The sequence below is a fragment of the Phodopus roborovskii genome, unplaced genomic scaffold, assembly GCF_943737965.1.
Source record: "Phodopus roborovskii unplaced genomic scaffold, PHOROB, whole genome shotgun sequence".
Taxonomy (NCBI): domain Eukaryota; kingdom Metazoa; phylum Chordata; class Mammalia; order Rodentia; family Cricetidae; genus Phodopus; species Phodopus roborovskii.
The window spans coordinates 17,666,724-18,820,156 of NW_026126558.1; the positions used below are offsets into that span (position 1 = coordinate 17,666,724).

The 1,153,433-nt window shown below is 44.3% G+C and overlaps 20 protein-coding genes and 6 non-coding genes across 38 annotated transcripts; 12 read left to right on the forward strand and 14 right to left on the reverse strand.

Moving 5' to 3' along the window:
- Positions 1–1,710: 1,710 nt before the first annotated feature.
- Positions 1,711–44,194, reverse strand: Pdpr (pyruvate dehydrogenase phosphatase regulatory subunit). 2 transcript variants are annotated; one of them, XM_051201755.1, is made up of 18 exons: positions 43,986–44,192; positions 37,323–37,599; positions 35,622–35,755; positions 29,232–29,313; positions 28,976–29,139; positions 27,856–27,977; positions 27,064–27,181; positions 25,524–25,673; positions 24,352–24,544; positions 21,243–21,367; positions 19,015–19,170; positions 18,060–18,193; positions 16,969–17,117; positions 15,947–16,059; positions 13,840–13,934; positions 9,956–10,045; positions 8,491–8,673; positions 1,711–6,955 (listed from the first exon to the last, which is right to left on the reverse strand). In XM_051201755.1, exons 2-18 carry the CDS (start codon positions 37,544–37,546, stop codon positions 6,548–6,550), a joined length of 2,640 nt encoding a protein of 879 aa, XP_051057712.1. In that variant the 5' UTR covers positions 37,547–37,599; positions 43,986–44,192; the 3' UTR covers positions 1,711–6,547. The 2 variants fall into 2 exon arrangements, with proteins under 2 accessions (XP_051057712.1, XP_051057713.1); XM_051201756.1 differs by lacking the exon at positions 25,524–25,673 and having other exon boundaries at positions 43,986–44,194.
- A 17,733-nt stretch (positions 44,195–61,927) lies between these two features.
- On the forward strand, positions 61,928–73,250 carry LOC127234687 (C-type lectin domain family 18 member A). The gene is made up of 12 exons (XM_051201779.1): positions 61,928–62,480; positions 63,036–63,127; positions 65,074–65,316; positions 67,895–67,992; positions 68,474–68,595; positions 68,757–68,864; positions 69,689–69,781; positions 70,504–70,610; positions 71,246–71,375; positions 71,651–71,747; positions 72,478–72,629; positions 73,117–73,250. Exons 1-12 carry the CDS (start codon positions 62,315–62,317, stop codon positions 73,152–73,154), a joined length of 1,446 nt encoding a protein of 481 aa, XP_051057736.1. The 5' UTR covers positions 61,928–62,314; the 3' UTR covers positions 73,155–73,250.
- A 9,975-nt stretch (positions 73,251–83,225) lies between these two features.
- Positions 83,226–83,296, reverse strand: Trnag-gcc (transfer RNA glycine (anticodon GCC)). The gene has a single exon. It is a non-coding gene; the product is annotated as a tRNA-Gly (tRNA).
- A 4,578-nt stretch (positions 83,297–87,874) lies between these two features.
- Positions 87,875–89,233, reverse strand: Exosc6 (exosome component 6). Its single transcript, XM_051201770.1, has one exon. It carries the CDS (start codon positions 89,133–89,135, stop codon positions 88,302–88,304), a length of 834 nt encoding a protein of 277 aa, XP_051057727.1. The 5' UTR covers positions 89,136–89,233; the 3' UTR covers positions 87,875–88,301.
- A 762-nt stretch (positions 89,234–89,995) lies between these two features.
- Aars1 (alanyl-tRNA synthetase 1) lies at positions 89,996–111,495 on the reverse strand. Its single transcript, XM_051201749.1, has 21 exons — positions 111,421–111,495; positions 108,996–109,160; positions 106,585–106,773; positions 105,896–106,041; positions 104,343–104,534; positions 103,685–103,829; positions 103,183–103,328; positions 102,662–102,770; positions 101,880–102,030; positions 100,110–100,234; positions 99,149–99,293; positions 97,642–97,820; positions 96,317–96,430; positions 95,447–95,653; positions 94,838–95,022; positions 93,044–93,152; positions 92,304–92,417; positions 91,455–91,574; positions 91,246–91,332; positions 91,001–91,114; positions 89,996–90,530 (listed from the first exon to the last, which is right to left on the reverse strand). The coding sequence occupies exons 2-21, from the start codon at positions 109,137–109,139 to the stop codon at positions 90,345–90,347; spliced, it is 2,907 nt and encodes a 968-aa protein (XP_051057706.1). The 5' UTR covers positions 109,140–109,160; positions 111,421–111,495; the 3' UTR covers positions 89,996–90,344.
- Positions 111,496–113,704: 2,209 nt separating this feature from the next.
- LOC127234509 (ATP-dependent RNA helicase DDX19B) lies at positions 113,705–134,166 on the forward strand. 3 transcript variants are annotated; one of them, XM_051201484.1, is made up of 12 exons: positions 113,747–113,864; positions 120,118–120,166; positions 121,472–121,525; positions 123,080–123,215; positions 123,503–123,595; positions 125,632–125,734; positions 127,559–127,673; positions 128,520–128,697; positions 128,967–129,204; positions 132,191–132,353; positions 132,718–132,909; positions 133,273–134,166. In XM_051201484.1, the coding sequence occupies exons 1-12, from the start codon at positions 113,775–113,777 to the stop codon at positions 133,332–133,334; spliced, it is 1,473 nt and encodes a 490-aa protein (XP_051057441.1). In that variant the 5' UTR covers positions 113,747–113,774; the 3' UTR covers positions 133,335–134,166. The 3 variants fall into 3 exon arrangements, with proteins under 3 accessions (XP_051057440.1, XP_051057441.1, XP_051057442.1); XM_051201485.1 differs by lacking the exon at positions 113,747–113,864 and adding an exon at positions 116,736–116,851; XM_051201483.1 differs by lacking the exon at positions 120,118–120,166 and having other exon boundaries at positions 113,705–113,864.
- A 6,576-nt stretch (positions 134,167–140,742) lies between these two features.
- Positions 140,743–167,915, forward strand: LOC127234510 (ATP-dependent RNA helicase DDX19A). 2 transcript variants are annotated; one of them, XM_051201486.1, is made up of 12 exons: positions 140,743–140,888; positions 144,746–144,794; positions 148,053–148,103; positions 149,510–149,645; positions 157,965–158,057; positions 161,746–161,848; positions 162,378–162,492; positions 163,910–164,087; positions 164,357–164,594; positions 165,782–165,944; positions 166,317–166,508; positions 166,871–167,915. In XM_051201486.1, the coding sequence occupies exons 1-12, from the start codon at positions 140,832–140,834 to the stop codon at positions 166,930–166,932; spliced, it is 1,437 nt and encodes a 478-aa protein (XP_051057443.1). In that variant the 5' UTR covers positions 140,743–140,831; the 3' UTR covers positions 166,933–167,915. The 2 variants fall into 2 exon arrangements, with proteins under 2 accessions (XP_051057443.1, XP_051057444.1); XM_051201487.1 differs by lacking the exons at positions 140,743–140,888; positions 144,746–144,794; positions 148,053–148,103 and adding an exon at positions 150,705–150,765 and having other exon boundaries at positions 149,505–149,645.
- Positions 167,916–170,642: 2,727 nt separating this feature from the next.
- St3gal2 (ST3 beta-galactoside alpha-2,3-sialyltransferase 2) lies at positions 170,643–184,382 on the reverse strand. Its single transcript, XM_051201488.1, has 6 exons — positions 183,222–184,382; positions 179,848–180,041; positions 175,198–175,377; positions 173,331–173,376; positions 172,966–173,085; positions 170,643–172,420 (listed from the first exon to the last, which is right to left on the reverse strand). The coding sequence occupies exons 1-6, from the start codon at positions 183,558–183,560 to the stop codon at positions 172,247–172,249; spliced, it is 1,053 nt and encodes a 350-aa protein (XP_051057445.1). The 5' UTR covers positions 183,561–184,382; the 3' UTR covers positions 170,643–172,246.
- Positions 184,383–235,574: 51,192 nt separating this feature from the next.
- On the forward strand, positions 235,575–252,212 carry Fcsk (fucose kinase). Its single transcript, XM_051201373.1, has 23 exons — positions 235,575–235,683; positions 236,234–236,385; positions 237,711–237,761; positions 238,878–239,003; positions 239,502–239,574; positions 240,134–240,231; positions 240,551–240,631; positions 241,100–241,219; positions 241,350–241,521; positions 242,261–242,373; positions 243,126–243,227; positions 243,369–243,539; positions 243,967–244,031; positions 244,390–244,760; positions 245,777–245,987; positions 246,139–246,305; positions 246,387–246,608; positions 246,977–247,120; positions 247,277–247,396; positions 250,478–250,659; positions 250,736–250,841; positions 251,227–251,450; positions 251,583–252,212. Exons 1-23 carry the CDS (start codon positions 235,602–235,604, stop codon positions 251,700–251,702), a joined length of 3,273 nt encoding a protein of 1,090 aa, XP_051057330.1. The 5' UTR covers positions 235,575–235,601; the 3' UTR covers positions 251,703–252,212.
- A 231-nt stretch (positions 252,213–252,443) lies between these two features.
- On the reverse strand, positions 252,444–286,403 carry Cog4 (component of oligomeric golgi complex 4). The gene is made up of 19 exons (XM_051201374.1): positions 286,197–286,403; positions 283,836–283,918; positions 282,114–282,228; positions 281,289–281,463; positions 279,544–279,737; positions 277,328–277,433; positions 276,677–276,834; positions 274,873–274,931; positions 271,368–271,501; positions 267,129–267,247; positions 266,499–266,665; positions 265,165–265,330; positions 258,999–259,061; positions 255,463–255,579; positions 254,838–254,930; positions 254,004–254,087; positions 253,692–253,793; positions 253,163–253,291; positions 252,444–252,964 (listed from the first exon to the last, which is right to left on the reverse strand). The coding sequence occupies exons 1-19, from the start codon at positions 286,353–286,355 to the stop codon at positions 252,830–252,832; spliced, it is 2,358 nt and encodes a 785-aa protein (XP_051057331.1). The 5' UTR covers positions 286,356–286,403; the 3' UTR covers positions 252,444–252,829.
- A 203-nt stretch (positions 286,404–286,606) lies between these two features.
- On the forward strand, positions 286,607–325,054 carry Sf3b3 (splicing factor 3b subunit 3). Its single transcript, XM_051201375.1, has 26 exons — positions 286,607–286,839; positions 289,123–289,263; positions 290,259–290,585; positions 291,255–291,427; positions 292,097–292,238; positions 293,636–293,748; positions 295,512–295,649; positions 296,524–296,627; positions 298,156–298,321; positions 299,117–299,212; positions 301,175–301,247; positions 307,198–307,349; positions 307,752–307,907; positions 309,705–309,860; positions 310,528–310,671; positions 312,150–312,272; positions 313,023–313,177; positions 317,449–317,623; positions 318,890–319,095; positions 319,189–319,345; positions 320,535–320,660; positions 321,341–321,553; positions 322,203–322,301; positions 323,428–323,571; positions 324,000–324,104; positions 324,473–325,054. The coding sequence occupies exons 2-26, from the start codon at positions 289,194–289,196 to the stop codon at positions 324,611–324,613; spliced, it is 3,654 nt and encodes a 1,217-aa protein (XP_051057332.1). The 5' UTR covers positions 286,607–286,839; positions 289,123–289,193; the 3' UTR covers positions 324,614–325,054.
- Positions 290,846–290,924, forward strand: LOC127234792 (small nucleolar RNA SNORD111). The gene has a single exon (XR_007835612.1). It is a non-coding gene; the product is annotated as a small nucleolar RNA SNORD111 (small nucleolar RNA).
- Positions 295,221–295,306, forward strand: LOC127234791 (small nucleolar RNA SNORD111). Its single transcript, XR_007835611.1, has one exon. It is a non-coding gene; the product is annotated as a small nucleolar RNA SNORD111 (small nucleolar RNA).
- Positions 325,055–329,259: 4,205 nt separating the features above from the next.
- Positions 329,260–385,114, forward strand: Il34 (interleukin 34). 3 transcript variants are annotated; one of them, XM_051201629.1, is made up of 7 exons: positions 329,260–329,426; positions 372,735–373,140; positions 378,390–378,523; positions 379,734–379,811; positions 380,075–380,236; positions 384,500–384,635; positions 384,844–385,114. In XM_051201629.1, the coding sequence occupies exons 2-7, from the start codon at positions 373,113–373,115 to the stop codon at positions 385,011–385,013; spliced, it is 708 nt and encodes a 235-aa protein (XP_051057586.1). In that variant the 5' UTR covers positions 329,260–329,426; positions 372,735–373,112; the 3' UTR covers positions 385,014–385,114. The 3 variants fall into 3 exon arrangements, with proteins under 3 accessions (XP_051057586.1, XP_051057588.1, XP_051057587.1); XM_051201631.1 differs by having other exon boundaries at positions 380,078–380,236; XM_051201630.1 differs by lacking the exon at positions 329,260–329,426 and adding an exon at positions 372,545–372,653.
- Positions 385,115–385,862: 748 nt separating this feature from the next.
- On the reverse strand, positions 385,863–405,814 carry Mtss2 (MTSS I-BAR domain containing 2). Its single transcript, XM_051201627.1, is given in 15 exon segments — positions 385,863–388,781; positions 388,959–389,124; positions 389,294–389,470; positions 389,843–389,917; positions 395,089–395,305; positions 397,020–397,117; positions 397,852–397,959; positions 398,291–398,448; positions 399,603–399,677; positions 399,761–399,852; positions 399,950–400,034; positions 400,703–400,776; positions 400,867–400,928; positions 405,304–405,495; positions 405,497–405,814. Coding segments are annotated over 15 exon segments (2,607 nt in total). The 5' UTR covers positions 405,737–405,814; the 3' UTR covers positions 385,863–387,993.
- An 854-nt stretch (positions 405,815–406,668) lies between these two features.
- On the reverse strand, positions 406,669–517,640 carry Vac14 (VAC14 component of PIKFYVE complex). 2 transcript variants are annotated; one of them, XM_051201857.1, is made up of 19 exons: positions 517,242–517,640; positions 502,144–502,294; positions 501,714–501,881; positions 500,012–500,074; positions 499,144–499,251; positions 498,357–498,466; positions 498,037–498,143; positions 497,021–497,155; positions 496,459–496,611; positions 478,615–478,678; positions 473,564–473,708; positions 473,241–473,306; positions 456,420–456,576; positions 445,282–445,414; positions 416,444–416,618; positions 415,128–415,246; positions 414,022–414,101; positions 411,414–411,564; positions 406,669–407,254 (listed from the first exon to the last, which is right to left on the reverse strand). In XM_051201857.1, exons 1-19 carry the CDS (start codon positions 517,343–517,345, stop codon positions 407,092–407,094), a joined length of 2,352 nt encoding a protein of 783 aa, XP_051057814.1. In that variant the 5' UTR covers positions 517,346–517,640; the 3' UTR covers positions 406,669–407,091. The 2 variants fall into 2 exon arrangements, with proteins under 2 accessions (XP_051057814.1, XP_051057815.1); XM_051201858.1 differs by having other exon boundaries at positions 517,176–517,260.
- Positions 494,603–494,673, reverse strand: Trnag-gcc (transfer RNA glycine (anticodon GCC)). The gene has a single exon. It is a non-coding gene; the product is annotated as a tRNA-Gly (tRNA).
- Positions 503,167–503,237, forward strand: Trnag-gcc (transfer RNA glycine (anticodon GCC)). The gene has a single exon. It is a non-coding gene; the product is annotated as a tRNA-Gly (tRNA).
- Positions 503,804–503,874, forward strand: Trnag-gcc (transfer RNA glycine (anticodon GCC)). The gene has a single exon. It is a non-coding gene; the product is annotated as a tRNA-Gly (tRNA).
- Positions 517,641–526,689: 9,049 nt separating the features above from the next.
- Positions 526,690–870,551, reverse strand: Hydin (HYDIN axonemal central pair apparatus protein). The gene is given in 88 exon segments (XM_051201355.1): positions 526,690–527,377; positions 529,028–529,252; positions 531,812–532,042; positions 533,439–533,589; positions 534,404–534,567; positions 536,003–536,215; positions 537,777–537,996; positions 539,460–539,737; positions 541,729–541,887; positions 542,459–542,657; positions 545,271–545,440; positions 547,164–547,385; positions 548,020–548,227; positions 549,054–549,201; positions 551,414–551,579; positions 553,768–553,906; positions 554,421–554,633; positions 556,487–556,685; positions 557,739–557,836; positions 559,077–559,237; positions 562,052–562,270; positions 564,373–564,515; positions 565,902–566,189; positions 566,740–566,842; positions 569,011–569,200; positions 569,311–569,462; positions 570,887–571,122; positions 572,192–572,396; positions 575,235–575,352; positions 578,292–578,434; positions 578,436–578,528; positions 579,345–579,513; positions 580,599–580,698; positions 581,776–581,875; positions 588,240–588,438; positions 593,908–594,080; positions 594,182–594,341; positions 598,201–598,320; positions 599,247–599,429; positions 599,621–599,829; positions 602,780–603,001; positions 604,780–605,386; positions 611,899–612,075; positions 614,870–615,011; positions 616,999–617,182; positions 619,384–619,518; positions 620,476–620,481; positions 621,191–621,405; positions 624,491–624,664; positions 625,994–626,167; positions 627,024–627,197; positions 629,770–629,938; positions 631,108–631,347; positions 634,002–634,151; positions 634,446–634,637; positions 634,854–634,981; positions 635,167–635,303; positions 635,742–635,875; positions 638,375–638,502; positions 640,430–640,607; positions 644,173–644,310; positions 649,290–649,499; positions 649,735–649,845; positions 654,017–654,095; positions 654,894–655,031; positions 678,784–679,097; positions 687,083–687,226; positions 691,341–691,484; positions 693,049–693,325; positions 697,029–697,267; positions 719,790–719,942; positions 721,130–721,294; positions 724,051–724,186; positions 726,720–726,820; positions 729,844–730,079; positions 734,528–734,595; positions 741,943–742,166; positions 746,800–746,918; positions 763,696–763,795; positions 779,826–780,009; positions 787,823–788,024; positions 807,089–807,213; positions 814,705–814,904; positions 827,494–827,628; positions 831,020–831,139; positions 838,412–838,537; positions 840,589–840,746; positions 870,491–870,551. Coding segments are annotated over 88 exon segments (15,408 nt in total). The 5' UTR covers positions 870,537–870,551; the 3' UTR covers positions 526,690–526,894.
- Positions 870,552–909,237: 38,686 nt separating this feature from the next.
- Cmtr2 (cap methyltransferase 2) lies at positions 909,238–917,739 on the reverse strand. 3 transcript variants are annotated; one of them, XM_051201388.1, is made up of 2 exons: positions 917,682–917,739; positions 909,238–912,884 (listed from the first exon to the last, which is right to left on the reverse strand). In XM_051201388.1, the coding sequence occupies exon 2, from the start codon at positions 912,863–912,865 to the stop codon at positions 910,562–910,564; it is 2,304 nt and encodes a 767-aa protein (XP_051057345.1). In that variant the 5' UTR covers positions 912,866–912,884; positions 917,682–917,739; the 3' UTR covers positions 909,238–910,561. The 3 variants fall into 3 exon arrangements, with proteins under 3 accessions (XP_051057345.1, XP_051057344.1, XP_051057346.1); XM_051201387.1 differs by having other exon boundaries at positions 917,660–917,737; XM_051201389.1 differs by lacking the exon at positions 917,682–917,739 and adding an exon at positions 917,350–917,392.
- A 56,921-nt stretch (positions 917,740–974,660) lies between these two features.
- Calb2 (calbindin 2) lies at positions 974,661–998,324 on the forward strand. 2 transcript variants are annotated; one of them, XM_051201560.1, is made up of 11 exons: positions 974,667–974,856; positions 985,290–985,366; positions 987,918–988,007; positions 988,977–989,057; positions 992,247–992,303; positions 992,906–992,983; positions 993,412–993,467; positions 993,742–993,781; positions 993,995–994,048; positions 994,972–995,043; positions 998,150–998,324. In XM_051201560.1, exons 1-11 carry the CDS (start codon positions 974,763–974,765, stop codon positions 998,264–998,266), a joined length of 816 nt encoding a protein of 271 aa, XP_051057517.1. In that variant the 5' UTR covers positions 974,667–974,762; the 3' UTR covers positions 998,267–998,324. The 2 variants fall into 2 exon arrangements, with proteins under 2 accessions (XP_051057518.1, XP_051057517.1); XM_051201561.1 differs by lacking the exons at positions 987,918–988,007; positions 988,977–989,057 and having other exon boundaries at positions 974,661–974,856.
- Positions 998,325–1,029,353: 31,029 nt separating this feature from the next.
- On the reverse strand, positions 1,029,354–1,041,354 carry Tle7 (TLE family member 7). Its single transcript, XM_051201523.1, is given in 11 exon segments — positions 1,029,354–1,029,510; positions 1,029,963–1,030,036; positions 1,030,396–1,030,549; positions 1,030,694–1,030,835; positions 1,031,060–1,031,301; positions 1,031,391–1,031,603; positions 1,031,928–1,031,986; positions 1,032,161–1,032,183; positions 1,032,298–1,032,407; positions 1,041,198–1,041,288; positions 1,041,290–1,041,354. Coding segments are annotated over 11 exon segments (1,278 nt in total). The 3' UTR covers positions 1,029,354–1,029,405.
- Positions 1,041,355–1,048,870: 7,516 nt separating this feature from the next.
- Znf23 (zinc finger protein 23) lies at positions 1,048,871–1,056,390 on the reverse strand. 3 transcript variants are annotated; one of them, XM_051201430.1, is made up of 5 exons: positions 1,056,233–1,056,381; positions 1,055,580–1,055,612; positions 1,055,291–1,055,417; positions 1,054,664–1,054,771; positions 1,048,871–1,050,799 (listed from the first exon to the last, which is right to left on the reverse strand). In XM_051201430.1, exons 2-5 carry the CDS (start codon positions 1,055,598–1,055,600, stop codon positions 1,049,055–1,049,057), a joined length of 2,001 nt encoding a protein of 666 aa, XP_051057387.1. In that variant the 5' UTR covers positions 1,055,601–1,055,612; positions 1,056,233–1,056,381; the 3' UTR covers positions 1,048,871–1,049,054. The 3 variants fall into 3 exon arrangements, with proteins under 3 accessions (XP_051057387.1, XP_051057385.1, XP_051057386.1); XM_051201428.1 differs by having other exon boundaries at positions 1,056,297–1,056,377; XM_051201429.1 differs by lacking the exon at positions 1,055,580–1,055,612 and having other exon boundaries at positions 1,056,297–1,056,390.
- A 45,993-nt stretch (positions 1,056,391–1,102,383) lies between these two features.
- Chst4 (carbohydrate sulfotransferase 4) lies at positions 1,102,384–1,103,576 on the forward strand. Its single transcript, XM_051201409.1, has one exon. The coding sequence runs from the start codon at positions 1,102,384–1,102,386 to the stop codon at positions 1,103,536–1,103,538; it is 1,155 nt and encodes a 384-aa protein (XP_051057366.1). The 3' UTR covers positions 1,103,539–1,103,576.
- A 32,814-nt stretch (positions 1,103,577–1,136,390) lies between these two features.
- Positions 1,136,391–1,146,630, reverse strand: Tat (tyrosine aminotransferase). Its single transcript, XM_051201615.1, has 12 exons — positions 1,146,559–1,146,630; positions 1,145,335–1,145,581; positions 1,145,083–1,145,187; positions 1,143,459–1,143,526; positions 1,142,389–1,142,547; positions 1,141,618–1,141,756; positions 1,140,979–1,141,031; positions 1,139,805–1,139,957; positions 1,139,140–1,139,268; positions 1,138,647–1,138,730; positions 1,137,827–1,137,925; positions 1,136,391–1,137,432 (listed from the first exon to the last, which is right to left on the reverse strand). The coding sequence occupies exons 2-12, from the start codon at positions 1,145,567–1,145,569 to the stop codon at positions 1,137,292–1,137,294; spliced, it is 1,365 nt and encodes a 454-aa protein (XP_051057572.1). The 5' UTR covers positions 1,145,570–1,145,581; positions 1,146,559–1,146,630; the 3' UTR covers positions 1,136,391–1,137,291.
- Positions 1,146,631–1,153,433: the final 6,803 nt, after the last annotated feature.

The window sequence follows — 1,153,433 nt, forward strand, 5'->3', positions numbered from 1 at the left end:
GCACAATCCATGTAAGCTGGACCATCGGGAAAAACAATCAAGGTTATGTCCATAGGGAGGTGGTTGCCAGGTAGCATCTGCATGGGTGTTATCTCTGCATCCATCCTATAAAGCAACCAGGACAATGGAACTTAAAGGTGACTGTGAACGTCCAACAGGGACCTGAGTGTAGATAAGTAGTAGAACATGTGCTTAGTACATGCGGGGCCCTGGGTTCAATACCAACCCCAAGACAAGTTTGTGTTTTTTATATACACTAATGCTGAGGCAATATGAATTTGTACAGATTCAATCCAAAGCTTGGCGCCTTTGCATTATGCTTTAAAGTGGTTGCAACTGAGTGGTAAAATCCTATTGATTACAAAAAGCATGGATTTTAGCAATCATGTTAGATACAGGGTCAGAGGCTGGGAGACTACAAGAGATGAGGGAGTGGGTAGTCCTCTGGGAGGGCCAGGGGTTGTATGCAGGGTTCATGCTTCCCAAGAAAAAGCAACATTTGGTAACTTGTATCAGAGCTCCCTTTAGAGAGGAAGAGTCTGGATTGTAGGCTTGCCAGCAGTGACGTCATCCAGGATGTAAAATGGGCTGCTTTTCCAAGTAGGGACCCACTTGAGTTGATATAGACTCCCAAGCCTCTATTCTTGACACTGTAGTCTTTGGAGAAGGGGTTTAGTGTATGGGTGTTGATGGATGCAATAGTAATCAGACCGGCAATCAAGAGTTGTGTGAGCTGTAACTAATGGGTTGGTTTGGGATACAATTTCACTTTTCAAGACAGCTCTGGCTGTCCTGTAACTAGCTCTGTAGATCTCAACTCAGAGATCCACCTGTCTCTGCCTCATGAATGTTGGTATTAAAGGTATGCACCACCATGCTCAGTTATATTTTGCTGTCTTTAAAGTTTGTTTTTACCTCGAGATAATTAAGCAAGGCTACAATTAAAACAGTTAAAAAGTCATTATAAAAGCATTTTAGTTTTTTAAATAATTTTCTTCTTTGATTTTACAGCTTTCTAAATCGATAAGTTTTCTGATTTGAGAACCATGTAACCCACCCAATACAACCTTTACCTTTACTACTTCCCTAGTACTGGGACTTTAGGCCTGTATCGTGTGTAGTTTAACCAGTTAGTAGTTCATATGGTTGACTGAGAGGGAAGTCTCACTTTCTTCAAATATTATTTTTCCCCGGGAGAGGGACCCCCCTCCCCTTCAAAGTAAAATCTTTAGAATGCATACTGAATTTCTTGGTGACTACTTTTTTCTTCATTAAATACTTACCCAACAAGGTTCTAGTTTATTTTCCAGGGTGTTACCAGTAGATCCTCTAAGGGATCGGGGTCAGTATTTCCAGCAGTTTATTTATTAAAGTTGGCTCCCATGTCTGCATGGTAAGTGGCACTGTATCCCCATTGGGCAAGGACTGGGTGTCTAAGGCATTTGTAACTGTCCATTAAGGTTCTTCCTATATCATTTTAGAATTTTGATATTAGCCTTTCTCCAGCTGGTTAACGCCCTTTGATCCTCTTTTACACAGATGTGGGCTTGCTTAACATGTATGGTAGTGAGTCGTGTTTAGGTATTTAAATCCCTTATCACAGTATAAATAGTTTATAAACAGTGCTATCCTTTGAGAAAGCAGGCAAATGACACGTTGTAACCAAATTAACCAAATTAAAGGACATTTCACCAATTGGCATAGCAATAGTTAATAGAAACATCTTTTTATTCATTTATATGCTAAATACATGAAAAGAAAATCTCAATTGAAATCCAGCCACCCAGAAATAATTCTGGCCATAAAATGCACAGTTACCCTATGTGTCCAAAGTCAGCTGAGTTTGCTCTTGAGAAAAGTTCTTATTTACTCCAACATCTAGAATATCCTCAGGACCACATGCTGACACTACACAGGAACAGAAAGGAGCTGAGCAGACCACACTAAATGCAGCTTTATACAACTCTATAGTAACTACAGTGGTGTTTTATGTATCTTAAGCACTGATCAGAATTAATTATGAACCAGAAAAGCTTCCAGTGAAATGAGCTGCAGAACCTCTTACCGCACGCCTAGATTATTCTGAGGAGGGAGGGCTGCTGGGGGTGATGAGAATCCCGACTGAACACTGCTTTCTTCCTACCTCGGTCCACCAATGGGCACTCTGGAGTGTAAGGCACTAGAACTAAGCTGAGAGAAGTACTCTAAGCTCCAGATCTTGGTGTGCAAAGGAAATCCTGGCACAGACCTATTGAAACATGATAAAGATAACTCCCCCTCCTCTTATAACCTGTCCTTCACAGACAAGAAGACAAGGAGGTAGATGTTTGCAAAGATTAAAACCAGGTGAATTAAAATGAGGAAAATGCGTATAATTATTCTGATGTAGACAATTGCTTAGAGAGACCAAGTCTTCTACAGAGAAAATGCTGATGTTTAATACACTAAGAGAAGGCAAAGCTGTGTGTGAGACAGCTTTGTTGGTTGGTACTGTTGAGAAACTGAAGGACAAAGCCCCATATTGACATGAAAATGGGGGCTTACAAATCAGCACCTTGGAGACCAAAAGAAATGGAGGCAGAGGGAGAGGAGAGGTGCTGCCAAACCAGCCCACAGCTCACTTACCATTTCTGACATGCACACAGGGCGTAGCTATAGCTCAGACACTTCCCCCTACGCTTTTCCTCAAGCTGTGTCTCTACAGACATAAGTAGAAGATGAACATTCTTTAGCCATAGAAAATGTACCTGTTTTGTGTTGATACTATGCTACTTGCCTATCAACATATGTGAGGTGGGGGTGTTGGGATGCAGAAAATGAAAATGACAAGTCATTCTTCATTATCCCAAAATTATAAATCTGTTACTTTTGGCCAAGAATAAAGATAGAAGGATGAAATTTGTAGTTCACCCCCACAAACAGGATGATGCAACTGCTCTTCCATAATAGTCTTCCAGACTACTACCATACTGTAAGGCAGAAGAATCTCCCCAAAGATCTTTTCAGATGCTAGCAAATGGTGTTCATAGGCTAGAGGATAATCAATCAGAAAGTCAAAGCTGTGAGTCTTCATGAAACAAAGCAAACCTTTAGCAATTTCTGCTACTTCTAACTCATCTGCCACCCACATCCAAAGGCAGGGCAGTATAATACTAAGATCTCTAAGTCTGTTTCTTGTATTTAGTTACTTTTCTTGGACACAGCAGCCTAGAATACATTTGGTGGAGAGAGAGGCAGAGCTAGTATACTTCCCAACAGAAGGCAAGCTCAAGTGGCTGTACTCCACTACTGCATAAATGGGTTCCTGGACACCAGACTGAAGCTGAACTTTACTGTGTTGATGATCCTGTGTCCCAGGACTAATGTGTGAGTATACTTCAAATGACTACGGTAGTACTGAGAAACAGGCCTTGCATGTATAATGAACAACTAAGAGGAAAAGAAAGCCTTCATATTTCAAGAAGGTTCACGGAAAACTCCCAACCCTAGGTCTTCAATATTCTTTGTTCAAGGAAAGTAGATGTGACAACAGATTGGAGGAAATATCATCGAAAGCTGTGTTTACAATCCCTTACAGATAGTGCCCCCCCCAGTGTTATACAAGGTAAGCCAAGGTAGCCCCACTGTCCAAGAGTTAGAAATGTCACACAACTGAAAGATGTACAATGATTGTTATCTGGATTTTCAATAATGCCTCTAGACCACAGTGGTTCTCAACCTTCCTAAGCCATGACTTTTAATACAGTTCCTCATGTCAAGGTGACCCCCAACCACAAAATTATTTTCATTGCCACTTCATAAGTGTAACTTTGCTACTGTTATGAATGTAAATAATCTGTTTTTCAATGGTCTTGGGTAACTCCCGTGAAAGAGTCATTTGACCTCTTGAAACCCACTGGTTGAGAGGCACTGCTCTAGACCTATCATTTCTGTTAACAACTTGCATTTATTCCTGAAGAGTTCAGAATGCTCTACGAACACAGGTGTCTCAGGTTAAATGGTGCCCTCGACTAAGGTGCTTATGACAAAGAAGCATAAGAAAAACTTCAGGATTAGTGGAAGAGAACTGTCTATTTAAAGCACTTGTATCGGGGCAAAATGAGTATGTGTGTGTGTGTTGGGGGGGTCATATTTGCATTGTTAATGTTTGAATGAACCAAGAGAAACTCTTTGGTTTTTTTCTTGACAGGGTTTCTCTGTGTAGCTTTGGAACTTGTCCTGGAACTAGCTCTGTAGAACAGGCTGGCCTCAAAGAGATCCGCCTGCCTCTGTCTCCCAAGTGCTGGGATTAAAGGCGTGCACCACTAACACTCAGCCCAAGAGAAACTCTTCAGGATGTTTTTTGTGCCAGATGTTTGTTTTGGGATACATAGTAAACAAGTAGCAGCACAGAAAATCACAGTTGAAGGAATAGGACCATGACCCCCTGGAGGAAGCATTTCAAGACAGCCTGGTATGCCCATCTCAGTCTCTCTCATGCTTTTCCAGCAAGACAAGCACTGTTTGTAAGCTCAAAAGGCTGATACCAGCTGAAGACTTACCAAGAAAGTTGCTGCATAATTTTAAATACAGCAGTTCCGGCCTATTTAGAAAGGACGGTTAATTAAGTAGCTAGAGGCTAACAAGTGCAGAAAAGAATCAGTCTATGCTGAAAATACTCTTGATGGTGGCACACCCAATTTTAAACTATTACTGTTTTGGAAGGTGCGCCCCCCCCCACCTCCAATTTGGAACTTAAGTGCTAACACTTCCAACAGTTAAAGAACAAGTCACATTTTTACTGCCACATTTTTACTATCAATGTAAAGTTAAAAAAAAAAAATTCTTTTGTATTCGATTCCAACCAAATTTTCACAGACTGGAATGTTACAGCTGTATATGGAGCATAGACACCTGGAGTTGTGCATCCCTACTCTTATCTTCACAGGTCAGCCAGCACCTGCTGTCTCAACAGCTTTCTAGTGGAGTATTTCTCCTTTCTTCCCTTTGCCTACAAACAGTGCCTCTCATCTCATGAAATACACATATCCTCCAAAATAGCAATTTCCCCTCACAATAAATTTTAATTGTGTGCCCTTTTAATAAACCAATTAAATTTTGTCAGAAGCCAAGTAGGAGTGGCCTAGCTGGAGAAAATAGCAAGAAAAGTATAAAAGAACCAGTCTGAGTGGATAAAAGGTTCTATAGTAATGCCAAAGAGACACTTGAGAATACTGAGCTGCTCTAAAGAAATGAAAGATTGCTATTAAATTTAGCAGAACCAATGCTTCCAAGTTACTGAGTATTGCAGGTGAATTAAAGCTTCTCAAATCCAGACTAGAGAGGTTTGTATACAAGAAAAAATTAAGTGTTGGTGTTCTATAGCACAGCCTGTTACATCCAAATTTCATCTTCAGAAAACAAACTGTCACTGCAACTGTGAGGCCAGCCTGAGCTCCAATGAGGAACCCATATCACAAAGAGAAAACCGCATTCTGTGAGTACTCTCTATTCCAAAGCTTTTGGGGGTGGGGGAGCCAGGAAAAAGGTGGAATGCAGTCTCTGGCCTGCATTGTACTTACAGCTCTCAATGGCCATCTGTATGTGGCTTTGTTCATGCCAGGGGTGTAAAGCTCGAGTCTCTGGTAGCTCTCTGGAACGCAGTATGGACAGCATGGTTTACTCACTCACCTAAGCCCCTCTCCCTCTGCTAAAGGGGTAGGATGAATGCTGAGGTCATAGGCAGGCTACACAAGGCACAGGTGAGGCAAGAAGCAGTCTCAAGAAGGGACAGCTAGCTGACCTGTGAGTAGCTGAAAGAAAAGCAACACTCTCCTAATAGTAGGAACAACACCTGCGCTCACACTGCTCCTGCTGGGAAAAGCAACACAAAAGGCAACATGGGTTTGGTTTTGTGTTTTTCCTTTCAAATACTAGCATACTTGTTTACTCAGCTAAAAAACAACAATCTCATTATACAAAATAGCAGAAAATAACGAAAACTGCAGGCAGGTTGCCCTGGCCCAGATGTCTAAGAACAAAGTTGGAGGGCTGGAGGGGTCAGGTTAACTATTTGTCCCTTCCACAGAGCAAGCAGACTGGTGTCTATACAATCCCTCTCAACAGTGAGGTAGATGGTTAAGAGGTATCGGGTGGCAACCTACAGCACAGTGAAACAGAGTCATCTGCCTGTTTAAGATTCATGCTATTCTCAGGGCTATATCAGACACACAGTAGTCTACCAAAAGTAGCACATTACTCTAAGAATCCCAGCCCAGACTTGAATAATACTAACTTGCCTTAAGATGAATTTAAAAATCAGTTTGTCACCTTAACTCCACAGTGGCTCCTGCCTTCCACTGTGGGAATGTGAGCCTGCTGGAGGGATGAAAAGAGCCTGGATTATTAGGAGGAGTAACAGCAAATGAAAAGATAATGGGAGGACAAAAAAGGCTTAAGGAAGAAGTTTAAAGCAGGTCATTGAAGTTGAGAGAGGACAAAGGACAGAGGAAAGAGCTCCCAGAATGCTGCTCCTCATGAGAACGGGAGAAAGGAGACTGCCTTAGCATTACTTCCCATGAAAGTCGCTCAGCTCCACATCATCCTTTCTACGCTTGTGAGTGAAATAATAGGAGGTGATAGGGTAGAGCTTGGCCTTGGCCTGAAACCGATGTCCTGCAATGTCAATTTCATATTCTCCTCGGTTGATGAAATCTGCTGTCACCACCTGCTCTTCCCCATTGTCCTCAGAAAAATTGTGTACATAACCCAGGCATACATGGCGCTCAAGAGTGTAGCTATAGGCACTACTGGTGGTCTTGCCAGCATACTTCCCATTCCGGTAAATGGGTTCTCCCCACCAAGGCCACAAGTCTAGGTCTGTGTCGTGGTCATCCAGGATGAACATAGCAAGGCGTTTATACACCCCATTCTGCTTCTGCTGCAGCAATGCTTCCCGACCGATGAAATCTATGCCCTGAAAAGAAAAAAGGGGAAAAAGCCTGAGCTACCAGTCTACATGATGATGCTTAGCACATGAAGGTGGGGAGCAAGTGGGTAAGTGCAATGAAATACAGCACACACATATTCCCTCCATTCCTGCTAGCTTTTAGAAAGAGATGTTGGAGGCATTGTGAATATCTGCATCCATAACAGAGACAATCAAGAACTTTTGTAACAGCAAAGTACATATTTCTGTGAACAGACTTCAATCTGCATCAAACAAAAAACATTAGGCAAGAAAATTGAAAAATTAAGAATACTTGCTAGAGGGATGTCAAGATGGCTCAGCAGGGAAAGGCTCTTAAGCCTAGAATCTTGAGTTGGAGCCCCAGAACCCAAGTAAAGGTGACAGCAAAGAACCAATTCCAGCCCGGACGTCTGGTGACCCAGCACTCAGGAGGCAGGCAGATTTCTGTGAGTTCAAGGTCAGCCTGGTCTACAGAGCTAGTTCCAAGACAGGTTCCAAAGCCACAAAGAAACCCTGAAAAGTCAGGGGTAAGCTTAGTGTACTTCCAACTAAAAGTCCATATATATGTATGCACCAATGCATATAATGTGTGTGTGTGAACAAACTTAAGTGCTTATCTCTACTTAGAATACTTATTAGCACTTTCACAGAAAAACTGCATGTAATTTTTTTTTACATCTAGTTATAATGTAAAGGCCAAAAAGAATACTAAAGCTGGGCATGATGGCCCACACCTTTAATCTCGGCACTTGAGAGATAGAGAGACTGGTGGATCTTAGTTCCAGGTTAGCCAAGACTACATAGTGAAACTCTCAGAAAAGAAACTACAAGTATACTGACAGGAACTGCTTAAACACATTGTTGTAAATAATCAAGGTGCTAATTTAGCATATAGGTTGAAGGTGGGCAGAAGAAATCAACTTGTGCCATGCTTACATTCTAGAACAGAGACTGCTACTTCTCTGAGAAACCAAGGAGTCAGGACACTGGAAGAGGTTCAGAAGTAGGAAAGAATTCATAGAATAATCTATTGAACTATAATTTTTTTTTTAAAATAATGCCTGGGGCTGGAGAGATGGCTCAGAGTTTAATAAGAGTACATTAGTTCTTGTAGAGGACCTAAGCTCAGTTCCTAGTGCCTTCTTTAGGCAACTGCACCCAAGTGAATACACCTCACACAGTCACATATGCACACACATAATTAAAAGTTAAAAATATATATTTTAAGATAAAATTAGGCAGCTGGCTATAAAATACCTAATTTAGATAAATTCTTGTGGTACATTAACAAATGACCACAACCGACTGAAAAACTTATCCAGTGTCCTCTATTTTCTGGGCTGTAAAGGAGTGTTGTCAGGGTACTAGGGTTTCATGGAAAGATGTGTATCCGACAGCTAAGTTTTCTATTCCTTGTGGTTTATCTAATGCCAGTACTCCCCTGTCTTTCCTGCTCTTCCTTATTTATTCTGCTCTTCCTATCCTAGACAAAGCACACTGCTCAACTGAGAGGTACAATGGGGTATCTGCATAAATAATACCTTCTCTAACTTCACTCGAGACTCTCCTCCACATTCCAGAGGGGTGGTGAGGGTGTTTAAGTCTTGCCCCCAGAAGGCAAAAAACTTCTCAATTCGGAGGCTTCGAAGAGCATAATACCCAGCATTTCGGATTCCATATTTCTGTCCAACACTCATCACCTCATTGTAGACATGCAGAGCGTACTATATGAAGAGAAGAAAAGTTAGCAACCAGTTTACTTCCTAATTAACTGGAGTGGCACATCCCACTGATTCTTGGGTAGGCTGCAGGTATCAGTTAATTTTGAACAGATACAGTCACATTTTAAAAATAATCTCTTGAGCCATCTCTCCATCCCTCAAGGTTTTAAGAGTACTGACTGTTCTTCCAGAGGTCCTGAGTTCAATTCCCAGCAACCACAAGGTGGCTCACAACCATCTACAATGGACAGTTAAGAAGCAAGATGGTAGAGGATGGATGGAAAGACCGTCGGGTCTGCAGACAGACTTTCAGTTTCATTCTGCTTCGCTCATAAGGGAAGTTAAACTCCACTGGCATAACCAGACAGGTTGGTATACATCTATAATCCTAACACCCAGGATCATGACCTCTAGGCCATGATGCCCCTAAGAACAATTAAAAAAAAAAAAAATCATAGGTAGGTGACACACACCTTTAATTCCAGTACTGGGGAAGCAGAGACAGGCTGACCTGTGACTTCAAGGCCAGCTTGGTCTGCAGATCAAGTTCCAGGACAGTCAGGGCTACACAGAGAAACCCTGTTTCAAAACCAATAAGTAACCTTAAAAGGTACTAGGAACTCAGCATATGCATCAAAATTACTGATTAGAAACTAGTAAGAATACTACTACTACTACAGTAGGTTCTTGTTAACTAATAGGAGCTAGTTAGATGGAGATAATCAGTTTTTATCTATAAATGATTTGTGAGCCTAGCCTTTAACAGCTGAGCTGTCTAACATATGTGTGTGGGTATTTAAGATTCCTAGAGTGTCATGTATCCCAGACTAGACTGGCATTCCTGCTTCCTACCTTAAAGTGCTAGGATTATGGCCCAGGTGATATATATAGTTCTGGGGAGCAAATCAATGACTTATATGCTAGAAAAAGTTTACCAACTAAGCTACATCCCCAGCAAGATATTTAAACATTTTATTCCAATCCCATGTATTTGAGTTTTTTGACTGTATGTGTGCCTGGGTGCCCATGGAGGTCAGAAGAGGGCATCTTACCTCCCAGAACTAGAGATACAGATGGCTGTGAGCCATCATGTGGGTGCTGAGACAGAACCGGGCATTCAGTGCTCCCTCAAGTTCTTAGTATCTCTTCAACATTAACTATTAAAAATGATAAAACCTCTTTCCTGCAGCCTACCCAGGACTTGATGGGACATGGCACTCCAAACCTGGCAATGCTTAGGAATCCCTGCCCAGACACCCTGGAAAGGGAAGACTGACCCTCTCACCTCTATGGGGATGTACAGCATGAATCCTGGCTCTCCTGTGTGGGTCATACTCATCACTCGGATCCCATTTGCATAGCCCACGCTCATCTCCTGCAAAGAAAATGAAAGAAGTCAGCAGCAGTCCCTCCTCATGCTAGTGAGGAGACTTACTGCCTATCAGTACCCACCCTCTGTTGAATCCTAAAAGAGAAACAGACCAAGGAATGCACATTTTATCCTGAAACTGGAACACAGCCTCCACATCTCTTCTTAAGAATGTTACCACTAGCCGGCCATTGGTGGCACATGCCTTTAGTCCCAGCACTAGGGAGGCAGAGGCAAGAGGATCTCTGAGTTCGAGGCCAGCCTGGTCCAAGAGCTAGTTCCAGGACAGGCTTCAAAGCTACACAGAAAAAACAAAAAAACAAAACAAAACAAACAAAAAAAAAAAAAAAAAAAAAAAAAAGAATACCACTTCCAGCTTCAGGTAAGCTGATGGTGAGAAGGGGTGGCATATTCTTTGCTAATTACAAAATATTTTTTTCTTTTTTTTTGTGTGTGTGTATATACACTTTTATTTTTTATTTATTATTTTACATGTCGATCCCAGTTCCCTCTCCCTTCCTCCCTCACTTTTACCCTCTCTGCCCTCTCACATGCACCCTAACCACCCTCCCCTCCCATCCCCCCCACCCCAATTCCATATGTAGGGCAATGCCATCCAGTTGGGGTCATGTAGATCTGACAGGTCATTTGAAGTAGGGACTAGGGCTTCTCTCCTGTCTCTAGGTTAAGGCAGTATCCCTCCATGGGAGATGTGTTCGCAAGGTCCTTTTGTGCACCAGGGATACATCCTGGCTCCACTGTCTGAGGTCCCTTAGACTGCTCAGTCCTTCTGGCTGAGACCCATATTCAGGGGGACCGGAGTCAGCCCCATGCTGGCTTCCCAGCTATCAATCTGGGGGCCCGTTAGCTCTTCCTTGTTCAGGTCAGCTATCTCTATGTGTTTCTGCAGCCTGGTCTTGTTCTCTCCATCTGCATCTGGGTTCTAGTTCAACTCAGTGTTTAGTTATGGTGTTTGCTTCTGTTTCCAACAGGCATTAGTTGAGGGCTCCATGGATAAGTTAGTTGTTGATCTCACTCTCTGGGAAGGACATTTATCGTAGCCTTTCCACGGAAGCTCAAACTGTTAGTGGGCGGCAGTCTTGTAGTTCTCTAGACCTTTCTTTGGTTTCAATTTTCTCTTCAAAGCAATATTGGCTCTCTCTCCCCTGTCTTCTATTCCTTCCCTGACTCAATCTTCCTAGTCGCATGTGTTTTCCTTTCTTCCCCCTCACTTTCTCCTACTTCTCTCTCCATTTGCTGCCCCCCGCCACTTCCCATGTGCTCTGGGGGACTTATCCCTTCCCGCTTCTGTGAGGGACTTTATATGAATCTCTTAGAATACACCTTGTATCCTAGTTCCTCTGGTGGTGTGAATTATAGGCTGGTGATCCTTTGCTCTATGTCTAAAATCCATATATGAGTGAGTACATACCATGTTCCTCTTTTTGTGACGGGGTTACCTCATTCAGGATGGTTTCTTCAAGTGCCATCCACTTGCCTGCAAATTTCAAGATACCATTATTTTTTTCTGCAGAGTAGTATTCCATTGTGTAGATGTGCCACATCTTCATTATCCATTCTTCAGTTGAGGGGCATCTAGGTTGCTTCCAGGTTCTTGCTATTACAAATAGTGCTGCTATGAACATAGTTGAACAGATGTCTTTGTTGGATGGATATGGATCATTTGGGTATATGCCTAAGAGGGGGATTGCCAGGTCCTGTGGTAAACTAATTCCCATTTTCCTGAGGAACCGCCATACTGATCTCCAAAATGGCTGTACGAGTTTGCACTCCCACCAGCAGTGGAGGAGTGTTTCCCTTTCTCCACATCCTCTCCAACATGAGTAATCATTGGTGTTTCTAATTTTAGACATTCTGGCAGGTGTAATATGGTATCTCAAAGTTGTTTTGATTTGCATTTCCCTGATAGCTAAGGATGTGGAGCATTTTCTTAAGTGTCTTTCAGCCTTTTTGATTTCCTCTATTGAGAATTTTTTCTTCAGTTCTATACCCCATTTTTTAATAGGGTTATTTGGTGTTTTGTTGACTAGTTTCTTGAGTTCTTTGCATATTTTGGAGATCAGCCCTTTGTCGGATATAGGATTGGTGAAAATCTTTTCCCAGTCTGTGGGCTGCCGTTTGGTCTTGTCCACTGTGTCCTTTGCCTTACAAAATCTTCTAAGTTTGAAGAGGTCCCATTTATTAATTGTTGCTCTCAGTGTCTGTGCCCCTGGAGTTATGTTCAGGAAGCGGTCTCCTATACCAATTTGTTCAAGGGTACCTCCTACTTTCTCTTCTAAGGGGTTCAATGTGGCTGGATTGATGTTGAGGTCTTTGATCCATTTGGACTTGAGTTTTGTGCATGGCGACAGACATGGGTCTATCTGCAGTCTTCTACACACCCTCATCCAATTGTGCCAGCACCATTTGTTGAAGATGCTGTCCTCGCCCCATTGTATAATTTTAGCTGTTTTGTGGAAAATCAGGTGTTCATTGTTGTGTGGGTTAATATCAGGATTTTCAATTCAATTCCATTGGTCTACCTGTCTATTTTTGTGCCAATACCAGGCTGTTTTCAGAACTATAGCTCTGTAGTAGAGCTTAAAGTCAGGAATATTTTTCCTTACCAGATCTTGTTAAAACAATTAGGTTAGCCAAGTAGCATAAGGAACAATAAAGATCAATCAAATGTCTTCTCTGGTAGACTTTGCAAGCAAATTTCGGGCATCTGCCACAAAAAAGACAATGCCCACAGAACACAGTTCATCTACTTTGGGACGGTAGACTCAGATTCTTATGTTATAGCTGTTCAGTTGCCTTAAAAGCTACCCTGATATAATAGTTGCTCTGTGGGTTAAGGGAAGTGGTTAAGTGTGAGACAGCACTGAAACAAGTATCTTCCAAAGGAATTCTGACAAGCCATGGCATTTGCCAGGCAAAGGAGTATGGATTGGATTGTTCTTGAAAGTACAGAGAAGCCTGTGGAGGGGTCGGCTCACTAACATGACGTTTTCTCTGCCTGGGAGAATAGAGGAAATTATTAAACAATTTGCTATGAACATCTCAGCTCAGGCTTGAACTTCCAAGAGCCTCCGCCACTGATGGCTGAGCAGATGTACATTGTAAGTGGCCAAATAGCTGTGTGACTGCTTCCTGGAAAGCATTCAGTTATAGTGTGTGTCAGACAACTAGTGTGTATGTTGTTTAGGTTCAGCTAACCCATTTCTTCCCTGAAGATGGCACATGTACAAAAGTTAGTATGTGTATAAAAACAAAAGCAGCAAATAGGAGAATCTGATGTCAATGTGCATTGACCTTTATCTTTTGGTGTACATTGTTCATCTTTTACTTCAAGTTTAATCCAACTACTAAAACCAATAAAAGTACAGATTTAACATTCAAATAAGTCGAATCTATTTCAGAGAATATCCTGATCCTTATTAATACAGCAAGTATTTAAAAAGTAAAACTAAACCTTTGTTGATCATTTTGATTGCTTTTAAAAAAAGTCAACACACATTAAGAATACAAACCTGACACCACCACTATAAAAGAAATAATCTCTAACATTTAAAAAACAGAACTTCTGCTAGGGATGTGGTTCAGCATACATGGAGCCATGGGTTTAATTCTCAGCACCAAATAACCAAGCATATGCCAAGTACCTACACACCTGCAATCACAGCACTGGGCAAGATCAGAAGTATAAGGTCACCCTCAGCTACATAACAAGTTTGAGACCAGCATGCACTACATGAGACTCCCATCACAAACAATAAGTTTACATTACTAGCACCTACCTTGCAAAACAGAGTTGGAAAGTGGTCTGGAGTCATAGGGGCATAAGATAACTCAGATAGCACATCCACAGCCCGAGGGCCAATCAGATTGAGGGCTATATGGAAAAGAACAAGAGATTTCCATCCTCTCCAGGTGAACAGCTGAGCGAATGCAATAGGTCTCTTCCAAGTTTGCCCACTGTCTTTGTTTCTTTACCTGCTACTGTGATAAAATACACTGGCAAAAGCAACTTAAAGGACAGTTATTATAGTTCATAGTTCAAAGTCAGTCCATCGTGTGAGGGTAGTGGAAGAATTAGAAACTTGAAGTAGTTGGCCACATGACATCCATAACTGGGAAACAGTGACAAATGGATGCTAAATGCTTAATTCACTTTCTCCATTTATACAGTCCAGAATGTACATGAGGGAATGGTTGGCAGAACCACCACAGTGGGTGGTTCTTTCTATCTCTATTGATACTGTAATTCCCCACAGGCATGTGCATTTCTTTCAGGTGATTCTAGATTTTGTCAAATTGGCATTAGCACCACTGTGGTGATATATTATTTATGATTTATTAAAGCTTGCCTGAGGACTCAGAAAAGCAAAGTCAGCTTCAAGCTATAGAGATCAGGCAGTGGTGACACACACCTTTAATCCTAGGACTAAGGATATGGAGGTAGACAGATCTCTGAGTCCAAGACCACCTATATCTACACAAGATTGATCCAGTCCTAAAGAGAAACCGCTCACACAAAGATAATCTCAGCATCTGGGATCACTTGCTTTTAATTCCAACATTAGGGAGGTATATAAGACAGGAGCAAGGTCCCAGTATCTGTCTCTGAAAGTGTCCCTTTACTTATGAACCTGAGGTTCAATGGTAAGTACCCGGGCTCTGGCGCCCACACACACTTCTGCTGACAGACCTGCTAAATTAAGCTGCTGATTGGCAGGTGTGAAGAGCCTGGCTAGTGTAGTTCTTCTCCCAAGTTGACAGGAAGGACATGTTTTATAGTCTTCTCTGCAGTGAGATTAGGGTCATGAGACCAAGGCCTAGCTAAGAGGACGCCTCCAAGGCTGGCCATATACCAGTACTGTATAAGTTCTTCTCTTCCTACATAATGGAAGTAGCCCCAATTCCAAATCAGTACCTTCAGAACTGTCTACCCAGCCTAGAATCTGATGCATAAGACAGACTACACATAACTGCTCCAGTACAGGCTAGTACACAATTAGTGTTCGAGAATATTCTGCAGTTTGCTAAACTAGAGGCAAGAAGTTAATCATAATTGCTACTAATGGGAATAAAGGCCTGGGTGAGATAAGTGGGTTCAATGAAATGAATACAAGTCAGTTTTCTCACTCCACCATGTGGTTTCCAGGGATGGAATGCAAAAGAAAAAAAGTCAATTTGTAAAATGTATGTATGTATGTCTGTCTTATTTTCCTCTGAAGATGTAGAGGGAAGGGGGCAAGTTTCGAGACAGGGTTTCGCTGTGTAACAGTTCAGGCTGTCTTGGAACTTGCTTTGTAGATCAGGCTGGACAAGAACTCCCAGAGATCCACCTGCCTCTGCCTCCAGAGTGCTGGGATTAAAGGCATATATACTTTGTGCATGTGGATGTTTTACATCTGTGCACCACATATATGCAGTACCCATGGAAGCCAGAAGAGGATGCTGGATATGAGCTGTCATGTGGATGTCAGTAAGTGAACCAGGGTACTCTGGAAGAACAACCAGTGTTCCTAACTGAGACATCACTCCCCAGCCCCAAAGATTGTTTTTATTTTATGTCTATGGGTGTTGTGCCTTCATGAATGTATATATACCACATGTATACATGTACACATACATGAAATGCCAAAAGAAGGCATCAGCTCCCCTGAAACTGGGGTCACAGGCAGTTGTGAGCTGCCCTGTGGGTGTTGGGAACAGAATCCTTAGTCCTCTACAAGAATAGAAAGTGCTCTTAACTGCTGAACCATCACTTCAGCTCTTACAGTGTCTCTTTAACATTCTGACTCTCATTTGTAAAAAGTCATATATAAAGTAAGTTATATGTAATATAGAAGGCAATCTAGATCTGCTTCTTTACTTGGCTAGCCTCACAAGACTGATTACCTGTATATTTCCAGGTGACATCCTCTAGCAGCAAGTTGCTGTCTTTTGGCATGTACTTGTTAAGCCAGGCCCAACAGTGGACTTGCTGGTCAGTTGGAGAGATCATGAAGAAACTGAAAATAAGGAACCCCCCCCCAAAAAAAAATAATCAAAACTAAGAGGCAGAAGAATCAAGAACCAATCAAGTTCTCATATAGTTTCAAAGTCCCACCGAGAACTCTTGGAAATAATCTCTTACCTTTCAAGGAGGGCTATTTTACCATTCTAGATTCTATACCAGTAATGGCAAAATTACAGAGACATAAGATTCATAATTTTCTCCTGAGCTGAGCACGCCTTTAATCCTAGCACTCAGGCAGAGGCAGAGGCAGAGGCAGTGAGTCTGAGGCCCAGTCTGAGGCCATCCTGATCACAAAATGAGTTCCAGGACAGGCAGGGCTACACAGAGAAACCCTGTCTCAAAAAAAAACCAAAAGAAAGAGGAGGGGAAAGAAAAAAAAAAAAAAAAAAAAAGACGTTACTTAAGAGAGAATTCTTTTTTTTTTTTTTTGTGGCCTCAAACTCACACTCACTGATATCACTGGTATCTGCTTGCCTCTGCCTCCAGAGTGCTGGGACTAAAAGCGTCCATCACCAAAGCCTGGCAGGGTAACTAACGTCTACACCCAGTTTTACACAATAAAACTTCTGTTTTTGTTTTGTGTTTTTAGACAGAGTTAGTCTCACTTTATAGCCCAAGCTAGCCTACAATTCCTCATATAGCCCAAGTTGTCCTTGAACTTGCAGTAAACCTATCTCAAACCCCTGACATTATACTCATGAGTCACCACACCCAACTTGAGTTTCTTCTTTTTGTTTGCTTTTGCTGATTTATTTACAGCAATTAAGACAGGAATTTATGAATTAATTTCTGAGTCCCTAGGACTATGGGCTCCCAGAAAACTACTCAGTGCTCTGCTTCCAGAGCCCTTTAAGGTATCAGTTTAATGGAAGGAGCAGAAAGGGATGGAAACTCAACATACCTGCGTTTGTTCAGGCGTGCAATGCTGCAGTCATTTTCATACCCCCCACATTCGTTGAGCATGCCAGTATGCACAATGTGGCCTACAGGCACATCCAGGTCATTGGAGAAAAGGTACTGTAGACTTTCTAATGCCTGATCCCCAGTGGACTGTAAGGAAAGGGATAAGACAGGGACAGTAAACACGGGATCACCTAACAGCATAACCATCCAACACTACACCTTGCTGACAAAATTGAATGACACAACACCCACATGACAGTATTTTCAGATTACTTTCCTGTAAGAAGCCATGAGGAAAGTTAACCATCAGTACTTAAGATAAATGGGCCATTAAAAACTATGTTATAGGAGCTAAAACTTCAGAATAACCTGATTATAAAGATGATCCTCTAAAATGATCTAGTTCCTTCAGAACCAGTTTTAAAGTAGCAGATGAAATATAGGAATTTGAGCTGGAAAGATTGTACAGTAGATTAAAGAACTAACTGCTCTTCCAGGTCTTGAGTTCAAATCCCAGCACCTAGAGGGCAGCTCACAACCATCTATAAGTAGAGTCAGACAGGATTCAATGGCCTCTTCTCATATGTAGACACATGCAGACGAAACACTCATATACATAAAAAATCTTTGTTGGCCTGGTGGCTCTCACCTTTAATCCCAGCACTCAGGAGGCAGAGGCAGGCAGACCTGTGAGTGGGAGGCCAGCCTGGTCTACAGAGCAAGTTCAGGACAGCCAGGGCGACACAGAGAAACAAACCCTGCCTGGCCCCCCCACAAAAAAAAAAAAAAAAAAAAAAAAAAAAAATGTATTTAGAGGCTGGAGAGGTGGTTTAGAGGTTAAGAGGCTGTTCTTCCAAAGGAACTGGGTCAATTCCTAGCACCCACTTAATAGCACACAGCTATCTGTAACTCCAATCCCAGGGGGCTCCAGTGCCCTTTTCTGGCTTTTCTCAGGCATTACATGTACACAGTACACAGACATATATTCATACAAAATAACCATACACATCTAATTTAAAAATATCATGAAAAATAGACAAGCATTCAAAAGTATTTCTCACCCTGCTGTTTTGGTTTCCAAATACTTACAGTTATCTCAAACTTTGTGAAAGAAGACATGTCAATGACACACACAGCTTCCTTACAGCACTTGACTTCAGACTCCACAATATCAAACCAATCTGGCTTGTAGAAAGTCTTGCTCTGTTCCAATGCAAGAAGGTCTATGAAAAGGAAAAAAAAAAAAAGGTGGGAAAAAAGAGTTTGATACTAAAGATTCCCCTATATATTTTGTTATGGCCTACAAGATTTTATTTTTTAATTCTTCCAGGAATACATTCTAGTTATATGTACTTAATAATTACAGTTTTAAGAAGGGGGTGGAAGGAATTTGCTTGGTAGTTAAAGTACCTATGCAAGCATGAGAACTTGAATTTGAGTCCCAAGAACGTGCGCACACGCACGCACACACACACACACACACACACACACAAAGCTAGTAGTAGTAGTGTATGCCTATAATCCCAGCAGTGATGCGAAAGATAGGAGGATCCTTGGGCTTGCTGGCCAGCCAGTTCAGGCAATCAGTGAACTCCAGGTGCACTCGACACCAACACCTGATCTATACAAGAGTACACATACAAATACACCCCCACACACCTACCCATACCCAAACACACAGCCCAGGGTGGTGGCTTATGCCTATAACCCCAGTAAGAGGACTGATTCAAAGCCAACCCAAAATACAATGTTCCAGGCTAAAATGTGAGGTTCTATCCAAAAAAGAAGAGGCAGACAGGCCGGGTGTTGGTGGTGCACGCCTTTAATTCCAGCACTCAGGAGACGGAGGCAGGTAGATCTCTGTGAGTTTGAGGCCAGCCTGGTCTATATATACAGTGAGTTCCAGGACAGTCTCTAAAGCAATACAGAGAAATCCTATCTCAAAAAACCAAATAAATAAATAAATAAATAAATAAATAAATAAATAAATAAATAAATAAATAAATAAATAAATAAATAAAATAGGCAGACAGATACTTTTTACCTTTATTGGGGGGAACAAAGTACTTTGGCCTCTCAAATCCATGTTTCTCCATCCATCTGGCTCCTTGAGCATCCAGCCGGTCATAAAGAGGAGATGTACGTAACTGTCTCCCAGTCTGGAAGTCCCATCGAGGAACCTTCAGATCATATATCAGAGCTAGAACAGAATAAGCATAGTCTGTCAGCTGGACCTGGCAGCACAAGCCTACAATCCCAGAGACCTGTGTGGTTAAAGCAGAAGTACTTCAAAATCAAGGATGACCTGGGCTAGGTTCCAGCCAAGCCAAGCCTGGGAAATTTGTGGTGGTCTGAATTAGAATGGCTCCCAGAGGCTCATATATTTGAACATTAGGTCCCCAAGCTGGTGGAACTGTTTTGGGAAGGATTGGGAGGTGTAGCCTTGTAGGAGAAGGTATGTAGGAGAAGGGGCTTTTTGAAGTTTCAAGCCCACACCATGCCTGTGTCCCTCTGTCTCCAACTTGCAGATAAAATAAGCTCTCAGTTACTGCTCTAGTAACAATCCTGCCTGCTGCCATGCTCCCCACCATAATGGTCATGGACTCACCCTCTAAAACTGTACACAAGCTCCCAGTTAAATGCTTTCTTTTATAAGTCTCTTCATAGAAACAGAAAAGTAACTAGGGCAGCAACTTAGCAAAACCCTGTCTCAAAGTAAAAACTCAAAAACTAAGCAAAGGACTGAGGCAGATATATATATGCCTAGTATGCATGAGGCTCTCTGGTTCAGTCCCCATTAAAAAAAAAAAAAAAAAAAAAAAAAAAAAGAGGTGGGATAGAGGCTGGAATGACTTCTTAGCAATTTTCAGCACTGGTTGCCCTTCTAGAGGACCTGGGTTCATTTTCCAGCACACACATGATGGCTTACAACTGTCCTTTACGAGTCCCTGGACTCAACTGTCAATACCACCCAGTGGAACACGTCTAGTTCAGAAGAAAGAACAATTGTAAACACTGGCCTATAAACACCAGCCTATAAACATGCTCTAAAACACTGGTAAGCAATTTATATCTGTTAACATTTTTAGTTCCAAATTAATAGGTAGAAACAATGGGAGAAAGGTCATGGGGCTAAACCTTGCTAAACTCCAAAGCACAGATGAAGGCTATATCCAAAGGGAACACAGGTGATTTTTTTTGTTTGTTTGTTTGTTTGTTTCATTCTGTTTCTTAAGAAAGGGTTTCTCTATTTAGCCTTGGCTGTCCTGGAACTTGATCTGTAGATCTGGCTGGCTTCAAACTCACAAACTCACATTTTATTTTTGAAGCCAGGCATTGGTGGCACACACCTTTTAATCCCAGCACTGGGGAGGCAGAGGAAAGCAAATCTCTGTGAGTTCAAGGACAGCCTAGTCTACAGTTTCAGGACAGGCTCCAAAGCTACACAGACATAAATAGATAATAAAATAAACAATAGATAAATAAATAATAATAAGATAAAATTTTAAAAACAGATTTTATTTTTGGAGCTGGAGAGATGGCTCAGCAAAAGAGCACTAACTAGTCTTCCAGAGGGACTGAGTCCAATCCCTAGAACCAATGTAAAGGTGGAAGGCAAACCCAACTCTACAAAGTTGTCCTCTGCCCCCCACACCTGCTCCATGACACATGTACCCCTACACACCAGACACAGAAATACATATTAATAAATTATCAGAATGGAAAGGAGGTAGGGAGACAGGGAGGGAGGGAGGGATGAAGGAAGAAAGGCAGGCCTACTAACATGCAAGAGGCCCTTAAACCTCAGTACCACAAAAAGAAAAAAACAAATAAAAAGCCAGGGAATGGTGGCACACAACATCTATACTCCTAGTACTTAGGAGATAGAGGCAGGAAAATTGGAGTTCAAGGCCAGCCTCACCAATATAGCAAGTTAAAGAAAGCCTGGATTCTATGAGACTCCTTCTCAAAATAACAAAAACTACCAAACCTAGGTGGGAAGTTAAGGCAGTACTCAAGGCCAACTGAAAAGGATTCTTTGCTAGCAACACACAGGATGCTGTTACATACTAGATGCAAGTCCTGTAAGCATTGTCCAGTGTAGTGAAAATGTTCTTAAGTGTCAGATGGGGCACAAGTCCCTATCCTCAGACCTAAAATAACCACATGAGAAACCCAATTCAAAGTAGTTATTAGAGAGGTAAAGGGAATCCTTGAATAGATAAAATAGAGCCACTGAGTGAGATGCAATTAGAATAAAGGCACACTTACGCATGACTTCCATGACCCGGTGGCGCAGAAAGGTGCGGCTGCTCTGGAGGACTCCAAAGCGTTGTAAATCCAATTCCCAGACATTTTCAGTGGGATAACCATATACCATCCATTCAGCAAGGAACCTGTTTAAATGGAGACAAAAAGCTGTTGGGCCTCAGATAATACAGAGAACAATTCAAATAACATACAAATCAAGAACCAATGTGTTTGAGCTGTAAGATGGCTCAGTGGTTAAAAGCAATGGTTGCTTTTCCAGAGGACCTAGATTCAATTACCAGTACCCACATGGCAGCTCACAACTGTCTCTAACTCCAGTCCAGAGGATCCAAAACCCTCACATAGACATACATGCAGACAAAACACCAATGCACATAAAATAAATTTAAAAAACAAAAAGAAGCAGTGGAATCAAGAATATGTGTTGTCAGAAGTTGAGCAATTCAGCAATTCTGGGCAATTTCCTTACAATTTCTAAATGAACAAACATGGATTCAAGTATTGTTCTCACAGAACTACTATGAAGTCAGGGTCTCAATACATAGCCCTGTCCTGGAATTCACTGTGTAGACCAGGCTAACTTCAGACCCACAGAAATCTGCCACCTCTGCTTCATATGTGCTGGAATTACAGGCAAGTGACACCACATCCATCTTTTGAGGGTTTGGGGTTTGTTTTGTTTTTTGTTTGTTTGTTTATGTGATCACGTCCATCTTTTGAGGGTTTTGGGGTTTTTTATTTTTTGGGGTTTTTTTTGTTTTGTTTTTTTAATGTGTATGGGTGTTTTGCCTGCATATAAATTTGTGTACAAAACAAACACACAAAAACTGGTGCTTGCAGAGGCCAGGAGAGAGCACTGGATCTGCAGGGACTGGAGTTACAGATGGTTGTGAGCTACCATGTAAGTACTGGAATTGAACCTGGGTCCTTTGGAAGAGCAGGTGTGCTCTTAACTACTGAGCTATCTCTCTAGACTCTCTATGAAGATCTTAACTCTAATAATAGAATCCCTAGTGCATGTTTACAATATCTATTAGGAAATTTATGGTTGTTTTGTTTATAAACAATTATGTTTATAAGCATCTTTGCTTAAAATGTTTCTGGTAACTTCTGTATTCAGAGCCATTTGGCATACTGATGTCATGATTTTTCTTTTTCTTTTTCTTTTTTTTTTTTTTTGTTTTTGTTTTTGTTTTTGTTTTTCAAGACAGGGTTTCTCCATAGCTTTAGCTGTCCTGGAACTCACTTTGTAGACCAGGCTGGCCTCAAACTTACAGGGATCTGCCTGCCTCTGCCTCCCAAGTTCTGGGATTAAGAGGCATGTGCCACTGTCAGGCCTCATGATTTAATTTTTGTTTTTATTGTTAATGTGTGTGTGTTTATGATGGAAGCTGGCACTTGTGAAGGTCAGAGGGTAACAGTTCTCTCCCTCTACCTTTACATAGATTGCTAAAAATTAAACTTGGGTTGCCAGGCTTGTGCAAAACGCTCCTTTACCCACTTAACCATCTCACTAGCTCCCCATAGTCCCAGAAAAATACTTAAATTATGAAATACAGTTGATCCTTGAAGAGCACAGTTTTAGACAGAATAGGTTATCTGGATTTTTTAAATTGCTGTTTTGTGACAATTAGGTAAAAAATTTCTTTTAGCCTACAAATAACAAAAACATTGAGAGTTAGGAGAGCTAGAGAGATGGCTCAGTACATTAAGAGCCCACACTTCAGTCCCAGTAAGATTTAATACCTCTGGCACTCATGTACACATATTTATGCATACATAGTTAAAAATAAACTTTTTTTTTAAAAAAACAGGGTTTCTCTTAATTCCTTTAGAGTCTGTCCTGGAACTAGCTCTGTAGACCAGGCTGGCCTCAAACTCACAGAAATCCATCTGCCTCAGCATCAGTGCTGGGACTAAGGTGTGCACCACCAATACCCAGCAATAGTTGGGTTTTTTAAACAGTTTCTCACTCTTTTTGTTTGTTTTGTTTCTGTTTTGTGAGACAGGGTTTCTCCATGTAACAACCCTGGCTGTCCTAGAACTAGCTCTGTAGACCAGGCTGGTCTAGAACTCAGAGTTCAGCATGTCTCTGTCTTCTAAGTGCTGGGATCAAAGAAGTACCACGATGCCTGGCCCTGGTTAATCACTCTTTAACCAGGGTGAATGGAAATCACTGTTTAGTCCAGGCTAGAATCACTGCAATCCTCCTCTCTCAGTCTCCTAAAAGCTAAGATTACAAGTATGTGTCACCATATTCAGATGATCAACTTTTTTAAAAACCTGAGAATAAGGTCTCCTACACTGCTGAGAATGACCTTGAACTTCTGATCCTCCTGCCTTTACCTCCGAAGGGCTGGGATTGTAGGCATACAGCAAGGACAACCAATCAACTATTTTAAGTGTGTGGTTCAGTGGAATTAAATACCTCTACACTAATGTATAACCACTACCACAATCCATTTCTAGAACTCATTTCATCTTGCAAAGTTGGAACACCAGACCTATTTAACAGTAAGTCCCCACCTTCTCTTCCCCCAGCAAATACTATTTTTCTTTGTTTCTATGACTACTCTAAGTACTTCATATAAGTGGAATTGTACAGTATTTGTATCCTTCAGTGACTGGCTTATTTTTTATTTTTTAAACAGAGGTCTCACCATGTAGCCCAAGCTGTCGTGGAACTCTCTTCATGGACTAAGCTGGCCTCTGCCTCCTCTGCTTAGATTAAAGACATGTGGTATCCATCCACAGCTAAGTTTTATAAGTACCTGTTTTTAAACTAAAATTCTAATTGCCTAGCTTGATAGCCTATTTCACTTACCACACCCAACTACTTCTGACCTTTCACAATCAAAACACTAACATTTGTTACAATTGAAAAGTTAAAAAAAAAAAATCCACAGGTTCTGTGACTAACTAAAGGACCAAGTTCCCAAAGTAGGGAGAAAAGCCTCCCAAAGTAATAACTTTGAAGATAATAACCCTAGAATATTTATTACTATTAATATTATTATCTGGTCACAAAACATATTGACAACAAGTAATCTGAAAGGAAGAACCTAGCAAGCTGAGGTATCCACAGGTGACTCTATGGACAAAGACTTACTTTCCAGCTCCTCCACCCAACGACAGGCCAGCAGAGTTCATCCCTGCCAGGACAAAGTAGCCCTGTACTACAGGAGACTCGCCCATGATGCACTTCATGTCTGGTGTGAAGGTCTCAGGGCAATTCACCAACTTCAAAATCTCCAGAGTCTCCAATTCTGGCATCCTACGCAGGAGGGAACTCAACAGGGGCTCTGAGCAATCAAAACAAACCCAAACAGAGTCCTCACCTTTAGGGAATTAAATTTTTTCAAGTTCTTACACTTTTTACTACTCCTTCCAAAAAATCCTTTAGGGAAGATTTTTCTAAGAGTCATTTGGTCAGTTATCAGAAAGAAGAAAAATTGGTGGAATTACTGAACACATCTACAAAATGCCTGGCATTCAAAGTAAGAAAAAGCATACTCTTCAAAGATAAGGAGCTACAGAACACAAAGAAATACATGAGGTTCCAGGCAGGATGGAAACCACCTAATGTTTCCATGAAAGACAGCATTCCTATATTGAGACAGATGTAAAAAGCAGGTTTGCACCTTGCACTGTACTATCTCTGGCCACTGTCCCATGGGACAGCAATAGCAGATGGAAATGGAAGTAATGGCTGATGGGCACAAGGGTTTAAAGTTTCCCATAAGCAGCAGCTTTTTTTTTTTTTTTTTTTTTAAGTCCATCAAGGATGAGAGATGGTTATCCTTTCATACCCTTTCCATTTATAACCATGTAACTACAATAATTATTCAATAAAGACAATTAAAGTTATTAAGAGACTTAATAAAGACCACATTAGCCAAAAAAAAAAAAAAAATCTACTTTCACAATCCTCCTGCCTCAGCCTCCTACATGCTGGGATTACAAGCAGGTATACATCACCATGCCTGGCTAACAGTTCAGCTCTGTAGAAAGCTCTTCAATTTCATGTAAATCTAACCAACTAGTCTAAAGTAGCAGCAGTGATTCAAATAAATAAATGATGAGTCAAGTTTATTAAACAAGACCATAGACCCCTGAATCTAACCAGTAACCATAGCCTTAGATAATGCAAACTCAAGACTATTCTTCATGATCACTACTGTGCTTCTTGGAGTTGTCTTAAAGATTACCATGAAAATACCTGGAAAAATATAACATCTTAGAAAAGTAGAAGGCATTGTTGTCATAGTCTACTTCACATACCAAAGTGATCCCAATCTTCCCTTAGGTTCTGAATTTCCAACTGGTTCTTGCCCTCAGTGAAAATAGGTTTTGGGTTCTTCTCAAATCCTCCAGACAAGATGCCCCCCTGCCAGTTCCTAATGTAAACTCTTCCATCAGCATCCACAACAGCTGAAGAAGAAATGACAAGGAAGGAGGGTGAAGAGAGAAACAAGGGGTTAGAAACCAGCCAGACTCCTGGATGGAGAAAAAAAGAAAACCCTCAGGAGAGACTTTACCAACAGTACAGCATCCAATAAATTCAGTTATCCATTAGTTTTAAAATACCATTGGAGGGGGCTGGAGAGATGGCTCAGTAGTTAAGAACATTGGCTGTTCTTCCAGAGGACCTGGGTTTAATTCCCAGCACCCACATGGCAGCTCACAACTGCCTGTAACTCCAATTCCAAAGGATCTGACACCCTCATACAGGCATACATTCAGGCAAAACACCGATCAATGCTCATAAGATAAAAATAAATAAATAATTAAAAAAAATAACCAGTGGAGGTCATGAGGGAGGATCTTCCCACACAGGACTACAGATGGCTTCTCTGATTATCCCAAACATTACTGGAAACCTAAAAGCTTTGCCAACACCTCACAACCAAACTATAGTACCAGCACTGTGCCTAGCCGAAGTCTAACAGGAAGGGACATGCAGAGTTCATTCTCTGAAGTAGTACCAAAAGCCTTCTAAGCTAGGCATGCCTGCCTCTGCCTCCATGCCCACAAAACTGAGCCAGGACTATGCAATGAGACCCTGTTTAAAAAAAAAAATACAATAAAGATGGGCGGTGCTGGCATACACATTTAATCCCAGTACTCAAGAGGCAGGGGAATCTCACAGTTTGAGACCAGTTGGTCAACACAGTGAGCTCCAGAACAGCCAGAGATACATAGAGAAACCCTGTCTCAGAAAACAAAAAACAACAACAAAAAAATAAACCCCACCCTTTCTCCCTTTGTTGGTTTGTAACAATTAAACTAAGTACATGGCCTACCTATGCACGAATTTATCTATTTATTTGTTTGTTTGTTTTTAGACACAGGGTTTCTCTGTGTATCCCTGGCTGTAGACCAGGCTGACCTCAACTCAGAGATCCATCCACCTGCCTCTGCCTCCTGAGTGCTGGGATAAAAGGCATGCACCACCAATGCCCGGCTCTACCTATGCACTTCTACATTCAAGTTAAAAATTCAAAAGTTATATTCCTAATTCTCAATGACCTCTATAGGAGCTTAAAATTAGCTTGTAAAACAATAACAATGAAAAAACAAACAAACAACAAAAAAGCCCTTAAGGGAATGTTTGTTTTGGCCATCTTTTCCTAAGAAACAATCATAGAAAACTTAGAATTGGAACCACCTCCCTGTAACATGCTCCAGAAAAGAAAAAAATTCCTCTAGGCATAGTGTGTCCTTAATGAAAACTCCTCCTTTCAAAGGACAGGATACCAGCAAGGAGATTATAAAAAAAAAATAAAAAAAAAAAAAAAAAAAAAAAGGTACAAGTCCTCACTTGGTGTGTTGCTCTGCAGAGGGGTTTCCCAGGGACGAGTCAGAAGGTAGAAGTGCTCACAGGCATGTAGCGGGATACTGACCGGCTCCTCGTTGGACAGACCCAGCTCGTATGCCCACTACAATGGACAATTTGTGGGTGGGGAGAGGAACAGAAACACAGATGAGCAAGTTAAGCCTCTTGAATTAATTTCAAGTGGCTCCTGAGTGCTCCTGTTACAGCGTCAGGTATGGGAAGTCAAGTTCAGCCTGTTTTATCTGGTTCAAGTATTTGAACAGGGAGCAACACTATACTTTTTAAAGCATAAAATCATCTTTTCAACGAAAAGAAGATGGATTTCCCAATCAAAAGAGGCCCTATAAATAAAATGCCTGGTATCAACTAGAAACTCCAAATGCCAATTATTAAATAAACTTTATATAGCAGAAAGTATTTCCTACATCTCCTTTAGGCTTTAATGTAGAAAGCAATCTGCCTCAGAAGTAGAAGTAACTTACATTCTAGAAATTGGATCCATGGTTCTGATATTATACTTGAGTTTGTAAAATGAAATGTAACATCACATAAATTTAGTCTAACACCATGGATTTATGTTGATGTCTATTTGGTGGTCTTCTGACTAGGATGGCACTATTTTACCCAATGTGGAAAGCTATCTGTATCTGAGATCTACATACAGGTTTCTAGTTTAGAATACAATTCTGGATTACCTGGTCCACATCAGCAGTGTATCTCGACACCAAACAGTCCAAGTTAAATGAAGTAAGAAACCTAGTACTGTGACCAACCTACCTGACCAGCACAGTTGACAAAATACTGGCATTCAATTTGTCCTTTATCTGTCTCCACTCCAGTAACTTGACCTTTTTTGATCAATACATGAAGAACACTTGTCCTGTCATAAATCTGAACACCTGTCCCAAAATAAAGAAAAGAAGGCAAGTTATTAGTGGACAATGGTGGCACATACCTTTAATCCCAGTACACAGCGACAGAGGCAGGTGGATCCCTTAGTTCAAGGCCAGCCTGGTCTACAGAGTGAGTTCCAGGACAGCCAGGGATACACAGAGAAACCCTGCCTTGGAGGAAAAAAAAAAGAAGGCAATTATTTGATGTTACAGAATTAAAGTCTCTGAAACAAATTCTTTACTCCAAAGGGACACTGAGTCTGTGCTTTAATATTAAAAAAAGTCAGCCTGGAAATGGTGGCACACTCCTTTAATCCCAGCACCGGAGAGGCAGAGGCAGGCAGATCTCTGTGAGTCTGAGGGCTCCAAAGCTACACAGAGAAAACCTGTCTCCAAAAAAAAAAAAAAAACAAAAAACAAAAAACAAAAAACCAAACCAACAACAAAAAAAAACCTCAGCACAGTATGGAGACTACACCTGTAATTCCAGCACCAGGCCAGCCTGAGCTAATAGTGAAACCCTAGTTTAAAAAAAAAATCTAAGGCAAGGAATACAGTTTAGTAGTAAGCACCGGCCTAGCATGCCCAAAGCCCTGGGTTCAATCCCCAGCTATAATGAATCATAAAGTCTATGTAACACTGTGGAAATTAGTAAGTCTTTTTTTTACTCTAGACCACATTTAAGCTATAAGTTAAACTCTAGCCTTGGCATGTCTCAAGTCCAGGGGCAGGGACTCTCCTAAGTCTGGTTTGTATTAATCAGCACAAGCAGTCCCTTAGAACAGAACAACAACAAAAATTTGACTCTGAGGAAAATATTCAACAGAGCAACTGAAAAATAATGCAGTGGTCAAAACCAAAGATACCTGATCTCCATACCTGAGCTGCTGTTGTTACCTTGCCATGACACACTCTCTTAAATAATTTCTTCTTCCCAAACCCATGCAAAAAATAACAAATAAAAACAAACAAACAAACAAACAAAACCACAAAAACCCACTCACCATTCTGGGAGGCAGCACTTGCCAGGGCAAGAGCCACATCAGCAGAGGACACTACTGCATCCTCAGGAACATGCATGGCCCCCACCAGATCATGCACATTGAGGAGAGGGTGAAGTTCAGCCACTTTCTTCGGGGAGATGATCTCAGAAGGGATACCTACAACACTGCCACAGAACACAAGGACGAAGACAATAATGGACTTTCTGGCAGAGGTCAAGTGGGTAAAGTCAGGAGGGTTGTCTAGTCTCCTACATACTTCAGCCTTGAGTTGATACGCTTCAGAGAGATCAACCGGTCCTGAGTTTGGGCCAGAGAGATTGAGCCTGTCCTTAAGTAACCTGTAAGAAAAGTCAATTAAATGAGCAGTCCAGAGGACTGGATCCACTAGATTTACATGTTAGGCCTATTGTGATTCCTAGGGCTTCCACTCACTATCCTTGAGTAAATAAATCTGCTCCCTTCAGGCTTCTTGCAAAATTCAAAAACATACCAGAGGTATAATTACTCTTCAGCTCAGTTTTGTGAGGGTCAAGTGGAATTTTAACATACAAAAGCATTCATGGGCTGAAGAGATGGCTCAATGGTTGGGAGGACTGATTGCTCTTCCAGAGGACCCAGGTTCACCCACATGGAAGCTCACAACTGTCTCTGACTCCAAGACCTGACACCCTCACACAGACAAACATGCAGGTGGGGTACTAATGCATATAAAATAAAAATAAACAATTAAAGAAAACATTCATGATAATAATGAAAGCTATGGCTAAAACTCTTATTAGGACAAGAACGCTTTATTCCTTTTAGATATTTCACCTTTTTAGTCTTGGTGAGGGTACATGCTTTGGTAAAAGCCATTTCTAACACTGGTCACCAAACAGTTGGATCCCCACTCTTTCCCCAGTAGAGCCAAATAAGTTGTAACCTAAAAACAGCCAAGTGAACCTTCTTAGGACATTCAGTCTTGAGCAAGTGGGTGATTGACTGCAAGACTCTCATGTCCTGCAGAGGCAGTAATGTTCTAGGTAACTCATTCCTCTTCTCTATGTCCTGGCCTGCTAGGCTGTCTACAGCTCTAAGTTTTGTGGAATTAAGTTATTTAATAAGTTGTGATTCCTCTTGGGTGAGAAGGTCTTCTGAAACCAAGACCCAATCCTATCTCTATAGTTCACCTCCTTCCATATTCATTTTTTCCTTTTCTTTTTTTCTTTCTTCTTTCTCTCTCTCTCTTTTTTTTTTTTTTTTTTTTTTTTTTTTTTGCTATGACTTCAAAGTACATTTTTTTAAAAAAAAAGATTTACTTATTTATTATGTACACAGTGTTCCGCCTGCAGGCCAGAAGAGGGCGCCAGATCTCATTACAGATAGTTGCTGAGAATTGAACTGAGGACCTCTGGAAGAGCAGCCAGTGCTCTTAACTGCTGAGTCTTCTCTCCGCCCCGCCCCCCCTTTTTTCCTCCTAAAATTTTTTTGCTTGGCATTGGTGGCATACACCTCTTAATTCCAGAATTCAAGAGGCAAAGGAAGGCCTCTTTCTGAGTTTGAGACCAGCTTGATCTATAGAGCCAGTTCCAGGACAAGCTCCAAAGCTACACAGAGAAACCCTGTCTCAAAAAATAAAACCAAAAAACAAAAACAAGTAAAAATTTTATAGCTGAATCTGATAGCACACGCCTTCAATCCTAGCACCTGGAAGGAGAGGCAGGTGGATGGATCTCTGTAAGTCTGAGGCCAGCATGGTCTACACAGCAAGTTCGTTCTAGTCAAGCTACATAGTGAGATCCAGTCTCAAAAAATCAAAACCAGGCTGGGCATTGGTGGCATGCACCTTTAGTCCCAAACTAGGGAGGCAGAGGCAGGCGGATCTCTGTGAGCTCGAGGCTAGCCTAGATTACAGAGTGAGTTCCAGGACAGGCTCCAAAGCTACAGAGAAACCCCGTCTTGAAAAAACAAAAAATTAACTATTAATGTGTGTACATGATGTATATGAGTAGATATACAGGTGCCACTGCATGCGTGTGGAGGTTAGAGGACAACCTTCTTTTGGTTTGTTCTCTCCTTCCAGTATGGGTTCAGGGGGCTGAACAGGTTGTTCATCTTTCATGGCAAGTTTTACCTACTAAGCCATTTCACCAGCATATCAGCCTATTCTCTCTCTCTCTCTCTCTCTCTCTCTCTCTCTCTCTCTCTCTGTGTGTGTGTGTGTGTGTGTGTGTGTCATTTTAGAAAGATTTCAAGTATTTCAGCCTGTCCCTGAATCCCTGATCCTCCTACCTTTACCTCTTAAGTACTGAATTTACAAGTTTGTACCATCATACCTGGTTTATGCAGTGCTGAGAATCAAATCCAGGGCTTCATGAATGAGAAGCAAGCACTCTAAATGATGTGAGTTATGTGCAGAGTCCTGTTTGTTTATTTCTTTTGTTTTGTTTTTACCTTACTTTAGTGTGACAGTTACTGACCTGAAATACTGTTTGTCTCTTCCTATCCTTCAAGATTTTGTATCTGAGTACACAAATGTTAAAATGATTTTTTTTTTTTTTAAATGGAGCTGAAAAGATAGCTCAGCAGTTAAGAGCCCTTGATATTCTTGCAGAAGACCCATGGTCAGTTCTAAGAAGCCACATGTTCCCTTGCAACCACCCTTGCTTCAGTTCTAAGAGATCCAAAACTCTCTTTTGGCCTCCACAGGTACCAGGCACATACATGTACATACATAGTACATATATATTCATACAATGTGGTGGTTTCAATGAGAATGGTCCCCACAGGCTCACATAGTTGAATGTTTGGTTCCCAGCTGATAGACTGATTAGGAAGTTTGAGAAGTGTGGCCTGGTTGGAGGAGGTGTGTTACTGGGTTGGGCTATGAGGTTTTAAAAAGAATCCACACCAGTCTTAGACTCTCTGCCTCCATCTTGCAGATCAGATGTAAGCTCTCAGCTACTGTTCCAGTACCATGCCTGCCTTCCCCTATGCTTCCTCCCATGCTGATCATGGACTCTAACCCTTTGAACTGTAAGCAAGCCCCCAATTAAACAAAATTACCTCGGTCATAGTGTATCCTCACAGCAATAGAACAGTAACGAGGACATACACATAAAACGAAAGTCTGTTTTCAAGACAGAGTCTCATTATGTTGGAACTCACTATGTAAAGCAGCTGGCCTTAAACTCACTGAGATCCACCTGTTCCACCTGTCTCTGCCTCCTGAATACTGGGATTAAAGGTGTGTGCCACTACTCACAACTATGTATGATTTTTAAAGCCAAAATAATAGAAAGTAAGACTTAGAAATGTCACTACCATTCCTGATTGCAACAGCTGTATCCTGCTTCACACCTACCAGTCTCAGTAGTTTTATTTTTCTGTATTTCTATTATGAAAAAAATCAGCAGACAGAGGCTTTAAATATATTTATTTAGGGCTGGAGAAATGGCTACAGTTAAGAACACATACTTCTCTTCCAAAGGATCTGAGTTCAATTCTTAGCAGCCATATCTGATGACTCACAACCTCCTATAACTCCAGGGGATCCAACTGCTCTGCCCCCTGTGGGCACCTGCACTCATGTGCAAATAGCTAAACAGAGATACATAAATATATGTAATTTTTAAAAATGAAAATAAGTCTGGGTAGTGGTGGTACATGGCTTTAATTCCAGCACTTAGGAGGCAGAGGCAGGCACATTTTCATGAGTTTAAGGCCAGCCTGGTCTAAAGAACAAGTTCCAGGATAGCCAAGGACAGCTGTCTCAAAAATCCAAAAATAAATAAATAAATCTCAAACATGTGTATGTATTTAGTGTAGATGCACACATGCCATAGTCTACACATGGAGCTCTGAGTTGATCTTCTCCTACCATGTAGGACCCAGGAACTAGACTCAGGTCATCAGACTTGGAAGCAAGCACATTACTCAGCTATTGTACATCTCTGAGTAAAAACTATTAGTTTTAATTTCTATTTTCTTCATTGCTAGGTATCAAACTCAGGGCTTCCCATATGCCAAGCAAAGACTCTACCACTGACCTATATCCTCATCCCAAAAAGCTACTAGCTTTCAGTCATATTGGTTTCATTTACTTGACAAAATTCTGTCACATAATAATGGAAAGACTATGGTTGTGAATGACACATATCTCTAATCCTGGCACATAGGAGGCAAGAGATCAGTAGTTCAAGGTCATATTCTTTTTCCTTTTCAAGATTTGTTTGTTTATTATGTATGCAGTGTTCTGTCTGCATGTATCCCTGTAGGTCAGAGGAGGGCACCAGATCTCATTACAGAAGGTTGTTAGGCACCATATGGTTGCTGGGAATTGAACTCAGGACCTCTGGAAGAACAGTCAGCGCTCTCAACCACTGAACCATCTCTCCAGCCCCTCAAGGCCATATTCTTCTCACTAAATTTAAATTATACAGGTCTTCAACTTTACTAACAAAAACCGACCAAGGGCTGGCAAGATGCTTCAGTGGTTGTAAAAAGTGCCTGCCATGCTAGCCTGGAAACCCGAGTTAAATTCCTGGAACCCACAAAAAGTTGGACTCAATGGCTAGCATCTGCAAGTCCTGCATGCCTATGGCAAGATGGGAGGTGAAGACAGGAGAACTGCCCAGAAGCCGGTGAGCTAGCTAACCCGGAGTATGCAGAATGGCACCAAGAAGACACCTGCCTCAACAAATTGGAAGTTTCCTCTGACCTCTGTATACTCACAGGCACATTATAAATGCAAATAATAAAAAAAGTAAAAATAAAAAAACAGTAAAATGGTAGTTTACATATGTATACTGCCTTTCTACAAATTATTACATTTTTATTTATTTTTTTAACAGGGAGCTTATGTATGCCACAGAACTTTTGGGTGTCAGTTAGAAAACAACTGTGGAAGTCATTTCTCTCTTTCCACCATGTGGGTCCCATGTTTTGAACTCAGGCTCTCAGGCTTGACAGTGAGCATTTTACCCACTGAGCCATCTCACCAGCCCACATGCATTCTTTAATAGAGAATCTCCACCACTGACACTCCCAAGCTTCCTTTCTCTATATCGCTGATACACTACAAGGAAACGAGCAGGTTAAAGGCAATACCCTGTACTCCCTGGCCCAACTCTTCACTATTCCTCATCTCTTTGCTGCCAGTAGGGGACTCTATACTATGATCTAGAACTAACCCTAGGCTAGCTTAACTTATAAAAATGAAGCCTATGCTCCTAATCCTCCTTAAATCTAACCAGCTGAATACAAAGCTCAGCAACACACTAGTAATTCAGTTAGTGGACTGGGAGTCAGTGCTCCACCCTGGGCCCACTCTATAGACCTACATCTGACTCAAACTCTAGATAATATTTGACTCAAGCACCTTATGGTGCCATCAGATTCAGTCCAACCAAACTAGAGTCTCTCTCTCACTTGTCCCGCACAAAGCAGGTGTCTTCCCAATTAAAGCCTGTAGACAGGGAAATCTGACACTCTTTTCTGGCCTCTGAGGGTACATAAACACATGTACATACACACATACAGACGCAGACACACACATATACATAACTAAATCTTAAAACCAGGTACCAGGTAGTGGTGGCATACACCTCTAATCCCAGCACTCAGGAGGCAGAGGCAAGTGGATCTCTGAGTTTGAGGCCAGCTTGGTCTATGGAGCTAGTTCCAAGATAGCCAGGGCTATACAGAGAAGCCCTGTCTCAAAACACAAAAGAAAACAAAAAATTAAAAAAGAAAAATTCAATTAAAACAAAAAAGGACAACATAGCAGAACTCCTTTTACTAAGTTTGTTTCAAAGTCCTTGGTAGTCATGTTCAGTTACCCCACAGGGAGTTTGGTGATATTCCCACAGGGCAAGGACTAGGAAAGGAAAAGCAAACAAAATAACAGCATTTCATTTCATTACCCAGAAAACTGAACCATACTCAGTTTCTGGATAATTCATCAATTTTGTACCAACTAGTAGTCCCTTTTCCCATTTTGTCATCAAATGGAATCATACTGTTTATTAGCATTCCTGTCCTTAAAACAGTTTGCTCTCCCTACATACTAGCTGGCCTCCTCACCAGTCCCCAGTACTATTATAATACTATTCATCTTACAATTCTGTCTTCTTTTCCCTAACTACACAGATAATGTTATTTATATATTTTATAATATTAATTGGTGAAGTTTATGAGTTGAACTGTGATTTCACTGCTAAGACCTGAACATATGCTCTTTCTCCTCTTGTTTAGGAGCTAAGTGCTGCCATTTATTATACGAGTGAAATATATCTTCAAAATGACCTCCAAAAACTTTCCATCATGACAATAATGAAAGGATCTGCAGGCCTTGGGTTTAATCCCAAGTACTCCCATCAAAAAATAAAAAAGTTAGAGTCTGAAAATGACCTGGGATTCTGACTATAATTTCTTCTAAAGAAGAAGGTAGCTGGAGAGATGGCTCAGTCGTTAAGAGCACTAGTTGTTCTTCCAGAAGAGGAAGGCAAGCTACATGACCTGCCCAAAGGAACACCCTAGCTTGAGGCAAATTCTCAAATACCAGTCTTAATCATCAGATCAGACAGAGTACAGGACCATATAGCAACTACCACCAAGTAAGGGTTTGGAGACAAGAAGACCAATTAACAGCAGATTACCTACTTACCTGTTTGGATTCCTGTTTCTTGCTCTAACTGATGGTAGAGTTTGTTTGAATAGTCTGCCATCTTCTGTTCAATGCTTGAATGCCTAGCAGTGCTTAGGATGCCAGCACAGAACCTTGTCGAGCCAGCAGCCAGCCTGCAGTACAAATGCAAAATACTGTTAGAAAGATTTACTTGTATCTATGAATATAAGTCCAGTTTCTAGGGCTAGAGAAGTTTCAGCAGGTTAAGAGCACTGGTTGTTCTTACAAAAAAAGACCCAGGTTTCATTGGTGGCATTCGCCTTTAATCGCAGCACTAGTGAGGCAGAGGCTGGTGGCGGATCTCTATGAGTTCAAGGCCAGCCTGGTCTACAGAGTTCCAGGACAGGCTCCAAAGCAATACAGAAAACTGAACTATACTCAGTTTTGGTTTGGTCTCCAAAAACCAAAAAAAAAGACCCAGGTTTGATTCCAGCACCCAAATGATGGCTCACCTATATCTCCAGCTGGACATCCCTAAATTCTAGAGGCAGAGACAATCAGATCTCTATGAGTTCAGGACAGCCAAAACAACAGTGACACTCTGTCTCAGCAGTTAAGAGCACTTGTTGCTCTTGCGGAGGAGCTGGGTTTGATTCCCAGCACCTATATAGTGGCTCAGAGCCATCTTCTGGCCTCAGAAGGCACTAGGCATGTATATGCTATTCAGACATACCTATAGGCAAAATAGCCATACATATAAACAATAAATAAATAAATAAATGACCGGGGAGATGGCTCAGTGGTTAAATGAACTTACTATTCTTCTAGAGGACCTGAGTTTGATTCCCAGCACCCACATGGCAGCTTACAACCACCTATTAACTCCAGCTTATTTGATGCTCTCTGGTATTTGCATTCACACACATACACAAACATACACACAATTAAAAAAAAAAAAAAACGGTCGATGGATATTGGCGGTACATGCTTTAATACTAGCACTTAGGAGGCAGACGCAGCATGGTCTAGAGTGAGTTCTATGACATCCAGTGCTACATAGTAAAACCCTATCTCAAACAAAAAAAAAAACAAAAAAAACAAAAAACTTTACCCACTCCAAAAAATAAAGGTGGAGAACTATCCACACACATATACACCCCATATTATAACAGTCTTTTTTTAAAATGTGTGTGGGTGTTTTGTTTACATATATCTGTGTACCACATGTGTGTCTCGTGCCCACAGAGGCCAGAAAAGGGTGTCAGATCCCCTGGAACTGACCTGCCATGTGGGTGCTGGAAACCAAACCTGGGTCCTCTAGAAGAATATCTAGTGCTTGTAACTGCTGGGCTGTCTCTCAAGCCCAGTAAATCCAAAACTATACTGAATTAAATGTAAATTATTAAAATAAAATGGGCAGAATGTACCACTTCTGTTCACCTCATGAACACAGGATTCAGCTGTGCTATGTGAAGAGGCTGTCAGCACAGAGTAAGATGAGCTGGGCTGTGAAAATATGTCCTTTTAAAACAAAGTTGGCATTTGCTACCTCTCTAAAATGCAGAAAACCTAAGTGCTAGAACATTTCTAACCATAGTGCAGAATTCACCTGGGTCTTCTCACACTAGTGTACAACATTTAGATTAGCTACAGGTCTGACATTATGGAAAAGACAGTGAATGAAGGAACCCTGTACTGTTATTGCAGCCAAACCCCAAGTCAAGCCAATTTGATCCTTACCTGCCCTGCTCCAAAAGGACAATATCCTGCCACCCCATTTTGGAGAGGTGATAGGCCACGGATGTACCCATGATTCCACCCCCACAGATGACCACCTGGGCCTGGGCAGGCAGAGCGACAGAATGTGACTCGGCAGCTGATGTGCTGCTTCTTGCTGATGACCAGGTTTGCCATCCTGGGCTAGTTCTTTGTCTTTGGACAATGGACAGCAACCGGTAAAGCATCACCAACTGGGAATTATGTTTTCACTCAACTGAGAAGATCCAAAGAATTCAAACTAGAAAGAAAAAACAGACATTTTTCACTCCATTCAACTTGGTTCTTAGGACTAATGAAAAAAGAATTTAACAAAGAACAATAGCCACTCACTTGACATATATCTGAGGACCTATGTTTTAGAGTCTGCTAAAAAATAAACAAAAACTCTGCTAAAAAAAAACAAAACCAAAAAACAAGCCAGGCACAGTAGTACATACCTTTAGTCCCAAAGGAGGATTGAAATCTAGAGGCAGAGGCAGGTAGAACTCTGAGAATTCAAGGCCAACCTGGTCTATATATAAAGTTCCAGAACTACATAGGGAGCTCCTGTTTCAAAAAGACAATAAACACACACACACACACACACACACCACCACCACCACCAACAACAACAACAACAATAATAATAAAAAAGCATAAAGAAGCCTAATCTGGGTATAGTAACACAGTCTATAATCTTAGCACTTGAGAAGGGGAAACAGGAGGATCCCTAGAAATCCAAGGTCATCCTTCAGCTACACTGAGAATTCCAGGTCAACCTTGGTTGGAGATCTAGTCTAAAGATAGATACTGACAGACAGGGGAACATAGACAGAAAGAAAAAGAGCCAGTGAGAAAGCTTAGTGGGTGAAGGCACTTTGCAATGGAGCCTCATAACCTGAGTTCATCACCTGTAATCCAGTACAAGAGCCAGGGAAATGAAAAAACAAAGAATGGAGTCCTTAGGAAGAGAAGAGGCAGGACCCAGAACCATGTGAAAGAGGCCTGGACTAACCCCCAAAAAAACAGTAAAAATAAAGTATTAGACACCTTTCCATGGAAAGAAAGAAAGGAGTTTTCGCTTATATTTACACAGAAGTCATACATATTTCTTTTTTGTTTTGTTTTTCGAGACAGGGTTTCTCTGTGTAGCCGTGGCTGCCCTGAAACTCACTCTGTAGGCTAAACTGGCCTCAAATTCATGGAGTTACACCTGTCTCTGCCTCCTGAGTGCTGGGACTATGGTGTGTGCCACCATTGCCCAGTTAAGTCATACATATTTCCATAAGATAATATTAATAGCCCAGATGGGCAGTGGTGCACGCCTTTAATCCCAGTACTCAGGAAGCAGAAGCAGGCAGATCTCTGTGAGTTCAAGGCCAGCTTGGTCTACAAAGCTATGTATGTATATTTTTTCTTTTGGATTTTCAAGACAAGATAATATATATCATAAAGAAAAGGGTAAAGGCTAAGATCATCAGGAAAAGGATCATACTCAAAGTAGGATTTAAATTGAGCCTTGGAAGAGTAAAGTCTGCACCGAGTCAAAGACATAGGAAACACACACACCAAAGACAACAGAACAGGTCTGACTATCATATCTGCTTAAAATAGCAATAAGAAATCAAGTGAATTCTAGGTAACAGGAACTAAAGGAAGAACCCAACCACAAGAGACTAAATATTTGATCTGGTGTGGTCCAGTATACAATAAGTTACTACTGACTTTAAAAAAAAAAAAAAAAAAAAAAAGGTAAGATTTTAACAAAATTCAACAGAAATACAGAGAATTGTCTAAGTCTCAAGAAACTAAACGCTGACCTACAGCAGACTATGCCAGCATTACAGAGCTTGAGACACAGGGTGGCAGATATGTAGGAATCAAGAGCAGCACACTGCTAGTAAAGCTGCCACCACCTCCACTGCTGGGTTTAGACTCCCCATTGGCCCATGTCCTCTAAGGCCAAAGAGGTCACCACCAAAGAGGACTCTCAGAACTACAGTCTTTTTTAAAAATGTCTTTTAGATTTTTTTTTTCTTTTTTTAAGATTTATTTATTTATTATGTATACAGTGTTCTGCCTGCAAGTATGCCTGCAGTCCAGAAGAGGGTACCAGATCTCATTATAGATGTGTGTGAGCCACCATGTGGTTGCTGGGAATTGAACTGAGGACCTCTGGAAAAGCAGCCAGTGCTCTTAACCTCTAGAGCCATCTCTCCAGCCCCTTAGATTTATTTTTATATATTTATATTTTGGGGAAGGCATCCTAGGTGTTTAAGAAAACAGGTTGAAGCTGGGCAGGGGCGGTGCATGCCTTTAGTCCCAGCACTCAGGAGGCAGAGGCAGAGGCAGAGGCAGAGGCAGAGGCAGAGGCAGAGGCAGAGGCAGAGGCAGAGGCAGAGGCAGAGGCAGAGGCAGAGGCAGAGGCAGAGGCAGAGGCAGAGGCAGAGGCAGAGGCAGAGGCAGGCGGATCTCTACGAGTCTGAGGCCACCCTGGTCTACAGAGTGAGTTCCAAGACAGGCTCCAAAGCTACAGAGAAACCCTGTCTAAAAAAACAAAAACAAAAACAAAACAGGTTGATCAGCCAGCACCACTTGGAGGCAGAGGCAGGTGGGTCTCTGAGTTCAAAGCCAGCCTGGTCTATAGAGTAAGTTCCAGAACAGCCAGGGATATAGAGACTCTGTCTCAAACAAACAAACAAAAAGCAGGCTGAGCAAGCTATAGGAAGTGAACCAATAAGCAGCACTCCTCCATGGCCTCCACATCAGATCTTGCCTTCAAGTTCCTGCCATGTGTTTCTTCCCTGACTTTTCTGGCTGATGGACCTTGTGAGCTGTCATGTGGGTACTGGGAATTGAACCCTGGTCCTCTGGGAAAGCAGTCAGCATTCTTAACCGCTGAGCTAGTTCTCCAGCCCCAGTGCTGACACTTTTCTCACCAAAACACTCAATTTTCTGGTTTCAAAGGATAGATCTCTCACATCATCACACTTTTGTTTTTCCTGGAATTCACTCTGTACACCAGGCTGGCCTTGAATTCACAGAGATCTGCCTCCCAAGTGCTGGGACTGAAGGTGTGTGCCACCAATGCCCTGCACATCATCATACTTAATTACAGATTATTCCTTCCCACTTGCACACAGGTTTCCAGTTTCATTACTATAGTTCCTGGCTCACATCTCTTTACTCGAGGCTATCTTCTACCCTGAGCCTTCCCATCTTTCCCCAGGGTGATTTAAATGTCACCATGATGCATGGCATAACCCAAGAATCCTACACCCCACAGGGAAAACCAAGCACATCCAAATGTAAACACCCTCCCTTCCTCTCCATCTTTCCTACACTGTGTCACCAGTGGCTCCACACACTAGAATCCAGAGTGTCACCTGGGTTCCTCCCTTTCTCATCTCTCTTACCCAGTCATTTCTCAGGCTCTTCCCTGTCTAGTCTACTTCCTAAATCTACCTCTCTCCAAATGTCCTGCCAACATATGAGGAAGCCTTGAGACTTACAGCTCCTACTTTTAGTGACTTTTAGTGAACACCTTTCTCCTACACACCTAAATCCACACACAGGAGTAAGTGAGCTGTCTTCCACAATGGAAATCTTATTTCGAGGCCCTTCTCTCAACCTTCCCATGACAGGCGATACTTGCAGGAAAAAGTGAAAGCTCCTTACTACAGTGTACAACGTGGTTTAATCTCTGGTCTCACTATTCTTCCCTCTCAAACTCCACTAAGTTGGAGCAGACTACTAATGGTAACTCCTCAAACAAGTCAGGCTTAACTTTCTCCTGCATGCCTGGGCCTTGTGTGCACTGCTTCTCTAACTAGCACAGTTCCTGCCACTTGTCTGCCAAGCAAAGGTATCTCTTCAGAACACAGCCTACATAATAGTGTATTTGGATAAGGGAGTCTTCTGTGTTCTTCCAGAACAGAACTTTTTATCCTCTCCAATTATCTGTAAGTCATTTGAGTGGAGGAGTAATTCAGCAATGCAGTGGGGGAATCCAAGCTCTACAGGCACATGTAGGTGTTAAATCTCCTTACATCTCATCACCTGTATGACTCTGAACAAGTTTTTGTGTGTCAGATTCCTTATCTGTTATATGAGCTAGAAATAGCTATCTCACATGGTTGTGGAAAGCCTAAATCAAACAATGCAATACAAATGGGCAATTCACGTCAACACTCCAAAGCTGTGGGGTGGGGGGCAGAGAAGGAGGAGAAATAGAAAGAGAGAAATGCAGAGAGAGAGAGAAAGGGAGGGAGAGAGAGAAAAGGAATATCGTTCCTTCATTAAATAGAACTCCAAGGCCAGTCAGTGGACAACCGTATACCAGCTATGAGAAGGTAAGAGACAAAAACAGAAGAATTTAAGATCATCCTAGAAGATGTATCAAGTTCAGGCTAAATGAAACCCTACCTCAATGAACATATATAAGGCTCAGACGATGCGACAGCTATGCAAGCATGAGGTCCTGAGTTATGATCTCTGATATTGGTTACAATATGCAAGACATTCCTAACTATTCAACTAATCTAAGCACAGCCCTAGAGGGTAGACATGATGTGTGTTGTATACTTTAGGAAACTCAAGTATAAAAGTATAAAAATTATATAAAGTGACTACTATATAATCCAAGATTAAACTGCAAATCTAGCATCAGAGCCTACTATTTATCATGATTAATACTACTGCTTTTCTTTTTTGTTTGTGTTTTGTTTTGTTTGAGACAGGGTGGCACTTTGAAGCCAGTGACCCAAAACCTGCTATGTAAATCAGGGTGGCTTATACCTCACAGAGATCCACCTGCCTCTGCCTCCCCAGTGCTGGGACTAAAGGCATAGGCCACCACAACCTGCTCAAATTGCATTTCAAAGAAATCCAGGTGAGCAAAGACTAAACAACTGTAAGGCAGAAGCAGGAGCTCATTCTCTGGCTAGAAAAAGAGAATTGCAAAGGTTAAAGAAATGTAACAGAGTATTCTTCCCTGAGAACCCCTCCCATTCTCCAGAGGCCTTTCTCACTTTTTCTTAATAAATCTATATTCACTCTGCAAGAGAGAAAACAAACAAACAGGCAGGCATTTCAAGAAAAAAATAAACCATGTCCAGTGCTCAGCCTGATAGGCCAAGAAAAAGACTGTTGACATTATGCTCATCATAACCTTTAAGAGTGAAGAGACGAAGGAATTAGGAGTTAAAATACACCAGGAAAGGAGAGCTAGAGAGACATCTCAGGGGGTAAGAGTACTTCTTGCTCTTGCAGAGGGTCTGCATCCAATTCCCAACACCCACATGGGGGCTCACAACCGTCTGTAAGTTCAGCTCCAGTGAATCCAATACCCTTTCCTGACTTTCGTGGACATCAAGTTTGCACACAGTGTGTACAGACATAAGTGAAGGCAAAACTTTCATAAATTAAATGTAATAGTAATAAAAAAAAGAGTACTTAAAAAGACTTAAAAGTACACCAGGAAGAGAAGGTATAAGTGTCTACTCCAGAAGGTCTGGCAGCAAAAACCAAAGCAAGGTTCCACAGGAAAAGGAGGTAAAACCAGGAAAATGGACACTAAAGGTGTCAAACTTGTTCAAAATGAGACAAGAAGGTTTAAAATTTTTAATTTTCGTTAATGAAAATAACTGTATCTCTACTGGACAGAGTAACGTCTAAACAAACTCTGACTAGTTCTGCTTAGATCCAACGCCAACAAGTTGACAGCTCTAATCTGGAGTAATACTCCCATCTGTAATCCCACCACACCGAATGCTCAATCAGGAGGAATGTCCCGGGTTCCGGTGAGCCTGGGCTACACTGTGAGACCCTATCTTTAAAAGACAAAACCAGTGACATCTCGTTAACAATTCCTGAATTCTTCCTCTGGTAGCAGGATGAGGCACGGGTCACAAAGAACGAAGGCGGAATGTAGACGCATCTCTGCCACACGCAATTCAGTGGAATCACCAGGACAAGCTTAATAGAAACAGAATCTGCCTCTGCAGTCTGATGCTACGGGTTCAGGGTGCACGGGATGCTCAAGAGAGTTTAAGAAAAAATGATACAAGTCCCTGCCGTCCTGCTGCCACTTAAAGCGGACCACTTAACGATATCTTTCCAACTAGACCCTCGACCACACGCCATCCCTATACATGAAGATTGCAAGACTGAATAAATGCTCAAAGTGTGCTTGGAGACCGTGGACTCGAACCTCTGTATCATACACAACAGTCCCTCTCAAGCCACCCATTGGAATTCCCACCGCCCTGATTTAATCTCTGACAAGAGTTGGTAAAGCGCAACCGAACAGCACGTTTCTAGGCGGGAAAACAACTCCACCTGTAGACAAGCAGGGAGCACAGCTGGCTGTGACAGCAGGTGCGTGCCCGTCCCAGCTGCGGCCAGCCCCGAGGCCCAGCCACCCCGGGAGAGCCCGCGCGAAGGCCCGGGGCAGCCGGCGCGGGTTTCCAAATCCGCACAGCCCCGCTGACTGAAATCCTGGAGCCCAACCGCACCGCACCGCCTCAGAAACCAGGAGGAGAAACAGGAGCTGGAAGCCATAGGCAGAGGACAGGGGCGTGGAGGACACAGGAGCTCACCGGACGATAAGGCCGTCGGGACTAGCAGGTCGTCGGCGCCTCTTACCTCAGGGGCCCGCAAGTGCGGGCAGCGCGTTCAACGACGCCCGGCGGAAGTGAAGTGCAGCACAACGGCTGATGAGGGTCTGCGCGGGCCGGAAAGCGGGACCGGGCATGAGGAGGGGACCGGACGCAGAGCGGAAAGTTCCGGGGCTGCACCGGCCCCCGACCTTCCGCGCTTTACGGCCCGCGGCAAGGGTAAGGCGGGAGCGCGCGCCAACGCACCGTGACGTCACCGCGACGGACCGGACCGCACGTGGGCTTGTTTGGGTCTCGCCAGGCCCCGCCCCTCTCACGACTCCTCCCCCTCTGTCAAGATGGCGGCCTGCGGGAGGCCCCTAGGTGGCCTCGCTCTTAGCTGTCCCGGCTCCCGCCCAGCTCCATTTCTGCTTAGGAGCCGGGCTACAGCCTCGACCTAGCGTGGGCAGTTGTGGCGATCGTCTTCCGCCAGGCCTGAGCCCAGGTCCTTCTGCGGTACGTCCGCAGCCCACAGACACATTTCAGGCCGGGGTCGTGCTATTTTCTGTCCCTGCACATCACTGAAAGCCTTCCCGTACTAGGCTTTGGCAGAGCCCGTCGCAAAGCTTATTCTGCGGGCCTGGTCGGACCTCGGAGGCCGAATCAGCCGACCTGACTTCCTATCTTATTCCTTGCGCCTTCCCGGCTCGTCTCTGCCCAGAGGAAGAGGCATTGTTTACTCGAACTTCGGAAATGTCTTCTACCTCCCATTCCCTCCAACTCAGTCACATTACCCAATTTTCTTCACAGAACTCATCACTAGTTCAAATAGATGTGTTCGGTACCTGCCTTTACACTGATGTCGACGCGGCCCTCTGATCTCCTGAGGACCAAACCATACTCGGGTGCGGCTTCTTAGCACCACCAACCCGCGCCTGGCACATCATCCAATAAGTCCTTCACAACGATACCAATAGAAATGCTGTATTTTGGACAATGCTCTCTAGTTTCCATTCTCTGGACCAAGCTTATCTTGTCGTATAAGCCAGCCTTGAACGTTATTGCTAGCTATGTATGACCTGGCATTGTGTTAGAGTGGGTGCTGGCTATGAACGAGAAAAAAAAAAAAAAAAAAAAAGGAGCTAAGTGATTCACACTTGCCCCCCCCCCCAGCACTTAATAGGTAGAGGCAGGATTGTCAGGCCTGCAAGGTACTCTTTTGCTAATAGAGAGTGCAAGATGAGTGTTCACTATAGAAATCTTGTGTATGGAAGGAAAACATCCACAGAAAGGCACAAACATTGCAAAAAAAAAAAAAAAAAATCATAACCGTATCATCTTATGCCCCTAGTAGCCAGGCTGCAGGCATCTTCTTGTCATGAAGACATTCATTCCACAGCTTGTGTGGTTTATTCCCAACTCACTAGACAGTGAATTTCCACAAGTCTGCCCGGATGAACTCTGACTATGAAAGACTCAACTCTGCCCTGCTCCTTTTTTTTTTAAGTTTTTTTTTTTTTTTGTTTATCTATCTAAGTTTATTTGTACTGGTGTGTATATATGTATGTGTTTTCAAAGACAAAGTCTTATGTAACCTAGACTAGATTCAAACTATGTAGCAGAAGATGACTTTGAACTAATAGTCCACCTGCCTCCACCTGCCAAATGCTAGGTTGGTAAGCTTGCTTTACTACACATCTAGCTCCCCTTGTTCCCCTGATACATAAGAGTTCAAGGAATTTGAAATCCCCTGCTAGATAAAGTCTTTCATATTTTAGCTACGTATTTAATGTTATCTTTCAAAAAAAACAAAAAAAAAAGAAAGGAAGAAAGAAAGAAAAGACACTCACCTATCAAAAGCATTTAGGGGATAATGTTTTTTATGCAATTTGGGGAGACTGGAAGATAGATTTGTTTGTTTGTTTGTTTGTTTGTTTGTTTTGCAAGCCATCTGCTTCATACCATTTCCAGGCATACAAACTTGGAAGAAACCTAGTTATCTACAGGAAAGAGTGAATGCAGTGAAGTGGTATGTTATATATTGTGTCACACGCAGTAAGTACTTCCTCCATCCATAACTATTATTAACTATTACAAATTGCTAAATCTAGGAGCTGGAGAAATGGCTCAGAGGTTAAGAGCACTGGCTGTTCTTCCAAAGGTCCTCAGTTCAATTCCCAGAAACCACATGGTGACTCACAACAATCTGTAATGAGATCTGGTACCATCTTCCGGCCTGCAGGCAAACATGCAGGCAGAACACTATGCATAATTAATAAATAAATCTAAAAAGAAAAAAAGGAAATTGCTAAATTTAAAATCTCTTTGCACTATCAAAGGTAAGATTTGTTCTCCGCACTTTCTTAAAACCACCAGCACAATTTTGGGTAGATTCAAGAGGATTGAAGTGGATTTTCCTCCATTTACTTGTTACATGTTTTTGCTGGTACTAGGGATTGATCCTAGGCTAATCAAGCTAACTATCACCAAGTGACAGCCCCAGTCCTATCTTTATAGTTTTGCCTTCTCTTTTTTATAAGTGGTGTTTCTTGACTGGCTCCTGACTTCTCTATGCTGAGGATCCCTTGGAGAATCAAATATTTTGCATGAAGAATGCTTCTTGGAAGATTTGGATGCACTTACCATTTTGTCCTTTGCATCCTTGTTTATCTGTTTGTCAAATACAGAGATTGCAAAAGTAAGAAGACATTTTTAGCACCTGTTTCTAAAGAGCCATGTCAGGATATTCTTTGGATACCAAGAACTGGAGTCAGAGCACCTTTCCATAGGCTGGTTCTAGTGTCTTGCATTCTGAAATGTCTGGTATATGTAGTTAGTAAGAACCAGAAAGAAAGCCAGGCATGGTGTTACATGACTTTAATCCCAGCACTCAAAAGAGACAAGTGGAACTCTGAGCTTGAGGCCAGCCTGGTCTACAAAGAGAGTTCCAAGACATACAGGGCTGTTACAAAGAGAAACCCTGTCTTGGGGGATAGAAAGGAACAAGAAAGAAGAAAAGGTTATCTTGAAATATAGGATCCCATCACCTCACACAGTCTCTTTGGTCAAATCTTGGTATGTATTGGGTACCACTATAATTATTATAATATCCTGTAACTTATTTGTGCTTATGAGCAGTATTTCTCCTCAACCCACTTCTGCTCCTTTGTAGAGTTAGCATGTGTCGTGGAGAACATTCCAGATGCCCTGCTTAGCAGGGCAATAGTGGCGCATGCCTTGATCCCAGAGCTTGGGAGGCAGAGGCAGGTGGATCGATGTGAGTTCAAGGCCGGCCTGATCTACATAGTGAGTTTCAGGACATCCAGAGTTACAAAAAGACATCCTGTCTTGAAAACAACAACAACAACAAAAAAAAAGAGGCTAGCTCACTGAGTGTTCAGGGTAACTAAGCATTTCTGCCCTCTATAAATTTGGTATTAACTATTGCTTCCAGCCATCTAGGTTTCATTTAAGATTTTTTGCATAACTCTTGTCATGCTCATTTTTAAATGTCCTTTTTCTGTAGTAACTTGTTATCTGCCATTTCAAAGTATACCCTGCACATAAAACTATTTGCACCCATGATACTAAATTGTAAGGTTTGGAAACCAAAATAAAGAAGGTACACACTGACTCTGACTCTGCATGCAGTGTTGGACTGACTGTGGAGAGAGTATCTTCCTTTCCTCCTCCTCCAGCTAGTGTTGCTGTCAATACACTTTACCCCAGTCTACCCTTGACTTACAGAAAAGACAGATGGGACCCTGCCCAGCATATATCTCAGCCCATGTTCATGTTGATGCTGAATGAAAGGTATATGCACTATACCTTTCTGAGGACCTTGTCTGAGACGAGCCACTGGCATACTTTCACTACCTGTAACTTCCATGCACTTTCCATGGTTTGTGCATGGAAAAACCATGTGGCATTGTGGCTGCACCTGCTGGGTGGCGTGCATCTATTGGGTCTGTGTCAAACTGCCTAATGATTTTCAGATGTCCATCATCTCCCTGTGGCTTCATGTAGTTCCCCACCCCCATCTCTCTCCAGGGTCTCATGTAGCCCTGGCTAGCCTTGAACTCACTATATAGTCAAAGATGGCTTTCAACTCTTGATTTACCTTTTGAGTGCTGTGATCACAAGCATGAACTACCATGTCCAATATCCCCAGTAAGTTTTTATAAGGATGCCAGTCATACTGGGTTAGGGCACACTACTGCTGCAGGACCTAATAACCTCAAATAAATCTTTAAAGACCATTCTCCAATTACAGGCACTCTAAGACCATGCTAGGTGCTAGGGCCTGAGGTTGGCTCTGAGCTGGTTCTGTCTTGGAGCTGCCTAGAGAAATGTCCACTTGTCACCTCTCCTGCTGTGCTGGGGAAAGTTCTGAACTTAGAATCCCCCCTTTTTTTTCCAAGACAGGGTCTCACTATGTACCTCTGGTTGTCCTGGAACTCACTCACTCTGTAGACCAAGCTGGCCTCAAACTCACAGTGATTCATCTGCCTCTGACTCACACCTGTTCTGATTAAAGGCTTTCAGCTCTATGCCCAGCTGAATTTAGAATCTTAAGACCCTGATTGCCTCTCCAGTTGTTCTGGAAGAGCCCTCCCTTATCTTAAATACTTGATACTGAGCTCATGAACACCCCATCTCCTTGATAGAGCACTTCCTTTTCAGGCAACTGGGCCTCCTTGGTATCCCCACTGTCTTCTTTTCTTAGTTTTTAAAAAGCTTTTTAAATTTAGTGTTTGCATGTATGCATGTTTCTCATTCCTGTAAAATCCAGAGGATGGTATTGGATCCTCCAGAACCAGAATTATGGATAGTTTTGAACCACCACATGAATGCTGAGAACAAAGTTTGGGTCCTCTGCTAGAGCAGCAAATGCTCTTAACTGCTGAGCCATCTCTCCATCTCTCTACCTCCCCCTTTTGAGACAGGATATCACTATATACCTCTGGCTAATCTAAAATTCGATATGTAGACAAGGCTGGCCTCAAAATCAAAAAGATCCACTGCTCTGCCTCCAAAGTTCCCACCTCCTGGCTGTTTTGCTTTCTGATATCCCTTTATTTGTTCATCTGTTGCATGAACTTTTCCTGAGGAGATACAAACGTCTAATCACCTCAGATAATGCACAAGTGACAGAGAAAAATAATGATGCCATCAAAGTCCAACTTGGCAAAGAAATGAATTTGTTTGGCTTACTTACAGAACATGGTTGAGGGTTTGCTTCTGGGAACAAGAGTGATCCCCAAAAGTCTCAACCCAGCATAGATGACTTCCCCACAGCTACACAGATGGTATGCCTCTCCCGTTACTTCTACCCGCAGAATACTCAACACCTCCCAAAACCATGAGACTTCTTGCAGCAGGGACTGGGTTGCATACAGCTGACAGGGAGGTGTAGGAAGTAGTAGCTGGGTGTTGTAAAGTTTTTTAAAAATTATTTGCCTGAGCCAGGCAGTGGTGGAACATGCCTTTAATCCCAACTAGGGAGGCAGAGGCAGGTAGATCTCTGTGATAAAAGTGAGTTCTAAGACAGCCAGATATATAGAGAAACGCTGTCTTGGAAAAAAAAAAAAAAAAGATTGTTTGCCAGTCTTAAAATGAGAATTAACTGTAATTGCCTCACAGACTAGATGAGATTCGTTTCTGCCTATGACTTCACACACTGAACACTAGGTGGCGCTGAGGTTCATGGATTGAAGTGACCTGACCTGCATTCCTTCACATTGAATAAACTCTATTAGGATTAACTAGAATCCCAAATCAGACTAATAAAATCTCCCCATGAAGGCGGATAACTCAGAGTGTCTGCTACCATAGAGGAGGACTGATTTTTCAAGTCTGTAATCCCAGACACTCAGGAGATTACTGCAGGACTGCAATTTGTTTTATTGTTTTACTTTGTTTCTTTGTCCTGGTTGTTGAGTGTGGTGTCAATAATGACAAGGTTTCTTGTAGCTAGGACTGGCTTCTAATTTGCTTTATAGTGAAGGATGATCTTGAACTACTCGCCCTCCTGCATGCACCTCTGAATTATTTGGATTAAAGGTATGTGCCACCACATCACCTTTACATGGTGCTGGGATTTTATGCGTCCTTATGCGTCCTTAACGAACACTAGCTACACCCTAAGCCCAGGACTGCAATTTCAAAGCCATTCTGGGAAATTCAGTGAGAATGTCTCAAAAGAGTGGAAAACAAAAACATAACAACCCAACAACAAAAAGTGGATGGGAAGACTGGGAATATAGTCCCGTGGTAGAGTTGTCCTAACAAGCATGGAGCCTTAGGTTCAATTCATAGTAAAAAAAAAAAAAAAAAAAAAAAAAAAACAAAACAGGAGCTCGGTATGGGCATGTACACCTGTAATCCCAGTACTTGGGAGGCTGAGACAAGGGTATTGCTGTAAGTTTGAGGCCACCCTCAGCTACATATTAAATACCAAGCCAGCCATGACTAAGACCCTGGCACACACAGAGGGACACAGACACAAAGAAGGAGAGCTGGGGAGATGGTTCAGTACTTTATCAAGTACTTGCTGTGCAAGCATGAAAAGCCAAGTTCAAATTCTCATAAGCTAGACACAGAAGTACACCTCTATAATCTCAGCACACCTACAGAGAGATGGGAGGCAGAGACTGGAGAATCCTCAGAAACACATGGGTCAGCCAGCTGGGCATACACAGCATTCAAAATGAGAGAGAGATCCTGTCTCAAGCTAGAAAGCAAAGATTGACACCTGAGGTTGCTTTCTGATCTCCGTACACATGCCACAGGACTCAAATGCTCACATTCACACATAGAAATGCACACAAATATAAAATTAAAGGTCAGAGTCGGGTGGTGATGGTGGCGGCACACATATTTAGTTCCAGCACTCGGGAGGCAAAGGCAGGCAGATCTCAAAGTTCAAGACCAGCTTACTCTATAGAGGGCATTTCAGGACATCCAAAAGCTGCACAGAGAAACTGTCTTAAAACAAAAACGCTAGAAGGGTTGGTTGCTCAGTGGTTAAGAGCACTGGTTTCTGTCTAGAGGACCTAGGTTGTATTCCTAGCACTCACATGGTGGCTTACAACCTTCTGTAACTCTAGTTCCAGGATGTCTAATACCCTTTTCTGGCCTCTTTTGGCACTAGGCAGGCACACATGTGGTGCACAGACATACATACAGACAAAACACCCACATACATAAAATAAAAAAATTTTAAACTTATAAAATAATCCAGGCATAGTGATTCATACCTTTAATCCCAGGTCTAGGGATACAGAGGCAGGTGGATCTCTGTGAGTTCAAGTCCAGCCTAGTGTATACAGGGCATTCAGGACAGCTGGAATTAGATAATGAGACCCTGTCCCAAAAAATAAAACTAAAAGTAATGATGTGACATGTCCCCCAGAACACAACCTCTGATACATCACCCACTATAGCCAGGTTTGAGATGAACCTAACCTTGGGCTTGACTTGGTCTGGACTGGAATACAGGTGTTGCCTTCCCCTTGTGTGTGGTTTTGACATTATGTTGCCTAGGCCTCTGTATTAGCTGGAGATCTCTTGAGAAACAGAACCACAGGTCATACAGAGGGAAAGAAATACATTTATATTAAGGAATTGGCATACCCTGGTAAACCTGGACTCTGTTGGGCTGGCCAGCAGGCTGGACTCTCAGGAAGAATTGAATGTGTCATCTCAAGTCCAAAGGAAAGCTAGGGGCAGAATGCCTTCATCTTCCAGAGGCCTTAGTCTTTTTTCTTAGGGCTCTGTGAGGTAACTGCCCTACTCAAAGTGTATTAATTATGTCAATCACATTTGAATACCTTGAAAATAGTGTCTAGACTAGCATTTGACCAAACATCTGGGTGTCATAGTCACATGAAATTTAGGAACTTCTCAGTTTTTCATATGTTTCATGGAGACAGGGTCTCATGTAGCCCATGTTGAAGAACTTCAAATTTCTGATCCTCCTGCCTCTACTTCCCAAGTGACAAGTTTTGGGATTACTGAATGCCTCACTAGCTATTCATGGATTCTTTTTTTATTTTATTTGTTGAGACAGGATTTCTCTGTGTAGCCCTTGCCGTCCTGGAGGTTGCTCTATAGACCAGGCTGGTCTATAACTCAGAGATTCATCTGCCTGTTTCCCAAATGCTGGAATTAAAGGTGTGCATCACTGCTGCCAGCTGCACCACCACCAAGCTCTTTTCTTCTTGTTGTATGTTTGTTTTTGTCTTTGTTTTTTTAATATTGGAAGAGAGAGACTAAGGAGAGGGCCCAATCAGGAAAGTGCTTACTGTACAATTTGAGGGTGAGCATTTAATCCCCACAACTCACAGGATCTGGACTATACCTTTTTTTAAAAGTAGTTTTTAGGAACCCTCAGCATGTTGTTGTTCACGTGTGGAGTTGTAACTCTGTGTGGACTATGGACAGTCAACAATATGAACTTAAAAGTTGCACTATTGCAAAACAGGTGTTGTATCCAGGTACTCATACACTATTGTTTTGTACTGCTGGTATTGTATCAGAAACATTTTCTTTTATTGTTACTTGCTTTTTAAACTTTGTTTAGCCACTTAAAGAAAATCTGCTTATGGCACAATTTGCTTCAAATCCATTCCAAGTTGTATATTTGTTTTCCAATAAAAAATTACAATTTACCCCCCAAAAAAAAGATGGATCAAAGCAAATGTGGCAAGGATGTGGGGGGAATGAAGCTTGCACAATCTGCTGATAAGAAAAATAGTTTGTCAAGTTTCTTAACAAGATAGACATATGACTGACATACAATCAAGTTATTCTGCCCATATAGGCTTCCTTTTTATAAATTAAGCTATCTTAGAATTAGTTCTAGATCATAGTCTGGAACCCCTTACTGGCTTGTCTTTTATGAGGCAGCAAAGAGATGAGGAATAGTGAAGAGTTGGGCCAGGGAGTACAGGGTATTGCCTTTAACCTGCTCGTTTCCTTGTAGTGTACCAGCGATGTAGAGAAAGGAAGCTTGGGAGCATCAGTGGTGGAGATTCTCTATTAAAGAATGCATGTGGGCTGGTGAGATGACACACACACACACACACACACACACACACACACACACACACACACACTAAATCAAAGAAGTAAATGGAAAGGCATTCTACATTCATTGATTGTAAGAATCAATATTGTTAAGATTGTAATTCAAAATAGATAAAAGCAAAATTTTATTTATTAATTCAATGCAATTAATACTCTACTAGATTTTTTTTCTTTTGGTTTTTTCAAGACAGGATTTCACTGTGTAGCCCTGACTGTGTTCTGGAACTTACTCTGTAGATCAGGCTGGCTTTGAACTCAGAGATCCATCTGCCTCTGCCTCTGCCTCTGCCTCTGCCTCTGCCTCTGCCTCTGCCTCTGCCTCTGCCTCTGCCTCTGCCTCTGCCTCTGCCTCTGCCTCTGCCTCTGCCTCTGCCTCTGCCTCTGCCTCTGCCTCTGCCTCTGCCTCTGCCTCTGCCTCTGCCTCTGCCTCTGCCTCTGCCTCTGCCTCTGCCTCTGCCTCTGCCTCCCAAATGCTGGGATTAAAGGCATGTGCCACCACTGCCCAGCTAGATTTTTTTAAAAGATTTATTATATATATAAAATTCTGCATATATGCCTGCATGACAGAATATGGCACCAGCTGTCATTACAGATGGTTGTAAGCCACTATGTGGTTGCTGGGCATTGTACTCAGGACCTCTGGAAGCTCTTAACCTCTGAGCCATCTCTCCAGGCCCTAGTTTTTTTGTTTTGTTTTGGCTTTCGTTTTTTTGTTTTGTTTTGTTTTGTTTTGTTTTGTTTTTTAATGTGTGCATGATACTTGGGATTAAACCTAATAGCTTGGGCAAGTGTTTTACCAACAAGTAAAGAATTGTGTGCATCTTAAGTACTGGGACTAAAGTTGTGCACCCAAAGTTTTATACATGTAAAACAATCAGTCAACTCTACTTTAAATCTTTGGAGTGCATACCCACTCATCAATAGTTTTTTATATCAGGAGATTGAGGGCAGAAATGGGTACAAGAAATTAATCATCTCCTTTGATCACCAACCAATTCTAGCAAGGAAAGTAAGTCAACTAATAACAGTTGGGCTGCTTTGTTTTTTTGACCTTTACATAATGAATCTGTAACTCAGCTATGTGTTCTTGTTAACTTTAGGTTGTTTTCTAGGGTTTTTCATCTCCAAGCTATTATCAAAACATCTATTCTAATCTGAAGTTATTTTATGGCTTTGTTTCAGCCAGGTGGTGATGGTGTATTCCTTTAATCCCAGCACTTGGGAGGTAGAGGCAGAAGAATCTCTGAGTTCAAGGCCAGTCTGGTCTACAGATTGAGTTCCAGCACAGCCAGGACTGTTAAACAGAGAAACCCTGTCTCAACAAAACAAAACAAAAGGCTTTGTTTCAGCTATCATGCACAGCGAAACATGTGAATGCATCTTTCAATGTTAGATTAAAGTACCTTTCTTTGGATATCTATTTATCAAAAATTTAAACTCTCCATTTTCTAATTAATAATGTTTAGGTTTTCCACGGTGAAAATAAATTTTCCTAATAGCAGTCTCTAGCAGTCTCTGAAGTCTCCAGAAGGAAGATACCCTCTGCACCCCCCCCAACAATATTTCCACCTGGTTCATAATGATTCCATCGAGCCAAAAAACATCACTTAAGGATAAGCTTTGGACAAAAGACAAAAAAAACAAATGCGAACCAACAAACAAAAACTACCTCCTCAAGTCAATTCTGGCTAGCTGAGTTGGTCCACCTTCTTACAACTCTCTAGTTGTAAATTCTCCTACAAGAACTTCAGATAAACCCTACTCACTACTCAAGGACTGTCTACAATTGTTATAGATGATACTTTTGAGACTTAACCATAGTTTTAGTTTTTTACAGTATCCCATAGAAATACTGTTGCCCCCAAGACAGTTGGAAGTAATTCTAAGAAAACAATGCCCCCTCTCCCAACAGTGGTGATGGATGGTTTTTGGGTTTTTCTCAGGGTTGGTTGTAACATTATAGGGTTGGAGGCATCATAATAATAGTTGGACTCAGGACTCTTGTTTGGTATAGAAGAAAAAAGAGGAATAGATAGGATAGGATAACAAGGTAGTGTATCTACTTGTAAACTATTTTAGCAACTATTAATTATAGATGACTTGCATTGTTATTTTTGTATTCCTGCATGGGATAATTTGTATATTGATGCAAATTCAAAATTATATTTGTCATATTGTATATGTTCCTGTGTCTTTTTACAATGTTTTTGCACACAAATGTAAAATTATCTTTGTCATACTGTATGGGTGTATGTTTCTATAAATGCTTAAGATATTTTGTATATTGTTACAATTCAAGGATATTTTTGTCATATTGCACTATACATTTCTGTCTCTGATAAAGATATACATATGTATATATATATTTATTTATTTATAGGTCATTGTCTTCATGCTGCACATCTGTTTAGAGATTGTTTATTTCAATAAGCTAAATAGGTTATTGAGAATTAGAGGTTATAGTCACCCATGTTTGTCATACCTAGTTATTGTTAGTTAGGTTCTGTAGATACACAGAGATGTATTCTGCATAGATAAATAATCTTCAAACACTTCAAAGACCTACAAAACATGTCATTTAAATGTTTAAATAATTTAGAACTCTGTTGACATGAGACACAACTGCTCCTGACAGCACTGAGCTATTTCTCGAGTTATTGATGGGCACCAGAGACATTCCATATGGAGCTTGTTTTCTTCTTGGCAAAAGTGGCCTGTTGGGCAAAGAACTGCCCTTGCCTCAACTGCTGACAGTAATCGTGTTGTCCAAACTGGACAAGCAGGTTATGAAGAAAAATGACTGCGGAACCTTGCCAAGACAAGGTAGGACAATCATTCGAATTTTTCTGCTTCTAAAAATGGTCAGATATTCTAGGCCTACAGTCAAAGTTGGTTGCCCCAACGTAGCTAAGAGACGTTGGGTGAACTGTTTCTGCTATTTCTTGTACCTTTTAGAAGTCACTTGCTTGAGCTTCCTGCTTACTCAGATAATATTATTTTCCTTATCAGGCCTTTGATGGAGTTGGAGACTAGATAGGTAGTTGCAGTTACTATCCTCTCTTATCTTAGTTAAGACATTCTAGTACAAGACTTAGACTCCTCGAGATAGGACAGCTACTGGAGTAATCTCTATCATTTGACAATTACCTATAGCCTTGAGATTTAGTATGTGTTTGTGTTTCTTGCTTGATGTTCTTGTTGGTTGTAGTTCTATTTTTATGTATGTTATTACCCTTTCTTTCTCTTGGACAATACTTGATATTTGTTCTTATTATATATAGTTTTGTACTAGGTTTAGAACCTTCTTATTTAGACAAAGGGGGAAAATGTGAGAATTCATTCTGCCAGTGGTTTGGGAGGTACCCGCCTTAAGAAGTGGCTTCTGTGTGTGGACTGATCTCTTGTAAGGGAGAGGAGGGGTCTCACTTGTTCTCTTGGGAGGTCAGAACAGAAGCAAGCCTTGCGGTTGTTCACATCTCCCCAGAACAAAACAGCCAGACATGGCAGCTAGGCCCACAGGCTTCCACTCTGTCCTGTATTCATGAGTCTGTATTTCCCATTGAATCACCATAATAAAGATCTTTGTAAATTCTCATTTACAATTAAGATTAAAAGAATTCAAGCTGGCCTGGCTTCTGGGACTCAACTGATTTTCTTAATCATTAACATGAACTGTGATCTATGCAGCTCCTTAGATGAAACTCATAGGCCTCTAGCATGTGACATCTCCTGGTATACATTTTTAATCATCAAAACTCTATTTAAACTAATATTATTATCAATTAGATAGTACATTTTAAGAAGAAAACATCTTTATAATAATCCACAGGTAAACATGCCCAGCAGAATGGGATGTCTCCATGAGATAAACACACTACATTACAGGCCGTGGGGATCTATCTCCCCACACCCATTCACACCATGCCAGGTACCAGACAAAGATGGCAAACATGAGAAGGCTCACAGAAGCAAAAGACAGTCTGGAGTCTGTGATCTCAGGGCCCTGCCTATCCAAGATTCATCCATCAGGGATTCACTTCCTGGCAGGCTCATCTGACAGGGCCACTGGCATCTCCTCCCTTTTTGTTTATTAAATGATGTGTGACTCTCCCTTTGGGTAGAGTTTACTGTGGATCCTAAATGTCTGAAGATGACTGGAAGAAGGAACAGAAGTAGAATAATCCTCCAAGTTGATTTCCTGAAGCTTATAAGAGTCTTTTTTAAGAGGCAAAAGTTCCAGGTATGTTAGCACTATTATTGTTTGTAATCTGTACTGAGATCCATATTATGGAAAAGACAGCTGGCTCATGCCTTTGAGTCATAGTAAAAGTTTGGAAACCTAAAAATGATTTTGGTTAAAAGCACTAACGTTCTTTTCTTTACCTAGAAAATTGGACTATGATGATAACGATAATGATAATAATGATAATAATAATATTAACAAGGATAATAGTAAGTCAGTGTTTACTAGAGCTAGATTAATAGCTCAACAGAGCTCTATTGATTAATGTCAAAACTCTGAACTTTTGAAGTTTCAATATAATAATAGTGTAGAGAGGGGAAGAGATTTGAAACATTTTTTATTTTTATAAATTTTTTTCTTTGTTTTTTAAAGACAGGGTTTCTTTGTATTGCTTTGGAACCTATCCTGGAACTAGCTCCTATAGACCCGGCTGGACTCAAACTCACAGAGATCCACCTGCCTCTGCCTCCCGAGTGCTGGGACTGAAGGCATGCACCACCAATGCCCAGCTCTATTTTTATAAATCTTAAATCATTTTTAAATCATTGCTTAATCTTTTATGTCCTCAGACCTTATGTTTTTCAATCCTTATACCTTAAGCTTTAAACTTTACATTTTTTTTTTGTTCAGTTACTTATCAGGAGGCACAAGTGGTTGATTACAGAAGTAGTCATTGTAAAACAAGTTCCTTTAAACAATGGAATAGTAAAAAGTTATTTTGAAACCTGTTTGGTAAGTTTATTTCTTATTTGGAAGCTGGTAGCAAGGCAAATAGTTTCTAGACCTGGCATTAGCTTTAAGAAGTGAGGCCAGCAGCCTGATTTTTAGTTATAAAGAAAACGCCTTGTGTTTGTATATTTAAAGCTATAGTCAGTCAATATCCTTAGAGATCCAAAAAAGGATACACCATGCCTAGAAATGTAATGTAAATTGGCCTATGTACCATTTGAAATGGTCTCCACAGTTTTGTTGGGGGCAGTGGTTGTAGGTCTTCAGCTGTCATACAGAGCAGCTCAGGCCTGAGATTTTTCTATAAAGGGGCAACTTGGGGGATTGACCCCGCCTTGACCAGGCAATGCAGGGTGATTGACAGGAATGTATTTTGTCCTGGTTATGAACATTTAAAGGCCAAAACTGAAGTACAGACATGGTTGGTTTCTCCTGAGGGTGTCACTCCTCAGCTTGCAAGTAACATCTTCTCTTTCCATGCCTGTGTTATAATCCTTTTGTCAAAGGACATCAGTCAAACTGGATTAGAGCACATAAAAAAGGCGTACTTAACCTTAATTACCCCTGTAAAGATCCTAAATAAGTCATGTTCTGAAATACTAGAGTTAGAAATCCAGCCTACTGGGGATGATATGACTCAGTCCTGAGTAGGAATCTTTATCAGACTCAGGGATTTCATTTATCCTTTTATTTATTTCACTTTTAGGCAAGTTCTCATTATATACTGCAGGCTGGCTTCAAATTTATGTTAATGTTCCTACTTTAGCATTCCAGAATGATGGGATTAGAAACATGAGCCACCATATCTACCTAAGGAATTTCATGTCTATTCCTAAATTTGTTGAAATTTTTTGTTTCTGTTTCTGTTCTTTCAGACAGGGTCTCTCTACATAGCCTTGGCTGTCCTGACACTCACATTGTAGACCAGGCTGGCCTCAAACTTACAGAGATTTGCCTGCCTCTGCCTCCTGGGTACTGGGACTAAAGTTGTGTGCTACCCCATTCAGCAGAGAATTTTTATGAAGCTTTGTGTTGAATTTTCTGTTTGTTTGATATAGGGTCTTGCTACATTGCCCAGGCTGGACCTAACGTCCTAGGCTCAAATGATCCTTCAGCTTCAGCCTTCAGAATACCTGGGACAAGAGGTTTGTACCACTACACTGACTGATTTCAGTTTTTATCAATGCTTTTTCTGCCCCCTACCCCGGCTGGACTGGGGACTGAACCTAGGATCCTGCTCATGCTAGGAAAGCACTTTATACCCAGCTCAAATACTTTTTCTGTCTTTGAGACAACCATGTGGGTTTTGTCATTTACTTATTGTGGTAGTGTGAATGTAACTGGCCCCCATAATCTCATAGGGAATGGCACTATTAGGAGGTATGGCTTTGTTGGAGTAGGTCGCTGTGTTGAAAGAAGTCACTGTAGGGGCGGCTGTGAGGTTTCCCCGTGTTTCAGTTGACTTCCTGTTGCCTGAAAGATAGAGGACTCTCAGCTACTCCACCACCACATCTGCCTGCGTGCTTCAGTGCTCCCTGCCATGATGATAATGGACTGACCCTCTGAAACTGTAAGCCAGCCACCCCAATTAAATGTTTTCCTTTATAAGAGTTGCCTTGAAAAAATAAATAAATAAAAGAGTGGCCATGATCATGGTGTCTCTTTGCAGCAACAGAACCATAACTAAGACACTTATTAACCTAGAGTTTCAAATAATAAACTAACCTTGCATTCTTGCTATATTAAATACTACTTAGTTGTGGTGTTAGATCTACTTTACGTGTTGCCAAATCAGATTATATATTCTGTTGAAAGAGTTTTTGTGTCTGTATTCATAAGGAATATTAATTTGTAGTTTCCCTGTGATGTCTACACCTGGCTTTGGTGTTAATACTGAACTTAGTAGAATAAGTTGGAACATCTTTCTACTTGCATTAGTTAGACTTTACAGCTGTGACAAACTACCTTGTGATTCCAGGCATGGATCACAAATTCAAACCACTCTATGCTACAAAAAGTCCTGAAAAAACACTGATGGAGGGGCTGGAGGATGGTGCAGTGGTTAAGAAAACAGGCTGCTCTTCCAGAGGACCCCAGTTCAATTCCCAACACCCACATGGCAGCTCACCACTGTCTGTGAACTCCAGCTCCAGGAGATCCAACACCCTCTCACAGACATACATATGAACAGAGAATCAATGCACTACAGCAAAAATAATAAAAAGAAAAAATAAAGAAAAACACTGATGGAATATGGTTGTCAACATGGATGTCAGGCAGTGGGGTGTGCAGCAACCCAGGGCCTCAGAAGTTTCTGCCTCCAACAGAAAGCCTGGCAACTTCATGCTCACCATAGTAGGGAGCGATCTCTTAGCTGTTTAGAGCATTGACTGCTCTTCAGGAGAGCCTGGGTTCAAGTCTGACCACCCACAGGCAGCTCACAACCATCTGTAGCTCCAGTCCCAGGGGATCTGACACCCTCTACTGACTCTACACATGATGCATACACACAGGTAGAACATCCATAAACATAAAATAAAGGGAAACTTTTTAAAAGTTGCTCCACCAGTAAATATTTTCCTCCTATCTAACCCAAAGTCCAATAACAATGAGCCATATTTATCCTGGAGCCTAGGGCCAGGTCATTTACCAGCAGTATAGAGCAAAGCTATTGAAAATTGAACTCTGAAAGATCCACTATGTAAATAAATTAAAACCCTGGGAATGTAAATATAGAGACTCTGAATCAGCTGGGACATATGTACCTTCAGCAAGGCCCTGAGATTCACTGTGTCCATCTTCCCCATCTGCCAAATAGCATCAGAGCAAGGTTGTCATGACAGGAATAAGTGACATTATAAACACGCTTTGTAAGCTCTATTAAAAGGGTGGGGCTATGGGTCTGGCAAGTTAGTTCAGTGGGAAATGGTCCTAATAATCCTGAGTTTGGCTTCTGAGAACAACAGTAGAAGGAGAAAACACTCTCTCAAAGGTTGTCCCCTGACCTCCACACATATGTTGTAGCACCTAGACATCCATACTCACACACATAACAGTAATAATTTTTTACAAATAAAAATGCAGCTATTATTAATCATATAATGTTTGAGGCAGAAGCATCTCTTGAGGCCCTGGGTACTGTACAAAGATGCACACCTTGCTGCCTAGGCTTGTCCCCATTATCTGACATCCACACTCCATTAGTGTTTCTCCAGAAACCCATGCATCCCACTTGTACCCCAGCAGAATTTCCAAAGGTGTGACATCTGAGACAGTGCTGACTCCAGGGCCAGGGACTATACCAACCAGAAAAACAAAATATGGCTTGCAAGGCTGTGCTTTAGAATGGATGAGTAACCTTGGTGGGCATTTGGTTATGGTCTGCATGGCAGCGTTTGATTTGACTGTGGTAGATCTTCAGTGATTCTGGAGGGATTGTGTGGGCTTCAGCTAGGCCTTAAACCCGGTGGCAATTTGCTGTCTTCCTGCTCCACTGTGGCACGTTTGTCTAGAGGCATGCTTGTTCCCAGCAGGGCTCAAGTCAGCCAAGGGTATCCATCACATGCCCTCTTCTTTGTCTGCCTTGTCCTGTCTCGGTTCAAAGTCACATGGGTAAGCATGGTGGGCCCTGGAGCTGGCCTCATCCTCTCTCACTGCCCTGAAGTAGCAGGGAGCAGGTGTAAGGCACACCTTTCTTCCTGAAGGTGCAGCCTCAGCTCACTCCTCTAACATCCCACCCCTGGCACCTGTCTGATAAATAGTTACTTCCTGCCTATGTTTAATTCATGGCCAGAGGTTTGGGATGAGCTTCCCAAGAAAGGAAAGAACTCCCCTGGGGTCTTGCCCAGTTCCTGCCTGCTTTATGGGCTCCCTGCCAAAGTCCCAGGCTCCTCCCTAGGAGTGGGGCTGGAGAATAGACGCTGCCCATGGGCTTGGAGGACATTGTCCCTGCCAGGGCACAGCCATCAGTCGCTAATCCACAGTCCTGGAATGTCTGTAGGCCAATCAGCAGGGTCTTTGGGGACTCCCTGAGGGTGCTAATAATCCTACAATGATTAGCAGGGGCCACAGGGTCAGTGCACACTGCTCTGCTTGCTGTTGTGGAGCAGATTGGTCAGACACTGAAGCTGGAGTAAGGCAGCGTTTAGAAGGGCTCTATGTCTCTTTTGAAGCCCCTGCACCACTGAGAGGCGACTGTTTGGGCACAATGATGACTCACTAGCCTCTTCCTTTTGTCTGGAAGCTTAGCCTGACTCTTTGAGACTGTGAATAGCTTCAGGAAGCCTGGGAGGCTAGTTGGACTGCTGAGAGAAGCCATGTCTACAGCACTAGGCAGGCCAAAGATTCATCCAGAGCCTTCCCTGGGGTTGGGAGGCCAGAGCCGATGGCTTGGTCTCCTGCTTGTGCTCCTATCTCTCCTTGGCATCACCTGGACAGAGGTGCAGACACCTCAAATGGCAGAGCAGGCTCCAGCTCTCCAAGGTAAGGGATACCTGGCCAAAAGGGAAGTAGAGACGCTGTTGTGAGCCTGAAGAAGAGATGTAAAGGTGTATCTAGGAATCAGGTACCCAGGACTCATGCAATATGATGGGGGCCCCATTATGACACTCCAGAGGGGCATGGTGGAAGGATACTGGGGAGGAAGAAGGATGAAGCAGACAGGGCCATGGTTGGAGTTAGGGGAGGATACTGGTGAGAGCCTGTAGCTAAGACCTGACAAGAAACAACGATGGTAGAAAGGAGCCAAAGCTAGGACTGCTTCTAGTCCAGGGCTGGGTCTCTTATTTCCCACACCATTCCCTGCATACAAGCCAGTCACTCACAGCATTGCTCTATACTTGGTCTGTCCTCGCACACTTTCCTGTCTCTCTCCTGGCCCTCCCTCCATCTCTGAACTGGGAGTTCTCCCCTATACATCTACCATCGTCCCTGCTCATCTCAGATCTGTGTGCCTGGGTGGGGTTGCACTCTTGCCTGGCTGCGGAGATGCCCCAGGTGCTGCTGGTTGTCAGTCTAACCTTCTTTCCTGGCCTCTAGCCCTGAGCAAGAAGGAGAGCTTCTTAATCCTCTCCCTGCACAACCGTCTGCGCAGCCAGGTCCAGCCTCCTGCAGCCAACATGCAGAGAATGGTGAGTATGCCCAACTGCTCTGTGTCAAGAGGGCTGCCAGAGGGACTGAGCCCCAAAGTGAGCTCAGGGGGTTTTGCCAGTGTCAGACCCCCTTTCACTGGGGGCACCATGGTCTTGGTTGCTGGAGAGCTATGTAGCTTCTTCCTTCGGGGAAAGCCCTTAGTATAGAGGTCAGGGCCCTCAGCAACTCACACCCAATAAAGGACAAACCTGCCTTTGCTGGCATCCTGTTGCCACGGAGATCAGCAGATATGGAGGAGCCAGGCTTCCCTACTCCAGGGAAAAGGAGCTACACAAAGGAGTCCAGCAGACAGAGAGATGAAGAACAGAGAGGGAGAAACATCCCCCACTGGGCTGTGGGGGACTGGTATGTGACCAGGATTTGTCTAGCAAGTATTAGGTGCCTCTCCCAAGTTGTTCTCTCATCCACTTATCTGCAATTTAGGAGCTCCATGATTGAGGCTGCCAGGGTTGGAGCTGATCATCCTGGGGTCTCAGACATACTGCCTTCATAGTCTGGGACCCCAGTAGGCCCAGCCCATGTAAACAGGCCAGGGAACATGGGAGGAATGGGTAAGAGAGGGCAAGGTTCCCCATGACTGCCTCCCATAAAGTCCTCTGAGGCTGACCGCCTCAGTGGGTGGCGACCTTGAGATCTCAGGGGTCAGTTTCCCAGGAGGTGGGGGAGGGCCATGAGGGAGAGGTCTGCTTCTCTTCCATGCCCTCCTCTGCATGGCTCTGTCTCCTCCTCATGCCTACTGTCCTGAGCAGCCAGGTCTTCCCAGTGGGAATATCTAGCAGTGAGTCCTTCCACCCCAGGGCCCTGCAGGGTTATAATTAGCTGGCTGGTACTTTGTTCCTTTCTCAGGGCCCTTTGGTCAAAGGCCTGGAAAAATCACATTTGGCCAGATGGGAGCAGCAGAGTTCTGACTGTAGCCAGGGACATCTCTTAAAGAAAACACAAAGCTAGACATCCTGCAAGTCAGGTACTGTCTGGGCTCAGATTACTAGATGGGGACCAGGACAGCAGAAGTAATCCTGTGCTGGTGATGTTCCCTACGCAGGGCCCAAGGGTGTTGTCGCAAGACTCAGAAAGATGGAAGCACAATTTCCTTTCCTGACATACCTGGGGCAGCTGAACCCTCTGTGGCTCTGTTCAGTGAGGAAAACGGCCCTTTGCTCAGTGTGACCTGGAACCCCACAGACGCTCAGAGCCAGTGGGAGATGGTTCATTGCCGCTTAGCTTCCCTCTTATCCAAAGGCCAGTTGTAGCATTAGTTTTGATTGTGTCAACTTGAATAGAATCACCTGGGAAGGAATTTCACTGAGTAATTATCTAGATTAGGTTGGACTGGGGGTGCATCTGTGGTGGACAGTCTTAACTGACATAGGAAGATCTAGTTTAAAAGTGTGTGGTACTAACTGAACACATTAGCACACACCTTTCATCCCAGCGCTTGGGAGGCAGGCTGATCTCTATGAGTTTTAGGTCAACCAGAGCTATACAGACAGACACTGTCTAAAAAAACATCAAGAATCTAGGCAGTGATGGTACACACCTTTAACCCCAGCACTCCGGAGGCAGAGGCAGGCTGATCTCTGTGAGTTCAAGGCCAGCCTGGTCTGCAGAGTAAATTCCAGAACAAGCTAAAATACCAAGAAAAATGAAAACGTGGGTGGCACCATTTCCTGGATTTGATTTGTGGAGCATAGGATCAGGGAGAAGGTGGCAGTGAGCACAGCATGCATGCCTCATTCTCTCTCTGCTCTTGACTGGCTGTGACCAACAGCTTCAAGTTCTTGCCTTCTCTCTCTGTAGTAATGGGTTGGAATTTGAGCCAAATAAACTATGTCTCTCCCCCCACCAAGTTGCTTTTGTCACACAGCAACTGGAAGTGGAAAAACTGAATATGCCACCTGAGGATGTCTGTTTGTGTCATTCCCAGGACTGGAGTGAGAGCCTGGCCCAAATAGCTCAAGCCAGAGCAGCCCTCTGTAGCACTTCAGCCACCCCAAACCTGGCATCTGCCCCACAGCACACCACACAAGTGGGCTGGAATGTGCAGCAATTGCCCGCGGGCTCGGCATCCTTTATCGAAGTGGTCAACCTCTGGTTTGCTGAAGGGCTGCAGTACAGACATGGTGATGCTGAGTGTGCCCACAATGCCACCTGCACCCACTACACGCAGGTGAGTGCATTGACGATGAGTCTAGGGCATGGTCTCTTATCCTTTCAATTTAATATTTGATTTGTTTGTGTATGTATACGCATGCAGAGGTCAGAGGACAATTTTAGGGGGTTGGACCTCCGGCTTTTTTTGTGGAATCCAGAGACCAAACTGTGGGTTTTGTGCAGTTGGTGCTTTAATCTCCTGAGCTATCTTTCTGGCCCACTGTTTTGTGGTTTGTTTTTTAAAACGTTTTATTTGTTTGTATGTTTACTTGTGTGTGTGCATAAGCGCATGCGCAACTACACGCATAGGAACATGCCTCAGAGTACATGTGGAGCTCAAAGGACAACTTGTAAAGGTTATCTCTCCTACCGTGTTGGGGATTGAACTGCAGTTCTCAGAATTAGCAACAGTTGCTTTTGTCTGACGAGCCATCTCCAGACCCTTGTTTTGTGTTTTGAGGCAGTGCCTTGCTATGTATGTATTCTCAGGCAGACCAGGCTGGACTTGAATTTGTGGTGACCTACTTGCCTCTCTCTCCCAAGTGCTGGATTACAAGGGTGAGCTACTACTATTCATGCTCCTCTTTGTCTTCTGTTGTGGATTTTTATCTCATTAATATGAAGTCATTTTGGTTAATTTTTTTTTTTAGTTTTTTGAGACAGGATCTCAAGTATTCCAGGCTGTCCTTAACTCTTATAGATACTCTAAGGGGTGACCTGAACCTCTGGTCCTTTGCTTCCAAGTGCCACCACACCTGATTTTACAATGCTAGGCAGGCATTCTCCCAACTGAACTACAGCCCCAGTCCCAGTCCCATAATAAGTCTTTTTAAATATTTCTGTTACGTGAATTTAAGATTTTTGAACTTTTAAATTTCTTTCCTTTCCTCTCTACCTTTCTGGTTTAAGTAGGATCTCTCAGCGTATCTCAGGCTGGCCTCAAACTCACTTCAATCCTCGTGTCTCAACCTCTCATGTGTAGAAATTGCACCACTCTGTTGTTGTTTCCTTTGAGCAGGGTCTTACTATGTAGCCCAGGGTGCACGTGAGCCGCTGAGCCTCTTGTCTCTAGCTTCCAGCGCTGTGTCTACAGGAGTGTGTGCCTCATGGCCAGCTTCACCCCTAAGTTTTTTGTTTTTATATTTATTTTTTAATGTACATTGGGTTTTTGCCTGCATGTGTGTCTGTATGAGGATGTCAGATTCTCTGGAACTGGAGTTATAGACTGTTATGAACTGCCATGTGGTTGCTGGGAATTGAACCCTGGTCCTTTGAAAGAACAGCCAGTGCTCTTAACTGCTGAGCCATCCTCCTGCCCCATTCCCTTAAGGTTTTTTGTTTGTTTGTTTTGAGACAGGGTTTCTTTATGTAGCCCTGGCTGTCCTGTAACTAGCTCTGTAGACCAGGCTGGTCTCGAACTCATAGAGATCTACCTGCCTCTGCCTCCTAAGTTCTGAGATTAAAGGCATCAGCCACCATCTCCTGGCATAAATTTTTATATTAGTGCTTTTATTGTTACTTAGTCTGTTTTTGTTGTTTATTTTACTTTCAATGATGTTATGGGGTTGTTTGCTTGTTTTGAAGTACGTAATTATATTTTCTTAATTTATTTCCTTAAAATATATTTTATCCTTTCTTTTTCCTCTTTTTTTTTCACTCTTTAATTTAATATGTGTTACTAGTGATTCAACCCAGGGCACTGCATATGATGGGAAAACACTTTACCACTGAAGTATAACTCTAGCTCTAAAATTACAAACTTAAAACTTATATTACATTAAAACAAGACACAGTACATGCTTGTAATTCTAGTATTCAGGAGGTAGAAGCTGGAGGATCAGGAGTTCAATGTCATCTTTGAGTACACAGACAGTTTGAGGCAACCTAAACGATATGAGATTTTTCTTTAGGGAAAAAAAGTACAAATTAGTAGACTGGGGGAATATAGCTCAATGTAGGGCACTTGCCTAGTATGTGCCAGGCCCTGGATTAAATCTCCAGCAGAAAAGAACAGTCTATAAAGTGAGCACAATGGAACAGGCCTTTAATTCCAACATCTGGGGGCAGAGACAGGTGAAACTCTATGAGTTTGAGACCAACCTGTTTACATATGAATTTCCTGACCAAAACTGCTTAGTGAGTTCTCAACCTTCCTAATGCTTGGACACACTAACACAGTTCCTCATGTTGTGGTGACCCCAACCATAAAATTATTTCATTGCTACTTCATAACTGTAATTTTGCTATTGTTATGAAATGTAATGTAAATATCTGATATGCCACTGCTTTAGGGAGAAGTGAAGGTGTGTATTTTCCCAATCTTACATAAGGTCCTTGATATCAAAGTCCTTCTTTTGTCACTCTTTCCATCTGCTCATAATCTCCCCTCCTCAGAACACTTAGCAACCTTCAAAACCCTTCCAATCCAAAAGCTCACCTCAATTCTGATGGCTGTGCTCAGCATAGTTGCTGGTGCTTGGGCCCCAGGGACCTAAAGGAGAAATCTGTGTGCATGGTCATTGCTTGTGCTGCAACCCCCCAGTTTGAAGAAAGGCTAGTCTGAAAGGGTCTCTGCACCGTTGTGTTCTCTGCAGCTTGTGTGGGCCACCTCCAGTCAGCTGGGCTGTGGGAGGCACCTATGCTCTGTGGACCAGGCAGCCATGGAAGCCTTTGTCTGTGCCTACTCCCCTGGGTAAGCCCCTCACCACAGGCTGAGTGATAACCCGGGACGGGGTGGGGGAGAAAGGACGGGGAGGCTGGGGCTGAAGAGGCAGAGTGGGATGGATGACTTCCTCTCAGGGTGAGCTATGCACACAGCCACCCAAACGCCTTTACCCCTTGGTCTGCGCGAGAGACAAGTGGATGAAAGGAAGAAGATGTAAAAGATCCTGGCCGTGAAGAGTAGGCCCTGTCCACGAATGCTCCTTTCTGCTCTGAGGCAATGTGTCCAGGATTGACACAGAAGTCATCTTTTGTTTTCTGGCTGGTCTCCCTGCCACATCCAGCCCCCTGAATCTTTGACTGGGCTACAGGTGCTAAAGGAGCCCCTGGGGAAGGCAGCGAGGACCCATTTCTTCCCCGTACAAGACCCCCTCCTCAACCCTGTCCAAAGCTCCTGCTCCTTCCCTGCCCAAGGCCAGGTTCTCCAGACCCTCTGATGCTTGCTCTCACAGAGGCAACTGGGATGCAAACGGGAAGACAATCGCCCCCTATAAGAAAGGCTCCTGGTGTTCCCTCTGCACAGCCAGTGTCTCAGGCTGCTTCAAAGCCTGGGATCATGCAGGGGGCCTCTGTGGTGCGTATCTGGAACAGCAGGGGCACAAGGGCTTGGAATGGGTGGGAAGTGAGCAGTTTGATGGGGCTGTCCCGAAAACCTTGGCCTCAGCAGCCAGGAAAGACCCTGCCTGATCTGCTGAAGAGAGGCCCCTTTTCAGGATTACCTACTCTTCTCATCAGAGGTCCCCAGAAACCCATGTCGTGTGAGCTGCCGAAATCATGGACATCTCAACATTAGCACTTGTCACTGTCACTGTGCCCCTGGCTACACAGGGAAGTATTGCCAAGGTGAGAACTCAGGGCCTGTTCAGGCCACCCTGAGGGGTAAGTGTGAGGGGGATGGACCTTGGTGGGCGCACATCTGTCCTGTGGTGTGTACTGGAGCTAGTACTGTGGGATAGCTGGAGGGCTGAGGTGGCTGGACATTCTGAGTGTTCTGAGGGCATCTCAAGTGCATTTAACGCACTTGGTGCGTTCATTCAATAAAAACTCACAGGGCCCAACTGTGTGCCCTATCCTAAGCTATATATACAATTTCAAATGCTTAGGGCTGGCCGGGCGTTGGTGGCACACACCTTTAGTCCCAGCACTCGGGAGGCAGAGGCAGGCGGTTCTCTGTGAGTTTGAGGCCAGCCTGGTCTACAGAGCTAGTTCCTGGACAGGCTCCAAAGCAATACAGAGAAACCCTGTCTCGAAGAAACAAAACAAAATGCTTAGGGATATAATACTAGTACTTGGGAGACTGAGGCAGCAGGACTGTCATGAGCTCCAGGCCAACCTAGGCTATAGAGTGAACTATATAGGTCAGCTAGGACTACAGAGTAACACTCTGACCTAAAAAAAAAAAAAAAGATTTGGCCCTTTAGACTATCTATTGAAACAAAGATAAAATTAGGAGACAGAAGTGGTCATTCTTGTCCCACTGTATGTGCTCCATGACCTTCTGAGCCTCATCTGCTTCTCTCTACAATGAGAACCAAACCAAAGCAGCAAAACATGACAGTAGCTATAAGCCCCCTCCGGCTGTGTCTCTGTGTCTCTGCTAGGGTCTTCTTGCTGAGGTTCAGGAGGTTAGAGGTTGAGCACTCTGCCCTTCTGTTCTGTCTTGGCAGTGCGGTGCAGTGTGCAGTGTGTGCATGGCCGGTTCCGGGAAGAAGAATGCTCCTGCATCTGCGATGTTGGCTATGGTGGAGCCCAGTGTGCCAGTGAGTTCCAGCTCGAGGTTGCTCTAAGAACCCTCCCTCTTCAGTGAGAGGCTACATCTGACTTTACTAGCTTGTAAGAGTCCATGTGCCAAGCTATCACTCCTTGCTCAGGAGAAACAGGAATATCATCAAATTGGCCACAGTGGGGTATTACCAATGGAATTGGCAAGTGCCACAAGCTACAGATTTTTGTATTGGGAGTGGGGTTTCCTCTGTGTAGCCTGGGCTGTCCTGGAACTCACTCTGTAAACCAGGCTGGACTCACTCAAAGATCCACCTGCCTCTGTTTCCTGAATGCTGGGACTAAAGGTCTGTGCCACTATTGCTCACTTTTTTTTAATGACTGTGTGTGTGTGTGTGTGTGTGTGTGTGTGTGTGTGTGTGTGTACCACACAGCAGATGTGGATGTCAGGACAATTTGTGGAAGTTAATTCTCTCCTTCTACCATGTGAGTCCTGGGAATTGAACCCAGAACATCAGGCTGGGCAGCAAGTGTTTTACCCACTGAGCCATCTTGGCAGCCCTAGATTCTTTAGCCCCTTCTTTCTCTCTCTTGAGATTCTCATACTTGCAAATTTACCAGCACACTCACTACTGACTTCCAGTTTGGAGTAGTTAGCTGGAAGTAGAGGTACCTTGAACTTAGCTCAGCCTAGTGAGAGAGGGTGGTAAGGATTCTGCAGTCAGCATACAAACTAGGGCTTCCCTGTTCCTCCTGCCAGCCAAGGTACACTTTCCTTTCCACGCCTGTGACCTGAGGATTGATGGAGACTGCTTCATGGTGTCTTCCGAGGCAGACACCTATTATGGAGCCAAGATGAAATGTCAGGTGAGGGCCCACCCTTGCCTTCCCAGGTTCTTAAACAGGGTCGTAATTGGGTGGCTTTGGACCAAGAGATGGTTCCTTCAACTTCTCCTGGCCTCACTCTCTTCATTAGTATAAAGCAGGAGTCATATATTCAAGGCTCATACAATCCAGGAGCCCACTTAACACCCAGGAACAAGGCTCTACCCCACTCCTGTGGAAAGAGCTGTCTTGACTCAGCTCCAGCTGGTGGTGTACATGCTGGGATGCCAGGTCAGGGGGACCAGAACATGGGGTTTTCTGAAGCCAGAAACCCAGGTTTTCCTTAGTATTTCTTGACTTACTCATATTGACAATTGATCTAAATATAATCAAGATGCCATGTTATTGAGACAAAACTCTTGTAAGAGAAGGACCATGCTTGGGCCTATGAACTACCAATTGGGTCCATGTGCATACACATACACAAGAGGGAGTCTGGCAGGGGAGAGGAAAAGGATTTCCTTCTTAGAGGCAGGATGGTTACCGGGGAGGAGGTAAAGACAGCCCAACCAGCACACACATTTGGGATCCTGGCCATGGTGGGACAACAGAATGGGTAGACAGTTCTGGGCCTGAACTCTACAGTGTGTCCCATATAACCCAGAGTGGGGTTACAGGGAAAAGGTGGGGTTCTAGCCCAGATCGAGAGCCAGAAAGTGCAAGACATCCTTGCCTTCTACCTGGGCCGCCTGGAGACCACCAACGAAGTGACTGACAGTGACTTTGAGACCAGGAATTTCTGGATTGGTAAGTGCTTGGCAGCTGACGGATATGGTAAAGGGGAGGACTTGAAGTTCCACAAGGCTCCAGGTGGATTGTGGCAACCCACATCACCCACTAGCAGATAGCAAGGGTTTGGAGCCTGGGATTGGTCAGTAGTCAGGATGATTTCCTTCCACGGGAAGAGGGCTGCAGGGAAGGAAGAACCAGAGTGTGGGGAGGGTTCAGGAAAGAGAGTTTAACATCTGGTAGCAGGCTTGTAAGCTCTCAGATGGTGGGCAACCTTGGCTACCCTGGCCCAGGACTCACCTACAAGACAGCCAAGGACTCCTTTCGCTGGACTACTGGAGAACACCAGTCCTTCACCAGTTTTGCCTTTGGGCAGCCTGACAACCAGGGGTGAGTCTGGGATGCTTACCCTCCCTTGGGCCCACTTCCCACTTGGGCCTATCTGGTTGAGCTTCAGATGCCACTGAAGAACCTTCACCCAGCCTATGAAGGTTTGGCCCTTACCTGGTTTTAGGTGCCAGGGAAACCTGGCCCCAGCTGATGCAGATACAGGGCTGAGGTAAGGAAGGCACAGAAGGCAATTTAACATAGAAGAGGAGGCTCAAGAAGTTTCCATCCGTGTATCATTACCCTTTGCACTTGCTGCCTGTAACCCATACCCTTACCTGCCTACTGCCTACATCAATACATCATTTCCGGCATCCACCCATCTGCATTCTTCATGTATACCTCCACTAGCTGTTCTATGCAGAGAACATTCTGGCTATGTGGCATCACCCTGGTCTTCAAAGCCCAGGAGTGCCATAACAAGGACAGAGATGGTGAGTCTATGGTCGCCAAGGGCTTCAAATCTCTCTCTCAGCACATCCTTATTGCAGTCAGGCCTGACTGGACTTTGGGCATATATGCTCTTGGTGGCAGAAGGATGTGGGCTTGTCTATTCCTGCTGTGGCTAAGTGCTGGACTGGGCTAGGTGGGGAGCTGTAGAGAGTTCCCAGTCTCCCTATGGAGAGCTGTGGTGTATGGGGAGCAGAAAGGCACTGGCTCCCAGCAGCCCCATCTGCTTGTGAAACACCTGGGTCTCACAGATGCAGGTGGCCTAAATGGGTTAGGATTGAAGACTCTGCTGGATTCCTAATTTCATTCCTCTACTTAAGCACTCTTTATCCTGGCTCCACAGGTTTGGGAACTGTGTGGAAATGCAGGCATCTGCCGCCTTCAACTGGAATGACCAACGTTGTAAAACTCGAAACCGTTACATCTGTCAGTTTGGTGAGACCAAGCTCTCAGCTTCTCCTCTGACACCTGACCCCTGATGTGCTAACACTCTGCTTTGTGCTGCTTGTATAGCCAAATCATAGGAATAGAGTGTGTCCGGGCACACAGAGTCAGAGAGAGTTTCCTGCTCAGGGCCTTGTATTTACAGCTGCCTGAGGCTGAGAGGACAGTGATTACCCAGCATTGCATACCATGCCCATGCAGAGAACAGGACTAGACCCACATATTGCGTGGGAGTTCTCCTGGTTCCTCTTCTCATATCATGAATGCTATCACCTGGGGATCTATCAGATTCCGTACTGTTCCCTAATTGCCTATATGGCAATAAGCTTTGGAGGAGGGGCAGAAGTAAAGCCTGGACCATCCAAGCTCCCAGCGCCCACCTATTTGAATTTGGAGTTCCCCAAGAGAACACTTCCATGGCTACTTCTAGATGAGTCACCCTCCTAGGAGCACCCACTCTGTTATGTTTCCTTTCCAGCTCAGAAGCACATTTCTCTGTGGGAGCCAGGGCCCTGAGCCTGGCCAGGCAGCTCTCCACCACCCCCTGAGTGCACAAGTCAGTTTGTCTGACTGCTCACCTGTGTGAAGCAAGGGCCTGGCTGGGACTGAATATCCAACATCTAAACAGGTCTCAGAACTTGCACAATGTTGGATGTTGGGTAAGGGTAGCATTGAAGCCTGTGGGAAATGTATAGGGGGTCCGAAAGGAGTGTAACGTGGGACGAGAAGAGCCAGGAACCCTCAACCTGCTTTTGAGTGGAAACATGGGCTTCCATGGGCCCCCGAAGAAAGAGCCAGAGCCAGTGGCTCTGCTCCATCTGGGACAGAAGAAGCTGTTCTGCTCCATCTGGACCAAACTCCCTTCGGAAGCTGGAATTTTCCAGATCAGAGCCTTTAAAAGGATTAAATGAAGTTACAAATCAGCTAGCTTTGCAATTGATCAAAATTTTCTTGTTTTCTGCTCTGTGTTTTTTGTTTTGTTTCTGTATCATTGTTGAAGCTATTGTTTTGTTGCGCTGTTCAATTTCAGGCTGGCCTTGAATTTACCATGTAGCCCAGGGTGGCCTCCAACTTACAACAAGCCTCCTTGCTTAGCTTCTGTGGTACTGGGACTTCAGGCATGTGCCATCCTGCCTGGCCTTGAAGGGGAACTCCAATGGTGGGGAAGATATTCCTGGGAACCAGAAGGGACTGGTGCTTCACTGTCAGTGTCCTGTCAGTCCTCTCCCCTTCAGCTCATCCTCAGGACCTAAGCCACACTCTGGGCATTTTCAGACTCCCTGGTAACTTAAAGACCAGAGTCTTTGCCTCAAGGACCCCTTCCTCCTTCTATTTCCTTTTCCTTCTAGCATCTCCCAACATTGTGCCTTGAGCAGCAAGATAAAAGCAAACAAACAAACAAACCAACCAACCCTGAAAATCGGGGAAACCGTGTGTGTGTTGTCTCTGCCTGTGGAGCTCTACCACACATCACTTTATCATCACGTATCACCTGACAGTTGAAGAAATGCCAACAGAGAGGTTGAGGAACTTGCCCGAAGTGTTCAACCTAGTCAATGTGGGTATCATTTAACACCTACTTTCTTTCACTGATTTAACGTTTAATGAAGCCAGGAGGGCACACAGAAGAACTGGTGTCCCTCACTCACAGTGCGGGCACTCGAGGGACATACCACGTGCCCTATCTCTGTGGGATTTCATCTGAGGATTTTATTTTTCCTTCATGTGGCAAGCTCTTCTAGGCCAGGTCATCTGTTTCCCCCAGTCTATAAACGTTCCTTTTGCTGCCATGTCTGGCAGAACCAGGCCTGAAGCATTGCCCAGTGATTCCGTTGCCTACGTGGAGGCAGAAGGGCTCTACCTTCTTGCGTTGGGCCCCAGGCCTGTAGTTAGAGTCCTATTGGAGCGACAAAGATGTGAAGCAACTTAAGCTGTTCAGGATTCATGTACCAACACTACAGCCGGACAGGGAGGACGCCCCCCAGGACGCTCGCACCTCCTGGGCACGAGGCCCCGCCCACAGCCTTGCCCCACCTCCCCCGTGTGAGATAGGGCCGCCCACCTCCTGGTAATTCAGTCCCTCCCACTGCTCCTAGCTCCGTGGGAAGTTGCGTGTTGCAGGGTGGGTCCTCCGTGGGCAGGCGTATTGGAAACCGTAGCGTGCCCACAGGGACTAGAGGAAGGGGAACCTCAGACCCCAGAACCTCCCACTCCAAGCCCTGTGCTCAGTAGACTGGGTTTCGAGAGGTCGCAGATGCCCAGGGAAGGCGTAGACACTGCTAGGGTCTCATCCTGTATAACCACCAAGCCTAGGGAAAAATACAGGTTTTCAATAAGCATATATTTGCTAATAAGTCAGAAAGATTTTGTGCTTCATAGTGGATTTTCATAGTAAATTCTGGAAATTTTACAGGGCTTGGCTTACCATGGAATTTCATCTGGGGACTTTTATTTTTCCATGATGTGTCAAGCTCTTCTAGACCAGAGTGTCTGTTTCCCCAGAATATAAAATTTCATATGCTGCCAGGTGTGGCATCTCATTCCTGTAATTTCAGCACTCAGAAGGCTAAGGCTGGAGGAATTCAGTTATCTGGACTATATAGTGAATTAAAGAACAACAAGGGTTATGATGTAAAACTCTGCCTTAAAAATAAATGAATAAATAAAATAAGCCAGGGAAGCAAGATAACTCAGCAGATGAAGACACTTGCTTTCATGTCTGGTGACCAGAGTTCAGCACCTGGGATTAGCATGGTGGAAGGAGAGAACTGGTTCCTGCACATTGCCCTGTGCCTGCCATGTGCACACATACATTATATAAATATAAATAGCCACAGTACTTCCTTTTTGCACTGGGGAACTGATAAGCAATAGGAACTGGATCTGGTTCTTTCAAAAAGTTCTGCTTGTAACCTAGGTTTAGTGTTATATATCTGTAATCTCAGTGTCTGGGAATCTAAGGCAAGAAGGTTTTGCCTCCTGGGCCAGGCTGAACTGCATAGTAAAGGATGCTGTGTTTTGCTTCTCCAGGGAAAAGAGGAAAATAACAACAGCTAGGTGTGGCCCAAACTCAGAGTAACAGGTTCATGCCCAAGGGCAGAAAAAGAATGTAGAACAAACCATCCAAGCTGCTCAGGAGAAAGACTTGTTTTCCCCAGAAGCAAACAGACAACCCCTTAAGTTATAGTCTGGCTCTGGACCATAGTGGTGCATGCCTTTAATCCCAGCACTGAGGAGGCAGAGGCAGGAGGATTGCTGAGTTTGAGGCCAGACTGATCTACAGAATGATTTCCAGGACAGCCACAAGTACACAAAGAAACCCTTTCTCTAAAACAAACAACAACAAACACAAACAAACCAAAGGGAAAAAACCTTAAAGAGTAAATATGAAGATTTGTGTAAATGTATTAATTTTTTTTCAGTACTGGAGCTCAAACCCAGGTTCTCACTCATAATAGGCAAGTGCTATATATAACCACTGACCTATGTTCCCGACCCACTTACTAATATTTTTGCTTTGCACCTGAAGAGACTGTCTTGGAGTGTGCTTCAGTAGTGTTCCTTGTCTCCTGGAGACCATGCATAGATAACCTGAGCTTTACTAGCCTAGGGCACCTACAGGTGGAAGCCTCCAGTGGGCATCACTTTACTATATATAGCCATTAGCACAACCACCCTGACTTGACTCCAGTATGGTCTTTGTACACTTTTATGGCAGGAGCCACTAGGTCTTGCAAAGCTTAACATTTGTTGGGTTCTTTGTTCTAAGGGGCCACAGGATTAACTGTCTTATCAAGGCTAGAGTCCTTTCCTTTAATACTAGTTGGATTTTCACTATCCTCTAGCTACTTACTAGCCTTAGATTGCCCACCAATTTCTTTTTTTAAAGATTTATTTATTCAGGATTTTTTAGTATAAGAGTGACCTGTCTTCATGCATGACAAAAGAAATCTGATTCCACTATAGATGGTTGTGAGCCATCACATGGTCGCTGGAATTGAACTCAGGACATCTGGAAGAGCAGTCAAGTACTCTTAACTGCTGAGCCATCTCTCCAGGCCCTGCCCACTGTTTTCTACCACATATTCTTGGTCCTGTCTGTCTGTCTGTCTGTCTGTCTGTCTGTCTGTCTGTCTGTCTGCCTGTCTGTCTATCTCCATTTGCACTTTATTGAATCAACTGTGGACAGATGTATGAAGGTAACATTTGCATATGTGTAGGGAAAAGAGAGGGTTAAGGCTTAAGCCTGGGGTAGGCGGCTATGGACTGTGGAGCACAGGACAGTACTAGACTCCAGAATGTGGCATTCTTTGTGAAAAGGCTTGGAAGACTGCCACAGAGGAGACAACAATGGTGCAGATAATGACTGTTAGAATGCTGAAGATCAGGCAGCTGATGTTCAGGTCTTTGGCAATGGAGATGTAGGTCTGGGCTTCAATCACATTGCCTATCATCTTCCTGTCCCCGGACTTCACAGAGTAGGCACAGGCAATGAAACCCAGGCAACAGAAACTCAAGAGGAGTGCATTGAGCAGGGACCAGACCACGTGGTCTGGGCATGTTGATCACGGTAGTTTTCGCTACAGCTGAGTTGTGGGTTCCATCAGCTCAGTCAGCTCATACTCCCCTTATTGTCTCATAGCTTGGGGCAAGTCCGGCTTTGGTGGTCAAGGAGGCTTGGGAATTATGGTTCATCAACAACTGCCCCATCTGGAGGATGGTTACCCCTGGCTCCATAAGCCTGCCCTTTCTCTCTTTATATGAATCTTGGCTGTAAGCTACAGAAACTAATTCTGAAAACTCTAAGCAGAAATGAGTTTGTGGAAGACATTGATTAGCCAGCAGGGCTGTGGAAGAGTGAGAGATCTGGAGCACATTACATGGCAGAAGTGGCTTCATGAAGACCCGTTGCCTCTGCTAGGCACAGTGGCTACAACAGACACCACAAAGATGGGACAGAGGATTTCAGTACTGCTGTAGAGACTCAGTCCCCCTGGGACACTGCCTTCCAGGTCACTAGAGACTCTGTGGCAGATCTGAGACCGCACACACCATCCATATCCCATCTGTCCAGATGATGAGGGAATCCATGGTCCTCAGCACCCTCTTCTCAGGTTTGTCCCAATTCTTCACTGTAGTTCCTACTTAGTCCGTTAAGCTCAGCCAGCCCCACTAGTCCAAGGGAACCATCTTCCCACTATTTCTAGGCAGAGAGGTGTTCATGTCAGCAGTGCCAGGAGACAGAATAATCAAAACAGTAACTATGGGCTCTTTCTCAATCAGGAACTTCTCTGCTTCCTTGATCCTGGCATATCCACCAGGAGCAGGCTGCAGGACTCAGAGCTCCTTTGTATTTTCTCCTCTAAAACTCCTCCAGCTGACACTTACCTGGTATGTTTAATTGGCAATGCTATGACATCTCATAACCCTTCTTTTATAAATGTGTACTGGGGGGTGGTGGTAGAAAGATGGCTCAGTGGGTCAGAGTGATTCCTGTACATCAGGGATCCCTGCAAACATCATGGCAGACAGGAAAACAAACCACAAAGAGATGAGAATGAGCCAGGCAGTGGTGGTGCACACCTTTAATCTCAGCACTAGGGAGGCAGAGGTTGGCGAATCTTGGTGAGTTCAAGGACAGCCTGATCTACAGGGAGAGTTCCAGGACAGCCCAGGCTACACAGAGAAACTTTGTCTTGAAAAAGAAAGGAAGGAAGGGAGGGAGGGAGGAAGGAAGGAAAGAAGAAAAAAAAGGTGAAAATGAAAACTCTGTTTAGACTGATTTAGTAATCAGGCTGGTCAAATTTCTAGAGTCTAATGCCAGGCAGTTTGTTGTACACATATTAAACACAATAGAATTTGGAAAAACTTAATAGGCAACAGTCATTCCAGTTCCAGGTGCACAATAAAGGTTAAGGTGCGACTGCATACAAACACCTTTACTAAGTAAAGGCCTAGGACAGTGGTTCTCCACCTTCCTAATGCTGTGGCCCTTTTATGTAGTTCCTCGTGTTGTGGTGACCTCCAACCATGAAAATTATTCCATTGCTACTGTTATAAATTGTAATGAAAATATCTGACATTCAACCCCTGTGAAAAGGTCCCAAATGCAAAGGGATCAAGACCCACCGGTTGAGAACCATGGCCTAGGATCTGGCATGATCTCTGACCGAGATAGTATAGAGGTCAGCAGACTATAAAGTACATGGAACATCTCTCCTAATGGTGGGTTCTATTGACTGAGAGATAAAGATAAAGGTCTGGGGAGGGAGAGTCTGGATAATCATTCTCGGGGATTTTGGTGAGGTCTGGCTCTATAGATAGCAAAAGGTTACCAGGTCATTAATAATAACCACTCCCAGCTTTCTGGGTGAAATGCAGGTATTTTATTTCCTCCATTGAGGAGATATCCATGTGTGTTTAAGTATGGATCCCAGAATCCACATGGAAAAGAGAGAGAAATAAAAATACATAAATAAACAGTGGTTAGGGAGATGGCTCAGAGGTAAAGAGAACTGGCTGCAAATCCAGAGGAAATTACCAGCACCCACATGGCAATGCACAATTGTCTGTAACTCTAGTTCCAGGGAATCTGAAACCATTACACCAATGCACATGACATAAAATTTTAAAATTACTATAAATAAATACTAAATAAACAGTCATCACCAGGGCTTATAGCCTCAACATTTGGGTTGGGAACAGAAAAAATGCTGGAGCTTGCTAGCTGCCAGCCTAGCTCCAGGTTCAGTGAGAAATGCTTTTGTTTTGTTTTGTTTGGATTTTTTTATTTTGGAGGCCCTGGATATCCTGGAACTCACTTTGTAGACCAGGCTGGACTAGAATTCACAGAGATCTGCCTGCCTTTGCTTCCCAATTAAAGGTGTGCACCACCACCACCTGGCGGAGAAACACTGTCTTAAAGGCACAAGGTAGAGTGACACAGAGTAGGATATCAGACATCCCCTTTTGGCTTCTGGGTGCATCCTCTCTGTCTCTCTCTGTCTCTCTATGTGTGTGTGTGTGTTTGTCTGTCTGTGTCTCTGCCTCTCTATCTCTGTGTGTGTCTCTGTCTTTGTCTCTATCTGTGTTGTGTCTGTCTGTCTCTCACACACACACACCATAGACACACACATACACAATGTGAGTCAAGAGGTTGTTTTGGATTTAAAATGTTTTCCTTGGTATGGTGGTCAATGCCTGTGGATTTCTGGTGGCTGACTAAGGTGAAGAGGGTCATGAACTAGATAGAGGTTAGCCTGGTCTACTAGGTAGAGCAGAAAGGGGAGGGACCCAGAAGTGGAGGCATCCACCATCAGCGTTCTCTATAAATTGAACTATGGGGTTTGATTACATATGGGTAGAAGGAGCCCCAACTCTTCGGTGATTGGAAAAGCCAGTAGCGTTTATGAAATATTGTTAAAGTGTATTAAACAGATTTGTAGTCCAGGTTGACCTTAAACTCTTCATTCTCCTTGTCCTGCCATCAGAGTGCACAGGCTCAACAACAACAACAAACCCAAAATCCTGTGTCTGAAATCTGGGAGGCTATTGGACTGAAGGCAAAAATCCTGTGAATTTAAGATTTAAAGAAGAAAAGTTCCCTTTTCTAGCCAGCAAGATGGCTCTGTGGGTAAACGTTCTTGCTGGGCAAGCTTCACAAGCTGAGTTTTGTCCTTGTGACTCCAGCAAGCTGTCCCACCTCCATATGTACTCTGTTGCATGTGCCTCATCCCCAATAATAAAAATACGTTTGCAGAAGTCCCTTTTGCTTCTGGCTCCAGCAAGCCTAGCTCTTTGAGGCTTAGCACGGAAGCAGGTGCTGGGCGTGGGCCTGGCAGGGGCAGGCAAGTGCAAGGGTGGCTGGTAGAGGCTCGATCCATCATGGGCTGATAGTGGGAGGACACTCAAAAATTAACCGGGCCCAGTGCTGGGTGTCTCTTCAGAGGACACAAGGACCACGAGCATTCTTCCTCCTGTCTTTTGATGGTACCACCCTAAACTCCAGGGCCTGGGCAATGAGGTGGGTTTGGTTCTGAAGGAAATAGTGCAACCTTTCCAGCCCTAGGAAATTTTTGTTTTGAAAGATGCAAAGGGAACCCTTAGGGGATTTTCAGAATGACTCTGTGGAGCTTGAGCATAACCCTAGATAGGGGTTGCTTGGGTTTTTCCAAAGCCAGGCTGCCCATTGTTGTGTGTACATGACCCATCCTCCTACAGCCCCCCCCCATTTCATCCCCTGGCCTCTGTTCCACTTTTATCTCATCCTCAGATTGAACATTGCTGGAGAGCCCAGACTGGGCTCTGCCCGTTTAGGCCAGAAGAGGCCACAGGACACGACCCTCTTCCGGTGAGTACATCTTATCAGCAAGGGAGACTGATTGTCCATTTGTTTGAGATAGAAAATGAAATCTAGAAGGTTTCCTAAGTGTGCTGCCTGCCCAGCAACTCAGGCTGCTTGATTTTGTGACTTATTCTTGAGCCTCAGGTTCTGTCTGTTACTGAGGGAACTGATTCAGAGCATTCCATCTTATCAAGCCTATGCAATGTGGCACCCTCCAGCCTAGAGTCAGGGAGTCCTCCAAGGAGGACCTCTCCTGTGGGGAATCAGAAATCTTTTTCCTAAATATAGATGTCTGGGGACATTTCTGGATGACAACTTGTCCTTAGCTTGGTATGCCTAAAACATTTTTTAGGAAAATGTATTTTTAGTTGTTGCTTACAATTTAAAAATTAGTCATTAATTTGCATGTATGTTGTTCATGCATGTATATAAATATGTGTGCACGTGCGTGTGTCCAGGCACACAAATGTATATGTTTCATGGGTCCTGTGTGGAAGTCAGAGGACACCTTCAACTTGCAAGAGTTGGTTCCCTTCCTCTACTGTGTGGGTCTGGCGATCAAACTCAGGCTGTCAGTGTTGGTGACATGCACCTTTCACCACTGGGTCACTTTGCCCATCCAGTTGTTTTTTATGTGTTTATCTGTATTTTTATTTTATTTATTTATTTTTTTTCGAATCAGGGTTTCTCTGTGTAGCTCTGGCTGTTGTGGAACTCACTCTTTAGATCAGGCTAGCCCCAAACTCACAGATATCCACCTGCCTCTGCCTCCTAGGAGCTGAAATTAAAGGAGTGCACCACCACTGACTCTCTTCAACTTCCCCTAATGCCCCCATCCCATCTCTCTCCCTTCCGCTTATTTATTTAAGTTTTAGGCAAGGTCTCCCTGTTTAGTTCTGGCTGGAATTCACTGTGTAGCCCAGGCTGGCCTCAAACTCACAGAGATCTCCCTGCCTCTGTCTCCCAACTGCTGGGATTAAATGTTTGGGTGCACCCTTCCTGGAGGTAATGAGTAGAGCAAGGATTATCTCCCTAGACTAAAAATTCACTTACTATATAATCTTTGGATGGAGGACATATCAGATATTAAAATAATAAGAACAGGCTGGGCATAATGGTAACTGTCTGTAGTCTCATCACTTGGGAGGTAAAGGATCTCTGTGAGTTTGAAGCCAGCTTTGGCTACATAGTGAGTTCCAGGACAGCCAGAGCTACATAGTGAGATTCTGCCTGGAACAAAACAAAACAAAAGATAAAAAGAACAGAGCTGGTGGTATGGTTCAGTGAGTAAGGGTGCTTGCCACCAAGGCTGACACCTTGAGTTGGGTTCCTGGGACACTAGGCTTCTCTGTTTAAAGGCTCAGAAGCCGCCAAGTCACGCTTGTTGCTTTTTAAACAAGGCCATTTTGAAGCTAGTGAGGGCCTGTACAGTACAGTTCAGTTCTTGACACTCTTGTTGTTAAATTCCATATTTTTCACTCCGACTTCTGGCCTGCGCAGCTTGAATCCAATCCTGTTAACCTCTATTGGAGCACTTTGAGGGAAAGGTATTTGTATATGGAGGTCCTTAGAGGTAGTGTGGTGAGCCTGTCCAGCGGGGACTCAGGCTCTGTTCCGAAGGGCTTCAGGGCATTCAAGAAGTGGGCAGAAGCAAGCAGAAGTGGCTTCCACTGGGTCTGGGGCACTTCTAAGAGGTCAACCAAGTTTTTTCCCCAATTGTTGGGAATAGCATAGTTTGACTCTCTTGGTTTGGATTGCCCTCAGAGGAAGAACAGATTCCTAGCATGTGCTTGGATGGCCTCTCATGGATGTGGTCCATGCGTAGGATGTGAGGAAAGGAGTGGTCCATATATATTCCTTCTTGCTCCAAAGTGGAGCCCTGGGAGATTGTTTTTTGCCTATAGAACCCTCCCTCCTCTCTCCCTTTCACTCGCCTTCTCTCCCCACCTCCCCACTCCTGTGTGTGAAGTCTCAAGCTTTTAGACAAATTGAAGCAATTAGTCCCAGTGCAACCAGATTGCTCCTCTTGGAAGAAAAATAGTCAAGGGCCTGGGTCACTACGCAGTATGTGAAGGAACTAACTTAACCATGAGGTTCCTGCTTGCTTGCAACAGGCGAGGTTGCAGGAGTGAACGCCCTGCCGTCTCATATTTGGACAGAGTATTCTCTCTTCACACACTCATTTCTCACTACTTAAAAGCAAATTGGAAATAAAGGATAAAGAAGCAAAGAAAAACAAGCTGTGCATTGGCCGGGAATCGAACCCGGGCCTCCCGCGTGGCAGGCGAGAATTCTACCACTGAACCACCAATGCTGTGCTGCAATGAAGTGTCTTATTGGTTAGGATGTTTAGTCTCTACCCTGTTTGGAGAGTGGAACAGATGTTTTCGAAATTCATCATCTGGAGCCCTGGACATACAACACTTCTCTTTGAATCAGTCCCACATCGCTGGGTAGGGCTGCACGCCTTCTCCCCCATGACCTGCGCCAGCTCACTCTATCTTCCTCCTACCGGCCGGAATCCGAAACAGTCCTGAATGTCCTCAAACCGCCCACCCAGACCTCCAGAAGCCAGGAAGCAGAGGTGGCCGGAAATCTCATCACAGTTCTGGGAACCCTGAAAGGGCAGACCCGCAGCCTTCGTTTGGATCTCGGAGTCTGCCTTTGTTTGAGCTGGGCGCGAAGGCGACAGCACCTGAAGGACTAAAATTTCTTAACTTTAGACCCTATTCCCAACTCAGCATGCTCACCATCCTTATCCCTGACAGGATAATGCTTCGTGTATTCTCCCCAGCCCTTCATGTACCGAACCCACTATTCTGCACAGATCTCTTCGTGTGAAGCGGGGTGAAACTGACCCTAGAGCCTGGTACCTTTTAGGAGCTCGCCAAGGACAGGTGACTTGGCGGGAGCCTTAACCTTTCCTGTTGGCCCCGAGTTTGCTGACCCCTGCGTTCTGGCAGTTCCCATGCCAGGACTAAAGTTTCCATACTCTCACTGAGACCTTGGGCTGTGGCTTAACTTTTCCCTTTCATCTTCTGCCGGACTAAGATCCCGGAGATCAGCAGTGCCTGGCTCAGGCAGAAGAGCCTTTGGAGGGTCAGGCTTTGGCTGGGCAGTGGGCTGTAGGTCATTGTCTCCCTACTGCCACCTGGGGGTGGGGTAGGGGTTGGGGTGAAGAGTTGGGGTAGGGGGTAAGGGGTAGGGGATGGGAGTAGCAGAGTCCAATCAGGGAAAAGCTGGTTTGCTGTGGTCTCCTAAAATGACTTTGGGGAAGACTCTAGGGTGTCTCCTGGCGAAGAATCACGACATTCAAAGGAAGAGTGGCGGGTAGGGATAGGATGATCAGGAGTTCAAGGTCAGCACCTCAGCTACAAAGAGAGTTTGAGGCCAAGCAGGACTATGTAAAACTGATGGAAGAAAGGGGGGTGGGGTGAGGGAAGAAGGAGGGAGGGGGAGGGAGAACCGAACTGCATACTTACTCTTCCAAGTTGAGCTGAGGGAGAGCAGACTCTAATTTCTTTTTTTCCTCATTTGCCGCCACAGCGGTGGTAACTGTGAATTGAATTATGAGTGGAACAGAGAAGGCATACCCTACTAGTTAATGGGTGGGTTTTGCCAGCTGTGTCCTGGGGAAGGGGGAGGTGGGGCCAGTTGGCTTGACTGCTCCTTCCTCTCCTGTATCTTTAGGGTGGATGAAAGCAAGAGGACCCCTCCACTCATCAGCCTGGTGCCTGCCAAGAGCCGCAGGACCTGCCTAAGTCCGAGGGTCAAGAGCACCTACAGCCCTTACAAGGCCTGCAGGAATAGCCATCTGCCCCTGGGGCCAAGAAAAAGTGAGTCGGGCGGTGGTGGCACAGACCTTTAATGCCAGCGCTTGGGAGGCAGAGGCAGGCTGATTCTCTGTGAGTTTGAGACCAGCCTGGTCTACAAGAACTAGTTCCAGGACAGCCTCTAAAACCACAGAGAAAGCCTGTCTCGAAAAACCAAAAATAAACAAGTAAAAAATAATAAACAAAAGGAATGAGTGAGGGGCACAGATCCCACTGTTAGTGCCAGGGAGTTGGGTGACCTTATATGAAGTAGGATGGTGGGAAAGTCCTGGCAGTATGCTCTCATTCCCTGTGGCCTTTGTGTTCATGTGGGCATCAACCCTGCCCCCTCTCTCAGCAGCCCAGACTGGGGAGCTGGATTGCATCAGGAGGGAGCTGAGCCAGATCAAAGCCCAGGTGGACAGCCTGTTGGAGAGTCTGGAGTGCATGGAGCAGCAGAGGCAGAGGCATCAGCATGCAGGTATTCAAGAGGGTGCCCAGCCCAACTCTCAAGGTCTCAGTTTTTCCCGTTCCCGCAGATAGAGCCTGTGGCGCTCTCTCTCTGTAGGCCTCCCTTCCCAGTATTGTGCTTCTCTTTCAGGCGGTTCCCATGGCTGTGACATCTAGGTTGTCCTAGTACCTCCAGATGTCTGGAGTCAAAGCAGCTATCTCAGTCTCCCTCTTGTTCTCTGGAATTCTAGATTTCTGCTAGACTCCCGGTTAAGTCAGCAGGGACCTCCAAACTGATTATTGACTCTCAGAACAGGAACAAAACATAGTGAAGGGAACAGATGTCCTAGAAGCAGGGCTCTTCAGCACAGACACTGAGCTCCAGCAGGTGTCCAGGGGCCCGAGGCCTACCAAGAGGCTGCTCAGTGAAAAACACAGACAAGGGGCCACCAGTGAGTGGCCTCTCTGTGAGCAAACACAGGGCACTTAGGCTTGTCTAGGAACCAGGGTCCAGACAGGGGCTTACAACCTCTACCCAAGAGCAATGCCTGGGACAGGCTACCCCTGCCCCGCCCCAGCCTTCTTTGACTCTGGGTTTGGTTGGTTATCTCAGCTTATTTGGGCACTTGGTTCAGTCCTGGGTTGAAATATCTTCTGGAAAGGAGACACAGGAAATCTGAGCTTTGTAGGATACCATAGGTATGTTCCATATTCCAAGCCCCATGGTAAGCTTGTTAAAAGTTGAATTTCTGCCACTTTTCTGGTTGCCTCTGGGTCTTGTACCATGCTGCCCAGGGAAGCTGTGGCATACCAATTGCCTAGATTGGGACAATCCAAATCTGAACTGATAATGACTATTTATGTAGCAGTAAAGGGCCTAAGTTTTCTCTGGCCTGCCATATCTTCCTGTTACCCTTGCCCCACACTGCTTCCCAAGTCTGCTCTTCAAGATCAGGGTTGGTAGTGAATGCCCTCGTAACCCCTGCTTAACCCAGGATGCATGGGCTCTGATAGTCCTCTCTGCTGCCTAGGGCCTAAGTCACAATAGCCTGGAGAGAATGGGCTTCGGGGAAAGAATGTTTGCTCTTGGTTGCTGATTCTGGGTTTCCAGGCCTCAGTGGTAATGGGTATGCTTAGCATGGACAATTTTGGTAGATGGCCCTTCTTTCCTATTATGCCTCCTGCTCTCTAAGCCAGACTCTTTTAACCCTACAGGTGAAGAATCAAGCATCGGACCCTGATAGCTAGGAGGTGGGGACCCTTCCAGGCTCTGTTGGTTCTTGGGTGGTTTGTTTCCTTGCTGTGTTTTTGGAAGACCAGTGGTCACACCCGAGCAACCTGAAGTGACCTTTCTGGGACTAGGGCAATGCACACAGAAGCGTGGTTCAGCCAACCCACCCAGAAACCTCCCAGTGGTTGTGAGTTTCACGTTTGAGGTCTTTTCCATGAGTCCAGGGGTGGGCAGGGTAGGGGAGTCCCATAAGCAGCAGTATCTCACCAACCTCAGTCTTGCAGGAGGACCCTGAACCCAAAGAGCACTATTAGCCCTCACTGAATACAGACTGCTTATTTTTCCTTCCCCATGCATGGCTAAAGCTGGTGGTGTGGAAGCTCTTTTCTTCAGCCACAGTGGTGAAACACATTTGTGACCCTACAGTGACACTGAACTGAAGTTATGTGTGTGCCCACCTAACCAGCCCCTTTTGATTAAAGCCACCACCATGTATACTACAAAGCCATAAGCTATCCTTCAAAATAAGCAGAGGATTTTTATGTTGTTTTTTTTTTTTTTTTTTTTTTTTGTCTTGACTTTCACTAGCATAATACTAACTTCAGACCTGCTCTACAAAGAATAATGTCAGAAGGGGAAAAAAAGTGTGTTTCTTCCTCCTGGTCAGGGGCTCTTATGAGATCCTTGTAAGAGGCTGAGCAGATCCCTGGGATACCTGTAACTGTCTCACACAGCTTCCCTCAATTCAGCTGTCCGTGAAGATCAGGACCTACACTCCTAGTCAGTCAAGTCAGCTCTGCCTTAGGGATAGCCTGGTTGTAAATGATGCCACAGTATTTAGGAATTCTTCCTTTTCGTAGTCCATTCCTGCCCTGAGCCTCGTTTCTAGGAACACTAGATAATAAAGCCAGCCTAGGACTCCTTTTTTTTTTTTTTTTTTGCAACAGCGTTTTTCTATGTAGTTCTGGCTGCCCTAGAACTCAGTGATCCACCTGCCTCTGCCTCCTCCCAGTGCTGGGTTTAAAGGTCTACTACTTCTGCAAAGCCATGGAAACCTCCAGTTATGCTACTCTACTGGCCAAAGAAGTGACAGGGCTTCCTTCTAGAGCATAATCCTTTCCAGTCACCCCAACTCCTATACAGTCTTGTCCTTCACCAAACCAAAGGAGAGGACAGGTGTGCACCCAGACTTCTGAGGCCATTTAACTCTCCAGGACAAGGTTTCTTCGTGTAGCTCTGGCTGTCCCGACATCTCCTCGGTCTTCATCTCAGACTGCTCTTGGGGCAAGAAGTTTCTCCTCTAAAGGACGTTATTCTGGTTCACTTACAGTGAGCTAAGAGACAGGAAAATTTAAGGTAGTATTGTCTCAAGCCATTGGCAACACAGACTCAACACATACCCAGTTCAAAACAGCACTGTTTCTAACTCTAGTACCAAGAAAAACCACAAGAATGTATTTTCAGGTATAAAAGGGGTTTTTATGTTTAGTTCGGGTAGTGAGAAGGCAAAGTCCTCTTGTCCATCTTCTCAAAAGTAGTTTATCCCACATACACTGGAGCCAACGGCTGGCCTGCACAGGGTCCATCCCTTACAAGATCACAGCTCATTTACCAGGTCATCCAGCTTAAGTCCTTTCCAACTTTACAGTAAGGCTGCTAAGGCCCTTTAAAGCGTTCCAACACAGCTGTCCAGCGCTTTGGTTCAGTGCACGCTACCTCCCACTGCTGTTTCTTCAGCTCAGCCAAACCAGGCGACCAGCAGCCGGTCCGTTTGGGAGAGAAGGACAACTGCAGTCACCCGCATCCTTGTTGTTAAGCTTTTCCAATCAGGACGGGGCGACGGCGGCCCTCCGGCGGGCAGCTCGCACCAAGCACTGCTGCAGCACTGGGTAGAGGCGCTGGCAGCCTTCCAGGCCCAGGCGCACCGCGTCCGTCCAACTCTCAGTCTGGCCGCCTTCCCCGCTGCCCAGCAAGCCGGCCACCTGGTTGAGCACCGGCATGAGCGCCACCGTGAGGCCGGCTGCAGAGTGCTCCTCCTCGAGCCGCGTAGGGTCCAGCAGCCAAGTGGGCGAGGGTCCCGGTGCGAGGCTCAGGCCGCAGCCCACTACCAAGTCATACATCTCCACTCCCGCGTCGGCTAGGGCGAGCGCCGCGGCCGTGAGCGCCGCGGCCAGCGCAGAGCCGCCGTCCTCCAGCAGCAGCGCGGACACCTCGAGTTGGGCGCGAGGGTAGCGCCCCAGGCGCACCGCGGGCTCCAGGGCCTCCTGCAGCGCCAGACCCAGCTCGCGCTCCTCGCCGCTGCCCTGGGGCGCGCGACGCCGGGGACCGGAGAAGGGCGCGCGGCGGAAGTCACAGAGCAGGCGGCCACGGAGGGCGGCCGGGGCCTCGCCGCCCGCTCCCGCAGGGCCGCCGCCGCGCTCTCCGCCCTCGGCCTGGCGCGGGCCCGACACTGCGCAAAGCACCTTGGTGCCTCCCGCCTCCAGGTAGGCCGAGCCCTTGGCCTGGCTCAGCAGCCCGGCGCGCGCGTACACCGGCCGTAGCCGCGTCGGGTCGCGGGCAGCGGGCGGCTCGTCTTCGTTGGCCGCGTACAACTGCGGCGGCTGGGACTCCTCCGGCCCGCGGATTCGACGGTGGTCTCCCGGCATGGCGGCAACGGGCATACGAGCCACTTCCGCCTGCTAGGCTACCATGCGCACCGGCTCTTCCGCCTACTTAAACAGGCGCGCCCGCGCGAAGCCTATCGGGAGAGCGGTAGGTGGCGGCACTGCCACCTGAAGGCGTGGAGGAGGTACAGCTCTACTTGGCCAGCGCTGGGACCTGGCCTGATTTTATGAATCTAACCTGTTAAGGCTGTTCACTCGGGTCCTCAGTACCCCAGCTGGCTTCAACACTTGTTTAATAAACTGATGGAAATCTCTTCCTACACCGGATATGTAGACACACATACACACATATGTATATATACATACATACATACATAATATTTCTAACATCCTGAAGAACTGGCATAAACAGGCAGTATCTCTACCTCCCACACACTACTGCTTCCAGACTCTGCTGTTTGTAGACTCAGACTAATTGCATTTTAGGGCAGGGCCAGGCCAGGGCCTTGAACTACTTTATACTTTAGGTTAAAAAGCACAGAACAGTAAGCACAGCAGTTACTGGGAGACAGAAATCTGCATATTTATACTTCCTGTATTAGTTGTCTGACTCATGTCAGCAACTTCAAAAGGAGGCAGACAAGAGATATTCATGGTCCAAGGCATTAAGATGTTGTGCCAAGAGACTGAGAAAGGTGTTTCTCCACATGAAAATTTCAATAGAAATCTCCCCACTCTGTTGAATGCATCAATTCAGACCATCCATTTTGTCTCTGCTATCCCAGGGGCCACTCCTAAAATTCACGGGGATGTATTCTGTGATAATTTCAATCAGGAACCAGCTGGAGCTGCAGCCTGTGTTCTGCAAACATAGGGAGCCAGGGCCTACCCCAGGAGAAAAAAAGAGAATGCATGCATCAAATATTGCACATGGTCCTTTTTATTTTCCACAGCAAAAAGGCTTCCTACCTGCAGACGACCTAGAAGCCTTATATATAGACATGATCGTGATGATGTTAAATAGAATTCCTGGGGTAGTGATTCTAGACAGATGGTGCTGACACGTATGGCTCAGAGCAGTAATGGAAAGGGGCAATGAATCACAGGACAGCTCCACGTATGTTCCAGTTACTGCTGGATTAGGACGGATAGGGCTACCGAAAGGTCCCAAGACTCAAATGTCTTCGAGGTGCTCCTGGGTGCACTCCTGCATTCCGACACATCTGGTTGATGGGGAAATACTTCCCAGTGAGGGCTTCCCTCCCGTCAGTTCTTCACATCTCCCAGGCGGAGCTGGGCAAAGGAAGTAGCCAGCTGCAGTGCTTCCTGGAGGCAGCCCACGTTCTTGCCTGTGGCCTGGGCAGACATATCCTTGCCACCTCCTTTACCATCCATCAGGCCTGAAACCTGCTGCACCCACTCGCTGGCTTTTAGGCCCCGGTTGGCTGCATTCTAGAAGATAGGAAGGGGAAATGGTAGTTAGAATAGAAGATGGGACTGAGGTGGGGAACAGCGGGATACCACAAGGAAGGGAGCCACCAACACCCACTCATATTTTGGGTGATGTTGGGTGATGCTACCAGAGGCCAAGACTGACTCTACAGCTGCTACAGAGGAGCAGCTATGGCCAGTAGTTAATACATCTACCTCTACCAACAGGAAGGCCTGGGGTACACACACATAGTGTCTTGGCAAATAATACTAAGAACCCCTCTTTGAAAAGCTATAAACAGTGCTTCCCATTGGCATAAGAGTTTGCAATTTTTTTTTTTTAAATGTCTGTCCTGGAACTCACTCTATAGACCAGGATGGCCTCAAACTCACAGAGATCTACCTGCCTCTGCCTCCTGAGTTCTGGGATTAAAGGATGCACCACCATGGCCTGGCACCTGGCGGGTCTAGAGGCTGTAGGGAGTTCTGACCTGGGGAACCTGACACAAGCATGTGATCTTGCCGGCCTCGTTGTCCACTGTGAAGAGCATTGCAGATGTCTGAGGAGAATGCGTCTTGAACAGCTTCAAAGCTTCATTCAGGGCCTGTGGGACAACTTCATGTCAGGTCATAGCACCAGGACAGGGAGCGCTGCTTTCTACAAGGGAGTCTGGAACTCTGTCCTTAGAGCACCACCACATTTCCTTAGCAGATGCTGTCCCCAGCCCCTGCTTACCTTGGCCGAGGCACCGCTTTCCATCTCCAGGATGACCAGGGGCTGGTTGGGGTTGCTGTCAATCAGCTGCTTTGTCTTCTCTAACACCTACAAGAAGCACAGGAGACAGGCTCAGGCCAAGAGCCCAGACTCTAAACCGTGTGAGCCTCTGTCCAGGAAAACCTTTGGGCTGGGCTCTTTTCCCAGCTGCCACCACTGCCAGGACGTACTCGCTTCTGAACATCGGCTTTGCTAGCACGGTCTAGGTCATCCATGACTTTCTTCAGGGATTTCAAAGTCTCTCGTTGTTCATCTTTCTGCCACTGGGGGATGACTGCAGTAGCCAGGGCCTGGAACCAAAACAGAAGTCTGTCCGGGTTTGGGCTACTAGGAGGTAGGGGGAAATTCAAGCCTACCCTACCCCACCCTACTGTCTTTGAGCCAAAGCTTCCCATGGGCAGTGTCTGAGAAAACAGAAAGAAAGCACAAATATGTGCTGTCTTTAAGAATAGTCACTCGGGGGGGGGGGCGCGGGAGGGGACAAGGTAAGTGGAGAAGGGAAGTAGGAAAAATATAGCTCAATAAAAAAAAATTGGATTAAAAAAAAAAAAAAGACTAGACACTCTATTAATGTAACAGCCATCACAGATGAGCTTGAGAGAAAGTATCATTATAAAGAGGGCTTAGCTCTCAAGATGAGACCTGGTCCTTACCAGGCCTGCAGACTCGCTGGAAGCTTAGGATATCAAGAAATAACCAGCCATTGTGCAGCATGGGTTGCATAGTGGTAGCCTTTCTCAAACAACAACAGCAGCAACAAAAAACCCTATCCCTACCTCCCCCACCCAGCGTGTGGCTCATGTTTGCAAAGAGATAAGGGCAAAGCAAATCTGAGGCCAGCCCGAGCTATGGAGTGTGTTCTATGCTAGTCTGGGCTGCAGAATAACACCGTGTCTCAAAAACGAACAAATAAAAGAACAGAAAGTCCAAGCACAGGGATCCAAGCACAGGGATGGTCTTACTCCTCAGGTTTGCTAGGAGCGCCCACCCTGAAGCAGAGAGAGGCAGGCCATCCTCACCTCACCAAGGTCGGCAATTTCCCGCTGCACATCCTTGTTGGGTGCAGTCTGGGCCTTCACTTTGGCCTCTATGACAGACAGAGATCTCTTCAAGCTCTCTGCTTTTCTGAGGGCCTAGGAGAACAATTAGAGCTGTAAACACCAGGGTTTTTTTTCCTTCAGGGAGCAAGTGCTCCGGCCACACACACCTAGCCAGCAAAGGCTGTACTGTAACTCAGGTTCAAGGATAACCAGGTACTCATGCATGAGAAGCCCTTTCAACCTGGTGAGATGGCCATTCCTCAGGGTTCAAAACAAGCTAGCACAGAATGACCGTCCTTTGTGCCGTGCTCCTCACATTAGGTGGGACATGTGGGCTACTGTGGAAAGGGAGGGACATGTGAAGCAGGAGAAATGACTTGCCCGCCACACACAGCTGTGCTGGGAGGGAGATGCAGAGTTTATGTATTCTGTTTTCCTTGATGCTATCTGTTTTTGGAAATTTCTATTACTATCTTGTGTGATGTGTGTGTGGTGTATGTGCACGGTACACATGTCGGAGTCAGAGAACAACTTTCTGGAGCCAATTCTCTCCTTACACTTTATGTGGGTCACTGGCAACACAATCAGGTTGTTAGACCTTATGGCAAGCGCCACTGTGTCCTAAGCCCAAGATGTAAAAGATTAAACGTCGACAGCTAGGAATCCTGTGCAGTGACAGCTTTCCTGACAGGCAGGGCCCACACATCAGCCTGACCTACCTTCTGGGCTTCAGCACCAGTGACAGCAACAATCCTCCGGATACCCTTGGCAATAGCTTCTTCAGTCACTATCACAAAAGCTCCTGCATGACTAGAATTCCGTAGATGCCTGAAAGGCAGAGCATAAAAGGCCATGAAGAAGAGGAAGTCTGGGAGCCCTGGGTTAGATGAATCCAAATCTTCACAATAAGTAAAGGCCTCCCTCCCCCCTCCAGACAGGGTCTCACTGCATAACTCTGGCTGGCCAAGAATTCACTATGTAGACCATGCTGGCCTCAAACTCAGACAATTGTCTGCCTCTGCATCCAAGTGCTGGGATGCTGGGATTAAAGACATTTGGCCTTTCACTCTGTAGAGACTTTAGGAGCATAGGCCAGAAGCAAAGGTAAGTGAAGGAGCAGATGGGAGAGAAGGTTGGGCTGAGCCTGAAGCCAGGGTCTCAGAACATTCAAAGTATAAAAGGAGACACATCTCCCTCACAAGGCTGTTATGAAAATCAAGTGAGACTATCATCAAAATTCAGACATTCCTAACAGCCAACTCAGTAATACTGTTATTAGGATGCATGTAACATTTTGATCTTTCACTGGAACATGAGCTATATTTTAATATATGGGAAAAAATGCTCATTAGGTGGGAATACTGGAAGATCACTTTAAAAAGTCTTTTAAAAAACCACTTTTTAAATGATTTATTTGTTTTGCTTTCATGTCTGTCTGTCTGTCTGTCTGAGGGTGTCAGGGTGTCAGATATCCCCTGGAATCGAAGTTAAAGATAGCTGTGAGCTGCTATGTGGGTGCTGGGAAATGAACCCAGGTCCGCTGGAAGAGCAGCCAGCGCTCTTAACCACTGAGCTATTCCTCCAGCCCCACTTTGAAAAATCTTGATGCATTGCCTTAAAACAAATGGACCTAGTCAGGTCTTATTCTCCAGTTGCTCAGAGAACTCAAAGTGTGCAATAATAGTTGAATTCTGAGGGTGACACAAAGTCTTTGAAGGACATTCCCTAAGGTGTCATGTGTTTGGGAATAAGTGAGACTCACCTGAAGGCCTGACTCAGTCAGAAAGAGGCTAGAACTGGACTCCTCAGATCCTCTAGACATCTCTAGACACCTTAAGTGCTCCCTGCTAGCCTGAGGCTGGCAGGAGGCTCCGCTGGGCTTGATCGGGCCCTAAGAATATGCTTTCCACTAGGCTTCTTCTAGAATCTGAGCTGGCAGAAAAACAAGTGGTTCTCCCAATCCAGCTGAGCCAGGCCTGTCACACAGTCTGCTCAGGAGCTAGCTCTCAATGGGCTCAGTTTCCCTTCCCAGATGCGGCAAAGGGAATCATACAGGCACAGGACTAGGATGAGCTAGGGTCAGAGCAGGAGCTCGGTGAGCGCTCTAAAGCCTTGCTGAATCCTCAAGTCCTACCAGTTTCCTTTTGAGGTTCGACCCAGGGAACAAGAACCAATTCTGGGATGAACATTTCATTAGAAACCTAAGAGACACTAATGCCAGACACAGCAAAGTGTCTGATAGGACCACCAGGCTATTAGGATTCCAGGAATCTTATTGGATAAGTGCATTTCTGAGGACTTCATTTTAACCTTAAAAATAGGAGAGTCTGAGGCTCAATGGTGGGACACTTGTTTAGCATCTGTAAAAACCCGAGTTCCATCCAAAGCATGGCAAAATAATAAACAACCAAACAAAGGAACAGGACAGTTGGTCTAGTCTAGTTTCATATCCTCAAAGGGGGGTGCCAACAGCAGGTGAGCTCATCTGTAGCTATCTCTACCAAGGTACTCACGTTCCTCCACAGAACTCAACAGAAGTGAGGGAGCCGGCAGGCCCAGAGGGGTCATCCAACAGCTCTGACACCGGGACCCCAATGGAGACGACTCGCACAGGGTCAGGATAGGTCTCATCAAACACGGCGCGAAGGCCTTGGATGGCTTTTGCTGCTGCCAGAGGACAGTCCTGGGTATAGACAGGCTGCCATACAAAGAAGACAAGAGGGGGGAAACGCTGGAATAAGGCTGACGGTGAGGAAGCAGCCATGGAGAGAACACAGGTCTGTAACTCCACTGTGTCTGACAGAAACCCCAAGCCTTCTGAAAAAACATCTCATGCAAAAGCAGAGGGAGCCAGACAGGAATTCCCAACCTTTTTGTTAAGCCCTGAGCCAAGTCTGAAGAGAAAATACCATATGTAAGTAAGCACAAAACACTGGCTGTTAAAGGAGATGGGAGATCAAAGACCGCTCCACCTCCAGGAGGAACGGGTCACCACTATAATAAAAGCAGCGTCTCTATGGACAAGTCAGGACATGGTACAATGGAGTGGGGACATCTGGGCTGCTGAGCCTCCATGGCAAGAAGAGATGGTGCAGGAAGAGGGAGCGCGTGTCTCAACCTACCTTAGCTGCCTCAATCATGGCATTAGCAATCTCCTCAGCCTCCTTGATTTGCTGGGTGGACATGGCTCCCTTGGCAGTGAAGTCAAACCGAAGGCGGTCAGGAGCAACCAGTGAGCCTTTCTGGTCCGCTTCCCCAAGTACGGAGCGCAGGGCGAAGTTCAGAATGTGCGTGGCTGTATGGTTGCTCATGACAGGTCTCCGCCGGGGCTGCAGAGGGCAGAGATGGCTGCTAGAAAGCTGTTCTCAAGTACTAGAAACAACTGTTGAGTATAAGGCTGCTCAGGGTAAAAACAGTTTTCCCCAGTTTTCCTATTAGGTAAGTGTAGGTGTACCACTAAGCTCTGGTCAAGGGGGTGTGAGAATGAGGGACCCTCAAGGAGTGTGTCCTTCCCCTTCCTCTACATAGAACAGGGCTGACCGGCAACATATGACTTGTTGTCTGTTTGGGTTTTGTTTTTTATGAGAAAATGTCTCACTTTGTAGCTTGGGCTGACCTGGAACTCTAATCCCAGCACTCTAGAGGCAGAGCCAGCAGATCTCTGTGAGCTTGAAGCCAGTCTGGTCTATATAGTGAGTTATAGTAAAGCAAGGGCTCTATAGAGAGACCCTACATCAAAAAAAAAAAAAAAAAAAAAAAAAAAAAAAAAAAGACAGAAACAAGGGAAAGCCTAAAATCAATCAATCAATCCTAATAGTTAAGAGCAAAGGTTGTAATGTCACACATATCAAGATCAAATGGGAGGTGGGCAGGGTAGCACAGGACCATGACTATGGAGGCTGTAAAGCCTGCTTTAATTACATAGTGTTCAAGAGACTGTTTCAAATCACCCAAGTAAATAAACATCAAACATGGACCAGCATGCAGCTTACCTCATCAATAAATAGCCGGACTTGATCCCCCACTTTCAGGTTCCCATATATCGTTCCTATATGCAGCACATACCCGCCTCGGACCTGAGCATTCTTCACCGTAAACTCGGTTTTCTGCAAAGTCAAGGACACCAATAGGTAAGTAAAACTTCCAAATAATAAATGTCAATTCTCCTTTACGTACACGATATACCCCTACCATTAGATGATACACATACTACTTTTCAATGTGCTGGGTAGCCTAGGGAAACTTGATTTTGATTTTCCTGCTTTCCCATTCTCAAGTGCTAGAATTACAAGTACACAGCCCCACTCCCAGTTCTATACAGAGCTGAGACTGAACCCAGACCCTTGTTCATGCCAATTAAGTGCTCCACCAACTGAGCTACTTCCTCAGCAAGGAACATCTTAACATCTATGAAAGGATCCTATCCTACTGGTAGAAATCAGCTGCCAGAGGAGACCAAGTGACTGCCTCATCAGGACCAAATAGCAGTGGCTGAGTCAGAGGCTGAGCTTTCAAAAAGAATGTTTGTCCTTCAAGAGTGGTCTCTGCTGGGCATGGTGATGCATGCTTCTACTTACAGCACAGGAGAGGCTGAGGCAAATTACCGGGCATTAAGACCCACCTGAGCTGTAAGTGTGACACCTTGCCTCAAAAAGCCAACAACAAGCCGGACTAAAGGTGCCACACACCTTTAGTCCCAGTACTCAAGAGGCAAAGGCAGGCCATCTCTGAGTTCCAGGCCAGCCTGGTCTTAGAGGGAGTTCCAGGACAGCCAGGACTGTTACACAAGAAACCCTGTCTCCACCCTCACCCCACAAAAGACAACAAAACCAATCAACAAGTGAAAATAGAGTGTCCTTATTATCCTCATTTGTAAGGAAGCATGCAGGAAGCAAGTGTCAGCATTTGCATTGCATCCTGGCTGCAAGGATCCAGCCACAAGGGTACCTAAGAACTGAGTTGCCACATATGTAAGAAGCAGTCCTCACAGGCGGTGGTGGCACATGCATTTAATCCCAGCACTTAGGAAGCAGAGGCAGGAGGATCTCTGAGTTTGAGGTCAGCTGGTCTACAGAATAAGTTCCAGGATGGGCAGGGCTACACAGGAAAAGCTTGTCTCAAAAAACCAAACCAAACCAAACTAAAAAACAAAAATGAAGCAGCTCTCTTGCTGTCTGCAGAAGATACACCAACAAAAGGCTAAACCCCAAACATGTCAAATCAGCTCCCGACAGCCCAGAGTAAGAAGGGAGCAAAAGAGGACACCCAACTCCATGCCTAGCCTTCCATAGCCAACAAGAAAGAAGTTTGGCCTTACATCCTCACTGCTGTCATCAACCTTCACCAAGTAGCCTTCATCGTAGATCTGCCCTCCTTGTTCGGCATAGAAACAGGTCTTGTCCAGCACTATTCCGCATTCCTGGCCAGTGACCACCTCTTCCACAAACATCTTTTCCCTGCGCAGAGCAAGCACGGTAGCCACTATGCACTCAAACACTGCTCAACAGACAGAAATAGGGGAAGAGGAAGAGAAGTCAGTGACTTGGTTGATATATATATATATTCCCCATGTTGAGATTGACCCAGACACTCAAACGTTATATAACCACTGAGGTACCAGCCCCAGCCCAATTCACACTTTATTTGTAGTTGTTTTAGAGACAGGGTCTTAGTATGTAGCCCTGGCCTGGAATTCTCTATATAGACCAGTAAGGCCTCCAATTCACAGAGAATCACCTGCCTCTGCATCCTGGGTGTTGGGATTAAAAGCATGTAACAACATACCTGGCTCCAATCACATATTCTTAGTTGCCTTTTGCTAAACTCGATTTCCCAATACTTAGGTCCTAACTGTCTAATTTTATTTTGCAAGCCGGGAGCCCATTAGACTTTATAAAATAACTAGCACACTGATTTTCCACCAGGGAATCAATACTCAGTAGGTTGACTAACTGTTCCAGTTTCTAAAACTCAGGGGTTTTCTAGGGACAAGCTTTCAGTGTTCACACTGAGGCATGTCTGAACAAATTGGACAGCTGGTTACCCTCTATGTTAGACAACAAACTTGGTAAATCTGATTCTGCCTCACACAGTTTTAATAGTCTAGTTCAAACTCTCTCTCTGTTTCTCTCTCACACACTACACACACATACACTTAAAAGCTAATGGACTTGGAATGGGCATTGTAGCACATGCCTTTAATCTAAACATTTAGGAGGCTAAAAACATGTGGATTCCTGTGACTTAAGGCCAATCTAGTCTATGTAGGAAATTTTACTACACAGTGGGAAGCTGTCTTTAAAAATGTAAAACAAAACAAATTTTCCTTCTGCTGTTTCTCTAAGACAGGACTCCCGCCCTCCCTCCCTCCTTCCCCTTGCCTTTCCCCAATAAAACTTCCTTGGGGCAAGGAAACAAACCAAAAATCCAAAACAGCCTTACTATATAGATTTTGGCATAAGATCTCTGCCAGGGCCCATGCACTGCATTGCATTTTCATTTATTTATTTAGGTTATTTAAAATTCTATTTTGCCTGTGCAGAGTTCAACAGACACTATCATTGTTTCAAGGCCAAGTGCCTTTTTTTTTTTCCTGTAAAGTATTACACTTAAGGGAAATTGGTTTAAGTGTAGCAGGAACCTGGACTTTTAAAAAACAACATTCTGTAACTATGATTCAAAGTAGTTAAGGAAACCACCAGCCGAGGATGCCTATAATAGCAAAGGAACACAGTAATGTCGGGCTAGGCACCTTGAGACTGATTTCTTCAAACTCCCCAAATTAAGAGGGAGACAGCATGGAAGCAGAAAGAACAGCAACATACCGTAGCTACCATTGGAGTCTGAATGGTAGTTATACTTTGGAGAATCGTCTGTCGCCTCCAAACCCTTTGCCCGGAGCTCTTCAATAGCATAAATGTCCAGCATGATGAGGTCTTCCCCGCCTGCTCCCTTGCCCTGTGACTTCAGCTGTCAAAACAAGAGAAAAAGCCCTGAGTTACCTCAGTGTAGGAGAAAAGAGAAATGAGGCTAGGGAAAACTAAAGGGCAGTGTTCTTTAATCTTAGCGCTGGGGCATCTGGAGCTTGACCAGCCTTTGTTTTGAGGGCTGTCCTCTTGCATGCAGGACATTGAGCAGCATCTCTAGCCTCAACCAACAAGACAATGGGAGCATCCCTCTCTAGTTGTGAAAACTAAAAATTCCTTGAACACATTATTGGAAAATGCCCCAGAAGGATGCCGCTAGCTGAGAAGCCACTGGTCTAGAGAAAACACTTTTTTTGTTTTTGTTTTTCCCCCCAAGACATTGTTTCTCTGTGTAACAGTCTGTCCTGGAACTCACTCTGTAGACCAGGTTGGCCTTGAACTCACTGAGCTCTGCCAGCCTGTCTCCCAAGCGCTGGGATTAGGTGTGTGCCAGAAGTCAAACTTATTTGTACCTGAGTAGGTCTTGCCTTTCCTGCCTACACTACACACTCTTTTCTTTTTTGGTGTTGGTGGTAATAGAAATGGAGGCTATTTCTTAAGAAAGAAAAAGCAGGCTGAGCAGTAGTGGTGCACCCCTTTAATCCCAGCACTCAGGGAGGCAGAGGCAGGTGGATCTCTATGTTTGAGGCCAGCCTGGACTACAGAGTGAGTTCCAAGATAGCTAGGGCCACACAGAGAAACACTCCCATGAAAAGACAAAGAAATAAAAAGTCAAGAAAGGAGAAGGAAAAGGGAAAGCAGTCCTGAGGGTGGAGGTGAGCTGGGAAGCCAGTGCCCACAAGTCCTGCTCATTCCTTACCTGAGCCAGTTTCCTCTCTTCTTCAAAGCCATCCATATCTACCACCAGGCCCTTCTCTTCAGCAATCAATCCCGTGAGATCCACTGGGAATCCATAAGTATCATAGAGGAGCCAGGCAGTATCTCCTATGGGTACAAAGGAACTGTGTCAAAATAATATGGACAAACCCTTCCTTTCCCAGGCCAAGCCCTCCCAGGAGACTTCTGGGAGTGACAGAAGTGAACAGAGTTAAGGCAAGTCAAATCTTTTAGGACTGAACAGGAAATAAATTTCTTGTTTCTTGATCTGAGCAACATAAATGAGCTCATTAATCTGTCTCTTTAAACACTACACTTCGATAAAAAGAGAATAACCAGAACTGGAGAGACAGCTCAGAGGTTAGAACACTTGTTGCTCTTGCAGAGGCCTGGGTATGGTTCCCAGCACACATGTCGGGCTACTCACAATCACCTACTAACTCTAGTATCCTGGGGGGAGTGGGGTGGTGGGGGGTGATGAGGGTGGGGTGGTGGGGGGTGGGGGAGGGTCCAGTGCCCTCTTCCTTCCTCTATGGGCATTTCAATCACATGACAACCCCCCTCATATACACATAATTAAAATATTTTAAAAAATGGGGGAGAGCTGGACAGTGGTGGCACACGCCTTTAATCCCAGCACTTGGAAGGCAGAGGCAGGTGGATCTCTATGAGTTTGAGGCCAGCCTGGTCTACAGAGTGAGTTCCAGGACAGCCTACAAATCTACAGAGAGAAATCTTATCTCAAAAAACAAACAAACAAACAAAAAAAAAGGGGGGGGTTTTAAAAAAGCCTTTAAAATTATTTTTCTCAGCTGAGTGGCAGCAGTACACGCCTTTGATCCCAGGACTTAGGAGGCAAGTGTAAGAGGATCTCTCCGAGTTCTAGGACAGCCTGTCTACAGAGAGAAATCCTGTCTCAAAAAACAACAACAAAAATTGTCAGATGGTGAAAGATAAAGCAAATTGTAAGATGATACAATAACATCAAATGTTATTTCTGTTTGCTTTTTTGTTTTTTGAAATAGTGTTTCTCTGTATAGCTGTGGAGCCTGTCCTGGAACTTGCTCTGGAGATCAGGCTGGCCTTGAACTCACAGAGATCCACCTGCCTCTGTCTACTGAGTACTGGGATTAAAGGTGTGTACAACCACCACTCAGCCCCAAATGTTATTTCTATATGCAAATATAAACACCTATTTGGCAATCGGGAGGCAGAGATAGGTGGATCTCTATGAGTTTGAGGCCAACTTGGTCTAGAGAGATAGTGCCAGGGCTACACCAGGAACCCTTGTCTTGAAGAATCAACCAACCATCCATCAACCAACCAAAAAAAAAAAACCTAAACTAATTTTTGATATTATGCAAATAGGGAAAAACCCAGAAGTGTTGGTTACACACCAAAATCTCGTTTTTCTTCTTGAGATTTTATTTTGCTCTGTAGCAGACTTGACCTCGTGATCCTCCTGCCTCAGCATGCTGAGACTGCAGATGCCATCACACCAACTCCTAACAGTGCTGTTGCTGTTTATCTCTGAGAAATGTATTTAGAAAAGGTATACATTTTCCATTCCTGTATTGTCTGAATACTTTTACCACAGTAAATTCTCTTATAATTACTTTCGCTCTAAGTCTTACTTTATACCAAGAGCAGTTTAATTAAAATACTATGAATCTTGGAAGCAGTGAGGGAGAACCCAGTCTTTCTCAGAAGAATTCCCTGTGCCTGATGAAGGAAGGTGAAAAGTGGGTCTCACCAGGGATGGTCCTGCAGTCTCCTAAACTCTGGATTTTTCGGTCCAGGATGCGCCGCCCTCTGCTGAGTGTCTTGAGAAACTGTGCCTCTTCTTCATTAATGATATCCTTCACCATGTCTGGGTCCTTCTTTAGCTCAGGGAAGGCATCTCCCTAACAAAAGAGGCTCAGTGAGGCCAGACATTGTTCCATGGCACACCCCTTCCTTTTTGAGATGGGGATTCACTCTGTATATAACCCTGGCTGCCCTGTAACTTGCAATGTAGATCGGGCTGGCCCCAAACTCACCGGCCTCTGTCTCTTAAGTGCTAGAATTAAAGATGTGTACCCCCATACCTGACCTCCACAATCTCTCTCTTAAAATATCCATTAATAGGGCAGGAGGGATGGCTCAGCAGTTAAGAGCAATGGCTGAACTCAGAAGTACTGAGTTCAATTCCCAGCAATCACATGGTGGCTCAAAACTACCTCTAAGTGGATTCTGACATAAAGGGGTATATGCAGATAGAGCACTCAAAAATAAATAAATCCTTTTATTTAAGACAGGGTTTCTTTGTGTAACAGTCCTGGCTGTCCTGGAACTCACTTTGTAGACCAGGTTGGCCTCGAACTCACAGATATCCACCTGCATCTGTATCCTAAGTGCTAGGATTAAGGAGTATGCCACCACTGCCCCCAGAAAAACAAATCTTAAAAAAGAATCCATTACAGTATGTTACCCCCACTACATGCCTCTTGGACTATGGATTTAGAATAGAAGATGAAAGCAGGGACTTTTACGTACCAGGGACTGTACGACAACATCAACTAACGTAGCAAAGAAACCCCTGCTGGCATTCAGTTTCTCATGGGAATATCGAACAGCTCTGCGAAGAATCCGCCTCAGCACGTACCTATGAAAAGCAGACCTGAATATCCGCTAGGGAACACCCACAGCAGGCAGTTCCAAGGGGGCAGAACTCTATTCAAACAGAGCAACATAAACTTCTTTGTTCCCCTCTGCTTTTGCAGAAATTTGGTTTGACTACCAACATAAAACCAGACTGATGTATGAGATCCTAGGCCAGCTTGTCAGGAATGCAGGTTCCTGGGGTGAGTACAAATCCTGTCTGACAGCTTGAGTGCCGGCCTCACCTCATTACTTAGTAGAAACTATTAAATATAGTAGTCTTAAAATAAATTAAAACTCCCTTTAGCTCTTAGAAAGAGGGGAGAGGATCCCTGTGCCTCTCCAAAAGACAACAACACAATAATAAAAGTATGGCCTTAAACTGCAGTCCAAACCCTGCCCAGAGAGTGACTCACCCCCGTCCTGTGTTATCAGGCCTGCCGCCATCCGCCAATGCCACAGTGATGGTCCGAGCATGGTCAGCCAGAACCCTATAGGCCATGTCAATCCCATCAGCATCCTCAGCACCAACTTTGCCAGTGTACGGCCGGGCACCTGTACCCTACAGGTAAAGAGCAGAAGACGCTGATGAGAGACCTGTTTGTGCCACCTTATCCAAGTAGGCTCCTAGGGAGTGAGGAGGTCTAAGAAAGAAAGGATGACTATCTTGCCACATCCTACAAATCCAATAAAGTGACAGTGGAAAGAGCCAAAGAGCATCAAGCCAGGCCCTACCCCCAACAAATAGCACAGCATCCCCTTATTCACAGAAAGGTATGCTAACAATAATGAAGTAGGCAGATGACAACAAATACTTTGGGCTGTAAAAGCATATGGCCATTCATCTGTGATGGCAGTGCTAAAAGTCTATCCTGCAAACCTCCACAGAAGCATCCATGCTTACAACAGGACCAGTACCTTCTGAATGGCTTCAAAGTAAGGAACAAAAAGGTCAGTGTCATAGTTGGACATCTTGTTCTGCAGCACAGATACCAGTCTCTCTAGGCCCATCCCTGTATCAATGCTTTTCTTGGGAAGAGGTTTCAGAAGGCCATCTGTTTCCCTGTGGGATACAAAGAGGAACTTGAAGCAGGGACCCTGGCTTGCCCTTGTGTGGTTTCTGAAGAGAGGGGTAGATACATACCTAGCACCCTTGCCTTATTTCTTATTTGTGGGGTGGGGGCTGGTGGTGGTGTTGACATAGGGTCTCTCTAAATAGCCTTAGCTGTCCTGGACTTCACTGTGTAGACTGGGCTAGCCTTGAACTCATAGAGATCATCCTGCCATTGTCACCTGAATGCCAGGGTTAAAGGTACACACCACCACACCCAGCTCCTTATTCTTAAATAGAAGGCAAATGGCTCATGAAGGCATTATATATTTTAAAATAGGTACATCCCGTTATTTAAAGAAGTGTCACATGATCCCAAGAGCATATGAAGCTGCTCACTGTCTCCAGAAATAAAGATCCCAAACAAACTTCAGCCACGAAGACAGCATACAGCTGATTTCTCTTTCTCTGTTTGGTTAAAGAAAAAGAACTGCTCTTAGTAGGAAGGAGCAGGGCTTACATTACCTGTTATACTGGATAAACACAAGGTTCCAGATCTCTAGCACATTGGGGTCATCCTGGTTGACGAGGTGTGCTGCGTCCCTACCACCAATCCGGTCATAGTGGATCTCACTGCAGGGACCACAGGGGCCCGTGTCACCCATCTCCCAGAAGTTGTCTTTCATGTTGCCAGGGAGAATTTTGGCATCATCCAGTCTGCAAAGAGCAAGGAAGATAAACCTACTTGATGACATCAACAGGAATTCTGTCAACACTTGGTTTTACAGTGGAACCCTCTGATTTCTTAGAAAGAAGTCTCCCTCTCTGGCAATCAGTAACAGCCTACATGCAAAGCCTATTAAAGAAGCAGAACATGACTCCTCACAATGCTATGACCATAACCCAATAGAAATATGTCAAGATACAGATAAAGCCTAGAAAAAAAATTTATTTTGGCTGGCGGTGGTATGGCACACCTTTAACCCCAGCACTCGGGAGGCAGAGACAGGCAGATCTCTGTGAGTTTGAGGATAGCATGGTTTACTAAATGAGTTCCAAGACAGCCTCCAAAGCTACAGAAAAACTATCTCAAAAAAAAAAAAAAAAAAAAAAAAAAAAAAAAAAACATTTATTTTGAATATGAACATAATTTAAGCAAATCTTTCTTTCTTTACTTTTTTTTTTTTTTTTTTTTTTGAGACAGGGTCTCACCATATAGCTGGCATGAACAGGGTTATGTAGATTAGGCTGGCTGACTCACAGAAATTCACTGCCTTTGTCTTCTAAGTGCCTTCAATAGTGTGTATCACCACATCTGACATGTTTAAACCATTTGAAAATTAAAAAAAAGATTGCCAGGCGTTGGTGGTGCACACCTTTAGTCCCATCACTCAGGAGGCAGATCTCTGTGAGTTCCAGGACAGGTTCCAAAGCGATACAGAGAAACCCTGTCTGGAAAAACCAAAAAATAAAAAATAAAAATAATAATAAAAATAAATAAATAAGAAAAGACTACCATGGTTTAGATGTGGCATGCTCCTGTCAAAACTTAAAATGAAAATATTTTGTTTATGTTTTTGAGACAGTCTTGCTGTGAAGCCAAAGCTGGCACTGAACTGAGAACCCTGCTATCTCTGCTGCTAAGGTTGAAGGATTATAAATAGGTATGTCAAACTTGGGATGAACACTGAAATGTAATAAGTAACTGCCAAGGAGCTGGGGGTATAGTTGAGTAACTGAGGGTATATTTGGAACCCACTGAAAAGAAGAAAGGGAAGGATTATGGGTGGATGGTTGACCATCCTGAATTTAGGAATCTCTCTCAGCAAGTGGGGTACATTCTTATCTCCAAGGCACCTCCTTTTAAAAAAAATAGCTTGAAAGAATTGTTAAAAAAATTATGTACATGTATGGGTATGTCTATGTGAATGCAGGTCCCTCAGAGGCCAGAGGTATTAGATCCCCTAGAGGGGCTTGTTGTGAACCATAGCTTCAGGAACAGAACTAGGAGCAGAGCTCCAGTCCTCGGCAAGAGCAGTACGAGCTCTCAGCTACTGACCCCTATCCAGCCTCCTTACCCTAAGTTTTGCCAGATCTGTTTACACTCCAGATCTGGTTCTAGGCCGGCTGCTTCATCTCCACCAAAGTAAGTAACATAGAGTCTTTCTACTGGAATACCAAACTCTTGGGTGAGAAGTTCCAGGGCCATCTTACATGCCAATTCCTACAAAAATATAAAAAAATACAGAACATGGATTCAATATATCTTCATTATAAACTACAAAGATTCAGTTTATATAGGAAAGAGAAACTAAAACCACCAAATGATAAAACTTTTCTAGGGAGTCTCAGAATTATTAAATGCCTTTCATTCCTGAATCTTCTAAATGATATTCCATGCTTTAAAACAATTAAAATTAGTAACTCAATCAGTTTTGTGGAAATTATCCTCATGCTTATAAATAAATAAATAAATAAATAAATAAATAAAACTATTTGGGAGGTGGTGCATGCCTTTAATCACAGCACTCGGGAGGCAGAGGCAGGTTAATCTCTGTGAATTCGAGGCCAGCCTGGTCTAGGACAGCCTCCAAAGCAATACAGAGAAACCCTGTCTCAGAGAAACCAAACCAAACCAAACCAACCAACCAACAAACAAACAAAAAACAAAAACAAAAAAACCTCAAAATCAAAAAATCAAACCAAACCAGAACAACAACAACAAAAAACAAAAACAAAAAACCTAAGTCACCTATGTTGGTCTTACCTTGAAATAATCTCCAAAGGACCAGGAGCCCAGCATCTCAAAGAAGGTGTGATGGTAGACATCTTTGCCCACGTCATCCAGGTCATTGTGTTTGCCCCCAGCACGGATGCATTTCTGGGTATTGGCAGCTCTGCTCAGCTTTGCCATAGGGTGAGATGGGTCAATTGTATTTAGGAAGATGGGTTTGAACTAAACAAAGAGAAAGAAACAGTTGGACTTTTAAAGGACTGCAGGCTATGTCAAGGGTCCTTAACCAGGCAGGAAGTGGGTGTGCATAGACTGTCCTTTGGATTTTGTGAGCCTTGATACTTAGAAGCAGGTGTATGACAGAACCAAGGCAAAGACTTCCATCTTGGAGCAGCTGCTCCCTGGGACTAATTTTATAAGGGCCTCCGCCACTGCTAGTAATGGCACCTGCACATATGAACAGCTGAAGGCAGATGTGTGAAACTGTAACAACTGTGATACCTTAGATCAGTGGTTCCTGACCTTCCTAATGCTGCAGCCCTTTAATACAGTTCCTCCTGTTGTAGTGATCCCCAACCGTAAAATTATTTTATTGCTGCTTCATAACTGAAATTCTGCCATGGTTATGAGTTGCAATGAAATATCTTATATGCAGGACATCTGATATGTGACCCCAAAGGAGTCACAACCCACACATAGGTGAGGAACTACTATCTTAGACAGTCTTTCTAGTAGAACTCATGTGACTGTGACACTTGGGAGTAAAGGGGACAAAGGAAAAAAAAAAAGAAGACAGATCTGAGAAGTGTAATCACCACCAGCTGATAACGGATTGGACATGCACGCTTGCTATACCCCCGTCCTGGGATACATCCATTCATACTCTGACATGTTATTGCAATCATACAGCTGGGGTTTATTGTTCTCACCAGGCCAGTACAACTTCATGTTTCCCAACTTAGAGACCAGCAGCTACTTTTGACTCTGACAAAGTAATTAAAATCAAATAGGAGGGCCAAAGAGATGGCTCAGCATTTAAGAGATCTTGCTGCTCTTGCAGAGGAACCAAGTTTAGTTCTCAGCATCTGTATGGTAGCCAATTCTAGAGGAATTCAACATTCTCTTTTGGCTTCTGTGGTCACAGCATGCACATGGAGTACATAAATATGTATAAGCAACATGCGTACATATAAAATGAATACAGATTTTAAGAGGGTGAAGAGATAGCTCAGGGGTTAAGAGTACTTGCTGTTCTTGCAAAGGACCCAGGTTCAATTCCCAGCACCCACATGGTTCACAACCAGTTCCAGGGGCTTTGACACCCTCTTCTGGCAGGCACACATGTAGTATGCAAACAAAATATACATACATATAAAACAAAATAAACATTAATAAAAAGATTTTGAAAAACTGTTTGCTATGCCAGGTATGGAGATACATGGATCTCTGTGAATTTTAGGGCAGCCTGGACTACATATCAAGTTCCAGGACAGTCAGGATTATATAGACAGGTGCAGTAACATACACTTTTAATCTCAGCACTTAGAAGACTGAGGCAGGCAGATCTCTGATTTCCAGGGCCAGGTGCTGTCATGTTCACACAAAAGGACTAAAGATCTAGAGTCCTTGCTGATTACAACTTGAAGCCTCAGGTTCAATCCCCAGTAAGAAAATAAAGAAAACGTTGCAAACATTTTTTTAAATTTTGAGACAGGGTTTCTCTGTGTAGCCTTGGCTGTCCTGGAACTCACTTTCTAGACCAGGCTGGCCTCAAACACACAGAGATCCACCTGCTTCTGCCTCTCAAGTGCTGGGATTAAAGGTATGTGCCAACAACGCCCGGCCTCAAATTCTTTTAAATTCTTTCTTTCTTGAGACACGATCTCTCTATTATGTAGCCCTGGCTGTCCTGGAGCTCACTATGGCCTCAAGCAGAGAGTCACCTTCCTCTGCTTCTCAACTGCTAGGATTAAAGCAGCACACTTCCACACCTAGCATCTATCACTTGACCTATCAAATTTTTCACCTCAAATGCTATAAAAATAATCTTGTCAAGACCCATTAAAAATGGGTCTTGCATACTAAACATAACCTACAAGCAGCACTGTAGTTACTCTTCATTTCAGAAGCACAGGTTCACCACCAGAAGCAACACAGGCTTAGCTGGTAAGTGACAGAACCCAGGTTTTGTCTGACTCCAAGAGCTGTGCGTTACCTGCTGCTCTGCTGCCATTAGTCAGCCAGCCAGTCAGGTAGAAAGAACCAAAATCTTGGCTAGAGACATCCACATGGCTATGAATGAAGTCTGTAACTTCATTTCCAGAGGCTCTTTGGACTGCTGTGGGCACTGGACAGGCATGAAGTGCATATATGGACAAAAGATCGGTGAAAATAAATAAAAACATTTAAAAAAAAAAAAAAAAAAAAAGAATGAAAATCTTTACCTGGTTCATGCCTGCATTGGCAAACAGCAAAGTGGGATCATCCAACGGGATGGTGGCAGAAGAGTGAACATAGGTGTGCTCATTTTGTTTGAAGAAATTTATAAAACGGTCTCGGATTTCTCTTGCTGTTAGCATGGAGTCCATCTCGAAACGCACCTCAGGGAACTAACCAAAAGAAAGGATGATGGGAAATTAGGGGAAATAAAACTAAAAGTAGGCATTACACAAGACTCCTGCCTTCTCAAGCCAAGTCAAAGAATGACAAAGGTTAGCTTTTTTTGATCTTAAAATCTGGGTGTTGCAACGTCCCAGGGTATAGTTATTGCCAAAGGAAGATTTTTGCTGCACCAGCAGAGCGGCTGGCCATCTACACCTCTCAACCTCAACAGACATCAAGCACAGCAGATGACTTATTCATGTTTTCATTCATTACACAAACATGCACTGAGCATCCAATGCCAGGAATCAGAAAAGAATAATGGACTTCAGGGTCCCAGTGAGGAAGGGGAAAAGATTAGGAGACCTGGATTCTAATCTGAATCCTTGAGGGGGTCACTTCAACAAAAGGAGGAGTCTGTATCTACTGGCCTCTAAAGATTTTTCAAACTCTTTGTTAACCTGCTTCCTAAGAGTTGTACACAGTTCCAGATCCCCAAAGCCAGAGCTGCTAGATTTGGGCTGACACTTTGGTGTCAGTGGCAATGAGCCCAAGGATAAGCCCAACTGTTCCATAGGCCACCCTAAAGTATCAAGAATGTACTAACCTCTGGGCTCCTAAGAGGGCCAATCACTTCCAGAACACCTGGGTTCAATTCCCAGCACCTACATGGCAGCCCACAACTGTCTATAACTCCAGTTCCAGGGGATCTAAAACCTTCATACCAATGTATATAAAATAAAATCAATCATATACATATGATTAATATATATAAATTATATATTATTATACATTTATAACTATATATAAATAAAAAGAATGTACCAACCTCTATCTAGCCTAAAGTCTCCAGAACACTAGCTGGGAAAGGGCTTGCTGAGAAGAATTGGGGGTGTAGCTCAGTGATAGAGTATGCATTATTTCAAAATGAGCATGCTACCAGAAGAAAACCCAACTGAATAAGCCCAGGGACTCAGAAGAGAGGGAAGTAAAAAAAGGCAACTTTATAACTTCAAAGCCTTTTTTAAAAATATGTAATATAATGTCCCTGAAAGGCAGGGTATGTAGGAGTGTGTGTGTGTGTGTGTGTGTGTGTGTGTTGTGGGGGGGCACACACTGGACAGGACACAGGTTTTGGTCAGTGCATCAAAAGTGCCTAGTGTTGCAGTGGGTATCCAGAAAAATGAGAACTCTCTCATTCATGATATTATCTAAAATGTCTCTAGAATTCTAGACCCAGCTCTAACCTTAAAACATCACTTTAGCCTGAGGTTAGTCACTGTATGGAACAGGATTTTGTGAGGACCAAAAACTAATGAAATGGATACTATATACATCAAGCATAGAGATTTTAAAGATAGCCATAAGACATCCTGACTCAGCCAACCACAATCCAACTGATTAACTTATAACTCAACATATCAGTCAGACAGATGCCCCAAAGGGGCAAAAAGATGTTAAAACAGGCTGAGTGAAAAAAATGGACCAGCATTCCCACAGGGCCTTGCTGTTCATGACAAGCAATCAAGGTTAAGGTTTTCAGAAATCTTGTCTCTTGGCATTCTTTCACCCCTCCTCTGAATGCCTCTCAACAATGGTTGCAAAAATGAATTTACCTTTATAACAAGTTGTAGTTGTTAAAGAAAACTGCTTCTCTAAATAGTAACCTGAGGTAAAGTTACATTCCAAAGAACATTTGAATTTCCTATCTTTGCTTATTCATTCACCATAATGAACACGTATTGTGCTGAAAACCAAGATGGAGAGTCAGTTAGTGCCCTCCATAGGGAGGATCACAATATATAGAAATACCAAGTGTTAACTAGGATCTAACATGTTGGTTATTAGCCCTACAGAGGATGAAGACTATTCAAAGTTGTGTGCCCAGCCAGACAAAATCCCAGCGCTCAGGCTCAGGAGGAAGGGAAATTGAGAGCGGTGGCATGGGCCTGTTAATTCCAGCACTCAAAATGCCGAGGCAGGAGAACTGCGGCGAGTTCAGGGCCAGCCCGGGCTATAGCGGGGAGTTCAAGCTAGTCCGGGATGATAGGGTGAGAACCTAAAAAAAATAAAAAATAAAAAATGGATATGTCTCTTAGCGGGACTCCACCCAGCTGGGTCATTCTGATCTTTCAGGCCTGACCCTGCAAACCCCCTCTCTAAGGGATTAAAATTAAAGGAGGCACAACCTTAGCCCTTTGTGGTGACTGAACAGCAACCGCGATCTTCCCAAGGCCTTGGTCCTCGGAAGTCAACCAGAGGACGCACCACGTTCAGTGCTCCGAGTAAAAAGCAAAAGCTACTCTCAAGTTCGTGCTCCTACCGAGCCTACCAAGCTCGGCTCCAGCCTAGATCCCGCTCTCCAGGCCAGGGACCGGACGGCCAGACCCGGCAGGCTACTGCAGCTGCTCCTCCTCCTCCAAGGGCCGCTTCTGCTCCTAGAGCTCTCCAGGCCCTCTTGCTTTTCTCCAGGGTCAGGGTCCTCGTCCGGAGCCCACCGCCAAATTCCCCTAGTTACCTGCTCCCTCTGATGCGCAGACACGCAGCTGTACCCACCCGCCACAACCGGCGCCAGGCCCGTACCTCGCCATCCAATCAGAGCTCTCTCATAAAAAGTGCTCCGTTTCGCCTTGTCTCCCACAGACATTATTGGTCCACTCACACGCCAATCATCCGGAGCGCGAATGAGTTTGCATGCCGGTTTCTGGGAAGGTTGCTGCGCTCGGCTGATGCAATGATCAAGAAAGCTGGGACATGGGAGTCACATGACAGGGTTGGCTATTGCCCCTAGGAGGCCGACATTTTGGTACTTCCCTAATAGTCTACAGTTAAGAGGGATAAAAATATGAATTTGGTGGCGATTACAGATTTTGGTATAGCACTCCTATTTTAACTGCAAAGTGATACACAGACCTCAAAGGTTTTTTTTTTTTTTTTGGCCTTTTAAAACAGGGACCAGGCTGGCCTTGAAATCAGGGTATTTCCTGCTGCTCTACCTGTCAAGTGCACCAATCAGATGTTCTTATTATTCCCGCAAATAAACTTGTATTTCTTGTTTAAAGGTACTTTGGACGGCAATAAGTGCTTCAACCACTCCAAGGTGCTTTAGCACTTACCAATACCTCCAGCTGTCTCTTTTTGAAAAAGGGTCTGGATAAATTGTCCAGGTTGGCCTTGAATTTTTCAGCCTTGTTCCAGAGTAGGTTAGATTACAGTCCTGTGCCACCAGACATAGTTATATATTTGTCCTTCTTATCCCAATTTTTTGATTGTGAAAAGATAGAAATGACCTAACAAGTTAAAGGACAGTTGGCCTTCCATTTGCTTTAGAAAAACAGTCACCATTCAGAGGAAAGCCTTTAGTGGTGACCCACACCTATAATTCCAGTACTTGAGTGGTAGAGGCAGCGGGATTGGGAGTTCAAGGCCACCTTTAGGCTATAGTAGACTCTGTCACAAAATATCATGAACAAATAAAAAAACACAAGGCATTATACTAAACATACTACACAAAGTTTAATTTTTAAACTGTATTATTATATCTCCTAGTATCCCCTTTTCACAGATGAGGAAACTCCAAATTACATATTCCAACATGGAAACTTTCATTAAATTGTATAGTTTTTACAGAACAAAGAAGTCATAGAGGCAATTTAAAATACATTGGTTGGTATGTCAGAGAGGTGTATATAGCAAGGTGGGAAAGCTTTTCTGTAGGTCCAAGATGTTATCTGGTGACACCCTTAGCTTTTGAGTTGGTGGAAGCTAGTGGTTTGCTAAGTTAATAGAGTCTAAATGGTTTCTATCTGTTAGTACAAGACTTTAGGTCCAACATACAGATGGGTAAAGAAGGGCTGTTTCTAGAGGGCTAGCTAGATCCAGCCCAAAATAATTAGTCCCTGGGCAGCAACATTCCAGTCTCTCCACAATACTGAAATAAAATCTAATCAGTCGACTGACCAGTATCTGCCCACACAGCCTCTTTTCAATAGTTTTTGTTCACAAATTCATACCAAGACCATTTTTGTTTTGTTTTGAAGATAGGCCTCACTCTGTAGACCCTGCCTATCCTAGAACTTAAGATATAAATCAGGATGGCCTCGAACTCAGAAATCTGCCTGTCTCTGCCTCCCAAGTGCTGGGGTTAAAGGGCATGTGCCACTACTCTCAGCCTGGGATCAGTATTTTTTTTTCTCTCTCTCTCTCTCTAGCCTCCCTCCCCCCTCCTTTGGCTGTCCTGCAACGTGCTTTGTAGACCACACTGGTCTGGAACCACAATGATCTACCTGCCTCTGCCTCCCGAACACTGGGACCAAAGGCGTGCATCGCCATCGCCCCGGCTCCGCCTAGCACTTCTTAAAAAACAGATATTGTACTGTTGTCAAGGGATTTCTAGTCATTGCTCAACTCAGTAACAAATGACAAACTTGAGACTTCAAGCGACCTTCTGGCGGAGGCTTCTACGGGTCTTCGGAGGCAAGGGTTCTCATGTGCACATGCGCAAGAAAGAGCCGGTCCCTGCCTCTCTTTTGATTGGCTAGGAGGAGGCGACTTCAACCCTCAGCCAATGGAGCTTAGGTTTGGCTCGGACTGTGAGTGGCAGTTGAGGAAGCCTAACCGCCATGTTGAGCCGAGGTGGCCGGAGCTGCTGGCCCTGTCGAGGCCGAGCCCGAGCCCAAGGGCGGAATCCACTTTCCCTGACCTTAAGTGGCGTGAGTATCTGTGCAGGTAGCTCTCCTTCTGTACCGTTAGGTGCTTTCCTCACTGCCAGAAAGAAGAGGGACAAAACAGTACACTAGTCTTGCCCCATCGGCTAGGCACCGGGCCCAAGGCCCTTGGGATTTGTCAGAATCCAGGTGTCTGCATACCATAAATTAGGAAACAGCCTGGCAACCTCTACGTGGGATTAAATACAGGAGGCTGAATTAAAGTGCATAACAGGCCTTTCTCCATGCATCACTTTGGACACCATGCCCTTCTCAGGAGTTTCACATTTATTTCTGGTTGAGTCCGAGAGATTACATTTTTATTCATTTATTATTATTATTTTCTTGTTTTTCGAGACGGGGTTTCTTTGTGTATTCCTGGCTGTCCTGGAACTCGCTCTGTAGACTAGGCTGGCCTTGAATTCAGAGATTCAGTGCTGGCTGGCATTAAAGACCTGCGCCACCACCATCCAGCTAACACACAGGGGATAACGGTACCCCCTGTGAGTGTGTTTTTGTTCTTCCCTTTGTTGATATCCTGAAACGATCGCACTAGCCTAGCTTATCCTCAAACTCATATAGCCAACTATGACCTTGAACTGGATCTTTCTGTTTTCCACTTTCCAAGTGCAGGTGTTATGAGGGGAACCACCTGGTTGGGCTTTGAGGGTGCTTCAGTTGAAATTTTGTGTTTGAGGTCTGAAAGAACATTTGAGGTTTTCAAATACATTCAGGGTCTAGCCTGAGCTGCTAGGCAAGAGATAAGTTGCATGTTTTATTTCCTTTTTTCTTTTTAGTTTCTCGAGACGAAGTCTCTGTAGCCTTGGCTGCCCTGGAACTCGCCCTGTAGCCCTGTAGACCAGGCTGGCTTTAGGCTCCTCCCACATGTTTTATTTCTTAAGCCCTCTGGTAGGAGCCTAGGTAGTGTGTGTGTAACTTGTTTTTTAAATTATTTTTGACAATTTCGTAAAGGGCATAGCACATCAGGTCAAATTAATCTCCTCACTCTTTATTTTTCCTTCCATCCCCCAGAAGCTGAGGTTTTTGTTAAATATTATTCCCTTCATTATCTGAAGTAAAATTTGTTTTTCTTTTTTCTTTTTGGTTTGTTTGTTTGTTTGTTTTTTGAGACAGTCTCACTATTTATAACCCTGGGTAGCCTGGAACTATGTGGTCTTGAACTCATAGAAATCAGCCTGCCTGTGCTCCTGAGTGCTGGGATTAAAGGCTTGTATCACCACACTAAGGTGTTTTTTGTTTGCTTGTTTGTTTAGTTTTGTTTGTTTTTAAATAAAATGGTCATGTTGATCTCCAACTCCTTATTGTCCTGCCTCAGCATCTCAAGTACTGGGTTACAGGCTATACCACTATGCTTGGCTTGATGTGCAAGTTTTAGTTTGGCTTTGGTTTTCTGAGATTCTATCTCAACAGAAAATGAACACATTGAAAAAAATTTCAGAATTCAAAATGAAGTTTTAGGTGGGGGTGATGGCTCATGCTCGTAATCCCAGCATTTGGAGACTGAGGCAGGTAGATCACTGTGAGTTAAAATCCCTCATAAATAGCTCCCATTGTGTTTCTAATGACATGCTTAACTTCATTATATTTTGTTTGGAATTTGTTTTAACTTTCTGTAGCCTTGAAAAAATACAAAATAACCAAATTTTTTCTAGCTGACATTTCCCAGGGTTTCTTCTGCCTGGAAATGTGGTCATGGCTCCCGTCTGTGCTTGGTTGTCCCCTTGCCTGCACCATCCTTACCTGCTCGCCATTGCTTGAGACTAATTTATTGTCATGTAATATTAGTGAAATGTTTCTATAAAGTTCCAGTGAACTGCTCCAGTTCCTCCTAGGGAAGTAACCAGGGATAAAGGCCTATTTGATCTCAGTTAGGGGATCTAGTCTAAAAGCTAGAACTTTTCCCTCCTTTTAAAAAAATTATCCAAAATTAAGGCTGGAGAGATGGCTCAGAGATTACGAGGGCTTGCTTGACCTGGGTTCAATTCCCAACAACCACATTGTAGTTACAGCTATCCATAACTCCATTTCTAGGGTATCAGTACGCCCTCTTCTGATTTTTCTGGGCTCCAGGCACACATGTGGTGCACATAGACATGCAAGTAAAGCACTCATACACATAAATAAGCAAGTCTTATAAAAGTTATCCAAAACTAAATAAATAAAATGCCAGCTACACAACCTTTATATAGGAGAAGAGAGCTGGCCATCCGAAGAAGACATAAATGACTCCAAAATCCATATATTTCCTTATTAAGCAGCCCTTGCCACCAGGAACTGAATTGGATTGGTTGAACAAACTGAACTGCTCTTTCTGGTCTTTGATATTTTACCAAGAATTTTCCTTGGCACCTTTCTTTGGTGTTTTCAAAACTCAATTTGGGACAGATCTTTGAGCACTTAACCCTTTGTTTCATAGGACTGAATGCCAATACTTAGAAATCTTATTAAATTGATAAGAACAGATACTATCTTGATCTTAGCTAAAAGTCCAGTAAGCTGAGGCATTTTAAATAACCTGAAAAGTTAAAACATATTTGCTTGCTTATGTATTCTGACTGTAATAGTTATATGAGCTTCTCTATGCCATCGTGCTGGGTGTGAGTGTGATTTCCCTACTTTAGTCCAAGAGCATTTAATCGTGGTTACCTCAGTTGGGTAGTAGGGTGATCTGTAGCGAAGTGGGAGGGGTGGGGACCTGAGGACTACCTTAGCGGTGCCTGGTACCTGGACCTTAGGGGCGCAGAGCTGACGCAGACACTGACGACACTGCGGTGCGCCGCTTCCGGTCGTCTGCCCCTCGGTAAATGATTCCCCCCCCCCCGGGGCGTAGCTGGACGTCTTTGCGCCCCTCCTGAGCCCGCGACTGAGCCGCCTAAGCAGGCGAGCCTGTCAGCACTGCCCAAGCGCCAGGTACTATGGCCACGGATTCCTGGGCCCTAGCGGTGGACGAGCAGGAAGCCGCGGCTGAGTCGGTGAGTTGTCACCAGCTGCTGGAGGACCAGGGGGCCAGTGCCGGTCAGGGTCTCGGTCTCTTGGAAGGACATTGCTTAGGATGCTCGGTGCACGGCGGAGGATGCTGGCTGAATGGGACTTGGCTCCAAAGCTGGCTTTGATTACCCAGCTCCTCCCACGTTGTATAAACTCAGTTTGGGTGATCGGTTCCCCACAGTACCCAGCCATCTGCCTGTCTTCCTGGAAGTAGGGTTAATAATCAATTGCACTCATAACTTCGGATGGTAATTTTTGTTGATCTTTAGATAAGAGTTTCTTGGGCTCAGGGACCATGCCTTACTCATTTATAACTCTTCCCACTTGGTTGTTGGTGCTGGATGATTGACTGGTCTGTCAGTAAATCCTGTCTTGATTGGCTCTTTTTCTTAGCCTGATACATTGTAGCAAGATATGAGTTCAATAGTGCTACGTAGAATTCTGAAATTTGGTAGAGATTTGAATGTAACTCTCAGTATTTATGCCTTTGAATTTTCCAAGAATAAGTATTTGTACACTTTAACTTTTTCTAACTTCTAAAGAGTAAAGGTTTCACCCTGGCATGATGTGGCACCCGCTCATCGTATCTCTTGGAGGAATAGGCAGGAAGATTCCCTCAAGTTCAAGGCTACCCTGAAAGGAAAAAAAAATATTTTAACTCAAAACTTTAATAATAACTTATATAGTCATTAATCCACATAGTTTAAAGAGAAGTAGTGTTTTGGGCTTTGTTCACTGAGGAGGGTATTTTTCTTTTCTTCTTTTTTGAAACAGGACATATATATATATATATATATATATATATATATATATATATATATATATATCAGGAACTCCTGATCTTCTGTCTCTTACGTCCTGAGTGCTAGGACCACAGGCTTGCACCACTATGCCCTGTTTGAGAATTTGCTCTATAGATCATATTGGCCTGCAACTCACAGAGGTGCCTCTGCCTCCTGAGTGCTGCGATTAAGGGTGTGTGCCACCACTGCCTGGCAAGAAATATTTTTGATTAAGTTTTTAAAGTTAATATACAACGTATTAGGTTTCACCATAGCGTCTTCGTACATATGCATCATGATACTTTCTTTGTTCTCTTCCCTTACTCTCCCTCAGGTTGCTTCCCTCCAGCTGGCTCTCTTTCTTCATCCATATAGCCCTGCTTCTGCTTTCCTGTTATCCTCTATTTCCCACCTCCTATAAGAACTCTTCCTCCTCCCTCGTGATCCTATTCTAGTTTTGTTTGTTTGTTTTGCTGTATGTTTCTCTGTATTGCTTTGTAGCCCATCCTGAAAGTCGCTTTGTAGACCAGGCTGGCCTCACAGAGATCTGACTGCCTCTGCCTCCTGAGTGCTGGGATTAAAGGCGTGCACCACCAAAGCCCGGCCCCCTTTCTAGTTTTGTGACCTATGAATACACATATAAATAGGTATACAAACACCCACATATATAATTTTGCAGTATGAGAGAAGATATGTATTTGTTTTCTTTGGTCTGGTTTATTTATTTTGCTTAACATAGTGATTTCCAGTTGCACTCATTTTTCTTTATAGCTCCATAAATTCCACTGTGTATACCACATTTGCTTTATCTCTTCATCTATGAATGGACATCTAGGCTAGTTCCATTTCTTGGCTGTGTAGCTATAAATGCACATGTGTAAGTATCTCTTTGGTGTGTTGACTTTGTCTTTCATCCTTTGAGAACACCAAGAGTGGTACAGCTGCATCATGTGTACCATGTTCTATTGTCAGTTGTTCACTTTATTTTTAATATCTGTACTGATTTCTGTATTGGTTGCATTAACTGATCTTGTTACCATTTCCCAAGTCCCAAGTGCTGGGATTACAGGAATGCATAGTTGTCATGCACAGTTCATGCAGTTCTTGGCATTGAACTTAGAGTTTCCTGGGTGGTAGACAAGCACTCTACCAATTGAGCTACATTCCCAGTCTCATATTTCCTTCTCTTTTTTGGGGGGTGGGGACGGGATTGTCTATTTAGTTGATTGGCCAATTCATTAATTGAATGTTTTGGGGCTTGGGGTTTTATTCAGTTCTTTTTAAAAATTAAGACAATTTTATTGATTGCATATATTATAAACTTTTAACTCAATATATAGCCCAAACTGGAATTTAATTTTCAACAATCCTTCTGTCTCAGTTTTCCCCAGTTTGAGGATTAAAGGTATAAACCACCTGGCCATGATCCCATTCTTTATACCATTTACTAGATGATAGCGGAGTCTCTACACAATATTAAGTATTAGTTAATAATATTTCATGATTAGTGTAACTGCTTTATGCTAGATGTAAATAAAAATATTCCCTGTCATTTATTTATTTATTTATCTTATGGATGAGTGCTCTGTCTACATGCTCTCACTCCTGCATGCCAGAAGAAGGAATTAGATCCCATTGTTGATGGTTTTGAACCACCATGTGGGTGCTGGGAATTGAACTGGGACTTTTGGGAGAGCAGCCAGTGCTCTTAACTGCTGAGCCATCTCCAGCCCCCTATTAAGATATGTACATTCTCATGGGTGGACATAAGTAATACCAGGATATTTCTCTGATAATTGTTGCCTTGGAACATATCTCTGATCAGTTTTTTCTTTTCTAGTCCCACCTGAATTTGTCTTGGGTAATTTTGGTTGTGTCTGGTGTCACAGTTTTCCAAGACTTGCTAGTTAAAATATCAGATTCAGCACAAAGCATCTTGAATTCGAGGATGTATGTTAGCTGTTAGCTCAGACCTACCCCACTGTATAACTAAATCGGGTCATTGCTGCTCTGCCTTGTAATCTCTCCTGCCTGGTGTTGGCTGTCTAAAGTAAGACTGCATTTTCCCCAGTCTTTGCATTTCTTTTCTTTCGGGACACAAGAAAAATGACAGTCAGTTCTGACGAAATCTTACCGAGAAAGTCTTTGGAAAACAAAGCATTAAGCAAGCTTACAAATTATAATTCTGTGTAGAAATTGTAATTAGGAAATGTGAGTTTGGGCCTACTATATAATCTTTTTTTTTTTTTCCTACTGCTGTATTAATGGGAAATTTTGTTATTTTCTTTCAACCATTTGGAAGTAAAAGGGACTCAGCAGAACAAGCTAATGAATCATTGCTACTGAATGCGCCTAGTGAGTAGGCCTTGAGAATTGTTCTTCCACTTTCGTTAGGGAGGCTTTGTTGACTCACAATCTTTTAACTGATTTTCCTGACACTTTCCGTTCCTCCCACATTCTCCATTTAGCTGAGCAACTTGCATCTTAAGGAGGAGAAAATCAAACCAGATGCCAATGGTGAGTAACTAAAGCTAGTCTGAAAAGAAATGATTTCTCTTTGGTATTTCTACTTTGATATAGCAACTACTTGGAAAATTAGTACATTTATACTAGACAAGGGACAGTGAATACTGATATTTGTTTGACTTGGGTATTAATAAACTGGGTTATATAATTAAGGAATGTTTAACATAAGAAGGAGAATACCTAACTAACATGTTAAATTATTCAGTTAATTGCTTACTGTAGTATTATGTTGACAGGGATGATTGTTTTTAACTGTTCTTTGGTTTGTAGTGGGATACACATAAAGTTTGAGCAACTTGTCAGTTTACATGTTCTAAATAGTAACCTGAATTTATATATGTTAAAAAATGTAAGGTGGGGGGCTGGAGAGATGGCTCAGAGTTTAAGAGCACTGGCTGCTCTTCCAGAGGTCCTGAGTTCAATTCCCAGCACCCACATGGTGGCTCACAACCATCTGTAATGAGATCTAGTGCCCTCTTCTGGCCTGCAGGGATACATGAAAAAGGAACGATGTATACATAATAAATAATAAATAAATCTTTTTAAAAAAATGTAAGGTGGAGGAGTAGGACTTTAGCTTAATGTAAAGTGCTTGCATACATATACAAACAAGGCCCTAAGTTTTCAAGAACCACAAAACAAACAAAAACTAGGATCAGAACAATGTTAACATTTATCTCACTCTAAACAGGCAATCTCCTGTATATTTTTACATAATCATAATGTTCTTTGTATATTTCCATTAGTCAATAATTTACATAAATGGAAATTTTATGGCATTGTGTTCACATTGACAGTATGATTTGCAGGTATTTTGTTGAGCACAGAGATACTTTCTAATCAGTGCTGTTGTGGTCAGCATTCTATACTATTTCAGAAATGTCAGTGCTGTGGCAGAACTATGCAAGTTTTTAAATAATACCAGGTGAATAATCATATATAAGCAGTGTTTTTAAACTTTATTTTTTAACTTATGTATTTTATATGCATTGGTGTTTTGCCATAGGCATCAGGTTCCCTGGAACTGGGGTTACAGACAGCTGTGAGCTGCCATGTGGGACCTGGGAATTGAACCCAGGTCTTTTGAAATAGCAGTCAGTGCTCATTACCAGTGAGCCATCTCTCCAGACCTTCTAAACTTTATTTAGAGAGAATAAATTGGTTTTAGTAGTTGCTTGGTTTCCTTTCTTGTTTTATTGCAGAAATTTGATAATTTCTCCCCCTAGAATTAGAGTTGTCTGGGTTGCTAGATATGGGATAAGATTTTGAATAACATTTACTTTGTATCTGATCAAGGTGCTGTTGTTAAAACCAGTGCTAATGCAGAGAAAACAGATGAAGAAGAGAAAGGTAATATAGCCTTCAAGCTATGCAAATGAGGTTCTATGTTCTAGAAAAAAAGTGTTTTTTCAGACAAGATCGTGCTATGTAGCCCTTGCTGGCCTGGAACTCTATGCAGTTGAATTAGAACTTGTGGAAATTTTCTTTCCTTTGCCTTGAGTGCTGAGACTAGTGGCATGTGCCATCTTACCCAGTTTTGTGTGTGTGTGTGTTCTCACATACACACTTGCATGTGGAAGCCAGAGATTAACATCAGGTTTCTTCAGTCACTCCCTGCTTTTTTCTGCTTTTGAGACAGAGTCTCACTATGTAGCCCTGTCTGTCTTGGGACTCATATGTGTATGGAACTCAGAGACCTGCCTACCTCTGCCACTGTTTCCTTAGTGCTGGGATTAAAAACCAGTGCCACCATGCATGGTCTTTCCACCTTATTTTTTGAGATGGTCTCTCATTGAACTTGGAGTTCACTAATTCAACCAGACTGCTGGCCAGCAAGTCCTAGGACCAGTTTGTTTCCTTGCTATCATGACGCTTTACTGTTAGACCCAACTTGGGTTGACATTGGATAGTGCTAGGATAAAGTTCAATTTAATCAGTATGTAAAGGAATTAATGGTTTATATTTCATAAAAATTTTCATTTTTTTATTATATGTTAAAACCAAAACTAATGTACTTGAGTTAGGAAGCCCAGTTTATTACTTCAAATACTTATAACTGAATTTTACAGACTTCTTTTTAAAGATGTATTTATTTGTCATCTATACAGTATTCTTTTGTTGTTGTTTCACTATGTAAATGTTTTATTTTAATGTTCAAAGTGTGGAAGGGAGGGCTGGCACTCCCTCAGGCCTGTTTCACAGGTCCTCAGTGGGCTGGTGAGTTCAGTATGGATACTTCTTCTTGTCCAGATTGGTGTCTGGGAAGACTTCATTCAAGTCACCAACGGTTATCTGATCAGAGGGGATGATGTTTTTAATCTTCTCCTGCTGCTTCTCATATTCCTGGATCCTGACCTGGGATTCAGACTCGAATGCAACACAGTTCTTCTCTTTTTCCATTGTCCACCAGGGCCATGTATTTATCCTCGGGCATTGGAACTTTCAGAGCATTATACTTCTTTCCAAAATCATCCACCAAGCCAGCCTTGGCCACATTGGCCTTGTAATATGCACAGTCAATCGTTGTGATTTCTTAGGCAGATTAGCCAACCTGGTGAGGAGGGTCTCATTCCAGGACCTTAGGGAGTTTGCAATTGTCTTTTGGTTTCAGGGTATGGTCTCCACCAAAGACACCCAATCAATGGTTTTTAGAGCAATCTTGGGATCCTTCACTGACCCTGGCGGAGGACTATCTCCAGTCACATATATGGTATTCTGCCTGCATGTACACTTTCATGCCAGAAAGGGCACCGGATCTTATAGATGGTTGTGAGCCACCACGTGGTTGCTGGGAACTTGAACTCAGGACCTCTGGAAGATCAGTCAGTGCTCTTAACCTCTGAGCCATCTCTCCAGCCCCCCAATTTTATGAACTTTTAAACACTCCTCTACTCTTCTTCACAGAGGACAGAGCTGCTCAATCTTTACTCAACAAGCTCATCAGAAGCAATCTTGTGGATAACACCAACCAAGTAGAAGTCCTGCAGAGGGACCCAAACTCCCCTCTCTACTCAGTGAAGTCTTTTGAAGAGCTTCGCCTGTGAGTATCCTTTGCTTTCTGCATTCAGTAGAGATAATGGCCTGGTTTTACATATTTTTCATACAGCATATATTTACCTACATGAGGTAATAATAGGCATTTAGTTTCTTAAGGCTATTAAATACAGTGTTCAGGCAGTCTATAAAAGCTCTAGCTGTATTTGCACATTGTGTTCAGTTGTTCTCAGATACTATGTGTACCAGGGAAAAAGAGAAAAAAAAAATCTCCCATATACTTTGCTGTGTTTCTAAATCGATAAGTGACTTTCACTTTAATGGTTTTTCTAGGAAACCACAGCTTCTTCAGGGTGTCTATGCTATGGGTTTCAACCGTCCATCCAAAATACAAGAGAATGCATTGCCTTTGATGCTTGCTGAACCGTATGTAACTCAATATAACTACAACATATATTACTTGCTATTTTTTTTTTTTAATTTAAGCCTTTTGACTCATAACTAATAATCCCAGATATTTAGGAAGCTGCGGCAGGAGGATGAAAGGTTAAAGGTCTGCTCAAGCTATAAAGTGATTCAAGGCCAGCTTCAGCAATTAAAAAAAAAATGTATATCAGCTATTTGGCTGGCTTTTAAAAATAATTTTATTACATTGTGTGTGTGTGTGTGAGAGAGTGTGCACGTGTGTGTGGTGTGTGCATGTGTGTGTGTGCGCCCACGTGCTCATGGGTCTGCACGTGCAGCATGGTATGTATATGGAGATCAGAGGACAAATTGAGGGAGTCCCCGAATTCCATCATGTGGTTCCTAGGAAATCAAACTAAGGTCATCAGGCTTGGTAGCAAGCACCTTTACCTACTGAGCCATTTTGCCAGTCTGCAATTGTTTTTATTCTCAATATATTGTTATGAAAAGCCTAAGACAGTGAATTTGAATGACTTTTATAGAAAAATGCCCATATACCTGCTACCTAGATTCTACCACTAGCATTTTATTCTTATTTTTCACGTATCTGTCTACTAATAGATCTTTTTGATGTTTTTGCTTGTTTTTGGTGAGGTGTGAGGTTGATTTTAGTGACAGTAAGTATTATTTTGAGACAAAATCTCAGTATAGCTCAGTCTGGCCTTATTCTCTTATGTTGCCGAAGATGACTTTTTCTTTTTCAATACATCTGTTTGAGTGTATGTAACATGTGTACAGGTACCTTAAGAGGCCAGAAGAGGGACTTAACTACATCCCCTAGACTACTGACCTGGTGCTGGGAACCAAACTGACATCAAGAAGAACAGCAAGCACTTACAAATATAGAGCCTTCTTTCCAGACTTGATGGTTTTGAATTTCTAATCCCTCAGTCGTCACCTCCCAAGTACTAGATTTACAGGCATACACCACCATGCCAAGTTTATGCAATGGTGGGGGTCAAACTTAAGGCTTCCTTCATGCTAGAGGAATAATCTACCGAGACACATTCCCCACCTCCCTAGATTTCTTATTTCTACTTGTGATGAGAAAGACATTTCCCTGATCTTGACATTTATTTTCTTAAGTTTTGTCTACTCCTTTTCCTAAGTTTACATTTTTGGTAGCTTATATTAATTGGCAAAATAGTGGATTTTGTTATGATATTTTATATCTCTTGGGGGGAAAGAAGGGAGTTTTCAAAATATGGTTTCTCTGTGTAACAGCACTGTCTGTCCTGGAACCCAGGACAGATTGCAAACCAGGTTGTATTGCTATTGTTTCCTTAATCCACTGCCGCTTCGACCCCAAATAAGTACACAGACGCTGTATTAGTTATAAAACTGTTAGCTGATGGCTCGGGCTTCTTATTCGTTAGCTCTGTCATAATTATTAATCTGTTTCTACAAATCTATGTATTTTCATGTGGTCTTGGCTTACCGAAGAATGCCTGGACCTGTTAATCCTTGTGGTCTACGTTGTGGCTCCTTTTTGGCAGGCTTCCTCTGCTTACCTTTCCCAGAATTCCCCTCATCTTGCCCTGCCTACCTTCCTGCCATATTCACCAAACAGCTTTTTATTCATCCACCAATAAGAGAAACATATACAGAAGGACATCCCCCATTAAGGCTGCCCTTGAACTCACTGAGATCTGTCTGCCTCTGCCTCCTGAGAGGTGGCATGCACCACCACCACCTGGCTAAAAATCTCATTTTTAAGTTTTATTCACTTCTGTTTTTGAAAAGTTTCTTTTATGTGTGTTTTGCCTGCATGAATGTATGTGTGCTACTTGCTTACCTGGTGCCAGACAATGTCAGAAGAAGGTATCATATCCCCTGGAACTAGAGTTACAAATTGTTGTGAACCACCAGGTGGGTGCTGGAAATTGAATTCAGGTCCTTGGCAACAGCAACAAGTACTCTTAACCACTAAGCCAACTCTCTAGCCCCTTGAAAACTCTCTTGATGGTGGAGCTCCTGAACTTGTTTTTCTTGTGCAGCCCACAGAACTTAATTGCCCAATCTCAGTCTGGTACTGGTAAAACAGCTGCCTTTGTGTTGGCCATGCTCAGCCAAGTAGAGCCTGCAAACAGCTATCCCCAGGTAAGGACTTTTGGAATTTGGGTTTTTACTAGCATATAGGCTAAAGGTGATAATAATATTCCTGGACTAAACCTCAGTGTGGATGGTCAAGGTTATTTACACTTGTAATCCCAGTTCATGACAGGCAGAGTCAGGATGGTTGGGTTACTGAGTTTGAGGGTAGTATGTGTGTAAGTTACAGACTGGCTTGGGCTAAAGTGAAACCCTATCTTTTTTCTTCTCTTTCTAAATGGTTAGCCCTGAAACATACATACAAGTAACTAGACTGAGCAGGTTCTATTTATATATTTAGGAAAACACACACACACTTAACAATTAATGAAAAAAGAGTCAATGAATTTGATTTTTGTTTTGTTTTGTTTGTTTGTTTTTCCAGACAGGCTTTTGCTGTTTAGCTCTGGCTGTCCTGGAACTTGCTTTGTAGACCAGGCTGGCATTGAACTCACAAAAATCTGGCTGCCTCTCCTTCCCAAGTGCTGGGATTAAAGGTGTGCGCCAGCTTTTATTTATTAATGTTTTAAGTTTTATGTTGCCTATACTATAGGTATGTTTGTGTACTAGGTGTGTGCTTGGTTCCTGCAGAGACCAGAAGAAAGCATTATATCCCTTGGAACTGGAGTTACAGATGGTTGTGAGCCTCAGGGTGGATGCTGTGGATAAAACCCGGGTCATTAATACTTTTATGAGCATATATTTTTGTTTGTTTTTTTGAGACAGGGTCACTTTATTATGAAGGCCTGACTGTCCTAAAATTTGTTTCTTGGATTCAGTCCTTCTATTATCTAATAGTTACCTTTTTTGTTCTCCTTTCTACATGTTATACTGTATCCACATGTACATTGTTTACACACAGACATTATAGACTAGAATCCCCACATGAAAGAGAAAGTGTGTTTGTTTCCTTTAAGGTTGTACAGCCTTCCTTAATATACTCTAAATCCATCCATTTTGCAAATTTTGGATAGTATTCCATTCTATTTAGGTATGAAATTTTCATTATACATTCTCCTTAAACCAAAAATCTTTTATTATTTTTTCAGAAAGGGCCTCTATTCCTCCTCATCTTTTAAGGTCTCTATTTCAAACTTTACTGAAACTTACTACATAATTCAGGATGGCCATGAGTGCCTAGTTATGTCCTGAGCCTCTCCTGTGCTGGGATTATAAACATGGGACACCACATCTGGCTCGATCCCTTTTTATATAAACCAGAACTCAAAGTGAACACAGGTAGAATGTAGAAGTCCTTGACTACTGCTAATAAGCTTGATGCTTTTACGTGTAGGAAAAACTTCATTTTACAATCTTTGTAAGTTAGAGTTCTAACAACTACTAGGAATGATAGTATATGCCTGTAATCCTAGAATTTGAAAGGCAGAGATAAGTTGAGTTTGAATGTAAGGATAAACTGGGCTATATGCTCTTCCGGAGGACCTAGCTTCAACTTTCAGTACCCACGAGGCAGCTCATGACCATTTGTGACTCCAGTCCCAGGGGACCTGACACCCTTCTGATCTCTTGGGCCACTGCACATACTTGGTTCAGACTTTCATAAAGGCAAAATACACATATAAATACAAATTAAAAATGTTGTATAGCCAGGCTGTGGAGGCACACACCTTTAATCTCAGCACTTGGGAAGTAGAGGCAGGCAGATCTCTGTGAGTTCCAGGACAGCCAGGGCTACACAGAGAAACCCTGTCTTGAAAACTTAAAAAAAAAAATTTATAAAGACAAAATTGTCTGCCACATGTGCCCTAGATGGACAGGTAGGTCCTAATGTGAAGGCCCCTGGGCTCTCAGTCTGTCCTCTTTTCTCTCCAGTGTCTCTGCCTCTCTCCAACCTATGAGCTTGCTCTTCAAACAGGAAAAGTGATCGAACAGATGGGCAAGTTTTACCCCGAACTGAAGCTAGCTTATGCTGTTCGAGGCAATAAATGTGAGTATGAGTATGTGGGACTAGATCATAAATAAATATAATAACTTCTTTTAATTTTGAGAAACTTCAAAATATACCCAGGAGTTAAAACAGTTCAGTGAACACATGTATGCTTCCTACCCAGATTCAGAAACTTAACATTTGCTGCATATTCTTTATTGATATGTTCATACATTTTTGTTAAACACTTGAAAGTAAATTGTCTTATTGTAATTCATTCTTCCTAAGTCTTTCAGTCTGCACCTCATATGGACATTTTGTAATATAATGTCTTTGTTACAACCAAGAAAATTAACAGTTCCCCAGAAAACTAACATCTGCTTTACCCTTGCACATTTGTACACAAAATTTTCTTTTTAAAAAAAAACTTATTTAATTTTTTATTTCATGTTCATTAGTGTGTGAGTGTCAGATCCCCTGGAATTGGAATTACAGACAGTTGTGACCTGCCATGTGGGTGCTGGGACTTGAACATGGGTCCTCTGGAAGAGTAGCCAGAGTTCTTAACCAATGAACCATCTCTCCAGGCCCCCAATATTTTCTTTAGTTGCTGAAGTCTTGTCCTACAATCCTGCTTCAGCCCCCTGTGTACTGAGATTATAGAAGTCCACTGCCATACCTAACTCCTTGTTTATTTTGTCATTTTTATAATGTTTTGCTACACCCTTAACTTAGAATTTTATTAATTCTAAATTTGATTAACTGTGCCCATTAGATATTATAGTGGCATCCAAACTTTCCTTAAAATAGTAACAGAAAATCATTAGTATTAAATACAAAGTAGCTACAAAGTATCTCTGAGTGGAGAGCCTATGGAATACCAGAAGAAAACTGTGTTGTCCACAGTGGACAGAGGTCAGAAGGTCAGTGAGCAGATTGTCATTGGCACTCCCGGGACCGTCCTGGACTGGTGCTCCAAGCTGAAGTTCATTGACCCCAAGAAGATCAAGGTGTTTGTTCTGGATGAGGCTGACGTGATGATAGCAACTCAGGGCCACCAAGACCAGAGCATCCGCATCCAGAGGTAGGAACTGGAGCCAGGAGGAACTGCCACAGCCTCCTCCTGCATCTTTGGGTTCTTTGCTCTGTTCTGTGCAGCAGTATTTGTGTGATGGGCGATTTCCACATGCTCTCACCATGCTCCCAGCCTGGGCTGAGAAGGGAGACATGGGACCCTCACTCAGCCCAGTGCCACTCTGGGGCCACAGCCCACCCAGGCTGTGGAGGCTGGGCTTGTGTTCTTTCTGACAAAACCGTTGGAGTCATGCAAAGTGCCTGGGCCTCCACTTGCAGGATGCTGCCCAGAAACTGCCAGATGCTGCTCTTCTCTGCCACCTTTGAAGACTCAGTGTGGAAGTTTGCCCAGAAGGTGGTCCCAGACCCCAACATCATCAAACTTAAGCGTGAAGAGGAGACTTTGGACACCATCAAACAGTATTATGTCCTTTGCAATAACAGAGAGGAGAAGTTCCAGGCCCTGTGCAACCTGTATGGGGCGATCACCATCGCCCAAGCCATGATCTTCTGCCATGTGAGTAGCTGATGCGCTGCTCTTCCCTGTTTTTTGTAGGTCAATGAATAGGACTATCATTGACAGGCAGTCATCTCCAGTGCTCAGCTGAGGAGGACTATTGCAATGAAGGGAAATGACAATCCACATCCACCTGCCTGGGCAATAGTCTCCTTGGATTTTTGAGTTTATCTTTGATTTGGTTGAGCACACTTAGAGATTCCTTTTAAAAGAAATCCTCCCACCAGGCAGTAGTGGTGCATGCCTTTAGTTCCAGCACTTTGGAGGATCTTTGTGAGTTTGTGGCCAGCCTGGTAAACAAAGTGAGTTCTAGGACAGCCAGAGCTGTTACACATAGAGAAACCCTGTCTCAAAAAAAAAAAAAAAAAAAAAAAAAAAAAGGAAATTCTCCAAATCCCAAAATAATGAGTTGGCAATGTAGCTCAGTTGTGTCATATTTGACTAACATGCATTTATCTAGAATTGATATTCAGTACCACAAAAAACAAAGTAGAACAAAACAAAAAATTGAAGCCCGGTGGTGGTGGTGGTGGTGCTTGTCTTTAACCCCAGCACTCAGGACGCAGGCGATCTCTTAGAGTCCATGGCCAGCCTAGGCTACACAGCTGGTTCCAGGACAGCCAAGGCTACATACACAGAGAAACTCTGTCTCAAAAAAATTAAAAAAAAGAGAGAAATTGTACTGGTAATAACTTTTTTTTTCGGGAGACAAAAATTTCACTATGTTGCCCTAGCTGGCCTTGAACTCAGAGGTCCTTCTGCCTCTGCAAGTGCCAGGATGAAAATCATGTACCACCATGCCTGGTTTATACAATTGTAAAAATGTATCTTATATGTATTTATATGCATGTATCTGTATATACACATATATGTGAGGGTACCTGTGCAAAGCAGGAGAGGCCATCCCCCTGGAGCGGGAGGCACAGGTGGTCCTGGGAACTGAATACTGGTCCTCTGCACAAGAAGCAAGTGTAGTCCACCACTGAATCCTTCTCTCCAGCCCTGGATTTCAGTGCAATTCAGTGGATGACCAATGATGACCCAAGCTTAATTCCCAGAACCCACATGTTGCCTGTTTATACACATACATATAAACATACTAAGTAAATACAATAAAAATTAGTAAACTACTTAGGCTGCCAAGATGACTCAAGGAGTAAAGGTGATTGCTATCAAGCATCACTACCTGAATTTGATTCCCTGGATCTGCCTGCTGGGAAGTGACAACTGAATCCTGAATGTTAGCATTTGACCTCCTCATGTACTCAGTAGCATTTCATGCTCCAATCCTTCCCTCCAATTCAAACACTACATTATTAAAAAAAAAAAAAAAAAAAGGTAGAGTATGGTCAGTCATATACCTTTAAATCCCAGCAGGAGGCAGAGGCAGGCAGATGTCTCTGGCAGATGTTCAAGACCAGCCATTGGATACACAGTGAGAGGCTTTGTCTAATAAATAAATGAGTTGTGCTGTGGTTGTGCATGACTTCAATCCCAGGTCCTGGGAAACAGAGACAGGTGGATCTCTGAGTTGGAGGCCAGCCTGGTCTACAGAGTGAGTTCCAGAACATTTCAGGGCTACACAGAGAAACCTTGCTGCAAAAAACCAATCTAACCAACAAATAAATAATAGTGTGTGTGTGTGTGTGTGTCTATGAACAGCTCTGTGAGGTGGTTAGAGAAGATCTTACATTATGGGTCTTCATCTTCTTCCTTGTCTTTGAGACAGGGTCTCTCCTGTTTGAAGCTGCAGACTATACTCCAGGCCTGTAAGTGTGTGCATTAGACTTTTACATCAGCTTGGATGTGAGCTCAAGTTCTCAGGATCATACTAACATTCCCTTGTACACTGAGTCATTTTCCAGACATGCTTACACTTTTTTACACATTAAGTATATGGACTATTCGGAAACGGAGATAGTTGGTCTTTTGTTTTTTCGAGAAGGGTTTCTTAGTGTAACCCTGGCTGTCCTAAAACTACAGAAACTTACCTGCCTCTGTCTTCCAAGTGCTGGGATCAAAAGCATGCACCACCATGCCTGGCTACAGATAGTTTTACATGAAAAAGTAACAGCAGTTAATTAGTTTATCCAAATTAATTATATGACCAAAATTCCATGCAGGAAAACATTTTAAGCCCTTCCATCCTTTTTTAATCTGGTGCGATCTCTTATGTGGTATGGGTGGTATGTATATGTGCTCATGTGTGCAGGTGCCCTAGGAGACTAGAGAGGCATCAGATTCCTGGTGTTGCAGTTATAGGTGGTTGTGAGCCAGCCACTTGATGTAGGTGCTGGGAACTGAACTCAGGTCCCCTGCAAGAGGATTATGTGCTCTTAATCACTGAAACATCTCTCCAGTCCTAGGCAAAGATTTTTTTAAATGTTTTTATTATTTGAGAATTTCATACATGCATACAATGTATTTTGATCATATTCATACTCCACTGCTCCCTTCCAATTCCCTCCTGACTCCCTCCCACAGATCTCCCTTACAACTTCATGTCCTCTTTTTTTCTTTTATAACCCACGGAGCCCAGTTCACATGTGTCAGGTGATCCAGTGAGTATGGTCAACCTACAGGGGTCATACCCTTAATGAAACAATGACCCTCCCCCTTCAGCAGCCATCACTTACCAGTATTTCCTCGATAAGGATGGTGGCTCACAGATAATTGCTTTAAACATTCTGAACTGTTGCCTGGCTTCATCTTACTTAGATCTTGGTGAGACATTTATAGCTTCTGTGAGTTCATGAGTGCAGTGGTACTGTCATCTCTAGAAGATTCCCTTATTCCAGTTTTGGCCCCCCTCTTGGTCTTGCTGTCTTTCTAAAACCTCTCCATGTGAAAAAGTTTAAACCTGGACAGCCCACTGAATTCAACAGAGCCTCATGTATCATAGAGGCCACAATCCACCTTTCTGTGGGTATCTTTGTCTCTGTTCTTTTACAGGTCACTTCATTAAAAACAATTCTTTTCACTCCAGACCCGCAAAACAGCTAGCTGGCTGGCAGCAGAGCTCTCCAAAGAGGGCCACCAGGTGGCTCTGCTGAGTGGAGAAATGATGGTGGAACAGAGGGCAGCTGTGATTGAGCGCTTCCGGGAAGGCAAAGAGAAGGTCCTGGTAACCACCAACGTGTGTGCCCGTGGTGAGCAGACACTGGCCCGTTCACCAGGCGTGGGGTCCCAGGCCCCGTGAGCAAGAAAAGTGCTTGTATCCGTGGTCCCACGGAGGTGGGGGGGGATTGTAGGGACATTCCTTTGTGGGACAGTAAGAGCCACTTGGAAGAAGCCAGCTTGGTGGGAAGACACTCGGGCTTCCAGACGCTCTAGCTTTCTTACTTCTGCCAGAGTTCTTTCTGTTCTTCTGCCTGAGCTACAGTCCTGTAGGTGTCCTCTTTAGTGCCCACAGCCCAGATGTGACCTGTCCAAGCCACGCCTCCAGTGGAAGTGTGTGTGTTTGACGGTGACCCCTTTGTCTCCTGCCTGCCTCTCCCCAATCCCTTTGTGCAGGTATTGATGTTGAACAAGTGTCTGTCGTCATCAATTTTGACCTTCCTGTGGATAAGGACGGGAACCCAGACAATGAGACCTACCTGCATCGCATCGGGCGCACGGGCCGCTTTGGCAAGAGGGGTCTGGCAGTAAATATGGTTGACAGCAAGCACAGCATGAATATCCTCAACAGAATCCAGGAGCATTTTAGTGAGTCCCCGGAGTTAGCTATGCCTGGAACCCTTTTCGGAGGGGAATGTGGGAGAGGGGAGGTTTCCTCTGGCCCCGCACAGCTGTCTCCACCTGGATGTTGTCAGGGAGAGCGCCTGCACATTCAGGGCTCAGGGACTGGAGTATCAGTGCCCTGGCACCAAGCTAGGAGAACCTGACAGCTTCCCTGGGAGGTCATTCTGAGTGACCAGGGGACCTGTTGCCAGCTGCTCAGGCTCAGGAAGCTTGCTTTGTGCCCATAGCTAGGCCCCCTCCCCAGTCTGTGCTGCTGTTTGTTCTAGATGACTTCCGTTGCATTTCCATGGTAGTCCACGGTGTTCTTCCAATCTGTTTTTCCCTCAGATAAGAAGATAGAAAGATTGGACACAGATGATTTGGATGAGATTGAGAAAATAGCCAACTGAGAAGCTTCACCAGCGACTGGCGCCACCCTCAGCACTGTCCCTGCCTGGGAGCCTCGTGCTTTCATGGCATAGGCCTTGACAGGCACCGCAAAGACCAAGGCCTGAGTAGAGACTACCTACCTCATTCAGAATTACGTTTGGACTTGACAGAAATTTGTGTAAATGATGGGGGATGGTAGAAAATTTGTTTACACAACTTTGGAAGATTAGGCATGAATACACAGAAATTTACCTTTTAGAAGTTCCGCCTTTTTTTTTTTTTTTTTTTTTTTTTTTGGCCAGTATTTCTTCATCGTTACTTAGTCTAGATAATATGCCCAAGATTCCTTATGACACACCTTAGCTCAGAGCATGCAGACCAGCCATGTGGAAGTGACCACACAGGAGAAAAGATGGTTCACAAAGGCAGAGTCCCCAAGTAGCATAGGATGTTAGCCAGTCCTGGTTTCATGAGGACGTCATGAGGAGCTGGCTGACCTGTGAGCTGCTGCTTAGGACTTGGTGTGCCATGAGTAAGCTGAGTTACCAGAGCACTACTAACTCATTCCAGGAAGAAATTTACGGTGTTGGACCAAAATGCCTTTGGGGCCTTTTTATTCAGGTTTGTGCCTCAGGAACATGACCTGTTCTTTTCTGCAGGTAGCAATCTGTGTGCAGTACAAATCTGGTTATTGGTTGGTTCTGAGCTCATACTTTTGCAAGACCAGTGGAAAAGTCATCACGAAAAACCGTGTCATGGGTTACTTGCACCATCGTTTTTTACATCTGTAACATCACCTTAACCCTTACCAGTGCCAGCCAAATAAAAGGGTGCCTGAGATTTAGATACTCAGTGAATAGTGTAGCTTCAAGTTTGTGATGGGCAGCCTGAATCTGAGCAGGTGTAGATATGGTCAGCAGTTGTCAAAAGTCTTGCTTTGCATGCAATTCCAAAAGGGAGTTCTGTCAGAGCTCAGGATGCTTACAGATATGGGCATCTTAACTCTAAAGGGAGTTCGTCAGAGATAGGGATGGTTATAGACATGGGCATCTTAACTCTAAAGGGATTCTGATCGTCTGTGTTTACAGTGCCTGGAATGAATACAAAGGAGTGTGATGAGGGACAAGATGGACCACAGCCATTTATCTGTCCAAGACAAGAATAATCGCCAAGTATTTGCTCCTTTCTTACTTGGCCCCTGTGAGTAGAGTAGTAAATGCAAACAGTAGGAATGGAGAATTCCTCACATCTGGCTAGGCCATAGGTGCCCTCAAAGTGACAACAGATACGAAAGGAGCCAGAAGGCATCTTCTTTCGTTCTTTGACTTGGACGTAGAGTGATTCCTCTTCCTAGGATTTTTTTATGTGTTGTGTTGGAACTCAAATCCAGAGCCTTACATATGCTAGGTAAGCACTTTACACCAAAATATGGTTATCCCCAGCCATGAAAGAGGCATTTTCTATGCTCCTGTATCTTAAAGCCCGCTCCATCACCTGGGTGTTTGACTGAGTAGAACTCTTTTTATGCTCCTGGCCAACTTTGATCTATCTTAGAAGTCTTAAAAGGAGAGAAGAAATTTTTTGTTTTCCTAAAATCCTGTGAACCAAACCTGAAATAACTAAAAACAAGGACTATACTTGAAGAAGTATTTAGACTCTTTCTAAGTATGAAGAGGAGGATGGGAAAGTTGTGCAGCAGACTCTCCAGTGGCTTCTGGTGGAAGTGTAGCTCAGCCACTCTTAACTTAGTGTCTTGGACCTCTGAGAATTCACTGGCTGGGGTCATGATGTCTGAAGTATATGCATTAGTTTGAGTTTAAATAATTTCTTGGGAGGACTCAAAGGATTACACACATTTTAAAAAGGTAAGACCACAATTGTGGAAGATTCTGCAATGACACTAATTTCACTGTGGGCCATATTCCTTCACAGTCCACACTCATTCCTGCCACCGCCTGTCCCCCAGGGCCAGCTTAGTGCTGTCAGGAGTCTAAGAATTTATTGAGCTAAACCTTGGGCCCAGGGATTCTTTGGCTGATTTCAATGTATCTATGAAATGATAAACTGAACCCTAGAACAAAGAAACTCAGGGAAAGAAGAGAAGCTCAGGGAAAGAAATGTCTTTGTCTAATGAAAAGTTTTGTGATGTTCATTATCCACAAACAGTAGGTTTTATTGTTTTTGGTTTTGCTTCAAACTCCAAATTCCTGCCTCAGCTTCCTGAGTGCTAGAATTACACCATCATGCCACACTGAGGTGTTCTATTCTGAGTTTCATTTATTGGTTATATACATAAGATCTAATCAATTGTTGAGACATAGACTTTTGTTTGTTTTTTGAGGCAGGGTTTCTCTATAGCCCTGGATATCCTGGAACTAGCTCTATAACAGGCCAGGCTGGCTTCAAATTTGGCCTCTGCCTCCCAAATTCTGGGATTAAAGGTGAGATATAATCTTTACTGGTGTTAATTATGAAATGTTCTTGTTACTAAGACTTTAATGATTATAATAAGGAAATAGCATCTTGTGGTTGTTGGTATTGAGTGAAGTCACGTGTTTGCCTTAGGTTAATTACTACCTAGTTAATCTGTTTCAATTGGTACTGTTCTAACATGAGTTTCCAGGAAATCTCCATTGACCCAGGATTCAGCTCACTTACCAGAGGGACATAAACACATACATACTTCCTAACCCACTGCAGAAATCAGGATTCAGGCAAACTAGCTGGATAAAGGTCATTGTTGGTAAATTCAGTTTGTAGATCCATCTGGGGGTAGGGGGTGGGAAAGGACATAAATAAGGCAATAGGGCTACAGACCAAGAGTGATGGTCCACACCCGTCAGTCCCAACATTAGCAAGAGTGGTGTTGTATATGAGAATGCAGTCTTGTGACAAAAGGAATCCAGCCCGGGGCTTGTAATCCCATTGTTTAGGAAGTGATATGAAGATCAGGGGTCCAGGGCCATGTTTAGCTACAAAGAGAATTCGAGGCCATCCTGATCTACAGGAGACCCTGTCAAAGATAGCAAAAGATTAGAATAAGAAATACTAGGTATAGTGGTGCATGTCTATAATCAGCACTCAGAAGGCTGAGGAGAATTGCTGAGTTCAAGGTCAGCTTGGTTACATAGATATAGGCCAGCCTTAGCAATATTTATACATTTTGACTCCAAAGTCAATTGACAAGGCTAAAAGAGATACACTAGGAAGACAGTTCAACCTGGACGTGTGTGGGAGAGGAAAGTCAAGGTTCACAGAATAAGACTGTTTTTGTTGTGATTGTGAGGGCCTCACTATTTAACACAGGCTCACCTGGAAATCAAAGCAATTCTGCCTCTGCATCCTGAGCGCTGGGATTCAAGGCAGGACTACCAAGACCCAGTGATTAGATTTTGACTGTCATAGTCTACTATGCTGCTGTGACAGAATAGCCAGGGTTGGGTAGTCTGAAAAACAGGTGTGACCAGCAGGTCTGGAGGCTGAGGAGTCAAAATCAAGGCTAGCAGTACATTCAGAAATTCTTAAATCGCAGATATAAGGCAATTGAACTGTTTCCTTCACCCATACCACCCCAGTTAATGAAGATTTAAGGGACCCTCATCAAGTTCCTCTTGGTCCTCATTAGGGACACCAGGTTCTTGGGAACCCCTTGCAATTTTACATGAATTTGTTTTTCTGCCTGAGAATAAATATTCTGTATTCTGTTGACCAGATGTTGCAGTGTCTTACATAAAGGATCCTGGGGGCATGAGATTAACCCAACTAATACTCTGCCTTTTTTTTTTTTTTTCTTATCAGCTGAAATAGGGCATCCTCTATAGCTTTGAACGCTTTGAAAACTTAGTGTGAAGACAAAGACATATGAGGGTAGCACATGCTTTTCTTGGCCTCCAGACTGCAGTGGCTTTAGAATCCAGGTGGCCAGGGAGCTGGCTTCTCTGTAGTAGCTTCAGTTACTAAATGGGGAATTAGAATAGAAGATGGGGGAAAGGTGATGCAGGACAAGCTGGGTTTGGTGGCATACATCCTAACACTTGGAGGGGCTGATGATTGAAAGTTTGAGTACTGTTATGGGGCTACATAGATTATGTCTCAGCAAAATAAAAGGTGAGGTAAAGCTTGACAGAGACACCTGATATGTCTGCTATCCAAATGGGACAGTCCCCCTCTGCCTTAGCTATAGCTGATGGACACGAGGGTCAGGAGTGAGAGTGCAGACCTCCGTGCCCTTTTAGCCAAGGTAAGAGAGCTTTCCCCAGAAGACAGCTCTAGTTTTCAGTCTTTACTAATCTCTTACATTCTCATCAGTCCTTTCAGCATCCCCCCCCCCCTCTTGAATTTAATTATCCCTGAGGGCAAACCTCTCCTGTTTACAACTCAGGTTAAATAGTGGTTGTGCATCCTTTAATCCCAGGAGGTAGAGACAGGCAGATTTCTGTGAATTCGAGGCCAGCCTGGTCTATAGAGGGAGTGCTCTATAGAGAAATGCTCACAGAGAAAGAAAGGGAGTGAAGGAGGGAGGGAGGGAGGGAGAGAAGGACGAAGAGAGCAACTCAAGTTATGTGGCCAAATGAGCCTGGTGTGTGTGTGTGTGTGTGGTGTGTGTGTGTGTGTGTGTGTGTGCTGTTCATTTTGCTATCTGACAGCAGTAGCTGTTAAATATTTATAGAAATTATCAAGATCTGGGTATTGGGATAACTCAGTGAGTTCATCCCAGAAAACCTGCCTGAGGGAGTTGTCCTTAGACCTCATTATGGGGCAGTGGTGCATATCCACACACAAAGTTTAATTTTTAAGATTTGCTCACCATTTTAAATAAATATATATATATTTTTAAAAAAGTGTGTGTGTGGTTTGTCTGCATTCTAACCCTAACCCTAAACCTAGCCAGCAGAGGGCATCCAATCCCTGGAACTCTCCTTGCAGCCTAGTTCCTCTGAAAGAGTATGTGCTTTTAACAACTGAACCATTTCTTCATACGCTATTTTGTTGAGACAAGATCAGGCCTTTCTAGTGTTTGCATTTAATGCATTGACCTCCAGTAGTAATCCCTCTGTAGCTCTGCTCCCCACAGCTCTCCTGAAAGTGTCCTTTGCCTAGGATACTGATAGCCTGTGCAAGCCTACTCTGAAACATACTTTCTATTCTTGATTTCTGAGCAGTATTCAACAATACTTCCTATAAGAATTAGAGCCATTTTAGTGTTACCACTGGGACTCAGCCACTTTTTTGTCTTTTCCTGACCGTGTCTCAGGCTCTTTGATGCTTTTATTCACTTCTTCATGCCTTAATTCTTGGTCATTTCCTCTTTGCCACAGGCAACTTTCTTCAATCCTATGGGCTCTATCTGCTGAAATCCCCCACTCCCAAACCTATCCCAAGACTTGATAGTTGAATTCTAGGGTAGGAGAAACCACTGTGCTTATACTGGGATGTTTTCTAGTTCTGTTATTATGAACAGCATTGAGCCCAGCAAACACCACCAACCTAAACCCCGAACCCTGCTCTGAGTTCCTCCTCCAACTTGACCTCACAAGATGGCATCACAGTTACCTATTGTTCAAGTTAGAAACCTGGAATTCAACATGAATCTTGCTTCCTGCCCCTGAGTCAATAAAATACCAAGTCCTTTGGATCAGTTGTCCATTGCTGTGTCACAAGTCTTGGCTTCTCAGATATGGCAATTCATGGCTTTAATCCTAGTTTTCAGTAGGCAGACATAGGTGGATTTCTATGTTCCAAGCCAACCAGAGTTACAAGCCTTAGCTGTACTTGGTAGCAGAAGCCTGTAATCTCAACAGTCATTAGGGTTGAGGCACTGGATCTCTTTTTTTTCCTGTCTCAGTGGTTAAAAAAAAAAAAAAAAAGTGTGCTCCATTTCTGTCTTGATCTCCCATAATGCCCTATACTTCCCTTATTGCCACAATGTTAAGCAATCTTCCAAAGCCAATTAACTTGCCCATTTTCCACAACAAATGGCTTATGATTACTGTTTTACAGCTACAAGAATGAGAAGAGAGAGGCTGGGTAAATTGCCCTACAACACTCTAATAGGAAGAGGCAAATCCGTATTAACCCTAGACTTTCTGGTACGAGGCTCCTCACTCTTGACACTACTTCCTATTTGCCTCCTGCCCTTTGAGGACTGCTTCTTTAGATATCTTCCCTTGTATTCTAGTACAGTAAGGGTAGGGAAGTATTTGTTTGTTTTCTAGACAGGGTTTCTCTGTATTGCTTTGGAGCCTGTCCTGACACTGGCTCTGTAGACCAGGCTAGACTCCAACTCAGAGATCCACCTGCCTCTGCCTCCTGAGAGCTAGGACTAAAAGTGTGTGCCACCAACGCCCAGCTGGGAGTTATATCTTTACTATTGAATTCTGAGATAACAAGCAACACCAGGGATTGCAAAATGTGCCTTATTAATATGTCTTTGAATGTTTTACATATCCTCAAGAAAATGCTTCACAATCATTTTTTTCATACAGTAAATCTTAGCGCTCGGAATCAAATCCAAGCATCCCTTAGGCTGAGCAAGTGCTCTAAAATGATTGAGCTACACCTCCAACCAACCAACCATACATACATACATATGTATGTATAAATAAATATAGATATGTATGAATAAATATAGATAGATAAGCCTTTTTATGTGTCCTTCACTGCCCTGGAACTATGTAGACCAGGATGGCCTAAAACTCAGAGGTCTGCCTGCCTGTGCCTCTCAAGTGCTGGGATTAACACAATATGCCAGTATCCCTGGCTTCATTTTTTGTAATAAAAATGTAACATCTTTTCACTTTTGTGAACTAAATAGTTATTTTAGCACCTAATATTTTCTCCCCTTTCTGAATTTTTTTTTTTTTTTTTTTTTTTTTTTTTTGCAATTTGTCACCCCTTCCTGTCTTGTTGCTTATTATATGTAGAGGATCTGACGTCTACTTGTTTTTTGAGAAAGGGTTTCTCTGTGCAGTCCTGGCTGTCCTGGAACTCTCTCTGTAGACCAGGCTGGCCTCGAATTCAGAGATCCAACTGCTTGTGCAATTAAAGGCCTGCGCCACCACCGACATTTTTTTTTTAATTATGTGTATGCATGTATATGTCTGTGACCGAAAAGGCTAGTAGAAGGCGTCGGATCCCTTGTTACCTTGGCATTTGAGAAGGAAGAAACCAAGTGCAAGGCAACTAAATGCAAGAAACCTTGTTTCAAAACCATACTGAAAACTACTTTAGCCTGAAGCGAAGGGTTGTAGAGAGTACTAAGTTACTCTTTGCAGAGCTCTTGGGCATATCTCAAAATCAGACTAGACCTAGTGAATTAGGATCTTAAAACACTGAGCACCGTTTACAGTCCTGGGGGCGGAGCGCGGGTGGGCGATGACCAAGCGGGACAGGAACTGACGTCAACTCCGCGCACATCTCCTTCCGCTCCGCGTGAGTGGCGCTTGGCGAGGGCTGGTACTTAACGCTGGCGTTGGCGGGGTGCGGAGCCTCTGAAGATCCCGCTCGTCTTGGGGACCATGGCCACCGACTCCTGGGCGTTGGCGGTGGATGAGCAGGAAGCCGCTGTCAAGTCGGTGAGTGGCCTGGCGGGGATGGGGGACTCAGGCGGACGCTGTTTCCAGCACGGGGACCTCCGAGACGGGTCGGCCTGCTGCTGGCAATCACTTAGTGCTGATTTGCTTCTAGAGCGAAGAAAAACCGCAGCGAGCTTCTTATCCGAGTTTGGACTGAAAAGTTTTCCCGTGGTGACTCTGTTCTCACTATGTGTGCGAGGCCCCAAATTGGCTCTGTCGCTTGACCTTTTATGACTAGTGACCACATAAAATTCTCTTTTTCATTGTTAAGGGACAGTTTTTGGGTGCATTTATGGTGCTTTTCACCCAACTTCTTACATTCATCCTTAATGTGGTTGGCAGTTTGTAGCTCTCTAGAATAACTTTTCTCTCTCTCTGTTTTGTTTTTGTTTTTGTTTTTTGCTTTGCAAAGCTTTAATGCTTCACATAGCTACAAATACAAACTGTTTAGTTAATATTTTAGTGACATTTAGTTTCATTTTTTAGGCTTTGTGTGTGTGTGTGGGGCGGCGGCGGCGGTGGTGTGTTTGAGACAGGGTTTCCTTTAGTCTGGGTTGACTTGCTGGGTAGCTGAGGCTGACCTTAACTACTCTTCATGTCCTTAAGTGCTGGAGTTACAGGCTTGCTGCCTTTGTTTTGTTTTTGAGACAGAGGAGATGGCCTGCAGGTCACTGTTTAGCTCAAATACTTTCTTTTAACATCTGCTTATGTTTGACTTGTGTTTATCTGTGCACTCCTTTTGTGCCTACATATGTTAGAAGAGGGCGTTGGATCCCAGGGAACTGGAGATAGAAACTGACATGAGCCTCACTGTGAATGCTGAGAACCAAACCCTAGCTCTTACAAGAGCAGGAAGCTGTCTTAACCACTGAACCATCACTGTAGCTCCAGTATTTATTTTTTAAGCCATTAATTGTATTTTGTGTCCATATGTGTTTTGAGTGTGAATGTATCATGATGTGTGTGGAGGTCAGAAGACAACTTGTGAGGATAGGTTCTCATCCTACAGTGTGGTCCCAGGGATGGATCATCAGACTTGATGACATGCAATTATCCACTGAGCTATCTTTTGAGCTCCAGTCTGAAGTTTGAAATCTAATGTTTAATATGAGATTATCTCTAAAAGATAGTGACTGGGAATTGTTTTCAATTTAATTATGTGTGTTTGAGAAGGAGATCTCACTTTGTCCAGTCTGGCCACTAATCCTTCTGCCCTAACTGGAATTCCAGGAGGGTACCACCATACACACATTTCTCATTTTTTAAAATATACTGTTCAAAGCTGGGGACTTAGTTTTGTAAGTTACACTTGCCTAGCCTGAACAAGGCTCCAGGTAGACAACCTGCACTGCAGGAGTAAAAAAGTATGTCCTTAATCTCATTATGATATGAATGTCTCCAATACTACCAAAGCAAACTTGATATTTGACCTAACCATTCCACTTATCAGAAGGCTGATGCCGCTTGAGATATGCTTCACCACCACCTCCCCAACACATATGCACCTTTCACCACATAGACATTTCCCATCCACAGAGGCAAGATTAATCATCAGAGGTTGTGTGTGGAGGTGAATCCAAAACAAAGGACGATGGGCACTTGATTGGCTGACCTTTCCCATTTGTGGTTACTGTTCACTTTCAAGACAGCCATGTTTGTCTACTAGCAAGCAGTTCTTCCTTGAATGCAGCTGACAAATTTCTTGCTTTCAACATCCTTTAGCCCTTCGGAGAAAGCTGTGTGTTACATTTATTCTTCACAACAAATCATGGTTTAATGGTCTTAGTTTTCTTTTTCACTCTATTAATGTGGTTGAACTCAAGATGGTCATAATCAAATTTTTAGAACGTCCCAGTATATATTTATGTTGATCACTGCATACATCGTGAAAATAGGGATTAACCAACCAATAATAACTTGCTGTGAGATGCCTCTCCCGTGTATGTTGGGCTTTCTCTGGACTTTTCCCCATTAAAGGAGAAAGTGTGGTCACCTGGCTTTTTCTCTAGGAAACCTGGTTCCCGAAGAGAGCAGATGAAAACTCTTAACTTTTGTGGCGATCTGAATAAGTCTCCCATAGACTTAGAAATTTTAACTCTTGGTCTCCAGTTGGTGCTGCTGTTTGGGGAGGTATAGGAGGTATGTCACTCACTGGAGGCAGGCCTTGTGGGGAAAAAATAAAAGCCCCATTTCAAATTCAGTTCAACAGGAAAGCACTCAGCTTCTAGCTCCAGTCACCATGCCTCTCCTTTTCCATCGTGGACTCTTACCCTAGAATAACTCTGTAGAACCACAAGCCCAAGTCAACTCTTCTGTAAGTTGTCCTGATTGTGTTGTTTTATCATAGCTATAGAAAGGTAAGTAATGCACATGTGAGCAGATCTTTTCTCAAAGGCCTCGTAGTGTCAGTTGGAGAGGGCAACTTGGAAAGGACATGGTTTAAGAAGGATGGACCCACGGTCCTTTATGGTGGAAGGCACAGTGCTAGGAGTCACAGGGATCCTTAAGGGAGAGAGAGGTGAATGTTGCTGCTTCACTCAACTTCTCATTCAGTCCTGGATCCTAATGCAGGATTGGTGCTGCCCACATCCTGTGTAGTGTTGGTCTTCCTCCCTCAAGTATACTCCTCAGGGGTTGTCTTCTATCGAGTTGACAGTCGAGATTACGGTCTTACTATCTTCAGATCACACTCTTAGCAGCTTGAGAACATAAGAAATGTTTGTGAGGTACTGGAATGATGGCTTAGTGGTTAAAAGCACTGATTGCTTTTCCAGAGAACCCGGTAGAGTTCCCAGCATCCACGTAACAGCTCATTCCTGTCTGTAACTCCAGTTCTGGGGCTTCTGACAGCGTCACACAGACTTACACACAGGCAAAACACCAATGCACATAAAATAAATTTTTGAAAATGTTTGTGAAAGTGGAGACTTGATTGCAAATTTATTAATTACTACTCTGATTATACTTTCTATCATAAATTATTAATCTAATTTCTGTTGATGGAGACCTTGTAGCCAACAGTAAATTTTTTTTTAAATCTTTTATTGAAGTTCTAGAATTTTCATTGTAATATTTTTTTGTTGTTTGTTTTTGGTTTTCCAAGACAGGGTTTTTCTGTATTGCTTTGGAGCCTGTTCTGGAACTAGCTCTGTAGACCAGGCTGGCCTCAAACTCACAGAGATTTGTCTGCCTCTGCCTTCTAAGTACCAGGATTAAAGTCGCGCATCACCAACGCCCGGCTTGTTTTGTTTTTTTAAAGGCAAAGTTTCATGTGGTACAAGCTGGCTTCTAACTCGTGATCTTCAACTTCATTCTTCCTGCCTCTATCCCCCAAGTGTGTTTTCACTGCACCCAGTTTATTGTATTGCATTTTAAAGTAACATACCATGCCTGATCTTCCAGAGGTCCTGAGTTCCAGTTCCAGTTCCCAGCAACCACATGGTGGCTCACAATGATCTTGTGCCTGGTGCCCTCTTTTGAACTGTAGGCATACATGCAGGCAGAAGACTATATACATAATAATAAATAGATCTTAAACAAAAATAAAGGACACAAGTCCTGTGCCCTGGGTTTACCCTAGCATCACCCAAACCAAAACAAACAAAAACTTGCAAATATTCTAGAGAGTGTAAGTTTCAAGTTGTCTGTGTGTCGGTCCTGTAGCCCCCTACCCTCCATCCCCTGGCGCTTCTTATACCATCATGTTTAACCCATGCCCACCTCCTCTTTGTGCTCCTGAGGAAATATGAGGTGCTTTTGCACAGCTCTGCAGCAGTTCTGCTACGCTTTTCACCATGCAGCCCACTCCCTTTCTTGGTCGGGTCTTTTGCTTACTGTTTCCTTTTATTCTTACTCAGATGAGCAGTTTGCAGATCAAAGAAGAAAAAGTCAAAGCAGACACCAATGGTGAGTTGTGGATAACTACAGACTAGGTACCAGAGTTACACTTGTGCTTGGGCCACAGCCCACAGGTGCAGTAAGCCCTGGAACTGTCCTAGAGTCATTCAACAGATTTTGCCCTGCGCTGGAGCCCAAATTAGGAATTAGGGTACATTTCTGAAGAGGGAATGTTTTCCAGGTTTTTCTAGCTTCTGATACCTTAAAAACAAAGTCATGGTGGGGTGGTATTGGTGTATGCCTTTAATCCCAGCATTTGGGAGGCAGAGGCAGGGGAATCTCTGAGTTCAAAGCCAGCCTGGTCTGCAGAGCTAGTTCCAGGACAGCCAGGACTAACACAGAGAAACCTTGTCTCTTAAAAAAACCCAAAGCACACACACAGTCACTATTGGATTGCTTGATGTCTAAATCTTTTGAAATATGATTAGGTTCAAGCCAGTTAAGGTGGCTTCCATCTGTGATGCCAATGGTCAGGAGGATTATTGAAGTTTTTTTAGACCACTACCCCTGCCCCTCCCCAGGGCTATATAGCAAAACTCTGTCTCAGAAACAAATTAAAAAACAACAAAACTCAGAAAGTATGAAAAGGTACAAGGCTTCCTGTTTCCATACTGCTCCAGTATTAATTGTTCCTGTGCCTACCTGTGTTCTTTTGCTGGGGCACCTTTAACAAAGCACCTCAAAGGTGGATAGTTAAAACCATAATAGCTGCCAGGTGTGGTGGTGTAAGCCTTTACTCCCAGAAGAGGCAGAGGGGGGTGGGTTTCTGAATTAGAGGCCAGCCAGAGCTACAAAGTGAGACCCTTTCTCAAATAAAACAGAACCATCCCACAGTAGCTTATTGTCTCAGAGATCAGGAGATTAGATCAAGGTGTCAGCAAAGTTTGTTGCTTTTGAGGGCTTGTAGAAAGATCTTATTCCAAGCCTTTGCTGGCAGTTTTTGGCGTTCCTTTGGTTTGATTTTACCCAGATCTCACATGGTGCTCTCCTAAATAGCCTTTCTTTCTTTATTGATTAATTGATTGACTGGGTGATTGGAAATGCTGGGGATCAAACTTAGAGTCTTACATATTTAAGGAAGTATTCTGTACTCCTCAGTCTTAGGCTTCCCATTTTTAATATGGCTCCAGTAATATTGTAGTTGGGTTCCTTTCTGAGGTACTGGGGATTGGGACAGGGTAAATGAATTTTAGGAATACTGAGTTAAATTCCTAACACATAAGTAACTACTGTTTGTGACATTTTACTTTAGTTTCATTTTGTTTAAATGTTTAGATCTATTCATTATTATTTTTGATGGCAAGATCTTGCTGTGTCACTGAGCCTAGACTTGAACTCATAGACTTCCTCCTGCCTCAGCTCCCAAGTACCAAGATTACAGATTTGTGTTACTATTCCTGGCATTGAATTTTTAATATTATTCCAGGGTTTTTGTTTTTTTTTTTTAATATAAGGCAAATAGAAATAGGGATTCATATTTTCATTGTGTCTGTTTTCTGGTTCCTCTCTCCCTATCACTCCCTACCTCTGAGAGGTGACAAGATAATGCACAGTATACTTGATTTTTTTTCCATTCAACGATATTGCTTTGCATGCTCTTCATATTGCCCAGCATTGCATTATGTTGATATGTCATTAATCAGTTATCTAGGATTTGTCTCAGTTTGATACTATTATAAACAGCATGTCTTAGAATAACCATGAGCTTCAATACTTTATGTTGTGCAATGTGTTTCTGCAATAATTTACCCTGAATAAATTTACTAGGTCAAGAGTATAAGAGTATAAGTCTTTGAGAAAAAAATTGTGATGTGCTGGCCAGATGGCTCAGTGGTTAAGACTTCTCATTGCTCTTGCAGAAACTCAGTTCTATTCTCAGCACCCACATCAGATGGCTCACAATGTCCTATAAGTACTCCCTTTTCTGGCCTCTGAGGACATCTGTACTCATGTGCATAGACATACAATTACAACGAAATTTGTCTATACTAAATTTTATACCCGGGCAGTGATGGCATAAACCTTTAAGTCCCAGCACTCGGGAGGCAGAGGGGTGCATCTCTGTTAGTTCAAGGCCAGCCTGGTCTACAGAGCAAGTTCCAGGACAGGATCCAGAGCAACAGAGAAACCCTGTCTCAGATAGATAAACAGATAGATAGGTAGGTAGGTAGGTAGGTAGAAAGAAAGAAGAAAAAGAAAGAACTTTTATTGTGCTTTGTGTGTTTGAGTGAATGTGATGTGTATCATGGTGTGCATTTAGAAGTCAGAGGACAACTAAAGGAGTTGTTTATGTCTACCAGGTGTGACCTGGAGATTGAACTCAGGTCTTCAGGTTTGGCAGCAAATGAATTTCTGTGTGTCACAGGCTTGCCTTGTAGACTAGGCTGGCCTTGAATTCACAGATACCTGCTTGCCCCTGCTTCTCAAGTGCTGGTATTAAAGGCATGGGCCTTTTAAGCCACCTGGCTTAAAAATATTTTCCAAGTTGGGTGAGGATCTAGCTTAGATGGTAGGCTGCTAGATAGCATGCAGGAACATGGGTCTAATCCTTACTCTTATTATTATATAATCAGGCATGCTGCTGCATCTTTATAATCTAAGCAATTGGAAGTAGAAGCAGGAGGACCGCAAATTCAGAATCATTTTCATTCTCTGCTATGTAACAAACTCTAGGCCAGCCTGAACCACACGAGACCCTGTCTTAACAAAACATAAAAATCCTCTCTAAGATTGTTTAGTGTTTTGGGACAGGGGCTCAATATATAGACTTGACTAATGTGGAATTTATATATAGACCAGGGTAGCCTCAAATTCATGGGTGAGCTTGCTTCTGCTTCCCCTGTCCTGGGATTACAGGCATTCACCATCATGCAAGGAAGTATTCTATACAAATTTATATTCCTATCAAAAGAGACTGAAAGTTTGTTACCCTATATTCTCATCTCAAAATGCTTAGTAAGACTTGAGTTTTTCTAGTCTTATAAGAGTCTTATAGGTAAAAAATAGGGAATAGAATTTGCTATGTAATGCTGTGTTTTGTTTTTGTTTTTGTTTTTTGATAACTAAGTCAGAAACCAAATATTTTTGTGAGTCTTAAGTTCAAATTTAAGTTTTTTCTTAAGTTTTTACATGCTTTGTAAACATAAAATCCATTAAACATTAAAAAAAAAAGGTAGTTTTTAAAATTTGTTCACTTTAGTAAGTATTAAGTGTAGGGTAGGTGGGTTTAGTGTTTGCCTTTCTGATGACAACTGTTTTCTTATGTAGGTGTTATCAAAACCAGCACCACTATGGAGAAGACTGATGAAGAAGAGAAAGGTAACTGTTCTTTGAAGTACTCTTGTGAGAAACTTGGTATAACGAGAGCTTACCTAACTGAAGCTAGAGACAGAGTTATAAGACAGGGAAATGTGGGAGAAATCAAAAGTAGTTTTTCACCCACCTCCCAAATAATCACATGGAGACTTTCTATTTCTTATGATTGTCAGACCTTAGCTTGGCGTATTTCTAGCCAGCTCTTAAATTATATGGTCTACCTTTTGTCTGGGCTCTTACCTTTCTCTAGTTCTGTGTATCTTTTTTCCTCCTTATTCCATGTGTGGCTGGGTGGCTGCCCCTGGCATCCTCTTCTCATTTTCTCACTCCTCCCTCTTTTCTTTTTCTCCTTCTGCTTATTCTCTCTGCCTGCCAGCCCTGCCTGTCCCTCTCCTGCCTAGCTGTTGGCCATTCAGCTCTTTATTAGACCAATCAGGTGTTGTAGACAGGCAAAGTAACACAGCAACATAAAAGAATGCAATGCATTTGCATCATTAAATTAATTGCTCCACAGCATAAACAAATGTAATGCATGTTCAACTAATATTCCACAAAAGTGTGCTGAACTTGAAGCCAAAGAAAATGTCTTCAACAGTGGTATGGTGTGTCAGATTTGGAAAGATGATTCATTCAATAAAGTGGCCTGCCCCCCCCCCCATAAAGTCATGACCTGGGTTTGGCCCCCAGTTTGTACCACATGAAAACCACGAGCAGTAGCATTTATCTGTAAGCCTAGCTCTGGTGGCTGGAGGGAGGAGAGGGTGGTATGACAACAGGGGAATCCTGAGCTTTCAGACCAGCCATTCTAAAAAATTGATAAGCTGAAGGCTCATTGAGAAACCCCATTTCAAAAAAAAATGAGTGACAGCATTTGAGGAAGATGTATGATCTCATACTAATGTACACACATACTCGTGCACACCTTGGTACTCATAGAAACACATACATTACACACACAAACACAAAAGCAAAAAGGTGTGTGTGTCAGACTGGACAAGAACTTCAAAGGCAGAACACTTGCCTTGTGTGTACTAGATTCTGAATTCTGTCCCCAACACTGGAGAAACAAAAACAAAAAGGTGTCACTGTAAGTGACATGATTTAGAAGCATCATATGCTTGGTCTTAGCTATTTGGAAGGCTAAGGAAAATGAGATTTAAAACAAAACAAAAAATAGCTTATTCATTGCAAGGGCGGGAATCCCAGAACTCAGGATTCTGTGACAGAAAGATGCTCCGAGATCATGTGAGACAAAATCTAATAAATAAAAAATGTAAAGGGGGTGGAATTGGGCTTTTCTCCAGCTGTGAATGCTTGTAAAAGTATGGTGCAGAAATAGGGAGAGTTTTTTTCCTCCAGGGCGGGCCTAGCTTTATGTGGATGAAGAAAATCTGCTTTCTTCCTGACAGAGGACAGAGCTGCTCAGTCTTTACTCAACAAGCTCATCAGAAGCAATCTTGTGGATAATACCAACCAAGTAGAAGTCCTGCAGAGGGACCCAAACTCCCCTCTCTACTCAGTGAAGTCTTTTGAAGAGCTTCGCCTGTGAGTATCCATGGTTGGAACAGCTGTTACCCAGTCCCACTGAAAAACATCTCTAAACTGGACATGATGGTGCACACCTTTAATCCCAGCATTCAGTAGGCAGAGGTGGGTTGATCTCTCTGAGTTCAGTCTAGCCAGAATTAGGTAGAGAGATCCTGTCTCAAAAACAACAACAACTACTAAAAGCCAGAGGTGGTGGTACATGCCTTTGGGAGGCAGAGGCAGGCCTGGTCTTCAGGGTAAATTCCAGGACAGCCAGGCTACATTCTCTGGACTTTAACTTTGGCTTTTAAAAAAAAAAGGTTTTTGTTTTGTTTTAAATCATATTTATGTAGGTAATCTACACAATTTTCCAGGTAGTTGTGGCTCATGCCTTTAATCACAGCACTCAGGAAGCAGAGGCAAGTAGATCTCTGAGTTCCAGAACAGCCAGGACTACCCAGAAAAATCCTTGTCTGGAAAAAAAAAAATCACAAACAAATAAATCTACATGATTCAAACATTAGTGTGGGAGGGTCGAGGGTTGTGATAGAATAAGTATCTGCTTAGCAAATATGAAGTCGTGTGTTTGATCCCTAGCACTGCGCAAGCAGGCAATAGATAGTACACCTGTAATCTCAGCATTTGGGAGATTGTGCAGGCCGGAGGATCTTTTTAAAAACTCAGGGCCATTCTAGACTATACAGCAAGTTTGAGGCCAGCCTAGGACAGATGAAACTACAGTGATGGTCTTCTACACTCTTTTTCTTCCAGTACAACTCTCCCCCCTCCCCCCTTTGGATTCTAAATCTCGGTGGCCTGGTTGTGATACAGACCCATGACCTAGCTGTTTTGAAGTAAGAGATTCAGATGTTCAGGATCTGCCTGGGTTATAGCATGCATGTGGGATCTCACTATGTTGCCCTTGCAAACCTTGGATGCTCCCACCTGAGCCTCATGGGTAACTAGGACTATAGGTGTGTGCCACAGTACATGATTTTCTTAGTAGAAACTGAAATGCTACAGATTTATTCATCATAGCTGAAAATCTTTTTTTTTTTTTTTCTTTTATACTCTTAGAACTTTGAATAAAATATTGGCTGACAGGTGATTTCTGGATGTCAGAAACATATCTTATTAGGTAAGCCCTTTGGAAGTCTATAGGCTTTACAAACATTAGCCTGGTTTTAGAAACTGTCTGAAGAGCCTGGATTCCTGACACCTAAAATACATTAAAACCTTTGATAGGCCAGCTTTGAGGGAAGGAACCCCCTAAAATGTACTTAATACCTCTCAGAAGGGGTTTTCTGCCTTTTGTTATGGGTTTTGTTTTTTTTTTTTTTTAAAGATTTATTTATTTTTATTTTATGTGTGTGGGTGTTTTGCCTGCATGTTTGTCTGTGTACCATGTGCATGCAGTGCCTGCACACTAGAAGAGGGCATCAGATCCCCTGGAACTGCAGTTACAGACTGTTGTTAGCTGCTTTGTGGGTGCTGAGAATCAAACCCAGATCCTCTGAAAGACCTGCAATTGCTCTTAACCACTGAGCCATCTCTCCAGCCCTGGGGTTTTCTGTTTTTAATTACTTGACACAAGAGTGAGCTGTACAGCACTGTGTCTATCGTCAGCACTATTGTGTCCCTAGACAGCACTCCTATGCCAGTAGTGCATTGACTGCTTGAAAATGCCTAATGGATGGAGCTCTTTTGGCAAATACTGTGTATGAAAGAGAAACAGATTTTTCTCTGAACTTGGAGGATAATCTGCCCAGCTAGAGCTTCCAGGGATTCTCCTGTCTTTACCCCCATTAGCACTGGGATTATAGATATGAACCACGTAGGTGCTAGACATATAATCTCTAAGCCCTCATGATTGTGTGGCAAACACTTTGCCAACTGAGATATAGCACAATCATTTTTTATTATTAAAAAATTTTTAGAGATAAGAGTTTAATATATCACATGTTGGTTTCAAACTATCTTTGACTGAGGATGACTTTGAACTTCTCATGTCCTTCCCCTACCTGCCATATGCAAGGCTTGTAGGCATGTGCCACCAGGCCTGGTTCATTTGATTCTGGGACTCTTCCCTGCATGATAGGTAAGCATTCCACCAAATGAGCTAAATCCTCAACCCTGATTTTTACGGGTTTTTTTTTTTTTTGGTTTGGTTTTTTAAGACAGGCTTTTTAGACCAGACTGGCCTCAAACTCACAGAGATTCGCCTGCCACTGCCTTTAGAGCCCTGGGATTAAAGGCATGTACCACCACAAACCAGCTGATTTTTAAGGTTCTTTTGTTTTTGTTTTTTGTGACAGGATTTCTCTATATTGTTTTGGAGTCTGTCCCTGAACTCCCTCTGTAGACCAGGCTTGCCTGGAACTTACAGACATCCACCTGCCTCTGCCTCCCAAGTACTAGGATTAAAGGTGATGCTGATTTTTGGGTTTTTTTTTTTTTTTTTTTTTTTTTTTGGTTGGTTGGTTGGTTGGTTGGGTTTTTTCCCCCAAGGTTTCTAAAGTCTGCTTTTTAAGGTTTTTCGGGGAATTAGATTTGGAAGTGTTCCTTTGTCAAAGGTTTTACTCATTTATTCACCAATTTGTCATTTGTTCCTGCTTTTCTTTTTCTTCTTTTGGCTTTTGAGACAGGGTTTCTCAGTATAGCCCTATCTGTTCTAGAACTTACTATGTTGACCAGGCTAATCTCAAGCTCAGAAAAATTGTTCACCACAACTGCCCTGCAGAAAATTTTTTTTTTAATTTAGCTATTTTCTTTTTATGAATGAATGCTTTTTTCTGCATAAATATATATGTACCATTTGTGTGCCTGGTGCAGGTGGAGGTCAGAAGATGGCATTAGGCCTCTTAGGACTATAGTAATAGATGACTGTGAATCTCTGTGTGAATAGAACACAGGTCCTCTGGAAGAGGAGCCACTGCTCTTAACCATTGAGCCATCTCTCCAGCCCCTTTGCTTTTTTTTTTTTTTTTTTTTTTTTTTTTTTAAGGTTTCAGTATGACTAATTAGGTAGTATAGGTTAGTCTAGGACTCTGATCCTCCTGTCTTATCCTCCTAAGTGCTAGGATTACTGGTGAGCCAGTTGTCTCAACTGTTGAATGAATTTTTCTAAGCTGAGTTTAAATTCCTTTTATTTGAAAGACTTGTTCTCTCAATTTAGCTCCTGATGGCTATCCTGGAACTCACAGAGATCCTCCTCCCTTGGCCAGCCAAGTGCTACACTTATCTATCTGAACTGCTGATTGGAGCTTGAACTGTCCTTTTAGGCAGGTTTTCTCTTACTTAATTGTTGGAAGGTAACTGGATGGAATTGCATAGAATACTTGGGTTGTTTTATTGTTTGGGGTTTTCTCATTCTTTGTGTGTGAGGTCTTGTGTGTGTGTGTGCCTATGCATGTGCACACACTTGGAGGCCAGAGATTGATGTTGGGGGGCCTGCTCTTATTATTTCCCTTCATGTTTTTGGACAGGGTCTCTTGATGAAGTCATAGCTTACCTGTTGGCTAGACTGGCTGGCCAGCAAGCTGGGAATCCAGTACCTCTGCCCCACCCCCCAAACACTAGTGTCACAGACATGTGCCACCATGCCCAGCTTGGATTATTTTATACTTAAAGGTTTGAAATGAAAAACAAAACAAAAAAACCTAATGAGCTAGTGGAACCTGTTGGGTTGATGAATCCCAATTCATTCATTCATTTTTGTTTCGGCAAGCAAGAGGCTGTGCCTACATCACCAAAGAGAGAGAATACTAAAAGGTTTTGTTGTTTGTTTTGCAAACTCACTATGTCTAAAAACCTACATATGCCTGAAGAGTTTGCCTTTTAGAAGTAGAGAAGACATAGAACTTCTGGCCTTGAACTCAGAGATCTGCCTGCCTCTAAGCCACCACTGTCTGGCTTTTTTTTTTTTTTTTAACATTTTATTTAAAATATAAAATTTTCATTTTTATGTATGTGGATGTTTTGCCCACATATATTTTTATTCATAGAGCCTTTAGAGGCCAGAAGAGGGCAGTCACATTCCATAGAACTGGAGTTGTAAGCTGCCACATGGGTGCTGAGAATCTAACCAAGTTCCTTTGGAAGAACAGCTAGTGCTCTTATCTTCTGGACCATCTCCCCAGCCTCTTTCTCTTTTAATTTTTTAAAATTGCATTTATTTGTATGTGCGTATGTGCAGAGGTTAAAGGGTAACTTGTGGGAGTCAGTTCCCTCTTTCTACTGTGTGGGTCCCATCTGACAGATCATACTCATATCATCAGGTTTGGTAACAGGTGTCTTTAGTCACTGAGCCATCTTTCTAGTCCTCCTCTTATCCCTCTTTCTTTTTTTAAAGATAAAAGTCTTACTCAGTAGCTTAGACTGACCTGGATCGCACTGTGTAGTACAGGATAGTACATAACTTGAAGCTTATAGGTGTAAGACAGCATGCTCAGCTATTAGCTTTTCTATGAAGAGTCGAGCTTAGTAGGGTGAGCTGTGATCCTAGCATTCAAGACAGAGGTGAAAAGTAAAATGATCAGGGATTCAAAGCTACCTTCAGCAACATGATGAGTTCAAGGCCAGCCTGGATTATATGAACTCTGTCCTTTAAAAACTTGCAAAAAATCTCCTGGGCTGGCAAGATGGGATGGGTAAAAGACATTACTGTGTAAGCGGATAACCTTAGTCCAGTCTCCAAAATCCATGGTAGAAGGAGAGAATCAGCACCGGAAAGTTGTCCTGTAACCTCCACATGTACATGAGCCATGACTGTCAGACCCACAGTCACAGATGCATCATGCACATACACACAATAATAAATAAGTGAAAAATATAAATGAAGTGTTAATCTAATTATTCTTTATCAATAAAAATTCAGGAGTCAAAATTGGGGTAAGAATCTGAAGGATCAGAGAAGTCACCAGTCCCTTTCTAACTGCGCCACCCCTTCCTCCAAAAGGGTCCTGATCTCTCTGCCTGCCTTACTACTACAGTCTTCCAAAACATTCTGGTTCTGTTTGTTTGTTTTGTTTGGGGGAGGGGTTGAGACTGGGTTTCTCTCTGTAGCTTTGGGACCTGTCCTCACAGAGATATGCCTGTCTCTGCCTCCCGAGTGCTGGGATTAAAGTCGTTTGCTGCCACCACTTGGCCAATTTAATTGTTCTTTATCAATAAAAATTCAGGAATCAGGTATTGGAACCTGAAAGATAAGAGAAACAGAGAAGTCCCCTTTCCACCTGCTTTACTACTTCCTGTCCTAGCTGTTCAGTCCTTCAAAACCTCTTTTTTTAAATTTGGTTGACTAGTAGCTAGCTTCACCTTCTGACTTCAAGCAAGCTTTATTTGTCAGAACATCATCAAAATACCATACAACATATAAGAATATTAATTGATAGTAGTTATGTAATTATTTAAGAACTTATGGCCAGGACTGGGAATGTAGCTGGGTTGGTAGAGTGCTTGCTTGCCTAGCATGCATGAAACCCTGGGTATGATCCCCAGCTCTGCATAAATCAAAAGTCGTGATTCAGGCAGTAATCTCAGCATTCTGGGGGGTAGAGACAATTAATTAATAAATAAATAAAAATTAAAAGAAAAACCCACAACCAAAAAATTAAGTTTTTACTTTTCTTCTCTTGTTTTTTGAGTTCACTGCACAGTAGCCCAGGATGGCCTTGAATTCTCAGAAGTCCTCTTGCCTTAAGTCTACCAAGTTTTGTGATAACAGGCCCGAGCTACCACACACAGCACCTCTCCTAGTCTTGATTTTTGACAAGACATAATCACTACATCTATCTAAACAACCACACTTACCTGGTTACCATATCAATAAGTAGAAACTAGCTTAATCACTGTTCTTCCTTTTTCTTGCCCCGTGTATTCGCCCAGCTGGGCACACAAAATCGGGGCTCACATTTGTCATCTAAATCAAGAAATACTGAAATTTCAGGATGGCAGTGTAGTTCACTCAGTAGATTGCTTGCCTAGCATGCACCAAGTCCTGGAACTGCATAACTGTGGTGATAAACTGTGGAGATGAGTCAGGACAGCCACGGCTACACAGAGAAAACCTGTCTTTAAAAAAAAAAAAAAAAAAAAACTATCCCTCCCCCCCAGAAAAAGGCAAGACGACACTAGCCAAAAGAAAACCTCTGAAAATTCCATTTTTCTAAAGAAATTGTGTATTACAACACTGTAGCAAGCCGATTTTAGGAATTTCCTTTGTAATTTATTTCATGACCAGATAGGTAGGCTTGCTGAAAGTGTGGGTTCTTCCAGTCTATTTAAGAAACTGTAATAGTCTCAGAATAACATTCAGTAGTGTAAGGTGTTTCTTTGGTTTTCATTGTTTTTGTTTTGTTTAAGTCATAAAAGAATTGCTTTGGATTGGGGGAAGGCAGGAGAGATGGCTCATTGATAGCACTAGCTGCTGCTTTTGCAGAGGACAGCACGCACTTTAAGCAGCTCATAACTGCTTGTTCCAGGGAATTCAGTGCCCTCTTCTATTGTGATAATATTATTTATGATTCAATAAAGATTGCCTGAAGTATCAGGAAGCAAAGACAAATTGATACTAATTTGAGATTAATTTTGTTAAAACATACTGTACATACATTTCTAATCTTGTTCAAGTTATTGTACCTTTAACAGTGTAATGCAAATTTCTAGTCCTTGAAAGTTATTATTAGCAACTATATATAAGAATAAGAAAATGCAGGTTAGTAATTAGTCACCTATTACAATCAAAATTGTAGTCACATTAGATAATGTTTTCAAGGTCAAACGATATATTTTAGAGAGATAGGTTATCCTCCAACACTTCAGAGATCTACAGGGTATGGCATTTAAGATGTTTTAATAACATAGGTCCTTTTTTAATTTTTTTTTCTTTTTAATGGTAATGAGACATGTCTGCTCCTGGCAGCACCAATCTACTTCAGAGAAGATGCTGGGCATCAAAGAAACTCACATGGAGTTTACTTTCTTTGTTGCAAAAGTAGCCACTGGGCAAGAAAGTACCCTTGCCTCGACTGCTGACAGTTTGCTGTCCAAAATGGACAAACTGGACACAAAACAGAATGAATGCTAAACCTGCAAGACAGGACAGCCCTTCAGAAAATCCTGCTTCACAGGAAAGTCTGTTACATATGCTAAGCCTGTAAGCCGAAGGTGGTTATTTCTCATATTTTTTTGGAAGTTGCTTGCTTGCTCTTCCTGTTTACCATCTTGGGTCTATGAGGGAGTTGAAGACTAGATAGTTATAGCTTTCCTTGTTTACCAGACTCAGAAAGGAAACTTACTAAAGAAATGTAAAGTATATAAAGTTGAGAGACATAAAAAGGTAATTGGATAGTGCAAATTAGAATAGAAAATAAATTAGATACAGGATTTTGGATTTACCAAGGTATTACAGATAATGGAGTATTTTCTCTGTATTTGTCAAATGCAAATGGACTAGACATTGTTGATGAACTTCTTGCCTGTATATATTACATATACTTATTGTATTATTGTATATAGTTTCTCTTATGTTAGTTATAGCCTTTTTGTATTAGACAAAAGGAGAATTGTGGTAATAAATTATTTATGACTTAATAAAGATTGCCTGAAGTATCAGAAGGCAAAGCCTGACACAACCACACTAGTTAGCAGTAGCAGGTAGGCAATGGTGGCACACACCTTTAACCCCAGAATTCAGGAGACAGACACCCTGACCTACACAAGAGTGAAGAGTAACAGAGCTCATGCCTTTGATCCCAGCACTAGGGAGGTGGAGACAGGAAGATATGGCTGGGCAGAGAAAGGTATATGAGGAGGAAGAAACAGGAATTCAGAGATTTTTGCCTCTGAGGATTCATGGAGTCAGGATTGTCATTTTAGCTGGGTAGAGGTAAGATCTACTGGTTTAGCTGCTTTGCTTCTCTGGTCTTCATTCAGCTTGAAGTTTGAACCCCAATATCTATCTCTGAGTCATTTATTTTTCATGTTAGACTCTTCTGCCTTCCATGGGCACCCACACACATAAATAAATGTAAATTCATACACACAAGAGTTTGGAGCTGGTGAGGGGGTTCATTGGGTAAAGGCACTTTCCACCAAAGCAGATTACCTGAGTTCAGTCCCCAGAACCTCCATGTTAAAGGAGAACACTGACTTATGCAAGTTGCCCTCTGACCTCCACCTGTACACCATGGCACATGTATACTTAGAGAATAAATAAATGTAGATTTTAGAGTAATAGTTTGATTGACATATGAGGTATCATGTCTTGTTTTATGATGAGCCTCTGGAAATATTTCAATTGCTATAAACCCATCTTATCTCTATCTTTCCTCCTAGGAAACCCCAGCTTCTCCAAGGAGTCTATGCCATGGGCTTCAATCGACCATCCAAGATCCAGGAGAATGCGTTACCCATGATGCTTGCTGAACCGTGAGTATAGACCCAGCTGTACCTCTTCATAGCTGGTTTAACTAAGTTTTTCACGAATGGCTTTATTGTTTCTGGGCACAAAATGGGCTGTCTGGGACAACCTGCCTTCTCAGGAAAAGAGCTTTAGAAGTACAAGGAGAATCTCATGGATGTGAGCACTTTTCTTTTTCTTGGGGTTTGTTTGTTCATCTTTAATTTGGTTTTTCAGTAAAGGATTTCTCTGTGTGTCCCTGACTGTCCTGGAACTCGCCCTATAGACCGGGCTTACATCAATCAAACTTACAAGAACCAAGGCCTGCCTTGGTCTCCCAACTGCCTGACTCAAATTTCAATTTTATTTAAAAAATTCATTTATTATGTATATAGCATTCTGCCTACATGTCAGAAGAAGGCATCGAATGTGAGCCACCATATCGTTGCTGGGAATTGAACTAAGTACCTCTGGAAGAGCAGCCAGTGTTCTTTAAGCTCTGAGCCATCTCTCCAGCCCATTAGATTTCTTTTTTTATATAAATATATTTTTTAAGATTTATTTTTAGGTGCTGGAGAGATGGCTCAGTGGTCATGAATACTAGTTACTCTTTCATAGACCAGGGCTCAATACCCAGCACCACATGGCTGCTTACAACTGTCTGTAACTCCAGTTCCAGGTGATTTGACACCCTCACACATGTAGGTAAAACAATGCACTGAATACAATGCACTGAATACAAAAATAGTAAATCATTTTTTGTAAAAGATTTATTTATAATTATGTATATAGCTATATGTATATATCTGTGTGTGGGTATGTGCATGTGTGTCCGAAGAGTCTAGACGTGGGAGTTGGATGTCCTGGCTCTGGAGTTTGAGGTGGTTGTGATCCCTACCATACAGAGGCACTGGGAACTGAACTTCGGTCCTGTGAAAGAGCAGAATGTCCTCTTAACCACTGAGCCAGCTCTACATCTCTGTGCACTCTGTTCTTAACTATTTCCATTTAGCAATAAAAATAAAATAAGCTATTTTAGACAAATGGTTCTCAACTTTCCTAATGCTATAACCATATAATACAGTTCCTCATGTTGTGTGACCCCAAACCATAAAATTATTTTCTTTGCTACTTAACTAATTTTGCTAATGTAATGAATGGTAATGTAAATATCTGTTTTTTTCCAGTGGTGTTTAGGTGACCCTTATGAAAGGGCTGTTCAACCACCAAAGGGCCTCAACCCATAGGTTGAGAACTGATGTTTTAGACAGTTATAACATGTTTCATTTAAATTTTTTTTAGCTGGGCAATGGTGGTGCATGCCTTTAATCCCAGCACTTGGAGGCAGAAGCAGGCGAATCTCTGTGAGTTTGAAACCAGCCTGGTCTACAAGATCAAGTTCTAGGACAGCCTCTAAAACCACAGAGAAATCCTGTTTTGAAAAAAAAAAAATTTTTTTTTTTTCTCATGTTTTAGATAATATTTTGGAGCTGGGTATCTGGTGGATCACACCTATAATTCTACCCTTTGAGAGGCTGATGTAGGAGGATTTTGATTTCAAGACCAGAGTGTACTACAGTGATATATTGTCTCAAAATGAAATAAATAATCCAGAAATAATATTTGAAAATTACTTTGGAGTTGGGAATGTACCTCAGTGGTAGACCGATTCCTTGGCATTCTTTTTATTTTTTTATTTCATTCATTTTGATTTTGTTGAGACAGGGTTTCACTGTGTAGTCTTGGCCTACCGGGAGCTGGTTGTGTAAACGAAGCTCTACTGAATGCTGGGGTTAAAGGTGTGTACTAACACTCCTGGCCCTTGCTTGGCATTCATTCTTGATGACCTAGGTTTAATCTCTCCTTTTTCAAAAACAAACAAACAAACAAAAATGGTTCAAAAACTGTTTTGAGGGGCTGAAGAGATGAGTCAGCAGTTAAGAGCACTTGCCCCTCTTCCAGAGGTCCCAGGTTCAATTCCTAGCAGCTACATCATGGTTCACAACCATATATATAACTAGTCCCAGAGACTCTGATTCCCTCTTCTGGTCCTTGAGAGCACCAAGCATACAAGCGGTCCACTGACATACACGTAAGATAATTTTTAGAAAGTATACAGAATGTAAATTTTAACACTAGTCCAGTTGCGTGTGGAACCTCCCTTAAATCCTCCTTCCCACCACTTGCTTACCCTCTCTGAAGCAGATGCCATCTGAGATGGGTTATTATCTCCTTGGATGTTTTGTTGTTTTGTACTTTCACTAAGTGCATAGTTATCAAAGGGCAGCTTGCATATTTTTAAGTATTTTTAATGTGTGGACAAATGATGCTGTATTTTGTATAATTTTATTAGATCAACTTCTTTTTTTAATGACAAAATACCATGGGATTAGCTCAGGTGAGATAGATTCTAAAGGTTCCTTCTAAAACACTTATTCGAGCTAATTATGAGCTCAGCATGCAGAAGTAGGATCATGGATCATGAGTTTGAGGCCAGCCTCCTGTGCTAGTTAATAAGACCCTGAAAAAGGAAAGGAAAATGTACTGCCTAGCCAGTGTCTTACATTATCTGTAAGGATGAGAAGAGTGCATTCAGAAAGAGCTGAAATTTGGAGACATGTTACATAGCTCAGCAGAAAACATCACTGGGACTTTGGTGGTCCAGCTCTTACTCTGCATTATTGATCTCCCTGGGACATTTGGATCACAAAACTAGGATACTACAGAGTTTGGAGTGAGAGTTTTGATAGTATGAATCCATCTAAATAATCATTTCCTTTTATTGGGGCAGGGAGGTTGGTGTTTTCCAGACAGGGTTTCTCTGTAGCTTTGGAGCCTGTCCTGGATACACAGAGAAACCCTGTCTCAGAAAAAGAAAAAAAGAATGTAGTTCAGTGGCAGATTGCTTGCATAGCATGTGCCAGCGCACAGGTTCAATTCTCAGCATTGCCAAATGAAGTAATGTATTAAAGTTAATTTATGTTCAGTGCAGAAACATAGATGATATAAAGAAACTTTTGTTTTTTGAGACAGGGTTTTTCTGTGGCTTTGGAGCCTGTTTTGGAACTAGCTCCTGTAGACCAGGCTGGCCTCAAACTCACAGAGATCAGCCTGCCTCTGCCTCCTGAGTGCTGGGACTAAAGTTGTGCACCACCACCACCCAGTATATTTTGATGTTTGATTATGGGTTTTATTTGTTTTTCAAGACAGTTTCTTTGTATGTATAGCCCTAACCTGGAACTAGTTCTGTAGACCAGGCTAGTCTTGAACTCAGATCCTTCTGCCTCTGCCTCCCAAGTACTGAGATTAAAGGTGTGCACTACCAACGCCTGGCAGATGTTAGATTTTGTTTTTTTAAAATATGTATTTATTATATATAGTGTTCTGCCTACATGTATGCCTACTAATAGAAGAGGGCACCATATCTCATAGATGGTTGTAAGTCACCATGTGGTTGCTGGGAATTGAACTCAGGACCTCTAGAAGATCAGTCAGTGAGTGCTCTTTAACCTCTGAGCCACCTCTCCAGCCCTGGATGTTTGATTATGTTTAATCAATATTAACTTTCTTCTGCCTAACAAAACTTAACTATGGAAATCAATTTGCTCTTGAACTCACATAATCTGCCTGTTTCTAATTTCTAAGTGCTGGGGTTAAAAGGATGGATCACCACATCTTGCTCTAATACTGAATTATTTGTGTTCTTTGTCAATGCAGCCCACAGAACCTGATCGCCCAGTCACAGTCTGGTACTGGGAAAACAGCTGCCTTTGTTTTAGCTATGCTCAGCAGAGTGGAACCCGCAGACAGATACCCTCAGGTGAGCATTAGAAACCTGGGGGCTCTGGCTTGCCTGCCCTGGGCGGTGTAGTGCCAGCTGATAAGGTATGACTAACTTTAGTCTTTGGCTCCTGCAAAGCAGGTTAAATGCTTCAGTCCTTTTTTGGTTTTTTTTTTTTGTTTGTTTGTTTGTTTGTTTGTTTTTGTTTTTTTTTTGTTTTTCAAGACAGAATTTCTCTGTATTGTTTTGGAGCTTGTACTAGATCTGTAGGCCAGACTGGCCTTCAACTCAGAGATTCGCCTGCCTCTGCCTCCCGAGTGCTGGGACTAAAGGCATGTGCCACCACTGCCTGGCTAAGCAGTAGTTTCTTCTACCAGTACTGAGCCAGGGCTCCCACTAGGGCAGGGTTCATTCCCCACTGAAGGCATTCATTCAACAGGTGATAGGTGGGCCTGCTTGCTGTGCAGGTGGAGGTCCCCTGCACTATTTCAAAACATAATAGCATCAGTATGCTTGTGGGCTTAGGCATGTTGTCTATTACTAAACTCATCTGTGATTTCTCTGCCAGTGTTTGTGCCTATCCCCAACATATGAACTGGCACTTCAAACAGGAAAGGTGATTGAGCAGATGGGCAGATTTCATCCAGAACTGAAGCTAGCTTATGCTGTTCGAGGCAATAAATGTGAGTATGTGGGATGAGACCTAAAAATAAACCTGGGCTGCCATGCCTGACAACAGGGACTCATTTCTCATAATGGAATGTTATTGTACATGCATTGGTAATTTTACAAATATTTTTATCAGTTTCAGTTTGAGCTAGCTGAAGTTTCAGAGAAAAGTGTGTGTGTGTGTGTGTGTGTGTGTGTGTGTGTGTGTGTGTGTGTGTGTGTATACGTGCGTGCATGTACATGTGCGCTTGCCGTGTTTTCAGCTACAGATTTGTCCTTTGGAAAACTAGCTGTACAAGTAGAATGTCTATAGACTGGAAAGCCGAACAGAGTCTGTGCCAGGACCTTGACTAAGCCACCAGTTTAGGAGGAAAGAAGTGAACTACATGGGAAATGGATGATAAATAGTGTTAAAGAAGAGCTGCCAGATACTAAACGTAGGAGAGGCTGGAGAGATGGCTCATAGGTATTAGGTAGAGCACTTGTTCTTTCAGAGGACCCACGTTCAATTCCCAGGACCCACATGGGGCAGCTTACAACTTTCTATAACTCAAATTCCAGGGTTTCTAGATCCCTCTTCTGGACTTTGAAGGTACCAGGCATACCCCCCCCCAATCTAATAAAAAAATTTTTTTCAAAGTTTTTAGGAGAAAGTAGAAACTTGTACATTTGTAACATGAAAATTAAAAGCCCAGAGACAGATATTGGGGCTCAAGCTGAAGATCAGAGGAGCAAAGCAGCCAGCCACTAGCTCTTACCTGTACCTCAGTTTGAAAGGGCTATCCTATCCTCAATGTGGCTGGAGAATAAATCCCTAAGACTGAATACTGAATGCCTTATGCTCCCTCTAGAGTTGGGATTAAAGGCATGGGATCCCGAGTGCTGAGCTGTTCTCTTTTAGCCTTACTAATGTAACCCTGGGTAGCCTTGAACTCACAGAAATCTATCTACCTTTGTCTCCTGACTTCTGGGATTAAAAGTGTGTGCCAGTACTGCCCAACTTCTATAGCTAACTAGTATGGCTAACTTTGCATTTTGATCCTTCAAGCAATCTTTATTAAATCATAAATATTTATCACCACACACATTTTGTGTCTAAAATGCACTGGATTGTCCTACTTCACAGTAGAAGAAGGCAAGGCTTAAGGATGACATTCATGTGTGTTTAGTTTATGCAGTGGGAGAAGTATAGTAGCCACTGTGTGTGTTAAGGTGAGGATGTCAGAGTCAGTGCTTCCCCTTCCACCACGTGGTTTCCAGGATTGAGAAGTTCTTCAGGCCTGATGGGTGCCTTTACATGCTCTGCCATCTTACCAAACCCTATATATGTTTTGAAATCTGGAGGTGATTTGTTCTGACAGTTCTGAGAAGATGTATAAGGCTTTTATTTCCAGAGCTAGCTTTCCTTAAGAAAACATGTCTTGTCCACAGTGGACAGAGGTCAGAAGGTCAGTGAGCAGATTGTCATTGGCACTCCCGGGACCGTCCTGGACTGGTGCTCCAAGCTGAAGTTCATTGACCCCAAGAAGATCAAGGTGTTTGTTCTGGATGAGGCTGACGTGATGATAGCAACTCAGGGCCACCAAGACCAGAGCATCCGCATCCAGAGGTAGGAACTGGAGCCAGGAGGAACTGCCACAGCCTCCTCCTGCATCTTTGGGTTCTTTGCTCTGTTCTGTGCAGCAGTATTTGTGTGATGGGCGATTTCCACATGCTCTCACCATGCTCCCAGCCTGGGCTGAGAAGGGAGACATGGGACCCTCACTCAGCCCAGTGCCACTCTGGGGCCACAGCCCACCCAGGCTGTGGAGGCTGGGCTTGTGTTCTTTCTGACAAAACCGTTGGAGTCATGCAAAGTGCCTGGGCCTCCACTTGCAGGATGCTGCCCAGAAACTGCCAGATGCTGCTCTTCTCTGCCACCTTTGAAGACTCAGTGTGGAAGTTTGCCCAGAAGGTGGTCCCAGACCCCAACATCATCAAACTTAAGCGTGAAGAGGAGACTTTGGACACCATCAAACAGTATTATGTCCTTTGCAATAACAGAGAGGAGAAGTTCCAGGCCCTGTGCAACCTGTATGGGGCCATCACCATCGCCCAAGCCATGATCTTCTGCCATGTGAGTAACTGCTGCAGTCCTACAGGGGATGATGCACTCACTGCCCCTCCTGTACTCAGCCCCACTTCCTTTGTTAAAGAGGACCAAATTCTCTGTGTAGGAAGGAACTGGCTTGTAGGAATGGAGAAGAATGGAGAAGAGGGTTTCTTAACTGGCCATGTCCTAGGAGTTACATTGCTTTAACACAGCCAGAAAAGTAGCTATTTGTAGGGGATATATGGAAAAAAAAATCTAAAAGAAGATACTGATGATTGGAGGAAAAAGAAGAAATGCAACAAATTGGTTAAATTGTCACAGGAAGAAACAGTTGAAAATACTGTTAGGAAACAAAAGAATGAGGCACTTCATCTTCTGTTAGTACAAGACTTTCTACTGTGATTTTATTTTATTTTGGTTTGGTTTGTTGTTTTGGTTTGGTTTCTCTGGCTGTCGTGGAACAGGCTCTGTAGATGAGGCTGGCCTCACATTCAGAGTCACCTGCCTCTGCCTCCCAAGTGCTGAAATTAAATTTACAGTATATTCTCTTAACTACTGAGCCATCTCTTCAGCCCCTTATTGCCTTATGTTGTGCTAAACCTGAGGCAGTCCAGGATTGCTTTTTGCATTCAGTAGTTCTATAACTTGAGACTTCCCTTACTCAGAACCATCCCTTCATATCTCTGACATAGCATGTCTGACATGTGTCTTCAGGACAGGGACAGCTGAAAGAATTTGATTTCCCTTACCCCTCTTGGGACCCATCCAGGTCTGTTTTGGTTTTGAGATGAGGTCTTACTATATAGCTCAGTCTGGTCTTCAACTTCAAGTTTTTCTGCATCTGCATTAAGTGTGGTTTTTTAATTAATTAGTTTTGTGTTTTCACATGCTGCAGCATGTCAGGCTATCTGGGAAGTTGGCAGTCTTCGTCCACCATGTGAGTCTCTGGACTCAAACGCCAGTCATCCTTGCCCACTGAACCTTTTCTCCAGACCTAAGTGTATTTTTATAGTGGTAGCATTGTTCAATTGATTCTCAGGTGATTTGCTTGTTATTGTACAGTCAGATTGGTAATTTAGCATTCTTAACGCTTATCTGGTAACTTTCAGATAGTCTTCTGGGTCTACAATAGTCTCTTTAGGTACTAATATCACTAAGATGTTTGGTTATTGTTTTTGTTTGTTGTTTTTGTTTTTTTTTTTCCCCCCCAGACCCGCAAAACAGCTAGCTGGCTGGCAGCAGAGCTTTCCAAAGAGGGCCACCAGGTGGCTCTGCTGAGTGGAGAAATGATGGTGGAACAGAGGGCAGCTGTGATTGAGCGCTTCCGGGAAGGCAAAGAGAAGGTCCTGGTAACCACCAACGTGTGTGCCCGTGGTGAGCAGACACTGGCCCGTTCACCAGGCGTGGGGTCCCAGGCCCCGTGAGCGAGAAAAGTGCTTGTATCCGTGGTCCCACGGAGGTGGGGGGGGGTTGTAGGGACATTCCTTTGTGGGACAGTAAGAGCCACTTGGAAGAAGCCAGCTTGGTGGGAAGACACTCGGGCTTCCAGACGCTAGCTTTCTTACTTCTGCCAGAGTTCTTTCTGTTCTTCTGCCTGAGCTACAGTCCTGTAGGTGTCCTCTTTAGTGCCCACAGCCCAGATGTGACCTGTCCAAGCCACGCCTCCAGTGGAAGTGTGTGTGTGTGTGTGTGTTTGACGGTGACCCCTTTGTCTCCTGCCTGCCTCTCCCCAATCCCTTTGTGCAGGTATTGATGTTGAACAAGTGTCTGTCGTCATCAATTTTGACCTTCCTGTGGATAAGGACGGGAACCCAGACAATGAGACCTACCTGCATCGCATCGGGCGCACGGGCCGCTTTGGCAAGAGGGGTCTGGCAGTAAATATGGTTGACAGCAAGCACAGCATGAATATCCTCAACAGAATCCAGGAGCATTTTAGTGAGTCCCCGGAGTTAGCTATGCCTGGAACCCTTTTCGGAGGGGAATGTGGGAGAGGGGAGGTTTCCTCTGGCCCCGCACAGCTGTCTCCACCTGGATGTTGTCAGGGAGAGCGCCTGCACATTCAGGGCTCAGGGACTGGAGTATCAGTGCCCTGGCACCAAGCTAGGAGAACCTGACAGCTTCCCTGGGAGGTCATTCTGAGTGACCAGGGGACCTGTTGCCAGCTGCTCAGGCTCAGGAAGCTTGCTTTGTGCCCATAGCTAGGCCCCTCCCCAGTCTGTCCTGCTGTTTGTTCTAGATGACTTCCGTTGCATTTCCATGGTAGTCCACGGTGTTCTTCCAATCTGTTTTTCCCTCAGATAAGAAGATAGAAAGATTGGACACAGATGATTTGGATGAGATTGAGAAAATAGCCAACTGAGAAGCTTCACCAGCGACTGGCGCCACCCTCAGCACTGTCCCTGCCTGGGAGCCTCGTGCTTTCATGGCATAGGCCTTGACAGGCACCGCAAAGACCAAGGCCTGAGTAGAGACTACCTACCTCATTCAGAATTACGTTTGGACTTGACAAATTTGTGCAAAGACTAGGGGGAAATCCAAGAAACAATTTAGCATTTTAGAAAATAGTCCTAGCCCAATGTGGTGATACACACCTTTAGTCCTAGCACTTGAGAGGCAGAGGCAGGAGTATCTCTGAATTCCAGGCCAGCCAGATCTACAGAGTCCCAAGGTAGCCAGAGCTACAAAGTGAGACCTTGTCTCAAAAAAAAAATGTCCTCAACTCTATCTCCCTTTAATATTGCAATATGGTTGCTGCTGGTGACGTTTGTGCCCAGAACTTGCTGCCAACTCTGGCTGCATGTGTTTGGATCAACACTCCAGCCTTGAATAAATGACAGAGGCAAAAGTGGTTCAGAGAGGCCAGGAGAGCCCTGGCTGTAGGTGAGATACCTTTTATAGAACCAGTAGAGCCTTGAGTATCCCACCCACCCATTCCTCTTGTTGAGCATCTTGTCTGCTGCTTTATTATTCAGATTGGCAGACAAGATAGAATTCAGCAAAATCATAGACTCAGAGGAAGATTGGCATATCGGCCCTTTGAAGATGGGCACTGTCTTTCCTCCTGTTCACTTCATGTGTTCTGTACCTGTCTGTTGTTTGGTTCTAATCCATGGGATTTCATGCCAAGCAGCAATTTAGAAAGGAAGTTATAACCAAACAAAAACTTCATTATGCCATTATCAGACTTATGGGTTACTTCATACATTGATTGTATGAGTAAGATGAGATAAATCAGTGATAACATTTTCGGAAATTCTAAAGTGATTATGAGGATTTTACTAATCATGGTATGTTTTTGTATTTTTCTGCTTACTAGACTAATATATGCTCATTTGAAGTGTGTATGATAGTGCTGTGTGTTTCCTCCAGAGGCACCATAGCGGCCTGCTTGCGCAGCATAGGCTGCTTCTGTTTTACAGATGTGCGAGCACTTCCCACTACTTCGTAGCCATGTTTTGGAGGTTGCACCACATAAACATATATCTATTTTACTATGGAAGGTAGCTGATACCCTAATGTGGGACCACTCTGACATATATTTCACCATCTCCCTGTGATAGGTTTTGTGAATTTCTAGCTTGTTCCATTACTCAGAGTGCCAGAGTGATTAGCTCAGGACCTGTCTTGGATCATGGTGAGAACTGCTGTTACATTTCTGGATACATTTCTGGAGATAGGATTCTTGAGTCAAAGTGGGAACATTTAAAGTCTTAATTCACAAATTAAGCCTGTCCCCAAAAGCTCTTACCAATTAGTTATTACAGGGATATAAAAAACATTTTTACTTACGTATAAATTCTGTTGTATCCCCTTTTTATTGTTATTTTTTGAGATAGGGTCTCACTGTGTACCTCTAAATGTCCTGGATCTCACTATGTAGGTAGATTAGGCTGCCATGCCTGACTTTACACTATCAATTTTTAAAACTTTGCCAGACCAGGAGCTGGAGAGGTGGTTTGACAGATAAGGGCATGTGCTGTCCTTATAAAAGACCTTTGGTTCCCAGGACCCACACCTCGTTAGGTGGTTCACAACTGCCTGTTACATCCAGTCCCAGAGAGATCTGATGCCTCTGCTGTCTTTGGGCACCTGACAGTCATGTGTACCACACCTCCAGAGACATAATTACTTTTAACCCAAGCATTCTGGAGGCAAAAAGATCTTTTTGAGTTCCAGGACAGCCAGAGCTACATAGCCTGTGTCAAAGGCAAAAATGAAAACCATCTTTCTTATAAAGTCAATTTGTGGGTCATACATTTCTAAGTTTATGTAGATCTTAAGATGACTAGCGTGTTGGTGCTTACCTATAATCCTAGCCAGTGTAGTAGTGCCTGAATCCAGAGTTCATGGATTTAGCCTATACAACATAAGATTCCTTTTTTGGGAAAGGAAAAGAAAAACAATACAAAACATGTTTAGATGGTCTTTTGGATGTGAGAGTTTTTGGGTCCATAGAAAGGAATTGTGTGATGGGGTGTGGGTATATGGGCCAAAGTTCCAGCCCTTGAATGAAAGTGTGTGAGATCAATTCCAGGTCTATCTTGGAAGGATAATGTGGGAGATAACAGTGAGTGTGTGTGTAGGCATGTGAGCACACTGAAGTTTTAGTAAAGGGAATGAGAAGGCACAAAGCAAGATGGAGCAATAGTTAAAACCTGCACTGACCCTAGTGATGACACAAAGTGAAGAACATATCTTTAAAACAAGGCAGACAACCGGGCTGTGTTGGCATACGCCTTTAATCCCAGCTCGGGAGGCAGAGGCCGGCCGATCTCTGAGTTCGAAGACAGCCAGGGCTGGCTACACAGAGAAACCCTGTCTTGTCTGTGGACTGGTAAAGGAGCGATGGCTTTCATCCCAGGCCAGAGCTGATTCTACAGCCACCCTAGTATCAGTCCTGATCAGTTCTGTCTATGAATAAAACAGATGCAGCCTTTCTATATTGGTCCCCTATTTTAACAGAAGGAACAGTCCTCTATCCCTAGATTCAAAAGCCTTCATTATGACAGAAGGTTTAACCAAGAGTGCAAAGCCACACAGACCAGGGTACCAAGGAAGTACCTATTAGTGTTTGGGTAAATGGCATACCTCCTCAGCCTCCCAAGGACTATAGGAATGAGTTGCAATAGCTGTAAAGAGTACTCAAAATGGAATTCAAATACACAGAATTTTTTTTTTTAAAAAAAGCCTTTGATTATAAGGGGAACCAGGAAGCGTAGAGGGAAAATCCCATTACAAAACTTGCAGTATCTAAGACGTAACAGTATATTTAAAAAGTATTATAAAAAAAAAGAAAAAAGTATTCCTTGAAGGGGTTCTTTAAATTCAGTTCTGAAATTCATTTGATGCCTATTTTAGTGACTTAAGGTACGGACCCACCATTTTTACCCAGTAGTTAGTTCCCAGTTACTCTCCTGAAGTTTAAGCCTTTATCCTTAAAGATTATTTATTCTTAATGATATGCAAAGCCAGGGGAGGCACTACATGAGCCCAGCAGTTCTCCCAGGGAACCACTCTTGTAAAGCACTGGCAGCAAGATGGAGGCCTGTGTAGTGTGATTGGGTCAGCAGAAAAAGGCCAAAGACAGGAGACCTCCAGACCCCATGGGAAAAGGACAATTTTATGGGTGTGACATGTGCCAACATGAGCCTCTAGTGGAGACCTGCATTTATAAAAGGACTTTCCAGGTGAGCCAGGAACTCTTCTCCAGTCTTTTAATCTTTTAGAGGAGTCTGAAGAGGGGTCAGTGAATTCATGTTTGAGAAAGAGTCTCATGTAGCCTAGGCTAGCCTCAAACTTGCCATATAGCTGAGGTTAGCTTTTAACCTATTTTCCTATCTCTGCCTCCCAACTCCTGGGATTAAAGGCATATGCCACCATATCTGGTGCAATAAATTGATTTTTAAGTAGCAATACAGATAGTCCTTTGGGGGACTTCAGAGACCAGAGCCCATGAACTAGGCTCATGTAAGAGGGTATCAGAACTGCTTTGTTCTCCCAAACATCCATACCATTATAGTGCCTCCTTAGATACACCTAAGACCATACAGCTCAGAACAGATGAGTGACTCCATGGGGTTTGTTCTTTTTAATTCAGAAAAAGAAAGGGAAGGAAAAAATTTTAATGTTTAAATAACTAGAAAAGATCTGGGTTCTGGGACCTACCTCTTTCAGAATGGGGATTAATGGTTTAAACAAAACAAAAGGAGAAAGGGGAGAAAAATAAATTATTCTTCTCAATACTGTTTGGCATAATTGCATTGTTTTTCAACTTCTCATCATAGCAGCTTCTTGAGAGCAGAGATGAGACAGGCAAGAACAGACGGCTGGTGCCTTGGCTGTGAGATGGTTAGGGCCCTGAGAGGTTCTCCTGTGGTCCCACTCAGTTACCCCCTTTTCTCCACCCCAGCTTTTAGAACTGGGAAGGAACAGATTCAAAAAAGGTTTTCAGTGTATTAGTTCTTAGGAGTACCTGCTGCCTCACCCCAACCCTCTAGTACTCTCCCTTTGGGTGACTGTCCCCCAACCAAGAGGCTGCTTGGTAATGTCAACTAAGAATGGGAAATATTTATGTGGACACTGCAGGGAAGGGGGAGTACTTTCTGTGGCCTGAGACAGTACTTAAGCCCTTTCACCCATTGAATCTCAACCTTGACTTGAGTCGGGTCATGCAAGTAGCTTCCAGTTGTAACCCCCAATTCTTTACTCACCAGCCCTTTAGGAGCTGGAAAGTGGGTTAGAACAGGCGAGTAAGCAGGGTCAAGGTGCCGACAGGAGGAGGCATGCATGGCAGCCACCAATCCACTCCTCCCCAGCAAAGCTCCAGGCCATCTGCAAGGCCTGCAAAGAGTTGTCAAGCAATCTTGTTTGGACAGCCATCCATGGCAGCTTCAGGGTAACTAAAGTATGTGCCCAAAGCAAACCCTACCCCCAAGCAAGAGGCTGCCTGCTCCTCTTTGGGGTGACAATGAAAAAGGAACGTGCATAGGCAGCTGGGCTCTCCTTTCCAACCTGCTGCCCACTGTGCTGCTCTCCCCGTAGGGCTAAAGACACTGGCTGTGAGTGTGTGAGCAGCAGGGTCCCTCCCGGTGGTGTCATTTTGTCTCCAGATCAACAGGTGAACTGGAGAGAAAGCCCAGGGCCAAAGGTCAGACGCAGAGAAGGTGGTGGGGGACAGTAGGACTGAGGGTACACGTGAGAGAAGCACCTTGCATGTGACCCGGTGGAGCTTCTTACCCCTTGCTGACACCAGTGAGGCCCTAGGGAGGGTCACTCACCTACTACCTGGTGAGCCGCGGAGTGCCCAGGAGGTCTCACCGCAGCCACATTTCTTTGGCAGGCTTCACTCACCCATCCGGGCCTAACCTAGAAATGGGCAGTCCAAGGCGCTCCTGCCGGGACCAGAACTAGCCTCTTAAAAGGTGGAAAAGAAACTCTTATCCAAAGCAGGGTGAGGGGGAAAGGGGTCGAGGCCCCGCCGCCTCCCAAGGCCATGATTGGTGGAGACAGCGGCGCCGGAAGTTCTCCTTGAGTCGCATGATTGGCTGAGAAAGAAGCTCCGCCTGATGGCAGCACTGATTGGTTGCTGGGAACGGCGCAGAGTCTGATTGGTGGACGACAGCCTGTGCTCGCCGGACTGAGGCTTCACTGGTCCTGATGTCACCTAGGGCAGCTCAGTTCCCTCGGTAGACCTCGATCTTGCTGGCCTTGGCCAGCATGTCAATGATGTGGGCTTCGAAGTCAGCGTCATGCACGCCTGTCTTCCGGAACTCGCCCGCATACCGGTTGTTCTCCCAGTAGTGGTGCCAGTTGCCTCGGCTGTCAGCCCCGAACCCATACACGTTCACCTGTGGGGAGGGTGGCACAGTGGTCACTGGGAGGCAGGGACCTTGGTGTGGTAAACCCAAGCCAGACCTAAGGCCACTGACTCAGAGGGACCGCTGCCTCTTCTGTCTTTCTCACTCCGGCTGATCTCAAGCGGCTCCTGGCTCAACCACGCCATAGCTTACAGGTGCCACCATGACACAGCTATAAATTAACTTCTTAATGAAGTAATTTTATTTTATTATTTATTTATGTTTTTCGAGACAGAGTTTCTCTATTATCCTGGCTGTCCTGGAACTTCCCCTGTAGACCAGGCTGGTCTGGAACTCACAGAGCCTCCTGAGTGCTGGGATTAAAGGTGTGTGCCACCACCACGTCCAAATAAGTAATTTTTAAAAAGTGAAGTCAAAAAGGTAATAAAAATTTGAAAATACGAATATACTGTTTAAAGTACAGATATGAGAAAACCTAACCCACACCACTAGAGCCACTACTAAGATAGGAGAGGCTCGGTTTCCCTGTTTTGGAGTTCTGTTACTTCTCCTCTAGACTGGCACCAACTACCTACCTCATCACACACATGTAGTGCAAAAAAGAGCACCAGCATCCCTGTGGAAGGGTACCGCCCGTGATGCTCTGTCCACCTGTCATGGATGTACTTGAAGAAGGCTGGGTTGTAAATCTGGACCTTTGAGGAGAATAAAAGGCACATGAAAGTTTGGAAGCCCAGATTCAGGGCAAGCTCTGAGCAGCTTCTAGCAATTCCTCAGTAGTGCTACAGATGGGTTTTCCTGGGTTCCTGTGGTCAGTACAGGAGTTAAAAGCAGATGCAGATTTTGATGGTCTTGGGAGCACACTATGGCATTTCTGAGCCATAGGACTAGACACACCTTGAGTAAGCAGCACCAGACAAGCAGGAGGCAGGGAGCTTACCTTTTCTTTGTCCACTCGAAGGAAGGACTTCACTGGAGCATAGGTGCTGTGAGACAGAAAAGGAAAAGAACAAAAACAAAACAAAAAACCTTTCAGATGGCTCTTCAGGACCCAGCAAGACATCTTCTGCTCCTTATGACCAAATAGTAACAGCCTCACAATTTCTAGACTGATCTATTTCCATTGCATGTTCATCACTGATCAGAAACCTTCCATGGCTTTCAGGATAAAATTAGGATCATTCAGCCATGCCTATGAACCTCTAATCTCAATCTTTCTTCCCCCAAACTGCTGGGGAACTCTACACTTGGATTAGCTATCATCTCAAACTTATGTGTTCTGGCTAATCCCCCCCCCCCGCCCTGTATGTGAATGCTCTATCTGCATGTATACCTTTATGTAACAAGAGGGCAACAGACCCCACTACAGATGGTTGTGAGCCACCATGTAATTGCCCAGAATTGAACTCAGGACCTCTGGAAGAGCAGCCAGTGCTCTTAACTGCTAAGCCATCTCTCCAGCCCCAATGTCCTTCCTGGCTAATTTTTATGTTAGGTGATACAAACAAGAGGCATCTGAGAGGAGGGATCTAAATTGAGAAAATGTCTCCATAAGATTGGGCTGTAGGGCATTTTCTCAATTAGTGATTGATGTAAGAGGGCCCAGCACACTGTGGGTGATGCCGCCTCTTGACTGGTGGTCGTAGATTTTACAAGAAATCCCAGGTAGAGGCAGGTGGATCTCTGTGACCTTTAGAAACATTCTAAAATTATTATGTTTACAGCATTCTGAATTTATCAAAATGTTATTAATTTTTAGTTACATTTGTTTATTTGCATGCTAGGGATACAAGAGCACCGCAGCATACACAGACAACTTGCAGAAATGGGGTCTCTCTTTCTACAATGTGCGTCTTGGGAACTGAAAATTCTGACCTACTCAGGTACCAGGCACAAATGTGGCAAACATTCATTTCTAAAATAAACACATCTGATTTTTTGTTTTGTATTTAAGAATTTTGTATTTAAGAATTGGTAGTGGCACATCCCTGTACCCAAGAATTGTGGTGGAGGCAGGAAAATTAGTTCAAAGCCAGCCTTGGCTACATGAGACTCTGGCTCAAGAAACACACACACACACACACACAGAGCATGGGGCCAGAGAGATGACTCAGTGGTTGAAAATGCTTATTCCTCTTGCAGAGGAAACACCTTCAGTTCCTAGCATACACATGGCATTCCCAAACCACCTGCAACTCCATTTCCAGGGGGATCTGATGCTCTCTGGGCTCCTGCATTCATGTGGTGCACATACATACACATAAAACAAATAAATACACATTTACAAAAACAAAACAACAAAACCCACCAAACCTTTGGTCAGCCAGATCTTGTGACATACACCTGTAATCCTAGCTGCTGGGGAAGCTGAGGCAGAAGGATCAAAATTCAAGGCCTGCTTCAGTTCAGAGCAAGCTTAAGGTCAGTTTTATGGACGTATTGAGAACTTGTCTCAAAGGTCAAATAAAATCTTAAGAACAACATTAACAAACTCCTCAGTGAAATGGATTGCCCGGATTCCCAGCTGTGACAGAAGTACAATCCCAGAGACAGTTAACAGAAAAAAGAGCTCCACAGTCCAGAGCTGCCTCCTGGAGAACCAACACAAACTAGGAGTTTCAAGTTTTTCACCACCAGTACACCAAGTAGCACCAAGCAGGAAGAGAATAAATGGTGCCCTCATCTAACCCACCGTTTTGAGCCCTCCCTTCTCACTAATTCAATTAGAGAATATTTTGAACCCAGAGAAGAGTCCTCCTGTGGAACTCTTGTCACCCATATTCTACTCAGTCAGCAAAGATGCTCACAATCGGATCTGTCCTGTAGAGAGGGCGCTGGCAATCCACATTAGGTCCAGGGCCTTGAAGGGTACCAGCACGAAGCTGACATTGGCAGGCAGGTTCTTGGCACTCTCAGGGTACATGAAATGGTGGGTTGTTCGGCTGCCAACATCCTTCTCAAAGCCCACAGTTGGTGCCTGATTCATCCTGGAGAACAAAAGAGGGTGATATGAAAAGCAACTACCATGGAAAGTGGTACATGTGTTTTAGAGGATAATTTAGCACTCAACAAAAATGGAAATAGAAGCTGGACATGAAGGCTCATGCCTACAGTCCCAGCATCCAAGAAGCTGAGGCAGGAGGACTGCCACACATCTGAGGCCATCCTGGGCTACAGAGTGACACCTGTCTCAAAAAATATACTTTTTTTTTTTAAATATAAAGAGATGTACACTTTGACTCAGCAATGGTTGCTTGAGTAAAGATAAGATCATTCCACTAATCAAAGGACTAGTGGACACATTTTGTACATCATCAACTGAATACCATTTAGGTATGAGTGGAGTAGATTTTACCTGCTAGCAACAAACCCAACACTATTCAGTGAAGCATCCAAGTGGTGGAAAGTACACAATTCCTCTGCTCTTTTTTGAGACAGGATCTCACACAGCCCAGACTAACCTTAAATTTGCTATGGACCTAACGTTGGCCTTGAACTCCTCACCCTCCAACTTCTTACACACACACACACACACACACACAGTGCTAGGCAAGGCTCCCATTTTGGTAAACATCTTACATCACAGTTGAAATAGCTCTAAGCTTGAGCCTGCTGGTCCTGTTTGTTGCCGACTGTTTATGCAGACATTGCTGTCTCCTGAGGATGGAGTACCTTGCAGCATCATGACCACCACAGTAGGGTGACCACGTGCTCTGCTCTTCCTCCAGGGACCCAGGAGGAAGGAAGTCTCCAGGTAACTCCTTAGCCTTCATGCCAGCTCTATGAAACCACTACAAACGTCCCTGTCAGGGTGGCTGACACAATGATCTTGGCTAGATGTAGGCTTCCTGTGCCGCAGGGCACCCCTACTATTTTCCTCCTGCTCCTCTCCCAGTAGCAGAAGTGTCCGAGAAGGTATTCAGGCATCCCAGGTGCCCGTGGCTGGAAAAGGCAAGAAGGCTGTGGACTAATCTCTCTGATGATGCTGGGCTGGCCCGATGCTGGCATCCAGATTTACATTTGTGAGGACCTAAGATGCAAACTTCATCTTACCAGAGGCTAAAAGACCAAAGCTCCGAAGATTAAAAGGCTGTGACTATCCAATTTTAGGAAAAAAGCTAGGAAAGGAGGACTATTTGTAAGGAAGCAGCAGAGCACTGGGAGGACAGAGGAACAAAAGAAAGCAATAGTAGGTGACTATGTTCATGAAAATATAATGAAAGTCATTGTTTTGTATGACAGGAGGAGACTACGGTTGCCCCAGGCTGGCTTCTAAAGGACACTGCCTGCTTTCTTCACTGTACTCTAGCCAGAGGTCTCAAGGAGGCTCTCTTAGACCTGGCAGTGAGATCATCTACTTCTCTTCCTTCACTTGTCTTCCACCCACTCCAGGCCCCAGACAGCTAGGGACTGGGAATGAAGTTGCAGAATAAAGTCCAAGCTGATGTTTCATAGCCTTCACAGGAACGGGAAGAAACGTGGAGGAAACGTGGCATTCTTTTGGAGGCTGATTCATTCTAGATAAAGTCATGCCCTGGAAAGGGACCAGAGAATGACATGGATCTCTGGGACGTGGAGCCACATATTCCAGAAACCTCTCAGTTCCTAGCAGCCTTCAGCAACCAAAGAAACACTGGGCAGGGTGATTACACTTTACTTAGAGCACACAGTATCTGGCCGACTCATCTTACTTATGCTTACAGCATGCCTATATCACTAATGGCTAGAGGCAGCTTGACAAGCTCAATTCCAGTTGGGGTCATCAACTGAGATTAAAGAATTTACAGGAGGGGACAGCTGAAGGTGAGGGGACAGAGAAGAAGTTAGAGCTATATTTCACTGTAATGCTCTCCGTGATTCTGGAGTGGAAGGCTTCCCTTGTTGGTTCCAAATCAAAAGAAGCCTGTAAGCAGCCGCCTCTGCTGGCATCTGGCTATTTATATAGACCACAGACAGCCAACTTCTGTCGGGGTCACTCTTTCTACAAAGCAGTTCTAGGGCCCACTCCAAATACCTCATCTTGACCTTGACTCACGTGAAAGAGAATGTGTGGATGTGTCTGCAGCTAGGACACCAATGTCATAAATAGCTACAGCTTTCAGATCTGGAGGCTTTCACATACACACACTCACCCACACCCCGGGGATGGGGGGAGTTCCCAATTATCACCCAGGAACCTAATGATAGAGTTGCCCAGAGAAGCAGGTACTCAGGCATCTGAGAGTGGCCTCAAAGAAGGTAAGCAATAGAAGCCTCATTCCCTAATCTCAGCCACCTTTTCTCAGGAGAGTCTTTTCACCAGCTTCCAGCTTCCCACCCTGTAAAGCATCAGCAAGTGGAGGATGAAGATAACCCTAGTGGCTCTGGCGTTCTGGGTGGAAATCAGCATTCTCCTTTCTCCCTTACATCATGAGGAAGATCTTGCAAATATATATATGAAAATAATCAGAAACATATTGCTGTGTTGGTGTTGCTATGGAGACAGCAACAGTTTCTAAGACAAAGGCCTTCTGCCTCCTGAGAAATCTGGTCTTTTGCAATGCTCATCCTAGGAGATGCTTAGGAGAAACTTGGCACTTCAGCATTTTATTATTCATTCACTCGTGTGTGTGTGTGTGTGTGTGTGTGTGTGTGTGTGTGTGTGTGTGCACTCACCTGTGCACACAGAGACTAGAAGTTGGCAATGGGAGTTGGGAGTCATCTTCTCTGAATTTCTGATTGATGTATTTGTGTGTGCCTGCCCACATGTCATGGCATATGTGTGGAGGTCAGAGGACAGTCTGGATGCTGGTGCTCACCTTTCCTCCTGGAGACAGGGTCTCCTTGCCACTGTGTCGGCTGGGACAATGGGTGCTCGGGCCTCTGGAGAGTGTCTCTGCCTCTCTGCTCCCTTTAGGGAAGCACTGGGGTTACAGAAGCCTGACTGACCAGCAAGTCCCCAGGGTCTTTTACATGGGTGCATTTATACCTGAACTCTGATTCTCAGGCTTGCACAACCTGAACCATCTCCCTAACCCTCTTTACTTGTTTTTGAGACACAGTCAGGGAGGGACTCACTTATCTCAGGTTGGCTTTGAACTTACTAGGTAGCCAAAGATGAGCTTGAGCTTCTTCATCCTCCTACCTCTCTATATAGGTGTGTGCTGCCATGCCTAACCTAGCTTACACAGTGCTGAGGGTCAAACCCAGAGCCTTTGTGCATCCCAGACAAGCACTCTACCAACTTGACAAATCCCCAAAATGAGGCTTTGGTTTTTTTTTTTTTTTTTTTTTTTTTTTTTTTTTTTTCTGAGACAGGATCTCACTATGTAGCCTGCTTCAAACTCAGAGATCCGTCTGTTTCTACCTTTCAAGTATTTAGATCAAGGGTGCGGGCTCCTGTGCCTGGCTTTGAGATGTTTTTTAAGCCAGGAATTTACTACAGCAGTCTGGTCTAGCCTTGAACTTGGGATGATTCAGCCTCAGTCTCCAGAAAGCTGAGATTCATAAATGCATGCTACCATGCCCACCTCCCCCTCTTTTAAAGATACACTGATATAGTGTACAGCTAGGACAATAAAAGGGGCAGTAACAAGAATACCTCTTGCCAGTAACATTGTTCTTTTAAAAATACTTATCATTTTAAATTTTATATATATACATATATATATATAAAATGTATTACATATATAATGTGATATAAATGTGTGTGTGTGTGTGTGTGTGTGTGTGTGTGTGTGTAGGTATGTGCATGTGAGTATAGGTGCCTGTGAAGCCAGAGATGTCAGAATGCCCTGGTGTTGAGTCACTGGCAATTGTGATTCATGTGACATGGGTACCAGGAACTGAACTTGGGTCCTTTGCGAGAGCAGTATGTAGTCTCAACCGCTGAGTAGTCTCCTGTCCCAGTAACTTTAATAAGGATCTTCTAACACCAAAGAGAAATAGGAGTATGCCACTGAGCCTGGTTTGTGCAGTGTTCAGGACTAACCCCACAGTTTTGTGTGCGCCAGGCAACTAAGCTATGCATGTCCAGCCTCCCAAATTTATATTTTGTGGGGTTTAAAAAATACTTATTTTTATTTTATAAGTGTTTCAACTGCAAGTACATACATGTAACAATTAAATGACATGCCCATGGAGTATTGGATCCCCTGAAGCTAGAGTCACAGATGACTTTGAGCTGCCACAGAGGTACTGGGACCCAGACTCTGGTCCTCTGCAAGGACAGAAAGTGCTCTTACTGAGCCACCTCTACAGCCCCCCCAAACTTATATTCTGAATACTTCATCCACACCCAGCCTTGGGAAAACTAGGGAGAGAGACCAAGCCTACAAACTGAAGGCTTGGGCACCCTGGGCACTGGTGTCCCTTAGCACACTGTCACCTGCAAGCTGTCCTCTGGTACCTAAAGACACTTCATAGGCTGTCTTCCCCATCCTCTTCCCCATCCCCTGCCTGGTTCCATGAGAGCTCACCTCATGATAAAGTTATGGCTGTCCACATCTTGCCCATAGCCAGAGCCCCGGAGGTTGCCTGAGTTTCCCACCACAGCACAGCGCCGGCACTGTTGGGGATCCCGGAAGCGGTAGGGATTCTCACCAGGCACTATCTGAAACAGCTTCTCCAGCACCTCATTGGTGTTGTGTGACTTGAATTGGGGTTGCAGCATCTGGGCAAGGGAGATGGCTGTGAGGATAGAGAATTCACCCCTTCAAACCACCCAGACCCCTCCCAGGCACTGACCCCTCACACAGACCCCTCCCAGGCACTGAGGAATGCCTCCTTTCTCAACAGCAGCAAAGTACTGATTCCCAGTCAGTCTCACTATTGAGAGACCAGTACCCAGTACCCTGCCAGTCACTGCCTGCTCCTCCAATGCTCTCAAAAGACTTGGGGTGGGGACTGGGATGTCAAAGTGCTATTTAGGCACTTTGGAGGGGCTTGTAGGCCTTGGCCATAAAGCAGAGTAATGTCCTCGGGGGAATCTTTTCCAGTCTGTCTCCTAGGGGTACCTGTGGGACTTATCTGTAGCTACTCTGAAGTAGGTAAGTTCCTCCAAAGCCAGGTGGTTGACATAAACTGGCTCCCTCTGCCCCTTATTAAGGGCTGGAACCCAAACTGCTAATGATCAACAAAGACTCCATGTAGCTGAGGTGAGTTTTGAACTCCTGATCCTTTTGTCTCTATCTCTTAAGCATTGTGTTTTGTTAAAGTCAGGGTTTCAGTACATAGTCAAGGCTGGTTTTGAGCTTATTATGTAATATGGGCTGGCTCTGACCACATAGTGATCCTTTTGCCTCAACCTCCTGAGTGCTGGAATTACAGCAAAGACTTTTCTAGAGCAGAAGCCTGGACCTGAGACAATTTTCAACTTTATGGGCAAACAGGATGGCAGTGAGGAACAGGAAGAAGTGTGGGTTGAGGAACATAGTGTCTAAACAGCTTCTGACTTCCATCCCTGTGACTGCAGACCTGTCTCATCCTCTGGGAATCCACTCCCGCTCAGAGTCCTGGTCTGGCTCTACAAAGCCACCTTTGAGACTAGGATGGAAGTCTACAAGACACTGGACACTTTTTGAACCTTGATTTTTGCCATATAACTAAAATTTTAGTTGTGAGTGGCAGGCAAGACTCTGCTACAAGAAGGGGTGATGGAGGCTGGGTGGTGGTAGGGTGCACACCTTTAATCCCAGCACTCAAGAGGCAGAGGCAGGCAGATATCTGTGAGTTCAAGGCCGGCCTGGTCTATCTACATCAGCCTGGCCTACACAGAGCGAGTTCCAAGACAGGCTAGAAAGCTACACAGAGAAATCTTGTCTCAAAACAAAACAACAACAATAGCAAAAAAAAAAAAAAAAAAAAAAAAAAAGAAGGGCGGATGGAGCTCCTGCTCCACAGTCTTGGAAGAATTTAACAATCTGGGCCAATAAACAGGTTCTGGGGAGCTGTCTTGATAAATGTGGTCATATATCCTCATATGCCTGAAAAAGGAAGTCATCTTGCTTCCATGCTGGCTGGAGGAACAGGGAGCAGGAACTGATTGCCCATGCCAGGGAAAGCAGGCAGCCTACAGGCTCCATTCTTGGCCCAGGAGGCAACCAGATGGCCCTGTAGAGTCTTGAAGAGCTGCTCCAGAGATGATGGGGGCAGGGCAGAGGATATGAAAAGATCTTGGGACCCAGGAAAACAGGAACGGGCCTTTCTGGGCTCTTAGCACCTGAGGTTTACAATGTTCTCTCCCAGCCCAAAGCAATCTTCTCCAGCACTGTAAAGAACCAAAAATGACTCAAAGCATTTATAATTACTCTGAACCAACATTTAGCAATAGGATAGTCAGCCTTAAAATCCATATTTCTGGCCAGGTGGTGGTGGCATACACTTTAATGCACTTGGGAGGCAGAGGCAGGTAGATCTCTGAGTTCTAGGCCAGCCTGGTCTAAAGACTGAGTTCCAGGACAGCCAGAGCTACATAGAGAAACCCTGTCAGCAAAAAAAAAAAAAAAAAAAAAAAAAAAAAAAACACAAAAAAACAAAAAAAACACAAACAAAATTCATACTTCTGGGCTAGGGAGATAGCTTAGTAAAGAGTGCCTGTCATGCAAACAATAAAAGCCTGAGTTTGGATTCCCAGCACCTATGTAAAAGCCAGATGAGGCCCCTGTGCTTTAATCCCAGCACTAGGGAGACAGAGGCAGGCAAATCTTTGTGAGTTCAAAGCCAGTCTGGTCTACATAGTGAATTCCAGAACAGCCAGAGTTACATAGTGAGACCTGCCTCAAAAATTGAACAACAACAACAAAAATAAGGTAGTCACAACCTCTGGCTTCCACAAGCATAACTCTACATGCTTATACACACATAAAACATGCACAGCACATACAGGGGCTGGAGAGATGGCTCAGCAGTCAAGAGCAATGGCTGCTCTTCCAGAGGTCCCAGGTTCAATTTCCAGCAACCACATAATGGCTCATAAATATCTGCAACTCCAGTCCGAGGGGATCCAAAGCCCTATTCTGGCCTCTGAGGACACCAGGCACACAAGAGGTACACAAAAACACATGCACACAGAACATCCATTCACACACCAAATTGGTTTTTAGTGTCAAAAGCATGTATGTACACTATGCACACAAAATGGTGCTTCTGGAGTTTAATGAGAGGTCGGAGGAAGGCAGCCAAGATGACTGCGTGAGGAACAGAGCTCACTGCACAGCCTGGCAATTCGAGTTCAATCACTGGGACCCACATAAAGGTAGAAGAAAGCACCAACTCCACAAAGTTGTCCTCTAATGTCCACATGTACCCTGTGGCATGCATACATCAACCACTACATCAAACATGTATACACACACACACACACACCACACATAACAATAATTTTGGGAAGAGAAGAAGATGGAGGAGGGGACAGCGTGAGCCCCTGTTGGCAGGGTGGAACTTGCAGCTGTGGGCTGCCTGCCTGCCATCTAACAGGAAGACCTCTATCTACGGCATGGCCTTCAGGCCCTCTCACTTTCTCACTCCGACTGCTGTTGCCATTTGTGCTGCCTATGTAGGCCAGCAGCACTGTGTGTGTGTGTGTGTGTGTGTGCGTGCGCACGCACACTGGACTCCTACAAGTACCACAAATAGTTCTCTCTCCTTCCAAGTCAAAGCTCACTTTGCCTGTCAGCAAGCTGTGATTCAGGTATACAGCTCATACCAGATGGATTTCCCATTCTGTCAGGGTGCTTGGAGTCATGAGATAAGACAGCCAACATCCAAAGGGGAGCTGTCAGAGCGGCTCCAAAATGAACCGATTCCGGAAAGGAGGCAGCAAAAGGAAAGCAGAAGGGGTCACAGTTCTTACCATCCACCACCTCTGGACATCCGGGGGGAGATTCATGTTATCTCTGGTCCAGACAGGTGAGATGTTACTGTCAAAGTGGCTGTCAAACCAGTCAGAGGTGCCAGCATCACCCATGCAGCGACTGCAGGCACAACTTTTCCCCGAAAGCCCCTCCTTGCCAAGGCGCTGCAGTCCTGTATAGCCTGGCACCAGCTTCACCCGGTGTGTTCCACCCAGGGCCCCCGAGTCCAGGTAGGGCAAGGTGGCCATGCTGTGGTGTGAGTAGGTAAAGAGCAGAGACATGATGAACACCAGCAGGAAGGCCACAGAGAGGAACCACACCCGTAGGGAGCACTTCATCGTGCTGACCACGGAGCAGCTGTCACCGTGGCCAATCCTTTCCCAGCCCACTGTGGGGCCAGCCACGGTGCAGCCTGCTTGTTTTGGCAGCACGTGTAAAGGGCATAGGGGCACAAGGTGTGGCAGGGGACTCTTGCCACACCCTCCCTCAAAAAAAAAGGAGAAAGCACGTCTACAGGGGTAGCCCCCCTCCCTCCCCCGTCCCTGAGCCACTGGAGCCTGTGCTTAAGGCTTCATCAGGTCTCTCAGTCACTAGCTGGGCCACAAAGGCTCTGCTTCTCCTGCCACCCTGTCAAGGCAGAGGTCAGTCCATCCCAGCCCTCTAGTCCCTTGTGACTGCTGGCTGCCAGCTCCAGGGACCCCCCTCTTTGGTGGCTTGAAAAGGTCCAGTCTGGAACAGTCGGGGTCCTTGTGGCTCATGAGCAGACACTGAGGCAGCCCCTCCTCCTCCCCTGCAGTGGGGAAGTCCTGGAACCCTGATCACAGCAGAGGGCACTGGGGCTTCAGAGGGCCTGCATTCCATGCAAGAGTCCTCTTCACGCTCACAGGCTCTCCTGGCCCAACTTCTTGGCCAGGGGATAGGAGCCCCACCTGAGGCCAGAAAGAAAACCAATAATCTTTCTGGGCATCAGGAAACTGCTGCAAAGGCCTTCCTCTCCGTAGCTTCTGTCCACTGCTTCCCATCAGCAGGGTTGGCTCTCCCTCCTGGTGACTGAAGCCCCGGCTGCAGCTGCACAGGGGGTCACAAAGCACCTACTCCTGCTTGGGGCCCTCTGGAGCTGGGAACAGCTGCTGCTGGGCAAGGTGCTGCGTCTAAGCCGTGTGGGTCAGCAAAGCTTGAAGGAGCTCCTCACTGGGCTCCAGATGACTTCATGGGACTTCTGACATCGGCAGGGCAGCTGTCCTGCCCACACCTGCTTCTGGGGTGAGGCTGTCCTGCCCTTGGCTCCTGCCAGCAGTAATCCCCTGGCAGGTTCTTCCTCACCCGGTAGGCACCAGGTTGCCACAGCATGACCCTGAAATTCAGAGAGGAAAAAGAATATGCAGACAGACAGCAGGAACCCAAACACACACACACACACACACACACACACACACACACAGTCTGTCTGCCTGTCTCTCTCTCACACACACATACTCACCTCCACATGCTTGCCTGCACACTCACCCTCACCCTCTTTCTGTCTGTCTGTCTGTCTGTCTGTCTCTCTCTCACACACACACATGCATATATTCACCCCACACACACTTGCCTGCACACTCACCCTCTCTTTCTGTCTGTCTCTCTCACACACATACATACACACTTGCTTGCCCATACACAAACACACTCACCCTCTCTGTCTGTCTGTCTGTCTGTCTGTCTGTCTGTCTCTCTCTCTCTCACACACACACACACATACATATACACACTCTTTCTCTTTCTCTCTCTCACACTCACACACACACTTGCTGAAACACAGTCACCCTCTGCCTGTCCTCTGTCTCTCTCTTATACAAAGATACAGACACATACCCTCTGTCTGTCTCTCTCTCTCATATACACACACTCTCTATCTCATACACACACACACCCCCACCCAATCCCTACCCCCCCACCCCCGCACCCTTTCTGTCTGTCTGTCTGTCTGTCTGTCTGTCTGTCTGTCTGTCTGCCTCTCTCACACACAGAGGCCCCACCCATGGTCTCAGAGGGGACAAGGACAGCAGAAAAGGAGATAGACACTTCTTAACAAAACAGTAGATAAAAGAAAGGGTTATCTCCTGGAACCATCCATAGATAGCATCACTTTGCCCAACCTGCGGCCTGGAGGACTGAGTTAGTACAGCACCTTCACTAATTAGCTTGAGAATAAACAAGGAGTAAGCTAATTTCCTCAGGGTCTGATGGCAAGGGCTGACATGCTCAGTTTAGAAAGCCTTGTCCAGCTTTGTGTAGTTACTTTGAGGCAAAACTGAGGAGAACTTGGCCCAGAGGAGATGGCAAGGTCTGAGAATAATGGCATCCCCCCCCACATAATGCTGTCAGGGAACTTCTAGTGCCTGTGGGAAGCTGGCAGGAACTTGTCCGTGATCTCTCAGGTGTGGATTGTAGAGGCAACATTTCTGATTAGTTCAGTGAACCATGACCAATCCCTTCCTGCTCTGATGCTCAGGGAAAGCACGCCGGAAGATGGGGCTTCTGGCTTTAGAACTACCACCAACTGACCCCATGGGCAGTTTCCTTCATCTGTGTATTATGGACAAAATGAACTCCAAGAGTCCAGCAGGCTCCATGCGTCCTAGCAGACAACAAGAAGAAGAGTCCATTTGCAGAGCTATTTGAGTACTGGCCCGAGGGAAAGGAGCTTGAATCCACGCTAAGGGAATCCCTTAAACCTTCTCTTCAGATTGCCAGCCAGAGTAAGTTCTGACGTGACCCTGGGTCTTGCATTCACCCTTCCTTGTTGAAAGCTCCAGCCAGACATCCTAGGATTCTCTGGTTGCTGCTGGCAGCTGCAGGCTATCTGAGGATCTGTGTTTTAAAAAAATTTAAAAAGATGCCAGCTAGAACAGCAGCCTGCAGCCCCAGAAGGATATAGCAGAAAGATAAGGAGCTGGCTGAGGGCTGTTTAGTAGTGAATCGGAGGAAGCAGAAAGATGGTCCAGCAGTAAAGCGCTTACACGAGTTTGACAGCCTTCATTCAACCCTGGAACTCACTTAAAGGAGAATGGTCTCTACAAAGTTGTCTTCTTCTGATCATGTGAGTGACATGTGTCCCCACCCGCATCCCACACATGAAGAATAATTTAAAAAGCAGGATCTAGAGAGATGGCTGAGTGGTTAGTAGTACTGTTGGCTTTACAGAAACCTTCGTCCACCAGCCACAGGGCAGCAGCTCACAATCATCTGTAACTACATTTCTAGAGGATTCATTGCCCTCGTCTGACCTCCTTGGGCACTACGCATGCACAAGATACACAGACATACATGTGAACAAAACAAAGAAAAGAAAAATAAGTAAATCTTAAAAAAAAAAAATCCCCAGTTCCCTCAGTTTGTAATGGCTCAAGTTGCTTTAGTGAAACTAAACCTCAGAGCCACCAAGGACTGGTTATTAGCACCAAACAACAGGGAAGATGCTTGGGAAAACGATGCTTAAAGATATGAAAGTACTTGATGAAGGTCGTGACCCTTTGAGTGGCAGTGAACTCTAAGACCTGGTTTGACTCCAAAGCCTGAGAAGAGCCAGAGTGCTGAAAAAAGCCTGTGAGCAACTGCAGCTGCAAAGGCTCATGGGAGAAAGGGGAGGGTGAGGTTCTGAGATAGCTCAGAAGGTAAAGGCACTTCCTTCCATGCCTGATGACTTGGATTCAATCCCTGGGACCCACATAGTAGAAGGAAAGAGCCAACTACCTTAAGTTGTCTTCTGATGTTCACATACACACACAAATAATTAAATAAATACAAGCTTCAAGCCAGGCATGAAGCTACATGCCTATAATCCCAGCTCTTGGGACATAAAGGCACGAGAATTTTTTTTTTAACTTCAAAACCATTGTGATACTTTAAGTAATGGCCAACATATGCTCATATATTCAAATGCTTAGTCACCAGGAAATGGCACTACTTGAAAGGATTAAAAGGATTAGGAGTTGTGGTCTTACTGAAGGAAATCTGTCAATGGGGGCAGGCGTTGAGGTTTCAAAAGCCCATGCCAAGCCCAGTCTCTCTCTCTTGGCCTGAGGATCAGGATGTAGCTCTTAGCTACTACTCCAGTGCCATGCATGCTGTCGTATTCCCAGCCATACCACCTACCATGATGATAATGGACTGAACCTCTGAAACTGTAAGTGAGCCCCCAGTAAATGCTCTCTTTTATAAGAGTTGCCTTGGTCATGTCTGTTCACAGCAATAGAACAGTGACTAAGACAACCAGCCTCCACTACATAGCAAATTTGAAGGTAGCCTAGGCAAAATAAGAATATCAAAACAAAACAAAACAAAAAAAACAAACAAACAAAAGGAAAACACCACCAGGATGGAGATATGGCTCAGGTGGTAGGGCTCTTGACTAGAATGCATGAGGCTCTGTGTTCAGTCTGCAGGACTGCAAGAGGCATGGTGGTACACATCTATAGTCCTGGCACTTATGAGGTAGACCAGAAGGATTAGATGTTCACAGTTATTCTTGACTAAACAGCAAGGTTGAGCCCAGCCTGGGATACATGACACAATGCCTCAAACAACAACAAAGCACCTAAAGCTTCACTCACATGCCTCATCCTAAACTGTCTCCAGAGAAACCCCCAAACAAGGGCCCAAATGAGCTTCTTTCAATGCTCACTGGATCATGAAGAAGATTACACCTTAAAGCAGACTTTGGCTGAACAGGCTGAAAATGGGAAACCAACCTATTGTATCTTCCAGGTCTCCCTTTGCCCAATCCACACCCAACATCTAAGGAAAATAATTTAGTTTTGTAGAGTCCTGTTCCCATTCCCAGCATCTACAATCTGAAGAAGACAGGTAGCCCTAGGAGGTGGTGACTTTGTAGGGTGGGTGGCTGAAGGAATGAAGACCTTCAACAGGGAAAATGGCCATGAAAGTGGGGGCTGGGCAAAATGGCCTAGGAAGCTTCCAGAGGAAACATCTCTGCCAGAGATGTCACTGACTCCTTGGGATTTAAATCAGTATCAGGTCATCAGAGGTAGCTGGACTGCCTTGATGAGAACAGCAGAAACAAAAGCTAAGGCCCTGGTTCAGCAATATGGTTAGGGATGAGCAGAGCTGTTGTGGGCAGAAGCTCCTGCTTCCGAAGCCCATGTCCACTCTGGGAGCTTGAGCTTACGCAGCAGACAGACAGAAGCAAAGGGAGTACTGGAGGTACCAGAGCCTCTAGACAGGTACTCTAGCCCTAGAGGGCATCCAGCACCGGCCCTTACTTGTCTCATTTCCACTTGTGAACTCCTCACGTCCTACCTGTCCTAACTGAAACCTCTCTCCTTCGCAGCTGCCCAGTCACTCGCAAGAAGTCCATGAATACCCTCACATAAAATGTGAGAATTGGGAGGTTGGGTGTGGTGGCATGTGCCTGTAATCCCAGCACTTGAAAGGCAAAAGCAGGAGAATGAGGAGTTCAAGGCCACCATGGGCTACATGGACTGATTCAGGTTAGCCTGGACTCCATAAAGGGGGGAGGCCTCAAAAACAAAGCCAGTTTGTTTATACTTTTAATCCCAGCACATAGGAAATCCGGACAAGCGGATCTCTTTGAGTTTGAGGCCACTATGATCTACAATAGCAAGTCCAGACCTGCCAGGGCTACATAGCCAGATCTTATCTAAAAATAAATAAATAAATAAATAAACATTTTAATTGCTAGAAACCTATCTAATCTCTCTCTTTCCTCCTAGGAAACCCCAGCTTCCCAAGGAGTCTATGCCATGGGCTTCAATGGACCATCCAAGATCCAGGAGGATGCCTTGCCATGATGCTTGCTGAACCTCTTCATAGCTGGTTTAACTAAGTGTTTCACGAATGGCTTTTATTGTTTCTGGGCACAAAATGGGCTGTCTGGGACAACCTGCCTTCTCAGGAAAAGAGCTTTAGAAGTGCAGGGAAGACTGCATGGATTTGGATACAGTTTTCTTCTTCCTCACTGAACAGAAAAGACTGTTCTATTTGAGGCAGTTTTCTGGGTTTTAGAAATTACTAGTGTGCGTGGCAGTTCATACCTATGACCTCAACACTGAAAAAGTTCAAAGCCAGACTGGGTTACAAGATATTACACTGGGCCAGTAAATGGCTCAGCAGGTAAAGGTGCTTACACCAAGCCTGACCATTGGAGTCCAGGGACCCACATGGTAGACTTTGAGAACCAACTTCCCGAAAGTTGTTCCCTGACCTCCAACAGTGTATGCACACCTCATCCCACATACAAATAAACAAATTTCAAGAAAAAGTTTAAAATGTATACTTCAAATGCATGAGCTATATATGGTGTGTGTGGGGTATACCCACCCACCCCCAACCAAAGACAGTGTCTCACTATGTAATTCTGGCTGGCCTAGAACTTGCAAAAATCCTCTTGTCTCAGCAATTCAAATGCTGGGAATGTAGGTGTGTACCTCTATGCCAAACTTTTACATTGCTATGGCTTTATAAGAGGTCTGAGGCCAGCATGGCAGTGGTGGCTCATGCCTTTAATCCCAGCACTTAGGAGGCAGAGGCAGGCGGATATCTGTGATCTGTGAGTTCAAGGCCAGCCTGGTCTAGAGTGAGTTCCATGACAGGCTCCAAAGCTACACAGAGAAACCCTGTCTTCAGAGAAAAAAAAAAAAAAGAGGTTTGAGGTTTTATAAATTTGTGGAGATCATGTAATAACAATCATTTCCATGAGACCTAACCAATCTCAGACTGCTAAGAAAGTAGCAACCAGGAAGGAATCTGAGGCAGGTCAGGCCTTAAAGAGTAGATGGACCTACCTCCTCTCTTCTTCCAGTCAGGGAATGCATGGTCACAGGAGGTTCCCACAAAACGAAGCAAAAATGAAAGCCCACAGAAGGACCTCACCAGCACAGTGGGAAACAGAGCAAGGGGCACTGGGAAGAGGAGCAGTGGGGGCTTACACACTAGGCTACAGTGTCTCTAGAGTCCATCTCGGTCAGTTCCCGGGAGACCAGCTATGGAAATAACCTAATGAAACACAGGATAGCACAGCTAAACACAGCTTGCAACTTCCTTGGCTGGCACAGACAAGAAATGTCAGAAATGTCAAAGTAAGGCACTGGGGATGGGGTGAGGGAGGGGGCAGAGCTCTATCCATCCATCCCAACCTGCCTAAGGGCATCATTTCCTAAAGCCTCCTCCTAAGGACAACAAATCAGTCCACTACTCAAACATCAGGATGCAGTAAGATAAGAACCCCAGGCACATCTGGGGGTGGCTCTTCATTTTACTATTCCTGATCAAAACTCCCAGGACTAGCTAACCAGGTCAGCCAGACAGAAGTGAATAAATATCCCAAGACCATTACTTCTTCCTTAAACCTTCCAAACTTTCCCTACCAACTGGGTACACCATCAAAAGTTCTCTTTTCTATTGGTACCTGCCAACATACTGTAGCGGCTAACTCCTGCCTTCTGGGTGAGGCAACAGCCAAACTTGACCAAAGATGCCCTGGGGGCTCAGTCATTATCTTGAGTAAGAAACCCAGAGACCTCTCAAGATGGCTCAGTGCTCTATGGTAAAAGTGATCACTATAACCCACTGGAAAGATAGAAAGAATCAACTCTACAAAGCTGTTCTATGGTCTTCACTTAAGAGCCCCTTAAAAGGCTTTGCCTTAGGCTGGAGAGATGGTTCAGCAAGTAAGAGCACCTGGCTGCTCTTCCAAAGAACCTGAGCCCTATTCCAACATCTACATGGTGGCTCACAACTATCTGTAACTCCAGTTCTAGACAATCTGATGCCCTCTTCTGGCTGTCCATGTTTTATTTTTGTTCTAAATTACATTTACTTATGTATGCCATGGCGTAAGTATGAAGATCAGAGAGCAACTTGAAAAGAGCTGGATATCTGGCAGCTCACGACTGTCTGTAACTCCAGTTCCAGGAGATCTGACAACCCCACACCAATGCACATAAAATAAAGTTAAATAAATTATTTTAAAAAATAATAATAAAAAAGAAAAGAGCTGGATTTCTTTTTCCATTGTGTGGGTCCTGAAGATGAAATTAAGATTAAGGCTTAGCAGCAAACACTTTTACCAGCTAGTCCATCTTGCCAGGACCTATTGTTGGTTGTTTATTTATTTTACCTGTATGTATTTTTGCCTGCATATATTGCCTAGTACCTGAGGAAATCAGGAGAGAGCATCAGATGCCCTGAAATAGGAGTTAAAGACAGTTATGAGTTACCATGCAGGTGCTGAGAACTGAAGCCAGATCTTCTGCAAGAGCAACAAGTGTTTTTAATTACTAAGCCATGGTCTCTCCAGCCCCTTGCTTTTGGTGGGGAGGGGTTCAAGACAGAGTTTATCTGTGTAGCCCTGGCTACACAGAACTTGCTCTGTAGACCAGACTGGCCTCAAGCTCAGATATCTACCTGCCTCTGCCTAGGATTAAAGGCATATACCATCACTGTCTGGCTTCCCTTAACCTTCTTGCCACCATATTCCACTGTATTTGTTTTCATTTTTAAAAGGATTTTTTATTATTTATGTGTATGTGTATGGCTACATACACATGCAAGCAGGTGCCCAGGGAAGCCAGGAGGAGTTGTCAGATCCTGGGGACCTGGAGTTACAGATGGTTGTAAGCTACCAGATGTGGTTTCTGGGAACCAAACTCAGGTGCTCTGGAAAAATCAGGAAGAGATGTTTACAGCTAAGCCACCTCTCAAGCCTGTTCTTTTCATTTTCTGAGACAGGGTCTTGTTATATAGCCTGGGTTTGCTTCAAATATGCAGTCATCCTTCTACCTCACCTCCCAAATGCTGGAGTTACAGATATGAACCACCATACCTGAGTGGTCTCCTTGTTTTCTCTCCCATCATCCATTGTACTTATATTTTTATTCATGTTCTTATCTTAGTGTTTTCTCTATTATATTTTGTTTAGTGTTTCTTTTCTTAATGTTCAGTGGACTGATGATATATTATCCTTCCCATCCATACCTCTTTTTCCTCTCCTTGCTTAAAGGTTGTGTTCTTTTTAAATTGTTAGCATACCTACATTTTCCTAATGAAGCTAGCTTTTCAGTGGTGTTATTTTCTTGTAAATGACAGAAACTTGGTGTGATCTGGCAATTAATTCCCTACCTTACTCTACTTCATTCTTCTGTGACAAATACACTTAACAATTTTGGATTTCCTTTTTTTTTTTTTTTCAATTACAAATCTAATTTGGGCCAGGTGTTGGTGGTGCACACCTTTAGTCCCAGCACTCGGGAGGCAGAGGCAGGCAGAACTCTGCGAGTTTGAGGCCAGCCTGGTGTACAGAGCTAGTTCCAGGACGGGCTCCAAAGCAATACAGAGGAAACCCTGTCTTGAACACCACCACCCCCCCAAAAAAAAAAAAAAGAAAAAAGAAAGAAAAGTACACCCTCTAAATCAGTGAGCCATCTTTTCAGCCCCCCACAAGCATCTATTAGAAGGCCCTCATTCCTTCCAGGCATGCCAGTTACAGTAGGATTGCCTTCTTGCCTTTATTTATTTATTTATTTGGGTCAGACAATGGTGGCACACACCTTTAATCCCAGCACTTGGAGGCAGAGACAGACAGATTTCTGTTGAGTTCGAGGCCAACCTGGTCTACAGAGCCAGTTCCAGGACAGACTCCAAAGCTACAGAGAAATCCTGTCTTGGAAAGAAAAAAGAGTCAGGCTGGGCCTCAGCAGATGAGACAAATGTGCCTTTCTTCAAGAGCGCTCACGCCGAGAGTCATCTTTCACTGACCAGGTGAGAGTCTGAAACTGTCAAGTGCTATGAAGTTGCTCTTGGCAGTGAGTTACCTTGTTTGGTTCTTATCTGAAAGATCCCTTTTGTCACAGCAGCACACCCTGTCCCTATCTGCTGTGACCTGGACTAAGGGTGAGGGTGGGGAACAGGAGAGCAGCATTGACTGGTGCTTGCCATCAGCTTGCTTGGTGTGTGAATCTGTTTCCTTCAGCGTGTTGGCTGGAGTTCTACCAGTCTTGTTAGCGATGGTTTGATATTCCTTCCCAAGAGACAGGCATTGGCAAGGATCCCCAGTTCCCTGATATGAATAGTTTAATCCAACACATCCCATCAAGATGGCACTTTAAACTTATACTCTAAGCACAGCAGTCATACCAAGAAAGATAAAATTCTAAAAACAGTAACTCCCCCACCCCTTACCACAAGCACGATGGCCAAGCACTGGCTGGGTAAAAACTGGCTAGGAACACAGAGGGGAAGCAGGGTTGAAGCCCACAGGCCTGCTGGCCTGAGCCTGGAAAAGCAAGCTGCTGACTTTTTTTTAAGTGGCTGGCTTTCAGGGGGCTTATTTAGGAGACATAGCTGAGCTCCTGCTAAAAGACAGCCTCCAAGCCACACATGACTGCTCACACCTGTAATCCCAGCACTTAGGCTGAGGCAGGAAGATTGCTGCAAATTCAAGCCCAGCCTGGGCTATATAGTCAGATTCTGTCGGGAGGGGGGGTGTAGAAAAAAGGAAGAAAGAAAACCCTGTAGAGGAAGGAACAGGTTGCTGATACCAACAGTTAGTTCAGAAATGGACACCACAGGGGTTGATGAGATGGTTCTGCAGGTAAAAGTAGTCCCTGCCAAGTCTGACAACCTGAGGTCCACCCCCAGACCCAACATGGTGGAAGGAGAGAATCAACTCCCAAAAGTCCACAAGTTGGCCTCTGATCTCTATGCATCTACTGTGGCATGCTTGCCCTCTCCCTCCCAAATGTTAAAAACAGGCTTTTCTCAGTTGACACGCTAAGCCATGCACTGTGGCCTGTGCCCACAGTCAGCTCTTCGGGAGACTGGAGTGGGATAACTGCGTGCGCCTAGGCATTTGAGTCAGTCTCCGGTGGTACAGGAAGGAAGGGGGCGGGGGGGGGGGGACACAGAGTGTGATTTTGAGAATGATTATGTAACTATAGTTGTGGCTGGGATTGTGGTTCGGTGGTAGGAAGCCTACTTGGTATGTCTACCATCCTGATTTCCATTCTGAGCCTGCAAATAGAACTGAGTTAGGTGATAATGAAAAGTATGGAAACGTAAGTTTACAGTCATGGTGTGCATCCAGGATCAATATGGACCCTGTGTCTTTTTGTTCCGCCATCATCAGAGTATAGTATGTTTTACTCTAAAGTTGTGAAAAGGCTGCAAAGCTCCAGACATTGTACCACTTAAAGTCCAGAGAGAAAAGAAAGCTTGTTTTTCACATGCTCTGTCTGGTAGCTAACAACCAGCTTCAGGGCATCTGACCTTCTCTTCTGACTATGCAGGCACCTGCATGTACATGTACATGTACACACACACACATACACACACACACACACACACACACACACACACAAACACACACACACACACGTTTTTAAAGTAAAATAAGTCTTTTTTAAAAGGGAAAAACACTTGTGTTCCTTACTTTGGCGATCAGATTATTGAAACAAGCCACTCCAAGAGGCCGGAATTTACCCTCAGGAATCTCTTACAGAAAGAAGGAAAAAGGCTTCAAGAAGTGTGGCGCAAGCCAGTGTGGAAACTTGTGTCCCAGAGATTTCCCACAATGCTGACACCGTTCAGACCACCTCTCTAGAGAGAAGGCCACACAACGATGGGCAGGACAACTTGACTGGATTTCATAGCTGTGCATAAACCTCACAACCGGAACCCAAGACAGACCTGGGGTAAAGATCATTGGACTTCTTTGTTGTCTGACGTGGCCACACTGAATGAACTCCTTTCTGCTTTGAACTGGCTAATGAGGATGCAGAGCTGAGGCTGGCACTTGTGAGGGCTGCCAGGTGCTGACACCAACTCCGGTGACACGGCCTTCACCCTTCTCTGGATAGCTCCACGTACTACTGCTGACCACTATCTGGACTTCACCTTCCCAGCCTCTCTGCACCTCTCTCTCTATTTCCTTCCGTTTTTAACCAGTCTCCCTCTGTGTATTCCAGAGGGTCTGCCCTCAGTCCTGTTTGCTTCTCCGAACCATGTCTTTTTCAGCCCAAGAGCCTGCATTCCCTTTGGTATGTTCACATGACACTTCAGACTCTACTCATTACCTTCTGCGTGAGGCCAAGACTCAAGATCATAAACAGTACCCGGAGATCTCAAAACCAGGCTTCTTTCCAGTAATACCCTTCCCTCTCGGGATATGAACTCATCCTAATCACAAGCAGTATCTGCCCCACATTTATTAAGAGTCTATACTGGAACAAAAGAAAAACATAAATGTGTCTACCTCTCTCACAATATAAAATCTACAACCTGAACTGTACTCAGATCCAGGCCAGCTGGCCTACAGTGAGACCAGTCTCAAAATTAAATATATTAATTGATTTCAAGGCATAGAGATTGTGTTATTTAATACATCATCTCTGCTCTACTGTATGGTCTAGTATAGTCCTATATAGAATAGGCATTAAGGGGGCTGGATTAATAGTTAACTGACTGAGAACATAGGCTGCTCCTCCAAAGGACCTGGGTTCAGTTTCCAGCACCAAAATAATCTCTCACAACCTTCTGTAATTCCAGTTCCAAGAGATCTGAAGTCCTTTTCTAGTCTCAGCACACCACACATGTGGTACACACACAGACATACAAGCAAAACACCCATACACATACAAATATTAGAATCAATGTTTGCCTAACCATCATCTCTGTATAAGTAACCTTAAACTATAAGATTCAGAAAAAACATTGGCTATGAAAATTGTTTTGAAACTTTATTTTGGACCCCAGGCTCACCTTGAACTAGCTATGTCACCAAGAATGCTCTTGAACTTCTGAGCCTCCTGCCTCTGCTTCCAAAAGTGCTAGGACTACAAGATGGGCTAAGACACTCGTTAGTAAGTCCTCTATCAACTTAGGTACATCCTAACTACACACACCCATTTTTTTGTGGTTGAAACAAAGTCTTGTGTTGGCCTAGAACTCACTATGTAGCCAAGGAAATCCTCGGATCACAGACACAGGCCAGCATATACAGCTGAAATAATTTTTAAGTATGCAGATAGAGATGATAAGTATATTCTGCCCCACACTCATCTGTACCCAGAATATAGAAGGAAGGGTTTTCTCTAATTTTTTTTTTTTTATCACTCAGTACTAGGGAGTTACAAACGCTAGCCAAGTGCTTTACAGCTTAGCTATAACCACCAGCTTTTTTTCCTTTTTTTTTTTTTTTTTTTTTTTTTTGATGCCTTTGAAAAAATTAAGACAAGTTTCACTAAGTTGCCTAGGAATGCCTCAAACTTATAACTCTTCTGCCTCAGTCTCTTGAGTAGTTAGAAGTAAAAAAGATCACTCCTCTATCTACATAAACTCAAAGCCTCACAAAATAAGTAAGTACCTAGAAAAATTTGGATTCACATTCTGGCATTGCCACTGGTCACCTATTAACCACCTGACTTCTCAATGTATGTCCTTCTCTATAAGGTGAGACCGTTACCCTTTTCATGGCATCCTGAAAAGATTAGAAGCAAAAGGATCCCAGCACACCAACCGTCCTTCTGGGTGCAAGCTGAGGACCACAGTTCAACTTGCTTCATTCCATTTGGGTAATTCCTGGCCTAGAGCCTCATAACCGTGGACAGCACACTGAGGCATAAGCCCTGCACATAAGTAGTGCCTCCCCCACCTCCCTACCTCCCATCAGCACTCCCACCCGCAGGGGCAACAGTCCTGCTCCAGAGCACCCTCTTGGACCAATCACAGACACTGCTACCTCACACTGTGCCAGGTACCAGCTTCCAGGAACACAGAGGTCTCAGAGCCAGACATGTCTTGGTTGGCCTTACTCCTACATTAAACAAAAGGGTTGTGTGCACCTCTTACCCAGCTGCCACTTCATCCAATCACACAGAACAGAGACTCTAAACATCTCCCTAAGACCCATCCCACACCTGTGGCTATCCAGCCATAAGTCAACACTCAGATTCTAGGAAAGATAGGGGGTTCTCTTTGAGGCCTCAGACATGAGAAGAAGCAGAGGATGCATAGAAACCCTGAAAGCAGGGAAGCCAGACAGGAGCTTGCACAGCCCAGACTTGTGGCTGTTCCGCCCAATTGAGCTAGCTCTCTTCCTACCTTCAAGGGACACTACCCCTGACTACAGCCTCTATGAGACAAGACTAGGGTGTTTCCAGTCTTCCTTTTAGACAGGGTCTGATGTCTGTTGGTCACTTCATGGCTGATCTTAGCCATTCTATGGATGCCTAATGAAGAGCCACAGAAAAGCTCTTCCCGTGCTTTCCTACCACCCAGAGAATGCTCTGACTCACAGGGAAAAATTCAAGGGACTGACAGCCAGCCTGCCCTAGCATGCCCCTCCCTGTTAAGTCACATCACTACTCCCTCACACAGCTATGTGGCTGCTCTCTGACTACAATGAGGTCAGTCTCTGCTACCCAGGAGCAGAGCAGTGGGTTTGCTCTGCTTTCAGAACTCCTTAGCTGTTACTAGCCAGGCTTCCACAGGCTGACCGAGGGACAAGCCATCTTGAAGACTGGCATTTGGGGTCTCACTCTCTTCATGGAGCTGGTGATGTGTTCCTATGGCGTATCCCAAAGAAATAAACCCCCCGTGGAACTCTGATGCTGGGCTTCAGGAGGAAGAGAAGGTACTCCTTGGGGAAAGGGCAAGGCTCTATCCCCATCCTGGCTCTGTTTAGTAACTAACTAGTCAGGCCAATCCTCCCTAACTCCTCCCTTCCCAAACTTACACAGACTCTGTCTTCTCCTAGTTTTGGAAGATTAAAAGAAGGGTCAAAGACTGACTTAGGTGTGGTGATATAAGCCCCAAATCCTGCCGCTTAGGAGGTGGAGGTAAGAGGAATTTTGGCCAGCATGGGTAAGGAAGTAGACCCTTTAGGTCCAGACAGACACAGAGAGAATCAATCTGACCACTTCTAACACCCATGCTGAGAGAAAAGGGGTCAACGCCAGCTGAGCAGGCTGTTTCTTGGCTGGTTACCTGGCTGTTCTCCAGCCTGTGCACCCACAGGTCAGGAACCACATGGTTACAGGGCTCCCTCACCACAACAATTCTCAGAAAGAACATGCAGCCAAGGAAGGAAGAACAACTGTTCTCCTAAAATAGCCAATCCAGCCAGGATGTTTCGGGGGGGAAATGGTGGATGAGGCAGGGTTTCAACTCTATCAACACTAAAGGATTCCTAAATCAATCGTTGTGGTGGATGCAGGGTCAGAGGCAGGAAAATCTCTAAGAGTTCAAGGCCAGCCTGGTCTATGTAGAGTTCCAGGGTTCCAGGACAGCCAAGGCTACACAAAGAAACCCAGTCCTGAAAAAAAACAAGCATTCCTACATCTTTTTTGTTTGGGAGAGTTTTTTGCTTGTTTGGTTTGGTTTTTGGATTAGGGATTTTTTTATTTTTATTTATTTACTTTGAGACAGGGTTTCTCTGTATAATAGTTCTGGCTGCCCTGAAACTGGATTTGTAGACCAGGCTGGTCTTGAACTCACAGAGATTCACCAGCTAGCTTCTGCCTCTTGAGTGTTGGGATTAAAGGAGTGTGCCAACCCTGCCTGGCCTGGGTGAGTTTTCAAAAAAAAAATTATTAATTGTGTGTGTGTGTGTATGTGTGTGAGAGAGGGGGTATCTATATAGTACCTGAGGAGGCCAAAGGAGACTGTCATATCCCTTGAAACTGGAGTTAAGTTGACATCTTAACAGCTAAACTCTCTCTTCTTGTTTTTTGTTTTGTTTGAAAATGAGTCTTACATTGCCCCGGCGGCCTCTAACTCACTATGTAGCTGAAGAGAATCTTGAACTCTTGCTCCTCCTGCTTCTATCTTTCAAGTGCTAGTATTACAAGAGTGTACTACCAGTGAGTATTGGAAAAGGCTCAGGCCTGCTTGACCCCAGCCAGGGCTGATGGCAGAGTTCTGGACACAGGCACATACAACTCCAGCCAGTACTATCCAGGCAGAAGAATCTATGTTTCTGAAATCCTCCAGGACACTTTCTACAGCTAAAAACCCAGCCAAACATCAGCACAGACCTGAAGCTGAAGTATACAACATAGAAAGTCAACACCTACCCCCACATTCTCTATAGAATACAAACCAGAAAGTCAACCCAAAGGCCAACCTGTCAGCCTGTAAGACTCAGGCCCAGGAAGCCTGATGGTCTGCTTCCCTGGAAAAGAAACCTACAAGGCAGAGTCTATGGAGTTTCTATGAATGTTCAACTCAACAGGATCCCGGGCCCCTTTGGGATACGCTTGTGACATACTAGACCAACTACAACCCTTGAGAGTATTAAAAGCCCTCCTGGGACACAAGCCCCCAAAAGGTTCAGTGTGCAGTAGCCCCAGCCCAGTGGCCAAAGCTCAGGCAGGAGCAGCCTAGCTAGTTCCAGGGTCACACTTTTGAGATGAAGGCAATACACTTCTAATCCCAGTACTCAGCAAAAAAACCCAAAACCAAAAACCAAAACTCATTCCTGTTTTCACATTTCCTGGAGGAAGAGTTTCTCTGGATTTCTTGCGACCCCATCTGAACATCTGGCTTGTAGTAGGGTACTGTATGCTTTTGGGTAGCAGTCTGGGCTCTGGAAATCTTGGGCCCCAGCCAATCAAATGCAGGGAACAGAGCAGCAGGCTGGAAACTTAGCTTTGTGGTCAGCCTATTATCTACTTCCTTCATCAAGAACATATGACTTCAGAGTACTTTTTCTCCCCTAAATCTAAAAAAAAAAAAAAAAAAAATCCCTTCGCTAACCCACCCAATATACTTCCATCAACCAAGCCAACTTCTTATCAGTTTCTATTCTTATGGTCCAGTGGGAGGAAGGAACCACGTGGGGAGACTTCTACAGTTCCTGCCAAGATCAGATGCTGAAGAACCACCAGCCCTTTAGTTTGGCAGCTTGTGGGTTTATCCAGGGCTTGAGCACTGTGTCAAGAGTAGGGAGAGTGAAGGCTTACTCAGAATAAGACACACTGCCAAAAGGCACAGCCATGTAAATGCCAATCCCTGGCAGACCAAGGAAGGAAGCACCCACACACACACACAAAGCAAATGAGCCCTGGGAAGAGGCAGGGCAGAGGCAATGGTTAGTGGTGGTATGGGTGACTGAGGGTGTCTAGACAGGGAAACAAACTGGCACTACACCAGAAGGTAAAACCAAAAGCCATGCCGGGGTGTGCTAGCCCTACAGATGGCTGTCTCCAGGCAGTGTAAATCAGAACAGGGTCCGAATTCTTGGCACAAACTGGTAACTTGTACTCTGTGGGACAGGCTGCCAAATTCTCTGAACATCCTATCTTTAGCTTCCTTTTGTTCTCCTTTTATATTTAGTAATGACTTTTGAAAAGGTCAGCCATGGTAGCTATGCTAATAGAAATCTGAAGATGTCTGCATCCATGCTAGGACCAGAAGACTTAAGAGAAGCAATGCCAACCCTCCCTCCACATCCATGTCCCTAGGAAGAAGAAACAGAAAGAAACACAGTGAAAGAATGGAGGAGGCTGGGGGGGGGGGCTTGCTCGGTCACTGTGTCATCTTTCTAGCAGAGATCTTCAAAGTTTTGGTTACCCAGAGTGTGGTAGTATATACCTGTAATCTTCATGCCTTAGAGCACCAGTTCCCAACCTTCCTTATGCTGAATTAAGCTGCTCATGTTGTGGTGACCCCCACCATAAAATTATTTTCATTGCTACTTCATAACTGTAATTTTGCTATTATTATGAATCATAATGTAAATGTCGGATATGCAGGATATCTGTTACTCGACCCCGGTGGAAGGGTCATTCGACACCCAAAGGGGCTGAGAACCACAGGTTGAGAACCACTGCCACAGAGAAATCACTGAAAATCCCAGGCAAGTGTGGTCTACACAGTGAATTCTAGATCAGCAACAGCTGATCCTGCTTAGAGAGAGCCAGAGACGGAGACTGAGAGTAAGAGTGAGTAAGCAAGTAAGAACACAGACTTTTCCTTCTGAGTCCAAGAGCAGTGTGGTGCCATCTCTACCTCTAGTACCAACCCTGCAGGTAGCTTTGTGAAGCACTTCTGCCCTGTGCCCAGCTTTTCCACATCAGTTCATCTCCAGGAGAAGGGGCGGGGCAGAGGTCCGGTTCACACAGCTTTCACCTCTCCAACTCTGATAGCCTTCCTCTTCACAGAGGAGCTGGTGATATGCTGTGATCTACTGGAGAAGGCTTCTGGTTACTAGGTTATCGCTTTTCCACTTCTGGAAATCGGCAACATCGGCTGCTGTGAGTAGGCAAAGGGGACCATCTCCCTACACTGCTTCTGAGTCTCACCTCCAGTGAGAGAGGCCAGGATTGGGGAAGAAAGGAACTTTCTCTCTCCACTGCCCAGCCTCAAGGATGACCATGTTACTGGATCTGTCCTAAGTTCTGAGCTCCTTGACAAAATGGCATCCATAGTGGCAGGCATTAATGCTCTCAACAGCGTGGAATGGGGACACAGGCCTCAGTCCACTTACAATGGCTCCCATTAAACAGATTTTACCATCTAGACTATGACAGAGATTCCCAACATTATGGTGCCATCAGAGACCCCAGGCACAGGTGACCCCGGAGCTGTTCAGAGTGGGGCCCAGGTGTGCTTTTGAGCTCCCTTTGTCTTCCCTTATTAAGGGTGGAGTACCATCACCCCAATATGAGCCTTAGAACTGACTGTGTGTGAGCGTGCTAGGGGGTGACAGTGGGTGGCCTTGATTTCTCTTTACCTTATAATTTGAGACAGGGTCTCTCACTGACCTCATCACTTATCAACTTAATGGCAAGACTGGGAGTCCAAGAACCTGCTTGTACACACACACACACACACACACACACACTAAACTTATAGGTGGTACAACTATTCCTGGCTTCAAAACAAAAGCATGGGTACTGGGATCCAACCTCAAGTCCTCATGCTTGCATGGCAGGCACTTTACCAACCCCCTCCTTAGCCCAGAACTGACATCTTATAGCCAGCATTGGAAACAAAACAACCTAGCAGAGAGGAGTTTCTTTTCTTCTTTTTCCAGTTGATTTCAGGGGATTATGTAGCTGAGGATGACCTGACCCTTTTGTGTAACAAGGGCGGGGATTGCAGATGTGTGTCATCTCTCTCTGCCTTTACTACATAGCTATGAGTCTTTACACAAATCACACCTTTCTGATTTGGCCTCAGGTCCTCCATCGATGTACAGAGTGAGCTTGACAATGCCTGCCCTCCTTCTGCTAATCTCACAAACTCCTGGCAAAGATTAAATATGTAATGGTTGTGACCTTCAATCCCACAGAGAAGATGGAAGCACAGGCGGCAAGAGACCCTGCATTTAAGCCTAAGGAGACAGGGGGATTGAGTCAGGCCCAGGCAAACAGTGCAGGAGGGACAAACTGGCTGCCAGCAAACATCTGAAGAGGAGGAAATATTCTTGACAGGGAGATGGGTATAATGAAAGAGGAATTCAGACCAAAACTCAGAAGCCTATTGCACTGCCTGAGAATCGAGGAGCTGGTGAGTATAAAATTTCATATCCTCAAATACCCTCACAGGTATACTCTTCTTTTCCTGAACCAGAGGCCCAGGCCCAAAAGCCCGGTTACGGCAAGGAGACAATCCAAGATTGAACTCTCTGTATCCTCTAGTCAGACTTGAAACTCCAAACCTAGGGAGCCCTGCTGAGATCTCAGAACCCAGTGTTAGGCAACCAGTTCACCAATCTTTACTCTCATAATCTGGGAGTGGTAGAGAACTGAGGCTCACAGAGAGCTAATTTTGTCTTTCTGTTCAAATCTATCCCACTGTCCTGGATGCTCTATCCCAAAGGAGTCACACTAGGAAATCCCCAGCAAAATCTAGAAAGTACAACATCCCTGCAGCCACATCCTGACAGGCCCTGCCATAATCACCACCGAAGCAGGGGAAGTGGCAGGGGAGATAACCTCAGAATAGGATGCAGGCAGAGCTGGCACAAATCCTGTTTACTGGGACCTGGTTGAGGCCACCATCAGCAAATGTCCCCATTTCAGACACATCCTTTTGTAACACCAGCCACCATGGAGGTTGTCCTGGGCCACAGGAGGAAGGAGCCATTGGCTGTCTGGCTCTTTTGTCTTGTAGTGCATGGGAAGAATGACTTGTAAATGGGCATCAGGAGCAGGGAAGGGATTCCTCCCTACAAACTGCCACTGCACACTGGAGCCACCAGCGCCATACTCGTTTTAGTTCTTCACTTACACGGGGCTTCATCAGTCTGCTGTTTGTTTTTGACAAAATCCCATCCTGGGTGGCCTTAAACTCCTGATTCTCCTGCCTGCACTCCCAAGTGCTCAGATTACAGGAGGGTGCTACCATGTCCTGCTAACATTGTGTTATTCTAAGACAGGATCTTGTTATATAGCTGAGACTGACCTGAGCTCCTATGGAGACTAGGCTGGTCTTGAATGATCTTCTAGCCTTCACTTTCTGATTTCTGGGATTATTAGACCCGTGTCCTTGCTAGCATTCAATCCTTAACAAGGGAAATTAATAAACAGTAGTAAGCACTATGTGTTTACCTATAGTGGTTACTGATATAAAGAATTAGGCCACTGAGCTATCATCAGGTCTCCAGGGGCCCAAAAGCATCAGACGCTGCTTCAATATGCAGTGTCTTCATAATGAGCAATACACACTTTCTCTTTAGAGACTCATCTCTCTTCAAATCACTATCTCTATCTCATGCAACCCAGCCCCAGCAAACGCGAGCACCAAATGCATTCAGCTGAGGTGGTTAAGCCAAGACTGCTTGAGCCCCAGTTTAGGATCCTCTACAGCAATCCCAGGAAGGATGCTGGGAGGATGGAGCCAATCATAAGGTATGTGAAGCAATGGCTTCCCTTTAGTCAAAGGGCACTCTGAAGTGGATTTTCTCTTCATTTCTCCTTGGGACAGTCTCAGATACCCCAGGTTGGTCTCAAACTGATTATATGGCTAAAGATGGCCTTGAACTCCTGATCCTCCTGTCTCCACCTCCCAAGTGCTGGGATTACACTTATGTGCCATCACACCCTGGATTTTTTTGTTTGTTTATTTGAGACAAGACCTCTCTGATATGCAATTATGTATCTCTAGCTGTCCTGGGATTCTCTCTGTACACAGGCTGGAACTCATGGGGATCTGTCCACCTCTGTTGGGATTAAAGGCGTGTGTCACCACTTCCAGCAAGGTAAATTTTTTTTTTAAATAACCGAAGAAGCCCAATGGACACAGTTTCAAACATATGTACAATCATTTTCCATTTCTTAGTCGATTTTAGAAAGCCTCGTATTGTATCACTTGTTATCTTAACCTAAAAAGAATGTCTGGAACCTGCACTTAAATACCATTACCCTTGATAGATCAGCCCAGCTCAGAGACCCACGAGAACAGCAGGGGTCTGGAGCTGACATTCTGGGATCCCTGGTAGTAGCCTGCTTCTGGCTAGGACCAAAGCCCTTTTCTATTCAAACCTGCACTCCTTAAAGGAGGCTCTGGTGTGGGACTTTCTAGGGAGGCCTGGGATCAGCAATGCCACTGCCAGAATCCCCCAGCCACAAGGGAAACCCAACAAGGAAAGATGTGTTTGGTTGTGTTCCCAACGCCCTCCTGGGGACTGAAACCAGGTATACCTACCCCATTTCTTCTAGGAGTTGAACTCAGGGACCTGAGAGTGTAAGGCAGGGCATTTATCCCTGGGCTGCATCCCCAGTATCCACACCTTTTGATATCTAGTTACACCATACCCCAAGCTAGATGTTACTGTCAAGGACAATGGAATATGATTCTGGCTGGCTAGGAATGTAGCTCCCTGGTAGAATGTTTGTCTACCATGAATAAGGTCCAGTTCAAGCTCCATCACCAAAAGGGAAAAAAAAAAAGAATATGATTCTAGATGAGGTCTATAATGCAGAGTGGTGTCTTTTCCAAAACTACATCTTAACTGGTTTTTCAAATAATACTAAACAGTGCGTGTACTGAATGCCTAGGCCATCCATCCCATTAACTCCTAGATATTGACACTCTTTTTTGTTACTGTTGTTTGTTTTTTATATAATTTTTTATTTAAATTTAAAACAAGCTTGTTTTACAAGTCAATTCCAGTTCCTGCACCTTCCCACCCTCCCCTGTCCCCCCTCCCCCACCAACCCCCACCCTATCCCCTTTCTGCTCTCCAGGGAGGGTGAGGCCTTCCATGGGTGTCTTCAAAGTCTGTCATATCATTTGGGGCAGGGCCAGTCAGGGCTATCTAGGCTGAGGGAATTTCTCTGTTTGTGGAATGGGCTCCCAAAGTCCATTTGTATACTAGGGATAAATACTGATCCACTACCAGAGGCCCCATAGACTGCCCAGTCCTCCCAACAACACCACATTCAGGGAATCTGGGTTGGTCCCATGCTGGTTTCCCAGCTATCAGACTGGGGTGCATGAGTTCCCCCTTGTTCAGGTCAGCTGTTTATGTGGGTTTCTCCAGCCTGGTTTTGAACCCTTTGCTCATCACTCCTCCCTGCCTGCAACTGGATTCCAGGAGTTTGGCTCAGTGTTTAGCTGTGGGTGTCTGCTTCTGCTTCCATCAGCTACTAGATGAAGGCTCTAGGATGGCATATAAGGTAGTCATCAATCTCATTATTAGGGAAGGGCATTTAAGGTAGCCTCTCCACTATTGCTTAGATTTTAGTTGGAGTCATCTTTGTAGATCTCTGTTGTTGTTTTTTTTTTTGATATAGAGTTTCACCATGTTACTCACTGACCTGAAATTCACTATGTAAACTAGGCTAACCTCGAACTCAGAGCCTCCTGCCTCACTTCCTGAGTGCTAGGATTAAATACATCCACTATCATATCTGACTGGATATTATAGCCTTTAAATCATGTACCTTACTTAGTCTCAGGCTGCTTCAAACAAACTCACACATGATCTAGGCCCCTCACATCCAGCCCTTTTTCTTTTCTGTATTCCTGGTTTCTGGAAGGGAGGCTCTATCATCCATCTCATCCTGAATGTTGAGTCACCTGTGACATTCTTTCCCTTCCTGAGTCAGTCTAAAATCCTATTGATTTTACTATCTAAATCTCTCCCTAATCTTTCAATTTCACTTCACATCTACAGCTGTCCATGCTAGCCAAACAACTGTCATTTTTCACCACAGATGCCTTTTTCAGCTCTATTAAAGAGATTCCCTCAAACTTCATCTCCACAGGGAAAGCTCAAAGAAGCTCCACAAATGTCATTCCCCCCCCCACACACACACACCGAGAAACAGCCACACCTCCTAATACATTGGAGCAAAGGTAGGGCTCCCCAAATTTCTGCATATCATTAGATATGAGAAGCAGGTGCCTTAAAACCAGAACCTCAAAACCTGTAACCCCAGAAATGGAGAAGCAGAAGACAGAACACCAAAAAGAACACCAAAAGTTCAAAGCCAACCTTGTCCATTAGAAAGCCATGGAATGAGACCTTTTACCCAAAACCAAAACAGGACTGGTGAGATGATTAACTTACTGCTCGAGCCTGACGACCCTGAATCCCACAAAACTGACCTCTAACTTTCACATGCAAGGTGTGGCACTAGTGCCAACGCCCATCTTCACCATACCTATACCACAACAACAATAATAAATCAAGTTAAAACAAAACAAGCCCCAAACCATGTACGATGAAACAGTAGGTGTGGGAGTTGCTGCTCAGGCTGGAGGCCTTGACCCCACTCCTAGGGAGGCTTCAAACTTTTACGTCAAGCTTAGAATTGGCTGGATCTCAACATGATCACTCCACAGTGCGGACCTCATCTGACCTCAGATGGGAGGGGAAGCTAGCAGGCAGGCAGGCAGGCAGGCAGGGGAAACCCAGCTGGGCTGAAGCCAAGATTCTGTATTTCAGAAGAGTCAGTGGAGCCGCAGAATAGACTGTCAGGGGCTGATGTGCTGCCCAGAAGCAGCCAGCTGTCTGTGCATAAAAGGCAACCAAGGAATCCATCTTCCTTCTTATCATACTGAACCCTAGCAAGCTGCCAAGCTGCAGAAAACAAGTCCTCCCACACTTTCAGGCAGGCACAATCCTCTGGGACCAGACCAGACCGGTCCTCCCTCAACTGGAGAGCATGCCTCCTCCTCCTCCTTGGCAGGGCAGGACATGGAGGCCCTCTCTGGCCAGACCCTTTAGTTCTCTGTCCCAATGCCTCGGATAAAGAGCCAAGAAATTTTATGCTGTGCTTCCCTAACTTTTTGTGTCCAGGCTTCGAATCTCTGTATATGTAGCCTTCCGACAGGCAGGTTCTCAAATCCTAGCAGATATTCTACCTGGTATGACCCATTTGTGATCCCATCTCCCACCTGGGCTTAGCAGCTGAGTCTAAAGAGGTGGTGGCACATGCCTTTAATCCCAGCAGGTAGAAGCAGGTGGATCTCTTGAGTTCCAGGACATCAGGGCTGCATAAAAAACCCTGCCTCAGGGGTTGGGGCAAGAGGAACAGAGAACTTGGAATGAAAAAATAAGAACCATCAGTTTTCAGGATTTTCAGGGCTTATGGATGGCCAGCCTAACAAGATAGGGTAATGAAGAGATGGTTTAGTGGTTTAGAGCACTGACTGCTCTTCCAGAGGACCTGGGTTCAATTCCTAACACCCACATGGCAGCTCACAGCTGTCTGCAACTCCAAGATCTGACACCCTCATACAGACATACATGCAGGCAAAACACCAATGCACAGAAAATAAAAATAATTTTTTAAAAGAAGAACCCCAGCACAGCTACAATAAGGACTGGGGGTCGGGGGAGTGAGGAATTGACAACAGTGAAGCAGTTCTCCTGGCTGCAGGACTCTATGTTCCCCAGAGAAACCAGAACTGCCTGTTTTCTGCTTAATGCATCCACAAAGGTCAGGAGAAAGGTCAAACCAACTTCCAGACATCTGGACCACACAGTGCATTCTGGGCTCCCACTCTACCCTTCTACTCAGAATGTGGCACTCCTCTGTTGGGTTGACCCGATGATTTGAGAGTGAATCCCTCTTTCTGCAGCCTTCTGAGTTATTTATCCACATGTGGATGTGACTCCCAGAGAGGAACTGTGACTTGCCTTGGACCAGCACTGCAGACAGTTAAGGGTATGTATATTGTATGTGCACCCTACCACACTCAGCCCTGCACTGTGAGAGTTAAGTTCGGCTGCCCTGGAAATGAGTAGCTTCCTCTTTTCAAGAACCAAAAGGCCCTATCCCAAATCTCTAAAGGATGCTTGGAGGCTGCCAACAAAGGGATAGCAGCTGGCTCTTCTCCCTGTCCTGCGTAAGATGAATGGCAGAGATCCACAGAGCAGAGGTAGAGAAGAGGAAGGCAGAGGCAGGCGGATCTCTAGTCTGATCTTCAAAGTGAGTTCTAGGACAACCAGAGCTACACAGAGAAACCCTGTCTTGAACCACCACCACCTCATCCCCCACCTTGCCCCCCCCCCAAAAAAAAGAGTTGCCAAGATTACTAGCATGGGTGGAAGAATGTAGACAGCTGGATATCCCCTGTGTAAACCATGAGGTGTTCCACTTGAGACTGAAACTCTTCATCCTAGAAGTTTTCCCACTATGGCTTCATGGTCGAGTGTGCCTTGCCTGTCAGGAGCTGATATTGCTTCATCAGACACCTACCTACGACTCTGAACCTTGACAGGCCTGAGAAAATAGCTCCTTGTGCCAGAACAGGGCCCACCATTTTTATCCTCTTCAGTTTTCTGAGTCTAGAATTATCTCTGGGGCTGGAGAAATAGCTCAGCAATAAAGAGCCATTGCTGTTCTTACAGAGGACTGGAATTTGGTTCTCAGCATCCACACTGGGCAGCTCATAATCACCTATAACTACAGATCTTGGGGATCTGATGGCCTCTTCTGGACTCTGCAGGCACCTACACATGTGAGACATGCGCACACATGCATACGCGCGCACGCGCACACACACACACACACACACACACACACACACACACGAACACACTCGAACACACATGAACAAGTAATAAAATAAATCTTTAAAATCATTTCCCCAAGCTGGTCATTGGTGGTGCACACCTTTAGTCCCAGCACTCAGGAGGCAGAGGCAAGCGATTCTCTGTGAGTTTGAGGCCAGCCTGGATTACAGAGCTAGTTCCAGGACAGGCTCCAAAGTCACAGAGAATCCCTGTCTTGAAAAATGAAAACAACAACAAAAACAAAACACAAAACAAGACAAAAAATCATTTTCCCTGCCCTTGGCACCTAGGATATTCCCAAGTGATGATGTTGAGGAACCAGCCAGAAGCTAAACAGGTACAGGTCCATGGGAACATCAAGCCCTCTGGGACAGGGAAGAACAGAGAAGGCCAACCACAGAAAACCCCAGGGCAACCAAACCCCAGTGGGTCTTCCTTGCTTCCTAGAGAATGAGAGCTGAATGCAAAAGCCCCTCCCAGTCCTTTCCCACCACACCTCCTTGGGTTGCTATCTGTTCTCTGCACAGCCCAAGGATTCAGTACAGGCCCATGGAAACTTTAATTTCCTCCTGGCATTTTAGCTCCCAGTCACCATGTATCTCAAGACAATAACTTTGTCTGAACTGGACATGGATGGGAATGGGAGTCAGACACAAGAGACTCGGCATTCTCCTTTTATAAGGGTCCTTCTGAAAGCAAAGGGACCCTATGGGGAAAGGCGGGAGGAGTTAGAGTGGGGAGTCATCGTGGGAGAGGGATAGCAGGAGCAAGGCGATCTCCATCTCACCCCTTCAATTCTCTTACAGATCACTCCCATAATCCACCTCTTTTCTCCCTTCTCCCTACCAGCCCCACTCCCTCCACATTCCCTTTAACCACAGAAACAAATTATTTGTTGATTTTTCCTATGGAGCAGTTCCCTCTAGACCAATTAGCTATTTGCGTTTGTTGCTGGTCTTCTTCCTCTGAAGGCTGCTGACCTGCTAAGGCTGAGAGGCTGCAGCCTCTTCACAAGGCTAGGACTCCAACCCCTGAAATATTCAAGGCAAAAGGGGTAGAGCAGCGAGGGGTGCTCCTCGGGGTCCCCAAGTTATGTTCCTTCAACCCCATAGGGCTAACCCTTTCATAAGCCAAGAAGTCTCCGCCCGCAGACAGCCTCAGCCCTAACCACACAGCAAATGGTAGCCTTCAGTGGCTCTGTGGATTATCCTCATTCTGATGCCAATCAGAAGAGAAGGAATCAAAAGAAAAAAAAAAAATGCTGTTGGACATGGCGGGCATACGAGGTAGACACAGAGGGACCATGAATTTGAAGCCAGTCTGGATTGTATAACATGTTCCAGGCTAGCCTTGACCAGATGAGACCCCAGTCTCCAAGGAAACAAAAAAAAAAAAAAAAAAAAAAGAACGTCAATGGCTCAGCTCATATACCAGGCCACAGGGAATCCAAGGCCTGCTGGGTAAAGACCAAGGCTTCAGAGAGAGAAGACACAGAGCCCACTGCCCTTCCCCCAACAGTTCAGCTGTTCTGGGACTCACTCTATAGAACAGGATGGTCTCAGACTCTTACCTCCTGAGTGCTGGGATTAAAGGTGTGCATCACCACCCTCCAGCTATTTCTCCCCTCTTCCCTTTTCCCACCACCACCCTCAATTCTGTGGTAAAAGTCAGGAAAATATCACAGGGATCTTAATTGGCAGAAACACACCACTTTGCTCCAGGAAGATAGCCTTCTGCTCTGGGAATCTACAGGAATAGAGTATTCTTCTGTGTGCTACTTTAGTGGACCCTGTTCTTTCCTTCCTGCCCACTGCCACAGGAGGAATTCCCCCAGGGCTTAGCTGGAAACCTGGGGTGGCTCAAAGCCCAGCTGTGCCCTAGAGCCCTAGATGAGATCTGTGATGGCAACATGAACACTCGATTGACAATATGTTGTAATTACAATAATGATTTATAAATAAGCAACAAGAAGTACTTGAGAGCGGCTGGTCGGGGACGCAAGCAGCTGTCCCTGGTGAGTCCTGCATAGCTGAAGGAGAAGTCTACAGATGCAGACAAAGTTGAGATTCTTTCCTTGGGAAGCACTACTTGGAGATTTCAACCCTAATAGTTAAGAAAGACTTATTGGCAAGCATTCTGAGCAAAGAGAAAGAAAACACAAGTCCCCAGGGAAATGGGCTAAGGACTTGGATATGCAGGGACATGGAGTAGCAAGGGAGACTGGCGGTAAAGGAGGCACACAGTACCAGGATAAGAAACTCGGAGAAGCAAAGGGAAGGAGAAGCCCACCCTAGGCTAAGAAATGGAGGAAAGAGAGAAGGTAGTGCAGGCTACCCAGCCCCAGCTGCTCTTCATTTCTTGGAGGGAGAGCCTCTGGGGCTTGAAACATCAAACCTCTAACAGCTTGGGGACAGGAGTGAAAATATTGATGGAGATGGTAGGTATGCTGTTGGTAGCCACAGACATCTTCTGCAAAGTAGGCCCTCCTCTTGGGTGACCCCTTTCAGCTCAAGGAACCAACCCTCATCACTTAGGCATCAAAATGCCAAACTCCAGCAAATCAAGTATTTTTCCAGAAGATGATACTGACCTTCCAACACCTCCTTCAGTCTTCTCTTTTCCGTTTTTACTGCCAAGCCCCAGCTTTCATTACATCTTACTCAGGCCCTATCTTGTTTTTGGTATCATCCCTCCTCCCCTTGTCCCCTGATGACCGTGCCATGCCATGTTGCCTATCAGTCTGCCCTTGGCTGGCTCAGAAACCTGTCACAGTAACCCCTTTACTACCTGCCAATGCAAGTCCTTGCCGAGTACTTTTTGGGTCAGTCTCTCACAGAATCTACAGTGACCACTTCCTCGTTCTCTCAACAGAGCCTGGAGGGACTTCCTGTCCTGCGACCCGTCCTGCCCTCACCACTGGGAGGCACATGGCGCAGGCTGCGATGGGAGATGGGGATCTGGGCACAGCCAGATTTATCTTGGAGACCAAGACCATGACTCTCTCATGAGGTACCTGTTATATGTACCCTGAGAACCTGAAGGGGGTGTGAGTTCCAAGTCACCCCACTGAGTGTCATCTCAGCCTTCCAGAAAGACCCTTTCTTGTCAAAGAAACACTCTTCTCATCTCTCACCCCCCTTTTCTCCCTTCAAAGAAGCTGTTTCCTTCCCCCAAGGAATACTGTCGAGACTAGAACCTCTAAAAACAAACAAACAAACAACAACAACAACAAATTAGGCCCTCTCTGCCAGAACGAGCTGTAAGACCTAAAATGTCACTCCCATCTTGCCCTGCCTAGCCCCTTGCCTCCCTTGTCTGACAGCACATATCCATAATTGACAACATTCTGTCCTGTATCCAAAGAGAAGTGATGTGCCACAAGCTAAGAAGCAGCTAGCAGGCCTTTTTGTCGTCTCATCTATTTCTGCACAACTCTCAAAGTTTCCTCAACCCAAGCATAAAGATGGATAGTTCACCTGGGTCTTCAATCTGAAGGTCTATGGTATGTCAAAGTATGGTTAATTAATTTAAAAAATTGTTATACTTTTCTCCTGTTAACCTTTGTTGTTTTGATTATTCAGATAGGGTCTTGCTATATAGCCCAGACTAACTTTGAACTCATAAACCTCCTATTTCAGGCTCCCAAGTCCTAGGATTATAAATATCCACTACCACACCTGCTTTTTTTGTTTGTTTGTTTTGTTTTGTTCTTGTGGATTCATATGCATTATGCATGTATGTACATGTGTTGGTGTGTGTGCAGAGCATTTACTTCCTTTGAGGCAAGTCTCTTATTGGCCTGGACCTCACCAATTAGACTGGACTGGCTGGCCAGCAAGCTCCAGGAATGTTCCTGCCTCTGCATCTCCTGCATTGGGATTACAAGTATGCACCACCATGCCTGACATTTTTATTTGGGTGCTGGGAATTTAACTCAGGTCCTCATGTTTGTAAGGCAAGCTCTTTATGAACCAGGTAATCTCCCCAGCCCTGGATGTTTTACTTTAAATTTCACATACGAAGTAATGACAATGATGCCAACTTTGCAATGCTGCTATGAGGATTCCCTACTGCATGAGGACATCTACTTCAGTGTTGGGCTAGCAGTGAGCACTCAATGAACTCATTACTGGAGCAGTTAGAAGGACTGCTTTAACAGATGGGCTGGAGTCAGGAGTCCTGGGTTGCTATGTGACCCACGCCTTGTCTTTCTGTCCCTCACTAACCCTACCTGGATCTACATCTGCCTGGATATATTTTTCCTATATATCTGTATCTACTTCTCATTGGCCTGAAAACTGATAGGAAATATTTGCAAAACACTATATGATTCCTCTAGTTTGTCTAAACTCCAGATTCCTGGGTATCCTGTCCAGTGTGCAGCCATAACAGGACTTCACCTGGCAGGCACCCCAATCCTCTCAGTCTGGAAAATCTACATGGAACAGACAAGAGTCTGTCTCAGTTGCAGCTTTATTGTATCCGGGCAGTCCTGGTTCCTAAACATCCTGTTTGGTCATGAGGCCTTCTCTCCGAGAACAATGGAGCAGTGGTTATAGTAGGACTGATAACTCAGGCTCCGAACAAGTCAGGCCTCTAACCTAGCCAACCCTGGGCAGCATCAGGATGAAAGAAAAAGGCTAAAACAGCACAGCTGCCAGAACAAGCTGTGGTGGGGAAATAAGGTGGACGAAAGTCTTTCTTCAGGCTTTTTGTCTGTCAGAATTAGTTTACCATGCAGCTGTAATGGCTCAATACCCTGTCTTTCAAAATGTTAGACTCAATGAGTTGAGAGAGAGAGAGATACAAATTCAGACCAAATGAATCAAAAATTCTGGCAACATGGCATAGGTGGTATCTGTGCCTTAACCAACTCTCTAGGTGGTTTCAAGACCTGGAAAGTACAAAGACTCCAGCCACAAACATTTAACCATATGCCTCCCTTCTTTGCCAGACACTGTGTTAGAAATCTGCAATGCTGGCAGTCAGGAACTAGAGACAGGGAGATCACTGAAAGCTCCAAGCCAGCCTGGACTATACCAGTAGGTTCCAGACCAACCAAGGCTATATAGTAAGATGCCACTTCAAAAACAAAGGCAGGCAAGATGGCTCAGTGGATAAAGGTGCTTGCCACCAAGCCTGACCCCTGAGGTTGATTCCTTGAACCCACATGGTGGAGGGAATGAACTAACTCCTACAAGTTCTCCTCTGACCTCCAAACATGGGTCACGACACATATAAACCCACATACACCAAATTAATTACTTTTTTAAAAAATGAAAACAAAACATCAATGACAAAACCTCTGTTTCAACTGAGAACCTACCAAAGTATTTCAGAAATAAAGATGCATTTAAAGAGCTTCCCCAAAATCAAGTACACAGCTCAGCATCAGGGTAAGGTGTACACCTGAAATCCTACAATTCCTGAGGCAGAGGCAAGAGAATCAGGAGTTCAAGGCCATCTTTAGCCACATATCAAATCTGAAAACAGTCTAGACTCTTTTAAGACCTTGTTTCAAAAAACAAAATGCAAATACACAAAACCCCTACAAGGCAAACAAAATATACTACAGAATAACAAAGGATTCTATTTCCCACCCCTCTCCTCAAACCGTATTCCCTATACTATCTTCTGCTATTCAAAAAAAAAAAAAAAAAAAAAAAAAAAAAAAAAAGATGGCTCAGTGGTTAAGAGCACCTGCAGCTTTTGCAGAGGACCAAGTTTGGTTCCCAGAACCCACATCAGGCAGTTCACAACCACCTGAAACTCCAGTTCCAGAACATCTGATGCCCTCTTCTGGCCTCTGAGGGCACCCACATACACATACTCAGACTCACAGACATATAGTAAAACCATACCAATCTTTAAAGTAAGAACTCAAGCTAAGGAAGGAACCAAGCTGCCTTCCTTCCCCCACACCTTGACCTTGCTGTTACAGACCCTCAATCTGAAACAGCCTTCCCAAGAAAGATAAGCCTCACCCAGAGGCCTGGTTTAAGGGGGAAACTCAAATGGGGAAAACAAAACTCTAAATGTTTTGCTTCTTTTAAAAACTGTAGTGGAGGTATGCACATGGTATGTGAGTGTCATGGTTTGTGTGGGGAGGTCAGAGGGAAAGTTTATGGAGTCAGTTCTCCCCATTTATTTGGGCTCCAGGGATTAAACTCAGGTTGCCAGTCTTGTTTGGAAAATACCTTTACCTGGAATCCATCTCACATACCCCTTTTGGCAGGTTTCTGTCTGAGACAAGAGCTCATTGCATAGCCTAGTGTGCCTTTAAATAGCAATCCTCATGCTATCCTGAATGCTGGCATAACAGGTGTGTGCCACCTTGTCTTACTCTAGTGACTCTTACAGGCTTCAAAACTAGTTCTACCTTTGGGGGCTCTAAAAGTGCCTATGGCCCTATCAGCATCCTACAGAAACTCTACAGTGGTCTCTGACGCACAGATGCTCCCACCGGCCCCTGGCAAGCTTGCAGAGTGTGCAGACATAAACATTCACACAGACAGTTGGGGCCCTGGCCTCACTACTCCATTCTCAAGTTACAAGGTTAAAAGCATCCTATTCACAGCCAAGTGGGAGGGAGCATGGGAGGGACCATGCTGAAGTGGAGAACCATCTGGTTCAGATCAAGACTGCTCACTCAGGACCCCCACAAACTTCAGAAGTATCCCCCTGCCCCTTCCCCACTTTCTACTGGGAGACTGGAGAAAGAGGAAGAAAAGTGTCATCCAAAGGAAAACTCAGCTGAAGGTAGATGGCAAAAACCAACCAAAAAAACAAAAACGGAATTATACCACCTCTGTGTCTTCCCTCCCTCTTTCCTTCAAATCAGATGCACCAGAACTAAACTGGAGTTCACCGCCTACAGGCACAGTGCTTTCCTCCACAGAGCACTCAGAGCACTTATCAGGCATCCCTCCCAGAAGGGGCGCCCCACTCCAAAGTTAGCAGCAGATGCCACATTAGCTGAGGAACAGAGCGACCAGAGCTCTCCAATGCCGCCATCTCCATAAAGGTAAATGGTCCTTTCCAACCCAGACTTCGGAGCCCACCAAGCATGGCATATGTACACAAGTAGGACTATGGGTTAGTGGCTAGGAATAACTACTTCCCAGGGGCCCCGCGTGCCCTGAATCATTCTCAGTGCATAGATGAGAACAAGAGGAAATAAAGGAGAAGGGTGCAGTTGGCAAGAGTGAAACAGAAAGGCTAACCTGAGCAAGCAGCAAAGGGAAGAGACCCTCTCTAGGAGGAGGGCTATGCAAGGCAGGGGGCAACAGGAGTAATAGAAGGACTACACAATGGGAGACTGGTGCGAGCTCAGCCCAGAGAAGAGGCTGGGAAGTTTGATCCAGTCACAGGGGCATGACTAGAGGAAGAGTCTTACATGGTAAGGGGTGGAAGGAACAGGAGGGACAAGTGCTCAGGCCAGAGTCCAGAGGGCAGGCACACTGACCAAGTTTCCGGTTGATTCATGCCTCAGTTTCTCCAAAGTAGGAAGGAGGTCAAGCTGTCAGGTCTTATTAGAGAGAACTAGGCCACAGAGCATGGCTAGGGGTCAGCGCCTGGCGTGGAGAAGGCCGAAGGGTAGAGGAAAGAAGTGCGTTTGGTGCAGACAGCTTCTGACCAAGAGAAGTGGGGCAGGGGTTTCCGAATGGAGCAGGTTCCCAAGCCCGGGACACTGGAAGTACCAATACCTGGGGTGTGGAAGTGTGGACTAGGACGGGGAACTCAAGGGCTGGGGCTGGGGTTTGCCAGCAAGGAGTGTCACAGGAGCGCCCGAGAGACTGGGAGCTGCTAGATATGCAGGAGCTGAGGGCGGGGATCCAGATCGAGGCCAAGGCAATCAGACCCCCGCCCACAAGGCGTCCAGACCCGGGGAAGTTGATGGGGCTGGACCCGAAGGGTCTGGGCCTCTGGGCCAAGCCCTCTGCCCGCACAGAGGAGGGTTGGGGCAGCACGGGGCCCGGGGAGTCCCGCATCCCTCCCTCTCTCATCCCGCCCGCGCACCTCAGTCTGCGCTGGGCGCCGCGCGGGCCATGCCTGCCGCTCCTGCTGCCGCCTCCGCCCGTGCAGAAAGCCGCCGCCGCCGCCGCCTCCCGCGCCCGGACCCGTTAGCTTCAAGGCTCTCCAGTTCGCCTGCCTTGGGCCAGTCCCGCCCTTCCCTGGCCCTGCCCTCCCGGAGCGCCGCGGCTGCAGCTTCAGCCCGGCCCCTCCCCCCACCCCTGCCCAGCAAAAGGAAGGGTGGGGGAAGGGGGCGGGTGCCCCCTCCCCATTCACATCCTCCAGGGCTCTCCCCTCCCTTCTAATTCCCAACTCGTCCAGGCACGCTGGGATATGTAGTCCTGCGGTGTAGGACCTGCCAGCAGTGCTCCGCATTAGGGACTATCACTCCCAGAAAGCAATGCACTCCCATATCTGGGATCATGGTCTTTGTAGTTCTGCCCGGATTTAGGAGGGGGTCAAGGCACAGCATTGAGGGGCGTCTTCTGTTTCCCAGACACGCGGCTCCGAGCACCTGAAACCTGGGCAATGCAGTCTGTGATACCCCAGCTGGGCTTTGGTACCTGGTTCATCAAAGGATGTGAATAAGCTGAGGATGCCTCTCACACGGGGCTGTGATCAGCTGCGGCCGCGGCCGAGCCCAGCTGAAGGGGACTGTTTGTACTCGCTCTTGCCAAGAGCCACGACCTGAGCCAGCTGGGTTCATGCCCTGGCCCTGCAAGCTGCAGCTGTAGTGAGGCCGCTAGGTACAGACTCTTGAAAAAAGTGACCCCAGCAGCGATGTGGGAATGGGTTTGTCCTCGTTTAGACTGTGTACCCCCCCCCCTTCGAAGTGTCCTGTAGGCGCCCCATGGCCCTCATCCACTAGGGCATCTCCTCACTTCAGACTTCTGTCTCTTAGATGCCTTTAGCTTCCTATTCTCTAGGGTAAAGTGCACACATTTTATGTTTTTGGTTGTGAGCCTAACCTTTAACGGCTGAGCCATCTCTCCAGCCCTAGTGCACACATTTTAAATATTCATCCACATCAGTCTTAGCCAGTTCTTTCTTCAACTTTCAAACCCAGCTTCAAACTATTAGGAAGTTCCTAATTGATGGCAGGAACATCTACCCTTTTAACATCTCTGACTGGCCAATGGTTTTCAAACTGGTATCGGAATCTCCCTAAATAGCCTGATCAAGCAGACTTCTGGTCCTAACCACAAGTTTCTGGTTCATTACCTCTGGGTTCCTAGACTCTTTCTGTCTGTGCTTTCTTTCTGTTATTGTGCAACCCAAAGTAGCCTCAAATTCTCTTTATAAGTCAGGCCTGTCTGGAATCTATGTTGGATCCTTCTGCCTTATCCTCCTGTGGGTTGGGATTAGAGACATGGGCCACCACACCCTGCAATGCACTTTGAAAGCAGTTCGCTTATGCTGCGGTGGTTTGAATAGGAAAGGCCCCCATAGACCCCTGCGTTTGAATGCTTGGTTCATAGGGAGTGGCACTATTACGAGGTATAGCCTTGTCGGAGGAAGTGTCACTGGGGATGAATGCCCACTGTGGCAGTCTCTCCCTGCTGCCTGCTGATCAAGATATAGAACTCTTAGCTCCTATCTGCATGCCGCCATGCTTCCTGCCATTACAAGAATAGGTTGAACCTCTAAAACTGTAAGCAAGCCATGACAAATTAAATATTTTTTTGTAAGAGTTGCCATGGTCTCTTTACAGCAATAAAACCTGAACTAAGACGTGCTTTGGCCAGAAAGTGGTGGTGCCTGCCTTTGATCCCAATACTCAGGAGGTAGAGGTAGGTGAATCTCTGTGAGTTCTAGGTAAGCCTATTTTACAAAGCTAGTTCCATGACAGCCAAGGCAGTTACACAGAGGGGGAGACAGACAGACAGCGACAGAGAGAAAGAGAGAGAGGTGCTTTGATTGCATCTATGTCTATGCAACACTTATGTGGCTAGTGCCAAGAGTGGTGTTGGATTCTCTAAAACTGGAGTTACAGACAGTTGTAAGTTGTAAGCCTCCATGTAGGTGATGGGAATGGAACCTGAGTCCTCTGAAACAGCAACAAGTACTCTTGACCTCTGAGCTACCTCTCCAGCCCTTGGTTGTTCTCTTTGCTTTTTGTTTAAGATTTATTATGTATACAATGTTCTGCCTGCATGTATGCCTGCAGACCAGAAGAGGGCACCAGATCTTATTACATATGGTTGTGAGCCACCATGTAGTTACTGGGAATTGAACTCAGGACCTCTGGAAGAGCAGCCAGTGCTCTTAACTACTGAGCCATCTCTCCAGCCCTGTTTGTTTGTTTGTTTTTGAAACAGAATTTCTCTGTGTAACAGTCATGGCTGTCCTGGAACTCTGTCTGTAGACCACAGAGATCTGCCTGCCTCTGGCTTCCAAGTACTAGTATTAAAATCTCACCCAGCTGTTTTGTTTTGTTTCACCATTAAGATCATCCTTCAGGAGGCTGGAGAGTTGCCTCAGTGGTCAAGAGCACTTGTTGTTTTTACAAAGGGCCCCTCACTGGGCAAGAGCATTTGCTACTTTTGAAGAGGACAGGATTTGGTTCCCAGCTCCCACATGGCAGCTCACAACTACCTGTAACTCCAGTTCTAAGGAATCCTAGGCCCTCTCCTGGCTTCCAGGGGCATCTACATTCACATGTGCACATACCCACATACATCTCCCTTTCTTGGAGGGTTTACCCAAAGGTTTATAATTGCGACTCTTACCCTTAGGGATGTATGATATTTAAATCTTCCACAACTCAAAAGAATCTCAAAGATCAAAAATCTACATATTTACAGTGCAATCATCAGTAAGGATAGGTATTTTGTCTCCTAGTCTTTGTGGGAGGTTAAATTCTAACTTCATTAATAGTCAACTAACAGACACAGGAGCCCAACTTGATTGACTCCTACCCTTCCCTCTTCCTTTTAAAGCACCTCTGTACAAATCCAAACTGAGTTATTTTCTTCCTAAATTCTTATTCAGGCAGTGGTAGTGCATACCTTTAGCACCAGCACTCAGGAGGCAGAGACTGGTGGATCTCCGTAAATTCAAGGCCAGCCTCTTTTACAGAATAAGTTCCAGGACATGCAGAGCTACACAGAGAAACATTATCTCAAAAAACAAAATAAAGCAAAACCTTAAATTCTTATTCTAGCAGTTTGTTACTGATTAAAACCCATCCTTACTACTTTAACTAGTCCCTGAGTTGGTTTAAAAAAAAAAATCTGATAAATACGTACTTTGAGCCTAGGGGTCAGTCACTAGCCTCCCCCATCCCAGCCTACCCCACTCCATTCACCTAGGGTAAGTTCTCACTTTGTTGTGGGCAAGCAGCCAAGTGACTAACAGAGGCATTGAACCCTGACTGAAATTGACTCAGGAATGTTTTTCTGCTTTGTTTACATCTGTGTCTCCATCACAGGGAGAGAGATGGGAGTAGGTAATATCTGGGCAGCCCAAGTCTCTACCCATAAAATAAGCGACCAAAACCTTTTGCAAAGATTTTTCCCTCTGCACTGCAGTGATTTGCAACAGCAACAACTCTCACAAGCAGATGTAAAGTGTCCTCATGTTTTTCTCACCCTTTTCTCAATTAAAAAAAGAAAAGAAAAAAAAGATGATGCTGGGAACTGAACTCAGAGCCTTATGCATATTAAGCATGTGCTCTGACACTGAGTAATCCTCCCAGCCCTGGGTTTTCTGCTAGCAGATTATTCAGGAAGAATTCAATGCCTTCATCACTCTGACTACTTCCCAATTAGTGTCAAGAAAAATTTCCCTTACGTGTGTGATGTCAATTCGGGATTTTGTTTGGTTTAGTGTTGGTTTTTCAAGGCAGTGTTTCTCTGTGTAGCCCTGACTGTCCTGGGACTCACACTGAAGATCAGACTGGCCTCGAACTCACAGAGATCTGCCTGCCTCTACCCCTCAGTGCTGAGATTAAAGACATGCGCCACCATGCCCAGCTGGTTTTGTTTTGTTGTTGCTTTTTTCCCCTTAAGCAGGTTATTTCCAGTGGTCTCAGCCTAGCTTTATTATTTTATTTTATTTTTAAGATGGGATATTATTATGTAGCTCTGGCAGTCCTGGAACTAGCTCTGTAGACCAGGCTGGCCTGTAATTCACAGAGAGCCACCTGTCTCTGCCTCCCCAGAGCTGGAATTAAAGATGTGAGCCACTATGCATAGCTAGGCTTCTTTTTATATAATTTTTTTAAATTTCTGTTTTAGTTAGCTTTCTATTGCTGTGGTTAAAACTATCAACTTGGAGAGGAAATAGCTTACTTCATTTTACAGCTTGCTGTCCATCATGAAGGGAAATCAGGGCAGAAACTTCAAGGCAGAAGCTGAAGCAGAAGCCATAGTGAATACTTGCTCAGCCTGCTTTCTTATAGATCCCAGGACCCCTGCCCAAGTGTTGTTCTGCCTATAGGAGGTGAACCCTCTTAGATCAAGTAACAGTTAATAAAACAGGGGATTGGGGATTTAACTCAGTGATAGAATGCTTGCCTAGCAAAACCAAGGCCCTGGGTTCAGGCCTCAGCTCCAGGAAAAAAAAAAGTTAAAAACGGTTAAGAAAATGTTCTCACAGATTTACCCAGATATCAAACTAAAGGAATAGGAGGCATTTACTTAACTGAGGTTCCTTCTTCCCAGGTGTGTCAAGTCCACACCAGAAACTAAGCATGACACTTTCGCCCCTCCCCCCTATAAGGCTGTGTGATGGTGTATGTCTTTAATCCCAGCACTCAGGAGGCAAAGGCTGGCAATCTCTGAGTCTGAGTCCAGTCTGGTCAACAAGATAAGTTCCAGGCCAACCAGGACTATATGAGGAGACCCTGCCTCGAAAATAAATGTAGTATTAAATAGTGTGTAGTATGAGTGTGTGAAGTGGGGGTGTGGTCACAGGGCAATTCTGTGTAGTGGATTCTTTACTTTCATCTTTATGTGGGTTCAGTGGAGTGAATGCAGAGTGCCCGGCTTACAAGGTAAGCTCCTTTACTTGTTGAGCTGTCTTACTAGTTTTGTGTGAACTTTATTTTGAGAAAGGCTCTCATGTAACCTAGACTGGCCCGGAACTTATTATGTAGCTGAGGATGACCTTAAACTCCTGATGCTCCTGCCTCCACTTCCCAAGTACTAAATTATAAGAGTGATTGGGGTGGTGATGGCCCACACCTTTAATCCAAGCATTTGAGATGCAGAAGTGAATGTCTAAGTTTGAGGCCAGCCTGTTCTACAGAGTAAGTTCCAGGACAGCCAGAGCTGCTACACAGAGAAACCCTGTCTTGAAAACAACAACAACAACAAAAGAAGATAAGCCACTCTCAAAGCTGCCTGTAACTCCAACTCCAGAGAACCAATGCCCTTTTCTGGATTCCTTAGATACCTGCACTCACATATGCATATACCCACCTACCCCTAAGTATATACACATAATTAATTTTTTTTTAATTTTAAAGCAGAAAGTGATTGAACAAGACACTTAACATCTACCTTTATACACACATGTGGCACACACCTGGCTTTTTTTTTTTATTGTGATCAATTACACAACAGAATTTACCAACATAACCATAGCAGCCATTTTTCAGTGATGGCATGAAATCTATTTATATTGTATAATTATCACTGCTATCCATCTCTGTAATTCTTATCATAAACTTACAAAACACTAATTCCCACTCTGCCTCCTTCCTGGCCCTAACAACTACCATTCTACCTTCTCCACAGCCCCAGGATTGAGGGCTGAACACGGAACCTTGATCTTGATTTTGGCAAGTACTCTGCCAACTCAGCTATATCCTCAATACTCTACTTTCTGTTTCTGTGAATCACACTACTTTCCAACACATGTAAATAGGAGGCTTCATCAGAAGAGAATGAATGTATGATTCCCCCACTTCAGAAGAATTGCATAGTGTTCTGTTGCTGTTCTTTTTATGAGTGGCTTGTTTTACTCAGTATAATGTCCTCAGGGTTCATCCATACTGAAGCATATGTCAGAATTTCCTTCATTTTTAAAGCTGAATAATATCCTATTGTAGGCACATACCACATTTTCTTTATCCATTCACCAGGGAAGAACTGCTTCCATTTCTTGGCTGTTGTAATACTGTTATAAACATGAGCATACAAGCATCTCTTTGAGTCCTTGCTTTCAATTCATTTATTATTTGTTAGCTATTATGTGCATATATGTGTGTTGACTGTGTGTAGAAGTGGATGCTGAGAATCTTTATCAATCACTCTCCATCTTATTTTTATTTTACAATTGTGTGTGTGTGTGTGTGTGTGCACGCGCTATGTGTGCACATGCTTGAACATGGCATTTATGTGGAAGTCAGAGGATGACTTATGGGTTGTCTCTACCATAGAGGACCTGGGAATCAAATTCAGATCATCAGGTTGACAGTAATTGTCTTTACCCTGTGAAGGATTTCCCTCACCTTCTATCCTGTTTCTTGAGACAAAGCTTCTCATTTGATCTGGGATTCTGATTCAGCCATATTAAGCCAGCAAGCCTCAGAGATTCTGCAACTGCTCCATCCCCACCCTCTGCTGCAACCCTGACCATTCCTGGAACTCAGGCTTACAAGTTTTCTTGGCAAGTACCACCTCCCTTTTTGAAATTCATTTTTTGAGGCAGGGTTTGACTTTGTAACTAAGGAAGGGCTAGAATGTAGCTCAATGCCTCTGTGTCATCACTCACAAACTGTTAGGGCTACAGGTGTGAGCCACTGTACCCATTGGTTCACTTTGTCCAAACATCTGCACTGTGTCCAAACTGTGGTCTGTCTGAGTATGATTACATCTACTCCATCCTTATCCTGCTGCACCTTATCTCACTTATCAGAAGAGAGAAATAAAAGAAAACATTTGGGTATTCTTAGAAATTTTTCAAGACATTAACTGAGAGGTACCAAACAATATATACTACTAATACTAAAATAATTGGTCGATTCCTCTCTGTAATGGCTATTCTTGGTTGTCAACTTGACTATATCTGGAATGAACTATAAACCAGAAATAGAGGGCACACTTGTGATTCAGATCTTGAAGCAAGGATACAGCATGACTTTAATCCAGATCTTGAGGCTGGAAGGTACACCTTTAATCTGGGCAACGCCTTCTGCTGGGAACCTATATAAAGGGCAATGGGAGAAGGAAGTGTTCATTTTTTGCCTGCTGGTCTATGCCTTCGCAGCACATCCATTCATCATTTCTTTAAGAAGGAAGAAAGGGCACTGTCACAGTCTGAACCAAGTAAAACCAACTCCAGCAGCATAAATAGTTCAGTGTACAATAATCTGGGATTCGCTCACAATATTCTGAGCTCCTCCAAAGGGCTTTGGTCACTTCTCCAGCTCTGCCCTCTGCAACACAGACTTTATCTTCTAGACTCCACCGCTGCCACTGTTCTTGGTGGTCACCCCATGGTACTGGCATCTCCCAAATTCTGGGGTCCCTTGCTGCAACTGGGCTGTACCTTCACCAATGGCCTTTCTTCGTGCTTCATAGAGCCAAGTCACAGCTGCTTTCCATGTCCCCTTCATGCCTTCAAAACCAATACCATCTTGGTGAGGCTCACACATTACCAAATCTGGCTGCCAGCACAAAGGACAACCTTGGTTGCCTCTGACCACAGCTTCTCTGTGTTCTCAGGAAACACTTCCTGGAAGATTTCGCCTCTGTGACACTGGTCTCTTCTTAATCACTGATAATTTCTTAGTTCCAGCTGACCAGCACCAATTGTCCCAGTAATGAAAAGATTTCACTTCAGTAGTAAATCACAGCTGATTCTTCAGCCCCAGCTAACCAGAGCCATAGAATCTTAAAATAGTAAAGAGCCTTGGTAGAGTCTTTAATCTTCCCTCGGAAACTTCACAAGCCAGGCCTCCATCTCCTGCACTGCTCTCAACATTCTTATCTTCCAAGCTCCCACAGAACATCCCACTGAGGTCTCAACACCCAGTGGGCTCTTCTAGCCCAAAGTTCCAAAGTCCTCTCACAATCCTCCCCCAAAACATACTCAGGTCTGTCACAGCAATACCCCACTATGCTGGTACCAATGTGTCTTACTTAGGTTTCTATTGCTGCAGGGAAACACTATGACCAAAACTCAAGTTGGGGAGGAAAGTGTTTATTTGGTTTACACTTCAGCACTGCTGTTCACTGAAGGAAGTTAAGACAGGAACTCAAACAGGGCAGGATCCTGGAGGCAGGAGCTGATGCAGAGAACCACAGAGGGGAGCTGCTTACTGGCTTGCTCCCCATGGCTTACTGAGCCACCTTATAGAACCCAGGACCAGAAACCCAGGGATAGCACCACCCACTATGGGCTGGGCCCTCCCCTGTTGATCACTAAATGAGAAAATGCCTTACAGCTGGATCTCATGGAGACATTTCCTCAGCTGAGGCTCCTTCCTTTGATGACTCTAGCTTGTGTCAAGTTAACACTCAAAACCAGCCAGTACAACTGACCCCTTGAGCCTGTATATCCACACTTGGGTGCATTTTACTTTCTATGATTCCTCTTTGAGAAGCCTATACTCATTCTTATTTTCTTCTAAGTGCCCCTCTTTTGCTTAACTCTTGTGCTTAAATCTATATTAAAATTTTATTAATAAAATCTCCACTTCTGCTTCACCATAAACTGGCTACTCCTGAAATTCTTTTTAACATTAGCGCCAAGAGTCCCTGGTTAACCTGAGTTTTTTGCCTTAAATGCCTAGGGAAATGCCTCAGGCTGCTGAAGGTGGCAGTATGGAGCTGCACTCCGGTCCTCCAGCTGCAGTGGCAAAGGCTAGTGTGATCCTAGCCCTAGGAAGGCAGACATAGTTTCCAGGCTATCTGAGTTTACATAGTAAGTACCAGACCATACAAAATATTTAATACATACAGAAAATACAGAATATCTAAATTAATGATATAAAATAAATCTTGTTTTCTTTTTTTAATTCTTTTTCTTTTCTTTTTTCCCCTTTGTTCTTTTGTGTTACAAAATAAATATTGAAAAGTAAATTAAAATGATAAATGCTTGAGGAACTGGAAATGCTTATTCTGCTTGTGTGTGTGTGTATGTGTGTGTGCGTGCATGCTGACTATTGAACACAGAATTTATTATATACATGTGTCAAATCATTTTACTAACCCTAGTAAATATGTACAAATATATGTTGATTTTAAAAGTACTCTGAGAAGTTGGGGAACAGTTTTCCTGAAAGCCTGAGGACCAGAGTTGAAACCAGAACCCATATAAAAAGCTGGTCAAATCCCAGCACCCAGGAGGCAGAGTCAGGGATCCCAGGGGCTGGGCTTTCTGGATAGATAGCTAGACTAGCTAGAATAAGCCAGAATAACCTCAGAGAGAGAGAGGCCCTGTCTCAAAAAATAAAGTGGAGAGCTATTGAAGAAGATACCTGATATCTACTTCAGGCCTCAATATGAACAAGCACAGGTCCACATGCACTTACTTGCACGCAAACATACATACATACACACATATACACACACATACTTTTACTGTTTAGTTACACAAAAACTAGTTCTGGGAAGAGGAAACTTCAAACTGAGGAAGGGCCTCTATCAGATTAGCCTGTGGCATTTAAAAAAAAAAATGGTTTTTCAAGATAGGGTTTCTCTGTGTAACAGTCCTGGCTGACCTGGAACTCACTTTGTAGACCAGGCTGGCCTCAAACTCACTGAGATACAACTGCCTCTGCCTCCCAAGTGTTAGGACTAAAGGTAGACGCTACCACCGGTTGGCATGGGATATTTTCTTTTTCTTTCTTTCTTTCTTTCTTTCTTTCTTTTCTTTTTCTTTTTCTTTTCTTTTTTTTTTGTGGGGGGTTTCCAGACAGGGCTTCTCTGTATAACTTTGATATCTGTTCTAGAACTTGATTGGTAGACCAGGTGCTGGGATTACAGGTATGCACTACCATACCCAGTTTAAGATGGATTTCTGCTATGCAGCCCTGTTGTCCTAGTACTCACCGTGTAAACTGAACTGGCCTTGAGCTCATAGTGAGTCACCAGCTTCAGGATTACAGGTTTGTGCCATCAGGCCTAGCTTTCTTTTTATGGTCCTATCAATTATGTCATTGGAGACTTGTTCCACTCTTTATAGCTTCGGGTAAACTGTCTACCTATCCTTCTGCTGTGTATGTGACATGTGCACATGTACAAGCAAGTATACATACAGAGGTAGGAAGTCTTCCTCGATCTCTCTCCTCATTTTATATATTATTGTGGGCTTTTTTATTTATTTATTTATTTATTTATTTTTAGAGACAGAGTCTCAGTGCATCCCAAGGCTGTCTGGAATTTGCTATGTAGATCAAATGGGCTTTGAATTGATGATTCATCTCTCTCTGCCTCTCTATTGTTGGGATTACAGGTATGGGCTACTATACTTGGCTTTTCTTCTTCTTCCTTTTTTTTTTTTTTTTTTTTTTGGTTTTTCAAAACAGGGCTTTTTTGTGTAATAACCCTGGCTGTCCTGGAACTAACTTTGTAGACCAAACTGGCCTTTAACTCACAGAGATCCCCTGCCTCTGCCACCTGAGTACTGGGATTAAAGGTGTACACCACCACACCTGACTTTTTTTTTAACTAGGGTTTCTCATTTGTCTTAGTTAAGTTTCTATTGCTGCATGACCAAAAAGCAAGTTGGGGAGGAAAGGGTTTATTTTAGCATTGCTGTTCATCACTGAAGGAAATCAGGACAGGAACTCAAACAGAGCAGGATTCCAGAGGCAGGAGCAGAAGCAGAAGTCATGGAGGAGAGCTGTTTACTGGCTTGCTTTCCCCTGGCTTGCTCAGCTGGCTTTTCCTATAGAGCCCAGGACCACCAGCCTACGGATGGCACCACTCACTATGGGTTGGGCCCTCCCATGTTGATCATAAATTGAGAAAATGCCTTACAACTGGATTTCATGAAGGCATTTTCTCAGCGGAGGCTCCTTCCTCTGATGATTCTAGCTTGTGTCAAGTTGACACACACCCAGCTAGTACACCATTGAATCGGGAAGCAACTCATCGACTCAGCTAGCCTGGCTGGCCAAGGACCTCCTGTCTCTGCTCTCCCAGCACTAGGGCCACAGATCTACTTATATGGCTGCCAGAGACCCCCATTTAGGTCCTCCTACCAGACTGGTGAGTACTTTACCAACTGAGCCTTCTCCCTAGCCCCCAACACTTTTGGAGACAGGCTCTTGACAGGCAGTGGTAGTTGGTGCATGCTTTTGATCCCAGCACTCAGGAGTCTGAGACAGATAGATCCCTGAGTTCAAGGCCAGCCTGTTCTACAGAGGGAGTTCCAGGTCTTTTGCAAGAGCAGCTAGTGTTCTTAGCCACTGAGCTGTCTCTACAGCCTGTCGCCAATTCGTTTTCTTTACACTCTTGAAAGGTATCTCTCAGAAGAAGGATTCCGGTCACTGTAGGAATTCTTCCCTGATTTTGTCAATTAGAGTGAAGCTCTTGCTTTCAGCCAGCAGGAAATGTAAACTGTATTGTGTGTGTCCCCAGTTGATGACTATAAGGAATCCAGGTGGTGTGACTTTGCTGGAGGAGGTGTGTCACTGGGAGTGGGCTCATGCTAGGCTAGGGCAGGTCCTGTCTGTGTGCCACCCCCCCCAGGGTCAGGATGTAAAACTCAACTGTGTCTCCAGCACCATGTTTGGCTGCATCCTACCATGCTCCCTGCTATGAACACTAAGACTTATGTGTATGTCTGTGTGAGTGTATGCCACAAGTGTGTGGGTGTCCAAGGAGGCCATTGGGGGTGTTGTGACCAACTGATAGGGGGCTGGGAATTGAACTCATGTCCTCTGGAAGAGCAGCAAGTGCTCTTAACTTCTTGACCATCTCTCCGGTCCTGCTTTTTTCTCTCAAAATATTTTTTATTCTTTATTTTTAAGTTATATGTCTGTGAACATGCATTTGGGTAGCTCCAAAGCCCAGAAAATGGCATTGGATCCGCTGGAGCTGAAGTTACAGGTTTGAACTGCCAAATGTGGGGGCTGGGAACTGAACTAGGTTCTTAGAAGAACAGGAGGTGCTCTTAACTACTAGCCCATTTCTTCAGCCCTTCCTTTTTTCCCTTTTAAGGAAAGATCTTGTAATATAGCCCTGGCAGGACTGGAATTCTCAACCCTCCTACCTCAGTCTCTCAAGTGTTGTGATTGCAGCCCTAAGCCATAGCCATACCAAATCAAGGAATTCTTTCTTTTTTCTGTAATTATTATGTATGCAGTGTGTTCTGTCTGCATATATAAATGCACACCAGAAGTGGGCACCAGATCTCATTACAGATGGTCTTGAGCCACCATGTGGTTGCTGGAATTGGGAATTGAATTCAGGACCTGTGAAGTATCTCTCCAGTCTCTCCAGCCCAAATTATTTCTTTTTCTTTCTTTTTCCTTTTTTTTTTCCCCCCCTTCAAGACAGGGTTTCTCTGTGTAACAGTTCTGGCTTTCCTGGAACTCACTCTGTATGCTAGGATGGCCTGGTACTCACAGAGATCTACCTGCCTCTGACTCCCAAGTGCTGGGCTTAAAGGCATGAACCACCACTGCCTCCAAAATTATTTGTTTTTAAGCAGGATCTATTGATTTACTTATATAGATCTTGAATGTTGGGTGATCCTCCTGCCTCTGCTTCTGCCTCCTGAATGCTAAGATTATAGGCCAGGTATGAGCCACCACATCTGGCCAGGGATGAACTGCCTCCTAAGGAAACCTTCTTTTAGTAGCTTTGCTTCTCTAGCTGGAAAGTGCTAGAGTAAGTCTGACATCGTTGTCCTCCACCTGTGCCTGCTTTGGGGTCTGAGCGAAGCCCTTTGCTTCTGAGCTCTTTGGGGTCACGTTCTGTTTTATGCAGCCACTGCCGAAACTGCAGCAGCAGGCATTTCTGCTTCCCACTACACTGCAGAGCCTTGGATCTGCATTGCTGAAACAGCAGCAAGTAGGCACCTCATCACTTGAGAGAGGCTTCCTGTGTTCATAGAAGAGACAGGCACTGGAGACGGATGAGGGAGCCTGGGGTCTGGTGAAGAGGGGGTGACTCCCTCGGGAGCTGGGCAGGAGATGCTTTCCATTCTTTCATTCAACTGTTTCTAACTCCTTAACAACATCCTAGGCACTGTCCTAGAGCCTGAAGATGCAGCAGTGAACAAACCAAAAATACTGCTTTAATAGAGTAGCCAGAGTGTGACAACAATAATAATAATAACGGCTGTTCTTTGTTTGTTTGTTTCCCTACTGTTTATTATGGAATCAAACCTACCCAACCACCAGAGAGGCCTTGCAAACCAACTATGGAGACAGGCAGACACAGCTGAGAATACACAGAATTACAGAATAGTTCCTCATCTCTAATGAGACTGACCCTGTGACCTCTCAGGCTTCTTTGGAAAGGACACCAAATTTGGAAAGTAAATTCTTGAAAGAAAAACTCAAATACAGATAAAGCTCATCTCGCACCTCCTCGCTTATACTTTCCCTGTGGCGTGCTCTGCCCCATGACAGGCTCACTGCAAGTCTTCTTCCTTTACGTATTTTAGGGAAGTTTGGGACCCCACGGTCTCTTGCATGCTAAGCAAGTGCTCTACCACTATCAAAAAACATTACATATTGCTTTCCCCTCTCCTGAGAAGTTTCTCTAATTCAGGATGTAGCCATGGTTGCCCTTCAGTTCCTGATTCTGTCTCTTCCTCCCATAAAGCAGTATTTTAAAATATTCCTCTAAAGCCACAGAGAAACCCTGTCTCAAAAAACAGCAGCAGCAACAACAAAAAAGGTGATGCACATCTTTAATCCCAGTACTTGGGAGGCAAAGGCAGGTGGATTTCTGAGTTCAAGGCCAGCCTGGTCTGCAGAGTGAGTTCCAGGGCAGCTAAGGCTACATAGAAAAACCCTGTCTTGAGAAACCAAAACCAAAACAAGAAGAGCAACAAAAATAAATAAATAAATAAATAAAAATGTGTGTGTGTGTTTTCTATTGTTGTGAAGAAACTCCATGACTAAAGCAACTCTTATAAAGGAAAGCATTTAACTGAATTGGGGGCTTGCTTACAGTTTCAGAGGCTTAGTCCATTATCATCATGGTGGGGAGTATGGTGGCACACAGGCAGGCAAGGCCTGAAGCTGAGAGCTTTACATCCTGATCTCCAGGATGTAAAACTGGGCCTGGCATGGGCTATTAAAATTTCAAAGCCTACCCCCTGTGACACACACACACACACACACACACACACACACACACACACACACACTTCCTCCAACAAGGCCACACCTCTTAATCTTAATACTCTCAAACAGTGCCACTCCCTGGTGACTAAGCATTCTAATATATGAGCCTATAGGGACATTTTCATTAAAGTCACCACATTCCACTTCCTGGCCCCCATAGGCTTGTAGCCATATCATAGGGCAAAATGCATTCAATCCAACTTCAAAAGTTCCCATAATCTTTTATAGTCTCAGTACTGTTTAAAGTCCAAAGTCTTTTCTGAGACTCAATGAAATCTTTCAAATGTTGATCCCTTTGTAAAATCTATATCAAAGAACAGATCTCATATTTCCAACATACAATGGCACAGTGTATCCATCACCATTCCAAAAGGGAATAAAAGGAGCCTAGTGATGAAATGCCAGACCAAAGCAAGGCTGAAAGCTGGCAGGGCATGGTCAAAGGACAACTTCATTGGCTTAGTTCTTTCCCCAGCTTTACCTGGGTTATGCAGCTGAGGATAACAGGCCTGTGCTATCCCATCCTGACTAACAAGATGTCTTGGAGGTAGTTTGTTATTGTACATATATGTCAGCCATATTCTAGTTAAGACTTGCATAGGACATAGAACACTAGACAGGGACACTGGCATTCTTTTCCAGTTTTCTGCAATGAAAATGCTGCCATCCACAATTTTTTGCAAAGCTTTGCTGGTCTTCTTCCCACTGCAGAGTCGGAAGATTCTTCCAGAAGGATCCGTCTGAGGAAAACACTACCAACTGCCAATCCATCTCTAGCTACATAGGTTCCCTCAACAATGGTGAACCCCTACTTCCTCACAGCTCTCCAGAATAATAGTGGCTGTGGACTTCTGCCAGGACAAAGAAATAACTTTTAAAAGAAAAGAAAAAAAGTGAAGAGTATGGTGGTAAATGGGCATAGTCCTAGCACTCTGGAGACTGAAGCAGGAGTTTCAGTTAGGACCCTATCTAGAAAAAAAAAAAAAAAAAGCTGGAGAGATGAAGTAGCAGATGGCTGCTCCTCAGTGATCTTTAACTTCAGTTTCTGGGGATCCAGTGCCTTCTTCTGACATGCATGTGGTGCAGGCAAAACACTCATGTACATAAAATGATGGTAATTATGGTAATAGTAAAAATTTTTTAAAATTAAAAAGTGTTTTTTAAAAGTCAAAATTACATACACCCTTAGCTAGTATCCCGAGTTCCAAAAAAAATGGGCCTGTGTCTTTAAGACTCCCTGTCCTGTTCTCTCCGGGGATTGTAGTTCTGGAAGCTGGTGGAGCATTTCCTCTGAGTTTAAGAACTCTCTCCCTTCAAAAATTTGGGGTTGAGAGCAGGCGCCGTGACTACAAAGGAACTCCATTTCCCAGGGTGCACTGCGCTAAGCGCGCAGCCGTGTTAAAGAGCCGGCTCTGCCAGCGCCAGGCCACGCAGGTATGTGTGTCCGCGGGGGTCTTCAGATTCGCTCCGGTTTGGGGCGCCTTCCTGTGGGTTTCCTGTATCTCAGCTGTTGCCTCCAAGGATAGTTAGCTTCAGGGGGCCTCTGCAGTGCAGCTTTCTCTTGATTTAGGATTTTTAGAGGGAACCCCGCGACTTGTGGACACCTAGCATGCAGAGGGAGCATTCCCTTGAGCCAGTGGAGCTCGGGATGTGCCAGCCCTGCTCTAATTTTTATTAGAGTCGTTTCCCTGGCTCAGTTTACTCACTAGGTACACATTTCATAAACGTGCTGTCTATACCCTGGTTTTCACTCCCAGCCAACTTTCTGTCTCTTGTTCTTCAGAAAACTGCAGATTGGAGTCTTTCAGGGCCCGTTTTACTCACACACACACACACACACACACACACACACACACACACACACACACACACACACACCCTCTCTCTCTCTCTCCCTCTCTCTCCCTCTCCCTCCCTCTCCCTCCCTCTCCCTCCCTCTCTCTCTCTCTCTCTCTCCCTCCCTCCCTCCCTCCCTCCCTCCCTCCCTCCCTCCATCCCTCCCTCCCTCTCTCTCTCTCTCTCTCTCTCTCTCTCTCTCTGAAGCCTGCCTGGAACTCGCTCTGTAGATCAGGCTGGCCTCAAACTCACAGAGATCTGCCTGCCTCTGCTGGAATTAAAGGCATTCACCACCACTGCCTGGAGAGAGAGAGGGAGGGAGAGAGAGAGAGAAGGGGGGAGGAGATTTAACTTTTTAAGTTTTTTTAATGTTGAAATGTTCATAGCCCTTGCCTGTCCCATACACCGAGCACAATAAACCCAGTTTTAGGAATTAGAGGCAGGAGGATGTAAAGTTTGAGGTCAGCTAGGCTTATAAAGTGAGATCCTATCTCAAAAAATAAGTACTTTGTGTGTGTGTGTCCCCTATTATTTTATTGTCTTTGGATATATGCACTATCCTATAATTTTGTTGAGGATTCTTAGCACTAGAAAAGGAAACATAACATCCAAACAAGCAAACATAAAACTTTGGGTAGGTGATTTGGCACAAACCTTTATAGTACACAGTAGATGTAGGCAGGAGGATCAGAAGTTTGAGGCCACGCTTGACTAGTGAGTTAGATTCCAGTGCAACAGGATTCACAAGGCCCTGTTTTAACTCCAAAAAAAAAAAAAAAAAAAAAAAAAAAAAAAAGAAAGCCCAATCCAAAAACTCCAACTTGAATTGGACAAATGAAGTTCTTTTAAAAATGGGCAAAGTGTTTGCAATAATTAACTTTCTGTATTGTAAGATCGCTGTGCAAATGCTGCCTGTGACATGGAACTGTGGCTGAGAGGACAAACACTGTGACACACCTGGCAGCTTGTTCTAACTTTACCTGACCTTAGGCAGCCTGCTCACTCTTTAAACCCAGTTCTTTATCTGCACAGTGTGATAAGATCAACTGTTAGGGCTGGTGTATAGCTCCTATGAGCTGTCGCCGCAATGCCTTTGGCGTGCTGCCTGAGAACACTGCCTAAGTGTTAGTTGGGGGTATTCAATACTCTTTTGGTTGATCTGGCTGGGAATATTCCTCAGCTTTGCTTGATTTCTTGAGGTTTTTCCCTGATTTTTTATCCTCTTAGTATTCAGGGCCATCTACATTTGCTTTTCTATTGCTGTGATAAAACTTTACCAAAAGCAACCTGGGAAGGAAAGGGAGGGTGTGTTTGTCTTACACTTCCAGGTGTCAGTCCATCCCTTAGGGAGTTCAGGGCAGGAACTCCAGGCAGGTATTGGGAGCAGAGGAGCCTGGGAGGAATGCTGTTTGCTCAGCTGGTTTCTTATGTGACCCTGTCCGCCTGCCTCGGGATAGGCCCTTCCACATCAGTCATCATTCAAAGCAGTTTCTCAAAGGCATGCCCACAGGCATGAGGCATGTTCTTCAATTGCGGTTTTCTTCCCAGCCAACTCTGTGTTATCGCGTTAACAAAAAAACCAACCAGGACTAAGACCTTTGGCCCAGAGACTATTTCAGAGCCTTTATTCCCTCCTAAACAGGGTGAAGTTAAAACTCTCTTACTCCCTCTGTCACCCTGGGAAGATCTGTTATTCATTCAGCCACTTTCAGGTGCCACATGTTGTTCTGGGGAGGGGGACATTTAAAATCATACTTTTTAATTTACAAGTCCAGGGAACAAAGTTATGAATAAGGAGGGATTGGAGAGATGGCTGTTTGCTACTCCCCACTTTAGGGTTTCTCTGTGTGGCCCTGGCTGTCCTGGAACTTGCTCTGTAGACCAGGCTGGCCTCGAACTCAGAGATCCCCACCAGCCTCTGCCTACTGAGTCCTGAGATTAAAGGAGTGCATCACTACTCTTGTAGAGGACCTAAGTTTGATTCCCAGCACATATATGTTGGCTCACAACCATCGGCAACTCCAGTCCCAGGGGAACTGATACCCTCTTCTGACCTTTGAAGGCCCCAGACATTCATGTTATACAATATGTACATTCAGGCAAAATACTCATACACAATAAAATAATAAATTAAAGATTAAAAAGAATTAATTATTGTTAAAATTCATAAACCTGTATATCAGAAAGAGTTAATTTTAATGTCTGACCTTTAAAATTGTTCATATATATCATACATTGGTGTTTCAGGAAACCCCTCACCCCTCCATTTTAGCCGGAATGGATCACCTAAGAGGGGTTGAGTGGACAGTCATCATCCTGACATGCCAGTACAAGGACAGTGTCCAGGTCTTTCAGAGAGGTAGGTGACATGCCTTCCTACCTTTACCTTAATCTGGAACTCTCCAGCCCTCAGTTACCGGACTCCTGTTGCACCGGGAGCCTTGTAGACCTGGGTTGGAACAGACTTGACTTCTCCTAGTCTTGTGACTTGATCCACATGTCATTTCACTGGCCTTTAGTTTTCTTTTCCTTTTTATTTTTTTTAAAGGGACTGTTTTTTAAAATTTATTTATTTTATGTGCATTGGTGGTTTTGCCTGCATGTATGTGTGAAGGTGTCAGATCTTAGAGTTACAAACAGTTGCTAGCTGCCATGTGGGTGCTGGGAATTGAACCTGGGTCCTCTGGATGAGCAGCAAATGTTCCTAGCTGCTGAGCCATCACTCCAGCCCCAGCCTTTAGTTTTTATTTGTAAAATGAGGGTAACAGTACTTTACCTCCCAAGAGTTTGGGAAGGATCTAGTTATCTACTGTATGAAAAACTAAGCCAGTATAATCAAACGACTATTAAGAGGCTTTGGGTCAGGTGGGTGGTGACAGTGTGTGTCCCAGCATGTATTTTGATCACAGAACTGGAGGTACGGCAGAGGCGGGAGCAGATCCCTGCTGGGACCCTGTTACTGGCTGTGGAGGACCCCCAGACCCGAGTAGGTAGCGGAGGAGCCACCCTCAATGCGCTGCTGGTGGCTGCTGAACACCTGAGTGCCCGTGCGGGCTTCACCGTGAGTGTTTCTGAGCTGCTGCCCCTCTGGCTCATGACCCTGTTGGGACTTGGTTGTTTCTATGAGCTTCAGCTCTCCTAGTTTGTTGAGCATTTGGCTTTTGAATTGGAGTGTGTAAGTTGGACACACTCATCTCCGCCATGCCATCCAGGTAAAGGCAATAGGCAGTGCCAGTCTGTGGAGCATTTTTAGAAAGGAGGCGCCAGAAACCAGGCATGGTAACACTCAGAAGGCTGAGGCAGGAGGATTGCCACAAGCTTACAGCCAACCTGGGCCACACAGTAAAATAAAATCATCTCAAGAAATTTGGAGCCAGGCATTGGTGGCGCATGCCTTTAATCCCAGCACTCGGGAGACAGAGGCAGGCGGATCAGAGCAAGTTCCAGGACAGGCTCCAAAAAAAAAAAAAAAAAAAAAAAAAAAAAAATTGGAGCCATTATCTCAGTATTCAGTAGGATGCTTTCCGGCTTGCTTTTCTTGGAAAAATTCGAAAACCTTGCTGTGGGTATGATGGCACATTCCTGTTATCTCCGCACTTTGGAGGCAGAGGCAGTGAATTCTGTAAGTTGAAGGGCAGGGTAGTCCACCGTGAGTTCCTGCCAGCCAGGGCTACATAGTGAGACTTTGTAGCCAAAACAAAACAAAAGCATTCATAGATCTTGCCACTTTATACTCTCCTTCCCATTAGGCACCTGTTCAGTGGAACTGATGGGTGACCTCCCTTTGAGGAGGATGTGTGTCAGTGTTTCCCACAGGCTCTGTCCCCTAGCTATGTTACTCAGTCACCTTGACTGCATAGCACAAAGATGTGCAGGATGGTGGTCTTAGTTGTAACCATTCCCCAGCAGTAGAGGTGGAATTGGCAACGGGTGGGAGTACTGTGGTCGCCTTTGGAGCTGATACCTCCCAGGGCACTCATCTGGCCTCCAATTGCTGCCTGTTGTCTCCCCTCCAAATAAGTCAAGGAAGTGTCCCAAGTGAATGGCCTCCTGTCAGGCTATTCCTTGCCTAACTGTCCTTATTGATTTTTTTTTTAAATTTATATATTTATTGAGACATTGTTTCTCTGTGTAGTCCTGGCTGTCTTGGAACTCACTATGTAGGTCAGGCTGGCCTTGAACTCACAAGAGATTTTCCTGCTTTGCCCCTTGAGTGCCAGGATTAAAGGCGTGTGCTGCCATGCCCCACATGCTCATTGGTCTTGATCTTGCCTTTTTTTTCCCTTTGGATACCTGTGTTGGAGTACCTCTCTGGACAGGAGGGTATCATCCTTAGGTGCCATCTGCCTAAGGCCTCTGTCAACAGGGCTCTTCTGCTCTTGACAGGTGGTCACATCTGATGTCCTACACTCAGCTTGGATCCTCATCTTGCACATGGTAAGTGGAATAGGTTGCGCAGAGGGTCGGAATCTTGGTTCTGGCGATTGGATGGGACTTTAGGAGTGTTACCGTTGTGTGCATGCAAGCTGTTCATTGTATAAATCCAGAGAGATCTGAATGAACCGAAATGTCTGGAAACTGGGAGCTGGTTAGGTCTGTATTTTAAACAAATTAAAAGGTCCATCTACAGATGGAGAGAAGGCTCAGTGGGTAAGAACATGTACTGTGTAACTATGAAAACCCAAGTTCAAATCCCCAACACCCTTGTAAAAGCTAGGCATAATCAGAGGATTTAATGCCCTCTTTTGGTCTCTGCAGGTACATGATGCACATACAGACATACGCATTAAAAAAAAAAAAAAAAAAAAAAAAAAAAATAGAGGCAGAGCCTCAGGGAGACTTGCCTTGCTTCAGACTTGCTGTGAAGCTGAGAACAGACTTATCTTCTGATTCTCCACTTCCCAAGTGCCGACATGTGCAATTTATATGATGCCAGGGTTTATACCTAGGACTTCATGTGTGCTAGGCAAGCATACCACCAACTGAGTCTCATCTCTGATTTACTGAGCTTATGCTTCTCTGTTTTTGAGGCAGTGTCTTACTGTGTAGCCCTGGATGGCCGGGAGCTCACTATGTAGACTAGGCTAGCCTCAGAGATCCACCTGCCTCTGCTCCTCAAGTGCTGGGATTGATGGCATGTGTCACCATGCCTGACCAGCTTGTGTTTGTTAAAAAACAAAATTTAGAGGAAGTGTGAATGAAAGGCTATTTGAGTTGGCTCAGGGGTTGAAGGCACCTTATGCCAAACCAAGACCCATGTAGTAGAAGCAGAGACCCGATTCTTTTTGTTGTTTGACCTCTACTATATTAGTGAAAATCTGATAGAATATATCTCAAAGTGAGGGCAATACTTAGTGATCCTCAGGACGTTTTTTCCTTTTGCATATATACATTCTCTGATTTTGCACATTAATCATGTTAATTGTAAAAATTCAAAGAAGAACCATCAATAGAATACTTTCTAAAAAACTTCCTCTACTTAATGCCTACCACCCTTGTACAGTGTTCCAGCTGAGGTGGATTCCCTCTTATGAGGTTCTGCTTGCCCCACAGGGCCGAGACTTCCCCTTCGATGACTGTGGCAGGGCCTTCACTTGCCTCCCTGTGGAGAATCCACAGGCCCCCGTGGAGGCCTTGGTATGCAACCTGGACTGCCTGTTGGATATCATGACCCACCGGGTAAGGCCAGGTAGTTGACAAGGATGGCCCATCTCAGATAGAGCCAGATTGCACATTCTAAGCCATCAGGGAGGGTCTGTGTGGCTCAAATGGGAAAAGAATCCCAGAAATAATGGTCTGCAGTGAGCACAGCTAGAACTTCAAGCAGTTAGTTTTGGGGCCTGGTGTCATGATGCATGGCTTTGATCCGAGCACTCAGGAGCAGAGTCAGGTAGGTCTCTTAAGTTCTAGTCCAGCCAGACCTACATAGTGAGACCCTGTCCCCCCAACACAAACAAGAAGTAAAGAAGTACAGCTTGGGGTTGAGAGGGAAGGGGGTCAATGTTGACATCATGGCTCTTGAGAGGCCCTGTTACTTCAGCAGCAGACTCCTCTGAGATTAACTGGCTGGGAGAGCACACAGAACAAGCCAACACAGGGATGAAAGAGTAGTGGAGGGGCTGGGCCTGGCCACTAGCTAAGTTCTCTCTTTCCTCTCTTTCCCCTGGTCCCCTGCAGCTGGGTCCAGGCTCCCCACCAGGTGTGTGGGTCTGCAGCACCGACATGCTTCTGTCTGTTCCTCCAAATCCCGGTGAGCCTGGGATGGCGTAGGACCGCTTTCCCTCTCCACACCTCCGGCTGGCTCTACCTCTCTAGCCCACCTTGTTTCAGCAGCCTACTTATAAAGGAAGCATAGGTCAGACCAAGAGGCTAGCATTGCTCTGTTGAGCCTCAGTCTGCTCATCTGTAGACTTGGGAGCTGATTGTGGTGCCTCATGCCTTTAATTCTAACTACTTATGAGGGGGTGCAGGAAGAGTTGCACAAATTTAAGTTATAATGAGTTCTTGGACAACTTACACCCCTACCAGGAAAAAACAAAACAAAACAAAACAAACAAACAAACAAAAAAAACAAAACAAAAAAGCACCACCCAAATAGAAATCACCAGAACTGCCTCGCCCCTTTGGCCCACAATTCTTTGTGGAAGAACTTTAGCGGAGGAGGGGTTGCCATTTTCCTGGAGGAATGTCCATTTGGCCCTGGAAACTATATTTTCCCTTTTAGATCTTCCCAGATGCCCCATCTTTGTGCCTTTGCTTCCTCATGGCTGGGCTCCTTACCTTGCCACCCTGACTGTGCCACCCCATAGGGATCAATTGGAATGGCTTCAGGGGAACCAGGGTGATCGCCTTCCCTGGGAGCCTGACCTACGCTCTCAACCATGGAGTCTACCTCACTGACTCGCAGGTATTACTCCTGGGTACAGCTGGGCTGCCCTGGACAGGGGTGTGTTGTCCTTGGTATTCCATGTGGTCTTGAGCCTGAGAAGTTTTCCTGTGTGGCACAGCTCTGGTGCTCACTCGCCCCTCCATGTCAGGCTGTGTTCAGGTACCGAGAATGTGATAGCCACTAAAGCCCACCCTCAGCCTTCTTCAGGTAGAAGTCTGCGGCGCTTGTGGCCCCACAAGTACATTGGTACCTGTCAGATTTGTGTCTTCTGATGTGGAGACCATCTGCTGGCCCTCTATTGCTCCTGTCCCTAACTCTGCTCCTCCCCTCCACACAGGGCTATGTTTTGGACATTTACTACCAGGGCACTAAGGCAGAGCTGCAGCGGTGTGTCGGGCCTGACGGGCTGGTACCACTGGTATGGTTGCTGGGCTTGAGATGAGGGATCTTGGGAACTTTTTAGAAAGGGGGGGGCAGTTTCCCTGTCTTTCTGGGGAAAAGCCCAGAAAGAACCAGAACTTAAAGATATTCAGGAGAGCAGATGGAGCCAGAGTCCATGGAGCAGGTAGACTTGGAAGTTCAGGGTTTCGTCCTGTGCCAGAAAGCAACCAAATTTGAGTGAGTTAGAGAATGCGGTAGAAAGATGCAGAAGCAGTCCAGGATGGATGTGGGTGGGAGTGTTGATAAAGGTGTGGAACTGGCTTTGGCAGGAGGCCTCAAGACCAAGGGGGTTCTGTCAGGTGCTTTGGTAGGAGCTGCCCACACCTGGAATCTGGGGGCTGGGTGGTCCAAAAAGGTCCATACCTGTTACAGTACCTGACCTTGTGCTCATCACATGTGCTTGGCTCTAGGCCCCGCCACGCTCAAGCCTTGTGTGTCCCTCCAGGTCTCCGGGGTTGTCTTCTTCTCTGTGGAGACTGCTGAGCACCTTCTGGCTACCCATGTGAGCCCGCCTCTGGATGCCTGCACCTATATGGGCTTGGACTCTGGAGCCCAGCCTGTGCAGGTGACTGAAGAAAGGCAACTGGGGTCACCTGGCTGGGGGTGAGATGCTGTGTGCCAGCCCTTTCCCCTTTGTGGGTCAGCGTCTCTGCAGCTGCTGCCCTGCTAATAGCTGTGCTTCTTCCCTCACCCAGCTGTCTCTGTTTTTCGACATCCTGCTCTGCATGGCTCAGAATGTGAATAGGGAGACCTTCCTGGCTGGGCGGCCCCCAGAGATGGGGCAAGGTGGCACAGATGTAGCAGGTTACCTCAAGGGAGCCCGAGCCCAGCTGTGGAGGGAGCTTCGAGATCAGCCCCTCACTATGGGTAGGTATTGCTTTTTTGAGTGTTTTTTGTTTTTTGAGTCAGTTTTTCTCTGCGTACCCCCAGCTGTCCTGGAACTCACTCTGTAGACCAGGCTGGCCTTGAACTCAGAGACTAACCTGCCTCTGCCTCCTGAGTGCATGTGCCACCACACCCACTGGGTGAGTATTTCTTACTGGCCCTCTGGGGTAGAGGGAAAGCTGCCTCCTGCACTGTGCATTAGGTAGGCCAGCTCATGGACTGGACAGATGTGCTCTGCCCATCCAGAGCTCTCCATTTCGTGTCTTCCTCTTGTCTCTTGCTTTGGCTCCTTTCCCTGTGTGTCCACCTGTTGTCTATGGGTCTGGCACAGGTTGTATACATTCTGAACCTCAGCTTTATCATTGGCCCAAGTGGCTCACTGCTTTTCTGGTGTCTAGTGAGCTGGCGGCCTCCTGAACTTGCACTGGAGCTGCAGCGGGCACAGGGTTGGAGCCAGTGCTTTTAAAAAAGGATTTATTTTTTAGTTTAAAAAGTTAAATGTATGTCTGTGTGTCTGCCTGTTGGTATATACATGTGGGTGCTGGTACCCTCAGAGGACGGAAGAGGGCATTGGATCCCCTGGAGCTAGAGTTACAGGTGGTTGTGAGCCTCTTGATATAGGTGCTGGCAATCGAATTCTAGCCCTATGTAAGACCAGTGTGTGCGCTTAACCACAGAGCCATCTCTCCAGCCCCTGCGGTCCATACTTATGTCTTCACAGTATATGTCCCTGATGGTGGCTACAGCTATATGACTGCTGATGCCAGTGAGTTCCTGCATAGGCTCACAATGCCTGGGATTGCAGTGGCACAGATCGTCCATTCCCAGGTGGAGGTGAGAACTGTTTGCCCCTTAATAGGTGGCTGCTGGGCACTTGAGGTCAGATGAGATGTGGGCTTCAGGAAAAGACCCTGTGCTTGGAACAGTTTACCTATAAATTAAGGTGCTGTCTCTATTTTAATTATTATTAACTATCTTTTTTGTTTTTATTTTTTTGGAGATATGGTCTCATGTAGCCCAGCCTGACCTCAAACTTGGTATGTCTCCAAGGATGACCTTGAACTTTTTCCCCCCCCTCAGAGACAGGGTTTCTCTATGTAGTGCTGTAGACCAGGCCGGTCTGGAACTCACAGAGATCCACCTGCCTCTGCCTCTTGAATGCTGGGATTAAAGTCAGGTGCCACCACACTTAGATATCCCAGAGGTACTGTAGGCTCAGAGACACCAAGGCACTTATCCAAGGCCACAGAGCCAGGGAGCTACATCAGAAGCTAGGAAAGACCTCTCTGCAGCGTCTCTGTGGAGACAGACACATGTGGGTCTGGTTAGTGCCATGATGCTGGGGCACAGAACAGATGGAGTTCAGAGGTTGCTCTTGGGATAGGAGTAGCTGGAAAGACCCAGTGGGAAACAAACATTCTTTGGCTTAGGCCAGACCAGGTCTAGCAGGGGATCTGGCTCTTTGAAGTTCCCGGAGTACAGTGGGCCTTTATACTTCCCACCCAGAGATTTGTTTCCAAGGGAGAACTAAAGTAGCCCTTGGCCCTGGCCTTCAACTTTCCTGATTTTCTTTCCTGGCTTCACAGGAGCCACAGCTGCTAGAGGCCTCATGCTCTGTGGTCAGTTGCCTGCTGGAGGGCCCTGTCCACTTGGGGCCTCGGAGTGTCCTGCAGCACTGCCACCTGAGGGTGAGGCCCCACAGCATGGGCAGGGCGCGGCGGGGGTGGGGGTGGGGGGCTGGGGATGGTGTGGTGCCATTGCTCAGCATTTGTCTGGATGTCACATGTACCTGCTTCCCACCTCAAGACACCTGCCCTCCTTCCTTCCAGGGCCCCGTTCATATTGGTGCTGGCTGCTTTGTGAGTGGCTTGGATCCTGCCCACTCTGAGGCACTGCATGGCCTGGAGCTCCATGACCTCATCCTGCAGGGACACTATGTTCGGCTGCATGGCTCCCTGAGCAGAGCATTTACTCTTGTTGGCCGTCTGGACAGCTGGGAAGTAAGCATCTACTGCATGTTCCTTTGCCTCCGTCTTCAGACTTTGGGGGAGCCCCCAGGGTCTGGCTCTATCCTGTCACAGTGGTCTCTGAGCACTAGGGGGTGGGGGTGTCGCCAGATGTCTCAATAGACTTTCAAGAATTTTATCCCCCTTTTAGAGGCTGGTGATTAAGATTTAAAGGAGGTAGCTAGCCTTGGGTCCCGTGGCCACTAATGGCCCTCATCAGGAGTAGACCTCAGGATTCTGTTCTAAATCCTAGGTATTTGGGCAGGAGTGTTAAAGTGGTCTAAAAGAATCTGTTCCTGTGTGTGTCTCTCTCTTCCAGTCCCTTTTGGAGCATCTGTTCCCCAGCCTCTGGCCTGGTGTCCCCTATTCCCTTTGAAAGGGGATTCCCTGCATTCCTGACTGCTTCTTCCTCTTCTCCCAGAGACAGGGGGCAGGCATGTATCTCAACATGTCCTGGAATGAGTTCTTCAAGAAAACGGGCATTCGGTAAGTAAGCTGGATGCTCCAGCAGGCCTCTGTGGGCCTGGGCGGCCAAGTCCCTGAGCAGCCCTGTCCAGTCGTCTTACTGCCCTGCCAGGCCTTCTGGAACAACTGGGGTCTCTCTAGTGCTCCCCCCATGCAGCCCTAATTCCCTGGTTGTACTTACTGTGTTTACACTTTGAGATTTTTATTCAGTATCTTAGGCAAGGTAATGAGGCAGCATGGCCTCCATCCCCTCGTAATACACTATTGCCTCCCATGGGGGAATATGTCCCATCTCCATGAGGTGACAGACGGGCCAGGGCTTGGGAAGGAGGCAGGAGCCTTAGTTTCCTTCCCACTAAAGCACCTCTCTGCATCCCAGAGACTGGGACCTGTGGGACCCAGACACGCCCCCCTCAGATCGATGCCTTCTCAGTGCCCGCCTTTTCCCTGTGCTCCACCCCACGAGGGCCCTGGGGCCCCAGGACGTGCTGTGGATGCTGTACCCCCAGGAGGACAGAGGTGAGGCCCTGCGGGCCTGGCGAGCCTCTTGGCGCCTGTCCTGGGAGCAGCTGCAGCCTTGCCTGGACCGGGCTGCCACACTGGCCTCCCGTCGGGATCTGTTCTTCTGCCAGGCCTTGCAGAAGGCACGGCATGTGCTAGAGGCCCGGCAGGACCTCTGCCTGCTTCCACTGATCCGGGCTGCTGTTGGTGAAGGTTGCTCTGGACCCCTGCTGGCCACACTGGACAAGGGTGAGTGTGCTATGGAGTCAAACTGTGGTCTCCTGCCCTGCCTGCCCTCTAGCCACCAATTAAAAGTACTAGGGGGGCATGCAATTCTAAACTAGAAGAAGCACCCAAGTTTAGTTTTTAGAAAGCTTCCTCCTTGTTAGTAAAGCTTTTAGTGGGAGATTGAGGTTCAGTTGCTAAGCGTCTGGGTCCTTATGGCATCTACAGGCCTGTGTGTTCTGTACAGAGTGCCAGGATGGGGGTGCAGAGCTCCAGCAGGGACCTGGCATATGGCAGCTCTCCTCCACTGTAGATGGACCATATGGCCTGGTAGCTAAGATTCTTAGCCTTATAGAAAATGCCTTATTAGTGGCCCTGAGAAGATTGGAACCTTTTCCTTGTTTAAGTCACTTACCTATGGCCACACAACTGGTTGAGACTAAGACTTGAACGCATGTGGTTTGACCCCTAAACTCTCTTAAAATTATGTATTTAAGCCAGGTGGTGGTGGTATGTACCTTTAATTCCAGCACTTGGAGGCAGAGGCAGGTGTATCTATCTGATTTTCAGGCCAGCCTGATGTACAAAGTGAGTTCTAGGGCAGCCAGGTCTACACATAAGAAACCCTGTCTGGAAAGAAAACATTTTTTAAAAATTTATTTGTGTGTGTGTGTACATATGTACGCATGAACTATTTGAAGACAACTTTTTCTCTCCTTTAACCATGTGGGTGCCAGGGGTTGAATTTGGGCATCAGGTTTGGCAGCAAGGGCATTTACCCCAGGCCTCCTTAGAAACCCAAGCCTGAACTCTTAACCACTCTGATGTCTCAGACAGCAGTGGAGGGTACATTTGGGCTGGAGCTAGCAGAGTAAAATCTTTGCTAGGTAGAGCAGGATGCATTCACAGGCAGGTGTACAATTTGACAAAAACTGGCAGGAATGAGGAATCTGGAGTGTTGGGGGACTGTTGAGACTTGGGGCAGAGCATTAGAGGCCAGCAGCCTTCTCTTCTGAAACGCCTAACTCCTGGTCCCTCAGTTGCAGCTGGGGCAGAGGATCCTGGTGTGGCAGCCCGGGCTCTGGCTTGTGTGGCAGATGTTCTGGGTTGCATGGCAGAGGGCCGAGGAGGCTTACGCAGTGGGCCGGCTGCCAACCCTGAGTGGATTCAGCCTTTCTCATACTTGGAATGTGGAGATCTGGTGAGGGGTGTGGAAGCACTTGCCCAGGAAAGAGAAAAGTGGCTGAGCAGGTGGGTGTTGATCAGTTAGAACCCATTGAAAAGCCACCAGGGGCAGAATCGATCTCATGGTAGTGGAAACTCAAGAGTTCAGATTGACCAAGACAGGCAGTCTACTCCCAGCTTGGGGCTCCATGCGACTGGCTGTCTTCCCGCCTGTCAGGCCTGCCTTGCTGGTTCGAGCTGCCCGCCATTATGAGGGGGCTGAGCAGATCCTGATCCGACAGGCTGTGATGACATCCCAGCACTTTGTCTCCACCCAGCCGGTAGAGCTGCCGGCACCTGGGCAGTGGGTGGTGACTGAGTGCCCAGCCCGTGTGGATTTCTCTGGTGAGTCCCTTGGGTGAGGTGTGGGTAACTTCCTCAGGGCCAGGCTGGCAGGCTCTGTGACCACCTTTTGAACTGCTCTAGGTGGCTGGAGTGACACACCACCCATTGCCTATGAGCTTGGTGGAGCAGTGTTGGGCCTGGCTGTGCGGGTGGATGGCTGCCGGCCCATCGGGGCCAAGGCACGTCGAATCCTAGAGCCTGAGCTGTGGCTGGCGGTGGGGCCTCGACAGGATGAGATAACCATGAAGATAGTGTGTCGGAGCCTGGATGACCTGCAAGATTACTGCCAGCCTCACGCCCCAGGTCAGGACAACTAGGACATTGTTAAGTGGGGATGGTAGCCACAGTCAGCTGGGATGAGGGCAGAACTTGGAGGTTCATCCACAGAGGACTGCTGACTATTGAGGATCTGACCTTAGGGCTAGCCAGCATGTTTGAGTAGCCCTGGAAGACTAGAAAGGGCTGGAGGTCCCCCTTCTTAGATACAAACTAGCACAGGATAAAGTGACACATTTGCCAGTGGTAGAGAGCCGTGATGTTCTGTTATGGTTTGAGGATGGGGCCTGCATTGTCCTACCAGAGGAGATCCATCTTGGGCTGGGAAATTGCAGTGGAGGTAAGCTAAGTGGTGGCCTAGGAGTGCAGTTCCTTCCTTTGGTTTTATCCATCAGGAGCCCTGCTGAAGGCAGCCTTTATCTGTGCGGGTATTGTGCATGTCCACTCAGAGATCCCTCTGCATGAACAGTTGTTACACTCCTTTAATGGTGGCTTTGAGTTGCACACCTGGTCAGAGCTGCCCCATGGCTCTGGGCTTGGTAAGTAAACCCTGGGCCCTGCTGTCCACCTTTTTTTTGTCTCAACTCCTCAGTCTTGCTTATGATTCTGGTCCCTGGCTTCTGTGCAGCAGAAAGAGTGGGGTGGGGCTGGGCAGAAGTGGTTCGTGACTCACAGTGCCCTCCTCTGTTTTGCAGGCACCAGCAGCATCCTGGCAGGGGCTGCCCTGGCTGCCCTGCAGCGGGCTGCAGGCCGGGCAGTAGGCACAGAGGCCTTGATCCACGCAGTGTTGCACCTGGAGCAGGTGCTCACCACAGGTACAAAGTGATCTAGGGAGGTGGAGAACTGACATTTTCCATAGACCCTTACAGTGGGTTCCCTAGATTTACCAGTAGCCACATAACTGTTACTCCTTAAAATGGTTATAGTTTCCTTATCACATTGATTTCTGATGCTCTTCAACTTGAAATGTTTTATCTCAAAGGAGCTAATGTCCCATGAATGCCTTCTTGAGGACCAAAAGCTGTTGCTTCTTTCAATTTTGTGTCTGAGCGTTTGGCTGCAATGTACATAAATGAACCTTGTCTGGGGTCCAGGAAGTGCAAAAGAGGGGGCTAGAGTCCTTGGAGCTGGACATGGGTAATGAGAACTGAACCTGGATACTCTGAGAGTAAATGCTTTTAAAGTGCTGAGCCAACTCTCGAGGCCCAATTCCGCCTTTCTTTTATTATTTCTTTAGTGGGGCCAGGTGCTCATGACTGCCCTACTGCAGGCCATCCTTCAGAATCTGTGGGGCAGATCTAGGTTTGCAAGATGGACCTTTCAGTCTTCTTCCTGGCAACTTGACACTCTCTTGGGCAATGGACATTTGTTCCCTATATGGTAAAAGAGTGAGGGCCCAGTTAAGACTATTCTCTGAGATGTCCTTGGCACCAGACTTCTCCTCCTGGCCATCATGGCCCTTGGAAGCCGAGCATAATATAAAACAGCCACATATTTGTCTGGTTCTAGATCCTAGACTGTTCTTTTCACCTAGGAGTCTCAGCTCTGGTATATCTTGAAGGAAACTGTCTCAAAGATGTATGGGGTCTTCTCCAGCTCCTCTGTCGCACTACCTTTTTTTGTTTTTGTTTTTTTTTTTTTCAAGACAAGATTTCTCTGTAGCTTTGGAGCCTGTCCCCTGTCCTGGAACTTACTGTGCAGACCAGGCTGGACCTGAACTCACAAAAATCTGCCTACCTCTGCCTCCTGAGTGCTGGGATTAAAGGCGTGAGCCACCACCACCCAGGTGTAGCCCTACTTTTGTACTCGTGTCTTATAATAGCAGTCATTAGCAAAAGAGATATGGGAGCTTTCAGTTTCCTTTTGAGGTGTGCCATTCAAGTTCTTTATTTGTTTAGCTGACATTTATTGATGATAATCTACTCTACTGGGCCCTGGGGATAAAATGAGCAAAAACGTGTCCTTTTGAGAAAGCCATGGGCAGGACCTAGTCACTAATCAGTAGCCACTGGAGTGAATGTGTCATTTGCAGCTGCACGAAGTGCAGTATATTCTTGACATTTCCAGCTCTCTTATATGGTGGCTGTAAAATTGTAGATGCTTCTTGCTTTCTGCATTCTGCACTTTAGATTCTTAAATATGGAGGGATTGGAGGTTGGAGAGATAGCTCAGTGGGTAAGTGCTCATTGTACAACATGAAGACCTGACCTTATATCTCTAGTACCAGTGTGAAAATCTCAGTGTGAAAGCATGTGCTTATGCCCTGTCCTGGAAAGTGAGCACCAGAGAATCCTCAGGGCTCATTGGCCAGCCAGTTGGTGGGCTCCAGGTGGTAGAGGGGCTGGAGAGTTCCTAGCTGTTGAGCCACCTGTAAATCTAGCTCCAAGGGATCTGACACCTTCTCATCTCTTGGGGCACTGCATTCATGTATACATACCTACACACACACACACACACACTTAAAACATAAATTTTTTTTTAATTAACAAGTGGAGTGTTGACCTCTGACCACATGGGTACATAAGTCACTCATATTTGTGTACACACATGCATATGCTGCCTCAAATATCAAGGACAATACCCCAGAGCAGCTTGTTTTGTCAGATTATCTATCTACCTGTTTATTTATTATTTGAAGTACTAGTGCTCATGTATGCTAATGGCCTTGAACTTTTTGTTTGCATTGAGACAGGGTTTGTGTGGCCCAGGCTGTCCTGGAACTGGTTCTGTAGACTAGGCTGGCCTCAAACTCACAGAGATCCACCTGCCTTTGCCTCCCAAGTGATGAGATTGAAAGCATGCACTACCACTGCCCAACAAACTTCTTTTAAAAAAAGTATTTTTCCTAGGTTTCTTATTTATTTTATGTGTGTGGGTGGTTTATCTGTGTATATTGTCTGTGCATTGCATGTAGAGATATTTGCTGAGGCCAGAAGAGGGTGTTGGATTACTCTGGCTCTTAATGTTAGCCACCATGTGGGCACTGGGAATTCAACCTGGGTCCTCTGGAAAAGCAGCCAGTGTTTTAACCCTGGAACTGTATCTCTAGCCCTCTTTTTTTTTTTTTTTTTTTAATTATTTTGTGTATCTTTGTGTGAATATGTGTGCTTGTGGGTGCCTACAGGAACAATCAGGTGTAACGAGTACGGTTTTTCCGCCGCCACCGCTGGTCTTGTCCTGCTCTTGAGCCAGCCCCAAATAACACTCAGAGACTCTGTATTTGATACAATGCTGTTGGCCCGGTTACTTGTTTCTTATCGGCTAGCTCTGTCTTAATTATTAACCCATTTCTGCTGATCTATGTATTTTCACATGACCTTCTCTTACCGGGGAGGCGGCTGGCGTCCAGCTCTCTCCATACTCTCCATCTTGACTCCTCCTTACTACTTCCTATTTCCTCCTTGTCTCCTAGTCCCTCCTATCTTCCTTTCCTATTGGCCAACAGTGCTTTATTATTATCCAGTATGAGAAACATACAGAATGACATCTCCCATCAATCAGGTATTTGATTCCCTTGTGCTATTGCTACAGGTAGTTGTGAGCTGTTAGATATGGGTGCTGGCAACCAAATTCTGCTCCTCAGACAAAGCAGTAAGCACTTTGAACTGCTGAGCCATCTTTTTGCCCCCATGAACTTATCTTCAAACACTCTTAGAAGACAGATTGCTGGGGCACTGGCAGATTACATGGAAGCCCTATCTTTTGATGTGCCTTGTGCCTATTCTAATTATGTTAGATTTGCAACAAAACTTGGGTCTTGACTGCTGCTCCTTTTCTTTTCTGGAATTGGCCTGCTGTCGTGGCTCACTGGTGTCTTCCCATTCTGGTCCCAGATAGAGGGCTGGGTGAGGTTGAGCCACAGAGGCACCAATAATGACAGGACTTTGGGCTCATAGGAGGTGGCTGGCAGGACCAAGTGAGTGGCCTAATGCCTGGCATCAAGGTGGGACGCTCCCGGGCTCAGCTGCCCCTAAAGGTGGAGGTGGAGGAGATCACTGTGCCTGAGGGCTTTGTCCAGAAGATCAATGACCACTTGCTCCTGGTGTACACTGGCAAGACCCGCCTGGCACGGAATCTGCTGCAGGTGAGCTCAGCCCCTCAATAAGGAAGGCACTTTCTTGGCTGGACCCATTCTCACCACTTCCATGCCTCACCTGCAGGATGTGCTGAGGAACTGGTACGCTCGGTTGCCTACTGTGGTGCAGAATGCCCGCAGACTGGTGCGGCAGACTGAGAAATGTGCTGAAGCTTTTCGCCAAGGTGAGGTATTTATTTATCCACAACTGTCTTGTCTTGGGCCTCACACAATGCCACATATTGGGCCCTTGAACCTCCCGTTTTCTCCTTGTGGGAGCCCTATCAGCATACAATTTTTCTCATGGGAAAGGCCCTCTGACCCCATTTATCAGGAAACAGGAGAAAGAAGCTTGGCCTTGCCTGAGTTGCAGGGAAGTGTGAGCTGCTCAGAGCCCCAAGGGTGAGGCTAAAGAACACGCTAATTGCTTTGTGCATATTAGTCTTCAACCTTGTGCAGTTGGCCCTAATACTGTCGAAGAAGTACCTTTTGACCCTCCTTTCCCTCTGCAAAAGAGTATCAACTGAGTATCTTGGCCTAGGCAAACCATTCCCCCTCTCCCAACCCCAGGAAACTTGCCTCTGTTGGGCCAGTACCTGACCTCATATTGGGAGCAGAAGAAACTTATGGCCCCAGGCTGTGAGCCGCTGGCTGTGCGGCGAATGATGGATATCCTGACCCCTCATGTGTATGGCCAAAGCCTGGCAGGGGCAGGTGGTGGGGGCTTTCTCTATCTGTTGACAAAGGAACCACGACAGAAAGAGGCTCTGGAAGCTGTGCTGGCCAAAGCTGAGGTATGTGTTGCTGTCAGGGTTGGAAGTTGGTTGGCATGAAATACCCCACTGTGGCCTATCAACTCATGGTCCTCCTGGCCCTGTACCAGTCCAGCCTCCAAAAGCCCTCTCAACTTCTTCTCTCTTGTCCAGGGCCTCGGCAACTACAGTGTGCACCTGGTGCAAGTGGACACTCAGGGCCTGAGCTTGCAGCTGCTAGGAAGTGACAACCATCTTTGTGGGGCTGGGCCCTCTGAAGCAGGCAACACTTAAGAGCGACAGCTGCATTTCCCTTCAGTGGAGTTCAGTTGCTATTCATCACCTACCTCTTCAAGGCTGCTGATAAAGAAGCAAGATTGGGCAGAAGAGGCAGTGTTTGTAAATCGGACCGTACTTCATGGCTGGCAGTGGTTAAGGCTTGGCCTCTGCTCCACCTGGACTAAGGAAAATCTTAATGATAGTGTCCCATGTAGATTTTATAAATTCCATGACCTAGTATAAGCCTACTAGGGCCTTAGAAGGGATGACAATCAGACCAACCCTGATGATACACTTTTAGAGTCTATCCCCATGTTCAGCTTTGATCCTCAGCCCTCTATTGGGGGGTGAGGGTGGTGGTGAAGGTCTATTTCCAGGTCTGTGGCAGTGAACCAGTACAGTGTACAGAAAGTTTTTGATAACCTAAGCCTTTTCCAGCAACATGCCAGACAGTGCCAAGGGGATCTAGTGGCAATGGGTTCTCAACACTGGCATTCTTGGAATAAATCCTAATTTTCAAGGTTATCCTCAGAAAGCTCTTTCTTGGCAATAATTCCCACTTCTGGCACTGTAGGAAGCTGCTCCTGAATTGACCCAGCTGAACTCCAACACTGGATGAAGGCTCTCAATGTCATGTGACTGGGTATGGAAAGCTGAGGTCTCATGCATCTGACCTCGGGTTTTAGGGCTACTAGTCTCACCCAAGCAGCCATCCCTTCCTAGACCCAACACAATGACACGTCTCCAAGCAGTATCTTTATTATGATGTTTATTTGTGAACATCATAGCCTTGTCTTTAGGTCCCCAGGTGCCTCCAAGCTCTCATGCTGTCAGGTCATTGTGTCTGCTGTAGTGTGAGGATCACTCACGAAAAGGCACTGGACCATATGTTGCCTGCTTGGTCTCCTACCTCTCTCAGTTGGGAAAGGCTGTCCTAAAGCACCTCTCCCATTGCCTCCAGCCTCAATTGCTACTGGGCAGAACTTGGGAGTTGGTCCAGTTCTTGCTCTCTGGTTGCTACACAGTGGTATAGTCTGGGCCCCTGGCTTACCCAAGCCAGACAGCTTTGCATAGCTCTTTGGCTATAGCTACTTAGAAAACAGGTCCTGAAGTCTGGTGGGCCACATGGCACCACATGGCTGCTACAGGCGCAGCCTCTTGATGTCCTCACCACGGAAGTCTATACGCAGAGCCAGCACCTGCCGCACTTCAGCGGGGGTGAGGCGCCATGTCAAAGGGCCAGAGTTCGCGCCCCAGTAATCTAGTATCTCAGTCACCTGTGGGTGAGAATAAACTAGTCAGTAGGGGTGAGTATTCTGAGGGCAGCTCCTGTGCTTTTACAAAGACAAGGCAGGGACATATAGGAAAGTGCCTTGTGGAACTGCATTGCTAGCAAGTAACAGTGGAAAGGTTCCAAACTTGGCTATGGACTCTTTCCAGTCACTTTCCCAGGCTAGGTAGAGGAAGTCACGTACCCGCTCTAGATTGAGGATTGTAGCCATTTGGGAGAGCCGGGCAAACTTGTCTCGGATGGTCCAGGTTGTCACCGTGGTAAGGTATGCAATGAGTGACCTCAGTTCCTTGTCAAACTGCAGACCGCCTAGCTGCAGGAGAATGAACACAAAACTTGTCTATTTAAGGCCTGCTCCTATGACGCAACAGAACTTGAGTCCAGTGGTCCTCAGAACTGGGAGGGCAAAGGCTGAGATGGTTCACTGTAGAGGTGTTTGCCACCAACCCTGATAGTCTGAGTTTGATTCCTAGAACCCACATGGAAAACCTACAAGTTGTCCACATGTACTCCCTACCAAGTAAATAATGGAGAGGGAGGGAGGGATATAATATATAGAGAGAATTAAAAAATAAATAGAACTAGGAAGCAAGACCTCCACAGGGCCTGTGACCCAAGTCTGTTCTAGTATCTCAGAAGCCACACAGAACTGGGCCTAGATAAGCAGCAGGGTGTGCTGGTGGCAGAGAGGGCCCATGTTCCTTTGAACTCACCCTGTTGAAGGTGGACTTCAGAACCACTTTTTCCAATTCAACAGCAACAAGGCTGGTCATGAGGCCAGTCAAGCTGTCATAGATGACTGGGGACAGGCTGACCTGCACAAAAGCTTGTATTAGTGGAGTCCATTCGGCCCCTCTGCCTTTACACTGGAGTCTTGCAATGAGACAGTTACATGAAGAGACAGTGTCCCCATAGGCTGTGACTCAGTAGGGCCTTTTGAGTTTACAGCAAGCATAGTAGGCCACAGGAGTAGGCCATAGTATACCAGTGAGGGCAGAAGGGGTAATCCGCAAACCCCCACTTACCTTAAACTCTGCCATCTGCTGTTCCAGGTTGAGGATGAACTGCTGTACCCAGGGGTCATTGGCCTCATAATCATTGAATTCTTCCTATGGTCAGAAGTAATTGGGGGCTGCAAAGGGCCTCTTTCTAAGAAGTACTACTAACCCTCACCCACGCCCCTCTGCCCTTTTAAATAAATGATATAAGAAGTTCTTTCTCACAGTAGCTTCTGCCTTTAAATTAGCCTGAATGGGTATGGTGTTTTACATGTGTAACCTGAGAGGCCGAGGCAGGATTGCTCTTAAGTTTGATGTCAGCCTTGGTTACACAATGAGATGAGACCCTTGCCTGATGAAACAAAAATAAAAACATTCACCCTTCAAAAACCAAAACCCAAACAAACAAACCAACCCTCTAACCAAAACCAGAAAAACAGCTTGAGTCCTAGGTTGGCCGGCAAACAGCTCTGGGCTGCAGCAGTGGTTCATGTACCGGTGCAAGTCTAGACCAGAGAATAAAGCTCTTAGATGGCTGGGTATGGCGACAGAGCACTTGGGGGGGCAGAGGCAGGCAGAACTCTGTGGGTTCAAGACTAGTCAGGCTATATGGTGAAACTGTCTCAAAAATTAAAAAAAGGGCTCCTAGGTCCATGATAGGCAAAATGTGCCTCTGTGTAAAGAAGAGTCACAAGAAGGCAAGATCCTTCACAAGTCTCTCTGAGCCACTCTGATGACAGGACCAACTGTTCCCTGGGAGGAATCTATCTCTGATGGGAGATGGAGGTGGGCTGACAGCACTTAAGGTCTAGTCTGTTCAGATGATTCACTGCCTTTGATGACTACTGTGGTCAGGCTGACCTCCTCGATGTTGTGGGAGACTGAGAGAAAAGTGTTGATCCAAGGTTGCACTTGCGGCTTGACTGCTGAACTGTTGAGCTCCGTCAACCCTTCCTGTACCGAGATAGAACAGAGACACATCAGACACATGCTCCACCTATCTTACCTTCCACCCCTCTCTTGATTCCTGCAGCTGAGCAGGCACTTCAAGAATCAATCATAGTGGCCGTCATGACAATAAAAGCCAGGAACCTGTCTCTTTCCAGGTCTCTGGAGATTCAAGTCCAGAGGTGAGGTCCTGAGATTGTCTTAGTAAATCTCAAAAGGTGATTTATTTCATAATGCCTGGTGTTAGACAGTGCCTGTGGCTAAAGTCAAGCATCATTGAACCATGTGGTTCAACTCCTCTGAACATCTTTCTGAGGGCTCTTGTCATTTTGGAGCCACCAAGCAAGAATTCTAAATGACAAGACACTGGTTTGTTCATGTGATATATGATAAGAAACGAAGTGGGCCTTTAGTCTAAGGGACTTGCATGCCTTCAGTGGCTCACATGCTTCATCCTTGCCCTGGCTCCACAGTGGAGCCCATGGTAAGCCAGCTAACAGTCTTCTCAGAACATCATGGCAGCAACATGAGGTCTTACCTGCAAGAGGTCTCGAAATTTGTTGGATACAGCAGCTAAGTCAGAAAGGCAGCTGTCAAACTTGGCCTGGGCCTGTTCCCCTCCAATGCCCTGATTGAACAGCTTAGTGCAGTCACTCTAGGGGAAAATATAGGGTTAAAAACTGACTGTGCTTATGCCATCAGGCTGTGAGCAGGGGAAAAGGGGGACAACATTCAAGTAGTCATTTTCCCTTTACTAGACTTCTCCAAGAAGATTTCTTACTGGTGGCTCTACTTTGCTTCCCTGCCCCCTGCCACAAATATGGGTTTTCTTTGTATAGCTCCTAGCTTTCCTGGAACTAGCTCTTGTAGACCAGGCTGGCCTTGAACTCACAGAAATCCACCTGCCTCTGCCTCCTGAGTGCTGGGATTAGAGGTGTGTGATACCACAGCCCAGCAAGTAGGTGTGTGTGTGTGTATACATACGTACATACATACATACATGCTAACAGGACTGAGGAGATGGCTTAGCAGTTATGAGTAATGGCTACTCTTTCAGAGGACCTACATGGCAGCTCACAACTGTCTGTACTTCCAGTTCCAGGGAATTTGGCACACTTACACAGAATATATGTGGGCAAAACATCAATTCACATAAAAATAAATAAATCTTAAAAAAAAAAAAAAAGCCAAGTGGTAGTGGAGCTCACTCTGTAGACCAGGCTGACCTTGAACTCAAAGAGGTCTGCCTGCCTCTGCCTCCCGAGTGCTGGGATCAAAGGCATGCACCACCACCTGGTGTTCTTGCCCTCCTTTAAAGTGTGTACACACATACACACACACACCACACCACACACACAAACACACACACACACACACACACACACACACACAAAAGTACCCCCTCCACAAGTTATATATTTAGAAAAAGATTATAGCTGGGTGGTGGTGGCACATGTCTTTAATCCCAGCACTTGGGAGGCAGAGGCAGGTGGATCTCAGTGCGTTCAAGGCCAGCCTGGTCTATAAAAGCAAGTTTCAGGATAGCCAGATTGTTACACAGAGAAAACCTTGTCTCAAAAAACTAAAAATAAATAAATAACTTAAAAATAAATAAAACATGCTTGCCCTATGAAATATCAGCATTATTATCCTTGAGGCATAGATAAGGAAACGGAAGCTCAGAGATTTTATAACTTGCTGAAATCGGTACAGCAGGATATGGAGCTAGATTCTGGCTGAGGTATCAGACCCAGGGTATTGTTCCTCTTACTGTTCTTCAGCCCTGACCCCTGCAAGGTGACCTGCTTGAAGCTTGTGGTGTTTCAGGTTGTCAACAACTGACTACATCATTTCTTGTGACATTCTTTACAAAGTTTATGCTGTTCTTTTTATAACAGCATCAGTCAGACTGCAGATGGACTGGTAGAAGACTCCGTTCCCACAGCAGCTCCCTCACTCAGTCTTTTAGCTTTCACCTCATCTGGAAACAGACCTGCTTATTGCAAAACGTTGGTGATGGGGCTGGAACAGAGTGTCTGCGAAATGCAAACCTCATTGATGGGAGTTATTCTGTCTTAGATACTTGCTATCTATCTCTCTCATTTCCTTTTTCCTGTTTTTTTTTTTTTTTTTTTTTTTTTTTTGAGACAGGGTTTCTTTGAGTAGCCTTAGCTATTCAAGAACTAGCTCTGTAAACCAGGCTGGCCTTGAACTCACAGAGATCTGCCTCCTGGCAAGTGCTGGGATTAAAGGTGTGCACACCACTGCCAGGCCCTGTTTTGTTATCTCTTTTCTTATGTGGCTAATTCTGCTGGCTGAGTTATGAATTTCCATCAATTTTATGAGTTTTCTGTTTTTTCAAACCCTAACAGACTGATATTAAAGATACAACTAGGAATAAATCTAGAGTGTTAACACTCAGAGAGTTTGGAGGTGGAGTGGTGGCCTAGCATGTGCAAGGCCCTGGATTCAATCCCAAGCTCAACAGCCAAGCATGGTGGTACATACCTTTAATCCCATTTAAACATTTCTTGCACAATAGACACTGTGCTGTTTGTATAATGTGTCACCTTATTTTATTTTAAGTTTTTTGGGGTAAATTCCTAACTTGGTCCATGTCTTGCTGTTTCCTCAGAGCCTCCCTCAGAAACCATATTAGTTATGAAGCCTCCTGCCTACCCCGAGGTCACACCAGTTTCCATAGGCAGCCTTTTGCCTCTGCTCCAAAACATCCTCTAGCTAGTGACCACCTTGGAGGCAGGACCCTAGCTTTCCTTCTTTCTGGGAACTCTAATACTTCACAGTGCTGCTCCATGCTGTCTTGTTTTTTTGAGACTCTTAGTACATACTTTATTATCTCAGTTTTACAACTGAGAGTCCAGAAACTTAAAACAGAGCTTGCCTAAAGCCATATAACTGGTTAGAGGTTTAATGGAGATTTGGACATCCTAGTAAGTGACTACAAGCCCAAGAAATTTCTACTATGCTCTGCAGTTCTTTTTTTTTTTTTTTTAAATGACAGCAGGGACTGGATCAATGGCTCAGTGATTAAGAGCACTTCTTGCTCTTCCAGAGGACCTGGGTTCAGTTCCCAGCATCCATGTGTGGCAGCTCACAACTGCCTGTAAATTCAGTTCCAGGGGATATGATGTCTCTGGCCTATGAAAGCACCTGCACTCATGTGCATATAAACTTTTAATGCCACATACACATCATTAAAAAAAATAAATCTTTAGAAAAAGAGACAGCAACTGGCTTTATTCATGATTTAGTAAACCTTAATTTTATTTATAGAAGGCTTTATCATAATTTAAAAAAATTAATGGGGCTGGAGAGATGGCTCAGCAGTTAAGAGCACTGGCTATTCTTCCAAAGGTCCTGAGTTCAATTCCTAGCAACCACATGGTGGCTCACATCCATCTGCAATGAGATCTGGTACCCTCTTCTGGCTTGCAGGCGTACATGCAGGTAGAACACTATGTACACAATAAATAAATCTTTTTTGTTTATTATTTTTTTCTTATTATGTGTGTATGTTTCTACGTGAATGTAAGGTGTGTGTGTGTGTGTGTGTGTGTGTGTGTGTGTGTGTGTGTGTGTGTGTAAGGGCTCATGGAGGCCAGAAGTGTGTGCTGGATGCCCAAGAGTTGGAGTTACAGGGAACTGTAAGCTGCTTGATATGGGTTGGTGCTGGGAAGCAAACTTGGGTCCCTGGAAGAGCAGTAAGTGTTCTTAACTGCTTAGGCAGCTCTCCAGACCCTAAAACATTTTTAAAGTACTTTTATGAAGCATACTCAACTGTTAATTCACAAGAGCATTCAACAAACCATCACCAGGGCAGAACTGAAATCTGTACCTCATTGTATAGGACAGAGAACTGTGGCTCAGAATGAAAGGATTTGGCCATGGTCATCTTCCCCAGCAGGCCATAGATCCCTTGCTAAACTGCCAATCACCACTGAGCTCCTACCAATGTGGCTCTGTGTCAGACAATGCTCAGTCACCTCAGGACAGGTGTTTAATGCCCTTTCTCCAACAAGAGTGGCTCTAACTACTAAGAAATATCCTTTGTACCTCCAGAGTCTTCTTTAGAGTTGAGATATTGTCACTGCACACTTCCACATTATTCAGGGTCACCTGGAAGATGATGAAAAAGAAATGTTATTTCCTTATCACTGGGCTTGCAGCCCACTCCAGCAATATCCAAAGTGGCTGATAGCTACATTTCATGTGGCTCAGAGAAGTACTAGCTTGAGTTTAGACCCAGCTATGGAAAGGCAGCACCACTGTTATTAGGCAGCCAGCTTGGTCCAGGCTCCTAACCCTGACATGTATGATAAAAAGTCAGGTAGTGATAAACACTATGATAAAAAACGAAACAGGGATGGAGACAGAAATTCAAAGTGGAAAGCCTTTAACAGTAGAGTAAGGATTAGAATCCACAAATCCCTAGTATGGGCTAAGGGCTACGAGCTTAATGACGCACCTGTCCCTGAGAGCAGGCGTAGAAAGAGCAACCATAAAAAGTGGTATGGGGACCGGAGAGACAGCTCGTCAGATAAGAACCCTCATTGTACAATCGTGAGGGCTGGAGTTTATATGCCATTACCTACAAATGCCTAGAACTACAGCTTCAAGCGCTCCAAAATCTTCTTTTGGACTCTGAATGACAAGGCATGCATACTCTCCTTTCCCACGTGCATTTAATCTCTCATGGATACACATATACACACAGATAAATAAATCATTTTAAAAAAAAGCAGTAAAGGTGATATGGCTCAGTTGATAGGCTGTTTACAGAACATACATAAAGTCCTGGCTTTGATTCCTAGCACTGCCTAAACCAGATAAAATAGGGCTCACCTATAACTTCAGTACTCAGGAGGTGAAGGCAGAAAGATCAAAAATTCAAAGTCACTCTTGGCTACATACATAGTGAACTGAGGCTTACCTGGGATATATGAAACCCTGCCTTAAAAAAAAAAAAAAAAAAAAAAAAAAAAAAAAAGGCAGTATGGAAACAAAAGTGGTAAGGTAATATGACCATCTAGAGGAAATAAAGCATCTTAGGTTTGAGGTAGTCAAGGAAGGCTCCATGGTGAAGATAATGGTTGAACTGAATGCTCTACTGAATGCATATGAATGGTCTATTCATTCTAACTGATGAGTACACTCCACCACTGTGTCAGTCTCTCTTTGGCTCACCATCTTATTCCTTTTCTTCCCACCTGTGGTACCGAGAATCAAACACAGGCCACACTGAGTAAGGTATATCCCAGTCTCCTCTTCCCCCTTGATTCAGTCTCATGTAGTCCAGGTTGGTCTCAAACTCCCTCTAGAGCAAGGATTACATCCTGCCTCTAGTCTCCAAGTTCTAGAATTGCAGGCCTATGCCACCATGCTTGGCAGGAATTTTTTTTTTTAAATATTTTGCTTGCATATATGATATGGAGACCAGAAGAGGGCAGACATTGGAACCCTGGAACTGGAGTTACAGATCCATGCTGATGCTGGGAATAGAATCTTTTCCCATAAGAACAGCAAGTGTGGGGCCTGGAGAGATGGCGCAGTAGTTAAGAGAGCATTTGTTACTCTTGTAGAGGACCCAGGTTTGGTTCCTAGAACCCACATGGTAGCACACAACCATTCATAATGTCATCCAGTTATAGAGGACTTGACATTCTTTTCTGACCTATGTCAGAAAAGGCATGCACGGTGTACACACATATACCACACACAAAACACTCATACATATAAAATGAATAAATATAAAAAAAGTTAAAAACGAAATCCTCAGCAAATGCCCTTAATGGATAAGCCAGTTCTCCAGCAGCACCACCCCAATTTTAAGAGGATTTCATTTAGCCTACCCTGTTCTCAAACTTGCTATGTAGATGAAGCTGGCCTTAAACTCTGGATTCTGCCTCTACCTCCTGATATTACAGATGTGTGCCGCCATGCCCAGCTTCTGGCAGGATATTTTAGAGCAGGTGAATTCCATAAAAGCACAGCTATGGTCTGGGAATACTGATATAGAGGCTACCAGTGTTAGGATTAAAATATTTAGGAGAATCTTACTGCCTCTGACTATTTAGTGGGTGGCATAGCCTATGCGGACAGGGCAGGAAGGAGCCATGAGTGAGGACTTAAAGGTTTTAGGGAGAACCCCAGATCCAGAGGGTTTGTTTGGACTGGGGGGCCTGCTGTGTTTGAGTGCTCGCTTGTTGGCATCATGCAGTCAATACTCACGAATCATACTGCTGCTTAGGCCACTCTGAATGGGGTTGGGTAAGGTAACTGAGGCCATAACACAGGCCTGCTAACACTGAATATTTCCAGAGGAATAACTGTACTGTATGATGGCTTAGGGATAAAGGTCACAACCTAAGTGTTTCCTAGGCATTTAAGGGCACCAAGAATAAATGTCATAAGAGAAAATGGATATGTGTTCAAATGGTATTAACTTTTAGAGTTTCCCTTGGACTAACAATCTTTGTAAACATGGATTCACTGGGTTTATCCCTTACTCATGGCAAATGGGATGTCAGTAGAGTTGGGGAATTCATTTTGACAGCCAAATGAATCAAAGTGTCATACAAAATAGGTTTTGTGGGGCTGGAGAAATGGTTCAGCCATTAGCGGCTAGGTTCACAACCAAAACGTCAAAACAGGCTTTGTGGTGGGAGAGATGACATTTTAAGTGTTTGGAACTGGGAAAACTAGAAATCTGTCATCAAGCATTTAGCACCCTTTCTTTTTGCCTTATCATGTGGGTTTTCTAACAATGAAACTATCTAAGTTCTCACAGAGCAATGAATGAGAGAAAAGGCACTCACTGGCAGCCTTGGGGATATGAGAAATCAAGTGGTGGAAAAGTTCTAAAAAAGTATTTAGGAGGTCTGAAACAACAGACCAACCAGACTTGTGGCCTGTGCCAGTAATCCAGTGATTCAAAGGCCGGGGAAGGACAGGTATACATTCAAGGCCTGCCTGGGCTATAGAGCAACTAGGCAAGCCTGAGTAAGTTGGTGAGACTTCAGCTCAAAACAAGCACAGGGAGACATATCTTAGTTGCCAGAGTGCTTTGATAGGCAAGTGTGAATGCTTAGGTTCAATTTTCCAGCACTGTAAAACAAAAACCAAGCAAAACAAGCCAGGCAGTGATGGTACACACCTTTAATTCTGGGCAGGCAGATCTCTGAGTTTGAGGCCAGCCTGATCTATAGAACATGTTCTAAGAAACCCCATCTCAGGGGGAAAAAAAACCTAAGTAAACAGATACCTACTCAAAGACATGTATTTCTGGTGTGGCAGGTCCCAAGAAGCCAGTGAATGCTTCTGAGCCCAGAAATGAAAAATATGAATAAAAGTTCTGTGAAAAAAAAAGATAGAATGTAAGCAAGACAAATGTAAGTTCATCATAGTATGATGGTGCTTGCTGGGCATTTTTGGCAAAGTTCTCAAAAGGTAACACATTTCATAAGTAAACACTACTTAGAGCTCCCTTTTTAGCTAAAAAAATTATTACTTTGTGTGTGTGTGTGTGTGTGTGTGTGTGTGTGTGTGTGTGTGTATGTGTGGTGCATGTGATACGGCACAAGTGTGGTAGTCACAGGACATTTGTGGAAGATGCTCTCTTTCCTCCTTTACATGGGTCCCAAGGATCCTTTGTTTGTTTGTTTGAGATAGGGTTTCACGATGAGCTATAGCTGGCCTAGAGGTTACAGTGCTCAAGTATTACAGGCTGGTATCACTATGCCCAGCCTTTTTTTTTTTTTTAAGACAAAGTTTCAGCCAGGTGTGGTAGTACATGCCTTTAGTCCCAGCACAGAGGCAGACAGATCTGTGAGAGTTTGATGCCAGCCTATTCTACAGAGTTCCAGGATTGCTAGGGCTACAGATAAACCCTTTCTCGAAAAACTAAAAACAACAAAAAGCAAACTCAAAGTCTCATGTATACCAGGCTGACTTTGAACTTTGTAAACAAACAGGGCTGTCTTTCAACTCATTCTCCTGCTTCTACCTCCCAAGTGCTGGGATTATAAATGTATATACCAAGTCTAGGTTGATCCTCTTTTTGGACAACACTCATGACATCCCAGATAGATAGAACTCATACAAGAGAAAATATTTTTTTCTATTTGCTTTTTTGAGATAAAGTAAACTTGGCTGGCCTGAAACTATGCAGACCAGGCTGGCCTCAAACTCACAGAGATCTGTTTGCCTCTATTTTTGCCTCCTGAGTATGGGGATTAAAGGTGTGAACTACTATAGCTGTCTCAAGGGAAAAATTATTCAACGTCAGAAAGAGGACAGGGAAGCTAAAATAACCATGTTGGATCTGTCTTGGAACTAGTTAGTGTGATTTACCTGTACAGGATAAGGCAGCAAGTTTTAGGCAAGGCATCTGAATCTGATAGAAGCCGAAAACTAAGAACTGCATGGATACATTGTTTTGCATCCAATCCATCTGTGGACTGTTGACTGAAAGCTCAGCTTTGGATGTTTCCTTCAGTCTCCAGACCTCAGGCATCAATTCAAGTCTAGTGATGTGGAAAATGGAACACAATGGACCTATAACAGTGCTATTCCCATTCATGTCAAGTCAGCATGTGTCAGAGAAACCTGATCATGAACTCATTCCCTTTTGTGTTCTTTGGTATGTTACAAACTGGCTGCTACCCTGTACAAATCCTTTATCCTCTCAGGCGTCTCTTTCCCTGTTATCATACAATGGCAGGACTCACCACTTCATTATCTCTTGTTTGTGTGGCTCTTTGAAATAGGCTGGATAGTAGTCCAGTATAACCCAAACTTTATGCTTCCCTTTCTCAGCTTCCTAAGTGCTGAAATTACAGGCATGTTCCAAAGAGGAAGTTATTAGAAAAGCAGTCTTGGACAGTGGAGTCAGGATGTATCCCTGGTGCACAAAAGGACTTTGCAAACACATCCCCCATGGAGGGATAACTGCCTTAATCTAGAGACAGGAGAGAAGCCCTAGTCCCTACTTCACATGACCTGTCAGATCTACATGACCCCAACTGAATGGCATTCCCCTACATGTGGAATTGGGGTGGGGGGGATGGGAGGGGAGGGTGGTTAGAGTGCATGTGAGAGGGCAGAGAGGGTAAAAGGGAGGGAGGGAGGGGGAACTGTGATCGACATGTAAAATAATAAATAAAAAAAAAATGCTTTGACTCCAAAATTTAAGTTGAAGGACAAGTTACTGGGGAAAAGGATTTCTATTTTTGTTTCCATAGAAAATGAAAAGATGTGGATTCCTTCCAGACTAATGTGTTTGATCAAGCCAGACCACCTGAAACAGAGTACAAGGTGATCCTACATTCAAAACAGCTGGACAAAGCAGCCTTACAGACTACAGCCAGGATTTCTGAATCTTCTTCGACTCCCCCATGACAGCACCCTTTACCAGCAGGAAGTAGTTTGGAAAGAACAACGCCCAAATTCCCAAATATTGTCTATAAATGTTTGTTTTCATTTAAATGGACTTTGTTATATAAAATAAATTTAAAAAAAAGAACTCTTAAAAAAAAAAAAAAAAGAAAGAAAGAAAGAAATGGAATCCTCCTAAAAAAAAAAAAAAAGAAAGAAAGAAATGAAATCCTCCTAAAAAAAAAAAAAAAAAGAAAGAAGAGAAAAGCAGTCTTGGAACTCATAAAGGGCTGGCATCCATCTAGACTGTGGGCCATTCTCTCCTCAGAAAAGCAGTATAGAAGCCTGACATAGATATTAGAGTTGGTTTTGTGGTGGATGATTGCACTGTAGAGCCCCTCAACAGCTTGGCAGAGGAGTCTTAGGAAGAATATTGAGGAGAAGTGAGGAACTACGCTTTTGACAAAACAAGAAAAGAAAACAAACAAACAAACAAAAAATTCATATTATGCTAGGAAGCTCAGCTTTCTCGGTAAGAAGTGGTCTCAGAACTTAGAGATATTTTCCTTTTCTATTAAGTTCTACTGGGAAAGTCATCACCCCAAGGCTTTTTATAATTTGGCTAAGAGGCTGTAGTATAACCTTTCAAGGGAGCCAGGAATGTGGCTTGGTTGTTAGAGAGTACCATACCCAGCACTCCACAGGCAGAAGCAGGAAGACTAAAGTCAAAGGTCATCCTTTACTACATAGCAAGTTCGAGATCAGCCTTGGCTATAAAACCCATTTTAAAACTATAATAACCCTTAAAAACAAAACCGACCCAGCTGCCAGGCTGATGGCCACCTACCAGGAAGGACATCTTGGCTTCATCAGTGCTTTCGATGCCTTTTGTGTCAAACTTGCCCTGCTGGAGGCTGCTGTGCATGATGTTGACAGCACTCGTCACCCCACGCTGGATGTCTTGTAAGGTGGTGGCTGGGAAACCCATCCGCAGCTTATTACACAGGACATCTCTGTGGGGCAGAGTGTCATGTGCAGAGTCAGGGTTCAACCTGGCCTACAGGACAGCAACAGCACAGCACCGCCCACCCTGCTCTTCTGGGGCGACCCACTCTTCTTCAGCAGCTACACTGTCTATGCTGGTCCTGACAGTATCGCTGTGGTAGAGCTCAGTGGAAAGCAGTACCATGTAGGAGCTGAGAAACATTTTGAGTTAAGTCCATCCTATAGGTTTTCTATTCTATCTCTTAGGTATGTGACTCATGACAAAGAATACAATCTCTCTAGGCACGGTTCCCATACCAGTTTTTTTTTTTTTTTTTAATTTAAGTATTATTCATTTGTGGATGTGAGGGAACCATTTGCAGGAGTTGGTTTCTCTTCTACTATGTGGACTCTAGAAAGTAACCTCAGGTCATCAGGCTTAGCATCAAGTATCTTTATCTGCTGAGCCATCTTATCTGCCCAACATCAAGGTTTTTCTATAATTAAATATTGGGGGGGGGTGAACTGGGCATAGTGGAGTATGCCTTTAATCTTAGCACTTAGGAGGCATAGGCATGTGAATCTCTGATGAGTTCAAAGCCAGCCCAATCTACAGAGCCAAGTTCTAGTATAGCCCGAAAAACCAAAAAATATTAGGGTGACAGGGGCTGTTTGGTATAGTGCCTGGAATATAGAAATGGAAACTATGCGTTTATAACTCCTTTTTTTTTTTTTTTTTTTATCTAAACCATATGCTTTTCTTTTGGGTCTGAGGGTAATGACACCTTCAAATCGTTTAGTGAATTAAGTTAGGCATTTAAAGCTGATGGGCAACCAAACTAAGGATGTTTAGAAACAGGATATATATATATATATATATATATATATATATATATATATATATTTTTTTTTTTTTTTTTTCTCTCTCTCTCCCCCAGACAGGGTTTCTCTGATTTCTGGCTATTTCACAACTAATTCTGTAGACCAGATGGCCTCAAACTCAGATATCTGCCTGCCTCTGCCTCCCAAGTTCTGGGATTAAAGGCATGTGCCATGTACCAACATGCCCAGCTAGTTTTAACTTGTATAGAACTGAATTTGACCCATAGTGAAAAAAGAAAAGAAGCAAATGATACTGAGGAATCAAATACAAAAAGAACTTTTATGCCTCAAAAGCAGAAAGGAAGTCAACAGTACCTGAAGTCAGCTTCCAGCTCTCTGGTGGCAAGATTGATCATGGCACAGAGACAATCGATGCTAGAGCTGGACAGAGCTCGCCCAATGCACTTTTTAACAATGTAGAAGACATCATCCACCATGCTGGATGTTAACTGGCCTTTCTCATAGGTATCCAGAGCCACAGCCTAACAGGAGGCAAAGTCCTCAGTGAGTATCCCGGTTCTAGATAGTTCTGTTTATACTAATCCAGTCTCTGTACCCTTTTCTATACCTGACAAAACAACAACAAAACACCTCACTTCCTAAAGATCATTACATTAGAAAACTTAGTACTTGGGGCCTTTGCCTTGGTGATATCCATTACCTGGGATGTCAGACATAGGAGAGACCCTACTCCATATACCTTCAGGGAGGCAGGGAACAAGCAGGCTCCATGAGGAGTTGAGCTGTTCTTTGGTAATCTCTGGGAAAGACCCAGCTGTTAATGTGAAGAGCATGACAACTCCAGAGATGTCCTCTTACACATAACAGTACTACCCAGGCTGCACTGAAAAGCATGCTCAAAGCTGGACTGTTTCAGTCATTTCATTTAGCCTGGCTTCTTGGACAGAGAGCCCCATTTGTAAGAGATGTATCCTAATGTCCTACCTTATTGACAGTCTCCCTCATGAAGTACTCCTCCATGGTAATATAGAAGCCAATTAGCTCCTGCATGGTACAGCTCAATAGGCAGTTATTGAGGAGTTTGTCCAGGCACTTCTGGTGCTCTAGGGGACAGCCAAGAAAGGAACATTCACTTTTTTCCCCCAAGGGAAACAGCAATGTTTTTCATTTTTCAAGTTCCCTTCTAGTTTCTGATCCAAACAGATTTGTATTTTCCATGATTAAAATCACAGTTTACACTGTGGTGGCTCAGGCCTTTGATCTCAGCACTTGGGAGGCAGAGGCAGGGGGATCTCTGTGAGTTCCAGGCCAGCCTGGTCTACAGAGCAAATTCTAGGCCAGCCAAGACTACCCAGGGAAACTCTGTCTCAAAAAACAAAACAAAACAAAACAACAACAACAACAACAAAAAATCAGTGTAGGTAATACTTTTCTACATATTTATTTTTTCTTTATCTTAATTATTTTTTAAAGATGTATGTATGTGGGGCTGAGAGATGGCTCAGCTGTTAAAGGCTATGCTCACAACCAAAAATAAAGATGTATGTTTATGTGCATTTGTCTTCAGAGGCTAGAAGGGGGCATCCCATGGAGCTAGAGTTCCAGATGGTTGTGGATTGCTCAACTCGAGCCTTAGAAATCAAACTCTGAACCTCTGGAAGAGCATTAAGCACTCTTACTCTCTGAACAATCTCTCCAGCCCCTCAGTTATTATTCTTTTTTTCTTGGTATACTAGGATGGAACCCAGGGGCTCATACATGCTAGACATACTCTACCACTGTCCCAGATTACTTACTTGTAATTCTCCTGCCTCAGCCTCCTCCCACGTCCTGGGATTACAGACCACTATATTCAGCATTCCTGGACATTTTGTCAGATAATTTATATAATTTTAATTTCATTTATTTATTTTCTGAGATTGTGTCTTGGTATATCTTGAACCAATTTGTCTTGAATTCACTGAACTCTATCTGCCTCTGCCTCCTGAGTGCTGAGGTTAGAGGTGTGTGGCATTATGTACAGCCCTAACTCTATTTTTAGATACCCAGGCTTTTATTTTCTTTCTTCCTTTCTTTCCTTTTTTTCTCATTTTCATTCCTTCCTTCTTTCATTCCTTCCTTTCTTGTTTTTTTTTGAGACAGGGTTTCTCTGTGTAGCCCTGGCTATCCCGGAACTTGCTTTGTAGACAAGGCTGGCCTTGAACTCAGAGATCTGCCTGCCTCAGCCTCCTGAGTACTGGAATTAAAGGTGTGTGCCAACACCTTGGCTAACAAGTGGGTTATTTCTGAATTTTTCTTTCACAGCTGGAAATCATAATAGTTGAAGCTAATAGCGAACATTATTTAAAAATAGATTTACTTTTACTTTATGTGTATGGGTGTTTTGCCTGCATGTAAATGCACTGTCTTCAAGCCTGGTACTCATGGAGACCAGAAAAGGACACCTTTCCCTGGTACTAGAGTTACAGATGATTGTGAGGATTCAAATGGGTACTAGGAACAGATCTCAGGTCCTGTAAGAGTTCCAGAGTCTTAACCTGTGACCCACTTCTCCAACAGTGAACAATTCTGTACAAATAATTTAATCCTTTCTAGTAGTTCTCCCAAGATTACACAGAAGCCAAAAGATGCATGTTTCCAGGGCAAAGACCAAAATATATTAGATATAAAGCATATTATCCTCTATATCAGCACTGTCTAGTTGTTTAGCAGGCATATCTATGATGCTGAAAATTTAATTTTTTTTATTTTTACTGTGTTTGTTGTGTATGAATAATGTGTGAGAGTGTGGGCCATGCATGTCATAGTGTTCTTGTGGAGGTCAGAGAACAAATTTTAGGGAGACATCTCTTCCTGTCAGAGGTTCTAGGGACTGAACTCAGGTCATGAAGCTTGCACAACAAGCACTTTCACGGTCCAGCCATTTTGCCAGCCCAGGACATGATTTGTAACTATGCTGTCCCATAGGGTAGTCAAAAGCTATGGCACAGCTGGGGAACTGACTCAGTGGGTAAAAAGCTTGCTGTACAAGCATAGGACCAGAATTCAGATATCCAGCAGCCATGATAAAAAGTCAGGGGAAGGCATCAGGCATTATGGCACATACATTGAATTGCAGCACTCGGGAAGCAAAAGCAGCAAGGAGATCTCTGTAAATTCCAGGCCAACCAGGGTTTCAGAGTGAGAACTGTCTCAAACCAAAACCAAAACCAAGTCAGGGGAGTTGGCAGCCTGCTTGTAAACCCAATGCTGAGAGACAGAAACAGGGAATCCTGAGAACAAACTGGCTAGCCAAAGTAGGGCTCAGCAAGAGATACTGCTTTAATATGTAAGGTGGACAACAACTGAAGATACTCTATATGAACTTTGGGCCTTTACCCACATATGAACATACATGCATGTGCATCCACCACATGCATCCATAGACATGTGAATACAGACACATGTGCAAAAGGGGGGGGGAGCAAGGCAGGACACTCCATCCCCATACCCCTCTAATGAAGTCTTGCTATGTAACCCTGGCTAGTACCTGTGGTGGTACTTCTGTCTTAGTCAAGTGTTTGAGGGCTGGGCTGATCCAAAGCTTTCTCTGAGGCTCTAATGCATGTAGAAGGAACATAGCACCTTCTCTAAAACTAGCAATTTGCTTGGCCTTGGGAGATATTCCCTGAGGCCCTGATGTTCAAAACCAGGAAAATGCTTGGCAGAGCTTATAATGGCCTAGGGCCTGGGCCTTGGGGGAGCTGTGGCTTTGGATCCTGAGAACTCAACTCTCCCCATTTTATGGGGCTATAGCTATCAGTTTCAAGATCACGGTGTACTCAGTCTGTAATGTCCTTGAGGTATTCCTGTGTTCCCCTAGTGCAAAAGTTTGACTAGCTTCCCTCTGACTTTGTCCTATTATATGTCAGTTTCTGCTGATTTCTTCCCATTTCTCCCCTGGAAATAGTACACAAGACGATGTACTTTATGTTGTTGTTGTTGTTTTTGAGACAGATGCAGGCAGATCTTTGTGAGTTCAAGGCTTGCCCAGCCTTTTAGGATAACCAAAGTTACACAAAGAAACCCTTTCTTAAAAGAAAAAACAAAAACAAAAACAAAAAAACAAAAAAAAAAAAAAAAAAAAAAAAAAAAAAAAACACACAAAACCTGCCCTTCCCCCATCAGCAAAAAACCCAAGAAAACCTGAAAAGTTTATACACAAATAAAATTGGACCATCTTTTTAAAAATTCTTCTATTTTGGGCCAGAAATGTTCTTTAAAACTTTCTACTTTTATTATTTTATGTGTATGTATTTTGCCTACAAGTTTGTTTGTGCACCATGAATGTACCTGGTGCCCACAGACACAGGAAGAGGGTGCTGGCTTCCCTGAAACTGAGTTAGAGGCAGTTGTGAGCTTCCATGTGGATGCTGGGAACAGAACCCCATCCTCTGCAGGAACAGCCATTGCTCTTAACTACTGGGCCTTCTTACAGCACTCGCTGTTTTTTTCAATGCCGTCTTTCTCTTTAAAAATTGTGAGTGGTAGAACTGGAAGACCAGGATAGGGTGGAAGACCTTTTCTGTATCATATACCCTCCCATCCCTCTTTTGAGATAGGGCCTCAAGCTCAAAGATCCGCCTGCCTCTGTTCCCCCCTCCCCCTCCAGTGCTGCAATTAAAGGTGTACCATCATGCCCGGTTATTTTTTCTTTTTTTGATAAAGGTTTTTGCTACATAAGTCAGTGCTGGAACTAGAGGTGTGTACTTCCATGTCCTGTTTTTACTATATACTAAGTTTCCTAAGATGTAACTTCTAGTCCATAGAATTCACCATTGTATGTGTACAATCCAATGATCTTTAGCAACTATAATTGTGCAACAGTGGCTACAATCCATTTTCAGCACATTTGTCATTTCTAAAAGTTCACTAGTGTAAACAGCTCTTTTGTACTATTTAGACATTTACATGCACATGCTTTCTAAGTCTAACTATAAATGAGAGCTGGCATAGAGAAAAGTGTAACAAATTAATGGACATCAATTTTCCTTGCCTTTCTGTGAAGTGTTTAGAAGCCTCAAAATCCCAGCCCTATTCTAAAACAGTAAACATTTCTACTAAAGGTCAGTTATCCAGAGACTCAGTGGTTTCCTTATTAAGAGCCCTGTGATTTGGCTATGAAAAAACATGGGCAACAGCTTTATGTCAGTCCTCCCATCCAAAATGAGAAATAGGTTTTACCTTGCTTTACATCTTCTGAAGCCATGGAGTCCCCCACCTCAAAATCTGCACTGATCCTCTTCCTGAGGAAGCGTAAGTACAGCTCACTTCTAGCATTCATCAGGGTGACCTCCGTCAGGATGGGGTCCAGCTCCCTGAGACAAAGAACACAGGGAGTAAGAATACTCTATTCAGATTCCCTCCTCCTAACCCAGGTACCTAAGGGTAGTTCTGCCTGATGGCTGCGCTGCCTTGTTTGTTACAGAGACAGCTATCAACCACATTTTCTTTTTCTTTTCTTTTCTTTTTTTAAGCACAGCATCTCTCTATAGCCCTGGCTGTCCTGGAACTCACTCTGTACACTCCTAACAGTGGCAACAGAGACTGTCTCCAACTCATCTACTGGGATCACCTGGAGAGGTACTTATAAATTAAATCAGTGATTTACTACTGATTTTGCTCCCCCCTAGAGGACTACAGTGGATAGAGATAGGGATGCTGCTATCTATCTCACAGTGTACAGGACAGTTTCTGAAAAACAAAGCAAAACAAAACAAAGAACCAAGCCAGGTGGTGGTGGTACAAGCCTCTAATCCCAGTACTTGGGAGGCAGAGATCTGTAGATCTCCATGAGTTCAAGGCCAGCCTGGTCTACAGAGTAAGTGCCAGGTCAGGTTCCAAAGTTACACAGAGAAACTCTGTCTTGAAAAACTACAAAAAACAAAACAAAAACCTCCAAAACTATCCAGCCAAAATGCCAGTAGTGTAGAGGTTAACATACATTGAAGCAAGTGGTTTAATATTTGTTAAGGGATTATAGCAATGCCTAGCATACAATGAACATAATGTATGTGTTAGCTATTATTATTCTGCTGGTTGGGTTGTTTGTTTTGGTTTTTTATCACAGGGTTTCTCTGTGTAGCCCTGGTTGTCCTGAGTGCTGGGATTAAAGGCATAAATTACCACTGTTTCCTGAGTGCTGGGATTAAAGGCATAAATTACCACTGCTTCCTGAGTGCTGGGATTAAAAGCATAAACTACCACTGCCCAGCTCCTGGTTAGTTTTTTAAAATCAATTTAACATGACTTAGAGTCTTCTGGTAAGACTGAACCTCAAATGAGAAAATGCTTTCATAGGATTGGTCTATAGGCATTTTCTTGATTAATGACTAGTGTGGAACGGCCCAGAACCCTGGGCAGGAGGTGCTATCTCTGGGAGGTGGTCCTGGAATGTATAACAAAGAAAAATTAGCAAGCCATGAAGAACATGACAGTAAGTAGCATCCCATAGTCTCTGCTATCAGTTCCTGCCTGCTTGAGTTTTTGTGTTGGCTTCCCTTGATGATGGATTGTGATTGGAAAAAGTAAGCTAATACCTTCCCCACTGCAAGTTGCTTTTGGATATTGGTGTTTATCACAGAAATATAAAGCAAATTATTTTGATAGACTATAGTGCCATAAGAAAGGAATTACATCTGGCTTTGGTCACCTAGCTAGCATAGGTACCAGTATCTGGTATATAATACGTACACAGTAAAAATTATTTGTATTTAATTTTTTAAATTAAAAACATTTAAAAAAGTTTCTTTTATTTTATGTGCATGTACGTCTACTCAACAAGAGAATTCGGTGCCTGCAGAGGGCAAAGAGGGTGTTGGAACCCCTAGAACTGGAGTTAGAGATAGTTGTAAACTGACAAATGGAAGAATAGCTAGTGTTCTTCACTGGTGAGCAATCTCCAGCTCTCTAATTAAAAAAAAAAAAAATTAATGATGTGTGTATGTGTATCTGAGTAGGTGTAGCTGCCCACTGATTTCAAAGATGCTGGATTTCCTGGAGCTGGAATTACAGGTAACTGTGAGCCACTGATCTGGGTGCTGGAAACCAAATTTGGATCTGCTGGAAGAGTAGTAGATGCTCTTAACCATTACGCCATCTCTCCAGTCCCTAATTTTGTTTTTGAAATACAGTCTCATGTAGTGCAGGCTAGCCTTGAATTTACTTAGTAGCTGACTATGACCTTGAATTTCTGATCCTCCTGCCTGTACCTTCTGGGATGCTAGTATTATATCATCATTGTGGTAATATATTATTTATGATTTATTAAAGCTTGCCTGAGGATTCAGAAAGCAAAGTCAGCTACATGCTATAGAAGCCAGGTACATACCTTTAACCCAGCAGTCAGAATCTAGGAGTTGGTGGTATACCCCTTTAATCCTTGGGAGTCAGGATTAAGAGGTAGATCTCTGTGAATCCAAGGCCACTCAGGTATTCATGAGAGTGAATCAGTCTAAAAGGGACTTAGAGCTCACACCTTTAATCTCAGGACTCATGAGAGGTATTTAAGACAGGAACAGGGTCAATATCAGACATTCATTCTCCAGCCACACTGAGGAGAGGCAGCATTGTGAGGTTTGGTAGAGCCTGGATCAGCCTATTCAGCCTGAGGTAGTGGTAAGAGCTACTGGCCCGCTACTTTGCTTTTCTAATCTTCAGTCTAATATCAGTCTTTTATTTATCATGTTACACATCATGCTTATTTTTATGTGGTGCTGGGCTTTGTGCATACCAGGTAAGCACTCTCACCAGCTGAGATATCCTCAGCCAGTGGTCTATTATTTTTATTAACTACACGTGTTATATAGATATTTTTGTATGGTATATTCTATTAGGAAAAATTGATAGAGTTGGAAATTGATGGCTCATGTTTGTTTGTAATCTCAGCACTTGGAAGACTGAGGCAGGTGGATTGTCATGAGTCTATCTGTTCTTCCAGAGGACCCAAGTTCAAGTCCCAGCACCTACATGGCAGTCCACAACTGTAACTCCAGTTCCAGGGGATCTAATACCCTCACACAGACATACATACAGGCAAAACACCAATACACATAAAACAAAAATATAATAAGATCAATGTTGACATGGTGGCACAAGTCTCCAATCCCAGCACTTGGGAGGCAGAGGCAGGTGGATCTCTATGAATTCAAGGTTAGCCTGGTCTACATGTAGAGTTCCAGGACAGTACATATAGAGACCTTATCTCAAAAAACAACACAAGTGGGGCGTTGATGGCAGCACTTGGGAGGCAGAGGCAGGCAGATCTCTGTGAGTTTGAGGCCAGCCTCATCTACAGAGGTAGTTCCAGGACAGGCTCCAAAGCAATTCAGAGAAATCCTGTCTTGAAAAACAAAAACAAAACAAACAAAAAAAAACAAACAAACAAACAAACAAACAAAATATCAAACCAAAAATCAAAACCCACAAAAATAAAAATTAAAAAGTAAACCCCATTTTTAACAAAATAGTCTTTAAATTGGATGTAAATAGTAATCAAAACTCTTACAGGCTGAAGGATTATTAAAACAAAACAAAAAAAAAACAAAAACAAACAAACAAACAAAATATCAAACCAAAAATCAAAACCCACAAAAATAAAAATTAAAAAGTAAACCCCATTTTTAACAAAATAGTCTTTAAATTGGATGTAAATAGTAATCAAAACTCTTACAGGCTGAAGGATTATTACCTTGGCTCAATTTTTTCTGTTGTAGAATTTCTCATCAAGTTACTCTGGACAAGCCGGAACTGCAAACACAATAGAAATCAGAACAGTATTCCTGTCTCCTACTGGCCATTCTAGCCTATAAGGCTAAGCTTCAAGTTGCTAACTAGGCTTACTTTTCTTTCAGGCTAGAGTTTGACTTTCTAGCCAAAGATTTGCTTTTAGTTTATGTACTGTTGCTTGTTTCTGTTTACACTTATCCATCCATCCATCACTCATCCATCCATCCAGAGACAGGGTTTCTCTGTGTAGCCCTGGCTGTTCTGAAACTTAATTTGTAGGCCACATTGGCCATGAACTCAGAGATCCACCTGACTCCTCTCAAGTACTAGTATTAAAGGTGTGAATTACTACCGACTGGCTATTTATTTAATTTTTATTATTTTTATTTTGTGTATAATACACACTGTCTGTGGAGGCCAAAGAGGGCTTCAAACCCTCTAGAACTGGAGTCACAGATCAATGTTAGCCACCACAGGAATGCTGGAATCAAACTCAGGTCCTTTAGAAGAGCAGCAAATGCTCTTAACCACTAAGCCATCTCTCTGGCCCTTGTTATTATTACAAAAGGAATGCTAGGGGCTGGTGAGATGGTTTAGCAGTTAAGAGCACTTGCTGTTCTTGCAGAGGATTGGGATTTGGTTCCCAGAACCCATGTGGTGGCTAACAACCATCTGTATCTTCAGTTCCAAGGAATCTGGTGTCTTTTTCTGGCCTCCATGAGCACTAGGCATGTACATGATACACATACATCAATAAGTCTTTTTTGTTGCACCACCACCGCCTGGCAAAAAGCAGTCTTTAAAAAAATAAAAGTAGTGCTAATGCACCCCTCCCCCCCAGGTTCTGAGACAGGATTTCTCTGTAGCTTTGGAGCCTGTCCTGGAACTAGCTCTGTAGATCAGGCTGGCCTTGAACTCACAGAGATCTGCCTGTCTCTGCCTCCCAAGTGCTGGGATTAAAGGCGTGCACCACCAACTCCTGGTGACATTCTCTTAATCTGGGGTTTTGCTTATAGATATAAGCCAATCTACCTAGCCTTTGGTTTTTTGAGACAGTGACTTAGCATATAACTCAGGCTGGTCTGGATCTCTTATGTAGTCCAGGCTAGCCTCAAAAAAATGAGGATCCCACTGCTTCACCTCCCAACTGCTAGGATTACAGCCATGTACCACCAAGCCCAGCTGGCCATTCCCTTTCTATGTGCTACTTTTATTTCCTGTGCTTACAGATATGGAAAATAGTTTTGGAAAAAGGGAAGCCATAAGGAACTAAGGTGAAATTTAAAACAAATTATTAATATTTGACACTCAATGGTATCCTATGAGAGAAAATCCTCTTTGCATCTCTAGAGGGCACTGTTGTGTCTTCAATGGTAGAGAATTTGGTCTTCCTCCTGTTTCTGTTGTGTTAAGGTAGTAATAGGCAAGGTTCAGGACAGTATACCATCAGCATCTTTCCTTCTCCTCTAGGCACTTAAAAAAATAAAAAAAAAATTTATCTATTTATTATGTATATTGTGTTCTGACTGCAAGGAAGCCTGCAGGCCAGAGGAGAGCACCAGATCTCGTTACAGGTGGTTGTGAGCCACCATGTGGTTGCTGGGAATTGAACTCAGGACCTCTGGAAGAACAGGCAATACTCTTAACCACTGAGCCAATTCTCTAGCCCATCTATAGGCACTTTTTATTTTCATTTCTTCCAGTTTACTCTACTGGGTGCCCTGACTAAAGCTGCTTTCTAACTATAGGTGGTTTCCTGTGCTCACCTGCTGGTGGTAGTCCCTCTGCTTGATGAACTTGTTCACCACCTGCTCCACCTGTCTGTCACATTCTACTTGAAGATATTTGATCAGGGTATAGAGTCTCCCAGGTCCATAATAAGTCTCCACTATGGGTTGGTGGGTTTCCACAATTCGGGCAATCCCTAGAAGTGAGAGTTTAATTCCACATGTATTTCCCATAAAATAAATTCCTTTCCCCATCAAAGGTTAACTTGGGTCTAACTCAATCCCTCTCAGCTATGTCACTATTGCTTGGTTTGCTAAGAACCTTGTTTAAATATAAACCATGGTTGGTATACAAATAGGCACTTGAGAAGTCATAGTAAAGCTGTTTGCTCTAGCAGGATCTTTAGAATAGAATTACCTTCCTTATAGTAATTTTTTTTAGGTTAAATTTAATTTTTTAGATAAAGTTTGGGTCTTTAGATAAAGTTTGAGGGCTAGGGAGGTTACAATTTCTGGAGAGACTCCAATCAGCTAATCAGATACTAATATGAAAACTGTTTATTCACTAAATCAACATAGAAAACTACTGGATTGGACCAAACACACCTGAGTAGGGGGAAAGGAAAAGCAAGGATGCAGACATCAGAAGAAAGTGTCTTTGGACTCCCTAGAGCAGAAAAAGAGGCTCACCTTCAAAAAGGAGAGTGAGAGTATCTGCAAAGATGACCGCAGCTCTTCGGTCACTCATGTCTGACCCCAGCACCAAGAGCAGGTTCTCCTCAGCCTTACTGGCCACCTGAAAGCATAAAAACCCACACATATTTCTCAGACCAAAAAGCTTCCTGTCAGCTTTTCTTCTACCATGCTTCCTTGGTGGTTGGAGGTTGGAGGCAGCATTAAAGAACCTCTTTGTGGGTACTCAAGTAGATCAAGGAAACTGAGAATGTGATTACCTTAAACTTTTTTTTTGGATACAGGGTTTCTCTGTTTAACTTTGGAGTCTGGCCTACTTCTGCCTCTTGAGTGCTTTCTTTTTTTTTCTTTTTTTGTTTTTTGAGACATTGCTTTGTATTGCTCTGTTTCTCTGTATTGCTTTGGAGCCTGTCCTGGAACTAGCTCTGTAGACCAGGCTGGCCTTGAACTCACAGAGATCCACCTGCCTCTGCTTCCTGAATGCTGGGATTAAAGGCTGCATCACCAATGCCCGGCTATACCCTATTTCTTTAACAAACCACCTGTGAGCTGCAGCCCCTTTGGCAAACCTCTATCTCCAAAAATAGTTATATTACAATTGGTAACAGTACTAAAATTATAGTTATGAAGTAGCAATAAAATAATTTTATAGTTGGGGGTCAGCAAAACATTAGGAAGGTTTAGAACCACTGCTATAATATAAAATAAACTAGTATATGTGCAATGGTCTCATCTCTCTCTCGACACAGGGTCTCTATATAACCCTGGTTGTCCCGGAACTCACTATGTAGACCAGGATGGTCTACAAACTCACAGAGATTCACTTGCCTCGGCGTCCCAAGTACTGAGATTAAGGAGTGAGTAACCATGTCCATCCTGGTGTTGTTTTTCTTAACAGGAGAGTAGTGCTCCACTATAGAGAATTCTTGGATACAGGAAGGATATACTGAGAAATGGTTAAAAAGACTCAGCAACTCTGCATGTTTGTTGATTCTGTTTCTGTGCATCTTTGATAATTAACTTTTTAAAAAAAAGATAAAATCTCATGATCTATTATGTAGCAGAGGATAACATGCCTAGAGAACAATAGGAGATTTTTTAAAATGTGCCAAATAAATGCATGTATCTAATTCTTCCAGATTACAGTAAAAGCAGAATTACAATAGAAAACAAGTATCTACAGAAAGTGAATTTGTTAATTCCAGCACTCTTAGGGAGGCAGAGGCAGGACTGCATTGATATCTCAATGCTAGCCTGGTCTACCCAGCAAATTCTCAGCCAATCAGAGCCACAAAGCAGAACCCTGCCTCAAAGAACAAAACTGAACTTGTCAGCCTGGACTGTTGTTGACAAACCCAGCAACTTGTGAATCTGAAGTTGAAGAATCTCAAGTTTAAGGCTTTTATGAGTTAGAGTGAGGCTAGTGAGGGCTGGAGACATAGCTTAGTGATACAGTGATTGCATAGTATGCATGAAGTCCTAGGTTCTTCTCTTATACTATGTACGAAGAATTAAACAAACAAAAACTTGATTTTTCTAGTGTCTTACTCTGTAGGCAAAGAACTATACTATCATCCTACTAAATAATTACTGCCTGTGATAGCTATTCTTGGTTGTGAACTTGACTACAACCAGAAATGAACTACAATCCAGAAATGGAGGTCACATCTGTGAGAGCTTTTCTGATCAGTTTGATGTGGGTGAATCCACTTCTAGTCTGGGCCTTTGAGGTTGGAAGACATACATCTTTGATCCTTATTTTGAGACAGGAAAACTCACATCTTTGCTCTGGGTTTTAAGGTTGGAAGACACAGGTCATTAACTCAGTCTTGAGGCCCAAAGACATTCAACCTTAACCTTGAAGCTGGTGAGGCCTCCTTTAACCTGGGCTATACCTTCTGCTGAAGACTATATATATGGTTTTGCTCTTTCCCTGCTTATCCTCTCCTTGATAGCACATCCTTCCTTTACTGGCACTGGAGCCTACTTTGGGATGCCAGCATGTACAGGATTCCAGCATGTGCAGAAGACCAGCTGAAACACCCAGCCTGTGGAACTGAGCAACCACTAGATTCTTAGATTTTCTGTTTACAGCCAGTCATTGTTGGATTAGTTGGACTTCAGCCATTCTAACAAATCCCCTTTACACAGAGAGAAATTCATTCCGTAAGTTCTGTGACTTTAGAGAACCCTGACTAATACAGTGCCCATACCTGTTTGCAAAGGTATTCCGAGAACTTGCTTAGCCCATCCTCATGTAGACCTAACAGTGGGAATATCTTGAAGAATCGCTCCACCTGGGGCAAATCACCTTCTTTGGTAGCCATAGCAAACTTCTCGGCTACTATGGCTTTAAGACGCTGCTCAGCTTCCTGCAGCAATTTCAGGTTGGCATCAATAATGCTTCCTGCTCAATGGAGAGAAAATGAAGACCAATGTAAATAATGGCGCTATATTGGGTCCATGCCACTTTGTGCATCACTATTCACATGACAAATATGTTTAAATACTGACTGTGTACAAGATACTAGACTAGCAATGTGGATGACTGAAAGATGAATCTGCCATGATTATATTGCCATGAAAATTACAATCAAGTAAAGACAAAATCTGTGTCCTAAAATACATAATACAATTGCATTTATGATAAAAGTCATAAGAAATGTGCCTAAAAGTTACCTTTCTGGGTGAGAGAATTAAAAAGACTTTCTAGAAAAGGAATGTATCATCTCTTAAACCTGAACAGAACTTTGATATCTTAGTAAGAGGGACACACATTCCAGGAAAAAGGATTATAATAAGCTAAGAGACAGAAGCAGAAGTATGAAGAGTATTGCAAAATACTGGAAGTAGTCTATGGCCTATCCTAAAGAAGAGCATATAAAATATAGGAGAGTGAGTATTCTATGAGATGGAGTGACTAATACTACATGAAGAATTTTTTTTAGTGCATGTATGTGTAGGGCAGAAGACAAGCTTGGGTGTTATCCCTAAGAATACAGTTCATTTCCTTTGAGGGAAAGTCTCTTCATTGGCCTGGAGCTCACCACCTATACTACACTAGATAGCCAGTGAGCTACAGAAGCCTCTCTCTGCCTCCTAGCACAAGATTGCAGGGATATGCCATCATGCATAGGTTCTGGGAATAAAACCTAAGTCTTCATACTTGTGAGGCAAATACTTTACCAACTACACTATTTTTTACAGTCCAAGAATTCAAGTAAACAATATGGTTAAGTGTAAATAATATACTAACCAGAGACTCAGAAGATACAAGATCAGTTTCCTTTTCCATTGTCTCAGTTAGGGTTTCTATTGTTATGGTAAAATACCATGATCAAAAACAACTTGGGTTGGGAGTACTGGTTCTTTGGTTTATAACTAACAGTCTTTCAGTGGGTAAGCCAAGACAGGAACTCAGGGCAGGAACTGAAGGCCATGTTGCTTACTGTCTTGGTCTCACAGACCTCTGGCCCAGATGTGGCACCACCTACAGTGAGCTGGGCCCTTTTCCATCAATCACTAATTAAGCCCAATGCCCCACAGACTCGCCTATAGACAATCTAATGTAGGCACTTTCTCCATTGAGGTTCTTCCCAGCTAACTCTAGCTTATGTCAAGTTGGCAAAGATAGCAACTAGGATATCTACCAAAGGGGAATAATATCTGTTCCAGGATGGTACAGAATTTACATCATACTACCAGATAAAGAAACGTCCTAATAGCACATGCCTTTCTAAAATTTGTCTTTTGTTTGTTTTTAGAGATATGGGTTTTACTCTGTAGCCCAGGTTGGCCTAGAACTCATGGGATCTCCTACCCCAGCTTCCCAAGTGCTGCACTATAGACTTAAACTACCATACCCAGAAACACACACTTTTTTTTTTTTTTTATTGAGTTTGCTTAGTTTAGACCACATGTTTTAACCAAACAATAATCAACAGTCAAGGATACTGACCCTCTTTGCCTTGTCGGCTGAGCTCAATGACTGATTTGTCTAGGCACAAATAACGATGAATGTGGGCCGCAGCCTGCTCATAATCTTCATTCCTCAAAGCAGTCTGAACTCCATCCATGCAAAACTTCAGGTCCAAGATGTCATCAGCTCTCTGAATGGCCTGATAGAGCCGGTTCTGCAAAAATTCCTTGTGCTTAAAGACAATGTCCTATTTCTTCAAAACACTCTTCAGAGTGTAGAGAGATTTAGGAGCAGAATCTAGTTAACTGTCAGCCCCTTTCAGTGGCAAACTAAAAAAAAATGACCATAACCACTTATAGACTGTTATGATAATAATCAAGACACTAACAGATGTCATGATTTAATTAATTTGGTTAATTCATTTAAATAGAAAAATGGATGAGAACAGTCCATATTTGTTTTAACTTTATAAATGAATCAAGTTGTATATAATATCAGAAACATAACATTGCTGTGCTAGAATCTAATCTAGGGCTTCAGTGCATGCTAGGCAAGTACTCTAGTAAGCTCCATCTCCACTCCTTCTAGATCACTCGATTTTCAGCTGTTAAACCACCTTTGCATTCCTAGGACAAATCCTACTGGTCTCTGTAGATAATCTTTTTTATATGTTGTTGGATTTGCTTTTTATTGAGGATTTTTATTTTTATATGCATAAGAGCTAATGGTCTAGAGTTTTCATGTTATCTCGTCTGATTCTGGTATTTTCTATAGCATTTTTACTGGATAGTTCTTTTCTAGTTTCTAATGTAACTTCTTCCCTCTCTTCTATGAGTCCAAACATCAAAAACTCAGTGGAATTACCTTGGCCAAGTCAAGTTGACGGACTTTGCTGGACACATTCTCAGCTAGGTTGCAAGTAAACGTGATCATTCCAGCCAGTTGCTCTGCATCTCCCTCAATCAACTGCAGGTTGGGACTAGAGACAGACATTGTCAAAGCACATTTATCCACAGAGGCAGAGGGAATAGGTATTTGTTTGTTTTTTCCTCCTAGATGGAGACTATCTTCTGGTCTCACTTCTTTTTCTTATTTCACAACTCTCTCTCTCTCTCTCTCTCTCTCTCTCTCTCTCTCTCTCTCTCTCTCTGTGTGTGTGTGTGTGTGAGAGAGAGAGAGAGACAGACAGACAGACTGACTGACAGACATTGGAGATTGAACCCAGGGCATTGGGCAGTTAGGAAAATGCTCTATCCTTAAGCCATGCCCCCAACTCTTTCTCTTTGTTTGCTTTGATAATGAGGTCTAATGTAGGTAGGCTTGGATGACCTTAAACTCACTATGTAAGCAAAAGAGAGCCTTGAACTCATCTTCCTGTTTTTACCTTCTAAGTGTTAGAATTGCAGGTATTTAATACCCTTGTCCCCTACCCCTTTTTGAATCAGAGTTTCAAACTGGCCTCAAACTGAGATCTTCCTGCTTCAGCTTCCTGAACACTTAGATTATATAGGCATATACCACAATGTTGAGCAAAATTGATAAATTAGTAGTTCTTTTTTTGGGAGGGGGGCTTTGAGACAGGTTTTCTCTGTTTAGCCCTGGCTATTCTGGAACTCACGCTGTAGATCAGGCTGTCCTTGAACTCAGAGATTCCCCTGCCTCTACTGTCACAGGGCTGGGACTAAAAGTGTGCACCCGCCACCAACAGGCTAAAAACAGTAGTTTTTAAACTTGAACTGCAAATCAGAATCTCCTGGGAGACTTTAAAATACACATTTCTGGACCCCACCAACAGAGTCTGTAATTCAGGAAGTTTAGGGTAAGGGTTTCAGAATTTGTCTTCCTCTCTCTCTCTTTCTTGAGACATGATTTCTCTGTGTAGCCCTGGTTGTCCTGCATTCACTTTGTAGTCCAGGTTGGCACTGAACTCAGAGATACTTGTCTCTGCCTACCAAGTGCTGGAACTAAAAGCATGTGCCACCACTGCCTGGCCAAAATTTGCATGTCTAATAAGATTCCATGTGGATCAAGGAGGTAATTTGTGTTTTGCTTTTTGAGAAGGTTTTACATAGCCTAGATTAGCCTCATAGCTCACTATGTAGCTGAAGTTGGCCCTGAACCACCGGCCCCTACCTCCTAAGTATTAGGGATTAAAGTTGTGTAGCATCATGCCTGACTGTAGTCTAAAGCCAAGATTTTTTTGTTCTTTTTTGGGTCTCATGTGGCTCAAGCTGCCTTGAACTCCTGATAATTCTACCTCCACCTCTAATGGTTGATTACAGATCTGAACCATGATTCGGCGTTTCAAGGATTTTTTGATAACTACCAAAGTGTGTATCACTTTCAATTATTGTTCCTTTCCATTTCAAATGCCTGTCAGTTCATAAAACAAAGTTACAAAAAAGAAATCCTTTTTTTCCTTTCTGGAGACAGGGTCTCATTCTGCAGCCCAGGCTGGCCTTGAACTTGCAGCAAGCTTCTCCCTCCTTACCCTCCTAAAAGTCTGGACTATTATTTGGTTAGGAAAACTAATTTTATCCAGTGCTTCTCATTGGAATGTACAATTTTGCTGTGATACACACTTACCCCATCCTGTGGAGAGTGACCATCTTACTTTCAATGGTGTTTTGTTGTTCCAAAAGAGCATCCAGTTCTTTCTCTACCACTTTCTGAAACACAACAAATGTCTTATCTCAGTTGGTACAAAGAATTTTTTTTTCTTTTCTTTTTGAAGCAGGGTTTCTTTGGGCAGCCCTGACCATCCTGAAATTGATCTGTAGACCAGGAGAGCCTCAAGAGATCTGCCTGCCTCTACCTCTTGAGTGCTGGGATTAAAGAAATTCCATGCCTAGCTAGGAATTTCCTTTTTAAATTACTGGGGATTAAATTTATGACCTGGTACATGCCAGACAAGTATTAAAATACTAAACTCTATCCCTAGCCCCAGGTAAAAGGAACTTTAGGAGTTATCTAATTTAGCCAGGTATAATGGCACACATCTTTAATGCCAGCATTGGGATGAAGAAGCAATTGGATATCTGTGAGTTTGAAGCCAGGCTTGTATACATATCGAGTTCCCAGACAGCCAGGACTACATAGAGAAACCCTGTCTCAAAACAACAAACAGACCCAAAACAAAGTTATCTAACTCAACCTAGCAAAAAGGTGAATTTCATTTCAAATTTTATTCTTCTGACTGTAGTCCCTTTGGACATCAATATTGCTTTGGTTTGTTGTACTGAACTAAATAATTGGCTATGTAATCTTTCTTATGTTTGTTTTGATATAGTTTCATGTAACTCGGGGTGGTCTCTCATTTGTCCTGAAACACAGGATGACCTTGAGCTCTTGTCCTGTCTTCCAGAGTGTTAAGAATATAGGCATGCACCCATCACACTGTTTCAAGTATATCTTATTCCATCTAGCAGATGACTAATACAACGGTAACAGATAAATGTTTATTCAATACTATTTGTAGAGTGTTTCACACAAATGGGCTTTAAAATTTAGTGGCTAATCCAGATGTGTGATGATGCATCTTTGTTATCCTAGCACTCAGGAGACAGTCAGTTTGAGGCCTGTATGAGCTACTTGAGATGCTGTCTTAAAATCAAAACAGATTGGAGAGATGAATCTTGCCACCAAGTCCAATGACTGGAATTAGATCCTCAGGGTTCACATGGTAGAAGGAGAGATCAATTCTGAAAACTGTCCTCTGACTTCTACACCTGTGCTATGACATACTTGCTTATGACACACATAAATTTTAAAAAGAAAAAAACTAAAATGTAGTAGCTAAACAAATGAAATTTTTATAGAGGCGATACTATTAAAAAAAAAAAAGTCTTTTCTTCCTGTGTACTTAGTATACAGAGGAGATAATTACTAGCTAACATTATTACCTGTATAAGATCTCAAAAATTCCCCCAATGTATTAATTGATTCAATGAATATAAAGTTAGGAATGTTAAGCCAAGGCCTTGAACTTTAAAACACTGCTTGCTGAGAAAATATAAGAAACTGCTAGAGTTGATGCAATTTGAAAATATTCAAAGACAGTAATGATCTACATAGATAGTTGCAAGCCAGGTGGGCTTTCTAAAAGAAAAAAGTTCACTGGGAAAAACAGCTGCCAAACTTTTAGATCGTTTACATCTGACTAACAAGGAATCCAACCACATTGAAAAATAAACTGACAGCATCAGGTTGCCATGGAAAAGTAAAGGTAAAGATCGATAACATGCTATCAATCGAAAGGAATCAGAATTCTGTCCACACCTGTTACTTGACAATACATCAAAGGTACAATAAATGAAATGACTTGTCTGTGACTAAGGCAGCTGTGCCTTATTCTTTAAAATTCAAACGCCTAGCAGGGAGCTTTCAAATTCTTAAGAGCTGTGAGAGCTTGCCTACAGTACCAGTAGCTTGGGAGGTTGCCACAGGAAGGTAGCAAATGTGAAGACGGTCTGGGCAACAACGAGGCCATCTCAAAATAAGAAAATGTCCAAACGCATACAAAGATTTTCATTTAATTGAAATGCTAAAATTACATACATAACCATTCCCTATAAAAATGGTCTTAAAACTTCAAGCTAATTTGCAATCACTTCTCCCTTAAGTGAATCTAGAAAAAACTTTCATAACTTTTCACTTCTCAAGTCAAAGCAATTTTTATTCTGGAAATCAAACAATTTTATACACACACACACACACAATGCATATATAATAACACACATCACTACCAGTTTTACTCGTCAGGGAAATCAATACCGGTGAAGACCAAGAAAGAAGACAGTCCATGTAACTAGCCAAATAAGCTTGAGAGAATAGAATTGACAGGTGTATCCAAATGCCCAACTTCACTAAAGCGTCTTAGGGAGCTAAGTCCCTGGTAATGTCCTGTGCCGCTCAATTCCTTCAGGAAAAAGAAAGATCAGCTCCTACCTCCTCGCCGCAGAGTCGCTCGTACACAGCTTCCAGCTCCTGTAGCTCTGTCAAAGAGCGAATGAGCTCGGTAGAGATTTCGGAGCAGTGGCCTCCTCGCACACCCTCCGGTGGCGGAGGCGCCCCTGACAACTTCTGAGGGGATTCCAGGTCCGCCATCTTGGTTCCTATTAGGCGCTTCCGGGCTCGCGAGGTCCCCTCTGCGTTGGCGTGACGACCTTTGGTCTGTCCACAGAAATGCCCGATCAATGAATTCGAAGTCTAGTTTCGAAATTAATTTTACATTGTACAGCAAATCTACTGTAATATTCAAATACCTTAAAAGGTCGCAGAAGCAAGAGTAAGTCGTTTTAAAATTACATCTTTTTATCAGGCGGACTCCAGATACCTTTTCCCGTCGCGCGCCACCCGAAGGCCCCGTCTTGAGGGCTAATGGCGGACGCCGGCGGGTTGGCTTTGGCGGTGGCTTAGGCCTTGAAGGACTTCAGCATCCATCGGATACCGACGCCATCCTTCTTCCAACAGGGTAAAAAAGTGGCCTCGCAACTTGTCTGTCGCGGAAGAAGTGGAGAGCGGTCACACAAGAGAGCTGCTCGGCACTTTGGCGGGAGTCGCAGAGGCAGTTTTAGGCCGGAGAGCTTTGGTAGGCTTGAATAGGTTAGGAAAATGCTTGCGGTGCGCATATGGCTTCCTGGGCTCTTCCCCTCGCTTCTCCTCGCAGAGTGGGAACGAGTCCTTGAAAATAAGGCTTGCAAGTCTGACGTGGTGGCGCACTCGTATATTCCCAGCACGCGGGGAGGTTGAGGCAGTCCGTATGTCTCTAGAGTGGGAGGCCCGAGGTGGCGGGGGGTGGGGGGACACTCGAGGGAATAAATTCCTAACGCGAAGGTATAAGAAGTGTAAATAACGAAAACAGTGTGGATTCGAGAATCTGGTGTGAATTTTGTTTTGTCCTCTGAGCCAGTTTTCTCCTGTTTAAAAAAAAAAAAGACTAATAATATCTGCCTGAAGACTTATGAGATGTAAAAGAGATGATCTTGGAACTGAAGAAATCACGGGCTTCTTAGATTGGGACAGGGGCGGGGAGGGAAACTTTCCAAGTTTTGGCGATTAAAGTTTCCTGGTATTTGGTGTTGTACTAGTGTGATAGTCCTCCAGGATGCATCCCCTTCAGTGTAATAGGGATCCCGTTTGTTTTAGTGTTTAATGAGTGAATAGGCGTTATTTTAATCGTCCATCTGTTCTGAAGTGTAACCTGGCGCTTGCACAAAGCCAGGGGTTTCATTCCCGTAGCCACAAACACAAAATTCTCAAATATAGAGCATTATAAGGTGCAAGTGAAAAACTAAGACCAAAATACCAAAGTTCATCTAAGCAAATGTCACTTTGGTGCAACTGAAACTCATACGTGCAAGTCTTGTAAATTGTTAGGTATACCCTCCAAAAGTCAGTTTGGAAGTACCAAAATTTAACTATTTTAAAATTTAAATCCTTCAATTTGCCAGTTCAACTTCTGAGAATAAATCTTAGAGGTATATTCATGAACCTGTATATGAGGTATTAACATTTATGGTTAATTGAATTGTAATATAGCCATCGAATAAGATTCTCTGTGTTTGTAGCAAAAAAATGGCTCTTTATTGGTATATCAAATTAATTCATTAAGAAGTTGCAGTGTATTGAGTGTAGCTAGTATCCATCTTTTGGTTAAAGAGAAGACAAAGTATGGCATAAATGTGTGTTCTTGAATATTTTTACACATATATAGGCATATGGAAAGATTTATTCCCAAGAATTGGATCAATGGGAAATGGATCTGAAATTTTTACCATGCAGTTAAGTTTTGCATGATGTGAATGTAGCCTCTTGGACTACCATTACCCATAGATTTTTGTTTGTCTGACAAAAAATATACAGTCATGTTACATTAATTTAGCAAGTTCTAGTTCCTGACAGATCACTACTTTTTATATGTTGGTTAATGGATATAATTTTTGAGCTTAAGTTTCTTTGACCATAGTTTATGATGTTTTTGTTTCTACATTATAGCCTGGAACTGAGTATATAGATTAGGCTGGCCACTTTATTTGTAGTAATCCTACTTCTATCTCTCCAGTGTTAGGATTGCAGAAGAGAGCCATAATGCCTGGCTTTTTCCTTCCTCCCTCGGATATTTTTTAATCTTGGTACCTGGGAGATCTCAGAGTTCCAGGACTCAGGGACTGCATAATGAAGCCTGGTGTTGGTGGCATACACCTTTAATCCCTGCATTTAGGAGGCAGAGGCAGGTGGATCTCTGTGAATTCAAGGCCAGCCTGGTCTACAGAGCGAGTGCCAGAATAAGCTCCAAAGCTACACAGAGAAACCCTGTCTACAAACAAAACAAACTACATAATGAGACCTTGATTCAAAGAAACCTTGTCTATTCTAGGATTTGCTGTGTAGCTCCAAGGGCTTAGAATACAGGTTCATGCCAATATGTAGGCTTTCATAGGATTCATTTGAGATGTGGTGTACTAGAATGGTGCCTAGCTATAAATGATGCTATAATTTTCTTTTCCCTTGAGAATGCAACCCAGGGACTCATACACACTAAGCAAGGATTCTAGCAATAAGCTACATCCCCTGCCTGAATGGCACTCTTTTTGGTTTTCCCAGACAGTGTTCCTCTGGAAAACAGTCTTGGCTGCCTTGGAACTCAGGCTACAACCATGATAGCTTCAAACTCACAGAGATCCTCCTGCCTCTGCCTTGGAGTGCTGGAATTAAAGGTGTGAACCACCAGTACCTGGCTTGAAAAGGCACTCTTAGCGATAAGTGTGGTGCTCTGCAGTAGGCATTAACTCTACTGGATCTATCTTCAAACAGAAGTTTCCATATAGAATTTCTTTTAAGAACAGTAATTTTTATGTTTTTGTATTTGTAGCCTGCTTTGACTTGATACTATTGGTATAGCCAAGACTTGAAGTACTGTGTATCTCAGTTTTGCTTGTCACCATGTTTCTGTACAACTTGACCTTACAACGGGCCACTGGCATCAGCTTTGCCATCCATGGCAACTTCTCTGGTAAGTTCTCTAGGTATTAATTTTGTAAATTGAAATGAGTTAATACATGTGTTAATTAATTACACATATAGTGTGCTTATCTTTTGTGCTTATCTTTTGCAGAATTGTTTTCTATTTACAAAAAAAATTGGTGTGTTAAATTATGGTATATTATGTCACTCAATTTCAGATGCATTTCTTTCCATATTTCTTCCCAAGTTGTGTATTGATGCGAGAGACATAAGCCGCACAAGTCATGGTCCTTTTTTTTTTTTTTTTTTTTTTTTTAAAGACCATCTTATTTTCGTCCTAGGTGGCCTCACTTGGTAGTTTTTCTGCTTTAGCCTTTCAGAGCTAGCACAACAGGTCTTAATGTGGAGTTTGATGTCAGATTTGCTGAAAAAATAACTGGGTGTGATAGTTCATGCCTGTAGTCCTAACACTCAGGAGGCTGAGATACTGTGAGCATGAGTTGAAGGCTAGCCTATGACTGACTCTGTGTATCCTTGACTGTTCTGGAACTAGCTCTGTAAACTAGACTGGCCATGAATTCAGAGATCTGCCTGCCTCTGCCTCCTGGGTACTAAGGTTAAAGGCGTGTGCCACCACCACCCGTCTTAAAAAAGAAATAGGGCTTATCTGGTGAAAGCATTGTTGCTCAAGCCTGCAACTAAGTAAGAGTTAGCATTATGGATAAAGTGCTTGCCATATGAGCGTAAGGATCTGAATTCATGCAGGAACATATCAGTAACAGATAGTTCCCGATTGTGTATATTGGTAACTAATTTTAGGAAAATAGGTTGTTTTTACCAATGTAGCCTTTTATAAAAAGCTTTTTTGATAATTTGGTTAGGTCAGTTCTGGGGAAAGTATCTTTTCAAGTAGAATAAATTAACTCAAAATATAGATTCCCCCAACTAATTCCATTTGTCTTCACTGCCCTTTCTATTCAACTAACCTGATTATTTTGGGGGCTCATTCTGGGTGTTTATGCTCTTTATTTTTTGGTGATGTAGGAACCAAACAACAGGAAATTGTTGTTTCTCGTGGGAAAATCTTGGAGTTACTTCGCCCAGACCCTAACACTGGCAAAGTACATACCCTCCTCACCGTGGAAGTATTTGGTGTTATCCGGTCACTTATGGCCTTTAGGCTAACAGGAGGCACCAAAGACTACATTGTTGTTGGTAGTGACTCGGGCCGAATTGTTATCTTGGAATACCAGCCATCAAAGAATATGTTTGAGAAAATTCACCAAGAAACTTTTGGCAAAAGTGGATGTCGCCGTATTGTTCCTGGACAATTCTTAGCTGTGGATCCCAAAGGGAGAGCTGTTATGATTAGTGAGTGATTTAGTTTATTTACTCTTGAGTGCTTCTTTGATTTTTCCATGTGCTCAATGTACTATATATCATGCAGTGATCTTTGCAGTATTCCAGTCTATCACTTAATGTGCTAACATTGGGTTAATTTTGTTAAAGGTTTCCTTTTAAAATAGTAGGAAAGTCCATAAAGTAACTGCCTTAATCAACTTGGAAAAAATTCATTACAGCACAGGGTACAGTGAAGTGGTCTTAGTTGTAGTCAGTGTGGTTGCTTTCTTCAGCCTGAAGTGATGATTCACATTCATGTCTCTTCTCTGATGAGCTCTTGAAGGAGATTCTGTGTGGCTGATCAGGCCTCTAGAGGGCAACCCTTTGAGCAGTTACAAACCACTAGGCTTAATTCAAAGAATAGTTAACATATATTAGTTACTATTGTGTTTCTCCATGTCCGTAAGTTCAGGGCACCTCAAATTTTTTTTTTGAAGAATTAGAGGAATATTAAGATTTTTTTTTTATTAGGAGGGAGGGGTTATAATGATTTTGTTGCTTGCTAACAAAAGAGGGCTATACACTGCTTGTACAGTTAGTGATGACTATTAATGATCTTATTTTAAAAAAATAAGCATTGTGTATATATGTGTCTTTATCATGTGGTAATCTGGTATGTTTCATCTCTTTCAACTATAGGTGCAATTGAGAAGCAAAAATTGGTATATATCTTGAACAGAGATGCTGCAGCCCGACTTACCATTTCATCTCCGCTGGAGGCCCACAAAGCAAACACTCTAGTGTACCACGTGGTTGGAGTAGATGTAGGATTTGAAAATCCTATGTTTGCTTGTCTGGAAATGGATTATGAGGTACTGATAACTGGTTCTTTATCCCCTTTTCAGTCATCTTAATTTTTTTCCTAAAATAATTTCCTTCATTGTGTAGAAGTAGGTTTTTTTTAAATTTATTAATTCATTCCAATCCCGCTTTCCCCTCCCTCTTCTCTTCCCGCTCCCCCACTTCCTCCCAGATATCTGCTCCTCTGAAATCTTATATCCATAAATCTTAAATTAGTCTTTTATTATTTAAATTTTTTCTCTTGAATCTTTCTTGCTAGCAGTTCTTTTTCACATTATAGATGCTTTTCTGAAAACCTTCAGAATGTTTGCATTTGACTATGTCATATCCTTTGCTCTGATTTAAGTGACTGGTCTGTGGACTGAGGTATTTATTGGAAGAAGCTGCATGAGAAATAAAAAATTCTATTTGCTGTTTTTTGTTTTTTTTTTTTTTTTTTAAGGGAAATAGAGAAAGGCAAAGCATACCACTCTCTAGACAGCAAGCATCCTCTAGTAGTGTCATCCCTGGATCCAGAATAAAGATCTGGATCCTTGTTGCTCTATCATTTTTATAGTAGCATGAACTTTGTCAAACTATTTAGAATATGTGAACTTTTACTTCCTTGTGTAAATGCAAGGTCTTGATATTCTTTCTAAGTCTAAAACTTCCTGTTTTGTCTTTGTGGCACTGTCCCACAGGAAGCAGACAATGACCCAACAGGGGAAGCAGCAGCTAACACCCAACAGACACTCACTTTCTATGAATTAGACCTTGGTTTAAATCATGTGGTTCGAAAATACAGTGAACCCTTGGAGGAACACGGCAACTTCCTTATTACAGGTACTTTTCTCCAGTGTTACTACTCCCCCCCCCTTAAAGTTACTATATGATTGTGTTTTGCTTTCATGTATGTCTGTGGAGTATAGAAGAAGACATTGGGTCCATATGACCTGGAGTTACAGACGATTATGAGTCGCCATGAGGGTGCTGGGATTGAACCCCCAGTCTCTGGAAGAGCAGCCAGTGCTCTTAATTGCTGAGCCATTTCTCCAGACTCTTTTTTATCTTTTGCTTGCTTCATGTTATGGCCAAGCTCAATAGGTTTGACTACATAGGATTTGGGTCTTAATTCCCTGTAGCAAACCTTAGCCTTGTATGTTTCTGTTCTATTGTTTTAGAAAGTTCTCATTCTATAGTCCTGGTTAGGTATTACAAGCTGATCTTGAGCTCATGGCAATTCTTGCTCTAGTCCCCTAGTGTTGGAATTACAGATGTTGGTTATCGTACCAAGCTTCTATTTCTCTTGAGGCTAAACATTAAGATGGTAAAGTGATTTTTTTTTTTTTCTTTTAAAGTCTGTGTGTCACATGTCTTAAATTCCAGTAGGGGATCTCTGAAGTGACAACCAGCTTGATCCACAGAATGAGTTCTAGGACAGCCAGGACTACACAGAGAAACCTTGTCTGTAAAAACAAAGTGTGCAATTTAATAACTCTTACGGCCGAGCCTTGCATTGTTGATGCATGCCTTTAATCCCACATCAATAATAGTAATGCTTTTCATGTTCATAACTGACTTGTCTTCACATTCCAGCCCATAAGATTTATTTATTTATTTATTTATTGGTTTTTCGAGACAGGGTTTCTCTATTGCTTTGGAGCCTGTCCTGGAACTTGCTCTGTAGACCAGACTGGCCTCGAACTCAGAGATCCGCCTGTCTCTGCCTCCCGAGTGCTGGGATTAAAAGCGTGTGCCACCAATGCCTGAGACTCATTTATAGCTTTAAATGATCGTCTTGCTTGTATAGAAAGCACTTTGCCAACTGAGCCCCTATTTTTGTCCTTTTAAAATGTCTCATACAGCTCAGGCTGATTTCAAATCTTCCAGTTAGATAAATCTTGAACTCTTGATTCTCCATCCTCCCAAGTACTAGAATTACTGATGGAAACTATCATTCCTGGCTTTATTTTAATTTTTAGAGACAGGGTCTCCTATAGCTCAGACTAGCCTCACATTCGATATGTAACTGAAGGTGACTTGGCTTTTGATCCTCTTGCCTCCCCTACCTTCCAAGTACTTTCATTTAAAGTGGACATCAGGGAAAAGATACTTGGCTTGCCTGTCTTTCAGCTTCTGGCATACAACCTTATCAAGTGAGGAGGAGAGCAGTTGAAAATAAAAGCAACACAGTAACTTAAATTACTGATAAGCTTTTTTAAATTTTTTTCCTCTTACAGTTCCTGGAGGGTCAGATGGCCCAAGTGGAGTACTGATCTGCTCTGAAAATTATATCACCTATAAGAACTTTGGTGATCAACCAGATATCCGATGTCCAATTCCCAGGAGACGGGTAAGGTCTTTGCCATAGAGGAAAGACTGTTGTTCGGGAAATGAATTATATTTTTATGATTACAGGATAGTTGCTTTCTCTTCTTTTTTTCCCAAGACAGGGCTTCTCTGTGTGGCCCTGACTGACCTGGAACTAGCTCTATAGACTAGGCTGACCTCAAACTCGTAGAGATCTGCCTGCCTCTACCTCCTGAGTGCTGGGATTAAAGTTGTACCCTATTACCACCTGGCCTATCTCTCTTATCTCTCTTTGTGCATGTATGCCAAGGTACATGTGTAGAGGTCAGACAGGACAAACTTAAAAGTTTGTTTTATCCTTTTATTGTGTGGGTCTTCAGTTAAACTCAGGTTGTTATTCTTAGCATCGGTATCTCCTGAGCCATCTCACTGACCCTAATATAGTCTCTTAAATTTATTTGTTGCCAAGTTTTAGTTATTTGAAGAAATAAGTGCTCTTTATCTGAAACTGGTATTTTTAAAGGGGGAAATTAATATTTTGTTTATTTTTATTTTCTAATCCAGAATAAGCTCAAAATTTGCAGTTTAGCTCAGGATAAACTTGGCATTCTGTAATCCTTGAGTCCTTCCAAGTGACAGGATTACAGACATGTGCTACTATGCCTAGTTTATTCAGCTCTTGGACCCAAGGCTTTGTGCATGCTAGGGGAATACTGCCTATTGAGCAAATTATCACTAAGTGGTACTATTTACTTAATTGTGAGGTTGTAGAATATGATGGTGGTCTTTGAGATTTATAGATATTCTTTCCTCTGCAGTCTTCATCCTATGGATATATTACCAATCTTATTTTGAATCACTTCTTATGTTGTTTCCCCTCAGCTTTGAATTATTTATTTTTAATATTGGCTCTGGGAAAAAAAAAAACTATTGGCTCTGGGTTAAACCTTATAGGATTTAGCTAGTTGATCTTAGTAGAAGTCCACTAGTTTCCTAAAAACCTAAATAGAAGTCGAATCTTGACAAAAACAATGAAACCAGACTGTTGATCAGACACATTTACTGAGGATCTAACTGCCAGGAAATTATATTTAGCTTGGGGCAATAAAGAGCTATAAAACTTCGTAGTTTTATTTTGTGTGTGTGTGTGTGTATTAATTATGTTAAAATATGGTAACGTTAAAAACTCAAAGCACTGGGGCTGCAGAGATGGCTCAGAAGTTAGGAGCACTGACTGCTCTTGCAGAGGACCTAAGTTCAATTCCCAGTACCTACCTGGTACCTCACACCTGTCTGTGACTCCAATTCCAGAATCTCTGACCTCACGGACATATATGCAGCCAAAACACTAATGCACATACATGAAAATAAGTTAAGATAAAAAAAAAAAAAACTCAAATAACATTCACCTCTAAGGGATAAAGTGGGAATTTGGTACTACACAGACTGGTTGGTGATGGATTGTTGTCATGGTAGTGTGGATGAATGTGGTTTTTGTTTTTAAATTTTTATTCACAGCCTGAAATGATGACTTTAATTTCATGTCTCTTCTCTGACATTTTTCTGGAGATAATTTTTGCCTTACTGATCTGATCAGGCTGCAAAGTGGAATATTAGCTGTTTCTTTGTTTCAGGGGGTTTAGTATGTATTTCTTGCAGGCAAGTTGTTTTGTTCAGTTGGCAGCTACTGTGGTTAATATTTGTATGTTAGACCTTGAGTAGTCTGTATAGCTCCTGTTAAAGTACTGAATTCTAGAATAAAGAGTACTATTTCTAAGATATTGATTATATATTTGGCCTTGCTAGAATGACCTGGATGACCCTGAAAGAGGAATGATTTTTGTTTGCTCTGCCACCCATAAGACCAAGTCCATGTTCTTCTTTTTGGCCCAAACGGAGCAGGGAGATATCTTTAAGATCACTTTGGAGACAGATGAAGATATGGTAAGTAGACCATGGAAGGAGGGGATAAACATGTATTTGTTCTAGTCTATTTTTAATTGAATATAATTTAAAACTCTTGTCTAAAGTACTTGTTATATATACATGTAAGATTTACAAAGCTGCTTTGTAACCATCTAGACATCATAACTTCCCTGTGTTAAGATGGGGAGTAAGTACAGCTGATACTTGACAAGTCAAAAAGAGGGCATTTGCCTTGTATTGTATCTTGCTTTGTTCTATTTGTGGTCTCATGGGGGCCAGCTCATTTTTGTTTGTTTGTTTAAGAGGAAATGGAGTGGGAGTGAATCTGGGGAGAGGGGAGGTAGTGTGGGGCTGGCAGAAGTGGACAGAGGGGAAACTGACTGGGATGTATAATTATGAGGCAAGAACATAATTTTAATTTAAAGAAAGAAAGCAAAAAGAAATTTAGATACCCAAGAAAGTGGTTACTTTAGAGTTTGAGTATGAAAATGGGTTTTCCCATTCTGGCTGATGAGTATCTGGTCTTGTAAAGCCATAGCAATAATTAATGTGAATAGGAGAAAGCTCTAAGTGGATAATATGCATGGTCTTTTATTGATGTGGTCCTTAACATTGGGCAATTTTTAGTTACCTAGGTACTGTTTAATTGAGAATTGGTAGGGTTTGTAAAGGTTCAGTAGTCATTTAATTTTTCTGTGTCATACAGACTCAGTCTAAATTAACTTGGTGTTGAAACAGAGTAGCAGTCTGAGTTATCATTTGTTTCCTGAGCATAGTGGATTTTTGTTTTTGTTTTTGTTTTGTTTTTTATACTTAGTTCTGCTTGTGGTATATAACAGCAGGCTTTTGTGGCCAATCTGCACTTGCCTTTACACTAGTCTTTTTGCTCCAGGTAACTGAGATCCGCCTGAAATACTTTGATACTGTTCCTGTTGCTGCTGCAATGTGTGTTCTTAAAACGGGCTTCCTTTTTGTGGCATCAGAATTTGGAAATCAGTAAGTAATCCTTTTATTGTCCCAGTTTACCTTGCTTACCATAAATAGTAAAAGTTGGCATAAGGGAGGTGTGGTTGTTGTGGTTTCAGAGCTAGGGAGGTTTTCACAGAGTAATAAAGGTTTTTCAGAACAAGTATTACTCTCATTTTCTCTTTGTATGCATATCTCCCAGCCTTTTTTTTCTATTGCATATTCTCTCTCTTGCTCTCTCTCTTTTTTAAGTTATTTCACATTTTATGTAAATATATACTGAGTGTATGTATATGCAACACATGCATGTAGAAAGCCAGAAAAGGGCATCCGAAACTGGAGTTCCAGAAAATTGAGAGCCTCTGTAAGAACAGCAAATGCTCTTAAACCACCCCTTCCCAAGGCTTCCCTCCAGTCCCATTTTGTGTTCTTTTTTTTTTTTTTTGTGCTTCCTTTACTTCATGGCTTCAGTCACTGTCTCTGAATGTCTGCAAAAATACCTTTAGCTGAGTGTGTGATGGCACATACCTGGATCCCAGCCCTTGGAAGGGCCACCTTGGGCTACATAGTGAGGTGATTGTCTCTAGAAAACTAAAAACCAGAGAGGTTTCCACAAGTACTTCTTGTGCAACCTAAACTTGAAGCACCACACTGCTTGCTCACATCACCAGTGTGCCATGATCAGGATTTTTTTGTTAATGACTAAAAGAAACGCTTCTAATGATTTGTGAGATCTCTATGTTTCCTCTATTGCTTTTAGTCAGATGCAGTTCTTTTTATGGTTCCAATCGAAACTTAACTGGATTAGGTTTCCTGCAAAATCCATTCTTTATAGAGTTGTCTCTATGCCATCTCAACAAGTTAGGACAATCCTTAGGGACATTATTTCCTTTATGTCTGCAGTAACAATCTTTGGTGGGTTTTCATTGCCAAATGGAAGAATTCTCTACTCTAATTACCAATTTAAAACCAATATCCACAACTTCAAATTACATGAGTGACAAGGTCTTGCCAGTAGCTGCTAACATATATGCAGAACACTAATTTAAGCTCTGTTTTCTCATAATTAAAATGTAGATACTTTCTAGGAGATTGTGCTATTTCTGCCTTGTCTCCAGTAGATACATGTGTGAGTCTATAGGCCAGACCTCAATATCAGGTATTTTCCTCAAGGCTCTTTATTTTCTGAAACAAGGTCTTGGGCTGAACCTGAATGAAGCACACTGATTTTGTGTAGGCTGGCTGGCCAGCAAGCTCCAGGGATCCATGTCTGTCTCCCCAGCTCTGGGATATTGCTGCATCCTCATTTTTACATGGGTGTTGGGAATCTGAACTTAGGGCCCCATGCTTGGATATTAAGTACTCCTCCAGCTGAGCTGTCACTAGTTCATACTCTTTCCTTAACATGCCATTTGCCTAATTACCTTTTTTCATTTCCCTTTGAAGATTTTACAGCTAACTTTGGAATCCCATCCCATTTCCACATAAACTGAAATATGACTGTGCTCTATCGTTTATGCATAACTGATGTCAAAGAAAGTTCTTTGCTTTTCCCCAGCTACTTATATCAAATTGCCCATCTTGGAGATGATGATGAAGAACCTGAATTTTCATCTGCCATGCCACTAGAGGAAGGAGACACATTCTTTTTTCAGCCCAGACCACTCAAAAACCTTGTGCTGGTTGATGAACTGGACAGCCTCTCTCCTATTCTGTTTTGCCAGGTACGACCTTATTAAGTCACCTCTACACTGTGCCAGCCCATTATTAAATTGAAATGTGATCATTTAAAGTTTTCCTCGGGTTGAATTGTAGTCTTACGGACAGCTTGTCTGTGGAATCATTGCTGTGAAAAACTGGTAGTTAAAGGAGTTCAGTGCCTCAAAACTATCAGTCTAGAGGAGTGTTTGTTTTGAGACAGTCTTAGTGTAGTTAACATATGAGTTGGCTAGCCATATAATAAGCATATATGTAGATATATAACTAATAATGGGTATAATAAATTTTTGAAGTAGTGGTTAAGGTAATTGAAACACCTATAAACTTGTTAATATTGTTTTTATGAGTGACAAAGTTATAATTATTCAGTGTAATTTGACTTAAGTGGAAGAAAACACTAATTTCAGGTACAGGTTATATATAACAAAACTCCACTCAGTGTCAAAGTTCCTTTGTGGCTTCTGAAAAAATTACATTAAGTGTTTCGTTTTTTGTTTTTTTTTTGGTTTTTTGTTTGTTTGTTTGTTTTGCTTTGCTTTTCAAGACAGGGTTTCTCTGTGCATTCTTTGCTGTCTTGGAACTTACTCTGTCAACCAGGCTCAAAGGTTGCTGGCTTCTTCTTCCCTGCCTCTGCCTCCTGGGTTTAAGTGTGCCCCCACCACCCAACAGTTTTTTGTGGCACTTTGTTGTTGTTTAATGTGGGCCTTTCCTCTTTTCCCAGTCAGTAGCCATTATATAACTTTGTTCTTTCTTAATTGTGTTTGAAAGCGTAGTACAATAGATGTTTTCACCTTGTGCAGATAGCTGATCTGGCCAATGAAGATACTCCACAGCTGTATGTAGCCTGTGGTAGAGGACCCCGCTCATCGCTGAGAGTCTTAAGGCATGGACTTGAGGTAAGATGGGAATTTCTTGGTTCTCTTTATGATGTGAAAGGGAAGCTAACACATGACATCGTATAGGCTTACTTTGAGGAGGTCAAAGATAAAACTACTGTTTTTATAAACAAATGTACTTTCTCTTGTTCCTGAAGTTTATGGAATTCATATTCCTTTTCCTTACTAGTTCGTTCCCTATGGCATCTTAGCAAAAGTAAATAATATTTTCTGTGATCATTGAAAGTTAGAGTTTGTGGTTGGCAAAGTAGGTGTTAAGACTGTTAACTGACTTTCTTTTCTTAAGATTTATTTATTATGTATACAGTGTTCTATATTTGCCTTAATGGCCAGAAGAGGGCATCAGATCTCATTATAGATGGTTGAGAGCTACCATGTGGGTGCTGGAAATTGAACTCAGAACCTCTGGAAGAGCTCTTAAACTTTGAGCCATCTCTCCAGCCTACCTGTTGTCTGTTTTTCATCAATTTTTGTTGAAATATTACCAAGATGACCTTGGTTTTAAATCTGACTTTACTAAATAGCAGCTTTAAACTTTTGTTTTTTGCCTTTATGCATTGATGTTGGGTAGGACCGCCTAAGATGCGACATGCTATAGCTATGAAAGTGTAGGCTCATGTCTGTAACTTGAGCCACAGTAGTCAGAAGTATAAAGAGTTTTGACTTCAAGGCTAGTTTGTTCAGCTTAGTTGTTTTGGAAATCAAAATATTTTCACTGCCAAAATGTTTATTATTTATTATTTCACCAGGTTTTGAGTGGCCTTGATCAGATTTAGAACCACCATGTGTACCTGCTTGACTTTTTTTTTTTTTTTTTTTTTTCTCCCTATCATTCCCCCCTTTTTTCTTTTTCTTTTCCTTTTTTTTCTTTACTTGCTTGTTTTGTTTGGAGACAAGGTTTGTCGGTGTGGCTTTGCTGTCCTGGAACTTGGCTCGGGCAGAGCAGTCCCACTGTCTAAATCTGCATACCAGGAGCTGGAGTTCTCACTTACTTCTCATTGGCTCTTAGTGAGGAATTGCTGCACACTAGTTCTTTCCACACAAAGAAGAAAGCTTTGCGTAGTGTAGGAAAAAGGATTCGAGTTGCTTTTTAATGTCTTGCCCTCTGTCCTTAGAACTTTATAAGAAGATCTTTTGTTATATTTTGAAAATAATTAAAATAGTTATTATTGCTTTATTCCTTCTGTTATGCCTGTCTTACTTTGACTATAGTCTTATTCGAATAAAAAACAAATTTTCTATTAGTTGAGTAGGATACTTGACACATAGCTTTTACTAATGAAGTTCTTATTATGTCTTACTGTTATTCTTAGGAACCGAGAAGGGTAGTGCCTTGAATTTTCTTGTTCTTTCTATAAGGTGTAGTTAAATAGTACAGTACATGAAGCACTCTGTCTCTGAGTCATTTAACAATGTCAATAACTTAGAGCAGCTTTACATTTTTAAAAAAAATTTCAAAGATAATAGATAATCTATGAAGAGATGTATGTGATTTTATCTTGTTAAAAGTTAGAGAAAGCAGTAAAATACTGATTTAGATATTTCATTTGTGCTTGTTTTTTTGTTTGTTTTTCTCTTCGAGACAGGTTTCTCTGTAGCCTTGGAACCTGTCCTGGAACTCAAGAGAGATCCACCACCACTACCTGATTTCTTTCTTTTTTCTTTTTTCTTTCTTTGTTTTTTTTTTTAAAGGGTGTGGGCATGGCATATCCAAAGGAGGTATATAGTTGGCCTGTAAACTTTTACCCTTCTATCTGTTCCATGGCTTTTGCTGTCTGTCATGGGGATTGCCAGTGCCTCCAGTCTTTGGATTTTAAGTTCTTTTTTCACTAAGAGTACCAGTTCTTTTACTGTACTGTACAGGGTGAGGCCTTTGCCTTTGGGGTATTATTACCTAGCATAATATGTAAGTAGTAGAGTTTCATGCTCACTGGATCTGTGACTTGCCTGCTCTCCTTTTAGGTGTCAGAAATGGCTGTTTCTGAACTCCCTGGTAACCCCAATGCTGTCTGGACAGTACGTCGGCACATTGAAGGTAAGTGTCCCTTTCCTGGTAGTCAAGATGGGTCTTGGGAACCATTGCCATGGGAAACTTAGAAACTGCTTTCATAATGTGTCTTTATCGCTTCATCTAATACCCCAGAAACTTCTGGCATGACACCCCCCCTTTTTTTTTTTTTTTTTTGAGGCTTCTGATCAGGGTACCTTCATTTACTGCTGCTCTTTCTGAAAGTGGATAGAGAGGGTATAGAGTGGCTGTTTATGTTTTAGTTGCAGCATAAACATTTCAGAATCATCCAGCTGCCTGTATGGTTTTTGGATTTATAAAGCTCTGGTTTCACCTGTGTAAGAGGTATGTTTCAAGGGAAAATTGTTGTTTTCTTATTGTACTTGAACTATGTTTTCATTGTGCTGAAATCACAGTGAAAGTTAAGATTATAAAACCTTAATTGATCAGTTCTGCTCGTGCATAAGAATTTATAGATTGATTGAGTAGAGTCAATTTAAGAGTAGAAAAAGGGTGTGAAGGAGATGGAATCTTGAGTTCTTGAATTAAAAATGGTCACCTCACTTTAAAACAAAGTCTTGTAGTTTGCATAGTACTCCAATGACAAGAATGTCCTGTGACATTGAATTTCAGTCCCATAAAAACTCTTGTCATATTTCCTATTGTTCACTTTAGAACAGGTGGTTATTGTTGTGAGACCTCATTTTCATCTTTTCTCTCAGGAATGGGAAACTAGTAAGTGAGATCTGGCCGGCAAACAAAGCTTTGGCTGGAAAACAGCTGTAATTCTGCCAGGGGTTTAGATGTTCTAGTTGAATGTAACAAGTTGAAGGGACCTGGGAAATGTCTAGAAGGGGAATTTATTAGAACATTGCATTTTTCTGTGTGTGTATGTGTGTGTGGATTTTGTTCTCATTATTGGAATCAAATGAACTGAAAGGGGAGTGACAACAGGAAATTGATGGTCTTGTTTTAACTGAGAAGGTAATTAAATATTTGGTTTGAAAAGATTTCTATATTGAATGTAATTTTTACATAGAGAATCTAGTTATTGTTGGTCTCAATTTTGGTGGACTTTGATAATAAGGTTCTTATAAATGTTACCTAGATTGGTTAAACTAGAAAGATGCTTTGAGAGATCCAGTGATTTTACAGGTAGATCTCATTATATACTCCGGCTATCCTAGAACTTGGTGTGTCCCCAGTGGCTTTGTATTCACAGACTTTTCTCAGCTTCCCTGACTATAATAATGACAGGTATGTGTTACTGTGCCAAGCTTCTGATTTTTAGATAGTTTTTGAAATTTTAGAGAAGATTTAGGTTTGCAGAAGTTTCCTCATTTTTATGAGGAAAAGGTAGAAAATCTCAAGTGTTGACTCTAAAGCAAATATGTCTAAATAATAGCAGAAAATCCTAATTCAATGCTCATTTTGACTAACTCTGGTGGGATTCTATATATTGGTTTCTTGTGTGCTTTCGTCTTGTAGTCATCTTTTCAGAGTAATTAACATAGAATTTCTGCCTCAGAGCACTTGTCATATAAGAGATTGGAGTAGTTAGTGAGTGGTAAAGCATTTGACAAGCATGCACAGGTCTCTGGGACCAGATCCTGTATTATAGAACTACCAAAAAATAAAGACAGGTATCCAACTCCTGTATGCATTGATGTGGTGAAAGGTACAAGTGTGCTGGCAGGAAGGATTATAGGACAGAAAAGAGGCTTATTTGAAAGTGAGGGAAGGTATTGTAGAGAGACAACTGTTTGCCCACATGATGGGTGGGTAGTTTCTAGTGTGATGAAACTAGTAGTTGAAACTGGTTGTTCTCTGGTAAATACCAAATCCTAGGTACCAACTACTTTCTGGTCAGTTTTACTTTTTACTGTACTTTGGGGTGTTTACCCACAAAAACATTGTTAGGTTTTTCTGGTCATTTTCTTTCAGATAACCCCACGTCACTATTGAGTGAGCATTCCTCTATCCACACGTGTTTCCGTCTTCAGGCAAATACTAACCTTGGCTGGTACTTGGTGATGCATACTACCAATACCAAGCCTTTTTTTCTCTTCCACAGGTGGCTGGTGAAGGTGCTGATTATCACAGGTGTGTACCTACTGCTAGGGTCTACTGTGGGATCTTATAGGGAAAGGGAATGACCTGCACAGAATACTGAGGCTGCCCTAATGGTGTCTCTCAGAGGGAACTTTGCAGGTGGATGTCAGTATGCGTCATAGTGACAGTCACCCATCTGCTTGCCATCAGCTGCTCTAAGGCAGAAAGCCTCTCCTTTTCCCCAGAGTCTGGACAGTAGAACTAGTTGGTGTTTATTAAACTGAAAGAATGGGTAACTAGCAAACCACAGCTTCCTTCTCTTGGAATTATCCATTCCAGATGTATTGACTGAAAGTTTAGGACCTCGAGAAGTATATATTAAACTGAGGTGCCGAGTGGTGGTGGCAGCGCATGCCTTTAATCCCAGCACTCAGGAGCCAGAGGCAGGAGGATCTCTGTTATTTTAAGGCCAGCCTATCGACAGAGTGAGTTTCAAGACAACCAGACTGTTACTCAGAGAAACCCTTGAAAAGCAAAACAAAACTGAAACAAACAAACAGCCAGGTACTCTGAATATAAAATGAGAATGAAATGAAATATAGGAAGCTTAGTCATTTACTTTGTGGCTCGTGTTATCTTTTAGAGAGAGCTGTTTGTAGAATAGTTTATCATAAAGACGAAAAAAAGTAAAGTATTCACTCTCTGGCATGCTTCTGTAGTGCTAAAAATTGGGGTGGGGGAGAAGAGAGAGAGAGAAATATGCTGAATTTGGTCCTAAAAAGCTTTTCTCTTACCTAAGAGATTCTTCACTGAGACAGAAAGTAATATTTTTGTAAGACTTATAACCTCTAGAAAAAGGCACTGTGAATATTTATAGTCCTTATATTGTACCTGAAGCTTGATTTTTGTTCTGAATGTCAGCTTTTATTTACCCTGTAATCTCCCTAAGAGTAATTAATCTGTTCCAGGACATTTTTGCTGAGAATGTAAATGGTGGAAGTTTTAGTGTGCTTAGTATTTACTGGGAAATAGCTGTTTCAGGAAATCTGTGATTAAAGAAGCTGGTAAAGCATTCGGCATGGTGCTTTTCATTGTTGAATCCTTTAGTGAAAGTGTGACCCTGTTTAGGTTAATTGATCATTTCCTTTATATCTGAGTAGTCTGAACTTGTGGGTAAAGGGAAGGTGTATACATGGGCACCCCTTCTCAAACTTGTTCTCTTGATATGTAAGTAAAAAATTGAATGACTGAGGGAAGATCTGGGGAAGTGTGGCCAACTAAAACCTTTTATGTGTTGGCTTTAAGTTAGTCTTACACAGCTTCCAAGGTGTTATTTTTAATAAATGGAAACATTGGGTATGATACAGTGTTCGTATAAAAATAAGCAGTTTCTTACTACATGTCAGAAACTTCCAGGTCAAAAGTTCAGAGCTGAAATGAAGTTTTAAGTTTGATGTCATGTCGAAATTAATTTGGGTCTTTCTGTAAACTATTAGAAATCCATTTGGGAACAACTACATTCTAATTGCTTTTAAAAATACTATTTACTTATTATGTTGTTTGTGCGGGCACATGTACTGCAGCATGCTTGTGGAGGGCAAAGGACAACTTTGTGTAGTCGGTTCTCTCCATCTTTATGTGGCTCCTGTGGGTGGAAATTGGATCACCAGGCCTGTGCAGCAAGCACCTTTACCCTCCCTCTGAGCTATCTCACCAGGCCTTAAGTCATTTTATGATAGCAAACAGTGCTTTGTATTGTAAAACCATTGTATATGATGTCTCCAAAGCATTTGACACATGCTAACAGTTAACAGCAGTACAATTACCCAACAGCACTGATCCAGTACTGCTTAAATTTTGTAAATTGTATTTAGTACTTTGTGAGTTATCACTACTGGTATAGCCATCAGAACTTGCCTGTTGGGAAAGGTCTTTGGTTCTTGCTTTCCACCCACCCTTGTTGCATATATGTATTACTAACTGGAAGTTTTGTCAAACAGCACTTAACCCTTACTGTGTGAAGCAGTTTTATAACATTATTTCTGTTATAAAATACTGATTACAACTCACCAAACTATGTCCTGCTAATGGGTAGCACTATGTAGGCTACGCTGATAACATGTCTTTACTTCATCCCTCCTATAAAGAAGGCTAATTCTAATAATTCTAATACAAACCAGAAATGGTCCTTGGTGTAGGTTAAGTAAGTAGGTTAGTCCTGTGGCATTGAGCTCTGACAAGGCTAAGGGCAAACAGAGCTCTGTAGCTGCCAATCTAGTTTAATGCTTTACTCTGTTACTCTGTCGTTTGTTTAGCTGATTTCTGGGTTGGGACAAAAGGTGACAAAGTTGATATAACAATACAGATATCGAGTTGGGGGGAATCTTATTGAAAACAATAAGTGTATCTTTATTCATTATGTATCCAGTATTCTATGTTGTGGATGTAGGCAACTCAGAAGTTGTTTTATTCTGTTTTTACTCTGTAGAGTAAAGGTATGGGAAATAGATGGATGGCCTTTGACAATGGGATTGTGGAGGGGAAATTATTAAGGTTGCCTTTATGTAGAACTCAGATCTTATGACCTTAAGAAACTCATTAGTGTTTGTTTATTCAACTATATTATGAAAAGCAAATTCTAATTGCTCTTTAACCACTGTGTTGTTAACATTTTTAAACAGTGAAAAACCAGAGAGGTCAAGGACTTGAAAATTTTCATCAACATTCATCTTTTACCTATTTCCTGGTTTACTGGTATTCTTCTCTCATTCCCAGTGGGAATAGAATTCCCAGTTTCTAGCCCTAGAATAACTAAATATGTTCTAGCCTCCAGTAGTCCTTCCTTTGGAAGAACTTAGGGGTGAGGATCTTTTTGGTTTTTTTGGTGGTGGTGGTGGTAGTTTATGTGACAAGAGGGTTTTTTTGTTGTTGTTTTTGTGGGGTTTTTTTGTTTGTTTTGTTTCTGAGACAGGGTTTTTCTTTGTAGCTTTGGAGCCTGTCCTGGAACTAGCTCTGTAGATCAGGCTGACCTTAAACTCACAGAGGTCTGCCTGCCTCAGCCTCCCAAGTGCTGGGATTAAAGGCATGTGCCACAACCACCAGGCCATTTTGCAAATACTTTAAGAGAAATAGACCAGCCATCAGGTATGGTGGAACACCATTCTGAGCTCTTAGAGGAGGCAGAGGCAGGTAGATATGAGTTCAAGGGACACAAGACTGTATTAAGACTTGTCTCGCCAGGCAGAGGCAGGAGTATCTGTGCATTTGAGGGCAGCATCTATTGAGGAAGTTCCGGGACAGCCTCCAAAGCTACAGAGAAACCCTGGGGGGGAGGAGAGGCGAAACACAAAAATATTTGTTAGATGGCTTGGAATTAAGCAGGTTTGGCTCAGTTGCCCATTGTGCAGGAATTGCTGGATTCCATCTCTAGCACTTTATAAGCTGGGTGTGGTGGTACATACCTGTAATTCCAATACTCAGGAGCGAAGAGCCAGATGGGTCAGAAGTTCAAGGTCATCTTTGGTTACATAGTGAGCTTGAGTCCAACCTGGGCTACATGATACCCTATCAGCCAATCAATAATTGTCACAAACAGATTTGCTCTAGTTTTATGCACACATAGATAATTATTTAAGATTTCCGTATACTTTTTTTTTAAACTTTATTTTTGTATTGTCCCCTCTGATTCCTAGTTTTCAGAGATATGAGAGGATGACATTTATACTCAGTGTGTTTGGGCATTGATTTGTAGGCTGCTAGGACCCTTGATCATCTTTTGGACCATCCTATTCTGTGTGTGCATGTGTGAAGTGACTGCACATAGGAGTGTGTGGAAGGTTTCTGAAACTCTTAGTATCTTAGTTGTCTTTCTAATGCTAGTAAATTTGAGTTCTTTCCTAACCATTCCTTTCTTTTCTTTTTCCAGATGAGTTTGATGCCTACATCATTGTGTCTTTCGTGAATGCCACACTTGTGCTATCTATTGGAGAGACTGTGGAGGAAGTGACTGACTCTGGGTTCTTGGGTACCACTCCAACCTTGTCCTGCTCCTTATTAGGAGATGATGCATTGGTTCAGGTGAGCTTGCTTACCTGTTCAGTGTGCTGTGCTTGTATTCATGTCTCCATTCTCACCTTCCAGAAAACCTCAAAAGTGCACTGAGACTTAATTCCTGTGAGAGTTTTACTAAGTAATTTGGAGAATTTGAAACCTAACATTTCCTCTCAGTTTGCCATTTCTGTTTTTTAAAAAAAAAATTACCGTCCTTCTCATTTAATAACAGGTGGGCTTTGGACTTCTTTGAACTGATGTGAGAAAGCATGAAATTTTAAAACATTTCTATAAATTTCTATAAATTGATTTGTCTGGGCTCTACTAACTACTTAATACCTCATTTGCATGATTCCAGGTTTGCCAGGTATGAAGATCATTCTGGGTGATAATAAAATTGCTAGCTAGACTTTATTCTTTGACTTCCAGGTGTATCCAGATGGCATTCGACACATACGAGCAGATAAGAGAGTCAATGAGTGGAAGACTCCTGGCAAGAAGACAATTGTGAAGTGTGCAGTGAACCAGCGACAAGTGGTGATCGCCCTGACTGGAGGAGAACTTGTCTATTTTGAGATGGATCCTGTATGTTATTTATTTTGTTGTTGTTGGCCATGTGTTATCTTTCATTATGGTTCTTGGGGTGGGATTCTGAAGTATTGATAATATTGTTATCAGTATAATAGAGTATAGTTGTCAGTGTATATATCTTGTACATCACAAGAAAGAATTGGGAATGAATATATTTATAAGACAGTCTGGCCCCTTTTAAAAGGTTTATTATTATGTGTATGTAATTGTGCCTGAATAAGTTTATATACATCGTGTATATGGAATATGGAGTGTTGAATCTCCTGCTGGGACTTGGAGTTGCAAGTCACCATGTGGATGTTGGGAACTAAACTGGGTTTTGCCAAGAGCGTGGCAATAAACTGTTAACCCTTGAGCTGTCCCTCCAGCACCAATTTGACCCTTCTAAGGGAGAAAAATTAGTAAATCTCATTCAGGTTAGAATTGTGAAATCCTCTTTTGACAGTGAAATGCTTATTTATTTTTTGTATCTCACCCTCATTATGTGTTTTATTTTGTTTTGAGACATTTCTCTGTGTAGCCCTAGATGCTCTGGGACTTGCTCTGCAGACCAGGCTGGCCTTGAACACTGGGAATAAAGGTGTATGCCACCACTGTCTGGCTCACCTCCATTATCTAACGGATATTTAGCAAAGACATTTTCTCCTGTTTTCAGATGGTTGCTTTTTTTTTTTTTTTTTTTTTTTTTGAGTGCTCTATCTGCATTTACACGAGGACATCAGATCCCACTATAAATAGATGGTTGTTGGGAATAGAACTCAGGACCTCAGTAAGAGCAGCTAATATTCTTAACTTCTGAGCCATCTTTCCAGCCCCCAGTTGTTGGGTTTTTGTTTGTTTTTTGTTTTTCTTTTTTGCTTGTTTGTGGGGGGTGTTGTTTTTTGGGGGTTCCCCCCCTGAGACAGTTTCTCTGTGTGACAGCCCTGGCTGTCCTGGAGCTTACTCTGTAGACCAGGCTGTACTCTTACTCAGAAATCCATCTACTGTGGCCCCCAAGTGCTGGGCTTAAAGGCATTACTGCCTAGTTTGTGAGGTTTTTTGTTTTGTTGTGTTGTGTATTTTTTGTTTGGTTTGGTTTCCTTTTTCAAGACAGGGTTTCTCTGTGTAGCCATCTTAATGAAAATGTTTCCAGAACTTAGCTTACTTTTCAAAATCTCTAATAAGATTTTTTTTTTTTTAAACCATGGTGGTGTGGGAGGGGGTGTCTCTAGGTGTCTCATGTAGACTAACTTGACCTTGAACCCCTGGTTCTGCTGCCCCCCTCTATCTCTGTGTGCTGGGATTATAGTCTTGCACTATCACAGCTGGCTTCATTCAGGGTTCTCATGCAGTTTATATATTCCAAGTTCCTGATCTAGGTTAGTTGTGCCACACCCTGCTTTTTGTCAAAGAGGTCTTGTTTTTCTTTCCCTCTGAGGCATTAACATGTTTGACATTAAGCTGTTAAGTTGATTATGGGACCTGAAATGGTGAAATTCTTGGCCCTTGACTGTTATAAAAAGAGTGAGATGTGATTGGGTGCTAGTAATGTAGCCATTCTGGTAGATGCCCAGCACTGTATAAACTAGATGTGATAGGACCCTTTGTACTCACAGTACTTGGTAGAGGCAGCAGGCCCTAAAGTTAAGTTCATCCTTGGCTACATACATAGCTATTATAAGCTACATGAAAAAGCAAAAAGAGGGATAAGAGGAGGCAAAAACCCCTTAATAACCCATCTTCCTTTCCTAGCCCCCAGAGTTTTAGGGTCAATTATAACACATAGACCTATTTTGTTTTTCTTCCTTATAGTCAGGACAATTGAATGAATACACAGAACGGAAAGAGATGTCAGCAGATGTGGTGTGCATGAGTCTGGCCAATGTGCCACCAGGAGAACAGCGATCTCGATTCCTGGCTGTGGGGCTGGTGGACAACACTGTCAGAATCATCTCCCTTGACCCATCAGTGAGTGGTGCCCTCTGTTCTGTGGGTAGGGCCTAAGTAGCTGGATCCCTGAATTCGTACCTATTGTCTTTCCCTCCTCTCCCTCTATTTTTTGTGTTTCTGGAAGTCGAACAGTCTGATCTCTCAAGCACACAGTTTGGCAAGCTCTAAACTGCTGCTGCTTTTGGTTCTCATTGCACACCTCTTTGTTGTAGTTTAAGGATGTTAATTTGAGATACTAAATATTTCTTTGGCAGATGATCTGAATTACTTTTGGAGTGCATTTTCTATTATATCTATATTACTAGTGTTTTGTTTGTATGTCTTTATGTGTATTAGAAGGTGTCAAATCTCCTGAAATGGATAATTTTGAGCCACCATTTGGATCCTGGTAGCTCAGGTCCTCTGAGAGAGCAACAAGTTCTTTTAACTACTGGAGCCATCTTTCCAGCCCTGCCCTTTGTAGTTTAAAACTCCAAAATTGTTCATTAAAAAGGGAATTTTACTTGTTCTATGGCCTTACATTCTTTTACATTATTTTCAGGGAGATATTCTTTTGATTACTTTTGACCATAATACATTTAGAGTTTGTTCTGGGATTTAGAATTAATGACCCTCTACTGCCTCAGCTTACTTTTTTTTGTTTTTTCCAGAATTATCTCTTATGTCTTTTTTCTTTTTCCCATAGGATTGTTTACAGCCTCTGAGTATGCAGGCTCTCCCAGCCCAGCCTGAGTCTCTATGTATTGTGGAAATGGGTGGGACTGAGAAACAGGATGAGCTGGGTGAGAGAGGCTCTATTGGCTTCCTATACCTGAACATTGGACTACAGGTAAGAAGCCCAGGCAGGGGCTCATGTGTAATGCTACCTATTCCTTTATCCAGTACAGGCATTTTTCATTGCTCGTAGTTCTAGATAGTCACTTTGTGAAAAGTTGTTTTATAGTGCTGTTATCGATTCATTTTCTTAGCACTTAGAAAATACTAGGCAGGCCTGGAAATCATATGCACAAAAAAATCTTCATAGCTGGTGAAAATGCTTTGTGACTGATGCTTTAGAGATCCCACAGTATTCTTGCCTTCTAAAATTGACCACATTAGCTCTAGGGAAGCCCTGGATGTTCCTGGAGTCAAGGCAACTGAGTTTGTAAGTTTGTTTCTGCTTTTTAAATTTTAGTTTCTCATTTAGAAATGCTTAGGCATGAGGCACAGGTTAATACAATGAGCCTTCATCCACACTTTTTTTAAAAGAGTATTTTGAAGTAGATCCAAGGCAATAAATCATTCTACCTATACTTAGTAATGTTACCTCTATAATGTTTTGCTTTAAGGAGCTAGTAATGTCATACCTACCAAGATTAGTTTCTGAATATCTGATACTTTGTACATGTTATAACTTTCTGAAAAATTATGATTAGTCCAGACCATAGAAGTTGATGACATTGGGTGGTGGCACACACCTTTAATCGCAGTGTAGGGGTGGGGCAGGGAAAGGTGGATCTCTGAGTTCAAGGCCTGCCTGGTCTACAGCCAGGACTGTTACGCAGAGAAGCCCTGTTTTCAAAAAACAAACAAAAAGAGAAGTTGATAACATTCATTTATAACTGTTTTGGGTAAGGGAAAAAGAGTAGTTAAGTGCTACTGTTCGCTCTGGTTGCATCCCATTGGGAAGTGTATGATGTCTGGAAATATTTATCATCAAGTCTCTGTAAAACAAAATGAGGTTTATTCCTTTATTCTAAACATAATTTATACATGAAAAGGATAATGGCTCTCTTCCCACACCTTCTTTAGTGACTTATTTTACAGATAAAGGAGTTAGGGCCATAACAATCATCGTAGTTGAGTTGGTAGAGATTCCCCTTGAAGTTAGTGTATTTGACCGTACTATATGCTATCTTCTTTGGCTGTTAGGTTCTCTTTGCATCATAAACAGTCTTGCTTCATTCTTCAATCCCTAAAAATCTTGTTCGTTTTGAAGGAAATGATACTTAGAGATACCATAGTCAGTAGATCTTGATTTTTAGCTGTGGGTCTGTTTTTAAGTTACAGAAAATAATTTAACAAATAAATACATTTTTAGTATATAGGATGCATATACATGTATGTATAGTGAGAAGTGATTTTTTTTCTTAGATGCTTAGTAACTGAGAGAATGAATTACTGATTGTTGGGGTATTATGATTTGTGTTATGTTTTCACCAATAAGTTATATCCTTCTGTCATCTGTTAAAGTAATCAAGGAAAAATGTCATCATTTTAAAGCTTCCATCATAAGTAGGCTTTACCTGTTCATATTTTCTCCATTAGAATGGTGTGCTGCTGAGAACTGTTCTAGACCCTGTCACTGGAGACCTGTCTGACACTCGAACTAGGTATCTGGGGTCCCGTCCTGTGAAACTCTTCCGAGTCCGGATGCAAGGCCAGGAGGCTGTAAGTAATAAAAAGACATTTGAATATTGGTGCCAATGTAAACTTTTTGACTAATTTGTTTTGTAGATGTTTTGATACTAGCACTGCCTTGATTGGGAAATCCTGGGTTCTTTGAGAAGGAGGAGGAACGATTCAAACCCTTTCTCTGTGTAGTGCTGGCTGTCCTGGAACTAGCTCTTGTAGACCAGGCTGGTGTTGTACTCAAGAAATCTGCCTGCCTCTGCCTCCTCAGTGCTGGAACTAAAGACCTGTGTCACCACTGCCTGACTTAGTCTAGAGTTTTCTAAGGGGTAGCTAGTCTATGGCATGGCACTGTGACATTATGAGGCTATATAAAGTTTCAGTATTAATCCTTTGAGTCTTTTCTTTAGTCTGGGCTATCCGGGATGGGAAAAACTGGACCCCTTCCATTTAAGGCAGTATTATAGTGATATTGTGACTTCCTGCCTAATAAGAAAGAGAGCCTTGCCTTTGTAGTTCAGAATTAATGTTAGTTAAAAATGTTACTTTACTTAATTCTATAGCTGTCCAGCCTTGTAATAAACTCATTTCCACTCTAGAGAATCATGATTGATGTAGCTTGATGTTTTGGTTTTCTATACAATAAGCCTGTGCTGTCTCTTTGAGCTCCCTTTGCTTAAAGTGGCTTTGTAGGTTTCTAAAATTAGAGACCAAAGTTGGGGTTGTATGTTTGGTCAATCTACCAAGTTTGAGCTTTTCCCTGTCTGATTAGGGCTCTTTCCTCTCCAGGTTTTGGCCATGTCCAGTCGCTCATGGTTAAGCTACTCTTACCAATCCCGTTTCCATCTCACCCCTCTATCTTATGAGACTTTGGAGTTTGCATCCGGCTTTGCCTCTGAACAGTGTCCCGAAGGCATTGTTGCCATCTCCACCAACACCTTGAGGTGAGAAAAACCTTATGTTTGGAGCCCAGCAGGAAGCCTTTCTGCCAAGTCTTCTGCCTGTGGTTCTGCCAGAGTTGGAGTTTGTACAGCGATGGCTACCAGCCGCCTCTTTACCAGGAGAGGGTGTTGCAATTCAAACGAGATTTTCAGAACCTGTGAGCCAAGTTTCAATGCTTGGCATTTAGCTTCTGTTTAGACTTTTTTGGAGCCAAGTTTTAGAACTTATTACACTGTAATCTTACACTTTAAGATTCTGTTTCCTGGTGAAATTGTCGTATAATTGGATTAGTTTTAGAGCAAGTGTTCAATCTCTTTTAACTCTTTCTTACTGTGTTATCTACAGAATTATATCTTAATTTTAATTAATTTGTTGGGCTTTCCAGACAGGGTTTCTCTGTAGCCCCCACTGGCCTTGGGCGAGCTCTGTAGACAAGTGGTCCTCAAACCCAGAGATCAGCCTGCTTCTGCCTCCTGGGTGTTGGGGTTACAGGCGCGTTCCACCACTGCTCAGATGCAATACAGTTTTGAAAGGGTGAAATTAAACTGTGTGTAGTAGTTCATGTTACCTCTAATTCCATTTCTACCTGGGAGGGTAAGAGATCAGAAATTCAAAGTCATCCTCAGGCACATGAAGTTCGAGGCCAGCCAGGTATGGTGATGGATCAAAGCAAAAAGTAGAATTGATAATAACTCTACTCACTATTACCTTTGATAGCTACCAGGCTGCCTTTCAAAGTTCATAGTAGCCAAGAAGATAGTATTCCTATTTTACCCTGTTCTTGCATACTCTTGCTTTATGTCTTTGATTCTGGTCATCTTAATAGGAGTACAATAGTTTTAAAAGACTGATATTTTTCTAGTACCTAATGGATGTGTATTTTGGTATGTGGGTTTTTTGTTTGTTTGTTGTTGTTTTGTTTTTTTAGACAGGGTTTTTCTCTGTGGTCCTGGCTGTCCTAGAACTCTTCTCTGTAGACCAGGCTGGCCTTTAGAGATATACCTGATTGAAAGCATATACCACCACAGACTGGCTCTATATTTTTAAGTGTTTATTGATTATTCTTGAGGGTGATAATCTGTTCAGATTCATTGTCCATTTTTAAATATGTAATTGGGGATTTTTGTATCTCATTCATATATTTACATATGTTATATATGTATAGTACATATATATTATTCAAATTATATGTCAATTGGTTTTCCATTACTTTCCTGGGGCAGATAACTTAGTAAAGGTTTATTTGGGCTTATGATTGATTCATGGGCCTCATTACTTTGGACAGAATAACATATTAATGATGGATCAACGCAATGGTTCAGTAAACAAAGACAGGAAATGAAGCCAGGGCATGCAACAGTCCCCTTTGAGGGCTTACCTCCCACAGACCCCACCTCATAAAGGTTTTCTTACCTCCCACTGTCACTGCTTTGAGGATCAAACCTATAGTACGTGGACATGTGGGAGACAATCTAAAGAGTTCTTTATAAATTCATGTTTCCTATCACTTAATTTGTGTGTTTTCTCCTATTTTTTGAGTTTTGTTTTAGAAGGTGTCTTACTGTGTTGATCCACCTGTCTCTATCTCTTGCATTTGACACCATGTCTGACCAAAGTATAATTTTAAGTAACCATGAAGTCCCTGCCTTTTTTATTTTTAAAATAGATGTTTTTTCTAAGCAATTAAGTATTCTCTAACTGGCCATCTATGTTTATTGTGTGTCAGTATATTTGAGTCCATATATAGGCTATTGCCTGATTATATTCTTTTACTTCCTAGTCACACAGTAACCACACTAACCACACTATGTATATTGCTTTATACTGTGCTTTTTTTTTTTAATACTATGTCTTGGAAATAACTGTTATAAAGTTCTGTTGTGTGGATGGTTCGCTTATCTAGTCTTTTCTTGAATGTTTTGTTTTGGGGGGATTGTTTGTGTGTTTAAAAAACAGGATTTTTTTTTTTTTTTTTGGTGTAACCGTGACTCTCCTGGAACTCACTCTGCAGATCAGGCTGGCCTTGAACTCAACAAAATACTACTGCCTCTGCCTCCCAAGTGCTGGGATTAAAGGCATGTGCTACCACTGCTCAGCTGATTTTTTTTGTTTTGTTTTGTTTTGTTTTGTTTTTTTGTTTGTTTGTTTTATGATCATTATGGGGGTATGCCATGTAGCTGTCAAAGGCAGCTTTGTGAAGTCTTTTCTCCTTCCACCCTTATATGATTTTTGATAAGCACCTTTCCCTGCTAAGCCATTTTATCAGCCTGAATTTTAAAGCTGCATGTGGCAAAAACTTGTTCAGCTGTTGTGATTCATATGACTCTGTGGAAAAGCGGTTTTTGCCACATGTGACTTGTCCTTATGATTGAACACCTTACTCGTGTGACTCTTCTTAACCCTCAAAGTATAAATTGTCTGATGCTCTGAATAAAGTTGGTTATTACATGAGATTTTAGTACCCACTTTCTCAAGTTCATAGAAGGCACACACTCTCCGTGATATTTTTTGAGACAGGATCTCTCACTGAAAGTAGTTTGCCAATTGGCTAAGCTGGCTACTCTCAAGCCCCAGTGATCCTGTCTCTTTTTTCTTAACCCAGGGATTATAGATATGTACTGCCATGCCCTTTTTACATGAGTTTTAGGGTACATAATGTAGTTCCTTGTGACTCCATACCATCACTTTAACAACTGAACCTTCTCCATGGCCCCTGAACTTTATACTGTCGTATTAACTGTGGAATGATAAAATTTTTGTCAACTTTTTTCCTTTTTTATTAATTTATTTTTTACATTCCACCCCCACACCCTGTGTCTAGGCTGAGCAAGTTATCTCTCCATATAGAATGGGACCCACTAAGTAAGTTTGTGCGTTAGTGTTAGATCTTGAATCCACTGCCAATGGCCTCATACATTGTCCTAGGTGCACTTTATCACCTATACTAAGGGAGCCTAGTTCAGTCTTATGCAGGCAGGTTCCCCATTTATCAGACCTGAGTCAGTGATCTCTCACTAGCTCAGCTCAGCTGATTCTGTGGGTTTTCCCATTATGATCTTGACTCCTTTGTTCATTTTTACTCCTCCCTGCCACGCCCGCGCAGCCAGAGTACCGAGCTTGGTGGAGGGTGTCGGGATTGAAACACTCAACAGACTACCACGAGAAGTGAAGAAGCTGCTGCTCTTTATTACAGAGAGTAATGAGCTTATATACCCAAGCCAGGGGATGGGCTAAGCATAGGAGGAAATCATGCACCACCCACACTTGCACTGTGCACCAGAAAATTCTGAAAACAATCTTGTTTGCTCAATCTTGTTTGCATGGAAGTTCTACAGCTGGGTGGGGAAGAAGAGAGCTGTAAGGGACAAGTACTTAAATTTCCCAACGCCTCCCTCACTTCAATTATACTCCAGGAGCTTGGCCCATTGGTTAGTTGTGGATTTCTGCATCTGCTTCCATCTATTTCTGGAAGAGGGTTCAAGCTTTCCTGGGGTTATGAATTGTAGGCTAGGTGGGTATCTTTTGCCTTATGTCTGTTATCCACTTAGGAGTGAGTACATACTATATTTTTCTTCTGGTTTTGGGTTACTCTAGGTCTGTCTATTTGCCTGTGAAATTTGGAATGTCATTGTTTCTTACTGCTGAGTAGTACTCCATTGTGTAAATATACCACATTTTCTTTATCCATTTTTCAGTTGAGGGTCATCTAGGCTCAACATTCTTAGTAATCAGGGAAATGCAAATCAAAACCATTCTGAGATTCCATCTTACACCGATCAGAATGGCTAAGATCAAAAACACCAGTGACAGCTTACACTGGAGAGGATGTGGAGAAAGGGGAACACTCTTCCATTGATGGTGGTAATGCAAACTTGTACAATTGCTCTGGAAATCAGTATAGTGATTTCTCAGAAAGTTGGGGATCAGCCTACTTCCAGTCCCTGCAATACCAATGTTGGGCATATACTCAAAGGAGGCACATTCACACCACAAGGACATTTGCTCAGTCATGTTCAGAACAACATAATTTTTGACAATATTACTGTATTTTCAGTGGTGAAAACAAAATTGCAGTGAAAAATAGGGGTGTGTTGCTGAAGAAAAACCTTTCTGGTTCTACATAGTCTTTTTTAAGCACAGAGAGCTGTTATCTCATGCTGCCTAATGTCATTGTTAGAGCCTCAACATTTGTGTGCTGTGACTGGTCATGGTTCATCTCATCAGTTCCTAGGCTGGATGGTAATTTATTTAACTCCCTTGTCTGTTCCTATAGGATTTTGGCATTGGAGAAGCTTGGTGCTGTCTTTAATCAAGTAGCTTTTCCACTGCAGTACACACCCAGGAAATTTGTCATCCACCCTGAGAGTAACAACCTTATCATCATTGAGACAGACCACAATGCCTACACTGAGGCTACAAAAGCTCAGAGAAAGCAGCAGATGGCAGAGGTAATTACTCTGACCTCCAAAGCTACAGTTTTAAAAAGCCTGTTTATGAAATTGTTTAGAAAAGTTGAAATTTAAAATATCTATAATTCCTCCCACACACCTGGAGACAGGGTCTCAGACCAGAATTCTGGGTGATCCCCAACTTCTCAAGTGCTGCCATTATTTGTGTACTAGCAACACAGCTGCAGTATTTGTAGTTTAATTATTTTGAGTGCATTGGTTTGATGGTGTCAGATTCTCTAGAACTGAGTTACAGGCAGGTGTGATCTGATATGTGGGTGCTGAGAATTGAACCCAGGTTCTCTAGAGTGGCAGCCACTGAACCATATCTCCAGCCTGTTTGGTTTTTTTTTTTTTTTTTTTTGGACAAAGTTTTGCTATGTAGTATTGGCTATCTGGTACTCACTGTATAGACCAGACTGGCCTTGTTTTTACAGATAGATAACGCCTGCACTTTCTGAGATCTGGGCTTAAAGGCATGCGCTACCACACCTGGCTGGCCTCTTAGTTACTTTTTAAGAGCCTGGGTTTTGCGTCTGTAGCTCAGTGGTATAATGTATGTCTAGGTTAGATTCCTAGGGCTAAAACTGTGAACCAGAACCTTTAAGGGAAGTTCTTTACTCTTAGCTTTTAGAAGCTTTCTTGTGGCCCAGGACAAATATGCTGGCCTGGTTTATTCAGAATTTAACTCCCAGTGTGGAACTGCTCTCTAGGTCTTGAGTCTCCAGAAGATGCTATGTTATATGATGCCTGAATTTGAGCACAGATTTCAGATTTCCCCTACAGTACCACTTCACCTAGAAACTTTTTGCTAAATAACCAGCTGTGTGGAAACCATATACAGATGAAAAGAGAAGCGATAGCTAGTCTTGGCCAGAGAAAGCAGGAAGCCCTATGGAAACCACCTTTTCATTTCTGAGTTTTCAGAAATGCAAATAATTTGCCACAGTTAATGTTCTTTTTGGCATTTTCTTCTCAGATGTAACTACTAGTAATTGGTTTTCCTGTTTAATGATTTCCTTTTTTTGTGCATTTTTCCTTGACTTTTTTTTAATTGTGTATTTGAGTGGCTGAATGCAGACATGAATATGGTGTTCTGTACCTTTTGTAGAAGCTGAGGATCTAACAGATTGTAGGCCACAAGTACCTCTATCAGTGGAGTTGTCTGAAGACTCTTCCTTGAACCTCTGTTTGGGGGATCCTGGTCTTGTAACAGACTTTTTCACTGCTTTTCCTTTCTTACTACTTCTTGCTTTCTGGATTTAGGAAATGGTGGAAGCAGCAGGAGAGGATGAGCGGGAGTTGGCTGCAGAAATGGCAGCAGCATTCCTTAATGAAAACCTCCCTGAATCTATTTTTGGAGCTCCCAAGGCTGGCAATGGGCAGTGGGCCTCTGTGATTCGGGTGATGAACCCTATCCAGGGGAATACCCTAGACCTTGTCCAGCTGGAACAGAATGAGGCAGCCTTTAGGTAAGAATACAAAGTCAGTCTGAGGTTTGGTAGTGTGATCAAGGGTTCTTGGGGTTTTGACTAATGCCTGACTTCCTTCTTTGTTGTTTGCAGTGTGGCAGTGTGTAGGTTCTCCAACACTGGTGAAGACTGGTATGTGCTAGTGGGTGTAGCCAAGGACTTGATATTGAGCCCTCGCTCTGTGGCAGGAGGCTTTGTCTATACATACAAGCTTGTGAACAATGGGGAAAAGTTGGAGTTTTTACACAAGGTAAGAACTAGCTTTTTTGTTTTGTTCTGGTTTTTTGTTTTTTTGAGACAGGTTTTCTGTGTATGCCCTGGCTGTCCTAAAACTAGCTCTGTAGACCAGTCTGGTCTCAAACTCATGGAGATCCTCCTGCCGCTGCTTCCCAAGTGCTAGAATTAAAGGTGTGTGCCACCACTGCCTGCCCAATATCCACCTTTTGGTTCTCTTAGACCTTGTATCTTACTTGATTCTCCCATTTTATGCTAAATTTCTGGGTCAGGCCTTCAGTTTGTAGAGGTTTTTGTTTGTTTAATTCTTTATTCTTTGTACAGTGTTCTGCCTGCATGTACACCTGCAGGCCAGAAGAGGGCATCAGATCTCATTATAGATGAGGCAGCATGTGGAACATATTAGGACCTTCATGCTTGAGTGATGTTCTGTGCCTGACACAGAAAGCCTGGATTCTCATCACCTTCTATGGTGAATTGGCCACTTGTTTACTGTGGTACTAAGCAGTGCAGCAATTCATGTCCAAAATTCATCAATCAGCTAAAGAATTAACAAGTTCCAGGAAGTTATACTTTAATAGAACACTTTCAGTTTGGGAGGACAGTAAAGATTCTGTACATGATGCTTGTGCAGTATGCATACATTTAATGGCCACTGAAATATATACTCTAAAATGTAAATTTTTATTATTTATATTTTACTGCAATCTAATAAAGCATTAGTTTATATTCTTTCCTCTATACCCATAGTACCTGAATCTGAATGTTTCATCTAAGTAATATAAACTATCACATTCCTTTATGTCAAACACCTCTGCCTTAAAACTAAGATGTCACTTTTCAGTAGCATTCTTTTCTCATCCCTCCACAAACCTCAGTTGCCTTTTTGATTGATGTTAAGACTTTGCTGTTAGTTTTGGTGTTATATATAAGTTACTACAGGCCTCTGAGTACCACTCACCAGGCAGGCAATGGGAATGCCTCACTTGTAGCATTTCTTGCTGGGTGAAATGTATTGTGTGGAACTGTTTGATGGGTTCTAGCTGCTGCATATGCAGTTGATTTGTATGGTAAGCAAAGTACATATTACTTTCTGCCTGTCTTGATTAATGCTTACAGAAATAGTTCTGTGTCGAGGCTCGCATGTGTGTAGTTAACTGTATGTTCTTTCTGAAAGCTGCCATGACATCCTTTTCTTTTCACAGACTCCAGTGGAAGAGGTCCCTGCTGCCATTGCCCCATTCCAGGGGAGGGTATTGATTGGTGTGGGGAAGCTTTTACGAGTCTATGATCTGGGGAAGAAGAAGTTACTTCGAAAATGTGAGAATAAGGTAAATGCGCTGTTGTGGGACCAATTCTTTAAAATTTTAAAATTGTTATTTTTTTTTTTTTTTTTTTTTTTTTTTAGGAGTGTCTTGAAAAAGGCAGTAGATGATCTCATATCTTGGCTCCTCCAAACAAGCTTCCTATCCTACATTATAAGGAATTTAACTAGGAGAATTAAACATTATTTTCACTATTCAAAAAAAAAAAGTTTCTGCTGGGTGTTTTAATGAATTACTATTATCCAAGCAATAAAGAGGCTGAGTCACTAAGAATCAGAAGTTCAAGACCAGCCTGGGCTACATGGAGACCCTATCTTAGAAAGCCAGACAAGGCATAGCAAAATAGATCAGCATGTTAGGCACTAAGCTTGACAAGTTGTGGTGGGACCAACATAGTGGGAGGAGAGGACTGATTTCTGAAAGTCATCCTCTGACCTCCACGTGTGCGTACTCAAGTGCACACACACACAGTTAAAATCAAATTTAAAGCCAAACAAGTACCTCACACTTGCCAAACATTAGTCCAAAAATAACTTTTCACCTTCTGGGTACCCACCGTAGATTAAAATAATTTATTGATATATGCAGACTGTATAGTATAGTAAGGGAAAGCTGTACTTTTCAGTTCAGAATTATAGATTTTAAGTTCAAGGATTATACAAATTGCTGTCTTTGCTTTTTCCTAGCATATTGCCAATTACATATCTGGGATCCAGACTATTGGGCACAGGGTTATTGTGTCTGATGTCCAAGAAAGTTTCATCTGGGTTCGATACAAGCGTAACGAGAACCAGCTCATTATCTTTGCTGATGACACCTACCCCAGATGGGTCACTACTGCCAGCCTTCTTGACTATGACACTGTGGCTGGGGCAGACAAGTTTGGCAACATTTGTGTGGTGAGTTGGTATTGGTTCTTTGAGAAGCCATGACATGAGGGAAAGCTGGCTCTGTTTGCAGGATGCTTAACCAAAGGAACAAAAGTTATATTCTCTAATATGGAAAGTTAAATATAGTTATAAAATTCAGTCCTATTCAAGTACTACCCTTAAGAAAATCTTTATGTTCAAGCTGCCCTGCCTCTCTGGGAAACCCTCAGACTCTGGTTCACTCACCTTCATCCTCTCCTCAGGATATGGTTCAATAATGATGAATTCAAGCAAGGTGCAGTAGTGCACATCTTTGACCCAATGAGCAAGAGGCAAAGGCGGGTAAATCCCTATGGTTTTGAGGCCAGCCAAGGCTCACATAGTATGGCCCTGTCTCTTAAATAAACAAAGATGAGTTTAGTTTGAGCTAAATTTATTTTTTACCTTTTGCCAAACTGTTTTCAGACAGCTTCATTTCTCACACATTTTGTGATCTGTTTTTGCTCTTAGCAGTGTTGAGCCCTTGTTTGTGGCTTGTTCTCTGTGGCTTCTCATTGCTTAAACAGCAGAAGACAGTCACAAACCTCTGTCTAGGTTGCTTGCTAAAACCCAGGGCAAACAATGGTGAGCTGGGTAAGCTTGCACAGGACTCAGTCAAGGTTGTGCCACTTTTTTGTAGGTGAGACTTCCACCTAACACCAATGACGAGGTTGATGAAGATCCCACCGGAAACAAAGCCCTGTGGGACCGGGGCTTGCTCAATGGGGCATCACAGAAGGTAAGGTTGCAGAAAGGGCTCCTAGAAAAGCACACCTGTTACCTTTTCTGTGGTCCTTTACCTATAATGGTTGTTTTGATTTTCATAAGGTAATTCTATCACCTATTCCATCTTTATATATAATTTTTTATTTAAAATTTACTTTTAAGAATTATTTATTTTTAGTGGGGCATTGGTGGCACACAACTTTAGTCCCAGGACTCGGAAGGCAGAGGCAGGTGGATCTCTGACTTTAAGGCCAACCTGGTCTACAGAGAGATTTCCAGGACAGCCTCCAAAGCAATACAGAGAAATGCTGCCTCAAAAAAACAAAACAACAACAAAAATATTATTTATTTTGGTTTTTCAAGACAGGGTTTTTCTGTAGTTTTGGGGGATTGCTTTATTATTTTTACTTGTATATGTGTATGTATTATAGGTATGTGTGCATGCTATTTCTTTAGCCCTAGCATCATGTACATTTTTAGTGAACATCTTGTTTTTGGGTTTTGGATTTTTGTATTTCTTTTTTTGGGACAGGGTTTCTCTGTGGTTTTAGAAGCTGTCCTGGAGCTAGCTCTTGTAGACCAGGTTGGTCTCTCACTCACAGATCTATCTGCCTCCCGAGTGCTGGGATTAAAGAGGTGCGCCACCACCACCACCCTGCAATTTATTTTTTAAGTTTAATTTATAATAGCACCTGGGCTACTAAGGCATGATTGTGAATTCTATGTCATTGAGGGCCTGTCTATAAAAAAAGAAAAAAAAAAAGGAAGTGTTTAAACCTAAAATGATAGTCTTTTTAATGATTTTCTCTGATGCCCTCTTTTTTTTTTTTTTTTTTTTTTTTTTTTTTAACCAGTGTTTAATTGCCCAGAAATGTATTGTATAACCCAGGTCGTAGCCACCTGAATGGTGAGATTGCAGGCGTGCTTGTCTAAAAGATTTTTAGGTAGTAATTGGTTTTTTTAAATGATATGCACACAAACCTCTGAGTGATGAACAATTTTTAAAGCATCTTCAGAGTTCTATGAGTTTTGAATTTTAAAGGCTAGTAAAGGTGCAATGGTGGCATGCCTGGAGGCTCTAGGAATACAGAACAGAATTGAGGGACAAACAAAGTTACCAAACTGTTTGTGATTTGCAGGCAGAGGTCATCATGAACTACCATGTTGGTGAGACGGTACTGTCATTGCAGAAGACCACACTGATCCCTGGAGGCTCAGAATCTCTTGTTTATACCACTTTATCTGGAGGAATTGGCATCCTTGTTCCTTTCACATCTCATGAGGTTGAGTTCCTACATTGTCCTTACTTCGTTCTCCCTCACATTGTTTGTATTAAATCTGCCTAAGATAGTAAGGCTTTGCTTATAATTAGTAGTGTTCTGAAAATTGTGTAAGGTAACAGTTTAAGTGCCTAGAAAACAGAATTTTAAGTTCTTTGAGGAAGGTCTATGATGCCATGATGTAGGTACAGGGTTCTTTTCTGAGATCAGTGTCCCATGGGACAAATTTGCCTGCCAAGAATCAATGACTTGGAATTTGTGATGGTGGCACATAATCCCTACGCTCAGTAAGCTATTATCAAGAGGATTTCAAGTTGAAGGCCAGACTGGTTTGTGTAGAAAGACCCTGGCTCTTAAAAGCTCAGTGACTTGTCTATACTGTTTTGGAAAGCACTTCTTTCTCAGAGATAGATTCTGTTTTCTTTCATTAGGACCACGACTTCTTCCAGCATGTTGAAATGCATCTTCGGTCTGAACATCCTCCTCTTTGTGGGCGGGACCACCTCAGCTTTCGTTCTTATTATTTCCCTGTTAAGGTAAGTTGGAAAAGGAATCCCAAACCCATTTTCTGGCCTTTTCTATTGGCCTGTATTAGAGCTCAGGGTGGTAGTGCATCCTAGAATCCCAGCATTTAGAGAAGGCTGAGGTAGGAGTATAATGAGTTCTGGACTAATCTGGGATATTTAAGTAGCCAGCTCTTAATGGAGGAATGGGTTGGTGAATGGCATATGGTTGATGATACTCCTTCCTAGAAGGCAGACACTTAATAGCCAGAGACAATGATGCACCAGGTTTTGCCAGTCTGAAAGATGTCTGGGGAAGGGGTACTTGAATGTTTTCATAGTAAGTTCTTTTTTCTTTGGATGTCTTAACTTTGTCTTCCTCTGATTTTTCCATGTCTTAGAATGTGATTGATGGAGATCTTTGTGAGCAGTTCAACTCCATGGAGCCCAACAAGCAGAAGAATGTCTCTGAAGAACTGGACCGAACCCCACCTGAAGTGTCCAAGAAGCTTGAGGATATTCGGACCCGTTACGCTTTCTGAGCCCATTTATCTGGGGGCTTGCCAGACAGTCCCTTGTTTGTTCCCATCACTACCCTCTGGCTTCTGCCACATGGCAGGAGAAAAGTGATGTGGTAATTAAGACTGAAACGATAAAGCCGATAGCTCTGCACCCTTAACTCTTCCTTTGGAACACTGGTTCTCCCTACAGTTGGCACTGAGGTCTGCTCTTCAAACATAATGTGTGGCCCTGTGCCTCAGTGTGGGACACAGTGTTCCCTATTCCCAAAGCCATCCCTACATTCTGGCTCTTGTCTACTTTTGTACACACTTAATTTCATTGTTTTCCTGTAAATACAGTTTTATACAATGTTGTTTTGTGAGATGGAGGGAGGCAAGCTAAGGTGCAGCCAGGCTGGTTGCATTGTGGCTCAGTTCTACCCTCTGAACCCTCCTCAATATATAAAACTAGTTTTTAAGGTGGCCAGCCTCGGTGTGTGTTTTTCTGGGAATGAAAATTCAGGAGAAAAGTAAGTCCAAACAATAACTAGGTATTACTTCTAGGTACCTATGTGGACGTCTTGATTTTGGTGATTTCTTAAGCCTGTCTTGGTTCTTTGCTGTGAAGATAAAACGAGCTCACCAACCATGTGAACATAACCCCTCTTCCTCTTGAATATTGAAAAGAGGTATTGTCCTTTCCCTCAGATCTTTGCTACTCTGAGGTCTTAAAACATTAAATTTGGCACTTCCTAGATGAGTCTGATTTCACAGTGCTTAAGTGGCTCCTGAAATTTTGAGTCTGATGCTTAGTAGTCACTTACACAGATGTACTCACATAACCTGCCCTTGGGGATAGTCATGTGGGCCCTGCATAGAGACACATGGATGTCCTGGAAGGGAACATACCTGCAATACACATCTTGGCCTGGTCGCACATTGGCCTTGAGGTGTGGGTATGTATGGAAGGATTACCTACTGCCATCCTTTTGGCCAGAAGTGACCTAGTTTCAGAACTGTTGAAGCCAAAATCAATTTACCGGCCGGCTGTATGAGAATTCCTAATATATAAAGCAGCTCTTCAGCATGTTGAACCTGGAGATACCCAGACTTGCTGCTGGTCTCAGTGCATGATAAAATAGTAAAAGTTGAATTTCTCCACTTAGCCACCTAAATTGACTAAACTTTTTGCATCTCTCACCTGTTAAGAGCCATGACTGGGTGTGATTGCACATATATTTTCTGAAATAGGGTCTCTAGTGCCAACTGGCTCATAATTCATTGGACTCAGGCTGGCTTGCTTCTGCCCTTCAAGTGTTACACTTGGCAGGCATGATCCAGTCCCCAACTTTGTAGTATAGAGTGGATTCCTGATACCATCCTGGGCCAGGCATTAGAAACATCAGTTTTGTGGAGCTGTAGTGGTGCGCACCTTTAATCACAGCACTTGGAAGGCAGAGGCAGGTGAATCCCGGAGTTTGAGGATGGCCAGGGCTACACAGAAACCCTGTCTCAAAAAACAGAACACCGCTGTTTATAAAAACCAAAAAAAAAAAAAACAACTTTTGAATTTGTAGCAAATAGTTGAGTCTGGATTATTTGTTTGAGGGTACCACCATGATTCAGTAGATGAGTAGCATGTAGGTAAATAGGAAACTACCTAAGTAAGCCTCCTTAGACCTGGCATAGGATGTTGGGGTCCTGTAGTTTTACTCCTACTCTCTGTAAATCCCCTGCTACTTGGATCTAAGAGCGGCCACAAAGCTGTTCAGCTGCTTTGGCTTTCCCCTGACCTCACAGGGCAGGGGCTTTGCAGATGTTGCTTCCTTTGGAAGATCTCTTGCCAAGAATAACATTCCTGTGGGGAGGGGGTTCAAGTTGGACTGTGCCTGGAATGTTGCTGTTTTTGGTTTGTGTAAATGTATTGCTTGTAGGACAGCTGCTAGAGCAGGGAATGTACTCCTGATTCCCTGCCTCACAGGGAGAGGGAGGGTGTCCAGGATGCTGTGTGCTCACCGCTCCCAGCCTTTCTTGAGGGTGGGGAATGCTGGGGTGCTTTTTTCATCTACCCAGCTTTCAGGATCTGTTAATTCCTTAATTCTGTTTTCTGTTCAAAGTAGAAATGCCATGTTTGCATGAGTCATCCACTTGTTCATTTACATATGAAATACTGTACATGTGCATGTTTTAAGTTTATGCATGTTTAAAATTAGTCTCTTGAAAGCTTGTCCAAAAAATACTGTTGGAGAGCAGATAGCTAGTGTGGGGCTCATGGTAGAGAGTGAACACTTAAGCTTGGCTGTTGTTCTTTATTTGGGGACTGGAGTCCTAGTGAACTAAAGCACCAGTATTAACTGGGTGTCAGTTTGAGCCAACATAAGCCAGAGCTGTTTCTTGAAAAGCCAGCACTGGAAATGTTGGCCACTGAAAGAGCAATGGGTACCAGCTCTGTCCTGGGTCTGTTCTATCCCCAGACTGGAGGAGAGTGACCCGACAGTCTCCCACTGAGGACAGTGAGCAGAGTGATGAAGCGTGTGACATTTGAGTCTTAGAACTTAAGGGCCACATCTCATTTCCTTGGGTTAAAGAGGCACAACTTCGGAACTTGTAGGAGAAACCAGCCAGTCCTGCATCTAAAATCTAAGGCAGGACAGGCAGCCAGCCAATAAGAAAGAAACCTGTCATCGTGACTTACCCATTCGGATATAGGACTTGTCTGTATCTACTCGTAAGTGATCAGACCTAGACCTCACTAGCTGTGATTGGTGCTTGTTCAAAGTAACACAGCAAACACTGTTGAATTAGGAAGTTCTAGTTTTAGAAGAGGCAGATGATCGTTCACATAGAAGTTGCTGAAGGGCTGTCTTCAGTTCAGCTCCATTGTACAATCAGAATCCAGAGGTAGCCAGCATCGGCTTCTGGCCTCATATTTGCAAACCACAAACTCACCTGGCAGACCTTGGCCCTTCTAAAAGAAAAAATGTTAGAATAAGAGGTTTTATTGTTGATTTTTGTTTTTACATTTTATTTTGTGGACACATAGACATAATGCATAATATGTTTAGATGTTTACATTCAGGGGACAACTGGTAGGAGTCAGTTCTCTTTATCAAGTGGGACCTTTGGATCAAACTTAGGTTGTCAAGCTTGGCAGCAGGTACCTCTACTGGTGGAACCGTCTTATCAGCCCAAGAGTTGCTTTTGATAAGGTCTGGGAAGAATTTCATAGGCTCCTTTTGAAAGTCCACAGTAATGTGTGTATCCAGAAATGGGAATAAAGACAAGTACTGTATTTGCTCTAGGCTTCAGGGACTGGTAACTGTCAGAGACACATGGGACTCTTGTGCTTAAGGAGCTGATGCTGGAACTAGAGAAATCCAGCTTTACCCACAGAGCCTTGAGAAACATCTGCTAGAGGCCAGGTGGCAAATCCATGAGAAAGTGCTGGGTAATGGAATCCACTAACTTGAATGTGGCTGTGGTAACAAGTACTGACTTCCTGAGAGTGGTCCTAGCTCTGGAAGACCTGATACCATCTCCATCCTGAACTACCAGCCTAGAAATAAGACACTTAGAGGACATGCCAGGCTGTGGCCTCATCTCTACCTCCTCTGCCTGACAATGCCTTGGCAGAGTTTTGGTCCAGGGCCTGCTTGGTGTGGTCAGAGTAGCTACTGTGAGGGGGTGTGGGGGTGGGGAATTAGCTGGGCACATTCCAGTGTGGCCATATTGTCCTGCTGCAAGTTCAGGGAATCCAGTTTTCTCAATCTAATTAAGAAAGCATTTCTTGAACAACACCACTCATTAGCATTTAGAATAGGGCAAACCCTTGTGACCGGGCCAACATTCCCAGACTAAGCTTTGTGGAGTCTTGTTAATTGATTGGCCCTTACTGAGAGATCCTGTGTTCATGTTGATAACTCGATACTTCCAATACACCACCACCATTGTGGTGCCTAGTGGTGGAGAAACTGAAGGATCCTTTGGGGTAACCATCCCTAACTATTCCAAATACAGTCTTAAAATTAGGAAAGTGTGGCACACGCCTATAATCAGCACTCCAACGCAAAGCTCTAGTCAGTTTGAGTTACACAGCAGGCTTGAAACTAGCCTGGGCTACATAGAGATCCTATTTTAAAAAAAGAAAAAAATTGCTGTAAAAACTTGATAGACACTGGTGCTGTCCCTACTGCATAGAGCCAGTCAGCCTAGTCACCATCACCAGGTAAGCAAAAGTGGCTGTCTGCAGGTATGGCTTAGACTCCAGAAGTTTCCATAGGGCTGGCTCAGGCTCTGTGGTTAGACTCAGTAACCAGCTGTGGATTCGTGAACACCTTCCTGAGCTCAGGCCCCTGTCTGTGAATGGGTTGACTGGGTCATCAGCAGTTGAGACCCCAACACACTTGCCTAGCCACCCTCAGCTGTGTTGTTTTATGAGATAGACTTTCCTGAATCCAGGGGCTCTGGAGATGGCCCGGAATTGTCCCTAAAGACCAGTCCAATGTACACAGAAAATAAGGCTTGGATTCTAAAGACACCCCCAGCTCACCCTCAAGGCTGTCCCCTCGCCTTGGCTGTGTTTGAGGCTCCCTCCCACTCCACACTCCAAGACAGGCTGGGCCCACATGGCCCCGCCCCACCCAACCCTTGCTGGCTCCCGTTCTAGAATCAAGTCTGAGCTGCTATAGCTTGTATTCCCCACCCTCTGACGGGAAGACTGGATTGTAGGCTGAGGGGCCATCACAGCCTCTCCCACATGACATTTACTGCCACAGCTCCAAGGCACCTGCTCCAGGCCCTGAGCAGCTTAAAGTTTCCAGCAATCCGTAGAAGCCCACATCCCAGCAGCGAGAAGGTAAATAGCACTCTGAGGCTTGCTTTCACGTGGCTGCTCTCTCATAGTCCCTGATGGATGCCTTTCCCTCACCAATTTAACTGATGCTTCACTCTCCTTCAAGCCAGAGGGACTTGAGCTAGAGTTGACACAAAGGGTGCTGGCTAAAAAGTTCTGAAATGGTGTGAGCTATATGCTACGGGGTTTCAGTTTTTAACCTTTGCTTTAACAACCTTGCTGGAGAAAAACAGCCATATAACTATCAAATTAACCTCCCTGTGTTCCCATCTGAGTTTTGTCAGTGGACAAACCCACATTCTGAATTGGTTTTGGCTTCCTGGGAATTGCAGATTGCCTTAGGTCTGTACACCTTAATGTGCTGTGTGCATGAATTATTACTTGTATGAACCTCCTAGTAAAAAATTAATTGAGGCTAGCTGGCATGGTGGCGCACACCTGTAATTCCAGCGTGTGGGAGGTGGAGGGGGGAGAATTAGTCATCCTTGATTACTTAGCAAGTTCAAGACCAGCCTCAAAAAAAAAAAAAAAAAAAAAAAAAAAAAAAAAAAAAAACCTTTAAAAGAAAGGAAAACAGGGAACAGGGGGAGACCTCAGTAAAAGCCTTGAAGACCTGGATTCTTTCCCTAGAACCTGTGTGAAGAAACATTGGGCATGGTGACATGTTTGTAATCCTAGTGCTAGGAGGTCGGGACAGGTGGATCCTTGGGGCTTGCTGGCTGGGCAGTCTAGCCTGCTTTGCTAGTTCCAGATCAGTGGGAGACCCTGTCTCAAAGAAAGGTGGGCAGTGACTAAGGAATGACACATAAGTGGTTCTCTGACCTCCACATTGCAACACACATAGAAAAATGGCATAGGTGAGCCAGTGTTTGTACAATTATAGCAAAGTGTTCTATCTTCACATTTTGCCCACTTTAAAAAAAAATTAGATGGAGTCTTCTTACTGTGCAGCCCTGGCTGCCAAGAACTCACTATATAGATCAGGCTAGCTTCAAACCCCGCCTGCTCCTGCCTCTATGCCTGGCATTACCATCATTTTAAAGATCTATGTGGTTATTTGTTACATTAACAAACATCCCACAGTGCCTTTGTTCCCTGTGAAGTTCAATTGTTTCTAGATGTTTTTGCAACTAGTAACTCAACTTCCATGGGAGACTGTGGAAATAACTTCTTTTGGCCTTTTTAGCATCACTGTTCTTTTTCCCCTCTCCCCAGAGCCTATTCTCCACCCACAATGAATACTTGGGGCAAAGGCCGAGGACATTTTTGTGGTGCTGTTCACATGCGCATGGCTTAGCTCCTTCACAGGAATTACAGGACATAGTTACTCATTTCTGGTCCCTTGATACTATGATGGGGTGAGTGGGGACTTTTGCTCTCAGGGGATTTTTCAGAAATGAATTGGGAGCAATGTCACAGTGTTTACTAGCTTGGTTTGTATTCTGGCTGATCTTGAATTCTCACCTAATAATGTTGTACCTTGATTTGAATGTAAAATGGAGATTAGAAAGTTTCTTGGGGGTATTAGGAGACAGAGGTAGCATACATGGCACATCTGGCATATCTCATTCTCCAGAAACATCCAAAGGCATCCAAGGGCTCTTCCAGCCTGGGACTGTCCCTGGGCCATTACCAACCTGACTAGAATGAGAAGGTCTGGGAGGGCATGGTCTTCCCAGCCCTCTGAGTAAAGGCTTGGTGAATGACAAAGGCTTTTTTTTTTTTAACTGTGTCTGTGCTAAGGTCAGAAAATTGGTTGTCAGGGTCAAACCTCCTTTGGATGACCCCTGGCTGCCTCTTCCGCTTCAGATCACAGATGCCATTCTTCACTTCTATATTAGTTACTTTCCTATTGCTGTGTAAAATACCATGACCAAAGCAAATTTTTGTTTGTTTGTCTGGTTTTGTTTTTTTGTATTTATTTTTTCAAGACAGGGTTTCCCTGTGTAGCTTTGGAGCCTGTCCTGGAACTAGCTCTGTAGACCAGGCTGGCCTTGAACTCACAGAGATCCTCCTGCCTCTGCCTCCTGAGTGCTGGGATTAAAGGCATGTGCCAACAGTGCCTGGCTCCCAAAGCAATGTATAAGTGAATTTAACTGGGCTTATGTTTCTGGGGTATTTGAATTTATAATGGTGGGACAAAGGGATGGTGGCGGGCAGCTTGAGAAGCAGCTGAGAGCTCACATCTAGATCCATGAACAGGAGACAGAGAACTCACTAACTAGAAACTTTAGAGCCCACCCCGAGTGACAGACTTCTTCCACTTAAACCACTCCTCCTAATCTTCCCTAATATTCTCACCAACTGAGGATCAAGAATTCAAATGCCCAAGATTTATGGTGGACAGACAGACAGCTCATTCAAAACACTGCACCATCTCAACCACTTCCACAACATAAGCCTAAGAGATCTCAGAGCAGTGAGAAATCCCAGGATGTCTGTAGGTGCCTCTTCTGGTCCCCACACTGCAGCTGCTGCTATGGTGCATTGCAAGGGTACACGTGTGGTGCAGTATAGTGAACCTTGGATGCATCCCATTTCTGTTTGCACCCCTTGTTACATCTGGGTGACCATGGGCCACCACTACACATACTCAGGCACCTTATCTGTGACAGAGAAATATGAACACCTGTGCATGGTTGGTATGAGCCAACACAAGTAAACACCTGCTAGTTAGCCTTTCATCATCAATTCTTTGGGGCAGGTACCAAAATAAACAACAGAGAGACAGGTAGAAAACTGCATTCATTTTCTCAGTCAACAAATTTATGAGGGTAGCTGGTCACAGTGTTGGGAACCCAAGATAGGTAGGGGCTCTTCTGCTTTTGGAATAGGCATATAGCTTGTATGTAGAAAGTGGAGACAGTGAGCCTGTCCTCTGGGTCTTTAGGAACACTCGATGCTAAAGAATGCATAGCAGCTGATTAGGCAGAGACCAGGAGGAAGGAATTGGGGTGGTGAGGGTCAACAGTGAGTTTGGGTTAGGATGACAAGTTCTGGTGGGCTTCCAAGCTGGGCAAGGGAAAAGGGGCAGGGTCAGTGGGAACCACACTGAAGAATGTTGGTAAAGTGAGAATTATAACTTGACCTCACTGAGAGCCTGTGTAGACAGCTTCTGGGTATGGGATGGTATCAGGGCCTGGAATGCATCTAGCCTTCTACCATACCTCAGGGGCTTTGATGACACCCAAATTAAAGAGCTGTGGAGAGTGGAAGCCTATGCAAAGGTCTGGCACAAGGAGGCCTGGCCTGAGACTTGAGTCCTAGGACTCTGGAGATCTAGTTCTTGACCCTTACAGAAGCACATGGAGCTCACTGACTTGGCTTTGGGAGAAAGAGACATCAGGTCTGAAAGTGCAGTCCGTTCCCTGAATCTGGGAGACTCTGGAACGATCCCAAGGGAATTCTGTTTCTGAGTCATGCATGCTTATGTGTGAGAGCCATGTCCCTCAACCTTGGGACATCTCTTGGGACCTGAGCTGTACTTGGCCTGGGAACCTGCCTCTTAAGCTTCCCAGAGGTCTCCATGCTCTCGAGGCATGTTGGTCCGGAAGGGGAACCAGCCAGCCTGCCCCTGGGACCCTCTCCAGGATGGGGGATGGGGGCATGGTTTGGGACATGGCTTTAATTAGGAAGGTTCTGGTGATGAACTTGAAAAGTCAGATAGATGAGGACTTCCCGGCAGCTTCACAGGAAGATCATCCCCCACATTAAAGCTCTCTGGGTATCAACCCATCAGCTTTCACAGAACAAGGCCATACAAGATTACACAATCAGGACCCAGCCTCGTGTCTGGCCTGGCAATCCTCTCAATTATCCCTTCCCCTCATTTTCAACAGCCAGCAAGTTCCTGCTTCCTTGTCTTTCAATTTCCCTGTGTCCTTGGTGTCTCTTTGCAGACAGGTTTTCACCAACTCATTTCTCCATTTGCAGCTCTGTAGGGGTGTTAAGTGTACACACACTGTTAGGCAACTGATCTTGCAAAACAGAAACTCTACCCACTAAACAACTCCCCAGCCCCTCTCCCCAGCGCCTGGTGACAACCTTTCTACTTTCTCTCTGATTTTAACCACTCCTCTACCTGAAGTTGAAGTCTCTTGTGAACAGTACATTTCACTTAGCAAAACGTCCTCAAGGTTTCTCTATGCTGTAGAATGTGGCACGACTCTCTTCCTCCTTCAAGCTGAGTGACATTCCATTATATATATACATGTGCATGTATATACATATTCAATTTCTGCTTCCAGTCATGTCTCCACATCCTTATCGAAGTTTATTTTCTGGAAGTCACTGTTGATAATAGTCACCCTAATGGATGTGTTGGTGTCTCAGGGGAGCTTCTATTTATGTTTCTGTAATGACTAATGATCTTTTCATAGGCATGTTGTCTATTTGTGTATGATCTTTAGAAAGCTATGCAAACCTTTGCCATGTTCTAATTAAGTTGTTTAAGTTGTTATTGGGAGGAATTCTTCATAAATTCTAGGTATTAACCCTTTATCAGCTAGATTCGTACATATTTCCTTCACTCTGTACATCGCCTTTCACTCTGCTGATTGTATCCTGCATGCACAAACTCTTACACGCACACACACCACATCTTCTTTAGTCAATTTTTAATATTTTGTTTGTTTTTTGAGACAGAGTTTCTTTGTGTAGTCTTGACTGTCCTAGAACTCCCTCTGTAGACCAGGTTGGCCTCAAACTCACAGAGATCCACCTGCCTCTGCCTCCCTATTAAAGGCATGCACCACCACCACCACCAGACTTCATTCTTTAATTTAAAAATTATTCTTATCTCTTTATCCATGTCTCTTGGTTGACACAAGTTAATTCCATGTCAGTTGATGCACAAACTTTAATTTTTTGATGTAATTTCACTTGGCTGTTTCTGCTTTGGCTGTGTGTGTGTGTGTGTGTGTGTGTGTGTGTGTGTGTGTGTGTGTAGGGTGGTGTTTTACCTGTATGTAAACCATGCACCACATGTGTTCAATGACCATGGAGGCCAAAAGAGGGCATCTGATGAGCCAACATGTGAATGCTGTGAATTAAACCCGGGTCCTCTAGAAGAATAACCAGTGCTCTTAGCTGCTGCCTGCAATTTTTGGTATCCTATCTGACAAATAACCACCAAGTCCAAAGTCACAAGACCTTTTCTTTTGTTTTCTCCAAGAAGTTAGTTTTCAATCTTATATTTCTTAAGCCTCTTATCAGCTTTAGTGCTTTTTATTATATGTGATTATAAGAAATACCAGTCCAGGGCTGGCAAGATGGCTCAGAGGGCAAAGGTGCTTGTCTCCGGATGGTCTGAGTTCAGTCTCCAGGAATTACATGTTAGAAGGAGAAAGCAGACTCCTGCAAGTTGCTCTCCCTTCTCTCTCTCTGTGTCTCTGTCTCTGTCTTTCTCTCTCTCTCTCACACCACACACACACACACACACACACACTCACACACATGTGTGCATACATGTGAACACACATGTGTACAATACCCGAGCACACACTAAATAACTATAATCATTTTTTAAAATGCTAATTTAGAAATACACAAGAATTTCTAAGCCGGCCTCTGAATTCCCCTTCCTCCTGCCACAGGCTCCTGGGGTCTAAGACCTCAGGCGGGTGCAGCTTCCCTGACAGGGCCCTGCTTCCTCACCTCTTATCTACAGCTGCACGTGAACTGTTGTCACCAGGGAGTTGAAATGTGGGTTCTTATGCTGAAGGCCTGAGATGGAGCCCCACGTGCTCGATGTTCCTCTCGGGCTCTTAGGTGATGCTAGCTAATGCTACAGTTAGGCGGTCCTGCTTGGAGTAATGAGAGCTCGCCTGTGTATGCACCCAGGGCCACCTGTTCACGCCTCTCCTTGGGGTCTGTTTCTTTCCCCACCTGACAGTGTGCTATGGGGATGCCTTTGAATGCAGAGCTCCATCCTTTCAGGTGGATGAGTTTAGAGAACTCCAACCCACTATGTTCTAAACAGCACATATCTGTGTTTCTGGCTTTGCTTTCCTCAGATATATTTTATCTTTATGAAGCTGACTGGAACTTGGATACCAAATGTGTTTGTCTTCAAAGGAGTCACCTAGATGAGTGATCCCTTAATCTCAAGCCTCTGCCAGTCTCCCAGCAGTGCGGGGTAGGCCAGGGCAGCATGAGAGAAGGTGGCTATGGTGGACAGGGTTGGGTGGCTGTGCTTGGCCCGTGCTCTTGGCTCCTTGCAAAGCTCCAGTAAGTCTCCCCCACTTTACAGACGAATGAGGCTGAGACGGCTTTGATTTTCCCATGATCATGCAGGTAGGCAGTGAGAAGGCAGGGGTGTGCCTGGTTGACCACCAGCTGCATCGTCGCTCATGCTGCCCTAGCAACCCCACTAGATTCTAGAATCTGCATGACAGCCATGCCCTCTTACCAAATGGTAATCCAGGATTCACCTGGCAGCTTCTGGCCTATCAGGTGATTAAGCTAACCCTGAGGCCCAGCTCCCACCTGCCCAAGATGCAGGTCTGGGCTCAAGTGTCAGTTTCAGGGTTGCTTTGCACAGGGGCATCTGGGGCCTGGAGTTAGTCTTGAAATTCCTGAGAGCAGTCTCCTTTGATGTCACCAGCTTCTCTAGTCTGGCAGGCCCTGAATGGAGCCTCATGGTGGACACTAACCAGCTGGCAGTGAGGATGGGACAGAAAACTGACAACTGCAGATAACCTTGGGATTGAATCCTAGTCTTTCTATCTGCTGTCTGCAACCCTTGTAACAGGGAGCTACACAATGGAATGAAGCAGCATATCCCCAGACTACCTCATGGCTCGTAAGATGGCTGTCAGACAGAGAGAGTGACAGACAGACAGGTACACACACAGAAAGACAGAGGGGTGGTGGTGGGGGGACAGTATGGAGAGATCGGAAGTTTGTGCACTGTTGGTAGTACAAGGGAACATCGGCCATTCCTCAAAGGAAGAATTACCATATCCAGTAATTCCACATCTGGATATGTACTGAAAAAGAATTAGAAGCAGGGTCCCCAAGAGGTATTTATACAACCATGTTCATAGCCTATTCACATTTCCATTAGCCAAGAGGTAGGAAGCAGGCTACCATATACAGAGGAATGGATAAGTCAAATGGGACATATCTGTACAGAGAAATACTATTCAGGCTTTAAAAGGAAGAAAATGGGCCAGGTAGTGGTGGTGCACACCTTTAACCCCAGCACTCGGGAAGCAGAGGCAGGAGGATTTCTGTGAGTTCAAGGCCAGTCTGGTCTACAGAGCTAGTTCCAGGACAGCCTCCAAAGCTACACAGAGAAACCCTGCCTCGAAAACTGTATGATCCTACTTCCATATGGTTAGGGAACCATAAAATAGAATGCTAATGTCAGGAAAAGCAAGGATGAGAGAGTGGAGACAGAGTTTCAGTTTTGCAAAGAAAGTTCTGGAGAAGGGTGGGGATGGGGATTGCACAACAATGTGAATGCTCAATGCCTCTGAACTGTGCACTGAAAAATGATTAAATCCAGAAGCTGGTGATTGCTGGTCTTCCTGCCTCTGCCTGCCGAGTGCTGAGATCATCTGGGCCACCATGTCCAGTTTACACAGTGCTGAGGCTGGACCCCAAGGCTTTGTGTTTGCCAGCAAACTCTCTGCTGACTGAATGGCATTTTTAGTTCTCAGCTTTTTGTTTGCTTTTTTGTTGGTGTGCATGTGTGTTTCTGTGTAACAGCCCAGGCCATCCTGAAACTCGATTTGTAGTTCAGGCTGGCCTCAGACTCACAGAGATTCACCTGCCTCTGCCTGTCTTTTTTTTTTTTTTTTTTTTTTTTTTTTTTTTTTGGTTGTTTTGTTTTTCGAGAGACAGAGTTTGGCTGTCCTGGAACTCACTTTGTTTTTGTTTTGGTATTTTTTTTTAAAACACAATTTTATATAAACCTCTCCCAGGACTTTTGTGGGTATTGAGTGAAGCGATACACATGCATTTGTGCTATGTCTGTGGAAAACAAGCTTCCTGCAGCTAGCAGCAGCATTGCAGGCCTGGGCACCGAAGAGTTGCTCAGTCTTCAGCAACTGCTCAGAGCTGGATGGCAGGAACCGGTTTAGGGGAGGCTTCCTGGAGGAATGGCTGGGGCCCTGCTCAGGGGATTCCTAGTGTTTATGAATGGGTTCATTCCACATATTGGAAAGTCCCTGGCAGGAAAGCTGGCTTTCACTGAGGGGCAGTTAGCAGGGTGGAGAACTAAACTGTGTGTGGAGCAGGCTGCCTCATGACTGGTGAGCTCCCTGTCAGTGGAAGCAAGTCGGGAGAGGCTGCAAAGGAAATTCCCAGAGGACACGAGGACAAAGCCACGGCATTCCTGAGACTTTGTGCCTTTCTAATGGGATCGGTCCAAGCAAGGTCATACATAACAAGTGTGTGCACAGTGGGACCCAGGTCTGGGGGGAGTTGAAGACAAACCTTCACCACAGCCTCATGCACAATGACAGCTGTAACAGCTGCTGCATTCACACTGGGCCATACCCAGCGCTGATGTAAACAGGCCCAATCTCAAATCCCTTCTTCAATCTTATGACAGGAGCTATTACCACCTGAGATGCAGCCATGGGCTTAAGCTGCTGCCTGAGGCAGCCAGCAGCTGTTATGTGGGATTTGAACTCACACACTGTGGCTAGAGCTCTTGAAACTAGACAGAAGACTTCCTGTCCACCTCTCCCAAGCTAGCTGCTCCGGCCGTTGGCATCCTGTGCAGGTCCCAGCACTGCTAGGTGTTGGGCCAGCTGTCACAGTTCACCTTCATCCCTGACCAGAAAGTCAGCATTGGCTGGCTTCACACCGTTAGTGGGTGCTGGCTCCCCTGGGAACTAGATTCACCCTGCTTGGTGTTACAGGATCTGAGGGCAATGGAGAGGTGACCAGGAGTCACCTGGAGAGGGAGGGGCACCACCTTCCCCACTGAGTGACCTTGGGGGAGCCCCTAAGCAGCTTCTCCATCCATCAGAAAGTATCCCTCCCAAAGCCCTGCCCAGGCAGTGAGGAGGTCACAGGGAGAAGAGAAGGGAAGGCCTGCCTGTATGTAATCCCACAGCCAGTGAGGGGCACTCTGTGAGCAGGCAACAGAGAGCTTCAGGTCAGTTTCCAGGAGTCACCTTCTTCTATTAAATGGCAACCTCCTATGACAGGACATAGCTCAGGTGGTAGCATGCTTGCTTGCCTAGCATGCAAGAAACCCCGGGCTTGGTCTTCAACACTGCAGAAACAGGCATAATGGGCATGCCAATAATCCCAGAACTCTGGAGGTGGAGGCAGGTTGATCATAAGTCCTCAAGGTCTTGGCTTTGTGTTGAGTTTGAGGTTAGGCTGGGCTACAAGAGACTCTGTATCAAAAGAAAAAAATGAGTGAGTACCCTTCTGAATAACTTTTTTCCAAGGCTCAAAGTCTGCACTGTAGTGTTGAGTTCAGTTCGTTTTGTCTTTTTGGTAACTATGTATTTGGATCCCAGCTTTCTAGCTGTCAAGACCAGAATTGCCCAGCACCATTTTATCATCTTCTGGTTAACAATGCCATCTTAGTGGTGGTGACCCAGTGGCCTCTTCTGACTCAGCTCTCAGGCAGTATAACTATGATGTCCACAGCCGCAGTGGAGGAGGTTCAGGCAGGGACAGCGGTTTATCTAGAATGCTGCTGTTAGCTGGGGGTACAGCTGGGGGCAGGGAGCAAGGCCTCTGACAGACACTGGTCCGGGACTAGGGGTGTCCATCAGGTGCAACGGGGCTGTCGGTACTGCAGGGGAGGAAACTGACCTGAAGCTCTCTGTTGCCTGCTCACAGAGTGCCCCTCACTGGCTGTGGGATTACATACAGGCAGGCCTTCCCTTCTCTTCTCCCTGTGACCTCCTCACTGCCTGGGCAGGGCTTTGGGAGGGATACTTTCTGATGGATGGAGAAGCTGCTTAGGGGCTCCCCCAAGGTCACTCAGTGGGGAAGGTGGTGCCTCTCCCTCTCCAGGCTCTTTTCCTTCCCCTGCAATGGGGTGGCATGCTCTGTAGGCTTCCCCGGAGGGGCTGTCCCAGGCGCCAGTAACTGTTGAGGCATAGGCTGCAGACCAGCTGGACCAGCTGAGTTTGGATCCAAGCCAGGTGCTTTCCATATTTCCCTATGGGCAGGAAAGTGGTTTCATGGGCTGCTTTGCCTCTCTGGCGATGCTGCAGCTTGGTCTTCATTGCTGCTCCCCTTTTGAGGGGTGAGAGAAAGGCACTCCTCTCTCTGTCCATGGAAATGGTACAGGCACACCATTGCTTATGGTCACAATAGTGTCAGAGTTCTGAACTCTTGACCTAACCCTGTGAGGCATGACTGTCAGGAGGAAGATCCGGGGAGGGGAAGAGGAGGCTGAACTAGGTGTTGAGGTTCATGAGGACTTGGGCCCTGCCTGTCTGCCTATGAACCCCATGAAATTTCATGTTTAAAATAGTTCTTGGGGCTGGAGAGATGGCACAGAGGTTAAGAGGACTGGCTGCTCTTCCAGAGGTCCTGAGTTCAATTCCCAGCAACCACACGGTGGCTCACAACCATCTGTAATGATGGTTGTGATCTAATGCCCTCTTCTAGCCTGAGGGCATACATGCAGACAGAACACTGTATACATAATAAATAAATAAATCTTTAAAAAAAATAGTTCTTAAAGCTTTCTTTATAAACTAATTAGGGGTGGGAATGAGTTTAGTGGTGAACACTTGCCTATGTGTGGGTGTAATCCTCAGCACCAAAAACTTGAAACAAAATAAAATAAATTATGGTCATGGTGGCACTTACCCATAATCCCAGCTCTTGGGGGATAGAGACAGGAAGATCAGGAGTTCAAGGTCATCCTTGACTACAAATAAGATAGAAGTTAGCCTAAGCTATATTCTATCCTGACTCAAAAAACAAACAAAAACAATATTTATGTGTGTATAGATAAATATATGCACAGTTTTACATAACTGAGCAGATTTGAAGTGGATTTGCTCTCTTCTAGGACTAGAGGCTTAGAGGCCCTGGGATACATTGAGGTTGGAGGGTGGGGGGGATGTGGGAAGTGCACAGGGAGCCTTCCCTGATATACAAAACCTAAACACACAGAATCTGTGTTCAGACTCTGAACCTGTAGGATGCCCAGGTCCCCTCTCCAGTGCAGATCACACTACACTTCCCCTCTCTGCCTTCCTTCTTCCTTCCTCTGGCTCTTAGCTGTATCTGATGGCTGGGTTGGGGGAATGTGACTTTTCCCTTTGGCTCCAGACTCTCCATGCACTGTGGAGTTGTCAGCTGGAGTTCTGCGGTTGCCACTATTTAAGTATAATAGTTCCCCACTTGCTGTGTAACTCCAGTTCTAGGGATCCGACACTCTTCTGACCTCCACAGGTAGCAGGAACATACATGGTGCACAGACACATGCAGGCAAAACACCTATACACACAAAACAAACAAAAAAACCTAAAAACAAAAAATAAAATGATGCTTTTAAAAGAATATTATTGCATTATAGCTGGGTGCAGTGGCCCTTGGTTCTAACACCAGAACTCAGGAGACAGAGGCAGGAGGATATTGAGAAAAAAGCCAGGATGGGTTACACAGTGAGTTTCAGGCCAGCTTGGACTACACAGTAAGACCCTGTCTCAAAACAAGAGCAAAGAATAACATGATTGCATTGTAGTGATACCAGAGGGAAGTCCAGGCACTTGTGACAGCTCTCTCCCGTTAATCTGGAACATGAACGACAACACACAAAGGCAATAAAACACAAGAGAGTGAGCCAATGACAACAACTCTCCTAGGCTGCTTGTCAAAACATAAATTACTCTGATCTCCTCAGATGGGTGTTGCATTAGTTTTCAGACATTTAAATGAACCCAATGTACTTCCAGATCCCTGGCCCAGGAATTCTGCTCCCTGATGGGAGCCAGGTCTGCGCAAAGCTGTCTGTGCAGTCACTGAGCTTAGAGTTAGATTGCAAAAGAGGCTGGTAAGACGGCCAAGTGGGCAGAGGCTTGCTGCCAAGCCTGAAGACAATCGATGATCGAACCTGCATGGCGGAGGGAGAGAACCTACTCCTATAAGTTGTCTTCTGACCTCGTATACATGCCACAGCAATTACATGTGTGCATGCAAACACGAATAAATAAATTAATACATGTAATAAAACATTAAATACCCCCTCCCCCCCAAAAAAAAGAAAGAAAAGAAAAGATGACAAGCTGGGCAGTGATGTCACGTGACTTTAATCCCAGCACTCAGGAAGCAGAGACAGAGGCAGGTGAATTTCTGAGTTCAAGGCCAGCCTGGTCTACAGAGTGAGTTCCAGGACAGCCAGGGGTACACAGAGAAACTCTGTCTCAGAAAAAAAAAATTACAAAAGGCTAATAGTATTAGGAGGCAGAATCTCTCTATATACAGTGGGATACTCAGCAGCTGCTAGGAAAGGGAGGCGGGATCACAGATGCCCAGATAGACTGACTGAGCAAGGTAGGAATTAGCATTCTGTTAATTTCCATAGCAGACATTCTCCCTCTTTCTTCCAGTTTTGGAAATGAAAAGCCCGGAAGTCAGGTATCAGCAGGCTCCCACTTCTAAGGGCTCCAAAGGAGGATCCTTCCTGGCCAGTGCTTAGCAATCTGGGCTTGCTGCCTATCGCTCTGAATGATCTGTTAGCAGATGGCCTTTTATCCATGTGCATCTCTCCTCTAGTGAGGACACCAGTCATGGAATTTGATTACATTCTAATCTGGCAGCATCTCAATTAACGGCATCTATAAAGATTACTTTGATTATTGTCATTGTTGTTTTAGGCACTGTATCACTTTGTAGTCCAGCTGACCTGGAACTCACTAATACAGTCCAGTCTGGCCTCACATTCATAGCCATTCTCCTGCTTCAGCCTCCAGATCATTGGGATCACAACCATGGAGGTCTGCTCTGCAGAGACTGCTTCCAAATCAGGTCCCGTGCTGAGGTTCCAGGTGGATATTCAACTCATCCCAAGCATGTGCGGCGTGCTGCCCTTGGGAGCAGGGAGGTGCCTGGGCGCTCTGGTGGGATAATAGGGAGCTCAGTGAACATACACAGTGAAGTCTCTGGAAGAAGGCACACGGATGCCAGGAGAACCATGAACAGGGATGGAGGACGGTGATTTCATGCTGTGCTCCCCCCTGCCCTCTTTAGGACTAAGGCTTGGTACATGCAGGTCATCAGCTGTGAGAAGGCAGGAGGCTGGGAAGGGGAAACAGCAGGTAGAGTCCATTTACTCACACCCCAACCTCTGTTGAGGGGTGATGGAACCTGTAGATTACTGACCCTGGTGACAAATGCTTCTGAAAGTTCTGGAACAGCCCTTCTCCCTAGTCTGGGTTCCACATTAGGAAAATCAGCTACCCCTCAGGAAGAACTGAGCCTCTTTTGATTTTTTTTCCTGTTTCTCATAGATTCTCACAGGTGGTCTGTGGAAGGAAGGTGAGTGGTCATTTCTTGGCTTTGGGTTTTTGCTTTGAGACAGGATCTCACGTAGCTCAGGCTGGTCTCTTATTGGCTATTTATTTGAGACTATCTTCACTCTACCTCACCAGTGTTGGGATTAGAGGCACACACCACCGTGGGTGGTGTGTGCAGTGCTGGGAATGGAACCCACGGCTTTGGACATGCTAGGCAAGCATTCTTCTAACTGGTTTTTGTCTATTTGTGAGCCCCCTCCTCTCCACCTCCTCCCTCTCTGCGCCTGTTCAGACTGGTAGAACCACCTCTCTCCCCCTTAGCTTCTCGATCTCCACAACTTGGCTTTCCCAGCAGTGCCAGCTACTGGGTTCAGTTTCCTGTCTTTGTGTGCCAACCCCCTGGGCACATGAGAGACGCCTTGCTCAGAGATGCACATTGAGTAGTAGGCTTTCTCGATGCTGCTCAGTGTGAAATGGGAACTTCATGACCTGTTTTAAAAGTGTCTGCTACTAGATGAATGTGGGCTACTGTGGGAGCTGGAGTGAGAAGGAGAGGAAGAGCGAAGAGGCTGGGACCGCTTCCCATCCAGGTCCCCAGGCCTTCCTATCCCCTTGGTCTGGGGATCAGGGACCACAATCACATTCCCTCCCTCAAAGCTGCCAATGCAGATACAGGAGAGAGGGAAAGCCACCCTAATCCTCACCAGCAGGCTCATGGGCATTCATTGTGCAACAAGTAATGCTCTGAGTTAGGGGCTTTTGTTCCGGCAGGATCTGGAGATGTGAACCTGAAGAGGTGATCAATTCTGTGACTTTGCAAATGTAACAGAGACAACCCAGCCCAGAGCTGGAATGAAAGAGCCAGGCTTGGGGATGGGCGAAGGTGTGGTACCCCCAGCAGCATCCATGGAAGAGTGAGACATGAACCCAAAGTCAACAAGTGTGAGGCCAAACCCACCAGTGCATGCTGGGGGCCGGAGAGACATCCCAACAAGAAACAAAGCTGCTCTGTTCACCAAGAATTCCATTTCTCCATTGTTCCCCTCCAGGGACATTCCTGAAGTGATGAAAAAGTAACCATCTCAGGCCAAGGCCCTGGCATCCAATCTGCTGTGCTGGGCAGACTGGAAAGAAGTGAGGAGGAGGCGGTGGCGGAGAAAAGGAGGAAGGGAAAGAGGAGGAAGTGATGGGAAGAGGGAGGGGGTGCCAGGCAAGGAGCAGCGGATGAGCAGCTCCTAGCCTGGCCAAGATGAAGTGCAGGGTGAGTGTGTAGGACCCTTTGGGCGGATTAACAGAGGACAGCAGGGGCTAGCAGGCAGGACCTGGCAGCTGCTGTGTGTGTGTGTGTGTGTGTGTGTGTGTGTGTGTGCATGGTGCTTGAGTGTCCTTACAGGTATACAGGTGAGTGTGATTTCTTTGCTGGAGGGGAGGGCATTCCTGTACCCAGTGCAGCTGGTACTAAGGGTCAATAAGCTGTGGCAGTGCTGGACTGAGTCCCAGCGCTCCTGGCTACATGGAAAGCTGTCTGTCCCTATGGGAATGAGAGCCTTTTTGGGCCTCTTTGAAAACAGAGACACCCCACCCTGTGAGGGGAGGCAAAGAAGTTTCTCCTCTCAAGCACGAGATCTTGGTTCAACACCTAGCACTCCCCTCATATTCAAGGGTCTACTTATAGGTGAGTCCTTTTGAATTTTTAAATAACTTTTTACATATATTTATTTACTGTGTGTTTATGTGCACATCACATGTACCATGGCGCGCTCGCGCACGTGTGTGTGTGTGTGTGTGTGTGTGTGTGTGTGTGTATCAATCAGAGGACAATGTGCAGGAGTCAGTTCTGTCCTTCTGTCATGTGGGTCCTGGGGACTGAATTCAGGTCATTAGACTTAGCAGTAAGCTCCTTTACCTATTGCCTCCTTTTGAATTCCTTCCTTCCTTCCTCCCTCCCTCCCTCCCTCCCTCCCTCACTCACTCCCTTTCTCTCTCTCTTTCTCTCTCTTCCAGACAAAATGACATATATAGCTCAAGCTGACCTCAAATCAATTGTGTAGTTACAGCGGGTTTTTAGCGCCTGATCCTCCTGGCTCCATCTCCCAAGTACTGGGATTATAGGCATGTACCACTACATCCAGCTCTCTTAAAATTTTTACAATAGTTGGGCTGCAGAGGTGGCTCGGGGGTTAAGAGCACCGGCTGCTCTTCCAGGGGTACTGAGCTCAATTCCCAGCAACCTCATGGTGGCTCACAACTATAATGAGAACTGGTACGCTCTTCTAGCCTGTGGGCATACATGCAGGCAGAATTCTGTATATATAACAAATAAATACTCTTTAAAAAATTGTTTTTACAATAGTAATAAAATATACATAATATGTACCACGTTGATCGTTTTAAGTGAACAATTCAGTCACATTAATACATTCGGTGTGTATCCATCATTGTTGTCTATTTTCATCTCTGAACAAAAACTCTACCCATTAAATAGCGCCTCACTCCCCACCCACCCCATCACTCAGCCCATTCTACCGCTTTCTTCTAAGTACCTCAGTTCATATGCAGTTAACAAAACAAAAGAGTTCTGATGCTGTCCTTTGCTCTCCAAGGGTACTGTGTACACGTGATGCATGCATACATACTTAGGCAAAACACCCATACATACAAAATAACACTGAACTCTAGGAAAATTATTTATACTCCAAAACACAGAAGTAAAGTGGCCATGAAATAAGCTGCAGAAACCGAAATATCATGTTTCATTTTGAACATGTATTTATAATCAAGACGCGGAGATGGGAGGGAGAGAGAGAATGGGGAAGATGGTATAAAAAGATAAGGGACATGTCAATCATTGCCACAACTTCTTCAGGCCTGTGTTATCCCCACCCCATTTCTAAACTGCAATTAACTTACTTTCTGTTGCTACAGGCAAATTTGGATTTTTCTAGTTTAGAATTAATATTTTATAGGGGGTGTTCTTTCTTTTGAGGGGTCTGGTTTCTATCAATGCATATGATTTATCTGAGATTATTTTGTGCTACTGTATATACTAATAATTGACAGAGTAGTATTCCATTATGTGGGTACATCGTTTCTTTTACCCATTTATCTCCTGATGGACCGTACAGTTGTTTCTGGCCTTTGTTGCTAGACTATTGAAATATAACAGATTTTTATGTGTTTTGTTTTATGCACATGAGTTTTTGCCTGCATGTATGTCTGTGCTCCATGTGTGTACTGTCTGCGGAGGCCAAAAGAGGGCATTTGATGCTCTGGAACTGGGGTTATAGACAACTGTGAGCTACTATGTGGTTCTTGGAACTGAACCCAGGTCTTCTGCAAGAGCAACTGCTGGGCTGACTCTCCGGCCCCTTGGGTGTGGGGGGACGGGGTGTGGGGAGTAAGGGGTGGGGAGGGTAGGTTGGGAATGCATGTGACCCAGGGAGGACAGAAGGCCACTCTGAAAGTTTGGTTGTCTCCTTGCACTAAGAAAACTCAGGTCAGCATGCTTGGTGGCAGGTGTCCTTACACACCGAGACATCTTACCAAACTTGGTGTGTCCTTTTTAAAAAAGACAAGGCCTAATGTAACTTAGGCTGATCTCAAGCATGCTAAGTAGCTAAGGGCAACATTGAGCAGACCCACCTGCCTCCATGCCCCAGGTGCTGGGATTACAAGCATATGCCACCCTGCCTAGCTTGAACTATTTTTATTTTATATTTTTGTGTGGTGCTTTTGTGTCCTGAAGTCTTGCTGAATACATAGATTAGTGGTTTTATACACCCCTTAGGGTTTTCTACACGAAGAATAAGATTGTCTAGAAATCAAGACAGACATATTTGTGCCCTTGGCTTTTTATCCGTTCACTGTATCTTTTATTTTATGGAACTGGCTAGACCCTATGGACCATGCTGAGCAGAAGTGCAAATGCAGGCACCCATGTCTTGTCCCAGGCATAGGGGAAAAGCGCCTTTTGCTGTCTCACGTGGAGGAGGCTCCCTCCCAGGCAGAGCAAGCTGGGAGTTTTAACCCAGAAAGGGTTGTGTCAAAGGCATTTTCTGCCTCTGCTGAAAAGACAATGCAGTTTTCCTTTTTCAGTTTGTGAACATGACTGATTTTTAAACTGATGAAGTAATGCTTCATTCCTAGGATGCCACACCCTTAGGAGACTGGGCTTTGGGAACCAGGAGCCTCCAGCTGTGTCTGGCTCCTCATCAAGACCAGGCTTAGGGTTGGGTGATAGCTCAGTTAATAAAGTGCTTACTGTGCCATTGTGAAAACCTCAGCTCCTTAGAACTCATTTTTAAAGCCAGGAATGGTGGTGCACACATGTACATGTGTGTGTCATCCCAGCCCTAGGGCAGGGAGTTGGGGCAGAGACAGGCAGAGCCCTGGGGCTCACTGGCCAGCCTAGCCTGATTAGCAAACTCAAGACCAGTGAGAGACCTTGTCTCAAAATAAAATGGGTGAGCCAGGTGGGGTGATTAAAGTGTTCCTTTACTCCTAGGACTTGGGAGGCAAAGGCAGGCAGAACATGCGCGCGCGCACACACACGTACACAGGGAGGGCCTGGGCACTGGGGATATTTCTTCTGCTCCGGTTTCAGTTTGTAATAGGGTGATTTAGCCTGATGACCCCACGGTGGTGCTCCCATCCAGGCTGCTGCAAGCCCTGTGGCTTTCTCGGGAACTCAGGGTGGAAGAGCAACTTGAGGGGCTTTGACTGGAGCCCAGAGACCCTAGACAGTGTGAATGGGCAAATGTGTCCCCAAAATAAGCATCCTTCCTATGGACACCTCCACTACCACGTTAAGGGGTGGCAGCTAAGAGGGGAAGTGGACCAGGGAGAATTTCCTTACACTGAGGCTTGTTGGGGGTTATCCTTGCTACCCAGGGCCTGTGCCGTTTTCTCCAGCTGCTGAGGGGTCCCTCTAACTGCTATTTGGTGGCCTGGCTCAGCTTCTCCGTTAGCCCCAATGTCCAGTCTGTTCACTCAGATTTCACTTCTCAGGGGGTCAGAGTCTCCTCTGGCCCGCTAGCAGCACCCTCAGGAAACACAGCGGTAAGACAGAGCCAGGCTCTGTCTGCCGTGGGCAGTATTCACTGAGAGTCGCACAGCACAAATGGAACAGACTTGAGATAATGCCAGTGTGGCCATTGCTGACGGTGCCCCAGCATAAGTGGCTTTGGGGCTCTTGTGGGATGACCAGAGGGGGCTTCTCTAGGAGGGGAGACTTGAATGGGCAATTCCACACAGAACATTCTAGACAGGGGAGGGCAAAGGAAGAGTTTGACAGTGGGGACAGTGGATGGCACTGGGAGAGGAGAAAGGAAGATCAGGCCAGGCCAAGGCTGCTCAGAGGCTGTGGGGGAGCTAGTGGTTATTCAAAATGTAGATTCCAAGAAACTTTACAAATGAAAAGATGCTTTGCAGCCTCCCCTCCTCATCTTTGAAATTTTTGAATTACATTTTTTTTGTTTGTGTGTGTGCACATGTATGCCGTGGTGCATATGTGTAGCTCAGAGGACAACTTGGGAGAGTCTGTTCTCTCTTTCTGGACTCCAGGGGTTGAACTCAGGTTATCAGGCTTGGTGGCAAGTGTCTGTACCTGACAAGCCATCTCACTGACCTACACTTTAGTGGGTTTAGAAGCCAATTAGGAAGGAATACATTTGGACCCGGAAGGGAGAGTTGACACCCAACAAATCCCCTCTCCCTGCCAAGACCAGCCCCTAGTTCTTCAAGGGGGGCTTTTCTGCATCAGCTCCCTCCATAGTCAGGCACACACTTGCTGTCTTCCTGAGAGTTCCATAGCTGGGCCTGTCAGAGGTGTGCAACTTTGGACAAGAAGGTGACTTGGCTAGAGAATTCATTTTGTCCACCATACATTTATAAAAAATGTGCAGCTCACCAATGGACATGTCAAAGTAGATAGAGGAAAGCCCAGGCAGCCTCGACCCTACACAAAGAACTAAAGGCAACCGAGGAAAGCTGGGAACAGGAGAGGTGGCCTCCCCAGAGAAGAGCACACCAGCTCAGCTGCTGAGCTGTCCTGGCTCTTCTATCTTGCCTGTCTCCCAGGATTAATAGCCATGTAAGATGTGTTTAGTGGGCATCAGTGAGCTATTACAGGCAATAAAAGTGCTAGGGAGTGTTTAGCATTATCTGATGACAGATTGTTCTAATGACAAATGAGAACAGGAACCAGAAGTTATTGTGGGTCCCAACCAAGGCTTAGGTTGCCTCTTTCCCTATTTAATATTTTGATTAGGTAATAGATTTGTGTGGTTTAAACCACATGACAAAGAACAATGGTGGGAAGATCTTTTCCCATAAACATCCCATAACCACTCAGTCTCTGCTCTTGTGTGGTAACTGGTTTTAGATTATTGTTTCTGACTAGCTTTAACTGGCCATGAGACAAGTGAGGAATCCTGTCCTCTATTGGTCCCCAGAACTTGTGGACTTGCAGTTCATGCATTTTCCAGCTTACTTATGATGCTGACAAAAAGTCTATTAAATGACGAATTATTTCCTGGCAAAAGGTCCATCAAAGTGAGGCTTACAAGAGATGACTCAGCAGTGAAGGGCATGTGTTGCTCTTCCAGAGAACCCGGGTTCGATTTCCAGCACACACATCAGGTGGATCCCAGCGCCTCTGGCCTCTGTAGGCACCTGCACCCAGACACCCACCACAGGCACACACAAAGCTGTAACTAGCAAAAAATGAATTTAAAAAAGAAAAATGAAACCTTAGACTTACTTGAGTTAACAAAGATCAAGTTTTCTTTTTATTGTAATGTCTTAGTTATTTAATTAGATGAACATGTGTCTGCCTGTGTGTGGGTATATGCACATGAGTACAAGTGTCCTTAGAGTTGAGAAGAGGACATCAGATTCCATGGCACTAACATTACAAGAGCTTGTGAGTTGCCCAACATGGGTGCTGGGAAGTAAACGGGAGTCTTTGCAAGAGCAGCAAGCTCTCTTAACCATTGAGCCATCTCTCTTTCCACCATGTGGGTGTTGGGGAGAGAACTCGGGTCATCAGGTCTGGTACTAAGTGCTTTTATGAACTGAGCCATTTCATTGGCCTAGATTGTCTTCTTTTAAATATGAATTGTTCGTGAGAAAATTCTGAGTTGCCAGTCTTGATTGTGAATTATCCTAACACAGACCCTTTTTAAAATACATGCAAACATATATCTAAACATTATAAAGTGCTTTGCTCCATTGAACAGAGTTAGCAGCTAGAATCCACACTGTCATGTGTTTCATTTTAGTGAAGATAATACACTGTGCCCTGTGTGGTGAACATTTGGGTTGTTTTCCATCTGTTATCAGAAAACACGAAGAAGAACCTTGCCCATGTTGCCTTCTGCAGGTGTGGATTACATATGCAGGGTAGCTTCCCAGACACGGGATGGATTGCTAGGTGTCTGCTTTAGCAACTCTGAGAGATGCTGCCAAATTTTCCTCCACAAAGTAAGCACCAAACTGCACCTGTATCAGCTTTGGAAGAGAAATTACCATTTTGCCAAATCAATGGGCTCCGTTGCCAGGTTGCTGGCTCTGTACCGATCTGATAAACTGACTTGGTATGGCCTTCAGTTGAATGTGTTATGAAAGGACCTTAATTTAAACACCATTTCTGATTTATTTATTTTTGTTTGTTTTGGTTTTGGTTTTTAGAGACAGGCTTTCTCTGTGTAACCCTAGCTGTCCTGGAACTCTCAGAGATCTACCTGCCTAAGTGTCCTAAATGCGAGGATTAAAGGTGTGTGCCACTCCCCTGGCTGGCTTTTTCCTGATGACTGTCTGCTGTGTTAGCTTCTGAGGTGGCCTGAGCCTGGGGCAAACCCACCTCAGATGGGGCACCAAAGGGCCCAAAGGGATGACCCATCCAAGGCTTGCTTGATGAGCCAGTGGGCTTTATTGGGCTTACTTACAGGCACATGGGTGAGAAATTAGGGCTCACAGGCGCATGGGTGAGAGATTTCACAGGATCATGGGTGATCCTAAAACAGTTGTACCACCAAAAAGTCTTACCCTGGCACAGGTGACAACTTCCTCTTGACTACAGAGATGAGATCTCCCTTCTGTTAAGCTTCTACCAGATATGTACAGGCATCTCCAGAACCTAGGACTGGGCAGTCACAAACTAAGGGGGGGGGGCGCGGAAGGGAGGGAATGTCTGGAATCTCAGATGAAATCTAATGACCCTCCCCATCTCTTTCTCTCTCTTCTCTCCAGATAGGCTCTCATGTACCCTCCTTAGAACTCACATGATGGGCGTTGGTGGCAATGCCTTTAATCCCAGCACTGGGGAGGCAGAGGTAGGCAGATCTCTGTGAGTGAGTTCAAGGCCAGCCTGGTCTCCAGAGCTAGTTCCAGGGCAGATTCCAAAGCAATACAGAGAAACCCTTGAAAACCCAAAACCAAACCAAACAAAAAACAAACAAAAAACAAAAAACAACTGTATCATATAACCAAAGATGACCTTGAACTTCTGATCCTTACCTGCTGGTCTTTTACACTTGAGTGTGCATTTTTCTACCTACTCCATACAGCTGTTGGGATCATAGGTGCTAACCAAAGTGTCAAATTTATGCCATGCTAGGCACCTAACCCAGAACATCATGTATGCTGTGTTACTCAAGTCCTTTACTTATTTCAAAGTATTGGCCTTTCTCCTTTATGGCTAGGAGCTGTTTACATCTCAGGGATTATCTAGCTTTGTCTTACACAGTTGTACCCAATGTAGCATTTCTGACTCCTTTTTCTTTTTTCCCCGAGACAGGGTTTCTTTGTGTAGCCCTGGCTGTCCTAAAACTCATTCTGTAAACCAGGCTGGTCTTAAACACAAAGAGATCATCTTGTCTCTGCCTCCCCAGTGCTGGGATGAAAGGTGTGTGCCACCACCCACTGGCTTCTTTTTTCTTCAAAAGAAAAATTTATTAAGCATACTCCTAGTGTAGAAAGCTGGGTAGGTGCCTGCAATTCCTGTCCCCACACTCTTGCATAGACAACTATATTTCTTTATTTTTTATTGGTGGGGTGTGTGCTTGCCACAGTGGACATGTGGAGGTCAGTGGACAACTCGCAGAAGTCTATTCTCTCCTTCACCCTGTGGGTTCTGGGAATTGAACTGAAGTTGTCAGGGTTGTCAGCAAGCACCCTTGCTAAGTCATCTTGACAGTCCATTCTGCACAAATGTATATTTTTGTGTAGTCAGATGACTATTCATTGAGGACTTCAAATAATGTTTAATCTTAGATACAAAAGCCTTCCTCACTTTCAGATGACAGAATTGTGCCTTGTGTTTTCATCTATTATTTTACATTCAAACTTTCATCTGTTCGGAATTCATCCCAGTGTGGTGGGGGAAGAGGTTCCACTGTTTCTTTCCAGATGGTTTCCTTTTTGTTTCTAAATGAAGAAGCTGTTTAATAAGTTATTTTTCATAAGCCCCTTGTCTGTTTCAGAAACTGCTGCTCTTCCCTTGGGTGTCTCTGCCTGTCCACTCTCATTTGTGATCTTTGTTTTTGTGATTGATTTTATTCTATTGTATTGTTGTCTGCATGTAGGCCTGTGCCCTGTGAATGCTGTGAATTGAACCCAGCAGTCAATGCTTTAACCACTCAGCCATCTCTCTAGCCCCTTTGTTGTTGGTTTGTGTTTTTTGTTGTATTTTTTGAGTCAGGATCTCACTATGTAACTTTGTCTGTCTGTCCTGGACCTCACTATATAGACCAGACTGACTTCAAACTCACAGTGTTCACTTGCCTTGGCCTCCCAAGTGCTGGGATTAGAGGCATATGCCACCATACCCGACATGTTTCTACTTTTTGTCTGTTAAGGTTTATAATACTTAAGACATACATTTTATTAGATATTTTCTTGAGTTCTTTCAGGCTAGTCTGGCCTATTTATTTTTCACTTAAGTGTTAAAATCTAGTATTTAGTTACACCTGTGGTGGTATTTTAATTGAACTTGCTATAATAAAAATTCAAGTATAACATAGACACCCGAAAAGAGACTAATTTTCAATAAGTTATCACACAGTGAGCACACCCTGGTAACTATTAACCACATCTGGAACTAGAATATGACCTGCGGGAAGATGCCCCCTTCAGCCCAGGTAGTCACTATCTGATGTCCCCCACAGTCTGTGTGTGCTGAAGGCTTATCTCCATCTCCAGCAGGTGGCACTCTTTGGGTTGCTCTGAAAACTTTAGGAGGTGATGTAGCCACAGGGAGTAAGTAAGTCCCAGGACTCCTGGCTTTGGAGATTATGCCTGGCAACCAGTTCCCTCATGACTCTTGGTTTCCTGTCCATCCTGAGATGAACAGCCCTCCTCCACACACTCCCATGTTTGGCCTCATCATGGACCCAAATTAATGAGTGCTCTGAAACCTCAAGACTTCCGTTTGAGTTGTTCTCAGGTATTTCTCACAGCAACACAGGAGTCATAGAGACAGGATCCCACTCTCCTTCTGACTGGTAATCCTCAGTCTCATATTTTTTTTTATGCCACAGTTGGCTTTGCTCTACTTTTTTAAAAGTATATTGGGGCTGGAGAGAGCTCTGTTGATTAAGTGCTTGATTTACAAGGACATGGGTGTGAGTTTGAGCCCCAGGACCCATTTTTGGTGGTGGTGGTGTTTTAAAAGCCAGGCACGGTGTTGTACACTTGTAATCCCAGTGCTGAGGAAGCCGAGACAGGCAAATCCCTGGGGCTCCTTGGCGAGCCAGTCTAGTCTGGCAAATTACAGGCCCGTGAGAGAACTTGTCTCAAAAAATAGATGAATGTTGCCAGGCAGTGGTGGCGCACGCAACGCCTTTAATCCCAGCACTTCGGAGGCACAAGCAGGCAGATCTCCATGAATTGGAGGCCAACCTGGTCTACAGAGCAAGTGGCACCTGAGGAATGACTCTAAGATGGTGTCTCTGGCCTTTATATAACATGATTACACTATATATATATATATATACATATATATATATTAATAAATAAATATCTAAAGTTTTATTTGCTATTATTGAATATGGTGTGTGTGTGTGTGTGTGTGTGTGTGTGTGTGTGTGTGTGTGTGAATGTGGGTGTACATAGGCCATGGTTGCATGCAGGAGGTCAGCGTGTCAGGAGTCTGCTTCTGCCATAGGTGTGGGACTGACCTTAGGCTGTCAGGCTATTCGAGATGGTCCTTTACTTATGTATAGATATTTTCAACTGGCTCCTTTTCTCACTGTAGTTGTGATTATCTTGGATGTTTTAGCTTTATTATATATTATATATTCTCTGTTATGGGAATAATTTTATTTCCTCCTATTTAATCATGATTTTATTTGACCTGTGTGGCTGTGTTGGCCTGGCTGTATTAGAACACAAAGTGAAAATTCTTCTAATGGTTCTAAATTAAGCTAGATTCTAGCTTTTGTCTGAGATGGATACATTTCATCCTGCTATGGAATTACCCATCAGGCAGGGCTGGTGAGCGCTCACTGATTGAGAGTGTATACCTTTCTTGCAGAGATTTGGATTTGGTTCCCAGCATCCACATTGGGCAATTCACAAGTGCCTGTAACTCTAGCTCCAAGAGATCTGATGCCATTAGGCCTCTTTGGGTACTGAACATATACAAACCCACACACATACACATAATTTAAAATAATAAAAATCTAAAAAAGTAATTATCCACCAATCCCCACTCTAACAGTCACTTCTATGGAAGAAGGATGTTGGATTTTGTAAATGAGTTCTCAGCACCTACAAATACACTAAGTAAGGCCTGTTACTACGTTACATTAAAAAGTTTCTTTTTTATTTTGTTTGTTTGTTTTTTGTTTTTCAAGACAGGGTTTCTCAGTAGCGATAGAGCCAGTCCTGGAACTCTCTCTATAGGCCAGGCTGGCCTTGAACTCAAGAGATCCACCTGCCTCTGCCTCCTGGGTGCTGGGATCAAAGGAATGCACCACCAAGACCTGGCATTACAAGGTTTCTTAATCTCAGTGGATCCTTGTGCTCCTGGAATAAATGCCTTTCTGTCCTTTAGTGTCTCACACCATCCAGCTGGAGAGGCTCTTTCCACCGACCAAGTCAATAACCACTGTGGACTGCTGTGTAGACATATGCAGAGTTGGTAACTACTCGTCACACCTCCTGCCCTGAAGCAGGAAGCTCCAGGTTTGATTTGTTCTTGAACACTCCAGCTCCCAGGCCTTCCTGGGATAATAAATGGACAGGAGGAAGAGGAATTGCCCACCAAGTTGGGAACAACTTCCGGACTCTCAGCTCAGTCATTTCTAGCTCACCCTCTTGTTTTTGTTAATTGCCACTACGAAACAAACCACAACATATTAAAACCCAAGAAAGTATAGCCCAAGAGCTTCCGTCCTGTCCTGTACTCAGTTCTGTTTATGTTTTGGAGGATGCCCTGACAGGCTTGGGGTCCTGGGTCTATTCTCAACTTGGGAATCGTTGCTATAATTATCTCAAGAAGAATGAAATGAGGAAAAAACAGTTAAAGGATTTGAATTGTAAACAAAGGAAATCCTTTGGGGTCTCAGTCACAACTCAGGATGTGGCTTTTTCTCAGCAGGACATCCCAAAGGGTTAGACAACAGTGAGGGCTGAAGAAATGGCCCAGAGGTTAAGAATGCAAACTGCTCCTGCAGAAGACCTGAATTAGGTACTCAGCACCCACAATGGTTAGTTCCCAACCATCTGAACTCCAGCTCCAGGGTATCCCTCTTCTAGACTCTTCAGGCACCTGTACTCACAAACAGACACACACCGATACACACCCTTTTTAAAAACTCAAACCTTCAAAAGAGACAGTGTTTTACCATGGTATGTCAGCATGTGCCTGTAATCCCATTACCCGACAGAAGCAATGGGCTAAGAGTTCAAAGGCAGTTTGGCTACATGGTAAAACCCTGTCCCAAGAACATAACAAAGACACCAGTGTTTTCTGGGCTGGTTGAGCTGAAATTGCTGCTCTTCCCCTGACTGGGACAAATTAGTTTTCCCTCCCTCTATTTCTTCATCAGAATGAGAAGGTTGTAAGTTCCTCCCTCGGGCTTTGTTGTGGAATGCAGTGAGTTAGAGCTCATGCATGGAAAATGCCTCTGGTACATGAAGGGCTGCCAGCAAATGTGAGCAGACTTTGTGGGGATAGCATACCCAGTAGGGCCTGGACCAGATTTGCCTATGCCTTCAATGTTGTCTGATTTTGGCTGGCCCTCATGCAGACATGTGCAGGATGTGCCAGGGCCAGTGATGGGCCATCTCTCAGGGTCAGGAGCTTTCACTATGGAATCAAAGAAGAGCACTTAAGACGGTTACTTTCAGGCCTGGAGAAATAACTCCACGGTTTAGAGCACTTTCGTCTCTTCCAGAGAACCAGAGTTCAGTTCCTAGCACAGCATGGTGGCTCACAACTGTCTGTAACCCTAGTTCCAGGGGATCTGATGCCCTTTTCTAGTCTCTTTAGGCATCTGAAATACAGGTGGTAGATATACATGCATGCAGGGGGAACACTCATACACATACAATAAAAGTAAATAAACCTTTAAAATATAAATACAAAAAGAAGTTGAGTGTTTCCTTCTGTGACTGTCTGGGCTACAGAAAGCAAAGGAATGGGGCTGAGGATCATTCCCAAAAATGAATCTATGAGCAAATAGACCCCTCTCAGCTCTTAAGCAGGCCTCTCTGTGGTCTTTATCTCTGGGGACAGCAGCTCCATGGAAGGGGATCAGAATGCTTTTGAGGACAGCTTCCATGAAGTGGGTCTCTTAGGGGGTGCTTCCCATTGGACTATGTGAGGTTTGTATCTGAAGGGGTGCTGTGGGCATATTGGCTGAGGAAATATTTAAAAAACATATTTTAGATTTATTTGTTTTATTATTCTATACATATGGCTGCTATGCCTGTATGTATGTAAGTGCACCATGGGCCTTGCTTGGTGCCCACGAGGTCAGAAGTGGGCATCAGGGTTTCAAGCCAGCACGTGGGTGCTGGGAATCCAGCCTGGGTACTCAAAGGAGCAGCAAACATTCTTAACTGCTGAGTCAACTCTCCAGCCCAGAGTGGATATTTTCACATGGTTAGTGAGCATGAAGGGAGATGCGCTGGACCAGGTCAGGCTGGGCTGCACCCAAGTAGGGCCACCTTCAGTTTTCTGAACAATGCTGGACTGTGCTCCAAAGGCTGTTCTGCCAGCCAGGGCGAAGCTTTATACCAGCTTTCTGTTTCCAATGAGGTATTGTTTATTTTTAAATTTGGAAGTATAGCTTACTTAAAATAAAGCCAGTAGAACTTACGAATTCAATTTGTTAGCGTGGTACCATAGGATGGTGAACTCGATAGCTTATTATAGCAACCCAGCTGTGCTCTCTCACAGGTCTGGAGGCTAGAGATTCACGATCTAAGTGTGGATAGAGCCCTGTTCTTTCTGCAGACTGGGATGGGGGGGCACTGCTCCCTCCCCCAGCTTCCTGTGGTTGCAGCAGCTCCTGGTACTCTCTTCCTTCGTGTTCCTCTGCAGTTTGCACTTCCATCCACATATGATCTCTGTCCCTGTTCCCTCTCTTCATGAGAGCTGGAGGTGGAGTTCAGGCAGTAGAGTACTTGGCTGCCGAGCATGGAGCCCTGGGTTCCATCCCTCGAACTGCAAAAAAGCCGGGCGGGGTGGTACACACCTATAAGCCTGGGAAGTAGATGCAGGAGGTTCAGGAGTTCAAGGTCGTCCTCTGCCATGTCAAATAGTCGAGGCCAGCCTAGGTTACTCAAAATCCTGTCACCCACTAAAACAAAACACCATGAGTGTGAGAACACAGTTTTTGGATTAGGGCCTACCCCAGTGCAGTTTGACCTCACTCTAATTCAGCTAGTTACATCTAAAAAGGCTCTGTAAGGGTGTGTGCTTAGAGGCTCAGAGGCTGTAAGTTTGGAGGAAGGATGTCACTGCCTATCTACTAATGGCAGCATGGCAGTTATGTAACCACTACTCCAGGTAAGAGATGGAACGTTCCTGATTTTCCACAATGTTCTCTCAGGCTTCTTCTAGCCAACTCCAGTTGCCCAGCCTGGTTAACAATAGCTATGAGTACAGACAAGCTTAAACAAACAAAACAAAACTATTCTTACCTTCTAATAAATGCAATTATAAAGCTTGTAGTATCTTACAGCTGGCTTCTTTTCCTCAAAATAATGGTTCTGAGCCTCATCCATGCTGTAGTTTGGATTAGAAGTTTGTTTCTTTTGATGGCTGTGTAGTATTCCATGGTAGCATTCCAGGACCAACTGCATGTCCAGTCTTCTCGGGGAAGATATTTGGCTTATTTTCTATTTGGGGAACTGTATTATAATATTCACTCGCCTTGTTGGTGTAACCAAACACCTGACAAAGCAACTTCAGGGAAGAAAGGCTTGTTTGACTCATAGTTTGAGCATCCAATCCATCGTGGCAGGGTAGTCACAGCAGCCTGAGCGTGAAGTGACTGCCCCCATGGCATCCACAGTCAGGACATGGAGAGGTGAATGTGGCCGTTCAAATCACTTTCTCCTGTTTATTTAGTAGGGGATGGTGGCACCCACACCTAACTAGCCTAATCTAGAAAAGCCCAGAGATTCCAAATCCCATGAAGCTGACAGGATTGACCAGCGTCAACATGTCATCTATAAAACAAACGTAGGGTCAAATGCATGCTTGTGTTCACTCATTTCAACTTTACTTTTAGTGCTTTATGTATGTATGTGTTCATGTGTACATGTGCATGTGTAGGTGAGAGGGCATATGCACATGTGTACACGTGCCTATAGAGGTCACAGGTCAAAGTCAGGTATCTTCCCTCTTGCTTTTCCACTGTGTGTGTGCGTGCATGTGTGTGTGTGTGTGTGTGTGTGCCTGTGCATGAGGGTGTGCCAGCATGTGTGTGTGTGTGTGTGTGTGTGTACAAGTGCACATGATGATTGTGTGTACTCTTGAGGTCAGAGGTTAAAGCTGAGTGTCTTTCTCTACTTTTTCCCCTTGTTGTTTGCGAATGAGGGTCTCACTGAACCAGGAGCTCACAGACTCGCTACTGAGCTCTCTGGGCTCCCCCTGCCTCCACTTCCCAGCACTGGGATCCAGGTGCAGGCCCTTACACCCAGGTTTTTATATGAGTGCTGAGGTCCAGACTTGAGTTGTCATGCTTGCATGGTAGTACTCTATTGACTGAGTCATCCCTCTAGTCTCTTGGGGGTTGATTTTGCTGTGGTGGTGGGTTCTTTCTCTGTTTGTTTCACTGGGCAGCCCTGGCTGCCTAGAACTCTGGATGTAGACCAGGCTGGTCTTGAACTCCCAGAGATCCACCTGGCTCTGCCTCCCTAATGTTGGGATTAAGGGTATAACCCAGCCAGGCAAAGCTCAGTGGAGATGGTGGTTCTAAAAGCTGGTGTCATTGTCATCCCTGAGGGAAATTTCCTGCTTTCCTGTACCCACTTCCTTCGGACCCGTGACATAAAATTTCCTGTGATGCTGTCTTCTCCTTCTTCACTTATCATTCTACTTCCCATTGGCTTGCATGCAGTTTGCTGGAATGTCAGCTTAATGATCCCAGGCAAACAGCAGGTGCTTCATAAGCGTTGACTATAAGGGCCATGTCCAGTGCAGACTTTTAGGACCTCCTCTGGGATCTGGGCCCCCCTGAGACAGACCTTTAGTAAACTGTTTTCATTTAGTTTTTGTGTCTGGTGTCAGCCTGATGATCTCTGTCATGTAATTACATAATTTGCTCTAAATATGGGTCATTTGTCATGGCCAGTTTAGATAATCTTCTATGGTTCCTGGATCTTGTACTAAAAAACATTGAATTTGTCTGGACAGGATGGTGCATACCTATAATCCCAACATTTGGAGACCGAGGCACAAGTTCTAAGCCAGTCTGGGCTACATGGTAAAATCTTGTCTCAAAAACCCTCAAGCTAGCTGTCAAAATAGCTCTCGGTGCAAGCCTACCACCTGACTCCATTCTCAGGATGCACAATTCCACATGCCTACACTTGCTCATACTTACATACCTCACACAGAGAGACACATACATAATACATAAGATAAAAAGTTAAAAAACAAACCACCAGCCAAAACAAGCAACACAAACACACTGAATTCCCTTTCTGGGTATTTTTCACTCTTCCCTTTCTAGGATATAGTCGGTATCTCAGTGTCAGTGATGTTGACATCTGGGGCTAGAACTGTCCTGTATTTCTAGACCATTAGTACACCCTTCACTTCTGCCCATGGGCTCCCAGTCACACCCATACCTGCAGTCCTGGCCACTGACAACATCTCCAACTGTTTTGCTCACTGCCTTAAGTGGGGTTGGGAACTGATGCTCAAAGGAAAAGACTATTGTACTTTAGTCACTTTGTGACTCCTTTTGGTCACTGGACCTAGGGATTCACCTGAGGAGAAACACTCCAGGAGCCGATGAGGTGGCTCAGCAGATAAAGGTACTCATCACCAGGCCTGAAGATATCAGTTCAATGCCAGGGTCCACCTACGGAAGAAGAGAATTCACTTCTAAAAGCTGCCCTCTGACCTGCGAATGCACTGTGGCATGCACACACTCCCCTTCTGCACAAACAATAAAAGAATGTAATAAAAAATGAAGTGGGCAAGCTAGTGAGAGATCACTGACTTGGGTCTGACAAATGGGGACCCTATATTAAGACCGAACTAGACTCCCTTACTATAGGTGACAATGGTGTGACAGACAGTGTATGAGGCCACTGGCAGTGAGTCCATGATCTAACACTAATGCACAAAGTGACTTAGTGGAGCCCATTCCATATGGAGATAACTTGCCCAGCCTAGACACAGAGGTGTGTGGGGTGAAGAGGTGCCTTGGTCCTGCCTCAATGAGAAGATGGGACAGACTTCCTAGAGGAGACCTTACTCTCTCCATGGAGCAGATGGGAAGGAGGGGGAGTGGAGGGTTTGAGAGGAAAGGAAGGAGGGGTAACTGGGATTGAAATGTAAAAAATAAATTAATAGAAAAATTAAGTGGGGCATGGTAACATGTGCCATTAATACTCAGCACTTGGGATACAAAGGCAGGTAGAGCTCTGTGGGTTTCAAGGCCAGCCTGGCTTATAATAGAGAGTTCCAGGCCAGCAAGGGCTACACAGTGAAACAATGTCTAAAAAAAAAAAAAAAATCATTCCAGTGGCTGTGAATTTTCTAAATGAAGTCAGTGTCAGTGCAGAACCCAGGCAAGCTTGGGAAGCAGCTGCTTGGAAATAAAGCTCATGGGCCTGAATCCTATCTGATTTCAGGGGAAGGCCAGATGTAGGTTGAAAGAACAGTATTTCATTTATATCAGACATGTTGGCAAAGCTCTGATCTGCTGTTGCCTTGGCTTGCCTCGTGGGAAAGGACTCATGGGAAAACAGGATGAGTTAGAAGAGGACACCCTGAAACTCTCACGGAGTGAACAGAATGTCAGCAGGAGTGCAGACAGCAGGGTCTTCCATCTGGTCACGGCAAAGGCCAGTGCTGTAGTTAGCTCTGTGCTCGGGCACATAGAAGTGGGCAGGGCCCAGAAGACGGCTCAGTGGGTAAAGTTCCTCCATTCGGTCCTAGAGACTGAGTTGTCCCTGGAAGCCATCTAGGTGGGATGGGAGAATCAACCCCATGAAGCTGCCCTTTGAACTTCATGCTCCCCCTGTTGGCATGTATGTGCACATTCACTGACACACGGACGCACACTGGAGAGAGTGCTAGCACGTGCACACACAGAGGAGGAGTAGTAAATGAAAGCTATGGAAGTAGCAGGGCAGAGGAACTGCACCGTGGTCTTCAGGCAGCAGAACACGGGACATGTACTACGGATTCGATTTTTCTTTTCTTTCTTTCCAGCTTTGACTTCTGGGTGTCACAAGCACATGCACACAAGACAAGTGCACACATGCTTGTGACATCCAGAAGTCAAAGCTCAATGTGCGAGATAGGACCTTGTGCCCTCAGCATCCTACCACACACCTGGCTTTAATTTTTTAAAATTTTATTTATATGTGTGTGTTTGCCTGCATGTATGTGTTTGTACTGCCTGCTTGCCAGGTGCCCACAGAGGCTAGAATAGAGCACCACATTCCCTGGAACTAAGGTTAAGGATAGTCGTGAGCCACCATGTAGGTACTGGGAACTGAACCTGAGCCCTTGGCAAGAACAGCAAGTGCTCTTAACCATGGAGCCATCTCTCCATCTCTAGGTTAACTATTTTTTGAGGCAGGGTTTCATGGAGCCCAGGATGACCCTGAACTCCTGGTTCTCCTGCCTCCATTCCCCAAGTGCTGGGATTGTGAGCCTGCACCGCTGTGCTCAGTTTACTCGGCGCTGGGGATCCAGCCCACTGCGTCCTGCATGGTAGGCAAGCACTCTATCAACCAAGCCACACTCCCGACCCCAGATAACCTATAACACTGATAGCCCTGTAGGAAAATAGCAATATCCAGTGGCCAGGATGAAGGATCTAAATACCATTTATCACTAAAAGGGGCCTTGGGGAAGTACCTGACTTCAAGTCTAAGGCAGAAAGTGTACAGGAGAGCCTGGAAGGTCCTGAAATGGCGGAGAGCAAGGAAACTATGATGGCTCCTGGAGTCACACCAGTAGGGCAAGAACCTACTAGAAGGAGTTCTCACCAGTTTAATGATTAAAAACAGCTTGGACATCAAAGGGAATAACAGATAGCCACTTTGAAAAACAGCTTGACTGTATATATACATAATTTATTTTTATTTTATGTGCATTGGTGTTCTGCCTGCATGTATATCTGTGTGAGTGTCAGATCTTGGAGTTACAGACAGTTGTGAGATGCCATGTGGTTGCTAGGAGTTGAACCCGGTTCCTCTGGAAAAGCAGTCAGTGTACTTAACCACTGAGCTACCTCTCCAGCCCCAGCTTGGCTGTCTCTTACAGTTCAGTCTCCAGTGATCATATGATTCTATGTTACTCTCAGGAGAGAGAAACAGGCTCACAGAAAGGCCTTGTCCTAGTCTATTTTTCATCAGCATAAGAAATGCTCGAGGCTGAAGAGCACATAGAGGAAACATATTGTCAGGAGTGGTGGAGCATGCCTGGGCTCTAGCATGGGGGGGCTGAAGTGGGCCAGCCTGGTCTGGCAAGCAAGACTATGTTTAACACACAGTCCGACTGACCAAAAACAAGCAAGAAGTGGGGAAGGGGAAGGAGGAACTGCCTCAATTAGCTCATAGTTTTTGAGGGTCAGGGGTACAGAGGGAGGGCAGGACAGGTTACCAGAAAGGGGCAAGGGGCTGGCCTTGCTCTTTTGTAACAGTCCTTTCCCCCAGAAGCAAACTGGGATCTCGTGAGAATTACATAAATTCCTCCCCAAGGCGGTGGTCTGTCCCTCCCCCCCACGCCTCCTCTTTGAGACTTGTCCAGGCTGGCTTCCACTTCACTGTGTAGCTCAGGCTGAGCCTCAAACTCCTGACAAATTTGCCTCAGTTCCCTGAGTATTATGATTGCAGGTGCCTGCTACCATTGTTGTGCCCAAATTCTGAACTTCCAAATCACCAAGAGACCCAATGGGATGCAAAAGCAAAGAGTCTTTAACTAATTAACAAGTTAACTGTATTAACTCGGGTCCTCCATCTATCTAATACAGCAGGTAGAGTGAGAAGGACCCAGGGGACTGAGGGGCAGGGAATTTATTGGGGTAGAGCAAGGGGAGTGTCTGGGGTCTGCAACAGTGTCAGGATTGGTGCACATCTGGGATTGGGTGACCTGTCCTGAGTTAATTGGGCAACTGCCCCTGCAGGAAAGTTGCTGTGGCCTATAGGCCCTCCCATGGCAGTTGCTATGCTCTGTACTTCACTGTTACCATGAAGCACATCCAGATCTAGCCAGCTAACTTCTGATTGGTTCCTTGGCACATGGAAGATATCTGGCTTCCTAGTGACTGGGACAAGGTCAGGCAAGGTCAGAAGCTCAGTGCAAGTTGTTGAGTCAGAGGTCTACATCTTGCTGGGTCTTTTCTGCAGCCTGTCATGCAAGGCGATAGATGAGGGTTTGGTCCCTTCATCATACCTGGTTAGGTATCACATTTTTTTTTTTCATGTTATGTTTATTGGTGTTTTTGCCATGGGTGTTTGTTCCCCTGGAACTAGAGTTACAGACAGTTGTGAGCTGCCATGTGGGTGCTGGGAATTGAAGCCAGATCCTCTGGAAAAGCAGCCAGTGCTCTTAACCACTGAGCCACCTCTCCAGCCCTTAAAGATTTTTACTGTTTCCTAGTATTGAGAGCCTGGGATGTACACAGAGCCACGCTTCCAAGTGTATCCCTGGGGGACAAACTGAAACCAAGTCCAGACTATAGCACCTATGTACATTGTGAATTGCAGCTTTGTTCCTAATTGCAAAACCATGGAAGCAATTCTAGCATCCATTAGTGACAAGTGGAGAAACAGATTGTAGCACAATGGGTCACTGCTCAGACACGGAAGGAACATACCACCACCACCCTCACCATTATGGTGAATCCTCAAAGTGCCTGCCAAGTGAAAGAGAACAGGACAGTGAGGATAATGGATTATATGAGTCCACTCTAGAAAATTCTGGAAGACATCTGACTCTAAAGATAGAAGCCAGATCAGTAGGAGACTGGGAAAAGGACTAGCTGCAAAGAGGCCCGAGGGAACTCTTGGGAGTGATAGAAATATTTTACATTTCCTTTTAAAAATATTTACTTTTATCTATGTGTACAGTGTGTGTCTGTCTGCCATGTGAGGGCAGGTGCCCTTGGTGGCCAGAAGATGGTAATGGTAGAGTTATAGGGAGTCGTAAAAGGCCCAGCATGGGTGCTGGGAGTCAAACTCATGCCCTCTGCAAGAGCAGAAGTGCTCCTGACCACAGAGCCATCTCTCCAGCCCCGGGAACAGTGCACATTTTCAAACTTGTTCCCTTGGAGGGTGAGCGTCACTTCATATCAACTGTACCTCAATCAACCTTAAAAAACAGCTTCAATACATTGAAATAGCAGTTAGCTAGAGCGCAGCGACCACCATGAAGACAAAGGAACTGTTTAGACCAGGAGGTCCATGACCCATGACTACTTCAAGGCTCACAATCACCTGTAACTCCAGTTCCAGGGTACCCAATGCCCTCTGGCCTGAAGAGCACCTGTCTGCACATATATGATACACATGCATACACTTAGGCACATGCACATACATATATCAAGTAAAATAAATAAGTAAATGCAGTTTTAAAAAATCACATGTATGGGTGTTTTTCCCACATGTATGTCTGTGTACCACATGTGTGAGGTGACAGGGCTCCAACTCCTTAGGGACTGGAGCTGTTATGTGGGTGCTGGGAATTGAACCCAGGTCCTTTGGAAGAATGGCCAGTGATCTTAACCACTGAGCCATCTTTCTAGCCTCCAAGGACTTTCATCTTACCATGAGGGACTGATTACCTTTAGCTAACCTTAATCATGATCCGAAGGCCTCATTTCTAAATGCCATCATATTAGTTGGGCTGGACTTCAACATATGAATTTTGGAGTGATATAACTTTTTTAGGGGGGGCTTAGAGACAGGGTTTTTCTGTATTGCTTTGGAGCCTGTCCTGGAACTACCTCTGTAGACCAGGTGGCTTCAAATTCATAGAGATGTGACTGCTTCTGCCGACTGAGTGCTGGGATTAAAGGCGTGTACCACCAACGCCCAACTTTGGAGTGATATAACATTTTTAAAAAATCAGTAGATTTTGTGTGTGTGTACATTAGTGTTTGTGTGAATATATGCTATGTGTGTGCACATGCCCATGGAGGCCAGAAGAGGGCATCAGATCCCCCGGAATTATAGTCTGTAATGAGGTACCCAATGTGGATGCTGGGAACTGAACCTTGGTCCTCTGGAAGCACAGGAAGTGCTCTTAACTCTTGAGTCATCTCTCCAGCCCTTACATTTTATTTAGTTTTTGCACAATTATGTGTGTGGGCACACATGTGCCATGGCACACATGTAGAGAAATCAGAGGACAACATATGTGAGTCAATTAGTTCTTTGCTTCACTGTGGTGATATATTATTTATGATTTAATAAAACCACTGAATATCAGAGAAGCAAAGCAGCCCGCCACTAGCTCTTACCTCTACCTCAGTCTGAGAAGGCTATCCTGTCCTCGGTGTGGCTGGAGAATAAATCCCCGAGACTGAATACTGAACGCCCTGCTCCAATGTTATATACCCCTCTAGAGCTGGGATTAAAGGCATGGGATCCCGAGTGCTGAGATATCCTTTGTGTGAGCTTTTTTTTTTTTTTTTTAACTTATTCAATCTTGTGTAGCCCTGAGTGGTCTTGGACTCAGAGATCTATCTACCTTTGTCTCCTGAGTCCTGGGATTAAAGGTGTGTACCACCACTGCCCAGCTTCTATAGCTAAGTAGTGTGTCTAGCTTTGCATTTTGATCCTTCAGGCAATTTTTATTAAATCATAAATAATATATCACCACACTTCACCATGTGGGTTCTGGAGACTGAACTCAATTGTCAGGCTTGGTGGCAAGCACTTTTTCCTGATGAGCCCTCTCAATGGCCCAGAAGTGACTCGAGCACTCAGTTCCCAAGATGCTACGGATGAATGAACTTTGGGAATATGATGTTAAGGGAAAGTAGCCAGGGGAAAGGACCACATGCGATGCAGTTCCATCTGTATGAAATGTCCTGGTCAAGCCAAGCCATAGAGATAGAATACTGGGGGAGGAGTCTGACATCTTTCCTATGTGTGCCCAGCAATTGGTTCTGTGTTAAATTCATGCCCCAGAATTGAAATCGTATTTCCTTGGCAGGAAAGGAGTATTGGGTGAAATATTATTCAGAATTATAGATTCTGGGGGTCAGGAATGTAACCCAGTGGTAGAGAGCTTGCCTAGTAGATAGTGTGCATGAAGTCTGAGCACTACATAAAACAGGCATGGCCGTGATTCTAACTCTGGGGGTGGAGGAGAGGGTACAAAGAGTCAGTTCGAGTTTATCCTTGGCTGTATATACCAAGTCAGAGGAAAGAGGGCTGACAGGGTGGCTAGGTAGGTAAAAGCAATTGTCACAAAAGCCTGATAGCCTGAATTAGAGCCATGATCCTACAGTTACTCTGTGATCCTTTTCTCTCTTACACACTTACACACACACACACACACACACACACACACACAGAGAGAGAGAGAGAGAGAGAGAGAGAGAGAGAGAGAGAGAAGCAGACACAGGAATTGCATATGAATCCTGCCTAATCCATTAGCCCAGGGCCCATGTCTATATATTTCATATTCCACTCCTTAGTTAGGGTTTTGGGTAGCTAGCTTTAAACTCACTTTGTAGCCAAGGATGACTTTGAACTCCTGATCCTCCTGGAGGTACCTTCCAAGGGTGTCACCACACCCGCCTGTCTCTCTTTATCTAAGTCTTAGGCTCAGTCCCATTTCCTTCCACCTCCTCCCTGTTTAGAACATCTGTTGATCTAGCCCTGAGCCCAGAGCTTGCTGCCTGAGCCTCCTACATTCTTAAGGGGCCATGGCTTTGTTCCCAGGAGGAAAATGGGTTGGGAGGCCCGGATATGGCCTTGGGCCAGCTCCCTCCCTCTCTAGGTCTCTATTTCTCCTCTCTAGGATGTGGGCTTGTAAGGAATGTCTCTGAAGCCTTTTGGGATTTGTCCTACTTGAAGAAAAGTAGTCAGGCTGGGCAGGTGACCCAATATTCTGTCCCCTAATACTTTAGGTCATGCCTGGCCTCTTTGGGGGAGAAGAATGTTCTAGGTAGGTGTAATAGATGGGTTGCAACCATGGCCCCAATTGTTTACCCACACCCATCCAGGGCCTTATACTGCACCTCCGCTCCTTTCATCAGAAAGCAGAGTCTATCATCTGCCCCAAGTGACGGAAGTGGCTGGTATCATTGTTCTGAGTCTAGGACTTAAGGAGCCTTGACTCACTTGCTTCCTTTCTTGGGCTTCTGCTTCTGTGTGAGAATTAGCCTAGGCTATCCCTGATGGATATGATCCCAGTGAAGCCAACTAGACATAGCCAGTAATCCACAAACTCATCAGCATTGAGTGGAGCTACCCTGGGCTACTCTGCACCAGCCAAACTCAGATGAGATCAGCTGAATCCAAGCTTGACCAGCTGAGGCTAGTTTAGGTCAGAGAGCTCAGTCTGGACCAGTTAAACCCAGCCAGGATCAGCAGGGCTCAGTGTAAAATAGATGAGTCCAGTGAAGATCAGCTGGAATTAGTCAAGCCCAGGCAAGAGCAGCCGAGCTCAGTATGCATCAACCAAGCCCACTCTTAGTCAGTGAAGATCAGCCTGGATCAGTGCATCAGCATATCCAGGCCGACAGTTTGTGAACAGTAAACTCGTTCAGCCTCTATTGTGCGGTGATTGTGGAAGAGCGGACAGAGGCTTCCTGGGGACCCTGAGGGCTTCATAGGTGCTGACAGTTTCCTTGTCCATCTTCTGTGCTGCCCACTGGCTCCAGAGCCCAACTGCCATGATCCCTCCCTGAGAAGGTGCTAGCCCTCAGTCAGGGAAAGACCAAAGCAGGTGACTTCAGAAGAGAGGGGACAGTGAGAGGATCCTGCCTTGCTTGGGTGGACAGCTCAAAATAGGAGCTCCTTAAAAAGAAAAAAAAAATGTAAGAGTCCAAATGGTAAGCTATGACGTAGCACGATTGGTAGAACACCTTTGTCTCACTCTCTCGCTTTGAACCCTGGTAAGATGCAAAAGGGAAGTGGTGATACTTCCAATAATCCCATCACAGGAGGCTGGAGCAGGGGGAACAGAAGTCCAAAGTCATCTCTGAGGCTACATACTGAATTTGAAGCTAGTCTTCGATACATACATGAGACCTTGTCTCAAAAAAAAAAAAAAAAAAAAAAAATCCAAGTTCTATCTGCAGAATTAAGAATAAAATAGCTCAATGTGGTATTATAAACATCTGGCCTTCACCTGTCCCTCCCCCGCCCCACCTTCTGCCTTCTACATATAGGAATTTTAACAAACAGCTACAGCCAGGCATGGTGGTGAACACCTTTAATCCCAGCACTGGGGAGGCAGAGGCAGGATCTCTGTGAGTTCAACACCATCTCGTTCTACATGGTTAGTTCCAGACCAGTCTGGGCCACAGCATGAGACCTTGTCTCAAAGCAAAAGGCAGCTGTCAAGGGCTGGGGATGTAGCATATTAGAAAAGACAAGAACTATCCCACTTAACCTCTAGCCTGCTGCCAGCCCTGTGTTCAAACTCCAATACCACAAAAACAAGCACGCCCAACTGTATCTAATCTCTTCCAAAGCACGCAAGCAAGTCCTTGCTTCCCTCCATGGAAGATTTAGCTCATCCACCCCCTTTCCTCCCCCTACACCTGCCCTTTCTCTGACCCTGCCCCCAACCCAGGACCCTGGAGTCATGATTTAGTGAGCCTGATATTTGTTTTTCATTTGCTTCTGTGACTTTGAAAGAGCTTTCCATCAGGGAACTATGCTGACCACTCCACTCTCTTTTATTTTTTTGTTCTTTCCACGAATTTCCCAATAACGCCATGAACCCTAGGGGTGGGGTGGGGTGGATTGGGAAAGGCATCAACTCTTCATCCACCTCCATCCTTACCCTGAGACAGGGACAGAGAGGTAGAGACAGAAATCCAGGCAGGCCCCACCCTCCTGGGATGGCAGGAAGTCACAGTCAGTCCTGAGGGCAGAAAGATGGCCTGTCAGGGTTGAGTCTCGTTGCCAAGGAGGGCAAGGCCTGTAGGCTCCAAGCAGGACTTTCTTCTGCTATTGAATCAGTATGTTTTGTTGCTGTGATAAAACATCATGGCCAGGGCAGTTTATGGAAGGAAGAGTTTATTTGAACTTAAGGTTCCAGAGAGTTAAGAGTTCATGAAGGTGGAGTGGAGGTAGCAGGTGGGGTGGCTGGAACAGCAAGCTGAGAGCTCACATCTTAAACCCCAAGCAGGAAGCCTAGAGTGAATCCAAATGGTGGATTTTTAAACTTTTTTTGTTTGTTTGTTTGTTTTACTTTGAATTTTCAAGTCAGAGTTTTTCTGTGAGCTTTGTGGACCAGACTGGCCTTGAAATCACAGAGATCCGCCTGCTTCGGCCTCCTGAGTGCTGGGATTAAAGGCATAAACCACCAACACCACCCTGTGATACTTTAAACTCTTAAAGCAGCCTCCAGTGACACCCTTCCTCCAACAAAGCACACCTAAGCGTCTCCAAACACTACCAACTGGGACCAGACATCCAAATATCTGAGACTATGGGGGACATCTGATTCGAGCCACTACAGCCAGTAGCCTGATGTGCCCTGTGCCCATACCCTAGATCCAAAGCCTGTCATCAGACCCCATTCTCTTTGGAAGCTTTCTTGGGGTCTTTCTCCTGCTCTCCCTTTTCAATGGGGATCATACTGGGGCCACAGACTCAACACATGTGTGACATGAGATTGGCGGAGCCTATCTTTCCCACTTGATTTCTCCAATGGGAACATGCAAACCAAGATGCATGGTGGACTCAATGCTGGAGTCCTTTCTGAATGAAGAAGCTGAACAGGCCTGGGACATGGCTCAGCAGGTAAGGGCCCAAGTTTTAATTTCTGGTGCCCGAGCAAAAACAAACAAACAAAACAGGCTTAGGTATACATGCACCAATAACCCCAATGCTATGGAGGAGGTAGATAGGGCATAGCTGAGATGTCCTGCTGCCAGCCTAGCTCCAGGTTCAGTGAGAGACCCTGTCACAAAGGAATAAGGAGGAGTGTAGTGGGGTAGGGGACCTGACATCCTCCTCCACCTCTGGGCTTGCATATGGGCATGCATCTACACACACAAGTGTGTGTCCACCACTACACACACATAGAAAGAGGGTGCAACATAATTTCTTCAGTTGGGACAACTCGAAGAACCCCTTTGTTGTGTGTGTCTGTGTGAGGAAGTTTGAGCTGTAGGAACCGCTCCCCACCCCATCCTGTATGGGAGAATTCAGGGATAAGTAGCGGTGGCGATAGGCAGCCAAGGTCTGTGGCTGGCATGAGGAGCCCCGGCGGTCTAAAGGACAGTAGGACTTTACAGAAGGACTCAAGACAGGTGGAAGCTTCCATCCACGCCAAAACCTGTCCACTGAGGGACAGAGCAGGGCAGAGGTCCAGGCTTTTTTGTTTTGTTTTTGTTTTTGGAGACAGGGTTTCTCTGTGGCTTTGGAGCCTGCCCTGAAACTAGCTCTTGTAGATTAGGCTGGTCTTGAACTCACAGGGATCCACCTGCTTCTGCCTCCCAGTTGCTGGGATTAAAGGTGTGTGCCACCAACACCCAGCATGAGGTCCAGGCTCTTAACCCAGGGTAAATCTGAGCAATGTGCTTCATCGTATGTGACCCTGCCTGCTTCAGAGGCTCTGAGGAGGAGGGCTGGCATGCCTGGCATGTCTGCTGTGCTGTTGTAGACGGGGTCTTACTATGTAGCCCATGCTTATGTTGCGCAGGCTATCCTTAGCCAAAAGTTCCCCGGGCAGCCCAGACTGGCACTGGGCTTCCTACTTCCTAGCTTCTTCTTTGCTGGGTCTTGGCCTTGGGGTCTCCTGCAAACTCTGCAAGGTGTCTACCACTAAGGTCACCCCCCCAGCCCAAGGGCCAGCAATTTGGCACATTTGGTAGGAATGTCACAGATGTTACGATGGGATGGAAAGGGTCTCCTCCTTCACCCCTGTTCCTTCCTCCCCCTCACCACCCTCACCCCTGTGCCCTTGAACTGTGACCATTTCTCTTGACCTAAGGAGATGCAGGAAGGGGAAATCAGGAAGGATGGAATAGAGCCCTATGAGAAATCCAGTTTCTCAGCTGTCTCTGCCGATGGCCACCTCTGCCTCATCTGCAAAATGGAACCACAGCCCACAATTTACTGGACCCTGTGAGAGTGAGGATGTGGGACAGGCTCTGTGGGGGTGTTGACTTTCAGGGTGAATCACTAGCAGGCCAGGCTTGAATTCCTTTCACATACTTTTTGTTTTGTTTTGTTTTTCTGAGACAGGGTTTCTCTGCATAGCCCTGGTTGCCCTGGAATTTGCTTTGTAGATCAGGCTGGCTTTGAACTCAGAGATCCACCAACTCTGCCTCTGCTGGGATTAAAGATGTTCGCTACCATGCTCTGTCTTTTGTTTGCTTTTCAGAGACAGAGTCTTGCAATGTAGCTCCATCTGGTCTCTCTTCAACCTCCTGCTTCAGCCTCTGGAGTGCCGTGACTTCCCTGTTGGGTTACCACAGCTGGCTGTGATGTTTATTTATTTATTGGCGTGAGTACGCCACATGCAATATTTGGTACCTACAATATTACACATCAAATGCTTCACCAGAAAAGGTGTTCATTTATCTGGAATTCAAATTAAACTGGACCATCAGTTTTTACCTGGCAGGAGACACAGATGGGTGGCAGAAAGAAACCGAGTGACAGTGAATGCGGGGTGAGACATCTTCCACTCCTCAGCCTCCCCTGAAACATGTCACTCAGATTTGACCTGGTACCTCACCTCCTCCAGGCAGCCTCCTGGCTTGTAAGCACCACCGCTCCTTTAGTCCCAGCTCAAGGCTGCCAACCCGTCCTGACTTTCAGACTCACTCCTTGGCCCCAGGCGGCTGCTGAGGTGCCCTGCCCTGGAGTCATTTCTTGTGTGTGAAGCCGGGGCTGGGTGTCTCAGTACTGGCAGCTGGGGACAGCGTACATGGTGGGTCTTCCTTTCCTGGCTGGTGGCTGAGTGGCAGCGTTGCTCTTACATAATCAGTCTCTCTCCTCCTTCTTTTTCCAGAGCTAGACTTCACACTGAGCAGCTGCAGCCGGAGAAACCAGAAAGCACCACCCAGCCCCAGATTCCAAGAGGCCTGCTGGGGACTCCCTTCTCTTCCTCCTCCTCCTCCTTCTTCCCGAGACCCCAAAGCCACTGTCTCACACCAGTTCCTGAGCTGCCATGGGACTAGCAGCCACCGCCCCCTGGCTGTCCTCCGCCCTGCCAAGCAGATAGGGCGGTAGCTATCCCAGGAGTACCTGCCCTCTCTCAGCCTGGGCCAGCCCTTCCAGACTTGGTGGCCACCTTGCTGAACCCAGGCCATGTAGGTCCTAGCTCAGGCCTCTGGACACACTGCTGGGGACAGTGCCTCTGCTCTCAGCGAGCACCCAGTGCTCCATCATGCCCTGGGGACTCGCCTGGTTATACTGTGAGTACTGGGGGAGGGGTTCATATCTGGGGATCCTGTCCTGGGAGGCCTTGGTGGGTGGGTGGCTTTGCTGTAGCCATAGCAACCAGGGCAGTTCTTGTTGGTAAGAAGTTGAGATGCTTCCCAGAGGGTTGCACACAGCCTTGGGGATGGGGATCCATGGCCACCCTCTGCTCTGCCTGTCTCTGACCTCAGGCTCAGATGTCCAAGCTGAGTGGGTGCCACCATGCGGGATGGGGCAGGCACTGGGGTGGGTGGCAGCTTCACACTTCTGTTGTTTCATTGGCTCTGGGGTGCAGGGTGGGGACAGAGGTTGTAGAGAGAGGATTTCCATCCTCCCGGGTGTGGCTAGTGGGGGATAGGGAAGACACAACTCATGGGACAGGGGAGGCCTGGAGAAGGAAACCAGCCAGCCCCCTCTACCCGCCTCCATTTCAGGTCAATATTAAAAAGCAGAAAGAGAATGATGTTCCTGGTAAACAGAAAAATAAGTTGAGATAAGGACAGAAATGAGGAAAGGACCTGGTGGGTTGTCTATGCCTGCTGGGTGGGAAGCCAGGCTGAGACCCTGCAGACTCAATGGCAGCCGCAGGGCTAGTGCAGAGTCATTGTCATGACAAGGACCTTATCTGCTTTGCACCTTCTATCCTCACTGTGACTTGAAGTTATTTACTCCAAAAACGAGGGCAGGGGCTGTAGCCCACAAGTCTTCAGAGAGGAGCTGGGCACATTCTGTTCCTGGATACTACAAAGGGTGGGGACATTCAGAATGGGTGAAGGACCTAGTCAGACCCAGTGTTCTGGAAGCTTCCACTTCTTAATAGGACAGGGGTAGCAGCATGGGGGAGGGTCTTCTTGAGGAGGACTCAAAGGCTAGGTGGCGGTCACACTGATAGATGTAGGGTGATGGTGATAGCGCTCCGAGCAGAGATGTGTGTGCATGGGGTGGGGCTGGGTGGGGCTTGGCTGGAAAGGCGGGTGGGTCATCGGTAGGTTCCGGAGGCCTTGAACACCGGGAGTGCTGAAGGATTAGAGAACCGAGGGCCAGCTCTTGAGGTAAAGTGATTACACCTAAAGATTTGGTTTTATTATTTTTAATTATGTGACAATGTGTGTATATATACACATGAGTGTTAATGCCCTTGGAGGTGTTAGATCTCCCTGGAGCTGGCATTATAGCCACCTCACATGTTGCTGGTAACTGAACTTGTGTCCTCTAGAAGAGTACGAAGTACTCTGAACACTGAGCTACCTCTCCAGCCCCAAGTGATTACATTTATTTACTTACTGTGTTGGAGTGTGTTGTGTGTGTGTGTTTGTGTGTGTGTGTGTGTGTGTACCATGGCATGTGCCTGGAAGGCAGAAGGAGAGTCTGTTTTACCTCCCACCATGTAGGTCCTGGGGATTGAACTCAGGTCCTTGCACTTGATGACAAGTACCTTTATTGGCTGAGCCATCTCACTGGACCTGCCTGAGGGGAAGTGTGAGGCTGGAAAGGAATGCCAGCAGAAGGGGAGCTTCAGATGGCATCTCTCAGGACTTGGCAAAGACTGGCTGGGGAGAGAGGTTGGCAGGGCAGGAGTCGTCTTCCAGGGGCCCCTAAGGATGCTGGGAGATGTCAGGCTTCCTTAACACCTCATCATGGATTTGTGACTCATCTCTGTCAATGTATTTTTTCCTAGTTCAGGGAACTGGAAGTCTGAAACTGGGGTCGCTGATCAGCATAGCTTCTGAAGGCTCTGGGGAGGGTCTTCCTGCCTCTTCTAGATCCTTGTGGCTGGCTCCCTGTGTTCCCTGACAAGTGGCAGCACTGCCAATTTGCACACCACAGCCATCTGCAAGACCTTTCCCTCTGCACAATCTTCCTCCTGGAACACCGGGCATTGGGTCTAGGCTCTCCCGAAGCCTAAGATGACCTCACATCAAGAGCCTTTGGTGTTTTAATTACACCTGCAGAGAGCCTATTTCTAAATGAAGTCATTCTGAGATTCCAAGAGAATAAGAACGTGGGAGGGGGATGCTGTTCACCCCCTTATACAGGCTCACATTGGTCAGTGGGGATGGAGGTGACAAGCCTCATTTATTCCTGCAGAAATGGCTACCTTGTTAGGGGCACGGATACCCCCTTCCCCTACCAGGGGCCCTGGCTCTCCTGGAACTAGCTCTGTAGACCAGGCTCCACCTGCCTTTGCAGGGGTTAAAGTCGTGTGCCGCCACCACCACCCGGCTCAGCATGCTTTCTTATGCAGTTCAAAACCATGTGTCCGGGGAAACACTTCCTCCAATGGACTGATCCCTCCCATAGCAATCATTAACCAAGAAAATGCCATAGAATTGCCTCCAGGCAATGTGCTGGAGGCAATTTCTCAGATTAGGTTCCTCTTCCCAGATAACTCAAGCTTGTATGAACCTGACAAAACCCCACCCAGGACAGACCTGGCTCCTATCCTGAGGACACATTTGGTAAAGCCAGAGGCCCTGCAAAGGAACATAGTCCCTGGGGTGGAGCGACAGCTTATAGTGGCTGCTGATGCGAAGAAAGACCTGTTATGGATAGAAGCAGACAACTCCTCCCCAAGATGGAGATTCTTTATCTTTTCAGTGTGCAATCCTGAGGACCAGATGTAGCGATTGTTCCAGTTTGCAAGTGTCACTGGGGCCCATGGTTCCCAGTGGCACATGTCTCAACCAGGAGTGTGCTGCAAAGGTACCTTCTCTATCTGTGGAGCAGAAATGTGGGCTGAGCTGGGCCACCTGCACTTCAGCCAACCCCTGGAGGATTCAGGGCCCTGATCTCATTTCCACCCCCAGAAGCCACCTTTCCCTTCAGGCATGAAGCTCAGTCCCCAAGGTCACGCTGTGGTTATGGCTTTAGTTTGCCATGCTCACAAGACTCTATGACCTGACCAGGTGATGAGTGACCCAGGAGAGTGGTACTGGTAGGGACATCCAGGGTGGGGCAGATCATGTGCAATGGTTCCAGCAGTGGGCTAGGTGTGGGGTTGCTAGACTTGGTGTAGGGACCAAAACAAGGCCATGTCAAAGGGCCCAGCACTGTGCTTATTTGTTTATTTTTACTTAAATTTCTCTTATGATGTATTTATTTTGTGCAGGAGGGGGTTTGTGTGTCATGGCACCTGTGTGAAAGTCAAAGAACAGTTTGCAGGAGTTAGTTTTCTCCTGCCCTGTGGTTCCTGGGGATTGAACTCAGGTCATCAGGCTTGGTGGCAAGCCCCTTTACCCACTGAGCCATCTTGTTGGCCAAATATTGGTTGCTTTTATTTGTTCCTTCAGCCCAATATTGTGTCAGATGCATTGATTCTTGCAAACTTGCCTTCTGTAAGAAAGCAGTTGCCAGAATTCTGCAGGTGGGGAGGGCAGTAGCTGTGGCTCATATGGAGTGCATGGCCTGAGCAGAACTTGGTCTAGCAAGTGGGAAAAAGCAGGGTGGGCTAGGAGGAGGGGAGGGGAGCATGGCCCAGACCAGTGGAGATACAAAGACAAAAGCCTGCAAGGTGGCAGGAAGTGCGTGGGGAGAAACCCAATTAGTGATGACAGTTTATGACAGACTTGGGGAAGAGACTGCCTGCCTGGCCGTCTTGACAAAAAGAAAAGGAAAGAAAAGGCAAGACTCAGGGCAGTAGTGGTGCATGCCTTTGATTTCAGCACTTGGGAGGCAGAGTTCACTGTGAGTTAGAGGCCAGCCTGGTCCACAGTGAGTTCCAGGACAGAAAGGGCTACACAAGAAACCCTGTCTTGAAATATTAAAAACTGAAAAATAAAACAATAAAAAATCCCAGCCTGGCATATGCCTTTAATCCCAGCATTCAGGAGGCAGAGGCAGGCGGATCTCTGTGAGTTCGAGGCCAGCCTGATCTACAGAGTGAGTTCCAGGACAGGCTCCAAAGCTACAGAGAAACCCTGTCTCAAAAAGCCCCAAATCCCAGCACCCAAGAAAGGGAAGGTGGTGGATCTCTGTGAGTTCAAGCCAATTTGGGCTGCATAGTGTTAAAAAAAAAATCCAAAAACCAACTGGAGAACATTTAAAACATGTCCTAGAACATAAAGATGAGTGTAATAATCTCCCGCAGAAATTTGGAATATTTATTTGCATCTCATTTTCCAAAGCACAGGAAATCACTTAATAAATCTAAAGTTGTCCTAAGCATCACTGATATTGTTGGCTCATAGTTCCTTACGAGGGTCTTTCAGCACATCCTAAGTACTCTCCATAACATGTATAGCACCACGAGCAGTCTTCTCCATAAGTAAATACATGTTAAAAGGGAATAATGGTGCTGAATAAATCTTTGTCCATAAATCTACTGTTTTCTTTCTAGTTTATGAGTTTAGTGGGTCAAAGGTGGTAGAGTTTAAATCCATTTTATTATTAAATGTGCCAAGTGTATTTCCAGGCTGAGAACTCTTTTGGCAGCATCAGGGTTATTAATATGAAATTATCTTATAAAAACATTTCCGTTTCCTTGACACGGGGTAATTCCTGTTTGGCTTTGTGTCTGTTTCTCTAACTACGGATTGCATCCAATTGTTTTAATTTGAATCTGTTTCTCCTAATAGTGAGGTTGACCCTTGGGTATCACTTTCTTTTCATGTTTCTCTCATCCACTTGATCCCTATTCATATTTATTGTAAATTCTCTCAAATAATTTTTTTTTTCCTGGTCAAGTGTGCAGATCCTGAGAGTTGTTTTTGAGGTGACAGTGACATCTAGTGGTAATTACTGGTACTGTTTCAAAAGATTGCCCATTATTTGTTGTTGGAACAGCTGGAGTGTGAAGTCTGTTTGCCATCCCAGAGCCATTGGACTGGGAGGAGCTATAGATCTGCTGGTACATCTAATGGAGAAGAACACCAAGCTCACGTATATCATAGAAGAAAGTCTCTGGATGACCAAAATCCATGTTACGATCTGTATCCAAAACTCTGAAGGGAAATCGAGCAACAGCTTTGAGATCTGCCACTCAAGGAAGGGGCTGAGGGGTCCCTGGAACAGGGACATTGTACTAACCCCACAAATCAGGAACTAGGGGATACTGGAGGCCAGAGTTTGGGTGTCTCCCTGAGACTCTGCTGAGCAGGGGTAGGGTGTGCTGGTTATTTCAGGGCTCTGTACACCTGTCTTTCTCATCAGTATTTGTCACCCTTGAAAATGGTGACAGCACACTGTGGGGGTGGGGTGCAGACTCAGTGCTGGGGGCTCATAGGCTCTTGTTGGGTGTGGCCCACAGGTCTTGGGATCCTACTTAGCCTGGCTGTGGGGAACAAGGATTTGGAGATGTGGACTCTGACCCAAGATAAGGAGTGTGACCTTACAGGCTACCTTCGGGTCAAGCTGCAGTACAGGAACCGGCTTCAGTACATGGTAACTAGAACAGCACCCAATGGATCCCTATTCCCAAGCCCCACGGCTCTCCTGGACCTAGACATGTCAGCCCCAAGGTCACAGCAAGGCTGCACTGTCCCCCTTTGTCTACCACATAACCCGCGGGAGTAAGTGTATCACCTCCCACCCCTCCCCCACTTCTTCACTGACCTTACATGGCTTTCATCTTATAACTCAGAAAAGCTCTCCAGAGACTCACTGGAGGATATTAGTGGAGGAGACAAAGACCTTCAAGTCAGAAAATGTGGTTCCTTTTGGAGACTGGCGATGCCCACATCACGGTTGCAGGCTTCCTTCATGGCTAGATTTTGCTTGTTTGCTTTTCTCTTTCTTTTTTTAAAGACTTTATGTATCCTAGGCCAGCCTTGAATTTACTTTGTATAGAGGATGGACTTGAACTTCTAATCCCCTCTCGTCTACTCTCTGAGGGCCAGGATCACAGATGGGTTCGACACAGTGCTGAGGCCTTATGCAAACCGAGGGCCTGGTGTGTGCCAGATGAGCACTCTACCATCCCTTGCCCTTGTTTGGCTTTTTTGACACGGGACCTTATTATGTTAGAGAGGCTGGTTTTGAACTTAAGATCTTCCTACTTCAGTTTCCTGAGCACATGCCCAGCTCTTTAGGACTGTCTTTGAGACTCTGTTGAGATGTCATTCATACACTACACAACCCACTAACTGAAAGTGTACAACTTGGGCTTGGGCGGATGAGATGGCTCTGTGAGTAAAAGCACCCGCTACACAAGTCTGGTGACCAGGGTTTAATTCCCCGAACCCAAATAAAGGTGGAAAGAGAGAACGGAGTCCTGAAACTTATCCTTTGACCTCCATATCAGTGCAGAGGCATGTGCATGCCCCCCCACACTAATAACAATGTGTCAGACTCATTGGTGTCTAATGTGTTCACAGAGCTGTGCAAAGGTTACCTTTGTAAGCATCAGATGAACCATATTCCTCACCTCCAAAGTAACAAGTCTTCCTGAAAGTCCTGGGTCCATACCCTGGGCCAGAAACTTTAGCCCTTACAGAATTGTGTTATCTGATTTCAGCCTCCCTTTGTCTTAGGGGAAAGAGTGCTGTTTCCTCGATAGAGGATCTGTCTGCCCTCACAGTTAGGCTGGGTCCTTTTCTTGGGGGTCCTGTTTGAGGTTTTTCTGCCTCTGATCTCATTCTCTGTTTCTCCCCAGAAACATTACTTCCCCATCAACTACAGGGTTGCTGTGCCTTATGAGGGGGTACTCAGAGTTGCCAACATCACGAGGCTGGTAAGGACCCCTCCCGGGATGGGGAGTCTCTGCCTTCCATGATGCCCTCAGAAGCATGTGGGTCCTTGGCAAGTTGTCCTGTTTATTGACCAGGGGCCTTTCCCTAGTCACTTAAGCAAGCCTGCAGCTAACCTAGACCCAAGGTTGTCTGGTGGCCACAGTGGTTGACTGTGGCTGCTCCCATACAGTGGCAAGTCCATGGGGGTGTGACAGCCCAAAGGCCTAGCTTGCATTTCAGTGATATCTCCTGCCCTTCCCTGCAGCAGGCGGCCCGTGTGAGCGAGCGGGAGCTGCGGTATCTGTGGGTCTTGGTGAGTCTCAATGCCACCGAGTCTGTGTTGGATGTGCTGCTCGAGGGCCACCCATCCTGGCGGTATCTGCAGGAGGTTCAGACATTGCTGGAGAATGTTCAGCGGAGCCTCGTGGTGAGCTGTGTGAATGCCTGTGCAGGTCTGACAGACGCAGGCAAAGGGCTGTGAAGGGAAAGTTCTGCCATGTGCGGAGGAGGTGGGACACATGAGGGATGGTGTGCGGGCAACGTGACCGAGGAAGGAGGAGGCGCCAAGGCCCGCCACGAGCAATGGCGCTGGGTGAGGGACAGGTGGAACATGGGACCTTGTTTCTGGCCTATATGAGATCTTTTTTTTTTCTTTTAACTTGAAATATTTTGCTTTTATTATCATCATTTTTATTTTATAACCCACCAAGTCCAACTAGTGCTGCCCGCTGAAGTGTTCACTACTCATGCTGGCTTGACTTTGGACAACCTTGTGCAGGCAACCAGAGCTACATGGGTACACAGGGCACATCGTAGCCATAAGACAGCATTTGTTTGTTTGTTTGTTTGTTAAGAGACAGAGTCTCATTGTGAAGCCCTGCCTGGCCTGAAATTTGCTGTGTGGACCAGGCTTTTCCTCTTGTGCCCTGAGTCTTGGGCAAGCCCGGGGAATCCTCTGACATCATTTCTGCACCTGAAAAGTGAGGCTTCCCCTAGAGAGGTGGGAAAGGAAGAGAGTGGAGAGACAGGAATTCCCAGTTTTGAAACTATTCTGTGTAATATGGTAATCATGGATCGATTCATACATTATGTTTTAGTCAAAAACCCATGGAACACTGAGAGTGCACCCTGATGACTATGACTGAGTTTAGAAAAACACGAAGGGAGACGACATGGCGTGGCATGACCGCAACCCAGTACTCTGGAGGCCAAAGAAAGATGTGAAGTTTGAGGCTGATCTGGGCTACTAGTGAGATCCAGTCTTGAAAACAAATCCCCAAACCATCTGATAATCAACCAAACCCACTCCTGAGTTGCAAAGTGGCAGGCATAGTCACATGTCCCGGCCCCCTCGGGCCCTCCGTGTGTACCTGCTGGGGCGCGCACACGGGGCCCTGCTCAGCCTGGCTTCCCTAGCCCAGGGCCAGACCATCTGACGCCAGCTGTGAGCTCGGGGACGGGGACTGTTTTCATAGCTGTCTAGAACCATGCGGGATGGTTCTCCCAGTTCCTGACAGAAGGTCACAGGACCCTGCCCTTTTGTGCTTGTGGGCAATATGGCTGTCCTTGGCAAACTGATCTGGCTTGAGGAAAGACCTTTCCTGTCTTTGTTTGACCCATAGAACAGATTCTGGAAGGCTCATGGGAGGGAGAGCAGGAGGGGAGTGTCAGCGCCTCAGGCCTCCAGTCCTGAGCTCTCTCTACAGAAGCACTGAACACAGAGATGGTTTTATTATTCAGATGTGGTGGGGTCTGGCCCCTTTCCTTCCCCTCCCTCTGCTGGAAGTTGAGCCAGCATACTAGGTACCCCCTCTACCACCAAGCTATGCCCCAGCCCTGCAGCCAGCCTTAATCTTCCTTTCTTCTAGCACTGCTAATAGTCTGTGTCCTGGCTTTGAAGGTGCGTTATCACTTACCTTCTTTGCTCATGGTAGTGAGTGATATAAGAGGTCAGGTCCTGAGACCTGAACACTAGCTCTGTTTCCAACCGCATAACTTTGAACAAGTTATTTCATTACTGGGCTTATAGGTTATCACTTATAAAGGAAAGAATTGAAACCTAAGTCTTTTTTTGAGGGGGGGGCAGGGTTTCTCTGTGGTTTTGGAGGCTGCCCTGGAACTAGCTCTTGTAGACCAGGCTGGTCTCAAACTCATAGAGATCCTCCTGCCTCTGCCTCTACCTCTCCAGTGCTGGGATTAAAGGCATGTGTCACCAATGCCTAACCTAAACCTTATCCAGCCATAAAATGTGGACTTGATGACCTTATCCTATCTCCTCATCCACTGGAAGATGTCTGAATTCTGGGCTCAGCATTGTTGTGGTTTTTACTCAACTTTCATTGTTCCCATAAGAAACTGGGCCTGGGAAGATGGCTCAGTGGTTAAGGGCACTTGCTGCTCTTGGAGAGGATCCCAGCTCCCAAGTCAGTTGGCTCACAACTCAAGCTCTAGGCAATCCAGTGCCCTCTACTGGCTCCCATAAGCACTCACATATATGTGGAACACACACACACACACACACACACACACACACACACACACACACACTGACACTCATACACATAAATAAGAAGAAAAGTATTTAAGAAAAAGGCAGATAGAAACTAAGTCTCTGATACAGACCTGGAGGCTGTGTTAAGAGGGAGCACACTTTACAATGTAAAGCCTGCAGTTTTGACTATTTTTAGTTGCTGATTCGGTGGTGTTAATTACACTTACAGGATTAAGTATCTATCACCACAACCATTTCTGGCTCTCTTCCATCACCTTTTGTATACAGGAAGCAGTCATTTCTCACTTCTTCCCACCCCCAGTAACCATAGTCTGTGTTCTTTCCTATTATGTGCCTGCTTTTCTTGGTATAACTTCTAAAATGGGCCATACACTATCTGTCCATTTGTGTCTAGATACTTGCCCTTAGGTAAAGCTTTCTAACTTTATCTATTGAATCTGACAAAGTTGAGCAGACTCTAATCCCACACTTTACAGGCAGGAGGTTTGTAAGATTGGAGCCACTCTAGGCTATGTATCCAGACCTTGTCTCAAAAAACCAAACAAGGACCGGGTATAAAGGAGCATGTTTAATTCCAGCACTCAGGAAAGGTGTAACAAGGGGCTGGAGAGGGCTCAGAGGTTAAGAGTACAGACTGCTCTCCCAGAGGTCCTGAGTTCTATTCCCAGCACCCACATGGTGGCTCACAACCATCTGTAATGAGATCTGGTGCCCTCTTCTGGCCCTACAGCAGAACACCGTATACATAATAAATAACTCTTAAAAAAGAAAAGGTGCCTTAATAGTGGAATCGCTGGCTCACATGATGGCGCCACTGCCACTGGGTCATGTGGCGGTACTGATACTGTATTCCTGCCGGTTAGCTTTGGCTGGCTTTTCTTTTTGTTTTGTAGAATCAAGGTCTCAATCTGTGTCTGCTCTGGTGCAGCTTATGCTCCTTCTGCATCCCTCAGCATTCCGAGGGAGAGGTTACAGGTGTATGCCACCACATCCAGCTTTAGGCTGTTCTTCCATTTTTTGGAAGATTATCTCTTGCCAGCTGTTTATGACTTTGAGTGTCTCTGATGGACACTCAGTGACCCTTGGTGGAGGTGGTTGTCATATATATATATATATATTCTTTCTAGACAGGACCGGGGTTGCAGGCTGGGCTTCCTTTCCTTTCCATCATCCTCACTCCACTTTGGTCACAACTTTTCTAGGCTGCTGTCATGAATTAGCTCAAACTGGGTGTCTTAAACTAAACTCCTGGAAACCAGAAGTCCAGAACTAAGATCTTGGCAGGGCCAGTCTCCCCTGAAAGGTCTTTGCTCCTCCCAGCCTTAGGTGGTGCTTCTTATTCTTGGCTAGAGACAGTATCTCTCTGACCTGTCTCGTTCTTCTGCTAGGTACCTCTCCATGACCTTTCTCATATGGCTCTGGGTGGTACCTCTCTGTCTTTCTGATGTAAAGAGCTGGTCTAGCATGCCTAAGACCCAAGGTCCTATCCCCAACACAGAGAGGGGAAACACCAATTAGTCATTGGATTTAGCATCCACTCTAAAAACACAATGATGTAAACTTGAGACCCTTGGTACCTAATTTCCCAAAAGGGTCACATTCATGGGTATGGAAGGGTAGGACTGAGGCTATTTTGGAGGGCCTGGGGCACAGAGTTTAGCTCAGGGCTTTGCCTAGGCAACAGCCACCGTTGGGAATCTTATCTTTTAGCTCAGGCCCTACCTTTCCCATGATGCCTCTACAGTGGCCCTGAACTTCCAGGGCCAACAGCACCCTCTACACTGTCCTTTCTGCTAAGCTTTGAGATGAGAAATTATTTGAGCTTGGAGCTGCATGTTCAGCTCCGCCTGTGTGACTCGTGCCTCAGGGATCCTCAGGAGGGTCTCTGGTTGTGTAGGCAGAGGGCTTTGCTTTCTGATGGAGTTTCCCGGGTTGGAGGTTGGCGACTATGCATGCTGGAGGTCCCAGGTTCTTCCCTGTGCTGGCCTGTGCTCTGTAGTTATTTTCTGGTGACGAAGAAGCAGAAGCCTCTGCGAGGGGTAACAACAGGGACCCTCAAGGCCTTCTGATCCCTGGAAGTTGTATTTTGTTGAAACATCTCCAGGCTAGACAGTTGCCATGGTTCTCATATTGTGGGGCTCCTCTCTCTACTTGTCCTGATGGTTTCCTCTATCCCAGGATGTGGAGATCGGCCCTGAGGTGGAAGCCGTGTTATCGCTTCTGAGTAGCCCAGGCCTAAGCCTGAAGCTGGTGCGCCCCAAAGCTTTGCTGGACAACTGCTTCCGGGTCATGGAGCTGCTGTACTGCTCTTGCTGTAAGCAAACCCTGTGGATGGGGCTGACAACACTAGACCAGAGGATCTGGGCCCTGGTTTGTGGGCAGTCCACACTGTCTTGGGGATACCCTCTTATTTTGATAGACAGGCAGTTTCCAGAAGTGGGGATGGGTCTAGAGTGTGGAGACAAGAATGTGTGGTTTGGCAGTTCTGTCCTACAGTGCTTGCTTTTCTTTCTGTCTTGCAGGTAAACAAAGCCCCATCCTAAAATGGCAGGACTGTGAGCTGCGGAGTCTCCATCTCCACAGTGCAGGGTCCTTGATGCAATGTGCAGCTGCCAACGTTTACCCTTTGCCTCGGCAGCCCCCCACCTCTCTGCCCACTTCCCCAGGCTCAAGCCATGGTCCACTGCCCTGAGCAGTCTGGGTGGTAACCCTAGGTTGGGCCTCTGGATGTGTTCCTGGAACTGGCCTGGGTCTGAGACTTTCTGGGATGGGGGATAGGTAGACCTGCAGGGAAGACCTGGGAAAGGCATTGTGCCTTCTCTTCCACAGCCAGGCGCAGCTACCAGCCCTTTGTTCCTGGAGCCTCAGTGTAGAGGTGTGGAGGGGAAGGCTGGCTGCTGCCCCCACAGCCACTCTTACCTGTGACAGGCTCTGAAATCTGCAAATGTTGTTGCCCCACAGGTGGGTGGTTGGAGACGGGATGCCACATAGAGTTCTGGGACTCACTGGGGCTTTGCAGTTGTGCTGAATGTCAGGAGCTGGGCCGAGGACTGACCAAATGCCGTATCTTGCCACAACAGTGCTCTTCTGGTCCTTTTCTATTAAATGGCCACTTGTTTGGTTTGGCTCGCATCTGTGAAGGTGAACCTGGAGGGGTGGAGTTCCGGAGATGGAGGGTGGGCTTGGTTGTGCCTGGGGCTGAGGCTGTGTCTGGAGTAGCGGTGGGCAGAGCCTTCCCCAGAGCCATTGAGTACTCAGGTCTTCCAGCTCTGTTCTGCCGCGTGTCGGCAGGCTTGAGTAATGTCTGCTGGGGTGTGGGTGCCTCCTTGACCATGTTTGTCCCCTCTCTCTGGTCCCCCCCCTCCAGTCCCGTGGGAGCACTTCGAGGACCAACTCCGGTCTCTGCCCACCTCTCCTTCACTTTCATCAGTACCACCTGGCTTGCAGACCCAGGTCAGGGATGATGAAGGCTGGGATGCAGGGGTGGGAAGAGGAACAGGTGAGCGACAGCAGCCCAGGGAAGCCAGGCAGGGGCCGGGTGTTAACTACAGTACCACTTTATTAATACTGGAATCTTCACAGTGCATTTGTTACCTGTAGCAGTGACTAAATCAAGGAGAGGATGGAAAAGGGGGAGAATAGGAGGATTTATCCAAAACTTGACAGAAAGAAAAGAAAAAAAAAGTGGTTCTGGTGGGATGAAGGATGGGAGGTGGAGGGTGAGCAGGAACCAGGAGGGTGGCAAAATAAATTAAAAAAAAAAAAAAAAAAGGAACACGTTAACAGCACCAGAAAAGTTACTTCAGTCAAAAGACACGTTTGAAAAGAATATTTTGCTGTACAAAATGAAAAATAAAATGTATGTGAAGAAGCCCCAAACCAAAGTCTGTGATGCAGGATGGTTGGCTCGGATCCCAAGGGTGGGCCTATGTGAGAGGTGGGTACTAAAGAGAAGGTGAGTGGGAGAAGGGACTTGTGGGTCAGACGAGGGGTTGGAGTATATACAGCCCTGCAGGGAAGGCTGAGTGGGGTGGGGGAGCCACCCCATCCTCTCCCTGGAAAGTCCCTGACCTCCTTTCCCATCAGGGCTTGGAGCCCCCAGATGGCAGTGAGCCCATCCTCTCAGGAGCTCTCCCTCTTCCAAGACCCAGCCACACCCTGGGTTCCACATCTGGCTGTCTGCTTTCCTGGCCCTATACTTGGGGCTCTGATGACAACTGAGTTTAGTGGACCAGGTCTCAGACCCGGAACTCATTCTCTAGAAGTCTCATGGGCACTGGAGCTTCCTTAACCTTGGGCCCAGGTCAGGCCCAGCTCCACTCCAACCAGACCAAGGCATGCTCTCTGGACTCCTTGTGGGGTGGGGGAGTTTCCTGCCTGCTCTACCTGCACCTCCTGAATCTCTCCTCTCACCCTACACCTACATGCTTTGACTTGCTCAGTCTTGGGTTGCACAGTGGAAGCAGTCTCCCCACTCTTTCTCTGGCCCCTGCTGCCAGCCCCAGCCAGGCCCGCAAGCAATGACTTTCTTGGGATGGAGTTGCCTCTGGCAACAGAAAGTCAAAACCAGTCTAAGACTTGCTCCAAGCTGGGCCTGCAGCTCTCTTCCACACAGACGGGCCAGGGGCCCCTGACCTATCCTCTCCAGACTTATTCTACCAACACTCCAGATGGCGGTGAGAAGAGCAGCTTCCCCTGGTTTGGGGAGAGCAGACTCCACCCTCTCCTGCCACCAGCCCTCCGTGGGGCCCCCACATCTGTCTCTCAGGCACTCAGACACACACCCTGTACCACCAGCTAGCCCCACACGTAGTTCTTGTCTGGGGTCAGCTCCATTTTATTACAGTCATAAAATAACCCCCCATACCCTCTAATGCTCCAGCCCTTATCCCCAGCAATGGGTGGGACTGTAACCCCAAGGTGCCCCCAAGTTAAAGCCTCAAAGTGTCCAGAGGAGAGCAGGATGTCTGAAACACCTGGTGTGGGCCTCTGGCCTCATCCCCCTGCCTCGCCTCCATTAGCTACTCCTCCCGGGGGGGGGGAGCTGGGAGGTCCCCTGAGACAAGGCCCCTATATTTCCTTCCTCTAGGCTCTCCTTCCCTCAAGGGAGCCTGGCTCCAACCCTTGACGATTCCCTGACCCCAGTCACATATCGGTACTCAGCTGATTGGGTGCCTGGCCCTTCCATGACCACCCAGTCCCCAAAAGAGTGAAGCCCGGGAGAGGCAGGGAAAAGGTAAGAGGAAAGGGGACAGGAAAGAGGCAGGGAGCCGAGGGAGCCAACATTCAAGGCAAGAGCCAGGCACATGGCCCTGGGGGACAGCAGGACCACAGGAAGAAAATTGTGGACCCCAGGCCAGGTGGGGCCCGTGTGGCAGGCCCAGCCCTTGGTTATGGGCTCTGGGGTTGGGACAAAGCAGGGCCTGCAGGAAGGAGGAGGATGGGTTGGGCAAGGAAAGTGTAAAACAGGCTCTGTCCTGGCGAGGTGCGTAAAGGAAGTCACTTCCCACGAGATGCTGAGATCAGCCTGGTCGTCTTTGTATAAAGTGGCTGTGCCTCGTTCCTGGCGCTGTTCTGTCTTCAGGCCGCGCCACTGCTCAGAGGCTGACCGATGCTCACAGACCAGGCCACCTACATGTGCCAGCCCAGATAGGGAGGGGAGGGTGGCACCATCATAGGATGCGGGGTGCCGACCTGTCGTTGGTGACGGTCCTGCGGAGCCGGACCCCGCGTCGAATGGCCACCAGCATGTCTTCAGCTGGGGGATCACTGGTGGCAGCAGGGGGTGGGGTGGGGGTCTCCTCTGAAGGGGTGGCTGACAGGGCAGTAGGGAAGGGGAACTGGCCCTCACCCAGGGCGTGGGCGCCGGCCACCAGCTCCCCGAGCTTTTCCACCAGGCTGTGCCTGTTGGCAGCCAGCTGCTGCTCTTCATCGTCCTCAGCGGCCAGCCCGACCCCGGCCCCGCTGTAGATGCCTGCCTCCGGGGATGGGCTGCCCCAGGCTGTGTTGGGCAGGCTGAGCCTCTTCGGGGAGGCTTTGGCCAGGTCTGGAGCCAGAGGTGAGGCCACTTCATCTGTGTAGAAGACACACTCCTCGCTGCCCGCCCGTGTGGGCCCCACATAACCAGGGGAGTCGGGCACTGTGGGTGTCTTCACAGGGACGATGGGTGGGCGGATGGGGATGGGGCCGGCGCTGGACAGGGCGCGCCGCACAGTGGGCTTGGTAGAGGGTGTGCGGCGGATGGTGGCCACACCAGGAGGTGCGCCTGAAGGTAGCCCCATGGCTGTGGGCAGCCCTGCAGTGGGCAGCCCAGCGGTTGAGGCTGGGCGCTTGGTCTGGATCAGGCGTCGGTAATTCTGGGCGATGTTGCTGTTTCGAGGGATGGTGGATGATTTGTCGAACTCAGGGGGGCCCTCGCTGTCTGCATCCCCATTCACAGAGTAGCAGTCATAGTCTGAGCCTGGAGACACAGGGTGCGGTGAGCCCTGGGACGAGGTGATCCCTGGACCCCACATCAACTCAAGGGAGGCAGTCCTCTTCTGTGGGACCCTCACCCCAGGTGTCCGGGGTTGGGTGGGTTCTGGGGCTGTGAAGGCCCAGCAAGCACATTCAGCCTGTGGGATGTCTCTAGGCCCACCTTGGGAGGGGATGGTGTCCTCGGAGCACGAAGGTGTGGTGGTCTGTGTGCTGTAGCCACTGGAGTACTGCAGCGAGTCCCGGCTGCTCTTCTGGTGTTCCAGGCTCAGTCCGCGGGTCAGCACCATGGCCAGATCGCTGGCTGCAGGGGACACCTCCTCACCGTGCTGAGGGTGGGGAAAACGGCCTACTAATGCGGGAGGCTGCACGTCCACCCTCTTTTGGGACTCTGGGCTCCATTAAGGCAGACAGAGTGGGCTCTGAAGATCACCTGTGGGCACCCTGGCACTGACCGGGGAGTGAAGGTGGGGCCTGGCTGGGGAGCTGCCCACTTACTTTGGCTGCTATGGTGGCAGGAGACATCCGGGGACGCAGTACCTCCTCTCCACTGGAGCCCACAGTGCTCCCACCAGTAGGGCCCGGCTCAGTGTCTCGCAGGAGCTCCACACGATCTTTCCTCCGCTGCAGGGTGGTGGCCGAGGGCTGTTCATGGAGACCGGCCTTGGTCCAGTCCTGCAAGGTATGGCAAGCACGTCATAAAGACCCTAGGCCTTATTGCCCATGACCACGAGGCCCTTCTTTGTGGTTGAGGCTCAGGGGGTACTGATCTGTGAGGGGTCTCTTATTAATGATCAGGACTCGGGCCCGAATCTGGTGGGCAGCGGTGACTGCTCTGTCCCACCAGACCAGGACAGGGCAGGGTGTTCCAAGACAGAAAGGTATGGCCACAGCAAGTGCCTGGGTGGCTGTTTCACAAAGAAAGCACCAGGACATACAGCTTTCCTGCTGAATCTGGCTGCCCCCGCTGTGGCAACTGCCCCAGGTCAGGAGGGCTTGGGGTGGGCAGCTGGTGATGTTAATGGGACTGGGGCCAAGGGCACTGACCGAGGTGGGGGAGCTGCACTCGCTAACCGACTGGCAGGTTTCTGAGGCCTCGGAGGACGCAGAGCTGGAGGACTTCTGCCATGCAGAGGCGAGCGGGTGGTCGCAGATGGGGGCCCGCGGACAGACAGGCCAGCGAGGCAGGGAGGAGAAAAGAGTTCTGGTCACAGTGGTAGCATGCAGTGGCCGTTGATTCAGCACTTCACCCTGCACGCCCCTCCTGGTGTTGCAGCCACCAAGACAACCACAGAGGCAGCAGCCCAGGGAACATCCTATAAGCACTGACCTGCCCACAACCCAGCCCATATTTTAAGGCTTCAACTTAGGATTCACTACCGACAGCTTATTTGTGGTGGCAAGGGAAAGAGTGACCCCGAGGACACAGCCGGGTGTTGGGTCTGGGCATTCAAGGAGATGATGTCACTACTTTCTGAGAAAAGGGATGGCCTGGAGAGATGGGACTATGGAGTCCCGTGTGCCATTCTGGGTACATGTGGGCGAGCTGCCCTTCAGTCCTCTGCGCACAGCCACATGCACGACCTGAAGTAAGGGAAGGACTAGGGCTGGGTCTAGGCATGGGGCAGCTGTCGGGCAGGATGAGGCTGACTAGAGACGAGGTTTACACGTCTTTGGGGGTGCTGACATTCAGTGGCAGGGGGGAAGAGGACAGTCCAGTACAGGAGCTGAGAGGAGCTGTCAAGGAAGAGGGGACCTCAAGGCAGATCTTGACTTTGCCAGTGAGATCAGAGCAGGAGTCAGGTGACCTCCATCACCATGTGATGGATCAGCTAAGCCAGGGAGGCTTCAGCAGCTCCCTCCCCCACCAACACTTCCATGACATCCCGACTTAGACCACACTCAAGTGGAAGAGCCCAAAGCACCAGAGAAGAGGACTGAGGGAGAAGTAACACATTCACATTCAGCAATGTGACATTAATTAAAAACCCAGTATAAAACTCAGCAAGAGCCGGCCATTGGTGGCGCTCGCCTTTAATCCCAGCACTCAGGCGGCAGAGGCAGGTGGATCTTTGTGAGTTTGAGGCCAAGCTGGTCTACAGAGCAAGATCCAGGGCAACCAGGGCCACACAGAGAAACCCTGTCTCGAAAAACCCAAAAAAAGGAAAAGAAAATAGATACCAATAAGGTAGTAAAATCATACTCAGAGAATATTTGCGATGAAGGACATGTATCTACAATATATGTAGAGTTCTAAAAATCAACACACACACACACACACACACACACACACACTCATGAAAAATGGGCAAATGATATGAATAGGTTCTGCACAAAAGAAGATATTCAAATGGACTTTAAAAGTATGAAAAATACATCAGGCCTAGTGGCACACGCTTTTAATCCCAGAACTTGGGAAGCAGAGGCAGGCAAATCTCTGTGAGTTTGAGGTCGGCCTGGTCTACAGAGCAAGTTCCAGGATGGCCAGGGCTATATAGTGAGACCCTGTCTCAAAGAAAAAGTATGAAAACGGTCTACTGCATTTTCATAAGAAACATTAAAGTACAGGTACTACTACTACTGTATGCATATCAAAACAACTCAAGTGAGAAATGCCAGGGCTGGTAGGGCTGTGGCACAGACGATCGCTGTCACCACCTTGGTAATGACAATCTTGCGATTCACAGTTCTACTCCTACCCACATTTCTCACAGAACCGTGCACTAGAATGTGCACAGTAGCACTATGAGTAGCCATGGGGTGATGACGCAATGCAGCATCACTTGAGATGAGAATCTTAATGAGGGACTGTCTACATTGGATTGGCCTGTGCATATGTCAATGGGTGGTTGTCTTAAGTTAACTGACCCAGCCCAGTGGTGACCAGCGGCACCATTCCCTTAGGCCCAATCTGTATGGGTGGAGAAATCAGGCTGAGCACAAGTCAGCCAGCCAGCCAGCATGCATTTGTTCACTTCTCTCTGCTTGTAACTGTTAACGAGCTGTTTGAAGTTCTTACCTCGCCTTTCCCATAAAGATGGACTATTATCTGGGTTAAAAGATGAATAAATCCCTTTCTTCTCTAAGCTGCTTTTTTGTTCAGATAATTTATCAGAGCAACAGAAATGAAGCTAGAATAATACCAGGAAACTACCTATATGTCCCAGCAACATAGACTACTCAAATAAATTACATATGTACTCAATGGAATGTTATATATCAATGAAAATGGTACCCATTTCCATGTAAAACAGATAATTTAATATCTTATAAACATAATGCTGGGAGCAGAAGTCAAACACATAAGGCATGTACTGTATGGTTTCATATAAATGGACCATATATGTAAGTTTTTTGTGGTACTGGGATCAAACTCAAGGCTTCATGCATGCTATGTAAGTGCTTGACAACTGAACTCTACTCCTAGCCTAGCAAGTTACAGATGTACACACACACACACACACACACACACACGGTCAGCAATTACCTTGGGCGTGAGAGAGTAGCAATGGAGGGATGCGAAGTCTTTGGGGTCAAGCTGTGTCTTGTTTTTTTTGTGTTGGCCATGTGAGTGTGTTCAGTTTGAAGACTTATTCAGATATATATTTACTTTGTATGGATGGACAGTATAATTCAATTAAAAAAACTCTTGAGACTCAGTGGTAATGGGTTTTAGCCCATAGAATCAAATAATTATGGCACAAATAAGTAATTGTCTACACAAATAAATGGGGAGAAAGGATGGGTTGAATTTACAGTGGGATTTCAGTTAATAAATGAGAGGAATGATGGAATCAGGAAATCCCTACTGAACAGGTGAAGATACCAAAATAAATGTGTAAACAAGTGATGGGGAGCAGGGTATTTGCAGAGTCTCAAGGTGTGACTCATACGATACTTCATTAATTATAAGAGGAAAATGAACGGTGGGTAGTCTGGCCAACTTCACCCTGTCACTAGTCATGAGGCAAAATGACATCTCACAGTAGAGACAGCACCACGAACGTGGTGTTCTTGCCAGAGATGTTTGGCCTTTTATTCCAACAAGAAGACATCAGCCCAGCCCAAGCTCACATCAGCCTACAAAATAACTGAATGGTGGTCTTCATGGTACCAAAGTTGGGAAAGACAGAAAACTGTACCATAGCACAGGAGAAGCAGAGAGGGCACAAGAACCCAATGTAACACAGGATTCTGTGCTGGACTCTGGTCTCCTGGACCAGATAAAAGGACAGCAGAGAGAAAACAAGCAAGTGTGTGTGTGTGTGAGGAGGGGGAGCTCCCCCCAGAAACCCACACAGAATAAAGAAAAAAAAAAAAAAAAAAGGCTATAGAACACATGGTGTGAGACCATTGGGCCAGTCTTAATTTCTCTGGTTCTGAAATGGAAATGGTTTTGGGGTTCAGTGGTAGAGTGCTTGCTTAGCCTGCACAAGGCCTTGGGTTCCATTCTTAGTGCCAGAAAAAAGAATGTCACCTTTGTACCTAAGGTGGGTGTGATGGCTCACATTCATAATCACAACATTTAGAAGGCTGAAGCATGAAGAAGATGGAGAGTTTGGGGCCAGCCTGAGTCATACAGTAAGACACTGTGGTGGCGCATGCCTTTAATCCCAGTACTCGGGAGGCAGAGGCAGGAGGATCTCTAATCTACAAAGGTATACAGAGAAACCCTGTCTCAGAAAAACAAAACCAACCAACCAAACAAAAAAACATCAAAAATCAAAACAAACCCAAAATTTGTTTGGTGGTTACATAAGATGCTGACCTTGAGGAAAGACTGTGGGCAGAGTACCTGGGGACGCTGTGCTGTTTGCAGCTCTTTTATGAGCCAGACATGGAGGTGCAGTCCTGTAATCCTAGCACTTGGGAGACTGAAGCAGGAGGATTGCTAGTTTGAAACCAGCCTGAAATACACTGGGAAAATTGCCCCTGATTCAAAAAAAAAAAAGACAAAACCAAAAACCAAAAACATTAATGAATCAACTGTACAAAAAAAGCACCAAGTCCTTACTGAAGAAAGAGACACAGCAGTCTACGGCCATACCATCCTGAACGTGCCCGAGCTCATCTGATCTCGGAAGCTAAGCAGGGCCGGGCCTGGTAAGTACTTGGATGGGAGAAAGAGACACAGAAAGGCAGAAGAAAGTGTGACATGCATTTAATTCTAACCCCAGCAGAACAGAAGCAATGAAAGTAGGGTAAACAGATAATGCCTGGGGCTGAGAGATGGAAAGAGTGAGGACCTGAGACTGAGCCCTAGGACCCATACAGAAAAGTGAAGCCATGGACTGGAGGGATGGCTCAGTGATTAAGAGCACCACTTGCTGCTTTCCCAGAGGGCCTGAGTTCGATTCCCGGCACCCACATCTGTAATTTCAGCTGGAGGAGCTTCCATGCTTCTGCCCTCCAAGGGCATGCCCACTCACATGCACATACTCACATGCAATGCAGACACACAGCTACCTACAATTTAAAATCATAAAAAGAAACATATGCACATACATACATACAAGCCAAGCATGGCTATGCATGCTTGTAATCCCAGAACTGGGGAAGCAAAGACACATGGAAGTGGCCAGCCTAGTCTACTTGGTGAGTTCCAGGTCAGTGAGACCCTGTCTTAAAAAGTAAGGTGGATGTCTCCTGACAAGGTTGACCTTTGGTCTCCATATGCATCTGCAACCATGTGCACCTACACACACACACACACACACACACACACACACACACACACACACACACACACACGCCAATCTGAACTACCTAAGACTCTGATGCAAGAATACCACATGTGGGGGGAGACAGCTCGGCGGTTGACAGCACTGGCTGATTTACTTCCCGGCACCCACAATGCAGCTCACAACTGTCCATGACTCCAGTTCTTGGGGTGTGTGTGTGTGTCAGGCTCTCTTTTGACCTTCTCGGGCACCAGGCACACACACAGTGCACAGACAACGTGCAGACAAAAACCCTCTCACATAAAACAATAAACGACAACTGCTACGTACACAAATGGCTAAGGCTAGAGGTATAGCTCAGTGACACAGTGCTTGTCTAGTTTGATCATCACAGAAAATGTCAGGTTGGATATAACAAGAAAGTCCAGATGAGGCTCATCTGAAGCTCGTCTAAAGCAGCGTGGAGATGGAGATCAACGACAGATGCGTACAACAGCAGGAAGGCCAGGTGGCCAGAGTCCATGAGCTAACTGCTTCCTCTCTCAAGGACAGCCCAAGGCTGGCATGAGGCTCCTGTTCCCCACCCATGTGGGCCTCCTGATGTCCTCTCACCTGGCTGGTGATGTCTGAAGGCATGGGCGAAGGGGGCTTGGAGTAGGTGGCATCCTGGGAGACGAAGCCGGAGTCGTGGGAAGAGACACTGGAGAGGCGGGTGGTGGCTGGCTGCGCCAGGCTGCGGTAGCGACAGGTGGAACTGGGTGAGTATGTCTGGGCACCCCCAGGCCATGGGGCGCCGCCACCCTTGGCACTGCTACTGCTGCTGGGGGCGCTAAGGGAGTGGAGGGTGAGACACAGCAGCCAGACAGGGAGACACAGGCATGGTGACAGACGAGGGTGGGGAGAGATGAGGAGCAAAGGAAGGAAAAGAAAAGTCAGACTACGAGGTCCTGAGACCCAGGTACTGCTGAGGAGCTCTGGGATGGCAGCTCTCAGTGCCGGGGAGTCCCTGTGGGGTGCACCCAATGTGGAGTCCCTCTGCCTCCCACATTACCACCAGATTGGTTGCTCGTAGGTTCATGATGAGGGAGCTGAGTCACCAGGCATTGGAAACTGAGAACAGACACAAGCCTGATAGTTTCTCAACTGCCTCCTCACAGCCTGCTTCTTGCTGTCTAGTCACAGTTGAGTACCTGGCATATGGTGAGATGGTGGCATCTGGAAAGGGAGGTTGCTTGGCAGGTTGGTCCTACCTTGTCACCCCTCTTCAGGAGTGCAGTTTTCTGTGACTCTACCTTTTGCCCATCATCCCACCTCTGGCCAGGATTCCTGGCAGTGAAGACTGCCCTTCTACCTGGTATGACCTCCAAAGCCTCACCCCTAAATATCTCCTTTATAATCACAGTCCTCCTGGGACAGCCACTGCCACTCATTCAAGGTCTGAAGACACACTGTCTAGGCACTGGGAGCTAAAGAAAAGCTAGACCCAGTGATCAGAGAGCGTTCTGGGAGAGGGGTACCTGGGACAGAGCCTCCCTAATCTATAAGCTGCTATGAATTCATTTATTGCCTTCCCTACCTGAGCTCCCTTGAACCATAAGCATCCCCTTCAAACTGACCTCAGGGCCAGCCTGATGGATGAGCAAGACTCCAAGCTTCTCCCCATCTCTGTGAGACCCAAAAAGCCCACTCAAGCCAGGGCTGAAGGCTGTGGCAACTGCCAGGGACTAACTTGAGACAACCACCAGGCTGGGGTGTCCTTTGCCCTGAAGTCCAAACATGTTCCTAGAAACCACCACATCACTTCTTGATCTTAGACTCTTTCAGTTTTGTTTATTGGGGCAGGGTCTCATATAGTCTCATCTTAGTATATAGTTGTGAATGACCTTGAATTCCTGCCACTCCCCCTCCAAATGCTGGGATTGATGTGCACCAATCACCACCTGGCAACAGAGTTTCTCTACATAGTTCTGGCACTCACTATGTAGCCTAGGCTGGCCTTGAACTCAGAGAGATCCACTTGACTCTGGTTCTCTAGTGCTGGAAAAAAAGGCATGCACTAACACAAATGCTGCTCCATCTAGCCTGTTTAATTTATATTTTGAGACAGGGTCTTAATAAGCAGCCCAGGTTGGCTTTGAAGCCTTGCTCTTCCTGCTTCCCTTCCCAAGTGCTAGAATTACTGGCCCGCATCCCCACGCACAGCTTGAGCTCACCTTCTTGATCTCTACCATACCACAATGTGCTGGGCCTGACAGAGACTCAAGTGTCTTAGTTCCCCTCCTGACACAATGGTGCCAGGACTCGATGTGGAAAAGCCCTTGGCACCTGGTACACAATGATGCTCCATCAGTGAAGCCACAGCCTTCCCGCCTTTCCTGATGCCCAACACCTTGCCCATACCCCTCATGTGTGAAAAATGCTTGGGTGCTTAGGGGCAGTGTGAGCTCTGCGGTCCTGGAGCAATTGCCAGCCCAGCCTTTCTGGGTTTCCCTAGACCCTCCGTGGTTACCTCTCCCTCTACCCTCCACGAGCTCCCCACCCACCTGCACATGCTGGACTTCCGGGAGCTGGAGCTGCTGGGTGAGGATGGTGGTGTCTGGTATGACCAGCTGTAGTCTGAACCCTTCAGATCTTTGATCACCTGGACAGAGACATTGGGTGGTCATTAGAGGTGGCTCCTAATGGTAGAATGTCTTACCCTGCTTCCGAGAGCTGGTAGGGCAGGGCATCCTCCCCTCTGCCCTAACCGTGAACTACACCTCAGGCGAGGACCCTGAAGATCTCAAGCCATCCTAACCTTCTCCTAACGCTGGCCTACTACTGAATCTTGTCCCGTCAGGCAGGAGACAAGGGACAAGCAGGTACTCCTAAGGATTCATGACATGTGCCATGACGTCAGGGGTTGAGGTTGTCTCTGGTCCTTGGTGAGTCTTGCTTTCTCCTGTGAACTGGAGCCAGCTTAGAACACTGTTGAAAGAACTCAGTGAGGCAACCTGAGGGGGGTGTGCTACAGAGTGTGGGGTACACAGGAAGTCAGCAACCACAGGGGCTGTCCGGTGGGCTTGGTTCTATGGGAAGGGACAGTGATATAGGGTGGATGGCAGCCAGGGATCTCTGTGTTTTGAGGGGCCAAGCCCCAGGGACCTGGCTCCTGTCCTGTGTTGATCTGAGCCCCACTGGGTCGTGAGCACTTCATATGCACCAGGGTAGGTATATTCCCAGAAACCCTGTGGGGGCCGTTGGACAGTTTCTGGTCTTCTTCCCTCAAGTGCCTCCCCCAATACTTTCCTCTTTTATCTACTGTCCCCCACATGAGGGCAGGACCATGTCTTCCCTGGTCCTGGTCTTGACCCTTGACTCCAGGGCTGGCCGCACCTGCTCACTGGCGGGAGGCAGCTTGTGGGGCTCTGCAGTCAGCACCACCAGATCGTCAATGATGCCTTGCAGGTGGGTGATCTCTCCCAGCATGGTCAACTCGCCGTTCTGAGGAAGCAGCCAGTCAGTCCCTGGGCCCCTGCACCCAGCCACCCACTCTGGCGAAACGCCTGTTAGGACTCTCCTCTTTTGCCCTTCCCCGGTCACTGATGCTGACCCAGGCTGGGCCTGTACAACCAGGATAACTCATGTAACCATCTGCCTCAATTCAGCCAGAGTGTCATAAGCCATAAGACCTGCTTTTGGGCCAGGCACACTGGGCCCTGAGTGCATTCACCCAGGATCCCCAAGAAGCAATCTGGGAGGTTAAAAGGTCTACCCTGGGTCTGTCCCCTGCCCCTCCCCAGGGGGGGAGGGTCCAAATCATCGAGAGACCCACCACCACAGGCTGAAGAAAGGTGATGAAGGTGCAGAAACGGCCCCGCTCCTCAATCAGTGCTCGGCGTACCGCCTGTTTCTCTGTCTCTTCCAGTAGCAGGTACATGTCATTGACGTCTTGCAGGGCACTGTCCAGCTGAGGCTGCAGGTCTCCTTTTCCTGCAGGGGTTGGGAGGAGAGGCCGCGCTGGGGACGCTGGCCCGGTTGGCTGTACCTATGGCTTAGGCCCCTGTGCTGGTGTTTTTGGCTGTGGGGTTGGAGCAAAGGGAGCCAGGGAGCACGGAGCAGACTCTAAGGCTTGTGGAGGGGCTGGTCCCACCAGAGCGGGCAGAGAAGACACGCAGACAGACTCACACACATGGCAACACCAAGCTGTAAAGCCACATGGGATATGGGGCAGGCTCGATCACAGGGAGGCCATCTGGAGGCCTCTATCGCTCAGGATGCTGTAACTGGCCCAGCATGGTGGCCCTGACCTCAAGAGATACAGGGGCAGGGTTGAAAGCAGGGCAAAGGAGAGCAGGGTAGGGCTCAGCTCAGCTTCAGGCCAGGCCACTAAGAGAAGCAGGGGTCAGGGGCTACAGCTGGGCCTGGGGAGCAGAGAGGAGTGTCTCAGCATGTGTCATAACTCAGCTCAGGGACCAGTGCACAAGGACAGCAACAGCAGCACAAAGAAGCAGCGAGAGACAGAGAGAGGTGGGATGGTGAGGGGGGAAGGTGGTGACAGGTAAGGACCTGGCTGGGAGTGGGAAGCCAGGGCCTGTGGTCCCCACCCTGCCCAGCCACTGAACCCCTCTCTCTTGGCCTGGCAGACTGACCCAGCGGTGGCTTGGGACTCATTTCTGGCCAGCAGTCCCAAGGACACCAAGGGGAGTGTGCCCCAGGCCCCTCCCTTGGTGGACCAACCGCCTTCCTTGTTCCTCCTTGGCCTGGAGAGGTTCCTTCCAATGGCCCTGAGCTGGGGGTTGGGAGTGGAGGTAGACAGATGCAACAAGGATGTTAGGAACAGCTGGAGGGACGGACATTTGACTTACCAAGCAGCTCTACAGGACGGATGTGGGAGGAGGAGAGGAGACAGAGAAAGAAAGAATGTGTGAAAGACAGCCGGATGAGCCACTCCTGGGGAGGGGTGGGGGCCTGGGCAGTCTGGGGCACTGGGTGCTCCCTCAGTCCCACCCGACATGTTGGAGTGATCTGCATTGGGGACAGGATCCCCTGGCCAGGACGATGGCCTGGAAGTGCTCCTCAGGGCAGTTGGGGCTACAGAATGGGGCCCGAGGGGCTGGGCCTCAGGGGGCTGCTGTGGGCTCTACCTTTTCGTGCTTTCTTCTGCAGCTTCAGCGTGTCAGATGACTTCTTTTTGATTTCGTGCCTGGCTCGCTTGTACTCTGTGCAGGGGTGAGAGGGGAGCTATAGTAAGGGGTCCCTGTGGAGAGGACCCCCCTGCCCCCGCACGCAAAGCCCACCCTACCTTTTGCATGGTCCTTGTCCAGTTGGTTGGCTGACTTCTTCCAGTCTTCGATGCGCTCCTGCAGTGGATTGATAAGACTCTCCAGCAGCGCGCTGTGGGAGAGAACTGTGGGTCAGGGCTAGGGGTCTGAGCTAGTCCACGGATGGCCTCTCTAGGCTACGATACCCCTGCGGTCCTGTGCCCACTCACTTGGTGAACTGCCGCAGCTTGGTCTCGATGCTGCGGTGGCGCATGCACATGCGCGTGAGTGCTGAGCCAATGTCCCGCGTGGCCCCTGGCGAGGAAGCAAGCTGCATGGGAAGGGGCCTGGCTGGGGGGCCTCTGCAGTCCCGGCCTCGGGCCACGAGAGGGCGCACTGTCCCTTAAAGGCCGCTCCGCCCCGCCCCCATCACCAGCAATCCTGTAGCCCTTGGAACTAGGGCTGGGATATTGGGTCATCCTAGACTTCGATGGATTCTGGCTTCGGGTGCCCCGCTGGCCAGTCCTGGAGCCCTCCCTCTTTCTTAGCTGGGACAAAGATGAGTCACCCAGGGAAAATCCAGCAACAATTCTGAATGGTTCTCCTGGGACCTGGGTTGTGTTAGCACTCAACAGTAGGGAAGCCCAGGTGCTTGCTAGATGAACCAGGAGGAAAAGGGGCCTCCAAGTCCCCACGTACCATTCACCTGTCCCATAAAACTGGCAGAAGGCACACGGGGGATGACTGAGAAACGATAGAGCCGCCAACAACTGCCACCGAAGGGTTAACTGAGCTACTCATAGCAAGAGAATGATCTCCTGGTAATATCCCTGTCACCGCTCACCTGTCCCATGCCATCACAGCAGAAGCCAAGGTCTCCATTCTGGGCTCTGTGTCCTTCCCATGGCCCATATCCCTTTCCAGCCTCCCGGCCCACTGGGGGCACATTCCCCACCTCCAATCATGCTCTCCCCCCACCCCACCTCGGGTGTTGGTGGCCATGTCAGCTACTTTCTGGAAGGCATCTAGGAAGGCCACAGCAGCCAGCACGGTGGTCCTGGGGAGATACACAGCAGGGTATATGCTCAGCAGGTGAGGTCTTCTCTACCCATCCCTCCCCTGCATGGACAACCCTGCAGAGACTCACCTCAGCTGAGAGTGCAGCTTCGCAGCCTTGGAGTTGAAGTCCTCCCAGATGGGGTAGGAGCTCTGTGGTGCCGTGGGAGAGGAAGTAAGGCTTTGTCAGATGGGGCTACAGGGCACCCCACATGTCCAAACTCTGGGCACTTTCTGAGATGGCCTTGCCCGTGCACAGAGAAGGCCCAGGGCCCAGGACGAGGCTGAAGTCCGTTTGGCTTGCAGTTGGTAACTATGTGCACCCATGCTTCTTCGGCGGAGACAGAGGAGACAACAGGTGGCACATAGTCTCTTCAGGGGCTTTCTCATTAGGCTCTGGGCTCAACCCACCGGGGACACTATCTCTCTACACGTGGCGGAAGCTGGGCACTGACCTGCCAGTACCTGTGGGAGGAGGCGCTGTGGAAAGTGGAGGCTGACAGATGTAAAGGCCTAGCATGGCCCAGAGGCTGCTCTGGGCAGGCCAGTCAGCCCTGGTGGCTCACAGGACCAGGGAGGCCATGGCTGCTGCACAGCCTGGTCAGCCTGCCTGGGACAAGTAGGCCCCCGGCTGAATGGAGCCTTGTACGGCCAACAGAGCCACCTTTCTCCAGCCCCTCCTCTCCCCTCCAGGGGAACAGTGTGGCCTTTATCCTAGCCTGGCCAGAGGCTCTGTTGGGAGGGGGTTTCCCAATAGCGAGGTTGGGTTCCTGGTAACTGAGTTGTCCAGTCTGATTAAGGGGCTTTTCTGGCTAATGCTCTCCCTTCATGGCCGCCAGGCCTGGAGAAAGTTCAGCCCTGGCCTGGAGGGGGCGGGGTGGGGGGTGAGGGAGACTTTTGCTCTTTGAAAGGTAGCCTAGGGCTACCAAAGGCCCAACCCCTGTCCCACATAGGCTGACTGGGGCTGAGGCTTCTCTTAAGGTAATAGGCAGGGCAGAGCCCCAGGTCCCCAGGACTCAGGGGAGGCTACACTTGGCTGGAACCCCAAGGTAGGTCTAGATGCCAGCTTCTCTAGAGACATCAAGGAGGGGGCTTCATAGGCCCTCAAAAGCACCCCCTCCCTGCTCAGTCAAGCCAGTGTCAGGGAAAGCAAATATTTGAGAAGTGCACTAAGGCTGCAAGGAGGAGGCCGTGGGTGGGCTGTCTCCACCCACACAGCTCAGGAGAGAAAGGCCCCCCCAGGCTGTCCCTAGCATCCCCAGGAGCTAATCCAGGCATTGGCCTCTTGGGGTCTTTCAAGAGGGGGTACTCTCATACCTCCTAAGTGCCTTTTGGCAGGGAAGCTTGCTAAAGACCCCCCTCCAGAGTGCAGAGAAAATGCTGGAGTGCAGGGTGGCCAAAGTCAGATCCCCTGATCCCCAGGAAAGCTCGGTCCCCTCAGCAACCCCTGAACAGTCCCCAGTGGTGGAGGACAAACCATTGTGTTGGAGAGGCAAGCCCCAGTTCCTCTCAGAAGATGGATTCGGACACCCAGTCTTGAAAGACTTGGGTTTCTTCCCCCCACAGCCCCTCTTGAAGGCAAAAGAGAGAAAAAGGCCGGAATGACAGGTGCCCCAGGGAGAGGGTCAGCTTCACCAGGCTCAGGTTCTAAGCCCCTGTGTGTCACCACTAGCCGCATAACTGCACCACCTGGGCCAAGCACTGGGCCAGTCCTTACAACATGTGCTCATACATCTTCCAACACCCTGAGAGTGAATCCAGAATGAAGCCCATTTCCCTGATGATGAACCAGAGGCTCAGAGAGGTTCACTGATTTGTCTGAGGCCACAGGGATCGGGGTCAAGGTCTGATCTTATATCTGGCATATGAAGATAGCGAGACCCTGTTTTCAGGGAAGAGCCTACATGCACTTGTAGGCAGAGAAGTGATGGGGACTGAGAGAATGAGGAAGACACCGGGTCTGCCACAAGCACGGGACTGCTCTGGCTTTAGGGGTGGGGGGTGGGGAGTGACCCTGGGGAGGCACACAGCCTCAGGTTTCTTCAGCTGTAAAATTAAGAGAAGGGACAGGCTTGTGTTGGCTTCTGGGGGCACGGACTGGAACTGTTTAAGAGGACAAGAATGCACCACCTTTCTGTGAGGAGCCCTTACCCTTAGCCAGGGCCTATGTCTGGGGCTGTGGAGTACTCCCTACTCTGGATTATGATGAGCCCCCCCCTTTTTTTTTTTAAGAGACAGGTATTGTTTTGGAGCCTGTCCTGGAACTCACTCTATAGACCAGGCTGGACTTGAACTCAGAGGGACCCACCTGCCTCTGGCTCCCGAGTGCTGGGACTAAAGGCGTGCACCACCACTGGATAGCCCGGTGAGGGGTGGGGGTTTTCATCACCTCTGTTGACAAGGCCTTTGGCCCTAGGCAAATTCAAGACTCTGGGTTCAGCTGGCTTGAGAGAGAGGTTTGTGCCTCCCTCTGTTTATGTAGTTGAAGATGTGATTAGGGACCCCCTCCTCCCAGGTCAGAGTTGGCCTCAGCCCAGGGTTGGCCTTTCTAGTAGATTCAGAGGGAGTATTGTGGGGAGCTCCCTGGGGACTGGTGGCCCCTGAGTGAGACAGCCTGAGGCGGTTTTCTAAAGTCACACCAATCAGCTTGGAGGCCAATCCCCTCCATCATGACAGGGTCCCTGATCACATGCATGTCATTGATAGGGGCATATCGTATGTGATGTGACAATGCTTGCTAAAGGCTCTTCCACCCTGCCCTCACATATCTAGAAATCTTGCCTGCCACTTAGACTGAGCTCCTTGCAGAGACTGGACCTGTGCCTCATTGGGGTTCCTTGCAACAGGCGGAAATGGAGGACATAATCCTGCTGTTTCTTCTAGGCAGAAGCAGCTGCTTGCTGCAGTGTTCACCGAGTGGCTGCCGGTGGGAGGCAGTGCCGGCAGCTCCCACCCTCTGCCAGTCCAGGAGTGGCCAGGGGAGGTGGTCTCGGCTACCCAGTTTCAGAAAGGGATGCTGGTGCCATGATTACAATGCTTATGAGATGGGCAAAAAATGCCGAGGGCCAGTGAAAGGGCCCTCAGGTTGAGTTGCCAGGGATAGGGGTCCCAGGGGAAAGTACAGAACTATGGGAAGGCACCGACATGCTGTTAGCTGGCAAATCCTAGCTGGCAAATCCCAGGCCAATAGTGGTTTCAGGCCTCTTTCTAGGGGGTAAGGATTTGGAAGATGCTGCTCCTCACTGGGAGCACTCCCTTGGCAGCACTGGGAGGGAGATCCAATCTCTTGCCTCTCTGCAAGCCATCACCTTCCTCAAGCATTTGCCTGGAACCCTTGGTAGGGTGCAGCTGTATGTGGGTTCTGCAGCCCCAAGGGGCTAGTAGGATTCTGGGTGATTCTTTGGTGAGTATATGTGAGCCTAAGGAGGGGAAGTGAGAGGCTCAGGAGTTTCTTTGCAGGGCCTAGTTCCTTCCGTCTGCCATCCTGTTCCTAGACTAGGGATGGGGCATGGTAGAGGGCAGGGACACTGTTCTTGACTCCCACCCTGCCTAGTTTCCCTGCCTAGTCAGTTTGGAGCAGTCCTGTCAAACACTGGCCTCTTTAGGGGCAAGGGAGAATTCGGTAAATTAGGGCTGAGGTCAGAAGCTGGATCTAATGGTCTCCTTAATGACCTTGAGCCATTCCCAAGCCTCAGTTTCCCCATCTGAAAGGGGTGCCAGCAGTCTGACCTTGAGTGATCAGAAGTGGGGGTTGCTGAAAGCGTTCCCAGGGCCCGAGTTGCTTCTCCAACACAGAGCCTTCTCCCTACCTCTTCCAATGGTGGATTCAGTCCTATCCTTGGGCTGCAGGGGTGACCCCACCCGCTCAAGAACTGGAGTATTGGAGCTTGCTGGGGTTGTTGGTGGGGGTGGGGGGTGGGGCTGTATCCACGCAGACCCAGGCTGGCAGGGAAAGAGTTAACAGTTCTTTGCTTTATTATTTTTTCCTGTCTTGGCGGTGACAGCATTGTCTGGGCTTTGGGGCGTCGGGGTATGTGTGTGCGTGCTTGCGTGTGTGTGTGTGTGTGTGTGTGTGTGTGTGTGTGTGTGTGTGTGTGGAGGGGGGGCATTGTGGTGGAAGGGGGCGGAGGCCCGAGAGACCTTGGGTCCGTTAAAGGGACTTAAGGGTCGGTCCTGGAGACAAATCCAATTTATAGTTTAGGGGTCTGAGGCACGGAGAACTCGCTGGTGCTCAGCCTTGGATTGAATCGTAAAAGGCGACCTCACGGATACCCCAACCTGCAAGCACTCACCTCCCACAACCCGACACAGACAGGCACCCAGAGACCTGGGCACAAGGTGGGCGCAGCAGGACAGGCTCAGAAAAGGGCACGGGCACACGGACACACACGCACACACACACACACGAAGGGCACGGGCACACGGACACACACACACACACACACGAACATCGTGCTGCAGGACACGGTTGCCCGCCACGCGCCCCTTGGAGGGGACCTGCTCCCCGAGCCTGCCCGGGGGATACTACCTTCATGTCGTTGACGATGGCCTGGAAGAGCCCGCCCAGGGCGCCGCACTCCTTCTCTGCCGTCTCCATGCTGGGGCCGGGCGCGCGGCAGCAGGGCGCGCAAGGGGCGCGGGGAGCCGCGCAGGGGAGGGGCCGGGCCGCCGCTCCGGGGCCGCGCCGGGGCTCCCGCCTCGAGACCGCGCTCTCAGCGGCCGGCAGCGCCGCGCTCCGGGGTTACGGGCCGTGGACGGGCGGCGCGGGCCATGGCTCGGTGGGGCTGGGGGCGCGGTGCGGGCAGTTCGCGGCGCAGCCTCGGCGCGGGCACTGGAGCGGCGGCGGCGGCGGTAATCCGAGCCGCCGAGGCTCGGGCGTCACGTGGGCTCGGCGGAGGGAGGGCCACGGGGAGGGAGCGCGGGAGGGGGCTGTGGGAAAGGCCGGGCCGGCGCGGGCCCATTCACGGCCAGAAACCAGGGCTTTGAAATCCGAGCCCTGGCGCTGCCAGACTGGTCCGGCGAGAGGGCCCGCAGGCGCGGGCGCCACCGCGGGTCGGGGCGGCGCAGGGGCGGGGTCGGACCAGCCCCCGGCGGGAGCGGCCCCCCACTTGCACCTTCAAGGCCATGGGCTCGCTAAAGATGAGAACCACCACAGATGTGGTCCTTAGCGCATCCCGCCGGACCGAAGGTTAACAGGGAGCAGGCGCACAGAGGGGCCCCGGAGTTGGCTGCACTGGCGTTGTTCACACCACAGACTATCCATAAAGTCCAACCCTCCTGTACAAATGTCCTTCGGTTTCTTTTCTAACTGGTGCCGATGCCACCTGGAATAGGGGTGGAAATAGTGATGGTGTCCTGGCCCCACTTCCCCGTGAGTAGGGGTCTGCGTCAGGCCTGCAGTGTAGTGTGTGGGGATGCACAAATGTGCACTTGGTCGAGGGCAAATACTGCCATCGTCCTGGAAACTCCAGGTGAACCTACTCTCATGGGGGAACACATAGTTACTGCTCTAGGGAAAAAAAGCACGAACTCCTGGCGACTAAAGCAGGCAGTTAGGAGTTCATCAGAAGGCAAAGCCAAGAGATTCTTGCCAAAGCCTGTTTTTTGAACTTAAAGGTTGGGACATCCATCTCTGACTATTTTCCTCCCACTACGCAGTGATCTGTAGTGCCCTGCTGTGCCATCCCTGCCTGTGGGGACATTCAGGGAATCAGAAACCAGGGTTAAAAAATGGGAGTAAAACCAAGAGGAAGGTGCTGGTCTTGGGAATCGCTGAGTCCCGGCCCCACATCCCCATCAGGTGAAGCCAACTTTCCAGGACAGGCAAGGTCCCAGGGCAGCTAGAGCATCAGGCTAGGCATAGATAGGTGTCAGCAGAGAAGGAGCAGGCAGGTTTGGCTAAGAATTCTGTCATTTCTTTATTGGGATAGGGATGGACATCATTCTGTAGAGGTCTTTGTGCTGGCCTGTGTGCATTACCCACAAGAATGAAATTATATATATAATTTCATGCCAGTGCTTTGGGGGCCGAGGTCAAGTTCTTCTCACAGGGGAATTAGAAAGAGGCTGCTTCTGGATTCTGAGACTATGGCCTGACTCAGGTGGGAAGCCACTGGTCCCAAGCCAGGTATAGTCCACAGTGCTCGGGTCCAGGCACTCCACTGGGAGGAGCTGGAGTTGATAGAGCAGATGTCTCTCCCTATACTAGGTCAGGTCCAGCCCTGCCTGAGAGGCAGGTTCTCAGGCATCTTGTGACCTCAGGCTGGAAACCCTGAGTGCTTCATGGGCCACCTGGGCCCATTCCACGACAGGCACATCAGAGGACAACTCTGCGGTCCAGGTGGTCCCCACGCCCGCTGCGCTGGTGTCTTACTTCCAGGTGCTGTTTCTGGACTTTCTCAAAGTGCTGCAGTAGCTCTGTGTAGTCGATGCTGGGGGAGTCACCTTTCTGGGACCTGGGAGCAGCTTTCAGACTGTCTCTGGGAAGATGGGTACAAGTCAGAATCAGTGTCTGCATCATGGTAGGTACTGGTGGGATTCAGCGTCTGGGCGTGTGCATGTTCCTGCCCACCAACACCTTTCCAGCAGCCAGACCCATAGTGCTTGGGGTCCCATGTCTACCCCTTTTCCTGCAGCTGGTGGGAACAGCAACACACTGCTTGGATTTCTCTCAGCCTGTGGGCTGTTGATGGCGCCCAGAGCAGGCACTGCACAGGGAAGCATTTCCTGTTTACCAGTGGCTCCCTTTGGGGTGAGAGCCAGGGCTAGCAGCCAGCGAGGAAGCCAGCTGGGGCCTGGAACAGGGTCTGGGGAGAAGGGGGAGGCAGCAGCCCAGCCCTTTCTTAGTGGCACGGCTGGTGCTATGGATAGCTGAGATCACCGAAGTCTCTGCTGGACCTGTAACTTGGCAGGGCATTGGGTCCCAAGGCCTGTGGTCCCTACTGTCTCCTGAAAAGAAGAGGTCATCTTACCATTGGGCCTACAATCCTGCTGTTACCAATCTCCTTCATGGTTCTGTATAGCAGCATAGGTTGTGCACTGTGTGTCTACAGTGCACATGGCCCTTCCAACTGTTTGATGTACCAACGTTGTTGCCTCACATCAACTGTTTAGCTTGCCACTCGGGTTCCTGTCCCATTCCTAACTGTCTCTCCAGCACAGCCTTATGCACCCCCGTGTCCCCTCCCTCACTGGTTTAGAAGCCCCGGCAAAGGGTTTCATGAAGACTTGAGCCACTCAGTTAAGCAGAATTCCTGGGACCTTTGAGTTAATGAAGAGGCTGGTGCCGACAGCAGCCAAAGAAAGGAAAGGAGCTAAGCAGGCCTGGCCTAGACATGTGACCTTGGGCATTTGACTCCATTTCTTATTCTGTAAAGGAAGCTGCCACAGGAGCCATGTCATGGTGTGAGCACAAGGTTCCCTCCTGTTAGTACAGGAAAGAGATTTGCCTGGTGTCCAGCCCCTGTCAGGTACGAGATGGGAAAATACACATAGCCCTGCCACTCAGAGAGCAGGTGGCCCAAGGCCTGGTACACCTGGCTGCTGTCTAGACTAGGAGACACAACAGAGCTCCCACAATGACAGCTTCCCCAGTGCAGTTGGCTGGGCTAGAAAAACCAATAGCTGAAGCCAGAAGGTGTTACTGCGGCCTGCCCAGCTTCAGGTCAGGATCAGGGCACAACTGCTCCCAAATTCAACTTTGGGAACTTCAGTCTACTTCCCACATGCTAGCCCACACTGCCTGATACATCTTAATATACGTGGCTGAAGTTTTCCTGGGCCTTGAGCCACTGCATCCTAAGCATCCCAGGTCTTGATCACTGTTGGTGAAGAGTCAGTGTCCTGGCTGTCATTTGGGAACTTCTGATGCTTATTGACTCCCCTGGGAATGGGAGAAGGGGACTCTGGCCCAGCAGCTATCCATAGAGGGAACAACCCAGACTCCTAAGGGGAGAGAGGGATTTGGAGCTTGTAACCCTAGGTCCAGGGAAGATTGAAGGTCACAGAGATGACACTGGGGGAGGGGGGCGGTGCCCATGAGTCTACATGCTGTCTTGACAATACCTTAGAAAACCTGGGGCCTAAGTCTAGGGCAGGGACTAATTTCAGGTTTGAGGGGGGCTGTTAGTTTGTCAGCTTGACACAAACTAGAGTTAATTTGAAAGAGGGAACTTCAACTGAGGAATTGTCTTCATCAGACTGGCCTGCGGGCATGTATGTGGGATATTTCCTGATTAATGACTGATGTGGGTGGTGCCACCCCTGGGCAAGTAGGTGGTCTTGAGTTGTATAAGCAAGCAAGCTGAGGAAGCCATGCAGAGCAAACCAGCAGGCTACTTTCCTCCATGGTCTCTGCTTCAGTTACTGCCCTGACTTCTCAGTGATGGGCTGTTACCTGGAAGTGTTAAGATGAAATAAACCCTTTTCTTTCCAAGTTGCCTTAGTCAGTGTTTCGTCATAGTAACAGAAAGCAAACTAGAGTGGAGACTGGGGAAGCAGCTGTACCTTGCTCTCTGGGACCTCAGAGCAGTGAGCTGCTCTGCCCTATGATAGGGGGATCCTTCCCAGCCATGACCACCAGCCTTGCTGCTTGCTTGAGACAGCATCTCATGTATCTCAGATAGGCCTTTATAGCCAAGGACACCTTTGAATTCCTGATTCTCCTGCTTTTACCTCTCTAGTGATCAGATTATAAGCATCACCCTACCCATTAGTGCCATGCTTTCTTTCCCATAATCCTCAGGTACTGGGTAACAGGCAGGGTGGAGTGGTGATTCCCCAGTCCAGAGCTGCCATGCTGCCCTACCACCCCACCCTTATATCTGCCACCAGCTTTTCTTTTAGGGAATCCTCACTGAGGATGGTTTTAGAGCTGGAGAGTGGCCTATGGTCCCCAAACCCTAGTGAGAACACAGGAAGGTATGGCAAGTGCATAAACCTCCCCAGCTGTTCTGTTTGCAGGCCGGCTGTCTGCCAGCTGCCTGCCCCACCCTAGGTTGGGACTGCCCACAGCCCCTTTCCAGAGTGTGAGCTGCCCCTCTGCACTCAACCCTGCAATCTGACTCCTCCTCCAGCTGTCTGAGGTCCCTTGCCACCCACTGTTTTCATGCCTGTATTTACATTCAACTTTCCCAGCTCTTCCCAAAGGCAAGCAGGCTGAGAACACCCCAACTCCCTGCCCTTTTAGTCCACATGTGCATTTATCAAGAAACTGGGAGCCCAGAGAGAGTATGGAACTTGCTTGAGGCCACAGAGCAAAGCTATGGAGAATTTGGCCAGATTCTATTACAAGCCTAAAACCATTCACTGACCCACTTAAGAATCATCTACACAAGGGCTTATTCCTTGGGCTCAAGATCCAGAGGGTGAGGAATCCCTTTTACTTAGTTTCTCTCTGGGGATTTATCTTGCCTTGACTTAAGACAGGTTACTTTCTCCTCCCCTTCCCAGACAAGAAAGGGGCTCTGGGAAGTGGTTGGGTTTGTGGCCTGGCCTGAGGCCTCCCCCAGGGCAGTGCCCTTCCTGCTGCCTTCTCCCTTCCTCTACCTATCATCAGTGCCTATAGAGGACAGGCCAAGGAGGCATGTCGTCACCGCAAGGCCTCTCTCCTCTCAGAAGCAGGAGACACTCATTTGGGAGGAATCCAGACCGGTCCAAGTATTCCAGACTCCACTGGTGGAAACTCAGAGCTGACATGACAGTCAGCACAAGGTTGACTGGGAAAGAGGCAGGAAGGGGTAGACTGGGCAGCAGGCCTATCCTGAGGCTGTCTGCACCTACCCTCAGGGCAAACGCCTCAGGCCTTCACTGCAGCAAGGCGCCAGGCCTGCTGAGGGGCTCCAATGGCCTAGGAGGGAATTCTAGACACACAGGGCAGCTGATGCAAGCTGGGTGCACTCCATTCAGCGTAAATCTTCTCAGTGGCTCTGCTTGTTTCCATGGTGACCTGACAAGTGAAATTTTCCATCTCCGATGCCAAATGCCTGTGGATGAGGCAAAGCCTCCAAGGGTTACCAAATATAGACACAGCCCAACAGGCTGTGGGGCCATGGCCAGCAGAGGGTTCAGGGTGGGAGCTTGGACCCCCCTGCCCAGAGGATGCCAGGCTGGGCCAGTCAGACATGTTCTTCCTGAGAACAGGACCCTTTCTAACAGAGTAGCTCAGATGTATTCTTGCCTCCTCTGGAATCGTGGTGGGAAGGTCCTAGTGATGTTGGTGCTCTCAGAGGGCCAGCTTTGAACATCTACTAGAATGGAATGGCAAGGCATCTAAGCCTGGGGGGGGGGGTGCCTAGGAGTTGGCTCTACCTGGCTCTCTGGACTCCTCACTCTTCATTCCTGGAGCTTCTTTCTCCAGGGGCCTCTGCTAGGCAAAGATCTCAAACTGAAGCCTAGTCTCTGAGTTCCCCCAAGCTGCTCAGAAAAGCAAGGCTATATATTTCTGCCCCTTAAACACTCCCAGAACCTCCATGTTGAGATCTGTTGTGGATTTGGAGACAAAAGAAAGGTAGTTGTGGGGAGGACAGGGTTGAAATGACAAAGGGGTAAAGTATGGAAGAGGGCCCCTCCACAAGCCCCTAGGATCTCCTGTGGCATAGGCCTGGAGGCAGAGGGCAGTGCCCTGGGCCCAGCACTCACTCAGTCTGCAGCAGCTCTGGGTTGGGCACACACTGGAGCCGGCGAGAGAGCAGCTGGAAGGCACTGCTCTGGGGCAGCAGCATGAGCAGGCCATACAGGGCCTTGATCAGGTATGGGTTGTTCTTCACATCCAGCAGTTGTAAGCGCAGATCTGTAGCGGGGCAGAGGTCAGGGGTCAGGGATCAGGACCCTGCTCTGGAATACAGGAGCCCAAATCCCCTGCCTTAGCCTGTCTGGGAGAGGACTGGAAGCATCCTGGATCTAGCACTGTTAGGCATACCTGCCTTACAATTAAGCAGTGGCTGGGACCTACCTTTCTCTCAGAGAACTGAAGCCATTTCTGTGACCCAATTCTTTTCTACCCACCCATTTGACTGACCTATCTAGCAGCCCCCTCAGCCTAAAATCCCCAAACCTGCCCTTGGGCTAGGCCCACCTCCCCTAGGCTCAGATGCTTCCTTGGTAATGAGGGCTGGGGGTGGGTAGGGGCTTGTAGAATAAGAGATTCCCCAGTTGGCTCTGCACGTGCCAGCACGTGAGCTATAAATAGGGTGAGCCGGAGAGAAAGAGTGGATTAGGCTTTGCTAAGGGAGGGCAGGATGGGAAAATGCCTTTTTGTGTAGTGGGGCACACACCAAAGCCCTGAGTGTCTGGGAGATGATTTGGATATTCAACTTAGACACAGACACTTATTGCCCCAGCCCTGAAAGACAGGGCACTCTTGCTTTCTGCCCAGCATCTATACCAACCCTAGGAGTCTGGACCTGCTAGTGGCCAGCTGCATCTCAAGGTGGCTACACCTTAATCCAAGGCCTGATGGGGAGACTAGACTGGAGAGATGCTTTCCCTTGCCTCCTGGGCCTACTGCTCCTCCTGCATCTTAGACCTTGGCAGACATTATGTGTAGACAATGAACTACACCTTCCAGAGAGTGGCTCCGAGTCTTGGAGAGTGGTCTTGCTTCCCAGCAGGAGTTGGGGAAGGAGTTTGGGAGGATGCTGGGAGCAGGCAGCAGAGGACTAGGTAGGCGCTTTTAGTCCATCCTCTTATCCCAAGAGGCAGAAGTCATAGGCATCTATGATATGCTAACATACATATCTGATATTCATCCAAGTTTCCTAGCACAGAACTCCTATAGAATTCTTAGTCTCTGAAACAAAAAGTTTTGCTTGCTGATATGTTGAAGGTTGAGCTAATCTCCAATGGTCAAAGTAAATCAACCATGCTTAAATAATGAAGCTCCCATAAGAACTGAGGCTTGGGTTAGGAAAGGTATGCCCTCTTCTTTCTCCAACTGCACTGTAGTGTCCTTTATGAATAGTAAATGTGCTTCCCAGAGTTCTGTGATACACTCAAGCAGACTAATCAAACCCAAGGGCTTCTATGAGCCCTGATTTATAGCTGGATAGTAAGAAGCCCAGGGCCGTGAGAGCCGTGAGACTGGGTGCTAGCTCCAGGTAGGCTGTATGAGGACTGAACTGTATTGGAGGAGGCTTAGTTAGCTGGGGAAGCAGAGAGGAACACCTGTTGGGTTACAGAAGAGTTGATTTTCAAGGTGTGTGCATAGGAAAGCTTTTTACCATGCACTCAGCTCTGGAGAGGCCGGAACCTACTTCCAGTTTTGTCTTCCCTTTGGGCCTGGAGGAAAGTAGGCCTGCCTTGCATCTTCTCTGTAAGCACTTCCCCATCTTATTCTTGAGGATGAGCTGCTCAGGGCTTCCTCTTGATCAGCCTAGCCTTGCCTTCAGGGGAGCCCCTCTACCCCGTGGGGCCCTCAGGCAGTGTGCATGCTTTGGACAGGTTGAGAAGAGGGTTTCTCTGCTATCTCCAGGACCTGAGTCACTGCAGCTCCTGCCACTCGGAGCAGCTGGTCCTTTAGCTGTGAGGAGGCTGTGGAGGAGAAGGGTCCTTCTGATGCCAAGGAGCTAGAGGCCCAGGTGGCCACCAAGGCTAGGAAGGTCGCTAACAGCCAGGGCTGCCTCGGGCTTCTCTGACACGGATTACTGGGAATGCTTCCCGCTTCGGGGAGCAAGTGCTACATCTGTGGAGGCGCCAAGATCTGTGCTGGCCCAGCTAGCGCTGCTTCTGCACATTCAGCCTGGGTGTTACTCACCAGGCAGTTCCCGCCCATTGGCTCCTGGCAAGTGCTGTCTTTCCCTTAGCAGAGGAGAGGGCACAGCTCCTGGATGAGCAGGAATGCGTGTAAGGGGTGCCTAGAACCCCACAGAGTCAGGGAAGAGGCAGTAGGCTGGGGAGGAGCAGGCAGGGACAGCCCCAGGGCAGGGTCTGTTTTTAATGTTTTGAAGGGTTTCCCGTTAGGACTGACCTGCGTGTATGTGACCCATTTTGAGGAAATGGACAAAATTAAGTTCTGATGCCATGTACCCTATCTCACTCCAGTTGGTGTCTTATCGCCAATCACTATCATCTCTTGATATTACATTCTTGACATTCTAGAACACGCATGGGGCCAATGCCCTCCTTTCCCTCTCCAAGTTCAGTCAAGATGGTTATCTGAACTTGGCTCCAAACCTCCCCTTCTCCCTCTAGGCCAGTTGAAGGCCATGGCAGGTCTATTTGAGGCAGGGGTCTGGACAAGGACTCTTACATGTAAAGATGGGACACTCAATCAGCTGCACCAATTTGTCCACCTCTGTGAGGAAGTCCACGGTGACTTCCAGGTCCCCACTGGGTGGGCAGTCAAGGAAAGTCTCCCCATTGTGAGTATCTTTGCCCAAGGAGTGGCAAAGCATAGATCCTAGGCTTAGAATTCTGTGTCCTCCCTGAGACCTAGTTTCCAGTGCACAGCCTGTCTCTCTCGAAGTGGGATTTAGCACGAGAGGAATATACGTCTATTCTCTCTGCCTTTCTGTCCTTCTGGTTGGGATATGGCCCAGCTCTCCCTTTGCATGGGTACTTGGATTCTGCTTCTACAGTTGTCTTGGCCTTCCTGGGCCCAGGGAGACACTTACTGTGGCCCTGTAGCTAGGCAGGAGAGGGCTGGACAGGAGAGGCTCCTGGTTTTTGTCTGAGAGGACAACTCATTAGCAGGCTAGGGGAGCTTGGGAATTGGGTCTTTTGGTCTCTGGGTCACACAAGTGGTGGAGAAGGGCAGGCTTAGGCTTTGGAAGGGTGCCAGACAAGAACATACTAGACCCTTCACTGAAGCCTTCATGGCTCCCAGCTCTGGGCCATCACAGCAGGAAGTGAGCCTTATTGCCTGAATACTGTTCTGATGCTAGGTCGTAAGTCAGGCTCAAAGATAAGGGTGCTTTGCTTCTCAGTGGTAGATTAAAAACAATTCTGACTATGGATGCTTTCTGGAGAGGCAGGTAAGTCCTGTGCATGTGTGGTGGGCTCCTGGACCTTCTTGAAGCTTCCAAAGTTTCGTCATGTGAGCCAGCTCTACAGGCCTGCCCAGCATGTTCATGTAACAAGGTCTTTTCTATCCACAGCAGCGGCTAGCAGGAGAAACTGGGAACTGAGTACTGGTCTCTTCTCCTACTCAGCCTCAGTTTTTCCAGGCTTACTTCCCCTTTGGGAGGTTCTAAAGGGTCCCTGTTTACTGATAACAACCCACTCCTGAACAATACCCCACAGCACCCCTGGTGGAAGGCCCTGGTGATGTCCCAAGCCCTGGAAGATGAGTACAGGAAGATGGCAGCAGGACCACTCTTGGCCCTCATTGGGGGATTGAATGACAATGAAGGATACAACTTCTGGATGAGGTCATAGGCATGTCGGTAGTTCTGGGTGAGGAAACAGAGTGACACAGTGGTGACTGGGTTGTGGCACCAGGAGCGATACAGGCAGCAGAAGAGGTTCTGGCTTTCCTGGGGGTGGGGGTGGGGAGAGGCACAGCAGTTAGAAGACATGCTTGCTGTCACTGGCCCCACATAGGACCTTGGGAAGGGAGGACCTCAAGGGGCTGTGACACGGGGCTATTTGGGGGAGCTGGGGTGCCAGCTCAGCACTGGGCTGTGTTTAGCAGCTCTGCTGGGAACGAACTGTCACAAAGGAAATGCTGACAGCTCCTCAGACCCTGTCATTACCTCCTGGCCTCATAGAGCCACGTGGTAGTGGCAGCAAGGGCCTAGTCAAGAGTGAGCTTACCCTTTGTAAGCTGGCATTTCTGCCTCTGGTAAAATGACAATAATTGTCTGTCAGAACTCTGTGGTTCCAGAGCCTGGGGCTGGGAAGAAATTTCCTCAGGGGCCAGGCTCCTCTGTCTATCCTCAAATCCCACCTTCCCCTATTTTGGCAGCCCATTTCATGCTTTCAGTATACAAGGTGAGCCCACACTCGGGGAGCCCTGAGCCTGAAGGAAATTCTTAAGGCCTCTGCGAATGTCTGCAAGGAACCACAGGAGGAAGGCAGGGCTGTGGCCTGGATCATGCCAAGCCACTTGGCCTCAGAGGTCCTCACAGACAAGGGCTTAAATGTCCTTGAGCCTCCCAGGGAGGGGTTGAGGTAGGGTCACACTGGGCAAGGGGCAGAGGAAAAGTGACCCAAACCCAGACTGGGAAATAAGTCCTTGGCACTCATGTGTCCATGATGGCACTGGTCCCTGTGAGCTGAGGGAAGCCCAATGTCTTGGCCACATCATGTGGGCCTGTGAGCCCAGGCCTGCAGTGTCTCCCTGATCTTCCTGATCCACCTTTGGGCATCCTTACCCAAAGCCCGGGACAGGAAACAATGAGATACTATGGCTGATGACAGGCATTTTACGAGACAGATGTGTGGGGCTGTGGAGTGGGGCCAGAGCAAGGAGAAACACAAGGAGGGCAATTAACCCTTTGTTTCCCAGCAGTATTTAAATTTTTTGACTACGAGAAGGGACTTTGCTGAGCAGACTATTCTAGAACCTGTTTCCAAGGGGACAGTGAAAGGTGGGGCAGGAACTGGGAAGAGTATGTGGACCTGGCCTTGGGCAGGGAAGACTCCCAGTGTACCCCACTCCCTGTGAGCCTCCTGGGACCAGCTGAGTGCCTGTGCACCCACAGACCTAACACTGGGGTCAGAGAGAGTACCAGAGTCTTCAGGTCCTTGAGCTGGTTTCTCAGCTGGAAGAGCTCAGTGGAGGTGAGCAGGATAGTATTGAGGGTGTGCACCATGGTGGACGCGAACTTGAGGTCCTCCTCCCAAAGCAGGATGTCTGCCATAGAGTGGAAGATGTTCTCTGCATTCAGCAGGAGGCAGAGCTGCCTGGAAAACAAGCCAGAAAATGTCGTACTACAGAGGCTTTTCAGGGTCCTAGAGGAATCTACTCTTTCCTAGGGCTGGAGCTGGGGCCTCAATGCTAGTGTGTGTGTGTGTGTGTGTGTGTGTAAATAGGATCACAGAACGCCTGCTCTTTACTTCTCATCATCACCTACCTTGATTCAGAAATCATGGCTTATAAGCTCTATTTGTGTCCCTCCTCCCCAGGCCTCTGGCTACCGGGGATGTACCAAGATACCTTTCTAGGATTTCACATACATCAACAAATCTATATATTATTTTATTTTTTACGCCTTAAAAAAATTTTTTTTTTAAATTATGTATATAGTGTCCTTTCAGCACGTATGCCTACTGGCCATAAGAGGGCACCAGATTTCATTATAGATGGTTGTGAACCACCATGTGGTTGCTGGGAATTGAACTCAGGACCTGTGGAAAAGCAGCCAGTGCTCTTAACCTCTGAGCCATCTCTCCAGCCCCAAGTCTATGTTATATCAATGTGTGTCTCCCATATATATCAACAAAAACTAGCCCCTTCCATGCCAAGGTGTTCCTGCCCTTCTTGGACCTTTCTTCTCTTTAGACTTCATCGTCATTTGAGAATATCTCCACACACAAGTCATGAAAGCTCCTTAGGGTCAGAGTGTCTGTGCTGTTCAGTTGTGGCCTTAGCTAGAGGGATTCTTGTAGGTCACTGGGCCTAGCAGCATTTGTGGACTGAATGGACCCCCTGTCAACCCAGTGGCATAGGGAGGGGAAGCAACTGGGCCACAGCTGTGCCTGGCTCCACTGGCCCCCACGTATTTCTTTTAAAGTCAAACTGGGAGGGGTCTGTTGGTGGAGCAGGAGTGGGCAAGGGGCTAGTGAGCGGGTGAGTGTACATGCTTCCTGTTGGATAGGAACTAGTGGTTCAAGGTACCTTGTCCCATGGCCTCTGGTCTGGGGCTGTCTTCTGCCTGCCTGCCTGTCCCTACCCCAGGGAAGCAGCACCAACAGACAAGGGACAGAGGTTTTAGGTATTATGCACTGAACGACATGAACCATGCTCTGAGGCAACAAGCCTGAAACAAGGCTACTTCCTCCCAGGCACTTGTATGGAACTTGTATGGAACTTGATCAGGGCTGGATTTCTTTCTTTTCTATAAACACCAGTCATGGCTTTGCAACAAGGCTTGAGATGATTCTGCCATATTTCCAGACTTAGCCAAAAAGCCAGAATATTTGGTAATGCAGGCCAAACTATGAAGCATAAATATCTCTAGTCTAGATCCAATGGAGCCAGGAGGCTTGGTGTGGTGGAGTTCGGGCTTGGAGGAGAGGAGGGATAGGACCCATGATCAGGGAGTTACTGAATCTCCACTGTACACCACTCAGGTGGTAAAAGTCACTCCTATGTGGGTGGGCAAAGGCCTTGGAACCTTGTGGCCTCAAACCAGTCAGGTGATCCCAGTATCTCTGTATAGCAGTTTCTTTCTCTTTTAACTAGGGACAATACCTGTCTGAAATGGGGGGAGTAGCCAGAAGGCAGATGGGACGGCATCTCATGTGAGGTGCCCAGTGTTTGGTGCAAGGCACCCAGGGACAAAAGCCTGCACGGTACAGATGACAGTCAGCAGGCAGGTGGTAGCCCTTCTATTAAGTCAGACAATGTTTACTGCCCCCGTCCACCCAGGGATGAGCCCTGTCTCCAAGGCCATGGGACAGAAATGTTCAAAAAGGGTAGTCTAGGGAGGAGAAGAGTACTGACAAATGGTCACAAGTGTCCGTCGCCTGCAGCTGCTGCTGTCTCCATGACAGAGGCCAGCAGCTGAACGGCTGCCAGGCAGTGCTTTCCAAGGACCCCAGGCCAGCCAGGCTGGGACTTGCAGCAGCTGGAGGGTTAGGGATGGTTTGGAGGGACAGGCAAGGCTGAGAAGAAGCAAGAAGGCACCATGATCTCCTGCTGTGCCAGAGAACCTGGGGAATGCTGACAGATGGTGCTGGTGCTATAGGTCAGGGTGGTAGAGTTTTCTCTTTGCCACTAGTTCCCTCCACCTCACCCGACTAGGCCACACCCCTCTCCTCTGGTCTTTGTCTCCCAGGGGCTTGAGTTCCACAAATATTTTCAGAGTGGCCTAGAGTCAGTGACTTCCATATGTGCTCCTCATGCCCTGGGCCTCACCGAAGGGACTCTTAGAGGGGACAATCCCTGTGGATGTCTCTTAGGCATTCTGAGTGTCACAGGATCTCAATGAGACTCTTGGTAACCCTGCAGATTCACCTTTCTGTGGTAGTAAACTCCGTTATACAACCCACTCAGCTTCATGATCCCCAGCCCTTAATCCTGGTCCAGCCAAAGTCTCAGGACTTTGCCTCTGAGCATCCCTCTGCCCCCACATCATCTCTGGGCTACCACTGCCTTGGAGAAAAAGGCCCTATCTTAATGAATATGGTGGAAGAGCTATTGAGGACAAGTCCCAACATCAACCTTGGGCCTCTAGATGCATGTACACACATGTGCATGCCCACACATGGAAAAACATGCCTCCCTACTACATACACTGGAGAAATGGAAAAATAATAAGAAAGCACATGGGCAGGCCTACAGGTATTATTGTCCTCACTTCTGTACTGCTCTGCTCACCCACAGGCAGGTTCCTACATGCTGCAAATGCTGTTTGGCAGACAGCAGACATCTACATGTAAACTTACTCCTACATCAAACAGGCCAACCCAGGCTGTCCTGCTCTGTCTCTCCTGACTCCCCTGGGGAGGCCAGTTCAGCTTAGGAAGATTCCAGAGCACACACTTCTATGGCGTCCAGAACACAAAGTACATGACTGCTCTCTTTGCTTTGCGACTGTAATGAAACACTTGAAGCAGGGTTTCTTGGGGTCATGGTTCGGGCCTAAGTTGGGGATGGCCTCTCATTTTGGGAGCAAATTGTGAAGCAAAACACTTGCATCAGAAGCCAGGAAGCAGAGAGAGAGAGAGAGACACAGAGAGAGAGACAGAGACAGAGGTTCCCGGGCATGCTCCCAGTGACCTCACACCAGCACCACCATGGGGACCCTCTAGGAGGCAGTACTTATGGTCTAACCACAGCACCTTCTCCCCAGGAGTCTTGCTTGTGAAAGGCCATAGTGCAGAGTGGGAAGCTGGGAACAGGTGCCTAGAGAGTAACAGTGGGAAGACCCTGCCAAGGCTGGACTCTGAGCCTCTCCTGATGCTCTGGACATCTGATGAGAACCTCACCCTGGGAGACTGCTAGGCAGAGCCTGGTGGGCTGCACCTCTGGCCAGCAGCTCCCAAGGCTTCTGCTGGGGTGGGTGTTTTTAGTCCTTCAGCTAGGACTCATGGAAGGGGGAGGAAGCAGAGGTGGGGGCCGACACCTCTCACACCACAGTGTCACAAAGGTGCAAAAGGACAGTGGCAGGACATGACAGGTCAGGGCAAGAAGAGCAGCTTCTATCCTGTCCAGAGTGCCCACCGTGCCAAGGTGGTACCTTAGGAAGCAGAGAGGACAGGAGGCAAGCCTGCACAGGACAGGGGAGAAAGGAAGGGGGAGAGAGCGAGAGCACGAGAGAGCACTTTAAGTCAGAATAGGATGCGTGTGCATCTTCCATCAGGAAGCAGGGAGGGAGAACTCCAAATCCCATCACAGGACTGACTGCACAGGCAGCCACAGCTCCATGTGCCTAGCACTGGAGTGTGAACAAGGCCTTCTGTGGCTTTCTTTCTGAGGTCCAGGGAGGACCATGCTGCTGCTGGTCAGGTCACATAGATGACTGGGGAGGAAAAAATGGAAAATTTAGAACCAGAAGAGTCAGCTTTCTGAGCCTGAGTTCTTCCTCTCCTGACGCTGCCTCTTCTGTGCCTGTCCCTGCCCAGTGGAGGCCTGGCAGATGGCTGCCTTGCAGGGCTGCTGCGTCATCACTTCTCTGCTGAGTCCCAGCCCGGCTTGAGCTGCCTGCTTGGCTCTCAAGCATAGCGTCAATAATGGAACACAGCTTGCAAGCATTACACATTTGCCCATATTTTTTAATACCCATATTAAAGTGCTATTCATCATGAGACAATGGCCTGCAAAGTGCTTAGGAACAAGGCAGAGAGGTGGGGTGGGAGGGAACTTCAACAAGGTCTCTGAAGGGTCCTCTTGTGCTAATTAACCTGGACATGGGCCCCTGTGTGTGTCCCTTCTGTAAGAAGCCCCAGATGTGGGCCTGTGACTAAGGACACAGCAGGAGGGAAGTGGCTAGGTATGTGTGTGGGTCATGTGCTATTTAGGAAGGGTCTCACTAGGCAGCGGTTGGCTACTGGCCTCCAACTGGGGCTCCATGTCCATCAGGCACAGCCCAGAGCCTTGTGGGTGTGGTTCTGCCCCTGCCCCCTTTTTGTGCCTCATGAGTGCTGTCTAGATGGGTAATGGCTGCTCCTTGCTCCTCCAATACAGATCCAGGGCTCCCAGGAGACAACTGAACACCCCGGGGACTCAAGAAAGGGGCGGCTACTTTTCCCTCAGAGCTGAGACAACACTGCTTTGTCCATAGCGATCTTCTCTGGGAGGCCAGAGTCTGCTAGAAGTGCTGCACCACACCTGCCAGGCTGCTGGGAACTTGTACATCACTGTCATCTCCATCACCATCCTTGGATAGCTGGTGGAAGGAAGGTGTGTTCCCCAAGCCCGCACCTGGTACTCACTTATTAGTTCCAACCATAGGGAACACTGCCTCAAGGGAGGAAGGCCTGCCTAGTTTTGTAGTGCCTTGGGCTCCTAGGTGACTCCAGAGCTACAAGTTGTTGTATGTCAAGCAAGGCAGGAGAAAGCTTGTCCCAGAGCAAGAGAAGAGCCAGGCACCAACAGAGGTCTCCCTCTGGTGTGCCTTCCTTCTGCTGTGTTTTCCTGGGGAACCTGAATTCCACATGTGGCTTTAGGAATGTTCTTCCCAAGGCCCCACTCTCCTACACCCTTCAAGTATAAACTGGCACAGTTGCAAGGCCAAACAAGCCTCCCCCATCCATGTTGTCACCAATCCTTTCCAGGTCAGCTGGCCTCACGCTCTGGACATTCATGTCGGCCCCCTTCCCAGATTCTTCTGGCTCTGACTCTCTGAGTCTTGTAAGGCATGCTGCTGCCCCATGGTCCCTCCCAGACTGACCTGTTTTATCACAGCATGAGACTGAGACAAGATGACATGTGACCTGAGGGCAGCTAGGGAGGGGGCCGTGCCACCCATTGGGCATTCAGGCTGCTGACTTCCTCTTCCTTCCCACCCTCTTTCTTTAGGTCTGGCCTGTTTTAGGGAGTGACAAAAGGCAGAAGCAGAAAGGCCTCTGACCTCCAGCAGGGATATTTGGGGAAATGCTCAGTCTGGGAGGAAGGGAGAGGCTCCAGTCAATGAATGCTCCTCCACTAGCTAGTCAGATGGTGCTAGCCTGCAGTGCTTTTAGGAGCCAACGCTAGGCTACTGGGCACAGGTATGGGAAGGATACCCAAGGAGCCCGAGGTAAGTTAAGGGTTTTGAAATAGAGATGCGTGATCTCTAGGCAGGAGTCTCTGGCATTCTGGACTTTCCCAATGTCACCACATCAAGATGCTCACTGGCAGAGTGGTGAACAGCTGGCCTGTGGGGGACAGAGACTCACTACAAACCTCCTGAGCAAAAAGAGATGGCAGCTGGAGCACCCACCTTCCTCCCACTGCAACCTCTCACAGCAGCTATTAATACCGACCATTTCTGTTCCAACCCTCACTTGCCTCCATGCTAGCTGGCCAGTGACAAGCAGGAAATTCAGAGTAAGCCAGAGTAGCTGGCAAGTCCCAATATTCTTAGTACCTTGCTTGTGTCACCTGAGAAGCAGGGTTTAGACAGGTCCTCCTGTTTGGAATAGCTCTGCCTGATACAGGGGGGTATACCTGGCATCTCACCGAGCACAAGTCCCCATTGATCCAGCATCAGGACTTGATTCTTTCTCTATTCCACCCAGGTCCAAAGATCTCTAGTAGGTGGCTGGGAAGTGGCACCTCCACGCCTGCCTCTGCAAGATGGGCAAATGGGTACAAGCTCCAGGTACCTAGGTCCACCTGTCTTGAGGTCAGGGCAGATCACTACATCTCCCCCCCACTGACTTAGCCTTCTGTTCAATGTCTTCCTTTGTTCGTTTTCTGGAGCTTCATTTCCACCTACAGTAGCAGCACCACACATGGTGGGGGAACTCTTCTTCTCTACATTGGCCACTATTTGATGTTCATGTTCCCTTTAACTGTTCAAGGCCAGGCACTTTGCTTCAAATGTCCAGAGGATCCCTGGGTACAAACCTGGGTACAACCTGACAGCAAGACTAGAAAATGCAGAGGCCAGAGCCATCCCCTGGGAGCAGGGCCTGCTCCCTGCCTAGCAGATGGGTTCCCTCAGGGTTTTAAAGAGAAAGCAACTTCCAGTCAGCAGAAACTGGGGTGGGAGAAGGAGTGGGCTCCCAGCCGAGATTCAGAAAGCTCTAGAGTCCCAGTGCACTCTGCTCCTCCCCCTATTCCCTTCCCTTCTAACTCCCTGCTTTCCAAGTATGAAAACTGTGAATCTGTTTTATTTATTTCCATCAATCCTAGGCAGTGTGCCCCTCAGGGCAAAGGCAGCTGCGGTAACCCTGCCAACTCATGCCTTAAAAACCCATCGTGTTTAATGCAGCTGATGTGTCTGATACACTTAAGTTATTTGGGAGGGGGAAGGGGAGGCGGTGGCATGAGGGCTTGTTTTTCTGGGTCTTGCTGAGAGTTGATGGAAACTGGACAGAAGATGAAGTGAGAGGAAGAAAGGGGCCTTTTGTCCTCTGTGCTGTTTGTCCCTCTGTTCAACAGAAGCTACTGCCTGGCTGGAGGAAGAGTTGTCATAGACACCTGGGTGGGCTCATCCCAGCGTTAGTGTCGTAGGGTGGGAGCTGTCATAGGAAGCTGACCTTTTGCTGAGGCAGCATACCCTTACTCTGAGTTTGCTCTAGGCCCTGCAGGTACAGGGGAGAGCAGGAGAGGCGGCTTCTGTTTCTTCCACAGCCCAGGGTGGACTTTAGGAGGCCCCATCATAAGAAGAACAACCTGTCCTCAGAACAGAAGTTATCTTTTTCTGGCCCACAGGGGCCTGCTGGTCTTACTTTCCATGCATTTACTACCTGCTCTCCACAGTATAATCACAGGAGCAGTCTGAGCCTCCTCTGTCACAGCCTTCACCCCCTTCCTACCTTGCTCCTAGTGTCCTTTTCCAGAGCTGAGGTTGGCTCTTCAAGCGGAGCCCTAGCTCCTTTTAGTCAAGACACATTTCTCACAGTCAAGGGATTAGACTGGATGAAGGACTGGATACTTGTGGAACTGCATGCTGAAAGGCTGTTTCAGCTGGAGTTTCTGCTGCTGTGATAAAACACCGTGACCATAATTAGCTCGGGGAGGAAAGGGTTAATTTCTTCTTACAGTTCCAACCAGGGAATCCAGGGCAGGAACCTGGAGGCAGGAGTGCAGAGCCCACAGAAGAATGCTGCTTACTGGCTGGCTCCTCCTGTCTTGTTTAGTTTCCTTCCTATACCACTCAGGGTCACCAGCCCAGGGGTATCCCTGCTTGAAGTGAGCTGGGCCCTCCCCCATCAGTCATCAATCAAGCAACGCCCCACAAGCTGGGCAGTGGTGGTGGTGGTGGTGCGCACCTTTAATCCCAGCACTTGGGAGGCTGAGGCAGGTGGATCTCTGTGAGTTCAGGCCAGCCTGGACTACAGAGTGAGTTCCAGGACAGCCAGGGCTATGCAGAGAAATCCCAGATGACCCCAGTTTGTGTCACTCTGACTGACATAATCCATCCAGCCAGGGGCTTAGGGGCAGAATGGGTCTGGAATGTGCTCAGGGTGTGTGCGAGGCATTAGGCTTTGTGGCTGCACTTTCAGAAGCTGCAAAGAGGTGTCTGATTTGATGAGGTCTGGGTTTGTGTCCCAGAAGAGGCGATGCCTTCTCTGTTATGCAGACACTCCAGAATACTGCTGGATACAGGCACACAGATGGGGATTAAGGAAGGGAGAGAGAGGAAGCAGCTTTGGCTGAGCAGGTGCCTTGGTGCTGGAGACAGAGGCAGCACAGAGGACAAGGCTGGTGAGCAAGAACAGGGAACGGCGCAGGTCTGGGCCCTGCCTGAAGGCCCAATCTTCTGAACCCCTGCCTCCTGCCACCATGGGCATTTTCTCCACTGGGACTTCCATTTCCTTCCTATCAGTGGTCACAGAGGAGAGCTGGACACGTTCTCAGTATCAGGCAGTCTTGCATTAAAACACCTTTCCACTGCACAGGTAACACCTCAGCGATGCCCTTTCTACAAGAGGATGGGGATGTGGCACACACCACAGGCCTTGTCCAGGCCCCATGAGTTCATACCCAGCACTGCACTAACTCTCTCAGCTGCTACCTGTCCATACAGCCAGCTCACAGGCTCTGGTACAAGGACTTGAACTTGGTTTTCCAGGAAGACACTAGTGGTACCTCTGCTACGAGAGCCATTGGGGTCTTCTCAGTAATTAATTTTTCTCCAGTGCATTCTAGGCAAAAGCTCTACCACTACTCTGCCAAGCTCACTGAGGCCTTCTGAGCCCAGTTTCCCAGAAACTCCCCATGGTCCCAAGACAGTGTAGCTGCAAACTACCCTGCACTTGGGATCACCTCTGTGGCAGTGATCACATCTGGCTGCAGCAATGTTGCTCTGTGAGTCACACTTAGTATTAGCTGCTAGGGCAATTGCTTGTGTCCTGGCTCCAAGGGGCCAGGAAAGGAGCAGGGCCTGGAAACTGCATGCACAGCTCACAGTCAGGCTTGAACTCAGACCACGGGAGAGGTCAACAGAAGTGACTCTGACAGCAGGTTCCCAGAAACTGGTGTCAGGGGTCCCAGGCCAGCTGCTGCCTGAGGTCCAGAGTGGGAGATTTTAATACAATTAAATCTGGTACCCAGGGAGATATGGTCAAAGTTGCTGTCTGAATCTAGGGCTGAGACTGCCAGGGAAACGGCACCCTGAGTCCTAAGTGCCTTGGAGTCTCCTTGGTGACTACCCGAGAGCCAATGACGTAACCGCTTTCCCTTCGAAGCCCTCTGGGCTCTGACCTTCTTAAGCAAGGCTTTCTTCCTGAGAACATGCTATGGCTTCACTGCAGAGGTGCTTTCCTGTGAAGAGGCTGCTCAGCCTGGCATGCTGCTTCTGGCCTCAGACCTTCCTACTGTATATGTCCCTGTTACCTTTCAGCCTGGCTCACACACTCCAATCCCTATAGGACAGAAGAAACTTAAGCTCAGGACCACAGTGGGGGTCAGAACTTGATTTTTAGTTGGCCAGGCAGCACATGGCAGCTGCAAAAAAGAAGCAAACCACCCTCCCTTCTCCACCTAAGAGCTCCGTTCCTAGAGCTTGAAAGCCCACGGCAGAGTTGGCCCTTTCTCCATCTGTGCCATTCTCTTCTTCAATCTACAGGAGCAGTCCTCTGCAATGCCCAGAGCCCAGCAGGGCTATTCCATTCTACCCTTGAATGACCAGGGTGTCCATTGCCCAACAGTCTTCCTGTTAGCACACTGTTCTGCTCATTTTGTCTTACTACATCTAGTCATTCCCAAGAGAGTCCTTTCATTCTAGGCCAAGGGAGAGCTCGTCATGACTGTTTGCAGATCCCTAAACATTTACAGACGGCAAACATACCCCTCTACCTTGGCAAGGTGCAGCCAGACACTGAGGCCTTGGTAGGATTTCCCTGTGCATCTCTGCCCTACAGCACAAGCTGGTGTGTGCACAGCAGCTCCAGTGTACATGAGATCATGGCCTGGGGTGACAATGCTTCCCTTTAACGCTGTCCTTGCAGTTGTAGGTCCAGGTGATCACAGGGATCCTGATCTTATTCATGTTACATTGAATCCATAGGATTCTGAGAGTTCTGCCCTGGGCCTGCTATTCTGACTTTGGGTGTTACCTTTTAGCGTAAAGCTACATCTGGTTCCATCAGAGTCCTCACCCACCCAGGTGAGCTCCTCAAGCTAGGAAGACACCCTACATGAGGAGCCCCTGGTCTAAATGTATGATATTGGAGTTCTCCACACACCTCTTCTCTGGAGGCTGGTGTTCTGCATCCCCAAGCTTCTGGAACAGGCCTGAGAGGTAAGGTCCAACCTGCCCATCAGGGTGGCTGCTCTGGACACCTTGGGAGAACATGGGGTATTTACCAGCACTTTCAGGAGCTGTGCAACTGTACAGCCTGGGCTCTGCCCTCACCTCCTCAAACCCTCTGTCTTTATTTCTGCCTGGTACTGCACCCTTCTCTTCCCTGCTGGTCCCTGCTGTATCACCCTGCCTTCTGTTCACAAAGAAGGAAAAAGACACCAACTCTCAGGGAGATCCAGGACTCTTCCTGCAGCCTCACGGCAGTAGCTTCCCCTGTCAGCCTCGTGACTACAATCACCTTCTGAGGCACCAGCCTCTCTGGGGAAGTAAGATCAGCTAGCCAGCCAGTGCACTGGCATTGCTGCTCCTGCCTTTCTGGCAGCATCTGACATTCACAGACGGTAGTAGTCCTTTGTTCAGGAGCTATACCAACTGGAGTGTCTCTGGTCTTCACATCTTTAGTTCAAGGTTTCTGTGAGAGTTTACGGACAGAGATGGGTTTCTGTGGCTCTTTACAAGTGCCCACTAAGGGAGCACCGAGCAAGCGGTGGAAAACGGAAGAGGAAGTTAAATACTAATTCCCTCTACTGGCAACAAAGAACAAACATCAGAGCAGCCACACTGCAGAGCTTTCTGGAAAATGGTAACAAGTTCAGTGTCTGAAAGGGTAGGAGGGCGGCAGATAACAGCAGCGAGGGTAAGACAAAGATGGCTAGGGGAACTGCTTCAGGAATCTGCAGCCAGAGAGAAGATTTGCTTTAATTTGTACCTTTTCTTACTACTAGTCCAGAAGGCTGGAAATATCCCTTCTGTGATCATCTTTTTCAGAGAATTTAAAGATGTTTAAAGTAGGCTTTGGGACCAAATGTTCCCTGCCCAGAAACCTTCACTGGATTAAGTGCATGAGAACAAAGAAGAGCCCTAGTCATGAGGCGTCCTTGAGAGTCACCCGGGATGATGCGTAGGTCCCAGGATATGCTTATAGATTGGGTCCCTGTGAACAGGGCTTGTTCCAGGGAGGAGGGGGAGTGACTCCCTTCCCTTGAGGATCCCATTGCTGCCCACTTGAGGAGAGACCAGCCAGCTACACACCAAAATTTTGAGTCAAGGTTTCTCTATGTAGTCCTCACTGTCCTGGAACTCACTCTAGACCAGGCTGGCCTTGAACTCACAGAGATCCACTTGTTCTGCCTCCTGAGTGCACTCAAAACCTAGGGGTTTTGACACTCCCATGGCTGACCTCTGCAAAGAGATGAGTCTCTCTCCTGAGAGCCACTGTGCTCAGGGTTCAGGGCAGTGTTTAACAAATTCAAGGCTGCTGGAGCTACACAGCACATTAAAAGCCAGCCCAGGTAACTCAGGGAGACCTTGTTGTCAAATGGAGACAACTTAGTGGTAGAGGACTTGCCTGGCATGAGTTTGATGGCAAGAGTGGTGCGGAGAAGCCTAAGGCATCTGAGAATCCGGGGACTCTCTTGGGGAAACTGTCAGAGGCAGAGCCCTAGAGCAGTACTCAGAGAAGGTGCCATCTCACCAGTGGGTGGCAGGACCCTGGCTGGGTGATATGGTGGCAGGGCTTCCCTCTCTGAGAGGGACGGGTGCACATTTAACAATGGAAACATGCATTTTACAAATGAGAGGATCAACAGCCGGGAAATGGTATTTTTAGCTACTGTGGCTCTTTGCTTCAAAGGCGTATGTTTCATCTAAAACCAGGCAAACCTCCTACAAAGTCTGCCTGTTTGTAAGGAGTGATTAGCATAATACGAGTGGGGAAGAAAGGCCAGGCTCCACAGGGAGGCAGGAGAGCCTACTACAGGGGGAGGCTTTCTCCTGAAATAGAATTTAACAAATAAGGAAAGTCTTATCAATGGATCTGAGGCCCCCATCTTCACTTGGAGCAGCCTCACACAAACATCCTGGTTATTACTGTGTGTGACACTACCACTAACAGAGAGCAGGTCACCTTTATGGGTGCTATTTAAAATACCACTTTTGGGCTGGTGAGAAGGCTCAGTGGGTAGGGGTGCTTGCTGCCAAAATTGATGGAAGGAAAGCACGGATTCCTGCAAGGTGTTCTTTGACCTCCACACCCCATGCCCAATATATAACATACACAGAGGAAACTGAAAAAAATTAGATATCAATTTGTCTTGTTTAAAACAGTGTGTGTGTGTGGGTCTTTCTGAGTGGTTGGCAAGAGCCAAGTCTGGGGGAAACAAAAAGGGTGAGCGGCAGGTCACGGGTGGTGATATCAAGTCCACAGACCATGGGTTGGCTAGAAGTGCCTCTCCTCGTTTGCTCAACATCTTTAATGCCTGTCTTTTCTCACCTGGACACTAGTCAGCAGCCTGAAGAGGGGCTCTGGTTGTACACAGTGAAGAGACACTGTGGTCCTTAGAACACCACTTCCCACAGTTGTGACCACAGATACTTATCAGTGGAGTCAAGTCAGAGACAGGGACACTTGACAGCTGTGACACCAGGTCCAGGTCACTGTTCTGAAGGGGCTGGACTTCAGGTGGTAGGAGACTTGCCCTCTATGTTACATACCACTGCTGAATGAGGAGGGAATGGGAGGACTGGTTATTTCTCTTCCTCAGGGCTTCCCACAGGAAAGGAGAGACAGGTTTTCCTGTGGTGGGTCAGGAAATGGAGTGCTCTCAGATGAAGCACACAGCGGAAGATGCAAGAAATCAATTATCATGCTGCAGGGGTGGGTAGGGTGGGATTTAGGAGAAGCAGGAGGGGCTGGACTGGCGCAGCCACTCAGGCTCCAAGGACAGGCGGAAGGAAGGGGTCTCTGGGACTTGCCAACTGTTAGGGCCAGGCTTCCGACAGAGGTGGGTGGGGGTCTCCTTCAGGAAAGGAGAGGCAGACCTTCATTCATCTGAAAGGAAGGGCTCAGCCCATGGGAGAGGAAGGAAATGGGCTCTCCTCAGGAGAGATGACTGGGTGAAGAAAAGTCTAAATTCAGAGAGACCTGGAGTGAACTGACTGAAGCCAGCATCCCTGAAGAAAGAGTCCCTCACATGAGGGGTGCCACACGCTCTGTGGACCAAAGTTTTAAGCTTAGTTCAGATGGTCTGTTTAAATGCCAAGACACAGAATTGTCTAGAATGCAGCAAGGTTCTTTGTCGAGCAAGCTGCTTGCACCACCGTCCTGCCTTAACCTCTGCTGGTTTGTGACTCTAACAGCAGGGGGTGGCGTGAAAGGCTACAGCTGCTACAATGGGTGACAGTCCCCTCCATTTCTTCCAACTTTCTCCTGGCAGGCTCTGGGCCTCAGAATGCCTTTTGCTTCACTGGAAGTTCTAGAAACATGGAAGGAAGTCAATTATTCATTTCAGGCACAGCCTCACACATACCTACAGCCCATCCTGTGTGCTTCAGGGAGGCTGGCTGTGAGGTGGCAGATTCTTTTGGGGACCTAGACACCCCATACAGGTGGACGGGCTTTTCTGAACCAGCTCTAGCCCTTTAGTGGTGCACTGGGTACTGTAGGGCCACTTGTAAAGCGGCCAGGTGTGTCCCCACCCCACTACTAGGTTCCCTCTCCTTTCAGTCACACAGAGGTACTTTTGTGGCCTCGGGCTCCAGCCTGTGGACTCCTGAGCAGGGTCAGGAGCACCTCTGCTTTCCTACTCCCACTGAGTTCTTACCGACATTTCATGGCTCAGCTTAGACTTTTTTTTTCCTGGATGCCTTCCTGGGCTCTTCCACTCACTGGGCACCCTACCCCCACCCCATCTGCTCCCACAGAGCACCATCATACTGAGATGCTACCGCTTGTGATCATGACTAACCCTGGAGGGCAGGGCTAGCACTGCTCCCTGCAATGGCCACCAGGCTTGACACTGGAGCACACACAGGACAGGCCTGCTTAGTGACCAATGGCTGCTTGGTGCTCTCTGGGTCAGCAGCAGCAGTAGCACCTTACCGGATGTCAGGTAGATTTTCTTAGGCCCTTACAGAGCCGGGGAATGCCTGGGCACTTGATTCTAGCAGTTTCGTTCTCAGACCGAGGGCTCTTGCCTGGCTTGACAGCTGTGGCCTAATTTCCAGGCTCCTTATTTTACCCATTGGTATTTTTCATTACTGATGACACATGGGGGATGGTAAGAGATTGCAGGTGGGGGAAGGGTATGGATGAATGGGAGACATGAATGCTGGGAAGCTGGAGTCAGTAGTCGTCAGGTGGGAAAGACGTGGGGATAGGAATGGGAGTGGGGATGGACCAAATAATTTTTTTCTTTAAATTTACAAAAGGAGTGCCCACCCCCATCACACCCCTTGATTTTCCTCAGTAAGCACTTTCAACAAGGTCACAAATGCACTGGCTCTATAGATTTTTGGCTCCAAACCACATTTTAGGCAGCCTTTAAAAGCCAATCTTGGCACCACTTCACCGAAGCCTGAGGAGAGGGAAAACTAGGGCACTTTCATGCTTTGAGAAAACATCAGATCCAGGTCACAGCTTCCTGGTTTTGTGGAAGCTGCGGGGCACCCTTTCCCATTGGCCCCGAGCTGTACACTCTGTCATCACCATGTACCAGCATTTCCACTGTCAGAGCAGTCACAACACTGGATGGCATTTCTTTCTTGCCACTTGGGTTACTTTGCAGAAGGGCACCACAGTTCAGAGCTACAGTACTGAGGGAATCTGATGCTGCCTCCAGCTAGGTGAGCACTCTTCTCCAAAATGCTGCTGTACACCACACCCTTCTTGGGACTATGGAAGCAGGACTGTGAGGGTCTATTCCAGGCACTACATAAAGGCAGCACCAGTAAGTAGCTACTAACAAACAAGAGCCTCAGCTTCCTGGTTGCGTTAAAGAACCCGGCTGAGGGGTTGGGGGCTCGTGTATAGTGCTTGCTACGCAAGCATGAGAACCCAAGTTTGGATGGTAGCATTCATCTGCAATCACAACACTCCTGCAGGGTGGGATGGGAGATGGAGACAGAAGAATCCCTAGAAGCTCACAGGTCCATGAGCTTGGCTGAAAAAGCAAGGTGGAAAGAAAGAACTTACATCCAAGGTTGACCTCTGACCCCCACATACACCATGGGATGCATGCCCCTGCACACACACAGATTTACAAAAAAAGAATCTAGCTGACCCTTAAGGACCCCCTGGCTGCCGGCTGCCTGAGAATATTGTGGTATCTTCTTCAGTAATGGCCTGGGGGTATCTGGGAGCTCAATGAGGAAAGGGCATAAAACTGGCTCTGCTACCACCAATGCTTCCAGTCTAACAAGTGTAGTGTTGTTAGTGAAGGGCAGGCACTGGCCTTCCCTGTGTGCTGCCCACATCCTCTGGCCACCTTCTCACTGCCTGCTCCAGGGTTGTGCCACTGTGGGGGAGTCCTCTGGGTCACACATACGGTTTTACTCCACTTTGCTTTCCTGGAGGGATGGTGTGCATGGTTGCTGGAGGTAAGAGGAAGTCCCTCCTGCCAGTACCACAGTGGCTCTCACTGGCCTTGCTCCCACTCCCCTGAAACTGGTATCTGAACCCAGATCACAGAGTCTGCTGGGGCTGCATCCACAGTGTCTACTGTTTTAGCTTCTGGTTCCATGAAGACCTCCTCATCTGTGCCCAGGGATGATACACAGCTTCCTGCAGCAGGGTGGACAAAGGTCCCTGCCAGAACTGTAAGATTCTGGTGCTCTCTGGTCATGCTAGTCTAATGAAACTTAAGCCTAGGACAGCTGCTGAAGGCTCTGGTGCTGAGAGGACAGGAGTGAGCCATTCTGCCATGCAGCTGAGACCTGGCAGGAGGAACATGAGCCAGCTGTGAAGACCAGAGAGGGACCCAGTTCTGGGAGGTGGCTCAAACCTTTGTGGCTTTAATAAAAACCAATACCGTCCCTGCTTGTACACTGACATTATTTGATTTTTTTTTTCAGGGTGAGGGGTTATGGTCTTTCTTTGTAGCCATGTTGGTCTTGAGCATGATCCTCTTTCCCAGTCCTGAGTGCTGAGATTACAGGTGTGTGCCTTTATTTAATTAATGTCACTGTGTATGTGTGCATGATGTGTATGTGTGAGAGCATGCACCATGGCATATGTGTGGGACTGGCTTTCAGGGATTGAACTTAGGTCACCATGTTTGCAAATGCCTTTACCTGCCTAGCCATCTTGCTGGCTCTTTTTATCTTTAAAAAACCTTATTTATTATTAGTGTGGTGAGTGTGTGTGTGTGGGGGGGGGCAGGCCTCTGCAAGAGAGAAGGAGGCATTGCATGTGCAGGTTAGAGGGCCAAAGCTGGAAGTGCTATCATACGCCTTTAATCCCAGCACTCCAGAGGCAGAGGCAGGAACATCTCTGAGTTTGAGGACAGCTTTCCAGGATGGCCAGGGTTACAGAGTGAGACTCTATCTCAAAAAAGTGTTAAGGCCCTTGAGCTGAGGCCAAGGGCACAGCAGGGCAGAAAGGAGGACTGGCTCAGCAATATGAACACCCACCCAGCTCCTGAGCCTCCTTGGCTGCTATTACAAGAGCATGGCGGCTACTCCTGCCACAGCACAATCACAATGCCTGCTCTTTGCTACTTCTCATTTAATCCTCACAAGTAGCTTTTCATCTAAGAAAACCACATTAAAGTCAGGCAAGGTGGTGCATGCCTATAATTCTAACACTTGGAAGGTGCAGGCAGAAGACCAGAAATTCAAGGTCAGCCTTGGCTACATAGGAAATTCGAGGCCAGCCTGGGCTGCCTAAGACTTTGCCTCTAAAAACTCAAAACAAACCAACTAACCAAATTAAATGGATTTAAAAGCTGGGCATGGCAGCATGCACCTGTAATACCAATGCTGGGGGCTGGGACGGGTGTGTGTGTGTGTGCAGAGACAACAGTAGGATCCCTGTGGCTTGGTGGGCAGCCAGTCTATACAACTGGTAAGAGTCTGATTCCTTGAGAGATCCTCTCTCAATCAACCAACCAATCAATCAAAATTGGAGAATAAAAGACACTTGAGGTTGATCTCTGGTTTCCATTTACGTAGTATGTACACCCACACCTATGTGTACACATGTGAACATGTACAGAAAAAACAAATTCAGGGTTGGGAGAATAGCTTAGTGGAAAAGCACATAGGATATGAAATGTCCCAAGTTCAATTCCTAGCATGGCCAGAACTGTACAGAAAGAACAGTTTTCAGAAAGGTAGCCATGTGTTCCAGACTTCCAGCATCTTCCAGTAAGGTGCTCCTTTTCCTTGGAGATCTACTCTGTGAGGGACTGGTTAGGCTGCTCCCCCTAGAACCCCACAGCCCACTCCTGCCACTGTTTACACCAGTCAGGGGGTTCACTCCCCTAGACCATGGCCTTTTGAAACATGATGTGGTGGCCATGTCTATGACTCAAAAGACCCAATCAAGGCTGATCAGGTGTTCTCCAGGTCCTTGACGTGAGCAAAGAAATAATGCCTGTGGGTTTCAGGTGATAGAGCTCTGTGTCCAGCTTACAGGGAATGCCTCACAAGTATAAGCTGGAAAGGGGCAGCTCTATTTGGGACAGTCCTAGGAGCCTCTCAACCCCCCATGAAAGCATACAAATCATTAAACATGCCAAATATAAAGGAAAGCTCATCACCTAGATATTAAAAGTGATAAGGGATACCATGGAATGAGTGATCACAGTGCATGCATGGGGAAAAGCTCGGAGTCAGAGCACATAAAGACCTTTCCATAAGTCAATAAAGAAAACACTGAGAACCAATGGGAAAGTGACATGAGCAGGCTCACCACAGGAGGACATCCAGAAGGCAAATAAGCTATGGGAAGTTGTTCAACTCCATCAGTCCTTAGGACAATGTGATTAAGAGTAAAAATGTACCAGAATGGTTAGAATCAAAGACATGATAATGACTACCGTATTGATGGGAGAGAAGTGGGTGCAAACCTACTTATTATAAGAATGTGTGTATTTATGTGTGTGGGTATGTATGCATGTACGTATGATATATATGTACCCCTCCAAACAAACAAGGTCATACATTCACAGCAGCATTATTCAGAATCACACTGACTGAAAAGAAACTATAAGCCCATCAGTATTAGAAAAGATGATAAATTATGGCATTTTCATACATTGGAAGACTCTATGGAAAATTGAATGACTGACAACAGCCAACACAAGAATTGCACAATCCCAGTATGATCAAGAGAAGCCAGGCTTTAGAAGAGAACACAAACTAAATGATGTTCAGAACCTCCAGGAAGTTGGAAGGGGCTACTTGGGAAAGGGTAGGGAGGCAGATATTGTAAAACACATGAAGGGACTGGTCAGTGCTAGAGAGCTCTATTTCTCATATGAACGGGACAACTAGTGAAAATTAGCTGACCCACAATACACTCATGATTTATGCACTTTTTTTTTGTGTTTGAGACAGGGGCCCTCTATGTAGCCCAGGCTGACCTTGAACTCATGAAGTATTAGATCACAGGCATATGCCACATGGCTGGCTCCTGTACTTTCAGGAGCATATTTTTCTTAAAATGTAGACTCACAAAGGTATCACAGCAGAGGGAGGGAAGGCTGTTATACAGGCAGAAGAGGGAAGAAAGACTAATCCACACAACTGAGGCAAAAATGTGATTAAGAAAGGGTTAAAAAAAGGGTCAAGAAATAGCAAAATCAAGCTAAAATCAAGTTGGACTTTCTTGGCCCAGGATAGAATCTCCAAATCATATTCTTTGGGGCAGCAAGAAGGGCTGGGGATTCTCATGACCAGTCAGTCAGGCATACAGTGGTATAGTGTAAGAAGAACCTGCCTGAGGCCTCGAACTTGCTGATGATAGGGCTGAAGGTAAAGCATACACAAATGTGTATGGAAGTTGGGGTGTGGCTGTGGCTGGGTTCTGGGTGTGGAGAATGATAAAAACTTTGCTCTTGAAAAAGCAGTATCTGGAAGACAAGAGTGAGAATCCAGGCTCAGAACACACTTCACATGTAACTGATGGGTTACAAAAACCGTAAGAGCTGACCAGACTCCCCTTGAATCTACTGCAGTGTGGCTTTGAAACAAGAGGGGCCAATGTGGAGGACTCAAGCAACCATGATAAGCCAGGGGAAAATGACCTGGGAGGAAGGCATGAGATGTGTGCCCTTGAGCAACAGTCAGATTCTGACCAAGACAAACACTGTCAAAATGCCAGGGAGGTCCAAGGAAACTAGCCTGGCTCACCAGAGATGGAGTGGGGTGGGACAGTGTGGAGGGCCAGAGGACCTAGGACAGACTGAAGGTAGTCATGTCAGGAGGGGTCTCTAAGTGGACTACTCAATGGGCTGACAAAAGGGGGTGCTACAAGGGCAGAGAGTACAACTGCTTCTGAATGAGAGTTAAGATCCTCACAGGATCCTGGTGGAGTTCAGCACCATGGTTCCCTCAGGCCAGGCATGCCAAAGGTGACTCGCTGTCAGTCATTCTCCAGAGAAGCATCCTGCTCTGTGGAAAGGGGAGATGGTCTAGCTGATACTGAGTCTGGCCCTGGTGTGGAAATTGGGACACATGGGCTTTCAGGTCTAGACAGCCACTGCACTTCTCAGGGAAGGACAACATGAACTTTCTGGGTTTCTCCAGGTGTGCCTTTTGGGCTCTGTAGGCTGGATGAAGTCCCTGGTGGGAGCAAAGGCTCACAGGGTCTTTGAGCCTGGCTGCTCACTTTCCTGACAATCACTTTCCCTTTCTTATACACAAGTTCCCATGGCTAGGGACAAACCTCAGCTCTGGGATCCATACTCCTGAAGATCATATCCCAAGCCTAAGAATGAAGGAGGTGGGGTAAGTGCTCTACTGTTATAGAGACAGACAGACACTCACGCATGCACACACACACACACACACACACACACACACACACACACACACACACACACACACACCAAAAAACAAAAAAAACAACCACAATGATGATGACAAGTGACCAAAAGCCTACAATCACCTCCTGAAGGGCTGAGGCAATCAGCTTTATAGAAAGTTCCATTGTCCACTTCTGATACTAAGGGCTTATTTGGTGAACCTTCCCAGCTGCATTATGAAGAGGTACTTGGCCTAATCTTCCCTGCTGACTGCCTTCAGTGGTCACTGAGGCAGGTTTGGCACCCCAGTTCCCCAGCCAAGCCTCTCAAATGGTTATCACCCATGCTCCAAGATGAGGTGTCTCCTTTTCTGCAATCGGCAGCTGGTCTACAGGCCTTTCACACATGCATGAGAGAAACCCTTCTAAAGTCAGGGCCCAGGGTGTAGGGGGCTCTGTGACATCCCTGTGTGCTAACAGCAATCATGAGAGGGACAGGAAGGGAGAGCCTCATAAGGGTCTATCTCAAAGTCAGTCCCAGGAAATGTGTGCTGACCTAATAGCAGGAAAAAAGGGAGGCTTCCTAAGGAACGCACCATACAATGCATGGACAGGATGCATCCAGAGCTGTCTTTCCAGGAGTTTTCAAGCACTTGGAAACTAAGGACCCCACTTGTCTGTCCTGGCTCTTATGCAGGGGATGGCAAGAGTATACAACATGACTTCCAGGGGCCAATTCCAATACTATTTTTTTTTTTTTTTTTTTTTTTTAAGATTCTACACTAGGACACACTTTTTGTTGCTTGGTAATTCATCAAGCTGTCTGACTTACCAATGTCAAAACTTCGTAAGTTTCCTGGCACACTTAGGTAAAGTCTAAACAGATCCAGAGAGTTTTGTAAGTCCATCTGGAAACAAGTTCACAAGCTTCAGACTGAAATTCCTTATCAAGTTTTCAGCTCCTGAAAACCACTCTTTATAATCACCCTCAGTGCTGCCAGCTGCCTGGGCTATGAGGCTTCAGGTGTATGGACTATCAAGTAGGCACTGTGTGGGAGGCTGGATGGGGCCAAGCAGGTACCACATCTCTGCGGTGTGGAGCCCGCACATCCATGGAGGGGCTCTAAGCTGACCAAATTTCCCACCAATCTGCTGCTTAGTCTTCCCCTCTGCCAGGGCCTCCTGGAAACTGACACTTAGCTGGCTTAGAGGGGAGCTTGGCAATTTGAACTGTGGTAACAAGGGTCACCCTAAAGGATACAGGGCTTCCTTCTGCCTGCTCACCTGTGGTCTTTAACTTCTGCACACACAGCCTTGCTCAGAGCATGTGGGAATGCTCCCTCTGGCCAGTGCTCTGCTCCTTCCCACAGGCCCCAGGAGGAAGGACCTAATCAATCCCAGCCTGGCCTAACAAGGCCCATCACATGTGGTTTCCATTTTCCAGAAGAAAAGACAGCTCTCTCACAGGGAGTACTGGTGGGTATGCCCGGTGTGGGGACTGCTTGGAGGAACAGGATGGCCCCAGCTCCAGGCAGTTTCTAGGCTGGGCTGCTTGCTAGTTACTTGTCCTGGCTCAAGGAATCTGCATGTTGTTCCCTCTGAGGCATCTTTTTACTTTTGTATGTCAGACTGGACTCCTGGGCCTGTGTGCCACTTCCACTGTCACAGAATTGTCTCCTGTTAAATCTGGGTTTGAGGGCTGGTTATGCAAAGTGGATTCTGCTCAACACTCCTCTTTGCTGTTTTGAGTTGAAACAAAAACATCACTTCGCCCGGCCCCTGCCCCAGAGTTGGGTGGGGGTGGGACAAACGGGGAAAGCTCTAGAATTGTTCTACAAGGAGCTGGGCAGACTTTAATTAAAGCTGGCAAGAAGAGAAGCTTCTCCTGAGCAGGGTGTCAGACGTTACGAGGGTTCCTCCAGTTTTGTTCAGTGTCCTGTCTCTTTCCCTTGCAATCCCAGTGGGAGGGTCAGGATCCTGTCTTGCAGGCAGATTCAGATTGGTGTGTGTTTGCTGTGGCAATTTATTTTTGTTTTGAGCAAATGACGGCAATCCATTAAAGGACAACAGGAAGAGCGCTGATTGACGCCTCTTAGACCACTCTTGGAAGCGGGTCCAGGGGCCAAGCAAAATTTTTTTTTTTTTAATGCCAGTTTAACTAGGACAGTGGGTCTTGACACTGTCAAGCATAGTACAATGAGCTTTTGGGGTCCTGGTTCATGACCCCAACAGATGAGGTAGCAACTACAAAGACACACAGGCTGAAGGGGAGGATGTCTCTAAAAAAAGGGGCTCCAGAGACTGGGGTAATACTTGGAGGATCCTGAGGGTACGAGGGAATTGGGCTTGGGGGGGGGGATATTAACCCTCATGAGTTGCTTAGTGGAATTTCCAAGTTAAGGAATCAAAGGGTGGCTTCTCCTGATACCCTCCTCTCTCGTGTCTGCCCAGCTCTACCACCTACTTCAGTGGCCAATCAACTCCTCTCCTCTTCATGACACAAGGGCTCATATGCAAACCCAGGGTGCTAGGGGAGGCAGTATTAATTAGTAAGAGCTTGTGTTTGGGATTGTTTGGGAGGGGCTGCCATGCCTATCAGCATAGGGTGAGGAGAGAAGAACAAGAATGAGGCCTCAGGATGGGTGTCTTGGAAGGAAGGCTCATGACTGTGTTCCTTTCCTACTTGGGTCCTGGAATGTCCTTTCTGGATACCCGCCTCATCCAAAGAGCGCCCTTGTCCCTGGGCGGGTGCTTGAGATTTATCTACCATCAACTGGGCAGTCGAGCTGCAGGCCTTGCATTCACAGCACAGTGGCTTGTTAAAAATGAAAGCATTCTCTGGCAAGTGCTCTTTGCAAGGCAGCAGGGAGGAAGAGGAGGGGAAAACTCACAGTTGATGGAGCCAAAGCAGGCTGGCCAGAGGCCCTGTTGGCAGGCAGAGTGGAGTGTCTTCAGACTCGCTACTTCCCAGCACAGAAGCGGGCTTGTAAAGATCACAGCTGTTGGGTTACGCCAGAGTTCATATCACAGCTTATCAAAGAGGCTAGCTTTTCTCCCTCCTTTCCTTTTCTCCTGTGTATAAGTGGGGTGGTTCACAGGCAGACAAGGCCTGGATTTGTTCAGCTAGCATTAGCATGGAGGGTGGGAAGAAGCTGGAGGAGGGCAATGCACACCAACACCTACTTCAGGCAGAGTTGGTTTAGTGGGGCCGGGTTGGGCGCTGGTGGGTGCTTGGCCACTGGGGCAGCAAAGCTAGCTTTTAGGACATAAGGTTTAAATATCCTTTTCTCCCATGAAGCTTGTTCCTGTTCTCCACAGACCACCAGGCAAAGGGGCTGGAGAACAGTTTTCCTTCATCAAACATCAGTACTGGGGCTGGAACCTACTCGAGAATGGCTAGACAGGCACCATTAACATTTGTGTTTCATGGGTAAAGCAGGAAGGATTTGGAGGTATATCACATATTTACAAAGGTTACAACTGAGAGGAATTGGGATTTGAACCTGTGCTAACAGGCTAGTTTTTATGTCAACTTAACACAAACTAGAGTCATCTGAAAAAGGGAACTCAATGGAGAAAATGCCTCTCTGAGACTGGGCTGGGCTGGAGAGATGGCTCAGCCATTAAAGGCTAGGCTCATAACCAAAAATATAAGACTGGGCTGTAGGCAAGCCTGTAGAGCATTTTCTTAATTAGTGATTGATGTGGGAGGGCCAAGTCTATTGTGGGTGGGGCCACCTCAGGGCAGATGATCCTGAGTTCTATAAGAATGCAGGCTGAGCAAGCCTTCAAGGAGTAAGCCAGTAAGTGGTAATCTACCACAGCCTCTGCATCAGCTCCTGCCTTCAGATTCCTGCCCTGTTTGAGTTCCTGCTGACTGCCTTTAATGATGAACTGTAATGTAGAAGTGAAAGACAAATAAACTCTCTCCTCCCTAGTTGCTTTTGGTTATGGTGTTTCATCACAGTAATAGTAACCCTAACTAAGATGGAATCTAAGCCTTCCTCCAAGTGCCACACACTTCTCTTAGGCTTTGAGGGTGTGTGGACAAGTTTGGGGTATCCTACTCCATGTGTGCCATCTTCCTCCAACTGTGGGCTGGGCCTCAACTTCTCTGTACCCAAACCAAGGGAAGGGCTTAGACCTAAGTTAGGGCTTGTGATGCTGGCTGAAAGATGAGGGCTTGGCACCACTGGCTCCTTCAATCTCAATTCATAATCTAAATGACTATGTTCACAAGGTAAGGAGCTGGGTGGACACAGAAGCCAGGCTGGAATTCTGGTCTTCCATCCCTGCCTCTGGTCCCACATCAAGCTGCATTCTGGAAACAATGTGGGGTGAGGAGACTGAAGGTAATTCTCTCTCAGTGCTGAGAGCCCACTAGACATTTGTTTTTAGAAGCTCTGGTTGCCTCTGTCTTCCTACAAATGGCAGCTGCCCTGGGCCCTAAACAAACCACTGCACAAATACTGGCTTCTAAATTGTTCAGAGGAAAACCTTTTCTCTTGATCAGTGTGTGGAATCAGGGGCCAAGAGGAACAACTGCACAGCTGAAGGAGGCGGTTGAGAAACCATCACTGTCTTCCTCATCAGCCCTGTGGTTCCATTAGTGTGTGCCATTAGCAAGCCCTTTCTGTTGTTCTTTTTTTGGCATGAGGAGGCCAGAGGTCAACACCCAGTGTCTTTCCTTGAGTGCTCTCCACATTTACTCTCACTGAACCTGAACCTCAATCAGTTAGGCTAATCCAGACAGCCAGAGAGGTTCAGGGATCTATCTATCCCCACATCAAACACAGGAGTTATAGACACACACTGCTATGCCCTGCTTTTTATATGGCCTATGGGGATATAAACTGAAGCTCTGGTGTTTGAGTAGCATTTACTTAACTGTCTGAGCCAGTGGAGCTCAGGCTTGTTTAGGTCACTATGTAGCCTAGGCTGGCCTTGAACTCACAGCAATCTTCTTACCTCAGCTTCCCCAGTCCTGGGATAACAGCTGTGAATCACAGTACCCAGTTTTAATATGTTCTCCCTTTAAAGCTATCAGCAGAAAAAAATTATATAAACCGAAGATGCAGGATGGCTGCCAACCACTCCACCTCATTGAAGGCCTTAATCTCTTGCGCAGGGAGGGAGTTGCAGGTCTGTGTGCCCTCAGAGTCCACCCTGGGTGTCTGAGACAGTGACCAGGGGACTGGTACAGGTTTCGTGGCATGGTGGCAGAAAGCTGGATGGCTAGAGCAAAGGACTGTTGTGAAGGATTGTTGTGCCAATACCCAGGGATGAGACCCTCTGTGGCTGTGCTGGGTGGGGTGAGGCCTGGAGGCTGGCCTGGATGACCTCTCAGAGCCCAGCACAGTTATGGAGGGCATTGAACTCTGAGCAGCAAATGATTGCTATGTTGGATATTCTGAGTCCTCAGAGGACAAGGAGAAATGACCCATGGCCCTGCTCTTGAGCCCTTTGAGGAGCTGGGACCATAGTCCTGGCCCCGGGTTCCTTAGCATGCATATGTTTAGGAGTCCTTGAGGTTCCGAACTCTTGTCAGCTATGCTGGAGGGACAGCATAGTGGGTGATTAGCGTGAGGAATGTGCAGCCCAACTCCAAACAATCCTAGTTGGCACACAGCTTCTTAAGAACACTTTCCCTTAAGCAAAAATGAGAATTCTTATTCCTAGGCACAAGGAGGCCAGCAAAGTTTTACTGACCTCAAGTCTGTAAACAGAAACATGGTAGTGGCTTGACTATCAGCTTCATGGAGTCACAGGTAGGGAGGAGGCCCAAGCATGTCCATATGCCACCTCCATTTCTGCTCTGTGCAGTCTAGAGATGCTGGGTACCATCTTAAGCCCCACCTCAAGACCTCAGTCTGCAGCTAGGAAGGCATGGAAAACCCAGGATAGCCCTGTCCTGCAGAGACCAAACTAGCTACTCCTACCTTTTCCAAAGCCCTCTCTCTACTGGCTCCCTGTTTTTACCAGATGAGGACTGCTCATCAAGAGTGCTGACACCTCTGCAGTCTGGAAAACCACATGAAGTTAACTGTCACTCATGTGAGAACACTGCTGTTCTGATGTGTGTAGGTCCCTGGTGTTATATTTCATGTCTGCTTCAATCTCTTAAGGAACTGTCCAATTCCATGGGGGGGGGGACCCAATAGTTGTCATAGAATATTATTTTAAGATGTATATGTTTTATTTGTTTATGCTGTGGAACATTTATTTAATGATGCAGAGATGTGTTGCATTCTTTTATGTTGCATTTGTTTAACTCTGTGAAGCTGTGTTACTTTGCCTGTCTAAAATACCTGATTGGTCTTATAAAGAACTGAATGCCACAGCAAGGCAGGAGAAAGGATAGGAGGGGCTGGCAGGCAGAGAGAATAAATAGAATGAGAAAAACAGGGACCAGGAAGCAAGAGAGATCAAGGAACAAGAAAACAAGAAGAGGAGGACCCTAGGGGCCATCCACCTACCCAACTAGCCTCAAAGTAAGAGTGAATGAATGTGAGATATACAGAAGAAAAAGAAAAAGCCCAGAGGCAAAAGGTAGATGGGATAATTTAAGAAAAGCTGGGCTAGACACAAGCCAAGCTAAGGCCAGGCATTAATCATTAAGAATAAGTCTCCGTGTGTGAATTATTTGGGAGCTTGGTGGCGGGCCCCCAAAGAGTAAAGAGTAAAAACAATCAACTACATTTTGGCATTCCAATGTGGGGCTAGAGTAAAAACAAAACAAACAAACAAACAAACAAAAAAAACAATACATAGTGTTTGTAGTGGTATCATGCACTCAGGAAGTACGCTCTTGACACTTCAGCCATTTCTAGATTAACAGTGGTTCTCAACTGGTACATTCTTGGGGCTCAAGCACACTGAGCAGATGCTCTACATCTGAGCTACCTGTCCAGTCTCTGAACATTTTTGATTGTCCAAAGTAGGTGGGGGCAGGCGCCACTTGAACCTGGTGGTTAGAGGTTGGGGATGCTGTGTAAATACCCTTCAACTCCACCACAAAGAATTACCTGGATTCAAATGCCCACAGTACTGAGGGCTGATAACCTCTCCAGACCACAAGGACATCCTTTTGGGAGTTCAGACATCAGAAGCCCCTTCCTCCTGCTGCGGTCCCTATTCCTTCTGTTCTTTCTCATGACTCAGTCCTTTGGCCTAGTTCCCAGGGTGTCTTCAACTCTATTCTCTGACCTTAATCTAGCCTGTGTTTTTCTCCACCTTGCAGACAGGCCTTTCCATCAAGTTCTCTCTTCTCCCCTTCCCTGTCTTGTCCCCATCTCCTGAGCTTACTCTGTGGCTGAGCAGGCTTCAGCATCAACTCTCAGATCTTCAGGCTTCATCTTCCCTCACTGCGCCTCCCAGCTTCTCTTACCTCTACTTCCTTCCACCTTTCTGGTCCTTCTCAGCCTCCTCTTCTGGCTTCTCCCTTTGCCCAACCAGTGTCTGTGAAGCTTCTTTGGGTTCAACCTCAGACTCCTTCCCTTATTCTGTTCCTTTTATTCCCTAAAAGTGAAAACTCTACAGGGCAGAAACAACTAGAACCATACTTTGCACAGGACTGTTGACTGAGTGACTACACCATCCATTTCCAGATTTGCAACTTAGAGCCAGGTCTCTCTTTGATGCATCAAACTGCTGCTTTGACATTTTACTTTTGATGTTCTCAAAGCAATTCAAACTCAAGCATGTGGCTGTCTTCATTCTGATACTCTCAGGGCTTGGGCCTGCACGCTATTGTGACACTTCCCCTTGTCCCTCCTGCACTTCATCCCCAATCAACACTGCTGCCCATGGTCTTGACAGTCAGCCAGTCTCATCTAGACCACAACATCCCAGTTGTCTATCCATCTTGGCCCTTCTAACTCACTCTTCCAACATGACAACCTTTCAGACCAGAAATCTGGTCCCATCACTCCCCATCATGTAGCTTCTTACTGACCTCTAAGTTAAGAACACACTTAACTGGGTTCTTTGTGCCAGAGCCCAGAGCTAAGACACCTTCTATGGCTGTGTTGGGTGGAGTGAGGCCTGGTCTGGAGGCTGGCCTTGAGGCCCTCTCAGACAGAACTCAGCATAGTTCTTGAGGGGACCGAGGCCACAGAGGACAAGTTGAGGATCTTTGAGCTCCACTCAACTTGGTGTTCAGGTTCACAGAGAAATAAACTCTTCATGTGCATTCCTGCCATCCAGTTGTCTGTGTAAACTGGGGCTCTGCTTGGGTACCCAACTTTTCCACCCTTGCGGCCATACAATACAGTCTGCTCTCCAAGCACCCTCAGCCACATTAAGAACCCCACCACCCTGAGGTTTTGATTCTACTGGTCAAGAACGAGGTCTTGGATCATTCTGGAAGTCTGCAGGAAATTTTGTTCTTGATCTAGCTTCCATTTAGCCTGAAAGTGACACTGGATACTCTTCTGGTGACACTGTGTCATGTTCTCTCTGGCTCACTTACTTTCTTCCTCAAAAGAACAATGGTGGCATTTATGGAGAGGGTATTCTATCAAAAGGGAAAACACTCAGTTTTTAAAGAACTGCCAAGGACTACCTGCTTCATGTTGGTAGCACCACACTCTAGTAAGAGATTTTTTCTGAGGACAATGCAGGAAAAGGAAAAGGGACAGAAGAAAGAAAGAAAAGCGCATGCTGTGAAAGATTCAAAGCTGAGGCAGATAGGGCTGACCTGATGATGAATGGGCCTCTGGCCTCCAGGAGCTTCCGTTCACTGCTGAATGTCTGTAGAAGGTTGATCATGAACTTGTGAAAGTAGCAGTTCATGGTGGGAGTGGAAGGAGAGCATTCTAAGCCTTTGGTACCTGCAGAGAAAGGAATAGAGTCAAGGTTTATTCTGATTGTGTGTCTACTGGGTGATGAGACAGAATGCAATTGTAAGTGCCACAAATGTATGTGTAAAAAGATGAGCGAAAAATCTCCAATCAAGGGCCACAGACTGGAAGCAAGGACTATACGAATATGTATGAGCAGATACGATTTACTGGTTCACTCCTCCATCTAATCCCATAGCACTCAGTGAACATCTCATGGGTAAGACTTCCATTAGGTGCTACAATAAAAACCAAACAGGACCCGATGGATGGCTTTGTGGTTAGGACATGCACTGCTGTTGGGGAGGACTTGAGTTTAACTCCCAGTACCCACCCCTAGGCAGCTCAAAATTACCCGTAGTTCCAGGGGATCTGACACTATTTTCTAGCCTCCATGGGAATCTGTACTCATGTGCACATACCCACACATAGTTACACACACACATATGTAATACAAAATAAATCTTAAAAAATAAAAACAAATGAACACAATTATCCCCCACTATCCCAACGAATTAGATATGTGGGACTTACTTTGCACAATTAAGGACAATCAGTGGCCAGAGAATAAAGAGGTTAGATAGACAGCTGGGCACAGTGGCCCACACTTTTAATCCCAGCATTTGGAAGGCAGAAGCAGGTACATCTCTGAGTTTGAGGCCAGCCTGGTCTACACAGAGAAACTCTGTCTGGAAAAACCAAACAAACCAAACAAAACAAACAAATAAACAAACAAAAACCCAAAACAACCACCCCTAACCAAACTAAAACAACAAAACAACCAAAACAACAACAAAAAAAGATGGTAGTTGCAACAACCCCCCTATGAGGTGGTAAATTCCTTTTCTAGTGTTGAGAAAAACAGAACTCATACACACAATGAGTGGCTGAAGGCAGCGAAGACCAAGCAAACGGTGACTTGTTTGGATCCTCACCTAGCATTGGGAGACAGGTTAAGGTGCTCTTTTTAGGGCGGTATTCTAAAGCCTGCAAAGCCCTTGCTGGCTCTTTTACAGGCCTCAGTTGAAAACATGCTCAGAGCCTAACAACACCACTCCTCCAGCCTGATCTTGCATATGTGCCCTTGGTGAAGCTTCCGGCACTGAGGGAGTGAGGAAGGCTGATGGGATGCTGGGCTTGTTCTGGTATGGGTTAGTTATACACCACACAGGATTCACCTTCCTTTCTAATGCAGCCTAGTGCTGGAAAGGAGTGACAAGATGCTGGGATTTCTCAGTCTGCCCAATGCAATACCAAGACATCTTTGTTAAAAACAATAGCTTGATTAGTCTCATCATTGCCCCATAAAATATGCCTTTCAAAGCACACCATTTTCAAGTTTTCAGAACATTCTTCATTATACAGAAACCACCACTACCAGTGGAGTACTTTAATTATTCCTTTACTAGAATCCTGTACTAGCTTTCCTTCCTAGGCTCTCCTCCAAGCCTTGAGAACAAATCCTTATCAATTCTGGACATTTTGCATGAACAAATGGAACCCAATATGGCTTCTTTCATGTAGCATACATTCAAGGCTCATCTTGCTTGTTTATATCCTTCTTTGTTTACTTTTATGGCTGAACAATGGATACACCATAGTGTATTTGTTAATTCATCAAACAGCAAGTACTTAGTGTTCACTCTGTGGCTATTATGAATAATGCTGCCGTAAACAGTCATGCTTATAAGTTCTGTATGGACAGTTTTTCCTTTCTCTTGACTATATACTTAGGAAAGAAACTGCTGGGTCATATGGAAACGGTTTGGGTCCTGAGAAACTGCCAGGCCACTTTTAAAGTGGCTACAAAGGAGGCTCTACCTCCTCTATGGCCTCTCCAGCATGTGTTATCTGCCTTTCACTATAGACATCCTAGCGGATGAGAAGTGGTGTTTCATTGTGGATTTGAGTTGTAGTTTTTAGTGATGGTGTTACTCATGCTTATGGTGCCTATGTTTATCTTTTCTGGAGATACAGATACTCAACTCCTTCACCTATTTCCAAAATTGAACTATTTGACTTTTTGTTATTAGAGTTCCTTGTATATGTAGGTTCTTATCAGGTGGGTGGTTTATAAACATTTTCTCCTATTCTGTGGGTCTCTCCCCACTTCCTGCCAGGAAAGCACTCTACTACAATGCTACATCCTAGTCCACTGTCTTGTTACTGTCCTCTGAAACAAAAATATCTGGGCTGGGGACACAGCTCAATGGTAGAACTTTGCCTACTGTGATCAAGGCCACTGGTTAAATTCTCAGTATTGCATAAAACAAAACAACTTTTGTGGTGCTTAGGCCTCATGCAGGCATGCCAGGGAACCTCTACCACTGGTTTGTACCACTAGGCCCACAAAACTACATTTTTGTTAAGTACAATATGTCATTTTTTTCTTTGGCTGTTCATGCTTTTGAAATAGCAGAATAAGTAGGGCCAAATGAGGCAGCAGAGACTGTCAGTTTCTGAGCTGGCCTCTCTTTGGTCTAGAAGCCTCTCTTGCTGAAAGAGCAGGCAGGTACTGGCACAAGGTAGGCAGGATGTAGGGGTCCTTGCAGATCAAGCTTGGCTGTGGGAGCACACATGAGCCTTCAGAAGCATTAGGGCAAGTGTATAAAAGAATTTACAAAACTACCCAGAGCATTACAAGTCTCCCAGAGGAGCTGTTGGTGGCCAGTGGCTACAGTGGCACTGAAACACCCCAGGGGTCCTCTGTGTTTTCTCCTGATCTTTACAGGGAAGGGACTGGAAATTAAAAGGTATTTTTTGTGTGTCTGCAGATGCCTTAAAACCTGTTATTCTTTGGACTCATAACAGACCCTTTACCTCCAAAACCTGTAGCCTTCAACCCCAAGACCTTTCTATACAACCCTCCACACTTCCAAATCCTGCCACCCTAAATCCCAAGACCCTTCCAGACAACTCCTCGGAAACTGCACTGGGGAATCTTGAGTGAAAAGCCCAGTTTAAGGACAGGCCTCATTCAACTTTCTGCCGTTTATACTGCAATGTTCTAGGTCCATGCAAATCGTCTCTGCTCCTGGGGCATAGGGGCTGTTTGCAGAATCAGTAACACATTCTTACAGATCAAGTAACTTCTTGCTCAGCTGGGGCTGACTTTAGAAGAGGTGGCTGAAGACACAGCTGTTGAGGCAGCCCCACCTCACCATCCTCACTTACAGGAGACACATTCAGTGATGGCTATCACTGCCTAGCTACCTACACCACAGCCTCAGGGACATGTGTATAGGAACCCAGTCAACTGTAAGCTTCCCTTGGGGTATATCTCTGCATTATCTGGGCCCCTGTCTCCTCCCTGCTTTTCTATGTGCACTCCTGTGCCATCTCATTTCCAGGCCTAAGGACACTAGGTTTCAGAGTACTTAAAAGGACAGTGGGACCAATGAAGAGATTAGCCACAAATAAGTCTCTCTGGTTGTGGCTATCTGGGAACTCTAAGGAGCTGGGTACTTTCAGAACAGGGGCATTCCAGCCTCACAGGGACAGGGGAAAGAAAGCATCGAGCTTGGCCTCAGTTTCTTCATCTATAAGTAAGGGCAGTAAGAGTTCCTAACAACTGAGACAACACATGCAATGTACTAGACAAGGCATGCCACGAGTCTGTGCTCAATAAATGGGTGAGTGTGACATCAGCAAACGTCTCCTGTCCTGGAGCACTGGGTGGGACAGACTGCTCTCATTCCCTGCTGAACAGGCTGGAAATGAAGGGAGAATTAGAGTCGAAACAAACACAGAATTCTGTTGGGATATTTTAGGGAGGAAGAGGAATTATCAGTGCCCAACTCCCTAGGTCAGCTGACAACAGGAGAGATGGCTTGGGGTTACCCTGGTTACCATGGACACATCTCTGTTCCTTTAGTAAGAGCTCTCACTGTTCCAAATGAACTCTCAGTGCCCAGGCTAAGTGATGGTGGCCTTTAGTAGAGAGATAGAAGGCACACGGGACAAGCGATTAGTTCTTACGAGCGGTGTCCTCTGGGAAAACCAGTGAGCTCAGTCCTTCCAGTGAGCCCATTGCTCAAAGACCACACACAAGAAAAAGCCAAGTATTCCCCAACTACAGCCATGGGGCATTCCCAAGACTCAGCTGACAGGAGGCTTAGCTGTTGACAGTTCAGGGTGAGCTACCCAGAACCCCAGATTGACCTGTATTGAATGTGTCCATCAGGAGCAGAATCTCTGACTGCAGAACCCCACTCGCTAGGAAGACCACTGCATCCATTGAGGGCTGGGAGTCATAGGCAAGGGGAGCTGTCAGTGCTCACTGGTGACCAGGTTAGGCTCTGTGAGAACTCTCCCCACCATGGTTTTTCCTTTTGCCCAACCTCTTCTGACCTCAGGAGCCTTCAGGCCCGGTGTCTGGAGAACCCAAGAAGAGGCTCTTGTAAGACTGTTGGAATACAGCCTCTGTTCAGGCCTCCTCTCAGATACCTGCAGGCCTGACAGGACACTGTCTAAATCCTCAGCTAGCAGACTTGCCCATGCCACCACATCTCACCTGAAAAGTGAGGTGTCACTTCCTGCTCTGCACCCCTTCCCTGCTGCCCATCTGAGACTCAGACAGCCTCTTGCTGTGAACTTCTACATTCTAAAAAAGGCATAAGAAGAGATTCCCTCTTGTGCCACGTGATCCTGCCATGCTGCCTCTCTCTGCTGCTGGGTCTTGAATTTTCCTTGGAGCTCCCACCATGTTGCTGACCCTTCTGCCTCCCTTGGTCATTGTGCCTAAATAACATCTAATAAATTCTTCAGTCCCCAGTTATCTGACTCAGTGTCCTCTTGAATCACTGCCCCATCCCAAACTTAATAGTTCTTGGCCAGGGCTGTGTGGCTCAGGAATGGAGGTGGAGAGAACAAACTCACTCCAGGAGTGTGACTGCAGAGATTTCTGCCTCACTGCAGCGTGCACCTCCCAGGGGACAGCTCAAACACCTCTAACAGACTCTTCTGCCCACCTCTGGCTCTTGCTCATCTGGTCGTGCAGTCTGAAGTGGCTCTGTCTCAAGATGGGCTGGTGCTGTACATGTCTGAGGATAGGCAGAGCTGGGCTTGGCTTGGCCAGATGTAAGGCATACCCTCCGGATCTGCATCTGGATAGAGGTGTCCTAGCAGACTGTCCTTAGCATTACCAACAGTGCAGTTCTGTAGGTCCATTCAAATGGTGGACAAGCTGCTTTGGCAGGAACCAGCAGGCCAGGAAGGAGACGAAAGGGCTGTGTCTCAGGGGTTCTTACTGAAGGGCTGAGAGGAACAGGGTCTCCATTTCCTGATCCAAAGAGGACAGGGATATGAGAGAGAGAGTGCAATCCCTCAGCCACACACATCTGCCTTGTATTTCTGGCTTGGGCAAGTGAGAAGCCTGTAGGGCTCTGGAAGGAAGCTCACGTGACTGACTGGCTGCTCAGGGGCAGACAGCTGCTGTAGGGAGTCCTTTGTATACAAAGACAGGCCAGTGGGGTGGTGGCTGGGGAGCCAGCCCTGCAGATGTTGCTAAGTGAAACCTGATGTGGCGACATGAGAATCTGTAGACCGCCTCACAAACAACCTTCCCTGGGATGTTTTGGATTGAGTTTTGTGGCTATGACGTGAAGGAGCCTCACATGTCAGGATAAAAATAGCTTTGGCCTCAATACACAACCCAAGTTACAGTGCAACAGAACCAGATGCAAAAACATTAGCCATCCAGCTCAGACTCATCTTGCAAGATCCCTGCTTCATTCTCTACCTTCTTCCCAGCTGAGGTCAGGCCCAGGGATTTGGACAGTCCGACTGAGTAGAGATATTAGGATTTGCTGCTTTGAGGAGGTAGGGAAAGGGCCAGTGGCTATTGAGAGCACACCCAGAAGGCCAAAGAACAGATGAGACCTGGACCCTGTGGCTGATTTAGCCAGGCCATGGAGACAGTGAGCTGGCTTCTCATCTGTGACTATCTATCTCAGAGGAAGGGGTACAGTCCATTCTTGGCAGAGAAAGTGCTTAGTGAAGCTTGGTGTGTGGTGGCACACACCTTTAATCCCAGCACTTAGGATGCTGAGGCAGGAGGATCACTGTGAGTCCCAGGCCACCCTGGTCTATATAGAGAGCTCCAAGACAGCCAGGGCTACAGAGAGAAACCCTGTCTCAAAACAAAACAGAAAACAAACAATAATAACAAAAAGGAAAGTACTTTATGGAAGGGAAGATGGTATGGGACACAAGGGAGAATAGTGGGGAGGAGCAACTTCCCCATAGAATTAGAGGCTGGAAGAAAGGGAGGCCAAGCTGGTTTTTCTTCGCTCCTTCGTTCCTTCCCTCCTTTTTGAGAGGGAGTTATAAAATTGGAGGTTGTACTCATTCTATGCCTTCATGGATTAAAGGACACAACACCAACACCACCCTGGTGACCTGATCCCAGAGGTAACCTAACCACCCAGGACAGGAGCTGGAGCCTCACCCACATCCAGGAGGTGTTCCAGCTGTTTGGCTTACAGCACAAGATAAGATAATCAGTCACAGAGGGACTTAGGAGTAATTCTCAGATTTTAAGGGAGTGTGGGGGTCACACAGCCATCGGCTATCAGGAAGGGGCTGCTACCTAAGCAAGGACTAGGGCAAAGGTCAGTGCTAAAGGAAGAGAGGTAGAACAGACAAGACCAACCAACAAGGGGTCTCAGTTGCAGGCCCAAGGGGACACCTTCCTAGACAATGGGACTGGGGAACTTAAGCTCACCCTTGGTAACCTGTTCATGGCCATCCTTTATTTTAATCATTCCTTGCTAGGCTCCTGCTGCTAGGGATTCACATGTCAATAAAACCTAGCTCCCATGGCCTGAGATCACCTGATAAAAGTGAGTTTGAATGGGGGGGGGGATGACCTGAGTGCTTGCAATTCTGATGACCCGAAGCTACCAAGGATTTGGAGCCCACACCTCACAGTGTCACAGTAAGCAGAAGGCAGTAGGACAGGAATGAGGCCAGAATGGGGTCCCTGAAATCACTATGAAGAAAAGAACTACTTTTCTGGGAACTGGCAGGTTGGAGCCACAGCTGGGGACAGTACACCCAGACCAGCTCTGAGAGACAGAGAGAGAGAGAGAGAGAGAGAGAGAGAGAGAGAGAGAGAGAGAGAGAGAGAGAGAGAGAGAGAGAGAGAGAGAGGCTCCTACTGCTTTTCCCATCAGGTGAAAGAAGTTTCCAAGGGCAGCGAAGGTGGGATTCCTGTGCTCTGAGGGTGGGTTGGACAGCCAGGTTCCCGGGCCAGTACAAATGCCTGTCACAACCCTCAGTCAGGGACTAAAGCCTGCTCTCCTCTCAGAGTTGCTGATGGAGTTGGGCTGATTCAGGTGAACAACCCTGTAAAGTGCTTAGCACATAGCCAGGTTTCAGTAAGTGCATGGCAATGCTGGCAGCTACTGTGACCACTGCTACCACAGGGAGATATGGCCTAGTTCCCGAAAGCCTCCTGGGTTTCTTCCAGGGCTTGTTTGTCTGGTGATAGGAAGATAATGTCGACATCTGGTCACACTGGCCTGGGCTGCAGGGAATGAAGTGGAATTGGAACATTTCACCTTTGCCCCTTTCAGAGCTAGAGATGTAGATACCAGACCAGTGAGCCCTGCAGGGTATGCTGCCATGAGTAGTTTTTAGCCTATCAATGGAGTTGGGACTGGAATACTTGCCAAGCATGCACAATGCCATCTTTAGCTCCTCCCTAGTGGTGGTGCACACTTGTAATCCTAGCATCTGGATGGTGGAGGCTGGATGATTTAAAAATCAAGGTTATCCTTTGTTTCCTGATGAATTTAAAGCCAACCTGGGATACACCAGACCCTGTTTAAAAAAAAGAAAGGAAGGAAGGAAGAAAGAAAAGAAACAACTGCTCATGGCAAGCAGGCAGGTCATGGCAGACCAATTTTGGTCAAGTATCAGACCTGCCGTGACCCTTAGCCCAGATTGCCTCTCTACTGCTTATTTGGACCCTTAGGGTACCTGGTTCTCCCTAGGCCTGATATCTTCTTGATAGCAGAGCTGTCCAGGCCTTGGGAGAGAGATGGATCTTGGGATCTTAGAATCTTAGGTCCTATTAACTGTTTTGTGGGTGAGGGTGGTCCCACAGAGGTCTGGTTACTGTCCCTTCTTTCCACAGCCTGGCAATACATGTGCAGGTGTCTTCTGAGTCAGGAAGAGATGGTATACAGTGAGCTGAGCCCCATGAGCCCCAGGGTGGGAGACAGCTTTGCTCAGAGGCCTTTATGTAGGCAGCTCTCCTGTTGTTTCAGAGGCAGTTCTTTTCTGGCCAAGAACAAAGGAGGTGGAGCTCAGACCTGAGTCTATGCTGGGGGTGGGGGTGGGGGTGGGGAGATGTTTAAGGTAGGTATTGCAAGAGGAAAATCCCATGTGGGCACCTCTGTCTCCCCATTGTGGTGGGGAAGGTAAGGCGACATAGCATTCACCCAGGCCTGTTGTTCCCCATCACTGTATGGGATCTGCACCACTTGAGTGTACAGCGCTAATGTGAAGGAGGGGCCACTGGCTTAGTGCAGATGCCCTGACACTGCCTTCTAGAAAGTTCTGCATGGAGGATGGAGTGATTTCCTCTTATGGGACACAGCACTGCAGCCTCAGCTTCCCAGATCTGTGTCCCAGAGAGGTAGAGGGCAGTGGACTCTAGACAGAAAGAAGGGCTGGTCTTGCATCCTCTGCCCATGTGCACATGTGCATGGGTGCACAGGAAGAGACAGACCCAAGTGCATGCCCAGGGAGTAATCTGGGGAAGAGCAGCCAGCAGAGCAATGAGAACATTTCCTGCATACTTTCTGACCTCAACACCACCCCACACATCCATGGCATCTGCCACAGGCTTCCCAAGGCAGCTGAGCCAGGAGAGGGCAAAGGGCAAATTGGCTTCCTGCATTCCTTTCTTACTGATTTGATCTTGACCTTCCAGAGTCATGAACACACTTGTAAACTCTAATGCCAGCTGTGGAAATGCAGATGTGACTCCATCTCCATCTGCCTGGAAGGTCTCAGAGTCCCAAGTTCCATAAAGGGCTCAAACTAACTTTGTGGCTCCCAGTATTGCAGTTTGTGAAGGAAATCACACGCAGTACTGGCTGTAGGCACTTCCCTGGGATTCTTCCCAGGGCTGACTTTCTGCTCATCTGGGATATTTTGTTTTATTCTATGATTTCTGAGTGTCCCTGGCTGATGCGAGCCATTCCGGTAACCTTGGCAGACCGGGATAAGAGTCTACTACTTCAGCCTCATTAGCAGTCTACCCATTTTGGTGGGGTGAGGAAGAGCTGCGATTCAGAGTTCTCTGCTATGTAAGTTCCCTAAGCTTTTGTCTCTAAGCAGCAGCACTCTTTTGATACCTGAAGACCCCAGGGATCTTTGCAGGATCCCAACTCTAGAGTGGTTGCCTAAAGTAGCTTCTTGTCTCACACCCTCAGTATCAGTGACCCACATTTCAGCTGTCAACTTCTTTGTGCCCAGGAGGAAAAGAAAACAAGCTTATAGATAAAGTCTAAGACCACTGAGGGTCCTAGGAGCACGAAGTATCTTAGAGTCTGCTGCCGCTATCATCCTGAAGATGGAGATGATGGTAGAGTGCTGTCTCCTAGGAGGGGTGGACTGAGGGTCACTGCAGGGGTCCTTACAGTCCCCTCTACCCCATCTAAGGACAAGCCTCCTCTCTACCTCTGTGTAGCTCCTACTACCTATTCTGCAATTGATCTTTGCCATCTGTCCTCCAAATTTGGAGTAGGCTCCTATATGCTGACTTGGAGACAGAGGGCAGAGAATGAACTCCTCTGCTGAGGGACAGGAGGTAGGAGACACAGGAGGGGTCCTAGCATCAGGATATGGGAACTGCTTCCTTGACCACAGCTAATGACTGCCAGGGGAAACTGGTCTCCTGAGTGAGGAAGTGATGGCATCCTGGGGAAATGGAAGAGGAAGCCAGGCTGCTGCTAGAGTCCTCACTGTCCACATCAGGCAGAGCATGTGGCAGGAGAGCCCGAAGTCTGGGCTCCCATGTATCTCCTGTTGCAGGGCTTTAGAGACCCATTCTTCTCTTTGTCACCGAGGTGTCCTCAGTACATGGCCTGTGATTTGACTTGGCATATCCAGGGGTGTACCAAGGCCTGTGGAGCCCTGAAAACAATCTGAACTTCTCAGACACTAGACATGGTGTCTGGCCAAACAGCATGGAGCTTCTACTGGGCTGGGGCAGGGGCTCAAGGCTAGGGGCCAAAATACCACAGAGCTTCAGGAGGGACAATGTCACTGAAAGCTTGTGAGTCTATGTGAAGCTAATGAGGTCCTTGTGTCTAGACAGCATGAGGGGTTCAAGGGACAAAGACCTGGCAAACATCCAAGACTCATCAGGTAATTTCCTCCCAACCTGTGTCCTTGGGCCTTTTTAAGAACCAGGTGGCTGAAGGAGGTGGTCACTGCCTAGGAGAGGAGGAGCTAGCAGTGTGGCTAGGGAAAAGAGCTACCTGCTGTCCTGAAGGAACCGAGGAATAAGTGCTAGGAATGCCTTGGCTACCTTTATTTGCAAGGACAGCCCGGAAACAGCCTGTTTGAATTATCCTGTCTCTTGCCTGGGCTGCCTGCCATGCTGAGAGCTATTCTGAGCTTTGGTGAGGAGGAAATGGCTCCCTAGCCCCTTTCCACCTGTGAGACCCAAGATTGAAGGTCTTGGCTGGTTGCCTGCCTATGGAGAAATTACCTCAGAGGATTTTGTGCTTAGTCAGTAGTTCAAAAGCATCCAAAGTGCTGAAGAGGAAGAAGAAGGGTTGTAAGAGTCTCTTCGGGGGCCACTGGAGTGTGAGCCAGGAAGCAGCAGGAGGGTTGTCTCTTTTATGAAGGAAGACCATGGGTAGGCAATCTACTGACCCTCATACATGGAAGAACAGCCTAATGAATGACCTCCTGGTACAAGATAAGACTCAGTACTAGCATTTTCTCAGGACAGAGCCCTCAGGGAAATACTTACTGGGAGGGTTTAGCAGGTTGGCTCTGTTGGAGCTGGGCACCCGAAGCTCCGAGTGGCTGACTCGGAAGTCAGAACCATCAGGAGTGCCTGGGTCATCCGTCTGGCCTGCAGGGGAGGAAGCAATTTCTGCCAACACCTCCAGATCCTTCAAGACAACCTGGGGAGACAAGCGGAGGATGAAGGACAAACTTCCTAGTATGAGCTGAGCTGATGTGGCAGAGGTGAAGTCAGAGATGAGGAGTGTCTTGTAGGGCAGGGAGGGGCCTGTAGACCAAGTGCCGCTTGCTTATTGCTGTGAAAGTGCTTGGGAAAATGTGGTGAAGGTATTGATTAAGAGGCCACTGAGGGTGATGCCTTGGAAAGGAAGCTGATCAAGCTGGAGATTTTTTCCCCCATAGTCCCCTCTTTGATTCTGAACAAGGATTAGAGGGGGGCTCCTTGAGATGTAGGTCCTGGGCATCAGGATGAACCATACGCAGGATGTATCTCATGGTCTCTGTATTATATGAGGCCTTGGCCCTGTTCTTTTCTGTCTAAGAACAGATGTCATTGCATAGGTTAACACCAGGTCTCATAGAACCCAAAGGGCCCTCTATACTTTAGGTGTGATTCTGGCTTCCAGTACTAAAAGGCTTTCTAACACCCAGACAGGAACATCTCCCAAGTATTTCTACTCAGTTCTGGATGTGGGCAAGACAGCTTCAGCTGCCTACCTGTCTACTGAACTCTTTCAGGGAGAGGCAGAACACAGGTGCAAGTTATGCTGGGCCATATGGCCCTCTTTCTCCTAGGACTGCCTTTAAAGTGCCTGTAGCCCTGAAACTGCATAATTTGTACTTGGCACCAGAGCTTCAGGATGGCAAAGCCTATCCCACTGTGGCATTTATACAGTGGGCAGTAGGGACCTAGGACATGCCCTGTTGGGAAGACATCACCATGGATGCATGTCCCTTTTTGTTTAAGTGTCATTGGTCTCAAAAAAGGCCTGTCTTTGCCTCATACACTTACATCCTGTGTAAGTGCTTCTTTGAAGCCAGATCAAGGGAGTGAGAAAAAAAAAAAAAAAAAAAAAAAAAAAAAGAACCATGGTAGGGAAGGGGACCAGGGGAAAAGCCACAGAGCCCTGTGGGTGGGGCCCTGAGAGGTTAGTTGGGAGGAATGGTAAATACAAAGTCAAGATTAGGCTAAGATGGGAATCAGACAGTGAAGATGGCTATAAAACCCTGTAAGTACAAATGCTCCTCAACTGAAGAAAGGCTTATGTCCTAACATTTACATTGCAATTTGAAAATATTGCAGTCCACACACTCAACCTATGCATACTGGAGTTGAGCAACACAGTACACCGTAGACAACAAAACCGCTTCCCTTCAAGATCACAAGGCTTACTGGGAGCTGCTCGGCATCAAAGAGTATGAAGTATGTATGCTACATGCCTGTGATCGAAGCTCTTAGAGGGAGAGGCAGGATTTATTTGGGCTTGGGGAGATGGCTCAGTGGGTAAAATGCTTGCCCTGCAAGCAAGAGGACCTTTGTCTGGATCTCCAGTATCCATGTAAAAAGTCAGGTACAGGAGACAGGCAAATCCAGGGAGCTCGCTGAGCAGGCAGTCTAGCTAAAATGGTGAACTTCAGGCTCAGTGAGACTGTCTCAAAAAGGTAGAGAAGGCAGGCAAGATGGCTTAGCAGGTAAAGCCACTGGCCACCAAAATTGCTAATCAGAGATCAATTCCCAGAACTCACAAGGTTACCAAAAGTTGTCCTCCGATCTTCATTTACACACACATGCCACGACATGCATATGTGATCTTATCAATGGAAAGGGCATGGTCTCTGAAATGTGAAAGTGGTTCCATTGGCTCAGGTAACAAGCCAGTGCCTTATCCTATGATATGTGATTGTCACTTTTCTTAGTTTCTGCTCTTCTCCCTTTCCTGTACCATTGTTGAGGCTTCCTTTGCCTGTGACCCTTTCTGGCCTCTTGGTCTTCTCTAGGCTATATCACATGATCTCAATACCTGCACCTTTGCCTCTGGACTGGTCATGGCATCACTCACAGAAGCCACCACTACCTCCCTACCACAGACCCTGAGATGCTCTTGCCCTGTGTCAGAGCTGCACTAGACACTGGGCTGTAGGAGGGAGTCAAAGCCACCCTTGCCTATGGTTGTGGGCATAAGAACCAGCAAAGCAATGGCCAGGAGCTTATCATTTATTTGCCTGTCCTGTCATGCACTGGAATTTGGGTTTTAGTTGCTCTTGGAATAGGTTCTACTTGCTGAGTTGTAGGAAATGGATCTTCAGCGGATGGAAAACATGCCCCCTACACAGCCCTGTCAGATGGCAGGAACAAGAGCTGGCACTGTGTCAGACCAAGAACTAGAGGAGCCTAGGTGGGTTTGGGTTGCAGGCCTAGGGCTCTGTTTGCGGACAGGAGGAGTCTCCAGCAGGCTCTTTGCTCCAGGAATGGAAGAGACAGAGAGAAGAGGGTGTGGTGGGAAAGCAGATACAGTTATGATGAATTTTCAAAGAGAAGCAGACCCTAGCCCCTACCACTCTCTGGAACTCCATTTCATAAGCAAGGCCCTTCTCAAAGGTCAGGGATGGGAAATTAGATCAGGGACTTGGAGCAGGGGGACAATGTGGAGTGACTTACCCAAAATTAAACATCAAGGCAAGAATCAAGCCAAGAGTTCTACAATAATTAAACAGTTTCCATAGGGGTACTACTCCCACTCCAAGGTGTTACTAAGAGAACTGCAAACATGTTCCTACAGACACTTCTATGTGAACATTCATACTAACTGGACAATGGAAAGATCCCTCTTCTGATAAATGGAATGTGGTATATCCATTCCACAGAAAATGACCTGGTCATAAGAAGAAATGAGAAAGGGGCCTTGGCTTAGTGGGTAAAAGAACTTGCTGCACAAACCTGATCAACTGTAGGGTGCATTTGTAATCCAGTGCTCCTGTAGTAAGATGGGAGACAGAGACAGTCTGGCTACACTGTGTACCAGTAGAAACAATAGAGATCCTGGCTCAATGAGATAGAAGGCAAGAACTGGTACCTAAAACTCATCCTTGATTATACCACTTGTACACATCACACACATATTAAAAAAAGAAAAGGATATTGATTGGCTTATGTAGCAAAAGGAAGAGCCTCACAAATACTTGCTAAGTCAAAGAAGGTAGATATACAAGGCTACAAACTACAATGATTGCATGAAGTGCCCAGAAGAGACAAATCTGAAAAGATGAAGGTGCATTTGTGGTTTCCAGTAGTTAGGATTGAGACTGCTAATGGGTAGGGTTACTTTCTTGGGGGGAAGGGTTGGGGGATGAAATGTCCTGGAATTAGGCAGTAGTGATGGTCATGCAACCTTGTGAAAACATTTTAAAAACTGCTCAGTTTTGGTATATGAACTGTAGGGAAAACATAAGAACCAAACTAAAATTTCAAATTGGCACCCTAATTCCCAGTACTGTTGCATGTTTAGAGAATGCACTTTCTTTCACCACTGCCCAAGTGGCAGTTCCTTCTAATGTCCTATGATCCGATAATTGATTCAGGCTCAGGAGAGATGAGGACAAGGAGGTCACCCTGGTTTTCTTGTAGCCAAGCTGCCTCTCTCAGATCTGTCTGTGCAGGTAGACAGAGCACATGCCCTCTGGGCAATAAATCCTGGAGGTCAAATGTCCTCAGTGAGAAAGTATGGCAAGTAAGGCTGATTGGGGGCATGGTACAGATTATGCCAGGCCAGCTCCTGCAAGATCCCCGACATAGGTATACAATCCATTAGATGTCTAATAGACACTTTTTTTTTTTTTTCCATCTGAAGAGATGCCTAGGAAGAACCAGTAGCATGTAAGAAGAATGGCCTGTACAAGGTCACATCTCCCAGAGCAGCCCAAGAACCAGGCTACAAGGGACAAGGAGGTCAGAGGAGCATGCTGTACTTGCTTCTGGCCAGAATTAACACTCTCAATCACCATCAGTGTTACCTTACACTCTTACATGAGGAATCTGAGATTTGTACAGTCACAAGCTCAAGACCCAGCTCTGGTCCTTAAACCTAAGCTTGTTAATAAAACTACTCAGGGATTTGTGGTCAGACATTCCAGACTTCCAACCCCCACCCTAGACCAGTTAATGTCATTTAGTGCAGCTTTCCTCTTGTTAACATCTACTGAGTAGCTACTATGGTTCTGCTTTGACTATAGGAGACACAGGACTAGATAGGACAGGCTCTGCCTCAGTCACAGGCTATAGGATGTGAAATTAAACATTAATTGAAAGAGAGCCTCTGTGCCTCAGGAACCAATAACTTGGTCTGAGGGGAGCCAGGTGCCTTTGGAAGCACTTGAACATGCATCCACTAAGGGCTTGCATATGCATGGTGTGTGTGTGTGTGTGTGTGTGTGTGTGTATGTAGGGCATCTGAAGCACTCTCTTAACCAGTATAAGCTGCTTATGGATGCAGAGAACAACTTGTACATTCTGGGAAACAAATCTTTTGGTGCTTTAGCTCCAGAGAGGGATGTGGGCACTGGAAGGTGTGTGTAGCTAGAAACTAGGCTAAGGTGGACCGTCAAAAACTTATGACCCACACAAAAGAATCTGGGTTCCATTTTGCAGGTTAGTAGCTATTTCTATTTCCCTGTATGTACACATGGACACTTGATCATGCAAAACTGCCTTGAAGGCTGTAAGACCAGCTGGCCCTCTGTGCCCAAGGATTCAACCAACTGTGGACTGAAAATATTAGGTGATGAACATATATACAGGATATGTGAAGGCTTTTTCCTTGTCTTATTTCCTAAACAATGAAGCATAATAGTATTGCCATAGCATTTAAATGTATTGAGTATAATATGCCACCCAGAGAAGACTAAAAGTGCATGGAACAAAGTATGTAGATATATGCAAATACTGGCCCATTTCATTGAAGGGATATGAAAATTTTCAGATTCTGGAATCCAAAGGGTCCTTGGATCAATCTCTTATAAACACCAAGGAAGAAAGGGACGTCATGTACAGAGCACAGAAAGCAGGCACAAAGAGTCTGATTTACCACTCTGGTTATAAGACTTTTAATTCCAACACCAAGCTGTTAATGGCCTTGGCTTGATGATGGGGTAGGAATAGCAGTGTTCACACCCAGGGGTTTTCATAAGATTGTGCAACCATGCATCTTTCCATTACTGCATCCTGCCCACTGGACAGGAGAGCAGAGCCAGGAAGGCTGCACATCTTGCATTCAGAACTCTCTTATTTCAGTATGTTTAACATCAAATGGAAGATGAATGCAAATTACACTTCAATTGCACAATTAAAGCCGGAAATGTTGTCTACAGGTTCCTTTGGTGATCCCAGCCACTCCTCCTGTGCTTACAAAGCAAATGATTTGTTTCTGGTCCTAGGGACTGGCACAAAGCCCACAGCCCTGCCTGGGGCACCATAGATGCACAGGTGCACACACAATGAACTGACCCTTCCTGCCCCTTAAATAGAACAGAATTGAAGAAGGAAGGGGCTGCTTGAATGGAGGGCAAGAAATGACTTATGGTAGATACCGGGGAGCTACTGTGGGACTATATAGTAGCTCTGACATTAGCTCTAGTGATAAAATCCTGCTGCTATTTCTCATAATCATAACTTGGATCCTGAGGCTTTGTAGCAATAACCAAAATAAAGATCTGGCCCAGGGAGGAGAGCTATAGCAGAGAAAGGTCTTGTCAACAGGGGCTCTTGGAAAAGACAGCAGAGGTCCACCCTTCCTGTTAGATCTGGCTTTGTGTCTCTGTGCCCAGCCAGGGTTGTGGTGTTCTACACTTTCCTAGAGACCCTGAAATCGTGGGGTGTGGGTAGGAAGCTGTGGGACAAGGACCCCACAAGGCCAGAAGGGAAGGCCCCAGAGCCACAGACATGTGGCCGGTCTCCTTCCGCCCCCAGAAACCCAGATTCAATCCTTCTGCCAGTGAGCAGGCTGCCTGGGCCCATGCCCATGGCTGGCCCAGAGTCCTGGCTCTGAGGACAGGGACTAGCTCAAAGAAAGCAGGAGGAAGCCACACCAATTAGTATGCACTACACAGCATTTTTGCAAAATGAATATAAAACACTTGTGCTTTCTTTTTGTGTGAGAGAAAGAAGAGGGGAAGGGGAGGGAGGTTACAAGAAAGCAATATTCTGCAGGAGCAGGAGCGCCTGCTGTTACCATGGCAGTGGGAGGGGTGGGGACCATCAGCTGGTCCCTGATTCTAGAGCGCAATGTGCTGCCTTGACTCCTTGCTGGAGTACAAGGGTCAAGGTTGAGGATGGTGAGTACAAATGGTACCAGTCAAGGTGTCTCTGAGGGAAGTCTGAGGCATTGGGGGTAAAGGGGCTTCATATTTCTGACGGGTGGACAGCAGAGAAGAACCAGGGGATTCCTAAGATAATCCCTTTTGTGGAGACAACTTTATAGTAGCAAATGGCATTTTCCACATAGGATAAATGTGGACACTCATCTGTCTCCCGTATTTTCTAGCAGCCAAGGCAGCCCTCTCCTGGACTGTGCTGCTTCTTTCCCATCTTTTGCTAGTCTAACGGCGTCCATTACTCCAATACCTGTCTAGAGCCCAGTTCAGGAAATGATGTAGGACTGGAAGACTCTGCCTTTGCAGGGCACTGGCTGCTCCTGTGCCCAACTGGTAAGGGTACAATTTGCAGACAAGCACTGCAGGTTCAAGTCCCCACACTGGGGAGCCTGTCCTTGCCTTCAGCCAACACTACTTTGGCTCTAAGCCCCAAGCAATCACTTAACAATCACTGACCTGTATATGGCACAGGTAAAGGAAATAGAAGATGCAAAGTCTGGAATAGCTGCTGCCCAAAGGGTGGATAGACAGGAGTCCCACTTTAAGCTACCCACTGAGCTTTAGGAAGCAGTAGGAAGCTCTAGCTTTATATAGGAAGCTCTAGCTGAGGCTCTAGATGTCAACTGGCTTAGCAGCTGAGCTTCTTTGAAGGGGAATCTTTTTTCTATTGTCAGGAAATTCCCAAACTCTGCTCTCTTCAGTGCTGGCTGGGAGGAAGCTCCAAGAATGTTCCCAGTTGGCACAGTTTGTACTGGTGAGAGAGACGGATGCAGCTCCAGACTCTGGACACTGTACTCTGGCCAGTGTAAGCCAAAGCCAAGGAATATCTGAAGCCTCTGTCCAGAACAACTGACTGGTGCCTTGTAGGTGATCTGGGCCAGGTCAGGCTGCCCCTCATGCTGTGAAGCATGGCTGACAGGAAAGGCAGAGCCACAGAGGCCTGGCTTTCTGCTTCTGCCCAAATAGAAACTAGTTCCTTTTGTTAGAAGGGTATAGCTCAGTGGCTAGGCCTCTTCCATCTCTGACCACATATGACTTGGCTCTTGCTGCCCTGGGGCTTGGGGAATCAGCCAGAGAATTCACCCTAGGAAGCCAGACTGAAGGCCAAGAGCAGTGGGAAACGCACCCACACCAGCTGGCACTGGGGCTGGAGGCCTCGCCCTAGACACAAGGTAAACAGGAGCTGCAGAAAGCAGCAGGCAGTCTGGCATTCTGAGGAAAGCTGTAGTCTACATGGTACCACGAGAACTCCACCTTCTAAAACAAGATGAGCACTGCCCCAAAGAACAGTCCAGAATTCGTGTAGGTAAGGAGGTCTGTTCAGGTGTGGACACATTTCTTTTCTCATTAGAAAACCAAAAACCACTCAGGTTGCTTTTTGGTGTCTTAACAAAGCAAAGTAACTTCCAGCTGTACATACATGTAGCTCACAGGCTATGTTGGCTGACTGAGTACACATCCTATGGGGATTTAGGCAGGTTTTTTTTTTTTTTTTCTTTTTTTTTTTTTTTCTCAAATGGACTTTGGAGATTTTTCCTAGTGTCTAGATCTGGACTGACTATATAAAGGAAGTACCCATGCTACTATTAGTCACACTGATTAGGTTAGTATAGGTGAATCTAGTAGTTGCCCCTCTTGGGGTACAGGAAAGAAAGAAAGAAGGGCAGGTTAGGGTAGGATCACTGAGAAACCAGATGCTGAGCCCAGCCCCTAACTCCACAAGTTTTTCTTCCTGTTGATCCAGCCGTTCTCATTGTACTGTCCTGAGTTCCTAGCTCTTAGGGCTGAAAATTCTCTGAGACAGCTAGGGAACTGAGCGCAGCTGGAGAGTGGCACACATGCATAGCCGTAAGAGTTCTGTCACCAGGTAATGAACCTTTGCATTGTGGACATCTGGGGGAGGGGGAGTTCCTTACCCCCTTCTCAAGCTCTGCTTAACCCTCCTGGCTTATTGATAAGCTTCCCACAGCCCTGGCCTGAGACAGGGACAGGGCAGGACCAGCACACTCTGCATCCAACTTGGTTGTTCACCTTCTTATGAAATGTTTCTGAGCATCAGCTATGGGCTGGGCAGACTTCTCTTACAGATCTCAGCTAACCTGTCATTATAAAGAGTGATAAGGGCTATGAAGGGATGATAAAAAGGCGGAGAGATCCTGGCCCAGTCTTAATGTGCAGAAGGAAATGTATTGGGGACAAAGACAGTCAGAAAGAGTGACAGAAGTAGAGAGGGAATGGAGGACAGGGAGAAGGAGGGAGGGAAAGAGAGGGAGTGGAGTAGATGATAGCAAGGGAGAGATCAATCATACAGGGGATCCTGAGTGACTCACGAGACCTCAACATACCCTGACTAAGTAAATCCCTAACTTCTCTGGGCTTTCTGAAACTCGTTTTTTTCTTAGGTGAAATGGACCCCCCCCTCCCAGTCCTCTTGTGAGGCTGCTGGGAGGATGAAGATGACTGCTGGGCACCAGGCCTATGATGGAGTCAGTGAGTGGGCTGAACTGTCATCATGGGGAGTGGTCCTCTTCTGGCCCCAGTGAACCCACAGGAAACTGCCACAGAAATATAGCTTTCCAGACAAAGAAAAGAAACAACACAATCTGGAAGAACACTTGACTTCTAAAGATGCCAGAAGCAGTGTGTGGGCAGGGCGTGAGCACAGTGGGCCATGGCCTAGCTACTGCTCCAGACTACATGGAGAGGGCACCGGGGCTGAGAGTTGGGGGTTCCAGCTTCCACAGATCTCATGCTGATCCACAGTTGTAGTTCCCAATCAGACATGTGCTCCATGTCTTCTGGAATTTGTGAACCATGCTTAGGTTGAGAGTAGGCTGAGGGGATCAGGGATGAGGCCCAAGCAGCTGGTTCTGGAATTGCAGAGGATTCTGACATAGCCTAGTGTGGGCAGTGCTGCAGGGCTTTGAAGCCTAATGGTTGAACTTTGGTCTCTGAGGTGAGATCACTTTGGAAGTTCAAGCAGAGATGGTCACTGGGGCCCTGTGGCAGGGCTAGGTGATTTACCCAGCCCTTTGAGCAACTCAGTTCCTTTCCCCAGGAGAAGGCTGAACCCAGAGGGCCCCCCTTTGTTTAGTCTTTCTGTTGCAAGCAGGCCCCATCCCTGGGAAAGCAAGCCTGCCTTTCCACTGCCTGTCTCAGCCCACCCTCTCCCTGCCATCAGCGGCCAGACATCTGCCTGCCACACCACTCCACGACAGTTACTGTCCTCAGTTGGGTGCATGTTTGCCCTCTGTCCCCTAGAAGTATCTGGACAGATATAAATATACATGCCCTCCTGGACCACAAAATTGGCTTTGTGAAGTGAGATGACTACAGGCTTCCCTTGGTTACTATGGGTTCCCCATTCACTCTAGGGTGGCTAATGGACAGATTGTGAGAAGAGTGTGAAAATCTAGAATGAGAAAGAGCTGAGGCCCTCTAGACGGACACAACAGTTGTGCCCCATCCTTGACAACAATTTGTTGACAAGGTCTCAATTTAGAAGATGTACATCCTCCCTAGGTTCCCAGCAATGGCTCCAGGTATTTTTGCTGGGCTGCAGGGTACAGTTGCTGAGGAGTTGGGCCAGGGGATCTGGCTATCCCTAGGAGGAAGACATGGGGATTGAAACTGGTCTCCAGTGTTTTTTTTTTCTTGCTGGCTGGAAGCTCCTGTTGCCTGCCACTTGGGAGAAGAGGGAAGTAGGAAGTGGTAGGGTCAGCTGTGGTAGAGTGGGGATGTAGCATCTAGTGCTGGGGACAAGGCCCCTGAGCTGCAGTGGGGGAGAACCCTGAGCCCTCCATCTCCTTACATGGAGTAGGCCCCGGGCTGGAATGATTAAGTTCTTAGCTACTGACATTAGCTTAGTGTGTTATGGGTAGAGATTCTAACTTTACTGGGTAATCTGATTTTAAAGAAACCTGTGGAATTGAGGCAGAAGTGGAAAGGTTGTTTTTATTTGTTTTGGAGAGTAGGCGGAATGAAAACTGGAGTGAATAAAAACTGAGGCAAGGAACCAAGGAGGAGGAACAAGTCCCATTCTTAGGGAAGACTGTCCGCTTTTGAGTCCACAGCATTAGTATTCCAGGGAGCAGAGTCAGGACCACACAAAGTCAGAGCTGGAAAGGACCAAGGACAATCCAGTCCAACTTCAGCATCTTAGAGAAGAAAACTAGTCCTGTGGAGAGCTGGGTGGCATGGGACCAGCGGCCTCCTGAACTCTGAGACCCCTGGTGATCTCAGTCATTGACCTCAGATTTTTAGAAAGCCAGATGGGGGACAGAGTGGGCTTCTGGTCTGAAAAGAGATACGGACTCCCTGTCCCATCTGTGAGTAGTCTAGAGAAAGCCTGTGAGGCCTGGAAAAGGCAAGGAAGCAAGGCCAAGTTCAAATGCTCAGAGGGAAAGGGCACATTCATAACTGAAGGCCAGCCAAAGACAAAATTCTATTAGGGCAATATGAGACCAGTCCTACATGGCTATACCCTAATCTGAGCTGGCTCCTGTTCACAGCAAAGACTGTGTGGGGTTTTAGATTCCCTGGATTAGCTATATCCAGCTCCCAGGGTGAGTTATCTTCCTTATGTATGAACCTCCTCCTAAGTCAAGCTGGGAGAACTGAAACCATTCTAGGACTACTACGCATATTTGCTCAGACAGTAGCTGTTGTTATTAATTGCTATTCTGCCAAATCTAGCCTCAACTGGAACACAGGCCTCCAGATAGAGTTACTGTGCTCATATTAATTGAGGTAGGAAACCCAGCCCATTTTTGGTGGGTGCATTCCTTGGGCAGGGGACCCTGGACTATATAATGAGAAAGGGAATTGTGCAGCAGCATGCATTTACTTACCCTTCCTGCTTCCTGGTTGCTTCAAGCTCTTGACTGATTTACCTGCTGCAACGGACTGACTGTACCTTTGCATGTGAACAACTTCTCCCTGAAGTTGCTTTGTGAGAGTAACCCACCACAGCCAACAGGAAAGGAATGAAGGCACAAGACAGGTGCAGTGGAGCAGCGGCCCTATGAATGTCCCCAATGTCCCCTGAAGGAAGCTGCCATTGAGGCTATCAGAGGGGGCCGTCACTGGCTCCCTAAGTTGCCTTTAATAGAAGTACCTCTATTTAACTACAAGCCTCCCTTCAGAGGCAGATCCTGAGATGGCTTATCTTCAGCTGAAGGTCTTCCTTCTGGAGACAGAAGAGCTTTGGTCACCTTGGAATCTTCAAGACCATAGTCTTCTCATAGCAAGCTGTGGGTTGGGGCTTCCTTTTGAGGTAGACTTCATATCACTGCCTCCGTTATCACTAAACAAAGCAGGTAACCCAAGCTCAGGTGGGTTCAAGCTCCCAGACGGAAGTGGCAAGAGTCCTTGATAATGGGGACATCAAGGTGCTTACAATTGTGATTAGGTGTACTGAGAAGAAAAGGGACTCAATGGGACAACAGGGCTGCTTGGCCATGAGATTGAGCCAAAGGTAGCTTCAGCTGCTGGTGGTGGTGGGAGGCTTCCTACCAAGCCAGATGACCTGAATTTCATCTCCGGAATCTACTTGGTAGAAGGAAAGACTGATTCCCACAAGCTATGCTCTGATCACCACACACAGACAGACAGAAATGTAAAATCAAAATGCAAAAAACAAAGGAGCCTCTTCCTGCTCAGGTGCTAGGGTGGGCACCTGCCTGGAGAGGCCACATTAACAGCACTGTCTCAGCAAAGCCTGCACATCTCCTTTAGTTACAAACGAGCCTTGAGAGGATCTTTGGCTGTTTGATTTGGCCAGCCAAGCCCTCTCCCTCGAGGGCCAAGAATCTTTTCATCTTTTCTGTTCCCTTTCTTCAGAGGTCTGTACCATGAAAACAGGTTTAATTTCCCAACTCCTGTCAAGGCAAACCTTTCCTCACATGAGGTCCAGGGCACAGAAGACTCATCCCTGGGGTCCCTACCCTATCCCTGAGGCCCCTATCCTATTGGTGAGGGAGCAAGAGGCCTAGAATTGGAGACTAAACAGGCAGAGAGGTGCACCAGTGAGGATAGCTGGCAGCTCAAGGATGCCCAATTCTGCTTCTCTTAGGGTCTGGGTACTTGTGACACATCTCATCGGGCTGAGGATAGAAAGGCAGCGGTCTGTCCTAGATCAAGGACCATCACTGTACTTTCAGGGATACTTGGCACCAGGTGCCCTAAGATATCCCTGAGACCTACCCGATGGGTGCCTCTAAGGCCCATGACTACACCAAGGCTGTGAGCCCTGCTCCAGGATGCTACCTGACACATTTGCCAGAAGGGTGGTTCTCATCCTTTTTGCTGCTTTGGCACTGTTCACACCAGGCTAAAGCTCCCATCAGCAACTTTGAAGTTAAGACAGGGGAAGAGCAAGCAGCTTCTCCTGGGTTGGTAGTCTTTTCTGAGACCTGAGATGTTGAGGCAGGGTATGCCAAACAGGCCTCACTGCTGATAGGACAGGTCCATAGTAATGTGGATCCAGCAGGGCCTACTTACTGGTCTCAGAGGATTTGCTTCTGAGAGAGAGGCCATGGCTGCTGAGGTCTTGATGAGCTTCTGCCAATAATGTCCTTTCCCTTTCTCTCCCTGGGCCAGAGGCAGCCAGCTGGAGGCCTTCCTCAGCTAGTATGAAGAGTGATGTTTCAGACACGGTGGGACATGCTGACGACAAGGTTCTAAGAAGTGAGGCTAGCACTGAATGCCAGCTTTAACCCAGGGCTGCTGGGGAGGCTGAGGGATGGGAGAAAGGCAGGAAGGGGCACTCTTCACTTCTCCATTACCCACTGCCTGGCTTTCTATGGGAACACAGGCTCCTTAGCCTGCTCTGTGCCCGCCTGCTGGAGAAACTGAGGGAGAGGGCTGTGAGTAGACATGGGGACCATCTTACTGAGGAGCCTCTGTTTACCATGGGTCGTCCTGCATTTTGGGTCCTGTGCTTAGCATCTGATGCTCACAAGCTCATTTAACCCTTCTAGCACTCCCAGAGGGAGATGTCTGTTATTCTTCCTTTATGGGAACAGGCTAGCCAATCATTAGGTGGCAGAGCCAGGACTAAACTTCTGGACTGCCTGATCCTAAGGCTTGTGTCCCTGGCCACCAAGAAGGGATGCCATTGTAGATCATAATGGAATAAAACTGCTGTGTTATGTTCACTACCTGAATACAACCTTCATACAAACCCTGAGTTGTTACTAAAGGACAAAGTGACTTACTGGATGTGAACCTAGCTCCCAAGCAGGGGAACTCAATGTTTTGAAAAGTCCAATTTCTCACTGGGTGAACCTAGGAGAACAGGAAGGTGACTGTGGTGGGCAGGGTCTGTGAGTGCTGTGTCTCTGTGTTCTATCTAAAAGGCAGGCATGGACTTTGTTAGCCTCGTTTCATGGGCTCAGACAGATTAAATTCCTTATGCAAGGCTACCCGCCATCAAGGATAGCGAAGAGGTAGGATTCTGCCCTGTGCTCTGGAAGCCAACTGTTTAGGCTGTCCACATTCACTCAGAGGGGACATGTGGTCCTTCCAGGCCTCTCCCATGAGAATTCTAAATGTAGGCACCTACGCATGGGAGGCAGGGGTCACCTGAAGCCTCTGGGTAGAGAGGACCCTGTCTTCAGGCAGACCTTTGTCAGGAAACTGGGAGCTGTCACCTGGCACCTTCTAGGCAGGGGAAGCACAGACCTCCTAACATGGAGGCCTACCAGGAAGCTCTGAGCATTGCTCCACATTCCGTGCTGGGGAAATCAGGGTCACATTCCTCATAAAAAACAAGTTATTGGATCTGTAGCTAATGGGAGGATTTCTACTTCAGTGCCAAGAATATTAATTTGACACCTGCAAACTGTTTCTGACAAAAAAGATTCAGATAATGTCTACAAGGAACAGGCGGCAGGGAGGAAACAGCCACTTATCCTGAATAAAGGAAGACTAGTTAATGAATGCCAGAAGGGTGTGGCCTACCAAGCTGTCACTCTGGCAGAATTGAAGAACAATGACAGCCAAGACACTCAAGAGAGGCCACAGGCTACCAGGGCTACAGAATATAGAGGGTGGGGATAAGCTAGGTCTCTGAGCTGTCTTCCCCATGCCTGGCTCTTGCATCATCAACACCTGGGTACACACTGTCTCCTGGGGTTAGTGGCTCTAAACCAGAGCAAGGAATATAATGTAAACTAGAGGGTTTATCACAGAATTATTGAGAAAGAAAAACATTTGCAACAGAGATGATGAATAGATGTCCTAAATATACAAAGAGCTTCCTCAAATCAATAAGCAAAGAGGACAAAGGATTTAGGGATGAAAAGGAAAGGAATTTTTCAAAATACAAACATTCCACATTGAACTGAGAATCTTCACAGAACAAGAGGGAAAAGGGCAGTGATCCTTCTGGAGAAATGAGGAGGAAACCCAAGTGCCTGCCTCCCCAGGTGGCTCTAGACTTGATGTGACACGGCACAGTAATTAAACAGTTAAGGGTATGGAGCTTGGCTTCAAATAGACCTGGTTTTAAGTTTAGGCTCTAGTATATCTTCATTGTGGGCAAGTTAAAAGCCTTAGTGTTTTTTTTTTTTTTTTTTTTTTTTGTGTGTGTGTGTGTGTGTGCGCGCGCGTGTGCTACAAAATGGAAGCAGCAGAGCTTCCCCCCTGTGTGTGTGTGTGTGCTACAAAATGGAAGTAGCAGAGCTTCCTCCTTCTCCAGAGCTGCTCTGAGGTTCTCTAATGTCTACAACCAGAGTCCAGCATGGTCTGTGAACCTCAAGCAGCTACAGGGAGATCAGAGCAGTGCCTGGGAAATTTGGAAAACCCCATCAGGGAACACTTCCTATATCTCCTACAGAGGATCCAGAAGGAAAGGACTCCCACTGCCAAGTCCATAGTGTCTTCAAGGTCAAAGACACTGGGCAGCCCCTTTCAGGAATGGCACCCTGTCGAAGAATAAGAGTGTGGCACAAACCTGACTCAATAGTGATTATCAAGGTCCCCAGATCCTTCTAGAAAGGCAGGAGAGGCCATTCTCCGATAGCACCTCCCCTGAAAAAACTGTCCCCAAGATCAGCTTTAATCCTCTCCTCACGAGGCCCACAAGATGTGCCCCAAAGCCTTGACAACATTTGGCACTTCAGCAAATCGAGTTTCCACAGCCGCAACCTGAACACAGCAGTTTAATGGACTGTATCTCCTGTGCTCCCACTAAACACATGCACACACAAAAGCCAATTCCAAGCAAAGGCGGCTGGATGCGATTAAACAACTCAATTTAAAGGGCTAAAAACTCAGCTGCTTCCAGTGAAGTCCCATGGAAAGCCAATCAGCAGACTTTTCTCTTTCGTTTTGCTCTGAACTCCTTGATGAGTCACTCCCAGCTCACAGGCAGAACTAGGCTACATATTCACCTGGGTCTCAAACTGCAGGGGAATGGGGTGGGGAGGGAAGAGGGTGTATGTGGGGAGGAGGGGCAAAGGTGTGCACAGACCATCTGTTTGGGATCTTTCTGGAAATGGAGAGAAATTGAGAGGATCTGGAGGGTTACACCTGCCTGCTGGTTTTTCTCAAAAACTAGAAAGCAAATTCTGGTTGCAGGACAGTTGCTAGGACCCCGAGAGTGCCTCCTGCCAGCCCACGGAAGACCAAGCTGCATCATTCCAAGGAAGTTGAGCAATGACCTTTCTCCCAACCCCAATCCTGTCCTCCCCCCATGACCCTATTGCCTAAGTCATACGCCTACTGCTTTGTGGAGACAAGGCTCTACCCATCCCTCAGAGTGCCTGAGATCCCAGAAAAGGGAGAGGGCTGCATCACAGCTTAGACCATCAGTCAGCATCTAATGTACAGCCAGAAGGACAGACCTGGATGATGGAGGATTGTGTCCCTGAAAATAGGCACGTTCTGCCCCTTGGCTAAGAGGCAGGGGAGCCCTGAAAAGAACACCCTGCCCGAACTCTGGGGCAAATGATGCCAAGAAATGAAGGTAGAGTAATAGAGGGCTGTCCCCACCCAGTCCACCCTCTCCTTTTCACACTAGCAGCTCATGAGGACCCCTGTGAAGCAAGGCTTTGGGACCAATTTTAAGTTAGTGGCCCAACTGGTGTGCAGCTGAAACAATAAACCACACAGCCCTTTACACATGTCCATTTCATTCCAAAACACAGGTACTACTGCTGTCCTCGTCAGACAGAAGAGGAAACTGAGGCAGAGGAATTTGGGCAGCAAGGCAGGGCAATGCCTTGTTCTCAGGTAGGCTGAACTCAGGTATAGCTGTAAACTCATGCCCTGTCTCAAGTGTCCCAGAATAACCTACAGAAGAAATACCCTTCCTCAGAATGTTAAATGCAGTTTTTGTTTAAGAATACAACATCAATCAGAAGAACATCTCTAAGCTGTGAAGACCCCCACAGTTCACTAAAAGGAAAGCTGGGTAACTGGTGTTTCATAAAGAGGGCGGAGCTTGGGGACCTACCTCATCAGATTCATCGGATAATGTCTGAAGTAGGATAGGGAAGAGGCTGTCTGTGTGCCGGAACATCTGGAGAGCAGAGAAGGGGGTACTTGTGAGTTCCCTGCCCCCGACACTGGGCTCAGTGCAGACAAAATGCTACACGTCTGTTATTCCCCTTGGCTCCTCCCTGGCCCACACCACCTCATAGCACCTGCCACTCTTCTGCTTTCCAGGCTTTTTCTAGATGGCCATACCCTCAACACTGAGTGTGGGCAGGCCCTGAAAACCCAAGGTGAACCTTTAATATGACCACTGGCCTTCTGCAGAGCTGGGTCCAAGCTCACCTTGCGGGGAGTTTTGATGTAGAGATGGTAAAGCCACTTTAGAACGGCAATCCTGGTCATCATCCCAATGGCTGTGTCACTGAGGTGGCAGTTCAGGACTTGCACAATCCCATCCAGGTGCAGGGTCACTGGAGCCCTGTCAGTGCTGCGGGCAAGACCAAAATGAAGCCTTGAGTCATTCTCTCCCCATGAACTCCAGCACCCCCTGGGTCTGCACACTCAAAACCACACTTTTACTCCACTGTCTATCACAACGCACTTCTCCAAAGTGATGACAGTGCAGGTTGCATTTCTGTGTCCTGGGATCAAGGGGTTCCACTGTCCACCTATACAAAATGGCCTTTCTTGGCTTTTCAAGGCTATTCAATTATTCATCTGCACTAGGAGCTTGATGGCTGTGTGCTCCTCACCAGTCTGCAGATTCTGAAGCTCATGTGTTGTGATCCTAAGGAACGTGTCTCTATAACGGCTAGGCAGAATTGCTGTTTAATACACTTTGGTGGTCCCCTGGCACCCATTTCAGGGTTGAGAGTGGGCAATCCATTCTCAGGGACTAGATGATCTCAGTATGTGACACAGTGACAGAACTCAGAATAGAGCCTTTGCACAGAGGAAGGCAGCCACTGTGCTTTCCTAAGAGTCACGCGGCTAGGCGTTCCTGATGGCTTTTGAGTATTTCAAACTGTCAAGGAGTTGGCAGTAAAAGACAGGCAGGGCCACGGTGGCAGAAACAGTGGCTAGTCAAGCCCTTTATCACTCTATCCTGCTCTCTGTCCAACAGAAACACAGCTGTAGCACAAATGACTCCTACATTACCTAGTTTCTAGGTTGATATAAGCTTTCATGTTTTAACTAAGCTAAGACATTAGCATATCAACAGAACCAACAAGCTGGACATAAAGATCACTAACAAGATGCTCTACATCTTCCTTTGAAACCTAGCATGCATTTTCCATCAGCATCACATCTCAGGTCAGGGGTCTCAGCAGCCAGCATAGCAATCCATGCTGGCTCCCATAATTTCTTCACACTCCATTTCTCTCTGCCAATGGCCAGAGCTTCCTGTCTTATATTCAGGTCTTGCCTTTCTGAATTCTGGGCTGGCTTCATATAGTGCTCCTTCCAGAGTGATGCCTCGAGGCTTGGGACTCTGGACTACAGTTGTTGTGGCTGGAATTGTTCTGGCTCAGTGATGAAAGCAAATGCCTGTCACGGTCCAAAGCCTCAACAATGCACGTGGATATTCAAGGGTTGCTGCCTCCTTTTTAGTCTTATTTTGATAGCATTGTTCTCTAGAGTCTGCAGTGGGTCCTTTTCCCAGCAGAAGCAACAGGGTGTTGAGGATGCTATGTGGGGGCCTTGTGTCTGAAGACTACTGCTACAACTTAGCTGAACCAGCCTCTAGTAGTCCCTTTGGATGGTACCCACACAACAAAGGAAGGAAACTGGCAGCACTGTGCATGCTGATACTTCAATGCTGCACCCGGTCCCTGCCCCACACAAAGGTGTAAGCTTCAACCAACAACCATGAGGTCATGGAAGGGGCCTCAAGGTTCATGCACCCAATCTGCCAATGCACAAGGGGCAAACCTGGGTCCAGAGGCAGTGTGAGATGCACCATGACAAAGAGGTCAAGGGCTGAGAACTCATTTCCTTAGCTGGAGGCATCCTTTGGGGTCCTCTTCTTGGCTGGCTCAAAGTGAATGTCATGGGAAGCAGCTGGACACTTATCTTAGTGCCTGGCAAAGGAGGGTTTAGGATCCCATCTGTCCTTGAGCAGGCAGCTCTCAGCTGCTTTCTTGGGTGGTGCTGTGCTTGTAGGGAACAGGGACCTTTCTGGGGGTGGGGTGTGCTTACACAAAGTGATCAGCTTCCCTCTATTAGGCTAACCCTGAGATGCAGCATCCTCTGCTCTGGCTAACCCATCATGAGCAGAACAGTGCTCATAGGAAGTTTAAAATACATTTCTATACTGGTTCCAAAATGTCTAGACAAGTCACTCCTGAGAGATTCTGAGTTATTTCAAGGTGTCTTCAGCAAGCACTTTTTTTTTTTTTTTTTTTTTTTTTTTTTTGGGTAAAGCATCTCCTGAGCAGTCTTACATGTACATGCATACAATGTCTATATGCATGGCACTGCTGTAGCTTAAAGCACAAACTTGCCCAATCATACACAACCACCTAGTGTGTGTGTGTGTGGGAGGCAGCTGTTTTATTTTATAGCTGCAGTCAAACTGGAAGAAACGTAACTGTAAAGAGAGCTTATGAATTCGACATTGCCTTTCTAAAAACACATATGCTTTTCAATCGGCAGTCCTTCGAAGTTGGGCAGCACTGACTTTTCTGCTGGTTGTGGTATAGGGCAGCCAACCACACCAGGAGAACAGTCCTGAACAGTCACTGATGACAGTGTGGCCCTTAAAAGGCCCTAGTTGCCAGGGGATGTCCATATACCTGTTCAAAAACCTGCCAAATGCGTCAGAGAAGCCAATGTGCAACCTTTCTACAACTCTCCAACAACTCATCAGGCAAATGCTAGTGTTCTAGAGCCAGACAGACTATCTTGGATTTTCACCTCATCATTAATTAGCTGGGTGGCTTCCAGCAAGACTTAACCTCTGTCCTATCTCCTCGTTTTTGATGACTGGGATAAGGAGGGTCTTGTGATAACCAGTGAGGTTAAGTGCGACCAAGTGTTTGCTGTCTGCCAGGCACTGTTCCAGGCTTTTCACATACTAACTGAGTATATCCCATTACTCTCTGGGGTCAATGCTGCCACCCCGTCTCCCCAGTTTCTATACATGGCAGGCAGGATATGATCTGGGCCCCTTTTTCTCCAAGGAAGGGATGCACCCAGTGTACAGAAGGGTCGCAGTGGAGAAACCCTCCCTCTGCTGTAGTTTTGCTTTCCACCATGCTTCCTCCATTCTGCTGTCTTTCCTTTCCACCTCTCCTTACAGAGGCCTGCCTTCAACTTCCCACAGGTCCCCTACACTGTGGAGGGTAGAGGAGTTCAGAGCCCTTTGACTGGTGATACTTGACTGTCTGTCTACTCACTCAGACAGAGATGTCACTGGTTTATTAAGTGGCTCTCTTGGTGGCTAAGCCTGGGCTCTAGACAGGGAGAGGAAGGCAGCTGTGGTCTCTCAGTGCTTTGAACTCCCTGTACCCCAGTCTGATCCCTGGCCAGCTAATGGACTCAGAGTTTTATGTGCATGCATGTTTTTCTAGGAGAAGGGTTCACAGCTTCACTAGATTTCTAAGGCCTGGTGATCAATGAGAGGCTAATGACCAGGAAGTCTTCCTCCTAGTCACTGTTCTTAGCTGGCCATTTGGGTAGTGTTCTGGGTAAGCAATGCATCTATAAGGTGGGAGGGCAGGTTTCTTTGTGTCACCCTGAATGGTACCATCTGTACAAGCTCAGTGGTCCTGGAGGGAGCAGGTCAGAGGCTTTGAGCATCTAGCCTGTTCTCACAAATCCTGGGGCTGCATCCTTCCTAGCACAGGCTGGAGGACACAATGCTACCACAAGACAATCTTCTTGTGTTTTGCTTCACTGTTTGTGTTTTCAAAAGGTTGGATTCAGCACTGGCTTCTGAGTGACAGGTATAAACTAACCCTGGTTCCAGATACCTGGTTTGTGACCTGAACTTAGAAACTGAAGTCTCTGAAGGCCCACCTGGCAGAGCATAAGTTTTCAAATGAAAAGTGAAGTAGTAGAAGGTCATGCCACCTTTGTAGTCTATCAGTCATGCACTGTCACTGTTTCGTCACAACTGTTTTTCCTTCCAGTCCAGCTTAGGAATGTAACAGGGCTACTATTCCTGTTCCTCTCATTTGTCCATCCTGTCCATCAGCAAAGCTGCCAAGCTTACTTTTCAAACATATCTCCCACCCTGCCAGCTCCTCAGTTTGACTTGCAGTCCCTTCTACCCAGCTACTCTGACCCTCTCCTAAGTCTATTATATATAGAGCCACCCTCCTTCACGTTCTCACCCCTAAAATAGATACAATGATGCTGTTAATCGTACCAGACACCAGCAAAATCTCAATGGTCTGACATCAGGTGAGCAGTCTGGCTGCAGGAGCACATTCACCAGTCACAGTGGCTTGACCCCTAACCCTCTGCGGTGCAACCGCCCTCCTCTGCAGTCCCACTCTCTCCTGGAAACTTGCTGGCTACTTTGTTGTTCCCACTGAAGTGTGTCAAAGTCGGGCTCACATTTATGATCTTATTCTTTACCTCATACCTGTGGGATGAGCCCGGGCAGGTATCTAGAAACGTATGACAAGCATGTGAAAGTGAGTGGGAGACTGGCAATTACTCTCCTGCTGCTCACTGCTGGAGGCAGTACTGGGGTACACAGTTACTGAATCCAGTACCTGAGTTTATAAATGATGCTTGGGGCTTTAGGGATAGTAATACATTAGACACGACCAGGTTCAATGTTAAGTTTAGAGGAAATCCACTATTAGGGAATTGCCACCCACACAGCTTCAGCAGGTAGACACAGCTTCAGCAGGTAGGTCAGTGGACTCAGCCCAGTACAGGTGGCTCCCCAGGAGACACCAGGGTCATCTAGCAGGAACAGATTGGAAAGGCAGGGGATCATTTTGCTCCTTGGCCTACACTGCCCCCCTGTGGAAGCCTGTGCTATGACAGTCATCCTGGGAGAGAAGGCAGAAGTTCTTGTGCTTTGCATCTACCATAGTTACGATTCTGACTGCTGTACCCTTCCTGTCTTTTATGCCTCCCCTGAGCACAGTCAGTCTTGCCTTGGATAAGGAGAAGGCTCTTGATGCAACCTCACAGCCATCACCACACACACTGGGCTTTGAAAATGTGTATTTAATGACCTCAGCGGTTCCCAATCGTCTATCCAGGGAACTAGTGGGGAGGGTTTCCGTAGAATCCTTTAGATTTCTTCAAGTACCTCCTTTGTGTACCAGGGGCTCTCCAGTCAGTAGCCCCAGACAAGTTTCCTTGGGTCTTTGCTGCAGGCTCTTGTACCCAGAAAGAGCTAGACCACTGGCTTTTCACCAACCACTTACCTGGCTGAGGTGAAGACACTGATGCCACTTCCGAAGCTGGAGTCACAGGAAACCCCTGAACCTCCTGGGAAGAAAGAGGAACAAGATGCCGCTGAAGCCTGACACTCATTTGTAGAATGAGACCCTGGTCCCCAGCACCCACACTTCTACTTAAGCTCCTGAAAAGGAAGCCAAGGACCTAGTGCCTCTGAGGTTTCAGGGTATAGCAGCCAGGTCTGAGCATTTCTAGGCACAGGGCTCTCACAAGCTGGGGACACTCATGCTGAACACAACTGGGACATTTTAGAAGGGCCTGCAGGCCCAAGGGCGGTGGCTGTATATGAACTGGGTTATTTAACACTTTAGCCAGCAGGGAATGCAGATAAAGTTCATAATGAGATACTATTTCATACCCACCAGGAGGAATAACATAGACAAGAGAAGAAAGTGGTTAGTAAGGGTGAGGAGGAACAGAAAAGAAACTCTTAGGCATTGCTGGTGGGAATGTGAAATGGTGCTGTCACTGTGTACAATTTGGCAGTTCTTAGAAGTTAAACACAGCTATCAGGTGGCCCAGTAATCCTGCTCCAAGAGCTCCACCCAAGAGCAATGGGTACCTGCATCTCACAAAAGTTGCATTTTATGACAATGCAGCTACCTACCATAGTCAAATGGTGGAAACAGTCCAAATGCCTATGTGTGGATAAACAAAAGGAAACATTACTCAGCAACCAAAGAGGAACAGGTTACAGAATGGATGAACTTTAAAGACATGCTGAGTCAAGGAAGACAATTCCAAAAGATTACATACTAAGATTCTATTTATAGGAAATATCCAGAACAGACAATTCTGGAGACAGAAAGTAGATTAGAGGTTGCCTGGGTTGGAGGATTTTGGGGGAGTGGAGTGTGATGTGGTAAGGGCTTCCTTCTTTTTTGGTCATTGAAAATGTTCTACAATTGGTTGTGATGATTATACAATTTGGTTAATATACAAAGCACCTAAAAGGGTTAAAACTGATTCAGGAAAGAATTGTGATCTTGCACTCTGCACAAGTCAGGCTGCATGTGGCCAACTCAAAACCTTTACAGTACCTGGCTTTCTGCTGCAGGTCCCAAGCAGAACAGGAGTGAGATAATTCCAACCTTTTTCTTTTGGCACCTAATTAAGTTTCCTAAAGAGCCAAGACATTGTGCATCTGGATGGCTGCCAGTTAAGACTCTCTCTTCTAACCCCAGTCCTGGCCAGGCATTGGTCACAGCTTAGAGCGTCAAGGAAAGGAGGAGGGAGTTGTCAGTGTGAGGTGCTCAAATAGTCATATCAGCAGTTAGTACTGAGCCAATGCAGCCCCACCAGGATGTGTTGAAGACAAAGGACTTTTCCAGCATCCTTCCAAAGTGCCTAGCTTCAGGATGCAGGGAAGAAAATGTGAGACTGACTCACATGGAAAGGTGGTCTGCAGAGACTGGCCAGCCCTTTACAAGTGTCACATTGGAGGTGATTTAGAGAACAGCAATTAAGTGTAGCGCAGAGATTTTTGATAGGAGGGGAACACTGGGGATAGTCAGGTTAGGTGTGTACAGTAGAGTCAGCAATGTCCTACCAAAGTTCCAGACAACTCAGAGAATAATACAAAAGGAGCTCTTTATTCTTCTGCATTTTCTGTACACTTCAAGTTATTTTTTAAAAGTGATTTTGTTTTTTGAAAACTTAGGAAAATACATAGACAGTACCAGTATGGTGGAGATGAGAAACTGAAGATAAAAGACATTCCAATGACATGCTCTCAATCAGACCATATCAGACGCCTGGAATTCTTCCAGAGAGCCATATACACACATTAAAAGAGAGAGACAGACACAAAGAGACAGAGAAAAAGTTGTTTGTCTTAGTTTTGTCATAGTCATCTGTCCCCTGTATTCTCCTAAATCGTAAGTACTTCTCAATCAGGCCTGAGTTAAAAATTTATTGACAAGGATAGCTAAAGAGAATTTCTCACCCAGACCAACAGGCAAAAATCATAAAGAAAAAAATCTGATAGGATAATTGAAATTGAAAACCAGAGTCCCCTGCTTTACCAGAGGACCAGGGGCCATGCTGACACCCAGGACCTCAGGTAAGTACCCCCTACTCTCAGACAACTAACACTCCCAATCGCAGACCCTGCCACTGTGGGCTTCCTCCCCACCCCGTCACCATAATCCTGGCCTACAACTCTAAAGGAAATTCCCTTCCCATGAGAGCCCCTAGGTAAGACCCCAGCCTGCATGCCATCAGGACTCTGCCAGCATCCTTTCAACCGTCCCTCCTCTTGTCACCATACTCTGGCCCACGACTCTGTTGGAAGTCTCCTCTTTTGAGGCAGTGCAGGCCTGGGTAGGCCGGGTACCCATGGACTCCCCCTACTTTATCAGTGCTTGTCCAGCCCAAACCCACCAGTCCTCCCCTCATGCTGTCCCCCAACTCTAGTGGAGGCACCCTGCTGGGCCAGAGGATATGCAGGCTACCAGAACCACAGATAGCTTGCCAGCCCCAACACTGTCCCCACTCAGTGTCCTCCTAGCCTATACTTAATCACCCCACCCCTCCCATCACCATATCTCAGCCCCCAACTCCCGAGGTAGGCCCCTGGCAGGACCAGTGGCTTCACCGGCTGCCAGAAACCCAGCCCTAACTTGGGTAGAGAACTTCTACTCAACCACAGGCCACTGTAGCCAGAAGACTAGAGAGGAAATGGAAACCAAGGAACAAAACCTTCCATCCAACAAAGACAAACCCAGAACTCTGCACTGAGGCCTATAATTACCTCAACGCAGATGCCTAGACACCAGTGAAAGAACACAACATCCAGGGCTGCATGTCACCACCAGAGTCCAGCTATTCTACCATAGCAAACCCTGAATAGTCCGACACAGATGAAGCACAAGAAAACAACCTTAAAACCAAATTTATGAAGATGATAAAGGTCCTTAAAGAGAAAATGAATAAATCCCTTAAAGAAATCCAGAGGGGGGGGGAAATCAGAGGAAATGAACAAATCCCTTAAAGAAAGCTAAAAAAAAACAAAGAGTTGAAGGAAATGAGTAAAACTGTTCAAGACATAATAATGGAAATAGAAATAATAAAGAAAACATAAACTGAGGGAATCTTGGAAATGAAAAATCTAGGTAAGCAAACAGGAGATACACATGCAAGTATAACAACAGAATACAAGAGATGGAAGAAAGAATCTTAGGCATTGAAGATATAATAGAAAAAATAGGTACATCAATTAAAGAAAATGTTAAAGATAAAAGCTTTCTGACACAAAACATCCAAGAAATCTGGGACACTATGAAAAGACCAAACCTAAGAATATGAGGAATATGCCAGGTGGTAGTGGTGGTACCTTTAATCCCAGCACTGGGGAGGCAGAGGCAGATAGATCTTTGTAAGTTTGAGGCCAGCCTGGTCTACAAAGTTGAGTTCCAGGACAGCCAGGGCTACACTGTCTTGAAAAACAACAACAACAAAACCCAAAACCCAAAACCAAAAAAAGAACCCCCACCAAAAAAAGAAAACAAAAACAAAACAAAAAAACAAACAATCAAAAAAGCCCAACAGGAATAGAAGAATACTAGCTCAAAGGCCCAGAAAATATTTTCAACAAAATCAAAGGAAACTTTCTTAACCTAAAGAAGATATAAGAAATTTACAGAACACCAAATTGATTGAACCAAAAAAGGAAGTTCCCTAGCCACATAATAATCAAAACACAAAATATACAAAACAAAGAAAGAATATTAAAAGCTTCAAGAAAAGGGGCCAAGTAACATACAAAGACAGACCTATTAGAATCATACCTGACTTCTCAATGGAGACTCTAAAAGCCAGAAGGGCCTGGACAGATGTCCTGTAGAATCTAAGAGACCAGAGATACCAGTCCAGATTTATTATACCCAGAAAAACTTTCAATCACTATAGATGAACAAAACAATATATTCTATGATAAAGTCAAATTTAAACAACATCTATCCACAAATCCAGCCTGACAGAGGAAAACTTTACCCCAGGGAGGTTAACTACACCCATGAAAACACAGGAAATAATCTTACACCAGCGAAAGTAACACACACACACACACACACCACCACCACCACAACTAATAAAATAATCACTGGTCATTGATATCTCTCAATATCAATGGCCTCAATTCCCCAATAAAAAGACACATACAGATTAACAGAATAGATGCAAAAAACAACATCCATCCTTCTGCTGCATATAAGAAACACATCTCAACTTCAAAGATAGACATTACCTTAGAGTAAAGGGTTGGAAAACAGATTTTCTAAGTAAATGTACCTGAGAAAGGATATGGTATAGCCATTCTAATATCTAACAAAATAGACTTCAAACCAAAACTAATCAAAAGAGACAGGGAAGGACACTTCATACTCATTAAAGGGCATCCATGTTTGTAAGGAAACACTCACAAACTGATAGTGGGAGATTTCAATACTCCACTCTCACTAATGAATAAGTCATCCAGACAAAAGCTAAACAGAAAAATAATGGAGCTAACAGATGCAAAAACTCAAATCGACCTGTAGATAATGAATATCTACAGAAAATTTCCCCCCAAACACAAAAGAATATACTCTTTTCTCAGCACCTCATAGAACATTCTCAAAAATTGACCACATGCTTGGTCACAAAGCAAGTCTCAAGAGATATAATAAAATTGAAATAATCCCTTGCATTTTATCAGACCACCACAGATTAAAACTGGATTTCAACAACAGAAAGCCTACAAACTAATGGAAACTGAACAGTTCTCTTCTGAGTGACTGCTGGGTTAAGGCAGAAATAAAGAAATTAAAGACTTCCTAGAATTCAATGAAAATGAAAGCCCAATATACTCAAACTTATGGGAAACAATGAAAGCACTGCTAAAAGGAAAGTTCATAGCACCATGTGTCTATGTAAAGAAATCGGAGAGATCTCATACTAGCATATCTAAAAGCTCTAGATTAAAAAGAAGCAAGCTCATCCAACAGGAGTAGATGGCAGGAAATAATCAAACTGAGAACTGAAATCAATAAAATACAAACAAAAAGAACAATATAAAGAATCAATGAAACAAAAAGTTTGTTTTTTGGGAAAAATCAACATGATAGACAAACTCTTATCCCAACTAACTTAAAAGCAGAGAGAATATCCAAACTAAAAAAAATCAGAAATAAAAAGGCAGATATAACAACAGACACTGAGGAAATTTAAAGAATCATTGGGCCATATTTTAAAAACCTGTACTCACAAAACTGGAAAATGTAAAAGAAATAGGTCATTTTCTTGATAGATACCACTCACCAAAGTTAAATCATGATCATATAAACAATTTAAATACTTATAATCTCTAAGAAAAGAGAAGCAGTCATTAAAAGTATCCCCCCAACCTGGGGAAAAAAAATAGCTCAGAGTCAGAATATTTTGGCGAAGAATTCTACCAAAGTGCTAATGCCAACACTCCTCAAATCATTCCACAAAATAGGAACAGAGGGGACATTGCTGGATTGTATCTATGAGGCCACAGTCACCCTGATATTCAAACCACACAAAGACTCAACAAAGAAAGACAATTAAAGGTTGATTTTCCTCATGAACCTATATAGATACTTAATAAATACTTGCAAATTAAATTCAAGAACACATCAAAAAGATCATCAATCATGACCAAGTTGGTTTCACCCCAGAGATGCAGGGATGGTTCAACATATGAAAATCTGTCAATATAATCCACCATATAAAATAAACTGGAAGAATCACACACACACACACACACACACACACACACACACACACACACACACACACACACGATCATCTCATTAGATGCTGAAAAAGTCTTTGACAAAAATCTAACATCCCTTTATAATAAAAATCTTGGAAAAGATGGGCAGTGGTAGTGCATGCCTTAATCCCAGCAATTGGGAGGCAGAGATAGGTAGATCTCTATGAGTTAGAGGCCAGTCTGGTCTACAGAGTGAGTTCCAGGACAATGAAAGCTGCACAGAGAACCTGTCCTAAAAAAATCAGAAGAAGAAAAAAAGAAACAAACTAAGAGGGAGAGATGGCTCAGCAGTCAAGAGTACTTGTTTTTGTAGAGGATCTGGATTCAATTCACAGCACCTACATAGCAGCTCACAACTGTATGTAATTCCAGTTCCAGTGAATATGATGTCCTCTTCTAGACTCCACAGGCACTAGCCACAAATGTGATATACAGACATATATGCAAGTAAAACACACACATAAAATAAATCATAAAAAAAATCTTGGAAAGATTAGGGATACAAGGGATATAACTAAACATAACAAAGTCAATTTACAATAAGCCTATAGCCAATGTCAACTTAAATGGAGAGAAAGTCAAAGCAATTCCACTAAAATCAGGAACAAGACAAAGCTGTCGACTCTCTCCATATCTATTCAATATAGTAGTTGAAGTTCTGGCTGGAGCAATAAGACAACTAAATGAGATTAAGGGGATACAAATTGGAAAGGAAGAAGTTTAAGTATTGCTATTTGCAGATAATATGATAGTATACATAAGTGACCCCCAAAATTCTACCAGGGAACTCCTGCCACTGATAAATGCCTTTAGTGAGGTAGATAGATACAAGATTAATTCAAAAACAAAAAACACAAACAAAGCAAAACAAAACAAAAACACCAGCTCCCCTATACACAAATGACAAATGAGCTGAGAAAAAAAATCAGGGAAACAACACCCTTCACAATAGCCACAAACAATAGAAAATATCTTGGGGTAACTCTAACCAAGCAAGTGAAAGACTTGTAAGACAAAAACTTAAGTCTTTGAAGAAAGAAACTGAAGAAGATATCAGCATATGGAAAACTCTCCCATGATCATGGATCAGTAGGATCAACAACAATAAAAATGGCAATCCTACTAAAAGCAATCTATAGACTCAATGCAATCCCCATCAAAATTTCAATGTAATTCTTTACAGACCTTACAAGGACAATACTCATATGGAAAAACAAAAATCCCAGGATTGCTAAAACAATCCTGTATGTTAAAAGAACTTCTGGAGGTTATCATCATCCTTGATTTTAAGCTGTACTATAGAGATATAGTAATAAGAACAGAGAGGTTGATCAATTTATTGAAGAAACAAACATAAATCCACACACCTGTGGACATCTGATTTTTTTTTTTTTTAATAAAGAAGCCAAAAATACATAATGGAAAAAAAGAAAGCATCTTCAACAAATGGTGCTGGTCCAAATGAATGTCAGAATGGAGAAGAATGAAAAATTTATACATATCTATCAACTTATACAAAACTCAAGTCCAAGTGGATCAAAGTCCTCAACATAAAACCAGATACATTGAACCTAATAGAAGAGAAAGTGGGGGGCAACCCTGAACACATTGGCATAGGACGACAATTCCTAAACAACACTGCTAGTACAGGCACTAAGAACAACAATTGATAAATGGGGCCTCATGAAAGTGAAAAAGCTTCTCCAAGGCAAAGGACACCGTCAATAGGACAAAAATGGCAGTGTACAGAATGGGAAAAGATTTTCACCAACTCTATATCTGACAGAGGGCTAATATCCTATATATATATATTTAAGAAACTAGGTATCAACAAAGCAAATGACCCAATTACAAAATGGTATATAGATCTAAATGGAGAATTCTGAACAGAGGACTCTCAAATGGCTGAGAAACACTTAAATGTTCAACAATTTTAGCTATCAGAGAAATGCATATCAAAACTACTTTGAGATTCCATCTTACATTAGTCAGAATGGCTAAGCTCAAAACATCTCATGCTGGCAAGGACATGGAACAAGAGGAAAACTTCTCCACTGTTGGTGGGAGTGCAAATTTGTTCAGCTACTATGGAAATCAAAATGGCAGTTCCTTAGAAAATTGGGAATTGATTTATTTCAAGACCTAGCTATACCACTCTTGGGCATATACTCAAAGGATGCTCCATCCTACCACAAGGACACTTGCTCAACTATGTTCATAGTGACTTTATTCATAACAGTCAGAAACTGGAAACAATCTAGATGCCCTTTAACTGAAGAATGGAAAAAGAAAATATGGTACATTTACACAAAAGTGTTACTCAGCTGTTAAAAATAATAACATCATGAACTTTGTAGGCAAATACATGGAACTAGAAAAAAAAAACTATCCCAAGTGAGGTAACCCAGACCCAGAAAGACAAACATGGTATATACTCACTTATAAGCAGACATTAGCTGTTAAGTAAAGGATAGTAATGCTAGAATTCACTGATCCAGAAAGACTAAGTAACAAGGAGGGCTCAAGGCAGGGAATGTATAGACTTCCCTAGGATAAGGAAGTAGATTTTACAGGTGGATTGGGGACAGGTGGTGATGGAACAGGAGGGTTCAGGTGGGGGGAATGGGAAGGGTGTAGGGAGAGAATATTGGGAAAGATGACTGGACCTGAGGGCATCTGCGGGGGAAGGGGGTGACGTAGAAACCCAGTGCAGTGGAAACTCCCTGGAATCTGAGAGTGATCCTAGCAAAGTCTTCTAGTAATGGGGATTTGGAGCCTGAACTGGCTATCTTCTATAACCATGTGTCTTGGTTTCTACTGTTGTGACAAAACACCATGACCAAAAAGCAAGGTGGGGAGGAAAGGGCTTATACTTCAGCATTGCTGTTCATCACTGAAGGAAGTCAGGACAGGAACTCAAACACAGAGGCAGGAGCTGATGCAGAAGACATGGAGGGGAGCTGCTTACTGGTTTCCTCAACCTACCTTCTCATAGAGCCCGGGACCATCTGCCCAGGAATGGCACCACCCATCATGGACCCCCCACCCCTGCATTGGTCATTAAATAAGAAAATGCCTTACAGATGCATCTCATCAAGGCATTTCCTCAACTGAGGCTCCTTTCTCTCTGATGACTTTAGCTTGTGTTACACTGAAACACAAAACTATCCACCAGGCTAGGCTCCCGGTGGTAGGACTGGGACATCAACCCAGCCACAAAACCTTGGACCTGCAATCTGTCCTGCCTGTAAGATGTGCTGAGGTAATGGTAGTGCAGAACTTGTGGGAGTGGCCAACCAATGACTGGTTCAACTTGAGGCCCACTCCATGGTAGGGAGTCCATGCCCAACACTGCCTGGATAGCTAGGAACTGGAAGCTCGATGGCCCAGAGACCCAGGAATTACTGGCCAAAAAAGTAAACACAATGATTCCAAATGATATTAAGCTATACTCGTAGATCAGTACCTAGCCCAAACATCATCAGAAAGGCTTCCTCCAGCAGTTGATGGGTACAGGTGCAGAGACCCACAGGCAAACATTAGGTGGACCTCTGTGAATCCCACAGAAGAAGGGGAGGAAGGATGCAGGAGCCAGAGGAATTGAGAACACTACAAGAACATGGCCCACAGAATCACTAAGCAGGGTCCACAGGGGCTCATAGAGACTGAAGCGATAAACACAGAGCCTGTATGAGTCTGAGCGAGGTCCTTCGAATATATCTATGGTTGTGCAGCTTGGTGCTTTTTTGGACTCTCAAAAGTGGGAGTGGGGTGTCTTTGACTCTTTTGTCTGCTCTTGGGACTCTTTTCCTCTTACTGGGTGACTTGTCAAGCCTTGATAGGAGGGTTTGTGCCTAGTCTTACTGTAAATTGTTAGGCTATGTTTAGTGGATATCTCTAGGAGGCCTGCTCTTTTTTCTGACGGGAAACGGAGGAATGGGTCTGGAGGAGAGGGGAGGTGGGGGTGTACTGGGAGGGCTAGAGGGAGGGAAACTGGTCAGGACATAATGTGTGTGAGAGAGAAAAAAATAAAAGAAGTTGAAAACTGATTAAATGTGGGGGGGTCCTCTTTCCTTCTGAGCCTGTTAGCCAACAGGTCAAGAAGGGAAAGAGGCAGATGGGGCAACAGAAAGCTTTGGTGTCCATTAGCACAAAAGGAGACAACTCTCTAGGAGACAGATTTCAGTGATTCAGCTTGATTTTATTCCAGAGTATAAAGAATATATAGGATTGGGGAGTCTGGGAACAAACCCAAATTTGCACTAAGTGGCACATTCCTGTCATTAGGCTTAGGATGTAGCAGTGGGGTCCTATAGCACAGCTCCTAGCACAGTCTTCACAGTAGGGATCTGTGCCAAGGGTCAAGCTAAAGATAAATCAGGTTTTAGAGACAGCTTTAAATAAGGTCAGTCCTCCAGGTCTAGGGACATCCTTCAGATAAGGGCAGGTAGAGGCAGGAAGTTCTATTGGAGGGAGGGAGCTCCATTTTGCCCAACTCACTGAAATAAACTGCTAGGGAAGGTGCGGCTTCTGCCCAATCAGCAATGTCTTCCAACAACTAAAAAGGCGCTGAAAAAAACATTTACAATGCATGTCACTGGGAGAACTAACATTCAACATAGGAAGCAGCCCCTTCAAATCAAAAGAAAAAAGCCAGGCCGGGATGTAGGTCAGTGATAGAGTGTTTGCCTAACATGAATGAGGCCATGGGTTTGGGTTCTGTTGCATGCTCATGTACACACACACACACACACACACACACACACACACACACACACACCATAAACATATGAAAGAAGAGAAAACCAAATGAGGAAAACATATAAATCCCTGACAGAGCAGTTTTCCCATTTATATAACAAATGCTTCCATAGCTGTTAGGATGCCTGAGGAATAATTTTAAACAGCCAACAGATGTAGCTCATTTATTGTGACAAGTCTATAGTGTTGGGACTGTCATTATTCTCATTATAGAGGTGAAGAAAGAAAGGCAAGGTCAGAAGACTTGTCCAGGGTCACATAGCTGGACATCAGAGGGTCAGGGTCCAGACCCAGGGCCCTGTGTGGTTGTGCAGCATTTTGAGGAGAGGAAACTGTTACGTGTGGCTGGGAAAAGCAGGAATTGGAGGATTGCAGAGTAAGAAGTTCACATTTAAGAGATGACTAATATTCCCATGGGAGGCTCTGGGGGCTGAGGCTTCTCTATGCTGGAAGTGCATATGCAGCCACTGGTCTCCCTAAGGCCCAGCTCAGTACTACGCGCTCACAAGGAAGGTGCCCTACTCTATAGGTCCCTTGCACATGCTAGGCAAGTGTTTTATGATGAAAGCCACACCTCGAGTCCCTTTCCTGCCTTTAGCTGGAATTCTTCTGAAACTGAAATATAAGGATCACCCTGAGTTCCTCAGTCTCCTGCCTCCATAGCTCAAGTACTAGGATTACAGGTGCACCACCACCCCAGCTGTCTGTTCCCAATGGGGACTACCATTGTTCCTACTGTTCAAATGTTACCAATTTCAACTTCCTAAAGGTTTTAAAGTTTACAAATAAAAGGTTTTCTGAAAATTATAAATCAAGTCTTTGGCTTATTCCAGAAATAGCGATGGTCCCTCTTCCTGGTAAAGGTAATCTTTATTTCTGTGTTAAATAAGAGGCCCACACTGCCACCTGTTTTCTCTAGTCACAGAAGCGGAGGAGGGCAGGCTGTGGCAGCAGGCCAGATTGGTGGTGGAGTTTGCCTTCCCTATACCATGGTGCACAGGGCCTGGAGGTAGGTGAGAAGGAAGTGCAGTGAGTGTTGGGAAGGACAGACTGAACCTACAGCCAGGATCCATACCCTTGAAGGCCACCCTCCTCATCTTATAGGAACCCACACATTTGTAGGTTAAATGTTAGGGAGTACCAAGCATATATTTCAAATTCCCTCAGGGGGATCTCTACTTCCACGCACACACACACAAAACAAAAAACCCTGATAGGAAATAGGTTGCCCTCCCACAACCCTAGCACTTAAGAGGCTGACACAGGAGAACGCAGAGTTGAACACCAGCATGGGTGACACAGCAAGGCTGTCTCAAGAAGACAAACAGAAGGGACAGAAGGACATGCAAACAGAAACTCACCAGGAGGCAAACTCTACAGGACTGTCTGTTGCAGGTCAGCTTTGCCAGTGAAGCTATAGCCAGTCCCTTACTGGGGAGGTGGTTTGTGGGGAAAACAGGACATTTGTTAAATCTCTAGTCTCTCCTCCATATATATATATATATATATATATATTTTTTTTTTTTTGCGTATGTTATGTCTGTGTGTGTATGTATGTATGTATGTATGTATGTATGTATGTATGTATGTATGTATGCATGCATGCATGCATGCATGTGTGGTGTGTATGCATGTGTGTGGCTGTACATGAGTTCACATGTGTGAACAACCTTGGGTGTGCATACGTGAGGCCAGAGGCTGATGTCAGGTGCCCTTCTTTTCATCTTCTGTACCTAGGCAGGTCTTCAGCAATCTGGAGCTGGCTGATTAAGCAAGTCCAGGCAGTAAGTTGCTCTGGGGATCCTGTTTCTACCTCCTTAGAACTGAGGTGTGCCACTATGTTCCCTTGGCTTTTACTTAAGTCTACCTGTAGACCTCATGCTTTACTGACTGAGCCATCTTTCCAGCTCTGATTCAGTTTCAGGGAAGGACAGAAGACAGATGGTGATATAATGAACAGTCAGTCAAGTGTACTGTATGTAATCTGCTCCTGACGCGAAGTGGAAAACAACACCCTCTCTCAAAATCGCAAAACCACGGGGAAATAATACAGGATCGCATTAGGGACTTTTTTCTTTGCTGAGGTATAATGACCAGATGGTGACAACTTTTATAAAAGGAGCTTTTACCTTTAAGAAGCGCACATCTCCAGATGAATGGGATGGTGTGAGAAACATTTCAGACTTACTCAGAGGGGTAGTGGATGGGGAGAATGGACGGCAAGATCAGCCAGAGGTAGTGTTCAAGCCGAGGTGAACAGGATTCCTTCTGCTACCTCACTCCTTTCCCTTACGGTGTTTAGTCATTTCCCCAGGCTCTTCACAAACTCCTTTAATTCCTCTCATTACCTATATGTCAGGTTTTACTATCACCATTAGACAAACAGGATCACCAGGGCACAGAGAGGTTAAGTAACTATCCTGTCATAGTAAGTCAGAGGTAAGCATAGGGAATAGACTCCCAGATTCTACACTCAAACCACTTGAGTCAGCCTCTCCTATTGGGTTTTAATGACAAAGGAGGATGGGTCCATATGCCAGGAATACAGGTGATTTTTGGAGACAGAAAAAGGCAGGGAAATGGATCCTTTTTGAGAGGATGCAGAAGGAACATAGCCCTCTGGCCTGTATTAGACTGATGATCTCAGGACTTGTGGTAGTGGAGACAGACATGCTCTATTTTCTCTAGTTGAACCAAAGAACTGGGTGTAGCACCACTCACCCACACAGTCCCAGCTAAGTAAGAGGTCGAGGCAGAGGACTCTAGGAGCCCTGTTGTTTCAGACCAGAATGTACAGTACAGCAAGAACCTATCTCAAAAATAAAAATTAAACCCCCAAGTAATTCAACTAGCAAGAGCAAAACAAAACCAAGGAAGAAAAATCCTTGCTTTCATCTCCTGTCAGCCCTTGTCACATTTCTCTGTCTTCTATTTTCAGGTAAATCATTAAAAGGATTTTAATCCTTACCACACATCCTTCTCCCTTTCGTCTCAGGACCTGCTCTCGCCAGTCTCTGCATCCTATAACGCTGATGCCACCACACTGTGAAGCCCAGCACCGCCAGTCTTTTTCAACATGTGAAGCTCTCCACAGCTACTACTACCCTGTGGCCTTCACTTGCTTTCTTTCTTCCTAATTCCTTGGTTGGCTCCTTGACCTTGTCCCATCCTCCATGATGGTATGCTCAGGCCCACTGGTAGTCCTCTTCTCTCTCTAACGCCCAAGCCCTTGGCATTCTCCCTCAGTGTATTAGTTACTTTGCTTGCCAAGATTATACAAATACTTGGCAGAAGCAACTTAAGATTTCAGGGATCTAGGTCAGTTTCTGGGGATTTCAATTGTTAAGAAGGCATGGAGGCCAGTACTTCAGTCTGTCTTCACAAGAACTGTGAAGAGGTTGGTCACTGCAGCAGTCAACAAGGAAGAGACCCTAAGTGTAGCTAGGCCTTAACTCTCATAGGTCTACCTCCCGATGACTCACCTCCATCTGTCAGGCCCCACCTTCTAAAGGTTTTATAACCTGCCCAATGAGTACCATAAGCTGGGAACCAAGTATTCAAAACATTATGCTATGGGAGGCATTTTGGGTTCAAGACGTGTATATAAAACCCAGCCTCACAGGTCCAGATAGTTATATACCAAAGGTCCCTATCTGACCTCCAGGGGGATATAGATCACCTAGTTATGATCATGTTTCTGTCTAAGAGGCATAACAATCCAGCACATTCTGCATTTCCTCACCTTCTGAAAACTTCACTGTCCCTCCCCACTCAGTGGACAGTGACTCCATGCTTCCAGTCACCTGACTCTTTTCCCTGATTTTACTTGTGGACCCCATCTGTAAGGATCTCTTCAGTCTGTGATAGCCACTCGCTCCAAATGGCTGTTACTGCCTAAACCGAGTCACTTCGCTGTGGTGCCTATACTTCTTGTTGAAGGTTTCTGACACGGTGGCTGTAATTCTACCATGGGTCCTTGTGCTCAAACCTGCAGTGACCATTACAGCATCCACAGGAAATGCTGGAATTCTTTTGGTCCCTCACAATTGTCCCCACTTTGCTGTGCAGAAGACACTACTCTTCTGGGGTCATGCTCTGGCATTATTCCCCATCCACTGGAAATATTTCCCTTCCTCATGTGGCATTTAATCAGATGTCACAGTGTCATTGAGGCCTTTTGGGAGAGCCTTGTTTAAAATTATGTCTCCCTCCTAAACTATGGAGCTTTCTCTTTCTGTATAGTTTTCTACAGCATTTATCAGCTAAAAAGAACATTCACAGAAATAACCTTAGTACACATCTATTAATTAATTCCTAAGGTTAAATTATTAAACATTTAAGGCTCATTATATATGCTGTCAAACACCTGCTAGGCTATTTAACCTCTTCCCTGTTTGTCTCCTATGAAGTCAGGGTGGCAAGCCTCATTCTCATCCTTGGCCTCAAGGTGTGATACCAGGTCTCAGGATACAGGTTGCTCCTCTTGGTGTCTCTTACAGGAAAAGCCCTATTTATCTTTGGAGGTCTGCATCATGTCGGTGGGATTAGAAACTGGCATTCAGCAGCAAATCTGGCATCAAAAGCTTTAAAAGTTTATGAATTTATCCTTAGGAAATCATTGCAGATGTTTGTGAGATTTTTGTGCATGAAAGTTCTTTTTAGCAAGGATTATAGGATTAAGATGGAATTAGAAGCAGCTAAGTGATTTATGATAGATTGGTTAAATAGATTAGAGCATTATCTATCTGATGTAATGATACAAGGTCAGTACATTAATAGGGAAGCAAAGTTTAACAAATAAGATTATAAACTGCATTCCCAAAGACAAAAGACATATTTGAATCACCTGTCCAGAGACCAGTTGCTGCATGACAAGCTGAGCATGCAAGAGAGACTAAAAGAGGAAGACCAGGCAGGAGGTGCTGGGCTGCCACGGGTCCTGGCCAGAATAGTAGGAGCAGACCATCAATGAGAAAGGATGAGGACAAGCTTGCCCATTGCCTGGCTGGATCATCTGTCTAGTGGGTTGCTAGAACTATCTTGGGCATCCTGGAAAAGACTGTGATTAGTTATGAGCTGAACAAGGCTGAGAATAATTATACAGCTGTCAAATGATCCCTGTTTCTATAAACCACTACAAAGTGTGCTGTTTGGGAGGCAGAGGCAAGTGGATCTCTGTGAGTTTGAGGCCAACCTGGTCTCCAGAGCTAGTTCCAGGATAGGCTCCAAAGCCACAGAGAAACCCTGTCTTAAAAAAAAAAAAAAAAAAAGTGTGCTATTCATTTCTTACAGTGCTATTTAAAATCCAGGCCAAGCTGCTGATATGTACTCTGGTCCTGTTTAGGGCAATGTTCTCCTGAGCAGATGGCTACTTGAAAAAGGCTTTGAAGAACTAGTTAAAAAGATAAAGACTCTGCATTGGCCAGGAATCAAACCTGAGCCTCCCACATGGCAGGAGAGAATTCTACCACTGAACCACCAATGCACCAGCTCACAGAGTGCTTCTTAATTGCTCTAAGTGGATTAGCTTCTCTCCAGGACCTCTGCTGCCACAGAAGCAGATAGGGAGTGGCACAGCTGCCAACTCCTTATACACTGTAACTGAAATATAATTCACACTATGAAATTTTGCTTAACTTTGCCATTTTAAAGTATATAACTGGGTGGGGTGGTGGTGGTGCATGTCTTATTCCCAGGCACTAGGGAGGCAGAGGCAGGCAGATCTCTGAGTTCAAGACCAGCTTGGTCTACAAGAGCTAGTTCCAGGACAGGCTCTAAAAGCTAAACAGAGAAACCCTGTCTTAAAAAAAAAAGAGTATGTAAGTGGGTGGTTCTAAATACAATCACAAAGGTGTATAGCCATTGCCCCATTTAAATCTAGAATATTTCCACCATCTTCCAGAAAAATCAGGATCTGTCCCGAGCGGTCCTAGGACCTTTCCCCCCTTTAGTCCAATCAACCACTATTCTATTTGCTGACTGGGATTCAAAGACCCTAACTTTCATGTCAAGCTGAAGCCAAAAGCAAGCCAAGCAAAAACAAGGACGAGAAAGTTATCCAACACAAATAATCAAGATGTGGACTGACATATCATTTTAACTATGTGTACGTTAAAAATGCAAAAGATATGCCCCAAATTTGACATTGCTCATCTTTGGTGCAGACAATCCTGCTGCTTTGTAATTTTTACCTGCTGTGCAAATTTTCTAAAATGAGAATCATAAAAGAAAAGCAAAACAAAAATCTCACACACCAGCACACATTCTTAAACTATTATTGAGACTTTTAGCTTCTCCTAGAAAGAGAGCTTTTCCTGTGCAAGATCTTCACGAACTTACCTAAATTTTCTCTTTCCAGGAGCTGTCAAACAGTGTGCTCAGGCTGCTGCACTGGCCACAATCAAACCCCAGTCTCCCTCACCGCAGGCGAGCACTCTACCAGTGTGAACCACCAACACTCCAGCTGCCAGCTGCGCGCTGCTCTGCTTCCAGGTGTTTTATTGCTCTGGTGATGGCACAGCTGAAACCTGATACCCAAACTCAGGTACTGTACCAGCCAAACCCACAGAAGGAGGCTCTGGGACCTGGAGGACGGCTGTCTGCTGTTCCAGCAAGGAGGGAGCAAGCACAGGCTATGACTATGGTGGTTCTTTTGGCTCCAGCTGTAGGGTTCAGAGCCTGCTCTGCCACCCTTAGACATCTGCACAGGGTGTGCATCCACTCATTTTCTGATTCAATGAAAAGGAGGATGTCCCTCCAAAGATGGTCAGAGACACTGACAACAAAGGTACAGGAGGGCATAAGCATAAGTAAACAAGGAAACATGAAGGGGGGAAAAAGCCTTTGAAAGGACCATTTAAAGGCACTGACTTGTGCAGTAGAAAGCTCAGTAGAAAGCTCCAGTACTTAATAAACTAGCATGTTCCTGACCCATCCTCCCTGAGAATGGCTAGGGCAGGGAGGGCCAGATGCTGAGACTCAAATGAGATGCACAGCTTGGTGCTCCTGTCATGTTCCCAACAATGACTTGATGGTGGCTGAACCCAGGAGGAGACCAAGAGCAATGTGTAATGGTCTTTGAGGGGCCAAGGGTGAAGAGCATGGGCTCTGGGGGCAGATGAAGAGCCTCTAGCATGGGGCTAACAAAGTACCTGCTTCACTGGGCAGGTACCAGAACCAGCCAACATCTGCAAATGACCCAACAAGTTTAGTCCCAGGACCTGTGTTTCCCCAGCAGCAGAAGTGAGGACTCTGACATCACAGTACTCACCATTAGCTGTCTCCTCCTGCTTTGGCAGGGCATCCTCAGGGTTGGCTTCTGTCTGCCTCTGTGCTACTGGCTTTGGCTCATCTGGTTCATCATCCTCAGGAGTGACCAGCTTCATCAGGCTCTGGTTACACACATTGGCCACCTCCTTGATGCCTGTCTACTGATGTAAGGGGCTTCCCTGTGCAAATACCTCCTGAAGCCAGAAGCCACCAGTTTTCCCAGTCATGGGTTCATTCCTCCCTGAGTCCTGTTCTTGCCACATGCACCTCTTCTCACAGGTGAACCCTCCTCCACTGGGATCTTTCCCACCCAAAGTACAGCAGGATGAGCTCAGATGGGTGGAAACTTGGTATATAGGATTGTTGTTTCATATCTGGAAGTAAGCAGGTGAGGACTGGGTCCAGACAGCATTAGTCTTGTGTCCCTTGCTTTCATGAGCCACACTCAGCTCCATCTCCTGCTTCCTAGATGCTAGACCATTTGAAGGAGTAAAGGAGCCTAAGGGAGTTCCATCCCACTCAGGGTCCCTCCACTTCAGTCTCCTTTCCAGAGTGAAGGATACTTTTCTTTCGGTCATCATAGGCCAAGCAAGGCAGGACAGCAGTCAGGATCCCAGAGGAGTAGGGCAGCATTACTCGGCCCGCCAGCTGGATGAACTCCCGCATCCAGCACATGGCTGTCAGCTGAATCAGGTCATCTGGAAGGAGAATTGGGGGCTTCCAGAGGGGCTGGAACATGCACTGGAAAGTTCCCTTCCATCTACCATGTACAAGGCTAGGCGTAGAGGTTGATGAATACTTTCTGTGCTCTCTGCCTTCTAAAGATTAGTCAAGATAGGTTAAGAGAGAGCAATAATCTTCTGCTGTACTTTGAAAATAGTCATGATGCCCTACCCTCCCTGGATCTATGCCCCATTGCAATGACTTGTGTTTCAATTTCTGAGTGGAACTTTTTCCTATCCTTAGATCCAGAAAACTGATTTTTCTGGTCAACAGCATGTAGTTGTGGTGATGGTGTCTCCAGTTCAATCATAGGAATCAAGAGACCTGTCTATGTCCTATCTCTCCTGGAACCCTGCTGATGCTATCCAGCCCCATCACCCCATGCCAGTCAAGGATCAGATGTGTGTGAGACCATCCCAGATAACCTAGCTCCAACTGACCGTACAATTGGCTTCAGGGGCATGATTAGGTCCAGCCTGGCCATGGGAGCAAAACCACCCAGCCGACCTGTAGGTTAATGGACAGTAACAAGCAGCTCTTACTGTGACTGTTTCACTGTGGTTTGATAACCAACTGATGCTGAAGGAAAGGCAATCCTGACCTCTAAGCATCCTACCTTTACCCGAGGCAAAGCATGTCTACATGATCTTCAGAGCAGGTAAAGGGTATTTGTTAAAAGAGAACCCAGATCTCTGCCTTGCCTTTCCCACACCCATCACCCTACTGCTTCTAGGTCCAGAGTCACAGCCAGCACCTCTCCCACCTGGGCTCCCTTTTGCTGCATACTGAAGCCTGCATATGAGAGACAGGGGCTTCTGATGAGGCATTAGTGACCATAGGGCCTCCAAACACTTGCCTGTGGTCTGGCAGTGGATCACCAGGATGTTGGCCATCTCAGCAAACTTCACACTGGAGGGGTTCTTTTTAATTTCTTTCAAGAATTCTCCAAGAACCACCTCACACCTACCAATGAGAAAAGGAGGAATGAGCTCGCATGTCAGCTCATATCTGCTTGTCTGGAGGACACTGAGCAGAGAAGGGAAGATGGGTTCTCCACTCCTCCATGGGAAAATAAAAGGGTGTGTCCTGGTCACCAGGACATGGAGTTGTAAGTGACCATGGGCACCCACAGGGATTCTATTGAGTGGCAGTTGTCTGCTCCCTTCCCGCACTCACATTTTCCGAATCTCTTTGCCATTGTCACCCAGGATCTGGAAAAGCCCATCCAGGATCTCCGGCAGGTAATCCAGCAGGTTAATGTCCGGCACCGACACCAGAACCAGGATCTGACGGGGTAGGGGGGTGTGGGGTGGTGAAAGGGAGAGCTGGGAGACTTGGCTCAGGTACAGAGCCTTGTCTCCTACTCTCTTCCCCTGGGACCAGCAGTGAAAAGGACTGGGGGTCTGTGTCATGGCACTGCAGGGATCTATATGGTGGATGGTGCTGGCAGTCATCATTTTTCTGCTCAATGTGCAAGGAAATGGGAGTTTCACTCCAAGATGATTTGGATGCTGGGGGAGAGGGGGAATGATGGGGAAGGCTGGGTGAAGCTAGGAGGCTAGCAAAGGAGGAGCTGCTGGACGCAGCACTATGGGCTTTGGAGATCTTGGGCATTTCCTAGGACAAGAATCTCATCCCTTCAGGGCAGACAGGACAGGCAGTGAAGACAACATTGGACAAAGTGCTTTTGTTGCTTTGATTTTTGAGACAGGTCTCACTATGTGGTCCTAAGTGGCCTGGAAATGATTTATAGATCAGGCTGGCCTTAAACTCACAGAGATTTGCCTGCTTCTGCCTCTTAAGTGCTGGGATTAAAGGCACGTGCCACCATGCCCAGCCCACAGTGTTTTTGGTGATGAGGTGGTATTTCTTAGGTGAAGGATACACTTTGTGTGTCAGAACTCATGTGACTCTACCAGAGACTCCTGATGGCTGCAAGAATCTACCAAGGACTGGCCCTTACCCATGAGATGATGAACTGCCGGGCATATTGGTTGTTGGAGTAAATCCTCTCCCGCAAAAGAGGGATGAAGCCCACCAGGTCAAACTTGTTGCTTTCTGTCACAATGTCCTGTGGATCAAAGGAGTGAGGTCTACGAAGAGCCAGAGCTCAGCTTGCTGTGCTGCTGGCCCTGGGCTGACTTGAGAGTCAGGCAACCATGGTAGAGCCATAGCCAGGGAGGAGAGGTCCTTGGAGAATTGGTACTGTCACAGGCTCAAAGCCAGACAAAATGATGGATGGTGAGCAGAGAAAAGTCAAGAGACCTGAATGAATAGCAAAACCCTACTCTGAAGCCTGGAGCAAAGCCCAGCATCCTGTCATGGAAGGCTGGGGTGGAAGTTTGATTTCATTGCTCTGGGTGGGGCATTAAGACAGAAGATTCTGGGCAGGAGATATGGCTCAGCAGTTAAGAGCACTGGCTGCTATTCTTGAGGACCTAGGTTTAATTCTCAGTGCCCACATGGCTATAGCCAGTTGTAACTCTAGTTCCAAGGAATATGACATCCTCATTATTTCTGCAGTGATCAGTCACACAGGTATACAGACACACATGCAAGCAAAACATCTATACATATAAAATAATAAAATAGATTCACTGCTCCCCCCAAAGAGATTTTCATTTAGGGAGATGGCACAATTCTGTATTTTGACTGTAGTAGTGACACAGCTCTACATAATTCTCATGGAAACTGCATACTAAGCAGTAAGCTTTAATACATATGTATGATATATATTTTAAACGAGGAAAAAATCTTTAATGCCAGAATTTCTACTCTACACAGACAGAGGAATAAATTCTAAAAACAAAAGAGGGACAAAGTAGAAATACCTTTAAAAGTCGGTCTAGGAGTTCAGATCCACTTTTCACATTTGGGTCTGGGTCAGCAGCCAACTACAAGGCACCAAAATAGAGAAACTGAGGCAATGTTCAGTCATAGTGAAATGGAAGCCAAGGGACTAAAGAAAACCAGCAGCCAAGGCCATGGTGCAGGTTAGAATACCATGTGGTGTCTTCCCCAGTACCTGACCCTGAGAAAGGTAGGGGAAAGTAATAAGTCAGTTAGTTACAGTAGAATTTCCATTTGTTTAGGGACAACCCTGCTTCCCTGCCTGCAAACTCTGCTGGGGTTCTCAGGCCGTGGTGTAACTGGGCCAGGCAGTTGTTTCCAGTGGCTGCTGTCAGGGCATTCCCATCTTTAAAGGCTTGGTTCTCTCATAGGGCGTTGAGGCAGCAGTGAGGGTGGCATTTAGAAATGTCCATGTTGTTCATTCTGTAGGAGTTACAGACTTTCTGGGCCACTAAGCATAGCTGGGGAGGGCAACTCCTCCAAGCTGAGGGGAGGGTAACCCATCAGGGTGAGAGGCATGAAGGAGAGCAACAGGGACCCAAAAGCTCTATAGTGGATTATTCTTTAGCACACCCGGGAGATTGTAATCACTGTCCTTACAGGGGACAGCCTGCACTGATGGGAGATGTCATTCTGTATATGTTTCTCATACTGGTTAATAAATAAAGCACTGTTGGCCAATAGGAAAGGAAGATAGGAGGGACTAGGAGACAAGGAGGAAAGAGGAAGTAGGAAGGAGGAGTCAAGATGGAGAGCCTGGAGAGAACAGAACTGCCATTCCTCCACTATCGGTAAGACCACGTTGAAATACATAGAAATGGGTTAATAATCAAGACAGAGCTAGCCGATAAGAAACTAGCACCTGGCCAACAGCATAATATCAAATACAGAGTCTCTGTGCATTATTTGGGGCTGGTGCGGCGGCAGGCAGGAAAACCATACTCATGGAGTCATCATTATCATCTTCATCTGGAAGGTTAGTGCTTCTCAAACTACCAGCTTTTCTGTTATGTGTGGGGCAGGCTGATACTTTCACAAAGTGCAAAGAAGATGGACAGGAACATCAAGAATATACAGATAAAAGTCTATGAAAAATTAAGATTCAGTACTTGTTCCTCATAGCAACATGCTTATGTACTCCCCTTGCATCTGGGCAGTGTCCCAAGCTCTCAGGATCCTAGAAAGTCAAGTTAGCTAGGCGGAGGACTCTGGGCGGCCACAGAATACCCCAGGGGAGTTCTGGTGAGAATCCAGTGAGGATGGTGCACCAAAATCCAGAGGCCTTGAACCAGACCAGTGACTTACTGCAATGAGTATTTGCCAGTTAAGCTGATAGGACAAAGGGGTGTATTATATGGCACACTGAAGCCTCCAATGTCACCAGGACAGATAAAAAAAAAAAAAAAAGTGACAGAGAGGCAGGAGAGAATGAGAAGCAGATTTTTCTGCTCCTGGTGGGTTTTCCTTTTTAGTTTACTGTTTTATCTATTTAGTTAGTTGCTGTTGTTCTTGTTTTTGTTTGCTTGCTTGCTTACATTGTTTTGTTTTCTTTCCTGGGGGTGGATATGGGGGTACCGGGAGGTGAACAGAATTGGGGTGCATGATGTGAAACTCCCAAAGATTCAATAAGGAAGTTAAAAAGAGTTAGCTGGGTGGGCTGTACTCAGCTTAACCAGAAGTTACCTTACTCAGCCCGTCAAAGAGCACGTTGAAGTGTGGCAGCACAGCACCTCGGGCCACTTTGACGATGTTGTAGAGGGCCTCGCAAGCGTAGTACCGCAGTCTACTGTCTGCATCATTAAAGCAGGTCAGCACTGGCTCGATCAGCTCCTTCAGGTAGAGCCCAGAATCCTGAAATGAGCAGCAGGAGGACTGGTCAGAAGGGCTAGGCCCCTGGCTCTGTGGCCAGCAGTATCAATCAATTCATGGTCTGGTGCCTCGGAGGGCGCACTAAAAACATTCATCCTAAGCCAGCTTCCCAGAAGTGGGACCACACCATGTTTGCTAGCAGTCTTATGTGTGGGAGAGTCTTGATAAAACACAAGTCTGCAATGGCCCTGCTGGGGCTTGGGTGGAAAGATGTTTGGTGTTTGTCCCTCAGGAGGAAACATACCTTGCCCAGGGCGATAGAGCAGGCTGCCAGACCGATGAGGCCCCCTTTTCGGCTGTGGGGGTGCTGGGACAGAGCAAACTCCTGAGACAGGGTCTGGATCACATGTTTGATTTGCATGGTGTTGTTCTGGGCCACAAAGTCCCGCACCAGCCTGGAGAGAGAGGAGGGAGGGGCTATGGGACAGGTGAAACCAAGCTGTCCCTGCTGCCTGGGCTCTACAGAGATGACCTTTACAAAAGAGGACTGGGATCAGCCTCTGTGGGCAGGTCCTCTTAGCTCTGCTGCTAGCTGGGTCATAACTGTTGCCCCACCCAGTGTTTCAGTTTCCCTTTATATATAATGCAGTGAAGAATAGTGGGACTAGCTCACTTCTAGGCATTTTTAAAAGCTATTACCTATCTTTATCAAACACTTGCTTGGCTTTGCACCCATGCATTCAAGGGGCCCTCCATATCTGTGCAGCTTCATCTGGCTCCAGCCCAGTGGCAACATCCAAACACAAACAGAAACTTGTAGCAAAATGGAGTAATGCTACCACAGAAGTAGAACATGTTGTCTATGTCCAGGAGGCTGACAGAGTGGTCCCATTTGAGACATTATTTTAAAAACACTAACAGGCATTTCCTAGATAAAGAAAGCCAGATGTGTTAGTCCATTTTGCCTATGAAAATGAAACGCCAGAGCCAGAATACTTATAAAGGAAAGAGGTTTATTTAGGTCACAGGTTAGGAGATGCACAAGCACAGTGCATGCATCAGCTCATGGTAAAAGAAGGCTCATGTATAAAAGGAAAGTCTGCCATTATGGGGCTGAGGTTACAGATGGCTCAAGGGCTTTTAGTGGGAGTTGTCAGATCACAGGCTTTGACTCTAGAAGCAGCAGTGCTAAAGGAAGGTTGGGAAAGAATAGATACACTAAACCTGCCTCCCAAACAGGACAAACCAGCCAGGTGTTTCATCAGTGGTTGAGGCTTTGGAAACAGCCCTGAGAAGAGCACTTTAGACACCAAACAAAACAGCTGGAGCATTGGTGGTTCAGTGGTAGAATTCTCGCCTGCCACGCGGGAGGCCCGGGTTCGATTCCCGGCCAATGCAGTGCTGGGTTTTTTTTTTTTCCCCCCAGTGGTCAGTTTTCACAGATATCCTACCAAAGGAGCCAGGATTCTAAACCACAGAAGGCACAAAGCAGATCAAATGTCTGTGACTGAGGCTACAGATTTCTGCTTCTGCTCAGAGTCCATGGAGAGCTGCTGGCTGTAGGAGTTTGAATTCCCTGCTGGAAGGGGACTCCACAGTACTGTCCTTGGTCTGGGCCAGCTGCCAGCAGGAAGCAGTGTTAAAGCTGAGAGTGGCACACCAGTTCAACAGGACCCACGCAGCAGAGGGGAGGCTCACCCACAGTCTCCATGGGTTTTGCCGTTTATTGAGGAGGAGGGAGTGGAGCTCTTTCCTGTCTCAAGGCCCCTAGGCAAATCTACTTCACACAAACCCCAAAACCCATACCCACCCTTTGCTCCCTCCCGCTCTGGAGCTAGCTGCTCTTTTTGCAGCAGTGCTGATGTGGCAGTGTTAGGAACTGGGCTCAGTCTGTGACTCAACATATACAAGGAGGCCCAGGAATGGGATTAAAGGGAGGTGCCACACAGCTGCTGACAGCTGGAGCATTGGTGGTTCAGTGGTAGAATTCTCGCCTGCCACGCGGGAGGCCCGGGTTCGATTCCCGGCCAATGCAGTAGCAGTCCTTTTTAATTCTAAAAGATGCAAAAGTGAATACTTCATGCTGTCTAATGAATATTAAGTATAGTTATAAAATTGCAAATGACTTGGTTTTGGCTTGACTTTTAAATGTTATTGATGGAAACCCATTTTCTAAATTCCACAAAGATCCTGAACCAGTGCATCCTTATTGAAGACTCAAGAACTGGGGTTATGTCACAGCCACTATGAGTAATTGCCCAGAAGCCGAGTTCTGCTTTTGCCTGGCACAAGCCACAGCAGCACCTGGAATGTGAGAATGCAATGAGGACATCCTCCAGGTTCAAGCCAGGACACAATAGTCGAGCTAGTCTCCCTGCCTCTTACAGACTCCTGGACATTCATGTAGCAGTAGGGTGCATTCCTCCTAGATGACAGTCCTGCACAGTTGCATTCCCTGGCTTTGAAGGATGCTATGCTGGGGTAGGCAGAGGAAACATGAGAGTCCTCCAGGATGACAGTACAAACCCATCAAGAAAAGTGAGCAGCGAGGTAAGGAAGGCAAAAAAGCTGGTGTCTAAACAGGAAAGCATGGGAGAGAGTTCTGAAGCATGACTAGGTGTTCATTCTGGCTGAGAGGTATGATGGGCAAACATTTGGCTTGGCAGAAGAAAGGCCAAGGTTTGGAAAGGGCTCAAAGTCAGCAGTGCAGGACCCCGAAGGCTTGGCAAAACAACCTGCATCTCCCTCTGGTGGCCACAAGGAGCCATGGAAATTGGCCAGCAGGGATAGATGGGAACCTGAGCTTCAGTTGTGGGTGCTAGGAATCTAAAAGGAAGCTCTGAGACAGCACAGGTACCAGTGGGACCTACTGATAAACAGGGTAGGGGTGGGGGAAGGAACGTGGTCCTGGTGTCAGGGCCACAGCTTTCAATAACAACAGTGTTTAAAAGGAGAAGATGGAAAGTGGGGGCAACACACGAACTCAGTGAAACCTTCCTTTGTTAGACACCAGTAAGGGAGACTTACCAGGGCTCAATATGGTCACCCCAGGACACTACAAAGGCCACCCCAGGCCATTATAAAGGTCGTTAAAGTCCAATTTTCTCCAGGCAAACAAGTGTAGACAAGCTTATGTGTGTTTCTCATCAATATTACCAGCTCTGACAGCATAGGGGCTATCCTGGGGCCAGTCTTGTTCCACAATCAAACCCACCCTCAGCAATCAAAACAGGCCACATGAGCTTTCTAGCCTGCCCACTCCCCAGCATCCCCTCCACTCCACTAGCCCCAGCTTCCTAGGGGCCCGCTCCTCAAGCATTCAGGTCTGCCCTCCTCATATACCCTGCCTCTGGAAGCCCTCATCCGCTTCCTGAATCTCAAGGTCTGGAACAACCAGCTAAGGTGATAGTCCCAGTGACACCACTCCTCCTCAGCACCCAGAAACACTTAGTGCTCCCAGCAGTCTCCAGGTCAGTGTTATGCACCAGCAGCTGGCAATCAGTCAACAAACATCTGCTAGTGGAGTCAGTCTGCAAAGACCGGCAGAGCTGGTGGGGGCACAAGCTGTAGGGCAAATATGGGTAAAGCCTTGTGCTGCCATGTTGCTGGCATGGGAAAACCTGACCTCTGGGGTTAATTGATGCAGCATCTGAAGGTGCTGAGCCCTTCTAATCTTATCACAAGTTAGCATGAGCAAAGGGCACTGTTCCTGTGATCTCAAAACACACACTGAGAAGAGCCCCGCTCACTACACTCTAGCCATGGCTGGTGCCTGGACACATACACACACTGGGATGTGACCTGAAGTGATCCTGCTGAGGGGCAGCTGCACTCTAAAACTGTGCCCCCAGCCAGCCAGTGCCTTGGTCTCGTGACTTCACAGGGAGAGTGCAGAGAAGAAAAGCAACCACAAAGGAAGCAGAGTAAGTGAAGTTCAACAGCAGGCACCCCAGCTCCAGGCCTAGTCTTCTTCAAAGACTCTAGGCTGCCTCAGCTTTCATCTATAGCTTGGGAGGCAGAGGTGGGGGGTCTTTGGCTGAACTCAATTTTGAAGTTAATATCTGGCCCAGAAACTCTACCAATCATGAATCCTGGGGTCCTTCAATAACACAAAGGCCTCAGGATTTACTGTTCTATACTCTGGAGAAGAGACATTACTACCACCTGGTTTCCCCACAGTGTTGAAAATGGCTCAACGAGACAGACCCCTAGCAGCACTGTGTCCTCTAGTGGTTTCTCAGAGCCTCTGCTCACAAATGGTTGGAGGTATGGGAGGCTGGCAGAGACACCCAAGACAGGGGCCCCACAGCTGGCCAACACCAGGTTTAACAACTCCCAAGATAACGAAGAGACTGCTACACTGACTACTCCCTTGGTAGAGGGGACTACAGATGGTAGAACACTTTTGGATTGTTAGTCAAGAGAAAACCTGGGGCCACACTCTGCTACACAGATACAGCCTGCATTCATACCCCCTGCCTCTGTAACAAAGTGGTGACAGTCACAGGCTACACAAAGACTGGGGAGCCAGCAAGCACTCAGGCTATGCTGTAGACTTTAGAGGTCAGTTACTGTAGTAGCTACTATCATGCTCAACTTTTAGATCTGAACAACCCTAGGGAAATTAAGTCCATTTCTCAGGATCATAGAAGGTTTGAACTCTTGACATCAACAAAATATGTCCTTTCAACTGTATCATAGTTTCTTCCTCCTCTCTTGAGGCCACTGTAGCTGGAAAGTGAACAAACACATTCTTGTGCAGACTCAGGCCCTCAGGTGACAAGTGACTTTTCTGTACATCATCCCCCCTGCTCAGTGTTCAGACATCCCGAAGTCTCCACCATACACATAAGGAGTGCAGACAAGGTACATCCTCAAGATAGTCTGAAATGAACCTGTTTTCTACTGTGAAGATAAGAAACCAATAAACACCGTCTGAGCCCTTACTGTCTGGTAGGCAACATACTGGCTATTTACACATGGGTTCTGGCTAGATTTATGTCAACTTGACACAAGCTACAGTCATCTTGAGAGGAGGGAACCTCAATTTAGAAAATGCCTCCAGATGATCAAGCTGTAAGCAAAGAAACTGCAGGACATTTCCTTAGTTAGTGATCGATGGGGAAGGAACCAACCCAGTGTGGGCGGGGACACTCTTGGGCCTGTGTTTCTGGGTTCTATAACAAAGTAGACTGAACAAGCCATGAAGAACAAGCCTGTAAGCAGCATCCCTCCATGGCCTCTGCATCAGCTACAGGTTTCTCTCTGTTTGAGTTCCTGTCCTGACTTCCTCTGATGATGAACAGTGATGTGGAAGCTAAGCCAAATAAACCTGGTTCTCCATTTGCTTTTGTCATGGTGTTTACCTCAGCCAATGATAACCCTAAGACAGCTGGTGATTAAATTTAAACCTAAAATCTACCACCCTTCAATCCAGTTTACAGTTGAGGAAACTAAGCAACACAAGGCCACACAGCTTTGTGAAATAGTCACAAGAATTTCACTTTACAAAAGAGAACTAGATAATGTGTATTACATATTCTGTACTGCACATGCTCAAGTACCAGCACCACAGCAAAGTCATCACCAGAAAATAATGTGTTCTATACACACCACCCAACAAATGATGACCAAGTAGCCTGTCTCATTCTGGCTCTAAGGAGCTATAAAGGTAAGCCCAGAGTTGACATTTATTCCTTTGTTATGAAACTTGCAGCCTACATGTGGGACTGCCTTTGAAAGAAATTTTCCCCCTTGCAAATCCAATTCCATCTCAGTTCTCCAGATGACATATGTATTCAGATGGCACACCCAGGCAGTGACTTCCCAAAGAGAATCTGGGTAAGTATATCTCCATCTGTTCCATTGAGTACTAGAGTAAGTTGGTTTCCATTTGCTCACACATCACCAGAAAACTGAATGGGAATGAACATGTGCCTTTGAGGACAGGCCAAGTATCTTCTGAAAAGGCCTAAGACTTAACTCACAAAACATATATTGAGTTAGGGGACAAGTTGGGAGTGAATATAATAAAAAGTATGATATCATGCGTGAAATTATCAAGGAATAAAAATATTGGTTAAAAAAAAACCCAAGGGTTGGAGAGATATCTCAACAGTTAAGGCCATTTGAGGCTCTTCCAAAGGACCTGGGTTCAATTCCCAGCACTCAAATGGCAGCACACAACTGCCTGTAACTCCAATTCCAGGGAATCTGATACCCTCTTCTGGCTTCCATGGGCACTACACACATGTGGTTCACAAGCACACACGCAGGGAAGACACTCATACACACAATACAAACAAAAAATCTGACACACTTCCCCAACCAAAATCATATTTAGTATCTACTGCATATGGCTAGGAGAAAGGAGGTTGACCCCCTCACACTGTAATGATTTAACACCTGTCTTCTTACTTCAAGACAAAATATAATCTACAAACCATCAATCAACTGCTTACAAGTAAGTATACAGCCCAGTGGGTTTTTTTTTTTTTTTTAAAGCACATTCAGAGTTGTACAGTTAGTTCCACAATAAGTTTAAAGAATTTCCACAAACTCTAAAGAAAATCTGTGCCCCTTCACTGTCACTCCCTTTCCTCTAGCTTCTCTCTCTCAATGTCTGGCAACCACAATCTGCTGTCTCAAAATAGATGGTGCTTCACAGTGGGTAGGCAGGGGAGTCAAACAAAGCCAATGGTGGTACTAGTGTGACAAGCCTTAGTGAGCATATCAGCAGATGGGTGAGGAGTTAGCTCTTACTGAACAAGAATGAGGTATTCTCAGCCACAGCTCCACAGAACCCCAAATTTCTTCCTTCCTTTCTTTTTTCCAAGACAGGATTTTTATTGTGTAGCCACCCTGGCTGTCCTGTAGTCTCTGTCCATCAAGAAACTAAATTTCATTGTGAACTTCCTCAGTTTAAAATGCTCTGAGATTCAGGCCAATGCAAACAGTCTGCGGGCAGAACAAAGCCAACTGCCAGCCTTTGACCTCAGGACAATCTGCTGTGTGTCCCACTGTGGATAAACAATAGGCTAAGCCCAAGTTTGAAACTCCACAGATTGCCTCAAACCACTCTAGGGCATGGCCAGGAACTGAAACAATGCAAGTTATCATTCAGAGCTCCGGTTCCCAACTGAGCCTGGGCTCTCAAAGCACACCACATTGACAGGCTTTTGGAATTTGAAGTGCAGGTAAGATTGCACTTGCTAGAGTTATATGGCTGGTAGTGAAAGCTAAGCTCAGGAACACTAGAGAAGCCATTATGAAAAATGTGGCCTTCCCATGGTCAGAAGCAGAGCAACACTACAGAGTCTGCACGACTGTTCCAATATCCAAAGTGCCTTCTGCACCTAAATTTGTCTCTCCAGGAGGGGAAAGACCAATATTTTACCAATCTTTTCATTAATACTGATCAATCACTGTGTCCCCTGAAATTGAAAGGCTACAACTCCAAAGTGGGTATTGAGGATATAGTGTAGTTGGTAGAGTGCTTGCCTAAGCATGCACGAGGCTCTGATTTCCATTCCCAACATTGAAACATGAAACCCTGTCTCAAAAAATATAAACAGGGGCTATGAGGTACCTTAGTTGGTAGAGTACTTGCCTAGCATGCATAAAGCCCTGGGTTCTATGCCCAGCACTACACAGATTAGGCATGGTGACACATGCTTACAATCTCAGTACTCAGGAGGCAGACAAAGAAGTTCAAGGTTATCTTTGACCATACAAGGAGTTAGAGGCCAACCTAGGATATATGAAAATCTTTCTCAAAAAAAAAAAAAAAAAAAAAAAAAAAAGACTCCTCAAAACAAACAAAACAACCCAAAGCCATCAGTCAAAAATCTTGAGTGCCATCATCTTTATGCTATTGTGGCATCATGCTGACTGAGGCAGTGGAAGGAAAGCTCTTCAGGTCCTATGTCCAGTAGGCTCCCTTGGTGCAATCAGACACTGGATACAACATGCTAGCACAGTAAAACCAAACACACCTTTTCTTGCACATTTAGCATCAGAGGGCCTGCAATAACTATAAAAGATCTCACTTCCCACAGGAACACCAAATACAGTACTGGTTGAACTGAAAGCAGCGGCTAAGACACTACAGAGATGTCCAAGAATGAAATTCATTATCCACACATCACCCTTTGAGTGGAGAGCCCACTAACAGAAAGAAGTGGGATTTCTTGCCTGGAGATAGGGTTTATACACCTAGCTTGTAGGGAATACCTTTTGGAACAGATAAACTTGGGTTGTACATCCAGGCTCTAGTTGTAAACCTGGGCAAGAAGATTTAATAAGAAATCTCCTGGACCAATTCGTTCAAGGGTACCTCCCACTTTCTCTTCTAAGAGGTTCAGTGTGGCTGGATTTATGTTGAGGTCCTTGCTCCATTTGAACTTAAGTTTTGTGCATGGTGATAGATATGGATCTATCTGCAGTCTTCTATAAGTCAACATCCAGTTATGCTTGCACCATTTGTTGAAGATGCTTTCCTCCTTCCATTGCATACTTTTAGCTGTTTTGTCAAAAAGTCAGGTGTTCATAGGTGTGTGGGTTATCAGAGTTTTCAATTTGATTCCATTGGTTTTCCTGTCTATTTTTGCGCCAATACCAAGCTGTTTTCAGAACTATATAATAGAGCTTGAAGTCAGGGATGGTGATGCCTCCACAGGTACCCTTGACCAAATTGGTACAGGAGACTGCTTCCTGAACATAACATCAGTAGCACAGATACTGAGATCAACAATTAATAAATGGGACCTCCAGAAACTGAGAGAAGCTTCTGTTAGGAAAGGACACAGTCAACAAGACAAAACAGGAGCGCACAGAATGGGAAAAGATATTCACCAACCCCACATCTGACAGAGGGCTAATTTCCAAAATATACAAAGAACTCAAGAAACTAGTTACCAAAACACCAAATAATCTGATTAAAAAGTGGGGTACAGAACTAAATAGAGAATTCTCAATAGAGGAATCTAAAATGGCTGAAAGACATTTAAGAAAGTGCTCAACATTCTTAGCCACCAGGGAAATGCAAATCAAAACAACTCTGAGATACCATCTTACTCCTGTCAGAATGGCTAAAATCAGAAACACCTATAACAGCTTATGCTGGAGAGGATGTGGAGAAAGGGGAACACTCCTCTACTGCTGGGAGTGTACAGCCAATTTAGGAAATCAGCATGGCGATTCCTCAGGAAAATGGGAACTAGTCTACCACAAGATCCAGCAATCCCATCCACTCTTAGGCATTTACCCAAAAGATACACATTCATACAAGGACATCTGTTCAACTATGTTCATAGCAGCATTATTTGTAATAGCTAGAACCTGGGAGCAACCTAAATGCCCCTCAACTCAAGGATAGATGGAGAAAATGTGGTACATTTACACAATGGAGTACTTACTCTGCAGAAAAAACAAAAACAATGGAATCTTAAAATTAGCAGGCAAATGGATTGAACTAGAAGAAACCATCCTGAGTGAGGTAACCCAGTTACAAAAAGACAAACATGGTATGTACTCACACATATATGGATTTTAGACATAGAGCAAAGGATTACCAGCCTACAATCCACACTGCCAGAAAAGCTAGGAAACAAGGAGGACCTTAAGAGAGACACACATGGTTTTCTGGAGAAGGGGAAAGGGGTAAGATCTCCTGAGCAAATTGGGAGTATGGAGGGAGGGGAGAGGGAGTTAGGAGAAAGAAAAGGGGAGAAGAGAAGGGGAGAGGAAGGCATGAGGGAGCAGGAAAATTGAGTCAAGGAAAGAATAAAGAGCAAGAAAAGAGATACCATAACAGAAGGTGCTATTATAGGTCTAGAGAAATCTGGCACTAGGGAAATGTCCAGAGATCTATAAGGATGACCCCAACTAACAATCTAAGCTATAGTGGAGAGGCTACCTTAAATCCCCGATATTGAGTTTGATGACTACCTTATATGCCATCCTAGAGCCCTCATCTAGTAGCTGATGGAAGCAGAAGCAGATACCCAGAGCTAAACATTGAGCCAAACTCCTGGAATCCAGTTGTAGAGAGGGAGGAGTGATGAGCAAAGGGATGAAGGCCAGGCTGGAGAAACTCATAGAAACTGTTGACCTGAACAAGGGGAAGCTCATGGACTTCAGTTGATAATTGGGAAACCAACATAGGACCGACCCAGACTCCCTGAATGTGGATCTCAGTTATGACTGGGCAGTCTATGGGGCCTCTAGTAATGGATCAGCATTTACCCCAAGTATACGAATGGACTTTGGGAGCACATTCCACACAGAGCTTAGACACTCTCTCAGCTTAGACACATGGGGGATGGCCTAGGCCCTGCTCCAAATGACAGGCTTTGAAGACTCCCCATGGAAGGCCTCACCCTCCCTGGGGAGCAGGAAGAGAATGGATGGTAGTTGGGAGGGAGACAGGGAAGCAGGGGAGGATGAGAGAACTTGGATCGACATATAAAACAATCTTGTTGCAAATTTAAATAAAATTATATAAAAAAGAAATCTCTACTTTTCATCTGTGAAATGGATTAGTACCATCTGGCTCATAGGGCAGTGAGAGGGGTGGGTGGACACATGTCCCTCTGTATCCCACTTTCACCCCAGGTGGTGGGGCAGATGGAACTTTACACATGTGTGCTCTCAGGTTTCACTCCTAGTACTTTTTATACTCCACCTTCATAAACTGAGGTGCTAATCTCCAAAGTGTGTGTATGTGGAGAAAAGGCCAAGTCCTGGAACTATGAGAAATGAATGGCTATTACTGAAGCCACTGGCTGTGGTATTTTGTTACTGCAGCAGGGACAGACTATTCTAACCCTACCTGTGCACTTAGAGATTTTTGAGAAAAACTCAAACACACTTAACAGCTCTCAGCTTACATTACTTCCCCTCACCTTGCATTCCACTCAGTGGGCAGTTTCAGCTAGAGTAACTAGGGCAGCCTGAGACTCCTGCCTCCTCAAATACCACAAGCAGTCTCTTGTTCTATCTTTGGGATTTGAATCCTATTCTCTGGAGCTGTACTAAAGGGTCTTAATCATATCTCACTCTGACTATGGGCTCAGTTGTCCATGAGGCTGTGTGTTTCCTGCTTGGTCTAGGAAAGCAGGGGCAAACCTAGTGGGCAGCCAGGCCTTCTGTCTCTTCCTGAGAGATGGTATGATGTGAAGGTGGATCCCTTCTTCCATGGAGCTCAAGGTCTTGGAGGGGGCAGGTGTGTGGGTCTAGAGTTTTTTGACAAACACTGTATTGCTCATGGAGCTTTATCACCAATATCTCTCAGAGTTATGCCAGTTTTCTACTTGTTAGTGTTACATTTTACCACAAACTTAGAGGCTTAAGACACAATTTAGTATGGGTCTTACTGAGCTAATCAAGGTATGGGCAAGTTCCTTTATATTTTGGAGGCTCTACAGAAGCAGTTCTCCACCTGTGGGTTATAACCCCTTTGGGGGGGGGTCACATATCGGATATCATGCATATTTACACTGTGATTCATAACAGTAGCAAAACTATAGTTATGAAGTAGCAATAAAAATAACTAAGGTTGGGGGGTCATCATAACATGAGAACTGCATTAAAGGATCACAGCATTAGGAAGGTTGATAACCACTGCTCTACAGAAAAATCTACCTTCTTGCCAGCTTCTAGATGATGCCCACATTCTCTGGCTAACTGCCCCTTAGAACTTCAAAGCCAGTGATGGCTGCTGGAGTCTCTAATGTTCTTTCTTGGTTCCCTCTTTCACACTAAAGGTTAGACTGGGTTCAACTGAGTAATCTAGGCTACTCTACCCATTTTAAAGTCATCTGATTAGCAACTTTGATTGTATCTGCTATACCCACCCCCCCCCCATCCTTTGGTTCTATGATATATAACAGGGGCATGTGGAGGCTAGAAGCTAACTCTGGGTATTTGTCTCCATTACAGGAGAGATAAGTAGAACTTTAGTTTTGAGAACTTGGAGCTTACTGTTTCAGCTACACAGACTGACCAAAAGCCCAGGTACCAGGATTCTGGGTGCATGCTGCCAACCCCAGGTTTTACATAAGCGTTAGGATCTAGGTTCTCATGCTGGCACAGCAGGGACTTTTCCCACTGTGGTATTCGAGTGAGAAACATCCCCCATAGGTTTGCATATCTAAACATTTGGTCGCCAGTGGTGGCTGTTTGGGGAAGCTATGGGACCTTCAGGAGGTGGAGCCTTGCTGGAGGTAGGCTTTCAAAGTTCGCAGCCTCATTCCACTTGCAGTTTGCTCCTTTTGCTTTATGCGAGCGGATAGGGATGTGAGTTTTCAGCTTCCTGTTTCAGCTGTGTGCTGCCATGCATCCCCTGCCATTATGGACTTCCCCTCTGAAACCATAAACCAAAGCAAACCCTTTCTTCCATAACTTGATTTTGGATCATGGTGTTTTACTGCAGCCAACAGAAAAAGAACTAATGGGAGGAATGGGATGGGGTGGTAGTGGTGGGGGGCATGGAAGAGAGGGAGGGAGGAAGGAAAGGAGGGAGAGGTAACTGGGATCAATATGTAAAATAAGAATAATAAAAAAAGAACTAATGTTCTCACTGAGCATCTTCTTAGGCTCATATCTGTTATCTTAAATCACATATTAACAGGTTCCAGGGATTAAGGTATCTTCTGGAGGCCATTACCCTGACAACCAAAAAATGGCAAGAGTGGTACTGATATAAAACAATTATAAATATTTAAAATAATTATGTAACAGCTATTTGTACATTATATAACAGTTGCAGTGTCTAGTACTGCATTAAGCTCCAATGAACACTATTACTAGTTTGTGGATGAGGACACTGAGGTAAATTAGTTTGCTCAGGCTCACCTAACTAGTGAATAGGAGTCAGCAAGCCCAACTACCAGACTTTGGTGTTCTGACCCACTATTCCATGTGGTCTCTTGAGAAACAGGGTACCACGGAGGGGTCAGTCACTTAAGAATGGGCAAGCACATTCACTTCTGTAGCACATGAGCTGCCTACACTCCAGAGGCAATTGCCAATGTTCTGACTTTTATGAGGTGTTTATGGAGCTTGATTAATAGACTATTTGGCTAAGGATTAGTTTGACCAGGATTAGTTTGATGAAGAAAATATGCAAATATGGAACATTCTATGGACAGAACAGAGGGTCTTTGAAGTTAGCACTTGTCACAGGTGCAACAGTCATGCCGGGGTCTTGTTTAAGTGTCAATTCTAATTCACTCTAGGATGAAGCTAGAGTCTTTTCTCAGTAGCTATCTGCAGGTCATTCTTGAGTAGCAAAGTCCTTAAGCTATAATGCTACTTTCCTATCAAATTGTAAAGCTATTCATTTTTGTGGCCATGTGTCAAATGCCACTAGGCATCGTGTTAAGTGCAGAAAATAAAAACTATCTTTGCTCTTAGGAGGTCATACCACCCTTAAGGACCTTGGAAGTTTCTCTAAATTTTACAAATCAAGGGCAGTGTCTAATACAAAGCTCCCACAGAACCACCTGCAGGGAATACTCATATAGACTGTGCTGGAAGCATTGATGTTGTGACAGCCTTGGTCAAGGACCTAACAAACAGAGGACTCATTCAGGTCAGGAGAAAAGCAGGTACTTCTATGAAGCTGAGTGGGTGGACAAAACTGCTGTCATTGTGCAATGGTCTGGATCTTAGTTGTTTCTCAGAGGTCCATGTATTCAAGGTGTAGCTCCAGGCTGGCACTATTTGGAGATGACAAAGTTTTAGAGTTGGGTTTATTGAGAGCTCTTTTTTGGGGGGGGGGGTATCCTCGAAAAGCTTCACCATAAACCCAAAAGAAATAGAACCAACTGGCCAGAGATCACTCCATCCATTTAAATCTTCAGTTTTTGATATAGTAATGTAAAGCTGCCTAATAGACAGTGCAACTTCACAAAGCCAACAGAACATGGACCACAACCATGCCTATACACCATCTTGGGGTACCACTTTTAGCACGGCAATCCTGTTAAGACTTCTAGGCACTGGAAAGCAAGGTTGTAAACACAGAGCTGTATGTAAAGAGGTAGCTCAAAAAAAGTGGTGGCTGAGTAAAGAAACAGTTAGGGTGGACAAGCCACTGAGTACTACAGATGAATGGGAGGGTCTTCTTACCTAAGTCCAAGGCCAATAGTTTACGACCAAAGCAGCTGTTCTCAACTGGTGTGGTTTTGTACCTTCAAGGGACATTTGGCAATGTCTGAAGACAGTTTAGGTTTTCACAACTGATGGAGTACTAGTGGCATCTAGTGGGTAAAGGGCAGAGGTACTGCTAAAATTCCTACAAGGCACAGAACTGCCTACTATAACCAAGAATTATGCATCCCTAAATATCAATAGCACCAAGGTTAATAAACCTCGAGTAAAGAATCTATCCTAGGTCAATAGATGAGCACTACTCCATATCTAGGATGGTCTGAGATAGCACTGTGTAAGGACATAAATGTTTTCTGTTCTGCATTGTGCAGTAGTAGTGGTTGGCTACTGAACACATGGAATATGGGTAGTGAAACTGATTTTTAATTTAAAATGGATTTAATAATTTTTACTAATTTACTACTTTTTTTCTTGAGACTGGGTCTAGCTACTCTCAAATTTGTACAACAGCTCTGCTTCAGCCTTCCAAGTGCAGAATTACAGGCCTGGGTCACCTGTCTGGCCCTCTTCAATTTAAATAGATACATGCAGTCCATTGTTACTATGTTGAGCATTTCAGCTCCTAGACTTTAATGTTTTTCTAGTTTCACAAGCTGCTTCTTTCCACTCTTCTGAAACCACCTACTCACTTGACTGTCACTAAGATTTGCGTGGGGGAAAAAAAACTTCACGTGCTCACACACACATACTCGGCAAAACATTACCAATTAAACCTTTCCAAAGCAAACACCAACACATCATCACACACATATACATTATTGCAGAAGAGAGGAAGGTCAAATCTTCCCAGTTATACTTTCAGGGAAGGGTGACACGACTCAAGATTAAACATGACAATCCTCTGAGCAGCGGATCATGCTTTGACCTGATTTCTACACTTGGCCACTTAACGGTCTCTTCAGAAGCTGAAAAGAGCCGGCGGGACATCACAAGCAAGTTCTCCATCCCTTTAGAGAAGCCACTGACTTTGGCTGAGGCTATACTGAGGATTCCCCGTGTGCTAGGCACTGTGCTAAGTACTGCACACACGTTAAGTCGGTTCCTTTTCACTGCTATTTGGGGGCACCAGGAGGTTAAAGGACTTGGCAAAGATGGGGCTCCTGGATTTCCCGCTCTAAAGCAATGTGCTAAGAGCTGAAATCTGAGAGCTCAATACCGAACCTTCGCCCGGGACAAGCAGAGCCGCCTGCAGATGCATAGCTAGGGCGGGGTCTCAGTAGCTCTTACTTCTCGATTTCCAGCGCTGCCACCTTTCGCTTTTCGTAGAGTTTATCATTCAGGGCCCGCACGATGTTGGGCGTGAGCGGCGCAAAATCTTTCTCTGGGTTCATGGTGGCAGCTTGCGCTGCGCCCGGGAGCTTGGAGATACCTTAGCCCGAGGCTGCCGGAGCCGCGCCAGGGCAAGTGGAGTGTGCGGCTCGGCGCGGACCCCGGAGCCCGCTCATGGGCTACACCGCCCCGGGCTCGCCTGCTTGTCCTACCGCCGCGCGCCGGCTCAGGTCGCCCGCCGGGACCCTGCTCTCCCACGCGCTACCCGGACCGCCCTACCGCTCACGCGACCAGCTCCCGCCAGGAACCGGCAACGCTCACAGGGCAGCGGCCATGTTACCCAGGTCACGTGACGCTGCGGGCACTTCCGCCTTCCGCCGGCCGAGGGTTCCGCCCCTCTGAGGCCACGCCCCCGCACGCTTTCTCTGGCGCATTGGCCACGCTCCTCAGGGCTCCGCCCCCTCCCCGCCTGCGGCTCGGTTACGAGGAGAATGTGGCGAGAGAGGGGAGAACAGGTGGCGCTGACGTGCTGCCAGAGCTTTATCGCAGAGCCGGCTTCTGGAAACAGAAATTTACGGAGGGAACCGAGCTCAGCTTAATTTATGTGTTAGTTCTTTAGTCACTTAACTGTCACTTTCTCTTATGCCAACATTTCCATCATTTTCACTATTTCCTAGCTATTTGTCTTTACTGTGTATGTGTGTGTGTGTGTGTGTGTGTGTGTGTGTGTGTGTGTGCGCGCGCGCGCGCACCAAGGTGCGTGTTTGGAGGTCAGAAAACATTTCGGGGGAGTCAGATCTCCCTTTCCACCATGGGGGGGTCACTCCTGTCGTCAGATTTGGCAGTAGACTTCTTTGTTCAGCCCATTTATTTTCGAGATAGGGCTTCAAACTGCCTTACATGGATAGCTTGAGGATAGCCTTGAACTCCCGATTCTCTTGCCTTTGCCTGCTTAGTATAGGGATTACAGGCGTGCATCACCACAGCTGATTTTATGTGGTGCTTGGTATGGAAACGGGAGTCTTCCTTGTTGGACAATTCTACCAACTGAGCTAAACCCCCCAGATTGTATTTAATACGCCTTTTCAAATTTACACATGTGTGTGCTCACATGTGTATGGAGGCCTGAGGGTAGGTGTCCCCTATAGCTCTAATTTTTTCACTCTGACCTTGAGACAAGGTCTCATGTGCCCTAGGCTGGATTCAAACTATGCAACTAGGGATAACTGTCCTGGCTAATTTTTATGTCAACTTTACACAAGCTGTAATCATCTGAGAGGAGGGAGCCTCAGGTGAGCCTATAAAATTAGGGCATTTTCTATTTGCAAGAGTCCAGTCCACTATGGGTAGTATCACCCCTGGGCAGATGGTCCAGGGTTCTGTAAGGAAAGTAGTCTGAGCAAGCAATAAGGAGCAAGCCAGTAAGCAGCAATCCTCTAAGGCCTCTGCATCAGTTCTTACCTCCAGATTCCTGCCTTGACTTCCCTCAGTGATTGATATAAGGTGAAATAAACTGTTACCTCCCGAAGTTACTTCTGATTATGATGTTTTAATACAGCAGTGGCACCCAAACATTCAGCAACTATATCCAGAGAGAGCTTGGAAAAGGGTTCTAGACACACAGAAATGAAGCCAAGAACAGATTCCTAGTTTCTTGTCTCTCATGCCACCCAGTAAAGAGTCACCAGCCGCCATGAGATAAGCTGCTTGGAAGGTTCCTGAAGTCTCTCACAAAGGCTGCAGTACAGAAAAGCATCTCCTGGCAGCTGCCTGCCAGAGGGATGCCACAGCTAAACAGAGGTGGAAGGTCCTAGCCTTGCAGCTTAACAGTTTAAAGGCTCACAAAGAAAGAAAAAATTACAGAAATGCAGTAAGGGGAGATTCAGATGGAAACAAACAAACAAACAAACAAAAAAGAAAGAAATCCTTTAAACAGGTTACAGTGTGTTTAAAAATACATAGGCCTGGGAGAGAAAAGAAAGAGTATATGTAGTCACAGATTAAAAATACATAGTTTAAAAATAATAAAGCCTTAAAAAGGGAGTAAAGTAATACAAAAGAAAAAAAGCCATGGTAAAGATGGAAAATACACAGAGAGTCTGGATACTGTATGGTATTGTGTTGTCTTTGAATTTTTTGATGCTGAGGAAGGGGCAATAGTTGCTAAGACACATTGGATTGTGAAAGATGCTAAATTAAACCAACCTATATATTTTAAAAAGTCTTAACTTTAAAATATAAGTAAAAAATGTATTGCTTTGGGGAAGAAGTTATGCTTTTGTTCCCACAGAAAATAAGAGGCTGTGGATTTGTTCAAGGTTAAAGATGATCAGGTTTAATCAAGGAAGAGGCCCTGAAATACTGGCTACAGTCATAAAGAAATAAACCTACAAACTAGAAAAACTACAAAATGTGTAATGTAAATTTTATTGCTCAAACAAAGACAGAATATCATCTTTGCCTGGCTTGTATACAATGTAGAGTCTATGCTTGTATTAATACAGATATGTATGTTACTTTTAAAAGTTTATGGATTTTCAGGAAAAGGGCTGGACACAAATAAAAAGTGGATGGGCCAGGTGATCCAGAATCCAGAACAGCTTTAAGGCTGCTGACTGAGATGATCCAGCCTCACAGAATACTACAGCCAAGATTTAACCATTATTCTAAATTCTTTCAGGGTCCAAAAATTACCAGGGCCACCAAACAACAAAAAGGAGTCTAGAGAAAATAACACCCACAGTCCCAAAATATTAGCTATAAATGTTTGTTATCATTTAAGGGGGTTTGATTACAACTTGCTATTGATAATGTTAAAATAAAAAAAATAAACAAAAGAGATTATTAGATCTTAGGGATCTCATTCCTAAAAGAAAAAGAGGGGGGAATATAAAAATGATAGGATAAAGGGGTAGATTATTGAATCTACTTTTAACTCAAAAAACAACTAGTCTTAAATATTTCACATTGGTATGGATTTTGGTATATTGATTGAAATTTAAAGTTAATTTTGTTACACTATATGTATATTTCTACTCTTGTTTGGGGTTTTGTGTTTATGCATTTCATTTAAAAATGTAATGTATAATTAAGAAATACAAATTTGGCTGGGTGGTGGTGGCACATGCCTTTCATCTCAATACTTGGGAGGTAGAGACAGGCAGATCTCTGTGAGTTCAAAGCCAGTCAGGTCTACAAAGTGAGTTCCAGGACAGGCTCCAAAGCTACAGAGAAACCCTATCTTGAAAAACAAAAACAAATTAATAGTTATCTATGATAGTCAAACTTACAGTCATATTTGGTATGTTTTCAGCGTCATACACAGATATAGTTAGATAGTCTTCAAACACTTCAAAGACTCATAGAATATGACATTTAATATGTTTAATAACCTAAGGCTTTTCTTGATAGGGAGACACGTCTGCTCCTGGCAGCACTAATTTACTTCAAAAGAAGATGATGGGCATCCAAGAACCTCCTTATGGAGTTTGCTTTCTTTATGGCAAAAGCTAGCCATATGGGCAAAGAAACTACCTTTGCTTCAATTTCTGACTACTGTCAAAACTGGACCAGCAGGATGCAAAAGAAAGTGAGTGCCAGACTTTGCCAAGACAAGGTAGGACAGCCCTTCAAAATTTCCCATTTCACAGGAAAGTCTGTCAGATATGCTAGGCCTGTAGATCAGAGTTGGATGCCCCAATGTTACAGAAGAACTTAGGGTAACTATCTAGGCAGCTAGATGTTCCTGCCATTAGTTAACATTTCATCCTTTGATGAAGTTGATGGAGTTGAAGACTATATAATCATAGTATTTTTCTTAGTTATGATAAAAGGTAAAATAGGTATAAACCTTTAGAGTCACAAAGATAAAAAAATGATAGACTATTTTCTCTAATTTTGCCAAATACAAATAGACTAGAGATTGTAACTGTAATTCTTACAGTTGTATATAATTTTAGTATGTTAAAGCTAAAACCTTCCTTTTTAGTTAGACAAAAAGGGGGAAATGTGGAATATCCCTTTACCATATATATATATATATATATATATATATATATATATATATATATATATTGATTGGCTTAATAAAAAAAGCTGACTGGTCAATAGCTGAACAGGATAAGGTAGGTGGGAGGGCCAAACTGAGAATGCTGGGAGGAAGAAGGGGGAGTCTGGAGTCACTAGCAGAAACAGAGAAGCAAGATGAGTATGCCATACTAAAGAAAAGGCACCAAGCCATGTGGCAAAGCATAGATAAGAAATATGGGTTAATTTAAATGTAAGAGGTAGATAGTAACCAAGCCTGAGCTATTGGCTGAGCAGTTATGATTAGTATAAGGGTCAGTGTGTTTATTTGGGAGCTGATGGTGGGACAGAAACTCCTGCCTACGCAGCACTTATGCCTTCTTAAGATAATAACTAAAAATGTATGATCCTCTGGCCTCCACCTCTTTAGTGTTGGGACTACAGTCGTGTCTGCCACATGGGGTTTATGTGGTGTTGAGGATCGAATCAAAGGCTCTGTGTATGCTGGTCAGCTAACTGAGCTACTTCTCCAGCCCTGACTTTTTTGTAACACGGCCTCTCACTGAACTTGAAGTTCATGGATTTGGCTAGGGTAGCTGACCAGTGAGCCCCAACTACTGGCCTGTCATCTCCACCTCCCCCAGTCTCCACCTCCCCCCACCTCCCAGCACTGGAGTTAGACACCAGAACTGTACTTAAGTGGGTATTAGGGATCTGCAGCCAGGTCTCTAGGCTTATGTGGTTAAACACCCTACAGGCTAAGCCAACTCGCCAGTTCTTCAAATCCATTTACTTTTAAAATAAGCCTTGTTTGTGCCCTAAAATAATAGATTCAATTACATTTCCTAAGACATATTAAAATATTGGTCATTTAAAAGTGATATTATCTCTCCTAAAATTGTGGGTACTAACTGTAACAGAGCCCCAGACCTTAGCACAATTAAATCCATGGTGGAAGTACCATTCAGGCATGTAGACAGTATCACTTGCCAAAATGAAAACAAAGGCCTAATCTATTAAAGTTCATAGTTCTTGGAAAGTCTCTAAATGCACTAACCTTGCTTTTTTGGTTTCTGTAGTTCTTTTTTTTTTTCTAGCTAACTGTGTCAACCCAAGATGTGGTTTTGTGCTTAAAAGCTCAGCCTGAGAAAGGCTTGGGGCTGCACTGGGATCCTGAACAGTCAGTGTAGTTGCTGGTCAGCTAATGAAGACTTTCTGTTGACTTAAACCTATGTCTGAGTAGTCTTCTGTGATGGATACCCCACAACACTAGCTGACCTGTGTGTGTCCATGCTCTTATGCCCAGGAGGGCTAGGTTATAGGTAGCAGCCCTAAATTTGCTGAGGGCAGGTAGATGTCTAGATGGAATCATGGGAAAGCAGCTGCTTTGGGTTGTGACATTAAATGGTGGAATAGAAACTGAATGTATGATAAAATTGGGGTGGGGGGAAAGGTTTGTGGCTATAGAGTGATTAAATATGCAGTCAACAGGGGGATATACCTTAATTCAACAAAACTTTCAGAGTCAGGAACTTAGAAGAAGGGGGGCTAGATTACCCTTGAGTCTAAGGAATACTGCATTTGTTTTTGGATCCAGGATGCTACACTTTTTAACAGGAAACAACAACAAAAACCAAAAAACAAACCACACACACACACACACACACACACACACACACACACACACACACACACACACAGATCTCTATGAGTTCAAGGCCAGCCTTGTCTACAGAGCTAGTCCCAGTACTGCCTCCAAAGCAATACAGAAACCCTGCCTCAAAAAACCAAAAAACCAAACCAAACCAAACAACAACAACAACAACAACAACAAAAAGCTACCATGATCTTGAAAGTGGAGCATCAGCTTTAGCTCATAGATCAGAGAAATGATGAATGAGGGGCTGTGGTAGGTAGAGTCCTTGAATGAGAAAAACTCTTGTAAATATAATGAGCTAATCTAGAATTACTGTGTTAGAGTGAAGAAATGATTTTGCAAGTGTAATTAAGGTCGGTAACTGATATTGAATTAAAGGGGAGGGAGGATATTATTGTGGTTGGGCCATCAGGTGAGACCTCAAAGTGGCTTGAAATTTGACATGGGAAGAAGAGTCTCCTGATGGCCCCAGGAATCATGGTGTGAGCAGTTTATGATGGTAATGACAGTGGTCTCTACTTGCTGAAAGTAATCCCTTGTCATCAATTGCCAAGGAAATGAATTTTGACAAAACTCAAGGGAAACTCAGAGGCATATCTTTTGCTACTTGAGTCTTCACATGAAAATGAGGCTGGTTCTTGGTTTAGCCTTGAGGATCTCTGGACTGAGAACCCAGCTCAGTCCATGTGGACTCTTGACTCACAGGAACTGAGAGAATAAACCTACATTGTTTGTAAGCTTCTAGGCTGGCAACCATAGTAAACAAACACCGGGCCTAATCTAAAACTCAAGAATTCATGGAGAAATTAACCAACAAAATTAAAATTCCATGAGTATGTTTTCTTACATGTAGGGCAAAAGCTTCCCCAACACAATCCCGTGACTGGAGGAAGAGGCCCCTCAAGCACCCTACTGGTACAGAAAACCTCCATAGACATGCACAGACTCACACCTAGAGAGAATGTCTTATCTGGTAGTTTCCTCCTTTTACCTTGCATCAAGTATTTGTCAAGGACATTGCAGTGAACCCATGTCTAGTAAAATGATTTACCTGTTTTACTTTGCTTGTTGAGGTTGACTTTTTCGTAAAGGCGAACTGAATTTCACACTATGATAAGGCCTTTAATAATTGAAGCTTTGCAGCTTTTTTCTTCTTTTCCAACCAGAGGGAGCTCTTTTCTCTGGAAACTGCATTCTGAATCAGGTTGCTAAGAAACCAGCTTCTCTGTAAAGCCCACATGAATGCTTTGTCCACCTTTAGGTCAGAAGTTTCTAGAAAGGAACTTCCCTGATATCTTAGGGATGTAGAATAATAATTAAGGTCACTTATTTATCCTGGACTAGCAGTGGTACTGTGAAGGAAGACTAGGGGCCATTCCTGCCTCTCTGCCTGCCTTCCTCTTCCCTGACCCTGCTGGCCAGCAGTCCCTGCTCTGACTCTTCTAGGCTGTTTGGTAATTCATATGCCTGGGCTGCAAGCTCAGCAGTCTTTCACAGTGATGATTCATTTTGCAGGCCCGTTTTGTTCACTGACTGTTACAGACTTTGGAATGGTAACTAGTAACTGTTACTAACAGTTATACCTATGCATGGAGAAGTCTTGTCATAACCAGTTGAGAGGCTGCAGGTGAGGTTGTACCCTAATCACTTTTAGCTGGAGTTTCAGGGGAACAGCTCAGCAATCTGGTTTTGCAAGTCCTCCCAGGGATTCTGATATAAACTAAAATTGGGAAACCACTGACTTTATGTAGCCTTTGTATCTGCCAGTCACAGCAGCTGCTCACTGAGTTTTCACATCCTCTCAGATTGCTGGTACTGTGGTCTTTGCTCAACCAACTGCTGGAAAAATGTGTCATCTAATTCTTTGTCTTCATGTCTATTATTTGTGTCTTTTAAAAATTATTTTATGGTGTGTGTGTATGTGTGTGTGTGTGTGTGTGTGTGTGTGTGTGTGTGTGTGTAGTGTGTGTACATGCATGTCATGGTGTATGTATGGGAGTCAGAGGACAACTTTCCAGAGTCACTTCTCTCCTCCAATATGGTTTCTGGGGATTGAACTCAGATTGTCAGGTATGGAAGCAGGTGCCTTCAGCTGCTGGCCTCTATTAATAGTATCTTTACTGGCTATAGAATGAATTGGCTATGAACTATAGGTTTGAGTTTACAAGCATTATAGGGAAAGCTTAATTTGACATTAGTTGTGTATGGCATGTACTGGTTGAGGGTCTTGAGGGGGCATACAAAGTTGAAGCTCTCTGTTGATAAGATACTTTTAAGGGCTTAGGAGATAACTTGGTGGGCAATTCGCTTACTGCACAAGCCTGACAATCTACACTTGAAAATAAGAACCTAAGTAAAAACTGGAGACAGTAGTGTGTGTGTCTGTAATCCATTTAAGTCAATGTGGTACTACAAAGTGTTATTCTGGCTGAGGCAAGAGGAATGGAATTCAAAGCCTACTTGAGCTACATGTTGATACTCTGTCTCAAAAGAGTCCAACCAAACCCCAACCAAGCAAAGAGAACCCCTAAACTATCTCCTCTAAGCCTATAATAGGTCCTGGGCTTATTAAAAAGCAGATTTCTGGATTGTATCCCACAGATTCTAACTCAAGTCAATGCTGGAGACTGAGACCTTGGATCTTTAGCAGCTTCCCAGATGCTGCTTCTTGGGGGGGGTTCTGGGACCATTTGGACATCTACTTCTTTAGGGACTTACTTCCCAAGTAGTCATCTGCTCTCATAGCTCCTGTTTCTTGCAGGTGGGCTGTATGGAATAAGAAAAGGGAGGAAGTAGAAGCAGGAGTTACTCAGCAAGAAGTTAGTGTCTATAGAAGCAAATCTACTTCAGAGCCAGTGTTTAACCATATTGATTTAACATGTGGCTCCCATAGTCAGTGGTCCTATGAATAGACCTGGGCGTGGGGTCAGGAATTTGGGTTGAGGCAGGTGCATCACACCTCTGTGTGGGTGGAACTTCTGGGGGGCATTCAGGAAAGACATTTACCCTTTAAAAGCACATGACATATTTACAGTTTCAACATAAAATTGGGATGAGGTCTTTACCATGGAGGGAGGGATTCCTGACTGAGATGGAGTAACACAAAGGAATGGCTGTGCCTGCTGTGTGGCCCTGTTTCTCACCCTGCAGTTATATGTATGTATATGCATATCACAAGATTACATGATAATCTTGCTCCACCCCAGCCCAATTCAATCAGTATTTGGGGTTTCAGGGGTCTGAGGTGAGAATTAGGTGACTGTATGTATAGATGAGCAGAGAACCAGTGGCCTCTAACTGACTGCTGTACTCCGGGCTGAGGAGGGAAAAGGGATGTGGGGGTCTTCATTAGCATTCTCCAGAATCCAAATTCCAATGAGGATTTACCTCCTGCAGTGAATAGAAATGAGATCTGGAAGCTGATGGAATAAAACACAAGAGGAATAGCATCCCGGAGTTGCCCTAATGTGTCATGTTCATCACTCTGAACGTGACTACTTCTTTAGCTTTTAAGAGAAAGCAGAAATGATATCACATCAAAATAGAGCCGTGCCTGTGTGGGCCAATCACATCTGAAGGAAAATCAGTAGTCCCCTGCACTGGACACTTGTAAGTACTGTGTGAAGAGCTTGAATGGATACCCGTGTCTCCTTACAAACTGGGATCACTACAGAATCACAGCTGTTGAGACTGCCACTGATTCATTTAGCCTGAATGTAGATCTGTTGTGCGTCACTATGAATTTTAATGTGGAACATAAATTTCATATCTGTATTTGTGAAACACAATATAGATATAACTTCCTCTATAATTGAACACGTATAAGAAAGTCCTTGGAAAATTCCCACTTTCTTCTCTATTCTTTGTTAGGATGGCACAGCATGTGGCTTGAAGACTGAGAAGATCCACTGGCTGATGAGGTTGTGACTTATGGGGTGATCCCCTTCAGATAATAAACCCATTTGATTCCAGATTCAGCGCCTTCACACTGAGGGCAGGTAACAATGAGTTTGGTGGTGATAGGGGTTTTACTGCCTGATGGGTTCCCCTCAAAGTAGACTGTGATGTTGTTGATCTTCTTGGGCCGCACGGAGTCAACAGCTCGGATGGTGAAGGCTGGGTTCTCCACAATGAAGGAAAAGCTTGCTGCATGAAAGAAGACATTCTTGAAGGGGATGACGATGTTGTATCCAGCTCTGATTAGGAAGGGGCCTTGGGGCTTGGGGGGCAGAGCAATTCCAAAGAGTGGGATGATGTATTCACCACCTATGAGTGATGACAGGCTCAGGATGCCTTTGGTCTCACCCAGGTGGCTGGGCTCAAAAAAGACTTCTACGCTGACCTCAGTGCCACCCTGGGCTCCTGGGGCTGCGTTAATGACTCTTTCCGTGTGGAAGTCAGGACAGTCTGTCTGAAAGAGAAACAGAGTACCTTGACTCACACAGGATCCTAAGGAGACTATCAGGAGCCCAAGTCAAGTCCTTCCACTCTCTGACATTAAAGAATTTATGTTTGTGTGAGGCTGGGAAGGCTGTAATGTGATATCCTGTACACTAAGAAGCAGAGGTCTTTGCCAGTAAGCATCACTCATTACTATCCTATCCTTGCTACTGAGAGATGTTAATAGTGTGCCTTAAGATGTACAGCTAGATAATGATGGTGGGGAGAACTGGTACTGCTCTCCACCTCCAGTTCTTCTCTTTCATTGAACAACACTAAATGGGGCCATTTGCATCCTAGAGCATTTAATTGTCCATAAGTGCCACCAGGGTCTTTTCATCCCTCGAATGCTATGGCCAGAAGCATTTGAGATTGGAGTTGTTTGTTCTTCATCAGAATCCTCAAGTAACTGTGATAAACAGAGTCTCCTATGGCCTCTAACTGGATAGATAGCCCATACGAGAAATAAACCCCTTTTCTCTTTTGAGACACCCAGATCTTAGGGTGGTTACTACACATAACCTAGTCTCTCTTGATTGATATGATATTCAAGAGACCTATGCTTCTGGTTATAACCATGGATTCTTGATTTCCACTGGGGACATGATCATCCATTTTAAACATCCCTCTTCCTTGTTCCCCTTGTGATGGGGTTTAGTCCTGTCAAATTTTCTTCCATGGGCTATGAGGAGAAGTGTTGTATATAATTCATTTTCCCTGTCTGAATGTCATGGTAATCTATCTTGGTTCAAGAAGGCCAAAACAATTCTACAGAACAGAGTATTGGGACAGGAGGAATTCTAGACCATACTGCTCACATCCAGACTAATGTGAGAGGCACATATTTCTATTTGCTGTTATTTAGGTTTTCTGCCTTGCATGCCAACTGTCATAATGGCTAATGTATATGAAATGCTCGCTATGGGCCATGTACTAAGGAGTAAGTTTTGCAGATATATTGCATGCATGTAAGGACTCCTAGTACTCCTGTGAGGCTGCAGGTTGAAGATTGCTATGGTTTAGAGTCATTACTGAAACTCAAGATGAAAATTAATCTCTTTGGTGAGGTAATAAAGATGTGGGCTCTCTAAGAGGAGACTGGCTCATGAGGGCAGCCCTCTTGTATGTGTGAATCCATCCATGGATTAGCAGACTGATGGGCTAATGGTCTGAGAACATATCTGTTTATAAAATCCAGTTGTTCCCCACCCCATAGATTCACTCTTTATGACTTTGGGACTCCTCAAGGTAGTACTCATCAGGAAGGGAACCTTACTAGATGTAGCCCTTCAATCTTGGACCACTCAGCATCCAGAATTGTGAGCTGAATGAACTGTTATGTATTTATTCATTTTATAAATTATCCATCCTGTGGTTTTCATTTATAGAAACAGGAAACAGCTGAGACAGGACCATTATCTCCATTTAGAGTTTAGAGGGATTAAGCAAATCGCCCTGAGTCCACTTAGCCCATAGCCTGCTCACCCTGCAACCTGTCACTCTGAAGCTTGCTCATCTGTCACCTGCTCACCCTCCTCCCCCCTCCCAGTTCGTTCAACCTGTAACCTGTCATCCTACAGTCTGATCACTATGCAGCCTGCTCACCCTACAGTCTGCTCACCCTGCAGTAGTACTCTGTCTTTTGCCGGGTATAATTGGTGAACTTGGCCAAGATGCTTTGGTTGCTGCCAAGAACGGTCTGGAAGTGGACAGGTTTCTCTGGAGGTGCAGGCAAGGCCTTCAGTACAAGCTCGTACTGGTAGTAACCCAAGTCACTGTTGTGTAGGGTCAGTCTTCCGAAGGTTTCTCCAGCTTTCAGGGGCTGGAATTCAAATGAGAATGTTCCCTGCAAGAAAAGGTAGAGGTGCTTGTCATGCTGGATGTATGACCCATCCTATCCCACCAAGTGACTGACTTGCCCCAGGCTTGAAGCAGGTGGTGGCAAAATACAGATACACTGACCCTGAGCCTGGGAGCTTCAGCCCAGGTTAGCCCATTTTCTCTTCCTTTCATTCCCCTCTCCAGGGTATTTCTCCATCCCAAATCTTCCTGATTCTAAGAAACAGGTGTTGGTCCCTTTCTAGGGAAGCACATTTATGAAGACCAGCAGGCAGCTAAAGGTCAGGCAGTCCTTTCTTCACACACAGCCATTCTCAGAACAACTTCCTGGGTTCCATCTTTACTGGTGGGGAAATATTCTCTCTCCCCCATTCTTACAAGATTAAACAAGAACTAAAGGTATTGCTTTATAGTAAAAAGAGGGAATGACTCAAAAACACTACCAGTAGGAGATTGGTTTAATGACTTGGGGGGGGGGAGGTTTTCCCATCTCAGTAGAATATTATACAGCCACAAAAGAATGAGGTGGTAGAATTGTAATGAGAGGTGTTGATACTGTAAGTAGAAGAAAGGAGCTCTGAAAAAAATACATAAAGCTCATACTTGTTTATTAAAAATTAATTTATTGTGTGTGTATGCACATATGCACTTTGCTAGAGGGCAACTTTCTGGAGTTGGTTCTTACCGACTACCTTGTGAGACCCAAAGATCAAACTCAAGTTGTCAGGCCTGTGTGCAAAGTCTCTACCCACCACACCACTTTGTTGGTCCATTTTTGTTGTTTGTGTGTACAAAAGAATCTGTGAGAAAAGCTGTGCCTAGACAGGTAGTGGTAGCACACACCTTTAATCCCAGCATTAGGGAGGCAGAAGGAGTTCAAGGCCAGTCCAGTCTACAGAGTGAGTTAGTTCCAGGGCAGCCAGAATTGTTACACAGAGAAACCCATGGAAGGGCATTTATGGTAGCCTTTCCACGGATGCTCAAATTGTTAGTTGGCGGTAGTCTTGTAGGTCTCTAGACTTTCTTTGGGTTCAGTTTTCTATTCAAACCAATATTGGCTCCCTCTTTTATGTTCTCTCCTCTCTCTCTCTCCCCCCTCTCTCTCCTGACTTCTATTCCTACCCTGACTCAATCTTCCTAGTCGCATGCATGTGTTTTCCTCTCCCTCCCCCTCTCTTTCTCCTACTTCTCTCTCCATTCACTGCCCCCCTTCCCCTGTGCTCTGGGGGACTTGTCCCTTCCCCCTTCATACAGTGGAACCAGGATGTAACCTTGGTGCACAAAAGGACCTTGGGAACACATCCCCCATGGAGGGATACTGCCTTAACCTAGAGACAGGAGAGAAGTCCTAGTCCCTACTTCAAATGACCTGTCAGATCTACATGACCCCACCTGGATGGCATTGCACTACATGTGGAATTGGGGTGCGGGGTTGGAGGGGTGGTCAGGGTGCATGTGAGGGGGCAGAGAGGGTAAAAGGGAGGGAGGGAGGAGGGAGAGGGAACTGGGATTGACATGTAAAATAATAAATTAAATAAAAAAATTAAAAGACAAAAAAAAAAAAAAAAAAAAAAAAAAAAAGAAAAAAGAAAAAGAAAAAGACCATGAGTATTGAGGTCATTCTGGGTGACACAGTGAGACCCTGTCTCAAAGAAGCCAACCCAAAACACCACCACCAAAAACTGACTGAATGGCTGACGTCCCCTTCTGAAGCAGCCTGGCTTGCAGAGAAATCTTTTCCAGCAGAGCTTACTTGACCACAAGGAGACATAAGAGACACAAAGATAGGTACAATCCTGCTAACAATGGGCAGGAGAGCAGAGAAAACTAACTTAGATCCTGGAGATGAAGGAAGAGATGGAGTAGGAAACAGGCAGAGTCGGTCAAGAGTTTGGGAGGTAGGGAAGTTTAGGGAGTGAGCTTTGGAGTGATAGACATAAAAGGAAGAAAAAAGAAAAGCCCATCTTCCTCTTGGTTCATAATTCCTGACCATGTCCTCTTAACCATGTTTGGAGGTTCTTGTGTACCTCTCCAGAACACTCTGCACATAAGCAAGGACAAGCAACACATGTACAAGCATGTGTATGTGTATGTTCATATACATACATGTGTGTGTGGTATATATGTATATGTGCCTGCATATGTGTGTGTGTGTGTGTGTGTGTGTGTGTGTGTGTGTGTGTGTGTGGTCTGGGGATTGAACCCATGATACCTCATGCGTGTTGGTCAAATGCTCTCAAACTAAGGTACTCTTGTGGCTCTATGCTACTTTTATAATTACCAAAAAGATGTTTTTCCTTTAGTTTGAACAAGGCAAACAATCAACAGACAAAGTAATTATAAAGCAGTTCATTTTACTTGTCCATACTAAAGCTAAGTGTCCCTAGTTTATGTGAAGACTTTGCTGTAGAAGAAAGGAATGAGAGATTGACTGTTCCTTGTCATTCTTCCTGCCCTCTATCAGGGCTGGCCCACACTCAAGGGTTGCAGAACACAGATCTAGAGCCCCCATGGTTAGAAGCCTCTGTCATAGCCCTCAAGGGTCCCCTGGCAGAAAGGGCCTTACCTCAGAGTTTGCAGGCACAGCAAACTGGGAAGGTAGGCTGATGTCATTCAACTTGCACTCTGTAGAGAAGGTCACAGAATAGGGCAGGGGATTCTCCAACTTGATGGAGGCTGATGCACTCTGGCGGACTGAGCTTGTCATCTGGATGGTTTTTATAATGCCAGAAGGGATGACCCTGAAACTCAAGGTGTAGTACAAGAACTCGTTGGTCACCTCGTTTCGGAAGATCACCTGTGTTCACAGGGAGAATAGAAAGAAGCAGGGGAGAAGAGACGTTAGCCCAGGGTCTGCTGTTCACACACAGGGTCTCCTGCTATCTGGGAGTCTTGCTGGGAACATAAAGCACACACGATGGGATGGCATGGCCAGGCAGTCCAGTCCTTGTTGGCAGCCTTTCTCTTTAGGAATTACTGTCTGGGTTTTCGCAGGTGAGAGATGACTTAAGAATTTCAGTTGACTTTAGAAGACACCAGAGCAGCTTGGTCCACTGGCAGAATTTTACCAGTGGGGACAGCTAGGCAACCCCAGAGAACAAGTGAGATCTCTAGACCTTCATGCTATAGTGGGATTCACACCTATTACAGTTGCTTCGACAGTTGTTAATGAGAATGACACCAATGACAGACAACATCTAATGCTTACTGGGGGGGTGAGTATATGCCAGGCTACGTGATCCTCACAAAGCATCGGCAATGTCCTCACCCTTTACAGAGGAGGGAATGGGAGCGCAGCAAAGCTCAGTGTTTTGCTCAAGGTCATGTGCAAAGAGACACCCTGCGTGGGGTGACTTCAGAGCTCACCCAGGGAACACAAAGCAGCCCCTCCCTACAGCTGATATGCTGCTCATCTGTAGAACTCTTCCAGGGGGAACAGGATTATTGTCCCGGTGTGCTTGTGGGTTGTTCATATATAGCAACTTAAAACAAATTTCTTTTGGAGACAGGGTCTCATGTAGCTCAGTTTAGCACACAACTCCAGAGGAAGACCTCACACTCCTGAGCGCTGGGATTTCAGGAATGAGCCGCTATGCCTGGATTTCATATGATTACTCTTGTGAAGTAGAATCTATTCAAGCTTTTGCTCTTCATAATATATTGGATTGTTAATCTTATCATTATTAGGTGGCAATTTTATTTGTACATCCTGGCTTCTACATACAGTCTTTCAAAGACCTTGTCTAATTTTACACTTTAAAACTTTCCCCTGGTGATTCCATCTTTAACAAACATCAAAGACTGTTTATAAACAAACAATACTCAAGGCTTCAGCCTTGACCTTTCCTGTGAGCTATGAGTTCACATATGCCCCCTACGTCAAAGCACTTATCTCATTTGAAAGTTACACATTGACAGAAGAATGTCTGTTTCCCTCCACTAGACTGTACTTCACAAGAGTAGAGACCATGCCTGGCTTTGGCCATTGCTGTGTTACCAGCACTTAGCACAGAACATGGCCTATACAGTCAATGCATACCTATTAAACGAATAAACGGATTAGGCAAGAAGGCACAGAGTGAACTCTATGGGTGTCTGGGGACAGTGCCTGGAGTATATAGCACCTGCTAGTCTCTAACGCCCTAGGGTCAAACCTCCAGGGGTTTGGGGAGGTGCCATTGACATGGTGATACCTTTGCAGTGTATAGTCCCTCCTTGTGGGAAAAGAAGTTCAGCTTGTAGTCTTTCTTGGAGCCAGATAGTACATCAATATAATCAAGGCCCTTCAGAGTGACACTTAGGTCTGGTTTCTCTGGTTTCAATATTTCCACAATGACCCGGAATCTGGAGTAGTACAAGAGAGGAGAGAGACAATGAGAAACAACAAGAGACGCTGATGTAAGATTGTCCAAAGAAGGGAAGGAAAAGGCCTGTGCCTATGATTGTGTGGGTATGTGGTTCTAGTCTTCATTCTGTCACTAACAATGACAGTAACTACCATTTATTGAGCCAGGGACCCAGTAGACCCTTCTCCACATTCGTTACAGATATTCAGCCATCATAATGTCTGGAGGAAGTTTGTTTCATTAACACCTCCACTTTATGGAAGAGGAAAGACAGGCCCAAAGAAGGACCATAACATGCTCAGACAACATGTGTGGCTATTGGCAAAACTGGGGTTCAGACTTAGATCTTAGCTTTTATCTACTATGCCAAGCAGGTGGTCTTAAGGAAGATGCACTTCCAGTCTCCACTTCTCTGTGCAAGGAAAGGATGAGGATACTTGCTTTTGATCTCTGCTAGTCCTTGTATTCCTCTCTACCTCCTGCCGTAAGCACAGCTTGAGGGGCTTTCTTTCTGGCTAGTAGCGTAGGCTATAAGACACTCAGCAATAACAAAGATGATGGCTGTTAAGATAATCAGAACTACTATTTATTGGGCATTTATTTTGTGGGAGGCAGTGGGCTATGATCTGTAAGAATCAGCACTAAACCCAGAAGACTGGGTTCGACTCCATGTGACACCTGGCTACATTGAGGACTATGTCTCTGACTTCCCGAGTCTGACATTCTCTGTAGGCCCTGAGCAGGGGCGGTGGGCAAGATGGATGGTGGAAGTCATCTGTTTCCCCACCCTGACTGTTCACCCACTCCCTCACCTCTGGGGCTTGTTCAGCCAGTTGCTGATTGGCAGGAGCTCAATATAGGGAGTCTTACATGGAACCTCACGGTAGATATTGGCAACAGCTTTGGGGAGTTCGGCAGTCCCGTGCAGGGCATACAGCCAGCCAGTCCCATCCGGGAGGGGGAAAAATAGAGTGCCCTTGGAAGAAGAAGTGACATATCAGAATGACACAGAAGATCCTATATTAACAGGCACCCATCTGACCTGGAGGGGGCAAGTAAGTCTAACACTTTTACTTTAAAATTTTAACTTTTGGTGTGCTATGTGATGTGAGCGTGAGTGTATGTGTGGTGAGTGTGTGAGAATATGTATGTGTTATGTTTATATGTTGTATGTATGTGAGTGGTGTGGGTGCATGCAGTAGGTGTGTATATGTGTATATGTGTGTGTGTGTGTGTGGTGTCTATGAGTGTGTGATACACACATGGGTATGTAGATGAGTGGACCTGTGTATGACCATTTGGAAGCCAAAGGAGGACACTGTGTGTCTTCCTTTATTGCTTCCCATGATGTTCCTTTAAGCAGGGTCTCTCACAGCAGCAGAAGCTCACAGCATTGGATAGAGTGAAGACTGAAGAAGATTGCACTTGCTTCTAAGTGCAAAGACTGACTCCTTTCCTTTACTCATCTTTTGTTTGTTTCTTGTTTTGTTTGTTTTGTTTTGAGAAAGGGTTTCTCTTTGTCACCCTGGCTGTCCTAGAACTCACTATGTAGACCAGGCTGGCCTCGAACCTGAAGATATGTCCACTCCACCTCTGCCTCCTAAGTGCTGGGCTTAAAGACATATGTCACTACTGCCGGTGTGATTTTTAAAATTACATTTCAAAAAGATTTATCTTTATTATTTTTACTTATGTGTCTCTGTGTGGGTATGTGCATGTGAGTGTAGGATCTACAGAGGCCAGAGAGGGCATTGGAGTCCCCTGAAACTGGAATTATAGGTGGTTGTGAGCTACCCTATATAGGCATTGGGAACCAAGTTCAGGTCCTCTGTAAGAATAGCAAGTGCTCTTAACTGTTGAGCAGTCTCTCCAGCCTTTAAATTGCAAATTATGTATATGTATATATATATGTATATGTATTTGCACATATACATTATAATTGCATATACATATATAAATTGTTGTGTGTGCATGTACACATATGGCACTGAATGTGAGGAAATCAGAGGACAACTTGTGAGAGTCAGTTCTATCCTTCTAACATGTTGGTTTTGGGGGTTGAACTTTGTAAGGCTTGGTGGCAGGCACAGGCACATTTACCCCCAGAGACATCACAATGGATCTTTTCTGAGTTTTATTACAGTTACCTTAATGTTACTGATATGCTTAACCTAAATATGAATTTCTTGATGTTTGGTCTAGGGCTTCATTTGGATTCTAAGAGAATCAGAGGCAATGGGGGAGCCACTGCCTGACCACGGTCCCGGCTTCCCATCGTTCCAGGACCTGGTTCCTCACTCCTCATTTGAGTATCCTTCCAACTTCTGAGCTCTAAAACTGCAGTCTAGCTCCCATCTACACAGTTCCTCGCTTCCTTTGTGCCAGAAAGCAGGCGGAAGGCCTCAGTTTACCTGGTGCTTGCGGTTCTCAAGATTCATGGTGCGGGGCCTGTAGGTGATCTCATAAGGCTTGTTTTGCTGATGGGCCTCCAGGGTGATGAACTCCGGACCCTCCCAGTGCTCACCCTCAAAGATGGGGTGCAGATTCCAGGTTTGGTTGGTTCGGTTTGAGAGCAGGATGGTCTGCGTGTGCCTGGAGCGCACTTGGCAGTTGAAATTCACCACCTGGAAGAAGCAGGACAATCATGTCTATGCCATCCCTTCTGAAAGTGTCTTTAGGGGCCAGAGCTACAGTGTATGAGGGAAGAGAGGTTTTCGTGCATCACCATTGTCCGGTGGGAAGAGAGATTTTTAATAGTGTTTTCCATAGTGAATTCCAATGGACAATTTCTTTTCCCTCTCATTTATTCAACAAATATTTTTGGGTTCCTTCTTTCTAGCTCTGTGCGTACACACACATACACACATAAACACACATGCAAATTTTGAATCTGATTTCAATATGTCTCGTATGCTTATTCCATTGAACAGATGATTTTGAGTTGCATTCATTTTCCTGAAAATGTCATGGTTTCACTTTTCTTTACAATTGTACACAATTGCATTGTGCAGTGGCTGGACACACACTGTCAATCAAATCATTTCAGTGCAGACATGAGGACCTATGTTCAATTCCTAGCATCCATATAAAAGCCAGGTGTGCAGGGTCTGTCTGCAACTCCAGCACTGAGGGGACAGAGACAGGTGGATTCCTGAAGTTCCTTGTCTAGTTGAATTTATAAGCTGTAAAATATTCACCTTCTGCTGTCCCCTGTGCCAGCTGTATCATCAAAGCGACTGCCATGTCCCATCATCTATCTTCTCATTAGCCTCGCTGTAAGGAGTAATGTTTTTTTGCCAGCCCGCCGCTGCGCCAGACCCAATTAATACACCGAGACTCTGTATTTGATATAATGCTGTGGGCCAGGTACTAGTTTTTTATTGGCTAGCTCTGTCTTAATTATTAACCCATTTCTATGTATTTCCACGTGGTCTTCTCTTATCAGGGAGAGGCGGCTGGCGGTTCTGTTCTCTCATGTCTCTCCATCTTTACTTCTCCTTTCTACTTCCTCTTTCCTCCTTGTCTCCTAGTCCCTCCTACCTTCCTTTCCTATTGGCCAACAGTGCTGTATTCATTAACCAGTATGAGAAACATATATACAGAATGGCATCTCCCATCACCTCGCTTCCTCTGACATCTGTCAACATCTGTTTTGACTCCATTTAAGCACAAATTAAATAATGTCAAGGCTCAGAGTCCTCCTGATCCAGAAGAAGGAACAGAATGCTTGTGTGGCAAGCACTTCACTGACCACCCCTGCTCACAGTTCTTATAATAGAATTTTATCTAGCCAGACTCCTTGAAGCTGCCTTGACGATGTAATACTTGAATCACAAGGTGAAGAAAGAACATGAAATTGAATAAAGAAAGAGGGAAGAAAGATTATTCAAGCAGTGGGTATGGTATGTGCAAAGTCCCTGTGGCAGGGAGGAACTGGACTGAATGCTCGATGCAGATGTTAAGGATTGAATGCCCTCACAGGGCTTACTCCGGCCTTTGGCCATCCCTGGCCAATGACTACTTGCCCCTTCCCCCCACTCCCCCGAGACAGGTTTTCTCTGTATTGCTTTGGAGCCTTTTCTGGAACTCGCTCTGTAGATCCTCAGACTCACAGAGATCCACATGCCTCTGCCTCCCAAGTGCTAGGATTAAAGGCATGCGCCACCAACACCCAGCCCTACTTGCCTCTTTTATTGCAGGTGGTCCCACGCAGATCCCAGACAGGGTGAGGCCCAGAGGGTTTCCCCCCTGGATGAAGCAGAGAATGTTTTTATAGAGACTCTCTTTTCCTATCTCAGTGGGATGGTAGGTTACTTCTAAAGCAACTTCCATGCCTGAGGTGATGTAACCTTCTTCAGGGCTGATGGAGAAGTGAGGCTTGAGTTTCTTGATATCCCATTTAAACCTTTTCCAAGACAGAAGAAGACAACAGACACAGGATGTTAATATTCTGAGGGTATGCAAATGAAATAGGTCACTTGGACTTTTGATAGCGTGGTCCCCACCTTGACTGCTCCCCAGGTTCTAGGAGGAGGAAGCCCTGTTAGAGCAGAGGTGGTTAGAGAACATGAGCCAAGATTACTCTCTGGGTAAGGGGACTCCGCTCCCTCTTAAGAGTTGAACAGGGGTGAGAAGTGGCTGCACTTATTGTCCATGAATGGCAGCTAAGGAATGTATGTATGAGCATGTACACATTTGTTCCCAAGGTTGCATAGCTAGCAATTGGCTAGACTAGGACCACAGCCCACTAAGACTGTGTAGCCTTGACCATCTCATGCACTACCTGTTTAGAACCGGAAGGGTGGTGACAAGCCCTTTATGTGAGAGCTATGCCCCATGGGGTCATCCCTGTAATTGGGTACTTGGTATGGGCATGAATGGTACAGAACAATCCTTCCAAAACAGGGCAACCATATAACATTCGTCTTGGTGGCACAACACCGAGTCTATATGGTGAGGGCTTCTGGGGTATGTGGTAGGCAGTCTGGACAGCAAGAAGGAAGAGCCTGGGTTCTGGTCCTGTCTTTTCATTTCCTGGCTGTGGAATCTCTAAGCCTCATTTCATCTGTGAAATAAGTCTGTAAAGCACCTTCCCCAGAGACTGGGTTGATTCCAGGTAAGCATGCCCAACCTTGCAACCATGTTTACAGATACACATGTGATTTAGAAGCAAGTTAATATTTTTATACTTCATTTATATTAAAACTGATGGAAAATTATACTACTAGTATTTTCTCTAATTTTATCTGATAGGAACGATGCCTAGAAAACACACTTTGTCTCCATACTTCTCCCTGCTCCTTCCCTTTTTCTACCCCTTTCTCCTTGCCTCTCCTTTTCTCCTTTCTTTTTTGTGATGCTGAGAATTGAACTCAGAGCCCCAACATGCTATGCGATTGCTGTACCAGTGAGCTACATCCCCAGCACCACCTCTCCTTTTAAACAAGGTTTCATACAGTTCTGGCTAACCTGGCCTTGAACATATATAGCCAGAGCTGTCCTGAACTATTCATCCCGCTTCCATTTCCTAGTCCTCAAGTGCCAGAATTATAAAAAAGTACTAACATGCTTGGCCTTAGTCCTTTGTTTGTTTGTTTGTTTTAAAGAAAGGATATCACTATGCATTATAAATCTCCTGCCTCAGTATCTCAACCACAGAGATTACATTATAGTATTAGCTGCCTAGAGTTGTTGAGATTAAGTTGGGGGAGCCATGTGATGTTCATATACCAGGATTGCACCAATGTTTTCTACCATGCAATCATGGTAGTAGCTGTTATTGTGATGTTTTGTCTGAGCAAGGAACAGAATTCAGAGGTGTAGATGTATGCTATGGCCTCTGGTGGGAAACACCGCTGTCCATCCTACCTTGCACCCACATCGCCTGTGTTCATCATGAGGATGCGCCGTGTGGCTTGTGTCTGATACACGACAGGACCAAAGGGAAGATGCTCCTGGTCCAGGGAAATCTCTAGGGCCTGACAGCAGCCGCTAAGGAGAAAGAGGGGACGCAGTAGCCCCATCCATTCCATGAACACTTCCTCAGAGAAAGGAGGGACACGCTTCTTGGGGGCAAAGGTGACTTCCAGCTTGCAGACTTCTTTGGGTTTTAGGGTGATATTGTAGAAGGGCTCCAAGGTGATTACCTAGACAGGAAGGCAACATGGCTCACAAGATGAAGACAGAGAGGCTCCTCAGGCCTCAGTGCCCTGAGGGCTCGCTGCTAGTGCTCTTAGCCCAGGGATCGAATCTCATATGTTACCAGCTGGGCCATCTTTGATAAGTTACTCAAACCCTCCCCTTCACTTGCCCTTCAATGAAGGGCAAGATCATGTCTATAAAATGTGTGACATATGACAGGGATCCAACAAATGTTCATTTCCTGTAACATCCCATTTTTCAGCCTCTCTTGGGCATTTCATTCTTCCTTCCTCCTCCATGGTAGAGGGAACAGTAGCAGCAAACATGGAACAAGAAGTCTTTGTCTAGTGCTCCCCGAGGGGAGGGTATCAGGCTAAGGGAAATACGGCAGACTCAGAAATGCAAGATTGCAAGATCACATGTTTCCTCTAACATGCAGTCTTGATTTAACTCCCCTTTCTCTCTCTCTCTTCTCTCTCTCTCTCTCTCTCTCTCTCTCTCTCTATCTCTGCCTGTGTGTGATGCAAAGAGCAAGAGGCCTATAAGTGAGGAGGAAGCAATTTAAGGAGGGAAGAGTGGGAATAAGACAGGATAATGGGAAAAAAGAAATGCAAAACACTGCATGCTTTTTCCTATATGCTGAATCTAGATTTAACATCTATAAACACATACTCATATGACAAGAAAGTAGAAGAGACACTCTGAGAAGAGGAAGGGAAACAGCAAGAATGGTGAATAGGGATAGGAAAGGAGAGCTGGGGGGTGGTGAATAAGAACAAGGTACACTCACATGCACATATACGTGTGTAAAAATATCATAATAGCTGGGTGTGGTGTCACACATCTTTAATACCAGCACTCCGGAGGCAGAAGCAGGTGGATCTCTGAATTTGAGGCCAGCTTGGTCTACGGAGTGAGTTCCAGGGCAGAAAGGGCTACCTACAGAAACCCTGTCTCAAAAAAAAAAAAAAAAAAAAAAAAAAATCAAACAACAAAAACAAAATAAACAGGTCAAATGAAACCATTATTTTGTATGCTAACTAAAAATACAAATAATAAAGAGGAAACACAGGGATTAATAAGATACAGACCCCAGGATTGGCCCAGGACACCCAAATCAGTGTCTTGGGTATCTGGAACCTGCCTTTTCTTTTCCTTTTTGGTTTTTTGAGACAGGGCTTCTCTGTAGCTTTGGAGCCTGTCCTGGAACTTGCTCAGTAGACCAGGCTGGCCTTGAACTGACAGATCTACCTGTCTCTGCCTCCCAAGTGCTGGGATTAAAGGCATGCACCACCACTGCCCTGAGAACTTGCATTTTCTAAAGTTCCCCAGGTATTCTAGTGTTTGGGAACCACTGCATAAATTCTAATCGGGCTTCCTCTTTCCCCTTAGTCCTGTTGAGAAGCAAACTCAAATATGCCTCAAGGAAGCCAACATCCTACACTCTGTCCAGAGCAGGGAGCAGGAATGCACTGAGGCTGCGGGGAGCGAGGTGAGGGACAGGGGAGAAAGCAACAGAGGAGCAGTCCTGGGGATCTCCCAAGGACTTTGGGAGCTAGCCTGGGGTAATGGCTCAAGACAGTTCACTTTAACAACTCTAAGGGGCAGTTTGATATAGCCATCTGGGAGTAAAGTTCACTGGCAGAGAACTTGTACACTAAGTGAAAGGTCCTAGGTTCTATCCCCCCCCCCCCACTCCTGATAAAGGGACCACCAAGCAAGCAAGCAAGCAAGCAAGCAAGCAAGCAAGCAAGCAAAAGCAAGCAAGCGAACACTGATCAGGCCAGGCAGTTAAGGGTCCTGACCCACTGGGACTGAGGAGTTTAGTTTTCAATTTGTGGAGAAAGGAGAACAAAGGGTTTTTCCTCTTTGTCTGCATGGGCAACATAGATTCCTGGGATGAGATACTCTCCGGGTTCTTGCTTTGGCTGGCTGCTCACAGCCAATTTTTCTGTATCCTGCAAACCCCCACAGCCCCCCACTTCCCCACACTGACCTTGGCTTCCTGGAGTTCTGGAATGGAGAACAGGACCGACTGGTTAAAGGTGAGCTGGGCAAGGCTGTTGTTTATGATGGAAACTGTTTTCTTTACAACCTGTCCTGGGAGGACAGCTCCTAACTTCACGATCCTGTTGGCTGGATCTAGAACCAAAATCTGTGTGACCAGAAAGAGTAGGGAGTAGAGTTTGTCAGTCAGTGTGGAAAACAAACATGATGCTTGTGTCCCGTGAAAGCAAGGGCAGCTCCCTCTTCCCATGACCTGTTTCAGGTCAGGTGCTCCATTTCATTACTGGCTTCCACCAGCTCTGAAGACATTAGAACCTCTGAAACTTGTAGTTTCCCCCTCTCTGTGTAACTTATCCCCATCAATGTGCACGTGGGCACATGCCGGTTAACCCAGATCTTGCTACCAGCCAACCCTTCATATTTGGCTCTCAACGAATTATTTCTAATTCTCTTCGCAGCAAGAGCTATGCTTTGCGTTGACAAGACACATCAGGTGGCAACGGGCTATTCTATTGCTCCTGTGGCTTGGGGGAAGGCTGCCACACACCCCCTCCCCTTGCACATTTGTTGAAATAGCCTATGTGTTCTGGAGATGATATTGCATGGAGCAATTCCAGGAGCACCGAAGGGGAGCTGTGGAGAGGTGTGTGGATTCCAGGGGCCAAGAGTCTGGAAAGAGGAAGGAGGAGGGTTGTGAAGCCCCGCCCACTGTCTCTTACCTTCATTTCTGTACCTTTCCCTTTGATCTCCACTGTCTGTTGAGAGAGCCCGTTGATTTCAAAGGGAATGAGTTCTCGGTAGCTGATAGCTTCCCGAGGGTAGAAGGTAATTGGGATCTCCAGTGTCTTCCCTGGCTTTATCACATCCACATTGAAGTTCACCTCAATGTGTGTGGTGTTGGTGTATAAACAATCTATGCTGGGGAAGACAAAGAGGATGGGGCGTAAGCAGCCAGAAGGCAGAACCAGAGGATCTGATGGGTCCCCTATGCTCTCTGGGCTGAAAGGTGACTGGTTTCCTGCCCTGCTGTCCTAGAGTCAGGGGAGTCACCAAAGAGCTGGAAGGGATGGCAGCGATGACCAACTCCTGTTCTTTTAGGTGCAGTCAAGTTACTCAGCCTCCGTTCCACCCCAGGGGCAGGTGGGAGCAGGTCTTATACCCAGAAGCTCACTCTTTCTCTGTTTCTTGAAAATGCCTCTCAAAGTCCCACGCACTCACAAGAGGAAAGCACTTCAGAAGTCATTGGCTGACAAAGCTCAGTGGAGTGCAGTGCAGTGTTCAAGAGTTGGGCATACAGGAGTTTGGGTCATGATTTGCCAATAACTAGCCATGTGACCTGGGAAAATTTGCTCAGGCCATTTGGATCTGCTCCCTTTCCTGTGAAATGGGGTTGGTGGCAACTACTTCACAGGGTTGTTGTAGAGATTAAATGAGTTAATGACGAAAGCATTTTTGTTGCCTACATGTTTGTATGCACACCATGTGCATGCCAGAGGTCAGAAGAGGGTATCGGATCCCCTGGAACTGGAGTTACAGATGTTTATGAGCCACCATGTGGGTACTGAAAATGGAATCTGGGTCCCCTGCAAGAGTAGCCAGTGCTCTCAACCCCCGAACCATTTATCCGGCTCGGTAGATAGGATTTTAAATTTATTTAAAACCAAATGACAGTCTTGTGACTTAACATATACCACCACCACCACCAGCAGCAGCAGCAGTAGCAGCAGCAGTGGCAGCAGCAAATAGTTACTGAGTTCCAGATGCTGTTCTAAGAGATGTGGTCTCCTACTGCAGACAAGGGGACAGACACAGAGAATTAAAAAATTTTAAATATGGGCTTGGCATGGCGGTACATATCTGCAATCCTAAACTTAGGAGGCTTAGATAGAAGGGCCATGGGTTTGAGGACAGCGTGGGATACACAGTGAGTTCCAGGCCAGCTTGGGACACACAGTGAGATTTCATCTCAAAACTAACAGACAATGAACTCCCTCACAAGAACAAGACAAAAAGAGTAAATCAAAACAAATCTACTCAGTGTCATAGCTATGAAAGAGCTGATATTTGAACTTGGATTTATGTCATCCGATGTGGTAATGACAAGACGCATGTAGTGATTAAAGTTAAAGTTAATAAAAAATAGCATTAAAATGCAGTACTTTGGATGAACCAAGCTACTTATAGCTAAAGGTCATTATATTGGACAGCATAGATAACCATGTTTTTCCATGGCAGAATATTCTCTGTAGAACTGATTCAGAGATCTGTACATGAACACAGGTCAATGGCTGAACTAGATTCTCTCTCGTTAGGTCTGAAAAGGTCTAGAGACCTGGACTGAAACATCCCACAGGGATGATGCAGATAGGCTAGGTTTGATTGGGAAGACTTAGGCTCAGCACAGACCTGCTATTTGCTGCAGAGCAATCCACTTATTAACTCTCTCAACCTCTTTCCAAATATATTACAGGAGCAAATAAAACAGAAGCTACAGGAGTTTGCATTAGGTGGTCATTTGGCACAGCCCTCTTGTGATGGTGGTTTGAGAGAAAATAGCACGCAAAAGGGGAGTGGTACTTTTAGGAGGTTTGGTCATGTTGGAGTAGGTGTGATTTTGTTGGAGGAAGTATGTCACTGTAGGGCAGGCTTTGAGGTCTTTTTCTCAAGCTTCACCCAGGGTGACAGTCAGTCGACTTCCTGTAGCCTGGAAGATGTAATGTCCTCAGCTCCAGCACCACATCTGCCTGCACACTGCCATGCTCCCCATCCTGCTGTGGATGGACTGAATCTCTGAACCTGTAAGCCACCATCTCAATCTTAGTAAGACTTGCCATGGTTATGGTGTCTCTTCACAGCAATAAAAACCCAAACTAAGATACCACTACAAATCAAAAAGAGGATGTTTAGCAGGTAGCTCATGGATGCCCAAGTATTCATTTTAATGGTGGAGACAGGGACCTAGGATTCATGACGCCTGTGCTGGACCTTTCCCATTATTTCTGTTTCGGTAAAATGAACTAGTTAGCACTAACTGCCAACTTGCCACAGTCTAGAATCACCTGGTGGGGGTGGGAAGGGTCTTAATTCAGTAAGTCTTTAGTAGGCTGGTCTGTAGGTGTGTCTATGGGGGATGGTCTTGACTGTTAACTGATGCAGAAGGGCCAAGCCCACTGTGGGTGGGCAGGTGGTCCTGGGCTTTATAAGAGAATGAGCTAAACATGAGTCTGAGGGTGAGTTGTGAAGCAGCATTCCTCCATGATTTCTGCTGTATTTCTTTGGTTGTGAGTTTCCTGGTTGGAGGTAAAGCTCAGTGGAGTGGCAAGCAGTCCTGACTTCAAGTTACTGCCCCGAGTCCCTTTCTTACTTCCCTCAGTGATGGATTGTGACCTGAACGTGTCAGATGAGATAAACCCTTCCCTCCCCTAAGCTGCTTTTGGTCAGAGTGCATCATTACAGGACTCCCCTGGATGGAGTCTGTAGGCTCCTCGAGTTGTTGTAGAATCATCTTGCCTCTCCGTGAAGGCTGCCTACCTCATAGATGTTTCTTCTTTGTTGGTGACCATGAGGATTTGTTTGTATGGGGGCATCCCAGCTTGGTAGATGAAGCAAGTCCCAAAGTTGTGGCTGGTGAAGGAGAAATGGACAGCTGGGCTCACAGCACAGCCTAAGATGTTGCATACGAATGTTGGGCCATGGCTGATCTGCAAGGAGAGTTGGACCAGGGGACTGTAATTAAAAGCAGGAAGACAGGGCAATGCATCCACAGAGTAAGAAAGAAAGTGGCTGGTGCTTTACAAGTTACAGGCCTCGGGTGCTTCTCCAGAGAGTCTGCTTCAATAGGACTGAGTTTATTTGCTTAAGGTTAACTACTCTAACCAGAATCCACACTGGCTCTTGCTCTGTTCCTCCAGTGGTGGTTTAGCTTGAAGACAGAGTGGCTGGCAGAAATGGCTAGTTATCATACAGGGTGGGACTGTGGTTGCCAATAGGCCAAGCTGAAAGGCCTGATTTCTCACCTTCCCTTGTGCTTCTGTCATTGGGTAGTAAATAAAAGATAAAAGGAAAGCTGGGTGGTGATGGCACATGCCTTTAATCCTAGCACTTGGGATGCAGAGTGATCTCTGTGAGGTCAGCCTGGTCTACAGAGCTAGTTCCAGGATAGCCAAGGCTGCACAGAGAAACCCTGTCTCAAAATAATAACAACAACAACAACAACATGAGTGGGGTCTCCTATCTTGAATAAATGGGCACTCTTTATTATGTATGTATGTATCTATAGCGTATGGATGTCTTATTTGCATATATGAATGTGTACCACATACAAGCAGAACCTGTGGAGGCTCTGAAACAGAGATTACAGTTTCCAGCTGTCATGTGGTTACTGGGAACCAAACCCAGGTCCTTAGGAAGAGCAGCCAGTACTCTTAAATACTGAGCCATCTCTCCAGCCTGTGGGAAAAGTCTTTTGCCTTCTTGGTCTCACTCTAGAATGCTAAAGGTAAGAGCTGATGGCCTCCTCAACAGTATCTCATCCCCAAGGTATGCATATGTCCGTGTGATGCATGGGCTGTCTTGATGCCAGGGAATATGCTGAAGCTTTTCAAAGCCCCCGGTAAACAGATACTCCTCTAACTTATCCCTGTGTTTGTCCCCAAGTGCAACTGCCACTTTAGGTTGTTACTGATTATTTTGGACAAATGTCCCATAAGAAAAAGGAAGGTATAAAATGGCCACGCTTTGATTCAGTTGAAATGAAACTAAGCCCTATGAATAGAGGTTCCCATAGAACTTCTGGATTGGGGACTGGTGAGATGGCTCATGGATAAAGGGCGTGCATACACATGAAAATAACGACATCTCTTTTATAGTGGTGACTCTGAGGCAGTCCTAACCCCCTCTTCCTTCTTCAGTGACTAAGATGTTCACTGCACGCTCATTGCAGAGCTCTTGACTTCTGACACTGCTGCAGAGAATAGGGGGATGGTGGGAGGTGGGAACAGGGCAAGCTGAAAGACTGCAGGCCTCTTGGTTTTTGCAGATCTGTATAATGCTTCTAGGATGGTCCATTTCTAGAGTTTTGGGAAAGTTGGTTATGCCAGTGTTGTCGCTGTTGTCAGAGTGCTTTTTCAGGTGTCCTTATCTGACACCACCATTCTTGGCTTTTCATTTAATCCCTTGTCTTGGAGAGTGTTGTGTATATACCTTCTCTGCCCTTTCCAGCTCTCCCACTTACTTTAATGTCTGAATAGTATCACAGTGTGTGGATGGTCTTTTGCTTTCCAGTTGACCCTACTGAGGCTTCTGCTCCATAGCTCGTGGGAACTGTCTCCAAAGCAATCACCTTACAGGCACTGTTGGAACTAAACGATTGGGGCAACACACCACAGATTCCTTTGCTGTTTGGAAAATGTTAAATGCTCTCACCTTGATTTTGAGCTCCAGGCCCTTCAAGACACACTTCTGATATGGTTGGAAAGACAGGCTGGCAGGTTCTGACTGCCCCACATCTACGCTACTGTCGGTGGGTGTGAAGTCCAAGTATTGCAACAGGGTTTTGGGCCCAGAGAGCTCTGCCTGGTAGCTGAAGTTGAACTTGCCAGTGTTGATGAAGTTGAATTCACACTGAACACATTCATTTAGCTCTACCTGAGAGACAGAAGGAGAACAGAACAGTGAATGACAAAAACCATCAATCCCTTGTCTAGGGAGAAATGTTTTTTGGGACATAAGGATGGAGAGTGATATTGATAAGCTGGGTGTTATTATCTGAGTGGAACTGGATATTCCACCAAGACCCACCAAATGTTGGGGTCCTCCTATATGTGGAGTATGAGTTGGTAATTTAATTCTTAGCTCTTTCTCAGTAGTGAAAGCCTTTCTTGTTTATTAAATGCAAGTGCTCATATTCCCCCTTGCTATGCCATATTCATCCTATAAAGAACAATAAAAACAGGAGGATGGAGAGATGGCTCAGAGGTTAAGAGCACTGGCTGTTCTTCCAGAGGTCCTGAGTTCAATCCTCAGCAACCAAATGGTAGCTCACAACCATCTATAATGAGATCCTGTGCTCTTTTCTGGCCTGCAGGCATACATGCATGCATAATAAATAATAAATAAATCTTTTTAAAAACAATAAAAACATGATAACTACATAATTCTGGGGATGGATTTGTTTGTCTGGTCTCTCTAGTATTTGAGACAGAAAGACTCAGCTTATGTTCTTCGTACCATGTCCCCTGGCTAAAGGTACAGAGATAGTGAGGCCCTTGTTACCCCTTACCTCATAGAAGTTGATGGTGTTGACCTGGTTGGACATCAAGAGGATGCTGGAGCCTGTCCTGTCCCTGCACTTGACCTCTGCATTCATAGTGTAGCCCTCGGCCTTGACATTGAGAGTCAGAGGGTGGGCTTTCTTTTTTACATTACAGATCAAATTAAAGTTCACATCTCCTTCTTGCTTTGGTGTGAAGAAAATATCAACTGGGAACCTGATAGGGAAACAGGATAGCAGATTAATGGACTAGGCCAGCCTAGGAAAATACACTCTGAGCAAAGGATACCAAAAACACCACTCCAAATTAAATGAATTTTAAAGATTTTCCAGGTAAAGCCAGGAATTACTTTGTGGATTCACACACACACACACACACACACACACACACACACACACACACACACACACACACACAAAAAGCTACGGACATGAGAAAAACATTGAGATGAAGATTTAGAGTTAGGGCTGGCTCAGCAGTTAAGAGCACTGGCTACTCTTTCAGAGGGCCTGGGTTCAATTCCCAGCACTCATTTGGCAGCTCACAAACTGCCTGTAATTCCAGTCCTAGGAATCTGATGCCCTCTTCTGGCCTCATCAGCATTTCACACATATGGTGAACAGACAACATGTAGGCAAACTACCCATACACACATACAATATTTAGAATTCTTTTTGCCCTATAACTTATTAAGAAAATGGACACTGGGGAGTCAGGCAGGATAGAGATGAAATTGCATATTTAAAATCTTAGAGATGGGAGAAGTTTTACTTCTTATTCCTCTAGGACTTACGTTTTGGTGTGTGTGTGTGCATGCATGCATACGTCAACAGAATGTTTATGGAAGGAGGTCGGAGGACAGCATGTTGGAGTCAGTGTTCTCCTTCTACCCTGTGGGTTCTGGGGATTGAACGCAGGTTGTCAGGGCTTGGTGGCAAGGGCCTTTACCATTAAGTCATCTTGATGGCCCAGAAAAGACTTTTATAAATCGCAGGCCTGGGACCCTGCTGTGCATCCCCCAAGCACTTCACTTTTTCCTTACCTGGACAGTGGTGGGATCCAGCCTTCCATGGGACATATAATCAGGCTGTTGTTGAATCCTTCAGAGAAACGGGAATTATCCTGGAAGGCAAAATTGAACCCATGCTCTTCCTTGTTGATGATCTTCACTGTCTCTCGGGCTTCTCTGCCTGGGGAGGAAACACTAGCCCTCAGCAAAGGTGTCTTGACTGGTCAATGAGATAGCAGATAATGCCCCACATATAAGAAAGAGGAAGGCTTCACAGAGCAGTCTCAGCACCTCAAATTCCTTAACCATGGACCGCCTCACTTCCTTCCTCCTATAGGGGATTCCTTCTGGAATGTCTCTCCTTTAATTGACTGCCCTTTCTAGAAGGCAGATTCTCTGACCTGGCCACAGCGCTGTTGGGACTCTGCTGACACTGTTTTCTTCCCTTGTTCCTTCAGTCAGGAGTTGTAATGTCTTCTTGGGTCTGTAATGGGGGAGTGCCCCCTCATTCCCTTTGATGGCCCACATCTCCATAACCCTGTGTTGAGTTCTTTTGAATTTGAAATTGGATGGCCCAGGGCTTTCCTGTGCAGAGGCCTGACTCATTATTTTGTTTTCTCTTTGGTTAATTTTAAAACATTTATTTTCCAACAGAACTTTAGGATTCATCTTATCCAATTCTCTTTTCCCCTCAATCCTTTAGAGATTGAGGCCATCAGATTTTGTGAATAACTTACATTAACATAAATGTGAACCAAATATTACTTGGGACATATTTATCCTAATGTAACATCAAGTCTATCTGAAATTAAAATTAACTGTGAACCTTGTGCAACCCTAGCTGGGATTCTATTTGAAATTTGATTAAATTTGCACTTAAATTTGGATGAACCAACAAAATATTTATTTCTTGGTTGGAAGCATTTAAACATGTCTTAACTCTTGGCATATTGGTCTTGGGAATTGAATTTATCTTTGGATATTGTACATTTACTAAGCAGTAAATAGAGTTTTTATTTTTGGTTTTGCTTCTAGGTATTTATAGCAAAAAGGGATGAAATTTTTGATTTTTTTTCCACATTTGTCTCACTTACTTTACCTGATTACCTTGAGTCTACTAGTTTCTGTCTCTCAACTCTTAAGGCTTTTTGTGTACAAAGTGATCAGCGACAGCAACTTAGATTACTATTTTTTTCTTTCTCCCTTAAAGTAAAAAACCATTATACTTACTTTTAGATTTTTCATATTTGTTAAAATCTCTAAGAAAATGTTCTGTGATAGAGGTGCTGGTAAGTACTCTTGCCTAACTCATTTTAATTCAAGTAGTTTCATTGGCTTACTTCAGGACACTATTTGCTCATTTCTTGCTATAGGTTCATATTTTTTTTTATGCTTTCCCTCCAACTCTCATTTTATTAGGGAGGAAGTAGTGATGACTTTAGCAATGACTTTAATACATTAACATGATCACATAGTTCATCATCACTGATATAACAATTATACTGAAAACTACATCACTGCATTCTTGGGTTAACCTCGTCACACTGTTTGGCTTACTATCAAGAATATTGTTGTCTAAATAAACACCTAATGAATCACTTCAGAATCCTTTGGCCTTAGCTGTGTTAATACCATAATGCTCACAGCCGTATGAAAGATGGATAGAGTTATAAGGTGTCTGATGGTTGTTTCCTTTACATCACAGGTCTCTGCTGGAAAGTTACCTTCTCAGTGTCTGCTACATTCCTAGTCTTTACACCCTGCTGCACTCTTTCTTGTTATCAACTTTGGACTTACTGTGCATTTTACTTGGTTTTGTTAGTTTCTTTCCAATGATTAGAATAAATCTGAGGATTTTGTGCTTTAAATTAATGAATTCCCATCCCACAGAGGAGTATTTGGGCCAATCTGGTATCTCCCCCCACACTCTGTACCGGAGATTGAACCAGGGCTTTGAACATGCTTTCCAAACACTCCACCACGATGACATACCTCCCTCCAGCCCATCAGTAACACTCTCTGAACCCAATGAATGCAAGAAAAGAAGGTAGAGGAATCTGAACACCGTGGAACAGACCAAGCACCAATCAAACACAGCACACAGCATGGATGTAGAGAGACATACACAAAACACAGAGCTCCGAAGATGAAGAGTCAGTGCAGGTCCTACAGGAACCTGCCCAGGAGACTCTATAAAAAAACCTCCCAGGTATTCTCAAGGTGTTAGGGTGTGGCTGCCTAGGATGGTTGATGGGAATGAGATTGAGAGGAAACTGTCACATGACTCTCTGATAAGTTACAGAGGCTTTCTGACATTCTGGTCTGCTCCTGGAGCCCTTGATGACATAAAGTCATGCCAACTCAAAAATGAAAAGCTGACCAGGCCACCTTACCAATGAGGAGAGAGCTGAAGTTGAGATGTGACTTGTCAAGAGAGATGAGGGGGTCTGTGGTTTTTCCCACCAGCAGGAAGGGGATTGAGATATTGTGCTCTGGGATAGAGAAAGTCCAGAATGCTTCTGTGATGTCCAGGTGAGCAGGCAGGAACTGGAACACAATCTAAGAGGACAATTCAGAAAACAAAAGTGAGAGGCACATCTCCCTTTTCCCTTGGGAGACCTACTATGAGGACCATAAGAGGCGCCATTCTCCTAGGTTATCATTACCATCTAAAGTAGGTATGGCTGTATCAGCAATGTTAAACAGTTTGCTTCTGCTGATTATACTGTTGCACAGCTGTGCCATTCATTCTTTGAATGACACATAGTTGTAGCTCAGTGGACCAAACTGGCATCTATACCAAAGAAAGACAACCCACTTATCTGTCAACAGTCTGGCATACAGCCCAATTCAAAAACTATTAGCAGTGCAACAAGATTTCTCCCCACCCCGTCTCTCTCCTGTTTGCCTGTCTGCCTGACTTTTTGTCTCTGAAATTCAGAAAAATATAATGAGCTACTGGGCTGGTTGGCAGTGGCACTTATGGGGATGGGTTCCATGAGGGTTGGTTGGGCCATGGCATGCCACAATCTGTTTGCTGAGTGACAGTACAAAGGAGCAAAAACATAACTAATGAGGATGGAAGAAACTGGCTGGCAGAGAGGAAATGGAGCAGATTGCTAGGAACAAGCAAAGGACTTTAAAGGAAAGTCTATTCTCAAAAAGCTACCACAGGTGCTTCCCCCTGGGCTAACCCAAGTGAGTTTCTTTGTACTTGGTTGATCAGGGTTGGATGGAAGAACAACAGTATTTGGCAAGGCCCATGCCAATGACAAGACAATGCAGGCAAGATGTTCTGGAGATATGTCACCTCAATGACACTACTGTCACTCAAACCAGCACAGTCTTGGATGACAGATTCTGCAGCTTACCTCTCTAGGAATTGGGCAGGGTGTTTGTTACATTTCTGGACTGTGGAGGAGGGATGCATCCAAACAGGACCATGGTAGACCTAGCTCCTGGATCCTATGTGGAACTAGATGGCTTTGGGCACTGTTAATATACAGAAGCCAAGTAGAGAGTCTACAAATATGCTTCATTTGTTTGGGGAAGGGTTAAAAATAATGAGCTCACTACTAATACATAGGATAGAGAAATTCACATGGAAATACAGAAATTTGGCATTTCCAGGAAAGTCTAGGAGAACAGGCCACCCTGGGTGTATTTGTCTGTGTGGTGATCATCTGCCAGAGAAGATGAACGGCCAGTGGGTCTTGGTGTCAGCACTGCCTATCACTCTCCCCTTGGCTTATTTTTTTTTTTAATTTGGTGACCTTATGGAAAGCATTAAATGTTTTTTTAAAAAAGATTTTGTTTTTAATTATATATATGTATATATATATATGTGTGTGTGTGTGTGTGTGTGTGTGTGTGTGTGTGTCTGTGTTTGGGTATGTGCATATGAGCAGAGTCCAGAGGCCCGAAGTGACAGATCCCTTTGGAGCTGGAGTTATAAGCCTGTTATGGGTGCTAGGAACTGAACTTGGATTCTTTGCAAGGGCAGAAAGCATTCTTAACTGTTGTCTCTCTAGCATCAACACCAGCATTTTAATTTATTCTTACTTTCTGTGTGTGTGTGTGTGTGTGTGTGTGTTTTGGCATACATGTAGAGGTCAGAGGACAGCTTTTGGGAGTTGGCTTTCTGCATTCATCATGTGGGTCTCAAGGTGGCAGCAATCACATCTCCCTGCTGAGATATCTCATCTGCTTCCTGAAGGTATTTGAATTTGTAATTTCCATTTCATGGATTTATTGCTATGCACAAGAGCCTCTGTAGAACTTACTGGCCATGGAGCCTACATGTATGTTTTGACGGTCAAGTTCACACACACATCTGACCACCTGCCCTATATTAGAGTGGAGATATTTAGAACTAAGCCACAAGTTAGGACTCTGTTCTTACTTTTTGCCTTTTTTCCTTGGCAAAGTAAAAACATGTCCCTTTGCTGCTGTTAATCTTTCAGATACAGATGGTTTATAATGCTCTCACACCACGAGCCCAGGAATCCCCAGATATCTTTGTCTGGTTCCCCTTTGCTCCTTTAATATTCTCATAAAATCCCTGCAAACACTAGGGGTTTATTCACAGCCATCCAAGAGAGCACAGATCTATCTTGCTCACTGGGATTGTACATGATAGCCACTCAGTGAACACTTGTTGATCAATGGTTCTCATAAATGCTATTCTCTCTTTACATACTTGCCATGCAGAAGTGGCCAGAAATACAGGGTCCCCAGCCATACACACCTCAGCTTTCTTTTCAGGATGGATGACACCCTTTTCTGTGAAGCACATGAAGGCTGGAGGGTTCTGGAGGCTTTCTGTTTCTTCAGAGGTCCAGCAGAAAGAGTAGGTGCTATTGGTTGGATTCAGGATGGTAAAGGTCCTGGCCAAAGGGGAAAAATTGACAGTAGAAAGTGAGGGAAGGTGTTAAAAAAATTCAAGAAAATTTAGGTAGACTCCAGAACTGTCACAGTTTCCTCCTGGGAACCAGAAATGATCTGAGAACTTCATTACTGTTGAAAAAATGCCATCTCCCCCTAGGATCTAAAGGACTTTGGAGTGATAATGCTCCCAAGGCCATATGTGTCAAGTCAAGGTCAGGATGAGGGAATATTCTCTCTCCTCTCTCTCTCTCTCTCTCTCTCTCTCTCTCTCTCTCTCTCTCTCACACACACACACACACACACACACACAACTCCCCCTCTGTCAAAATTATGGACACAGAATCCAGCTTCATAAATGTACCAGTTCTCTGCTGTTAAATGTCTAGAGCAACCCCCAGGACTTCAAAACTGTTTCTAGGTATCAGTACAGCTGCTTTCTCTGAATGCTGTCTCTGAATTCTTTAGAAGGACTGACTGGCATGAATTCAATCAATGCAAACCCACATGACTCACCGGATGTTCTTTCCTCCTATACCCACACTGGTGAACTCGATCACTCGGGTGTTTGGATCAAGAGGCCCAGAGCCTGGTCCTCGGAGCTCTGGGTTGCGCCGATGGCCACTGATGTAGTCTGATTCCTTCAGATCAAAATGGCAGAATGGCAGGACACTTCGCCCTTTCGTTAACAAAATAGGGCCTTGCTCTCCTGATGGCAGGTTGGGAATTCTAAAATGACAAGGTTATTTTAATTTTGATTTTATATTCTGATGTTATATTCTTTCTTAACTGGTTGTAAATGAATATTTTGTATACCAGAGTGAGTTCTGTATGAGTTTGTCTTGATCAGCTATCATATTGTATCTTGACTGACAATTCTACATAGTATGCACTCATTAACTAGTTGCTAAATGGATGAGTGGGTTGAGTATAAGGATGCTGAAATGGGGTCCCTCTGTGTACTTACATGTGGCTCCAAGTTTTTTCCTCTTATCTGTGTTACTTGTAAAAGGAGTACTTACCCTCTCGGTCCATTCCTAGGCACCCAAGAGGTTACAGAGAAGGACTTGGAAATCCTAAAAATATTATTGTAAAGATCTTTGTAGATTGAGGAGAACATGTGGGACCAGGAAGATTGAGTCAGGGGACAAATAGATTAGAGCAAAGAAAGAGATATCATAATAGGTGTGAAGAGAAAACTGACTCTAGAGAAATGTTCAGAGACCTACAAGGATGACCCCAACTAACAATCTGAGCAACAGTGGAGAGGCTACCTTAAATGCCCTTCCCTGATAATGAGATTGATAACTACCTTTATATAGTAGCTGTTGGAAATAGAAGACACTCATAGCTAAACACTGAGCCAAACTCCTGGAATCCAGTTGCAGAGAGGGAGGAGTGATGAGCAAAGGGGTCAAGACCAGGCTACAGAAACCCACAGAGATAACTGACCTGAACAAGGGGGAGCGCATGGACCCCCCCAGACTGATAGTTGGGAAGCCAGCACTGTACTGACTCAGAACCCCTGAACATGGGTCTCAGTTAGAAGGCCTGGGCAGTCTAAGGGGCCTATGACAGTGGAACCAGGATGTATCCCTGGTGTACGAAAGGACTTTGGGAGCACATTCCCCATGGAGTGATATTCTCTTAACCTAGAGACAGGAGGGAGGGCCTAGACCCTACTCCAAATGACTTGACAGATTTTGATGATCCCTCCTGGAAGGCTTCACCTTTTCTGTGAAGTGGGTGGGAAATGGGACAGGAGGGGGAAGTCGGGGGCATGGGAGGGAGGGAGAGGGAACTGGGATCAATATGTAAAATAAGAAAAAATAATCAATATATAAAAAAAAACACTAACTCATTCTTAACACACACACACAAGATCCTTGTAGATTGTGTTACATGTGAATGAATTCAGCCCCAGGGCTGAGCTGAGGTGGCCCTAGTGTGGCACAGGTCTCTGTGGTGAGAGAGTAGGGGCTCAGGGAAACTCTGACAGCTCATGTAGGTCTCCATCACCCCAGGCCAAGGCTTACCAAAGAATCCCTCTTTGGAATATTTCCTAGATGAAGGTACCACATCTGCTACTTTGACTGATGTATGTATTTGCTTATTTTTTCTCCCACTGGACACCAAACTAGAGCAGGTACACCAAGCCCATATCCCTTTCTATTTTTGTTTATTGTGCTTATTGTGGGCTGGCATTGCCCCAAGTTCTTTTTCTTAAATTAGTTCACTTAGTATTCCAAATAATTCTACATTATAAGGATTGTTGCTCACAATTGTATATGAGACAATGGGATCTCAGGGAACATAGAAGGAAACTTTCCTAAAGGGTAGAAGCTGCCTGGTTGCAAATTACTCTTATTTAGTAGAGTCCCTTATGTGGCCAGAAAGGGGGAGGTAGGTAGGTAGAAGTGATGTGCAAATTGATGGGCAGGGCTTAGACAACATTCTCTTTGTTCTCTAAAGGCTGGCCCTTTAGACTTCTGGGCTCTGAGGTGTTTAGGGTGGGAGAGAAGGACAGTGGTGGCGTGGAAGAGGAGAGTAAGAGCTGGAGGCTGGAGAACACATTTCCTTACTGGCAGTACAGGGTGCTCTCAAACTCTCCAATGTCCATCGGGGAGAACTTCACTTTGAGCTTCTGAGTCTTCCCTACAGGCACGATGCCTGAGGAGGGCTCCACTGAGAAGGGTGATGCAGAGCCTTCTGTCCAGTGGTCCAAGGCGCTGTCCAGGGTGCTGCCTGTACCCTGACTAAGCTGATCTTTTAGATTGCAACCTGAGGATGGAGAAAAGGTGATACTCTGCAGTGGCAAATGGGAGGCAGCCCACTCACAAGTCCTTAGGGACCTTCTGTGATATCTATGAACCCATCTCTTAACAGCAGGTCTATTTAACCCTGAAGTCAGGTAGAAAAGGATCAACTCATATTTCACAGGTGACCTGTGAAAAGCACAGCTATTAATTTTATGATGTTTTTAGATTTTTTTTTCATTTTAGCTCAGAGAGGATAGGTCAAGGAAGGGTTTGTGAATCTTCTGCACTGGGGGAATGGACTATGAATAGAATTTGTGGAGAACCATTGGTCTAACACAGGGATTTACAAAGTGGGAGTCCATGGATAAGGGTCCATTCAAATAGTCTGTTATTTTGATCCCTACAATTGAAATAATGATGAACACTTTATTTACCTACCAGATGCTGGGCCCTTTGCTAGACCTTTCTTATGTACAAGCTATACACTTTGGCATAGACATATATATATATATATATATATATATATATATATATATATATATTGGGAAAGTAGTTTTCACTGTTTTTTCTTTAAAAAAAAGAATTTATTTTTATGTGTATGAGTGCTTTTTCCACATGTGTCAATGTGCACTACACAGGTGCCACAGGGATCAGAAGAGGTTGTCAGAGTCCCTACAACTGGAGCAACAGTTATAAGTCACCATGTGGGTGCTGGGAACTGAGCCTGAGTCCCCTGTGAGAAGCAGTCAGTGCTCTTAAAAGCTGGGGCATCACCATCCCTGTGCTGGTTCTTAAGTTGTCTGCAATCTTTTAGGTTGAGAACCAGAAGACAAAATTACTAGTATCAAGTGACAAGAGCCATCATTTTGGTGGGACTGCAGAAGGCCTGGGCAAGGAATCTGGGAGGGGAAGAGGTCAAGCTATTCATCTTTCAGGTCCATATGGTTTTGTAAACCCCACATAGCCCATACCCTGCCATTTTCTTAGCCACCCAGGAGGCCCTGTGAGCAGTGCTGGCCTTATAGGAATGGGTGACTAGGGTCAGGTCCTGGGGTTCATTTGGCATTGAGTTTACCTTGATTTTCTGGCATGGCAAAACTGACTGCCTTGGAGGAGTCTTCCAAGGTCCAGTTGAATTCTAACAGCACATGTCCTGTGTTAACGAGGTCAAACCTGTGGGTGGATCAGGGAAGATTTCAGAATGTGTTGTCCATATTTTTGCCCCACCTGAATGCCAGCTGTACTGTTTAGTCACTCCATTTCTTAAGTGTCTTTAAAAATCACTGAATTATATTCTTTTGTTCACATACATAAGTATGTCACAGTTTCTTTATTCATTCCCTTGACAGTCAACACCCAGGCTGACCCTCTATCTTGGCTACTAAGAAGAGTCCACATGGGAATGCAAACATCTCTTTGGCATGTGGATTGTACTTCCTTTGGATATATACCCAGTAATGAGCTAGCTGGGTAACATAGAAGGTCTACTTTTAGTTTTATTTTGAAGAACCTCTTTACTGTTCTTTATAAGTCTGTTCTTTTCAGCAAAATGGATGAGCCTAGAAGACATCATACTGAACAAAACAGACATAGAAAGACACACAGCATGCATTTCTTCTCATATGTGGAAGTTCATAATTTAATCTCAAAGTATAAGAGTGTAGCATAATGATTACTGGAAGCTGGGACAGGTCAGAGGGAAGGCATGGATAAAGAAGTTAGATGATAGGTATCAAAATGCATGCAGTGGGAACAGTAAGTCAGTGTGCTACAGTTTATAAAAGCCTACCATATATTTTACAAGGAACTAGAGGAGAGGAGTCTGAAGGTCCTGCCTCCAGATAAATGTTAAGGGATGGAAATGCTAATCATTTTGATCCAACCATTACACATTACATACTTGTATTGTGATAGCACACTCTGCCCTGTAAATATGTACCATTGTTACATGTTAGTTCCCTCCCCCCCAAAAAAAACAAAAACCAAATATAGAAGGATTAAAAACAAATGCAGTGACATATAGTGAACACCTTTAATCCCAGTACTGGAGGGGCAGAGGCAGGTTGTTGTCTGTGAGTTTGAGGCCAGCCTGGTCTACATAGTGAGTGCCAGTTCATGCAGGGATGCTTAGTGAAACCCTGTCTCAAAAAACACATTTTGAAATTGAGTCTTGTTATTATGTAGGCTATTATGGATTGGAGCTCAAGATTTTTCTGGTCTTAGCCTCCTACAGAATACATTACTATGTCCGGCTGAAAACTTTTTAAAAAACAATTTTAAAGAAATTTCATCAGAACTAACACATTTATTGAACTTCCTTTTTAAAAGATGCAAACTATGTATGTAAAGATATAAAGAGTTTAAAAATGCAACTGTTTAGCCCTTAGTGGTTCAAAGGCTTTCAATGACTCACTCAAACACTCGGGTCTGGTAAACCAGTGTCTCCTTAAAGAACACATCATGTGTATTGCACTGATATGAAGAGAAGTCCACGTTGGCACTGATCTGGATCCGCAGCTCTCGGTAATTTTCTTCTAGTATTGAGTGGGCTGGCTCAGGGTCTGTCTCTATCACCTGGAACAAAGGTAGCCATGTCCTCAGCACTGCAAAGCCAGTAGCCCACAGGAACGCCGGGAACAGCACATTACTTTAATCTGTCATGAAAATGAACACGAACCCACAGAGGCAGCTCCGGGACACATGACTGGCAAACCTCCAATAGCTCAGAATGAAAAAGAATGACTGAATAGCAGGTAATTACTGAGAGGATTGGGACCACTCTGGCATGAATTTGAATCAGATGGACTCTAAAGCAGATAGAGGAACTGGGTGTGGTCATACATGCCTTTAAACCTAGCACTCAGGAGGCAGAGGCAGGTAGATCTTTGTGAGTTTGAGTCCAGCCTGGTCTATTCAGTGAGCTCTGGGCTAGCCAGAGCTATGTAGAAAGACCTTGTCTCAGAAACAAAAACAAGAACAAAAACAAAAGATAGAGAAAAGAGAATCACAGAGGAAAGAACAGGTTTTAATTAAACAGAAAACAAATTGCAAATGGAGAGGGCTAACAGAATAGTTTAGTTGTGAAAAGATTTTAAAACTTTTGATGAGGTAGATTAAGTAAAGTGCAGATAAGAATCACTAGTTAAAGGAAGGTATCACCAGCAATCCTATAGATCTAAAAATATATAGATGAGTTTTTAAAAATATACATAAAATTTGGAGGGAAAATAATTTAATAAAATTCACTCAAGAACAAATTAAAAAAACATAAAAATAATTAATTGAATAATAAACAAATCTTAAAAAAATTGAACAAAAATGTTAAAGAAAACAATGGAAAAACTTCATTACTATTAAATGACTGAATAGTTGCAAGTCTTAGAGAGATCTAGAAAATATAGAAACACCTTGTTAATAGGAAAGACAAGCTAATATCATAAAATTGTCAATTGTTCCCCAAATGACCTAGAACTGCAATTTAACTCCAAATTTTCATTGCAGATTTTCAGAATACTTGGCAAATGGATTCAGAAATTATACATTATAAAAAAGAATCAAGAATGACCAAAACATTTAGGACCAAATAATACAGATCAGGAACTTTACTCTAGTCTTCAAGGTTGATTATGAAACTATAAAAATTAAGCTTATGCAAAACTAGCTCTGGAATGGGCACACTGACAACAGAATGGAATAGAGGACAGAAATGACCTAGGCACATATAAACTAAGCTAGGACAGAGTCCCATCAGATCACTAGGGAGCAGAAGGGCTGACCAAACTTGGCAAGGCAGTTGTCTCAATGAAAGAAACTGGAGCCTTGTTTCACATCAGACAGCATTTCCACATGCATGAAAGGTGTAAGTACCAAAAGCAAACTTCAGACTTAGAAATATGTAGAGAGGTGAATATATTTTGGAGGAGGTGAAGGCTTTAAAAGTAAGATACAAAAGGAATAAATGCAACACAAAAGAAACTGATAACTTTGACTACTTTAAAATTAAGGATATATTCCATACTGGAGAATTGGCTCTTCCAGAGGACCTAGGTTCCATTCACATGGCAGTCCAGCTCCTCACAACTGCCTGTAACTCTAGCTCCATGGGATCTGATGCCCTCTTCAGACCCCAGGGCGCTTGCATTCATATGTACATACCCTGACCCCCACATGCACATACATGAAAATGAAATCAGATCTTAAAAAAACATAAAGTAAAAAAGTTAAGTTACAATTGCTTTGAGAGTATGTGTGGACATATAACACAATGGAAATTTTGAAGATAAAATAACTTAAAGGATGAGCATCGTAACCAAAAAGTAGGCAAAAGGCGCGCGCGCACACACACACACACACACACACCCCAACCATTTAAGAGGTAGTCTGCATGGTCAATAATTATATGAAGAGCTATCCAACCTCATTAGTGGTTAGGAAAACATAAAGTTCATAACCAGATAAATTCCCAATTGTCCAAATGATAAGAGACAAAACGCCTTGCCTAACAGTCACAAGGCTGTGGGTTCACCTCCAGTATATCACAAACAAGCAAACCTCCCAAATGTCCAACAAAGTGAAATGTTGGAAAGGAGGCTCACAAAGCTCCTTTGCTGTAAGAGTAGAAATCGGCATAGTGAGTTTGGAAAGCACCTGGGTGGGCATCAGCTTGGAAAGATTGAGCATTCACATGCCTCCTGACTCAGTGACTCCACTTTAAACATGGATGCCAAAGTGTACAGACATGCTACCCATAAGAGGAAACCTGACCTAATTTTCAGAGAAAGAGCTAGAAGACTGGAATGGATACAACACTAAAGTGGATATGCTACAGCCCCAAGTAACTTTGATTACATAAAATAACTCTTAAAAAACAGAGTTAAAAACCCCAGCTACACTTCAGTCCCTTCAGAGCACTCAGGTCAACAAACTACCCAACAAGGCTTGGACAGTGATTGCCTCAAGGACAGGGACAAAGTGGGGGGATGGCCATGGTATTCAGGACCTCGTTCCCTTATTAGGCATGGGCTAACTCATTGTACAATTCAAAGAAAGATGTCGAGGGATAAGTGCAAGGGGCATGTGTGGACCAAAGATGAAATCCCGCCATGAACTGAGTGTTCTAACTACACCTCATGGAAACCGGAAACAATGACTGGCAATGGCATTTTTTTGAAGAAAAAGCTGAGAGGACTGAAGCTAAACCATCAACTAAGACAGTGTGTCCAGTGAGTAAGGGCGCTGGGATTGGAAATTCAGTTTGCCATTTTTGAAACTAAAGTCAGATGCAAACCTTTTCTATTGTCCACAATGGGACACTGAAATTTAGAGCAGTAGGCATCTGAGCATGGTGGGCTGGGCTAGATGTGTGCTTCATGTCCCCCGAATACTCACTTTTCGTTTTGTAGTCAAGTTCCCAGGTGTGCTTCGGGGAGCATCCACCCACTTGACTGTGCGCATGCGGTCATCCCAGTCAGGGACCTGGTCTGCAGGGAGCTGAAATACGATCTTGGACAGCAAGCACTTGACAGTCATTTTCTTCAGGCTGATGGGCACCTCCGACTTCAAGGTCACCACCACATCCTTGGAACAGCCAGGGTGAAGATGGCCTACCTAGGGAAAAGCCTGGTATTGGTATGTTGGGGGACTTAGTCTTTGGGGGACATTTCTTTGATGCCTGGTGGTGATTTGAAATATATCATTCAGGCCTATACAGATAGATTGACTTAAGTACACACAAGATTCTTTAAAATGTCATCACAAAGTGATGGATGCCATGGATCCCAGCACTTGGAAGGGTGAGTCAGGTTTGCCATGAGGCCAGCTTGCACTGTGTAATGTTTCAAGCAAGTCTGGGTTACAGAGTGAGATATCCCCTCAAAACAAACAAGCACACAAACATCATAACAATAATATTAATAGTCACCAATCTGTTACTTGCCTCATGCACTGTTCTAAGTTCTTGATACTCACTATGATTCATACAAATTGGTGGATCAATACAGTATATTAGTTTTTAGAAAGTTATCTAATGACCCTTGGCCTCCCCAAGATCTCTCCAGGGTCCCTGGAGACAAAATAATACCGAGATGCTACCTGATTCTTTTACTCTCCTTTTCTTATGAGTGTGCAATGGAACTTACTTAAAGTTAAAGATGATGGTGCATAGTCAGATTGGAGTGGAAAGAGTAGATGGCAGAACCCATGCAACTCTTAGTAAGTTAGATATTAAAGAAATATATAAAGACATAAAATGACTGAGTGTGGTGATGTAAATTATAACACAAACATTCAGGAGCCTGAGATAGGGGAGGAAGAAGGTCAAGGGTAGCCCAGGTTACACAGAAGACCTGTCTTAATGAGAATGATGGAGGATTCTACCCTTATCACATATAGTTTTGAAAATATAGTTTTTAAAATAAAATGTGGTACTTGAATTAAAATGTAGTTGATTTATTGCACTTTAAAACAAATATGTTTAAAAATATTCTTAATTTTGGGGGCTGGGGAGATGGCTCAGTGGTTAAGAGCACTGGTTGTTTTTCTAGAAGAGAATCCAGGTTTGTTCTAAACACGTGCACGGCAGCTTACAACCGTCTGTAACTCCACTTCCAGGGGTCTGATGTGCTTTTCTGATCGCTGTGGGTACCAGGCATACATGTGGTGCACAGACATACATGCAGGCAAAATGCCCATATACATACAAATAATAAAAAAAAGAAATCTTGAAAACATTCTTAGTTTTACTTTCTAAAAGGTTAAATATCAATAATTATTATTCACATGGACAAAAGTTCTTTGAGGGTTCTTAATACTGTTTAAGAGTATGGAGGAGTCCTGGGATGAAAAGGCTTTAAACTGCTCAAATGCTCTGGTTTGTAGAATAAAATGATTTGTGATTATCGTAGACAAGACATACGTACATATACCACCAACATGCACACCATGCACATGACAGTCCTCAAACAGGGAAGACATTCTCCTGCCTCTGAACAGTGAAGGCTTATGAAAGCTTTGAATTGCTCAAGAGACAGACATGTGTGCCTATGTGCACATATAGGTGTGCACAATGTGAGTGAATTTCTGGGAGCCTAGCTCTGTCTTTGACAACTTAGATTATCCTGTGACATCCATTATGCTCTCTCAGTTTCCTTATAGGTCAAACATTGATAATGAAGATTAAATGGATTTGGCAAGGCTTTGGAACAGGATATGGCATATAGTGTGTAGTTAGTTTTCTGCAGCTACTCCTCAGGGGTAGATTTAGACCAAGATGGTGTTGGAATGTATCAAGAGCCTAGGCTGGCCTGGAACTCACTATGTAGCTCAGGCTGGTCTTGAACCTGTGGGAGTGTTTCTGCCTGAGCACCTGTTAGGACTGCAGGTATGCAGCATCATTATTGGCTTGTTGAGTCACTTCCGAAGGCCATGCTCTGAAGAACACATGCACAGAGGGACACACAGGTCTACACTCTGGAATGGGAAGCTAGGGTCTGTAGTCATTCATCCAGGCCCTCAGAGAATGCCTCCAGTTCTTCCCCACTGCAGGATTTGTTAATCTCCTCTGAGCAGGCCCTGAGCAGTGCCTGTAAGCACTGGGTCTGAGTATGGCATGGCTACTGGGCACTTTCTTAATTCAAGATGCATGTATCCAAGTCCATGTATCCACAGGGATGGCTTAGGCCTGAGGGAGTCTGGAACTGTGAGTGGCTTACCTGTGGGGAGAAAGACAGTGTAGCCAAAAGGGGCCACTCGAACCGAATCACATTCACTTGGCTGTGATTGGTGATGGTGAAGCTCACATTGTAGTTGTTTCCAATGTGGCAGTACCCAAACTGGATGTGATCCAACAGGGCAGCTGGGGGTCAAAGCAGATGGCTGGTGAGTCCTCCCTGACCTCTTTTAAGAGCCTGCATTCACAATTTACTTTTTTCTCCTGGAATGGTTATATATGAAAAACCTTGGATCCCTGGATAGAGAAATCTGCCTCCCAGAGATCCACCCACCCACCCACCCACCCACCCACCCATCCATTCATCTATCCATCCATCCTCCATAAGTTCTACCTATCTACCTTGATTCTTCTATTTATTCAAGAGAAAATAAAGGATATAATGTCATTTGTTTGGTGAAAAAATATAACAAAATGTTATAATGCCAGTTAAAATAGAATTTTCTCAGTTAAATTTGAATTAGTGATAATGAGTAATTCTTCATGATAAACATGTCCTATGCAATGCTTTGGGGAAGTACATATACTAAGTTATTGATTATTTGGAACTTAATTTTCTTTGGAATACCTGTGTTCAGGTTTGCTAAACCTGAAAATCCCATAATAGGTATCGAATCAGATCTCTAAACTTGGATGACTGCTAGGTCTTGTTTGACCCCTGACTAGAGTGATGCTGTTGCATAGCTTCAAACAGGTGTGAAACACATTATGGAAAGAGTGTTGATTTCAGACCTCGTTTATACATTTCAGGGCTATAATTAAGCTCCTGCAGATATTTTGAAGATGAGTTGAAAATTCACTTTAAAGCAATCAGTCATGCTGTTAGAGAGTTTAACAAATGCCCTTTGCTAATAATTGTAATGTGAAATGTTTCCTTCGCAGTCTGGTCCCTAAGTGGAAGGGTCAGTAGTTTAGAGGCCTTGGAGAGGCATTTCTTAAGCTTTAACACACACATGATCAGTCAGGGGTTGGGTTGGAATGTGGATTATGATCCTGAAGGGCAGGGCAGGGCAGGTCTGAAATTCCCATTTCTGACAAGATCCTGGGAGATGTGAAGCTGCAGGCTGCTGGCCTGCTAATTGAGCAGCCCGGCCATGAAGATGAGGGCACAAACCCATCCCATCTCTAATGAGACAAGCCCACCATTTCAGTTAGAAAACACACATTTTGGATGAAATTCCCAATGCCAACACAAGCCAGATACAAAACAGATCCAGGGAAACTGCACGGATGCATGCATTTGCTAAAGAGGAATACCAGCATCAAATTGTAAGCCTAATAAAGGCAACTACTTCCTTATTAAACTGCAAGTCTAAGGATCAGTGTCATGCCTGGTACTTGCACTTGGTGCTGAACACATGAATAAGTGAACGATAAAAGAGTGATGGAGCCCAGCATGGTAGAGCTCATACCGATAAAGAGACTCGGTCCCAAAGTCTCAGGAGGCTATGCCTGTTTTTTAAACTTCACTGTCACTTATAATGACTGGACTCAACAGTACGCTTCTCCCACCTGCCACCAAGTCCTCCATGGCACTTTCCTCAGCGATCTCTATGACCTCAGACATATCTGAGCCCTCCTGGCTGGTGAAACCCATGAGCCCATGGATGTTGTCCAAGGTGATGTCATCCTCATAGCTTTCTCCCACCAGGTGGATCAGGGTCTCCTCATATTGGTTGTTGATCACTGACAAGTGGATGGAGCCCGTCATTCTCCCAATCTTCTTGGAGTGGAAAAAGACATCAAATTCGGCTGTGTCTCCAGGAGAAACAACCAGGGAGGCTGTGTGGGCTTTTTTGACTGTAAACCGAAGGCAGAGGTTGCAATTCAGAATCAGTTTAGTCGGGAGGCAGAGGCAGGTGAATCTCTGTGAGTTTGAGGCCAGCCTGATCTACAGAGTGAGTTCCAGGGTAGCTTCCAAAGCCACAGAGAAACCCTGTCTGAAAAAACAAAAACCAAACCAAACCAAAACCAAAAACAAAAGCCCAAAATAGAATGAGTTTAGTCGGGAGGCAGAGGCAGGCAAATCTCTGTGAGTTCAAGGCCAGCCTGATCTACAGAACTAGTTCCAGGATAGGCTCCAAAAAAACAATACAGAGAAACCCTGCCTCAAAAAACAAAAAACAAACAAAACACAAACCAAAAACCCAACACAGAAGCAGTTTAGAAGGATACATCTCCAGGAAGACCATGACTCAAAGGAAAGCAGCCCCTTTGGGGGAATGAGCTTAGGCCACTGGGCTACTGGTGACGTGTGACCAAGCACCAGCTGTGGCTGGGTCCTGAGAGGTCCCTGGCAAACAGGCTTCTGAGATCCATCACCCCACCGAGGCACCTGCCCTCCACTCACCCTTTTCGTTTGGTTTGTTTTCCTCTATGATGTAGATGTAGGAGGTGGTGGGTCTCCCTTTCAGAGAGAAGACTCCTCGTTGGTCCCGCAGGTCCACATGCAGCTGGCAGGACGAAAGTCAGGTTGAGTAGTTGAGCTTAAAGGCTGCTCATGAATTGTGAGCCTGGGTTCTGATACTGTGCTCAATTTTAGAGCAAGAACCTCCAAAGTCATCATATGTAGTATTCACTTTTTGTTTTTTTCTCTTTTTCTCTCTTTGCATGAATGTGTGTGAATGATGTGTGTATGTGTGTTGGGGGTGGTGCACAGGTGTGCACAGGTATGCATGTGTATGGAGGCCTGAAGTTGACAGTGTGCCTTCCCCAGTTGTTCTCTATATAAAACCAGGGTTTCTTGCTGAACCTGGAACTCACTGAGTCAGGCTAGTCTAGCTAGTCAGTTTGCCCTGGGGGTCTTTAGTCTCTGCCTCTTGAGTGTTGGGATTGTAGGTGACTGCCACTCCCTGTCTTCGTCATCTGTGGGTTCTGGGGATCTGTTCCTTATACGTGTGTGTTAAAAGCTTTACTTGTGGAACCACATCCCTAGCTCTATGATTCATGGTTTTGAGAGTCTTAAGATATATGCAATAAACATTAGACCTGGATGGGAAGAAAGGGTATTTAGTCAGGCCATCCCTTAGAGTCTGAGTAGGAACTGGAGGTTCAGAGATCATAGACGACCTTCCAGACTACACAGAGTCAAACTGGGTTGCCAATGTTTCTGTTACACAGAAAGGCAGCTAATGAGTATATTCCAAACCAATGAGATGGAAATGAATACCCATAATTCTATGAAGTATTGCATAAATGTGATTCCTAGAGCTAGTGTCTCTTAGGTACTATACATTTGCTAGAGTTATGGTAAACATCCTAGCAAGGTGAGAGGGAAAACCAAGGTGGACGTCTGAATAACTTCTGGAAAACAAATGGTTTCTGCTCCATTGAAAATCAGGCAGGCGTAAAGCCAGATATCTGATTTTAAGTGTGAGAAATTTAACTTTTTAGAAGGTAGCATTGCTGACTATAAAAGATAAAGTGGCCCAAAGAAGGAAGAAACAGCCACTTCACTCAGACAAGAGATTACATATTTAGAAATAACTCAAATAAGAAACTACATGGAGGGGTACTGAGATGGCCCAGTGGGTAAAAGATGCTTGCTGTTAAGCCTAACAACGTAAGTTCAATCTTAGGGGCCTACAGGGTTGAATGGGGAGAACTGACTCCTGTGGCCGTCCTCTGGCCTCCATATTCTCATATATGCACATACACACAAAATAAACAAATGTAAAAAAGAGAAACTATATGGAGGGATTTACATTCTAGAGATATTGAGATAAGTCTAATGAGTCGACAGGAATCTTAAATATTGCCCCGGTAGACAGTTACGCCGAAACCATGAATTCTCCTTAGATAACCCATAGGCTTTCATTTTGATTCCAATGAGAGTAAAAGTTCTTTGGATGTATTTTATTATATGTATGTGAGTGTTTGGCCTGCATGTATGTCTGGAGACCATGTGTGTGCTTGGTGCCTGTGGAGGTCAGAAGAGGGTGTTGGATCCCCTGGAACTGGAGTTACAGATAGTTGTGAGACATCATGTGGGTGCTGGAAACCAAACCCAGGTCTTCTGTAATAGCAACTAGTGCTGTTAACCATTGGGCCATCTCTGCAGATCTTTCCAATGAGATTGATTTTAAAGAAACATTACCAAAATGATTCTTAAGCTCACATATGAGTGGAATATACAAAAATTCTTAAGGAAAAACAAAACAAAAAAACCAAGTAGTAGGTGGCAGGACCTCCCTGAACTAGACTGTAGAACAGCATTTTTTTCAACCTGTGGGTCGTGGCCCCTTTGGGGGTCAAATAACCCTTTCACAGGGGTCACCTAAGACCACCAGAAAACATAGTATTTATTTACATTATGATTCATAACAGTAACAAAATTACAGTTATGAAGTAGCAGTGAGAATAATTTTATGGTGGGGGGGGGTCACCACAACACGAGGAACTGTATTAAAGGGTGGCAGCATTAGGAAGGTTGAGGACCACTGCTGCAGAGCATTTATAGTCACCATAATGAAAACCATGTGGCGTAGTGCCATCATGAAGTTCTTCCTCACCATGGGCCTAGAACCAACAGAACCAAGGGCTGTGTGTGACCCGAAGCTTCAGAAACTGTGAGGCAATATAAAGCAACATGGTCTAGCTCACGTGTCACCCCATGTGTTACCTGAGCAGGAATGGTGCCATTGTTCTTAAGGATGAGAGGCAGTTTCTCTGAATGACCAAGCAGAAGCCTCTTAAACAGGAGCAAGGGGTTTCCATGTTGGGTGTATAGAGTTGGTCGAATGACAGTCACTCGAGGGAGGGTCCCCTCACCAACAATATCGAACACAAGACCTCGGCTCCTGGCCAGGTTGCTGCAGGGGACAGGAAGAGCAAGGTGGCTGAAACCAACCTGGCAGGAACACAATTTCCTACACAGTGTGTGGGCTGCCATTCTGTCACAGGAGAGGGGGCTAGATGGTACCTGGGCAAGCCGTCCAAAGTAGCCTCAAAGATGCACTGGTAGGTCTGCATGGCTTGTGGTGTGAACAACACCGTGGCAAAGGCATGTGAGCGACTCCCAATACACATCTTGTTGGGCTCCACATCAAAGATGTCAGTGATGCGGGCGGCTGCCTGCCAAGGGGAGCAGCACCAGATGGGGTTAGCCACTTTGCTGATCTCTCTGCCCTGCTGTGAGCTCTCCCTTCTCCAGAATTGTGCAAGACAAGATCAATTACCTCCAGAGTGGCCCAGAGTCTGGGGACTTGGCCCTAAGGGACATCTGGCTGCATGTGGCTAGAACATGAACAGTCAGCCAGGTGTTTTCACTACCACCCTACGTTGCCCCTAAGCAACCAAATTAATATAATTAACGTGGAGTTGGGCTGGAAGCTGGCTGAAGGTGCTGGCATTCTGATGCGTTTTGATCTGCGTCTGAGGTCTCTGCCTCACTGCTGTGATCCCTGTGCCATTCGAGCTAAGCCAAACGAGTTTCTGTCCCTTGGAACTTCAAATGCCATGACTAGAATACTCTCCTTTAGCATTCGACCTGTTACTATCCAGTGAGTGGTTTCGGACTGGACAAGACTCCCAGCATGGCTTTGGAAGGACTTTTTCACTCTCATGAGCACTGGGCAGAAGACAATGCAGGCTACCCCACTTGATCTTTAGACAAAAGGCTGTAAGGTTTCTTCATGCCTTTTCCAAGGGAGTCCCTTCTAGTCTCAAACTGGAGCGGAGAAGATATTCCCAAGTCCACTGTCATAACTTCTCTTTAGAAGCCAGGGTTCCCCACTTTTTGTATTTTGAGTGCAGAATGAGGAGCAGGCATTCCTCAGAGCTCTACAATATGATTAGAGAACAATGCCTAGATGTCATCAGCGCCAAAGGTACTGATGAGGGACCAGATGGCCTCCCAACTCTCTCAGATGACAGTCTTCCAGAATGCACACAACTTTAGGCCGAGGCCAACCTTGGGGACCTCCTCCACCCACATCAGCCACGATCAATGTAAGGTCTGGGGCATGAGAACCACACAGGCCAGGAATGCACATTGTTCTGATAAAGCTGAGTAGTGTTTGAGGCATATGGTGGAAACCTGGGGTAATAGCGACCCACTCACTCAGTCCTTCATTGTGCTGTCTTTGAATTTTTTCTTCTGCCTGCCATGAGGAAAATGGCTTTAGTGCAATCTGACCCGGGGTGGGGAGGGGGCAATTTTAAGCTTAGCAGATCTCTGAAGTAGGCACTCATTGTTTAATATGAATAGAGCTTGACTTTAATCCTAGCTGTTTATTTCCAGGATATAGAATGCAGGAAGAATTGAGCTAACTGAAAATAGGGTAATAACCAAGCCCAAAAGAGAAGCACTAAGAATCAAAGCAATAGACAATGCCAGCCACACGGGAGGGCCTCAATACACATTCTCTATTCCACCTTACACCTGTAGTCTGACACCTTCCAAATCTCCAGACCAGAAGAATGGGAGATTTGAGGGTAACCTGCCTCAAGTTGGTGGCCATCTTTGGTTTCTCCCAGGCTTACTGGGAGCCTCCTACCTTGTTGGAGATAGGCTTGACGACAATGTTGATATCACAGGCGATTTTTCCCACATTGCTGATCTTGAACCGAGCCTTGGCCTGGTAACCCACCAGCACATTGCAGAAGATGAACTTATTTTCATCTTCCACGTACAGCCCTCCACTCTGTATGGTCTGGAGGATGTGGTACAGGTTGGGGCTGGTACAGATCTGGTGTTCCTCAAATATCAAGACGCTGTTGTCAGTTACAAAGGCTAGGGAATGGAGGGAAGAACATGAAACCTGCTGCTGCCGGATCCTGGCTTTCTGTCATGCTAATTCGAGTTAAAAACTTTAAATATTCTGTTTAGCCTCTCTCCTCTCTCTCTCCTCTCTCTCTCTCTCTCTCTCTCTCTCTCTCTCTCTCTCTCTCTCTCTCTCTCTCTCTCTCTCTGTGTGTGTGTGAATGCAAGTGAATGTACATTCTTTGTGGAGTTCATAGGACAACGTACAGGAGTCTATACTTTTCCACTGTGTGGATTCTGTGGGATTGTACTCAGGCTGTTAAGCTTGGTAGCAAGCAGCACCCTTACCTTCTGAACCATCTTGCTAGTCCAGGATATTTGGATTTTGATAAAGGAGAATCACAGGCTAGGGATACAATTTAATGACAGAGTATTTGTCTAGCATGCAGAAGGCCTTGGGTTCTGTCCCTTGCATTGCAAATACAAACTGATAATAAAAAGCAAGAGTCACAGAGGACAGATAGGGCAATCCACACACTGGGATGGAAATGATGGGACAAAGACTATTTGCTTCCTCTTTTATACCTTCTGATTGACATGCCTCAGCCTTTTCCTTCCATCGGAATGGTAAAAACCAAGGTCTGGGGTGGACTTTGGAGGAGGGAGCTGCCTTATTTTGGTTTGAGGCTCTAGGAAGCCATAGCCAAAGCTTTAACTGAGCTCTTTCTGGGTTAAACGGTCAGCATGCTCAATTATTGAGCATTTGCTCCATGAATATGCTGTCCACAAGAAATGTCTGGAGGCCTGCTCCTCAGTCCTGGCCCACATCCCATGCCAACTCATTCCTCAGAGAGCACCACTCATCTAGGAATCCAGGAGCAGGCCCAGAAAGCCTAAGGGTTCAGAGAAGCAGATTCTCTTGTATACCTGATAAGGCTTCAATGATAAATATGGCTGAAGACCTCAGGAGAGGTTCTAAGTTTTCAGAAGAAGCAGGCCAGCCTTGTCTGCTGGACATCTTTAGAGGGATTTTCCTGAAGGAGGGGATGCTGGCAAGTGCCAGTCTTTTAGGAGTTTTGTCCAGTGACAGTTGCAGTACCTGGCAGACATGCTTCAGCAAGGAGAGTGTAAGGAATACCAGCAGGATTTTCTCTAGGGTCTCGATCAGAGATATCGATGGCCAGAAACTCCTCACACCTTCCCACAGGGTCAGCCACACACTCCACGGTGATGACTTGCTGTCCTCCAGGAGGGATGGAGCCAAACCCTGGGTATACAGTGAACATGCCGTGGGAGAATCGGGCCTGTAGGGCAGAGGCGGGGAGGGAGGGCAGAAGGAGGCAGAGTGGGTATTAGAGTTTGAAGCTTTCCAAAAGAGCAGAGACAATGGAATGGGCAGACAGTGGGGCCTCTCTGCCTGGAGGGGCAGAGGCCCTGGGTGGTCTTGGTGTGCTTCCTTCTCTACACTCTTCTGATCAGTCAGACAGAACCGAGGACTCAAGGAAACAGATGGTGTCTATGTTACACAGTACTTATCCAGATTGGGGCGGGGGAGAAGTCAAAGCAGAATGGAGTAGTGGTTGAGATGATGAGTTTCGAATAAGATACTGTGGGACTGAATGAGAACGGCCCCCACAGGCTCACACATTTCAATGAATGCTTGGTTCCCCAGTTGGTAGAACAGTTTTGGAAGGATTAGGAGTTGTAGCCTTGTTGGAGGAGCTGTGTCACCGGGAGTGGGCTTTATGGCTTCAAAAGCCCACACCAGGCCTGGCCTCACTCCTTGCTTTTGGCCTGTGGATCAGGATGTGAGCTCTCAGCTCCTGCTCCAGTGCCAGGCCTGCCTGTCTGCCACCATGATGATCGTGGGCTGACCCTCTGAAACTATAAGCAATGCCCCAATTAAATGTTTTCTTTTATAAGCTGCCCTGGTCATGATGTCTCTTCATAGCAACAGAACAGCAACTAAGAGAGACAATCTGGGGTTTGAACTCAATCCCCAATATATATTGTTTGACCTTGGAAAATGACATCTTTGAGTCTCAGTTTGTGTATCTATAAATGTCCTTTGCACAGGGGATCCCTGGAGGGTTAAATGAGAGAATACCTATGATCACATACTATAGCATAGATTCAGAATCAGTGCTAAAAAGAATGCCATTATAAGAGAAGCCCTCACACTTCCCTTCAGACCCCAGGTCTCCTCCTCCCACTTGTAGTTCTCAAGATAACTAGCATATACTTGGAATACAAGGTCCCACGAGAGAGGAAGATTGTCTTGGGTAGCCCAGTCTCTGTTCTCACATTTCCAGATGTTCTATAGTGCTTTAGCTCAGAGACCCAAGTTTCTGCAGGAGTCTAAAACCCAGAGTAGAAAGAGTTTGGGGCCTGCAATGTGAGATAGCCATGCACATGCAAGACTCCACTGCCCTGAGCAGCTTCTTGGGTCCTAGAGGATTAGAACCTAGATATGTTAGCTGATACTTCATTACTATGTGAGTGATGCTTGACATGACTTGGGCTGTGAGTGTCCTGTCTCACTGGACCCATACTCTGGCAGCTGGATCTAATGCTAGATCTGGGAACCTCAGCAGGAGCTGGTGAAGGATATCCCTGCCAGGTATGATGCTGGTGTATGATGTTGGGAGGTGCTCGTTACCCTACCTTCGGGCTGACAACCAATGCACAGCATCCCCCATCACAGGGAATGATCTGTGAACAGTGTACTGCACAAACACCATGCACTCCTGGTTCTTAGGCTTGTCCCTACTCTTGTTCAGCTTCACAAAGCTGTCCAAGAGCAGGTGGTCTGACTTCTAATGTCTTGTTCAATGCCATGCCCCTGCTGTGCATCTTTGGAATCTAGCATAGGATTTGGGTCCTGGTGTGGGACAACTTTCACCCAAATTCTGCCATCCTTTCCCTTGGAGATCTACTTTTCTTACTTAACCCCACTCTTACCCCCTCCAAATCTCTTTTGATGTATTCTGTCGTACTACTGCATTAGGGCGTGATTTAGTCTGATAAAGCACTTTTGGGTTCTTCAGGATACTGTCCCTAAATTCTTAGAGGATAGGCTGGCACCTTCAGTGAGCATATGACATACAGGTACCTGGAGGATGAGCCCCAAGCATGGTGAAGTGTGACTTCATAGCTCTGCATGGAAGCTTCTTGGGACTTAACTCGGTTCCTATCTACTGAAAATCTGCCACGAGCTAGGAGCTGTACTGAGCCCTGGAGATTCCCAGATAGGCCCTATGGACAGAAGAGGACTTCTCTCCAGATGTCTGTTTCCTCTAAATAAACGAGTCTTGATTTAAAAATGCGTGAAGAATTTAAGATGGTAGGGATTTGGTGAAGGTTTTGAAGCAGGAGAGATTTGGTGAAGGTTTTGAAGCAGGAGAGATTTGGTGAAGGTTTTGAAGCAGGAGAGATTACTCAAATGAAAAGCTGTCACACCTCAGCTCACTAAGTGAGGGTTTCAGGCTGGAGGGATGGATGCCTTGGGGGTTAGGATCATGAGCTACCCCTGCAGAGTTTGGTTCTCAGAATTCATTGTGAGCCATGCTGGGTGGCTCACAACTGCCTTGTGGTGCTCTGAATGAAAATGAACCCCATAGACACATAGGGAGTGGCATTATTGGAGGTGTGACCTTGTTGGAGTGGGTGTGGCCTTGTTGAAGGAAGTGTGCCATTGGGGGTGGGATTTGAGGTTTCAGAAGCTCACACCAGGCCCAGTGGCTCACTGTCTCTTCCTGCTACCAGTGTAGAACCTGTAGGTCCACATGTAGAACTCTCAGCTGCCTCTCTAGCACCATGTCTGTCTGTGTGGCACCATGCTTCTGGCCATGATGATAAACATCTGAGCGATAAGCCAGCCCCGATTAAATGTTTTCTTTTATAAGAGTTGCTATGGACATGGTGTCTCATCACAGCAATAAAACCCTAACTAAGACATGCCTGTGACTGTAATTCTAAGGATCTGACACTCTCTTCTGGCTTTATCAGCACCTGCATGCCTGTGCACAAGTCCACACACATACACAAAATTGGGAACAAACAAACACCAAACTGTTATATTAGGGAAGTGTGTGCTGGGAGGTGTCTTGGCTGTGTTTCTGTGAGAGATGAGGGACACTCACCTGGTTTGCCATGTTCATGTCTTTCTGGACCGTGTCTGAGAACTTGGCTGTTTTAGTAGCTCCAGGCTTGAAGAAGCTCTCACTTTCCCGGGTTCTTGTGTGCCTTGAGTGGGTGGTTCTGATCAGAGAAGCAAGGGTACAGTCTCAGGTTTTGGTGGGGATATGAGATACTACCTGTCTGCTTAAGTCCTTTCTTTTTGGCTCTGGGAGTGGGAGAGGGCTTTCCTTTGCCCAGGAAGGTTATCAGAGCAACATTGTAACCTTATACTCACTGACTGAATTCACTGAGCAACAAGGAAGGGATATGAGTAATTACACAAATCATAAGGATTTTGAAAATTAGTTCAAAGTCCATGTGTTAAGGTTTGGTTCCCAGGATGACACTACTGGGAGGTCCTTAGTTCACTGACACTCCCTCGATGGGGATTGTAGGACCCTAGCCCCTTCTCTGCCCTCTCTCTTTTGCTTCCTGGTCTGAGAGGAATAGTCTTTCTCTGCTGCATGCACTAGCCATGAAGAAGAACTGCCTTGCTTCAGACCCAGCTGATCATGGTCTGCATTTCCTGAATTAGGAATGCGAACAATCATTTTCTCTTTGTAAATTTATTATTTGAGTTCTTTTGTTACAGTGATGGAAATCTGGCTAATGAAAGAAACAACAACAAAGCACACAACAATAAGCAAGTGAACAAATAACAGGCCTGGTGCAGGCCTGCTATTTCCAGCTACTTGGGGAAGCTGAAGCAGGAGGTTTGCAAACTGGAAACTTGCCTAGACTACAAGCAAGCTCTAGGTCAACCTGGACAACTTAATAAGACCCTGTCTAAAAAAACCGAAAAAAAAATCCCCCAAAACCAAAAACCAAAAGGTGGGCGTTGACCAAGCTCAGTGACACAGTGCTTGCCCAGTACACTCCTGTGCTCATTCCTCAGTACCGTGATCAGGAAACGAGGTTTTAAGTGCTTGAGTTCCCTGGGAAGCACTATTTTGGAAATTAGTTATATACATAAAATCTTTTATGTGATATGATTTTATGCATGAAATGATGAATATTGTCTCCAGTTTTTACGTCCATAGCCATAATGTGTATAAAGGCTAGTATAAGTAATAGCTATGTGCAGGTTTTGGTAACTTGACTTCATTTAAAATCAATTGTTAGTTTGTCCAGAGACTACTGTCCTTCCCGGAGAGTGAGATCAACAACTAACTTATCCATGGAGCCCTCATCTAATGCCTGTTGGAAACAGGAGCAAACACCCATACATAAACACTGAATCGAACTAGAACCCAGATGCAGATGGAGAGGACAAGACCAGGCGGCAGAAACACATAGAGACAGCTTACCTGAACAAGGAGGAGCTAACGGGCCCCCAGACTGATAGCTGGGAAGCCAGCTTGGGACTGACTCAGGCCCCCCTGAATATGGGTCTCAGCCAGAAGCACTGAGCAGTCTAAGGAACCTCAGACACTGGAGCCAGGATGTATCCCTGGTGCACAAAAGGACTTTGCGAACACATCCCCCATGGAGGGATAACTGCCTTAATCTAGAGACAGGAGAGAAGCCCTAGTCCCTACTTCACATGACCTGTCAGATCTACATGACCCCCAACTGGATGGCATTCCCCTACATATGGAATTGGGGTGGGGGGATGGGAGGGGAGGGTGGTTAGGGTGCATGTGAGAGGGCAGAGAGTGTAAAAGGGAGGGAAGGAGGGAGGGAGAGAAGGAGGGAGGGAAGGAGAGGGAACTGGGATCGACATGTAAAATAATAAATTAAATTAAAAAAATGCTTTGACTCCAAAATTTAAGTTGAAGGACAAGTTACTGGGGAAAAGGATTTCTATTTTTGTTTCCACAGAAAATGAAAAGATGTGGATTCCTTCCAGACCAATGTGGTTTGATCAAGCCAGACCACCTGAAACAGAGTACCAGGTGATCCTACATTCAAAACAACTGGACAAAGCAGCCTTACAGACTATAGCCAGGATTTCTGAATCTTCTTCGACTCCCCCATGACAGTGCCCCTTACCAGCAGGAAGTAGTTCGGAAAGAACGACGCCTAAATTCCCAAATATTGTCTATAAATGTTTGTTTTCATTTAAATGGACTTGGTTATATAAAATAAAAAAAGAAAAAGAAAGAAAACACCAGAATGTTAAAAAAAAAATCAAGGTAGACACAGTCTGGGAACTGGTCAAAGCCACCTTTAAAATTTGCTTCCAAGGAAAACGGCAAAGCATTTGGAGCCAGAAGAGCTGTAGTTTTTGGTCTCCTGATGAGAGACACACATTGAAGGAGAGAGTGTTGCCACTGGAACTACTGAGAGGGGCAGCTGTGAAGACCAGGAGTGGCGGTTGCTGGGTGAAGGCACCATCTGCTTTCCCTTGCCTGCATTTCCAGGGTACCCTTTGCCACCCCCATAGCATGGCATAAGACTTCTTTATTTTGATTTAATTGTCTTCTGTCTGTAATAATCCCTCAGTACCCTGCAGGATGACGGAGAGGGCAATGGCTTACCAGTCTTTTAGCCCTCCAGAAACACCAGGACAGCACATAAAATCCAATATCTTTCCATGGAAGCCTTTTCTCTTCCCTTTCTCTCACTTACTCCCTCCTTTTTCACCATCCATCCATCCATCCATCCATCCATACTTCCTTCCATCCATCCATCCTTCCTTCCATGAGAAAGAATCTCAAGTAGCCCAGGCTGGCCTAGAAGTTGCTAGGAAGCCAAGGTGCCTTAGCACCACACATCCTTCTACCTCCACTTTCTGAGTGCTGGGATACAGGTATGCACCATCACACCCATTCAGACAACTTTATATTTGCTCAGCTAAAACTTACCCTTTGTTTGCTGACAGCTACAAAATGCATGCAATCTGATCAGAAAATGTGGTTCAGAACCAACCCCTACTGGTGATTTCCCACATAATCTTTCATGAGACAGCTCTAAACTGAATGTCTTCATTCATGCAAGGGGATGGGTGAATCTAGTTAGGTAAAGTATGTCACAGCTCTTTGTAGAATATAAAGCATCAAGCCAATAACTTGTCTTACGCCTTCTTTTGATGGATCGGACTCTCCCCTGTCAGCCTGTAGAGGGCATATTTGAAGTCAGTTATGCCTTGGTTTTCTATGGTGAAGGTGGTGGTTTTCCTGGTACCGCAGATCAAAGCCCCAAAGTTGATGATAGAGGAGGGGGCTGATGGTGAATTTGGAGTACACTGCATTCACAGAAAACTTAATTGGGATGCTGGCAATGATTTCACCTTCTGGGAGACTGGGTTCAATAATCTAGAGAAGGAAGGAGGTTAGGGAAGATATTAGCCAGGTTTACAGCAATAGAATTCCCATTAGTGCCTGCTTTCATGGCTGATACCCTCCCTGAGGTGTGTCTGACCTTTGGCCCATAGCCCACATGCAGCCAAGGAGAGTTATACATTTTCCCTAACATAAAATTATAAGCTTATTTAGAACATGAAGTTTTTTTTTTTTTAAAAAAAAAACCTTTTAAATGCATTCTTTGAGAACGTCCTACATACCTACAACTCATTTCCACCACATACGTCTCCCACTTCTCCCTCCCCCTCCTCCCAGACCTCCACTCCCGCATCTACTCCCCAACTCCATGTCCTCTGTTTTAAATAACACCTTGATTCAGTGCTATCTAAGTACACATGGGTGTGGGGCTGTCCACTGGAGCATGGTCAACCTACCAGAAGTCAAGCCCGAAAGAAAACTGACTTCCCCTCCCCTAGCAGCCATCAGCTGAGAATAGATCCTCAGTTACGGATGGGGGTTTGTGTGGCCATATATATATATATATATATATATATATATATATATATATATATATATATATTAACAAACTTTAATATATTATATCTATAACTATATATATATATATATATATAACTTTAATATATTATATATACATTTTCTGGTGACTTTTCAAACCTCCATCCTGACCTACCTGTACCTGTTAGCTGGGCCTGAACTCTGGTGTGTTTTCTCTGGCTGCCACCTAGGCTACACTCCCTTCACCCTTATTTTCATCAGGATGCTTACGGTCCTGACAATGAGTCATCCCGTTCCTCTGAGCTCTCTCACCTGGCAGCGAAGAATAGGCTGGTATTCAATCTTCACTTCCTTTTTTGCTCGAAAGTATACCTGGACAGTTGTGGGTTTATCTGATGCGGTCAGTGAACCCCTTTTGGGTTGCACTGAGATCATGGAATTTAAATTTGTTGACAAAATCCCAAAGGAGTCCACAGCAAAGCTGGAAGACAATAGTAAAGAATCAGCTTACACCATTATCCAGGGAACCCGTGATGCCAGAGAGGACATTTTGATTTGTTGAGGGCCTGCCTGTCTCTAACCCCATGTAGCTACCATACCAAGCAAAATTCACCATGCTTTCGTGTATATGTATGTGCATGCTTGGTATGTTCTCATATATATATATGTATATAGATGTGGAGGGCAAACAGATGACTTTGAACTTCCGGTCCTTCTAGCTCTACTTGCTGAGGTATGTGCTACTACTGTTTACATGGTGCTGGAGACCAAACTCAAGGCCATGTGCATGCTAGACAAGCACTTTACCAACTGAGCCATACTCCTAGCCCCTGCTTTCTATTTGCTTGTTTTTTTTGTATATGTACATGTATGTTTGTGGTACATGCACATGTATGAATGTGTGCATGCAGATACACATGTATGTGTGTGCATGCTGTGTGTGTGGCAGAGGCTAAAGGTCAATGTTAGGTGTGTTCCTTGAGTGCTCTCCACCTTATGAGACAGGGTCCCTTAGTGAAGCCATCACTCACTAAGTTAGCTAGACTGGGTGGCCACAGAGTTCTAGAGAATTTCCTCCTAAGCTAGGGCTACAGATGCTTGGAGTTTTAATGTGGGTGTTGGGGATCTAAACGCAGGTCCTCACAACACAGCGGGTACTTTACTCACTGATCTAGCTTCTGCTCCCTTCTTTCCTTCCTTCCTTCCTTCCTTCCTTCCTTCCTTCCTTTATGTAAAAGATTTATTTATTTTTATGTGCATTTATGTATGTATGTATGTATGTATGTATGTATGTATGTATGTATGTATGTATTTATTTATTTTGCCTGTAGGTATGTCTCTTCAAAGGTACCAGATCCCCTGGAACTGGAGTAACAGATCTTTGTGAGCTGCCGTGTTGGCATTAGGAATTGAACCTGGGTCCTCTGGAAGAGCAGTTGGTGCTCTCAACCACAGAGCCATTTGTCCAGCCCCATTTCTGGTTTCTTTATAAAAGAATTCCCAGACATACTCTTGTTGTCATGAGCGGATGTGGAGGCTTGCCCAAGCCCCTTGGATTTAGGTTACCTGAACACGATCTCGTATTTCCCACGGTTCTTCAGTTGAAGGGGCTGCTTGACCTCCTCCATGACCCTCAAAGTCCCAAAGTCCAGACCTCCTTCAGCTCCTGCAGAGGCCAGGGCATGGGGTAAGGTGAGTGGGCAAGGGAGCTGGAGCAGGGGATTCCCTATCAGGGTTACACGGTAAATCATTTCATGGTGAGGATTTTAGAGAACTTCTTTCCGAAAACTCTGTGGCTGGAAATACCTTTTGTGACATTAAGCCTCGGCAGATAAACAAAGCCTCTTACTGCATCCACACATCTCTCTTGAGATTCTATCCCAAGAGGTCATTGGCCTTTCATGACTATTGTTGGCTAAACTATCTAGGAACTTTATTTATCTACAGTTGTTATTATTTTTAATTATATATGTGTCTGTGTGTGGATATATGCAAGTGAGTGCATAGGCCAGAGGTGTGGGTTCTTTCTGGAGCTGGAATGACAAGTGATTGTAAACTGGCTGGCAGGGGCACTGGGAATCAAACTTGGATCCTCTGAAAAAGCAGTGTTGTTGTTGTTGTTGTTGTTGTTGTTGTTGTTATTATTATTGATGATGGCAGGGTTTCTCTTTGTAGCCCTGACAGACCTGAAACTTACTTTGGAGACCAGGCTGGCCTCAAATGCAGAGATCTGCCTGCCTAGCTTCAAGAGTGCTAGAATTAAAGATGTGTACCATAATGGCCAGTGTGGTGTGTGTTCTTAACTTTATTTCATGTGTGACTATGCACCATATACAGGTGGACCCCTCAGAGTCCAGAAAAGGGCATTGGACCCCCTGTGACTGGAGTTACAGACGGTAAAGGTCTCTATGTTAAGACAGTGGCACCTGACTAACATGTAGCTCTAATAATCTTGCTGAGGAAGAGACCTGTCAAGGAGAGGAGGTGTCATGGAGGATCAGATGCTCAGGGGAGACACAAAACTCAGGCATTAGGGCAACGTTCAGACAGAATGCTTCAGGACATCCATCCTCATCCCTGACATTTGTGAATACACAGCAAAGAGGACCTAGGATTATGGCACTATTCCAAAATTGTTCCCTCCCCCATCAACCCCACCAACATACTAACAACACACTAAGGTGGCCTCTCTATACAAACAGAGACAACATATAAACAACCCCCTTTCAAGGGCTCAACACACCTTTGGGGAAGGTGATATCCAAAGCAATGTCATAGGATTCTGCAAACACCAAGATATTTTCAATCTGAACAACACCAACAAGATTGTCTGCATCTAAAACCTGCCAGGGAAAAAGAAATTTTTCAGTGAAAGCCAAGACCCAAGTGTCTGGATCCTGGAATATGTAACATGTAGTGGGAACTGGGCAGCAGAGATGATAGAGAAATATTTCTGAGAACTTAAAAGTCAAAGTTTTCTAATCTTACATTTTATGCTCATGCTCATTTAATAAACTGGAACTATGCTATCTGTGACACAATCTGTAGAAAAGTGGCTAGATTTTTCTTGTAAAATACATATATGCTATTCTGTCTAGTTGACTGGTGACCTTGCACACAAACCAGGAGGTGATGAAAGGTCCATTAGTCAGGGCAAGAGCTTCTGGGATGATCCAACACTCTGACATCTAGGTGGAGACCTCTCTCATCTTGCTGAAGACTCCAGTTGAAAAACAAAGCCACCAGTTTGCATTCCATGTGCTTTGGGTGCAAGGGGAAATTTATAATTGCCACTGAATTTAAGATTAAAAAATTTATTTTTAAAGTATGTGTATGTGTAGGTTATACTCATTCACCGAGGCCAGAAGAGAGTGCTGGGATCAGGAGTTGGAGTTACAGGCTATTGTGAACTACCCAAAATGGGTGCTGGGAACTGCACTCCATTCTGTAGAAGCAGCAAACCATCCTAACCACCAAACATCTCTTCAGCCCCCGACTCAAGCATTAATTCAGAATTTCAGTCTTTCCTTTCAATAAACATTTGCCAATATAGTTGGCTCTGTGGGTGGAGAACTCATGAGTGCAGAGGACTTCCTAAGAGAAGAAATAAAGAAAGAAATTAAAGACTTTCTAATATTCAACGAGAATGAGGATACAACATACCCGAACTTATGGGACACCTTGAAAGCAGTGCTACGAGGGAAGTTCATTGCACTAAGTGCCCATATGAAGAAAACAGAGGATAGTCACATAAATGAATTAACAGCACAACTGAAAACCTTAGAACAGAGAGAAGCGAATTCACCCCGCAGGAGCAGACGCCAGGAAATAATCAACTTGAGGGCTGAAATCAACAAAATAGAAACCAGGAAAACAATACAAAAAATCAATGCAACAAAGAGTTGGTTTTTTGAGAAAATCAACAAGATTGATAAACCTTTATCCAAATTAACGAAAAAGCAGAGACAGAACATGCAAATTAACAAAATCAGAAACGAAATGGGGAACATAACAACAGACACAGAGGAAATCCAGACAATTTTCAGGTCATACTTCGAAAATCTGTATTCCACAAAAATTGAAAATTCAAAGGAAATGGACAAGTTTCTGGATAACTATCACTTACCAAAATTAAATCAAGAACAGACAAACAACTTAAATAGACCTATAACCCGAAATGAAATAGAAGCAGTCATCGAAAGCCTTCCAACGAAAAAAAGTCCAGGGCCAGATGGATTCAGTGCAGAATTCTACCAGACATTCAAGGAAGAACTAATACCACTACTCCTCAAACTGTTCCACAAGATAGAAACAGAAGGTTTATTGCCAATCTCTTTTTATGAGGCCACAATAACTTTGGTACCCAAACCTCACAAAGACACAACTAAGAAAGAAAACTACAGACCAATATCCCTGATGAACATCGATGCAAAAATACTCAATAAAATAATGGCAAACCGAATTCAAAAATACATCAGAGAAATCATCCACCATGATCAAGTAGGCTTCATACCTGGATTGCAGGGATGGTTTAACATACGAAAATCTATCAACGTGATCCACCATATAAACAAACTGAAAAAGAAAAACCATATGATTATCTCCCTAGATGCAGAAAAAGCCTTCGATAAAATTCAACACCCTTTCATGATAAAGGTATTAGAGAGGTCAGGGATAACAGGAACATACCTAAACATAATAAGAGCAATATACAGCAAACCAACTGCCAACATCAAACTGAATGGAGAGAAACTTAAGCCAATTCCTCTAAAATCAGGAACAAGACAAGGCTGTCCTCTCTCTCCATATCTCTTCAATATCGTACTAGAAGTTCTAGCTAATGCTATAAGACAACAAAAGGAGATCAAGGGCATCCAAATTGGAAAGGAAGAAGTCAAACTGTCTCTATTTGCAGATGATATGATAGTTTACATAAGCGACCCAATAAACTCTACCAGGGAACTCCTACAGCTGATAAACACCTTCAGCAAACTAGCAGGATACAAGATAAACTCAAAAAAATCAGTAGCCCTATTTTTTTCAGACGACAAAGAGGCAGAGAAAGAAATCAGAGAAACATCACCCTTTACAATAGCCACAAGCAACATAAAGTATCTTGGTGTAACGCTTACCAAACAAGTAAAAGATCTATATAATAAGAACTTTGTGACTCTAAAGAAAGAAATTAAAGAAGATACCAGAAAATGGAAAGACCTCCCATGCTCTTGGATAGGTAGGATAAACATAGTAAAAATGGCAATCTTACCAAAAGCAATCTACAGATTCAATGCAATCCCCATTAAAATCCCACCACAATTCTTCACCGACCTTGAAAGGATAATAATCAACTTTATATGGAAAAACAAAAGACCCAAGATAGCCAAAACAACCCTATACAATAAAAGAACATCAGGAGGCATCTCCATTCCTGACTTTAAGCTCTACTACAGAGCTATAGTTCTGAAAACAGCCTGGTATTGGCATAAAAATAGACAGGTAGACCAATGGAATCGAATTGAAAATCCTGATATTAATCCACGCACCTATGAACACCTGATTTTCGACAAAACAGCTAAAATTATACAATGGGGCAAAGACAGCATCTTCAACAAATGGTGCTGGCACAATTGGATGAGGGTGTGTAGAAGACTGCAGATAGACCCATGTCTGTCGCCATGCACAAAACTCAAGTCCAAATGGATCAAAGACCTCAACATCAATCCAGCCACATTGAACCTCTTAGAAGAGAAAGTAGGAGGTACCCTTGAACAAATTGGTATAGGAGACCGCTTCTTGAACATAACTCCAGGGGCACAGACACTGAAAGAAACAATTAATAAATGGGACCTCTTCAAACTTAGAAGCTTCTGTAAGGCAAAGGACACAGTTGACAAGACCAAACGGCAGCCCACTGACTGGGAAAAGATTTTCACTAATCCTATATCCGACAAAGGGCTGATCTCCAAAATATACAAAGAACTCAAGAAACTAGTCAACAAAACACCAAATAACCCTATTAAAAAATGGGGTACAGAACTGAAGAAAGAATTCTCAATGGAGGAAATCAAAAAGGCTGAAAGACACTTAAGAAAATGCTCCACATCCTTAGCTATCAGGGAAATGCAAATCAAAACAACTTTGAGATACCATCTTACCCCTGCCAGAATGGCTAAAATTAGAAACACCAGTGATGACTTATGTTGGAGAGGATGTGGAGAAAGTGGAACACTCCTCCACTGCTGGTGGGAGTGCAAACTCATACAGCCACTTTGGAGATCAGTATGGCGGTTCCTCAGGAAAATGGGAATTAGTTTACCACAGGACCCGGCAATCCCCCTCTTAGGCATATACCCAAAGGATTCACATCAATGCAACAAAGACATCTGTTCAACTATGTTCATAGCAGCACTATTTGTAATAGCAAGAACCTGGAAGCAACCTAGATGCCCTTCAATTGAAGAATGGTTAATGAAGATGTGGCACATCTACACAATGGAATACTACTCTGCAGAAAAAAATAATGGTATCTTGAAATTCGCAGGCAAGTGGATGGCACTTGAAGAAACCATCCTGAATGAGGTAACCCAGTCACAAAAAGAGGAACACAGTATGTACTCACTCATATATGGATTTTAGACCTAGATCAAATGATCACCAGCCTATAATTCACATCACCAGAGGAACTAGGATACAAGTTGTATTCTAAGGGATTCATATAAAGTCCCTCACAGAACTGGGAAGGGACAAGTCCCCCAGACCTCAGGTATAGTGGGGGAGGACAGCTAATGGAGAGAGAAGTAGGAGAAAATGAGAGGGAGGAGAGGAAGGCATGTGCGACCAGGAGGATTGAGCCTGGTTAGGAATGGAAAATAGGAAAGAGAGAGAGAGACAGAGACAGAGAGAGAGAACATAAAAGAGGGAGCCAATATTGGTTTGAAGATAAAGTTGAACACAAAGAAAGGTCGAGGGAACTACAAGACTGCTCCCAACTAACAATCTCAGCTTCCGTGGAAAGGCTATCATAAATGCCCTTCCCAGAGAGTGAGATCAACAACTAACTTCTCCATGGAGTCCTCAACTAATGCCTGTTGAAAACAGGAGCAAACACCCATACATAAACACTGAGTCAAACTAGAACCCAGAAGCAGATGGAGAGGACAAGACCATGCGGTAGAAGTACATAGAGACAGCTTACCTGAACAAGGAGGAGCTAAGGGCCACTAGACTGATAGCTGGGAAGCCAACAGGGGTCTGACTCGGACCCCCCTGAATATGGGTCTCAGCCAGAAAGTCTGAGCAGTCTAAGAGACCTCAGACAGTGGAGCCAGGATGTATCCCTGGTGCACAAAAGGACTTTGCAAACATATCCCCCATGGAGGGATAACTGCCTTATTCTAGAGATAGGAGAGAAGCCCTAGTCCCTACTTCACAGGACCTGTCAGATCTACATGACCCCAACTGGATGGCATTCCCCTACATATTGTATTGTGGTGGGGGGTTGGGAGGGGAGGGTGTTTAGAGTGCATGGGAGAGGGTAGAGAGGGCAAAAGGGAGGGAAGGAGGGAGGGAGGGCTAGGGGGAGGGAGGGAGGGAGGGAGAGGGAACTGGGATCGACATGTAAAATAATAAAAAAAAAAAAAAAAAAAAAAAAAAAAACGCTTTGACTCCAAAATTTAAGTTGAAGAACAAGTTACTGGGGAAAAGTATTTCTATTTTTGTTTCCACAGAAAATGAAAAGATGTGGATTCCTTCCAGACTAATGTGGTTTGATCACACCAGACCGCCTGAAATAGAATACAAGCTGAACCTACATTCCAAACAGCTGGACAAAACAGCCCTACAGACTACAGCTAGGATATCTGAATCTTCTTCGAATCCCCCAAGACAGCGCCCCTTACCAGCAGGAAGTAGTTTGGAAAGAACGACGCCCAAATTCCCAAATATTGTGTATAAATGTTTGTTTTCATTTAATTGGACTTTGTTATATAAAATTAAATAAAAAATACTCTATATGCATAAAAAAAAAAAAAGAATACAGGAGACAGGCCTTCTGATCATGGAGACAAAGGCTGGAGGGACACAGGCATAAGCCAAGGCACACACTTGTAGGTCCCCCAAACCAAGGGGGATAAGGGAGGGTTCTTCCCCGAGCCTTTGGAGTGTGTGTGTGGGATGCAGTCCTGCCAGCACTGTGAGGAAGAAGGTCTGTTGTTTTGAACCCTCTTTTTGTGGTGGTTTGTCACAGCAGTCCTAGGAAATGAATACAGATGATGAACAAAGGAGGAAAGATCCTGCATGATGGAGCTGATATACCAAAGTCAGCGAGCAGAACAGCACGAGAAGGGAGTGGGGCTCTGAAGGAAGATACTGCATACAGAGACGATTGATTCCCTCAGTGGGACTTGAAGCAGCTATGTCGGCAGATCTTCAAGCAGGTACCAACTTCCAGAGAGAAATTCCTAGCAGGGGTATAGTAGTGTTAGGGACTTCAAGCAGGAAAGAGCTTACATGTGATAGGAGTTGATAATTCAAGATGGAACAAGATGCAGCAGAGACCTAGGCATAACCCTTGCTGCTGAGGGAGAATAGCAAAGTGCACTGAGAAGGGCCAGCAACCCCATCTGACCCACATTGCAAAGATGCCCTGTGGACACACGTGGGGAATACAGGAGGGACAGAAGTCCAAGTGGCCTGGACGAGGACGGCACCAGCAGTGCAGACCAAGGGGGCAGTGGGAAGGAAATGCAGAACTAGGAAGAATTGTTGGGAGGACTGGCTTGAAAGGACTGCATCAGGGGAAGTGGGGCACTGAGATGGCTGCCAGGTGCTAGCTGAGAGCAACAGGCGAAGGTGATGGCAACCCACCAACCAGTCAACCAACCAACCACCCACCCAACCAACCAACTAAAAGACAAACAACAACAAAGACATTTGATGGTTGTCACATCTGGGCTACGAAATAAGGAAAGTAATATTTACTTAGGTGAAGTAACATCATTCATTCATTCATTCATTTTACACTGAGTATTCTGTTTTTGGAAGTAAGAAATCAGCTCTGTGTGATACTGCCTTTATTGTCTACAGAGCAAGATATCACGGGCTGGAGACATCACACATGGATCAGATGGAGAAGTGTGTGTGTGTGTGTGTGTGTGTGCTCATGCATGAATATTTGATAATCAAGTCTATGGGGATGTCACTTCTCACCTCAAATCGGACGACCTTCTTGATGTTGACGGGTTTGGTGGGCTGGAAGTGCACCTGCAGCCCAAACTCTCCTTTGGGTGGGATGCTGGCCTGCATCACGGACACGGTAAAGTCATCGCCTAGGTGCTCCAGGCTGGAGATCCGCCAGGCCACAGGTAAGGGTGTGACATTGCGGAGAACTACTGTCCTGGATTCTCTTCTGCAGAAACCAAAAGAAACTTGACCACGTTCAAATAATTTTTTTCAAATGTTCATCTCTCTCTTTCTGTTTTTTCCATTAAAATGATATAATAGAGAGAAGAATCAACTTTTATTTTAGATTTTTGAGACTGAGTCTCATTGTATAGCCCTGGCTGACCTGGGACTCACTATGCAGCCCAGGCTGGCCCTGAACTTACAGCCTCCTTCTCCTTTGCTGGGGTTATAGATGTGTACCACCATTCTTGGCCCCACTCACTTTTGAGAGTGGTTGTGTAAACATTCCTTAACTCTTCTTGCCTTATTTTTATTTAAGCTGTTTAGCTCATGAGGGATGGGCAGGTTTACATGATTTTAATTTTCTTCATGAACAAGCTATTTCAAATGATCTCAAATTAACAACATTTAAAACTCAGAGAAAAGTCGTAAGAACCCCTCTTTATCCAGTTGATCTTACCTTCCTTGTAGCCACACATTCTGTCTTCCTTATCATGTTTTCAGAACCATTGGAAATGAAATGGCTGATAATCACACACCTTAATCTTTAAATCACTCAGTACACATTCTTTAAGAATGAATAAACTTAAGACCGAGGGTCTTCACCACTATAAAGACTATTATTTGGTCAACAGTTCATGTTCAAGTCCCATCTTTATTCCATTGCTATTCTAACCCCTCTTTATTTTTCCCAGTCAAGGAACCAACCCACAATCATGTATTTCTTGTAACTGTCACGCCTCTTTAATGTCGTTTCCTTTCTTTAGTTTCCTTGGCTTTGACGTTTTGAACAGCACAGCCCAGTTAATCTGTTGGGTCAAGCTTATGTTGGGTGGTCTGACACTTTTCCATCCTTAGGTCTTTTGGTGGGAAATAAATGCAAGCTCTGTCCTTTCCAGTGCATCGGGTCAGGAGATCCCTTTAGTGTTATTTGTTCTGATCTTAGTAATGCTATGTTTGATGCCTTGGTTAGGTAAGGCTCACCTGATCTCTGTGCTGTGGATGTATTTTCTTTTCCTTTTCTAAATTAATAAGTACTTTCTGGGGATATACTTTGAGAATTTGTTTCATTTTTATTGATACAAGGTCTTATATTTTCCTAGGCTATCCCTGAATCCATTATTTAATTGAGGATGAACTTGAACTCCTGATCTTTTTGCCCCCACCTATCAACTACCAGGACTACAGTCTGAATCACCACACCTGGAAAAATGCCCTATTCTCAGCCAAACAGTCCCATACTAATGTTAGCACCCACCAATCATTTTCTAATACCATCAGTCTTTTTATGCTTAGTCGGTCAAGAACAGAACTTCATTCTCTCATGTGTATTCACACACTTATGCCAGTAGAGTTATGATTCTCATTCAATAGGTTATAGATCAGTGTTTCTCAATCTGTGGATTGCAACCCCTTTTGGGGTCAAGTGACCCTTCCACAGGGGTCGCCTAAGGCAATCAGAAAGCAGATATTTATAGCACAATTCGTAACAGTAGCAAAATTATAGTTAAGAAGTAGCAATAAAAATAATTTATGGTTGGGGGCCATCACAATATGAGGAACTTTATCAAAGGGTCACAGCATTAAGAAGGTTGAGAATAAATGTTCTAGGTCATTATATTATAATCATAGCATTATTTTATTTTGACTTTCAAGTTGTCTCAGATTTAGATGGTGGGAGGCCCTTTGAGTTGGTTTTTATGTTCTGTTATATGGTCATAATCTTTATGTTTATTATGGTACAACAAAAAGTTTCCAGCTCCTCTGGAGCATCCTTCCTCTGTTTTACCTGCTTCTGTACCAGAAAAATCCTTTCACCAAGGATCCTTGTCATTTCCTGGAGAATGATATTTAGATACCAAAGTCTGGATGATGGTCCTCATAGATACTAGTGTATTACTGTTTCTGGGCCCTCCTGGTGACAAGAGCTAGGAAATATGTGTGCATATTAAAAGACATGAGTTTGTACTGATATCTTTAAATCCAGCTCAACAATAAGATACACTTAAGGTGTGAGTGAGTGAGTGTGTGTGTGTGTGTGTGTGTGTGTGTGTGTGTATGCGCGCACGCACACATGCACATGTAGCTGCATATATGCAGTTGCACATTTGTGGTAGTCAGAAGACAATTTGTGAGAATCCATTTTCTCTTTCTACTATGTGGGACCTTGGGATCAAACTCAGATAGTTAGGATTAGTGGTCAGTGTCAGTGGCTTCATCTGTTGAGCCATCTTGGTGGCCCGCAAGATACATTTAAATCTCTTTTCATCCAACAATGAGAAATCTGTCTACAGCTAAATTATGCCATGGTTAGAAAATATACTCAAGACAATTTCATTAAACTGAAATTTTATGAGTCTTGTTTTATGATTTTGTACTGTATGTTTTATGTGTGCTTGAAAAAAAATATGTATTTTATAGTTGATAGGCACTCAAACAACTCTATAGAGGATACTGGAAGGAATGATAAGCACAGTTAAAACATCACATGGAATAAATAAACAATGCCAAACCAGCTAATTAAAAGGAGTGTAAGGAAACAAAATGTTAAAAAAAAAAGGACAGGAATTAATACACATAGTTAAATGACTTAATATTAGTGGTCTTAATTTTCCAACAAAAAGACACAGACTAGCAGATGAGAAAACAGTATCCATCTTTTTGCTGCTTCTAAGTAACAAAGCTTACAATAAAAAACCGACATGTTAGTGTTAAAAGGATGGAAAAAGGTTTTCCAAGAAAATAAAACTAAGAAATAAGCAGGCATACCTATTCTAATATCTGACAAAACAGACTTCAAATCAAAAATAAGGAAGATCACTTCATACTCATTGAAGGAAAAATCCACCAAGAGGATATTACAATTCTGAACATAAATACACTAAACCCAATTTCATATAAGTCATAGAGTAGTTGGGTAACATAAAATGGACTCCTTATTTTTTTTGTCTTACTGATTTTCTTATTTTATTTTTCTTTGTTTCAATTTTTGTTGTTTTTACTGTTCTTAAAGAGAGAGAGAGAGAGAGAGAGAGAGAGAGAGAGAGAGAGAGAGAGAGAGAGAGAATGAAGTTTGGTGGGTAGAAAGGTAGGGACGGTCTTGAGGAATTGGGAGGGGATCAAATATGATCTAAGTATATTGTATGAAGTAAGAAATAAATCCACAGATTAACACAGTGAGTGTGGGTGAATTCAATACCCCTCTTCACCAATAGGTCATCTGGACCAAAAATAACAGAAGCATTATAGTTAAATGGCATCATAAGTCAGAAGGACCTAACAGACATCTAAAAAATATGTCACCCAGTCACTAAAGATTACATATCTTCTCAGGAACCCATGGGATTTCCTCCAAAACTGACCACACATTAGGATGCAAAGCAAGTCTCAACAAATAAAGGAAGGAAAACTGAAACAACATTTGGCATTGTATCTGAGCATAATGAAATGAAGTTGGATATCAACAGCACTGGAAACTACAGAAAGGACACAAACTCATGGAAACTAAACAACACACTACTGAATGACAACTGGGTCAAGGAAGAAATCAAGAAGAAAATCATTATTTCCTAGGATTGAATGAAATGAAAACGCAACATATCAAAATCTATGGGACCTAGTGAAGGTAGTCTTAAGAGAAAAGTTTACAGCACAAAGTGCCTACATAAGAATGTCAAGAGTCCTTAAATTAATAAATTAATTTAATGATGAACATGGAGGCCTTGAAAAAAATAAACAACATCTTAAAAGTAGATAGGAAGAGATGATAAAAATCAGAAATAGAAATAATCAATGAAAAGTACAGTTGGGTAATTTCATTTCTTCTACGTCTACTGTTCTCATTTTTAAAAATTTAACTAAGCCATTCTTCAATACACTATATTATTTCTTTTAGTGACTTTTAGTCTTGTTACTGTGAGGAATGGGTTAAAGTTCCTGGGTCTGTCTCGTGATCCACTCTCCTACCAATTCTGGGAGATGAATCTGAGGAACAAATAAGGGCAGGTGACTTGGTCTTATCTTCTTGTAAACCTGATGTCAGTCAGATCTGATGGTAAACAGACTAAAGATATTCCTAAGAAAATGGCCCTCATGTTTGAAGTGTTGGCAATGTCCCTAATTTAGGATTACTTACATAAATAAACTCAGACCCTGAATATATGGCAATGGATTCCTTGGAGGTAGGTGAGAACTTGACATGTAAAATTATGTATGTTCTCAATTCATTTTTTACTGTTGACTGAAGTTATTAAAAATTCTTTCTTAGAGGTTGAGGTGGTTTTTGTTCTGTTTTTGTGTTTGTTTTTTTTCTAAGACAGGGTTTCTCTGTGTAGCCCTGACTGTCCTGTAGAGACACTCTCTGTAGAACTCAGAAATCTGTCTGCCTCTGCCTCCTGCGTGCTGGGATTGAAGGTGTGTGCCACCACTGCCCACATGAGGCTGTTATTAATTTGGGTTGGAAAGAGTAGGATTGATGTGAATAGGAAGTGAATGATCATAAAAGATGCCCCAGGCATTTTTCTTTCTCTGTGTTTTGATTGCTTTCCTCTTTGAAATAACTAGCTGTTCTAGGTTGCTTTCTATTTTTGCGATAAAAACTGTGACAAAAGCAATCTGGAAAAGGAAGGATTCATTTCATCTTATAAATCATAGGTTATCATCCATCTTTGAGAGAAGTCAGGGCTGGAACCTGGGGAAAAGAACTGAAGCAGAGACCACAGAGGAGCTGCTTACTGCCTTGCTCCTCAGGGCTTGCTCAGGTTGTTTTCTTACAGAACCCAGGACCACCTGCCCAGGTGGCACAGCCCACAGTGGGCTGAGCCCTCCCACATCAATCATCAATCAAGAAAATGCCTCACAGACTTGTCTATAGGTCAAGGAGATGGAGGCATTTTCTCAGTCGAGGTTCCTTCCTCCCAGATGACTCTAGCTTGTGTCAGGTTGACAAAGAACTAACCAGGACACTAGTACAGCTTGACACGCTCATCTGTGAGCAGTCTGATTCGAGGATACAGCCTTGAGCAGTGGTGCACTATCATTGTTATTTCGGTGGCTGCTGCCATTTCTGCATTACAAGCAATTCTAAAGGAATGTGAAGGAAAATGACATCAGACAGAAATATAGAGCCACAGAAAGGAAGCATATGAGAAATTCAAATATATGGACAAATAGAGAATATTTGATTTTCCCTTTCTTGCTTTAATTAAAGGACCAAATATGGGCCGGTGTGTGTGTGTGTGTGTGTGTGTGTGTGTGTGTGTGTGTGTGTGTGTGTGTAGGAGCTCAGTGACAGAGCCACTTGCCTAGCATGCACAAGGCTCTGAGTTGGAGTTCAATTTTTAGTGATATACACACAAACAAACCAACAACAACAAGCCCAAAAAGTCCAGGGTAACTCAAGATGAGTCGATTACCCTGGAGCTAAACATTCTTCAAGTTTCCTTCCTCTCCCCGAGTCATTCACAACTCTTACCTGTGAAGCAAGAGCCGGTCAAAATGTAATTGCCTGGGCTCCACCTCAATTTCTGGGCGAATTCCTTGGCAGTTTAACTTAAAGATGGCTGGCTCTGGGTTCTCCTTGATGCAGCAGACAATGCTGTCTTCAAAGACACCGATTGCAGTAGGGTAGGCCCATACATTTAGTGTCTGATTGAAGAGTTGAAACAAAGTCTATTTACACTGAGGACTTCAGGTCTTGACTTTCCCAAAAAGCCTCACCCTGATGGGCTTTCCCCCTTTGACTGTACCTGCTTTTCATTGGGTTTCAGAGTCATGTTGACGGGCTCTAGAAAGTAGGTGCTTGCTTTCATGTCATTCTGAAAACAGAAGTATGCCTCCACCACCATTGGGGAATTGTTCAGGATTGTCAGGGTCTCCATGTTGCCAGGGAACAAGGATGACTTATACCTGGAAATGAATGGAAACAGGATGAGGTTGTGATGACTGTGTGAGAATTTATGTGTAAAAGGAGCCTATGCGGCACAATGTAATTGGGAAGGGTAGCATGACTGTGCAGAGGCAGTGGTACTTGGCTAAGGTCATGACATCTGTAGCTGTTCATTTGCCTCTGAGAATTCTGTACTGCATCGTGACCCCATAAGCCTTGCTCTTTTTATCTTTAAGAATGGGGTAACTGTATTATTTAGGGTTGCTTGGTATTAAGCGAGATTGTACATTGGAAGCTCTTATAATAAGTGGAAATATCAAATGCTCCCAAAGTTGTACTTAGTTCTTAGTTCTTAGCAAAGAGTTCTGAGAAAAGTGACCATCTATCCTTGTATGCCCTTGAGAGATTAGCATTTGAGTCATCTGATATTTGACAACTGTCTTAGAGATAATCTCTTTCACCTTCTACAATACCCTGATAGTCAGTTACTGCTCAGACATGGATTTATCTGGCCTTGTTCATATAGCTAATTTGCTTCTGTTCCTTAATACCTTTGGGATGGATCTGTAGAGGTAAGCATCATGATTATTGGAAGCTATTCCATTAAAGGCAATGAACTAAAGAGGGCTGAAGGAACTAAGAGATATACATGATCAGAGGCCTCAGCCTACAACAGGAAAGCAGAGACAGTTTGAGAAGATCTTTGAGCAGGCTGTGATGGAGGATGGAAGGAGAGAGAACAACAGATTCAAACTGTAGGCAGGCAACTCTCAGGCAACTCTAGGAGAATAACTGGGAAAGGGGAGGTGACCTCAACACCTTACCCATCACTGTCACAATTTGGCATGATGCTAAAGAGTTCTTGTTGTTACTAATTTGGTTCTCACAAACCTGTGAGTCAGACACTGTTGTCTTTCCATTTCTCTTGCTGACAAGGCTTGGCAAAGTTTAAATGAATAAGTGAATGGTATCTGCACTAGGTCTTGTTTTGGACCATGGAAATCACTGTTGCTAATCTCAGTACTTCCCAACACACACACACACACACACACACACACACACACACACACACACACACACACACACACACACACAACTTCCATGAATAACCATTATTTACCTGATTCTCACTACTGAACTTCTTTGTATGCCATGTCCACCAATTGGGTCCTCTCTCAACCTCCCTCCTAAGATCTTCTGCTGTGTCTTAAAAGTCTTACCCATCATCAGCCCCTTTATCTCACTTTCTAGCCTAGCTCCTCAGCGAATAAACTAGAGGAGATAAAAAGGTTGGGGAACAAAGATAGTCCATTCGCTCCACCAAGCAGGCACAAAGTAAACACTCTGCATCACAGGAAGTGCCAGTTGCATGGAGTCCTTGGTTCCTTTTCCATCTCAATTCTTTGCTTGTGCAATAAAAAAATTTGAGTAACTTAAAACTAGTATCACTAAAATTATGATAACAAACCTCATCTGGGACCCTGATTCTGCGTCTGCTTCACAATATTCACTAGTTCCTTTAACATACTTGTTTCTCCCTTTTTCCTCCCTGTCTGAGACAGGGTCTCGTGTAGCTCAGCCATTAAAAGAAAATTTTGCTATTATAATATAGTTACAACATTTCTCCCTTCCCTATCTTCCCTCCAAGTCCTCCCTTGCTCTCTTTCAAGTTCATGGCCTTTTCTTTTCATTAATTGTTGTTATATGTATGCATGCATGCATATGTACACACACACACAACACACACACACACACACACACACACACACACACACACACACACTCCTAAATATAATCTGTCAGTCCATATGATGTTAATCAAATGTATATTTTCAGGGACGACCATTTGGTATTGGATAACCAATTGCTGTGCTCTTCCCTGGGGAAGGAGATTTCTTCCACTATTAGTGTTCCTTAGCTGCCTAGAGTTCTTTGTGTGTGGCTGAAGCCTGATGAGCTTTTCCTCATCCATTTTGGCATGTCTATTGGTGTCACTTTATTCAGCTCATGTTTGCTGGTGCTATTGGTGAGACTTTCATGCAGCTCATGTTTAAACTCTGTATGTAGCCAAAGATGGCTTTGTATTTCTGATTCTCCTGCCTCTACATCCCAAGTGCTGGGATTGAACTTGGGGCTAACTAGGTAAGCACTACCACTAAGCTACTTAGAGGGAGAGTGTCAGGTTGATGAGATCTAGAATCATCGGTGAAACAAGCCTCTGGGCATTTGAGTGGGGGACATTTCTAGATTAGAGTAACTGAGATAGAAAGACCAACCCCGAATGTGGTCAGCACCATTCTATTGCCTGGTAAATCCTGGACAGAATAAGGAGTAGAACACTAGCCAAAATGAGCATTTGCCTCTCTATAGCGAATGTTCTTCATTTGGTCTCTCCCACATCTTGAACATTGTGGTGGTTGAATAAAATGGCCCCTATAGGCCCACAGGGAGTGAAACTATTAGCAGGTGTGGCTTTTTGGAGTAGGTGTGACCTTGTTTGAGGAAGTGTGTCATTGTGGGGTGGGCTTTGAGGTCTCATATGCTCAAGCTATGTCCAATGTGGTACAGTCTCCTTCTGCTGCCTGTGGGTCAAGATGTAGAACACTCAGCTCCTTCTCCAGCACCATATCTGTCTGCATGTTGCCAAATCCCACCATGATGATAGTGGACTAAACTTCTGAAAATATAAGCCAGCCACAACTAAAACGCTTTCCTTTGTAAGAGTTGCCATGGTCATGTTATCTTTTCACAGTAATAGAGACCCTAACTAAGACAAACATTCTTCACTTTCTCTCAGGAAGTGACCTCAAATAATTTGTCATGGAGGAAATAAGCATAGTTTCTCCATTAGTTATACATCTTATACCTGAAATGATCTTCATCCAAAGTTATCTCATCTTCCTCCTGGTATAAGATAGTAGTGTTTCTTCCTCCTGGCCAAGACCACCATCCCATATCCCATTGTGTTGTCTCAGGGAGCTATGCTACTTACTTGATGGCCCTAACTTTCTCCTCATTCTCCCTTGGGAAACAGACATCACAAGAACAAAAGAATTCCATCAGGCTTCCAAGGATTCACATCTTCCTCCCATCCTTGACTCTCCCATTATCCCTTCTCATGACCGAACTTTCCCTGAGAGTTATCTCCACACCTATCTTTATTCTCTCCCCTCTCACTGACTCTTCAACCCATTTACCTTGTGCATAATTCCCAAAACTCTCCCAGAAGGACTCTTGCTAAGTCCCCTATCCCCCATGAACTCCATGTTGTTGAAGCCAGTGGATGCCTGAACCTTCATCTTTCTGCCCTCTCTGCAGCATTTGACATAGCTGATCCTTTATCCTTTTCATGGAGCTATGGTACCCCTTTCCCTGGTTTCCCCTAAGAACTATAGCCCTCTTTCTTGTGTCTACTGTAGACTCTTCTTGTATATGGAGGAGTTCTTTGTGGAATCAACTCTTGTTCTTTTCTTGTTACAAGCATTCTCTTTGTTCCGTATAGTTGATACTCATGGATTTTGTAATCTTGAAGACAGAACTCTCCTCTGAGAACCCAAACCATATATTCTATTCTCTGACTTATGTGGTTTATAGAGATATCTTCTAAACACCTTGGACTTGGTTTATTCCAAAGAAAAGTCCTGATTTCACTTTTCCAGAGCCTGGCCTCCTTCTAGGCTTTTCCACTAGGGAGAGTGGTATCTGACTCATCTGGGTGACAAAGCAGAGACTTGGAACATGAGAATCCCATTCTCTTGTTTAGGAGTTTGGGGGAAATGGGGGCAGTGTCAATAAAAGTCATGCTTACCTAAAAACTCTACTTGTAGTGTTTGTGAACCCAACCAGGAAGCCTGAAATTGACCTTGAAAGAACACTTACTTGTCTCTTGACTTTCCACAAAGCAGTGGCCCGAAGTAAAATTTCTCTACACTCATTACATACTTCTTGAAGATGACTTCATTTGACTTCATGTCTTTCTTCCTCTGAGGGAACACAACCCTGAACACATGAGGAAGAGGTAAAATGACCATGCACAACCGAAAGTTCAATGCTGCCATATGTGGGCTAAGAAGGGTCCAGGTGTCTGAAGACAGTTAACCTGAGGATCTCTGTGGAAGCTTCACCTCCTGCTTTCTAGGAGAGGATGATATGGTTGGAACTTGAGAAAAAGAATCCTAGAGCTGAGCAGAATATTCTACTCCATAACACCCAGATGTGAAAAGTCCACCACAATCACAATGGGAATATTAAACAGTTCCAGTGCACATCAATCAGCTTCTGAGTTCCTTGGTAAAACAGGGGTTCTTGGTGAGAATTAGGAAAGAGGTCAAGCTACAGAGGTCCCTCCCCCCAGTTGGGAGTCACCTTGCCAGTTTGCTCACCCAGGTGCCTTTCTCTGAGACCTGAACTGTACAGTGGTGTTCAGTGGTTCAGAGAAAAGCCACACACATGTTCATTTTACAGGATGGTAAATCTTAGAGTAAAAGTGGTTTGAATCTGCAGTTAAATATCCAGACTCACTACTTGCCAGAAGACATTTTTTCCCTCTCTTTTAATGTAATATTTATTCTGTCTCAGTCTGGGGATACCGTGTGGTATCATGTCATGTATGTTGTTCTTATTTCAAGGTCTGATGCACTGAAACCTGATACAAGATGGTCTAGGATGTGTTCCCAGTTAAATGGCATTGCTGTTGTTATTATTGTTGTTTTATTTTGTGTGTGTGTGTGTGTGTGTGTGTGTGTGTGTGTGTGTGTGTGTGTGCATGTGCTAGGCAGCAACTTTAGCACCTTTATTCACTGAGCATTCTCACTGGTCCATATATTACATGTATTATTAATATCTACCTTGCTCAAAGTGACTAGGGATGAGAGGACTCAAAAACATAGTTTCCAGCCTTTTCTCTGAAAATAAAACACACTTACTTTGGGTCCTTGCAGATGTTTGGGTAGGTGCAAACTCCACGACAATAGAGCTGGTACTGGCGGCGGGTCCCAAGGAGCTCAAAATTAAATGTTTGGTCATAGTTGCCAATATCAATAGAGGAAAAATGCACTCTCAAGGTCACCTCTCCATTGGCAGGCACAATCCACCGGAAGTGATTCAGCCTGAAACAACCACACAGGCTCTTAAAGTAACTGGTGCTTCCAGTGGAGGGAGGACAGGGCAACTGGCTGGGACAGGTCCTGTGCAACTGGGGTTAGGCATGGCAGGCTGTAAGGCCTCAGGCTGGACAGCCCTGTTCCCCTCTGGTGGTGTGAAAGCTGTGGGTCCTCTCCCTGGTTGCTGGGGGCCCTACCTGATAAACTTTTCCTGGGAGTGTTCTCCATCAAAGCTGTTCTGGTCTATGTCAGACATCGGGGCAATGGTCCCGGATGTTCCCCCAGAGAGGCCTTTCCTGCTGTAGTTTGTTCGACGCTTTTCCTTCTGAGCTTCGCGAGCTTGTTCTATCTTTTCTTTCGCTTTCTGCTTGCTCCCCTTAGACGGAGAGGTCTGTTCCTCTTGGGCCTTAATTCAAAAAGGAGCACAAAGGCTTAACTACCCCTGGCACACAACAAAGACAGAGGTGCCTACAGCATGCTTGCAGTCTGGCTGGTGAGCAGCAGGTGCTGGCCTCTGGGAAAGAGTAGTGCCAGCTTCATGAGTTAGTAACAAGGCCAATGTTCCTCTGGGTACTCTGTTCCCTGAGGAGGGGGAGCAATCTTGAAGCTGACAGAGAGCATATGGGATGAATTTCAGCTCCTGGCAGGGTCCCATCATAGCCAGCTGGGCATTCAATTTACTTGGCATTGCTTGGGCCAGTTTCTCCAGCCACCTGCCCACATGATGGTTAATATTTTATTGGCATATTCTACTCCCCACCATTTCCTTTCTTCTTCTCTTTGTTCTTAGGACTTAAAAAAGATTTAAAAGACTCTCTTACTATTTTGGGAGGGAGTACAAATGAACACTTACATCTAATTGGTTACATTTAATAAGTGGATCTCTCTTTTTTTTCCTAGTGCATTTTCATGCTTCTTGATCTAATTTTTCTCTGATTTTTAATTTATTTATCATTTTAACCTTTTAATTTTAGGAAACTTTAAAATCTGAAGGCGTGCTACAATCCTGGCTTTGCTATTGGTAACCCTTAGTCAAGCTACAGATGGCGACTGTGTTCCTTTATGTGCTGCTATGTTGACACACCCCACAAAAGCAACGTAAGGAAGAGTTTTCCTGGCTCCCACTTTGAGTCTACGGGGTGGGGTGGGGGGGGGGAGTGCTAGGGAGCTGGCCATGCTGCACTCACAGCCAGGAAGCAGAGGGATGACTGCTTGTGTCCAGCTGGCTCTCTCCTTTACACCCAGTCCACGATTTACAATAGAATGGTGCTGCCCACATTTGGGGTTGGTCTTTCCATCCCATTGACCTAATCTAGAAAATCCGCCCCCCCCCAACATGCCCAGATATTTGTCCCACCAATGATGCTAGATCACATCAACCTGACACTGATTCTAAGCACTTCAGCTCACATCTCCTCAGAACAAGGACTGTCCCCTACACTTCCAGTATAGAGTTAGCCAGAGCTAAGGACATGAGCAATACCCCTGTAATGCACACAATGCATATTAATGCTTCCCCCATGTGTCTCAGGCATGCATTTCCATAGTTATGTGTTCCTGTGGTGCTGTGAATGAGAATGGCCCTGTAGCCTCATATACTTCAGTGCTTGTTTCCAGCTGGTGCAACTGTTTTGGGAAAGATTAGGAGGTGTGGCATCCTTGGAGAAAGTGTGTTATTGGGGGGGATGAGGTTTGAGGTTTGAAAGCCCACACCAGGCTGTCTTTCTCTCCCTGTCTCCAACCTGCAGATAAGATGTAAGCTCTCATCTACTGCTTTAACACCACGCCTGCCTGCTTGCTGTTGTGTACCCAGCCATGACAGTCATGGACTCACCCTCTGAAAGTGTAAACAAGCCCCCCCCCATTAAATGCTTCCTTTTATAGGTTGCCTTGGTCATGGTGTCTCTTCACAGGAATAGAAAAGTAATTAAGACAGTTCCCAAGTGGTTATATATTACAGATTATCATACTGCATTTGTTACTACATTTCTATAGGAAATTTGAATCAAGTACCTCTCGTGTACGTTCAGTTACGATGCTCTAATTCTACCATCATGTTTATGTTTTCAGCTATTGTTCTGCTAGCTTAAGAATAAAGTTTTCCTTGTCAGTTGCAAAAGAGCTAGAGTTCCTCCTCAAATGACAGGTTAAAGATTGCTTAATTGTTTCTTTGACAGGGCCAGTTTTCAAAAGAAGGGGGTTGGTGCAACAAATTAGCACTTCTGATCATGGTGCTAATTTTCTCTCTCTGTCTTACTTAATTTGCAGAGTCACCATTGGGCATTCTGCTCTGGTGAGGCACACCCACTAATGCTGCTCACTCCAGATGCTGACTTTCTACCTGTTATTGGACACCGGGTAGAGCCTCATTGTGAGGCAGATGGGGTCTCGAGGTGGTTTCATTTCCTGCTGGACAGTATATGGCTTGCAGGAGCGAGCATATGCAAAGGGATTAAAATGTTGGGTCACCATTATTCCCTTGGGATAACAGCCTCTTTTTCCTGCCTCACGGGTCATATGTCATGCTGCCCTTCCTCGGTACCCTTTTTCCCCTCTAGTGGTCTTCTTTCTGATCTCCTAGCCTATGACCATACTTCACATCCACTGACACACATTATATCCACATGCACACCCACTGATATGAACACACATCAACACTACAAGTTAGTTTCAGTTGAAGAAAGAAATGGAAGAAGACTCTAGAATACAGGAAGACAGAATTAATATTGTGAAAATGGACATAGTACCAGCCCATCTACAGATTTAAGGCAGCCCCTCTCAAAATTCCGATGACAACAGTCACATGACAGAAAAATAATCCTAACTTTCATAAGGAAGCACAAAGATGCTGGATCTCCAAAGCAATCCTGAGGAAAATGAGCTATGCTGCGGTACAACCACGCCTGAGTGCATGTTACACTAGAGAGTGTGGTAACAGGCACACAGATGGGTGGAACGGAATAGAGGAGACCAAGAAATAAGTCACCTAATTAGGGCAGAAGGAACATGGGGAATATGGTCATGGCACACAATGTAGCTGCATCAGAAGCTCATGAGGGACCCCATTGCTTGGTATGAAAACATACACAATAATTTTAAAATGCCATTTTGCCCATTTCCTTACATATGAGCTTCAGTGTAATATGATACATTTCCTAAACTGTCCCCTGGGATTAGAAAAGAGGAGTCATTTCCAGTCTCCCTCCCCACCAGGTAGAAGTTCATGGAGACTCCTCAGGCAGGAGGCCCAGAGAAACAAGCCTCATACCAGACTCAGACTGTTGCCTTGTGGGGGTGGACTTCCTTCCCTGTCCCTGTGAACCTGCCACATTCAAGACCAGCCACAGATGCTTTACCTTGGTTACCATGGTGTTGAGGAAGAGATCCGAGTCTACTTCCAAGTCTTTTTTCTCGTCCAACAGGACGAGGTCATCGTTTGGTGGAATTACAAACACGAAGTGCTTCAGGACCTCAGGGGCCACCGAAGACTGCCGCTTCACTGGGTAAGAGATGATGGAGAACAAGGCAGGAGCTGGGATGGGTGGTCCAGAGGACCCCAGGCCTAGGATGTCCAGGATCTAAATGAAAAGTTTTGCATTAATTCCCTGTGCAGGTTGTGTGCCAACACCACACCCCTGTTAGAATGAACAAGGGTGGTCCATGCACCTTTCCCTGCCCTCAGTGTTCTTGAGAGATTCTAAAGGAAGGATGGGTCTCCGAACTGGCTCTACCAGGATTTTCAGACCATCCTAGAGGATCTTGCTGTGGGATGTTTATTGCTTTGTATTTATCAAAGCCTTTGTCACACTTTATTGTGACAATTTGTCTGTCAGGGCAGGAACTAGGTTGATAAAACAGATGGTGGCCTAACCCTCCACAGGACTATTTAATTTAAACAGACCAATTCTTAAGGTTCAGATGTCTACAGCACAGATCTTTTTCATTCATTCTCATAGTTCATGTTATTTTTCTTTAAATGTTCTTCTTTCCAAAGACAAACAAAAGTTGGGTTGGAGGCAGGTTATATACAGCAAAGAGAAAACCTGCCAAACAAAGCAAAGGTTCTGAGTCTCCTCTCAGTGTGCTCTGGTCTATAATACACGAGCCACCTCCAAATCAAGGGTCTGGAAAGTAGGCAGCAAGTTCCTTCACAGTATGCAGAAGTCCTTAGAATAAGTACTCAGGGTCAAGATTGTCATGGCAACAGTAAAAGCTATAGCCTGCTCTATGGGCTAAGCACTCTGGTAGTGCTACCAATTCAAAGCCTCCATATAATCTACATCCCATCCCATGGTCCACAGAACATCGTAGCATGGAACTGGAGTTGCTTCCTAGGATTTACAGTGTCCACAGAGAAAGCCATAAGTCCCAAACCAGTATTAAATTAACAGTCTAACCAACCCATGGGTCCAAATGTGGAGGGTACAAAATTATACAAGATGTTCGTGGCAAAATGAAAGAGTTTCTTGAGTCTCCACTCCCACAGTTCTTTGCCTAAGCTTGGCCTGAAACAAAACTGTGAGATGAGTAGAGGGAGTGTGGTGTACTCTTCAGCCTGCCCTGGATCTGCTATAGCATCGATGAAAGTAAGCACACTTATATAACATAAATTTTCCTTTATGAAGAACGGCTTTCCCCCCTCCTCCAACTCTCACCTGACATTCATCCCTCCTAAGGTTATCTTCTGTTAGTCTAAAGTCTACCTAGTTTCTGATGAACCAGAAGTCAGCAAACTGTGGCTCTGCCCACTCTTTGACAAGTTTGTCCTGCTGTTGGCTTTTGTAAATAAAGGTTATTAGAACATGGCCATGCCCATTGTATCTTGTTGATGGTTGCCTTTTAAAGGCTGAATTGAGTGGTTGTTGCAAGGCTGTATGACCTTAGCCTAGAATTTTACTTTCTGATCTTTTACAGTAAAAGTTAGTTCCTAGACATATATACGTATATGTCCTACTCCCCATAAACCACCAGTTGAGGTTGCGTTATAAGGCACAATACTTCTGTTGGTAGTAGCGAATGGCTACCTAATAGATTACCATCCCAATGGGAAGTGTGTGGGAAAGGGTTTTGGAATAAATGAGTCTCTTGATTGGCTCCCAAACACATGTTCTCCTGGGTACTCGTGTTGTCAACATTAAAGATCAGCTGTACAGACAGCTTTTAATGAGGCCAGATAGATGGAACAGACTGGTGGACCTGCCTATGGAGTGAAAAGGTTCCCTTGCATTGCCGTTGTATATGCAAGGAGGCATCAGAGATTCATTGAAGGGGGTATGGATTTTCAATACAAGGAGGCATGTTTATGTTAGCACAGTCCCCATGCCTCACTTGTTTTATCCCGCAGAAGCCTTTGTACCTGATCTCCTTTGGGAAGCTTTTCACTCTCCAGGGCATGCTTCCAGCTCACTCCTTCAAAGTCTGGAGTGTGAATGTTGATAAAGGGCACCCCCAGATCCTTCTTCCCCTCATGCTCCTCTTCACCTTCACCTTCCACATCACTCCGCTCCTCCAGTGCCCGCAGCTTCTCCAGGCGTTCCCTCTCAGCCTTCTCCCTCTCCAGGCGTTCCTTCTCTGCCCTCTCCTTTTCCAAGCGCTCCCTCTCCCGGTCTTTGCGGCCCCTGCGCCCACCACCACCTGACGGAGCCTGGCGCTGGTCGTCAGGCTCATGGGGCATTTCTTCCACGCCTGCGTGAGGCATCTGGACCCCTTGCTTGCGGTCCCAGTATATGAGGATGTTTTGGACATCCTTCAGACACAAGTCATAGACTTTAAACCTTTGTGCCAGTGTCTTGTCAGCGTCCTTCAGGAAGTCTCCTTCGCTGTCCTCTTGTTCCTGGGTAATAGGGAACCCAAATGCGTAGTCAGTCGTGGGTTTCTTTTTCTTGGAGGGTTCTTCAGCTGTTTGCTGCTCTCTGACAGAAATTTTCCTTTCTATCGATTCCAACTTCATTTCTAACTTGGCAGTGGGGGGGGACCTAGAAGGCAAAGCATATGAATTATGTATCAACTTATTAAAGACAAGCAAAACTGAATACTGGACAGCAAGGGACATCTGGTTTCACCAGGTGAACGATGACTCGGGTGCCTCCCTAGGTACAGGAACTTTGGAATCACTTTGTGTGTGTGTGTGTGGTGGGGAGCTGCATCAGAAGTTCTGTCTCATGGTTTCATTTTGCAGATGTGGGCTTCATCTAGTGAACTTTGAGACAGGTGCCCAGGCACTTCAGCATACATTCTGCTCTAGGGCGGCTGGTCTGAATGACTAATAGAAAAAGACCAGCAAAGCCTGTTTCCTGCACATGCATTCAGGTGCCCCAGGAGAGGTCAGAGAGTGTGGTGGTTGGAACCCAGCAGTATTGCACCTTTGTGATCCTGCCAACAATCTAGTCCTCTCTCTGCATAATGAGGATAGTCAAAGGACTATTATGTGCAGATTCATATAAGGGATTTACAACAGTGCCTCTCATGGAGTAAGGGTTCTCTTAGCATGAGGTTATTAAAACTACACAGCTTTGTAGTTTGTTTCTGGGGACAAACTAAAGTTTAGAATCTGGTCATGCTTAGGCTTTGAAAATAGTATTTATGTGGGGCAGTGGTTGTGCATGTCTTTAATTCCAGTACTTGGGAGGCAGAGACAGGCAGATCTCTGTGAGTTCAAGGCCAGCATCGTCTACAAAGTGAGTTCCAGGAGAGTCAGGGTTATACTGTCTCAAAATAAAACCTGTCTCAAAAATAAAAACCAAAAAAATTATTTATTCGATGAACTTGGTATACAGAAATCAACCCTCATCCCCATTTCTTACTGTACTTTCAAGTATATTTTGTGGGCTCTGCTTTTTTTCTCTTTGCTTAGATGAAATCCTTAGGCAGTTCCATCACTTTGGGGAAACATTCTTAGATGACAGTAAATCCAGTCCAATCTCATGATCATTGCCTTCAGTATAGTCCAGTGCCTCCCCTTCCCAGCCAGCTCAATTGAGGGCTGTTTCAGGCATGGAGTCATGAGTGACCAACAGCTGGCTTTCCCTTTCATCTCACTGTGCATCTTCTACTTATTCATCTTGACCACGGACCAGCAAGGTGGCCACATGGAAGTGATTGTCAGAGCTACCCTATGGGTAAGAACTCCAGCACCCCACTTCAGCTCATGTGAGAGGAGGCCTCAGTCTGCAGAGCCATTGTGAGGACATCGGGGTTGGTATAGAATGTGGTGCCAGGTTGGGAGAGGGGCCTTGCAGTTGGAGATTATAGAAACTCAACATAGAGTAACTGGAGGCTGACAAAGGACTGCAGAGTATCTGGCAAGATTTAAGAACATGGGTGATGAGCTTGAAGCAATAGGCACAGAAAGAAAATACATATATTATTCTACACACACAGTCATGTAGGAGGCTACATGGCAAAGTCCAGAAAATACAAAGGACCACTATGACATGGGACATGTTCTCTGTAGTCAGACATTTGAAAAGAGATGCCCCAAATGAAGCCATTTATTTGGAAGTTGGATCACATACTTTGAAACACTCTCTGAGTTCAACAGCTATAAAGAATAGTCAGAAAGCTTTGGATAGGAGCAGGAATGCCAGCGTATACAAGGGGATGCTTAAAGCAATGCACCTGTGAATGTGTTCAAAACTTCATAAATTAGAAAACAAGAATGAATAACATTAATATCTACCATAAGAACTTAGAAGGAGAATTGAAGAAAAACACAGTAAAAAGGAAGAAATTGTGAAAAGGCAGGAAGAGACACTAACAAGAGAGAAAACAAGTCACAAAGTCAATAGCAGTTTTTTGGAAAAACATGGAAATAAACATTTTTTGGAGACAGATTCTAAAGTAAGCAGGCTGGCCTTGAACATGCAATGTAGTAAAGGATGAACTCGAGCTGCTGATCCTCCTGCCTCTACCTCCTGAGTGCTGGGATTACAAGTGTGTGTTACTATGCCCATTTTTATGAGGTGCTGGGAATTGAACTTCAGACACCATGTATGCTAGGCAAGCATTCTATAACAGTTGTATCTACATCTCTAAGATGAAAAACTTCTAACAAATTTGAAAAATAATAGAGAAGGGCATGAATGCATAATAAATGAATAACATGTAGGATGACAACAAGGACATGGCTATAGAGTTAGAAGCCATTTAAAGAGATAGTAAGGAAGATAACATCATAAGATGACTATTTTAAAAGAAAACTATGATATCTCTTATGTTACTCAGAAACCAGAGAGAAAGAGACAGCAGAAAGGTTCAGGGAGAAGCTGTATCCTTCAAAGGCAACCCCTCAATGACCTACTTCCTAAAAGTCGATTTATCTATGGATTCTTCAACCCATTAATCAATCCATCAATGAATCAAGTGTCTTCATGATCTGTTATTTCACAGGAGGGCAATAATGTTTTCACATGTGAAGCTTTGGGGAGCGTTTTCCTCCTTCTTCCCCTCTCTCTCCCCTCCTCCCCCCTTTTCTCTCCTCCTCCTCCTTCCCCTCTTCCCTCTCCTCCATCTTCTCCCCCTCCTCCTCTTCCTCCTTCTCTCCCCTCCTCCTCTTCTCTTCCTTCCTTCCTTCCTTCCTCCCTCCCTCCCTTCCTCCCTTCCTTTCTTTCTTTCTTTCTTCCTTCCTTCCTTCCTTCCTTCCTTCCTTCCTTCCTTCCTTTCTTCCTTCTCCTCCTCCTTCTGATTTAAACCATAATGGGATAAAAATGACCAAGTGGGGATAGAAGAGTTTGAGGCTGAAAACCTAAGGATGACTAATGACTAATGCAGTTGGGGCCAGAAAGGAAAGATAGAGGTGGGAGGAAGAAGAGGGAGAAGAGGGAGAGAGTGTGCCCGGAGACGTGAAGCTGGGACACTTAGAGGAGAGCTCAAAGGCCCGTGCCCTTTATAAAAACCCTACCCACCAAGACACCAATCAAGTCAAACGTTGACACATGGGTGCCTGATATGAACATGAAGAAGCTATTGGAGATTTTGAGCAAAGGGTATGATAGAGACTGAAGTCAGGGTAAAAAAAATCCCATTGAATCATGAATGGGAACCGAGCAAGTAGAGCCTGAGAGCAGGGAAACATTTTGGAAACTTTGATTATGAAAGAACAAGAGAAACACAGTGCTGGTCCGGATTTATTTCCTTTCACTTCCAGAGGATGTATTTGGTCTCAGCTGGCTTTCTCTGAGCTAGTATTTTCAAACCAGATGACTACAGAAGACCAAGAAGGGTATTAAGAAGTCTTCCCAAGAAATATGGTCAAATGTGCTAAGCTCAGGTGACATGCACATAGTTTGTCTGTAAATAGATGCATGGGCTATGGTCATTTCCACTCATTCTGAAGTCACCAAATCACACTTGAAGCTACTCGATCCCTAGCCTGTGGTAGGGACACAGGAGGGGCAGGGCTCAAGTCACTTCAAAGTCCCAGTAGACTCCGGCTGAAGACTATGATGAAGTAAGTGGACAGACTTCTAGGCTAACTGTGCTCTGAACAGCCTTTTTCATGACATGTGAATTATTATCTTTAAAAACTAAATTTGGGGATGGTGAGATGGCTCAGTGTGCTAAGGCACTTGATGACAAGCCTGATTACCCGAATTTGATTTCTATGACTCATGTAATGGAAGAAGAGAACTGATATCCATACATTGTCCTCTGATGTCCATTTGTGTGCTATGGCACACACACATGCACACAAATAAATATAAATGTAATCAAAAATTTAAAAAGGGATGATAAACTGGCAAAGATTATTTTAATGTTTTCCCCAATAAAATATGGAGCTGTTGGTTGGTGAGGAACTGGAGGCACCCAGAACAAGGCAGGCCTCTGCCATTGCTCTTTGTTGCCCATAACAAATCGGTAGTAAGACCCCATGGCCGAGCATCATGTACTTTAGTTGCAGGACATAGAGAAATCAAAGCAGAATTGACCAGGAAATTATCTCCTTACTGGTTGGCTTTTATTGTGTCATAAGGTGCAGCTGAGGGAGAAAAGACATCGTTGATCTTAACCAGCATTGGACTGCATGCTATAAATGACCTGCTAGGCAAGATGTACCATTGGCACAATAGTGGCAAGACTGTTTATGGGAGTAATCGAATGTTCTCTTGACTGGATTTGAAGCCCGCTCCACAGGAGCGAATTCAAACCTGGTATTGTAAGCGTGGTCAAAAACCATGGCTGCATGGCGGTTCCTCAGGAAAATGGGAATTAGTTTACCACAGGACCCGGCAATCCCACTCTTAGGCATATACCCAAATGATCCACATCCATGCAACAAAGACATCTGTTCAACTATGTTCATAGCAGCACTATTTGTAATAGCAAGAACCTGGAAGCAATCTAGATGCCCCTCAATTGAAGAATGGATAATGAAGATGTGGCACATCTACACAATGGAATACTACTCTGTAGAAAAAAATAATGGTATCTTAAAATTCGCAGGAAAGTGGATGGCACTTGAAGAAACCATCCTGAATGAGGTAACCCAGTCACAAAAAGAGGAACATAGTATGTACTCACTCATATATGGATTTTAGACCTAGAGCAAAGGATCACCAGCCTATAATTCACACCACCTGAGGAACTAGGATACAAGGTGTATTCTAAGAGATTCATATAAATTCCCTCACAGAACCGGGAAGGGACAAGTCCCCCAGAGCTCAGGGGAAGTGAGGGGGCAGCGAATGGAGAGAGAAGTAGGAGAAAATGAGGGGGAGGAAAGGAAAACACATGCGACTAGGAAGATTGAGCCCAGTTAGGAATAGAAGACAGGGGAGACAGACAGACAAACAGACAGACAGAGAGAGAGAGAGAGAGAGAGAGAGAGAGAGAGAGAGAACATAAAAGAGGGAACAAATATTGGTTTGAAGATAAAATTGAACACAAAGAAAGGTCTAGAGAACTACAAGACTGCAGCCAACTAACAATTTGAGCGTCCGTGGAAAGACTACCATAAATGTCCTTCCCGGATAGTGAGATCAACAACTAACTTATCCATGGAGCCCTCATCTAATACCTGTTGGAAACAGGAGCAAACACCCATACATAAACACTGAGTCGAACTAGAACCCAGATGCAGATGGAGAGGACAAGATCAGGCGGCAGAAACACATACAGACAGCTTACCTGAACAAGGAGGAGCTAACGGGCCCCCAGACTGATAGCTGGGAAGCCAGCTTGGGACTGACTCAGGCCCCCCTGAATATGGGTCTCAGCCAGAAGGACTGAGCAGTCTAAGGGATCTCAGACACTGGAGCCAGGATGTATCCCTGGTGCACAAAAGGACCTTGCGAACACATCCCCCATGGAGGGTTACTCCCTTAACCCAGAGACAGGAGAGAAGCCCTAGTCCCTACTTCACATGACCTGTCAGATCTACATGACCCCAACTGGATGGCATTCCCCTACATATGAAATTGGGGTGGGGGGATGGGAGGGGAGGGTGGTTAGAGTGCATGTGAGAGGGCAGAGAGGGTAAAAGGGAGGGAGGGAGGGAAGGAGAGAAGGAGGGAGGGAGAGGGAACTGGGATCGACATGTAAAATAATAAATTAAATTAAAAAAATGCTTTGACTCCAAAATTTAAGTTCAAGTACAAGTTACTAGGGAAAAGGATTTCTATTTTTGTTTCCACAGAAAATGAAAAGCTGTGGATTCCTTCCAGACTAATGTGGTTTGATCAAGCAAGACCACCTGAAACAGAGTACCAGGTGATCCTACATTCAAAACAGCTGGATAAAGCAGCCTTACAGACTACAGCGAGGATTTCTGCATCTTCTTAGGATCCCCTATGACAGCGCCCCTTACCATCAGGAAGTAGTTTGGAAAGAACGATGTCCAAATTCCCAAATATTGTCTATAAATGTTTGTTTTCATTTAAATGGACTTGGTTATATAAAATAAATAAATAAAAGAACATAATTATGTACATAATTATGCAAAGGAAGAAAGAATGCATTCATTTTTTTTTTCTTTTTAAAAATCAGTCATGGTTCTTGTTTTTTTTTTTTTTTTCAGGTTTCTTATCATAATAAAAAGAAATGGCCATGTGCTTTAAAAAAAAAAAACAAAAAAACAAACCATGGCTGCAGAAATGAAGGCCTTGGGGAGAACCTATTGATGCCCCGGAGGCAAGTTTTTCATACTAACCTACTTAGCACCATTTGGGGCCCTGAAGCAGGTAAAGGATAGAGCAAAGTCTATGATAAGGTTCTGGGACTCTGGCTTCATCTGTGAACCTTAGGTGGGGACCATTGTCCTGAATGTGTGGGATGTTAAAATGCATGGCCAGGTGAGGCACAAACTCAGCACCTACACAGTCAGTGATTAATAGTGCTGGGCTTGGTCCTTCTGCCTTCTTCCCTACCACAGTATCCATGTAACCATAACATGGTTAGTCGGGTTCCTGGAAGGTAGAGACACTGGTCTGGTTTGCAGGTTACAGTGGTGGCCCCTTTGCTTCTCAGTAAGGAGCCATTAAGGGCCACTACCTGCTTGTTTGTGGCTACTTGTGACTTCTTTAGGGGCGGCTCCTCCTTCACAGGGCCCTGTTTAGGCTTTTTGATCTTTCGTCTCAGCTCATCCTCTTCCTTCTGCCGCTCCAGCTCCTGCTGCAGTTTCTTCTCCTGCATCTCCCTCGCCAGCCTTTCCAGCTCCCTGCATCGAGCCAGAGACAGAAAACAGAGCTCAGGGCCTCCTATTTCACCTGCCTGGCTGGGGCTGCCAGGAGGAGGGAGCCTGTGCAGAGCTTTCTTGGAAGGAAGGAAGGAAGGAAGGAAGGAAGGAAGGAAGGAAGGAAGGAAGGAAAAGAATGAGGTAGGAAGGAAAGGAGGAAAGGAAGGAAGGAGACCACAGCTCTCTTTAAAAGATCATTCAACAAATCTCTGATGAATTAGATGCAATTAGAATTTTTTAACTCGCCCTGTCTCTTTTCACTGGAGAGAAAGACGAAGGCTGAGAATATGCCTGATCATTAGGAAAGAATGTTCAAAGATGGCGGTGGCATCAGTGCAGGTACTGTCCACTTCCCTACGCCCTCACACCTGATGTTCAGACATGGAGGAATGGTGTGCTTTGAATACCAGCCCCCAGCACAGCTGGTACAGAGCCGTGGTGCTGGCTCTGGAAGGTCAGTCCTCTCTTTCCCTTTGTTCTTTCCTTCTGTTCTGTGCATTCAGTCAAGTCTGCTCTGCTGCTAACAGCACAGAGGCATCAAAGCAGGTACCATGCGTAGAGGAGCGAGGAGATGGCTCTTCTGAAAACATCTAACCCACGGCTTTTAACCTGGGAGTCACAACACTAGATGGGATTATGTAACTGAATTCAGTGGTTGTGAAAAATCTGGCAACAGTAAAAAGTTTCTGGATATACAACATCAAAAACTTAATTAAAAAAATAAAATCAAATACCGTGAAGACTAGGCTGGCTTGGAACTCAGAGAGGTCCGCCTGCCTTGGCCTCCAGAATTCTGGGATTAAAAGTGTGTGTCCTCATGCTGGACACAGCTTTGACTCTGAACATATAACATACTCATCGTGTGTGTATGCATGCCATTCCACTGTGCATGCGATGTCAACGGACCTGCTTGGCTCAGATTCCAGACTACTGTATGTTATGAATTGCAGGGTTTTTTTTACTGTACAAAGTTTTCTGCTTTTATATAAACAGAATAGCTTAATTACGGAAAAGAAAGTAATTTGTTAGCATGGAAACAACAAATTACTATATCAACGTGTTAGAAGGATTGATTTTAAGAAATGCTGTTTGAGTTGCATTTTAAAAGAATGCTGAAATGAATTTTGGCTTGAGATTAAGGCAGAATGTCCAGAAATTTTTGGAAAAAAATCAGACTTCTGATATTTTGTACTACATATTCATGTGAAAGTATCCCCAGCATTTATTATTATAAAATAAAAATATCGATCAATTCTGAAAAATGCTGAAGATACTCTTTGTGTTCAGTGTCAAAGATTTAATTCTTTACATAAAAATAAACAAGTAACTGGCTGTGGTAGCACACACTTTTACTCCTAGCACTTGGGAGGCATAGGCAGAAGGTCTCTGAGAGTTTTGAGTTTGAGGCCAGCCTGGTCTACACAGTGAGACCCTGTCTCAACAGAAAAAGTATATGCATCTCATTACTTTGCAAATTTACTTCTGTATATAATAATTAGTAAAATTATATGTATACCAAAGAATTGTTTTAAAATAAATTTTATTCTGATACCAGAGATTGTTTGGCTTGTATATTAATTTACCTATATTACCTGAGGTCATGTAAACATTCCTTAGGTAAGAAGGACTCAAGAACACAAAAGCTTAGGAAGCCCTGTTTTACCCATCCCTTCATCGCCACTCATCTGTAGTGCTCCTGGTTGCTGTGACTCACTGCTCACTGAAGCTATGTCTACATCCTTCATTTTGTGTGTGTGTGTGTGTGTGTGTGTGTGTGTGCATGCACGTGTGCACGTGGGTATCCATGTTACAAACAGCTTGTTGATGAGCTCTGGGACTCAAATGTGCTCTGTGAAGCAAATGCGTGAAGGCAGCAGGCACTGCAGCCTTGATGGTAAAGTGGTGTTTCTGGAGCACCAAAAGCTAAGCTTGTTATGTCTCAATGAGCAGACATTTCTCCTACACAGGGGAAAGGATGAAGGTATGCTGTGTGTGTGTGTGTTATATAATCTCTTTTTGGAGTCAGTGAGAGGAGTCTGGAGGCAGAGGGAAAGAAGAAAATGGGCATATATCATAGCTGAGTACCACTGCTCTGCGACCTCGAATGCTGGAAATCCCAGAACGTAATGGGCAATGGCGCTGGCCCTGTCTGTGATGTCTGAAGGTAGGATAGGAAGGCTGTGTGTGAGACAGATAGCCTGAGCTTGCGATTGATTCAGCTCTGGGTGCTATATGGTGTGTGTGGGGTGTCTAGTTCCTGCGCAGTCCCTAGTGAGGCACACTGACTGGTTTCCCTCCTGGGTTTCCCTGCTTGTTGATTGTCAGCTGCACAGTCCGAGGGTCACACAGAGGCAGATGTGGGCTTAAGAAGTGGGGGGAATGGTTAGATCATTATACCCATGTCAACAGAGTGGCACCTGAGTTACAAGCTGCAGACACCTAGGCATAGAGGACAACAGGTCCTACCCAGAATTCATTTGCTAGGGCAGCCAGTGGGAGCACAGGGACATGACATACTTCTTGCTAGCCTCAAATGCCCCAGCAGGAAGGGAGTAGAGGCTAGGAGGAGATACTCTGAGAGCCTGCAGCAGCTGGGGCCCTGGGGTAGCCAAGTGGGTTTCTCCACCCTCCCTCCACAGTGTGCCTCCGGGTCTTCCGTGGTTGTTGCTGTCTTTCTGGAAGATAGATCAGAGCGGACTGTGTACCCTCTAACTCTGATCTCCGCCCGAGTCCCTCCCCAGGGAACAGTGCTGTTCTTGCCAGCCATTGGTCCTACCTCTTCTTTCTCTCCCGGAGTGCCTGCCGAACCTCACGGTCGAATGTGATTTTCTCTTCCGGTGTTAGGGCATCGTATTCTTCCTCATCTAATGTTCGGAGGCGCTCCTTCTCCCGAGCAATAGCTTCTTTGCGTTTGCGCTCTGTGGAGTGAAGGGAGAGGGGGAGGGGGAGGTCGAGGTCTTAGCAGCTTTGCCCACACGGTGACAGCAGGAGGTGGCAGGAGGGTGGATGGGATTCCGGGTCCCTGCTGGGTTTCCTTTATCTCTATCATGCCAAGTTTGGGTTCCATCTATGGTTGGCTGAGCAGTGGTCCCCAAAGATGTTCAAGTCTTAGTCCTTAAACTTGAGGATACGGGGCTTTCCACCACAGAAGGGCTTTTGCAGACATGACTGAATACGGCGGGGTCCTATCAAAAGGTCCCTTATAAGAAGGAGGCAGAGAGTCAGAGCACAGGGTTAACAGCTCTGTGACAGAAGAAGCAGAGGCTCTATGCTAAGGGCTGCAAGGAGCAGTGTGAGCCAAGGAACCCTAAAAGATGGTTCCTAAAAGCTATAAAAGGCGAGGAGCAGGATTCTTCCCCACCACAGCCTCTAAAGGTCCACAGCACTGTTAATACCTCGACTTTAAGGACCTTTGACCCCAGAACTGTAACATGATAAGTCCATGTTGTTTCATGACACCAAGTTTGTAAATTCTATGGTGCTAATGTTTGTGACTCCCTAAATTCACAGATAGAAACTTAATCCTCAATATGAAAGTGTTGAGAGATGAACAGGTCTTAAGGGAGGAGCCCTCATGAATGGGATTAGTGTCCTTTCAAATGAGGCCTGAGGGAGGATGATGCCCTTCCTACCAGGCCAAGAGCCAGCAAGATAACACTGGGTCTGACCACAGCTGGTCCTCACCAGACTCCGATGCTGCGCTGAGATACAGATTCAGTCCAAAGATCATTGAGAAAATAATAATTATTATTAATAACACGCCATTTCTTTCAAGTTGATCTTTATAGACACGTGTTCTAGATAATTGGGAAGCAGGAGGTTAAAGTACTTCATGGTTCCCGATGAGAACATGATGAAGCCGACTGAGTTCTGTTCACGAACAAAGTCTGCTTTAAAGATGTCCTTGCTTTAAAATGATGAGCTGTGCAGATGGTGCCCTGAGAGAAAAGCCTCAGTGAAGCACAGGACAGTATCCAGAACCCCTTCTCCTCAAAGGCGGGGCTCTCCTGCCTGGGGACAGAGCGGGCAGCGGTCTCCAAACTCCCCTCACAGGCCTTGTTTGGCTGACCTGCTTCTGACTAAACTAGTGGTAATTCAAGTAACATTATTTTCATGTTTTGTCTCCATTTTTCTTTTTAAAATTACATTTATTTACTCTGTGTGTGTGCGTGTGCATGTGCATGTGTGTGCACGCAAGCACACATGTGTGTCATGGTCCACATAGAGAGGCCAGAGGACAGCTTGCAGGAGCTGGTTGTCTTCTTTCACCATGTGGGTCCCAAGGATGGAATTCAGATCGTCAGATTTGGTGTCAAGCACCTTTATCTGTAGAACCATCTTCCTGGTCCTCGCTATTTTTCAAACTTTTTAATTACTAACTTTTTCTGGCCATTGAGGTAATAAGAGAAGTGGCTCCCTCTGAATGTACTATACTTGCATCCTTGCTATGCAGCCCAGGCTGACTTTGAATTAAATCCTTCCTAAACCTACTGAGCGCCATCACATTTGTCTGTCATGTGATCTTGAGAAGACTTTTTGTATTGTGGGGCTTCACTGTCTTCATCTGTAAAAAGGGGGCAATGATATTCACTGGTGAGGATACAATGACCCAATGTGTACAAAATAGCCCAATTAGTTCAAAGGAACTGCATGTTTGTCTTAAACTGGACCAGCAAGCAAAGCATCCTAGGTCGGGATGTGCCCACAGTGTGTTCTCTTTAGCCTGTTCATGATAAGAAACAAGTGCTCCAGGTGCTTCCCAGGTCAGAGGTAAGGTGCCAATGAGACATAAGTATAACAATGTCTTTATCGAACCAGGGAAATGGGTTGAAAAGCACAAGGCCCCATGGCAAGGAAAGCCCTGTTGGGCTTGGGAAGGATGGCCAGGGAGGTTGGGGTCCTTGCCTTCTAGCTCCTTTTTGGCCTTCTCCTGGGCTTTCATGGCCACGTAGTCCTGAGCCATGTTGAGGACATATATGTGCTCCCGGCTGCCGATGGCCTTTAGCAGGCAGAGGAGGGCAGAGGGCGCACTCCGAGCAAAGAGCGTGTCCAGGCTATCGAACACCACGCCTCTGAAGCAGTCACTGAGCTGCAAGCAGAGAGAACAGGATGGTTATTTCAGTCTGGAGGTCAGCTGCTCTCCATGGAGAGAAGGCTTGTTCTTTTGTCAGGTTCTGCACACCCACTGGGCTCCAAAATAAACACAGGAAACCAAAGTCCAGGTACGACATGAAAGGAAGAAGCTGGTTTTGTGGAACTTACTGGTTCTTACAAAACGTATATGAACAACAAATGCCTAGTTACCTATGAAAGAGTATAGTGGCAGGTGATTGGAGAACAGAGGATTTGTTTCATCTCCATGTGTAGAGTAAAGGAACAAAGAAAATGTCAAAAGGTTTAGAAAGATCCATGAGGTGTATAAAAATAAGATGCAAAGAGAAGAAAAGAGAAGAGTTCGCATGGATAGAGAAATAGGCAGCAATGGAATGCGGGCCACCTGTGCTTCTCTTTTGGTGTGTGTACATGTATGTGCATGTCTGTGTACAGGTACACACACACATGCATGCATATGCATATGGAAGCCAGAAGACAACCTCAGGTGTTATTCCTTGAGAGCCATCCACCCCTTATTTATTTATTTTAAACAGGGTCTCTAACTGGGACTTGGGGTTCACCAATTCCACTCTGTTGGCTGGCCAATGAGTCTCGGGGATCCTTTGGTCCCTGCCTCCCCAGATTTTGGATTACAAATACATGCCACCATGCTTAGATGTTATGAGGTGCCTGCTGGGAGACCCAATTCAGGCAAACGCTTTACCATTAAGTTGTCTCCCAGGCCCGTATTTTTCCCAGGTCCCACTGCCTTGGAGTGAACTTTGGCAATGTAACTGGAGCAGTATGATTCTGGTGATATGAGCACCAAAGAATGGCTTTTCCAGCAGTGTGCTATTACAAAGGAGATCAGTGGAGCTACCGACAGCCAGGAACAAGCAAGAGGAATGGAGCTGAATCCCCAGCACTTATGTAGGCATCAGGCTGGTGTGGCTGCTGCTTGTACCCAGCACTTGGGAGGCCAAGATGGGGTCTCTGCAGTAAGCTGGCTAACTAAACTAGCCAGAACTGGTAATCTCTGATTTCAGTGAGAGAGACCCTAACTCCATAAATAAAAACGAAGAGCAGTTGAGAAAGACACCTGAAATCAACTTTAGGATTCTGTGTGCATGTGTACCTCTTTCCTCCAACCCATATGCACACACTCATACAAACATATGCGCGCGCACACACACGCACACACACATATACACAAAGTGCATTTAATAGTGGCCCAGTGTGAGAAACCAAGGCAAACACACAACTCTTGTGCCTCCTAGTTCTTGTTGGTCATGGCTGCAGACCAGCTATGTATATTTTTCCATGTGTGAGCACTGGAGATCAAACCAAGGTCTTGAGCAAGCCACACAGGCACACTTCCACTGAGCTGCAGCTCCAGTCCCCTCAAGTTTAAAAAAAAAAAGTCATCATAATGGTTTTGATCTTAAAAGTAGTATGTCCTTGAAAAGAATTTAGAAAGACAAAAGGAGATATGAAATCCACATACATAGCTACTAACCAAAGAGAACACCTGACTTGCATGTAGGAGTTGTCTTTTTTTTTTTTTTTAAACCATGCATGTGACATTATTTGCAAATATAAAACGTAATTTTGCTTGACATACTAATATTTTTCGCATTACATACTGAAAACATTTTTAACAGTAGTTTACAGAGATCTATGTTTTATTTTGGAGACAATATCTCACTGTGCAGCCCAACCACTATGCAGTCTCAAATCCACAACCTTGTGTGCATACAGCAGGAGAGGTGCACAGCCCCAGCTTTCTGAGTGCTGGGATTTCAGGTGTACATCGACATGCCAGTCAATTCTAACTTTTGGCTGCTTACACTATACTTTTAAACCCATCACTCTCCTCTCTCTCCTCCCCCCCTCTCTCTCTCTCTGTGTGTGTGTGTGTGTGTGTGTGTGTGTGTGTGTGTGTGATCTGCTCCCTAGGTCTCCGAACAGTGGCTTCAGACTGCAGGGAAGGCAGAGGCCATGGGCAAGAGCTGCCAAAGGGATAAGCAAATGGCTGTTGAGAGTGAAGGAGCCCACTCTCCCTCTTTGAGACCCGTGGGTGGGTGGGTGGGCTCTGAATTGCTAAGGGTGGCTGATGGCCTAGCAGCTCAGCTCTCAGCATGGGTTCACTGTGTGAGTTCCAAGCCTGTAGCTTTGTGTGGATGGGTGTGCACGCACCTGTATCCGCTCAGTCAGGATCTGAATGAGAATTTCTTCCGGGAGCACACAGCTCATCAGCCCAGTCTCACCTCCCACACTGGCGCTGACACTGAGCCGCCGCTGGGTGGGCCCCATGAGAGGGCTAGAGGAAATCTGTTGAGTGGGAGAAGAGCCAGAAGTCAGAATCTACAGTTTGCACTCCCACCAGCAGTGGAGGAGTGTTCCCCTTTCTCCACATCCTCTCCAGCATGAGTCATCATTGGTGTTTCTAATTTTAGCCATTCTGGCAGGAGTAAGATGGTATCTCAGAGTTGTTTTGATTTGCATTTCCCTGATAGCTAAGGATGTGGAGCACTTTCTTAAGTGTCTTTCAGCCTTTTTGATTTCCTATATTGAGAATTCTTTCTTCAGTTCTGTACCCTGTTTTTAAATAGGATTATTTGGTGTTTTGTTGACTAGTTTCTTGAGTTTTTTTGTGTATTTTTTCCTTTTTTCACCCCACTTACTTATTCTTTTTTATACATCATTTTTATTTATTTTACATACCAACCACAGTTTCCCTGTCCCCCTCTCCTTCTGTCCCCCCCTCCACTTCCCTTCTAACCAGTCCCCCACCCACGCCTCCTCTATTCATCTGGAGAAATCTTAAAACTGTGAACTTAAGGTTTCTAGTGCAGCTGGGCCACCAGCGTTCTCAACTATCTTTTCTTTATGCAGCACTAGTTTCTGATTTTATGCATGATAGTTGAAATATCTGTGCTCTGCCACTTCCCTTTAGCACAGTCTACAACTCTAAACTTGGTACTGCTTTCTAAAAAAGATCACACTTCTTCTATACACATCAGAGCTGTCAAATAAGATTATTTTCCCAGCCTCAATACTCCATCTCAATTCTCCTATCCTTATCTACATCTTTAAAAAAGAGTTTATGGACCCCAGAGGAAGCCAGTGCCATTATCTTTTAACTGTGCTTAATCCTGCCCCTCACCCCTTCTCCTGGAATTGCGTTTCTCCTTGGGCGCACCTTATATTTCTCCAGGAGTGCCTCCCCTTTTCTCTCCATCCAACTACCCACTCTCCCTGTGCCCCAGCGCTGCTCTCATTTTAGACCTGCATCTTACTTTTGCCTTCATTGCCCTCCTAGCAACCCGCTCTTGATGCCAGGCTTGCTGTCTGACAGCTCCCTTTGCCCCCTCTGCTCGCACATTTTAGCACTTCCTGCTCACCTGACTTCATTTACCTCAACTCATTCTTCACTTTCATCCATCTCATGCCACTGCCTTTAGCACTGCTGTCTGCCAAGATGGCTCATACCATGTGACTTCTTTATAACTTACCATGACTTTCCCTATAGCCCCGCACCACTTACCTTAGTGGTCCAATCCTTTATATTCCTTTACAACTGGTTTGAGCCACAGGGAATTACTATTACGGGATTCCAAAAATGGTTGATTTTTTTTTTTATTGGCCACTTTCTAAGGTTCGACTTAGTTTCTTTTGTAGTTATCTTCTGTCACCATCTTATTTTAGACAATTTGTATGTGTGATTGTCTTCCCCACAAGTGCTCGCTCAATCAGTGCAGCTCGAGTGCAAGACCTTGCTTCCTTAAACTTTACCTCTCTGGCATCCAGCTTGGTGCTAACAAAGGGTAAGTACTTGCTGGGTACCAGACAGCTGCACAATAATTTCTGATGGAGTAGCACAGGGACAGCAGTCTCCTGGTAAGGACAGCCTTAGAGAAAGAGGGTGCTAGCCTAGCTGTATGATGCCTGCCGGGGAGGAAGAGAAAAGATCCCAGCCCTCTTCCCAGGGGTCCCTGCATACCTGTGGTGTATCGGATTGGTGCAGATGATGCTGCTTCTGAGACCCAGACAAGTGGCTATCAGCCTTGCCTTTGGGGAGCAACACGCTCCCACGCACACTCTTTGTAGTTTTAAATTCCTGGGTCACCAGAGTGAGTTCTGAGGTAAACTTGCCCAGGTTCTCAGTGCTTAGTCGTGCTGGTGCTCCGATATTTTGGGTCATTGAAGACTCTTGAGCTGTTAGGAGAAGGTGGATTTTTAGTAAATGTCATCTTACAATATGCAGGAAATCACAGTGGGGATGGTATGCCGAAGCCAGTGCTACTTTCTTATAGAATACTGAACCATCTTCTCATACAGCTGACTGAACCAGGTTGGAGGAAGAGGCTCCACCCACCAAGCATTGGATGTTGGGTCACTTGTGGTCTGGGTTCTTTCCTGCCTGCATTAGTTACATGTTTATTGTTGTGGTAGAATGCTGTGACCAGAGGGAACTTATAGACAAAAGTATCTATTTTGGCTAATGGTTCAGAGAGGTAAGAGTCCCTTATGGAAGGGAGGCAAGGCAGGGGCCGGAGCTGGGAGATCACGTCTCACATAGGAAGCTGAGGGAGCGGAACTGAAAGGGGGAGCAAGGCTATAAACTCTCAAAGCCTTCCCTCCATGACACACTTCTCTCAGCAGGGCCACACCTCCGATAGTCTCAGAACCTCACCAAACAGTGCCACCAACTGGGGACCGAGCATTTAAATATCTGACCCACAGAGGGATATTTCCCAAACTACCCTACTGCCTGCCTTTTCCTTTCTCGTTTTCTTTCCTTCTTCCTTCTTTCTTTCTTCCTTCTTCCCTGTCCTGTCATCATTTTACCTCTGTCTCCTTTATTGATCAATTTCTCTAAACAGTGATCAAACCACCACTGTCACAATAATGAATATTTGAAATTTTCCAGTAGCAGCATAAAAGTAAAAAAAAATCAACTAAAATGGTATATTTTATTTAAACTATTATGTTACAATGGATGGTTCAACTTATAAGCTATAAGCCAAGCATAAAAACTGACAGCGTTGTTGTGAATTCTGTCTATTCTGCATCTTCAGTGGTCCAGTGTACACTGTGCTCTTATGCCTCACCCAGGCTTGAACTAGCCACAGCTGAAGCATTCAGCAGCTTCCTAAGGCTAGCAGCTTCTGCTTGGCAAAGGCAGGCTTGCACTTAGCTTGCTGACTGGGGCATTCTGCAAATGCTGGTTAGGGCCTAACCCTTCTACTGTGGCTCCCAGTGGCACCAGAAACCCCTGGACCTTGAGAAACCAATGTAGGGCCCATTCATTCCCTTGTAGCTTTCAGCAGGATCCAATTCTGCTCAATGACTTTTTGTTTTTTTTTAAATACATCTTAGTTATGTGTCAGCTCTACACCCGACATTGCTCCCAGGGCTGTGAATACAGTAGAGAGGAAAATGAATACAACCCCTGCCCCAGAAGCATCTGTACTGAGAGCAGCAGGGACAGATAACAAAACAAAACAAGTGAAATGAGACTTTTGTGCTAATTAGAGCAAAGGACTCCAGAGCAAGAAGGTAGATGATGTGAAAGCCCCACCCACTTGTCTTCCATCCTCCTAAGCTGCAAGTCTCTCTCCTTCTCTCCCCAGGGCCTGTCCTGCTGAGTCCCTGCCTTCAGGACCCCTGGATTTTCTATCCATTCTTCCTCTTAACATACAGGTATTCCCTGAGGATCTCCATTCTCCTTTGGGGCCTCTCTGGGCCAATTCCAACCTTTCCAGTGTCTGACAGATTACTCCAGCCCTGTCTCCAGTGTGATGACACTCAGTTCAGAAGCTCAAATTCATCATCTTGCCAGGATGCTAACAAAATCACATGAACCATTTGTTTATCAGAAAACAGGGAATGCGCAAAGGAGTTAGAATCATGACATTGCTCAGGATTTTCCCTGAAGAACTGTTTCTCTCATCTACCCAGCAAAGAGCCTTGTTTTCTCCCATGAGCATTCCAAGAGGATCAACTAGCAAGTGTGGTGCTGTCAGGAACTGTGTCACGCTGTTAGGACTGTTAACAGAGATGGGATCCAGCTCTAAGCAGGTCCTCTGCTTCCAACACAATATATGCTTTTCCTTGCGTGGTTGCTCTCCTGACCAGTGGAGTCAGGATTACGTGGCTTGTATTGGGAAGAACACACCAGGACTCTACGATGAGATCCAAAAGTTCAATCTATCTTCATATGCTGCCTCCTCCACCCCAGGATTCCTTCCACAGTGAATGATGACATTCTCCTACTCTTTGTGATCACTCCTGAACATCCCCTTGCTCTTTCAGCTCTCCACCATGTAGGTAGACACAGAGTCAGCTGGACCTAGGCCATTTCCCCTGCTTTTCTATTGCTCCCTTTATATTATGAGAGCTATTTTCCTACTTTGGTTTCTGAACATCTGGGAGTGACCACTGTCACCCCCAAATTCTTCGTTTTCTTCAATAGAGTTCAACTTCCTAATCAAAGCTAATGATAATTGACCCGACCAGCCTTCCCACCTTTGAGTTACCATCGATTGCCCTGATTTCTTGGTTTTCCCCTTGTCTCTATTTTGCCTGTTAATAGTCACTTGATCCCCAAAGCCCAATTCCATGAAGCCTTTCCCCTGATGCCTTTTGTTGGAACCTTCTAGTCCTAAACTTGCTCTGCCACAGAAACAGAAACTTCTTTGGTTGTGGTATTTCCTCCGTGCTGACAGAGCTCATCTGAGCCTCCCCTCCAAGTGTCAGCCCAACTACAATGTGGGTTGTGTCTCTTATGGTTCTGTTTTCTACTGTGTCAAGCATACACTCGCACTGCTCATGGAAAAATACCTCTGTATACTAGGTGAAGAGAATTCTTTGGGACAAACTGGCAACATGTCACACACCAGCCTTTGCCCAGGAAGCTCAATGTGATGCATAGAGGGATGATCTTAGAAGCAAGGGTACCATCACTTGACTAGGCAAAGCCAAGAGGAGCCTGAGGTGGTAAAAGAGCTTGCCATTTGAGTTCAGTCCCCAGAAGCCACATAAAAATCTGTTGTGGTAGTGTGCAAGTGTAAGCCCAGGGCTGAGGAGAAGAAATGGATGGATATTTGGACCCCATTGAGCAGCTAGCCCAGCTAATCAGTGAACTCCAGACCAATGAGAAACCTTGTCAACAAACCAGGTGGGGAGTTCCAGAGGACACCCAAGGCTGTCCTCTGACTTTCACACACGCATGCCCTTGCGTGCATGTGCAACCCCCCGCCCCACACACACAGAGAAAACCATGGATAATGAGTCTTACCCGACTCCTCAGCTTCCCTCATGGACTGCTCTATGGCAGCTCTGATGCACAGCTCTCTGGCCCGAATCCCTGAGATGTTGCTACTGTCTGACATGGCTTCCAGGACGATGGAGTCGATGTTCAAGCAGGCTGCGTTGTAGTACTTGGCCATGCTGATGGCATTGGCTGTCTTTCCTGTAAAAATGGCCAGGGTATTGACTCTCAACGATTCTCATTCCCTTAGTGTCCTAGACATAAGTCTGCAGAACAGAGGACCCTATGGAGTGATTTCTGAGTGCTTCACCTCCAAGACAGGAGGATCAGGAGTTCAAAGCCATCTTCAGCTATTTAGGGAGTATGAGGCCAGCCTCAACTCGAGTCCAAGAAAGAAAGAAAGGAAGGAAGGAAGAAAGAAAGGGAGGGAGGAACTGAAGGAAGAAGGGGCAGAGGGAGGAAAGGTGGGAGAGGGGGAGGGAATGGGTTACACAGGATGCTGAACTGTGATCTCTAAAGATATAGATGTTCCCAACCCCGGAGCTGCAAACATGTTCCCTTATATGAGAAGTGTGATCATTTTGCATGTGTGATCAGTTTACAGAGTCTACCATGGAATATGACTCCAGATTACCTGAGTGGCCTCAATATCACTACAGGGGTCCCTAGGGGAAAAAGCAGGAAGGTTAAGTCAGTGATGTGACAGCAAGACACTGGAAGAGATTGCACTGACAGCTTTGAAGAAGGAGGCATTGCCCTGAGCCAGAAATGTGGGCAATGTTTCCAGACAGTAGGAGAGTCAAGCAAATGGACTGCCCACTAGTGCCTCCCAAAGGTAAAACAGCCCTGCTGACCCACTTAAGACAGGGCCTCCAGGACTGTGAAGAGGGTAAATCTGTACCTCTCCAAGAAACTAAATTTGTGGCTGTTACAGAGGCCACATATTATAAATCATAAGTCTGACACCTCCTCATGAAAAGTGTCAGATCATGAATATATTTTCCAAAAACGTGTCTGTCTCTGTGTGGTATCTACATGTATGTACACCCGTGCTGGCCTGTGTGGAGGCTGGGGTTTGACACAGGGTATCTTCCTTCGATGGCTTCTCCCCTTTCTTTTAAAGTCAGGGTCTTGTACTGAACCTGAGCTCACTGTTCCATGTCGACGGGCTGAGACAGGCCCCCTGGGGCCCGCTTGCTTGTGCCTCCCAGCGCTGGGGTTAGCGGCACAAACCATTGCTCTCAGCTTCCATGTGGGCTCTGGGGTGGGGTGGGGTAGACCCATGTATGCCTTCATGCTTGTCCTGAAAGCACTTTAATGACACACTTGTGTGCTGCTGGTTTTCCAATTGTAAAATAGACACAAAACCGTTTAGACCTCTTTTTTTCTGGAGACAGGGCCTCTGGGTACATGCCTGTGATCAGAGGAAACACCTATGATTGGCCCTGACCACGGCTGATGTTGCCACAGTTCCTTATGGAAGAGACATGACATCTCTGAACATAGTCTCCCCTCGGGATTGTCAATTACCTGACAAGGGTGTCCCGTGGATGATAATGGCTATGCCCTTCCGGTTCTTGGCCAGGCGGCCTTCTGCAGAAATGTCGATGCCCAGGTGGCGGGCAATTGCCTTGCTCACCGGATTGCTTTCCACTTCTCCAACCTCCTCTGCAGAGTGGCTGTCTGTGCTCTGGATCTTGTCAGCTGGAAATCCAAACCACATGTGAGTGCATACACAAGCGTGCATGCCAGAACGTCTATAGTACATAGGTACCAGCAGAGGTAGGAATGAAGTTTTCTTTTCAAAGACCCTTATTTCTAAAATGCCCAGTGCTGCAGCAGTCCCCACCTGTGCTAGAGAAGAATACCTCATTGGGCTAATAATGTATCTCTGCATTTTAAAAAAAAAAGAAACTCACTGGCTTAAATTCCACTTGGAGGGAATTCTCTTGTTGAAAAATAAAAAGGATGGCATTGTGGAGAGGAGTCTGGAGTTGGCTCTAGGGGATCCAAGGCACTTCAAAAGATAGGGGCAGAGCCAGGATTGTGGAATGAGGAAAAGGTGCCAAAAAGGTCAGGGACCACTAGGGGTGAGTTGAGCCAGGCAGCCTAAAAGCAGGCACGGCACTGGAACCCTGCCTTTATCTCAGGTTTGTCACTGTGCTCCCTGGCGTTAACTCAGATCTCAGAGAAAATAAGGGTCAGAAAACGGGAGGCACAGTGAAGGGTTTCTTTATGTTTGATTGGAAGAATGCTCTCCACTTCCTCAGACCTCAGAGTGGTTTTTTTTTTTTTTTTTTTTTTTTTTTTTAAACATTTCCCATTTGGCTATAATGTTAGCATTAAGGGATCAGGTCTTCCTTAGTCTAATGAAAATGCAAGTGAATGTAGCTTCTGAGTTCATAGCACAATGTGAGTAGAGGGGTCGCCACCACATGGTGGGTGGGAAGCCACTGCAGGAGGCCCAGAGTACCCTTTTTATGGAGCAAGCTATCCAGAGATTGACCAGCCCTTTCATTTCTGCCAAGGCAGAACTGCCCCCTGCCGCAATGCTGGTTACTTTGGAAGGTTAGTTTCTCCAGGCTTTCTTCATCCTCATCCTCATCTGGGAAGCTTTTGGAGTCACCCATAAGATGCCGCTCTTCCAGGTTGGATGTGACAGAGATCCCTCGGCTAAGTGATGTCCTCTTGGTGCTGGCAGAGGTTCCCTGGTCTGATGCCATCTCTTCTTCTTCTGCAGCGGAAGCAGAGGATGGAAACAGATGGGAAAGAGCTGGGTGGGGAGCAAGGGAGATGGGAAAAATGATACGGAAGAGGAGCTGTGCTGCCCGAACCCTGTACTAGCACTTCCTCTGTACACGGTGTTTCTGCATTTAAACATGTTTAGATACTGAAAGTACCAAATGCCCAGTAAACACAGAGAGTTCCTAAGAGTTCCAAATTATAGTTTAAATAAAGACTGAGCTAGCCACACAGTGACAGTGACTAGAACTGTTCTTATAATTGCCAGAGCAAGAGAAGCACTGCTCCACAGATTTTTAATTTTCAGGCTTTCAGGACCATGTGGATACCTGGAGCCTGCCTCCACCCTTAGCTACTCACCAACGTCTCACGTGTCATTGCTAAGTGTGTCTGAAACCTGTCAGCACCCATGGTATTGCCACCTCTTCCACAGCATCTCGGTGGATCCAGCAGTCTGTGACAATGCTAGGTGACCCCCTCTAACCTAGGGATAGTATCCGTTTTGTTTAGAATTGAGATGTGACTAGAGGCAGCTGCCGTCCCCGGGTCATGGTCAGAGAAGTCAGAGTCCACAGCATGAGAGCAGTGTGAGCCAGTGTTGGGAGAGGGATTGTGAGCATCCAGCCTGGGCTCCTACTGGACCCATCAGCCCTGGACCCAGACCATCTTCCACTGGGACAGATGGGGAAAAACCCCAAACTTATAAACTTTTGTGTGCATGGACTTCAAGAGCGACAAGGCTCTTGTCTGCCTCTACCAGGTCCTTTATACACTGCAGGCTGAGTGTCTCCTGAGGCCACTGGACATCTCTCTGACTTGAACTTCTCTCTTCCTGCCTGTGAGCTCTCCAAAGGGTGGAGCCTTGTGTCATTTATGTTCTTTCTAGCCCTTCAGCTCAGAACTTGCCACACAGTGGGTAATTTTATGCATTTCTGTCTCCCTACACCTAAAGCCTTAACCCCTCAATGTCTGAGGAGGTGACTTTATTTGAAAATAAGTCTGTTTAGTAGGCAATTAAGGGTTGCAGGCCATCGTGTAGGTATGTCCTGATTTAGTGTGACCAGGAATCAGAATTTGAAGAGATTAGGACAGCGACCCTGTGGGAAGGCACAGGAGGAAGAGAAGTGTCCACAAGAAGATGGTTTTCAGAAGGTACCAACCCCAATGACACCTTCATCAATTGTATCTAGCATCTAGAACTGCGAGAGCCACTTGCCTTGTGGCTTTGTAAAAATGACTCCAATAAAACTGGTGCTGAATACTGGCCAGAACACTGAGTGGAGATGCAGCCCTTCCTGCAAACCAAGTGAACTTTCTCTGATTGGTTTCTCTTTCCTTGAGAAACCTTAAGGCAGTTGGAGAGGATTCCATCTGGACCACTAGGTTATCCCTCACACATTGTTGAGCATGTCATGTCTGCTGACCCATGTACTAGATTTACAAGCAAAGGGTATATGAGGAGTGTGTGTGTGTGTGTGTGTGTGTGTGTGTGTGTATGCATGCATGTGTGTATGTATTGTTGTGTGCATATGTGCACATGCATATGTCCAAAGACAATATTGGGTGTGGTCTTTATCCTCCCCCCTCCTTGTTTAAGGCAGGGTTTCCCCAATACTGCTGAATATGTTAGAGTGAGTATGCCCAGATGAGATTCTGGGCACGCCACCTCCCATCTCATCACAGGAGCTCTGGGGTTGCAGACATGCATTGCTGTATCTTGCTGCACACATGTTCTGGGGAACCTGGTTCTCATGCTCACTGGCAAGCACCTTATCCACTGAGCTGTCTCCTCAGCTCTTGTCTAGTGGGAGATGCAGGCATGAAGAGCAGAACTATACATGTGAGGACTGTTAACCCAGAAGAGAGTGAGACTAGCATGAGGGACAGAGAAGCAGAAAGGAGAGAAGGTCACAGTGTCACCAGCCATATATCCCTACAAGTCAGAAAGGTGATGTCCTGCTCAAGTACACAAGAGAGGCCCTGGGCAAGGAATAAGATAATACAGGGCTGATGGACCAGAGAGGACAAAATGGTGAGAAGACCAGGGAAGCTCACGATGGGTCTTGAGGACCACGGAAGGGCCGTCCTTTTTAAATGCAAGTTCCCTGACCCCTGGACACTTGAATACATTAGGGGATCAATTTCCACCTTGTGGGAGTCTTATTATCTAGGCATGCCCACAGGAAGCAGTGGCATATAGTGATTGCTGTCAGTTACATGCAGGAGGATTTGGACTGGACTCCTGGTTCTTCTATACACAACTGTGTACTTGGACTCTCTTAGCTTCCGTTTCTGTGCAAATCCCTTGGCTCAGACTCTAGCACACATTCTTCTGTCTATATCCACTGTTTTTAAGTCTCAGCGTCCCCAGACTCTAGTGAGAGAAAACTGTGCCCGGTTCTGCATTCTTAACACAAAGACCACAGGACCTATTTGGTAATGGTCTTAAACAGGGTACAGCAGGCACCTGGCCCCCGGCAGGTGCCCAGGAGCTGGCTGGTCCCACAGCAGGGGTAATATAAAGGGAATGGAACAACGGCTAGAGTTCAGGGTACTCATCTCACCATTATCCTGTGCCAGATTCTCCACATATTTTGCCTTCATCTGCTCTTCTTTTGATTTCTTCACCTCCCTAAAGTAATCGTAGACCTCCTGGGGCAGCTTTTCCCCTGGGTTCCGGGGAGGCAGCAGCAGGGTGTTGTAGGAATCATAGCCCTTCAGCTGCCGCAACATCTGCTCGAGGGGAGAATGAAAACTACTGTTGGCCTCACTGGAGGCTTCCTCGTGCTCGCTTGTGGATTTCACACGGTGGGACCCTTTGTAGAGGTCTGAAGGTAGAGCCCCACCCTGAACTTACAGGAATGCAAAAATCTGTATTTTGTTCCATACACACCCAAGAATTCCACACATGGGAGACAATTTTCTTCCTTCTTTGAAAATAGCACACATACCTTTTTTTTTTCCCTAATAACAATCATATAGAATTCCATTATCCACTCCGAGTGAGTCATTCCTAAAACGTGCAGTCACACATCACCTAATGAGAGGGATATGTTCTGAAATGTGAGAAATGCACTATTAGGTGATTTTGTCATTGTTGTAAAACTAAGATGGCTATGATGTCATTGTTAACTGAAATGTTGTACAGTGCAGTATTGTACTGTATAGAGGTGAATGGCATTGCATTTGGTAAGGTTGTTTCCTCATAAACAGAGAATACAGAGAAAATTGGTAAAATGGTGTGTGTGTGTGTGTGTGTGTGTGTGTGTGTGTGTGTGTGTGTGTGTGTGGTATAGCTTGATGTTCTATCTTCCTCAATCACTTTCCGCCTTATTTTTTTTTTTTTTTTTTTTTTTTTTTTTTTTGACTCAGGGTCTTTCACTGAATCTGAAGCCTACTGATTAGCTAGCCTGGTTGATTCTAAGGAATCCTCAAAGGATGCCACCTGCCTCTGCCTTCCCATTACTAGGATTACAGGTGTGCACTGCTGTGCCTGGCTTTTTCACATGGGTGCTGGGGATTGAACTCACCCAGGTCCTCACACTTAAGAAATGAACCTCACTGACTCAGTCATCTCCCAGCCCATATTAAGTGCCCCAATTAAAAAGAAGTCTAAAAGAAAGTCCTTTTCAAGTACGGTGTCAAGCTGTTCTATGTTCTTTACTGTGCAAATACTGACCACAAACATGCATTGGCTTTTTAATTTGTTTAAAGGTGCATGTTGGAATTACAAAAAAGCAGTTACGTCCTCACTCAGAGAGAAGCAGATGGGGGAGTCTACAGAGAAGGGATTGGTAAGCTGACAAGGAAAGAGGAGGGAAGGCCAGAGGGAAGGCAAGGACACGTGGCAGGGGAGGAGCCTGCCATGTCAGGAAGGGTGTTTGGCTTTGGCCTCTGCTCACCTTCTCTTCTAAGAGGTACTGCTGGTCAAATTCTAGGGAGTAAAACTCAATGGGGAAGTTGCAGGGGTTCCTCACGATCACTTCGGCCTCATCCCCTGATGCATAAGGCAGGAGGGGCCCCAGTTCTAGAACTGAAGGGTTGAATTCCAGGCGTGGCTCCAGACCCTGGCCCTGTGCCAGGAGCGCGAGCTTCTGAGTGCTCTGGCCAATATGGAACATCAACGATTGACTGTAGAACTTCTAGAAAACATGGAAACAAAATAATCTTTTTTCTCCTCTACAACACAAAACATAAAACTGAGAATCACCAATGGAACAAAATGTCTTGCCCTGAAAGAGGAATAACTGTAGTGGGATACTTACATGTGCTGTATATATAGCATGTTTCCTACATAGCTGTGAAATGCAATCACCATAGTGGGGTACTTATGTGCTGTGTATATAACGTGTTTCCTACATAGCTGTGAGAGAGCAATCGCTGTAGTGGGGGGACTTACATGTGCTGCGTATACAGCATGTTGATGGGAGATGTCATTCTGTAAATATGTTTCTCATATTGCTTAATGAATAAAGCACTGTTCTCCAATAGGAAAGCAAGATAGGCGGGACTAGGAGACAAGGAGGATTCCTGAAGGCGTACAGAGGAGATCCAAAATGGAGGACAGAGAGAGAAGAACGCCAGCCCCTCTCTCCGGTAAGATAAGACCATGTGGAAGTACTTAGATGAATGGAAATGGGTTAATAATTAAGACAGAGCTAGCCAATAGGAAACTAGTAAATGGCCAACAGAATTATATCAAATACAGGGTCCCTGTGTGTTATTTGGTGCTGGTGCAGTGCTGGGACCAGGGTGGGCAGAAAAACTACTCATAACAGCACGTTTCCTACATAGCTGTGAAAGAGCAGTTTCTGTAGTGGGGTACTACATGCTGTGTATATAGCATGCTAGGCACTGTACGAGGGACTTGATCACTTACAGCAGGCCTAAGTGTCATCTTCATGTCCCTGAGTTTCCTATATGGGCAAAACTCTCTGTCACTCTGGGCCTGAGGCTGTCAAGGCCCATGGTCAGCAGAGAGTATAGTAGAAAAGCCAAGGGAGTAACACCTTCTGGGATCACAGACTTCCACCAATGATACTCAGGAACACGGCAAGCATCCCACTTCCCCTGTTCCATTGTGATAGCTCCCTCATCCAGAAGTGATAAAAGTCCAAAATCAGGCTGAGGATACCTCAATTCTGAGTACCACAAAGAAAAATAAAATAAGATAAAGCCCAAATCTTCTAAACCCTTGCTAGTCTTCAGACACTCTTCAGAACAGCAGGCATGTTACTAATTTTCTTCTCAAGCATGGGGAAGTCAGAAGTGCTGGTGCACACACTTGTAATCCAGCAGAGGCAGAAGGTCAGACCAAGTCTTGGGCCAGCCTGGTCTACTTACTGAGTTCTGGGCCAGCCAGAGATACATAGTGGAATCCAACAAAAAGCATGAGGAGAAGGTGGAGGGGGCAGGAAGGGGGAGAGGGAGGAGAGGGAGGAGAAGGGAGGGGAGGGGAGGGTGGGGGGGAGGGAAGGAGAAGGGAGGGGAGGGAAGGGAGGAGGACAGAAAGGGAAGCTTCAGCGCTGGCAGCATTATGGGCAGATTTTGATAGGTAGGAATGCAGGATTCATTTTAGAATGAAATATGAAGTTATTTACTTTTCTGCTTTCCCACTGCAGATTCTGAAGCATTTCTTCAAAGCTATTACAGGGGAAATGGGAGTTAGCCGTATATTGTATAAAATTCGCATACATTTTTCTTATAAGAGAACAGAATATATGAGGCACGGTGGTGCATGCCTGAAACTCTAGTACTTGTGAGGCCGAGGACAGAGAATTCAAGGACATCTTGGTGTGAATTACTGAGCTCCTGGTCAGCCTGGGATACACAAAAACCCTGTCTTTGAAAACAAAATCTAAAGGAAAACATCAAGACGTCTTTAGCTCTGGATAAAAGTTGTCATGGTGAGACTTCTGGAGATCGTCTCCGGTTCTAGGATTTTATTATTCTTGCCATGCTCTCCATTAGGACTGACTTTGAACTCATGGCATTTATTAAAGAGACATTTTTCAGGCTCAAGGAGGCTTTCTGCTGGGAAGTTCTGACTACTGTGGTGACTGATGATAGAAGATAATAGTTACTAGGTTACTGATACTACACAGGGGAGTGTGCTGTGTGCTCCATTCGGTGTTATTAATCTTCAAAATGACCATAAGAGTTGTGGGTGTGGCTCAGTACTAGCTTATTGGAAATTCCGGTGTCCAGCTGACTTTAAACTCTGATTTTTAAGAAAGTATGCACAGTGCATATAGGCTCTGGTACCTGATGCACTCAGTATAGTCTTTGCAAGATCTCCTGTAATGAAGCACATTAATATTTTGGCAGTTGCAATGTTTGAAAACTAAGTAGGATAAAGAAAGGCAAAACAGTCATGTCAGTTCAAATGATATTTTTTTCTATTGCGTGAGTTTTAATATGAAACTTATGAAATTTCAACCCCCACTTTTTTGAGCTTATTGGATTTCAGAATTGCAATAAGGGAGTTTTGATATGGGAATATTATTGCTTTTTATGTTACCTATGAACAAGCTGAGGCTTAGTCAGACAAGTGATTTGTTCAAAGATACACAGCCTGTAAATACAGAGGTGAAATACCACTAATGCCATGCCACTGAGAAAGTCCATACGTTACTCCCAGCTTCTGGGTGAGCCTACTGGGATACACAAGTAGGTGATCTTGACGAGCATGCCATCTACAGAATGAGAGATATGAGCATCAGGCAATCCTGGGCCTTGACCTCGAAGAGATCCAGAAAGAAGATCTCTACAAAGGCTCATATTTTTCCAGGCTTACCTCTTCTTTGGGCATGAATTTCACTTGCACATTGGCCCTCTCGCCAGGATCCAAGACTCCAGAAGTGGGTTGGATCTCAAAGATCCGAGACTTTGGAATCATCTCTGCTCGTATTTTCCGTCTTAAATACTTTGGCATGTGTTTATCCATCTGGGTTATAAATGTTAGACAGTTAGATCATTTTCATGGCAAAAAGATCTATTTACCACTCACAAGAGTTAAATTTCCAGAGTGCTTCCCAGGTACCAGGGAATGTGCACCAGAGGCAGAAGGGCAGTAAGACATTATATCCAATGGCAAGGCCTGATGACATCTTCAAGTGTCAGGCTTAGGGACTGGGCAAATGTAATTAACAGTGAGAGTCTAGTTAAAATGATAGGAGGAAAGGTCTAGAACCCCAACTCTGGCTAAAGTAGAGATGAAGAGAAGGGAAACATAATTCACCTTGTTAGTAGGCTGTGGGGTGTGGACAAACCATTCACAAGGAACTTGGAGAGGGTTGGAAAGCTGAATGGTTTCCACCATACACTGTCCACACTGAATGGTAGAAAAGTCTACTTTGTTGCAAGACAGGGTCATACTTGGAATGGTTACAGTGGCTTGGAGGCAGAGGTGAATAGTTGGCCCTCCAAACACCTGGAATGGACAGAAAATGGTGGTTACCAATGTGGCCTGGAGTCAGGAACTACAACAGCAGCAGCAACAACACAATGGAGATGTGGCTCAAGGATAGACATCTTCCCTCGGATGCTCAGAGTCCTGCTTTTGATCAGCAGTACTGCGTTATCTTGGGGTTCTCAACAGGCTTGGCTGGGACCGAGAGGGCCATGTAGGCCCAGTGGTGCACCATACCTTGATGGGAAGAACGACTTCTTTGTTCCCCACAGGAAGATTAGCCCCTTGTGGGTCACATCTCACTTCAAATGTTTCCGTCTCACAGTAGGGCAGATGTTTTACACGGTCTAGCTCAGTGCTGAAGCCTAGACAAAAAAAAAAATTGTTTTTCATCACGAGCAAGGATAACATCACTAAAGGAGCTGCTGTACATAGCAGGCCCTGTGGGATAGGCTGACCAAAGCACCACTGAATAGCCCAGAAACTCCTTCAGCCAAATGGCAGGAATGCTGTTCTAGAAGGACGGGGCATGCAGGCGGCCTCTTGGTACCTGTATCATGAAGGACATGCTTTTCTGCATGGAAGGACACTGGAAAGTGACTGGTGTTGGTGATCTTGATGATGTGGGTTCGGACATCACCGAGCACAATGTAGCCAAAGTCCAGGATGTACTCTGGTAGCTGGACTCTGAAACAATTACGGGGCTGTCCTTACTAGTCACTTTCAAGCCTGGGAGGCCACTTTTCCCCAAAGGAGAAAGAGTGAGTTCTCTCCTGTGTGTAACTTTGTTTCCCAGGTAGAGAACAGCTAAGGGCCATTAGAAGAGAAACTGGAAACTCCATGCAGTCTTCAGAAGTCCACATGTGTGTTTGGCCATTATCTAGAAACATGTTCAGTGTGAGTCCCCATGAACCAAAAATGGAGTCCTGTCTATTGGGTGTGGTATTCTGGCTTTAAGATCCAGAATTACCTGGTTGGCTTGATTGTAGGGATGTCAGCTAATATGAGGTACATGGCTTTCAGTCCTAGGTGATCAACTATTTTCTCAGGACACACACACACCCACAACTGTTTGCTTCACCACACTCTGGAGCAAAGGCAACACAAACACAAAAGGGCCCTCACTTTGCTATTTTGCGGCGACTCCGATGGCTGAAGTAGGTGTCGTCTGTGGTACTGGAGGATATGGCTTTCTGGTGTTCCAGGGCATAATCTTGAACTATAAGTCTCTCTACTTCCATCTGGAGATGAGCACTTATCTGGAACAAGAAGAAGAGCAATTCAGAAGATTGTTCTAGAATATGTATTCTCTTTATTTATTGTTAGTAAGATTTTTTTTCTACAAAGAGAAAACTACTAATTTCTTTTATCTTTTCCATGTTTTGAGTGTATAGTAAGTAAAGATTAGTTTCACAATGAATAAATTCTCATGCACTCATAAGAAAGCATCAGATCCCCTGGAGCTGGAGTCAGGGATGGTTGTGCGCCACTCTGTGGGTGTTGGGAACTGAACTTGGATCCTCTGGAAGAGCAGCAAGTGCACTTACTTGCTGAGCCATCTCTCTAGCCCCAAACAATAGAGTTTAAGAGAATGTCTTGACATGGGCTGGCAAGGTGGCTCAGCAGGTAAGGAGACATTTGCTGCCAAGTGTGATGACCTAAGGTCAATCCTTAGGTGGAAGGAAGAACTAACTCCCAAAAGTGGTCCTCTGACTGTGTCACTTGCTCTGAGACACATGCAATTCCCTGACAAGTAAATATGTAATAAATATTTTTAAACATAAAAAATGTTTTGACAAAAATTAAGTACCACAGAACCACTGTGTGTTTTCACTGCATGACTTCAGCTTCAGTAACCATTTTAATATTCCTATGCAAAGACACAGAGGTGGGATGTTCTGGCCATGGGTTCTTTTTTTAAAGTTTTACTTATGTGAAGATGTGTATCTGTGATTATGTGCACTGGAGCCCAGAAGTCCATAGCAGCCTGAGACATTGTATCTCCTGGAGTTACATTACAGGTAGATATTTCTTATTGCAGAGGGTAGTGTTTAATGCAGACAGTTCTAAATGCTAAGAAAAACTGATTGTGAGTGCTTGGCTGTAGATGGGGCATCAATGTCATAGCCCCTCACAAAGGCTCAGGGGACATCATGGAAGAAGGTTTTGAAAGAATGTAAGATACAGAGGATAGGGAAGAGTGCTGTAAAGGACTGGCTTTTGGACTTAGCATGGCTGTTACACACATGAATTCATAAGTTCCACGGTTACTGCACAAGACTGCCATGAGATCAAGTCAGTTAAAAATTCCAGCATGGGACCCGAGCTAGTGAGACAACTGGTCTGATAACTGGGGAGCCTGCATAAGATGGAACCAGACTCCCTTAATACAGGTGACAATGGTGCAGCTGGGACAATATATGAGGCCACTGTCAGTGGGTCCAAGGTCTAACTCTAATGTACAAAGTGACTTAGTGGAGCCCATTTTACATGGAGAGATACCTTGCTTAGCCTAGGCATAGGGTTGGGGATGCTTGGTCCTGCATCAACAAGATGATGGGACAGACTTAGACCTCCTAGGGGAGGCCTTACCCTCTCTGAGGACCATATGGGAGGTGGGATGGGGGAGTTGGGGGAGAGGATAGAGGAGGAACAAGAATTGGAATGTAAAAAACCAAATTAATAAATAAAACATTCCAACATGGAGTAGGGAGGGATTCCCAATGCCCCTCCCCTCACTGAGGGGTGATTGATTGATGGCTTCTAATGGAGGGAGACTTTTCTTGGGGAGGGTGGATATTGGTAGAATGCTCATGTTCTAGTAGATGACCTCATATATGGGCAGCTCTAGTTGGATTTGGTTGCTTAAAAAAGGGGCATGAAGTTGAGAGGTAGATGACAGATAAGCTGGGGTATTTCAACAGATGGGAGCTATATGGGGGAGCTGGGAGGAGTGGGGAGATGCATATGAGACTAAGATACATTGTAAATGTATATGAAATTTTCAAAAAATAAAAAGAAAGTGATTTTATCCTCAATAATGAACTATCTTGACCCATTTCCTCCTTTTCCTACCCAAACTTCTTTTTTCCCTCTGAGTTTCATCTCCTAATATTCCCTCTTTATTATGCAACCAGGTGAAAGGACATCCTAGCTCATTCCATATCCAACCAATTCTGAGTGGTTGATCATTCTGGAGTATTCTGGAATATTCCTTGTCCCCACTCAATTCTCTCTTCCTTGACTATCATCACCATTGTTTGTATCACTACTCTACTCACCTAGAATCATCCCAACAACTTATAAAAGCCCCTGTCACCTCATCTCTGCGCTTATGCCACTAAGCCCTGTCCCCTCATAGCCCACAAGACAGCTACAGGGATCTTTTAGAGATGCAAACTCAATCACGCCATAGCGCTTCCGGTTAAAACATTTCAATTGCTCCCTCTTGCCTTCTTTCCCCGAGGAAAGCCGAAAACTCTTGATGGGTTCTCTAGATAGCTGCTCACCTCTTTGGGCTCATCTTGCCTTTTTTTTTTTTTTAATGCTCCTCTTTAGTCTTGGCTGTATCTCTTTCCACTCTGCTTCTGGGATGTCCCATGTCATTGCCCCACCCTGCTTTGCACATGCTCTCTTCCTCACACACATTGCCCCACCCTGCTTTGTGCATGATCTTTTCCTCACAGGCATCGGCCCACCCCAGTTTGTGCATGATCTCTTCCTCACACACATTCTGTTCAAGGTAGAGCTGCTCTCACCTCTGTAGCCTCCTCCTCAGGGAGTTCCTCGGTTACTATCTCATAGTGATCGATAGCCTCATATTTACAGTACTCTTTCTCCATGCTTTTCTTCGCTTCCTCCAAGAAGTGTTCATACTTTTCATTGCCTGTGCAGCAGAGGGGAGGGATCAGCTGGTCAGAGATGTGCTCTGCCTCAAACCTAGTCTCTTAGCTCAGGGGGAGCTGAAAAGGAAAGGGGACGGTCTGACACTTCACCTGCTATATTTTCTCTCCTTTGGAGGGACAGGTAATTTGTGAGCGAGTTGAATTTGTTCTGAGACCTTGCTGAGCTTAATGGCATGGCACATGTCATTAAGGACATGGTACATGAACTATGAGCTGGTCCTCAAGACGATAAGACACTAAGAGGCTTGCTTGGACTTTGCTCGGTTCCACACTAACCCTTCTACTTTCTATAGTCTCTTTCAGTGCTGGACAAGCTGAGACAGCTGGTCATTCTTTTGGTGGCTTTTCACACACTAAATCCCTCCCAGTTAGCACAAAGGATATGTTGGGGTCAAGTTCCTTTAAATCAAAGTGATTCACAATACCCTTAATAAAGAGGGAGACAAATAGCAGAGGGATTCCAAACACTTGGATTCACCAAAAGTCACTGCAAATTTAAATGTTTTGAAGGTAAAAGTAGGTGAAGAAATTCAAACGCCTTCTGTGAAACAATAGGAGTGCTAAAACTGTAGTTAACACCAGTGTCTAAACCCAAACAATGTTCACATTTGAGTAACTGAAGACCCTTCCTGATAACCACACCCTCTGTGTTATGATGCTAACAGAGACTCTGATTTTCAACTGTGAGGCAAAAGTTTCCTTCTTGACCTTCGCAGCTGATTCTCTGTACCTGCAGGGTCTGCATCTACAAAGTCGAATATTTATGGAACAAAACTGTTTGGGAAAACAGTGCGTCTGTGTTGAAGTTGTATAGACCTTTTCTCATCATCATCTCCTAGCAATTGAGTACAAACACTGTTTATACGCCACCACTTCTATTGTATTAGGCATTGTAAGAGTCTATAGGCAGATTGAAGTATATGGGAGGACGCATGTGGGATCCATGCAAATATCATGCTATTTTATGTCTGGGACTTGAACATGTGTAGATATCAGCACCCAAGGAGGCCCTGGAGCTAGTCCTGGCTGTATCCTAAGGGCTGAGGGTATGTGCAGAGCTGGTTCTCCTTCTCTGGCTGAAGTTCTAATATTGGAGTGTGGTGTGGTCTTAGCTTTAATTTATGTTATATGAAATGTGTCTTCAGGGAGCTGATAATTATAATTTAGTGGATGATCTGGAGCCAGTGAGTGTGTGACTTTAGAGGAGGAGGAAGGCTGGGAAGTAGACGAGTCTGAAACACTGTGGGGAAAGTGGATCCAAGGGATGCAAAGAAGGAAGCCATGAAGAACAAGTACTTTCTATTGAACTTTGGTCCTGCCCTGGGTCAGGAAGAACTGGTTAAAAGAGCATCTCAGCCAAGTATTGGGGCCTACAAAGGCAGAATTACCAGCCTGGCATGGGAAGATAGCTCCAGGAACCACCTGAGGCCAGAAAGGTAATAACTAATAATACTAACTTCAGCCTTTAAGCACGGACCCTGGGTAAAGGGTGTGGCTGCTTCCTGTGATGGCTCTATTGTGAGAGTTCTACATCCAGTAGTACCCACACTCCATCTTCATCATGAAGATACAAAGTGTTATTGGGAGAAGAGACTGGGAGAGAAGTTTTGCTGGAATGAATACACACTGGTCCAAATGTCACTACCTCTCCCTTCAATAGGGTGTTTAATGATGGGAAAACTGGCCAGAAGTTTTAGTTTGCAATGGTCCCAGCCTGAGTCAGATTTAACTATTGCTCCCCACCCCTGGCAACAGCACAGAACAGTACTAGAGAAGATCTTTCAAACAAATAAAATGACTGAACAAAGTGAGTAACCACTAACCTTCAGAGATGGAAAGCAAAGCTAAAGAAAACACTGGTAATTTTTGTCCTCTGGGGGGTAAAGCTACTGCAGTGGGCGGCAGTACCTCGGAGGTTCCTGTGTAGGTCAAGGCTGATCCTGGGAAAGATGCCCTCTCCGTACAGAGTGATATTTTCTGGGTCCAGGTGGGCGATCTGTATCTGGAAGCTTCTTTGAAAGACCTCAGGTATTCCAGGCAAGTAGTAAACTTTCAACACCTGCTCCTTATTTGAGCGGATAAAACCCTACATGGTAGAGATCAGAGAGAGCTGGACAGTGTGCAATGGATTTATGCTTCTTATGGGTGGCTAGACACACCTCCCCTCAGATCTATTCCCATGGTGCGGTAGGAAAAACGACAAGAAAATACAGGGAAGCAGGTAACGTAGTGAGAGGCACTGCCCAACACAGGAATACAAGGAACAAACAGAAACATTTTTAAGTGGTTGTGTCTGTATCAATGTCTACTTTTTGAGCTTTGCATGTTCTATACACCAGTCCTCTGTGTGATGAATCATTAGCAGTGGTGTTTTCCCACTCTGTGGGCTGACCATTCAATTTCTTCACGTCTTCTTTTTCTGTACAGAAGCTTCTAAGTTTCATGAAAACACAATTGTCCATTGATGATCTTATTTCCTGTGCAACTGGAGTCTTATTCAGAAAGTTCTCACCTGTGCCAACCTATAAGTTGAAGTATACTTTTTTCATTTACCAGTTTTGCAGTTCCAGGTTGGTCTTGAATTTATAGAGATCTGCCTACCTCTGCCTCCCAGTGCCCGGTTTAAAAGTGTGTGCCACTACACTTTGCTAGACTAGCAAATTATAGGTTGAGGTCTTTGATCTATTAGATGTTGAATTTTGTGAAGGGCAAGAGATTAGGATCTAGTTTCATTTTTTTTTTTTTTTTTACCCATTGAAATCCAGTCTTCCTAGCACCATTTGTTAAAGATAGTATCTTTTCTCTGATGTATATTTTTGGTATCTTTGTTAAAAAAAAAAAAAAAAGAATCAGATCACTGTGTTTGTGTGGATTTCACCTAGGCCATCAATTCTATTCTGTTGATTTTTATATCTGTTCTTTCTTTCTTTTTTTCTTTTCCTTTCTTTTTTTTTTTTTTTTTTTTTGTGCTGTTCCATTTTGCTTTTATCGTTTCAACTCTGTAGCATAATTTGAAAACAGGTGTGGTGATATCATCTGCAAGATTCTTTTTTGCTCCAGATTAAGATGGTGGACATACGAAGGAAATGGAACTATAGTTATGCTGCATCAACATGGATGAGTCTTAAAAAAAGCATCACACTGGGTAAAAAAAGCAAGTTGCCATGGATTACACCTAGTTTACCAATTAAATTATTTTATTTTATGTGTATGAGTGTTTCTGTGAACCACATGTATGCCTGGTGCCTGTGGAGGCCACAAGAGAGCATTGGATTCCAAGTAACTAGAGTTATAGATGGTTGTGAGCTGCCATGTGGATGCTGGCACTTGAAACTAGGACCTCTGGAAGAGTAGCTAATGCTCCTAACCACTGTGCCATCTATCTGGTACCAACTGTACCATTTTAAAATAAAGCTTTGGAAGAAGCAAAGCTTTTTTGGGACCTCAAGTGGGAAAATAATACTGGCCAAATTCTAATTATAGAAGTATTCATGATTCATTAAGATGAGTTTCTTCATAATTTTTGAGCTCCTCCCACCTCTCTCTCTCTCTGTGTGTGTATAAGGAAGAGGACAAACTTGGGTGTCATTCCTTAGGGAATGATGTTGCTTTTTGAAACAGAGTCTCTCATTAGCATGGAATTCATCAAGTAGACTAAGATGGCGGCCAGGGGGCCCTAGGGATCTGCCTGTCTCCACTTCCCCAGAGCTGGGATTACAAGTGTGTGCCACCATGCCTGACTCTTGTTTTAAACCTCCCTAGTCTACCTTTTAAAATCTTAGGAGTAATATATATTCCTTGAGGAAAAATTATTGAATGAGGATAAGAAAAAATAAGCCACGGCATAAATAATAATAAGACAATGACAATATATTGATGTGTAGTGATCTATAATTTAGTTAATACACATGTTCTGGGGATACACTAACCATGCTAGAGTCAATAAACTTATCTCAAATCCCTAACACTTGCATGTCACAACTCCGGTGAGAAGCCATTGCTCTCTCTCTCTACTCTCAAGCGTCCTTATAAGTTATTTCAATATGCTATAGATTCTTATTCCTGAATTTCACAAGACTCTCACCCTCATGAATCACTGTGTGAGACTACACATGTTTAATGGAATGCATGGCTCTCTCTCTCTCTCTCTCTCTCTCTCTCTCTCTCTCTCTCTCTCTGTGCATGCCCACAGTGCACAGTCCAGCTGCAAAGAGTGACAGAATGGCATGCCTGTGTCAGTGGGGTTTATCCTCACAGATTCTTTATCCCTTTTCCTCACTCCTCCCCTGGGCAGTCCATGAAATTCTCCTGTTTCCCCTTAGAGCCACTTTTCCTGTGCTCAGTGTTATGGGATGAGGGAGTCTCATCTTCTATCTGCAAAGCATAGCAGTGTATTTTCCCAATAAGAACAATTCTCATGCAATCCTGCTGGGCAAATGTCCCTATGTTGTAATACACTAAATATGCATGTATAATTTTGTATTCTGCAAATATTTATTTTCATGGTAAGAATCTGGCTTCACAATAGGATAGCTGGCATATAGAGAAAGAAAAACATACAGAAAAAAGAAGTCTCCCATGGAAATAAAGAGAAGCCCTGGCTAAAAAATGGGCCAGCATAGCAGCTTCAAGGCCCTGGATCATAGAAAGGTCTCCTGTAAGGCTGACTCTTGGTTGGCATCTGGGAGCCAAAGTTCTGGAAGAGTTTTTCCATGTCCTTGCCATTGCTTGCCTTGCCTTATGTGTGCAAATAGAACAGTTTATGTCAACTCCTTGCTTGCTTTCTGAGGGAATTTTGCTATGTGACAAGCAGAAGAACCTATGTGACAAGCTTCCAAAAAAATCCTGGCAGTTTCCAGTGAGTCCCTGACAGTTCTCAGGCTGTCATCACAGTTTATTACTAGTGATGATTAATCTTTACTGTCAACTTGACTGGCTTTAGAATCACCATGGAAACAATCCTGTCTGCGTGTCTGTGAAGGTGTTTTCAGAATGTTTATTTGATGGCATTAGACATGACCTGAATGTGGGCAGCACCCATCCCACAGGCTGGGGTCTGGGATAGAATGAAAAGGAGGAAACAAGCTTAGCATTCGTCTCTCTTGATGCTCCCTGACTGTGGACACTGTCGCCAGCAGCCTCAGGCTCCTGCTGCAGTGTGGAAGAACACTGGCTGCCCCATATGATGGACTCTATCCCTTCTTAAATAAGCCCTTCTTTCCATCCTTCAATTATTGTCACGAGGAAAAAAATCCATAGGTTGTATCTAACTGGTTTATCATGTGTCCATGGTTCCTGAAGACAGGTAATGTATGACTTGATAAATGTTCATTTAATGAATAATGTTCCTAAGTCTATCTTTCTGTCTCTCAATCTATTCACCTATCCATCAATCCATCTATCGACAGAGATTCATATAAGCCAGGATAGCCTCAGACTTGCTAAGTAGCTAAGACTGGCCTCCATCAAACTCCTGGTCTTCCTGCTTCACCCTCTTGAATGCTGGGATTACCTGTGTGCAGCACCATACCTGATTACAAATGATCAGTTTTAACTGAAAAAAAAAGTCATACTTGTAGTATTGACAGTAATGCTCTCCACCATGGGTGTGGCTTGTCTGTTTTGTGTAAGCCCTCCCATTTCTGACTCACCGAGAGGGGCAGGATAAGTGGTACTCCAGGGAGAAGGTTTTTTGGTGAAGACCGGTAGTTAGTCAGAACTTTGAACTCAAAGCCAACTTTCCCAATGTTTTTCAGAGTGATTTCACGTTCTGTGACATGGTCAAACAGCTGGAGAGAGGATGAGAAGAAGGGCTGTTATCTGTCTGTGGGATTCTGCTCTCTCCCTCCCTGACAAAGGGGATCAACAAATGTACCCTGCAGACACTCTATAAGATACTAGTCAATTGGCTGGGCCACCCTATCATCTATACCATCTATGACCTGCTGGAGTACATGAAGGGAGGTCCTGTGGAATGATATCCTCAGGATCTCCATAACTCAGGGCAACAACAGGATATCCAAGAGGAGTTTCAGTGAGGGTCCAGTGATGGCATGCCAGAGGCCTTGAACCAGACCACAGCTCCTGATGCCACGAGAAAGAATGCAGCAGTGTTGGAGAGACAGAAGAGTGAGGTAGTTTTAGCTTGCTTTGATTTCTTTTTAATTAACTTTTTTGGGGATGTTCTTTTGGGGTCCATACTGCAGAGGTGAGGGGCAGATATAGAGGAACTGGGAGCTGAGCAGGATTGGGGTAATAATGTGAAATCCCCAAAGAATCAATATAGAATTACATTTAAAAAGATACTGGTCAATCCACATTGGAGCATCACAAAGGGCTCCCAAGGCAGGAGGACCCTTGGGTTCCGTACATTTGGCTTTTGTCTTAGTCCTAGTTACTGGTTTAGTTTGGCTCTGGCTCTAAGGGTAACCTTAACCTTTGTGCCTCAGATTCCTCACCACATGAAGTTATATATGAGAATCTTGAAGTAAGTTTTCTAAAGTAAGAGAATTTGCTTCTAATTCTGTCCCATTAGAAACACAAGATTTAAATTTAGAATGTTTTAGAATGAATTTTCCCATTTATGTAAGGAACCATAGGTATAACATGCCATTTGAGATTTTGCTAGCATAATTCACCAGCTCATATGGTAGGCCTAACACCGCCAAACTGAGGTCTACTTTAGGGTTTCCTAGGACAAACCAGGGCAAAACTAGCTGTCTTAGATAAGGTCTGGTACATTTAGGATGAAATAGCTGTGGAAATGACCTGAAACCAGTTTATCAGAGGAATCTGGAAGTAAGGGAGAAAAGAAATTCTATCTGGATAATCCAGTAGAGAGGACTGAAGTTGGTGCTGGATGAATCCAAACAGATGTAGTCTTTAATCGACACACATACATGCATACGCACATTCAAAAATACATCTACACACACATTCAATAATTTCTACTTGCTGTAGTTATATAATAGGAACCAAATGCAATAAAAATTGCTCAGTCTCCAAGTACATAACCCATAATCTAAGTGGAAAGGAGTATACAGAGATTAATCTGACTGAGATTCCCTACCCAAGTGAGAGAGTGTATTGTGGCTGAGATAGTATCTAAGTGCCAAGTGAAGGTGAGGTTTTGGGAAGGAGCTGTGACTGACAGGATGAACATGTGTGGAGGTGGCAGAGTGGAACATGAGAGGAACAGTGTGTGAGAAAATGTGGAGGCAGAAAGTGCGGGGGTGCACTAGAGGCAGGGGGTAAACCAGCTTGGCCACAACTAAATGGATGGCTTATAAATATGGGGTTATGGTTAATTCAATATCTGTTCAGTTAAGATTACCAGTTAAGAGAAAGGCTTAACAGCTTAGCATGGTGGTGTTTGCTTCTACTCCCAGCAATCAGGCAGTAGGGACAGGTAGATCTCGAGATGAGTTTGGGGCCAGTCTGGTCTACATGAGAGTTATATGGTTACATAGAGAGACCCTGTCTCAAAAATGCGAAACCAAAAAAGAGGAGAGCTTAACGTGGGGTCCCACAGACTCCCTAAATATTATTGAGTGTTGCTAACGTTTTAGGTTCACCTCCAGAACTTGATAGTAAGACCCTACTGCCAAAAGTATCACATACTCAAGTCATAGAACATGCAGAGACCTAGCTGGTACTCTACTGGGAGTTTCATTCCTGCTGCAGCTTTCATGGTGCTGCAAGATGCTATGACAGCAGAAAGGTAACCATCAGTATTGCATCACCTAGCTGTCAATCCTGTGAACTACAGCAATGACCTGCCTAGTAAAATGTGTCCACCAACACAATAGTGACAGAAATGTAACTACCCATCTTTTGATTGGATGGAAGGCCCAGTCCATGAAATGGAGCCTACTCCTGCCACTGTCAATGAGGCCAAGAGCCTGTGGCTAGATAGGTCATGGGCCTTAGGGCAAAACCTACTACTAAATTATTCTGCTAAATGGACACACTATTAAAATGGCTCCTAATAATATTATATCCATTGATTAATCTATCTCTCAACCCTTATGAGAGAAGCTTCTTTTTGTAGTAGATGGCATTAATGCAGAGACCCACAACTGGTCAACATGTAGAGAATAAGAGACTTTAGAGTGCCCATGCCTAAACAAGACGTCTATACCTCACCCCTCCCCTCAAGGCTCAGGGGCCTATGTGGAAGAGGGGCAGAAGATGTGGTGGGAATGGGGAAGATACACAAGGCATGGGGGAGGGGAGCTCCCCTAGCCGAGGAGCTACTGGTATGTTAGCTGCTGGGAGAGTGACAGTTTTCTTTAATGGTGTGATATACCTGGTACATTGATCACACTCCAGGGAAGATCCAGAACTCAGGAATAGTCCAATATAAATGATACAATAGGCCAATAAAAACAGGACTTAATGGGGAGGGAGCAGGAGAGCAAGAGTAAGATAGAACAACATGGGTCGGGAGGTTGGGGAGGATCTGAGGAGTTGGGTGAGGGGGTAAATATGATCAAAATGCATTGTATAAATCACTAAGAATAAACCCATTATTAGCTGGAGTCATCCTTATGGATTTTTAGGGATTTCCCTAGCACCACATTTCTTTAACCCCATAGTGCTTCTCTCTATCAAGATATCTCTTTCATTGCTCTCCTAGTCTGCCCTGCTTTGACTATCCCATTCCCTCAGTTCTCACCCTCCCTCCCCTCCCCTTTACTGCCCCCACTCCCAATTTACCCAGGAGATCTCATCTAATTTCCCTTCCCAGGGTGATCCATGTGTCCCTCTTAGGTCCTTCTTGTTACCTAGCTTCTCTGGAGCTGTGGATTGTAGCCTGATTATCCTTCACTCTATGTCTAATATCTACTTATGAGTGAGTACATACTGTGTTTGTCTTTCTGTGCCTAGGTTACCTAACTCAGGATGTTTTCTTTTCTTTTTTTTCTAGTTCCAACCATTTGCCTACAAATTTCATGATGTCATAGTCTTTTTCAGCTTAGTAATACTCTACTGTGTAAATGTAACACATTTTCTTTATCCATTAAGATTCACAGCAATAGTGGAGTCCTGAGCTGGCTTTCCCCTATAATTAGATTGGTGAATACCCCAATGATCATCATAGAGTCTTCATTCAGTAACTGATGGAACAAAATGCATTGATTCAAACCAAGCACCAGGATGAGCTCCGGGAATCCAGTCAAAGAGGGGGAGGAGGGAACATATGAGCAAAGGAGGTCAAGATCATGATGGAGAAATCTACAGAGACAGCTGAACCAAGCTCAAGGAAGCTCAAGAACTCTACACTGACAGCCGTGGAGACTTCATGGGACCAAACTAGGCCCTCTGTATGTGGGAGACAGTTGTGAAGCTTGGATCATATGAGGGGCCTCTGGCAGTGGGACCAGAAGCTATCCCCGGTACATGAGCTAGCTTTTTGGAGCTCATTCCCTATGGTGAGATGCCATGTACAGCCTTAATTTGGGGTGGGGGACTTGGTCCTGCCCCAATTTAATGTGCCAGACTTATTGACTCCTCATGGGAGCCCTTACCTCATGGGAGGAGTGGATGGGGGTGGGCTGGCTTGGAGGTGAGAGGGGTAGGAATTCTAGCTGTGGTTGGAATTTAAAATGAAATTTAAAAAATTAATTAAAAAAGAATAAATCCTTTATTAAAAGAAGAGTCTAGGATGGACAAAAAAGGCTAGGGCATCCTCAGTAAGTAGCTTGATGGGTGATAGACAGAGAAGGGAACTCATGGTGACCGAACATCTATTGGGACCAGGGCAAAACACTGACTAATGAGATAGTCATAGCTGTCCCTCCCCATCTTACAGATGAGAGATGATGAGGCTTGGAGAGGTGCTGATGCTCCTAAGGAAACAGTAGGAATCCAGACAAGATAAAAGCCTGCTCTTTTCTCAATAATGTGTGGCTGAGATGAATGCACAGGAACTGATGGGATGAAGATACACTTTCTGAAAAACTTATCTGATGATGATGTCTACATGGGTTAGTAGTGAGGCAATCCCTTGCTCGAGATGTGTCTGTAGACTAGTAGCATTGATGTCACATGGCAGGGGACTTAATTTTGAAAAGTGAAACCCCAGTCCAAATGCTGGGCCCACTGCTGTAATATTTAGGCACCGCAGCCAGGTGTCATCGTGTGTGTGTGTGTGTGTGTGTGTGTGTGTGTGTGTGTGTGTGTGTAAAATCCTCCAACTTGGGAGGTGGAGGTGGGAGGAGGAGAAACTTGAGGTCATCCCTTGGCTGCACAGTGACAGTGAGCTTGAGGTAAGTCTGGCTGCATGAGACCCTGTCTCTGAAAATCAAAAACAAAAACATCAAAACAAAAATTTAGGTATGGCTTGATGAAGTCCTGCAGTGTGATTAGAGTGGTTCAGAGTGGGACTCAGGTGAGTAACTTGGGAATACTGGGTTGGTGCAAGTATGTGGGGTGTGGGGGGAGAGGGCAGCAAACAAACAAACAAACAAACAAACAAACAAAACAAAACCCCTAGAGACTGTAAGTGGAGGAGTGTGAGAGAATAGAGAAGGTAACAGCAGCTTCTGGACTGAGAAATGAGCATCTTCTGTTGGCCTAACTTGAGGAGATAGTGAGAAAAACCAGGGGAAATGATTGCAGAAAGGGGAACCGGGGCATGGAAGCTGACTATGGATGAAGGGCATGAGTGATGAGTGATGGATGGTTCAGGGAGAGATTCAAGGATAAGGACTGCAATCCACGTTTAAGGCAAACCTGGAAAAACCCCACCTGATGCCTGCAGTACCTGCAATCCATAGTTGATGTCCTTAGTGTCAAAGGAGTAGCTGACCAGGGAAGCCTCCCCCTTCAGGAGTATTTCATAGGTGGGCCCTCCTTCCACTTCACACAGAGCTTTGGCCTGTGCAATGATGTCACAGTGTCCATAGAAGGTAAACGAAATCTGATGGCTGCTGTATGGCCGCAGAACTCCATAGAGGGGCAAAATGTCAAACACCTGCAGAGGAAGTCATCCCACGGGGTGGGGGGGGGCAGCTGTCATGGTGATGGGTCTGCAGTAGGTGAGTTAAATTTTGTCAGTGGTCAGACTCATTCCTGACTTTTCACTTGACTCTTGGACATGTATGAGGTAACAGTGGGAACACTCTGGGTAGATGTTAGTTTCTAATAAAGAGCAGGTGCTTGGGAACATCAGTGCTGGGTAAATTAAGGGCCATTGGGATATCACTTACTTCTTCTATCCCAATGGAAAGCATCTCCTCCTGTTCAAATATCCACAGGGATTCTGGGTAGTCCACCTGGCTCTGGCTTTGTTCTGTTCCTGCGGAGCTATATTTTATTGCCTGGAAATGAGAGAGGAAGGAAAAGCTAGCAAGCATGAGTAACTCATCATCAATGCACACCTCTCCATTCCTCTGAGAAAGAGGCAATACAGCAAATATGATGATAAGCATGGGGCATATGGGGGAGGGAGGGATGGTTCAGTGGCTAAGGGCAGGTACTGCTATTACAGAGGACCCCACTTTGGTTCTCAGAACTCATGCTGAGTGGCTCAGAGGCACCTGTAACTCCAGCTCAAGGGACCTGGCTCTCTCTTCTGGCCACCATGGGCCCTGCCCTCATGTGCATGTACCCTCCCCAACACAAGTATGTGCAACTGAAAATGCCTTTTAAAAAGCTGGACGTTTTTCCTATGGCAATAATTAGACAATGTCCAAAATGTACATGTATGGATATGTACAGCAGAGTCATTTTAACAGGAGAGCTCAGAGAAAGCTGTCTGCCCACCAGAGACAGCACACTTTAAATACAGTGTGCTGTGCATTCATGGACCAGGAACAATACATTCAATGTATTCTTGAGAGGAAAAAATGGTTTCATTCATGTGAAATTACATAGGCCTCATGTGAGTCATGCTCTATAGGCATGAGTGGGTGTAAACTCATTCTGAGATTTGCATATGCAAAACAGATATCTGGAAGACTGGAAAGCATGTCAGTAGTATTTTTCTCATGAATGAAAGCACTCAAAGGAGCTTTGCTTTGGTTTTTTTGTACTGCATGAATTTTCAATGACAAGCATCTCATCTCAAGGATGGAAATTAATGAACATTCAGAAAGCAGATGTGTGAAATTAAAATGTAGGGAAGGATTTAAGGAAAGGAATCACAATCAATTAATACAGCACACATTATGTATGTGTCTCTGTCCTGTGTATATATGTTCATCTATATCTCACATGACAAAATAGTCATCATAAACATCATTTAAGTCATTTAGAATATTAAAAGTAATTGATACATACTCATGTACTTATTTGTAATTACAAATTACAAATAAAAAAAAGAATATGTAGCTGAAAAAATAATACTCCCATCAATGTTCCTTACTCCTCAATGTCTCTTAGGTACCCACTGTTCAGGCTTTGATAGGTTCCACCTGATTATTTTCTTTTGACTAAATTTTAAAATTCTATTTAACAGCATTTTATGCATTTATGCATGCATTTGAGGATGGGTAGGTCCACGGAGGCCAGAAGACAGTGCCAGATGCTATGCAGCTGGAGATACAGATGGTTGTGAACCTCCTGATGTGGGTACTTGGAATGTCCTCTACAGGAGCAGCAAGTGCTCTTACCTGCTGAGCCATTCCTTCCATCTTTGCTTGACTAATGCTTATGGAAGACACACATGAACCAGCTCTAGGTTCTGGGGAGTGGGGGGGGCAGTGAGTGGAGAGGGAACTAGGAGAAAGAGAAGGGGAGGAGAGGAAAGCACGTGGGACTAGGAAGATTGAGTCAGGGGAGGGATAGAAGACAGGAGACAGAGAGATGCAGAGAGAGACAGAGAGAGAACATAAAAGAGGGAGCCATTATAGGATTGGAGAGAAAAATGAACTTAAAAGAAATGTCCAGACACCTACAAGACTGACTCCAACTAACAATTTGAGCAACAGTGGAAAGGCTACCATAAATGCCCTTTCCTGATAATGAGATCAACGACTAACTTATCCACCATCATGAGCCCTCATCTAGTACCTGTTGGAGACAGAAGCAAACACCCATAACTAAACACTGAGCCAAACTAGAATCCAGATGCAGAGAGGGAGGACAAGACCATGCAGCAGAAACACATAGACAGCTGACAAACAAGGAGGAGCTAATGGGCCCCTAGACTGATAGCTGGGAATCCAGTATGGGACTGACTCAGACTCCCTGAACATGGGTCTCAGCTAGAAGGACTGAGCAGTCTAAGGGATCTCAGACAGTGGAACCAGGATGTATTCCTGGTTCACAAAAGGACCTGGCGGGCACATCCCCCCATGGAGGGATACTCCCTTAACCTAGAGACAGGAGAGAAGTCCTAGTCCCTACTTTAAATGACTTGACAGGTTTAGATGTCCCCTCCTGGATGGCATAGCCTACATGTGGAATTGGGGTGGGGGGTGGGAGGGGAGGGTGGTCGGGGTGCATGTGAAGGTGGGGGGAGAGGGAAAAAGGGAGGGAGTGAAAGGGAACTGGGATCGATATGTAAAATAATAAAAAAAAATGGTAAGCAGAACTGGAAAGAGAAAACCCTGCTCTCTTGATGCTTGTACTTAGATATTCTATGCATAAGTAAATATAACCATTTCACCATTTAAGAAACAGAGACTGCCAAGTCTCCCAGCTAGACACATGCATCCCCTCACTGAAGTGGGGAAGGATAGTGTTTCCCACCAATAGAGCAATGTAAAAATGTTTACAACTATGCAAAGTATATTAAGTACTCAATGAGTGCTAGTTGTTGGGGCTGGAGAGATGGCTCAGTGCATAAAACAATGGCTGCTCTTGCAGGGATTTGGGTTCTTTTCCCAGCACCCCGATAGCACATAACCATCAGTCCCGTTCCAGATGCCCTCTACTGGCCTCTGTGGGCCACATGCACACATGTAAGAAAAAAAATCACATATATAAAAAATTTGAAAGGTAACTATTGGTTTTATATACTTTTGCCTTGGCTTAAATGGTAGCAACACTATGTGCCCATTTTCACCTAGCACTTTTTTATTTTATACTTTGGAGTTTATACCAAACTAGTAGAGAACCTATTAGCTTTTTATAATAGAATTCCATTCCATAGTACTGTCTTGTGCAGATGCAATTTGGTTTATTCAGTTAATCTCATGTTAGAAGAATTGTTTCCAAAATGTTCTTATCCCTGTTAACAAAGCTGTGTTGTACAAGGCCAGTTATATCTTCATATAAACACAGGGGCATATCTGGAGGGTAGTTTAGAAGAGGAAGCATACGTTTTAAATATCGATACAGCTTCCAAGTTACAAGTCATAGAGGCTACATCAATTTTCACCCCTGCTTGTCCATATGAAAATCTATGCTTGTGTGCATTCTTTGCCATGACTGTTTCTTAGCATGGAAATTTTTCCAATTTTTTTTTTTTTTTTTTTTTTGCTGTTTCTAAGGTATAATAAAAATATCTTTCTAGTGGGGAAACTTTGTGTCTGTAATGGTTTTCTTAGTCTATCATTCTAGGGGAAGTATTTACAGGTGTACATTCTGTAGTGAGATAGTTCTGTGGCACTGACCACGCCCATTGGGGGGTGGAGCCATGGGCGGAGTGACCTGTGGAAGGAGGTCGGAGGGGGCCAGGAAAGGCGCTCTCTTTCTGGTGTGACTAGGACAGGAGAGGATCGGGTTGAATTTCCTGGTGTTCATCTGTCTAGGTTGTAAGTTATTTCTCCCTGAATTTATTTGTTTATCCTGATCCTTATTTAACTGTGATAACATTCTGTATGTGTGTGCGTGGGTTATGGGCCCGTGTGTATGGGAGTGTGTATGTATGTATATGTATGTATATACTTGTATATCTTTAATGTGTTCACATGAGAGAGCATGTGTCTATGCAACCATGTGTACATGTCTGTGGAGGCTAGACGTCAATGTTTACATCTTGATCACTCTCCACCTTACTATTATGATTTTTTTTTTTTGAGGTAGAGACTCTCACTGAATCTGGAGCTTATCAATTCAGCTGGACTGTAGGCATCTACCCGTCTCTGCACCCATCCCACGAGTGCCGGCTTTACCAGTGTGTAACACAGAGAGTGGCTTTTACATTGGTGATGGAGATCTGAACTCAGGTCCTCATACTTGCACAACAGGCACTTTACCCACTGAGCTGTCTTCCTAGCCCACAGCTTTAAATGTGTCCTTGCATACACTACACTGTTTCTGAAAAAGACACTTTTCCATTAGAAGCCTCTTTGCAGAGGGAGGGAAGAGCACATGACCAGCCAGGCTTGGAAATACCAATTTTTCACTTTTGGAAATTGTGTCTTGAGGTATCCTGGGCTCTCACTGAGGTGCTCACTCTGGGGAGAGGTGACCTGGACAAAGCTACCTGGCCTCATGCCAGCTCCATCCCAGGGTTGCACTTGGCACTCTGCTTCTGGCTCTTCTCTGCTCTGGGAAGGACCTTTTACTTGCTAACCCTGCCTGGGAGTAGAAGAATCTTACTTCTGGCGTCATGGTGGATGCTATGGGTTTTTTAATTTCTCTTTCTTCAGGTCCAGCTTCATCATCCATTAGGATAGTCCTGAGGAGTTCAAGGGAAAGAGAGAATCATTCACTTGGCAGCCATCACCATCAGCCCAGCTGTATCCCCACTTCCACTTCCTCTAGGCCATATCCCAGAATAAGGACAGAGTATCGCTCAAGGGGCTTAGCTGTCCTCTGCCTTCAAATGTGTAGAGTGGGCCTTCGCACTGCTCAGTTTCCCAGAGGCCTTCCTCTCCTGGAGCATCAAGTTCATGTTCTGCTTGAAAGGCATCCTGGGAGCATGGGCAGTTCTTTGGAGAGTTCGGACACATCCTTAGTCCTCCGTGTTTAAGTCCATAATTTTCCATTTTGGTTTTGAGAGTAGATGTTTCTGTATAGCCCAGGCTGGCCTCAAACTCATAATCCTCTTGCCTCAGGTTCCTGAGTGCTGACACGACTGGCATGGGCCACCATACCTAGCTGAATTTCATAATTACTTAGAGCATTTTGTTGTAAGGACACAGCATTTGATGGATAGATAATGGTGTTATTTTCTGCTTTCTACCCCCTGTCGAATCCTTCCTGCAAAGCTTTGCTCTGTGTGTGTGTGGGGGGGGTGGGAAGCAAGGACTCAGCACCCCCAAGGTTAAGAACTCTATACCCCACCTGAGATCAATATGGTTCTCAGCTCTCCAACCCAGAGAGCCAGCCGTGGGCCTAATACAGAATCCACTCACCTGAAGGTTGACTAGTGTTTGGCTGAATGGACTGGCGAGGGATGGGTGTTGAGAATGTAAGTTTCACGAGAGGAAAGAATGTTATTAAGGACAAGCCCATACTGGCTTTGTCTGCTTACTTGATAGAATCACTGAAGTCCATCTCAGTGGACTCTACCATCTGTGGGGCTGCCGGAGAGCTGGCGGTAACTGAGGTTGCTGGGATGGACTCCATCTGGGATGTGAAACCACTGTAGGGCTTGATGCAGGGCACAAACCTACCAAGGCAATGAGGCATTGTCAATTGCAGATTTTTGACCCCTGCGCTCTCATTTTCATATGTTCTATTGGAAAGATCCAGAAGGACAGCCTTGAGCCCTCTCTTGTCTTCTTCAAATCTCAACAGTTTACCCCTAAAAAATTTGGGACCCCACCATCTCAGTCTGGATTCAGGATATCGTCTCTGATCATACACAGACTCCTGGGATTCCCCTCTTCCGTGTTCCTTCTCATTCCTGGTTGAATGTGAGCTCCCCCAGGACTTGTTTCTAACAGGGTACCAGATACAGTGCATTGCCTGAACTTCATGGCCAGACTTAGACTGGAATGAATGAGGATTCTACTCCTAAACAATCAGAAAGCAGAGGTAGGACTAGGGGGTGGTATGTGAGGCACTTTGTGTTGGGATCCTGAAAATAAAAATGACCCCATCCCTAACAATGCAGAGTCTTCAGCAGCTTGCTTAACACATCCTAGTCCTGGCCTTATTGGTGAGCTTTGCTGCCATTCAAGTCCGGAGTAAAGAGGTCCAGGGGAATTAATTAAGTGGCTGCACTTGCTTGTACTGAAGCTCACGTGTTCAGGTTTCACTCATTTAATTTTAAAGGCCTTTGGATGTGACCAAGGCCAAGGTCAAGGCCAAGGCTCACTCCCACCCTCTTCTTTCTGGGCACACATGACCTTGTTCTGGCCGCTTCCTCTTCCTCCCCTATCTCTTTCTATAACTTCCAACCCAGTTTACTTATTTAATCCTCCTGCTCCACCTGAACTCAGGCTCAGCACTGTCCAACTCTCCCTTTGCTGAAGGAGAGCCTCCCCAGCTCATCACAGCTTCTCATCTGTTTCAGGGTGATACCCACTTCCCACAGAGGCCTGGGGTCCATTTCCTAAGTTGCGGGCATCCCATTACTACCTTCTGATTTCTGCCTCTCCAGTATTATTACCTAATAAAGCAATTTTATTGGGGTGCAGTTTACTTACAAAACGAACTCATCAGCCTATTGTTTGATGAAATTTTACAAATACAGGGACCCAAGTACCTACCACCCTATGTGTAGACACTATCTTCCCCTCAGAAGCTGCATACCATCCTTGTAGATTTGTGACACAGCTTTATGACACAGTGGATAAGTTCTGCCCTCAGTTTCACAGAAATGGAGTCTGGCATCTATACTTACTGGTACCTGACTTCTCTGGTTCAACATCAACATTTTGAGATCAGTGTTGTTATGTGGAACGGTATTGTTTTTTAAAAAAATGAAGTAGTACCACGTAGAATGGATACTTATCTTCTTGCTGATGGACACCCAAGCTGTTTCTAGCTTTTGAATGCTGTTAATAAAATTGCCATAAGTATGTGTGTATGAGTCTTTATCTGCACACGTTTATTCTCTGCTTTCATTTGGATCTGGTGTGTTCCCCCAGAGTCTCATGTGTTAAAGTTTGGTCTGCATCTCAGTCCTACTCATAGGTGGACTCATAGGAAGTTTTGGGCGGTAAGGCCTAGAGGGCCTTTGGTCACTGAGGATATACCACTAAAGGGGATGGTAGAGGGAAGCTCTCTTCATCCTCCCCTTTTCTACAGCTCATGATGAAGGCACTGGTTTCAGTCTGCCTTATATTCCCCACCACGATGCCCTGTCACAGGCCCAAAAGAAACAAGACCTTTAAAACTGTGAGCCAAAACAAACCCTTTCTCTTTATAAGATGACTGGCCCAGGTGCTTGTTGTAGTAATGGACTACATTTCTACATGACTAATTCATTCTTTTTGGATAAGTTCCTGTGTAGGGAACTGCTGGATTATATGACCTATGGATATTTAACATGAAAGGAAACTTGCCAAACAGTCACACTTGGTATTCAGATTAGCTTAAGCCATTGAATGCTGACATGGTAGCAGGATACTACATACATACTATTAGGTTTATTTTAAATGTTTTACATAATTACTACATATGGAATCCCAGTTTTAATTCATTTCAAAAGTCAACAGGGTGGGGGGGGGGAGGAGCAGTGTTATTTATTTGCCTAATGGAAGATCAGTTTACTTTCCCTTGTGGATTTTTGGGGCTGGCCCCATCTGTAACTGGGTTCATTACAGAACCATGAGCATTTTGGAGGGCAGGGTCTTCTCAGCCCTGCTACACAACTCTATTACACACAGACTGAGCTCAATGGACATTGGATTGGCTGACTGGCAGGGTAGGTGGTTAAATGAGAACAGGAGATCAGTGTGTTGCATGCACATCCCCATTTCGGATGCTCTTGTCTTCCTGAGCTCTCACTGGGCTTGTTCTAGACCAGATGTCTTTAGTTGTCTCTGATTTCCTCTTGGTTGTCAGGGGACAATAACATCTCCTGAGAAATGTGATACAGTAAGATGCTTGGCCCCATCCTTGGGCAGGTTCAGGTATAGGACAGGGCCCAGGAGTTAGTTTTAAGTCGTCCCAGATGCTTCCAGTGATGAGCAGCCACTATGGGTGGGAAGTCACTGTGATAGCTCAGGACAGAGCCGATAATTAATGTGGGGCTAACACTGTAGCCTTCCCAGCTAGGGACAGTGAAAACCAGCAGAAGACAATCCTGAGCACTTATTAAATCACACCAGGTCAGCAGAGATTCCTGGGGGGACCCTCCGCTGGGTCACTGTGCACAGAATAGCACTCTCTCACTCAACATTGGCACCCACCCTGGGATGTCTTCCAGATTGAAAAGAGAACATGGGGGAATGTCTGTCAGGGAAAAATACAAAGCTGTGGAGTGTCTGCACACCTGGGGAAAAACAACACCTCAACTGGGAAGTGAGAGGTCTCTTTGGAAACAAGTAAGAAAGTTTAATGCAACGAGACCTTTAGCAGAATGGAGGCTTTAACTTATTAAAACTTGCCTCCCCCTCCCCATTCAAATCCAACATTGGTATAGCTTTCCCCCCAAAAAAGACTGTTTTTCCCTTCAGGTATAGATGATTGCTTTCCTGTCATGCTGGTTCTCACAGGATTAGATTCCATTATTTTTAAAAGAGAGTGTGCAGCAATCAAGGAAAATCAATATTGCTTCAATTCTAGAAGAATAGCTAGAGACACCAGGAGAGGATCCTCCCTTGGGCCATGACAGCATCCTCTGAGTGTTAAACACAGGCTGATGAGCAGCACTGAGCCAGGCTCAGGAGGCTCCTGTGTAAGGATCAATACAAACCTTTGTGCTACACTGTAAGAAAAGCCCACCATGCTTATTTCTGGTCCCCCTGCATGGCAAGATGCACCATGACAAAACAAAAGCCCAAGAACAAGCCTGTGCTTCAGAACAAGCCAGTTCTCAGGATATGTGTATACTGGAAGTGACGGTCAGACATGCACTCAGGTCAGCAGTGGGGTCCAGGTGGTGGGCAGAAAATGTGGTCGGGAGAGGGAGCTTTGCAGTAAACTCAGTGAGTGATTGCTAGCTTGTTTACTCATTACATTTTGATTCTGGACATGCCCCTTAGTGAGGATCACAACAGCCTCTGGCTTTATGTAAAGGGCCTGCAGATGGCCTTTCTCTGGCTGGACAAAGAGAACCTGCCCAGCACATGTTACTTTCCAAATTGATGACACAGATGTAGATGGCCCACATCTGGATCCCTCTGCTGGGAGGATGTGCTCATTGACTGAGGCTGTGGATACTGCGAGTACCCTTCTCTGGAGCCTTGCCCTGACCTGATAGAAATGGCCTTCCAACACCAAGAATTTCTCAGCAAGTTATGTCTTCCTGAAGGAAGGACTCAAAGGTAGGCAAAGGACTGGCCGGTGGGTATGATGCTCTAAGGGCGCAGCTGCCTCATCCCTGAGTGGGACAAACCCTGGTGATTCAACACACTCTCCAGAGCCTCCTGTGGGATTGGCTGAGGTTAGAGGAGTTTTTAAACCACATCTCTCTGCTTCCCCTCCATTTTCTCTGGCTTCCCTCACTCCTATGCAATCTCTCCTGAGGCTCTTTCCTCAATATACTACTTGCAGAATCACCACCCCAGCCTCTGCCTGGGAAGAACCCACCATATCTTTGCACAGTTCCAGAGAGGAGAGACCTTGGTTTCCAGCAAGGCCAGTGGGTCAGAGATGGGGTGGCTGTAACTGAGCGCACAGTGCTCTGACAAAGCTCTTCATGGCCAAACTTCCTACTCTTCCCCTACTGCCCTGAGCCTTCCCATTCTCCATTCTCTTCATCTGCCCAGTTCTCAATGAAATTCTCTCAGTGCAAAGAAAGTTTCTCATTGTCAGCCTATGGAATATGCTCTCCCTCTGTACTCTATGCCTTTATTGTCTATGATCATGTCTATGCAGCTTCTAAGCCTGAGCTTCCCTATTTTCAGTGAGGCATATTCCCTGACCCCGAGGCCAAGGTATGGGGTCATATTCATGCTCCCATAGATGGGACATTGTAATCGACTCAGCTGCCAAGCCTGTCTCCACCACCACTGCTCCTAGCACATGATGCTGTATCAAGTTTCAAGGTGATGCTCACTCAATATTTATTGAATAAGGAATTCTATTCAAAACTCCTATAAGGCTGAGGAGACAGCCCAGCAGTTAAGAGTGCTTGCTGCGCATGCATGAGGACCAGAATTCAGACTCCCCAGAACCCATGGGAATGCTGGGTGGGTGGGGAGGCCTGGCTGTTATGTCAGTGCTCCAAAGGCAGAAATGGGATCCCTGGAGAAAGCTGGCTTTGTAGGCTGGCTAGATGAACCAGTGAACCGTGGGTTCAGTTGGGAGCCCTTCCTGAACAGATGAGGTGGAGAGGGGTTGGAGAAGACTCCTGATGTTAACCTTGGGCCTTCACATGCCTGTGAATACACATGTACCCATACTTAATGGGCATACTGACACATACCACACTCACATATATGTGAGAGGGGAAAATGACTTGTAAATTTCCTGTATTAAAAAGAGTTACAAAGATCTTGTTTGGGGCTGGGAAGACAGTTTAGGGGGTAAAGTCTTTTCTGTGCAAGGCTGAAGACCTGAGTCTGACCCCTACCCCCCACTCACATACATTTTCCTGCTTCCTAAACTCAGAGTCCTTAGCATGCTCCAGCCTTCACTGCCTAGATCTGTGGTTTTATGCCGCAGTTCTTCTTACATGGGGAATCAAATGATAGAAACAGATGCGGCCGCTGGAACCCTCCCTGCTAGCATTCATTATAGCTGTGTCAACACAACCACAGACTTAAGCCAACCACAGACACAAGCATTATGGGAAAGCAGCCTGCCTCAGCTCTCGGATATCATCATATTTCCCATGCTTCCAACTGGCCATGTGTGCCAAGGGGAAAGTAGCGAGAGCAGAGTAGCTGAAACTCAAATCCTTAGGGTCTTAGGGCTGGGCACTGTAGTCTTTGAAGTACTCAGGAGGGGTTCTGACAAAGTGAACGTCCTTTCTGGGCCACCAGTGGGATCTTAAGAGACCAATGGCCAAGGCACAACTTCAGAAATTGGGTTTGCGCAGCATCAGTCCATGTGGAAGCTCCTGCCAAGATTCCAGTGTGCCTTCAAGGCAGAGAGAAGCAATGACCCCATGATGGTGGGAAGAAAGTCACAGAGAAGATGGCGGTAAAGTATATGTTCCAGCTGGAGCCTGTGTTAGGTGACTACGGCCAGCGCTGTTCATCAGCTTCTTCCCAGCACTGAATAAGCACTAAATAAGCAACTCTCAGTTTGGTCTCCACACCAGGATGCCATCACTTTTCAAATGGCAGAACTGAAGCAAGCAATTTACTGAGTTGTGCTAGACTGACCCAAAGCTCACACTCCTGAGTCACAGGTGCGGGTGTCCCTGGGTCCACTCTCTTGGTGACAAGTCACAAAACAGGCCTTCCCATGTCAGAAAACATTGCAATCCCCCACACAAGGAATGTGTAATGCGTTGTCTAGAACCTTCCCTGGTAAACTAAGGAGGAGAAGATACCACCGACATTGCCCTTGGGGAGACGTCTCAGGAGTTCAACTGTGAGAGGAGCAGAAGACATTTAACAGACTCTACTTTGAAGTTCTCTAGAGGTATTGATGTGAGGCACAGCCACTTCTACAAAGCTCCAGAAGGTGTCCCCACTGCTACACACTCTGGAGAGGGCTGCTGAACAGGTAGACTGTGAAATCTCATAATATGCTCAGCTTCAAAGCCCTTAAAAATACTTTCAAAACAGGCAAGTTTTAAAAGTCAGTTTCTTTGAATGTCTGAACTCCCACAGAGGTAGCTTACTTTGGGGGACTTTTAATTAATATGAATACATAGATACATGAATACCTTACGAATCCAATCACTAAAGGAGCCAAGTGAACCTAATCGGGCCTAGAATTGGATCTGCACTGGTACTCTCCACTGGCTTCTTTCGAAGCCAGCTTAGCTCACATTGGATTTCTGTGAAGCTGATGTCCGATGCTGATACTAAGGATGCTTGGAAAATGCTTTGAGACGAGTGAAGCTGTAACAAGGTGATCAGGGGTCTTTATAACACCATGAAATGAAAAACATTCTTCCTTGTGGGGTACCAGCTGTGGGGAAGCAGCTGGCACATCAGGGAACCAGACAGCAGAGACCCAACAGGGGAACCTCTTTCAAGTTCAATATAGAATGGGCTAAAGACCTCCTTGATCAAGGGACCTCCCTCTGCTTGAGACCTCGGGTCACTCATTTGAAGGTTTGTTTATTGGTGGGTGAGCTATAGCTATAGGAGCTTCCCAGAGGTCTCTGAGTGCACCAAAGAGGGACTGACCCACTGTCTTCTTTCTCAGTGGACCTCAATGTACTAATCACTGCATATTTGTAACAGGAGTGATGTGGCATACAGCATTTGCTTATAGGATGTGTTTTCACCCTAAGAAGAGAGTGGGGAACTGCCTTGGTGGGGCGAGGGGAGGTTGGTAGACACACACACACACACACACACACACACACACACACACACACACACGGCTTTACCTGGCTAATGCTGTCATCACTGACCTTGTAGAGAGGTGGTTTCAGTTTCATAACTCAAAGCACCTGCAGTTGGGTTGGGAAGTTGATACCACAGACACTCCATTTTCTTCTATCACCTGTGACAGAACCAGTGACTAACCGAGGAAGAATAAGAGAAGGGCTGAGACACGGTGCCATCATGCTGAGAGCAAAGGACAGGGAGTGTGAGGCTGCGAGGAGCCAGAGGAAATCATTCAGAGAGAGGAACAGATGGAAAGGCTGGTTCTGCAAAGTGGCAGATGCTGTTTTCTGGATATTAGAAAACATTCTGCATATTTGCCATACTCCGGGAGGGAAAGGCATGAGCTAATGAGAGGCTAGGGAGATGTTCGGGTGGTAAAGCTCTTGCCTTGCAAGCATGAAGGCGCAAGCTCAGATGACCAACACCTATGCAAAAATCCAGTGTGCTGGCAGACGTCTGTAATGAGAGAAGCAGGCAGATCCCTGGTGCTATTGGCTACCCAGCCTCACCAAATGGGCAGGCTCAGTGGGAGGGACTGTCTCAAAAAATTAGGTGGAGAGTGATAGAGGGCAATGTTGTGTGACACTGAACTTAGACCCATATGTACATACACATGTTCACGTACACAGGCATGTTACCCCCCCCCCAAAGGGAAGGTGGTGTGTTGGGGTTGGCAATCCTGATTGGGATCCAATGTAAGATGAGGGTGTGGCAGGCCAGCACGATGGTCAATCCAGGAAGCATGCTGGAGGAAAAGGGGGGCTGTGCAGGGCCTTAGGAAAGCTCCCATCAGCTTGATTAGTTTGCTAGGCATTGTGACTGCATCACACTGTCTCCCACCAGACAGGATCATCTCCAAAATGATTATCAACTTAACCTTGCTCCAGTCATGTCTGAGCTGCTGCCCTCCACCCCCCAACAGCAGGTGGGCAGGGCCTATCTTAGTTTATCCAGTGTGGTGGGTATGTAACAGCATCTCCACGCTGCTTCAGTTTCGAGAAGTCAAGGTCACTAACGGGGTGGTGGGGGGACCTTTTCATTCTTTGTTGACCTGACCTCTAATATTCTGGCTTCTGTGAATTTATTGCCAACCATGCTCTCTCCTTTCTATCTTGTCTGTCTTTTCCTTCATGGCTATTCTTTATCATGTATACCAGTCATTTGAAGAGAACATGCATACCAGAAACTTCTCTCAGCTCGTAGCTTGTCTTTGCGCTCCTCCCATGTCGTTTTCATAAATAAAAGCGCTCAAAGCGCCACAGGCCAGATTTGTGAATAGCTTCATTGTAGCTTTTATATCTTGAGAAATTCTCCACTATTTAGATTGCTATTCAATTTCTTATCTCTTCATCTATTACACACACTTCAAATTTAAAAATATTTTGACCTTCACATTTAAAATTTTAGCCCCTATGAAACTGTTTTCTTCATAGTGTAACTTCAGGAATGTAGTTTGGGCTTTCCCTTTGTGGATAACAGCTCATTCCAAGGACACGTGCTGAATAGCACGGTATTCTTGGTTCAATAATTTCATCTTTGTCATGTTTTTATAAATTTAAACTGTTCTGTTTCTGGGCTTTCTATTCTGTGCCTTTATTCTGTTTGCCTCTCTCCACAAAAGGCACCTATTGCTTCTGTAGTTTCACATTTGAAGGGGCCTGGCTAATTTCAACTTTAGTAATTTCGTGTAAATTTTATGATCAACCTGTCAGTATTCTGACTGAAATTGCATTGTGGGTACAGATCATTTTGGCAAAAATGACACCTTCACTAAGTTGAGTCTTTAAAGTTAATGAAAAAGTGTGTCTCATGCTATCTGTATCTTAGTGACTTTAAAAAACATTAAAAAATTTTGTGTGTGTCTGTGTTTTGTGTGTGTGTGTGTGTGTGTGTGTGTGTGTGTGTGTGTCTGTCTGTCTGTCTGTCTGTCTGTGCTCACCCACCAGCCATGGCATGTGAGTGTGGAGGTCAGAAGATAACTTTTGGGTTTTGATTCTCTCCTTCTGCCCTGTGGGTCCCAGGGATTGAACTTGGGTTGTTAATGCTTGGTGACCAGTGCCTTTACCTTGTGAGCCATCTTGCTGGCCCTGATATGTCATTTCTTAATTTAAAAGTCCTATTTCTCTTTAGATACTATACCTGGGCTCTTTCTCCCTCCTCCTTCCGGTCAGCAGTGGGCTGCTCTTTGCTGAGGGTTGCTGGGAACACCCAGGGTAGTTCTGTTGGCTCTTTTCTGCTGACTAGTTTATGGTGCTCACACTACTCTCTTAATCCAAACCCTCTTATGGCTTGTGACATTTGGAAACTAAATCAAACTTTCCAGCCTGGTTCACAGTCCCTCCCCAGTTTGCCTCAAAGAACTTTCTAGCTAAACATTGTTCATTTTCTTGATGATGGGCTTCTGCTGCAACAGTCTCATTTTCCAATTGTTTCCTCCTTTGCTTAATGTTCTTAAAGTAAACACTGCCAAAGGTCAGATGGGTCTTCTTGAAATTCTTATGTTAAACTCCTAATTCATGGAAACTCAGAAAATAACAGTATTTAGAGGCAGCATCTTGTTAGAGGTAACTAAGTCAAAAGGAAGCCATTGGGTAGGCCTTATCCCAAAAAGGCTTCAATATTTCCAGGGAGGAGAAAATTGCTTTTCCGCCTGCAGAGGGGAGGTGTCATGCAGACATGGGGAAGCTGGGAGTCTGTAAAGCCAAGGGAGGCAGGAAGCCAATCCTTCCCCTCATGGTCCTCAGAATGAACGAAACAACCTCAGCCACACCTCCACCTCCAGCTTCTGCCTCCAAAACTGGGAGAGAACAGAGAACAGAGTTCTGTTGTTGAGGCTCCTGTCTGAGGAGCCTTCTATGGCAGTGACAATGTTAACATAAACACTCAAGTTCCTAGGAGGTTTTTCTGTGAGAAACCTTGCAGCTCACACACACCTTTAAACAAAGCAAAACAACAATTCAATTGTTCTTTTGGCCCAACATATTACTGGAAATGGAAGTGTTCCCTATTTTTCTTCTGTCCTTTAAAAACCTCCTTCTTGATTTCCGTGGCTGCTTTCTTCTGGTTCTTTTGCTGAATCTATTTCTCAGCCTCTGAGGCCAAGTCCTCTAAGTTTCCTCCTTTAAATAGACATTCTAATCTTGCTCCTCCATGGAGACTCATGGAATGTTAGTGTAAGCAAGTGCATTATCCCGACTCTCCTGGATCCCCCTCTGCAAACTGAAAAAGGACCAAGGCTAAGGGAGGGCAGCCACAAGGCTTCTCTCATGCCTGCAGGGGACCAAGCAGGGATGAGACTTTTGTCCTTACTGTTGCCAATTCCTGTTCCTTTCAGAAGTTCTCAAGTGAACTAAGATGTATGTTAGAGATCCACAGATCTGGCTAGAAATTACTCACACGCACCATGGGCAATGAGTCTACTGTCAGTCTGGTCACCATGCTTTGCGCTGAAGGGGCCAGGTCTCTCTTTTCTACAGTAATCCTCTTTACACAGGAGGAGAAGAGTCTTTGTGGCTCTCTCACCATCTTCTCCAGGCACAGACCTTTCTTTCTATCGGTGTTCTTAGACAGTCCCTTCTCACACACTGAAATTTTCCCTACTTCTTTCCCCCAGCTGAAACTTCAGGCACCAAATTGGCTGTGCCCTTCCCTAACGCATTTAGCCCTCTGCACATCCCGTCCACCCCTTCTCCTTCTCTACAATACCCTCTGGCTGGCCACAGGGCATTTTCTTAAGTTACCAAGATCTTGGGAGGTCTAGCACCTTGAAACTGGAACCCAGCTTCATGCTTATTTGTCCTCCTTGCTCTCCTGGAAGTGAACACAAGGGCTATTATGACTTGCTTGTTCTTGCTTTTGACTTTCTGCTCCTGCCAACTGATTTTTAAAGAGACCAATATTTTTTTTTCCTTACCCAGTGTTTACAAATTCAACACAAAATTCTTAAATGTGGGGGGTCTATGTGGCTGTCTGGTTAGAGTGCACAGGGGTTACCCACATGAAGTGCCAGAGGCAATGGTCAGCTGTGAGTGGGGAGGGGGCCTTTGCTCTCCAAGGCCAGGGAACAGTGGATGGGCACAGGCTTCCTCTCTATTCTTCAACACAGGGTGTGTTTCACACATACATTTTCCTTCAGAACCTTTGATGGTAAGTAGATTGAGAACATGCAAAATGGAACTGGAGAAATGCTAAGACAATCGCCGCCAGTTACCTCAAGCATCGCCATTTCTGAGTTACTATTATGGGATGAGCTTTTTTTTTTTTTGGAGTCTATGAAAAGGACATGTGCTGCTTGGTGTGTCATGTGTTCAGCACCCCCAACATGCTTCATTAGTAATAGAGTAGCAGCAAAAAAGGCCCTCTCCTAGTTGCTTATTCCCAGGTCCTGGGTCACCCAGAGTTCCTAGGGACTTTTGTCTGCAGTCAGCCAGGATCTTGTCTGAACCAGGACAGTGGCCAGTTGGGGGTATGGTGTCACTAAATGTACCTTGTAGGACAGAGCCTCCTACAGAGCCCCACCCAGAATCTCCAGTGCAGTAAGCATCACACCTTCTATCTGGAACCAAAGACCAAACACTGCTCCTGCCCCCAGACTCTGAGCATCTTCATGGGGTTTCTACACTGAGTAAGATTTGCAATGTGCAGTGGAGAGCAAAGTGGTTTCAGACTATGGAACAAACTGTAGCTGTGGGTTCTTATGATCCTTATCTGTACAGGCAAAGACTGCTTTCCTACCTAATCTTTCTCTTTCTCCCTGCCCCCTCCTTCCCCTCCTCTCCCCGCCTTTCACCTCCCTCCCAAGCCCCTCCCATCCCAATGTTCTTATTTTAGTGACTTGTCTGTGCTACTTGGGTTTCGTTGTTGAAGACCATAGCAATAACAGTTCCTAAATAAGCTTCATGTAAACAAAGCCTGATGGGAAGAGGGGTTTTATCGTTCTATCATATCATCTTTAACAGGGGTGTGTGTGTGTGTGTGTGTGTGTGTGTGTGTGTGTGTGTGTGCACGTGCGCGTGTGTTGGGTCCCATGCACAGCTTCCATGCTTGTCTCTGCATAGACCAGGGGGTATCTATCTTTGCATTTCTACAGCATGTGGTACAATATCGGGGAAGAGCCTCCACCAAAGCACCATTTAAACCAAGGGTGGACACACTGCAATTTAATATACAGAACAAAGGACTCTGATGTGTCAGTAGGAGACAATGTTTAAGGCCAGGGCTTCCTGGTCAGTTGTGTCTATCATGGTGGCCTCGGTGTTGGGGGGGTGACATTCATTCTGACTCCCCAGGGTTGTTGGATGATGTGTTGCACACGTTGCCCAGGACATGAGAAGTATTCAGCTTTATTTATTGCTTTTGGTCAGAAACCTTCCAGAACCTTCCTCTCCCTGCTCCTAACATCACCATATTGAGGAGCTGACTTCATGCAGCTGTCTACAGGAAATATTTCTGACTTAAGACATTTCCCCTGTGCTCTGAGAAGCTGTTAAAAAGCTTTTTTTCTTGTAATAGAGATGTGAGTTCATTCCTACTGGATTGGTGGTATTGCCCTATAGCCTCAGAAACAGGTGTGCTGTATTTCATAGGAAAGATCAAAAGTGCAGAACCAGAAAATATGACGGTGCCTTAGCAAGTCCCCAGGGCTCCATGGTGACAGAGCTGTGCTGGAGGTGGCGTCTCACAGCAGCTTGCTTTCCTAGTGTCAGAAGGGGCCTCTGGCTTGTCCTTTCTCTGGAACATTGGGGAAGTGGTCTTGCCCCTTGGGTACCCTTACAAGCAGGTGGCATCTAATTTCAGAACTAGGTGTCCATGTGGCATAGGACTGGTAAGGGAAACACAAGGGGGGCTGTCAGTCATCATGGGGGCATCTTTGTTCTCTTATGTCTGGCATCCATCCTCCCCCCTCACTCTTCTGTATTCATCCAGTTTGCCATTTGCCAAGGCAGCAATAGGAGAAGAATATATTAGTAGGAGACTGGAGCCCCCATTACCATTGGACTCATCTTGGATTTCAAAATCTATCATCCTGCTTTAGAAACAAGACAGCAAAGAATCAGCCAGGAGAAGGGGCTGGAATGACATAAATACCAGCCTCAAATGTTGCCCAAGACAAGCTGGCCAGTATTCTGTTTCCCCTTTGGGACCATTCATCTCTTCTCAGAGCTACCATCCTAGAGCCCTGGGGCTGGCTGTTTACTATTGTGTCCAATCCAAATTATCCCCTAGGAGGATAGCTATGCTTGCAGAAGCTTAAAGAGTTCTGAGAAGTACCACACGGGTAGGGGAAAGAGGGTTATTAATGGAAGGGACAGAAGTTTAAGTCAGCAAGAGGTCCCTGCAGCCCTCCAACCCCATGGGGCCTCCTTGTGTCCCAGATTGATTTCAGTGGAAATATCCCAAAGCTACTCTGGGTACCACTTCTCAAATGTGGCTTGGTATCAACATGACAAAGGTGCCCTTCTGGTCTTCTATAAAGATGTGGCTGCTAATGGCTGGCTTTTGCTGAATGTGCATTATCGGGGAAGACACTGTTCTGAAAGCACTCCAGGCACCTACTGACTCAGTTCTCATCCAGTCCCTGGATGGAAGGACCTGAATTATTCTCATTCCACTCATACAATCCGAGACTTGTGAAAAATCAGCTATTGCCTAAGGTTATATGGCCAAGTAGGACTGGAGGTGTAGCTCAGTGGTCCAGCATGCCTTTACTGTGCATGAGGCTTGGGCCCAGTGCTTAGCAGCTCACCACTCCACCCCAGACAAAACATTACTTTCATGCAGGGGCCAAGGATGAGTCTGAATCAGAGTTGGTTCTTAGCTAGCACATTGGATTGCTTTGGGGAAGCCGAAGCCTAGGCATTACCCCTGAGGGATTCAATAAAGCTGTAATTAGGCCCTTGTACAGAACAAGGGACTGCTTCTAATAATGAGTCTGGCTCATTTAACTACATAGAAAGATGCTGGGGAAGTCAAGGAAGCCACACCCTGGCTATGCCCTACCTGTATTTTTGGCTAAGGCCTGGTGTGATGGTTAATCTTCCTTGATTTTTAGAATCACTTAGGAGACAACACTTCCAAATGTGCTAGGGAAAGTGTTTCTCTTTCGTTGATTGTGAGTGTCACTATCTGAATAAATAGGACTGAATGAGTAGGAAAAAGGGAGGACAGCAAGATGGCTCAGCAGATGAAAGTGTTTGCCTGCCAGTCTGATGTCTTGAGTCTGATTTCTGGAACCTACATGGTAGAAGGAGAGAACTGCTTTCTGAAAGTTGTTTTCTGATTTTCACATGTGCATGGCATGTTCTTACCCATTTATGTGTTAGTTTATGCACACACACACACACACACACACACACTAAATAAATGTAATTTTTTAGAAGGCAAGAAAGGATAAGGTGAGTTTAATACCAGCATTTATCTCTTACTGTTCTCTGATTTTGTATGCAATGTGACTCATCACCTTGAGCTTCTGCTTACTACACCTTCTCTGCCATCATGGACTGACTATATCCCCTCAAACTGTGAGCTAAAATGAAGTCTTCCACAGTTAAGTTGTTTTTGTGAGGTATTATGTAATAGAAACAAGAAAAGTAATTAGAATAGAAAGTGGTACCAGGAGTAGGGTTGTTGATGAGATAAATCTGGCCATGTGGGCTATAGGACTTTGGAACTAGTTTGTGGGAGACTGTGGATACATTTGGCACTGTGAGATAGAGGATCCCTGGGATGCAATAAGCATGGTATAGTGAGTGATCCTGGAAGTTATACGATGAGAATGTAAAGACTGTATTCATAGGTTTCAGAGGGAAGCAAGGACTCTATTGTCAACTGGATTATAAGGTATTCACTATATTCTGGCAAGGAATCTGGTGGCTATATTTTGCCTATGTTCTTAAAATGTGAGTGAAGCTGAATTAAAAACTAGAGTAAGTTGTTTGGTGGAGAAAATTTCAACACTGCATAGCATTCAGGATATGACATAATTACTGCTCACCAATCTTAGATCAACAGTGACAGGGAGAAGATAAATCAAAAATCTGCAATTTGATGAGGAATGGAGCATGAGGAAGTTTAAAGTTACAGGAACTATGGGTGTTGTGAAAGCATTTATTATGTTTTAAAAAATAATGCCATTAAAGAGAATCCTTGCACTCTGTGCTAGAGAATAAGAAAGGTGCCCCATGAGAGCAAGATTCCCACCCACTGAAAGCTTCAAGTTATGAAAACACAAATTCATATTAAAGGAGAGTGAATGAACTATGAATGCTATTAAAGGGGGTCCCCTAGTCTAAAACCACCACCCACAGAAAGTAGTTTGCCAATTTCAGTCAACAAGCTGCACAGAACTACTATAGATGTGGTAAGAGACCAGGTGATATCTCAAGCTTGCAGTAGTACTTGGTAGCTTCAACTTCTTGTGCTGGTCTTTTAGGTGTGCAAAATTCAGGAGTCACAGGGGGCTTGAACCAATGGTCCAAAAAGACCCACTGAGACTATGGAATATATGACATAGTTGGATTCTCTGAAAGGAGGCCCCAAGGGGCCATGTTTGAAGCTGTTAAAGTGAAGGCCAAGTTGCAGTGCAGACCCCAGGATGGTAGAGAAGGCAACACTATGGCTTATCTGCCAAGGAAACCAAAGACATGGAGTAGAACTGGCCCAAGAAAGATACTGTAGTCAGCAGAGCCCAAGACCACTGGAGCTCAAGGACATCACCATAAGCCCCAGATGTTAGACATAGAGTCATAAGGTTTGCCATTTGCTTTTCTGTGTTTAAGCCTTATTTTTGGTCAATCTCTCCTTTGTATCCTCTCATTCTCCCCCTTGCGAATGGGAATGGTTATTAAATGCTATTGGATGTTGGACATATGTAATCTATTGTTAAATTTTATAGCATGGGTTGACAAGAGTTTGTCCTGAATCTCAGAAGAGATTTTGGATTTGAAATTTTAGAACAGTGTCGGGAGTATTAAATGAAACAGTTTTAGAGGTTGACAACATGTACTTTGCATTATGAGATGAGTAAGAGACTTTGGTGGCAAGGGATGGGATGTTATAATTTAAAGTAACATGTTTGGGGGGTCATGTTGAGGAGGGGGTATGTTTAATATTGAGGTGGTGGTTAATCTTCCTTGTCAACTTCACAGGCTTTAGGATCATTTAGGATACACATCTCTGGGTATGTGCCCCCGGACCTTAACTGAGGAGGGAAGACCCACACATGGTGGAGGAGTCCTATGGACTAGGGTTCCAGATGGACTAAAAAAGGGAAAACAGAAAAGCACACTTAGGACTAGATTCATCTCCCTGATTCTTGACTGCATATGCAATGTGACTGGCAGCTTCCTATGCCTTATCATGATGGACCTGTTCCTTCAAACTGTGAGTCAAAAGCAACCCTTCTTCTTCACACTGCTTCTGTCAGGCATTTGCCACAGCCATGAGAGAATTAATAAACCTCAATGAATGCAGTCTTGTAGAAGAAGAGTATTTTTCTGAGGATATGAGCGAGTTTCTGAGTCTATCGTCTTGGTGCTTGAGAAGCCTTTGCCTCTAATTCTGTGGGAGAGGCTGCATTTGCAACAGGGCCATAGGAGAGTGGAAGGGGCCTTTAGTGAGCCTAAAATCGTAACTAAGGTGGGAGGGCTCAGTATGTCTTGAGGACACGTATGTTTTATGGAAAATATTAGCTTTAGTCTTGAAACTTCCATTAGGATTCGAAATTACCCCTATTATACAGGCTAAAAATTCAGGACACAGAGTTACACTGGTTAGAAGGCGAGAACTTGGACTCCAGTTGGCTTTGTCTGGTTTTATAGTTCTGGACCCCAACTACCATGAATTCAGTACATCTTGGAAAAGTTCTATTTCTCAAGCAAAAGAAATCGAGGGATGATGAAGACAGAAAGAAACATCCAGAGAATTAGACTTCCACTGTGCTCTCCCCTCCTTCGTCCTCCTCTCCCAATCACCTTGAATGACTTGGTGCTCACTCCTGACAACTCAATGTGAAAACAATGTGTTCTGTTGCTGCAGTGCTTGGTTCCCTTAGGCTCTCATATTTGATTTATTTGTAATCTAATTTGGAAATGAAAAGCCCAAGTGGTCTGTGGAGACTGACTACTTAGGCCCCGTGCTCTGAGTCTTAGTGCTGGCTCAGCTTTGTGGCTGTGAGACCAGGTAGAGTTGTACTTCAGGTTATGACTCCCTGGCATTTGCATCTGGTCTCTTAAAAGTGAAGGACAATTCAAGGGCAGGCATTTCCTTGATCCTTTCTTATATGTCTCTTCAAGCATCTTGTTCTTGTCAAGCTGTTCAGAGAGGCTGAAGAGACACACCCAGTGGAAGACTCATCCCTACAGTAACAGTGATGGCAGTAGGCCCCAGACCCTTGTCAATATCCTAATTACATGTACACATGCGATGGACTATCATCCTTCTCATCCAGTCTAGGATACTATCATGTGCCCTGGTCATCGTGCATCAGCATGTGGCTAAGGCAGTAGCTGGCATTTCCTGATCCTGACTATTCATTTAGCATACTTGTCCATTTTGTTTATTCATTTATTTTAGAAGCATCACCATGATGATGATGATGGTGTGTGTGTGTGTGTGTGTGTGTGTGTGTGTGTGTGTGTGAGCAAGAGAGATCAGAGGCTAACTTTCTGGACTTGGTTCTCTCCTGGCTCTATGGGATCTGGAGATCACTGGGCTTGCTTGGCAAGTGCTTTTTCCCACTGGACTCTCACACTGGACCCCCCTTTTTGTTCTTATATGTGATGTGAAGGCTAACTTAAATGGAAATGTATTCCCAAGCAACACATATGCTTTAAGTCAGTAAGAATTGCCTACAAATACACACACACACACATACACACACACACACACACACACACACACATACACACACACCCTGTTCATGTCTATGCATCTTCATACCCATCTATACAAAAAAAAAAAAAAAAGAGCCCCATACTTGTCCCTCCATTCCTCTTACTAGCCACAGAACTCTGAAGAATTTTAATTGGAAAGGAAAGGTTAGTGTTGATATGTCTGATAAAGTGACATTTAGCTAGTGGTTTTTTCTCTTTTTTCTCTGATGGTTCACACAGAAACTTTCAGGAGGGCAGGTGGCATGTTTCGGTCCTGTTATATGTGACATTTATGCCTTAAGCTTCTCTGTTTGTCTGTGTGCCAGGAAGCTAACAGAGAAGATCCTTAAACAAGTTATGAAAAACTACCTTCCTCTCTCTTCAGTAAACTGGTGTGGGTGGGTGTTGATAAGCTAAGGGGAGGACCAGGTTTTGGGGCTGTAAAGATGGCCGGGAGGATGTACTTGCCAGCTTCAAGGGGAGTAAGGCCCACTGGGAGGTTGGATGCTGAGCTCTAAGTACAGGTGTGATGTACACTGAGAAAGTGGAGGGACCAATGCTTACAGAAAGACTCTGACCTGGGCAGGAGTCTCAGAGGAGGCTCTCCTGGCGAAGCACACTGAAGCTCAGTCTTGAGGATTGACCCGGAGCAAGCTAGGGAGAGTGGGGTAGAGCTTTCAGCAGAGAGGGGGGCAGTTGTACAGGAGCAGCTCTGGATGGGACAGAAGCTGGTATATTACATAAACAGAAGATGTTGCTGTGATGTATATACGGAGGAAAACCAAGTAGGAGGAATTCGGAGATAAGCTCAGGTTAACGATCGCTGGGTATCATCCCAAGTATCTTGTACTTGATTCTGAAGAGCACAAGAGACTTGCATCATTACAGACTGAAGCCACAGGGGACACATTCTCACCACCAGGACCCTGAATGGAAATGAGGCTGTGGTGCATGTTTGGAAGCAGAGGGGCTGTCACAAGCACCCCTGTCATAGATGATGGTGAATAAAACAGAGTTAGAGCAGTGGAAATGAAGAAGAGGCTTTTATGAGGTAGCACAGGTGGGTTTGATGAAGTGGGTGGGGTTTGGATGAAGAAGAATTCTGGTCCTTCTTGGGGAATAGTGATGCCACTCACTGTGACAAGGAGCCCTGGAGGAGAGGGAAGGTGGGGAAGGAAGAAACAGGGGTGGGGGCAGACAAGAATTACTGTGCCGCATGTTGGACATGAGCCACTTGGGAGGTAGCCAAGAGAAGCCATCAAGAGTGCACTGAACTTAGAACTGTAGTGGAGGGACCAGAGTCGGCAGAAGAGGGGACTGAGGTTACAGGGAGGATCAACCACTGAGAAGAGGGGATCTTACTCTAGTGTAGTGATTACCAGAAGAGCTGAGAAGGAAGGGTGGAGGGGCGGGAAGGACCGCAGGGAAATATGGAATCTGCAAGCCAAAAAAGAATGACCGACACATGTTTAAATTCCATGTGGCACGCCAGGCTGCTACACACAACTGCCAGTACACCTCAGCAAATGCAAGCTCCATTATTTCTTCTCACCCAAAGAAAGCCAGGCCCTCTCCATGGTGTAATCCCACTTCCTGTCCCGTCCTCAAACCCATTTTCCCCCTAGGCTGCTTTTGCTTAGAGGTCCACCCTATTCTCAGCTTCCTCAACCTCAGTGGTCCACCAGTCACTACTAGCAGCCCTTGGTGTGAAGTATGCTGCCATGGCAACAACGACAAGCACATCACCTTCCTGGTTTGGGGAGGGAAGAGGAAATGTGATTAAATTACTCTGATCAGAATGAATCTTCCCTAGGCATGCAGAGTCTGGAATTCTGGTAGCCATTTGGAGAATGAGAAAAACGCTGACCTACGAAATGAGGTCAACATGTGATGGCGAGCAGAGAGAAGGGACAAAGAACTCATCTGTGATGATGCGATTATATGACTTTGCCTTAAGCCAGGCTAGGGCTAGACTGATTCTACCTCTGCTTTTTGAGTTCTGCTCAAGGTACAGGTTTCTGTGCCTTGCAAGTCCAGCTTACATCCATACCCAGTTCTGTGACTCAAAATGCTCCCCAGCTTCTACTCTGGGACATGTGAACATGATCTCTCAGGGTATGGTTACCTCCTTCCTCAGAACCTGTCATTACAGTGTGTCCTCCATGGTTTCCATGCCTGCGTCCCCCACATGGGTAGGGTCATGTCTTACTCATGTTCATATCCCTGATGTAACAGCTGAGTTACTTATCAACTCTTGCCCAAAATGACTCTTTGATTGCAAGAACAAATGAATTATTAGGGAAAACTCAATAGCAGTAGACAGGAAGATAATGAAGACAGAAAGAAAATGGTTAAATATATGTTCAATCCAGCAAAAAGTAAAAAATAAATAAAGTGTGCCCTTGCTCCCAGATGGAATAAGCTCATTTAGCTGTATTACATCAGAATAAATTCACAAAATCTGATATTCAAATTGTATTAGGTCAGGTTGGATGATTTTTCCATAATTATTTTAAATGTTCATCTACAGAATTTTATTCCAAACCCAAATAGTCCATGACATTTACTGAGCAGGCTCCAAGGCTCAGGCCTGGGAGTGGCTGCCAGCTTCAATGAGACACTGGGTCATTGCTAGATGCCTGCAGAAGACATCCAGAGCAAGCTTTCATTACCATGGTAACGAGCACAGGCAAGAAAAGGGCTGTTGTCATATATAAGATGAGGATTATGTACTGGAAGCACTGAGCAGCCACTAAAGACAGACATAATAAGAGGTGTCCTCAGTTAGAGTGGCTGTGTACCATCCACAGCTGAACACAGAGCTGTCAAAACAAGCAGGAAGTATACGTTACTCCGTCAGCCCAGGTCATGGAATAAGAAGAAAATCAGGTCTTTACCATCACTCACTATTTCCTAACTCTGTGCATGTCTAGACATACAACACATATGGACCAGAACAGAAACCCATCCAAATATTCAGAACAAGAAATATGTAGCTCAATGGGGACACACATTCAATGTATAGTCCATGTTTTGGGGTTTGGAATGCTAACTGGGAAAACTCCAGAGGCCAACAAGATGGCTCATCAGGTAAAGACATCTGCTGCTAAGCCTGATACTTGAGTTTGATCCTGGGGCTCACATAGGAAAGCCTAGCTCCTGTAAGTGTACCCTGACCTCGACATGCATGCCATGGCATGCACCACACTCCTAAAGTAAATAAAATGAAAAACTAAAACTCTAGGGGTAGGGGAGCAAAGCTTGGTCAGTAAAGTGTTCGTTTGCCATACACACATGAAGACTCAAGTTTGATTACCAGGACCTATATAGAAAGCCTGGTATGTAGCATGTGCTCCTCACTCTAGCATGCAATACCTGCAGAAGAATGAAAGCAGACACATAGTTCTCATCCTGTACAAACATCAATTCAAGCTGGTTCGGAGATGTTAATTTAAACTTGAAGCACTGCAGCACTTGAAAGGCAGAGGCAGGCAGATCTCTGTGAGTTCGAGGCCAGCCTGGTCTACAGTGATAGTTCTAGGACAGGCTCCAAAGCCACAGAAGGAGAACACTGCAGGACACAGGCCTAGGCAACACACTTCTGAATGGAAGCCTAATAACGGAGGGGACCACTCAAAGAATCAACAAAGGGACTGACTACAGCTAACCAAAGCATCATAGACTAAGTAGACAGAACTGGAGACACTCTGTTTCAGTCATGCCTCAGACAAGGGTTAATATCTGGAATATAGAAGGAACTAAAAAATAAACAACAGAGAAACAGAGTTGCCAAGCAATAAAACAGGACAGTGATCTGAGAGATAGTGTTCAACAGAAGAAATACAAATGGCCAATAAGTATTTGAAATAGCCTTCAAAACTTTTATGCATTAAGGAAATACAAATTAAAACTACTTTGGCAGGGCAGGAGAGATGGCCCCGCAGTCAAAAGTCTAGAAAGGGATGAGCGGGAATGAAATAAAAAGAGGCTTTAGGGGAGGGAGGTGGGGGATATAAATAGTGAAGTGAAGGGGGTGGGGGGTACCGTGGAAAGGAAGGATGGAGATTGGGGAAAGTAAGGAAGAAGAACAAACCAAAATGAAGTAGGTATCCAAATGCCACATGGAAACCTGCTGGAAGCTAATTCTTTTGAATATAAAATGTCATCTAATCAGTTATTTCCCCATTTCATTGCCAATACTTTTTGAGATAACAACATAATTATTTCTCCCTTTCTTTATAGGCTACTTTTAAAAATTGCAAATTAATTTTAAAATCCATGGTGGATGGTGCCTGAAGAACAATATCCAAGTTTGTCCTCTGGCTTCCACAGGCATGTACACACACGGAGCAGCAGACATGTGAACATGCATACACACACACACACACACACACACACACACACACACACACACACACGGAAAACTCTATAGCCAATGAAACAAACACAAAATTAAGTGGGGGAGTACCATGCTCAAAATGCAAAGGCAAAGATCAAGAGAGTAAAAAGGCCATCTATGGAGTGGGTGAGAGCTCACCAGCTACACAACTGAGGAGGGGCTCATTTCCAAAACTAGTAACAACCCCTACAATTCGATAGTCAAACCAAAGCCCCAAACTAACAGGCCCATTTAAAAATAGGTTAAGGGTTTGAATAGACTTCTCTCAAAAAATCTACACGTCGTGGACAGTTGCATCAAAACCCTTCAGCATCGCCAATCATCACAGAAATGTGAATCACAGCCTCAGTGGGCAATCCCATCACAGCTGTTAGGAGAAGTGCCAGTGTGGTGAGGAAAGTGTGCTGTTGCCAGGGCACACAATGGGGTAGTCACCATGGAACTGAGCGCAGAGGCTTCTCAAATTAAAACAGACCCAGGGAAGTGTCTCTCTGCTAAAGCACTTGTCTAGCACACAAGGAACTCTGGGTTCTGTCCCCAGCAGTAAAAATAAGTAAATAAAACCACCATCTGATTCTGCAATCTCACTCTTGGGTGTTTATCCAACAGGACTAAAACTGGGATCTCAAAGAGGTCTGTTCCTTGAAGCATTATTCCCCAAGGAAAAGCCTTTCAAACAACCCAAATGCCAGCACAAATGTGCAAATAGGATGGACCATTTACACACCACAGAAAGGAATATCATTTGGCTTTTACGGATAGAAATTCTGCAGTGTGTGAGAACATGTGTGAAATTTGAGGACGTGATGCTTATCACTCAGCCACATCCTCAAGCCAATGTTTAACTTCCTTTCAGAAGCCTCTATACTGTTTCCCACAGAGATGACATCCTCTTCCCTCCCTGGTAACAGTGCCCAGCATTCCAGTCTCTCCAGATCTTATCAATAGTTCCTTTTACAATAGCCATCCTATGATTGAACTAAAATAGTCAGATGCATAAATCAAAGAGTGGAAGTGTTGATCCCCCCCTCCCCTGAGTCTAGGGAAGAGGAGAATGGTACCAACAGGTATAAGACCTTTGTTAGGTAAGAAATGGTGAAGTTCTGGAAGTCTGCTATAGAATGTCACACCTGTTGTCATCGTGCACTTGATATTTGTAAGGATGATAGATCTCTAGTGACATGTTCTTGCCATGAGAAGTAATCAATTAAAAGCTCTGCAATGACTTATTTTTACTGACAGACTTCTAGTGCTCTAGTCACTAGATTCTAGCAGAAAGTCGACTTTTGAATGTTTTTTCTTAATTTTGGTGGTGATAAGGTTTTTAAAACTGTGCTGGATTTCTTGTTTGGAAATTTGAGCAGAACCATGTCTTTAGAGTCTCTTATTTCCATCAGCAGTGGCTTACCAGACTGAAGACATTTGTGAAAAGCTGGTGCAAAGAACACAGTTAACCCAGTAGGAAGCTACAAAGAGATTAAGAGCAAAACAGGTCCGAGGGCTTCCCAGGAGGGCCTGTACCTTATCTGGTTTTCATCATCGTCCACCAGGAAGAACCAGCGGAATTTCACAACTAAGGGGCTGCAGTTGGTGATAGTGATGTAGCGAATGACCTCGGTATCATTCAGGACGCAGCCGAAATCCACCTCCATCATCTCAAAGCTGAGGTTGGGGTAATGCACTTCTCCACGCAAGCACAGGTTGTCAACCTGAGGGTGCTCCACATACTTAACTGACAGGACTTCCTCTGCCACCCAGTTGTTCAGGTCATTTCTGTAGGAGGGGTCAAACTTGACCAGCAGGTTTTTCTCTTCATTGACCTCCAATTTTATCGGCTATAAACAAGATAATGGGAAGTTACCAACATGATACATGACACAGGACAGTCAAAATTATTTGTATCCACAGCTTTACACACACACACATACTCATACATATTTCTTTAAACACACACCTATGAATAATTAACTGCTATTTGAGTTCAAAAGATTGTCTCTCAAAGTCATGCTGAAATTTGATTGTCACTGGGGATAGAGTCTAGGAGAGAGTTCTTTTCCAATGAGACCTGGTTAGCTAACCAGGTTTTTACAAAGCAACATATCTTCTTGCCTTTCCACTGTCTGTCATCATGGAAGTACACGAGGCTCTCCTATGGACACCATGCTTTTGACCTGCAGAACTTTGAACCCAAGTGAATCTCATTTCCTTATAAAGTATTCAGCAGATGTAATGTTGACCATCAGCACACAGACCAAGATAGCTATAAACGTGCATGTGCATGCATGTGTGTCTGTATTTGTGTGTGTGTGTGTGTGTGTGTGTGTGTGTGTGTGCGTGTGCATTTGGAGAAGATTTTGCTAAGAATTGTAGGGTTATATGAACTGATGAACTGTACAAAGTCAAACCTACAGTGAATGCTCATTATTAAATATTCTTAAAAATTTGAACTTATTTTATTTACGTGGATTTGTGTGTCTGCTTGTCTGTGTGTGACCACATGTGTGCAGGTGCCCATAGAGGTCAGTGTGGGGGTTAGAACCACTGGAAGTAGAGATACAGGTGGTTGTGAGGTGTGTGCATACTGGGAATCAAACCCAGGGCCTCTGTAAGATCATCAAGTGCTCTTAACCACTGACCCATCTTCTCCAGCTAAAACTAAACTAGGTAGGAACATGTTCTTCCTGGACCAACTGGGAAGATCTTTCCTTAAGATAAATTTAAAGCCTTTTGAAGCATGGAGGAATGGACTTTGTACAGAGTGGCCCAGAAAGGATCAGGTTTAATTTAAATGTTTTCCATTGCCTCCAATTCTAAATATTAAGGACCATGTATCCACTTCCAGTGTTTTCTGTTCAACATAAAAGGACAAAAAGTGCAGGGTTGGTTTGGTATGTTTTATTCATTCTTTTATGATTTCCAATGTCCATTTGTCCCTTGGTGTTCTGCCTATAGTAAAGCTACCTCATAGTTGCGATAATAGGAGCATGAGTCAGGGATGAATATCTACAGTGGTTTTCACTGCTCCACAGGGCTATCGTGCTCCATTTACCTAGAATCTATTTAGCCCACTTCAGTTGCATGATGGCATAGTTTCAGTTGATAGAGCCAGTCAGCTGGTGTGTGTGTGTGTGTGTGTGTGTGTGTGTGTGTGTGTAAGGGAAAGAGACAGAGATGGGGGGGTGAAGGGATGGATGGATAGAGAAAGAGATGGAGTGAGGGAGGAAGAAAGGAAGGAAGGGAGGGAGGAAGGAAGAAGGGAAGGAGGGAAGAAGGAGGAGGGAGGGAAAGCACAAGCACTTTTGATCTGTCTAATCCCATCTCAAAGGCCTACTGGATAGGCACCCTTCCATCTTGCCTCTGGCACACATGCACCCTGGTACAATTTAGGCAGAGACATCTTCATGTGTCTTCACATATCTATCTTTGAAGACTGACTTAAAGTTTTTGTTTTGGTTTTTGAGATAGGGTTTCTCTGTGTAACAGCCCTGAACTCTACTTGTAGAAGAGGCTATCCTGGAACTCACAGAGATCCACCTGCCTCTCCCTCTGGAGTGCTGGAATTAAAGGCATGCACCACCACTGTCTGATGCTTAAAACTGTCTTGAGAGGCAAGATTTTGTAGAAATTAGGCACATCTACAAGATCTAAAAATTTTAAATTAGAGATCCTTCACCATGCTATTGCCTGGAGTTATTATTTTTGGTAAATGTCGGTTAAAATAGGCATGCTGGGTAAAGGGTTAGACTTTATAAAAATAGGGTTTCAGTATATTATTTTATTAAAAATATATTGTGAACTTTAAAATAAAAACAACCCGGGGGCTGTGATTAACAGCAGGCATTACTCCCTGCAGAGGACTCAAACTCTGTTTCAAGCACCCATGCTGAGTGCTCACAACTGCCTGTAACTCCAGCTCAGGGTATCTGACACCCTTTTCGGGATCTGTCCACCAGCACTTGTGTGCATATACTGGCACACATGTGCATATGATTTATAAGAATGAAAACAATTCTTAAACCAGAAGACATTTTTTTCTGTAAAGGACTTAATCACAAGTTGGAAGACTCTGGAGTCAGTAAGTATGTATTTGGAGCTGGGTCTCCCAGTTTCTAGCTATATGGCATTGGAAAGCATGTAGAAGCTTAGTTTCCATATCTGTAAAATGGGGGCTAATGACAATGCCTCCCCCCTACCTCTTTTGAAGGGGATGGAATGACTTAATATAGATGATGTTTCAGGATATGTATGTATGTATGTATATAAATATATTATATCTTCCCAATAAAGAAAATGTTGCCTAAATTTTTATTGATATGTGATTGTAAAAAGGGGATGAATCTTATCTAGGAAACTTCCCTTCGCAACAGTTGTAGAACATTACAGAAAACCACAGCCAAAGTGCAGAGTTGTGGAGCCCAGTCCTAATGAATGCATCTACAAAACATTCCTTCACCCAAGGCTTAGGGAACATCGCAAAGGGGGAGTGGTGGTGGAGGAGGAAAGATGTTAAAAGTCAGAGAATTATAGACTTTGCTGTGATATTTGTGTCTCCTAGTAATTCAGAAGCCACACCCATAAATTCTCACCAACATGACTGCCCAAATGTGAGCATTCTGGGTCAGTATTACAGTGGAGTTTGGTTCCCCAAGCGCCTCATTTGAGTGTTTGGATGAATCTTGTTCACTGTCAATTCTTTTAAACAAGGAGGTATGAATGGCTAATTATCCCTTGTGTTCAGAGAGTATTTTTTTTTCACCTTTTTTTCCTCAAAGGAGATAATGACTGGCTCTAAAATCCTTGCATCTCAATTTCTGTCTATTAAAATTCTAGTACTTCCTTGATAACATTAAGTTATTGTGGAGAAGTTTAAGATCAGTATAAAAGACTCTTTGAATATATCTCTTTTCTACTTAGATGTCATAGCTCCTGGGTTTTCAATGAGTCTTGTGACTTCACTAAGATATGTCTCATTGTTGGACAGCCTATATCATTTGCTCAGGACAAGTAGGAAACTTATTCTAAAAGAACTTTCAAAATGATTACTTATATTAAATAGATCAGTGAATCATCTCAGCCTTCTATTAGTCTTCACACTTAAACCCCAATTTCCCTCACATAAGGTAACCCTCACAAAGCTTTACAAGTGACTTGTCTATCTTTGTAGATATTCCACAGACATAAAGTCACATTATGCATGTTTACTTTTTACATACAATGACACATCATTCCTACTTGTCTGAATTTCACTTTTCTCAATACAAGATCATACAATATTTGTCTTTTGAAAATATTTCATTTCTTAATTGTGTGTATGTGTGTATGTGTGTGAGAGAAGATACCAGTAGGGGCTACAGAAGGTGCCACACCTCTCAGAACTGGAGCTATAAGCAGTTGTAAGCCATTTGATGTAAGTGTTGGGAAGTGAACCCCAGTCCTCTGGAAGTGTAGCAAGTACTCTTAACTGCCAAGCTGTTTCTCCAGCCCTTGCCTTCTAAAACAAAAAATGCTTCATTTCATATCATTTTATAATCCTGCTATCACTGCTCAATCATTCCCTCAAGGTTATTGGCTCCCAAACGTTTGCCCTTATAAGTAGGGATCTGATGTGCACTCTTGTCCCTTGCATAAGTGTCATCTTGTACCTTGGGTCTGTAGAATAAATACCTAAGCGTGGAATTACTAGGTCAAAGGGCATTGACATTTAAAATCTTGATAGCTATTGGGATATTGCCCTTGCACTGCACACTGCCCAATATCATAGGATACTGTGTCCACACACTTTGCCTAAGCTAAGTGCTATCCACCTTTTGCTCTTTGCTAATCTGACTGGGTTACTGCATGGTTCTTTTTTTCTTTTTCTTTTTTTTTTTTTAAGATTTCATTTTATTTTACATGCATTGATGTTTTGCCTGTATGTATGTCTGTGTGAGGTTGTCAGATCCCCTGGAACTGGAGTTACAAACAATTGTGAGCAGTCATGTGGGTACTGGAAATTGAACTTGGTTCCTCTGGAAGGACAGCTAGTGCTCCTAACCACTGAGCCATCCCTCTAGTCCTGCTGCATGGTTCTATATGCCTGTTTTCTCCAATGTGAGCAAAGTAGAACCTGTTTGACACTCATTTTGTTAATGGTGGTTGTGAGCTACCATATTGGTGCTGGGAACTGGACCTGAGTCCTATGCAAGAGTAGCCAATGATCTTAGCCATGGAATCTTCTCTCCAGCCTTCCATTTCTTAATTCTTGTCATGGTACATGGTGGGTTTTCCTAAGAACGGATGAGTAGGCTGTAGTCACAGCTGGGTACCAGAATAAGGAAAAGGATTAGGGGCTACTCAGGGTCAACGGCATTGATACCACCTGAAGCGTCAGACTTTCCCCAAATATTTTGACCCATATTTCTGGAGAAGAGTACTCTTTTTGTTTTGTCCATATTTTCTTGGTGGAGTTTGGTGCATATGTATCCCCCTCCCCCATCTTCAGCATTTTCCTCATCTGTATTCTCTTTCATCTCAGCCCACTGGGTACAGCAGCTTCATTTCCCACAATTCCATTGCAACATTTTCTGGGATGCAGATTTTAATAGCATTTCCCTCCTCCAACTCACTATAAAAGCATCATTCTATCTGTCTGTCTGTCTGTCTGTCTATCTATCTATCTATTAGCTTAAAATCTCATTTATTCCCTGTCCATTGTTTTATTGCTTTGGGCTTTTCATTTGTGTGTGGGTATTTATGTTTTTATCCCATTACAACCACAAGAACAACAACAGTAGACCAAGACTTCCGATTAAGACTGGCACTCATGTCTGAATCTTCACATCCTCCCATCCATTTGTTCTGTCCTCTGTGATGTCACCATCTCTTTGAGGACTCATGTATCATCCTTGAGGTTTCTTCAAAGTCAAGTCATATCGGCTGTACTTTCTGTGAGGTTGTAGAGGATTTCCCTTGGATTATAGTATATTTTCTTCTGTGTCTCACTTGGGACTCATTTCTTCTTTATTTATTTTTCATATACATATATATATGAAATATAAACATATATATGAATATTTTTTCTTATTTTACATATAGATCCCAGTTCCATCTTCCTCCCTCCCCATGCCCCCGACCCCCCTCTCATCCAATTCCTCTCCCAACTCACAGGAAAAGTGATACCTTCCAGGAAGGATCATCAAAATCTGTCAAGTCATTTGGAATAGGGTCTAGGCCCTCCCTCCTGCCTCTAGGCTAAGGGAGTATCCCTCCATGGGGAATGTGCTCCCAAAGTCTTTTTGTGCACCAGGGATACATCCTGGTTCCACTGTCAGAGGTCCCTTAGACTGCCCAGGCCTTCTAACTGAAACCCATGTTCAGGGGGTCTGAGTTGGTCCAATGCTGGTTTCCCAGCTATCAGTTTGGGGGTCCATTAGCTCCCCCTTGTTCAGGTCAGCTGTCTCTGTGGGTTTCTGTAGCCTGGTCTTGACCCTTTTTCTTATCACTCTTCTCTCTCTCTCTCTCTCTGTAACTGAATTCTAGGAGTTTGACTCAGTGTTTAGCTGTAAGTATCTGCTTCTGTTTCTATCAGCTACTAGATGAGGGCTCTATGATGGTATATGAGTTAGTTATCAATCTCATTATCAGGGAAGGGCATTTAAGGTAGACTCTCCACTGTTGCTAAGATTGTTAGTTGGGGTCATCCTTGTAGGTCTCTGGACATTTCTCTAGTGTCAGTTTTTTTCTTCAAACCTACAATGGCTCCCTCCATTATGATATCTCTTTTTTTGCTCTTGTCTATTCATCCCTTGACTCAATCTTCCTGGTCCTACATGTTCTCCTCTCCTCTCTTTCTCTTTCTCCTAACTCCCTCTCCACTCACTGTCCTCCCCACTCCCAATATGCACAGACCTTGTTCTTATCCCCTTCTGTGTATGAATCTCTTGGGTTCCTCATTGTATCCTAGTTTCTTGTATCCTTGTATCCTAGTTTCTCTGGTGGTGTGAATTATAGGTTGGTGATCCTTTGCTCTAGGTCTAAAATCCATATACGAGTGAGTACATACCATGTTCCTCTTTTTGTGACTGGGTTACCTCACTCAGGATGGTTTCTTCAAGTTCCATCCATTTGCTTGCGAATTTCAAGATTCTATTATTTTTTTCCCCACAGAGTAGTATTCCATTGTGTAAATATACCACATCTTCTTTATCTATTCTTCAGTTGAGGGGCATTTAGGTTGCTTCCAGGTTCTTGCTATTACAAATAATGCTTCTATGAACATAGATGAACAGATGTCTTTGTTATATGGATGTGAATCATTGGTAGACTGATTCTCATTTTCCTGAGAAACTGGCATACTGATCTCCAAAATGGCTGTACAAGTTTGCACTCCCACCAGCAGTGGAGGAGTGTTCCCCTTTCTCCACATCCTCTCCAGCATAAGTTGTCACTGGTGTTTCTAATTTTAGCCATTCTGGCAGGAGTAAGATGGTATCTCAGAGTTGTTTTGATTTGCATTTCCCTGATAGCTAAGGCTGTCCAGCACTTTCTTAAGTATCTTTCAGCCTTTTTGGATTCCTCTATTGAGAATTCTCTATTCAGTTCTGTACACCACTTTTTAATAGGGTTAGTTGGTGTTTTAATGGCTAGTTTCTTGAGTTCTTTGTATATTTTGGAGATCATCCCTCTGTCAGATGTGGGGTTGGTGAAGATCTTTTCCCAGTCTGTGGGCTGTTGTTTGATCTTGTCCACTGTGTCCTTTGCTTGACAGAAGCTTCTCAGTTTCAGGAGGTCCAATTTATTAATTGTTGATCTTCTTTATTTTTCTATCTTGAGAAATTATAGCTGGTTTTCCCTCTCTGTGGTCTAAGGAGACCAGATGGGCACTGTCTGGTACACCCTCTCTTCAAGCCACTCTGTCTCCACCCACTTAAATGTCCATTTGCTGAGTGCAGAGAAAGGCAAAATGTCTTAAGCCATAGGCTCTCTCATCTGAGAGATCTGCCCTCATTTCCGCTTCTCCATTGGCAGTCTCTCAAGAAGGGAAGGCCAAGTTTCTCGGACAGTGCATGAGCTTGCTTCCTCCGTTACTCCTTCTTTTTCACAGCTCTGTAGTGTCACCTGCCCATGGCTATCAATTCTACTGTAACCCTGATACCCAGCAAAGACCATATGAACACCTCAAAGAGCTGTTTAGAAAGTGCTGTTTCCACTGGGTTGTGGTGGTGTGCCCCTTTAATCCCAGCACTTGGGAGGCAGAGGCAGGAAGATTTTTGTGAGTTTGAGGACAGCCTGGGCTACAGAATGAGTGCCAGGATAGACTCCAAAGCTATACAGAGAAACCCTGTCTCAGAAAAACAAAACAACAACAACAACAAAACAAACAACAGCAACAACAACAACAAAAGGTGCTATTTCTGGCCTCAGACTGGTGGCAGGGCTCGCAGTTTTTTCTCTCAGCTAGGATCAGCTTTCTCAGGACTTGGAGATGGGCTTATTCCCTGGGTGCCTGGACTGGATCAGTTCCTGGAGGCAGGGTCTTTGGTTAGATTTCACTAGTAGGAAGTTTTTGCCTTGTATAGATTAACATCATTACGATGGGCAGAAGCCAGTGGGTTATTCTGCTGGGCTGGAAGGTCATACCATTGCATGAATTTTCCCACTGACTGAGAGTTTAAATAAGCTATTCCTTAATAACAATTTTTCTGTATTTTTTCCTATTGGTTTTCTGGGTCATTTTTATTTTTTTCTGGAGTAAAATTAGGCTGTATATTTTTATTCTCCTCTCTCTCTCTCCCTTTTTCTCTCTCTCTCTCTTTCTCTCTCTCTCTCTCTGCCTACTTACATTAGGAGTTGCGGGTAGCAGGGATTTATCAGTCTCACATATGAAGAAGGGTCCATTTGTTGAAAGCAGAACATTCACAGGCAGGGTGGTGATGTTCCTTATAGCCAAGGGCTGGTAATCAGGTTCCAGGATGGTGTTAGGCTTCTGAAAAAAAAAAAGAAGAAGAAGAAATGAGAAGAAATGAAAGCAAGTCACAGTACAGTGAGCCCCAAGTAACAAGTCTCATTAGTTCTGAACAAAAACCTCATCACCCCTCCCTTCACAGAGACATTTATTTCCCCTGGTACAGGCTTACGGAAACGAAGCGGAATGAGGCGTGTTAGGGTTCTGAAACATGAACTTATATAACCCAGAAATCACAGGGTAGATTTCTGAGAGGCCCTGGGTGCTTAGTTTAAAGCAAAGCAAAACAAAACAAAACCAAAAAATCCCTTGAAACCCTACAGAAGCCCAACTACTGGAGCAAATTGCCACTACAGCACTGAATACACACGGCATACCGGGCATGCACCTCGAACACTGCACATCCCTCAAGCACCTCACACTCTGCATATGCTGTGAACACTGCACATACGCATCTGCAGTGAATACTGCACACACTGCACACCCCTTGAGCACTGCACACACTGCCACAGAACAAAGTCTAATGAATCTGAGATGGCTTTTTATATGATTTCCCCCCCTTCTGTTTAAAATATCCACTTTATAGACATGCTTATCCTGTCATGTTGGCAAATACTCATACATCTTCTCTGCAAACTTTTCCCAATAGCAGAAGAGGTGACGCTGAAGCCATCTATATTTGTGAGACCTGCTGGACTGCATTTTTCAACCACACAAGGGGCCAGAATGTCTCTTGAGTGAGATGGTGTTGCTCAGGCTGGGTTTTCCTCACTCTAATGTTGGGACTTACATTAATCTTTGTGTGATCTGAAAAGCGGTACTTTAGCATCAGCAGAGGAGGCGACCAGTAGCTTCTAAGGTAGAAACTCTTTTCATTTGGGGGTTCTTCTAATAAAAAAAATATGGAGCCCTTAAAAAGTAGTCTCCACAATCTAAATTCATCACCCCAGCCCCAACTTTCATATTTTGATCTGGCTGAGTCTGCTATCTGTTCTTCCAGCATGATCTTCCCCCTGCTATGGCTCTTGGGCTTCCCAGGGCCTGGGTGAGTTTGGATGCCTTGGTCTCTTTGGGCTCGAGCCTCTACTTCAGCCGTACTTCACAGCTCCTGTGGACTGCCAAGATTGTGTCAGAAGTCTGGTCTGGGATTTGTCACATGATGCCAGCCTTTGGTTCTCTCCCTCTAGGAAGGGAACACAGGCACTAACTCCCTTTGCATTATCAGTTCATGGAGGGGGAAGCAGCGTATTCAGGCCCACTAAGTAGCGGGCTTCATGGAGAACTGTCCACATAGTGACCTTCCCTGAAGGCTGCTGTGTCACCGCAGATGGCTCTAAAGTGAAGAAGCCACACTTGGTTGGTTTTGGCAAGAGTCCATTTGGAGGTTAGTGATGAGAAGGACTTGAAGTCTGGAGAAGCCAATCTATTTTAAAATGACCCCTTCTTTCTGGGCTGTTTGTCTCCCAAATATCAGTAGACAGTCTGCTTCTGGAACTTCATGAAGCAAGCAGGTCGAAAGCTTGAGCTGACCTTTTCAATCCCACGGAGATGCTGTTTCATCTTCACAGTGTATGAACAATACAAATAGCATAGAGTTGATGGAGTGGGAAGGAAAAAAGAAACCCTTTCCACAGGCAGGGTTTATATCTTTATATTCTAATGTACCGCATCAGACACACTGCCCTGGGGCAACAACAAGGAAGCAGAAGAGTTGTATGCTGGACAATTCAGTCAAATACCAAGCCCTCCCAGGCTTCTTGTGAATGCCAGGTAACGCAGATGTATTCATCATCATTCCTGGTAAGCTCTAAGGATGGGCAGGAGATGAGCAATGGAAAACATGGTGGAGGACAATTCAGGCTTCTGAATTTGGTGAGGAGTCAGTTATGTCCTTCTACCATGTGGGTCCTGGGGGATTGAGTGCAGGTCATCAGGCTTGGTGGCAAGTACCTTTATTTGGTGAACCATTTCATTGAGCTCCAATCCCACTTTCTAATCCAATGAGAAATTATTATTGCATTCAGATATAAAGACAAAAAGGCACACTGTCTGCATATGCTGTGAATGTTTATAGGCTTAGAAAAACTGAGTAAGAAACCATATTGCATATTTAACATATAATGTCTTGCACAGAACCACTTTCAGTAAATCCCCGCTAAATTCCTTTGAATAACTGTTTTCAGGGGAAATATGGAGCCATCAAATTCATGGAGGTAATTTGCCAATAAATATCTTTTTTGATTGCTTATGAAAGGTCTGAAAGCAGCAGTGAGCCTTCCCAGGCACTCTCAAAGCATGGCTGTGTTCACTGCGTCATGGAGTTTTGTCAGCTTCATGGCTAGCTCTGCTGCCCTTCAAACCCTTACTCAACTCCAATACCCACAGGGCCTGCAAGCTGGCGAAGCCAGACTCTTTTCTTCTCTGTATCCACCGTAGGTGCCCACTACATGGCAGGCATTCAAACACCTGATTTGAATCGAACTTGTAGGTCTCCCTGACCTCTTGGACTCTGTAAAGTCTCATTTATTCATATCCTACTACAGCACCCTGTCCATCGGGAGCTCACCAGATTTACTGAACCACGTATGATGGAATCTACTCGCAGAATAAACCATTTTGAATGCTCTCCTTCAAACTCTGAGGTAATGAACAGAACCCCAGTTGACCCACCTGTGACTGGTCAGGCATGGCCACACACACACTTTCCTGTCACAGCAATAGATCATGGGACAGTGGCTTAGTTAATTTCTCACGGCTGTATTACCAATGGCAGACAGTATATGGCCTGTGAGAAGTCTGAATAAATGTTCTGCTCAGCAGCCAACATTCTAATGATGTATTCTAGTAAGTCTGACCACATTCATCTCCTCTTTTGAAGTCCTTTGACTTCACATGAACTCCAAAGTCCAGAACATATGTATCTGGCCTCTGCCCCATCTCCAAGAGACCTTACCTTCACCATTGTTGGTATAATCCCTTTTTAGGGTGTCTCTGGTCATTCGTGGCATGTTCTATCTGGGGTCACCTCTCAATGTGCATATCTCCCTGGGCCTTTTCCCAGCAGAAATCCTCAGCCTGGAGTTCTTTCCCCTTCCCTTGCCAGGAGACTAACTTCTACTTTTACTTCAGTCTCAACTGGAGGCAATGGCTCAAGGAAGTGGCCTTGGAACAAAAGAGCACAGCTAAGGCCAGGCTCCCTGAGCTGCCGGTGAACTTGTTTATCCCTGGGACTGAAACAACCATACTCCCCTAATTTGCATACAGTCTTTAATCTCTCTCTTAGCTTCCTCTTAGCTTCGGCTTACCAGTACAGCCTCCAGCTTAGGACAGATGATCTATTCACCTCTGTTCAGAAAGAAAAAATAGCTCTAGGATGGAAACCCAGTCAGGAACAGGCCACACCCTACTCTTGTTGTCCTCACCTCTTCACCATCCGTCCCTACTCTTGGGAGTAACCACTCTTCTCCCATCTCTTCTCTGAGCCCATGTTCACCAATTTATCCATGGCCTTAATAGCTACACAATGATCACAGACATTTACAGCCATATAAATGAAAGAGTGCAGATTACATGGGTTTAGTTGATTACTTATTCCATAGCAACCTCAGGGCAGTGTCAGCTTCCTTATGTGCATCACAAGAATGATAATGGAGCCTACCATGGTGGGATTTTGTGAAGGGCACCTGGAGAGATGTAGGTAATTGAGTGTGGATGCTCAGCAATAGTAATCAGTAGGTGGTAGTCATTCTTACTAATTATTATAATTGTTGCTGACTCTACTCCAACCCTTTCTCTACAGTGATGTTTACTTTACCTAAAGCAAAGTGATGGAGTATTTGCACACTTCCATGCATATTCTGTACTCATAGACCCCTTGCCTTTGGTCTTATGCACCAGGAATGATGCAAACAGGATTTCCATTTCATAGAATTATAGGTTTACATTCATAATTTTTGGCTAAATGTGTACTGGCCTTTGAAGTTTTTTTTTTTGTTTGTTTGATTTTGGTTTTTTTTGTTGTTGTTGTTTTACAACACTGTCCTAGGGATGCATATTAACAGGATTCCAATTACTTTAGCTTCTAACATGCTTCCATGTTAGAACAGCCAGGCCTCCCTAGCACAGCCCCACTGACCTTTTCCAGTCGATATATGAGCTGCCTGGTGGAGAGCTGGATAAGAGGTGCTATAAATTCACAGATGATGTTCACGGACATCAACAAGCTTTTTCCCTTCTGGGCTCCAACAATGGCATGGCACACCAGCTTTTCTTTGACTTTCTGCAGACAACATACATGAGCAGTTTTGAAACAACTAGACTTCAGAAAACTTAATGACCTAACGGTATAATGTGTCTTTGGATCCAAGAAGGCAGAAAGGGCCCAAGGATAGAACTATGCCATATATATGACTGATGAGCATTCAGGTTTGTGCTGTTATTGAACTCAACATTCTCATGCTTTGCAAGCCCACACAGGGAAGCTTTCACTCAATCTCCTTGTGTGTTTACTTCCCTTGTAGGCCAGATCTAATGCCTCTTAAAAACATGCTTAATTCTTGGTAACCACATTAGAAATATGCTTCTATTACAGACTGTGTCTTAAGATTAGGACAAGTGTTATACTCATATTTGCATCCTTGATGCCTAGAAGTTATTATCTCATGGTAATACATAATCAAAGTTGGCTAATGCCCCAAGTAATGAGAAAGGGGGCACATTATATAAGACTCCCCAATGAGAGGTATACTTTATTCAGGGAGGGTGTAAAAGAATCTGTGACCCTAAAGAAGCCAACAAATGGAACAGATTTCCCACTTTACCTCTGGGAGTCAATTTTTTATTGCCTCTTATTTTACAAACCGAATTCAGCATCACTCCATAAGCCTCCTAAGCAGGAGCTCAAGTAAACATCTATGTCATTCAGAAAGTCTGTGCTTTGGGAATGGGAAAAACTACTCATGGGTGACTACACACACACACACACACACACACACACACACACACACACACACACACACACACGGTACTTGGTTATATCCAAACTCTACTAGGGGCTGTAATAAATACATACACAGTGCCAATATGCTTAAGTGTTTTAAGTCAAATGCCTGGCACTGATGTAAACAAAACTAGACAGTCAATTGCTAGAGATTAACATGGGAATTTCATCAACACAAAATTATATGTGTGTGAATGTTTTGCCTGCATGTGTATGTGCATGTGTCAGGTGCCTGAAGAGGCCTGGAGCAGGTGTGGGATTTCCTGGAACTGGAATTATATAGCTGGCTGTGAGCTGCCATGTGAGGACTTGGAACTGAACACAGGTCCTCTGCAAGAGTAGCCAGTGCTTTTAACTGCTGAGCCATCTTTTCAGCCCCCCAAAGATGATGTTTTCAAATGGACTGTCATTTAGTTAGGCAAAGTTGCAGAAACAAAATCAGAGGTGTGGCTATACCTGAATACTAGAGGCAACCCAGAACATCTATAAAGGTATGGTATTTTCAGAAAAAAATTAGGTAAGACTGCTAAATGTTAATAAGAAAATTTCCTTGGAATAGGAACTGGATGTTTTTCTACGAGGGACTTGCTGGCTGGTCACTGTTGACTGTGGCAATGAGAACAGGCTTTAAATGGCCCTTTAAGGTTTGGGGTTACAGTATCTATAGAAACACACAGAAGACTGAGCAGAGCTGAACCTTGAAAGCAAGGGATGCTGCCATGGTAACTCAGTGCTGTGTGTAGTCTTTGAGGTAAATGTCAAGGGATCTTCCTAAGAAACAGATTCAGTACAGCAGAGATTTATTTGAGAGGAAAATAAGCCTCTGAACATGCTCTCCTCTTACCCTGGGAGTGGCAGAATAGCCTTCAAGGATCACATCAATTGTCTGGCCTGGGTACAACTCCATCCTGACAGGGTGAAGTTGAAACACCGGGCTCCCTGTATCTGTGGGTTCCTGGGAGGCCTGGGACTGGCAACGGCTACTAGTAGGTCCCTTCTTCATTGGTTCCTTCTTACTTCTTTGCTTTTCCCCAGGGTGGAAATCATCATTCATCCAGAACAGTTGCTGAACCCGACGTCCTTTGTTGGTCAGTTTGAAGCGGTAATAGTGAGTATCTAGGCTGGAAAAGAAGGGCAGACATTGAGAGGCTCAGAGTAGGACTGTTGGGTTCGATTCTATACCCTTGTGATTTATTCCTTTGGAAAAACTACATAATGAGCACCAAGACATTCCTTTAACAATTCATGGAGTTTGGGTCACAATGCTGAGAACTAGTAGTGTGATTCAAAAGCTCCCAGAGTTGAATCATGAACTGGGTTGAGTCTGGGATTTTATCCCAGAATCACTACTACAAAAGGGCTGTGGGAAAGTGGCCCATGCATCCTTTGTCTTCCCCAGCAGGATGCATGGACAGAGTTAACCCTCTCCTTCATGAGAAGCAGTTCTGAGGTGAGGAAAGGAAAGCATAATACTAGCTGGAGGAGAAGCCCACTTGGAAACACGTTGAATACATTTCTCCTGATTGAGATGTGTCTGCTGATGGTGGGTTTATTTTGAAGTTCAGTGTGAACAACACATACCTATTAAGCCTCGACAGGACAGAGGGGCTGAGATGAAGTATACCAGAGTACCAACTAGACTAGATACTTCCCTCAGACCTTCCGCCTCATTCTTCATGCTTTCAAGTCATAACTGTTTTGTTCATTAATTCATTCCTTCTCTGTTTATTAAAGACCTCCTTATTTGCCTAGTTCTTTGTGAAGGATCTGGAATTTCTAAGGTAGATTGAAAGAAATTAGAATTGTGTGTGTGTGTGTGCACATGCGCGCACGCACCCCAACTTATAGGCTCAATCAGTATGTGTTTCTTCAAGGATAAAAGCTCATCTTTGGACAGGAAAGGTATTACATGTCTGGGAGGCTGAGGCAAAAAAGATTACCACAAATTCAAGTTAGCCTTGTCTACACAGGGAGCTCAAGATCAACCAGGATTGCATAGTGAGACCCTTTCTGGAAAACAGCAGCAGCAGCAGTAGCAGCAGCAGCAGCAGCAGCACACAAACACCCCAGCTCATCTTCAACTGTTCGTTTTTCTTTTAAGGATGTATTAGGCTTTGAGATTTCATCTCACTTGCTCGACTTCAGGAAATAATATCATATCTCACAAGGAAGTTGTAACATCAAATAAGTAATCAGGAGAAGTAATTTTCAGTTGTCAGGTTAAAACTTTTGTCTCTATGTCATAGGGCATACTAAATAGAATAATCTTTAGCCAGCAATTTAACTTTATGACCGATGGTAACTTTTGGGGAGAAAAAGCAAGCAAACATATACAGTATGAATAAACTAGATATGGCCATTGCTACTAACTTACAGTGTGATTTAATAATCATAGAAACCCATCTGTCAGAGCCATTTTAACTTCCATTTTAGGAAGGGAAACAAGATCTAAATAGCTAAGAGATTTGCCCCCAAAATATGTGATCAGAAGAAGTGGCATATAGGCATTCCTTTAGTTCAGGGTTTGGCCTGAACTTTCCTCTATAAAGAGAGGTAAGATAACAAAGTAGCCTTTTGGGCCACATAACCTCAGGTATAACTACCTGACTCTCCTTCTCAGTGTGAAGGTAGCCAGATGTACTGGATGCTTGCCAACAGAACCTTCTTCATAGAAACAGGCAGTGCCTGGTGATGTACCTATCATGGCTTATGCTCATTTTTTTGGTTACTGTTGGCATCATGATTATATGTTAATAAGGAGAATAACAGGATTGAGACAGAGGGGAAACTAATAGCTAACTACAGTTTGTTTATATATTCATAAAAACTGTTAGCTACTCCTCAGATTTCCAGGCAAGGGTTAGCATATCCTTTGGGGGGCATTTATTTGATACTATTTATAGATTCATAAAATTCCCAGGCAATTAAATATGGTGTGAAGAATATTGTTTTCTATAATTAGGTTTGTGTCCACTTAAGGAGTTTAAATAGGCTGGGAGGTGGTGGTGCATATACCTTTAATCCTAGCACTCAGGAGGAAGAGAGGCAGGTGGATCTCTGTGAGTTTAAGGCTAGCCTGGGCTACAGAGCTACTTCAGGAGAGTCAAGGTTATAAAGATAAATTCTGTCTCAAAACAGCAACAGCAAAACCAACCAACCAACCAAAAAAACAAAACAAAACCAAAACAAAAAACAAAAACACAAACAAAAAACCCCCAAAACAAAAATCCAACAACAAAACAAGGAACTGGAGGAGTGGCTCAGAGGTTGAGAGCACTATCTGCTATTCCAGAGGTCATAAGTTCAATTCCCAGCAACCACAAGTTGACTCACAACCATCTGTAAAGAGATCTTCAGGCTTGCAGAAAGAGAACACTGCATACATAATAAACACATCTTTAAAAAATAAAAAAATCAAACTAAACAAACAAACAAAGCCCCCAAAATCCCAAACCAACCAACCAAACAAAAAAAAAAAAAAAAAAAAAAAAAACAACAACAACGAAAAGAAGTTTAAGTAGAAGCATTAGCATCCAATGACAAATGGCTTTCCTTATGGCCAAGAGATAAAGCAGAGAGGAGGGTTTTGATATTTACCCGACTCAAAAACATACAACTGGACACGTGTAAAACATGCAGTTCAACTCCCTGGGCTGTCACTTTGCTGTTGCTTGTGGTATTTTTCAATTAATAACCAAGGTATGGATGGGGTTGTGGGAAGGACTTCTCAGAACATGATGCATGTGAGTTTGTTTCAGGGACTGTTAGATTAGAAGGCCAGAGGGCTAGCCATGAGGTGTCTTTCCAGACTTCATCTGAGAAGTACAAATCAACTACTGACAACTGCATAATGCCCCTGTGGAACTAGGGGTCTCTCTGCCCTACTACCTCTTACTGAAATATTCAGACCCTCTAGCTTTTCTTGGACAGCCAGGGGGAAATAATTGCAGCTCAATCATTGGTGCTAGGATGGGGAAGAAAATAGATGAAATGTGATCTGTAAAAGATCACTGGCTTTGCAATGCTGTATATATTTGTAATGGCGTGCCTTTCTAGGTGAACTCTACTTAGGTTACACTAAGCTGTGTCAGTATTTTCTACATTTGTGGAGAGGGATGAGAAGTGTATTGAAATTGGAGAGGAGAAATTATGCAGAAATACTGAATCCATCATAAAGTAGTCATCACTCCCTTCACCAGAGTAGGGGGACCTATCCTGGAGAATGTAAGCAGGTTTCCTAGTTAGTATCACCTGTCAGCTTTACACAGCCTAGAATCTTATGAAAAAAAAAACAAACCCACCAGAGTCTCAATTAAGTAATCACCTTTATCAGGTTGGTCTGTGGGCATGTGTCTAGGGGACAATCTTGGCAGACGGTCTAGCCCACTGTTGGTGTTACTATTCCCTAGGCAGGTAGTTCTGAGCTGTATAAGGAAACTAGCTGAGCAAGAGTCTGACAGAGAGCCAGCAAGAAGTGTTCCTCCATGTTCCTGCCTCTGGGTTCCTGTTTTGAGTCCTGACTTCTCTCAGATAATGCACTGTGATAGGGAAGTGCCAGATGGAACAAACCCTCCCCCAAGTTGCTTTTGGTCAGAGTGTTTTATCACAGCAGCAAAAAAGGAAACTAGAGCACAGAGTGATGACTTGGAAATGTCTTCTTGTAACAAATGTCACCAAGCCATGACTAGAAAACGTCCAGTACACTCATCAAGCAAGGAGGAAGTGAGGGTGGGTTAGGAGAGAGGTGGTGGGGGGCTGGTTCTAGCTAATTAAGACTGTGATATATGTAATTATCTATACAATTGTTCCATGGCATTTCCCTACCTGAAATGTGCTCCCAGGTTGAGTTCTGGAGCAAAGGGCTTGTCTGACACAATGGTAGAACCAATCCCTGTAGCCTGGATAGGGATCCGATAGGTGTTGCTGTGCTCAACCTCCAGAATGACTGTGTCTTTAAATGTCACTATGTCATCCAGGTTGGCAGTCAGGGTCAGCGGAAAGTCATCTTCTGCAGGAACCATGCCTTTACTGGGTTTAACCGTCCAAAGGGATTTTTTGTTTGCCTGAAACACAAGACTACAAGTTAACTGGGTAGATGTTCTTGGATTTTCATCTTGCATATGTCAAAACCTTCTGCTTCAAATGGCTCACACCACAGAACTTAAGTCCAGAGACAAACATTATCATTCTGTTTCTTTTAGAATCAAAGAAGCCAGATGATCATTGACTTTCTGAGTCTGAAGAGCAAGGCCACCCTTCAGCTCTGGAATGCTCTGTGAAGACTAGCTGCATCTTCTCTATGACAACAATCTAGGCCTCTAACAAACGTCTACTAATTATCTGCTCTAACCTTCCAATTCTGAGATGGCAATAGAAGGGCCAGTGTTCCTCCTGGAATTTTCAGAGACGTGCTTCTCAGAGGAGACATTTGTAGAATTAGAGTAAAGATGGGCACCCATTTCATAAACATGATAGGAAGTCATCCTGGTTTTTACTGTGTTCTTATAATAATTAAAAGAATTCTATGTTTATTCTGAAATCTGTTACAAGGATGGCTCTGAGTTGGAAGTGACTCCTATCAGTTTATTAACTGCTAAGATATTCACAGCACACTGCTTTTCCTTCCCCAAATTCTTTGTCAAAGCAAGTGCCTGCTAATGCCTATTCCAGCCATAGAACTGAAATGGCCAACCCATCTTTACATTTCTGGTCACATTTTACCTTGCTCTAGATTTTCCTTCCTTGGCACTCATGGTGTTCTAACACAGTACATGGTTTATTTCTCATTTTTATTGTCTTGCCCCCTGAAGTAGGATGTAAGCTCTACATAGGAGGGGGTTTGTCATTGGTTTGTGTGTTTTTCCCCACAAATATACCTCAAATATCTATAGCAAGATATAGTACATAACTATACTACATAAACAGACACTTAATAAATATCTGACAAATGAAGCTAGGTATGATGGTGCATACCTGTGATCTCAGCACTTGGGAGTGGAAGGCAGAGGGATCCAAAGTTCAAGGCCAGCTTGGGCTGCATAGCCAGACCCTGTCTTAATAAGTGAAACAAAAATTGATAAATGAGTATACATTTCAAAATCTTTCTGATGTTAGCATATTCACTTCTTATACAGGGTAATTTATTTACTTCAGGTTACAACTCAAATTATAGACATTTCTTCCTTATATTTGGTAGAGATTATGACTTGTTTTGTACCAGTATACATTGCTTTTGGTCCTTCCTTGGTGTTATGTAGAGTGAACAAAACGAACCACTTATACTTAATAGTCCTTCAAATCCTCTATCCCAGATTGAGAGGAAAACCTCAGATGTCAAAGTGAGGTTAAGATGTCAATAATAAAAATGATTCTGCTGTAAATATTAATTAAAATATAATTTCTGTTTCTTTGATGGTAATCTATTTTCTACTTTCAGACTTTGCCCTTGTCTTTGAAAGTCTATAGTGCATTCTTCTTGGAGTTTGAGCTCTTTCTAGAATCCTTTGTTTGATGTTTTTTTTTTTTTTTTATTTTTGGACAATTATCATTGTCTGTTGAAATATCTCACTTCATTCTTTATCCCTACCATTTCAGAACTTTCTAATATTACCTCTCTATTATAGTTTGTCCTGGAATGTCCCCTGGAGGCTCATGTATTGAAGACTTGACACCCAGTTGGTGGTACTGTTGGGAAGCAGTGGAAACTTAGGAGGCGGGGCACAGTTAGAGGAAGTGAGGTCAAGGGCATGCCTTGAAGAGGACATTCAGACCTGGGCATCTCTTCACTTCACTCCACCTCCTGGCTGCCATAAAGTGAGTGGGTTTATTTCACCATGTGCTCTCAGCCACAGGGACAAAGATCCAAGTGGTCATGGACCAAAAATCTCTGAAATCACAATCAAAGGTAAGCCTTCCTTCATTTAAGTTGTTTATCTTGGCAAAGCTAACTAATATGCCATCTCTTAGCCTTGTAACCACATTTCTTCACTTTTAGTCTCCAATTTATTTTGGATGGTTTCTCCTCAGTTTTCTTCCAGTTCAATAATTCTCTCTTCAGCTGAGTATAAAACACTGTTAAACAAACCTATTACATTCAAAATTAGTTCTGATTAGTTGATGTGTACATTTGTCTGTAACGTTTTTGGCCTTTGGGAAAACTGCCAAAATGCTGATTCTGATACCCACCTGGTCAGCTGCTCCTCTTGGTCAGCTACAAATCGGATGAGCACACTGATCTTAGAACTTTAAATCAAGTACAGTACAGATATGCTCAACAGGCTTGATGCTTGGTTTTTGTGGGAAATACAAATGCCCAAAGCACACCCTCTCCCCCTAGGAGCTGACATGACATTGAGGGAAGTCAGGAGGAGGCTGGGGACAACGTGCTTCAGGGGATCTAAGGAACACCATGCTTCCCCAGAGAAGGGCAAGTTAGAATCCTCAGACAGTGACAAACGTGTTTTTCCTCCAAATGTGAAATTAGACCCAATTAACATGTGGTGTGTCCCTAATTGTATTACTATTGATTAAAAAGCCTAACACACACTCTCTAATTTTGTGTATAGGAAATTATTTTAAAATTAATAAAAAGCATCTTCTCCCCATTCCAGTAGCTATTTCTGCTCATTTAACTCTTGATTCTATTTCAGGAAAGCTATTACTTCTATAAAATATTTAGTTATTACCAGTAACACATTGAGAAAAGGCTACAGAAGATAAGCCACAGAGATGGTTAGAAGCTACCAGGATAGAGGGGCAGCTCACTAGACAAGAATATGATCATTTGCTTGAAAACCTTCCTGTCTCCTAAGTCATGGGCTCAGGAGAAACCCTCAAAAGTCAAGCACAGGGAGGAAAACACTTTGAGCTCGCTGGCTTTGGAGGCTGTTTCAGTGTAAAGTCATCCTTCTTTGGGCTGGAGAGATGGTCAAGTGGTTAACAGCACGTGCTACTCTTCCAGAGAACTTAGGTATGAGTCCCAGCACCTGCATGGAAACCCACAACCCTGTGTAACCCTGTGACCAGGGTATCTGATGCCCTTTTCTAGCTTCCATGGGCTCGAGGCATACAGATGGTTTATATTATATGCATGTAGGTAAAACATGTATACACATAAGATAAAAAATAGATAAATCTAAAAGAATTAAATTTATCCTTCTTCCATTTAATTTCCATGGTGTATTTCTAGCAAAATAAAAAGGAAGGATGTAAAGATACATGCAACTCTATGAGGCTCACAAACAGTGGTGCCCATCAGTCAGAAATGTCCTCCTGCGAGGCTTGCAAGGGGTTAGAATGGGACTGTTAATGGCTGTGGTCAATGAGAAGGACAGATCATGAGCAAAAGTTAAGAGTGTGCCACCAGGCAGTGTCCCACAGGCTGACATCCTAAATCCAGTTTAGTTCTGGTGCAGACTAAGAGGCTGGATCTGGTCAGTGGACCCACTAGTCACTCTTAGGATCCGACTCACAGGTATTTGTACAGGGAGAATCTAATATTTAAACCCAAATGTTAATTTCCCAACTTCAAATTGAGGGCAAATCCTGTTAGACCAGCCAGAAAGCTGGTTCTATTTCCTTGTGCTTTGCAAACCTGCATGGAAAACAAGTAAATTGCATATTAAAATGTAAATGAATTAAATGAATGCCAGAAGAACATTTTTCAGATTTACAAATTGTGCGTAATGAGGATATAGATGAATGATGCTGAGGAAAATTTACTTCAATGTTGGCATTAATGGAAACTGTAGGAAGTCAACAGCCATAGCATTCCTTGTGATCTCAGATTGAGGAACATGTCTAGTGACACAGAAATGGAGGAAAACAATCAAACAACAAAGATTGTTCTAGACACACTAGGACCTGGGCAGAGATAGTATGTTTGTTTGTATCTGAAGGACACAAACAATGGGGAAAACAGTGGGAAAAAATGCTAAACACCTTGAGTGATTCGATCTGTCTTCCAAAATGTCCCTGTTCCTTTATTCCTCACTCACACCTCATCCTGGTCGAGTGTACTAGACTATGCTTTTCCAGAACATTCATATACAGTTGTTCATACTTTTACATTTCTTAGACAGAGGAGATGGCTCAGTAGGTAAAAGCTTTGCTATGAAGCACAAGGACGTGAATTCAAATCCCCAGGATCCATGGCAAAAGCTGGTGTGGTCCACCGCAGCTGTGGAACAGGTAGAGATAGGATTTCTGGGGCCCACTGGCCACCAACCTAGTGCTAGATTTATGGGGGATGCTGTCTCAAGGAAATAAGGTAGAGAGTGACAGAGCGGGACCCCTGTGGTGTCATCTTGTCCCTTCATGTGATTATATGGGCCTCCACACCCTCACAAACACATGTGCACTTACACTCCCCACACAATGTAATTACAAAGGTATTCCTTACACATTCAGTTTTCAGGATGTACAAACCAGTGTTGACAGGAGAAACAAGAAGAATGGGATGTCACAGTATTATGTTCAGCTTTGAGTTCAAAGAAATACTTCCTAATATATCTTGTTAATTTATGCCCCAAAGTTTTTTTTAATCAGCCCTAAAGTGAATGCAGAACAATTCTCTAAGATATTAGTCACAAATATGACATCAAAATGAGTTCCGAAAGAACTATAAGTGTAGATTCAATTTTCTGTAGCCATTAAAAAAAAATGGATCAAGGTGGCTCAATTGCACCTAGAGTTTTTGTTACTGTAGGCTGAAGTCTTTGGGTGAAATGATTTCAGTCTGACCTATGCAATTAAAGCAATAGGTGGAAATGGATTTTCCATCCTTGGCTAAACAGTCATTCTCCTTTCTTGGCATTTTTAGACAGGCAATCTTGAGAGTCTAGACAGCTACTTTTAGATAAGTAAGGTAATGGTAGCTGCTATAACAGACACCTAATGCTCAATGGGTTAATATTATTTTCAAGTTGTGATAGAGATGAGGATTGGCTTCTACTCCAGTCATTCAGGAACCTCAACTGAGCAGACTGTGACATTTTTGACACTCTGGACATTGGTGAATCACTAGGCAACAATGCAGAAAGGATGGAGGATCGAGTGCTAGGATTTATACACCACTTCTGCCCACTTCCACTGGCTCAAACTCCCACATGCAGCCACATCTAAAGGAGGCTGGGAAATGTAGTCCGGCTCTGAGTCTGAAGGGAAACTGGTGGGGTAAGCTGCTGGCAAAACTACCTGGTCAGTTAGGTCCACAGCCACCTGCTCAGGTATACCACCAACCCCAATTCTCTCAAATCTCAGATTTGGAAAGGTAAAGGGCTACAGTAAGAGACTTGCTTGGCATTTCAAACCCTCTGAGAACAGTGGACACAGACTTCACATTCATTTACTTTTAGGTAAATATACAGAGGCAGGTAGGAAAGAAAATGGGAAAGTGTTAGGTGGGAAGATCCTACTCTGTTGACCTCTCTGCACAATTTGTGGCTTTAAAGCATTCTATATAGTTTTGTTCATCAGTGAGACTCAGCTTACAGCCCAGGCATAAGTCAATGCCACTTAAAATAAAGAGAGCATGATGTCTTTCAGAGAGGGCACTGACAATAGTCATTTTTTCACTTTGACTATTTCCATTCGTTTTCTGACTAGTGGTGCAGTTCAATCCTCTGTCCACAGTGAAGTGAGGCTGTGGCCAGGGTGAGTGCTATTTCAGGTCAGGGGACATCAGGTTTTGATGGATGTGTGGCATCTCTGTTTGATTCCTGCTGACACAGGGTGGATGCTCTAGAAACAAAGACCTAAGTTGCTTTCCAGGGCTGAATCAGTGAGTTTTCTTTTTGATGAAGCGTATTAAACAATGTCTGCCATAAAACCAGACAGAAAAAATACATCATTGAATCTAGGAATAAGGTCCAATAAAATGCCAGATGCTAAGGTCCTGGGCTGTTCTTGTTTTAAGTCAGATTGTATTTTTCTGCCTTGTCTGTGTGGTCCAGTTGTCTTCTCCATTATTCAGTCAGATGCTAATGTTGGTGCTCCTGGGAAGGGACTCTGCACATGTAGTTAAGGTCTTAAATAAGTTCACCTTCAGACGGGGAGATCATCTTCAGTGGGCCCAAAGGAGACTAAAGACCTCTTAGCAAGGAAATATCAAGTCTGAGAGATACCAAGTTTAAAGGAACAGCCACATGATAGGGTAGTTATGGTGGCCAAGTTGAGAGGCATCCTTGCACATAGCAAGTGAGACAGGAAATTTCAACTGCAAAGCAAAAATCTGCAAGTAAACTGAAGATCCTAGCTGTGGGCCTTTCCCCAACCAAGTTCCCAAGGGAAATGCAACTCTGCTAACAAACTTATTTAGTGATCCTAGGAGAAGGAAGCAGCAATGCCAGGCCCAGAATTCTTGACCCATAGGAACAGATAACTAATTAGTATGGTTTTAAACCACTAGGTTTATAGCAATTTAAAACCTAACAGCAGAAAATTAATACAAGCTTTCATACATTCTCTTTCAAAGATGCTAACAGCAAGCCCTCTAGAAAGTTCCCATTAAAACTTCAGTTGGAACTGGGGAGATGGCTCGGTGGTTACATACTCAGTATAAGCTAAGTCTCATAGATAAATAAATCCTATGCAAGAGGATCAGAGTTCAGTTCCCACCATCCCCACATCTGGGAGCTCACAATCCCCTGAAACTCTGGATCCACAGATCTGATTGATGCCTTCTTCTTGACTCTGAAGGCACCCCTACCCCAGGCACATAATGCAAATAAAAATTAATCTTGGAAAAATATCATTGGTAATGGCTCTCTGCTTTTTCAGCACATTAGGGCAGGCAAGTCAGCCATGTCCATGGTCCATACCCAACATATAAGTACATGCTTAGTGCCCGTGAACATGGCTATTGGAAGGATGGAGACTCTGTGATCTTTTACAGCTCAGAATTCCATGTCCTCTGGTGAGTACTGATAAACCCTCCTCTCAAGGTTCCACACTTTTAATGTTAACAGCTGCCATTGATTAAGTAATGGGCTACATCCTTCCACTTCTTATGAGGGCTCAGCTTCCATGGTAAATAAGACAGCCTCCCCTTTTCTTATAAGTAGCTATATCAAGTATTTTATATTTTCTGTAAAAGGTAGACATGATTGTTCCTCTTGCATAATGTCACAGTGACAACCTGTGCTTCGACAGGCCAGATGCTCTGCAGGGCTAATAACTATGAAGCCTGAAGAAAATAGCACCGTGCATTTGAAAACAATAACTCCTTTGCCATTTAAGACCTGTGAGGTCTCCTCCCGTGAAAAAGGGGGAGCAGATAACAACAGGAACCCATGTGTGGAATGAGGAACTGCTTTAGACTTCTATTATCTCAGCAGATGATCCTTTCTCTGTGGGCAAGAACAATGGAGGCTCGCCAAGGCCTGTCTCCCTTTCCTCCAAATGGCATCTGGAGTCATATACTCCTCTCCTTTGAAGTGAGTCATTTTGCTGCTTTACACAATTAACTGGAGGTTAAGAAGGAGGCTCACAAGAATTGATGTTAGGCTTTTCAAGGGAGGCAGTACAGGGTCAGGACTGGAGGTGTGGGTGGTCTTTGGAGTCACATGACTTAGTGGTCAATTCTGGAGTCCATCATTTGTAGCTAGGTGACCTTGGGCTGACTTTACAATCTAGGTTTCAGGTTCTCCACCTGTGAATTGTGCTTTCTCTTTTTCTTTTGGGACAGGGTCTCACTCTGTAGCCAGGAATGCCCTTGAATATGCAACCCCTGGGATTATAGGTGAATGCTGTCACATTTGGTTTGATTCCTCTCAGAGCTGCACCACTTACAAAGATGAAATAAAATGAGTACCAAACATCTCACACCTTGTCCATCACTCAATAATCAGTGGGCTTTATTCAAATTACTTTCTAAAACTTCTCAGCCAGTTTTCTGTCCTCTATAATCCACGTCACTGACAGGTCTATCTATGCTACATAGACCTGAGCCTGGTCCTCTCCTTACTGTCTGGATGGGTGTCCTTGGCCCCTTACAGGCATCTATGTATCTCCTCCAGAAAAAATACTCCAATTCACCTCAAAGCCTTGCATACAAGCTTCAGAGTACACAAGCTACAAATATGGTCGAGCTTCGTCATATTTTGTTCTATTTGGTTCATGTCTGTCTTGGTTAGGGTTTCTATTGCTGTGAAGAGACACCATGATCACAGCACAGCAATTCTTAAAAGGGAAAACATTTGATGAAGGGGTGGCTTACAGTTTCTGAAGTTTAGTGTATTATCTTCATGGTAGGACATGGTGGTATGCAGGCAGACATGGTGCTGGAGTTGAGAGTCCTACATCTTGATTGGCGCAGGCAAAAGGAAGTGAACTGAGATAGTGGGCATGGCTTGAGCATAAATGAGACCTCAAAGCCCACCCTCACAGTAACACACTTCCTCCAACAAGGCCATGCCTACTCAAACAAAGCCACACCTCCTAATGTGCCACTCTCTATGACCTTATGGGGGCCGGTTATATTCAAACTACCACAGTGTCTAGTCCTTTTTAATAATTGGAAACTCATGGTTTGGGGTGGATCTTAGTGGGACCTCAGGTCCTTTTCTCCCCCTTCCCCCAAGACAGGTTCTCCCTATATAATGGTCGTGGCTGTGCTGGAACTCTCTCTGTAGACCAGGCTGGCCTCAAACACAGAGATCTGCCTTCCTTTGCCTCCCGAGTGCTGGGATTAAAGGCATGCACCTCCACTGCCTGGCAGACCTCAGGTCCTTTTGAGACATCACCCAGGCTCTCTGCAAACATGGCTATCCACATTAGCACTGGAATTCTGCACATGGCCTCTGGTCTGGAGACTGTATCTCCAGTTCTGCTAAGAGGTCCCAATGCCTTTTCCAGACTTACTCCCAGGACAGAAGCAGTCACCTGCTCCTCCCAAATGTGCCAAGCACCATCGCTGAATATGAAATCATGCCTGTTCCTGCTTCCATTAGAGCCTTCTTACTTACAGCACGTTTCTTTTAGAACTGGTCACTTCCTCCCCTGTGATTCAATTTTATTGTCTGACTGTATTGCTTGTAGGGTCATTTCTTCTGTGCAACTGTGAACTCTGAAGAAATGAACCATTCTATTTGCCCTTTGTTTCTCCCCTTGGCCATTAAAGTGGCAGCAATGGGTCAGGGCTCAAAAACAATATTTACTTCATGATCAATAGATATATGAAAAGTGTCCTGCCTCACCAGAAAGCCAAAGAAACACACACTTAAAATGACCATTAAAAAAAAATCTGCTAGATTTGGCAAAAACAAAAGCACTGGTAAGAGGCTGGGAGCCTCACGCTTTATATCCAGAGAGGGTCTGAATATAAGCTTTGCATCTGGGGAGGGTCTGAATATAAAGCTGGTACAAACTTTCTGAGAGATAGCTTGTGAAATGTATGAAGACTTTTAGTTATATTAATGCCATGTAACCCATGACAGTTGTGTTTGTGGGGATTTTGTCAAAAGAAACAGTTAAGAAATTGATACACATCATTTACAACAGCGAAAAGCTGGGGACTGTCTACCTTAATGACTGGAGTGAACTCTGCTGGAGGGAATCGAAATCAATCAAAACCAGCCAAATCAGTCAGTAAACATGACCTGGGCCAGAATATTTCGTAGTGATTCATATTAGAGGTGGTGATGGTGTGTCTTGAATGAAAACAGCTGGCAACAAAAGTCATGTCAGCCCACGGGAGGGGAGGAATACATAGGCCTCATGGGGAAAACACTGGAAAGTGTGGAGCCATCTGCATGGTGTGATGATGAGTGACCCCCTCCCATCTTTGGCTGTTTGTTTTAGAAGGATGTCATTTGTGTAAAGTCAGAACAAGGGGAGTATACACTCACTAGTGAATAAGCATTTCCTTCTAGAAGGATATCGTTGTTCTCTCTTGTCTCTCTACTTTCCAGAGCTGGAGTTTGAACCTAGCACCCTGAACATGCTAGGTAAATGCTTTATTGTAAATTATTTCCCAGCCATCTCTTTAGAGTTTGTTCTCTGTCCCTCCCTTTCCTTCCCTTCCTCCATCCCACACATGGGAAGTTACTGACTGTCATCCCCAATGGCAGCCACTGTTAGTCACTTTCTGTGTGTCTTTTCAGATATGTTCTTTCTTTCTTTCTTTCTTTCTTTCTTTCTTTCTTTATTTATTTATTTATTTTTTGTTTTTCAAGACAGGGTTTCTCTGTATTGCTTTGGAGCCTGTCCTGGAACTAGCTCTGTAGACCAGGCTGGCCTTGAACTCACAGAGATCTGCCTGTCTCTGCCTCCTGTGTGCTGGTATTAAAAGCATGTGCCACTACTGCCAGATAAATTTTATGACTAAAAGAAAAACCCCTTTTGTTTGTATCTAAAAATTTCCTTTTATAAATGGCACATTATATATATATACATATATATATATATATATATATATATATATATTCTTTTCTGTGCCAGGAGTGGGGTGTTTCTCTTTTTTAATCATAAGTATACAGAGACACAATGAGTAAGGCAAATGGTTCTAGAAAAGGCATACATTGAGAAGTACCAGTTCTTTGAGCCTTCTTTCCCATTTAAAAAAAAAAAAATGATTCCAATTCTTGGCCATCACTGCCAATTCATTGATCCTTATCTTCCAGTCCCTGTTTTGAGATCTCTAGATAATCTGTTGGAGCTAATGTTTGGACATCACCTAGTTCATTCTCTCTCACTTTCTCCTTTCCATCCTCTCAGCATGGTCATTTAGACCAAATAAATACCACTCACAGCTGAGCCTTGAGTATGTATCTTGGCAACAGTCCTTTTAAATACAGTATTCACATTCTTAGGAATGATCACCTCTTTTCACTTAGGTCTTCAATCTAGCAAGCACAGGCTCATCCACAGACACATAGCCTTGGGCAGGGGATGGCCTTTTAATCTTTCCATCAGTTTTATTTCTCAGAGACAAATCCCTCCTGAGCTACCTAACTCACAGTCCTTCCCTGGAGGAAGTTAGGACAAGGGTATAACCTCTGGCATCCAACTCTCAGCCTAGGAGTTTGACTGGAATTTCCATTAGTGTTTATATCCATGGCCCACTATTGCTTGAAAATGTATCTCACTACAATGTATACCTTTTGAAAGCCACTTTAAGCCTTCCAGCTTTGCCTAGAGTCGAATGCTGGCCATTTCTCTTGGTTTCCTTTTCCTTTTGGGCTGCCATTGGGCTGGTTGCTCTCTTACTTCCCAAGACATGGTTTTATTTATTTTGTTGGGCTTTTCTCTGTGTTCATGTAGGGAAAATAGTTTGTGGTTGTGGATTGAATAGGAGAGATTTGGTTGCTGATATGAGATTCCCTGTTACTCAAGACATAGCTCTACCTGTTTGTGGTAGAAGAAAGCTGTGGAAATTATAAGGCCAACTGACTTTGTACTAGGCGAATAAGTATATGTAATTTTCATTGTTCTCAAGTAATATGTACCAATGATCTGTTAGTAAAAGATCACACTCCTCTTTTTGAATATCCCTGCCTTCTTAAGACTCAGTGAAACATCTCAGGTCAAACACAGGTCACACAGACAATTAGATACAAGGAAAACTGGCTAGCCCCTGAGCACACACAGGATTGGCATATTTCTGGGGACCCCTGAGCATATACAGGATCCACATATTTCTGGGGGCCCATGAGCACACACAGGCTCTACATATTTCTGGGGACCCCTGAGCATATACAGGATCCACATATTTCTGGGGGCCCATGAGCACACACAGGATCTACATATTTCTGGGTGCAGTCAGTCGTACAAGTGAGGAAGTCCTGCAAAGAGAGCCAGAGAATAGGCGAGCTTAACATTTCTAGATAGTTATTTGCTAATGAGTCTATGTTTCTCTGCTATGAAAGGACACATACGTACTCACCAACACTGATGCTCTAAAGTATTTTATAAGATGATTTCACTATCAAAAGTTTAGAGGAAAAGGTAAAAGGTAAGGAAAAGGTAACATTACAACCTCTAGTCTACAGAGCTCCATATTGTGTGTGTCAGTTGATTCAAAACCTCCGTCCTTCACTTTTTCTCCTTTTTTTTTTTCTGATTAAAGAAAGACAAATACAAGACCTTTAGATCCGGTACCAGAAAACATTTATCTTTCCACAAGCTGTTTGCCCTGACTCTTTTTGTCTGTCGGATAGAAATTAAAAGCTATCATTGGTCAAGTTCTTACTTTTTCAACAGGAACTTTCTTCATATACTATCTTGTACAATCTTCTAGATACCACTGCTATTACTACATCTAAAGGAAAAGAACCAAGGGATCAAAGGGGTTAAAGGATGTACCCAGTATGTGAAGAATTAAGACTTGATTCCTCAGCATGCACACTATATAGCCCATCTGTACAGCCACTGTGCAAAAGGCAACTGTGCTTGGTATGTGACCCTGCCAACCCGAGATGGTGATTTAATGTGCTATCACCAAGAGACCGGTTTCTTTTCTCTTCCAAAGCATGCAATTTAGTATGTGTGCAGCAACATCATTACAGTGGCTATTGACAACAGATACACGCCAAATGGAATCCTATGGACAATTCTGCCATGACGAACATATGTCTGGTTCTCTTTCCTTACTTGTGACAGGAGAGGAAATGAACCAAAGAAGGTTATAATTTTCTTCCTGATGAAAGTCTCACTGGAGATACGCCGAGGAGGCCATAGCAGTACTTGTATTTCTTGTTTTGTTTATTATAGTCAGGCACTCATCTCCTTGTGTTACCAACTCAACAGTGAACTTTAGCTGTTTAGTGTCAGTGCACAGAGCAAGAGTAAATGCTTCAGCTGACAAGGACATGAGTTGGACTGTTGCGGCTGCTGATTATGGGGAAGAAGTTAAACATTTTCATGGAGAAGGAAAGGGGTGATATAAAGGAGGAAAAAATTGACTTCATACTCCCTCTAGATGATAGTTACTATAACTGCATACCTGAATAATAATTAATAGAAAAAGCAATTTTCCAAAACTGATTAAAAGTCGGGACACATAGAATGGAGAGAGACAAGCTTGCAAACAAAGCTATTTCTTTTGGACAGCTCCCTATCATTTCCAAATGCTTTGCTTTCATTTTGGCTTTAACTTATTTTCAAACTAATCATATTTGAGCAGTAGAGCTGTCATCCTAGACTCAGGGAATGTGCTGACCCAAAGTGTTACCGGATGTAGAGTCAATAGCTTCCCTGCTGTCACTGTGGTTTATATAATCAATGTGACCTGGTGGAATCTGTCTTACGTCTTTCACTTTTAGCTTTGCCAAAATGAAAGCGGTCTCAGGTGGGGGTGAGAAGCTCACTGTTCTCCATGAAGCACAAACCTTCGCTTCCAGAACTCTCAGTCTTAAGTCATCCTCTTGTCACCTAGTGGGTCGCTTGGGGATGGCTCAAGAGAAGACCAACTCATGTTGGAATAACCACGACTTTTACTTGGCAAAAGAAATGATGCTCCTTATAAAAGGGTAGAATTTTATTTTCTTCCAGTTCCTTTATTCCTAACAAGTTTTTTTAAAAGTAGACTTTTTCACAATTAAAGTCAAGACCAGCAAAACAAAATAAAATAACAAAACAAAACAAAAGCCCCAAGCCCTCTGCTTTCTTTTTTCCACTGAAGACATATCCTATTGTTCTCTTGTAATTGTGTATTAGCACCTACAAAGGGCTAAAACAAAGTTTGAGAGTCAATGAGTTGAAGCTTTAACACATCTAACACATCAAAAGAAGATAAAAAAAAAAATTTGAAGAAAAGAAAAGCTAAGCATAGTTGTATTCAAAGCCAAGTTAAACATCATATGAACCACACATGGGACAGAAACAATGAGGGGTTTAAAGCCACAGACCTAGGCTCTTACTGCTTAATATTAGTAGAGGCAAGTTGAGAAAGAAAACTAGAAACCAAGAGACCAGGGGAGGGATGTGTGGCAAGGTCCCTAGGGAAGGCAGCTTCTCTGCAAGTGACAGAAGCTGTGATTGATATTCCTGAAGCCACAGTCCACACTGGCTTGTGTCGTGGAGGAGGGCCCGGAAGTGGTCAGATGGAGACTGTCATGCAGGTAGCCTGTTGGCCAGGCTGCCAGCCACACAACAACTGGAACCTGATTTCCCAGGATCCACATGGGAAGGGAGGCAGAAGACCTGACTCCGGGCCTGCCATCACCGTCCCGGCGCAGGCAAATGTGAGACTGTTAGAAAGAGAGGGGTGAGCGCTGAGAATGAGGCACAAGCATACACCACACCAGACCGCCTCATCGCTTAAACGCTAAACATCTGGAAGAGCAGCTGCGGACAATCAGGCAATTAATTCACTCCCCAACGATCAACAGCACCAACTGAAACTGATTAGAAAGTGCACCCGAGATCCTCAGAGAGCTGCAGAATGCGACAATAAACCCAAAACAAAGCCTGTGAAACAGGGACAAGCATTGTTAAACCTTACAGGTGAAGAATGCAGTCACTGAAGTTAAATTTAAAAATGTTTAAAAAGAGGACCATTCCCACTTTACTACTGTCAGGACTTCCACCACGACACACACATGTGAAGAGATGAGCTAAGTCTTACATTTGCCAAAATGAAGGTCAGAGCTTGTAAATTAGAGCACACTGCTGAGATGATGAAGAGAGAGCACCAGCAAGAAATAAAATAAACACAGCTACAAAGGATAGTACACAGCTACAAGGAAAATTCTAGTACACACATTTGTGTGTGTATGCATGACTGTGGGTGTGTATGTAGGTACGTGTGAGTGTTTAATTTGTGCATGTATTCCTGTGTATCTGTGTGTGGGTATATGCGTATGTATGAACATATGTCTCTTTGTGTGTGTTTATGTGTGAATCTCTGTGTGTATAGGGGTTATGTGTATGGGCATTTGAGTCTATATGTATGTATATATGTAAGTCTCAGTGTATGTGTGTGGGTTATATGTATAGGCATGTATGTGCATTTTTTCCATAAAGCAGGAAACAGAAGAAGCAGCAAAGACACATTTCCCAGATTTTAAGTCTCAAATATCCTGATACATTAAAGCGAAAATTAAGAAAATCAAAGGTCAAGAGATTTTAAAATCTTTTTTTAAAAAGGGCATGCTGCCCTTAAATGAACAACATTCCAAACTAACCGAGAAATTAGCAGCAACAATTAAGGCAAGAGGCCAATATTCAGAGGAAAGGGAAGGAACAAAAGAATCTGTCAAATGGAATGAGACACCATGGAAGAATTTAGAAAGAGGTAACTTTGTGAAAAGAAACACTTGCCATGCTGGGCTTTGTTGTGCACATCCATAGTGGCAGCAACTTGGGAGAATACAGTAGGAGAATGCCGTGGAGAGGCTGCTTGGACTAACAAGAACTCAATCATCCCAGGCAAGAGTGCTTATCTCAAGGTAAACCAAGCAAGCCAAGCCAAACCCACCGCAATACAGAAAACAACATGAGAAAGAAGTAGGAAGTTACAGGAAATAAAAGGAGGGGAAGTCAGGAAACTGGTATCTAGTGAATGATTATCCCTGACTGACAGCAATCAAAAGTCTCAAGGTCAATAAGAGAAGGTTTGAATTCTACACTGAAAGGACTATGAGGTAATGGAAAGGTCAAGATATAGTGACTGTGTAAACAGCCCCTGTCTTATTCCTGAGGAAGTTTAAAGTACTAAGTTCATTCATTAGTCTTAGAGAAAGATCTAAATTTGCTAAGAGAGTATGAGTGGCCACTTAAAGAAATAATATGGCTAAAATCTACTGTATGGGTGGCCACTTAAAGAAATAATATGGCTAATATCTACAGTGCTCGGACGAGTACGGAGAACTGATTACAAAGCACAAGCAAATCCCAGGGCAAAGTGAGAGTGGGGGAGGAGGAGCAGTACCTTGTAAATTGTTAGTTTGGATGTCATAGGTTGGACAATGGTCTTCATGAAATGTCCATGTCTTAATCCTCGATGTCTAAAACGTTACCAAAAGGGAGTGATTAAGGATCTGGAGACTATTGGTCTGGACTCAGTGTGATCACAAGGACCCTTTAGGAGAGGCCAGGAGGAGAGAACCAGAAAGAGAGCATGAGAGAGGTTGAGGGCTTTGGAGATGGAGGGCGGGGTCAGGAGGAAGTTTTGCAGGTGACAGGGAAACATATCCTCCCCTAAAGTCTGGAAAAGGAGCAGGCTCATTTAGACAAATGACCACTGGAGCTGTTAATTAACAAATCCATTACATTAGTAGAGCTGTTTCAAATGCAGTCTGTCTTTAGCTAAAAATCAAACTCAGGGCGGGAGAGATGGCTCAGTGGTTAACAGCCTTGTTCCTCTTGAGAAAAACCCAAGTTTGGTTCCAATACCCACTCTGGGTGGTTCATAACTACCTATAATTCCATCTGTAGGGAATCTGAAACCAGTACACATCACACACACACACACACACACACACCAATAAAAATTAAAAATTAAACTCTATACTCTTTAAATTATTCTACACAAATCACAAAAAGTGAAATTAAAGAAATAAAAAAAATATACCAGGGAGACAGCAATTAAAAATTATTCTCAGGAAAATTAGAATTTAACTCAGAAATGGTAAACAGGAATTAAAATGAATAGTATATTATGAAAAAGAAATTGTAGGGACAAATACAATTCATAAATTTATACATATTTATCAATTTGCTTTGAAATACATGGAGGGAAAACTAATACAAGAGCAATGACACAAGGGAATTTTGATAAAATTCTATCAGAATTTGGGCAAATGGTAATATTGTAGGAGATATGAACAATTTACTTAGGAGATTGACTTGACAATATAAACACACAGATGCATGGTCTGGTGCACTCAATAATTAGGTAATCTATAGTCTTTTTTGGGTCATATGGAGTATCTATAAAAACTAACCACATGCTTTGTCTCTCCAAGACCACAGTTAGAGTATGTTTATTCAAGCCATGTGTTCTAATTTTAATGTAGATATAATTACTCATTAAAATCCAGGACAAGGAAAAACATTAAGAATTAGAACTATCTACCTGCGCTTAACTCACTAAGAGAAAAGCAAAAAGACTCTCTCAGACTTAGATTAACAAATAAAATACCAAAAATAAGGACATGTGTGATGGTACATATACCTTGTGCTATGTAAAGAAAGTGCTCATAAGCTCCAACTGCCCTATCAGATTGAAATGGAGAATATATTAGCTCAAATGAAGGTGGTAAAGAAACTAGGTGGAAGGATGTGAGACTAAGAGAAGGAATTAGCAGATGAACTTTTTTCATCAACAAATGTAAGAGTTGTTTAGAGTCACAGAAAAACAGTGCAAATCTCAGAACTCCAACGTGGTTCCCTATTCCCAAACAGAGAGGGTGAGTCTGAGGGAGGGGGAGGGGGGAAAGAACGAAGGTGGATGGGACACTCATGTCTGAGATTCTGATGCAGCACTGTGGGGGAGGTGTTGTCTACACAGTCTGTGGCTTCTAGACTTTCTGTGTTTCTATGACTTTCTCCTTCAGTAACTTAAAATACATTTCATGTCTCATTCAAGTCATTTCTGAGTATTTTCTTCAGTCTCTTGGCAACCTACTCCAGTGCCTTACCACAGCTGGGTCATGAAGAAGATAAATATTTACTAACCAGTGAAAGAACAACTGACTTTCTACATGTAAAAATAAGTATTACTTGTATAATATATATAAAATATCTACTTAGATGGATTAAAAGTGTGTAAGACTTAAGAGTCAACGTTGTTCAACTCCCTGGAACACTGGCCATATGAAGCAAGGTTGTGCATCGGAGGCCCAAGGAAAGTAAAGGGTCTCTGGAACAATACAAAGCCTCGTTGTAAACAATGGATCAGTGTACACAATGGATAACATCTAAAAATTATTGCTAGTAGATAATTGACAGCAGGATTCAAAAATTTTGAACCTTAATGCTAACAAAGGAAATACAAATAAAAACTATGGTGACATACCAACCATTTCAGGTTCATGCTGGCAAGAGCTTAAGACTCTTGACTACACTGAGTTTTAGGCATTAGAGAGACAGCTCAAATACTTCTAGAAGGGTACACTGATACAATTTCTTCAGACCCAACAATTCTATAGAACTTGGAGTTTGTTCGCTCTGCATAAATTCTAAGTTACCATTCATGTGTACAAAGTGACAAGGATTTTGTTCACTGTAGTAGTTACAACAACCCAATTGTCAGTTTGCAGAAAAAAAAAAACAATCATAATATCAGCAAGCTGGATACACACAGCTAAGCTGAACCAACAGATGTATGTGTATGAGAAGGGATAGCTGTTGGGACGAAGCCCTGGGACTAAACAATTAGTTAGAAGGTGTCACATATAGTGGCATGACTTAGATAATACTTTAAAGCAAAAAGATCATTATGTAGTATTTCTAAATAGTATTATTGTACTAATGTAAAAACATGGCCAGGATATATACCAAATTCATGATATTGTTGTTGCTGAGCAGAAAGAAAGTAGAAGTAGCATTGTCCAGGATAATATCTATTCTCTTATTAACATAAAACCAAAATCAATCATTTTGCCATTTTAACATCCACTGATCAGTTAAAGTGAAGCATTACAGAAACCAATGAAAAAGGTCATGGGTCTGGAGTCAAACCACTAGGGACAAAAACAGCTTGCCACTTATTCCACAGCAACTTAACTAGCCCTTCCCTCTGTGCCTGCCATCTTATGGTGACTACAATAGACTTGTATTAGACGTGATATTATCTTCAGAATAGAAATCATAAATAATAAACATTTGTCACAGTGAATTTCATCTTCCTGTCACCACCATAACTGTCATGCCTATTGCTAGGTGCTGGGAATGAAGTGCAGAGACTGTGATCATTGGAATGAGACAGATACATAAAGAAACACAACAAGGAAAGAGACCCCACTGAGATAAGGAAATGGCCCAGTTCAGTCCTGCAGTTCTGAGATGTGCATGCCCAGGTCTCCTCTGTTACATTACTGCGTGGTTCAATGAGCAGCTGACAAATAGAAATGTCTTCTAAGAACTATGTTTGGATGAGACACCAGAATTTCCTTCCCCAGGGTCCAGTAATTCTAAATATCAAACTCCATGGCTTCTCCCTTGGATCATGGAGGCAAGAGGCTGCTGCAAAGTTATCTCACTGCCAGCTGACTCCCAGGGTCTTACTGATATCTCAACAGGAGGCTTTAAGCTAACTGTAGCTAAGGCCACGTTGGAGTCAGGAGTGTAAGGAAAAGGATTCCAGATGTTTCCAAGCAAAGTCCTTGTTCTGCCCAGCCAGGGACACCAAGGAAAAGAAGGTGCTTGTCCTCCAGATGAACACTGATCCCCAGGGTCCTGGGGATGCTCCTTGGGCTCAGAGTGAATGGGGGATCTATCTTACTAACTAACATTGCTCTGTCAGGACAACCTACATTCTGTCCAAAGAGCCTTTCCTCATGAGAGTCTTTATCCTTCTAAACCTAGGTGATTTACTCTAGTCTAGTTCTGCTCCCTGGCTGCCCTCAGGGCAGGTTGGGATTCTAGGTGCTGTGGTTTGAATAATATGAAATGTCCCCCACATACTCCTGAGTTTGGACACTTGAGATGGTGTTGTTGTTTGGGATGGTTATGGAAGGAGGAAGTGGGGTCTCACTGGAGGAAGTTCATAGCCCAGCTATCAAATCTTCCACTTTCTGTATGCAATACAATGTGATCAGACAGTTTCCGGGCCCGGTTGCTGTGCACTCCCTGACTATCATCGTGTCCTTCTCACTGTGGTGAACTCTAGTCCTCTGGAATTGCAAGCCAAAATAAATACTTTCTCCCCTAAATTGCTTTTCTCAGGATATTTTTCATAGTAACAAAAATAAAACTAATATACTGGGTGTTCTAAAGCAATGGAGACCCATTATTCGTTGAGTTCATTATTTTTTAAAACCTAGAGTAAGTTAAAATTTTACAGATATGTAAATGTATATACATATACCAAAGTCTATAAAGAGGCCTCATATTTTTTTAAAGTCCTTTTTTTAAAAGTCTAGTATGTATTTCTGAGACGTTAAAAGCTTTTCTAAACTGTCATTGAACTCCTGACATCACCTCGAGGGCCGACTTTTCACTTCCCATCTTTTGACCCCTCCAGCTGTATGTTTCTTGCAAAGGGAGAATTGAATCACAGTGGTGGCCATGAAGTGTGTGGCCGTGCATGATGCAGATCCCGGCAGACGGATTACAGCAGGGGGGTGTCTGGAGAAGGATGACATTCGCTGACAGCCAACAGAAGAAAGTGACCCCTCTTATCAGGACAGCCAGCAAAAAGAGACTGTGGGGCTCCTGGATGTGCAGCAATCAACTATTAGTGGAGTCTCTTTCCTAATGCTTGGCAGTTTAAGAATGGGTTTGGAGTTGGTACTGAGGGCCGCGTTGAAATTTAAAAATGACATTTCAGTTTCTCTCAATTTTCTAAGTTGCCATAATTCAATTTCTGTAACATTAATACATGCTTATCTAGAAATTCACAAAAGCCCAGCTGGCAACATGAAAGGAGATAGTTTTCACCGATGGTAACTTCAGTTGAGACCACTTCAGACTTGTACTAAACTTGATCAATACTGGTTCCCAGGAGCAGAGGGATGGCAAACACACCTTGTAGCTGATCAGTTGGATCACATGCTTGGCTCTGATGTAAGGAAATATCAGATGTTTGGGACATGGGATCATGAACTCTTTGTGGGGTAGAAGAAGTCCTGCTTTATTTAAGACGGGTCATTCACTATATACTCGTATTAATAAAGAAAAAGATCATTTATGTAGTTTCTGTGCATTAAAATGTACCAACAATTGCCATGAAAAGGTGAGATCTGGGGGCTGGAGACATGGCTCAGCAGGTAAGAGCATGTGCTGCCCCTGCAAAGCACCTGAGTCTCCAGCACCCACACTAGGTGGCTCACAAACACCTGTAACTCTAGCTCCATGGGACCTGGTGTTCTCTTCTAGCTAGCTACTTTAGGCACTTGCATGCATATGCATATATGCATAAGTGCACACACACACACACACACACACACACACCCACACACCACCACCACCAACAACAACAATGAAACTTTTTGAAAAGAAAAGTAAAATTCAGAGATATTAGTGAACAGGAGGTAACAGATGCTACAAGTGTACTGAAGCTTCCTTGGGTTGCCTGTGTCCTCTACCCCTAGGTTCTAGGTCACTGACCTCTTACCTTTTCTAGTGTCAGCCTCATAATGGACCAGGAAGCACATTTCCTAGGCAAAGCATCATGATTTCTATCAAATACAACCATGATAATTGGCTAAATAGTAGTGAATCATTTTATTTTCTTGACAAGACTTTCCTCTATTCATTATTAAATAATATTCCCTAGACAAAATCCACAAGATCTTAAAGAGAGCAACGGCTGCATATGAAAATGTCTTCCTTGACAAGGAATAAGGAAAAATAATAAAAAGGAATATTATGATGAATAAAGGCTGATAATTGGGACCAATGTCCAGTGGGCATTGGTGATAGTTCTTTTCAATAGCGACTGCTATAAAATCAATAATATTTGATTCTTTAGAATTATCTGAAAATGTTGACATGAAATGGCAGCTCTCACTCAGATGACAATATATTGGAGATAGGAGGAAGGTGATACTAGTTGTAATTTTATGTTTAAGTATGGAAAAACAAGCTTTAAAAATCAATAGTACTTTTAACTACTAGAGTAGAAATTTCTAAATTTGGCAAAAACAAAACAAAGTCCAACCAACCTAACAAATACCCAAATAAAAACAAACAAACAAACAAACACATCCATATTTTTTTGAACAACAAACAAGTAAAAGAGCTTGTAGGTAGCTAGCAGAGCTAAAATAGTTATGAGATCTAAAATACAGTTATGCAGGATATATATAACTTATATATCTTTACCTTGTTTTCTTTAGTTTCCATTCTTGACTACACTATCTTGCATGTGATACATTCTTATAAGATTTTTTATTTTAATTGTGGTGTGTGTGTGTGTGTGTGTGTGTGTGTGTGTGTGTATTCACAGTGCAGTTGCCTGTGGAGGCCAGAAGAGGATGCTGGATCCCTTGGAGCTGAAGTAAGCCATCCAATATGGGTACTGAACTCAGCAAGGACTCTTAACTGTGGAACCATCTCTCTACCCCTGATACAGCCTTATAAATTGCATTGAAATACTCTCTGAAGAAATAGGATAAACATATTAAGAAATGTATAGCTAAGGGGAGTCTAATGAGAAATGATTTCAGCTACAGAGACAATGTTCTTTGGATGGCTTGGAGCTGAGCTTAGGCATGCTCAAGGATAGCTAAAGCTGTTGCCTCTGAAACATCTTCCCATATGGGATTATATGAAATGTATCTGCTTGCTTACCAGATATGCATATTGTGCTTCTTGATTAACAAAATGATTATAATACAGAGAATTAAGGACAGGAATGACATGGTTTTATACTACTTAGCCATGCAAATCTCTGCTTCTGGCACTCATGCTTAAACACATGTTGCAAAAACAGGGACACTGGATATAAGCCAACGCTGTGACAGCCCAGGATTTACTCACCATTCGAGCCCGAAATAATGCAGGGATGAAGGACTGGTTAGATAGCTGGAGAATTCTCGAAGTATCCTTCAGGACATAGATATTGCCAAAATCAACTTGAGTGGGATGTATGAAGATAACTGGGCCTTCTCCAATGCTCTGTATATGACATGCCTGAGTACCATAAGAGGAAGAACACAGGCCCAGGTGACATGGCTACCCTTAAAAGGGATAAAAACAAAAACTTCTAGTCTCTTCCGGGTGTTAATGTGAGGTGACTTCCCTTCTCACTGATTCTCTGTGGTCTGAGCGTGTGTAGTCAGATATGGTTGTCTAGCCTGGAATGCCTCCCTGGGATGGTCAGCTTCCCTGGTCCAGCCCAGGGTCACATAGTAGAGAATATCAGACTCTTGCAGCCATATGTCACACTCAACCCTTCAGTCTCAACAACACAGGAGGTGAGGAATCAGTGCTCCTAGTTGGATGTGTCTGCATTTGATGCCTAGTTCTGTTACTCTGAAAACAATTGACAGGCAGAGCTATGCACACAGCTGTGCAGGCTGGTGGTTGAAATCCATACTTTGAACTATGTGGGGTCCTTGTCTTTCCTGGAGCACTAGCTGCCTTATCACGAGGTACATCTGTGCAGGGACTGGAGTGGTGACAGTGAGCCATGGGGTGTTGCTGACCTGCCGTTGATCACCTATGGCATCTTATACAGAAGCAGTCAAAGAAAACCTTAGCTCATTGTGCTGTCTAGGCAGCCAGAATCAGCTCAAAGGATATCACCCAGCTTCCAAGTAAACCAGGGAAACGCCCTTGGTCAAGACTGGAGATTTATCAGTTCAGCCTTAGTAGCAGTGTTCAGTGTTTCTCTCCTATCTTGCTTGGAAACTTTTAACAGCTCTGGTAGGGAATGTGGTATGGGTTAATGTGGTTGCTCAATAGGAAAAGATCTGGGGAGTTAGGCATGAAACTCATCTTTCAGCCTATAGGTGACTGAGTGATGGACAAACTTGGTTTTGCACTGGGAACAACAGGGGAGCTTGTGAAACGTACAGATATGTTGACTATGGACAGGCACTATTATTTTGTGTGTGTGTGTGTGTGTGTGTGTGTGTGTGTGTGTGTGTGTGTGTGCATGCATATGAAATTTTGGAACTCTAGTTAGGCTTAACACTTCAGAGTGTGTATCTGCATATAATTTTCCTAGTAATGCCACACATGTGTTTTACTATTGTAGAATGAAAACGAATTCCTATAACTATAGAAAGCAGAGGATATGCAATGATGACATGTCTTCAATGAAGAAGATAAAAAATAATATGGTAGGGAGAATGTGATTCTGCAAACTGACTCACCAGAGGGGTGTCTTGGCTCCCAAAGACTGAGATGTAAATTGTGGATCTGTGTTCACCCGTGACCTGGGTCTCCAAGGCTAGTGGTATGTGCACGGTGCTGTGGGGGGAGATGACCCCACAGGGGGAGGGGCTGGAAAGCAGTACAGCAGGTGGATTCTCATACAGCTACAGAGAGACAAGCCAGGGAATAAGCAAGCCATGTTCAGAGGAGAACAAATGTTATATTGGTTTATTTTGCAACAACTGTCATTCTGCATCCATGGAGAGTCATTAGGGAGGACTATCTTATCATTTAGAGAAATCTATGGGATAAAGACCCTGATTCAGCCAGAAGGACATAAGGTTAAATGGAATGTACATGAGGAGAAAAAAAAAATCCTAAGTTCCCAGCACAGTGAGATGCAGAAATGAGCACGAGGCATTCAAGACAGCAGCCTTTCATGACCAAGGTCTACACCTGAGCCCCTTGTGCCTTCATGCTTCATTTCACGTTGCCTTAGACCTTTGCACCCCATTAATGGAGGCCATGCCACCAGCAATTGCTGAGCATGTGGTCCTCGTCCCACCTGCCACCCTTTGCTCTTGTGATCTCCTGTCAGTCCACTGTTCTCCTTGACCTGCCTCAGGTGCTTTGTCTTGAATTTGCTCCAGTTCCCCTACCCCCAAAAGCTGCAGAGGTGGGGCCTTGCTCTGAGAGCCTCCAGTGAAGTCCTTTTCTATAGCACGGGACTGCTTTCCTGTTTATCTTCTCTATGGACTGGATGTACTTTGGGGCTTGACTTCTTTTTTCCAAGCCCAGTTTCTGGCCCAAAGCTTACCTATAGGCCTGGAGGACCCTGAAAACCTTCCTGGGAGCCTTAGCTCTCAGCAGAAAGGCACAGCATGCAGTTTTTACCCTTCTGAACATCCCTATCCTTTCTGCATCTGGTCCAGCCTGACATAGCTTAACATCAACAGTCTGTCTTTTTGTTTCATTCCTTTGCTGAGCCCCTGGGAGCATGAGACAAAAGGAATAAAGTCTATAATACATATCATTATCTAAGTTTTGATACTTTGTCTGCTATAGTTTTCTTAAATTTCTTTAATATCTTAGGACATGCGGTTAAAAAAAATACTAAGTGTCTTGATGACTGAGTAATCTTCACCTTCAATTTTGCACCCAAGGCAGGCTCTACCTGGTTCCTAGCCCCCGGTGTTGAAAGTGCTTCCCTTGACCCTGGACATGGGCTCAGCTCTCAGTGCTTGAGATGATCATGAACAACACAGGAACCTCCTCTTCGGCTGCTGGGTCTCTGTTGGATGTGTTCTACAGCTTGGTCCTGGTTTCTTCTTGTCTTAGAGAAGCCCATATAATAATTCCAATTTCCTCTCCTATATAATAGTCCTTTGGCTAATGGGAGGTAGTCATCTTGTCCCGGCCAAACCTTCTTTATTCAGTTTAAACCCATGAGTTGACTCTTCTCATGACTTAGATTTGCAGATGACATGGGCCACATTTTAGTTACTCTAAACATCATGTTACCCCTGCCCCATGTTTTCAGTAAAAAACTATAACAAGAACTAAAGATAAGACTCTGCTGGGTGGTGGTGGTGGTGCATGCCTTTAATCCCAGCACTGGGGAGGCAGAGGCAGGCGGATCTCTAAATTTGAGGCCAGCCTGTTCTACGAGTTCTAGGACAGTTTCCAAAGCCATGGAGAACCCCTGTTTCAGAAATAATAATAATAATAATAATAATAATAATAATAAAATAATAATAATAATAATAATAATAATAATAATAATAAAACAAGGCTCTGGCCACATTTTGACCAGTGGTTACCATCTTTCCTTAGCTGTATTTCTCAGATGCAGCCAAAATCATTATCGATTCTGTGGCCCCCACAAAACACTTAACTTGAACTGGGATCCAAACAAAGCTCAGTAATGGTTTGAATGAGAAATATTCCTCTCAGGATCAGGAATTTGAACATTGTGGTCCCTAGTTGGTGATGCTGTTTTAGGATGTGGAGCCTTGCTTGAGAAAGTACACCATTGGGGGTTTGTAGTCTCTCTCCACTCCAGTTCACTCTGTCTGATACCTGTGTGTTGAAATGTCCTCAACTAATTTTTATTCCAACTGCCTGCTTGTATTCCTCCCTGCCATGATGGACTCTTACGCTCTGGAACCATAGGCCAGAATAAACTATTCTCCCATAAGCTGTTCTTTGTCATGGTGTTTTTGTCATAGCAACAGAAAAGTAACTGAGAAAACCTCCCAATTACCAGCCTCCCCAAGAATTTATATTGTAGTCTTATGCTCAGATCTAAAATTTAAATCCAAATGCAGTCTAGGTAAACTGTATGTCATTGGTGACCTTTTTTTTCTCTAGTCTATGTAAGTCTTTCTGAATTTCCTGCATAGGTGACCTGTTTGATCACCCACACAGCCAGGTATACTGGTGTGTAGAAGGATATAGTTCATAGGCATTAAGACACAGTCTCTCTTCCTGTGTAACCCCTAGCTTTCTGGTTCAAAGGGTTGATTAATAAACACTCCATTGCCATATCCTGGTGATGCTATTCAGTCATGGCCATGAGCACAAATGACATCTCCCCGCTCATTTCCCAAGCTTGGTTAATTCCAAGACAATTATTTGCAGGTGCACTACTGCTTGTTGGCTTAATTGACACTTTCCCTTCTTTATCAGGGACAATTTCCCTGGGAAATTAACAACTGTTTACACCTGCAGCTGCTCATTCACACAGACAGCCATCCAGCTGTGGCTTCTGAACCAAATACCCAACTCATCTGAGGGTTAAAAATCAGAAGCACAGAAGGTCATGTGAGCAGGACCATGGTTTCTCAGAAGGATGCCTCTGTCTCCCTGAGGGAGTCCACTGGAAGACATTTCAACACCAAAGAAACAGAAAGTAACTCACCTGTGGCAAGACCTTATAGCATCCGGGAAGGTCATCATGATTGACAAGCTGGATGGTCTTCTCATATGGGTACTTCAGGAAGCAGCGTCCAAAGTTCACCTCTGTGGTAACCAATTGGAGGGTAGGCACAACACACCTGCTCAAAGGAGCCCATCAAACAATTCAAAATGGAGAGCTTGTTTACATCTGAAAGGCAGAGTCTTAAACTAAATGCATCTGTCACTGTTGTGTAGACGCTTTTGTCTAATGACTGTTAACAGTGGGCACTGTGGGATCCACCTGATCATTTCAGTTCTTCTGTCCTATTCTCTCCCTTTTAGCCCCCACTCACCATTAGTTAACCAGAAAAGAACCAGAGGCAGACCTCCTTAAATAGCCGACTTTGCTGGGCAATGACAACCCTCCCCATTGATTATTTTCAGTGTGTTACTCTTTTGTGAAGAGCCCCATAGCCAAGTTCATTAGAGTAGTGGGTCTGAGTCAACAACACAGGGTCTTAACTAGCTGTGACACTTTGCACTGGTCAGAAAACCTCCACGGACTAACAAAGCTTGAATCATCTAAACAACTGTAGTAATTCCAACTCCTACGCTCCTGTAGCTCAGCCAGGGATGGAGCCTTGTCAATGCCTCTTGCATGCAGCCCTATGTTGCAATCACTCTATTGCTCAGTGACTTGGGCTTTCTTTCATGTCTATAGCTTAGTGTCTAACCTGGCCCTAGGTCACTGTCTGAAAGAAAGAACAAAGATGAAGAGGACTGGTTATTAAATTCCATAGAGCCCGGTTTAACGCCGTCCGTACAAAGTACAACCTGGGTTACTTTGAGTCAGTGGCTTTCTGTCTTACATCTCACTCCCCTAGGGATTAAATTAAATCATCTGGAATCTGAATGGGATTATTCGGTGGGGCTGTTATTCTTAGAGGGGTGTGGAGGGACCAGGAGAGTGTAAGTGCACAGCATGAGGAAATGAACCTGGGGTGAGGGCATGGCAAGAGTCACTGTTGGCTCTCTTGGGGGATACTGTGGGGAACAAGTTCTAAGAGACGCTCTTCTATAGAGAGTCAGCAAGCAGTTCCCACAGATGACATGGGAAATGACAACATGAAGGGACCTCTCTTTAACCCAATGCCTGTGTCTGAGCAGGAATGTGTGCTCATTTTTAGCTAGCATGGAAGTTGTCAGTTGACCCAATGACTTTCTCAAAGCTAATCCTTTGCTTTCTGAGCCAGCATGGCTGAGAGGGTTTATGTTATTTTACGTGGGTCACAGAGAACCTCAGCAGGAAACTCATGGTCCCTTTAGGCATTATTATTTTTTACAGTTCAGAATAGCTTCAGGGAAAGGAGGCTGAAAGGTATCAGAAACAGCCAGCACAGAAGCCAAATACAAGATCAGACCCAAGGCAAAGGCAAACTTCAGAGTGGTGCACTGGGCCAAAGAGCTTTTCCTGTTTCAGGGAAACAAACAAACAAACAAACGAGTTGGATCATAATGATTTTTAAGTGGACTGAGGCAGCAAGAGTTCTAGTTCCTTCTAGGTTGATAATTGTCTTTGTTCAAGCTTCAGACACACACATACATCTTCTTTAAGGTTCCAACTTTTACTTTTTTTTTTCTCCAAGATTATTTATTAAGCATAGTGTTCTGTCTGCATGTCTGCCTACGCGCCAGAAGAGGGCACCAGATCTCATTACAGATGGTTGTGAGCCACCATGTGGTTACTGGGAATTGAACTCAGGTCCTGTAGAAGTGCGGCTAGTGCTCTTAACCTCTGAGCCATCTCTCCAGCCCTTCTTTATGGTTTATAAGACCCAAATCCCAGATACGGGCATGCTAGTTCTGCTCCATCCTTTTCTCTCTGTCCACAGCATCTGCTTCCACACAGTTCTGAAGCTTGTTTGCTGTGGGAGGAGGGAAGCCTCATTTCAGCCTGACGTCAGAGATCCTTAGTGACTCACTGAAAGCCAGAGCTGTGAATAAAGGGCTTGCTGTGCAAACATGAGGAGCTGAGTTAGGAGCCCCCACCCCCTACACTCAGCAGATCCCGATTGTTCGAGGCCATCAAGCCTAGGTAAAACAGTGTGCTCCAAATTCAGCGATAAATCCTGTCTCAAAAAAAAGGTGGAGAGTGAGAGAGGGGGATACCCAAGATCAATCTCTGGGCTCTACATGTGCACACTAGAGTGAGCATATCCCTACGCCTATGTGTACACATACACATACAGTACATGTAGACACATGCACATAGAGTGAAGATGATAAATTTATGTTATTAGAGACTGACAATAGCACCTTCCACCCCATGACTTTTGGTTTATCAATCATATCAAAAACTGAAAATGTAGCAACTTTTCACCTACCTGCTAAACCCTTTCAGTTGTAATACCTTGAGAGACCCATGAGGGGGCAGCACAGCACCCGCGTAAGGCCGCGTAAGGCCTTTTGGTCCCCGTGTCTCCACCAAGGTCCTTTGCAAACATTCTCTACAGCAAAGCTCTGCCATTTGCACCCCAGATCCCATTTCCCATCCCAGGAAGGCAAGAAGGATCCAGTATGCATTGTTTAGCAGGCCCATTGCCTTGTGGGAGGCAGCTGGACACTGGGCGGGCAAGGGGTGGGGTGAGGTGGGGGGATGCTCTCAGAGAAGAACAGGTGCACGCACCCTACCTGGCTGTAATTAAGAGCGCCAGCACTTCTTCTCCAATATCCTCCACATCGACTACTAGCGCCAGCTCGTATTTCTGCACAGTGTTGGAGCACAAGGTCACCTGGGAAGAAGGGGGGGGGGGGGCAAGTTGCTCTTCAGAAAGGCCAGCTCTTTGCATGGGGAAGCTGGGAAACAGGAGAGGGCCCTGAGTCAGTGCACTTTCCAAGTGCTTTACTAGAGGAAGGGATGGCATTTTATTATACCTAACCAGGTGCATGGTGGGGGTCGGGGCACTGAGATGTTTTCAAAGGCAGGGTCAGAAGACCAGTGCTGCTGGCACAACAGGCTGCTTCATTTCTGAGGTGGTTTTTAATCGTGGAGGCTACACACCCACACAAAGGGGAAAATGACCACAGATGGTGGGAAATAACAAACAGACTTTAATTATTGCAGTTTAGGTGGCTATCTAAATGACAAAACTTCAATATAACTGAGTAAACAATATAGTGAGTTTTCTCTTATATCAAAAGGAAGTGAAAATAGTTGTGTATACTTCAGGAACTGGCTGGAACAATCAGTTTTTACACTAAAACTTTGCCTCCTCTTTCCATTTTCATTATTAGAGCAGAAAACAGGAAGGTCCAAGCCAGGTCCACCTGAGGACAATCTCTACCCAGAACATTCTAGCCCATGTTTGTATTTACTGCTGTGGAACTTTGTGTTTATGCCTCTGAAAGCCTTGTTATAACTTTTAATTGCTTCAAAATGATTCCTACTGGAAGGGATACTTGTTAGTCGAGAGAACAGCTTCTGGCATGGGCTAAGGGTTTTCTGTCTATAAATTATGTATCAGGTACTAATTAAAATCTTTTTTGGTTGCAGAGGGAATTGCCACATGCAAATTTGAGTCCACACAGACCTGGCTGAAGTGCAGATCAGAAGGGAGAGATGAAGCGCAGAGAGATTTTTTTCCCCAAATATACAGGGAATATAAAAAGAAGGCAGGCATTGATTTGAAAAGAAAATTTGTCAGGCTTGGAGAAAAGCAGAGGATGGCAGCATGATTGGAACCCTTTTTATGTACTGGGATTGTGATCCCTAGGAAGGAAGTCTAAGTGTTCCTGCAGGAGGCTAGTGGAGAGATGCTGTCTTCAAACACTCCTGTGCTACCTCTAGGGGTAGAAGGAAAGACAGACTTCAGGGAGGCTGAGCACCAAGTGAAAGGTAAATCACTGCAGCTGAGCTCCTTACTAGGAAAAGCCAGTTAGCAGTCTGTAGGAAATGTCGTGATACCTCAGACCCCTTTACAACCCCGGAGAAGGCCATGGAAGAGGTGAAAGTTTCCAGAAAAAGAGTTAAAATGAATAGATCCCAGGCAAGATACTGAGAAGCTTCTAAAACAAATTTAGGGGTGAAACATGGCTGGATTAAATAGTCAATAATAATATCTAAAGAATTAGCCATCTTAGTCATGGAGTCTTCCTTTCCCAGAAATCATCACTTCCGTATGTTGGTTCAGCAGCCTTCCATTTTGCTAGATCCCAGTGTTGGGAGAAGCAAATGGGGAAGGGAGACAGCTAAAATCCTTCTCAGTTAACTTGGAAATAATCCTGCTGATGGCACCATGAGGCCATCACTAAGTCTACTGCACTGACCTCGTTTCAGACCAAACCTAGCGTGAGGACAGGGTGCTAGGCAACCTTTGCATTCTTTTTCCTGTGGGATCAGAGCCAAAACTCTAGTGGAAAGACACATTGCATCTACATTTGCCAGGACCCAGGTTTACACTGCCAACCTGAATGACCCGGCAGTCAGAGTGGCATAAACCAGATGTGTATGGTTGTGGAGGATCTGAGTCTGAAGCCAGAGTCTAAGGTCGTCTTCTCCTGTATGAGAGTAAATGGATGGGTTGTGTATGTGGAACAAGGACTGCTTTAGAAATAACTAGAAGCACAGTTCCTATGAAGGTGCTGCACATACATTCATGCCAACCGATTAGAGTGTCACTGGTCTGGTGAGAACAAGGTTATTCCAAAGAGGCACTCATGCCTTCTTTTGGCTACTAGACTATTGAAGCAGTTGTTCCCAAAATGGAATCCCCTTCCCCACCAACTCCTGGAATCTCAAGCTGAAGAAGAAGACTGCTGCCTGGTGCTAGCCAGTGGGGAGCTTGTCTCCTGGAAAGAGATCTTACAGAGCTCTGAAAATTAGTGAGACCACATTGGAGGAGAGACCAGAGATGAGATTGTGATGATGGCTGAGGCCATACCTAGACCAGAATGACTCTACTTAAACCAGATCTCATTCCAGGATCCCAAGATGATGGGGGAATGGGTGCTGATGGGTTTCTTTGTTCCTCTTTCCATGGTGGGAATTTGTCTCTTTGCTTGGCTTGTTGAGGACTAGCTTGCTGGCTCTGCCTGAGCACAGGCTCTGACCTTAGCAATTCCTGTAACATGAGCAGCGTGAATTCCTTTGCCGAGCCTATTTGGGTCTGGGGCTCAGAGGCTTGTTTCCTACAGGCCCAGTTTTACATGTGATTCCCTGTTGTGGAATATTATTTTAAGATGAGTTACATTTGTTTAAGCTGTGGAACATTTGTTTTAATGATGCGAAAATGTGTTGCATTATTTTATGTTACATATGTTTAACTTTGTGAAGCTGTGTTATTTTGCTTGTCTAAAACACCTGATGGTCTAATAAAGAGTTGAATGGTCAATAGCAAGGCAGGAGAAAGGATAGGTGGGGCTGGCAGGTAGAGAGAATAAATAGGAGGGAAAATCTGGGAGGAGAAGATCAAGTAGCAAGAAGGGGAGAGGAGACATCTAGAACATGGAGTAAAAAGTAAAGAAAGGTGTACAGAAATAGAGAAGTTAAGAAAAGCTGGCAAGAAAAAAGCCAAGCTAAGTTAAGAAAAGCTGGCAAGAAACAGGCATTTATAAGCGAAGGCCAGGCATTTATAAGTAAGAATAAGTATCTGTGAGTATGATATTTGGGAGCTGGGTGGCAGGCCCCCAAAGAGCAAAGAGTTAAAAACAACCAACAACAATTCCCTTGGCACCTCCATAGAGCCCTGGGTGAGGTAACAGTGGCTATCTGAAAGGCAGGTGTTTGGCTGTGCGTGCTAAACCCTGTGCACTTTACCTTGATGGCAGCAAACCCCTGGGCACGTATGGTGCCACTGCTGGGAGTGATGGTGAATTCCTTTGGTTTCGTTGTGGATATTTCTGTATTGATCCAAGACCGTCTTTTGCTGTCAGACTCCTGAGAGTAACTTTGGATGCTTTGCAGGCCATCACCATCCCCACGGACACGCAGTGTGAAGGTCATGGGGACCAGAGATGTATTGTTGAGGGAACACATCAAAGTATGGGGAAATCCTGGAAAACCAAGTATGTGGTGAGAAAGACTCCTTTCTCCCAATAGCCTCCCTTGGCCAATAAATCTTTGCTAGCAATGGCCTAGCATTGTGTATGTAATTCATCACTATTCCTCATCACTTTCCAACTTGTCCTAAGTTTGTTTGTTGTTTATTTGTTGTGTGTGCATGTGTGTTGGTATATGTGGAGGTCAGAGGTCAATGTTAGGGTCTTGCTCAATCACCATCCACTTTATTTTTTGGTACAGAGTCTTTCATCAAGCCTGGAGTTTCCTGGTTTGGTTACACTGGCTGTCCAGCAAAGCTCAGGGATCCTTCTGTCTCTGCCTCCCAATGCTGGGATTATTAGCATGCTCCACTGCATCCAGATAGTTCACGTGGGTTCTGATAGATCAAATTCAGGGTCCTGTACTCTCACAGCACTTCATTAGCTCAGCCAAGTTCCTATGCCCTCATTAAAAGTCTTTTAAATTTATGCACAGAATAGTGGGTTCCTTTGTGACATCCTCATCTTCACAAATGTATGCCATTCATTCTCTTTGCTTATCTTCACTCTGTTATCTCCTTAAATCATCAATTCATTAATAAGTTAACTAAAGAATATTTATCATGCATTAAGTCATGCAGGTTAAACAGTGATACAAAACAAGGCCTTTGATTATTATCCAGGTGGCCTCTACTGCTAGTTATTTTGAATTTTTTTTGTAGAGTGTATTTTGCCTCTACTCTCTGCATAAAATACAGATTCTTAAAATATAGGATCATATGCACTCCTATTTTCCAGTGTGTGAAAGGAGAAGCCTACATAGTTTTGTCTGCTGTTTGATCTAGAACTTGCCAGGAGGTGACAAAATTTGTACCTGTCCTTTCTGAGAATTATACTCTCAGGGCTGATGACACAGTACCTAGTAATAGGCTCTCCCAGGAAAGACTTGGTGATCTGAGCCATAGCCAGCCAGAGGCTAACAGTAGCACCCCTCCCCAGAGTTCTGTGTCAGGTTATAGCCAGTCTCAGTGCCTTCCCCTTGGTGAGACTCGAACACCTTTCGAAAGAGAGGTAGGTCCCTTTGCTGGAACAGCAATAAACTGACTTTTGGCTGGATTTCTTGGGAGGCTTTATTGTTGCTTTCACTTTTAAAGCAAGAACAACCACAGGATAATTTACATGTTTTTTTTTCCTAGATATAATATCCACTTTTCTGCCCCAAACCATGTTCTTTTAGCAATCCCAAAGAGACTGATGAAAAGGTCACCTTCACAATCATGTAATTGCTAGACTCTCCAGAGCTTGCCCAATAATGACTCTGAAAACTATACTTACCTTACCTGGCCATTAATGAGAAAATGGTCTACTAAAATAGGGTATTATGAAAAATGGATTGATTCTGTAGTTACATGATCCTCCAAATAATTGCCCAGACCAATTCCCTTAGTCAGAAGCTTTTCACAGAATAAAACACATTATAACTTATGCAGCACAGTCCTTGTACTAGTTAGTGTTGCCCCACATCCTTCACCTTACAACATGCCTAAGGAGGGCATGTTGGTTTGTTAGACCCAATGGGCATTAGCAAGAACGCTGTGCATAGGCCTCTGGCTTCCCTATTCCATCTGCAGTCTGTTTTATCCACAGTTCTACCTGAATAAAAGTATTTTACAATTCTCAACATCTGCATTCTTTCCAGCTAGTGTCTGTGGCCAGGTCTTGGGATAATTATCAACATGACTGGACAGAATGTTCAGGGATTCACAGAAGTGCTTATACTTCTACCTGTACTTGATATCAATTCAAAGGAACCATTCTCAAAAGATTTAATTCTCCGTCAACGTTGTCATTTTATTTAACTTCAAAAGTCCCCTAAGAAGCTTTCTCTTGGGGCTAAGATGGCTCAGTGGTAAGACCACCGACGACTCTTTGCAGAAGACCCTGGTTTGACTCCCAGCATGGTGGCTCACACCTGTCTGTAACTCCAGTTCCAGGGGATCTGATGCCCTCTTTTGGTTTCCACTGGTCACTGCATACACACAGTGTGCTTACAAACATGTAGGCAACACACCCATAAATCTGAAAAAGAACTCTGTCTGTCTATTACTAAAACTGGGGGGAGGGGATCCAGGGCCTAAGTGAGTGCTCTACCACTGTTCAGAATCTTCACCCACAAGACTTCTCGAAGAAACTGGAAGCTGTAGCTCATAAGAGCACACAGAAGCAGCAGCAGATTCTTCAAAAAGATGATGTGTGGGGAACTACTAAACGATAGCCCCCCTAGAGAAGATACCACACCGATTCAGTAACATGCATGACCAAAAATTAAATGACCATGGAGGGACTTTTGGGGGTTCATGGGATATTTTAGACAAGAGGATCCTAGTGTTTCTAGGAAACTAAGAATCTTCACAAAGCAGAGGGAAACGTGTGTAGGTCATTTTGCAAATGAGGTGGCACTTCTGTAGTTAGTCACATAAAGAATTCTGGACAGGAGATATGTAATCTAGGAAAGTACATATACTTGTACTATGTACCTAATACAGTGTTCCCTTAACATCCAAATGTACAACAAGTGACAAACACTTTATGAATAAGTTTCCGCCTACGGAACTATTTTCCTCCAGTAGATAGGTCCATTCAACACAAAGCAAAACAAACAGGAAACAATGAAACGGGCTGGGAAGGAGCAGGGATGTAGATTTAAGCCAGCAGTTCTCAGTCTGGGCTTTTCCTATAGTCACCTTCTAACCGGAAGGCAAATTAATTTCAAGTCAGAGCAAATTAACCCACTAAAAATGACTTAAATGCTCTTTCTCAAGAAAAACGGGGTAGGATTTGGTTACATAGGATTGGACATTGGAAGAGCATAAATATTTATTATACTTTATTATTATTTTGGCATTAAGGACCAAATTTTGCCTTGCTGGGGCAACATCCCAGTCAAAAGCAGATGTCAAAACAAATAGCAATTCCATCAATACTGTGTGGCTTTGGCAAATGATTTATACGTCTCGAGGCTCCAATTTTGTTTATTAAAGAGGTGACTGTACCTCTGTGAAGGATTGAAAAGTTCAAGCACACCACTGCATGCCACACACTCAGCAGTGAAAAGTCTCTAGAAATAAGCAAGGGAGAGGCCGCTGCTATTGCTGTTGTCACTTTATCATCAGTGGGGAAACATACACAGGCAGAAATGTCACAGGGCAGATGCCAAGTGAGACAACAACACAAACATGTGGAATATCCTTCAACCTAGAACAATAGAACCCTGGAATCAATCCACACCCACCCCTCATAAACTTGAAAGCATCTCTCTAAGAAGGCTATTGTGCAGCCAGATGGGCAAAACAGAATTCGCATTTAGATACAGAGCAGGTCTGGGAGTTTTGTTCACTGAAAGAGCACTTGCCTGGTATGCACAAGGCTGGGTTTGACACCCAGCACTGCAAGAAGCAAAACAAAATCATCAGCACCAGCACCACTACTACCATCTCCTCCAAATCCCCGACACAAAGAAGACTGGATGTTCAGATAGAGAAATGATGCATATGGTTGCTGTGGGTAGCTCTTAATGTGCAGGACCTAGTTTCTAGTTTACATATAGTTTATAAAAAGTGCCAAGATACCCCTGACACCCAGGAAGGAATCCTCTTGACCTGCTATTAAAATGTTAAGTGAGGTGCTTTATAAACCTTCCTTTTCGTGGGTAGAGCCTCAAAAATATTCTATCCAATTTCTAAGTTTAAAATGGAAAGCTTATTACTTGGGGGAATGGCTTAGTTGATGTGTTAGTTTGCATTCGATTGCTATGACAAACTCCATGACCAAAAGCAACACCGGGAGGAAAGGGCTTATTTGTTTACATTTCCAGGTAACAGTCCCACCATTGAGGGACATCAGGGTAGGAACTGGGTGGGAACCTGGAGGCAGGCACTGAGAGAGAGCTATGGTAGGATGCTTCGTACGGCTTGCTCTCTATGGCCTACTCAACCTGCTCTTTTATACAACCTAGTATCATCTATCTGCTCAAAGATGGCACCAGTATGACCTCCAAAGTCAGTAATTAACCAAAAATGCCCCTACAGGCTTGCCTACTGGCCCACTTGATGATGGCATTTCCTCAATTGAGGTTCCCCTTTCCCAGATGACCTTAGCTTCGGTCAAGTTGACATAAAACCAGCCCAAACACTTTGCTAGCATGAGAACCTGAGTTTGATCCCCGACACTTACATAAAAAGACAGGTGTGGTGGCATGTGTTTATAATCCTAGTCCCTGGGGCTCACTGGCCAGAGAGCCTGGTCTAACTGGTGAGCTTCAGGCCAATGTCTCAAAGGAGGGAGATGATATTCATTCAAGGTTATCCTCCAGATTCCACATGTATACACACACGTGTGCACCCATATACACAAGTGTACACATGCACACACCCCTCCCCACAAAAAGAAAGAAAGTCACTCACCATAGGAAACATCACCAAAGTGGAGAGCAGGGACATTAAAATGGAATGTGGGTCCAATGACACAGCCTCTGAAAGTCAAAACACAAATTGGAGAAGTAGGGGTGAATCAGTGAGTCAGGGGAATGATGACAGCCAAGAAGAGGATACACGCTAATAAACAAACCTTGGCACGAAGCCAAGGACAGACTCTAAGAAGCCATGATATGACAAGCCATCACAGTAGTCATTACATCCTTTTTCCAGAGAATTTGTGGTATTTCTTAGCGAGCACAGCACTGGTGTGCAAGAGTTTTCTTAGGAATATGGATCCCTAGTACCTATATAAAAGTTGGGCATGTATGGTGGTCACTTGTGAGACCAGCACTGGAGAGACAGAGACAGGACATGTCCCAGTCCCTGGGACATGACGTCTAGCCAGACTGACCAGGATTGGTAAACTTCGGGCTCATTGAGAGAGCCCTGCCCCATCAAATAAGCAGACAGTGATTGAGGAAGACACCTGATGTCACACTGGGCCTCCACACGAACATGCACATGTGTGCCTACACACGTGAACATGAATACATGCACACATGCATACCACATGCTCATACACATAAAAGTCTTCATGTCACAAACTATAGGTTTTAGGAAATTACAGTGTGATTAGTGTATAACCTTGTTTCTACTTGTGACCAGGAGAGAGGAAGCCAGATCACCAAATAATGCTACAATATGTCATTGATTTGGATGAATCATATACTCTGTAATCAACTTGTCCAGAAACAAAAGTTGGGAGAGATGGCTCAGTGGTTAAGAGCATGCTCTGCTCTTGCAGAGGACTGGGATCTAGTCCCCATTATCCACATAGAGTGGCTAACACTCCAAATCTGGGGAGTCTGATGCCTTCTTCTGACTTCTGGGCACCTGTACTCATGTGTGCACATGTGCCCCACCACACATAAACATAATTAAAGATAAATAAGTGTTAAAAATAAGCAAAATGAAAAAGAAATAAACAAACAAAATATATGTTGTAAATGTTCTCCCTGTGGGCTGGCTTCTGTAGTGTTGGAAAGTGCTATGCAGGCCCCTAGAGAGAAAAAAAAATGATGAGGGATCTTACTCAGCAGTGAGCCCTGCACACTACAATATTAACATGACAAGCAAGACATGTTCACTGGCACAATAGTAGCACAACTGTTATTAAAGTAACCAACACAAAGTGGCTGGATTTCAGGCTAGTTCCATGGGAATAAATTCATATCTGGTACTGTAAAATTGGTAAAAATCCCATGGTCAGAGAGGTAATAGGTCTTAGGCGGGAACCAACTACTGTTGTTTTACTGAATAGAGATATTGTCAAACTACTTTTTAAATAGTTATACTTTTACACATAGATTTATGCTGTTCCCAACATTGGTCAAAGAGAATAGACAGCCTCAAGGTGCTGCAAAATCTTGGGGAACGAATTCTTTCCTGGGGCTTCTTATTTCTGCCATTGCCTTATTCTTGGCTAAATTAAGACAAGTGTTGAGCTTCTCATCTACAGATCTCTAAAACAAAAAAGTCTATATCATTTTAATAGACTAAATTTGTGCTAAGCTGAAGAAAGCTTATATGGCAGGTATTCTTGTTTACTGGTTAACAACAATCGTTCTCCGTGACCAACCTTTTTAAATGTCTAGAGCAAAGGTGAGGGCTAAACAATCTTCTGTGCACATGGCAAAGATTTCACTGTTAGAGACACACAGATACCTATTTTGCCACATGCAACACACTGGTGCCTTAGTGGGGCTGCTGGCTGCTGGAGACTTGGCTCCAGTGTGCTAAGAGGCTTCTGTAAGCCTGGAGGAGTGACCACAGCCAAGACTCAATGTGGAAAGTTGCAAGTAAAAAATCTGTTCTCATGACTCTGTTTCATGCTGATGATCAGAGATGATTTCCAAAAGCCTGCCTGGTATGCAGCCGTGCGTTAGGATCCAACTGAGAACAAAGCCAAAGAAGCTCACGGCTTAGACAGTTGAGTTGGAAAAGTCACTTTTGGAGACCAAAGTTTCAAGTAGATCAAGAAGTACATGAAATGAACAGGGATAAAAGGGAGCAGGAAAAGAGCAGGGGAAATTGCACGAAGCCGTCATTTAATCAGTGCCCAAGTTGAAAGACCCAGAGATAAATCATATTTGATCAAAGGCTCTGGTCACTGTGAGAACTGTGACTAAATGATGCCACCTGGACTTGGATGTGGTCACATGAATTCCAATGAAATATTCTTCTGGATATTAAGAGAGCCTATGCCAAGACCCAGTCATCCAGCAATGTGACAACCTGCTAATGTGATCGTTCCAAAGACTTGAATTGATGGGATTGCCATGACAAGTTAAATGAGACAACTGGAATATCAAACATATCTATGCAATAGTTGAAACTTTATAAAATTATATATGCCGAGAGAGAGACAGAGACAGAGAGAACAGGATTGCTTGTTGGGATATGTTTTAAAACCACTTAAAATACTGGGTCATGCCAGTCTGATAACAGGGAAACCAGCATAGGACCTATCCAGACCCCCTGAATGTGGGTTTTAGTTAGGAGGACTGGGCAGTCTATGGGGCCTCTGGTAGTGGATCAGTATTTATCACTAGTACACAAATGGACTTTGGGAGCCCATTGCACATAGAGGGATACTCTCTCAGCCTAGACACATGGGGAGGGCCTAGGCCCTGCTCCAAGTGATATGATGGACTTGGAAGATGACACATGGAAGGCCTCATCTTCCCTGGGGAGCAGAAAGGGGATGTGATCGGGATTGGGAGGGGAGGGGAGAAGGGGAGGGTGAAGGAGCTGGGATTGACATGTAAAACAAGCTTGATTCAAATTTAAATAAAAAAAATGTTACCATAAAAAATACTGGGTCATGTAATTAGAGGATCTTTAGAAACAGCAAATGTGTATTTGTTAATATAAGGTGTATTAATCCAAAATACATGGATTCTGGGACAGGGCACCTGGCAATGAAAGAATAAGAAGCAAAGTTCTAGAATTCATACTATTAACTTCATAGGCATTTCCTGAGACACCAGGGCCTAAGAAAGTTATAAGTGAAGTCATTAATAAGGATGCAGGGCTGGGAAGATGATCTGTTGCATGTTATTTTCATGTAACTAGACATTTATTTGTGATACCAGTGGCTCATGGAGCTTTCTAAATAACTGCATGGTTGAAAGTGCTAGGACAGTTTTGAATATGTGCACCACTGAGTTTGAGAGGAAGTGAAGTGGGGGGAAGGAAATCTATGCGGGTTTTGTTTTTTGTTTTCTCTCTTAGAATTGGCAATTTGTTCAGGGATAAAGCCCAAGCATCCCTTCTACAGCTGAGTTTCCCCTTTCATTGAGAGCAAACAAAATGAACATTGAAAAAGAAGGTAGAGGGGAGCATGCAAACTCAGGGGACATGGCTTAAAAGGTGCTAGTGACATGAAATTCTACTTTATGATACTGAGATCGGGGATTTTAAAAATCCACCCATGTGGCTGGAGAGACGGCTCAGTGGTTAAGAGCAACCAATGCTCTTGCCTGGGTTCAGTTCCTGGCATCCACACGGGGCAACTCATGACTGCCTGTATGTAGCCCTAGCTCCAGCGGTTCTGACACCCTCTTCTGACCTCCTCAAGTTTATGTGCACATACCTACAAGCACTCATACACATTATTACAAATATTTACTCAGGAAATAACAGAGCCCTCATTCAATATTACAGGCTCTCAGAAACTTGTAAAGACAGTGTCACTGGGACATAACTCACATGCATTCACAACTCAGTCATTTAAAATGTACACATCAATAGCACTTGGATATTAACAAGAAGTGTGATAGGCACAATTATAGAACACTTTCAGTGCCTTCAAATGAAACCCATGTTCTTAGCTATTGCCCTTGATCTTGCTATCCTTAACCTATCGATTTACATGGCTTTGCTTATTTTCAGCTTTTCAGGTGATTGGAATTATATAATATATGTGTGTGTGCATGTGCATGCTTGTGCATATTACTGGCTTCTTTCATTGTTGAGCTGTTTTAAGATTCATCCATTGTACTACATCATAGCCCAAATCCACACTTCTTTCCTTTTTAACCCTCTTTTGTGGTCAATAACATTTCATGAATAGATTTATCATATACTGCTTTCCTTTGCCTAATATGAATAATGATGTTATAAACACTCATGTACAAGTTTATGTATGGACATATGCCTTCATTGTTGGGTCAATGTTCATCTACCTGAGGTAAGGGCAAGACTGTTATTTACACTAGCTACAGTATCTCACATTTCCAAAGCATTCATTAAAGGAAGGACTTTGGATCACAGTTTGAGGGCACTGTCCATCAAGGCAGGGAAGGTGTGGCAGCATGGGCTTGAGGCCACTGGCCACATCACACCTGCAGTCAGGAATCTTTCTCCTTATTTAGCCCGAGACCCTAACCCATGAAATTGTGCTACCCACAGTTACAGTGTGTCTTCCCACCTAAATTAATGCAATTGAGAAATTCCCCCACAAAGAAGCCCAGAGGTTTGTCTTCTAGGTGATTCTAGATCATCCTGTCAAGTGGATGGTCAGCAGTAACCATCATTAACATATGTGTGCTCTGATCCCCCCAGATTCTCACTAGTACTCACTTTCCACTGTGTTTCTTTTGATCAGCCACACAAGGGTAAGGTGGATTTCTTGATATATGCCTCCCCACTCATGCTATTGCTCATATATATATATCTTTGTGAGCTAAGTGTCTTAAAAGCTTTGTGCAGTTCTAAATTTTGTTATTTGCCTTTTTATTGCATTGCAACTGCTATATATATTAGTTAGGGTTCCCTTATTAGATATGTGAATTGCAAATACCATCTCCCATTTGGTTTGAGAGTGTACTTTGAAGCACAAATCTGTTTTGCATTTTGATGAAGTCTAATTTATTTATTTGTCTTTACTTGCTTTGTGCTTAGGTGTCTTGTCTGAGAAACCAGTGTTTAATCCAAAGTCATGCATATTTATGTGTGCTTACTTTAAACAGTTTCATAGTGTTGGCTCTTGAATTTGGGTCTCTGGTTTATGCTGAGGAAATTTCTTTATATTACTAAGCTTTTGAGTTCATTTCCTTTTGAAATCATGAAAGACTGTGGGTTTTTTGGCAAACGCCTTTTTATATTTAATGATACAACCATTTAGACTTTCTCTTATTTTGTTGACACTGTAATGTTGCATCAAGTTAACTGGTTTTCATATGTGAACCAGCCTTGAATTTCGGGGTAAAATCCATTTGATCCTGGTGTTTAATCTCTTTACTTGTTGGTTTGGTGGTTTACTGTTAAGGATTAAAGTGTCTATAGTCATAGGGGTATCAGTTTCCTTAAACACACAAAGGAGTAGATTTGTAAGCCTTTGTTTTCACTGTGCCTTTGAATGGAGACATGCTGGCATGCTGGATGTTGTAGGGGGCATTATTCTTGACAACACGTTTCGATGTCAAGAATTGAATCAAGTCAGAAAGTTTGATTCAAAAGCTTAAAGAGTTGATCTGCTACAGATAAAGAAGCCTCCAGGGACCAGAACAGCTTGCCATGAGGTGTGAATTGGTATGGATGTAAGAGATGGACTGATGTTCATACTGTGGGAAAGGGCCCTTCCATCTTTCTCATGTAGTACAGGTGCCTGAAGGATGTAAATCATGGGTCAGTCAGTGCACATATGTTGTACCTTCTTGAGGAGTCTGTGCTTTCAAATATTTGGGAAACAATTCTAACTTAGAATAATTTTTTTAAAGATAGGGTTTCATGTAGCCCAAGTTGACCTCAAACTTGCCCTATAACTAAAGATGATGTTGAAATCCTAATTGTCCTGCCTCTACCTCCCAAGTGCTAGGATGACAGATGGGCACCACCACGACTAAACTGACTTTTAATATTATAATAAACACAGATGTATTGAAGGAGAAATTATAAATGTCTTGAGAGTGTTTCAGATAAGTCTTGAGACTTTAAGAAAAATCCTAATTGTGATGGGCTGAGTGCCCATGCATACACCTTATGAGGTCATTTGCTTTCCTTGATTATTAGGGACTCCTCTATAACAACAACAAAAACAACAATATCAAATGCTACAAACTGGACAGAAAATGATAGAAACTCAATTCTGTCCTTCTTTGAAGGGTGAGACTTGGCAGTAGTTGCTGTTTCCCAAGGGCTTCTGCCTTCAGCTGTAGATGGCATCTTTACCTGTGTCTTTTTCTATTGTGTCTATGCCCTAATCTTCACTTCTAATCCAAATCTATTGGATTGGAGTCCACATATATGACCTCATCCTAATTAAGTTACCTACTTCAGGGTCTCCTTTCCAAGAGCAGTCACATTCTAAGGTGCTAAGACTCAATATTCTGCCAGGGGACACAATCTAGCCCATAAAAGTGTTCTGAATTGAATTTGAGAATAAAAGGTGATTGCTTTTGGGCTGATCTCAAGATTCTGAATGAGATCAATACATTTTTTGGGGGGTACCATAGTGTGTCTGTTTTCTATGCTATCCCAGGCTCAAAGGGACACCTGACCTGCTGCTATCACTAACCATAAGAGAGATTTCCATGTATTTTATTTTACACCAGAGTCAGGATGATATGTTCTGAAAGTAAGATCTTTCTATTTGGTAGAAATGGTCTTTTGAAGCAGCAGGAGTCAATATTGTAAATCTGCCTGGTAGGTTGCAAAAAGAGAATTTTTTTTTAAAAACCCAAGGACAAATTGTGCTGTTCATGACCATCAGTTAACACAAACAGCTGGAAAAGCCTTCAAAAAACTTTTATCATAAAAGCTAAAAGCATCTAGCCTTGCCTAACAAACTAATAAGTGGTCATTTTCACAGTGCTTGAGGGAATTATAAATAAGACTGTTTACAGAATTTCCATATAATAAAAACAAATGACAAAGGTTCAGAGAAACTGTGAGATTAGACAAGCTGTTTTCAAGAACACAGGTTGATTCAGCGGTTACTGCAATAACTTGTTTTCTCCAAATAGATGGAAGCATGGGGTATAGTCTATACAATGCTATCCTGAACATGCCCAGCTGATCTCAGGAGCTCAGAAAGGCCTGGCCTGGTTAATACTTGGATGGTAAACCATAGAGTGTAACTAGAAGTCAGTGTTTAAGCCCTTATTTTATAGGTTACAACTTATAGGAAAGCCAGCTACCCAGATAGCATCTGCATCCATATTATGATGGCATCCATTATGGAAAGAAACACTGGTGGGCATTTTAGACATCCTATATGCTGAAGGGTTCATATCAACAGACAGTTATGGGCATCCAAGATGTGACCTACTTTTTGAGGCTCTAGAATGCAGAAGGGAAAACTCCCATCTGTTTCTACATTAGTTACAAATGTACCATACCTAATGGTCAATTTCACGGGCTCCGGGGATCCATTAACATCGATTAGGAACTCTTCTTCGAAGTACCCCAAGATGGCAGAACTGAAGGAGATCTGGACAGCTTGGACCCCACTCGGTTCAATTATGCCTTCTTTAGGAGTGAAAACAAAGCAGGCCCCCAAGGCTGAAGTTGGAGGGATCACATTGAAGAGGGCGTCGATGCTGCCTTTGTTGGACAGGATCGCCTGTGTCAATCAAAGCCAAAGGTGATCAGGTCAAGGGGACCGCAGTCAGTACTAAATATACGGATATATATTCAGCATCAGGGAAAACTTCAGGAATTATAACCAAAGGAAACTTCCAGGAGAGATAAACTGTCTAGTGTTCTGAATGCTTGAAGATTGGACTCCTAAGTCACAAGGTCATTTTATTCTTTCAATGTTTTCTTTAAAATTAAGTTAGTTGGGGCTAGAGTGATGGCTCAGAGGCCAAGAGTGCATACTGTTCTTACAGAGGAACCAAGTTCAGGTCCTAGGATCCATAGTGGGTGGCTCATGATGACCTGTAACTCCAGCTCTGGTACCCACACTCAGGTACCCACACTCAAATGTACACACTCCCAGCTGACATATACAAATAATTAAAAACTTTTTTTAAAAAATCTTTAAAATTATCAGTCATCTGAATTATACTATTAAAAGACTGGAATGAAGGTGCTTAGACTACCTTTTAAATATTCTCCATTAAGTAACCATGGGAAGGTAGATAATTCTCCCCTGTGCATGAAGAAACTAAGGTGAAGTGCAGGCCATGGAGGAAGAAAGCAAAGCAGAGTAGAGCAGCAGCAACTGCCTCCGCCTGTGTATGTATCAGACCTTGGAGACTACTAATCAGACGTCACAAGGACTCCAGATGATGAGGATGCTCTCTGTGGTGCTGAGATATCATCCTCCTGGAATGTGTTCATCTCAAACACCATTGGATGAGTGGCTATCTGATGATTCTTAGGCAAGCAATCATTTTACTACAGAACCTTATTCCTGTATACTAATGCCTTGGCACCATGTCGGTGCCTACATCTGATTGCCCTGTAGGTTTTGAGTGTGCATGCGAGGAGCTCATGACTGGCTTCAATCTGGTGCTCCCAGCTCACACCTCACCATCTGTGTTCATGAACCTGCACTGCAGTCACACTGTTTTATTCTTGCCTTGCAAAGACACTGTCTCCAGTCCTTGACAATTCTGCCTTCACACTAGAAAGGTAATCAGCTTCCTCTCTTGATGCATAGGAACATCCCTTAATCCACACTCAAGACACTGGAAGTTAATCAAATCAAGTTAGTTATCTGTCCTCTTCATGCTATATGGAGACTGATCATAATTCTTTCTATAGATGAAGACTCTTAGAATGCCTCTCAAATATTCTCTAGAAAGCAAGCAAGGAGGGGCACATAGCTAGCTAGTTCTTACACTTGCATGAGGAGGCTAAGATTAAGTGAAGACTGAAAAGTGTCCAAAGACATCCAGAAATTTAGCAGAAAAATGTGAGACAAGTCAGAGACATGCTAAGGAATGACAGAATATGCTGGAAGCTAAGGAAGGAGTCCTAGAAAAGTCATATGAGGACAGAGGTCAGCAGAATGAGCTCTGGGGAAAGAGTTCTGGGTCTTATGGATAATGAGAGGTTACCCTGACCTTGAGGAAGAGAGTGATTGTGATGGGGTGTCCAAAGGACAAGTGTCCAGGGAGGGAGAGGTACAGGAGATGTGGTTGGCTAGCTTGGATGCATGCTTTGAGATAAGTGGTAAAGGGCGATGGTGGGAATGGCAGGAGGATGGGGAGTATCTTGGAGGATACGGCATGTTTGGAGTAATGGGAACCCAGTGCCCTGCTCAGAGGAAGCCCCCACCACATGGCACCTACTGTTTTGACAGGACAGTGCATGAGGTGGCCAAGGAGATCAGCTGTGGCTGGAGGAGACTGAGCTCTGGAGCAGAGCACAGGTAAGACAGAATGCCATGTCCTCTGCAGAGGACCACAGCCACTGCTGCCAATGAGAGACAACCAATGCACCAAAACAAAAGCATAAATAAGGCTGCTTGCTGCTTGGCTCGTCTTTTTATGTTTATTCCCGGCCTTCCTTGTTCTACAGTGCCTGGTAGTGCTTCCTTCTTCTCTTTTAAAGAGACCGCATAGAAAATGGCTATGGAAGAGAACTCAGGAGTCAAACAGCTTGGGTTCAAATCCCAAACTTGCCTTTAACTTCCTAACTAAGCAATTTTAAACAAACTCCCTAATTTCTCCATGCCCTAATACTTCCCAATCTGTCCTCTTAACTTTTCATATTTCTATAAGGATAAATTTCTTAATTCATGTAACTGTGAGAGTAGCACTAGGAACCAGAGTTTACAAACAAAAGTGATACTTACACCCTAGTGTAAGTCCATCGCTGTAAGCATGGAATTTACCTATATTTAAAGGGTAACTGACATAAGCTTGTGGTAACTTGTAGACTATTCTTTTTTAAAAAAGTATTTTTATTTACTTTCTTTTGAAATTTTCACAAACATATACAGTATATCTTGGTTAGGTCTGTGACCCTGAAGGTCACTCTCTAAGGCATTCATGGCCCTTTATTCTTTCCTCTGGACACAAGCACAAATCCCCTTTTGTTTGTTGCTTTTATTATTACTTGGTTAACATGAATATCTTCCCCAGGTTTTCTGAAAATGGCAGGTCTTTACTCTGCGTGTGTATGCGTGCAGGTATGTGTGCTTTCCTGTGGATGTGTACTTGTGTGCACAGATGCATGTATGTCTGCACTGGAGGCCAGAGGTCACGTCCAGTGCCCTCCTCAATTACTATCCACCTTCATTAGTAAGAGTTTCTCACTAAATCTGGAGTTCACTGAGATGCAACAAAGCATCAGCACTGAAGATGCCTAGAGTGCAGAATCTGCTGGGAGAAGCATCTCACCATGTTCCTCTCTGTTACTTTTCAACTCTGTCCAATCTGATGCCTCATCTCACCGAACACTTTGGCTGGTTGGGGTTTGCTCTGCAGTTAAGATCTGAGCATGCCTATTAAATTGCTAAGAAATGTATTATTATGGCACTATGTCCATTTTGCATCAGAACTGTCTCTTCCTGATGTGGCATCTATAAAGTACAATCTGTAAGGTGTAAGGAGAGTGCAAGTGGAATAAATTACACAGGCAACATCAAAGAACAAGAACTGCCATGCTTTTTCCCTCTGCCTCGGGGACTCCTCTTAAGAGCAGAAATTTTAGCTGTGTACCTCTTATTTATGTCTTAATATCATTCCGATTGTGTGCCTATGTGCATCACCTTCCTGACATTAACATCTGTGTACCTTTGCTTTACTTCATTTAGATCACTTACTCCAGTGAGTGTGGGAATGAAGAGCATTGTCCCCATGTCATGTAGGTACTTCTCCTTGTAGACTGGATTTACTTGGTGTGGAAAGATGGGTTGCTGAGAACTCGAAGGACTGAAATGCCAGGGAATTACCTCTTATTCACAGCTGAGTAGCTTGGCCAAGTTTTTTTTTTTTTTTTTTTTTTTTTTTACCACCTGTGGCGTCCCTTGCCATCTCTCTTCTTCTATACTATCATCATGACTATATTCTGTTCTCTCTTGCAGACACATACAAATAATAGAGTACTCTCGACAGTGTGACATGCTACCTCCAATGCTGCTTCCTATAAAAAAAATCTCCCATACATTCCTCAGAGCTCTTTCTCCTTCAGCCAGCATGTGACGGGGGGACTGCAATCTTGCAGGGATGTGATAGAAGTGAATGTTGTGAAGACGGAGGGAGCCTGGGTTCCAGGTGCTGTACGGTAGGAGCACCTGATCAACCTTCCCTCTGTACTTTATCTAGCATTAACTAAGTAGGAAAAAAACCTTCTCTGAGTCCCAGCTTACTCAGCCAGAAATGTGAGGAGCAACTGTGCTGGCTCCGTAGGCTTTCTGTGAGGACTACGTGATTGAATGAATTCAAAGGGCCACAGCTATATCAGCATACACCAAGGGAGGAATGTAAGAAGTTAACTGCATGCACCTAGTGTTTGTGGTGACATAACAACAAAACTTTACCTTTCACTATTCTGTAAGGATTGCAAATCACACACACACCCACACACACACACACACACACACACACACAGTAAAGCCCAGAACCTGACAGCTGCTCATCACTTATTACAAGCATTCACAATCCAGAAGCACCCTAAAACCAAGTTTCCACGGCAGCCACTTGTATATATGTGAGGGATATATGATGGCGTGTAAGTGTATCCTATAGAAGTTGACCCATGAGGTGGCACTGAGTGACACTGACTCTGAAGAACTGTAAGTTTCGTCTTGGAGAATTCTGGTTTCTACTTAATTGGGAAGCAGAGCAAGCACTGTTAAGAAACTGAGATGGTTGGTTTTTTAAAACACAGACAGGGGAAGAGGGAACTGCGGGAGACCCTGACGTGTGAAAACAGCTGTCCTCATTAGGACCGAGAAAAGGCACAAAGCCCTCTTTCCTCTCATCTGTAGCATTTCTGTTGTCCGGGAACAAGCACTACACAGACGGGGAGGTATATTTATGGTTTTCCCTCTGTGGCCTACGAATCGAGAAGGATAAAGCCAATTAAATTACAGTGCCAACGAGTTTTAGCATTTGATAAAATAAAAAGAATGGGAGAAGACACTCTACTTAGCATGGCTAGGAGAGAGGTTAGACGAAAGACAAAATGGAAAGGGGAGGTGACTGTACAAAGTCTCTATCAAATAAAGACACATCAAAAGAGGCGGAGGAAAAAAGTCAGATACTGCTGGAAGCCTCCGTGAACATGGTAGTGCCCACCTCGTAACAGTGGGCAGATCCAAAGAAAACTTTGCCAATGTCCAGTAACTCGAAATTGAAGTGAATCTTGGGCCCCATTCCTTCTCCTCTGATTCGGAGGGGCAAGCGGATCTCCCGGCCTGTAAAATCAATTCTTTATTACCAAGATAGTATTTTATTAATCCAAATCACCCACAACTTATTACCAATGCACAGCGTCTGTACAGAGGGAACTACAATTTAACCAAGGTGGAAGTCAGCTCTTATCTTTAGGAAACAGTAATATTGCTAGGTTCTTACCTTTAATGAACAGCTTACATAGCAATTTGGGTTGACATTTTATCAGGGAACAGACAATTAAGAAAGTTAACCTCCAGGTACAGAAAGGCAAATGCTACGTGTTCTCATTCCTGTGCAGATGTTAAAGCTAGTCCCATTGCAGCAGAGGCTACAGGAGTTATTACCAGAAGCAAGGCAGGGTACAGCAAGGGAGGATAAAGAATATAGTCAGGTAGAGTTGGGGGTTTAGCTCAGTGGGAGAGTGTAGGCATGGTATGCATAAGACCCCGTGTTACATCTCCAGCACCAACACACACACACACACACACACACTCACACACACACACACACATACACGTGTTCCACAGCACAGCAGGGAGGCTAGAACATATTGTATACTTCAAAATAGCTAGAAGACAGGCCCACCTGCAGGATGGGCGGGTGGAAGACAGTGGCCATAGGCCTGTCCCCCAGGCACCATTAAGATGAGCAAATGTCCAGTGGAGAAATGGGAGCGAAAGACAAGCGGATAAGTCATGTGCTGTGGAGAGGGGAAGAATTGAGCAATGGGGTGAGTTGATGCAAATGGTCTATCTGCACTGCCTCCTGAGGCTGAGGCTATGTGATGTCTGGGCCTGAGCTGCAGTGGTGTGTGTGTGTGTGGGGGGAATGTTTGGGTTTGTGGCCCTACTGCAGCCAAGGTCTATGTTGATGTCTGTGACCACATGGATGCCTGTGGTCTGAGGACTGTACTGAGCTGACCCCTGACCCTTGCTGGACCTGGGGAGCTGTCTCAACCCCTCACTGGCCCTGGTGGTGGCATGGGTGTAGAAGAGCTGGTCTGCTCCTCATCTGGAGGTGGGGCAAGCTGACCAACTCAGCTACCACCCAGCCCATATCCAGGGCTTTGAGTTGACCCACCCCAACACCTACTCCATCTGTGACCTGCTGGAGCATGTGAAAGATGGATCCTGCAGAACCATAGCTACAGAATTTTCATGACTGGGGAAACAGTGGGTATTGCAGAGGAGTTTTGGTGAGGATCCTGTGATGATGGTGTACCAGGAGGCCTTGAACCAGACCAATGACTCACTGCAATGAACATTTGCAAGTGAAGCTGTATGGGCAGAAGGGTATACTGCTCAACACACCACAACCCACAGCCCCCAGTAGCACTAAGATGGACAAAGATGTGATGGAGAGGCAAAAGAGATGGGGGAGCGAAGTAGGCTTTATTATTATTTTTTTTCTTTTGGGGTGGAGGCTGCAAGGGTGAAGAGGAGACATGGAAGGACTGGGGAAATGAGTGGGATTGGGGTGCATGAGTGAAACTCCCCCCTCAAATTAAAAAAATATGTTAAATAAAAAACAGCTAGAAGGCAGAATTTTGAATATTAAAACAAATGATAAATGGCTAAGGCAATGGATGAACTCATATCTTGATTTGATCATAACATATTGAATTTATATATCAAAATAACATATTATAGCATATGTTTATTACATACAATTATTGTATCAAGTAAAAGAATTTAAAATTGAATTGAGTCTTAACATTATTCTGAGGTTTTTTAATAAAGCAAGGTAGCTTGTCTGATTCTGAGTAGGGTGACCAGCGATTGCTATAAATCATAGTGTGGAAGATGCTGCTTGTTTTAATCTAGACTTAGGAAGATTTAGGGGAACAGCAGTCTAAGTTTGTGGAATTGATCGGGACTTTTATGTGTTGTAGAACTTTTTCTACCTCATTCCATGGATATCATGACATGACCTCAGCAGCATGTGTCTTAACACATCCATAATGGACCCAGAGTCAGCACAGAGCACACAGCCAGCCACTTTGTGTTGTCTCCTCTTTTAGAATATGGAAATATCTTCACTATACAATATATGATCAACTAGAAATTACAGAATATATGGAAGGTCTCTTATAACTCCACTATCTTAGGGTAATTATTGTCAACCTTATGGTGCCTATTTTCTGTGCTTAATTATATCAAAAGACTATTAATATAAATAAGTTACATATTAGTTTGTACCTGATTTTTCCATTTAAAGTATGAATTATACTTTAACATATAAAACATGATCCCTGGGTAGGGCTGTATAATTGCTTTCCTTCCCTTGGCAGCTTGCATGATATTTTCTAGTACCATTTCTAGACTGCAGGAAGGAGATTTTTCAAGTCAAATACAGCTCTAACCATCAAATCCTGTGCCCGAAGTGTGCTGTGCCTTCAGCAATAGAGGTCCACCCTCAACTCCTGAGAGGCAACCAGGGTCTACATCAAAGGTCTCCAGTATTTTAGGAGTCACTTGGATTACCTTGATCAACTATTCAAAAGGGAATTTCTTGTGCCCGGTCCTGGAGAGTTTTTAGTTTATGGCGCCTGCTGGGGAGCCCGACCTCAGCAGCATCTATTCTCGCTTTGTTGATCCTAACCATCTGCCTGGGCTGAGATGAAGTCTCAATGTTTTAATTTGAATTCCTTGATTGCTAAGGATGACGAACACTTATTGAGGTATTTCTTAGCCATTTTTTATTTCTTTGTTTGAGAACTCTGTCTAGATCCCCAGCCCATTTTTAATTGGGTCATTTATTCCCTGAACTCTGTTTTCTGAGTTCTCTGTATATTCTGGACATTAATCCCGTTAGATGTGTAGCTGGCAGAGTTTCTCACACTCAGTAGGTTTCTTCTTCACTTGACTGGTTGTTTCCTTAGTCGTCGTGCCCGAGCTGTACAGAACTGTGAGGTCCCAGTTGTCAACTGTTGATCTTAATTCCTGGGCTAATTAACATACATGCTCTGGACATAACTTTGATTACTCAAAACTCTTTTGATGGCCTGCTAAGTTTAGTTCTTAGTATTAAAATGCATTCAGAACTACCAAGCAATAGCTCTTTATCTCTGAGCATTTAAAAAATTTTTTTATTTATTTATTTTACATCCTGGTTGCAGTTTCCCCTCCCTCCTTTCTTCCCAGTCCCTCCCCCACCCCCTGCTCCCTCCCCCCAATCCATTCCTCCTCTGTTTCTGTTCAGGAATGGGCAGGTCTCCCATGAATATCAACAAAACATGGCATATCAAGTTGCTGTAAGACTAAGCACCCCCTCTTGTATCAAGACTGGGCATGGTGACTCAGTGTGAGGAGTAGGGTCCCAAAAGTCAGCAAAAGAGTCAGAGTCAGCCTTTGCTCCCACTGTTAGGAGTGCTATAAAGATGACCAAGCTATACAACTCTCCCATATATGCAGAAGGCTAAGGTCAGTCCCATGCAGCCTCCCTGGATGTCAGTTCAGTCTCTGTGAGCTCCTACAAACCCAGGTTAGTTGATTTTATGGGTTTTCTTGTGAAGTCCTTGACCCCTCTGGCTCCTATATCCTTTCTCCCTCTCTTTAGCAGGATCCCCTGAGCTCTGCCTAATGTTTGGCTGAGGGTCTCTGTCTCTGCTTTCAGCAGTTGCTGGATGAAGCCTCTCTCATGACAATTTGGCCATGCACCAATTTGTTCATAGGAGATGACCAGTTCAGGCTACATATCTGCTATTGCTAAGAGTCTTAGCTAGGGTCATCCTTGTAGATCCCTGGGAGTTTCAATTATGCCAGATTTTTATCAGATCCTGAAATGCCCCCTTTCCAGTAGTCTCTTTTAGTATTCTCCCTCTCTACCCCCCAACCTGATCCCTCATGTTTCCATCCCCACCCACTCTCAGTCCATTCACCAAACCTCTTCTATTTCCCTTTCCCAGGGAGATCTGAGCATTCCCCCTTAAGCCCTCCTTGTTATCTAGCATCTCTGGATCTGTGGACTGTAGTATACTTTACACAAAGCAACAGTTTTAATTCACTGTTGTCATCATTATAATGCCTTGTGACATCGTATTGTCTTCTGTTGCTAGTTAGTCTTTTTTATCTTTTGGGACAGGAATATTGTCTTTTTGTTCTAGATCTGGGCAACATCGTGGTCATCAGGCAGTTACACCTTTGACTATAAGAAACAAGACTGGTCTTTGCAATATTTGGGACAGCTAATCTATTCAGAGGGTTTTCTTCACTCCACCTGATGCCTGGAAAGGAGGCATTGGTGATGACAAATACTCTAGAGCAGTGGTTCTCAACCTTGCTAATGCTGTGACCCTTTAATCCATCTCCTCATGTTGTGGTGACCCTCAATCATAAAATTATTTTTGTTGCTGCTTCATAACTGTAATTTTGCTACTGTTATGAATTGTAATGTAAACATCTGTGTTTTCCAATGTATTGGGTGACCCCCGAGAAAGGGTTGTCCCATGCCAAAGGGGTCATAAGCCACAGGTTGAGAACCACTGCTCTAGAATATAAACAAAACTTTCAGAACACTCAAACACTGCCACCTTCACCATTACTCCAGAGTTCAAATCTCTTGGTGATGACTTAGACTCTATGGTCAAAAGAAATGTGTTTTGATTGAGATTCCAATTTGCAGACTGGGAAAGATAGAACTGCTAATGAGGCATGGGATAAACAGCAGGGCTATTTAAAACTGTCAGGCCTAAATTTTCTCCAGCTTCATCTTTACCTTGACTGCCCTCCTTAAACAAACAAACAAAAAACAAAATGAACATGCGTTTTAATAAAGGAGTGGACCACTGTTTCTTTGGGGATTATTAATTACTTTAAAAGAGCTGGTCCTGTCTGTAGACAGACACTTCCTGTACTGGGGACCGAATGAGAGCAAGAAACCAGCACCCCTGCATTTCTAGGTGTCTGTCTAAATCTTAGGGTCATGTGACAAATGTTCCTTTTTCACAGGATTTTCTAAGCAGATATTTTTCTTGTTTTGGCAAAAAGCAAGAAGGACAAACACCAGAGAGCAGTAAACTGCAAGGACAGACTCTTTCCTAGAAGAGCAAGACCTTAAAGCTTTTAAAAAATAATGCAATTTCTTGTGTATGGTTAGAGTAAACTGGCACTGCACATTAGAGACCAAGGGATGCTCCACAGGACGAAGTTAATGAGCCTGGATCCCCAAAGCAATGGACCTCGTTTCACTAAATACCAGGAAACGCAAAGCACAGGCCTCCCGAAGCTTGTTATCTGCTATGTCTTTCCACCCTTCCCATGCACTCAGATTCACACACTGAACTACTAATCCCCAAGGTGATGGGATTAGGAAGTGGAGATCTTGGGAGAGGAATAGAAGATAAACGAAGAACCTTTCAGAATGAGGCCAGTCTCCTTACAAAAGAGCCCAGAGAGACTCCCATGGGGTAAAGACTCACCAAGATGATGCTGTGAGAAATGGGCCCTTATCAGATACCAAATCTGCAGCTACCTCGATCTCATATTTCTCAGCCTCCAAAGTCATGAGGCATACAGTTTCTCTCGTTTATAAGCTAGCTAGTCTATGGTATGTTCTCAGACCCCTAGACTGACAAAAGTGGCAAGCTGTGCATTCAGCCTCCTGCTTTCCTTAGGTAAAACCTAGTGTGCCTGTTGACTCTCCCCACATCACTCACTCCCTGATGAAAGTTTAGGTCCTTTACACATCTTGGAGTGGCCCTCGGCCAACTACCTAGGGAAAGCCCTAGCCAGAGGCCAATTTGGTAGCATTTTAAGAATCTTCAACATATTACTTTATTATCTTATAGTTCACAGGCACAGAAGTGTATAAAGAAAATGTAATTTATATCTAATTTGGGGGAGTAGATGTGCGACAAATATTAATAAACTTATAGGTAATTGATGTTTCAAGTTCTTGGTATTACATAGAAGTGTTTGATGAGCAGTTAGGTGCATATTTTAGGCGTCTTAGGCAAACTGGATGGAGTTTTGGGTGGGTAGGGAACCTGAGAATTTCTTTTGACTGCAACAATGGAGTCATTTCACAGGAGCTGTGTCCTTATGGAATGGTGAGGTACACAGCAGAAGATGGGATCTGTGACAACAGATGACTTAGGTTGGACTCAAATAGTGGATATAGAGGCTCCTCGGGCAGGGTGCTCATCTGATTTTCTAAGTTCTAACTATCTTGACTATAAAAGAAAAAGAGTATCCAGCCATCCCAGTGGCCACTGAGAGCCTCAAACAATACACACTGGAAGTGTTTGTTCATACACGTGAGTGTGTTTATAGATACCCACACAGGGATATTGCTGTAGTTTGATTTTTGACAGTAAAGGCATTGAGCATCTGTAAGTGGAGGACTACATGTGATAGGGGCTAAAATGACTGGATGTCCACATAGGATCTCTGACAGGTTGAACAAAGGTGTCTAAGATATGCGTGTCCCAATTCCCCAGTCTCTGAAAATTACCTTGTATGGTAAAAGTTGTGACTAAGGCAAGAAGTACTAATGTGGTCATCCTGTGCTGTCTGTCTGGGCTACTGCAGTCTAACGTTAGGGAAAGAATAAAATGAAAGAGCCACTGTGCCTACCTGGTTTCCAGACAATCAACTGTTGTTTTAGGTAATCTAGACTCTGCATTTCCACAGGAAATTTAGAGATCTATTTTTATTATTTTTAGAAGTACGTGTATGGGCAGTGAGGGGGACAGAGAGAGAGAGAGGGATGGAGAGTGCACACAGGTGCCAGCAGATGCTAAGGCGATGAATCCCAGGAGCTGGAGTTACAGCAGTTGTGAGCCACCTTGTGTGGTGCTGGGAACTGAACTTTGGCTCTCTGCAAGAACACCCAGTACTCTCAACTACAGAGCTATCTGCCCAGGCCCACCACAGGAATTTCAGAGTCAACTTGTGTATTCCCATTTTAAAAAGAAGTTGGAATTTATTTTTATTTTGATTGCAGAAAATCTATAGATAAATGGAGAGGGGGTCAGGGAGTGACATTTTAACAACATTAAATTTGCTGACTACAGGAAATGTGGAATTTTTCCATTTGTACAGGTTTATAATTGCAGCAATGTTTCATACTTTTCACTGTACAGGTCTTGCATTTTGTCCGGTTTATCTCTGATAAATGCTGTTTAAGCAATACTGCTTTGTGTTGGCAGATAGAAATACAACCCGTTTTTCTGTATATGAATCTTTTATCCTGCAACTTTGTTATAGTTACTTTCTGGTCCCCATTCTCTAGCACTGCTTTCTCAGAATTTTGCTTCAATAAAACATAGATGAAGCCCAAGAACCTACATTTTTAATGAGTATCAGAGTTGAGTCTGGACATTAGCTTGAAAAGTGTATGAAAATTGTTACCTATGTGAACTGACAACAAGGCAGAGTTAGCTAACATATATCATTCTTTCACCTCATATGTAAAGAATAAATAAATCTGGTTGAAAACCTAATATACATTTTAGAATTGATTGGAGCTCATAATAAAGGAAAGACAATCCCAGATTTTAGAAATGAAGAGGGGATGCCCCCAAGCCTAGTCAACTAAAAAGTGATTTGCCGAGTAGGCATAGGTGTTATGGCTCCTGTTCTACCCTCACACCAGGAACATGTAAGGACTTGTTCATATCTGGGAACAGAGAACTGAACTAAGAGCTTTGCATAAACTTAGAACCCTGGAAAACCTACCTCTAAAAACAACAAAAACAGCCTAGGAAAATTTCATCTACTAACCTAGGGTGAAGTGATGAGGCCTGCCATTTAGTCAGCAGTCTGATGAGGGGAAGAGGCTCCTGAGAAAAATCAAAGTCCCATGTACAGGTTTGCAGTCCAAACTTACACACCATCACATAGGTTCCAGGAGCAGGAGCTGACTGTGGAAACTTGGCAGAAGACCCAACAAAATCCCTACCTGAGGGTGTTCAAAATCCCTCATATTCCCATCTGTCTGAAGGAACAGTCCAGTTCCTGAGGAAATCAGTAGTTACCATCAGCAACCCAAGAAGGACATAATAGAAAATCCTTAGAGAAACTCTAACAAAGCACTCTTAAAAATTATGAGGTATAATAAGAAATAGAAACTAAAATGAAAGGACAAAATATATAATTATGAAATTACATGATTTCTAAAAATGAAGTTAATGAAAATTTAAAGTTGAGTAGATGAGTTATACCAAGAATAGATATAGCTAAAGAGATAATTAGTCAAGTAGAAGAAAGAGCTTAGAATAAAATACTCGGAACAGGGGTCGACAAGATGGCTCAGTGTGCAAAAGCTCTTGCTACCAAGACTGATGACCTGAGTTTCATCCCCAGGACCCATTTGCAGAAGAAGAGAACTGACTCCAAGTGCCAAATATACACATATACAGTAGATAAATGCAATAAAAAATAAAATATAACTCCCTCTCCACTCACTGCCCCCCTACTCCCAATATGATCAGGAGATCTTGTTCCTTTCCCCTTCTGTGAGGGATCTTATATGAATCTCTTAGGTTCCTCCTTGTATCCTAGTTTCTCTGGTGGTGTGAATTATAGGCTGGTGATCCTTTTCTCTATGTCTAAAATCCATATATGAGTGAGTGCATACCATGTTCCTCTTATGTGACTGGGTTACCTCATTCAGGATGGTTTCTTCAAGTCCCATCCATTTGCCTGCAAATTTCAAGATTCCAATTTTTTCCCACAGAGTAATATTCCATTGTGTAAGTGTGCCATATCTTCTTTATCCATTCTTCAGTTGAGGGGCATCTAGGTTGCTTCCAGGTTCTTGCTATTACAAATAATGTTGCTATGGACATAGTTGAATAGATGTCTTTGTTGCATGGATGTGGATCATTTGGGTATATGCCTAAGAGCAGAATTGCCTGGTCCTGTAGTAGACTGATTCCCACTTTCCTGAGGAACCACCACACTGATCTCCAAAATGGCTGTATAAGTTTGCACTCCCACCAGCAGTGGAAGAGTGTTCCCCTTTCTCCACATTCTCTCCAGCATAAGTTGTCATTGGTGTTCCTAATTTTAGCCATTCTGGCAGGAGTAAGATGGTATCTCAGAGTTGTTTTGATTTGCATTTTCCTGACGGCTAAAGATGTTGAGCACTTTCTTAAGTGTCTTCCAGCCATTTTGGATTCCTCTATTACAAATTCTCTATTCAGTTCTGTATCCCACTTTTAAATAGAGTTATTTGGTGTTTTGGTGACTAGTTTCTTGAGTTCTTTGTATATTTTGGAGATTAGCCTTCTGTTAGATGTGGGGTTGGTGAACATCTTTTCCCAGTCTGTGGGCTGCCGTTTGGTCTTGTCAACTGTGCCCTTTGCCTGACAGAAGTGTCTCAGTTTGAGGAAGTCCCATTTATTAATTGTTGATCTCAGTATCTGTGCTAATGGAGTTATATTCAGGAAGTGGTCTCCTATACCAATTTGTTCAAGGGTACCTCCCACTTTCTCTTCTAAGTGTGGCTGAATTTATGTTAAGGTCTTCGATCCATTTGGACTTGAGTTTTGTGCATGGTGATAGACATGTGTCTATCTGCAGTCTTCTATACACCATCATCCAATTGTGCCAGCACCATTTGTTGAAGATTCTTTCCTCCTTCCATTGCATACTTTTAGCTGCTTTGTCAAAATCAGGTGTTCATAGGTGTGTGGGTTAATATCAGGATTTTTTATTCGATTCCATTGGTTTACCTATCTGTTTTTGTGCCAATAACAAACTGTTTTCAGGACTGTAGCTCTATGATAGAGCTTGAAGTTAGGGATGGTAATGCCTCTTGAAGTTCCTTTATTGTACAGGGTTGTTTTGACTATCCTGGGTCCTTTGTTTTTCCATATAATTTGATTATTATCCTTTCAAGGTCAGTGAAGAATTGTGCTGGGATCTTGATGGGGATTGCATTGAATCTGTAGAGTGCTTTTTTTTTTTTTTTTTTTTTTTTTTTTGGCAAGATTGCCATTTTTACTATGTTTATCCTACCTATCCAAGAGCATGGGAGATCTTTCCATTTTCTGATATCTTCTTTAATTTCTTTCTTTAAAGACACAAAGTTCTTGCTATATAGGTCTTTCACTTGTTGGTAAGCATTACCACAAGATACTTTATGTTGTTTGTGGCTATTGTAAAGGGTGATGTTTCTCTGATTTCTTTCCAGCCCCTTTATCGTCTACATATAGCAGGGCTACTGATTTTTTTTTTAAAGTTAATCCTGTATCCTGCTAATTTGCTGAAGGTGTTTAACAGCTGTAGGAGTTCCCTGGTTTTTTTGGTTCACTTATGTAAACTATCATATCATCTGCAAATGGAGAAAGTTTGACTTCTTCCTTTCCAATTTGTATCCCCTTGATCTCCTGTTGTCTTATTGCTTAGGTAGAACTTCAAGTACAATATTGAAGTTCCTGATTTTAGAGGAATCACCTTAAGCTTCTCTCCATTCAGTTTGATGTTGGCTGTTGGTTTACTGTACATTGTGTTTATTATGTTTAAATATGTTCCTGTTATCCCTGATCTCTCTAAGACCTTTATTATGAAAGGATGTTGAATTTTGTCAAAGGCTTTTTCAGCATCTAGTGAGATGATCATGTGGTTTACTTTTTCATTTTGTTTATATGGTGGATCACATTGATATTTTTTTGTATGTTGAATCACCTCTGCATCCCTGGGACGAAGCCTACTTGGTCATGGTGGATAATTTCTCTGATGTGTTCTTGGATTCAATTTGCCAATATTTTATTGACTATTTTTGCATCAATGTTCATGAGGGATATTGGTCTATAGTTCTCTTTCTTAGTTGTGTCTTTGTGTGGCTTGGGTACCAAGGTAATTGTGGCCTTGTAAAAAGAGTTTGGTAATGAACCTTCTGTTTCTATTGTGTGGAACAATTTGAGGAGTATTGGTATTAGCTCTTCTTTGAATTTTTTGGTAGGATTCTGCACTGAAGCAATCTGGCCCTGAGCTTTTTTCATTTGGGAAGCTTTTTATGACTGCTTCTATTTCATTAGGGGCTATAGGTCTATTTAAGTTGCTTATCTATTCTTGACTTAATTTTGGTAAGTGATAGCTATCCAGAAAATTGTTCATTTCCTTTGAATTTTTGAATTTTGGGGAGTACAGGTTTTCAAAGTATGACCTGAAAATTGTCTGGCTTTCCTCAGTATCTGTTGTTATGTCCCCTTTTTCATTTCTTATTTTGTTGATTTGCATGGTCTCTCTCTGCTTTTTGGTTCATTTGGATAAAGGTTTGTCTATCTTGTTGATTTTCTGGAGAAACCAACTCTTTGTTGTTTTCCTGGTTTCTACTTTATTTACTTCAGCCCTCAAATTGATTATTTCCTGACATCTACTCCTCTGGGTGAGTTTGCTTCCTTTTGTTCTAAGGCTTTCAGTTGTGCTGTTAATTCTCTAATGTGACTATCCTCCATTTTGTTCATATGGGCACTTAGTACAATGAACTTCCCTTGTAACACTGCTTTCCCATAAGTTTGGGTATGTTGTGTCTTATTCTCATTGAATTCTAGGAGATCTTTAATTTCTTTATTTCTTCCTTGACCCAGGAATGGTGCAACTGTGCATTGTTCAGTTTCCATGAGTTTGTAGGGTTTCTGCAGTTTGTGTTGTTATTGAAAGAGAAGGCAGGAGAGCAGAGCATGTGGGACTAGAAAGATTGAGTCAGGGGAGGAATAGACGAGAGCAAAAAAAGAAAAAAGAAAGAGAGACCATAATAGAGGGAGCCATTATAGGTTTGAAGAGAAAACTGACTCTAGAGAAATGTCCAGAGACCTACAAGGATAACCACCAACTAACAATCTAAGCAACAGTGAAAATGCTATCATAAATTGCCTTCCCTGATAATGAGATTGATGATTAACTTATCTGACATCATAGAGACCTCATCTAGTAGAAACAGAAGCAGACACCCACTGCTAAACACTGAGCTGAACTCCTGGAATCCAGTTGCAGAGACGGAGGAGTGATAAGAAAATGGGGGCAAGACCAGGCTACAGAAACCCACTAAGACAGCTGACATGAACAAGGGGGAGCTAATGGACCCCCAGACTGATAGCTGGGAAACCAGCATTGAACCCCCTAAACATGGTTCTCAGTTAGTGGAACCAGTATGTATCCCTGGTGCATGAAAGAAGTTTGGGAGCAATTCCCCATGGAGGGATACTTCCATAGCCAAGAGTTTAATAATTAATATATGTCTCTGGTGTTTATTTGGGGCTGAAGGGTGGCGGGATCTGGTGACATAAGAAAACACCAGCAACAGTTTGGTTCCCAGCACCCATGTTGATCAGCTCACACCACTTGTAACTCTCGCTTCAGGAAATCTGATGGCCTCTTCTGGCCTCTCTGTACACACACACACACACACACACACACACACACACACACACACACGGTAGTTTTCTTTTTAAATTTTGTGAAGAGGAATCAGAAGTCTTCTATGAACTTGCATCTATGAACATAGACACATTTTAGAGTTTGAATGTAAGATGTCCCCCATGGGTTCACACTTGAACACTTGGTCCCTGGCTGATGGGGCTATTTTTGGTGATTTTAGAACCTTTAGGAGATTCCTGGCTGGAGGAAGTCATTCTTGGGGAACAGTCCTTGAGGGTTACAGGCCTCACTTCTGGCCCAACTCTTTTGCTTCCTGGTCTGTGGAGATGGGAGGAGTTTCAGCAATATACTTTCACTGGCAAGAGTTCAGCTATATACTCGCTGCCATGGTGGACTGCACCCTTTCAAACTGAAGTTAAAATGAGCCCTTTCTTCCTTAGGTTGCTTAGGTCAGGTATTTTGCATAGAGGTGAAAAAGCCAACTACTACAGTAGTTTATAGCAAATGTAAACAAGGAAAAACCAACCAGGAAAGAACTTTTCTATCCACTTAACAAATGTTTCTTGGTGACATAACACCAGGGGGTTTTGCCAACTGGTTGATAATAACAGCTAGCAATCATCAACAGCCCTCCAAAGGACACAGAATTACAAGGAACTTACAGGAATGATGATATGGAATTACTGTGTAAACAGAGTCCTTTGGCAACTGAATCTTTTAGTATGTGACTAACAAAATAAAGAAGACTGTCACACAGATGGAAAAATTACATTTGGTTTACCCAGGATAAGAATGCTGTTGAAGAATCTGGAACCACAGGAAACAATAGATGAATACAGCTCATGCTGTATTGTTGGGGAACCTCCTAGAGAGCAGCCAGCCCCCTGGAATGATGCCAAGCACAGTGTCCCCAGGGAGCTGGAGGAGGTCCCACCACCTGTGGCATGGGGGCCACATACTGGCATATTTCCAGTCTACATCTGAACACTACTACCCTGCCAAACATTTCTTACAGGTCCTCTAAGGAGCCTGGAGTCTTGGATGCTGGTCTGTAGCATAGGAGGAGACTTATGCCTATCCAAAACTTCTCATCCATTCTGTATTCATTGTAGGGTCATCACGAGAATCCCTTCTCTATGTGCAAGGGAAACACCCAATCAAACCAGAACGTAGTCAGCCATTTGGTTATATTTTTGTTTCAATTATTTGCTTTTGCACTGAATATTTACTGAAAAGCTTTACCTTCTTGATGCTTGCAACACAGGTTCTATACAGCATAATTCCCATATAGAAATTTCAAAAAATCAGGAAGTCAAGATTATTTTGCTTAGAGATGAATACATAGATAGTAACTGTATACAAAAAAGCAAGAAAATTGTTCCATAACATTTAAGATGACAGGCGTGTTCAAGGGGGAGGCTAGCAGAGTCTCAGGTTGGCAGCCCATCCTGCTGCATATCCTTAGTCTGGCTGGGGACAGTGACTTCACAGATATGGAGAATGGAGGAATCTGGGCAGCAGACAGATTGTGGACTCATCTTCCCAGTTTAAATAATCAGAACACCTGTACTATCCTGGGCAACCCACATGACACAGTAGAGGTGGGCAGTGCAAGGTACTGATGGGCTATAAAGTAGAGACAAAGAGAGACTACTTGCTGTAAGCCTTAGGGACACAGTCTTTAAGTGACATCTATGTAAATAGTAGGCTTAACTATGGTTATCAATAATAAGCTTAAAAAATAAAACTAGAAAGGCTCAGAAGGGGAAAGGTAGCAGAATAGCATTAGGCAGGTTATGTATACCAATATCTTTACACACCAAGAGACATCATAAGGTTCAGGGAACAAAACCATTAGGGGTAAATATACAACTTAAAGCTGTGATTAAAACTCACAAAATAAATATAACAAAAGTGACTGACTTGTCAAGGGCAAGATGTGGTCATAGTGTTGTCTGCAAAGGGACACAAAGGAACTCTGTGGGGTGGGGGTAGGGTGGGAGTGGGCTGGGGGGGTGTTTCTATATCTTGACTTGGGTGGTAGAGATACCACTACTTGGGTTTGTCAAAATGCACAGAGACAGGGTGACTTTTACTGCATGCAAATTATGACTCAATGAACATAGGGGAGGAAAGAGAAGATAAAAGTAAACTAAATAATTTTCTTTCAGATTGGGGACAAAATAGAACTGTGTGAAATTAGTACATCAACAAACAGCAATGTGTTAGCAAGCTCCCAACGCCCCCCACACTCACACTCACTAAAAAACAAACACAAACAAAAACACTGAGCACACCTCTTGACAGAATTACAGGAGAAAAAGGCTACTTGCTGACTTTATAATTTTGCTGTCTGTTTTTTCTATTGGCGTTTTTAAAAACTCTGAAGGTTTAAAAACATGGAAGATGGATGTAGTGGCTCATGTCTGTAATCCTTGCACTAGGGAGGCTGAGGTATGACCTCTGAGGGTTTAGGACCTGCCTAAACAAGTTTCAGGTTTGCTTAGCCTACAAACTGAGACACTGTCTTGGCAAACAATGACTGAATCAATGGGTGAATGATAAAATACAGAAGAATTTCCCTAGAAGAACAAAGAATGCCCTTGTGTCCTCTCCATGGAAGCTCTTTGCAGCCACCCATTCAGTCTAGATCACGTTACTGCTCTCCTGAATCTTGAACAGTTTTTCCTTCTTCAACTTCCTTCCATGGCCTTGAGGTCTGTGAAGATCCAGGCAGTTTGTGCTTCTGTTGGTTTGCTGGAAGCATCCTCTGGATACGACCCTTTAAGGCAGTTGGTCCTGATGTCATTGACAGGATGCAGTGCCCTCATTGCATCCTGGTGGAGTGGTTCCAGGAGGCCACCCATCCTATAAGTGGGAAGCCATCTTCTGTCTTTACTGTAAATCGTAGTTTTCTCCACCTCAAAACTGGTATTTTGATGGAAGGTATTTTGAGGTCACCTGCAATTCCCCCATTACTTTTCACCTGAGTTGTTTATAACTTTGAAGATTGTCATGTGATACATTTTAATTAAGTGGATTCAGATGCCTGTTTGGAGGTAACATGGACATAATCTCTGAGCAGTACTATTTGATTTCTAACTGGTCTGAACGTAGTCAGTGGGAGTCTTTGACAGCTTCTGTGTCATGCTGACACATTATTCTTTGATGTTAGTTCTCCTGGAAGTAGCCAGTCCCTTTCAGCAGTATTTAGTAGCCAAGCTTGGGGATGACTGGTATGCTCCCTGCTGTTTGGATCTCAAAGTTCCCAAGACATCTCAGTAACAGCTAAGAAACAACACATGTGCAGGCACAAATACACACACAGACATCACATGTATGCTCATTTATTTCTTAATCTACCCCCACTTTGAATTTTTTAGACAGGGTTTCTCTGTGTAGCCCTGGCTGTTCTGTAACTCTCTCTGTAGACCAGGCTGGCTTCAAACTCACAGAGATCTGCCTGCCTCTGCCTCCTGAGTGCTGGGATTAAAGGATGCACCACCAACTCCTGGCTTTATCTGAACATCTCAATGGGTTCATATTGATGGCTTCAATGCTCCCAAACTTCAGAGTTCACCTCAGTCTTTCTCCTTTCAGTGCCTGTATATCCCTCTTTCAAGAGCAAAAGAAATGAGGCTCCCAATGTCCTCAGTGTGTTTACTTTTAAGATCTAGTTTCCTGGTGTTAGCAGGCTACTGGACCACACACCCTCCCTGTGTTCCCCACCCCCACTGGGCTCCCCTCTCAACCCGTGCAGCATTTAACTTTGCCCAAATGTTAAAAATTAGTAGCTGGGCATTATAAAAGGCACAAGCAACAATTTAAGAAAAAAAAAAAAGAAAAGAAAATGTCATAAGTAACATTGAGAAGAATACACAAAAAGGTCTTCCTATTTCCCCTACCAACAGAGTAATTGTAAAACACTTTAAAAATTCACCTGATCCAGCCATGTGTGATGGATCACAACTGTAGTCTCAGCTCACAGGAGCTGAAGTAGGAGGATCATGGCAAATTAAAGGCCAATTTAGATTATATAGTGAGTTCTAGGCCAGCTTGGCCTACAGAATAAAACCCTGTCTCAAAAAACAAAATTGAAGCAAAAACAAAACTTTTATCTGTTCTAGAAAATACTGAGAAGCTCATAGTTTGACTCTAAATATCCTTCTATTGGTCACGTAGCACCAAATGGCCTGGGTCCACAGTCTTACACATTCTTGTCCACACAAACATGTGCACCCATACACATGTACACACACTTACACATGCATATATACACATGCACACACGCATGAGTCCACATACACATTCATACATATATACACATACACACATATTATACTTGCATACATATATGACATACATGTATGTATACATACACATACATGTGTACACATGCACACACATCTTCATACACACATGTTCTGAGCACTTGGGAACCTGGTTACCACACAAAGTGACTTCATACCTGAAATGTCACAGTAAACTGTCTGCTGGTAGAGCCTGGCCTCAAGGGGGTTAAAGTACACAGTGATTTCGGCTGATGAGTTAGGCCAGACATCACCTTCCTGAAACATGAACAGAAAAAAAAGGCATTGTTTTCAAATAATAATTTCTGAAAATTTTTCATATGTTTAAGAAGTACATGAAGTTTTGATACATGTGTGGATAACAAAAGGCTCCTTATGGCCAAGCATATACACTTCTTAAGCAGTTCCTTTAGTGTGTCATGAGATCACCTCAGGTCTATTCTTAAAGAATTTCTAATACATGTGTTAATAACTGCATGTGTTTATACTGTGCATTGGATCACCAGGACTCATGGCGATCCCTGTTTGCCCATAATCACCCTCTAAGAATCTGCCACATCTACTGTTTCTACAAGTTCTTCTGTAGCCTAAAACACATGAGAACATGATGCATAGTATTGGCCTTTCAGAGTCCAGCCTGATTCGCTCACCGATATTGTTGCAAATGTCAGGGTTTTGCATTTATTTATTGTATTGTGCACACACCCTTGCAGATGTGTCCATGCCACAGTGCATATGAAAGTCAGAAGACAATCTGTGGAAGATGATTCTCTCCTCCCACCATGTGGAGTCCAATAATTAAACTCTGGTTGTCAGTCAGACTGGGCAGAAACTACCTTTACCCACTAAGCATCTTGCCAACCCAACAGGGGATCCCGTCTAAGGCTGAACAATATTCTGTTGTATGTACAGATCACATTTCTTTCTCCATTCACCTGCCCATGGATACCCAAGCAGTTCTACAGCTGGCTATTTAAATCATGCTACTGAGAACATGAAACTGAGCCTGTGCAATAGTCAGTTTGCTTCCTCTGGGTCTGTAGCAAGAACAGACATTCTGGGTCACATGGTATTTCTATTTTTACTTTCTTCAGGGGCCTTATATTGATTTCTATGATGGCTATTCCAGTTTACATTCTCACTAAACCATATACAGAGGCTGAAATCCTGGAAATCTGAAGGAAATACTTTAACAGCACAGGAGAAAACACCATTCTACTCAGCAGATACAGACTTACACTGCTTGGTAACTTATCAAGTGGCATGAATGTTGAACACGCTTTAAAGATAATATCAGTGAATTTATGAATATAAAAAGTATTAATGAGGAAAACAGGAAGGATACTTTTTTTTCTTTGAAATGGAGTTGTACTGTGTAGCCAAGTCTAGCCTCAAAGTCATGATCCTCTGACTCCATCTCCTAAAGTGCTGGGACTGCAGGTGTGTTGCCATGCTTTATGGAACAGGATATTTTTAATATATGTGTGCTCAGTGAGCATCTTCTATCTACCCCATGTGTATCCGGCCCTGGGACTTCAGAGGAGAGAGGGTAGGCCGAGACTGTAGGGAGCTTGTTGGTTGTTTTTCACTATTTGCTCTTTGAGGTCCCCCACCCAGCTTGCAAATAAATACACACATGGAAACTTATTAAATACTCATGAATGCTGGGCCTTAGCTTGGCTTATTTCTGGCCAACTTTTCTTAAACTATCCCATCTGCCATTTGCCTCTGGGCTTTTATCTTTATCCTATATACCTTTCATTACTTCTTATTCCATGGCTTGCTGTGTAGCCAGGTGCCTGGCTCCTGGAGTCCTCTCCTCTCCTTCTCCTGTACTTGTTCCTTTCTCAATCTCTTCTTTCCAGATTTCTCCTCATATTTATTCTTTCTGCCTGCCAGCCCCACCTGCATCTCTCTCTGGCCTCGATATTGGCCGTTCAGCTCTTTATTAGACCAACCAGATGTTTTAGACAGGCAAAGTAACACAGCTTCACAGAGTTAAACAAATGCAACATAAAAGAATGCAACACATCGAGTCCTTAGATATTCCACAGCATAAATGAGTACTATTTTACAGCAGTTTATCCATCAGCAGGGTGATTGGCATGAATATACGTGACAAAGGTTGTCCCTACAAAAATAAGGCCCAGTAAATAGAAACACCTCGACTCTATGGAGCCAAGGAATGGCCCAAGGTGGGATAGTGGCCAGAGCAGAGTGTTTCTGACCCAGTGAGCTATCTCTCACTTTAATTCAAACTATCCCAAAGCCATAGTAAGAAGTCCAAGTTTTGCTATGTGATGGAAAAGGCCACCTAACCCTGCTTTAAAATACTGTACTGACCATATAATCTGGTGTCTCTTCACTGATTTTTCAAGCTGCAAGAGGTGCTCATTTCCTGATTTGAAGAGTGCATCCCCCACCCACGGTCTGGAAGAGCCATTTATCCAGTAAGGGCTCCCTAGGTGTTTATTGACTACCATTCATATTACTTCTATGCCACTTAGAAGGACTACACTGAGAGGTTAAAAAGGCAGGGGGAACAGTATGTGCTTTTTCCCAAAGTTTCTGTAAATAGGGCCCAAAGAGCACAAGTACTAAACACATTTAGAAATCTATACACAGCTCAATAGAAAATCAAGGCAAGACAACTTAAAAAATAATCCGGCTCCAGTTTCAGACAGTCCCCAAAGCACACCAGATCTAGTCTGGCTGGAAGGAAAAATACTCCTGGAACAAGGAATTGAGAAGAAAACAAATGGCTGGCATCATCACTTAGCAGAGAGAGTTAAGATCCTTGGTTTAACACTGGCACCCGAGAAAAGGCGAGACCAGACAAGAATGGAAAACAGGAAAGTGGAGGCAGTTTTAAGCAGACGGATTGAACTATGACCTTCTCAGGCAGTGTCCCTTCAAGCTTAGGAGTGAGGGGAGGACAGCAAGGCTCCAAGAGCCACAGTGAGGTCACAAAGGTCGTGAAGTGGGTTTTGCATCCCCCAGAAAGCCAAGAGAAGAAAGGCAGGCTCTTCTGTCTCCAGCATCCAGGTAGAGGTGGCTCTTGGTAGTTGCTTGCTAATATCCATTGAGTCAGATGTCTCTGCTTGTACCTTATGGAGTTATTATCAGACATGCATTCATTTCTGGATCCTCTTTCTGTCCTTTTTGTTGCATTTGGGGCCCTCAAAAACTTACAACTTTAGTGCTCAGAGGCCCTTGAGATTCTACAGGGAAGCCCAAAGCACTCTCATGGACTTAGAAATTACACTGCAGAGCTTTGCAAATATTTGTTCCCTTCTGATGAATGGAAAAGACCTGACCCTTTGGCTGGACCTAGAAAGGCAGCATACATGAATGTAATGTGGCTCAGCCATTCAGCAGAGCTTTCAGCCAACTGAATGTATGCGGTGGGTATCTGTCCTAAAAATGACTACAGACTTGGGTGTCTTCCTAATCCATATGATGAATGTGAATTGCTGGTGGGTTTAGATCCTGCTCTGATCAGACACTGAGTAGATGCAGCTAACTTGCTCCAACACAAAGTGGCCAAAGCACCAAAGGACATTCTAGTTCCTGAGCATGAGTAGCAAGAAGTGGCCTCCGAAGGATGACCTGGAATTGGATTATCTCCGAACACGGAAAAAGGAGTCTTATGGTTTGGGGTAGGCCAGACCATTTCCATGGCCTCCAAACCACTGATCCCATAGTGTATGCATGGACAAAAGCGAGCACGGCCTCAGCCTCCAAACACTTTAGAACCTGCCATGGCCAAATACATCTGATAGGTAGAAATGAAGGGCTGGGAAGTGAGTCACAGTTGAGAGGGGTGATCTGGATCTCAGAAGGGGGTACTTGCACCCAGGTAAGATTGTGAGAGGACCCTCTGGTGACAGTCCACATGGCTCCAACTGAATGGGGACCCACTCTGGGGCCTTCCCATGAAGAACTGCAGCTGGCTTGCTGAGTCTGCAGCTCCCACTAGTAACCTGAATCTCCTTCCGAACGTGGGAGATGATTCAAGGACAACTGCCATTCCAAAGTCCTCTCTGGGACAGAGTGTGTGACCGTGAACCAACAGAGCTGTGTTTCTGTCACAACAGAAGTGGGGTCATTCTTTCAGAAGGATGCTGGTAGTGCAAGGTCATTTGCTACTTTTACTTTTTAGGGAAAAAAAAACTCAGTTAAAAAAAAAAAAAAAAAAAAAAAAAAGCCATGACATTTCCTAGCAAACCACAGGACAAACCTCACAAAGAAGCCACAAGCCTGAAATGGCCCCACTTTTTTCCTTCCTCTCATCTTCATAGCCCTGCTGAAATTAACTTCTGGGCCACCCGTGCTTCTGGAAATGCCTCCTCACTCTTTATTACTCGGCTCTGACATTTCAGAAAATCAAAACCTTCACAAATTTCCCTACTGACTCCGGCATCAATATCCTGTCTCTCTGGACCCCTGGAGCTGACTCCTTTCTAGATCCCTGCTGCTCTGGTTTCCTTCTCATTCTAAGATTTTCTGAACATTTTCCTATTCCAAATGGGAACCCGAGTTTAGAGGATTCAGTTCATCACTATTATCTTGATGTAAAATATACAGTGACCCTCAGTTTTACTATAGTCATTTCCCCTTTGCTGGAAATGTTTCGGCTTTCCTCAGCTCCACTTTGAATAGGACAACTGTATTTTACTTGTCAATCTAATGACCTTTTTGGAGGAATCAACTTTGAATTTTTAAGTTTTTTTAAAATTCCATGCTAATTCCCTAATATTATATTATTATTATTCTTGGAGCTTTCTAGCCCCTTCTGAATAAGAACACTGAACCAAGCAACTTCATGGCCAATGTTGAGCCTTTCTGAATGTTATGAGTATGCAGCCACTGGTCCTGTGACAGGTGATAAACATGATGATAGGGGTGTCCTTAAAAGGGGCTGACCTTTTTAAAGGAGGAGTTTCTTTTGGCTCACAGTTTGAGGGTACAGTTCACCGTGGCAGGGACATCATGGCAGCTTGGGGGTCACATTGTGTCCACAGACAGGGAGCAGAGAAAGATGGCTGCTGTTCAGTTTGTTTTCTTGTTTTTATTCAGTCTGGGACCCTGGCTTATGGGATGGTGCAGCTCACATTTAGGATAGATCTTCTGACCTCAAATAACTGACAGATGCCATCTGAAGCTGCTACAGTTCTTTTATATTCAATGTCCAGCACACATACATGAAAATAAATAGTGCCAATCACATGTCTCAATGGTTAAAGATGTTTGTTGCTGAGCCTAATGACCTGAATTTGACCCCCAAATGGTAGAAGGAGAGAATTGATTCAGCGAGTTGCCTTTTGACTTCCAAGCACGTGCATGTGAGTGCGCGCACGTGTGCGTGCACAGACACACACACACACACACACACACACACACACACACACACACACACAATGAATGAATAAATAAATAAATGTAAAGATTAGACACGTTGAAAGGCAGGAAAAGTGATCATGATCAAGTGGAGGGGACACAAAGGTAAATCCACAGAAAAGCCAGGTGTAAGGGCTCACAGACAGGTGACTGACTTTCAAAAAGTTGCACTGGGTCAAATGGACTTTAGTGAAAACCTCCTTCAAAAATTCTTCAAAAAACAAAAAAACCTGAACTTTCCTGTTTCCCTCTCTCTCCTCTCCCTTCTTTGAAGGATTATTTCTTGAGAATCTTGCTAAGTGGAAATTTAAAGTGTAAGAACAGTTACACGTGCATTTAACTTCCTTGATTGATCTGGAAGCTCAGTGTTTACAGTAAAAATTCTTACATGCATTAAATAAAAGAATTGCATTTTGGTTCTCCAGCTACAATGTAATATGACTTAAGTATTTAGCTTTCCAGTCAATTTCTAGTTTGCAAAGATACAAGTGTGTTGTGGTGTTTTGAATAGGTATACCCCCATAGACTCATTCATTTTAATGCTTGGCCCATAGGGAATGGCACTATTAGGAGGTGTGGCCTTGTTGGAGGACGTGTGTCACTGTGGAGGTGGGTGGGCTTTAAGGCTACATATATGCTCAATCCACACCCAGTGGGACCATCTCTCTCTGCTGCCTGTGGATAAAGGCGTAGAACTCTTGGTTCCTTCTCCAGCACCATGTCATCCTGCATGCTGCCATGCTCCCTGCCGTGATGATAATGGACTAAATCTCTGAACTGTAAGCCAGCCCCAGTTAAATGTTTCCTTTTTATAAGAGTTGATGAGGTCAGGATGTCTCTTTACAGCAATAGAAACCCTAACTAAGAGATGTGTCTAACTCAGAATCATGATTTAGCACCACAATCACTGCCTCTGCATTTTATCTCACCCAGTCTTCACCTCTGTGAAGTCCTTTCATCCCCCACTTTAAAGGCAAACTGAAATAACATAGCTTACCCAAGCACAGACCAACAGTAAGTGGTGGGCCAGGAGCCTGTGGTAGCACTTCCCCTAACTTCCTTAACTCCTCTGCAATTCTAAGTAGGTCAGGGCCCCCTCTCTCACTATACCAGCCAGAAAAGGTGGACATTTAGAACCTACCACTGATATGTGGATTTATCTGATGCAGTCTTCCTCAGTGATCCTGCCTGTGAACAGTGTGACACTGTTCGCACATGTCTGAATCCCTCTAGACGGTGACTCAAAGCAGGTTCTTCTGGGGAACGGAGCCCACATGAGCATGTTAATGCTCCCAAGAGCTACACTGGTGGGTCTTCATCAAGCTCCCCTGTGTTGGGAAAAGATCAAGCCCAGTACCTTCAGAAGGAGATTTGGGAACAATGACCTCAAGTCATTGAAATGTCAGAGGTCCTTCTTGCTTGGCAGCAGACACATCTTCAACTGAGGCATCATTCCCCTTATGCGACAGGAAGAGTCTCTCTAGCCCCAGCTACTTCAGAAGCTAAAGCAGAAAGATCACTTGAGGCCACGAGTTTAAGAGGAGCCCAGGGAGTTTCCATTTTACAACATAAGCAAGCAAATAAAAATAAATTCTCTCAGAAAATGAAAATATGCTCTCAAAGTCAAATTTCTGTTTCAAACTTTTAAAGTAAGATTCATTAAAAAAAAAGTTATTGATGAGTGTGTATGCCTGCGTGTGTTATGTATGTACATACACATAGATGTCCCCAAAGGCCACAAGAAGGCATCATATCCCCTTGGAGCTGGAGTTTCAGGCCTTTGTACGCCATGGATATAGGGGTGGGAACTGAACTCCTGTCCTCTGCAAGAACAGCAAGCACTCTTAAGTGTGGAGCCATATGCCAAATCCTCAATGGCAAATTTCTATCAATGACAAATCTACCAACAAAATGCTGTAATCTTTTCTACTACTCACAACAGATCTAATTAATAACAAAAACTTTAGCTACCTTTAATGACACTTGGTGCAAATGCCAACTGTCTCAAACAACAATGATTAAAAAGCAAATGGATGTATAAAAATATGACAAGTAAGCTCCCCTTGTTATTATTGAGAGGAAAGACAAAATTGACACAAGGCTTGCAAAGAGACTGGACTCAGCTACTTCAGCTGGGACAAGACACTGTAAGTCAAGTAAAGTTGTGATTTTCAAAAGAATGCCCATAAAAGTTCCCGAGAGAGTCCTATGATCTGTTCACCTGGCAGAGGAAGCTTCACAAAAGACATTTTCTGCCTTGATTTCATCTTTAACCCAAACACACAGAACTCCTTGGGGTCCTTAGCTGGTGGAGGTGGCCATGGGCGATGTCTAAGCCTTTCTCTCTTTCCCAGAATGGAAAGGTATTGACTAATTTAATGAGCCATGAGCAACCTTGCTATTTCTGAGTTTCCCTGGACCTCCTTGTACCCACACGGATTCTTCAACACAACAGTGGATATTTTGGTACAATTGCCAAAAGGTGGGCCTTAGCACAAAGATCTGAAAGGAAAATCCTAATGAATGAGGCTAAAGACTGAGCAACCACACTGGCAGAGCTTGTCAAGGGTAGTTCTCTCTCAGCAGCTCCATGTCCTTGGGCTCCTTCCTGATGTCCATTTCCAATGAGTCAGCGCCCTCATGTTTGCCTTGTGAGTCACAGGGGATGACTAGAGCCGAGGAAGGACTGTGCAGAACAGAAAGCATTGCATCTTTCTTTTTGGTAGCCATCTGGACTTGCACCCAACCTGGTTCTGCTGAGCTCACCCATTATGCTGATGAGGACAAGGATCAAGTAAACTAAATTTGAGCTGTGCTCTCCAAGTCTGAATTGCCAGAACAGCACGTTTCTCTGAAGCTTAAGTAACATCAGAGCACAGGTTACTATTACCTGTGTGGTGATGAAGAAATGGTCCACTGCCCCGCTCCTTCCATAGCTCAGTTAGATGAAAGCCTCAGCTCCCCTGTTGGGTTAGGTTTACTCAGGAGATGTGGGCTAAGAAGAGCCGGAATGTTGGGCCAGCTCCAAACCTTCAGACATGCAGCAGGTGCTATTCAAGGGAAATATCTTGAAATATTCAAACCTTTCTTTTTTTTTTCTTTTTTAGAAAATACCAAGTGCTCCATGTTAAGAAAGTTGCTGTCTTGTCCTCTCCATCTGCATCTGGGTTCACTTCGACTCAGTGTTTATGTATGGGTGTTTGCTCCTGTTTCCAACAGGCATTAGATGAGGGCTCCATGGATAAGTTAGTTGTTGATCTCACTCTCCAGGAAGGGCATTTATGGTAGCCTTTCCACGGAAGCTCAAATTGTTAGTTGGCGGCAGTCTTGTAGTTCTCTAGACCTTTCTTTGTGTTCAATTTTATCTTCAAACCAATATTGGCTCCCTCTTTTATGTTCTCTCTCCCCCCCCCCTCTTTCCTGTCTTCTATTCCTAACCCGGCTCAATCTTCCTAGTCGCACGTGTTTTCCTTTCCTCCCCCTCGTTTTCTCCTACTTCTCTCTCCATTCACTGCCCCCCCACAACTAGGCGGCAGAAACACATAGAGACAGCTGACCTGAACAAGGAGGAGCTAACGGCCACCAGACTGATAGCTGGGAAGCCAGCATGGGACTGACTCAGGCCCCCCTGAATATGGGTCTCAGCCAGAAGGACTGAGCAGTCTAAGGGACCTCAGACAGTGGAGCCAGGATGTATCCCTGGTGCACAAAAGGACCTTGCGAACACATCCCCCATGGAGGGATAACTGCCTTAACCTAGAGACAGGAGAGAAGCCCTAGTCCCTACTTCATATGACCTGTCAGATCTACATGACCCCAACTGGATGGCATTCCCCTACATATGGAATTGGGGTGGGGGGGATGGGAGGGGAGGGTGGTTAGGGTGCATGTGAGAGGGCAGAGAGGGTAAAAGGGAGGGAGGGAGAGGGAACTGGGATCGACATGTAAAATAATAAATTTAAAAAAAAATGCGTTGACTCCAAAATTTAAGTTCAAGGACAAGTTACTGGGGAAAAGGATTTCTATTTTTGTCTCCACAGAAAATGAAAAGCTGTGGATTCTTTCCAGACTAATGTGATTTGATCAAGCCAGACCACCTGAAACAGAGTACCAGGTAATCCTACATTCAAAACAACTGGACAAAGCAACTTTACAGACTATAGCCAGGATTTTTGCATCTTCTTAGAATTCCCCATGACAGCGCCCCTTACCAGCAAGAAGTAGTTTGGAAAGAATGATGCCCAAATTCCCAAATATTGTCTATAAATGTTTGTTTTCAGTTAAATGGACTTGGTTATATAAAATAAATAAAGAAAGAAAGGAAGGAAGAAAGAAAGGGAAAAAAAAGAAAGTTGCTGTTTTCAAGGTGTGACCTGAGTCAGCAGCACCACAGTTCAGAGATAAAATGGTTACATCTGGGCTGAGGTCTCAGGATTGCTAGATGCCCATGGGAAACAAAAACTTAATTCTCCTTTTGCACTGTGATATTCTCTCACCTTTGAATTTTCAGAATTGAGTTTTTGTCTTTTGAATTTCTCTCTTTCAGGGGGACTCAGGAGACTTGAGCAAAGGGAATAACAGAATAAGACCATCAAAGTTCAGCCTAGACATGGTCTGCCTGGCACAACTGAATATTATATTTATGAAACAGTCAATTTCATTTGCTTTTCTGTAAGGCACAAAACATGCACAATAGACTCAGTATGGCAGGTTCCTTCTGAAGATGAGAAAAATCTCATATGGAAGCAGGTGGCTTGACAAATCACCAGTAGTCTGCATAACTCCATGTCTTCCTGGTAAGCAATAAATGGAGAAAGCCAAAGCTCATGATATTAATATGCTAAGAAATTATCAAAAGAATTGGTATATGAGAAAACTTGGAGTAAATAGCTATGCCTCATATGCTCTAATGAGTACATAGTAATTTTAATGGCTTTAAAATATCAATATATAGATAACTATCATTTTACACAATCCCTTTTGGTCTTGTGTCTCCTGGTTATTCTGCATTCTCGAGGCCCTCTTTTTTACCACCAAGGGACATTTCCAAGTCTCATAAATAACAAAATCCCAGTTCTGCAACACTAGAGCAGTGGCCAGCCTCCCCTCTATCCATATTATGAGGAAATAGGAAACACAAGCAGGCTGAGTGAGGGCTTTGTGGTTCTGTGGCTACCAAGTCTCAAGATACCCAGCTCTAACTCCTCTAAGTTCAAGCTGCAGGTGCACCAAGACTAAGGAAATTTATAAAAGAAAGAATTTGATTGGGCTTATGGTTTCAGAGGGTTAGAGTCCATGATGGCAGAGCAAAGCTATGGAAGATGGAATAGCTAGGAGCTCACATTTGGATCAAAAATCAGGAGACAGACAGCTAACTGGGAATGGCGGGAGTCTTTTGAAACCCCAAAGCCTGCCCACAATGACATACCTCCTCCAACACGATCATCCTAATCAAATAGCTGGGGGTCAAGAGTCCAAATGAGCATTTGGGGGCATTCTCATTCAAACCACCAAAGGGCCAAATGGTGAGGTGGTGTTGGAGCACAGTAAGAACTTGCTACCATAGAATATGGCACCTTTTATTCCTACGGGATTGAGCCAAACAACTCCTCATATGTAATATTAATAAAATGAGATTTAAATGCAAACCTATCACCACCTCTGGGCATCTTGGGATCAGGACTTATTTCCTCATCTTGAATTTCCTTGATTTAAATGGAAAGAGCCTCTGAAACTGGAACAATGTTCTCATAAAATACTCAATATGCAGGACACACAGCCTATATGCAGGACTAAGCTAACCTTTAGTGTTGGCTGATGTGTTTGACAAATGAGGCTATGTAGATGTAGACCTAATAAAATAACATAATTTTTTAAAATTTCTATTCCAACCCTAAGGTATTGAGATCTTTTGTTATTGTTGCTTTTGTCTCTCTTTTATGTTTACCTCATTTGAGCATGCTGTCCTTTCTCCATGGCCAGAGGTCAGCCAATCAGAAGGCAAGGTGGTCTCTGCACCTGCGGATGACCTATTATTTTATTTATTTGGGTAGAATATGACTAAGGTTGATTGTTAGGCCAGCAGGTAATACTACTTGCTCCTAATCTTTTCTGTTTCTGCTGCAAGATCAGCTTGGAGAAAGAAGTTATTTAACTGGAATCATACCATAGGAAAAAGCTAACCACTGATGACAGCTAAGCTGTCAGAAAGTAAGTAGAGGCCATTTGATATAAGATATCTGATAGGTGAACAATATTCAGAAGAGAAGTTCAGTAGACAACGGTGCAGGACCAGGTGCTCAGGATGCGGAGGAAGCTCTCAGTTGTGGGTCCCCTTGAGGTGGGTGCATGGAGATGCTCTTGTAGCTTCTTATCTTGCCATTTATCCCTCTACTCTTAGAGTTTCTATGTCTTCAATAAAGGCCTCTTGGTCTTAGGAGCTCAGAGTGTAACTCAAAACTAAAGACTTAGAATTTATGAGTCAAAAAGGTAAGACTGACCTATTCCCAATATTCAGTCCATTAGTGTATAATGAACCTGCAGCTAAGGGAGACAAGATGGCTAGTTTAGGCTACACTTACTAGTTGCAAAGACCCAGAACTATTAATTTGCCAATTTCTATCAAAGATATCATAATTTCTCCAGTCACTCCAAAGAGATCTATGATGGTTATAGAGTCTCAATCTCAATGGCCAATAAAAAGCATGCTGTGACTTCCTTTTGAGCATATCTCATATCCGCCATCTCCTTTTCTTTCTAACCATCCCTGGGTCTGTTCCAGGCCACTGTCACTCTCATGAAATCATCCTGATCTTGTTTGCAGACATGTTTATTATGCCCCTTGTCCTCCATCACCTTCCATCCACTGACCTGTATGTATTATCCAACTCCCCCTCTATCACCCCTCCTTCAATTCAAGCCACACATGGGTTATCAGGGTAAACTTTCCAAACCACCAATGAGCACACCACTCTCCTATAATGAGTCTCAGATCTTCATTAGCACTGGCCAAGCTGGGACCTACAGCTGTGGGAGGGATCTGCTCACAGGGACATGCTGTTTGAACTCTGCCACTTGGACAATCCCCTTTGCTTTCCGCACAGTTCTCCCCAAATTTGTTTGACGCCTCCCTTCAACTGCTTTTGCAAAGAATATACAATATCCTCTCTCAGACTCAGTGTCTCCAGAAAAGCACAGTGGGAGGCAGGGAGCTGTAGGCTGAACATGGTAGACCACCTTCCCTCCACTCCTTCCCAAACAGAAACTGTTCTGTTCACTGCTAGTCATCCCGCTGTGAACAGAATGCTTCCTTTCCCCATGGCTTCCATGGTTTCTCTAACTGGGAACACTCCCCTCCCTTTCCACTTAATTAAACCAGAGCCTTTCTCCAATGTCTGATTCTGATCTTTTCTGTGAAATTTTCCCAAAGCTCTTGGCAGATTTCTATAGTTCATTCACCTATCTCAGAAAGCCAGGCTTTGTACAGAAAAAAAAAAAAACCCTCATGGGCTGTGAAGCTAGGGAAATGGCACAATTTTCTCATAAAATAGTTTCAAAAGTAATTTTAAGGTAAGATTACATTACATGCACACATTCTGTATTGTATGGAATGATCTGATCTTTAAGCAGATTTACAATCAATAAATAACTTACCTTAAGAATGTAAATTAATATAACTACTATAGATAGACAATAATATGGACCATACTTAAAAATATAAAACGAGAACTACTATATACCCATATATGCCATTACCCAAAGGGAATGAAGCCTGCATACCCACGTGTATTAAAACTAGTCACAATAGCCAAGCTATGGAATCAGCCTGGATACCCATCCACAGATGAACACATAGAGAAAATGCGGTGTGTACACACAATGGAGTATCATTCATCCATAAAGAAGAATAAAATCATGTCATTTGTAGAAAAATTGTACAGAACAAGAGTTCTTAAGTGAAATTAGTCAGAGAGACAAGTAACCACTGGCTTTCTCTCACATATACAAGGTAGGATGAGCCAAAATGTAACCCCAAAATGCTAGAAACAATTAGGATGGTAAGGGGACCAAGGAAGAGGGAGACAGGAGTGTGAGAGGGAAGTGAGAAGCACAGATATGACTGAAGCATGATGGGTGGTCACATCATAGTGAAATCCACTAATACGCTCAATGAGTATGTGTTAATGACTGTAAAACAGTCTACCAAGCCTGACACTGAGAGCTCTAGAATTACTGGAGAAAGACACTGGCAGGGTTCGATGTCTTCATACTCATTTGTTTAAAAAAAATTAAGAGCCCACTAATGAAAACCATAATAATAAGAAAACCCAAACAGTGTATGGAAAAGGCAAAAGGCACCATGGATTCTACAAAGACCACTTAAATTGTAAATGAATTTTTAAGTTTCATTATGATAGTATTTTTTATATAATATAAACACATTGGCCTATTTAAAAGTACATTTCTGTCTGTGATTACTTAAAGAAAATGTTTTGCTTCTCAATGTCAAGAAGAAGCCCTGTGATGGGACTGCCAACTAGGCTGCTCACCAGGATTCGAAAGCATATCAAAGGGCATGATTTAACATATACTTCCAGCCCTGGCTTAGGTGAGGGAGCCCAGGAAGGGACCTGAGGTCATTCTAGTTCCTACATCGACTTGGGAATAGATAGGGCTTACCCATGGGCTGCAACCAACTCCTGCCAACCACTCATTTCCCTCCCACTACCATCCACTCTTAGAAATTAACAAGAAGCAAGCTGAGCAGTCACTACCCTGGCTTCCCACTGCTAGCCTGGAAGAACACAGGACCTTGAGGACCTTAGTATGTCTGAAACTGCCTAAGCTGGCTGCTCCCTCTCAGCTTAGCCACTTGCCTGCTCACTACAGCAATCCATTCCTGGCCTTTCCCATATCTCTGAATTTTACCTATTTTTAATTTTAATACTCATCCTAACATGACCTTTTGCTGGCCTTACCCACACAATGTCTGGAGATCCCCTTGCTGTTCTGTATCTTGGAGAATTTTCCAACATGACAGAAACTTCAGCCTCAACTTGCATCTCCAACTTTATTTCCCACTTAACTTTTTACTGCCAGAAAACTGACTGGCTCTTGGGACCATGGATGAGCCATTCCATGAACACAGATGAGCTATTCCATGTTCTCTGAAAGTCCTGCCCTGTGAGATCCACTCAAGATTCCTTTCAAGAAGCTCTCTTTAACTTCTAGACACAACGGGTCACACAAAACACCCACCCAGAGGATGCATCCAAGGAGAAAGCATTTTTTTTTTTTTTGGAGATTCACAGTATATATGGAGCCTATTGTTTCCCAACTTATGCAGCCGTGAAAACACAGATGGGAGGACAAGGACCTGCTGAGACAGTGGCACTTCCTACATGTCTCTTCTCCATTTGGCTTAAACAGCAAGAGTAAGGCAATTAAATCGAGCTTTGGACTTTCTCAGCTCCTGGTGTAGTTGGTCTCCTTACATCCTTCTATCCATATTAAGTGTGATGTAATGAGCAGGAAGGAGGTAACTTAATAGATAGCACACACCATCTGAAAAGCTGTTAGCAGGGCTAGGGCGATGGATCAGTGGGCAAGAGTGTATGCTATTCAAATGTGAAAAGCTGAGTTCAAATCCCTAGCATCCATATAAGGAAGCCAGACATGACCAGGTGTGCCCATAACCCCAGCACTGGGGTTGGGGGGTGGGGTATGGGGATGATGGGCAGACACTTGTGGATCCTGGCACCTCACTAGACAGCTGGTCTTGCTGAAGCAGTGAGTGTCAGGTTTGGTGGTCAATTATGTCTTAAGGGAATAAGGTGGGCGGCAATAGAGAAAGACATCTAATAATGTCCTCCTCTGGCATCTACATGTACATGCATGAAGTACACACTTACATATACATGAGGCACACAATATATATCACACACATAGCTGCTAGAAACTTTCTTAAAAAGATTTAGTATTTTTTTATCTATGGTATGTGTGTATGTACTGTCGTGTATATATGTGTACCACATGCATACAGGTGCCTGTGAAGCAAGAAGAGGAAATAGGAGCTCCTGGAATTGGAGTCACAGGTAGTTGGGAACAAGCTTAGGTCCTTTGAGAAAAGTGTATGTGCTCTTAACCCCTGAACTCCCTCTTCAGGCCCACTACTTCTGTGCAGAGGCAATAGGGCAGAGTGGTGCTGAGCCTGGCACTGGATAACCTGTAAAGTCGAGGACCAGATCTGCTCTGTTCATGGGTGCCTGATGTGCATGGTGCCTGATACAGATCATACAATCAATGACTGGTTATACTGAGTAGATTGAGGACAAAGTCATTTTAACTCCTGGGTGATTTTACCTCCATGGCGGCATCTAGAAGTGACTGGAGACAGTTTTGGTGGCCATGGGGGTATCTAGTGGATGAGAGCAAATGCACAGTGCACAGGACAAAGAACTATACATCTATCTACAACATCAATGGTGCTAAGGTTGAGAAGTCCTGCTCTACAGTCAGACTAGTGGGGGCTTGATTTCCATCTATGGACACCAGCTGCCTGGCCTTAAGCGAGCTATGAGGTTTGCATGCTCATTTCCTTATTTTTATATTGGGCTTTACTTGTATCTTTCGGGGTTGTTGTAAGGTGATATATACACAAATGACACATCCTGGGCAATCCGTAGGAAGCACGGACCACTGTGACAGGTGCACAGAAAGTGTGACCTGCCAGCATTCTTGCCGCTGACCTTTATGCAGTGTCTCACGCCAATCATGGCCCTGCGTCTCAGGACTTGCCAAGTGGGCCCCAGAATGGAGAATCTAGCTGAAGCAGCCCTGCATCCCCGCTTGTGCTCACTAGGTAGTCAGATAGTATTCAGGTGCTCACCAGGGGCTCGATGGTGAAAATGTGGTTCTGAAAGAGCATGCTGTCTCCTTGAACCAGCTTCCTCTGATTCTCAAAGGTGCGGGAGAGAATAGAAAGGCGTTCTCGGAGGGAAGGATCCAAGATGCACTCTTCAAGAAACATGTTGGTTTCATACTTCTCCTCATTGCTCAGATCATCACAGACCCTAAAGAAAACGAGGAAAAGTAAGGGTCGTGGTGGGACTCCAATGACGCACCTTGTGTGGTCTCCCCTCCTGGGGGAGGTCCCTCAGTCTGCAGTGCACGAGTGGCTGACCTTGTTTTACCTTCTCAGAACTTTCAGAGACCGAGTTTGATGATCCTTTGTCACCTCCTTCCAGAAGTCCTCTGGGATTTCTTTTCCACCCAAAGCCCTTCTGTTTACTTCTGAGCCAGCATGTAGCTAGACAAATATTTCCTTTTAGGTAATTGTGTTTTTCATGCTTATTTTTAAATTATTTAACATCTGCCCTGCCTCTCACATGGCAAGGATGATTTTGTTCCTGTTAAGCTTGCCTTGCTTTAATTCTTCCCCAGCTATTCCTTATCTAGGGAATAGAATGTGGAGCTGGAAAGGTCTGGGTTTAGTTACTGATTTTACGATCTATTTCCTAGCTCAGAGACTCTGGGGGCTTCCCAATTCCTTTCAGCTTGTCCCCAAAAAGTAGAGATGGTGGGAGCAGAGTTCCTAACCTAAGAGACAGGGTTGAACAGTGTCCCAGGCCTCGGTTCAGTTCCCGGCACAGAGCGGAGCGGGTGCTTCATCAGTACCATCTTTTCTGCCTATGCCACACATTTGCATATCTAAGATCCAAACTTGTAAGATGCTCCAGTCCCACCCAAAGATGCCGCCGCCTTCACTCCCTTTCCAGATCCCACTATTGACCGTGGTCAGTGAGAGGACAGCCTGCCTCTTCCAGCTGCCCTCGCCTCTCTACATGACCTTTCACCTGGACTCTGCAGACTAGTCTGCACTTCCCCTGGACACTTGCTCCTGTTCCCAATGCTGTACTGCTGCCGCCCTGGTGACAGCATATCTTTAGTGAGTGCTGGCACCTGAGGTCGCCTCGCCGACTTTTCCTTCCTTCCTTTTTTCCTTCCTTCCTACCTTCCTTCCTTCCTTTTGGTTTCTCAAGACAGGGTGTCTCTGTGAAACTTTGTAGACTAGGCTGGCCTCGAACACACTGAGATCCACCTGCCTCTGCCTCCCAAGTACTGGGACTAAAGGCGCGTGCCACCACCACAGGGTCTCAGCTTCGACTTTCTAGATGACGTCATACAAACCAGAGTCTCCATTTTGTCAAATGGTTCTTTTAAATAATTTCAGTGTTCTGAGCCCTTTGGCTATATAACACAAGGAAATCAAATAGATGGATCCGGTATATTCCAGATCCAAGGAAGAAAGCAGCCTGCACTTCCCTTGCTCTGCTAGGTGAGAAGCAGTATCCAAGGTAACCAGTCCTCTGATGCCACTGCCCTATTAGCTCAGAAAGAAAGGAGCCCAGTTCTTTTCATTTTGCTTGTGGACAGCTATCTGAAAAGCTTATATCATTTGTGTGGTGGTTTGAATGAGAATGGCCCCACAGGCTCACATGTTTGAATATTCTGTCCCTGCTAGGTGTGGCCCTGTTGGAGGAGGTGTGTCAGACTCAAAGACTTATGCCATTCCCAGAGTGCTCTCTACCTCTTGCTCGCAGCGTGAGATGTGAGCTCTCAGCTGCTCCTGCCTCTGTGCTGCAACTCCACTGCTATGAACTCCAGCTCTCTGCAACAGTAAGCCAATTAAAACTTTTAAATAATTGCCTTGTTTGCAGAGTAACCAACACAGTTTGAAACAAGAAACTCCACTTGCAGTAGTAAATTCTAAAACAATCACAGATGGAAACAAAGATTGTTTAAAGATTGACTTTCTTTAAAGTATGGGGGGGGGTGAGTGGGTAAATTGCGTGTAAGAACTTCAGATACTCTGGAACCAGAGTTACAGATAGCAGTGAACCACCATGTGGATGCCAGGAGCTGGGCCCTGGTCCTCTGCAAGACCAATGAGTGCACTTAATCATAGTGACATCTCTCTAGTCCCCTTAGCATGGCTTTCTGAGAAAAAAAAAATCAAGTTACAAAAATATACAGAGAAACCCCAATTATTTTTTTTTTCAAAAAGAAAAAAAGGGAAGAAGACCATTTTGCAAAGGAAAACATTTACAGATACTAAAATAGTCTTTAGGTTTTCTTTGGGTCATATGATTAGAACTGACTTTATCTTAATTGTGGACATAATTTTAAAAAATATACATTCACAACATGTTTCTTTTAAATTAGAAAACAAGTCAAGTTTAATTTCTGTGTGAATCAGTTCTCAGATGGAAGCTCTGCAGACTTTTTCAGAGAAGCCTGAGATGCAAACACTGGCATGAATGAGCACATCAGAAGAGGCATGGGGGAAAGGATGGGATGCAACAGGGCATCTTGCAGCGGCAAGAGCAATGGGTTAGAGATGCACATAGTACCTGGCAGGGCCTAAAAACACAGGGCCTATTTTTTTGTTTTTAATTGAAAACAGAATGGGAAATATCACATCTAGCCATTGAAATACCCATTTTCTAAAACAATATGTATTTCATGAGTAGAAGCATGTAAAAAGAAGTGTATTAACAAATTAGATGGTGTCTGCAGGAGGATTCATAGAAATCGAGTATGGGATATAAGAGAATAAATACAATGTTTTGTTGTGTCAGTGAGGATGGCAATGATGATTAGGGGGCTACAACGAGCTCAACTCTTCCACTAAAACTGAAATAAGGTAAAAGAAAGGAAGGGGATTCCCAGATGTCCTTTCTGCCCTTGAGGAGGAACTGGAGACCTCGATGAGAACTGCAGAGGGGAAGTTCACCAACCCTGAGTAACACTGATGCCTACAGGGTGCTACATAGCTGTTCATGGCTTCATCGTCTTGTCCTGGTGATAATCATAGTTGCTTGCCTCAGAGGTGGCTCAGTTTTTAGATGAGGAGACCTCTCAGAAGGAAGCATTTTAAAACAGGCCATCCTTGTTTTTCAGTGAGTACATGAATTTCAACATTTTACAAATGATCTGGTGGCTACTCTGTGATGATGTGATAAATGCAGGTCTAGAGGCCCCTGTCCTGTTTACCAGGTGCCATTTAAGTCTTCAGAGGTTTTGTTTTTTAATGACACCAGGGAAGGAGCCCCCAAACACAACTGAAATCAAAGTCATTACAGTAACCCAGGTGGCAGGCTCAAATATCAATTAAGGTTGAATTCACTGGAGAGAGGTGTCATTCCATGCACCTGACTGCTGTGAAATAAATCCATGCTAACCACAGTGTGAGCTGTCCACTGAGGGTGCTGTAAGGCCTAGAGCTAATGTAGAATTACAGCCACCTGCTCTTGAAACAATGACTATGACCCTGCTGGAGATATGGGAGCAAAAACCCACAAGAGTCCACACTGAGTCTCTGAATACAGGGAACGTGGGGAGAATGTGGCTGCAAGCATCTTGCAGAGTACCCTCAGCCAGACACAGCTGAGGAGAGAGGGAGGGGGAAAGGAAGGGGGAGGGAGGGAGGGAGGAGAGGAGGGAAGGAGGAAGGGAGGGAGCATGCAGTCCTTTCTGAAGCGATAAATATCTTCTCTAGTTCCAGAGAAACATCAAGAAATGGAACAAAAAGGCTATTTCTTAAAAGAGTCCTTATAATTTCATATTCTGAAGGGGTTTGTTTGTTTGTTTTTAAAGAGAAGAATGACTTTAAAGCTCAGAACTTCTTCCTAGAGGAGGGGCATCTTCATAACCAGAACGTAGCGCCTGGGAATAGCCCCAATTTTCTAAAGCCCAGTGTAAGACAGGCAGAGAGGAAGGTCAGCCTTCTCAGAATGGAAAAGGCAGGGGCTGAAATTCCTCCCCTGGGGAAACGGACAGCCACATCTTGGCTCACCAAGATTCTGTGGGCAAGATATCATATGGAAGGGAGTTGAGGCAATTTGTTAGAAGGGTTAGCATTTCATAGTGACTTTTGAGCAAGTTTCAGTACTTGTAGATGAATAGCTCAGGATGAGAGGGAAGCTACTTTGCAAATAGACAGCTGAGGAAAGGCACTGGAGGCTCATTTTGTGACGTTACACTAGCGTTGTATCTTAGGTCCTTGGGGTGCTGAAAGGGGAAGTTTTAATCCCTGGAAATGTGTCTCTGACTAAAGACAGGTCCCCTTTGTGGCAAGCTCAGAACCAAAGTCAACCCTTCTCTCTGCAGTTTAAACTAGAGATGCTGGTGGAGGAAGGGGAGACAAGCAAGAAGCTGCTGTCTCCATCAGGAGCAAGAGCATCACATATACAAGGGACTGGATCAGGGGCAACTGCATGAACCTTGCTAGAGAATACAAGAGAGGCATTGTCCTGCTAGTTAATGACCTTGCTTCTCTTTTAGGGGTGGTGGGCATACTTGTGCTTTGTGTGCTGCTCATGTGTGGCCTGGGTGTGGTGATATTTTGTTTATGCTTTAACAAATAAAGCTTGCCTGAAGATCAGACAAGCAGAGCAACTAGCTACTAGTTCTTACCTCTCCCAAATCCTCAGAGAGAATGGGATATCCTGTCTCTACAAGTCCTCACACTGAATGCCATCTCTATGAAACTTCAGACTGCCCTGAGCTCCTGTCTCCTCCTGCTTTACATTCCTCTCTCTGCCCAGCCACATCACTCCTGTCTTTACCCCCCTAGTGCTGGGATTAAAGGCGTATGATCCCAAGTCTGGGATCACCTTTGTGTGAGTTCTGTTTCTCTTTCAGACAGATTCAATTTCACACAGCCCAGGGTGGCCTTGAACTCATAGAGATCCACCTGCCTCTGTCTCCCAAGTGCTGGGATTAAAGGTGTATACTGCCACTGCCTGGCTTCTATGGCTAACTAGTGGCTTAGGTGTGTGGCTAACTGGTGGCTTAGCTCTGCTCACTGTTTAGTAAGGCACAATAGCCTTGTTTTGAAGAGAATAGTTAGCAACTATTTCAGAGACAAGAACCTAAGGTTAAAGTGATTGTGTGAAAGTCAGGCACGCTGGGAACACATCAAAGAACCAGAAAAGAAAATGGAGAAGAGCCCACTGTTGCTCAAGTTAGAAATCAGGCATAATGTGACTTGCTTTGAAGAGGAAAAGAAGGTAGGGCAGCATTCAGTAGACACTTTGTCTAGGGAAACACAAGTTACATTGATACATGTCACCCAAAGAGAAAGTGAAGATTTCTATTGGAAGTGATACTGTGAATAGGGACATAATAACTGTGATATGCAGATACCACTATGGAGAGCTAACTGATTCTTCTGGCCATATACCTACAAGTTGTACAGACAGACAATATGGATTATTATGTATTATTGCACAGTAGAGCCTCATTCCGCCATAAAAGAAGAATGCACTTGCAGCATTTGTAGGAACACAGTGGGAATTGGAGATTATCATGCTAAGTGAAATATATCTGCCCCACAAACACCCCTATTACACATTTTCTCTCATATTGTGGAAGCTAGACAAAGGAAAAATAAAGTGATGAAACTAAAATGGGGACTACTGGGATATGAAAAAGGGATAACAGGAAAACATAAGAGCACTAGAGGTTGAACATGTTCAAAGTTCACTATATACACATCTGAAATGGAAATGCCATTTAAAAACTTATTTTATAATAGACACATGTCAAAAGTGAGATTGGGGCTGGAAAGATGGCTCAGCTGATAAACACTTGTCATGCAAACATGAGGTCTAGAGTTCATTTCCCCAGAACCCATGTAAGAAGCTGGCCCCAGGATGCATGCTTACAATATCAGCACTGGGGATATGTACATAGGAGATTCCCTGGGACTACTGCCCATTCCAGCCAAGTCCAAGTGTTCCAGGGTTGGAGAAAGAAAGACCCTGTTTCAAAAAATAAGGTATAGAGTGATAGGGAAAGATGACCAACATCAGTCTCTGGCTTCTGCAAGTGTCTGTACACACTAGCACGTGCGCGTGCACACATGCAAACACACACACACACACACACACACACACACACACACACACACACACACAGTGGCCAGGGATATAGCTCAGTTGTTAGAGTACTGAGCTATTATGTACAAAGCCCTGAGTTGAATCCCAGGTACTTCCTAAGACCAGACAAGGAAGCATTTACCTGTGCACCCTGCTATGAGGAGACTGGAGGCAAGAGGATTAGGAATTCTAGGTCATCCCTGACTAATTAGTGAATTTGGAGCCAGCTTGGAATACATGAGATCTTGTCTCAAAACAAAACAACAAAAATCCAAGCAGCCAAACAAATAAAACAGGTTAAAAAAAACAAAAACAAAACAAAACAAAACAAAACAAAAAATTAAAAAGCTAGGGGTGTGAGTGTCAGGGGAAGTGAGAGTAGAGATAGAACTTGTGTCTGAAGTTCTATTCTGGAAACTTCCATACCTGCTATTTATTCCCTCCCACCTTTCCTCCCAACCTCCATCCCTTTCTTCTTTCTTTTTAACTTTAACTGTTAAAATTAACTTCTGGATACTTTCTGGACACTGGCCTGGTACTAATACCCACAGGTAGCCATGTGGAGAACCAGTTGAAATTAAAGCTGTTTCTTCCTCCTCTCCAAGAGGCTCTACCAGGAGGGCTGCAGAATGCTGCTCTGACTGCCCGTTCACCATCTTCCTGTCCCCAGCTTCAGTGGCACTTGGGCCTTTCCAGTTGTTGCACAGCATGCATTATGATGCAGAATCAGGGCAAATGGAGCCAGGGAGACAGGGTGCTCCCCCTGCTGCGTTTAAATGCTGCATTTCCTTTGAAATTTCCCCATTTTGTTAGCATTTATTAACTGTACACATGAGCAGGTTTCATTATGATGTTTTACAGTTATATAGTACTAATAATTCAAGAAAAAAGATGCATCATTGGCATTCCTAAACCTCGAAGTCCAGTGAGGTTTGCAGTCAGGGAGGGCTTTCCTTTGCACAGAGGCGATCCTAAGATTGAAGCTCATTGCCTGGAAGAGCAAGTTAGCTTCTGCCCACTGTGTCCTGTCATTGTCCTGGATCCTTCTGATTCAATTAGGGACAGTGCGCTGGGGGACTTCTGCCTGCTCTCCAGGGACCTGAGGCTTTTATTTTTGGTTTTAAACAAAGCCTTGAAGCTTCCCAGGGCTAATGCTTCACGCACATGGGGAGGCAGAGAGTGAAGTAAACTTAAATGAAGGCAGCAGCAGAAGTGTTAATTCAGAGAGACCGGAAGGAAGGAGGGTGAGCCACAGCGCTTCAGACAGTGAGAATGGGGTCAATCAAAAGAAACACCCAGAATATACCCAGGAGGCAGCCAGCTAAAAGCAGCTGGGTTTACATTTTTCTAATCTCTGCCATATTTGAATTATCATTTTTCTAAAGTTTCCACTAAGAAATCGTTATTAAATTACATGGTCCAGAGAGACTGGGCGGCGCTGTGAAACCCAAGAATATACAAATCACTGCACCCACACCCTTCTTTTTCCTTCATTCTTCCTATTTTCTGAAGACATCTTTTCACACAGGTGGGAGGGGGTAGGGGGATGGGGAAACAAACGAGTGACATTGATGCCAATCCAAAATGAATTATTTTGGGGACTCGCTGTAAGAGCTGAAAAGTAATGCACACATGTAGATTGGTGGGTTTTTTGTTTGTTTGTTTGTTTTTTTAAGAATGGCATATTTTCAATGACCAGCTTAAGTTTAACTGAGCGTCCACAGCATTTGATGTTATAAAGTTCCCTAAGAGCACCCCACACTGGAGTCAGTTTCTCAAGGGTGGACATTGTGGTGGTTAGGAATTTACTATAAAAACAGTGCTTCCTGCCCCCCCCATTAACTGGATTTACCCCTGTTACCTGCCCCTCCCCCCACATTAACTGGATTTACCCCCACTATACCCCTGGCATTGCTGAATAGAGGTGGTTTATGTTACAAACCTATATTTTTCTCTGTCCTCCTCTTCCTGGGTAGCAAATATCTTCCACTGGAAATGGGCAATGATATTGGCACGATTATGGATGGTTATTGTCCGCTGATTGGCCAGAGATATGTAGGTTTTCTCCATGATCAAGGAATTCTTGTCCAGTCTTATATTCACGTCTATGGCAGCTCCATAGAGACATACAAATACCATTTCGCCTAGGAATGCACAAGGTGGAAACATACTTTAGGATGTAGTCTAGGACAGGGAATGGGGTCACTTGATAGAGTGCTTCCCATGCAAGCATGGAGGCCTGATTTCATTTCCTTAGAAACCACACAAAAAGCCAAGCATATGCCCAGAACCCCAGAGCTGGGCAAGGGGAGATAAATGGATTCCTGAGGGTTCACTGGCCAACCAATCTAGCCAGAGGTGATACCCGGTCTCAAAAAAAATAAGGTGGGCCCAGGAAGACACCTGACACTGATCTCTGGCCTGCACAGGCATGCACACACATAAAAGACTAGTTCTAGAATGATACTTCTGGCCTTTAAAGAAAATCAAGGTGAGGTTAGGGAATGCAGAACAACCATTACATACTTCATTCTCCTCAAGTCCACCAATCCAGACTCAGACATGATCAGAAAACCTAATTATTGTTCTTTGTTGAAGTTACAGGAAACCAAACTATCTTTTTCAGTCATTTTAAGAAATATAACCCATGTAAAATATGAATTGTTATGGGAGGTTATCTAAGGATTTTCTTCTTCATAAATACTTTTTGGGCTTACAGCCTAGCCAGGAGGGCCATGCATTTCAGAGTTACAAACACCTGCCTCATCTTTAGCTCCAGCTTCATCTAGTCTCTGGCTCTAGATGGAGTCAAATATGATCGGGAGGAGTTGGTCATCCCCAGGGGATTTATATCCTCACAGGGTTCAGAAAACAGATTCAGTAAGTTAGAAACTGCAAAGTGACAACAGAAATCACATACCCAGACAGTAATGACAACAGAACACACAGTGCTGTGCTGGGGTAGCATGCACATTGTAAACAAGTGCCAGGAGATCATTTTTAAAAGAACATTGGGAACATCTTCTCTTAGCAAGGCAACAGTTGCAGAGTGCTGCAGATTCACAGGTGTGTGAGGTCACTGGGTATTCAAAGAGTTGAAACCCAGGAACTACATTCTGTTTGACTCTGCAATACTATAGTTAAGTACATCACTCTAATGTTAAAACATAGAAACGGACTGGAGAGATGGCTCAGGAGGTAAGACCCAGATTCAATTCCTAGCACCCACACAGTGGTTCCCAAATAGTTGCAGCTCCAGTTCTTGGGAATATGACCCCTTCTTCTGGCCTCTGGGGATATCAGACATGCACATAGTGTACAAAACACCCCCTCAAACACAGTAATTTTAAAAAACAGAAAGCATATACTTAAATACTATGTAATGGGTCTGTGCTGTACATGGTTTAGCTAGAATCCAGAAAGCATGATTATTCACCCTTTGTTTTTCAGCAAACATTTCTTATGTATTAACCATAGAAAGGGTATGGTCCCCAAAGAGAGTGGCGCTATTAGAAGGTGTGGTCTTGTTGAAGGAAGTGTGTCACTATGGAGGTGGGCTTTGAGGTCTCATATGTGTTCAAGATACTGCCCAGTGTCTTAGTTCACTTCCTGCTGCCTGCAAGGTGTAGAATTCTCAGCTCCAGCACCAATGTCTGCCTGTAGGTCACCATATCCCACCATGATGATAATGGACTGAACCTCTGAACTCTAAGACAGCCCCCATTAAATTTTTCCCTTTTAAGAGTTGCCATGGTCATGGTGTCTCTTCACAGCAATAGAAATCCTAATTAAGAAAACAGCATATGAGCCAACCAACCACCTCAGTAAATCAAAAACACAAGTTCTGAGAAGCTGCCTCCAGGATGGGTTATTCTCTTGCAGCTGCTCAGTGGGGCCAGGCAGAACCAAATGCTGTTCATTCCCAGTTAATCTGGACCTGGTTATAATTTAGATTTTAAAAACCAAATATTCAATTCTTCACTAGTTTTCAACACTAATCTATGAATCTGTGTTCCTTTTCATAGCCCTAGTCAAATGGGTTGGAGCTGATAGGTTCCCTAAAATTTTTAACAAAGCTTGAAGAAAAGGTAAGCATCAAGCCTTTGAGTCTAAATTTTAAAGATGATACATAGATGATAGATAATCAAAATTTAAGCACCATAAAAGCATGCACAAGGAAACTAAAATGTTGATTCTCCTCCACTCAAGCCTAGGCCTGAAGTTGTCAAGCCATTGACATCCTTCAGAAAAACTTTCAGACTTCCTGAGGAGTGAAAGTTTTTTATTTTTCAATCAAGCCTTTTCTCATGTAATACATCCCAACCACAGTTCCCCTCCCTCTATCCTCCCCATTCCCCAGATCCATGCCCCTTCTGTTTATCTTTAGAAAAGTGCAGGCCTCCAAGAGATGACAACCAAACATGACAAAAAAAAAAAGATACAACAACACAAGGCAAAAGCCCTCATATCAAGTTTGGACTGAGCACCCAATAAGAGGAAAGGGGTCCCAACAGCAGAAAAAGGAGTCAGAGATACACCCACTCCCACTGTTAGGAGTCCCACAAAAACACCACGCTAACAGCCATAACACACATGCGGAAGACCTGGTTCAGTCACATGCAGTCCCCATGCATGCCATTTCAGTCTGTGGAGTGAAATCTAATAATTGGTGAAAGCTCACTGTTCTTCTCATTTGCATATTCTTAATTACGGATGGCACTGAGTTCCATTATATAACTTAATAAATAGACAAGACAAACAGAAGACCTTTGCTATAAATTCTCGTACTAAAAACTATGCCTCCAAGGTGATGGTGAACTGGGAAGAGATTGACCCTAGTTTACTGTCAAATGTCTTGCTGAAATTGCCTACATCTTACAAAACACTTTAAGCTTCAGTTAATGTCATTCACTGATTCTGACCTGAAATAATGAAAAGAAATAATTCATTTTAATTTATAGGAAGTCATCTATATCCAAAATTTCAAAATTCCCAACGGCACACAGCCAATAACTGCAATTCCATGTGTTAGAACCAGCAACATGTGAAAAACAGAAATGGGCTCACCAAGATACCAGGTACCATCAAATAGAGACCACACATTGATTACACTTAGCATGTTCACAGAAACCAATGGATGATCTTGAAACTGATAGAAGACTGAAAAAGGAATTATAATATGGAGAATAGCCAAACTCTAGGACTTTCTGTGAAAAGATAAAGTGAAATGACCTAATTTTTTTAAAAGACTGCAAAGGATATCTATTATATGAAAAAATTTAGTGAAGTGAGGAGATCAGTATGGCCGTTCCTCAGGGAAATGGGAATCAGTCTACCACAGGACCCAGCAATTCTGCTCTTAGGCATATACCCAAATGATCCACATTCATGGAACAAGGACATTTGTCCAACTATGTTCATAGCAGCATTATTTGTAATAGCAAGAACCTGGAAACAACCTAGATGTCCCTCAACTGAATAATGGATAAAGAAGATGTGGCACATCTACACAATGGAATACTACTCTGCAGAAAAAAAAAAACAATGGAATCTTGAAATTTGCAGGCAAATGGATGGAACTTGAAGAAACCATCTGGAGTGAGGTAACCCAGTCACAAAAAGAAGAACATGGTATGTACTTACTCATATATGGATTTTAGGCATAGAGCAAAGGATCACCAGCCTATAATTCACACCACCAGAGAAACTAGGATACAAGGAGGAACCTAAGAGATTCATACAAGATCCCTCACAGAAGGGGAAAGGAACAAGATCTCCTGAGCTTATTGTGAGCAGTGAGTGGAGAGGGAGTTAGGAGAAAGAGAAGGGGAGGAAAGAAGAACATGAGGGACTAAGAAGGTTGAGCCAGGGGAAGAATAGATGAAAGCAGAGAGAGAGGAGGGAGGGAAAGGGAACTGGGATGGATATGTAAAATAAGAAAAAATAATAAAAAATTTAAAAAAGAGAGATGGTTTATAAAAGGTAACATAAGGAAATATCATGGGTACAGGGGTCTCATGAAGACCTCAGGATGGCAATAGCTATGTCTAGACAAGATGGTATTTCAAGAGATGATGGCTAAGAATTTTCTAGAATTAAAGACATTAGCTCTTAGCAAACAAAACAAAACAAAACAAAAACAAGGAAATTCAAGTGGGGTAGACTAAAGAAAACATACACCTAAATATATAACAACCAAACAGAGGAAATCAAAGACAAAATTCTGAAAGCAGAAAGAGACAAGGCATTATCTTTAGTGGATCCATGGATAGAATTATACCTGATGTGTTAACTGAAACTGTGGAAACTAAAAAACATTGCAATGTTATCTTCAGCCTGACCAATGGGAAAATGGACAAACAAGAAGTGTATAAATGTTTTAGTTTTTAAATTTTTGTTTGAAATGTCATTATTTTGTTTTTACCTTTCAAGGATACAGGAATGCTAAAATGCCCCAGTTTAACCTTGTTTTTCTTCTGCACTTAAGGATCCCATGCTGCATCTTCTAGCTTTCCTAGTGTCAGCTGAGAGTTTGACACCAGGATTATGAGCATTCCTTTTTTTTTTTTTTTCTTTTTAACATTTTATACTACTTTACATATTGATCCCAGTTCCCAATCATGGATTAATAAGAATCAGGAAAAACAGATAGGTTGAATACATGTTTATTCAGGGAGAAATAACTTATAACAGAGACGGATGAACACCAGCAGGTTCCTGATCCCAAGGATGCCTCCGGATGCTCTCTGTCCCTGTCCAGAAACCAAGAGAGCACTCTGGGCCCCTTCCCCAGACTTCCTTCCCCCAGGTCACATCTGCCCCTGTTCCCACCCCCAATGGGCGTGGTCAGTGCCACAGGTGCGGACAGAGTGAATATCTCACTACAATTCTAGACATACAGGACCCACAGGAAAGTGACTGCTCATACAAGATGGACATTGCCACAGGGTTTCTGCTTCATGGAAGAGTCTGCCAGACAGTCTACAGGACATAGAGAAAAGTCACTGACAAACTGCCAATACAGTTTAAAGTTTCCTACTTTGCTGAGGAGTCTGCCAGACACACTATGGCCTATAGGCTGAAGATGGAACATTACAGAAGAACTTCGGATGACTGACCAGGCAGTGAGTTATCTCTGTCATTTCTAGAGTTTATATATTATCCCTCTGTGGTCTTTGATGGAGTTGAAGACAGATAGTTATGGTTATAGTTTTCCTTAGTTAAGATTAAAGATAAGTTACATATAGGACTTTAGACTCACAAAGATAGGATAGATAATGTACTGTTTTCTTTAAATCTTGTTAAATGTTAATGGACTGAATATTGTTAACTGTAGTTCTTATTTTATAACTGTTTTGTTATTGATTTTACTATGTTAAAGTTAAAACCCTTCTTTTTATTTTAGACAGAAAAGAGGAGATGATGGGAGATGTCATTCTGTAAATATGTTTCTCTTATTGGTTAATGAATAGAGCACTGTTGGCAAGTAGGAAAGCAAGATAGGCAGGACTAGGAGACAAGGAGTATTCTGGGAGATGTAGTAGGAGAGTCAAAATGTAGGACCAAGAGGAGTAAGAAGTCCGGACCCTTTCTCCAGTAAGCCAAGACTATGTGGAAATACTTAGATTGATAGAAATGGGTTAATATTTAAGACAGAGCTAGCCAATAAGAAACACTAGTAACTGGCCAACAGCTTTATATCTAATACAGTATCTCTGTGTGTTATTTGGGGCTGATGTGGCTGGGGGACCAGGCTGGTGGAAAAATTATAACAGTTCCCTCTACTTCCCATCCTCCCATGCCACCCATACCCTCCATAGACCCCTCATCCCATCACTCATCCACTCCCCAGGGAGGGTGAAGCCTTCCATGAGGGATCATCAAAGTCAGTCAAATTATTTGGGGTAGGGCCTAGGCCTCCCCCATGTCTCTAGGCTAAGGGAGTATTCCTCCTTGGGGAATGGGCTCCTGAAGTCCGATCCTGCACTAGGGACACATCCTGGTTCCATTGTCTGCGGTCCCATAGACTTCCCCAGCCTCCTAACTAAGATGAGCATTCTTTTTTAGGCAAAAAAAAAATTTATGGATCTTTTTATAATGCTCTTTTTGCTTTTAAACAGTAGTACACCTGTGTTTGGTTTTCTTTCTTTGTATAAAAGATGTGCTGCGCTCCATGAATATATGGATGAATATAAAAATCGATATTTTTAGAAAATTCTTAAACAATATGTCTTAAAACACTTTAAAACTTTTCATTCACCTTCTTCTCTGCTTCTGAGGCCCCAGTTATGCACACGCTGATCTTTTCACTGTGCCCTGTGTGGTTGTGCTTTGTTACTTTTTTCAAATTCAGCTGTTTCTGTGTCTCACTTTGGGCATCTTTGATTGGCCTATACTTAGGTTCATAAATCCTAGCTTCTTCCTTATCTATTCTTCTGCTAAACTTACATAATTTTAAATTTTCAACATTATACTTTTTTTCAGTATGATGTTATTAAAATTTGGGGAATATAAAGCAAGTCACTACCAGGGAAAAGATACCAATGAAAAAATGCCAGTCATACCTATAGGAGGCACAGCTTACAGAAATCATTGGAGGAACAAGAATTGTTTAACATGGAGACTTATTTTCTTCAAGGGAAGGAAATGATACTTTTCCACCCAGGAGGCTGGAATGGATGTTGTCTAACAGCCTGGTGATCTTTTTCTATCCTATGAAGCTAGCTTTTCCCTGGCCCCCCCATCCCCCACCCCGCCAATCCTGAGCATTGTTTAGACCCTGATCCCAAGCTCTGTCTGTCTCTCAGGGAACAGAACCCATCTTTAATGAAAGAGGTCCCATGTACTTTGCATCCTCCACCAATAGAATACATCCTTATGCCTATTACAAATCCTTCCTCCTTAAGCCCTTACCCTGAACACTGTTTATCAGTCAATAGGATCCATTCTTATTCTAAAGGATATGGGTGTTTGCTATAGAGGTATATTTTGCAAGGGAGTTTATAGCCATCCCTAAAGCTCTGGTGTGATAACTGTCAGATAACTGGAGACTTTTCTGCAAAGTTTCAATGAGTAGGAGAAATAAACTGTGAGATCAGACTCTGGAAGTTTTGACCTAGCACTTGCTAAAGTGGTGCTAACCTGAGTTTCACTCTTCACCTCACGTGGGTGTGTCCCTGTCATCTGTGAGGCTTGCAGGGACCCTGACCCATATCCACTGCTGCACTAAAAGGATGGCACTTTCAGGAATGTGTGCATAAATGTACCATAAATCCAAGGAAGAAATGGCATGTCCTTCATTGATGCTCGAAACAAAATTGCAAAACTCAGAACACTTTTTTAAAACTCTATAAACTCTGTATCCACCCTGGATCTGATAGAAGAGAAAGTAAGGAGTAGGTCTAAACTCACTGACTCAGGAAGATTTTCTGAACAGGGCACGAGAAACATAGGCATAGAGAACAATTAATAAGCAGGACCTCATGAAGCTAAAAGGCTTCTGTACAGCAAAGGCACCATCATTTGAGTGAAGAGGTACCTTATAGAATGGAGAAAAAACTACTAGTTATATATCTGACAGAGGCTATCTAGAATATAAAAAGGAACTGTGGTTAGATGGGTCATAGGTCCTAAAGAAGAATCAGTACTATTAAACTGACTTGTAATGACTTAATTGGCATTACACCCATTGATCAGGGCTTCTCTCGACCCTCATCAAGGAAGCTTCTTTTTAGTAGATGGTAATGAACAGAGACACCTACAACTGGCCAATGTACAAAGAATTAATAAGAGACTATGGAATTCTCAGCCCCAAATGGGGCATCTGGGCCATATCCCCTCCTTATCCCAGGGCTCAGGGATTATTGCAGAAGAAAGTACAAAAAGACTGTAACAGCAGAGGTGGATGACTACAAGGAAACAGTACTTTCCAGACACAACAGGCCAGCTGTGCATATAAACTAACAACAGTTAGGACAGCATGCACAAGGCCTACACAGGCCAATGACAGACAACATCCCAGCTTGGAGGCTTGGAGAGGGGAGGTAGGAAGGAAGTCCCACCCCTAGATAAGGAGCTATTGGGAATTGATAGTTGCTGGGGCAGGTTTAGGGTTAGTTTTCATTAAGTAGAACCATACCAGGGAAAGACTGTACATGTAAGAATCCATGGTCAACACAAACTATATTTGATGTTTTTTTCTTTCTTTCTTTCTTTTTTTTTTTTTTTTTTTTTTTTTTTTGGTTTGTTTTTAAGATGAAACAAAGTTGTGTGGGTAGGGAAAAGGGTACATAGGAGAGGAGTTAGAATAGATGCTGAATAGGATCAAAATACACCAGATAAAATTTTAAATATACTAAGAAGAAAAAGTATGTCTTCAAAATCAAGAAGACAGTTCAATAGACTAGGATAAGATTGCAAAGCCAGAAATATAAAAAGATGTTATATGTTTAAAAGTACGTACAAATTTGCTCTGATAACAAACATACATACAAGTAAAGATGAACTTACATTAGCACCCCTACATCACAAATGCAGACACTAAACTGGTTAAAAGAAAAAATATTTGAAAATGTAGTTTCTTGTCAAAGGAGAAAGGAACACAACAGTCGGCTCTTTTCCATTCCTGGAGAGAGTCTGGCCACACGGATCGACATATCAATCAAAATTACCATATTGTTGGCTGTGTCTTACTCCTAGGAATTTATCCTGAAGATGAGCTAGGACAAGAAATTGGAGGATGTTTAATATGGTGCTACTGTTAATGAGAACAGAGTGGGAAAAGCTACATATGGATCAGGAGAAGACTGTGAGATATTTTTTTACTGTCTCTAAAAGCGGGGCTATGTGTGAGCATGAAAAAGCATAGTCATGAGGAAGGATCTACAGGTGCATTAACAAGTGGGAAAACATATTTGTAGAATGATTTATATTGTATTTTATATTCTGTGTACAGAAAGAAGATATTATGCATTCACATTGCATTCATTGCATTAAAAAAATCCAAGAAACTAATAAGATGATAGTGGATTGGGTAAATGAGAAAAGCAAGAATTTTAAATGTATACTTTTACAGTGTTTTTGTTAAATAAGCATATGACTACATTACCCTTCCAAAATCTTTAATGCAAAAAAAAAATTATAGGACTTACAAAAAAACAATAAAACTGCTAGGCAGCCCAATGGTGCAATAAATATAAAATAAGATGCCATCCCATAATCAAGCAAGTTAACAAAAATTCAACAGTTGGACAGTGCCCTTTTGGTACTATACTGCCAAGGATGTGGGGGAAAAAAATCTCATATGTTGCCGAGGAAAATATAAACTGTTACAATTGCTTAAGTTCATTTACTCCTAAGGAAAACTTCATATAAAATGTCTTTGTTACCCAGCAATTGCAACTATAGGCATTTATTCAAAAAGGAAATCTCATCCAGCTGTAGGAAATTGTACAAAGATGCACAGGGCAACACAGCCTGTGACAACAACAGTAAAGTCATGAACAGCCTAAATATTCAGTAGGAGACTGTATGGTATTTTTAGATCCAAGGAGATGGCTTGCTCAGTAAAATTCCTATTGTGCAAGCATGAGGACCTGAGTTCAGATCTCCAGCACCCATGTAAAAGGCAAGCATGGTGGTGTGTACCTTAGCACAGGAGGTCCAGAGGCAGGCAGATTCCCAGCACTCACAGGCCAACCAGTCTAGGCAATCAGTGTCTCTAGGTTCAATAAAAGAGTGTCTGTCCCAAATAATAACATGGAGAGTAATAGACAAAGACACCCAATATTGACTTCTGGTTTCCATATACATGCATATACATAAACACAAAATTAAAAATTACACACACATACACACAGAGAAAAGGCCTACCTCACACCAACCCACAGATCTCAGAAAGGACTGTGATCAGGTTGGGATTGCTCACTGCAACAATGTACCTGCCAGAAATACAATAACTACCATATCTTTTCCCAAGAGTCATTATTATTATTATTATTATTATTATTATTATTATTATTATTATTATGCTATTTTCCAAAACTCATCAGATCCATAGAGGAGGAGTGGGGTGGTTTGAATGAGAATGGCCCCAAAGCTCATACATTTAAATGTTTGGCCCCTAGTTGACTGAACTCTTTGGAAGGATTAGGAAGCATGGGCTTGTTGGATGAGGTGTGTCACTTGAGGAAGGCTTTGAAGTTTCAAATGCCTGTGTACCATGCTTGTGTCTCAAAATATAAGCTCTTAGATAAATGTTTGCATTTGTAATTGTATGGGGCTACAACTAAGAGATTGCTTTGAATCTTGGAAGAGACTTTGGATATTTAAACTGTGTTGAGACTGTTATGGACTGTGGGGACTTTTGAAGGTAGACTAAATGCATTTTGCATTATACTATAACCACAAGCCTATGGGGGCCTGGGAGTGGAATGTGTTGCTCTGGATGAGAAGAGCCCCCATAGACCATTTGAATGCTTGGTTCCTAGTTGGTGGAATGTTTGAGAAGGGTTAGGAAGTGTGGTCTGGTTGGAGGAGGTGTGTCACTGAAGTTTCAAAAATGTGACCATTTCCAGTTAGCTCTCTATCTGTGACTCATGCTTGTGTCTCAAGATGTAAGCTCTGAGCTGCTACCCTGGCATCCCCCCTACTTTCCTGCCTGCTGCCATGATGCTCATGGACTTACCCTCTGAAACTGTCAGCCCCAATAAACTCATTCTATAAGTTGCCTTGGTCATGGTTTCTCCTCACAGCAATATAAAATTAACTAAGACAGAATACTTGCTTTTGATACACATTTGCCTAAAGGCAACCACACCCTAGCATTCTAAGAGGCACAGGATGGAGGCGGTGGCAGGCTTGTGGGGACACAAAGTCTGTGTGGCTCTGTCACCACTCTCTGTGTCCTTGGACTCCCTGTCCCAGCTCTGGTTCAGTTTCTGGGGTTGGGTGCTGCAGTGCAGGTTAATCAGAATCATTTGTTACATCCCAGGAAAAATAAATTTCATGGGAGTTCTCATTACATTTTGCCAAGTTTACTACTATCAATCAAGCAAAGACAAACATGAACAAAACTAATTTTCCAAAACTAAATGTGAAGCTAGTGGTGTGCACAGTACATCCCTTACTGTGGCTTCAGAACTTGGAGACAACAGAGGACACAGATACATGCAATAAAATATATGAGAGGAGCTATGGAGTCTCCAGGGAAGATGCTGATGGAGAGAGTGAGCGCTTCTCATCTCTTGGTCACAGCAGAGTCAAAGTCACCACCATCACAAGTGATAAGCACACTGCTCTCTACCAAAACTCCTCGTCAGCACTCTGCCTGGGGAGCTGAAATAGAGGAATCCGAGCTCACCAGCTATGTGAGCTACTTACTTTCCTTGTCTCTGACTAAAGGCCTGATGGGACACAACTTAAGTGAGAAAATTTTATTTATGGTTTGAGGGGATGCCGCTCACATGGAGGGGGAGGTATAAAGGCAGGAGCATGAAACGGCTGGTCACATTGCATTTATAGTCAGGAATCAGAGGGTAACCAGTGGGTGAGGCTGGGTTACAGAACCTCAAGACCCACCTCCAGTGACACACTTCCTCTAGGGAGGTTCTATCTCCTAACTGTTCTACCACCTCCCCAGAGCACCACCATGAGCTGGGGGTTATGAGCCTGTGGCCAGACCACCACCATCAGCTGGGGACCGTGAGCCTATGCAGGCACTTTAAATTCAAACCATAACTCCAGCACATCAGGGACAAGACTAAAACTGCCATTGTTCTGCCCCAAAGGCAGTGCAGGTATGTAAAGGGAGCTCCAGCTTAGAGTCCACCAGGAATCTGGGTTCAAGCCCAGGCCTAACAGGGATACAGTCACTAAACATTCCTGGTTTTATGTACTCACTTATCTCTGAAATGAAAAGAAGCAAAGAGAGAGAGAGAGAGAGAGAGAGAGAGAGAGAGAGAGAGAGAGAGAGAGAGAGAGAGAAAGAGAGAGAGAGAGAGAGAGAGAGAAAAGAGAGAGAGAGAAAGAAAAGAAAGTCCTCTAGCTCCCACATCCTCTCCAGGGTCTAGCCCTGTCCTGTAAGTGAGTGAGACTAGAAAAGACAATAGATATGGAGGTAAGTAGTCCCAGAAAGACAAGAATCACATGTTCACGCTCATCTGAGGCTCCCAGCTCCTTCAAAGTCTATGGCTTTACTAGTTCTGGGTAGCTGGCTAGGATTCCAATACCAGATACGATTCCCCTCCTGTTGAGACTGTCTTGAGCCCAAACAGAGAGTTGTTGGTGGCCATCGACACATGCACGCCACCACTTTACACTGAAGGTTATCACGGCATGCTGGCCATTGTTGTTTCACAGACGTCATAGCTGGGCAAAACTGTTGGTTGTTTTCCTCCTTTGGAAACTGGCAAGATGCCTTCTGGTCCCATGGAAGCTAGCCCTCAGGAGGAGGCATTCATGTCAGTTCCAACTCAGGGGCTTCTGGCCCCTGCATCTGGGATACATGATGTCGTCAACAATCAGGACTTGCCCCTACCTCTGGGGGCTGAGCAATAGCCTATAATGGCTGGGACTCTCTTGGATAATCCTGATCAATAACTCAAAAGAGGGCCTCTCATGCCTGGTATGTGGGTCTTGTGAAATAGTGTTTGGCTTTTGGAGAGAGAGCATTGTCAGCTGGAGACAATTTCATTTAAACTGTATACACATATCTATACACAGACCTATGTATATTATGTTATTTAGGTAGATAGCTGACATTCTTACTCTCATTTTTGCTCTCCTCCTATATTTATTTCCCTTCCCCCTCCTTAATCACAATCAATTGCTCACTATATTCTTTTATTTGGTATTTCTTTATTAGCCTGCACAGGGATAAGAAAGGAAATCCTTTATAGCTTTAGAAAGTAAACTGAAATAAAACATGCAAATGAATGGTAAGCTGCCCTGTGAAGAACTTACATGATTATTAGATATGCTTCTGTATCTAATAATAGCCCACCATCTTGCCTTTGGGAGAAAAGCCTACCTCCCCATGTCTGACTCCTAGACTGAATTATCTCTTCCACAGTAAGAGACATCAGACTCTGAAAGTGATGAGGAGGTCCACCAGCTCCACTTCCCGACTCTGCCAATGGCTAATGTCACCTTTAAGGTCACAATCACCTCACCAGGCATTGATTTCTATTTCTCTGGCTCATGCAATAACCAAATGTTCAGGGGGAAAGTCTTTTTATATAAAATGAAGTTGTTCTGTGGATACTAATCTCTCTGGGGGCCCTTAGATCACATAAAGTTTCTTAACACCTGGCTGAACATTTCAGGACTTCAGCAGCTGAGCCATTTGTTTGTCCTGCAACAGTCATGGGCTCTTCTTCCCACTTCTCAGTTTTATTGCCATAAATCTAAGACTTTCATACATGGATGTGTTTTGGTAAAAATCTTCTCTCCATTCCCAGTTCTCTGTTTCCCTCCCAGCTTTATGTGCTCACTAAAAAACAAACAAACCAAAGCCAATACCCCCCCCCAAAACCCCTGAGTTCTCTTAGTGCTGCCTGTTTGTACATGGGTGCAGGGCATCCCCTGGAGCATGGACAGCCTCTCAGAGGCTGCATGTCTGAAGAAAACAGACTCCCTTCCCTGACCTACAGCAGCCAGTGGCTGCCAATCAGCTGGGGTTGGTGACTAACACTAAGATCCATAACTGGTCATGCAGAGAATACAGAGGAGTGCTGAGGGTTAAATGAGCCTTCCCTGAGGGCTTAGGGACAGCTCAGAAAAGCCAGAGGTAGGAGATGGCTGCAACAGGTGAGGGTCTGCCAGACACGAAATGACACTAACGCACATCTTGTTTTGATTTGTAACAGTCTTCCTGGGTTATATCTTAAGTTATAACTGGTCTGGCACTCACTATTTTCCCATGTGCCTCCCCAGTGCATGGATTACATGCATGGGCCACCACACAATGCTGGGTTTTGTTTTGTCCTTAAGAATAATACCTTGAAAAGTTCTACATGTCATCTCTTCTGCTGGAGTGAGTATATAATTAAAGTTAACAATCATTTGTGGGTAGAACCAGTTGTCTAAGCAAACTTAATTTTACTATACATTGATAGTCCAAGGAAAACGAGGGAGGAAGGGAGAAGGGGGAGAATTCTGGTCCAGGACAATGTAAGTGAGCAAATACTAGGTATTAGTGAAGCACTAACTATATCCGACCTCCTTCAGTAGTAGGGCACTGGCTCAAACTCCTGTCAGAGACAGCAAAGAACTGTAGCTGTGGTTTATGAAGAAATGTCCAGGGGAAGAACACAGCTGACAGGACAAACACAACTGTTAGAAACATGATTGAGCACTTCCCACTGAGGAGAATTCAGTGATCTTTCTTCTAGAACATTGTTTGAGGAAGCATGAAGAAAAGACATTCATCAACAGCCCGTATTAAATGTCCTTCCTGAAATCAGTTCATACTTGGAACAGCTGCAGAGAGCTCAGTCTGATGCTTATTCAGTGACACAGGAAGACTGTGGTCCTGACTGACTGGAAGGGGTCTGTGATTCATGTGTTCAGGCAATCATTACTGCTTTACACTAATGTAGGGTTCTGGGCATTGATAACCTACAATAAAGACGAAAGCATGTTCTTATCAGCAGTTCATTTTATGTAATGAATAATGTCTTCAATCTTCATAAAAGTGTTCATCTACCACAGCTGGCAAGAAGCAGCACAGGACCATGAACTTTCAAGACTAGTTAAGTTTCAATACACAAAATACTCACTGCAGTTCAAACGACCCTTCCTTTAGCACAGGAGTATCAGTGTGAGCATTCCTACAAAAGTAAAACTGGAAATTTGGGCCCTCTGTGGAAGCAGATTGCATTTCAAAGCCAACAAGTAAGAAAGGAAAATGTACAATAATAAGGAAGGTTGGGGAGACATCCCTGGAGTGTAAAGGGAGATTGTAAGGAATTCAGGGTTTACCTCTGGCCTTTGGGTGGCATATGTGACTTCCAGAAAGTCACTTGGTTTATTGGGGCTTAAGTTTCCCTTCTTAAAATCTGGACTGGATTAGATTATGAGTGGTTGGATTTTGACTGGGTTGGATGGTGACTAGGTTAGGGGGTGACTGAGGGTTAGTTGGTGACTGGGTTGGATGGTGACTGGGTTTGATGGTGACTGGGTTAAGTGGTGACTGGGTTGGATGGTGACTGAGTTGGATGGTGACTGAGTTGGATGGTGACTGGGTTGGATGGTGACTGGGTTAGATGGTGACTGGGTTAGGTTGGATGGTGACTGGGTTTGATGGTGACTGGGTTGGGTTTGATGGTGATTGGGTTGGATGGTGACTGGGTTGGATGGTGACTGGGTTAGGTGGTGACTAGGTTAGATGGTGACTGGGTTGGATGGTGACTGAGTTGGATGGTAACTGAGTTGGATGGTGACTGGGTTGGGTTTGATGGTGACTGGGTTGGATGGTGACTGGGTTAGGTGGTGACTGGGTTACGTGGTGACTGGGTTAGATTAAATTGTGATTTAGGCTGTAACTGGATTAAAATGTGACTGATATTTAAAGCTTTGACTCTAGAATGTGAAAAATCTAATACTAATCTCAAAACATAATAAAACTTCTCTAAATTATACTGCAACACATGGAGACATTTACTTATAAACTATACTCCTATATTAGATATAGTTAAATGCAGTAATATATTTTAAAAGGATGAGTTAAAGATGAAATAGGCAGTATTTTAATATAAGAAAAAACAAACAACTAATTATTTTGTGAGCACAGAAGCACAGGTTATTCTTTTTCAAACTCCTGACCTAAAATCTTGGATCTAGTGACCCAAAGATAATTTTTATGGCACCTTTTTCCCCAAGATACTTTGTTTTTTATGGACTGATAAACAAAAAAGAAATGATGTCTCAAGAAGATATGGACATATGGTGGGAAAAATACATGATTGACTTAGTATATTAATACTCATTCCAAAACGTCACTTGCTATTAACAGCTGATAATGGGAAAGTTGTAGTTAAAATTCAATTAACCAGTTTCCCACAGTGTTCATAATAACAGTAGCCAGCAACCTCAGCCCAAATATGTCAGGAATCTCATTCAGCATAAAAGGACCAAATGGAACAATTTAATAATAAAATAATAATAAAAGAAAGAGTTTCAGAGTCAATTAAAAAATATTCACCTGGGGATTGGTTCGTTTAAATGTCAAACTTTAAATAAGAAGACATAGAAGAGTTGAAAGTAAAAGGATAAAAAGGGTATTGAAAGTCCATATTAATCAAAAGGAATCTATTCTATTGCACAAATGTCAGACCAAGTAGACTGCGATATCAGAACTCTCACTATACCAAGATATTCATAATGATAAAATGGTTAATTCAACAGGAAGTTATATTAATAGTACATGTATGCATACCAAGTATTATAGTTTCAAGATGCCAAAATGAGAACTGACAGCACAAAAATCAAAATGCTAAATCCATAATTGTACTTTAAAATTTTAATAATTTTTCCATCTGCCAAGAAGGATAAAAAGGAGAGACATAGGCCAAATGGCATGATTATTATTAATAAACTTGACCTAATTGTAATTTATGGAATGTGTACTCTCCTCAAATTGCAGGGAACATTTACCAACCTTGAACATACTCTGAACAATAATATTAGTCTCAACTGACTTCCAGGCCTGAAATCATATTGAATTCATTTTTTGTCACTGGAAGAGTTAAAGGAGAAATCAGAAAAAAATAAAAACACCAAACCACCACTAACTACAAAATTCCCAAGAATTTGATTATTATTCAATATTTTGCTAAGTAGTTTCTGGGTGCAAAAAAAAAAATTAAAATAGGAAATTTTTCATTCTTAAGTTTTAAGGAAAGTGAAACATTAATATATATGCATTGAAGATAAATTCAGCTTTAGATAAAGGATTTTGTCTTAAATGTACATGTTGTAAAAGACTAAGTGTTGAAAGTCAGTGTACTAAGAATTCCCTGTAAGATTGAGAACAGACACAAGAAAGTGAAGCCTGGGGAAATAATAAAGAAGAAAAATAAACGAGGACAATAAAGAAAATTAACTAAAAGGCGATCCACTGAGTAAAGGGATAAAACTGATAAAGCCCAGGTAGAGATCTGTAAGGAAGGACAGAGAAGGAGTGCCCGTGGTCCTATCAGCATCACAAAGACCGGAGTGGCTTCTCTGAACAATCCTATGCTTGAAATTTAAGACTTCATATTACATGACAAAATACCTTGAAATTTGTTCCAAAAAATCAAAAAACAAGTTAGTAATTAAGAATCTAGATATCTTTTGAAAACAAAAGTGTGACTTGAACAAAGAAACTGTTACTCATTTAAGGAAGTAACAACACACATCTTTAAAAAGGGCTTTCCCAAAAAATAAAAGAAGATGCTCCCTAGTAACACTCACCTTGTTTTTTGAGATCAATTTGTTTCATCAGACCAAAACCTGAGAGAGCTATTATGTAAAAAGGAAATTACAAGATAATTTTTTTCTCATGAATGTGAACATAAACCTCTCAAAATATCAGCAAATCTCAGTGATTCATCAAAATTTAAAATGTGCATTTATACCAGAAAGCAGTATTTCAAATCAATCACCACATTAGAAGACTGAAGATCAGAAAATCTATGGTAATATCAATGAAGGCACTTGACAGAGATCCAACCTTGACCCAAGACTGAAAAGTCATAGAAACCCAAGGAGCGAGGGGAGAGTGGGGGGGGAACTGATGATTGTAAGAAGAGAGTGTGATACCTGGTCTCTCACACACAGTTAAGTCAGAGCCAGATCTTTAGCCCAAGTATAGGAGCTCCAAGTATATCACTTATAGATATAACAAGCTTTAAAAAATTAACTTAAAAGAAAAACAATTATAACAGATTTTGTTAAAATTAAAAAGCACTGCTCATCAAGAACTGTCATGGGAGAAATGAAAAAGCATGCTAGAGACTGGGAAAAAAGATTAACCTTACATCTATCTGATGAGTAACTAGTCTGTGGAATGTCCACTTAGAGAGGTTACTTACAAATGGACAAGAAAAATTAACCTGCAAAAGATTTAAATAAACAGAAAAAGAATGGTCGGTTATACATGAAAAGACATCTCACATCATAAACTAGGTAAATGAGAATTAAAACCACTCATTGACTCCCCTTTACACGCCCAGTGAACACAATGACACTCAGTATTAAGAATGGGGAGCAGCTGGAACTCCGTCTTTGCTGGTGGACTTCATATAAAATGGCCCAGTGGCTTTGGCAAGTGATGTCCTTGTATTCTATAAGAAGTGGTTTTACTTATGTGGGTCAAAAGATTCCTCTTTTGTTAAGCTAGTTCAAATTAGGTCTCCCCTGCTGGTAGCCAGTGCATTATAGCTAACAGACCAGGTAAGTCACATACTTCCATGCCACTGGCTATGTGATAGTGTTATCTGGCCAAGGTGGAGCCAGGGCTGCTTAAACATGGGTAATTAGGAAAAAAGCTTGAATTGTCTTGCTCTGACACAAATGTACAAATCCAGCAACTCTGACCTGTGACCTAGATGTCATGGTCAGCCCTATTCTGGCTTCATACTTAAATTTTCACTCTATAGTGTCATCTGCATATTTCAAAAGCTAGCAGTCTACATGGCTGTAAGTTAAATATTAGAAAAACACAATATGTAATATCCATGATTAATTATGGGATGTGGCCATCAAGAAAATGTTAGTAGCAACAGATACAACCTGGGATTTATGTGAGGTGTTAAAGACGACACTTGCTTGATGCAAGGCTTAAGGCCACTAGACCTTAGTGAGCAGGCACATACAAGAATATTTTGAACTGGGCTTTATATACATTTAAATGCAGCCACAAGTCACATGGAAAGCACATGGGGTAAACATTACCTTCAAGGTTTCATATACATATAAATAGCCTCCACCCATCACTGTGACTTCTGAGACTTATGCCTTCAATGTGGGGCAGCCAACTAGGTGGGAGTTCTATAAGATGACGTCATTACATCATTTCTGGTGGAAACTTTCAGATTTTGGCTCTTTACTTTTTTAATCTCAACTTAAGCTCATGCCACAAAAATAAATCTTAGCGTCCTCATTTTTCTATGTGTCCTTTCTTACTATGTAGAACTGATATTAAATGGAAGAAAATGAAGCATACCAGTATCGTAAGTCACGATGAGTTTCCCATTGTGATTTCCTATGCTCTGTGGCTCAAAGTCCACTTCCAGCTGCATGGACTCCCCCATGTTAAGAATCCCCGATGCTGGCTCTACGGAGAAAGGCCTGCAAAATATATGGAGGCACCATCAGAACATATTTCCAGTCACTGGGATGAGGAGAGGAGGCATGGACTCCAGATCTTCAGACAGCTCGCATCCAGCTTCCTGGTCCAGAATTGCAGCATGACTTCCCTACTGATGGGCAAGAAGCAGTTTTAATGTTGAAGTAACAGTAACAGATCAGCAAGGAGAGAGACTGAACAGGTACAACAGTCATGTTCTATGTTTCTGTTTGTGTTCTTGCCCTTTGGGTCTTTTTTTTTTTAATTTGTGGGGTGACCCTACTGGGAATAAAATGATTAAAAGCCAATGCTGTCCCCAAGACTTAGAGACTGCAATAATAGACTATTATTTGAAAAAGAACCCTGCCTTCCTAGGGCTAAAAGTCAAGTGTGGTGAGTGTTCAGAGGAGAATGGATCATCATAGTATAAAACTGTACCCAACTCCCCAAAGGAAAGTTTAACCAGGTTCTATTTTAAGGCTATGGGAGGAATGTAGGGAACTTCAAGAGATGATGCAACACCTTAGGATTCTTAACAGTTACTATCATCTCCATGCCCAAGAAGTCATGAGAAAGGAGAATCCTAAGAGATGGCTGACTATGAGCAAAAACAGGCAGACAGCCTGGAAGCCTTGCAGTAACAGTAAAACATTAATAATGTGATAGTTAATCTCATTGTCAAGTTGACTGAGGTTTTAAATCACCTAGGAGATCGCTGAGGTATACTTCTCAGTAAGTCTGTGAGACTTCACAGAGTGCTGACCAAAGGTAAAAGACCTGCCCTAAATGCAGGTGCCACCATCCCACGAGCTTGGGACCTGGAAGGAATAAAAAGAGGAAAAAAGCCAACAAGGTGTCTACCACACTGTCAAGTGTCCTGCTCTTCCCTACGCTCTCTGCCATAATGCATTTGAGGCAAAATCAGTTCTTCCTGGCTTAAGTTATTTCCGTGGGTGTTTTGTGATAACTTCATGAAATGTAACTGATACAAAAATCTTGATCCCCTCACCTCACCCTCTGTCTGATTGCTTACCCCAGGTTCCTATTGGCTGAATCCAACCAGAAGCCAAAAGGCCTACTGAACTATAAACACAGAGGGCATATGCAGGCAGAAGAAGATAGAAAATACAGTTAGCCTATAATTCACACCGATAGAGAAACTAGGATACAAGGAGGAACCTAAGAGATTCATACAAGATCCTTCACAGAAGGGGAAAGAAACAAGATCGCCTGAGCATATTAGGAGGGGGGCAATGAGTGGAGAAAGATGTAGGAGGAAGAGAAGGGGAGGAGAGAACATGTGAAACCAGGAAGATTGAGTCAGGGGACAGAGAGACAAGAGCAAGGGGGAGAGAGAGAGAGAGAGAGAGAGAGAGAGAGAGAGAGAGAGAGAGAGAGAGAGAGAGAGAGAGAGAGATACAATAATAGAGAGAGCTATTGTAGGTTTGAAGAGAAAACTGACTCTAGAGAAATGTTCAGAGACCTACAAGGATGATCCCCAACACAATCTGAGCAACAGTGGAAAAGCTACCTTATATGTCCTTCCCTGATAATGAGATTGATAACTAACTTACATGCTATTATAGCAGACACCCACAGCTAAACACTGAGCCGAACTCCTGGAATCTAGATGCAGAGAAAGAGGAGTCAAGACCAGGCTACAGAAACCCACAGAGACAGCTGACCTGAACAAGGAGGAGCTCATGGACCCCAGACTGATAGCTTGGAAACCAGCATTATACCTACTCAGACATCCTGAACGTGGGTCTCAGAAGGCCTGGGCAGTCTAAGGGACCTCAGACAGTATCCCTGATGAATGAAAGGACTTTGGGAGCACATCCCCCAAGGAGGGATACTCCCTTAGCCTAGAGGCAGGAGGGAGGGCCTAGACCCTACTCCAAATGATTTAACAGATTTTGATGATCCCTCCTGGAAGGCACCACCCTCCCTATGGAGTGGGGAGGGGAGGATATGGGAAGGAGGGAGAGGGAACTGGGATCAATATGTAAAATAAGAAAAATAACAAATATATTTAAAATTAAAAAGTCAATATTTTCCTTATTAAAAAGAAGTGACTAGGGCAAGTTCTCCATCTTGAAAATAGAGCTGGAGATTTAGATGCCGTGAGGCACAAGAGTGGGTTTGAGCAGTGCGAGACAGTTTCACTTAGTGGACCCGATTATGTAGCACCTTCAACAACTCATGGAGCTCTTCCTTCTAAACAGGAAATCTGGCCCATTTAATTATTTTCATGGTCCATTTCACATCTTTAAATGGCTAGTTTTTCAATGTGAAGCGTTGGTTAATGCAGCTGGCAGGCTAAGCTGTTCCTGAGTACAGTGTTTAGAGTCATCATCCCTTAAATCTGCCTGTAGATAATGAACTCAGTTTCAGAGAGCCAAAGCTTTCTGCCATGAGGGCACAGAGCAGATACAAGGGTTGCATGAGGTGCTACCTGAGATTACTCACTGGGACTTCTGTGGTCTCCAACTCTCCTTGGTACCACTTTAGGGAACCTGGATGTTGGCCTTTAAACTGACCTCTGGAGATGAATGAATGAGCTCAGACTCTGGCTGTGCCATGACCTTGGACAAGTTATTTAAAATTAATTTTCTCATCTAGAAATCGGGTCAAGACATCACCTGTCTCATAAGGTTACAGTGTGGAGTAAATGGTTAAAGTGCTTGGGATAATACTGGCACACAGGAGTAGTGTATGGTACATATGTCTATTGCTATTGCTATTTTATCTTCACTAGGGATGCAAGAGGAGGAACCTAAAGATACATTCAGCTGTTCAGTTAATTTCAATCTTCTGTCTCTGCCCCCTTTGCCTTCACTCAGCTCTGGGGAGACTATAACATACCACAAATATCACAACTTACTAATCTCCTGCTCAGAAACCATCGCTGGGCCTTGTGACCTGTGCAATCAAGTTCAGACTCTCAGAATTCAAAGTCACACACAGTCTGTCCCCACCCAGGTTTTGCTTCTGATTACCCACATTCTCATGGATCTTACCCCCCATACACCTGCCATTCTCCCAGCTAGCCGGGGTTGGGTAGGTGGGAGCTCTGGTCTCTACTCCCAAAGTCCCCCAAGTACTGCACCTGCTGTGACCAACCAGACTGTGCCTCCCGCATAGAAAACCTGCAACTGTCAGGATCCTACCAGAAAATACACGGCTTTCCCTCATGTGACACTCCTTTGGCTAGCACTGATCACAGCACAGATTCGAAGTCATCGCTGACACAGGAGGCCACATGTGTGGGGCACCTCCTGGTCTGCAGAGTACAGCTCCTGAAAATTCCAGTTGCCTTCTTTCCTGAAAATTCCAGTTGCCTTCTTTCCTCTGAAGGGTTCTTAGCTATTGAGAGGAGCAGCCATGGGAGTTAATTCTGGTGCAAGGTAAACCGCAGGAAGAAGCTGGAAGGCTGGGGAAGGCACTCTATCCTGGGGCTGTTCTATACACGCCAAACTTGTAAATCATTTAAAATGCCTTGGGAAAGTAGGTGACACATTTGACTTTTAAATGTGACAAAGCAGGTGCCCCCTATGAGGGAGCAATTTGCCTAAAGTGTCAAACCAAGGCAGAAATAGAGAGGGGAGCGAGAGTTGCCTCCGGGCTGTGTTCCTTCTGCCCACCCCAAGCCTCTTGTGCCTGTGGGAGCCCTGAGTGCACACTGACATTGGTGTTTCTGCCACCCATACCACCCTTTAACCACAGGACCGTACAGAAGAGGTGGCTGGATGGAATTACAATAAAAGCCAGGGCCTTGCACATGCTAGACCAGAACTCTGCCATGAGCCACACTCCTAGCACAAAGCTAAATCATAAAGGCCAATAAAACATTTACCATCTTAGGTTAATTTCTGTAATGTCTTGGACTAGAAACAGAGTCAACTTCCCATAGCCAAGGGATTCTTCCTTTAGGGAAGATGAGTCTTCCAAGCCCCAAGGTCCTTTCCTCCCTTCTGGCTCAGTAAGACTCTGACCCTAGAGGATGGGGCCCCATTTTCTGACTTTGAGAATAACGCGGCAGCGACTTCTATCTTTGCCTTTCCACTCAATGCTATCTTTCTAATACTACACTTTCATTTTTCTTTCAAGCACATCTTGGTAGCAAAAGGACATTTTGCAATGAATTGGATGTCAGCCTATAGCAGAACCTCAGCTAATTTTCCACAGAGAAGGTGACTCCAATGTCATGTCTGTAGGACCTGCACGAGTCCAAATTCTATAGAGAGGTAATGGATACTTTCCCCGTGTGCTAATTGCTAGTTTTAGATGAGACTAAACTTCTTCAGCAGTGAGAAGAGTCACCTGGGATCACGCTCACCTCTTGGAGCTGCCCAAGCTCTCTCAATATATCAGATGCTAATTGGGTAGAGTGCATTAGGCACTGATGTTTAATCACTGCCTCTAATTCGATTTTGCACTTCATTTTACTAGAGGCCTTGAGGCTGAACTGCCTGCTAAGTATCAAGTGTCAGAAAACACTCCTACAAAGAAGTGAAGAGGAGTGATCCTCCAGGGTCTAAAGGCGGGTTCTGTCTATTAAACTGTTTGGTTTGGATATGGCACCCTCATTAATATCAAATTCTTAATTGTGGAATGAATTGGTCTTCAGAAAAATCATGAGTCTGGTCTTGGTATATTAAATAGTGAATATCACACCACTCCCTTTTCTCCCCATGGCCTCTCTGATATTTCACTTCCAACTTGAGCTTTTTGGGTCTTTAAGTTGCTTCTCAATCCTGTATCATCCACTTCCAAATATTAATCCCACTTTAATAGTCAATGTTATTGTATGACCTGCCAGAGTTCTAGGTCAAATCTGTAATAAAGTTGAATGGCAATTTTTTATGTTCTCTGTATAATTTATAGCACATCTCAGCTCCTTCTACTAGTACAGGAACCATTATACCCATTTTATAGTCCTTGGAACATGCACTTTTACATTAAGTTATTGTGGAGGTTTACAAGTGTAGCTTTGCCTCTGTGATATATTGTTGGCTAGCCATTCTATAAACATTTATTGAGCGCTATTTATTCTAGACATTGGCTAGATGCTGAGCACATACAGATGAAAGGGTTAGATACGATTCTTGCATTTGAGAAGCCTGCATTCTAATGAGGGCCTCAGATGTATGAGGAAATGTTCCTTCTTATCATGTCTATAAACCCAACTATCTTATTAACTAGTGCAATCATTGTTTAAGTGAGAACAAAAGCAAGATCTGTTTTTAAAAGAATTTTCCATGAGCTATTATTTCCATTGTACACTAATACTAAAAGAGTTCAGATCAGGAGATGGGGCTTTTGAGTTTATATTTCCCAACTGTTACCATTCCTATCTCTACGGTATCTATTAGGGATTGTGTTGCCAGAAGCACTGTCTGGGAGACAGACCACCTGAGTGGTTTTTAGAAAGGACACCTATGAGGGGATAACTGCAGAGATTCTGTTCCACAGATCCAACAACAAATTACAAATCTGACCACGTCTCTCTCACTGCATTTATGAGGAGTCTCGGTTGCCGACAACAGAAGCCAAATGTAGCTAATTCAGAAAAGATTTGGTACAGTTCACTGCACTGGCAATGTGGTTAGAAATCATCCATCTTGTGGCTAGGCACGAAGGTACAATTCATAAAGAATGTGAAGAGGAAAACAACAGAATTTGAAAAGTGGGGCTCCGAGAGACTTGACTACACAAAAGATGGGCAAAGCGAGAAACATGCTGTAACACAGTGAGCGGTGGCTAACAGCAGTTAGGCATTCCCATCCTTAGACCAGAAGCAAAAGGAAGAGGCAGTGACTTTGTTGCCAGATCCTGGGGGCCAAGAGAAGTTGGAACCATGGCAGGCCAGTCTGATGGCAGCTGAGACCACAGTGGAGACAGGGCTAAGCTGAAGATGGAGAGGAAGGAGAAACACTTGCTCCCTTCTCCCTGTCTTCTAGTCCTCTTCTGATGACTTGTGGTCAGACACAGTGGAATATAACGATGCAAGAGGCTAGGGAGGTCATTACTCGAATGGTGGTGAAAACCACGTAGGAGAACAGTAAACAGAGTAGTGTGTGTGTGCTAATACAGCTTCAGTGTTAACTTCCTGAGGGGACTTGAGAGGTCATTCCTTCCTCATACCTTCAGCTGAAAATGGGAATGATGGGATGGGAGGGTGGTTGGGGAGGCATGGGAGGGTGGGAGAGGGAGGGAGGGACAGAGGGAGAGGGAACTGGGATCAATATGTAAAATAAGAAAAATTAATTAATAAAAAATTTAAAAAAGATACTAAAAAAAAAGAAGAAGCAGTAGTTTGTTCTATGACTTGACAGTTTTCAATATGAGATACCCAGTCTTTCAATGCTCCTTGTAATACATGCTCTGCTGAACTGAATCACATAATGTGAAACTCCCTGCGACCTCTAAGAAGATTATCAGTCAGACCTTTCCTTTGTTTAGGGGTTGGTACAGGACTCCTCAGATAGACTGCTTGGGGATTTGGTCCAGGGATAAAGGTTGCTTTCTGAGGAGGCTCTTCTAGCCTCCCCAACCATCCCTCTCACAATGGTATTCTCCCCCCCCACACACACACACACTTCAGACTTTAAAGAGAAGCTTTGGCTCTGCCATGTTTAGCTCTCTGAAATGCAAGGCTTCTGTCTAATATTCTGCCTTCCATCTTGAGGCCCCTTCATTATGATAAAACTCATTCCTCAAGGGAATCAACATGTCAGCTCTCCTCTGCAAACCAAATGTTGCAGGCTCTTTTATTTCTTTTTAACAGAACTTATAATATGAATTTTCTGGTAACTATTATTCTTTCTATCACCCTGGCATTAGATTACTTTAATTAAAAACAAACAGACAAACACTTGTTATACAGCACTTGATATATTCCAGCAGTTTGGGTTTGTTAATTAATTTTGTTCTCAGTAAAAACTCTATAAATTGGCCACATCCCCCCATTTCTCAGATGAAAAAAAAAAAACTGAGGATCATGAGTCAAGGAATATGGAAACCCTGTAGAACATGAAATGCTAAGGTGTGTATTCTCCTCACAGGCCTCCAGAAAGAATAATGGCCTGCTGATACCCACTGAGATGTGAGATTATCAACTTATATTGTTTGAAGTCACTAAACTTATAATAATCTGGTGGTACCATTAATAGCAAACTAACTTGGCCAATTTCCCAAATTCTTGGTCAAAAAGTCTATGTTTACTTATAAATTCCCATGGGTCATCATCTGTGTTAAAGAAGGTAAACTTTGGTAAGAAATAGATGGTAAACCTAGAAATAGATGATAAACCTAGAATGTTTCATCCCTTCAGGATGAACAGACAGCCTGATCTACATCAATGAGGTCTCCCAGCTCTGTAGCTGAAGTTGTAACAAGCAACGCCACCCGTAATGCCATTCTAGCAAATTATTTGTGCCAGATGGAGTCAGCTGTAATCAATCAAAGGCAGGAGCTGCAAGAATGCTTACCTGCGGGTTTTGAGATGGAACACAGAGTCTTTGTTGCCAATGTTTCGGACCAGTAGGACCTTCTGGGTGCTGTATTTCACAGGGCAAGTGGAAAAATTCAGCTCATCAGGGAAGTCCAGGATGGCTCGAGCACCTCTAGCTTTGACGGGCACAATAAACTTTTCTCTTTCAGTAATACAGGTCAACATGTGGGCATAGTCCTGCCAGGGAGAGGTACAATCATTATTTGTGGGGACCCCAACATGGTCAAGATCACTGTAAAAGGAAAAATAGGGGTTGTACCAGGCACTGTGTATTCCTCTACAAACTTATCAGGGCAAGGGGTGAGGTGTGCTTCCACTGACATTCTTGCTGAGATGGGGAGGGCAGGTTAAGCATCAAAACCTATAAACCAGGAGAGAAGCGTAGAGTTCATGTTTCTGATAGTTGGGAGGTATGGTGGGAATGATGGAAGTCAAGGCACAGTATTCTTTAGAATGAAAGACTGCTACTAGTCCCTCATGTCAAAAGAAGTGTCCAAATCGTTGGCATTTTTAGGCACAGTTATCTGAAAATGTGTTTGGGTGCATTCATAGTGTTGTAGAACATGGTCTTCTGTGTAAAACGGCTACCATATTCATTGGATCAGCATCATCATTAGGCTTGTTGATTGTTGATCTGCTGTCCTGGGAAGAGGAGCTAGAGAGTCAGCCGAGGTTCCGATACTCCTCCCAGACATTCTGCTCTAACTGTATGTGGTCTGTGGCCTGAGAGGTCTCTCAGAAGGGACTAGAATATTCAGGCTAAGTACGATTAACAGAAGAGGAAGCCATCACCCATGCTAGACAAAAATTTTCCAACACAGATGTTTTGGGGTTACCTACCCTCCTGTAGGCAACCCATTTTGAAAAACTTATTTGTTTCTCAGGTTATTCTTGGTGGAATTGTATTTTGATTTGTTGTTGGGATCTTACACGGATGGGATAGACTTTGTTATGTCTCTCCAGCATATATTTATTCTCGGATATGAAGGCCACTGTCTACACAACAGTATCTAAACCCTGCTTATTCTTCTACCTCATGTGTTTGGATTAATGATACTGATGAATGGTCTCTTCACACTCATATTCTTTGCAGTATGACCTTGTACTCCCCTTGCTCTGAACAATATAAAGTAGCATATGCTGTGTTAGTTTTAAGCTGAAGATTTTAGAAGTTTTGGCATTTCTAGTTTTGCTTTTGAGACCCTGTCACTGTCATGTTACAAGTCTGGTCTAGCCTACTGGATGAGAACCTAGATATACTACCCAAGGCCAAACCAAACTAAGTTCAGGCAATGGATCTGCAGATACATGAGAAAGCTCAGCCATGGAGAGCAGAGATGCTGCGTGGTAGAGAAGGTTGCCTGGTCAAGATCAGCAGAAAAGCCCCAGTCAATCTTGTGAACAATGCTTACTCCTTCAGCTGCTACATTTTTGAGTGCATTATTGTTATACAGCAACAGCTTACTAATACACAGCCAAATTTGGATGTCTTTTCTTGTGCAAAGTCATTCAACCATTTTATTTTTTTAAACAATGCTCAAACCCTAGACATCTATTTTTCTCAGTCTTGAGTCTAAATGCAACAGAAATACTGAATAAAGACACTCTTTCTCATTAAATAGAAATAGAACTCCCTCCCCACAAAAAGAATTAGAACTCTCACCAGCACCATAACAAAGAAAAAGTTAGAGAACCTTTAGTGATAAGCAAGTTAATTATAAGAAGAAAACATAAACGGTCCCCTCAAGGGCTGTCCAGGAGCTTAGAAGTCATAAGCATGTGTTAGCTAATCTAAGTTTGTCTTTCCTCATCTCCAGGTTTTGCATTAAGCTGGTGTGTTTTAGTTGCTAGGCAGTCTTGATAAATGGAAAGTTGTTGGATTTTAAATGTAATCATACAGTAAATGGCATTCAGTGAAGATGTGTATGGCCTGAGGACACAAGGGACTAATAGAAACCTTCTAATCTAAAGAATACTGTGCCTTGATGATCATCACCCCCACCTCACATCCCAACAATCTGAGAGACATGCTCCGAGCTTCTCTACTGGCTTATAGGTTTTGACACTTGACCTGCCCCTCTGCCCTCAGCAAAACAATGTCAATGAAGGAGCCTCTCTATTTGCCCTGAGAAGTTTGTAGAGGAATACAACTGAGTTGTTTCACAGTGCCTGCCATACCCCATTTTTCCTTTTTCAGTGGTCTGTAAAAGGACCTTATTGATTTTATTCTCGTTTTGCTTTTCAACAAGTCTCTTTGGGCTTTGGGGTCAGAGTAGGGACAGGAATGTTGAGCACAGAGATTGAGACAGATCAGCTGTGCCCTGAACTTCATGAAACCACAGGACAGGGAGGAGGCTGTGGGATTCCCCACTAGCCTAGTCATTCTGCTGAGGTTGTAAGTGTGCAGGTGTCTGGCAGGGGAAATAGACATGGCTACAACCTCTTGCTTTTACATAAGGATGGAAAAGAAGTGAACACATGAATAATGCCTGTGGAATATACAATGCATCCACTGTGTAAATGTATTCATAAGCATAAAGGCAAAATAACTGCTTACAAACGTGTGGCTCTCTCTCTGCACCCTCCAACCCCACACCCATCTTCCCAGCTGGCATCTCTCTGGATGGAAATACATTGTGTTCCACAACCCCTCCCCAAATTAACACTATGACATATGACATTGCATAAAATCCCATGCCAATGGGCAGGAGTGAGAGTTGAGGGCAGGAGTTGAGACCCAACCCACTCTTCTTGGACTTGAATGAACCAGACAGGACTGTGGGCTCTTGCTTAATACCCAGAAAGACTCCACAAAGCCAGCTGAGGTCCTGCTTCTGACCAGTCCACCCAACCCCAGCTCTAGCACATCCTCTCAGGTTCAGTGCTGATGTCTCCATCATTTGAATGACCTTGAACAGATTAACACATTCTAGATTGCCCTTTTTTATTTTCTTTGTACTCTTGTAACACCTACCTACCTTCAAGAGATACCCTGAGTGCTGCTTCCTGCCACCCTGATCCTGGGCTAATGAGACTCTCTGCATTCAAAGTCCATCCGGTGACCAGAGAGATCAAGTGAAGAAAGACTCGGGCTCAGATAGTGCCTCTGCTCCAAGCCACCCTGGCTGAGGACTCCACAGTGAGACATCTATCCTTTCCCCAGCCACATCCCCTCCTATCCTGCTCACTCGTCTCTGCAGCTACAATCCCCCATTCCCACTCAGAGCCTTCACACACTATGTCTGCTCCATTCACACCTGGCTTCCCTCTAGTTACTCTGGGTGCTTTCTCCTTCATCTTCTTGGAACCTGTCCACTCTCTTACAGAGACCCATGCTATCTTCTCCATCTAAGCTTAGCTCTTCCATATCACTGACTTCCAGGCATCCGACCCTACATCACCACCCAGACTTAGCAGACATTCAATGAATACTTGCTGAATTAAGAGCAATCAGTAATACATTGGATAGTGGTGAATGAAAAGTAAGTGAATAAGTAAGGTGAATGAAAGACAGCCTACTTTGGGAGGTGGGGGCAGAAAGGAAGAGGCATGTCATCCAGAGTGACCAGAGTGAGAAATGAAGCTATGTGGCTGGATGGTTCTCTAGAGAAGCATGACTCAGAGCCCGTGGCCAGAGGGAAACAAGGCAGGAGGGGTAGAGAGCCAGGAGCGGCAGAGGCAAGCAGAGCAGGCGCTGAGGATAGCAGGAAGCGTTACCGGTGTAGACAGCTGATCCCCACACAGCTCAATTTCTAGCTTAGGAAAAGCACCGGTGACCACACGGGCAGCAGACTGTAAGGGGACTTTAGTAGAGAAAGACAGGCCAGCTAGGGGGTCGCCACAGTAGTCCCAGGCACGAGATGACACTGATCTGAACTGTGAGCTAAGTGCTCACGTAGCCTAGTGTATGGTGAGGAGGAAGTATGATGGCCAGTGCCTGGTGGGGTGAAAGTTCTCAATCAATGTGGCTTTTCACGATTAATCTCACATATTAGATACAGTGCTGGGTGAAAGCCACTAGGTGAACAGTCAACGTGTGCTTACTTGTGCTGTTGATGTGATAATAATGGCACTACTAAAAATGACACCAGGAATAGGACAAGGGAAATTCAGAGCAGAGTGAGGGCTACCATCAAGAGCTGCAGTATTTTGAATGAGAAATGTCTCCAATAGACTCAGGCATGTGAGCACTTGGTCCCAAGTTGGTGGTTGATGGGAGGTGTCCTTCTATATGCTGTGTGTGAATATATGTTTCTCTTATTGGTTGATGAATAAATGCTGATTGGCCAGGAGCCGGGCAGAAAGTATAGGTGTGCTACCAGACTAGGAATGCTGGGAAGAGGGGCACAGATTGAGACACCAGAGGGACACCAGCCTCTGAAGGAGTAACATGCCAGAGCATTACGGGTAAGCCATAGCCGCGTGGCAATGCATAGTTTAATAGAAACGGGTTAATAATTAAGAGAGCGCTAACCAATAAGAAGCCTGTGCCATTAACCAAACAGTTCATAGTTTATATAAGCCTCTGCGTGTTTATTTGGGACTGGGTGGGACATCAGGTGGTATTATTTGGGTATGCATAGATGGTGTGGCTTTGCTGGAAGAAGTATGTCACTGGGGGTAGGCTTTGAGATCTCACAGCCTCATCCTACTCCCAGTTTGCTTTCTCTGCTTCGTGGCTCTCAGCTTTCTGCTCCAGTGGCCATGCCTGTCTGCTGCCATGCCTCCCTGATAGTGACTCTGATGGACTCATATCCCACTGGGACAATAATCCCAAATAAACCTTCAGTCTATAAGTTGCCTTCCCTGGTGTTTTATCATAATAGAAAGATAACGACAACAAATGCTCCTTGGGAAGGAACTGGTTAGTCTTAAAACACCAAGTAAGCCTCCTGGAGAAGGTGACCTTTGATGGAGATCTGAACCACAAAAGAAACTAATCAGGAGAGATACAGGGACAGAGCGTTCCTGGCAAGGGGCACTGCGAACAAAGTCTTCAGGTAGGTGTGTGCAATAAAAATTAATGATCAGTACTCTCAAAATGTATTAAAATTAATTTGTCGGGCTCTTAGCCTCACAATTGATTTTGCTTTTCAGATGGCAATGCCAAGCTTGTGAATGATGGCATCCAGATATAAGGAAGTACAAATTATACTGAAGTATTTGGTCTTAGGGAGCCCCTTAAAATTCAATCACACAACTGCTTAGTTGGATGACAGCAGAATCTTAAAGAGGTAAGTATTACTTTCATTGTTCCTTAGGTACTCAAAACCCAGGCAGCAAAGGTTTTGTTGGGAATCATAAAGTGGAAGGCAGCTGGAAGAATATTAATTAAGGCTCTGGGGGTAGCTGCAGAGCAATGCTCAGAGGCAATCCTGGGGTGTTTTGTTTTTAGTTCTAGGTGTGCCTTATGTCTTGCTGGATAAGGGGTTTATCTAGAGACAGCTGAGGAGGCTGACTGACAGCAACATGGGATGTTTCAGAATCTTCTCAAATTCCCAAATGAAGATTAGACACTGAGTCACAATTATTTTTCTTAATTGATTCCTACATCCAGCAAAGAACATGAAGACAATTTTAAACAGTTCCTTTAAAGCATACGCCAATCTCCAAAGTTAGGAATATAATATAATAAAATAAACGTAATATAATATGGCTGTTAGGTTATATAACACCATTATTTACTGCTTTTTCTGGTTTACGATGAACATAGACATAATGACTCAGGAGGCTAATCAATTGCTGAAGCTGATGGAATCCCTTCTGGAGATGCAGAGCAATCAGGTCACCATTCAAAGGCAGGACATTTGTTCCAAGTTCTCTCCCCTCTACAATGACACTTTGTCAGTCCACTGAAAGGCTACCCTATAATAGTACTCTCCAGACAGCTTTCTTTCTGACCTCCCCCCTTTAAACATTGAAGACAGCAGAAAAACACTAGCAGAGGAGATTTGGTTTTCTGGGAGTAAAAAGAATTAATCTTGATTTTTACCTTACTCCCTTGATAGAAGGCAAACAGGGCCATACATTTCTTTGGAGACTCGGCAGAGGGAAATGGTGCCTTCTACTCAGATAAATGACTGTATGTTAAGAGCAAGGCCATTGTAGTTAAACCTTCACCTCCCCTCTCTGCCTTCTCTCCATTCCAAAGTGTTCTGGGGGAAACAGCAATGGAGTGGAACCAGATCTGACCAGGAATTAGTGAAGTTCCCTTCCTAATCCTTAACCAGTGACAAGAATTTGCTCGACAGGAGCTTCTCAGTCTCAGACTCCCCCTCAGGAGGAATTCATTAGGAATTGGAATTTGTAAGTTCCAAATTGGAAATTGGAATTCATTTGAAAATGGGATTAGCCAGATATCCTGGGTTAGACCTGTGCCATGGTAGCACCTCCTATGGTTGAGCTGAGAGCTTAGCATCCTGGAGGTAGCTACATTCTGTCTGTTAAGAGAATCACTTCTGACCTTAGATATGGAAAGAGAGAGACAAGATTTATGAATTTATTTTAACTATTGGGTATTTAAAATGATAATGTAAACTTACTTACGATTTCATGTGTATAATATCACCCACTAGGTCAAGTGATTTCTCCTTAAGCAAAAGAAGCTTGATCTAGGACCCTTAACCCTGCCAGGCCACCTGCACTTGCTCCCACATCCACTCCTTCTCTGCCTTCACCCTGTTCCTAGGATCAACCTCTCTCCTACCTACTAGATATCAACCCTTCTGTCACCCCAGGATTGCCCCAAACCTCTGGGTTTCCCTCTTTACTGAATAGACACACTCACAACAGATCAGCCTACAGTCACATTAGAATGGCCTTATACTATATATTTAAAACCTGCACCTCTAACTATTTTCCCATCTTTTCAATGACTTTGTAGCAAAACTCCTTACTGGTGTTAATTTAGATCCAATGTTGCTACCTCCTCACTTTGCCTTCTCTCTGAACCATCTCAGATTCTGTACCTAGCAGCATTTCAAAGCCAAGGTCACTACTGCCTTTTCCAAGTCCAACAGACAATTCAGCATCCTCATTTAATGCCTGATTATCCACCTTCCTGCCAGTCTTGCAAGCCTGCTTCCCCATCCTTGTCCCAGCACAGGAAATGGCACCATCATTTTTTCAGTTGCTGACCAAAATTATGAATCAAACTGGACTCATTTTTTCTCATTTCCTTATCTGGATCTTGATAGTGCTAATAAAAATTTTTAATTCTCCTTCAGTGTCCCTACCCTAGTCCAAAGCACCCTTATCATCTGCTTCGACTATTGAAGCAGTTCCAGCTGTTAAATACAGCAGGTAAGCAAAACCCAAGGTTATAAGGGCTGTATTAACAGGGTGTCTAAGCAGCCGTGTGAGACATAGCTTCCTAATACCTTTCTACCATCCCATCTCACAGCTCTTTCCTAATGTCATGGGCCAGAGTGACCCCTGAGATGCCGTGCTCCCTCCCAGTCAGGCTGGAGGACAGAAGAAGGAAGACAGGACAGAAGAAAGCACCTTCTGCTGTCAGCTGTCTCCAACTAGAAACCTTAGAAGTCCTGCTGCTTCCTCTCATAAGCCAGTACCTAGACATACACTGTTGCAAATCATGCTTGGAAATGCAGCACTAAATCCAGGGAAAATGTGTACCCTTTTTTATACTGTTATAGAAATGCAAATTGGTATAGTTATTGTTGTAAACAACATGGATGTTCTTCAAAAAATTAAAAATAGAGCCACCATATGATCCAAGAATTTTATGCCTGGGTCTTTATCCAAAAGAAATGAAACCAATGTACTGAAGATTATATATGTATGTATGTATATGCATATATATATAATATGTATTATATATATATATATATATGCTCATACCCATTGAATAGCTAAGTCAGGAAATCAACATAAGTGTAGAACAATGGGTGAACTAATAAAGGAGAAATAATAAATTCACACACATTATACATACACATACATACACACATACTGTGGAGCATTATGCAAGGAAGAAAAGTCTGTCATTTATGACAATATGGTTAACCCACAAGGACATTACATTAAATTAAATACACTAGGCAAAGAGTGACAAACATCACATGATGTCATGTACATAGGAAATCTAAACCAGTCAAACTCATATTAAAAAGAGTGGAGTGGTGTTCATCAGAGGCTGGGAGATGCTGGTGTAGTTTCAGCTGGGTGGGAAGTGAGTTCAGATCTGTTCTCAGCCCGCCACTGCAGTTAACAACTATGTGTGGTATAGCACTCACCATGTCTTCTTCTACATGTTTGTGTGTGTCTCTCATCAAGGGTTCATATGCTGAGCGTTAATCTGAGATAGGAGGACACTTGAAAACCAACTCTGGTGCTTAGAGTGTACGTCTTTGGGAAGTGACTAGTAGCAGCTAAGGTCCAGAGCTCCTGTTGAGTCTCTGGTGGCTCTGTGAGAAGAGAGAATCTGAACACACAGACAACTGCTTCAGGACTCCCCCTGTAACGTCATGGCTAAATTGGTTCCTTACACTTAGACCAGAGTGGGGGTCAAAGGTAAATCTTTTCTCTGAGTAACTTACTTGTTCTGGGGCATTGTTACTGGCAGGGGATGCAGTGCTTTAAAATGGCTTAGGTTAGGTCTGAAATGGTTTCACTACAAAAACAGATGGCTATGGTGAGGTGATGGACATGTGATTATCCAGTGTCTACTAATTATACATGTGTGTGCATATCAAAAGTTGCCAGGCATGGGGGTGTATACCTTTAATCCCAACTCTCAGAGGGCAGAAGGTTCTCTGTGAGTTTGAGGTCAGCCTAGTCGAGAATCAGGAACTTGAATCCAGAGGATTTGAGAGGTGACTCTCACTGAATTACTTTAGAAACAAACACAGACATTGTGCACCTCCTCAAGTGATGTAAAAGAAAGTACCTATTACTCAAAATAGGCTCTCAGAAAAAAAGTCACAAATTTAGTCAAGGCTCTGAGCTACCCACAAATCTATAGGCCCCAGAGCACAGATGGTCACTCTACATAAGTCAATGGGGATCAATGGACAAACTTCACTTGCACCCTGATTTAAACAAACCCAACTTTGAGACTGGCTCAAATGGGGAGACCTGAATACCAACTAGGTATATGGCAGTAATCAGGGACTATGGTTATGTTTACATTTACTCATGATATTTGATTTTATTAACATCTTAAAAGGTTTCTTGTCTGTTGAGACAAATATTGAAGTATCTGCAGTTGAAATAATCTGATGTATGGAATCAAAATCCTTGGGGGCAAAGAGCAGACAGATAAAGCCAGAGTGGTCATTTGAAACAACCATGATGACAGTTCACTAAACTCTCAACCTTTCTAGATGGTACAGGCTTCCATAATAAAAAGGACTCTAAGATTTCATTGCAACTTCCTATCTCACGTTACAGGGCTTCCCCAAACCATCAGCCTTTCACGCCCTCTAACCTTTCCCCTGTGGTTGTTCTGGCAGCTTCCTCTGATGCAGTCCCACTAGCCTTCTGGCACTCCACTGAGCCTGCTGGCCAGCATATTTCTACCTCAGGGCTTTCATACTTTGTCTCTTCTCCCAGAAGGCTCTTCCCACAGGCATCTGTATGGCTTATGTTAACTTGGTATCCAAATGTCACCTCAACTGAGAACCCGTTCCTCACCCTCCCACTGAAAAGAGTCCCACCCCTATCCTCTATTGTGTCAATTGGTTGACACAGAATTATACAGCAGCATATCCATTTACTGTGGATCATAAGCTACATGAAGGTCAAAACTTGTTCTGTTAGCCACTGGGTTTTAGCTCAAAGAATAGGACTGTAGCTCAAACACTACACTGAGAGAGTGAGAGAATGTTATTTGTCTTTCATATGTTTTCTTGAATCCTGAACTGTGAGGAGAATCCCTAAGATTCTTACTAGCCTAATGATTAAATGATTTTCACTTAGTTCAGAAAGTTTAAAAGCAAGGATGTGGCTCCCAGAGAACAGAAGCAAATTCAGACAGCACCCTTCTCAGAGCAGGGTCCTTAGACATATTTCTCGTTTAAATAACAAGAAAGAGTATAGACTTATAATTTATTCAGAACAGAAAAAGCTACTGAATCCATCTCACATGTTTCTGCCTTTATGATCTGCAAACTACACTCAAGTTAAAAAAAAATACAAAAATACTTTACATTTTCTTTAATTCTTGATGTTTTATTCCAATGTGTCTAGCACTATGCTAGGCTGTGGGGTTACAGGGAGGACTGGGACAGAGCTAAGGAGAGCTAAATCTAAACAGGAAGAAAATGAGATCCCTAACAATGGAAATTACTGATTGGGAAGACCAAATACAATGAGCATTGCCTGTAGTCCCAGCCCTGAACTGGCAGAGGCAGGAGATCCAGAAGTTCCAAATGGCCATACAGTGAGTTCAGGTGACATGAGATCCCATCTCATACCCCAACCCCCCAGAAGAGTTTATGGCATCTACACTTTAATCCAAAGCATTGGCAATACGGTTTATGATTATTATACATCCAGGCCACATAAAATATGCTGTTTTCTGTCCTTCTTGAGACATGTATTAAATTTCATTTTGACAGCTAATTGGATACTTTCCCTAAAAACCTACACAGAGAAAACAAATGCCAGTATACTCACCACCATAATTAATGTGCTTTCATTCTTGTTCCATCTAAACATGATTATTAAGACTCCATCCTGCATTCCCTCCTCCAAACCCTGTGACATCCTCAACACTGCCACACTGTACAAACATGCTCTCTCGAATCTAAGTCAATATGCTGTGCTGCCTTCTCACCAAACCTTCATATTTCCCTAGCTCAATTTAATAATAAAGATTATAATTTAAGAGGTCAAGAAAATAAATGACAGTCTCCAGAATTCCATGGTGCTATTTGATAAAAACACTGACTATTATACTTCCATGGTGCATGATGTATGCAACTGGTATTACTAGACTAATAACACATCCAGTATTTTTTTTAACGTCTGTGTGGGAGGAGATGGGGAAAGTCGAGGTGAATCAACTGCACCTGTTATCTAGGCATTTGGCATTCTTAGCAACTGCCATGCCCAGGAAGCCAGTCAATAGATGACAGGGAAGAAGGCAAATTGCATTGTCATCTTCAATGTGCTAATATACATGGGTGCTAACGATCCAGTTGAAAGGGGGTGAGCTTGTTAAATGTGGCATGCTGCAATCTACATGTCTCATCCTCCAGAACTGGGATTCCTATGACCTAGGAAAGCCTGCAGGTAGTGCTGAGGAAAACAGGCCTTAGCTTTGGGCTGTTCATATGTAGGCAGGGTTTGGCTGGCCAGGCAGGGCTCTGCTCCTAGCTGCTCCTTTTTGGGTTGTGGCTGAGAGAGACTTTACTGCCCTTTAAATGGAGAAGCAGTTATCTGCTAGACAGTGGGGATCAGTCGACTCCATTTCAGCCTGGAGCCCTGGCTATGTTTTTGCTCTGATTGAGGTTAACTGTGATCAATATTTGAATTTAGGTCTCCTTCCAGAATAGGTTAGACTTCTGGGAGGAAAGATACACAACCCACTGGTGTCCTAAACATCTAAAGCCATAGTCTTTATCCTTTCTCCAGTTCACTGCATCCAGACCACACATTTCTTTACTAGTGGCCTGCTGTATATGGCATAATCCTGCTGGGTCCAGGCTAGCAGGGAGTTTTGGGCTTCTTCAGACTAGTAACTTAGGAATCAAGGACACCCTCAACATCTGACAATTCTTTGCTTATTGACAGTAGCATGGCACCCCTCCCTCCTGTCTACCTTTCTTTCTCCTCCCATCCCACCATATCTAATAACAACGATGTCTACAGTACCACCAACACAAGCTCTGCTGCTATGTGTTATTCACAGCTTGTCCTCTGGGGTTCATGGGTGGGAGGTTGGTCTTCAGCATGATGGTATTGGGATATGGTATCCCTTTGGGAGGTGGAGACTGGCGGGGGGGGGGGGGGTCATTGCTGGTCCTTCTGTAAGTTCTAGCTTCCTGTATCACTCCACATCTCTCCTTTGCAGATGATGCCATCCACCATGAGGTGGCTCAGCTAGGTAGTGGGTGGGACTTGCTAGAGTTAGAGCTGTGCTGTTTGGAGTGTCAGCTGCTATGAAATAATCCTCTATACACTATGAAAATGTGTTAATATAATGCTGATTGGCCGATAGCCAGGCAGAATTTTCAGGGCAGAGAGAATGCTGGGAAGAAGGAGCAGAATTAGGGAGTCATGGGAGTGGAGAGCCAGACACAGAAGAAGCAACATGGGAAGTTCATAGATTAGGTAAATGAGCCTGTGGGTAGCATATAGATTCATATAAATGGTTTAATTTAAGTTATGAGAGCTACTTCAAAAATAAGCTTAAGCTATTGTCTGCGCATTTATAATTAATATTAAGTTTTTGAGTGGTTATTTGGGAGCAACTGTCGGGACACAGAAAAACTCAGCCTACAGTTAGCCTCTAAGACAGAGAGGTAGACAAGTCTCTTCTTCACACACTCCCACCCTTAGGTACTCCATTCCATCACAATAATAAAACCAGTGACAAAACCTACACTAATACAACTACCATCAACAGCAATGTTCTACTACCAATATCGAGACCCACCAATGAGACTCTTAGCACCACCACAGCCCACTTCTAATGCCACCAACACTACCATGAACAACGTCAGTCCCGTGAGTGTTCAGAGTTGGACCACGAAGTGCTAGAGACACATTTTCAATTGTTTCTTTCCAGTGTTGTCATTACCTTGTTCTCCTCTGGAGTGAAGAGGATTCGGAATATAGAGGGCACCCCTGGGGCTACCTTGTGGCCGATGTCTTTGGGGCTGATGATTTTAAAGTAGGGTGAGCTTTCTTCAACAACTTTTACCATCCTTGGGATCTGCGGGGGAAACACATGATGGTGACACTATGAATGAGAGGAAGGCAGAAGAAAAGCACAAGTGTCAGACTGGAACACAGTAAAGCTTCCAGCCACTCCATGTGGCCTTGATCCGGATTTCAGTTGCTTCAACTGAAAGGGAAATGGTGGGGTCTACCTTTATCCTAAGGGCTCTGACTGTCAGTCTTCAAGACATCCAGATTCTACTTTTACTGACATTATTATTATTCATTTTTGTTAGTATTCAAAGTCTTTGCTTTATAGTTTGGAATGGTTATCTTCGAAAAAGGTCATCTGCTCCTTCACACGGCATTTGGAAAGTGCTCCAGGAAAAGACATCCCACGGTGCTCTTGGGACCATTTCTGGGCCGTGATGGCTTTTGAGTTTTACCACAATTCCCAGGCCTCATAAAAGGAAGGTGGGACAGCTCCACCAAGAAATGGGTATTGGGAGGCAACCTGATTCCTCCCACCCTCTTCATGGGAACATCACCAAGAAGTAAGAACTAAACACAGATGGATAACCCTCAGCCGATCTCAGGACAGCTTCAGTCTTGTTCTCCTAAGGTCTTAGCCTCTGCTCTCTGCTCTTGCCCAGAGCTTTGTAGCTCTATTCCAGATCCACGAAGCAAATGGGAGTGGCCGGGGTAGAGGTTCTGCACACAAAAACACCAGTAGATGGTTTGTTTGGATTTTCTGGTGTTTCAGACAAGGTCTTCCTATGGAACTCAGGACAGCCTCATACAATCCTCCTGCCTTAGACTTGTGAGTAATGGGATGGCAGGTGTGTGCCACCTTGTCTGCCAAAGATTTTTTTAATGACTGAAAATAGTAGGAGAAAGTTAAGTACAATTTAACTAGTTAAAAAAAAGGGGGACAAAACAACTCCCATGGCCGCAAAAAGCTATATTTATAAAGAAACACAGAAAGGGTAGAGAGAGAGAGGGAGAGAGAGAGCACACAGGGAGCACATTTCAGACAGGAAAGAACAGCATGTATGTTGTGCTTTCTTTATTGATAGCATAAATGTGGCCAGGGAGAAGATGGCTCAGTGCTTAAGAAAACATGCTCAGTTTCCAGCACCCACGGTGAATACATGCTCAGTTACAAGGACCCACGGTGAATACATGCTTAGTTACTAGCACCCATGGTGAATACATGCTCAGTTTCCAGCACCCATGTTGAGTGGTTCACAATTGACTGTAACTCCAGATTCAGGAGCATCCAACACCTCTGGTCTCCATGGGCACTTTAATGTCAGGAAGGAGAGAAGAGAGCTTATATCTGCCTCTCAGCACACAGCCTGGCATAACTCATGTGAGAATACACCTGTCTAGCCCAGAGCAAGCTATCTGCTTATTGATAATTGTACTTTCCCTGGTTGAGGACTTTTCATGAAGTCAATACTTTGGTTGAATCTCACCCAAGAGGTGTTGGGTTACTCATGAAAACTGTGCCCTTTGGAAGATGAAACTTATACATTTCCCTTGCCCTGACCTCCTCATACATACGCACTGATCACCACTTCTTGTTTAGAGTCGGGAGGAATTGCCAAAGGACCTAGAGAGACTAGGCCTACTCTATCCATACTAGTCCAGTGATGGGAGATGTCATTCTGTAAATATGTTTCTCTTATTGGTTAATGAATGAAGCACTGTTGGCCAATAGGAAAGCAAGATGGGTGGGACTATGAGATTAGGAGGAGAGAGGAAGTAGTAGGGAGGAGACTGAAGATAGAGGATGGAGCAGGAACACCAGCCCCTCTCTCCAGTAAGATAAGACCACGTGGAAGTACTTAGATTAATAGAAATGAGTTAATATTTAAGACAGAGCTAGCCGATAAGAAACTAGTAACAGGCCAACAGTGCTTTATTCATTAACCAAAAGAGAAACATATTTACAGAATGACATCTCCCATCAGTCCAGTAATACCTAACAAGTGTGAAACAGTCATAAGAGGAGAAAAGAGAATTCTAAATGAGCAAATGAACCTGTTGGCAGCCCCATGTCTGCAGGATGTGACTCTTCTTGAGGCCTAGGGACATGGCCCTGGGCACCTTCGGTTCTTTCTCATCGCTCTGCTTACCCTTACCTTCTGTCCTGAGCTTCTATTGCTAAAGGCACTGCAGCCAGAAACAAACAAAGAAAGCCAAACTCTAAATGTCCTACTGTCTCCAGAGTCTGGCTTTGCTGGCACTAAATCACCCTATTGATCTCCGAAAGGCATCACTGAGCCCTTTAATGAGTTACTGCATGAATACAGCTTCAGGTCTTCCCACTTGCTTTGGGTTCCTGCACAGATTTATTCCCTCATTTTTCTTGTCACTCAACTTTTTTCATGGATTCCTATTTGTCTTTCCCTTGGAGTTTGGTGTTGCTGAGATACTCTCCCTTCACACACCATCTGTTTATTTTTGCGCTTAACTATGCTTGAAGCTTCCACATACCCTTCTTGTATTACTGTCAGATGTCAAGGAAATCCTCTGGCATTGAATTCTTTTCTTTGAAACAAACCCTAGTTCATGTCTAAAGAAAAAGGCATAAGGCTGGGGGAGAAATCCTCATTTGCAATCACAAAGGAGCATAGGTGCATAGCATGGATATTGAGACAATGTCTGAAAGCCATTTCATATAACAGGGAGAAAACCACAAAATGGGAGAGAATCACAAGTGATAGAAGAGAAGTTATTTAGAAGAATAATTTGCAGAATATAAGTATAAATGCTCATACTTGCTATTCATCTGAGCAGATAATAGCTTGAAATGGGATAATGGTGTCTGCAATGCAGAGTATATATTCATTCATAGTAACTATTTATTCTTAATGAAAACCTAGCCTAGATGGTCAGAAACAAGAACTCCATGCCATTCATTAAATCCACACTTATACATCAGGAAGTTGGGGCATGTGGCTGAAGAGATGGTTCAGTAGTTATGAGTACAGGCTGCTCTTCCAGAGGACCAGGGTTTGAGTCAAAGTGCACACATAGTGACTCACAACCATTTGTAACTCCAGTCCAGGGTATCTGCCACCCACTTCAAGGCCTCTGTTGGCACTGTACACCTGTGATGCACATACATACATGCAGGCAAAATACCCACATACATAGAATAAGAATAAATACATCTTAAAAAGGGGAAGTTAGAGCACATGTTGGGAGTTTGCCATCTGTTGGGCACTGCACAGGAGTATATAGATAGCATCAATCAGACCTAGCCTTGTGTTCCTGAAACTTGCAGTCAAAGAGCATGCTTGCTTATTACTTCCCTTACCAAATTTACTTTACTTATCAAATTAAAAAGTATATCTAAGACCCTTCAGGATCCCAGTCTACTGAACCTCTCCTCCAGTATCTTGGGAAAGTTCACCTATACCAACAAACATACTCACTTTGTCATTGTTTCTTAAAACCAATGGGACTTCATAGACTTCGCAGGGAGCATAGTTCTGGAATATGATTTCTGATGGAAAGGGCTGGAATAAGGCCTGATCCAAGTCAACTCCAGAATACTGCAATTGAAAGAGAAAGTTACTCATACTGTGAACAATGGTTAAGATGATTGGGGTAAATAATGCAAAGCTCTGATTATTTAGAATAAAGAACACAGGGGTCACATAAAAGGGGAAGCTACCATAACAATAGTTCAAATGAGAGAAATTGTTTCCATTAACTTCACCACAAAAGAAGATAGAAAATTTGGGAGCAGGCTCAGTCTAGTATAGAACTTACAGCATAAGCATGAACATGAGTTCTGATCTCCTGAACCCACATAATAAGCCAGGCATGGCAGGGCATACCTGTAATCCCAAGACAGGGGAGGCAGAGGTAGGTGGATCCCTGGGGGCACCCTGGCCATCATCCAGCATAGCCTAATAAGCTAGTTCCAGATTCCAATAAGAGAACCTCAAAAAACAAGGTGGATGGCCCCTCAGAAACAGCACCCAGGGCTAACCTTGGGCCCATGCTCTATATGTGCATACAGGCATAGGCATGCACACATAAGCACACACATATGCATACACACAGGCATGCGTGCACACACACACATATATATGATGTACACACACTAAAAGGCCATGGTAAATGGGGTCATTTGACCCAGCTAGCCTATGATAATAACTCAAGAGCTCTATCAACAAATATCTGCACATTGCACTGCTAACAATATTACAAGGAATTGTTGGCTGTGCTCCACGAGAAAGTGGATGAATGGGCATGGAGAGCACAGGGGGACAGAGACAGTTGGCTTGTCTGTCTCCATGCCTTAAACTGGGGGGCTAATATATGTACACAACTCTTGAATCTACAGCAATGCTAGTGAGACAAAGACTGGTATTCCTGAGCTTGTCTAGGAAGGGTAGGGACTCTGTCGGGCTTTACTCTCTTCATATATGGTTGGATGCACCACAGAGTAAGGATGAACTAGGGTCCCTCAGTCAGTGTTCAGGGGAGTCTGGCACCAGCAACCAGGTCCTCTCTATAAGAAGAGAGAGTCACCACATGATTTGGATAATTTATGCAACTTTCCAATTGTAAACGTTTATAGCTTACAACCAAGAATGCTTTTTAAGATGCAAACAAACAAACAAACCCAAAAAACAAAACAAACAAACAAGAAACCCAAAAGTCCCCTGCAGATTGTAATTATATAAACCAGCCATGAACATGAGAAAACAGTGTGTCAGCACAAAAAGCCAGCATAAACAAGAGGTGGCAGAAGCAGCAGCATGGACCACTCTCTGAAATGCAAAGCTCGGGATTCAGCGGAGGTAGAAACGGTAAGAAAGTAAATGCAACTCTACAGTGCACACGACAATGGGAGGCAGGGACTCAGGGGTGTGTCTGTGTTCAATTGCAGGTGAGTTACAGCTGAAGTGTTGCTGATGGAGGTAGGGCAGAAGAACATTCAGACCAAGGAGACAGGCCGAGAAGTCAACTGGGCAGCTGATGTATAGAAAGGCCTGGAATGTGCCCATTTGGGGCCGCAGGGGTTGGAGGAGGCCTTGTTGCTAGAACAATGGCAGAGGAGTTTCTATAGCTGATGATCAAGCCCATACAAACATGCAGGAAGCTTTATGAACTCCGGTAGCATTCAAAAGAAATCCACACCTAGGTAGATAATTATAAATACATTAGAAACAGAGACAGAAATGTGCAAGAGATGGTAACAGGAAAAAGAGAGTGTAGTTTATAGCCAAGAAACAAAAAAGCGTTGACTGCTCCACATAATTAGCAGGGGTAAAAAGTGTGAAAATAATGTCATTTAAACCCCAAGGAAACAAGTCCCAACCAGCCAACCAGCCAAGCAACCAACCAAGCAAAACCTTTCACAGAAAAAAAAATACTCTCTCCCCAACAAAGAAGCTCAAACAGAAGCATTTAGGAAGGATCAAATTTACAACTTTAACCATGTCCAAAGGAAAACACTGAAGGGTATTCTCATACAGGGAGAAATCTATCTTAGATCTTCAGATACGGGGAAGGAGAGGTGAATGATGAAAGGGAAACTGTCTGGTCTACCTAAATGAACTTGGACCATGAAGACAATACTAGTAAGAACTTGCTTGCCTGTGGGATGTGTGTACTAGCTGGACACCTCACATCAGACTGGAGATGGGAACAGTCCTGACATCCTATGCTGCTATGAGTTTCACTGGGCGTTTGCTTTTTATCAGAACAATGACCAAATTCATGATATGAGGGAACCCAGCCAGAAATAAAAGAGCACATCTTGTCATGTTCCACTTACATATAGGAAAAGCTAACCTACAAAGTGAAGAGTAGTTAGTAATCTTTTGCAGGAAGAGGGAGAGGTAATGACTGGAAATGAACATAAGTAACCTTTCAAGAATCCAGCAGATAGGCTTACACTCAAATATATACAAATACACAGGTACAATGCACAAGTTTTTAATAAAGCAAGCTATCCTCCTTCCAAAAAATATTCATAAGCTTTACATGCTTCATAACACTTCACTGAGTATTGAGAAGCCTTACCAATTAAGGACATCACTCAACATTAACAGACAAAACAGCAAGCCCAAGTAGATTGTCTTCCTTCAAAGATGGGTAGCAGTAACAGTCATAATGATAAATGGAGCCAACACACACACACACACACACACACACACACACACACACACACACACACACACACTACTTGAGAAAGAAGAAAAGAAGAGACAAATGAAGAATTTTTAATTTTGTGTATATCCTGGAGTGAATGTGTTTGTATGCACATATGTGTATGCAGGTGTGAAGGACAGGGGTCAATGTTGAGTGTCTTCCTCTAACACTTTCTGGAGTCTCTTACTGAAGATGGACTGAATGGGTAGAATGTCAGGCTGGGGAGCTCCATTCATCCACTTGTCTCTGCCTCCTCGGCTCGGGTTATAGATGCATGCTGCTGTTGCTAGCTTTTACATGAGTGCTAGGGCTCTAAATTCAGGTCCTCATGCTTTTTCCACAGCAAGCACTTTGCCCAGTGAGCCATCTCCTTAGCTCTCGAATACAGAATGAGACCCTGTTTCCATGATTGCTATTTGGGTAGTCTCTATGCTGGAGACTGGCTGATGGTTGAGGAGGTGGTGAAAATGGCTTGACTGAAGATATATTTGTGAAAGTCAAGGAGTTTATAGCACTCTCTGCTGGATTTTGAGAGAGAGAGAAAGATCAGAGATAACTCTGGAGTGCAGTCCTGAAAACAAGATAAATGGGATTACTATCTGCAGGAGGCTTTTTGAGACAGAACACAACTCTGCATTTTGATCTCCAACATATCAAGTTTGAGTTGTCAGCTGTACATGGAGCTGAATATATGATCCAGAGTTCAGGGGACTGATATGTAGCATAAGATATAAATGTGAAGGTAGCATCAAAAATGTGGGCTGGGGGTGTGGTTCAGCGGAAAAGCAGTTGCCTAGACATGAGGCATTCCATGCACCTTCCCAGCACTGCCAACATTAAATACATAGATAACAGAAGAGATAAGAGGACCCAAGATGCCATTCTCCTTGAAAAGGTCACCTAAGGCACAGCATCTTAACCTGTGGACCATATCCTCATGTGGGGGTCACATAATTGAATGTAAGGGGTCATAAAAAAATAAATAAAAACTTGTGAACAGTAAAAGTTTTCTGAATGCATGGCCCAAAATTAGTTCACAGTCAAATGCATAATGAACCTTAGGTGTCTCTGGCAGTGAGATCCTATGCTGCACCTCATGACTCTACTTCAGCCTGGGCTCTAATCACCATGCATACTAATGAGACGGATGCACACATCACACTGTGGTTGCTGTTGCAGCATGCCATGGCAGCTAAGGCTGCCTGAAACTCTGCAGCTCGAGTTCAGGATTATTCTATGCTGCGAACTGCAGTGCCTTTCCTAGATATGTGACACTTTACATATGGGACACTATAGAAATGGTTACTTGCAGAAAAGGAAGACCTTTAATACTGTTCCGCAATCACTGCTCAGCTTGGAACTGTCAAATCAGTGCATGTCTGGACTGGAAAGTGTGATTTTAAAATCTCTTGCTTCCATTGATGATTTGAGTTTCATTTTTTAAAAAACAGATAAAGGAATTTTGGCTTGGAATTCAGATAGCATTTCTAACCATTTCTGAATGGCCCTAAACAGGCTTCTGTCATCTCGTGCTTCATACTCTGCACTGAGGATTCTCTGCACTGAGGATTATGACAACAAAATATCAATCAATTCTGGGAAATGTTGATGATCCTCTCCATCCTGCAGTGGGTCTAACCAAGATTAATTCTTAATGAAAACTAAACAAGCACATCCATCCCATTAGTATGTAAATGTGCTTCCATATTTAATAAATAATTAAAATTGGGGGCCAGCAAGATAGCTTAGCGGGTAAAGGCATTTGCTACCAAGCCTGAGGACCTGGGGTCCACATGGTGGAAGGACAGAACTGACTCCCACTGGTTGACCTCTGACCTCCACATACATGCCATGGTATTGTGCATGTACATGTACACATACAGTAAATAAAATGCAATAAAAAATCAAAGTAAATGATAAAATGGCAAAGAACTGTTTCAAAAATCCATTCTTTATCATTTATTATCAGATTTTGCTTTATATGCTTATCTCTTCTGAAAGCTTTTTATTTTTAATTTTTTGTATGTACATAGTGTATACATGTGTGTCTCCTTGTGCATATCTGTGTCTGTGTCTGCGTGTGTATGAGAGTTCAGTGCATATTCATGGGACATGTGTAGAAGTTGGAAGAAATTCTGGGGTGTCAGTTCTTATCTCCCACCTTGTTTCAGCAGAGAGAACCTCTTGTTTGCTGATGTACACACCAGGCTAGTTGGTCTACAGGCCTGGGATCTTCCTATCTCTCCTCCCACCTCGCAGTAGGAACATTGCGAATACAGACATGATACCATACCGCCTTAACATAAGTTCTGGGGATTAGAACTCAGGTCCTCACATTTGCTCAGCAAGTATGTTACCCACTGATCCATTTCCCCAGACCTGTTTTGCCCACCTGTCTTCTATACCTATATAACCACTGTCACTTAACATTTTCTCAGACAAAAAGGGGTCAAGAAACAATATTTAGGATGCCCTGATCTAAGAATGAATTTAGGAGAGAATGGTGAGTTTCAGGTAAAGAAGAAAGATCCCACAAATAAAGTCAGAAAAACACAATTGGTGTGATCACTCAGGCGCCAATGGATTACAGGATTCAGAAAAGAGACATGGCTTCAAATGACCCGAGATGACCAGAGTCTGCTGGACTGGACTTAAGAGAGACAGACACATAATGCAAAGGAAGGGACACAGTGTCGTTCCAATGAAACAGATGAACACAAAGTTAAAGTGGGTTACAGAGGAGATGCCAGAAGCAGAGGGGCAGACAAGGAAGGCCCAACACATCCATAATTGATGCTCCTCAAGGAAAAACTCAGAAGAACACGAAAAATGGTTCAGATTTTAAGACATAAACTTCCTGCAGATAAAACAAGAACACAGTGACATGGGAGAAACTCAAGTCGTGTCTAAGTAAAATACTGAGCATGAATGAAGAAATCACAATCTGAGCGTGCAGACTGCAATGTTAGCTTGTTTGTGGGGTGAGGGGTGAGCTGGCTTTCCAAACAACTTCTGTGAACATCAGTTAATGACAGAAAATCATGAAGGAAAATATCCTTAGACTTGTTAGGGGGAAAACGCACAACTCTAGAATGTGAGGGAGAGAAAGCTGCAGTTAAGTTAAAAGGCAATATACAAACATTATGAAATACATACAGCCAAGTTCTGTTTGTCTAGGAGGGATTAATGGAGGCCAAGGGTCCCCAAAAGAGAGAGAAATCATTCAAACCCCAGAGCACAAATGGCAACTACCCGGTGATGTGGGGTAGTGGGAAGGGATGCAAGGAGCCCGGACTTTCTCATCCTTCAAGGCACTAAAATGGGATTTGTTAAACTTGCCAGCCAACACGGGCCTGCTCTGCCAGTCCCTCAGAAAAGAGGAAACAAACCATGATGAGAGGGAGTTAGCTCAGGAAACTATTCCTACTCAAATGTGAAGGGTGTTTGTTAGGGAAATAGATGTCAACATCAAATAAAGATGGTAATACTATAAAAAAAAAAGTGTGGTTTGTAGGTCCTAGGCAGCAAGAGCAACAGCTTGAGAGATCTGCTCCCATGTGGAATGTAGCTCAGATAGCTCAGGAATGCTGGGAACCCCTTCCAGGGGCCCTACCTGCACTCACCCCATTAGTGGAGATTCATATCACAATTTATGCAGAAAAATGAGGCATATGACTTAAGAGACTAACAAGTAGGAAATAAGACACTTAGAAACATTTATTAGTTTTCATTTTATGTGTGTGAGTGTTTTGGCTGCATAGATGTTTGTGTACCATGTGTGTGAAGTTGTCTGCAGAGGTCAGAAGAGGGCACTGGATCCCTACAACCGTAGGCTGTTAGGAGTCACCACATGGGTGCCAGGAACGGAAGCTGTTTCTGCAAAATAAACCAGTATTCTTAACTGCTGGGCCATCTCTCTGGTTCCAAGTCCTTCTTTTTTATAAGTATTTGTCCCTAAAGCCAAGGACATGTAGTCTACACTAGAATACAGAAACATGAAACACCATTTTTCTTTCTTTTTTTTCTGGAAATGGATCAAAACCAGACATAAAATGCCTACTTTCCTTCTCTCTCTTCCTCACTCGTGGGCAGTTCAGGGAGGAAGAATGGCTTCCGACATGAAGGAGGTAACTTAATTGAGCTTGGCTGATATAATTCTTGGAATTACTCTTACCTTGTAAACGACTGTATCAAATACTGATCAGAAGTAACTAAATAAGGAGTAGAATTAGTCAGCAGTGATTTAAAATAAGGTTTGCTCTTATAAACTGTAGTAGCTCTGTGATACCAGATCAGCAGATAGTAAAAGAGTGACAAAGTTGCCCTGGTCAGGGATGGCCTGGCCTAGAAACACTACTTTCAATTTAGCATCTGCTGTCGTGAACATGTATATGGTCTATTCTCAGCATGTAGTGCTTTTAGAAAAGACTGTATTTTGATTTTTAATTATGTGCCTATGTATTCAGGGAGGGGGGGCGGGAGGAGGGTATGCATGTGAGTGCAATGTCTTTAGGGGCCAGAAGAGGGCACTAGATTCCCCTGGAGCTGAAATTCCAGGCAGTGGGAACTGTATGAAGTGGGAACTGAACCTGGGTCTGCTGCAGGAGCCACAATCCCTCTTAACCACACAGCCATCTCTCCAGACTTTGATGTACCTTTTGATGTGTTGTTTCTCCCATATCTAAGAGCTCGGTGATCTGTGGCCGGCATATAATTCGTGTACTTGCCAATTTCTGCTCCGTAGTGAGGGACATCTCCTTCAGGAACTCTGAGGGTGTCAGCTGGAATTCAACAAGAGCCCAGTTCAAACATGGTTAGGCTGAGGAAGCATTCTCCTAAGCACCAATAATGAATAATTTGTATGTGCAGCTTTCAGGATAATTGCGGAATGTCACTAAGTTCATAAAATATTGAGGGTAACTAAATTATACAAGAGAAATCCCATGCACTTCTGAGGTCTTTGTCCAGCAACTGAAAGAGACAGGCACTAGCCCCTCCCTTACAGTTTTGAAGGAAGCATGCAATGGAACCCTAAAGAAAATAAGTCAAGGACCTGCACAGGAATCTGTTCAAAGAACAGAACACTCATGCTCACAAGAGGTTTCTGAGAAGATAACTCCACATTCAAATCACACAGACACACACACAACACCACACACATATAACACCACACACACACACACACACACACACACACACACACACACACACACCACCACCACCACCACACACACACACACACACAACACAAACACTCCCAAACATCAGAGCTGAGGAGCTGGAGACAGCTCTGCTTCTGAACCTACAGATCAGGCAGGCAAGCAGAGCGCTGGGGTGTTTAACCAGAGCACATCATGCTAAAGGGAGATATAAACTGAAAAGGATCTCAGAGATGTGATCTGGTCACTCATTAGTGACGAATCTACAAGGAGCTGTAAGCTTGGGTCACATGTGGATCTTGTGGCTGATCACTTTCAAACTTTGAAACAGAAGTGAAAACACTTCTCTATTTACCAATCTTTCAAGAAAAAACAGGTAACTTGCCATTTAAATAAAACTAGTCCAGCAGTTCAGCAGTCCAGCAGTCCAGCAGAGAATTAGCTGCCCCAACTGTTGTGCAGTTATGGTTGTTGTTCTAGAAAGTTCTTACTGTCCCAGGCCTACTTTACACACAATCAGGGCATGATCATTAGCAGACTGTTTATAAGAGCTTGGGATAGGTAATTAAGCTGATTTAGGTTAGAGTCTAGAACTCTTCAATAATGCTCATCTCTGTAATTGAACCCATTTAAATGGGGATTCATCTCATGTTAACATAGCTTTCAACTTGGTTTTAAGTTCTTTTTGACGGGAACACGGATGAGGGTAACAGAGTGTTGAGAGGTGTCAGCCCCAAAATAGTGTGGTTTAAATTAAACCAACAAAATCTTAAAAACAAAAAGTCATAGCCTAGTATAGAAAGGGTGCCAGCAGCCACCATAAGATGCAATGACTGACTCCATTTTTCTAATTTAAATGCAACTTGAGATTGGGTTTAAAACACGGGGAGTATCATTGCTGGCACTAGACTCCTTTATTACTGTTTTTTACAGCATGTGGTTCATAATCCAGTTCCTAGCACATCATTTTTCACTCATTAGGAATACACCTATTTTTATTTTAAAAGAAAACTACTGGTCATTCTGTTTTAATGCTCTGTGTCCTGAAAATTATAAAAACAACTCTTGCCAGTGCACGAATAATAGATTACTAGGCTGAGTTCTGTGAGAATCTGATAGTTGGGGTTAACTGAACTACACGAATGGCAGTTCACGTGGCTCTGCCATTCAGAAAAGTTTGGTAAGTCTATTCACATTGTTCCATGATTGAGGTGTGACCCCCAAGTTCATGTGTCAGAGCCCTGGTGAATGCATTAATGGTTCTCTTGAACTTTAGCTCCCTTCCACCCACACATGGGTGCTTGCTGCAAGGGGCATTACCAGGCAGAGCTATCCAGTGTTGGACGTCCTAGGCTCCACAACTGCAAGCCAAAACAAACTTCCTTTCTTTATAAGTTGTCCAGTTTCTGACATTCTGCCATAGGAACAGGAAATGGACTAAGACAGAAAGTCTTACTCCAACTGGTTACCCAGGCCAACCCTGCGCCTTGAAGAATACATGCAGCTTAAGAACTAAGAACTTCTCCAGCTTTGAAAGATATTTGTGCACTCCAACATGCTAGGGGCTGGTGTGATACCAATCAGTGATTCTTTGATACTCTGAAAGAACAAGCCAGCATTGTTCCAAGGATACTGCACTAAGTATCTTACACAGAAATCCCTTGATACATTACCATCCGGTTCACTTCTTCCTCCGTGACCACCTTTGGGCTCATGGGTGGCAAGACTTTGCTCTGCAACCCTGTGATCACTTTGGCCAGGCCCCTCTGCACAGCCCCCATGGACTCCTCAAGCCTCTTACTTGTCATTTTCAGGTATTTTCTTTGTTCACCTAAGGATAAGAAGGGGAGTTCAGAGCAGATATCAGTTATGCACTGCATACAATTCATAATATTTAACATGTATGGTGTTTGCATGGACGTATACCTGTGTATTATACATGTACAGATGCCTACAGAGGCCAAAAGAGGTGTTGAATTCCCTGGAACTAGAGTTACAGGTGATTGTAAGCCACCATGTAGGTGCTGGGAATTGAACCTGAGTCCTATAGAAGAGCAACCGGTGCTCTTACCCACTGAGCCATCTCTCTAGCTTCACGCTATACATTATTCATAACTGTTTCATACATGGGATGACATGAAGGAACACACAAACCACTCCCTCAGTTTGGCATGTTTAACTTCCAGACACCATAAACAGACTGCCCACTAAGGACCTTGTGTCATCTGTTGTTTGATCCACTAAGTTCAAGGACCCTACAAACAGGTTAAACATGGAGCTTCGGCTTTCCACAGCGGGGCAGAGAGAAAAAAAAAAAAAAAAGAAAGAAAAGAAAAGGAAAGAAAAAAAGAGAAAATACAAGCAACAGGAGATGAGAAGGAGGGACAAAAAAAGGTTCTGGGAAGGATTTAAATTTTATAGTCCTAAATATGTCATTCGTAAACCCAAGTGCTATAACATCTCTCCTTGTGTCTTCATGGTTTTGGGGAAGGAAGTCAGCTTGGCTCTTGTGATCACTTGCCCTAGGGTGCGCCTGTCAAAGAGATACTCTACCATATCAGATATGGGGGCTCCCATCTTGTGCAAGTTGGTCGCATGGTCACCCGGTTCTTTGATGAATTTCATCTGCTCATTCAGGTAGTGGACCTGGATAAAGTCACCCAGTGGCGCCCATTTTTGCCGGTAGCCAGTTTGTGCAGATCTAGTAATCACTAGACTTTAGAGTGACTTCTTAACTAAGGCAACAGTGTGGCATCACTTCCCAATTATTTTTTTTTTTTTAGTTTGAATACACTTGCACACAGCCTACATGACATGCTTTAAAAAAAATAAAATATAAACACAATGGCTCTGCTCTAAACAAATTATGGTAAAAACATATGAAGAGCTCAAAATGACATCAGTCTCATCGTAGGGATGACAGGCAGCAGCCCGTTACGATGACAGGTTGATAGATGCAAGGTAATTGGCCAACTCATTAACATTTTTCTAAGCCACTCTTAGAGGAAATCACAGATGGGGTCAAGCATCCTCGTGGTAGTCCAGGAGTACAGCCATGCTGTCTGGATTCGTATTTTCACCAATAAAACAAACCAACATACAACAAACAAACAAAAACCTGATAGTTATTGAAATTCTGCAGCCCCTGTCAGAAAAGGTTTTATTCTTTCTGGTCTCTGTCCTTCAAGCTTGCCTTTGAGTGAGTTCACACAATCATACATACATCTTTTACATGGCATTGGTTTCCTATTAGTGACCGTTCATGACAATATAAACAAACACCAGCCAGCTGTGTGCTTGGTATGACTGCTCTTGGGCCTTTGGTGGAAGCATTCCCGATATGCCTCCTTCTGCTCCCCAAACATCTCTGTCTCCAGGGGCACTCAGCCAGAGGTCTCTTGGATCTTGTAAATGTCAGAGAGCAGCTCTTCGGGGCAGGTGAGGTCCTGGGAGAGCATCAGTATGACAGACAGGTGGAGGGAGATGGCCACTCAGGAGCCCAGAGCTCAGAGCAAGTCCTGTGCAACTAGAGGGAGTGGTGAGCAACCAGGTAGGCCCCTCACAGCTTTTTGTTTTTTGTTTTTGTTTTTTAAGTAAGCCAAAGGGTTAAGTTAAGCTCTTACATTATTGAGGCTACAGAAAAACATTTGCTCATGGAAAAACCCAGGGAAGACAGCAGGCAAGATCCCTTCTGCATTAGTCAGGGTTCCCTAAAGGAACAGTACCAATAGAATGAATACACACACACACACACACACACACACACACACACACACACACACACACACACACACAAACACGGCGATTGATTAGGCTGATTTTTTACAGGATATAGCTTGGGTAGTTCAGCAATGTCTCTCACAACCAGAAAGTCAAGAATCCCACAGCCATTAGGTCTGCAAGGCTGAATGTCTCAGCAGTCCTGGTGCTGGAGTCCTAGAGAGCCGATCTCTTCTCTATGTCAGAAGATGGACTTGCAAATGAGAGTGAGGACAAGTAGTCAAAAGGCAAAACACAGTCTGAGTAATAGGGTGCTATTCTGCAGACCTATCCTGGTACCCTCTGACTCCTCTCTCAGATCACTGTCTACCATATTGTTCGACAATCCAGAAACCTGCATAGATAATGTTACTGTGAACTGGGCCTGCAGCAACAGTGTAGATGTGCTTAAAAATGGGTCTTGAGAGACCCCCCCTGGCAGTGGCTGAATGAGTTGACGGTGGCTTCTAGACTGTACAGGCAACTGCATGCCTGGAACTGCATGGAGGGACCCAGATAGGGGGCATTCAGGGGTGTCCCATCCAAACTGTTAAGACAGTAGCTGTGAGGAAAATAAATACCCACTGTTTTAAACTACTACTTGGACACTTTGTTATGCAGCAATAGCTAAATAATAGAGACATTATAAAGGATTTAATATAAAAGGAACTACTGGAGCATAAAGGCCTGGGGTCTGCTCAGCTCTCTCGGGAAGCTCCATCATGTAGGTAATAAACATTTCATATCTTTCACTAGCCTGGACATCCTTCAAATTCTATTCAGTGAGGGCAATTCTGCCTTTGAAAGATAACAATAAAAAAGCAGGGATACCATAGTGAGACCCATTGTTTATAAGAAGTAGGGATTATAATTCTCACTTAAGAGTGGAATATTTTTATAGAATTAAATGAAATAAAGAAGAAACCCAGACAGTGCTAAAAGCCATGCTTCATACTTCAAAACAAAGATATAATAAAGATAGTTACAGTTATTTGTAAGATAATGCAAAACATCTATTAATAAAAGTAGAAATAACAGATGTACAGAGACAGACCAGCACAAATTAAATATTTTTAGTATTAGACTTGCAGGAAGAGGCATGTTAGCTAGACAAAAAAAATAAGTACATCAGATTTGAGCAATATAACTTGTTAGTTTCAGGGATGCATATGAGATGACACATCTTAATGATATAAAATATACTTCAAAAGTAAAGGAAATAGTTGTTTAAAAAAAGATCATATATTAGAGCACAAAAATGGCAATAGGTTCCATAATCCACAGATGCTATGAATAATAATTACTCTGGTTATAATATGATAAAAATAGAAATTAAAAACACATCCCAGAAAAATTAAAAACCTTCTGAGTTGGATATGGCTGTCTTCAGCTGTAGTCCCAGTTCCTAAGAAGCTGAGACAAGAAGATTAACATGAGTTTGGAGAAAGTCTGGATCACATAGTAAATTCCAGGCCAGGCTGAGCTACAGAATGGGACCATATCACAACAGAACAAAATGAACAAGCAAATAAAACTCTCTTATTAATGAACAAGAATAAAAATCTGTGGAAGAAACTAACATAATTTCTGCTTATACAATTATAGTAACAAAATTAACATGGTGTTTTAAATATACCACAAAATTGCATGTCATGTCTCCAAAAGTCTAAATTTATTTATTATATATTCTTACTAATATGACCAACAAAATGTATCCACATACATTTTGGGTCTTTTGTATATGAACGTTTGTGTCCAGCACCTCTATTCTAGGGATCTACCCAAATGATATATTGATTGAAATATGAGATGGAATACACAATAAGCCTGGCAACCTGTAGAAAGATTAACAGATTATCATAGAACAGACAGAATGCACCCCATTGTGGACTTCTGAGCTGTGCAAATGTTTTACATATCAAAGAAAAACCAGAAGGGGATAAAAAGAAATCAATTCTTAAAAACTGAAACCAAACCAAAACAAGTGAACCTTTCTGAACATCAAGCTGATATTACAAACTCAAGAGAAAACAGTGATCCCAGCTGACCTCAGAACTGCATCTGGACTGGTCTATCCTCCTTGGAATTTGTTGAAAAACATGGAAGGCAGCACAGAAATCTTATCTACTCAATGGTTGTTTATTTTCATACTATCAGTGATATTTTAAAAGCAAGTATTTATGCCAGCACTGTTAGGAACCAAGTGTCTCATCATAAAAACTAATACATTGGAAAAGGCTCTTATGGTAGGAAGCCTATATCTCTTTTCATAAAAATATTTTAGGTGCTGAGGACCAAGTTCAGAGCATGTGCATGCTTAGCACATATTCTAGCACTGAGCAATGCCCAGTCCTGGAGAGCACACTGGCTTACTTTCAAATCAAAGGCTCATTGTGGCTTTCCCTTTGTAATAACAAGCCCACTAGAGCGATGGGACACCAGCAGAAATGACAGTCCAAGAACTGAAATTGTGAATGTGAAATACCATTTACCTTTAAGAGGGACCACAGCTCCTAGAAGAACTGGTTCATTTGAGGCTAGGGGCACATACTGTGAGATGAACCCACACATTCCATCATACTATACAAGGAAACTATTTAAGGCTGCCAGGATGGTGTCAAAGACCAGGGGCAATCTTAACATTGAACGATTCAAACCCAGGCAGGTATGTGGCTCAATGCACTCCACAACACCACCAAAAAGCCCATTAATAAAAGCCCAGGCCTAGTTCTAACTAAGCTTCTAAACCCTCTTGCTAGACAGCTGGACAGAGGGGGAATGGATGAACAAGAGTCTTCTATAAGCATACAGTTAGGCCAAACTCAAAATGTGGGAAAGTTACAGGAGCCAAGAAAAGTTTTGCAGAGCAGTAAATTGCTTAAGGAACGAAGACAGACTGAGCATCAAGTAAAGCATCTTTAACTGACCAAGTGCAAGGATAGGTTTGGCTTAACAGCCCCCAAATGAATAACAAAACCTAAACATCATCATTGTTCAGTGTATTAAGTATTTTTACTTTTTAACTAATTAAGCTCACATCAAACCCTATTCATTCCCAAAGCTTAGTGGTTCTGTTACTGTTAGTACTTGCTAGATGTATCAACTAACTTAAAATATGCTTTAAAAATTATTAGTTCGAAGTGCAGTGAAGCTGATTGTAAGGAAGTTATTATCTACTAGCAATTTTTAGTGAGAATTTGTAAGCAAAAAAAAAAAAATCACATCTGGCATTGACCTTAAAACACTGGAGAAAAATGCACATGTTCTAATTTTTCAAAATTAAAGATACTAATAAGGATGTTGTCTTAGTCACCATTCTATTGCTATGAAGAGACACTGTGACCAAGGCATCTCTTATGAAAGAAAGCATTTAATTGGAGTTTGCTTATACTTTCAGAGGGTTAGTCCATTGTCATCATAGCAAGCAGGCCACATGCAGGCAGGTGCTGGAGCATTAGCTGAGAGCTACATCATGATCCACAGGCACGGGGCAGGGGCCGGGGGAGAGGAGAGAGACAGCGACACTATGGGTTTGCCATGGGCTTTTGAAATGTCAAAGCCCACCTCCAGTGACACACTTCTTCCAACAAGGCCTCATCTCCTAATACTTTTAATCCTTTCAAAAAGTGCCATTCCCTGGTGACTAAGCATTCAAATATATGAACCTATGGGGGCCATTTTTATTCAAACCACCACAGACAGGGAGATGGCTCAGTCACTGAAGTATATGTTCCACAAGCATGGGGGCCTGAGTTTATTCTCCAGAACACACACACACACACACACACACACACACACACACACAATCAAAACAGGCACAATGGCACACACTTGTAATCCCCAGTGCTGGGAATATGGAGACAGGTGGAACACAAACAAGTTACATAATTCTAATACCCAATGGCTTGGTGCAGAGTAACCATTCCTAATCTAAAGGAGCATTAGGACATAGCAAGGAAAAGCTGGGCCCACTAAATGAAGTTATTAAATGCACTTCATTGCACTTATTTGCTTATGATTCTATGTATATATAGCTCTGGAGTACAAGCTCCTATACTATAGGGGTCACAAATAACATTGGCATATGGAAGGGGTTCAGTAGATAATTGTCCAACTGGCTGGGTATTTAATAACGAAACCTAAACATCATCATTGTTCAGTGAATTAAGTATTTTTACTTTTTAACTAATTAAGCTCGCATCAAACCCTATTCATTCCCAAAGCTTAGTGATTCTGTTACTGTTAGTACTTGCTAGATGTAGCAACTAACTTAAAATATGCTTTAAAAATTATTAGTTCAAAGTGCAGTGAAGCTGATTGTTTGTAAGGAAGTTATTATCTACTAGCAATTTTTAGTGAGAATTTGTAAGCAAAAATTTTGCTCACTCACAGAATTTTTAGGAGGCCCAGACATCTCTCAGACTAAACATTTCAGCCTTTACTTTGTCTTCCTTAACTTAAATGTCAGCTTTCAACTTCTAGTATTTCTGCCTAACAAAAGTTTAGGTTGAATGAGTGCTCACTGTCTGTGATTTGACAGCTTCTTTTCAAATATAATGAATAAAGAAGAGATGGGGAAATGTATTCCCAGCTAACCTGTAGGACAGGACTTGGAATTTCCACAAGAGGTCTGCCCTCATATATGTGTACCACTGGATTCCTTTTTGGGATGCTTGGGAGTAGATGCTCTTAAGCACAAAATTCATTTTCTATAGGAAGTTACATTCTCTTCACTCCTAGGAACCCAAGATAGAGCCAAGTCTATAAGAGTTCAAATTCAGACTGGATTGCTGCTTGAGAAAGCAGAACTTCATGATGTGTGTTATTAAACTCATGAATGTGTCCAGATGCTACATGACTGTGTGCTTGTCACATTAATAACTACCATGAGCACCATAATCACGCCTCCATCCATCATCTCTATGCTTGCTCTTTTATTCTAAATGCCTCAAAATGTATCGCCTCCTGTCTTCCCTTTCATCTTCCATTTCCAAACCCTACATCTTCTCAGAAAAGAGAAATAGAAAATGGCAAATTTGCTCTGAAATTAGCTCTCAGAAGTGTTAAGATCCTTTCTAGCCAGTGAGAAATACATGAACTGTAAACAAACTTGAAATATCTTTGGTGCTAAACACTGCATTTCCAATTTATGATATATTTTACTAGCCCATACCCTTTTAACACATTTTAGCCAGGCCGTGGGTGGTGGCGCATGCCTTTAATCCCAACACTTAGGAAGCAGAGGCAGGAGGATCTCTGTGAGTCTGATGTCAGCCTGGTCTACAGATTGAGTTTCAGGGCAGGCTCTAAAGCTACAAAGAGAAACCCTGTCTGGAAAACACCAAACCAAACCAACAACAACAAACATATTTTAATAAATAGGAGCTTTGATAGACAAAAATGTTTCTCTCAGAAAAAAAAAATCTCCAATGAAATCTCATTTCTACTAGGCCCAAAGGTTCTTGAGTCATTATACCTGGAAAATAATCTCCTTGAACCTCAATAATGGCAATGACAATAGACCTACTCTGATAGCTACACTCTGCCATATAACAAATTGCTCCCAAATACAGGACAAAATGACACTGCTTACATGATGCTGAACTAAAGTTATCATCGATGTCTTAAGTTCCAGCAACCTGAAAGTTTACAGGAAGCTTGACTGGGTGATTTTGGCATGGACTCTCTTGTGATGTTGTACTCAAAGATGGCACTCAGGCTGCATAATCTGAAGGCTTCACTAGGGCTTAGAAAATTCCAAATGGATCACTCAGAGAGCTGGAAAGTAGGGCCTGGCCATCAGTGTAAGGCTTCAATCCCTCTTCTCATCAGGACTGCTTGAGTGTCCCCCAAAGCCTAGAGACGGGTGTAAGCAACCTAGAAGTTCATGACACAGCATACATACAGTGTCATTTTCGATCCAAAAGCCACACACTCGTTTACACATCTGGCCATGCAGACTGTCCCATTTCAGTGTGGGGAAGACCACAACAGAATGTAAATAACTGGGAGCCATACTGGAAACTACCTACACACTTCAGGGGATTAGTAAACAGTTTAAGTGAGACAGCAGTGGCAAAGTGCTCTTTGCCCAGCACCTGGTGTATAACTGTTCTTGGCATTTTCATTGTTATACAGTTTGGTGTAAACCTGAACAGCAGGAATAAGAGAATCTAAAGAGAAAAAAACGCTGTTCAATTAGTCCAGCTTGCTGAATGTAAATGTGAGAGTTGATACTCACCCACACATCTTCAACCTCTGCTTCTATAGGTTGTGTGTGTGTGTGTGTGTGTGTGTGTGTGTAGTATTTCACTGGAGGGGGGAGAGGTATGATGCTGAATACCATGCTAGCAGGGATGTATCAAATGGAAAATACTGAAGTCAATTCAGTATGACTTTGGTTGTGAGTCAGGGTTTCTTTGGGCACTCACTGAGTAATAAGGCTAATTCATTTTATAATCCTGCTTCATCTCCTGTTACCCTACTGTCTCTAAAGCTGCTATGCTTCTTGACTTTCTATTTGTTTGATATCTTTAAAGTTGGATTATCTCTGATGTTACCAGTCTCACATTGGCCTCTGCTCCCTTCCTCTTGAATATTTGTTGAAAACAATGTGTCTCTGCAGGATATGTGACTTCGGGTATCTCAGGTAGATCAAAAGAGAGAATTTTCAGAAGGAATCCTCTTATTTGACCCATGTTAGAGAAAAGTAAGATTCAGATATACAAAGAAAAGCAACTTTTCTAAGGTCAAGTTACAGAGAAGAATCACTTTCTCATAGGAAAATATAAAGTATTGAAAACTTGCTTAAACTTTAGAAACTTCTAGACCTGACACATTGGGAAAGTCAAACAGCAAACTAAAAGTCACATAAAAGAAGGTGGCCTGCAGCATGGGACTGACTCAGGCCCCCCTGATTATGGGTCTCAGCCAGAAGGACTGAGCAGTCTAAGGAACCTCAGACAGTGGAGCCAGGGTGTATCCCTGGTGCACAAAAGGACTTTGCGAACACATCCCCCATGGAGGGATAACTGCCTTAATCTAGAGACAGGAGAGAAGCCCTAGTCCCTACTTCACATGACCTGTCAGATCTACATGACCCCAACTGGATGGCATTTCCCTACATGTGGAATTGGGGTGGGGGGGATGGGAGGGGAGGGTGGTTAGGGTGCATGTGAGAGGGCAGAGAGGGAGGGAGGAAAGGAGGGAGAGGGAACTGGGATCGACATGTAAAATAATAAATTAAATTAAAAAAATGCTTTGACTCCAAAATTTAAGTTAAAGGACAAGTTACTGGGGAAAAGGATTTCTATTTTTGTTTCCACAGAAAAAGATAAGATGTGGATTCCTTCCAGACTAATGTGGTTTGATCAAGCCAGACCGCCTGAAACAGAGTATAAGGTGATCCTACATTCAAAACAGCTGGACAAAGCAGCCTTACAGACTACAGCCAGGATTTCTGAATCTTCTTCGAATCCCCCATGACAGCGGCCCTTACCAGCAGGAAGTAGTTTGGAAAGAACAACGCCCAAATTCCCAAATATTGTCTATAAATGTTTGTTTTTGTTTAAAAAAAAAGATTAGAATTAAAAAAAAAAAAAAGGTGGCCTGATAGAAAGGAAGCTGCCAGTTGTTCTTGTTGTGACCGGTGAGCTCCAATTTGCACCACTACAATAAACTATTTTATTATATTAATTGTACCAAATAGTTTCATTATGGTGTTTTCCTTTATGCATATAATTGTGCAGCTAGGGCTGGCCAGCTGGCTCCGGTGGTACAGTACTTGCATAACAAGATTGAGGATCTGTGTTTGGATCCCAGCACTCATGTAAAAACCAGGCAAGGTGCTGAGTGCTTGCAGCCCCAGCATGGGGAAGGGAGCAGAGACAGGCAGATCCCAGTACCCATGTAAAAGCCAGGCATGGTGGTGAGTGCCTGCGACCCTAGCACAAGGAAAGGAAAGGGCCAGGCTGTCCCCAGAGCTTGGAGAGAGTGGTTTAGCCAATGAATGAGTTCTAAGTTCAATGAAAGACTTTGCCTCACAAACTAAGGTGGAGAACAATAAAGATAGATACCTGATGTTGACCTCTGGCCTCCACATGTGCGTGTGAGTATGCACACATATGTACATGTACACGTACACACACACACACACACACACCATTATCCCCAGCAATTAGAGAACACAAGTCAAAACAACTACATAATTTCATTTTACCCTAATCAGAATGGCAAAGATCAACAAAAAAAAAAAAAAACAAAAAAACAAACAAACCAACAACCAACTCTGACAAGAAAATGGGGACAAGGGAACCCTCTTTCATCCTTGGTGGGACTGCAGACTAGTCTAGCAACTCTGTAAATCAGTGTGAAGAACCTTCGAAAGGATAAAACTAAATCTACCATGTGACCCAGATATACCATTCCTCAGCATCTGTGCAAATAACTCCTACTCCACAGCTGCTTGCTCAGCCATCTTCATTACGGCTTTATTCTCAATAGGTAGGAAATGGAAACAATGTAAACACTCTTCAACTGGCCAACTGATAATGAAAGCATAGTGCACACACACACACTATAGAATACTATTCAGCTGTGAAGAAAAATGGAAATCATGACAATTTCAGGCAAATGGATAAACCTAGAAAAGATCATATTGAGTGAGGTAACCCAGACCCAGAAACTGTGGCTCCTCTGTGGCTCTCGGTTCCAAATCTTCAGAAGTGCATATACAGCATGAAATAACCACAAAACCAGGAAAGTAAAAAGGGGCCATCATGGAGTTGGGAGAAGACTAATAGGGATGTGAACAGCAGGGTACAAGGGATGTGAAGGAGGAAACGGTAAAAACAAAGCAGGATGGAGTTTAATTATGGAATGCAGAGAGATTAATATAGAAGGGAGAAGGAGAAAGTCATAAAAATTATACTACTATCTATCTACATAAGCATATATACACATACATATATATTATATATACATACATATATACATATATATTACATATAAGTCTATTATACATATATGTACATAGTTTAAATGAATTGTTTCCATCTGGGCTGACAATATTTCCTTCAAGAACCACTACTATCTAATAAAACCCCCATACATGAGTGTTTTAGGGGAAGTGACTCATTCCTGGCACCGATATTTTCATAATTCATGTCTTCTAAGAGAAGCATTGCTTACTGATGTGGGGAATATCTATTCAAATCTTTAACACACACACACACACACCTATATGTAATATATATTACATAATATATATATGTATATATATATAAAATGTTTAAGTAGAATTTCATAAGGCTTTATGCATCCTTACTTTGGTTAGCATGCCTGCTACTTCTTTCTCCTACTGCTCCTACTCCCACTTAAACCATTAGCTCCCAGTATTCTCCCCCATTCTCTCTTATCACATATACTCTACTGTCCCCTTACCTGGATTGCGAGATCATAGTTCCCATATAGCTTCTTCATACATGCTTTATTTTGTCTAAGGCTTCTCATTCTGCATGTCCATCGCTTCACTATGTGCTTGAGCCCTTCTGCACCCACAATTATCCCTTCCTACTCTCATTTCACCTGCATCCCCTTCACTAAATGCATCTCCTCTCCAATGCCCAAATCAGAAAGGCCACTGTCATTGCTCTTGGACATCCATCTTAACTCAGTGGTAAAACTCTACTACTGAAGATAGCACACATTGGTTACAGGACATAGACAACTTGATCTTGAGCTGACCTAGAGTTGCTTTCTCTACTGGATAGCTTCCATAGTGGTCAGAAGTGTCATGCGGGGATGTGGACCCTAAATGTTACAATGCCAACCCTGAAGGCAAAGATGTGGTACTTATGCAAAAATGAAGATCATATTGTTAAATTACCTTTATATTTACATCAAGGGAAGAGATGCGATATTTTGTTGTTCTTACTTCTACTTAAGCCTTAGACCAAAAGGGCAACCTTGTCCTGATTAATCCTTGGACTGGATGCTGTCTCTATGAAACCTGAGACTGAATGACCTCAGCTCCTGTCTCCTCCCACCTTATATTCCTCTCTCTGCCCAACCATATCACTCTTGTTTCCACCTCTCTAGTTCTGTTTCTCTTTGATTCTGGATCAGTCTAGTGTAGCCCAGAGTAGCCCAGAGTGACCTTGAATTCATAAAGATCTTTCTGTCTCTCAAGGGCTAGGATTAAAGGTGTGTGCCACCCCTGCCTGGCTATCTACTGTGGCTAGCTCTGATCTTCAGCTAAACTTTATTTGTTAGATCACAAACTAAGTATCACCACATTTCCCCCTTTTTTGTCTAAAATTAAAAAAAAGGTTATAAGAAATATAAGAAAAACTATATACAAAATATAATAACTATATACAATATATACAGTCAATAAATGCATCAACAATAATCAGTACACAAACATTTTCAAAGTTCCAAGAAAATAATCCATTATCTATCTTATTTTGGTGAATCCAAAGTGTTGTACCTAATTCACTTTCTATCCTACTTTGCATTACCAAGACTATCTTTTTATGTTTCTCAACCTTATACATTTCTTTAGTGACTTTCTTTTCTGAATCTGACAACAATGAAATTATAATTATAACTATCTTAAACTCCCTCAGAGATCGGAGAAGAAAATATAAACTGAGTAAGCAGAAAGTGCAAGCAAGCTACTTCAAAAAAAAATGTGAAAAAAATGACAGAAACAGTGGCTGTCTGGACAGTCACTCAAGGTTCCTCTGCAATGTTGGGTCATCCACTTCAGCCTAAAGATATAGAATGTTTGGAAGACTTTTCTATAAAGCGGGATTTTTGAAGGGCTGTCCTGTCTTGTCTTGGCAAGGTTTTGCAGTCTCTCTCTTTTGTGTTCTACTTGTCCAATTTGGACATCATACCATCAGTGATCAAGGTAAAAGAACTTTCTTGCTTAGTGGATTACCTTTGCCACAAAGAAAGTGAACTCTATGTTGAGTTTCTCCGATGCCAATCATCTTTTCCAAAGTAAACTAATGAAATGTGTCTAATTATCATAAAAAGAATCTATGTTATTAAAGCATCATAAATTCCATATTCTGTAGATCTCTGAAATGTTTGAAGGTGACCTGTCTATCTAAACTATATCTCTGTTTGACCTTGAAAACATACCTAATATGATCACAAGTTCAATTATAATAGGTGACTAATTGCTAACCTGCATTTCCTTATCATCCTAAATAGTTGGTTTCAAGGACTAGAAATTTGCAGTACATTGTTAAATTAGCTGTATAGGTACAATACCTTGAATAAGATTAGAAACATATGAACAGTATGTTCTAACAAAAATAATCTTAAATTGGTATCAATATACAAAAATACAGATCAATATAAAATATTTAAAACGAGTAGTTGTCATTTTGGTTTAAAAGTAGCTTCAAACCTCACTTTTGTAGAATCCAGTCTTTCGTGAACTAAACATACATCCCTGAGCATAGTAGCTGTTCTGGGTGGTTTTGAGTGTCAACTTGACACCATCTAGAGTCATTGGAGGAAGGAGCCTCAGCTGAGGAAATGGCTCCTTGAGATCCAGCTGTAAGGCATTTCCTCATTTAGTGATCAATGGGGGAGGACCCAGCCCATGGTAGGTGGTGTCATCCATAGGATGCTGGTCCAGGGTTCTATAGGAAGGTGATCTAAGCAAGCCAAGGGAAGCAAGTCAGTAAGCAGCTCCCTCCATGGTCTCCACATCAGCTCCTGCCTCCAGAATCCTGCCCTGTTTGAGTTCCTGTCCTGACTTTCTTCAGGGATGAACAGCAATGCTGAAGTGTAAACCCAATAAATCCTTTCCTCCTAAACTTGCTTTTTAGTCATAGTGAATAATATTTGGAAGGATGGATTACCTAGTATGTACCCTTCCATGTCTAGTTCCTGTTACCTAATTTGTGTGTGTGTGCGTGTGTGTGTGTTGTTGTTGTTGTTGTTGTTGGATGCAATTCATTGTTACATATAATTGTCCTCTGTGATTTATTTATCCATTCTATTATTGATTATCATTTGTGTGGTTTCCAACACAATGGACTATAATGCCATACACATTTTGTAAGTTTCTCTCCACAAAAAAAGACAAGCAGAGTATACATCCAAGAAAGGATGCCTATACATAGGCACAGGCAAACACACACACACACACACACACACACACACACACACACACACACACACCACTCAACTATTCTTTAAGTGTCTTGTGACTATTAGGCAATTTACATAATTTTCATTGTAAATAAGATCTGTCATGAAGAAGACATATTAAAAATACCATTCAGTAACAACTCAAACTTCTTAGGATCCAAACATCAAATCAATGCTAGCTTCTTCATATCTTACTAGCAACAATAGATAGACTACCACCACTAGGTCAGCAATAACCATTTCTTAATTTTTTACATTTATTTATTGTGTGTACCTATGTCTGCATATATTGGTATCATACAAGTAGTTCAGAGGACAGTTTGCAGGAGTCATTTCTCTTCTTCTACTGTGTGGGCTTTAGGGATCAAATTTGAGTTGCCAGACTTGGTAACATCACCTTTACCTTCTGAGGCATCATGCTGTCCCCAGACTAGCATTTCTTACTGGCTTTGAGAAACAAATCTAAGCAAAGGTATATTGATTTCTTTTTCCCAACACTTGCATTGGTCCTTAATTAAACTGTCATTTATTGCATCTAGTTGTTATAATAATTATTATAATCTGTACAATGTCCTAACACAAAAATACCTTTTCATATGTTGAAAATGAGTTTAAAATAATTTTCTTGACTCTATTTTGCTTGGATTCAATGTTGCATTCTCATCTGAAATACTGTTGAGCAGCTTTTAAGGATTTTGTTGGGAGGTGTATGTACACACACTGTTGCACAAGTGAATGCATGCATGAGTGTACACGGAGAGGCTAAAGGAACTGAATGTCTTCCTCTACTGTTCCTCATCTAATTTTTTGAGGAAGGGTCTTTCTTTTGGACTAGTGACTCACCACTTTGGCTAGGCTGGCTGGCCAGAAAACTGGCATTCACTGTCTCTGTCTCCCAATGCTGGAGTTACAGGCATTCATAGCTATGCCTGAGTTTCATAAGGGATTCAAATTTAGGTTCTCTTGATTGCAAAGCAAGTACTCTCTCACCCGCTGAGCTCTGCCCCCATCCCAAGCTTTTAATCAGTTTTCTATAATGAAGACATTTGAGAATTTCTTATTACATTTTCCCCCATCATTCTCCTTCCTCTGGTAAGAATCCATCCACTGTCTCAGCCAGAAGAGTAGGCAATCAGTAGCTGGGGCCAATCAGAAATTCCTGTTTTCTGTCTGAGTGATTGTGGAGATATACACGTGACACTAACAATGCCAGTCACAATCCTTCCAGGACTAAGACCTTGATATTAGAAGAGAGTTCTTTCTTTGGACTCACTGAGCTAAAAGCAAATGTTAACTCTATTGGCATGGCATCTTCCCTATCACAAGCAGCAGCCCTTCTGTAGGACAAAGCTAAACCAACAAGGGATAATGCGAACAGGATGAATGGATGGACACATGCATGAGTGGATAGAAGGAGGAGGGGAAAGTTAATATGAGTGAACCACAAAAGTCACTGGGGCCAATCCCAAGCTATAAGGACCTGGGGTTTGTTTGTTTGTTTGTTTGTTTATAATGTGAGCCATCACCATGTTCTAACTAAATGGACTTGTTTTCTTTCCTTTTTGTTTTAATTTAAATTTGAAACAAGGTTGTTTTACATGTCAATCCCAGTTCCCTCACCTTCCCATCTTTCTCTATCACCCCCAACCAAACCCCAGCCCATCCTCTTTCTGTTCCCCAGGGAGGGTGAGGCCTTCCATGGGTAGTCTTCAAAGTCTGTCATATCATTTGGGGCAGAGCCTAGGCCCTCCCCCATGTGTCTAGGCTGAGAGAGTATTCCTCTATGTGGAATGAGCTCCAAAAGTCCATTTGTACACTAGGGATAAATACTGATCCACTACCAGAGGCCCCACAGACTGCTCACTCCTCCTAACTAATACCCACATGCAGGGGTCTGGGATGGTTCTAATGCTGGCTTCCCAGCTATCAGACTGGGGTGCATGAGCTCCCCCTTGTTCAGGTCAGTTGATTCTGTGGGTTTCTCCAGCCTGGTCTTGACTCCTTTGCTCATCACTCCTCCCTCTCTGTAACTGGATTCCAGGAGTTTGGCTAGTGTTTAGCTGTGGGTGTCTGCTTCTGGTTCCATCAGCTACTAGATGAAGGCTCTAGGATGGCATATAAGGTAGTCGTCAATCTCATTATCATGGAAGGGCATTAAAGCAGCCTCTCCACTATTGAGAGTTAGTTGGGTCATCCTTGTAGACTCCCCCAGGGCCCATCCCCCCCATATATGGCCCCTATTGGTAGCTTTTTCTTGCTGTCCTCTATTCTTTGCCTAATTCAATCTTCCTGTTCCCTCATGCCCACCTCTTCTCCCTTTCTCTTTCTCCCAACTTCCTCTCCCCTTCCTTCATGCTCCCAATTTGCTCAGGAGATCTTGTCCCTTTCCCCTTCTCTGGGGGACCATGTATGTCTCTCTTAGGGTCCTCCTTGTTTCCTAGCCTTTCTGGTGGTGTGTGAACTTGTTTTCATTAAGTCCTATGGAAGTGTCTATCACTCGAAATCCAGCACCTTCTCTGATAATTGCTGCATAGGTATCATACATTTACCTGAAATGTATTCATTTTCATTAGAAGGGGTTTACAACTGCTATGCAATGGCATTTGCTATCGCCAAGCAAATTTAAAATGATTATCAATTAGGAGAGAATAAGCTTATATATTATTGAAAGTATATGTAATTCCCAGACCAACCAACCAGTGCTAAGGATGCCAGGTGCACCTTAACAAAAGCCTAGAAACCTGGAACTTAGGAGAAATCACTAGATACTTGCATTAGATAACCCATAACTGTTAACCCTCCGTAGCAATTATTGTGTTCTTATAAAGCCCACATTTGAACGTAACCAGCACACAGCAAAGTGCAGAAGATCACAGGGTTCTAAAGATTCCTGGTCTTTAGGTGGATGAGTTCAAGTTCACAGAACATGTGAGTCTAGAAAGAAACAGTTCATTTCTAGATTCTAGAGATCAGAAAGCTCATACATTTTATATACATTCTCAAAGAATTCACAATTCAACTTGCAAACATTGTTTAGACGTGATATTGTCATACCCTCCTCCCCACTGCCTAACAATCAGACTCCTTCCGTGAAATGTATTTCAGAAAACTGTGTACACCCTGCCTATGGCTCCCATTGACATCAGCGAAGAACGAGCCTGGAACCTTCATTGGTGTCTGCCAGCCACAGGGGACCAGTCACCATTCTCACAAGCAAGTTCATTTGACCTTCTCTATTGAGTGATCTCCACTCATATCTGGTGGGTCCACCTTCACTGGCAGCTACTGGCTAAATGTGGCGTTTCTACCTTTTATTAAAATGTCAAATGCAATTCTTTTAATTCCTATTGGGTGGCTGTCACAACAGAGTTCAGTAATGAAAACCAGTGACAGAGACTGGTTACATGATATAACACTGTACTCAAGTTTATCTGGCAGGCAACAGGGCCGTTTTTGATTCTCTCAGTCATCTGCTGGTAAATACCGATTAGGACATTCTTTCTGTGTGACAGGGTTTGGCTAGATTGATTTCCATTGAAGAGATTGAAAAATATGTGTATCCACCCTAGTAAGAACAACAATAAGATACCTTGAATTTAAAGGGAACTTCCATTCCCAGTAATGGTATGTAATGCATTAGCTGACCATCATCCATATGAACACAATCAAAAGCTCCCGATGAAAAACCTGCATCACCCTAAAAGCATTAAAGAGCTGTCAAGACAGTAAAGCAATTACCAGACCAAACCCCAAGGAAGCCAAGCATCAGAGAGGGAGGCAAAGTACTGAACATATCAGCCATCTGTGTCCTCCGGCAGTTGCTAATCCAGAAACACACACACACACACACACACACACACACACACACACACACCAGAGTGAGACTGAGAGCAAGAGAGGAGGGGGTAAAAACAAATCTTTAAAAAAAAAAAAAAAAGATTTCTTCTAAAGGACCAGTTTAAAGACAAAAAGGCCTGTCATTCTTGTTATTTTATAAGCAGCAAATGTCTTTTAAGAACAAGGGCAAATCAAAGGCAGTCTGAAGCAGCAGACCTAGGAAGTCTCACCCTCGAAGCTTCTCACTAAAGGAAAGTGATTTCAAATGAAAAGCCCACAACGGAAAGAGAGATAGAAGGGGGCTTTGCTGTGTGAAGGGCTTTAAATGGGCGTGTGTTAGTTTCCTGGGGTGTCTCTTAGTTCTCACCCCAGCACAGCCTGGGGTGTGGAAGGCAGCAGGCAGTGCAGAGAGGCAAGCTGCTGGGCAGAGCTCCCATTCTTCCAGCCTCCAGGCTCACAATCTCCAGGTGTCTCTTCCAGCCCTTCAGATGATCTCTGCGAGACCACTCCAGGGGTAGCCAAGTTACAGCACATGGATACACTGGTTCTATTTCTTTCCCTAACACACCCTTTCAGCCTTGTTCCTATCCCTTAAGATCACTAACCAAAAAAAATGAAATACCAACAAGCAGCTTCTACGTTCAGTCCCTGTCTCAGGGAATCATGAAGAAGAGAGGAGCAAGGACTGCCTTGTCAGACACCAACACATATAAAGCCATGTCTGGGTCAAGAAGTCAATAAGATATGTCTAGCACACTTACTCATGTCTGAAAGTCAGGAAACTACAGTAGCTACAGGGGACAGGTGATAAAACAGCATCACTGCCTGTCTTAGGGTTTCTAGCGCTGCCATGAAGCACCATGACCAAAAGCAATGGGGAGAGGAAGGGGTTCACTTGTCTTACAGTTTCACATCACAGGGCAGGAACCAGGAGACAGGAACTGAAGCAGAGGTCACGAAGGGATGCTGCTTGCTGGCTTGTTCTCCATGGCTTGCACACACTGCTTCCTTATAGAACCCAGAACCACCTGCCCATTGGTGGCCCCACCCACAATTGCTTGTCATTCCCCTTCCCTCCTCATCAGTTACTATTTAAGAAAATTCCCCCACAGGCTTTTCTGTAAGCTAATCTTACGGAGGCATTTTCTCAATGATGGTTCCTTCTCAGATAACTAACTCTAGCGTGCTGTGTCAAGTTGACAAAAAGCCCACCAGGGCACTACCTAAATGAGACCTGGGCAATGACACTAGTAGGCATGCGAACGCAGAAGGGAAAATCTCGGGGCTCCTCACTCCTAGACAAAGAGCTATAGGCAAATAATGACTGATGAGAGAGGGAAAATCAATGTGCCCCAGGAACAAGCCCCCTAACTGGTTATCCCTAACTGGTCAGCCCTGAAAACACACAGATACAAGCCGCACTACGCAGACTCAGCCGTTTGCACTTAAAAGTATCACAGTGCACTCCTGTTGGACTGATGTAAGCTCTTATGCCAAAATCCTTAGATGTAATTAGAAAGGAAACATTTCAATCAATCCCAAGCACGCTAGCAACACTTGAACCTATTGTAATTTTAATATCATTAACAATATGTGAGCAGATAGGAAGAAAACACTTCAGATTGTTCTTCTGAAAAAAGAATGGCCAGCTTGAAACTTGATAGCACCTGTATCTCCAATCCCAGTTTACAGAAAGCACAGGGAAGTGTTATGTTGTCATTACATCAAAGGCAAAAACCAATGGAAATTTGATTATGGCAACTCAGTGGGACAATTTAATAGACTCCCACAACTTAAAACTAAAATTACCAGGGACAAACTTCAATAAAAAGCCAGTAAGCTATGAGAGATAATCATTTGACAAATAAATCATATTTTGTACAGAGCTTTGCAGAGACTTGGCCATAAAAGAGTCAAAGCCTGAGATGCAGTGACTGACACTTGATAGTACAAGGAACTATTGAACATTTTAGGTGTGCATGTACGTGTGTGTGTGTGTGTGTGTGTGTGTGTGTGTGTGAAGGCAGAAGCCAATATCAGTATGTGCAATAAGCTGGTGGGCAAGAGCACTTGTTGCTGTTTCAGAGGACCTGGGATTGGTTTCTATAATCCATGTCAGGCAGTTTACTACCAGCTGCAACCCCAGCTCTGGAGGAAACAATGCCTCCATGGGCACTGTGCACACCTGGTACACATAAAATAACTAAATTGTTAAAAAATATATATATATTTGTGGAGTAATACCAATTTAATCTTGACCCAGGTGAAGGTTGTACCTCTGAGCCCTTCATGATTGTTCTCAAATTATACATGTACAGGTATGTCTACATACATATGTCTATATGTGTATGTATCTATGTATGCTTCAGATGTTTACATGAACCACTCTAGAGTGAGATTCCATCGTAATGTAAACTGATCTCGTTTGGTCCTCGGGGGCCTATCCTACTGTTCTACACTAATCGCTCCTACCCAAACAGGAATCCCACTACCCACGTTAGAATTTCACCTCAAATCAAAACGAAACAAAACTCTGTGAATGGTGGACCTCTGGAGGACCTGGTCAGATTTCTAGATTCACTTTAAAGGTCGGTGTCCTTTGCTGCCAGTACAGTTCCTATGAGGATGAGAAGCCGATCCTGCCCCATGGCACTGAGCATAATGAGCCAGCTGCACCCTCATAATAAAGTGCAGATGGTTAATTGCACCAGCAAATGACTGCTTACTTGTGGGCACAAAAGCCTGTACCTAAAAGTATCGATAGTATACTTGGGCGTATTTATGCTCAGGCTAACAAAACACATTTCCCAAATTTCATCTGTGAATAGACCCTGGCAGGCTCCAACTGCACGGCTTTGTGTTGCACACTGCTAAGGCCGAGTTCAAGGGAGGGACCAAGGGCCACAGAGCTGCATCCCAACTGCTGAGATACCTCTTGGAGATGAGGATTTTTTTCTGAAAAACCCCCTCATTCATTGTGATGGGATTCAGTAGATAAGGTGAAAATTTCATCACATGATCCAGAGCTGTAGTGTTAATCAACAACAGCAATCTGTTATGGACTAAAATGTCTAAATACCATGGGTCAAGAACCAACTTTCTTCACTTTATAATTTATGCCAGACATTTGTTATAGTTATGAAAAAATAACACACCGTGAAATAAAAGCTTCCTTCCTTCCTCCCTCCCTCTCTCCCTCCCTCCCTCCCACCTTCCCTTCCTTCCTTCCCTCCTTTCCAACAAAAACACATCCACATTAGTTTTCTGAGTAAGAAAAACAGGATGGATTTCCCCATACTCCCCAGAGCTTTCAAGTACTAGCCGAGTTCCTGGAGTTCTGAGTTCAGCTGTCATAGGCACATGCACCCAATGGTTGTGAGACATTCTTCCAAAGATCTCATTTAAACATATATCTATTAATCCACACATGGCAGGAGTAAGACTTTCAGAGAAAGCAGAGGAGGGCTAACCCATGCTTATTTGGAAGCCCTCTGCCAGCTGCAAAACTCTAGGCTTTGTAAGGGGTCAAAATGTCAGGGCTGGGGGCAGAACACTCATCTTGTGCCATGAAGACTCTTCTCAAGAAGCCCTGGGCAATGGGATTCTATTCAGTGTAATTGCATGTTAGGAGGAGGAGGAAGCTACTTGGATTGCTTTTAATTATCAAGGACACACTAGCTTTTTCAGAACCATCTGTTTAATTGTGATAACAAGTGGTGATGCAAAAACACCAAGTTCCCTGCCACCAACAGTTTTCACAGAAAGAGCCACATTGTGGAAGAGCGTGGCGCCCTTCCCTACGCAATATTTCATGGTTTAGCAACTGACAGCCTACGATTTATTACAGAACCTCATTCCGAAAGAGCTCAACTTATTAATTAGTGTTCTTCGATTACATCCTCTGGTTATTCCTTTTTATTAAAGCTGAATTCCCTGAGCGTGAAGGGGCTTATATGAGAAATGAAACAGGTCAGAGTCCTTCCCACTTCCCACCAAGTCCAGCCGCTTCCCATGATACATATCACCTGTAATTAACTGCCAGCACATTCCATAGTGTTGTGAGACTCATCTTTGGCATTCATAAACTCCAGTTTCTGCTTTCCTGGTCTTGGTTGTCATGCTGTCATTTTAAAAGCTGTGTTGGGAACTGTTCTCAGGCACAAATAAAAACAGCTTATCCTTGACATTTATTTTAGAGATTCTTCTGTGCCTCTGCTGCAAATCTGGGTGATTTGTTTATTGATGTTTATTGATGATGATGATGATGAGCAGCGACAATGTCATGGTACTGAACATGGAATCAGGCAAAGTTGCTCAACTTTGGCTTAGGATGCCAGATTAAGTAAAGAAAAACAAGATGCAGACACAGTCGGATCACTACCCTATCTTCCAACAAGGACGTTTTAAATGACTTATTAAAACCATTTCCAAAGAAAAATATGGGGGGGGGGGTATGAACTGCCAGTGAAGTTGTGAGAGGTTTTTTTTTTTTACTATTATTCTTTTATTTATTCCCCTCTAATACATTATATCCTGACCAAAGTTTTCCCTCTCCTCCCCTCCCCTCCTCTCCTCTCCTCTCTCCCCTCCCCCTCTCCTCTCCTCCCCTCCCTCCTCTCCTCTCTTCCCTTCTCCTCTCCTCCCCTCCCCTTCTCTCCTGTCCTCTCCTCTCCTGAGTCCCTCCTCCCAGAGAGATTTCCTCAGCCTTTTCACACAGACTTTTTCCTCCATTCAATACAGTGGACCCTTTGGTGATTGATTTAAAATGAAGAGCACTACGTTAACACTATCATACACTTCCCCACATGCTTTTTAATCAAGGGCAGAAGATTTTAAAGTCCACTTTCCTTCCCCACTACCTCAAGGGATAAATATAAGCCTTAAATAAATCAAAGGACCAAAGGCACTTAAATCCTCAAAGAAACGAAAGGCTGTGAGGTTTTTCAAATTGAAAGGGGTGGGGTGGGGTGGGGGGGGCTTCTGCATTCCATCAGTTCCTCACTCATCCTCCTCTATGCAATCTGAAATCCTTGCAGCCATGAGCCTACAATCAATTCTGCCTCATTTCAAGCCCCATCCCTACAAAGGGCCAAATGCTAAGCGCTTCTGCTATTAATGAGGAAGCAGATCTTAGAATTATTTGAGAGGAAGAGTTCACTCCTAGGAAAGGGCTAACTATCATATCGCATGGTCCATCACATCCAAAGACAGGCGAAGCAGTGACCTTTAATTTCTGTGGTCCAAGTCCCAGTAGGAATCTGCTGAAGAAGGCTATGGACACTAACCCCCTTAATGATGTGTGTGATGCTAGAATCCACATACCCAGAGTAAAAGTAAAGAATCATTAAGCAATCTCAAATGTGGACCAATTAAAACATCCCTCCAAAAGCTGACCAGTTATGTGGGTTACTTCCAAGTTTGAGGAGAGTGTCCATATTCTGAATGCTTGGAGAAAGAGTCTAAAAACTGCAACGTGTGCCCCACGACTCTAAGATACTGTTCAGTGATGGTTACCTCTTCCTGCTGATGATTGCATGGATCAGTCTCACACAGCCAGAGACACTGTTGTAATTTCCCCCAAATAACCAACTGTATGTACATCAGCTGTTAAGACACAGAACACCTTCAAGCACTATTGCTTGAATAGGCATGTTTTTATGTTCACCACACTAAATGTAGCAGAGAAGAAAGTACACCCATTTTACACAAACAGAAAACAGCTCCCTGTCTAAGTGAGTATGTTCTTTAGTTGCCATTTGCAAAATCTTAATTTTCTACCTTTGTTGTATAAGTAGTAAGGTCAATACCAAATGTGAGCTAGCCCTGACACTGGTATAGTGGACATATGTCTTTAATCACAGCACTCAGGAGGCCAAGGCACCTAAATCTCTGAGTTTCAGGCCAGCCAGGGCTACAAAGAAAGACCATGTCTCAAAACAAAACAAAGCAAAACAAGCAAACAAAAAACCCAAAGTAACTTACTTGGTTGGACATTCTCACAAATAATACATACAGTCCATAAATTAATAAATTTGATTACCTCTGGGGACTGGGCTTGAGAACTGGAGAGGAAGAAAAAGTTTCATGGTTGAGTTTCTCTGGTATTTTTCACATAGCATGTAAGCAATAGTGCTAAACTACAAAAGAAAGATGATAAGCACAATGTGCATGTAATTCCTTTAAAACTTAACTTTAAAAGTCTGTCAGTGAAGGTGAGGAAGTTGGCTCAGTGTATAAGAGCATTGACTGCTCTTCCTGAGGACCTGGGTTCAATTCCTAGCACCTACATGACAGCTTTCAACCATCTGTAACTCCAGTTCCAGGGCATCCAACACCCTCCCCTAGCCTTTTCCAGCATCAGTCATGCACATGGGGCACAGACATACATGCTGGAGAACACACACACACACACACATTTTTAAAAAATAAAATGTTGTTTTCTGAGATGCCCTGGCTTATTGAAGGAAGCTGGGAAGCCAGAATCCATACATTCGGGAAGTATGAGCAAGGAAAATTAACAGTTCAATGCCAATCTCAGTACACCGTTCTAGGGCAGTCAGGGCTACCTCGTTCTAGGGCAGTCAGGGCTACCTGTCTCAAACATAAACAACACAAAATCTTCTCATGCCTCCCCAAAGTATCACAGAGCTACAAAGTGTCACAGTGCTAGAGACCACAAGGAGTTAAATGGGCCAACATATAACTAAAACTGTATGGGCAAGGAGACCTGAACAGATTCTGCTATGAGATCATCTGTTAGATAGGGCCACTGTTCTGCCTGTGACTCCCTGCAGGGTTCAGGGAAAGTTTTAAAAGTGAAACCCATTAAAAGTGTGCAGACAGATAGGAGACACCACCTCAAAGGTAGAACTGAAGTGAACCTGTGTGGCAATATCTCTTGTGTGCTCTAACAAGAGGTCCGGTGGTCTGTACAGACAGACTGGAAGTGATATGACTGGGCAGAGAGAGGAATTTAAGGTGGGAGGAGTCAGGATCTCACTCTCCCTTTGGCTGGGAAGTTGGTGTGGTAAGGTATGGCTGTGGCTTGCTCCTTTGTCTCTCTCACCTTTTAGCATTTACCCCCATATCTGACTCCAGGCTTTTATTATTAAAACCTATTAGAACTCAAGCTACGAATCTGCTCTGTCTGACCTTCCACAGTTGAGCACAAATGAAGCCTCAGTGGCGCAGACAAGAGAAGAGAGGAGAAGGAGGAGGAGGAGGAGGAGGAGGAGGAGGGAGGAGGAGGAGGAGGGGAGGAGGAAGAAGAAGAAGAAGAAGAAGAAGAAGAAGAAGAAGAAGAAGAAGAAGGAACAAAATGTTCCTGGGCCACTGGAGTCACCAGCTAGCCCTCTAATTGGAAACAGTATCACCTGTGAGCTCCAAAAGTATCCAGGTATGATTTTTACTTTACAGGGAGCCTGGATGGGTTGCTCCTCCAGATGGCAAGCACAGACAAATACAGATCCCTCTGGAGGCCTGCTCTGTCTCAGCTGCCGGTGACCTCCCCACAAATGCTTTTCCAAGGAGGAACAAGCATGCTAAGAGAGTGAGAACACCCTCGGAACCAACAGAAACTTCAGGACAGAAAAGAAATCCAACAGATTAAAATGAATCAAACCATAATCAAAACCGAAGGCACCAAACTACAAGTCTAATTTCTAATCTGAACAAGGATGCATTTTTTTTTTAGTATGTATTCAGCAGCAGTGCACTTATACCCCTTCCAATAACTAAAAAACAAACAAACAAACAAACAAACAAACGGGAAACAATCCCAAGGTCTGGAGAGGTCGGTCAGCAGTGAAGGTACTTGTTGCTCTTCAAAGAACTGGATTTCGGTTCCCAGCAGCCACATCAGGTGACTTACAACCACCTCTAACTCCAGCTCCGGAGCTCTACCACCTCCCCTGGCCTCCAAGTGCATGCACACATTATCAGGGTCTTGTCTTTATTTGGTTGAACAACTGTATGTATTCCATACTGACCAGAAGCTTCTGATCCTGGCTAATCTTCCCAAGTGCTGGGCTCAGAGCTATGTACCCCAGCCTGAGGTCTTCCATTTTTAAAGATATAGAGAGCTATAAAAACCATGTGGTATAGGACAGGGATCCTTTAAATATTTTCCACTCACAAACCCTTTTTAGCCTGGAAATTTTCACACAACCATAGGTATGTGGGTATATAAACCCACAGAACATTGATAATCATAAAGAGATTTACTTTACAATAACTCCTTGATGTACATAGTTTTATCATTTATTAAAGATGAAAGCAAATGTGCATGGCAGTGAGATGAACAGCTTTTTAAATTTCCATACAGACAAAATATAGCTGATGTTTGACATCAGAGGAGAGAGCTCCTGCAGTATTGTTCATGGTTGATTGATAGTTTCGCTTTATAGCAGTCAATGCTAAGAAAGACCTCTTGCATAAATATGTAGTACAAAGTTGATTTAGAGACATTCCAGAAATTGTTGGAAATTCTGGCTAAACCTCAAGCTGAAATTTGTTATTAAAGCACAAAGGCCTGTGTTCCAGTTGGGGACCCCATGCATATACATTTATGGACAGCGCTGGACCTAGTAGATTACCCCCGCTCCCCCCAAAAAAGGGATTTGAAGTTGGGAAAGGAACATGTTAACAGGAATATGGCAAAGTCAAGGGGGGAGGTGGGTAGATATCATATTTCAGCATACATTTGTATGAAATTCCCAAAAGTAGATAAAAATTTTAATGATAACAGTAAAAGAATGATGTGTGGATGTGTAGGTGGCAGTAAAATGACCTAGCAATATGTCATTAACATTCTGGAAAGGAAAAGAAACAAGACAGAGGTAGTATATAAAAAAAAATTAATGGCTGAGTTCCCCAAGTCAATGGAAGGCATCACCCCAAGGAGACTGATAAAAGAACTGTGAAAAAATATGTATGGTAAAGATAATAAGAGGGGACAAAAACAGGAAGAGATCCAATAAGCCCCAGGAATTCCAAACTGAAAACCAAAGGTACCCAGTGAATATGCTTCCATTAAATCGAGTCCTAAAGGTGTACTTCAGGTAGAAAAAAAAAATGTGGCTGCAGATGGAAGGACTAAGATACAAGGACAAAGAATGGGGAGGATGTTAAGTATAAAAGTAGATCTAGGGCAGAAAAGACAACTCAGTCTAGGGCAGGAGAGATGGCTCTGTGGCTAAGAGCACACTGGCTGCTCTTTCAGAGAACCTGAGTGTAAAGCTGTCTCATGATGAGCTGTTTTTGTTCTTGGAGACAGTTTCTCTGTGTAGCCCTGGCTGTCCTGGGACTCACTCTGTAAACCAGGCTTGAACTCACAGAGGTCTGCCTGCCTCTGGGATTAAAAGCATGTGCCACTACTGCCTGGGCTTTCTGTTTGGTTTTGTTGTTCTCCTTGTTGAGGGAGGTTCTCATTATGATCTTAAAATTCATAAAACATGGCCATCCATTTGGAGACACTTGCTTTATGACCATGACAGCTCTGAATAGCACTGGAGGCTGCAGACATGAAGGAACTGAGCATCTGGGTACCCAACACAATGAACAAAATCTCTTCTGCTATTCTACACTATTGTGTAAATACTTTAAAATTTAATCTACCCTCAAATCTACTCAAACTATTATTATGATTTAACAAAATTTCAAGCACAAAATTTATAATCAGCAATGAAAAATAAAAACTAAACTTCTCAAATTATCATGAAGGGCCAGGGAGATGGCTCAATGAGTAAAGGAACTTGCCACCAAGTCTGACAACCTGATTTCAATCCCAAGGAGCCATGTGCTGGAAGGAGAGACCCGACTTCTGCCATGGTGTGCACATACCCTCCCACTCACGTGCTTGCACACACACACACACACAGAGAGAGAGAGAGAGAGAGCAAATGAAAATGTAACTGGAAGTTAAAATTAATATCATAAAAATACAGCAAATAAAACAATGACTAAAGTTACATGTTTAAAACTATAAAACATCATTGAGGAAGCTAAAAAGGTCCTACATAAAAGGAGATGCAATTTGTTGGAGGATTTAATATTGCTAAGATGTTATCTCTTCCTGACTTATTTGAGACAGCATCCAGCAAGTTGTGAAAACTTCCAGGGACCAGCATCAAAAAGCTTCTCCATGCTTAGTCATGGCTTCTGTCTAGGTAGAGCAAAAGAATTCTGGCAGCTGATTGGTGACATGTTGGCCAATTAAATTCCCATTGGGACTTTTTAACAAACATCAACAGTGTAGTCCAAAGTTTGATATAAAAAGGTAAAGGAGCCAGAAAAGCCAAATCAATTTTGAAAAAGAACTCAAGCTATCTTATTCCAAAAGTCACTGAAAAATTACAAATACAGGAAGCTATAAAAGTATATAGTCTAGGCAAATCCTGAACCAAAATTCTACTCGCATATTATATTAGAACAGCTGTCATTAATGAACAGCCAAAAACTCCTTGATGTGACTTTTAATTAAGGAGATAAAGTTATTATTATTTTCCCATCAGAAAGACAAAAGTTTTAAAGAATGATCATTTCGAGTATCCATCAGTATTCAGGGCAAGCTACACAAATGGAGATGATAAAGATTACTATACTCAGACGCATCTGAAAAAAAAAAAGGTAACTTTTAAAAAGTTGGATGACTTTCTTTGCAGGTCTATTCATAGGTGAGTCTGTGCCATAGAGCAAAATGAATGGGCCTGACTGCTGGTGACCATAGAACAGCCATGCACAGAAATCACAGAGGTATGAGTGCATGACAGTAACATTGGACCCTAACACCCCATACCTCCACCCCACCAAGCAAACCCCATGCAGACAAAGATGATGCCCTCAGTGCTCTCCAGCAGGAAACTGCTGTGCACTATAGAACCCCAAAATACAAAAGAACAATGACTCAGTGGGTGGGCCCACATACCCTCCACTGATTTGTGATGACAATGAGAAAACTTCTAAGAAACTTTATAAAATTTCCTTAAGGAGTTCCACATTTGAAGCTTGTTGGTGGCTCCTTGGCTCACTGGGTTGCTCTTCAGTTATCCTGCACGCGTTTTACTTTTCAACTTTGACCTTAATTAAGGTCTGATTTATAATACTGTAACCCTCGAATACACTGCTTAGGCTCATTTAAAATGGAGATCTTGTTTTACAATCTTCTGAAAAGCAAATTTATACTAGACATGAAATGGGGCTTCGGTTGATTTAAGTAAAGACAAGAAAAACTAAAAACAATCGTCTAGTTAACACAGGCGGTTGTAATGCTCCGAAATGAAAAAGAAACAACCAAAAGAGGCAGGAATCAAGAAACTCAAGTGTACACAGAGCCCGGGGCTCTCAGGACAGGGCCAGTCCCTAGCCCCAACCATGGGGCACTTTCTGAGCCTGAACTGCGAACATGAAAAGGCAGTTACTTGTTGCAGTCTTGTCACAGGACTGCCAAGAGCTTGAGTAGCCCCCTCCTCCGCCCCTTGTTCCTTTTCTTTTCTTCTTTCTCCTTTTTTTTTTTTTTTTTTTTTTTTTTGTGGCCACGCATTTTATCTTTGGGGTCATTCTGAGAATTTTGAAAAGCGGGGCAGCAGGAGCAGGGAGGAAAGACTTAAAGTGATTTGCTCAAGGCTGAAGTTAGAAGTGAAGTTACCCCCTTTCCGGTGCTTCCAGGAGGAAATCCCCAGAACACAAATCCAAGATCCCTTAACTTTAACAAGGTGAACATTGGGGCCAAGGTTTTTTACCCCAAAACCACAGAATCCCACGTCAATCCCACACGCTGCTCCCCGCCAAGACTGGGTTTAAACTCACAGTCTCGGCACTTCTTGCGGTCCACTTTTTCCGCCGCTGGGTCCATCTTGTTGCCATCTGTTGCCAAAGCAACCGCAGAGTGTCTCACACTCTAGCAAGAGAAGCGATGATTGGAGAAGGCGGGCGTCCCTAGCAACCGCTTGGTGCCTAAGCAAATTTTATTTATAGTTTCTTGGGCCGCAAGTTTCACTCCTATCCCAACGCTATTCTTAGCCAGAGTTTTCTCGGGTCTTCAAAGCCACTTCACACAGTGTCTCGGTGAACATTGTCCCTTCCTGATACAGCAGATCCCCATTTCTGCAGGAGCGTTTATCCTGTGGCCCCTTTACCTCCTCCAGAGCTCCCTGAATGCAGTGAATGTGCTGAAGGAGTTGGAAGCTCACAGCATCCTGAAAGAGTAACTTCCAGATGGATTAGCCCATTTTTCTTTTCTGAGACAGAAAATAACGTGGTGCTCTTCCCAGAGTTTATTTATTTATTTAAACTGACCCCTAAGCCACCTCCCAAAGATTTTAACTAGTGATCTTCCTTCACTCATTCAATTAGAAACAAAATCATATCTAATCATCAACGATGATTGGTCAAATATTGTCATCAAGGGGATATTCTAGGCACTGAAAGATTGCAACTTCCAAGAAGGCTTCACCACGGGATTACTTCTGGTATACACAAGGTCACGGATAGTGTTGTGCATAATGTGGTCAGATTATGGAGAGTGGTGAGCATGCTGATGGCTGGATAGGGTGGGCAGGGGTGGCTCCTCTGAGGAGACAGCCTAGGGGCTGAAGCATAGCAAGATAAAAGTGATGGAGAGGTCACAGAGAAAGCAAGATGCAACAGAAACAGGACAGTAAGGGCAGCCTTGAGTCTGGGTCAGTCTAGAAAAGTGAGGCTGCAACAGAGAAGGCATGAAGGACAGTGATAAGATACAATGAGATGGCGCTTTGCAGAGCTGGGCCCCTCCTCAAGTGTCCGGTGCTGCTCTCCCTTGTCACATACTATCTTGTCACCCTATTTATTTCCTTTGGAGACCTTGTTAGCTTCTTTCCCCCTGTGGGCTCCATCAGCACAGATTGTAACTCGTATCCCAGCACCTAAAATTGTAACTAGTCCAAGACCAACACTAAATAAATGCTTGTTGGCCACCTGAAGTGCCACACCGCAATACCAGGAATCAGGGGCTGACTGTGGGTGTGGGAGAGGATAAGAGAATTACCTCTGCCTTCGGGACTTAGAATGCCTGTGAAAGAAATGAATGACAAACTTTGTTGATAAACTGATTATGTGTAGAATGCTTTAGACTCCAATTAGAGTGCTGTGCAAAGTCGTTCTACAACCCCCGATAGTTTCTTCATTCTTTCAATTACATCTCAGTTCAATGTCACAAGTGTAGAATACCTACTATATACCAAGAACTGACAAAAAGCCACCAAGACAGACATAAACTCTGCCTGTGGAGCTTACGGTCTATGGGTAGTATGTCCACTGAAACCCACACTTGTAGCTCAATAGTTCCTGTGGCCCTGAGTTCTTGATATATGTCTGGTTTCAACTGGAAGGTGAGCTAGGTGTAAATTTGGGTCATGAAGACTTTGAGCAAAAGAAGAACAAAATACCTCTTGGCTTATTTCAAAATATTGACTTCATATTGAAAAGAATGTTTTAGATAATACTAGGTTTGATACACTGCTATTAAAACTGTTTACTTGTATTTTCTACTGCTTAACATGGCTTATAAAATGTCAAAATACATACGTGGCTGGCCTTAAATATGCATTTGATGGTGCCTCTCCACTTAGGAGCTTTATGCCAACTGAATACACAAATGAATTCTCAATATGATGTTAAAGTAGTCATTTGGGGCTTGGCACATGAAATATAGCAAATTTCACATCGAGGGAGTAGACCAGTATTTTACAAAGAAAACAAGGGAGACGTCTCCCACAGCTTATTGCACATACTGAGCATGCAGAGTCAGGAGGCCGCGGGGGGAAAGATTCCCTCTGACAGGGTTGAGATTTGACATCCTTGAAACCTCCAGAGAAAGAATGGGGCTTTGAGGAGACCCTGGGGTAACTGTAAACTGCGGTGCCTGCCGGAGTTCAAACTATGCAAAGGTACATAGGCCTGGCTCTGAACCCAGCAGGCAAACTCTGAAGGGCAAGAGACCAGCCCACAAGTCTCCCTCAGCAGAGCAAAGGAAGAGCTGCAGGTTGGAAACAACTCTCCCTCCCCACCCTCATTCCACCCCTCCCCACACCTTCATTTTATGTGAGCATTCTATGACACTAGACATGGGATACAACAGAAACTGCACCAGGTCCATTAAGTCCTTTCTAGGAGTGGGCTTAGTGGGACAAGGAGACCTCAGCAAAGGAGAGCTGAATGAAACAGACTACCAAACCCGTACCAAAAACAGGCCTCCAAAGAATGATTTGGCTGTGACAGCTGCCCCCTCGTGAGTGGCATTGGGTGCCCTTATAAAGAGTCTCCGGGAGGAAGTTCTCCCATCTCCCCCTCCCACCTTCTGCTAGGAGAGGATGCAATACTCTTCACCTCCAAATAGCATATCTTGGGAGCAGAGACCTGGCTCAGCATTTCCCAGAACCTTGATCTTGGACTCCCCAACCTTCAGAACTGTGAAAATAAACACAAATTAATTGTGTGTGCACTCTGTTGTTTATAAACTCTCTAGGTTCAGGTATTTTGTTAGTGCAAATATTAAGACATTTCCAAGGCACTGTCAGGTCCCCGGGAGCTGCAAAGCACCAGCCAGACAAGAGGCCTATCTGACCTCATTTCTTAATGGTTTCCTAGTTATGGGGGTATGCTCCCTGAAGGACTCTCAAGAAATGACACATCCTTTAACGATGGACATGTCAGACAAGGAACAACTTTCTTACTGTCCCCTCTTTTCTTCCCACCCAAGCTCCAATTCAAGAAGCGTCAGAAAACAGCTTTCCAGCTTTGGGCACAAATATGAGATATCAGTGAGCCCAGAGAGAGAGAGGAAAGGGAGGGAGGGAGAGAGAGAGGGAGGGAGAGAAGGAGGGATGGAGGGAGGGAGAGAGAGAGAGATAGAGAGAGAGAGAGAGAGAGAGAGAGAGAGAGAGAAGGAGGGATGGAGGGAGAGAGAGAAAGTAAACTATTCCTTCCTGTGATGGTTACCTTGTCAACTTGACTATATATGGAATTAACTAAAACCCAAGCTGTTGGGATTTTTCTTGATTGAGTCATTCAAAGTGGGAAGACCCACCCTAAATTCAGATCTTTAGAGGTGGGAAAATTCATGGGTCACACCTTCTGTTGTTGTAGCCTATATAAAAGACATGGAAGAAGAAATCTCCCTGCCCATTCTCTGTTTGCCTGATTGATCCTACTCTCTCTGGCAAGTCCATTCCTTTGACATTAGAGCCAACTTCTTCAGGATTCCAGCCTGGATGGTTGAGACATCCAGTCTCATGGTATGAGCAACTATTGGATTCTTGGACTTTCCATTGGTAGACAGCCATTGTTGGACTAGCTGGGCCATAGCCTGTATGTCATTCTAATAAATCCCCTTAATACATACATATATATATACATATATGTATAGTATATATTCTACCAGTCCTGTTCCTTTAGAGGCCCCTGACTAATAATACACTTTCATTTCTCCACTGTGCATTTCCTATCTTCAACAGATTCAAGGTCAAAGAGAAGTCATATATTCTTTATTTGCTTATTTTTTGTTTTCTTTGGTTTTGATTATTTTAATAAGGGGTGTCACGTAGCCCAGGCTGGTCTTGTACTCACTATGTAGCTGAGGATGACCTTGAACTCATGATCATTTCATCTCTACCTCTCAGTTGATGGAATTATAAGCATGTGCCACCACTCCTGGCTCACAACTTGCAATTAATTGGTATTGAAACTGTGTTTTGACACCTACAAGGGTCCAGAGATGTCTTGACATCTGACTGTGTTTATCAATAGGAAGGGAAATAATTTACCTCACAAAGAAACTTTGAAGAGATGCTAAAAGGCAAAGATAAAATTGCTTTATGAATTCAGCCCACAAGTCACATTAGTTTTACTTAAAGGTTACATAAGAAACATGAACTAGGCTTTTAAATATAGGCAGAACCATGTTCATCTTGAAGAATATGATGAATGTGAAAGGGTAGAGATTGAAATGCCTATTCTTCCTCCAGCGAGGAAATGAGTTAAGTAAAGTCAAAGACTTTAGACAATTCCCAGTCCCCAGAGGGCTTTCTGGGTCTGCTGGGAGGAGCAGACAGTGGCACTCTGCGGCTCCTGCTCCTCACTGGCCATCTGCAGCTGATGCACAATGACAGAAGCCAGAACTGAATGATGTTCTTAGCACCAGATAGACTGGCAGGTATGGGAAAACAAACACAAAATCCATAGCCACTCAGATGGAAAGAGACATCTCACCAAGGCTGATGATGGAATTTAAAAACAGATGAAATTTGTGAATGATTTTTATTCACTTGAATCTCCCCAAAGTAAAGAGTGTAATGCAAAGGATAAAGACTTTATCCTTAGCCAGACTCCTAAGCAACACCATGCTTGGCTCAGATACAGCCCAGGAGCCTAGAATTTTTTTATTGCTAAGGTGTTAACATATAATTGAGCCAGTAAGCAGTGACGTCTACAAGGCTGAACCATCTTCAGACTACAAAGTGTTCAGTAAGCCAGATATGGTGGGGGTGCTCTACTCCACAAAACCTATCAGAGAAGAGGGATTTGGGTGAGAACTTGGAAGATAAACACCAAGAAAACCATGAAAAGCATATTAGAGATGGGCATGTACAAAACTCTTACAACATAGCAGTTACTTGGTAAAGGAGCCATGATTGTTATTACTCTAGAGATGGTGTGGATTCTGCCATCTGTTAGTGCTCAGAGCATGCTGCTAAAACTCTCTGTGCTGTGGTCCCCACTTCTGTAGAAGTGGAGCAACTACCATCAGAGGATTACTAAAGAAGTGGGAGGTTTGCCACGTTGAGCCTGACCTCCATACTCCTTCATATGTTCTGGTTTGTCTTGGCTGCACAGGAGAGGAACCCGGTCAAGCTAGCAAATGAATTGGCTGAAGAACTTGACTATGTTGTAGCATGTAGGACAGCCATGGCACTGGAAGATTGTACCAAGACCCAGAAAGTCAAACAGCCCAGGAGGAGCCTACCTCTTTGTCTCTCTTTGGGCTCAGATGTCCCTTTATTTCTGTTTCTGTCTATATATTCACTTCACTTTCATCCTTTAATTCAGACCCATCTTTCTCTGCTTCTCAATCCAGGCCTTCAAGAGTCATCCTAGTCCTCACAAGTCCACCCTCTCATGTGCCTCTCTGTCTCTGAGCATAGAGGTTTGAATAATGCCTTAAGCATTCTATCTCAATGTCTTGATGCCCTGACTCTGCAAATGATACCTTATTTGGAAAAGTAATCTTTGTAGGTATAATTGGGTTTAGGGTTTTGAGAAGAGATCAATCTGAACACACCTATTTGACCTTAAATCCAACACTTAATAAGAGGTAGAATGGGAAAGGACACATCCAGAGAGAAGAGGAACCTGTGTGAGGCGAGTGGCAGGAATCAGTGGACAGAAGCCAAGGGATGTCACCAGACACCAGAAGCTGGAAGAGGCCAAAGAGCACTGCCATCTTTAGCCTCCAAAGGGGAAATCACTTTGACTGACACCATGGCTTTGTACTTCTAATCTGGAAGCATGAAAGAATGCATTTCTGCTGCTTTACTCCACCCAGTTTGTGATCAACAGCAGCAGCCATAGAAAAGTAATGCAAAGGGTACTGGGGAGATGACTCAGCAGACAGAAGCCCTTGCTATGCAAGGGTGGGGACCAAGTTCAAATCCCCAGCATCCATGTTAAAAATCAGATACGGCCACATGAGCCTGTAATCCAAGCACTGTTAGAAGCAGAGACACGGGCATTGCTGGGGTTTGCTAATTTCAGATTCAGTGAGTAGGAAACCCCTATCAAGGGATAAAGTGGAGAGTGATAGAACATGTGGCTGCATGGAAACCAGAAGAAGATGTTGCATGTGTGTGGGGAGAGGTATGAAAGTGCATGTGCAGGTGGGGGACACAAGTGTGTGGATACATATGGAGGCCAGCTGTCTACCTCAGGTGCTGTCCCTCAGATGCTACCCATCCTCTTGGTTTTTTTTAGGCAGGGACTAACTGGCCTGGAATTCATCAATGAGTCTATACTGGATGGCCAGAGAACTCCAGAGGCCCATCTGTGTCTATCTCCTCCACGTGGTACCACAAGCACATATCACAGTATCTTTTTTCAGAAGAGTTTTCAGGGATAAACTCAAGTTGTCATGTTTGCACAGCAAGCTCTTTTTCCCACTGAACTATCTCTCTAGTCCCTTGTTCAATGTTTTAAAGTGAGTTCTGTCTGCTTCCAATTTTTCACCTCTAAATATTCATTCAGAACTTACCATGCCTTGCCAATTCCCCTGCCACAGTTCTACAAGCCAGTATCATATCATGCCTTGTCTGCCACCACTGTTACCAAACTGTGCCCCAGACACCCCAGCATGTTATGGACAAGTCACAAGAGTGTATTGGGAGAGGCCAAGATTTTAGGGGCAACATCTACTGGATACTGCAGAAGCAACTAACTTGAGATGGATCACAGTTTCAACATTCGATTACTATTCTTCCTCTAGTGACATCAAATCTGCTCAAATCTGGGTTCCCAGAAATTGCAGTGATAAAAAAGCAAGCACTCCTAAAAATCAATGGAAAACAAGAAATGAGGGAAGGAGAGCCAATAAAAACCCAAGGCTCGAGAGGCTACAGGGACTAAATGGGCACCAAACTGTTTGTACATGAATACTTAGCAAAGCTGCTTAATAAACAGTTGTTAGTTTTCCTTCAGTCCTCTGATGCTGTGAAACAATAAGATACTGAAAACACTGCCCAGCCTTCCAACTTGATTTTTCCATGAGGAGATGGAAGCCATTTCCATACTTAAGATGAGCCATGCCTAGCACATCATTAATGTTCTCTGGAGAAGATTAGCTGGGCTCTTCTGAATGAAATGACTACCTCAGATCATTTGCTGTTTTGCGTAGAAAATATGTTTCCTTTGTTTCCTCTTGTGGGACTGTTGAATACATTCCAATTCAAGAAGCATACACTGGGCATTTAAATGAGTAGCTAAGAATCAAAAACATAGGACCTGATAAATAGGTTAGAGATTCAGTTCTGCTGTCTATTAGCTTGATATTCCAAGGCCAGTCATGTCAGCTCTCTGAACTTGAGTTTCTGCAGCTAATAAGAGGTATGCAGTCATTAAGAGATGTTATTTAAGAGCCTACTATGTGCTTGGCCCTATTCTACAATGCAGGTCTTCATCCTCATTATTTCCTTATAACTCCCCTAGGGAAACTTCTAGACATTCTCATCCCCGTTGTGCTCTCCAAAATTTAATACCACATGTATACTCCATGCCATTATTTACCAATGTATATTTATATTTCATTGTGTATGTGAATTTGTATGCATGTGTGCTAGCTAGTTTTATGTCATTTTGACAGAAGCTAGAGTCATCCAGCTTTTTACACAGGTGCGGGGATCTGAACATCTCCCACTATATCACATGGTGTATCTCTCTGCAGATAAAGATGCTCTGGGCCCTGATCCCTTTTCTGCCTAGGAAAAAGGAGGGATCACAGTGCTTGCTGTAGTGCTTTAAGGCTCCCAAGAGGATGTTCAGTAAGTTTAAAGTCTCTCTGGAACAACCCCGAGGAAGGCCTGAGTTATCAGAAGTGTCACCATTCCCTCATCCAGCGGAAGTTGCTTGAGTACCAATCATGCTAGAGGGTCCTGAAAGCACAAAGATTAGGAAGACACAGGCCCTTTCCCCAATGGCAGTGATATAACAGAATCCTAGTGTTTGAAAGCAAGGTCTGTTACTCTCAAATCTGATCATTCTGAGTACATCTTGCATCCTATTTGGCCACCAGTACTGAAGTCTACAAAACACATCCAATCACACTTGCCTCTCCCGTTCCAAAATATGCATGGGCTCATGGAGGCCATCTGCATCAAAGTACTTCTCCATAAACTACAAAAGTCTCACTGGCACTCTTGACTCAGATTGGAGAGTGGGGTCATCATCCAGGTGTAGTAACAACCGGTAACAACCATGCAAGAGCCAGGTCTTTAAGAGGAAGGAAGACAGAAACTGGGACAGGTGCTGAGCCTGTGGTCACCCATACTTTCCTAGGCTATGCATCAGCAGGAAAACAGAAAGTCAAAGTTAAAAACATCTTCATTGCCCTAGTCTTGCATTAGATAACTTTGAGGTTTGGGGGAGTCCTCAGGCCCCTGGGCTCATTAGAAAAGCAGATGGACACATCAGAGGGGTTAATAGAAGCCATTGATGGCTCAGATAAGACTCAGTCCTACCACTGCCAATACTCTAGAGATGGCTCTGACTTTGAACACAGAAGGATTGACTTTTGAAAGGGCAAGAACAATGAGGAAAATCTAAAATGATGTTAGGTCTTAAGGGAGTGGTTCTTTATAGGCATAAAGGAGGGGAGAAATAAAGTTAAAATAAAGTGGCAGTAATATTGCAAAGCTACCTTGTAAGTCAAATAGCATCTGCCTGGCCTATGGCATTTATAATATACAAAAAGGGAGGCATTTCAATATTTTTCTTTTTTTTTTATTTTATATAACCAAGTCCATTTAAATGAAAACAAACATTTATAGACAATATTTGGGAATTTGGGAGTTGTTCTTTCCAAACTACTTCCTGCTGGTAAGGGTCAATATTTTTCTTAAATGTTCAATTAATGAAGGTAAAACTGGGTAGAGGAACATTGTGCCTGATATATGCATGGGTGTGTGTAGTGATTTTATGTGTGTGTGTGTGTTGTGTGTGTGTGTGTAGTGTGTAGTGTGTGCATGTGTGCGTGTAGTGTATAGTTTGTAGTGTGTGTGTTGTGTGTGTGTATGTGCTGGGTGTGTGTAGTGTGTGTAGTGTGTGTTGTGTGTGTGTGCTGGGCGTGTGTAGTGTGTGTTGTGTGTGTGTGTAGTGTTTGTGTAGTGTGTGTAGTGTGTGTGCCTGTGTGCATAGTGTTTGTGTAGTGGTGTGTGTGTGTGTGTGTGTGTGTGTACACCTTTGCACATGTATATTTCCTGATAGGCCAATGAAGATGAAGATATAAGCTCAAAGACACGTGGAATGACATCACATAGTTCATCTGTGTTCTTTTTATTGTTCTCATAGTCTTGCCCTGTCAACCATCTGACCTCTCCACTCAGCTCTTCATAAGCAAATTTGACTGCTGGCAACTCTCACCACCAGAGCCATCCAGCACCATGTTAAGAATGAACCACTCTACACAGCAGGGATAGGGGACTCCTATGCAAATGCTATGGTTTGGTTGTAGCTGCTGCTTTATCAGATGTTCGGAGGATTTGTCCATCCTGGACTAACTTTTCTCGTTCCACTCTCAGAAAACAGTTTGTTATATAGGAGCTAAAGAAATGAAAGTGTTCCTGGGTCACTTCTAATTATTTCTACACAGTCTCCACTTTCCCTATAGCTAGCACAGTGTCACTGAGTGGCTAATTGCTCAGTATTCACAAACAGGCAAAGACTGTGTTCAGCTAATTCAGTGGCATGGCCAAACTCTTGCCACACACACGCCTGAACCCATGGCTCCTGTTGTCTCTGCTGTTGTTCTCCCACATCCATAGCCTTCTCCCCATCCAGTACTGAGCAGATGATAAAGGGGGCTCTGGTTCCTGCATCCCTCAGCAAGCTGCCTGAAAGCGTTTCACAAATTTCTTGTGCACCTTTAAACTTTACTAATGAAGACTGGATTTGTGTGAACAAGTGACAGATGGAATTTGAAAGGCAATTTATTTCTGTTCATTAAAATGTAGCACAGCCCTCTTGACCTCCAAGCGCAAGGGGTGCTTTGCCATCTAATGAAACAGACAGCCGGCTATCCCAGGCAAGGAAGAATTCAACTTTACATTTAAATGCCATCCCTGGAGTGTGACTGGGGCTTTCTACGTTATGAAAGTTTAAAGAAAGTGAGGTTTAGCTGGCAGATCTTTGAAAATGTGATCAAAATGAGAAAATGAATGGAGAAGCTGTCACCTGGATGAGGAGGAACCTGCGAGAAGCCCTTAGCCAGAGGAGGCAGGAAGCTGCACCAGGTTTCCCACGGAAGCAGGGAGATGAAAGATGCTCTGTGTTAAGCCACTGAAAAGAGAAGCACCCACACACACTTCCAGATACTCTCCTGGTACCAACTTTCTCCCTGTCATCTTTTCTAATTTGATGCTGCAAGTTGACTGGCACCAAACTAGGGCATGGGTAGTTCTTTTACCCCACCAAAAGCCATGATCTGGAGGGGGGAGGGAAAGGGAGAGAGAGAGAGAGAGAGGGATTCATCCTCAGGAAGGTCTGCTCATCACACATATGCACACACCATGTTATTGATTCTACTGGAGAACTTTTTCCTACAAAAATGCCAATTAATGCTTGAGATAAATAGAGTTCCATAAGCCACTTAATATGAAAGTAGGAAACTAATGACCACAGCAAACAAGTGCATTTGGAACGAGTGTCTGAAGAGCTGTGAGTCCCACACTAAGCACCTGGGACACTGCTCTGTAGGTCATGGGAACCATCCTGGAATTTCTGAAGGCAGGGTTGACCATTAAAAAAGAAAATTTACCTGAGGGCTTTTGGAGGAATGAAGAGGGGCAGGGAGAATCAAAAAGACTAACTGGAAGTCCATAATAAGTGTTTGTGGGAAAAATAATGTAGGAATATAGGATTATCTACAAGTAGGATGGATAAGAAAACAGAGAAAATATCAACATTCTGGGGCAGAAACATCTGAGAAATGGACAGCTGGTTAGATAGAAGAAAAAGAAAGTAAGCATGATTTCTTGACATTGACTGAGACCAGGAACATGGGTGCTACATAAATTTGAGGATGTTGCTGTTTAAAAGTCTGTTTATTCTGATGATCTGATGAAAATGGTACTTCGACTGTGAACTCCTGCCACCAACCCTTGACCTCAGTCTAATCATGAGAAAGATGCCAGACAAACTCAAAGAGATGGTATTCCACATATACTTGGCTGGCGTGCTTCACAGCATTCAAGGCCAACATGGAAAATCTGAAATGTCGTGACAGCAGAAAGGGGCCTGGGGAGACGAGATCACTAAAGAATCCTGGAATAGAAAGAAGACATCAGGAAAAGACTACAGAAGTCTGGATCAATACTAGGCTGAGGATGTGAATAATAACCTACCAATATAGGTTCCCTAACTATAACAAATCTGCCCCAGACAAGCAAGATGCTGACAGGAGAAAGGACAGGCTGCGGTAGGGAAGGAAGGGACCTCTGCACTGTCTGCCCAACTGCTCTGCAAACTGGAGACTGTTGTAAAAGGCAGTTCCTTGTTTTAAAAGTCAGCATCTGAGTCAGGAGCCTGGAAAACAGACAGGTTCATGTCCCCCACCCACAGTTCCAACCCCTGCCTGGAGGAGAAGGCTGCATGTTACCCATAGGAGCGTGAGAGGAATGTGGGCCTGAGAAGAGGTTAGCTGTGTGTGTGTGTGTGTGTGTGTGTATGTGTGATGACATATAAGAAGGTCAGAGGAGAAATTTCCGGAGTTAGTCCTTGCCTTGCACTGATCCTAAGGTAGTCATTCTTGTACTTGCTGCTGTGTCCACCAGTCAAGCCAACCCACAAAGCTTCAGGGAAATTCTCCTGTTCCAACTCCTATTTCCCAGGAGGGCTGGGATTACAATTCATCTTATCTTATTCATGTTATCTTTTTTTATGAGGCCTACAGGAACTGAACTCAGATTGTGAGACTTGCACAGCAAGCATTTTTACCCACTGAGCCATCTCCCTGGCCCAAGTATGAGTTTTTGATGAATGTTTTAGGGTTGAAATATAACCTGAGTCATACCTTGAAGCTCTGTGCTTTTGGAGTCATCCTACAAACACCCGGAGAAGTCAGGTATGGAGAGATATCAGGAATGGAGGAGGAAGAGGTCATAGCTCATGCACTACTCTATAGACAGAATGGAAAAGATTTACAGTACACTGTAATACCCAGGATTCCATTGTGAACTTCATCTAGGGAAGTGGTCAGTGGCTGTTATGTAGGAAAGAGATGCTCTAAGCACAAGAGTCAGCATTTGCAAGGGCCTGGCAATGTTCAGCAATGCCCTGTGCTTGGGGGAAGGACAGCAGGAACATCAGAAAATGGTTCACAGCTTGGGAGCTGTGAAAAGGTCCATCAGAGAGAAGGGCTAGTACTAGTGGGAGGCTATTGTGATGACTCACACTGGAGATGACAAAGCTCTATAATCATGACAGAATATTAGCAGTGTCCCAATTCTCCTGCCTTCTTGCACTTCTTCCATCAATACCCCCCAGGCCAAAGACACTTGAATCCCCACAGTTGTTTGTCCCTCTCAATATAGGAAGCTGCAGCAGCCAGTCATAGCCAGACTTGTTCTCACTCAAGAGCCCAATATCCAAGCCCAGGCCTGTCTCAGAGTACACCCTGGAAGATGCCTGGCAACTCTCTGACACTGAAGTTGAAAAGCTACAGAGACTTTTGATTTACAAACTTGTTGGATTGGGTTTTGTTTCCCAAAGGATGAAACCTCAACTGTGTGCATGCAGCCTTTCCTGTCCTTTGAAAACAGTGAATACAACTTAGGGCAGATAGCTTGCTCAGGAGCCAAATGGCCATGTAAAATGTCAGTGGTTTAGTCTCAAGTTCTGGTTGTTGTTGACAAGGGCCATAGCTCAAAGGATGCTGAGTCTGTGACCAGGAACATTCTGTGGCTTTGATACTCTGGTTAGAGATGAGAAGAGGAAAGGAGATGGAGGAGGACAGACTCTGAGCACCAGACTTGACAATGAGTCATGGTTCCACCACAGGCTAGCTGTTTGACTTTGAACAAGCCCCTCTTCATTTTAGCTCTCCATTTGTAAAATTCCTTCTAGGGACAGTATCTGCAGGAATGGGCCAAACATTACACTCTAGGTAATGTGTCAGTGCATACAGCCTGACATATAGTATCAGAGTTAGCTGACAATCTCCTGCAGGAGAAGCCTGCACCAGCTCCACCATGCACCTTTGGAGATGCCATGCTGAGAGATTACACACATCCCAAATGCCTGCTGCTCCTATGCCAGAGGCTGAGAGCAAAGACACCTTGGGTAAGGATGAGAACTCAACTGTCAGAGTTTGAAATCTCAGCTACAGCACTTCCTACTTGTCTCGCCTTGGGCAAGTAACAACTCTTTGGGTCTAGTTCATTCCTTTGTAAAACGAAGGCAATAAAAGAAACCACACTGTAGACCCACCATGAGGAGTCAGGGGGATCTGTCCATAATGTAACATTAATAGGGTCCACTTTCATGCTGTGCACTAGTCACTGTGGTTTGCTCATCCATCCTACTGGTGGCACTTTGAGTTGCTTCCAGTTGGGGAACTATGAAAAGTTCTGGTAGTTTCTGGTAGATCTAATACCCAACTTCTGGGTCAAGTGGAATTTCTTGGGTATCAGCTCTAATAGACACTGGCAGCCAGTTTGCTAACCCTGCTGCTCCTTTTGAAACCCCTCCTAGCAGTGCTGTGAAGACTAACGTGTCTACGCCCTCAGCCGCACTTGGTGTTTTCAAATGTCTCCATTTTATCCCTTTGAGTGGGTGTAGTGCTAATATAATGTAGTTTATATGTACATTTCCCTGATGACTAATAAACTCAAACATCTTGTCGTGAGTGTACTAAACACAGTGTGTGAAATGTAGTAGGCATCTGATGAATGTTAGCTATTATCTTCTTTATTGTCCTTTGAAGTATAATCCTTCAAGAAGGGACACAAACTTCTAGCATCTTTTAACTTTTTAAAGTCCTTCAGCCTACCCTGTATCTTCCCCAAACACCTTTCCACCTCTTCCCTTGGCCAACTGCCCCACTCTTACAGGCCCAGACATGTTAAATGAGAGGCCTGGAAAAGCAAGGGCAACTTCTGCCCTCACTGCTAACAGGCTTTCACCTCTGCTCAGCTAAGTCACTTCCAGGTGACTCCAGCTGCTGAGACTCCAGGCCACCCCCAGTCTCATCCTTTTGACCCCAGCTCCCCCTGTCCCTTCCTGATGAATGGCTTTGACAACTTTCTCATTACTATGGCTGCTGGTCCAAATCTGACTTGAATCTTTAATGCTTCCTGTTAGAAGAGATGCATGCCTTGGTTCTTAAGACACTTGCACAACTCCCTTTGCAAAGCCTGTATCCTGAGGGGTTTGTTAATGCATCAAACCACAGACCTCTGAGGAAAATTCCATGATGTCCCCAAAACAAGAAAGCAGTTAAGCTCTTAGCAAGCCCCATTTCTCCACAGTTTAACTCCTAATGGTGAACTCCAAGAGAAAAGAAGAAAAAGCCATCAAGTAATTGATGGTGGGCTTACATCTTTCAGGTTCTTTGGAAAAGGAGAAAATGAAGGCAGCTTAAAATTTTTCTAAACCAGGCCAGACATTTTCATTTATGTTTATATAAAAGCCTCCATTATGTAATGTAAGAGAAATAATTTATTCTCTAGGTAGCTGGGTTGAGAACTCCTTTTAGATGAGACCCATTGCTACTGGGACATTTTCTTGGGATACTCACGTGGACTCAAATGTGAGATCTTCCCACCGGGAACTGTGAGTGGCACAAATAATCTGATGTGACCAGTGAAATCAAGCCATTTCCCTGGTCTCATCAAGTCCCATCACTCTGTCTATCTAGGCTGTTCCATTATGTGAAACAGTGGTTTTTCAAACTTTGAAAGATTCCATTTTAAGCGGAGCTCCTGACTGCACGTTGAAGGAACCCTGGGTAGACTCACAAACTGTACCATCTTCCAGGTACCACCCATCCAGCATAAGGTGATAAATGACTTATTCCTAGGAGTTGATAGGGAACCACTCTATAAATATATTGGGGAGAGTTGAGACTGCAGGAAGGATCACATGGGTATATTAAAATCATATCTAGGAAACCAGGCTCGGGAACTTAGCAAACAAATCAGACCAAGGGAAGGGATTACCTCCCACACCTGGATCCCACAAAGTGATGGACACCTGACACATGGTGGAATTACTGAACAGCAATCTATCATCTGACACCTGACATATGTCAGGACCAATGAGTAGAGTTCTTCCTGACTCTCGCCCCAGTACCCTGCTGCTGACAGTGTGTCGACTGCCTGTCCATGCACTGTGTTGCTTTTTCTCCTCAGACCCTGGTTTAGCCTTTCATCCCCCAGCCAGACTCCACAGCTTCCCTCTGGACCACTGACTCTGACAGCCACAGCAGCAACTCCCTCTTGGTGCCAGCCTGGTTCATCTTATTAAAACAGACTCTCTCGGCTGCTTCTGAAGTTCTGCTGCAGCCTTTCTAACTTGTCTTCTTCTGGAAGCCACATGCATGGGTGTAGATATACAGATGTGTTAGATGTGATGTGTGAGACAAGTTAGCATTTTTTTAAAAATAATTTAAGATTTGAATAAAATAACCTGCATTTGCCTCAGACAGAATACAAAAGTAGGTGGAACTATGTAGAAAGCAGCTCTTCTTGAAAGTGCTGAACCTTGGGAATTTATTGTATGCATTAAATCGTGACTTGTGGAAAGATACAAACCCATTCATCTATGTTTCTGGCATAGCACACAATCATACAAATACACAACAGCCTGACAACCTGAATTCAAGACCCAGGATCCACAGGGGAAGAGAAACTGGACTAACCCTGAACGTCATATTCTGACCCATACATGTGCCCCATCACACACACACACACACACACACACACACACATACACACACGATATATGTCATCATCTGAAGCCTTCATGTTCCTAGAACATTTAGGTTAGGTAAACATAATTCAGATCCTTCCCTCAGTTTGCCCAGGAGAAAGGGGTTTCCTGACATGTGAGATTTTCAGTAACAACATTTGGGTAAGTTCTGTACAAACTGACAGATTGATCCTTGAACCTATCTGAATCCTGAGGAACAACATTCAAGGTTTACCTCTGGCCTCCACATGCACACATACATGCACACACACACACTCCACATGCACATATACACACACACATTCCACATACACATATACATGCACACATGTGCACACACACAATTTTTTTTCCTACAGTGAGTGACAGGAAAAGTAATGAATACTGCGAGAGAAATCAAGAATTAGGATGAAGCACCCTGGCATCTTTCCTCCCCAGTGTTGGTTCAGTCACACCATTATAGCAGAAGGCTTGATTCTCCTGCATAAACAGGCAATAGATTTAGGATAAAGAACTCCAAGCTTGGAGAGAAAAGGCAGAACAGGGCCCAGATCTGCCACTCCCAAGCTGTTATTAGGGTCAGTGAGCCTCAGTAAATAAAAATAACATTACTTTTTGTTCTTAGTCTGGTTGGGCTATATTCTAGTTTGATTTCTGCTGCTGTGGGAAACACCATGGCCAGAAGTACTGGAGGAGAGGAAAGGGCTGATTTGGCATATACTGTCCAGCCACAGTTCATCTCTGAGGGAAGTCAGGGAAGCACTAAGGCAGAGAACTGAAGCAGAAACCATGGAGGCATGCTGCTTACTAGCTTGCTCAATCTCTGGCTCACTCTCTACTAGCTTTCTTATACAGCTCAGGGCCACCTGCTCAGGGATGTCATCACCCACACAGGCTGAGTTCCCTCTCCCCATCAATCAGCAATCAAGGTTAATTCCTTACAGACAAGGCCTGGGACCAATCTGATCTGGGGAATCCTTCCACTGAGATCCCTTCATTTAATGTTGGGGCATGGCAAATGGATGGCTGGAACTAACTGGGTCTAAGTGTTAAAATAAAAATAACATGGACTGAGTGGATACACTGATCTTCCCCAGTCTGGAGGCGGGGAAATCCTTGAGCAAAGTCCCCACAGGTTGTATCTTGTGGGGACCTTCTTCCTGGTTCATACATGTCTGTCTCCTTGCTTTGTCTTCACCAGGAAAAGGGGACAAAGGATCCATCTGGGGTTCCTTTCATTGAATGCTTATTTAATACATACCAAGTCACTTCCTAATATCCCTGATGACCTTCACAAAGCCTCATATCTGACTCTCTCAACATAGGAAGACAACCAACATTTAGTTCATGGTGCTCCATTACACAATACCCGTGGGTGCTAAATAAGTGAATAAGAAGACTCTGTAAACTATGTCAGACACATCGCTACCATTTATCTAATTATAACTGCAGAAAGAGTCATTGGATATGATGCGTAGAACTGCATTGACCAATATGCAAAAGTTATCCACCAAGCATCTCAATGCAGTGGTTCCAATGTTCCTGCAGATGTGGTTACTCAGGTAGAATGACGAATGGGTTATATATATGTAATGACAATAGGTAAGAATTTTGTCTTAGTCACTGTTCTGTTGCTGTGAAGAGACACCATGACCAAGGCAACTCTTTTTTGTTTTGTTTTTTGAGGAAGGGTTTTTCTGTGTAGCTTTGGAGCCTGTCCTAGCTCTGTAGACCAGGCTGACTTTGAACTCACAGAGATCTGCCTGCCTCTGCCTCCCAAGTGCTAGGATTAAAGGCGTGTGCCACCGCTGCCTGGCTCCAAGGCAACTTTTTTTTTTTTTTTTCTTTCCCCAAGGCAACTCTTACAGGAGAAAGCATTGAATTGGGAACCTGATTACAGTTTCAGAGTGTTAGTTCATGTTGTCATGGGGAAAGCAAACAGGCACGGTGCTGGAGCAGTAGCTAAGAGTAGAGAGCCCACCCCCAGCAACTCACTTCATCCAACAAGCCACACCTCTTAACCTTTCTAATTCTTCTCAAACAGCACCACTCCTGGACACTAGACATTTGAATATATGAGCTTATGGGGGGGGGCATTCTCTTCAAACCACCACACTCTACTTCCTGGCCCCCACGGGCATATAGTCATGTCACATAATGCAGATATGAATTTAATCCATATTTTTCACAGTCTCAGCAGTGCTTAAAAGTCCAGTCTTTTCTGAGGTTCAGGGCAATCTCTTAATTGTAACCTCCCGTAAAATCAAAATCAAAAAGCAGATCACATACTTCAAACAAACAATGGCACGTGACATACAAAAAGTAAGGAAAGGGAGTGTAATGAGGAAATATTGGACTAAAGCAAGACCCAAACTCAGCAGGGCAAAAATCCACATTCTTTATTTCCACGTCTGACCTCAAAGCATTCTTTGGATCTCCAAATCCTTTTAGCCTTGTGGACTGCAACATACTTTTGTCTATTGGGCTGGTTCCACATCCAGCCTACAGCTCTCTCTCTGGCATCTCCAAAATCTTGGGGTCTCCAATGTAATTCAGATTTGATTTCCACAGCTTCCTGTAATGGCCTTTCCGAGTATCCATGCTGGGAGTGCCCTGCCAAACACCTAGCCTTGGGAGTTTTCCTTACCCTAAGTGTGATACCTTAATCTCTTTTCTGTAACATTCTTGACTAAATCCAGAACCTTGTGGCCAAAGCTGCCAAGTTCTTCTGCTTGCTGTCGATGGAACTTGGGCCTTTCCTTGACTTGTATTTGCATAATCTTTCTGTTGTTGATGGTTTCCTTTGTTTATACTTTCCTCTAATTCCCATTCACAAATTGGAAGCTTAGCCGGGTGGGGTCTTGCTTTGAGGTCACCTCTCCCTTTATTCCACTTAGCATCAGACTTTTCTTTAAGCTTTTTATCTCCTTGAGCACAGGACTTGGCTCCAACATTACATTTCCTAGTGCTCCCTTTCTCCTCAAACTGTACATTGTGTATTTCTTTTCTTTTCTTTTTTTCCCTGCTTGCTTTTTCGTTGAAGATGTGTGTTAGAGTGACTACACGTGACACAGTTAATGTTAGGCTGTCTTAAACTCTTTGCCAGCAACATTAATCCAAAACTCTTCTATTTAGCTTCCAGCAAATTATTAGAACATGGGCAGACAGCAGCCTCTTTCTTAGCTAAAATACCACAAGAGTGGTCTCTAGACCACTTCCCAACATTCTTTCCCCTGAAGCCTCTTGCGCTTGAACTGTAGTCTACGCTGCCTGCTGCACACTGCACGGCTGTCTTCCATGCTCTCACAGGAAGGTCCATTAACCCTTGCTTAAAGAGTTCAAGTGCTTTTCCAGTCTAAAGTCCCAAAGTCTTCTGTATTCCTCCAAACAACAGAGCGGTCAGGCCCATCACAGTGACATTCCACTTCTGCAGCCACCTTCTGTCTGAGTCACTGTTCTATTGCTGAGAAGACATGTCATGACCGAGGCAACTTTTATAAGAGACAACATTTAATTCTGGGCTTGCTTATAGTTTCCCAGGGTCAGTCCATTATCATCATGGCAGGAAACAGACTGGTTCAGTACTGGAGCAGTAGTGTGAGACCAAAACAGGTCCAGAAATAGGAATATAGAATCGAAGGGTCCAGGAACATGGAAGTACAAATTGTAAGCCCAGACACATTTTGAAGAAGGAAAAAAAAAAAAGCTAGCAGCCACTGTTAACTTTTTTATCAACTGCTTTCTGCCCTAAGAGCAGACATCCTGGCAGCCACTGTGTGTAAGACCCTCAGAATGAGCAGTCTTCCAGGTTCGGTCGATACCCCAAGAACTCAATGTCCAGTCCAGTTGCTGCAAAACACAAGAGGCTTTAATGAACAGGAAACGTTTGTGCAAACGGGCTCCTCCAGCACGCAGGCTAGAGAGAAGCCCCCTCCCCTGGGCCCAGGTGTTTTTAAAGGCAAACCCACAAGCTTAGGGAGGGGGTGAGACCCTCTGTCCATTGAGTACCTGACCCTTGGAGGCCGGATGGTCTCGCTATTAGGGTCAGCAGACCTTAGGGCCTCAGGTGTGCTAATTAATCTTGTCTGGGCAAACCAGAGTTACAGCTATCTCTTGACCCTATTTACCACCTGTTGACTCACAGGAAAGGAGGGGCAGTGTGAATTCTTCTTATCTCAGGGCCTTGTGAGAGGAAGCTAGCAAATTCCAAGGAACAGATTTTGGTTTCTAGGTTAGTCCATTACTTTTTAGGTCTTTCATGTGTACAGAGGTAAACTTTTAACAATTGTCTCCCGCCTCCCAGCTTCCCAGCTAGGCAGGTGCGGCAGACAAAGGTTGGCTTCTAACTGTTGCCTCTGGGACCCTCTGTGCTGCATTCCCTTAAGTTTTAACTGTCCTACGTGACCCTACTCTCTGCCTTGCATTCTTTCAGCGACAGTGCTGTATCAGTCACAGGCTTTGCAAACATCCTAAATTAACATCCTAACATCCTAGAACCAGAAGCTGTAAAACCTAACTGTAATGTGACTTTAAGCCTGACCTCAAGGTTGTGAAACGCTCTTTGACCCCCCCGCCCCCTGCTTGATTTTACTATAAGAAGAGGACCCAACCAGCCCCCACTGCCACAGTTTCAGAAGCCCGACCTCTGGCTGTGGTCTCAGCTATAGCTGATACACTCTTCTGTGCCCAGAAGTGATTTTCTTTCCTGGAATAAAGCTTGCTTCTGGTTTAATAGACTTTGGTGGTCTGTCCCCCATCATTGTGGGACCCCGAATCCAGCAATAGACACTGCAGGCTAAGAGTTCTGTTTGCAATTAAGAATAAGTTATTTGCCCTATGTTTGTTTGACCCATCTGCACTGGCTGAGCTTGATCAGATGTTGGCAGGAGGTGCATGGGCAGGAAGTGTGTCAGCATGTATGCTTGCCCCTGATTGGTCCAGCTGGGAAATACAGTGGCCCTGTGGTTTTGCCTTTTTAAGCCCCCGAAAAACAAAAAATGGACATTTTCTGGGAACCCAGAGATGGACATGGCCAGAGCCCATCCACCTAGGCAGTATTTAATTAAAGGTTGCTTCAAATTTGGCTTTAAATTGTGAGAGTGGTGGTCTAATTCTCAACCAGTGGGATTAACAGTAGCTAAGAGCTTTTTATCCTGACCCACAGGCAACAAACAGACATAGCCACACACAAGTCTTACTGTGAGATTTCGAAACCTCAAAGCCCACCCAGTGACATACTTCCTTCGAGGCCACACCTACTCCAATATGGCCACACCTCCTAATCCTTCTAATTTTTAAGTTCCACTCCCTGGTGACTAAGCATCTAAATATGAGTTTATGGAAGGCATTCTCATTCAAACAACTACAAATGTGTGCCTGAGATTAAATAAACAGAGTTCCATTCAAACTGTGAAATGCCAGGCAGTAAATGCATTAGGAGGTTTTATATATGCTGATACCGTGTTTCTAAGGATACTAAATATGTGGGCCACTTATTTGTAACTGTGATTTATTGTAATATTGTAAAGTAATAAGAGAGCCATGAGAAGGCTCAGCAGGCAAAGGCACTGGCTGCAACCTGAGTTTGATCTCTGAGACTCATGGTGGAGGGAGAAAAGTGAATCCTGAAAGTTGTTCCATGTGTGTGTTGTGTGTGTGTGTGTGTGTGTGTGTGTGTGTGTGTGTGTGTTCATGTGATGTGCGAATATCTGTGTATTGCTGACAGTATATACAGATATTTTTTGATTTTACATGTGCTATATATTCCTATTACATATTTTGATTCCTTCATAGCAAAAATCTACAAGGATCTTATACCATATGGACCACTCTGTGTAGCTTCAGGATCCACTCACCCCAGGGATTAAAACCCGTAACGGGAAGGATAACATCACTTCCTTCTTTAGACTGGCATTCTTAGCTGTTTTATAACAAAGAAAAGGTGGGATTTTGTTTGTTTTTTCAAAACAAAAGACATTTTGAAGACACACTACACCAATCCCTGGGGTCCAAGGCCCAGGAAGGATGCATCCAGGCCCAAGTCCAAAACAGTATCTGTGGGGTTCCAACTTCGTTTCAGTTCTGCAAGCCACAGTGGCCTTCCCATCAACCATGGGGTCACAGCATAGCAGCAGCCCAGCTAGGGGAGGGGGAAACACAAGCCTGGAAAGGAGCACTTGAGGAAGAAAGAAGATGCAAAAGTGTCCTGAAAGCACATGGCGTCTGGGAGAGAAAGCCTGTTTGGCAACATGGAAGGAATCAAATCACAGGGGAAGCTAGGATAGCAGTAAAAAAGAGATAGCAAAGGAGGTGGTAATTAAGTGTGAAGCTGGAGATGGAAGTCAGGTCCCTGGGCAGTTCTGAGGCAGGTGCTCAGGCACTGTTTTTCATTGCATTTCTTTACTGAAAGGAGTCACTCCAGCCTTGAGCTCTGTACTTGATCCCGACACCAGTTTATTAGCAATGTGGGAAGAACTGCAGTTTTCAAACCATTTCTTCAGAGTGAAAGATTGCCTGGGGTGAGCCTTCTTAATCCCTGGAGCTCTGGTGTGCTCCCAGCATTGGTGGAGAAGGCGGACAACCAACATGTTAACACACCCAGAACTATTAAGACACATTTCATTCCCAGGCCCTTCATATCATTAACCAAGGCAATAGCATCTGGAATGTCCAATAACAAAGAGATTAATGGATGGATTATTTTGCACTAAATTGCTTGCTGTCACAGCTGCTCTGAGCATTAATGAGCACCAGAAAGCTGTGGCTGCTCCAGCAGTGAACAGCTGTAGAGGCTGTAGGCCAGTTCCCTATCCAGGGAGAGACAGCTGTCCCTATGTCTACATTGACCCCTCTAGCCATTCCAGAAACAGTTTAGGAAGGCTAGATTTTGTATGTAGTCGTACTTAACATTTAGATATCACATATACTGTCAAAAATGCATTATGATTTCTCATACCAGAAATCAAACTGAAAGCAGGGAGATGAATCTCCAAACATAGTCAGATCTTATAACGCAGGACCTATGGTACAAGTCTATTTCAACAGGGGGCTTTTGGACTAAATGGTCTCTAAACATTGCATATAGAAGATGGGCAGTCTAGATACTTGTATACAAAGCTTGAGTTTAGTCTCAAAAAGCAAATACATACATGGGGCTGGAGGGACAGCTTAGCAGACAAGAGTACTTGCCACTTTAACACAGGACCCAGACCCCACATCAGGCAACTTGCAGCCAACTACCAGTAATTCCAGCTCTGTGGAATTTAATGCCCTCTTCTGGCTTTTATAGGAACCTATACACACGTGACACACATTGAGACACACATACACAAACGCATAAATAATACATATGTGTGTGTATGCATGTATGTATGTATATGGGATGGTAAATTAGTCATTCCACCTATAGAGTTCATTTGTATGTTAATTTCCTCTCTATGAAAGGATTTGTCAATATAAGTATAATGTCTTTATCCCACATAACAAAATTAGGAAGTCTTTAAAGTCATCAAATTTCCCCAATGGACTTATTCAAACCAGAACATAAACATGGCCAATCTATCACACACACACTTTCATTTTTTCCATTTCTGTACACCAAGATCACAAAGGATTGAGTGAAGTAAAACCCCAATAACAACACCTGACCCTGGATTCTGAGTCCTAGCCTTCTCCTAAAGGAAAACTGATCCTTGGGGAAAAAAGCTGGCTCAAAGTCTGAGGTAATGAAAAGTCCTAGATGTGTTTGACATATATTAAGCCACAAAGCAAGTACGTCTTCAAAGATGAACTATGCCAAACAAACCCAGAAGCCAGACTGATTGATAGAGCACTAGAAATTCTAATTAATCTAATATATTTGAGGATCAAAACAAATAATGATAGCAATAGATGGTACATAATTCATTGAGTAAAATGAGAATCTATGAGTCCAGCTCATGTATTAAATAAATAAATCAAATGAATATCTGATAAAGAACAAGACACTTAAATCTTCTCTAAGTATATGTTCATAAACACCTACTAATTAGGAAGACAATAATTTCACAATGAAGAAGCCTGATGGACACCACCTTCTCAAGTGAATGCAGCGAGCATCATTACCAATGGACCACATCAAAATCATCCACCATCGACAAGAAGCTAAAGGGAGAAAACAGCTTGAATCTATGATGTTGTAATCATGAGAATCCATCAAAGGGCTGAGGAGATGGCTCAGTAAGAAAGAGTACTTGCTATGGAAGCATGTGGGCCTGAGTTCAAATCCTTAGCACCAATAAGGGCTACAGCTCCATTGCTGTGGTGGCCAGAGATAGGAGGATCACTGAGAATTGCTAGTAGATCTTGCCCCAGGTGCACTGAGAGACTGTCTCCAGGGAATAAAGAGGGTGGTGATAGAGTAGGCCTCCATGCACACCTGTACTTATACATGTACATGCAATGTATACCCCTCCCAACATGGAAAAAACCCAGAGTTAGGTAGGCACTGTCTATGAAACAAGTGACCAGTGACCATCAAGCATGTCAAGGTCAGAGTCGGAGACTGGAAACAAAGAGTCGAGAGGAAGTTAACAAAGACATGCAAGCTGTGGTTTTGAACAGGCTCGGGCTGGCTCATCAGTGTTGGTTTTCTGATTTTGATCACATCATGGTAACTTAAGACAGTGTCTTTGTAGGGAATTCACATCAAAGTATTCCTTCAAGTATGCTGGGACTTCAGGTTGGTAACATACCTCAAGGTGACATGGCTCTTCATGCCTCAAAGAAATTAGCTTTCCTGTGGTTTACTACACTTGACTGCACTTTCAGTAAGTCTGAAGTTGTTTTAAAATGATTTTGGTCTCTGTTTTAAAGGTGGGTGGGTAGGGAGAGAGATGAGAAAATCTGGGAGGAACTGACAGAGGGGAAAGAATATGATTAAAATATATGTAAAAACATCTAAAATCAAAATTGTCAGTGAGGAGAAAGGTACATAATGAACACAATAACTTCCTCAGAGACATTTCCTCTGACTATGCTACACAGAGGGAAAGAAACTAGCTGCTTGGTTCAGAGCCTTTGGCAATTTTTTTGAGTAATACATGGGTTCCAGAGAAACCCCTGATACTTTCTAAATATTAGTAGGAACTCAGATATTTCCATGTTTGATGTGCTCCAATCAATTTCTGTAACTATTCTGATTCCCAAATTATTTCTGTATCCATCTGACAAAACTCTGGTAGGCAACAGTCTTTTTTTTCCCTTCCTTCCTTCCTTCCTTCCTTCCTTCCTTCCTTCCTTCCTTCCTTCCTTCCTCCCTCCCTCCCCTCTGTCCTTCCTTCCTTCCATCCCTCAGTCCTTTCTTCCCTCATTCTTCCTTCCCCTGGGTCCCTTCTGCCTTCCTTCCTTCTCTCTTTTCTCCCTTCCTCATCCCTTTCCTTCCCCTCCTCCCTTCCTTCCCTTTCCTTTTCCTTTGTATAATAAAAGACTTTTAAGTTTAATTGTTTATATTTGCTGCCTCAAGCCTGGAGTCAAGTTTTAGAACTTGAAAAACTCATGATCACTTGATTCTTTCTGAAAAAATAAGAACAAAATTTTAAATGCTTTTTCATCTCCCTTATGGAAGTTTGTCCCTTCTCCTCCATGCCCAGCTATGGACTTCTCAGAAGAATGAATAAAAGAACAGAATAGGCTCCAAGTCATGCTGTTGGCTTACAACTGCCTACTTCTGGTGTGGAGACAAGACAGATGCCAAGGGATGACCCAGTCAGAACTCGGGCATACTGATTAGATTTGATGTTGACTTTCCTCACTGCAGGCACTGTGGGACAGAGCTCAGCTAGCTGAATTTACCCGCTTATTTAATTTCTTAAGTAGAAATATGTACACTTAGTCACTTAGTAAGTGGATCAATTTCCAGAATCCTCTCACTTTGAAACGGAGCTGGCTAATGTTGAATTGTTCATCTCGGCCCCTCAAAGTTCATGTTTGATCTTAATTCTTTTGATGTAAGAGTGTTACAACTTGAATATGAAACAGCTCTGTACGTTCATGTTTTGAATACTGGATCCAAATCTGGTGGTTCTGGAGGTTGTGGAGGTAGGAGTGGGAACTCAGCAGAGGAAGTAGATCCCTGAGTGTAAGTCCTTGAGGTAATGTGATCTTTCCCCCATTCTTGCTTCCTGGCCAGAGTGAGGTGAAGAAGCCCCTCCTCCACATGCTCTAGACACCATCAAGTTCTGCCTAAACACAGGGGTCTGAGCAACCACAAACTGAACCCCCAATACTGCAAGCCAAAACCTCCCAGTTATTTTAATTGTAATGACAAAAGACACAGACAACTAATCTACAAAGCAATGTAGGGAGAACTGACACATTCATACATGTACTTCTTTTTTGTTTGTTTGTTTGTTTGTTTTGAGACAGAGTCTCTCTGTGTAACAGCCCTTGCTGTCCTGGAACTCACTCTGTAGATCAGGCTGGCCTCGAACTCACAGAATCATCTGCCTCTGCTTCCTGAGTGCTGGGATTAAAGGCGTGCACCACCACCACACTGGGCTACACATACTCCTTTTATTGAGCACCTACAGGGCAAACACTATCCCTCATACTAATGATACAGCAGTGGAAACAAGATAAACTCCCAACTTTGTGTAGTTCACTTTCTAATTGGAGAGAAGTGACCACAACAGACCCAATGAGTAAATTATGAAATACAAGAAAAACAAAACAGAAAAGAGTAGTGCAACTGCCATTTATTTTAATTAAAAGGTCTCTGGGCAGATCTGACCTAGAAAATAACACTTGAGCAAACACTTAAAGGAAGTGAGTAGTAACCCATGTGGTTTTTCTTGGGGTAGTGTGGTAGTTTGAATGCATTTGCCCCGAATAAGCTCATAGGGAGTTAGCACTTGGAGGTGTGGCCTTGTTGGAGCAAGTGTGTCACTGTGGGGGTAGGCGTTGAGGTCTCATATATGCTAACACCATGCCCAGAGTTTCAGTTCACTTCCTGTTGCATGCAAGTCAAGATATAGGACTCTCAGCTACTTTTCCAGCAGCATGTCTGCCTACGTGTGAGTGTAATCCACCCCAATTAAGTGTTTTTCCTTTATAAGAGTTGCTGCTGTCATGGTGTCTCTTCACAGCAATTGAAACCCTAACTAAAGGGTGAGAGAGATTCCCAGGAAGAACGAAACAGCTGGTGTGAAGACCTTGAGAGGCAAACGTGCCTTGAGTATTTATTTGTGAAGCAGTAAGGTAACTACTATGGCTGAGGGAAATGAGCAAGGTAAAAAGATCAGATGTGCAATGGAGTGTACACCAAAGTAGGAGAGGGGATACTAGAAGTGGAAGAGACTAAGCAGTGAGTGGAAGCAGGAGGATGGGGGAGGGTCAACTAAAACTAAACATGTATGAAAATGCCATTAATTAACTTGCTACTTTGTTAACTAATTAAAGCAAAAACGTAACATGAGGGAATGGGTTTTCCTTGGGAAACTAATACAGGAAGCAATCATCTCTGGCTTTGTTCAGAAAATGACCATAGACTTTCATTCAGTGGATTCTCACTGGCCAGTGTGTTGAGTCCAGAATGAAGATTTCCTATAGGCTCAGAGAGACCCATTAAAAAACTACTGCAATAATCTGGGCAGGATATGGTGGCCACCAAGGCAATGATGGGTATCTTCCAAAAATTAGGACTTGATGAAGTTGAAAAAAGAGAAAGGCCTGCCTCCCATCCCTCATATATTTAGGAGTCAAGGGTGATTAATTCCTGGAGTTTGGGCCAGTGCATAGAGGGTGGAGATTCCCTTACCTTTGTGTGTGTGTGAAAGAATCAGGTTTGGGGAAAGACGCTCAGGAGCTCAGTCTTTGACAAAGCAGGTTGGAGGTGTCTTAAATATCCAAATGCAGATGCCAAGCGCATGGTTGAATGCCCAGTTCTGGAGTTCAGGAGAAATGACAGGAAGGAAATAGATACTTAGACACTGTAATGGTAGTACTGTGACAGGCGTGATAATATTATCCAAAGATGCCATGCCCCAGTCCTCAGCACCTGTGGAGACAGTGCCTTGATCAGCAAAAGGGTCATATGGGTCCTTAAAACTGAACTTTTTCTCACTATGGTCAGGAGGAGACAAGGCTTTACTGACAAGAGGATGGGACTATCTATTAGGGAATACAGGGAGCTTCTAGAAGGTGGAAAGAGCAATGAGATACAGTTTCACTCAGAACCCCCCCCCTAAAATAAGTACTGCCCTGGGGACAACTGGTTCTAGCCCAATGACAGCTGTGCCAGACTTCCAACCTACAGGAATGTGAGATCACAAGTGAGAATTGTCTTAAGTCACTGTTTGTAGTCATTTGTTACAGCAATGATAAAAAACAGAGAGTAGGCACTTCGGCTCTAACTTATTAAATGATACATACCCTAAGCCCAAGAAAATTAAAATTTCCAGACTAGGAAATGTGTTTTTATTCCTTAGTGAAGGCATGACCTCATTAATATTAACACACATGACCTTCTGGTTCCTGATGTTTCTTGACTTCAGTAGCTTCAGGAAAACTTTGCTATGCTTCCTGTGATGGTTATTCTTGGTTGTCAACTTGACTACATCTAGAATTAACTAAAACACAAATGGCTGGGTATGAATTTTTTTTTCTTAACTAAATCATTTAAAGTGGGAAGATCCACCATTAATCCAGATCTTTTAAGGTGGGAAGATCCACCTTTAATCTGGGCCACACCTTCTGCTGGCATCCTAGATAAAGGGTGTGGAAGGAGGCTTACTCAGTGCCTGTTTCTCAATGGCAATAGAGCCTACTGAACATGAAGACCAGCTGAGACATCCAGCCTCATGGACCGAACAACTACCTGACTCTTGGACCTTTGGTTGGTAGATAACCACTGTTGGGCTAGCTCAACCACAGCCTGTAAACCACTCTAATAAAGCACACCTTCATTCTGTAAGTTCTGTTCCTCTAGAGAACCCCGACTGATACACCTCATTCGAGGAGGTTCTTGTGGCCTGAGACAAGAACCTTTGTCACAGTGCCTCTTACTGACTCTTGGTTATTCATTGCCAGTCCCATCTTCTCCACTAGACTTGGAAGTTATTACTGAATTATAAAAACAGTAAGTCACAAATTTGCCATTCACTGAACCCCCGCAAGTGTCAGATAGCACTGTGGGTATCATTTACTCCATTTTGCAGATAAGAAAGTTGAGGTTCAGGAGGTTTAAAATGTTCAATTGATAGTATTCAGCCAGAGAGCAGCAGAGAAGTTCACGGCCCAAATCTGTGACTAGCAGCAGCCTAATTGACCACATCCCCATTCCTAGAAGCTGTGAGTTATTCAGAAAGCAGGTCTCTGCAGATTTGATTAAGGGTTTTGAGATGGGCTTAATGTAATCATAAGAATCATTTTGAGAGAGACTGGCAATTACGGAGGAGTTAGAAAAGAAGCAAGAACAGAAGTGATAACAAAGGGATGTGAGCCAAAAAATACAGATTGTGTCTTAAATCTAAACAGAACAAGAAGACAGATTTTCCTTAGACCTTCCAGGAAAAACACAGCCAGCCTGCCAACCCTGTGACCTTAGATTTCTATCTTCAGAGAAGTCAGATAACCTCCACTGTGTAGGGTTAGGCTGCTGAGTCCTCGGGACTGGTTACAGCAGTGACAGGAACTGACTTAGTGCTCTGCGTCTGTGGTCTTTACATTCTAAGACTTACTTACAACAGTGCCAGACACAGGAACATGGAGCATTTGTGGATGTTTTCCAAGTGAATTACAGGAGGGGGCATTTTACTCCAAAGGCTATTCTATCTGCCCCACCTGAATTCCTGACTAAGACGGAGGAGCACCTAAGAACAGTGGGGTGACAGGTGTCTCCCTATTTCTGAGTTAGGTGTACAGTCTCATTGTTACCTGAAGGTTGTTCAATGCAGAGAACATCTGAAGACATGACAAAATGCAATCCCAACTTACAGCTGTGACTCAGAGTCAGGAAAGCTGGAGGGAGCAAGGAGAGGAGAAATGGGCTTTTATGTCAAACTTAAGATAGCCTTTTCCATTTCCTACAGCAATGTATTAGGTATCACAAATGACTAGCAGCACCAGCAAGATAATCAACAATTAAAATTACTGCATGTGATTACATCATGACAAGTAGAGCAACTAACATAAGGAGACATACTATGAATGGATACTACTCTATTTTCCTTCCCTTGAAACTACCATAGCCCACCTTTACTCGGGGAAGATGGCATTTTCCACAGTGCATCAGTAAAAAGAAAGCTTTCCAAATCAATAAAGTGAGTGCACAGCACAACTTAACTATCTGAAAATCATGAAGAGGAAACTCAAAATTTGATTAGGGTTCTCAGATGGCTTATAATGCCATGAAAGCCTCCTTCCAGGATCCCTTTCTTCTTGCCAGTTAAAAATTCCATCCTAAAAACTTGGAAAGCTGAAGATATCCCTCAGGTGGTAGAGCACTTGCTTGGAACACAGGAAGCCCTGGGTTCAGTCCCCAGCACTGCATAAATTGGGTGTGGTGGTCCACCCCCATAACACTAACCCTTGGGATGTAAAGGCAGGAGGATCAGAAGTTCAGGATCATCTTCAGCTACACAATGAGTTCAAGACCAGCCTGGGGTGCACAACAAGTTCCTGTCTCAAAAGAAAAAAAGAGAAAGATGGATCAAAACAGCATCTTATGCTTTTAAGAACACACACTACACAGGCAGAATGATGACTAAGACTCAGCTGAAAACCACCACTTAGAATTTCATCTAAAAATCATGTCTAGGGTCTGAATTAATGTGTAGTTGACAATGAAGTTGCAATAATTCATTGAGTAGACATAAGCAGAGAGGCCCGTCACTGCCCTTCTCATTTAGGTCTCCTGGTAAGGCTGGCAATTTGAAAGGTATTCTGAGCTTGGCTAGTATGGCAGCCACAGCTCCCAGTGCTCATGAACTGCTCTAGAATCTAGATAAATCACACATACTAAGGGTCTATCAAGACCACCAGAAACTCAATTTATCTGTGACCTGAGACAGGGTTTTATTGCTTTTCAGATTAACAATTTAAAGTGTTTTGCTTTTCAGCCTCCAGGGTATTGGTTTGATGTATGAGGTAGGGAGATTATTAAATCTCTGGTGCCTTCCAAAGATGTAAATTAAGCCTCAGCACCTCCTTAGCTACCTTCCCGGTACAGGCCAGGATTTATTATTAACTTGTCAGTCCTGCATGCTCACGGAAACATGTGGGACCATGATTAATTACTCCTGTAGCCACTTGTCATTCCACCTCTTTGTGGACAGCATATTACAAAGTCTCCTGATCTGTTCTTGCAGAAGAGTAGCAAACAACAGACCTTTAGAAGACTGGGAGTTTCTATGGTGCCATGTCTGCAACTCTACATTGCTCTGAACGGTTTTGGGGAAAGTACACCTTATTTTGTGCTCCCTTCCTTTCCTGGTCATTATCACCTTGGCCCCTTCTGCTTATCTGGATCCCTTCCAAAGCAGTTTGGAGAGGTACGACATTAAATGAACCATAAACATCAAAATCCTCTTCTCAATTCTGTTACAGTTCAGTTTAAGAAAAACAGAATTTATCCGATTCCACCAAGCAGGAAATTAGAATATATTTGTTCACTTCCTCATTACCGTTGCAGGAGACATTAAATAAAAAAAATATGTCTCGCTCTTCATCTTTTCCTAGTTGAATATTTTTTAAATACACCCTTTCTTAATCTTTGCACAGCTGTGATCAGGTGGATCTTGGCATAACAACACAAGGGGAAGATTAGTTTTGCAAACGGGGATTTAATGCATAGCTTCTTTGTCCCATTCTTGGGCAAAGCATCACAGGAGTGGGGCAGACAGGAAGCATGGAGGGACAGACAGTAAAGGGCCAGAGACAAGACACCCCCAACTTCCTTCAGCCAAGGCTCAAATCCTGAAGTTTCCAGAACTTTTCAAAACAGCACCATTGGCTGGGAACCAAGAGTTTGGAACAGAAGCCTTGGGAGGGCATTTTATAGTCACATGAACAGCCCCAGATATATCAGAATGTGTCTCTAAGAAAATAAACTATCATTCTAATTCCTAACAGAATAGCAATCTTTTACTATCTAACCAATATTCAAATATCACTCATGACCTAAAAATTTTAAATATATATTTAAATTAAATATATATTGGATTGAAAAATGACATCAAGTCTACACAAGGTGTTTAGGTGATGTGTCTTTCACTTAAACTTTCCCCCCATCATCAAAATGATGTTCAGCAACAGTTTTTATTCAGGGTATAATCTGTCCAAACCTGGCACAGGATCTTGATCACCTTACCATGTTTTATTTTTAAATGTTCAATAGACAAGATAATCACAGCTCTAACACAGACAGTCTTGACTGAGTGAAGCCGGGATGCTGGTGGGATCCCAGCTGACCAGCAGCAAAAGACACTAAAGGTAAAAGGAGGCCCCAGTGTCTGAATTCCACTAGAAAACAGCTAGAAACAATAGCACCCCACCATTACACTTTTTAAAAATGAACAAATTATAACTTAAATGTCTTTGTTGGAGGAAAGACCAATCTCTAAGGAGAGACAAGTGAGAGGGAGACAGGGAGCTCAAGCACAGCAGTCCTTAGGGACACTGGATTGTGGGTAGAAGGATTCATCTACAAGCTTAACAGACGGTGGAGCATGAGCCTGTAGCTACATAAATAGACTTCATACCACCCTTAGGCTTCACTCGACAAACAACATGGCTAAAGTGCTGAAAAAACAAAAACATACAAACAAACAAAACTTGTGGGCAGAAAGGGAACAGCTGCTATAGGAAGGGCATGAACCCCCATCCTTCCTGTCTTCCCTATTTAAAAGGTCCCAAAGGAGTGGAGTAAAAGATGCCTTGAGGACAGTGCTGAACACCCACTGCGTTTTGGGAAGAAAACAGTTAAAGCCCTCCACACCTCAAGAAGGGGTAGGCTTACATGCTTGCCTCATTACTACCACTGGGGTAGGACAGGAGCACTAATATGAAAAGCTTAAGATCTAAAGACACAGCCCTCCTCCTCCATCCACCATCACCAGAATAAGATGCTTCAGGTAAGAAAGCACTGTTGTGAGAGGGAGCAGAGAGAAGCCAAAGCATACAGGCAGCATCAGAGTCACTGCAAGACAAGAAAGCATAGAGCCAGTGGTGGGCTGGACACAGAAAATACCTGTGGCTTGAGAAAATCACATCCACCCTAAATTGCAACATTCTGACATGGAATTGGAAGCCTTTGAAAGACTGAATACAGACAGGGAAATGAACCCCAAACTTAACTATCTAGACTGTTTACATCATGCTCTATAAGTTCAGAGAATTGCTAAATGTGCTAATTTACAAATATAAAATCCATGTACTCAAGTCTATGCTTCCTTAGATGGTATGCCCATTTTCAACAACAAACCCCTGTGGTATACAACTCACAGACCCCAGAAAGCACAATCAATAGAATGAGACCCACGTATGATACAGCTTCGGAAATATCAGGCAGGAAGTTGTAAATTTATATATAAAAAAAGTGTTCAAGCTGCCTATGAAATAAATGAGCAGGTCTGGATGTTAGGTTGTGCTTTCGTTGGGATGAAAACTGTATCTTAAAAATCAAATGAAGGTATTCTTAGAACAGCCACGTTATATGGTCTGTTACTACTAGTAGATACAACTGACTAAATATACTTCATCAACATAAAAAGTTCTGGAAAAAGAGAACAAGAGAAAGTAATAGGAACTAGTGAAAATAAAAGTCACTGAAAATTGACTGCCATAGTCAAAACAGTTCATTTTTTAAAGATGGGAGAACCACAGATATATGACAAAAGAACCACGCTGAAAATTCAGAAATATATTCAAACCACGAGATGGTATCACATAGTTCTATCAACAGGAAAACTGAAAGTCCACATCCAATAAACATTCTAGGGCTGTGTGCCAACACTGACACCAGGAAGGCCAACGTTCTGAAGAGACAAAGCCTCCAGAGAGGTCTAGGGAGTACTTCCTAGGTAAGAGAACTCTTCCTGCAGAGTGCACCACACTGGGCTGTTTATGCTTTCACCAAACCTTCAAAGATCAGATGGGGGACACAGAGCACTTCAGAGCAGGGTAAAGAGACGTGAAGGGGAGATGAGGAGAAGGAAGTGGAGGAAGGGGAGCTTTCCAGCAGCTGAGGACCAGGGCAGTGTCCTCAGGAAGACCAGGGGCTCTTTCCAGGTCTGTGTATTTTCATGCTAGCACCATTACATATAATTTCATCTCACCAGCCAATGGTCAAACTTTAGTTGCATAAGCTGGAGTAGGCAAAGTGGTTGATGTTTCAGCATATACTCATGGGGGTGGGCGTTTTTACTCAAAAATGCCCCTGATGAAATTTTTAAAATTATGAAGTCCTGAGATCTGCCCCTGGCCCCGCCTTCATTACATCTTGACTTCAGATGGCACTGGCACGTCTTTAGCGTTCCCAGTGTGCTGGGTGTAGAACTCAGGCCCTCAGTTTACAGCAAGCCTATGACTGAGCATCTCTCAGCTACAAGTTATGCATTTTCAGAGTACAGACCAACTGTCTCTCTTCAGGAAGTGCTGGCAGACAGTCCCTCAAAATAGGATAAAATAAGCTGTCATTTCAAAGAACGTGTCAGCACTGGTTGCCTTGATAACAATCTGAGCATTCACGTGAAAATGAGAGTCTTGGAAAACTAGTGTTTGCCATCCTTGAGCAGTACATAAGACTTTTCTGATATCAGTGGTGACTGTTTGAAAAAGAAAATTTTGATACTGTGAAATTAAATATGTCAACATTTATAAGCTCTGCATCATTCAGTAAACCAGTATTTTCTGTTTAAAAACAAAATCACATGGGTAAATGATCCATCCCAACTGTGAGATAGACAAATAGATTTCAGATTATTAGAATGAAAAATGTACTTAACTGCCAAAGATTTACTTCAACAAATACAGATGGTAGCATCTGTCAAGTTTTGATGTAGCAAAGACTGTGATGACTTTAAAAAGTTATTAGGATTACACTTTGTCTCCCAAACTGATCTGGGGGGAGGGGAGGACAAGCCTGTAATCCCAGCTACTCAGGAGGCTGAGGTAGGAAGATCAAAAGTTTAAGGAAAACTTGGGCAATTTATGGAGGATACATATTAGAAGAGGGTGTCTAATCTCCTGCAACTGGAGTTACAGATAGTTGTGAGCTACCATGGGGCGGCTGAGAATTGAACCTGGGTCATCTGTAAGAGCAACAAGCACTCATAACCACTGAGCCACCTCTCCAGGCCCTGTGAGGGTATTTTTAATATGTGTATTCATGTTGGGGGTGGGGGTACGAGGAGGGCGGAAGACAACTTTGGGTGTCATCCTCAGGAACACTGCGGCAGGGTCTCTCACTGATCTGGTTCTCCCCAGTTATGCTGCAATGGCTGGCCAGCCAGCCCCTGGGGTCTTTGTGTCTCTTCCTCACAGTGCCGGGATTACAAGCACTCTGGTGCTGTGCAATATTCCTTCACACTGTGTGAATGTGTCAGTGTGGTTGGTTTAATCAAGAGTGGAATAACCATTAGAAGACATTAGGAGGGTCTTCTGGACACAGAGGAAGCAAGATGGCAGCACAGAGTAAAGGTAACCAAGCCATGCAAAAGAAAGATTATAAAATATGGGTTAATTTAAGTTATAAGAACTAGTTAGGAACAAGCTTAAACTAAGGCCGACCTTTCATAAAGAACAGTTAAGTCTCCATGTCATGATTCGGGGGCTGGAGGTCCAAAAATAAGAAAAGAAAAGAAAAAGCTAGCTACACTCTGGGCCAGGCATTTGAAATGAATTCTGAAGATCAAATTAAAGTACTCATGACTGCATACTGTGCCACCTCCCGAGCCCCAAGGACAATTTTCATGAGTATTTCAACCAAAACAATGTATTGTTACAGATGCAATGTGGTGTCAGATGAAGGGTTAGCTGTCTCCTATCACAATAGAAAGGATTTGCAAAGTTAGTAATGCTATCATTGTATTTTATTTTGAAAGTAGAGAAGCCCTCCTTTTATACCCCAAACCAAAATTGAGTTATTTGGGCATCACAAATTATAGGGGCTAGCGAGATAGCTCAGCGGTTAAAATAACTGCTGCTCTTGCAGAGGATCTGGGTTCAGTTCCCAGCACACCACATAGAGGCTCACAACCATCCCTAACTCCAGTTCCAGGAAATCTGATGCCTTCCTCTGACATCTGTGGGTACCAGGCATGTACATGATGCACACACATACATGCAGGTAAACTCATATACATAGACAAAAATAAGTAAATCTTTAAAAAAAGAATAATCATACAATTGATTTAAAACGGACCACTTGAAATATCAAGAGTAATAGTAGTAATTGATAAAACTATACCTAATATATAATTGTCTATATGTCCGTAGATAACAATGATAATAAATTGTTTTCTTGAAAGCATAGAAAATTTAAGCCATACATTTAAAATATTGAATATTAAACAATACTAAGTATCACATGAGAGTGTTGCACTTGGCCTAAAGGAATGAAGTATTATACTTCATTGGCCTTTTAATGCTCTGGGAAAAGACAATAAATAATCAGGAAACATGGCAACAGCTTGAGAGTATAACCTGCAGGGACAACAGCAGGTGGGCCTTAACATCTACAGTTGAGTGCAAGAAACCCTTCACCACGTTGGCCTCACGCACAGCTCGTGGGCTTCCTAACCCTTCTACCTGACAAAGAACACCCACATCCTCATGTGCCCATGGTCTACGGAGGCACAGCTCTAAACTATGATAGTGTACTTTTCACTTTCTAAAAGAGATGTAGTAACAAGAAGATGAGAAACACACACTAGAAGTTCAAAATGCAAACTAATTCATTTATGAATCATGTCTCAAAACCATTAATGTGTGAGTTATCTATATGTATTATCAGGCTTTTTAAAAAATAAATTTAAAAATATTTACTATCCCAACAAAAATTTCTTTTCAATTTGGAATGGCTTTGAAATATTTTGGTTTTGCTTTATTAAGATAGTGTCTTCCACCGGGCAGTGGTGGTACACACCTTTAATCCCAGGACTTGGGAGGCAGAGGCGGGTGGATCTCTGTGAATTCAAAGCCAGCCAGTCTAGGGTAAGTTCCAGGGAAATCCTGTCTCAACACCCTCACCCCCACCCCACCCCCTCACCTCCGCCAAAAAAAAAAAAAAAAAAAAAAAAAAAAAGAGAAAGAAAAGTCTTTCTCTGTAGCCTAGACTAACTGTCCTCAAACTTGTGAGAGTACTCCTGCCTCAGTTTCCACTTAACTCTTACCTCAGATGAATTTGTTTTGTATAATTAGTTCTATAATTAAAATTGGTTGAAAGAAATAGGCAAGGGAAGTCTACTATCAAATAATTGAGTCTTTGAGTTAAGTATATAGGAAAAAAATAAATATGGATTCCTTCAAACAACACTGTGCACATACTGGTGATTATGTGGGCCAGACAATTTTAAACATCATTCCTTAGGGGCTGTCCATCTTATTCTTTTTGGAACAGGGTCTCTTACTCACCTGGTAGACTAGGATGACTGGCCAGCAAGCCGTAGGTTCACAGGGCTCTACAACTCAGTGCCAGGACTACAAGCATGTGCCACACATCCATCCACCTTTCAGTATGGGTTCTGGGAGTCAAACCTGCTCATGCTGGCTAAGGAAACATTTAGCCTACACAGCTATCTCCTCGGTCTTTCTCTCCCACCCAATCCCCCAAATTTAAAGATGACTATCAGGGAGTTTATTGAGCTTACAGTTCCAGAAGGATAAGAGTTCACCACCATCACAGCAGGGAAGTAGAGCAGCCAGCAAGCAAGTGAGCATGGCGGTTGGAGCCTCAAGCTGAGAGCATCTACAGCAAGCAGGAAGCAGAGAGTATATTGGGAATTGCTCATTGAAACCTAAAAACCCAGTCCCAGTGACAACCTTTCTCTAGCAAGGGCACATCTAGATCTCCTCAAACAGCACCACTCTCTGGGAATGAAGTATTGCCTATGGAAGACATTCTCCTCCAACAACCCCCCCCCCACACACACACACACTATTTTAACACATTCAAAAGTTCTGTATTGTAATACTGATTATTATTTTTAAACATTCAATCTTTGAAGGTCTCAAAAGCAAGTTTTACGGACTCAGAAGCTAAGAGCCCTGGCTGTTCCTGTAGGAGTGGAGTTTGGTTCCCAGCACCCACATCAGGTGGCTCAAACCACCTGTAACTGCAGCTCCAGAGGGATCCACACTCTTTGGGCTTCCTGGCCCTCATGGGCACCTGTACAAACATGCACATACCAACACTAACACACACCCACACATTTAAAATAAAGAGGCAAGTTTTACTATTACTACCTAAACTCAAACTTCCAACTATATCCTAATTAAGTTGTTTAAATAGGTAAAAAAGAAAAAAAAAAAATTATTACTAACAAGGCAGCAAACCAGTTCCCAAGAGCAGTTTCTCTCCTGGTAACCAATTTCTACTAGACTGTGTCTGACCAGAACCACTATCATCAAGTCACTAGTAGGAATCGAGGTTCCTTCAGAAAGAAACAGTCTTAGACTTTCACTGCCAGGCCATGTCCCTCTCTACTCCAACCCCTAAAGTGAACAAATTGTCTCCTGAAGATTTCCCATAAATATAACACTGAAGGAATACAAATGAAAGGAAATGAAACATTAACTCCCAGTCAAACTTTCCTTAGAAGTTTCCAACTTATATTTTTAACTTCCCTTACCTTTTAATAAAATGAACACAAAATATGTCTGCTGAAGACTTTATTTGTGAATTATAATAACACTCAAAAATAGCAAAGAGCATGAAAAGTTTATTAACCAAATACATTACAAAGTACTTCCATTTTTAAGTAATAAAAAAATACCTAAAAATTCACGCAAAATGTAATTATCTACCTCACAGAACTCCAATGCAACAAAGAATTAATTAACAGGCTGCCAGATAAGTTCATTATATTATTAAATACATATAACTCAAAGAAATCAACTGTAATTGATAAAATGACCATTTCATGGATAATCTTAGTAAAGTGCCATTTTCATAATAAAAATATTAGTAAAGATTAAAAAATTTGCTAAGTTGCCATTCTGAAAGTGTTACTTTCCCTCAGTATTCACTATGATCACCACACTCCTACATAACCCACAGGATACAACTATACACAAAGCCTTAAAACTCAATCATCTTTCCATTCATTGCTTATTGGACATTAAAAATGCCAAGATTGGCTGGGTGGTGGTGCACGCCTTTAACCCCAGCTCTCAGGAGACAGAGGCAGGTGGATCTCTATGAGTCTGAGGCCATCCTGGTGTACAAAGCTATACAGAGAAACCCTGTCTCAAAAAACAAAACAAACAAACAAACAAATGCCAAGACTGCTGAAAGAAGCTTTTCATAATAAAATATCAGACATAATGTTCCACTGTACAATGACCTGTGGCTTTGGCTAAAAGCTATCTTCTTATTGGTTGGATAGTTACAGCTAGTCAAACAGTCACTCCAGAGCACACTAGTTTCACTCCAATCAAAAGAAAATCAAGCCACTGTTCTAAAGGCACATACCTTTAGATGAATGGGCACATACCAAGAAATCTGGTAGAAAGATCCCTGAAATCCATAATGACAAGTCAGTCAAAGGGCTCCCAAGTAAATAGTGATGCCACTCACCTCCTTTTATGAATGACTTCTAACAATCATTAATAGCATTAGCTTATGCAAGAATTGGCTGGGGGAAGAAAGTCTGAATAAAGGCACACAAGTGCAAATCTTCAACAGATAAATGAGACCAACTCCACTGCATATGAGGTGTATTGACACCCCAAGCACATACTGATGTCACATGATCACAGGCTGAATACCACCAGTGCATGATTCCTACCATGAGAACTCTGTGCCTACAAGTACATACATCCTTCAGATCAGAACAAGCTATGTCTTTCCATAATTAACGCCCTTTGATACAAAAATTGGCATTTCTCCAAAAATGAAAGCTATTAAATAAACAGAGAGCAGGTGAAATGAAAGCATAAAGGAAGTCACAAAACTGAGTCTCAGCAAGGACATGTTCAATTTTATAACTCAAGGCTGCTGATGACTTTGTCTCTCTCTCCTTGAATAATCAAATGCAAATGCCTTTTAGCAATGGCAGCATTCAAATCCCACAAAAAATCAAGCAGTGTCCCCTGAAGGAGCACCTCCATTGGCACAAACTGCAAAATCTGCTGGGGTGCATTGGAATGGAGCAAAGTGCTCAACAACTCATTAACATTCTGCAGATACTGGAACACTGGATTCGGGAGGTTCTGATAACCAATGCATAGCAGGACCGCACAGGTCCTGAGGGGCTCAGAGGACGTGGGACAAGAAAATGTGACAAATCTAAAACAGCTGTGGAGAACAAAGATCAAGCCAGCCATAAATCTTGTTAAACAAGAAAGCACAGGCAAAATCATTACATCTCCTGTATGAAGTTGCTTCAGCGAGTGTAGAAGGCAATCCAAAAACAAATGCTGGTACGTTGGGTCACCATCGTGAAGCAATGAGCAGCGGAAGGTTATGAGGTCAATGGATTCTAGCAGACGGACCTCCAGCGGCGTGTGCTTTCTGAAATCACAGACAGTTGGTGAACCCACAAGCAGGCACTTTATTGGGTTGCTGGGTTCTACAACCTGCTCACCCTGAAGGCACTTGGTAAGACTAAACAACTCGGATAATATCAATTCTTCTGAAAAAATGTGACAACAGTAGTATTGCTGCTTGGGCCTGAACTTAGAATCCAAACTCAAAGCTTCCCCTAAGGACTTTTCCACTGCTTCATTAAGAGTCTTTAAAATTTCACCATCACAGAAAGGAGAACACTTGACCTTCGGCAGTTTCTTTCCTTCTAAAATATGCCATAGGTGGCACTCAAGATTGGAAGCAGTCCCTTCTAGGAGGGAATTTTGCCCAGGATGATACACAGCATGTTCCTCTGCCCAACTATTGAAGTAGCCTTTGGCTACTTTATCTTTCCACGAAAGGGTTTCTAGAACCTTCCGCTCATTATAGGTTTTAAAATACTTGTTCCTCTGTCCAAACCATTTTGTGTTTGTACTACAACCGATATTGGATTTTTTAACGAGCCAGCGATTTCTAGAAAGAGGCTTCAGTTGAAATTTTTGCATAAAATATTGTACAGCACAATCCCTTAAATTATTCAATTTCTCTTGTTCCCCCTTTCCCATGCACTCAAACAGACGAATGTTCTCAGAAATTGTCTCTAACTGGTATCTATGAAAGAATGCACAGCATTCCTCATGTCGCTCAAGAAAAGATTTGGGGATCACATGATGGGGAAAGAGTGCTTTCCTGGTCATCTCAGTCCCAAAATTCAACACCATCCTAGATAACAAAGGGTGGACGGCCTCTCTTCCTTTATAGCGGAGGCACACCACATAAACTTCTGAGTTTCCTGCCTTGCTAGTGGCAGGTTTGAAAACATGGACTTGGTCAAAGGAACAATTTAGCAGGTACATGAGGTTTATAGAACAATGTTCAAACAATGTAAACATCTTTAGAACAAAAGAGCCACCATTTCCAAGACTGGTCAGAGCAGTGACAACCTCGCAGTAATGCAAAGAAGAGACTAATGTTTCCTGTTCACCTGGGTTCCCTTGGCAGTCAAAACTCCCATCAGCAGTGACCAAGTGGACAACAGACATGCTGCTGAGGAAATCCTCAAGTCCTGTCAGGTATTTCAAGGTCATGATATCACCAGTATTATCTGGGCCAAAGTACCAATTGTGTAAGGTATTTGCAATCAGCCGGTCATCCATGATCATCCTAAGATTGTCATTTGCTTCATGGTACGGATTCAGGGTGTTAGCTACCCAACTCCACTCACAGGGGAACCGGTGGGATTTTAAGTAATGGTTGAGACTAGATATAAAAGCTCCTGGAGCTTCACAGAGGTGCAGAGAATTCAGTTTTCCATTCTGAAAAGCTTCCTGAGGAATAAGTGGAAAACTGCACAAAATCTCCTGGAATTTGCACCAGGCTTGAGTGCAAAGTTCTGCATTCACTGCCTTTTTTACATGAGCAATGATTTTCCCTGCCTTGTTGGTGAAAGCAGTGTGCTGGTGCCACTCATCCAGTTTCTTATCACTCAGGAGGTTTTTCACTTCGTTTAGGGAGTTCTTCAAGTCAAGAAAGGCATTGAACTCTGTGTGGTCACAGGTAAAAGCCTCAGTGGGAGCTGGTAACTGCCACTCATTACTAAGTGGCTTACAGTATGAAAAGTTCTTGGCAAAGAGCTCAAACACGTCAGCGAGAACATCTGGGCTGAAGGTCTCAGAACTTGCTGGTTGCTGAACTGGTAGCTTTCTGCGCTTACTCATTATCAAACCAAGTTAAAATCTGGGGAGAGAAAACAAAGTTACACGATTCAGCATTACAGTGAGCGAAACAGCATCAGAATAAGTCTGATGACACTCCAACAAACCCAGAACAATATGAAGGCTGACATCTGCAGTTATAAAGCAAAGCAATGTGGTAACCAGCAACCCTGGGCTCAAATTCCAGCTCTTTTCCTTCCAGTTTAACCAATGTCCTGGAAAATACACTTTTATTCTGGGATTCCAAATTTTTTCTTATTTAAAAAAAAAAAAAAAAAAAAAAACTTGCCTTTTCTTTCTTTCTTTCTTTTCTTTCATTTTTTAGAGATGGCGCACAATACAACAGACACTATTTAGTAATGAGGTAGCTCTTGCCATAGCAACTCACCTGGCTCCTTCCCCAAAGCTCTGAACATATGTACACATTTCAGTTTCATCCTTGAGCATGACCTCAAATCAGGCTCTAACACGTCGAGGCCTTTTAGCACTTTTACTTCCTTCATACCTACCTTCCTTCCAGGAGAGTGTCTCCTGCACCCGAACCTGGCCTGGCCAAGCCTCTCTGGTATCAGTAACTTACCCATCCCACGAGGGTTGCTTTGCACACTTCTGTCCACATTTCACTGAGATTGGTGTCTTGTTGGTTCTGATCATCAACATAAGCCATCAACTACCATTCCTGGTTATAGTTTGGATCTGAAATGTTGCCAAAGACCCTGGTGTGAAAGGTTTGGTTTCCAGTGCATGTTGCTATTTGGAGGCCAGAGAAACTTTGAGAGGTGGGGCTAAGGGAAGGAAGCTAGGTTAATAAGAAGCTATTGGGACCCTGGCCCCTTCCCTTTTGCTTCCTGGCTGCCGTGAGGTGAACAGCCCTTTTCCTCTATGCACTCTCCACCATGTCCTGCCTCACCACAGGGCCAACTGAAATTTCTGAAACTGTAAGCCAAAGTAAACCCCTTTTCCTAGTAAATTGTTTATCCCAGGTGTTTTCTCACAGCAATGTAAAGCTAATCAATGCATTCATTATACTGTTTGTAAACTAAATTGTATTGGTTGGCCTTCCTGATGATGCTAAAACTGTCCAATATTTTCCTGGAACAGTTTTCAGAATCCTGCCTCCCATATGCTTTGTCAAACAGCCCCTTGCCTACATGGTAAAATCTGACTATTTCTTCTTTCACTAAAACTTAACAGTTGTCAAAAACAGAATCAATCTACTACAGGACCCGCAATTCCACTCTTAGGCAAATGATCCACATCCATGCAATAAAGACATCTGCTCAGCTATGTTCATAGCAGCATTATTTGTAATAGCAAGAACCTGGAAGCAACCTAGATGCCCCTCAACTGAAGAATGGATAAAGAAGATGTGGCACATCTACACAATGGAATACTACACAGTGGGGAAAAAACCCAGTGGAATCTTGAAATTCGCAAGTGGATGGAACTTGAAGAAACCATCCTGAGTGAGGTAGCCCAGTCACAAAAAGAGGAACATGGTATGTACTCACTCATATATGGATTTTAGACATAGAGCAAAGGATCACCAGCCTATAATTCATACCGCCAGAGAAACTAAGATACAAGGAGGAACCTAAGAGATTCATACAAGGTCCCTCACAAAAGGGGAAAGGGACAAGATCTCCTGAGCATATTGGGGGGGGGCACTGAGTGAAGAGAGAGTTAGGGAAAAGAGAAGGGGAGGAGAGAACATGTGGGACCAGGAAGATTGAGTCAGAGGATGAATAGACGGGAGGAAAAAAAAGGGGGGGATACCATAATAGAGGGAGCCATTACAGGTTTGAAGAGAAAACTGACTCTAGAGAAATGTCCAGAGACATATAAGGATGACACCAACTAACAATCTGAGCAATAGTGGAGAGGCTACCATAAATGCCCTTCCCTGATAATGAGATTGATAACTAACTTATATGCTATCATAGAGTCCTTATCTAGTAGTTGATGGAAACAGAAGCAGACACTCACAGCTAAAACACTGAGCTGAACTCCTGGAATCCAGTTGCAGAGAGGGAAGAGTGATTAAAAACAAAAAACAAAACAAAACAAACAAAAAAACAAACAAACAAAAAAAAAAAAAAAAACCAAAGGGGACAAGACCAGGCTACAGACAAAGAGACATCAGACCCGAACAATGGGGAGCTAATGGACCCCCCCCCAGATTGATAGCTAAGAAATCAGCATTGGACCAACTCAGACCCCCTGAACGTGGTTAGAAGGCCTGGGCAGTCTAAGGGACCTATGACAGTGGAACCAGGATATATTCCTGGTGCGTGAAAGGACTTTGGGAGCACATTCCTCATGGAGGGATACTCCCTTAGCCTAGAGGCAGAGGGGATGGCCTAGTCCTTACTCCAAATGATTTTGAAGATCCCTCCTGGAAGGCATCACCCTCCCAGTGGAGTGGGAGGGATGGGATGGGAGGGGGGTGGGCACGGAGGGAGGGAGAGGGAACTGGGATCAATATGTAAAATAAGGAAAAATAATATATACACATATGTATATGTATATATATATAAACAGAATTTTAAAATGAAAGAAAAATCCATCCTGAGTTTAACTGCAGCCACTCCATATTCTGGATTGCAATGCTGCCTGGCAGGGTGATGAGATGGCTCAGTGGGGAGAGAAGCTTGCCACCAAGCTTCTGACTGCCCGAGTTCAATCTGCAAACCCATATGGTGCAAGGAAAGAATGGACTCCTGCAACTAACAGAAAAATCCTACTGTCCAGGGAACCAGAAGCATCTATGTTGTGGAGAGGAAAAGGCTAAGAGAAAGACACATGCCTTAATGTGTCTTAATGACACTGTTGAGAAAGCTCTCAACATCCAGCAAACAGAGCACTGCCTGTTACCCGTGTCACTTGTCGGCGAATTGAGCGGGTGCTCCAGTTCCACCATCTGCACTTGCATTCAATAAATGGTTTCCTTAAATCTCAAAATCTGCTAGACATAAAAAACTGACAAATCATCACCCCACAAAACAGCAAACATTTGAGGATGAAAATTCTGAGTCTGGACCATTTCGTTTGCAAGCTAAGCAAAACGAATCTGAAAGAAGTCTAAACTGAGAAATAAAGATGAGCTATGACTACACACGTGACTTCATGATATTAGTGTGTCCTCAGTCCTGTCTTTTTGGCAAACCCTTCCACCCCCTTCCACCCTGTATTTCATCCAGTGTTCATTCAGTCTACCAGTCTGTAAGCTCCTTAGAGTGACAGGGCATCTTTTTAGTCATCTTGTTTGCCACAACTATTTACAAGTCACATGTAAGTAGAGATAAAGTCACAAACATTCATCAACACCATTTAACCATTAGAAACTGCGTCTAGAAAAGCTTGCAGTGGCTCTCAACCTTCCTAATGCTGTGACCCTTCAATACAGCCATAAAATTATTCCGTCTTTACTTCATAACTGTAATTTTGCTACTGTTATGAGTCATAATGTAAATATCTGATAAGGAGGATGTATGATGTGTGCCCTGACCCACAGGTTGAGAACCACTTTAGAATGTAAAGGAAGACAAAAATAGGGTAATTCAGCATGCACAAAAACCCTAAGTAAGAGCAAATACAAATTTATTACAATAAGCTCATCCGTCTTGATTCATGCCGTGCTTACTGGGAACTGCGGCTACATTTAGATCTCAAATACATTCTACTTTGAAAAAAAAGTCTACTTTTAGTCATTAACTTCACATACTAATTAGTGGCTGTGGTTAAGCTGTGAAAACTTACTGAAATTAAGTAGGTAATTATCTTCAGTTACAAACTAAAGGGATTCAAACACTCCGCTGTTCCTGACTGTACTTGAGGCTTACTGTCAGCTAGTTCTAAATATTACTTCTTGCTCATCCTACTCCAGTCACACAAGCCTTCCCTGCTGTTCACTGAAGACCCAGGCACATTCCACGCTGAAACACTTGGCCCAATGCTAAGAGGCAATCTCTATCTGGGCTTTACTTCCCCCAAGTATCTACGCAGATAATTCCCTCAGCTCCTATTATTTGCTCAAGGGCAGTTTGTTCTGTGAAGCCTATCCTAACATACTTATTTTTAAATTACATCTTGAGCTCCCAATGTCCCTTACTTTGCTTTCTTCCTTGGCGTTCTAATTTATCACTAATTTATCCCATATTTTCTGTTCGTGATTTATCTTCCCCAGACTAGAATGTTAAGCTCTGTGGACAGCAATCTTTATTTCGCTTACTTACAAGTCACCCCCAAGAGTTTCCAACAGTGGCTAGTGGACAGTAAAGCACACAAGTGTTAATTAGATAAACGACCTGAACAGAATTCAGCACTTCAATGCTCGACTTAAATTTTTTTTTTTTTTTTAGTAAAAGCACGTCGTTTCCAAAGTGCACATGTAGATTTCCCGGTATGTGACCCTCGGTGCCTTTCGCTAAGCACTTCATGCAGTGGTATTTGTGTCATAATTTTGTGAGGTGATTAGTATCACTTACATTGCAAGCTCCATAAAGAAGTCAGGTAGCTTCCTGTCCAGAGCCACAAAGGAAGTGCTTGTAAAACTCGTGAGCCCAACATTAAAGTCGTTAGTTTCTCAACTGTTGTTAGCTCTAAATGAGCACCAGACATTGCTTTCGGTGTTCCCGCCAACTCTAGCTTGGAAGTGAAAACACTGGGGCGTGTCCGGTGCTCGCCCCGAGCACGGGGCAGCCACTAGCTCACTTGCTCTAGTTGGAGGGGTTCCCAGACCCCGACTCGAGCAGCCCCGCGCCTGGTCCGCAGCGAACCATCGCGCCTGTCATTCACCGAGAAGCCGGGTCAGCATTACCTCAGCTCACGCCCACCAGGGCCGCACGGTCAGGAATAGCCACACTTCACGCGCTGTATCCACTCACCCGATCCATCCTCCCCTTCCGCTCCCGGGAACAGCTTCCGGGGGTGGTGTCTCTACGTCAGCCACAACCTCGGTCACGTACAAGGGAGAGGGCGTGCCAGGAACGCTGCCCCGACCCGCGCACGCGCAACTGGAACCAGAGTCTCCTCCAGGCCGCGCCCCCCAACCTGCTGCAAGACTTGACAGCCCAACACTGCGCAGGCCCTCTCCAGGAGGGTGGTGTCACACCCTCCTGGAGAAATCACTCAGGAGGGCAACTCTTGAGGAACTAAGCTCTGGTGCTTAGTATGGGCACATGCTAGTTCCTAGTAGAAACTGCATTAATTGGAAGATAGCGAGTTCAAAGCCAAAACAAACGAAATGGCGAGTCAGCATCATCCCTTAAATAATGTGTTTACATATTGATAACTCAATTAAAAACAAAAAAAAAAAAACCAAACCACCTGGTGTGGAGGCTCAAGCTCTCAAGTCGTTAATACCAGATCTCAGGAGCTAGAGGCAGGCAGATCTCTGAGATCGAAGCCACCTTGGTCTATATAGTGAGTTCTAGACCAGCCAGGATACCAGAGGAGGATCCCTCACAGTCCTGGAACTCCCCAGTTAGGCTAGACTATCCAGCCAGTCCCAGGTATCCACCTGTCTCCACCAACCCAACTATGAAATTACATATACCATGCCATACCATGCCAGGCCTTTTTTTTTTTTTTTTTTTTTTTTTTCCTTAAACTGGAGCAGGGATGGAAAGGGTGTGTACATTAGGGTGGAAGGCAGGTCTTCTGCTTACAGGGCAATCACTACCAATTGAGCCATCTCCCCAGGCCTTATCTAGCACTTTCATAGAAATGGCAAGTTTTTCTTTATATTTCTGTTTTGAGATATGGTGAAGATTTTAGTCACAAATGATCTTCTGATGGGAGATGTCATTCTGTAAATATGTTTTTCTTATCGGTTAATGAATAAAGCACTGTTGGCCAATAGGAAAGCAAGATAGTCGGGACTAGGAGACAAGGAGGATTCTGGAAGGAGTAGAGAGGAGATTGAAGATGGTGGATTGAGAGAGAAGAATATCAGAGCCTCTCTTCGGTAAGATAAGACCACATGGAAATACTTAGATTAATAGAAATGGGTTAAAATTAAGACAGAGCTAGCCAATAAGCAATGATAATTACAGGCCAACAGCTTTATATCTAATACAGCATCTCTATGTGTTATTTGGGGCTGACGAGGGTGTGGGACCGGCAGGAAAACCTACTCATAACATTCTTCAACTTTTTAAAAAATGATATTGATAATTTTGAATTCTTTGAAAATTATATGTGTGTATACAATGTATCTTTATTGTGCCCATCCCTTATCTCCCTCCCCCCACAACTCTCCCCAGGATCCTCCATCACATCTTCCAGCTTCATATGTTCCTTTTACAATTACTTAATTTTTTAACTCACTGAGTGCAGTTAATGGTGGCCATGTGAGCATGGACATGGATCACCCACTGGCACATATGAAACATACCAGTGGCTACATTCCCAATGTGATTGTTCTTTTTCCAACAGCCATCAACTGCCAATAGCTCCTCAGCTAGGGATGGGGCCGGGGGAGTCCCATCCCTATCCCCACCCTGCTCCATGTTGGAATTTTTAACTGGCTTGATCTTGTACAGGCCTTGTATTGATAACCACAGCTGCCATGAGTTCCGAAGTGTCACAGCCATGTCATGCCTGGGGACAGCATTTCACAGCCCTGCTCCCCAAGCTTCAGTTCTTACAATCTTTTCACACACCCCCCCTTCTGCAGTGCTCCCTGAGCCTTGGGGAGCATGTGATGACATAAATGTCCCATCTATGGCTGAGTGAGTGCTCACGGCCACTTCTCAGAACTTTAGCCAGCACCCACTGCGATAAGAAGCTTTTTCAACCAAGACCGGGAGCGGCACCAATCTACAGGTATAAGAATAAATATTCAGAAGGCAGTTGACAACTTGGCCATTTAGAAAAACATCAGTGGGTTCCACTTAGAGCCCATGGTTTTGCTAGTTATGGGGTTTCACCCTATTTACAGTGCCAGGCTTGAATTCCCTCTTGTGGAGCAGGCAAACATCTACTGAATAGCCTAGAAAAAAAGTTCCCTCCAGTCCCTTCCTAGTCTTCCACCTTAAGAAGCAGCTACTGATGTATTTTCTGTCACCGTAGTTTAATTCTGCCTGTTCTAGAATTTTGGCTTTTTGTTCTCAATCTTTTCCTGTTCAATTTAACATTTAAAATGTATCCATCTATGTATGTTGTCTTATGTTGCTGGCATTTGTATTGCAAAGTGGTTTGTCATCCTGTGGGTTGGCTTTATCAGTTCCCCTACTTTAGGGTATCTGTGTAGTTTCCAGATTGGTGATACTATGAATGAACCTGTTATGAACATTCTAGTATGTTGTTGTAAGCATATATTTTCATTATTCTTGAATAGTTGAAGAAGGTGTGAAGGGACTGGGTGGTCCAGTAGGTCAGCTTCTCAACAGCAGCGCTACAAACAAGGGAAAATCATTGCAGTTGTTGTCTGTGTAACTTTTTAAAACTTCCCCAAACAGTTTTCTCAAAGTGTTTCACCATTTGTATCCCTATCCATAATGCAACTTTAGGTATTGTCTTTTCATTTTAGCCATTGATGGGAATCAGTTGCTTCTTAGTGTGATTCTTCTTAAATTTAATTTATTCTTTAAGAATTTCATACATGTATACAATAGATTTTGATCATATCCACCCTCATCCTCTTTCAACTTCCCCTCCCAATTGCATATCCTCTTTTTAATTTTCTTTTTTATAGCCCACTGAATCCATAGAGCTGACAGTGTGTGCATAGGAATAGGATCATCCACTTGACCATGGGTGACCTAAAATGCCACATCCCTGGTAGTAAATGTCAGTTTAAAATGTCAATATATGAGTAGTGTTCTTTTGTGACCAAATAGAATATAAAGGATTTGTAAACTGTTAAATAAAATTACTGTGTTTATAAATAGTGTCACGATATTCCGAAGATCAAAGCCTGTAATGAATGAGCCTCAAATAAAACAGTCACAACACTAACATTGAACATAAAATGTGCTGAAGAACTGTCCTGCTTTAAAACATTTAAGTCTCTTAATTCCACAACACAAACACATCTAATGTTTCCATTATATATACAGAATTCAGACTGAAATTAATTACACTGAAATTAATTGCTGAAGTCATGTCATTAGTAAGCATCAGGTTCAAGGATTGAACTTAGGTCTGCCTGAATCCAAACTGCTGCCAGCAGTGCCCAGACAACTCTATCATTCCTATTCATAGTCAGAAAGGCGCATAGTCAGCCAGTGGTTTTAAAAAGATGATGAACTGTGTTCATGTTATCATAAAAGCAAGACAGTAGATTGTTGAAAAGTTTTTAGAAAAAAGAAAATATGTGACCTGGATGTGTGAGTCTAATATCTAACACTTTTAATAGAAAATAGAAAAATAACATTTACAATGTTTATAGTAACAAATTTGGGGAGAAGGCAGTTAGGGGAGCACATTTTATGTATATCTAATATATTATAGGGTATGTAATGAATTCTGGGTCAGTCTGGGTTACACTGAGACTCTGTCCCCAGAAGCAAAACATCAAACCAAACAAAGAACTGATTACAGAGTTGATAGGCTGCACTCGGCCTTCACTAGAGCTTCAAGCAGAATTCTCATGAAGAAGCTTCTGATGTCAAAACACAATGTAGGAGACTGGGGAGAGCTCACTAAAGTCCTCAGAAAAAAAGTGTGAGCACCTACATTCAGTTTCTCTGTGACCACATAAAAGCCAGGCATTAGGGAGATAGAGACAGGAAGCTCGCTGGGGCTTCATGGTCAGCCTAACAGAAGTGCCAAGTTCCAGGTTCAGTGAGAGACCCTGTCTCAAAAATAAGGTGGGGAAATGATTGAGGAAAGTCCCTGACATTGATCTCTGGCTTCCACACACTTGTATATATGTATACCTGAATACATGTACACAAACAGAAAAAAGAAAGAAAACTGAAGTAAAAATAATAACCAACCTGGCGCCTGTAACATTGGGCAGAATGGTTGCATTAAAATATTTAGTGCACTTGTAATAGGATCATGAAGCTTTTCACATACTGTTTAGAAATAAATATTATGAAAATAAATTTTAAGCATAAATGTCAGAATTCCACACATTAGGTCATAAGCAGTGGTTTTTGTCTATTTTATTACTATAATACAATATAGTTAAACTTCACCTACATCTTAACATATATTCAGGACTAACACTCAATATGAACTGTCTTTAAAAAATATTTCACACCTGGCAGTGGGGTCCCACACCTTTAATCCCAGCACGTGGGACAAAAAGTCCAGCCTGGTCTATAGAGCAAGTGCCAGGAGAGGCTCAAAAACAATACAGAGAAACTCTGTCTTGACAATTTTTTTTCTCCACAGTAATTTATGCTTTTTCTGACTAAATGGTGTTGAATCACTTACCAAGTGAGGAAAAGTTGAGATGTATTTTATATGTTATGAAGATCATTAAAATATGTTTAAATTAACCTCAAAACAAGATGTTTTTAATTAAAATAGCTTTGTGGTTCAGTCTCCAGCACAAAGATACAAATAAAAATTAAAAATAAAAAATTACATTTACATTATTAGATTGGGTTGGGTCCCCTCTCCCCAAATTTTTATGTTGAAGTATTAACTCTTGGTGTGACTGCATTTGGAGACTGGGGTCAAGGTTGAATTGAACAAGGCCATAAAAGAGGAACAATAATCTAATAGAGCTGGAGTCATTTTTAGTGTGTGGGTATGTGTGAACGTGTGTGTAAGCCATTCGGAATAGATGGGAAGAATATTTACCCCTGGAGAGCATGAGTTCTTAACCTTCCTAATAGTGTGACCTTTAATACAGTCATGTTGTGGTGACCCCCAACCATAAAATTTCATTGCTACTTCATAGCTGTAATATATGTGACATATGATCACGGGGTGGGGGGGCTGTCGTTAAGACCCACTGGTCTAGTGGGCCTCTGTACTTTCCTTCCTGGAAGTCTTGCCCTCTGTTTAGTTGTTCACTGAGTTGTAGCCAACTAACTTCACTAAGTCTTCTTGCTTTTTGGAATCACTCAGAAGTATACATTTCCCTTCTCTTCTCTTTATTTCTTTTCTAGGTGTGCTTCATTCTTTTTTATAAAGCCAGCCTCCCTGCGTGGCTGTGGTGTGTGACCTCTTGGCTTGGTGTGTCTGTGAAGGATTTTCTCCATTAGGTTAGTTGAAGTGGGAAGACCTACACTAACTGTGGGTGACACCATTCCACGGACTGGGGTTACAGACCGAATAAGACGCAGCAATAAGCTAAGCATCAGTGTTGGTCACTACATACTTTCTGAGCCTGGCTGCAGTGAGTAGTCAGGCATGTGGCAGCTGTTCTTGGTTGTCAACTTGACACACCTGGAATGAGAGGGGTTGCCTTCGTCATTTCCCTATAGGAATGTCTGTGAGACATTTCCTCAATTACTAATTGGGCTAGGAGGAGGCCTAGCCCAGCGTGAGTGTTGCCCAGGGGCAGGTAGTGATGGGTTGCATAACGAAGCTAGCTGAACAGAACTGGGAAGTCAGTGTTCCTTTGCAGTCTCTGCCTCATTTCCAGTCTCCATGTTTCTACTTGGAGCTCTTGCTTTGGCTTCCCTCCATAGGAGACTATTCCTCCATGGTAGACTGTAGCCTGTGACCTAAAGAAACCCTTTCCTCCCAGCATTGCTGTTGGCCATCATGTTCATTGAAATACCAGAAAAGAAGCTACAACCAGCTGCCTCATGGGCCTGCCACCATGAGTTCCCTACCAAGGTGGAATGTATCCCCCAACACCGAGTCAAAATAAACCCTTTCTACCTTGAGTTGTGCTTTGTGGGTATTTTGTTAGAGCAACAAGTAACAATCACACCTTCCAAAAGCTTCAGCCCCAAATATCATCACATGCAATATTAGGCCTTCAGCATATGGATTTGAAATATGAGAAATTCAATCCACGCAAAGTAATGAGGAACCAGGATACAGAGAAATCCTGGAAACTATATTTCTAGACCTGCTCTGCCTCAACAGGAAATCCTCAAAAGAGGAAGGAGTAACCATTCCTATTCTTAAAGATTAGGGCCAACAGTGAACCGGTCAGACAAAGTTCCCACAGGGAGCTGTAAATTAAAGGGTGGTTAAATATCATCTGATCATCTGGGAAAACTGAACTAATTCCCCACCCTGTGAATTTTCAAGCAACTGCATCATTACTTATTATTAGGAATCATCCCAGCACTTTATTTTTAACCGGAATCAATACTCAACTTGTTAAAGCACCAGCCCTGGGGAGTTGTAGTATTAAGAGCTCACTTAACACTGCGGCCCATTGGGATCTGTGCAGCTCCTCTTGGCAAGTAGTGAAGCATCCCAGCTCTCAGAGCTGAGTGCCTGGGCTGATCTCTCCACAACCTTGGGCAGGGAAGAGCCATGAGGTGGTGTTAACATCAAGTGCCTATCAGATATGTGCTAGCTATGCCTAGAACTTTTTTTTTTTAAGCTGGAGTGCTAAATGCAAACATCCCTCTCAGAGCTTCCTCTCTGTTGCTGTTCCTTTTTATATTCAAGCTCATCAATAGAACAGGAAGGGAAGAAGGGTGGGGGAGCAGAGAAAGAAGAGAAGGAAAAGAGGCAGAGAAGGGTTAGATGACTGAGGCCAAATGAATCATATCTGCCACTGAGAATCTGCTCTCTCTGCTGGCTGCCTTCAGCAATCTGGACTGATTTCAAGAGAATATAGACAGGCTGTAAAAGACACTTGTATCACATGTGGATGCATTCACAAACTGAGGGATGATGAAGGCAAACAGTTTTTTGCTTTGCGTTATTATTTATGTGATGCTTAAAAACTCAGGAAGTAGTTATGTTTAGTGTGTTCTGGTGCAAACAGAAAATGACTTTATCCAAATTCAGGTGAGGAAGAATGAAAGAATAATGGTCTTTGGGAAAGTTGAGTGAGTCAGGCATGCGAAAAGACAATAGACACCAGTTAGATCTGTAGTGTTTCATTCTGTTTAGTAAGCCTTTAAACAATGGCAAATGTCAGTGCTTTAAAAATCTAGGTAGTGAGTACACCACTTTTCTCTTTACTCTGTATATGAAATGCTTCATAAAGCTTTAAAATGTAAATAAGAAGACTGTCTCCCCATTTCCTAAATCTTTCCAAACTTCAATCCATTGAAGACATGGCATCTTTGTTCAGCTAAAACATACACACATATGATTTTCAGAAATGCACGTCTACCTCATCCAATTTGAAAAGAGACTTTATGTCTACTAAAAAGGATGTGGTGGTACTCGTCTTTAATCCCAGCACTCAGGAAGCAGAGGCAAGCCAACCTCTGAGTTCAAGGCCAGCTTGGTCTACAGAGTGAGTACCAGGACAGCCAGGGCTACACAGAGAAGCCCTGTCTTTAAATAAATAAAGGAAACTTTAAGGATGTATTATATGTTTGTTTATGTTCACCAAATACAATTCAAATCCTCTATCTGTATTGAACTGGGTTTGAATTTCATGTCATTAATGTGCCACACTAAAATCACATTACATTTGGGTAAAGTGTTTTGTAGTTAGCAAATTGCTGGTGTATATGCTGGCAGTAGATAAGCAATTGGCTTCATCTGAGAGGCCAAGTCTAACTGATGGATGGTGGCTGCCTAGGGAAATCTTGGGGAAAGACTGTGAAGTCAAAGCTGGACCTAGCATGTGGCAGAGATTGGCTAGGGAGCTGTGTCAAGGGCAGAGCAATGGAGAGGTTTGCTAGGTTTCATGCATAGTCCCCAGCAGTCTTCTGATTCTCTTTCTACCACACTCTATGCTCTCATTATATATCTATTCACCTATTCCTTTTATCTTGTGCTTTCCAAGAGTTTACTCTCAATCATGGGGAGTCCATGTGCTGAGGAGACATTCCCAGCCCCACCCAGTCAAATGTGATTCCTCTTTCTCTCTACAGCAGGCACCTGACATTTATCTCTAAGTATTCCAATTATTTGTGCACCAGCTATTAGATTGCTATTAAACTATGGGCTTTGAAAGGACAAGGCAGATATTGATCTCTGTGCGCCTGGATTTTGGCGCATAGGATGCAATCAATAGATGTTAAATGAAGGAATGGTTTAATGAATGATGTCCTTGTCTTGCAGACAAGGAAACAGGCTCAGTTGAGACTTTTTCTCAAGGTTACCTTTCCTCCAAAACAAGGTTGACAGACACGTCCTTGACCTCAGCATTTCGGGCAGCTACCATCCCCTTCTTCGCTTGTTTGCAACAAAACCTCTTGGAAATTCTCTCCCCATGCTGCTCCAGTTCCTCTCCAGCTATTTCTCTGGAGGTCCTTCCAATCAGATCTACAACTCTACTGTCACCTTGATGTCTGCACAGTAAGTGCAGTGGATGAGCCTTGAGACCTATCTTCCTTTGATCCTTCGGTTGTATTTGATACAGTTGATCTCTTGCTTGTAATAGATAACAGTGCCTTGGAAACACTAGCCCCTGCCTCTCCTCCCTCTGACTGACTCTCTAGTCCAGTCCCCATTCCCTCCCTGAACTTTTTTTTTCCTATGAAGCCCAGACTAACCTAAAACGTTCTATGTAACCAAGGCTTGCCTCAAACTCATGATCCTCCTGCTTCAGCCTCCTAAGTGTTGAGAATACAGGCACATATCATATATCTGTCTCTGTTTTCTCAGTATTAGAGTGAACCAGTATACATTCCTTGACCCTTGTCTGTTGTGGTAGTAATATGATGTTTTTTACTCTTTTGGCATTTTGGGAGGCTGGCACCCAGCTCCCAAATAAATCACACATGAATCTTATTATTGCTTATGAATGCCTGAACTCAACTTGGCTTGTTGCTAGCTAGCTTTTCTTACCTTAAACCAACCCTTACATTTTCCCTCCAGGCTTTTATCTTTCTTACTTCTGTATATCTTCCTTTCCTTCTTCCTCCATGGCTGGCTGAGTGTCTGGGTAGCTGGCCCCTGATATCCTCTCCTTGTTCTCTTGCTGCTCAAGGCCTCACCAGCAGGCAGAAACTATCAGGCCAAAACTCTTAGAGGAGTGTATCCTCCTCCTTTTTAAGCTTTCTCAGACCTATGAAAATTTGAGCCCACATTGGTATGGCACCTTGTTGTTTTTCTTTTTTAATTGTTGCTGCCTTTTAAGCTACAGCTATCCTATTCAGTAACTACAACTCTGCTGCTCCCAGCAGTGGCTAGGACACAAGAGCTGAAGCCTGAGGAAATTCTGCTAAGGAGACTTATTTACAACTCTGTCTCACTAAAAAACTCAAGATCCAATGGCTGAGGTAGAATCCTGCTTCCAAGAGAAGCTGAATAGCAAGCAGCTCATCTTCTGAAATCTCCCAAGAAGGAAGGCATCTTGCTTTTTCTTGCCCCTCCTTATAAAGCCATCTCCACCTGGCTCCTTCCCACAGATTTCTGTAGGCTACTTGCTGACCCAGCCTCCTTACTACAGGTGAATTTTATTTAATCAAAGACATCTTTGCATCATTAAATGTTCCAGAGCGTAAACAAAAGTAACATGCCCCAAAATAATATTCTACAACATTTGTCTTAGGTAGGATTTTTATTGCTATGATAAAACAATATGACCAAAAACAACTTGGGGAGGAAATGGTTTATTTCAGCTTATCATGAAATAGGAAAAAATAATAAAAGCCTAAAAATTTAAACTACAAAGCCCATATAGGAAAAAAATAATTTCTGAGATCCCTAAGACAGCACTAAAATGTGACCAGAGGCCTAACTCCAGTTAATACACCACCGGCTGGGTCAACATTCTTTTATTCTAAAGAAAACCAGATAGCCACTAATTCATCACTGTAAAAACCCTGGCCTAGGAGATAAATAACAAGCCCATAAATAACAATACCCCCTACGATATCCTGTTCAATTGTATCTTGCTTAAACATAGTTATTGTTTGTCCTATGTACCCACAGAACCCTTGTAATCTCGGGGCTTTCAACCTTATGATCTTCCCCTTTAAAGCCCCTCCTTAGCTGTAAGCAGCATTCCACTTGCTCCCAAGTAGATGAAATCCTTGCCATGGCTTGATAATAAAGAAACCTTTGTCCTTGCATTCGATGAGTATCCTTGGTGGTGGTTCTTTTGGGGTCCCATGAACTGGGAATAACAATCACAATCCATCATTGAGGGAAGGTAGGGCAGGAATCTGGAGGCAGAAACCATAGACAAATTGCTTACTGGCTTGTTCTCCGGTGCTTTCTCAGCCTGCTTTCTTAGAGCACTCAGGACCACCAGCTCATGGGTGGTACCACCACCCACGGTGAGTTGCTCTTCCTTACATAAATCATCAACCAAGAAGAGTCCCTCTTACAAAATGATTTGAGCTTGTGTCAAGCTACTGTAAAACTAGCCAGCCAACATAGCCCTCCTGAGAGACCTTATCCACTCTCTAGCCTTAAGTGCCATTTACACATTAATGTGTCTTTAGGCTAGATCTGCCTTTCAACCTCTAGTCTCTCCTAGTACCCAACTTCCCACTGAGTGTCTTCAATAGGGTGCTTCTTGTTCTGTTCTGTGTTGCTATAGCAGAATAGTTGGAGTTATAGTCTAACAGTATGGTGATGGCACCTACTTGGCTTTTGGTGAGGTCTCATACTGCCTCAACTCATGGTGGAAAGCAGAAGACCAAGTGGGGCCATGTAAGAGAATATGAGGGATGAATTTTCCTTATCACAGCCCTGCAGTAGTTCATCCAAGTCCACAAGAATAAAAAAATCATTTGCGTAAGAAAGGCATGGATGAATTCATAAGACTCCACACCCATGGCCCAGGTGTGTTCCACTAGGTATGTGGTAGTTTGAATGAGTTGTCCTCCATATTCCCTGGCATGTGACTGTGTGGTCCACAGCTGGTGATGATGTTTGGGGAGGCTTGGGATGGGTGAGTCCTTGTTGGAGGAAGTGAATCACTTGGGGCGTGCTTTGAAGTTTAAAAGCCTCCTGCCAGCTCCAGTTCATACAGCTTTCTGTAGTTCAAGATGAGACCCCTCAGCTTCTGCCTCTGCCACACGCTTGCCATCATGCTTCCCTGCCAAGGTGATGTTGGGCCTTTACCTGTTTCTTCTTTTGGTTGCCTTGGTCGTGGTGTTTAATCACAGCAGTAGAAAATAATGAGTTCAAGGCCACATTCCCATGGGGGAATCAAGGCTCAATGTAAGTTTGGGTGGGAAAACAAAACAAAAACATTCAAACCATAGCAGTTGCTTCACCAGCATCTTAAATTGAACTGATGCTGGACATTGTAGTGTACGGCTGTAACCCAGCACTAAAAAAGCTGAGGCAGAAACAGTACAAATTTGAGGCTCATGTGGGCCACATAGAGACCTGAAGAAAGCCAGCCTGAACACAATACTAAGATCCTGTCTTAAAAATGCAAACACCAGGAATGTGGCTCATGGTACAGCACTTGCAAGACCCTGTTTCTTCTCAGAAACACACACACACACACACACACACACACACACACACACACACACACACACACAATCTGAAAGGGATCCAAATACACATCCCTCTCCCACCTACAGCCTCCTCTGTATCAACTACTAGAGCCTAGACGGAAACAGATGCTCCTTCTGCCAGTTGGGCAAACACAAATGTTGCCGTCATTATACCCACTAATGCACTTGGAATACTTTCACTGTGGGCTTTTCCACTAGTGACTTTCCTTAATCACAATTTTAAGATTTTTATTTTGTTTCTAAAGAACTCCTAGGAGCTAAGTTTGCAAAAAGCTTTAAATATTGCTTTGTTCGGTGCACACTTGTATGCACATGCTCAAACATTAATGTGGGCAAATTAACACACTAATAAAAATTTAGAAATGAGAATAACAGAACTAGCTCTTGCCTTGACCTCTTCATCAACCTTTTGCTTCATCAGATTCATCACTGAAATATCGTTTTGCTTTTGGTTTTGTCTCACTGAATTCATGTTCTTAGCAATTTCCTCTATAGCTTGAAGCCATGGCAGCAGTCTTCCGAGGGTCCCTGGGTTGCTTTTCCTCACAGTCTCCCATCTCTTTTTCATCTGCTCTGCTCGTTTTAGTCTGCCATTCCATTTAGTCCCCCTGCAGAATGATTGCTTGAGCACCACATTGCTCTGCAGAATGATTGCTTGAGCACCACATTGCTCTGTTTACTTTGCTTGTGTTCCACCCCAACAGCTCAGCTCACCTCTTTCTGTTCTAGCAAGGGAAACAAGTGAATTCTTGTTGACACCTTCCAGCCTTTGCCTAAGACCTTTATTCCTTTCCAGTGACTACTTTGATGCTTGGAGTTTACTTTCCATCTATCTCTTAGAGCCCAAGGGCAGGAACCTGGAAAGAGCTCAGCAAACACCATGAAGCCTTTGGCTTAATTTTAGTCTCACTCCCTCCTCTAAGATGTTAGTAATGCCTAGTTTGAGATATACCCTTGCCCTAGTGTTGACTTGACACAGCTTAGTGTCATGAGAGAAGGGAATCTTAATTGAGGGGCTTCCCAGGTAAGACTGGCATGTGGGCCCATGGGTATATCTGTGAAGGACTATCTTGATTATTAACTGATGTAGCCCAGCCCACTGTGGGAGGCACTAATCCCTGAAAAAGTGGTCCTCTGCTGTAGAAAGCTAGCTAAAGATAAGCCTGCAGCTGAGTCAGCAAGCAGTGTTTTTGCATAGTTTCTGCCTCAAGTTCCTCCCCTGATGTCCATCAATGATGGGCTGTGACCTGTAATTGTAAGCCAAATAAATTCTTTCTCCCTTAAGTTGATTTCTGTCTGGATATTTTATCCCAGCAACAGAAAAGGAATTAGGATGCCTCATTGTAGGTGTCTTAGCTTATGTAAGTGTACCTTATAATATTCACACAAGGATGCCATCACTTAGTGATGAAATTTTAGAATATACATTGATATATACATAAATTCATATACATATGTACACATTTATGGATGGTATTTCCTCCAGCATTCTTAGGGACTTGAGAGGGCAATGAGGAGACAAAATGTGTTGACTTCAACAGACCCCAAGTGACCCCAGCTACATATAGCAACAGACCCTACTCAACAAACATGGTTTTTTTTTCTTTTGAAGAAAGGGCAAGATATTTCACCAATGCTTTTCCCACTTACTCTTTCTCCATGGTTTGCTCATCAAACAGTACATCATCTCTAACAGGGAAAGACTCTGTTGTGCTTGGCTTTAGGACAGCAGAAGTGGAGTGCTTGGGAAGCTGTTTCCACTCTCCAGCCAGGAAGAAAGAAACTCACTGGGATGTGTGGCCCACAGATAGGCTGACCATGGGGCGTTTATAATAGAGTCGTGGCTTTGGTAAGTAAGAAATGTGGGCTTAAGCAATGCCCTTGGGATGGAGGGTAGAAAAGATGGAGGTGAGGTGGGGAAATTTGCAAATGTCCTTGCACTGTGGAGACTCCCGGTTCCTGGTGGGAGGAAGACAACGTCCCAGGGAAGACAGCAAACATAGTCCCTGCATGTCTATGCTTGGAACTAATAAACAAATCCTGTGGAACCACTGACATCATGGGCTGTGCCCTCAGAAGGCAGAGACCTTTTAAGCATTGATGATTACCCTTGCGAGCTACATCTTCAGGATCCGTCTTTGTGATGGATTGCTACCTGCATGGTGCCCTGGCATTTCAGCCCACAAAATAATTGGCTGTGGAAGGTTGTCAGATGCCTTTCTGTGGAAGGGGACTGCAAAAACAAGCTCCATTCCATCAACTCAAATATATTATGAGGTTTTGAATCTGAAAGCACTAGTTCCATTTTCAGCCAGGTTCTCCATGAAGCAAAATTGTGCTTTACTGTAATATCTAAAATGAAAAAAGTTCACTATTGTATAGTTTGGTAGCTATTACAGCTATTACCTCATGGAGATTGCTTGGTACTTTATTTTTTTCCTAGATCATTACTCTAAGGGGCATAGAATTGTCTAGATTGTCTAAGAGGAAGCCAGGATAACAATGGGCTGTGTCAACAGGCTTAATAGACATGTGAAAGTTCTTGATTTAAGTCTTTAATGTGTGTTTCATTTTTAAAGATTATGTGCTTGTGTATATATGTGTATGTACACCTGTATGCAGTAACCTGAGGAGTTCAGAAGAGGGCACTGGATAACCTAGAGCTGGAGTTACAGAGGCTTGTGAGCTGCACAATAGTGTGCTGGAAGCTGGACTTGGGTCGTCTGCAAATCAACACACACTCTTAATCACTAAGCCAGTCCTCCAGCTCCTAAAACTTCAACCATATAGCCAAACCTCATGATACTGTAAATATTAATCAATAACAGCTAACTAATTAATATTAGTCTGTTGATTCATTTTGTATAGCTTCACTAACGGTATTCACTGTGTAGTTCTTATTCACTGGGCTTGTATTATCTCATTTAGTTACCATACAAGTTACTATTATTTATCTTACTATGAGAGTGTCTCTTGCAAACATTCTGTAACTCATGCAAACACTCACAAGCTGTCATGTTGTAAAGTAAGGACTGCTCTGATCTCAGAGCCTCTGCAACCATGAAAACTCTGTACTAGCCATCTTGGGCTGCATAATTAACCACCTTAAATCATAGTAATCAGGGGTGGATCTATAGAAGGATGAAGTCCAAGTGGCTTAAAACAGCATCTGGGGTCCAGTCATTTTTGTGGCTTAGGGATCTGTGCATGGCTTAGCAAGGTGCCTCTGTTTCAAGGTTCCTCCAAGGGCTGCAATCAAAGATCAAGTCAGGACTGGACATATTTCTGGGATTGACTGGGGCTAATCTACTTGCAAGATCTTCCCACTGGCTGTTGGCAGGCTAGTTCCCCACTAGCATTACACCAGAGGCCGTCCTCAGTTCTTTTGCCTCACAGACTTTGCCAGGGGCCACATGTGGTAGCTTGCTTTATCAGAGCAGGCAAAGGTGAGCCAGGATTTGAGTGAGATGGAGGGCCTCGTTTTGTAAACCTGTTTTAGAGATGGCAGCTCACCCATTGAGACCATCTATATACTAGAAGCAAGTCTCTAAATCCAGCCATTATTTGAGGAAAGTGGATGGCATAGATGTGTGTCACTAGGAATAAGTCATTGCAGAAGCCACCCACAACAAATAACTGTCCACCCCTTGTCACTCATGGGGCATGCTAAATGTGTTTATACTCACACAATGTGCCTATAACCTCCTAAACACAGGTGGATGGGCAGAGATGGACACTGCTCTCTAGTAGGTAATGAGACTTCCCCCTTGCAAGCTCTACATTGTAGTTCAGAGACTTGGGTTGTTTTCAGCTGCAGGCTTGAAATGAAATTAATTGGGAGCTAAGGGAAACCACCATTTTCTGCTGTGCACTGCTGAGTAGAGATGGATAGACGAGAAAGAGAAAATAAAAGACAGGGACACAAAGAAAAATTGGCTGTGGTTCTTCCCCTGGGTTTGGAGAAATTCAATAAAAACATTAGGATCCTGTCACTCTTCAGCTGGGTTGGAATCCACAATATTTAACAACCAATAATGCCCAAATGCCAACCAATCCAGGGGGACTCTGCATACACAACTGGGGACAATGTCAGACACTGATACCCACCAGCCCAGCTAGTCCCTTTCCAAAGGAGAATATAAAATGCCAAACCACAGTGGGGGTTACTCTCAGGGGGCTTCACTAGGGGAAAGGTGAAGTTTAGGCAACTCAAATCACCAGGAGTGATTGAGAGGTACTGATATGCACTCAGGAACCTTGGTATGATTACAGCTTTTCTCCGTAGCCCTTTGGGAGCCAGGATAACTTCAGACTACCCACAGGTTAGATCTCTGCATTGAAGTCCAGTGCTGTCTGGCGCATTCACTGAGATCACTAAAAGTGCACATACAGATGCACTAGTAAGGAGCACAAGGCCTGTGTCTGAGCTGTGTGGTAGGTGGGAACAATCCACACCCGGATAATGGGATTTGGGAAACACACTACTTCTCTGAAATAGAACCCACAATCTGGATCCATGTGCAGCTCCCTAGCAGATTCAGAAAGAGTGAATTCCTCCATACCCATGGACATTTACAGGTATGAAGCATTTGTCACATAGTCCCTTGGTATGACCAAAAGGAAACCACAAAAAGAAAGCAAAGGAATCTGTTTTGGAGGAACATATATAAATGTTTTTTAATTAACATACATGTATTAAATATCATCATGACATTTTTTCAACTATATTTTTAATTAAATCAATTAAGAGTTGACAAAATTAGTGGATGCTCACACAGACTAAATCTGCTCTGAGACACTGACAGAGCAGTTGTTCTAAACTCAGTAGAATTTCCACCTCCATCACTGTCTCCACAGGGTGCTTCTTTGTGTTTGTGTGTGTGTCTGTGTGTGTTCATATGTGTGTGCCTGTGTGTGTGTGTATCTGTGCGTGTGTTCATGTATGTGTGTTTGTGTGTGTCCATGTGTGTGCTCATGTGTGTGTGTCCCTGTGTGTGTGTGTGTGTGTGTGTGTGTGTGTGTGTGTGTGTGTGTGTGCAGGTATGCCCATGCATCTGGAGGCCAGAGGAGAATGTCAGGTGTCTTCCTCGCTTTTTCTCCCCCTTATGGTTTGTCTGATATTTTTTTTTCTCTGACAGAATCTCTTGCAGAACCTGGAGATCAATGATTCAGTTAGACTGGCTGGCCAGTCCTTCAGCTCATCCCGTCTCTACCTCTCCAGCATGGGCATCTCATTGTGCCTGGCTGTTTGGCATGGGTCCTGGGGATAGAACGCAGGTCCTCATGCTTGTACACCAAGCACTTTACCAACTGAGCCATCTCCCAGCCCCGTCACCATGGTTTTTTTGGTCCAGAATAAGCACCAATGAGTATAGTCTGAGAGCTGGCAAGGAAGTGAATTCTGAAGTTTCACCCTGAACTTTACCTGGTTTTCTTTTGAGAACTTTTGTTTGGTTATGCGTTTTTTCACAAGCGGACACAGCAGGTGGGTATTTTTCTCCCCTTGGCTATGGTGGACAATATCTTGTTTTCTAGTTCAAAACAAAGTGAGTTATTGTACTCAGAAAAAGATTTATACCCCTGTCTACAATAGCAGTTTCCCTTTTAGAAAATACAGTTGATTTTAGTGCATTACAGTTCAGTACTCACAGTTATAAGTTATAACTCATAATCCGAAAGATTTTTCAGCCAAGAAATTTGTCCTAGGAGGCACTTTAAGTTACAATGCATTGCAAACGTTACTTTAAAAAGTTATGCGGGTGCAGCCCTGTAATTCTAGCTACTTGAGAATCTAAAGCTAGTCTGAGGCAGGAGGATCACATGATAAGAGCCTGCTGGGCTACATAGTGAGTTCAAGGCCAGCATGAGCAATTGAACAAGATTTTATCTCAAAATAACACAAATAAGGCCTGGGAGATGTGTGTCAGTACTAGAATGGTTGTCTAATATTGCAAGACAATGAGTTTGATCGCTAGTATGACAAAAAAAAAAGTATGTGCGTTATAATTCCACTTTCAAAATCTTAACTAAATTGTTACACTCTGTCCTGTAGACAGATAGCCTTTGGATATTTCATCATCACTACAGTGTTTGTTGGAATGAGAAGGCCCCCATAGTTTCATGTTGGAATACTTGGTCTTGGTTTGGTAGAGCTGTCTGTGAAGGATTAAGAGGTGTGCCCTTGCTGGAGGTGTGTCACCAGTGGCAGGCTTACAGGCTTCAAAAGACTCTGTTCACAATGTGCTCTTCCTCTCTGCCTCTTGCTTGTGGATCAAGGTGTGAGCTCTCGATTGTTCCCACTGCCATGTCTTTGCTCTGCTATCGTGGACTCCAACCCTCTGAACCATAAGCCCAATTAAACACTTTGTTTTGTAAGTTGCCTTGATCATTTTTTTTTAGAAAAGCAACTAAGATAATTACTAACAATGCTGCTCATCATGTACTAACATGACTGCTCATCATGTATCAGGTAACACACAACACACCCCACATTTATTAACCCACTTTATACTCATTATTAACCCCAGCTTACAGAAAAGAGAACCAGGGCATAGATAGATTCAGAAATCCCATCTGAAATGAAACAGGAATTTGGAACTGGTCTGTCTTACTCCCGTGTCTTCTTCCGGTCACGTACCAATTGTTAAATTTAAGAGTCTTAAAGTTACCGACATTAAATTAAGTAAATTGACAATATGGTTAGTAATTTTGTGAAATCTTCCTACGAGCTTGTGCTTCACCCTTCAATCAGTCTGTGTTTAAGTGGTTAGCAACTAGCAAGGATAATGAAGTGCCCCTCCCAGACATCATCAATTAATAAGTGTGGTTGCTCATGCATCTCTGAGGGTCAGCCAAGCAATTTGTCTGGCCTAACGTAGGCATTCTCATGGTCCTGAGATCAGGAGTGGGTTAGGGATGGAGTTTTGTCAGTCTTAGTTGGGGTCCCTCACTTGTTCTGTTGGCTGAGCCTGGTCTGATGGTCTCAGAAAACTGAACTCACCTCATGTGATTCTCATCCTCCAGTAGCCTAGCCTGCACTTTCCCCAAGGATGGTATCTGAGAGCTGAGCATGGAGGACACTTTCATTTAAACCCAGCATTTGTGAAGCAGAGACAGGTCAGCCAACGTTACAGGTCTCCAAACAGAAAAAACAAAACAAAACAAAACAAAAAACACAGGGAGTAAAACAGATCAAGGCCCTAAAGCCAGGTGGAAACCAGCACAGAGCTACTTCAGCAGCTGTAAGTGATTGATTAAGGCTAGCCTGGAGTCAGAGTCTGTGGGAATGGAAACTTACCTCAAAAGCTGTGGCTGCAGTGTAATCAATCTTCTATAAAGAGTAGCTAGCTCTGAAAGCCAACGCTGAAGCTTGGTTGGTAGAGCGCTTGGCTAACATGTAGGAAACCCTGGGTTCAACTCTCAGAAGCCAAGTGTGGTGCTGCATGCCTGCAGTCCCAGTAGAGAGAGGCAGGTGAGCCAGAAGTTTAGGGTCATCCTTGGCTACATAGGGAGTTCAAAGCCAGCCTGGGATATGTTAGACCTTGTATAGGGGAATCAAGGGGGAGAAGAGCTATAAAAAAATGAATATGGTGGACCTGCTATTTGGAGCAGTGTTGACTGAATGCAGAGTGTGTGGTGGGCTCTTACACTCCTGAGACTTACAGTACCACAGTCACCCCTTCCACGAGGTGACACTGGGGTTTAAAGAGGAGAAGGGCCTTTCTCACAGCTCCATACTTCACTGAATACAGTATTTGCTTAGTGTTTGTTAGCCCAGTCCATCCAACTGGCCCTGAGCCAGGAATGCTGGTGCCTTCTCTGCTAGGATCTGTTCCCTCCTGGTCCTAAGTATATGCAGAGGCCTTGGAGTCCAAGGCTTGGACTTTCCATCCTTTCTGGGGGGGTTCGGGGGAGCTCGAGGGAGGAAGGGACTCATAAAATGCAGAGGACACCTAAGGCGGTGCATATGATGAAGACATTTCCCTGTTTGTTGCTTTGGGAACTTTTGCTGTGACTCAAAAGGGTGTGTGGTACCATGGGGCTTGGAGAGACCCCTTTGCAGTGATAAACATGGTAAGCCCTCGCAGTAAGAACACTGGAGCAAAGGACAGGGCGCTGGGGGACCAGGAACTTCTGTAGACCTGTTTCTCAGTCTGCACAGTAGTCAGTATTTAGCTTGACTTGCCTCTCAGAAAGATCCAAGGAGACAGTGGGAGTCAGTGGGAGGTAAAAGATGGCGGATGTGGACCTCAGCCAGGGCAGAGGGTGTGAGGAAGGAGAAAAGCACTAGAGACACGGACAAGAGACAGGACTCCAACGAAAATCGAAGAGGCGAGACATCCTTGGAACCTGCACAAACAGTTGCATTTGCAGACTTCATAAACTCTTCCCAGGACCCTTGGCTGAAAAGCAGACAGCCCCTCACTCACAGTGATACGTTGGCTACACTGCCCCCTGCTGACTATCATGTAACAGCGCAGCCGCCGAGGAACCATTGGAAAGAATGAACATAATGTTTTTCAGGCCTTCTACCCACCCAGTTTTCAAGACTAGTTTTCAGCCTCAGATGAGTAGCACACCCCCTCCCCCACTTCTCCTTTTCTCCCAGATATTTGGAAAACCTGTGTCGTTTCCTTTCCCTCGAGCATTGCTGCCATCTCTTCTATAAATCACGATCTCGGAGCTGGAGAGGTGGCCCCGTGGCTAAGAGCAATTGCCTCAATTCCAGATGACCCAGGTTCAAATCCCCACATATCAGGTGGTTCACATTGCTTCTGATTCCAGCTCCAGACGATCCACTTCCACATTATCCCTGTTTTCATTCCTGGGCTCTCCCTCATCTGATGGAGGGATCGCTTCTAACTTCCCCAGCCCACTTTTAAGGACTTACTTATGCCATGGTCCTTCCCCTATGTCCTGTCATGCTGTAACACTGGAAGATGCTCAGTGGTCCGTCCTCTGTTTATACCAGAACCTCCTAGGGAGACACTGTAGGGGATGCTTTGGGTGTCCTGGGAGAGAAGGGTCACTCGGGGACTTCAAGCTCATTTGGAATAGGAATGAATGAGATTCATCTGGCCTCGAGCAAAATAGAATGCCCAGCAAATCTCTTTTGAGTCTCTTCTGCTTTGGGCTAAGCATTTCAGCTGCACAGAAGAGGAGGAGAGCCTGCTTGTCTTTGCAGTACCATCCAAAGTGTGGTTCCCATTCTCATGGTGTTAATAATGGTATCTACTGAATGCTTCCTGTGGCAAGCACTGTTCTAAACTGCATATGTGAACTCAGCAACTCTGGGCAATAAAATCTGTTGTTATTATTCGCTATTTATAGAGCAGCGTCAGATGCAATGAAAAGTTGATGAGACCTCTTACCCAAGGCCATAGAGTTCTGAAGCAAAAGAACCAGACTCGGAACTCAGTCTTCCTGGGTCCAATGCCCACCTGTATAACCACTCAGCTGCCCTGCTCCTCACTACCAGCAACAGGACCAATCTTGGTGCCTTGCAGGCTCTTGGAGTTAGACTAGTTTGGATGTTAAGCTTCACCCTGAGACCTGCCCCTCGCTACACATGGATATGAGCAATACTCTTCAATTTTTACAACTATGACTTCCTCATCTGCCAAATGTAATGAAGAATGGTGAACTCTACTTCAGATGATTATGACAGAATAAAATGGCACAATAAAGGGAGTGGGATAGAGAAGGGTAATACTAACCGCTTTATAATCAACAACTGCTCATTTCTTTTTATATTTTTCAACTATATTTAATCCATTTGTTGTTGGAATGAATTTGAGATTTTTGCTCTAGGATCTGCCATGATCTCACTACCCGAGTGTTATTTTCTCATTTGGGTCATCACCAAACCTCTTTCTGAGCCATACTCCCTGCTCCTCCCTCGTCATCCTACCATCCTTTAATCCCAGTACTCAGCGGTGGAGGCAGACAGATCTCTGTGAGTTCAAGGCCAGCCTGGTCTACAGAGTGAGTTCCAGGACAACCAAAGCTGCTACATAGCCTCCAAAGCAACAGAGAAAACCTGTCTGGAAAAAAACAGAAGCTAAAACAAAAAACCAAAACAAACAAATAAAAATCCCCTAAATATGTCACTTTATTTCCCTGCTTAAATCTTCTCAAAGATTTTACACTGCACACAAAAAGAAAGAAAAGAAAAAAAAAAAACAAAGGAAGAAAAAGAAATCTAACTTCAGTGAGACAGCTAAGCTGGTAGAAGTACTTGCCACCAAATGTGACAACCTGGGTTTGATCTCTGGGACCCATGTGGTGGGAGGAGAGAACCAATTCCAGCAAGTTACCCTCTAATGTCTACATGCATGCCATGGTATATATCCATACATTTATCTCCCCACCCAACATGCATACAAAATAAATAGATGTAATAAAAATATAACTGTGACTTACAAAACTGTACCTGACATACACTGCCCATCCCCCCCACATGTCTCCTCTTCCTCACCCCCCATCCACACTGGCTTCCTACTTCTGTTTCTCAGTATGAGAAACTTATTTCCACTTTGCAGTATGTACTTCTGTAACAGCTGGCTCTTTCTTGGCAAAGCCCAGCTCAAACAACATTCTCCACAGACACATGTCCCCTTACTCTTGTAGCCATTCTCTTCCCAGAGCCACTGTCCCATGGTAACAGAGTTCCTAGACATTACCATTTAAAACATAAATTGATTAATACACAAACACACTTCTTCCCCAGGTCCAGCTCCCCACAGGAAATATCACTCTAAGAAGGAAGACAACTCCCAGAAGCCCTAGCACCTGGAACAAGGACAGGCTTTCAGCCATGTCACTGGAGTGGGCAGCCACTCTAATACGTACATTCCCTGGTTTTTCTGTTCTTTGTGTGAAGTGTAGTGATGGGGAAGACTGGTAGAGGCAATTCTTCATTTGAGGTTACCTGTTCTCCAGGTAACTCTAGTTACCTGACCAGCCAGCCAGCATGATCCTGCCCTGATCCACAGGTTATGTAGACTTCCAGTGTCTCATATGAATTTTCTACTGAGAAGAATTCATCTTAAACTATATAGGTACATCATAAGGTTCTAGGGCAACTTGGCTTTTATTTAATATCTTAGCACTAAAATTGTCATGTGGGTAACTGCCACTTCATTTTTAAAAATTATTTCAGCAAATGTGTTCATCCCCTATCATGAGCAGTCAAGAGATAGTCAAAGGAGATGTTAATACTTTTACAGAGTGTCAACTGACCAAACACCAAAATGATGGCTATTTGTCAACCATAATAAAGACAATGGTAAGAATGTTTTGGGGACAAAGAAATTATTTTTATTCTGTATTACAGGTAAGAAGATGGAGTCGCAAGGGCAGAATGATTCTTTCTGATGAGGAACAAAGACTGAAGCAACATGTTCCAGCTGAGTGGGGTTGAGAATAGCTCTCTGTGCTCCTGGGTGAAAACACCCTCTTCTCAGCCTTGGTTTGCTTGTAAGGTTCTAATTAGCATGTTTGATTAGAAGTCAAGGAACCATGGGAAGCCGAAGCCATCGTTTCTACACAGTGCAAACTGGCTTCCTGGAGATCCTGATGTCACTACTCACCACTTTCCAGTACACACATTAATTTGTGTTTGTCCCTGGAGAGAGGAAGGAGGAGCTTACAGAAAGAGAAAGGTGAAGCCTCAGGCAATGCACAAAGCCCTGTAATAGGCAGTTCTGGTAGGGAGGAGATTGCATCAGCTTCAAATATCAGATGGGTCTTATTTTCCTTTGCTCCTAAACCAGGTACTCCATAAATGTCAGATGGGGCTGAGAAGAAGTAAACACATCATTATAAAAGAAGTGGAGCATTTGATTCTGACAGTTGTTTGAATTACAAAACATTGCAATGTCCACGTGACCTTCGGAATGGTAGGACTTTTGCAATGTTGACTATTTGTGTAGATGTAGTAAGCTCTTGTGTAGCCTATAGAGTATATCTGTGGGGATTACAAATCCAGGAGCCCCTTGAACATGTTCATTCTCTTCCTTATTTCTTGAGTTGGTTGTGTTCTCTGTGGCTGGAATTTGTTCTATGTCAACTTAGAGGCATGTAGAAGATGTGTTTCCTATATGGAGAGTCTACTGTGCTTAAAGATCTCTCAAAACACAAGAGAAGCATATTCCCAGATAGCAGAACCCTTGTGGTTCAGAAGAATGTCTTCCTGGCTATCAGCAAGACTCAGTCATCAGTGTAGGCCATCCACCTGCACTAAACATCACATGTAGCTGTACACTATGACAATCTTACAGCAGCCACAGTGAATGCTGTTATTCAGAAATGAAAATGTTGTTATTTAGAAACAAAGCCAAGATTTTCAGTGATAGGTAAATAATATGCCCTGGAATTGATCTCAATTAGTCAGCCTCCTACTTTACACATCTAAAGGAGAAAATTTTATTTAAAATTGTTTGAATTCAGAGTATTTAAACCTCAAGTCTACCTCTACATTAACTGTGTGACCTTGCACCAGTTAAACAACCTCCTTGCTCACCATATCATTTATCTATAAATTGGGAATAATTACTTATAAATAAGGTCACTGCATGGGTTAAAAGAGATAATACATACAGAGTGCTTTGGGAAGTGGCTGATGGTTAGCAAGGGCTGCTTTTGTTATATGCATTTCTGCATCAGCACAGTAAGAAGTATAACCAAAAAATAGTTTGGGGGCAGAAAAGAGGAAAATCAGTCAGAGAGTGCATCTCTTCACTGCTCATTCAAAAGGCCATTAAGATCCTTTTCCTTATGTAACCTAGTCAATCTTGCAAACAGAAATCAGCACTGCGGACAGCTCCATGCTCTGCAAATATGATGCATGGAGCTGTGGGCTTTTCATAAGCAGACAGGCGAATAAAGACCCTGGAGGGTTCATTCCTGACAAGTGTCCAGTCATAACTATGTTCTGGAGACCCCTTCGTTCTGCCTGACCTGGTCCTTCAGCTTCCAAAGAAATCCGTTGGCTCTCAGTTCCTTTCATTGTATCCCCTTTCATGCACATTAACTTGGAAACTTGAGGACAGTGCTAAAAAATAGTTAACAACTAAATCATCTGAACCAATGCACTGAACCATGGTGACAGTATGGTGCCAGCCATGGAACTTGGAGGTTGTTCTAGTGTGTTCTGAATAAATATTTGCTCAGTGAACCACCAATAGAGCACATAAAAATCCATCATTAGCAGCCAAGAAGGCACAAGGTGGGGAACTCTGCTAGACTCAGAATAGGGTTTTGATCAAATTCAAGTCAATGGATAAATTAATAAGCTAATAGTTTCCCAGGAAAAATGGTGAACTTGCCTGTTGGTATATATAACCTAGGGTTAGAATTTTTATTTTTTTCTTCTTCACAGAAGGATTTGGGTCTAACATATTCCATCAATAGTGAACAGGAGAAGTGCAAGACACAGCTGTTGACAAAGCTGGAATGGTTATGCAACTTATTGAACCTTATAGATGCTTTCTCTTCTATGGCAAGTAATGGTGGTTTTTGATTAATGACAATGAAGTAAACTTTCCATATGAAATTAATAATAGTGTAGCTGGGACAAAGATACAATATTACTCATGGAAATAAAAGAGCATGAGGTCAGTGAGGTGGCCCAGCAGATAAAATCACTTGCCACACTAGCCTGATAATTCTTGGGTCTTATGATGGAAGAAGAGAACTGACTCCTGAAAGTGATCTTCTGACCTCCATGTGAGTGCTGTGGTACTCACGCTCATTTGTATATGCATGCACACACACACACACACACACACACACACACACACACACACACACACCATCATCATCATCAAGAAATTTTTTTAATAAAGAAATTTTAAATAAATAAAAATAAGACCCAGCACTTAGGTAGTGCAATATCACACGACAGATAAACTAACAAAAAGACTTAAGGTACAACTGCCTGATGGACCCTCTAAACAGCCCCTCCCCACACACTTCTGTCACTCTATCAAGTAACCAGGGGATGGTGATGCCAGCATTAAAGGATGTCATTGGAGCATGGCTACAGAATGGCACAGGAAACCCGGCTCTAGCAGCAGGCTGAGCTCCCATGTGCCTCACACAGACCACTGAACACACGTTGATGCTTACACACTGCAGACAGTTTTGCCTTGGGCTGGATTCAATTCATTGACCTAGACAAGAGAAACTGTGCATGTCCTAGTCCCAAGTGTCTGAGTTGTGTGTCTCTGCCTTCCATTCTCAACACTCATATCAATGACAGTTCCAAAAGGCCCAAGAATTTCCCTATAATCCATTCCTTTCTGAGTTTTTTCTTAAGCAATGTATCCTTTAAAAGTTCAAGTTAGCATTTAGAACTTATTATCTACTCAGCTCAGTCTAAATATGAGTATTCACACATTCTTTAGACACATGTCAATAGCCATGAAGTATGTTTCAGAGAAATTGATATTTGAAGGACTGGGATATAAAATCCAAAACTTTTGAAGGGCCAAAATGTAACACAGATATTGTTAAACAGTAGTTTGTTTGTTAATCAGGTAAGCATGGAACCACCATGCTCACTTAATTAACTGGATTACAGTGAGGCAAAATGTGCAAACTGATACCGATAAACTGGAAGGTGTCAGTTATAAATGGAGGAGGGGGGTATAGGAGGGCAAGGAAAGGGTTATTAACATCAGTTGCCTACAGGGAGCCTTCGTGTGAAAGTGCTCACCCCATTTTATTTTTGAGAAAATGCATTTTTTTTTGTCAGTGCTGTAGTTCAGGATTATTGGCTTAGTTTGGGGAATGGCTGCCCCTATTTGGTAAACCTTGGACTTTATAGTTGGCCACACTCACTGCTTACTCAACTGTAGTACACCCAAACCACCTGCCTCACTTTTATTACCTGCCAATGATGGCTAGATTTTTCATCAGCTTGACACAGGCTGGAGTAATCTTGAAAGTGGGAACCTCAATTGAGAAAATGCCGCCATCAGACTGGCCTGCTCATTTGTAGGGCATTTTCTTGATTAATGATTCATACAGGAGGCCCATCCCATTGTGGGCAGTGCCATCCCTGGCCAGGTCCTGGTCCTGGGTTGTATAAAAAAGCAGGCTGAGCAAGGCATGAGAAAGAAGCAAACCAGTAGGTGCCCTGCCTCCATGACCTCTGTGTCATTACCTGCCTGGAGTTTCCACCCTTTCATAATGGAATAACAGACTGTAAGCTGTAAGCTAAAATAAACTATTTTCTCCCTGAGGTGCTTAGGTCAGTGTTTTGAAACAGCAACAGAAACCTAATTAAGACTTGCCTGAGACCAGAGGACAGAATAAGCCACTGTCATGGAATCTGCCATCTGTGTCCAAAAGTACTCAAGAAGGAGATTAAGTTTCACAAACATACTCACACACTATGTGCACCAAGAATCTTCCAGGTGCTCTCTATATTTCTGGGATGGATGGACAGACGGACGGACGGATGGATGGATGGGTGGGTGGATGGATGGAGCCAGGGATGGATGCAGGGATGGATGGATGCGTGAATGGATGCAGAGAATGAATAGAGAGGTGAAAATACATTTGACCATCCACTGGAAAGGAAAAGAAGTCATAAGAGGCTATATTGCTTTGTGGGTAGGGCTCCAGAGAAGTATGGGGACTTCCATTGTTTTGTATGTCAACCCTTCCTATAGACATGTCAGTAACTTACTAACTAGAAAGCACATTTTCCACAAAAAGGAGAAAAGCAAATAAAGGAATGATAAAAGGTAATATCCCAAGAATTTTAAAAACAGCACCTTGACTAACACTACAGATGTTGGCCTCAGAATAATCTAGATTTGATCATAGATCTGTCACTGTCTAGCTTCCAGCCTTAGCTTGGCTATCTTTGCTCTCTCCAGGCCTCTGCTTCCTATTGTTTAAAATGTGATTTCTGCTTACATCGCAGGATGTTTAGTGATAGCTACCCTTAAACTATTATTATATTTAACAGGCATTAAATGAGATTGTTCATATAGAGCCCTTGGCTGAGTAAGAGAAAACAGTGACATCCCCATCCTGTGGCACTTCCATACATATACAGGATGTACTGTAATAACATCCACCCTACTGCTGTCCTTCTCTCCTCCTTACCCCAAGCTGATCCCCTTCTTCTTTCCAAGTAGCCTCAACTTTTCTTTCACTTCTTTTAAAACCTAGATTCTACATATGGGAGAAAACATGCAACACTGTATCTTTGTGTTTGGCTCATTTCATCTAACATACTGAACTCCACTTCCATCCACTTTCCAGCAAACCGCATCATTTTGTTTTTCTTTAGAGCTAAGAAACGTGTATTTACATATGTATACATTGTATTTATATGCACATAATTTCTTAACTTGGCTATTGTGAATGGACCTGAAATAAACATAGTGTACAGGCATCTCAAAAGAAATATCTTAATAATAAACATTGCCATTATTATCCCCTCCTTTTACTAAACTATTAGTGTTTCTCATTCTCTGTATATAGGTCAGCCATTAAAGGCTAGACTCACAACCAAAAATATAAGATTATTTCCATAAGTATAAATGCATTGTAATAGGTTCCATTATTTAAAAAGGGTAAAGGCCATTCATGGTGATACATGCCTTTAATCCCAGCACTCAGGAGACAGAGGCAGGCTGATCTCTGTGAGGCCAAGGCCAGCCTGATCTACCTAGTAAGTTCCAGGACAGCCAGAGTTATGTAGAGAAACTCTGCTTCAAAACAAAAAAAAAAAAAAAAGAATATACATACACATATACATACATACATATGGCGAGAGAGAGAGAGAGAGAGAGAGAGAGAGAGAGAGAGAGAGAGAGAGAGAGAGAGAGAGAGGATTGAGGATTGTTTGGGAATCTTCTTTCTCATATCCCTCTCTAGATACCAGCCCATTTCTTTGTTTCCCTTTAAGGCAAAACTCCTCCAAAAAAGGTCACCTAAGCCAAGCATATATCTGAATCCCAGTACTTGGAAGGTAGAAACAAGGTCAGGAATTCAAGACCAGCATCAGATACAGGGGGCTTTCTAGTATGATGACTTTCAGATGTGGTCCCCATCAGACCCCTCCCTGAGCTCTAGACATCTATACAGAATGGTGACTTGCATGTGTCTCTCTACTTACAGGCCAAATGTGAGACCTTAAACTTAATGCTACAAAAGTTGAACTTCTGAACTATAAGCAGCAAGCTCAGCGGGCACCTCTATTGCGGTATTTTTTTAGTATCAGCCGATAAAAGGGAGCCATCTCCTTGAAGAAATGACTGCTGTAAGGGCCAAGACAGAAAATATTTACAATGATCCCAGAGCACATACATTACAGTGTCAGGAAATAAAGAAGTCTTAAACATAAGCACATACATGCATGTATGCCCACACAAGCACATACATACACACAACATCTCAAAAAAAAACCCCAAAACGTACAAGTAACATTATGTAGATCAAGGTTGTTTATTTGATAAAGAATATGTGTACACACACACATATACATATATATATATATACACACACATTTATGTATATAACAACTATATAAAAAGAAATCATGAATTTAAAAGAGAGTATTTGAAAGGGAGGATTTGGAGGGAGGTAAGGGAAGAGAGGAATGATGTACTATATTATAATCTTAAAAAAAAATTATAAAACAGGAGGGGAAGAATATGATCAAAATATGATCAAAGTAAAAAAAAAATTAAGGACACAAGAATCAAAGGGGAGTTCTTCCAACAGTTAAAGCATGGATAATTTTACAATCATATAAAGTAATATTAGATTATAGACAAAGAATAAAACAAACACCCCTTCAAGTAGCTAAGTGAAGGACTGTAGGCACATGCAGAATCCAAAATCATTGATTGGAATCCTCTGCCCAGAAAAAGTCAGCAATCACATTCTTTAAGGACAGCAGGACACAATGATTTCCCCTCAAAACTCTCAGCATGAAAATGAGGTTAAAAATGAGTTCTTTATAACAGAGACATCTGAGAAACAATTTCTCACACTCAAAGCAAGTCTGAGTGTGAAGGTCATGCAGACAGTGTACTGTTGAGAGGATGGGATGGGAAGGGCATTTTTATCTCTGGAGTCTTCCTCTTCAAAGTCTACAACCCTCTCATGAGAAAATAGCAGACAAATCCCAACTGACAGGCAGCCTACAAAATATTTGATCAGCACTTTCCAAACTTTTAAAGACATCAGAAATGGTGAAAGTCTGAGCAACTGTCACAGGAGGAACCTATAGATGTGACACCTAACATCAAATGATAGCCTGGATGTGGTGTCAGAGATAAAATAGGGACAGTGGGCAGAAACTAAGGAAGGGTAACTGTGTATGGACTCTAGTTAAGAAGAGTATGTCAGCAGGGCAGTGGTGATGCACACCTGTGATCCCAGCACTCAGCAGGCAGAGGCAGGCAGATCTCTGTGAATTCGAGGCCAGCATGATCTACAGAGTGAGTTCCAGGACAGCTAGAGCTGTTACACAGAGAAACAAACACACAAGAATAGGAGAACCTGCAAGGCAGTGGTGTTGCATGCCTTTAATTTCAGCACTGGGGAGGCAGAGGCAGGCAGATCTCTGTGAGTTTGAGGCCAGCCTGGTCTACAGAGTGAGTTCCAGTATAGCCAGGACTGTTTCACAGAGAAATCTAATCTTGAAAAACCAGCAAATAAATAAATAAATATAAACATTTGAAAAAGAAACCTGGTTTATATGCATGGCTGCTGTGTTTTTCCACATCAAAGCTTGGGGCTTACTTTGCTCACCTAGATAAGAACTGTAGACTTGCCATGATAACTAACTAATACCCTCTTGAAGATGGTGGCATCCTTCCCAATCTCAAGAATGTGTGGATAGGTCACTTCCTATGACAGATATGAAATTGTTCACATAAATTAAGTTGAAGACTTTTAGGTGGAGGAATGACCCTGAGTTATCCAGATGGGACCAATGGTCCTTGAAAGAAAAATAGTTATTGGAGGAACAAGACAGGACCATGTTTCTAGTTTGAAGACAAAGCAAGAGGCATAAACTATGGGATGGAGGTAGAGTCTAGAAGCTGGGAGCAGAGAGACGCAAGTAAACAGATTCTTCCCACTGGACCTTCCAATGGGAATCTCCCTGCTGACCCCTTGACTTTTAGTCCAGTGAAACTGAATTTGGGCTTCTTTTTCCAGAACTGTTGTTCTATTGTTTTAACCCGCTGGGTTTATGGTATTTTGTTGTAGCTACAATAGGAAACATATACATTAATCCATGTATGAATGGCCACTATTTCTTGGCAGCATCCAATCTGCCTTACCTCCTTACCTCCCTCCAACCAGCCCCCAAATAATTCCTTTTGCCATCTTCCTGAGAATCCCATTGTGCCCAGAGTGCGTTCCCACCCTTCAGTCCCTGGTGTTCTGCTGGGTTTTGATGGTAGGTCATGAAAGACCATTCTAGGATCCAAACACTTGTTACCAGCTGGCTTATCACCTGGCTCTTCCAGCACTCCATCCTCACAACTGGATATTCATAGACACAAAAACTAAATAGCCAATTTGTAAATAGAATATTAATATTTCTAAAGATTTCTCAACAAGTGGGATGGAAAAGAATATTCTAGAACCATGCATCAGACAAAGCTAAGAGGTAGTCAAACTCAATTGTGGTGGACAAACATTATTTTCTTTATTATTTTGAGTCCCTCCAAGGGTTGTATAAACCTTCCTTTCTTACCAAAATGCCACTTGAAAAAGTTCAGCCTTGCAATAATGAGAAATAGGAAGGTCTGTGTTGAAGCCAGGAAAGCCACCTGGGCTTTAGGATAAGAAATGGCCAGAAAGAATGCCCTACCACCACACAAATGGCATGCTAACCATTACTAACTGTTGACCCCCTTACTGGTTTTACACTTTACTCCCAAAACTATGACAATGTTTTTGTTGTTTTAGGTCCCTTTATTCATGAGTATTTGTTACAACACCAGCGGAATGCCATGGGCTTCCTCATGTGTTATCTTAGCTGACTCTGAAATAGATTAAGAGTTACATTAACTTATTGTCTCTGGCTGGGAGATGACTCCATAGGAAGCACCTGCTTCACAAGCATGGGGACCCAAGACCAAATCCTTGGAATACATATAAAGCTGGATGTGACAGCGTGCATCTCTAACTCCAGCAGTCATATAGTCCACTGGGAAGCAGAGAGAATCCTGGAAGCTCACAGGCCAGCTAGCCCAGCACACACAACAGCCAACAAGAGACCTGGTCAAAGACAAGATGGAAGGCACAGACCAAGACCTGAGCTGGTCCTCTGATAGCTACTCACACATGCCCCTATACTCGCACAAGAACAGAGAGGAGGAGGAATGGAGGGGGGGGGGTGAGGGCAGAAAATTGAGACTTAAAAAGATGAAGCAGGAGCCTTAATATGGCTCAGTGGGTAAAAGCACTCGCTGGTCAGCTTCAATCCCCAGAATTTACAGTGTAAGGAGAAAACCAACTCCTGAAAGTTGCCCTCTGACCCAACAGGCATTCTGTGGCACAAACACACCTGTACACATATGGAGGTTGAGGGGCAAATATTTCTAAGCAAGGTATTGGATTTTATTTTTTTTAAGATGAAGCAATTTGTATTCGGTCACACAGCTAACAGGTAGTGGAGTTTGAACTCAGATTTGTCAGATTTGAATTCTCCTTGTCTGGGCCATTAACATCCATCAAAGCTATCTGAGATGGGGCAGGGGTTAGTGCTCTGGATCAGTGCTTAGAAAAGAGTATGATGGGAAAACCTGGGTACTAGCTTCTTGAGCTTAGCCATTCTCAGTTCCTTACAGCTGATGGCTAAATCCAAACTCCCAGAGTTCTCTGCAGGACTTCCCAGGCCCTACTGTTATTAGGTCCTATGGGAACAATTCAGTCAGTCAGTACTTGGTCCTGTGGTACCTAGGCTGTGCCAAGCACTGAGGCAGGATACAAAGCCCTCTCAATTATGTACAACTGGAGAATATTCCTGATGGGTCTGACTTAATCTGGAGACCGAAGAGTGATAACTAACATACCCTCTGACTTTGGAACTAGGGCTCCCCAAACCCTTCAGGTGGCACTTTCTGCTTAGGGTAACTGGCAGGAGAAACGATAAACTCAGAAGCTGCATCACATCCCAGAAACACTGTCATGCCAAATTTCTGGCTGGTCAAAGTCAGTGATCAGCCCAGTGCAGAGTCTGGAAATAGCCTGGCCGGGCTCCCTGTGGAGTCTCCACACAGCTTTGTTGGGGTCTAGTTGACATTTGCTGTAAAGACCTACTAAATCCAGGCTTTCTTCCTACAGCTGAGACTCTAGGATAGCTGCAGCTGCCAAACAGTGGGGCAAGCAATTGAAATCACACAGGACTCTCTCTCTCTCTCTCTCTCCCTCCCTCCCTCCCTCCCTCCCTCCCTCCCCCCCCCCCTCTCTCTCTCTCTCTCTCTCTCTCTCTCTCTCAAAGAATGAAAAGTCTACTTGATGCCTACTCTTCACGGAGGTCCCTGAGGGGGAATTCTAGAGGCAGTCACAATGCTGGAGGACAGTGGCAATTTCCAAAACCACCATAGCAGGCATGGCAGGGAAAGACTTCCTGGGGTCTAACTCATTTGCTCTTATCGATTTTCAGATCAAAGGATCCAGTTCACAAATTAAAAGCTACCTCTCCTCGCCTCCCGCTAAGTCTGCAGCTTCCCTCACCTGCTTCACAAACCCTCCTTCGGTCTTGATCAGCCTAAATATCTCCAGGTTGGAAGCTGTGTAGCGGGGGCATGGACTTAGAGGCAATCGGTGTGGTGTCACCTAGCTCAGCCGGAACTCAGAGGCCCCAGGCAGTAGCTTGGAAATAAGGTGGGTATCCTTTTCTAAGTAGTCAAATGGAAACAAGAGCCCATATGCCTTGCAGCAAGGTAGCATAGGCTTTAGAAACAAAAGAACAAATCCTGTGGTGGGATATTTGTACGCTGTGTGAAGATGTGTCACTGTGATTGGTTTAGTAAAGAGCTGAATGGCCAATAGCTAGGCAGGAAGAGTTTGGTCAGGACTTCCAAGGACAGAGAGGACTATGGGAAGAAGAAAGACAGGGACACAAGGAGACACAGAATGAGCAGGAGGTGCAAGGTGAAACAGGTTAACACTACAAGGCAAAATATGGATTAATATAAATGAGTTAATTTAAGTCGTAAGAGCTAGTGAGGCAAGCCCAAGCTAAAGGCCAATGTAAGTCTCTTTGTTGTTATTGGAAGCTTGCCGGTGGGACAGAGAAAGGCTTGTTACATATAGCATCCATCATGGAGCCTTGAATATCCAAACATAGGGCCTGAGAAAGCTAAGAGAAGTTCTGAACAAGGGGCCATATGTGGATTCCTACTCCTGCAGTATCAGGGGGGTCAGCAACATAGGGAGATGTGGCTTCCAGCCACTGCCTGTGAGCTTGAGTCATCCGCCAGCACCATAAGCTAGTGCCATGACTAAACCAAGTCATAGCAGTTGACATGGCATTTTAAGATTTGTCTCAAGCCAGGCAGTGGTGGTGCATGCCTTTAAACCCAGCACTCAGAGGGCAGAGGCAGCTGGATCTCTGTGAGTTCAAGGCCACCCTGGTCTACAGAGCTTGTTCCAGGACAGCCAAAGCTACTACACAGAGAAACACTGTCTTGAAAGACAAAACAAAACAAAACAGCAACAAAAAGATTTGTCTCACATAGTCAGAGAATGCTAATGGCAGCTTAGTAAAACCAGCCCCCCACCCCCCACCTCCAAATAGATACAGTATGATTTAAAATGTGATCAGATGCTAAAGAAAAGGAAATGGCTATAGATAATCATAGAAAAATAAATACTTTAAAAATAATAAAGCAAAGTCTTTAAAGAAAGAATAAAGTAATATAACAACAACAACAACAAAAATAAGTCAGATAAAAATGGGGAATACACAGTGTGTCTGGATCCTGGATGTTTTTCTGACTTTAAATATTTAAAATGCTAATGTACAAAAAATAATAGTTACTGAGAGACATTGGATTATGGAAACTGCTAAATTAAATCAACCTATATATATTTCTTAAAAGGCTTTACTTCAAAATGGAAGTCAGAAAATATTGGGGGAAAGGTTTTGTTTCCATTGGAAACAAAAAGTTATGGTTCTATTCAAAACTAATGAAGATCAGATTTGACTGGGGGAGGCCTTCTAAAAATCTTGGCTACAGACATGAAAGGAGAAACCAAGAAAGACTATAGGACAGGTGATGTATATGCTGATCCCTCTACTATTGGAACAGCTCTGAGACTGGATGAGACATGATAAATCTCATTGGTTATAGAGTCCTCATGACTTATATCATGCCATATTTTCATATGGATGGAAACAGATTTATGTTACAGTTTGGTTATACAGTTCAAATGACCTTATAAAGTTGACAAATGCCTTTTACCTGTTCAAGCATAAAAAATATCTTTAGCTGATTTGTACATACCACATACTTCATATTTACAATCACACACACAAACCTTTACAAGTTTATGTGTTTTCAGAAAAAAAGACCAAATTCCCAGGTGATCCAGCCTCTCAGAATGCCTCTGTTGCAGTTTCTTCACTATTTTATAGCCAGAACAACTTCAAAGCTGCCAGCTGAGATGGTCCAGCCTCATAGACTACTCCAGGAAAGACTTCAGATAAGCTCTGCACTTTCCCATCACAGTGAAACTAAACAAAAAATAATGCAGCTACCTCTCCAGGGACTTGACCATTATCCCAGTTTCCCAGGGTTCCCTAAAGATGCCAGTGCTCCCAGACAACAGGAAGAAGTCTAGAGAACAGGGCACCCACATTCCCAACAGGTAAAGTGGATTTTTTGGTCATTTGTGGTTATGGTTAGATGGGCTGTGGCTGTTTGTCATTGTTGGTTGTAAGTTGTTATTGGTGATGGCCAGGAAAGAAAACCTGAACGAAAGAGATTAGATTCGTGGATCTCCTTCTGAAGGAAAGATGGGGGTTATACTAATGATAGGATAAAAGGGTGGATTGTTGAGTCTACTTTTGAACAACCAGTAGTCTCACATATTTATTGTTGATATCAGTTTTTGTATGTTGATTCAAACTTAGGGTTATTTTTGTTATATTGTGTATATGTTTTTATACTTATTTAAGGTATTTTACCAATGCAGCTCATTTTAAAATGTAATGTAAAGTTTTGGTCCTTGGAAGCTGTTTAGGATAATAAAGAAATACAAGTTAGTAGTTAGTCAGCTATAACAACCAAATGTATAGTCATGTTAGTCATGTTTTCAAGGTCAAACAGAGATATATTTTAAATATATTGTCTACAAACATGTCAGAGACCTATAGAATATGGCATTTAAAGTGTTTTAATAACATAATATTTTTCATGACAGTGAGATACACCTGCTCCTGGCAGCACCAATTTACTTCAAGACAGGATGATGGGCACTGAAAAACCACCACATGGAGTTTGCTTTCGGTGTAACAAAGTTAGTCATTTGGGCAAGAAATTAGCCTTGCCTTGACTACTGACAGTATGTTGTCCAAATTGGACCAACAGGACACAAAGCAACTGCCAAACTTTCCAATACAAGGTAGGACAGTCCTTCAAAATCCATCCCTCACAGAAAAGTCTGTCAGATATTCTAGGCTGCCGAGCAACCTTGGGCGACTGTCCAGGCAGCCAGCTGCTTCTGTCATTTCTGTAGTTTGGAAGTCACTTGCTCTGCGGTTCCTGTTTGCTCAGGCAATGATACATCCTTCACAGGACTTTGATGGGGTTGAAGACTAGATAGTTATAGTTTTACACTTTTCCTTGTTATCAAATTCAGGAAAGAAACTTACATAAGAAATATAAAGTTTAAAAAGTTAAAAGCATAAAACTTAAGTTTTTATCTAAAATTGTGTTTTAAGGTCTAAAAAAGTTGTTTAGGATGGTAATACAAGTCATGATAAGAAGTGATTTAGGGATAAAACTTTGGATTCACTAAGACAGGCTAGATAATACAATACTTTCTCAAATTTTGCCAAATACAAATGGACATGTGAATATAATTCTTACCTGTTAATCGTTCCTATTGTATATAGTTTTTACTATGTTAGAATTAAAACCTTTCCATTTTATTTAGACAAAAGGGGGAAACATTGTGGGGTATTTGTACACTGTGTGAAGATGTATTGCTGTAATTGGTGTAATAAGCTGAACAGCCAATAGCTAAGCAGGAGGTATAGGTGGGATTTCCCAGGAGAGAAAGGAAGAGGAGGAGGAATCTAGGTGCACTAGAAAATACCAAGGAGACACAGAGGTAGTCAGACATACAGAATGAAGAGAGGTAAAAAGCCACATGGCAAAACATAGATTAATAGAAATGGGTTAATTTAAGTTTATAAGAGCTAGTTGAGGACAAGCCTAAGCTAAAGGCCAAACTTTCATAATTAATAATGCCTCTGTGTGTGAACTGGTGGTCCAGAGAAAATCTGTCTATAAAATCCCAACTACAGGGCTGAGGAGATGGCTCAGCAGATCCCTTGCTGTCTACAAGCACAAGGACTGAGTTTGAAAACTCAGCACCCATGTAAAAAGTCAGGCATGGCTATGTGTACCTGTACCCCAGGTGTGGGGTACAGGTGTGGGGAGCTGAGCAAATGTAATAACTCACCCTGTGGCACATGTATAATTAGTGGAGACCTGCTTCACTCCAAAGTTCATCTCTCTGAAGATTTTTGTTATTTTTAATTTTGTGTGTGTGTGTGTGTGTGTGTGTGTGTGTGTGTGTGTCTGTCTGTCTGTCTGTCTGCCTGCCTGCCTGCCTGCATTCGGGTGTGTGCACATGAGTTGGAATGCCCATGGAGGCCAGAGGCATCAGGCACCCTAGAGCTGGAGTTACAGGTGGCTGTGAGCCATGTGACATGGGTGCTGGGAGCTGAGGCCTAGTTCTCCAGAACAGCCAGTGCTCTTAACTGCTGAGCCATCTCTCCAGCCCTCAAAGAACATCCCCTTAACCACTAAGCTGAACTCCTAGAAAGATCCACTCCAGAGGGTTGACAACAGGTACCTTTAGGGTTATCTTCTATTTTGAGCTTTTTCATACACTTACCTTTCTTTAAATTTTTTTAGTATATGATTTTACATTTATATAATAAAATACACAGAATTTTAAAAATGATCTTAACTTTTATTTTCTGTGTATGAGTGCATTGCTTACATGTATGTATGTGTACCATGTGCATGCAGTATCTATGGAGGCCAGAGGGGACATTGGATCCCCAAGAACTAGAGTTACAGATGGTTGTGAGCTGTCATGTAGGTACTGAGAATCAAACCCAGGTTCTCTGTAAAAATAGCAAGTGCCCTTAACCACCAAGCCCAACATACAGCATTTAAAAAGACATCTTAAGGCTGGACTGTGATGGCTAATCCTGGTACTTGAGAAGGAGAGGCACCAGGCAGGAGGGTCTCTGTGAGTTACAGGTCAGTGTGGACTACATAGCAAGTTGCAGACCAGCCAAAGGCCACCTAGTGAGATCTTGTCTCCCTTTCCCTGGCTGTCACCCCTAAAAGAGGCGTTTCGGGACTGGAGAGATGCCTTAGTGGTCAATGGCTCAGCACTTAACTGCTCAGGCAGACAACCCAGCACCACAGGGCAGCTCACAACCATCTGCAATTCTGATTCTGGGAGAATACTTCTGTGACCTCTGAGGGCACCAGGCACTAATGTAATAAATATACAGACATACATGCAGGCAAAACACTAATGTGCATACAACAAAATAAAATAACAAAATGAAAATGAAAGGACATCTTTACATCATAAATCTGTGGCTTAGTAAACTGAATAGTAAACTCCATACAAGACCACCGATCACCATATCAGCTTCCAGAGTTCTGTTGGACTTAACTCTCTTCTCCTTCAGTCACCTTGGTCATGACTATCCAACAAAGAGTCCTGTGAAACTTCTTTGTTCTGTTAAATTATCCTAATTCTTATAGTTGGTATATGATGGTCTAATATAGTCTGTATTTTGTTAGCGCTAACTCTTCAATCAACACTGTATTCTAAAGAACATTTTGAGTCTAGATGTGCAGTTCAGTTGGTAGAGTGCTTATCTGGTGGCACAAAGCCCTGGGTTCAAACACTACTGACAGGTAACCTGGGTGTGGTGGTGCATGCCTGTAATTTCAGGACTCAGGAGGTAGAGGAAGGATTGAAGTTCAAGGTCATTCTTTGCCTAGAATTGGCTACAGGCAATGAGATGGGGAGGGGGGGTTGATTTTTTTTCATAGGTGGAAAGTTCTAGAATGTTTTAAGCTTGAAATTTCATAAAGGGCCTCAGAAACTGACTTAGTTGATGCCTGCATGGTTGAAGACCTGTAAGTAGTGACCCAGCTGCAGCAGGGGACCGGAGTTCCTTTTAAAAGCTACTGTGGCCAAAAGGGAGGGGACAGAGAGTGTGTGGCTGGTCCACTCCCTTGTTCTCAGAGCCTCCCTTCCACCAGCCCAGCTCAGCCACCTGCTTCTGAACAGATTGTCCATCTCAATGCACCGATTCTGAATTGCTGCCTGGGTCTTGTATTTCTCTGCCCCATGGACATCGTGACCTTCGGGGTGGAAGGAGGAGGCTGTACTCTGTAGAACTGCCTGGGGTTCGCCATGACCAGAGTCCTCCCACAAGGAAGTCCCATGGGTACCCTCCCTCTCACTCTCCTCCCCTTCCTTTCCTTTCTAGTTAAAAATAGCATGGTGGAAATTTTCAGCTCTACGCTGACATACAGATGACGGTATAACATCCATGTTACCATAACCCAGCTTCAATGCTGACCAGCACACAGCCATCTTTTCCTCCTGTGCTCATTCAGTTTTGCCCCACTCCAAATGGACTGTTTGGAAGTGAAAAAGCAGTGAGTATATTAAATACGTAATGTATCTTTAAGCCACGGTCGAAACATGGCCGCCACCGTCCCTTGCTACCATCAAAGTTTACCCATCATTTCATAAGCAGCTCTTTACAGTTTACTGAAATCAGAATCAAAATGAGATGCACACATTCCACTTTGTAGAAATGGCCCCTTTGTGGGAAACAGTACTTAGAGAGTATAAACTGGATGCCAGGCTCCTTGTTGCTATGGAGCTGTTCATTACTTCTAAGGCTTTCTGGGTACAACCTCCCCTCTTCTCATCCCCCATCCCTTCCCAATAGCTACTCTGTGTTTGCACACATGTATGTACATGTGCATGTAATATATGTAAAATAATACAATTTATATATTTAGATGTGATCTTCCAAAAGTCCCTGTGTGACTGTTGCCAGCCCTCAATTTCAGGTATTTTGTTATTGTGGCAGAAAACGACTATTAGAAACACCGATGTTATTTCTAATGGAAATTTTCTGAAAGCAGTTTGGCTTTTGTTATTTTGTCCTTGGGATATATTCTACCACATGTGTTGAGTTAAATTACTATGTGTGTGTTGGGGGGGGTCATGTGTCTTTGTAGTGTGTGTGTGCATATGTGCCTGAGTACCCAAGTGTGAATGATATATATGTGTGCACATGAACATGATGCTAATTATACAGACATACCAGGCTAACTAGCCAGCTTGATGAGAGGACCCCTCTGTGGTCTCTGGGGTTGTAGATGGGCCACCACTCCTAGTATAGTCATGTGATTTCTGAGGAGCCCCAACACTGTTCCTTATGTTTACACATCAAGGCCTTTACCTGATGAGCCATCTCTATAGCCCCTAAATTACTGTGTTTTAAAAATCATTTGAAATAATGTTGGATATTTAGATTACAGAAAAGGTACATCCGGAGAAGTCCATGTCTATCCCTGTACCTTCTCCTGTTTCTACCCACCACCTACAGAGAATTTTCATTTTAAAAGTTATCGGTACTGTTACTTCATTTCTTAATATAGTCAATACAAATCAGCCCATAATAAAAGATTTAACTTTAAATATTTTGCTAATTGGCAAAGAAACTCACACCCTTCTATACTGTAGTCATGGAGGCTTCTAAGCAAACAGCACTGTTGGGGATTTCTTGTAAGAACTTCTCGAGTCCTTTACAAGAGACAGGTTTGACTCATTTAATACACAAAGAATTGAGGAGAGTGGGAAGCCCTTCCCAAAGCACACAGTAAGTCCACTAGGGTTCCTGCTGGCTCTGGGAGGCCCTGGGATGGTCTGAATGTTAAATTCCCACAAAGCCCTAGTGTCTAGTTGCCTTTACTGTCAGCGGGCTGGGGAAGCTTGAGGGCCGAGGCAGAGCTGAAGTAAAGGAAACATTGAGTGTGCTCTTGAGGGTAACATCCAGGCACCCTCGCTCCCTCCCTCCCCCAGTCTTTCCCTCTATCTTTCTTCTCCTTCCAGGCCACCAGGGAGTAATCAGATTCCTCTGCCATGAACACTTGCCATAGCATTCTGCCTGTCCACAGGCTCAGAGCAACAAAACTAGATAAGCACAGACTGAAACAAGAAGCCAAGATAATCTTTCTTCCTCAGGTATTTTGTCACAGTGACAGAAGGCTAACTTAGCCTCAGCCCAACCAGCTGAAGGCACAGGCCTGGCCTACCCTGAGAACTCTTGATTTCTCTGAGTCTGGAAGAAGGTTCAGTTGCAGAGACATGAAGAGGCACACTGCTAACTACAACCAATTGTGGATGATGTCAGGACCAGGCTGGGTATGGGAATGAAAGCAAGGAGAGTGAATATATGACAGAAAGCAGGGCCCCAGCAGGTGGGATTCTGGGTAGCAGCCTTTGATGGCTCAAACAACATAAACCAACAGCATCCAATCTGTGTTGTGTTGCTTTGTTTTGTTTTGAGACTTTTAAAGCAATTTGTTGTGGGAATAAATCTCGCCTCCAAGATACGAAGCTACAAGAAACATGACCTTATTTTTCTTTAATACAACGTAATCTCTCTTCTGATCCCTCACCACACCAGAGAACAGACGCTAAATCTTGGCTGAAATGAGGGCATCCAAATTCCTCTTCCCTGCAACATGTCTGCTTGACCAAGCGCATGGGAAGTTATGAATATAGTCTGGTGCTGTTGCCACCTCCTTGGATTCAACCATCATCCCACCCTTCTCATTGCTACATCTCACAGAGGGCTGCTAGCATCCTGACCACAGGTTGCTCAGGGTCAGTGGCTCTCCATATGGCTGACACCAAACCCACAGCACTGACATCACTACGATGCCCAGGGTCACTGAGTCTTCTGTGACTTTCATTCCACAGAGCTAAGGTGTTTGGACACACCCACTATCTTTGGCCATGCCCCTTGGCCTCCCACAAACTTGGTGTTGTAATTTTAAAACAACAGAAAGATGCCATGTGACTGGGTTCAAGCAGGGCCCTTTAAAAGGGGACATAGTGAATGTGCACAGGTGGTGCTCTTAGTGTCTGCAGCTGAGGGCCTATGCTGTCAGAATCCAGAGGGCAGGCCAGTACAGATGCCTGAATACTAACACCTGGCCCCGGGAGCAGAGGGTAAGGGTCTTCTTTTCAGTGAGGAGATAACTTCTATACAGTTCTTGCTTCTTTCTCCAACAGCCCAAGAAGCTTTATTTAGACTGAAGTTGCCTGTTTCCAGTTATCTAACAGTCACCCATCCTTTTATGGGTGCTACAAGTCCCTTTTGTTCCCCAAGAACAAGGGGGTTTGAGTGTGAGAAGCTGCAACCATTCCTCTTTTCCTCACTGTGGTGTATCATTCCAGGAAGCCATGTGCTTGTGACCTGGATGGACTCAGGCAGTGCACAGCCCAGACACCTGAGTGTGTGCATATAGCTCTTTGTTAACAAAGCAAAACTAAAAGCAGCTAAAACTGCCCCAAATAGAGCACAAGGAGGTGAGCCTGCTTGGTTACTTGGAAATCTGTGAATGAATATCAAAAACAAGAATGATTTTCCTCTTGACGTTTTGCCTTCCACTCTCTTTAGTCTCATTCCCGTGGCCCACCAAAGAAAACCTCAGCCAGCCTCATCTGAGCCTCAGTAACTCAGAATCTACGAGAAGCTGCAGATATCCGATGTGACCAGGAAGAGCCTCGATCCCTCCCCAGGGCAGAGCACACCGAGTGCTGGTGTGGGCTGGGGGGGGGGGCTTGGGCAAAGTTGGCCCTCACTGATAAGCTCCAGATACCTTCAGGATCAAAAAGAGCATCTTAAAATGCACCTGGCCTTGCCTGTCCTCAGTCCCCTCCCCCCAACTTCTGAAATGTGTCGGTTGCCATGGCAGCCACTGTCTAATTGAAATTCTCATTCACAGAGATGTCCTCGGACACAAAGGCTGCTTTGTCCAGAAACCATCCACGGATCTGGCCTGAGAGATGGAGCTTAGATGCTGACATGGAGGCACCGGGTGATAATGAACAGATGACCCACCTGGAAGACGTTCTCACTGGTGCCCACAGTGCCTACTGCACCACCACTGACTCTCCCACTTCACAGTATCGATCCCCCTTTCTGCGTTAAGCAAGGCATTGAGAAACACCAAGTCCCTGTGGCCACCAATGCATTCAGTCAGGGAAGCTGATTAGGAAACAGAATTAGAAAGCAACTTAATAATAAAAAGGATGAATGAGTACAGGCCATTGAAGGTCACAGAGGCACCAGACTGGGGAGGAGGAATCTGGATGTTCTTCAGGTAGGAGCTGAGCTGTGCCATGAAGCTTAGTGCTTCTCATACAAAACTCATTCACTACAAAAAGTCTGACTTTTAAATAGCAAGGTTCCGTGGTGGGTATACCTCTGTGGTGTTCTGTGGGTGAGACTGTGGAGGAAGAATGAGGGCCAGATAGTGAGGGGACCGGGTCAGTGGGTGACATGGAGTCATGCCATTATCATACCATTGTTATATCCCACATCACAGATTTTCTGTGAGATATCCAGGGTTCTACATTGTTTCTAGACCAAGCTGGAATTCAAACCACTGTGAACAGTGCTTCTTCATAGTGCCTTAACAGACTTTGGTAGAACAGCTCCAAACATTTCTGACTTCCCCAAGCTTACCCCTAAGCCCCCAGTTCAACATGAAAAAATGTAAAGGAACGAACTAAGACTCAAGCCCACCCCTCACCGTGGGCAAGGGAGAACTGTCCCTGATGGCACAGTTTAGGAGAGCTGGCTCTGTCTCTCACCTGAGGTGGGCAGCCCCAGCTGCCCAGACTGAGCAGCTCAGCTACTACCCGGGCCCACATCCAGGGCCTTGGGTTGGCCCATCCTAACATCTACCCCATCTTTGACTTGCTGGAGTGGGTGAAAGGACGGGTCTTACTGAACAATGTCTGCAGGATCTCCATGAGTCCAGTGGCTGAGGGATATCCCAGAGGAGTTCCAGTGAGGGTCCATTGATGAGAGTCCACTGATAATGGTGTGCCAGAGACCAGAGGCCTTGAACCAGACCAATGACTCATTGCAATGAACATTTGCAAGTAAAGCCGTTTGGACCAAGGGCATACTGTGTGATGCATCTCAGCTCCCGGTGCCACTAAGATGAATGAAGAGGTATTGGAGGTGTGGGGAAAAATGGAAGAGTGAAGAGGTTTTTGTTTGTTTGATTTTAATTTTTTTTTAAATTTTCTTTTGTGGGGGGAAACTGCAAGAGTGAAGATGGAAATGGGCGAACTGAGTAGAGCTAGGGTACATGATGTGAAATTCCTTAAGAATCAGTAAAGAAATTATGTTTAAAAAATAGACTCAAGCACAGAAGCAGCTTCTCTGTTCATGTTTGAAAATATGGGTAAATGCTCCATGCCTGAAAATAATAATCTAATAGCTGCTCCCTACTGGCAGAAAAGAAAGTCAGAACTATAATTCGTCTGAAGCTTTTAAAAGTCTTCCAATGACAGTATGCATGGGCATGGAAAAACTGTCAACACATGTCATTGAACCTTAGCAAGTTCACATGACCACAAATGAAATGTACTCAGAGGCAAAGGAGTGGAGGAAAACTGAAATGTGGCTAATGGGTAACTCAGGGGGTGAGATCATGGGAAGCTTTTCCTTTTGTTTATCAGCATTTACTACAATGAATAAAAAGGATTGCATGAGTGTCTGTATTTGTGTATATGCACATATGTGTGAGCACACAGACCTGGCCAGATAACCTTGAGGTTGGCAGGTCACTGGGTGGGAGGAAGGGGTTGGAGCTGGAGTCCTCTGTCCCTCAACATAGATAGAAAAGTGGATTTTGTTTTCTGTCCCATCAAAGTCAAGTTTGGTTTGGAGACTGTAGCAGGGCAGCTTCCTGACCCAAGCTTGGGAAATTCAAGGCCCACTGGTGCCTCCCTCCCTTCCTGACACAGACTCCATGTGGAGATCTGTGGGAGAGGGGACTATCTGCAGAAGCAGCACACTGGCCAGGGTGGCAAAGCATCGGGGTAATTAGCACCACACTTGTCAAAGGGCCTGGTGCTATTTTTAAACTCTTTCCAACACATCATCTTGGGAAAGGATTCCAGGAGTCCTGCCCAGTTACCTAGCACTTCAGGAAGGCAAAAGAACCACCCAGAACCTAGAGAAAGATGCCCATCACCCATTTATATGCAACCTTTAGTTCTGAAAATGGGGTGGGGTGGGATGAGTCAACTAGAACATTCCCATCTGTACCCCTGTTGTAATTTGAATGTGTTTGAACACTTGGTCACCCAGCTGTAGACTGGCCTCGGGCTTGGGCCCGTGCAGGCATGCCTTGAGGTTCCTTAGCTCCACCCAGTTCCTGTAACTTTCAGCCTCCGATGCACTGTGACCAGCCACCATGGAGCTGTCTCACCTTCTTGCAGCCATACCCACCAGACCATGATGGGCTGTATCCCCATAAACAGCCCAAATAACAGCCCCCCTTAAGTTACTGCCTGTCAAGTATTTGGTCACAATAATGAGGAAAGTTAACTAATATAACACCCCTTCTCTGACACCAGGAGCCATTTGACTGGGCCTGGCTAAACCCCTGATGCAGGGGACATTTCAGTATGGTAACTTCAGGGCTAACCTGCTGGTCTTGCCACTCATTGTGTGTGACCTTTCTATATCTCCATTTCCTCATATATGAGCAGAGAGATGTATTAGAGCAGCAGGCTTCCACAGAAAGCTATTGTCTCCAGCTATAGGCCAGCAAACTGTGGCTCTCGGGCTTAATCTGGCCCTTGTCATGTTTTTATAAAGTTTTATTGAAAACCGGCTAGGCACATTCACTGACATCACAGCCCCCACTTCCTTTAAGCCATAGTGTCAGAACTGAGTCACTGATGGAGACCACAAAATGGCCCGTTGAGTCTGGAATGTTCATTACTATCTGGCCCTTCACAGAAAGCCCAATTAACCCCATCTTAGGCCAGATTCTTCCAGAAGCAGAACTTAAAATGCTGATTTGGGTGCAAGTGACTTATCAAGGAAATGCTACTGAGAGAATCCAGTAAGGGCGAGAGGAAAGCAGACAGATAACAAAAGCAGAGCATGCAAGGCCATAATCCCATGCTCTTAAAGTCCCAACCTGATCCCAAGAGCACCACTAGGTCTCTCCCAGGGAAAGAGATTCAGGCAGTCTGGGAAGAAGGGAGCAGTACACATTAGAAGATCAAAGCCCGCAAAGCTGGGCCAGAGCAGGGCCTGGAGGGGACCTGGGCAGAGCTCAGAAGAGGTTTGCCCTGGATGTTTGTAGTTGCTCCCATTAATGAAGCTTGTCACGTAGGATCAGGGTGCCAAGCGCTTCGGGCTATTACAGTGTATGCCCCTCATCACTGTCCTAGAAGTGGGAAGTAGGTGATGCTCACTTTGTATCTGAGAAGTAAATGAGATCACACTGGCTGGGTGCTGGGCGCCAACCTCACAGAAGACACTGACTAAGAAGATGCTGCTGGGGATGCCTGTGGGCAGGAAAACTTGTAGAGAACAGACCAGAGAAAGGAACACCAGTTTTCCTTGGGGTGGGGGTGTCTCTGCAATTCAGTCGGCACTGTACAAAGCCCACCATTGTTTTGGATGAAATGGCATTTGGGAAACAAAGACCAGATATGGGCATCTGTCCAGCCAACTGGGGTTTGAAATGCTGAGCTGTGTTATGGGGGTTGAGCTGGGCCTCTTCTCCATCTAAGACTGACCCTCAACTCTGGACTTGAAAGAAAAAAAGGACAATCTGGGACTGCAGAGCAAGGTCAAGTGGCTAGTGCCTAGCACGTCTGAGACTCCCAAGGCAAGGCAAAGCCATCAGAAGCATAAAGCCAACTGCCAGCAGCTCTCAGGCCAAAGACAAAGGGTGACTTCCTGGGTACTACCTCTATGGAGAGACATCCAGACAGTGGTACCCCATTGCTGTGTGTGACTCCCTGTTTCTCCAGCACTATCTGGTTTATCCAAGAAGCCAGATGATGCAGAGGGGTCTTGAGTTCATATCAACCTGTTCTTGGTGACTGGGTCCCCAAAGAATCTATCTTTTTCTTTTGGTCAAGAAGCATCTAGCGTTCGTCCTTTAAGACTACAACTCCCACCCTCCAAACACACACCACAGTTCCCAAAGCTCTGCCACTCAAAGAAAGCCACATTCCCTTCATCCAACCTCCCAGGAGGAAGAGGGTGCAATGCATTAAGTCACCAACACCTCTGTGTGAACGCTCCCTCTAAGCAGATTCTTTCCTCTGCATTACCCAGGTGTTAAGAAAGTCCCAAGCACTGACATGGAAGGTTGCAGAAAAGAGATGGGAGTGAGGAGGAGGGCCCAGACTGGAGCCATGCCTGGTCAGTCTGGTGCTCTGGGAAATATCTGGAAAGGGCCAGAGACACTCTGAAGCTCTTTTACAACCACCCATTCTCTACGCCTAGAGAAAAACAGTGGTCTCTCCTGTGGTGTTCTTTGTCCACTGTCCCTGGGGATCTGCTTTCAAGTGAGGAGGCAATGACGGTGACAAATGTGCCCGTGTGCAAGCGAGGCACTGCTGGGCAGGCAGCAGGCTGCTGCAGAGCACTGGCCTTAGGGTTCACACCAGGCCACCGAGAAGCAAGTCTGGGTGGGTTCTACCTGTCTTGCCCTCCAAAGCCCATACCTGCACATGATGCCCCATGGGTCCCACCTTCCCTTCCTCTGAGAAAGCTCTCAGAGGTGCTCAGGGTATTAGCACTAGCATCTGCCTTAGACTGGGCACCCTGTTAGTGAACCGAACAGCACTCCCATCTTACTAAGTACTTAGTCTTTGCCAGGCACTATCTGTACTTGCCATAGCCACCATTCACCAAGCAAGCCAGGCTCCATGGCCAGGCCTGACATTCATTAATTACAGAGCTGTTATCCAACTCAGACTTATGCATGAGAAAGCAGAGAGTGGAGAATTTAGTGACACTCAAGGCCACAGGGTAGAATGCACAGGTCTTCCTGGCTCCGAAGCTGGTTTCTCTGCTGCCTTCCACAGTAGTCTGCATCTCTCTGTCTCAGAAACCACATTGAAAGGTTAGACAAGGGCCCCATTTTTTTTCCCAGTGGGGTGAAGACAAAGGAATAGAAGCCTGAGAGCAAAGGTCCAGGTCCACGTAAGCACAGCTGAGAAATGGTGATGGCATGCTTGCTGGTGCCCCACAAACAAGCAAAGAGCTGGGGCTGCCTGCCTGCCTGCTGTGAAAGTGTGCAAGATTCTGACTGCATCACAAACCAATGCCCTAGCTTGAAGAGTCAGCCTCTCAGGCATGGTAAGAGATAGATTTCAGTCTGAAGGAATATCTTCATTACCTCTAACAGCAGAGCCCAAGACAGGGTGTCTTATGCCAGGAGGAAGGCTCCCAGGGACACTTATAAGGACAAAGAGGACAGTGGACATTGAAGAAAGCAAAGGAATTCTAGTCTTTTCCTCATCCCAACAGGGACTCTGCCTCATGAGGCAAGGGGCCAACCCTTAACCTCTCATATTTGTCAATCATTTGCTAAGGGCTTTCCTGCATGGGAGGTGGAAGGGCATTTTGGGCTGACAATTCTCTAGAGAATGGTACAGCTGCAAGTCTCAGCACCCAACATGCACAGCAGCTGGAGAATGCTGGCAGCTGTTGAAGGCCCTGGGCAGGACGCCATAGGCGTCAGCTGGGAGTAGGGGACTCAGAAGGTGGGGATCATTGACTGACTTCAACTGCTGCAAAATCCCTTCTTCCTTGCAGATCCTGAAGTCCTGGGCCAGCTGGGCTCAAGTTCCTGGGATCATCCAGTTTGAACTCTTCCAAGCTGGGACCTCTTACCCCTAACCCCTTCCGGCAGTCTGACTGTGAGGGGATTCCCAGTGATGCACTCAGGAAGGCATCACCGAGCAGCGGCCCCAAGCCAGGCCTGGGGATCATGAATGAGGGCAGAGACAGGCCAGGCTATTCCTCCTAGCCAGCCGGAGCTGCGGCCCCCAGCAGGGTGAGCAGCTGCCCTCCTGAGGCAGCCCAGGCAGGCTCAATGCCCAGCCCTTGATGGCCAAGAGCCGAGCTGGCCCAGTCCACAGGAGAGGTCGTTTCTATAGCTTCCAGAAGGGACCCGGCTCCATGTGCTCTAGGCTCCTCATCCTCCATTCTTCTGTGCTACCTTCATTTGTTCTGTGACTATTCTCTAAGCACAGATGGGCCACAAACTGAGAGCCAGGGAAAGGTGAAGAGTGACACACACAGTGCTTTCCTCCATTCCAGATCGGGGGGACTAAGAGCGGGGCACGGAGTGCTCTGAAAGTGTTCCACAGGCAAGGAAACCAGATTCCTCTGTTTTCTCATTGGCCTGATTTTCCTTCAGGGTGGCCACCCTACAGTGGGGACATAGGTTAAACTTGTCAACTATGCTACTTGCCAACTCAACTACCTAAAGAAAAGCCTTTCTCCTTTGGGGAGGTTAGAGATACAGAATTGAAGGTCATGATACCTTCAACCTTGGAGCAGTCTCTGCTCTTCCTATGGAGGGGGACCCCTAGAGAGACCTCAAAACAAAGAGCAACCCCAGTGTTGCCTGGCCACATCCTCAAGGTTTGGGGGTCCCAAACTTGCTTTTCCCACTGGAACCATCCTCCAGGATCTAAACCTACTAAATCTTCCTGTCTGGTCCACTTTTCCTACTAGACAGATTCTTCATCAAAATCATTTATGCCATTGCTGTGTTCGGGTTTATGAAACAATAGAGATTTACTTCTCCCAACTCTGGAGACTAGGAAATCTAAGATGAATGTGTTTGTGGATGCCGTGTGTGCTGGGAACCCTCGTGCTGGTTATCCTCATGTAACAGAGAAGAAAGAGAGGTCCTGAGTCCCCCACATTATCTTATGAGGGCATTAATCCCCTTGATGGGGGCTCCATCTTTCATGACCTCATCACTTTCCAAAATCCCAACCTCCAAACAGGAAGACGGTCAAGATTTTAAAGGGCCATCAACATTTATTCCACAGCAGACTCATTCCGAGGGAGCTCAAACTCAACACATCCAGGGTCACTAGGGCTCTCTCCCCCAAACAGGGTCACCCAGTAGGCCTCACCACCCCAGACGGGCACACTAGTGGGGTTGTTCCCTCTTCCCCAGCCTCTGATGCCCAATTCAGTGCCAGTTCCCATTTGCTGCTCAGACAGATCCTGACTCCTTCAGCCCATATCCACTGGCCCTTCCCAAGTCCAAGGCATAGCTGTTCCCCAAGACAAGATAAGGGGTCACCTATAGGTTCCACTTACACTGCCCTCCAGTCACCCCTGGAACTCAGAAGGGGCCATTAAAGGCAACTCCCTTGTTGCTCCTCACAGAAAACCCTTGGATGAGTACCAGTCCACTAGGATCTGGACCGACCTGTCTCTCTAGGATTACTGTCTATGATTGGTACATGCCACATCCTCCACACCTCTACTGCAGTCCAGTTCCTCTGACTCACCTGCATCTATTCCTGTATGGGGCCTCTGTGCCCAGGTTTAAATCCCCAGAGTTCTCACACCTCTCTTCTATAACTTGGAAGCTTGGATATTTAAACTCGGGTCACATCCCTGCCACACACCATTCCATTCAGTAGTCTGGTTTGATCAGTGTGTCCCCCAGTTGGACTCTTAGCTGTTTATCCCTTGAGATAGCATTGTCCTTTATAGACTGCACTGTCCTTGAACTCACAATTTTTCAATCTCAGCCTCCCACTGGACTTTAACTTCTGGAAGGATGTAACAATCTGTGTTTTATTAACCTAAATTAAACCCCAAAGGCCTAGTACACTACCTGGCACAATGTAGATAGTAACTAAATTTTTTTTTGTATAGCCTGAATAAATAAAATTTTAAATAAGCTCATAGAATGAATGAAACATTGCCCTTATCATTTAGTGTCTGATTCTAATATCCTTGCTGCATCCTGGAGAATTCTGGAAGTGGGGCACTGACCCTCTAGGGACACTTTTTTTCCATCCTGGGTATACAGGTCCAAATTCCTATCCACCAGGAAGTTCCATTCTGGCAGGAAGTGGAACAAATTTGTTTGCTAATCAAGCCAGGGGCTCCCCGCCAGGAGCCCGAGCAAAGCCAGACCAGCCTCGCACTAGCCCGTAGACTCAGGTTCACCCACTACTGTGTTTCCTCTCGTGTTGGCCTGTCTGCCTGCTCCTCTGCCTCTCTTTGCTTTCTCCCAGCCTGGAGAGAAATTCTCAGCTGCAGCCAAGGTAAACAGACAGACAAGGTGAGTCAGGGGGACTGGGGCCCAGCAGAAAGAGCAAGAGGCTCTCTCTGCCCAGTGCTGGCCACTGCACTGAGCTCTGCAGACCCAGAGTGGCAACAATTCTTCCATGTGGTTTCTCCTAGTTTCCTGCCTGGATAGAAGGAGGCTTGGAGAGAAGAGATTACTGAGCACCAAGATTACTTAGTAGATTAGGTGCCAGCAGACCATGACCTATAAGCCGTGGTGGGGTGAACTGTTTGTTAAGATAGAGCTATGATCTTTTATTTACTCATTTGCCTATGGCTGTTTTTGTGCTTCAGTGACAGAATCCCTATAATTCAAAAAGCCAAATAAATACATACACATATGTATACGTGTGTGTGTGTAATATGACCCTTTACATTTATTTTTTTTTATGATTAGTGCAGCTATGTGCATGTGGGTGCAGTGTCTGCAGAGGCCACAAGAGGGCATTGGTTCTCCTGTGGCTGATACTGCAGGAATTTATGAGCCACCCAACATGGGTCTTGGGAATTGAATTTATATCCTCTGCAAGAGCAACAAGCATTCCTAACAACTGATCCATCTCTCCCATGATCAAGGAATCCTTGTCTAGCTCACCAGAGACCACAGTCACTGACTGTATGAACGGCATAAACACAAACTCAATGAACCTCAGAACCAGTTTCTGCAAGAACAACAAATGCTCTTAACTGCTGAGCCACCTCCCCATCCACAAAAACAAAAACAAAAAACCACACCAGCCCCCTATTTCAGCATCCCTGTCTTTCATAGTTGGCCTCATGCATCAGAGTAGTTTGACCTACGTTTCCAGAGAGTGTGCCCCACTGTCTATTAAGCTGTTTGACATGGGAATGGCTCCCATGAAAATGTGAGCTCCACCAATCTGACCCATCCCTGGGGAATTTGGACTAAGGCAACCAAGAGGCCCCATCTACTAGGGGAATGGACACTGTAGGTTTTGAGGCTGGTGACTGTGACAGGAGAGGTTATGAGAACAGGTGTTCCTCATTAGAGGGAAAAGTAGAGTTAGAGGAATTATAAAGCACGGCCTTGCCTGGGCCTCTAAGAGAAAGGGGAGAGGCTTTGGTTCCTAAATGTTCCTCAGTTCCGACTCCATGAGGACCATTGTTCTCTTCCTAGATCACCCAGGCATTTGGGAGTTGTATTAAAAAAGAAAAGGGGAAGGTAGGAAGGAAGGATGAAAAAGAGAAGGAGAGAGAGAGAGAGAGAGAGAGAGAGAGAGAGAGAGAGAGAGAGAGAGAGAGAGAGAGAAAGCAAGCATCCATAAGATGTCTTCATTGTTAGGTGTATATTGATTCATGTAACTAAAAAGTCCTAACACACTTCAGGCTCAGCTTGATACAGCAGCTCAAATGATGCCACCGGTGACCCCATGTTTTTCAGTCCCTCTATCCTGTCTTTTGTAAGGATGGCTTGACCCTTAATCTCTACGCTTTGTCCCATCTATGGCCACTCTAGAGTCTTCAAGATGGCTGCAGCAATTCACAGCTTCATGCCACCCTGCAAACGGTGGCTCAATCCTGGCAGTTCTTTCCACTTTGGGACTTGATCTCCAAGCAGTGACTCGGGCTGGTGGAGATAAAAAGTGCTATTTAAATCAGACTCCACATCGCTTGCTTCAATTTTCCTACTTGCAATAACAACTGCTTATTATGATCCAGTTCCCGCAATGTCCGCCCCACACGTTACCTCCCCTAAAACTCATAAAACCTTCCAAGGCACTTACCAGGGCAATCTCTACTTTGTTAAAGAGGAAATGAGAGCTCAGAGAGTGTGGCCACCTTACCTGGGGTCACACAGCCAGCACTGACAGTTCTACCAGTGTCCAGGAGTCTAAAAAAGCCCTGTGAAATGCAGGACCCTGAGCTCCTGACTCCCGTGTGCCTGCTTTTACAGCAGGGGTCACTTAATATCACTGACCCCACCCCATTGCTGCTCTTCTGTCGCCTGCCACATCCTCTGACCAAGATCCCTTGCACGCCGGGAGATGTTTTTTGTTCAAAGATCTCAAGCTTTACACTGGGTTACTCAAAAGTCCTGTTCCCACCTCTGGGTTTCTCTGGACTCTATTCTCATCACCACCTCGAGCCGTTTCCATGGAAACTGCTGGGCTCCTGCATCCCTTTCATCCTTCTTTCTGGGAAGCAAGGCCAGCTCTCTGGCACCCTGGTAGCCAGGCCTGACCATTATAAAGACCAAAGAGGCAGTATTTGAAAGAAGTATTTGTAGGGAGAGGGAGGAACCAGGACACACGCCTGGGTTTTCTTTGAAGTGCTCCAAAATAACACCAGGTGCTCTGAGGAAGTCTGCCAATTAACTGCGGCCCACTACAGGTTGCAAGGTGTTTGCCATCCCATCTCTGGCATCTCATAGTCACATTCCTCACTTCCTGGGGACCTGGGACAGAGGGCTCATGGAGAAAATCTACTTACCATGTCCTTGTGTCAGTGACAGTCCTCAGAGGGGACAGTCAGTGGGACGGCAGAAGGATGCAAAAAGCAATGCCTAACCCAGTCACTGGAGGGCTTCTGGACACTGGGAAACATGAGACATGGTGGCACGGTCTAGGCAGTACTTCCTAGATACTGTCCAGGAACATGGCACCTGACACACAAGCCCCTGGTACCTGAACGAACCGAAGTAAACTCAGTTATCCCATCCCTGCTTAAATGTTGGTCCCTCTGAGCCTTGGTTTCCTTATCTTGAAGATGGGCCCAAATCTTACATGGAACATCTGAGCCCAGCTGTGTGAGCCAACAAAGTATGATCCAGTACAACCACTGGTGAGGACAAATACAGACACCAACATCCACAGCTGTAACTACTACCACCATCACTATCACCAGAGCTGTTATAAAACTCAAATGGACGTCCTGGAGGAACAACAAGATTTCAGACACTGGAAAATATGTATGGGTTTCAGTCCCGTGAGAAGCAAGCAGAAAAGCATGGTTTCCATGTCACCGCCTTAAGATGAAGTCATTGGCTCCCCCTTGCTTTGCCCTTGCTTCACCTTCTGGTGCTGGGCAAGGCAGTCTAGGCTGCTTCAGACCTTCAACAATAGAGTTTGAAAAAAAGCACAGTGTCTTCACATGGGCCCTAAACTCCCCAATTCTGCTCACCTCAATCTGCCTGGGACCATGCAGCCTCACAGTGTCCCTTCCTACCCCAGAGGAGCTGGAAAAGAAACCATACCTGGGCACCCCTTTCAAGTTAGTGGCCTCAGGTGGAGGTAGAGGGCATTCTGGACATGATAAGTAGACAGGAGGCATCTGACTCCTGGGTTGACAGGTGTGGGCTAGGGCTAGTCTTTCAGAATATCAAGAAAGGTTCCTCTTACCCCATGTTGATACCAATATCTACTTTTCCATTTAGCTCAGACCACACACAGGATTCTTGGTGGCGAACTCTTGACGACATCATTTGTGGTCCTTATCTTGATGCTGTGAGAGGAATCAAGGAGGTGCTGCCTTGCATATTTACAGAGCCAGCAAACAGTTTCTCCCTCAGACCTGAGCTGGGAGGGGCCAGGAGGGAACTCAAAGGAAGGAACCCCAGTGGCAGGTGCCTTGGGCGCACTGGGGTAACAAGCTGCTGTTCTGGAAACAGCGGCTGCCTCATTTACCCCTGGACCTCACTTTGGCATTCACTGGAGGATGCAGAAGGTTAAGAGTCTGGATCTGGAATGGTCTCCAAAGGCTTGTGTGTTAAGGGCCTGGTTTGCAATTCAGGTGGGATTTGGAGAAGGGGGAGTGATTGGGTGGTAGAGCTCTGACTTCACTGATGGGTTAATCCACTGACTTTAATAGTTGGGTATTGGAAGATGGTAGAAACTGGAGGTAGGTGGGAACAGTTGGGGTGCAGCAGGTCACTAGGGTGTCAGTGGGAGGCTGTGTCTTGTCCCAGCTTTGTTTCCCATCTCTCCCAGTCTCACTTCCTGACCAAGGCTCCCACCATGACACTTTGCCTCACCACCACCCATGAGCAATGAACCAAAACCCCCACAGACTAAAACCTCCAACATCATGAGTCAAAATACTCTTTTCTCCTTTAACTTGACTTCCTCGCGTGTTTTGTCACAGTGATGCAAAGTTGGCCAACATTCTGAACAAGGAGTCATTGCCTGGCTGACCAGCGACCACAAGCACTGGCTGCATGAAGGACAGGAACACAAACTTGTTTAGCCCTCAGAGCAATTCCAAGATGTCAATACCACACTCCCATTTTACAGACTAGAAAAGATGAGGCACAAACAGGTTATGTAATCGAAACACAGTTGCAAAGGGTTTTTGTTTTGTTTTGTTTATTTGCTTGTTGTTTTAGGAACCAGACCCTAGGAGCTTAGTTCTAGAGCAACTGTCCTTTAGGACCGAGCCTTCTTTCCTCTTCATAGACAAGACTCAGGCAAGGGCCCCCAGCTTCCTAATTTCCGAGCCCTAGCAGCAAGGGAGCCTGGGATACCCAGGCCTCAAAGCTAGCTTTTTCTGCCTCTTCTTCCTGAGTCTGTTCCTGTGAATAACCTCTAATACATTGGCTTTGGGTAACACATGAGCAGTTTGGGAACTTGGGCTCTCTGTTGTTGCCCTTTGAGGTCAGCTCAGGGATGCCCCACCTGACACCACCTGCTCCTCTCTGCCCCCACCCTGGTTATCCTCTCCCCCAGCGACCTGCTTTTGATTCTCACCTCCTTCTCTTTTGCTCTCCTTTTGAAAGCAGCTAGGCTAACACTCATTAGCACATGTTAATGAGCACCAATTCATGCCTCTGTTCTTCTTTTTAGGGGTGGGTGCTGCTGTAACTCTAAGGGAAAGGTGTCCATGAGGCTAGCACACACAACATGGCCGAGACCTTTGGAGTATATGGGAACGAACAAAGCTCTGACTGAGGGCCCCAGAGGTGTGCTTGCTCCTGGATGTTTCGTTTAAGGGAAGCTCAAAGCATCCCTGGGTCAGAGTTTAATGTCCTCTATCTACTGCACATTCCTACTACCATGACCCTAGGTGGATGTGATTGACATCTGGAATTGTAGTCTGCAGTCTGCCACTCCCTGGACAAAGGCCTAAAAGTCCCTAGAGCAAGACCAGTATGTGGTAGATACTGGAGGGAGGAACTCCACAGGAGAGTTCCTCCTCTATTCCCATCTGAATGCACCCTGCACCCTGCAGATTCCAGCTCCCCATCTACAAAAGAAAAAGGTGTGTATGGGGGGGGGGAGGGGGAGCAACTTGAAAACTCTTTCCTGCAATTCTGCCACGACACATACACACACACACACACACACACACACACACACACACACACACACACACACACACACACGAGGGAGTAAGAGGGCATAAAAGGAGTTCTAGGTTCAAATCTCAGCTTTGCTACTTTAGTAATGTTACAGCTGGGTAGATGGTCAGAGAGAAAGGAAGGCAGGAACAAAACAACCTCTTCCATTTCCACCGAAGAAAAGCCTGCGGTGTCCCCGGCAGGCACCCAGGAATCTCTTTGAACCCTGGGAACCCTGGCAGAGGAATCCGGGGCCTCCGCCCGTGCAGCGCCGCGCCCTATGAGATTCCCTGAGTGTGCGCGCCCCCTGCCGGCGGTCCGATGAGGTACAGCTCCGGGCCGCCTATAAAGGCAGCGTGGCGCGCAGCCCCAGAGCGAGAACCAGAGCCTAGCGGCACCGAGTAACAACGCTAAGAGGCTTAAGATCTCCAGGAGCGGCTCACCATGGCTGGCCCGCAGCAGCAGCCCCCTTACCTGCACCTGGCCGAGCTGACAGCATCCCAGTTCCTGGAAATCTGGAAGCACTTTGATGCAGACGGTCAGTAAATATCCCAAGTTATAGGTCCATTGACCCCCAGGGACCTGAGGTTGGCAAAGGGGTCAGGGGCATGGCTCAATGTGGGTAGATGTGCTCTGTCCCTAAAGAGGTTTGTTCTGGCAGCAGATCCCGCTGGGGTCTTGAGTTTGGGAAACGCCCGACTGCCCTGCTGACAACTGTCAGTAAGTTTTCCCAATGCAGGGTGTCCAGGGCCGATGTTTCGAACAAGTCAGAGCTTTTCCAGATAGGAGGACTGGGCAAAAAAGGCTCCCCAAGATTCCTCTGCCTTCTTCCCCACCTTTCCCTTCAAGCTAACGCCCGGCCGTCAGCCCCCGTAGCCACAGGTCTCCAAACCCACTAATTTCACCCCTCTTGCTCCTTACCCCATCCTCAGTACAGGAGACTAGAAGGCTGGGCACCCTGAAGGGAAACTCAGGGGCCTCCCCTGAAGCTGGGGGCCTGGTTAACCAGGAGCAAGAGTAGAGAATGAACCTGGGGCTCTTAATAAACTGGGACTTCTTGAGACAACAACACCAGTATGTGGATTTCCCAACTACAGAGCAGTGGGTGTGGTGGGGAGGCTCCTGAGGCTAGCCCCCAGCCTGCTGTCTGGTGGTAGAGACTCAGGTATCCTGAGTGACTGTCTGTGGAGGGGGGGCGTTGTCTTAGACATCCCAGTGGCCAACACTTTGCTCTATGTGGTCTTCACAATGACCAGCCCAAAAAGTGAGGTCCAGGTGAATGGCTTTGTAGGTGGCTCCTACACCTGCAATTCCAAGAGTCTGCAAAGAGCATACACACCACCACCCCGTCCCCATCTCTTCCCTGCCCCCACTCCCACCTTCCGCTATTACTGGAGACTTTTCCATCACTCAGGAAAAGGGGGGGGGGGGAGAAAAGCCATTTCAACCACTCTCCAATGCCCTGGCTAAGGTGAGTACCCAGAACGCACTAGCATCTCGGACCTGTTGGCAGGGTGGTGGCTGATGGGGACTGGAAGTCATCTTAACAGTGGGCAACTCCCTGAATTCTCTCCCTCCTCTCTGAATGAAGATGGGTGCACAGAGATCCTCTGCTCCTAGTGCTGTGGCAAGGAAAGGGTTAATGTCTGAGGATGCCTTAGGTGAAGTTTTGTTTCCCTGGAAGCAATAGAGAAAGATGGAGATGCTGAGGAGGACTATGTATCAGGATAGCTGGGGTAGGATAATGATCTGCCTGAGAATTACTGAAGGTGGTGGCTCAGTTGCTCAATCTGAAAAATGGGGCTAAGGAGGGAATATATTTCACTTCCCTGCTCCTATCACCCAGGATGGAAAGGGCTCCAGCAGCATTGCAGCCCATTGCATTGCACGGGGGCATGCTTTGGCTAGTGTATCTGCACCAGAGACTTGCATGAGTCAAGGAAAGTTACCAAGCTGTCAAGGTTATGCCACTGGCCTCCTGCTAGATGAGTCAGCTATAAACATCTGACTCCAAGTCTACTTTTCCCCGGGGACAGATAGTAGCCCTCTCAATCATCATGAAACCCTGATGATAAGGTCTGTTCTGAGACACTGTACTTTAAAAAACACTTCAGCCCCTTTGAGCCCCGCTCGCTCTGGGATTCTTATGGGCAGATTCCCCTGATGTAGATGAGGAAGCTGACACCAGGATTTGGTTGGTGATGCTGGCTTCCAGCTGGGGCTTATGTCCCCATTCAAGGGGTCTCCTCCTAGGGTAGCAAGAGGAGTTTTCTACAATGTAGCACTATCCCATGAAAAAGCCTCAGCCCAGCTTTGGAGGTGGTGGGTAATTCTTTTTATCACAGAAAGGGATCCTTGGATTTACCCACACACCTCCTCAAGCAAGTCCCAAGTGGGTCCAGAAACAAAAGCAATGTGACACGCAAAATGCACATGTGGACACACTGGAACCCCACTGAGGGATCTAGAAGTAAGTTTGGGAACGCCTTTCTCTGTACCTCTGTGGTTGACCTTCTCCTTGGCTTCTTGAACACCCCTCAGGCTGCAGGTGAGCCCCGTACCTCATCACCTGAGCTGTCCTTTCTCCTAGCTGCCCTGGCTTCTGTTTGCAACTTAAGGATCCATGGCAAGAGGTTTGCTACTCAGTACCTTAAAGACCCCTGGGAGACTCTGCACAGCTCACAGGGTCCCTGGAGTGAGCTCACTGGAGCCCAGTTAATGACAGGCACCTCCTGGCCACCCAGACTCTTGTAAACAAGGAGACTTTACAAAAGATGTTGATCCAGTGAGAACAGGGCTGCAGGCTGGGGCTGGGAGTGGTGGCCCTTCCTCAACCCCTTTCAAGTCAGAAAGAAGGGATGCTACCTAGTTCCTTCATCCAAAAGAATTGTTTTCAAAAAGGTCACTAGCAGTGGGGAGGAGAAGAGAAGGCATTTGGGGAGTGGGGACTGGGCAGGAAAGGACCAAAGAGTTCTTTAGTCTCCTATACAACCCCAACTTGCCCTCATTGGCCACCAAGTGTAGGCACTGGGAGCGATCAGTCCCTCTAATGTATCAGTATCAGGCATCAGTGAGGTGTTGGCCAAACCACCCTATGCCTTCTCAGGCTAAAGGGCTTTTCTACCTGTCACCTCCACAATCTCCACTCTGTTGCTTCCTGGACATTTTGTCAGCAATTGTTTGACTCTACAAGATCCAAGTGGCAGTGAGGCCTGGTAGCACATGTCTATACCCAGCTGCTCAGGATGCAGATTACACATTCATAGACTGCCTGGGTTATAGAATGAGTTTCAGGCCAGCCTGGGCAACTTGGTGAGACTCTGTCTCAAAATAAAAAGTAAAACGAGATGAGGAATGAAGTTCAGAGGTGTAGTGTTAATCTAAATGTTTGTCTAGCATGCACCAGGCTCTAGGTTCAATCACCAGCAACTCAGTAATAAAAAGAGAGAGAGGTGGGGGGGGAGGGAGGGAGAGGGAAGGGAGAGAAAGAGAGAGAGAACCAGGTGGCTGAAGGATGGACCCCCAAATCAGAGTGCACATACCCTCTCTGTGTATTTCTGACAGATGCTACCAGGCTCCTAGTCCACCTGATAACATGCAAGGAGCCAACTTGTGGCTCAGGAAAGAAATGAAAGAAATAAAAGGGTTCTTGCCAGTCTTCTAGAAGCAATTAGAATGCAGAAGAAAAAGGAGTATTCTCCCAGGAACAAGCCGACATCCATGGACCAAGAGAGGCACCACTCGGTTCAAGCCTCTATCCTACATAATACATAGAATATATATTATATCATATATATAAAGTAGGATCCATGTAACCCATATAATATAGTATATGTGTAGAAAGGAATACAAACAAGAGAGCCTATTAAAGGAGTTATTTGAAACTAAACCCCCAAAGTGGATTATGTTCAGCTCCACTGTAGAGCAAACATGGGGAAGTACCCCCAAAAGTGCTACTTTTAAGACTATATCAGGTCAGCTGGTTTTACTATGTAAGAAAGAAATGATCTTTCAGATATTTTCTACCTAGCTACAGGTACAGAGATGTACGCAGTCTTTTGGATTCTGTCCACCTTGAAAAAGCCTTGGTGAGTCAGCTTCTCAAGCCTTTCCCAAGCATCAGGCTTGTTCCCCACACACTGAGAACTTAGAAAGTTAATAATAAAAAGGACCACACAGTACCGAGGAGGGCTCTGCCGGGCTCTTCTTTCCCTCCTAAACCCAGTGTTTCTAACAGCAGCACCCTGCAAACTTATGTACCACTGAAGCACTGAGGACCAGGATCAGTGCCCAGGCAGGCCCTCCCAGACAACCCCCCATCCCCCTACACACACACACACACACACACACACACACACACACACACACACACACACAGAGCCAGCTCTGATCCTAGTGGAGGGAGGAAGGAAGGAAGGAGGAAAATTTGAACAGCTTAGCCTGCCAGAGGCTGGAGAGGCCCGAGAAACAGAGAGAGAGAGAGAGAGAGAGAGAGAGAGAGAGAGAGAGAGAGAGAGAGAGAGAGAGAGAGAGCGATGAAATGACAAATCATGGGATGTTAAACCAGAAGACTTGTGGAAAAAAAGGTACAAGATGCACAGTGGACATTAAGTATTGACTGCTGTGTCTACAATTTAACAGAACTGCTATTCATAAGCTCATAATAGACTCATGGAGGCCACAGGGGGGAGGGGTTGTGGAGATGACCAGGATAAAGTCCTGGCTTTGCAAGCTTGGAGACCTGAGTTTGGTCCCGAGAAACCACATTTTAAAACAATCAGAGTGGTGGGGATAGAAAGGTGGGTCTCTGGAGCTCACTGGCCAGCTTCAGGTCAGCAAGACAGTATCTAAAATAAAAACCACAGAACAAACCGGACAAGAACAACAAAAAGATGGATGGCATCTGAGGAATGATACTCAAGGTTGACCCCTGGCCTCAGCAACACACAGAGTCAGTTCATTACAGTCAGTGGAGTCTAGGGCTGGGGACCAAGGTGTTATATGCTTGAAAATGGCTTTCTTCTAACCCTGTGGTGAATCCCTCTGGCAGGGCTTGGTATCAGCATTAATGGTTTGTTGGGAAAGCCTCCTGCCTCACTTGGGGCAGCTCCTGTGGACTACCTGGTCCCCTAGTCCCTTTCACAATCACCCTAATTGTTTCACTGACGGCTCCCTTTGCTGTGGAGTGTGCACAGTATATCAGCTCTGAGCCACGTATCCTCTGGGTAGCCATCACCTTGTCTCTTGGACTGTGATTGCACCAGCTAGGAGTAGGGAAGCTGGGTCCTTGAAGAGCTGGGGCTCCCTGGAGAGGCAGCCAAGGAGCATGGTTGAGGAGATGTGTTTGTACCGACAAGGTACTTCAGCTGGCCTTGTCCAGGCAGCCATCAACCCAAGTGCTCTATGTCCCTCCCTTGTTTCATCTTGCTTAGTCCCACTGCAGGCATAGGTGCTTTTACTAGCTAAGGCCCTTGGGGAGGTTGCTGGGGCTCAGGAGACCCCTCAGGGAAATCTTCCCCAATTCCCACAGAACCAGAATTAATAGAGCAGGCACTAGACTCTTCAAGAACAGTGCCTCTGCGGTGCTTGGCCGGCTGGCATCCCTCCTGGCGGATTGCATCAGATGCCCTCCTGTGCCCAGCCAGCCCCATCTGGAGCCTTGGGATCTGGCCTGCTCCCCTCCTCTTTGGCTCTCTGCAGTCTTACCTCTTGCTCAATCTGCACCTTCCTTCTGGCCTCCGCATGCCTGGGACTCAGCTCAGGTCAGGCTGCCAGCTGTCCACAGGTTCAGGGGACCCATCCTCGCTCCTGAGCCCCATTCCAAAGCAGCCCAGCCCAAGAGCAGATTAAAATGGGGATATCTAGACATTCTTCCAAAAACTGTAGATCCGGCTAGGATATCCCCTCCCCCAGGAGCCACTAGGAGAGGTGTGGGAAGTATATGTGTGATAGGATAGAGAAATCCAGGCACGTACAGCTCATCCCTGGGATGAGCAAAAGGATTATGACCTCTGTTAGCCATGTTCTCTTTTCCAAGGTGGGATTAGTAACACCTGTCTGCTTGTGTGGTAGATGCCTAAGAAAGCAAGGCAGAAAGTGGAAGACCTGCTACGCAAACTAACTGCCAAGCCTCCTGGGTACACTTAACTACATGAAGTCAGAGAACACCTGAGGCATGGTTAGAACAGAGCCATGGGCGCCACACCCAGGGAGAGAGTCAGAAAATTGAGGGAGGGGGCCATGATTCTGCCTCTTTTGGGGGTGGGGCTTAGGAATTAAACCTAAAGTTTCACACATGCTTGGTAAGCACTCTACCACTGAGCTGGATTCTTCTCGGATTTTGCATTTCTAACCAGCTCCCGGTTATCGCCAGTCCGCATGCCAGGCAGGCAAAGCCAGTTCTTCAGTGGTGCTCTACAGTTGCCAAACTAAACTTTTCATTTTAACAAGATCCCCAGGTAGTGGCTGCCCACCCCCATGTCTGAGATGTACTGCCAGCCTTAGGAGCTCAGAAGACACAGCACGCCATCAATTAAACCAAAAAACCTGGTGTAGAGCACAGGCAATGGCATCGTTGTCAAAGCTTCCCAGGGGTCCAGTTGAGGACCAGCACTCTAAAGAGAGCAGTGGTTATCAGAAGCCCTTAGGGCAGCTGAGGAGATGAAATATGATGCCTTCCACTTATAGGAGATGTTATATCTCCCAGGATGTTTCCATATAGTAGAAAGGGTTAGAGCAGTTTTGCTACTTGAGAGAGAAACTGAGGCACAGAGGAACTGACTTGTTCTAGAGCAAGGGAAGGTACCTCCCTGGGTACCTCTTACCGGATCACCTCAGAAAAAAATATCTGTATATACAAGCCTTAGGGAGGAACAAATAGACCTTTCTGGGGTACAGCATCCTTCAGTCTAGAATTTCCAAACCTCTAAGGCCAGATTAATGATAATGAAATGTTGTCTGTCCTTAGCTTTGGGGTACACAGTGGTGAAATATGGAAGCAAAAGCAGGCTCAGGAAGGATACAAGGTCCCCAGCTCCCTCTCAGCCCCCTCTGCCTCGTGTTCATGGTTGGAAGGAAGTTAGTAATGATGGTTACTATGGTAACCACATCTTTATCAATGCCCATCCGCATGAGATTTGCTTGCCCCCACCCCCAACTGTAACAAGGTCACAGAAAAAAGGCAAGCCTCTTGCCCACCCAGGGTTTAAATCTTCCTAGAAGGATATTGACCAAAGCTCCACAAAAGGGCCTGCTAAATGATGGTTGGGATGTCCTTAGAGGGAAGGTCTGCCCCCACCCAGTGGTGGAAACCCTTCTTCTGGACCCCCCTGTGTGCCCACTCCCTACCTCTCACTCTCCACTTTCAATGGCCTGTCTGGTGTTTTCAAGGCTGGTCACACCCTGCGGACCATGTTTGTGCTTTGTGAGAACAGACCCATGTCTGTGGCTTGGAGTTGCTGTTCAATTTGAAACAAAAAGACGCATTGCATGGAACTAAATTTTCTCTTTTTGTTCAGGCGCACAGAAAGATTCTTACCCCAGCAGGTGTGTGGGAACCTCCTTGTTGCTCTCTGTATCCAGGAAGGGGGCTTCTTTGTGCAAAGCTGACATCTCTCCCCCAGTCCCCAAAGTTTACTCTCCCTTCTCTCTCCTCCTTCTGATAGCCTGGAACTACTCAGAGAGTTCTTTGTTATCCATTCTGCCCAAAGGTCCTTGGAAGAATCAACTCTGTTCCATTACATCCTCAGCTGGTAGTCCAAATCCAAAGGGCTCCTAATGTGGAGTGGAGGCAAGAACCATGGTGGTAATGATGACTGACACATTTTGACACATTTTGTTTTCTTTTGAGTTTTTGCTCAAGAGAGGGTCTCAGCACATAGATTCAGCTAGCTAGTAACTCATTATGTAGCTCAGGTTTATATTGGCAAAGTTACTGGCCCTTCTCTTCAAGGGACCAACTCCTGATCCTCCTGCCTCAGCCTCTCAAGTGCTGCTGTGGGCCAGCGCCAGGCCTGCAGCACTGGTGCCCTTGAGGCTTGTGTGGGCCAGCGCCGTAAATTCATTGTTCCTCAGCTGCATCTTTCCAGCAGTCACGGCCGGAGGCCTATCATTATTCTCATTTTATAGCTGAAGAAACTGAGGTCCAGAGAGGTGATGCTAATAGTCTGGGTATCAGAGGAGGAGAAACCAGTGTTGATCCCTAGATGAGAAGGGCTATCTCCCTATGCAGCAAGTAGAGGGGCTGGAGCAGTGACCGAGCATCATAGGCTGTGTGAAACAGGGCCCAGATGAGGACTTTTGGTAAGGGGTGCTATGCAGAGCTGAGTGAGGGCTGTTTTTCTTCCTGCTGCTGCCTCTCGTTCCAATACCCTTTAGCCACCTTCTAATACTCCCAGAAGCATACACTCACCCACGTACCTGGCCTGGACTCCTGGCCCCATCCCCTGTGGCCTCTACATCATGAACCCCAATCCATGCTCATAGTACCAGCTCCAAGTCCCCCATTCCATCCACCCTAGCCTTGGGCTTCTGGAAGGTGCAGATGGTCTCACAGCTGAGCTCAGCATCCCACCATGCTGCCTAACCCTGTAAAGCCTCCCAAGAGAAGAAAGAGTGTAGAGACTAAGGCTTCATGCTCTTAGTCAAGCGGAAGCTGCACCTGAGCAGTGGGATAATGGTCAGGTCACAGCAGGAGAGAAAAGTCACTAGGTGCCAACTCAGTGGATCACCGCCAACACCTCTGCTTCTTTGCCTAGAAAGCTCCAGTCCACCCCACCTCACCCCAGCTGGTCAACAAGCCCCACCCTCTTGTGAATTTCCAACTTTCCCAAAGAACCCTGTAGAACATCCTAGAAGAAAAGACAACTGCCTCGTCCCAGAGGAACCCAGTAATCACCTTTTCTTTGCAGACAAAAATAAATGCATAATTCATCTCATGTAATTCTCTCTGCACAATATTTATTGAAGCATTTTCTCCAGGAAGCAAGGCCTCCAAGGTTATTTATTTGGGAATTAAGACCTCAGGGACACTAGGAAGAGAGGCCAGAAAGATCCTCCCACCCCCATGGTACCCACAGAGGCAAAGGCAAATGCTTCTGTGTTGTTCTTTGGTATGTCTGTAATTCCATATGCCCTTGAATAACATGACCACTTTCTTAAGGATTCAAGTTGGACCACCTCTAGGGGGAACCTTGCTCTCCTGCTGTCGATCAGATTTGGAACTTGACTTTAGTGATTGACTGACGTTGTTGTACAAGGGAAATCAGCGGGGAGCCTTAACAAGGAAGTCACAATCTTAGTTCATACTTAGTTCATAGTGGTATCAGAATGTCTAATGGTGAGAGCCAGACATCCATAGCTTTTTAATGATTCTCAAGAGATTCCAATGTGCAGTAAATCCTGAAACTGTTGCCTTATCCCTGTCTGAGTTCCCTTCCATAAGTGCTAGCACAGACCAGTGACCTTGGCCGTAGACTCGGCTCAGCACTGGTGTCCAGGTCACTCAGGCTCTGACTGTAAGAACTGGCCTGTCACTATTCATGTGATCTTGAGACGTCAGGCTTTGATGGCCAAGCTGGTTCTGATCACTGCACTCTTTTCTTAGGTCCTTTCCCATCTTGTACACAGATGCTGATAACTGGGCTCAAACAGTACTGACACTTGTGACACACTCATAACAGACTGTGTGATTTGCACACAAAACTCCCACATAGCAGCTGGGGAGATGGCTGCAGAAGCAGAGGACCTGAGTTTGATCCCCAGCATTCACAGCAAAGCCAGATGTGGTTATCCCTAAATACAGAACTTAGAGAGACAGGAAGATCTCTAAACCCACTGTCCAGCTGATCAAGCCAACATAATCAGATCCAGGTTCAGCAAGAGTCCTTGTCTCAAAAAAATAAGGTGTAACATGAGAGGAAGACATACAACATTGACCTTTTGTCTTCATATGTGCACACATGGGTGCACACAACCCACAATATATACTTATGTATATGTGTGCTCTCTCTCTCTTTCAAAAATTTTCATTCAAGCCACCTGGCTATAATCTTATCACTTGGGAGGCAGAAACATTAGATAGGCTGCATGATGAGACGTCGTATCAAACACCAAGGAGCAGAACTATTTAATTATAATAATCCAGTTTGCAGACAAAATGGGTTAAATCATTTTGTTCCATGACTTCTTTCTATATTTGTTTCTCAAGACTGTAGTAGCAAAGTACCACAGTTTGGGTAACCTAACACAACAGAAATGAAAGTCTTTCTAGTTCTTGAGGCTAGAAGTTTGAAATTGAGGTAGGTGTGTGTGTGTGTGTGTGTGTGTGTGTGTGTGTGTGTGTGTGTGTGTGTGTGTGTGTGGCTTTGGGAGAGAGACTCTGTTATATGGCCCAGCTTCTAGAGGCAGCAGCAAGTCTACAATAACTTTAGCTCAGAAATATCTCACTCTAATCTCTACCTCTGCCTTTCCTATGCCTTGACATCTGTCATAACAAGTGGCATCTATAAAAATTGTATCTCCAAATAAGGTCACATTCTAAGGTTCCAGGAGGATGCTGGAAGAACACTCCCCAATTCTATATACCTTCTCAACTCCAGAAATGTAACTTTTTCTCCAGCTCAAGGTCTGCCACCTGCTGGCAAATCCTGATGCAAATGACACTTACCAAGGGACCTCTAGCACTCAGTACTTGTGAACAGCAACTGCCTCTGCCAGGTGACCACATGTGTGTTCTTCCAATGTTCTGCAGCTACTGGCTGAATATTCCAAGGACACCTATTACTAATCTTGCACGTATACCTGCAGATCCCCTGAGGATAAGGACCCATGCTTAACATGACTGGCCAAGATACCTCTTCACAGACTAGCAGAGCAAAGTTTTCCCTGCATTGGTGTCTTCCTCCTTCCCTTAGTCTTACCATTCGGCTCTAAGATTAAGTCTCTTTTGTTTGTTTTCATCTTTCTTTACAGGAAATGGGTACATTGAAGGTAAAGAGCTGGAAAACTTCTTCCAAGAGCTGGAGAAGGCAAGGAAAGGCTCTGGCATGGTAAGGCTTCACTCCACCCTTGTGTTTGGGGTTTTCTGTGGTCTTGACCCAGCTAGGCTTGAGAATGGTCTGTTTCATGATGCATCCAGTCAGAAGACCTGGGGTCTCCCTGGTCTTGATATTTCCATCCGTTCATTTGTGAGGAAATAAGGAAAATCCAGGTTTCCCCCTAAGAGCATCTCATCTGAGTCTCCTTGGGCATCTTAAGAGATGACAATCATGAAAGTTGAGTTGATTAATCCCCCAGACTACACAGCTATGTGTTTATGCGTGCATGCGTACATATGTCTTTTCCTGGGGACAAAGCCGAGAGTCCTGGGGGTTTACAATTTTCCCAAAGAACTCCAGATGCCTGCAGTCAAATTAAAAATGCCTCATTCTTAACACTGTTAACATTGGAGGCTGGATAATTTTTGTTGCAAGAGGCATCTTAATATTGCAGTGTGCTTAGCCAAAGCCTTGCATCTAACCATGAGCTAGCCGAGTCATGGGAATAAACATGTCCTAAGTCAGATGTGATGGTGCAGACCTTTAATCCCAGCACTTGGGAGGCAGAGGCAGGGGGATCTCTGTGAGTCTGGGGTCTGCATTATGAATTCCAGGACAGTCAGGGCTATATAGTGAGACCCTGGCTTAAAAAATAAATTTGTCCTGGACATTGTCAAATGTACCCTGGTGGAGAATGGGGAGCAGAATCCACTATTTTAGACCAACAAAGGCCTGCTCCCCAGAAAAACCTAGAGGAAAGCTGATGGCTTCTCAGAAGCCTCCTCTGAGCCCTGACCATATCGTTCACCTTTGGTACAACAGAGTCCTGAACTCTGACCTGTACACAGTGATTCCAGATCATGTCCCACCAGTCCTTATTATAGGAATGTTATTTCCTCCAGTACCAATCTGGCCTGTTGAGTTTGTTAAAACCCCCTAGGAGAGCCATGTGAAATACTGAAAAGCTAAAGTAACGGGAGCTCGTGTGTGTGTGTGTGTGTGTGTGTGTGTGTGTGTGTGTGTATGTGTGTTGGAATATATAGAGCCCCTACAAGCCCCCTTGGCTCTTTTGAGGCTCTCTCTCCCGTCTCTTGCTTTCCACCTGCTGCCTCATTACTACTTACTAGTAAATCTGGGATCTTTTCTTAAGAGAAATTCACTCTGTATGAGCTCCAGGCTCAAAGCTCAGCCAAGTACCCCAGCGAAAAACATGTCAAAGCCATGGGTTTAAGAGAGCTGGAGGTGATGTATGGATGTATTTATCAACAGTTCCTTCATCAGCCCTTATTACTGGGATGATGTGAGCACAAGTTACAGGAACCACAGCTTCAAAACTGACTCTGTGATCAAAGACTATGCAGAAAAATGTGTTTAATGGAGAGTTTCAAATCTAACCATCCTTTTCTTAGTCATTCTCTTCCTCAGCTGGCATGAGGGTGACTGACTGACAAGTCTGTCCATAGCAATCCCAGCTGCTGTCATCTAGGACTGGTTCTAGGACAGAGCACCTGTCATGTGGTAGAAAAAACTCGGACTTTGAGAGCTGGAGCTAGACTTTCTAGTCCTGGTTATATTTACCTGGATGGTCTCGGGGGAAAATAACTGCATCTTGGATTCCATTTATGTGTGAGGTGCAGGGATGATTTGCCCACTGGGGACCATGGTAAACCTCTAATAGGTTGACCACAATTATGATAAGTACTTGGCATCAAACCTTGCATATTTGTAAATATAAATAAACATTGACTGACAAATATTAGTAAATTAATATCAGGTTCCAAAGCCAAAGGTGATACAGGACTCTAGGAAAGCTCTCAGAATTTTTAGAATTTCTCTTGAGCTAACTTCAAGAAGCATGAAAGCCCAGTGGAAGTCCCCAGATAATTGAAGTAAAAGATCAGATTGCATGGGGGGTGTGTGGCTGCAACATTGACTGAGGATAAGCAAGAGCTCCTTGGTGCAGATGACTTCTCAGCTGCACTTCAAACCAGCGAAAGGTTCCAATTGTCTGGAGGCCACTGTGTTTAAGTTGAGGGGTAATGGGCTAAAGGAACTCTTAATAAGGAATCTATTTTTCTATACTTAGGATAGTTGAGCGGGGATTTAAATTTTCCCTCAGCTGTGTGATGTCCTCACATTCCTCCTGGCAAGCAATCAGGAATACTGCAGAACTGTGAGCATATCTTTGAAGAGAAAAATGAGTGGTCTGTTTCAGATTGGTGGAGTGGTTGGAGCCTATTGTGGAATAATGGGTTGAGTTGGGTTATGCTAAGAGCTGTAACTCATATCTGAGTGGTGGGAATCAGTCCAAACCCGGTATGGAGCTGTGAAGCAACCCATCTCAAAGGTCAAAGGGTGCATCTAGTCATAGGGTACAGAACATGCCCTGTGTCCTTTCTCCCTTTGACAGTCATGTGACAGCTCTAAGGTAGAGCCTGACCCTGAGCTCTGGCACCTCTGGTTCCTGAGCCATATGTCCAGGACACGAAATGACTCCCAGCCCTGCTTCACTGAGAGGCTCACCTCTACATCATAGAAAGCAGCCTCCTTTCTCTGTCCACAGATGTCAAAGAGTGACAACTTTGGAGAGAAGATGAAGGAGTTCATGCAGAAGTATGACAAGAACTCAGATGGGAAAATTGAGATGGCAGAGGTGAGAGCCATGGAGCTGCCTGAGGGCTGCAGTCTCTGTGCCTACCCCATGCTTGAGCACAGCCTAAAACATCCCCAACTGAGCAGTGGGCCAACCAAACACAGCAAGTGGAGCGTTCTCTGTGTGCACCCAAGGAAAGAGGGGGCAACAAGCAATGCTCTAGGGTCTGCTCCCTAAATGCTCTGGATCCAACAGACATTGCAAATGTGGGATAAGCCAAGCTTAAGACAGTGGGAAGACTGGTTAGCGGGAGTATGCACACCCTACCTAATGGCATCCAAAAATCAAAGTGTGTATATATATATATGTGTATATGTATATGTGTATATATATAATAACATATATCCCATGTATATATACATGTATTATGTAGATAACATACATTCCATGTAATTTCTATGTGCTTACATGTGTACACATGCACATACATATATACTCAGACTTACATATAAATATGTACATCAACTATGATCATTGGCTTGTGACCTGTGGTCAAGGGATCTCTATTGATGGTGACAGCACATGAATTAGAGCCTAGCTCTTTGAAGATATATTGGTTCAAATGCTGCCATAGACCAGGTGACCTAGAAGAGATTCCAGAGTTGTGGCATGCTGCAGAGAACAGAAAATTAAGAGAGAATGACTGCAAAGGGCAGAGAGAGAGAGAGAGAGAGAGAGAGAGAGAGAGAGAGAGAGAGAGAGAGAGATAAGCTGGGAAACCACATCTGCCTTGGCCTATTTCAGATGGAACTCTCTAGATTGTGCCATAGATTGTGTTTCACCTGGAGGCCCACGTCAGTAAGTCACTGTTCTCAAGGAAGGAAATGAAATAGAGAAAAATGTGATTTTCACATCGCCTGTTGACTGACCATTTCCTATCCTTCCTGTGGGAAAGCCTGCTCTGTTCCCTGAGCTCCCCCACCCTGCCCCCACCCCAGTCATACTGATGTGGTTTTCTGTGTTTCCCAGCTGGCGCAGATCCTGCCGACTGAAGAGAATTTCCTTTTGTGCTTCAGGCAGCATGTGGGTTCCAGTGCTGAGTTCATGGAGGTGAGCCTTTTCTCTGCTCCACATGGAAACCCACCCTCCTCTTGTATTTAGAAGCCTGCCCTAACACCTGCAGAGAGTCCCTGGGAGGAGCTAACCCCACAGGGCTCTACTGGAGGTGTGGTCTGTGTCCTGGCAGGAGTGGCAGCCTTGTCACCTGGGTCCTTGTAGAAGACTGGCCACACTCATGCCTCAATAGGATGCCCAGGTTGGAAAGAACCAGTTCTTGGCCTGGAAGAGTCATTCTTTTCGGTGCAGTTTACCAAACATCAGATATGGGTTTAATTTTATGGTGCTTTAAAGGATTTCCTCCAGTTTTTCTGAGATGGCAAGATTCCATAAGCCAGTAATTGACTTTGGAATTTTGTCCCTGTTCTTTTGCCTGTGTTGAAGAAAAGTGATACATCCTTAGCCTGTGCCAGGAGGCAGTGTTTGCAAGGTCCCATTCTTTTTCCTGTCTATAGAAAATGGACATGGGGCTGAAGATGTAGCTCAGTGGTGGAGTGTCTGCCCAGCATGCGCAAGGCTCCAGGTTCCTTCCCCAACACAAAAGGAAAAGCAAGGACAGGCAGGAAGGGTGGGAAAGGGGGAAAAAATGAAGAAATGTAGAGATTGGTCTCTGTTCCATCTCTGGTCTGGGACTGGAGATGCAGGTAGCTTTCAAGAGTCAGAGATGTTTTTTGAAAAAGAAGCAGATACCCCCCCCTCTCTCTCCCCTCACTCTCTCACTCTCTCACTCGTGTGTGTGTGTGTGTGTGTGTGTGTGTGTGTGTGTGTGTAGCTTCTCTGCATGTGGGTGACATGATGCTGTACACTTCCATGCCTATACCCTACCCTTCTAAACCCATGAATATTTGTAGAGAGCCAGCACAGCCTCACTCACACACACACATACCTCCTGGGATTCCATCCCCTAAAATCACCTCTTTCTGGGGTTAGACGTTCTTTCCTCTCTTAGCATCTACAAACATAAAATGGTTCCTCAGAAGCCCTGAAAGGCTTGCGTTTCCCCCAGAGACTGAATCCTGCACAGTGCAATACTTAATATCTAATTTTAGGAATACCTCAGGACTTTTTTGAGATTCTACAAAGCCCAGGTCTCTTTAACGCCTTCCAAAGATAAGAATAAGGACACTTGGTGGACAGACACGCTATTGGGAAGGAAGTTGAGAGTGTAGCGCCCAGAGCTGGCATAGAGTAGAGGTGGGCTTGTGGGCGAGGATGGGAGTGCTCAGGCCTGCCACGGTTAGAATGGTATCCGGATGCTTTGTCCTGTGGAGAACTGGGTAGCAGCTACTCAGGCTGTCTAGAATGTGGGTTTGCTTGTGTTTCACAACTTGAAAAAAACCAAGACTGAATGTCCTAGTTTGCAGTGGAAAAAAAAAATCACACCTTTTTTCTGATATGAAAGAAAGACCCTAATTCAGTGGTTCTCAACTTTCTAATGCTTCAACCCTTTAATACAGTTCCTCATGTTGTGGTGACCCCCAAACATACAATTATTTCACTGCTACTTCATAACTGTAATTTTGTTATGATTATGAATCATAATGTATGTATGTGGCTTATGCAGGATATCTGACATGCGACCCCCCCCCAAAAGGGTCGAGACCCACAAATTGAGAACCACTGCCCTAAATTGTTCATAAGTTCTGACATTCTTGACAACATGAGACACACCTGTAGAGAGGTGACACATACTAGAGGGAGATTGAAGGAACACAGTTGACCTTTTTTCCCCTCCCAGGAAACCCATTGTGGCTGGTATTTGAGTGTGGTTGGAGCCAGGGATGATGGGCAGAAAAGTCAAAGGAACAAAATTTGAAAGAAACCTAAAAAAACATGAAACACAAAAAATAGACCAAAGACTTAGGGAAACAGAGTTCTGTGGATCTCCTTGCTGGGGCAGTCCCCTCCCTGCCCTCTCTCACCTGCTACTTGCTAGTTTCAGAGCACTTGCACAGGGGATCACGTGTTTTCAGGACTTGGTAAGTTACCTGTTGCTATGTAACAAATCTCCCCCTCCACATTTAACACCTTAAAGCAACAGAGACTTGCTATCTAACAGTGTCCGTGGTTAAGTCATCTTCCCCAGGTGGCTCTAGTATAGACTGTCTTGTGAACTCAGTCAGGGTGCCAGCTGGGCTGTAGTTCTTGAAGACTTGGCTGGAGCTGGAAAGTAGCCCATCTCCATGGTAGCCAGACTCTAATGTCACCCTGATGAAACTGTCTATAAAGGAGTTAAAGGACACAGTTGCTGTGGTCAGCAAGCTGGGCCCTGTTTTCACAGAGTTCCGATACCTTCACTAAATAAGAAACTCAGACCAGAGCGGGGAGTGGGACAGGCCCAGGGCACATGTTTATTCTGGAGAAGGGGGTCAATATTCCTTGCACTTTACCTATTGAGAGGAGAGGATAGGTGGTTTTCAGAGAGAGGGGAAGGGGGCCATGAGAAAGCTAAGGGTGCTTGGGGGACAGTCTAAAATAAACAGGTGCATTGCCAGGTCTGCTTTACCATTGAGTATGTCTACTGAAGACATCATGATGAAGGAATGGAGACGTAACAGTAACCAAGCCTGTTCCTGCTCCTTTTCCAGAGTTTTCCTCATACCTCTGCCTCATCAATAAAAGGAGACCTCAAAGTCAAAGCAAACTTAAGATCCATCAGACCCTTGCTACATCCCTGATCAAAGTTGCCTGCTTAGCACTTAGAATTTCAACCCTACTTTACAGCATGATTCAAAAGAGGACCCAGGGGACAGCAGAATGGCTCTATGGGGAAGGGTGATTGCTGAGTTCAAATGCCAGAACCCACATGTTGAAAGGAGAAGACATCTTCTACAAGTTGTCTCCTGGCTTCCACAGGCATACAATGATGTGCACACCATACTTCCCCCAACACACCAGACAAACAATAAATACAAAAGAGGACCTGAACCTGTAGCAGATTAAAGTAAGAGATCTTGTCCAGGCAGTTTCCCCCCTTTTCTGTGTAACCTTAACTGAGAGAATCTCCTTCATTTCCTTCTCTGTGACATCGAAGGGACTGGCTGTGTCATTTCCACGTCCCATGATAGAGTAAGGATTCTAATGTCTGTAAACATCAAGTCCTTACCTGTCTCATTACTGAGAATAGGGGAAGGTGTCAGGGTTTGATACATTTTTGTGAATGGGTTGACATTCCCATTGCAGGCTTGGCGGAAGTATGACACAGACAGAAGTGGCTACATCGAAGCCAATGAGCTCAAGGTATGATGGATGGGCCCTAGGGATGACATAGAGGAGGACGTGCAGAGTACAGAGTGAGGCTAGAGTTTTGGTGGAGCTCAACAACCAGGGAGAAAGGGGTGTTGGGTGAGGAACATGAATTTGTGGTCTCCTTAGATGGACTTGATCCTGGCACAGATGTTGGACTTTGGAGACGTCCCACACCAGCAATGGGAAGCTTCAGGACCAGGCATTCAACTAAACCACACTCCTCTGCATCCTAGGGTACAATATAGGTACCCTTGAGGAAATTACAGATGATTGGCCATCTAACTTAAACATCCACCTCAGTTTGTCCAGGAAATCAGTGATCCTTGGGCACAGCTGGGGCCTGTGTACTGGGTTCTGAGGAGGGAATCAAAGCCAGCCTCTACCACCTACTCTACAGGCAAGGTTAGATGTACCCAGGAGCGACTAAGAGGACTTTATGGTCATACCACAAATGATAAGGGGTTTGGGAAGTAAGAGAAGTATAAGCTATGTACTTGTAGAGCTCAAAGATCAACCTTGATTGTGAATTTGTAAGTGAATGGGTGAGGGCTGAGTGAGCAAGTCAGACTCTGAAGAGGCCTTTGGTGTTCCAGGGGTTCCTGTCTGACCTCCTGAAGAAGGCCAACCGGCCCTATGATGAACCTCAGCTCCAGGAGTACACCCAAACCATAGTAAGTGTTGGCATTGGCCCTTCTCCTGTGTGGGGCATGGACCCCCAGCCCCGAGGGTTCTTTGCTGATGTCTCAGGCCTATGTGCAGTGGCTCATGAAAGCAAGTGCAAGTTCATAGCTGCATACATCTTTGTCTGTCCTGAGTTGACTCCCAAACCACAGTGATATTGGGGTAGGGGGTTCTCTGTTTCCATGGGAACTGATAGAGCTCCAGGAGAAGATGAACCTCGAGAGGGTGGGCCTTCAGTGATGGCTGTTGTGTCTCTCCACCCCCAGAAGGGGAGGGATAGTTGATACTGAATTCTCACTGTGGCCCCCAGTGACTGACTTAGGCCTTGATGATCCCCAGCTTCAAGTTACCCCAATGGAAAAGACAGTAGTGAGGAGATCAAACACATAACCCAGCCACCTTTTTCTGTTCCCAACAGCTGCGGATGTTTGACTTGAATGGAGATGGAAAACTGGGCCTCTCAGAGATGTCCAGGTAAGTTCTTTTCCCACCCTGGTGTCACTTTAAACAGGCCTGTTCTGCTGTCTCTATCTGAGCCCAAAACAAAACCATCTAGAACTGGAAATCTTGATACCACACTTGGTCCATTTCTGTTATTTATTAATTTTAAAAATCCCAACTGACTCCTGATTATAAAGTGTTCAGTGATTGTTGCCATGGCTACAGATGCTGCCTCTCTACCCTGCACCCAATCTGAGTGGCTGCCTATAGCATACCCTTTAATCTCTACTTTAATGTTGTCTTCCAGACTCTTGCCAGTGCAAGAAAACTTCCTGCTGAAATTTCAGGTACGAATGTCTCTTTGCTTTCTTTTGTCTCCCTCCATTCCTCTCATCCCTCTGAACTTCAGCCTTCTGGCCTCCTTTTCTCCAACACACACACACGCACACACACGCATGAGCACACCCACGCACACACACACACAAAGGGGGGGAAGAAGGAGGGAGGGGGGAGAGAGAGTCATGCAGACTTTTATGATTTGAATTCTTTGGTATTTCCAGGGTATGAAGCTGACCTCAGAGGAGTTCAATGCCATCTTCACTTTCTATGACAAGGTGAGAGGGAATAGTAAGGGTTGGAAAAGCGGAAGCGCTATCACCTGTGGTGGTAATGTCGAGAACTGTTTGGTCTGTAGGAAGAGACCAGATTTCCAGAGGGGTTCCCTGGACCTGTAGGTTCTTTTTCAGTTACGTGGGAAGACAAATGGTATTGATTCCTGACCTACAGGAGCCCATGGCTTTGATCTCTGACAAACATAATAGGAAAGAGGTTTAGGGGGTTTGTTTGTGCTTTTTTTTTTTTCAGTTAAAGGAAGAGGGTTGTGCTGGGAGTTCAGGGTGTGGTCGTGGTATAGCAGGAGAGCCAGTTTTTGTCTGGTTGCTTTGTTTTTCGTCTTTTTTTTCAGTTTTCACACAGGGTCTTGCTATGTAGGCTGACATGCCTTCAAATTCTTCACCCTCCTGTCACAGCCTGTCCCATTGAGTGTTGGGATGACAGGTTTGAGGTGTTTGTGCCACCATACATGGCTCAGCCAGTTATTTTCTGGGACTTGGGGGTGAGAGTCATCTCCTAGTCCCAACCCAATCTTAGTTGTCCTGAGCTTGTGGCCCTGGTAGTCTCCTTTACAACGAGAGGGTTGGAGGTTGACTCAACAGCTAATTCAGTTAACTTTAAGCTTCTGGGTACTCACAATAAAAATAAATACTACCAGAAAAGGAGACCAAAGTTAGCATTGAATGATTGACTGGTTATTGACAGAAAGTACATTATTCTGTCCTTATATGATCTGAACACTTCCCTTTGCACAAAGAAATGGGAAGATTAGACACTCCCTACACGCACGCACACACACACACACACACACACTCGCACGCACGCAAAGCTTTTGTAATTAAGTGGGGGGAAAGAGCTGTGGTCAGGGTGACTGGGGGCTGGAGTTCAGAGCTCTGCATTGACAACTCTCTGCTGCCCCCCTCAGGATGGAAGCGGCTACATCGATGAGAACGAGCTGGATGCTCTCCTGAAGGATCTGTATGAAAAGAACAAGAAGGTGAGGAAATGAGCCCAGGGTGGCTGGGTTCCCATGGCTGGGAGAGGCTGAGAATGGATTCTCTCGTCTCTGATCTGTGGCAATAAGTCAGTGACAATGTGTGGGCTGAGCTGTCTTTTCAGGTTGATTGATTTAAAATATACATAACAAAGTTCATCATGTTAAAGACTATTGGATAGATCTAATACATCCATCATGCCGTGTAAGCAGCATCATGCCCGTAACTCTCATCCTGTAAAGCTGAAACCCCACACCCATAGCAACCCGTTCTCCCATCTCTCACAGTACTGCAGTCTGCATCTGTAGATTTCACTGATGAGGGTACCAAAAAAGAAGGGGAACTATATGATCCCTTTGTGTTTCATTTCACTCAGCATGCTGAACTCAAGGCTCACCCATGTTGTAGCACTTCAGAATTCTCCTCCGTTTTGAGCTGAGTGATAATTGACTTCCATGTGTAAACCATCTTGTCTACCCATTTGCCACCTGTGCCCACATGTTCCTTCCGTGTGTTGGCTGTTGTGGGTGATGATGCTGTGAGGCAGTGGCAATGTGGATATTGCCCATCCTGTAGAAGTGCCAGCCACATGGCCATCATGAAGGACTTTTAACACAAAGGGAGATTTTGGAGGGCAGAAGCCATCAGGGGTGAGGACTGTTTCAAACTCATTAACTGCAGAACCTGGGGCTGGGGAAGAGGCTGGAAGGAAATCGCTGAAGAGTTTCTCTCAAAATAAAGGCCAAGAAAACCAGCAGTTTTGTGCCTGACACTGCCTCTTGGGAATGAATCTTCCAGAACCCTCCCTGGTCTCATCTCTGAACCCTGGATGGGAGGGATCCAGTAGAATGGCAGCCAGAAGGCAGGAGCCTTTGCTGCTGTCTTCTGTCACCTCCTAGAAAATGGCTTTCACATAGAAAATGACTACTGCTTTCTTTAATTAGATGGCAAACATTCTGTAACTTCCAGAGCTGTCCAACTGCCTCGGCTGCCAAATAAGAGCTAAATTTAATGCTCAGTTTCAGAAAAAAAAAATATATCACTGCAGCCTCTGGGTCCATTTGTCTCTCTTTGCAAGTGTTTTTCTGGCTTCACCTTGAGTATCAGCCTTCATTGATTTCATCCTACATTTACATTTTAATGTAGGTGATAAGGATTCGGATGGTGCCTGGGAAGAAGAAAGCCTTCGCCAGAGCCAGTATTAGAACTCAGTAACCCTTTCTCCTGACACTGTATCCCAACTGAAAATCATTTATGTAACCATACAGGTCAGCCTCAGATGTGCAGACAGAAGCAAAGAGCCAGTTGCTAGGATTGGGAAGCAACCCCTAAGGTTGGAGAATAGGTATTAATAAGGCTGTTTATGTGGGAGCCTACTGTGTGTGCCAGGCTCCGGACTTGGCACCTGGGCATTAAGAGAATGAATCAGCAAAGAACAAAAGCTGCATGGCTAAGTTCTCACACCTGAGCTGGGATGGGAAAAGGCCATTTTTGGTGAGATCACGTAGCAGATGCAGCCTCATTTTAATGGTGCCTGCATGGGCTGCGATAAGGTTTCTAAGCAGATTAGCCCTGGAGGCTCAGGAAGGGACAGGCCGGAGGGATGAAACTTCAATAGTTAGCAACATTCCTAAGGCTATTGGTAGTACCCTAAGGCCTTTCCCAAGATTTGAGCAGAACCCTAAGATATAAAAATTAGGCTCTCTCCCTGCCATATTCCCCCCTGGGAAAAAAAAATGTCAACTTTGGGGTTGCTATAATTCCCCCAAAAGGGTCCCTTCCTTGATTCCTAATTGAGACACATACCCCTCCTCACTGTGTACATGACCTTTTTGGGAATTTCATAACTTTAGGGAAGATATTCCTCAATCCAGAGATGCTTTCAAAATGCCTTTGGGTGGAGCCAGTGGCATAAAACTAGGAATCACTGATTTGAGAGGTTGTCTCCGACCTATGTAAGAAAAACACCGACAGTTGAGCCCCATAAAAGAGGGTCAGGACAGGGAGGCCAGGCAAGTAGATGGAGTTTGAGGCTCCCGGGGCTGAAGATATTTTTTGATGAGGTGATCCAACCTTTTAGTAAGTGGTTTAGCCTTTATCCTTCTGTTTTCTTGTCAGCAGAGTTGAGATAAGGAACCATCAATCTGAAAGGGGGAGTATGTTTTTTTAAGGTATCTGCCAATGTTTACCACAAAAAAAAAATTGGTGGTACAGAACTTATCTAGCATTAGAAAAGCCCTGGCTTTGAACCCCAACAATGTAAAATAGTAATAACACTTAAGAGGAGGAGGAGAGCGGAGGAAAAGAGGAAAGAGAGTAAGAGCAGAAGAGGAGAAGAAAGAAGAAAAGAAAAAGATAGCCACTTCCTATTGTTATGGTGACCTTGCTGGAGACCCACTGGCCATTTGTATCCTAGGCAATTATTATAAGCTAAGGACTATCAGGTGTTGGTCCTGTTTACTTTGGGCCTCCAGCATATATCTATGGACCACGGGCTTGTGTTTATGGACTCTCCACCTCAGTGGTCCCTAATGACCACAGGAAGCCAGTGAACAAGAGAGCTGGTGAGCTTTGTTGCTAGAGGAGACAGAAGATAAAGAAGCCCTCCTTGTTTAAAATAGAGGCTGCTTAGGGACATATGATCCAAAAGACCTGGAGGCAGACCAGGGGACTTTCCTGACCCCATCTCCATGGCCTGCAGAGACCCATGTTTGCCCTGAGTAAATGGAATTCTAAGGAGATGGAAGGTAGATTTGACTTTCACAGAGACCTTAACTATCTCTTAACCACTCAGCACAAGTGCTAAGTGTATTCATTCCCCCAGCTGGCCATCACCATGCCTCCTCGAGGCAAGGATTGTTGGTGTTCCCATTTTACAACTAAGGCTGCTGAGTCCCGGAAAGGTAGACTGTTTTGTCCAAGCAACGTAGCCAGTAAGTGAAAGAGAGAGGGTTTTAATCCAGGTGGGCCTGACTGCAAAGGCCAGGCTTTTTGTCTCTCTAAGTTCACTCAGTGTGTCTGTGGATGTATGAGTGGCAGAGGCAGGGGCAGGGGACTCCTTTGTACGAGGCCACACACTTAGTCTGCCCTCATCTTTCTCCCTCCTAGGAGATGAACATCCAACAGCTTACCACCTACAGGAAGAGTGTCATGTCCTTGGCCGAGGCAGGGAAGCTCTACAGAAAGGACCTGGAGATTGTGCTCTGCAGTGAGCCCCCCATGTAAAGGGGTGAAGGGACAGGGGCTGCTTCTGCACCTCCTCTCAACCCTGCCTCCACCATCCTGTCTCTCTGTCACTCCTTCCCAGACCTAGAGAACAAGACCTTCCCTCCCCACCCCTGCAACCTGCACACACCAGCCTGTGGGGCCGGAAAGAAGAGTTGGAGACTGGGTAGCTGCTAGCGTTCCTCCAAGCTGCACCAGCCCAGCCCTGGCCACATGGACAGTTGTGCTTGCATTGGGCCACCAGCCACGTGGGTGGTGGGTGAGGACGCTGGTGGAGCTCCCCCAGTCTCTTCGCTGTGATGCATGAGCTCCTTCGCTGTGTGAGTTAGGCTTCTGAGTCCAACAGAGTGGACTCTTTCCTCCTGCTGCCCCGTGCCCTTTGCCCCAGGCCACCCTCAACCCCGAGTCTCCAGGTTCTGCCCACCAGCTTGCTAATGATGTAGCTGTCTTCTCAGAGTTCCTGTGGTGGACAGTGTTCTTGTGTTCTTGACTTGTGTGTTCCTTTCATCTTTGGGTTTCCTGTCTTCTTGTTTACCAAAGAAGAGTGTACAGAGAATAAAGTGGGAATGTTCTGTCGTGGACACTCACCCCCTTCTTGTCATGGGCAGCATTTCTCTGGAACAAAGGGTCATAGGGATGGAGAGGGCACTGAAGCTACCTGACTGGGGATTAGAATCCCCCCAAGACTCAGCTGGGGGGGGCGGTGGCACATGCTAGGAGGATTGGGAGCTCAAAGACATTCTTGGATACATAGCTTGCTCACCTTGCCAAGGACCACCTGCCCAGGGGTGACACTGCCTATTATGGTCTGGGCCTTTCCGCGACAATCATTAGCCAAGGAAATACTATAGGATTGCCCATAAGCCAATCTGATGGAGGCAAATCCTCAGCTGAAAGTCTCGCCAGGTTTGTGTCAAGCTGACAAACACTAGCCAGCACATTTGTCATGGTTTGCTTGTCCCTACTCCAAGCAGAGCCATTGTTCCATGTTTGTTATGTTTCTGTATCCCAGATTATGTTGCAGGAGAAGTTTCTAGTTCACTGAAGGCTTGCTTGACTCCAGGTAATTATGCTGAATGGGTCACTTGGGTATCCTCTTAGCCCTTTAAGAGAGATGCTATGATTCTAATCTGGTCAGGGTAACTGAAGGTGAGTACTGAGACTTGAGCTTTCCATCCCATGGCCAGTTGGGAAGAGAGCCAGGATATGACTTTAACAACCTGGATCCACATTCTAAACCACTGCTTCCTTTTGTAATAGAGATACCCATGGTATGTGGCAAAGCTTTTACTTTTCTTCTCAAAGTGGCCATTGCCCAGCAACTTCTGATCAGAAGTACCTGGCTGTAAGGTCAGCTTGGCCTTTGGGTCCACAGAGCTATCTGAGATCCTAGCATAGAAAGAGAACTCCTTTCCCAAAGGCCATTGTTGTCTAACAGATTCATTTTAATAGTACTGCTTTATTGAAACCCAGCAATTCTATGAGACAGATACTATACAGGTGAACAAATTAAGGCTCAAAGACACTGAGTAGCTTGTCCAGGGTGTTATAGCTCATAAATGATAGTTAGAACTCACACTTGGCTGGCCACCTGTGGAAATGTCCTTCTGGTTAACATCCAGGAGCCCATCTGGAGCAATAGACAAAGATTCTAGGCACACGAATCGGATGTAACACTCATTTCTTTCTCAGCCATGCCCATCTCTAAAAGAACCCAACCCTGTTCACAGAGCAGATGGTCCTGACTTCTGCCCTCCCCCACACCTGACTGGGCGTATGTGCACATGTGATCCCTGCTTGGCCTTTAAGAGACTGGGGAATTAGAGGTTGAGACTCAAGTTGCCAGGCAGGAGGTGCCATCCTGAAGTGAGTAGATGGATGATGGCTTTGGGTCTGGAGGTGGTGCTATGGTTCGTGTTTGAGTGCTGGGAAGAGCAGAAACTCGAATAAGAGGACAGTTAGCTAATAGTGAAAAAAAATACACAGAGGGAAAACCAAAGGCCAAAGAAGGACGAAAGGGAAGAAAATTGAAGGAAGAAAGGAGACAGAAGGTGGAATAAAAAAGTGGAGGGAGGGAAGGAAAGAGGGAGAGAGGAAGGGAGGGAAGAAACAGAAAACACGGCATAAGGCAAGCCACTGGACAGCATCTTGGATCCTCTGACTTTCGGCTATGTCTCCATGGATGAGGAATAATCGTCCACACTCTGTGACCTAGAGTACTCATTGCAGATGCCATAGCTTGGGATCTGTGGGGTGTAGAACTGGGCCCTGTCTACTTGTCTGTGGCATGCGTTCTCCTGTCAGAGGGAAGAGTTGTGCTCTCCTGACAATGTCTCTTTCTAAAATGAACTCTGTTAGTTAACCCTGAAGTGTCTGTTCATCAGGATAAAATAAGGACGAGTAATCCTGCAGGTGCCCAGTGCCACCTGTAGGGGGCTTCAGTCTCTTCTGTGTTAAGGAGACCACATCAAATCAGCTGGGGCTGGGGTGGCATTTGATTCATTTGGACCATTTCTCTCCCATTGTGCTGCCTGTCCAAGATGCTTTGGGAATGGGTGGCCAGGGTTACCCTCCTTTAAACTCCATAAGAAGCCAGGTGGTGGTGAACACGCCTTAAATTCCAGCACTCGGGAGACAGAGGCAGACTGATCTCTGTGAGTTCGAGGCCAGCCTGGACTACAGAGCTAGTTCCAGGACAGGCTCCAAAATGATACAGAGAAACCCTATCTCAAAAAAACCAATAAACAAACAAACAAACTCCATAAGGACCCTGGAGAGGCAGTCTTAGCTAAGCTCCCTGGCCTGTAAAGGCAAGAATGTCACACCTCTCTTCTAGGAGAGAAGCTTCAAAGCCCATGTAAAATATCAGCAGTAAAGCAGCCATGTTCAGACCCAACCTTAAAGACATATCTCTTCGACATGTTTCCCTTTTTAAAGGGCACTGTTCCATATGACTCCTGGGAACAGGGCTCACCCTGGGAATCTCCCAGCCCCTAGGGCACTAAAGTTCTCTGAAACTGAGGGTATAGCTCAGTAGTAGAACAGTTGCTACAGCAACACTAAAGGGAGAGATGGAGGAGAGACAGAGAGAGAGAAAGGGACAGAGAGACACACACACACAGAGATAGAGAGGGAGAGAGAGAGAGAGAGAGAACGAGCACCTTTTCTTTTGGGGTGTGTCCCTGGAACAGATAATGTATTCACCTGTTAATGGCATTTTGAGGGAGGGTATGAGAGGTAATTAGGATCAGATAAAGCCATGAAGAAGGAGCTCTGTGATCCAAGAAGAGGACAAGAGTGAGCCGGTAGGGAGATGGCTTAGCTGGTGAAATGTGTGTCTACAAGCATGAGAGCCTAAGGTTGGATGCCCAGCACCCACATCAAAAGCCAAGCACAAGTCAGTAATTCCAGAGCTGGGGAGGCAGACAGGCAGCCCCTGGAAGGTTGCTGGCCAGCCAGTCTAACTGAGTCAGAAAATGCTGGATTAATTGACAGATGCTGTCTCAAAATAATAAATAATAGTAGTAATAATAATAATCTGGAGAACAATCAAGCAAAATAATGTTAACCTCTGGCCTCCATGTGCACATGTATATACATGTACACACACATGAACACATATACAACATACATTCAAAACAAAAACAAGAGAGGCCTAAGAGGCCTTCCTGTTGTGCCTTGCCATTTGGAGGCCTCCACTGTGTTATGCCTTAAGAAAGTCCTTACCAGATGCCTCAAGATAATTCATTAACAGTGAGTTAAATAGATCTTTTCTCTTTACAAATTACTTAGTCTATGGCATTGAGTTATAGCAACAGAAAATGGACTAAAATGGTTTCTAACACTTAATTTCCTCCAGATAACTAACTCCCAACTTCCCTAGCTTCTAACACAGAGATCAACAGAAACCCCCTCCTAGGGGAAAGCAAAGGACCCAGAGGCTTCAACTCTATTTAGGAAGTGGGGGGAGGACAATGGTACTCAGAACACCCCACAGTAAGCTGCAGTTAGTTGCATCCTATGGCACTCAAGGCCAAGATGGGGATGTTTCTAGAGGAAGCCACATCACCAAGAGTAACTCTGTAATGTGAAGACCCACTATGGTTCTTTGAAGAAAATACTAATAATCTATTCTCCTGACAAGTTCTTTCAACCGGGGAGAGGTGGTGAGAAGACAAAGATGCGGGGAACAGTGGGAATTCCTTTGGGATGCTCCAGTGCCCTGGTATGTGTGACCCATTGGCATTGGCACCACCGCTTCCCCTGGAAACCCCTGGCTGGCATCCCAGTGTCTGGGTTGGAACAGACATCGTATATTTGTTCCATTGTCTTAATTCAACACACATTCATTGAGTTTCATTGAGTCTCTTTATGGTGTCTATAGTCAAAGATAGAATAGATGGGAATAATATAATAAGGAATTATAGGAACCTTACGGGTTTTAAAGAAAAGGTAAGCACGGGAATGGAGGGGTGCTATCTGAGATTCCCGATAAAGGGGACTATTAAAGCAGATTCCTAAACAACACGAGAGTGAACCTCATGCTAGGAGAGGAGTTGAACTGTGCCTAGGAAGAAGCAAGTGCAAAGGCACTGAGGGCCAGGAGTCTTTGACATGTGCAGAAAGGTTGCTATGTTGGTGAGAGGAAAGAGGGGACCTAGAGAAAGAAAACATATGGATAGTAGGCCATATCGTGGAAAACAGGTGAAGCCAAGTCATGGGGTATCTTGGAAGCCATGATAAAAGAGGCTTTGAATTTCATTGCAAATGTCCAGGGAAGACGACAAATAGGTACAGCAGAGAGGTGGCAATTTATTTGAAGGATACTCTGGTAACCAGTGTGGATGGTAGCAATAGGAGGCCATAGGGAAAACAGAGATTAGGTAGAAAGATGAGGCTCTGGGATAGTTGGGAAAAGCTGGAAGAAGTTGTATTAAATATCAGCCTCCTGGGACCAGAAGGATGACTGGGGGGTTAAGAGTATGTACTGCTCTTGCTGGAGACCCAAGTTCAGCCCCAGTGCTCACATCTGGTGGCTCACAACCTCTTGCAACTCTGACTCCAGGGGATCTTGACCTGTGTTCTAGCCTCCACCAGCACTTGCATTCATGTACATATATCCATACATAGACAGATAAAAATACACATAATTCAAAACAAAGTGAATCTTTAAATCAGCTGCTGGCACTGTATAATGTAGAGTCAAAAGTACTTGCTAGGTAGGGGCTAGAAGAAAGACACACATTTATACTGAATGTAAGCCTGTTGGCTTGAGTAGCTGAGAGCCTATCACAGAGTTGAGTCTGGGAGGAGGGTGAGCTTGATGAGACAAGGAGAGGATTTCTGATTTAGAATGTGCATTTAGAAAGTGCTGCCTAGCCTCCTGTTGACTCCACCAGGATAGCGACAGCATTAGGGTAATTTGCAGAGGACTTTTGGTCTTTTGGGGAACGATTTATCAAGTGTGGGTGGGGCGTGGAGGAACCATAAGTGTGCAGTAGCTGGGACTAGTGCTGAGGGCTGACCTCACAAGTGGGATGGGAAATGGGATGAGGAAAGGCTACCTGTGAGAGTTAATGGGATGAGAGTCCAGAGAAATGGATTCCAATGTCTCTGCCTTCTCTGTTTGCTCACACATTCCTGCCCTATCTCCACATGGTGTAGATCTGCCTCTAAAAACATGCTTTTCTGGCCATTTCATTTGGGCTTTGAAGAAAGGGTAAATAAGCTGGGCAGTGGTGGCACACACCTTTAACCCCATCACTCCAGGGGCAGATGCAGGTGGATCTTTGAGCTTGGGATCAGTCTGATCTACAGAGTGAGTTCCAAGATTGCCAGGGCTATACAGAGAAACCGTCTCAAAAACAAAACACCCTAAAATCTAAAAAAAAAAAAAAAAAAAAAAAAAAAAAAAAAAGAAAGAAAAAAGAAAAAGGGGGGGGGGGTTTAAGTAGGGAAATTTCACCTCAGCCACCTCTGCCCTTTGGCCCCTGGGATATGAAAGACCCTCTGATACCATCCTTGATGCATTCTTATTCTTCCTGTGCTCTGAAATGTGTCTTTGTGCTTTGAAAAATGTCTCGTTTCTCCTCTGGGTGCTTTCTAAAGAATCCAGGTGACTCCAAAATCTTTAAATCCCCTTTTGTTACCATAGAAACCAAGCACCACAGCCATTTAAAATCTACTTCCCCCCCCCCACCTCCCTATTATCACTGTCACTACTGCTGATAATTCTCTCAGGAATTGTGATTGTCCCTACTGCAATGGAGAATCCATGTCCCATTTCCCTCTGCCCTCCTTGAATAATGGATCAACCCAATCCCAGAATATTCAGGTTGTTTCCCAGGGCCATCTCCAATGACAATTACTAATTCAGCCCAGGTCCCAAGAGACAACAGATGGTGCCTTCAAATTTCATCTTTCAAGGGAGATTTGTTACAAAGGTCTTTTACAAACAGGTGGACAAAATACAAGGGAATCATGGGCACTGTGAAGAACCAGGGACCTTAACAATGGATTTGGCTGCTAGCATTTCAGGCCACAAGGAATAAACAGCAACCAGGAGTTGGAGGTAATAGCTCTACAGAGCATGCCACATATTGGATTCAAGCACACAGCCAGGTCCAAGTTACAGCCAGTCCCAGGTTAAACTCTGTCTGGGGTGGGGGTCAAATCCAGGGTCTCACCCATGCTAGCAAGCATTCTACCACTACAGTACACCCCTGCCTCCAAACTAACCATTAGGGTAAGCACTATATTCCCAGTCTACTGGTTCCCTCCCATCTCTGTTTAGGGCTCCACATTTTCTGAAGCCAGGGTCCAGGAGCCAATTTAGAGTCCACACCCGCCGGCCTCAAGGACAAAAAGCAAGGCTGGGAAGGATGGAGACCAAAGAAAGGGGGACTTGAAAGATGCCAAGCATATTCAGACAAAGAGAAGTATCCATGGGCACTTGACTGTGTGAATTTACAGTTCTAGAAAGAGTTGAGATGGAGATAGAAATCTGAAAACAACAAACATCTGTACAAAGATGGAATCAGGGAGATAAGACCATGCAGGAAGTCCTAGAAGGGAAGTCTGAGACAGAATCACTTGACCTCCTATGGCCAAAAGTGTTGGAAAAGAACAGGGCTAGCTGGTGAGTGTAAAGAATCTAAGAAGGGTGAGTCCCTGAAAGACCAGTGGATGAGTCCCAGGATGGAAGGTATGATGGAATGTCTCAGATATTACTGAGATACAAGGGCTGGAATTATAGAGAAGCTTTCATTTCCTTGTCCACAGCCTCCAAAAAGTAATAGGGGCTCCTTGAGGTGGGGCTTGTATCCTTAGGGCATTGAATGGTGGGAGCAAGAGCCAATGAGTGGATGAGTAAGTCCGATATCAAGGTGATAGGATGTGTGCCAGCCTGAGCTTAACTTGGGAGTGCTTGTAAGAATAATAAAATTATTCAGGAACCCTGAAGCATCGGCCTCTCAGGATGTGTGTTATCTTTGTATGAGTCAGGTCTTTGAGTGGAACGTGGACATTCACATCTCCAACTCAGGCAAAAAAGAGAATTGCTAACCAGAAGCTAGGCTATCTCATCTATCTGGGAGCTCTCCCTCGACAACATGAACTGGAGATTGAAATGCTGCCAGCGCTCTTCCTGTCTCTTGTTTCTGCTCTAATCTGATGGCTTGATTTTCTCAGACTAATGTCCTCTATACAGGCGGAAACATGTTGACTACTGGCTACATCCCCAGTGTCTAGGCTATGCCAACACATAGCAGATGCCCAATAAACATTTGTTGAATGGGCCAATGGGCTCCAAGTGAGAGGAGGCACTACATTTACTTTAGTTACAGCTCAAAATGTCAAAGGTTTGACCCTTCTTAGATGCAATCTCTGGATAGTCAGTCACAGCCAGTAGGTGTTGTAATCCTCATTAAACCTGAATGAATGGGATGAGAAAGGAAATTCCAAAGGAAGAATGGAAATTTCCATTGTCAGAGAGGAAAAGTTTAGTGATCACCCTTGTCATAAAATGTATTTTATGGTTACATCGATTTAAAAATACAGTAGTAATACATATTTGCAGGGTTTAGCTAAGAGGTTTTACTTGAGTTCAGTATTCAGAGGTAGGCGTTGGGAAAGTGATTGGTCCATGGGGGTGCTAACCTAATCAACACTCTTAGTTGGTCTATTGGGAGGTGGTGGGAACTGGGGAAGGTGGGACCTGAGACAGGAAGTTACTTTCTGGATGTAGAGTTTGTCTCTGGTTTCTTCCATGAGGTAAGTGGCTTTGCTCCACACACACTGTCATGATGCTCAGCCATGAGAAAACCCACAGGAATGGAGCCAACTGATCATGGACTAAAATCTGTGAAACTGTGGTCCAAAAAGGGGCTTTCTTCTTGTTTTTCCCAGGCATTTTGTCATGTTCACAGCACACTGACATGACAAAAAAAAAAAAAAAAAAAAAAAAAAAAAAGCATTTCCTTTATAGCCTTAAGGCTAGTTTTGCTCTTCAGATCAACAGCAAACAAACAAACAAAAAATCGGACCTGATAAAATATGTATCAAAAGCAACTTGGGGAGGAAAGTGTTTATTTCACTTACAGTTCCAGTTCATTCCTGAGGGGAGTCGGGGCAGAAACTCAGGCCAGGAATCTGGAGGCAGGAAATGATGCAGAGGCCATGGAGGAAAGCTGATTACTGGCTTGTTCCTCACAGTTTGCTCACTCTGCTTTCTTATAGAACCCAGGACTAGAAGCTCTCCAGGTGTGGCACTGCCCACAGTGGACTGGGCCCCCACCTGATTAATTAACAAAATGACTCACGGCCAGTCAGTGGTGGCACACTTTAATTCCAGCATAGACACGAAGATCTGGTCTACAGAGTGAGTTCCAGGACAGCCAAGTTTCTCAGTTGCACAGAGAAACCCTGTCTCCAAATAAATAAATAAATAAATAAATGGATAGATAGACAAATAGGTAAATAAATAAAATGCCCCATAGGCAAGTCTACAGGCCAACTTGATAGAGGTAATTCCTCCATTGACAGTCTGTCTCCACAAATTATTCTGGTTTATGACAAATTAATAAAAACCAACCATCACATGGCCATCTGGGAGGTCTTAATGTAGCCTGAGTCCTGTGCCCTGCAATGACCAGGCTACTTGGGGAAGGCAGTCTTAACAGCAAGTGGCTGCCACTGTTGTTATGGGATCTAACTCAGAGCCACGTGCGTAGGCAGGGCCTCTTGACATGTTGAGGGTACGCTGGCTAGAAATAATTCCTAGTTGAACACAAGGAAGAATGTGGAAAAGGAGTATCCAATCAGGAAAACTGCACAGGGAACAGAACATGACAGCACACATTCCATGAAGTCCCCCTAGAAGAAAGCTTTCTAAACATGTTCTGCTTAAGCTCTCTTCATACTCAAAAACTTCATAAAAACTCTGAATACACAAAATAAATACACAAATCAAACATTTACTAACAACATAAGGTTTATTTTCAAACAGTTCTTGGGTATACATATAACTTTGCCATTTATTAAAAATGAAAGGAAATTTGCATACTAATGAGATGGACTTGCTTGCCTAACATCATACAATCAAAGGCATGCTAATTTCATGCATGCTGAGAATTGACCGTAGGAAAATATCAAGAAGTATTTTGTTTTCCATAACGAAACTATCACATTTCTATTAGAGCAGCTACCTTTGTTCATGCAATAAAAACAGTGCAATCCATTACTCACGATAATTTCAAGTCTGAGCTGAGGGGTGTTTAGGTGGGTTGATTGGTGTTTCATGGCATGACAATATTCACAGTACAAAATAACACGTGCTCTATTTCTGTTTCATTTTGATCTTTCAAGGCAAGGTCTCACTGTGTAGCCCTGGCTGGCCTGGTACTCACTATGTTGACCTGGCCTTGAACCCAAAGAGATCCACCTGCCTCTGCCTCCCGAGTACTTCCTCAAAAGGCGTTCGCCATCATGTCCAGCCCACCCTATAGCTGATAACCTCAGCTGCAGTGAAGGGACACAATGCCGCAGGTAAATGCTGACAGAAACACCTGGCATTACATATCTGATTTGGAACTGTGGCTCACTGAGTGCTCAGAAGCATTTTGTCATTGTCAAATGTTTTAACTCAGCCTTCTGACACCCCGGGGACGTGGGGCCATAACCCACAGTTGAACTTTGCTTTATAGGGCACACCTTCTCTGAACACTGATTCTATGCCCAGAACAGAAGGCTAAAAGCACCTATCAGGTAGCTTCTAGGGTTACAACCAGCACAGATGAAGCTGTGGCTCTCTGGTAAAACAGTTGGAGAACTGGCTCTTAATCCTCATGTCAGTATGACTATTGCTTTATGTTTCTAGACGGGGCGGCACAGAACTACAAAGTAATTCACCTGAAGTACCTTACCCACCACATGTGCTCACAAGGGCTGGACTTCTCAGGACAGAGGAAGGGAGTCTTTTTTTGTTTTGTAGGTATCTGGTGAACACCTTTGATAAGGTAGACCCCCTTCAAGAAGCTGGGGACGTGGAAGTAAAGGTGACCCCACCCTCACCCCGGCTGCTGGGAACATAACCCTGTTATGTTAAGAGAGCAGCAACTTGGCATGGTGTGGTGATCATGGTGGGCTCAAGAAAAGCACAGGAACAGACGCCCAGCTGAGGCAACGGAGCAGATGAGACTATCAAGAATTGTAGGACTGGGCTGGGAGCAGGAGTAAGACAATAGAGAACTAGGAAACATTAACATTCACGAGGCCCCAGCTCAGAGGCAGCCTGTCTCATGCCAGGAGCTCCAAGTCACTCAGTGCACAAGTCCAGAACCATATTTAAGAGCCACAGCTCAAGGGATTAAGGGAATTACCTGACCAAGGACAGAGCTGGCCTGCTGACTGGGTACGGATGTCACTTGCCCACTTGTCCTAGATGGTAGTGTGGCTCACTTCCCTCCTTTTGGTTTTAGTGTTAACTTCTTGGTGAGGCCCAACCTGATCAGTCTGTCCCGCCACAGCTATAATCGCCACAGCTCTTCCCCCCCCCCCCACCCTTTTCTGCCTGTGACACTTCTATGTATATTTTGGTGCTCTCCCAGCTAGGATAAAAATGCCATCGGGCTGCCCATTCACCTCACGTACTTAGGGGCACCTCTTCCTTCCTGCTTGGCTCCCTCCCCCCACCTATTGCCTTTCTCTTCTCTAGAACAATCAAGTCTCTAGGGCTCAGCAAAGGTCAGGGTGATGGAGCACTCAAATACACCTGTGTTCTAGTCGATGATCATGATAAATACATGACTCTGTGGCCAGGGACAATTAAGGTTGGGGTGGGAGGGGTTCAGGGAGCAGAGACAATAGTCTGATTTCAGGGTCACTTGGATTCTTACAGTCCCACAGAGCACTGGCACAGGAAAGGAAGAACCTACATTTGTGGTCTTGACACTGTGAAAGGAGAGGTCAGGACCAGAATGGCCTGGGATGAGGAAGACTACCATAGCCACCTAGGGCTTTGAAAACTGAAAGAACTGTAGCTAGAAACCAGAGAAATCAGGAAATCTCTCCCCGGCCCCAGAGCCTTAGGAGCAATGGGACCTCCTAATGCCCTTCTTTCCACCCAGGGACACCTGTTTGCCGTCACCTGCCACCACAAACCCCCACCAGTGTACCCCTGGGCTCACGAGAACCCAGTTGGTTTCAAGTTCAGCACTTGCGCCTCGCTGACCCTCAAGCAAAGTGCCACACAAGATGTGTGTCCATTTTCTATTACTTGGACAAAATACCCAAAACTGAGTACATTACAAGGAGAGCCTGGTGGCTGGATGTGTTCAAAAGACATGGTGCCAAGCCTGGAGAGGGCTCAGTGGTTAGCAACACTTACTGCTCTTACAGAAGACATGGCTTTGATTCCTACCCCCCCCCCAACACACAGCAGCTTACAATCATATTTAACTCCAGTGCCAGGGGATCTGAAGCTGCCTTCTGGCTTCCACGGTTGTCAGGCATGCCTTCAGTGCACATGTATATGCGGGCAAACACTCACACATAAAAATAAATTTAAACAATTTTAAACTTTTTAAAAAAGCAGCAAAGTGCCAATGCCCTGATGACAACTTCTTGGCTGTGACAGAGAAAGGGAAAATGAGATGGCAGCACACAGGAGCCAAGCACAGGGTGGACATGTTCACTTTATAATGACATAGTAACAACAAGGAACTTATTCCAAAAGGCCAACATGAATCCATTCTGTGGGCAGTAAATGATGCCCTCAGAGAAGGCCGCAGCTCCGGCACCACAGTAACACCACACTTGGGAGCAACCTCCTTGGACATGAACCTTGGGAAAACGCAGGAAGCCAAACCACAGCCCTCCTGCTTAGGATTATGTGGTTCCTCTAAACTAGGCACGCCCCAAGGGCACACTTGTGTCTTTCAGTGTAGTGGACCCAAACTGCACACACCCATCCTGTGACAAGAGCAGCAGAATGCTAGGCCTGACTTAGTGTGCCAAGTCCCCCCTCACATCCACTCTTTGTTTCCATGCTAAGAGTACCACCTCTGGCGAGACTTTCTCTCCTGAACCTCAGGTTTCCATCCCCATCTATAGAACAGGGAGTTTGGAATGAATGACGCACAGGGCCCTTCAAAATAGCATGCCCTGACATTTCACTGAAGAGTATGTGTGAGTGACTAGCAATAAAAATGATTGACACCATTGGACACTGGGGAAAAGCAAAATTAAAACCACAGTGAGACATACCCATGTACACCCGTGGAAAACGGTGATCACTTTCAAATGTTTTATTTCAGTTTACAATGGCAGAGTCTATTTAATTGCTGGGTTTTACAGAGGACTCAATGGGGGGGGGCTTCCCTGAGGTAGCCTAGGAATAAATAGAACATTAACAATAGTTTAAATAAATAAGAGATCACACTGGCATTCTCCTGTTACTTCACACAGTCCTATACAATTACTTCTCATCCCACTGTATCATGGACCACGTCTGCTTACAGCAAGCAACCTGCTTCTGGATCAAGAAAGGTCATGGGATACCAACTTGATATGGGAGCTTCCTATGTCGGTCTGAGGAACCTTGCATAGTCAGGAGGTTTGACATCTTCTCTCATGAAAGACACAAGCTACAGAGCAGAGCCACCTGCAAGTAGAGACCTCACAGCTCTGGTAGGTTCTTACAGTGACCAACCATATCAGAAAGGGAAGTAGAGACCTCACAGCTCTGGTAGGTTCTTACAGTGACCAACCATATCAGAAAGGGAAGTAGAGACCTCACAGCTCTGGTAGGTTCTTACAGTGACCAATCATATCAGAAAGGGAGAGACAGACAAGGGAGGACCTTGACACATCGCCAGGGACCTCCTGGCAAAAGGACACTATCTAAACACATTTCTTAACACCATTTTGCCTTTACAAGTGGGCATCTCTTTAGATCTGGCAATTCTCCTTGAACAGATCTTACAATAAAAGAACAAGCTCTTGGCCTTTCTAAGCCCCACCCTCCCTGGGAAATCTCCAAGGCCACTCACTGTAGGTTCCAAAGATGTCCTAAGAACTAGTTTCTTTCATCCTCTCTGTCTAATTTGGGATGGCAAGAGCTGAACACTGTCACAGCAAAGACGGGGGTTAGTCCATGGCCACAGGTGCTGGGAAGTAAGCTGTGCTTATCCATGAAATTGATAGCATTCAAATAACAAAAAACAAAACAAAACAAAAACGTAAACAGGCCCAAGAGCATTAGAGACATGCTCCACATAAAAACTCATACAACAAATGTGCACAGCATCGTTGGTCATGGTCCCAACATGAAAGCAATTTGAATTGCCACCTACTGGTGAACAGAGACACAAAACACCACACACTTCCCTAGGGTGGGTGCAATTAATCACAAATAGCACAAAACACAGCAGCAGGCAATGACACAGGCAAACGTCTGAATCATGATGCAATGTGAAAGAAGCCAACCGTAGGGGGCCATACATACTGAATAAAATCATATTTATATGAAATAGCCAGAATAGGCAAATCCATACAGACAAAAAACATTAGGAGTCTCCTTGGGTAGAAAGAATATGAAATCTCACTTTGGAAAAAATGTTCTAGAATTAAAATAAGAGGTAAGGTAGCAGTGATATTTACACACCTCAATAATGTGCTAAAAAAACATAGACCTGCACTCTTTAACAAGGCAAAGAGTATCTCAGGAATTTTTATAGTACTGGTCGCAAAATAGTAAAATGAACGTAAGTCATTTATAATTGAGGGGTCTTGTATGGGACACTACAAATCCCACACAAAACACCAGGAAGTATTCTGGTGAGGGACAGAACATTTGCTAGCCAGAATGGTCTTTTAAACACAAGCAATGGTGTGACTCAGGGGCTAGGGGTTCAAACCCATCAACCCCAAGCAGATTTTGCTAAAATTTGATACTCCATAGCTTCTTTCCAGCATTTGTATTATAAAACCATGAGAGCCAAACTCACTTTGTGAGTTTTCATTGTTCATTGGGCCCTTCCATACTACAGAACAAACTGTCATGTATCTAGAAAAGGGAGCCTACAAGGCAAAACTTTTTCCCAAAAATGCTAGAATGCATTAACACACATGTTCATCATTGCTCTTTTTAAATGAGTTCATAAGTATTTTAAGCAACTCTGTTTTAAGTTCTAGCATGTTGAATATCAACAGTTTTAACCCACATAAACAAAAGCTCTTTGAGTCATTTCAGTAAGTTTTAAGTGCATGGAATGGCAGTCACATCTTAAAACATAATGCTAAGTAAGAAGAGGGACACAGAACACCACCTAAGTATTAAAAGTGCCTATACACAAGCAAGGCTCTTTGTTAGAGCATTAACAAAAGGCACAATTGATTAGCTCTACAGTGGATAGCCTTCCATAAGGGAGGAAGCCATAGCACTGAGAAACCGCATTGAAAACAAACAAGACAAAGGGGAAGTCCTACTTAAACCACTGATAATGAACTGCTAGGAACTGCACAAGCTATGAAACCAGCCCTCTGCTCTAGAGTTCCCATGGTCTTGCCTAAAGGGAACTACTATCAGCACCTGATGCTGCTGTAGCTGCAGGTAACCATGACAACAGTGACGCCAAAGACTTCTTGCTCCTGGATCTCTGGCATCATCACCTTCCTGAAGATGCTTCTTCCTGAAGGATTTTCTCCAACAAATCCACCCAAAGTGAGAAGTCCAAAACAACCTGTCTTGTTGACAAAGGACACAGAGGAAACTGAGACTTGGCAGAGACACAAAGAATCCAGAGTCAGGGGTCAAAAGTTTACAGGTGACTGCTCTTTGGCATGTACGACTGGACTGGGAAGATGGCTCGATGAATAAAGTGCTTGTATGACAAGCATGAGGACCTGAGTTTGATCCCTAGAACTCACATAAAAAAGCCAAGCATAGAGGCACAGTCTTGAAATCCATCTCATCCTGGGAAAGCAGAGACAGGTGGACTTCTGGGGCTCACTCACCAGCCAGCATCACCTGAGAGATGAGCTCTAAGTCAATGAGAGACTATTTCTCAACAACAACATCAACAACCAAAAATGATGACGGCTCTTGAGGAGTGACTTCTGATATTAACCTCTGGCCTACTTTCCTCAAGCCATTGAAGGCTCTGTGTTATCACCTAGCCATATGGTTTCTGCTTCCCGAGGGTCACTAACTGAAAACCCATTGCTTGTCAAAGAGTGTCATCACTCAGAGTGATGGTGAAGGTAGAGGTGGTCACTATTTTGCAGCTGTTCCCTTTGGAGCATTGCTACAGCATCACCTTCCGCCAGGCAAAGGCCTTGGAGGTGGGGTGCTATGCAGAGCTGCCTCACAGGAAACATCCTAATGGAGTTTCTCTTTTCCTGAATTCCACACAAAAATTCCCAGATTCTCCTCTTGCTCCTCCTGTTTAGAAAGCCTTTGAGTCTTCCAGCCCTTTTCCTTGTTCCTCACTCCCAGCCTTTGGCTGCCCTTCCCCTTAAGGAACTTTCTGTGGTCACACCCCCACTCTGACACAGCACACTTGAAGTTCTCTGACATGGCCCTTCTTCAGAACCATGGGACTGATTTGTAGAGTCCACTGCTAAAAGCAAGAACAGAGTGCTAAGCCAAAGCCAAGGCCACATATGACCACAATAGCACACAGGCAGTCCCTTCAGGCCAATTCCTCTTAACTATAGAGGGAGAAAAGAGCCCCCAACAAGCAGCCCAAGGCAGAGCAGGCTAATGGTGCCTGTGCCAACAACTTACCATGAAGAGGGGACGTGCTGCCTCGGAGGTTGCTAGGGAAAGCACCCAAAATCTCAGCATCTTTCTTCTGAGATTGCTACAAGTGGCCAGAGCACAAAATGCAAAATGAAGTTGGAGGTTAGGGAACAGAACGATTTCCAAAAAAAGTCATTTTAAAAACCATAGTTAAGTCTGGAAGAATCCTTCCTGAGCACAAAACCAGGCTCTAGATCATAAAGAACCACGCACACACTCAGTTCCCTGGGGTGGGTGACTGCAGCTGTAGGGAACCAGGAGACTTGGGAGCTCAAGACAGGCATCGTGGGGGCACAGCAGGTGCCAGGAGGAACTTCCTGTTCTTAGAAAGGCATGAGGGTGTGTAGTGCTGGGGGATCTCTTTGTAGTGACTTCTCTCAGCCTCTGGTTTCCTGAGTCACTGAAGTCCTACCCCGCAGATGATGGGAGGGTTCATTAAAGGCAGAGGTGAAACCAGTTCATTGGGAAGGAGCTGAAAAGCTACAGGCAGAGAGAGAGAGAGGGAGGGAGAGAAGGAGGAAGGAAGGTAGAGAGGGACCAGAGGGAGAGGGGAAGGGAGGGAGGGAAGAAACTATCCAAAAGATTTGATGCCACAAGTTCTGCAACATCAGCCTCACCCTAGGGTGTCCCTGAGCTAGAAGTTACACAACTTCCTGGTTCCATTTAACTTACGTTTCATGTCTCCTGCCACCCAAGCCCCATGTAAACTGCCCGCCCTTAGCATCTGCTGCTGAATACTATGGTGACAACACAGAAATTCAGACAAGTTGGAACGTGGTCCCCAAAGACAAAATAGTGCTGGCCATGTCTGTGGACAGGCAGTGCTCTACCTGCCAAAAGAAAACGGAGACGCCAAAATCACACTAGAAGACCAGCAAGGAAGGACCCTCACGCAAGCTGTCAAGGCTAGCGCCAGCAAGTCACGGTTCTGCCACACCAACAAAGTCAGGAAGAGTGAGAATGGTTTGAGAAAGAGGCATCTTCCGGCTCGGTTTCCGGCTGAGGGTTGGGGGAGGTGAGTCACCTAGAACAGCCTCCACCTCTAGAAATTCCCTCTGCCTCTAGAAAAGGAAGGCAAAAGCCATGGACAGCCCTCTCTGGGGACTGCTAGAGCAGGGCCTGTTGGTGGACAGGCGGCTGGTCAGGAAGGAGAAAGAGAAGAAGCTGCTTGAGGAGGTGAGCACGGACCAATGCCAAATCAAAGACCTGGATAAAAAACCCAAAGACACAGGGTGCCCAGAAGCTTCCTCCTAGCCCTGGGGACTAAGAGTGCTTCCTGAGAAGAAGGGGCAATGTGCCAGTCCAAAGCACACTTTCCTATAAACACATGGAGGGATTGGGGGTGGGGGTGAGCTGCCGCTAACCCATATTCTCCAACCACCTCAGAGCAGCAGCAATCAGTAGAGATGCGCTAGAGACAGCACCCACCACCACCGAGTCCTCCTGACCTCCAGAGCAGGGCAGCACCTAGAACAGACAGCAACCAGCCTCCACAGGGCTGACTCTTCTCTGAGAAGTCCCATTTAGGCCAGAAGCCCCCAACACCATATCCTAAGGCCCCTGGAGGCTTCCAGCACAGCACACATCCCCCACCTAGTTCAAGCCACCTATCCCTTGCTGGTGCAGGAACCTACCTCTTCTGAAAAGCTACAGGTCATGATAAGGATGCCCACCCCACCAGGGAAGCCACACTCCAGCCAGCAGAGTTTCTTTTGTCTTTCTCAACTCCATCCATTGTTTGTTCCCCTTATATCTCCTTGAAAAAACATAACCCACTCTTCCCTAAACTAGACCTTCTATTTATCCAAAAGGTGTATAAATGTCATAGTCTGAGGCTTGGCAAGTCTTTCTAGAAACAGCCTTCAAAAATTTGATTTCTCCAAGTAACAATGAGTCGGACTGTTTTGGCCCTCACCCCACATTGGGAATCTCAGCCATGTGGAAGGGTTGCCTGCTAAGGGAATGCTCTGTCTACCTTGTCCCCACCTGATGTCTTTCCTGATCTCTGATCTGTTCTTGCCTGGAAGGCTTTCTTTATATGGGAAAGAACAAAAGGGCCATTGCATAAACACATCAAAGAGGAACACCCCATTCCTGAAATGACAGAAATGACTCCAAAGCAGGGGTCAGCCTGACCCTAAGCTTCCTCAGGTCTTCAGCATCTGACCTGGAATTAAAGCCAGAATCTAAAACATCTAACAAAATGTGGGGGCAAGTCTGATTTCCCATGCAGGCCAAATAAGAGGTCAACCATCAGAAGAAATGAAGGCGGTCATTAGTCAAAAGAGCAGGATGTGGCCTCAAAGCATTTCGGAAGACTTCCTAGGTAATGAAGATTCCAGATGCCTCCATGACGACCCCCACCTAACCTGTCAAAGGAGTGCACTATTTGTTCTGGTATCCACTTGAAGGAGGAACCACCCGCTCTCAGGTTTGTAGTTAAATAAAACTATGCTCACTATACATGAGGGTCAGATCCCTGTTCCCCATACAACACTCACCGCTTGACCATGACTCATATTCTACCCAAGAGGAAAGGGCCTAAAACAGTTAAGTGGCTCCATAGCCTTCCAAACTTTTAGGTTTAAATAATAGGATCTATGAGAACTGAGCGGCAGGTGATCCGCTGCCCAGCCCAGATCAGGGACCCAATCACTTTTTCAAATGGGGCTGTGATGTGGAAAGTCTACAGTCCTTAAAGTTAGAAAATACCCTTACCCAGGACTGAATGGGCTCCTCCGGTCAGTGTACAGACATAGTTTAGAATCAGCAAAATTAATAAATCTCAACAAACAACACAATGGGCTATAACTAATTACAGAGGTTTATCCCAAAGGGAACACAGAAGTGCAGTGGTTCTCCACCAGGGTGACTCTCCTCCCTTCCCAGGGGACATTCAGCAAGGTCCAAAGATGGTTTCCATTCTTAAAACTGGGACAAGATGGGATGGAAGGTGCTACTGACATCTAATGGGTGGAGCCTGGATACTGCCAATCATCCTACAATGCACAGGACAGCTGCCCCCCGCCCCGCAACAAACACACACACACACACACACACACACACACACACACACACACACACAGATGATTCAGTTCCATTGTCAACAGTGCTGAGACTGAGGAGGTCTGTCATAAACGCAGTCACTTGAAGCCCCCCTGAGGCATCCAGCAGGGGCCAGGGCCTCTCTGAGAAGCCCCACAAAGTTCTGCTGCCAGGAGCAAACAGTATAGACTCTAGAAATGCAGGCACGAGATACGAAGATCCCTGGAGCTTGCTGGGGATGGGGTTCATCAGCCCCTTGTGTCCATTCATGAGCCCCTGCAATTACCAAAAGCTCAGCTATCAAGGTCAAGTACTATTTTCTTTCCAAGTAGTCCAACTTTTTAAAAGACCCTCCCTAGCTAAAAGGAAGCCTGTTTCAAGTGAACCATTTCTACTCATGACTTCATTTAAACCTCCCAGGTATTCAATCGGGACCATTATCATCATATGACAGAAAAAAAGGCCTGGGGTACAGAGGTTTAGACAACACTTCCAAGGTGACACATCTAGTTAGTGGCAAGGCCACAGAAACATCTCCCCAGGAACACCAAATTTGGAGCTTATTTGTGACACCTGGAGTAGGAACCCAGGCACTCTGACTCCGCCCAGTTCTCCATCTGGCTCACACAGATGAAGTGTGAAAGTTGAGCCTAAGAAGTCAATACAAGCACTCTTGTTCAGGTAGATGAGCAGAGGCACACCATGGAGGTTGCCATGGAGGTGGGTTCCAGGCACTAATCTTTGAGGCTCAGCAGAAACTCATCACTACCCTGGTTTCTGCAGGTGCAGACATCTCCAGGTTCAGCTCTTGCCAGTTCACTGCTACCTGTATGGTGCCTTGAACGCCATCAGCTTCTCACTTCCACCTTCTCTCTCCGGCAGACACAGCAAACAGTGTCAATGGCTGATTTGTGACGTCAGGGCCAATGGCTGATTTGTGGCGTCAGGGCCAATGGCTGATTTGTGGCATCAGGGCCAATGGCTGATTTGTGACGTCAGGGCCAATGGCTGATTTGTGGCATCAGGGACAGTGGCTGATTTGTGACATCAGGGCCAATGGCTGATTTGTGACACAGACAGCCAGCTCCAAAATTCATTTATTACCCCTAACTTGCCTGCACAGAGACTACCAGGCCTCATTCCGTGCTCCCTCGAGGCCAGAAATCCGATATTATCTAGAAATAATGAAAGGAAAGCAATTGTCAGTCTCAAGGTTTCCTTATTTTGCTTTAGTCAAACTTCTCCTGGGGTCCCTTGGCCTCTCTCTGCTTTGTTTCATAGCAGGAGGCTCTACTCTAGACCAGGCAGGCTACAGACCTTGCAAGAACAAATCTTACAATGTCAGGAATTGGTCTGAGCTTGAGAAACCCAACCTAAAGGGCTGTGCCTTGTCCTTACATCCTCATGGTCATGACTGAAGGCAGTCTCATTACCATTGAGACCCATTCAACACATCACCTTTTCATCCACAGGAAGCCGGGGACAGTCAAAGAACTGCATTTATCTAAATTGTGTTCAGAATCATGTTTCTGATAGGCTGGTGGTATATTCAAGTCCATTGCTTGTTTCAGAAAACAATGGGGCTGACAAGGTGACTCAATGGGTCAAGGTGCTTGCTGTTGAGCCCGACAACATAACTTCAGTTCTGGGATCCTGTATGGTAGCTGAAGACAACCTACTCCTACAACTTGTCCTCTGGCCTCCACATCATGTATACCATGTACACTAGCATGCTCATCTTCCCAAACACACACACACACACACACACACACACACACACACACACAATTTTTTAAAAAAGAAAACAAGACATACCAGATGGAACATACTTGTCAGATACACTTTTTAAAATTTGATTTAGAGGCAGGTAAGATGACTCAACCAGTAAAGGCATTTGCTATCAGACCTGAGGATCTGAGTCTGATCCCTAAGACTTTTTCCCACTGTGGATAAAGACTAACTTCTGACAGGTTGTGCTCAGACATCCACACCTGTCTTCACATGCGCACGCGCGTGCGCGCGCACACACACACACACACACACACACACACACACACACACACACACACACAGGATCAGTTGATAAGTGTAACTTTAAGAAAATAAACAAATAGGTTTTAGATTGATGTATGTGTGTGTTAGATGCAAGTATGTCTATGCACCACGTGTGCAGTGCCCACCAAGGCCCGAAGAAGTCAAACTCACTGGAGCTGGTGTTATAGATGCTTGCGAGTCACTCTGTGGGTGCTGGCGATCAAACCTAGGTACTCTGGGTGGTCACTGCTCTTCACCTATGAGCTGTCTCTCCGGCCTGCAGCCCCATATTTAAAATGAGTTAAATGTTGTGAAGCTAAGCTTTCTGCCTCCCAGCACTTGTAACACTTTACCGTCACCAAGCCCTGTCCCTGTCTGATGTGCAGCCCTTCTCCATGTGTCTCTTACTGATCGCTAGGGGACTATCATGTAACCAGAGCCAACAGAGCTTGCTGTCTGGTGCATTTTGATACTTAAAAGGCACTGCACCCCTGCCCTTGTCTGGGTGCTCTTGAGGGGAATTTCTGGGAAGGCAGCAATATCTCCTGGACAGCTGCTTTGTCCCTGTTGCTGAGCACGGGTGGCTTTGGGAAGGGCCTGGGAAATGCCCACCTCAAGGCCTCCCTCTACAATGGGAGGAGGTTGTGTTCCTGTGTTCTAATCATTTATGGGTGATGGAAGCTCCCAAAGCAGGGAGGGGTCCAGGGCCCTTGCTAACCTAAAGAGCCTTAGCTCAGGATGGTTTGGAATCAGTCATGCTGTATTATACAACAGGCTGGAAAGGATGAGCCCCACTGGATGGTCGTGGGCAATAGCCTAAGTGGTGAGTACCAAGATTACACAGCCAGTTGGAGCATGAGGCAGTGACTAGACCTGTGTCCTCCTGCTTCTGTGGACCCTTCTCCTACCATATCCCACAGACAGCACACTGTGTGGACCCCGCTGCACTTCCACCCTGAGAGGAGTCACCTTAGTGCTGCAGTTATCCCCAGAGAGCATGCTGCTATCACAGCTAGCAATTCCTATCAAGAGGGAGAGGACTAGAAACTCTGGCTGATACCAGGGTGCTCTCTGCTGGCTAGCTACTGAACACATTCTCAGAGAGCTGTAGGATGGGTTCCGGGAGTGAGGCATCCGAGGGAGTGTCCTTCCACTCTAGATCACCTCTTCTGAAGCCCCGGGAGCCCTGGGGGTGGACAAATCATGCTGTATTCCTCTGACCACATCCCTACACGTGCCTGCCACTAGGACGACACTGTGGGGACCAGGAATGATGGTGTCAGAAAGCACAGACCAAAACAAACACCAAACAAACCCTATGGCAGCATAGATTTAACAAGACAGACTAGCAGAATATATTGAGCTGGAATAGAAAAACAAATGTCAAGGAAGTCCAAGGGAGAGGGTCTACTTGTGCCTGGCCCCCAGCTTCAAAGAGAAAATAGAGGCAGATGAGAATGAAGATGAAGATGGCAGTGCATTTCTGGAAGAAGGAGCAGGCTCAGCTTCCTTGTCCCCCAGCCCAACCACCATGCTTCCCCTTTCTTGCCCCTTCCCTCCAGTGCTGAGGAGGTGAGTGGGGACAGCCCCTTGCCAGACCATTCTAGTCCACAGCTAGGGCTGAGAGTCCAGAGCTGAACCTCTGCAGCTCCAAGCCTGGATCATTGGGAACCAACTAGAAGCGCAAGCTTTCAGGCTGGGGAGTTGGCTCAGTGGGTAAAATAAAAGCGCATGGGCACCCGTGTTTGGATCCCCAGTGCATATGCAAAACTCCTGGGCGTGGTAGAACATGCCTGCAACCCTAGAACCGAGAAAGCCCAGTCAGTGAGCTGGAGGTTCAGTGAGAGAAGCTGCCTAGGAAGCAAGGTGGAGTGTGCTTGACTGTGAAGACTGTCACAGCAGGCTGGATCTGAGCATGTGGGTTAGAGACCTGAACAACAGGATGGGTGGGTGGTATTAAGAGCTAAAGGTGGAAAAGAAATCCGTGTGACCAATGTACCAGACTAAGGACCAGGCAGCAGTGAGAGCTGAAGTTTCAGAAGGGATGCAGGCTTAGAGCAGTCAGAAAGCAGAGTCACACTCTGGGCTTCTTAGAGACCTTGGGGAGCCATAGAAAATATTTGGTTTGGAGATAGGGGGAGTCTGGGTCTTAGAATGACCCCCCCCCGTGTTGGTTTTGTCTTTTATTGGATGCTGTGCAGTGGCAGATGGTATAGGCACCCTCACCCTGGGAGCTCACAATGGCTACAGTATCACCAGCTTTAGCCTCTGAAAGGGGCCCTGTAAATGGCCATCTAGGAGGGAAATCAGCCTTTAGGTCAAGGATCACCTGCAATCAGATTAGAAAAGGAAACCAAGCAACCCTCTCTAGACCACAGGTCTGTGACATGGTGGAGTGGGGACGGTGACAGAAAATCCTCCTAAGCATATAGTAAGAACTGTGACTGTGATTGCTACATACCTGGCATTCAGCAGGTGCACAAAGCCATGGTGACTCCTCTCTACTCGAACCCTCCTCTTCCCAGACAGGGCTTCAGTGACTTTTCGACATTGTTTGTCTGGGGTCCCTTAAGGTGCCCCTTCAGTTTCTTCTTGTCCCTTGTTAATGATAACATGGGTTGAGTGCCTTTTCCATACCACAGCCCCAGACACAGGACCCATCTCACCCTGCGGTGCGGTTGTAATGGTAGTGTTTTCCCACTTTAGAGGTAAGAAACACAAAGCCAATACTATAGGGCACTAGGGAGGTAGAAGGGGGATCCGAAGGTCAATATTCTTATTGGCTACATAGAGAGTTAGGGGCAGCAAGAGCTATATGAGACTTTGTCTCCCAAAAAAGGGAAGGAAGAAAAGAAGGGAAGAAGGGGGGAATGAAAGGAAGGAGAAAGAAAGGAGAAAGAAAGAAAGAAAGAAAGGGAGGGAGGGAGGGAGGGAGGCAGGGAGGGAGAAAGGAAGAAAGAAAAGCTCACAGGCATAGAACTTGCCTTTGAGGATAAAGGTACCTGAACCAGATGCCAGCCTAAGCATATCTCTTCTCCTACAGCCTGCGACATGAGACTACCCAGAACTGTGACCCTCGGGGTACACTTTCACCCTCCATAATTTATCCTCAGATAGTTGTGGGGCAAATCTTAACTGTTTGAGTCTTCTTCTTTGATCAACAGACCCATACTTCCAAAGGTCAGTGAGCTATAGCCACATGCACACCTACTTCCCCCGGAAGGTAAGCAGCCCCATCTCTCATGAGCTGCAGCTTTTCCCATTGAGGCCCTAATTTCATGCCACCATGCCTGTGTTGCCCCGGTTCATAGGAACCTTAAGTGATCTGCCCTAGGTAGGATCCTGTGGGACAGGAATATTCTCAATGTCTCTTACCAAGTCTGGCAGACACAGGACTTAGGTCTCTCCCACACTAGCATCCTTGAGCAGTTCCCCTTTTCTGCTCATGAAACCAGTGTCTACCCCTTGACCTGTCTCTCTCCAACTGTCTTCTTGCCAACCGTGACGCTCTCTGCTCACAGCCACCTTCTAACTGCCTCTTAGATTGTTCACTCCCTGAACATTCCAACAAACCAACTGCTCATTCAGCCCTATGGTGGCTCAGGCCAGGTCCCTCCATATTGCGACATGACCATTCTCTGCCCTTTATTAAAGTTATTTTCCAGGATGCATGCTTCTCAGTGAAGCATAACTACAGACTCTTTAGACACAAGAACTGTCTTAACTTTTCATCCCACAACACTGGTCACAATAACTATGACTCAAAATTACTAAAATTTATTTCAAGTGTGGCTGAAAAGTGAATTGATATGAAGAGTTAGTTCAGTCAAGAGGGTTTTTGATTCATAGAGTCATTTCAGGTTTTCAAAATAAACATGAATGTGCATCTTAACACAGAATCTTGCAAAATTGCTCACCCTTGCAGGGTTCTCTAGAAGGATATAGAACATACACAGGGACTTATTAGATTGACTTACATGGCAGGAAATAGGTAGTCAACAGTGCTCCACACGAGAAGCAAAGAACATGGTCAGTTCAAGTCCCAGTCAGGGTGTTAGAATAGCCTAGAACAGTTCTGAACTGCCCCTGGTGTATCGAGTCCATACTGAAAGAGCTGGGAAGCAGAGTGTGAAATCAGCAGAGGATAGAATGCACTCAGTAAGAAGGGTGCTTCAGTCTGGCTGCTGTGACTCATGCCTTTGACTCACTCCTTTAATCCCAGCACTCGAGAGGCAGAAGCAGGCGCATCTCTTCAAAGCCAGCTGTCTACACAGGGAATTCCAAAATAGTGTACGCCTATATAGAAAGACCCTGACTCAAAAACCAGAAACAAAAAATTTAAAAAAAAAGGAGGGAGGGAGGGAAGAAGGGAGGAAAAAAGGAAGGAAGGAGGGAAGGAGAGAAGGAAGGAAGCCACAGGCATGTGCACGCACCATGCTTTTTCTGGGAGACTTCTTCTGCAGCCCCAGCCACTGTCCTGCATGTAAGTGCTCTTAAGACACTCCCATCAAACACACAGGTGCATTTCATTCATCTGATTATCTCTTAACCTAGTCGGGATGACCACCAAGACTAAATCTTGGCAACTTCTAGGGAGGCTGTAAAGGATTTACTCAGAATCTCTGGGGAAAGGCCTAAGGGAATCTACTCTTTGGTTTTAACTTTTTCTTTTAGAGTTCAGACTCATGAAACAGTGGTAAAGGTAATAAAGGTCCCACATACTCTTCACCCAACATCCCCATAACCCATAACCATTACACAAAGACCCAAATCCAAAAGTTCATGTTATACCACTCTACAGGCCTATCCATTTGCTCATTGTCATAGTCTGCTTTCTGTTGCCATGATAAAACACTGACCAAAACCGACTTGGAGAGCGAAGGGCTTGTTTTTATCTTACAGGTTATAGTTCATAACAAAAGGAGCCCAGGCAAGAACTCAGAGCAGGAAGTGAAACAGAGACCCCAGAGGAACGCTGCTCTCTGGCTTACCGTCCCCAGGATCATCTGCCCAAGTGTTACACCTCCCACAATAGTGTGAGCCCTTCCACATCAATCATCAAACGAGAAAATGTCCTACAGGCTTGCCCATGGGCCAGCCTGATGGAGGCCATTCTTCAACTGAAGTTCCCTCTTTCCAGGTGACCCTAGCTCATGTCAAGTTGGCAAAAGCTAACAGACATGTCAATGTCTTCCCGTGTCACCTGCGCTTTAGTGACCCTTCGTGTCTGGCAGGGTTAGTGCCCCTCTTTTTGTCTTGGTTCTCCCGTGTTTCACACACTGGTTAAAACATTTTAGCAATTCCATGAAACAAAGCCTGTTGGTATTTTCAGAGTGCATTAAGCTTACACATTTACTTAGTGAGAATTAACATCTTTGTGGTATTGACCTGAGAGACTCAGACATAAGGGTGATGTCTGTCACTCAGCTGGCTTCTGTCTCCCAAAAACACTGTATTTTTTTCCCCAGTTTAGATTTTTTTTTCCGTTTTCTACACAGGTTATTAAACTCAGAGCCTTGCATATCTTTGGCAAGTTCCGCACTGCTAAGACTCATACTCAGTCTTTTTTGTTGTTGTTTGGAGAGAAGTTCTCACGATTTGTTGGGTCTGGCCTTGAATTCAGTTCAGATGGCTCAAATAGGCCTTGAATCTGCAGTGCCTCTGCTCCAACCTCCTGAGGAGCTGGAATTACAGGGCCAGGGATTTTTTTCTTTCCTAATCATTTAACCTTCTCCGAGGCTCTTCTATCCAAGGTTCCCTCTGTGTCCTTTAACACTATATGCTATTTGTACTTCAAAAGGCTATGAGAGAGAAAGAGAGAGAGAGAGAGAGAGAGAGAGAGAGAGAGAGGTGCTCTACTACTGTGGCAGTACTTTTGAATATCAGGAATTCCAGGACTACCATCACATCATCTGCCAATGGGAAGACTTCATAACCATCCTTGAAGACTCTGACTTTTCTAGTCTGATTACACTGCCTATCAATGGTACTATTAGTAGGCATACGTGATGCTTTGAATGAGAAATATCTCCCAAAGGCTCATGTCTCTGAACGTTTGGCCCTGGTGGCTGGCACTTCGGGCCAGCTATGGAACCTTAGGACGTACAGCCCTGCTGGAAGAAGTACATCACTGGGGTGAACTTGGAGAATTTATAGTCTCCCCCACTTCCAGTTTGCCCTCTACTTTGTTTTCATTTGAAAATGTTCCAGCTTCTTGCTCCAGCTGCCATGTCTCTCCAATATTGCAGGCTCCCTTTTCTCTCTTCTGTAAGTCATTTCTGGTCATAGTGTTTTTTTCAGGGCAACTAAAAGTGGCCAGTACAGCATGCTTATTGTGTTCCTGATAATATTAGATGTTTCTTATGACTATGTTTCCCTTACTACAATAATAACTTTAAGCTAGATAGACAGATTATACATATATTCATTAGGAAGACGTTAATCAATTCTTTCATTCTTTAATATTTTAAAGTCATGAACAGGTACCTAATTTCAGTGGAAACAAATTTATTAGTATTGACTTTCTTAGCAGATTTCTTATTATTAACCCAACATCACCTCCTAGAATATTTCACTTAGTCATAGTGTCTTACTGTCTTTATACAATGTTTTGCATTGACATTTATAAGCAATTTTTTCCTCTCATCATAGCAGAGACAGATTAAGTGCCCATGTTCTACTTGGAAGGGAATTGCATGTATGTGAGTGAGTGAGTGTGTGTGTGTGTGTGTGTGTGTGTGTGTGTGTGTGTGTGTGTGCAGGCAAATTAATAGAAACAGGAAGTGGGGTCTGGGTGGATGAAGTGAGTGGCCAGGGTAGGGGAGAAGTGGGTGGAGTAATCTGGAAGGGTGCATCTTGTCCCCACCCATCCCATACTATTGCTGGATTTCACTGCCAGATGCCATGAGGAGAACAGCTCTGATCCATTCCATTCTCCCTACAGGATACTCTGCTTCATTTCCTGCCCAGGAATCACACAATGGAGCCATCTGAGTATGGTCTTAAACTGTGAACCAGAACAAACAGCTATCGGGCATAGTAACAAAGTTTCAGTGAGGATGTGGAGAAAATGGAATTTGTATTCTTTGCTGGTGGTATTGTAAGATATTGTGGCCACTTTGTAATACAGTTTATCCATTTTCAAAATGTCAGTCACTATCTTGGTGAGTTCCAGGTCAACTTGGGCTACATAAAACCCTGTCTCAAACAAAACCCTCAAACATTAAACAGTAACCCCCTTATATCCCTCCCCTGAGCCCCAGGTGATGACCATTTTAGTTCCTGTCTCTATGAATTAACTACCCTAAGTACCTCATGAATGAAACTGTGTAGTACTTTTGTGGCTGTCTTGAAATTAATCCAGACTGTGTCATGTCAAAATTCTCTTCCATTTTAATGGAGCATAGTGTGTTGTTGTGTGATTATGCCATACTGGGCTTATTCATTCATCCTTGATGGACAAACTAATTTTAAAGCCTATGTAATCCTACAGCCCCACTAAATAGCTTTTCTAGTTTTCTAGGTAGCCTCTATACACATCTCTCTCTCTCTCTCTCTCTCTCTCTCTCTCTCTCTCTCTCTCTCTCTCTCTCTCTCTCACACACACACACACACACACACAGGGGTTGGTTTGTTTTTGTTGTTTGTTTTGAGACTGGGTTTCTATGTCACTCTGGCTGTCCTGGAACTTACTTTGTAGATAAAGCTGACCTCGAACTCAAGAGACATGCATGCCTCCCAAATGCTGGGATTAAAGGCAGGTGCCACCATATTCAGTAACTCTCTGTAATTTTTATTGGATGCTAATTGCCTATGATACTTAAGGCATATTGAGAGGGGTTGACAAACTATACCCAGGAGACCAGTTGGTTCCACTGCTTGTTGTTATCCATAAAGTTTCATTGATAAAATTCACACTCATTTGTTTATCTACTTAGGTTTGCATCCCACAGCAGCAGAATTGAGTAGCTGTAACATCAATTATAACAAAGCCTAAAATATTTCACTACTTGGCCTTTTAAGAAAATATATGTCCTTTCCAGAGCTCTAGTAACAAATAGACCTCTACATTAATAAAGTGAAAATACAAGTTTATTTTTCTTTCATGGCTTCTTAGTTGGGGTTTTATTGCTATGAAGAGACACCACAACCACAGCAACATTTATAGGGCTGGCTTATAGTTTCAGAGGTTTAGTCAGTTATCACCATGGTGGGAAGCATGGCAGCATGCAGGCAGACATAGTGCTAGAAAATGAGCTTGAGAGTTCTACACCTGGATCTGTAGGCAGCCAGAAGAGAGGGACCCTGGACTTGGCTTGAGCATTTGAAACCTCAAAGCCCACCCCAGTGTTGCACTTCCTCCAGTAAGGCTGCACTAACCTAGTCCTCCCCAGACAACACCACCAACTGGAGATCAGGTGCCCAAGACTCTGGGGGTTACACCTCATTCAAATCATACTTTCCAGCACCCCCACGGGGTTAAACACTGCCGAGCCTTCGGACATGGTCACACCAGCTTCCGCCAAACTCAGTCTAGCATTTGTATGAAAAGTCACCATGGGTGGCCCCACAACCTTCAGTGGATACCAAAGCCCCTTTTATAAAGTGGCATAGCATTTTATACAGCTCATGCATAGCTTTCTATGCATTAGTCACATTTAGATCATTACAGTACCTGTTGTGATGGGAGTACCATGTAAATAAATGATAATGTATTGTTTAGGAAACAAAAAGCACATTTCCAGTGCAAAAATCAACTTCTCTTCTAAATACTTGCAACCCATGTTTGGTTGAATCCCAGGTGTAAAACCCATGGATACACTCTCTCTTACGTTTCTTAAGATTTCAAAAAGAGCCGGGCGTTGGTGGCGCACACCTTTAATCCCAACACTTGGGAGGCAGAGGCAGGCGGATCTCTGTGAGTTCGAGGCCAGCCTGGTCTACAGAGCGAGTTCCAGGACAGCCTCCAAAACAATACAGAGAAACCCTGTCTCAAAAAACAAAAAAACAAAAAAATAAAACAAAACAAACAAACAAAAAAAAAGTTTGTGACCACTGCCATCACCTCCAAAGTAGCAAATAAAACTAAATCTGACCTAAAATTCTTTCCACTCTGTGCTCTGTGCTGTGTGAGTGAAAAGTGTCTCCCCTGTGTTTGAACACTTCATGGTACCATCTGGGAGGTTATGGGACCTTTAGGAGGTACAGTGAGGAAGGAGGGTGACGCTGGGCTCTTCCTTCCCATCTGCCTGCCTGGGCCCATGCTCCTGCCACCATGCCTTCCTCGTCATGAGACTCTCCCTCTGGAACTGTAATCCAAAAGTAACCCCTTCCTCCTCTAAGTTGCTTTTTGTTAAGAGTATTCCATCACAGTAACAGCAAAATGCACCCACCCTGGAACAATGCATGGGCCCTCTTGCTAAACAGACAGAAATGATCCATTACTATAACTTTGTTATCTGAAACACACAAGCAGGTTATTCTGGGGTTTTCTCTATTTTATTAATTATAAAGTCATATCTCATAAAGTTACCTGCCAAACACAGGTATCAATGAGTGGGGATGGAAAAAATAAAACAAACAAACAAACAAACAAACGGAAAAGACCCCAAGCCAGCCATATACTCAAAGCCTGGGATTACAGCCAGCCAACCATAAAGGCTGAAGTAAAGGGAGGCAGGTGTTGGAGATGTCCAGCGCTGTGAAGTCACACGGTCTGATCTCTTTGGTTCTCCGCTGGCAAGACCATAGCCCGCAGCCTTCAATACAAGAGCTGGTATACTGTGGCGCTTTCCTTAGAACCCGTGACCAGATACTGACTATCAGAGGACACGTCACAGCACAGAATGTCATAACACTCCTCGGTCTAGAAAAGAGATGTGAAGGACATGAAGGGTTGGGGCTCGAGCCAGACATGAGGACTTCATGTTTCAAGATTTAGGTAGATGCCTAGCTTCACTGAGCCAGGGACAAAGCTCAAAGTGAAGGCCATGTGTTTACAGGGTTAGTCCTCAGTCCCTACCGTAGTGAGGTAGTCCTTCTGTGAGCCAGCCCGGGGGGGGGGGGGGGGGGGGGGGGGGGGGGGGGGGGGGGGGGGGGGGGGCCTCTTCTGGCGGCCGGCCGGGGGGGGGGGGGGGGGGCGGGGGGCCGGGGGGGTGGGGGGGTTCCCCCCGAAACACTGGGGCCTTTGCCGGCCCTTTTTGCCGCACACCCCCCCGGATTTTTCTGTTCTCTCTGGGACCCATCACATAGGGATCTGGGGCCACAAGTTCTGCGTGCTTTAGTCTGTACGCCCACCCCCACTCCCCACCTCCATACCTGGAACAACCTTCGTAGAGATGGTGCCGCTAAACAATGAATCATATCATCCAGTGTGGCCACAAAATGGGTCCCTGGCAAAGGGAAGAGCAGATCAAGAGGTCAGAAACTGAGACTATGTTCTCTATCCAGCTGTCCTCAAGTAGACTAGGGAGAGAGCAACTATCTGCTCTGCCTCAGTTTCCCTGCTTTATAAAAATCAGATGCATGGCCCAAGCCATCCCTTCATCTGTTGCCACCAGAACCGCGCCCAGGACATGGTGAGTTATCACTGAACAAGAGGGACATGAGATGGGACTCCTGCCACATCTGTCTACCTGTACCTTCAAGCTGCATTCTAAACAGGAAGCCTTTGTGGTAGAGGGGAGCATAAGGAAAGGGGTGGGGAGAAAGAAGGTAGGAACCCATGGGAGTCACCTGGCTTCTAACTCACCACAAGAGGCAAACTTGAGGTTGTGGTGTTGTGTATATCTTTGAACAACAGCTTTGTACTTCTCTTCCCGGTGAGCATGTAGGATGACGATGTCACTCATTTTCAAGCCTGCCAGCACCCATTCCTCACTGGGGTCATGGGTGATGCTAAGGATCTGTGGGAATGCTAAGGTTAGCATTCAAAATTGCCAGTACCCTTGTTCAAGCCCTGGCCTCAAATTCTCACTCAGCACCTCCTCCCCACATCTTAGCCCCCACCCTAGAGTTGAACTGGGTCCTGAAGGCAACCAAACAGGCACCTCATGGCATAAGTTGTGTTGTTGTAGCTTCTGGTAGCTCCTCAAGTCCCACGAATACAGGGTGGTGTCTTCACCACCTGTCCAGAACTTAAAGCCTGTGATGTCCACACAGCGGGACCCATAGGGAGGAACTTCATGTTTCCTAGTGGGAAGATGACTCAGAGATCTTTAGAAAGGCCTGGCTCCCCCAACCCAGAATGTGGAAGGGTTAGAAGTACGGGGTTGGTTAGGAAGTACAGGGTTAGGAAGTCCCCAGATGCACCTTCCAGGCTGTTTGGCATGGCCCTACTGCCAATAAGGGAAGTGAGGTCTCACTCTCAAGCCCTTCCCAAGAAACACCTGAGTATCTCTGGAGAAAAGTCCTACCTGATCAAGATTTGGTTCTGTACATCCCAAATCTCCACGAATCCTTTGAAAGAAGCCAAACAGATGTGGGCATCAGAAGAGAGGGCTAAGGAATAGCACATGGGGCCTGTGGAGGCCATCTGAGCCCTGATTTGGGGTGTGGGAGCCAGGTCCCAGAGAGTCAAAGCCTGAGCCATTCCTCCTGTGATCAGACTCTGCTCATCGGGGAACAGCTTGCAGGTGAGGACACGATTCCGAGGGTCCTGAGGAAAGAACGCACTGTCAATACACTTTGCAGTGCTGATGGGAGAGACCCTGTCTGACCTCCCTAAACCTATTGAGAGCCCCTCACCTGAAAGTCCAGCTGGGCCTGAGGTGCTCTGTCTGAGGCATGCAACGCATCTTCATCCCACACTCTGATGTAGCCAGTGCCACACGTGTACACATGGCGCGGAGCACTGCTAATGGCAATAGCATTCACTCGCTTCCCATGGCGGAGAGTGCCAACCCTCCAGGAACTACGTGGGGACTTCCGCGTGACCACTGCCTCATCTGGAACTGGAGGCTGGGGAGATGACAGGACTGGTCAACCAAGGTGGTGGCCTGCTCTGTCCCTATTCCCCAAATTTCTAAGCTACTTTCTCACAACAGAGCTTGGTTCAGGGGTTTCCAAGTCACATCTCTTGAAGAAGTGACACTGTAGGCCAAAGGCCCTAGTTATCAAAATGGCAGGACAAGGAGAGAAGTCTCATTAAGAAGATGGTATCCCAGCCACCACTACCTAAGAGAAAGGGAATAGGAACAGGCAAACACACCACTTCTCCATTGGAAGGTGGGCAGGAAAGAAGGATGGCACCTGTGTGTCAAAACAGAATACTAAGGTACTTACAATGGCTTTGAGGAATGACCAGACTTCTTTGTTGAACAAGGATGAAGAACAGAACTGGCCTGCAGGGAGACAGCCACACCCACCTCTCATGGACCAGGTATCACAGTAACAGTCAGTCACAGGGTCAAAAGGAGAGCCTCCCTCTGACACCAAGCCAGGTACCTCATCCACCATCTCAACTCCAGCTTGGGCCACTCCCCTTCCCTGACCACACTGTCACAGCCTATACTTACCAGTCGTAGCTCCTGGTTGAAAGCTGTGACAGAGGACAAAGAAGGAGGAGATGACATGAAGTGTAGAAGTTTGTGTCGGGGCCTGTCCACCCAGAACAGTCCATCACCCTGCCCAGCCTTGCTCATGAAAGCCTTACCTTGAGCTGGTTCCTCCTTCTGGTTCTGCCTCTGAAAACCACATGGGCTGGAGCCCAGATTCGTCCTGGGCCTGGGGATCCCACTGCTGCTGGGTCATACTGTGCATTTCCTGATAAACAGGGTCATGCTGTATTGAAGGATATGAGGGCAACTGGGGCATTCCCTGCACGCTGTCCATTTGGTATTGTTCTTGTTGCCCATGATGAGAAAAAACCCCAGAGCTTTCCGGCATCTTCTTTATCTCCTCTGTTTCATCATAAATCCTGAGTATCCTGAACGAGTCCTCTTTCTCTTCACTCATGGTCTTGGGTCAATCAAGTAAAGAGACCATCTGGCTCTAGGCACCCAGAAAACAGATCCTGGGTGCCTGGTTCATCCTGATCTCCTGGACTATGAGAGAGAACAGAAAAGGGCTAGGGAACAGATCCATTCATAAAGGCTTGTTGCACAAGCATAAGACTCTGTGTGCAGATTCCCAGCTCTGTGTAAAAAGCTAAGCATTTACCTGCAACCTTGGCACTAGGAAGGTGGAGAGGGGGGACCCCTGGGGCTTGTTGACTAGCCACTAAACCTGAATTGGCAAGCTCCAGGTTTAGTGACAGACTCTGTCTCAAAAACATTGATTCAAAATAAAAAAAAAAAAATAATAAGGAGATGGTCCCACAGCCTGATGGCCTGACTTCAGTCCTCAAACCTGTGTGAAGATCCAGATGTGGTAGCACACATCTGTAATCTCAGCACTTCTACAAGATGAGAAGTAGAGACAGAATTACCCAGAAGCCTGAAGACCTTGGAGTATGCAGTAAAGCAACAGACACAGAGAGACCCTGCCTCAAAGTCAGATGGAAGAAGAGAACCAACTCCTGAAAGCTGTGCTCTGGTCTCCACATGTGCTCTGTGTCATGTGCACATTCCTATCCAAATGCACACTCACACATACTCACCCCACAAAAGTGTTTTTTTAAAAAGGTGGAGAATGATTGAGGAATATATCAACCTTTGACTCCACACACATGCACACACCTACACACACAGGAGCACATATGCATACACACAGACAGAGAGAACAGAGGGTAAAAAAATCAGGTATATTGTGCAGAGTCAGTTTGGGATGTTCTGAAAACACCTTGTTGGATGTAAAGTCTCAAAAGATTGACTGACAACTAACTTTTGCAGACATGACTGTGTTTCAATGTAGACAAAATGAAACTCACCCTTTAATTTGGACACACCCATTTCAAATGGAGCTCATCCCCAATGTACCCAAACCCTAATGCAACAGAAAATCCATGCAGAGACCGTGGGGTATCTCACTCACTACATGGGACAACATACAGGGGCTTGGGACCATGAACTGAAATATAAAATGCTCTGTTTGGTGGGAACGGGATGCAGAGTGATGAAGGCTTGGCCTGGCAATGATTGACATTTGCTGCACTCTGAGACAATTCTAAGATGGGAACAGATTCACACCTGTAGGCTGTGGAACCCTGTAGAAGGCTGGTAACAAATGATACATGGGAAGACTATACTCAGCAGCAGTCAGTACAGAGGAAATTGTGAAATTTCCAAAGAGGCCACTGCCCTCTTTAAAAAGATTCCACTCCAATTTGTTCAACAGCTAGCCCTAGAAATGTCCCTGGGAAAGCCCAGGCTTTTCTATTAAGGGAACCTAGCAAAAACCTCAGGGACATGGGTAGACACGGAGAAGAACCTTCCTTTCAGAACAATGGTTTTGACATCCAGGATCACTCCATGGAACCCGTGAAAGGCTCTAACAGGACTTTAGCAGAAACCCAGCAACCTGAAAATGCTTAGTTGTCTGTTGGCCCTGAACTAACTGTTTTACATCTAATTTTTCATTGCCACCATATGCTCTATAGTTATGGTGGGTTGGTTGATATTGGTGCTGAAGATCAAACCCAGGGTCTTCCTTGCACATGCTAGACAAGCACTCTTCCACTGAGCTAAATGCCCAGCCCTTCCAAACCATTTTATAGATATTGTTTTGAGACAAGATCTCATTCTGTAGCCCAGGCTGGCCTCAAACTTCTGACTATCCTCCTGCCTCAGCATCCCAAGTGTTAGTGTAGATTTCATAGGTTGAGTGGCTAGAAAGCATGGAGCAGCTCCCACTGTGTTCTCTCTGGCTCACTTCTTACCACTCACTAGTAGGAAGAAAGCAATATCCACCATAAGAACCAAGGCACATACTCTGACCTAGCACCCCCACGTCTACAAAACTATTCTGTAGACACAATTGGAGATATAGAAAACAATGTGTACAAGTTGGAGCAAAACCCAAACACCATAGGTGGAGACTGGTGATGCATAAAGTACATCCCCACATTGGAATAGTACACAGTAGTTAAAAGAGAAAGGACATATTCATTGGCATAGAACATTTCAAGGTATAATATTAGAGAGAGAAGTCACAAAGCTCAGAACAATGTTCAAAATATATTAACTTTGTATAAGAAAGGATGAAAATTGGAATTTATTTTCATATATGTATAAGAGATCTAGAAGTATAGCTGTGTTTCCAATATAGAAATTGGAAATCAGGAGAAAGGAAAAGGGGGTTTAGTTACAATAAGACCTGATACTGTCCTTTCTTCTTTGGGGATATTTCAACCCATATTATAAACTGTTGGACCAGGAGCCAAATTTGCATCTCCCCCAAAGCATAGCTGCCACAATTCCTAATTAGTTATGTTGTTTGATCACTTAACACGTTTTCTCTGAGAGGTATCAGGCCTTCTTTAACTAGGGACACCAGGGCTAGTTCAGAAAATAAGCAAGAGGGTACGAGCCTCTGCACCTAGCAGGATCCGGAGTGAGGGCCCTTCTGCAAAGTCCTCTTACAGGTCCAAAAAAGCTCAAAGACAATGAGACTACATAACCCGAGCTTCTGACTTCACGATAACCAGATTTTCACCGCAAAGACAAGACAAGGCTTTTGAAGGAGCCACTGTCATGGGTTCCCCTCTTTTCTCTCCAAGAGTGGTAAATTCCACACTCAAAAATAATCTGGGGCAGGAAACTCACCTCAGAAGGCAGGTCAAAGCCTAGAGATTGAAAGTGGGAGAGTAAAGTCCCAGCTAGGCCTGGATCCACCCTTCCACCCCCTGGGGGTGGGGGTAGGAGGGGAGGAGGAGTTGGGGGCTACCCTGTGCCTGAGGTAAACACCCGCCTAACAAATACTGAAGCCCTGGGTGAGCAGCCGGTCAGGTGTTTGGATCCTGAATGGCTGGTCAATATCAGGGTGTGGCCACACGCGTGCTGAGCTCCCGTGTCTTTGGGTGGAGAACTTACATGGACTAAGTTCAGTAGGTAGAGTGAGAAACTTCAGGGGTTTCAGCTGTGGTTTCAGCTGACCTAGAAGAGCCAGTCTTTGGTCAAAAGGCGCTTGCTGTTAAATTCCCACCTCCTTTGCTCCTAGAGCAGATCTCCAGTAAGCCAAAAACAGGGGCTCAGTGGAAGGAGGGGCCATTCCCTCTCCTTCTCCCTGCTCTGGCTCTGTGCCTGCCATCTTTTACCAGAGTTTCTGAAATAAACCACTAGAGCAGCCTTGCATTTCTGTGGCTCTCTTGGCTAGGGATTCTTCAATTGAGTCCTCTGGAGGCCTTGATGAGAGTGCAAGCCCCACTTCCCAGAAATGCTGATTCAGGGGTCAGGTGCTGAGCATCTACACTTCTGAGCCCGTGCTTGGTGATGAAGATGGTGGCTAGGAGAAATGTTTGTGGTGATGGAGATGACGGGGAAGACTGGTGTGGTTGGGATGGGAGCAGAGATAGAGACGGGATTGGTGGTGGGGATGGGATGGGATGGTGATGCGGCAGAGGTGGTGGTTGGTTGTAGATGGTGATGATGTTACTGCAGTAGTGGTGATGGTGGTGGTAGTGGCAGTAATGGTCGGAAAGCTGGTAGTAATGATAGCAGTAATGTTATTGTGCAATAATGTTAATGTTATTTAGCAATAACAGTGCTGCTGTGGCGGTAGTGATGGCGACAACAGTGGCGATGTGGTAGTGAACATACTGATGTTAGGTTCTGCTACTGGTGGTTGGAGCGCCATGTTTGAGAAGCTCTGTTCAACTCTTCTGCCCACTGGTTCCTTCCTACAGGAGGGCAGTTGCTAGTAAGGCCGGACTCTTCTACTCTCATTCTGTAATCTGCCACCTGCCTGTCCTCTCTCCTCACTAAATATTCCACTCTGGTTTCTTTTTTTTATCCTTTGACCTTCTTTTGAAGCAAAATCTTGCTTAGAAGTCCCAAAATCCTGTATCTTCCTCTCATCCCCCTTCGTCTTGTCCCCAAGACTTCTGAAGCTGGCTACTACCTTTCAGGTTACTCAGATCCCTTAGCCTGTCATGTAAGATGCATCCACACCTACTCTCCTATTTGTTCCATGCATCTGCCACATCTGACCCACAGTTTTGTGAGCAGCATGTTCCCACCATGGGGCTTTGCTCATGCTTGTCCCTCATCTAGGAATGGTGTTTCCTGCTCACTTGTGTATCAGATAGATGCCCCCTTGCACTCTGAGCCAAGCTGGTGTCATGGACCAGACACCAAGTCAAAGCCAAACCCACATCCTTTGAACTTGGCATAACACCTTGAGGAGCTCCTGCACAAAGGGGTAGACACTGTCTGTGGGCAGTGCAGCCCTTGGAGGAAAGAACCTCTAGAAAGGGCCACTGGGTTTCCCATACAGTGGCACATGTTTATCACAACCCACTGTGTAGCTACATAAATCCCTGTCCTGGCACAATCTGTCTCTTGATGAATTATGGTTGCATTGATTCTCATAGGAAACAGTGAGGCAAACAGGGCCTTGGTTTGCCCCCAGTTTGGAACCATAAGAATTAATGGGGGGTTAAAATTTGAGAACCATTCAAACACCTTTCAATAAGGGTAGCTATAGCCAGGAGTGGTAGCACACACCTTTAATCCCATCACTCAGGAAACAGAAGCAGGCAGATAGAGACCCAAAACAAAACTCCCTACTTAGACCAGGCTGGCCTCTGCCCACTGAGTGCTGGGATTAAAGATTCATCTCTCCTACCTTCTAAGATATTTATACTAACGTTTTAATCCCCCACCAGGTAAAAACCTCAGTTTACAAAAAGATCCTGCTACAGTTTCAGATTAAAGTGACTGATTCCCTCCCCACTTCATTTCCTTTGTACTATTTAAAACTAGCCAGTCTCAGACCATGAGATCAGACCCTAGTCAATGGAGGAAGACACAGACAGTCACCACCAGCATTATAGTAAAAACCAAGGGCACTTCCAGCTTGGGGTGCTTGCCCTTCCAAGCAGACTCTCTTGATCAAGAGTAAAATCTTGCCTTGTTGAGGCATTTCTGTTGGAGGGGCAAAAGTTATTGCCCCCTGGGCTCATTTCTAAGAATCTGTTTGGGTGTTTTGCCTGCATGTATGTCTGTGAACCACATGTGTGCAGTACCCAGAGGCTGGAAGAGGGTGTCAAATCCCCTGGAACTGGAGTTATAGATGGCTGTGAGCCTCCATGTGGGTGATGGGAATCAAACCTATGTCCCCCCTGGAAGAGAGCAGCCAGTGTTCTTAACCAGAGTTATCTCTTCACCTCTCCCATATGACTTACTGAGCCATAAGAGGTCCTTATACATTCTGCAGATATGGGTGTATGTACACTCGCATATGTATGTGGTGTGTGTGTGTATGTATATGTGTGTGCTTATGTATGTGTATGTGTGTATGTATATGTGTGTGCATGTATGTGTGCATGTATATTGTGTGATATATGTGTGTATGTATATGTGTATGTATGTGTGTATGTATATGTATATGTGTGTATGTATATGTATGTATGTGTGTATGTATATGTGTATGTATGTGTATGTGTGTATGTGTATATGTATGTATGTGTATGTATATGTGTGTGATGTATGTGTGTATGTATGTATATGTGTATGTATATATGTGTGATGCATGTGTGTATGTATATGTATGTGTGTATGTATGTGTGTATATATGTATATGTATGTGTGTATGTATGTGTGTCTGTATATGTATATGTATGTGTGTGTATATGTGTGTGTATGTGTGTGAATGTATGTGTGTATGTATATGCTTGTGTATGTATGTGTGTATGTATGTGTGTCTGTATATGTATATGTATGTGTGTATGTATCTGTGTGTATGTATCTGTGTGTGTATGTACATGTGTGTGTATATATGTCTGTATATGTATGTGAATGTATATATGTATGTATGTGTGTGATGTATGTGTGTATGTATATGTATATGTGTGTATGTATATGTGTATGTATGTATGTGTGTGTATGTATGTGTGTATGTATCTGTGTGTGATGTGTGTATGTATATGCATATGTGTGTATGTGTGTATGTATTATGTGTGTGTATTATATGTGTGTATGTACCTGTGTGTATGTATATGTGTGTATGTATATGTGTGTGATGTATATGTGTATGTATATGTATATGTGTATGTGTATGTATGTGCGTGAATGTATATGTGTGTGTATGTGTGTGGGGGAGGTTGTGTTTGTGGCTTCTCCATGTTGCCCTCTGTTTGAATGTCCCAGTTCAGTATTCTAACCTTCCCCTCCATTCCTATACTATCTCAGTGACTGTCAGTTCAGTTCTTAGCAATCTATTATGTGCTCAAATGCACAGAAGCTACCCTGTCCAGGCTGTTGGGAGCCAAATGTCCTCCTTCCTCCTCCCTCCCCACAACTGGGTGAAGACTAGCCCCACGTCCAGCACTTCTAAGTCTGTGATTATGATCAAGTTTGGCTCCTTCTGAAACCTCAGTTTCCTGTCATATAAGCTTCCCCACAGGATAGCCATGTGAGAGACTGGGCCATTTCACGGAGCAGCATGATCTAGTCTCTAGCCTTTCTGGAAATCCTGGCCACGAAGCTGCACTCCCTGACCACAGTGACCTCAGTACCAGTGTCTGTCTCTCTGAGCCCCAAATGAACATGTATTTACTTGGAATCGGTATTGCTAAAGGCTCTCACTGAACTCTTGGCCTTGCCCTCTTTCCTCGCCTGTCCACTATGAAGCAAGCCAACTCTTCCTCCAGAAACAGAAGTTTAATTGCATCATTTCCAGTCTTAGGAAAGCTGTTTATTATTAGCTCCATTTTCAGATGGGAAAACTGAGGTTCCGGCTGATAACCTGTGATGATGAAAAAGTTGTAAAACTGGAAAATGATGGTTGTTGCTCAATACTGTGATGTCGACAAACTGTATATTTTATAGAGTTAAAATGGTGGGTTTCATGTTATGTATATTTTACAAGGAATAAAAAGCCAAAAAGAGTTAAAGGCCTGTAAATTCCAATATCGTGAGCTTCTTCCTCTCATCCATCAAACACCAACCAGGTAGTTTGGTCTGTGGTTTCTTACCTTGGTGACCCTAGAAGGGCCAGTCAGCTGCAGATGTCCCCTGCCCAGGGAATACAGGTAATGAGGCAATGAAGTACGAGGAGGTGAAGGTGTACCCCCAGCTGATGGGTCAACCACCTATGTGATATCAGAATCAAGAGCATTGGTCTGCAGACCTTTATTTGAGGCTGCACCCTCTGGTAGGACAAAAGTGGAGCAGCTCAAATCTAATTTCCATCTATGTGGCCCCTTGCAGTTCCTATGCAGTCCCTTAGATGGCTATGCTCAGAACATTGACCCCCTCCCCCACGTCGGTCCCTGACTCCGGGAGCTTCTCTTTCAACACAGTGCCCCTGTGAGAGTCACCTAGACACTTGTTAATTGAAAATGTATAAGTGATAATATCCACAGGTACCAAACACCTTCTCTCTTCCTGTTAACAGTGTGAACACCTGCAGTTCCAAGTCCAGAGGGCAGTAAAGAGTAAGCTGCCGGCACAGAATGGGGGGGGGGGGGGAGAGACACAAAGGAGAAGTTACTTTTGTCCTGAGCCCTTCCAGAAGGAGGGGATGACATCGGGTCAGGCCACTCCTCACTATTCATCTGGTCCTTTGATGTCACGGGAAGCCTACAACTCTCCAGTCCTTAGCAAGTCTCCTTTCAGACAAGCACACGACGGCGGCGGTCGCGTCTCACACAAGGTGATGTCCTTATCTACCCCCCGAGACTGAACACTTGCGTTCCAAATCCTACCGTCTGGCTTCTGTCCAGAATTCTCCTTTTTCTTCCTAGACACCTTGAGCTAAGCCTTGAGGCGACACCCCTCATCACAGCTCTTCTTGTGAGCTCCTCCGACTGAGAGCTGTCGCATTACTGGACTGCCAGCCTTCTTTAAAGAGGCTGCGGTGGGCTAACAGGCGCGCTCCCCTCTGCCGCCGCCCCTGCAGCCCTCTGGTCTCTGCCGTCTCCCCTAGGAGACCCCGGGGACATTTTCCCCCCCACCACCTCAGTCCCAGCTACTCGCGGTCCTGGATCTGAGGCAGCTGTTGAAGGGCTTCACCTCAGGTTCAGAGCAGAGGAAGAGCCTTCGTGTGGCCGAAGAGACCCGGCAGCCACACGCGGTTGATTTGGCGACTTGCTTCCCGCCATGCTGAAAGCGCCGGGGCGAGTTGCTCCACAAGGAGGCAGCAGAAGTGGAAGATGACCCTCTCAATGGCGGTGCCCGCCCTCCTCCCCGTGCAGGGTACCCCCAGACTCCCACAGGGGGCTCATGTGCCCGTCCCCTTGCACCACGACACCAGCAGCAGGCCCAGACAGCGCTGCGCGAGGCCCTCCAGGAATGGCGGGATCTGTGCAGCTGGGTGCATGCAGCTCCGGCCTGCCTGAGAGGAGCCCTCGGAGGCCCACGCCCTGGTGACAAATGGGTGGCCCCAGCCCGGGTGTGGGGTGGGGAAATAGAGACTGGAGGACACGCAGGGGTCGACGACAGAATAGTCTCTTACCGTGACTGGCTGCAAGTCTCCGGGGGCGGGGCCGCCACAGGAGACACTTGGGGCGTGTGCACTTGAGGGAGGCTTCCTGGAGGCTGCGACAGAGGGTGGGTGGGATTTCCGCGGCCGATAGGGGGTGGGAGCCACACCTCAGGAACATGGCAGCCATTTGAAGGCCCGCCCTGCTGTGGTAAATGAAGCTAGAACAGGAAGCAGGCACTGACCCCACAAACGAAAGAGTAGGCCGATGACTCCTGCCTACCATTCTGGTTCAGGCCTTAGAAGGGCGCCCCCAGAAGGCCGGGAAGGTGCTTCAACTGCGGGGAGCCTCCTGGTCTGTCGTGTGTGGGGGAACTTGCCCAGCCCTGTGGCTATGTGCTTTTCCCCGAAAAGGCCAAGATCAGCTCATCTCCCGTTGTCTGATTCTTAACCAAGTGGAGGAGGTTGGCACACATTCTGGAATAGAACACAATGCTCCTCGGTTCCTGCTCAGGTCAAACAATAACAGACAAAAGTACGGAAATGGTCTGGAAGGTGGGAATCATTCAGCCTCTTCCCAGAAGTCCCCCTCAGACTCGGGTATGAATGCCCAGGTGTTTTGTGAGGGTGACAGGTTTGGGTGGGAAGGCACTCTATGCCTGAGACAGATGTACTGATCCAGACTGAAGGAAAAAGATTGTAACAGCTGCCCATCTGGACCTAGAGCTCCTGGTGAGAAATGTTACAGTGTAGAAACATGAATCCTTGGGGCTGAGGATCCTGTTGTCATTGTAATGCATCTATTAGGCTGTGGCTGCTGTGGCTGGGGTACTTTCCTGGTGATGAGGCTTGATCATCGCCTGAGGTTCTGCAGGTGACAGATAGGTTCCTTTACCTGCCAATGCTTGGAGTCTGAGCAGATAGACCTGCCCTGGACAATAACAAACCTACAGAGAGGGAGAAAATACCACTGACCATCAAAGCATACCCTTCCAGAGGCCCTGGATCAGCCACTTCTCATCTTGGCCAAGACTCTGAGTCCCAAGTTTACACGTTTCCATTGGTGGCAGATCTGGGACATCAGACCTTCTCATTTCAGTGCTCTTGGATGTGTGCCTCCAAGAAAGCAGGCATCAGGGCTTGGGGATTCCTGTTCCCTCTTTGACTTCATCCCGGATGCCAGCAGCAGATGGCCATGACCTGGCTAATACAGGTGCAGCAAGCCCTGAGACAGGATTTTTTCCTGGGGAAATGCACACATCTACTCACCCCAGGTAGGGAGCCCATGCCGGACCAAAATATGGTTACCACTCAAGTTCAATTTGATGAATCAGTGAGTTTTGTCAGAGTTACTTATAAGAGCAAAAAATGACTCAAAGACAGCTGTATCACCAAAGCCCACCCCAGCATGGGTGACAGCTCACAAAACTGGACACCTGAGCTCACTGCACAGCCTTCAGGCAGCTCAACGGGTTGAAGAGCACCCTTTCGGGTGCCTCAGTTGGCCTGCACCTATTCCAGACAGCTTGGCTGGTTTCTGCTTCCTCCAGGCTGCTGGTCTGATCCCAGAGTCATCTTTGTAGTTTAGCTTCCTACTGTCTGGAGGGGATTCTCAACTTTCATTGCTTACTCTGGTAGGGAGGAGCCTAGTGAATCTGTCAATTTTAGGGACTTCCTGGAGCTTCTTTGAGTGGTGATCTTCCTGTTCAAGGAGCTTCTTGCAGGATGGAATGTTTCCTCTGACCTCTCCCCCGCCTGAGATTAGATACATGAGCCATTGATTTGCTGTGTACAAGAGGGTGTCCCATCCATCCCTGGGCCTCAGTTTCTCCATAAGTAAAATAAGGACTTGGACCCATGGCTTGTGGCCCCTCTGAGTCTCATAGTGAATGATTTGAAACTACTCAGTCCAGCACAAGTGGCCAAGGGAAGGAGGGGTCCAGCTCCTTTCTCTCTCCAAAGTATGATGGGGGGGGGCGGCTTGCCTCTATCCATGGCCACCTCCCAGGAGAGAGTCAAATGACACAATGGCATCCTGAGACACTCCACTAAGTAGTCACCAGTTGATAGGGATGGCTTTTTTGAAGTACTCAGGGCAGCACTCCTGGGCCAATATTGGTGGCTAAAGTTATAAGAGCAGAGCAGGTATGCTTTGGGGCTGTGGTGTGTATTATGTGTGCTTCTGGGAGTCTGTGTATGTGGAGATTTGTGGAGGACACTACCAGTGGCAAAGTCTTTGTGCACACCTTTGTGTCAGTGGGAGAGAGACTTGTAGACTTGACTTTGCACCCATGTGTGCAAACACAACTGGGCAGATGATAATCAGTCTTCACTTCCACACTTGGGAAGTAGACCCTACTACTACCCCATTTGGCACACGATAAAATAGGGCCTGGAAGTATGGAGACACATTCCTCCAACCTCAGCTGGGAACAAAGAAATAAGATATCCAGAAAATAATGCTTTTGTGGGTTTTTAAATATTTCCCCCAACTGTCCTCTGACTCTCTTGGGGGATACATTTGATTTGACTATCTAGAAACAGCTGAGCCTCAGTCTTTTCACAGCCCTACAAACATAGTCTGCCTGGCCGAGACAATGCCTACATGATGGTAGTTCCTGGTGACAACCGCCCTGCTTTCCAGAGCAGACATCTGCCTTTGACCTTCTTCTTCTTACAGCTAGGTGTGGGTATTTACTGGTAATAATTTTTTAAGCCACATAAAGATGGAAAATACACAGATTCTGGACTCTGTATGTTATTGTGTTGTCTTTAAATTGTTTGGTTGCTGAGGAAAGAGCAACAGCTGCTAACAGACATTTGTTTATAAATTCTTCTGGATTAATCCAACCTATAATTTTAAAATTCTTTGACTTCTAAATTTAAGTCCAAGGACAGGTTACTTTGGGGAAAAGGTTTTGTTTTTGTTCCACAGAAAATGAAAAGCTGAGGGTTCCTTCTCCAGACTAACATGGTTTGATCAACCAAGACCCCCTGAAGCAGTGGCCCAGGTGATCCAGCATCCAAAACAGCTGAGACAATGCAGCCTCAGACTACAGCCAGGATTTGGCCAGGTTTCTGGGTTTTCTCAGGATTCCATGGTATTTTCATAGATCCCAAACTGCAGGAAGCAGTTTGGTGAGAACGACACCTAAATCCCCAAATATTGTTTATAAATGGGTTTCTTATTTAAATGGGGTTGGTTATGAATGGTTAATGACCACAACCAATCTCTAGCTAAAAGAAAAAATGATATAGAAATAAATACTTTGTATTGGTATGGATTTTGACTTATTGATACAAATTTATGGTCAATTTGTTATAGGTATATTTCTACTCCTGGTTAAGTATTGTGTTTATATAGCTCATTTAAAAATGTAATGTATAATTAAATACAGATTATATATAGTCACCAATAGTCAAAACACAGTTACGTTAGGTTTTCTAGATATACAGAAATATCTTTCAAATGGATAGATATTCTTCAGACTTTTCAAACCTACAGAATATGGTATTTAAAATGGTTTAGGGTTTTCAAGACAGTGATACACAACTGCTCCTGGAAACACTAATATGTCAGAAAGGAAGGTGGGCATTGAAGAAAGTCGCTATGGAGTTGCTTTCAATACGGTGAGATTAATTATTTAGACAAGAAACTGCTCTTTGCCTGGACTGTTTGACTGAATGGTGTATAAACTGGACATGCAGGACTGCTGAACTTGAGGAAACATGATGGGACAGTCCTTCAGGGTTCCTGCTTCATGGGAGAGTCTGCTAGACATTCTGCAGGACACAGAGGAAAATGACTGACAAACTGCCAATATAGGTGGACAGTTTAAAATTTCCCGCTTCACCTAGAAGTCTGCCAAACACATTAGGCCTGTAGGCTGAAGATGGATGCTTCAACATTACAGAAGAACTTCAGGCGACTGTCCAGGCAGCAAGATGTCTCTTTCAATTCTAGAGGTTATATATTATCCTTCTGAGGTCTTTGATGGAGTTGAAGGTAAATAATTATGGTTATTATCTTCCTTAGTTATGATAACAGATAAGTTAAACATAAAACTGTAGACTCACAAAGATAGATGAGAGAATATTTTCTTTAAATGTTGCCAAAGGTTAATGGACTAAATATTGTTAACAATAGTTCTTACTTGATAACTGTTTTGTTATATATAATTTTACTATGTTAAAGTTAAAACCTTCCTTTTTATTTAGACAGAAAAGAGAAGATGATGGGGGATGTCCCTCTGTATATGTTTCTCTTGTTGGTTGACTGTTTGGCCTATAAAGGCAGGGCTAGGATACTGGGAGAATTCTGAGTAAGAGAGACAGAGAGCTGCCAGCAAGAGACACCAGGTAGAGACCGGGAAGATAGGACCAGCCAGGCGTTCTCTCATAAAATAAGACTATGTGGAAATATTTAGATAAATAGAAATGTGACAGGCAGTGGTGGTACATGCCTTTAATCCCAGCACTCAGGAGGCAGAGGCAGGCAGATCTCTCTGAGTTCCAGGCCAGCCTGGTCTACAAAGCTATACAGAGAAACACTGTCATGGAAAGGAACAAGCCTATCTGCCCCCACTTCATGCTATACAAAGAAGTTTTCATGTTACCACACTACATACTAAACTTATCAACATGGTGGAACAGAGACTTGGTCTGAGACATATGTAACCTGAGATATTAGATGTTGCATCTCTCTTCAGACTTTCAGCTCTTCCCCACAGTAATTTTACAAAGTACATTCTTGTTTTGTTTCAAGACAGGGTTTCTCTGTGTAGCCATAGTTGTCCTGAAACTTGCTCTGAAGACCAGGTTGGCCTCAAACTCACAGAGATCTGCCCACTTCTGCCTCACCAGTGCTGGGATTAAAGGCGTGTGCCATCACCACCCCACACAAAGTATATTTTTATTGTGCTGTGTAAGCAAGAAATATTAGGACTAAGCTCCCTCATAAAATAAACAAATAACTACTCAGTGAGATCAGAGAAAATCAGGTTTTGCTTTCCCCACTGTTCTCTTCCCTGTAGAACACTGCTCCCAAGTCTCCAAAATCTGCTAGGCTATATTCTACTAGAGTTCAGTAAACGCCAGGTCTGCATTGCTAGCTAAAATTATCTGGACAGTTTTACCTCAGCCTTATATTTTTAAAGAGTATTTTGAATGTCATCTTTATTTTCTTATAATCTTATGTCCAGACTAAGGAGTAAGTATCCCACTAGAAGCTGATTTTTTCCCCTAAACCCTCTGGTATTTAAACCCAGGTACTTCTTCCTCGTGCTAATTACAGTCTCAAAATAATAATGGCCCTGATTTAAATAGACATATTCTTATATTATAGAAAACAAATTTCAACAATTTTCAATTTATAATTTTTATTTAGAAAGACAAATTGCACACTTCAAAACGATCAAAATGCTTAATTTATGAGTATTTTAATTTTTAAAATTTAATTATTTTCATGCATGCACAGAGACCAGAGAAGAACCTGTGTGAGTTCTGTTCTTTCTACCATATGGGTTCTAGAGACTGAAACTTGGGTCAGGCCTTTACCTGCTGAGCCATCTCACTAGCCATTACATAACTTTGAAATGATGTTTAGCAAAGAACTACTGTGTGAAAGAAAAACACCAATAATCTGTATTGCCTAATGTTTGTCTGTGTTCATAGAATTGACAGCTTTCATGTTGCCAGGTTTCCATTTTATCCTGCTTACTGCTGAACTAAAGACAAACAACCACCAAATATCCCCAAACAGATGTAGGGAGATATGAACCAAGTAAATGGGTTCCTGCCTGTGGCATAAGAAGTGTTCCGTCTCTCTCCAGTTTCTGAAACCTTTGGTCTTCTGATAGATATGAGAAGAGCATCTTCTGTTACTCCTAAGGTAAGTCTCTTGCAGTCATCTCTTTATGCTAAAGTGACTGATTGCTAGACTGCCAGCTAGCATCAGGACTGGGGCTAGTTGTCAAAGGAGCCAACTGTGTGTTAAGAGAGTTGGAACTTTCAGCAACCCCTGTTGCTGGGAGGGGGAACTTACTAACAGTCAAGAATTTCATCAATCATGGGTACACATTGTAATCTCCATAAAAGCCCTAACAATGGGGCTCAGCAGGATGAGGCTCTCCAATCCCATGGGGGCAAAAGCATCTGCACATGGGAACACTGTGGCTCTTGATAAGTATCTCTTTATGTGGTTGTTCATGTGACATTCACAATATTCTCTAGAATATTGTGTAAATTGTAATCTCTGTAAATTGTCTCTCTAGGTTCTGTGAGTTACTACAGCAAATTACTAAACCCAGAAAGGTTCAGTTTGTAGCCAAATCAGAAATGTAGGACTCATCACTAGTGTCTGAAGATGGGGGAGGGGATGAGAGGCAGTCTTCCTAAATTGAGCCAATTTCACCAGTTAAGATGTTTATCATGGGTAGTGTCTAAACTGATAGAAATTGGAGGGCATCTAGTTGGTGTCTGCAGACAACTGCTGAAGTAGAGTTGTTCTGAGTAGGAAAACATTTCCTTTACTACCCACTAACAGCTGACAGAAATATGGCAGAAATATATAACTACTATTTCTCAGCTTCTTGGCCGTTTAAGTGATCTTACTAATGGCTTAGATTTTTTTTTTTTTAAATGGGTAAGAGACTTCAGGGTGTCTTGAGAATTCCAACATTTTCATGGAACCCATGACACCACAAAGAGTTGAAATCCAAGGCAGACACATTCCTTCAGGACATAGCTAATGTTTGTAAAGTTCAGACACTACAAAATAGGAACTCTAACATGCTATTTTGTTAAATATATTTTATGCTTGTATGGCAGGCATCTATAGCAAATACAGCATCTATAATCACTGAGGGCTGCAGAGTATTGGGGGGGGAATATGCATTTTATATACTCAATGTGACATGCAAAAAAATGTCTTCACTAATTTTCATTCCTTGGGATACAACTAAGGTGGAACACTTTTTTAGAATGCTTGATTTCGAAGCGTTGCCTTTTAATGTCACTGTTGATTTCTAAGTTATCTTTTGTAAAATCTGGATACTAGATATTATACTTTATATCATAAATTTTACAATGGTATTTCCATTTTTGTGTGTATGCTTTACAATTCAAACCTATTTCATATTATTTACAACAAAACACACGGGTTTGTTTTTGAATGAGTCATTTGCCAACATTTTCCTTATAGTTCATCTGTACTTTGGATCTTATTTTTAAAAATATTTTTTAACTTTATTTATTTTTTATGTATGCGTGCTCTGTATATATACCAGCATGCCAAGAGGTCATCCTACTGTAGATGGTTGTGAACCATGTGGTTACTAGGGATTGAACTAGGACCTCTGGAAGAACAGACAGTACTCCTAATCACTGAGCCATCTCTCCAGGCCCTGAATCTGATATTTTTAAAGACTTATATCAAACAATTTTTAAATATCCCCCCCCCTTTTAAAGGAAGTAGAATGCACTCTTGTCAAAAACTAAGCAGAAATAAATTAATTTCTCTCCCCCTCCCCCGTTTTTTGTTGTTTGTTTGTTTGTTTTTTTTCCCTCAGAGAAGAATCTTTCATTTTCTTTAGTCCCACAAAATAATTATTCCTAGAAAATCTACTTGTCCTGATGCTGCCAGGGATAGAATGTTTTCTTTCATTATATTTCTGGTTATCTGATATAAAACTAAGTTATTTTAGATATAACTTTCCAGTTGCTCATTTAATCTTGATTAAAAATAGAGTAAAACAGACAAAAAAAAATTATTTCCAAATGAAGACTGCCATATTCATTCCCTCTGGTGTTTTCTTCTGAGTAATAATTGATGAGTCATGATCCATTTCCTATTAAACATAGGAGTATTTTGTTTGTTTGCTGTTTTCTTTGTTAGACTTTTTCTTCACTATGAACATCTTGGTGCTGACTAAGTTGAAAGCTAAACCTGAAAGTTTTTCCACATATATTACACATATAGGGCTTCTTCCAAGTATGCACAGTCTGGTGTATAATACAGTCAGAACTAAGGCTGAAGCCTTTGCCACACTCAACACATCGGAAAGGTTTTTCCCCAGTATGGCTTCTCTGGTGTCTAATTAAATGAGCATTGACATGGAAGGCTTTCCCACACTCACTGCATTGAAATGGTTTCTCTCCAGTATGGATTCTCTGATGCACAATATAGTCAGAACTACAGCTGAATGCTTTCTCACATTCCATACACTTGAAAGGTTTGTCCCTAGTATGTATTTGTTGATGTCTAGTTAACTTTGCATTGATACTGAAAGCTTTCCCACACTCCTTGCATTGAAATGGCTTTTCTCCAGTATGGGTCCGCTGATGATCAAGTAGGTTTCTTTTAGAAGTAAAGCACTTCCCACATTCATTACATTCAAAAGGCTTTTCCCCTGTGTGAGTTCTCCGATGCTGCATTAGTTTTGCATTAACATTGAAGGCCTTTCCACACTCACTGCACTTGTATGGCTTCTCCCCAGTATGGATTCTCAGATGCTGCCGGAGCTGGGAGTTACACCGAAAAGACTTCCCACATTCATTACATTCATAAGGCCTCTCACCTGTGTGGATTCTCTGGTGCTGGATTAACTTCCCTTTGGCACTAAAAGTCTTCCCACATTCGTTGCACTCATAGGGTTTCTCACCTGTGTGGACTCTCTGATGTTGAATGAGTTTTGCATTTTTCGTGAAACCTTTTCCACATTCACTACACCGATGTGGTTTTTCTCCAGTATGTATACTCTGATGCTGCCTAAGCTGAGTGCTGCACCTGAAACCTTTCCCACACACATTACACTCATAAGGTTTCTCTCCGGTATGAATTCTTTGATGCTGAATTAATTTTGCATTAACATTGAAAGCTTTCCCACAGTCACTACACTCATAAGGTTTCTCCCCTGTGTGGGTTCTCTGATGTGTAATGTATGCTGAACTACAGCTAAAGCCAGTCCCACATTCCTGGCACTGATAGGGCTTCTCTCCTGTATGTATCTTCTGGTGTCTAACTAGACTTCCATTAACACTGAAGGCTTTTCCACATACCTTACACTGATAAGGCTTTTCTCCACTGTGGATTGTCTGATGTGTGATATAGTGTGAACTATAGCTAAAGCATTTCCCACATTCCACACATTTGAAAGGTTTTTCTCCATTATGAAGTCTTTGATGCCAAACAAATTTTGCTTTAACACTGAAGGTTTTGCCACATTCTGTGCATTGATAAGGCTTCTCCACGGTGGGGCTTTCTAAACGCTGATTAACTTGAGATCTACCATGAGAGATTTCTGATAATTCCTTGTGTTTCAAAGGTCTTCCTTCTGTAGTAATTTTTTCATTATCAGAATACTGTCCTCCAGTGGAGTTGGCGCAGCTCTGAGACACATTTGGGGTGTGACTAAATAAATACCCTTCCACAGAGCTTGTCTTCACTCTTCCATCAGTGGCACTGATACTCTCTTTCACACTTCCTGTTATGTGGATTTCCTGTCGTTGGTCTACAATAGAAGTTTTTGAAAAGTTTGTTTCCTGGGAAAAGTCCTTCTGAAGATCAAATAACATACTCTTTTTTTCTTCATACACTTCTTTTGTCAAATTATTGCCAATCTGGATAGAAGTATATTCTACCAAAAGAAGTAAAAAATTAAAAGCTTTCATATAGAACCATGCTGGAAGAAAATAGTCAGAAACTATTTATTACATATCGGGTCACCATGCTTTGCTCTAAAAGGTTCTTAAAAAAAAAAATCACTAGATTAAGTCAAATACCCTAAGGTTCAAGGTGTAATTGTCATTGGTAAAAAGAAGGAAATAGATCCAAATATATAGACCATGAACAAATGCCCAGGATATACTTCAAAATAAAAAGATATGAAATAGTAAAGAAAAGAGATTTTAATTGTGCAACGAAGAATGAGAAGAGTAGACAAGAACATGTATCTCTGTCAGAAAATTTCTGGAAAAGTTCAGCTACATGAGACCACATCAAACAAAAAAAAAAATTCCCAGCCACACTCTCCTAAGGCAAGGCCACTATAAAAGGCAACACCAATAACACAAAGTGGAAGCAGTGGAAGAAAATTCTAGGTCTTGCCTATCAGATATGTATTTTTCCCATCCGTTCATGCTTTCCCACATTCTACAGTTCCTTCCCAGTTGTCCCTATGGATCAAGTTCCTTATTAATAAAAGCAGAAAATGCTCAAGAAAGAAATGATGGAGCATTGAGAGAGACAACAAAAGAAGAGCTGGGTTATTTCCCTAGAACTCCACTCCAGCATTCTTGAAACTGTTCTTTCAAGTTCTTTCTCTACTTCAGAAAAGCTCTGCTAAGGCCCATTTCATCACATTTCTTCCCATCTCTTCTAAAAGACTTCTATACAAACTTTCCCTTCCATGAATCCTAAAACATTCTTTTATATACATCATAATTTTTACAATACTAACCTCTCCATTTCTCCTCAAAAAAAGTTTCTTTATTTTCTCATTTTTTCCAACCACATATAATATGCCCTTCCATCTTCTGTAACCACACAAGGATCCCAGTGGTGGAACTAGGACACTAACCCAGCCACAAAACCTTCTACCAACACCTGTCCTGCCTGCAAGATGTGCTAGAGTAATTGTGTCTTAGAGCTTATGGGAGGCCCAAGCCACAAGAGGGAGCCCATGACCAACAGGATGGCCAGGAACCAGAAGCTGATGGCTCACAGACAAGGAGTAAAACCAAATGACTGTTAAAAATAAAATAAAATAAAATAAAAAATCAATGAAATGATTCCTAATGATATTCTGGAACCACAAGGAAGGATTGTAGAAGCCAAGACACCAGAACAGCATATCCCACAAAATCAACTAAGCAGGAATCATAGGAGTTGTGGTTGATTAGCTTGAGGTTTTGTGGAACTCCTAACAGTAGGGGTGAGGGTGTCTCTGACTCTTTTGCCTGCACTTGGGATCCTTTTCCTCCTACTGTGTTGCTTTGTCCAGTCTTGATATGAGGGTTTCTGCCTATTCTTATTGTATCTTGTTATGCCATGCCCAGTTGGTATCACTGGGAGGCTTGCTCTTTTCTGAAAGAAATGGAGGAACAGTGGATCTAGGGGAGAGAGAAGGTTAGGGGAAGGGAGGAGTGGAGGGAGGAGAGGCTGTCATCAGGGTGCATTGTACAGAGAAGGATAAATAAAATAATAAAATATTCACTTGCCTTGCTACTTCATTATAATTATTCTCAACAACAAAGAAACCCAGATTCCTCTAGAAAGGACTTTAAAATAATATGAGCCTTTTCAAAATTAAAAATATGTGTATCTGTTGCTATAGGTTCAATGTTTGTTGTTGTCCACCCCTAGTATTCACCTGTAAAAGCCCTAACTTCAAAGAAGTGACCATTATTAGGAGGGGGAACCTTTGGCAGAGCCCTCATGTATGGAATTGCTGTGCTTTAGGGGGTCCTCCCTTCTAAGGCATGAAGACACAGCAAGAAAACAGATAGCTAGCTGCCTATTAACTAGGAAACAAGTTTTTGTCAAACAGAATCTGACTGAGCCTTGCTCTTCTTGGATGTCCAACTCCCAAAATGGAAGATTAATGTTCTTATAAACTACCCAAGGTATTCTATTATAGCAGCCCAAGCTAAGCCATATTGAAGACACAAATTATGTTGTTTATAAACCACTCAATCTATGGCATTCTGTTCCAATAGTTCAAACTGATGAAGACATCTGTAGTACGAGAAACTTAAAAATTCAATTACCCAAAACATGAATTATCAGGTGTCTAAAAGTAACCTCTGCTAGTCTAATATCTTACCCCTTTAAATCAAATTTTTTTTTATTTTTTTAAAACTAGTTTTTTTTTTCCTTCCTCTACTTAATGAACATTTTCCAATTATTTTTTAAATTTTTTAAATTAAAATAAACTGTAAAACCATAGAAGCTAAATTACTAAATATTCTTTCAACCTGTAGAAATACTTCAAAGTAGTCATTCTCTCTATACTGAAAATTGAGATTGTTTCCACTATCTTGATACTCAAATGCATTACTTTATGAGTCTATGGCTCTAGAAGACAAAATCCAGGTTACCAAGTACCAATTTTTCTTCTAGACAGATTACCAATTCACACTGAATTCACTCCAGCTCCAAAAATCATACTCCTGTTTTGCTTCCTCCCTGACATCTGATATAACTAGAGTCTCTGATAAGTACGTCATCTTTCACTACTACAACTTTTCCACTGTAGAGATCAAACCCAGTGCCTCATGCATCTAAGCAATCCTCTACTACTGTGTTGTATTCCTAACCTTTCATTATGACTTGTTTGTCTTTGATTTCTACTGAGGATAGATACTGTTTTCTTGATTTGATTTTTTTTTTTTTCCAAGTCAGAGATTCTCTGTATAGCCCTAGCTGTCCTGGAACTTGCTCTGTAGACCAGGCTGGCCTTGAACTCAAGAGATCTGCCTGCCTTTGCCTCCTGAATGCAGGGATCAAAGGTGTGTGCCGCCACTGCCCAGCCAACATTTGTACATTTTATTCAGGTCAACCACTTACTATTAGTTCTTTACCAACTTTTATTAGTGATCTTCCAAATCCTATGGTATAACAGATGTTAATATCTACTGTTTATTTCATCTTTCCTGATATACCTTCAATTTAGTTTTTTGAAGTATTGATCTTCTCACCAAAATCATACTTTCCAGCTTCTCTTAGAGAAAAGATCTAAGGTCCAGCAAGTAAAGACTTCTATAGAAATCACTGAGCTGATTTATGAAAAAGGCTTTTGTTTTATGTTTTAAAGTATAATTGTCACCAGAGTCCTTATGCCCTCCACCTTCTCTTTTTGCCCACCCACAGTCTGTCTCATTTTTCATCCAAACAAATGAGACTAACTGCTGCCTACAGAAGAAGAAACAAAAACCTCTGATTAAGGCGCTCATAGTATGATATAAGTGCAGACATGTGGCTGGACTGAAGACCTGCTGACAGTCTGTGCATGTAAGAACCCCAAGAATTTACACATCGACATTCAAGAGGCATGGCATGGCATTTATACTTTCAACGTATAGATAATTATAATTTAACTAAGCTTAGACCCTTAATATATGTTATCACATTTAGTCCTGAGCCCACTGAGTGGTAAGGTCCATTGCCTTTCATGATCACATTTTCAGAGATGAGATCACTAGACTGTAGAGAGCTCAAATAACTGACCTGCTCAGTCATGTAACTAGAGAAAAAAAAAAAAAAAAAGTTTCTTCACAAATACAGATAGGGTAATACCTCAGGATAGCTTTTAGCTACTTCTGCCTCTGTGTAAAAAGCTGTTAAGGCTATATCCTCCACTTTTAGTAGCAACCCTAAATCCCCACCTTCCATCACTAAATCCATAGTCTTGTTTGATGGTGGAGTCAGAGATAGAATGCATTGCCATAATGCATAAATGTGGTACAAATTTATGTTGTTGGACAATCTGTGCCTTGCTTACCAGTCCAGAGGCCCTGGGAGTCTGTTCCAGTGGCCAGCTGAGACAGGTTTTCCAGGTCCTTTCCTTTCTCTAGCTGTGAGATCAAAGCAGGTTTGAGAAATGGAAATCCTGATTTGGGAAAAAGAAACAGAAGAGACATGAAAAATCTCCCACAGGTGCATCCCTAACTTCTCCTGGGATGACTCAGCAATAAGAAGGTTAAGGAGGTGGGTAGGGTTGAGAAGGGTCAGCCAATGAACCAGGGTCCTCATGCAGAGAGCTGGGAGAGTCTGCCCAAAAGGGATACCACTTCTTGATCTTGGGCTAAAATAGCCAGAGTAAATTGAGATTCTTTAAAAAGACTCAAAGTAAGTAAGGCAAGGGGCAATCTGAAGATGCCTCTGTAGAACAGCAAATTTCTATCTTTCACATCATGTCCAATATACAGCTTCTTTAAGGTAGTTCAAAAGCATACATTATCCTCAGCAAAGTCCTATAACAACTTGGGATTGCTCTTCCAGCAGTCTATATATAAAGAGATTAGAAAAGCCCACTCATAAAGGATTACCAGATCCCCACCTGCCACCTGTTAGGAAAAGAGCCAGGAAACCCAAAATGGCAGTCTGAGTCTAGGGAGAAAGGCCTTACCCATGGAGGACAAGTTCCTATAATTCTCCAACATTACATCCTTGTATAGCGCCCTCTGTTCAGGGGACAGAACATCCCATTCCATCTGGGTGAAATACACAGCCACGTCCTCAAAGGTCACCAACTTCTGAAACAACAGGTTCTTGCTGCCCTAGGGCCAATTCCATGGCTTGGGCCCTAAGTGAGGGGCAGAGGGCAAAGTAAGGGTTTGGGGAGGGGGCTTGTGAAGAAAACAAAATTAGTAACAAAGGAAAGTGGAGGAAAAAACACCAGGAAAGCCTTCTCTTACAGCAGAGAACCTGCATGCCATTTTCACACTGGGCTGAAAGAAAAAGAATTCCCATAAGCAAATTCCACTGCACATCAGTCATCTGTGGTCCCTCTGCATCCCTGTGAGGTCTTGGCTCCTCCATGGCTTACCTCAACCCCCCCACCTCTCCACTCATTATTACACTCACCCTCATAATGATAAAACAGATGTCCCCCATCCCACCAAGGGCTGCTATGCCATTCACCACCTGACTCCCCCCCACGTAGACCCCCAACCAAAGACCCTCAGGTCTCCTGTCTTTTCTTTCCTTGCTCCCACTTCCCATCATCTTCCCTATCCCTCCTCATCAGAAACAGAGCCATCCTTCTCATTCATCTATAGCCCTTCTTCTTTTCCCACCCCAGCTATTAATTACCCCAAACCCACAACTCCTCTATTCCAATACATGCATATGTACACCCAATACATGGGTGGTTTCCACTGACTCATTCTCCAAAAGCCCTGTGCCAGGGTGCTCTTGCACAGTGGCATAGAGACCATTGTGTGACTCCGCGTCTGCTAGGTCCCTGCTACCTTCCCTTGTCATTGCCCCACTCTCTGCCACTTGCCTGTCCACCTTTCCCACAAGATCCAGTTTGGCAGGTAGAAGCAGTTTTTATTCCGAGTCTCACCAGCTCTCTCCTCAGTTCTCAATCTGAACTGCCCAGAGGAAGAGATGAGGGGCCCACAGCTCACCTGGGGCCAAACTGACGGGATCATGGCTGCCATCACCTGGTTTCTCTGTCAAGGGAGGGCTGGAGCTGAGGGGAAACAGAAGGCTGGAGTGGGATGTGAGGCAAACCACACCAATCAGGAGCACACTTAAGACCTAAGGTACAGGCAGCTGGTATCCACACAGGAACAGGAGTTGCCAGAGAAGAGTGATCCTATCACTGGCTTAAGTGCCCAATATTCTTCCTAGGCACTGACTCTTTAAAGCTGGCTGCCAAGAAGCCTCTGATTTGCCAAGTCTTTTATTTATTTATTTATTTGTTTGGTTGGTTGGTTTTTAGAAGTAGAGTTTCTCTGTGTAGCTTTGGAGCCTGTTCTGGAACTCACTCTGGCCTCAAACTCACAGAGATCCACCTGCCTCTGCCTCCAGAGTGCTGGGATTAAAGGCATATGCCACCACCACCTTGGCTTGGCAAGTCTTACAAGCACCATATAAATGAGTGTTTACAAAACACTGGCAGAGCCTAAAGAACAACAGTCCAGGAACTGACAATTCAGCTCAAGGAATATTACCAAGTCTACCTCACTTCTCCTTCTATACCAAGCATCACTCACAATCACACGTAAGAAAAGGCCAGCGAGGTGCAGCAGGCACGTGGGGTCTGGGAGTCAGGCTGCAGGGAGACACCACACACAAAGTGGACGGCTGTTCCTCTACCTCCTATCAGTGTTCTCGTTCTTAAGTGTCAAGAATTCTAATGCTTGCCAGTAGCAATGGTGCATACCCATAATCCCAGCCCATAGGAGCTAGAGGCCAGAGGATCAGAGTTTGAGGTCAGCCTGGGCTAAGGCTTTTGTGCAGGCAGGTCTCAGCAGGCTAACTTTCTGCATGGCCTAAGATAACCTTGAAAAAGCTGGGCTAGAAGTGAGGTAGTGGGCTACCTCTCGGTTCTCAATCTGAACTGTACACTTTTGCATCACAGATATATGCCAAATGGAGGCTTTCTGCAGTTCTTCTGCAGCTTCACTAAGCTGTAAGCAACCTGCACCACAAGCTATAACATAAATACCTCATTCCTGCCCTAGGGCTTCTCCCATATTCTGTGTGAGATACCTGCTGAGCCCTGAATTGCAGTCAAGTAAACATCAGTGAGGCCACCCATGACCAATGGGACAGAATTTGATGGGTAAGTGCTTTTCCCATTAGCCCTAGAAGGGCATCCTTAAGATTCCAAAGCTCGTTAGAGACCCTGAAAGACAGAATCTGTTGAGGGCCAAGCCTAACAAGGCAACTTTGTATTGGTTAATTAACTAATAAACTAATTTGACCTAGGAAAGCTTTCCTATTCATGTATCTGAATACTTACCTGTACAGAATTGCAACCCAACTCAGTATATAAACAAACTCAAAACCTAATTTAGGAACCAATCTCAGTGGCCAGGCTGGTCAAACTAGATAGAAATAAGGCAAGCACCAGGCACAAAGCAACCCAGTTAACTCTTCAGTAAGGCACTTCCCTTTTCCTGTCTACAAATGTTCAGCCCCATCGCATTCCCAATCTCATAAATTGTGTGGTGTCACAAACTGTGCAACTGTCAAATCATTCTTTGCTCAATTGACCTGTTACATTTGTCTGTAGGGTTTGTGTGTGTGTGTGTGTGTTTGTTTGTTTTGTTTTTTTCCATTTTGCTCTCTTTGCCCTTCACTCTGTGCAGTGAGCACATTCATAGTTAAATTCCCATTTAAAGACACACACACACACACCTACCTTAATCCCATGTTCTGCAACTGGAAAAAAACCTAGACTACATAAGGATTTTTAATTTTTTGTATCTTCTTCAAGCTGCAGGGGTTATTTTCATTATTTCTTATTTGACAATTCAAAGCTACCTGGCCATAAATTTTCCTCTGGCTCAGAGGTTCTCATGTTCTACACTTTAACTTCTATTTTAGCACTCAGTAACTCCAATTTGTCTCTGGCATAATAACTATTTATAATATATTGGTGCTGCTCACACTTTCCCTCCTAATAAGCTCTAGTTTTGTTATTACATTTTTAACTGATCTGATCTATTTTACCTTATTCTTTACAGATTCTTAAAGGGCTTTTGTTTTATTTTGGTTGTGTGTGTGTGTGCATGACATTAATATCTACCTTTTCTTAATATCCTTCAATACTTAAAAAGACAACTTATTCTACAATAAAAATATATAATTCGATTTGAAGATAACAACTCTATTAATACACGGTCAATCTTAATGCCAAAAGTGTTTGAAAAAAACCAATACATCTAATTTTAAAAATGTATACTATAAGGATGTCTAGGGGATGGTAAGAACAGATGGGTTAAAATGATCAAAATACATTGTATACGTGTATGAAAGCCTCAAAGAATAAAAAGAAAATCTATTCCTATAGTTATTCTCATATATAGGAGATATGCACAAAATATTCATCATGAGTACATTTTTTTTATACATAACAAGCCCGAAGACAACCTGCCCGAAGACAACCTGCCTGTCCGTTGTATTGTTGTATTGTTTTTATGAATTCAGAAATTAACCAAGTACCCGGTGACTGTACACTTAAGTCGCTCAAAAAACAAAACAAAAGAGGGTTAAATTGTCTACATATTAATGCACATGGATACACTTTTAGAAATAGGCTGTAATTAACACAGAATTCAAAAGAGTTGCTACCTCTAAGGGTGGCAGTCTGGTAAAGAACCAATTGGATGCAGCAGTAAGGACCCAAACACTTTCTTAATTGGCTGCTCATAGGTGTCATGACCGAAGACAGACAGACAGACAGACAGACACAGACAGACAGACAGACAGACAGACACACACACACACACACACACACACACACACACACACACACACACACACACACACAAAGAACCGTGAAAAAATAGTATTTTTGACCAGGGCAAGGTAATGACCAAAGAGACCTGTCTTTTATAGGATATGAAATAGCAATTCTAAAACTACTCTGTGTGTATTCTAGCGATGTCGTGATCATGTGTGCATGTGTGAGCCCTTACCTTTGGGGCCTGACGTGGATGCAGCAGACCAGGCCTCAAGCCTTCTGTCACCAGTGGCTGGGACAGGGTCCTGCTTTTCCTGCAGTGCCCCGCGCCCCTCACCCTGCCTGGAGCCCGGGGACACGCTGTACACACCTGAAGCGCCTGCAGGGCTGCAGTGCGTCCAAATACATGCGATGTCACCTCGAGCCACTTCGCCCCCGCAACTCAGTCACCCTCTGGCTGCAGTGACACCGTTTCTCCAATCGGCCACCTGCTAAGCGCTCCGGACCCGGCGTGTGACCGCCACACACGCTTCGCCACTGTGGGCACCGAGACGTGGTGGGATGCAGAGCTGGCTGCACCAGTCCCTGCGTGAGTACTGCCAGGACACTGCTCACTGCAGCGAGTCCACACTCACCTGCGCAGCACGACCCGCGGCGCGACCGGAAGTGCGTCACCCGCCCGGCCCGCCCCTCCACCAGTTGCCCTCTCTCGGGGCGCCCCGCCCGGCCTCTGAGGTTTCCCTGTGTCCCCTGGGGCTCAAGCCCTTCCTCAGGGTCGGCCGGTGGGGTCTGACCCCTGAGGACATTACTCCTGGGGACCTGGACAGCCCCGCCCGAGAAAGGCCGCCCGAGTTCGTGCCCTGGTAAAGTTGCAGGTGGCAGCAGGTGGACTGTGCCAGTGCGTCACAGGCTGGAGGAACCACCGTCCACCTTAAAAATAAATGTTACATAATATCATGCGTGCCCGCTGGGCTTTCATCGCAGCTGTTCTGGAAGCTGAATCTGAAGATGTAGCTTAGTGGTACGGGGCTTGTCTGTCAGTCCGGACTCAATCAGTGTGAATAATACAATAACCACTTTGTTCTTAGCATGGAATTCGTCAACTACCTGCTAGTTGACACACGAAAACAACTCTCAATTTAAAGGGAATAGGAGATAGTTTATTCTGGAACCAGATTTGAGTGATCATGGTCCCGGAGCACACATTTATTTAGGTTACCTCGAACTCCATGTTCCAAAGTGGAAGCAGTTCCATAGTTTCACAGAACAAGGTCCTAAATCAAGGTCGGATAGATCTAATAATGTCCTGAGCTTTGGGGTTGGTGGGAGCTAGCGGCCTGTTGTTAGATTATCTATTGCCATAGGATATTAGTTCTGACACAAACATGGGGAAGGAATGGTTAAGCCCAAGATAATTAGCCTCTTCACTTGCAACATTCTAGCCTCTCCACATCACTGCCTAGAGATCCACAAATAATACATTTTAAGGATACGTGAATATAATTTATAATAATAATACTACTTTGATCTGTTGACAATACATACTTGCCGTTGCCACACATAGAATTTGAATATCACAGCCACAGAGTCGCTGTCTTTTGTTAGTGTTTACAAAATATCACAAAAGTGTGATCTGAAATATTGAATTCTTTTTGACAAAAGTTGTGAGTGAAACCCAGGATGTTTTTTGTTTGTTTGTTTTTGTTTTTTTCCTTTTTATGCTGTAGTTAGATTCCTAGAATTACTACATGTAATGTTAGAGCCCCGTGATCATGCATTTTGTAATTCCTAGATTCAGGCAACGTTTTCACTTAGGTGAATGACCAGCAACATGCTTGCAAGTCTGAAATCTGCCCCTGTAGGCAAGGCTATTCTGCTTTGCGGTACTTTTGACCCCCATGTATAATGCAACACCACCATCACTATATATATCCCCACATTAAGTCCCCCAAGGAATCCTGGGGAGGGTAAACAACACTAAGAGCTACTGGGCTGGACTCTCTTTAAGATTTTCCCTTATATAGATGGTCAAAACACCCCATCTCTCATGGAGAAGCTATTGGGAATTAAGGCTGCTGGTAGAAGGGGAGTCAGTTTTCTTCAGGGATGGAGATATGGTCCCTGAGAGGCTACCCTTTGTCCAGTACTGGCAGCACCAAGATGACTCCATTTTCAACAAGAACACATGAAGTTGAAGGAAAAGGGGGAGGAGGTGTTGGAGGGGAGGAAATGAGGGTGGATTTGATCAAAACATGTTGCATATGTGTATGACATTCTTGAGGATTAAAAAAAACAAACCCTTCCTGACTCTGATAACACAGTTATTTCTTCCTTCCAGCTTGCCCCCACCATACTGCTGAACTTGAAGGTGATGGTTGGTCGCACCCACCTCCCCACCCATTCTCTTCTGTTCTCTAATGAACAACATTCCTAGAATGTTCTTCCCTTCCCATTCCTACCCTTCATCTTGGCTGTTACAGTAAATGTCAGCTCAAATCCATTTCTCTCCTGGAAAGTGAGACTTCCCTAACCACCCAGAATAAGGCAAGAATCCCCAAATATATGTCATTATAGTACCCTACACATACACATATACGTGTGTGTGTGTGTGTGTGTGTGTGTTTAATACCATAATCCTCAACTAGAGACAAAGGCAAGCAGAAAAGAGAGAAATAAGAAACATCTGTTAACATGACCCCAAACCTCCAGCCTCAACTCCTGGAAACCTTTTATTTTTGTGCTACCAAGGATTGCAGTGACCTCCATTTTCACTGTTTTCCAGAGTAGGCACTGTATGTGTCTTCTCTCATTCAGATAGGAAACTGTTCCTGTGATGGGGCTGAATGATGTGTACTAACCTTGGCAGTAAGTGCTAGTTCCTCTTTCTTTATTGGCTCAGAAAGAAGACCTGTAAGAAAGAAAGGGAAGAGCTCCCAAGAACAATTTTTCAGCACAAAGGAGATTTATTTTCTCTAAAGAGATAAAGGACAGAGAACAATAGGCAAAGACAGGAGACAGATAATGAGGGAGAAGGGGAAAGGGACAAGGAAGAGGGGAAAGGGGTATTTTTCCAGGACAATGGACTGCCTCTGGATAGAGAGGAGACAAAACATGGTCCATAGGAAAAGGGAAATTATAAACATAAAAGGGAAAACCCTGTGTGAGGATGAGATGTTTAATTTTGATTGATCACGTTAATTAGGTGAGTCAAGGGGGGCTTTTGATTTCTGGGTTTCAATACTTTGATAGCTGGACCTTGGTAGTTGGCCTCAGGAAGAGGAAGTGGCCAAATAAAGGAATAGACCTTGGTGGTTAGCTTTAGGAATGTAATCTACTGGTTTTTAGAAAGGCAGAGGGAATGGGTGAGAAGGACAAGGCCTGCCAGAGCTATGTTTGCCATGCTTGAGCTGGCTAGAGTCCCTTCAACAAGGATTTCTGGAACAAATAGAAAAGAATTCAGAGAGCACAGTATCAATATTGGGCTTGAATGAACAGATCACACACTAATTACTGGATTTTGAAATTAAGAAAATATGACCCAATAAATAATCATGAGACTCCTGTTCCTAATAGTGTTAGGACAGACACACAAACCAAGTTACAAAAGCATGTTACCACATCAGCCATGCTAAGAAACTGATCTTTTGATTCTGTCTGTGTAGAAAGAGCACTTGGTCATACCAAGACTACAGAGCCCCCTGCAGTGCTGCTTACTGGCTTGCTCTCAGTAGCTTGCTCAGCCTGCCTTATTATTGAACCCAAGACCACCTGCCCAGAGGTAGCCCAACCCACCATGGGCTGAGCCCTCCCCATCACTCACTAATTAAGAAAATGCCCTATAGGCTTGCCCAGAGCCTAATCTTATGGAGACATATTTCTCAATCGAGGCTCCCTCCTTTCAGATAACTAACTCTAGTTTATACCATGATGGGAGATGTCATTCTGCAAATTGTTTCTCATATTGGTTAATGAATAAAACACTGTTGGCCAATAGGAAAGCAAGCTAGGCGGGACTAGAGACAAAGAGGTTTCTGGGAGAGTCTTTCACTGTTGTATTTACAGGGGGGCCCATAGGCCTCAAACTGTTTAGACACTAATTCACAAACGCCATCTCAGCGCTCCTCTGCCCCACTTTGCTGCTCCAAATATCTACCCACCCCACACACATGCTCACTCTGCCCCATCCCTCAGCCCACAAAGCATGGCCCTGATCAGCTGGCACCCAACCCTCCATCTGACATTGAAGGGCCATGCTGCCTGTGTTTAAAGATGCCCAGCAGAGGGCGCTCACTACCTACCGGGATGGAGCTGTACAGTCTGCTTCCTGATAGTCTTCCTGAGAAAGGATGCTTCTAGAATCTGATGCCTGCTGTTGGGTAGCTCTTTGGATAGCCTGTCTTTATATCTCATGACTTATATACTAGATTCTACCAAGCGGACCTTGTGATTTTTAAATAGTGACCCTTTCATATCTTTAACAGTCCCAACACTGCCTTCTCACACATTCTAGCATCTGTCTTAGTAGCTCTGCTCACTGCTCAGACTTTGATATTAAAGCCGGTTACCTAAAAGCCATCCTACTGCCCCGACACAGCGGCTCTGTATTTCCTCACTGCTCACCCCTCCCAGCCATGCCTTGGACTTGAATTGTACAGTATAGCAGACCTGATATTCCACTCGCCCTCCCTACAAACTGCTTCTTTCTAGTTGATATGCACCAACTGGCAGAGGCAAGAATGTCTCACTCTCTGTGCACAGGAGGTGCTCTTAGTGGCTACAGCTGAGGACATATCCTGTCAGGACCACAGGGGCAGGCCAGTACAGATGTCTGAGTACAGGGCCTCTCCATCCAACACCGGCATGATTGGTGAGTCCCCTCTTCTCCACCTCTGGTCATTTCCCACGAGTGAGGACTCATCTCTCAAGCCTGTCTTCTCTCGCCTTTTGGCCTTGTCAAGTCCTGGGGCCAGGCAACTATGTCTCTCCGGGGCTCAGAGCTCTTGGCCCCTGTTCTTGTGTGACGATTTACTGAAACAGCTTGTGGCCACTCAATCTGATGCTCCCTGGATCCCTGGGATGCCAGCATACTCCGGCCTTTGGGTCTTCTTTCTCTGCCTTACTCATGGGAACTGTGTCCATTTTGCAGTCAGACTTGGTCTGACCCCTTAGATACCAATCCAAATGGCTGCTTCCTGGCATTCTATAACCCAATATTTTACGGGACCTTTGCAACATCTGCCAAAAATCTGATAGATGGAAGGAGGTATCCTTTCATTCTTCCCTTCCCCCCTCCCCTAATAAACCTCTTATACTCTTGTTTCCACCTTGAATGCTTCTTGAATTGCTTTGGTTGTCCCTCATTGCTACGGATACTGCCGTGGTCACTACCATCTGGGGAGCAGCTGCTGCCAGCAGCCGAATCTTGTAGCTCTGCATCTTCCACAGAAGGCTGCCAGCTGTGCAATTCTGCCCCTCCTTCCACTGCTCTGCCACTGCTGCAGCTTAGTGTGCAGGGTGCCCTCATCAATCCTGCCCTGTTGTTTCTTGTTACCTGCTCCACCTCTTGAGACAGCCTTCCATTGGGCCTGATGTAACACTGTGGGGGCAGGGCAGTGTGGGAAGGGGTCCTCCAGCTAGCTTAGGGAGCTAGCTAAACACCCAGCTTCTATAGCCAGAGAAGTGTTTGCAACCAATCACAGCACAGCTCACATGCTAATAAATGAAGGTGTATGTGTGCACCATCACATAGCATCCTCCTATTGACACCAGCCCCTAAAGGCGGTGATCCCTATCCCAGACTAAGCAAAAAACGATTTCAGTGCTATCTAGAGTCCATTGTTTCACACTGAAACAGCCACTACCAGGTCTGAGTGACTCGTTTAAGTCATTCAATGTGGAGTATTCCAAACAGCCAGTTCTGGCATCATGGTCCTCCAGGTGGCTGTTTAACTGGGAGTGTTTCTGTTCGATGCAGCCAGGCCAGCAAGGGAAAATCCAACAGCTTCCAATTAGGGAGTCAAACTGTCCCACTTCCCAATGCATTTACTTATTGCTTAGGAAAATGACCATCAGGAGTGTTCAGAGTGAGAACTCAGCATTTACACAAACACAATGGCCAGCCAGGTCCTACTTTTCACAACAGCACCACCAGCGGGGGGTAGGGGGTGGGGGGTGTCAGGTGTCCAAGTACATGAGCCGCTGGGGTTCACTTCCTATCTAAGTCATAGCACAAGCCTATACTTAAATTATATTTATTATTGTTAATATTACTGACTTCTGTAGTGAGTCTTTCTTTGTCTTCCAGCCAGCTTCTAAATCAATACATGGAAGCTTATTATTAATTATGAAACCTCAACCAATAGCTTAAGCTTGTTTTCAACTAGATCTTATAACTTAAATTAACCCATTTCTATTCATCTATCTATGTGCTGCTCCATGCTGGTTTACCTCACCTACATAATGTGCATCCTGCTTTTCTGCTTCCTCTGTGTCTCTTTCTGTCTCCACTCTTCTTCTTCTGAGAGTCCTCTGTGCCTGGAAATCATGCCTAGCTATTGGCCATTCAGCTTTTTATTAAAATCACTCAGAGTGACACATCTTCACAGCATTTCCCTCTATATCTGACACCAGCTTTTTATTATCTAGACCAATTAAGAACTCCATTTACAGTGATAGGCTCAGCTGACTTGCTGGCCTCTGAGGTCTTTCACGGTCTGATTTCCTGTATGGAAAGGAGCAAATCATGATTGGAGTAGGATGAAAAAACACTCATCTGGCATAGAATATTTTCATTCTTCCTGGTCTATTAAATTACAGTCAATAAAAACAACTGTAACTGGGCAGTGGTAGTGCACACCTTTAGTCCCAGCACTCAGAAGGCAGAGGCATGCAGATCTCTGTGAGTTCGAGGCCAGCCTGGTCTATAAAAGCTATACCCTGTCTCAAAAAACTAAAAACAAAACAAACAAACAAAAACTACAACTTCTGCGACTTTCCACAAGATCCAGTTCCCAAAAGAAGCACCATCAGAATCTTGGTTCTGAAGCCTGGCTGCATCAGGACCAGCTGAGATGCTTTTCAAAAGGCTGATAATTTCATCCCCCCAGTAGAGCACCATCTCTCAAGTGGATGATTCATACATGCACACACACACACACACATGCACACGCCTTAGAAAGTCTTTAGTAATGGCTGAGGGTGAGTGTCACGGGCATCTGGAGGTATCTAAAGTCCAAGATGTTGGTAATATCCCTCTGAGCACAGGACAGCTGATTTACATAGCTCCAAATGTCAATAGTTCCCTGGTTAAGAAAGTTGACCCGGGTTGAAGAGGTGGCTCAGCCATTAAAGGCAAGGCTCACAAGCAAAAATATAAGGAAAGCTGACCCAAGCTCCAGCTCTTTAGCTATGACGCCAGCCGATGCATTGAGTTTTTCAAAAACCTTCCCCAAGTGATCTCAACATGCAGCCAAGCTTGGGAATCCATGGCTAATTCCTGTAGCTAGAGAATATCCCAGTGCGTATCCAGCTTCCACCCCCTGCCTCTGAGTTTGCACTGCAAGTTTTCCATTGGAGATTGGTTTGAGAGTTGAGAGTGTTTGAAAGGAGAGTCCACTGCTTTTTGTGAGCAAGCCAAAATGTCCCACATGTGTGATATCTCCAGCAACACAAGTCCTGTGGCTTATCATTCACCTTGTGAGTTGGCCTCTCAGACACTGTTCAGGAAGATCATTAACCACAGTCAAACAAAGCCATCCCTGGGAACCTTGAAAAGGCAGGAAGTGAGAGAAGCCAGGCACTTCTGTGTGTTGTCATCCAATTTTAAAAGGATCTAAAGTAAGTAAACACCTAGAGATTAAAAGGGGAAGGGGGCTGGAGAGATGGCTCAGTAGCTAAGAGCCCCCAAGTCAGGCGGCTCAAAACAACCTGTAACTCCAGCTCCAGGAGTTCTGACTGCACCTGCACTCCTGTGGGTGCACACCCACACAGACACACCAACATACAATACTTTAAAATAAGTCTTATTTTAATTTAAAATTTAATAAGTAATTTAAATAAGAAGTGGGACTCAGCCCAGTGTTTCCAAAGCCAGAGGAGACACGTGGGAAAGAGATAACACAGGGAGACTATTTAATGGGTACAGAATATCCTGTTGGGCGAGAAAAAAATCTTGGAAATAAATAGAGGTGATGGTTGAACAACATGGTGAATATATGAAATACCACTGAACATTATTCTTTGAAAGGGAAAGAAAAACTTCAAAAATTACTAATAAGTATTAGAAGTTATTTTTAGAATTATGCTTTAAATTAATTAATTGTACCTGTCATCCTTTCACTTCAAAGATGCTTTGTTTAGTCTGATATACTCAAGAACATATTGGTTTTCAGGACAGACTTTCTCTGTGCAGTCCTGGCTGTCCTGGAATTTACTCTGCAGACCAGGTCTCTGCCTCCTGAGTACTGGGATTATAGATGTGCTCCACTACCGCCTGGTTGGTATGCAAAGTACAATCACTACTTCAATGTTTTTAATAAAATTTTTATCTCATCACAATTTAAATGCATTTTAACTTCATTTGGTTTTATTCTGTTTCTGGTTTCAGATTTATTTTTATGTATGTGTCAATGTGTGTTGTGTATGTCACATGTGCAGTATCCACAGAGGTCAGAAGAAGGTGCGCTGGAGTTAAAAGCGGTTGGTAGTGTGCCACATAATATGACTGACTACTGGGGACTGAACTCAGGTCCTCTGGAGGACAAGCAAGCACTCAACCACTGAGCCATCTCTCCAGCCCTTCCTTACTTTTGTCCCTTGAAACAGGATCTCACTTTGTAACGCAGGCTTGTACAAAACTCATGATCCTTCTGCCTTGGCCTTTCAAGTGTTAGGACTATAGATAGGTGTGTGCCACCACATTCAGCATTGAAATCATTTTTGTTAAAAAGTCTTGGAGATTTGGGCATGGGGGATGGCTCAGCAGGGGAAGTGTTTATTGCACAAGTGTGAGGACCCGAGTGGAGAGCCAGGCATAGCAGCGCAGGCCTGGAACCCAGAGCTTGAGGGAACGAGAAAAGGTAGATTTACAGAGCCTGGCTGACCAGCCAGTCGAGCCAAAGCAGTAGGCTCTAAGTTCAATGAAAGACCTTGTCTCAAAATAGAAATAGAGACCAGTAGCGGAAGATACCTAGTATGACTGCATGTTTCCACATGTGTGTGTGTTCACACACTTGTGTACAGCACATGTGTGTTCACATACCCATGCACAGTCTAGTTCCACTCATGGAGAATATCACACATCAACCTAATTGGTGATTCTGATCCCCATTGTCAACTGAATTGAGGAAGACAGACCTTTTCTATCTTCATTGAAATAGATATTTTAATAGGTATTTCTGAAGACTTCAATTTAAAAAAAAGAAAAGAAATCAAGAGAACCCCAGAAACAGTGAGGCCAACTGGCCATGGGCTAAAAGCTCTGAAATCTTGAGCCAAAATAAATCCTTCCTCCTTTTCCTCTGGTCTAACCAACAAAGCATACAATAAGCTATATAGATTTAATGTACACAATTCAAGAAACTTGGTGTCTGTATAGAGCTTTGAATCTACCCTGCTTTCCCAGAAGCTTTTGTGGATTTTGTTTTATGCATAGTCTGTCATTAATAATATTTATTTGACATAATTATTTAATTTATCCTCACTCAATCGTAGTACTCTACAGAACTGTGTAGCCAACACTATAAGCTATGTATAAAACAAGAAATGTGACAGAAGATATGCTATCCATTTCTGTGTACCAGAATAGAGTTCAGCTTTTGAAAGCAACTGAACAAAAGATCTATAAATCACAGCCTTGCTAGACAAGGTTGAACCTGAAATTTTCCTGTGGAAGAAAGAGTGTATATTGCACTTACTGTTTCAGCCTGTGTGTAATTAAATGTTTTACAATAGAAAATAAGGTGATGATTGTCTGCTATTGGAATGAATGCCTCAAGATAAGATTCAGAAGAGGAGAAAACCACCTATGGTGTTAACTACTGTATTGCTTGCTGCACAGAAAGGTATGAAAGAAACAGTACAAAACTGTTTCTTTTCATGGATAATGAATGATATGTTAGACCCAGAACACATTCCAAGTTTTCAAGTTTCCTTACAGAGAATGGCAGTTTCATCAAGCATGGAGGCTCATACCCATAATCTCAACACTCAGGAGGCAGAGGCTGAGGCAGGAGCTGAAGATCAGCCTGCTGCATAGTAAATTCCAGGTAGCCTGGACTACATGAGATCCTATCTTAAAATAAAATTCAAAATATCCAAAACCAAAGGACTTTCCCTCAACTTCCTACTTCTCTTTGGGGGTATGTTTCTTTCCAAGAGTCTTGGCATATAAGAAGAATTTGTTGAACAGAATGGTTTGTCTCAAACATGTAGAGAAAAATGTAGAAGAAAAGACTTATTTGGAGGGTTGCTTTTTTTCTTTGTTTTTGAGCTTTGATGCTAGCCTTGCATTCTAGAGATTCTTGCTAGCAGCTAAGCTTTTTGACACAATGAACTAGACCTGAAAAAAGAATGGCATCTCATGCATTACCCTACTTCACAGTGTCCGGTTCCAAACACCTCCTTTCTAGCCAGCTCTCACCAGAGGAGATGTGCATGTACATGAAATGGAAGATGAAAGGTCATGAAGTTCCTTCCTCTTTGATTAATTATTGAAGGAGCTCTTTTAGAATTCCCTATGTTAAAGTGCCCCTTTGTTTGGCATTTAAATTCATGAGGCTATTCAAGAGGACCGGGTGTACATTCTTCCTGTACAGCAAGAGAAAGGCAGATAACAGGGGGCTTGAGAAAGAAATGACATGCATAAGCAGGTACACTCTCAGAAGACTGCATAAATGAGTGAGGATCTAGACATTAGTTCCTTTAGTTAGAACTGTCTGAACTAGGCCAGGGAGATGGGGAAAGGCACATGCCACCGAGCTTGGCAACCTGAGTTCTCTCATTAGGGCCCACCTTACCCTGCAAGTTGTCCTCTGATCTCTACACATGTACCATGGCATGCATATGCATGCACACACAAGAAGAATGTAACAAAATTGAAAATGATAATACTGTCAAACAAAAAAAAATCTTTAAGGGCTGGAGAGATGGCTCAGTGGTTAAGAGCACTGACTGCTCTTTCAGAGGTCCAGAGTTCAATTCCCAGCAACCACATGGTGGCTCACAACCGCCTGTAATGAGATCTGGTGCCTTCTTCTGGCCTGCAGAACATTGTATACATAATAAATAAATCAGTAAAGAAGAAAAAGAATCTTTAAAACTGCCCTGCTGTCCTGGCTTAGAAGGCACTCACCTCTAACTTTGAAGGTTTTTCCTCAGAGTGGGAAATAAGGGTACAGCTGGCTCAACCACTGATTTGCTTGCAATATGAATATTCTCTAGTCTTATGCTATGTAGAGTGTAGAGCGCATCTCTGATGTCTTCACCTGGAATGCTCTACCAGAGGGATAAAACTAATGACTTAGGTTCTGAATACAAGATTTTGTTTTTCAAAATACTTTGGTCCTGAGATCTTGCATTTTTTCTATCAAATGTATCTGTGCAATAGATTCAGGTCATGAAGACTGAAGGCAAGACTTAAACACTCAACAAATATCACTGCAAACAAGTGGCCTGGCCAATCACTCCCTTTCTCCAAACGTGTTGTTTTGGGGGAGATGCTGAGAAAACAACAAACAATGAACTAAAAAACTTCTTATTAAATTAAATGTCATTAAATAAACAAAAGTATGAAAACGCCATCATGTGTACACACCTAGTATGTCTGAGTTTACAGTAATACATATTTTAAATAATTTTCATATCTTTAAATTCCCTTTCTTTTTATTTTTCTATATTCTCTTAATTTGCTAGGAAAACACATTTCCTTTTCATTGTCATCAAAAGAACTTCCCTTTGGGAAAAACAAATCACTCTAAGTGCATAGAAGTCTTCCCACCAAGCTCTTCCTCAACTAACTGTGCTGGTCAAATTGGGGAGCTACCTGCACAAGAGTCAAACTAGACCCTCAGATCTCACCGTGCACAAAACTAACTCTAAATGGATCAAGGACCTCAACATAAGACCTGACTGATAGACACTCTGAACCTATTAGACGAGAACTTAGGGAATTCAGTTCAACTTACAAGCTCTGGAAAGAACTTTCTGAGCAGGATTCCAGTAAAGCGGGCATAAAGCCTGGCAAGTGACACAAAAGGGACCTCATGAAACTAAAATAGAAAGCTTCTGTACCTCTCCAAACACCCTAATTCTAGAGAAGAGGCAGCATACACAGTAAGGAAAATGCTATCTGATGCACATCTGACAGAGGGTTATTGGCAGAGCAAAGGCGAAAAACATAAAACAAAAAAACTAGAAGATAACTGAAAATTGAGACATGGAACTCAACCAAGAATTCTCAAAAGAAATATAAATGGTTGGTGAACATTTTTATGTTTTTAATTCACCAAATTATGACTCATGTATCTAAAGTCCCCACCTAAACTCCATTCCTTTCTCACAGCCCAGTGAGCTGAGACATGCTTACTTCTATACCGGTCCTGCACGATGGACTTAGTCTGAGAGAAGAATGGCGTGTCAACGAGCAAGTTCTCAGAAACAAACATCAGGGAAGACTTGGGGAGGGGGCGGCAGGGCATTTATTTTTGTCTTATTTGGAATAACATTTAATTTACTTAATTTTCTTTTGTTTTTTTATTTTCCAAAACAGAGTTTCTTTGTGTAGTCCTGACTGTCCTGGTATTTGCTTTGTTGACTTCAAACTCAGAGATCCACCTGCCCTGCCTCCCAAGTACTGGGATTAAAGCCCTGTGTCACCATGCTGAACTTTCATTTACTTTCAATTTTTAAGTCTGAAGCTGTAAAAAAAAAAAAAAAAAAAAAAAAAAAAAAAAAAAAGGTGTGATATATTCCATGTTTGCTTTTCTCTTGACCCTTCCCCAGTTCCTTTTCCTGGTAGTATTCAAATTATGATGAACTTAATGTATGAAGCATCTTATAGTCCTGTACATGCAGTAGGCAATATTTAACAAGCCAACTGGGGTAACTGGGGCCAATCCCTTCTCCAGAAAGTATTTGACAACTGTGAGACACTTTGTTGTGTTAACTTTAGCATTAGAAGTTGAGAGAAGTCCCTAGGGGAGGCCTATTCTCTCCGTGGAGCAGATGGGAGGAGGGAGGGGTGAAGGGAGTGGGAGCAGAGGGGGGAGGAAGAACTTGGAATGTAAAAAATGAATAAAAAAGCTAAAAAAAGTTGAGAGAAATCTACCCAAATCTAAGGAAAAACAAAAGCAAAAACTCCAGACACACTATAAGGGAATTAAAGAGAACAAGGGACAAAGAATGAAATGAATCTTAAGAGAGCTGTATCCTAACTGGGGATTATGAATCTTCCCAGAACAGGAATAGAAGTTTCAAGAAATTCATAGAGCAATTGAGATCAGAACAAATCTAGGCACCAAGATCAGGCAAGGGGACATGTCCTAAGAGTGTCACCCATTTCTAAGCTGATTCTGGTGGGTGCATCATCTTCAGCCCTTCTCGCTGCCTTGCAAAACTTGGCATCTGGACAAGACTGCCTAGAGAGCTAAAGTTCTAGAGCTGGAAGAAAACATAGATGTCACCTAAAACACAGGACTGGAAAGATGATTCAGTGGTTTAGAGCTCTTACCGGTCTTGCCAAAGACTTGTGTTCAGATCCTAGGATCCACATGGCAGCTCACAATGATCTATAACTCCAATTCCAGCAGGTCTAACACCCACTCTGGCCTCCATGGGCAGCAGGCATGCATGTAGTGCCCATACATATATGAAGGCCAAGAAATCATACACATAAAATTAAAATGCTTAAGCCTTTTAAAAACATTCCCTAAGTTTTCTGTCCTCCAGCTCTGGGAGATATTGAGGCTCTGAAGAGCCAGTGTGCACACCCATGCACCCACCCATCTATCAGCATTTACCATGTTCAGAATTAAAACTGACCAATAAAAATATAGATGTGCCAGTTTATTTCAAAGCACCCATAATAAGCACATTACATATCAATATGAATAAGATTTTTATGAAAAATAATTTGCAAAACAGGAAAAATGGATGAAACTACTAACAACATTGTATGTCTTGAAATTGTGCTTCATGAATGTCTTGACAGAAAAGAGATAGAATCCTTTTTTCTGCCTTCAAGATATTCTGATACTGTACAGTACAACTGGGAGAAAACCACACACAAGAATGAAAAAGGCAAATATTACTGATGAAAACGGCTCTGCACTTAGAGACCCCCTGACAGGGCTGTGGATCCACAGCAGGTCATAGACTATACTCTGAGGCCTATGAATCACACAGATTTTAGTGTACTTCCCTGTAATGCCATGGCTTAGCAACACAGCCAGAGAACATTAACTTCCTCTAGAGTCTCAATTTCCGCATCACTAAAGTAGAATTAACAATAGAAAGTCCCTGACGGCGTAATACCTGTAAGTGTAGGTTATTTAAATATAGAGGCTGAAGGTGAGTGGTTACTGAAAATATGGTACATTGGAATACAATATAATTGTATTTGTAATTAGAAAACAATGCAATCTTATTCAGCCATAAAGAATGAGGTGCAGGAATGAGATGGAGCTGGAAAACAGTATATGAAGTAAGGTAACTCAGATTCAGGAAAAAACAGGAACCATATGCCCTCTCTCTCATAGGCAGTTGTAGCCCCTAACTGTTAAATACCTGTATCCAGGTAGGAGAAAAAATGAGAAGGCCAGGGAACTAGGATGGGGCCCATGAGACTGGAATAAAAACAGGTTTTAAAGGCTCTCAAATAGCAATTAGTAAGAGTGTTCCTGTGGTGTCAGGCAGTGGTGGCACACACCTTTAATTTCAGCACCCAGGAAGCAGAGACAGGTGATCTCTGTGAGTTCGAGGCCAGCCTGGTCTACAGAACAAGTTTCAGGACAGCCAAGGCTACATAGAGAAACCCTATCTCTAAAAAAGAAAACACAAAGAAACAAAAATAGAGTATTCCTATGGACAAGGGAGTTGGCTGTTGGTTAAGAGTATCTAATGCTCTTGCAGAGGACCTGAGTTTGACTCTCAGAATCCAAGTGAGGCACCTCTTAAACACTCTTAACTACAGCCCCAAAGGATTTGACAGCTCTGGATTCAACAGGTACCTGTACTCACGCACACACACCCACACATGTGCATGTAATTTTTAAAAATCGTAAGCTTTTTATTATTTATTATTATTTATTTAATTTTATTATTTATTATTATTGTTTGTTTCTATTTGTTATTTTGAGACAGGATGTATGTAATCCTGGAACTCACAACATAGACCAGACTGGCCTGGGACTCACAGATTCCTCTGCCTCCTGAGTGCTGAGATGAAAGGTGTGTGTCACCACATCTGGCCAGTAAATCTTTTTATTTTTAAGACTTGTACATATAATTTCTGGGAGAAAAAATATCAATAAAAGTTGTGAGGGTGAGACCAGGTGTTAGAATGCCAGGGTTCAAACTCCAGCTCAACTACTTCCTAGCTGATTTTCCTTAAGTAAGAGTAATCCTGCTTGATCCCCAGAGCAAGCTGACTATTGAGGGTAGGCATACTGGAGTGCTCTGAGTTTGACAGCAAGACCCTGCCTTGTTGAATCAGATGGAAGAACAATTGAGATTATTCTAGACATCAACCCTGGGCCTCCTCATGCACACACCCCCATGTGTTCACATACCCACATACATATGTGCTCCCACACATGCAAACCATACATCCACACACATAAAAATGGAAAAGGAAACCTAGTTTAAAAAAGAGTGTTCCCTTTTACACCTCGCTGTGCACATCTATAAAAAGGGAACAATGGGAGAGGGAAGACGGTGGAGAGGAGGAGGGAGGGAAAAAAGAGAAACAGGAAAGACTCAAACAAACGAAGCATATATGTGAAAATCCTACAAAGAATCTTGCTACTATATAGTGATTTTAAAAATAAAACATTAAATTTAATAAATAGTATATGGGTTGAGCATTCGGAACTCCAAACTCTGACATCTGAAACACTCCCATGTCTAACTTACTCTGAGCCCTTGTACTGATAGCACAAGTGGAAATTTCCACGCCATGAAACCTGGTTGCATGTACAAGATTGTTGAAAACATTTATTGTGATTACTTTCAGGCTGTCTGTAGAAGATCCTAGGTATCTCACTGGTATATGCTACACTGAGATGGCCTTGATCCCAACCATCCTGGATGAAGGATGCTTAGCCCTTATAGAACAATTCCTACGAATGTTTAATACAGCTCGAGGCTCACAGTAATGGCTCAAATGATGGATCTATCTGCTACGTCTAGTGCTTGATATTATTTTATGCCCACCAATTTGCTAAGCACCATGGGGTATATCAAAATGTCCCACATTGCTGTAAAACGGGGGAAGTAAGATAAATTCATACCTATATAGCAAAACAGATTTTTGTCAAGAATGCCCAAAGGGGGTCACGTTAATTGGTTTCTTTATTTATTTAACATATTTTAATTGATGACCTACTACATGTGAGTCTTAACAGAGGGAAAATAGGACCCGGAAAGAGGAGGAGAATAATAGCAAGAGGTAAAATGAGGCGTGGCTTGGAAAGTCACGCCGGGCTCCGAAGGCTAGTGTGATTAGTGTATAGAGACATCTTGTAGGAACAGATGGGATTAGAAGAATAGAAGGTTGGACATAGGGAACGAATTAATGCACACATTCATTTATATGCATTCATTCAGCAAACCTTTGATTTTTGTGCGGAATTTGCTTCAAAGGAATCCAGAGGGAAAAACAGACACACGAACATAAAAAAGATTAAATGGGGTAAAGGAGACAGTTTTGCATTCGTTTCGGGTTGTAGAAAAAAAAGAGTGACAAAACTGAAGATAAATAGTCTTTTAATATAATATTTTATAAGAATACTACGTAGAACCCCCGTCCCCCAAGACACAACACCTAAATTTTAACTAAAGGCAGCATCTAACCCTACAACACAATGGCCAGCTCAGTCTTGCTTACCTGGCCCTCTCCCTGGCTCTGCCCGGGCTGATCATTCCTTGTAGCTCTGATCGCACCCATTTTGCTGCCCGTCTTCGGGTGCTGCGCCAATGGGCTTTCAGTTTGCCTCATCCAACCGGAAGCATCTCTAAGAAACCAGGAGGTCAAAGAAGGCCTCAGCTAAATTCTAGCCGTGGCTGCTTCCTATCTGTCCGTAGCTCCTGCCAAGCCTCTCTCCAGCAACTCTGGGGCTTATCAGAATCCCTCTCCTCAATTCCTGCCCACTACAAACTCTGGGACCTCCTCCTCTTCTTTCCACGCTGCCGGCATTGCTGTTGATTGTCCCTCCTAAATTCCATGAGATGCCACTTCAGCAACCTGTGAGAACCTCAGCAATGAAAATTGCCATCGGCACTCTGGGTCTGCAGTACTAGCCACTGTTGTCTTTAAGAGGCACTTGCAAACTCCAGGGCTCACTAAGGATGCTCTCACATGGGATGCGAAACCAAAAGACTGAGGTATCAGTGACTATAATGGGATCTAATAGTTGTAAGGAATCACCTCAATTCTCAGGAAGAGCTCTTGTAATTCTATTAACAGATTGTAAAGATCTGCTGAGTACAATAGGTATAACACGTCCTATCCCGCATTAGCCTGCACACCTTGCAGGAAGGGTAGAACGAGTACCATTTTCACAGAAAAAGCCCATCCTAAGAGGACTGCAGTAAGAAAGAACATTAGTGCAATCAAAACATAGACAGTGGAGGAAAACGCATTATCAGCGGGAACATTAGCGGGGGCATGCTCCATTTCGTTCCCTGTTATCCTTGTATAATTTTATATAAAACCTCTAGCCCATAAACATTTCTTTTTAAGAGCCTGGGAATAGAGGCATCTCCTCTGACACAGGAGTTTTCTCATTGGCTTTTTAGTGCTAAATGGATATTCCACATCATTAGTTACAGATGGGTTACACTGCATGTGTTAAATCCAACTGAAGTGATTAATGAATCTCCCCTTCCTCTTCCCTTAGCACTCCTGTACTTTCCATTACCAGAACCCTTTAAAGAATATTTGATTGTACAGACATCTGTATTATTGTATTGGGATTGGTCGGTTAGATTATCCATCCCAGGTATCCTCCATCCACCTGGCTAAAGACTTTTTATTCCCCTTCTGTTGTCCAAACTATGGGCCCTGCTGAGTAAAAGCAATCTTTTGCAAGGTGAGACAATGTCAGGGTGTTTCCTATGATAAGGGACCTTTTATTTTCCCCATCAAGATTCACTTAGTTTCTATTTTCATAGGTTGAAAAATAAAAAGGTTAGTCATAGGACAATAATGGTGCAGATTCCAATAGCAATAACACAATGCTTAAAGTTAAGTTAGACAGTCAAACCTTAGAAAGTTTGCTTTTTAATGGTCCTTTTTCAGTCACTTTCCACCTCTGGGGGTTGGGCTCCTCTTCCAAGGGTCCCCCGGGTGCCTTCTTGAGGTACAAGTAATGAACCAGGCAGGAATACCAGACACCTTAACAGCAGTAGGCATGCAGAGAATCACAGTGTAAGGTACTTTCCATTTAGGTTCAAACCAGTCACCAGTTTTGAAGTGCTGGTCTAATACAGCATCTCTGGGCAGGAATGAGTGGTCTGGTGGGTGGTACCCAATCAGTTGAGCAGCCTGGACCTGAGGGAAAACCTTATCCAAGGTTAATTGCAATCCTTTTAAGGCCCCAGAAACTGAAGTGGGGCAATCTAATAACAGCCCAGCATGTAGCTGAGGGATTATGGGAGGTGATTGCCCATAGACTATTTCATATGGGGTAAATGTCATAGGGGGTACTGCAGACCCTGAAAAGGGCTTAAGGCAAGAGGTCAACCCAGTTATCACCAGTCTCAAGAATACATCTAGTTAAAATCTCCTTTAACGTTCTATTCATCCTTTATCTTTCCTGAGCTTGGAGGATGATATGTACAACGAAGTTTCCAATTTATGTTAAGAGCCTTAGCAATTAAGACAACTTAGTTGTGAAGGCTGAGCCATTGTTGAACTCCATAGATATGGGTAGGCCAAATCTGGAACTAATTACCATTATTAATTTCTTAGTTACCACTTGGGCCATTTCCACTAGGAATGGATATTTGTAGCCAGAGTCGTGGCTTGAATTCAGGGAAGTCCAATTCCCAAAATTCACCAGGTATAGTACCTGACTCCATTGTCCTGAGAAAAATATTCACCTGAACACAGGTAAGGCAGTGATCTGAAATGATCTGAAGGTTTTTTCTCAAGACAGTCAAGCCTTCCTTGACTGTCCTGGAACTTTTATGAAGACCAAGCTGACCTAGAACTCATAGAGATCCTCCTGCCTCTGCCTCCTGGGTGCTGGAATTAGAGACGTGTGTCACCTCTGCCCCAACTCTTGTGCTGGTCTATAATAGTTCTCTAGGTCCAGGCCTTTGGACATCCAACAAGGGAGTATTCCAAACTGACTGTCAAAGAATAAGTATTCCTGCTTGAAAGAAGTCCCTTTCCAGCTTCCAAACTGGTTGGGCACTGCTTGACTTAATGGGCATTTCCCAAGATGTTAGTTTCACTATAACAGGTGGCACATGTTTTATCAAGCCATGAGGAGTGTTCTCTGCCCAAACTGTAGGAATTTCCTGGATCAACAACTTTTCCATTCCCCTTCCAGGGAATGGGTTGGAGTGGTGGCTTGAAAGAAAAAAGCCCCCCATTGGGAGGAATTTTCTCGATTGAGGTTTCCCTCCTGTCACATAATTCTAGATTGTGTGTTGAGTTGACATGAGACTAGCCAGCACAGTTACCACAGTCTCCTGGGGCCTTGTTTGAAGGAGCCTCACCATCAATAATCCTCCACAACTAGGATTGGCTTGGGCTTGTGTAGGGGTGGTAGGCTACCTGTTATTGTGGCCCATTTCTCTGCAGTAGGAGCATTAGTTGTTTTTGTGAAGGTCTCCCCTTTTTATCATGGAGTGTGTGGGCAGAGTTGAAATTGGCTGGGGCTTGTAGTGTAGCCATGGTGGCATGCACCATCTTCTTTACCAATGGATCTTTGCTGTCTGTGTTGTCAAACACCTTCTATGCTATTTCTAATAGTTCTGACCTGTTATCTCCTGCAAATGCATCCATCATTTTTTTTATCTTTCTATGTCTGTCAGGGGCTGACTGAGTAACAAAAGCCAGGTCAATTGAGAATTACCAGGTCCTCTGGGTCTGTAGGAGTGTATAACCAATAGGCATTCAGGAGGTGACCCAGGGAAGATGACGGTAATTCATCTGGTCCCTGTTCACATCTGTTACCTTAGATAGGTTAATGGACTATCAGGCTGTCTGTTTCAATAGTTCCTTTCTTTCTTTCTTCTTCTTCTTCTTCTTCTTCTTTTTTTTTTTTTTTTTTTTTTTTTTTTTTTGAGACAGGGTTTCTCTGTGTAGCCCTGGCTGGCCTGGAGCTCACTTTGTAGACCAGGCTGGCCTCGGACTCACAGAGGTCCACCTGCCTCTGCCTCCCAAGTTGCTGGGACTAAAGCTGTGCACCACCACCACCTGGCAATGTTTCATCCCTTCTAGCAGAACCTGGTGGTACTTGAGTGACCTCCTACTCTTCTGTGTTGTAGTCTCATTGGGGTCTCCATCTTGGCAGAGCAGGGCCACTTCACTGCCTCTCGGCATCAGCTATTGAAACTGTTGCAGGGAGTGCTTTGGCTGCCTTTGTGAGAATCCATTCCCTGTGTTTGGTAGTGAAGAACGCATGGAGAATCTGCTAATAGCCATGCCACATGATGAGATGATTGAAAAACATAAAATTAGAGGAATTACAGAGTCAGGGTTAGTGCCGAAGACGGGGTGGTCTTGTTCTTCCAGTTGTAGAGATCTGTAGTGGGTAAAGAGAAATACAGGTGGTGATTATCAGGAAATGGCCGTAGGGGATGGAGAACCAGGATTGGAGTAGGAGTCAGCAGAGCCATATGAGATCCCTGGCAGGTGTGAAGAGGGGGAAAGATGGGGGATGTAGGGGGTAAGGGGAGATAGAGAAGAGCTGGGGGAGAAAACAGGGAAGAAGGGAAGAGCTAGGTGGTGGGGTAGGAGTAAAAAATGGGTACAGGGGACAGAGTGAGGCATGGTGGTGGGGACTGGGATGGCAAATATGGAGGTTGAAATGAGCAAGCGAGGGAGAGGCAAAGACGGTTGTATGGAGGGAGGAGGGAACCTCTCAAAGGCTGCCCTCTCTACCCAACTAAGAGGCTGTTACTCACCAGATCTTGGGTGGACACTAATAAAAATCAAGCTTGCTTCAAATTTGGCTCCAAACTGTGATAGTGGTATTATTCTCATCTGGTGGGAGTAACAGCAGGCTGGGTTATCCGACTGGTCCCTGAGAAAAGCAGAAGAGCCTACAGTTGGAAAGCCAGGCTACTTGGACCACACTTTGTTGAAGAATTTGAAATAGCCTGACCACACCAGGTTATGATGTGGTTATGGTCACTCAGTTTCCTCTCCCCTTCCTGTCCCTGAATGCTGTCCTACCCAGTGTCTGGGAGCTCACTCCTTCCCCAGCTCCACCCTAATCCTTTGGCATCTGAGGCTTGGCTTGTGGATGAACCCTAGGGTTCCACTTCAGTCACATACACACCCATGTGATCTCAGCTAAGCCACAGAACAACCTGTTGACCAGTCTATACCAAGTTAGAAGCAGCCTGCCAGGTAGACTTCCTCCTCTACCCTCCTAACTTAGCTACGCTGTAGTTCACTCCAACTTCATCACCAAAGCAACCTGGCACACCTAATTACAAACTTCAAAAGGAGCCTTCTCATCTGTGCTGAAGAAGTCTATCAGATGCTGGGGAGGGGGTGGACAACACCTCCCCCATGCCTGGAGGCAATGGGTGGAGGAGGATGTGGGGAGGAAGGTACATCTTCCAGAAAACAGTGTTCTTAGATATAGTCAATGTGAGAAAATAAAGACAAGAGGAGTACAGGCCTGAGCATCCTGTGTGCCAAGACAGTAAAGCACGGGGCGGGGGGTCATGGTCAAGTGGATGCCGGAGGGACGGTGTTAGTTCTGTCAATACTCTGCAGAGATGTGGGACACTGCAGGAGCTTTTGAAAGGCAGCTGTGAGCCCTCCTGTCCCTAACATTTTGAAGGCAGAAGAGAACACTCACGCACTGCTGATGGGAGTGTAAACTGCCATGGCCACTAGGAAAGTCCTCAAAACAAACAAACAAACAAACAAAACTATAAATTGATTTACCTTGAGACCCTGCTATACTCCTAGGTATTTACCTGAAAGAATGCACACCAACATAGCACAGAGATACCAGCCCATCAGTGTTTACTGTAGCAGGGTTCTCAATATTGAAGTTATGATTCCAACCTAAGTGGCCAGAAAAACAGATGAAGAAAATGCAGTCATACACAGTTTGCAGGAAAATATGAAATTAATTCAAGTCTGACTTGGAAAGACAAATGCTTCATTTTCTCTCACATGTGTATAGGTCTTAGATTTTATATACATACACAAAATCATGTATGTATAGATAACATAAAAGAAGCCATACTTTCTATGGGGACAACGACTAGCAGAAGCAGGGAGAGTAGGAGAATGTGGATGAAAACAAACTCAAAGCGAGTTCTATACCTGCAGGATAATGACCTATGGAACCCAGCGCCATACAAGTTTTACATATTGCTCTTTAGCTTAAATATATGTGTGTGTGTGTGTGTGTGTGTGTGTGTGTGTGTGTGTGTGTATTATTTGCTTGTTTTATTTTATGTGTATGAATGTTATGTCTGCATGTATGTCTATGCATCACATGCATTTCTGGTTGCCTGAGGAGTTCAGAAGAGGGTGTTGGAGCTCCTGGAACTGGAGTTATGGATGGCTGTGAGATGCCATGTGGGTGCTAACCTACTTCTCTAGCCCCTGCCCTTTAGCTTTTACTTAGATTTTAAAGAGTGTAGAGTCTCTCTCCTTGGTTTCAACATTAGGTACCTACTGTATACTAGTGCCTATGTATCTTGCTAGAGACACGGAAAGGAAGAGCTAGATCCATAGAGAGCTGGTGAATACATGCATGTGCATAATTACAAAAGGTTCTGTGTCATTGCTGTGGTGGGAGATGGGTGGAGAGGGCTGGAGTGGTATATTAGTTAAGGTTTCTGTTGCTGTGATAAAACACCATGACCATAAGCAATGTGGGCAGGTAACATACTTCCATATAATAATTCATCATTGAAAGCAATTAAAGCAGAAACTCAAACAGGTCAGGAACCTGGAGGCAGGAGCTGATACAGAGGCCATGGTGCTACTTACTGGCTTATTCTTCATAGCTTGTTCAGCCCGCTTTCCTATAGAGCCCAGAACCTCCAGACCAGAGGTGTCCCTACCCACAGTGGGCTGGGCCCTCCCACATCACTATCTAATTAAGAAAATGCCTTACATAAGACTTGCCTGATTTTTTTGGAAGCGATTTTTCAACTGGGTTCCCTCCTTTCAGAAGACTCTATCTTATGTCAGTTTGACATAGAACAAGCCAGCACAGATGGGAAAGAGACAGCAGAATGTGTAGACAAGGAATTCATAGAAAAGGTATGTTTAAACATAGCTTAGATGTCAAAATAAGAGGTATCAAATGGGTTCAGATTCTAGAGGGTGAAGATTCTAGAGGAAACAGAAAGTATTTGTGTAAAAAAATGTTTGGGCTGAACTGATGGTTAATTGGTTAAAAGAAATTAACCTATTGTTAATTGTTGCTTTTACAGAAGACCCAGGTTTTGTTCCCAGCACCTATATGGTAGCTCACAACTGTCTGTAACTCCAGTTCCAGGGGACCCAAAGCCCAGCTCTGACTTCTCTGGGTACGAAGCACACACGTGATACACAAGCATACATGCACCACTATACACATAGAAATAAAATTAGTTTTAAAGAAATAAAAGAACAATTAAAATATGCTTGATATTAAGATGGCATAAGAACTTAGTTACTGGGGCTGGAGAGATGGTTCATGGGTTAAGTACTGGCTGTTCTTCTAGAGGACCAGTGTTCAATTCCCAGCATCCATATGGCTTCACTTCCAGTTCCAGGGTACCTGACCCCCATATACAAATATACATGTAGGCAAAACATCAATGCACATAAATTTAAAAAATTAAAAGAATTTAGCTTTCTTGACTACAAGCTATTTGTAAACAAAGGAAACATGACACCAATGTGGTATTTGGCACCCAGCTAGTGGATTAGGTAAAATAATACCCTCACACCCAGAAGGTAAATGTTACCACAGCTCAGGTGAGCTATGTTCTTGGAAAAGGAGCTTGGAACGGTTTATCCCCAGTTGTTGATTCAGATTTTCGCTACATGAAGTCTCATTCACTCTTATGTCACATTCATGTTCCTAGCTTGCTCTTTTTTACAGAACTGACCAGGAAATTTCAAAGAGAAAACAAGTTCAAATATCCAGAGAAAAATCATTCATGGATGTTCTGCAGGCTGAAAAGTCACTGACTTTCAGGAAGACAGCACCCAGCACTCTAATCTCAGGATAATGCCTTGCTCACCAGCGTCTTCCCTAGGGATTCTTAAAGTAAATGAACATAACATTTATATAGTAGTGTTTCAAATTAGATTGTTTGCTAGAATTTTTAAACATGTTTGACAAAATCCATCTTATAGCACATACCTTGAATCTGGCATCTAAGCTGACCCAATGGCTCATTCATTCCTCTTATTTCAAAGTGAGTACAGGACAGTCTTAGAAATCCCCGAGGATACACTGGAAAACGTCCACCATTGGCACACTCAACCTATCTCCACCCCCTCCACTAGATAATATTTCCTCTTTCTCTTTTTTCTATATCAATGCAAATAATGTTTCCCTTTTCAAAAGGGCAAGCCTCTTGATATTATTTAGGAAATGTCAGTCGTCTCAATGGTTTGGTAGTGTGTACGGAAGATAATGATAAGGATATTTAGACTGAGTCATATCCTTTAAAGGGTATTATAGGATTTAGGTTATCTTTAAATTGATCCACACTACGTAATAAAAAATAAAATGGAGTGCCCAGTGTTTGAAACATAACCACTGTGCTCGAGGCGAAAGGTACTTTATCTGTGATGGTTGCTTCACATATCTTACTAAACTGGGTTTTCTTTGGGTACATTCATTTGATTACATTGTTTGGTCTTTGGAAATTGCACCTGTTGCGCATGAAATGGTGAGTTCTTTTCTTCGGGTTAAACAAAGGTTTACTCATTTATTCTTTTCACAGGCTTTCTCTGAACAATGTCTATAGGGTAGGCACTGTACTGAGTGCTGAATGGTTGTAGATGAGAAGAGGCCCTCTCTCCAGATGAGCTGGGGATACAGGGGTAAGGCTGTGTCGGAGATCTGCCTGGGAGACTGTGTCAGTTATCTGATGCTACCACAATGCTGGATAACAATCCACCAATAGTTTCTGTGCTGTATAATAACTGGCAATGTCCCATACATCTGGGATGGTTTTTGTGGCTCTGCTGAGTTGGGGCGGGCTTCTTGAAGTGTCAAGAGGTTGACTGTCGTTGGCTGATCTAGAATAGCTTCAGACAGGACAACTGTGGTAGTTTGGATCTGCCTTTCATGACTCTTATTCTAGCAGGCAGGTTCTTGTGGAAGCAGCTAGACACAAGGGCAAAGCATGCCTGATTGTACAAGTAATTTGCTTTGTTTTATTTGAGGCAGGCTCTCACTCTGTAGCCCAGGCTAGCTTCTAGCTCTACAGTGATCCTCCTGTAATGTTAGTATTATAGACATCTGTCATTCTACCCAGCTGCTGCACAAGTGATCTTATTTTCTGATAACTTCATCCATGGGTATAATGTATTTTTATAACACTCACTTCCATCACCCTTTACCCCTGCCCTCACCCTCTGAAGCCCTTCTTCCCAATAGACTCCTTTCCTACTTGTGTGCCCTTCTGTGTGACCACTGATTTTAATCAGGGCTTACATGAGCCTGGGTGGAACCTACTTATTGCAGTATGAAGCCACCTTCTTACAACCATAAAATAACAATAAACATGATTGAAGGTCTTTAGGAAATAGCACCCAGTGCTGTCCTTGAGACACTGCATCTCCCTGAATTCATGACTGTGCCATATGAATCAGCACTCAGGAACCCTCACGAAGTCTCAGAGAATCACCCTGCCCTTCAGTGTCCTCTCTTATCACCTCCCATCCCTCCCTACATGACAACCCCCATCCTCCAGTCAGATTGTCTCCACATGCTTTCATCGTCAGGAGAAACGGTGACCCTGTCTCTGGAATGTGGAATACCAGTCTCTAGTGTTTCGACAACACATCTCCCTAGCTTCCAAATTGGTATTGTCAAGAATCAAAACAGAGGACAGGGACTCCTCCTGGCAGGCATGCTATGCCTCTTTCCCTCAGACAGTCATTGTTTGACCACCTGTGTCTGCCCCGAGACCAGGATTGTCTGTTTGTGTTGTTTCCCTTTTCCTGGTTTACCCATGTCATACAAGAAGATTGAGTTCTCGTGTGGATTGTTCTCTGTCCCTTGCATGCCATCTTAAATGGCTGTGTGTCTGATCTTCCATCTCTGTCTCCATCCCTTAAGACCTCCAGGAACTCAACTTTGAGAACAGCACACCTCATCCATCACAGTCCCACTATGAAGGAAGCCTGATCTTATCTAAGGATGCTGCTTCTGTTCCCTCTTAAGGCCAACTGTGTCTCTCTCAACCCCAAAGTGGAACTATTGTCCATTGTTCCTTCCTCGTGGCTGCTGCCAGACCATTCTGACTCCCCCTTTCCAAAGAATACCTGCCTTGAATGTGATGTTAGCCAGGTTTCTTACCCTAATTGTAGTTATATGGCTGTTGTCATACTCCAGTCCTGTTCATGGGGCAGCTCTTCATGGACTCATTATTCTATATATAATGCCTCTAGAGCCATGGTTCTCAACCTTCCTAATGCTGCAGACCTTTAATAGTTGTGGTGACCCCTGGCCATAAAATTATTTTTGTTGCTACTTCATAATTGTAATTTTGCTACTGTTATAAATTGTAATGTAATGTAAATATCTAATATGCAGGATATTTGATATGAGACCACTGTGAAAGGGCTGTTGGACCCCCCCAAAGGGGTCTCAACCCAAAGGTTGAGAACTGCTATTCTAGACCCATCATGCCTGAAATTGTTAACATCCTCACCCCTAAGATCTTGTCCTCCATGTTAGCTCTGGAACATCCTGATGGGGGATATCATTCTGTATATATGTTTCTCTTATTGGTTGATGAATAAAACACTGTTTGGCCATTAGAGGCAGGAAGATAGGTGGGACTATGAGACAAGGAGAATTCTGGGGAAAGAGACAAAGAGAAACTGGGAGGAGGTTCCATATAACCACCAAGAGGATAGGGCATGCCAGGCATTCTCAGGTAAGAAAAGGCCATGTAGATATACATAGATTAGTAGTAGAGAAACCTAGCTAGTAAGAAGACCTAGCCATCAGCCGACAGTTTTATAATTAATATAAGTTTTTATGTGGACAGTTTTATAATTAATATAAGTCTTTGTGTGCTTATTTGGGGTTCAAGCGTGGTAGGACCTGGTGGGACAAGAAACTCCAGTAACAACACCTCTTGTCTGTTTGTTCCTTCTCTATTCCAGCTTCAATTTCAAAGTCATCATCATGTCACCCCAGTGATGGTTCATTCTTCTCCTCTGTCACCTCACTGCACTGTTCTGGAAAGATCACCTCCTGTGACCACTACTGTTGTTTATTATTATTATTAAAATGTATTTATTCTGTTTTTCCACATCATGCATCTTGATCCCATTCATTCCCCATCATTTTGCATTCACCCTCCCTCCCTGCACCTGCCCCCGAATAAAACAAAATTCAAGACAAAAAAAAAAAATGAAGAAAATAAAAACGAGAAAAAAATTTAAAGGGAAGGAATTAAAAATCTTACCATGGAACCAGCAGTCCAACCCAACAAGCCACACCATATACTCCTTAGTCCATGCATCTCTATTTGCAGGTGTTCTTTGCAAGAAGGCATTGGTCTGGTTTGAGGCCCCTGGTCTCCACTACACCATCAATGCTGCCCCCCCCCACTAGGGCTCTCACTGGTCATCCCACTGGCACTCTGTGTCGTGGAGATCCTGCAGCTTTGGGTCTGCAGGTCAGGTCCCTTCATGTGCTCCAGCACATCATAAATGGGGTGGATATTGGGACTGGCCAAGTCATAGCCTTGGGTCTGGGTCTGGGCAGCTGTACTGCTGTCATTTTAAGCTTAGGACCTCTCATCCCCAAAAGGCTTTTAGTGTCACTTGTCCATCTTATTTGTAACCTTAACATAGTTACTAACCTGTTTTCATAGATGCTCATTTGTACGTACTTTGTTTATTCTTTTGAGACAGGGTCTTGCCTCAAACTCACTACATAGTGGAGGTTGACCATGAACTTTTGACCCTCCACACAGTCTCCACCTCCCTAGTCTGCCACCATGCCTGTCTCTTCCTTGTCTTCTGTTCAGATTCCCCTAACTCCGCCCCACTCACATATCTAGCAACAATAAAAGTCAACAATAGAAACAAGAAGAAATTTCCACAAGCCCAGCATCTCATCTGCCTATCTCCCATCTGTGCTAATGCACACTGGCTGCCCTGCAGTCTGGGACAGACTCCACAGGCTCCCGTCTGGGGCCAGTTCCTTCACGTATACACTTGATCACATTCTGCTTATTCTCTCTCTCTCTCTCTCTCTCTCTCTCTCTCTCTCTCTCTCTCTCTCTCTCTAACCCCTCTGACAGAGAGGGGAGAGCACTGACAAACAACTCAAGACTATAAACAGTGTGGCCTTGGGGCTAGAGAGATAGCTAAACTATTAAGCACTGGCTGCTCTTTTCCAGGAGACCTGGGTTCGGTTCCCAGCATCCTCAAGTTGTCTCAGAAACATCTGTAACTCCAGCTCCAGGGGATCACAGGATATCTGCAAGCACTGGGCACAGATGTGGTGCTTGGACATCCATGTAGATGAAACACCACACACATTAAATAAAATAATAATAAAATTAAACCCACTGTGCCCTTAAAAACAAGTTAAAGGCAAACTATTTACAAAAGGGGATGCTACTGTTTAACCAACGATAAGAGTACCTACAATGGGAAAAAGAAGCCAGAAGTTCAGCCATAGGAAGCTCATTCATGGAGAGAGAACTCAGTATAAACTCTGGCTGGTTGCCTCCCCTTCCCCAGCTGGTTTCTGCTGGATGCTGTGAGTGTCTGATTTCCAGGGGTTACCATTCTGATTTTGCTTGTTTCTTTACTTGGAAGCTTCAGCCACAGGGATGCTGTGCTGTGCCTGGGACACCCTCTACTGTGAACTGCAGCCAGCTGCCTCAACTTCTCCACTTGGTTTCTGGTGGATCCCATGAGCACCCTATTTGATGATGTCATCTTTCTCTGCTACTATATGTTCTTTTACTTGGAACCTTTACCCAAGGGATCACTCTGCCTGGAACTCTGTCTATTGGGAACTCCAGCTGGCTGTTATCTATCTATCTCTCTGTCTGTCTTCTATCTACCTATCTATCTATCTTCTATCTACCTATCCTCTATTTATCTATTCTCTATCTATCCTCTATCTGTCTTTTATCAATCATCTATCTAGCTATCATTTCATCTATCTACCATCACCTACCTATTCTTATTTACTATTTTACTTTGAATTGCTATATACTTGATAAACTCACTCGTGTACAACCAAAAGTTTATCTACTGAGGATTATATTCTTGATCACACAGAATATAATTGGTATCCTAAGATGGAGGAACCAGATACCATGTCTTCTTTAAAGGAGTGACTCTATCAAAATCTAGGAGGGGGTATATGGGATGATAATAAGAATGGTGAGAAAGGGCTAGATAATAAACCTCATAGAAACTGGCCCTCCCATGTGTCCTTTCTAAAACAAGGAGAATAATGACTTCTGTGTCTGAAATTATGATTGCAGGCCTAACATGAAGATTTAGAGTTTCTGCTTATCTTTTCTTCCTCATTGTTTTTGTGTTTACCAAAATATTCACTATGGAAGGTTATTGATAACTCTACAGGCTCTGCTGGATTGTGAATCAAATGTAAAACCTCCTCTAAGTTTCATATTATGTAATACAGTAGGAAAAAAGGAGGGTGGAAGGAAGAGAGGAAGGAAGGAAAAAGTATGAAAATCCAAATGGCAAGAGAGCTTTTCTAAGAAGCGTGGTGGTTTAAATACAGGTAATCTTAATTTAACATAGTGTGCATGGTATGTATTTTGTATTCAGCTCTTGTTTATAAAAATAAAATGAAAACAGTTAAGTGGGTGAGTTTTTTTAAGGTATAGGTATAAGGTTATATTTTTGTTGGAAATGGTTAAATAAAGACAGATTATGTCTTCGTTACTGTTCTACTGCTGTGAAGAAACTCCGTGGCCAAGGCTACTCTTATAAAGAAAGCGTTTAATTAGGGGCCAGCTTACAGTTTTAGAGGATTAGTCATAGTGAGAGGCAGACAGGCATGGTGCTGGATGAGGAGCTGAGAGCATTACATCCTGATTCACAGGCAGCAAGCAGAGGGAAAGAAACAGAGGGAGAGAGACTGGGCCTGGCATGAGCTTTTAAAACAAGCCCACCTCTCCAGTGACATACCTCCTCCAAGACCACAAGTACTCCAACAAGGCCACATCCCTAATCCTTCCCAAATAGTTCCATATCCCAATGACTAAGCATTCAAATATATGAGACTATAGGGTAGTGGTTCTCAGCCTGTGGGCTGCCACCCCTTTGGGAGCCCCATATCATATATGCTGCATATCAGATATTTATAGTATGATTCATAACAGTAGCAAAATTATAGTTATGAAGTAACAATGAAAATGATGCTATGATTGTGATGCACCACAACATGAGAAACTGTATTAAAGGACTGTGGCATTGGGAAGGTTGAGAACCACTGCTGTAGGGATCATTCCTATTCAAACCATGACAGATTATCTGTAACTGTTGCTAAAATTCTTCCCATGGGGAGATGTAAAGCAACATCTATGCTCCTTCCAAGATTTCAATGACAAACTGAGGTACAATTTGACCAGAGTTCATTCCAGGGAGCCAATGCATTTATTGAGCTTCCTTACAGAGCCTAGACAAGAAGTTGCTTGCAGTGGTGTGGGCACTCCTTCTCCCAACTGACCACACCTGGAAAGCCTTTCCCAGCACCAATGAGGGCTTCATCATAGCTCCTTAGGTGGAATCCCCATCTTCTCCAGCCTCTGTACACTCTAGACACTCAGGGGAGGATCTCAGGCCTTTACTGTGGGGAGGGAGGCTCGGCTGGATGGTCTTTTGCAAAGGGATACATCACTCATGACACCGTGACAAAGTAGGCTTTCATCCTACAAATAAAACATAAAAAGAGCAAAATATAGGAAAATTTAACCTAAGTTACAGAACAGCACCAGATAAGACTTAAGGATGACCCAGGCCCCCTGAACGTGGGTGTCAGGAGGACCGGGCAGTCTGTGGGGCCTCTGGTAGTGGATTGGTATTTATTCCTAGTGTACGAATGGAGTTTGGGAGCCCATTCCACATAGAGGGATACTCTCTCAGCCTAGACACATGGGGGAGGGCCTAGGTCCTGCTCCAAATGATATGACAGACTTTAAAGATCTCCCAAGGAAGGCCTCACTCTCCCTGGGGAGCAGAAAGAGGTTGGGAGGGGAACAGGGGGTGAGGAAACTGGAATTAACATGTAAAACAAGCTTGTTGCAAATGTAAATAAAAAATTATAAAAAAAAAGATTTAAGGATGACAAATGCTTCATGGTTGAAGATTATAAAAAGTTATAAGTTCAAGATGTTAATATCAAATGTCTGTTAAACCAATGGTGTTCTCTTCCAATAATGATTTACTCATGGTAATATTTATGAAATAATTACTTTAAAGACTAAACACGTGCATATGATCAATATAATTGCTTGTGCTCTCACTAACTGCTAAGGCTTCAATAACGTGGGAAAACTGAGTCTTTGGAGAAGAGAAATGATTTCTAAAAACATATCTAAACTTTGTCTAAAAGTTATACAAAAGTTAAAATGACAAGATTGGAAAGGCAGGCTGGGCATTGGTGACCTTTAATCCCAGCACTCAGGAGGCAGAGGCAGGCAGATCTCTGTGAGTTCCAGGCCAGCCTGGTCTACAGAGTGAGTGCCAGGACAGGCTCCATAGCAATACAGAGAAAAACAAAAACAAAGATTGGTGAGGTTGTCCCTGTGATGTTCGGTCACCAAAGCCTGGTGAACTTTGCCACTGAATATGGGAGGAGCTTGAAGAACAGCCAATGTTGCAGCTCACACCCTCCATAATTTGCTGGGACCCAGAGAATGATGGGATGCTTCTATTAAGTCACCTAATCTCTTGATCAGAAGGCCATATAGTCTCCAAAGAGATTAACTGTAACCATTGTAAAACCTGCAGGGAGGAATGCCAATGGAGAACATGTCCCCTGTGCTTCCAAAGGGGGCCAAATTTTCAACAGAACACTGACTCATCCCTACCAAATAAATAAATAAATAAATAAATAAACAAACAAACAAACACCACTGGTTGAGAGAAATCAACAGAATCCAGGGGGGTCCTTATAAATTCTTATGAGGAAACTCTAAAAAGGTCTCAGCTAACTTTAAAAAAAAATATCTCTGGACACCTGACCAGTTTTAATGAAAATGGCATCTTCCAAAAAGCATTAGCTAGAGCCAGGTGTAGTAGCTATAGCCTGTAATCCTAGCACTTCGGAGGCTGAGGCAGGAGGGGTCATCACAAACTCCAGGCTATTCTTTGCTACCTAGTGATTTCCAGGTCAGCCTGGGCTGTAGAATGAGGCCCTATCTTGAAGAAATATGATTAGCAGACATGGGTAAATGTTTGGATATAATATGAATAGACTCTGAAGTCAGCATCTGGTAAGGCGTGTGCTAAAATCCTCTTGAATCATGATTGTAAATAGCTCTAGAGTCCTTGAGCCAGCATTGGTACAGTCACACAGTGAGTGTGGCGTAGCAAGAAAACAAAGCATGAGACAATGCAATGAGTCTTACAAACATCCGTTGTCGTGAAAAGAAGAAATCTGGAAGGATAAGGGTCATGGATTCTCCGACAGACAGATCAAAATGAGGACAATCCAACCAGGCTTGTATGATGACTGTCATGACAGGAGCCACCCCAAGTGCTGAGTCAGGGTCATCTGAGGGAAAGGACATGGAAGAGACCCCTTAGTAAGTGTGGCCTGGGGCGTTTTCTTGTTAGGAGATAATGCCTGTATTTTGTAATTTAAATTATCTTGAAGCAAACACAAAAGGCTAAGATGACACAGGGAGTGCTTGTTTTGCAAGCATGAGGGGCAGTTTGATCCCAGTGCTGGGGAGGCAGAGAAGGGGAATGCTAGGGACTTGCTGGCCAGCTAGTCTAGTCAAAGTCATAAGTTCTGAGTTCAGTGAGAGATCTTGTTTCAAAAGGTAAGTCAGTGGAGGGCAATAGAAGAAGGCACCTGACATCCACCTCTGGCCTACACACAACACTCACACACTCACACACACACTCTCACACACACATACACTCTCTCATACACACACATACTCACACACACATGCACACACTCTCACACATACACTCATACACACACACATACTCACACACATGCACACACTCTCACACATACACTCATACACACACACATACTCACACACACATGCACACACTCTCACACATACACTCATACACACACATATACTCACACACGCACACGCACACACGCACACGCATGCACTCGCGTGCATGCACATGTGTGCCACAGAAAAAGAAAACATACAAATCTCAGTGTGCTTGGGTGACAGGTGTGAGGCACCACAGATGACTAATTACACAGATGTCTCCATGCACGGGGGAGGGAGGGGAACCTTCCCTTCTCTGCACAGCCCGCATTCTTCAATTCTTTGGCCGTCAGCTAGGACCACTCCTAAAGTAAGAACAAGAGCAGCGCACAGCTGCCCGTTTCCAGTTCTTCAGCTTCCATCTCTGATGGCCACCAGGATGAAGAGAAATCTGTGTGTTCTGTGCCAGGGGAGGAAACTGGAAGGGAGGAAGGGGGAAGGGGGCACAGTTGAAATCAATAGCCGGGAGCCTCCGCAGGTTCTTGTCATTTGTGTAATAAGACCTTCGAGACACAGTTAATGGGAATCTGCCAGACCTGGGTGTGGCTCACTCTCACACAGCCTGGCTGCTCTTTTGTGAAGTCTGGAAAATAGCCACTGTTAAGAAGAGGTACAGTCATTATTAAATAATAGCTAACACTTTTTCAAGATGTATTTATAATTATGGTTATGTGTGTGTTGTGTGGGTGTGAGCGCATGGGTGCCAAGTGCCAGTGGCTTCAGGTCCCCTGCAGCTGGAATAACAGCAGATGTGGACACTGGAACTGAACTAGGATCCTCTGCAAGAGCAGCACGTGCTCTTGACCACTGGGCCACCTCTGGGGTTTCCATAACTAACACTGTTACACCCTTATTATTATCGCAACATTGGATAAGGGGATTTGTGTACACTAATCCTAACATCCACAATGTGTAAGGCAGCCATTGTCATCCTTATTTATACTAATACTCCAATCAGAACTCAGTTTCTGTAACTCCATGGGAGTTTACATTTTCGCACATGTATCTGTTGTTTTAGATTGTTGACAGCAAGATAAAGTAGCCCAGAGTGGGTATATGACTTGCCACTACACACAGCCAGTAAGAAGCTGTACTTTTTAATAACTTGCTTTTTGTAGTAAAGGAGAATTCTTCACCCTTTAATCAAGCTAAGCACTGGTAAATCTATATTCCCCTCAGCCTGGAACGTATTTATTATACCTCTTCCATGTTGGATATGACATAGGAGCTAAGAAATGTTCCCTCCCTAGGGTGGAGTGAAGAAACAGGTGTGATGCCGGGGAAATAATCTTTATATGGTCTCCTTGGAGATAAGAGTGAGATCCAGGAGGAGGGAGGCTTTCAAAATCTATGTATGGACTTTCTGCAGCCTGTCAGGCAACACCCCTCCCACCCTCATGTCATGGCGCCCCAGTGGTCCCTTCTCCCATGATGCCTTAAAGCGACCTGGCCTTCCTGCTGCCTTAGAAAAGCAGACATTCCAGGGTCATCTGTCACCCTCCTCAGCTTAGCCCACCCGGAGTTTGGCTCCTCACCCCACCCACCCCCACCCCTTTACCCTCCACCCTCACAGTGTTCAAGCTGTTCAAGCCACAGCTTTTGGGGAGCTAGATCCTTCTGGAGCCCGTCTTGCAAGGTGGGTTGTTGTTTCAACATAAGGGAGAGGGCAACTGAAAGCTGTGGGTAAGCAAAATGCCAGGAGGAGGAGGAGGAAGCTGTGGGGGAGTTCGTGAGTCAGAGAAGGAACGGTGTTCGGCCTGGCAGGCAGTGAACCTGCTCAGTTGCACTGGGGATGTCCAAGCCATTGACAAGGTAAGAAGAGTTCCTCAGGGTTCAGCTACCATGAAGGGGTCTATCCCAAGGCTGCAGGGTCTAAGTATCAGATAGCTTCTGACGGCTAAACTGGGGATTCTGATGCCTGTAGGAAGAGAGTTAGGGGAGGGAGGGGTGTGAATCAGACTCTGAATCACCAAGGGAATCTTCTAGATAAAAAGAAACTCAAGCTACTTCCCAGAAACCCTACCCCGCCAGCTCCATCCACGAAGGATGAGAAAGGAACCTCAAATGTGGATAGGGCTGATTTAATGTACCCCAGTGTATCTGACCCCCAGGTCCTGGCTTCTCCCCTGATCTCTGCTGGATGGGACGCAGGACAAGGGAGCTGCAGGTTGTGCCTGGCTCAGGCCGAGTGGAATGTGGCCATTAATTAGATCAAATGAACGGAGCTATTGCACCTTGACAGTCAAGCAGTCAATGTCAGTTGTTCCTTTTGAAAACTAGGGAAGAGGGACCAGTGAGATGGCTTAGTGGGTGGGGAGCTTGCCACCAAGCCTGATGCTCTTAGTTCCATTCCGGAGACTAACTTGGTAGAGAGAGAATTAATTTCCACAGTTGTCCTCTGACTTCCACACATGTAATGTGATATACACTACATATATTAAATATAAATTTTAAAAATAGGGAAGTGGCCAGCACTGTTTTGAATGTCCAGTTGTGGCTAGTTGGATTGTACTTCATAATTGCCTCCTTGAGGGGCCTCTAGAAGTCCAGAAGTAAACTGTGGGTGTGAAATACAATGGCATTTATGGAGCTGGCATGTCAGCTGAGGTGGAGGAGATGTCTGCCTCCAATGGCCTTGAATAATTCTGTTTCACTGGGATTGAAATAATTTTGTATGTATAAAGTTAAAAAAAAAAAAAAAGCTTCTTTCCCCACTCTCCTTGAATCAACAAGAGCACCTCAATCGGCAAGACTCTCCCCACAGATACTGGTTCATTCAGACATTCATGGACAGACGGTCCCTGCGCTGTGTGCTGTGTGCCCAGCACCGTCCATGTGCACTCAGGACAACACTGGTAAGGACCCAGGCCCTGTCCTTCCAGCACTCAGGCTGGTTGAGTTTGTTCTCCGGAGTGTGGTGGCTAAGTGTGTAATCCTGGCACTTGGGAGGAAGAGGCAGGAGGATTGCTGTGAATTTGGGGCCAGCTTTGGATGCAGTGCAGAGGCACTTTCATTTGGAAGCTTAACCCCGAGTTCCCCAGATCTTTTGGCTATTCCTGATGTCCCCAGGGCACCTCCCTCCTTTCTGTTTGTGCAAAACTCTTTCCTGCCATCTCTGACTTCTGCTTTTAGGGACATTGTTTCACTGAGACAATCTAAAGTAGAGTTATTGGAGTCTTTAGATTGCTGGCCTCTTAGATGGCTATCCAGAGCATTTGTTTGTTTAGTTGATTCTAGTCAGGATTTCCCATTTTGCTTCTAAAAGCTTGCTCTTGATTGGCTACAGAGGCTCTGCAATCCAGGCTCCTGTAGTTGTGATGTTGAAGGAAACCCTCAACCCCGGTGCCTTCCCTGTCACCACCTCTCTGATGATGGTTCTCAAGACCTGAACATTCTCGTGACTTTCCTTCTCATTCCCAAGCTGATGCTAGGCACCTATCACTGTGTTATTAAGTGCACACCTATAATCCGAGCACACAAGAGGTGGGGGGGGGGTAAGAGGATCAGAAGTTCAAGATTGTTCTCAGCTATACGACCAGTTTGGAGACCAGTCTGAGCCACACGAAACCCTGTCTCAAACAAAGCTCCAAGGGGTTTCTGCTTTTTAACAAAGTGACTCTTCCTTGTTCCCCGGCTGTCTTCATCCATTCAGGAGGCTTAAGGAGTCCTGATCGGTTGTGGAAGTATTACACACCATCAGCAAGCCTCTTCAGTAACTGCACCTCAGTAGGAAGGCTGCAGCTGTGCCCTGTGCAGTGGGGGTGGGATGGGGTTGCTAATGGACATTTGAGAGGCAAAGGATAGCATTCTTTAGGGGAGAAAGAGTCAGTCTCTTGGAGGAAGAGTGGCAGTCCTCTGAATAAATGTCTCTGGGCTCCTCAGCTAAAGATGGGTCAGGAACATCCAAAAGCTGACTCTGAGGGTAGAGGCAGAAAAAAACGGAGGGAAGAACAGGAAATCAAAGGACAGGCAGAGGAGGGCTCTGGGCATGAGGCCTGGGGGTTTGGGTTTGGGTTTCAGCCTGTCTGAATGCTAACCTAAGGGATTTAAGAAAGAGAGAGCAACACATGTATGCTTTAGAAAGGTGTGGTAGCTGGATGGGGAGGGCTGAGAGACAGGAGGGAAATGCCAAAACCTCTACAGAGAATTCCAGCAGTGGGAGAGCATGACTTAGGCTGGAACTGGAGGTGTGGCTGACTCTCCAGTGAGCTCCCTTAAGCAGCAGGCAGGCACATAGAGGCCCTCACTTCGGCCAGGAGTGTCTCTGCCTCTACTGTTAAGATGACCTCGGTCTGAGTTGTAACCTAGAATGCTCTCTAGTGGCCTGGGCAGCCTGGTGACCTAGGAGTGAACAAGCCTCACAGAAGCTTGCTCTTCCTGGCCAGGGATCATACAAAGACAAAGCAGAGGAGTGGAGATGTGTCTGCCTGATAGAAGAGCAGGAGCAAGGAGCCTGGTCCCTCCCCAACACCCAGCCTGCCGCCCCACCAAAAGAAAAAAAATAAATGAAAGGAAACACAGAAAGGGGCTGGCTTGAGGCCCAGGGTCAGCTGGCACATAAGAAAGGCATAGAGCCATCAATCCCTGCAGGGCAGTGTTGGCTCAGGGCTAGGATGGAAGGAAACCCCTGCTTTCCTACTTCCAGGGCATGTTAGCAGTCACAGGACCCGCTTGTAAAAGTCCAGCCCAGCCTCTGGGTATCCACAGGCTGAGTTCCCCTCTCCCCTATACCTCACTGCTTCCTATCTTTGCTCTACTCCGTTTCCCATACTCAAATTGTCCCTAGGAACAGCTCTCTGCCTTGTGGTAGTGGGGGGCAGGGGATGCACTTAAACCACAATCAGCAAAGACATGGTTTCCCCCTTGGACTTGTGATAGCATCATGGGAATGGAGGGGGCTTCTGTGAGTATAGGGGAGCAAGCCATACTCATGCATGCAGAAGCCAGGCAAGGTTGTCAAGTGTCTTTTGAGGTAAGATCTCTCACTAGACTTTGGGGCCAGCAAGCCCCAGCCTCTTGTCTCTGTTCTCCCACAACATGGATACACCTGGCTTTTCCTTGGTTGCTGGGATATGAACTCATGACTCTATGCTTGGGCAGCAAGTGTTCTTAACTACCAAGCCTGAAAAAGTGGAAGAATATTTTGGCCACAAAGAAGTGATAAGGACTAGGGAGACAGAGCCATAGGTAAGGTGCTCACCTTGAGAACACCTGAGTTTGACCCTCAAATTTCATGTTTTTAAAACACCAGACATGGTAGCATACATTTGTAACCCAGGAGCTGGAGCTCCCTGGGTTCATTGACCAGCCAGCCAAGCGTATTTGGCAAGCTCTAGGCCAGTGAGAGGCCCTGACTAAATGAGAGGGGGGGGGGAATGAGTGAATAAAGGGAGGGAGGAAGAAAGGAAGGAAGGAAGTTATGTTCTATGTAAAGAACAGAATGACACCCAAAGTTTTACAGTGGTATTCACACAAATAGGCATACACATCCACAAAAGAAAAAAGAAACTGATCCTTGGTTGAGGCTTTTGGTACATCCAGAAGGAAAGTATGACTGGTAATGAATGGAAGAGATGGGGGATGGGGGCAGCACCACTGCCACACAAACTCTGGTGAGGGTTATGACACATTTCCAGACTGTTCAAGGGGACTTCCAAGGGAAGCCTGAGAGCTGGCAAATCATGTCCTGCCTCTTGAGGAAGTAAGTTACAAACTCCAAGCACCTCTGTGGATGCCTCCTCCTCCCAAACCCACTCTCCAGTACCTCCCTCCTTGTTCACAGGCATCATGAAGGCTGCATGGCAATGGCTGGCTAAGTCACACACACACACACACACACACACACACACACACACACACACACACTTTTTGACTCAACATCTCACTCCTGGAGATTTAATCTTACAAGTGTGTAGACAAGAGGCTCGTGACTGAAGCCTTTGAAATAAGGGGAGCTTGAAAACTGCCCAGGGACCCTTGGTTAGATAAACTTATGTGTGTCCATACAACAGAATTCCATGTGGTAAAAAGAAACAAGGAAATGCTCTGTGTTCTGTGCCCCCCCCCAAGACATGCTGACAAGAAGGAAAAAAAAAGCACAACACTCAGAGTAGAGAGAGATACCTTACTATGTTCCTCTTTGTAAGAAAGAAATGAAGGGCATATAAATATTTGAATCTCCTTGCCTTGGGTGTATGATTTGCAACTGAAACGACACAATAAAATGAACCCACTGTGTGTAGCAGAGATAACAAGACAGGTTTGGAGGTAGAGTTTTCACTGTATACCAATGACAAAGATAAATACTGGCTCATATATGTGTACAGAAATAACATTGTGAGACTTACTATTCTGTATATTTAAAATATGCTAATAAACATAAATATGTAAACATTTAAAAGCTGGGCTTAGTGGCTCATTCCTGTGATTCTAGCACTTAGGAGACTGAGGCAGAAGTTTAGGGTTATCTTGGGCTACATAGTAAGATCCAGACCAACCTATCTGAAAATTACAACAAAACAAAAACAAAGCCTTTGAAAGGAATCTCCTAGAGTTAATAACAATTATCCAGTCTTATTCTAGTTTTGTTTCTGTTGCTGTGACAAAATGTCCTGTACAAAACAATTTAAGAATGGAAAGGGTTTATCTGCTCACAGGTGCAGATTAGAGTTCATTATTGCAGAGAAATCCCAGCGGCTACCCAAGAAATGGAGCTCATCCGCTTAACAATGAAGACAGCCCACCACAGACATGCCCACAGGCCAACCTGAACTAGACAATTCCTCAATTAAGGATGTCTTCTTGTGTGGTTTTAGATGCTGGAAAGTTAAGAATAGAAAACTAACCAGCACATGTGTAAAATCTATTTTAGAGGTTGAAATAGAAGTTGTTCTAACAGTACTTAATTTCCATTAGGACTCAGGGCCTAGCATATGCTGGGCAGGTGCTCTACGGCTGTGTCCTACACAGCTGGGTCCTGGAAACATGACTGGGATGACATGGAAATGAAGAAAGGACATAAAAAAGCTGGGCTGGGGTGGAGGGAGCCTACAACACAACACCAAAACTCAGCATGTTTATTATGCACTACACAAGGGGGAGGGGCTGGCTAGCTTCAGTTGAGGGTCTTCAGGAGAGCAGTCTCCTGCTGGAAACATCCCAGATGAGGGTTGATGCATTCTGTACACACTGTTAACATTCATACTAGGACCAAGAAAGCTTTGCCATTTCCATGAGTCTGAGATGTTGGGGTCTTTGATATGACCATGCTCATGTCAACGATATATACTCACTCTTGGGATTTCACCCATCCACTCCTCGTACATACACTCAGGAACTCCTCTACTCCCTCCACTCTACCACTGACTTACACAGCTAGCCTCTCTCTCATATATTTCTTTTATTTCTGAGAGAGGACCTCATTTAACTGCTCAAGCTGCAATCCTCCTACTTTGGCCTCCCATGTACACAGGGTTATAGGCATGCACCACCCAAAAGAAGAAACTCTAATTGATGAGTCTGTCATAACAAGAAGAGCAAGCCCCTTCCCTCCTTTACTAAGGCTACAAGGGAGAATCTCTAGGACACGTGATGATATATGCATGATGATATATGTCTCTTGGTCATTTATGTCAAGAAGTCACTTGATCCAGAATGATGTAGAAAAGAGCATTAAAACCTCTAAGAGAGACTAGAGAGATGGCTCACTGGTTAAGGGCTCAGGCTGTTCTTACAGAGAACTAGGAGTCAGTTCCCAGCATTCACATGGTGGCTAGCAATCCTCTGTAACTGTAGTCCTCAGGCATCCAACACCCTCTTCTGGTCACCAAGGGTATTATATGCATGTGGTGTATAAGCCAACACATACATAAAAGACAAATAATTTTTAAAAAACTATCTAGGAGGGATGCACCAGCATGGCACGTGGTACTGGACTGTGTTTATTATTTTTTTGAAATTGTGTGTGTGCATGTATGTACAAGTGTGTATATGCCTATGCATGTGTGTATATGTGCCTGCATGTGGGTGTCTATGTACACATGTACCTGTGGAGGTCAGTAGACTTGTGGGAGACAGTTTTCTTCTTCCACCATATTGGTCCTGGAAATCAAACTCAGGTGTATCAAGTCCTGTTACCTGCTAATCCTTCTTGTTGATTTCAGTGTACTCTCTCCTCTCTCTCTCTCTCTCTCTCTCTCTCTCTCTCTCTCTGCATTGAAATATGAACTTTCCATTATTACACATTTTAATATATTTTAATAGTTCTTTGAGAATTTCATACATGCGTACAATCCTCCCCCCCAACTTTTCTCAGATTTACCCTCACCTCCTTACCCATCCCCCATGCCCCAAATCCCATGTCTTTTTTTAATAACCCACCAAGTCCAATTTGTGGGCTCAGGGATGTGAGGCCATGGCCTGGAGCACAGCTGACCTACCAAGGGCCCCACATGAAGGTCTTTTCATATGAAATAAGCCCTCACTGTAAAAGAGTAACATCAGGGGTTCTGCCAGTCTTTGTGCATTTTTACATGAATTACAAAAGAAAGCACAGTCTCTGCTATTGTGCAGCACAACTTGCCCTACTGTGCTACATAGTCCTGCATATGTTTTCAAAGCAGCCAGGCATTTCCCAAGCAAAGTCCCATATCCAAGCAGACACAGGTGTCTAACCAGCTCCTAGGCAGCCCCACCACACTTCCATAGAGTTGCTTTTAAGGAGACAATGGTTCTGCTGAGATGGGTTCAGGTCATTTACCTCCTGCACAGACACAAGGTTAGCTTTGGGTCAGCTCCCCTACATTCTTAGTCCCATAGGGTGAAGCTAAGTCAGAAGGAACCCAATGCCAAATGTGATATATTGTTCTTCCACTAAGGAGAGAACTCTAAAGCCAGGCAGTTTGACAGCCTACATCCATAGCCTTCAGGAGATTACAGTGGGAGGTCCCAGGCTTCATCAAAATGGGGGAGAGATGAGGAATGGTCTTATGAGACTCTCCTTCACATGAGGAGTGACCTAATGGCAGCCTGTAGCTAAGCCTCACACTTCCCTTGGATTGAGGAAAACCAAAGGCATTCAAGCATGACTTAGTCAGGCAACTTTGCCTGCAGGCCACTCTCTGTCAGGGGTGTAGAAGGTGTGAGGTGTGGCAGCATCCCTTATAGTGATTGACTATAGCTGAGTAGGGATATTCTTGATAGTTCAATGGACAAGAAAGGCCAGAAGGGAATGTTTTAAAGACTGTAAAATACAGAACACAATGATCCAATAAGAGCAAGAAGCCAGAATTGTTCTGCAGAGGGATTTGGACAAGTGTTTGCGGGAAGTTTCTCAAGTTTTACGTTGCTCCTTGGAGAGTGTCCAGGAGAACCCAGAAGGTAGATGCTACCATAGCCTAACTCAGCCCCATCTCTCTGCTTGCCCTTTAAAGGTCTTCTACTTCCACAGAATGACCCTGTCTAAGAAAGGGAAGCTGCTGCTCTTCCTGGGCTCCCAGATGATAGTCATAGCGCTCTTCTTCCATACATCCGGCCATAGGGGCTTGTTCCAGAACGAAGAGCCCAGGAGGCCCATGCATGTGCTGGTCTTATCTTCCTGGCGGTCTGGATCTTCTTTTGTGGGGCAGGTATTTGGACAGCACCCGGATGTCTTCTACCTGATGGAGCCTGCCTGGCATGTGTGGATGAGTTTCACCAGCAGCACGGCCTGGAAGCTGCATATGGCTGCACGGGACCTTCTGCGTTCCACCTTCCTGTGTGACATGAGTGTCTTTGATGCCTACATGAAACCAGGCCCCCGAAAACAGTCCAGCCTCTTCCAGTGGGAGCAAAGCCGGGCCCTGTGCTCATCACCTGTCTGTGACGTCTTCTCTAGTGACCAGATCAGCTCAGCTAAGGATTGCAAGCTGCTCTGTGCTCAGCAGCCTTTTGATATGGTGGAGAAGGCCTGCCGCTCTCACAGTCATGTGGTACTCAAGGAGGTGCGTTTCTTCAACCTGCAGGCCCTTTACCCACTGCTCACAGATCCTTCCCTCAACCTACACATTGTACACCTGGTCCGAGACCCCCGGGCTGTGTTCCGATCTCGGGAACGCACCAGAGGAGACCTCATGATTGATAGTCACATTGTGCTGGGAGAGCATTTGAAAATGATCAAGGAGGAAGACCAGCCCTATTATACCATGCAGATCATCTGCAAAAGCCACGTGGACATAATCAAGGCCATACAAACCCTGCCTGAGGTGATGCAGCAGCGCTTTCTGCTCCTGAGGTACGAGGACTTAGTTCGGGAACCGCTGGCCCAGACCTCCAGGCTATACAAATTTGTGGGGCTGAAATTCTTGCCCCATCTCCACACCTGGGTTCACAACGTCACCCGTGGCAAGGGCATGGGTCAGCATACCTTCGACACTAACTCCAGGGATGCCATCAACGTCTCTCAGGCATGGCGTTGGTCTTTGCCTTATGAAAAGGTTTCTCAACTTCAAGATGCCTGTAGTGAGGCTATGGATTTGCTGGGATACCGCAAGGTCAGATCCCAACAAGAGCAAGGCAACCTGTCACTGGATCTTCTATCTTCCTTCCATAATTTAGGGCAAGTCTAGTGAGAAGGCTTAGCAGATCTGTCTGTACCAACTAGTTCCAGCCTTAACCATATCACCTGATGAGTGAGCTGAGCATCGATTGTGCCTTCCCAGACACAAGCAGAAGTCTTTGTGTCTGTACTCAGGTCTACTCTACAAGAAGCAATCTCTTTCTGTCTTGAAGAGACTCGAGAACCTTGAGCAGTTCCTTCAGGCTACCAAGCAAGATAGACTGATGCCTTTCTTCTCTCCTTGGCCTTCTTACCTGTGCATACCTCAGAGACTGTGGCCTGGAGGTCAACTAGACACCAAGCAGCAGCATCCATGAAGCAAGTCATAAACCTCCCTGTGTACATATTCCCAATGAGAAAGGGAGGATAAAAACCAGAGAAATGGGTCATTCACCAAAGAGCTCCAAGAAACTTCCACACAGACCTGGACTCTGGACCCTCAGAGTTCCCAGCAGATTCAATGAATCAGAAGCAGGCATGGTTGCTTACCTGTGAGTCTGCCCATTTCACTATCAATTACCAGACACAGGAAGTGAACACCATGCCCAACAGGGCCAGCACTCAAGATCATGGCTGGAATTGGTCTAGATGGCATCTTTCCTCAGTGTTTACCTGGTATCTGTGAAACTGCCCTCCAGTAATATGAAAATTATAACCCAAGTTTCTGTTTTGAATTCCCCTTGTATGTTTTTCTAACTACCAGTAGCCAATCTTCATTCTCACGGAGTTTAACAATGGACATAACCATCTTGTAGAGTTTTGTTTTTTTACTATCTTTTGCTATTATCTAATACATAAAAATCACTACCACTTTTGGATGAATTGAGCCTCTGTTGTCTTAAGAATTGGTGGAAAAGCCGGGCAGTGATGGCAACGCATCTTTAATCCCAGCACTTGAGAGGCAGAGGCAGGAGGGTCTCAGTGAGTTTGATGCCAACCTGGTCTACAGAATGAGTTACAGGACAGCCAGGCCTGATACACAGAGAAGAGAAGGGGGAAAAAAAGCGGAAGGCAGCTGCATTAGTTGCTTGTCCGTTGCTGTAATAGAACACAATCGTAGAAAGCAACTTTGGAGAGAATGGGTTTATTTGGTTTATAATCCCTCCCAGTGGGGTACAGTTCTCCTGGTGGGTAAGGTATGGTAGCATGGGTATGATGAGGCTGGCAGATCGTATTTCATTCACACACAGGAAGCAGAGAGAAATAACAGGAAGTTGGGCCAGGCTGTATAACCCTGAAAACCCACCTCCAATGACACACTTCCATCAGCAAGGCTCCACCAGGAAGTTCTGTAACTTCCCCAAACAGCACCACCTGGGGACCAAGCTATGAATATATGAGCCTGTGTGGGACACTGTATATTCAATACAACAGCTGTCAACCCGCAACTCAGCCCTTTCTTGTGCAATACATGCATTGTAACAAAGTGTGCATCCCTTTGGGATAGCTACACATAATTCTTTTACTCTAATTTCTTGGCCAGAAGACCTTGATTCTAGTATTTATCTCCTCCTGTTTCTAATAGTCATGCCCCTGATAAGGAAAGTTGTTTCTCCCAGTCTTTGCAGATGTCCCCAGGTCCACCTGTGCTTTGGGACCACTTTGTACAAATGTACACTGTTGAGTGCTTCCTCAAGTGGGATCAGAGCCCCTCAGTGTGGGATTCTGGATGCTCATTGCACAGCCCTGTTGGCTCCCCAGGGCCTATTAGCTTCTCCTGGCACAAGATGCCCTCTATATTAGGCAGTAACAAAATTCACCTGCTGGCTCCAAGACCTACTAAACACGTGTCTTTACCCCTGGGGTGAAAAGAACAAGGAGAACTATCTATAGAAAGTGCTGGAGAGATGGCTCAGAGTTAAGAGTATAGACTGCTCTTGGAGAAGCCTGAGTTCAGTTCCAAGCACTTATGTTGTGTGGCTCATATCACCTGTAACTCCTACTTGAGAATCTGAATCTCTTTTCTGACAATCATGGGCACCTGCATAAGCATTGTACACTCACACACACACACGTATACACATACACACATACGCACACAGAGAGAGAGTGAGAGAGAGAGTGTGTGTGTGTCCATAGAGCTCTGGAATTTTATGAACCTCTGAGCTCTGACTTTTTTTTAATGACTCATCTAGCCTAAACCTGACAGAATCTGCCATTTTGGATTTTCCTTTGGCTTGTTATTGTTTCTCACTTCATAAAGTCAGAATTCTCCCCCACCATTCTTCTGAGCAGCAACCCTGTGCCGCATCATCTAAGAAACTTGAGTAGCTAGCTGCCTTTGCTAGCAGGGTTGATTGTTGTTAATTTATATACCGCTTCAAAAGAACACATTTATTCTAACACCCAAATCCAAGTACCTTCCAGAACTCCTCAAGAGCTTAGGACCTGGGGCAGGAGAGATGGCTTAGTTAGTGGCTTTCTTGCCACACATGCAGGAGGACCTGAGTTCAGAGGCCCAGAACCCATGTTAAAACACTGGACACGGTAGTGGGCAATTACACTCAGCTCTGCTATGCCTAAGGGGGCAGTACATTTCTGAAGCTCATTGGCCAGCTAATCTGACCAAAAGTGTGAGCTCCAGGTTCAATTAGAGACCTCATCACAAAAAAAAATACATAGGGACTGGAGAGATGGTTCAACAATTAGGAGAACTGGCTGCTCTAGCAGAGGATCTGGGTTCAATTCCTAGTACCGGTGAGATGGCCCACAATTGTCTGAAACTCCAGTTCCAAGGGATCCAATACCCTCTTCTAACTTCTAGCTTGTGGTACACAAACATACATGCAGGCAAAACATCTGTATACCTAATAAATAAGTAAGTTTAGAAAACAATGAGAAGAGCAATAGTGAACTTCCACTACAATTTAACAGTATTTCTAGCTATAATTCCTGTGTGGTTTCACTTTCTATGTAATGACAGCAATTGCTAACATTTTAACAAAGTTTAATTAAAACTATTTTACTTTCAACTTGTGAATAGTGGCTATATAAAAGTAATTTTTGTTCAGAATATGACCTGGTGTTAACCTGTAATATTTTTATAAGTTGTAGCTTGTAATTTACTATATGATTTGTTTTGCCTAATCCTAAACATAATGCCTGCATGTATATTATCATAATTCTATTGGATTACTTTTACAGACTAAGAAATTAAAATTCGTTAAATGAGTATGTGTGAGTGACAGGCATTAGTCAGGATAGCCCAGTTCCCTGGCCCTCCTGCTGGCAGAGTCCCAGGATTAAGCCATTCTTCTCACAAATGTCTCAACAGTATTGCAGAAAAGTAGTTACCAATAGCCCACGTCTGGATATGTCTCTGCTAAGTATATCTTTATTCATTCTGTGCACGTAACAGGCACTAGCATATGCCAAGAAACGTTCTGGGTGTTGGTGCTGAGGGATGTGGGCGTGGGGATAAACAATAATCCAGTCTATGCTGGTGCAGGGTACGTGGTCAGGGTAGAGGGGTGTCCTATGGTACAGAAGTCTAGGGGTCATTATCTCTGAGAGCGAGTCTCTCTAGAAATAGGGGAGCAGGCCATGCAGACACCTGGGAACAGGCACCCTGGCAAATGCCAATGTCAACATTGACAAAGCCGACATAGACAAAGGGTTGTGATGCTCTCAGTAATGATGGTTTCATGAAAGAGAAGTATAGGCACACCAGGAAGGACAGTAACCTGACAGGTCATAACCCCGTGTAATTGTAATGCCTGGTGACTCTGCTACTGCCAGCTGGGTTTCCTCGTGTCTCTATGTTCTCACTCATAAGCACAGGGTGGGTGGCACAGCTGCACCACTGCTTGCAGAGGGCATCCTCAGTGAGCTCTTATGGCTGGCAGCCGTGGCTGTGAATGTGCTAGCAAAGGCTAGCACAGAACCAGGAGGCTCAAACAATAATGAGCCTTGCTAAGCCCGGCTGATTGCCACATCAGCATCCCTTCCCGGTGTTGTCAGCCATGTGGAGGAGACTGATCGCGATTCCCTGCGTTTTCTACAACAGTGGCTCACAACAGCTAATGGTGGTAGCCACCCCACCCCCGCCCTGCCCATGTGCTTTAGTATTTTTTAAATGGTATCCAGTAATTGTGCATTTTTGTCTGGGGAATTTGAAGCTGTCACAATTAGAGAGGGGTGCTACTGGGACAGGGAGAGAAGTGCACGGGGAAGCTTCCCGAAGCAGAGCATTGTCTGGTCCAAGGGAACATGCAGGCACCAAGGAACCGGCCTCCACGTGGGCTTCTCTTCACACCCATCCAAATGAATGAGCTGCCCATCTGCATGTATGAACAGCAGACAGGCCAGGCCAAAGGCTTCGAACCCTTCCTTAGTCACCTCAGTAGAGTGGTAGAATAGGCCAGCAGAAAGCAAGTCAGTTTTCTTCTGGACTATGGGTCCTAACAAATTAAACATGTTCTATTTGATGATGTCATATCCATGAACATTTTGGTATCATTAATTTGGGACTCGGTGAGTTATTAAAAAACAAAGCTGGGAATGGTGGTCCACACCCTTAATCCCAGCAGTCCGGAGGCAAAGGCAGGTGGCTCTGTGAGTTTGAGGCCAGCCTGGTCAACATAGTGAGTTCCAGGACAGCCAGGGCTACACAGTGAAACCCTGACTCAAAAAAAAAAAAAAAAAAAAACCATGAAGGAAGGAAGGAGAGAGAGAGAGAGAGAGAGAGAGAGAGAGAGAGAGAGAGAGACAGAGAGAGACAGAGAGAGACAGAGAGAGACAGAGGAGAGAGAGAGAAGAAGAAGAAAGACAGGAAGGAAGAAGATGTTGGAAGGGAGTTACAGGGAGATTCAGGAATTAGGGGGTAGAAGATGGATATGGCCAAAATATGTTGTACATATTATACAATTTTCAAGATAATTTTTCCACATTTCAAGTACAGAGCAGGGTCATGAGAGGTGAAGAGAAAGGAGTTTAGGATAGAGGAGCAGGCAGACTGCCTGGGACCTGCCATTCACAGGGAGCTCTGGGCCCTCACCTGCAGCTCATGCCCACATTAATTCAGGCAGCCGTGACCAGAAGAGGAAAAGGCTTAGAGGGCAAAACATGACCATTTATCGCACTGAGTAAAAAGGACAGCCAATGAAGGCAGAAGCAGGTGGGCCAGGGTACTGCCGGACATCCTGAGGACAAGGGACTCGGTCCCAGGTGTCAGAGAATCTCAGGGCACGCAGGGCCTGGGCCTCTAGTCCTGTGTGTCTGTTTGTCCTTCACTGCCACACACCACCACCTCCACCCCACTGACCTTCTCAGCAACCTCCAACAGCTGACTTTTACAGTAAAATATTATTCTAGCATCTCCTTATTTTCTTTGTGTGTATATGGATGTGTAGAGAGACGGACGAGTGGTGAAGGGTACACACGCCACAAAATGCATGTGGAGGGCAGAAGGCAACTTGAGGGGGGCTCAGTTAGTTCTTCCACCATGTGGGTGCCAGGGACCAATCGCCAGGCTTGGCAGCAAGCCCCTTTACTTGCTGAGTCATCTTGCTGGCCCATCCACACCAAGATTTTTAAAAAAAACTTTTTAAACCTAATCCTCACCACCCCTACCATAAAATGCTAATATCTCAAATTCCTCTATCTGCCATGTTCTGTAGCCCCTTGGGGGACACAAGCTACCGTCATTTCTAAGTTTCCTGCTCCCTTCCCAGAGCCCATCTCTGCCCCCTTGGCTGTGACATCACCCCCACAGACAATGCACACTTGCTCAACCACTCTTGACCCTGTCTGCATCTTTCCCAGCGACTCTCTTTTTCCTCCTTTGGTCATCTGACGAAACTATTCCCTAGTCAACACCAATTAAATGTGATGAGACAAACCCACAAATGAGAGCAATTTTTTATTAAATTTTCTCATTTATTTTTACATATCAACCCCAGTTTCTCCTTCTTCCTCTTTTCCCGTCCCCTCCCCCTTCCTCCCATTCTATCCCCAGCCCCATCCACTCCTCCTGCATAGCATATCATCTTGGGTAAGGCATTCCAACATGGGGACAGGTTCCCAAAGGCCAGGGACAGGTCCTGAACTCACTGCTAGGAGCCTCACAAACAGACCAAGCTACACAGTCTCACATACGTGCAGAAGGCCTAGGTCAGTCGCACGTAGACTCCCTAGCTGCAGGTCCAGCTCAGGTCAGCTGTCTCTGTGGGTTTCTCTGACATGATCTTGACCACCCTGGCTCACACCTCCCTCTTGTCAGCTGCACTCACGGAGCTTGGCCCAGTACTTGGCTGTGGATCTCTGCACCTGCTTCCCTCAGTTACTGCATGAAGGCTGAGAGCAATTTTAAACTAGAGCAAAAAAACTATGAAAATGTTGATTATTGGTGACTTAGAATGATGACAAGCCCTGGCTTCCACATGCACATATATACACATGTGTACACACACACACACACACACACACACACACACACACATATGCACACATGCGCGTGTACCTGCATATACACATACACACGACTACATGCTTTCTAGCATGCATACACACATGTACACATAACCACACATATATGCACACAATAAATACTGGCTCAACTAGGCTCTAACAGGCAGAATGGTAGTCACTGACCTTGCTACCACGCCAGTTTTCAACTTTTTACCATCCTGAAGAAACCATAAGGAAGCTGGCTTACTGTTTGTGTTTTAAGTTTATGACAGGAAATGGTAAGAGAAATGGGCACTTGGAGCTACAGTTCATAAAATCCAAGCTCGTTGCAGCGTTAGTCTTGCTTCACCCAATCAATTTGATTATGAGAGGTAACTGTAGGGAAGATAAACACTGTATGAAGTACAATAAAGATCTCTGTTGTTTTACCTGGGGCTGAATTGCAGGGAGGGGACCAAACTGTAAGGATTTTATAAATGAGAGGGAGTGGGAAGGAAAATGAATAAGAACATTCTGGAAATAATTAATTAGCCTGAAATTTTGACATCTAAATTTAACTGGACTCTCTCTGAGAAGCTCAACTATGTCCATGTGTGAGTTAAGAAAAGAATAGAATGAACACACACACACACACACACACACACACACACACACACCACCCAAACGCATTTGACTGAGGAGGATTCCATCTTCTCAATACTTTGTGTCTATCAGGAGAGTGTCTTGAGAAAGGCCAGGCTTGGGAATTGCTGCATGTTTTCTGTTGTGATCAGGCTGGCTGGGCTGCACATGCTGCTTCCTCCTTGCCTGCTCCCATCCCCAAGCCAGCAAGTAAGGAAAAAAAAATCACATACCAAGTCAGCTGCCTTCATGTGCAATTTATAACAGTCTGCTTCAGCAGATCAGAACCCCTTCCCTGCTCCTCAAAACCTCCCCCACTTCCCCAAAGAAAAACCATGGGCTAATGAATGCCTCAACTCCCCACACCAAACATCTGGGTGTCCCTTCTGCTCCCTCCTAAGGCCAGTCCACCCTTGGAGATGCAATCCTACCCCTCCCACCTTCTGAAGAACTGCCTGTTTTTCATGTTTACTCCCTTTCTTCTAAACCTCAGATTCTCTTCAACTAAACCCTCCTCTTTGGCTCGGCGTCCACAATGCTCTCTCTTCTTGGAAAAACAAAACTTCCCCTCTCCATATCCAAAGACTAGCCGCTCTCTTCACTGGCTGGACCGCACTGCCCTTAGGTAGTATCCACAGTTACTCACTTCTGCTTGCTCCTTAACCCACTGCAACCTGGATTCCCTTCCCTTCCACTGACCCAGCTCTCACCGAACACAAAAACTGAATTCCATGCTGCTCCTCACTCCAGTCCATGCAGTCTGCTGCTCACCTCTCCTCCACCCTCCTCAAAAGTTAGTTTTATCTCCCACTTCCTCCTTAACACCTGCTCTAGACATCTCCCCCACCTCTGTGTCCTCTCAGTCTTCCGGGTAATGCCCTCTCCCTTTTTCATGGGGGACTTGCTATCTACCTCCCCTGTGCCACAAATAGCAGATGACTTATACGTATACATCCCTGGCCCAGACTCCCCATAGCCCTAAGTCTGAACAACCCAGTAACTGTGCTGTAGGACAAAAAGTTCCCACACTACACAAATCCCACAGTGTGGTTAGAAAGCCTCACAATAGATCCGTCCATGTGCCCCCCACACACACACTCCCTCTCAGATTCTTCTCCTCGCTCTTAAATCTGTGGCTCTGCCAGCACCACGGAAACAGCCCCCTTCCGTTTTGGACAATGTTATTTGCACCCCACAATCACCATCCTCTGTGTGATGTATCATATTGTGTCTCCCACCTGGAACAAGCCACTCTATTTTACCACCAATGTCTGTGGTTTTTAAATTATCATTTTCCTTCAGGTCCCAAGGGAAAACCCTCAGGAAGGTTTAACTGGCCTGGCCCCCTTCGTCAGTTACCGTCCTTGCTGTGAGAAAAGGTCTGACTCAATCATGTTAAGGATGGAGAGTTTCCTTCAGGGTACAGTCCTTCAGGGCAGAGGACGGCATGGTGGCAGGACTGTGAGACAAGGGGCCAATGTCCGTAGTCCCTCAGAGGAATGCCTAAAGGCTAACTAACCTAGATATCCCTCAGGAGCATGCCCAAACCTTGTCTCCTAGATGACTCCAGATCCTGTCAGATTGACAATGTTAGCTGTCACACCCCCTAAGTCCTTGCTGTATGCCAGCACAGTGAACTTGCCACTGTCACAGCAAGCATTGCTCTGCAGTCATATGAACACTGAGTTCTTTGAGGGAAGGGATTATCTTATCTACTGTGATATGAGATATCTACACCCAGCACTGTTCCCGATACACACCAATCGATCAATAAATATTTGTTGAATGCACTCAGGACACATAAGCAGGGGGGTCAGGAGTTCAAGGCTAACTGTGGCTACATGTTAAGACCTTGTCTCAAAGATTAAAATAAACAGCAAAATAATGGGGGAAAGGCCTCCAGAATGACTACCCTTCTAAATCTGATTGCAGTCACATCATGCTCAAAAGGCTCATCCTTTCATACCATTTAGGGGAGGGAAAACACATCTAATCAATAACAGAAATGTCCATTCTGGAAAATACAGTGACATGTCTAAGGACTCAGATAATAAAGAGCCAACACTTAACACACTTCCTGTTTGATAGAAATAAAGGAAACGGGATCTTAAAGCTGGTGGCTTAGGTCAAGTGGGTTGGGGTGAGTTCCCAATGCAGATATTCAGAGTTGACTTATATTTTTGATGGGGATATGACTGCAGCCCAAAATGCTGACAACTCTCAAGTTTTACTGGTGATGGCAACTTTTATTTATTTATTTTTTCAAATCTAGCAGAAGTTTTCCAGCCTGGTTGTTATTTTCTTTTCTTGCTTCTCTATTGGCATCAAGATGGGCCCTACTCTAGGTGACTCCATATGTGTAAAGAGAGGATAGTTTCTAGCTGCGCCTTGTCCTGGGAGGCTCCTTTTTACATGTGTTCTTTGATTCTATTTGAGTACAAGCAACAGATGTGGGAAGTCAAGCATGGTGGCAAGCTCCTGTTGCCTCACAGTCAGGAGTCAGAAGCAAGAGGATTGTGAGTTCAAGGCTAACCTTGACTACATATTAAAAGTCTCAAAATTAAAGTGAAATAAATACCAAATAAAACAATGAAGGGAACGAAAGCCTCTAGGATGGCCACACTTCGGATATCCACCATGAGGAGCTCACCTGAGAGAAACAAACACTTAACTAGTGGTGATTATGAGAAATTCTTACTTAAACTTGAAATGAATACTGTAAACTCTAAAGCCCCTGGATATTGTCCCAGTACTGCACCTAGAGAAATATTTATCTCATCAAGAAGAATTAGTCAATACTGTAAGGACAGCAAAAGTCTGGCATTTTAATCCCTGTCTGATCTTAACCCCTCCAACCCAGTTCAGTGTAAGGAAAATTCTCATGCAGGCAGGGTAGCCAAGATGGGGTCTCCCTCCCTGCCAGCTCCCAGTCTAGGAGTAAGGTTTCACTCTAGGAGGGGACAGATGGCCACCATCTCTCAGGGTTGTTTCAAGCTCTTACCCGGGCAAGAAGCAGAACTGTGATTCCCTTCCAAAAGCCAGGTCCCACTTCTGAATTAGAAATCCTATTTACTCAGAAAAGGCCACAATGTTGGGTTCCAAATGCATCTACCCAGCCAGCTCCTAGGTTATACACCAGGAGAGGCAAGATGGAAAGACCAGGGGCTGTTGACTACATTCCAGCATCCCTTTGTGCTCCAAGACAAGTATGGCTTTAGGAGAGGACTCTAGTCTGGCATAGTGACAGGGATTTTGTTCAGTGAGATGAGGAGGCCTTAAGAACAGGTAGCTCATCTCCCACTGCCATTTCTCTGAGGAGGCAGACAGATCTTTATCTCTCTCCCTTCTCCCTCTCTCCTCTCTCCCTTCTCCCGCTCCCTTTCCTTTCTCAATAACACTTCCTTCCCAAGTTTAAAAACAAAAAGAACAGGGGGTCTGCAGCTCTTAAGACGATGTGTTTAAAAGAAAGCACGGTTCCATTCTTGCCTGGGTGTGTTGTCAGGAACAAGAGAAGGATCCAGGGAGACAGCTCAGTTGGGAAAGTGCTTGCTGCACAAGCATGAGGGGCTGCATTGATCCCCAGCACCCTGTGAAAGTGTGAGCATAGCATGCACCTTAACCCCAGGCTACTGCTCTGGAGACAGGGCATTCCCTGGACCTGCTGGCTGGCTGGTCTTGCCAAATTGGTGAGCACCAGGTTCACACATGAGAGACTGTCTCAAAAATTAAGGTGGAGGGGCTGGAGAGATGGCTCCATGGTTAAGCACTGTTGCTTTTTCACAAGCAGCTCACAACCAGGTTCTAGGACTTCTGGCCTCGGCAGACACAAACACACACACAGACACAAAATTAAAACAAAACGAGCAGGGCCACTAATATCCGGCTGGCATGACTACTAAGTAGAACCTGGCCTCGACCCATAGACCACCCCCCCCACCTAAAAGGGCACCACACCACCACAAAAAAAAAGAAGGAACCCCCAAACACACACACACAACACACACAAAAAAGGAAGGGAACTAGGAGGAGCTCTCCAGAAATAGAGGACAAAAAACAGACATCCAGCAGAAAAGAAAGAGAAAGAAACGACAAAGCGGGTGGGGGGTGGGGGTGGGGTGGATGTCCTTCCTGGGATCATAGCCAGCATGAGCATCCAGAGTTATCAAAAACAATAAAGCAACCCGCTCCTGGTTACTAGAGGCTAACACCTGGATGAGCTATTGCATGGGGCCAGGCCAGGAGCTTTAACAGGAGACTAAGGAAGGGGAGATAAAGAGTTCTGTTAAAGCAACATTCATCCAACATTCATCTCCGATCTCCAGGGACTGTGAAAGACAAGGTTTCCCTCTGTAAGGACACTTTCACATTCTAAGCGGCGACATCAGAGGCAGCACACGTTGGGGTAAACACAGTCCAACAGAGTCACTGGAGAAACAAGCAGATGCCATCGGGCCCCAGACAGTGAGGTGCTCTAAAACTTTACCTGAAATGTATGATAAAGGGGAGTAAAAAGACCAGATTTGTGGAGAAATATGAAACTGTTTCTAAAACAAGGAAGGAAGGAAGGAAGGGAAGGGAGGGAGGGAGGGAGTGAGGGAGGGAGGGAGGGAGGGAGGGAGGGAGGGAGGAAGAAAAATATCAGCCAAAAGAGCCTAACTCGGAGGGTCCACATGCTGAACTCGAAGAAGGAGCCAAAGTCCTTATGTTTGTTCAAAGAACCAAAGGACACCAAGCTTAAAAGTTAGAGGAAGGTTAATTGGCAACACCTTGTCAATATTAATATGGAAAAAAGTTTAATAATGTTGTTTAAGAATGAATAGAAAACAGTCACAGCATGCCAAAACTTCCATGGTAGAATTAAGATGGAGCTTAGAAGTAAAGTTTTAACTTCAAATGATCTATATGCATAAAAGAAAACCTGAGGCTGGAGAGACAGCTCAGTGGTCAGAGCATTTGACAGACGAGGGTAAGGACCAGGGTCCAGATGAGTTCTCATGTAAAGACCAGGCAGGTATGGGCAGCATACCTGTAATTCCAGCAACACAGACATGGGGTCCCCAGGGAAAGCTGACCCCCTAGGGAGACTAGCCATGTAGGCAAGCAGCTCTGGGTCTGATTAAGAGACCCTGTGTGATGGCTTGAATGAGGATAACCTCCATATATTTGAATGTTTACTGCCCAGCTGGCAGACCTTTTGGGAATGATGGGGAGGGGTACCCTTGTTGGAGGAGGCACATCTCTAGAGGATAGAGTTTGAGGGTTCCAAAGATTTGTGTTAGCTTATGATAATAAAATGAAGGGTAAAAACCAATTGTATTTCAGTAAACACAAACACCTAAATCCAACAATCTTTTATAATCTAAAAAATAAAATCAACAAATTTAAAAGACAGGGGTGTTTTCTCAAGCTGATGCCAGCAATCTTTGAAAACCCACAGGTAACATTATGCTTACTGTTGAAGGAACTAATCATTCCTCCAACATCAGACACACCACAAAAATGACAACTCACACACTCACTCAATACTCATATTCCTTTCTGGTACAACTGGGCAAATGACAGAAGACATACAAATTGGGAAGAATGAGAAATCAATAATATCTATTTGCATGTTACTCAGTAGCAAATACAGAAAATCCTGAGGAACCCATCTTTTAAAAGTTTAGCAAGGTTAAAGGATAGAAAATCAATAAACAGAAACCAGTTCTGTTTCTGAAATGCAGAGAATCAGGTGTGATGGCTCAGTGAGTGAAGATGCCCTCCACCAACCTGACAAACTGAGTTTGATCCCTGGGCCCCACATGTTGGGAGAAGAGAACTGACTCCCACGAGTTGTCTTCTGACCTCCACTGTCATGGAATATTATTTTGGAATATTATTTTAAGGCATGTTACATTTTTTCCTGCTGCTTTTAATAACAATGCAAAACTATATTACATTTGTTTGATTAAATAAAATTAACTTGGGGTCAGAAGGCTGAGCCAGCAACTAGATTCTGGAAGTGGTTCTGGGAACCAGGTGTAGCTAGGAATCCCCTGTTTGCAGGGGAGATGGGGTGAGGAAAGGGCTACTTACTATTCAGTCTCTCTGAGCCAACAGAGTTTCACATCAGCCTTTGAATCCTGACTTCTTTAGAGCAGACTGAGATCTAGATAAAGTTTTCTTTACTGGCTGTGATAGAGCAGGTGTCTGAAGGGACAGAATTCCTGCCAATACAGGATACTGCTGCTGGTAGCTGCAGAGTTGCAGCTGCTGATTAGGACAGCAGTTGCTTAAGGGGCAGCTACTGAATTAAATGAAAAACAACACTCCACCATGGCGTGTATGTATATACAAATAAATAAATGTATGCAAAATATAAAGAATTGCTTATAATAACCCAAATTCTATAAGCCAAGAATGATGGTATACATCTGTAATCCCAGTACCTGGGAGCCTGAGGCAGGAAAATGGCTTTAAATTAAAGCCACCTGAGATATCTAGCAAGACCATGTCTTTAAAAAGATTTTTTTTTAAATTTATATTTGCACAAGAGTAAACTGCTTAGGAATAACTTTTTACATTTTTTATTTTTTATTTTATATGCATGGGTGAATTACCTGAATGTGTTTGTCTGCCCACATGCATGCAGTGCCTGAGACCAGAAGATGATGTGAGATCCCTAGGCCTGGAGTTACAGAATGTTGGACTCCACCATGTGGGTGCTGAGAACCCAACCTGTGTCCTCTGAATGTGCGGCCGGTGTTCTTAACAAGTGAGCCATCTCTCTAGGCCCAAAAATAAAGTATTAAAGAGCAGTACAAAACTTCTACGTTGATATGCACAGAACGTTGAAGAAGTAAAGGATCAAAATAAATGAAAAGATAAACCCATGTTCAGCAGGGTTTATTATCAGGATAGCAATAACTCTGTGCTGATCTGTGGTTTATATGTAATCCTTCTCAAAATCCCACCTGGCTGCTTTGGATAAATTGAAAAATGGATCCAAAAATTCATGTTGAAATTCAAGGGACTAGACTAACCAAACATGTTATGAAGAAGAATAATGTCTTGATTTTTTGTTGCCGCTGCTGCCGCTAATGCCACTGCTCTCCTAAACAGTGTCTACTATGTACACCAGGCTGGCCACAAACTTACAGAAATCTGTCTGCTTCTGCCTCCCGAGTACACCACTACACCTGTGAATGCCTTGATTTAAACTTACTACAAAGCTGTAGTAGTTAAGGACCATTAGTCTCATTTCTCAGGACAACTCATTCTGTCCCACCCGATCCCACAGACCTTCAGTCCCAAATAAACACACAGAGGCTTATATTAATTATAAACTGTTTGGCTGATTGCTCAGGCTTCTTATCGTCTAGTTCTCTCTTAATTATTAGCCCATTTCTATTAATCTATGTATCTCCATGTGGCCTTATCTTACCGGAGAATGCCCAGGCATTCTATCTTCCTGATGGCTACATGGCGTGTCTCTCAAGATTCCTCTCTACATTCCTCTCTATATTCCTCTCCCAGAATTCTCTTAGTCTGGTAGTCCTGCCTACACTTCCTGCCTGGCTACATCCTGCCTGACCATTAGTTGAAACAGCTTTATTCATCAACCAATAAGAGAAACAAACATATATTCACAGCATTCAGAAGGACATCCTCCATAATTTCTGTGACTTCCAGAGAACCCTGACTGATACATATCTTCAAATTGGTTTCATCAGTTGGTACTAAGGATGGCAAAAAGCAAAGTCAAGAATGCTGTGGAGAGCTGGTCTACAGCTCAGTAGCAAAACAATTGCCTAGGATGCATAAGGCCCTAGCCAGGTCAGGAAGATGGAGGGCTGTGTGTCTGCCCCAGAATCAACACTGAAGAGGAATGGGCAAGTGGGGTTCATGGACCTAACCCTTTAGGTGCTTTACTTCATTGATTTCTCCCCTCACTACTCCAGCAATTCCATCTTAACCAAGTGATTGAACTTAGCAACATCAACGTGGGGCTTCTGGCACTGTGTGCCTTCTGGTGGACCCATTGGGGAGTGCATGGTGTCACGTTAGGCTTCTTGTCAAAAAATGATCCAAAAACCTCAGCAGGGACAACAATCAACTATGGCACCAGCATCATGGTCTCATCGTGTCAACACCATGAAAGATACAATCGGAGCTTGGCCTGGTAGAGCAGGCCTGCAACCTAGCTTTGTGTGTGTTGGGAAGTGGCAGTGGCTGAGGCTTGAGGATTGCAAGCCCGAAATCCGTTTAGGCTACAGAGTGAGTTTAAGCTCATCTAAGGTAATCAATGACACTCCCTCTCAACCTAAAAAGAGGATGGAGATGTCACCCAGTGGTAGAGCCCCTGCTTAAGGTATACAAGTCTGTAGGTTCAATACCCAGCAAAAATAAATAAAGGAGGGGAGATTTCCAAAGTCAGGTGAATTTTCTAATGTAAGAAAGACTAAGGATATATGCCATATACATATAAAGGGTGAGATCCAGATCCTAGATTCCAGGCTTTGGAGATGGCTCGTTTGGGAAGTGCTTGCTGCACAACCATGAGGACCTGAGTTCGGTCCCCAGCACCCATATGAAAATGCTGAGCAGCACTCATTTGTAAAACTAGAACTGGCAGGCAGAGCCAGGTGAACCCCAGGGATATGCTGGCCAGCTAGCCCTTCCTAATCGGCAAGCCCTAGCCAGTGAGTGGTCCATGAGGAGCAACACCCAAAGCCGACCTTCAGCTTCCACATATGCACACACACATACATGCACCCACACAGTGTGCCCTCATACATGTGAACATACAAGATACAGAGAGAATGACTGTGGCAATAATTCAAAATTTTAATAAATTATATGTTCATTGATGTCTATAAATAGTATTTTAGAAAACATATTGACTGGGGGGATCTCTTTTTAAGATTTTTTAAAGTTATGTCAGTGTGTGGGCATGTGCACGTGTGTGCAGGTGCCCACAGAAGCCAAATGTGTCGTCAGGTCTCCTGGAGTTAAGGCTACAGGAAGTCTGAGCCACCCTAACTGAGTTTTTAGCTGCTGAGCCGAATTTTCAGCTCCAAAACAAATCTCTAAAGAGGTAAGAGTGGCTCTTATAGAGACCAAGAAAATGAAATCCATAAAGGGGAAGGGTCTTGCCTAAGAGTCACAGTTGGCCAGCAACAGCAGCAGCAAACAGGCCCAGGTCTGTCTTCCTCCGGAGCCTGTGCAGCCTGCAGCATGTTCCTTCCTCTGCAACATCCCCAGGAAGCAAGAGGCAGAGCTGAGATCCACAGTGTCGCTAGGACGCAGCAGTGACTATGGTGGTAAAGGGGTCCCTTACTATTGTCGTGGCATGGGTAGTCATTCATTCATTCAACAGTAAATGCTGGGAGACAATGATCAACAAAACAGACATTCCCCAGCACAAAGTCTACACCCTGGGGGAGTGGGTAGACACTCATTAAATCCTGGAATCACTCCCGGAGTTGTAATTACAAAATGAGGTGAAAAGCAATGAGGAAAAGGAAGCAGAAGGGCGGTGGCGGGTTTCCCTGCACTGTACTTTGAAGAGTAAATAAGTATTAGTGATACAGGCAGAGGGGAGAGTGAACAGCAGGCCTGAGGAGGAAGCATGGCCTCACAGTACGGAAGTTCCAAGTGGCAGCAGGTGCATGATGGGAGATAAGAATGGGGGAAGTCGGGCCTGGGTTGGACCCCCCAGCACCGGTGTCATGTGACTGTAATCCCAGGGCTGAGGAGGTAGGGGCCCTGCGGCTCCCTGGACAGGCAGGCAGTCTATGTAAATCAGTGAGTTCCAGGTTCAGGGAGAGACTCTGGGTCCTGCTGTACTTTCTTTTGCTGTGATAAACACCAGGACCAAAAGCAACCTGGGAAGAAAGCAGTTTATTGGAGCTTATTTGGGTCTCTCGTGGCTATAAAGAAAACAGCCTGCAACATCTTTTTTATGAACTAATTCTTTAGTAATGAACAACAAGCAAAAGCTGTAGAATAACCCTATTACCGAATGCTGTGTAGCCCATACACCACAGGCCCTCTCAACAGTCAGCCGCTGATGGGAGGGGTAAAGTGGACCCCGTTTCTCACTGCTCGACCATGGCTGCTGTGGACTTGGGGGACGCCATCTTCAGTTGTGTTCCCACTAATGTGCCCACCATGCTCAAATGGATAGCTTCAACACTAGGCTGCACAGATGGCCCGGTGACGACACCGTCTCCGTGGCTGTGAAGCACTACCTCACTGCTTTCCTCGTTGGCAGATGTTACCAAACCTCTCTCTTTTGTTCTTGTTGATCATGTCTGTATCTCCTTTCGGAACCATCTGCTCTAGAGTGTGCTGTTTTTAGCTGCATCGTGTGTTTTGAAATGAACGACTTGAGTTGCCTATTTCTACATAGAATTTGCTTGTTCCTAGTGGGGAAAAAAAAATCACAATTTACAAAATGGTATCTCATCATGTCGACACAATGGCAGCTGCCTTAAAAGACAAGTCTCCACATTACAAATGACCCAGACATACTTGAAGCTTTTCCTTGCTTCTGGCCAGTAAATGCTTCTTCCTTCTCTGGGCAGTCTTGAGCTCACAGCCCCAAGGAAGTGCTGGGCTAGTGTTTGCAAAAGGATTTTCAAATCAATGCTGAGGGCCCAGTGGGACTGGAGACTGCTCTCCAGGGGTATTCATTTCCCTTTAAGTATAGAGATGGAGTTGGTTCACAGTGGCTTCAACACACTTGCAATACACAGGAGTTTCTGTAGAAAGCAAGTAGATGACACTGAGATGTGGGTTTGAGTATGGCACTGTGGCATCCATACTGGAAAGGAAAAGAACAGCTGTGGGACCATGAGAAGCTGAGGAGGAGCAGACTATGGTCCAGCTCCAGGAAATCTGACACCCTCCTCTTGCTTCCACAGGTACCCCACACACATGTGACACACACACACACACACACACACACACACACACACACACACACACGCATAAATGAAAAAATAAAATAAATCTTAAAACATACACATGCAAAACAAAAATTAATAAATGTCCTTGCTCTGGGCTCTGGAAGGAATGGTTCTAACCCCCTCATGAGAATTTGTAGGCAGTTTAGAAGAACCAGTTAAAAGATACCACTAGCAAGCAAACACACCCAGAATGTGGGCCATGTGAACCCACAACCATTACTGCAACAGGTCAAAGGCATGGGAAGAAGAAAGAATGGAGAAGAGTATCTAGGCTCCACTAGACTGAGAGAGGCTTCAAGACAGAAAACCAAGGATTGTTTGAACCTTGTTTGGCTCCTGGCCCAGTGAACAAAACATTTTTATAGTTTTTTCATTTTGAATGCAACTGAAATCCCTGGCACAATGTGGTCTGGTGTCTAAGAAATAATGTTTTGGACTGGAGAGATGACTCTGTCGGGTAAGTGCTAACCAAACAAATATGAAGACCTAAGCTCAATCTTCAGAACCCACTTCTTTGAAAAGCAAGCACTGTGGTATGTATGTGTAATCTCAGCACTGGGGAGGCAGAAGCAAGTGGGTCTCTCCCCTGCCTAGGCTGCTTGGTAAGTGCAAGCCCTGTCTTAGAAAATAAGGTGCACAGCTCCTGAGGAAAGATGCCCAAGGTTGTTTTCTCATACCCACATGCTCACACATAAACATGCACACACAGAAAAATAGGAAGGGAGGGAAAGAGAGAGGGAAGGGCTAAGTTTGGTGGCTTTAAGTGTGTGAGTGTGTGTGTGTGTGTTGTTATTGTTGTTTAGTAAGATTTTCCTATATATTCCAGGCTGACTTGAATTCACTATGTAGCTCAAGCTATCCTTCAATTCACAGCCATCTTCCTGCCTTTGCCTCCTAGGTGCTGGTATCACAGGTATGCACTATCATGCCTATCTGGAAATAATACTTTTAGATGTTTACTGAAGTGTTTGAAGGGAAATGTGACATATAGGATTTGCTTTGTAATTCTCATCAAAGAAAAAAGAAGACAGAACCAATATGGTAAAACATTAACAGTCATTAAATGAGGGACACAAATTAGTATGAATTATATATTTGATGTATGGTTTCAATAATAAATAATTCAAGGTCATTTCAGAAAACAATGAACTCATCTAGCATACGTACTAATTCTGTTCTACAGCCATACCACTTGTTTTTCTAAAACTGTCTAATGAGACTGCTCCCTAGTGTTGAAGCTCAGCTGACATTTGCCCTGCTTCCATTATGAAATGCCAGAGTCAGAAAAAAAATAAGCCCTTTGTACCCTGAGATTAACCAACAATGATAAGGTCGTCCCTTATCCAATTTCTGTAAGTGTGGCCTCCCTAATAAAAAAGCATCATTAGGGATACGAAAACCTTTACACCTTTACATTTTGTCATTAAACTAAAATGATTTATGATTAGTAAATGTTATTTAAATTAGAAACAATCTTATTTTACATATCAATCCCAGGTCCCTCTCCTTCTCATCCTCACATGCCCCCTACTGATGCCCCCATCCACTCCCCAGGGAGGGTGAGGCCTTCCATAAGGGATCATCAAAATCTGTCAAGTTATTTGGGGTAAGGTCTAAGCCTTCCTTCATGTCTCTAGGCTAAGGGAGTGTCCCTCCATGGGGAATGTGCTCCAGAAGTCCCTTTGTGCACTAGGGATACATCCTGGCTCCACTGCCGGAAGCCCCATAGACTGCCCAGTCCTCCTAGCTGGCATCACATTCAGGGGGCTGGTTTGGTCCTATGCTGGTTCCCCAGCTGTCAGACTGGGGTCTATGAGTTCCCACTTGCTTAGGTCAGCTGTTTCTGTGGGTTTTTCCAGTGTGGTCTTGACCCCTTTGTTCATCACTCCTCCCTCTCTGAAACTGGATTCCAGGAGTTTGGCTTGGTGCTTAGCTGTGAATCACTGCTTCTGCTTCCATCAGCTACTGAATGAAGGCTCTAGGATGGCATTTAAGGTAGTCATCAATCTCATTATAGAGGAAGGGCATTTAAGGTAGCCTCTCCACTATTGCTTAGATTCCTAGTTAGGGTTGTCCTTGTGGATCTCTGTACAACTGGCTGGCAATAATGTTGCTGCTCAGTTTTGCTTGACCTTAATACTGAGGCTGTCAATACTGTATTGGAGCTTGCTAACTGGCTGCAGTGCTATGTATCTACCACACTGTAAAGTTTTCCATTAAGAAATGGAACCATTTATGAGCCTATGCATTATTATTAGCATGTTTGGTACCTTTCCCAGTCATGCATAACTTACCAAATCACACAAACATTCACATTTTTATTTTTTACTGAAAAGTATATATTACTTTTACACAATATATTCTGGTCATGGTTTTCCCTCCCCATCCTCTTCCCAGACATTAAAACAACAAAAATCTTAATTAGATTTAATTTATAAGGTTAACAATTCAACCTAAAGCCTAATTATATTTAGTTTGTAGGCTCACTGATAAACTTTGCAAATGGAACCAAATCATGTCTGTGCATGCACGCACGCACGCACACACATGCATGCACTTAGAAATTAGAAGATCAATTGGGCGGTGCATACCTGTCCTGGAGCATTTACAGGACAGAGACAAGAGTATCAATGGCACACTCAGTTAGAGTAAGTCAATAAAACGTCCGATAAAACAAGCATAAGGCCAAAAGTAAAAAGGGGCATAATCAGGTAAATCATTATCAATATTGGATAATAGAGCTTTCTAAGGAATGTATTTGATATTGTATCATTTAGAGACCCTTTATAATATCAAACAAATAATTTTTTTTATTTAATTTTATATAACAAAGTCCAATTAAATGAAAACAAACATTTATTTATACACAATATTTGGGAATTTGGGCGTCGTTCTTTCCAAACTACTTCCTGCTGGTAAGGGGCGCTGTCTTGGGGGATTCGAAGAAGATTCAGATATCCTAGCTGTAGTCTGTAGGGCTGTTTTGTCCAGCTGTTTGGAATGTAGGATCAGCTTGTACTCTGTTTCAGGCGGTCTGGTGTGATCAAACCACATTAGTCTGTAAGGAATCCACATCTTTTCATTTTCTGTGGAAACAAAAATAGAAATACTTTTCCCCAGTAACTTTTTCTTCAACTTAAATTTTGGAGTCAAAGCGTTTTTTTTTTTTTTTTTAATTTATTATTTTACATGTCGATCCCAGTTCCCTCTCCCTCCCTCCCTCCCTCCCCTCCAACCCTCCCTCCCTCCTTCCCTCCCTTTTGCCCTCTCTGCCCTCTCCCATGCACTCTAAACACCCTCCCCTCCCAACCCCCCACCACAATACCATATGTAGGGGAATGCCATCCAGTTGGGGTCATGTAGATCTGACAGGTCCTGTGAAGTAGGGACTAGGGCTTCTCTCCTATCTCTAGAATAAGGCAGTTATCCCTCCATGGGGGATATGTTTGCAAAGTCCTTTTGTGCACCAGGGATACATCCTGGCTCCACTGTCTGAGGTCTCTTAGACTGCTCAGACCTTCTGGCTGAGACCCATATTCAGGGGGGTCCGAGTCAGTCCCCTGTTGGCTTCCCAGCTATCAGTCTAGTGGCCCTTAGCTCCTCCTTGTTCAGGTAAGCTGTCTCTATGTACTTCTACCGCATGGTCTTGTCCTCTCCATCTGCTTCTGGGTTCTAGTTCGGCTCAGTGTTTATGTATGGGTGTTTGCTCCTGTTTTCAACAGGCATTAGTTGAGGACTCCATGGAGAAGTTAGTTGTTGATCTCACTCTCCGGGAAGGGCATTTATGATAGCCTTTCCACGGAAGCTGAGATTGTTAGTTGGGAGCAGTCTTGTAGTTCCCTCGACCTTTCTTTGTGTTCAACTTTATCTTCAAACCAATATTGGCTCCCTCTTTTATGTTCTCTCTCTCTCTCTCTCTCTTCTCTCTCTCTCTCTCTCTCTCTCTCTCTCTCTCTCTCTCTCTCTCTCTCTCTTTCCTATTTTCCATTCCTAACCAGGCTCAATCCTGGTCGCACATGCCTTCCTCTCCTCCCTCTCATTTTCTCCTACTTCTCTCTCCATTAGCTGTCTTCCCCCACTTTACCTGAGGTCTGGGGGACTTGTCCCTTCCCAGTTCTGTGAGGGACTTTATATGAATCTCTTAGAATACAACTTGTATCCTAGTTCCTCTGGTGATGTGAATTATAGGCTGGTGATCATTTGATCTAGTTCTAAAATCCATATATGAGTGAGTACATACTGTGTTTCTCTTTTTGTGACTGGGTTACCTCATTCAGGATGGTTTCTTCAAGTGCCATCCACTTGCCTGCGAATTTCAAGATACCATTATTTTTTTTCTGCAGAGTAGTATTCCATTGTGTAGATGTGCCACATCTTCATTAACCATTCTTCAATTGAAGGGCATCTAGGTTGCTTCCAGGTTCTTGCTATTACAAATAGTGCTGCTATGAACATAGTTGAACAGATGTCTTTGTTGCATTGATGTGAATCCTTTGGGTATATGCCTAAGAGGGGGATTGCCGGGTCCTGTGGTAAACTAATTCCCATTTTCCTGAGGAACCGCCATACTGATCTCCAAAATGGCTGTATGAGTTTGCACTCCCACCAGCAGTGGAGGAGTGTTCCACTTTCTCCACATCCTCTCCAACATAAGTCATCACTGGTGTTTCTAATTTTAGCCATTCTGGCAGGGGTAAGATGGTATCTCAAAGTTGTTTTGATTTGCATTTCCCTGATAGCTAAGGATGTGGAGCATTTTCTTAAGTGTCTTTCAGCCTTTTTGATTTCCTCCATTGAGAATTCTTTCTTCAGTTCCATACCCCATTTTTTAATAGGGTTATTTGGTGTTTTGTTGACTAGTTTCTTGAGTTCTTTGTATATTTTGGAGATCAGCCCTTTGTCGGATATAGGATTAGTGAAAATCTTTTCCCAGTCAGTGGGCTGCCGTTTGGTCTTGTCAACTGTGTCCTTTGTCTTACAGAAGCTTCTAAGTTTGAAGAGGTCCCATTTATTAATTGTTTCTTTCAGTGTCTGTGCCCCTGGAGTTATGTTCAAGAAGCGGTCTCCTATACCAATTTGTTCAAATGTACCTCCTACTTTCTCTTCTAAGAGGTTCAATGTGACTGGATTGATGTTGAGGTCTTTGATCCATTTGGACTTGAGTTTTGTGCATGGCGACAGACATGGGTCTATCTGCAGTCTTCTACACACCCTCATCCAATTGTGCCAGCACCATTTGTTGAAGATGCTGTCTTTGCCCCATTGTATAATTTTAGCTGTTTTGTCGAAAATCAGGTGTTCATAGGTGCGTGGATTAATATCAGGATTTTCAATTTGATTCCATTGGTCTACCTGTCTATTTTTATGCCAATACCAGGCTGTTTTCAGAACTATAGCTCTGTAGTAGAGCTTGAAGTCAGGAATGGTGATGCCTCCTGAAGTTCTTTTATTGTATAGGGTTGTTTTGGCTATCCTGGGTCTTTTGTTTTTCCATATAAAGTTGATTATTATCCTTTCAAGGTCGGTGAAGAATTGTGGTGGGATTTTAATGGGGATTGCATTGAATCTGTAGATTGCTTTTGGTAAGATTGCCATTTTTACTATGTTTATCCTACCTAACCAAGAGCATGGGAGGTCTTTCCATTTTCTGGTATCTTCTTTAATTTCTTTCTTTAGAGTCACAAAGTTCTTATTATATAGATCTTTTACTTGTTTGGTAAGCGTTACACCAAGATACTTTATGTTTCTTGTGGCTATTGTAAAGGGTGATGTTTCTCTGATTTCTTTCTCTGCCTCTTTGTCGTCTGAAAAAAATAGGGCTACTGATTTTTTTGAGTTTATCTTGTATCCTGCTAGTTTGCTGAAGGTGTTTATCAGCTGTAGGAGTTCCCTGGTAGAGTTTATTGGGTCGCTTATGTAAACTATCATATCATCTGCAAATAGAGACAGTTTGACTTCTTCCTTTCCAATTTGGATGCCCTTGATCTCCTTTTGTTGTCTTATAGCATTAGCTAGAACTTCTAGTACGATATTGAAGAGATATGGAGAGAGAGGACAGCCTTGTCTTGTTCCTGATTTTAAAGGAATTGGCTTAAGTTTCTCTCCATTCAGTTTGATGTTGGCAGTTGGTTTGCTGTATATTGCTCTTATTATGTTTAGGTATGTTCCTGTTATCCCTGACCTCTCTAATACCTTTATCATGAAAGGGTGTTGAATTTTATCGAAGGCTTTTTTCCGCATCTAGGGAGATAATCATATGGTTTTTCTTTTTCAGTTTGTTTATATGGTGGATCACGTTGATAGATTTTCGTATGTTAAACCATCCCTGCAATCCAGGTATGAAGCCTACTTGATCATGGTGGATGATTTCTCTGATGTATTTTTGAATTTGGTTTGCCATTATTTTATTGAGTATTTTTGCATCGATGTTCATCAGGGATATTGGTCTGTAGTTTTCTTTCTTAGTTGTGTCTTTGTGAGGTTTGGGTACCAAAGTTATTGTGGCCTCATAAGAAGAGTTTGGCAATAAACCTTCTGTTTCTATCTTGTGGAACAGTTTGAGGAGTAGTGGTATTAGTTCTTCCTTGAATGTCTGGTAGAATTCTGCACTGAATCCATCTGGCCCTGGACTTTTTTTCATTGGAAGGCTTTCGATGACTGCTTCTATTTCATTTTGGGTTATAGGTGTATTTAACTTGTTTGTCTGTTCTTGATTTAATTTTGGTAAGTGATAGTTATCCAGAAACTTGTCCATTTCCTTTGAATTTTCAATTTTTGTGGAATACAGATTTTCGAAGTATGACCTGAAAATTGACTGGATTTCCTCTGTGTCTGTTGTTATGTTCCCCATTTCGTTTCTGATTTTGTTAATTTGCATGTTCTGTCTCTGCTTTTTCGTTAATTTGGATAAAGGTTTATCTATCTTGTTGATTTTCTCAAAAAACCAACTCTTTGTTGCATTGATTTTTTGTATTGTTTTCCTGGTTTCTATTTTGTTGATTTCAGCCCTCAAGTTGATTATTTCCTGGCGTCTGCTCCTGCGGGGTGAATTCGCTTCTCTCTGTTCTAAGGTTTTCAGTTGGGCTGTTAATTCATTTATGTGACTATCCTCTGTTTTCTTCATATGGGCACTTAGTGCAATGAACTTCCCTCGTAGCACTGCTTTCAAGGTGTCCCATAAGTTCGGGTATGTTGTATCCTCATTCTCGTTGAATATTAGAAAGTCTTTAATTTCTTTCTTTATTTCTTCTTTGACCCAGGAGTGGTGCAATTGCAGATTGTTAAGTTTCCATGAGTTTGCAGGTTTTCTGCTATTTGTGTTGTTGTTGAATTCCAATTTTAAAGCATGGTGGTCCGATAAGATACAGGGGACTATTCCTATTCTCTTGTATCTGTTGAGGTTTGTTATGTCTCCTAGTATGTGGTCGATTTTAGAGAAGGTTCCATGTGGAGCAGAGAAGAAGGTATATTCTTTTGTCTTTGGATGGAATGTTCTATATATGTCTGTTAGCCCCAGTTGAGACATAACTTCTGTTAATTCTTTTGTTTCTTTGTTGAGTTTCTGATTTGTGGTCCTGTCTAGTGTTGAGAGTGGTGTATTGAAGTCTCCCACTATAAGTGTGTGAGGTTTTATATGAGCTTTGAGTTTTAGTAGTGTTTCTTTTACGAATGTGGGTGACTTTGTATTAGGGGCATAGATGTTCAGAATTGAGACTTTGTGTTGATGGATTTCTCCTGAGATGAATATGAAATGACCGTCTTCATCTCTTTTGACTAGTTTTGGTTTGAAGTCTAGCTTGTTAGATATTAGGATAGCTATGCCTGCTTGCTTCTTATTTCCATTTGATTGGAAAATCTTTTCCCAACCCTTTACCCTGAGGTAATGTCTATCTTTGGAGCTAAGATGTGTTTCTTGTATGCAGCAGAAGGATGGATTCTGTCTTCGTATCCATTCTGTTAGCCTGTGTCTTTTTATAGGTGAGTTAAGACCATTAATGTTGAGGGTGAGTAAGGTCCATTGATTGTTGATGCTTGTTTGGTTTAGGTTTGTTGTTGGCAGTGGTATTGTGAATATATTTGTTCTGCTTCACCCTAGGTTTCTGGTGTAGTTGGATTATCTGTTGCCTACATTTTTGTGGGCGTAGTTACCTTCCTTGGGTTGGAATTTTCCTTCCAATACTTTCTGTAGGGCTGGATTTGTAGATACATATTGGGAAAATCTGGTTTTGTCATTGAATATCTTGTTCTCTCCATCTATATTGACTGAGAGTTTTGCTGGATATAGTAGCCTAGGCTGGCATCCGTGTTCTCTTAGTACTTTTAGAACATCTATCCAGGACCTTCTGGCCTTGAGGGTTTCCATGGAGAAGTCAGGTGTAATTTTGATAGGTCTGCCTTTATATGTTACCTGTCCTTTTTCCTTCGCTGTTCTTAATATTCTTTCTTTATTCTGTATGCTAGGTGTTTTGATTATTATATGTCGAGGGGTCTTTTTTCTTTGGTCCAGCCTATTTGGGGTTCGGTATGCTTCTTGTACTTTCATGGGCATGTCCTTCTTCAGATTTGGAAAGTTTTCCTCGATGATTTTGTTGAATATGTTTTCAGCACCTTTGAGCTGGGCTTCCTCACCTTCCTCTATGCCTATTATTCTTAGGTTTGGCCTTTTCATGGTGTCCCACATTTCCTGGATGTTGTGTGTTAAGGATTTGTTGGATTTATGGTTTTCTTTGGTCGATGAATCTATTTCTTCTAGTTTATCTTCTGCGCCTGAGATTCTCTCTTCCATCTCTTGAATTCTATTGGTTATGCTTGTGTCCGTGGTTTCCGATTTTTTGCCCAGCTTTTCAATTTCCAGCTTTCCTTCCATTTGTGTTGCCTTTATTTTCTCAATTTCGGTTTTCAAATCTTGAACCGTTTCCTTCACCTGGTTAATTGTTTTTTCTTGGCTTTCTGTACTTTCCTTAAGGAATTTGTTCATTTCTTCCACTTTTTTGTTTGTTTTTTCCTCCATTTCTTTAAGGGATTTTCTCATATCTTCTTTGAGGGCCTCTATCATTTTTATGATGGTGATTTTTAAGTCGTACCCTTCTGCTTCCTCTGCTTTGTTGTTGTGTTCCATTCTAGTTGGTGTAGATTCCCTAGATTCTGGTGGTGTCATGTTTGTCTTTCTGTTGTTAGGTGTTCTCTTGTATTGCCTTCTTCCCATAGTTTCTTCCAGTAGGTGTTGGTGGTGTCTCTTCCCTCTCTCTATGGTCCTTCCCCGATGGGCTTATGTGGATCAAAGATTCAATGTCTGTAGCTCTGTGTGGTCCAAGCTCTCTAGGAGGTTTCTAGAAAACTGGCGCTCTCCAGCTGAGACCTTGTTCTTTGTCAGGGGCCCGGATTTGGGGGTCAAGGATCTTGCCTGCAGGAACTCCGAGTGGACCCGCAGAGATAGGCGGATCTCTGGGAGGGGCCTGGGACTCCAGCAGAGGACTGGAGGCGGGGTCAGAGACCAAGCCAGTGGAAATTACAGGTGGTCCCACGTGGATAGTCAGGTCTCCTTTGTTCGGAGTTGCTCCGAGAGGTCTCCGAAGTAGGGTGGACTGTTGGCTCCCTCAAACAAATAATTTTATGCATAAATATATTGCAAGTTGATTAATGGAACTATCGCTAACCATTTTGTACAGCTACACTTAGAAAAGCTTTAATCTATATCTCCAGTCATTAGCTGAGTAGAGAAAACATCAAAATGTAGCATATTCTCATCTTACATTAAACTAATCTTTATCTATGATGTAAAGATTTTTTAATTATAACCATGCCTCCTTTATTTTTGTAGTTTCATTATAGCTATAAAAACCTTCTTCTAAATCTGTCCAATAGAGTCAAGTAGGTGAGCTCTATTGATTTATTGCAAACAAGTAAATAAAACCGGTTTGGGTTTTAAAAAGAAAGAAAAAAGAAAAAACATGTCACTGGGGCCTCTGAGATGGCTTAGAAAGGAAGAGTCCTTGCCACCACATCTCAAGTCCCTGGTTATCGTGTCACTTGGTGAAAGGGGAGAGCAGAGCCCTTTCAGTGTCTTCTGACTTGCACCACAGCATCTGTGCCCCCCATGCACACACATAAATGCATGTAATTTTTCCTAAGAAAGAACAAATGCTTTCCATTTCAGAATGCTAAAGTCTGAAATAACGTCACATTTTCACAAGAAAACTAATTCCCATTGTGAACAGATGTATAAATGATAACCTTTCAGGATTTTTTTCTTTTAAACGCTTGGCATTTCTATCTGGGCATGGTGGTGCACACCTGTCATCACAGCATCAACAGGATTGTAGGTTTGAAGCCAGCCTGAAGGACACAGGAAGACCTTGTCTCATAACAGAGCTGATCAGAAACAATGCTGAGCTTCTGTTAAATGCCAACATATATTTGAGTTGGCCTCTGTGAGGTCTTACTGCTTTGTGACTTGTCTTGAAGGTATCATTGAGATGTGTTCCCTGAACCTTATAATTCACCTCACAGTGTATGATTGAGGTGTTTCAGTATTTTAAGGGTTATGCAGGCAACTTGATCATGATCAACTTAGAGAATGCACTTCACCCAGTACAAGCCCTGCATTCACTGGCAAAAATCTTCCATCTCCCACTCTGACCCTCACTCCCAGCCTCAGGCAGACAGATAATCAGTCTTCATTCAGTCTATGAGTTTGCCTGTGTTAGGCGTTTGATATCAATGGAATCACACAACATGTAGTATTTTTGATTGGCATCTTTTACTTGACCCAACATTTGTAAGGTTCAACACTGTTGTAGCATGCATCACTACTTTATTCCTTTTCTACTTTGAAATTTTTTAAGACTTATTTTAATTGTTTTATAATACTTACAAGTCTTTTTGCATGAGTAGAAGGCATCGGATCCTCTGGAATTACACGTGGTTGTGAGCTGTCATGTGGGTGCTGGGAATTGAACCCAGTCCCCTAGAAGAGCAGCCACTGCTCTTAACTGCTGGGCCACCTCTCCAGTTTTCCTTTGTTCTTTTAAATACTATTCTGTCATAGTGTTTTATTGTGATTCCATCAATGAACATTTGAGTTGTTCTCCTTTTTTTGGCTATAGTGCTGCTATTCCATCTGTATGGAAATTTTAAGAGTAGAATTGGGCACTATACAAAAACAAGTCATGATCTGAATGAGGATTACTGCAAATTTGTAGCTCCCTTCGGATTCTATGAACATTTTAATATTAATTCTTCCAATCCCTGCCTATGGGTCGGATGTGTCCCACAAGCCAGCACTCTCTTTGATTTAACTCACTTCCCAGGTGAGGCATCCTGGCGTTGGGCTTATCTGTTCGGTAAGAACTTACAGATCTTAATGGAGATTTCTGTTCTTCCTGGCCCCAAAGCCGACTAGCCCCAAATGAACACACAAGGATTTATATTAATTTATGAACTGTTTAGCCAATGGGAAGGGCTTCTTACTGGCTAGCTCTCTCTTAATTATTAACCCATTTCTATTAATCTAAGTATTCTCATGTGCTCTTGGTTTACCCGGTAATACCCATCTGCCTCTACATGGAGTCTCTCTGGCAGCTCCTTTCCCCAGCATTCTCCTCATCTACTCATCTGGTCACCCACCTATGCTACCTGCCTGGCTACTGGCCAATCAGGGTTTTATTCATCAACCAATAAGAGAAACATATATACAGAAGGACATCCCCCATCAGTAAGGTATCTGTGAATGAGGGTAAGGAAGTTGCTGCAGATGTGTGGGCCTGAGCAGAGGCTCAAGTCTACCCTCACACTCTTCCAGATGTGTTTGCAAGCATATTTAGATAGTTTACAATAAAGCAGAGTTCATCATGAGACCATTCAACTTCAGAGTGCTTACAATCAGTCCACAGTAGTATCTACAGGAAATGGAATTGACAGTCTCTCCTTGAGCAAACTCTAGCCAGGAATCTCTGAATCCTCTCTCAACTATTAATAGCTTCAACAAGACTTGAACCAAGTAGGAACAGTTTTATGCAACCCAAAATTACCTCCCTAGGATGCTCCAGGTATTAAGGTGGCTGCCTGAGAAACTCAAGGCTACCCATAGAATTGACTGCTTGCTCCAGACTACAGTGTCCCTATCTCCGAGCCTCTGCCAGAAACACAGAGACCAACACCTCCCCATGTGTCATTTAGCAGCACATCCCAGCATGCAATTTACATGAGACAACTTCTCCTCCCCCTCCTCCTCTTCTCCCTAATTTTTCATCTTCCTGATCCTGTGGAAGCCTCCCTCTTGTTGGGCCCTGTTTCCTTCACTATAACATCTGTAAAAATTAAAGTTCCCTTTACTTCATGCTGGTTGCTCCCCAATTACAACCACATATTGTTAGCTGTCCTTGATGCCTGACTGTGTCCAGTTTCATCTCTGACAACCCCACTGGAAAGGATTCATTTTTCCAGCAGCAAATGTGCAGGACTGTGAAGGGCACGATTCTTTGAAGAAATGTTCCAAAAGGCCATACTTTTGATATCAGCTAACCCCATACTCTGCTTCACATCTGGTAGGACTGGTCTAGAGCTGGGAACTCTTACCGGTGTTTACAATGCCCAGAGATGACTTGTCAAATTCTTGGAACCTGAAAGCATACAAGAGGAAGAGAACCTCACATTGCTCAGAGGGGTCAAGTTCAAAGTGAAGGTGTAAGCAAAATGGAGAAAATTGGAGCTATCATCAAAGTTTGCTCACAAGCACTCCTAGTGACCCTTAGGCCCACCCCATGGGGCCGTTCATGTGTGTGTGCCTGTGCAGTTGTCTGTGTTTTCCAGGCTGGAGAGCTGAGAACTAGGGCGAAGTTTGGAACACTTTGTGCTGTCTAATTTGAGTGGACCTATCAACAGGCAGGCTGTGCTCAGACATGGAGAGGTGAACCCACAGCTTGCCCTCTTGTCCCCACCTTCTTACCCAGGTTGTGTTATTTGGAGACTCTTGAATACTGCTAGGTAAAAAAAAGCATTTTTCCAGAATGTTAAGCTTGGAGACGGGGAGGATTTTTAAAGGTCATTCAGGACTTATGGAGCACTTCAGATATAACATCCCTCCTTTGACCTAGATAGAGCTCAGAACATAAAGCTAAGTCATTTGGTTTTTAAAGGGGGTTGTGCTTGCCTATGCACACAGCCACTCACATCTGCTCAAAATGTCTTGAGAATGGACTACTAAATATTCATTTCTTTACCAGAGAACAACTGAGTGGCTAAGGGACAGGACCTTCGTGTGAAGCACCGTGTGTGTGTGTGTGTGTGTGTGTGTGTGTGTGTGTGTGTGTGTGTGTGGTTTAACATTTGCTCAGTGCATACATCCCTCACCACCCACTCCACTTTCCTCCAACCCCATACCTTTCCCACCCCGACCATAATGGTAGGAATGAATCCAGGGTCTTCCAGCTATTCACCAAATGCCGTTCCATTGAGAAACATCCCCAGTCACTTTTCCCTCAAGATGGCTGAATGTTCCTCTTGCTCATTTACCAAATGTAGACACCAATGAAGTGTGGAATTATAGGGTCTGGGCAGAATTCTGTTAGTGGTGTCCAGTGGAACTGTCTGTGCAAGGGAATCTAAACATCTGTGCAAAGCACCATCTTCCTGTTTATTTCTTTGGGGACAGGAGACAGGAAAAGAGGAGCCAGACATTTTTGGAAGATGTCCACAGTGGTGGCATACAGGAAACAAATGTCTTTATCATTTCAATCTTTGTATTTCCTTCATCATGGGTTTGGTAATGAAAATTAAGACAAAAATATTTGGGGGGGTTCACTGAATTGAAACACAGGTTAGAAGGACTGTTTGGTGCTTATTTTTTGTAAAGATAACCCTTTGGGTGTGACTGGCAGGGTTGAACTCCTAAATCCTTCTCTTTTGTTTGTTTGGGGTTTTTTTTTGTTTGTTTGTTTGTTTTGTATTTTGACACAGTTTCTCTGTGTAGCTTTGGAGCTTGTCCAGGAATTCCCTCTGTAGACCAGGCTGGCCTTGAACTCATAGAGATCCACATGCCTCTGCATCCCAAGCACTGGGATTAAAGGCATGTGCCACCACCATCCAGCCTAAGTCCCTCTTCTAATTAAGACACGTGCCCTGTAAGCTATCTCCAGACTGTGATGGTCTAACACAGCCCCAAGCCAACCTTGCAAAAAATCCCCCCTCCATTCTCTAACAGAAACATTTGAGGAAAACTTGTAAATAGGTGACTGCTCCTAAGAGGGTTTGCAAAGTGCAGAAAGATCCCAACACCTCTCATCCACAGGTCAAGTGAAACTCCTTTCCCTTTGTTCCCCATTGAGTGGCCAGAGGATCCAGGTGAGGATAGGTAAGTGTTTGGCATCAAAGACTCGGGAGCCAAGGCACTGTAAGTGAAGATATACATGTTTGTTTGTAACTTCAAAATCAGTATGTCTACAAAGAAATAGATGACCCTAGAATGGTTGGTATTGATTGCCAACTTAACACAATCTAGAATAACCCAAGAGAGAAACACAGAAACATATGGGCATGCCCGTGAGAGATTTTATAGGGTAAGTTAGCTGAGTTGGGAACAGGCATCCTAACTGTAGGCAGCACCATTCCATGGCCTGGGACCCTGGAATGAGTAAAAAAGGAGAACTCAAATTGAGCTCAGCAAGCAAGCAAGCATCCTCTCACTGAGCCCCCACCCTCGCCCCATGACAGACTGCACACCCCTGGGACTGAGAGGTAGAATAACCCTTTAGTCCTTAAGTGGCTTCGGTCAGGGTTTTGTTACAGCAATGAGGAAAGAACTAATTCCTAGTGGGTGATGGACTGGACTGAGACTTGGGATGGAAACCACCCCAACCCCCAGAGAAAACACATCACACAGAGATACACACATGATAACATTTATTTTAAAAAAGAAAATAATAATTTATGCCCTTGACAAAACAAAAGTTCTAATAATATAAATGTTTCTTAGAAAATATATGAAAAGATAACATAACAAATATTAATAAATCAATATTCACATGACAGCAAAAGTGGCAATAACTCCACCAGAAGGATGTGAGGAGGGTGCCGGCCTGCACACAGCAGAGTCTCTGGAAAGGGCTCCCGTTCCTTCTTTCTCCAACAATGAGGTGCCTTTCTGATTGAGAAAACCTGATGCAAGTGAGTCTAAACTTAGGAAATTGACTGGTTAGGAAGCTGGTAGTTATTTCCACTGCAAAATAATTCTTTACAAACAAAAAATTCATCAAGGATCCTTTAAACAGCAATTTTCCTAACATGTTCAGCATACACCTAACCAAATCCACATGTCCCTAACTTCTTTCCAGTGTGGCTCTGTGGCAAAGAGTGAGGTGTGCCTGAAGTGCTGCGGCAACAGAGGTGACTTGGGGCCTGAGTGGAGAGGGTGCTCCTATGACAGCATGAAGATATGGGTATGGGAGCTGCCCTCTGCCTTCTGCTTCTCCTATCCTGACCTCTCCCTTTTCTTGTCCCAGCTTCTGTTAAACCGTTTGCCCAGCGCTCTCAGGGTAAGGAAGTTAGATGTTGGAGGTAAGGGGGCATAATGAACTCATGAGTCCCACTCCTGGAGAGCTGAGTAAGGGGAGAATCTGGGGTTCCGGATGTGTATTGGATGTAACTGGGGAAAGTAGAAATAATCCTCGATTCTTGATGCAGTGCTTTTTAGGTCCCTCTCCCAGCAGGGACATCTGACTGTCTGAGGACCAGCCCAGTCCAGCCCTCTTTTGATGGGACATGTCTTCAGGATGATGCGTGAGGGCCTATTTGTCACACTCCTCCTGGCTGCCTTCAGCACAGTGGTAGTACTGTTCACAGAACTCCTGGATCCGGCTACAAGCCTCCAGCATCATCACCTCAGGAACTGTGATGACAACTCGGAAGAAATTTGGGTACTCGAAGCACTGCAAAAACAAGGACTTGTTATCTCCAGGGCAACTAAATCTGATATTGGCTCACCCTGGCCTCTAGTCTGCAAGACAGGGTAATCCATTCCATCAGGGGTGTCAGTTTGCTCCACACCCTATCCCTGGAGTGCTGAGTCTGCAACTGAGTTAATTCATCTTAAATTAGACTGTTCTCCTCCCACCCACCAGTGTTTCCAATTTTTCTTCCTGTTACTAGGGGGAATAATGATGGGAGAGAAACTGATTTTAGGTAGAAGCCATAAAACACATCAGTTAGAATCTTTCAAATGAGAATACTTGTCATGGGAGCGAAGGCTAGGCTAAACCACAGCTCAGGAAGACACTGGGGTCTCCAGGAGCTGTTGGGATGTTTGGAGACACCAGCACTCACCGTAGCTGGGAGGCAGTGGACAGACTGCTCTGCAACTAACCGCTCTGTGAACTCCACATCATTCTTAAATTCTGGGAAATGGTCCATCTCGATTCCAACCTGAACCAACAATAAGAGAGACCAGTGTGTCACCTGAAGAAACTGGCATAGGGTCAGATTCCTATGCCAGAAAGGAGAGCAGGGATTCCTTGGAGGTGTCTGGGAACTCTCCCACCCATAACTAAGAGAACCAATGCTAGGGAACTCAAAAGCTCCTAGGAGGAAGGAGAGGACATGTTTATGTTCATATTGTATTTTATTAGAGGGTTGGTTCCTCCGTGGATGTTGATAAGTGAAAACAGGAAAAAGAATGTTATTTCTCTTTAAAAAAAAAAAAAAAGTAAAGTCAGCATTAGGACTAGGTCATCTTTTACTTTGTAGGGTCTACCCCATCAATTGCAAGACATTTAGCATCCCTGGGCTACAAATAGCAATAGTGAGCCTGAAGACAAAATCCCTATGTGATCCCCTCCCTCTGAAGGAACTGACATCACTCTCAGTCATGACACAAAGCATGCCCCTGCATCTGTGCACAAGATGGGTGACTCTACTGGAGAATTAGGTTCTTGAAAGAGTGCTGTGAACACAGGTTAAAGAAAAGCACTGGGATCATTCCTAACAAGTCTCTTCCTGAAATGATGGGGACTGGGGCCTAACTCATTGTCTTAGTAGATGGAGGCATAACCTGTATGACCACCCATGACGATCCTGCCAAGCCAGTCTCCTGTGCTTTATCACCATAAACACACACACACACACACACACACACACACACACTTACCATAAGGTACATGGCTCCAGAAGGGCGAACTGGCTGGAGTCCAGGAATGGCAGCCAATGCCCCATAGCAGAGGTCTGCATTGGACTACAAGAAGAGGCAGAGAGAGAGAAAATCAAGGATGAAATTTTAAATAAAAGAAAAACATGATTTTTATTTGTAATGCTTTGTATAATAAAGTTATTTAAAAAAAAAAGAAGAAGAGGGAAAACACCATTGAAGGTAGAGCTTCAGAAAGCCACAAACCTAGGCTTAATGTTATAGCACAAAAAGGTAACAAGGACAACCCCATCTCTTAAAGTTCTTAGCAAGACAGAGTGAATTACAGGAAGTAGGAAGAATGTGCCTATGGAAAATGACATTGATGCCACCCCCTGATTTGGAAGCCTCATGTTGAAACAGTGCTCCAGAAATTAGGGACAATTATTCCTAATTCCACTGATGTGTTCTCTGGTTCCCAAATTTCTCAAGTGGAAGGCTCCAAGCTGCTCTTTACCTTAAGGAAGCTTAAAGTGTCTTGGTAGAATTCTTGAGGGGTACGCTGAAGGATGCTCTTCAGAGCTCCTTGAACAATGGTGCATGGTCCCAGGATCCGCTGACTCAGCTTCACCAACCCATCTCGAATCTAGACTCCCCAAGGAAACAATTTATTTAGCATTTCTGAAACAGTCCTCTGTTGTGACTCTATCCTGACCTTTCGGTCGGGTTTTTAGTCTCAGCACATGATGGCACCTAGCGACCCTGTTACATTAAACCACCTGAGTCTGGGGTCCTTCTCTGTCACAGCCTATGTGTGACTGCTGGCAGATGATGTAGTTTCTCTGCACTCTGTTTCTCTTGACTATAAAATGGTCTCATAGGATGTATGAAGATAAAATAAAATAGGATTCATAAAATGTGAATAATAGTACTGTCATTACCATGATTGTTTGTCCTTTTATAGCCTTAAATTGGAGGTGGATGAAATTTCTTCACAGACCCAGAGACCCAAGCATGTGGACACTGGGTTTGGATGAGAAATGTCTACCACATCTTTATTCATCATGTTTCTAGGCTCTATGAACAATGTGTCAGAAAGGAAATCCTACCTCTGCAACACAGAATATTCAAACCAAATACATATATTAAAGTATCCATACTATTTCACTATATTGCTCTCACCTCATTGCCAAAAATGTCTCTTCGATCATGAATGAGGATCCAGCCCAACCGCCAACCAGGAACCAGCCAGCGTTTGGCCAGCCCACCACAGGACAGGATGGGGACATTGGTGCTGAGGGTGGCGAGTGGTTCATATTTGTGATCTGAAAACACCTGAGGAAAAGAAGAACTCTTAAATGCTCTGGACCTCGTGCCTCCCAGTTTTCTTCTTAGACGTTGAGGGGGAGAGTAATGGATCGACAGGCCCCTTCCCATCCTCAGGCATCACTGGATCCCATGAGGTTCAGGAAAACTTATCCAAAGACATTTAATTTGGTGTGTGTAGTCTGGATTAAAGGAAAGCTAAAAAGAGGTCAGTGACACTAGTCTAATAGTGTGTACAGCTTCCAAAAACTGCCACTGTGGAATTATGACTGGTGAGGTGATAGCTCTGATGTGGGTCCACAGTCCAGTATCCTACATTCCTGAGCACAACTCTGCTGCAGAACGCAGACTTCTGGAGGGGTTAAAAGGCTGTGTGTCGTACATATTTCATGCATGCACATATGTCATGTGTGATATTTCCAAGGAAGTCTAGAGCAATACATCCCCAAGCAGTGATATTAACAACCCTTCCTCTTCATTTGCACCTTTATTCTTATTTCTGATCCTGGGAGTTGGATCCCATCTCAAACATGCTAGCTAGGCATGTACTCAACCTACATGCCTACATTTTGAGGACCTTCCACAAACTCTTAAATATACACATCCTTAAGAGTCATAAACAAAAAATCTACAAGTGCCTTTATATCTTATCAATTTGGCATCTGTAGTCAAGTAAATTCCAAGGACTTTTGAATTTCCCAGCTCTTTAAATAAACAAAAATATAAGGAGACAACTGGGGGGTTGTGGTGGTGGCACGCCTTTGATCCCAGCACTAAGGAGGCTGAGGCAGGTGGATCCCTGTGAGTTAGTTCCAGGCCAGTCTGACCTACAGTAGCTCCAAAGCTACACAGAGAACCCCTGTCTCAAAAAACAAACAAGCAAACAAATAAAAGGCTAAGGAGACATTTGTTGAGAAGGCTGTACATTATAATCAATCGCTTCCAAAGATTCCACTAGCCAACTCTAGATGCTCCATAAAGCAATATGGTACTGACACTCCTATAGAGTTATAAGCCACCCCAGACTTACCATGTCACCATAGATCTCATCAGCTAAGATGGGAACACATTGTCTCTCAGCCACTGAAAAATAACAAAACCCACGCTGGAATCATTTCCAGTTTGAATAACCTGTTGTTTCCTACATACCTAGTCCTCTGTGAACTGTATTCTGTGCTCATAGACTGACCATCATCCTCTTAGGAACTAAATATATCTGACCTTCTTCCAGATGTTAGCCTAGATGCACCATTTAACCACACCTTTCAGACTCTCTTCCATGGAAGTGACGAAAGGCAAATATGGGTGAAATACCTCTTACCCAAAATGCTTGAGATCGGGGGTATTTGAGACTTTAGTGTTTTATTGTTATACTTTGTTAGGTTTTTTTGTTTGTTGTTTGGGGTTTTAAAAAGATTTAGACAGACTTCCCACTTGAACATTTCTAATCTGAAAATACAAAATGAACCAAAATGGAATGCTTGCCATTTTTAAATTAGGGATGTGCAGCTTCTATTTCTCATATTTCGCCTTTTTTAGACTAGCCCTGGGGGTCTGTGACACATCATGACTAGAGACTGGGCTGGCATTTCTCCACCTCCATCCTAGGCACGGGATTTAGGAATTCTGCTCTAAGGTCCTTCCCTGTGCAGGGGCCTTTGGCACTTACCTGCCAGTATCTTCTGAAGGTGCCTCTTACTAAACACAGAACCACAGGGATTTGACGGGTTATTGACAACGAGACACGCTGTTTTTTCATCTATCAGAGATTCCATGTGCTTTAGGTCAATTTCCCAAGACTTTTCAGGCTGAGAAAATAGAAAGAGTAAGGCTAAGATGTTTCTGAACAATTTAGGGGAAATACTCAACCCAAGGGTTTAATGTAAAGAATAAAATAAGAGGCCAGCAAGATGGCTCAGCTGGTAAAGGCACTGGCCACCATGCCTGATGACCTGAGTTGCATCCCTATGCCCCACAGGGTGGAAGGAAAGCACAGAACCCTGAAGTGTGTCTTTAGAACCTCATATATGTGATATGACTTGCACACACCAAACTCACTGCCCCATGCACACTCACAAAGTAAATAAATAAATATAATTTTTTAAAAGAATAAAATCTGCCTCTGGCCCCAACTTCCCACCTGCAGACCATTCTCTGTATGATGGTGATCATTTCTTCTTTACAGGGTAGTAACTGAGTACTTGAGTCAAAGATTAAAAGTCAGAGCCTGGAGAGATGGCTCAGGTGTTAAGAGTACTTGCTGTTCTTGCAAAGGACTCAGGTTCGATTCCCAGCACCCACATGATGGCTCACAGCCATTTTTAACTTCAGTTCCAGGGGCTTTAACACCCTCTTCTGGAAGGCACACATGTGGTACACAGACAAAATACTCATACATACAAGATAAAATAAACATTTAAAAAAATCAAAACTCAATTACCAATAGATTGTAGAGCTTGACCTCAATTCCCATAGATTCAGCCAAAGTCCTATAGAGAGAAAACCCTGGTCTTGGAACGAGAATGTTTTGTCCTGGATTGACCAACACAGCTAAACAAAGCTCAATAGCTTGACTGCAGCCACTTGTCAGAATGACGTCCTGTAAAGAAAGGAGAAGGGTGGGCGTTGGTGAGTGGAAAGCAATGTTGAACTTATTTCAGTAAGGACCAAGGAAATAGGAAGGGTTGTTCTGAGCCCAAACCAAATCTATCTATCTATCTATCTATCTATCTATCTATCTATCTATCTATCTATCTACATACCTGCATACCTACACACCTACATACCTATCTATCATCTATCATACCCATCTCCAACCTATCTACCTCCCTATCTATCATTTATGTATGTGTCTTTCTACTACCCATCTTTCATCTATCTTTAAATGTTGTTGAAAATGATGGCCACTTAAGAAAAATAAACAAGTCACTTTAGAAAGAACAAGCTGGTTATGATTCAACCAACCCTCAAGGGAGATCTTCGATTGACCTTGAGCTATTTTTTCACCAGGTTATTTATTTACTTTTGACCACAGATTTGAAACCTGCCATTTCTGTAAACACAGATGAAATACACCTCTTTGACAGCAGCCTCTAAAGCTGGCACTAACACGGACTCAGTATGCCTTGAGACCCCTGGCATTCTGTCTCAGTGCCCTAATGTGAGTAAAGGAAGTTACATACTTAAACACATCCTAGTGATAAATCCTTTTAAATTAAATATTTTCTAATTGTGAATAGTTTCTCAATGATCTTTTGAAGAAAATCAAATCTAGGAAGATTTGGGGGGTTTTGGGACTCTGTGACAACACACAACGTAAGTGTAGGAGACGCCTCTTACACTGTAGTGACATTAATCACAATTACTGATCAGTGATCCAACTGTATAAGAAGTTCTCCACTTGCTAAAGGATGGTTCTCAGCTCCCTTCAAACCATCACTCCTTCCTTGTGGGATGGGGACAAGGAGTCCGCCTGCCATCAGTGGCCTCTGGGCTGGTCCCCCTGCTCACCTTAGCTTCCAGGGGAGCCTCAGCACAGTGGTAATAGGAAGCAACCTCCTCCCGACTGGATAGGTAACCTGAGAGAAGACAGGAGAGGAAGCTGGAGCTTTTCATCCCTTGAATGACAGTCTTGCCCCAAACTTCAACGCTGCTTCCAGCTGCCTCCTGTCTTGGCTTGGAATCAGCTCATTCTATGTAGCCCAGTCATCATATGTGAAGGAAATTAACTCTATATGTGGCAGTTTTATTAAAAGCACAAATATATGACGACGACAAGAAGTAGTTCCCCATCCATAAAGTGCACTGCATAATCTTGACTGCTCTGATTAATTTATGCTGCTTTAAATGAGGATTTAAATTATCCCTAAGTGCCTTCATATAGTCTGTTGTTGGAAATGCCATCAACAGCTTCAAAGCGTAAGGTCCACTTTCAGTGTTTTAGCTTATATAACATAGTATCTTTGTACATGGATTCTTCTGGAACATTCTCAACATGCCATACAGGCTTGATGTATTGGCAGTTTCAAACGTATCAAATTGTTTTGCATAATTGCCTTCCAGGACACAAGTTAGCAAGGAAGCAAACAGTATTCGTCCTCTTTAATTTAAGACATATGGATGGTTCTTTCAAGTGACATTAATCAACATTTCCTACTTTATTAATGAGGAAGAATGTATTCCTGGAGACCATCATCACCGCCAGCCACCCTTCCTTGTGCAATGCTCAGACACTGTGAACACTGCTCAGACCAAGGCTTGACTCCAGTCTCCAAGCTCAGTTGGTTCCCTGATACTTTGGATAATAAAATTATATGTGGATTTGTCAGGGTGTGCACATATCACAGCACATGTGTGGTGGCCAGAGGACAACTCTGTGGAGTGGATTCTGTTCTATTTTGTGGGTCCCAGGGACTGAACTCCAGTCATTAGGCTTGGCAGCAATCATTTTTACACACTAATACATCTCACTTGCCTTCACTGTAGTATTTTTGTGACCTAATGTTGAGTCTTGAATTTGATTGTTATTCTACGCAGCTTTCTAATATGTAAGTAATTCTCCTAAAAAAAAGCATGTCCCAGCTGGGCTGTGGTGGTGCACACCTTTAATCCCAGCATTCCGGAAAAAGAAGTAGGCAGAGCTCTGTGAGTTCAAGGCCAGCCTGGTCTACAGAATAAGTTCCAGGACTGCCAGAGCTACACAGAGAAACCCTGATAATAATAATAATAATAATAATAATAATATCCATTTCCATGATTCCTCTTGGAAAGCTTTTAAATCTGATATAAGTATGAAACTAGGTTGTTGTTCTCTCAGTCTGCATTAAGAATGCCTCAATATATACAACACCCAGGGGAAGATATACAACATGAAAATAAAGTCAAGGAATTACTTGTTTTACTTATTTATATTTCTCTCCCTCTCTTCCTCCTCTGTCTTTCTGCATGTGAGACACACACACACACACAAGTTTAAAAGCCAGGCACATGCCTATAATCTGAGCTCTTGAAAGGCTAAGGAGGATCACTAGTTTGAGGTCAGACTGTGTTATATAGCAATGTGCAAAACTAGAACAAAACAAGAGAAAGCACTACAGATCTTGAAGCCACCAGGGTTATTTCTGGGCAAGCTTACCAATGGATGGGGCATAGCCATTGTATTTCCCAGAGTCCAGGGCATCTTTCATGGCTTGGGTAACTTCAGGGTCTGTAGGCAGGTTTCCAAACACAGTAGGGTCCCCTGTTCATGGGAGAGAAAGGCAAAAGAGCCACCTAGAGTTTATGTCCCCATGTTTGGGTATCATCTCCTCTCATCTCTTCCAGCCTGCCCAAGAGGATGGGAGGTGGGTGGGCAATGCCAACCCTCCATCAAGTGGCCCAAACTCACCAATTGACAGTGAAATCACAGTTTTGTTTGGATTGGGCTTCACCTTCATGTTGTCCACAATGGCCCGGATGGGATTAAAAGTTTTGTTGGACATGTCAGAGGGCCTCACATTCCATCTGGCCTTCCTGCCTTTCATTTTCCCCTGCCCTGAGCTTCTCCCACCGATGTTGACATGTACATCCAGAACTGAAGGCAGGCTGTCATTGCCATTCATCTGAATCACATAGGAGTCCATGGCTCGCAAAGCCTACGGGGAAAAGAAACACACCTCTGTGATGACTAAAACAGTGCACCTTGGGATGGGGAGTTAAGCAGGGGTGAGGGGTGACTTCACAGATGCATCTTTCCAACTCTTGTATACGCTTTCACTTGTGAGGTAGCCTTGCTGTGAATGGGGGAGGGGGTAAAATGTATTGAGATGGAAAATAAAGAAACAACCCATTGTACAAAATTAGCAGAAAGCATTTAATTTAATTTAATAATTTAATAAAGAATACTTCTTTATTACAGGTGGGTGCTTTTCTCTTGTCTTTTGTGTAAGCTTGTACATGCATGTGCACATGTTCCTGTGAAGACCAGCACATGCCACTGCAAATGTGTGGAGGTCAGAGGACAGCCTCAGGTGTCAATCCACACCATACACCTTGTCTGAGACAGGATCTCACTGTGGGACACCACCACACTTGACTTTACTGGGGTCCTAGAGATCTGAAGTCGGCACACTTAGGTGACAGGCGTCTTCCTACTGAGCATCTCTCCAGCTATGAATAAGTGGGAGTTTTCTATAAGCAACTCTAATACTCATGCTCTAAATCAAACCAAGAAATGCTAACAAGAAAATTTTAATCAAAGCATGTGGGTGACCATCTGTCCATAGAGACCCCCTCTCCTCCAAAGAAAGGGTCTTCCCGGTGTTTCAGCCTGGGCAGCTTGGCAAGACCCTGTCTCAGAAACTTTATACAATTAAGGTAATATCTCAGTGGTGGAAGGCTTAGTTAGCAGTGTCAGGGTCTATGTTAATCTCTGATACTATTATGAGAGAGAGAGAGAGAGAGAGAGAGAGAGAGAGAGAGAGAGAGCAATAAAGAGAGAGAGAGAGAGGAATATCAATGCCAGTTAAAGTGAAGTCATAAGTATCACATCTCTGAACAGAAAAAGTCAGAATATAAGAAAGAACCAGGGTTATCCCAATCACCATCACAGCCCAGAGGGCCTGGGACTTACCTTCCACTTCTGGGCAAAGCAGCCTCCAGGAACCAAAACTATGAGCTCAGGAACAGTCCTCCACCAAGTCCTGTGACCATGAGTTCAGGTACAGCCCTGACCCTTGAAATAGTTTCAGCCAATGGGCGTTGGGCCTGAAACCCTTATACTATTGGCTGAAAGTAAGAACTAAGCCCTCCTCTGGACCTCCCCAACACACCCTGCTGTTTCTCACCCTAACCCTGGGCCACCATCCAATCTGGGATTTTGTCCTCACCTCAAGTAGCTGAAGTTCTCTGTGTCAATTCTTTTTATTTTTTTTCTTTTAAGTATTTATTAAACACTATGAAAACCATAAATTACCCAGATGTGTTCTGCACTGGCAAGAATCTTACATGTATAACAGGGAGTTAGTTGGCTAATTTAAAATACATCCATGCTCTGTGTCAATTCTTTTTCTCGTCAGTTGATAAAATGTTTGAGAACATTGTGGAGGGCAGTTAGGACAACAATGAGTAACGTTATTGCCCCTTTTTATTATGAAAAGTATTATGTTAATAGTACAGAAATACATTAAAAATTAAGGTCCTTCTGGTACCCTTCTCTTTGTAGACTCGATTCACACTCCTGAACAGAGGCAATGGTAAGAGCTTAGTTGAATATTCATCTACCATATGTGGGATTTGCCATGGATAGCTGCAATCTCCACAAAAACCCAAGTAAAAGCCAAATAAAAATTCCATCAATTTACCAAAATAGATAGGTATATGGATAGATAAATATGAATACCTAGATACATGCGTATATAATTTAATAAAGTTTCAAAGCAAAGATAGAATCATATTCTCCAGCGTGTTTGAGAATATAAATTATTATTACTATTACTACTATTATTTTTTTCTGGTGCCTTAATCTGTAACACGAAAAATAAAAGACCCAGTGACAGATACTGAGGTTCAACCTGAAGATCAGGGAAGCAGATCAGGCAAGCTACCAGAGAGCTCTGACCTCTAACAGGACTGGGGCTTCCTTATTCTCAATGTGGCTGGAGAAAGAATGCTGTACATTGAGATCTTGCTCCTGTCTTAAAAACCTCTTATGAGTCCTGGGATTAAAGGTGTGAGCTATAATTCTCTTTTAGACTGATTCTCTCTTGTTTACATCCGGGTGGCCTTGAACTCATAGAGATCCATCTACCTCTAATCCTGAGTCCTAGGATTAAAGGTGTGCACCACCACCTCCTAGCTTCTGGCTAACTTTGCTTTCTAAATCCTCAGGCAAGCTTTAACAAATCATAATCAATATATCACCACATTAATTTCCTTTACTTAGCATACCACAGAGTTTTGGACTCCAGTTAGAACAAACTGGGCAGTTAAAACAAATTAATACTCAATCAAGAAATAAGGTAGCCAAAATCTCCTCAGCTTTATCTTCATTAGGTGTTCAGTGAGTTAGGAGATCTGAGTGGGCAGGAGAGAATTTCCAAGTACTGGTGTTTTTGTTTATTTATTTGTTTGTTTGTTTTGTTTTTTCATTAAACAATGACAGATTCCCAGAACTGCTTGTAACATCACACAGCAAACAAAGGAACCAGCGACAATACTAGTGGGATCTCTCTCCCAACCAAAAGCACATAATCTGACTCCTGGGTCACGCATGCTCCCTGCTTCTCCAACAGGTGCGAACAACAACTCTAATACCACCCACAAGAGCTGCGCCTGTGCAGTGCTTCAACCATCACAGTGCAGGGCTACAACGTCCACTTTCTGCAATGAACCCGAGAAGGTGGAGTCTGATTTAAATGCATAAGGCTCACATCACCCTGGGCACAACAGAGCTCTAGTGTCCAAAGGTGCAGATCACCATAACAGCCTCCAATAAAAGCTACAGTGAGCCAAAAGCTCAGGAAATGCAACAGAATCGTCCCTGGTGTGTCCCCTTGCCTGTCTAAAGCCTAGGTCCCTATCATTAAAAGTGTGTGGGCCTTTCTGTTGGTCCCTGCCTTTTCTTTGCCTGGAGGAGCTCCTAGCCTTAGACACCTCACCCAAGAACCAAAACAGGTTCAATTCTCAAACAACAAAAATGTCACAAAGTTCTTCCTGTCTCTGCCTCCTGTGTGCTGGGATCAAAGGTGTGCACCACTATTCCCAGCTTCTTTCTCTATTGGTAAGGTGGAATATTCAGTGATCTTTATTTAACACATTCATAGTCTGTGCAACTGTCACGGCATCTGATTCCAGGGTATTTTCGCTCCCAAAAGGGAACTCGTGCCTATATTCATTTTATAGTTGCCCACTCTGGTATGGTAGCCAGTAGTCATAACTGACTTGACTCTTGAAATGAAATGTATTGCTGACACAAATAGACACCACAATGTAAAGATTTAGTGTTAAAAATACCATGTACCTTGTTAATTTTATACTATTGAATATTTAAATATTTGACACTTTGAATAAAGCTATGAAAATTAATTTCAGAGCCTGCTGAGATCACACAGCTAATAAAGTCACTTGCTGCCCAAGCCTGATGACCTCGGTTCCATCCTCAGATCCCATAATGGAAGGAGAGAACCTACTGCTGAAGTTGTCTTCTGACCCTCCACACACACACAAATGCACAAACATACATCACACCACACACACATACACCAGACACACACACATCACACATACTACACACACACACACCACACCACATACACACACACAAATGCACACACACACACACCACCACACACACAAACACACACACATACACCACACACATACACCAAACACACACCACACACACTACAGGCTTACTATACACACTACAGGCTTACCACACACACACGCGCGCGTGTGCGCGAGTACGCGCACACACACACACACACACACACACACCAGACACACGATGGTAATAATTTTTAATTAATTTTAATGGGGGTGGCAAGATGGCTCAGCATTTAAAATCACTGGCTGCCCTTCTAGAGGACCTGGATTTTGTTCCCAGCCCCCACATGGTGACTCACAACCATGCGAACCCCCAATTCCAGGGGATCTGACACCCTTTTCTGAGCTCATGGGAATAAGACACACACAGGGGTGGCAGGGGTGGGCACATTCATACTACATGCAAAAATACCCATTGACAAAAATCAAATAAATAAGTCTAAAAAGCATTTTTAAATTTATTTCCTCATTCTTTTTTAATGCCCTCTGACTTTAAAATTATTCCTTCTAAAATTTGAAATTACTATCTATGTGATACACATTTTATTCTATTAAACAAGGCTGCCCTATGGCTTGGCTGGTTTTACTCTTAATATGTTACATAAACATTTTCCTATTATCATACAAAGAGATCAAGTTTATTCCCTTTTCCTTTGGAGGGAGTGGGGAAGGGTCTATCTATGTCCCAAGCTGACTCTGAACTCCCAAGCTCCCTCCTCAGCCTCCCAAATGCTGGGATCACAGAGATGCACCAAACACCCAGAAGTCTCCTCTGATGGCTACACAGTACTTGTTTGTTCTGTTCTTGTTGGACATGGGGAAACTTCCAGATTTTCTATTGCAAATAAAGCAGACAGAACATCCTGTACAGCAGAGGTTGGTAAATCTTATGCTTCCTGTTATTATGGGACAGTTTTCTAGAAACAGGACTACATTCCAGAGACAGACAGCTCCCCCAGTGATTGACAGTCAACAGGGAGAAGAGACTGCTAGGAGCTCTGGTCCATCTCCTCCTCTGGTGCACACAGACTGCCGGTTTGTGCCCACCCTGCTCCGTGGACAGTTCTCCCTAGGGCGGTGGAGCTAGTTCCCCTTTGCTATGGTTTTCAGTGCCTTCTTGTTTGGCCCCTACACTGTTCACCCTAGAAACTCACATCCATATTTTATCCAAATTTTCTAGGTGTTCTCAGAAACTGAAGGTTTTCCTTCTCAGTTTGCCAGAAATGGATGTCTCTCTCCTTACTAATTTTCTTTTGAAGCAGAGCCTCTGTGCTGCCCTGGAGCTTGCCATGTAGAACGTCCTGATCTGCCTGCCCCTGTCTCCAAGTGCTGGGGTTAAAGGAATCCACCACCACACCAGGCTCTCCTTGCTAATGTTAGATGTTGCTTTACCTTGCATTGAATATCTGTATATTCCTGACTCTTTTATGGTGTGTTCTATTCTAGAATATGCTATACCAGAATGCTAGTTTTTAAACAGTTCTGTTTTGTTTTCAAACATCTCAAAAGTGCCCCAAGCTGGCCTCCCACTCACCATCGCCTTGTCTCTGCCTCCCAGGTGCTGGGGTGGCAGGCATGAGCTCCCGTGGCCTGATTTTACAGTTCTTTAGATATGTTGACAGTTTATTTGCAGAAACACTAATCATCATCCCATCCAGTGGTCTGAAAACCTTTTGGAAGTGTTTTCTAAAATAAACTTTGTCAAATCGATCGATGGGAATGATACTATTAAAGCAGTCATTTTCATCCCTATCATTTAATCCCAAATGCCCATTGTTCGAGTTTCCTGGCCCCCTGTGTTTTATTTATGGAGCATCTGCTCATGTCCCTCACCCACCTCTGAAGAAACCGACTCCATTTTTTCTTAGATGAGACCTTGGCTCAGGATGTGGTTGCAAGGCACCAGAACAGCTGCCTTCAGGCCAGGCTGGCGTGCCTTCAGGTTTACAGTTCAAAGAGCAACAGGCAGCACAGGGTTGGCAAATGGTCCTGCAAATACTGGCTCTGACGCAGAAACTGCAGGACAGAGGGGCATGCCAAGGGGGCATTGGCAGCTGCATCACCCAGGTCAATGTCATGGACACACCTTCATCTGTGCTTGGAGAGCCAACATCAGAACTGAGGTCAGAGGGGAAGTAGGCAGAGCAAACAAGCCGCTTTTGGTAACTAACATTTTCCTTCAATAGCAAGAAGACCAGACAGGAACGGGGATGTGTGTGAGAGGACCCAGTGCTGTGTAGGGGGTTTCCATGACACTGGATGACTTTGAGTCAAGGCCCAACCAGCTTAGACACTCACACAGGGTTCCACCAACAGGCCCAGTGAAGACCTTCTATTGAAAACAAACAAACTACAGCCTGGGGCTTCTCAAAACTAAACAAATTAATGAATTAATAAGTAAGTAAAAATTGGTATTAAAATAAAACCCACGTGACTTCTGAGGAGCTTTTCTAAGTATAAGCCACCACTTTTGCCACAAGGAATGGGTTGTTTGGTTTGGGTTTTGGGTGGTGGTGTTTATCTTTGAGGAGGTTTTCTTTTGTTTTTAAGACAATCTCCTGTATTCCAGGTTAGCCTCAAACTCACTATGTAGCCTATGATGACCTTGACCCCATGATCATCTGCCTGTACCTCCCAAGTGCTAGGTTTATAGCACCATGCCTGACTTACAGAAATATTTTTTAAATAATTCTACCACCAGGGGGCTGGAGAAATGACTTATCAGTTGAGAGCATTTCATGTTCTTGCCAAGGGCTAGGGTTTGGTTTCCAGCACCTAGGTGGTTAGCTCACAACCAACTATAACTTCAGTTCCAGGGGATCTGACATCCTCCAAGAGTGCCAGCCATGCACATGGTACATGTACATACATGCAGGCAAAACACTCATACACATAAATAAAATAAACCTTTAAAATTCTTTCATAATAGTGGAGATAACCACTATTGACCAGTTTTGGCCATAATTAACATTTTAAAATTTATCTATTGTGGGGCAGTGGTGGCGCATACTTTTAATCCTAGCACTTGGGAGGTAGAGGCAGGTGGATCTCTGTGAGTTCGAGGCCAGCCTGGTCTACATGTAGAGCTAGTTCCAGGACAGGCTCCAAAACTACCCAGAGAAGCCCTGTCTCGAAAAACCAAAAAAAGAAAAAGAAAAGAAATGCATCTATTGTTCTAAGTAGTACATTCTATATCCTTACTCTGTCAAGTTGGTGTTCATGGTCTTAATTTAAGACATCCTATAAGACATTTCCCTAACTCTATGGGCTTCCTGATGACCTGTTTTTAATGGTCACCTATGACCCGAGGCCTTTGTTCCCACACCTTTTGTCCCTCTGCTGGTGCAGCCTGGACAGCTTCCCCAAACAAAGCACTGGCAGGTGAGCAGGGCTCCTCAGTCTACCTTTGCCTCAGTCAAGGTTAAACCCCAGAGCTCATCAGCCTGAGATAGACTTCCAGCCTCAGCACCTGGCTCCGGCTCTCACCACACAAACTGAAATCTATTCCTCATTAGGGGGCTAAGTGGGTTGAGGTACACCTCTCTTCTCCCTGTGGAAGGCAGAATAGTAGACTCCAGAGCAAGAGATAACCAGGGAAGTTCTAAGGAAAAAGAGCTGGAGAGATGGCTCAGTGGTTAAGAACACTAGCTGATGTTCCTGAGGACCAGGGTTCAATTCCCAGCGCCCACGTGGTGGCTCACCACCACTGCCTGCAACTCCAGCTCCAGGAGATCTGATGCCCTCTTCTGACCTCCTTGAGCACTGCACACATGTAGTCCACAGATGCAGATTCAAGCCAAACATCCATACATATTAAAGAAAGAAAGAAAGAAAGAGAAAGAAAGAAAATACCAGCTAACTCTGCAGCTCAATATCCTTCGGCCTTTTTCATCTCCTCACTAATTATGTTGTATCTTTCCATCTGGGACCATCACCAGTATCACTTGGGTACTGGCTGCACAGGAGCATACACTTTAACTTCCTCGATGGACTATAATCTCAATTCCTCTTGTCTGGCATGGTGCTTTGTGTAGCCGTGGTCAGAACACGCTCACCAGCTGGAAAGAAGCAGCACATTAAGAGGGAAAGTAATGATGGAAGGAGTGGTTAGAGATGGCGGGCTTTCAAAGGACCACTCAGCCTTTAAAGCTTGTGGCCGTTCTCTCCACTTCACAGTTCTAA

Coding starts and splice junctions, on each gene's coding strand:
- St3gal2 (XM_051201488.1), bottom strand. CDS start 183,560: ATGAAGTGCTCCCTACGGGTGTGGTTCCTCTCTGTGGCCTTCCTGCTG. Junction 173,377..175,197: donor TCTACAGGACAGATCCGATT/GTGAGCATCTTT, acceptor TCTGTCTCACAG/CACCTATGCTCCAGTGAAGT. Junction 172,421..172,965: donor CACTACATGTGTGTGATGAG/GTAGGTAGTTGG, acceptor CCCTCCCCACAG/GTGAACGTGTATGGGTTCGG.
- LOC127234510 (XM_051201486.1), top strand. CDS start 140,832: ATGGCCACCGACTCCTGGGCGTTGGCGGTGGATGAGCAGGAAGCCGCT. Junction 149,646..157,964: donor TCTTTTGAAGAGCTTCGCCT/GTGAGTATCCAT, acceptor CTTTCCTCCTAG/GAAACCCCAGCTTCTCCAAG. Junction 165,945..166,316: donor CACCAACGTGTGTGCCCGTG/GTGAGCAGACAC, acceptor CCCTTTGTGCAG/GTATTGATGTTGAACAAGTG.
- Pdpr (XM_051201755.1), bottom strand. CDS start 37,546: ATGCTTTACCGGTTGCTGTCCATTGTCCAAAGACAAAGAACTAGCCCA. Junction 29,314..35,621: donor AGAAACAGGAATCCAAACAG/GTAAGTAGGTAA, acceptor CTTTTCTTACAG/GTTACTTAAGGACAGGCTCA. Junction 13,935..15,946: donor TGTCACCTGGAAATATACAG/GTAATCAGTCTT, acceptor TTTTCCATATAG/CCCTCAATCTGATTGGCCCT.
- Calb2 (XM_051201560.1), top strand. CDS start 974,763: ATGGCTGGCCCGCAGCAGCAGCCCCCTTACCTGCACCTGGCCGAGCTG. Junction 989,058..992,246: donor CCAGTGCTGAGTTCATGGAG/GTGAGCCTTTTC, acceptor TTCCCATTGCAG/GCTTGGCGGAAGTATGACAC. Junction 993,468..993,741: donor GGCCTCTCAGAGATGTCCAG/GTAAGTTCTTTT, acceptor GTTGTCTTCCAG/ACTCTTGCCAGTGCAAGAAA.
- Cmtr2 (XM_051201388.1), bottom strand. CDS start 912,865: ATGAGTAAGCGCAGAAAGCTACCAGTTCAGCAACCAGCAAGTTCTGAG.
- Fcsk (XM_051201373.1), top strand. CDS start 235,602: ATGGATCACCTAAGAGGGGTTGAGTGGACAGTCATCATCCTGACATGC. Junction 237,762..238,877: donor GGATCCTCATCTTGCACATG/GTAAGTGGAATA, acceptor CTTGCCCCACAG/GGCCGAGACTTCCCCTTCGA. Junction 241,220..241,349: donor CTGGAGCCCAGCCTGTGCAG/GTGACTGAAGAA, acceptor TCCCTCACCCAG/CTGTCTCTGTTTTTCGACAT.
- LOC127234687 (XM_051201779.1), top strand. CDS start 62,315: ATGTCTACAGCACTAGGCAGGCCAAAGATTCATCCAGAGCCTTCCCTG. Junction 68,865..69,688: donor CACAGGGAAGTATTGCCAAG/GTGAGAACTCAG, acceptor CTGTCTTGGCAG/TGCGGTGCAGTGTGCAGTGT. Junction 71,376..71,650: donor GACCAGGAATTTCTGGATTG/GTAAGTGCTTGG, acceptor ACCCTGGCCCAG/GACTCACCTACAAGACAGCC.
- Chst4 (XM_051201409.1), top strand. CDS start 1,102,384: ATGACCCTGTCTAAGAAAGGGAAGCTGCTGCTCTTCCTGGGCTCCCAG.
- Aars1 (XM_051201749.1), bottom strand. CDS start 109,139: ATGGACTCCATGCTAACAGCAAGAGAAATCCGAGACCGTTTTATAAAT. Junction 103,329..103,684: donor ACTTTGAAGCCATTCAGAAG/GTACTGGTCCTG, acceptor CTTTACCTGTAG/GGTACAGGTGCCCGGCCGTA. Junction 90,531..91,000: donor GCTTGTGTCAGGTTCCCCAG/GTCAGAACTCCC, acceptor CCTATCTTCTAG/AATGCAGCCAACCGGGGCCT.
- Tat (XM_051201615.1), bottom strand. CDS start 1,145,569: ATGGACTCCTATGTGATTCAGATGAATGGCAATGACAGCCTGCCTTCA. Junction 1,141,032..1,141,617: donor CCTTCAGAAGATACTGGCAG/GTAAGTGCCAAA, acceptor GTTATTTTTCAG/TGGCTGAGAGACAATGTGTT. Junction 1,139,958..1,140,978: donor ATGAGATCTATGGTGACATG/GTAAGTCTGGGG, acceptor TCTTTTCCTCAG/GTGTTTTCAGATCACAAATA.
- Znf23 (XM_051201428.1), bottom strand. CDS start 1,056,329: ATGGCAGCCATGATCCCGTCAGTTTGGCCCCAG. Junction 1,055,418..1,055,579: donor TGGCATGCAGGTTCTCTGCT/GTAAGAGAAGGC, acceptor CTGTTGTTTCAG/AAGTTGGTGACCTTTGAGGA. Junction 1,050,800..1,054,663: donor CTCCCAGGGCCTCTGGACTG/GTAAGCAAGGCA, acceptor TTCTTTTGGTAG/AATATACTTCTATCCAGATT.
- LOC127234509 (XM_051201483.1), top strand. CDS start 113,720: ATGGAGCTTAGGTTTGGCTCGGACTGTGAGTGGCAGTTGAGGAAGCCT. Junction 123,216..123,502: donor TCTTTTGAAGAGCTTCGCCT/GTGAGTATCCTT, acceptor TGGTTTTTCTAG/GAAACCACAGCTTCTTCAGG. Junction 132,910..133,272: donor CAGAATCCAGGAGCATTTTA/GTGAGTCCCCGG, acceptor TTTTTCCCTCAG/ATAAGAAGATAGAAAGATTG.
- Il34 (XM_051201629.1), top strand. CDS start 373,113: ATGCCCTGGGGACTCGCCTGGTTATACT. Junction 373,141..378,389: donor GGGACTCGCCTGGTTATACT/GTGAGTACTGGG, acceptor TGTGGCCCACAG/GTCTTGGGATCCTACTTAGC. Junction 384,636..384,843: donor GCTGCTGTACTGCTCTTGCT/GTAAGCAAACCC, acceptor TCTGTCTTGCAG/GTAAACAAAGCCCCATCCTA.
- Cog4 (XM_051201374.1), bottom strand. CDS start 286,355: ATGGCGGACCTGGAATCCCCTCAGAAGTTGTCAGGGGCGCCTCCGCCA. Junction 266,666..267,128: donor TGAGGGAGACTGTCAATAAG/GTAGGACATTAG, acceptor GCCTCCTGTTAG/GCTGTGGCTCTGGATACCTA. Junction 253,292..253,691: donor TGAAGTCCACCTTCAACAGG/GTGAGTTCAAAG, acceptor ATTCTCCTGCAG/CTAGGCGGTCTGCAGTTTGA.
- Sf3b3 (XM_051201375.1), top strand. CDS start 289,194: ATGTTTCTGTACAACTTGACCTTACAACGGGCCACTGGCATCAGCTTT. Junction 301,248..307,197: donor AGTACGTCGGCACATTGAAG/GTAAGTGTCCCT, acceptor TTCTTTTTCCAG/ATGAGTTTGATGCCTACATC. Junction 320,661..321,340: donor TTCGAAAATGTGAGAATAAG/GTAAATGCGCTG, acceptor GCTTTTTCCTAG/CATATTGCCAATTACATATC.
- Vac14 (XM_051201857.1), bottom strand. CDS start 517,345: ATGAACCCAGAGAAAGATTTTGCGCCGCTCACGCCCAACATCGTGCGG. Junction 502,295..517,241: donor GCAGCGCTGGAAATCGAGAA/GTAAGAGCTACT, acceptor CTCTCTCTCCAG/GCTGGTGCGGGACTTTGTGG. Junction 473,709..478,614: donor AGTGTCTTCACCTCAGCCAG/GTAAGTGGTTGG, acceptor TCTTGCCCGCAG/CACTGACAGGGCTCCAGTGA.
- Exosc6 (XM_051201770.1), bottom strand. CDS start 89,135: ATGCCCGTTGCCGCCATGCCGGGAGACCACCGTCGAATCCGCGGGCCG.